Here is a 1,153,433-nt window from a genome sequence, read left to right as displayed (position 1 = left end):
CCTGACTTCTTTTTCTTTTTCATTTTCACATCTACAGAAGAACTGGATGATTGGGAAGGGTCTCAGGTAGAAAAGGGGTAGCTAGTGTTTTGGAATACAGAGAAAAACCATGAGAGAGAATAGCATCAAATAACTGAGTAATTAATTCACCACAAAAGAAAAATATGTTTTGGGGTTATTAACATAATCAACGATTTGGGAAAAAAATATTTAGAGAAAACTGGCTACGTTATTTCCTGAAAGGCAAAATATTTCACTATGCTATTTCCAAAAGAGGGAGGTTTAACTTCTGTTTTGACATGATTTTTAATTTTAATTAAAAACTAAAACCCAAGTGAAACAAAACATTTAACTTTCATTCCCATATTTAAGGCAAGATTATGTTCCTGTTTTATTTTCTGGCTGAGTGAGGGAAAAACTAGAGAAAATGCTGTCTCAGAGTAATCCAAACCAAAAATTTTTCACAGGTTTTCTTTTGAGCTACTGACCTGAGCAGTATCCATTCCTCACAACTTTCCCCATCCCTGCTCTCTTAAGGTTCTTGGCAAAGTGCAGGAAGTGAGAGGAGAGATGATGCACAGACAGGATCCTAACTGCTGAGAGGTCGGAGCTGGAATTAGAGTCCAGGCATAGCTGAAGGGAGGGAACATGGCAGGGGGCATGAGGCAAAGCCAAATAAAGTCAGTGGGAGATTCTCCATTGACTTCAGTGGGTGTTGAATCCAAACCAAACCAACAGAGAAGTGTGAAAAATGAACAATGGGGCATGAGGAAGGAAAGGACAGAGAATGATGTGAAGTGGGGGAAAATACCATCTGCTCTACTTGCTGCAGCCCTAGGAAAGCAGGTATATTTTTTTTGGCTGTCAGCACAAGCTCAACATGCCCCTCTAACTTTGTGAAGTGTAACACTGAGCACATTGGGGAGATGTAGGATTTTTCAGTGGATGCTAACAGCATTCTTGCTCAAGCTGGTGAAGTTGTTCACATATAATACAGTACCATTTCCCCATGCATCTGCTATAAAAAATGTAATCTAAAAGCTTTCACCGAGTTAAATAGATGAAGCAGATGGACAGGGAAATTAAAAGAAATTGGCAAGGTAGAAAAGATAAATGGTCAACTGAGATTTGAAATGAAGAAGAGAGTCAATGAGGCAGAGAGCCACAGTGAAGCTATTCCAGATGGTAGAGGCTGCGGAGAAGGCAGCTCTTAAAACACTTGAGAAATTCAGACCGAGAGAGGTCCAGTGGCAAGGAGGGCATGGAGAGTTGGAATCCACCTAAACCTGCGATGATGTTCAGGCAGAAAAGAGGTCACAGCCCAAGAGGAGGACTTCAGTGACTCAGCAGAGGCCAAGCTGCTTCTCTCGGACTTTAAAATCTCAGCCTGTACATTACACTGGTCACTCTGCCTACTGTTAAGCTGCTTGCTACAGCACCTTTTCCTCATGAATCAACAGACAGCATGTTCCTATGTGGGAGAATCAGAAAAGGTCAGAAACAGCTTTCCAAATGCAAACAACTCTGAAAAATGGGATTGTTTAAAACCCAGACTCTTCATCCAGATCCAGCTGTGCAATCTCTCCTTGCCTGGATCTGAATTCCTTTTCTTGAGAGAGGCTTTTTCTTCTGGCCAAACAGCAAAATTTGCTGGACTTGCTGTTTCTCGTGTCCTGTGTGTTATCTAGACTGCTACAAAGAGAAAACTATACCAGGGATAACAATTGCTAAGTTACAAAGGATTTATTGAATGTGCATTGGCTTTAAAAACTGCAGGTTAGTTGTCCATGAGCAGTCCACAGAACCCATTGGTGTGAATATTTTAAGATGTTATCCCTGCCCTCTTCTGAGCAAAGGTGCTTGCTCACAGCTTTTGAGGACCTTAAAGCAAGAATTGTCACCTTAAACCTTCTTCAGTGGCCTGCTATATTCTGCAATAAAGTGCAGCACTTGGCTCCAAACCTTCTTCTTTTCATTAGCTATACTGAAGTAATGGTATAGGAATGAGAGACTGAGGTCTACTTCTAATTTTTAGTACTATTTTTGGGAGCAATCTTAATAAGACGAGGGGTTATATTGTCAAAGTCTGTTGCATCAACTGTACAATTTTACAGCTCCATTTTGTGGTAAGATCCACGTAATTGAACCTTCAACATCAATTTACATGATTATAAGTCTGTGTCACTGAGCAAATGGCCATCAAAAGCCTCTCCTCCTACTTCTGATTTCCTGAACTTCAAAATAGAATATTAAGTGCCATTTAGCCACTGACAGTTGCAATACCCCATTTATCAGCCTATTAGGTACAGCAAGTAACACTAATGGGGGTGAATGTAAAATAACAAAAGACTAGCACCCATGTTGCTTTTCCCCAGCTGAAAGGGATAATTCAGTAATTACTGAGCATGCCTCATTTAGTACCCAGGCCAGAGGATGGGAAACGGGTTATTCTCAAGATTTCAGGTGGCTAAATTAAGCAGCTGCTAATATATTTTTTATCTTAATTGTATCTTTTTGCATACTCTAATGGGCAGATTTCACTGAAGAAAGACTTCTTCATAAAATTCACATGGGAATCTCAGGATTTCTCATACACACTAAAGTCAGAACAACGTACCTAAGACACAACCTGTCATTCTCCACACCTTAAGGTGCTGTGAAACCTGTTGTTTCCAGTCAGTTTGATGAATTACTACTTTGTTGAAGTGAACAGTGCAATCCATACCAAAATACAACTCTGAATAAGGCATCTTCCTTTTATGATGGCTTCCAAAGCAGGAAACTGCACTAAATATTATGCATGGCATAATATTTTGAAATTAACAAGCAGATTGTCAGTTAAAGTAAATAATTCTGCTTATTTGAAGTAGAAGGCCTTTGCTAATTGGTACCGTAGATATATCTAAATATTTATATATTGATATTAAATCTGGCCTTATGGGAAGCTAAGTACACTGAGGAGATGGTGCTGAAATACCTTTACATTTGCTGTTCTACCAAAAAGCTTTACACCCCATACCTCCTGTTAATGAATTGTCCCTGCCTGAATTTGTATCACAGGTGGCCTTAGCAGAAACTGGAATTATGTTGCTTCAAACTGAACTGGAATAACTGCCCCAGGGCTTCACCTGATATGCTCTCTAAAGGGCACTGTGGGACTGGGGCTTGAAACAGTGCAAAGTAAATCCCTTGAAATATGTACACTGTGGGCCTTTCTGCTATACAAGTCTGCTCATACAGGCTGCAGTATTTGCTAAAATAGATATGGGTTTGTGTGTACTAAACCTAAATACTAAATAACAAGCATAAAGTGGTGGCAGTACAGCAACAGAAAGCCAGGACAGTGAGGAGATGTACCATTTTCTGGAAAAACCTGACTGCAACGAATATGAAGCTTATACGACTAACTGAAAATTTGGGCTTGGGTTAAAGAAAATAAATAAAAATATTTAAGGAATAAAGGAATTTACTAGCGTAATCAGTATTATCACAGGACAGAAGATGTTAGTCACCAGCCTTTTGATGCTTCATAATATGGCATCAGAGCTTGGAGTTTTGAACTACAGCATAGCTCTCATCTCCACTTCCCCAGATTAATTATCCAGATTTCTAGAATATCAATTTCCTGCAGAGAGAGTTTACAGTTTCAAATCAACAAGGTAATATTTATTTACAAAAACAATTAAGTTCCATCTTTTTGGCTGAAAAAGATAGAAATCAATTACAATAAAAAAAGCCTGACTGTTACAGCGGGGATTACTGTAACACGCATATTTCAAACCAGGAGTCCCGTGGAAGAGAAGTATATATGGACAGATTCGTGGTAGATGTTTCAGAGATGTTTCTTTCTCCAGCCGCATGGCCGGGGCTCTGCTCAGGAACTCCTCCAGTCATGGGACCCGAGGGTCCTTGGCCACCCCGGGGAACACAAACCAACCAAATGGGGAACGAGGCTGAGCAGGGGCAGGGAAACTCCGTGTCTGTCCCCCAGGGCCCCTCTCCCAGGGCTCCATGGCAGAGGGAGGGACCCCGACACCTGACTGAGCCTCATCCAGCCAGTGCTACAGGCAACAAGAAAGCTCAGCTGGGCTGTGGATCAGGCCTGAATTTTAAACTTTTGACCTCAACATTGCTGGATTTTTTTGAGCAAAAGAAATGTATGTCAGACTAATCTAATTCCCTTCTGCACAAACAGACAGATGATATATCTATGTTTTTGTGAGATTTCACGATATTCTTATACAAAATTACAGTTTTTTACTTTTTTGCTTGTAGTTCCACTGCAACAAATGAAAGCAAATATATAACATTTTTTCTCTCTTCTCTGAAACCTTTTTTTCAGAATAATCACACATAGAATATCTTGCATGTACCATTAAAAAAAAATAAAAGGTAATTGAAGGACTATTGACGCAAGGAAACAAAACTGTGGCTGTAATATATGACAGTATTCTGCTAATAAACTTTTAACAAGTACAGATGTTAATTACAAAGATCAGGCATAGAAAAGGAACAAGGAAAAAATTCTCAGGAACTGCAAAAGAGAGCCCATCACTGGGATTCTGATTTTCCATCACAGAAACTTGCCTTTAAAAGCAGTAAAGCTACAGGAACAATATTTATAGTAAAGAACATTTTAAGCAAATACTTGCTGTGAGGGTACAATAAGAAAAACAAACCTCACTACAGGGAAGTAGATAAAAGACCAGGAATGTTAGACTGACAGACATTAGTAACCCATAGACAGCAGCTAATCTAAGGGGATTTTCGTAATTTTGCTTTGGAATCTCACAGCCCTCCATAAGAAACATTAGATTCTTTTAAGCTTTTCTCTTTCTCATCCTAGTTTTGTATTTTTTCAATGCTTTCTGAGTTTTGAAGAGTTTATAATTTTACTTAAGTCCCCCATAGGGAATTCCTGATGTGTAGCCATTAAGGCAGTACTGTGATGTGTCATCTGGAGATGTTTACAAAATACAAGAACTCTGGTTTTCCTAATTCCTGGCTTTACTCCTTCTACCCTTACCTCCTCTTTCTAGAAAACGCCAAGAACTCCTGAAAATTTTTATTTGCCCTTGAAACAATGATGATCCAACAAAATAACTGAAGGAAACACTGACATGGATATTGCTCATGGTGTCCATTGTTCCCAGGAACTGCGTCCTTCAGGAGCTGGTCAGGCTGTGAGGGCTGGATGACACAGCTGCTGTGCAAGGACTCATACCTGGGATGCTAGTGCTAGAGGGTGGTAAGGAAAGAAGGGAGCTTCTTGGAATGAATGCTTTTCTTTTCCTAGTTCTTCCAGTTCATCACCTGAACATCATAATTCTTCTCTCCTTCTTTTTCAAGCCCAAGAGGAGATATAAAACAATTTTTAGAGAGATCACACAAGTTAAAGCTGTGTGTACAAGTAGGTCGTAACATAGCAAATTAACCTTCTACAAAATAAAAATACATGTGTGAATTGGGGGTTCAGAGAGCAACTCCGTACTTTTCCTCCTGTGTTGCAGAGATGGCCACATCTATGGTAAGAGTCACTTTTGCCCTGAGTAACACAGGATGTCTAAAGACTTAGACAACTGCAGAATTGTGGTTTGGCTATTTGACCTTGAGGATTCATAGTCCAGCTAGAAAGAAAACTCAGTATCCTTTTCCCAGAATCACCATGTTTGCAACCATGGTCAGAGACTTTCATTTATCCTTCATGAAGGAGTTGTTGAACAGCTACATACAGTATATAAACATGCATACAATGTAACTATTGTGTATTTACCTCACATACACACTTTTTATTTTACAGAAGAAATTAGGCAAGAGTCTCACACATTTAGCTTGCAGACACGTATTTTAGCTACTGCAGGTACATTCTTGGCTCCGACTGCTTCTCATAAGGAATCATAAAGGAAGTGGCACATTAAACAAAGGTTTGTACATGGAAGTTTCATTTTTATAAAGAAAAACTTACAAGATTTATGAATTGTTTTATCTTCAGTCCTAAAAGGGGTTGATAATTTCCTCTAGATTCAATCCTGACATGTTTAAATTTAATGATTACCATCTACAGAAATTCAAAGACCACGGCAATCAATCATTCCATATTTTTGGAGGAGAAGCTATTGTAGCTGATGCTACAGTTTAAATTAATATAAATCTAGCTTTTTTCCCCTTTCATTTCTCGCTTCTTTAGAGCAAGTTACTACTCAGTTACATCACAGTCAAGCTTTTATGTTGTTTCTCAACACTCTGTGGAACAAAGATTTCAGTCCAGATATCAAGAAAGTAAAGTGAATATGGAGTTAATTTTCACCTCTTTTTCTACAAAAATTAGACTTTTATTTTCTCCACAAAAACAGATATTTAAGAAATATGGCAGTTCACACTTGAACAGCAGTAAGTTGAGTAGTTGTTGACATTTTAATTAGAATACTTTTAGTGGAAGAAGTTCCAAGAACAAACAGAAATTAAATAAAATCTAATTTTAATTAAATAAACCCAAACAAATAAAGTCATATTTCTAATTTGAGAACTGTCATTAGTTTGTTTATTTGGGGGCTTTATCCCCAGTTCTGACAAAACAGGCCACTGTAGTTTATTAAATTTATAGTATCATGAAGTTATAAAAAGGTCCTCATAACATTTAATGAAAATGACTACACAAATACTAATTTATTTGCTCTTCAAGAGCAACTCCCAAGTCCCAGTTTCAAAACACTTAGCAAATATTACACTATAAAACTCACACCAATACTGTTATCACACTGCATACTATTAGCTCCTGCAATTGCCAGCAAAAGTGCCTGAGGCAGAGAGATGCAACAACTTAGTGGGACAGGGCTCAGCAGTACTTCTAAAGAGTATTGAATCTTCATTTGAAAAACTGCACAAAGCCAGTTAAATAAGTGGACTAAATTTATTTGGTCTCAGATGTCATAAACTATTCACAGAAAAGAGTCCATCAAGATCTTAGCTGTGAGAGTGCAAGAAAGGGAAGTCTTGCATATCGATGCATGAATACTTCTCATTCCAGTTCACTCACAACATAACGCCTTATTCTAGGAATTCAAATCCTGCTCCTCTTCCAGCAGCAGGTACAACAACTGAAATGAATGGGATCATTCATCCACATCAGAAAGAGGGCAGAATTTGCCTCGCAATAATGAAAGGAATTCTTTTCTTCCAGCCTATCACCACATGCTTCACTTGCAGCAAAGGGACAATTTAACGGTACCAGCTCTTCCCACATTCACCGGCAGAAACCCACTCATCTCAGGGGGACTGCGACTTGAAGGACTGACCTCTATTATCTGAAATGTCAAACTGTCATAAATTTGCCTGCTTGATTCCCTCCCTCCATAGCTGTGGCAGCTCTTGACCCAGCAGAGCTCTCGGGCATTTCCACATCATTTCTACAAAACACAGTCCTGAAAAGAGATCAGTGAGAGATGGGGATGAATGTCTGGAAATGCACACCGTCTGTAGGGTCCAGAAGGAGACCTATTTTCAGATTAAAAAATTGAAAATAGCATTTCATATTTTGCCTTTTAGCTGTTGAAAAAAACCTTTCACTTTTTTTTTCTGGTCTACATTTCTTGGGGATAAAACATTGGATTTCAGTCAAAATACAAAGGAAGTATCTCCATCTTTCTCCCTCTCATACCCAGGCATGTGGGCACCTGCTTGTTTGCTGCTGTCTGAGAAGAGGTAGAGGCAGCAGAAGAACCTGACAACTCTGTTTTAGCCAAACATACCTTAGTATTTTTTTGAAGTACCACACACCCAGTTATCTCCAGTTAAGTGACTTAAACCGCTAATGAACTTTTATGCAGCTGTCCATGAAAACCACACCCTAAATTGTAACAACTGCTGCGCAACTTCAAATTCTGCAATCACGGAAGGAAAACATTTTGACAAACATTTACAAGAATGCACCTGAACATGAGGAAGCTGATAGAGTGCAAGTAAATGTTTACTAAAGAAAATCCAGGACAACATATGCATTGCCATAAGGAATACCAACCTAGCTTACTCCATTACCTTATCAGAAGGGATAGAACTGATACCTCTGTTTTATAGACCCATATCTTTAGAGTCTCAGAGGTGTTTTTTGTGTAAAATACCCTTTTCCCATCAGAAATTTCAAATGTTGTCCCCTTCCCCAACGACTGAGAAGATCCCCTATGCATAAAGTGCTGCAATATTATTTGTTGTGATTTAGGAATGGTATTCCCCAATTTAGTGTTCCTGCCAAAAACTCCAGATCTTGCGCCACCTGCTGAGTCCCCGACCCCCTTTCCCTGCACAAAAGGTAAAGATCATGGGTTGAGATAAGAGAAATTTATTGGAAACAGCAATGGAATCAGAAAACAAACAGTAGCTACTGCAGTATCAATAACAAAGGGCACAAGAGGCAAACGATTCACACACAATTGCTCATCACGGCACTAGCGCTAACTAGTCACCCTCTCCTCCACGTTATGTGACTGGAAGGGACCCCTTCCCCCCCACTACCTCCTGGCAATGACAAGAGATGGTACAGAATAACCTCTGTGTCCTTGCCATGCCCCTTCTGGCTACTGCAAAAATTAACCCTGTCCTGGCTGGAACCAGGATATTATGACATTTTATATTCCAGTAGCAGTAACCAGTACCAGCAGATGTGTGTGAGACATGCAGTCCATATGCAGAAAAAAGTGCTTGGAAGATAGAGAGGGAAATATTCCAGAGGGTCAGCCTAAACCCAACACATTGCAAATAGGTTACACAATCCCAGAGGCTTGATCTTGACTTCTAGCAAAGAATAAATTTCAGTCCAAATGAGTGACTCTCATAAAACAGTACTTCTGCCACTCCACTGCCCTGAAGGTGATCGTTTTAACTCTGAGAAAGGGGATACTTTTGTTAGGAAATGTTTTGCCATGGGTATGACTGTAGTAGTTCAAGAACAGTGAATCGCAGTGTATCATAACAGTGCTCGGGGAAAGGAAAGAGCAGAGATTTAAATAAGTCAGGCTTGCTTAGATTGATCAAGATATGTCTGAGAATGAGAAAGGATATATAAAAGCTGCATAACTCTGAATTTAGGCTGAAATTATATCTCTAAAGACAAAATGATATTGAAACAGGCATTGAGTTTATAAGCTTTCTCTTAAAGTCTACGAACTCTACTCTTAGATGATGCTTTGAAATCAGATATTGGTTTCAAGGAAAATTTCAAGAAGGTTGGTTATTTTTCATATTGGTTCTCTTGAAGTATAATCCATGAGCTGTTAAGAAAAAAGGCATTTTACATAACCCACAGGCTTTGCTCCCTTTCAGTTAAAGGAAAAGAGATCAGCTGTTGAAAGAAAACTCCATTGAAAGCCCATGTAGCAAAGTGTTACACAGAACAAAATCCGAAGAGGAAGGCTGAGAAGAAAGGGCACTTTTTTTGTGGTTTTATGTCCTTCTGTCCCAGTTCTAGAATGAGGATTGTGTAGGTTTCCCATGAACTGGATGGTGTCAGCTTTTGCAGTTTTGCTTTTGATTTAGCAGTGCTTATTTCCTAATCCATCCCTACATCCATGTGCTACAACATTCTCATTAATCATTCTCATACATTTCCTAGGCAACTGGTTCACTTAGTTTTGGAGTCATATCAAACTTTTACCTCTAGTCATTACCCCTTCTTTTCCACATGTCTTTCACTGCCTGCTTCAATTTCTGCCACAAGTTAGACCTAGCAGATCTCATTAGATGTGTGCCTTCAAAAAACCATAGATTTATTTTAAACTGTATGCCTTTTGTAAGCTTTCTGTTTTCATTTAATATCTCTATAGGTTGTCATGAAGACTAGAGCCTCTTTGTTTGCAACAGACTTTACAGGCTCCAGGAAATATCAAGTCTTCTCAAAGTCATGCTAAATTTAGTTGATTTGTCTTTGTCACCTACATCATTTATGTCTCTATAATTGTTAGAGTCAAACTTCTGTAATGCCCTCATCTTCTTGCTGCAAGTGATTTTGGCCCAGATGGGTGGTATTGCTGACAATCTATTCCTGTATTAACACACACCAGGGTCTCTACCTTTATTTCTCTTTTTCCTTTATATAATGTACCCCACAGTATATGTACTGTGAATCCATATTTCTGCTATCCTGTGACATTCAATTTCACATTTTCCACCAGCAAATCTCTTTCTTCCACCCTTTTTCCCATTTGTCTTGCATCATTACAAAAACATTTCTGTTGTTTTTGAAACCCAGTAAAGAAACAACTCTTAATTTTCCTTCACTGCATCTATCTCATCATGATACACAAGAACTACAGCTTTTTCCCTGATCATCCTTCTACTCTCCAGTATCTTTCACCGTTTGTTATATGCTTCTTATTTTGCCACCTCTGCTTATTTAATTATGTTTACCAGCCATGCCTACCTCACCCCCAGAAAGGTACTAGCCCAGCTAGTGGAGTCTGTCAGTCTGGAGGAACTCTTGTTCCATGAATGCTTCCTAATGGTCAGACATCCTCAGACTTTCCTCACAGCATTTATCCTTGAGCCATCTGCTCATCTTTGCTGTCTTGCCATGCCTTTGCCTTCCTTTTCTGAGGACTGGAAAGTTTCCACCGAATGTTATGCACATGGAAATATCATTGCCACCTGGCAGGAAGAAAATGTCTTCCATGTTGTGGATATTACACCATTTTAAAATGAAACCATGTTTACAATGAAGACTATAGACTTCCCACAGCCAAATCTTCATTCCTCTGGTGGCTACTGGGCCAGATAAGTGGGGCCACTTTCCCAGCTGCTTTTTTGCAATTCTATTAGAGACCAAGACAGAGAACCAAAACTGAAAAAATATGCTGGCAGCAATATTAGCAGGGGAGGAAAGGGCAGATATCCTAGAACAAGATGCAAATTTTCTGTAATTATTTACAGGTAACATGCATTTGGGGTTGGAAAAATACAGTTACTGTGACCTTGCTGGGCAGCATAGTGCTGTTCTTTTATAGCAGATCTTATAAATGGGAATATGGGAAAAGGTAATAAATATCCTCAGGGAAATCCCAGCCAAATTCAAATCAGTAAATAATTTTTCTTGTATTTAAACATGTGTGAGATTTCACATCCATTATTTAGTTGTACAGCCTTTAAAACAGTAAAGAGAGAAACAGAGGGAGACAAAAAGTGCTTGGAATACTTTCCTGTCAGATTGAACAGTCCTGGTTCAGGGGCCTAATAGTTTCCTGAGTTTAAGGACTTTTATCTCACTGCATTGAAACCACTTTCACACAGGAAACTGCCCCAGCATTGTCCTGGCACAGTTTATCTGATGGCAGATAACATCAGCCTACAGCAGCAAAGGGTGCTGCAGGCAGCTTACAAGGGGAGAGCAGCTCTGCCCTCATCCCACCCAGTCGGTACAACCCAGCCCAAACCCACAGGCTGTGTTAGGATGTTAGCAGGGTGCTAAGGCTCGACAGCTTTGCTATCCTATGTTTAGCTAACCTCAGCTCAGCACCCTGGCTGCAGGGTTCCTGCTCACCTTGGACACTAGGCAGAGTACAGACAGTACAGATTGCTGCTCTAAACCAATATGGCAGCTCTTGAACCATACATTTTCACACCCTCTTTTTTATGCTTTTATAGATGAATAATACCAGTTCTTATGCATTGCCATTCTGGACATATTTAAGCCTTTAAAATATTTTCTATTGTTTTTACAAGGACAAAAATTCACACTTTGTTTTCTCAATGGGTGGCTTTTCCTACCTAGCAGCACCATGTAGAAGATTGCTTTCTATTTAGCTGAGCCATTTGTTTCTGAAAATGGGGTGCACGTAAACACAGCCTGGTAATTTTCTTACCCTTCTCCTATCCCTCTCTATGTCACTATTCAATAAGCAGTAACCATTTAGCATTAAGTCTGCCTTGCCCTTAACAGCCACACGGCACAATTCAGGTGCAAGGGCCACGTTTGTGATGCAGCTGAAGTGCAGCTCCATCACAGCACTAAAGCAAGCTGAGCAACTTGACAACAGTGAGCCATCATTGAGAAGCTAGACAGGGGTTTAAGAGCACAGAGCTATTCTCTGACTTAATAAATGAACTGCATTTTAATGTGCTGCATGGCCACACTTGTTTCAGTACTAGGAGATGCAGACAGTGTTTACGTCTATGGAATTATGTCAGCTTCACTGCATAAATGAGTGAGAACCTAAAGAGTTTTGCACTTTTATAAGTTCTTGAAGAGTATAAAGGAAGAAAATATTAACTACCCCAAACTGGAAAAAAAAGAAAATACTTTGCTCTAGCTAATATTTCAAAAGGCAAGCAGTTTTCTTTGTATTTACTTCTATCCTTGCAGCTATAATGAATTATTTAAGCAATATCTATAGAGTACAGGATTTGTGCTTTTATTTTATTTATTTGTCTATTTTGTCACAGGCTACTTACAAGGGCAAGTGTGCTGAGTCAACACAGGTGTAAATCACTGCACTTTTCCTTTAATCAGTGGAACTAGGCAAACTGACACCCATCACAAAGCTGACCCAATATATTTAGTGCAGAACAGTTTCTTATTGTGTTATTAATAATGGACTTGTTTATTACTACTTCTAAAACAACAGGGTTGGCAAGGTATACTTCTTCCCTCTTCCCATTTTTTTTACCCTCTCATTTCTTTTTAATAGCATTAAAAACCTGGAAATGTCCAATGCATCTAACCAATTCCTAATTTAACTCACAGTACACACCACCTTTGGGAAGGACTCTCCAGGTAGACCCAGCACTGCAAAATGTGCTGCAACACAGAAATCTTCAACCTGCTTCTGAATGACCTGGTAGAGCCACTTGGCAGAGCACTTCACTACAGAGAAGTGTCAGGTTGGTTTCTAAAAGCAGCAAAGTTACGTCAGTGCTGCCTTCTGCCAGGACTAACCGGGTCAGCAAAGCACCCCCTGACGGTGGCCATGTGGTTTGTAGTCCTAGAGGTCGTTGTTTCAGAGCTAGGTCGTACTCTGCATAGTGCTCACCCTCCCACCTTAAGGTCTAGATCCTCAGCTGATTACTCCGTGCATAGTTCAGCATTAAGTCTCACAAGTTAACTCCGTTTATGTAAAAAGACCTCCCCACTCTGTATTTTTACAGAATAGTAAGAAGCTTCAATAAGTTAAATGCTGTCAAACCCCATGATAGAAATGTGATAACTTTTGAAATTACCTCCACCAGAGAACAAAAAATATAAATCTACTCTTCCCACTGGCAAACCTGCGTGGCACAGAAAACGAACCAGGGGAAAAGCTAACAAAATTGTTTAAGTGGCTTGTTCCCAAGTCCTAAAGTAATCTGTGAAAGGCAATTCTGGCTCCTATCAATGCTTTCTTGGCACTAGGAGGCAAAATCTGTAGACAGGAGACAGGGCATAAGTCCAAAGAGTCACTCTGTTCCAGGTAATGTTGGCTGGCATGAAAACCCCTTGAAACTGTAGCCAGCTATTATTGTTTACAGCAGCACTAAGAATAGAGAAGCCACAGACATACAAATCACAGCTGATAGTCTGGGCCCTTAAATTGTTCTGTGTTGTTTATAGAAATGTATTAAAGACTATTTGTACAAGCTACACAGTTATACAAGTGTTTTAAAATGTAAGCTGCAATAATACTGCTTTCTGTTAAATCCTTTACTTGAATTAGTGACTGAAGGATCTGAGCCTAGATCAGTATAATATAAGATGCAAAGACCTTCAGGTATCGTCACTGAGTGAGAGCAAGTTGGTTTATTAACTTGCCATAGCTGCCCTTCACTTGCTTGCTGTGACACACACAGGGGGTCAATAGCCTGACTTTTGGTCATTGCACATGAAATGAATTCTAACTATCTTGCTGGTATTTCCAGGTACGTTGGGACATATTTCCTTATGAGTTTTTAGAGGTGGGAACAACACTGTCACAATTGTTGCCTGAGGTACAAAAAGACCATGGTTGTTGCGTAAGTCCTGCAGAGTTTACCCTAAAATAAATCAGTTCCAGGATCCTTTGAGATACGAACTGTAAAATATCTGCCTGTCTGTGCACATCTTTCCAATAACAATGTGACACCCAAAATGATTAATGCAGGACTGCTAACAGATCTAGGATTGTTGGCCAGTAATATCAGCAACATATTGTAACTTTGCAGGAGGTTTTAGCTTTGAGATGATGGAGCATGAATTTGGAGGCAGTCAGAAAGGGAATCCTGCTTTCATTCAGGTTAATAATTCTGATCTGAACTAGCCTGGCTTAAGTTTTTCCCCTAATGTAAAGGTGGGATCCATTACATTGCTGCTCATCAAAAAAAAAAAACAAACAAATCCCCCCAAAAAACATGCCCCAAAACCCTGAACCAACAAATCTGCAGATTTCAATTTAACACAGTCCATGTTTTAAGGAAAGTTCAGGACAGCTGCCTAGTCATTTAACTGTAGCAAGCAAGAGAAAGTACAAGTGAAAGGGCAAAAAAGCCAGGGTGCCTATTAATTACACACTTTCAATTTGATGCCATTTTGCAAAATGTAGAAAAAAAGCTTTAATTCTAATTATTCAGGACTCTGAGATCAGAAGCATCTTTTGGCACCTGAAGAGCAAGTTCAGGTTATGTGCGCTGTAAGACACAAAGACAGAAAAGCAGAAAGACCAAAACCTTGTTCCAGTCAACATCTTTCCAAACATTTTGAACTGAAATGAAGTAGCAGGGTTTTAGGCTACTGATATTAAGCCTATATCATATACACTCAGAGTTCACACATAGATACACAGGTACCTAGGTGTTTCACAATATTGTTTTGACTGAGTAGTTGAGTGCTTCAAACTAAAATGCAAATGAATTCAAATTCAGCAGCTCATGCAGCATAAGATTAAAACTAGATTTAGAACACAATCCCAAGGGCTACAAGAAAAAGAGAGTTGTGTGCTGCTGCTAAGACTAATACAGTCATAGTTTATTAATGTAGATGGTAATGCATAATGAAATGTCATTAATTCTCACATGTAATATTGGTTTCTAATTTGAGGAATTATGTCCAATTATCTGTAGTTCAGTTATTTAGATTTATAACTTGGCAACTCAGAAGAGGAAAGTGCTGAATTCTCTGTTACCTGGGAAGTCTGAAAAATAAAATACCTGCTCCTTATAAGGACAACCTGTATATTCCCCAAGTCTTTTTGTTCTGGATTTATGATTCACTTCTTCAAGGGAGTCAATGAAAAGCCCTTTGGTAACATTCACAGCATGCCTCATCCCAGATCTTTTCTCTGTCTATTAAGGCTTTTATCTGTAAAAGGGCATTTTATTTCAGTGCCACTCTTAGGGTTGACTGTTGTTCTGGTGCTCAAAGGCATCTTCATAAAAAATTTGTCAGGCTTTCTATCAGTTATGAAGGTCACCAACTTGATGTTTAACATCTCAGGCCATGCCTTCCTATCAGGCAACTAAGGATGTATTAACATAACATCAGCCAAGATAGTACTTGTAATAGCCAAGGGTCATTTTTAAAAAAATGCTCATTGGCACTTCATTTATTCCGCTCCCTACCAGAATCCAGGGACACTCTGAAGTTCTTTGCTGAAATAGCCCAAGAATTGGATACTTTAAACAAAAAAAATGTCAGTCATTCCCCATAGAAAACACTGCTGATCTCAGCTGCAAGGCTTCCTCAGCCTGCTCAGCAGGGAAGCATGAAGATGTCAGGTAAACATAATCATGCTATTTGTGGAAAGTGTGAGATGAGAAAGAGGGAGGGTAATGAAGCATAGACAGAGCAATTCAGTTTCCCAGCCTATTTAGGTAGATTGTCTTTCTCTAATTGTTTTTCTCCCTGGAGGTACAAACACAGTGAATTTCAATACCATAAAGTTAAGCTTTATTATTGCAGCTTTCATTTCTTTCACAAAGAAATATGTACTGTATTATAGCAGCGCCTAGTAGCAATGCTACAGTTAAGGATGTGTCAGCAGTTGTGCTACAAACCTCTATTTTTCCGTGAGCTGTAAAAACTAGTGTTAGGCTAAAACAATGCATATAAGGTAGGTGTCTAGTTTCATATCAGTTCACAGAAAAAAAAAAAAATCCTAGGTCCATTCTCTGGTAATTGCAGATGATAAGAGTCTTTCAAAAAAGCCAAAACAAATAATCCCCCCACAAAAAAACCCCAATAAACAAAGAAACAAAAACAAAAAACCCCACCACCAACAAAAACAAAACAAAACAAACAAAAAACCCAATCCAAAACAAAAAACAAACAAACAAAAAAAAACCCTGATACAATATCATCTATGTTACAAAAGGTTGGATAGATACAAGTTAAATGTATCATTTTGCAAATGTTTAAATACTGCCCCAAGTGACTTCAGTCATCTTTGGGATGGAAGGAATTTCATCTCAGTATAGAAAAAGACCTAAATTTTAATGGGTTTTGTCCAGCAGAAGCCAATCCAACAAAGCACATATTTAACTCATTAACACTTAATACATGAACTGTTCATTTGAAACCATCAGGACAAGATTGTTCATCACCTTGCAGGGCAAGTTCAGAAGAAAACAAAATGAAGACATACTTTAAAACTCATGCAGACACTCACTATTTCTGTGCTCAGTTTTATATTGGAAATTAGCAACTTTAGGGACTAAAGCATTTATAAAAGCCCTTAGGCAGACAACAAATACTTGAAGAAAGATTATTCTAAGAAATAAGGTGCATGTGTTTACGTTTAGACACTTGCACTAAGATCCAAAGTTGTAGCCACACAAGTGCAAAACACCAGTAAAGGAATTAACTTCAGAGTAACAAAGAAGAAAGTCAACTCCAAAGACAAATGTAGAGACTGACAGGAAAGCAAATTAATGATGAATTAGGAAAGTCTAACTCTTATATTGTCTACTTCTGACAAGAACTTGAGACAGCTTTCCAAGCAAATTGATAGCATTGATGCCTTTTCTTGGTCTTAAAATCAAGAGTCATACACGGTTAGAAGGGGAAAAGGGATTTTACCTTGGTATTTATTTTAAGGACCCTTAGGTGCACACATCCAAGTCATATGCATCGAAATGCACCCCACTGAATATGCCCCAAAAGATCGGGTATAACATTATAGGCTTTACTAATTAGCATATCTATCAAAGATTCCCCAGTGAGAGGCTCAAGTGAGCCCCCCTCCCCAAGGAGCCTTCCCCTGGATGGTTCTGTCTTGGTTTACAGAATGTGTTCTGGAGAGGACCTTGGGGTCTGGGGCACACTGATCCCTAACTACGAAGCTTCTAAAATGTCTCTTAGCTTGACAAACAAGTCCAAGAATGTAGGCAAAAAAGCACTAGGAGTACAGAAGTTGTAAAAAGGTATAACAGCAGTATAAAAGAAAAGGCAAAAAATCTTCATGGCATCAGCATTACCCACATGCCACAGAGAGGGAAAGCAACACATATGCAGATTAAGAGATTTAGCCAAGGTCACCTATCAGGCCAGTTCAGTTGCCAGCTCTGTTGCCGTTCCTGTGATGGTTTTTCCTGCGGCAGAGGAGCGGCGCAGTTCAGATGCCAACCACCCAGAGCAGGAGCGGTCCTTGAGCCACCGCCTGGGGGAGGCACCCTGAGCCGCCCAGCAGGGACCTGCCACGCCCCAGCTGCCTCCTGAGAGCCCTGACCACTCGCTCCCACACCTGTATTTAATAAGACACGAACTGACAATCGCTGGCTACTTAGCACTTACTACCAAGTGCAGAAACCTGCCCTGGGGTGGTGGTTACTGTGGCAGAGGGGATGCACAGCACCCTGGTGCCCCGGCATAAACTGGCCTAAGCTGTGCGCTCCTCTCGCGTGTCCCCAGGCTGCCACAGCCCCAGTCGAACCGCTACTTGTTGGACACCTGAGTTAGAGGCAGGGCTTGCACCCCTGCCCCCAGACACAGGGCAGAAGTGGAGGGGAGGGGAGCCAGGAGCACGCAGTAGGAAGGAAGCGGACATTTGACAGACAGGTTTCTAGGGTGACAAATGTGGAAAAAAAATCATAAAAGATCAAACCATGGGGCTAGGGGCAACAAAAGGAAAGCTGGAGGACAAAAGATACCATGAGCTGCTGGAGATGTGAGTACAGGCTGTGCTGGTGTGCAGAGGCACACAATAGCAGGGCGTGTGATGGCACACGATTTCAGTGTCTGGAGACATGTACGAGGAAACAGCAGCAGGGAGCCTGGAGGGTCAGACCAAATGCTAATAGACACCATTATTTAGAGGACTATGCTAGAGGATGTAGAAACCTGGGCTCTTGCATGGGCAGCAGATGGAGTCCCCTGAGTGAGCTGACCCCTAGGTCTCATGGAAAGAGAGTAACAAGACTGTTTCATTAGCTGCAGGTCTTTAATGGTATATGGATTTGAATTGCATAATGATAGATCAGAGAATAATTTTGACTATTCTATCCAAAGCCATTAGCTTAGGAGAGAGAAGTACTATTTAGTTTCTAAAAAAATACTCCAGCAGAAAGGTTTGAGAAACGGAAATAAAGGCTACAGTAGAAGTACACAGGAAAGAGAGCAAATCAAAAGAAATTGTATCACTTTCTCACAGACCCCGCCACAAGGACTACACCATTCCTCAATCCTGAGGTCCTCACTAGAGCAAAGTTCTAAGACTAAACAGGTTAATGAAGAGACTTTGGCATTTTACCCTTCTGGTTGAGGGTATGATGCATTGCCTTAGCACATTGCCCACAACATTTTGCTGTTGCTGTATTGCTCTTGCAAGTTCACCATGTGGCATTTTAACACAATAACCTTCCGGCTCTTTTAGGTGTAAAGCACCTGAAAGCATAAGTACAATCCACAAACAGATTGTAAAAATTAAAAAAAAAAACCATCCAGATACCTTTTTTTTTTACCACGTTTTCTCATTAATTATCCTGTGACCTGTGAACTACAGCAAAATAGTTTTTCAATAGAATAATTGCATTCAACAAGTGTTTGCAGGCTGCCAACAACAGAGTCAAGCTTTCTGTTAGTCCTGATTTTTTATTTTAGCTTTTGCCTTTCACATTCCCTTTCTCTTACAGAATGTCATTTGCAACCATGAACAAACAAGTAATTTAGAACACATTGAGAAGCATTCACATTGGCAAAAAAACCAGGTCGAAAAGAAACCAACTCAGTCAAACTGGAGGTTGGTGGACTAAAATTCTGCAGGATGATCTCCTGCAAAATAGTATTAACCAAAACCCTAAAATGATAAAATTCTCTGATTTATGGTTTGTTTTAAACAAGAAACATTGAACTCTTGCAGTAATGATAGGTATTTCAGTTGGTTTGCACGTACATGTATGTGTAAATATATGGACACATATCCTGTTATATATCTGAGAAGAAAAAAATTGAGTTAGAGAGCTTCAACCCCCTTCACCCCTCCCAGCTATCCAGGAAGAGCAAACAGTAGTTCAGCAGGTAGTTTAACCTCAGTGTATGAGGTTAAAAAATTTCTGACAGGACACAGTTTGTGATTTACACGCAGGGCACAGATGGAACACTCAGTTTATGCAGCCAGTTGTCAGTACTTGTTGGAATATTTGGTGACTTTACTTTGTCCCCGGCAAAGGGGGTGGCAGCTTAGTGCAAAGCATTTTGTATGACACTAGAGCACTTCTGCAGTTGCTGTAAACCAGCACCATTCTTTAAAGTAACAGAGGCACACCCGTGTATAGTAACAGAAGACTTCACATCATGTTTGCTTTCCTTAAAAACATGGCAAGAATTACTTCACAGATAACAGGAATTGCTTGAGAACTTTATAGGAAACCTTACCAGGATTCAAATTTTTGAAATTGAGTATTCACAGAACTTTATTAAAATATTGTTATCTCTTTTTTTTTTTTAATTCCATAAATTTTTGGGGAAAAAAATGTAGCCGCCAAACCAATCCATTTTAAATAGTTAGGAGATAAAAACAACAAAATGTGTTCCTCAGTGATGTCATGAGATACATACACTAAAAAATTAATGAGAATGTCATGAGTTAAAGGCAGTATTTTGGGACTATCATACTTTTGTACAGTAACATGCATTTCTAAAAAAGAATATACCTAGCTGACAAGACCAGAAAAATCAGATTAAAGTGGCACTTTGCTTTGACTCTGCTGAATCCTCCACTAAATCCTTGTCAATATAATGGCAAGCAATGAATAGTTTATGAAAATAACGTGCCAGCACATACAAGCAAGATTCTCTTCTCTACCTGGCAGACAGTGCTTTTGTAATCGGGAAGAATAATTGCAACTTTTCTCTTAAGTGCACAGTCATTTGCAAATCTTAAAATGCAACTCCTGTCAAGCTGCAGAGCACCCATTGTGTGCATACTTTTGGCAGTGAGGCATTTAGTCTCGTGATTAAGAATGTACAGTTCACTACATTTGAATCCAGCAGCAATAAGTATTGATTTTGAACCGATGTGATTTCTTTCTGTACTAAAAAAAAAAAACAAACCCATAGCTTTTGTAGCATATGTTTTATTGCTGTGTTTGCTAGTTAGCATCCATTTTCCATTCCTATTGACATATACTTCCCCCTCACACTGGCAGGCAGCTTTAAATATGTATGTATGTCTTCTCCTACATTTTAGTGATTGTTTCACTTCAAATTACAGTACTGGTTGTGCTGAGAAGTCAGTTTTACATCATCCTGGAAACAACTTTCCTAAACAAAATTCAAAGTAGGAGCAGGTAGAAACTCCACAGGGATTCTATTTCTTGTGGAGCTGTTTTCAAGCTATTCCTACTATTTAATTATTGAAGGGGAGGGCTTGCATTTGCACAGATTTGGTCTACCACCAGCTTTGCTCCTTTGATAAGACAACAGAAAGTTCCCTTCCAACTTCTATACTTGCCGTTATTAGAAAACACAGACTCCATAAGAGCCAAGTGTAAGATGGCTCCATTTATAAAACTAGAGATGTCAGGAAGGGTCACCTTCAATAATTCAGGACTTTTCATCCTAAATCCATATATTTAAAAAATGCTGATTGATACTATTTTCAGGATTTGAAACAAACAACAACAATAGAAAAGCACAAACTTTTCTCTGCACCTTAATTTAATAGATGAAAACAGTATTTCCTACCTGCTTAATATTCACTGAACTTCTTGGAAGAAAAGTACAGTTTCACAGAGGATGCAATACAGAATACTGGAGACAGATTAATTAAAATATTGCAAAGTCAAAAATCATAAAATATTTAGAAAGCCCAGAAACAAGAAGAAATAATACCAGCTAATCTGACCTCTTAGGCAGTATTAATTACTGTGCAGTGTTACTGTTATTGCTGAGGTGCTTACATGATTACTACTCCAGGAAATTACTGAAAGAAGTCTTGATGAAAAATAAAGAATTAATGTATTAAATGCTTTTAAAAATACATAATTGATTAATAGATACAACAGTAATGCTATAAAAGCTATACGCTATATTTGAATGCCAGTACACAAAGGCTGAGATGTAGCCTAAGACTTGTATTTCATTCCAGATATGAACAATAAACATTTTAAAAATTAATGTAGTGAAACTGGGTTTATAGTAATTTATCCTGCAGAGAAGTTCATATTACCATGAACATGGTAGGTAGTGTAAAAAAGAAAAAAAAAGCAGCTTTTTTTTCCCCAAGAGTGGTTCAGAAATGGCACATTCTGTCAGCACCATCATTCAGTATATCACAGGCCTGACTGCGTGCTACCTCATATTTTATTCCTACAACTTGGAATTGCTGTTTTGCTTCTTGTACTGTGTGATGCTGTCTAGTTGATGCCCATTAGGAAAAGTCAACCTGTTGACACTGAGAATTTGTTAGAAAGCTATCAATATTGACAGCAAACAGTGTCCAAAGAAATAATGCTGGTTTAGTTACTAAAATGAATGAATCAATTTCTGTTTCACCTTAAACAACAGCCTGTTTTCATATATGATGTAGCATGAAATAGAAACAGGTATTGTGACTGCAGCTTAGGCCACTGTAGGTATCTGCAGAAATCACAAAAGAACATAAATCAGGCTGGAACAGCTTAGAAATTCTGTATAGAAGAGGAACATTTCCAGAAGAGAGAAAGCTGTTATATTTATAGCACTGGACAGTGGTGTATAGCTTTTTATTGACTCAGTAGGGTTTAAGATGTCAAAATGAGTGGTGATTTTACTGAAGAACAGAGTAAGTATTGTGAAAGGTATGAGACACTTCAGCCTCCATCTCTGGGTACTTTAGCTGGGCATCTAAAATCACAGACTGAGATTTTGAAATTTGAAGCCAAGCTATAGAAATTCCACCACCTGTCCTAGAAGCAAGGCACCTTTCCTCATGCCAGCATAGATCAAATTGTGCTTCATAATTAACTATATTTTCATATCCTTATCCTCTATGTGAACAGCAGTAGCTTTCAAAGTATTTTAAAAGGTGACAAGCAGAATAAGTGATTCTACCTGACATAGTTAAGAGAATGACAGAGCACAATTCTGAGTTGCCAGGTGACATACTAGGTTTCCTTGTAAAGGCTCCAACTTTTTCCTTTTATCTGTTTTCAAAAGTACATGCAGTTAGCTCATTATATGAAAACATCTTTCAAATAGTGCTGAGTGGGTAAAATCTCCTCCACAAAATGACTTTAATAATAATTTTCCATTAGTTTTAATCTTTAAACCCTCAGGTCAATTTTTATTTATTCACATCCAGTAAACCTTTGTAAAAATGTTCCCAGTGACTTCTAGACAAAAAATGCACATGGACTAAAAATCAGACAGCCTCAGACAGAGAAGAGCGGCACCACTTGAAATTTTATATGAAGCTTAGATCATTTTCCCATCACAGTTTTAGGGCTGCTCTACAATTGCCCATCAGATGTTGAAAGGCAATGAAAACACTGCAGTGTAGATGACTACAGATCAAGTGTAGTGGGGGTCTTACACTAAGGTCAGTGCCAAAATAAAGCAATATACTGCTAGCAGTGTTTCTTATTTCACATGTGGGCTGTATTTCAAAAGGAGAGGGGTAATCTATATCTGAAATACAGGTAAAAATCAGCAATATACTCCCTTTGGTTTTTCTTTTTTTTTTTATCTCCTATGGTGTGCTGTACATGCATGGCCAACAGAGGAGGTAGTTTAAGGTTTTATAACAGAACCAAATAAAACAATATTGTGATTTTGTGGTTTCAAAAGAAAAAAAACCCAACATTAAAATCAATAACTTTAAGGTTTGGCTTAACCAAGGTATGAAAAACCCCCTTCCATGTGTTACATAGGTAGAACAGTTCAGTAATAATTGAGCTCTGTATTGTGGATGCTACCTGAACCTGAAAGTCACTGTGAACTGGGGTCTCAACAGGTCTGAGTCCTTTCAGACCAAAGAGCCTTGCAAAAATATTGGTTAAAAGTGTTTGTGTGGTAAATGTGTCAAGTTTGGTTGTTCGGTTAATTTACCAAACAGAATATTTTTCCCTGAGAATGACACACTGAAAATAATATTTTTTTAAATCAAGGATTTTCATGCCAGCTCATTTATAAAGTCTTAATTTTGAGGATAGTCTTGTGTATTTTTGCTGTTTCATAGCAGCAATGGCAGCACGGCAATAAGACAATCCACAGACTGAACTGTCCTGCTCATCTGTAAGTGATTGACTTGCAGAGCTGCATTTTTAAGCCTACAGTTCTCTATGTCCAACAAAATAATCTGCAAGAAGCAGGTTTTTCCTTCCAGTGCAGTTTGTTGCACATTCTTACAAAGGTAACAAGCAGTTCTTCTGAAGTTACCCATGTCTAGCAAATCTAGAGTTTGGACTGTAGATTTTAGAAGTTTATGACTTTTCCTGCAACTGCAGCAGTACCTACAGCATCATGAATACATTTGATGTTCGTTCCCTTTCAGTGTATTTCATTGACACCACTCTCTTCTCTAAGCACAAGGATTCATGACCATACCAGTATCTCAGTCAATAGCACTCCTACTGTTTCAAGTACCACGCTTCCTTTTTCCTTTCTCTTTGCAGCCAAATAGATGGAAGGTGAATATCCATTTATGCTTTAAAGGGATTCAAACTTACACAAGGACCTTCCAATCTCTGAAGAAAGAGCTGAGAGTAAATAATGGTGGACCATATGCCTCGTAAGTGAAATTCTTTTCTATTGGAAAACATGGTAAAATATTTTATTGTTTAATTTGTTGTATATTTAAAGTTGTTACCTTTATAGATGCTGTGAATAAGTCTAGTACTGTATAAGTACTGTGTTGCAACATAGCCAGCTATCAAGCTATCAACCTTTTGATTTCTCTTCCTTGCATCTTTGTTTCAAACTCTGCAAAAAATTGAGGCCGTTCTTTGTGCTAGTAAGAAGGAATAGCTCAGAGTCAACCAAAAGGAACTTCAGACCACCACTTTTATTTTCACTGAGCACAAAGAACTCCATCCACTTTTTGTAGTGAAACTATGATTTAGCTTTGCTGAACATGATACAAATTGCTGTTTGTCCATATATTCACTTTTTTACTTGCTTGTCTTGTAAAGCACTTTGGTACTCCATGGGTAGGAAAATATATCATACAGGACTGAAATTAAATTGTCTGTTCTGTTGAAGATGAAACATTCTCTTAAATGTTTATCCTACTACATACTTAGACCTGTGTAGAGATAAGGGAGTGTTTTATAAATACTGAGCTTGAATTCTACTGTCAGTTTTATATGTTTAATAATATATCAAAATGTTTAGATCCATGGGGTGCCATATAAAGACAGAGAAATAAAACACAGACCTCATTAAGTCGTGTTTTGTTCTTTACAGGATCTTGCTACTACCAAATACTGAAACTTGCCTGAAGACTTCAAATGGCACTTTGTCAGAGAAATCAGCATCTGAAAATGTGTCCACCCTGCCTCAAGCTCTGTTTCTGAAAATCCTTATCTGCCTCTATAAACACTCTTCGAGATTCAGAATTTTAGAATAAGTAATGTAATTTCAGCTGCCTACAAAATTTGAGGAAAGTTATTAAAATATACCCAAGTATCAGCCTTTTATTTCTTTCCATTAGTGGTGACACTGCAGTGGCTCTTGCAAGTGACCTTTGTGTGTCAGCAGCAGGAAAATAATGTACTTCATTTACCTTAATGGACAGTAGTAGGAATACCAATTAGAACTTCAGCAACCTCCTTTGCAGTTATTACTGTCTACTAATTTAGGGGCATGGAGGACATAGAAGACTTTCTTCAGACTTGCACAGCCATAATGTAACAGCTTTCTTTGTTTCTGTTCTGTATCACCAAAAAGATGGAGAATGCACCTGCAGAGGGAAGGCTCATGGGCTGCTTTCTCTGCTCTGATGACAGACCAACGGGTAAGTGAATTAACTACAGGAACTGAACTATATGACTTATGAATTCAGGAGCAGAAGGACCTTATCTCTCTGAGTTTTTTTACAGGATGACTCAAAAGACTCACTCTGCTTAACATGCCTGGGGCATGCAGACTAATTAAGAGGCAAAGTGAAGAGACACAAATGGAGAATGCATTATAAGAAAATGACCATTTAGTTCCTTTCTATAGAAAAAAAACCCCAGCTACTAGCTAAGTAGTTAATGCATTTGTGAAAGTTGGTGTATTCCAGCTGATGCTGGACAATATGGCTCTCATGTTTTCCATGGAGTTTGCTCATCATCAGGACTCCCTACAAATCAGTGAAGAGATTTGACTCTTGTAGAACTACATTAAGTTCTTTACTGGCTCCAGTTTTCCCCACATATTTTCAGGATACAAAACTGTCCACTCCAAATCTTTAATTTTCTCAAGGACTCAATCACATTTGAGGTCCATTCCAGTAGTTACTCTTCTGTCAGAAATTTGAACTGTCATGCCCTTGAACTGTTCTCACTATGAAGAGAAGAAAATGCCAGGACAAAACCCCAGCATGGGCAAATAAAAGAAAAAAAAAAAAAAAAAAAGGAATGCTTCACTGGAGTATGCAGTCAGACTACTGAAGATAAATATGGATAGCTGTAGGACAGTCATTAATTCAAACAGTGAGAATAGGAGAGATGTGATATTCTGTGAGACAATTCTAAAACTCAGTGAACATTCAATATAAAAAGTAATGTGCTAGAGAAATGCATAACCATGGTGGGGTTGAGAGGCAGTAAAAGATCCTGGATAAGGGATATTACTAAACAATCTCATGTTTTGATTTTGTTATCAGAAAGAAGAGGAACACAACATGAACTGAATAACATTTTCAGAAGTTATGAAGTTATCAGCCATGTAACTCTGACTGAAGGTTTGTTCAGGAAACACGGATACTGACTGATCTAAGAAAAAGGGAGGCTATAAGTGACACTGGAAATAAGTATAAGACTTCTGGAAAAAACCAAAACAAACCAAAAAACCCAACAAACCAAAAGCTGACAAAACAACAAATAAAGAAACAAACAAAAAAAACCCACAAAAAGAAACCACCCCTCCAAAAAACCCCACAACCAAAACAAATCAAACCAAACAACCAAAACCACAAGCAGCAAAGACAATACTCTTCAAGGGCAAGAGTGAAGTGCCATAAGTAATGCCTTTTACAAGCATTGAGTTTGCTGGTAGAAAGGTGCAAGTCACAAGAGAGATCCATTATAAATATATTTTTCTCAAATCAGAGGTATTAGAAAAAGCATCCTGGGATAACTCAGCCAAATGAATAAGAAGAGTATCTCCAAGCAAAGAGAGAGAGCCAATTTCCTAAGCTCTTTTTCCAGAAATACTTTCTTAAGTAGCCTTGAATCATTAACATTCATAATACATCTATCAAAAAAAAAGTTTCAGGCAGATGAAAACAGAATTTCTGAAGAGCCCTTGGTAGCAGCACCAGCTCCAAGTGAGGCAGACCTGAGGTGGCATTCATTGATGCAGGGGAGTGCAAACATTATCTGTTTCGCTTCCATAATAGCTACTGCAGCAAGAACAAGATTTTTGGTTGATGAGGCAAATCACAGGTAGTAGGGAAGTGACCATAAAATAGCCTATTGTAAAAAGCCACTAAAATTAATAAAGCATTTCCTTTTTTCTTTTGACTTGTGGACAGTGCACCAGGGAAACCTGGACAGTGTTTTGTGAAGAGTTTCAAACTACAAATCATTCAAGAACCAACACTCAGATACTTTATGGTAGAGAAGTATAGTACAACCAGCTCAGAAGCATTTGTATTTAGTGGCCAAAAAGTGTTACTCCTTATTTGTCGTTCTGAGAGGAAAAGAGTGCAATATCGTTTTGTCCCTAAGAAACTGTTCTAAAAACTCTTATGCTTTCTGGAAGACTTGAGCTAAAACTTTCACTTTATTCTGCAATTCTATGACTTTCTTTAAAAAAAAGAACCAAACCTGTTATCAAGACTTCTATAAGAATGTAAGCACCCACATCGCTCTGAAATCTTACGCATACACAAATCTTGGATTTTTTTTCCACAAGAAAATTTCAGGGACCTAGGAAATTGGGTAGTGTGCAGATGACAGGGAGACCTTTATAAAAACCAAAGCAAGACAACTTACCAATATATCAGCAATGCTCTAAATGGAGCACAACTGAGATTAGTGGAAGATAATTTGCCTCAATTAAGAAGAGAGAAAAATCACTACCATCAAGACTGAAGAGTACCGTATAACGTGTTACATCTATAACATCTATGAGAGTAAAACTTCCCAGTTTTTCAGTGGAGTCCCTCACACAGCTAAGCCCCAACTTCCTTCACCATAGCAAAAAAGCCTTCCATTTCCAGAACACACAAATTTTTCACATACACAGAGCAGCATAGGAGAGTTTTATTTAGCTACATGACTTCAAATTCATGTGAACTGCATTCAACTGATGGGATAATATATGTAAGCCAACTTAAAATCCAGACAGTCTGAGCCTATCTATCCCTCATTAAAGCTGACTTGCTGTCAGTTGCTGGAAAAACCCTCAAAATTTGTGCCCCAGTTTACCTAACTATAAATTGGGTTTGAATAACACTATTCTTCTGCACATACCGAGACCTTGCAAATTAGCACGTGTAAAGTGGAAGAAAATAAATGATAAATCATTACATAAGACTAAGTGCTACTATTCTGAATTTGTACAGTGATAATAACTTGCTTTTATAGACTAGTAAAATCATGAGATCATAGGAATGAATTTAAATTAGCACATGTCAGAGGGCCACAGAAGACTAGATAAGGTGACATTCTGGTTTAATCTTCTAAAAAGCATTTTGTATAGCAAAATCTGTTTTAGAAGTGTTATATTAAAAATAAAATGTATTTCTTTTCAGATTATAGAAAGTCTTAGTAGAAACAGCTTTTCCTGAGAAACAGTAATAATTTCAAATATCAATTATTCATATTTTTCAATATATCTCAAAAAATTCAATAAACTTTAGAAAATAGATCTAAGTATCACAACAAGCCTGTGAAAGGGGAAATGTTATGTTGCTTTAAATTATGTAAGGAATTGGTTAAGCTATCTGCCTTTAACTTACTACCAGTTCTTCAGAAGAATTTAAATTCAGAGATCTTTCTACATTCGTTACATCAAAAGCCATATTGACATGGTACACCACAGCTATGTGATCACAAGAAGGACTTTGGTGTAAATTCCTGCAGGTATGGTTTGGAGAGAAAGGGAATAACCTCACAAGGAGAGATGATACCTTTCAGCAAGGCAGCATTTTGGCCAGACATTCTTATGCAAAACAGCTGCAGATGTGAAGTTAAGCACATATACTGGATTAAAGAAATTACTGGGATTTCAGCAAAGGAACACAGTCCTGTGAAAGTGGCTGTAAGAGTGGTCTAACACTCAAAGAAAATGCTGGTGAAGATAGAAGATTAAGTCAGAGGGGAAGATTAAGAAGATTCTTCTCCTTCTCCTACTCATTGGTGGACATGGACCAGTGACCAGCCCACTGCTGCAAAACCAAACTGCATTTTGCTGAGAAGGGGCCTCGAAAGTCCTGATTGATTCTGAGTGGTCACCTGTCATAGCAATGAAGCACTGCTCCAGTAAAATACAGACATATTCATATCCTCAGTTACACACCTGTAAGCCAGTCTGCATTTGCAATTACATTCAGGGCAGATGTTAAATGGAGTTAAACAATAAACTGGGCAGTCTGAATGGGATTTTGGGTTGTTCTAAGACACAGGAAAATAGCTATCACTGCCCTCTGTTCTTCCCAGTTCCACACATTTAAGGCACTTGCACATACATGGACAAAAATGTTTTATTTATGACCAAGTCCATCGTGGGAGATACTGCATTAGCAAAGTCACGATCTTTGGTCACGATCCAGGTGAGCTAAGAAGAGTTTCAAACAACAACAAAATCTCTCTTCCCCCAAAGACTTGCAATTTAATTAAACACGTGTTTCTCCAAGTTTTGCTTGATATTTTGACTCCATTTTCCAGTTAGGTGACAAATCTATGCTTGCACCTGTTTAATTAATCATCTTCTTAAAAAAACTACTACTTTTATGGAATAAGGCACTGTATATTTTCTCTGATACTGACATTTGCCCCCATCCATCAGATTTACAGAATACCCATTCAACAAAAAAGATGGAAACTAAGAATGTATTGATGATAGCATTTGCTTTTCTTTTTGCCTTTTTTCCCCCCAAAATTATCCATAAACAACCAGTAACATTTTCCACAACGGAGGAAGCAGTATTTTTTCAGGTCTGCCAGATATAGACGAACTCCTACTTTAAACCCTGTGATGAAGAAGTGATATTGTGAAGTTTATTTCCATTTTGGCAGGAAGTGTTGCTCTGACGTGAGCCTAGAAGTTCTGTTGCCACTGTTTTTTTGTGTATATTAGAGAGAATTATTGGGCTAGGGAGAATAGATTTAGTTATATTCCTTGCCATGCAGTGACTTTGACCATATCACAAAAAAGTTATACCATAGTATAACAAGGCAATAAAGGTCTTCTTTCTTCCTCTTTTTTTTTTTTTAAATAGGCTGAAAGCTGCCTAGAAGGAAGAGAGAATATGTGAGCTGAAAAAAATACATTATGCAGTACAGAACAAATGGAGACAATACCTCACAGAACAGATAAGAGAGAGCAAAACAGACACGCAATTCCAAGGTAAATACAGACAAGCCACATAAAAGGGTTATAAAAGCAAAAAAGTACAAGTAACCAAACAGTGAAAACAACCACTCTCTATTGGAAAAGTCATCAAAGAAAAGGAACTGGTGAGGACCACAGTTAAAAACTAATTTTAATAGGTTTTTGCTGATTTGAAATGAGTGGGATTGTATCTACAGAAATACAAAATAACAAAAGAAATGTATAAGAATCAAAACCACATGAATTGTATATTGTTTTGGTATAAAAGATGTTCTCAGCAAATGAATGGCTTGTCTAAACAGTAGTTTGTTGACAAGTGTTTAGACTTTTAAATAATGCTTGCCAAATTCTCTAGGGGGGCTTGTGGAAGGTAATCTGAACAATTTTTGATATTAATTTTGATAATTTGCCACCAAAATGTAGAATACTTTAAACTACAACTGAAATACGCTGATCTGAAACTACTAAAAGAATGGGTCATTATCCTGCATAAAAATCATCAGGGAGAAAACTGTCTCAGTCTCTTATTTCCTTTCAACTTCTTCCCCAAGTCAGCTCTGGAGAAAGGATAAAACAAAAAAGATCTAAATCCCATTCATGGACATTTGATCACTGATATAAAAAAAATCCCCACTTATATTTGCCAAAAAAGTTATTTCTCTAGGAGGAGACCATATGCAGCTAACATTTATAGTTAACACAGCTGTATTCGATCACAACCGTATCGTAGTTCACAATAAGCACACAACAGCAGGTGGAAAAGATTTACAGAGTAGAACTGCACCAAAATAGGTTGCTGGAAAACATTCTGGACAAATCCCTGATACAGTTACAAATGGCCACAGTGGATATCTCCTGCCATACACTTAGCAAAGTTTTATCTATTGTCAAGGAACAAAACAATCTATATGTTGCAATTGGTAATACTTTAAAACAAACCAGATTTTTCTTTTTTCAGAGAACATTCCTTCCCCCAAGCTCCAAAAAAAGGAAAATGAAACTAAAAAAATACTTGCTGTTAATCAGTGCTTGACAAATAAGGCAATTATCAGATACTTCACAACCCTTAGCAGAACTTGCTAGAACAAAGATATATTAAGTTTTCAGCAACAGCAGTAATGGTCCCAATAGGGATCCCTGGGGGACACCACTTGTCACCAATGTCCACCCGGACACTAAGCCACTGACCACTCCCTCCAGATGTGATTGCCCAAGCAATTGTTCATCCCCTTAACAATCCATCCATCAAATCTACACCTCTCCAATTTAGAGAGAAGGATGTTGTGGGGGGGGCCATGTCAAAGGCGCCCAAAAGTCCAGATATACAATATACAACACTCATAGTCATTAACTTTCACAAATATTTTTACCAAAGATTTACCAAACCCCACTTCAACAGATATTTTCAGAGATAAGAAAAACACTTTTTACATACATTTATGCAAAACTACATTATTGTACGTTTGCTAAAAAAATGTAATTTAAAAAAATTTTTAAAAAAATTATTTCACTGCCCAAAATTATGGAGACCTAAATCTGTCAGAAGGGCACTGAACAATCCCAGAAACAATAAAAAAGAACCTGTACATACTACTCTTTTGTTAAGGCTTTAAAACACCTACAGGAAGTTGTCTTAAACAGTTCCCCATTATCATTCTCATTGATCTCACTAAGTTCTCTCCCCCAGATGCTTTGCTTCCTAGCTTTTTCCATCCTTCTAAAACTGGCTGCATGGCTTTTTCCATCCTTCTAAATCTGGCTGCTCTTAAAATATATATATATATATATACACACACACACACACACACACATTTGCATTTAAAGTGGTGTGCTTAGTTTCTGGGCTTAGCTTCATACTGTTTTTGTGTAATTGCCTAACCAGTGTTCAGAGCAGCGGTAAAGTAGCTGTACCTACATAGCTGTATTTATATATTGTATCCAACAATGCTGACACACCATTCCTACCTCCCCGATGTCACAAGAGGCACAGATTGCAAGAATAACTGAAGGCAGAAGTAGCTGTGCAAGTAGCTAATGGAGAACAGGTGTCCACAGGCACACCTCAAGGAGTCGGGAAACGCCAAAGAAACAATCACCCTGGAGATCCCTGTGAATCTGAACCAGCAGAAGCCTGCTGAAATGCCTTCAAAAGCACAAATTCTTCATTCTTTAGAAATACAGCTAAAATGAAAGGTTTTCAGTAACACTCAGCAATGATCAATGTTAAGGGAAAGACAATCAATACATAAACTATCACTTCCACAGAAGTTAAGTCATATTTCTGGTCTATTTCTGAAAAAAGCTCACGAACAACTTACAAGGACAAATCTGGGATGCCCATGCACACACTCATGGAAAACTAGTAATCAGTGGGAGAAATTCCTGATCCATATATGAACACCTATTGAATATTTTGATTGTGAGAAAGTGCCACGAATTCCAGAAATGGAAAAGCACTGTACTGAAATTGTTTGCATGCATGCAACAGATTTGTAACAATTTAAAAAAAAAACCCAACCATCTCCTCAGTACTTTGCAACAACAATAATGAAAAAAAGGAAGGGAAGAGATCAACATCTTCACCAAAAAGAAAGCTCAATCATTTAATGATTCGGAGACTAAATTAAGATTTATTCATCATAAAATGTCAATGCATTAGATGGAACTCATCTCACCAATTCTTTTGTTAAAAGGAGGTGAAAACTCTCACCTATGACCAATGCTTCCAGAACTTGGCAGGAAGGTAGAGGGGGAGAGAAGAAAAGCATGAGCCCACATTTTATCCCTATCTCCTGCTAGAGAGGCAGAGTTATAAATTTAGGCCATCACAGAGATGCAGTGGGAAACATTAGAGTTTTTAAAAGATGCTAAAGGTCAATCCATTCAAGAAATTTATGGAAAATTTGATAATACTGAGCTACCCCAACCAATCCCTCATGTTCAGGTCAAATTTCAATTATTGAGAGACCTTTATGTCAGGGGAAAATAATTCCCAGCATTGGTAGCATATGCCCTGTCAACATAAATCACAAAAACTGGATATATATGCATCCATGTGTAGTTCTCCAGTCTGCAGTTAGAAATCTTTGCAAGTACCATACTCTACTTCCAGAGATTAAGGAATGCCCTTGATCCTCTTGCTTGACTGCATTAGCTTTACTAGCTCTCTGAACATTTGACAGAAGATTGTACAATTTTGTTACTCTGCAAAATCTCTGCCGTCTCTCTAATGGAATTATGAAAGCTTTCCTTTAGGTCCATAAGTAAACTACTTTTCAAACCAGACACATTTAGCCCCCCCTTGTAATATAATATGCAAAAAGCTTAATGACAAAAAGCTTTCTTGCCTTCTCTTCTCATTTGTCCCCAGGTCCTGCAGATTTACTTCATGGAGGAACAGGAAAAGATGGAAATAAATGAAGAGGTTTGGCATGTATAACATTTAAATAAAATACAATAAAATCAATCTTACAGAAGTATTATAGATACAAGCTTTTTTTTTTTCTGATTTATGTTTATTGTTTAACATGCTTTAACTGAAAGCATTAGAAACACACTCCAGGAAATACACAATATCAGCATGTGACAATGCTTTGATTATCACACCTTGCTAAAGAACACATGCTGCACGCTCCAGAGGTTTTAGAGAGAGGCAGATTCATTTTCTGTGCAAACGAAAGCATGCTGGGCGTTTCCTCATATGCCAAAAAAGCCTACCTTAAGTACCATCCCCACTCTCTTAAAGGGATTTCTAGTGGTGAAGTGTAGGTCTCCTGGCTGCAGTACTGCCTTCTCTGTAATGTCACCTGATGATGGAATGCGCAGCAGCAGCAGCCAGGGAGAACAAAAGCTATAGCCTAAATGACTGACCTTTTGGGGAAGTGTTTGACAAGAGCCATCGTGTTACTTAAGGGGAATATTGGTGGTGTTCTGTTATGAAAATGTGCAAAGAGCTTCTTCCACAAATGTCAATTTAGAAAGCCACATCTGTCACATTTGTGTCCATTTTCACTCCCGTTTACAGTTAAATTTAACGATTAGCATCAAAGAAAGGAAATGCACTCATCACAAATTTTCCAGCAGAGAGAGGTTGCATTAGAGAAAAAAAGCACACTCCCACTAGAATAATTATTACAATAAAGGAAATACTCAGGACATTACCTATTAAGGTCTGAACATTTTTGATGCATAGCAAACAGCACTTGAGCTTCACAACACATTGCTTCTCAGCAATGTTTAGAATTTTTGCCTAATACCCATAAAAACTCCAATAGTGATGCCCTGAAACATGTGACACTGTAAGGTTTCTCTTTAAAACTATTAGCTGAAATAATAGATGCAAAAAATCCAGAGAAAATTTTCAGAGTTGCACAACTTTAACACTAAATAACAGAGACAGCAGAAACATACACAATTACTGCAGACACTGCTTATCATCCCTTACAGGCCAAGGTGCAAAAGTACCACTTAGCATTGACTGCTTTGGACAGTTGAAAGCTAAAATCCAGTGTGACTGCATTCTACAGCCCAGCTTTGGTTGCATAAAACAAAAAGATACTGAACAACACGAGTAAGTCAGGTTTGAACACCACAGTGCAGGGGTAGTTCCTTAAACATGTTAAAATGAAGATGCAGCAAACTTTCTTGTGCACCAAGAAGTTCAAACATCAGTTTGTCAGCAAAAGCTTATCTTTGATGGCATTTTCCTACTTCATTAAATAGTCTTAGTTATGTATGTTTCATTAAAACAAGCCAATTCCTACAAACAAATCCAGCCCTGGAGGCGTCAGTCCTGTTCAGCAGCGAATGTCACAGTCTGCAGGAGAGCAAAGCTCCAGGCTAGCTCATGTTTGCCTGCGTTTTCTCAGACTGGAAGCTTCTGAAGTTTATTCTCAAAATCCTAGTTGATAGCCAAAGGTGGATACCAATGTCTGAAACATTATGTTTCTTTATTGTAGTAAGAAATAACATTCTTGATTTTTATTTGTAAAATATGCCTTCTAATCAGGAAACACTGGATAATCCAGGTGGTTTTGGTCAAAAGTCTGGTCATTGGTGTATGAGCTCTGTACTTATGATATGGATATTGGTTATTCTTTTACTACTACTCTGTGACAAAGTACAGAACATGCATAAAAAGTTCTTTATCTAGGTGAAGAAAAATAAAATTCCATTTCAGCTTGACATGGCTAGAGAACTGCAGTGTCTTTTCCACTGGAATGATCTGCTGTAGGAGTTGGCCACATACTTTAAATGTGACTGACATGTCTCTGAATTTAATGTGTCATCTGCTGAGTTCAGGATCTGCTGTCTATCTCTCAATGTGTAAAAAATGAATTACTTCAAAATGATTTATTGCCAGCAAAATAGAATGTGAAAACAACAACTGAAACAGTGTTGTAAAGGTATCCTACATTTAATAGCACTGTTTGATGAGTAAATTATTTCAGAAATATAATCAAACATTCTTACTGTGAAACTCTCAGACTTGATAAAGCTCTTGCACAGTCTGGCATCTGCTTCCTGATTCATAAAGGGCTAATGCCATTAAGAACATGGACAAATGCAGCATTAAACCCCAGGTTTCCACTGCTGTTTGTAAATCCGTGCAGAAAATACAGGGTTGTATTTTCAGTACCAATCTGCAGAATTAATCTCTCTGCTTTTATCTTTTGTGCTTTTTTTCCTCTCCTGTGAAGTATCTACAGAGGCATCTTTAATAAAGGATTTTCATTTCTGTTTTTTTCTACAAATGGATGGCTTGCTTTATAAATCTCATCTGTGTACAAGCTAGCAAAAGCTTCATATATAGAACTATTTTCAAAATGTCATGGGTGATCCCTCAAAAATAACTGGTTATCCTTCAAAAACATTAAAAATTCAATAGATTGGTATTAATGCTTAATATTTTTACCTTGGAAAGATTAACATAAACGTTAAAAATCAGTGATGAGTGGAGGTAAAAACTCCAATTAGTTGAGAAGTTAAAGCATAACTACAATTGAACATGAGGACTATTATGCTTACAAGCAGCTTAAAATGAAATACATCACATTGCATATTGAATCCCATTCAGCTTTCAAAAGCACCAATCCAGTAAACCTCCATAAAGAATATTTCATATCCTTTAAAAGCAAAGTGTAAACGTTTACCTCCTTTTTTAGACTGCATCCATGTCATCCACACCACTGTTATTCACCAAGCCATTCCTAGGACACAAACAGATGATACTCAAATAAAACTACTGTCCTTTTTTCTTGCCATCTATGTCACCAAAAATATCACCAGTAAGAAAAACAAGTGCTACACTTGTTTCAAGTGTCCCTTGGCTGTTAACATAATCCAGTTTGGTTCTCCTTTAATCTGGAGTAAAGTAGCTCTTTGCTCACTAGTGGTTAAATGAGTCAAGTTTTTAGCCAGCATTGCTACCAGACCCTCCACCTTCCCATTCAGGAGCCATCTGTCCAACAGTTGGGATTATAAAATCTAAGATTAGCAAAAAGTGGTTGGACCTATTAAAAAACCTGTGAGTTGGACACAAGCAAAGAGAAAAGAGTATAACATGTTTTTGCTTAGGTTTTTCCTCTTCTAGTAATTATCAGTGCTTACTTTTCACCTTCTTCTTCTAATTATTAGTGAGGGGGAACACAAGCCGTTCCTGTGTTGAAGGGTCGTTTTGCCTGAAATGGTTTGTTGCTGTTTGGTTTTACAAGAAGCTGAAATAGTGAATAAAAATGTCAGTGGTAGCTTGCCAAGCCATGGCAGGTTATTTTAAATATTGACAACATCCAGCTTCTTGACAGGAATTAAATATATCCGCTGCCTTTCATAATATTTTTTCCCTGTTTTGTGAGCATTATCACATTATTCTACCTGCAGAGGAAATCTGACATTTTAGTGACTATTAATCACAGAAACAAGACTGGAAGCAGGAAAGGAAGATCATCTTTCTGAAATATTTATCTCTTTTTTTCAAATGCGTGCAGAAGTTTGGAGGGAGCCACCTGTTTGTTTCTGATATTCATGAAGCTAATAACCCCTGGGGGTAAACAGATATTGCCTAGGCCTCCAGTATTAGTTAAGGCTTCAAAGGACAATTGGAATCACTTGTGATGCATGGCACATAATTATTGTCAAACTTTACTCTAGAAGACTTCAAATACAGACAATTTTGGAAAGAGAAATGCAAACAGAGAATAACAGACCAGTGCAGTGATTTGCCAAGAGTTATGCATAAGGTTAATTACAGACTTGACCATTCAACGTCGAACTGAAAGTTGGAATGGTTTTGCTGGACCTTAGGTACTATCTGGAGTAGTCTGCCCAGTCACAGATTCCTGGTAACCACCAGAAGTATATCCCATACCAACGTTACTTAAAGGTACAGATGATCGACAGCCACATTTCTACATGACATAGAAGTACTCAGTACAAACAAGGACAAATATTGGATGTGATTCCAAAGTTAACTTTGGGAATAACCAGTTCATAAATGTACTGGTGGTGATTTTCCTTTCACTTTCACACTTTGAAAGACAAAGGCTGTTCCCAGTCTCCCCCTGTTTGAGATTGTAAAGGAATTCCTTATCAGAATGAGAGTATAACATTTTTGATGCTGAATGTATTCTCTTAAGGCACAAAGAAGCCTATTGTTTCATGTTTTATCAAACATTTCAAACTCATTTGACTTAAGAATATAAATCTTAGCTTTTTATTATGTACAGGTCACCATGTTGCTGTGAGAATACAGAGCACAGATCACTGAAATCTGGTTTGAATTTGTGACCTGTTACTGCTCACTCCTTTTTCCCCACCTGCTTCAGAGCTACAAAGAAGAAAGGCTACAGTTTGGAATGAGAGCTTTCTGTTTCCTGCACCCAGCTTCAGCTGCTGGCAGTGGTACCACCATTCTCAGTGTAAAAGCCTAAGCTTAATATTCAGAGGTAAATTTAATGTGTGAAACCCAGGAAAAGTGAAGTTTGGGAGTGAATTTCACCTTCCTTCATTAAAACGCAGAGGGACCGGATAAAGCACAGAGGATTTATTTCCAAACAATAAGTTATAATAGTATTACACTTTATTAAATCAAAACATAACCCCAAACTGGTTTGGCTCTCCAGTGAGCACTCCAGCATTGCATGCACACAGCAGCAGTAGCTATCCCATGCACACCACAAGCTCCATCACTGCAGGAGTACAGCAAAAAGTCTGGCAGTAGGATCTGTGCCACATGGGTTAGAGGCAGTGCCCGCACACGTCTTTGCTAAGTGAGGTGAAGTATGCATAGACAGCTGTCTGCAGCACTACTGTGCTAGAACAGTATAGCTGAGCTGTTTCCTCAAATACAGGAATTAGATTAAACACAGAATTTGAAAACAAGTTTTTTATTTTGAAAGTAATTTTTTTCTTTTCCTGCTCTCTTTTCCTTACCCTTCTCTATAGGTAAGGCTCCAGAGCCTGTGATTATAATGAAGTTCATCACAGTAATTGCAGTTTTGCCATTTCTCTTCTTTGCTGCAATATATCTGGCTCTGAAGTCAAAACCTTTCATTTTACTCTATTGCTTTTTAACCACTTCAAAAAAAGGAAATAAAAAAAAAATAAAATTATATTCATTGCCCTCAGAGGAGGCTTTGATGGTCTGTACAGAAGTCTTTTGCTCACCAGCAAGACTAGACAGCATACTATATCATGAGTTTTAATGCACTGAAGTTTTAAGGGTCTGAAATAACTTCAGTGTTTCGTATTTAACTTCTGTTACTAACCAGGTTGTATTTTTGCAGCACTTTTAACTCATGGAAATCTTGAGAACCAATAGACTATCACAAGAAATTGCCAATAATAGAGTTTATCAGTTTCAGTATTTAGCAGTAGAGAGCAGTCCCAAATAGATATATTATTAGATGTGTGTTCACTGGCACTAATCTTAGAAAAACCCTGTAATTTCCACGGCAGATGCAATTTCCTTACAAGATTTCTGACCTAAGGGGATATTAAACAATAAAGAAGTTTATTTCGCACAGTTACTTAAGAACAAACTTTGTTGGCTGCAAAAATGCAAAGATATACAGAAATAGGGGACAGGTAGAAATGCATTTACCTACCCATCTGTCAAGGTAGATAAGTAGGTGTAATCCAAAGTGAAATAACAGTCTCTAGAAGAGAACAGACAAATTCTGGGGTTGCAATTGGATACATGGTGAAGGGCAAAAAATTATGTCTCCTAATACTCAAAAAAGAGCTAGAATTATGTATTTTCAAGTCATACAAGTAAGTTAATGGGTTTCCCAGCTTTGCTTTGTGGAAACATTGCCAGCTTAATCATGAATATATTTTTGAGAACAGGAAGATTAAAAGAGCATAAAATTACCTCTTGCATGTCCCTGCCAGCATGCTCAAGCACAGTGCTTGTCCCACCTTCCATGTCAGGGGAGGTCATTCCAGTTCAGTGTGTCAGGGAGCAGCCAAAGCAGCAATGCGCCACGAGCGGGGGGGAGCCCAGAGAAGAGGGAATACCACGCCAGCTTCAGCCAGAGGGAATCCCCTGGAGATGGTGGCCAGGTCCAACCAGAAGTTCAGCTCAGAAGCTGGTGATGTGAGCCTGCACTCAAACAGAAATCCATCCCTCAGGATGAGCCTGGCTCAACGGGTTCACCAGCACCAACACAGCACAGCACAGCCCAGGAAAGGAGCAGTAGCCTCAGGCTGAGCTTAAGGAAAGCTCAGGGTGGAGGAGGAGGAAGGGGTGGATGTGGGGAGGCACAGGTGAGGCTGATCAGGGCCATCAAGGCTTATTAGTGCACTCAGGGCTTCACTAAGTAGAGTCTGTTTGTTTTCAGAGCACTGCTCTGGCCAGTGGGACCAAGCACGAGACAATGTGATTTGATGTGTTATTTAACTGTGGGGAGGCCGGACATAAACTACAGAATATGTGCACTCCTTTTCTAAAAAGGACTTATTTTTCTGGAGGAGCAGAATGAGGAAAACTGCACAGACTTGATTTTTGCCATGGTGGCTGCAGACAACTTGTAGGTAGCATTTTGGCAAAGGAAAACATGTTTTGTTAGAGATGCAAAACATGGCACACTATTACATCTACCCACCCGACAATGAAGGCTAGAGAAGGAAAAATATATTAACAATGTCATTCCATATTTGGATATAAAATCCTGGAGGTAGTGAGCCATAAGTTACCTTGCCAATACGTTTCATACAGAGCCACAGGGTGACTTTGTATATTACTACATGATATTATTGGAGAAGCCCTAAAATTTGAATAAAAAATATTTTTTCTTTCAGCTTTACAATGTTAACCACTCACATTAAGCCATTTACTTTCAACTATTTTTTTCAAGGATGACCAATAAATGCCTGTGTTTCTTTACAGAAGGGTACTGCCTGAATGCTATATCTCTTGAATACTCTCACAAATTAATATGAGATTAAACTGACAAATGAAAAACATTTGTGAGACATTGATCGATAAATGTGAATAACAGTAATACTTCAAAATGATATGGTTTTATATATAATTTAATAGGCATAAGATTTCTAATAAATGTTATGATGTTTAATCATTACAACCGTGCTAGATGCTGGATTGTACAGGCGAAGGCTGGTTTGAATGTGCTGACATGTTAGACACACTTGCCAATATTAAACAGACTGTGACTATTATCTGTACATTTGTCTCTCTCTAGGGGATTTTTAAGAATTTTTTTAATTAGCTTTTGTTTCCAAGCAGTGCTTTCATTTTTCTTGATAAAGCCTTTGTTTTTCTAGGGTTGAATTGAACTCAGAGTAGGTTCTACATTTTCTGTAGTCATTACAATAAGAATAGGAAGCTTTTAATAATATATGAAAACTAGCAATGACAAGTATTTTACAGTACTTTCAAATCCAGTTAAGAATAAAATCGTTTAATGGTTACTTTCTTTTATTGTTTTAATTTTGGCACTATCTTGTAGAAACAGTGTTTCCCATTAGAAAATTCAAATAATAGAAGTCTATGAAAAATGAATGAAAGGTTGAGCCACCATGACAGAAAGTGTGCTCTGTAACATAGGTGCTAATCTTAGCCCAGTTACTCTACTTTTCATGGTCAAGGAAGAAGGCCCTTGTCCGAGAGTTGTATTAATTTACCTTTGCTGCGTTTGACTCTTTTTGGGAGTAAATATAACTAGGCTAACTTAAGAGGAACCATATTCCATATGCTGCCCAGCATATGGAATAAACAAATAAATAAAATAAATAAATAAATAAATAAATAAAATAAATCATGGTATGGCCAGAATATAGTTCAGGATGATTTCTATCTTCTCTGCACTCTTGAGAGCCTGTTGCGATGCTCTGAGCCTTCCGTGCAAGCTTTGCAGTCTGGATATCCTTGAGACTCAATTTGCCAGTCTGCACCTCTTTCCTTTGTTCCTTATAGCCAATTTTTCCAACTGACTCCAAATAGAGCAACAAATTTGGTGACAAAAGTTTTAACATATTGTTTTGTACCAGCAGTCAGAGTTAAGTCAGTGGTTATGAACCAATACGATTCACAACAAATTAAAGTAACAAAGCAAGAGTCATTTACCTTTAAAAATATTAATAGTGGGTTTACCAAGCAACAATATTCACTATTATCTTATAAAAAATGATATTTTCATCACCTCTCACAGCAGGGTTCCTCATCCTAATTTACAATAATGATTAAGCCAGCATCAGATTTTAAGAACAAATGCTATCGTTATTCACTACAGTACTCCAGCAAAGCTTCACTAGGAAGCAATAAGGAATAAAATGTGTTATTTTTTACGTGTTATTTATGTTTCAAAGATTGTTATTTTCCCCTAAATACTTGAATTAAGTTGCAGACTGTGGTGTTCTGAGAACTGAGTTATGTCCTACAGCAATGCTTCTGAAGAAGTGCATCCTGCCTGGAAATTGAGTTCTGATTTGCCTGTGAGTTTTTTTATAGAGCCTTCTGATATTCTGCAGCTGTAGCTGCTGCTGGATTTTGCATTCTGGCATGGGGATTCTTTCTGTTGCCAGAGAGAATGATAAATAGTTGTCTGAGTAGCTCCGAGCACATACTTATTTCCTCTTCAATAAGAACAACAGTCAATATCATTTAGGCACAGGAAAACATCATTACAACACAACAAATCCAAGGAATGCTTTCTTTTTTACTGCTGGCTCTACCTACTAAATTGTAGCTTTTTCAGAACTTATTTTGTGTTGCTGCTGTGCTCCATTGAACAGGTATGGCTAGAAAAAGTATGCGCCTTCAAATACCCTAACATAATAAACTGAAACAGTTCTAAAGACGTAGGATTCTTTCACTCCAATATGAATCCAATTTTAGTGACAACACAGAACTCATACCAACAGAATTGGGAGCATGAAAGGACCACTATGTGTCTTGGTTAAAAGCTGTTTAAAGTTTTTTACACTGAAAAAAAGTCAATTTTTTGTAACTGAGAAGTTTTCAGATCTCAGTTCTTTTGATAAATTTCATTACTTTAAACTTCTTTTTGTTTGGGGAAAGAGTTGTAAACAGGTAAACCAGCCTGTTTTTACATTTTCAAGATGAAAACCTCTAAGGATAATTAATTAGACATGAACGTTCTTGAGAGTGACTGAAATGAGAAGGAAAAAGCTTGAGCTTAAGATTAAATAATTTGCAATGGCTGAAATGAAACATTTATGTTTTCAGCTTATAGAAATCTGTGACACATTTAATGTCTTCTTTTGTTGATATCCCACAGTGAGCTACAGGAAAAAACCCAAACCTTAACATTTCTTGAAACCTCTGTATCACTAAATGGGTGTTACTTAGAAATGTGTTTACAGACTTGCATCCTATTGGCAAGGTTCACTGTGTTTTTAACCACAGCACATTAAATAAAGGTTTCTTGCTGATCACTGATCCCATGGTCAGTGATTTCTAGGAAAGATCCCATGGCTGAAGTGATTAATAAAGCCTGTATGGAGTATTCTGGAGCCTGAGGTTAGGGTGCAGCTTTGTATAATACGTAAGCAAGCATATGTCTGCTCTTAAATTACCTATTGTGCTAACCAGAAATCCTAAATATTGTCTCAATTATAATCAAGTAAATTTAATTCTGTGAATATAAAACAATAATAAAGCTCAGCAACCAACTTCAGGCTTTGTATTTTCCTACCGTTCTGTGGTGGTAGTCACTAGACAATGTGTCAGAAGATTTAAGAGCTCATGATCAGATATATTGTTGATAAATTGTTAAAAATAATGATTTTCATCACTGCAACCAACGAAGCGTAGGGTATGACATGTAGTGCAATTGTTTAAAGCTCTATACTGCTCAGTATCTTCTTGCATGGAGCACAAACATTTCATCACCTCTGCTCACTTAAGAATGGAGATGAGAATCTATTGCTTTCATTCAGTGCAATATTTATATTTTTAAAAAACACAGAAAGTTTTAAAATGATGCTACATCCAGATTCAGGCCATAGAATGGAATGGTGAGCAGAATAAAATCAGACACAAAAAAACCTGTTCATGAGAGCCCCCTCAGCCCTCACAAGAGTCATACCCACCCCTGGTCTCTGCAATCCATGTCCCAGATAGCCTCAGATTTAGTGTTCTCTGCCTACAACCCCTCCCCCTAATTTTAGAGCAGGGCAGCTCTGCCTGGGCTGGGCTGTGCCTGCGTGGCACAGCAGCATCCTTTTGTGTACTTAGTAAACAGATAAACACAAGAAAAGTCCAAGATTTACAAACCTGGCAAAATCTGCTTTTAGAGTTCTGCCTCCTGTGCAGAACTGGGTAATAACTAGGGCCAAGTGAATAATGTATACATTTTCTGTTAATTTGAATTTTTAAATTAACCCACTCTGGCTGTTGTTGTACCTGTGTGGCTACCACTGGAGCCAGTGCACTCTCAACCAAAGGGAAAAGAAAAAAGATTAACTCTCTCTAGTCCTTCTTTTTTTTTAAGATGGGACAGCCTGAAAACGGAGGTGCTTTTAACAGCAACTCCATGTGCCTTGTACACTAAAAATTTCCTATATTGTTGTTGGTCATTGATATTCCATTTTCAGAATGCTGTTACACCACTGTCATTTCCATCTGGTATTTAGCAGTTTGTAACAATATCAGCCACTGAGTATCCAATTAGCAGCTAAACATGCATTCTCACACAGATGCTTTTTAAAACAATAACAAAAGAAAACAAAATAAATGGAAGAAAGGATCACATACCTGATTTACAGTCACATTTAAAAAAACTTTTATTGGTAAGTTGACTAGCATGAGCTCCAATTTGAGAGTCAGCATTCCTACAATTTGGGATCTAAGGGAAGATGGCACTCTGCAGCTATAAGTGATTACAGAGCAGCTGAGAAACAGAGCCCTTCAGCAGGGGTGCGGGAAGTGACTTCTGAGCATCTGGGAGCCTACAGGCTGCACTCTGCCAAAACAACACTCCTTTGTCAGGACACATTCATCTTCCCATTTCCCATTCCCCTGCACAGCCAAGCAGTTTTCTGGATGCTGTACCAAGAGATGCAAGCAGCACAGTCGAAGCACTGTGTCACACATACTCCTTGTTTTCTCTCTCAGAAGGCCACCAGAGCCCTGTGGACACTGAGAGGGTGAGGAAGCCCATCCCCAGCTCTTCAGGCATCAGGCACCCCTATCCCTCCTATGCAAGCGGTAGCTGGGAAGTGGGAAACACCCCATTTCTTCACAAGTGCACTGCCCTGCTGGCTGAAGGCCAGGAAGATCTCAGCAGGGCAGGTGTCTCTTTTTTAGGTCAAATGTTCTTAGGCTTTTTTTGTTTTCTGTTGGAAAGCTCTCCTGCATGCATATCTAGTGCAGCATTTCAAAAGGAGTCTGTTAGAAGAAAATATGCTCTTGACATGAAGCAAACTTTACAGTACCCTTTGATATGTCAAAATATATCAGTGAATGATATTCTCCAAAACAGCATGCTTTTAGTACTTGAAGTTCTTGGCAGAAGTGTGCCAAAGTTGCTATGAACAACTTCCTAAGAAATAAAAAATAAAATAATTAAAAGAAGGAGTTTTGCGGATATTTTTCCAGGTCTGTCAAGTTTCCTGGCAAATTATCTGTGTTTGTGAATTTTTAGGTTATTGAAAATAAAATGTACTCAGAAAACCTAAACCAGTAAGTCATATAAACCACAAAACAGTTATGTCCTTTTAGGACAGAGGCAGGGGGAAGGTCTTATTTAATTTCTCCTCCCAGTGCGACCTGTATTGGTTGGAAAGATGAGCTAGTACAGAGATGCTGAATTATCTCAACATTGAGTTCAGGCAGATTGCCATGATTTGATGAGCCTCTCTTAGAGAGCCTATCTGTAAAAGATGATGTCCTGTTTCCACTATTCAGTGCCAGGATTTCTATTAACATTGATTTACTCTTGAGGTTGGACAAAGTCCTCACAGATACTGAGTTCCTCATGATGACTTTCTTGACGGTTTATTACTTGTTGCTTGACTGGTTGCCACCAAAGGATCCCTCATTTAATAATTTTATTTTTTATGAAATGGCTGACAAGGCCAAAAGCAGAAAAATATCACCCTTTTCACCTACTTCCTCTTCAACCACAATGGTCAATATCCTCTGTAAAAAGTCAGTGGTGGCACTGACAAGTCAACTGAACTATTTGAGATATGTTAGACAACACCTACTTACTTGAAGATGAAAAGGAGTCTATGCTTCTCAGATTTCTGATGATTTTTTTTTCTTACTAATGAGTACATTTACACTGGAAAGATTAATGGGTTATGTTTTGACACGTAATGAAAAGAACTTTCACTATACAAATGTATGGAACTCATCAAGCAACAGTAGCATTTAATTAGTACCTGAGATGTCTAAATGTATAATTTTAATTCATATTTAAAAAAATTAAAAGTATCCAAAACCCCTCAGCACCTACCAAGCCCTTTCAAAAGTGTATATGACTTAGCTGATTTTCAATGTAGTGTAGCAGAGGGCTGTTTCAAACTCCTGTGTTGAACCAGTTCCCACACAAGGTTCATTAACTGTAAGTTGGAAAAAACAACTCTTCAAAAGTGTATATGGATAGCTGGCATGAGAAAGAGCACTGTGAGAATAAACCAGGTTGAAAAAGAGTGACACACTGCCACAGCTCAACTGAGAACATAGGGATTGTTTACTCCACTTGAGAAATTGATCTACACAATATACTAACCTAGGGCTGTTTCAAACCTCTGTTGAAAAATTCAAGCTCAACTTACAGCTTTTCTCCTGCTCTCTATTACAGGGAAGTCTTGCTATCCTCTTGTGAACTCACGGTTGTTGGTTTCTTTCTTATTGCTACTTTTATTTATCTTACTTCCTGATTTATTTCATCAGGAAATGGGAGTTCAAAAGACCTCAAGATAGGCTATTGCATCAATAGTTCTAAATAGAATTAGGAAGTGGTAGGATCTTGCCACAAATTCAATTTCAGCCCTCTCCAGTTGCTAGCTCAGTACTGAAGACCTCCCAGTATCGTTGTGTTTTTCTGCCTGCCACAGAGGAAAGAAAAGAGGCCCAAGAGAGAGTAAATTTCATCAGGGAACACAGTAAATCATATCTGCACACTATGCTGGCTTTCACCAACAGACACCAAAAATCAATGCAGAAGAATCCAAGACTGAATCTAGGGAGCCAAAGGTTTCCTGGGCTCTTTATCTGATTTGTTATTTCAGATTTTGCCTCCATTTTGCTCCTTTCTTGACCTGTATGCCCAGCAGTTAAATATGCGGCACCCTGTTAAATGGGTTTGGACTTATAATCTTAAAAAGGCTATGCTATAACAAGAAAGAAAAATGTGAGCTAGAACCAATAATAGCATTTCCACCACTGTAAGCCCTGTTACTCACCCTTATTATGAGACTTGTGTCCAAGCAAAACACTTAAATTTTAAATGCTTATCTTTAAATTTTATAATCAGTGCTGAAATCATGCATTCTCCTTTCTCACAGCCTTCATGTTTTTGTGATTGGATGTTTCTAATAACTGCTCTTCTACAAGATGCTAAGAATGGCACCACATCCCAGTTAACATTCACAGAACGGTGCTTTAGAAAATGGCACACAAAATGTATTTGTGTGTCTGCTACAGAGACTCACTTGAGCTGGAACGTCTCTCTAACAGTGCTTGTTGGAAAGAACATTTTTTGGAGCCGTTTCAGCAAGTGTTGTGCTAGTGGCTCGACAGGTAGTTAAATGAATGCTTTTGTTCCACCTCTAGCTAGATTTGTAAAATGAATGAATTACTATCAACCTTTCTCTTCTAGGCAACAGCACCCTTACTCACAGCTCACACACAGGACAAAAGTGAAGACTGATGCTTTCTGTTACTTTTCTATAACTAGCTTTCTGTACTAATGCTACAGAATAAATGCAATAAAGTAATTTCAGATCTTACTGATCTGAAGGAATCTGACATATCTGACTGATATGTCAGGAACACACGCAGAAACACCGCGCTGGTGTCCAGACACTTGTTAAACATCTGCATGGCACACAACTTCAGTTAAAGAAGTACCTTTCTTAAAGCAACACTCTTAAAATCTGTCTCTGAAGTGCTGAGCTTAGGGCTGCTTTTTGTAGGAGAGTAGATTTTTTTATATACATGATGTAGACACAGGGGAAACAACTGCTTATAAAAGTGTTAACAGGGAACTGCATTGTTTGAATTGACATGCATTAATAGTTCAATTTAACTACAATAAAATATTTTGTGGTTACTATTTAACACATGGAAAGGTCAAAAATCCTTTCCATGTGAAACCTGTTGTAGCCAAATCATAACTCAGAGAGAAAGATCAAGGGTCTGATAAAAGCCTGAAAAGCTGTTAGCTGAGGCTTTAATACAGAGCTGCCTCCTGATCTTATTGTCCTGTAAATAGTGTTCATCATAGTGTGGCCTTTACTTGGCAGGATAAGCAATGAGCTTCAACATTACTTGCAAGGGCTTTTTATTTATAGACATCTCTGACTACTAACATCTAAAACCATCATGCGCTGTGTCATATTCTTCCACATAATGAGTGAATAAAGCAAATAGGCCTTCTGTTCAGAGAAAAGCCGCTGTGTGGTATCTGCACAAGGGTTTCCAAAGATAAGTGGCATTACTAAAATGAATTAAAAATGCAATTAGTGTCTCTAGAGACATATTTGGCAATGTCTGTACACATGGAGAAAAATTGTAACAAGTCACAGAAGTCTTAAGTTAAATACAGAAGAGACAAAATGGGAGGCTGGATGCTGTATAACGGGCAAAAATACAACCCAAGGGATGATTTATTTTAACAGCTGTGTTTTGTAAGTGCTATGGAGCAAGCTGTACATACTGCAAATAGCCCTGAAGGACCTTAGGCCTTGAGGCCTGTCATTTCTTGCCTGTCTCCTCTCCTCTTCTATTCAAAAGGTTGGGCTTAATTTTAAAACTCAGACTCAAATAGGTCACTTCTCCCAAATATCAGGTAGAAACTGCACAACTGCATAAAAACAGCAACAACAGCAGTAACAAACACAAGAAGCAAGCTGACAACACTACAATGCAAAAACCCTAAACTTCAAAAATAAATCCAGTCGACAAAAAGGTCTGTAGCTGTACTGTTTGAATTCTGACTACTCGCTGTGAATGGAGTGTGTGTGTGTCCCAAATTTAAGAATCAGTTTCGTTCATTCAGGTTCACGTACAACAGTCAGGGTAAGAAACACGTGGGTATCTCACAGGCAGAGACTAATAGAGCAAACTCAGCAGTCAATTAGTTCAGATGTTTCTCACCTTCCCCTGTGTACATCCTGGATGGCACTGGCATATGACCCTCTGTTAGAAAAGTGCAGATGATATCACCCAAAACAAATTTAGCCAGCTTTAATAAGCACTTTCTTGGAGAGGTCCTGAGCACTGACTTGCAGGAAGACTTGTTCCAGGGGCCCCTTGCAGCAGGGAGTTTGCAGAAAGCCACTCAGTATTGCAGGCTAAGATACTTCACTTGGCACAAACTACTCCCCCTGCCCAGTTGCCTTCATTGCCTAGAAACATTCTGAAGAATGTTAGATTTACAAGCCCAAGGGCTTGTTTTGAGGTACTGTGAAATTTCCACACAGACAAGCAAGCAGAAAACATGAACCATGAAAAAATCAGACTAATATTTGTTTAACTGTAAATGAAAATCACCATGGTGACACTGCAGTAGGATGATGCAGTAAGTCTGTCATTGTGTCTTCCAAATTCTGGACACTTTGTTTGAACCATGCCTTTGCTCTACAGTGAAGAAACAAGGGGAAGGAGTACAAGGAGCTGTTTGTGACCCACTGCAAGTCTGAACAGGGCTTCAGTAACCCTCCCAGAAATTGAAAGTGCACTGGGCTTCTCCATCCCTGCTTCAGCACAGGTGCCTAATGCTCCACAGAGCATTCCTATTGCAACTCACCAGCAGGCATAATAATGATGTGACCTCCCTTCAAACAGAAAATGAGCTGCCAGTTGTTTTGATAGAAAAGTGTTTCAACATTCCGCAATTTCTTGAATGGAATTTCTGGCCTATATGTGAAACTTCTTGTAGACCAAACATCAGCAATGAAAATTGGGCAGGAATGTAAAAAGGAAAACAATAGCTACGTAAATTAACAGCTCTGTTTGGTAATCCCATTTTCATCATCCTGTGTGCTTACCTGAAGCCCAGTCCTTTCAGAAATCTAACACTTTGCACACTACCTAGCCTCTCTGTTCTGTAGGACAGCCAGAGAATTAAAAGCCCACTGAGGCAATGCTTGACTTCAGCCCAGCACAGGCAAAACACACAGAGCACATGAAGGATGTTCTCATTACCAAAGCTATATAGGTCATGTCATTGTCATCACCCCATTTTAGCGCTGCTCATTTAAGCAGAAATGTGCTCACTCTCCTTGCTTCCTTTCATCTCCTCTTTCTTTCACAGGAGACTGCCTGATGTTTAGGTTTTTTCCCTGTCTTTTAGAATGACTTCAAAACTCCTGCCGAGCCAGTTCCTATACCTCAATTAATTCAAGTTCAGTTGGTAACTGCGTTGGAGCTCAACTAGTCTGAAAATACTGCTTGGTCATGCATATGCCTTGTTTCTGATCTCTGATCAGGACTGAAGTCTTGCTCTTCAGAGGAGTCTGTAGACCTAGACCAGTGATTTGAGTAGGTCTGGGTTGGTGCCCAGATGAATGCAAAGAGTAGTGAACTCCCTAAATAAAGGGAGGCAGTGGGGACTAATTGTAAATATGTGAATATACTACTAGAAATGGCATATGTGCGTTACTTCTATCACTTTTCCATGTCTTCCACTCCTCGGATCCCATAGCTCAGCTCACAATGGCTTTGCTTGCATGGTACTTCACTGAGTGGGTTACCAGTTGGATGCCTACTGCGGTGATGACACAAAGTACAATGCAGTGTGAAAGGCTGTAATAAATGTGACAATGAAGAAAAAAGAAAAAACATGAAAATGCCTTCAAATAATTTAAATTGACATTTCTGTAAACACTTGTCCATCCAACTTGTTATTACCAGGTTGGGAAGAATTCTGGACAAAAGATAAAACTTAATCTCTTCATGTGTCCTTTCATAGGAATGGAAGTAGCGATATGTGTTATTTTAGGTATCAATTAAGTAAAATGAAACAGTTAAAAGCAGATGAAAATCACAGAACCACTGATAAATTGCAATGCAACTTCCATCTGTTTACTTAGTGAATCTTAGAATTCTGAGTAGTGCTCCACAAGCAGATTTGAATAAACATGTAGCAAAAAACTGTTCACACTATAACACAGCATTTATTAATCTCTCATCTATGAAATCAATTCCTTGTTCCCACAGATAAAGGTTTTGGATAATTTTATTTTGAAGAAAAGTGACCTATCAGTGAATAAATCGTTCATTCTTCTTTTATTGGTTTCAGTCATAGCTGTTATCACATCTGACCCCTGGAACCCTTTCTGTACCTACAGCAGAACACTATCTTAAATTGGATAGCAAGCAAATATGGAATTACAGCTTTTGTGTATAAAATTTATTATTTTTTTTTTTCCAGGGCTAAGCAGATATAAGGCAAAAAAAAAAAACCCCAAACAAAAAAAACCCCAGGAATTCAAAATGTTCAGAAACAACAACCCTAGAAACAGCAGGGATTACTATTTTTAAGGAGTGCTATAGCCCCTGTTTCCAGTAACTTAACTTTAGCCTTGAGATGACAGCAAGAAATTTTGCATATAGCCAACAGTGATATTAAATTACTAAAGTCAAAAGAATTTGGCAAGTATGAGGAAGACCATTCAGGGTAATGCTAGCAACTTCTGCCAAAGCTCACAAGCAGCCCAGGAAGAGTCCCTAAGGATAAAGAAGGTGGAAAAGGCTTTTGATGATTTCCTGTGTCTTTGATGTTAAGCCACACAGAACTGGATGTGTGTGTTCTCTTTAATGTTACCCAGGAGAAGTGTTTTTCCTACTAACTTTTAGGGCAGTTCCTGAGACCGTCTTGTGTGGCACTTTCCCAAAAAAAAAAAAGAAAATTGAAGCAATGATGTCAGTAATAAGAGAGCACTGAAGATAAAATTCAGGAATCAGTACCCATGCTAGGGAACATGCTGTTCAGAGAGCGATTTCATTGGAAAAAGGAAAGCCATGTAAGCCTCTGCCAAGTGAGGGACAATCACAGTGGGGATCAGAAGGGAAATATCACTCTAGTAGGTGGTCAGTCCTGCCCAGGAGACAGAGAGTGTGTAAAATCACAGTAACTTAGTGATGAGCCAGACTGAAACACATTTAGACTCTCTCCTGTCCAACACCTAAAAAAAGATAAGGATTGCAGTTAGCACAGAGTTTCTCAGGTATAATCTTTTCTCTGCCCATCCTGTCCTCTTCCAATACCCATTTCCCACTTCAGCAGGCTGACATGGTCATGGGTGTTGTGTGTCTGTGCATGTCCATGCCTGTCCACATTTGGATGTGTGTGTTTCTAACTCACAGACCAATTTCAGCTTGAAACCTTTCTGAACATGAAAGGTTTCAAGGATAAATGAATTTGTGCAAGTTTAAATACCATAGGCAGCTGTGTGGACATGGATGGTCAATGTTCTTCCAGGGGGAAGAGCAACAGTGTGACCTTGAGCCCACTGGCTATTAAGGAACCCAGAACAGGAGAAAAATTTGGTACATGCTCAGGCCCCTACGCTAAGTTTACTTTATTATAAACCATACTCACAAAGTAAAACCAGATGGTTTTGGTTCCAGTCTCCTCAAAGCATCTTGTTCATGCTGTGTTCTTTTACTCTATGTAGTAATCCTGAAAAAGGCCTGATGTGTACAGCTTCTTAACATGAAGGACAGCATCTCAGGCTCTAAAGTGCAAACCGTTAACAGAAGTACAAGGTTTTGGGCTCTAGGGAACCATTAAAGTTTGATAAATCTCAGTCAAGGTAAGGAAGGAGCTGAACAATTTGGTCATAGTATAATTTCTTTTGTTCCTAGTTGTTGCCTTCATACACTTGCTTAGAACAAAACCAATTTGACTTTTATTAAGGATTTACAAGTCTTGACCCCATCAAAAATTTCTTGTGATTGCAATTTCATCCAATGAAACCAAAGGATACTAACCACGTGCAAAATGTATGTCCATTTTCTCACAGATGTAACAGTTCTAGTTTCAAAAATAAATGACAAGGCTACAGGGAAAAAAAAAAAACAAACCCCCTTCCCCCCCAATTAAGGTCTTTAATTCTGAACTGTGAATTATTTGATGTCAAAGACCAATTCTTCAGGTTTAGACGTCAACTATAATGCTGCCAGATAATAATGAATGCCTTTCTGTTTGAACCAGATTCAATATGAAATAAAAGCTAGCTTCAAAACAGTCAGCGCAGGAAGGAGATGATCTAGCAAAAAAAAACCCCACCTTGCTTTTCAGATCAGTATTTTTTCCTACTGATGAAAGGTTATTACTTAGAAAGTAAAATCTTGTTTTCAGAGAGATGGAATATATTCTAGACCTACTTACAGCACTGGGGGTTACAGCTTATGCTTGTCGCTTCTGAAAACCCACCTTTGACAAAAGGAAAAATACAGGCAAGTAAAGGAGTCAGACTCTGTGCAATCCATGCTTTCAGAACGGAGAAGGCAAGATTAAATATAGTAGACCATTTTTAGTGTCAGAATCTGTGATGCTAAGTCACTTGCTGCACTCTGACAGATTTCCTTGTTCACCTGTTGCCTAAGTGTTCATGTTCTCACACAGTGCAGCTGGGAAACCTTCTCATGGCAGTGTGCAAGATGATGTAACCACTATCATGCTTTAGCTGAGGATTAATTTAGGATGTAACCTCTTTTCTAGATTACACACGAGTCTGTTGGCCACATTTCAAGGTGATATGCAAAGGTGCAAATGTTATGGAAAAAGCTGTTACAGGACTTTATATTCAAATGAGTAAGACTGTGTATCACCATGACAGACTGAAAAGATGAAAGACCATGTGGTAGCTCTCCCAAACTGTACCCTTCTAAAGCACAGTGTTACCCTAAATAAATATGTCTAAATTCCTGGACAAGTAGGTCAGCAGGGAAAATGTCTAGGATTTTTCAGGCCTAGCAATAAGTTTGATCATCAAGTATATTCCTACTCACTCCCTCTCTCAGGCCACTATAACTATTTCAGTGAACAATACAGACAAGGTACAATGCTTTTCACTGGAGTGGTAGCTCTGGTAAAGAGAAAGTATTTGATTTCCAAACCCACACATAGTTCTTAATATCAAGCGGTGGGAATGGCTAGGCCAGGTGCCAGCCTGGATCTTTGGAAATTTATGTCATTTCCTCACCCACAGACAGCAAGAGTTTATGCAGCTGTCCCCTTGCAGTGACCCACTCATTTGTCTCCTCTGCTGCGGCCAAGAGGTTTCTTCCAAGAGGGAGAACACAGTTCATACTCAGCTCGCATTTGTCAGTGGCCCTCTCAGATGCTCTGATGAACAAGAGCACTTGTAATCATGGCCCTTGATTAAAAGCAGTTTAGCCATAAGAACAAAACAACAGCATTAATTTGTTTCATAAAAGCCAGCCCAAAGCTTGTCTTCAGTTGCTGCCACACTGGGACAGATCTACACTTGCAAAACTAAGTAAATGTCTACATTTTAAAATTCCTAAGCCACCCAGCATTATACGGAAGAACACATTTTTATTTATCTGTAACTATTTATTTTTTAAAAAGGGAAACTACAGATATGAAATGTTGTTCTTCTTCTCCTTGATCTTTCTTTTTACTTTGTGACAGCGCAGTATCTCTAAAGTAGCTCAGATAGGAGAAGAATAAAGTAGATGGCTTAGACATTACTTTTAAAAAATTTTTTTTAATATTGTCACCACATCAGGATTTCTAATAATCACATACCAGATGTAAAATAATTAGGCCTATTAGGCCTATGCCTGTTTGTAAGCTGGGGGAAAATTGAGGTGATGACAACCTAAAGCTCTTCTATTATAAGAAAAAGCGGACATATCAACTTGTGGAGAGCTGGATCTCTTGCTAGACTGGATATTATTCTCACATATTCATATAACCTAAGGAATTCACCTTCAGCTATCAGCACAGGATCTAGATATTTAGAAGAGGTTTAGTCAGGGAAACTAAAAATTCCTCTACGTGTATGGGGTAAAAGATGCCATACAGGAACTTGAGAACCTGAGTAAAACAATTATCAGGTAAAAGGAAAAAAGAATCCTTTTTCTACTGTAAAAACCAAAATAACACTTACAAAATCAATTGGTACTAGCAAAATCAGTCAAGATCTCCTATAACATTTGTCTTTGTTCTCAAAGTTGCACATGAAGTACCTACAAAAGAGCCTGAAGTTTCAAGAAAATTAACACATTTTGATTCATTGAACAAAGCTGTATTCCCTAAGGCTCTACTGAATCCTTTCACTCTCCCTTCCCGTTCTCTCTCATCTGGAGAGTTACCAGTTCCCTGGCTTATTCTCTGCTGCGCATGTGAGATCCCTACCCTAAGTCCAAAACTGATCACCAGCAGTTCCTCCTAACAATCTCCCTGTCCATTAAGGTCACTCCTGATGTCATTAAAATAGTGTTTCTTTATTACTGCCCTCAAAGCACCAGTGCTGATAAAGACAGAGCCAAGGGAGGCAGAAAGTGATTCCTCCCATTCATGTTAGCAGGGATTGGCAGAGGAATAAAATTAGACTCAGGGCATAGCTGCCTGGCCTGGAATGCTCTAAATAGGAAAAGAGGCTATTTCTCCCTCCTAGCTGCAGCATCAGCGGAACCTCAATGGTGTAATTGATATAGAAAAAACCCTCCAGCTCAAAACACAAAAAACCCCCCACCAATGCTAAAAATGCTCCTCTTCAAACCGAAGAAAATTAACAGGAAACATTAGTAACTGTATCTGTGCAAAGAAATTTTGTCTGATCACTCAATCAAAAATAAATCAGATAATACACTCCAAACTGATTCCAGTGAATTAGTACTCAGGAGTTTCCGATTAATTGCTGCCAGCCAGCCAGAAAACATGTCTTCTGTAGTGTTAATTTTTGTTCAAAAAGAAGATTACACTTCCAAGGGAAACATTTCTGCGTCTTAGCACTGTTATCGGAAGTGTCTTGCTACACAAGGTTAAAACAACTGGCATTTTGCACTGCAGACACATCAGATGGGTGAGAGGAGTTGTGGGAGAAGAAGGAAATAAAAAAGCTGTCTCCTTATCTTGGTATTAAACCATGAAAAACAATTAAATCTTTAATCGTCATCTTTCAAAAAAATACGTGGGGGGATGAATCTTTAAGAAGTGCTAAAAGTCATTAAAGAATGACTTTTTCTCATAATAGAGATTACATGATCTGCTGGGCCGGACACAAGAACAACACAGAATTTCACCAGACCTTGAAGCACATCTATATTTCAGAAACACCACTGTATTTGTCTGTGGCATCATTTTCTCAAAGCAGTAACGTTGACACAACTCCCTTGCAGAAGAAATGGGAATGCTGGATAGCATAGCCATAGAGGAGATAAATGGTCTGTGGTGTTTGAAAGTATATCTAGAGCTGGAATTAGCCCACGGCACAGTTAAGTTGTCAGTGTACAGCCAATTCCTGTGCCTCATTGCTGAGGTTCACTCTACAAATAGTCAGCGAGGACCCTTCCTATGTAGAAGAAAAGGCCTGATCAAAAGCAGAGGCACAAACCAGGGAGGAAAAATCTTAATCATTCTGTGATAGCTATGAAACTGGCAACTGAAAACAACAGCCTGCCTTCCTGGCAACACAGTTTGGAATACTCAGCTCCACCTTATATTGACTGTCCAACCCAGAAAATAATTCCTCTGGAAAAGATAAAATAATTTCTGCTCTTTATTTAATGATAACAACACATTACCATGTTTTGATGCTTTATTCTGTCCATGAAATGACTTGCAATAATAGCTAATTCAAAAGCTTGTCCACTGTTATACAGGCAACTCCTACAACGTTGCTGGGCAGTGTTAAAAGAGATCATCTCTTAGCAATGTTAGTACTTGTGTCCCCAAGTATATCACAGCTGTATAATCAAAATATGCCATTTATTCATACTATATTTGTATACCTAGAAACACTATAGAATGTGTATATTATATAATAGCTAGCTTTTTGTAATCACTATGCTTCATCCCAGCCCAGCCTTTTACATAGAATCACAGGATATTCTGAGTTGGAAGGGATCCACAAGGATCATCAAGTCCAGCTCCTAAGTGAATGGCCCACACAGGGGTCAAACTCACAAGCTTGACATTATTAGTACCATGCTCTAAACAATGGAGCTAAACATCCCATTGTTCTTCATCCACAAATTCAGAATAGGCAAGTTGCTTCTACCAGACCTGCTCCTTAGCTTGCAGTCATACCTATTTCATACAGAGACACTGATACTTGTGATAAACTCGGCACACATCTGCAAACCCTCCTGCACTGTACACGTGTGCAAACAGCATCTTCATCAAGTATCTCTTTGCACAAAGGAACCCTGTGGAAAGGTGCATACACAGGGCCTTTTGCTTTAAGCTCAGCCTGTGCCCTAAGCTTCTAAATACAGGCAAATATCCCCTCAGTGAACAAAAGAGTAACACAGTAACTGCAAAATTATTCTGAAACCTGATGGAAAGGTTCCCTACTGCCCCCTCTTAATTTCTGTCGTCATTAACATCACCCAGAGGAACCAGCCACAGGTTCAACAGGTGGCCAGGGGTATTAGAATGGTCCTGTAGAATTGCCATGGCTGGTTCTCAAGTTAGGAGATAGGTTCTCAGAAAAGTCAGAGAGAAAGAGAAAAAACCCCACATACGCCATGAAAGTTTTATTTATAATTCTGAATGATCACTATCACTGTCAGAAGGAATAATATTTGTTAAAAAGAATGCAGAAGGAGGCCCTTCCCTCTCTTTTTCTCCCCCCTTTCTCTCTTTCCCTTAATGATAGTTTTTAGGAAGGAGAAAACCAATTTTGTATGAAAACTGGCATTGGTCTTCCTGGTCAAAGAGAAAGAAGAAGGACATAGAGCACCTGCATTAGTAATGGTTCTGAACTCCTGCCCTCAGTTCTGCCACTCTGGTCACAACTTTTGCTTCAATGTAGTTGCTGCAAATTTACCGTGGAGCAAGAGACAAGAAGCACGCTCAAAGGATGAACACAGAGGAAGAGGGCAAGTTTGTTACTCTTTCAGCTTTGTACTTTAACTGCTACTCCAAAGTGAAGTCCAAATCACTTGCACTACATCCCAACCTCTGCAGACATCCAAAGTCACCAGTCCGGATGCAAAATATCTTCCCCTGTTTCCCCTTCTCCTCAAACACTCAGTCTGCAACTGAAGTCACTCAATTCTATTCAATCTAGAGTTTCTCCATATTGAACAACAATGTTTCGACACCAGCAGGACCTGTGCACATCTGCACTTCATCAGCAAGCAACAGAAGCACGAAAAAGCTCTGCATTGTCAAGGAATAATTCTTGGAAATAAATTACAATAATTTTAAATTCGGAAAATACCAGCATTTTCAAAAAAGACTGCAAGTATTTAAAAATACATGGTGCTGGAAGAAAATTGCTCTATGTATTTCAGTTTTTTGTTTTATTCAATGAAGTATTTCGTTCAATTAAAGAAAGGCCTAAGAAATCTCACCTATGTCATAAACAATCACAGATTATAAAAAGCTTCAAAGCAAATCTCTTATTACTTATGCTTCATTCTCACAGGCAGGTCCAGCTGCAGTCACTGGAATGCAATACTACAGCTTTTTTTTGCCATCCTCTGCCATGATTATTGTTAATAATGTTGGAAAGGGATATTGGCATTTTAGTTATGACATTTTAGATTTTAAATAAAGCATTTGATAGGCAGTTTTGAACATGAAGTCATTGTAAACGTGCAAGCTGTTACCTGAGAATTAAACACTGAGAAGTGTTTCCTTATGCAGTTGGACAAGTCTCCTTTCTCAAAGGTTTTGAATGCATTTTCTCAGTTCTCATGTTGAAATCAAGCATACCAGGGTTTACTTTTGTTATCTCTAGGCCTATAGCACCCAAGGCATCATATAACATCCAGTGAATAATTTTAGCTCTGGCCAGACTATTATGTCTATACCCATACTTTACAAGACTCTAAAGTGCACCTTATCAGTTAGCAAAGCAAGAACCCTGGAGGCCTAATATTACTGGAAATGTATTTGCAAATGTTTAAGGATGCAGGGCTCAAAGGGGGATCCTAACAAATCAAAGACAGATGTTCTCCTACCTAAAAGCCATTGGAGAGACTGAGTTATTGACAGATGATACCTTTGAAAGCCATAGTAAATAAGTGACAACTATTCACCAGGAGTGCAGCAACCACAGGACAACAGGTTAACCAATCTGCACAACAGTTGGCCTTGAAAATACTATATATTAATTCTTGTGGTTCAATTCAGATACTTCTCAGCGAATATAACATCACTGGACAGCTATATTCTACAATAAAAAAGATCACTGGAAGTTTACTAAGATGCCTTTGAAAATCTTTGTATTTTGTTTGCAAAGGCCAATCTGTGATGGAGAGCAGTAAGGCAAACACGCCTGAGGGTTGGGAAAAGCAGCTGAACAAGAAGCACTTCTTCACGCACACACAGGTGCTTTCCACAATACAGCTTCTACAGTTTCTGAAGAAGAAAATTCAAATGAAACTGTAGTTGAATTTTGCATAACACTTCAAGTGTTCTGCTTTCTTTTTTTGCTTTTTCTCTCTGGAAGAAGTGTCTTCCAGAGAGAAAAAGAAAAGAAAGGCTTCTCACTTAGCTACTTATCAGTTCTGAGGAAATCTGAGAAGGTCAGACCCTCAGCCACAGCTATTGGCTGTCTGGCCGGGTGTGTTGATGCTGCAGGCTGCATTGTGGTCCCAGATAAAGATAAAGCCAGTTACTGAGCTAGTTCAGGCATCAAAAACAATCCAGCCAGAGCAACAAAGGCCTCAGCACGATCTCATTTACTTGGTCTGCCTTTGTTTCTAATATGTATTTGATGTTTTTTACAGTATTCAAAGGAACACCGCAATAATGAGAAAATAACAGCCCACAGCCTTTTTTCTCCTCATGTTGACATTTTAAAGAACATAGTGATAATATGACATTATAATTAAAGAACCATTAGGCCCAGTTCTGAAGTTCTGACTCGGTTTCTGGTTCAGGAAAACAGAGCAATTTCTGAGGTCTGACAAGTAATGAGCTCAGTTCAGCACTTTTTTTGTTTTTTTAATAAAATATGCCGACCAGAATAACAAGAACAACAAAAAAAGTTGTGTTGTAAAACCCTGACACAAAACTTGATTCCTCTCTGCAGCAATATACATTAAGGCATATGCAAAAGCACATACAAGTCACTCAGTTTTTCAATAATCTTTTCTGTTTATTTGACTCATCTAGAAACAATAGCATGAGGGGGAAAGTAAGTAGAAAAAACTGCTTTCTTTCTGCTCATTCTCTCTATCTATCCCTTCTGCCAAAAGAACAGGCGCTGCTGCTGTCATGGGCACCTCTGAAAACCTGGGCTCTGCAGAGATAGAGCTTTCCAGAAAGGACATTCTGAGCAGTCCTTTCACGTGAGTAAAAAAATGGCTATTTGACAGGAAGCCCTGTAAAACCAGGGATATGAATGTGGGTATTTTTAAAGGATAAAAAAGTTAAAAATACATGTACTGATGCAACCTGGATTCAGGTGCTATAACTTAGTTTTGACAATAATGCAGGTGGGTGTAAGAGCTGTGCCTACACACAGACACACACACTTACTCCTTGGTAGGGCAGCAACAATTGCTCCCCAGCCTATTTCTGCCTAGGTGAGATATGTTATGGATGGAAAAAGGACACCAGTAAGGCTGTCCTGGCCTCACACAGACATCAGCATCAGCTGACTGACAGAAACTCCCTGATGGAGAACTCTGTTTGCAGCTCTGTGTTAGGCTCAGATGCACTTATGTAAGATGCTTGTTATGTATTCACAACATGTTTCCATAAGGTGTGCTTTGTACATGGCTTGAGGTAGCCAACAGACCACAGAGCGGCCATGCTGACCATGGTTAGCTGAACTACAATAATTCACTGGCCAGCATTTCAGGGAGTCTCAGCTGACACAGGTGAAGAAGGTGTCACAAAAATGTCTGTTATAGAAATCCCCATGACCATCGAGACAGTCAATGGCCAACCTGTTAATGGCATTCCCTATGTGAGAATTAACCTTTGCAGATGATCCCAATAAATCAGTTTCCTTAGCTAACAGTCTGTGCACAAGTATTTGAGCAGCATGCCAGTAGAGAAACAATCTTAGCTGGGATATGACCCAGATTGTGTGATATGGAGCAGCAGGAGTTTTCCAAGGAGAAAGAGGAAGGTTGTTCAGCAGTTTCAGGTTTAGCTCAAGGATTAGGAGACAGGTTTAATTCCCTGCTCCAGCTATTTTCTTCCTATATTGTTTTTGGAAAATTTCAAGATAATAAATGTCTAAATACCTTTAGTATTGCATCCTTAGTTTTCCTGTAATTCAATTCTTCATTTTTACCTTGACTGTTGTAGTAATTCCTCATCTTACGGGGATGTTTTGAAGGGCAAGTACACAGAAGGTGGTCAGTTGCTCAGGTATTGCATTGGTGAGGGCCACAGAAACATCTGGCTCATAATCTGCTGATGTGGTTCCTGGTTGATTAGAACAAATCCTTCCACCTCTTAGAACCTTATTTCATCTTCAGAACTAGGAGAATATTTTTCTACTCCCTTTCCAGAGTATATTAAAGCAGCACTCATTAATGCCAAAATGAGATGAGAAAAATAACGATGAGCAGCTTTTGAAAGCTTATAAATAAACAAAACATACCCTTGTAATCAGGACCCATGATAGCTTTACTATGAAAGGAGACTGTAAACAACTAAAGGAAATACAGCCTGAACCAAAACCCAAGGGAATGAACGGATTTATGTTTTAGGTTCCTTGACATCATGCAGATAAAGAAATAAGACTGCTTAAGAAAAAGATAAGACCTTATCTTCTCAGTATAAGATTGAGATCATCTGTGTGTTCGGAACATTAGGAACTTGGGGAAATCCTGGCCCTAACATTTTCGGGGTTTTAGGTTTATCTGAAATATTTTAATCATAAATCTTGGTCCCTCAATTCCACTTCAATCAAACTCTATACTCTTCAATACTGCAGATCTTCACATTTCTTTACACTTTGACTTCTACAGTCCAAGACTTATGAAAATATTTAGATGTTTAAAAATTGCAGAGAACTGATCACAGGAATTTCAGATGCTTGTAAGAAGATAAAGTTCTAAATCCTACTGGAATCTGCATTTACATTCTAGTCAATGTCTGACTGCATCGCTGCATAGCTCAAAGCCCCTAGAATTAGATCTTCTACCATTTAGGTGCATTAGGAAATTTTATCCAAATCATATTGCTATGATTTATTCTGTGCCTCCCTTATCAGTAACAGATGAGCAACTACTATTTCATACAATATGAGTCATCTGGAAATACATTGGCAAGGGCTTTACAAAAGCTTAAATAATTGAGGCATATTACTTGTGACTTATCATTTATTTGTGTAACAGTGGTAATGCAAGGCTATACATTATCCAAAATGAAATACTTATATGAAAAGGAAAATGAAAACCTACAGCTTTTTAATATTAATTTATGTTTATGGAGAAAACGGTAGATTATATATGCTACATCAGGTAGAACTTCCACCAATCCATCGCATCTTCGCTCGAAAATCACCTGACTGCTGTGCCAGAACGTAAAAGTGCTTTAAAGAAAAAGATGTGAAGCAATAGCTATTAGTCTTGTTACTTCTGATGTATCATTGTGCCAGCCACTTTCCATTAATAGATGTTCCTAAAGAGACTATATAAAATGTTACATAGATGAGAAAAGCTTGGTAATGCTGTCCAAAAGAAATTGCTGATTTGGGAACATAATTCCCTCAACACTGGAAGGACAGTAGAAAGATTATTGATGGCACTAAATGAAACTCTATGTTAATGAGCTACATGAGACCAAGGTGAGGGTCAAGCCTCCCATTTCTGCAAATTTTAGTTTCCTTTTCACTGATCTATCCTTACAGAAAGTGAGGCTTCCATTCCATTATTAAGCTGCCCTAAGATGCTTATGGTTGACGTGTTTGGCAGGAAAAATGATTTGTAACAGGAAAAATAGGACATGAGACTAAAGAGAAGATGCAGAGCTGAGAGATTCAATCACAGATTGTTTTCGTGACAACTTTTTTACATTCATTTTACTTACTCAGTGTAAGTATGTATTACTGTGAATCAGCTCTGTTCTGCATGGCTGGGAGAATGACCTATCAAGTCTTTTGTTGAATGACATTCTAGGTCAAAGTAAGGAAACCATGAGGTGTCATCATTATAATTGAAATGTTACAGTTCAGATATACTTATTGTCAAACCAAGACAAGGTAGCAAAAATTCAAATTCTTGTTATTAAAATGTGCAAATCTTTCATTTAAGTGCACAGATCACTGCGTGGTTAGACACTGCTATTTTTCTGTTTTACAGATGAACTTGTAAACGAGTTCCCTTTCTTGCGGACAAATCTCTGCACCTTGGAGATAGAGATCATTATCTGTTTTCTCTGTAGTGACTCATAAAAGCCATAGCTGAGAAGTATCACATTTTCTATTAGCATGGTATATTTTTCTTTTTTATATAATCCATGAATGGGTTCAAAATTATGTTTTTAACATTATCTCAGAATTGAGAATACACTTAAACCAATATATTCTTCAGAATGTTCCCAAATGTGTAGTTATTAATACCCTTTATGTGCATATTTGACTTTGTGAAGTGCAATCACATTTTCCCAGAATCTATCCAGGATGTTTGCCAAGGACTACACGTACATCAAGGACAGCACATTGACTTCAGAAGAAGTGAATTTTTTGGTAGCTAAGAAGCCTCAGAAACAATGTTTGGATTCTAAGTGAATTAAAGTTTGTCTTAAGACAAAAATCTGCCACAGACTTATCCTATCAGACTTATCCTATCAATTACTGACACGCAAGTTAAAAAGAGGAAAATGTTGTGGATTTTTTTTATTATTTATATTGATTTTTATCCAATGTATGGTATTTTCTGCCATAGAAAACAGCAAAATTCAGCAACACATATGTCATAAATCAAAAGAAATAATCAGTTATCTCCAAAATGGCTTTGAAATCACCAGAATGGATAGAGCGCTATTTTCTTGCCTTGGACATTGCCATCATACATCAGGAATTTCAATTGTCCTCTAATATTCATGTTCTCTTCTATTCTTTCTTTTTCTTTTCTTAATCACAAGCAGAGAATCAAAGAACATGAAGACAGAAAATCCCAACCAGTTTATACATTCATGCCCATCCAGTCATGTTAGTAGATTGAGTGTTCCTTGGTGTGCTTACCCAGTGTGGCTTTAAAACTGAAACATGTTTTACAGCTGAAATTCTAAGGTCTGCTCAGACGTATCCACTTACTACCTGACACTTGGGACATTTTCTATACTAAAGGGAAATAGTAAGAATAGTGCTTTAAAGCTTCAAGCTTACAGTAGTTGTTACTAACATAATTTCCAGTATACAAAAATATTTTGACTCTATATTGTACTAATTTTGTAGCCCCATGAATCTTCAACAGTTTTTAATATAAACCAATTGACTTTGGACAAAAATCTAGCTTTAAATACTTCAAAAGGGCAAGAAAAAGTTCTCACTGAAAGTATTTTATCATAGAGAGTCCACAGCTTTCCACTCCTTTGGAATTTGCATCATTTCAGTAAATCATTAAATAATTTCAAGGGGGAATTTTACTGTCATCCCTCAGAGCCTCTTAAGGCTGTCCTTCATGTCTCAGGCTGTCATTTGCAAAGGCCAGTTTGATAATCAAGTGCCAAATCCTTCAGTGGTTTTCAGCCAGCTCTCTATTTGTGCATTGATAACTTCATGGTAAAGATAGCTATTGTGAGCAGTTTTTATAAAGTAACTCAACACACGGCTTGAATGTTTGATTCATGTGTCAGATTTCCGTTGATAATAACAAGACATGGCAGAAATTATTAACACATTCTATTCTGAAAAAAAAAATGCTGTGTTTGTACTATATGAGGAACTTTATTTTCTCTCAGTTTTCCTGTTACTTTCCAAGAATAAAACCCCAGGGCCAGTTTTCAGAAGGTCTAAATGCTTACAACTCCCACCAACTTCAGTTAAAGTTCTGTTCTGAGCACTTCTAAAAACCGGCCTGCAGCACAATGGTTCTTGCTGCTTATGGAATACACACAGGGTTTTCTAATGGTCATACAAAATCTCCGCTTTTGTCACCCTAAAGATTCACAGATGAAACCTGTTTATTATAATATTTCCTGTCTCTGAAAGATGAGAGCATGCTGCCCACATTTGAGTCTATCTTTCCAAGGAGTTTTTGAGTTTCGTGTCAGAGGTGGAGATAATTATGCTAGGTTTAGGGATACATCAGTAAACAGAAAAAATGAATCATAAGCACTTAATAGCACTGATGCAATTACACACACAAACACACATAGACCACCCGCCGCCCCACCCCACTCCCATTCAGCTGTAATAATATAAGCAATTGCACTCAGCTTCTGGGATTTGGAAAATGCTATTTCCCTCCTTTGTTCTTTGAAACATACTCACTCACCCTATTAATTTTCTGCCTATTCCCAGAAAGCAGTTAAATATTAGATGTTCCTTTCAATTGCTAGCATTTATAGCTGAAGAGGTATCTGAGTTATAAAGTGAAGACACAGATGTAGGGGCAAAAAAGCAAAAGAAGAAAGAGATGTTCTCTGTAAGCAGAGACCGTCTGCCGGTGTCTTACAGAAACAATTAAATTAAAGAATGTAAAGAAAAATATCTCTAGGGAAATACTTCTCTCCTGGAAAGCTGTTTGAGCATAAAGGACTGCTCTTACTTCCCCAGCTATTTCCTTCCCCAGCCTCAACCTGCCTATTAAACTAATAGAGCAGTAAAATGAAGTGATTGTCTTTGAGGAGGTTGTGAGGTTCTAAGGCCATGCACTGCACCCTACACGCTGACATTGTGCTGCACCAAATCTGTCACCACATGGAAGAGTTCAGCAGGCTCTCCCTCTCCATATCTCTCCATTATAATGTATCACTCTAGAGAGAAGCTGTCAAACTCTGACAGTGCAAAAGGCATAATTACACAAAGAAGTAATTTGATTGGGAAGATCAAAACAAAATTATTGTTTTGAAAGGCAAGACAATGAAAAGTGAAGGGAGAAATTATTTGAATCAATATAATGTTTTTTAAAATTTAATAATCTGGCACCACTTTGAATAGTTAAGCCATCTTTTTCATTCCTTTTCTCGTTGCTTGCACATCCAGATTACCCAGCAGCCCACACTGTCTTTATTTTTGGCAGCAGTGTTAAACCAGTCAGGTATTTGTTACTTTAAGAGGCTTACATTTTGTCTCAGCTATGATTACACTCTATCATGCTGTATCACGTGTGTGGTGTTGCTTCCCTCTTGGCAAGCTAAAGATGCTGCCATTTAGCTAGTTATAAATAAGTAGTAAATGTCCTAAACCTTTTTATTCCCTGTCTGTCTACATGACATTATCATGTAGTTGTTCTGTAATGCAGTTTTTAAACCTATTTTAATGCTAATTAAAGCTATTACCTAATACCTAGACATGTTCAACTTGACTAGTATTATTCAGACTGGAGATTTGATTGTGTTTATTATCTATTTCTTATTTCTAGGCTTGTACATATTTTCCTTTGACCTTTTTTTTTCTGTAAGTAAAGGGAAAATAGCACTTTTAATTATATGAATGGGTTTTATTATTGTCAATAGTGTCTTTGTGGTGAGTTATTATGAAGTATTTGTTCAAGAAAATCTCATAGTGGAAGTGGTACTGTGTTTCTTTAGCACACTAGCAAATTTCACCTTTACTTACTGAAACAAATAGGACATAAAAAGCTAAAAACTGCAACACAGTTTTTCTTTTGGATGTTTCACTCTGTCTGGTCAGTTACCCATTTTTATGTACAACTGCATTTTCTTCTTCCCACTGAGAAGCACAACGTTGCTCTCACTGAAATTTTCAATGACACTTAGAAAAAAATTACAAGCAGGACTTGCAGTGGAATAACAAACATTCTGGAAAATTTTCCATCTAATGAAACTGGCATGGAGGTCCTCAGCCTCTTGATACTGTCTCTTTAACAACTAATCTCTTTGATAGAGGGTCTCAAACTGTATAATTACTCCAGTTAATAGACAGATTGTTCTCGTTTAGAATCAGAATTACTAGCATGAAAGCCAGCTAAACAGAAACAAGAAGTCTAGGCTTATGGGCTTTGACACAGAACAATCATTACAATTTCAGTGTATATTGCCCAAAACTGCACTCCCTGCAACTATGTCTTGCAGTTGTGATTTCTGGAGACTTGAATCACATACCTCCAGAGCAACAAAAGAGTTGAAACAGTCCTGCAGCTATTAGTTGCACATTCAAAAATATGTTTTAGGGTCCTATTGCAATTAATCTGAGATGGTGTTATCTGAGGAAAGAAGTTCTGTTCAAGGATGCTTAATATGTAAAGGCACATATCAGCACAGGTTCGTTTTATGTGAGCTTCATAGTGCAGTATGCAGTAAGTTGAAATTCAGCCTGTGATTTTCATCTACAAACCTCTGCTGTTACAGAATCCTGGTTAACTCCTTGTAAGACCAAGTGGTAAACAATCCCTTTACAATCCCTTTACAATCCCTTCTGGAACACTTCTGTAAAGGACATCTCATTATATTAAGCCAAGTTGGCAGAGTCATAGATACTGTTGAACATTTATTAAAGTACCTCCTACATTACTATAGCTGTGCAAAATCTAATTAGAATGGAAGCCAATGTATATAGCCTCATAAATAAAATAAAGCCTACAGTAGAGACCTGCTGTCTTTGCACATAATCAGAGTGATCATCTATACAGCAGATGGCTACTTAGTCAGTTGGCTAAGGGTTACAGTACATTTACATTTGTAAAAATGGATGAGAGTTCGTTAAAGTCCTTTCAAATAACTGATTTTCCATGATGTACTTGCCCAACAACTTAACTTAAAAGACAGTTTATTGGCTAATTGAAAAGATCAAAAGGGAAATCAAACTGGCTAATTAAGGGGCTGTTGTAATAACACCTTTTTATCTGTTTCCATTTAATATTCCTTGATTTTTACTGTCCTGAAAAAAATAATGACACTTCATTGAACATAAAGCTTAACTGCACTGATGCTCTGGATAATCTTCCAGACATTTAACAGCTTTTTAGCCATATGGACAATGCATTTACAGCTAGAAAACAGCTTTTATCCAGATACACATGAATTTACAGGGGAATAAAAGGGCTATATGTATCTTTGGAAGTCAGGGGCAAGCACCTGGCAATCACAGAAAATATGAAAATGCTTATTTTTTTACCAGGTATATTAGAAAGTTATCTTCAAAAAACTTCCAGTAAAAAATAACGTTAAGCATAGATTTATGAATTTATAATCTCTTTCTCTTTAAACACATACAGAGTAGAGGAAGGCTGTGGATAGCTCTACAACTAACTTGTTTCAGAGCTGCAGTTGGTGTCTCTATACCTTGATATGCATGCAAATTACAATGTATCCTTCCCAAAATTACCACACTGACTCATTAGGTAATGAATTTAACAGAAGGAATCCAAAATCTGCTAATTCTTTTAGGAATAACAATTAATTAAAATTTTCAAATTGAAGATACTTAACACTCAGTGCCAGACTAATCTTAGCAACATTGAAGCTTCAGGCCTCTGATAAAATTAAGACAGAAATGTAGATATTCTGCGTTACAATTTTTCAGTTAAGGTCACTTTTCCTTCCATTCTTTTTATTCATTGTAGCAAAAAGTTATTTATTCAGTGCACTCTAAAGGATAATTATTCAACTCCAAATCATACTGGGAAGAACAGTGTCTTCTAAAGAAATTGTCATCTCTTATTCTTCTCCAGTGGGACTGAAACCAAAGCTAAGCTCTGTTTCTGGCAAAGACTGGATGGCAGCCTCCACACCCTCACAGATCAGGAGACCACTGTGCTTCCTGTGTCTGTGTCAGGTAGGACTAAATTCACACTGTGCTTGCAGCTCAGCATCACACAGAAGTTCAAACCCGACAATGTGCAGAAATAAAAGACTTACAAGGCATAGATAATGTATCTCCTAGCTACCCCCTCCTGATGGGCACACCTATAGGTGCAATGCAATACACAGGAAGAGAAAATCTAGCCGGGCAAAATGCAGGACCACTCGATGCAGTTAAAAGGAATTAAAAGCCCACTAAAGTAAAAGATGGAACAAATGTACATGTCTATGATTTGGAGCAAAATACACTACAGGGATGTTGCAAGTGTTCTTAAAAATGCATTACAACCCCACAAATGAATAATTAAGACTAAGCTTTGTAGCATTCCAAACAGATCAAGTTAAAAATGTACTGTAAAAGTTCTGAAAGGACTCAGTATTATAATAAATTCATAAATGAGGAAATTAGGATAATTCATAAGCTCCAAATGAAGACTGAAGAACTTGTGACACTTCACAAATGAATGACAAAATTTTTCAATAATGGAACTGTACAGAAGCAACACTCGCATATTAATTTTTGACTAAATTGTCTGTTTCTTTACATCATTTTTCAGCTTTTACATTCCTTTTCTTCCAATACACCTATTTACCTCTCAGTGATCCTACTCTTTCTAACACTTGAGATAAATGAGAATGGAGAAGAACATCCCACTTGTCTGCAGTGGAACAGGAATTTTCATCTCTTCTAAGGCAAATAAAGTTTAAATAAAGTAGAAGTCTTTTTTCTTCACATCCCAGATGATTTTTTTAATTGAATTTGATTTTTTTCTTCTTTTAGGTTTTAAAACACTTGAATAACTTCCTCTTTCGGCCTATCAGCCTAAAACAAGAATTTGTTTTAGACTTGAAACTAGGTCAAGAACTGACAAAACACAGTGATAGGCTTACTTTTTTAACAGTGTCAGCTCAAATACTTCTTAGCTGCTGGAAATCCTTCTTTGCTGAGAGCTACTGCACGGACATGTGCATTTTCATCTCCTGTGTGGGGCAGTCCTGGGAACGGTGCTGGTGTATGAGACCCTGCAATCCTTGCTCAGTGCAAGAGGAAAACAATTCAGAGGTTACAAGGTGGTATTTGGTCATGGTCTGGTGGGCATGGAAGATATTCCCTGTGGAAGAGGAGCCCATTCCCTGTAGTATTCCCAGAAGGGAGCAAATGAGGAAAATATTGGTAACTCCAAAAGAGTATCTGTCAAGCCTCTCCACTCCCTCAAATTAATCTTTCCATGTATGTCTACCTCAGACCAAACCTGCTTGTAAATCACCTATTCCCATCTCCTCCTCCACTATTTCTAAAGGGATTCCTCGCCTCTGCAAATGTTGGTAGAGATCAAACTACAAACCATCACAACTATTTCATATTTCATACATTTGCCAACTTTCTTCAACACTGGGCTACTTAAACTGAGCTCCTTCAGACATTGCTGGATAAAGAATATTTGTAAAGGCTCATTATACACAGTGCTATGTCCATCAAAGTGAGCTGGCTGGCTGTAATATCTTTTTCCTACAGGATTGTCCATTTCAAAGGCTTTTAATATATCAAGTTGCATTTACTCAAAATGTTTTTAAGTCTAAAAACCTGTCATAATTCTTGAGTGCAGCCAGTGAATTACAGTAATTAATGAGCTGGTCACTTCTCATGTTTCACAGACTAGCAATAAGAAACTTGTAGTGTTTCAGATTATTTTAGAGTTATGTCTCCATGAGAAACCACCTGAGGCATTAGTGCCACCTAATATCTTAAGAAAAATTACTTGCTGTGTGAGAATGACATTTTATCAACAATTCATCATTGAACCAGCCTTCTGCCTCATTAATATCATGGTCTTTTTTTAATATCTTGACATCATTATAATATGTCACTGCAAAAGGAAATCTTTGATGTTTTTAAATGCCAAAGGAATAAATACATATTTCTCGTGGTCATAATTTATGATTCAAAATTTTCTTCTCCTTTTAAGACCTTGAGCTCCCCATAAGACATATGCAAAATAAACAGAACATCACTGAGTGCAACCCAAAATTCCAATAATTGGAACGTTTAATCTCTTTCAGAAGTTACTTATTTAATGTTTTGAGATATTCTTGTTGTCTAAGACTATACTGTGGTATATGTGGTGTACACATACTAATTATTTTCCCCGAAAATATGGTGCTTTTGAAGTTTAGCATTTCTCTGAACATATTAATTATCTCCAAAAGCACAACCTTCAAGGTTGTTGTAATTTGTAGCATTTAAAATTATATGTGCAATAAAGAAGCACGTCTGCTAGTTTGGTTTTTTGTTTTTCCTGGTGCTTCTGGCAGAAGGTATGATAATTTTCATAATTTTATTCTAGCATGCAATCACATATGAGCCATTTTGAATGTCATGTGTCAAATGTCTGATAATCTGATCCAATGTGTATTGAAACTAATATGAAGCCTCTTATTCATTTCACTGAACACTAAACATGACCTCATATGTAAAACAGGAGTTAAAGCCATTTTTACATCTGAAGGATATGAAAGTTTGAAAGAAATGGTGAATTGTGACTACAGTATTATTTGATCTCTTCCTGTTTTTCAGCATCTCTGCATTATCAACATATAAAAGTCTTAACAGAACAAAGAAGAGGTAGAGACTTTTTCCACTAAAGATTTCTGATGCATCTTAGAAATAAGATCTGCCTTCTCTAGGCTGTTTCATGTGGATGAGTGCAATTCAGATTTTTAATGTGAAGTTCTGCCTGTCTGTCTTGGTATTGTATGTTTATGACCTCGAGCAATTAAGAGGTATCATATAGCTACTGTGCACTGGAAAGATATGAGAAACCATTAGAAGGAAACAAAATACATACTCTTGTAATTGACTGAAATGTGATGCTCTAGCTACATTAAAAATGGAGCAAAAAATCAAAACCAGATACAGAAATAATCAGAATGCTGTGAGGAAGGGGGAAAGATTACCAGTTACCAATGCTGTACCATTACAGTATTTTAAAGTCTGTTCCAAGTTATTCACACACAACCTCAACCATTTTTCTTTTTAATAATTGCAAAACTTCAAATTATTTCAAGAAGGGCAGATTCAGGTCCTGCTTTCTTGAGGAATATTGACCCATTATTTTCTGTAGGTTCCTATTGCAACTACCACTTTCTTTTGTACATTGGATATTCCAGCTGAGTGACTTGACAAAATTTCAAAGTTGCAGGAGTGAAACTTTAGTGTACACCCTTGTTTCTGAATAACCTATCTAAGTTAGATTTGCTAAGCTAGCACAGGAAAGTTCAAATCAACACATTTCATTAACTACAGTTCAAGGAGTGGTAGGGAAGAGGAGAGAGAAATAGGATAGTTTCCAGGATTTCTGTTGGTTTGCAGGGCTATATATCACTAAAAAATATTAAAACCAGTGCTAATGTCTATGATTGATTGACGGTATTGTTTATCCACTAAGTCTGGGGAACTTTTTCTGCTAAAAGCTGCAAAATTGCAAGTAAAAGACAAGACTGACACTTCAGAGGAGAGGAGAAACATGGTAAAAGGATGTGTAGCAAACTTAGAACAAAGTTGCATGAGCATCACCACTCTTGAGATTTTCTTTGAACCTCTATCAACAGGGCAGAACATCCTCAACTCTGTAGTAAAGAGATTACTAACTTGATCCCTAAAGAGTTTTTATTCTATCTGGGAATCAAACTGTATTCCCTCTTTCATCATATGTAGAAAATGTTTATTTAGATGAAAAATGGCCTCTTCCAGACAACTGTGGTTTCATTTACTTCAACTAATTTCTATCAGTAAAATGGATACCACACACCTTTCTCAATTTAGGTAATTAAAATATATAATATCATCTTTATCCTTTTATATATGTATGTATAAATATACACAGTTTGTGCTTCTCTAACTATTCTTTTTGATTCCTATATAAATAGGTCTGAGTATGAATTGAAACATATCATTAAAAAGTGGAACTACAATGGTTTCATCTAGGCAGATGTCAGTATTGACAGCAATTTATAGTCCTTCTTGAAGGTTTTCAGTTTTTGGCTTCAGATACTCCTTATTCTGCATTTGAGGAAATGGAAATATGGTGATAATGTGACATTTAAGTGTTGAACTTCCAGGGATTTACAGGAATCTCTTTTTTGGTGAATTAATCTGCACATAAATGCTGCAATATTTAGGCTCCAATTAAGAAATGCACATCTTTGAAGCAAACATAAACATTACTGATCATCCCAACTGTTTGACCATCTTTCATCAGCACCCTCATCACACTCCACATGGCTTCTTCATATCCAGGTTCACTACAATAAATAAGAAGCAGCTCTTGGAAGAGAAGACACATAGGAAATTTCATCAATCCTACTCCTAGCCTTATCCTCTACCAGGGCAAGAGAGAAAGACTCTCTTTGGTCTTGTGTGGACTAAGGAAAGGAAAACTAAATTATCATTTAGAAATGCCAATGCCTTCCACATACCTATTGCAGCAAAGAGTTTATTGATATTGGTGGCTATCCATACTCAAGTGTGTTCCCATCCACTGGAAAGGAAGCTGGTGGTTTATGTGCTACGTAAAGCAAGGTTTGTAACTATTTCCACTCTTCTATCAAATTTATATTTTGGATCATATACAATAAAACTTGAAGCTAGTCAGTGGGAAAAAAACAACAAATCAGAACTCATTTTGGAGATCTATGGCTGGACTTTTATTGTAAAAAATTCTTGAAGACTGAAGTTGATTAGAAATTAAAAAATAAACAACAGGAAATAATAGGCTAACAAATTTAAGTCTTCCTCACCTAGGAAGATGTCACCTAGCTGATAAAAGTTTTAAAACACTTTAAAGAATATTTTTAACATCTTCCCTTAATTCTTTTTTTCCCTTTTTTTTCCTTCTAGGATGTTCTGCTTAAATCATGTTTCCTTTTTAAAACTTCATAATTAAGTCAGTCACAGTCTTTCCACCCACCTAAATGGATTGCAAGTTGGGCAGCAGCAAGTTATAACTGAGCTTTTAGCATAAGGCTTTCACTTTTACTAGAGCTAGTTTTAACTATATATCTAGTACTTGTAGTATTTGTAAAAGAAGCACAGATACTCCCCAAATCTTTGATCTCAAGTACAGGTGTTTGCTTTTTTACCTTAAGCCATGATTTTCTAGGCTGCTCAGGACATGAAGACTGATGTAAAGAACTCCTTCTATTCGAAATACAGATTTTTGACTTTTTCCAGACATAAGAGGATGTGCAGGAACAAAATGTATCTTTTTGAGAGGGTAGAGCAGAGACTGGCTTACAGAATATGACTGGTAAGAAAATCAAAGCTACAGTTTTGTGAGAGTCTTAGGGCCCCCCTTATAATAAAAGAGAGAATTCCCTTACAGAGGTTTTGGTGAAGCAAGAGTTCAGTTGAAAGTCATTACCTTTAAAGATCAGGTGGTGTGAGAAACCATGAAATTAATCTACAGTCTACCTCAGGAAACAAGCCTTTAAAAACAAAGACATTAACCCTGACAGAGCTAAGTAATCCCACTAACAGATGAACATTTTCACCAGACTCCAGTGTTAAAAGAAATGCTGACCCACGCTAAGACAAAGTGCAAAAGATTTTAGAACTGTGACTCAGTTTCACGTGCCCTCTAGATCCACAGACTGCATTACATAGTTCAGTGCCAAATGGACAGATCTAGCTGGAAGCTATTGAATACAGATGATTGCAACAATACATTTCTCAGAGGCCTGTTTATCTGCAACAGATAACACAAGAATTGTTCTATTTATCTGAACTGCAGAATGCGAGGTGTTTAATATTGCTTATCTTAACTTCAGGCTCATAAATCCACTGTTTTAGATGTCAATACTTATATTGCAGCTTCCCCACTCAAATGCCTTAATTCACCCATGGCCTCCTGCAAAGCAATCCTCAGGCTTCCAAAACAGTTCTAATGTGAGCAAAGTTAAGTCTTAACCTAAATTTAACATCGCCCTTTCCAACTTGGCATACCATTGTAAATATTTTGCAATAAAAATATGGTTGTAATATTGTGATTACTGGTTCAATTACAACAAAGTATGGCAAGCTACAGAAATTCATCATTCTTCATTCCAAACTTTCAAGCCACCATTTATAATTTCTACTTTCATGATGATGTACAAGTCTTTAAGGATGTTTTCCTAAAGATAAGAATTGGTAGCTGGGAATCTGATATGGGTGTTAATGACTGGAAAGTATGACATGGTGGAAAGGGTTAATTCTGTCCTATTAACCAAGTGACCTCCAGACACTGTCAGTTTGGCCCAGGTGAAGTGATTGATGACTTTAGAGAAGAGGTTAGTAAATATCCCCCAAGAATTTTTGTACAGCATCCTTGCTTACACCCTTTCAAACCTCTACAGAGCGAGGCTGATTTATCATACAGCTTCAAAAGGGATGTGATAAACTCTTCATCAAGGGATCTTGTATTAGCACAATAAGAGTAACATCAATTCCAGTGTCACCTTTCCCACCGTACTCTTTCTATCCTGCAGTGTTAAGGGTTTTAAAATTTTTATTCATAACTGAATATGCCTGAAGAAAAATTGTCTGAATGCACCAAAGAAATAAAGTACTTTTACTCCGAATTTTTGGACCAACTACTATTTCCCACTTGAGTTCTTTCTTAAAAAATTATTGGATAGAGGTAAACTATGCACTCTTCCAAAATCCCTCCCCCTGCCCACCTCCACGTACACAAAGAAACATAAATAAGATTTTCAGAATAACAAAAAATATGGCCAGGAATTCATGGGAGTTCAATAAAATTAGGTGAAGAGGCTTGTCTAGGAATCCTCACCCAACATTAGAGCACAGCAAATAAGTTTTTGTTACATGCACTATGGATCTGCTTTTCCCCAATACTGTAAGCGGTATTGCAAATGCGAGAGTTCTTCCTCAGAAGAATATGGTCATTTTTCAAAAACTGCTCCCAAAATGCTCCTAGAATTTTTAATCTCAATTCTAAATATATGAATATTCACTGTCATCCAGAAAGTTCTGTGTACCTTACAAAATGTCCACATTAAAAAGTAAATTATAAATCGCCTGCTGGTGGTGAGAATCAACATGTTTTGCATGAAATCTGCAGAGCTTTGCCTGATTGCACCATTCAAGGAGTGCTTGTTGACACTGAGATGTCATACTACTACCTTCCTAACAAAACACTTGCACTAAATAAAAAGAGAAGGACGTGATCTAGTATAATTACACTTGGATCTACTAATGAACATTTGTGTTCTGATACCTTGTACAGAGGACCTTGATATTTTCAAATGCATACAATATTATTATTTTGCATATGTTCATGTATTTATAAGTATATACAGATTAAAATCAAGGCACTGTGTTATTTTCTGCATTTGCTTATGACAACTTGCTTTTGTTGAATGCCATGAGACATAAAGAGAGAGAATCAGTTCAGTTACAAAGTAAACTGGTCTGCAATCTAGAAAGTCCTTGAAAATTTCAAAACCTAGGGCCTGTGTTTCAAGGACATATCACTAACTGCTAAGCAGAATGAAGCATTCTCATCGTGAGGAAAATTTCCTGGTAAAAATAGCCTTTAAGTAAGTCACACAACATTAGCAGAATAATTAGTCTTTGACAACTGCCAAGGACAATTCAGAATAACTTATTTTAGAGAGTCTCTTTTTTTTCTTAAATCCAGTATGCAGACGTGTAGAATGACCTGTGCAGTACAGCTTTTATTTTCCTTATATTGTAACTGACATCACCTGTACTCCCAGCTATTTGAAAGCTTAGACAAACAGAGTATGTTATATTTACAATGAGAATCCTGAAGCTCATTGTCCACCCACACAATCCAGAAGGTTTAACTATAATGCACTTCTAATACTGACATATTCTCACATCTCCCCCTTCTTGTGGCAACACCTTGGCTATGTTAGCAGAGCCCGTAGACTTGCTTACCAAAACTCTCTGAATGTGCAATGTATATTAAATATTTATTAAAGGAGAGTCACACGGACTGCACCAAATCTGAAGGTTAAACTGCAGCTGACTGCTGAACTGCCAGGCACTTTAAGCAGAAAAAGTATTGGGTATTGGAGATTATTCCATCTGGGAATACAAAGAAATAGCAGATGCTCTCCAGTACTTCAGAGGAGTATTCTAGTTGAGGTTATTTACTGCAAAATCCTCCTGTGCTGAAAGTTATGGAAAGGTTTCCCTACCTTGCTGAATCAGGACCTTAAAAATGATGAAAATACACAAACACCCACAACACAGAGGACATCAATCCCTCCTGCCAAGGACATTCCAGAGTCTAGTGTGGCCTCTCTGAGTTTCTCAGATTTTTCCCTGAAGGAAAAGTTAATGCACAGGTACATTTCTGTTGGCACCATCAAGATGGCTGAGTCTGCCTGCCCTTAGGCTTTACTTTGGGACAACTAATTGATGAGAAAATAGGTGGAAAAATGTCCTTGTCTCAAAAAATTACTGGATTATGAGAAAGAACGTAATCACTTTTCTCCAACACATCCCTTGTATCCTGGCACTCCACTGGAGAAGGTCAATGCCACATGTTCTTTTTCCCTCCATGTCTTCCTAGAGTTTAGAAATGGTACCTAAGGGTGTGTGTCCCCACAGTCTCAAAGCCAATGCAGTTACTCTCAGAAGTCACCATTTCACACAGGTAAACTGTTGGGAAAGGGGCCTTAGTCCCTTGCAAAAAGAACTGGCCAGGAATTTCCAATGGTCCGGTGACTGCTAGCTCCTGTATCCCCGTACAAGCAAGGTCCTGGTATTTTCCCTGAGGACCTGTCTTAAGCAGACCAGGTTCCAGCAGCACAAAGCTGTCTTTTCACCCCTCTAGCTCTGAACTGTGCTGTGTGCAGAGCTAGGAGTATCTGGGTCACAGATTTTATACTACAGCATGCCGGGGGACTTGTTATTTCACTTGTTTGCTCTCCATGGCAGCCTGATGCAACTTGGCATGCAAAAATATGTGCAATGTCACACTGGCCAGGAATGTAACACACATCACCCTTGGGTGAATCTGAAAGCCAAGGTTTTTCTGATTAAGTACATCAGGCAATGTTTGCCCCTCATTTACACCAGCAAAACTCCATGCTCTTTGCCAGAGTTGAGTTTGTATATGTGTATGGGAGTGCAGGTAAGAAGACAAACTGAGACTTAGGATAAAATTTTTCTGTTTAACAGGATCAAGGTTTCCTCAGGAAACTGGGAATTCTTCTCACACATTTAAATTATGATAGTCTCCAAGGCTCGTACTTAAATTATTCTTATGCAGTGCAAATTAGCTACAGATTTGGGAGATAATGAATCAGTGTTTTGCACTGTTGCATCTGTGTTTTTCCTGTTGAGTTGATGGGTACTGGTTTTCGCAGCCTTATAACCTATTTTTTTGTTACGTCAGGCACTATTATGAGTCTGGATGGCAGCTAATATTTTTTGTTTTTTATAATGCATAAAGCTTTCAAAGCTCTACTGCTACAACTAAGGAAGAGTTTCCTAGAATAAAAGACATAGCTGATGTTAAAATCACTACCTCTCTCAGAAATCATCAAGCGTTATAGATCTTATTTATCATAATTCCCTCTAACAAGGAGTAAGTTTAACAAATTCAGGGGAACCATTGGTACTTGTATAATTCTTTTCAAATATCTTTATATTAAATCCTTAATTTTTTTTTGTGATAAAAGTGTATGTTAAAACATAGAGAAAGAACACCTCTGACAATATGAAATAGTCATGTTTTGAAGGTGTATTTAGTTTAGGTGTATCTTATTGTGGCCAGCATTAGACTGGACTAATCTTTTACTTTCTAATATTATACATCTCTATACAAGTCTCAGATTCTAAAAAGGTGTGCTGAGATACTTATTTTGGCCTTGGAGAGTGCTCCATGAATAAGCCATGTATAAGAATGCAACAAAAGCTTTAACATTAAATTGGATTTTTTCAAGAAAAGCTTTGAGCTTCTTCCTGAGCTGTGTAAAAGCCTCTGCACTGCCACTCAGCTGGGAAAGCTTTTCACTTATTTTGATACACACCACAGTCTAATGGGTTTTCCAGTCATGTGCAGGTGTTTGTGTAACACCAGCATAATGTATAGCTTTATGGACTGCAGAGAACAAGGCCTGTGCAATTCCATTCTTGTTTCATTTTCTTTTGTGAGCAATGGGGTTGTTTTCAGAACCATGAGAAGCAGAAGCTGCAATATAAGACAGATAAAATAGGCCAAATTGCCATCATTCCCAAGCACAGAGCCTCCATCCAATCCATATATCATCCATGGCATAACAGATACCCCAAGATTCCTAGTTCCAAACCCAAACAGCTGTGATATTGTTGCTTTCTCAGAATGTGATGCAAAATTAATAGAAAAACTGACTTAAGTATCATCCTCTCACTTTGCTTTAGCCTTCGAAATGCAACTTTCATTTCTTTTCTTCACATGTGTTTGCTTTCCTGTCATAGTTTCCCCTGATACATCATTCCACTCTGATTAGACTCTCTTCACATTTTAGCTGCTATCAATTTCATCTCTCATAAGAAAGCTACAAGGCAATCCATCTTTACAGTTTTGTTCATGCCTTGTTCAGGAAAGCACACACTTTGAGCTGGTCATATCATGCAGAACGTAGCACAAGCTCCCCACCACCAGGTGCTCGCCAACCAGTCTTCCCCTTGTCCCCTTTTCATCCAGATGGAACAGTTCAATAGAGCGTTGGACTGATGACCTTCAATATCAGGAGTTTCTCTCTACAGAATTCAGTATAAATATAGCAGTTCACCTCTCTTCTCAAGAAAAAGAACTCCTAAAAACATTTTGTACTTACCATCTACTCCACTTAAAGTTCTTGCCGTTTGAAAACATAAACTGAAGGAAGGCAATGTCTCTGTTCAGTGCCAAAAGTCCAAACTAAGGATGGTGAAGGAAATTTGGGACTTCTTAATCCTGTGATTCATAGGAAACACAAACAAATATTTTCCATTCATGCTTCTTTCAGTCAAGAGTTCTTTTTATCCTACATGCATGTAGTTGTTCCCACTCAGATATACAAGCATAGGAAAAAAAATGTATTTTGTACTGCTTTTATATTCATGATTATCAAAAGTAATACGAAGACATAACACTGAAGGGCTATAAAATTTGGACCTACAAAACCTTAAACTTTCTCAAAGAAAACATATTTTCCTTGAGAAAAATGCAGAGCAGGAATTTAATTTTCCCTAAACCAAGGAAACAGGAACATGATGATCTCTTCAAGCTTTTGTAATGTCAGAAGCACTGCAAATAGGACAACAGTGGAATCTTTGACCTGACTTCTGGTTCTCTCACTAGCTGATTAAACTTTCTCTAATATCTAATACACATTTCTTATTTTCATTTTCAAATAAGGAAAGATGAGCTGAAACAGTGGTCAGGCATTGGAACAGGCTGCCAGGGAAGCAGTTGAGTCACCATCCCTGGAGGTATTTAAAAGTCATGTAGATGTGGCACTTAGGGACACAGTTCAGCGGTGGACAATGATCTTAGAAGACTTTTCCAACTTAAATGATTCTGTGATTCTGTGATACTGTCTTCTCCAGGACACAGCTGAATCATCTGCAAATGTTGTCAAACATTTCCCTTCCAGTAGCTAAGCTGAACTGTTGTATTACTTACTGCTTTGAGGATTTGGGGGAAGAGAGGACAGCAGATTGCTTTTTCATGTTTTTAATGGTAAAAACAAGTGCAAGAGGTAAGAACAGATCAAGGAATGTGGGAGATGATAAAACTGGTACTGCTGCCAAATGCCTTGCACTACTGAATCTGTGCTCCTTGCATATCGTCCTGAATGCAAGGCTCCAAGTTTCAAGCAAGACATTAAACATGTACATATGGGAAGGCAAAAGAGAAGAATCTAGAGTTAGTCTTTTTCATTAGCAAGGAAGACTAATAAGTACTAAAACAAAAAAATAACTTGGCTGATTTTCATTTTATATGGTTGTATTTTATTTTATTTTAGATTTCTACTTCATGTAGTTGTAGATATAAAAACCTCACAAACAACCGAATTACCCAAAGCATAGAACATTTAAAAGAATCCCTTAAAAATTGTCTAGACTTAGGTTCTACTGAGAGATTAAAAAGGCAAATTAAAATCAATGCAGAAATATATAGAATAAAAACAAAAATAAAACAAGCTGAATGGCCAAAGTGAATGACGGCCTAGAATTTAGAAGCCTAAAACTGAAGTACCAAATATTTCTAAATTACTCTAATCTTCTAGATGCAAAGAATTTTCCTTGTATTTTCATTAACAAAGCATTCAGAGTGTAAGTGTTCAGGTTGCTATGGTTAAAATGCAATTTCAGGTTGATGATTAGGTGGCTTGTTTGTGTACGTGGCAGGGGGCACTGGGAGTTGTGTTCACACTTGAAGTTACAGTTTTTGTAGAGCAGTTTGTTATAAAGTAAACAGCTTTACTGTGATTTGAACAACAAAAATCTGTTTGTTTTCTGGGGCTTTTTTAAAGATTATTTTCCTACTTTAACAGCAAAACAGAAATAAATGTTCAGTCTATTCAGCTGCAACACACAAGTCATCACACAAATTGCTATTTGCCTGATAGCTCTCTGTAAAATACCTGTGGAATAGGTATCACATTCATTCTCATCAGCGTACAGAAGCGTCTTCTCAAAAGAAAGATGGGAACCTGGGGAAAATTTGCAATATCTCAAAAGACAATAAAGTAGCACTAGCCAAAGACTAACAGCAAGGCCACAGTTTTCAGTTACTTCACTTGTAAATTTTTTAGATTCATTTACTCCCAGTTGGAGGATGAACCAATATTTAGATGATAAAATGTTTATGTATTTCACCACTAAACTGAATCAATAAAACTGGTCAAAAAATGTAGACTGTTAATATAAAAAATGTTTGAAGGAATATGAGGGTCATGATGAATTTTTTGAGAAGATTATGCTACATGCAACTTGCAGTACAATGAACACATAATTTTGAGAATATCCTTGTTATGACTAATGTTGCAACAGTCACCTCCAGGTATTGATTATGATGTTTGCTATTTTATATTCCAGCATATTGCCTCCTATTCTTAAATGTAAATATTTTTCTTACTAAATTGAAACATGTGACATTAAAATGACATAACTCACTGTTTGAAAACTGAACTTTTTCAAACAAGAAAAATGTTCAGATTTCTTCTTATTTCAATCCAGCATAGTTCATGGGAGAGTAGAAATTTATTTTTTTAGATTTTATTAGTTAGCAGCTGATAACTTGGTTTCGAAATAAAGTATGGACATATGGTGCAGCTGGGCATTGAAGTTTTACTTGGACTAGGCTGTTTCAAGCATCAGCATGTTCTTAGAGATGTGTTGAACAAAAAAATAACAGAAGGAGAAAAAAAGAAGTCTAGATTTCTGGCTTGTATGGTCACTGGATCCAAAATATGATCAAACCTCATTCTTGTTATTATAATGTGCAGACTGGTATTACTTTGCTAGATCGTCACAGTACATAGAAAAGCAGGGACTACTTAAAGTATAGTGAAATGTGTTTATGTTAGACACCAGGCACATATCAAAGCGTCTCTCTCTGTTCCCAAGTTCTCTGTTTCCTTTGCTTAAGACTATCCATTATTTCCCTATCTATATTCAGGATTTGTATGTAAATGTTTATGGAGATTAAATTATTTTTTCCTGTAGTGATAAATCCTCCATCTTACCTCAAGATGTTGGTCACATATTTGCTACTTACAAACCCCTGCATTTATAGAATGTAATACCAGAATTTGTACCAGGGGTCATGGCTCATATTCGGTTCTTAAACACTTTTAAACTTAATGGCTTGGACAAACACAAGAACTGCCTAGACCAGGGCAGCATATGGTGACTTTGCAATACTGTTTACGGATCTTGACATGGAGTTAATAAATTCTCCTTTCTAACATTCTAGCAATAGTTTTACAGAATTAAACAAGGTAACAAAAAGAGTGTCTAGCCATACACTAGCAGAAAAAAACCGAACAGTTGAAAGAGGCATCCCTGTCATTCCACTAAACAGATCAAAGTCTGTTTTTACTACAAGCAGAACCCTGACTGATGCCTGATGGTAAAAAAAAAAAAAAAAAAAAAAAAAAAAAAAGGAGTGCTTTTTTTCTTATTTATAAAATACATATAGGTAGGTACATGTGCAGGCATAGCATAAACTTAATACATAAAATTGATAGGCCATGTATAGTTTCTTACAATAAAACCAGAAACAATTACCATCTCCCCCTTTAATCCAATTGAGAAACGTTCACTTTTTCTGACAGAATTACCTCCAGAAAGAAAAATTATGTTTGGTTTTTCATGCTCAGGATTTCCAAACTACAGTTCCTTGCTGAGACTGACAGACGTCCATTATGGTTTGTGAGGCAGGTATTGGGAGTGACCATGGAAACAAACCGCTGAGCAATCTCCAAAACCTTCACCACTGTCTGGTCCAGATGCAAACACAAAGATTAGTCCAGATAAGAGAATTTTGCCTAAGCCACTGGCAATAACATAGTTGTACATTCAACCCCACCACTCAAGTATCTTCACCCTTTATTGATAACTGTGAGTTACATCTGCACTATGTAACAGTTTCAGGGACCTCAAATGGTAAAATCTCAGTTTCTAACAGGAAGATGAAGCAGTCTCCATCCAAGCTTTAGTTAAACACATGCAGTGGTTACTGAATACAGAAATTTTTTTCTCTTTAGTTATGGGTCACCTCATTTCACTTTAGATACAGTTCACAATTTATTACCCACTATGTAAACTGCTGGGGATTGAGTTGTCTTAACATAAAAAAATCCCAGACAGTGAAAACACAGGAGAGTGATAAACGGAATGTCAGTGGTTAAATCAATAATTTATATTAAAAAGTTAGAGGTGAACTGCAAATCTTTTCATGTATTCCCCAAACTTCAGCAACAGATGCTGAGTTGGAAGATAAAGTTGGGCATTCAGCACAAATGAAATGCAAGCCCAACTGGTTGTTAGCTCCTACCACATCCATTCTGTTAAACTTTCTGCCACCAGTTCTTCAGTGATGCCCCTCTATACATTAAATTGTTATTATTACCTCAGTAGTGACACCAACGTGAAGCACAAAAGTGACCTTTAGAAGTAGGGAGATCATATAATTGAGACTTTAAATATTTAATAAAGTCTTAGAATATATTTTTATACACTCATAATATTGAAGACATAAAAAGTGATTTTTAAACTGGTCAACTGAAGATGTAAAAAGTAAAGTTTAAATTTGTCAAAAACTTTACTTACAATTGGAGATACAGAAAGTTTTTTAAATATATATTTTTATAACTGACATAATAGAATGCCATTAGAAGAGAAACCGACTATAAACATAATTTATTTCAGTACTTGAAAGAGTCATGGATGTTCTCAAAATATTATTGTAATATTCTTATTCTCTATTGCACCTAAAGTAATTGCATGTGTATAACCATTCTTTTTTGAGTTTGTAGCAAATCATAAAATCTAAGATGCATATGTGCTTTCTCTGATGAAGTTGTTAATATTCATCATGAGAGTTAAAAACTATCCTTAGAATATCACACACCCCATAAAAAGCAGCCAGTGAAATTACTTGTCTAAGCAGAGTCTAAGTGAGAGTTCTACTACCATACTCTTAATTTTCCCATTTTGAGTTCACATTCCACCTTTATTCCATTATCTCCTCTAAGAATAAATTTCTTTTAAACTAGGAACTTGGTTGTCCAACCCTCCCCAGAAATCATCTTAGAATTAATCACAGCTAAGAGACAGTTTAAAGGAACTGTAGCTGTGAAATAACAATATTTGGTATTTAATTGACCCAAGACAGTAAGACTTTGTTAAAGCTGACTCCATAAAAAGCTGGTTTCAAAAGACCATGGAAAGCAGATGGATTCTGGGAAGGAATTAAGTGTCTGTTGGTAGGGGGGATGATGGTTTGTTTCATTAATAAAATGTGAACAGCAGGAGGACACTAATGAATAGGCACCCTAGAACTGGCATACCAAATTTATTTCATCAGGCATGCACATTCACACACTCTCAAAATGAAAAAGCCCCTCACCTACCCAACACAGTTTCACTGTACTGAAAAGCTGAAGGAGTCTACAAAGGGATTCTTCTAATAGCAATGTAAATGTTGACTGCATGATAACTGTGAAAGCCCTGGAAAGACCTCTGAACGCTAGGCAGCTTTCCTCAACAGGTGGTCCAGCTTTCATGCTGTGTTTCTTCTCAGACTTAGCCTTCCCAAAATTATCTCTCAGTACACTGATACCCTGTGCAGTATAAAAGACATTTTGCTATTTTCCTATGAGCATTCATGACTCTTGATGGAATGTGACAACAGCACACAAGGAAACTGCAGCAAATTTAGATCCCTATTCCATGCAGCCGTTACCTAGGTATCCAGCCTCAAAGACCGCGCTGCTCTCTACTCCTCTCAAGCAGAAAAACTTTTGGTCATGATTGAAGATCTCTGACTCAATTAAATACTCAGCCATAATGACGGTTTTATATGACAGATCTTTACTGTGGATTGTAAAGACCAATAAAAGTTTGCTTAATTAGCCTGTACAAGGCTTAAGACTTAAATATATGGATTGTGTCACACACTCTGAGAAGGGAGTACAGAAATACCAGATTAATGTTCAGCCATGACAAAACGCCTGAGAAGTCCTTACAGAGAAAGACAAAAATACATGGGAGGGATTCACTGACCACCAGTGGTGAGGACTGCTGCAAAATGAGTGATATGGTTAGTTTTTAGCAGATGTTAAGGAATATATTTAGTGTTGGATATTTGTGCAAAAAGTGTCACTTAGATTAACCCTTTCCTTTGGTATGCAGTTGTTTCTTGAAGGCTTAGCATCTCCTTCACTGGTCAAACCCCATCCCCACCACTTACGAGATCTCAGGGTTTCATTTGTCATTTAAGTTGGGACACCCTGGTCCAACCTTGTAAATAAAAGGTAGGTTTTCTTAGCTACAACAACATCACACTCCTGAAGAGTCAATTTGGCCCCTCAACTGTTAGCATGATGTTTCTCCCCTACAAGTTGAACAGAGTAGGAAAAGATTGCCCAGTCTCTTGGTGGAATGAAAAGACATCAGAAAACCCTCTGGGTTCTGCTTCCACACCAGAAGATTGCGGCTTATTCTAGGAACCTCCTTGCTCTTGGAACTGGCTTTGTCAGACAAATCCTGAAAGCATAAACAGGTAATTGGTGCTTTTTGTGCCACTGAGTGTCCATGGCTTCCTCACTGCTTCCTCATAAAACTCCTATAGGACAAATTTTGGTGGCATCTGAGTGGTGTGAGAATTACTGAGTAGCGTGAGAATTACTGAGTAGCTTTTGTTCTTTGAATGAATGAGTGAGTGTATTCATAAGAGAGATGTGAAATTAGTCAACAAATCTCTGGGTTTGCTATGAAAAGGAAACTACTTAAAAGGAACTCTGTCTAAAGATACTTAGGAAAGATAATTAATATTTTGTGAGGGGTTTTATATTTTGTAATTTTATGTTTTGTTTGGTTTGGTTTGGTTTTCTGGGCACCTACATGCTTTTCTGGTGGCATTTTTTAAAATAAGCTACTCTAATATTAGTTCTATTACATTTTATTTTCTTCAAGCATTGTTTATGAACTTCATAATATCATCAATATCACAGTCTAGAAAATGCAAAGAAAGCAGAAAGTGTTTGTTGTAGATTTTTTAAGCAGTTCCTTTTCAAAAATCTTACAGATATTTTAAGGAACCAAACAATTCCTCACTAGTGGTGTCCAATCCAAAATGCTTGTTCCATAAGGACTTAAATCAGTGAATTTAAAATATTCTCATTTCAGAGGCATAGTTTAGAGAATATCTTTTCATTGAGTACCAAGGATATTTTTGCTTCTTCTGCAGAACTAATGGTAACGGTAAGCTGCTCTTTGCTAAAAGCTAGAAGAGGGGTAAAGTAGCAGCTAAGCCACTCATTTTTACACTTATCAACTGTTTATTGTTATATTTTGCAGTTTCCACTCAGCTCTCTTAATAAGCCTCTAACAAATAATTTGTTTGTCCCATACAGGACAATATATATTGTCCTATAGGAAAATAGATGTGCTCTGTTCCTTGGAGTTTGGAAATTAGAGCAGTAATAAAACATGTATTTTCTCTAGAAGTATTGCCATTTCCAAAAGAAGGCCTAAGATAGAGAAAAAGCCTGAAAAAAGACTGCTGCAATTTAAAACAAAAGGCCAAAAGGTGCTAAGAGTTAAAACATCGAAAGGAAATTATTCTTTGAAGTACAAAGAAATGGCATTTTCCCTCTGTAAATTACATGAAGCAAAATACCATAGCAATCTTCTTATGTGAAATTCACTGTAAGGTTTTTAACACCACTTTATTAACTTAGGCACCCTGCAGTCTCCTGCCCATCATGGAAGATGAATGGTTAGGATGTAGAAATGAACATGCCCCATGTATCCCAACTTTGCTTTCTCCAGTCCTTTTCCTTGCTGAGGCAGGATGGACTGACACCTTTGAGGCCGTGAAGAAGGGATGTACTCTCGGACACACTCTCTGTTCTCTGCAGCGGTACTTGTGAGTTAGAGGAAACAACAGGTGCAGTAATTGGCTTGTGGCTCTACTGCTAATACAGCCATGGCTATTAATGCCTTTAAAAGTATTTAGTTCAACTAAAAAAATATTACTTGGATCTGGCAAATACATTTTTTCCAACATTAAAAAGGCAACAGTCTGAAAAGAGCTTTAAAGATTGCTGGTCATTACATAACAGCTGTAATTCCAGATTTTTCTCCTCTCTTTCTCTCTCTTTAAAAGCCTTGTGTATGATTTTATACCAAAGATTTCCATTTGCATAAGAAAGGAAAAAATATGAATTGTCTTTAGAAAAATAATTTTATATTTTCTTCTTCCCTCATTTGTCATATGAACAAATGCGGATAGATGAGCTTAGAATTGTGTTTGTTAAAAAAATTCATCCCTTACATTCTAGAAAAAAAATATTTAGAAATGATTACTTGACATTTAAAAAGATTCTCATGGTTTAGATTAGCAAGCTCTAAATTAAAATGTAAGAACATTTAATATACAAAAAGAACACAGTAATTTCTAAATGCCGAATAATTGTATTTAAACTATTTAAATAAAATGATACAGTTCAGATGTATACATGTAAAATACTTTAAAAACTCTTTCATTTGGCAGATATATTAATGTATGTGATATTAATGCAGTTTCAACTCTACTTGAAGAGAAAGAAGTAGTTTCCTTGGATACATACAGTCCTGAATCCTGTCAAAATAGAACTTTTGGAATATATTTATAGATCTAAAGTAAATGTGTATATGACTGCTTTGGCAAACTCATAGTAATGACCTGAAATATTGCCCATTGCCTCTAATCCTTGCACTGATTTCCTCTGAGAAAAGCCAGGCTCCAGCTCCTGCACATGACCCCATCAGGCAGTTGTACACAGAAATAAAAATCCTCTTCCTCTTCTCCAAGCTGAAGGACCCCAGCTTACAGCGTCTCCCCATGCACCTCAAGCTGCAGTCTGCCACTATCTCAGTGGCTCTACACAAGCCTCATTCTGGTATATCTCTATTTATCTTGTACTGGTGAGCCCACACTGGATCCTGTGTTGAGCAGAGAGGAAGGATCCTCTCCCTCAGCCCTCCTAATACTGCCCAGAATGCCTTTGACCTTCTCTGCTGCAAGGGCATGCTGATGATTCCCCTTCAGCTTGCTTTTCCCAAGGACAGCCCTGGGGCTTTTTTCTGCCAAGATGCTTTACTGCTGTTTGGCCCTTCACCTGGTCTGAAAATGGGGTTCCTCATTGCATCTATAGGACTTGGCACTTGGATCTGTCATATTCCTGTCAGTCTACTTTCTCATTATTGTTTGGCTGCTTTGAGTAGCAGCCCTGCTTTCCATTGCGCAGCCATCCCACTATCTGGTATCACCTGAAAACCTTCTGGGATACTCCATCCTATTTTTTAGGTTGTTAATAAGGATATGACATACTCCTGGCCCCAGTATGAGATCCTGAGGCGTGACACTGATAACTGCCTACCAGGTGAACTTTGCACCACTGACCACCACCATTTCAGCCCCCCGGTCCAGTCCATTCTTCACCTATCTTGTCACCCACCTTGACTGGAAGTTGCTTCATGTTACCAAAAATACCTTTAAGTTCAACAACTAGCAAAGATTTTTCCTTTTAAAGTGGTGAAGATTGCAAATTGACTCAAAAGATCATTCCCCGAATCTCCATATCCCTGTTCCTGTGATAAAATCCAAACACGATGCATTGCAATCCCTAGGGATTCCTCATGACTGACAGAGAGTCTTAACGATAATCAGGTTCTTAGGGATCATTTGAAATAGATGCTACTATCTAAATATAAATGTACTATCATTATTTCAATGGGCAATCACTGAAGTAAACAGCAACATTTCTATCAATGTGAAGAGCTCCACTGCAGACAGGTGCACATATATTTGCATGTATCTGGAGCACCAGGCACTGGCACACTGTTTGGATTCAATGGAAAGCCAGAAATGGAGGATTTTCAGCATGCAGTTTTCAAACACTTCAAACTGTGTTATGTCTTGAGAAAACATAAAGGCACTTTTGTTCTTGCTGCAGAATGAAGAATGGAAAATAAGCAACTTCTGAGTTACCCATTCAAAGAAACAATCTAAAATGGTCTTACAACCTGAAAACATCTTTCCATCTAGATATGGCTATTCTCAAAGCAGAAGTATGTTTATTAAAAACTTTCAAAATATCTGACAGTTAAATGCAACAGTAAACAGGAATCTTTTCCTCTGGAGGTTTCTACAAGAAAGTACTTTGTCTTAAAAAAAAATAGACAAGGGAAAAGAAACAAAGGAGTGGGGTTGGAAAACCAAGGAAACAACAGCCTGTTTCAGGTCAACCACTTCCAGGTTATAACTTCTTGGTATAAGCATTCCAAAGGCCAAACAGATGGACATGCAGAAAAATGCTCATCAAAATAAATAAATAAACAAATTGGTAGTCTTGTCTGGTAGAAAATTAGTGAAGACAGTAAACCATCAGAGATGTCTCCAAAACTTTTCCACCATAACCTCAATAAAACACTCAGATTCCAAGCACCCACACTGGAAGACCTGATTTTGCAAAACTATTCCCAGCAGGGGTTGCTGCTGTTTTAAGTTCCTTCACACAGTCACACTCATTTTGAGGTTGGAAATGCTCATTTGTACCCCAGTTTCCCTGTGTTCCAAAACATGACTTTCTTTGCTGAACAGTGACATCAGTGCACACAAAATGATGAAAAGATTTCCCAGTTCGGCTGATTTTGCCTAAAAACACAAGGCTGCAGGGAACTGCATGCAAGCAGGGAACTGAATGTCATGAACATATGTCCATATGTGTTATGGACAGAAGAACATCACTGCATGTGTTCACTTGCATCAATGCCATAGCAAAGCTCATGCAAGACTGCTTATATTGTGAAGGCATGGAGAAATATCCATTTTACACCTGTGAGCCAAGCATTTGAGTCACTGAACATCACAAAAGTTATTATTAAAGCAATTCATTCTGATATATAAGGTACAGTATACTATTAAGCATGTAAGACGATTTAATTTTTATCAGATAAGTGAGATAAAGGAATGTTACAACAAACAGATTTTAAACAAGTTCTGTGGTGTGTGTGTATTCAGGCACCCATCATCTCTATTTCCAAAAATGTGCAATAAGAATGGCAAGAAAAGGGAAGAAGGAACAAACTTGGAATGGTACTCAGACTTGACGTTCATAAACAGTAAAAATTTCAAATTTCTGGAGCAAACAGGAACTCTGTTTTGCCTGGGTAATTTTTTTTCCCCTACAATCCCAAAGCAAGTGTCAGGGATCTAGTAGAGAATTACTTTCCTTATGGTATTTCTGCTGGCATGTGAAACTGCACTACATCATAAATTGCAAATATGCAACGAAGCTCCTAATTTATTTGCATTTATGTTCAGCCCTTAAGGGACTTACTGATACCAAATGCTATAAAACACACCATTATTGTCTCTGAAAAAAATTCCTGCCTTGCCTGCAGTGATAAAAGACAAGACTACCATCCCCTAATTACATAAATTATTTCCCAGGTGGATCATAGCAGATTCTACCTTCAGAACATAGATCGTATTACTTTCATATTAAAGAGCATATAATATTTAATAAATAAATCCATATGTGCATATTGATCTTTCATTAGGAACAGAGCCGGGGAAAAAGTCACAGAGATGTAGATTCTGAATTTGTACAATGGATTACTAGGAAACTTCAACAAAATGCATTGATTTTTTCTAAAACATGGATTAAATTAATCAGCATGATGACAATAAGAAGCAAGATGTCAAGTTTTTCAAAAGAGTAAATAGAAATGGTTTGTTTAAAATCAAAAGCTGTTCCCTTCATGTCAAAAATTTTGAAGTTAGTTTTCACAGTCTTCTATAAAGAGAAGAAATGTTTCAATACAAATTATTTTTGCATCAAAATCAGATTTAATACAATTAATATTCCTTCTGTTAATTTTTGGATATGACATATATATTTTATGCCTCAATGTGGTAAAAATATTAAGGTCAAAAAATAAAAATAATCACACTAAAATAACTTGACCCTTTAATTAAGAAAAAAACCCACCAAAAATATCAGAACTTTTTGTTTATCTTCTCTTCCAATCTAGAACATCTTATTTAGATGTTAGAATTGCTGATAAAATGGAAATTCTCCTCTCAATTTATGGTACTGTTACACCCAGTCACTCAAACATTGGGCTAAACCAAGGTTCTTTTGCTCTGGGTAATCCCAACTAAATATTCTCAAGAGGTAAAAGCTGACAAAAGTTTACTGGCAAACTACAGAAAATTAAGGAACATTGGTGAAACAGTAAATACTACGTAACATCACTTATGCCAGCAAAGACTTAGCCCATTGAACATAGAAAACCTTTAAACCATTCAATGTTATGTTCTGTGACAAGACACTTGAAGAAAGGGAGAAAAACCGAAAGACAGGAAAGATATAGACAGACAGACACAGCTACCAGCTCCTGGGTTCTAGTGATGTAAAGCTCCAAGATGAAGGTAGGGTTCAAGGACAATGTGCTTGCCTCGTGGTGACCCTTCTTAAACCTTTTTGTCCCATCCTGGGCCTTCCTCCCAGGTGGGACTTTGGTCTCTCAGCCACTCAGGGGTGGGTTAGGGGACACTGGCAGGCTGCCTCCAGTGTGCCATGACCAACCAACACTGTGGGGCTGGAGGGTACTGGGGGACCCACCCCCTACCACACATTCCAAGCCCCCAAGGTGTCTTGAAGCAGATCACCTTTTCCAGTCTCTGACAGGCACCTGAAAAAATAGCCAGTACAGCCAAATCTTCCTAAGCTTACTCAGCGCAAACATGCGGCATGGTAGAAATTTTGTTCTTCCTTACCGTCTAGCTGGTTTCATTGCACAGCCACAAAATTTTACCTCATCTTCCAAAGATGGCAAGATTGAATAAAATGATGCTTTCCCGACAAAGCTGCCATAAAATTCTATACAGTTACCAAAGAAACGACTTTCCCACTTGAAACCATCATCAGAAAAAGAAAAAAAAAAAAAAAAAAGTGTTTGACAGGATGAATTGCATCAAATCTGTGAAAAATGGCCATATTACACTCTGCTCAGAGATTTGCATTGATTGTATGCTGTGGTATCTGGCCTGGACACTTGAGGGGGGAAATCTGTGTGGGGCTGTTATTATGTGCAATGTGTGTTTTGTTCTGGGACAGCTGCAGGTCCTTTATGTCAGATCTGCTGCACCTCTTGATGAGATTGACAGCTGCCTAAATAGCACACTGAAGATAAGTACTCATATTTTTTGTCTTTCATATTCCAGTAAATAAATAAAACCCACCAATCATAACAGAAGCCCTGAACCTAGCTAAAAGAACGTGAATGGGAAAACCTTAACTGATTGACTGGGGGAAGGATCAGGTCTCAGCAGAGCCAACTGGTGCAATCCCAGAGAGGATACTAAATAAAACACCTGCATAGAGCTTATTTCAGCATATCTCTGATAGTGAAGTTTTAACCTCAGTTTTCATGGTCATTTGGGCTTCGAAAGAAGTAATAAAATTGCATTTCCAGATGCAATTAGGAAAAAATAACAAAACCCATTATACTTAATATTTCTATTACTCTTTTGATTAGAAGATGTGCCTTAATATTCCTTTTTACACAATTAAATGCTTCAGCTCACTATACATTACAAACACTCCATAGTAGATTAAAATTATTATAGCTATTAAGACTTTTAAAAGCATTATGCAAATTCTCTTTTAACTATAAAACTATTTCATACAACTGGAAGCCAGGAAAGACGAGATTAGTTTAAGGAAAGTATACAATTTTTAAATTACGTTTGCTTGTGGCATGGAGCACAATATATGTTCTATTCTTAGTTGAGATGTCAATGTTTTAATCAAGGCCAAGATGACTGCAGTAAACAAGCATCATATCAAGCAATATTTTTTGAGATAGCCTGAGAAAGAAACTTAATCTAAAATCCTGACTAGTCCTAATTAATCATGTAAACAATAAATGCAGCTATATGTTGTAAACCATACAATTTTGCTACTAATTCCCAGTGTGGAGTCAGATAAAGTTATTTACTTGTTTCAAAAGGCCAGCAAATACAACATTCCTCTTTTTGCAGTGCTGATTATTTTATGCATGTATATCACACTGATTTAAGGTGCTCAGAGGCCCTGTTTCAGAAAAGAACAAGGCAAAAACTGCTTCCAAGGCTTGCTAAAAGCTGGTCAGTATCTTTTAGGAGTCATGGAGCCTGTCATAGGTTAGCAAGCATAGTCCCGGAAGGGATGTCCTTGCTAAGGGGTGCTTACACCTTCCTCTGGGACCCAACAGAGCCTATCAGCTGGCCAGTTTGAATATGGACAATTCTTTGAGCCACTTAAAGTTGTGGCCGCCTCTGTGATCTACACTTAAGAATAGGCAAACTCCCCCTCCAAGCTCTCTCTCGTTTCCGGCGCTGGGACAGGTGGCTGCGGGCCCCGTGTGGGGGCCAGTGGGCCCGGCCAGGCCATCCTGGAGCCATGGACCTGTTCCAGCCATGGAACCCCCCCACTGCCTTGCCGTGGGCAGCTGGAGCGGCTCGGCTCTCCCCCCTCTCCACTGCGATAAGAAAAATTCAACATTCCAGCTGCAAAGCTGCAAGGCCGAGGTGAGATTAACCCTTTTTATTGCTGTGAAGGGCTGAAAACCTGAGGGAAGAGAGAGAGGAGATGCTTAAAGCTGAAATTCTCTTGTGAAGCTATGATATATCAGAGTATCCTGTTGTAATTTCATGAAGATATGGGGGGGGGAGTGTTCAACTCGTGAGCAGAAGCACCTGCGCTGAGATAGGCAGATGCTGACGCAGCTGTAATTTCATGAGAAGTTTGGACAGGGAGAGATGGACCAGATGAGGACTTTTGCTCCAAATGGGAAAGGAGAAAACCTCAGTCCCTAGAGATGCTCCCAGAGATAGTCCTAACGATGAAGATGAGGAAGACCCTTTGCTCCCAGGGAAGGAGAAGGGCCTCTGTTTTTTTGTTTCTGAACGGCTCAACCTTAAAATTGTACCCCAAAATCTTCAAGAATGGACCCTCGAAAGCAGTTGCAGGAAAAGCTGCAAGTCGGGGGAAGGGACTCGCAGGCAGAGAGACTCCTCTTCCTAAATGGACTGAACAATATTTGGAAGTGGGCGGCTGGCTCGTTGTGATAATGTTTTCATAGCATGAGCAAGAAGAGACTTCTCTTTCTAAATGGACTGAACAAGGTTATTATGGAAGTGGTAACAGACTGAACATCTTAAGGGTTGTCTTTCTACATTGTCAGTGGGAGAAGGGAGGAAGGTCAGGGGAGGAGGAGAGTTCTGAAGGTGGTATAATTTTTTCTTCTTTTAGGTCTGTTAATAAACTTCTTTATATTCTTTCAAGTTTGGTGCCTGCTTTGCATTTCTCCTAATTCTTATCTCACAGAAGATAAACAGTAATGAGTATTTTGGACCAAACCACTACACTAAATTGGTGTTTCCACCTGGTTACAAACCCAACCCACTACAGAGCCCTTGGCAACAGCGCTTACATCAAACCTTGTGCTATGGTCAGGAAATCAGCAAACTAACTTTAGAGGGCTTAAACAAAGATAAAGGGCACCACTGTTATCTCATTCATAAACCAGAAATGAGTCACCTGCATTGACATAATTAATATTTGTTTACATTGAGTTGTTGACTTCAATTCTTTTTAATCTGAATTATTAGCTCCAGCACATGAAAAACAACAGGAAATAATACGTATATTGCCTTAACCATGATAAAAGCATTTTTTCCTCTCACTGGGTAGTTGTTTGGTCAAGCACAGAAGTTATTCTTGCTGTAATAAATTGGTATTACCACTTCCAAGAAATGGTCACACTCCTTGTGCTGTCTGCTGTCACTTCTAAATTCCACTCTGCAATTTAGCTGGCCACTTGCTCTCACTAAATGTGAAGAAAACTAACCCCAAAAAATGAAGTTTATCATGAGTTTAACTGCAATTACATTCTATTTGATTTTCCTCCCTTTAGTCAGCCATGTCTTTGTGAATCTCATTTTCCAGAAACCTAAACAATCTATTTTGGCTTCATAATTTTTCCACATTGCCACAATGATTTTTTTTTTAAGTACCTGTATAATGTGTGTGCTTACTTTGTAGAGGCATGGCCATCCTTAAATGAGGACAGTGGAAAATTCCTACCATGTCCTGGAGATTCACAAGCTCTACTTGCAGCCAGGGAACTGGATTCCTGCTCAAGGACAGTACTAGTGTTAGTCAGGCAAGTAGCCTAGCAACAGGAAAGTAGTAAGATGAGTATCTGCATCTTTAGGGAATGTACAACATGCTTTTTAAATTTTGAAACACTTCTGAAAGCCAATTTGCCCTGCTGCTGGAGATCATTAAGGACATTGTTAGTAAGGCTGACTGAATGAATGGTGGGGCTTTGGTTCATTTCTAGAACAAAGAAGTATTTTCCTAAACTCAGAGACAAAATTAGAATTTTCAAATTGTATCTTGTTGGACAAGAAAAGTTGGGATTTTCTTCTGAGAAAAACCAAAAATATCCCAATCTTCTAACTCTTCCCAGCATCAGAAGTGAAATCTCAATGCAAAACACAGGCAGTATGTACTTTTCACTCAAATTTTTCCAACTCTCTACATTTCATAAAGAAAGCTTAGTGAATGAGAATCCCTTTGAGCCACATCCTTGGCTTCTTCCTGACAGAAGGGATGTCACACCAGATGCATTTCTTAAGAAGTCAACTACTCTCCTACAAAGACAGGATGAAAAAGTTGGGGTTGTTCAGCCTGGGGAAGATAAGGCTTCTGATAGCAGACTTCCAGTACCTAAAGAGAGCCTACAAGAAAGCTACTACAAAGGCATGTAGTAACAGGATGAGGAGTAAATAGCTTTAAATTGAAAGAGGTAGATAAAATACTAGGAAGAAATTCTGTACTGCAGGGGTGGTGAGACACTGGAACAGGTTGCACAGAGAAGTTGTGGATGCTTCATCCCTGAAAGTGTTCAAGGCCAGGCTGAATGAAGCTCTGAGCAACCTGGTGTAGTGGAAGATGTCCCTGCTCGTGGCAGACGAGTTGGAAGAGATGATCTTTAAGGTTCATTTCAGCCCAAACCATTCGGATTCTATGAATCTATGATAGGTGAAAGCTGCTTCTCAGTCTCTGAAGAGCAGTATGTGCTTGGAGGGAATGGCCCCACCCTCACTGAAGAGAAAGCCCAAATGTATGACAAGCAGTAAGGAAGAGAGATGGGTGAGAACCAGCTAAGGAAAAAGGATTGGAATCAGTAAAAACAAGATTCTGTTCTAGAAAAAGCTATTATCTCTTGCACTTTGAAGCAGTAGTGGCAGCTAATTCTTAGATCACAGCCCAAGATAACAAACCTCCCTCCAATCCAAAAGGGAAGGTGACTTATTGCTTCTGTCTTGACAGCATCCATGGTATTTTTACCTGGTGCTGCCTTTAAGCATAGATGCTGTCTTGAACCAGCACAGATAACGGGTTCAGCTTCAGGGCAACAGAATTATTTCTGTTCTGATAAAAGCCTGGCACTCCTACATCTGAGGTTTACGAATGCCTCATGTCTACCACTGGATGCTTCAGGGATTGTGGAGACAGCAGGTTGCACCATTTGCATCAGGGATGTCTCAGTAACGTCATGCTGTTACTACCTGAGGGACGTCTTGGTTCTTTGTTTAGCAAAGAATCTGTTCTATGACTTCATTAAAATCCAGGAGGATAAAATTAAGTTTGCTGAGGATTTAGTGAAGCTGTGCTGCTTCTCAAACAAGCAACTGTAAAGAGCCACATACTGCTTCCACTGCCAGTGCTGTGTTTAAGTCTTCTGCTCTTGATCCAGCTCTCACAACTTGCACATCATTGATTATCTGTTCCGTGGCTGTCACTCAGCAGCTCTTACATGCCAGATCGGTGTGCCTGCAGCTCCTGACACAGCAGAAGACTGCCTTCTGCATTTTGGTGAAAGAGGTGCTGCAGTGGATCTCATGGCTGAGAGAAGCTCAGTCATGTGAAGTTGAGTAGGGAGAAGCTAGGTAGAAAGTGAAGTCTTCTACACAGAGAAATGCCTCATGTCAACATGTACTTCTTTGTACATCCAATAAGTACATGTTCAGTTGTGGGCTCTTATGACTCCTGATGTGAAAAAAGTGAAAAATCTGCGAAGTTTTTGAACTATGTTAATAAAATCATGAAAGGCAGCGTTAGTGGGAAAATTAACTCTGCTGAACTTCCTGCCTGCTTGCTTGTCTCATGAGCTAACACTTTATAGCGCGTGTTTGCCATGATTGTTTTGTAGGACCCTATGGCATAACTACTCTGGGGTGGTTTTCTGTACCTACACAGATCACAAAATCGTTGCAATGCTTCTAGCTCTGCAGTGGAAAGGGTCCAAAATCCAGGAGAATGACTACCTGTCCCTACCAGGGAGTGGCATGGCTTTGTGAGAGTTGCTGATGAAATGCATAATGGGTTGGGGCACTGCCTAATCTCTTCCCAGTTTATGTGGCCAAATGAAGTCCAGTAGAGGTGAAGGGACCAAGATTTTTATCTCTACTTGGGAATAGGGATGAGTAAATACATCCTCTCCAGATCTAAAAATAATCAAGCACAGTCCCTTAGTAACTTGTGTATCTAGACTCGAGAAAAGCAATTGAATGTACTGTTAGACTAAAGGAAGATGCCCTAAACTCCTGTTCCCCACAAGTATCGTTACTTCCTGAACTTGAAATAGCCAACTGAGCTTTATGACCCTTTTTAGATCAATTATTTGTCTATAGAAAAACGACATTTTTCTGTTATTAGGGTTCATTTTGCAGAATTTCCACAATAGTTCCTTTACTGAATAAGCTTGTGGGAGAAGGAAACCTGCTTATTTTTCTCTTTCTAGAATGTCCCATACAAAGAACATGCTTGTGAGCAACCATCTGCTGTGATATTCCAATACAACTAATTCAGGTCTTAAATCTTTTTTTAAGTCAAAGATACTGGTACTTGAAGAAGTACAACTGTATAAGATGGGGCTCTTTTTAATTCATTTTTCTTTTTGGCAGAGTGGAGCTCAACTTATATAAACTGTGTTTTCCAGTCCATTTGGATGTTGGAGAACAAACCAAGGCTTTGTGGCAATGAGTTAGATTCAAGGCCTGATGGCTATCTCTTAAAACAACAGTGGCACAGACCCACAGACTCCTGTGCTAGCAGATGGAGACAGAAGTTCAAGAGCTATTATCATCTGTTTCACCCATGAAAAATGCAATATACTCTTCTCCTGGATGAGGCACAGGCACCATATGAAGAGGCACTGTATCAGCAATCAAACCCTGAAAAGTTAAAATACATCTGCAACTGACTGAGCTAAGCCAAGTGTCAAACAACATGGGTACACCAAGGAATAAACACACCTGATAACAAAATTTACAGCATCAAATCAAACCAAAAAAACAAAGCCAATTTAAACTGGGAATTTGAAACGAAGCTAATCTGCAAAAGTGAGGTAAAGCAAAACAATCCACTCTGTTCTTGTTCTCATTAGACAAAATATTCACCAAATGTGATGCTATTTAATCACAATACTGAACTTGATCGTATCAGTACTTTTTAAAAATAAATGGAGTTTATCAACCTTATTCTCTTGCAAACTTTGTTCATTGGAAACTACTGGAATACTAATCCTTGTTGTTATTTCAGGTAGTCGGTCTGAGCACTACAGCTTGATCTGTGGCCGCTGAGTTGCACAAGATGACTTTTCTGGACACGGAATGAATCTGCATGCAGCCTTGCAAGTCAGAGACTTACAATCCAGCACATCTCAATAACTTGACATCAGTGTTTTAAACAATTCTCCTAGTTCACCCTTGTCTGAACTAACTACTGCTATTGATTAGCAAGCATGTTTAATATTCTTTTGAAATGAAAATAAATGAGGCAGTTCAAGAAATAAAGCAATTTCATGCCATGATGACATTGGAAATAAGAAAAAAAATCTAATTATGTGTGTGACTGTGAGAGAAGGTATGTCAGCAGCCTTGACATGCTCGAATATATCATAAAGCAAGCCCTTCTAGTCTTAGCTCATCATGCAAATGCAGACATGAAGAATGAGACTGTAAATTATTGACTGAAGAACTTCATGACTTACACCAGGTCTGATCAGAGTTACTAACTCACAGGTTTTGCAGGTTAAACTCTTTTATACTGATCACTGCATGTCATTTATCATGTTTACAATGGGGTAACATTGAAAATTCATATTTACTCTATGATCAGGTATAACTACCAGAACATTATTACAACATCTGTATGTTTTCCATCCCATTCCTGTTCAGATGGTTATTTCTATCTAAATGCAGTATCATGCACTTACAGAAATAGCATTATTTTGTTTTCAGATCACATCTCCTATTTGTAAAGATATTTTTGGAAGTAAACCCTTTAGAAAATTTTGACGGGTTTCCTAGGATGGTGTCAGCAGCACCTGTGAGAAGCATACTCACATACTCTATTTCTTCACTTGTGCCATTAAGAAAAATATTGAATAGCACTGGAATCTGAAGAGATACTACTGAGCTTCCACCCATTTTGACAGTGAAAGGTGGGTAACTCCTGTCTGGGAGCAGTTTTCTGGCCAGGTTTACACAGGGACCTTAGAAAAGATTGAAAAAGATTAGGATTATCAAACAATTTACAGTAACATTATGTGAGAGAAATCCCCTAGGGAATATTAGGGGGTTTTATCTGATGCTTTTTCATGCACAAAAGCCCTGTCAGCATCCCATAGCATAACAGAATAATTAGGGTGCTTTTCATTCTCACAGATATCGGGTGTTAATCTTCTCCTTCTTATATTCTAGGCAAATACAGATAGTTGGGGGGTTTGCCCTTTCAAAATTCACAGATGCAGAACATGCCATGCGATGGAGAAACATTGTTCCTTTTAAACCCACAGTTATTGTCCCACACACATAGGACACAGATAAGTGCACAAAAGTACGTGTTCATAGTTCAGGTTAGTTGTGTAATTTGCATATTCTTCTGATAATGAAAAAACTGCAGCTTGCCTAATTAATGTAATAGAGGTAAATCATTACTGATTCCAAAACATTATTCCCCTCCATGATGGATTTAAGTAATTTTTGTGGTCTTGAGCAATTTATTGAATTTGAAAATTGTTAAAAATATTTCATACACTTCAAGCATGAAATGCTAATTTTGGCCTGGACTTCAGTTTAGCTATTGTCCTTTCATTTAATGTTGGGTATGCAGTAGGATTCTAATTTATATGTCTTCTCGGTGTGGAAAATTTTTCTTTCTTTTCATAAGGACATCTGAAACACTTATTTTAAATTAACATGTGTTAAAATCTCACCATAAAAACAAAAATGCAAAACATATGTGCTTACTAAGATGCAAAGATTTCTTAGAGTTGCTCTTCCATGCAGATTATAAGGTAACAATGGTGTAATAAATCAGTGAAGAATAAGTCCATTGATGATTTACATAAATATTTGGCCTTAAGCATTCTGATCAAGTGATATCATCCTGATTATCCACGTCTGATCACCTGAAGGTAACAAGATTACTAATTAATGCAGTCTTCTTCTAAGCTCCTACACTATGTTTCTAGTCCTGAATATCTGAGTAGGAAGCATACTAGCAGGTCTTCACTCAGTCTTTATTCAATGTTTTTATTCATAATGTCATCCACATTTGGCACAGAAAGCAGATGGATAGATAACAGGAAATTTAAAAACCTGCTATGGCTTTCTTTCCTGGTGCCAGCTGGGTTTCTTCAAAACAAGCGTCTTTCTAGAAGCAGGTTAATTTCTTCTTTTTAAAGCTCTGCCATTTCCTTCCATTTGTAAAAAAACACAGCAGGTCCTAAACTAGTTCTTGACTATATATATAACATTAGCTTCCCAAGTTTTCTTGGAAAAGGCAATATTAATAAAATATATTGGAGGGATGATGTTTTTTGTCAAGAATCACAAGTGAATAAGTATCATAAAATATTGCCAAGTTATTAAAGTGAGGCTCTGAGGGGGAAAAAAAAGTCAGGTTTTAGAAAGAGTTTCTTTATGTTATAACATCAGGTAGCTGTATTTCTGAGGAAACAAAGGCAATAAAAAAAATCAATAATGGAACACATATTGCTTTTCCTTCCCTATATGGATTCACACCCACATTTTTCTTTATGCATCTATATAATTTTATTTGCATGAAATATTACTGGTAAAGAGGTGTAGATTTATAATTAGTTTCTTCCCAAAGAATATTACGCTTGTATTTCTTAACTAAATAAGTACAGGGTTAGCAATTTGAAATAATAATAAAGTCAGCAAAGAGAAAAAACAGCACATGAAAGCTTATCAGTATGATTGGCAAAGAAACCATGAGAGTTATGTAGTGGTGGAAATTCTTCAGAAGAGTCAAACAAGTACAGAAAATTGTGATGCAGAGAACCACTCCAATATTTAATGAAATGCATTGACAGCAACCTCTAATGATGAGAATTTGAACTGAAAAAGGTAATGAGTGTCGAGTTTAAATTTTTCTTTTTTTTACACAATTACTTTTGTTTCCTTGTCATAGACAGACCTTTAATATGACCAGGTCATGCCTTCTCAAAATAATTAGCAAAGCTGTGTGGTTATATTTTCCCTTTTGGGGAGCTTGTGCAGACATTGAAACTGCTTCTTTGACACTCCCAACAGCCTCCTCACCAGTGGCACCTCTCCACACTGCCCCTTCAGAGGACATAGGCTTCTTGCCAGTCTTGTGACTGAAGAGGTAGGTTCAGCACTGCTTGTTCATGATTTTATTTCCATCCTCATGGCAGATGTTCTACACTGCCTCAGAAAATTGCTTAATCTTCCTCTACTTCTGCTTTCTCCAAGGTGAACAGGAGTGGGTGGGAAGGGAAAACAGTAGCTACTTTTGCTGATAAAATACTTAGAATGTTACACATGAAAAGTATCATATGCAAAGTAAATAACTGCAATAAAGAAAGAATTACTATGAAGTTTTAAGCACTTGAAGTGCTGTGGGAAAATTTTGCCCCTGATTTTTAGATGCTATTCGTACTTGGATGGTTACTCTTTGGTTCATCATAAAGAGTTTTCTCATGTGTACAAATTTAAAGGACTGTTTTATAGATCATAAAAATATGTACTCAATTACTTCAAATAACACTTGGGGAACCACATGTAAATGGTGCATAAATTGCCCAATGAATCAAGACAAAGTCTCTTTCAAAATCAGGAATCAGGGGGTAACCAGCATCAACAAACACATACACGCTGTTGAGAAGGGGAAGCTTATTACTGCAGAATAGTTTTCATCTGTGCTGTAAATAAAACAGGGGCTTTAAACAAAGCCACTTCAAACATGCATCTGCAGCAATTCTATTATTAAAGCTGGTAGTGGCTCAGGGACAATCAATGCACTTTGCTTCAATACTGTTTTGATTTGCAATACAGTACATAGATTGTACAGTGCATAGATTTATGAAACAGCTTATTCTCCACTATAGCTGTTCCCAACAAGCTTACTTAAGCCCTATATATCATAAGCTCTAAATCAAAGGTTTGATATCGCAGAGCTCTAGTAAACTGACTCCATGAAGTTGTAATTCTCCTCTCGCCCTCTGCCGAGATGTGTATTGTCACTGCCAAGGCCTCTGTAATGCTTCTAAAATGCATTTGTAGAATAGGTTGTATTTATTATGATGCTGTTAAAAAACACCCTATCATTTGATTGAAGGCTCATTGGATTTTGTATTTTTCATTTTTACTTTTTGGCCCAAAAAATCTTAGATTCAAATCCTACTGAAATTCAGTGCAGAATTTTTTTCAGTTGATTTTAGTCACACATTCACAGTTCCAGGCTCAATAATGTACAAGCAGAGCATGACTTTTTGGGGCATTTTTATACCAAAGCCAATTTTAAAGCTTGTGCTAATTTATATGGAATATCCTAAGATCTTATATCCCAAATCTGGTTCCCACAACCTGACCCGTACAGAAGAAAGAGAAATACGAGTCCTCTTGCGGTATCTTACCTCAGATTAACTACATTACTCTATCAGTGCACATGGGAAATGCCAGCTGATGGAGAGAGCTAGATGTTGGTGGAGGGGCTGGTGAGAATCCATGTGGTTTGGCCCTCACTTCCTTTACCTACATATGCCATGGTCATGGGGACACGCTGTGGACAAAGGGAGACCTTTTCCCCATCTCAGGCATCATATCACTTCCCTGAAGCTGAGAACTACAGACGATGAGGGCCAAACTGCACGTAAAATTCTTCCTAATTTGCCTTTATGAAGCACCCTCTACAGGTGGAGAACAAAATACTTCTCAAATACTCAGTAGTATTCAAGGCTCTCCTAAGTGAGATCAGTGGAAGAGGCACACAAGATTTAAACAGTGGTCCTTAGTCACTGAGTTATTTGATGACTGTGCAAGGGGCACAGATTTTATGACATGCTTATAGGTTAACTGGTTGATGCTTCAATCTGGAGACCAAAGTACAGGAGAGAAGATCTACACTGTTTTGAGACAGGGGCTATTGATTTTATGTTCACTATTGCATTATCAGACTGCATTAGGAGCAAGGAAACAAGCATCTGATTATAAAAAGGAAATACAATTCAGTCAGTACAGAATGAAATAAATATCAGTTCTGTCATTCAACATCATTATAAACCATGCCAATCACTCCACACAGAGCAGAGGTCCTTAAACACAGTTTTGACTTCTTGACCATTTAAGATGGATAATTGCTTCTGAAGGGAAATGAGTCAACAAATGTGTATTTCATTGTCTACTTTAAATTATCAGCCTCCAGTTTACAAAGAGTATCTCACTGGACCTACTACTTCTAATAATGCAGTTCAAAATAATTCATATCTAGTTGGGGAAGGAAAAGCATTTTTTTCCTTAAGTAATGTCTCAACCTTTACTTCAATAATGTCTCAATACCTTGCACTTGAAAAGAAATGGATATGCACTATGCCAATTATGTCAGGAAATAGTGCTTTATATCACATTTTCTGGCCTGCCTCCTCGTGCACTTTTTATGCATGGAGCAAGTTCCTCATAAACAAAGCAAAGACAATTTATTTTCCTCCCTTAAACTTCTGCTTTTATCTCTACAAGGGCCTTTCATGATGTCTGTTTAACACAAGAGTGAGTAAGCAGTTTGGATACAGTTCATACCACACTGCTCAGGACCTCCTGAAGATAACTGGTACTTTCTCTCAACACCACTTTGTATCCAGATGCTGTCCAGCTGTTACATAAATAGTTCATTGCTTAGGACAAACACTCACAGAGGTTGTGATGCAAAAAGGTTAGATTTTGTGAACAGCATCAAAAAAACTGATAATAGAGCAGTTGTAGAAGTAGCAGAAATAAGAATCATATCAGTTCTATCTGATGTCAACATATTACAATCCTCCCTTTAAAATAGGACCAGCAAACAATGTGTTTTCCTGGCTACTTCACATAACATAAAGTACAGGTAATTCAAACACACAAGCAACTCTATCATCAGTTAAACAAGGCTGAATTCCGTTCTTTCATTCAGTTTGGGATACTGCATTTAATTCAGTGATATTTTCATTGATTTAAATACGCCATGTGTGAAATGTTGCTAATGCAAATCTCATCCACAAAACTTTAGACCTCATAAGGTCTAAGACATGGCTTTTAGGGTCAGGGTTTAAGTAGTTGACCTCTGTAAACCCTCTGCTGGGGTAAATTTAACCTTGAAAGTAATATTTTGTAACAGCCTCTTGGAAGAGAGTCATTTTTATATCCTTTGATCCCTATTTATGATACCTTAATTTAACCAGTGATGTTTATATAAAACAAAGATTTTTGACCTCTAAGAAATATTTTCTGCTGCATCTAATGACATTGCCTGACCACTGGCCAGGGGCTTTAGAGTCCAGAAGCTGCTCTCATTTTCAAGCCTCATATGTACCGACAAAACACTGTGGTGTTACTGTATACCTTCCATGAAGAAATTCGTGCTTTCCTGAGATTTGGAAGCTTAAATTGCTCCTCTGGTTAAAGAAGACAGCAGTGCTATCTTTATCTAGCTGTTGGATGCTTCATTCGATTGCCTGAGTCATTGGTGAAATAGCTTGAGGCTAGACAGGTATATTACTCTTTAGAAACAGATGGTGTTGCACACAGGAGATTTGAGAAACACATTCTTAACGCAGCAACAGATCTCTCTAAAATGAGCTGCCCAATTTATTATGGTTTATATAAAAAATTCTGCCATTACCCTCTATTACCACTCCCCACCCCCTATTAAAAGTACAGTATTTGGATACAGGCATCAACAGAAAGGAGTTTTATTTTCTGGGAAGCAACATCAACAGAAAAGAACAATAATTTTTTTTGAGTGCAGCAGGTATTTTGGCAAATTCGGAAAATTAATGTTGAAGAGAAATATTAGGTAAGGATGTTTTTGTCACTAGTGCCCAAAACACATAGTTTTCTGAAGAAAATGCAGTAGTTTGATATTATTTTTTTTATTAACAGCTTGGAGGTTGGGGCCAGAGGGAAGAGGTACAGAAAAGCAGCATTGTTGCAACCATTTCCTGATTATTATCTTGCTATTTCATCATCCAGCTATCTACCTGCACTTTTCTCAAGGAACAAATAAACAGCCAGCTATCTAGCTGCACTTTTCTCATGGTTTATTAAAGATATATCACTATTTCTTTCCAACCCTACCTATTTAAAAATAAATAAATGTGCATATGTCATTATTCCCTAGCACAGCTTTCAGTATTTCAGTCACAACATTTCTAATGCCAGCTCAGAAGTGTGAAATAAGCATCACATGGTCAAAACTGCTCTTTAGTTTTCTAAGAATAACAAAACTTCATTTTCAAAAGAACTTCAGAATCTGTGAGGTGCAAGAGAGGGCAAAGAAAACTACTATTCCTATACACTAGAATTTCAGTTTTCACTTTGGCTTTGAGGCTTCTAGATTTGGACACTTGTATTTGGTGAGAACTTTGGAGAGAAAAATCATTCTCCTACTTAGAAAAGTTTATGGTTTTGCCAGCACTAATTCCAGTTAGGGACTAAGTATTTGCTGGCTTTTTTTTTGGTTTATATTTTCCAAGAACTTGTAGTTTACAGATTGGCCATCTTTGTAAAGGATGAAAGAGGGAAAGTCCAAATACATAATAGCATACAATGTTTTGTTCCTCACTGTTGGTCAAACACAGAATTCAAACAAGTAACGGCAATGTATACAATTGCTATGGAAATGGAAGCGAAGACAGCATTTAATTACCTAGATAGCCACAGCAGGTGACATACCTCAGTAATTTTTTGCAGATCAAAGGGGAACAAAACCACCAATGCTGTAAGAGTTTTTATTTTCAAGCAAGGATATACTTGCCTGCTTATGGCTTTACCAGAACCTACCAGGTACTATCTGTCCTTCAGGGAAGAAAATATAAACAGCATTAAGAATTGCAGTAAGAACAGACTGACTCATCTTTTCCTTTACAAAATGGGGTGACATCACTCCTCCAGCTGCTCAGCATGGGGGAGGTCAGTTGGTGATAATCCTTGCCAAATGTGTCCAACAAGCACAGATGAGGAGTGGAGCTCTCACATCATAATAATCTTCTTCCCTCTGAGCTTGTGGATTCTCTTTCGGGTGAACACAGCATGGTCCAGGGCTTCACATAATTTCAGGGGATATGTCTAGCCAGGAGTAAACGGAGCCAGGCAGAAGCCACTCTTGGAGGCATTGTTCCATGGCAAACTAGTCAATAATCCACCAGAAAATCCATTGATGTAAATGCTGATTGGAGATGCTTTACTTTTAGCTTCTTGGCTTTGCTCACATCAATATGTGTGGTCATTGTGGGCATGCACACTGAGGGAGTAAACAATTTAAACTGGGCCACTAACTCTAACAACTGAATTTTTTTCAGCAGGGAAACAAGCCAGATCACAGCATGAGCTGTCCAGAACTCTCTGATTTTGTCCCAAAATTTGCAAGGAGATGATGAAGACTTTTTGCAGATTCTTAAGTCAGAAAGGCATATGGACGTGATTTGCGGCTCTTGACTACATTCAAGAATGTACAGCAAATCTCTTTCTCCCATGCTGTTAACAGGAAAGTGGCTAGATGAACCTTGATGCACAAAAGGCAGTGGGTATCAATCACGGTACTGTCAGATAATACATTACTTGTAGTGCAAGGGTTTAGAAAACTGGAGACTAAGTTCATCAAGAGGTTGCAAGAAGGAACAGTAACTACATGGACATCACTTTTTTTTTTTAAGTGCTTGACTAAGTTTCTGGAATGGAAGCACCCTAGATATGAAAATCATTACAGATACTTGTTCAAATTCCATTCAATTTCAGGAAAGTATTTCTATTGATTCTAATGGTTTTCACATCAAAGTCTTGAAATTGATTGATTTTTTTTTTTTTTTTTAAATGCAGTTGAACTCCTCATTCACAAGCCACTCACGTCTCCTCAATAGCCAGCTAAGTCTAAGCTATATTTACTGGGAAGTGTCCATGTTCAAGCTAAGCACAGAGCAAAGAGTGCAACAATAGGGAGAAGTAGTCAGAACAAAAAAGGGATGAGCTGTAAGTACACTTTATTTAAAATGTACAGTGACTGAGGGCCGCTTGACTGTATTGTTCCCATTCAGGGTTCAATCAAATAGGTACCATATTGTCAGCACAGGAAAAATAATCTGTAATCCACTAATAATATTCTGATGAATTTTAGATTACCTTCATTGTTCAATAATAGTCTGAACAAATAAGCAGAAAATAAAATCCTCTGTGGAAGGCACTAGTCAACGAAGGCAGTCTAGAGAGAGGGAAAATCTACAAGAATGTTCTCCAAGGACTTTTGATTAGTCAAGTGGTCTTTCATGACTTACAGAGGATTTTAAAACCTTTCAGTATAGGGAGTGAATAGTAAACATGTAGCTATAAATATGTGGGGAGGGTTTTTTCTGTTTTTCTTTAGAATAGCAAAAACCCCACAACTTTCTATTGTGGGAAGTTGGCATTTTAACAGACCATCCCAAAAAACAGTGGTACCTTTACATCCAGGTATCAATCTACCCAGTGCATCTGAAAATATGGAGGCAGGATAATACTACTCAGTAAAATTATTCTGTTTACACTGAGCAGCACCTCACTCCCCAAAATTTACAAAATTAGTCTCATGTCATGCATATAAGAAACAGATGTTGAAGTGAATCAGTCATCAAGTCTTGTACTCCACAATGACAAAGGTCTGGGCAATAAGTGTTTCATTCAGGCAGGCCTGAAAGAACCACTGCTTTTTATTCTGCTCTCTAGAAATTTGTTCTCACCACTCCATAGAAAACTTACAGAAACAACACAAATCAAGACCATAGGCCTCACAAATAATACTTAAGATTCTTGAAATAGCAGGAAACTTGTTATCTTAAACTTCAAAATGATCCTAGGACAAGACTGGTCCTCATATTGCAGTCAAAAAATAACAATGACACTAGCTAAAATCCCTGCCAAGTTCTCTTGACCTCAAATCTGAAGATTAACTTAATCTAAACAAGTAGGCAAGACTGAGGTATTTTTCCGTGGCATGTGCATGGAAGAGAGTCTGATTACATGTAATGAAAAGAGTTTTAATCTCTACAAGCCAGAATCAACAGCACAGGTACTCAAAAACCAGAACCATGGTCGTGCCAATGGATGGATCATTGCAACTAAAACAAACTGTACTCACGGTCATGCAAGAAAGTGTTCTATTTTAATCCTGTCATAAACTGCACAGGGGAAAGTCCTCCCATGGAGAGAAACAGGTGGTGACCATGCAGGCAATAGTGTAAGTAACTTCTTTAACTCCATGTTATTGTACTTCTCTCTTAATTTTCAATTTTAATACCAGCTTTCAACTAAATAACTTGCATTAGGTCCATAAATCAGCAGAGCCTCTCTCTAGCAGCAGTAAAGGAAAAACATGCCTCTCTCTTGTTTCACAGCTGACATTTTAAAAATATGTTATTTTCTTACTTTCCTGCCATCCTTCTTCAGCTTTACTCCCTCAGACTGTCAGTTCTACCCAAGCCCACTCTGGATTTAGGTGTCTCACTGTTCCTTTGAATGAACTGTTTGGAGCAATCTTATGAGTTAACTGACCAAGAAGAAATGGATTTTACTTTACACGGAGTCAGTTCAAGGTAGTATCACCATAAGTGAATGGAAGGAAATTGATAATTCTGTAAGAGTCTTCAGGCCCAATTATCTTCCAGATAATGGCTATAGCTCTCATTTCAGAACACAAGGTCTTCTAACATTTTCCCTGTTGTTCTATAAGGATTAAAATCAAAGCTGTTAACTTCTTCCTAGCAATGCACAAGCTTCTGAACTGGGTTCATGAGGCTCACAAGTCTATTGGCATGCTAGGGAAACATGAAGTGTGCCAATTTCTTTCCAGTGTACTTCTTGTTCTATCATTCCTGAGTCCTTCTCCCTGTTGATTCATACCTCTAAGCCAAAGATTTTGTGCAAAAAATATCAGTGTGAGATATGAGTCCTATGCTGTTCAGCAAAGATTTTGGTCTAATTCTCACACAGAGATGTGCACTCCATGTATACTTCCCTGTATACAGTCTCCTCTGTTATGTCCAGCATCATATTTAATCCATCCCTACTTGAGAGGGTGTTACTACTAACAAGTGAAAGTGTTTCATAAGAGACATTTTCTCCTGGAAATGTCACAGTATGCTTTTTGGTTTTTTGTTTTAATTATTTTTGTACTAGCAAAAAACTGAATGCAGCTGCACTGAAACACTGATACTAAACTTTGCATATTTCATAAACACGTGTTAAAAAACACTCAATGATACAACTGAAATTCTTACCTATTACACAAGTCAAAAGTTCTCATCCAATGCTCAATGGAATACTTTTTGCTTTGTTCCATCAGATGGAAGTAATCTCATTCCCAGAAATTTTTAGTCTGAAGATTCATCCATTTGATTCCTTTCCAAAATTTCTCAGGCTATATGATAAAACTTCCCCATGCCATACATTGACAGTCTCTGTAACAGATGAGTTTCCTTGCTTAGGCTGATGCAACCACAGATTTTAAAAACCTTAAGCCACTGTTAAAGACTCTTGAAAAACTCTGCCTTATCTCTTTCTTCAAAACTCTGCAGTGTCATTCTTCAAAGACTGATAAAAAGACCTATTCTTTCATGAAACCACAATATAAAACTTCAGTATCCTCATTTTTCAATAAGGTAACAGGGAGCTGAGTTCCATTTAATTGCTTTGACCCTTCCTGCAGGTTATATTCTCCATCTACTATGACAATCAAATACACGGTTTCATAAATACAAAGTTTATTTAAGTCCCACTGTCTCCAATCTTGGAAATATCTTTTCCAGAATAGACAGATGTTCAACATTACCTCTGCCTCTTCTGGGAACGTTGTCAATTCTCTCTACAACAGCGCTGAAAGATAACCTTCAACAGATTTTCCATTGTTCTCCAGGAATATCCAGGTGGTGACAACATTTCATAGGGCAAGCCATTACATTTCAAGTAGCCCTTTCAGACCTTTAGAGAGGTAAATGCCTTCCTGACTCCCTCCAGTCTTATATGCTGACAGTTTACAACTTGCTGCACTTAATTTTGACCCTACACTGGGCGTGAGATTAATCATAGGTACCATAGACATTTTTGTCTGATTGAACTAAAGGCAATAAAAGCAAAGCTTATTCAGGAAGTTGCACTGGTGACTCAATACCCCCAACTCTTGACCTTTATTCAGGAAGCAGAGAGAACTACTCCTGCTCTCAGGAGTCTGACTAGACCTCATCCTGGCCACAGCAAGCTTGGTCAGCTGCCCTTGACTCAGGCCACCTGCAGATTTTCTTAAGGTTTCCTAGTAATTAGAGAGGCTCAAAGACCCTTTTAGCTGGTGCTAGGGAGAGGCCCATACAAGAACCATGTCTAGAGCACAGCAGCTTGTGCAGAATAACAGGAAATACATATTTCCTATATGTGTATGTGTGTGTGTATGTATACGCATATGTGTACATGTATATTATTTATAGAAGATCTGCTTTATTTTCCCTTTTCTTGGTTTTTTTTTAGTGTTTTGGGGACCCACGTCCTGGATTTTGGGTGGAATTTGGTAAGTGCCCTTGTTTATTCAGGCTACGGTTGTTATAATTCTGGACAACTTCAAGTTTACAAACAAGCATAAGTAAGTTCCTTTATTTCAGAAATACCTTTCCTGAGCCTGATTGCTTTCAGATGGCTTTGTGCTCTCTGGATTGAGTCTACATGCAAGTCTTGTAAGTTATTCACTGTTGCTTCCACTCGAGTTGCTAATCCTGTTGCTTTGGGGAAGATTAAGTCCTTTTCTGTCAGCAATAATCTTTAAATATTCCTATCACAACACCAAAAGCAAATCAACCCTCCACTTTCAAGCAGGCAAGTGACATGCCATTAGTCTGACTGGTCATCTCCTCTGTAGCAAAAGAATCCTGTTCTAATCCTGCATTATATTGCCACCAAACCTCATCATCTGTATCAAATATTCCTATGTTTTGATCTTGTCAGTCTTTTTTGTGCTTACAGTTTTCCAGTCATCACTATTTTGTAAAACATAATATGAAGGAATGGTTTGTTTAGTGTTTTCCTTCTCTTTGATGGCTTTACAAGGGAATTCCTTTGCATCTGACCAGTTGGAGCTGATGTACAGTGAACAAATGTACTATATGATTATGATTGTAATGTTTCTGCACCTCACCTTCTACAAAATGATGTGTTTTAGAAATAGTTGCATTCAGAACAGTAAGGGTGGTATGCTGTACAGACACACAGAGTGCTTCTTTTTCCAGGCTGCACCTTCTCCCCCCACCTCCTTTTTTGGCTTTAAGTTAAAATAAAACCCACTAACATAGAAAGCACATAGCTCTTTGTGCTCAGTCATTCCATTACAGTAACTACATTCTACTTCCCAAAATTCCCCTTTCAGATGCAAAAGGAAATGCTACCTTTTCTTTTGTTTGTTGTCCGGAACTTCAGCTCTTTGCAAACCTTATCCCACAACCAGCTGTGTTTAATTCCTAGAATAACTCATAACCGTACAAAGCTAGCTAGTAGTTCTTGGGTCCTCTGGGGAGGACACTAATAATGCTGCATAAACTATTATCAGATTAGCATTTTCCAGTGACATGACTGCTTTTCCTCCACCCTCCTTGGATGTGCAATTTATGCAGCAGATGATATAATGATCTTTGACATCTCACACAGCGTATGCCGTATGCATATGACAATGGGATAGCACTGGATGGAAAGCTAAGACCTCTTACTTCCTTAGCATTACATCTGCCCACTTCAATCATTACGGACATTTGCATGCTGTTTTTATTTTCTTTTAACAGGGGATACAAAGAGAAGGAAATAAGTAATAACTTAGTATATGTAGTTTACTTTTTAGCTAAGCGACACCTGTCATTGAATGAGACTTCTATTAAGATATTTATAGAATCAATTTTTCCATCCCTTTTATCTTCAAAAGTCACATTTTTCTTTCTCTGTTGACACTTAGTCATCAATGGTTTTTCCATGCTGAAAAAAAATAGTACTAAACTATATATGCTTCAAAAATAGGTCTCTGTCCTCTCATAAAGGTGCACTTCCAAGCTACAAGCAGAGCACAGAACCCGGAGCTGTGCTTCTGATCTGCACAGACAATACCTGACTTCCAAAGCCAAGCCTCAGAAAGGCTGTGCAGGAAAGCACAAGGCTATTCCAAAACCCCACCAGAAGAAGCAGGCTGACTGGAACAATTTTTCTCCCTTCCAGTTCAAGGGATCCAAAAATATTTGCTAAAGACCTGCACACATACCACTGCTTTAGGGAATGATCTTTTTCATAATGAAGTCCCTGTACATAGAAGGATACTGTTAAATGCCTTCCATGTCAGTTGTCATTGGTGTGCTATTCAGAAACATGCACGCAGAGATTTGTTCAATAAGCTGCAGTCACCACACAGCTTCAAATATCTCGCTTTCATTCTGCTCAGTAATTCATCAATCCTAATATGACTGTAATACAATATTTCAAACTTTAGAGTGCTGCCAATGACTACAGTTTTAAAAATAAAAATTGCCAAAATTTTTCTTCGCCTCATCATAAATGAGGGCTTCTCCTATAAAATCACCCTGGCATGGGACCAAAGATGGGCAACAATCAGCATTGGAATAGTGACAAGTTCAAATCCCATTATTTCACAAGACAGCCAGGCCAGAAATGAATGGTATCTGCAAAAGATAGCAATGAATCTCATCTTCCAGCAATACACAGAACCGGCTTCTTGATCTGAAACAGAAACCGAAAAATCACAAGCTGCTTGTTTTCTCACATATAATGATACATTTTAAAATCCTAAGTCCTCTGTACCTTTTTTTCTCTCCCTGCTGCTTTGAAAGCTGGGCTTTTTGTAAAAAAGGAAATATATTTTAAAAGTAGGTAAGGAAGAGGCACCTCCCTAAACATCTAGAAAGATGTAACCTACAACCTCTCTTCCACATCTAAAGCAGAATACACAAGAGGGTAAGTGGAATTGCATTCTACTTTTGTCCTATAGCATCCAAAAATCTAATATTGATAGCCCAAGTCATACTCATGGATCTTTGACATTACACAAAAATTCTGTGAGCGCTTATGGGGAAAAATTACAGTTACATGAATGGTAGCCTTCAAAAGAAAATATTGGTTTGGTCCTGGGTTATTCAAGCTGGCCCTTGATGGAGAAACGAACAATTCTTTTGACTCTCAAAGGTAATATTTAAAACACAGATATATATTTCATTCTATGAAGCTGGATGAAATTAAGTATCTTTCAAATACAGAATAAATGAGAACATAAACGAGTCAATGGTGTTATTGTTGTTATTATTACCATCAATTTTTAAGGGACACAGGTTTCACTGTAGAAGAATAAGAATACATTGCTATGAAAAACTCTTTAATATTTCATGGAGATACACAAAGTAAGCAATCATCTTGAGCAAACAAATAAATACTGCTAAGTGGTAGAAGATGCAAATCAGGTATTTAAGTTTTTAGGCATTCAGTTTACCTGCAAAACAAATCTGAAATTTACAGCAAAATCTGTAAAAGTAGGAAGCTGTGTTTGCTTGAGGTATTGAGATGTGGCAAGTCCTGCTTTCTCTGCAAAAGATTTTATTTTAAAGGAGTGTAGGTCATTGTTGGTACAAGAGTACCAGAGAAAACAGAATGAAAACCTTTACACAGCAGTCACTGATGAGTAAAAGAATGGTGCACATTGTGTGGAATAAACAGGCACAAGTTTCTTCTGTATGTTTCCCTTATTTTTCATTACGTTTGACATTTCTGAGACTTGTAACTTCTGAACCGCCTACTGCAGTGAGTGGTAGGAGATCAGACTTCCCTGTGTTATACTGTGGAGCTGCAGAAAAAAAGGAAACGTGAGAAATTGCAATGACCTGGCACTGGTTTGAAGGTTGAGGTGGTGTCCTACATCTTGCTGTCAAACAAAACACAAGCTGTGTGTACATACTGCAGAAGTTCTGCACATAGTGAAAGAAATGCTTTGTCTCCCTTGTTCTTTTGCTGTGCTGCAACATGTAATATTGAAGTGGAAATAGGACATGACCTGTACTCATTGTTCCCAGCATGTTTAATGGTACAGCTACTCCAGAGAGTCTACATTTGCCTGGGACTTCAAAGTAGGACACTGCCAACATAGACAGTTTAGGTTCAGTCCCTTTACTATTACAGCTTGTTCAGGATGAAAGTAGAAGAAAAAATTGACTTTTGGTTAGCAAGTCACATATTTAAAACCACCATAGATCCTACAGGTAAACTAGGCACTGTTTAATCTTCTCCTCATTTTTAGAGACAGACATAGCTATAGAAGTTCCTTAATGTCAATATGAAAGGTAAAGGTAGGCTGGATTACTTTTTTCGCCCATCAACAGAACTGTGGTCATTACAATGCTTAATTCTTATATCCTTCCTGAGTTTACATGAAATTTATTGTGAACCTAAATCGCCCTTGATGTAACTGCTCCATGTTATGGATGCAACACTTGGTCAGAACACAAGAAGATGGAGTTTGTTTTGGACTAGTCAATGTTTTGAGGATTAATTTGTCAGAGACAAATAAACAGTAAGTGTTACTGGTGCAAGCGTAAGCTGACAATCAGAGCTCTCATCCAGTCTGTTAAACCATACTTAGTGATGTGTGGAACCGGCATTTCATTTCAGGTATGCAAGGCTGCATTTCTAGCAACCGCTGACTTGAGCACAGCTTTTCTAAAGAAAGCAAAATTAAAAGCTTTGCCACCCATCTACCCATTGTATTTGGATGAAGATCACATTGAGGCAGCTGTGCTTCCAGGAACTGCTCTGAACTGGCCATTTGTCTGGTGTCACTAGAGCAACTAAAAGGACTCAGATGCATGACTGGGATCTAAGCCTCCGAATAACAAATCCTCCTTGGTCTGTGACAGCTAATTTTCTTGGATAATTTCCTATGGTATTATTTCTTTCTTATTTTGCAGTTTGTTTTAAGAGTGCCAAAGCGATGATCTCAATACATTATAAGCCCTTCAGATAACAGTTTCAGGATTATGAAGACTAGTTGAATGACTAGCAGCAGAGCCAAGTTTGTCTTGTCTGGTACTAAATCAACATTTCAGGAATACTTTTTTCCCCCCTGGTGTTAAATGTTGAAACAATCCAGGCATTTCACATATGGCAGCATTGCCTTAAATCCACCCTTCTGTTTAGTCAGCTTCCATGTGTACCACTAGACCGCTGTTTATACACTATCAACCATAGAGGGAAGAATCTCTTAAAATCTGCTGTTTCTTGGTTCCCTTCATGCTGATTCTAAAGCTTCCTTCCTTGGTAGTAGTTGTCATTCTGATAAAAGGGAATTTGTTCTTCATAGCAACATAAATCAGGAATAGGTTCATTGCCTTGAGTGAAGTGATTCCTCACACTTCTGTGTGTGTGTGTGAAAAAAATACTCTCATGTTCCAGCAGTCCATTAAACCATAATTCAATATCTCTGCAGAGATCAGGACATATTGGCCTTCAGTAAAATGTTAAGCAGGAGAAAAAAATATCTGAGTGCTCGTCCTCGGCCCTGGAGGATTTGGTCTTGCCCTAACTCACTGGTGAAAGGGATGCTGGAAAGGCAATGTTTAGAAATCACAGAATAAAATACAAACTCTTGAAAGGGTCCATTATGTACCACAGTATCAAGTAAATTCAATGCAAGTGCTATATACAGTAAGAAAAAAATAGTATTGGCCAAGTATTGATGGAATAAAAGAGAAGATGGAACTACCACAAAAAGGTGAAAATATCACATTGATCCACAGTTGTTCTACATAGCTATAAATTATCAAATCATGTTCTTGCTACTGCAGTCAGGTGTACTGATATGAGAACCTGGATGGCTGTAGGTTGCAATGTAGCATTGGAACACCAATGGCTTTCAGCTGGGTTTAAGCTAAGAAAAGAGAGTAGGAATTATTATGATCTTGACATATGCTAAAGAAGAAATGTGCCATTTTAAGAATCCTTTCCCATTCTCCTCATCCCCAGTACCTTTCTTCATGCATTCAACACTTCTGACTTACCTGGGGGATTGATGCTATCCTTTGGTGAGATGTATGTTCAGTTTTGGTCCTGACATTATATGTAACTTCTATATATAACTCTTACTACGGTAAGATGGAGCGCCCCTGACATTGCCGTGTGAGTAGGGCAATAAACAGGATGGGAGAGGACATCACAAGCTCTCTGCAATTTCTGCAGTTGCTAATACAAAACTGAGTGCCTCACTTCAAAGGAATCTGTAGCTCCAGCTTTGCCTCTGAAGGGTGGATGCACTGATAACAAATTCAAATAGATTTCCTGTCTCCCTCTGTTGTGGCAGGTTTCAAAGGTGATGTGTGTCTGACTGGATTCTCAGGTCTTCCAGGTGCTTGCTAAAAAATTCCAAAAATCTGGAAGTCCTAGTCTGTGCATTAATGCCTGAATCTGTGGGCAGCTTCATCTTACAGACTCACAAAATTGAGGCTTTCAGGCTTGTGGGACAGCTGTCTATTGGACTGCCTCCATGCTGCAGTCTGGTGAAAGCAGCTACCAAGTCAGGGAGTTCACGGGTCAGCTGATTCTGGAAGCTGGATATAAGGAAGTGTCTCTGCTCTGGATTAAGACATATGGTGGCCATAATCTTTGCACCTCTCTCTCCTCTATTCAGTGGTGAACAGCCATGAACTTAACAAAAGTCAGATTGATTTCACTCGATAGCTGCTGGAGTCCCACGCAGTACATGCTGTCCATCTGCTGCTCTTAATATCCATCCTTCTTTCCCCCTCAATATGTCTTCTCTAAATATTTTTAAAAAGATGCTTTATCCTTAGAATCTGACACCTATTATATATTGTCACGTGGTTTTGTTTGTGTCTTATTTTGTTTTTGTTTTCTCAACATTTCATCCAAAGCAAAATGTTGTGTTGTCTTACTAAACACTTTTCCTCTTGCAACAGTATTCTGGTAATTTAGAGAACAGTGAAAAAGTAACTCCCAAGACACTTTATGGATCAGATCTTCAGCAGACACAATGCAGCATAGCCCTGTGGGCCTCAGTGAAGCAATAACAATTGACACCAGTGGATGGTCTGGCCCTGCTGTAGCTATTCCATCTTTGAACTATTACAGCAAAAATCTTAATGCTCATAGTAGAACCAGCAGCATTTCCCATGCGAAGGAAAATCCACACAATGAGCCTATGGGAGTCATAACTGTGCTGAAGAATGTCTGAAGGGATCCCCTTATTTCAGGTTTTCCATGCTATATTCAGCAAGAAGGACTACAAAACTAAAAAGTACATTCAATTATGGTTTTCTTAGTTATAGAACAAACCCAGCAAGGCTGAGATCAGCCATTGATTCTAAAGGTTTTGTTAGTTCATGATAGAGATGCTGGGTAATGATGATATGCCTTTTACATTGCAAAAGTGCACAGACATTATTCCAAGATTTAAACCATGCACTTCCCTTACCAAACCCAGTGCTTCATGCCCACAAGCCTTGCTGACCAGAACAATGGGAAAGCTGCACACTTTGAATGTCAGTGGAAAAAAAAAATAATAAGGCTTTGTGGCTTTTTAAATCTTCCCTTACTTCCTTGACTTTTAAAATTACTTTTCTATCTCATGAACTGATGTACTGCACAGGTGAGCTACTCAGTGAGTGCAAAGGTATTGAGTATTACAGTTAGCAGGCCTACCAGATCATTGATTCATTGACTCAAAATGAACACATTCTTTCATTCTTTTTTTTTTTTTTTTCTTTTTGGTTGCACATGGTTCATTTCAGACATATTCCCCTCTGCTTTCAGCAACATAAGCAAATTAACACCAGTGAGACTCAGAATCTATGAAAATGCATCCTCTGAGCATCTGTTAAGTAGATTTTTGTTATGCCTTGTAAATGAGGAACAGATCTAGGTCAGGTCAAGTGCTGTGAAGGACATGCTAAACATATCAATTTGCAGCAATCACTAATCTCTGTTTTCTGCATTTCTAAGACACACAGTAGTAGCTTATTCATTGAACCAACATGCAGAGTTATTGATAGAATTAACATACACAACAGCAAAAAGAGGAAGTGTCCAGATTTTTTTTTTTTTTAACATTTACATTTCTTTCTCTCAACTGAAAATCTATAGAGGTTTTGCTGTTTGCAGATTTGATGAAAGAGAACAGTGTTAGTAGCATTTGGAAGATACAGCAGGAGTACTCTAAGCACATCCATGTTATTTTTTGCATTCTTGCCTCAGCAGGGATGAAGGGGATCAGAATAGATTAGGATGGCTAGATAGACACAGAGACTGACCAAAAACCAAACTATCTCTGCTCCCCTTCTGTGGCTGTTGTGAGGGGTCTACTTAATGTACAGCAGTGAAACAACGCACACACTGCGTTACAGAGACAACACACAGAACATCAGTGGAGAAGGCAAAAATCCTGGCTTCATTGGCATTGTCCCTCTCACAGTTTATCCAGACAGTGCCTTTTACTAAGTGTTACTTGTATTAGAGATGACTTGCACAAGATTCAATCAGTACATCAGATTTCCCCACTTTAAAGAATCTTTTCAGTGTAAGAAACTGTACGGTGAAAAAAACAGGAAAGAGAAGTGTGTTTCATTTAACTGAAATCAATGAAAGCATCTGTGGAAAAACATTCTCATTGACATCTTTACTCAAGTATAATCCTTAGTGACTCAGACTTTGGATCAAACCCTAAGATCACAACTGCAATCAAATTTTGTATTAAAATACTGCTTCAAATGCAACTGTTTGCTAAGAAGGGCCTTATTACTGGAAGTATGATTGTTGTAATTAATGATTTTGTTTTACTTTTGAAAAGAAATTTTATAAATGTGGTTTGGGCAACAATAATTAATAATACATTTCAATTACATTTTACTTGAATTATGAAACCACAAGGGTCAAATTTTCATTGCAGAGATGAAGTAAGTTTCTTCTGAATCACCCAAATCAGCATTTTGCAAGGCATTTCCCTTGGTTATCTAAAATGCTGTTTGACAGGGTATTTTTCTAAGGAAACATGTATTCTGGTGAAAACTTGACTGGAAAACTAAGAGTCCAGTCAAATCAACAGCATCTTTACAAAAAATATTAACCTATGGTACAGAAAAGAAGATATAGATGTGATAGCAATTTCCATAACTAGAAAAAGAAGCTGTCTAAGGTGCTGTGATTAATAAGTCACCAAATCAGGGCTTCTTTTATGGCAGCTTTGGAGAGAGACTCAAATAAATCAGATTTGTCATAACTCTAAACACCATTTGAAATGTCAGCTGGGATTTCAGACTTGGTGTACCATGGCAATGTGTTTGTAAGCCTTGACTGCACTTCACTAGGAGCCTGTTGTTTTCACAGATCAAGAAACCATTTTCTGTGGGAGAAATTCTTCATTTTTTTCCAATCATCTTTCTTCTATCTGTTCACATCAGATAAAGATGCTCATTCTGTTCAATCTGAATGAATTTTTTCTTAACAAACACAACTCTGAGTATGTAAAAGTTGTTCTGCCAGAAACTGTTTTAAACAATGCTGGATTTTTACCCATTTGTTTTTCACAAAACGTGTGGCAGCACAGTGCAGTCATATTGCCTGCACTAGCAGGCAGCTCACTTATTTTCCATGTTTTAAAAATGCCTCTTTGCCTTAGAAAATGCCTCTATTCTTCACAAGCCCTCTGCTGAAATGTAAAAGGTTATTCGTTTAAAGAAAGTGATAAGGGATAGGATGGGATCAATGGAATCTCACAGCTGTTTCTTTATGGCATTTTGCTTTTCAGTGATGAAAACATTAATATGAATCTGAAATAGATTAAAGTCTAATAGAGGAGCCATCAACAGAAAGCAAGAGTATAAAACACATAGGACTGGATTGGTTTAGAGCAGGCTGTCTGCAAGTTATCTGATTCACCTGTACCTTTACTCTTTCGAATTCAGTTGTGACCACCAGTCCAAGATGTATACCAGAGAAGGCAGGGAATACTCTAAATTAATAAGCTGTCAGCAGCCAGCAGGGTGACAGCAATCATTGGTTTTACACAATTTTCCATCTATTATATGAAGACTGCATAGAGGAATGGAGGAGAAAGATCTGACTTGGGTTTGCGGCATGAAGATCCCCCTCAGTGTTAATCTGCCATTATGCAGCTATTCCAGATTTACAATTATATCATTTTCTCAGCACAGAGTCACTGCAGTTCAGCAGAGGATCTAAAGATGGAGTAATAGCTGAGGTGGCACTTTATGTCTTCTCAGATAGTTGGGATGGTTTAGGACCTTATTTGTCCTGACCTAAGATTCTTGCTAGTGTAGAAACATCACAATCTAATACTTGGGTACAATGCTGTGTTTCTGTTAGAATGACTACAAAAAATATTTTTTTTTCCTCTTCTTCCAATTCTATGTATATGTATTTTTTCAGTAAATTCTTTTCAATGCCATCAATACATTTGTACTCTCTTTATAAAACTGCATGTTTACAAAGACTCAGGAACAATTTCGTTTATACAAGAGAAGCCTATTACATAAAGTGTTAAATTCCACCTTTGCAAAACTCCCAAACAACTCCCAAAGAAACAAAGGCCACCATCACTGAAATGAAAAATTTTCAGTGTCCTCCTCAAACACCAAAAATATTATTTTCCTGAAAAATCTCACAACAGCATGGGAATAAACAGAGCATCCAAATAACTACCCACTCATTTAATCTTTCAAAGATAATTTTTAAGATAAATTTTCATGATAATATAAGCCTATGAATTAATTTATTCTGAAATTCGTTTATACTGAAATAAAGTGAGGAAAGACTTCTTATCTCCTTTTTTTCAATCTTGTAACTCTTATAAAAAGGCAATGTTAAAAAAGGTTTCTTCTCTGATATTCTTTGGAGAAAGGTGTTATTCATTTACCAGCGTGATATACAGTGACAGAGGAAATGATTCCCTGTTGTGGATTAGAACTCTGAAGTGCATGGTGCAAATAGTGAGCAAAGAGAACGTGCAATCTCCGTAGTGGCAGATACAGAGAAGGAAGGCAGCTGGGCAGAAATGTACTGTGAAAACACTCTGCACTGGCAAACCAGACCCTACATAATTACAGGAAGCATCTTCAGGGTAATTCAGGAACATTTAAACCCCTCTGCTTCTGCAGGAATTTAATTGAAGAGGATAAAAATTCCTGCAGAAAGTCAGAATTAGACAATAACAGGAATGGAAAATAACATACATAGAATAGTTCTTGTCATAGTATCCTGTTCCACATTCCTTTCATAAACGAGTAATTATTTTATTTTGTATTAATTCTAGCAATTACAGAAATGTATCCATTGCTTTTGGAATGTTTATAATGTTTCTGTCTATAGGAATGGACCAAAAAGCACCATACCTATGTGTAGATACAAAAATGCTGCTAGCAAGGATTTTCTTGCTATTTTCTAAGTCCATGAGAGACTTTTCTTTCTCACAGAGAGGTAGCAGAGTTATGTAAACAACCAAACACCTGCAAGCTTGAGAAGCCTTGTTTATGGTACAGTAGAAAAATATTTTGACAATGGATGTTTTAGGATTTTAGCCAGTCACCCCCAAGGGGTGGCTGATCCTTTGTCCAATTAGACTATGAAGAAAAAAGTCTATAAAAGAGTTTGTAAAATAAATAAATAAATAAATCTTGCTGCACAATTCCTGCCTGCTGGATCTTCTCTCCTCCTCCTCCCCTATGGCTGCGGGACATGGTGATGCACCCTAGGGCCCAGGCCTGCGGTAGTACCCATGCACAACACACTGCTCATACACGGGTCTATGCCAAGCAAAAGGTACACAAGTGTCCTTGCTACCAGCCACCATGAAAAAGAAGTGGCCAGACCAACCATTACATGGGAAAGCCAACTCTGAAAATGCAGAACTTCTTTGGAAGCTCTGCTCAAATTTTAGGAGAGTTTCCAGATACTTGATAACTCTAGGCAGGGGCAACTGTTCTTACTCATATGGCTGAGAAATGTTTTTGAAGCCACTGGGAATCTAGGTGTGATTTTCAAAAGGCAGCAATCTAATCTGTTGTACTTTCCCCACATAAGTGTTAGCCCACCAGCTACACTAGACAGTAGTTTAGTAGAGGTAGAAGAGTTAGAAAAGTTGGAGCAGCAAGGTCTAGCTTCCGTTATAAACCAAGCTCATTGTTTGCTTCACAGTAGCATAATATCAGTGATTTTTAGGAAGCTATTTCTGACTTACGTTTGGGTAGAGACTTGAGTTAAAATCCAGCAAGGTACACGGAATCCTAGGAAAATCTTTAATGCACACAATAGTTTTTATAGGTTTTAAGTGATATCAGAAGAGCAATATTTGTTTACAAAAATATATTGATTCTTAGTTTTAACAGTGACAGTTTTAAGTAGGACAGGAAAAAAACATATTTTTCAGTAAAATGAATCCCTTTGTATTAACGACTTAATAGCTTGATATTTTCTTAAAGTATTTCTGTTGAGGTTATAAATCATTTTGCTTCATGAGCATTATGTCAAAGGCTGCTTTTCAACCTGGAATATCAGGTTACCCTTTATTTCCATTAAGATTCATTCTTCTCAATCTATAGAGGTTGCATTTCCCTTTTTCTGTAATTTCAAAAAGGTTTTCTCAAGAAAGAACAGGACGCAAGTATTTTACACTTCAAACCTTACCCATTTATGAAAATGTTCTAAAATCCCAAGTAGGAATTCAATTTTTCAGATGCATTGTGTTTCCTGAAAACAATGAAAACCTTTTCTGCATCCACAGTCAGCATTACATAGCAACAAGATGAAATGGTCTCAGTTGCATCTGTTGAATCACAGCCAACTATTTTTTTAAGACTAGACTGTATTAAAAGCTTTCTCAGTACCCTTTGCCATGTACCATTTTCTTGAAGTATTATTAAGGCTCCAGAAGTGAACTTAGGAAACTGAAACCAGGAGGGACCTTTGGGATCATCAGGTACTATTCTCTGCTACTGCAAGGGCGCTGTGTCAAGTATTATCACTGTAACAAACTTTTCCAGTGCTGTTTTAATTCCTCTTTTACCCCCATCTTCTGCTGGAGAGTTGTTAGAAGCTTGGTCACCCTCCTCTAAATCCACGGGGCAGCCAGTGCTGTGTAAACTGATGAATTTATGAAGAGCCAGAATAACTTTTTGTAACTTCTCAGCCTCTCTTCCAGGTCCTCTAAAAGGTGCTTCAGTTTCTGAATTTCCTCACCCAGGAGTCAAGTACTCCCATACAACCTTTCCAGTAATTTCTTTCTGAGGAAAAGAGTGCTCTAACCGGGTTCAGTACATGCAGACTCATTTACTTGAAAGCCTGCTTCTTTCTTCTCTCATACAATATCAATTATTTATTCTCATCAGTCCATTTTCTCACTGACAGAGTATTCTTTGCAATATTCCTATTTTTCCAATTTTCCTTCTATAAATTGAAAATACTTCTCTCAACCATCTCTACCTGCTTCTAAATTTCTCACAGTAACAGAGCCATACTTCTTGGTCGACTTCTCACTACAGTTGAAGGAGACATATCTGTTTCTTGTCCTTAGATGTTCTTCTAACCTGGGTTAGTTAAGCTGAAACTGTTACAACAAATCCCTGCCCAAGTCTGTCCCCCTTTTGATTGATTTTGGTTTTCTTTAGACTCCTGGGATTGAGAGGGAGTAGATGGTACATATGTAACCAAAATGAGTACAGGGAAGAGGAATGGTGGGACAGAGATGCATATACAGACTTGTTTTACCAAAAAGAGGGAGACAGTCTAGAGAGACAAGGAGAAGGTGGGGGAAGAAGGGAGCCAGACCTTAGGCTGGACCACGGAAATGAGGACCTGGTTGTCAGGTAGCAGAAATTCTTAATGCTGCTGCAGCACACACCTTCAGAGCTTCAGAGTCCTGCTGCTCCAATCTCAGCAGAAGGCTGTTATGTTCCCTAGAAAATCTATGGATCCATGAGTGACTAGATTCAAATGGCACTGAACAGCTCTTGTCCCATGCCTCACTCCTTGCCCCTTTGCAGCTGAAGGATCCCTGAATGGAGCTGCCCTGTACACCCAAAAGCTGAAAGGAATACAAGCATAGAACTGATGCAAAGGGAGCAGAAATAGGAATTAAGTTGGATCAGTGAAGGAGCTGGAGACTGTGCTGCACAGGGTATTGGATTTGGATCTATATACAACATCAGAATAAAAATTAAAAAAAAAAAAAAAAAAACAGGGGAATGCTGAACTATTAGCCTATAAATTAACCTCATCAGGGTTCTGGTGGCATATAAAAACACTGTGGTGATTTTATGTCACCTGACCCTGCAGTGAAATCAGTTCCCTAGCCTACTAATCTTATTGTTGGAGTGACAGGGAGTTAATTTCAAAGACCACTAGTATGTGTGTAAGCCAAAACAAGCACAAAACCAAGCTGCACAAGGTACTTTAATAATTCTCTACTCAGAAAGATGACAGAGGATTTTTTGGTCTGGATTTTGCCTGTGATCCCCATTAGAGTACAGCCTTATGTCGAAGGCCAGTGTTTATTTTCTATCTATAAGGATTTGCCCTTCAGGGAGAGACAGATGTTTGTGGGAAGTCATGTCTTCTCTCTCAAGACAAAGCTGCAGCCTCCAATGATGTGCAGAAACAAACAGTTTACACAATTTTCAGTATTTTTAAGGGAAAGCTTTCTTGGTGGAAAGGAGATTAAGTGACAAGAGCCCCCTAAAGGCCAAGGGTAGCTCCAAGAGTCTGCTTGCCTAGTGAGGCTCTAATACTTTTAGAACATATGTATTTGCTCTTCTCCTGTACAAGCATTTACGTGACTTATGCAAAGCTCAGACCGGTTTATTGTATGTTTTTCCAGCAGTTTTACCAGAAAATCTCCTCTTGTGAGGAAAGAGAACCATGAAGTTATGGTCTCATCTACCTGCAGATTAAAAAAAACTTAGTAAAGATGCAGAGTTAGTACCCCCTACTGTGAGTTTTCTGTTATGTAAGAATTGTTTGTAATATAAGGGGCATGACATTGATTATTTATTTATTTATCTGTGCAGGACAACTTCTCCAATTGTGAGTATTTATCTCTGATTTTTATTTGAGGTAACTTCTACTTCAATCCTCATGTAGTCAAAACTATTCATTTCATTAGATTCATTGAAACCCTTTGTGATCTTAATTCTGCAGTAGGAGAGATATGACAATAATCAAAGTAATGGCAGTATCTGCCAGACCTCAGAGAACAAAATACGTAAGAAGAACCAAGTTTTCTACAGTGAGAAAGCATGGAATATATCACACAGGAAAAATTTTATGCACCTTGTGGGAAGTACCATTAACAATACACTCAATATATATTTCACATTGCCTATATGTTATAAAGTCCTTGGTTATTAATTTTTTTAAATTAGATATGTGAGTTATTGACCAGTATACTGGCTTCCAATCCCTGTAAATTCTTTCTGTGTATCTACTCCTTTTCTGGGCATATTGGTTACTATATAATCTAATTAACAGTTTACATCTTTTCCATCAACTAATTCATGATCTAAAATACTTTTTTTTTTTGCCTTAATGGTTTCTTTCTAGTAACTTATACTCTACAGGTTGTTCCCTTCATGCTTTATGTTCAGTCAAGTGGGATATCTCTAGAAGCTTCTTGCCCATACTGTTTCATAATTTTTCAAATTCATTTATCTACCCAGCTTTTTCCAGGAGGATCCTGCTTCACCTAAATACTTAAATGTGCATTAAACTTAAGTGTATAGCAGAATACTCTTGAAATCACCTAAGCCTTCTAAATTAAGCAGAAGCTTAAGAACCTTGTTGAATTAGGGCGTACGTGCCTTAAGACATGCTGAGCTATCTACAGTTTCACAAGCAGAAACTTTGTGGTTTGCTTTTTTCTTTTACCCTACCATTTTTTTAAGGTTTTTATCTGATTGAGATAAATTTTCTGGAATTAGCAGAAATTGTGACACCCATGGTATTACTTCTGCTCATTTTTCACCTTCATTATGCTCAATTTAAATAAATTTTGCAGTTAATACTGCATTTCCTGTTATTTATGTGACCTGATTTCTACAGTATTCAGGCTTCTTTTTGCCTCTTACCTGCTGTCTGCACAGTGGGAACAAAAATGAGGGAAGAAAAGGACTCCAAAGGGAAGATACAGATACTAAAAGGTAAAGAAACTAAACTGCTTTCACTTGAAACCAGGAAGGGCCTGAGTGAAAAGTGAGCAGTAAGGAAAGACTGCTGTATGTATAAGAGCATATGATTTGGGAAGACACTTACAAGAAAGAATATGCAAAAAATCTTCATCTCTAGGTTGCAAGTTGAAAATAAAGAGGAAGACAAAGGCAAATGGAGTGACACTTAAGGAGAACCAGGCAAAGAATCAACACCGAGGTAAACACATCTACACAAATGCTAGAAGTCTAAAAGTAAAATGGGAATGTCTATCTCTAGATAAAGATACTGATTTACTAAGCTTATAAAAAACCTGGTGACAGGAAAACAATCACTGAAGTACTGTAATGCCATGACAAAATACTCAGTGAAGAAATAGTAAACAGTGCTGCTGTCAGAACAGATCAACACCTTTATGACAGTATAGAGGTAAACCTCATCAGCAAACTAACCATCTCAGGAAAGACCCAAAATCTGCATGGATTTAAACTCCAGGCCTAAACAATATCATAATGGCCTTGTGTTACTGAGTAACCCCAGTGAAAAGCCAAACGAGAGGACAGAAAATGCAATTGTTCGGGGTTACTTCAGTGATCTTCATGTACTCAAGGGAAATGTCACATAAATACTTTGCATGGGACTCTAAGAAGAGGTAAATAATTTACAGGTCATCAACTGTCCTTCAGTGAAGCATCCACACTTTCTTCTAGTACCTCCTAAGCAAAGTACCTCTACCAAAGAATCTTCCTCAGAGAACCTATGGGGCCAACTTTTTAGCATATCAAGACTGAAAGATGTCAAATGAATCTTCAGTCTTAAAATAGGGGTTTGGAGTAAGGTGGAGGAGGAACATCACGAGCTACTGTACTGTAATTCTGACAAGTGTCTAAGGCCAATAAGTAGAGGCTGTTCATAGTATAGAGATTCAGCTACCACGTAACTTTTTTTGAGTGTTTGGTTTCTGTTACAGATCTGATGACATTTGGATGAATGCAGTAAACTTGACAAGACCTAATATGGATTCCCTAAGCAGAAATCCCACCTTTAAAAGTTCATGAGGGTTCTTTGAACAGATTTATGACCATGTGGACAAGACTGATCCAGGTGATATGCTTTACTTAAGTTTTACAGCTATTGTCAGATGTAATGAACATCTTCCATACAAGGCATGAATGATGAACATCCTGTCAGGAAGGGAGATGATGGTTTGGGGATATAGAAATCTATAAAATTTTGGATAAAATACAGGCTGTCCAATAAGGCAGGAGGAACAGACTCAAAACAAACAGGAGGAGGTGGTTCCATGCATCAGGCAGTAGATCTCTGTGACAGGACAGCGCAGGTGCAATTCATAGGGGTCAGGGGAACACAGCAGAAGTAATAAGAAGAAAGATCCAGAGCAGAATACTAATTGAGCAATGAAAAGTCCAGGAAATTTCTCAGCTGAACACAGCTAGAGATTTGGAAAGAATCAGAAAAGTGTACGTGACTGCCTTTTACTTTTCTATCGTGCCTGCTTATGGACACTGCTGGAGATCACTTTTTGGGTTGAACAGACCACCAGTCTGAACCAGTGCTCCCTGTTCTTACAAGGGACAAAGATCAGCACAGCGTGGGCTGCATGGACATGCTGTGGGGAAAGGATGGAAAGGAGAAGGAGTTCTGGGAGAGAGCAGGAGAAAAATGGGTCAGGTTGGCCAAAACAACTAACTGATGCCACTTGCTGAGGGCAGATGGCAAAACCCAATCCAAAACCTTGTGTATGCTTCATGAGAAAAGCAAAATACCTTTTTCATTCTAATGAGTAGGAGCAGCTTTTCAAAATTACTATTTATTCCATAATAAACTAATATTAATATTTTTTGATTTGTATATTAGCCACCACTTCTTCAGTGGTCTTCTGGAAGAGATTTTTATTGTTTCAGGATTTATAGTCCCTACAATGAACAAAGAAAATATCAGCAGATTCCTTTACTAATCAAAATGCAGAGAAATACCTAAGAAACTAGAAAAAAAATAGACATTTAAAACTGTGATAAAATTGTCTCAAAGGTGTTTTAATTAACAAGTGAACTGCAGTAATAACTAAGACCATTGCCTTAAAAAATGAGTACCCCAATCATGTCTTTTCACTAAGTAAAATTCACTCAGTTGTAATTTATGGAATATCCTTACAGTTCAGCATCTCTCTACAAATCCTCTTCCCCTGCATACTTTTCAGGGGGTAAATTAATTTCATGTCCAAATGAGTGCAAAATACTATCTATTTTCATTATTATCACCCTAATAGGACTAAATTGGTAATCACTTTGATTCTAATGAAAAGTCATAAATATCTCCTTGCCTTCTCTTGTACATTTTATTTTCTATACCATCAGACCAAAGCTGCAACAGCAGACTGGGCTTACACACTTGGCTGCTTCCCTTCTCCCCAAGCTCAGCAGCAGCTGATTTACTCAGTTGTTAAAATAGACTGGCAGTCTGAGCCACTGCTGGTGTGCAACAGTCAGCCTCACCTGTTCAGCCTATCACTGCCAAATTCAAAGGCTTTTTTTCCCCCTCTTTTTCTCTTTAAATAACTCAGTAGTGGAATACTGAGTTTGCACACAGTGTTGCCACATTAAGCAACAACGCACGTGCTGGAGGACAGGATTTGCATTGCTGAGAAACTAGATAAATGGTTTGAGAAAAACCAGAATTCAGTTCAAATAGGACCATTTAATGATGTCATTGGACAAAAATTATCAGGCAAGGATGAAAAGCAGTGAGACAGCAGCATAGTGGGGTACAAGTTGAACCTAAATCAACACTCTCAGACCATGGTATGAGACAAATAGCATCACTGGCTACAAGACACTTGAAATGTCTTCTTGCACTGTATAGCAGGAGCAGTGCGAAATTTAAGCACTGTGCCTTGCTTTGGGCACACTCTACAAGAGGGATGCACATGCACAGAGGGGCCTAGAGAAGGGCAAACAAAATACTGAAAGGCCTGGAGAATGTGAACACACAAGGAAGAGCTGAAAGAGCTGGCTTTTAGTCCAGAAAAGCAAAGCATGAAAGGAAGAATATTACTAGGCTGAGAAGGCATAGTGTAAAAAAGAAAAGGGAATGGATTGCTCTAGATATTTATGAGGGACAGAACATTGTGCAAAATAGACCTGAACTTCAGAAAAGAAGATATAAGGGTATTTCCAGGAAAGCCTTTCTATAGACAAGGACAGTGAACCAGTAGAAGAGCTGATGTGAGAAAGATATAGAGCCTCCATTGTCACGCATTTCAAATAAAATATAGGACAAGCATCTGTCAGCATCTGACACACTACTGACCTTATTCTGAGGCAGAGGCAATAAACCAGATGACTTCAAAGAATAAAGTTCTCTTTCGTGTATATGAATGGTTTAATTCACAAGTCCTGCATAATACTCTCTTTATTGATACAGATTGTCTGGTTCAAAAAGAACAGAGAATATAGACTGATCTTGTAATTTCTTGACCTTGTGACTATTGGGAGTCTTGAAACAATCTAAAGCAACACCTGGACTTTTTCTAGGTGCGCTTGCAGCAACCCTCTAAAAGTGTTTTGGCCCCAGTAAAGTGCATAAATTCAGCAAATTAAATTTTAACTTCAGTTATTCTCCTTTATCAGCAATAATAAACTTTAAACTGTATCTACTATGCCACAGGGGTCCTCCATTGCTTGCCTTAGCCAGAATAAGAGTCCCTCTGCACACCCTAGGTAATGGGCCAAGTGCTTAGAGATTCCCCTACTAATTTATATCTCTGCAGCATCTTATCTCCCAAAATGCTTCATGGTGCTATGAGGATATCTCACTGAAATGGAAGGAACTCTGAGAAGAAAAAACAAGTGCCAAGGAATATTCTGCATGCTGCATGCTTTAGGATAAGAGCAGAAAAGTCATTCTGGCAATGACAAGAAGAAAAAGCAAAGCTGGATCTTTGACATGCACAGGGCAGGCACACCCTCGTTTGAAGGATGCCTTTCAGAAGAATTACTTCTAAATTGATTTCCCAAATATATTGCTCCCCAAACCATGATTATGCACAGTGCAAATATATCTCATTTGAGTTCTCCTAAAACTCTAATGCATAACAGTAGGAAAGCAAACTGTGCTTTCTGAATGTCAGAAAAAATTAATAAAGCCTAAAGAAGGATATGAATGTGCCTATCTTTTATTTGGGGCTGTAATTTGTAGTTATCAATGATGAGGTTCATTACTGAAACACAGTGCAATGACTGAAGTACCTAATTCAAACTGCGTGCATTAACTAAAAAATAAATGCAATCATAATTCCATAGTCAGACTCACTATGCCAGACCCTTAATAAATGTAAATTATCAGCTGAGGATCTGGACCAGCTTTGCTGTATCTTCCTTCCAATTTAAAAGAAAATGCCATCAGTTGTACATAAGAGATACTGATGCTTCTGTTTTAATTAAACACAGCAGGACTTTTACATTTTTATGGCACTGCTTAAAAGGAGCTTCCAGATCAACCTAGTCAAAGATTCCAGACTGCTCATAGCAGACCTGAAGATGGAAAGAGTCATTATGAGTCCAAGATTAGAATTACCATGATACCAATGATTGCCGACACAAAAAGAAATGGAACCTGTCTGTAGTACACATGAAAAGCAAAAAGAGACGCTTGGCAAATATAAATGCTAATGAAAAAACTTACATCTAAATAATGCCTGATCAGTTCATGAATTCAAATTATTTCTCAGTCTTGTATTAACTATAATAGCTTGGTTGACACAAGCTCATTTTAAAGCCATCAGCAATTGTTCTCTCACTATTCCAACATGCAAGGTTAAGTGATGTCCAGCCCCAACAAGTGCCAATCTGATATATTCTAGGTAATCTTGAGGTGAAACAATAGGCTGCTTGCACAAAGCGTACTACAAAGCCACATACTTCTCACTTCACTGCCCTGTTTATTTACCCAGACTAAGCTCCTGCGAGCGCAGCTCGTCAGAAGAGTAACTGGGCTCATAGGCCCATCAATCAATCAATCCAAAGGGACAGCAAAGCTTATTCTGAAGTTCAGCACAGATTTTTGTGAAGAAGATGTAGGCCGCTGAAATACTTAGAGATGTAAATAAATTCACTGTGATGTCTCCGCGTGTTGGTATGAATGCGTTAAGGGGACACTGTCAAGGTTGTTTGGCTAAGAAATTGTTAGGCACGAAATTTAAAATAAATAAAGCCTACACAAAACTTACTGTGTAACCCAGCAAAAACAAACCTCAGCCAGCAATTGTTTGGTTCTTTCTGGTTATATTGTGGGTATTTTTGTTGCTGTGGGGGGCTTTTATTCAGTGGGTTGTTTTTAAATCCATGACCTTGAGAGAAGTTGGCTTACTAAATTAATAAATTACAGGAATGAGACCACCAAGATATATGTGAGGCATTTTTTTGGTAGGGCATTTTATTTTTGTGTATCAAACTTAAATAACAGGTGTGGGGAACCAGATCAAATTTAAGCACATCACTGAAAAAAACAGAGTTCAGTCAGAAGATATAAACCCATGTGAATTGTAATATCTGTTAACCATTCTATGAAAGCGGTTTTATTTCTGTATTGAGTCAAATAATTAAAATTAATTATGCTATATTTCAATGCCCAAAGGCTTTAGAAATTAGAGGACATATTTAATCTCTTTCACAGATATCTAAAAGGATATAGAAAACAGTATCTCACCAGTTTATTTTCTTACAAAAACCAAATATGTGGCTACTGTGTTTCTAATCGCATATCCAGCAGAAGAAAATACCTCTTTAAAAAAGCACTAAAGTAACCTTAATTAGCAGGAAATAAAATGATATCTCTATATTTACTCTGACAGACCTAAACCAAAACCACTCCCTTTTCTGTCAGAAAAAATATAATCCATTAAGTGCATTCAGATCCCTTCTTTTTCTGGTCTCTTCTAGAGGTGTTTTTCATCTCAAGCAAAACCCAACTTTATGGAAAATCATTTGTTTCATCCTTTAATATATATTCCTTTGGTTTCTGTTTTGTTTTGTTTCTCCCAGTGAAGCTTTCAATATCACCTTTATTTTCTATGGTAATCATTTCCAAAATCACTATGAAAATTATTTTCCCTTCTTGTGTATCTAAAAATATTGCTGTTTTTATTAACCAAAACCACACAAAATATTCCAACCAACATAGAGCAACTTAAAAAATGCATTTAGGCTATGCTTAATATCCTCTCAATTAAAGAAGGACACTGAGGTGCTGGAGAAGGGCAGCAAAGCTGGGCAAGGGTCTGGAGCACAAGTCCTGTGAGGAACAGCAAAGGGAGCTGGGTTTTTTCAGCCTGGAGAAAAGGAGGGGTGACGTTATCATTCTCTACAACTGCCTGAGAGCGGGTTGTAGTCAGTGGAGGCCGGCCTCTTCTCCCAGGCAACTGGTGACAAGACAAGAGGAAATGGCCTCAAGCTGCACCAGGAAGGTATAAGTTGGACATCAGGAGGAATTTTTTTATGGAAAACGTTGTTAAACATTCAAATGGGCTGCCCCGGTAGGTGGTGGAGTCACCATCCCTGGAGGTGTTTAACAAAGACTGGATGTGACACTAGACCATGGTCTAGTTGGCATGGTGGTAATCAGTCAAAGGTTGGACTCAATGATCTCAGAGGTCTTCTCCAACCTAATTGACTCTGTGATTGTTCTATGATTAATGCATGCACACTTTGAGTTTGCTTGTCATAGTCTGGCCTGCTATTTTTTAAATAGCTGGAACAATAGAATTTAGTGGAAATTCTTCACAGTTGGAATAGATTACTTTGTTCAATTAATTTAAATATGTACTACAGGACTCTTTATCTAGGTTACACATTGACTATTTAAAAAACATCCAGATAACTTTGTGGTGCTGTTTTACAACAGGAAAATCACTAAATTTCTACTGCTCTAAAGGTTAAGAATGGGACAATTTTTGTTTTGACTGAAATAAATATCACATATCATTTAAAACCTGATTCTACGAGAGTTAATGATATATAAGACATGCCTTTCTCAGAGACTCCTTAGAAAACTACTTCTGTAAACATTAAAGCAGGTTTTAAGTGAATGCTGATGAAGAGATATTGTTGTAAGATTTAAAAGTCAGAAGAAAAGGGAGAAGGGTGGAACATGGCATAAAATCTAATTTCCAAAACTAGTTATGAAAAATTACAGCTAGGTATAGCATTCCAAACAAAATAAATGTATTGCAAGACAAAACAAAGAACATACAAAGCCTTCAAAAAGAACTATTAAACCAAAGCTTATAATTATTTGTAATCAGGAGTTTCAGGTCATGGAAGTCTCGGCTGAAATTTCTGGATATGTGGAAAGCAAGTGACTTTTAAACACTACTCACTCTATACTAACAAAGTTTGTGGAGGCCTCAGAATAATTTTGTCCCTCTTACCAGTACTGGAAGCAGTGTGTATGATGGAGGTGACTGTAGAGCTGTTCTCATCCCATCCTCTGCACTGAGCCTGTGCCTGCAGTCTCAGACAAGGAAAGCTGAGACAGAAGCTGCACGTGGTTTATGCATCTTCCTGCAGCAGGCTCAGCACACAGTGTGAGTACCTGTGGGTGGTATGGCTGCAGCTTGGAACACACAGATGGGTCTCATTCCACCTTCCCAGAAGCCCTGCACCACACCCGTGCAGAGCTCCATCACCCAGCTCAGGGGTGTGGATCCAAGTCACAATGAAACTGAAGAAACAAAACTTCCCATGGCTTACGTCGAAAATCATTATGGAATGAGAAAGCACAAAGACAGGAAAACAACACAAGCAGGTGCACAAGTGCTTATTTCAGCAGCTCAGAATCGCAAGGAGAGAATCTGTTTTTTCTAGCAGAAGTTGGCAGCTTTGTGGTCATTATCCCAGTCTGGCTGTAAACTTCCATGTTTGCATGATTCATTATTTGCCACCTTCCAGAACTGCCACTGTGGAAGGGATACATTTTCATGAGATGAAGCACACATCTAATCATATTGCAAGAAGTAAACTAGAATCAGCACAAAGAGATTGCTTTAAATTTGTTAGGTCTGAATTAAGCATTACTTTCTTTGAATAGAACATGGAACAGACTCAACTGAGGAGCTACTTACAGCCTCCTTCTTTTCAGAGCTAGAACTAATCCCTACCTACACTCCTTAATCATTTCTGTCTACTGCTGTGGTCAGTCAAACCACATGTTAAAGTGTGCTTATATCATATATATATATATATATATATATATATATATATATCTATCATATATATTCCATGCTTATATCAAATATGTGGCCTTTATTATCCAGAAAATTCACTGTAAATGCCTCATACCTAATTGTTTTGGCATTTGTAGGAGGACTGACTCATTCTCCCAAAAATACAAGGTTCGGGAGACTATAAACTCCCACTCCCTTACTCTATTTGTGGAGCCAAGGGAGCAGCTGATTTTCATTTACTGAGAACTAGTAAATTCTCACAAACTCCAGTCCAGAAACTCAGAATACATGCACCCCTTGCTCTCCCCACCCCCAAAAATGGGAAAAATCCCAGTGAATCTGAAAGATTCTAGCTGAACATTTTCCAACGTAATGCTTTTTTTTCCCCCAAAGTTTCTTTTATTCTTTTCAGCAAATCATTTCTAGACAACATTTACTTCTCTTAATTTTCCCTTTCACTATTGAAAAGAAAAAATATTTTAAGAAGTATCACAAAGATCTAGCTCTCGTCCTTTACCTGAAAAACCTTAGGTATGCCCTGATTCACAGTATAAATGACAAATGAGGCTATTTAAGCTCTCTTTGTTCTGTTCTCAATTCCTCTCCTTCACACCAACATCAGGCAAGTAAGAGAACCTTAGACATTTCTTCAACATTTGGCCCTCCTCATACACGACTTTCTTCATTAAAGGCAAACAAGCCACTTTTTAAAAATTAGGTTCAATTAGGTGACCTAGATCAAAGTGAACAAGTTTATGTCCATATTTATGAACCTCCAGAAAGTGATACTTTTTCGATCATATTTGATAGGACTCTTGTCACTTTGTGTAATAAAATGCTGTGCATCTGTAAAGTCTCAGATAGTTTTCTCTGTTCTCTTCAGAGTCACTCCAGGCAGGAACTCACCCTTTCCGCAATCCATGTGCATTCAAGTTTGGTTGTCCTTCTGGTCACTGGAGTTAATACAGAGTAAGGTACAATTCATGACTTGGATAGCATGCCAAATTTTCAAACTGTTAAGCACCCACTCCGCGTTTACCCAGCCACCCAAGGCTTAATGGTTTAGAAGGATGTGAGCTCTTTGCTATAATTCAATGACATTGACTCTGAGCTTGAGTATTTCAAAGCATGTAGGGCACAACTCTAGATACCATGAAAATTAAGAAAATAAGTGATGCAAGTTAGGAATGTAGGAAATCAAAACACAGATTCCAGAACAGGAAGATTAAGCCATACTTCTCGACACCATCAAGTCGGTTCAAAAGCAGGATTGTGCTCTACCACCTTTATACAATCATGAGGGCGGTCTTGTAAAAAGGAATAATCATGAATTAAATTCCCAAACCAGAAAAGTGCGATTGAAACAAAATGCCCCAAGTTAGACAGCCTGAAAGTTTTTTAAAATATAAACCGAATTTTAAAAATATAAACTTAATTTTAAAAGGTTATTTTGTGTCCTTGATTGGCGAGATTTTCTCTCTTCTTTAATTGCGACCGAGAATTATTATAAGAGCTTACCTCCAAAATACCTTTTATGCAGTGATTTTCAGATATATCAGCAACCTTTCCACACAGCCTTGTTGAGGTTGAGAGGCAAGGGCTGTTTGTCAAGGGATGTTTGTTTAATTAGCTGTGGGGGTTTTTTTCAGACAGCTTGGACTATTTCAAATGAGCATTTAAAGTTCTTACTCAGAGTGAACCAGATCATTAAACTGTGTCTCCCACTGTGCTCACATTTAAGCTTGTATATTACTTCACTCACATGAGTAACCCTCTTGACCTCTCTCTGGGATCAGGCATAAGAACTGTGCTAGGGTCTGCCTGTCCCCAGAATAGGGAATAAACACAGTCTAGTTATGAGCCAAAAACATACTTCAAAACTTTTAATAAAGAAACTCCAACTTTTCTATTGAAAATTAATAGAATTCAGTTTTGTCAAGATTTTTTCTGGGTTAACATCAGATCTGAGAGAAGCCTGAAATCCTTCCAAGTGAGAATACTTTTTTGACAGCCCATTAATTTAGCCATGTTCTCTATGTCATTTTGGTTGCCTTTCTGATTACTTCTGAATCACTGTGAAAATGACATTTCAGAATTGTGTGTGAAGGTTTTCAGGGCCACCATACTAAAAGAAAGATTAGAAAAAAGGATAAGAGTGGGAGTTGCCATCCAACATTGCAGGGTTTACAGTCAAGGTAAATTCACTTATCAATTCCCATCCTATCATCTTTCATTAGTTAGTTCAGTGCAGGGTCTGAACACCTCATGGACTACTTGTCACAGGGACCAAAAGAGAGATAAGAAATGATGTAAAACTATTTCCCTTGACAGCAGCAACACAGATGGAGACTTCATTCTGACCATATTGTCTGCTTTAGTGCCATCCCTAAAGCCATTAACTATCATAATGATGGGGCTCCAGTTATTTATTTCTTCACAATTTCCTGATGTTTTTTGCAGCATTACATCAGCGTGCTGAGACCTATGACAAGCCTTTGTGTTTGTCCTTGAAGGCAGCTGTCACATGCAAAATGCTCATTCTAAGGTATTCACTTATCAGCAGAAGTACAAATGTGAGCTGAAACACCAATTCTGTACAGTAACTGATATAACACAAAATAGAAATGTGTTAGGTATTTGCTACATATCTTGTATCATTGCTTGTATCAAGGCTGGAGGGCTTGTTTTTTTGAACCTTTCTGGCATTATACTAGTGATGAAAATCATCAGATAATAGTTATTATTACTGTTGTTTTATAATTTGTTTCACTTCAAATGCCCTTGTAAAAATTCATACTTCCTGACTTATGGGGAAAAATAAAAACTATTGTTCTCAAAATTACAATTTAATAAAAAGTATATAAATATAGTAGTGTAGACTGATAAATTTAAGAAATATCCCTTCCATGTTTTTCCCCTGCATTCTTACTCAGACAATACAGAGTTCCCTAATTGCAGACCTGCAATAAGCAGCTCCCTAATTCAAGATCTGGAAAAGAAATGTATTTAAAATGGGAGATTACAGCAAATTAAGAAACAAGGTGGTGAGTGGTATAGGGATAGGGCATGACTAACACCAGAATCATACAATCATAGAATGTCAGTTTGGAAGGCTACTCAAGGATCATTTGGTCCTACCTTTCTCAGCAAAAGCATCTTCTAGACAAGATGGCCCAGAACCCTGTCCAGCTGAGTATTAAAACTGTCCAACATCAAGGAAACCATCCCTTTCCTGGGAAGACTATTCTAATGATAATTGTTCTCATAATGAAAATTTTTTCTCTTGCCTATTTGGAATGTCCCTGGGAGTAACTCATACCCATTACCCCTTGCCTTTTCACGTTACTTGATGTGAATGGTGTTAAGACCTCCCCTAAACCTTATTTTCTCAAGCCGTACAAACCCAGTTCTCTCAGCCTTTCCTCATATATCAGGCTTCCTTTTCCTTTGACTGGGTTTGGGTGGAAGGTTGGGTGAAGTTGCTAACAATTTTCCTAATCGGCTTGTTCATACCAAGTAGACATTTTCAGAAAAAAAAAAAAAAGAAAGAAAGAAAGAAATTAAAAAATAGCTACAAAAGGTCTGGCAGAGATTTCTGACCCTGTGGACAATAGAGAACACTGATACCCCCAACCATGCCCTCCTGCTAGGGTAGCACAAACTCAACTTTTTCTCATATTTTGCTTCAAAGACACTAACCAGACTTAGCTAATAATTGCCACATACACCTTTAGCAAACTTAGCTGACAGTCACTGAAATAATTTACAATATTGGAAAACGATGTTCAGAATAGCCCAAATTAAAAAAAGCTAACAAAACCAAACCACAGTGTAACAAGGCACTCTAAATAGCTCATTTATGAGAACAACATTATTTATCTGCTCTGTGTCAAGGAGATTCCCACTCCAGCATGTACCCTGACAGTAGGGAAGCAGAAAAAGCAAGATGGAACTATTAGAGAGATGCATTTTGTATTCCTAACACTTTTATCCCAGGTGTAGTTATGTCACTTATTACCTGTCAGGGCAAATTTAGCCCTTGGATGCCATTCTCACAACCACTGTCATTTCCGATGGAGCTGAGGTGTTTACATACATGCGGCAAATTATGGAATAGAAGCATCCTAAAGAGTTGTGAAATCTGCCTCACCATTTGATTTCATTTACTTAGGAAGTGCCTTAAATCACCGGTGCCTTCAGTTAGCCCATGTGTGATCCATGGAGACTCCCTTTCTGCTGTGTTTGGCTTTCCCTGGGAGAGCAGGTATTCACACCTGTGCTATTCATAGTGCTGCTTGTCAATGCAGTGCAGCAACCCAATTTCCTTGTAATTGCAATGGTAGCTTTGATGCTCAGAGCTACTGTTCTGCAGAAATTAACAGGGAGATGTTTGGTCCCTCTAATGACGGTGATGTTTATAATTTGCTACAAAGTAATTCAGCTAATAGGATCTTAACTAGAACAAGCTCCGTGGTGAACGCGTAGCGGGAACATGAGCATGTGCTGGACTCACAGCCACTTGCAGGCGATAAATCTGGTTGCCATGTTCAGAGTCATGGAATATAACATGATAATTTGCCAAAGTGGTTTGAATCCTATTAGCAAAAAAAAATGGAAACGCTTACATATCAAACATGTCCATTGAAAAGGTCTCATTCAGCTCATTCATTTAAACCCCAAGCTGCAGAGTTACTGTGTATCTGGACAAATGTGTGGTAGGCCAGCTGTGTCCATACACATATTCATGGACATGTACTCACACACTGAGCCCCTCTAAACCCCCTCTGCAAATAACCTCTTCAGTTGGGACAATTCAGAAATTCAAAATAACTCTTGAAATAACTATATTACTCACACTAGAAATTATTTTGTGCTCCTACATCCCCTATTTTTTTTTTCTTTTTAAACAGAAGGCAAGAGGCTGAGGTTCTGATTTCCATATATTATTTTAAAAGCATTACAAGTATGTGAAATTTTGTTAATAATCATGTCTCACATAACTCCCAAGAGAAGATGATGACTCTCCCTTTACATCTACCTTTATGCACAATTCTATAATTTTTAAGTCTGACATCTAGTATCACTTAAGGGCTAAAATACTACTGAAAGAAAGACTTCCAGTGGGAAGTTGAGAGAACTTCACCTGCCCTTCAAGTACCACATAAGACAACATAATTCACATGAAAATGAAACACATAAGGTACTTCAAGTCTGCTTCATGCAAATAATAATCGAACAACCACTAAAACCCGTGGTAATTACATTTTCAAATACATATTTCTTTAAGAGGAAAGTACAGCAGATTTAATCTCTGGTGATTTATGGAGGGAAGGTGCATTTCACATGCCCTGTGGAACATCTGTGTCAATCACAGATCTGTGATTGTCTGTCACAATCTGTGTTCCTCTGTGATCTTCTTCATATGCTTTCATCTAATTCTGGAAGAGCACAATCCAGTCCCTTCAGAAAGCAACAGACTACAAGGACCATATGTTTCCAGTGTATATAATGTACATAAACAAACATGCTCAGTGTTGGCTGGCCCTAGCTTTGGTGCCTATATTGAATCCCAGCCACAAGCCTACTGCCAATGTGTTGCATTGTTTGCACACTTGCAGAAGTTGCCACTTTTTACATTCTTTTCTCTTTTATTGAAGCAGAATGAACAACAGGCAGGACTGCCAGAGAACAATAGCTTTTGATTTCTTGTCACACAAAAGTCCTCCAGTGCAGAAGTCTGGCACTGACAGGAACACTGGATGTGTTTAGTATTTGAACTCTTTTTTTCTCTGTTCTTAGAATATAAAACAAAATAGAATTTCTTCCCTGATAAGAGGAAATGTGAGTTGAAGCACGCAGGCTCTGGAAGGCTCATATGTTTTCTGTCACTAGTTTTACCTCCCAGCAGTGAAGTATGGAATAGGTTTTTATAAAGATTAGAATGTAAGTGGGTGTGCACCAGTATGGCCAAGCTTATTATTGACAGCTTTCATTTCTGCTCCAGTGGTGCATAAAAATGTGTGGCACCAAAACACTAGTCCAATTTATCTGACAGGCAACAGCTATATGCCTTTTCAAAGAAGATGTTTAGAAAAGAAACTCACATTAAATGAAAAGCTCCTACCTGCTCAACTTCTGTTCAATTAAATGACTGCTTTCACTTCAAATTTTCCTTCAAAATTCCTGTCATTCAGGATTCCTATGCATTTTTCCACCTCTGTAAATGTATATATCTTGCTGCTATGTGAAGAATCAAATGCTATTTCACTGCCAGAAAGAAGTCCAGGTATCCAAAAGCAGACAGTGAACTCTGAACTACAGGTTTCCCTTCCAGGGTTCAGACCACTTCTATGGTTGCCTCTACCTCTCCTGTCAGGGATGTTTCTACTGTTACAGAAGTTAACTTTACAGAAGATGCAGTAGGCATCACTGAGACCTCATTACATTTTCCTCACTTGGCAGTTTTTCTGCCACTGCTTTCACCATACCAATTACACACCTTCTGCATAAAAACCAGTATTAAGGTCCTTGACTGACTTCAGACTATTGTCAGCACTTTTTACAAAGATCATAATTTAGGACAGGATGTAACTCTGTTGCCTGCATGTACATACACCTCTGATTTATGTCCTTTACTACATCATTTGCGCATCATAATCACCAATCTCTGCAGAAACATGGCAAGTGAGCATCATGCCACACACAACTACTTCATAGGAACTTGTGCACCTTGTGATAGTCCAGACATCCACATGCATTTCCAAAAATCAGGCAATCTGGCTTCAGTAACTTTCCACAACTGTACAGCTCTAGAATCTGCATGCATAAAAGATAATTTTCTTAGGGGGAACCATGTAATGAAAAAGGGGTAAATTTCTTTTCCAGTCGTACTCTGACAACATTGAAAAAAATCCAAACCTAAACAAAACAAATCTATCAACTTGTAAAAAGTTTTTTGGAAGAATTGCTAGTAGTCTTGCTTAGACCTTTTAGTTATAGCAACACTTTTTTTTTTTTTTTCCAGTGATCAAACTAGAAAATCTCTTTACAGTTGAGAATTTGAAAATGTTTAGGACTTTTTTAACTTTAGAAATTTTATGCTCCTTATTTCTCTGTTTTTTAACAGCTGGTGTTAAATTCATAAACCACTGAACCAATAGTGCACAATGTAGTTCAACAGCAACAACTATTTTTATTATTGCTACTTGGAGACAGAAGGTAACACAAGGAATGGAAACGCACCCCTCATGTGAGACAGTCTTGAGATACAGACTCTCCTGGGAGATAGTCACTAATTCAAATTACATCCAGGGATGAGATTTTAGGAAGTGTCACTATTTAAAATCCCATTCCAACCATCACCAACGAAACCATCCCTACCTTTTAGCTACAACTTGTCCAATGTACAAGAAAACTGAGCTTGATAATCTTGTTTCCTTGTGATGGAGTGTGCACATCTTAAAAAGTAGGGAATCCTTCCAACAATTCCAATACTGTCACTTTAAGCTCATAAGGAAAGAAAACACGCAGAAATGTGCTGAAGGTGGTGCCTTTCCTTGGTAGAAGGTGTACCATGTACCTGTTTTGGGAATTCATTCAGGAGCACTGTTCCCATGGCAGGATGGCAGATGTCTACATGCAAACACAAAGCAAGACATCTGCCCTGATCCATTCACCTCATAAAAGGTGAAAAGGAACATCATTTTATATTCTTGTCTTATTCCACAAATCACAGAGAAAGAATGTTTGTTACTGGTCTTGTCTTTTGTAAGAAAAGATTATACAAGGAGTGATTCTGGATCCAACAGAAGAAAAAAAAAGCCTGGCAAAGCTTTCCATTTCCACTCAGAGCCTTGGGAGATTTGCCCTTCAATTTCCAAACAGAAGCCTAAATGTTGGTTTTACACTTTCCTTCCATTACTGTCCTTGCCTCACTGGTGTGAATAGTGCCAATGAATTAAGTGTCCTCAGTGTGACACAAGGGAATTGCAAAATATGACTGCTGGAATATGTTGGTATTCACTTGTGTTTACATATTTTTTTAAAGAAAGATTTGTGTCTGTGTCTTAACAAAAAAAAAAAAAAAAAAAAAAACCACACCAAAAAAAACCAGAAGGATGATTCCCAGTGGAGTTTTGAAGCATGCCTATTAAGCTGATTTAGTAGCTAACAACTTTGAAAAAGACTGTCATTTAAATGCTCTAAAATAGTTTCTACTCTCACAGACTACCAGTATCAGGGGAATCTTTATTATGATTCTGCCTCCAGATGTAGCCCATCCCAGCTGCTGAAAATGAGACTGACTAGATGTGAATAAATCAGTGTTTCCACTTACACAAACATAACTGAAATTATTGGGCTGACCCCCCACAATAACATACACAAGCATGGTTATTTTATTTTGGGGTTTTTTTTTTTGTTTTTATGGGGTTTTTGTTAATGACCTATGGGGCTTTGGATCCTCTGTAAGTAAAAAGGGAAAATATTAAATGCTGCCAGGTTTCACACAGCATATGTGCCCAACAAACTCTCCCCGTTGTTTGATGCCTGAATCGTTTCCTGCTAACTCTGCTTGCTGCACACACACAGACACCACCTGCAACACACAGACACCACCTGCATGGCTGCACATATGCACCCACACAGTCACGGACTGGTAGAGTGGACAATCACGTTTACTTTGGAGACAGCTTCCCATCAAGTTAGCATATGGTGATAGCACGCTGAGTGACAACTGGGTGATTGCTTTCTGGGACAAACTCAAGCCTGCGGCCTTGAGAACAGCAAAGTAAGAGGTTTTTAGGAAGGTGATGCCACTGTCTTTGGGAAGACAGCTGCCCAATGCAAGAGCATCTCCCAGAAGACTGGAATTGGCAATAGCTGGTCGGTCATTCCTGACTGAAGAGAACAGCACACCGCAGAACAGATGACTGAATGGGAAATAAGGAGGGGGGAAAATGAGAGGGGAGGGAAGGAAAAAAAATCCTTGTATCTTTCTTCTGCAGGATATGCAAGCAAATAATATGCTTGACATGGAAACAAATTAGCACCCTTTCCTGCCTCATATTGTTGTCTGGAGTGCTACACTCTATCACATCTTTCTCTCCTCTTCTAAGTATTGTCCCCACCAGTTTCCTTTTTCCCAGCCTGCTGGAGCGCTGCACAGGTCTGACTCGGAATTGCCTTAGGTCTCTCAATTTGTGACACTAAACCTAGGGTAATGACTGAACAGGACAAAGTGCTTCATATACTAGCTTTTGTCTCAGCCTGATTGTCTCTCATTCTCTGACCCTACCAGATTTTGCAGTCAGTTCCACTTACTAACCACATCGCAACTTTCACTTAAAAAACAGTGGTGTGGAAGCACCTTTCCTGTCTCACAGATTTTCCTGCTTTTCTGTTCTCTTCCCATCACTTCCCTTATATTTTCTCTGCTTCATTTGCCTTGTTTACTAGAACTCCTTCCCTCCTCTTCCACTTCGTGATTATCCATCAGCCTTTTCATCCCTCAGCCCCCTGATGAACTTTTATTTTAATTCAATTTTTGAAATAAAGATAATAGAAGATTAACACTGCTTAGTTAAAGCCCAGATGATAATGGGCCATTCTGCAGTGGAAACAAAGAAGGCAGTCATCTTAATATACTCAGCTCTGATTCTCAGGTCTCTCTTAATGCTATCTAGCCAAATCAAATACAGTAGGCCCATAATAACTCTCCTCCTCTCCTCTATGTGACATCACAGGAGGACATGCTTGGAAAGCACAATATTTTCTTCTTTCAGAAGTAAAGTTTTGGTTTTTTGTGGTTTGTTTTTTGTTTTTTAATGCTTGATTTCCCTCTTTCATGTAGCAGTTCATTACTTAAACAAAGAAAAAGGTGTTAGCATAAATTAAATCACATTCTAAGGACAAATTGCTTTCTATTAATACCGTATTCCAAACTGCATTTTTCTTCTTAAAACGATGCCTTATTTCAATAGCTCTATTTTGAAAACAGTATGTCAGAGTGGGGCAGTGACCTAACCCTCTCCAAAAAAGCATCTGTGGTGAAAACTAAGAAGTAGATGATTGGATATAGACTGAACCAACCAATCCCACTTGGTATAACAAATGCCAGTAAACATAGCTTAAGTGAATTGCGTAAATCTCCAAGACAGATGGGACATTATATATAGGCAATTGTCTTATATATAATCTTCTATATATAATCCTATTTTAAATAGCTTCATTTTTAAAAGAATGCTAAATATATTATAATAACTAGAGGAAAGAGACAGATGGGAAGACAAGATCTAGATTTGGCCTTCAGACAGATAAAAAGTGTTACTTTCGTTTCATAGAGTTATAAATGCTCATTTATTTTGATTTCTAAAGTGTTTATTTGGTAAGGCTGGAACCATAAAAATCTGATGGCAATTGCTTATTGAAAGCTCTCTTTCACTCACACAGAGCTCCTCCAACATCCTACTGACATTTCTTCCACCTCCACAAATCCCCTGAATATTTGCATTTAGGGCTATTATTTTGTCAGTGCAACTACATACACCAGTGGCAAGTATACACAAGCTCCGGAAAGGCTTCAATGCTCAGTGTGAGCCTTCATCATTTTGTAGGTGACCTTTGTTTCTGATGGAGGAAAGGAAACAGTTCTAAGCACTACAGACCTGCTTTTGCTTCAGCAATAGTTCAAAGAGCACAGTGACAAAAACCTATAGCTGTGAAGGGTTTGTCAGTACCAGATTTTATCTTAGATGCTTTACTTTCTGCCTAAGGTGAAAGAGCTACAGTTAAGTTATCATTAGTTTAGCTGATGGAGCTAGTATCAGATATATACAGAGCAAATGGTTTAATCATTAGAACAGATGCTTCTGAGCTTACAGCCATGGATTTAAACCCCAACTGGGAATTCATTATTAGCCCTATCATTAGCATAAATTGATTGCTGTGATTGGCTAATCACTTAATTAGGAAAGAGATCCTTATTAGAGAACCATTCTGGAATAGTTTCTATAAATACAGGATTTCCTAGGTACATTCTGTTTAGACTTTAGGCTCTATTTTTTACTTCCCACTTATGTTGTTTTCAAAAATCATAGATTGTCATGAATATACCACAGATCATATTGGACTGTCTTCCAATTTTAGAGACTTATAAAATGAGGAAAAGAGATAAAGGATAAGTTTTTCCTCAGCTTTCTACAGTGATTTCCTCAAACTCTCCAATGTCCTTTCTCAGCACAATATGGAGCTCATTACAATGTAAAGTTTCATTGTCAGCTCATTCATTGCCCTTAAAGTCACAGGCCAACCCTGACCTTGAATCACACAAGAGCGGTTCCTGGGTGCAAAGGAAAAGACCGTGTGTTGCCTCCTAGAGCAATGAAGCTGCCACCTACATTCCTTACAAGGATTACCGTAACAGTGATCTGAAAGGAGGAGATGAATCTTCTGGTTAAAAATAATAGATTATACAATATGTAGTGCTGAAAAGGTATGAATAAGATATAAGGAAATTGTTTCAAAGGCCAGTCCAGAAATTCTCTGAAAGAATCCCAAGGGCTCTGCTGCTTTGCCTCTCTGATGAGTCAGATTAACCGCCTCACTCAGTGGCATCACAAAGTAACTAGTTTAAAACAGCACTTCAAGAGCTTTTTAAAAGTAAGAATTAAGTGAGTCTGTCTGGTTTAATTTCATTTAATGTAAGCGAGCCTCTGAACTGCATTCCTTTGCTCTAACACTGAGCTTGAAGCCTTGCTGGCTGATTAATGCCAAGCTGTTTGAAGTATACTCTTTTCTTATCTAGCACTGTGCAGGCCTCACTACAGCCTGGGGAGACCCTGTGCTAAGTCAGAGCTCGGGGAGATTTTTGTCTGCTCTTCACAGAGGGGGATGGAGGCCAGATAAGCCTTACACTATAGAATAGAAAACAAAATGAAAACCTGTTGCCAATCCTGAAAAACTTGTTTATATGGAAACGAGGGGGAACACACTGCACTGGAACACTGACTCACTCTGCCTGCTCGCGTATGACTTTCACTACGCTCATACGTTAATGTTCTCTCAGTTAAAAACAATCAGGTACCAACACCAAAAACCTTATATTTCTCTGCAGATATCATTTTTAATTCTATTCGGACTTCTAGTAATGTAAATATGTATAATAATAGTAATAATCATTAAAGAAAGACCAGAAAGTATTTGATTGACCTCTAAAAGGGTAGTTAGGAACACCTTCTTCTTACAGACTGTGGGTCACAACTTCATACTGTATTCAGTGAACTTCATTCTGCCTCTCTGATCTTTTTAAAATCTATAGATATTACAGATTCCAAAGAAATAAAATTTAAGGTATCTTACATTGGGAGCAACTTAAATGCATAGACATTTGTACATTGATTTCTCTTGCCACTCACTGCCCATAGGAAGCACATCCTGGAGGTGTCTTGCATCTTCTTTGCTGCTAGAAAGTTGCACAAATCTCTGGCTTTGATAGCATTAAATGATACTTCATTCTAATAAGATACTCAAAGCTCTTTAGTGTTGGAGTGAAATAAATGAAAAAAAAAAGCAGTTCTTGTCTTAACTTACTATGATGCTTTCAGCAGCCACCAGCTGAGAACAGCTCCCTCATCAACATCATCTACAGAGATCAAGATATGAAAACACTAAAATTGAATGTGTTTCCCTGTGGCTTTCAGATGCATTTAAAAGAAGGCTGAGAACAGGTAAAAGTGTTTAGAAGCAACACATTCTAACAAGGGTTTGCTGAAGCATATTTGTCTGTAAGTGCTGTGAGGTTATTTGAAAATATTGTAAAACATTAAGGGGCAAAAGAAAAAAAAAAAAAGAAAAAGGAAAAAAAGAAAGGAAAAAAGAAGAGAGATCTCTTTGGAAGAATACACCATTACGAAAGTTTCCATCTCAGAAATAACTTATGACAGGAAAAAGAAAATAACTTCTGTACTTCCTTATTAACAAACTTCAATAGAACAATATATTGTTTTGCTAAGCAGATGAACATTAGGTGAACTTAATTGTATTAAGGCCAAGATAATCTCTGAGTACACATGAGAGTTTGTATGAAAAGAGACTCTCTTCTTAGGTGGGCTGGTAGGGTTAGAAAAGAAGATGGGGTGGGAAGGGATGCAGACCCAAAAAAACAGATCAGCACCAACGCATGGAGAAACTTCTGGGAACATGTTCTCTAAGTTGGATCCTTTTTCCTCCTCCCTTCTCACTTCTACTCCCCAAATATTTTTCCTATGTTTATACAAAATGTCCCCCATTACAAACGGTGTCTTTGGAAAGTCTTTAATGCAGAGCACCATCTGACCACCACAGGTCACAGAATTAACCACTTCAAAGAAAAAATCTGCTCTAAAGCTCATGTATATTGAGAGGGTTGAGTCCCTCACGTGAGTATGTATTAAAAAAATCTGTTATAAAACACACATAAGATTATCACAAAATATTTTAAGAAGAAAACCACCTTTCACATCAGTACTATTGGTCACTTTGAAAGTATATAAAATGAAACCTTATGAAAATTCATCTTCAAAATCTTTATATGGTTTGCATATATTTTTCCCTTTTTCTACTGTTTTAGTGTCCATTAAGTAATTTCAAATTTCTAATATGACTGCTGTCCTGTTCTCCTACTATTCTTTCTTTTTCTCCCTCCCCCCCAAACAATTTATACTTCATTGTTTACTGTACTTTTTAAGGGAATATAAATAAGTGGACTATCCTCCATTCCTACTCACTACCAGCCTTCAAAATTGAGATTTGTCATCATAAACAGGATTATAATGATAAAAAATAAAAGTTTGGCAATACATATCCCAGTACAGCAATTTACTATGAAGTAGATATTAAACAATGCTTAAAAGGCTCATGAAACATTACCTGGTAACTGTGAGCACTGTTGGTGAGATCAGTGTGGTCTCATCAGCTCTCTTCCCACTCAGGTGAGCTGGATTTGTCTAGGATAGAGTTAAACATATTCACAGGAGCTATGGGGCTATGTTTTGGATTGATAACACGGGGATGTTTTCAGTATTACTGAACAGTGCTTGCACAAAACCAAGGCCTTTTCCACTTCTTGTACCGGCCCACCTGCAAGTGTGCTGGGGGTGGACAAGGAGACTGGAATGGCATGGAATGGTATGGAATTGTCTGAGCTGGAAGGAGCACACCAGAATCATCAAAGTCCAGTTCTAGGCCTGGCACAGGACAGGCCCAAGAAGCTGGGAGGGGGCACAGAGCAGCTGACCCAAAGTGACCAGAGGAATATTCCATACCATATGGCATCTTGTTCAGCGTATAAGAGCTGGGTGAAGAAGGAGGAAGAGGGGTGATGACATTTGCCTTCCCAAGCAACCATTAGCGTGATGGAGCCCTGATTTCCAGGAGATGGCTGAGCACCTGCCTGCTGATGGATGAATGAATTCTTTGTTTTACTATGCCTGCTTGCACAGTTTTTTTTTTACCTACTGAAAGATCTTTCAGATGTAATTTCAACAGTGTAAATCACAATGGCAATCTGCATGTGAAACCTAATAGAAATGTTCACTGTCTTTGATTTTTGTCAAAGACGGTATCTTAAATATAAGTTTTCCTTTGGAATCTTAAAGGAAAATAAATGTCTTTCTACTCGTCTTGAGCTCATTAATGTCATAAATTCAGTATTAAACATCACTATATTAAATGCAGTGTCATTTATTTTCAGTATTAGTTATGCAATTAACATAGTAAATCACACTGTGTGTTTGAAGAACTGCCTTTCAGCCTGAGATACAAACTTTTTTTTTTTTTTTAAAGCAGGGTAAAATTTGGAGAGAGTTATTAGACTGATAGAGCTGGGGGCCAACTTTTTCTAAACCTTTAATAGCACTGGAAATCAGCAATTAGATTTGTTTTGTGCAAAGTCTGTAGCTGATGCTTTTAACACAAGCATCTCTTCCTCACATTGTAGTTTGAATGCTACATTTGTGCTCAAAACTGACATGCTTTCATGTTCCTACAGATTGTGTCCTGCTTGCTTTTACAGAGTAGTGATTAGAGCATTAGGTTGTACCTTTCGTATCTATTACAACTCTAGTAAAAGATACATTTCTGTGCTGTGGAACTGGTTTGTTAAAGCAACAGGCAGTATAGTTTGGATTTTCAAGTTCAGTACTGCCAACTGCATGGCCTTTTTTGTATAAGTAACAATCTCTGCTTTTCCAGAATCCTCATCTGTACAGTACAAAAAACACCTCTGTAAAGGAAATATAGATCCCTACAAAGATATTCCTTTCCAATTAAAAAAGAAAAAAAAAAGAAACCAAACTAACAACAACAAAAAAAAAACACCCAAAAAAACCCCACAAGGACATTTCTAAATTACATAATTGTTAGTGGAGACAATTATTATATAAAACAAAGCATACTTTGTAAGCAGAAAGGAAATGACCACAGAAGCAAAACACAGATTTGAGTCTGAGATAGTCCTCATGTTGAGATCAAAGTGACAGAAGGAACATTGAAAAGCACTGCTTTATCTTTCTGTAACTAAGGAGTTCAATGGTGCACATTCTCAGAGAAGAGTACACTTGGTTACCTACACTGAGCATGAAAAACTGCTTCTGAAATTTCTCTGGAAATAATGGGGGATTTCATTAGGCAGACTTGTCCTCTGACTTAGGATATCAGAATTCACAGCCCTACTTCTGATACTGGAAACAGGGAAAAAAAACCCAAACAAATACAAATAGGTTTAGGGCTGAATTCAAAAGGAGACAAGTGTTAGCTGCTGACTACCACATCATCTGTTCTCAGGCTAGTTAGTCCATGTGGTGAAACCTCCATTCCCTGCAAGACACCTGGATTTCATATATCTGGCCTACATATGCTGAGCAGATAATTGCCTGGCCAGTAACAAACACTAGGGACTGAGGATTGTGTTCCAGTTCCTGTCCTTATAATGCTTAAAAATCTTTAAGACTGCTTAAATACTCAGGCTGCAAGGAGACAGCCTCTCATATTCTCCTGTGCCTCCCAAAATGCTTATACACCCACATCTCCTTAAAAACCTAGGGAAAGAAAACAACATTAAAAGCTTTGGGATCAATCCATCAGCAGCAATGATGTTGCTGCTCTGATTTTTTTTTCCCCCATCCCACTAGTCCACCTTTTTATATTGTTTACATTGAAGCTGCTCCACTCTACAGAAAAAGAACTTGAGATTCACTGTGCCAGAAACAGAAGGAAACTTAGCAGGACTGTGAAGCGCTCTGATCACAGCCATCCCTGACCACCAGGCTGTCTCAATGACCTGCTTCTGTATTTCATCAAACTACCACATATTGAGACATTCAAGTGATCAGAGATCTGTTCCAGACGAGAGTCTTCAAGTGATACTTTTGCTGGATGTTCCAGGCAGAACTGTATGGATGAGTCCTGGAATCACAGAGATTCCTGATATCCACTCTCAGGAGTCTAGACACACATCTACTATATTTCTAAATATGAGTTCCCAGTTGTTTTTCTAGGAAGGGTGCTTCTCAGCTATTTATACTAAACATAGGGCAGTTTCCACTTCAAAACCGGAACTTCTGTCATTAGTGGCCTGCAGCCCTTTCATGATTTGTCTAGAGTTCAAAGGTTCAAAACATTGCTATCCATCTACATTCTCTGACATGAATGAAGAGCTGATCGAAATTGGAACCACAGAGAAGCTGACCAAAACTGCAACCACAAATACAGGAGTGAAGGGGAGGGCACCTAAAGCCAGTGGATTTCTCAGAACTTTGGCACAGTGCCCACTGATAGCAAAAACAGGCAAAAAGGCAAATAGGCACAAACAGGAGAAAGAAACAGCTGACAATAACTGTTAAACCAGTCTTAGGCTCCACAGGAATCAGTCACTGAAAGCCATGGTGATTTACAAGAGCCTCTGGTGGGAATTTTTAGACAAAAGACCCAAGCAGCTTGCAATGTTCTCATTATCCACAAAACAAAGTGTGTTAATAAGTATGCCAAAATGCTCCCTGTATCTGAACTGTGTCTACTGCAGACCTTTCTTCTTTTCATCACTGAAAGTTGGAAAATTGTTATCTTTAACAGGCAAGAAAGCTGGGCTGGGCACAAGGGGAAGCTTAATACATAGAGCACTTCAGCCACATTCATTTTAATTCTCTCTTGATTTCCTAAAAGAAATTCCTTTTATGAAAATTCATGTTTCATGTTATCATATATGGAGCAATAAATGAACTGTATAATACACTAAAAGATAAATAAGCCTCAAAGTTTGTCATTATGGAGCTAGAGTCAAAAATTTCTTTTAATTCGAGACGTACTGTAATGTTAAATAAAAATATTGCATGTGAGAACAAATTAGTATGACCTGTATGTGCACTGCCCACTAAAAAAAAATCTTAAAGGAAGAGATGACTTATTATGAAGAAAATTATGAGCAAGTACAATATACAGCTCAACTACTTTTAGGCTTGATCCAAAGACTATTCATGTCAACAGTACATTTTGCTGATTTCGAGGAGCCTGATATGGATAGTTTACATTCGTGTCTGGCATTTTAACCTCTTTACTTCAAGTCAAGGCAAGTTGTCCAAACCTAATATATGAAGGTTACTGGTATCTATTATAAGTATTAAAAGTACCATCATTGAAAGAAAGATATACCCTACAATTAGTCCATAATCTGAGTACAAAATGTGAGTTACAAATGTATTTAGTAGTTACCTCAGTGTTCTTTAACTAGCTCATATGATGTGATAGATAAACCAGACAAAAACAATGCACTTTATCCCTATTTCCACATATGTGAAGATGACTGTCTGGACATAAGGTCCCCAAAACCATTAAAAGTTGAAAGGTGTGCCATTTGTCAGCGGAAAGGTCATTTCATTAACATTTGGAATCATGTCTCATGATTTGACATTAGACTTAACATCAAAATGACTTGAGCATGTTACTGTAGCAATTCTTTTCATCCAGACTAGGGTAAAGATTAATGAAGCGGGTTCAGCTGATGCCACCTACCCGTACCCATCTGATAAAGAGACTGGAAAAATAAAAAGGCAAACTATTTTCTAGAAAATCTTCTCTAGTTAGGAAATTTCTAAATTCTAGACAGTTTCCCATTCTTCTATCCCTCTCTAGCTCTCCCTTTAAAGAGATAAAAGGCTCAAAGACCACTGTGGAGCTGAGAAGGAGGGGGATAAAACTGTATGATGCCACACACCTTGCTTTCTATCCTCACAGACAACCAATGCCAGATCCTGGACTGAAGTGGATGTTTTAACTGATCTGCAGTGTATTTTACACAGACCAGAATCAGAGAGTTGTTTAGGTTTGAAAAGACCTTTAAGATCATCAAGTTCAACTCGATCCAGCACTTCTAAGTCCACCACTGAACTATGTCCCCAAGTTCGATATCTACACATCTTTTAAATCTTCACGGGATGGTGACTCAACCACTTCCCTGAGCAGCCTGTTTCAATTCTTGACAACTCTCTCAGTGAAGACATTTCTTCTAATATCCAATCTAAACCTTTCATGACACAACTTGAGGCTATTTCCTCTTGTCCTGTTGCTTGTTACTTGGAAGAAGAGACAGACCTCCACCTCGCCACAACCTCCTTTCAGGTGGTTGTAGAGAGTGATAAGGTCTCCCCTGAGCCTCCTCTTCTCCAGGCTGAATAGCCCCAGCCCCAGCTCCCTCAGCCACTCCTTACAGGACTTGTGCTCCACATCCTTCACCAGCTCCATTGCCCCTCTTTGGACACACTCCAGCACCTCCATGTCTTTCTCATCTGTCTTCTTGTATTACGTTTCCATGATGGCAACTATATCATGGATTTCCTGGTGCACCGTGGCTCCCAGCTCCTCCTGTTTGTTGCCCATGCTGCATGCCTTGGTGCAGACGTACTTCATCTGGGCTGTAGATTCCACCACCTTTTCTGAGGGAAAAAGCCTTAATCCCAGTCTCAGGTGCTTCTGTCATTTCTAACACATCAATAAGCCTGGTGTCTCTGCTGCTGCATGCATGTCCATTCCCTATCTCCACCTACACGGCAGACTGAAGGACCTCACTAGCACATCATCCCCCAAACATTTCATGCAGCCCCCAGTTTCTCTCTAGTGAGCCTGATTTTATTCCTTTCCCCCTTCAAATCTAGTTTAAAGCTCTCTTAGTGAGTCCTTCTTGTTCAAAGATCCTTTTCCTCACTTTGAGACAGGTATACCCCATCAAAAATCCAAAATTCTGCCAGAGACACTGGTATTGGAGCCAGGTATTGATCTGCTGGCAACTACCATCTGCCTACTACCTTGCAAACATTTAAACCTGTCCCAAAGCACTCTGAACAGGGAGTTTTATGAAAATACCAATGGATATGTCCCCAGGAAGACGTAGTCTTAAAAGTAGAACAGTAAAAATTGAAACAGAGGAGATGAAGAAAGTGCTAAGGTAGAAAGGGTATCATGAAGCCTGTGGAAAAAAGGAACCTGGCAAAAAAAAAAAATACAATGAAGGTCCATTAACATGGAGTACCTGCACACCAGTTTGACCCCAGAAATGTCATCCTTTATGACACCATGGCTATGTTAGTGTACAGCTCAGTCAGCACAAGCACAGGATCTGTTCACTCCTTTGTGCTGACATTGCTGCCTAGCAAATGTAACAGCTTGGGATTCCCAAAGATCCTATGGTTTCATTTCATCATGTTGGCCATTCCATCTTTTGTAACAATTCCTGATAGCAGTGCTACTGGACTCCCACCTACCTGGGTTAATGACTTTTGGAAGTCTCCTAACGGGATTAAATTGCTGCTACATTTTGGCAATAGCCATTCCATATGCATTTACTGATATTTGCCTAAGAGCCAATGGCAGTTAATGAGCAATAATCATGCCAGTTGTTTACTTTAGTTTTCTTCTAAAACCCTGTCTTTCTCTATCAATTAATGTTTTTGATTTCTTCTGACATCATTTATTCAAAGCCAAAAATAACCTGGATATAAAATAACAGCTTGTCCTTCAGGTAGTGTGGAGGATTTATTCTATGGGCAGTGCTTTCTAGAACATTGCTTCATTCACCCACCTACATATCTGTTCTGAGCAAGGTAGAAACACTATCTCCAGAAAGTAAACTGTGATTATGCCAGTTTGTAAAGACTACTGGTTTGTGGGTGTTACTTGCATGTAGCACTTCCTCTGCCTGTTGGTAGAAAGCCATTTGGCCAACTTTGCTAAGGTTTTGATTCACTGTAATAAAGATACATTTTATTTAACAAGAAGCCACAGTCCACAAAACACTCCACCACACTCACACACAGGATAAAACCAGAATAGTTACACTGAAAAAAAGAAGTCTTACTTGACAGAAGTGAAGGGAAATTCATTCTCAGTGAGCTGCTGAACTAAAATTCCGTGTATGTGTGTCATTCTTTACTGCATAATAATCATCAAAATTGCCCTGGGGGCAGCACAAGATCTCTGTTACTTTCAGAGAAGCTTATTCTCTCAAGTCACATGGGCTGGCACATGTTATTTAGACAACCAAACATGACTAAGAGCCGGTCTCTATGCATGTAAACTAATAAAAAATGAATTAAATAAACATGTATGTAAAGCATTTTGAAGAAGACATTACAGGCTAGCTGATAGTAGCCTCATTGGAAGTAAAATGGTTAAAAATTCATGTTTATAAGGAAGGGTGTGCACATGTGTGTACACAAGTAATACACACATACTCTCATAATGTTATTTTTAATTCCTTTTGAATGAATTGTACATATTGAAAAATCATGGCATCCTCCTTATTCATGGCCAAAACCTCTAAAAATTTCCAAAGTATACCCAGACAGGCTCAAAACATCAATGAACTTTTATGATCTGTACATTTCCTAGCCATTTCTCCTTATAGAACAAGAAATAACCAAGGCTTAGAAGTATATTCCATACTAATTAAATTTTCTATCTGAACAGAGAGGTGCTGGCTGATGTCATTGCAAGATCACCCTCAGTAATCTTTGAAAGATCGTGGCACTTGGGAGAGGTGCTTGAGGGCTACAGGAAAGCAAATGTCATTCCTGTCTTCAAAAGGGGCAAGAAAGAGGACCCAGGGAAAACCAGATTCACCTCAGTCTCTGGAAAAGAGATGACATAATTAATTGTGGAAACCATTTCCAGGCACATGAAGGGCAAGAAAGCCATCAGGAGTAGTCAGCATGGCTTCACCAAGGGGTAGTGATGCTTGAACAGCTTGATAACCTTCTTTGATAAAACATCTAGCTTGGTAGATGAGGGGAAAGGACTAGATAGCCTATCTAACTTTGGGAAGGCTTGCAACACTCTCCTGTAAGATCTTCAGAAATAACCAGACTAGGGTGAACTGGATGAGCAGACAGTGAGGTTGACTGAAAACTGGTTGAACCACTGGACCCAAAGGGTAGTGATCAGTGGCACAAAGTCCACCAGAAAGGGAGGCTAAAAGTAGCACCATACCCCAGGGATCAATACTGGGTCCAACTCTGTTCATCAACTTCATTAATGATCTGGATTATGGGCCAGGGTGCAGCCTCAGCAAGTTTGCTGCTAGATCAAAACCTGGTAGAGCTGATACACCTGAAGGCTGTGCTGCCATCCAGAGTAACCTCAGCTGACCGGCAAAATGGGTTGACAAGAACCTTACCAATTTCATCAAGGGGAACTGCAAAGCCCTGCACCTGGACAGGAACAACCTCATACAACAGAACGTAAGCTGGAGGCCACACAGCCAAGAAGCAGCTGGGCAGAAAGGTACCAGCACTCCTGGTGAACACCAAGGTGACCATGAGTCAGCAGTGTGCCCTTGTGGCAAATAAGGCTAATTCTCTCTTGGGCTACATTAGAGAAAAAATGTTGACAGCACGTAAAGGGCAGGGGGAGTGATCCTTCCCCTCTGCTAAGCACTGGTGACACCTGGAGAGCTGGCTCCAGTTCTGGGCTCCCCAGTTCACAAGAGACAGGAATATACTGGAGCGAGTTCAGTAAAGGCCTACAAGGATGACCAGGAAACTCAAGTATCTCTCCTATGAGGAAAGGCTGAGAGCTGGGACTGTTCAGCCTGGAGAGAAGGTCAGAGAGATTGCATCCATGTGTACAAACACCACATGGGAGGGTACAAAGAAGACAGAGCCAGGCTTTCTCAAGGTTGCCCAATCATGGAACTAGAGGCACTGGAAAGAAGAAGAAACAAGGGATGTTCCCTATGAACACCAGGGAACACTTTTTCACTGTGAGGGTGACTGAGCAGTGGCATAGGTTGCCTAGAACAGTGGTGGGGGTCTCCCTCCTTGGAGGTATTAAAAAGCCATCTGGGCATGGTCCTGTGTAACTGGCTCTAAGTGGCCTTGCTTGAGCAGGGGGTTGGACCAGATGACCTCCAGAGGTCCCTTCCAACCACAACTATTCTGTTCTTCTGTAGCAGGATAACCCCCAATCTCACTTTTTACCAAGCTGGTGAAAATTATCTTGCCTTTAGTACAAAAGGCAAGCACAAGCACTACTGCTTTCTCAACTAGATGAATCCTCTTAGCAGACCATATTATCCATCATTTCTTCTCCTTATTTTTATCTTCATTTTCTCCTTCCTGTTATTTTTATTCTCCCATAAAATCATAAGGAAAGCATGATTCATGCAACAACAGATGGTGACAGAAACCCTCTACCTACACTGGAATGTAGGTGATGTCAGTATTCATTCATCTCAGCATAACAGGCTACATTCAGTGCTTCAGTGGAGTAAGAATGAGGATCCATTTCATACAAAATTATTGATTTTATGTAAGTCACATCTATATACCCAATATATAAACCAAAGATAACTGTAGCCCAGGGACAAGATTTTCCAAAATGAGCAGTGATTTGTCATGTTCATCTTGATAAAATTTAAATATGACTGGATATTCACAATATTGGTAAGGGGTGGAGAGGAATATTTAAGTTATCTTTAAAGTGTTCCACATTGGAGAAAAAGAAAACATTAGGCATCAAATTTGCAATAAGCATTTAAAACACTTAGCCAAATAGGCCACAGTGATGTCATTTTAGAAATGCACAAAATCCAATTTTCCACATACCAGACACCATTTTTCCTTGGATAATCCACTTTCTGCTTTCGGTAGATTTTACTCCATGGAACATTCTGATTACTTCTACACTTAGTTCTTAATAGTATTTGCATTCAATCGCACCACTGTGACTTAATCAGGGAGTGGGACTTTTCCCAAGAAGGAATTTTGGAAATGCTCATCAAATATCTGTTCCTCACTCAAAACTCTTCACTGCAGCTATAGGTTTAGCCACAGCAAGGATCTGCTTCCTGTGCAGCATGACTATGAACTACTGGAACACAGAGTGAGCAACCAAAAGTTGTGGGTCTTTGTCGTAAAGAGCTAGTGTCAAAAATTGATTCACCATTACACAGAGACCTGTGTTTGCTTTGCCCTGTTAATGCTGAGCAACATCCTCCCAGAAACACAATTAGTGGCAACTTCCTAGCAATCAAGTGTGTGTTTTCTTTCTTACTGAACTTTTTCTTTGACTTTGAAAGAACACAGGGAAATCCAAAAGTGTCTTGAATTCTGTACATCCTTATAACACTTTTATCTTAGTTTTAACTGTGTCCATAAATATATTGAACAGTATGCAGAGCTAGTACTTGCAAAGTTGTGAATCTGAGATACGACCTTAAAGATATCATGGGAGATTGGTCATTATGTGTGACCTGATTACACTTCCACATATGCTTAATTTTACATACTTTTAAATGTCCTTGTATAGTGCTATCTGCCTGAAATACTCAGAACTATTTCTGTATGTACTACTGCTAATGAAATTACTTGGCTTTCTACTAGCCCATACTGAATTTCAAAATTATTACCCTATCAACACCGGCTTATTGTAAAAATAAAAAAACCCAAACCACCAAAGCCCACTATTTACACGGGACAGAGAAAGCACCAATGAGCACTGAAACAAGAAAAGGGAGAAACATGAGCATGATACTAGCATTGAAAATTTAAAGTGCTGATCAGGAAAAAACAGCATAACTGTTTTTTCTAGCAACAGATGCCTCATCAGAGAGCAGATTTGCATCATACTTGTTATTTTATAAAATATAGAGGCAGAACATCGTTTAGGTTGGAAAAGATGCTGACCTTGACCACTAACATAATACCACATATTCACCACTAAACCATGTCCCCAAGTGCCACATCCACACATTTTTTAACACTTTCAGGGATGCCGATACTACAACTTCCCTGGGCAGCCTGTTCCAATTCCTGACCAACCTTCACTGAAGAAATTTTTCCTATTTTCCAATCAAAACTTCTCCTGATGCAACTTGAGGCCATTTCCTCCCATCCAGTCACTTGTTACTTTGGAGAACAGTTCAACAGTTACCTGGCTACGACCTCCTTTCAGGTACTTGTAGGGACCATTAAGGTCTCCCCATAGCCTCCTTTTTTTCCAAGCTAAACAACACAGCTACCGTAAGTTCTCCCTATAAGCCTTGTGCTCCAGACCCTTCATCAGCCCTGTTGCCCTTCTCTGGACACACTCCAGCACCTCAGTGTCTTTCTTGCAGTGAAGGGCCCAGAACTGAACACAGGATTCAAGGTGTGGCCTCACCAGTCATGAGTACAGGGGGACAATCCCTACCCTGGTCCTGCTGGCCACACTATTGCTGATCCAGATCAGGATGCCACTGGCCTTTTTGGCCACCTGGGCACATGCTGGCTCATGTTCAGCTGCTGTTGACCAGCATCCCCAGGTCCTTTTCCTCTGGCAGCTTTGCAGCCACTCTGTCTCCAGCCTGTAACACTGCCTGGGGTTGTTGTGACCTGAGGGCAGGATGCAGCACTTGACCCTTTTGAACCTCCTGCCACTGGCCTCAGTCCATCCATACAGCCTGTCCAGATCCCTCTGCAGAGCCTTCCTGCCCTCCAGAGATCAATACTGTGCCTGCAAGCTGACCAAGGATGCACTTGCTCCCTTTATCCAGAATATCAATAAAGGTATTAAATAGGACTGGATCCCACCTGGACCTTGTAGACTTGTGCAAGCCTTTATCCCTGCATGACTTCACGACATTCTTGCAGTCGTCTGATGTTGCCTGCCTTTTCTTTCAAAGGCCATACATTCTCCTTTTTTTCCCTTCCAGCCAAAGCTCCCACTTCAGCCAGGATGGTGTTTCCAGCCAGCTCATTTTTTGGCTCATGTGGACACCCTGCTCCCGTGCCTTTAGGATTTCCTTCTTAAAGCACATACAGTCTTCCTGGACTCCTTTGTCCCTCAGGACTGCTTCCCAAGGAACTGTCTTAACCTGTTTCCTGAACAGGCCAAAGTCTGCCCTCTGGAAGTCCAAGGCAGCAGTTCTGCTGACCTCTGTCCTTACTTCTCCGAGAATCAAAAACTCAATCGTTTCATGATCGCTGTGCCCAAGACGGCCTCTCCCTGTCACATTACCCACCAATCCTTCCCTGTTCACAAACAGCAGGTCCACCTGAAAACCTTCCCTAGTGGGCTCCCTCACCAGCTGTCAGGAAGCTACTTTCCACAAACACATATTAGAAAACTCTGCTTGTTCTGAAGATTTTACAGTCTTATCAAGGAAGGTAAAGAATATGAACGAAACAGAAAGAGAGGTGAATTTGTTTGCCCTCTCTCACATACTTCCTCTCTGTACAGTGCTTCATTTCCAATCACTACTCCATACAAACAGAAGGCACAGTGTTAGTTATTGTAAGATATCTTCATAATGTATTTTATGATCTATACTACATTTGACTGCTGATTAGGTTCTGAAAATCAATCCATGACAGTGGATGGATGAGAAGTCTAGAGCAAGTATAACATGAGTCACCGCTTTCTGCAATTACACTAAAATGGTAACTAATAGTAGATCATTCATTTTACTGCTGGAATAAGAATTGGTTTTCCCTGTGTGTATATATAGAGAGCAAAATTAATTTCTGTATGTTTCATAAATAAGTACTATATAAAGTAGCATGGAAATAACCTGTTTGGAGGTTTGTAAAAATGATTTGTACAAAGAGATATGCAAAGCAAAGTACTCTAAACATCATGGCAAATGTTTAACTATTTTGTCTTCATCAAAAAAGTCACAACACGAGTCAGTAAACCAGACTCAGAGAGTTTTAATGGGAATTGTAAACTAAGCCAAACACTTTCTGCCGGAACATTACTTAATGTACAGAAATAGTTCCAGTTCACAGTAACAAAAATTGGAGAAAAATACTGTTATTTACTTACTTTTTCTAAGTTTGAATAGAGGTTAACACAGTTCTCATTGTCCATGCAGCTTCTCAAAGGAGCTTTATTCTGCTGTCAGCAATGGAGTATCAGGGACAGATTTGGGACAACTTTTAACCCCTGTCAGAAGTTACTACCTACTCTGGAGATTAATCCAGGTAATGAAAAGATAATCCTCTGTCTTCACACATCTGCATATCCATCGGTACAACCTCTCAAGATTAGACACATTACTGACAAATGCCGTAATAATTCTTTTTCTGCCTTACCCTTTATTGCGCTTTCACACCTGATGAAGTGCCTGTGGTTAGCAGAAGATTATTTCTATAGCAGCAACTAGGCAGAGCTGATGTACTTCATGGGCATTTGTAATTATTCATCAGAACCTCCAGAATGACCATAGGTCTTAGCAGCATAAAATCAGCAATTTTTGCATACAACACTGGACCATATACATTATCAATGTAGTGAACAACTATAAACTATTTTCATCATTAATAAAATTCAAAATTAATATAAAGGACCAGTGAATTTCTAGCATTATTTTTTGTTCATTCATCCCAGGACTGGAAGCCAGATTTAACATTAAACTGGAGGAAAACAGCTACCAAAAAGCATATTTCAAAAATTTTCCAAATGCTTTTATGTCTCCTCAAAAATTAAAAATTAAGTCAGAAATTCAAATTTATTATTCTTTAATTTCAGCCACATAGTAAAGACTACTAAATATTTTTGGCCTCTTAAATGACCTTTACAGATTAAACCATTTTGACATTACTGAATGATTTCTCGAGAGGCTCAATATTTAGGTGCATATTTTGACCACAAGCAAAAATTTCTTCTCTCACATATTTATTTTACTGCTGTTGATATTTTCAGTGCAGCTTGACGTATCTTTGAAATGCAATGCATTCAGGCATTTGAGCTCTGAAGCTCAGTGGGTAAGCCTCAAGCAGACACCTAATTTTAGGAACCAAAGTTCGAAAACTCTCATTATACTCTATAAAGAAATTCCACCTCTGTTGACCTGACTTGTTTGTTTGTTTGTTCTGTTTTATCACCACCAAGCAACAGGAGATATTTTCCAACAGACAGCACAATATAGGTTTATAGACGTAATATAATCCTATGCCACATTGCAATGATTTGTGGGAACACCATGCCTTAAAGAATGCACAGAGTCTGTTTCCTTTCAGGCTAAGTCAAAGAAAAAAAAAGTCCCTAAGCAAAGAAAAATCAAAATTTCTACTTGATGATACTAAACTACACTATGTATCAGTGCTAGATGGCTATTTCTTCCCTTAATTCTGTGAGGATGAAAAAAGAGAAGATACCAGAAGTCATGCATAGTCAGTAACTGAGTATCACAAAAGGCAAAATGATAAATTTTAGACAGACTGGCTGTAAGACTTCAGTGGCAAGGAACACACTTAAAAATTTTAAGGGTAGTATTTACCAAAAATAGCTTTACACTGTCTTCCTAATAAAGGCATGAAACTAGTTGAGATATTCAGACAGATACACTTGCATACTTCCATCTCATGTTTAATTTTTCCTAAATAAAAGATAAACTTCTAATTCTGATTGTTATAAACAAAGAAAACAACCAAAAATACCAAGATTGTCTTATTTGGTGAGGAATGCAATTGCAAAATTCACGAAGATGCTTTCAGAACTGCCTTATTTCAAGGGGTCCTAGATCAGATGACTAATAGATATTTTCATCAGAATATAAGAGGAGTGCAAATATCCTATTTTAAATATCAACTGCAGGATTTCTTAAAATGTAGAGGACTGACGAGAAAGTAAAACTATGAAAGATGCATTTATGGCAACCTCAAACTAGCACCTGAATACCGTACGATCTGTAATGATCTACTTTTAGAAAATCCTTATGAGAAAAAAAAAATACCATTTTTCTGGTTTTATAATGAATTGAATTTAAATCATCTGAAAGCAAACACAATGCCCATCACCACCTGCTTATTCTTTACTTGCTATGTGTAACTTAAATGGCAGAGGAGCAGTGGGAAGTTGCAACAATACCATTCATATCAAAGCAAGCACAGTCTGAAACTACTACTATAAACGTTCTTTTCAATCTCTAGCTTTTTTATCCTTTTAAAGGCTGATATTTGTCATCCAGCACTCCTATTTGAATGCACAGGGTATGCTGAGGATCAATCACAAACAAAACTCTGAAGAAAATTCCTGAAATGGTGTGCAACCTAACTTTGAATCTAGAACTTGTCAATCTTCGTATTAAAAATATAAATGAATTGTGGGAAGAGATAAGATAGAATCGAGCTGTGGGCTGTGAGATGTGCTGCAGAGGCACATGGCAGCACAAAGGAGCACATGGCGGCACACAGAGGCTTCCCTCCACGGGGCCCTGGGAGGAGGAGGTGTCACAGGGCAGAGCCCTAGAGAGAGGAGCCTGCAGGGAGCTGATGGACGGGTGAACAGCGAGTGATCATCCCATAGAAGGGCATTTAGAAAGTGTGCTGCTGATGTGGCAACACGGGATAGGTCATGTAGTGAGAATTGCCATGTAAGGAAATACTGTGCCTTGGAAAAGTGGAGAAAAGCAGCTCGTTCCTTTGAATGAACCACTCAGATTCCCTGCCGGTCTGGGTACGTGCCTCAATTGCTACCATGAATAATGCTTTCGTTCTTAGAATAATGTGGAACAGAACCCAAATCCTGAGGTATACTACATGAAGAGGATTCAAAGCATCAATAGTAGGACTTCGCTCAATGAACCATAACACCTCATCACAGTACTAACAGATAATTCCAAAGCTGCTCTTTGGAATATACATTTAATATAGATATATTCCAAAGCTGCCCTTTGGAATATATTAAATGTATTGTATTTGGATATATATATTTTTACATGCATACATATATTGTGCTCTTTTTCTCTTGCCAAATGATGAACACTTGGCAAAGTAATGAGTGTAGATCAGCTAACACAATCAAATCAAATCAAAGAAATACCTTTCCAGAGAGGAACACTTCCTACAACAATTTAAATCTGTGCTATAGCTTTTCTGTCCTGATGCCACCCATTGACCAAGTTCTCCTTACAATGCTATCCTAACTCTGTGTGTTTAGTAAAATACTGAAAATGAGAACAAGCCTTCATAAAGAGCCCACAGAAAGAGCCCTTTTATCCAGGCTCACGTGTGTATCAATTGCAAGACACACACATGTTGGGAGCACCTAACTTCAATAATTGACTTCTTGTACTGCTGTGTTTGGTATAATGACAGCAGCCGAGCTCCAAAATACATTTTTAAGTGACACTGAAGGAAAGCAGCTCTTTAATAACTGTCAAAGCTATTTCCACTAGGACTCCATATCAAAGTCCTTCAGTTAAACAGTATTCTTCCACACACGAAAAATACTGAAATCTGGAATTTCAGAGCTTTTTTTTTTTTTTTAACTGAAGGCAATGAACTTTATTCTTGGTTTTTGTGAATGCTGAACACTCAGAACTAAAAAGTGAACTACAGTTTGAATTTCGGCTTTAAATTAATCACAGTGTCCTCTAGAGGTAATGTTCAGTCTAAGTATAAAAAATACATATCTCTGCATTCACTGGCTGAAAAGAATCTGAATAATTCCATATATGAAACAGTTTTCTAAATATATCTATTAAGACATGCATTAAAATGATGATAATGTTATGGCTCAATTAATACCTAATTAATGCTCATTGCTAAAGAAGTTTAAAAACTTCGGTACATGCATGCAGCGTAGATGACTGATATTCTGCAGCTTATTAGCACCAAAGTTTCAGAGCAAAAGACTTTTTTTTCTTGTTATCATTCAGACTTAAAAACACCAACAAAACACGTTATTTGGAGTCCTAATTAAGTACAATAAAACATAAGCTGGAGCTGTGACATTTAACAAAACTTCATAGCTCTAGGGACCTAGTCTTGAACAGGAGTTTAAATATGAATTAATTTGCAATTCCAAGAACACTTAAGCTGAGTTCAAGGTTGAAAATATGAAACTGAAAAAATATGAGAAGGTTAAACAAAACACTAAGAGGCAGAAGCACAACACAAACTTGTTTGAAAAGCTGAGTGACATTTTTATCTATACAGGTCTTAATTATTGTAAAAAGAATGTACTAAAAAAAAAGAATGATAGAATATCAAATACCAGGATAAAAAATAAGTCCGAGACATACAATGTGACTGATTAAATTTGTGGGGAACAGAAGTAGGAAGAAAGCAGCAAAATTATTCAGAAGTATTCTGAATAATTTAAGAGTAAGATGACACTAAGAAGAAAATTAAAACTAAGGAAACTGGATTTTCAATACCAAGAATGCATTTTCTCATCTCAGAGGGAACAAAAAAAGATAGACAAGAAATCGTTACTGCACTCTAAGATAAGCCATATCAAACTTCAAGAAATTTGAGGGAAGTTAGGGCAGGGTGGGTTGTTCCCCCCTCCAATTATGAAACAGGGAAAAATAACTCTCTTTTGGAAGTATATTTCAGGAATGACTTCAACTCTTTTAAGAGCATACAATAAGTTTATTACCTTGAAAATATCTTTGAATGGAGCAAAAATATTTAAAGAGCTGCCACCTCTCACAATATATTGAAAGCATTCAAACACTTCATCTTTCCTCTATTTTTTTTCTTTCTACAAAAACTGAGATTTTTTTGTTCTAATATCTGTTTGATTTTACGAACATCTTTTTTCTAAGTGTCTCGAGGAACCATTTTGGAGGCTGAAATAATCCCACCTTCTCTTCAGAAGTCTTCAATACGACTGGTGCATCCGCTACACTTTTATCTTTCCCAAAGTTTCCTCTGAATTTTTCTGTCTCTTCAGTTTCAGCTGAGGATTCATTGCCTGCTTTGACATTATTATTTTGCTACCTTTAGCTGGGAAAAATCAAGCCCTTCTCATTATGGAGAAACTTCCTTTATTTTCATGCCTTCCTTTACCTGTTTTCTCTTCTCTAAGATTTGGTTATTTCTACCATGTCAGAGCATACAGTCAGGAATACCAAGATATTTGTGATTACAAAAAGGGAAAGATTATATTGGTATTTACCTGTATCTGACTGTGGAGAATGAATGTATGTTCTAGATTACAACCTATTTGAGGCCTTTAATTTTTAAATGTATCACATGAAAAAGGTGTGTATATGATTAGAACTGTTGTAACAGCAGACTACTTTAATTCAAGAAGTTTTAACATTTGTGATCTCAGAGGCAAATTTGTGTATTTTCCTCATAAAGAAGGTCAATATCTGTATAAATCCAAACATATACAGGCACATATTTGGGTTTTCTTCTGCAAATCACAAGTGTTTGCAAGTAACCTGAAATTTTACAATAAAACATACTGCACCAGTGTCCAGAAGTGCTCACCATCAGTCCTTTGTTGAAGAACTTGCACAAAAGTTAGCTTATATCCTATCCAGGGAGCCTCTGTCTCCTCTGCCTCTGCAGCATATCAGCAGCTTCCATCAAACTAAAGATCCAGATTTTCAGAAGGGTCAGTGGTCAAAAGTTGTGTGGTAAGGAAATGTGCTGATGTATTTTTAAAAGATTTTAATACTTCTCTCAGTTCTTTATAATCCTCGAGATTGTGTGAAGTTTTCCCATTAAAAAAAAAAGATATTCCAGAGAGAAGTGTATTTAGAATACACCAAAATCTTCTCAATGCATGGGAAAAGCATCCCATCTAACCATAAAGTGTGTGTGGTAAGTTCACTACACCTTATGTTGTTTAACAAAATCTTCAAATCTCATTTCTAACCATGTGTGAAGAGATCCACTATCCTTAAACAATAAAAAGAATAGGAAAAAATTAAAATAGCTTATGTCTTGTAATAGAGACAGAAAACCATCTGTGACACAAGCCATCCATTTTTTAATCTTTTCAAGACCATTGCAAATAACATTAACCAGAAAACAAAAGGCAAGTCACAACATACAAAAATTTCTCATCTGATTTGAACTCCTCAGAAAACGGTTAGTATTGATTTTCAGAGAAAACCCACAGGAAATAACTGCTATGCTTTTGGGATAGAGATCAATACAGGTATCACAAATCACTTCAATAATCAGAAGTGAGATATTTTTCTTGGAACATTGTTTATCCTCTGTAATGTAACACTTTCACACAATGCATTTATCACCCTAATACATTCAAAGACCAGAGAGATGGTTAAGAGCACTTAATTCTAGCAAAAGTTTTCTCATTTTAAATTCCATCAGCCCACTATGATTATATTGTTAGACTGTTCCAGTTAGTGACAGCTTAAAAAGCACAGCAGTATTCTGACTAGTAAACACATAAAAAGCAAATTACTTAGCTGCTAATGGAGCTGTTCCAAATGGGATACAGAAATAAATACATTCCATCTGCAACGCGGTGGGAAAAAATTAAAGATATCCAGTGGTTATTGTTTGTATATTTAGAGTTTTCTTGCAACAAAAGAACTTACACATGTTATGCAACATAGCCTCACACAGGGCTGTGCTGGGGAAACCTGCTGAGCTCTACTCACACCTACTCACTCAAGTCTGAGAACATTACAGTCGTATTCCCCACAAATCTCCTGCTAGTCCTCAGGTGCCAAGCTCTCCTTTGGAGCCAGTCATGGCTTTCCATGTCAGGCAACCCAGCACTCGTGGATTAGCACACCTAATGTGAAAGCTTCTGCTTAGTCAGTGAGCTAATGTCTACGTTTAAGAAGGCAGGACTAATGTTCCCACTCTGACATGAGGAACCAGATTCATGCAAGTCTCAATATGCAACCAAAACTATGCTTCCCTTGTAATTCTGTCCAGAACCGAACTGTTTAAAACCATAGTGAAAGCCAAATATGCTATAACATGTATCTAAAAATAAGAACTTAAATCCTTCCTAAAAACAAAAGACTGCAGGAGGGGAAAAAAAAGTATTTGTGTCCACTGCTTTGAAACTTTTCCACTTAGGACCAACCGCAACGTCACCATCAATACCATTTCAGTAAAATAATTTCAGTAAAAATATAACCAAATCTCATTGAACAATTTCTTTCTTTAGCAAGCTGATGGGAATTTTTATTCTGTGACTAAATGCATCCAGAGAACCTGAAACGAGCTCCCCCGCGTTGATTCTGCACCACTGTGCAGAGGATTAGCTCATCAGATTTAGACCTTCACTGGTCACCACATGAGAGGCGCAATATATGACAGACTTCTCTTCCAATGGACTGAAAATCTAAGATAAACACTTATCTTCAAGAAATAAAGAATTGTTGAGTTAGGTTTTAGAAAGCTTCCATTTGCATCACTTAGTATTTACTTAAAAGATCAATACCACAAACTACTGGGACCTAATAAAACAGAGTAGTTCAGACATAAACCTCTTAAGAAATCAAATTAAATTCTTCAAAACTACAGGCACAATACCTAAGCTTTAAGAAGAAAGTAGTGTATGTATTATTGCTGCTTCTTTCTATCTGCTTATATTCCAAAATCTCTGGCATCAGGATCAGGAATTCTCTGTGTTCTTCACCATTAAAGATATTAATCAAATGCCTTCTAAGAGTAAAACTTTCATGAGTTAGTCTTATTGGCAATTTTCAGTATTTTAATTAATATATCCCACTTTAAAAATTACAGGAAAAATTAATTCTAGAGCTTTAAGGCTATTGGAAAATGTTAGCTTGCAGGAGGTGCCATAGCAGAGTTTATCTAAGCATAGCAAAAATTTATCCCCAGGCAAAATTGCATTCGTGTTCACTCAGACTCTTTTCTGATTCTGAAATCTGGACATCCAATATACTTGTCAGACTTTTATACATATGTATATATATGTACGTGTGTGTGTGTGTGTGCTTCTTCTTATAAAAAAACAATGTCCACAAACACTCTGCTATTCACTTCTTTAAATCTGAAGTCCAGAGTCATTCTTAACAAACCTCTAAAAGCCTATTTTTCCACTCACACAACCAGTGCTACTGAAAGAAAGTTAAACACAAAACTTGTGCTTTTGCAAACTGAAAGAAAAGAAGAATTTGCTGTCCACAGCTGAGTGAGAACTTGGACTATAAACCCAGACCAGCAGATCAAAGTCTAATGAGATTGTAGTATACAGTCTCAAAACAGTATCTTGAAGAGCCAAGTCCTACATCTTAATAAAAAAAATAAATAGTTAAGAGTAATGCAAGATATACTACAAAATTTATGCATTTCCCCACATTATTTTCAGGATAGCTTGAGCGAAATATTGTGCCCAGACATTGTGCTGCATGAAGATTTAATCACAAGACCTCGAAGGCAATGTGCCACACAGAGAGTTTCAGGCACCACAGTGTTTTGGACAGATCAGGCAACACACAGCTTATTTCAAATGACTACTCCCCACTGCTGAGCAATGCCCTGGGAGAAGAATATTGACTGTAAGTTTGTGACATGTAAAGAGGAAAGAATTGCAAAAAGACCATTTTACACAAAATTAATTATGTTTTTACTTGCTTGTAAAAAAGACAGTTATTCTAAAGTCTTGCCTTCACGGCAGAAAATATCATGTGAAACCAGGAATGTAGCCAATCAGTTCAGCCATGGTCAACTTTTAAATTGGATTTCAATCAACCTTTCAAGTTTGGGGAATTCTGAAATGTGTACTTAACCTACTAACCAAGAAAGAAACATCTCTAATTGCCCAAATTTGGCCCAAATTCTGTTTGTAAGCATGAGTTACCCTAGCATGGGTAAAAAAAATTACAGCCTCAGGCAAGCAAGAGCAAAGTAAAGACTTTTCTTTTTTAAAATTAACTGGAAAAATTCTATTGAGAAGGAGGAACACAGAAACCAAGGCTATTAAATTAATCAAAAAACATTAAAGAAACAGAAGAGTTTTAAATTCCCCTGTTAAAATACCAACCAAAAAACCTTCACACCAAGCACACAACTGGAACATCACCTGGTGGATTTATATGGGTTATTATAAATTGGCAAGGGAATGGGGTAGAGACAAACAATTCAAACAAAATGGGATTAGTACTGGTGCAGTCTTTTGTTAAAATAGTGAGAGAGACCTGTCTCACTTCAGCAAAGCAGGAAGTTCTTAATTTGAATCCTTCTTTTATGTCAGTACTATGATAGGGAATAATTTTTTTTTTTATTACATGTCTCAAACATAACTATCCCTTTAGTGTTTGGTATATTATTGCTACTTTTAATTATAAGTTTCTGAGTAGAAGTATTTGCCTTACAGCTGCCTGAACACCCAAGGTAAATCTATCATTAATTATTTCATTATTATTCTCACTACTTACTAGGAGCTTTATGTAAATCTTATCTACCTGTTCTTAAAAATAAGAACAAAGGGAAGCTGTGCTCATCTTCCTTTCATTTTCCCTTGTATCTGGAAAAGAACACCGCTCACTTAGAAGATTCCCAGTGCCCAATACAAGATTGATTCCCTTAACTCTGAACTAATTATGATTTAATTCTCTATTTAATTGAGCCGAGCATCTTGCATGAACCATTGAAACCAATCCGTGTGAAAAATCATATGTGATTTAGCTCTTAATTGTGAAGGTCAAAACGCTGAGGCAGACCTGAATAATGCTGACATTATTCAGGTGTGTTTGAAAACAATTTACAGACTGGCAGAAACAACTTGCTAAGATTTGCCCGCTTCACCACATAAGTAACTTTCTGTACAGGGCCTGAGCAGTATGGAAGTCTCTAATTTGAAGGATAGCAATGGTGCCGTGATTTACCCTGGCACCAAAAGGGACGACAGCATGTGGGTGGGATGGATGGATGGATGGATGGATGGATGGATGGATGGATGGATGGATGGATGGATGGATGGATGGCAGGAAGGAATATAGAACAACTTCTCCTCCCACAGACAGACACTGGAAGCAAAGCAAGCAAATTCCTTGGGAGCATTGTTTGTCCCTGCCACACAAAACCAGAGAAGAGCTGGTAGCTCTTTTTTCCAGAATTCAGAGAACTACTGAACCTTTATTCAGAGGGTATTAATAACCTGTTCTGTCTACCAGATGCAACACCATGTCTTGGTCCCAAAGGCACATCAGGTTGTTCAGTATATCATCCTTTAAAAAGTAAGACCTCTCTTAGGAATCATTCAGCAGCTGAAGAGAAGGAGACAACATACTTTCCCTTTACTTCTAAAAAAACCACAAACAGTGGAAGTTTTTTTGCATTTATGGAATTCTCTAGATGTTAAAATAATTCCAGGTCCTTCTGCCAGGCTGCTCAGATTTCAGCCCAGTGAAAACAAAGACTGGAAACTGACAGCCAAGTCACCCATTATCTTTCCTCACATGTTCACTAATTAATTGTGACAACAGTTCCTGAAATCCCTGTAAAATGTGTTGGAGGCAAGAAAGGTGCAGGCTTGTATTTCTTACCTATCTTCCCTCTCCTCAGGCACAAAACATACCCACAACCACTCACTGAATTTTAGTAATAACAGTCCTCCTTTTGTTTTCCAAGTACAGATTCTTGCCCCAATTTATTGGAAGACTAAGAGACAAATCCATTTCTAAATAGTCAGTTGTGTAGACCAAGTGATGCAGCAGCTAATTTCCCTCCTTCTTTTAGAGCCTATGAGGATCCACAGAACCCAGATAACATTTGGATTTTGTTAACATAAAAAATAAATCCCAAACTTTATTATACTCTCCTAGCAGTTACAGTCCTAAAGACAAATAATGTATGAAAGAAATACAAGAAGCTAATTCTAAGCCTCACAGAATTACTGCTCTAATTCTCTCTCACTCTCTCTCTTAGGCTCCCCCTCTTACAAACACAGCAGTAGGAAAGAAGACTTCCAGGGATAAAAAGGCACTGCTGTTAAAACTATTATTAAAACACCACATGGGATGCTCAGCCGATTGTGGCATCTGAGTGGAATCTGTCTTTGTTTACATACAAGCTAAATTGCTACAAAAAGCATAACATCAGCAAAACCAAGATGGAGATGTCTTAGTTCTTTGTATCTTGGAAGATCTTTGTCTTAAAATTTAAGGAAAAAAAAACAAAACCAACAGGAAATACTTTCAATTCCAAGGTCAGTAACCTTCAGGTCTGGAAAAATAAAACACACAATTTATCTGTGTTAAGTGAGTTTTGTGGCACCAGTCGATGTTTAATTAAACAGCACTACAAATTATCAGACTAGATCTAAAGACATAGAAGTATAGAAATAGGAAAAACAAGCTTTGGCAATAGCCAGGTTTCACAGTGGGGTAGGCTGCTGCCTCAATATGCATGTCATTTCTTAATAAATGAATAAAAACTCCACTATGTTACAGAAGCACATAAGAATTAAACAGAACAAATGCAGAGCCTCCCTGTTATTTCCTTAGCCTTAGGGGAAAAAAATACTGTCTGCAGGTTCCCCGACTTCTTCCTACTTTTACTCCCTTACCTTCCTTCTCTACTCTTCCCTTTCTTTCATTCTTTCCATGCAGACTAACACAAGAAAGATGCTGAAAAGAGACTCCAGCATCACAGAAGGGGTAAAACCTAAGCCTTGGAATGGAGGTATCATAGAAAGAAGACTAAGCCATTAATTTTTAAGAGGGGGAAGGGAAGGGGAAAACTTTTGACTTACAAAGAAGCAGAAGAATAAAAAAATATTTCTGTATTTTATTGTACCAAAGAGAGAGTCTCCAGTGATTGGTTTAATCTTCATTCTTCTGGAAGTATTTCACATTGTTAAAAGGGTAAATTCCACAACATTCTTTACCTTCAGCTGCTCCCTTCCACCAAAAAGACACAGCATTCAAATAGTCTATGAAATCAACCCATCAGTGCATAAAGACAGAACATGCCTGCAGGACTGAGGTTTCAACAGTCATACCAAACACAAGGACAAAGCACCCTGGCAGAGTAGATGGCTGGTGTGACGCAACCTTGTGAGATTTAGTCTCATGCATATTTGTAGAGAAACATAATGTACTTGTCTGTCAGCCTGCCCACCACAGAGGCTGTCATCCTACAGGTGTGACAGACCTCATTTTGGAAGCCAATAGAGCCTTTTTGGCAGAATGTAAAGAATAAAATTGTATTTTCCTAATGCTTTGGTTTGAAATTCCCTAAATTCTAAGAAAATTAGAAGCAGAAAGCATGTTTTTCAAGAAAAAAAATCACCAGTCTTATTTACTCTTCAAGTATAGTCAAAAAGTCATATTTAGGATTAACTCCTTAAAGATCCATCTTTTTCCTTAAAAATCACTTATCTACTCAGCATAAAACAGCAGTAGTCAAAACACAATGCAAATGCAGATTCTACATTGACTTGGTCCCAGTTCTTTCCTGAAAAGGGCACAACTCAAGTTTCTATCACCTGCTAATTCTAGGTCCTGTGCCCCAGGAGACAAGCACAAGCTCACCTATTTAATTTCATTCATAAAAGGCTGCTACATGTTAAATTAGGATGTTAAAAAAAGACAACAGGAACTTTACTCATTTGAACTAATGCTGCTTAATATTGTCAACAAGGCAGGCATTAAAAAACATCTGAAGAACATTTTGAAAAGTACCGGGGCCTTGCAGTTAATGACAACATCAAAAATGGACGGCAGTACTGAAAGAGAAGAATTCTACTCAAAAGAGACTGATGACTGAATAATATGATCTCACTGAAGGCTAAATGACAATTTAAGGAAAGAAGCTTGCTAGGCTTAATTTAAGCAGATTCTATAAATACTCATTCCTATCATGAAATCATTAATAACAAATCCAATGCATCTGTTCTGTCTTTTTGCAGTTACCTAGACTACAATTCTTGACACCACTGTTCTGTAATAACCTCCATCTGCTCTGCTGTCTCTGTCATTTCTTTTGCTGTAACATATTGTGACAGAGGCTTCATTTACCTAAACTTATCTTGGCAACTTGTACTTCATTAAAGAGAATCCTGCAAGCATCAGTTAAAGCTTTCTTATCTGGCCATGCATAGCTAAGCTTCATAAATCATTCTTTCGCTTTCCATTTTGCAGCTTCTGGAAAGGTAACATTATTGAATTCAGATCACTGGAATAGAGCAGTACTAAAATGTTTATTGACCAGCTTTTAGGCACTGAGCTCTGCTTTGAATGCAGACAGTAATATTAGAAAAAGCTTTTGAATTTAAAAGGGATGTCACTAATATGTTTTATACATTGCTATAAATACTGTTTGATGGCAGGACACTCTAGCAAGCTGCTACTAATACAGCAGAAACAAAGTATTATTAACATATATTCCCTCCTTCCTTGTCCTTTAACCATAATATTTGCAAATATACTATTATATATTCGTAGATCTAAGATCTCAATCACAGCTCAGTAGTGCAGAATGTATCTGACAAAGGCAGCAGCAATGTGCAAAGGGACCTTAAACCAACCCTTATATTCCCATCAGATCAGTCTGGCACTGCACCAGGACAGCACTCGGTGCAAGTCCCAGCAGCTGTGGCGGTGCCAGTGGTTCCTCGTTTCTAACACAAGAGAATTAGTGGGGTTTCTGCCTCCATCCAGACTCCTACATAGGAATCATGTGATAACCAGCAATATATATATACTGCACACAGAATTACTGCATGGTAAGAATCATTTGTTAGTAGAATAAAAATAATGATGAGCCCCTTTACAGTCAGACAGAGCCATTCACTTTTGCATCAGATTCAGAAGAGAGCCATGCTGTGCTGGCTGATGAGTCAAATCACAAACGCTGAGCTGTAATAGGGTAGGAGGGAAGGAATAAGGAAGACTATATTTGCCAGACAAAACTTAATCTACATATAATGGCATCATTTTAGATAAAATCCAGAAAATTATTTTGAATGAACATTTCCTATATGAAACCACTATAACACCTGATCATTTTGCTAACAGTAAAATACAGTGGTTTAACGGTTAAGACTGAACAGTTTTAATAATGAGTAACAGTCTAGGAACCTCAAAGATCAGTAGGATGCTGGTCACTTGGATTCAAACCATCCCTTGATCCACAACAACAACCTGAACTGACACTTCACACCTTCTGTGCCGCCACTACTGGGCTCAAGGGAATTTGGGAATAAGATTCTCCTGTTACCGTGGTCTACTTTATCTAAAGTAGGTATGTAGCCCAGAGAGACAAGAAAGTACATGAAGGTCAATAAAAGACACCCATTAAACAACCTAAATTTAATTATCTTTCATAGTTTATAAAAATGCAGTTGTTTAAGACAAATTATCAGTTCCTTGGAAGTTAGACAACCTCAAGTGACAAGGAAAGGATCTGTGGGGGCAATGAATTACATTTCAGTGGGGTAATGTTATAAACCCTTAGCTATCCAAAGACAGCACTGAGAAGCTTCCAGTAGCAGCTGCCTTTTGCCCCTAAAACGCCTCAATAATTGAACTAACTTTTGAATAGATTAAGTCTGAAATGAATAGTTCTGGTTTGCCACATTTAAAAATAATTAGCTTTAAATTAATCTGAAGCAACATTGCCGTATCTTTTCAATCACTCTGCCCACATCACCTGCTGAGTAAAAGAAACCTTGATTATTCACACAGGGCCACAAATCACCCATAAAGAAAAAACAGGTGCCAGGGCAATGTTAAATAAGGTGTAATCAGTCCTCAGGAACTGTACTCCAAAAACATGCAGCTGTCTTGGACACCATTTCTCCCCCTTTAAAATAGGCCCAGTACCTCACGAAATCTTAAACTATCAAGTTCAGTCTACTTTAATTCCCATCCCAGAGCCTACTGTTTTGATAATGTCTCCTTTTGGTGGAGTCATGATGAGAGGTAAGAAGGGAGTGCTGCAAGGACAAGGTCACTAGCTTGAAAAAACCCCTGGCTTCCTTGCAGATGGTCACAAATGCCCTGTGGATGACCAATACAGTCACATCCTGGTGGCTGCTATTCTCTCACTGGATTTTGCACTTAAAATGCAAATTATTTCTCTAGCCTGAAAAATGCTAGTTGTATTGCAGCAGTTTGTACACAAAGTTGGTAGCATGTTTCCCTAATCTTAGAATTTGTCTAACAAAAACCATCAACTTACTTATAGCTGAGAAATCTGTTACTAGTCCAGAGAGCAATTTTGTTATTAAGTGATGCTTCATTTTAATAATCTATAGCACAAATAATTTCATTTTAACTAGAGGTTTTTGGGGTTTTTTTTTTGCTTTTAAAAGGTTTACTCTGCATCAGATACATTTAAGTCAGATCTTCAAGGAAGGTAAAACGAAACTCTTCTTTTTTACGACCAAGAAAATAATTTTCTGTTGGGAATTTAAAACAATTGTTTGTGGCAGCTTAACTATGATTCTCACAGTGGTAAGGGCAAAAAAACCCCAAAAACAATAACAATTTTTGTCTAATGCAATCTTGCATGTCATTACAGTGATAGTAGCTCTTTATCTGCTGTTTCATTAGCAGACCCTAAGTTTTTCAGTACTGATCTGAAGCAGCATATAGCTTTCTTTAGTCTACAGCATCAAACCCATAAAAATAACTGGATCTTATCTATAGCTGGTGTCAACAGTCAGACATACCTATAAACCTTTGCCCGTGAATAAAAGCATCCTAAGAGACTCTGAGGAGCTGAAGAGCTGCTAAATTCACAGGCCTTCTTCATTTTCACAGTCTGAGAGCAATGGCCCATCAAAACACATCTTCTCTTACATCTTATGTGCACAACTAAGGTATAAAACTTTTGAAAATGGGGAAAGAAGTGAGAAGTTAAAGAGCAAAGTTAAACACACTTCGAAGGCTTCCTCTAACAGCTCAGTACACAATGAATTCAAATCTGTAGATGAACCTCAAGGGAACTAGTTAATTTGTAGCTCCTGAAAACCAAATAAGTCAGTGTATGAATCCTTGGATACAATGATAACTTGTGAGCTTCTGTAATGTTTGTAAAAGACTTTTTGATCCTCAGGTGAAAAAAGCAAATAAGGGAAAAAATTGTTACCTCTAATTATAGAAGAGTTCATACTGTATTATTTTAAAAAATGTAACCTAGAGCCTGATGGTTTTCTATAATTATACTAGCCTAAGGATGCCTTGTACAAAACTCTTTCCCTAATAAAAACATTTAGATATGCTGAAATTAATACAGATCTCAGTTGCTAAGCAATTCAGAGAACCACATAACCATTTTTTTGCTGTTAAGCACAGAGTTAGGATTATAACTCTAGAGAGAGGGATAGTTATCTTGTAATCTTCATATGTATATAAGCAAACTTATAGTTTTCCCTGTTATTAAGAGCTGTCATTTATTTTTGAGTGCTCATACTTTTAGCAAATTGTGCAAACTACAGTTTTACATGCAAAAATCTCTTTTGAAGTGATTTTTTGTTACATTTATTTTAAAATCTCCAGCTAGAAAAAGGAAAATTATATGGAAAACCAGTGTCTTCCCCCCATTCCACATTTTATTGACCTTTCGTTAAAAAAATTTTAATACTTTTGTGATTTTAAAATAGGAATTACAAAACTGACAAGGGCCTGAATTCTCCCAGGGGTACACTTCTATGCGTCCCTGAAAAATTCTGCTAAATTACATCAAGTGGTAAGACTTTGAGTTAAAAAACATAGTTTGCACGTCTACATACATTTGCTGGATCTTTACTGCAGAAGTCTCTGAAGAGTCCAGATGAAGCAAGACTTACCCTTTTCAGCAAAATGTGGGAAGCAGCGAAAATTTTTTCTCCCCTGTTTTCAATGCCCAGTTGGCTGAATTCAGGCAGCATAAAGTGAAAGTTAACTGATGAAAAGGAAAGTCTACGAAGGAAGAATGAGACCAGCATTTGAGTGTGGAGACAAATGCTGAGCAAGGATGCCAACACCTGGGACATGGAAGGGTAGAGCACTACCCAAAACCAAAACAACCACAAACCACTGTACCTGTTCATAGCATTTTTCTACTGCATTTGTTTTCCTTGCACCTCTGAGTGATAAATAATTTAAACTCCATTTCAGCAACATACAGGCCTGGCAGTCCTTACTTGGTGCATGTTGCTCAAGCATACAAGTTTTCTTAGGTATTTCTTCATGAGCAAACAAATGGAAAGAGCTTCCTCAAAAGCAGTTAAGCACAGAAAGGAATATCTGATGAAATCACTGACAGCACGGTAAGGATTGTGTTGTAGCAGATATGCCAATACACCTCTCTGATTCCACTGAAGTAAGACCCTGCTTTAAAAGCCCTGAAAAATTCCTTAGTCAACAGTCATCTGCACGGGTTTTGGATGCACTTTGTTTATAATGAAACATACACACATTTATAAATCAATGGCAGCAGTGCTCTGATTTTGAATATATCTGGAAAAATTTCTCTCAAGTATGTTTATAAAGCATCAACTGATCTTGAACAGGGTTTAAAATTTTGACCAGCAAGGTAAAAAATACCATTCTAGTCATGAATCAGACTGTCTTCATGTTTCCAAATCTACAAATAAGTTTGTGAGAAGCTAGCAAAATCATTAAAAACTATGACCAAAAGACACCCCCGCAAAAAATATTTTGCTAACTATATAAAAATTACTAAAAGCATCAAGCTCCTTTATGCCAAGAGTGCAAAATACAGTGAAAGTTGGAAAGACAGTACCACACACAAGTGATTGCCTTTAATGGGAATTCTTCTATTATTATTAAACCTCTACATATCTGAGAATGCTGATTTCATTTTGCATGATAAAAAGCCTCAGCGTCTTTATCTAATCTTTTTATTTAGGTATTATTAAGTTTTCATAAAGAAACAGATTATCTGTAATGTGGCTTTTCGTTCACTTAAGCAGTTAGTTATAATCATATTGTTGTTACCTCAAAGAATTTAATCAATTTCTGTGATCTGGTTATCATGCAGAGTGTGATTACTCTGAACAAAAGGGAACAATAAAAAAAGAGAAGTCTGCTACTTCCCTGTCATGTCTGCTCCGTGAAAATAGGTAGGAGGAGGTGCTACCTGCTGAAATTCTGATCAAGAAGATCCAAATTATGATCTATAATTGCAGTAAATATCTAATGACCTCAGTGGGAACAGGCCTGGCTAAAAGAAATACAACTGAGTGGTTAGTGATAGGCAGTAATATCTTAGAATAAGAATGGTTTTACAGGTTTAATTTGGGAAGCATCCACTGACTCTGATGGAGTATGATCCATCCCACATCAGATGTAGGTCTTGCTGGTTGGTAAAATTACAGCACAAAGTTTGCATTGAATTCTGCTTTCTTTGTTGCTCTTTGATAACAGCAAGTGACTAAACTTGCTCTGCTTTGGAAAAAGCTTTCCCCAAAAGCCTTCCACAGCAGTAATAAAACTCTAAGCAATCAGGATGAATGGATTCCCTGCAAAACCACATAATGCACACACAGTTTGAGGAACAAATATCTCATAGGCTGCCTTCCACTGTGGAGAATTCAGTGCCTTTTCTGCAGTAGTGGCCATTCCCAAGGAGTCAAGAAGCAGCCCTCCTGGCTAATCTTGTCTGTTACTAATTAATCACTTCATAGTCCTTACTACACTAGAGTTTTACTCCTTGTATATTGAATTTTGACATGGTTGGAGAAGAAGGAGTTAAATTATTGTTTGTATTAACTTCTGAATCAGCCCTCACTTCTGGTCATAGAAAGAATATATGGATAAATGTTGGTGCTGTGTATTAAGACAAACACTATTTGTTTGCAGACAGGTTCCAGAAAGGATGTTTTTCCACTGCCATTAATTTTTGTTGCATTATTCTAGTGCCCCCTACCCCTTAATGCCTTCTTAATCTGCCTCAAATGTATGCACCTTTCACACCTGTATGGAATGAACCAGCTTCTGTTATTACAGTTTCTACTGACATCTCCAACACAGAATGCTTCATATCTTAAAATTCTTCAGTACAGCAAAGCAAATCACAAGAAAACCTTCTTTTGCTTTTTGAATTTTCTTTTTAAAGTATATCACTAAAGCAGTCCAATGCTGTAGGGCAAATGGCAACTGCATGAAATTAATACATTCATTGAAGTTGTTCATTCTTGAGAGGTCTCTTCTTTCTGTGGAAAAGGGTTAAAAGCATTTAATGGTCTGGGTTAATAATAGTCAAGTTACTGAGTCAATTGAGTGATGAATTGGGAAAAATCATTAACGCTGGGTAGAGTGCTTGACCTGCTCTTTCAAAGGCAAAAGCTAAAAATGCCTTTCCTTTAAAACACCAAGCAACCCTGAGTGATCTATGCTTATGCAAATGTTTGATTGACATCTGTCTGGTGGGTCAGTATCATGAGTAAGACATTGGTTATTCTTAAACCTGTAAAAAATTATGGAAAAGACACAGTGCATTGATAATCAAGGCCAGAATTTTCAGGAAACATCTTTAATTTATTTTCAGGGGAATTTAATAGCCTGCCTTCCTCCAGGTTTGGGTTTTTTTAGATCCCATACCTCCAAGTGTAACTTTTTCATCCATATTTATGCTTTAACACACATCTTTAGCAGCAACAACTACATTACCAAAACTGAAATCACAAAAAGAGTATCAAGGGAATACTTAACTTGCAAACAATTGCAGACAACAATATTTTCTAACTGAAACAGAGGCCCTGCTGTGAGCATGGGGAAAGGGATGAGCAGAGATGAGAAAATGTAAGTGGGACCTATGGCATGCTAGGCAGGAGATGTACTCTGGTACACAGAGAGGTTCATCTGGGAGCCATCTCTGGGAAAAGCAGCAGTTGTAGAAAAATGCTGCTGCTAGAAATTCAGCATCACTTGTGTTCTGAAAATGAAAGCAAAGCTATCTCTCACATTCACTTACTAAGTACATACAGGTTTTACCCTTGAGTATTGCCATTAAAAAACCCAATGAAATAAGTATAAATGTATCACTCCAAAAATACAGTTTCTGCTTTTTATATCTTTAGCTACAAAGTTCATACCAATAAAACAAAACAAACCAAACAAAAAAAAAAGGCATCACATTTTGATGTTCAAAGCTTCTTCCTATGGTGAAAAGCTGAGTTTCTAATGAGAGCTTGTGTATTCACAAAGACTGTCACTCCATGCTGAAATATGAAGTACACTAAATGATGTCACTCTCACTTTAATCTAGGAAAACACCTGAGCACAAGCACAGTGCTAAAGCAAACACCATGAATAGTGCCAAAGTCAAGAGATTGTTCATACATTTAGACATATTTCAGTTTCTTCACAAGTTTGGACTCTTGAGCTAGTATTAAGTACAACTATGTGAAGCTGGACTTTCGGTTCTTAGCCTGGATCTGAAACATCCTCACTTAGAGGCTTTGGCCGACTCATTTCTGTGGGCACCTTCATTTCCACTTGTAAGGTAAAAAAATATTTGGCTGCACCACCAGAAATGTGTATTACCTGAATTTTTTACATGCTTTGAAGATGAAAGACACATACATCTAGTTAACATCGTATGTTATTATTAAAGCTATATCTGACCCAGAAAGCTTAATATTCTCAATTTATAAACTACAATATATTTAGTCATGACAATCATTTAACTTGCTCTTCTGTCTAGGTTTTATATCTTCCATCAGTGGATTACTGGGCAGCAATAAATACAAACCCATTGCTGCTTCCTTCATAACCTCCACTGATGATATAATCTGAGTTTCAACAAAAATAATAAAAAAATATCACGTTTCCAAAAAACAAATGTTAAAGCATGAGTTCTGGAATATCATCATTCAAAAATATCATGCCCCATTAGGGAACATGTGTGTAATCTATTTCCTCTGAGTCCAGAGAAAGCTAATTTTAAATTTACTTTTTCTTAAAATACACTGTTTTTCCCTCCATAGATGACAGCTTTTGGTTTTTAAATTTTTTCACATGTGCTGAGCTTTGTGCTATCCAACTGATGAGAACACCTAGTACAGAGCACCAACAAACATCAACAGTGAGACAGCTATTGGCAGAGAGTGTTTTGACATGTAAATAACTATTTCAGTCTATCTTTCCCTCAGTCTGTAATTGCAGGGTAGACTGGGGGACAGGTGCATATTTCGAGCTCTGTTAAGCACTAAAGTTTTAAAGTGTCTCTCTGGGCATGGATTTGGATTGATGGGTGATATATCATCAGTTACTTAGAAACCTTGAGAACTTCTGTAAACAACACAGCCATCATCCCACAAACCTTCTCCCTTGTACTTTTTTCTATCAGAAGTTAACATGGCGAGTTGTTTCTAATTAAACTGCAGTACAGGGGAAAAAAGGAAATAGATGCAGCAATGAGCTGGATTATTGGATAAACTGAAAGCTTGCAGGAAGAAACAGAATAGCAGCAAAAATGAAGGTAAAGGACCAAGACATACACTGTTGCTAAAGGAAGTAATTGTCAAACTACAGACAGTCTTTATTTTGCACAAGGTCATCTGTAATTCTAACACTGGCTCAGCAAAATATTTTCTCTCATTCTCTTTCATTAAAATCACCTGATTTGGCCAAAAGATATGGGATCCTTTTAGCTTGGACTTGCCAATTTTTGTAGAGAATTCAGGAATAGCTTAGAGCAAAATTTTAGTATTTTGCAAACTGAAGGGACTTCCTGGCCTGACAGTGTAATGTGTTATTTACATGTTGATCTTGAAATCTAGAACATGAGCTTGCTCATAGACTACTCCAGGAAAAAAATTATGTTAATACAAAATTTTCATCCTGAATTACTCTAGCAGATTCCACATAAACAAGTGAGAAAATTTTTCATATAAACTAATTCTTGGAATAATCCATAACATCATGAAGGAGGTAAAAGATCACAGCATGCTTAACAGAGTATATAGGTACAATACTTAAATTTTGCTCAAGAAACTCAGTAACCTCAGAACAACAAATAAGCAAGATATTTCCGGAAAGTTTAACAGGATTTCTCCAGTGCTGTTGATACCACTCCTCAGCTTCCTGTTCATCACAGTAATACAAAAATCACCTGGTTTACAGCCATTATTAAGTGCAGTGTATGTGTGCAAGGAACAACTATTACGGGGCACATGGAGGTAGCTGGTAGAAATACTGATCTGTTTTCAGGCCACAGTGTGCGATGGTTCATGCTCCCACCCAACGACTGCAGGCAGCTTCACAAACATGCTTGGAAAAAGGAGTGAGAAGAATCTGCTATGAATTCTCTCTTCTATTACCCAGTCAAGCTAAGTACTGAGGCAAACTTTCAGTCTCCCTTAAACAACTGCAGGCTAAGCTGCACAACAGCTTTGCTGACTCAGACAATGAGGCCTTGGGCAGACATTGAGTACCACTAATTTCTCCATTTACCAACTGGAGTGGGTTTTGCCCCTGCTGGCAGAAATACTTAAGTGATAGCACTTTAGTTATTTCGGGCCTTACAAAAAACACCCAGCTGGTCCAGTCTGAAAGAGGCTAAGGAAAGCCACAGTACAGAGAAGGGATAAACACAGAAGTGGGGAGCATTTTCCAGCTACCATGGTTACTTGGGCCACAAATAGCTACAGAGATTAAACCTGCAGATTGCTGCTTGTGTCCTCTTGTCCACATGAAATTCTATCTACGTTTCAACAATTAATTACAGATATGCCATGAGGTAAACCTCAAAGCCCCACATTCAATTCACCCAGCTGTGAGATAAAGTGACACACACAGCAAAACAAAAGATTGCTGACTCAACAGAAAGATCCCGCACTTCTGTAAATGGTGACAACCCAAGAGTGGGACCTGGCAGTTTCTCAAGTGATATTCAAGTGATCAGCATCACTTCCACACCTTCTTACTCCCTCAGCAGGAGTAAACAGCAGCCCAAATTACCTAAAAAGCATGATCACTAGAAAAGAAGAACCACTGACAAAAAAAGCTACGAATAAAAATACCAGTTATGCTCTCAAATACTCAAAGAACTATGGGATTGCACAGCATGTTCACAGAAGGTCAGTGGAACCATATGGTCTGGCTCTTCTGGGAAATGCTTCATCTCCACTGTCCTCTGAGACACCAGGAGTAATTATGTGAGTTTTCCAAATATTCACCATGGTTCAGGGAGTCAGTCTTTTATAGAAACAAGGAACAAATTAGGTGTCTGCTTGAATTTTTACATGAAGCTCAACTATATGAGTTATCCTACAGTGGTAAAGTGTTCAGATTAGAACTCAAAATCTTGCTCTCTTTTGAATGCCAGTGGAGCACATGACTGAATTTCACTGATGAAAATTATTGGGAAAAAAGCAGAGCAACTACCGAGTTACAATTTATTCGCAGTCCAGTTCATGACTGCTAGAAGTGTTAAGGGAAGATACTTGTATTTGGAAATGAAAGATTTATAATCTGGATTAAGAGTTTGAAGATTTGGACCTTGTGATTGAAAAATGAGAGGGGTATGACCCAAACCTGTGGAGATATACAAAATAACAATAAAGAAAAAAAATACATATTGGTATTATTATTATAAAATACATATTAGGGCTATTTACCACAATTTATAACAAAATTTATAACAAAAACAAAAGGACAGTGATGCTGAACAGAAACAATTTGAAAAAAATAGGGGGAAAAGTATTTCTACATGGCACATAACTAACCAGTGGTATTCTTCCTGAAGGTATTATTACCAAAACCAAGAGATTAGCAAGATGCAAAAAGGATTCAGACGATTATATGCATAATGAGAACAGCCTCAGCTATCTTAGATGAGATTAAAAAAGCCAACATGTGAGATACAAACCTTGATGATTCAGTGAATAAGGCAACTTCTTGCTGGTGGACAGTGAGGGGGAAAAAAAAAAAATCTTTCTCGACTGGCAAACTATTCCAGAACTACTGTTCCTCCAACTTAACCACCTGTTATGGCACTTCCTTAACTTACCCTTGAAGCTGCTGGTGCTGAGGACTCAGACAGAATGCAAGAACAGACAGACTTCCTTTTTCCATTTCTACATTTCAAGTGAAAATAAAGAAGTATTTATTATACCATCCAATTAAGTATGGTGATAGTGAGCTTGCAGAATTTGAAAAGGAGAATAGATCTTCTTATCTCAAAATTTCCTTTAACTATCATTAACTGCAAGGTTTAAGGCACTGTTAGAGGAAAGCTTTGGCTCATACAGAAAATTGTGTACATCTTTCTCGAAGGCCTATTTGGCATTTTACACTATCTCTTAGCCTCTGGGCCAAACTCCCTGACAATAGCCAGCCCTGCTGTAAAACACACAGATAATCTCCTTGTGTGCAGTGGCCATTCCTGTCAATCAAGTAGCAGGATGGCCCCAAATTCTGCTTGCCTGCAGCTTACCCCTCACTGAAATCTGACACCAGTCCTCACTAAGGGGACAGACTTGGTAGCGCCTTTCAAATGAGCCACACTTTTCCAGAAGGCCATACTTTACCAGGCTTCCTGGTAGTCAGCCCTCCTCCCCTCCTTGCAATACACTACTGCCACTTCTACAACATCATCTTCCCACCCTTCACAGTCCTTATTGAATACAAATATCCAATCTAAACCTCCCATGGCGCAACTTGAGGCCATTTTCTCTTGTCCTGTGACACAACAGCTTCCATTCAGGAAGTTGTAGACAGTGATAAGGTCTCCCCTGAGCCAACTTTTCTCCAAGCAAAACATCCTCAGCTCAGCCACTCCTCCTGAGAATTGCACTCCAGCCCTTTCACCAGCTTCATTGCTCATTTAATGTGACGAAGATTAAGCAGGTCTAAAACAATCACAGTGAGACCTTCTGGACATTCAGAGAGCTTTACAAAAACTACCGTACCTACTGGGTTAGATGGAGGTCTGAGAAATGTTTCTGGCTTACATGACTAGCTCCCAAATACATCTTCCAGGTGAAAATAAACTGACATTTAGCTATCAATAACAGAGTAGGGATTGCACTTGTAGAGGTCATGGCAGACCCCAAGTGAAAAGAAACCGTCCTTTGTCTCTTGCCCTTGCAGAAAAGTCAATGTTTAAATGTAACTGAATTTGAATGCTGATATAAAGACAGCATATCCACTTGGATCCTGTCTGAACACAGCATATTTATATTTTCACCATATGCCAAAAACATCTAATTTGAAGGAAGAGAGAAAAAAATAGCTATTTATTTCTTTTATAACAATCTGGCATACATACAAAATTTGAATTGCTTTATTTTTATAGATCATGTTGTAAATTAATATAAATAATTTAACATGCAGATAATTCACTGTGCTGAAAATGACTGGCATTTTTCAAGAGTATAAAGAGAACTTCTTGACTAAGGATATGAGCAAATGCTATAAAGTCAAAAAAGACTTAACGACTCCCTGTAAAATATTTGAGACTCCACAGATTGTTTCACATCAGAAATTGTACAGTATGTCAGAGGCTAACAAACAGTGTGCAGCACATATTTTGTTATTTGCACTTCAAGCAAAAGAAGATTGCTTTATTTTTTTTAAGAACCTAAGTGACTGAATGAGTACATGACCATACTGCCACCCATGCCATATTGGATTTCACTTGCACTTGGCTCAAACTATTGTACCATCAAGTATCAGAGAGGGATTTTTTCCCTGTAGAAAATTACGAATAGAAGAACAAAGAAAATGTCTTCACTGACTGCTCAAGGTCATTCCTAGAGATTGCTCTTGCTAAATAGGGAGACATAGTTAGGTGGAAAAGCAGTAATCATAAGTGTCAGCTAGATACAACCAATCGTTCAAAGGTGCAAACCACTAACTCAAAGAGTTTAAAGTCCCAAATAAGCTCTCATTTTACTTCTCTCTTAATTAAAAATCTAATACTTCTTGTATCCTCTTTTATGTCACATATAATGTACCTCAAAAATTCAAATGAAACACAAAAATCCCAATACCTTCCCGTTAGATTAACAGTTGATCAGGCAAGAATTATTTTTCTGTTTGGTCAGACTTGGACAAGCACGCATGCTATGGATTTGTCTATATTTCACCATAAGCATTAAAGATGTTTTCCTCTATCAGCAGTTAGGAGGTTCCATTAACCCGAGACTGTAAAATATACATAACATACACAGGTACAGGATACAGTCAGATGGGCTACACTGATGGGCTTCTGTAGCAGATGTCTCTTTAATTTCTCTGAAATAACATAGCTGCTGTTAGAGCTAAAATTTGTAATTAAAATGTAGCACACTTCTCGGAAATCTTATCTACCAACCTCTCCAGTCCAAACAGCCTGGGATGCGGGATGCTCCAAGTCCCCAGCTGAATCCACATTCCATGTTTACAGCAAGCTGCTATATTTATAATTGATGACAATGCTAATTACAGACCTACAGACATACATACTATCCTCATCTCCCTTTGAGGTGTTAAGTGTGAATATATAGCCACAAGTTGCTGCATGAGTGTATCCTTAACATATTCCTTTTAATGAAGAGGGCATAAAATTCTCATTAACAATAATTGGAGTTAGAAGCAGGAATTCCAGGAAGGATGTGTTGTCTCATTAGATATTAACTACAAATACTGTAAAATATTCTGTTTATGCATTGTTAGAATTCTGAAGCCCTTTTTATTTTTTTTTTTTCTTCAAATTAAGACCTCTATGAATATTTAGAGCTAAATGAAAGCTCATGCAATTCTGGAAAACTGCACTTGTAAGTTCCCTGAAGGATACAGACTTTCTACGGAACTGTACAGTTATAAGAAAACAGCTCTACAGCACCTGCTTGCACAGGTTAATAAATAAATCCCCACAACAGTTAATGGAGCTAATAATTTTAGCTCTGTCATGTCATCTTAAAATTCCCACCATGTTTGGCCTCATGAAATGTGTGCAGCTCTGCTTCACAATATGCAAGAGCTTGAGTGTGTCAATACTTCTTGATTACACATTGAGCATGTCAATACTTCTTGATTACGCACTGCCTCTCCATGCAAGAGAACATGGACAAGCAGGTGTAGTTTATGTCAGGATTCATGACAGAGAAATCAAAAACCCTCAAATTTTCTCTCAGGCAGCAATCCCTTCCAGGAGTCACCCATATGTGATTTACAGCTCCATCAGAAAACTGCTTCTGCTCAGAGACCAATCCTTCTAAGTCTCACAAAACACATTTCATTATACTGGATATGTCAGGATAAAATCTTCATTAGTGGATTATGCCTGTCTCCTAAAGTTAATAAAATAATTTCCAAGGACTCCAAGGAAATAAGGCTATGCTCATTCCAAGCATGTTTACAAGCTTCAGTCCTCAAGGTACCCCAGATATAAAATGTAAGAGGAGGAAGGAGAACCCATACAGACTTGACTATTGAGAGTAAGATTGACAACACAATTCTTTAACTCTTCTGCTGTAAAAATAATTGTTGGATGCTCACAATTAGAAAAGGTGATCCTACCAGCTGCCACTTTCATCTATAGGATGCCACACGGTCATTTGTTTAAAAAAAGAAACAGAAACTGCCTTCTTCAATTGTTTGTTGAGAATTGGTTGGTTGACAGAAAATAAAATCCCAGGGGAGGCTTCAGTAATTGATTTCCCTCGGCAAATCTACTCAAGGATACAAAGTTAGTTCAAAATAAACAACAGTATAATTAAGAGTTAATGCAAAGCACTTGTATCAATTCTCATTCACTGCTAAAACTATGGTCCTTTTCACACAACAGTTGTTACTTGAGATAATGAATGCCTTGTACAAATTCCAAGGAAACTTTCTTCTGAAGAATGGAAAACAATCTAAAGAAAGCATAAGTGGCAGAGTCTCTCAATGAAACTAACAGTCACTTGCAAAATTTAGTCACAAAGAACTTTAAAACCCTCAAAAACCAAACCAAAGCATGCTAGAAAGCATGTCTTATTGCCCTTTCATTGCTTGATTGGTCAAAACTGACAGTGCAATTTATCATCTTCACTTCATCTCTTAGGGCTAAACCTTTCCAAAATGCTGCAGGACTGAAAAGGACACTGATCCCATCCTCCCCCTCCTTCCTTTAACTCACTGATAGTTCAGTAAAACTGACTACGTTTTTTCCAAAGCTGCAACTCTACACCACAGCATTACATCAAATCTTTTGAAAATGTGGCAGAACCAAACATCTATAAAAACCCTAAGTTCTTGCAGTAAAATCCTGAAGGAAATTAGATAAAAAGAAACTATATTTATGTGTATGGTTTAAAAAAAAAAAAATCAACCAGACAACAAAACAAAACTATGGAAGTCAAGGATAGACACACAAATACACACAAAAGAACAGCAGAAGTAACTGCTCTTTGTACGAACAATAAATCTCTCACAAGACCTGACATTACAGGTTGGTACTTCAATTTTATTCCAACTGAACCATCTTGCTTTATTTAACATAGTATATGTTTGTAGGACACAACCCTATCACATCTCCAGTAGAAGTTCACATCAACCCCATCGACCACCTACTGATTTAGCAATGCTTGTGCACTGACCAGCAATGCCTCTACATTCTTTCAGACTCTCGTGACTCCAGTTTACATGGCAAGTTTATAGGTAGCTCACTTTGCAAGGCAGATCCTTGAGGAATCCGTACGTTCCTTAAGAAGAGGATTGAATATTGTGTCTTGGCTCTCTTTGCAAAGCTGGCTGTTGTGTTTATTTTGACATGTATCTTTTTGGAGAGGACCAACAGCTCACATACACCACCATCAGGTCATCAAATGAGGAGTGGGGTTGTGTGTCTTTCTAGAGCTGCCTGTAAAATGAATGCTGTGAAACAGAGCCTAATATATTTCTCAGCTCAAAGGCAACAATAGTTCATATCAGATGCAATGAAGTGGAGCTGGACAGCACCTGTAGTGTGTTTGCTTTCGCTGCTTACAAGGGACTTCCTCCTGTCCAGAACTGACCTACACTCAAAATAGCATCTCCTCGCATGGCCCACGGAGTGCTTAGGACTATATCTGATTTTGCCATGGGGAGGAAAAAGAAAATGACACACAGTAGCTTTCATCCACCTTGCAAACAACAAGCAGAGAATGGTCTCTCCTATACATCTCCATCACAGTTCTAACAAAACCAGCTTCTCCTCCATATAAGCACTGTAGAGATAACAACTTTGTAATCTCGTCCACAGTTTTATGGCTGACTGCACTTGCACGAAGACAGAAGATCATTTATTTTAGGAGGTCCTAATACTGATTTACCACTCAAATTGGCAGTGCTCTACTCTAATATAAAAGTTATATGGTGCCTTTGAAAGAACATTCACATTGTCATCAATAATATTTATAGATACAGGGGTGTAAACAGAATACACAGAAAACAAATCTAGCATATATATCGTAATGTTGCACCCTAGCATCTCCCACAGACAACTGCCTCAGCTTATGAGAGCTCTTTGTAACACTCCATAATCCAAATATTTTAACAACACTTTGTCTGGTAATTCATTCACAGAAGCAAACTATATTCATGAACAAAAATGAACCTGCAGATCTATAAATAAATTAATTATATCACTTGAAATTGCAGGAAATTATGTAAAAGGTTATGTCATTAATCTCTATTATTTACATACTGAAAGTCCAACGGGTGGCATTTTTTACAGTCTAGGTACTTAAATTTGCACTCTTAATAATAGTATTGTTTTTTGCTACAGCACAATGCACAAACTAAAAGATATTTTACAATGATACACTGATAGTCTCCAAGAACAATGAGCAACTCTGTATTTTTTCCTGAATAAAATAGCCATAATAAAATGTGCAGTGATGCATACATACAGTGTCACATTGATGTTCTCAGCACCATTTAGTCAACAAACAGAAGTAGCTTAATACTGAATCTCAAATTGTGGTAGAAAAACCATATTAGTTTCTTTCTTTTAGCATAGTCTTATGATGCTCTGTACACAGCACATAATGCCACAGACCTAGAATCTGCTTGTAGATTCTAGAAAATAACCCAATCATGGCAGCACTCTGCTGCATACCTGCTTATCAAAAGTTAGACATACACACAAGTAAAAAATATAAGTTTTACTCTTTGTTATCTAGAGCAAACAGTAGCTTAACCAAGGCTTTCTTACTCTGTGCTATCAGCCTGAGGAAACTGAGAAAAACCTCACATAGTTACTAGAATAAATAAGTGATAATATTAAACTTTTTACCACCTCAAACACTCACTTCTATTTATTCACGTTTACCATAACTACTTCTAAATTCTCCTGCATTTCTAATGCAGTTATTATCATAATAACTCTCAGGAGTTAGTCCTAAGTATTCTCTCCATGAAGCAACATCAGATATTAGTTTTTCAGGTCTGTGTATTTTGGTCTCCTGAGGAGATTCTGCACTTCGTTGTTTGTAGTACTTAATAATATCCATTTACTGGTTGACACTCCTGTGTGTTTCTGATCAAAAGCACAGATTTCCACCCCATGACTGCATATGGGTAGTTTTGCACTCACTTCGCTGATTTAATCTTCAGATCCACAATCTTGATTTTATCAAAGATACCTGAAGAACAGCATATTCCAGATCTGAACTAAGTTTTAGCATTCCCAAGTCTCTGTGGCACCAGAAAGCCACAGTATTCCAAGCTGCAAGTGAGGTTAACAAGTGGGTGCGTGGGGCTGGTGACACAGGGGGACACAACAACACATGACACAAAACAATCCCAAAACAAACAAACAGTAAAAATCATGACATTCTGGTTTAGCCCTGATTCTTTTTCCCCATAGCACCGTATATTTATGCATTAGAGAGACTGACTCCGCCATCAGTCAAATGGGTTTGCTTTCTCCACCCTCTTCCCCCCCAAAAAGGGATTGTTCTTATTCAAAACAAACAGGTTCAAGTTTATATTTTCTTAAATATGCTTTTTTGCAATTGTAGAAATGTGCTAGCATTTTTAAACTTTTTTAAACATTCTCTGTTAAAAGCGACTTAAAATCCTAGTTTTGCATATTTAGTCCTAAAAGGAGAAAACACATGAAAAAGTAATTACAACAGATACAGGAAACATTTAAAAATTTTAAAACTGAGAGGCCATTTCCTAAAGGCAATTTTTGAGTTTTGCAATTGTGAAATTTTAATTCCAATTCCTGAAAAGAAAATGTTATGAACCTTAGATTTCATTTCGGAAGGAAACACTTCCCATCAAGGACCCTGATCTGCTCTTTGGGGAGAGAGGAAGCAACCAAGATTTTCAGAATGCCTGTTGTTGGCCATCTTTAAAGTGTGTATCAGTAAAGTGTATATCCGTAAGTCTCTCTACATGACTGCTCATTCCAGATTCAGCTAAGATTAAACATCAGCTCTTGTAAGCCAGTCTGTTCTTCCATCCTAATTAAAAATGATGCAAAACCAGAATCCTAGATGAAATATTTTGGTTTCAACATCATACTTGCACTTAAGAGGAGTTAATTGGTTTACAAAGTTATGCAAAGGCACACATCCCCGTGATTTGGGTGTATCTAGAAAACTATATTGAATGTTTGTACAATGATAGGAAAACCTGCTTCCTTGTGAATCCTTCTTCTTATTCAGATGCCAGGTTGTATTGAAAAGTTGGTTGTTACCATAGACTTCCTAGAGAGGCTAAGTCTTCTTAACCCTCTAAGACATGACAAGTGTTTGCATATTTTACTGAGGGCTAGGCAATGTCACCAAGACAGAGCCTGGAGCAGCATGTTTCTGCACTGGAGCATTCCACAGGAATGACTGCAAATTAGACAGAGGCTATTCCATCCTGCTTCCCTGTTGTTGGAGACAGAAAGTAATTAGCTGCTGGCCTATACCAGCAGCAAATCATTAACCCCTCCTGCCCCTAAACATTAGCTCAGCTGTTCTGGCCATTGAATTGCAAAGGATGGAAATACATCTCTGTCCATCTGCTTCATCTGCTCCAGAGAATCAGCATATATGCACTGTCCTTGGCTCCTAGATATCCAGTCTAGGAAATCTTGAGAGGGCTGGCCATTTGGATTTGCTCAGGCCTGATACCCAAATCACAATCTGGCATTCAGTGATTGCAAAAAAAGAAAGGGCAAAGCTGCTTGTGCACATGCTGCCGTTCTGGAACAAACACGTAGATTCAAAGGTACAAAGCCAGAGCAGGATCTAGAGCTCCGCTTCCTCACCATTTTGGCTTTTCTTCATGGGGCATCATTCAGCTAGATCAGATTTAGTTAAATACTGTTTTGGATCCAATCCAATAAAGGCAATGCTTACTGTTTAACCTTGACTCCATGAATCTGTTCCAAAAGCCTAACTTTGAGTAGTATTTCATCAAAGTAAGTATTTCTTCAAATGCTCTTATTACATATACTTGAAACATATGTTGTAGGAACAATTTTTCCTCAAGATACCAGCCTAGCAGCAAAGTAGGCCAAACACATCCATCTAACTCAATGGGCCAGACATAAAAATGTAGGCTTGAAAGGAATTACGTCTTATCATTTGAAAGATGGAGCCATTGCACTGGCATTAAACAGCCTGTGCATTAGATCAGACAGCAAATGAGATATTGATAGAACTATTTTGAACAGTCAATAAGCTTTCTAATGATTGATAGCTTTGAGCTAACTCTGGCAATATCAACGTCTGCACTTGGAAACTAGGGATTGAAACTGTAATGCAATATTCTCTTTGTGGAATTCATAAGCATAAGTCAAGTGTGGGCAGTGGCTCCAGCTGAGGGATTTGCATGGGTCTCTTTCTTCATAGTGTTAAGAAAGAATTACAACAAATTTTGCTTGTTTTAATCTTTCCATCTAGATCCCACCAAAGCAGTATCTCAGAAGATGAAAACGGAGAAGAAAACCATGGGAGAAGCCAAGCTAAATCACCGAGCCTGCTAGACCCATGGATTTCATTGGAAGTCCAAACAATGTTTCTGAACATTCCAAATAAAGAACCAAAATTTTCAATTAGAATATTTTACATAGTATATTCAAAGAGAAAAAGCAGCCATTGAGGAAAAAAGGAGCAGAGGAGAAAACATACAGCCAAGACTTTTACAAGTGATGTCAAAAAATTATTAATGCACACCTAAAGCTGCTAAAATTTCAAAGGTCATATGCTTTGTGCTCTCGCAGTATAAGATTCTTTCATCTCACAAAGAATCCAATAAAGAGCCACTATTAAAAACATCCCTTGTAAAAAATTCTTTTTGTAAAAGAATGTAGAAGGAATTTTAATTCCCTAACCTCCACCTATTAATGATTGAAATTAATGATAGCATATTTATTTTAATTTAAATTTCCAAGCTCTCAAACTTATGGCAATGCTCTGAAGAAGGCTATGAATCCTATTTTAATTACATGTATTCATGTACAGTACTTTCTATTTGGTTAGCAACCAAGTTCCCTTTCAATTTCATTTGAAATTGGAGAGGGAAAAAAGGTGAAAGAAGTAGTCTGGTAGTCTTTCCTCATTATTTATAAACAATTACTTCCCCTTGCAGTCTAACTGAATTTGATGCTACTATTCCTGGTATATTGGCTCACACTTTCAAGAGATTTGCAATCCTCTATTAGTAAAGTAAAATGCAAAAGACATTAAGATTCTCCACAGCAGAGAAAAGGTCCTTAAGGATTACTTGATCCAATTAACAGTTAGCAGTTTAAACCTAAGCTGTATCAGATCACAAGTACTAACATTACTCCAATTGCCCCTAAGAGCAGTGAGGATTCAGTATACTCAGGCACATCCCCCTTCAGGCAGTATACTCAGGCATTCTGCATAACCACTAGCATAGAAAAGTAATTTTCATGAAATCCGTAGATCCTGAAGCAGAAGTATAAACCACCAAATATAATTAGATTTTCTAAATGAAAACATAATGGTTTTAGGAAGACTAGAAAGGGTATCAGTGCTGGATATGGTGCCATTTTTCATTTCATCTGGCTCTTTTTTAAAACTAACTATAGCAGGCAGGGAAGAAGTACCCATGTCCTCTCTGGCTTTAATGCCATGTCCATTTTGATGGAAAGCTATTTTACATGTCATAAGAGTGCATAACCACCTTGTGCATGGTCTGAGGTCCCATTATTCCTTCACATTCATATCCCACCCTCCTGATGGCACAGATAGGAGTGTCTGGGCACCCAGCCTGTTGTGGCACTTTGAACACTAGTTACTCCTTTTAGTTTCTTCCCTCTCTGCACCTGACATGGATGCATCCTTGCTCCCCTCTACACAACACAGACCATAAAACACCATGCCTGCATAGTTAGGGATTCTCTCTGGAAAACTGTCAGCAGAGGTAGCTCTTCTTTCACTTACTTGGTGTTGTGCCAGTGTGAGCCTACAATCATCCATAATGCTGCTCTTGATTCATGCTGATGTGCAAGACCAGGATCCACACCTAAAAAAACAATACACTGTCATAATATACTTAACCAAAGCAAAGTATTTCCTTCACCACCAGTATCTTGCCCCAAGGAGGCAGTAACCTTCTTCCCTACTTTAGCACTTGCATGAGGTTTTTACATCCCTCTCACTGTTACCAATGTCTCTGGTCTCTTTGCCTTTCTATAAACACTGTGCCTGAACCGTGGTGTCTGGGTAATCATCTCTACTGCAAACTTCATGATATCAAAAAAAAAAAAAAAAAAAAAAAAAGGTGCTCATTTTTAATTTATACTCTTTACACACATGCAGAAAGCTGTTTGAATTTTAGTTCACTAAAACAACACAGTTGCAAGGTGTTCCAAATGCAGAGAGGTGATGTGGCAGGGTTTATATAGCAATGAGATTACACATAGAGGAGGTAATTGAAGAGAAACAGTGAGGACAACAAAGGTTTTGAAAACTAGTGTCTGCTGTGCTCTTTGTTTATTTTTATTTTACTGACTCTTTCATCTAATACAAATTTAATAAATCAGCAGGCACTGCAATTTATAAAGGTATCACATCCTAAGCGAGGAAATGAAAATAACATACTCTCTTCAAATTTTCTTCAAACACCTTCTAACACCACAACAGAAACAATTAGGGGCTGTGATGAATTCTATGAATAAAGAACAAGATTGGCACAGCGAAAAGAAAACAGACAGAAACTTTCCCAAATGGACATGTACCATTTTTCAGATTGAGAGTTGGAATCAATTTTGTTAAAGTCTTTAGTTGTTACAAATAATTTAAGATGTTCATAGCCTCTGAGTTGTGCTGACTAATAGTAAAAAAGCCTGTTGAGTTACATCCATTGACAAGCAGTGTCAGGAGTCTTGAATTTTAACTAAAATAGATAGCAGGGATTAGGAAAGCACAGGCAAAAAAAAAAAGAAAATATACAATCTATGATTATTTAAGTTTATAATGATTTGTTCTCCCTGAAAAGCTACTGGTGCGCATTTACAATGTATGCCACCTAGTGGGAGCAAAAATTTGATAAAACTGTAAAAATATTTTAAAATGTTAAAAATTTAGCTTGCCATTCTGCAATCTGGAGGGAAATTAGAATTTGCATTAGGTTTACACACCAAGACCTTCAGAGGAAAGAGTATCTGATCATCTTTTGTCTCCACCTTATTGCAAAACATGAGTAAAAGTTGGTTAAGACATGTATGAAAATCTGCTGTTTGATATTGCTGTGCACTACGTCTGTACTGGAAACACAACTGGCTGTAGGTAGTGCAGCACTTCTACTTCACAGTACAAATATTACAAAACAGACCTATGAGGGTCACTGACAAAAAATTCAAGTATGTCAAAGACCGGATGAATTCATGGATGACAGACAAGAAAGTCAGACAGTTACTAAATACTCAGAGCTACTTCTAGTCTAACAAGTCTCTTGAAAATACCAACAAGGCTGAGTACATGAAGTATCCTTCCACTAGTCTTGCTCTTACAACAACCCAATATGTGGGAAGTAGGTGGACCTTTGACGTGATTTAGCTCAGAAGTTCTTGGTTTGTATAGCTTATGCCCTAGTTATTCAAGAGTAATACAGAAATACTAAACTTTTGCTCAGTAGAGTTCAAAGGCATAGAGATCTAAAGTATGGAGCAAAAACATATGGGACTATGATTTAACATTTATGATACAAGACAATGCACTGTAATGTAACTACCTGACCTTCAAAAAAACAAAATTCTGGAAATGGAGGAAGTGCCACTCTACAATCTTGGCTTCAAATCTAATCATCCCGTATCATTAGCTAAGGCATGGCAAGTAGCATTACATGGGAGGATGAGCTCAAGAGCCTGGAAGTCTCAGCCCTTGACGCTTCACAGCATGGCCGCATGGAGAGACACCTGCCCGCCCTCAGCTCTCCCCAGGTAAGGCCACCGAGCGCTGCCGCGGGCGAGAAAACGAGATTTTCAGCTTGATGCTCTTTCCCCAGGGGCCAGTTCACACAGAGTTACAGCCTGTGGAGAACTCCCCTGAAGGTTTGTCTTTGCCTTCTTAGCTAAAGGAGCCACAGACCTCAATAGCACCGCGGCGGAGCCTGCGGAGGGGGAAAGGGCGCAGGCCAAGGCGCTCCCTCCCCCACGCTCTGCTCCGGCCGCGGCGCACCCAGGGCGGCGCACGGCCGCGCGCCCAGCCCCGCCTGAGGGCACCTGCCCCGCTCTGCCCGTCCCAGCCCTTCCCACCCTTCTGCCTCCAGCCCTGCGCTGCTCCACGAGACTCGCAGGCTGGGCTCCGCCAGGAAACACTCCCTCGAATGCAGGAGAACGTGCTCAAACACTTGCCTTGAGCACAGGCAGCAAGGAGACAGGTGAAGATTGTATTTCTTCCCGTCTCTCCTCCCAGGCCTACAGGCCCCTTGGTCCGCTCACTGAGCACCGGCTGGCTCTCAGCCAGGCAATCCACGAATCCCTTTCCCGAGGCCGTCCCGGGGCGGCTGAGGGCCCATACCTGGGGCGGTTCCATCCCCAGGGCGCCTCCGGGGCCGGGCCGCCCCGGTGAGGCAGAGCCTGCCCGCCGCGGGGAGCGCCGCCATCGCCGCCGGCAGCGCCCGAGCTCCGGCAGGCCCCGGCCAGCGGGGAGCGCTGCTCTGGGGTTCCCTTGGTGCTCGCGTCCGCCCCGAGCGCTTTGCTTTGCGCAGCTCCTCGCGAGGACTGAGGGCCCCACTGGTGTTACTCTGCTTTCTGTCTCCTTTGTTCCTCAAGTAGGAGGGTGCTTTAAAGGAATTTCTCTCCCTTTTAATTAAATCAAGGCTATTGGTGCCGTGATTTGTTTTGTTCTTCTCTCAAGAGAAAACTTCAAAATTACTTCTGCCAGGGCTTTGAGTGCTGAAGAAGAGGGCAAAGAAGAGGGAGAAGGTTTCGTGCTACTCAAGAATAACTCTACTTTTCAAAAAAACCTTCTTCATTCAATCATATCCGAAATATCTTTATAGCTGACATCACACATTTCCCTTCTGTATGTTGTTTCAGTTTTTTCTTTGTGCAACTTGAGATATTCTTCATGTAAGATCTGAAATGCTGGAGACAGTAAATGCATTTTTCAGTTCATTCTGGTGGGGTTTTTTACATGAACTATCACACAAATATGAAAGCAGTTCACAATGCACTTCAGACCTATCGATTCATTACATTTTCTAAGATTTGGTCACCGTTTTTTGTTCACTTATATTCTTCTGCCTCAGGAATAAGAGTCAGTAAACTGAAGCAAGACACTCTTTTCATTATTTTGGGGCAGCTAAAGAAAAGCAAATGAACACATTTATTCAGGATCCACGCAGGTAGTAGAAGACATCCTCACCTCTTGTTAGCTCCCTCTGGGAAGAAAACAGACTCACAAACAAAGCTCAAAGGCAGATAATTATTCTGTGTGTTTAGGGGGTCTGATTCTCAGTAGTACTGAATGTTTGTCAGATTGTATGTTGATAATCGAGCTACCCATCCAAGTAGTAAAATGTGGATTTTGACACCACATTTTAGACCACCACATTCTAAAACACGATGTGTAGATGAGGAGGAAAAAAAAGGAGCAGGGGAAATAAGAAGAACACCTGTGGCACTAGAAGGAAGCATCGCAGCTGTTTGTATCAATGTGTTGAGATTACCAGCATGTTTTAGAGGAGGCATTGACATTTTCTGCTAATACTGTCAGAGGGCACATTTTCAAATCATTATATGTTCTACAAAGGAACAGTTCTGAAAAGAAATAGGCTTTCTGAGAGTGTGCCTTCAGCTAGTAAGCCAGTCCAACAAGAAGCTGGGACCAAATGGGGCTTCTTGTGCTCCTTTCACATGCATGGTTCCATCTCAGTCCTCTGGGCTGGCTCTAGGGTTTGGCTGACCCCACAATGAGTTGATTTGGGGAATCCCTGTTCTGTGAGTTTCCAGCTTGATTCCCAGAACTTGTTAGTCTTCAGTCAGAGGTGCTGAAAGAAAGGAGGATGGAGGGTAGCAGAACCACCCCTTTGTACAACAGGTTGTTGGCTGACATTTTAAAACTGAAACCATCATACCACAGTAGAAACAATTGTTCCAAAGAGCGGGAGACTTACCTGGTACAGATTGGTAAAAAAACATGGAAAATCAGTTTTTTCCATCTCTGTTTTTAATCCATGTGGTTTGAAACCTAATGTATTTCAGTTCTAGTTGGTCTACTTCCAAGGCAGTACATGGAAAAGAAAACAGGGAAAAGCATCACTAAAAGTAATGTACTTAAGAATGTGAAGTCAGTTTCCGTCAGCTCATCTAAGCAAACAAAATCAAAATGGGTGTGTATGATCTCCCAGTGGGCTGAGAACTAACCAAAAATTATGCTGCTGTCCAGCATTTTTGGCTGAACTAGCCTGTAAAGCAGAATTAAATTTTGGAAGGAAAACCCTACTGCTATTTGGTAGCTCCTCCAATTCTTTTTCAGCCTTCAAGGTAACTTGATGTAAACTAAATGTAACTTAAACTTCAGTTTTATTAAATTCTCAGAACTTGCCGAGTCTGCTTTTCCTTATCTTCCCTTTAAGTTATTGAAGTGTATTTGACATGTATTTGTTTTATCTAGCATTCTATGACCTGTTGCTCAATCACCTCCTTTTGCTCAACATTATTTTCTGAAGAAAAGTAGTCCTAGTACACCTAGTCACAGTATGCTATAAAGAATAAAATAGTGGCTATTTTGGATCACTGGTGTTTTATGACAACAAATAAAATGTGTATGAGGGAAGTTTAATCTGAGTACACCTAAATTTTAAGAAAAATAATGACCCATAAAATTTGTAGAAATGAGCAACAAATCTGCTTTCAGACCTTCTGATGTCTTAACAGTATTTTTTTTTTTCTTTTCATGGGTGAGTTGTTTTCAGATCTAGAGATAAACTGGAGATGTAAAATGGATACAAAATTTGTGTCTGTATTAGATTCTCAAAATACTATATCAGACACTTAAGGCATTACTCTTTTCCTACTTAATACTACATTAATGCCACAAAGAGGACAATAGGGCCAGGATGAAATTTAGCAGTAAAAAAGCAAGTGGGATTAAAAGAGAAAAGCACTAGAGGTTTTGGGGTGATTTACTTCTGCATTATTGAAGAGAAAGACGTATTTTGTTATTGCAAACAAATTGATTTTACTTGAAGTTTTGTTTCACTTAGTTTCATCCATAAGAAAAAGACTGATAGCCCTCTTATTTATTCTCCAGTGGTTACATCAAAAAAATAGAGGTGTGATACCTGTTTAGATTATTTAATATTGTTAATGAAATTTCATGAGCAAACTTATCTCTGCTTTACTCTACCAGAAATTTTCAAACCTTCATAGAGGGAAATTTGTATCAATGGTACCAAGAAGGAACTAAATATCCTCAGCTCCCATAAATTCAATAAAAGCAGTAAGAGCTCCCCAGAAGAGCCAGCAACTTAAAGGCTTGAGGCCTTAGGCAGTGTTGTCATTTACACCTGGAGAATAATAATACAGACATACAAGCAAAATTGAAGGACCTTTTTATCTTTTGTTTTAAAGAACGTTCCTGTTCAAATATGCAGTTCTTCTCTCATGCTGTGTCTTTACCAGCAAGGGTGAGTGCATAATGATGCCATTCATACAGGGTTGCTAACAGCCAGATAAATGATACTTGTCACATGAGTAGTTTCCTGGGCTGCTTCTCAGAGTTAATTTTGATGGTATTGAAAAAACACATTTAGCTTTTGGGTTCCTTGTATTGATTTTTGTTCTTCTAAATGTAACGCTTGTTTCACCCTAATATGTAAGTGTTTCTTTAAAGTGGATCTGTAATGAGGGAGTTTGGACTGTGTGTCTTGCCTCTCTCTGCACACTATTAGTATCGGACTCCCAAGGGTAGCTTGTGCAGTGAACTACAATAATGAGGTTGATGGTTCATAAAAGGGTTGATGTGACAAATTACTGACCTGTTTTGGAGATTAAGTAACTGTACCTTCACTAAGGTCTGCCTATCAGCTTTTTATTCAGCATAATTCTCGTAAGGATGGTGGTTGCACTGTTGAGTGTTCCATGTGCCAAGCTGATCAAGAAAACATTTGCAAAATATAACCACTGATGTGATTAGTTGTGCTTCTCCCAAGACAAAACACATCATTCTGTGATTCAAATGTGCAGTGGGTTAAATTTTATGTAGCTTCTTGCAATATCTTTAGTTCTTCCTACACCTGCTGCTTTAGTTGGGAGAGTATTGGAAGGTGCAGGTTACAAAACTCACTTCCTCATAATACAGATGTGGCCCTTCTGCCCTACTGAAATACCTGTGGTATTTGGTTAAGCTGCAGCAGTCTCAATTGGTTCTCTACCTGTAATCAGGCCTTCTCATAACAAGTCTATTTCATGAGACCTTGTACTTTCTCTCAGTAAGTGGGACATACATTCTTTTCTCTGATCTTGCTTTTGGTGCTAATGCAAAACACCTGTTGATTCAATTTAAAATCTCAGGCATTACAGATCACTAGTAATAATGAATTGTTTGTCGTCTGTAGGACATTTGTATAGATATTTTTTAATATTTGTTCATCAGCTGGTTTCTGAAGGTAGCCAACAGAAATTATATCCACTGTGTATTTTATGCTGGTAATTTTTAAACTTTCTCCTTCATGCCTGCCAGACTTTGGCTGGGTGCATTTTTATGGGTGAAGAATGGCTCTGTGATACACAGTGTGGATTTACATGTGTTCCACAATAATATAAGGATCTCGACAGGAAACATAAAAGCTGTTGTCATACTCTCAGAAGTGTTAGATGATGCTTAATTTCTCGTTTTATTTTTGGAACATTCAACAGATTGAGCTTCATTGTCCTACTGATGTGGCCAACAGAGAGTTTGCATTGAGTCTTTCCTCATTAGCATTGACACTGTTGGTTGTGCTAGCTTTCATCTCTCCCCATGGTTGTTGCTTTGGGTTTTTTGCTACAAGGACTCTCAAGCATTGAAATGATCACAACTCGCTATTGTCCCCTTGCTGCAGTGGGATTGTCATTTCTGTCCCTCACACTGTCTCACATGCATACAATTCCCAAGGAAGAAATGAATTCTGTGAAGTATCTTGCATAATTGTCTGTTCCTCTGTGATGTGTATAATGATGTGTAACATTATTTTGGAAAGTCATGATCAAAAGTTGAATCCTCGCTGTATTCCTGCTTCATGTTTTATCAACACGGCTGGCATGCAATGGTCACAGTCCCTTCAGCAGTGATATACACCCCTCTCTAAACAAGGGGATGGCTTTTGCTGAGCTTATCTGACCAACTGCCACAAAATAATTGAGGCTTTCTGCACAGACAGTGGTGCTGTGTAGTACAAGAATATCAGCACCACTGAGAAAGTATGGCTCCAAAGTGCTCAGCAGATATTGTGGCAGGGGTAGAGCAATGACAGAACTTGTACTGAAAATGTCATATACAAAGAATATCATTTCTTTAATTTCTTCAGTACCTTTCACATTCTCTGTATGTTTTAAACTCATCCCTACTTAGTGTGGGTTTTTAAAAATAAATTGAAATGGAATATGAATTATTTTGGAAGTACAGGATTCTGTACTTAATACTTAGTAGGCCTTTGTGACAGTGAGAGTAAGCTTACTTAAAGTGGAAGTCAAGGTAGGTTTCCAAAAGATGAGCTTCAACATTTCATGCATTTCATATGTGAATGAGTGATTTGCATGTACCCAGGAAAAGAAATCTGGTACTATAAAGAATCAGTCTTGAATGCCAGTATTTTGAAGCTTCTGGCTTCTGATTTACCAGTTGCTTACAATTTTGATGGCCATCCTCAAAGTTTGAACACCATTCTTTATTTTTATTTATATCAGCTCACAACTCATGCCAAGAACAAAAAACTCTTGAAAGTGCATTTTGCCGTCAGATGAATTTCGTCCACTTGTGAGAAATTCTTATGAGTATAAATCTGTTTATTATTATTTGTTTAATAACCAAATAATCAGTATTGATTTTCTAGGTTTGAAATTATACTAAAACATATTAAAAACTATATTAAAAACTCCTTCTTCCAAAATGAGTATTCAAGATTTGAAAGCAGCTGTTATCAGAGCCCAAGCCTACAGATCATTCTGTATTCTGCTTATAACTACACTGAGACAAACCCATCCCTGTCACTAGCCCAGCTTGGAGCAGAGCCTTCTCATTCCAAAGCTTGTATTAACGAGTATTGCAGCACCTGTTGAAAAGATGCAGAGACGCTCTTTTCTTTGCAGGGAGGATCTGTGTGGCTGAGATGCAGCAGCATGGTCTGTTCTGCACAGGGTTAAAGGATCTGCATTACAAACAATATTTTTGCCCACTTGTGTGGGTAAATCATGATTAGATCAACCCAGAAATTTACTGATATGTTGATCGGAAGTGTGTGTGCTAATAATGACAAAGCAGAGTTAAGGGAGCAGAAAGAAGAGCCTGTCAATCAAAAACTCAAAAATATAATTACTTTGATTAAACCTTAAATGCCATGTACGTGTTGTGTTAACACGTGTGGCTCCTATTTCGATAGGAGGAACTATGCCAAGACTGATGAACGTCATTTTGTCAAAATCTGTCAACACCAGAAATATTGGGTATCTGTCATTCAGGGACTCTGCTAGTGCCATTTAAACAGGTATGATATAAGTAATTATTTTAATTACATAAAATTTCTTCTTATGATGCAAGTTCTAGTAAATGAAGGAACTCTTCAATGGCTTAGGCTTCCATTTACTTGTCTGGGCTCTAGTGTGGTAACAGATTGCTCACTTTCTTTATTCTTCAAACAGACTTTGTTTTTAGAGACTCTAAAAGGTCACTCATGCATCACTGAGGAAAGAGCCCCATTTTGACTTCCTATCCTGATAAATTATGCCAAACTTCAAATACAGTATGTCATAGAGTTGTAGAATCATAGAATAATTTGGGTTGGGAGGGACCTTTAAAGGCCCTCTGGTCCACCCATCTGCAATGAACAGGGACACCTTCTACTAGATTAGATTGATCAGAGCCCCATCCGGTCTGACCTTGAGTGCTTCCAGGGATCCCACTGGGTATGTAATTGATGAAAATGTTAAACCGTACTGGTCCCAGTACAGACTCCTGAGGGACACCACTCATTTCATGGCACTTCATTTCTGAGTATAAACCAGCTTTGTATAATCTATCATATTCTTCCCCAATAGATTCCTTTACCTAGTCAAATTGATAAAGGGCTGCAGCTATTAGTAACAACACTATCATCTGATTCTCTTGAGCATATTCAAGAGCCCAGCAACACATATTATTGCTGTTGTCATGGCAAGAAGATGGGATGCTTTTCCAGTCCTTCAAAGTCCTTAATTGCTTCAAGTGGTGTGGTTCCATTTGTACAGCATGTTTTTCCATAACACTAGCCCACATAACTCCCTCAAACAAAAAACTGAAGACGGCTCAGGATAATGCATTTAGATACATTTTTCTCCTTACAGGATTCAAAAATTCTCAAAAAAATTTCCACATTCTTATGCATGAGAATGAAGTCTACTGATTGATTGAAAAGATGTGTAAAGGATAAATTACAAATCACATGATTTGAACTAGTTCAGAAAAATGTTTCAAGTTTAAATGACAAAAAACCTATAGTATGTGCAGCTTGTTCCTGGGTTGTCCTGGTTTCAGATGGGGTAGAGTCAATTTTCTTCTTAGCTGGTACAGTGCTGTACATTGGATTCTGTATGAGAATAGTGTTGATAACACACTGATGTTTTTATTGTGGCCGAGTAGCACTTACTCTAAATCAATAATGTTTCTGTGTCCCTTGCTCTGGCAGTGAGCAGGTGCACAAAAAGGGAGTGTGGGCAGGACAGAATCACACAGAATCAATTAGCTTGGAAATGCCTCTAAGATCAATTCCAACTGTTACCACACTGAGTGCCACGTCCAGTCTTATCTTGAACACCCCCAGGGATGGTGACTCCACCACCTCCCTGGGCAGCCCATTCCAATGTTTAACAACCTTTTTTGTGAAGGAATGCCTCCTAATGTCCAACCTAAACCTCCCCTGGCACAGCTTAAGGCCATTTCCTCTCATTCTGTCAGCAGTTGTGTGGGAGAAGAGGCCAACCCCCTGCTTGCTACAGCTTCCTTTCAGGTAGCTGTAGTCTGTGAATACATTTCTGATCCATATTCTTGTAAGTCCTGTACAGTACAGTATAGTAACAAAACTATCCATAATTACAGAGGAAACCCTTATTTATCACTATAACACTGCAGACAGATGATTGTGTATTTGGGAAAATAATTGACTACAGATATGAAGCATTTATCTACAAGTTCATAAAGGACTCTTCATCTTACTGCCTGAAAACCAAGTCCTAACTAGGCAAAGATATTACAAGAAGGTTTTCTGAATGCAAATAATAAATAAAATTCAGTTCAAATAGGAATTTTATTGAACCCCATATCACTAATTATTACTCACTTTATTTGTATGACAGTTTCACGTTAACTGCCAGCTATGAGGTGCTTATTATACAAGGTAGGAAAAAAGTAACGGTTTTAGTCCAATAAAAAGTTGGAAAAAATCCTGTGACATTAATGAGAATTTTGGTGATATTTCTCACATTATAATCAGAAAGAGGGAGACCTTCATGTGTAGTTAATACTTTCAGTTCTCTGCAACTCTTCATAGTATTATCCCTTCTAAATGACACCCAAATAGTTCTTGGATATTAATATAGAAGGGATTCACAGACTCAATGGCTTAAGTCTTCTGCTCACTTTGTCCTCCCTTCACCATTACTCCTTCACCATTACTCATTACATTTCTTCTTAGTAAGAAAAAGCACTATGCAATTTCAGTTCAATTTGAGAGTTTTTCTAAAGCCAAACTGATATTTGTGGTGTGTGTAGTCCATACCATCCTGCAGATAGCTTTTCTCTGAATATTTCAGGCACTAGACCTAGTAATTTTAAATACAACAAATTAAGACCAGTACTTTACACTTACTTATGATACTGGGAAGCAGTGTTAAGGTTGGCATGATGATGATACTCCTGGACTCGATGCAGCTCAGCCACAGCGGGCATCAGAGCAGTTGAAAGCCAACTGATGCCTGCTGCACCACAGTACAGGAGGGCTCATAAGTGCTGGCAGTGCAGAACATTCAGTGTTTATCTCCTACAGAAAACAGGCCCTTGTGTCCCTTTGATTTTTAAACCAGCCTGCTCCATCTGGCACAGTCTATGCTTCCAAATAAGGTTCATCTCTCTGTTGCCTGCCTGAGGAAGAATGGAAAAAGGACCTTTAGAAGGAATTTCAAACTAAGGTTCCTGCACAAATTACTAGTTTTCCTTGTCAGAATTTTGCCTTAAATATGGTGCCTGCTTTTAGGGGAAGATAAGAATTCCATCATCCAACCATATCTAAACACTACTGTTTTCCAGATTAGTCCAAATATTTGCCAGAGAATACACACTTCAGATTGTTGTGGGAAAAGTGCAATGGTGTCATGAGGAGAAAAAGAAGGATTCTCAACAAGCTAATAACTTAGTTGATTTTTAGTGTGATGGAATTACCATAACAGATCAAACCCACATATCTAGATAAGTTGGGAAATTAAACTTTGCAGTGGGAGACACTGAGAATAACCAGCATGCAGCAGAAAATCACATCTTCTAAAAACAAATTTGAATTTGGATTATACCAAACCTCAAACAATTATGCTCTGTTTTCCCACTTTAAAGTGTCCTCATTGTCCCCAGCATCTGAACATTCTTGTTAGTCTTGAAGATCATCATATTCATAGGAGGTTGTAAAATCTTATACCAAGTATTTTAAGTCTATGAGATGTTTAAGTGGGTTTTGTAAGTGCAGAATGATCATGGCTAAGTAGATGTATCATGGTTCTTATTAGCTGTGATATTCATTATTTGTATACTTCTGTCATGTAGCTTCTTCTTAGTCTGTTTCTTGGACTGATTATTTCTGTTCTGTACATTTATTTTCTCTTGAAAGTTGTCCATTACCTTACAGATTTCTCTTTACTGCGTTTGGATTTCTTATATGCCTGCATTTCCCTCTCAAAAGCTATGGGGAGGGAAAATGTTATTTTTGATGAATGCCTATAATTGATTTAATGGTGTGTTTTCAATTATTTGCTACCCTAGTCTTTCTGTTTACCTTGTACTTAGCTACTGACAAAAATGTAGTAGGTATTTTTAGTGATGTCTCAAATTAATTCAAAATCTTTCTTTCCTCTCTTACAGGAGATTTACAGTCACTAATTATCTATTCAGTATACACAATGCTTTTGTCATAGAATGACAGCAGTCATTGTGTTTTATCTCTCCTTTTGACATTCTCTCAGGGTTTTTTTTAGGTTTGAACAACCTAAATATTCTGCTGTCTGCAAATGCTGCCACTTGCATTCTGTTATTAAATAGTGAATGTACAGATTCTGCTGTGACATCTTCAATTGAGACATCTAGTTTTCAAACCAGACTTTTCTTCCAGATTACTGTGTTACTATAGTTATTTTCACGGGCAAGAACTGGCCCCAACAAATGGCAAATGATGTAATAGTAAGTATCTGCTGTCAGTGCTTGAAAACAGTACATGAATTTTGACAAGCAGAGGGCAAATTAATATTTTTGGAAGTCCTAATTATACAGCAGTTCTCAGGGGGAAAAAGGTGGGGCAGGGAAAGGGAGGGAATATTGTCAGTCTTTGGCAGTGAAATAATGGGCCAGAAATCTTAACAAGAACCTGTTCAGTGACTTTCTGAAACAAGGCACTGTAGATTGAATAAATGATTTAATAAATGCATGGAAATTATGAAACTGACTTTCAAAATGTTTGCAAACCCTATCCTACAACTGATTAAAATACAGCCTTCCTAAACCTCTCTTTATTCTGTGTCAGCTTTAACAGGATGATTTGGCCTTGTGCCTCAGGATCATAGCTCATAGGAACAGGTTGGAGAGGTTACAGAGAAGGGACACCACAAAAATAATCAAAGGACTGGAAAGCTGCCCTGTGAGGAAAGGCTGAGAGAGCTGAGTTCGGGCAGCCTTGAGAATAGAAGGTTTAGGGGAGACCTTATCACCATGTCCCAGTTTTCAGGGGTGGCTACAGATGAAAACTGCCTTTTTACCAATAGCCATATGGAAAAGAGGAGGGGTAATGGGTACAAGTTATTCCCTGAGAGATTCTGAGTGAACACAGGAAAAAAGTTGCTCTCGATGAGAGCAATCAGCCATTGGAATAATCTCCCCAGGGAAGTGGAGGATTCTCCAACACTGGATATTTATAAGATTCAGATGGATAGTGTACTGCCCCATCTTGTCTAGACCATGCTTTTACCAAGAAAGGTGGGACCAAGTGATCCTTGAGGTCCCTTCCAGCCTGGTGTTCCATCTTAGTCTGATCTGGTCTGGTCTTGTTCTCACTTAACCATACAGGTTAGGTGTCTTGATTGGATTTTATCTCCCAGATTGGTATTCCTATATGAAAAGCAGAAGGTGTGTATCCTCGGGAACTTGCCCCCAAAAGTGAATGTGTGGCAATGCAGGAGGCATTTAGCAAATTAAACAAAACTCGTTTTTGGATGGTTTTGGTTCATGACTGTGGTGATGCTGATATGTTGGAGGCACACCCATATTGTATCCACAGTCAGCTCCATGTGGAATGTCACATGCAGGATACATCAGATTCATTATATGGAGTCTGCAGAATTTTCCTGTTCCATGTGTGTGCTGGTTTTGCCTGGGGTAGAGTTAATTTTCTCCACAGTGGTTGGTATGGGGCTGTGTTTTGGATTTGTGCTGAACATGGGGTTGATAATATAGAGACGTTTTTGTTATTGCTGAGAAGGGCTTACATAGAACAGTGTTTATCTCCTACAGAAAAAGCCTTTTCTGCTTTTTATATGGCCATGCTGGTGAGGAAGTCAAGGGTGCCTGGGAGGCTGGGAGGAGACACAGCCCAGACAGGTGACCCAAACTGACCAGAGGGATATTCCAGACCATATGACATCATGCTGAGTGTATAAAGGGGAAGGAAGAAGGGAGGACACTTGCAGTGATGGTGTTTGTCTTCCCAGTTGGTAATTCCCAAGTAGCTATTACGTGTGATGAGACTCTGCTGTCCTGGAGATGGCTGAACACCTGCCTGCCTGTGGGAAGCACTGAATTAATTCCTTATTTTGTTCTGTTTGCACATGCAGTTTTTGCTTTTCCTACTAAACTGTCTTTATTTCAACCCACAAGTTTTCTAGGTTTTGCTGTGCCAGTTCTCTCCCCAGTCCTAATGGTGGGAAGTGAGGGAGTGCCTGTGTGGGGTTTGGTTCACGTCTGGGGAAAACCGCAGCAAATTGCTCTGATCTGTTAGATAATGGAAAAAAGAACTTCAGCTACCAAATATCAAAACTGGAATGGTTATGCTCAGCCTCAGATACTGCATGAAATTTAGGTTTGGATTCAAATCTAAATATGGTATGAAATCTTGCTTATAATTTTAGCAAATGTAAAATGTGTAACAAACACATGATAAACTCCATCAGTTAGTACAGTTATACCTCAATCAGGTTTTTTTTAAGATTGCTCTTTGAATAACATGTGTCAGCCAGTTAAAATGGTTTGATAAATATTCCAGCTACACATCCCCCTAACCAGTAGTAAACAAAGTTTTTCCTACCCCAGTACATTTTCCAAGCAAAGTCATCAGCAAGGTACTAATAAGCCTCTGATTTAGTCATGCAGCTTGCAGTGAAAGCCTCAAGCTGAAGGCTGTGTGTATATATAATTTCCTACCTGCTTCTCTGAGCTACAAGCTCTTTCTATCAAGGTAAAATGCACTAAACTAGCTCGTAATTCTTCTGTCTGCTTTGTGTTGCTTGAGAGGCTTTAAGGAGCTATCATCAATTTGCCAAACGAATGAAGAACAGCCATGACCCTGCATCATGCACAATGAAGAATTCACTAGTGAAAATACTCTGCATATATGTAACTCCTCACCTGTTACACAGCTGCAAAAGAATCAGGGTCCTTGAGATGATATTGTATGTTGAATAATGGAGAAAGACATAAGATAACAATCAATATTGTACTTTTCTGAAGTGAAATCAGACATCTAATCTTGAATTGGGCATGATAGGAAATGAAACTTGATGGGAAAATCCATTCTGATTCACAGGTGCTGTGTCTTTCTCCCTGCTACTAATTTAAGGTTAAAATTGCAAGGTCATATACTGTGGGATTATTACACATGAAAAAATGCTTTATGCAGAGCATTTGCAGCTGGGGACTAAGGTTGTAGGTGTGTTTGGGTGAGAAGAGAGAACTACCAATCTGTGTGTTTGGCCACAATTTCTAAAAATGCATGTGTTGAAAAGTCATTGTTGGTAAAAGCAGCTTATATGGATGTATTATTTATAAAATCATGATCAGACTACCAAAAGTGCTGGCAGAGAAGAGTGAGTAACTGTGAGGTTGTGGCTTCCTCTGCATGACACATCAAACAAAGGAAAGATGAGCCAGCTACACAAAAGCGGTATTTCTAAAGAGTTGTCCTACCTGTGTATGCATTTGTCCCATCTCAAGTATCACTCTTTGCAATGGCCACTGAAGACTGATTCTGCAGCCAGAAGCAGCTCTTTCTTTACACTTGTATAATTTCTAATACACCATGATATAATGACCAAGAATTAGGCAGCAAAAACACCTCTCTGTCACAATGAAATTCTCTTATTTTGGGGAAAGAACACTTTATTGTGCTGTCAGAGGAACAGTTGATAAAGAGGTCTAAGATGTAACAGATGATTAATCACCTTTCCTTAGAGTTCCAAGTATAATAATCTTTTTTATTTGTTATTACTTTCCCTCTCTTTCATCTGTAATATAAAACATAAATAAAAATAAAATTCAGGGAGTTTTACCCCTAAGAGAAATTCCCTAGACACATAACCGCTGTATAACCCAAATAGACTAGACTTTTTTGCATGGATTAAAACTTCTCAGAAACTTCACAAAGGAGAAAAAAAGAAATTAGAAGATTGAGATGTCTGCTGCTCTGAGGCTGCTCTCAAAGTTCAGTATCACCTTTTCCTTGCACCCTTTTTCACCTTTCAGAGTACTTATAAAGTAACAACCTGTAAACTTCTTTTGCAAATGCCTTCTCTATTTCCTTTCAGATATGCTAATTTTTAAAAACTATTATTTGAGAGCATGTCTAATTGACAATTAGATTCATTGGTGGTAGTGTACTCAGGAAGGTGCGTATTTCCCAATAAGTAATCAGCAATGGTTTTCTGACATCATAAATCAAAACACTTGGAGCTGGGCTATTGACAAAGTGAAGAACTTTTCTTGCAAAGCTCCATGATCTACATTTTAGCTCACAATGTTGTTTCCTCCAGCCAGATACTTTCCTGTAAAGCAGTCAGTTCAACTTTATTTGCTGTATAACTAGCTGTGATTGACAGTTTGAAAAAAATGTTGAGGGAAACTGCAGATTTGTGACCTTGCCTTTTAATGGGTAGTAAAGTTTTAAAACTATAAGCCCATGACCTACTAGGGCTCTTCCTTGGGTTTATTTTTTCAAGGCAACTACATCAGTGAAAAGTGTACTCGAGTACTAACATCGCTTGCTAACATCATAATGGCAAGTCAGGGTGTTAACCCAGAGACTCAGCAAATTTTCAGATCATTGCTTATTTCAGAATTTTTGGAGAACTAGTCCTGAAAATTGAGGTATTTAGGGGAGGGACTACAAAGAGACAAAGGATGGCATTCTTTGGATCATTCATAGACCTTAAATAAACTCTTTTTAGGTATGATTTGGTCTCAAACTTGAAAACCAATTAACCCTGCAGAACTCTAGCCCCTTCATTTTGTGAGCTTATTTCTCCTGTAAAAGCACAAAAGACCTGTGTGACTGATCCCCTGCATGCTGCTTGTACCATACAGGCTCATAAATATGTCCCCAAACACTAAAAAACTGCCTTGTTTTCGGAGTTCAAGATGAAAACAGTGTCATCTTTTGAAGGTGGAATCAACTGGCAAACCAGGAGCCAGCTCTGTGAACTGGAGTAGATGGGAAAAGTGCTGCCCATTTGAAAATGAGCAGCACCAGACTCTGAGTAGGCAGGAAACGTGCTCAGTTTTCAGCAAGGGGCACAGTTCAGGTCGTGAGAGTGGGGTTTGGAGTTACAAGCTTTCTTCTGACACTGAACAAGATGTTCTTCTGTTTTGTGGCAGCACTCTTACCTATTAAGTAGCCCTAATGGAAGGATGAGCAAAATAAACAACATTCTCGCTTTCGTGGTCTGTTTCAAGTCTGGACAAACATGCTGTATGACTGCCACGTATTCAGTATTTTGGATGTCCCAAAGACAGGTTAACAATATGCAACATTTTCTAAAGCCTTCAAACTCTAGTGAAGTCCTTATCAGTGAAAGTGTTAGCTCTGGAACAAGGGCAGTGCTTCAGCTGCAGGCTATAAAAAGCAGAGCTTAGACTAATCAAAAGTGGGTTCATTGTAATCTACAGATTAAAAGGTACACTTGAAAATGAAAAAGGTGTGAAGAATTAGGACTGGATGTTTCTCTTTGGTGATCATTTAGATAGGATTTTTTTTGTTTTGCTATGTTTGTTTGGATTGTTTTCCCGACATGTATTCATCTCTAAACATTTTTCAGATCTGCTTTCACATTTGGGAGCCATGGGGAGAGCAGCTGTGACCTGGCCACAGCAGCTGGGGTCAGCTTTATAATGAAGTTGTGGGAGGAAGCAGAGATGGGAAGGACATGGTGCCACACAGCAGGTGATTTCCATGAATCCTGACTGCCAGTTGCCCTGTGCCTTGGGGAATTTAGGTGTGAGAAAGGATGTTCACAGCAGTAGTTTTCAGGGTGAGAGAAACCAGCTTTGGTAAAGTATGGTCCACCCAGCAGTTCAGTGCTTGGTCTTTGTTGATAACAGTGTGACAGTGTGGAACACAGGATCAGTCACTTCCCAGTTCCTCACAAATGTGGTGTTTTTTCCCTTGGAATTTGTACTTTCACAAATACATGGATGCATATGAGTGTGTACACATGTGTGTGTACATATACTTCCACAGCTCTTTCTTGTCCATTGCTGGTAAAGACAAGTACACTGAAAAGTCCTAACCCTGTTCATTCAAAGGACTACATAAGAGCAGCATTTTATATTGCAATTCATCTTTTTAACACACTCAGTTGGAATCCTTCCCCTTCTGACAGTCCTTTGCTAGCCAAGTAATTGAATGACTCCCTAAGTGAACCTCCAAGGCATGAGAAGAGTATCTTTAGTGCCATCTCGTCATGACTCTGCAGCGAACTCTACTCACGTTCTCTGTATTTTGGAAGTCTTTCGTGACAGAGAAGTGATGGCTGCAGTAAATTCAACACACACAGTCCCTGACCCAAGTACCACAAAAACAGTAAGGAGAAGGATAAGTTTAGTTTTAAAGGTACTGCAATTTTTGAGGGTACTCAAAGAGTGGTACTGTGAGTTTGCTGATATTTCATTCTAGGATCTTAACCATCAAACTCCTTTCTTTGTGATTTATTTTAATAAGATGACATTAATGTTCCGTGTGTATTTTCAGCTAATGAATGTAATCATCTAGAAAGAGTCACAATTATCTGTTTTTCACTAGTACACTCAGTACTTTCCATGTAGAGAGCCAAAATTGCTGCTGGAAGAGCCTGGTTGATGAGAATGAATTGTTGCTCCTTTGACAGATGGAATTGCCCAGGAGCCTTTTGAGGAGAACAGTCTGATTGCTGGTGAAATTAAAACTTGCCAAACTGTGAAAGGCTGAGAAGTATAATGGGGATGGTAAAGATTTAAATGTTAACATTTGAGAAGAGTGAGAATCTCCAGGTGGATCAGATGGCTCAGATCTGCAGCAAGATCTCCACAATTAATACCTGTACAGTAGGTGAGACCCTCAGCCTTTAAACTGTCTAGGCAAAACTAGAGGAGGAGAAGTCTCCAGAAAATATCTGACTGTCAGTCCTAATCCCAGAAATGCTACTTTCCCTGTTTTGGTAAAGCCTCATTGCCCATCTAATAAGTTCTTACTGCTTCCTGTATTCAGAATGTGTGGAAGAACAAGGGCATTAAAGCTGTGTTTATTTGCCACTCAGTATTTACTGGTATTTCATTAATACAATTTTAAGTAGTAGAAATTTTAGCTGTAATTGTCTGGGCATCCTGAAGAAATAGTAGTGTATTTTCAAAATCAATTGTTCCCCAAAAAAAGGAATAATACAGCAGCTTGAATAAATTCTAATGGAAAAATTATATCTAGGCCTGCTTTCAACTAACCTATTAGTCAGTGACACAGTAATAGAAGATTGTGCATTTAATCTGAAGTGGTTGTTTGTAATCAGTGTCGTACTAATGTTGCTCCCTGCAGATAGTCTACCATTTCCTGTATTATATCTGTTTAACCATGTTTCATTTTACATATTTGGATTTACATCCTGAATTGATCAGTATTTCTTATGGAGAATTAGTTTTCATACAGCCTATTTTAGCATCTATTTATTCAGTGTGAGGCTGTAGCTCAGGTGGAAGAACATCCTCTGGTAATCAACATGTGCAAGAAATTTCAGTGCTGACTTCAATTGTCATCCACCCCAGATGTTTAACAGAAGTATCCAGCAGAGCTCTCATCACATATTTACTAAAAACGACCATGTTAATCTACTCTTTTAGTATTTGTTTGCATCGTGTTACAAATGAACATCAGTTTCTACAGCAGAGATTAACTATCTCTTCTGGATTATCGAGCATTTAATGAATTGTATTTCTTTTGGGGGAGCCCGCTTGTCGCAGTTAAGCCTCTTTAATGAAACAGTCATTAGTGCTGGGGTTCTACAGGATCCAATTTTAGATCCCATACTGTTTTGTCATTATATATTTTCCTTGGGCAGTATCAGATTGGTCTCATTGTTTCCAGTATCTCATGCAGATGATCTTCAGATTTGCCTTTTTCTATTCCATTCGAAACTGAATGCTAACAAGACAGAGTAGTTACTAATTGGTCCAGCTCTAGGTCTTTGCACTTCTCATTCATTGGTTCTATAAATAGATGTTCTGTTTTTCCTGTTGCCAAGGCTTGTAGCCTTGGTGATAAAAGAAGAAAGAGGGAAAAATTCAGTCCCTGAAAAACAGTAGAGAACTCTTTCTCCTAGGTGAGGCCAAGCAGTTCTGAAAGAAATGAGCTGTTTCACTGGAGTTCTTACAAAGGAACAGATGAAATAATATTAGTACAAAGAGTAGATAATGATGACTAAAAGGAGTAAAAAATGCTGCAGAAAGATGAGCTAACTGCAGATAATAGATATCATCCCAAGAACCTTTGTGGACAACAGGATATTTTTGCAGATAGACAGAGGATACCTGTTTAAAGAAGCATTTCTTAGGCCATCATAGAAAATCTATCGTCTTAAAGGCCTCTATGCAACAAGTAGAAATACAAATGTGACAGGGGAGGTGGCAGTGCAGGCCCTGTCATTGTGCAAGATGACAGCAGCTTGACTGCAACATAGAGCTTTTGCCAGTGTAAGCTAGAGAACTTTGGAATCGATAGTCATTTTTCAGGAAAGATGCAGACCCATTGGAGAGAGTCCAGTGCAGAGCAGCAAGATCACAGCAACAAAACGTTAGCAATAGTGCATTGAACAGTCCATTTAGTTCAGTATTTTGCCCCTAGCACTTACAAGCAGGGAGTGTTTAGGGAAAGAGTGCAAAAACTAGGCATAGAGCAATAAGCTTTTTGATGTATTCCACGGAATTTAGTTAGCTGAAATTTAGGGAATTCCTGTGTTCAAAGACTTGTCAGTATCATGCTCTTTAGCTGTCATTTTGGTTTAAATGTTGAATGTCTCTTAATTACTTTTTAAGCCATTTAGAATATTTTTGTCTGCCACATCTTTCAGTGAAGGGTCCCACCAAAAAGCTCTCTCTCAGAAAGAAGGTAATGGAGCACTGTAGTGGACTGGAGTTTATGCTGATCTGTCAGTGTATGTCCTTAAAGACAGGTTAGACAAAAACTGCCTGTCTGGCAAAATACAGTGGTAATGTGACTTGGGCATATGGGTTGACTGGTTTATCTTTTCATGTTGGTTTTGTCCATACTTTCCTACAACTCTGTGAAAGTGTTACCATCCCAGGAAAGTAATTCCTGCTCCCTAAATCCTCTCTCACATAACAGCCTTTGAAGTCAATTTATTTGCTGTCCCTTTCCCTGCTATATCTTGCACTGATGCCACAGCAGATCAGATGACAAGGCACATCCTAAACCTTGCCTTATAGATGTAACACTAAGCAGGTACAAAACACTAAGAGGACATCTTCATTTGATCAGACACTGCCAGAATTGTATAATTTTGACATTTTGTTCACTGCCAGTTACCTCAGGTTGTGAAGTAGAGAACAACAGGTCAGCAGATTTAACTGCTGTTTTGGGAAAGATTTCTAGAATTATTCATAAAGGATGAACTTGTTAGCATGCTAGATAAAAGTCTCTTACACAGTAGCCAAGAGCCATGGTTTCAGAGAATTAGATCTTGTCAGAAGCACGTGATGGAATTAATCAAGGAGCAAGTGGGACAAAGAAATTAGAGACTGGGGATGCTATAGATCTGTTCGACTTATATCTGAGCATGGCTTTGATAAAGTTTCACAGAAGTTGATATGCAAATTCAAGGATCTTAAGGTCAATGAGAGGATGATGAAATGAATGAAAAACTGTCTGAAGTGAAGAATCCTGAATAAATTGGCACAAACCGAGTTAGAGAAGAGAAACCATTAAAAGTGCCTGGATTCATTCATTTGTCACTTCAGAAGTTCTCCATACTTTATTGAGATGCTTAGTTGCATTTAAAATATGACCAGTGTTGCGGAAAAATAGCTGGTGAGATGCAGTAATGGAATATATTTCTACATCTGAGAAAATCTGCTACTTCCCCCTAAGGGAGAGAAAGAAAAGGAACTTACAGAATTCAATTTCTCTCATCCCAAATATTAAACAGAAAAATTCATTTTTTAGATGTGTTTTTTTGTTTGTTTCTTTTTCTCTATGATGAATTATGGGTTACTGGTTCATAGACACAAACATTGTGGGCATCTAAAGTGCATGCAAGATGAAATTACTCTGGTGCTTCATTTTTGCCCATTGTACATTAGCATAATTGTGTTGACTTGCATTACTACCTTAACTCTCCCTTTAGTAAGATTTCTCCCTTACACCACCTTAAAATGCCTGCTTTCTCATTCACATGTTCAATCTTGTCTTGTATTCTTCTTTCAGTTTTTAAAGACTGAAGTTTAAGGACAGTATATGATTTACAAAGGTCCATTGCTCTTACAGAATCTTCTTTTCAGGAAAAACTCCTCTCTCTCCCTTGATATGAACTAGATCTCAGAGCAGAACTGTAGAAGCATCATATGGTACATAAAGATTTGGGCTGGGAGTCAATCCTGGGTCAACTATAATTTGACCTCTGAGCAATCAATTTATGTTTTGCCTCAGTGCATCATTTGTAAAAATGAGAATGATACAGAGTTATTTTGTAGGCATGATTGGGTAATGAGGCATTAACTTTCTGCCATGAGGCAGGGATGTGTGTTAATAAACAGAATCTTTATCAACTCAGATCTTGGAAGAATGGTGCTGTACACTGTTCTGTTGGTTTAGAAAAGGGGTGTGTGTGTGTTTGCACATATACATACATATGTGCCTAAAACCTCTCTGATTTATATTGCTGAATGCATTCACAGTGGAGCACACTCTAACACAACTGGTACATATAAAACTAACACATTCATCCATACTAGTGGATTCCTGACAACACATATTCCGAGACTTTTTATCCAACCTTTTGTTGTTCATTGGACCCCTCTGAACTGGTTCATTGTAAGGTTTTGCTTATGGTGAAGAAACATTACTCTTCATTCTTGGAGCAGCAAAACATCATGCTCTGTATCAGAAGAACATGCTAGAGAAACTGCATGAGAAGTACAGTGATTCCTGGGTACAAGGGACATTGTCTATCTCCAGCAGTCACGGAGAAACCTATGTTAAGATCTGTTTGGGATATTATTTTGCTAAAAGTGCCTGGTTTTCAGTATTACCCCCATTACCAACATCCATTGTACAGCACACAGACAGAACATGAACAACAGTACTTTAAAATCAGATCTTCCCTGAGGAAGTGTGGATGCCTCATTAATCCAAAACTGGCAGTGGGAATAACACTAGAACAACTTTTTGGGAAAACAATCCAAGTTCAGGCAGAAAGAAAGGAGGCAGTGTGGCTCTCTCACATCTTGTATGCCCTTAATTCTGCACAAAAAGCCTACTGTTCCCATTCTTAAAGTACCTAAAAATACTCTGTTCCACTGCAATATGCTATTGCAATGAATTGTCTGCTGGTACAGTACCACATAGATTTTTCATTCAGCAGAACTGTTTTTTCCTTTTTCCCGCCCCAGCCAAGATCAAGAGAAACGCAGCCTCTTTAAACACGAGAAAAGGAAGACTGTATCAAGCATTCTGAATTCTGTATCTCAGCTGGTTAACAGGAGTGTTACAAATAGAGCAGTCCCACATTGCTTATGTCCTGCTGTCTTGAACTGGATAGCTGAGTGTCTGAAAAGACACTTTTTATGCTCTGGGGGTGTCCTGACACCTGAACTATCTCCTGATCATTTTCAATTTTATTTAAATAAATAGCTTGAAAAATAAAAAGCACAAGAAAATACTGCATCTTTATTTTATATAATTTTTTAAAATGCAAATTGAATGATTTCTTCTACTTCTAGATGAGTTGATAGTTTGCTTTCATTAGATGTTGAATTATTTGCATTTTTTGAGTTGCCTAATCTAACAAATTAAATATAGAACTTCTAAGTTAAGGAATTGGTTAATGAGGCAAGAGAAATGAGTTCTTATTCTGCTACATACTTGTACTTAGGAGACTTCTTCATGCTGAGTCTGTGATAGTTAGGTCAACAGTCTGTTCCAGCAATATGCTAATCAATGCCTTTCCAAACAACAAACTCACAACTGTTTTTCTCCTGTGGGGAAAGTGGAAAATCCTATAAAGCTTTTATTGATTTTAGGCTCTGGCTTTGGAAGCAGCTTGGTTAGTCCTAAGCAATGTATTGGCTGAGTTCAATAGCAAGGGGCTGGTGAGGGAAGAATTCTGTCTTTTCTGGTAAATGTCACCAGAAGTCACTAAGAGCTACCACATGGGATTTTGAAGGACATAAAACAGACTTGACTGGTCAAAAAGAAGTTATTAGGCTGCTAGTCCTCTTAATAACCTGAGTGATTCCTTATTAAACACATTGCATGCTAGTAGCTCTGCCTATATATTTCCTACTTTCTTCCAAATATGTAATCCATGAGAAATGAAATAAATATCATCTATTTTGAGAAAAAGATGTTCATCTGTCCAATTGAAAACTGTCATTAAGGTTTTTCTCTTATTTTTTCTTCTATCTTGTGGTTCAAAAGGGAGAAGAAAAGGTGTCCAACACAGGCCAGGATGCCTTCACTATTAGAGCTTTATTCTATGTACAGCCTCTTTTATTCACATTTGTGAGAGTTCAAAACCTTATGGCTTCTAACTCTCACTGTGTATGGTCAAAGTACTAAAGAAACAATTCAAGGGCCTAAAGTTGAGCTTTTAGTACTGTTTTTATGTTAGTTGCTGGCTACCATTCAAAAAATTTTGGTCTTTCAACATACCTACCAGGTCATATACCATTTAAAATTGCCTGTGTTTAATCCCTGGATCAAGCTTCCCAAACAGGCTACTGGCCTTAGTTTAATCACTAAATTAAATGAGTTTATTTTCATTTCATGTTCAAGGGGCTATTTTTATTCAAAACCTGTAAAGTTACTATGTAAAGGTAATCATACAGTTACCTTGTGATTTTGGTGTTGGTTTTGCGACAGTCCGACTCTTTCATCATTGCCCCTTTTCTCCTGATTATTTTTAATTGTTTTACTTTAAGAGTTAGCTGAGTTTCCTATGGAAATATCTGAGGAGCCTGTCATTGTTGCTAAACTGAAATAAAATAATATTTCAAATATCCATAAGTTACCTTGTGGGGGGGGTGGGGGCCGGGAAGGAGCAAGAGAAATTTCTGCTCCTGGTACATTGTTCCACAAAGTACTATGACAAGCTGTGTCATAGTCAGTTTTCCTTGTCCCCTAATCAATCTGTCATATCACGTGGAGATTTTCACAGCAAAGCTCACACCTAAAGGAACTTCTTCAGATAAGACTTTAAAGCTGCTATACCTTGTGACTGAAGGACCTTGATCATTGTTTGCCTATGAATCATTATTATAAAGTTAAATCCTAATCACCTGGCTGTAGGGAAGTGGCTGTCTTCCTGCCTCTTTGGAAGGCACAGGAAATCGTGGGAAATGGTTTAGTTGCTCCATGCAGGAGGTTAGGAGGCTTTGCAGAAATCCCAAAATTGAGACAGGATCAATTGTTCAATGGATTTGAGTCCTTTTTTTTTTTTTTAACAGCCTTGTCTTAAAAATAAGACTCTGCAGTTTGCTTCTGTTAGCATTTCCCCAAGGCAGTGGTTTGAATGGATGTCCTTGGTTCTAACACTTGTTCCCTTGACTTATGCTCATATGAGCACTCCATTTCAGTGCTCAGTTCTATACTTTATTTCTGTGTTACAGGAGTCAAAATAATTGCCAGTGCTCTAAGCTGCTACCTGAAACATTAGCATTCCTAAAGGATGGGGAAGGGGTGAGGGACACTGATGAGTAGGGATTTTCTTCTGGGTGAACTACAGAACTGAACAGATGTGGCCAGTGCTGTCTCATGCAGGGGTGAACCACACACATCGGATTTCAAGCCGTAGCATTTCAGTGTATGAGGATTTGCATATTACTTGGGCAAGCTTTTAGCAAATCAAAATCTATCTTAAAAGAGCACGAAAGGGATGTTTTCTCGCCTGTGCCACAACCCATGTTGCTAAGTAATTCGGTTGGACAAGATTTAATTAATGACAATCACAGCTTGATAAAGGCAAAGATACTGAAGAGGTTTAAAAGCCACTTGATCTATCCCAAGGCAGAAGAACACTTGTAATTTAATGTTAGTCATGTAGCTAATAATAATTAATAATTTCACCTTCAAAATGATGGTGCTGTTGTCACTTTGCACACATGGAAACTGCAGCAAAAGCAGGGAAATATTTTCAAAGTCAACTAACCATTTGTGTAGCTCTCAAAAATATTGTCATAAGGTTTTTCTTCCTCAAGCTTACCTGGTTTTGATAATTCCAAAGTAAGTTAGCAGTACTAAAGTGTGACTCAAAAGTTGGTAATACTTTGTATTTCCAAAATTCAGTTCTGAAACCTCAGTTGTTAACTGAGCTAGAGTTTATGTTACATTATTATACAAAGAAATATGTTTAAAAATTGTTGAAAACCTATGCATAACATGGGTTTTCCTGATTTTATTTGTGATTGTTTTAGCACCTGACATGGACTGAAATGACAATGCAGATTTGCATTTTCTTTTTTTTCTCAAGGACTTTCTTGAAAATGGGATGAGTTATCCCAGAATTTCTAATGTTAACTGAAATGCTAATGAACAGATAAATCTCCAAACCTCCTACTTTATGCTTTTGTGTTTATCACAATTTGGAGAGGAACTGGATAACTTTAGTGAGTTGGCAGTCAACGCTCGCAGCTTTAAGCTGCAGGTCACAGGTCACATGTATAAAAACTAGCTCAGCTCGAAAGATAATACATTATACCTGCTTGATGGCTGATTAGCATCTCATCTGATGTAAACTGGTCACCTTGATCTACCTAATGGACAGGTGTCTACTACTGTCAGAACAGTTTTAAAGATTTTAATAGAAAAGTGATAATTTATGAGTAAGGATCATATCTCCGATATGGAAGATTAAAGAAAGCATAAAAGACAGGATGCTCATATAGTGTTTAGATTGATGGGGCAAAAAGTTGTCTATTTCCAGAAGAGCAACATAGTTACAGTCATATAGCAGATGTTACAGGCTTGAATTAGAAGGTTTGGTTTAAGCTGTAGACTTTTCTAAGAGGTGTCACAGAAACAAAGTGTATGTTTGGCACCAGCTTGCTTATCTTAACCAAGAAGTCGAGGCAGGAAGTGGCCCAGAGATTAAAAATGTCTGAATGATTTGTCAGAAAAGGCAGATGAGAAAGCACATAAAAGGTGCTGCTGCATGGAATGTGACACAGTCATACCCTTTTTTCCTCCAAGGGCAGCAAGTTTATATTCTTTCACAATGTTAAACTTCTACAGAAAATCTGCACTTCTACAGAGATTTGGACTTAAGATCACTCTTTTGGGGGCCGTCTTGAATGCTACCTGCTCAAAACCATTCTCCTTCATAAGTGATACTGCTCCTGGTGGGTGCACTTAAGAGTCTAAATAATTTTTTGCAAGATTGGAACCTTGGACAATATTTTCTACTCAAAAGAGTCCTGTGTGGTACTTTTCCCATTTTATGTCTACATGTTATTACTGTCTGTAATTTAAATGTCACATAAGCTACGTCTCAAAAGAAGAAAATCTTGATTTATAATTAAATAACAGGTATTATTAATAACTGCTATGCATTTAATGGTGGCCTATGACTACAAGCTTTTTTGATCTAATAATGTAAAAGCAATTGCATATCTCAAAGTTGTATTCTAACATGTCATAAAAAATTTTCAAAAGCTTGTCTTCTGATATTTGACTTTTTAACTACCCACCTATTAAAATGGAAGCAGGAACTCAAAAAGCTATGCCAGGGAAGGTTTAGAAATTTGTCCTTCACTAAGGCATGGAGTAGAATAGTTTTGTGTTGGTGTTTTAAAAAAAATAAAACCTTCTTCAAATTCACTTTGCATAGTATGAGAGATTCAAGTGCAGGCAATGATTTACAGAATTACTTCTTTGTTATTTCAAATAGGATTGTTAATAATAAGAGCATCTCTTCTCTGTTGCATTCATTCTTTGCAAACAATTAGGTCTCCAGAATAGCCTGTTCTGAGCTTATTTCTCATTCGGTTTTGGGCATCAAATTACACATGGCTGTGAGTTTTCTTCATTTGAAGCTAATACTATAATAAATACTACTAGGAAACTGTTTTATATAAGTGGATACTTGAGTTTGGACAGTTTATAAACCACAAGAATTGTTCTGTAGGATTTGGTCTTTAACACAGCAAGAGGCTTTTTTATGACATCTGATCCTTTTTTATCATTTTCCAGAGACTGCAGCTATGCTATGGATTTTCTCTGTGTCTTTCTGGAAGAATTTTTAATAAAGCAGACCATGTACAGCCATCAGCAGTAATTATGAAAGGAAAGATTGATTACTACTGATACTAGTTAGTCAAGCTGATAATTAATGACTGAACCTACCATGGTTTAAACTGTCAATTTTACCAGAGATTAGCACCTCAGCTATGTTATCTCTCAAGTTACAACTCTGTGTGACAAGAAGATGTTTAGAATAAAAAATACGTGGCTATGGAATGAACTGAAACAAGCTTTCTTTATAGAGGCTATGTTTTTTCCCAGGCATAAAGTATAAGTTATATCCTATTAGAAAAAAAATCCAGGGGCATTGTAACTTGGGTGAAAGGACAAATTCTACCAGCTTTTATGAACAACCATCCTTGTAATTTCTAATTACTTTCTTACAGTAGATTTTACTTCTTTGTTTGAACTTGCAAAGTTGCGTTATTGGAAATAAATCCACTTAGAGACTTGCTTATTGAAAATGCTTGTATTTGAATTCTCATGTTTGACTGGTAGGAAGAGCAGCTCTGTTTTTGAAGAGCCAAATGTCTGTGGTTACATTTCCTTGGATCCAAACTGTGCCTTATGCCAACCGACATCGATATCTAAATGTCTTCTGTTCACTTAAAATTGGAGTATGATGTTTCATCTGCCATCTCCTCTCTCCTTGAAGATACTGGGCCAGTATTCAAGATCAGGGTCTATGTAGTCCCATCTGGCTATGAAAACTAGCCAAGTATATTTTGTTCTGCTGAAAGTTGATATAACAAATAACCACAACTATTTTGTTTCTCAAAGGCAATAGATTTGCAAATGTTTGGAAGCATCACAGCTTCTCTCCTTCCCATTTCCCATCCTGGGAGCAGTACTGATCAAACTATACCATTTGCCAAAGTAAGCTCTCAATAAAGGGACTGTATTTTAATACAATAGATATGTACAAATTCTGAGTCCTTCACCTTGAAAGTAAGCATTTTTAGTACAGGAAACAGAAAAAAATCAATTTAACCTGTTACCTTAGTCCATACAAGTTTAGTGCAAAATTGCTTGGACAGAAATTCAGGAAATTCTGAGGACTGGAGCTCCACTCCTTACCAGCAGATCCTTGTAACTAGAACTCCTCAACTTGGAATTGGAGTTCATACTACAAGTTACAGGCATTTACTTTCAGCTGGGGAATACAGGTGCTTAACACTTCAAATAGTTTGAAAATTTGGACCCCACTACTTTAAGCCACAGGTGAGCAGTTTTCTCTCTGTTTTTAATGCCTGCTTCTCTTTTGCTATTTTTTTAAAAGTTTATTATATCATGGAATCACAGAATCACAGAATGGATTGGGTTAAAGGGACTGTAAAGGTCATCTATTTCCAATCCCCCTGCCATGGCAGAGAACTTTCCACTAGACCAGGTTGCTCAGAGTCCCATCCAACCTGGTCCTGAACACTTCCAGGGATGGGGCAGATGGGGCATCCACAGCTTCTAGAAAGCTGTTCCTGTACCTCACCACTCTCACAGTAAAGGATTTCTTCCTAATATCCACTCTAAACCTACCCTCAGTTTAAAGACATTTGCCCTTGTCCTGTCACTACAAAGGACTGTAAAATGTCCCTCTCCAGCTTTCCTGTAGGCTCCCTTTAGGCACTGGAAGGTGCTTTAAGGTCTCTGTGAAGCCTTCTCTTCTCCAGCTCTCTCAGACTGTCTTCATAGAAGAGGAGCTCCCACTCTTTGAGCATTGTTGTGGCTTCCTCTGGACTCACTCAAACAGGTCCGTGTGCTTCTAATGTTGGGGGCCTCAGAGCTGGATGCATCTCATTAGATCTCCCATGAGAGATTCTCAAATTCTTGGAAGTTGTTTAAAATCTTGTTGTGGTTTGATGGAATTCATTTTATTGCATCCTCAACACATTGACAGTGGTGAAGTGTCCATCAGGACTTAGATTTTAGATACAAACTAAAACTGGGGGAAAGATTTATTCTATGAGATAACAGAAATAGGAATGCCTTGGAAAATTATGACTTTGTATATATAGAATATTACAAATTATTAAAATACATAGGGAAGTGAAGGGTAGCTAAGGTGACAAAACTAGAATATATATTTATAATTATAAAAATCCATCAAGAATAAGCAATGCTGGAAATGTTGAAAGAAAAGTGTTCTATAGGAGTATCAGGTATTGTCTTAGCTCTGCAGATGGGATATGGATTCACAGAGCTTTTCAAAAAATGACTGGTATTTTTGTAATTAATAAGATTTTAGAGGTATAAATTCAGATTTTTTGAATTAAATAAACAGTTTCCTGCAACAAAAGCAATATGCTTTTTCTGCCTTATCAAACTCCTGGAAAGTATTCCTGTCTGAGGAGTCTTTCAAGCATAAAATCCTGCTTGGTCCTCTACCAAATCCGGGGGGGCTGACAGGAGAGGAGGGGCCATTGGGACACTGCTTCAGTTCACTTCCACTAAGAAGCAGATCCTTGGAGAGTGCTGGAACCAAAATAAATTTTAACAGCATCTAAAGACTAGGCCCACATTACTTCCAGTACAGAGTGTTTTAAAGCTGCTTTTTCCTCCCACTCTCCACTTCCTGCGATAAGTACAGCTCAGCTGAACAAAGTATTCCATTCAGTGAGCTGGCCAGAAGGAATCAAAAAAGGAGGAAGTGTAAATATGCGTTTGGAACCCTGGGGTGTTAAAAATCTGGAGTTGATGATGTCCTTTAAGAATCAACTGAACATTTGCCTACAAAAATAATAAAAATAATAGCAGTTGAATTATTTTGCTTAGCATTTAAACAATATTTTTCAGAAAAAAAACCCTGCAACTTTTATTGCAGAAATTATGTAAAATATATTGTACTTGGGTGATATTCACATAAAGAAAAATAAAGTAAACAGAAAATTGCACTTTCCAGAGGATAATTCTTAATGGGCCTCAGAACTACTACTGGGTATTTTAGAAATGGAGGGAGCTAACCCCAAATTTAAATTGCCTAGAGTAGAACATCAGTGAAGTTTAGGTGCCATGGTCCAAAGTTATGACATGAAAATTTCAGTTGAAGTGCTCTTTACACCCAGCAGTGCTTAAGTTCCAGTAACATGGTAGCTCTTGGAGAGCTTTCCTACAACTTTGTTTGTATGTTCCTAGAAATGCAAAAGGTTTGACAGGATGTCTGGCTGGTATTAAGGCAGATGTCCAGCTGGTATTATCTCAGCCCTGAGCAAGAGCCAGAAACAACATCTTTCCAAACACCCCGAGAAGGTCAATCCAGGAGGCAATCTCAGAACATTTGTAATCTGCACCCAGAACGGTGTTCCCAAATCCAGTGATGACTGCTCCTACTCTTGGTGTGAACCCTGTTTGTTTGATTACCAAGTATTTAGGGAATTTATCTATAAAGTGGGAGACTTAAAGTTCAGTTCCACTGTGTGTCTGATCACGTATAAAACTACTTTTTTCCTTTCAAAGTAGAAGAGAGACCTTTAGACACCAGCCATAGGTAACACTGAACAGGGACATCTTTGTTCTTGTTGAAATTCTGTTGCAGTAAAAAAGCATTTCCTAGGTCAGGGAGAAAGAGTAAACTTGAGGATGAATCCATAGCCTGGAACACTTGTCTGGAAAGGGGAATGCCAGATCTGAGCTGAAAGACTGTTGGCTCCGTTTTGATTTCTAGGGTCTTCCAAGTAAAATAGCCTTGTAGTTAAAACACTCTTTGTTCATGTAAGAGTTGCTGGTTTGAATCAGCTCTAATAGCAAACTCGAAAAGTCTGACATCCAATTGATTTTTAAAAAAAGATGTATCCCCCTGACCTCAGAAAACCACATTCAGCTTTGGAGCCACGTACATCTGAGTGAACACAGGCCCAGATATCTGCGCTATAAACCCAGGGGCCATACTTAAGACACAGATTGCTCCCAGCAGCATTTCCTATTGCTGGTCCTCTCAGTTGTGCTGTAGGGTGTATTTGGCTCTGTGCTTAACATATTAGTTGTCTTGGATCCAGTTCTGAGAGCTCCCAGTATTGCTCCTTGGCACCTAACCTAGTCCTGGATTTTGCTACAACTTTTCATGCTGGTTTCATTTAACATGTGGTTTATTGTATGTAAATCTTCAGAACTATTGTTGAAACCATTTCAAGTCAGTGACTTCCTTAATCTGGTAGAAGGAGACAATGTAGTGAACCAGGTTAATTATAGGTGAGATAAATCTTCTACATACCAGTCATGTAATAAGAGATTGCAGAAACTTTCAAACGGGGAAGAAGTAAGAAATTATCCATTTAGGCATTTATCAAATCTTACTGATATTTCATTTGCCAAAATTATTCTCAACATGATCCATGACCTAATCCTTGAATGTGCTACTGTTTGGAGAGGGAAGTCTATTTGTCAGGCTTGTATCTTAAGATTTGAATTCATCCTTCACAAGGATATCCACTTGGTTTTGCTGTGGTTTTTGCAATTGCTTCTGCTTTTCTCCCTGCTCCAAGCCTCAAATTGCATGGTTAAATGCATATTCCCCACTGCAGTTCTCAAATACCCTCTCTCTGTGCTATATAAAATGATACTGAAGAAAAATTAGTATTTCACTTCAGCAAAATGTAAAGGATGGATTGCTCTTAAGATTGGAAGAAGAAATAAAAATTTGACTGAATTAAGGGAAATCTCAGATGTTAGATTTTAATGGCAGAATAATTTCCTGTTGATATATATCAACTCTCTTCTGCTGATGTTAATTGACTTTGGCCACACTTAATCTGCTAAATGAGAGTAGTGTCTCAGACAGAAAGAACTGCAGCAGCAGTAACTGCTAGCAAGATATTGAGAAGCTTGAAAATATCCAGGGTTGACTGGTTGATCTAGAAATTACAGGAATTTGGACTACAAGTTCTACAGCGGACCCAGTAGATGGAATTTCAGCAAGACTTAACCTGCCTTTATTTTTCATTTTATCAGGAAATGAACTTGATGGGAACAACAGACTTTTTTTTCACCAAGTAGAAATTCCAACCTGCATTTTTTTTCTTTCTTCATTTTGGTACTCCAAATATTCCTGTGTACTGTCTAATAATGAATATCCTTTTGAGAGACTGTCTCCAAAGAGAAAACCCTCTGAGCTGGTGAGACAAGTACTCTAATTCATTTTGCCTCAACTGACTGCCTTGATCCTCTTGTTTGTTTTGGACTGGGTTAACTTCTTTTTTATACTTTATGCTGTTCATCACTATGGGATTTTAATTAAATTGATATATTAACTCTTTGGTAATTACAGTTGAAGAATCTGTTGTAAATGTCATGCTGCTGTACTCTCACCCCAGGTCAGCAGTGAAAATGAGATGTTGTGCTTCAATATATTTACCCAAGGAAATTAAAACATAAGATAATTTATGATTTATCATTATCATTACAAGAATTTATTAAAATTATTTATTACCATGCATCATGCAATGTTTCATAAGTGCATAATGTTTTGTGCTTAAATAGAGAATAAAAGGAAAATTGAATGGGGAGATTTGACTTCAGTATCAGTGGCAGACTTTCTGTGTGGCAACCTACTTAATCTTGCCTTGCCTGCTGGAAGTTTGGACAAAGAGGAGAGGTAACACTAAAAGACAGTAGGAAGTTTTAACTTTCGGGCATGCGTTAGAGTCTTACTATTCTCAAATGGAATTGTTAACATGTGTTTTCTTCTTGGAGTTACTGAAATGAGCAAAGACAAGCTTTTGGATAATTTAACAGTAGCATCATAGAAAAGTCTGTGTAGATGCTTGTTCTGTATTCAGCAAAGCACGAAAGTGAGTGTGCTGTACAAGGTGTACACTGACTAGTGAAGAGGAAATTCATAACCTGTTAAGCAAGTACTTTCAACTGAATGCTGGAAGGATTCTCTAGAAAATCAGTCAATATATTATTAAAGAAAATATTGTAGTGCAAAATGTACAAGCAGTTCTAGTCCCAGTACCTCCTATCTGTTGAAAGCTTTACTTTGCAGGCTTAACATTTCAGTGTACAATATGTGCACATATTTGACTTACACATTTCATTTAGAAATTACTTCCAAATAGGACTTCTGTCTCTGCTTCAGAGATTAAAGAGACATGTCACTACTCTGTGTAATGTGGTTGTGTACAATGTTCTAGTACTGTTGTTTCTGAGCAAGATCCCAGCTGAGACTGAAACCACACTATGCAAGACACTATTCATACTTATAATTCTGGAGAGTTTAAAATATAACAAATTTAAAGTGGTGAAGGGTGAAGAAGCTGACTACTCTAACTGCCCTTTTATAGCTAAGGAATTTAGAGGATGTTACATACAGAATTAATAAACTTATTCTAAAAAGCATGTAGGAAGTTGCAAACTAACTGAACCCAGCTGCTGAACCAGCTGCTTGACTGTGCCTGCAAATGCCCTATGGAACAGGAAAGGTCCTCATTTCTGATGAACAGCTTGTCTGTGTCCTGATTTCACACCTCAGTCAGGGGGCTGTCAGTGCAGCATTGCCACATGCCCTGCTGTTCCACAGAGGGCCCTCAGCACACCCCAGGAGTGGCCCCTGTCGAAACAATTCAAGGATAAAGGCAGCAAGATGCACCATAAAGCACACCTGCCATGAAAGAGATATACAGCTAGTAGGATCCTCCCTCCTGTCTTGGTCTCTTAAACACTTATTCAGGGTTTAAAGCCTGAAGTTCTAAGATGGTTAGTCCCATTGCTTTATATTGATGCAGTTATTTTGATGTTACATTCACTGAGAATGATCCTTAATGATCTTGCACATGTCAAATAATCAATATAAAAAAAAGAGGGAAGCTCTGAAAACAATAACCCGCACTACCTCAAAATAATTCACTACATAAATTCCTAAAGGTAGGGACCTGTTAAACAGATTGTTATAGTTTCTTGGCACTGCCCTAATGCTGGTGTAAATAATTCTTACATTAGTGTGTTATAGACAGAGCAGTGTGTTCAAGTTACTTAAATTTATTAAGTAGAGAAAATTTTTCAAAATATCAATTTTTGGCTAAAACACTGACATTTTATGAAAGCTGCTTCACTTAATAAATACGTGCATATTCTGAATATACCATTCTGCCTGGAGTGCACAGTAACTGGAGAGGGGACTCTTCATGTAGGAGTCAAAACAATTGAAGGATATATACTCATCATTTTGTTTGAAATGAACACCTTAAATTTCCTTTTTAATGTCATTTATGATCTTATATATTCAAGGCTTCAGAAACCCTTGAAATGTGTGAGGAACATGCAGAGTAAAACCTCACCTCAGCAAATGCTGAACAGTTGAAGGTCTTACTGTGATCCTGGCCTCATTCCACCAATTTAATGGCAGAAGGATTTCTTGCTTTGCCCAGGAACTGACCTTTAATTTTGATTCCTTGTGTGTTTTTGGACAAGCCATTTAATTTCACAGTGTCTTGGTTTCTTGTTCTGTAAAATTAAAAGATTCATACTTATCTAATTTTCACAGGCAAAATGATGCGTAATTAATATTTATATAAATTTATGAGAGGCTTATAAAACAGATTCTTAAGGAAGATGTTATTATTTATTTTAATTTTTTTATAATAATCAGTGGAGCGATGCACATGACAAAACATTGCCAGACAAACTCAAGACACAGCAACCTGGTTAAAAGGATTTTAGGCTAATAAATCACAGAATATTTTTAAAAGAAAGGAACTCACAAGGATCATCAAATCCAACTGTTAAGTGAACGGGCCACGCAAGGATCAAACCCATGACTTCAGCATTATTAGCACCATGTTCCAATCAACTGAGCTAATGCCTTAGCTGTTGTTTCTCACAGTCAAATTGCATCAAAACTGCAGGGCAAGTTATATTCATTTTCAGCACTGATGCATAATGAAAGTCAATGAAACTACTAGGTGCTCAGAAAATTTAGACTAAAGTTTTACTGGGGAAATATAGTCATGAAAATCTTGATCAAATAATAATCACCATGTGAAAATGTGTAGCAGAGTTTTGAAACTGCAGCCCTATGAAATTAATTAAAGCTTCACAGTGTTGTCATCTTGATGTTAAGAGTTTAAGACAATTGTTTTTGAATTTTGAAGACTGCATTCATATTATCCTCAAACTTAATATGTTACTTTAACATCAATCTTTTGTGGATTATAAAATGGAGTGAAATCACAAATGGTGAAATCTTTATTCACTGCTCATCACCTTTATGAGTCCAAAACATGAACAGCAAAACCAGCTAAGTGTGAAGATCCACCAAACTGGTAGATATAAGTTGCACAAGGATCTATTTTCTTCCAATATTTCTGTATGTATTTCAACATGAAATTTAGCAAGGGGTACTTGTTAGAGCACACTGGGCATTCTGTATAGACACTGTAAAGAGAAGTAAAGTCCTCGAAACAGGCCACTTTCTCCAGATTTAACATTAACAGTTATTTGAAACAGTTAAATTCTTTGTGATTTTCTCCTTGTAGGTGCTTGTATCACAACTATGAGAGATTACTTAGAAGAAGGTCCCTGCCCTTCATCCTTGTATCACTCATCTGGAGTAAAGAGTCTGGGTTTTTTTAGTTTGGCCTTCTGCAAAGCAGCAAACTTGAGTCTTTTCAGGGTAGCAGAGTTTCAGAGTAGCAGACTCTTCTATCCACATTCCCACGAATGAACAACTTGAATTTTAATGGGTAGCCTTTCCTGTGCTACTCCCCATCAGTAGTTAGATTTGTTCACTCTTTCTTTCTTGAAGCTTGTTCACTTGCACTGGACAGACATGTCAGAGGTCTGTAGCACGTTGCACTTCCAGCAGAAGGGTTCTTCATAGTTGCTTCTTCAGCAGAGTATGAGTGTCATATTTATAGAACAAAATAATACAGATGTTTACTAAAATGATTTTCTTGTTCCAAGTGAATCTGAGTTTTGGTATTGTGCATTTTTTCTGGTTTTGAGTGAGTTTTCTTTTACAACATATATTTTTATTGTTTAAGTTGAGCACTACTGCTTATTTCCTTCAAAAGATGGTTGCATGTTTATGAGCAGTTTAACGAGCAGACTGCTCTAACAAAGTGTTTGGTGAAGGATCGAAATCAAGAGGTTAAAGTTTTGAGGTATTAAACAATAAAGCAGGAAAACAGTGCAAATAATGTTCTTTCCCTTGGTGATATAACATCCTTTATAAAAAAAAAAACCAGAGGTACTATTCATCTGAGAGTTACTCTTTATTTCTGTGGCCCCCAATGGATTACAGAGGCAAGGGAAAAGTTTCTTCATAGGCTTTACATACACTTGCAGAAAGCTTCTTGTAAAAGCAATAACGAATGTAAACTTTGTGAAGCTGAAGAATATAAACAAACCTGATTTAACTCAACTTTTAAAAAGATCTTTTACATTAGTCTCACCATTTGATAACTGTCACATCAGTTATGCACAGGCTGATGTCCTGGGAATACTCAGGTGGAGAAGATAGTGCTGGACTCAAAGTAAGCACTAGAAAAACCATTTGTCCTGTCCATAAAGAAAGAAAGAATGAAGGAAAGAGAAAACTAACTGAACCAATTCCTTCATGGAATGGTGGGAAAATGCAGGAATATGAAGTAGATGAGTCTAATGAAAGAATATCAATCTAGGAAGTAGTATTCAATGGATTATAAAGAAATATCAAAGAGAAGATTCTCAGACAGATATAAAAATGAATAAAATGACGTGGCTTGGAATCTTTCATGGATAAATGGAAGAAAACCAAGAAAGAAATGTAAGTTTTGATTGATGTGGAAAAATAGCTACAGAACAGTATAACATTTCTGGCCTCTTTTAAGTATTCCTTGAGTAAAATCTAACTATGATCCCACTGTAACCACTCAAAATAGGCACCACAGGAAAATAGGCTCCTAACTTGTTTCATTAATTCTGTCATTGAGTCCACTATATTTAATTCACTGCGAAACTGAGAGAAGAAACTCAGACAGACCTTATGTTAGAAATTTCTAAAGCTTTTCTCCTGTGTGAACCAGAAGTAGAAGATTTTGGGTTTTCATAAAAACAGAAACAGTTTTTTAAAGGAAGCAGAAATTTTCCAGAAGCACCTGTAGTTAGCTGTGCTCATGAGATACCTATTTACTTACTCTGCAGACAGTAAAGTTTCAACTGTTGTGAATAAATGGTACACGAGTGCCGATAGTTTTGATGGACTCACATATCAAATGAACCTCTTATTTTGTAAAAGCTTTTCATGCTTCAGATACAGTTAATCAATTTTTAGAATTAAGAATTAAATCAATTACGTATCATCACCCATGAAAAAAAAGTTTCATACAGGGAGGATTCATTCTCCAGTTGATAGCAGTCAACTCCCTGTAAGGTGTTTCCTTAGGCATGAAAATATGATCAGACAAAGCAGGGCTCTGGGAAGAAAATATTCTCCTCTTGAAACGTAAATTGATCATTTCCATCTTGAAGAGCAAGCTCATGAGTGGTTATTTCAGCCAAAGTTTTAGCTCGAAATCTGTTTAGGCTGTATGGTTATGCCACAAATATCCCTGTGGCTATCTACAACACTTGGCACATGGTTGTTGCTGCTGCTGAGTCTAGGGAACATCTCTTTCTCATCTTGGTCCTCTGACACAATAGAGTAGTGGAGGCTCATCATGGTGTGTATTGTGAGCTGTGCCACTCTCATTTCTCCTTCTGCCAAATGGTCTTTTATTTTGGATGATGGTATGTTATTCACTACACATTCTGCTTTCATTCAGGATTCTGTCATTGGTTTCCTTGCAAGTATGACCATATCTTTGGTGCTTAAAAGACAGAAACTAAATATAAACAGTATAATGCTGGCAGAATTCAGTTGAATAATTTACAATGCCAATCAGCCAGAGGAACACATTTTAAAAATGTGTTACATGGTATCTGGAAAATAATTTTCCACTTTTTAAGGCCATATGACTATGGAGAATTAGGATGAATTCACTTCCTCTACAAACCTTGATAGTTACCAAGAATATGTTTTGTAAATAAACACAACCTTTTTTGCTTTGAGGATTGAAATTTTGGAGGTGTAAACAACTTGAAAACAGCTGTTAGACTTTTCTTTATGGCTAACTGCAGTTGCTGTAAATGGCAAAGAAATGGACAGAAATAGTTAGAGGAACATGCTCCGCTGAGAAAGGTTGAAATACTACTTACACCCTTCTGGCTGTTGAACCTCATCTGCCACTTTCTGTGGCAGCACAAGACCATTTACAGCTGTGAAAGGGCTCAACCTGACACAGAATAGCAAAGCTGGGGTTCTGCTGGACACAGCCAACCTGCAGGTTGACATCTGTGAATTATGCAAACAGGGGAGCAGAACACAAGCTTTTCCTTAAAAATAGGCTGCATTTTCGGTGGAAGGGGGAATGGAGAAACACTCTTGCCTAATAATTGTTGAAGTTGAGAGGGTACTTATTCCCATGGTGCTTCTCTGAGAGGAATAGTTTGTTTTGGCTTGTCTCTTCAAGTGGAAACATAACTGTGAATTAAAAAATGGCATGCTGAGTTTTAGGAGCAGCTTTTTTGCTGTTTGCCATAGAAAAGCGGTGGGTAGAGGGCAAGTTGTCATTGATTTTTGAAGCCTGAATGCGCTTTTCATACCCTGATGCTGAAGCGTGAGCGGTGCAATGCTCCTCATGATGGAAAGTTTATGAATAATGCTAATAAATGGAGCGTTCACACTGCTGTTTTCCTTCCCCAGTATGACATAGCCACCTGCTCCCTACTTTTGGAAGAAGGTGGTAGAAGATAAATTCTGCCTTATTTAGAAATATGAGAAGCTAATTTATTCACAATAAGAATGCCATGAGCATTAGGTTTCCTTTCTTTGTTTAAGTTTCTTTCTACTTCTGTTTGATAATTTATAATTAATATATTATTTATTAAGTTTCATTATTTCAGTAATATTCTTCTGTATGTTATCTTCTAGAATAGTAATAATACTGTAGCACCAGTGTGAATGTAAATCTGGATGGTGCAATGTGGAGTCAAACTACAGATTATTATAGGGTTTTTTTTGAGACTGATTTCTTGAAGAAGAAAAAAAGAAGAAAAAAGCTATTCCCATCATAAAATATAAACCAAGTTTTTGTAGACCTTAACCACTATGTTTTTTAATAAATTTCCAGACCAGACAAAAAAGATGACCATTTTAGTAACATGCTGAACATTTGAGAAGCTATAAAGAGTGTAAAAAACAATATAAATATAACACTGTTACAGAATTTGAATAACTTTTATGTGGTGCTGCTGTCAAAGAGCAGGGCTCACTCCATCCAATATGATTTCATAAGGACCACCAAAATTAAATCACATGCACAATACACACAAGCAGAAGTAGCACTTTTGGGCAGGATTGTTGTCATTTTGGAGCCAATACAAACTCATGGTCTAACTGGTCACACATAATAAAAACAGCTCATTTCTACTCTTGGTGTTTTCTCATCAATAAGAACTTAGGAATAAAGAGAATGAAAAAGCAAACAAGAGTAGAGTCCACATCTCCTTATTCCACGGAAAAGTTTACTTATGTGCTTACCTATTTCAGCCATAGCTGAATGGTAGTTTTCACTAAGAGACATGATTTATTAACTATGTTACTGTAACATAATTTGCAAAAAACCATGAAGGATCCATTGTCATGCCACAGCAAAAGGGTTTGCTTTGTATTCTTTCTTTTGAAACAACATGGTATTAGGCTTTCTCTGCTAACAACAGAGGGAGTTACTCTGTAGTTGAATTAAATTTTCTAGAGAAATGTCTGAGTAACTGCCATGAATAGAAATTACATATTGTGTGCAGAAAAGAGTTTAAATAGGGAAATTTTAGGCAGTACAACACTTCTTACCTTTTTTTTTCTCTGAAAATGAAATTCAACATTGTGTAGAGTATATACAAGCCCTAAATATCATATACATTCTATTTTGAGAGCTAATGGGGACTAATGTATTTCATAGGTTTTGTTTGGACACGGAATTTTACCTGTGTGCTTCAAGGCATCTGCAGAAGTCCATAAATGGATTCAATAAATGTTGCTCAGACTAGGCTGAGTCTCATAATGATTTTCTCACTTTCACTATTTTACTTTCATTTTGAGTACTGCTTAATAGCTTCTGTCAGGTATGAGTTATTGCTCTTGGACTCAAAAACATAATATTGAATAATAATTTTTTTCTGTAAACAGATTTCATTAAATGGCAGGTTTTGTCAAAGGCTAATAATACTCCTATGGGAAGATAGAATCCTCTGAGTCCCGTAGAAGTCGTCATCTTTCTCTCATCTTGCATGTCCAAAGTAATGCATTACTTTTGATACTGTATAATCTTTGCTCCCCATCTTTGACTGTTTTCAGGAGGGTAACAAGTAGTACAAAAAATGCTCTATTAGTAGATATTATTGCTTCATGCCATTGCTTTGGAAGGCAAGTGTGTGTGTGTTGCAAACTGTAGCCCACACAGAAATTACAGACATTAAGACAAGCGTGATTCCTTTAGCTACCATTAGTTATGTAATGCAGATGAAAAGTTCATTTCTTTCCATTGCAGACTTACAACTGCCAATACCCACAGACACCAGAAAAATATTATATAAAAATGATAGTGTACAGTAAGTGAACTGTCTTTGACAGTACAATGAGGTACAGATGCTCTTGTGAGGGAAAGCAAAAAGAGGATCATATTTCTTACTCATAAAACAACATTGTGCATGGTATGAGAGGATTAATGAACCTCAAAGGCTTAGAACCAAGGAGCTGTTTGGAAAAAAGATATGCACAACCACAACCAACTGTAACAATACAGCAATATATGACTAAAAATCTTGATAAGAAATTTTCCTATGGAAGTATTTGTAATATTTTTTTTCCAGATTGGAGTTCCTTCAGTAAGGGCCGTAGTATTAGCTGATGTTTCAATTAAGGTGAAAACTACATTTCAGAATAGTCACCTTCTCTGTGGTCCTGAGGTGGTGCATTGCTGTAGTTTCCCTATTTGTGTATCTGGTTGTCTCAAAGTGTCTATGGAGAAAATGTTGGGAACAAATGTGATTTTTTGAGGTTATGCTAAAAAATGAATAATTGAATTTTTCTTTAAGCAATGTAATTTGGACATTCATCAGGAAACCTAATTCCTTGAAAGAAGTTAGAGGCTGTTTATTTCTTTTCTTTAGTGAAGCACAGGCACAGGTAAGGTCAGTTTTCTGCATCATTGCCAATTAACTTACAGGTAAAATGGGTATTTCTGAAAATTGTCTGGAAGGTCCTCTGTTACTCCATGCCCAGTCCTCCATGACTGTCTCCCATCATCTCACCACAGTATTTGCTGTTGGAAGCCGCTTTGAAAGGTGTCACTTTTCTCATATATGAATCCTGAGGCAAAGTATGCTTGAGGTGAGCAAACACACACAAGGGTAAAGCTACCTACATCTAGAATGATGCCTGAAAAGACTTTCCCTAGAAAATCTACTGCCAGGTGTGGATACAAAAGTGCTGCTAGCAAGAATTTTTCTTGCTACTTTCTAAGTCAGTGGGATACTTTTCTCTCTCACAGAAAATATTCGCAGAGTTTATAAACCATGAACACCTGTGACCTTGCCGAGCTTTGTTTATGGTACAGTAGGAAAATATTTTGACAATGGATGTTTTAGGATTTTAGCCAATCACCCCCAAGGGGTGGCCGATCCTTTGTCCAATTAGACAACGAAGAAAAAAGTCTATAAAAGAGTTTGTAAAATAATTAAGTATATCAATCTTGCTGCACAGTTCCTGCCTGCTGGATATCTCTCCTCCTCCATACAGCTGCAGGATGAGGTAATAGCCAGGCCTTTTAGATCACCTGTGATATTCCCCCTCAATTCTTTGCACAGTGATACAGTAGATTAGTTGGATTTAATTGGAAATACAGTACTGTGGTAAATACTGTCACTCACAAGCACAAATATTGCACACAGTTATCAGATGTACTGACAAGGACCTCAGAAATATGCTTTCTAAGACAATTTCATTGCACGCTAAATATAAAAGCTTTTCTTCACATATGCTCCCAAATGTTACAGTGCTCAAAGAAAGAGGCAGAATTCCATTCAACAAGGGAGATGCTGTTGGTTTGCTACCAGTACTGGTATTATAACTTCAGTGGAAATTATTCTGGGCTCTGCTGGAGCTGGCAGCCTGCAAGTCTCTAATGGAAGCAAATGATAGACTTCCTAAAGTGACAGTATCATTTCACTAATGTGCAACTAAAAGTATTCAAGTGAAATCTAATAGCTTTTACTTTCCAGAAACATTGTTAAAATAATTGCTCCCTCTTTTTGCAAAGCAATGTTTCATGTAGCAGATTTTCTGGAAGGAAGGTAACCTAAACCATAACAGGAGAATATACATTGCCCAGACTATACTATAGCAATTCTTGAGTGGTGTAACCAGCAGGTTTCAAGATACCAAGACACTGTGAGCAAAAGCAAACCTGCCTGGGGAAAAATGGTCCATTCCACTCTGTTCAAAAGGCCATGGGACCTAGTCCATATTGCTTATTTTACTAAATTATTTGATATGTGCATTCATTGGTTTTGTGATTAAGGCATCAGAACGACAGCTTTGTTGTACTCTGATGTTGTCTACTTTTATTTGCATTTTCACACTCTCAAGTTTGTGTGTGTATGTATTTATACATACGAATTCATGTGAGTATGAATATGTGTATATACATGTATATGAAGAAGAAGAAAGACAGACCACATGAATAAGATATTAGTGATGTACAACTGAAATATGACTAAAAGCTAAAGTAACATTTGGAAAAAGCTGTATACCTAAGCACATTGCCTCTCCTGGCATAAGCTGTGTTTCACAGTATTGTTTACCCCATGGGGTTTTTTTCATTTGAGAAGTGGAGAGGAATAGGAAATATATGTGAAACAACACCATAATAGGGGTGTTTTGTGTCGTACACTTCAGTGTACACTTCTGACCAAATGGGCAACTGGTGGTTTTGTGGTTTATTTTTTTTAATTTTCCTGACTCAAACCTCCTCTGTTTTTTATTATTAGGAGTAAGATGACAATTCATTACCTCTATGAATTAAGCATAATCTCAAGCTGTGTTTTTGGTACCTCATTGCCCTCAGGCATGATAACTGGCACTCTTGATCTCTGGCATTTCTCTTTGCTGCTGCCTCAGGAAAGTGATATAGCCACAGATGAAGAGTTTTCCTGCTAGACCTGAGTGTATTCCCACTCCCAGCTGAAAAAGATTGCTGGGGAGTTTAGGGAAAAAAGGAGCAAGGTTCGGGATGTTGGGGGTCTGTTCTCTGCTCACCCCATTGTGCTGTAGGACCACAGTGCTTTCAGCAACTGCTGCCAACTCCCTGCAGCTGCAGCGTACCAGACTCTCCTGTGATCCCTCTGCACTGTGCCATGGGCAGCAGCTGCCAGCTGGAATATGTAGCACAGTCTGGTTGTACTTCAAAAAGATGTAGACTCTCTGCTGCAGCTGAGCCACTGTATTTCCCCACGAGGCAAAAAGTTACTTTTGCAGGCTGAACCCTCTGTTGGTTTCCATGTTCTTCACATTGTCTCCTTCCAGTGACCACTGTGTGGAGAAAAGCAATGCACCAGTGCATCTCACCCCCTCGAAGTGAGGGTCAGGGACGGGGTATAACCTTAAGCCTCTCTAAAGTGAGGGGATCTCCCACTCCTTTCTATCACGTGGCTGTGGGCCTTACCCTTGCTGTGTGATTAGAGCCTTGCATTAAGCTGACAGTGCAGTTCACTTCCTGAACCTTGAAATTTAACACTCTGCAAGTATTTAACCTCCTTGAAACGCTGACAGAAACATTTGGTTTTAAGGTATATAAGGCCAAATTCTTCCCTCCCATAATTTCATTGGTTATAGTGAAATTATACCACAGAGAAAATTGTCACAGAAAATCCTAAAATAGTACTTTAATCACTAATAACCTCTAGACACATAGTGCTGCATGAAATAAATAAATCCCCTTTTCAACCTTCAAAGTGTGTGTCTAATAAGAAAAGTGAGAGCCTATAATGTGGTGCCATTACATTCAACTGATCTGCTTCCTTTCTGGAACCAGAATCGCATTAACCAGCTTCAGTGCCTGCAAAGGATCCTTCCTGCTTAACAGTGTTAGTAGCCCTGCAAAGCCAGTACCCATAAAAAGAATAGTTGCATTCTATCCTAATTAATTTTCCTCTGAAATGATGGTTCAAATATATATTAGTATAATGTATTTGTGTCAATTTTTTAAAATTCTGTAGTTGATTACTATGAAATTTTAGAATTTCTCCATGACAAAATCTCTATAATACCTGTCTAAATCTCAGCTACTCCTATTCAATTTCATTAAGGGCAGTAGAACAACACAGATGACTCTGATCATATAATTAGAAAGCAGTGGTGCTCATTGTCTGGTCTGTCCAGCAGAGCAATTGCTGGGGAGCATGCACCAGAAATAATCCCATTTAAAGTGAGAGTCATTACTCCCCTGTGACACCATGGTAGAGAGGGCTTAAGCCACTCTGAAGACAGCTTGAGCTCAAAGTTACTGCGAGGCAAACGTTCAGCCCAAGGGAACACATTTACCCCAGATAACATTTCAGAGCAGGGATGATGTTTAGCACTAATTGGCCACCATGTGGACATGCTGTAAAGTCCATATACTCAAATTAATATTTCTCTGGACTTGGTAAGACATAAACATGCACTTCATTGAGTCATGTTCCTAAAAGGTGAGCTGAGCTTGGGAAACAGATCCAAATTTAAGTGCTGGGCAAACCAAGGTACTGAAAAAGAATAACACTTGTGTGTTGTGTACTGGCCACACAGAAAAGAAATTTTTCCAGTATTTTTAATTCTACAAACTGGGATTTTGATCTTTTTGTTTTTGAGATCATATGCCTACTTGTCAACCAGAAATAATTTCATGATAGAAGCATGAAATTAAGCAGCAGAGTTTATCTGTCTTTCAAGACTGTATGAGCAGAAAAAGTCGAATCCAGTGTTTGTCCTTTGTTCTTTTCCTTGGATTTGTGTTGTTGTTGTTTTCAAAACATGGGGGGCAGAATTCTTTTGCATCATTTTATGTGCATTAGTGAACATGACCTAGAGGCTGAAACATGGGGTCTGCAATGTACTGAGTTTGAGTCCCCTGCAGTAATATCAACAATGAATGATTTTCTAAAAAAAAGAACTATTTTTATGTTTATGTTTCTATTAATTTCTTAAATTCTTTTCTGTGACTTTTGCACGGGCTGTCATGGGTGTATTTTTTTGAGAAGATAGAAAATGAGAAGTGTGAAGCTTTAGAAATAAAACCTTGTTACTGGATCCTTCTCCACATAACCAGCAAAATTGGAACTTTTGTTTTCACCTCACAGCTGTAATCATGTCTGAATTTATCTTTTTCATTAAGTTTCAGTCTGTTTTGATTTGTTTCTTTTTCTCATTTTTCTGCCAATGTGCATGTGTGCATACACACATACACTCATACTCTGAACTGTACTCATATGCTTACATACACACACCCACACACTACTACAGGTAAGATATAATTTAATTTCCCAGTGCACACAGCGTGGCCTAAATCGTGTATATGCAGTGAATCCCCAGCATGTTAAACTGCTGGGGAAATGTGCCTGAGCTCTACAGTCAGGGTGATGTTGACACTACCTTCTCCTGCAGTGAATTCACCTGGGGGTTTTTTTCCCCACATAAGCCTGAAGCAATATTACCTTTATGTTAAACAGTGCACTGCAGTATGTTCAAATTATTTTGTGTGCAGGCAGTAACAGGACTCTGGATAAAGAGAAGAAAAGCAATGGCTTTTGGTTGCATGATTTTCCTTACTCTCCCAATGGTTTCCCTTTATGTTTGAAAAGCAGCAGCAGGTGTTTGTTTTATTTAATACCTTACTTGAAGGGTCCACAGCATGAATCGAGCAAACTGTGTTTCTGCAGAACCAAAGGCCTTTTGCATGTGTATGTGTGTATGATGTTGGAGGAGACAGCAACAGCTTGATAGTGATGATATCCCTTTTGCAAATGGCTCAGCAGGGCAGCATAGAGGATTTCAACTCTAGTTTGGGATACTGGCACAAGGCACTCTCATACTATATTGTGCTGCCCTGTTGGACAGTGCTGCTGTCATGGCTGTCCTTCCCTCATTCCTGAAGGTACTGGGGATCTCCAGGGAGAACCATCTTTGTGAGAATGAGAACTATGACACTGCAGGATGCAACCTGAGTGTTAATGGGTCAGTGAGTGACAGCTGAGCCTTCTCTCTGAGGTACTGAGCTGGCTATCACTGCCAGGAGCACAAGGTCTAGACAGTGAAGTGTGCCAATTTAATTTTGTCACATGTGGCTGGGTCGTACAGACATGGCTGTTTCTAGATCTCTTTGACAATACTAAAACTGATTCAGACCACAATGCAACATTTAAGGATGCTAATTAGAAAATAATTGTGCTGGGTTGTACAGATTTTACCATTGTAATATATCTTAAAGGCCCCTATAGAATAGGAAAGAAGGTATTTTAATGCACTTTGCATGCAAAATGAGGCACTAGATTTTGTGATTTGTAACAAAGCAGAGTACAACTGCCATCACCCTGTAAATCAGGAAGCAAAAATAGTTCTTAAGGAGTTAGTATTCTGCTTTATTTGCTAATTAAAATGGGGTATGGAACTGCTCTTCAAAATGATTGCTCTAATTAATTCGTTGCTCTTTTGCAGTTCTACCTTCTATGCCATCTGAATACAAGGCAATCCCTTGTGCTTCTCAAAAGCATGATGGCCAACAGGGCATCCTTCCCTTTCTCAGAACAGCAGGCTTTATCGCTTTTCAGTGTTTAATAAAATGCCTATTCTATACCAGGGATAAAAAGTCATCCATATACACATTATCACAAATTTATTTCCAATAAAATGCAAGTATAAACCCACATTTTTAATTAACATCAAATATTTGTTTAACTTAGGCAGAATTAAAAGAAACACAGATGATCACTTTTATAAGGCCAGTGACAGATTTTAGCTTTAATTACTTTTAAAGCTTAATAAAAGATAGTGAGTATTGTAATTGCTCTTCCTGCCACTGTGATATAATCTTTCATTTTGTGATTAATGGATGATATTTAAGGTAGTTCCTACAGTTGCCTTTAAAACATTGCCTGCAGTGTTGGCATGACCGTGCAGAGTACCAGACATCATGTATGAAAAGGGGGCTAAGGGAGTGAAGTATGGAAGAAGGTGCACTCATTTTACATTCCTCAGTGTGCCCAAAAGTTTGAAAATTATTCTGATCACTTAGGACATGGATTTAAGGAGATGTAATTGAAGTATTGACTGTGAATATATTATCTGATAGAGGTAGCTTTGTATTTTCTTAAACATATCCTGCTATCCAGGCATACATTTATATTATTCGCAGGTTTCAGTGAAGAATTTAATGCCACAAAGTCTGCTTGCAAACTGTTGAAGTCAGTGGCTTGTTCAAAACAGGAAGATGTGTGTTCTATTGTTTGTTCTATGTATCAGAAAATTTGAATGAAAGGAGAAAGTAAAGAATGGATCTGGAATTGAACTTCACTGAAGAAAGCAATCACTAGAAAAATCATTGGAAAAATCAGTAAAAAAAGAGATTCTAGGTGATTTCAAAACCTTTTTGATCAAATCTGTAGTACTTGCAAGTAGTAGCATGATCCCACAAGTGTCACTGGAGTGACCTCAGCTATATTTGGAAAAGAGGTGTGAATCTCTCACATATTATTTGGCTAGTTACACTTGCCATAGCTGATAGGAAAGCTTTAAACAGTTCATTGCCAGTGTATTTGGAACCAAGCTCTCTTTTCTTCAGGAGTGTTTAAATGACCATGATTACAGCCTGTTGTATTTTAAATAATTTAGGATATTAAAGATGAATGTTCCTAAACTTAGTTTTGTCTGTTTTTCTTCAAGCTTGAGCTATGTCAGGGTAGTGGCTTTTGGATTATGCTTTGTGCAATATCTGGATCCATGGTGTTATGAGCACTATATTAAATATTGGATAACTGTAGCCAAAAGCCATTTTTCAGGAAAACATCTCTGTCAACCCAAACCTCCAAGCTATTTCAAGTTTTTCTCTCCATATCTATTTGGTTGGTCATTAAAAAAAAGTAAATATGGAAATGACCTCACAGCACCTAGGTACGCTCTGGTTAAGAAATTTCCATCAGAACAGTATTTGTTAGTAAATAATAAATCATGGTAAGGAAACAGTACTTACCTTTCTTTTCTTACCCATCTGTCTTTTCAACAGCAGTTCAATATCAAACAAATGCTTTTAAAGTTTTCTTCCTTAAAAAAGAGCAGGCAGACTAAATGGCCCCTAGAGGTCCCATAAAACAAATCTCTGGGAACACAGGCAATGCTTGGCCTGTCTGCGCTGTGTGGGGTGTCTCTTGCAGAGGGGCTCCTCTCTGCTGGGCACGTCCTGATTCTTCCTAGGACAAGGTCCTTCTTACTCTTGGGAACTACACTCCATCCATTTTTGTGTCACCAACCGTCATCTTGCTCACCTCTACTAGATTCTCTTTTCAACCCAGTACTAAACTCTTTATCTTTCCTGCTCCATTTTTTTTCTCCTAATGATTTATTAAATTAATGACCCACATTTTCATAGCTGAGTGTTTGCAGTTTGCAGATGGTTGCAAGTACTTAGACTTCATTTTCGTGCCTTACAACGTTGTGATTTACTGCTGTAATAGTTATTTTCCCCACATCTGAAATAGAAGATTGCATACTCAAATCTTCATGATCCTATACATTTACATTTGCAATTTCTTTGCATTTCACTCCCACTACCCAGAAGTTTTGTAGCTAGGCATTTCCAAAATACTACTCTGACAACAACAAAATCTTTTTCAGCTAAGACTATATTTTAAAATAGAAAAAGAAAAATTTCTCTCAGTAGCAGTAAGAGGAAAAAAAAATCCATGTGTGATTTGCTTCCTAATTTCACTGCATTATTGTCATTCCTAAGTACGTGTAATCTGTCCTTGCCTGTCAAAATCTGCTGATTTTCTCCATTGTCTTTCCATATTTTAATGGAGCTGTTTATTTTAATGGAGCTTTTTGGAGGCTGTTCCTGAAAGGAACAAATTCAAGTGTTTTTCTCCTGCATAAGCAGCATCTGCTGATACTTCTACCTGGTAAAACAAATATGTCTGTGGAAAAAGGCAGGAGTGTCTGGGAGGTAAAACACAAAGTCTTACCAGTCTGAGTACTGACGAGATATCTGCTGCCAAATGTGTGAGATGGAGAGGGGTGTGGTGGGAGAGCCTGGTGGTATGGAGAGATAGCTGAAACAAGCAGATGGCTTCAAGGAAGCTGAGAAAGGCTGTTAGCACATAAAGCAGCAGACACTTGATGATGAATTGCCATTTTGAGTTGCTGTTTTTTGCTTCCTTATTTAGCTAACTATGTTCCAATAATGACTTATATAATAGCTTCTCTAGGAAGACTTTCACATCTTCTTTAGATTGGAGGTATCTTTTTTATAGAATGAAAGCACAGATTTAAAAAATCAGATCTAATACAAGGAAAGGAAAAAACTGGGCTGAGAGAGAGGTAATTATGCAACTCGCTTCTTTTTCCTCTAATCAAATAAAAGTCATTCATTGCCCTATCAATGGGAAATAAGACCTAAAAGTCCCCAGAAGGGGAGTCCAAAGGGCCAGGCTGCCCAGGTTATATTTTCTGCACCTACACCTGAGGTAACTTATCCCAGTCCAACTTTCATGTCTGGACATAGGCTCTATATGACCGCTAAGCACTTCATATCTTTCTGCTTATGATGTCTCATTAGAGTAGTAGACCTGTCCATTACTTCTCATCTGATTTTGGGTAAACCCCTTAAATTTACTCTTAGCTTTAGTTTCCCTGGCTAGAGTAGCTAGGCAGCTCTTAACTGATCTCAGAGCAGCATATCTGGGAGGTGGGAGCTTGTTACAATACACCAAGTATACGGTAATTATCAAGAACACTCAAGGACGAGGACACAAAGATTGCATTTTACCATGCAGGTAGAGTGCCAGGCAGACCTCTCCAGCAGGTGAGTCCTGCAGGATCAGCACATGGCAGGAGAGATGCTCTTTTCAAGTCGTTGTCCCCATCAGACAGTATGGGCAGTATACGACAGGTGTATGCGCGGCAGTCACTGCTTATTTGGATAAAGGGTGCACAAAGGCGTATTGCAGAAAGCTGTGAAACCTGTGCATTCACTTGTCTGTACTGAGTCTTCAGGCAAGTTCTGTAAGTTGCTTGGTGTCTCCAAAGAAGAGCAAAGGATCTGGTGAAGGGTCTGGAGCACAAGTCTTATGAGGAGCAGTTGTGGGAGCTGAGGGTGTTTAGCCTGGAGGAAAGGAGGCTCAGGGGGAAACCTTATTGTTGTCTACAGTGACGTGCCGGAGCAAGGTGGGGCTTATTCTGTCCTCCCAGGTAACAAGCGTTGGGACAAGAGGAAACAGCCTCAAATTGCACCAGGGGAGGTGTATTTTGGATTTTAGAAATGATTTCCTCACTGAAAGGGTAATTAAGCATCAGAATAGACTTCTCAGGAAAGTGGTGGAATCATCATCCCTGGAAGTGTTCAAAAATCATGCGGATGTAGTGCTTAGAGACAGGGTTTAGTGATGAACTTGGCAGTGCTGGGTTAATGTTTGGATTCAATGATTTTAAGGCTCTTTTCCAACTGTAATAACTCTATCATTCAATGAAATACATCCTGGATTAGGTGGGAAAAGTGTCCTTCACCATTGTTACCTAACAATGAGGTGGTTCTGGTTTGTAAGAGAGCAGTAACATACTGGTGTGTGTCAAGGCAAACGCACGTGCAGCTCTTGGGAACCTGGCAGTGTATTCTTTGGTTTCCTTTTTGCTAAGTACATTGGTTTAATGTTATTCCATAACATCTATTCATTACTGCTAATGAACATAGAAATGATAATGAAGATGTAACTCCAATTTCCTACTATACCTGTAAAATATTAGTAATTTAAATGAGGCCATGCAAACCATAAAATTACAGCATCACACACTCTCATTGCAATATGATTGGATTGCCTCTCTAAATGGTCCATCATCAATTCCAATAAAGGTAAAGTGTGGGTCTAACTGTTGTCTTGAATCCAATAGCTTAGTTTTATTGCCTCAGTAGCAGCTGTTTAAGTGCCCCTTCCTCTGCCATGCAGTGCTGTGATACGCCTTTTCCATAAAGGAAGTTCATCAAACCTGCCAGGATTCTGCTCCAGCCCACTTGAAGGGATACTCTCAGCTTTAGAACTCCACAAATTATTCAGAGGGACATGAATGAATAACAGAGGTGTTAATGCCCCTATTTTCCCTTAACTTTATTAAAATTCAACAGGAAAAAAAAATTAGAATCATTGGATAACCTGTGTTGGAAGGGACCCACAAAGATTATCAAGTCCAACTAGTGGGAATATTCACCAAAAGTTCTCAAGTTAGCCAACTATCCACAGGACACTACATTCATAAAGGAAAGACATGCCAGGGTCAGAAAAATCCAGAAATACAAAAATACTTTGGAAATCTCTTTAAAATATCTAAGTACTAGTGAAGCCTAGGTGAAGAATTTTCTGTTCTAGATGGTTGTTAACTGCCAGGAAATTCCTGGACTAGACATCATTACTGATAAATCAAGAAAATATTTAAGAAAAAATCAATGAGGCACTTAATGTAGTCAAAGTTCAAACTGAAAGACAAAAGTGAAAATGTAAACGTGTTATCAGGACCCAGAGTTCTATTCGGTTAATATTTTTAACAGGTGAATTTTAACAGTAGGCAGGAACTGATTTTATCTGATACTCTGAGAATATAAGTGTCATAACTTCTAATTATTGTAATTCTTGTTCCAATTTCAGTACATTATTTGAAGTAAGAAACAGTGCCTATGTCTTAAATGGGGAAAAAACCCACACAGGCAAATTGAAGCTGATCAAAACGAAGGTAAAAAGTGAAAATTACTTTGCAGTGTTCCAATAAAGGTTTGAAAGTGCTTATATAACCCATAGTCAAGCAAAATTCCTTTTTTCTCACTTTAAATATTTTTTTTTTAGTGGAAATTTACATTTACTTTGATTTAAAATCCACTTCACTATGGTGGCTGGGGATTTCTGAGCATGCATACTATGGAAATATTTCTTTGTAATTTCTGGGCCTGAGTTGTTGCGGGATGAAAAATTGCTTCCTTTCTTTTTCATATCAGTTGCAATGAAAAAGGTACCGCTCACTATGGACACATGACAGGCACTCTGGAAAGCAGGGAAGTGCAAGGAAGTTATCCTAGATTTCATTGGATGCCTAGGCCTTTTCTGGCCACCTACCTTGGAATGCAACTCTGACCCTATAGTGCAGAATTTCAAGTTTTAAATGCCCAACTGTCCTACCTAAGAGGAATTTTAGAGGCATTTTGGTGCACGTCAGGAATATTTTAAACAAGGAAAGCCTCATTTAAACAGAAATGGATGGCAGTCATATCTCCCACTTGACAGAGCAGCTTAAACTTTACACCTTTTGATTGTGTGCAATAATGAAAGATCTTTATAGTTCTATTATTGTGTATTATTTCCCAGTTAACCTAATTTATGAGAACATTGATAATTTATTGTTCAAGTGCATATGAAATGCCGGTAATACACTGCCAGAATGTTTCCCAGAAAATGTATTTTTGCTTTGTTTTCTAAAATTAAAATTATTAATATTCCATGAGACTAAAATATAATGTTATCATTTTGTTTTCAGGAGATTTTCACAAACATTTTATGCTGCAAGGAGAATAAATATAAATATTCCCACTACTGCTACTGTACATATTTTATTATAATCTTCTATTGGTTTTCATTTTTCAGTCTGGAGTTTCGCGACCTGGATGACAGTGGTTATGCTGATGAAGTTGTTCAGCTAATTAATATATAATGAAGTAATAGCTAGGTTTATCTCTGCACTTCCATACTAATGCCCTGTAACAAGGGCTGTTTATAAATAAGCATTCATGCTGAAAAAAATAGTTCTGTGAACACAAGTCATTTCAGGCAGAAAATAAACTAATGCATCAAGGTTGATGAAAAACAAACCCAGCAAAGATTTTGGTGTGAATTTAAACTTTCATCCTGGCAGGTTTTATCATTGTCCTTTAGGCAAGTGTAAAACAGCACCTCTGGAAAATCCACAAAAACAACTGTTTATAGAAAATCCTGTTGAGCACGTCTCTCTGTGGCTCCATTCAGGGGCCAATGAATTTATATCTGCACTTGAGACAAAGTCTCATAAATTGAATTTTGAGGTCTCTGGTGGTTACCACAACATTCCACATATCCATCTTTCTTAGTAGGCTTTAAGTGTGTGCATTAAGACAATGATTAGGAAATATCAATATTGCTGGCATGAAAATAATTGACACTTAAAATAATTTGCTAAAAAAGCATGCTGCTGAATTGGGACATTTACCACATGCTAATATAAATATTTGAGACTTTTCTAGGCAGATGTCAAAGCACAGCACTTTCTCCCTGTAATTAAGTAATTATTTTATGTTATTTACTTGTAATTTTAATGGGGGGGAGGGGGGGGTTGTTACTTTTTCATAATCATGATGTGATTTTGTGAAGTGTATCCAATACTAATAAGTTCTCCGAATACTTTTGAAAATTTAGCAATATTTATCAAAAATATCAGAAGATATTTCACTATAAATATCAGTACTATTAATTCATGGCTTCTTATTTTCTGGTCTTACCGGAGTCTTAGTGACATTTTTTTTCTTTTCCCTGTTTAATTGACTTACAAAAAATGGGTTTTCTAAGTCTAAGCATTTGGGTTTTGAGATTCTTATCTTTCAATTTCTTTTCTTTCTTTTTTTTTTTTTTTTATTTTCTGTGAATATACTTTCCAGAAATTTAACATTCTAGAAAAGAAAACTGTATAGAGCAAAAAGTGAGATTTGGAGTTCTTTTAACAAATTTATAGCATAATAATTAATTTATGAAGAAAATATCTTCCCAGATTCCTAGCATACTCACTAAATGGAACTAAAACAATTTCAGGCTTGGTTGTCAGTGGGGTTTCATTGTGTTCGCTTGAATCTTGTCTGATTTTTATTGTATCATTTACAAAATCTCTGATCTCATTTTCAATATTGTACAACACAGGGACAACCACTTCTCTCTTTCTACAAACCTAGTAATTATTAAGAGCCTCACCTAGTTTCAAAGGTGGATTTCAGATTAAACTATTTTATGAGAAGCTGCGTGGGTAAATCTATATCATAGATATAAATCTGTGGTTAAAAAGGGGAATTTCAAACCTACTGTGGCTATGACTCTTTCTTAATATCTACTAAATATGTTATTTTTCCAAGTTATGCCTTCTGCCCAGGATTATTTTATTCTTGGTTTATTTTGGGGGCCTTATTCATAGACATATCCTAGACCACAGCAAAAGTAAATCTTGAAGGGATTGTATGAAAATCATTGAAAACGTCTCCGTATCTATTTTCCACCTTTTGCTCCACTTGATAAAGGAAGTACATAAAAGCTTTAGAAAGGGAAGAGGTGCCTCCATGTAGCGATCAGAACAGCTGAAATCACAAGAACTAAAGAAATTTCCTGGGCCGGCAGAGCATTTTATTAGGAAAACATGATAAATTCTAGCAGTTGTCTTTAATGAGTTTCTAAATAAGCTTTAATATCCTCTTTTATGAAATATAGGTTGATTTGATAGTCAGCATCATGACATCGCTGGATTAGCAGCTATCCATTTCCCTAAATTAGGAGCAGTTAGGAAATTAATCATTAACAGACTGTGTAGAGCAGGAAAAATATTTTTGTGAACTTTATTTTATTTTTATTTATTTCACAACTAGTAGAAAATTGTCCCATCATGTAACTGTGTCCCACACGTTGCAATTCTTCTTTCTGAATAAAATTGTAAATGTGCCAGTGAGATCTATCCTAGTATCTCTTTGTATGAGAAGCAGATGTAAACTATGTTTGAGATAGTTTTAAATACTTCTTTGTATCTAAACAAAACTATTTCATCTTCCTAATAGATTTACTTCTTGTACCATTCTTGTTACATTAAAAATAATAGTGAAACAATCTCCATCACCAGACTATTTTTGGGTTTTTCTGAAGGCAGAATTCAGTGTGTTCATGAGATTTTTCAGTTTTATTTGAATGGAAGTGCTTATCATAAAGGTTATGCTGAAAGTTTTCACCTCAAATGCCATTTCACTTTCTTTTCACCTCCTTTGGGTATTTTTTCACACCTATAATTTTGTGCTTTCCCACTGGGCCATCTCTGCTGTCCATTATTTACACATTTTTTCAGGGCCCTTGAAACCAGGACAGCACAGCTGCTGTCTTTTATTTTATTTTTAGGTTTGTTGCCACTACCATTTCATTGTAAGAAGTTATATCAGAAGAAAAACAAGGAGGATTTTATTAATTAAAATGGAATTTTGGATAACCTTAAGGTGATGACAAAGGGATAAGAGCCAGAACATGGAGTCGAAAGACTGGCATGCTTTACCAGGCTTGTCATGTTGGGCTCAAGCTTGGTGATAATGTGCAAGCTTACTAAGCTACTGTCTCTGTTGTATGTTCAGAATGTCTTATTTTTATCAGAAAAACTATTGTGCCCTATAATTAAAAATAAGATTTTGTAGCCACAGGCTTTCCTTAGAAAAGTTATACTTCTTTTCTGCATATTGCGCCTTTAAATATAACAGCTCCCTCACCTCTGCTGTTGACACAGCAGTTGTTCAGTCTCTTAATTCCTTTAATAAGCCCTTTAAAAAACATTAATATGTATAACAGTACCTTTTCCCAGTGCACAAAGGAGCTACCAAAACCTGTTCACTGAGCTGCTGCAGTGAGTAACAGTTCATAGGAAAGGACCTGGGTGCTTTATGACTAAGATAAAACGTTTGGCTCAGAGAGAATTTCAAAAGCATGATGAGCAAGCTAATTGCTGATAGGATGCAGAGAGTGCCACCAGGTCATACTCTTGATTCAGTGCTGCTGGATGCCTATCTTAGCTTCCTCTCCTGTGGTGGAATTGCTCTCCTTTTGCTTTAGGATACCAAAACAACCTTGGGCTGACATTTTGCTCAGGAGCTGATTCGCTGATTGCACAGCCCCTAAATGGCCAGTGATGCCTTTCTGGTGGTGATAGAGCCCTTCCCAGCTCTGGACATCTGTAGTCCCCATGCCAGGGAGTGTAGTGAGAGGGGGAAAGCTGGAGGGTGTGAATATTTGTATTCTTTATCTGTGTTTTCAATTGGGTTTGAATTTCAAAGCAAAAATTGAAAAAAAATAGTTATAATGTCTTATTTTAAGGTGAAAATCTTAGCTTTTGTTATTATAATGCTTAGTCTGTAGAAAGAAGAGCAATACCAGGCTGTGAAAATCTTGATTATTGTTTTTGTGCTTCCTCTTTCTTCAGAATTTCCTTTCTTGGGAGGAGTTAGGAAGTGCCTGTCAGCTGAGGTCTCTTAGCAGTCTCAGCTTGGTCCAGATATCCTAGTTTTCACCAAACCCTGAGAAATAACTAGGCAGCTTCTTGGTGAAGCCAAAACCAGGATAACCTGTACTCCCTTGCTGGACAATTCTAATGGAGTGGAGACTGCTAGAGGTCTTTCCATGGAGTGTGTTGAACCTAAAACACCCTAGTCATGATGGCTTTCCAGGGCAATTTTGAGGTTAGTGGAAGCCCTTAGAAATGAGTTTGGGGAATCTGTCCATTCCATGTGAGTTTTCTAGGGGTTTTCAGCTTTTTATAACCTCTTAAAATGAGAAAAAATGTAAAAGGAATTTTTTCTGTTTTAGAGATTGTATTTTACCCTCATTGTCAGAATGATTATGGATGAATGGGTGTAGCAATACTTACAGCTTATGGCTTTATTTTTGGGTGAATACCTGAATACAATGTTCTAAGAGGCAAAGAGTGGCTTGTGTCAACAGTAGCCAATAGCACCATTTTGCAAGTACAGTATTAAATTTCAGCAAAAAGAAGTGGTAATATGGACAGTACAACTGCATGCATTCCTGACACAGGAATTGCTGACATTCAGCTGCTCGTAACTGCCTGGAGACTTAAATTATTCTTGCAAACTTTGAGGAATTGACAGGATAAGGGAATATTTTTTATGTCCTTTTCCTCCTTTTGATTTCTCTTGAGTGAATTTGTTTGCTGTTTCCTGGTCCTTCCTTGACACTTACATTCTAGAACAGTAATACTTTTATTCTTCAGTTACATTTTAAAAGTTAGAAAAGAATTGGGGTTTTTATTTCATATTTGGAAGTTGAACCCATATGGATATTTTTTTCCAGCTTCTGACATGCAACATTCAATAATTCAGTGTGATTATTGATTTTAAAAGAAGGCTTTTTTTTTAAACTCCATGAATAATAGATTCTTGGAGTGATCATATCCATCACATTTCATTATCTTGCAACAACTTTTCATAGTTGACAATAGACATAGCTCAGAATGGAAGAGCTTTCCTTACAGTGACACTAGGATACAGTGTTAGTATTCCAAGAAATTACATTTTAGAAAAATCTACATTTGTGGAGTGTATTACAAAAAAGCCATAACACCCATGAAAATGAGGAAATTCAAAGTTAAGACCAAATATGGGGATTTCTAAAATAAGCATGACTTCAGGGAAACCACTGCATTGTTGTGGTACTTCCAGTTGTTCCAAGCCTTTTTTATTATATACTCTATTTCTAATCTTGACTGTTTATCTGTGCCCATTCCCCTTTTTCAGAAATAAGTCTATCCAAAATTACTCCTGAAAACAAATTTTCACGTCAATCAGCAAACAAATGAGGCCAAATTCCCTTTTCCACTCTTCTCATCTAAAGTTTTCTAGGGGAAAGTATTGGAAAAGTATTCCTTTATAAGGTAGGATGCCCTTTCACTTGAGTATCCCTGTGCAGATGTCTAAACTAAGCCTTTTAATACAGTGGAAGTAAAACAAAATATATGAAGCCTTAAAAATGACCAACCTAAAAAATCTTCTAAGATTCTTACCTTAGAAATAAACTTTAAATATGGTTATTTATTTCTGTTCAGTAACTGGCACTTCTAAACCTGCATAAAACACAGGTATTTGCAGTTACATGGTGAACCTGACTCTGATTCCATTCTACATTAGAAGCTCACTTTGGAGTGAGTTGTATGTACAAAACACAAAGCACGTACAGACCCGAGTCAAAAAAAAGAAGAAAAAAAACCCCAAAACATCTGGCATTTAATAATAATAGCCAGAAACCTGCATCACTACCTTTGCTATTCTATCTTCCCTACCTGATCAGCTCGTTAATCACTTGTCAGTTACCAATTCCACCTTTTACTTCACTGGCAATACTTGTTATTTTCTGGAAGATTATATGGCAGATATATTTTGCAAAAGTACTGCTTTTAGAGAAATGCTCAACAACAATTAACCCGAATTTGTGACACTGACTTTAGAATAAAACTGATGTGAAAGAAAGGAAATACTTTCTTGTCATAATGGTCACTGTTACACTGTTACGGTACCTCAGCCGTATGAATTTAAATCAGTGAGAAAACAAAACAAAGTAAAATGGAGCTTGGTCTCCCTTCCAGCTTTGCTTTTGCCTTATGAATTGACTGTGTGCCAGCTAAAACACCTTGCATTTATTTAAATGCTTTTCAGGTTTTCTCATCCATAGATTTCTTTTTTTTTAATACCAGGAGTTGCAAGAAGTCACATCTCTAATGTTTGACCTCCGTTAGCTGCAATAATACATACCACACACTCATCAAAACTGTCTGGATTACTAAAATTCCCTCTTTAGCTTGTACAAAGAAGGTTATTCCTACATTTTAGTGGTAGTTTTGTGTTTGCTTGACTATTTGTCAACAACTAAGGGAAGTCTGCTGTTGTAGTAATTAGAGAAAAGAAGAAATATCCTGCTTCTTTACATTTCTCACTATGCAAAACTTGCAGTTATTTTTCATATATTCCAAAAGTAAATACATTTTAAGGGGCATAAGAACAGCAGAGCCTTAGGCAGTGAGCAAAGTAAACATCAGGTGAAAGACAAAAGCCTGGAAGAATTGATTATGCCACTTGGCTGCTCTCCTGAGGAAGATAAAAGAGGCTAGGACATGCTCTGCTACTCCCTGCATGTAGAAGTCAGGCTTGGAAACAATACTCTGACATCTCTGCCATGCAGATAACTTCAGCAGGCAAGCCTGCTGATTTAAGTATTCACATTTTGGTTTTTTTGTGCCCAGTGATTGACAGCTACAGAACGTATTCTACCAGCTTGATCTTTGTGTACTGGCTTTAATGAAGAATAAAGACTTAGGATAGAAAAGGGATGAAATTGAAAAGATAAAGTGATTAAATAAAAGATTAGGATTCCTGAAGGCTCTGTATTCTGCCAAGATAGTGCAAGAAGAACTTGAGCCAAAGTGTTGAGCGGTATATGCACAGAGTCAAGGACACTGGAGACTGTACAAACTTCTGCTGCTCAAAGCCTGCTGGGAAATGCACTTCCAGAAGAACAGCACTTCACTGATCCTCAGCCTTTGAGCAGCTGAGTTACAAACATGGTGTCACCTATTGTGCTGTAATGCCTCCAAGCCAGAATATCAGAGGAAAGCACTCTATTTATGTTCCATTCCCTATAAATATAATGTCAGTTAAAACTGGGTTTTGTGCTGGATCAAACTGCAGGTACCATGTCTTGTTTTTCCTGATACAAAAATCTGAATCATAGTCATTATCTGGGGAATGAAGGACCTGAACTCTATGAGATGTGAGTTCACCCTCCAATATATACAAAAGAAGGAGCTGCCTTCTACCAGGAGCTACTGGTCCATAATGATCCCACAAAGTCACTCAGTCCCCAAAAGTTATCATTTTAAATCCTAGTTATTAGAGCTAAGACTATAAGAGAATAGCATAGGAAATTTTGATATTCTTTTATATGCTGGGAACCCCAGGCAATATTGCATCAAAATAACCTGTGATCCATGCACCAGACAGATCCTGTCTATGGAAGAGGTTCTCTTATTTTGGTCATTCGAGCTATTGTAGAATTTTCTTACAAGAAAACAGCTCTATCCATCATTTCTACTGCTGAACAGGAAGGAGGTTCACACAAGAGCTTATTGCTGCAGTTCTAGATAAAGCCAAGGCCACACCTGTGGTGTGATCAATGGTACCAAGTAGGAGCTGCCTGTGGGCTCCTTTATCATAAGGAGCTGGCTGAGCTTCTCCTGCAGCCAAGGGGTGCGTGCAGCACAACACAGCCTGCAGGTCATGCTGGGTATGCAGCAGCAGAGTCCTGCAGCTCCTCAGGTATCTGCACCGGGCTGTGAGATGTACACTGGCTGTGAGATGAGCATTGACTCTGAGATGTGCAGTGATTGCTGGGTTAGAACCACTGCGGGAGCTGCTTTGGGTTTGTTGTGCTCTGGGCTTTGACACTTCCATAGTTCAGAAAGTCGAGATTCCTGAGAGGAATATGAAGCACCAAGTTGCACTGAGCAACAAAATATTAATGGGCTGTATATTCTGGAGAGACAAAATAAAATGGCAAAGACATTTTAGATAAGAAGTCTGCCTCAGATTGTGTCCCTGTAGCTTCTCCCTGCTTGACTGGGAGCCAGGCTGTCCAATGGCAGCACTAGGATCTGTGTATGAAGAATCTGGCTGTGACAGCTTCAAAAATAAAGGTCAGTAGCAAAGTAGAAGAGCTTTGAGATAAACCTCCAGGCCTTGATATCCCTATTCTTAGGGAATGGTGATCTACCTTTGCTCTTATCCTAGCCTTTTCCTTTTCCAGATAAGTGAGATACAAGCATCCAGACTCCCTACAGGTGATAATGTGATTATCTGTGGGCTCTGAAAGACAGGTCTGTGGAGTAACTTTCACAGAGATCATTCTGCCTATAGCACATGGCAAGGCTGTTTGTCATGTGAACTCTCCAGATCCTCCTGACGGGAGCAGAAGTCTGTGCACCAATCTGCTGAAGAGAACTCCCTTAGTTCTCAGAGAATGAGTTCAAGATTAGGTTATTCCAAAGTCCTCCAGTTCTTTGCTCTGCCACTTGAGAAAAGGAAAATAACAATCTCATTGTATTTCAGTATATTTCATGTCACCAGTTTCCTAAAAGAAAGGGGGAATTTTACAGTTTTGCCATTCTCTCTTCTGAATACGCTTGAGAGGTACACCATAAATCTGTAAAAATAGCATGTCACATCTGCAAGGTATTCAGGCACATGCAGAAAAACATAAATGTGCACAAACTCCATTTCTTGCATTCAAAATGGAGAAACAAAAATGCTTATAAAATAGAAGTTATGATCTGTGCACAGGTAAGGAAATTACAAAATACAGTGAATTCAAAACAAACTCATGAAAAATTGCCCTGAGGGGGAAAGACTGTATCAGCTAAGCTACATATTAAAGATGTAAGTGAAAGTAAAAGATGAAAAGTATGAAATGGCCATTATATAGAATAATTGCTGGGAGCCAAATGATAGGAAAGAAATAGAAAATGAAAAGGAGACTCAAAAAGTGATAGAGAAAGGGGAAGAAAACACAAGATGGCTGCATTTGTGGGATTAGGAGAGAGAGTACTTTAGTAATAAAATAGTGTATTTTAATCCAGAGATAATTTACCTAGCATGAATTGGAATCTGCAGTTCTGAACTCAACATGACATCAAAAGAAGTAGCCTTGCTGCTGCCTTGCACACGCATGTAATGTGAAATCTAACCACCAAAAGACATAAGAAAGAGTAGAGTGCCTAGCTAGGAGCTGGGAGCTGTGACCATGGGCACAGGAGCACATGTCTCTGCTTAAGGTCTTTGATGTGTATTCCTCCTGTGGGAGAGGATCTTAATGTTAAACTTTTCCTCCGAAGACTTACTCCATGTCAGGACCATATTAAAGACGAAGGGTGCTGTAGAAAGGTGACTGGTGACCTTGCATTGAATTTAATCTGTTAGAACAGAATTATTTTAGCTGGCATTCATCTTACTGAGAGAATTATTTCTTGGCACTCATTACCGTAGCAAAGGAATACATAATGAACATTAATAGAATGTTTTCATCATCATAAGCCTTATGTGAGCTAAGAATTAGCCCATTTTGTGGGTGGTGAACTAAGCCAAATCCTTCAACATGATGAACATGTCCTACATAGTATTGCATGCCCTCAACTCCCATTGGAATTGCAGAGCAATGAATACCTTAGAGAAAGCTTTCAGACATCCAAGCACTTTGTTTAAGTGATTTGTTAAAAGTTCTACATACATAGCATTCCTTATTCTCAATTACACTAAAACCATGTTACATTAACTGGGCAGGAGGCCAGCAAACACAATCTGAACCCTACAACACCAGCCTAGTGTCTTGACCCCAGGATCATTCTTTCCCCTTGAAACAGGCAGAAAAAAAAAAGATCCAGAATTTTTGGAAAAAATGTCACAAATGGCAGTCTGTTAATGAGGGCAAGTGGATAAAAGCAGGCAAGTGGTGAATGGGGTGTGTGTGTAAGTGTGCACATAAGGAAGTAATAAAAGAAAAGAGTGGCAAGATGGAGAAGCTGTGGAGAAGGTCAGTAATAGTAGAAAGTGAGGAGAGACAATATGAGGAGTAGTGCTGGTAGTACATGCAAAGGAGGTCATTATGGGAGTGAGAACCAACACAGAAAATGGTAAGACATGAATAAATGCATTGCACATGTTTTAAATGAACAAATCTTTAGTACTCGGTATGTCATTTGTATCCAGACAGGTAAATCTCTGGAAAAAGAAGTCATATGTAACTTAGAATGCCACAATAGCTATAAATATAATGTGATTTCCACCAAATGGTGTTTTGGTGTTTATGCTTAATGTTAATTGTCTTTTATGACTCATGTATTTTCTCCTTATTACGTTACAGCGTTTATCTTGATCACCTAATTATTACATATTAAGCTATAGTTCGTTATATTGATCTACCAATACAGTAGCCATTGTGCTTTTCTTTTATTTATTGTTATCATTCACAGAATTACCCTTTAGGTTCTACTAAATCCTACATCACAGCTTCTAGAAACTTCTTGAGGGAATACTTGTCAGAAGGATTTCAAAGGCTTGGGAATTAACATGATAAAATCAAAGGGCCTTAGACAGAGGCTTTGATCTTGCAGTTTTGTGTCCCTACCACCTTTTCTACTCTTTTTTATCCCTTCCACTTTTGCTGAAGCTAACTACTGCCCAAAAAGCAAAGCACAATTTTTCTGAGGGAACACGTTTATCCTGCAGTGTCACTTATTATATTAGATGCTGTTTCAGAGAATTCCTTTTACCTGCCAGGTCCCACTCTTCAGTGGTGGATATGCTTCTGTAGGAAGGGAAGATCAGCTATATAGACAAAGGCAAAGCCACATGCCTAATGATGAAAGAAAGGCAAGTTTTCTTGAGAAAGGGAATATGTTTTACCAGAGCAGCTCATGCTGCTACTCTCAGGCCTACAAGTCATTCATCAAGTATGTAAAGCTCTTTTAAATAATTTTTGAAAATTCAGTAGGATATTGTAAAAACGACTAGAACAGTAGAAAACGGCACAGGAACATGCTGACCCAATTGCTCCTGCAAAATTTCCCAAGTTATCTATTGAGTCTCTGGATGAAGATAACACTGATGCCTAATACTTTCACCTTGTGTTTCACACACAGTGGTGAGAGACTTCGGTGATAAGGCACAGAAGACAGAGCTTCCAAGATGATCCTCAAAGATTTGCTGCATCAGATTTTCTGGCCAAAGAGATTTGTGGTCTGATCAAGCAAGTGTCAAGAGCTGTTCCTAACCTTGTGCTCACATTTCCCTTTCTAAAGGGAGAAATTGCTAAACCTAAACTCCTCTGGGCCACCCACAAGAGAAGTGATATAAAGCCTACTGTCTATTAGTGGGGGAGAAGAAGAGTGAGCTGAACAACATAGATCACTCACTGGGAATAGCAGCAAACCTGTCATCCTGTCTATTAACACCGCAGTCACTCACCCTAACTTTTACCCTACATTGACCATAGGCTATGTATTTTCAATGAGAGAAATATAGTTTGTCAAAATACCAGCTTTCACTGTTAAAAATACCATTGTACTATTTTGGGTGTCACCTCTGGAGGGACTGGTCACTTGCTGAAAATGTGTTGCAAATGCCTCCCCAAAGTGATATATCTTGTGTAATAGCAAAAACTTGTCTGTTATCTTTGTACAGCAGGAAAACAGTAAAACATCTTTTAAATAATCCCACTTTAGGTTTAAACACAATGCTGCAGAAAGCTGTGGTTATTTTGATTTCAGAGTCTGAGAGAAAGGGAAAACGACCTTTATTCTTGTTATAATGGGAGTGGATCCTTTCTGTGGTTACTGTACAGAGAGCTTTGATGTTTTAGGGTAGAACTGTAGGATGTTATTCACTGTTCGCTCTTGAGAAACCACACGCACAGAGCATAAATGTAATTTGAGTTTGAAGAAAAACAAACACACACACAGAACCATACACAAAGATCAACTCAGGTCCTGTAGAGAATATCGATGTGCAGTAAATTGGAAGAATTTGATCTCTTACGTGTTCATCCTCCTCTCTGCACTTGGTTTCATTCCCCATGTCCTTTGAGCTGTCTGTTATTTTTACATAGTGCCAGGTATCAGAATACTATACAAACATTACGGTGCCTCACACCAAGGAGAGCACAAGAGCACACAAGTGATTGATGTAAATTTGAACACATTCAAGACTAAGTGTTGCAAGAACAGTAAGGCTCCTGACAAATTAGTTTGACTCTCACAAAATAATTTTTACTGGAAAATATGAGTAGTATACTTTCTAAGGACTGCATTAGCCAAGATTGCAGTGCAAGGACATGAAGACAAAGCTGTGAAGGAGGTTGTGTGTGACCAGTTATAGGAATTCAAAGTGAGATTGGCAAAGCAATCATATCATGCATGTCAAAATCTATGAGCACGTTACTGAATACCAGAATGTAAGGAACAAAAAAAGGCAGAGCAGTGATTCAGTTTCTCTAGGAAATTATATCCATTCTTTTTAAACTCTATGCAATGGATCAGGTGCAAAAGCAAGGAATGAAACAGTATGAATAGGGCCACCTACAGCCTACAGGCCTGCTTATATCCATATGGTAAATTTTCAGCTATAGCATTTCTTTGTTATTAAGAGCACGTTGTATTGCTGATGTGATCCGATTATTGAGCTCTTTCCAGCTGAAATTGGTTGAATGTGAAGAAATCCTTGGAAAACATAATAAAATCCATAGTTCCCATACATTTAAATTGGATTCTTTTATTAGCTGGTTTTATTGGCATAAGGTCAAGTATTCAACCCACTCCTGTTATCATTTTGATCTTTAAGAGCCTACGGACATTAGTAGTCATTACTTAATTGGAATTTGCCTTCAAGTACATTTAACAAAACATCAAGTATGAGAAACTAACAGCTTGCAAGAAATTTGTGGTATGCTTTGTATTTGACTATGTATGTTTTCCTAATAATAATTTCTTTTGTTATCACTGTGTCACACTCCCAAGGACAAGAATCTTAATGTTAAAACTTTCTGTTATCTTCCCCCAGTCATTTTAAGAACATGAGTCATGAGAAAACTCCAAAATTCCTAAAACATAAAACAAGAATAAGCAAAAATCATTAAGTACATTCCACACATAATATTCCCAGAAGTTCACACAAAAAATAGGTTGATTCTCTTGCCATGCTATCAAGGTTGGATTTTCTACTCCCATGTGAAACAAGAAACAGGTAGTGTGTTATAAATCAAAAGGAGATACACAGACAAAAAATACAGGAATGAACATAAAGTGTATTTCTCGTCTTCTCCATGTCACAAACCCTGACATGTTGCCTAACGGAATTATGAACAGATCTTGAAATTTGTAATTTCCAACGTCTTTTGCTCAGTGATCAGAGAGAAGTAACTTTTTCCACTAAAAACACATTATTCTTTCAGTAGCTGAATTAACATTTCTGAATACAAAATACTGCATATAAGATGACTTAATATTATTCAACAGACTAATTATGGAGAAGATATCCAACCAAATAAACTAAACTAATGCCAAATCTTAAAACTAGGGAGAAATGTTTTGCTTGCATATTTAATTCTATAGAGGGTTTGGCTTTGGACAGTAAAAGAAGCATATCTTTTAGCTGATCAGCTTTACAGGAGAAACAAGCCATCTTGAGAATACATGTCCAAAATGAAATGACTTGCAAGCTTTGCTGTTGTTATTGATGGACTTTACAAGTTCAGTTAATTAAACCAATGAATGAAGGAAATGACAGCATCTGATGAAGCGGTTTGAAGAGTTAAAATAAACACCTTGAGAAAAGCTGCTTTAGTGTACACTACTTTTCCTAACCATTATGTAACGAAAATATCTCTAAGCCTTGCTTTATTATCAAGCTCTGAGGTGAACGAAGCCCTGGAAAGTCAAATGTTTTTCTCTAGCAAGGATAACACCTTCATAGCTGCTGAGGCAGGCTCTGTACTTGTACAAACTCACATTCTTTATTTCGTGGTAAGTGTCCTACAAAGTATTTTTAAAATATGGTGTTTGAAACAGAAATAATGTGTGAATTCACCCTTTTGTCTCTCTCTAGTGGTACTCTTTGTACTAATACAATGGATGGGTGTAAATCATGTTTAGTCAGAAACCCTGGCTACAGAAATAATTACTCAAGTCTAGGTCTTCATGGTTCACAACTATTTTTTGCAGAGAATGATCGCTAGAACGTTTTATGTTGTTATGTACACTAGATTACCTATGGATGGGTCTCATACTGTTATATAAGAAGTAAAAAAATATTCCTGAAATAAGAAGAGCCAAGTTGTTGCCATCCAGGCCTCTTTAGCAATACATCTTGGCTATTCCATTAGTGCTCCCAGCCTGACTTGGTTTCTTGCACTTGTTCTTCCCTTTTCCCTTCCATGAAGGGCTTCAGTTCTTTCAGTTACACCAGCAGAACAGTTACTCCATCACAGCTTATCCTTTTTCATTATTTTTAATGTTTTCTTTCATGTGTCTCGTTAATAGTGTGGACACAAGAACAGTTGAATCAGTAGGACTGAGGGAATGGCAATGGCAAGAGCAAGAACAAAGAGCACAGAGCATTGCAGGGGCAGAGTTCTCTTACACTGGTTCCTCTTACAGCTGGCCACCTCTGGTCCTCAGTTCTCATTTTCTCTTTGGAGAAGCAAGTGTAATTTATGGCAATAATGCGACTGTTTCTCACCCAAACTCAGTTACAGGGAGAAACGAACAACAGAATGATGGCTTGGGTATTCAGGCTCCTGAGGTTACAAATCTCTGCAAACTAATTAAAGACTGGTATTAAGTAACCATTACTCATCCCTTAGACCTGTATCTAGGTTAAAGAATACTCTTCAATATTTAGTTATTAGCTCATAAGTTTAAAACACATGAGAACTGCAGAATCAATACAGGCAAATGGCACAGAAGGTAGGGGCACAGCTGAACTGCCAAAAATTTCACCTTTCCCTACTTGAGGGATGACACATTCTAGGAATGAAGAGATTTTACTGTTCAACTATGTGCCTGCAAATAATTTTGTCTAATAATGAACTTAGGAAATTGCTGTGTAAAATGTGTCCCAAAAAGCCATCAGTTTGGCTGAAATCTACCTCTGAATAATGCTGTGGAAGAAGATGGGGGAGAAAAGCTCTGGTTTTGCTCTCTTTGTTCTGCATTTGTATGGGGATGAAGTAGGCTGCACTGCAGAACAGTAGTTTTGTCGCAGAAGACATCTCAGCTGATAAAAAGAAATAACCTTGTCACCTTCTGTATTCTTGGCTGAAGTTAACATTATATCATTATGCTTCTGGTATTTTGCAGTGACACACTGAGTCAAACTAACATTTCTTTTGTCTTTTTAACTTTTGTCCTCATTGTCAGAACCTTGACCTCTAGGCATAATGTGGGCATTGAATTAGACATCTACTCTCTATGGATTTTAGATATTTGCACCTTAACCAGAAACTTCAACTCATGAGTGTAACCCTGCTCTTGCTAACGCTGGTGTAAAGTAGGGATCATTACAATACAGTCAGTGGAATTACTCTGGTAGAAGATGGGGGTAAATGGGGCTCTGGATTGTCCACAGACTTTCAGACAATTGGAAAAGATGTTTCAGTATGTCCTCCAATTACTATTAACAAAAGTGCTCTTCCCCACATAGCCATTTTTCTCAAAGTGCCAATTTCTTTCGAGCTCTGCTTCCCATTAAGACTTCCCCTGAATGAGGGCAAATGAGAGTGATGCTCGCTTTCATCAGCCAAGCAGTATTGGAGGACTGGCCTTTCTATTACTATGCACTTACAAGCAGCTCAGAAGCAATTGCAACGCACTTGGTTGTCTAATTTGAAACTTTGAAAATAAAGAAAAGGTTTTTTAGGGCTCAGTTCAGGAAGAGAAGAGCCTGTGCAGCAGCATTTAAAACTTTCAAGTGCTTTTTAGAACAAAATTCTTGATAAAAAATTTTCCTTCTTTTCCAGCATCTAGGATCTGGTGTGTTTCTCCTGTAAGAATTCACGACAGCAAGAGATACTTTAGAGATAAGGTAGGAACTGTGAGAAAAGGATTTCCCTTTATTGTTATTAACATGCCCACATTTTACAGCAAAAAGCAGACCTGGTCTTGGTAGGCAGGTGAAGGGAAATGTTCAGCTATATAGAAATTAAACTGCACTGTAAAAGAAGCTGTGAGCTTTGAACAGCAATCCCAGCTTGGCTGACAAATTGAATAACAAAATTCTGCACTGAGATCTCTTGGTGAACTAATGAGTGAAATCCATTGGCTCCTGTCCTTCCTGTCCTTCGTGGACTTGGAAGAAGTCTTGTTCACGGTTCATGAGCCCAGATTTGACTTGGGCACTCGGAGCTAACCCAGTGGTCAGAGTCCTGGCAGTCTGTTTAAACAAAAACAATTTTCATCTCTGTAGTATCAAATTTGTGTCCATTTACACTCCTTTATATATGCTTAGATTAAGAGTGACAGAATCTAATTTAGGAAATTTTATTAATCACTTTTGAATCAAACTCTGTATCTGTTTTGTAAGGGATATTAAATAAAGAGATGTCCTGTTCATATTTATGAGGTATTTTCCTCTACCTCAGAAGCATAGCTTCTGGTTTATTGTTCCTAAACAGCTTCTCAAAAGAATGTGGGCCGAGAAGCTGTTTACACTGGGATACACACAGCTCTCTTTGATTACATTTATTTTTTTGTGTTAGCATATAAGCAGCAGCCAGCTGAGGAATACCCAGCACTAGCATTCTTGGACTGGAGTGTTTGTAGTTCACCCAGCAAAACCAGGTCCAATGGGGAGAGAATATGCATGTATAGGAAAGCCTTAACAGTTTATTGCAAACTCTGTGCTTTATCAAATTTAATGCATTTACTGGTACAGTTATGCCTGTACTTTTTCTGCCTATAGGCCAGTTATTGCCCATCCAGTCTTATCAGAACTCATGAACAGTAGAGTTGGGAAAAAATTGTGGTGGACAAATACAATTCTAGTGCTAATATAGAGATGTGCTACTAAAACAAAACCGTTGCAATAATTTATAGGAAATTTTCAAAAGAGAAGAGGTAAAGGGATTGTAACTGAAGCAATCTGGTTTCTAAGTGGCTTTCATTTACTTTAGCAATTGTGCTGAAAACACTGTTATGGGTTAGGTAAATAAATTTTTTTTGTGTGAGAAAATATTTACTATTAGGCTTCCTGGTTGTTTAAATCCTTTGTGATAAAAATCTAATGGAAATCTACAGCAACCTTCAGTGTCTACAGAGATTAAATCTTTCTCATCAGGAAATCCCAAAATGCTACACAAAATGCATAAGTAATGGTTTTGTTTTTAAGGGAAAAAGTGAGTTTGCTCAGGCCGTACTGTTGCAGAGACGTAGAAGTGAAATTTCCATCTGAAGTTCTTTGCTTTTGATGTTTTTTTCTCTTATTCTCTTAAATAAGTCCAGTATAGGTACTGCACATATATATTGTGCATATATATGTACATATACATGACATACATTGTTTGTGTGCATTTGGGGTTCCTGTGAAGTTTAATCAGTATGAGTAGAGTATCTGTATGAATACAGATCTAGGTTTCATGAAAAAAAAATAAAACCACCTAAAATCAATCCAGGCCTGGATGGGAAGTGTGTGCACGCTCAGGGTGCTGTACGGAGCCTTTGACCCCTTGCCCTTCAGACGTGGCATGTGGATGTAGGACTCTCTTCAAATTAATAGGATCCAAATGGCTGGGCAAAAGATGATGAAATTGAAAGTTTCTAAGCTGCTTCACATGAATTCTCTTTTAAATAGATGTAATTTGTGGGAGGAGAGTTTTGCAGGTGTTGATTTTTTAACTTTGAAGTTAGCAAAAATACTCTATTACATTGCTTGGTGTTTCTGTCTGATGGGCAGAATGGTACTGATAAACATACCCGACATCTCCAAATTATCCCATTGCTAAGTCATTTTCTTTAAAGCATTTCTAAATATTCTTTTTTGTTGTAATCATGTCTAGTGGCTCAGTTGTAGGCTTGCAACAGGACCCTCCATCAGTGAAATTAGAATTTTAGTCTTAAATGTAGAAGATTTCTCATGTTACCATTTTAGAGATGGGTTTATCAAACCTGTTCTAAGCAATGTTCACCATCTGAAAGAGTTTGATCTGATTCTGTTCACTACTGTTCAAAGTGCAGAAATGCAGAGATACCCTGGAATAAGTAGACACAGACAACACTGCTGGAGTAGTTTTGCTGCATTGCTTAAGTGGATTTGTCTGTTCTTGGAGGCCTCCTTAACCATGCTTCATGTCTCCTTAATGAGACTACTGGTAAAAATTTCAGTGTGAGCCACTCAAGTATGACAAGACTGACTGCAAACAACCTCGGTAGCGCTGCAGAGCACATTTTTGATTCTCTACTTTACCTACTTGACTCTGTTCACTGTCTCCTCACAACACCCTGCCTAAATAACCTTGAGAAATGTAATTATACACTCACTATTGATTACTAAGGATCCATGTTTAATTATGCGTAACATGTTGCACTTTTAAACTTTTAGTTCCTTGTTCATCAACACTTCATGTCAGACTGCAGCTTACTTTCAGCCACTGCAATAATGATCTTCATTGGAGAATGAGGTTTCCCCTTACTGAAATTGCTTAAAGAACAGACTTACTTCCTTCTTCTATGTCTGCATGCAACCTGTCATCCTTCCTTTGGTACAGAAGTGTGACCAGTCATTCCTCCTTGAAGGATCTTACTTGTAATTTTTGCAAGGAAAACAGTTTTGCTGAGGCAGTGCTTTGAGATATTTGCATTGAATCTGTACTGCAGTCTTGAGGGACCATGTCAGTTAAATTTGGACCTATGGCTGTAGCAGTTTCTCTTTTTTTAGGTCACAAAAACTGTTAAATAATAGTGGTATAAGATCATCTATTTGAGCAAACCTGAAGTCTTCTCTAACCTGCTCCTATTTACTGCCAAAAAAAATAAACTTTTCCAGAGAAACAGGAACATATAATTAAAACCTCCTGAAGTTCAGCATACTAAATACTATCTGACTTTTCAGGCACTCTCCTTAGAAGTAGTATGTGGCGATTTGCTTCCTGTTTAGTAAGGAATTCTGCACAAAATAAAGCTTCCTTTACAGTATTTTTCTCAACAGAAGCCTAATTGAACCTTTCTTCCAGAGAAAATAGAATCTATGATCCTTAGAGATGCAGATTGCATTTCTTGCTTCTGAAACTGCATCTCTCTGTGGGTGGGGTTTCGGGTTTTGTGGTTAGTTTGGTGAAGAATAAAAACAGAGGGCTTTAGTCTTTATATCTGGTTCATATATGCTCTGAATTGGAAGAAATGCCATGACAGTAACTCACATCAATGTAGTACTCCCAAAAGCCAGACCTACCTGACTGGAGTTCTGCACTGGGAGTTTCTGTCTAGACCTTCTTCAGTCCCAAACATGGGCTGATTGCTACTCATAATTCAGGGTCAAATTCAGAAGCCTCAAACCTGGTGCTAAGGGAATGAAGCTGGGATGAAAGAAAACTAAAAATTCTATCCCCAGTGATCGTGTCCATCTCCTTGCTGAAATAGCTTCTACAGTTTTTATATAGGGTGATGGTATTCGTGGGGGCATCCTTACTTGCATCCATGGATTCAGCCTGCTTAATATTGATAACCTCATAGGAATCAGGGCTCTGCATTGCAAAGAAGCTGTGCAGCCATGCCGTGTTCCTCATTGTTTCTTGGGAGAGTTGGTTGCTACCAAGGCAGTGCATGGGCGAGTAAAAGGAGAATGAATGTGTCCTCAGAAGACACCATTATAAAATACTTCCCTCTGCAGAAATTGTGACATGAAAATGCACTGATGAGCTCATTGCCTAGTGGGGCTATTTCTGGGATGTTTACCCTCACCTCTTCCTCAGAGCTGTGCCTACTGTAAGCAACCAGTTTTGAAGGTTTGCTTAAGATAGCAGTGCAGTGTTAAGCAGCGGAAACATTTTCCTTTGAATATGGCTATACTCCAGGAGAAAGTAGTCATGAGTAGTTCATTTGTACAATAAAGCCAGTTGTTAATATGCTCTGGGAGCTGTTTGGATCCAAAATGTTATAAGTGGAGGAACATTATAACTGGAAAGTGCTTTTAATAGCAAATGATCTGTATAAAGTAACAAAAAGAGAGAAGTAGCAAGGGAAGTGTAAAGATCAGGTTCAGAAGCATATCAGAATAACTCATGGGGTTACAGCAAAGATTTATATGCAGTAGTTTCATGGGGTCCTGTTTGTGTTGAGATCATCCCTGGTAAGATATAGGACTACAAGGCATGGTTCTGCCATAACTGAACTGAGAATGATATATATGCATCCTCTAGTTGATAAAGGAAGTACAATAATATCTCATTTTAAAAATAACAATTTATAAAAGACAGAATGACTTACGGCTTTCCTTCACATTGAACAAGAAGACAATAACAGGAGCAATCCTAAGGCTTGTTCATTCCCTGAGCAAGAAGCATATCTCCAAATCTTCCAGGCTGTCTTGACCAACAGAAAAAAAAAAAAAAACCACTGCGAAAACCTGTTTAAAAATCGCTTACAAATACTTATAAATACAGTGAATGCTACTGGGTTTTGAAAAGATCTGCAAGCAAAAGGCAAAAGGAATGTCTAATGGTCATCTATCAGAATATGGTTTGCATTAATTAAATTAATTCTTTTGTACGCCAGGAAGCAGATACTAGAAAGACATTGTTTTATAGTCAGGATATGTGTTGCTGGTACCGTGGAAGTATATTCTCCTGCTAGTGAATACTTTTGATTGAAATCCTCCATTTTGTAGTACTACTGTTTAGCTCTGGTGCATCCTGCAGACTGTTTCTGCTCTTATTTTACATCTGATAACATCACCATGATCAACTGTCTTGTGCAGTTCTAAAAATGATAACACCCCTCAAACAAACATGATAATTTGTGGAACTATAGAAAGATGTACAAGGTAACTGTACAAGACTGACAGGAGAACAATTTTAATCTCACTCTTAGGATTTACAAAATAGCCCATGTGAGCTGAGACAGAAAATAAGAGAAGAATTTATCTGAAAATTACATCCGAGATACCTCTTCTGTACTTCTTTTTTTCCATGAAAGCTTATTGACACATCCTTTTAATACATTGCATTTGTGAAGGAGGAAAAAGTGAGCAGGGAATTATCTAACTAATGTACTCCTAGACAACTAACATTCCTCCTAAATGATTCGTGACTATCCCAGTAACCAATGTTTACATAAGATAAAGAGCTGGTATTTGATTCAAAAATTGGTTATGGAAAGTATCATTTCCAATCTCTTACTTGGAGCCATGAGATTAAAAATTTGATCCCCTCTTTAGGAGCACTATGAACAATAGTTACATTTGACATCCTCACCTCAAAGTACAAATCACACTGCACAGAAAATATGACATCCATGCATGCATGCATGCATCCATCCATCTTTCCATCCATCCATCCATCCATCCATCCATCCATCCATCCATCCATCCATCCATCCATTCATCCATCCATCCTTCTATCTATCCCTGCCTTCTCTTAGCTCCTGCAGAACCAGTGTTACAAGGCAGGCAGGCACCCAGGCCTATATGAGTAGGAGTTTGTTGGACACAAATTTGTTGGACACAAATTGATTCCTGTCATGTGAGTAGGAAGACAGTGTGTAAAAGTGATGTCATGGTGTGTCCCACATCTCTTGAGGACAGTGTCAGTAGTTTAATGAGCTATTTGGAGTAAAGCTTGTCTAGAATCATAGAATATGCTGAGTTGGAAGTGACCCATCAGGATCACTGAGTCCAACTCCTGGGCATGCACAGGACACCCCAAGAGTCACACCATGTGCCTGAGAGCATTGTCCAAACTTTTATTGAACTCTGTCAGGCTTGGTGCTGTGACCACTTTCCTGGGAAGCCCATTCCAGCACTCAGCCACCCTCTGGGTGAAGAACCTTTACCTAATACTCAACCCAAACCTTCCCTGACACAGCATCATGCCGGCAGGTTTAGGGGAGCTTTACTCTCAACATGCATCTGTGTAAGCTAAACTGAACAGATCTGTACTGCAAACACCAGACTGGATGTCAGTGTTTTTCACTTCATCATGAGCAGGGAAGAGGACAGTCGTACATTTACATTTCTTTTGTTATGGGTATTATTTATATGATGGACAATATCCTGCGTCCAAGTTTTTAGAAGTCTAACAAATATGGATCTTGCAAGGAGCTACTTTGGATGCTTAAATTTCAAATGCCCTTCCCCCCCCCCAAAAAAAACCAGCAGAAAAAAAAACTGAAAGCCCAAAAACCTGACAACTGAGGCCTAATCTTTTTCTTCAAGATATATGCATGCCTATACAAATAAGTAGAGAGTTATATTGATATTCCATCTGACTCTATTATCATGTGCTGGTAGTTGCATCTTAAATTGCCAGTTTACAGACCATTGTAGCTATTTTGCAGGTGATGCTTAGCCACTGCTTTTATGTAAATCTAGCACATAAAATGACTCTAGAAATCCTACATACTCATCTACTGTGTTGTTTGTATTTTCAATTAGAAGGTAGTAACTGCTGCCTAAACGATAATGTCAACCATTCAGCTGGTGCTTAAGTAACTAAATAACTATTCAGTGTTGCTGTTAAAAAAGTGTTATGACAGTGTACAGTTTAGCAGAAGTAGGTACACTGTAAAGTTATACCTCAGAAAGAATGCACTTGGCAAGAATACATATAAAATGTACACCCCTTTTTAAAAAAAAATTCAGTGTTCTTGAATCAAATAATGTGACAAATCAAATAACTGCATGAAATAAGGAATTTTGAATGACAGAGAGAGGGTTAAAAAATAGTAGAGGGCAGTACAGCTGGTTTTGGACTCTTACATGATATCTGGGCTGACAGTCACAAATGTGAGACTGTGGCATTGCTTTAAGAAAACTTGTCTTCTGTCTGTCAAAGCTCTGAGAGTCATAGTTGTTCTGAAACAGGGAAAGTAACTTCTGGCAGCAACACATGTGAAAACAAAAGTGTCAGATTTCATGGCATTTTAAAATATTCCTCTGACTTTTAATAGATCCACAAAAATGTAAAGTACTAGAGGAAATCACAGTGAGTTTCCTCACTGATGTTTGTCTTTGGCTGCTCTGTTCCAGCCTCCCGTTAGATTAATGCACACAAAAGCACTTCTGACAAGGCCGAGCTAAGAGCCCCATTTTTTCACATTAACACAAGCAGGAGGATTGTCAGAATGTGACCGTGATCTTCTGTGAAGTTGCTTGGATAAATATGTGTACTAGATAAGGAAACTGCAGTCAAGTTGTGTTATTTCCTAACTAGCTCTGCCAGTTAACCAAGGTACAGCTATGCCCTCCCACAACAATTCATGTTGTATATTATATTCTGGCATTATCAAGGCCTCAGAAGGTCTTTGGACAACTCATGTCTGATACAGTAGAGAATCTGAAAAGATTTGGTCGAGGCACCAGCACTTCTGCACTCAGTCCATTATGGGGAACCTCAAGGCTAAAGAAATCATCTCAAATGAATCGCTGCTGCTTACCAGAAGCAGCAGCTACTCTGAATGGGATCATCACTTGGTCCCTCTTTTCAGCAGCAGTGGTGCCTGGGAACCCTGACAGTCCCTGACTTGGGAGAGAACTTTTATGTTTGCAATAGCATTGGCTCATGAAAAATGTCATGAGGAAATAGGGCAGGGATATGGGGGAGTAGAGTAGAAAAAAACTCAAATGGTACAAGGACAAGAATTCTTTTCAGATGGATGTTTACTCTTGGGTAATGTTGAGAAGAAAATGAGAATGGAAGAATAGGAGAAATGTGTAGGAAAAGCACTCGTTATCTCAGGCACTAGAAGAAAGAAGTGAAGGATCTCTGGTTCCTTAAAGTTCAGCAAAAATTAAAGTCCTGGTCTGCATCCCTGAACCATAATTCATTACACTTGTTTTACTTTTACTTTGCTAGGAAATACTTGTATAAAAAATTAGTTTGGACTTGGACTGTGGAAGAAAACACTGTGCATGCCTAGTCAACACATTATGTGAATGGAGCAGAAGCTGTCGCATAAATAGGAAGGCATTAAGAACACAAAATGAGGTTCTTGGAATTAAAAGTAGAAAGGACTGATATGATATTTAATTTGTTTAACCTGATAAACTGAAATAACTGAAGGATATAAGCCTGAAAATTTTGGGGCACAATTGAGTAGAAAAGAATTAGTTTTGTCAGGGATAATATGCCTGGGAGTTTCATATTATTCAGATGATGTCAAATGCAGAGCAAACAACATAAATGCTGAGCTGTGAGAAACTTTGTGTGAATAAATATGTGCCTATCACACTTTAGACATAAAATATTCATATATTGCAATGCTAATTCTTCCCTGACTGGACTGCTTCCTGAAAAGTAAAAAAAAAAAGAATTTCACAGAAAATCACTGGCTACAGTTTATACTTAATATTATTGGTAAAAACAGTGGCTAGAAACACCAAGCAGTCCTTTTTAAAACTCCATTCTCTTTTAATTGTGAACCTTCACATTACAGGGTGATAATTAGAGAAGCAGACTTACCATGGAGGTAAACAGCATTTTTTCTGCATCATTGCCTAATGGTGTGGAGCTGGTTGGGATTCAGACCCTGAATCGCTGGTGTCTCAGAAGCAGCTACGGATTAACATTTAATAAAGAATAGGTCAGCTATGACCAGCTTTAATTGAAAAGGGACATCCAGGGAAAATTTCAAATATACCACCACGGTTTCTTGCCTGTTTGAAGGAAAGAGGAGCTCTCACTTCCTAAGTGCCTTACTGCTGATAGAAAAAGCCCAGCATTTTCAATCCTGATCAGGCCCAGGGGTAATACTAAACCAAAAATTATGTTTAAATACTATTTTTATTGGACATTTTGGTCATTCACAGCACTGTGGACTGAGAGAGACAGCTCACCTGTTTGAATGGCAAGTCTAAAGAGAAGCAGCAATTTTAATCAATGCACAAGCATTGCTCCTCCATCACGCTACGAGTAAGCACATAAGCAATGCAACAATCTGATTCTCTGCCTCTGTTCCTACATCTGTACCTTTGGAATATAATAGTTAGGGACAAATAATGGTCTTTAAACTTGTGAGGTACTGTGATAACAGAGTGATGCTACAAAGATATCTATAAACATTTAGGTGCTCCAAAGCAATCTCTTCCTAGGGAAAACAGCACGCACCCTATTGACACTGCAATTATGGAGCACTGCCCAAGCCTGCCTGCATTTGATTTTATGTCTGCTGGATTCCTCTGCCATGTTATTGTACAGATCTACCTTGGTTAGTTCAGTTCTCTCTTCCATGGCATTCCCAAACAGCAGATTCCTGGGGCTTTACCCACCTTCTCAAAACAATAGTCTTGCCTCTCTTGTGAGCTCCCGATTTTATTTCTCACTTGGAGTTAGTATTACTTGAGTGCTCCACAAAACTTGCTCTGGGATATTTTATTCGGTGTTTTCTTTCATAATCACCATCCTTATTTTTCATACTCATTTACAGCTGAATTTTCTTTCTGTCTCTGTACAACTCACCACTTGCAGTTCCTGATGTACATTTTTGTGCAGTTCCTGACATCTGAAACTGATTCTGTATAGCTCTTTGACTCATAAACTCTCAATTTTCTTCCAAGTCTCAGCTGAAGATCTACCTTTTAGCATGTGTCTGTATCTCTTAATTTTCTCATTGTAGTTCTTTCATTAGAAACCCATCAATTTTGTTTCTAAACTGCATATATTGTTTAGGAATACACAGTATATTTTTTAAAAGTTACAGAAAATAAGGCCTGATTGTGTTGGCCATACTTTCCTTATTAGCATTAGCTGGAAAAAAATTCTGTAACTTTCCAAAGAATTACACAGATACACTCTGGAGACAGTGAAAGAGAGTAGGCGACAGGATATTTTATGAGAAGACTTGATAGCAGTCCTAGATGCTGTGCAATGCACCAAGGCTGCTCACCTGCAGTGGTGGCTGTTATAGATTGAGCACCAATCTGGTTCTGGGCCAGGAAATTCACATGGCAGGATTTAAAAAGTCTTACGATAAGAATCACACCAAGTGAGGGCTTCTGCGGCGCAAACCTGGGGCATAAATTCAGCATTTTGATTATTGTCCTCGGTGAATGATCCTCTTTTACCCCTTGACATTTCATTCTCTGCAGCTTATTGGTACAAAACACTACAAATCTCACACACACAGAAGGAGCCATAGCCTCTGCTTTTCTTGCATCCTTGATCACTTTAGGTGCATGTAGAGCTGCCAAAGCCACAGGCCCAGTAGAGCTGCAGTAAGGCTTTAGAATAACTTTAAGTTGCCTACATCAAATGAGTTTTCCATGCTCCTGCTCTGAGGCTAAGTCAGAAAACAGAGAGTACATGTGCTGCCTCCAGAGGCTGTGTCACTGGTGAAGAAGTCAGGCATTGCTAGTTACAGAAGTGCCTTACTGTGTCCTTTGGCTTAAGGAACTAAGGGACTGATCCAAAGAGACCACAGGAATCAGTGGGAATTTTCTTCCATTTACTTCAGTAGGCCTTGGGTCAGGCGTTTGTTATAAAAGCTGCTTAAATACACCTCAAGTTTCTGTTGGTCTCATAACTCTATCAATTGTTCCCAGATGCACTGTGCAAAAAATAATTTTCCTTTTCTGTGAGATTTCAAATACAAACAGCAAGCAATATGAGAAGTCTGTGGGCAGCTGGCTTGACTTTTGTCCTAGAAACTGCAGACTAGCTGTGCATAACCTTTCTTAAATAGAAAAAAATAACAATAATTCAAATTGATTTGGATATGAGTGCAGTCAAAAGCACTGAAATTGGCTGAAAATGCCCTGGCCTGGAAGGAGCTTCAAACACTACTGAGGAAAGAAACAAGAAAAACAGAGTAGAACTGTGAGCAGGAAATTACAAAATGAAATTCAAATTAGAAAAAAAGTTAATAAACCTTCATCTGAATTCTGTCTTCATTTGCACCTTATGTATTTCCTTTGTTCCTGATATCCTCTTCTCTTGTAGGTTTTAAATAAGCCTGATAGAGCCATTGTTTTCAGGAAGGGTGTTGCTGTTTTGCCTCAATGCCTTTGCAAAGTGTATCACTATATCAAAGACTGCGAGATGACTGCATGCAGTCTGGAAGCACATGTCTGAGTTTCTCACAGTCTTCGGGAAAAACAAATATGAATGATATTTACATGTCTGTTCCTATATTAGACTTTTCCTTCTGATGTGCTGGGAAGGAGACAATTGCCATTATGCAGTCGAGTGGCGATCTGGCATTTCCTAGCACAGTGAGAGATGTGTCCTAATGAATTTCCAAACAGCCTCAAAATTCTGATCCTGAACACTGATGAGAGAGAGTAGGCAGGTTTGTTAGTGTGACACTGGATGGAAAAGAACTTAAATTTAATATTCAGAGAATTCAAACTAAATATCACTTCCCATAAAGGAAGAGCTTCCCTTGAAATGTGCTAAAAGACCTGTTTCTTGAGATGACTGAGAAGGAGTGGAAGTGAAGTCTAAGAGGCAAGCTTGCCTTGGCAGAAGGAAGAACCAGGTAACCTTAAGTTCTTATGTGTCTAAAATGGATCCTGCAATGAATTTAATGGAACAGGTCTCGTAACATGTTATCAGCTGAATTCATCTCTTCACTGGGAGATCAGTGCTTATTTGAAAGTGGTAACACAGTGATATATATTTGGAAACCAACAACAGCCTAGTTTCAGCTGCTTGTCACACATGTAGGATGGGTGCTAGATAAAAGTGACATGGATTAAAAAGCAAAAAAAAAAAAGAAGAGGAGAGTTTAAGTATGAACCACAGAGGCACTATGTTCCACTCTTCCAAGGAAAGGCCCAGGAGGCAGAAGAATTAGTTGAGATCTTGTCAAAGGCATTTATTTCAGGGGTTTAATGAAGCCTGGATACCAAACTTTCTTCAGGGAAGTGGGAAAGAAAGCAAGAAAAGCAAGAAAGAAAGAAAGAAAGAAAAGCTAAGGAACTAGCCTTCAATTTGAAGATATAAATTTGTCATGCTGTTTCTAGGAGTTTGATTAATCAATTAGTGATACAAAATGTATCTACCTCTGTATCTAGAACATTTTAGATAAAACAATGTATAGCCAAAATTGATTTGTAGAACTAAATGATGTAATTATGATTAGGCCAGAAAATATCTATATGCATGAAAATCCAGTGCATACAAAAGCAATGGGGTAAGTCACCAATCCAATACAGAGAGGCATGCTGTACACATAAGAGACTTTTTTGTTCTGCTGTGCTAGTGCTAAGCAGTATGAAAGAAGCTAAATTCTGATCCAGTGGCTTGCTATGTGTTTTTTATTCAGACCAGATTTGCTCTGACTTCGAGTGCAGTGGTGTATACCTTGTGTCCTGGGGAGCAGCAACAATTTACTAATATTTGTTTGCTAGTTTAAACATTTGTTGGTTTGTTAGGACGGACATAAAGATAGAGAGAAAGAGGAAGGAAGGTCGGAGGGACTATTTATTTGGGGAAGAAAGTGCAGCCATACAAACTAAAAGAAAAACAGGTAAACACTTCATCCAAAAATGTGATTTTCACATTCATATATCTATCACAGTTGTGCCTCATAAAAATACAATTTACTTTTTTTTTTTTTTTTTTTCTGGGAATAGCCACCTGTTTCTTTTTAAAGTACCACTGTGCAACTGCCTTCTTTTCTATGTGTGTTCTTTCTTTTCGCCCCCATCTGTATTTGGGATTGATAATCTTAGGAGCTGAGTAGCATGGACTAAGATGCTGTTCACCATTTTAAAAAGCCTGTGTATCTGGTTTTGCCCCTGAAAACGAAAACTCTAGGGGGTTTTGATGTTTTGAAGGTTAGGAAGATTGCGAAGTAAAAGAAGCAATTACATGAGCCATTTAATTCCATTGATAGACTCTCACTGACAAGTCTAACTTGATTGTAGTTAGGATGGAAGAGGCAAGAAGTCTCATCAGACTAATCCCACAGTGGAAATGTACACCAAAGAAAGTGCAGGAGAACAAAAAGGACAGATTGCAGCCAGATAAAATCAGATGCCTCAGTAAAGTACAATGGGAAGTGTGGGGTTGGTTCAGATATGAATAGCAAGTGTTGTTGCTTTTGTTATTGAAGATGCTGCTGTTATGTTCTGGGGTTTATATATTCTTCACTCTTTATGCATTTTTTTATGCTTATTTATTTTTCCTGAGAAAAACAGATCCATATCACATCCACATCTTGAAATATGCTGTATTCATAAGCCTCTGAATGACAAAATACATGAAGAAATCTAACACAAAAGATGAATTGTAAAAAAATAGAATGATGCATAAAACCAGAAATCAGTGAAGTGTGGATTAAAATCCAAGAGGTGTTTATAGAACTGAGTCAACAAATCAGCTTGAACACACTCATACATTTACTTTAGGCCTATCTATAATTCAGTTTCTAGATTGTTTGCCTGAGTACGTAGGGACTGATTGCCCTCTTGCTTGTTTGTTTAAATCAGGAACATCTTCTGTGCATTTACTAATATAACAATGACATAATGGAGAGATGAGTCAGTCACAGAAAAAAGTTATATAATGGTATTTTAAAAAGATGCTCCATAGGTTACTGTGACAAAAGAAATAATTTTATAAGTCTCAGCAAGGAGATGAACAAGTCGGACTAAATGGCTCAGCCTTGATCTATGCTGATGAAAGATCTTCTTAGGCATGTCAGTCACTGAAATGATTACAAGGCAGCAATCTTTCCCAGTTATGCCATTGACTGGAATTCGCACTGACCCTGTGCATGCCAGGCTGTGGTCATTTACACAGGATGTAAGAGCTGAAGCCATTCTGTTCTCATTTCTGCACTAAGATGCAAGACACCTACTGAACTCCCTTTATGCAGCTTTATGCTCACATCTAATATTGCTTTCACAGAGTCAGGAAACAGAAGTGAGGCCACGTGATAGATTTGATCTCCTACAATTATTTGCCAATCTTTCTGGAGCCAGGGAGATCAAATACAGAAAACAGTTCATATTCAGTCCACATGCTTAAACAAAATTAACTTTGGGCAATGAATAAATTTGAGGAAATCGTGACTTGCATGTGGACAGTCCCACAAACAGGAAATGAGACTAAATCAATTTGATAAATTACTCCTTGCAAATGAGTCATTCAGACATACTTTTGCAAGCGTTACATTGAGAGCTATCCGGAGTAGCCAGGGAAGAGAACAGGACTGTTTCCTGGCAGTAGGGTAAGCAGAGTGTCCACCCTACCCTGCCTGGAATCCATCTGATGCTAGTTCCCAGGCAGCTCCCACTATCTCCCAGCTGCTGAGGCACTGATACCTTGCAGAGGAAAAAAAGGTTTCCACAGTGACCAGGAGATATCACTGCGAGAGCTGTAGTTAACACCGATGCTCAGGTCACCTTGCAGAGAGCTGTCAGGAAACAAGGCCTGCTGTGAGCTGTTAGGTCTGTGAATTTTGGACACTATCACTGTGGATGTCCTCAGCCTTTAACATACATACCTCATTGGACAGAACCATAAATGTCAGTGGAAAATTTCAGTCTCATTAGTAAGTATATTACAACAAACAAAACTCCCTGTGAACTCATTAGATCTAACTCAACTCCTAGTGTGGTCCTAGTCTTTTTTCACATTGTATTTATCTTGGTTTGTGTTGTATTTGTCAAGAAACACCTACATTGGATAAAACACAGATTCTGGATATGTGAAAGAAAGTTGGCTTGTTTTATGTAGAATACAACTATGAAGTAAGTTGCAGAGGAACAAACTAGATTCCTTAGTAGTGATCTTAGACCTACCCATGTCTCCTCTACCTGTAAAAGATCCTGATACTTTACAGGAAGGGTGAAGGCCATGGCAGCTGATGTAGGCTGTTAAGCTGCCATGCACAATTATGTGTGCAGTGGTGGCTTTCCTGTGGGCTATGTGGTGCTATGTGGTGCTATGAACCCAGCTACTCTTTTAGGAGTTAGGAATACGTTAACTCGAAGAGAATTCGATGCAAAGTTATTTTACAGCATTTCTTAGCTTTCCACTGAATTAACATACTAAGGCTGGGGGATAAAACTATTGAGCCATTGGCGGTACTTGATGAAGCAATATTGGTTTTGTTTTTCTGTCTCTCTGGGAACCTAATCATCCCTCTTTCTGTTAGGTAAGGCTAAGAAGATGGACTTTGTATTCCCACATATGAAATTTCTGAGATACTCTGTCTAGAAAATAACAAAACTTTTACTAATAAAGAAGAAATAGGAGAAACTTGTGGAGAGGACTTTTACTGGAGTGTGCTAAGTGTAAGTGCTTTTAGCTCAGCGGAGGCAGGTATTGTGTGTGCATATTTGTGGGTGAGAGAGAAATGCTTTCAAAAACACACACATTTTTCAGTGCAGGTAGAATAACAGTTTTCAGTCCTGAGAATACTCAGGTGACAGACAAAGTACTGCTTAAAGAAACTTTGAGCTGAAGTGTTATTTCTACAGCCATTATCAGCTGCATTCCCATGACTATAATGCGTTCCTCCAGAGAGAGAGGAAAGCTAACACAGCTTCTAGCAATTCACAGGAAATACACTTTCATTTCCTCAGAAAGGAGCAGAGGGAGTACTAGGTGAAAAAATTAACTTTGTTGAGACCAGAATTTCAGCACAGAAGCACACATGCAATGGACAATTATGTGAGAAGTTAAAGCCCCAGTCACACCATGGGGAATCCTTAGGCCTCTTGTTTTTAATGGTGTGGTGCCATTTGGGACCAGATGAGCACTTGCTCTTTCAGACTACAGCACATGCAGGGAGGCAGTAAAAGTTTTCAATTGCCAGAGCTATAAATCACTTTAAAGAATTCTAGATTTTTAATCTTCCATGCTTAAAATGATACTGCTTCATGTATTATTAATCAAAGACCATGGTCTGTATGAGGACAGCATAGATTCATGTTAGATGGAGCCACACCACATTTACAGCATTTGATAGGTTGACTCACTGAGATAAGAAGTTTCTGCAATTGTTAGATGAAACAAGCACACAAGGAGGTAGCCCAGAGCTGAAAATCTCTTCAAGGGACCCCATTGTGTAGTCTTTCTAGTTTCATTCCTCTTTCCAAAGAGCTGTATAGTTTTAAAAATACATTTCCCAGTTATTTCTGTTTCCTTCTCAGTACTGCATTATAATGTATTATGGAACTCTGTCAGCACAGATCTTTTCCAGCAACATGCCACAGAGAGACTTTTGAACTGTGGGATATGTAAGGGTTAAAAACTGATCAGTGAAAAAGCTAGTGCCTTCAAACTGCATTTGATAATTTTATGTTGTCCCAAAATATCCAGCGAGAGATGTTTCATGAAATGTTATTTTAAAAACAATGTTTGTCTGGATTAGAAGATTTTTTAACATATATGTTATGTGCAGAAAAGGCTGACACCATGGATGAGTGAGAGGAAAAAGCCTGCTTGTCAGAGCACAGTATTTATTAGGCAGTGTCCTGTGTGCTGGGTATCTGAATTCACTGCATTGCTTGGACAATTGGGCTAAAGCCATTAGCCTGGTGTTCTGGAGTGTCAGGACAGAGGGAAAGAAACAACAACAAGTAACTCCTGTGCACTTCGGAAAGCGGGAAAAAGCCGTGAATATCTCTTCAGAAATATAGAGGGCTGTGTGAAATATTTCTAGTCATGTCAGTGTTTCAATGCAAGCATTCCTCCCTCCAAATCAAATACAGAAGTTCCACTTGGGAACATGGTCTGAGCACTGTGCATGTCGACATATGCACTGAATACATCATCTGTCTCAGATATGAAACTGAAAATAGCAGGGATCATGAGAGAAACAGACAGCCAAAGGAGATGATGGGAAGCAGCAAGATTTTGAAGCTGACTGTGATTTGTCTTGGTATTGAAGGAAAGAGTTAATGTCTGGAATGCTTACATATAGCATATCTAATTCACCGAGATGAGCAAATTATCTAGGGTTGAGCTAAAAAAGAACCCTAGTTTTAGACTACAAGAGAAAGACCACTGCTTTGAACTACAAGAAGTCAGAAAACCTGCTTTGAACTACAAAAAGAGGTACTAGTAAGAAAAACCTTGCTTTAGTTGAGCAGGAAAAGAATTCTGCTTTGAAATACAAGTAGGGGAAAAAATCCTATCATATTCTGAGATGACTTGAAATAAGAAATGCACTTGCAAAACAAAGACAAAACTTGGATTTGGGCATTTGAAAGGGGACAAAGAGAAACAGCTGTAAATACAGCAGCAGAGTTGTCCTGTCTAATGGTCAACACCTAGGATTGGAAAGGACTTCTGAGTCACGGTTGCTGCTAAAATTTGGTCTGTCCTGAGTGGCATTACTTGCCCAGCTGCTTCACTTTCCTACTCCGTAAGACATCCCTAACTCTGCTTACCTATCTCACAGAAGTGGGGATACTTTTCGCAGTGCTTTGAAGATGTTAAGCCTTATGTACATGATAAGTATTGTTATTATACTTTGTTATGGATGATTGCAATGCAAAGGGGAGGATAAAAGACTGCTTTAATAGAGAAAAGAACATTCTAGCTGTAAACATGAATAGGTAATGTAGGGAAAAAATTCAAAGGACTGAATAAAAGGAAATAACAGAGATGGTGAGGGAAATAGGCAAAAACACTTTTCCAAGCACATCCATCTTCCAAGAGATGGAAATGGCCCAGAAATTACTTGCAATAGAGTGAATTTCCACGTGGAAATGACTTGTAGCAAGGAAAGTTCTGTTTGCTCCCCTCCCACTGGATGAAGAAGGCCTCTTGCTGTCGCATTGCCATCTGGTGGGGAAAGGTGACAGCCTTTCACAGCCTGTGCTCTCCCAGGAAGGTTGCCCAGGAAGAGCTGAGGCAGGAGAGCACCAGAAGTGCTGCTGCCTGCCAAGACCACGGATTGATCCCCCTGGGTGCTCCACTGTACCGAGAAGACTGACTATGCTAAGCTGAGAGCAAAGGCAATATGTGATGGGTAGACAGGAGAAAACCAGTCACGCTCAAGTATAAGTGCTGAGTAGTTCACAAAATCATATATGATTACAGAGACATATGGGAAAACAAATTCCAAAGGCTGGGTCCTTCATGTACTCATCTGTATTCTGTAGCTTGTTCTTCTCTTTAATATTTCCAGTAAAAAAAATGGAGAAATAATGAGACAGAGCATATGCACTTGTGCTTCAGGACGTGTTACACAAAGAGTTTGCTTTGGTTGGCCTGATAATTATGTACAGCTTGATGAAGATATATGAGGAAAACCCAAAACTGACTTTCTCTTGCAAAAAAATAAAAATGTGGTGAATTGTCATGTGGATTTTTTTTTTTACTCAAGCTCACTCACACAAGAGGAAAGTGGGAATGAAGCTGGCAAGAACAGAAAGGTCCGTGTTCTGCAGAATTTTTGCCGTTTCAGAAGTGGCTACTAATTTTGGTCAAAATTTTTTGCATCTCCAAACAAATTCAGCTAGTTAAGTGAAAACTTTCCAAAGAAAATGTTGATGTTTGTGGGCTAAAGTATATTTCCAGTATGTGAGGAGTCAATTGAAACAGGAGTGCTCCAGATAAAACTAGATTCCCTGTAGTTACTTTATCCTCCTGAATGTAATGATTAAAGCCAGTCTTGTTCAGGGAGGCCAGATTCTGAGTTCTTTTTCACCCAATTGTCAGATCACCTCTGCTGAGTGCATTCATCAGCCCTGCAGCAGGAAGGCTTCTGTGGCATCACTCAAAGGCATCAAAACAGAAAGTCCTTCAGATATTGATTCTGCCGCTAAGTATTAGGCACACTGTTATATTTGATTTTTATGGATTGTTACCTTCCTCATGGACCCTTCTATTGCAGGTTCCCCTGAGACCGATGAACATGCATGCTAAACAGAACCTATCAAACATTATTCCTCACTCATTTTAAACCATATATTTCAACAGGCAGGATGGAATTCAGCATTCCAGAAACAGCTACTAGGGGACTGTAATTCAGCTTCCTGTCAGACCAAAAGCAGTAAGGACTTCTGTACTGCCAAAGGACATCCTGCATGGGGAACAAAGGTGCCCTTTGGAACTGGATGGTTGAGTTAAAAGACACTGGTGGAAACCTTCTCCAGCTTCAGAAATATTTTGCAAAAATGGAGTATGGATCAATTCTCTTCTCACCCTTTTCTCAATACCGTGATGCAGCCTGGACAGTAATAGCCTAAGCAGTCTTTTGGCCAGTGATGTGATACTGTGACATCAAGCTCTACCCACACTGCTGTACGAGCACCACCTGGTACCATGTTCTATCAGCACCAGATAGAACCCTTGGACTTTCCACAGTTTACATGCTCAGTTTAGGGTTTTTTCCTCTGTTTTAAGGGAGATTAGCAACATTGTGCATTTTTGCCATACATTGTTTAAGCTCTGTGGCACATAATGTGTTGCCTTCCTGAATCAAAAGAACTGTCAGCATTCTGAAAGTGAAGAATGGACCCCTACAACCTTAACTCAGGACAGGGAAAATTAGGAGCACAAGGAACTGAGTGCAAGAGAAATGGAGATACCGTGGTGTGGGAAGCAGCTGAGTGTTTGTAGTAGCATGGGTCCTTCTGCAGGAATCTCTGTGGTGCTTGGAGCAACCTCTTCTGACTCCTGCTGTTTAGCTAGGCAGAGCACCAATTGTCCTGGAAGGAGATAGAAAAGGACCAGGATCCAGCAAGAGAAGACTTCATTTAGGTTTCATCAGAGTGGTGTAATGGTCTCAGGCAAAGTGAAGCACAGTGCAGAGCATTCTTTTTGCCTCTTCAGTTTGGATAAATGTGTACAGGCTGCCCAGGTCTATCAATGTGCAACTTTTCCCTTTTTTCTACCCTAAAGGATCCCTTCTCTTCTTGAATTCTGTTGTGGCATTGGTTTAGATGGAGGGTTTAGATGCATACAACTTCTAAAGTTTCTTTAACTCAAAATAACTATTTTTTAGCTTAGAAATCTAAAAATTACTTTAGCTAAAAGTGTATGTTGAGACATGAAAGATTGCCAGAATTAGGTGATTACTGGAACAGAACATATTCTGCTCTAGACCATTATCCTGGAGGTTAGTTAAGTCTCTGCACATAATAAAAACTTAAATTTCATAATATGAAGCTTTGATAATCTCTTCAGTGTCATAAGATACTTTTTCCCTCCTGTCTGCATGACTTTTATTACATAACACTGAATTCTGGTTAAATATGTCTCTCAAATCTTGTAAGCTGTATGGAATTTAAATAGTCTTAAAAACAGGTGCCATTCAGCATGGTGTTTTTAGGAATATAGGGCTTGATCCTCCCTTACAGCATCCACAATTTGACTAGTTCCACCAATTCAAGATGAGAGCAAGGTGGGTGGGAAGCCTTATCAAATCTGAATATTAAATACCCACGGAGGCATATGACAGCAGTATAAGAAAAAAACTAGTGAAGAACGAACTCAACAGAGTGCATCATAGCCACTCCTTCCCAGGATTGTTATGTAAGATGCAAAGTCATTGATGTAGACAGAGAAAAAATGCAAAATACTTTTCTCAGATCTTCAGCATTTCTGGAACATGGCTAGGGGGAATAGCGTTACACACTTTTTCTTGTTTTTTTATTTCTTAAGTGCCGTCAGTGTGGGAACTCAAAATGCCTCACAGCATTCATACTGATATTTGTCTGTGGGCATATTCCACCCCAGCAGGAGTATGACAAGTCAAGGGATGAACATCCCAAGCCCATGACTTGGCACTACAAGCACTACTGCAGTATAGCAATGGGAGAGGCTCAAGCATGAAATCACTCATGCACAGTTTGTTTGGGTTTCAGGTTGTATAGTGAAGAAGCATTTGTTGATCAAGCCAAATAAACGCCACAGTAACAAGACTGATTAATTAAGTTATAGCAAGATACATTCATCAGCACTGAATAGCTGAAGTACAAGGCAGAAGGAAAAATGATTTCACAGTCTTTAGCAATTTCAACTTTTACCTTGGAAACTCTTTATTTCACTCAATATCTTGCAGGACAGAGCTCTTCATATGACTATTTAATTAAAACAAATTATCACAAAATGATCCCATTTTCTGCATTGCTTTACTCTGAATTCACATCAGCTTGACAATTAAAGCTTCAAACCAGTTGCGAAAGCCTTTTATATCTAGTTTTCATTAGTTCATATTAAACAATTCATGGGCTTGATTTTCACTTCAGTGAATCTTGTCATAAAACGTGGTTAGACACAATGGTGATATCACATAAGAAGTGAAATGAGTTAATAGATCAGCAGAAACACTAACTAGCAGACATCTTTTTCTCACACAATTTATTACTTTGCAGATATACTTGTCAGTCATGTGTGAGATATACTGAGACCATGAGAGTGGGAAAGGAGCACTAAGTCAAAAGGATGCTTTGACACTGCATTCTATGTTCATTTGCTAAAGCAGGTGTGTAGTCAGTAAATCTCTGCTGAAGGGAATTATCCTTTAGATCGTCTCTTTTTAGTATTATAATGGTGCCACTAAAGCTGCAATAATTAAGGATCTCTCAGCATTTCATTACAAAACCATATTTTCAAGTGGATATATAAATTGCATATAGAGAAAATTTGCTTCTCGTTCAAATATCTTCCTAAAATTAGCATTCTGAGTGGGTTCTTAAAAGAACACACATATTAATTTGTTGATAAGAATGACTTGATGAGTATTCGGCTCAGAAACCATGGAGGAACAGCTGTAACCCAGTAAGACAAAATGACTTAGTGCCTTCCAGATCTGTGCAAATATTGTTTAAAATGTAATGTACAAAATGCCCCTGTGCACACAAGCAGATGCTGTTCATCAGAAATATATCTGTTTAGCAGGCAGGGAGCATCTTTGCATTTAGATGGTTTTGATGTTTGGTGGAAGGCCTGTACAGGTTAACTGGAAACACAAGTCTGCAAGATCTCATGTATTATTAACCTTATTAAAAGGTTAGAGTAACAGATTTATGGTGTAGCTTGCCTAAGACGGCAATGAGGAGAAAAGCACTTCCCTCATTCAGTTCATGTCCATCCCAATAAACTGTGTTTTGCCTAAATTATCCTCCATATTCTCTTTATATGTTTCAACGAAAAGTTGAAATCAGCTGTAGGAGTGACAGACTGGAAATCTACAGCACAGCTTGTGGATGGCAAGTCTGGCTAGTTAAGCTGGCCTAAGTGAGGGAACATTCTCTGCCAGCTGGGATGATTTAGCCCAGAATTAAGCAGGTAGACACCTTGGCAGCATGGCCAGGCACTCTGGCCTGCAAATGTCGATTGCCCTTGTGGATGCAGTGGAAATGTGGAGTGTTTTCACTCTTTTCCCATCCAGGAGCTTCCCAGTGTCAAGGTCAGATTTGAACCCTCTTTATAGGATGTGAGAGGGTTCATGAAGGGCTCTCCGTGGGTAAGCATGGCAGTGGCAATAATGTTATTCCTTTTGAGGCTCCACTCTGTTATTTTGGTCTTTCCCTTCTTATACAAAGGGTGTGTTTGCCATGTAGGAGTTAGGCAGAGAGGGATCAACTCTGTGCTTCTGAGTTGGAACACCCAATGCTTTCCACAGCACTGTCACAGAGAATTTTGGGGTCTGAGCTCTGTCTTACATGTGTAGAAGAGCAACAAAAGGCAAGCAAGGATTTAACCAGGAAAACAACTTTAAAAAAAAAAGAATCTTTGCTGCGCTACAAAAGTGTTTAAGTAACTTTACTTTAAAAATACCTAAACGTTGTTTCAGATTTATTCAGTATTTTCCCAAAAGACTGAAACAGCTCTTTTTGGAACATACAGTGATATAGTGTTCTAAAAATAACAAAGACTATTAATTAGCTATTTATCCAACAGATGGTCAGTGAATTAAATAATACAAGTTTTAGAAAACTTCGTAATTACATGTTTTTGCCAGAGAACTCAGTTAAATCTGTATAGAAACATGGTAAGTATGAAAATCCAAAGGATGCCATTAAAATTCAAATGTAAGTACCAAAACCACTGAACTTCCCTTTTAAGGACTTGCACAGCTCAACAGCAAATATCTGCTCCCCAAATCTTGTTTTGTGGGAGCTACTTCTGATTCATGGCAGTGTAACTAGGAGCAGAACCAAAAGTGAACTTTTGTTCTCTATAAATCTTGCTATTTGGCTTTTATTATTATTATTATTATATTTGACTTAAATAGTTCTATTTTAGTTGTCATTTTGTCAGATTCTTGACACTAAACTATACTAAATCATAGTTCCCGTTGGAGTTATCCATTGCATATCTAATACTTGCATAACTAATCCCTCAAATTATATAAAACAAGGTCTGTGTGGGGTGAAATACATTAACCTTTCACATATTTGTCAGGAGAAAATACAAGATTGAGTCCACTTACTACATAAGGATACAAAAAAAAATACATGTACAAAATGTTTCAAATCCTAATGCTCTGGTTTAAGAAAGTATTAAGTTAGTATTAAGCTTCGGTTTTGACAGCCTGATTCATTACAGTCATTTCAACTTAATTTGAATATTATCTTCTGCATGTCCTCTCCATTATTCTTTCATATTGCAAAGCCCCATTTTTAAGCAAGAAATTAATTTGCACTACAATTATGGGGCCTTTAGCTGCCCATCCATGTAATCTGACATCTTGAGAAGGTGACATCTGAGCCAGGTGCTGTGGAAAAGCCAGTCTGTCCCACCTACAGAATGATGGTCGTTTCCCTACTTGAACAAAATGATGATTTTTTTCATGATAAAGAGCCCATACATATTAAACTATAGTTCTAATATTGACATTACAATTCCATGAAGTAGAAAAAATACATTTTTTTCGTACCATTTTAATTCACTTTGTAAGCATCCTATTCTCATTTCAGCTATGTAGAGCATGAGTACCAGTTCACTGCCTCTAAATTTTCATATTCCTGTCAGGTTGAGTGTTAACAATACCCCTTTTAAAAATTTAATTTTAACAATATTCTTTTTTAAAATTTTATTGTATATTTTAGTTAGTGCTTCATGTTCTACATTCATGTGAGATCAGAAACCATTTTTTTGTCACAAAAGGAAACAAAAAGGCCTCTATTCCTCATACCTGCAGAAGAAAAAGATTTGAATCTGTTATCTGGACATCTGATAAGTCTCTGAAAAGAACAAAATGAGCAGCAGTTGTGTCACAATTTTAAAATCTCCCTGCTTTTAAATGAAGCACATAGTCTGACTTGATTGAAAGCTGGTTTCAGTGTTGGCAGAAGGCTTCACTGGGTGGGTGTCAGGAAGATCTCCTTTTTCCACCCATCCCAAGGCTAAGAACATAAAGGCTGAGCTGCCACTAGGAAGCGTGACGATCCAGTCTGTCTGTGGTGCCCTCCCACCACCATGATCACTTGCCTCCAAGTGGATGAGAGGAGAGATAGCTGCTAAAAATACGCAGCTCTCTATAGCTGAAAAGCCAGCAGGAACAATAGTGTAATGCCCTCTAGAAAGTAAGGATGGAAAAAGGGCACAAGGGGGAGGAAGCACAGAGAAAACTGAAAAGAGCTGTACAGAAAAGTCAAAGGGGAAGCGAAGAGAGTGACCTACAAACCAACCACTACATTTTGGGAAAATGCCTTTGTCTTGGAAGTCAGAAGAGAAAGAATGACCAGTTGTAGATATGGAGTAAATGTGATCCAACCCTGTTGAGCAGAACATATAAAACAAGCCTTTTTTAGTTAAAAAATTAGATTAAAATTCTGTTTATTTGAACTGCACACAATTTTTTATAGGAAGAGAGCTAAGCAGTCATCAGAATAACTTTTAAATTAATTTCCATTTCTTAGGATTTTAGTATTTTTATTTCTCCTATCAACATTTTTTCGCCTTTCAGAAGAAGAAAAAGAAAAAAAAAAAAAACAACCAGGCGACAGGGATGAGGGTTTGTAAGATTTGAATCTACCTTTTTTTAAGCTTTGAGGAAATTTTGGAAGATTTTTGCATAAGTATATTTCCTGAGTATACTTGTAGGGTTTTGCAAAGTCCTGTTGTAATTAGGACAAATAAAGAAATCAGAAACTAAAATGTCCAGTTGTGCCCTGCCTGACTTTCTATCTCAGCATCTAAAGCAAGGGTGCCACAGTTAATGTTGGAAAAAGGAAAGAAGGGTGGATACAGAAATACTTGCCAACCTTCATTTGATCTTATGATTTTCTGCAGAACTATGATAACTTTCTAATTTAACTGGGGGACTGAACTTACAGAAGCAGAGTTGTGGTCTGAAGGGAGGGAATGTGAGCAGCAGCAGGCAGGCAAGAACCACCTGCAAGCACCAAATGCAAGGTGAGCTGGGACCACTGCCTCTCTTCACACATGTCAGCATCCAGATGCCTTCTGATAACAATTTACTTAGCTCTAGAGAAAGAGGAGCTTTCTCATCTTAATTATACCGGCTCCAAAATACCATGACAGATTTTATTGCAATTATTTCATAATTAAACTGGTGATTAATGTAAATCTTGAGCATAATCAAAATTCATATATTATTACTTATCAAGACCCCAAACTGTGGCCTGGGATTCTGTTTTCTGGAAGTGGAGAAGGAATATTTGGGCATAAAATTGGGTCCCCAGGGTGGAAAGACAGTATAGTACAGAGGGAAGGGAAGAGGAACCATTAGGGGCATTGTTGTTCTGCTTAGGGAGGTAGGACAAATTGTGATATACTGCATTAAATCTGAATTATGGTATGGAAGATGGATTAGTCTGTGGATCCATAGATAAATACAAGTCTATGCAGTAAGTTTCTCCCTAGAAACCACTGTTTAGTGGCCTAGGAACAGCATTTCACAGCTGGCCAGCGGTGAACAGCAGAGGAAGTGATTAAAGAAATGGGAGCAGCTATTTAGGGACAATGATAGCAGAGATGGGAAGCCTTAGAGATATTCTAATGGCTATAGGGGAATTCAGTGCTGCAGCTGGAACTAAGGCTCAAATACCCCATATGTAAATTTCTGAAGAGTAAAGGTGAAATCAGACCAAAGAGCAAGAGAACTGACAACACAATGACCCACAATTTACAAAAGTGAAACCACAAAGAGATGGTAAAACAGCTTGGGTTAAATGAAAACCATCTCTTGTCTTTCAGCTCGCACCTTAAAAAACAACCAAGTCACCCATCTCTGCCATCAGAAGTAGTACATAGGGGGGAAAAAAGGGAAACATGGAATATTTAGGAGAAGTATTGCATGAGTGATTAGGGGTTTTTATTTTTTTGATTGCATATAATCATAGGAGAAGATCTGGCAGGGAGCTAACAAGATCATCTAATCCTTTCCCACATCCACAGAAACATCTCGGTACCAGAAAACATCTATTGTATTTGATTTCCGGCTTTCTCAGAACCACTTACATTAAATAACTTCAGGGAATCTTTTCTTTATGAATTTCAAGCTGGGACACAGAGAGACAGCAAATCAAGCAATTGCATTATCTTTTGGAATAGATATAATTTCTTTCAAATAGGACAGAAATCCACTCTGGCAGAGCAAGGAATAGTGAGGCACCGGACCCTGAACTGTCTCTTCAGTTTGCTGATTTAGTGGATTAATGGCACACCAATGTTCATGCCTGCCACATGATTTCTTTCATTACAGAGAGCTTCCCTTATCACAAAAATACTAACATTTGCTTAGCACCACTTATACAAATAGAAAACATTCTCTGTTCACAGCCCAGCAAGATTGGTTCCATGGCTGTTGTCTCACACAGCCAGCAGAGTGACAGCTTCCAGGATAGGGATGAATGTGCTGTGGGGTAGAGACAGAGGAGAGATCTTCTTATACCCTGCAGAGAAACCTAAAGGGAAATGAGGTTTGCCTCTTGAAAGCCAAAAAAAGGAAAAGAAAAACAAAAACCCAACAAGCAAACAAACCTGATTATATGTAGATTCATCATTGTCCAAATAGCTAATAATTGGATAATATGCCTGCATAATTTTTTGGCTAAATTGAATGCTACTTGGTGTAGTTCCTAGGGGAATTTTATCAGTAAAAACATTCTTTCCTGTGTGAGAATTGAGACATCTCTACGACAGTGAGTGCTGAAGAGAAGAAAAACAGTAGAAGCCCACTGACAGCCAAATATAGTTAGTTAATTCGTGCCTCCAGAGAGGTAACAAAACATATGTTTTGGTAGCATCAAGTGGTGAGCAATGGAAGGAAACCTTTAGATCTCTCTGGATTATCTGAGATCTTTCTCTTCTATTAAAACATAACCTTTATTTTTCCCACTGAGAAATCCTTTTGGCATTTCACAACACCTCTGAGTACCTTGCCTCAAGGCTTTGTAAAACTCCTCTCGTCTAGCTTTGAAATTGTACAAATTCTGCACAGTGTCATGGTGAACTGAAATAATTTGTTGGTCCATTTGCAATTGCTGCAAATCAGAGGAAACTCCCCAGTCAGGCAGGACTCTGGGCAGAGTTTTCCTCTGCACATTCCAGTAAAGTGAACATCTTTTGTGCTAAGTATTCCTGCACAGTACACACATTATTCCCATTATTCCCCTGTCAAAACCAGTTTGTGCTGAAGTGCCTGCTTGTTGTAAACAGGGAACAAGGAAAATTACTTCAGGGGAAGGCTCACACAGACACAGACAGACAGACACACACACACACACAGACACACACACATAGCTCTGCTTGAAGCCGTAGGCAAACCAGAAGTTTAAATCTGTCTTTGGAGACTGTAGGCCAAAGAGTGCTAAACAGCATGGAAACTTTAAACATTATCCAACAGATGCGGTTTAATTTTGCCACATGTGCTGGCAGATATATGGAATAAGGGAATAGAGGATGGCTGATAAGAGCCCAGGAGGGGCAAAGCCACAGACAGTGAATTCAAGCTGAATGTCAGGGACGTGATGCCCAAGGCAGGTGTGTCTGGGCTTTAAGTGAACTCTTTCCGTTCAGTCTGCCAGCTTGATAGCATTTGTTTCTGTAGATGGAAAAGGTATTTCCTCTAGAGATGCTGCAGTCATCTAGCAGGGTACAGTCTGCAGGTGCAGTGAGCTGGGAAATAAAAAATTACTTTAGAACATTAGCAGAGGGTTTAAAAGTGAAAGTCAGCATTTTCAGGATTGCACACAGATTTAGGAGGGCTCTGTTTCTGCATGCTCAGCCTGAAACAAATAACAGCTCAGAGGCTAATGAGCTACCCCTGTCCCTTAGAAGTTTCAGCTTTTCAGAGTTTTCAGACCTCATAAAAACCAGACATTAGCTCTTTTGTGTGTAGTTAATACCTACAGATTTAGTGCCACTGTCACTAGCAGCTTCTGGAAAATGTCTCTTCCTGTTTCCACCTTGATTCTGTACATTTGACACCCCATCCAGTTCTAGCCAGATGGGGTAGTGCAAGTGAGAACTGCGCTCTCAAACCCTCTGCTATTCCCATTCAGCTGGTAATTTGGTTTGGTTTTTTTCGTAGACAACAAGGACTTATATTTAGGACTGTATTCAAACAGGATTTTCCAAAAGAAAGTGACAACTATGAATTTTTCATTTTTGAAGTGCCATATGCATGGACTTTTTAAATAAGGTCTTTCTGAGCATCTCCTGGTTAGTTTGTTGCTAAATTATTCCCAATTTATTCATAGTGTATGTACATAACCATTTAAAAAGGAGTTATACAAAGACCTTCCACCTTGCTCTGGCAGAGAGAAAGCAGCTGTGCCTCTGCAGTTTTTTTCACCATACCTCTCCACAGTGCCTGGCATCTCCCTGGTTAGGTATTTCTTCAAGAGAAGAGTAGGCATTTGGTATTTCCTGCTGCTCCTGCCATTTACAAATACGAGCAAAGCCTGCAGCTCATGCTTATTTTGTGCTAGCACCCACTTCAGTAGGGCTGTTTAGAAGGCACAACCATGGGCTGGTGGCTACATCCAATATAGCTCTGGCCCAACCAATACAGCCCCAGAGAGGTGTGGCTGTGATGGCACAGGTAATTCAGAAGACCAATAGTTGCTATCTCATCCAGTAAAGGCTCACATTTTTCATGCCTTCTACCATGAATGCAATTTTCTTCCTTCTCCCCAAAGTACACTTAATTTAAAACTAAGCCAATGTTCATTGTATTAACGTAACTATTTTTTATTAATTTTTTTCCTGGTACTTGTTTATTTTCTACATCATAATGACAAATATGGATAAGATTTCCTCCTGTATTTGTACACAAGCATGTGACCATGTTTTACAGAATCACAGAATCAATTAGTTTGGAGAAGACCTCTGAGATCATTGAGTCCAACCCATGACCAAACACCACCATGTCAATTAGACCATGGCACTGAGTGCCACGTCCAGTCTTTCCACAAACACCTCCAAAGATGGTGACTCCACCCCTTCGCTGGGCATCCCATTCCAATGTCTAATCACCCCTTCCATTAAGAAGTTCCTCCTAATGCCCAACCTGAACATCTGGAGGCTGTGTCCTCTCATCTTGTTGCCAGTTACCTGGGAGAAGAGACTGACCCCCACCTGGCTATATCATCCTTTCAGGCAGTTGTAGAGAGTGACAAGGTCATCCCTGAGCTTTCTTTTCTCAAGAAACAGTGAAATCTTTGTTGTGTAGCTCTTCCTTGTTCATGCTGTTCTTTCACAGCTTCCTATATCTTTGAAATACAAATACTGTTGTGCCTAGGCTTTCTCAGTGCCAAGGAGCAATGAGGAATGGAAGAAGATTAATTAAATGGAACTCAGCCAAAAATTAAGACTAAAATGATATTGTTTAAATATTCAGTTTATGTCAGAGGCAGAGCATAGCAACTATCATTGTTGTAAGGCTAGATACATGGAGAGAAACACAGGAAGTATTTGGTCTTTCCCAGCATAAATGGCTCTTGCTTGTAGGCTATAAAAACGTACATGATATAATCATAGAAATAATTATAATTTTACTGTCTAAGGGCCACTAAAATGAATCAGAGCATTTTCTTCAATTTCCCTGACTCTTGAAGCTGACACTGAAACTTGTATTGCAATGGTCGTTCAGTCAAATTTCCCAGTGAAGTCAGCGTGGGTTCAAAGCTTGAAGGAATACACCACCAGTTCTTCAGGACACATCAGTTTTGATGTGAGCTGAGAAAAAGGCTCATGCTGCAAATGTAACCATTAACCTTGTGCTATGATACTGACAGGCAGCTGTAGCATTTAGCCACCAGGCACGGAATGGAGCAGCCACAGCTCTGGGAAGCTGGGGAAAGTAATGAAGGTTGAGGGGGAGTTAACTCACTGTGCTCAGGTACTGCTGCACCCCAGACCCTCCTTAACTGTGGCCACTGTTCCAGCCTGATCCCTGCTTGCACCTCATAGGGCATCACGGGCAGGTCCTGGTATTGATGGTCCCAAAGGGTACTTAGGTGAGAGCTTAAAATGGGATCAGAAAGCAAGTAGTTACCAAGATGAGAAAAACGTGTTCAGGGAACCAAAGCTCTGGTCTTCTGATAGCCAGAATCACTGGGATTCAGTCCCATAACCTAAACCAAACTGTTCTGGACAAAATTCAACTAAGGGCTTTGCAGGGAGCCGGGGTGGATTGCTCAGGGCTTGTATATGGATATGAGGTGGTTGTGTTCCCCATCGCTTAGAAAATATATGTTGTTGTGCTCTGCTACAAGCACTGATGAGTTCCAATGAAATTATGGAAGGAATGAAAGTGAATTTGGAAGGGTTCAGAAATCAGAAATGACACAAAGGAGCTCAAGGAATTTGCAGGTAGGAGTGAAACATAATTGTGTTTGCAGTGGTTGTATTAGAAATATATTCCTTTACACTGGGCAGGTATGAGCTACTCTCTTGTAGCCTGAGGCAATTTGGGAGGCCCACTGATGAAGCCAATGCACTTACAAAAGTGTAAATCCAGTGAAAGTGAAAAATTAGGAGCTCTTATTGTGACATACATTAGGAAAATATATTTACAGTGAATATAAACAGAGATAACTGTTGAATATAGTTGTTCTTGAAAAGGTTTTGCCTGTACACTGTTTGCTCAAGCAATGTCCTGCTCATCATAGGCTGAGTGCTTATTTAATGAAATCAGTTCCTGTTTATCTTCAGCTTCTGATCTATCTGTCTTTCTATGTGTATTGTAATGGTCTGGTTTGGGATTTTCAGGCTAGTACTAGGCAAGTTTTTCCTCTAAGCCTGCTCCTTTCTTTATGTCATTCCCAGGGCTGTTCAGAGCTCCCTCCCAGCACCAACCTGCCAAGGCCTCCTTGTAGGACTCCTTGTACAGCAGGAAGGGTCGTCAGTATTTCTTTCAGAAATAATCTTTTTCTCCTAAGGTTCTGTCAAGCGAGACACTTTAAAAGCTATGTTAAACTGACAGAGTTCTTTGGGTTTTGCTCTTCTTTTAATTTCAGTGATTGACTGATTCATTTATCCTGTCTGGTCTGTCAGCTTATTGTTTATTCTTCCCTTACTTGCTCTAGACCTAATGTTTGTTCTCTTGGCATTTGTCAGCTCTCTACCTTTTTTTTTTTTTTTGACCCGCCATATCATCTATAGCTGGGATGACAGCATTTGCCTCCTCTCCTCTCCTCTCCTCTCCTCTCCCTCTCCTCTCCCTCCTCTCTCTCCTCTCCTCTCCTCTCCTCTCCTCTCCTCTCCCTCCTCTCCTCTCCTCTCCTCTCCTCTCCTCTCCTCTCCTCTCCTCTCCTCTCCCTCTCCTCTCCTCTCCTCTCCTCTCCTCCTCTCTCTCCTCTCCTCTCCTCTCCTCTCCTCTCCTCTCCTCTCCTCTCCTCTCCTCCTCTCCTCTCCTCTCCTCTCCTCTCCTCTCCTCTCCTCTCCTCTCCTCTCCTCTCCTCTCCTCTCCTCTCCTCTCCTCTCCTCTCCTCTCCTCTCCTCTCCTCTCCTCTCCTCTCCTCTCCTCTCCTCTCCTCTCCTCTCCTCTCCTCTCCTCTCCTCTCCTCTCCTCTCCTCTCCTCTCCTCTCCTCTCCTCTCCTCTCCTCTCCTCTCCTCTCCTCTCCTCTCCTCTCCTCTCCTCTCCTCTCCTCTCCTCTCCTCTCCTCTCCTCTCCTCCTCTCCTCTCCCTCCTCCTCTCCTCTCCTCTCCTCTCCTCTCCTCTCCTCTCCCTCTCCCTTCCCTCCCCTCCCTACCCTCCCCTCCCCTCCCCTCCCCTCTCCCTCCCTCCCCTCCCCTCCCCTCCCCCTCCCCTCCCCCTCCCCTCCCCTCCCTCCCCTCCCCCTCCCCTCCCCTCCCTCCCCTCCCTCCCCCTCCCCTCCCTCCCCTCCCCTCCCCTCCCCCTCCCCTCCTCTCCTTCTCTTTGAATAGTTGACCTTAATTTCTTAATTTAAAAACAACAAAAATCTGGTAGAGTTCTCTCCTTTCCAGAGTTTGCAGCTAATGCTGCAGTGTGTATCTTGCAATATGGTAACCAGCCTTAGTCCCTTTTCTCTGTGCCCTTCACAAAGGGGTTCACATATTGCTGAATGTAACACAACTCGAGGCAGAACAGGAGGCCCTTTACTATCCCTGTAGAGTGCTGAGTAAAACCAACAAGAATATTATGATAATGACACAATCTTGGAACTGAAATAGGGTTGCTACTGGGCTTCAAATGGGTGATCTCCAGATACAACTCAGGTCTCACCAGAAAGGATGTTGTTGAATAAAAAGGTTTTATTTTTCCCAATTCATCACATAGCCAATGTTTCACCAGGATGACGAGAGATGCTGTGCTGCAGGGTTTCCTTCACTTTAATATAAAACTGAATTTACGACTGCTTATGGTCACTAATGTGTCCTGGCATACTTCCAAGTGTTGGATCATTAACCCTTCTGTCAGAGCTAAAATCCACTTATATAATTATGTTATCTTTATGTCAAATTTCCACTTGCAGTTTCACTTGGGAAAAAAATGCGCAAACAAACTCCTATTCTTCCTTCCCTTCCCTTCCCTTCCCTTCCCTTCCCTTCCCTTCCCTTCCCTTCCCTTCCCTTCCCTTCCCTTCCCTTCCCTTCCCTTCCCTTCCCTTCCCTTCCCTTCTCTTCCCTTCCCTTCCCTTCCCTTCCCTTCCCTTCCCTTCCCTTCCCTTCCCTTCCCTTCCCTTCCCAAAAGAAAACAGTTGCGTGGAGTTGCTGTCAAGAAAAGGTGTCTTGGCTCTTTCTTTGTCTTTTTCACTTGTTTTTAAACACAGTTTTTAAACTTTATCTCCTTGCTTTACTCTCTTTGATTCTGTATCTAATCACAGAATTCTGTTTAATACTTTTTTATGTCCTTATTCTGCACCCATGACTATTCCAAAGACGTGTTAGGCCACAGTGGCAGCTTTCATGTTTTTTTTGCTCTCCAGACAAAAAGTTATGGAGAGAGTGAAACACAGTGGTTTGCTACGAGATGCTCTGGGGTTTACCTTTGAAGACAAGGTCAAAGCACGTTTTACTCTTTGGAAAGAATAAAGGGTTTGAGGCAGTTCTTATTGTTGGAGAAATTTTGTGTGATATTTTTGGTGCCATTTTTCTTCACATTTTTCCTCTTTCTATGTAGCACATTCCTCAGTAATTTAGTACTTTCTGTCATCCATATAATCTTCTACTAGGATTTAATGTGATACTCATACGTGGAGAGTGCACCCCACTGGGCAAACGGAAAGCTCTGAAGTGCAGGCAACCAGCAAAAGGCACCTCACCCACAATCAGCAGTGTGCATGCTTCCAGCTTTAAATCGCAATTGCGATTTAAAACTTGTACCTGTGAAGGCAACATTGTGAGAGTTTAGAGTATCTCCTCACAGAGGTCAGAGGCAAAATGTGCTAGGAATTTCCTAATGGCCAGTGCTTTCAACTGCTGCCAGTGTTAGCACCTGAAAATCCATCTTTGTTCTGTCTGGCACAAATAACTTAATCTGTAACAAACATTTGGGCAGGGTAAAATCTTTCCTACTTTACCATTTCTGCAACTTCATTGCCATTAGATGCCTCAGTTCCCATTGGTTTTTTTTCCCTCTGGATATCCCCAAAGGGAAGTAAACAGTGAGCCGCACAAAGACTCTGGAGTCACATCTGGACTGGCAGCTGCAGCTGTGTTTACAGGTTTGTTGTGAACGAGCTCAGAGCCCAGCTCAGGCGCAGCCTGCCAGATAGGCATGACTAGCCAAAATAAGACAGACCTAAGATACATCCTTGTCACTAATTCATGTCAGCTTATTTCAAAATGCATCCACTCCCAAAACTTCATGGAGGAATTTACTTTGGGTACGTGCTCCACTGTTGGCAAGCTGGACACTGGTTTGAATGAGGGACTGCTTTCTGGTGATTTTTTTGCCAGAGCAAAGAAGATGCTTTGAGCCACTCCCAAAGTGTTTCTGCTGTTCTTTCAGTGTGTTGTTCTTTAAGTACACAGAAGAGGTGATGGCCACATGGGTTTGCATCTATTTATGACTCCCTGCTACTAAAGCCCATCCCTTTCAGCTGTGCTGAGCACTACGAACCTATTCTTGGCAAAGCCTATGAGCAAAAAAGAAAGCAAAAAGAACAAAATTGGTTTTTCTATGAACCATAACTAAGACTGCCAGCTTTATACCCTGCACAGGGAGCAAAACTCAAATGGTGGAAGAAGTACAGTAACCAAACCTTTCATAGATAAAAACAAGGATATTTTAAGTATGTTGATGTTGATGAGAAAGTTTTGTTTGTGATAGCATTGCCTTGCTTTTCTCCTTACAAGCCATTATGGAAACCATCCTGTATTTAGGACTACAATCTATGTCAATTATATGTAAGAGAGAACACTATGTAAAGTAATTCCAGTAACTGGAAAATAAACAATTTTTTAGATATATATGGAACCAACAGGAAAATACAGGTCACTCTCATGAATTGCTGTGTTCTTTTAGCAAGAAGGAACATGTATCTTGGTGGTAAGAAAAAACATAGGAAAGATTAGCCATTGCGTGTTATGCTTCACAAACTACCTCCACAGAAATGCACAGTTCACTTTGTTCTTTGCTCAAAACCTGTTTTGGGTAGAAATCACTGTTGATTTGAAATGTAAATCAAAATTTCCTCATGAATCAGAGCACTTCATTAGTCATGCATGGCGTTGTTCTTTGCAGTCTGACCTCTGCAAAATGATGTCTCTCTCCCATTCTCAGACTGAGAGCTGGAAATGAAGGAGAAAGGTTGGGCAGCTTTGCAAAGGGTAACTATTTGTCTGGAGTGGTTATTTCAATATTTTCTGATGTGAAAGCAAAAACACATCAGAACTAATTTCCTAGCCTTCTGTCAGTCTGCCTCACTTCTCCCACAAGGTGCAAGTTGTGGGAATTCACTGAACAGAAATTATACTGCTCATCCTGTCCTAAATGGAGCTCTTACTTTCATTTTGATGTGTGAGTGTTGCATGGAGTGGAACTTCATTTAATATACACTATATGATATTCTAGCCCCTGATGCCAGTGGTGCACAGCTGAATACTAAAATCGACAACTCAGTGTACTATAACAGGTTTTCACCTCTTCCACGGAGTCAGGTTGATTGATGTCTTTGATTAGCCCAATTTTAGCATAGAGGATGGGGCAGTTGCTTCTCCATCTTGTCTGCAAACAATAAAAGAATGCAAAGTCTGATATTTCTAGTTGACATTTGTTGACTATGGGTACTGCTCATTTCCTGAGCCCCACTGTGCACTTGAGGATTTCTGTAGTGCAAGTAGAATGTAGTCTATAATATGAGTAAAATCCATTTTCTCTTCTAAGGAATATGCACAGGCATATAGTAGACAAGCAAATATTTTTATTTCCATTCTAAGAAATGTACAAATCTAGTATCAGGTTCTAACACTTTAATGACATTTTAATAAATTTTTACTCTATAAATGTACTAAACAGGCTTTAGTTAAATGTTTTTATTAAATAGATCTTTTGAAAGTTCAAACAATTCATATTGTTGAAGTTAAAATCCCAATGAGCAATTTCTAACAGAAAATAAAAGCTCAAAAACTTCTAGTTAAAAGACAGAACTGTAAGAATTCTTAAAAAATTATCTGCTGAAATGATTTAATTATTTATAATAACAGAAAGTCTCAGTGGAGATTTCAAAGATCTCCTTAATAAAAAAAATCTAAATACAATAACATTTCTTTTCTTTTTTCCTTTCTTTTTTCATCTAAGTCATATAAATAAAAACAAAATTTAAAACATTTTTTTAAAAGGGGTTATGGAATCACATTTCATGGCTTATATTTCTTTAGCTTAAAAACAGACACATCAATGAAGCTAGGTTTCTATGAAGTTTTATCATTAACTTTTATGTTCCCGTAAAAGTGAATGAGAAGTTACTGTTTTTTTGTCATCCCAGTAGCTAAACTAATAAAAATACACACTTTTTCAACCATGCATACAATACTATTCTCAGATGATTATAACAGCTCTTTGTGGCTTTTTTTCCCAGTCTTTATTTTTTTATTTATTCTCAGAATATTTCCATTTTAACTATCCTGAATTCACCTGGGCAAATGGTAAGACTCAGAAAGATTTCTCCTTTCAGGGAAGCAAATAAATCACAGTAAGGGCAAAATAATACGTATTCAATTTCTTTTGTTCAGAGCTGTGTCAGTTTTTAGCTGAAGCAATTCTTCTGGTGAAAAATGTAAATTGAGGGGATGTGTATTCCATTAAGCTTTACTGAATTGTTTCATAAAAAGAATTAAGACAAAAGAAAAAGTGTGAGTATTTAACTTGGAAGTTTTAGAAATATTTTTTTAAAGGAAAATGCTATAAGTCTTCATTCAAAAATATCTACATTTTTAATTTCTCTTCTTATTCCACATATGTTTTTTTTAAACTGGTAGAATCAAAAGGCTGTTTTTCCACTGTCCTGCCTAGTTCTTTTTGAACTATTTTGTTTGATACTCCATTATTCGTGTCCCTCTGTAAAAGACCTCAAATCAACAACAATACATAAGGAAATAAAACTACTCCAGTTTCCATCTGAAAATTTAAAAGCAAACTAACCAGAAATCTACACCTTTCATGCTTTCCCATAAATTTCCTACCAGTGCTTTGTGACAAGAGGCAGACACAGAAATGATTATGTTAATATAAATACAAGCACAGCAGAATGATCATTATTGAGGTGAGAGGGGGAAACTAGAAAATTTGGAAACTAGGTCGCTCAGCAAATGTTAACATAGCCTTTTAGTGAAGACAGTAACACAAAATTTTGCACAAGTCACCCCTTCCAGAAGAATAAAAATATGTTGGAAGCAAAATAGTTTCAATGTTAATGCTTAATTCCACAGAAGATATTTTTTGCATGTGGCTGCTAGGTCATGATTTTATTAATATTATGTGTGTGTGAGTACTATGTATATTAATGCACAGTATTTTCTATGAGAAAAAAAGTGTCTAATCTACACAGTGTCCACCTTTTTTTACAAAAACTAGAAGCTCACATAGCAATGCTTGATCAGATGGACAATTTCTAAGATTTGTTTTTTAATATATCAACATGCAAAAAAAAAAAATATATTGTGATGTGTGCCAAGCACATGAAAAAAGTATGCATTCACACCGTGTGAAATATAACAGAAATTTTACTTTGGAAATTTCAGTGCTTCATGGTTTCGTGTTTTATTAATAAGAAAGGAAAGAAAAAGGACTCCTTGCTAGTCTCCTTCTCTGAGTTTCTCTCAGTTACATGTCTGTTCAATCCCAGTGGAAACAATGTCATAACTTTATTTTAGTTATTAAGTAAAATTTTACAGCTGACCTACCAAAGGAAAAGTGGACTTGCTACCCCATGTCCATTTAAAAAGAGGCACAAGAAAAGAAGACTCTGACCTCAGCAGTGCACAGTGGAATTGCACAGTAGAGTTTCCAAACCTTCCATTAGCATTAGTGATATACATTTTTAAACTGTTTTGTACTTTGTAGGGCAGAAAGCAAAATGTTAACAATTTTAGCAATTACAGGGAAGACTATTAAACTCATGAGCTGTGATATCCAATAAAGTAAATTACCTATTAGAAGGAAAAGACTATGTCTGGTCCAAATTGCAAACTCTTGTCCATCCGAGTGGACATTCCTATGAAAATCACAGAGAAGGTGTGATCCTAAGCAGTCACATTAAGATGATGTTTGAAAGTGGTACTTAAAACCCCAAATAACTTAGGTCTGTGTAGAGTCAGACCAAAATATCTTCCAGACATCCATATCTTGATCTTGCTTCTTCTGGATCCTGAAAGCTATTCAGGGTCTCAACTCCTATTGAATGAAGCACCTTTGAATCTCTGTGCATTCTGGCTCCAGCCAGGTCTGGAGGAAATTGCTGTCACACACCGGTGCTGGCTCATATCGTTCCTTCTGTAAGTTTTCATAAAATTCCATCTGTACCACAGAGATAGTACCACTTCCTGAGCTTTTATAATGCTGTGAATAGAAATGAAGACCTGAGAGAAACTATTAGTATTTTAACAGCAGTTTTGTCAGTGCAGTAAGTGGTATCTAACACTTTTTCTGGGCATGGGCTACTGCAGGAGCTCTCATTGGCTTTTGTGCAGCTTGGGATGATACCAGGTACTATCATCAATCAGTGTTGGAAATGGATGTGCGACCTTAAGTGAAGAGTAATGGTAAGTACAAGAGATTTTCCAAAGCAGGTCTCTGTTGAAGAAGAATTGTAGTTTGTGCCAAAGGAGGTAAGAATGAAAGGATAGAGGGACAGCAAACTACACAGCCTATGAAGAAATAAGAAAATTAAAGATAATTTTCCTCCTTGCAATTAAGCAGAAAAAAAGAAGTTGGATAAACAAGAAAATTAGGTAGAGGCTCTTTTTTTTTAATCAAGATTTCCCCTTCCTTCTGTAAATATTTTGTAGTAAGTTTATGTGCATGTTTGTCATGGCCAATGTCTGTGAAACATTGCCTTGGAGCAACTGTCCCTTTCTTTAGTGATTTTCCTGCAAGGCCTACGAGATCTATTCCAGCTTACTTTTACTGCACTGCTCCTTGGCTCACACAAATCATTCATCCCTGATTTAAGGGGAGAAAAGAAGTGAGACTTGTTCTTTGTGACCATGACAAAAACCTTTAATGATGGAATGCCTTTAGCTACTTTGGGCTCCAGAGTCTCAGGGCCAGAAAGGGTAAATATGACAGCGACAACCAAGCCATACTTCAGTCTTGACTTGACCACCTTTTCTAGCAATTACAGCACCCAAACAATATGCTCTTTATCCTTCTAGGCAAACAGTTATTTATTATTTGCATGAGATGATGGCTAATATCACTGTACCTGAAGTAGGCAGAGATATTTTGCCTTTATTTTATTTCATTTTACTTTATTTTATTTTATTTGTGCCTTGGTGGTTTTTTTCCTCTTTCTCCCAAGGCATTAGGTGGATTTTTTCATCCTGTGGACTGGCTCATTTGTCTCTGTAGCTCTTCTATTACAATGCATGCTCCCGCTGCCTGGAACATAGCCCTTCAGCTAGCAGAACCAATTAACCTCCCTCTTTTACTTTAAAAGTGAAAAAAACCCCTCCTCTCCTCCCTTCTCTGTGCTTACAATAGGGTTAGCCAAAGTACATATTCACAGCTATAAATATATCTCTTGGAAAACTGTAAGCATGTGCCGTGAATCGGGTTTATTTTGTCTTGGGAAATCACACTTAATATAAAACTACAGTTTCTGACCTTTCCTTTGTTTTTCAATGTCTTACTTATTAGCATAAACTAACATTTGTAGACCTGCTAATATCCAAGGAGGTGTTGACATGCCTGTGGAAACATAAGCTTGCCAGACAAACGGCAAGCCAAAGGGACGTGTCTTACCCATGCAGCCACTGCAGTGCATTGCAGAAAAATGAAATATCCTGCAGGTCAAGGAGGTGCTGCAGAATGAACATCATCACCTTGACTGAACACAATTGATCTGCTCGAATGCACCAAGAGCAGCTCAGGAAAAGGTAGTCGCTCTCTCAAGGCAAACATTGTTTGAGCCACCTGGGCTCCTTCCAGTTGCAAAACTTGTGACAGGGGTAGGTGGATATCCTTTAGTAACCACTTCAAAAAGTTATCCCTTGTTTCTGGCTAAACACTAGATGAAACACGTGGTTTGTTTTGATCTTTATAAAGGGGAAGGGTTGATTAATTTATTTCTCTTTCCCTGGAATGTTTGTCAGCTGTAGATTGGAATCCTTATTAATAAAATGAGATGCTTAGAATCCATTTTAAGGAATTTTATGAGAAATATTTGTGTGGTTTTTCTCTATTATTTTATATACCACTTATGATATTTCAAATGTTTTCATTTTATTAATTTATGAAGTACCTTGATAGAGGGTGTGATACGTATAAACTAGCATCTGCTACAAACACGGTCAAGGCTCCTGCTGATTATTAGGGCTGTTCTTCAATTCACCGAGATCCTTTTACTGATAGCCTGAAAATGACTGAAGCTTTGTAAGCAGAGGTAACACCTGGAGCACAGCTGTGATGGAAAAAAAAAGAATTGTGAATGAGAGTCAGAGTGGAAATAAGACTATGGTATTTGACCAGGTATCTAGTCCTCTGTTCTTGAAATGCCTATGGTCTTTCCTAGCAAGGAACATGCAGAAATCAGATGAAACAGGAAAGAAAGTGTGACTAATTTTGACACATAGAGTCCTTGATAAATACATGTTTGTCACTCATAATGTAAAATTTGTCACTTAACGCCAGCAATGTTCACTTTGTTCTCTCTATATCAGTCTTCCAGTCACAGATGTTTGGAGCACCTCTATAAATGTTCCCATTCTGAAAGCCACAAGACAACATTTCCTAACTTCGTCCAGCCTGCTTATGTAAAGTACTGGCTACCCATTTAATATTGCAAATTTACAATGGTTTCACACAAATTCAGTGATCTGTTTAATCCATCTCTCTGGCTTTGGGAACACTGAGAGCAAGCAGTTTGGATCAGTGAAGGACAAGAGGATTTTTTGACAATGTATGTTATACGTGAGTGCACTGTCTAAACCTACATCAGTCCCAGCCCCTTATGCCAACTATAGCAATGTGCTATGTGAACTCCCCCTTCTACAAGGCAGGGCTCCTGGTATCTGGCTATTTCCTCAGTGACCAGCTCTTCCAGGACTTTGCTAAGGAACACAGGCTGAAGCATTGTAGTTTCCAAGGCAAACATTCCTGAACAGTACTGTAAGGAGCAGCCATGCACATTCCAGTTGGAGGTACAGCCCTGCTGACCCTGGTGGTATCATGGGACTGCGGCTGCTGCTTATCTGTAAGGGACTTCTACCCTTCCGCTTTAGCTGCCTGTACTGCTGGAGGGAGAACCAAAGCACATGCAGCCTGGAAGGCTGTGAGAAGCTGTGTTGTGTTTGTGTGTTTGTCTGCACCAATAAGAGCAAGCCAAGGGGAATCATCAGATTTTTGATCCTAGATCTCACCCCTACTTACCCTGCCTGACCTTTCTCTGACTATGAGAAAATTTTTCTTCAAAGTTTTCTCCTCCCTGAAGTATGTTGCTTCCCACAGAGCTTCTTTTGTTTCCAGATCACTGCTACAGCATGCAGGCTGGCAATTATGGTCCAAACAAACATCTATAGTAACCAACAGAGCTTTAAGTTAGGTGAGTAGGGTAAGCCACAGTAATTGTATCCTGCATGTGTTTTGGTACCTGGTGTGAATTTATTGTTAGGTAGGTAATTAAAGTACACCCCACTTGCTCATGGGGAAGAGGGGATAGTTCTGCAGGGAGGCATCTTCACCCAGTTGTGCAGGAGTGCTGTGCAGTCTATGTGTGAGCACGGTGCAGGAAGAACTGAAATATCTTCAGTGTGTTTTGTATTGCCTAAAGAAATAGAGCAGAGACCCCCTTTTTCAGACCCCAAATGCATGGAATTTAGGAAGAGTGATTAGCATGGCAGCAAATTTGACTGACTGTTCTTGCTATTCTAATACCTGTTTTTAAGGCTATTTTTTCTCTGTGAATCCAGTAGAGCTTTTGGAGGAGTTGTAAACTACTAAATTGTGTGGTGAAGGGGCTTTGTTACAGACCCACTCAAATATGGGTCATTATCCTCTCACAGTGAGGGCAAAGGGTAGAAGAGGAGAGAAATGATTAAACAGCTTCAGGGTTAAGAATGGAATTAGTTGCTTTTGATCTGGCATGAAACCAAGTGTAGGTAACAGATTTCTTGGGAAGAGAGGTGGAGAAATCAAGGAGCACTGATTATTTGTAATGCCTACTGAGTCAGAAGCAATTGTAACATAGGAATCAAGCCCTGCTGCGCAGGTGTGAAATTGAGAAGTCGCACACATCCAAAAATACATTGAATGCATCAGACGCTGCTGTGATTGACCTTATTTTGTGTACATTAGGCTTGTAACCTTGAACAGTAGGCAGCATGTCACAGGCAGTACATAGTCCTGATATCCACTGTGCAGTCCTTTTGTTCTTTGCCTCAACAGATTGTTTCAATGGTTTGCCAGCACCTCTGATCCAAAAGCGACTGATCTTTCTGTCCGAGTCCCAAAGACCCACGCCCACTTCTGCTTCTGTGTGTTCCTTGCAATGTTGTTCCAAATCAGAACCTTCCCTCTTCCCAGATAAAGGACAAAGTGACAATTAATTCTGTTATGAGATCACACAAAGACAAAAGAAGATGCAGGGGAAATGTGTTTCCCTTTTCTCTCAGCATATTTTTAAATAGAAAAGTTGAACTTCTCCAACCAGCTTTGTCAGTAAACAGAAAGGAAAAAACCCAACTATTTGAAATATAGATATTTCCCTCTCATCTTTTTATCCACCATTTCTTAAATATTGTTATTAACTTTTGCAATTCAAGAGACAGTCTAGATGGTCACACAGAGGAATTTTCACCTCTTCTTGCTGGTTTGGTTCTGAGATCCAGATGATCACAGCCAAGCCTTTCCACCAACCCAGCTTAAAGGAATGTTTCCAGGCATGTTCTGCAGGATCAGGAAATTGTTTAGATTGAGTAGAGCTCAGCCCCACTGCTGCCTAATTTAGAACAGAGCCTTAATTTCTCCATTTGCATAATGCCAGGTAACCATCACCCCACTGGAGCAGATGAACTTGCCTTTATATAGGCTGTTAAAAATGACCATGACTTCCCTACCCTGGGGAAGGAGATGTAAACAACTGGAAATTAATATTAATTGGCAAGATGTTCAAAAAAGAGCAGGAGCATTCCTGTGAGAAGTTCAAGAACAGCAGCAGCAGAATCTCTGCCTTCATGTTGTATCTTTTGCCCTGAATCTCTTCCATTAATTATCCTTTTTCTTGCATAGCAAGAATTTGTCAGCAAAGGAGCGGAGGCAGAAGCTCTGTGTTGGTATGAAAATTTAATATTTATCATAGCTTTTTCTACAGCACACTTATCTACTGCTTGCTCAGTGATTAAAACATTGTACAAAGGAAACCAAACTAGTTAGGACTTGCACTTCCTGTTGATACTGCCAGTGAAGGCTGCCCTATTAATTAGCAGGTACGTGTGGAAGTTCTCCTCTTTTTAGAGTAGAAAAAAAGCCACTCCAGTTTGCTGGTTTGTGTCTACCCACAGCACAATTTCCATCTTTTCCCTCTGCTAGTATCACCGATGTCTGCATGTTGCACTCCTTTTCCCTCTCATCAGGCTATACTCTGCCATTGAAGCAAAAATACATGGAAGTGCTTCTTTGTAACCACTGAATGCTTCAGTCACTTTTCCTTCCACCTCTCTCAGTCCCTTGCACTGCTAATGCTCCTCCAGTCCTTTGATGGATCAGGCACCTCGGTGTACACAGCAGAGCACAGTGAGGCTCTATCTCCTTTACAGTGTGCATTGTACACTTCCAGGAAGCAGGGGCAGAGTTCTGCCTCTTTCAGTCTGTTCTGTATTTGCTTAGGATAGGTATAAATGGCCACACTGAGCTCAAAGTGGAGGTGGACCCTGTGTATATAATCGCTAATACCTATTGTTACTTTTGAATCAAAGGTGTAGAAAACTTATGCAAAGATCTGGGGGAAAAAAGCCTTTTAGGCTTGCCTCTGCCTGCTTGTCCATACAATTGGCAGGATATTGCTCTGTTTGAACAGAATCTGCTTCAATTCATATAAAATATTGAGTAAATTATTTTACCATGCATACTTCACAGTTTCTTGTAGCTGAGCATATGTCATCATAGTGCATCACCTGCTTATGAACGAGCCGTTTATCTCAGTTTGGTGACTGAAAGAGGTGGAAGGATGTGCTCCCCAGATTCTTCCTGGGGGAAGGGAAACCAAATAAATTCTCTTCATTTCTACATCTGTGGGAGCAGACAAGAGAAGCAATAATCAAATGTGGTTAAAGGGTAAAGAATGAAGAACAACTAAAAATATAGAAGTGGGAATAGATTAAAATAAATACATTAAGATGCCAGACCATATAGACCATGCAAGGAGATATATATACTCTGTAAAGTGTAACAAGACAAGCTTCACAGTGTGATTCTGGCTGTTGAGGTAATGCAGTACCCCTGAAATTGAGACAAATAGGAATCTTGTTACAAGTTCACTCCCAAAACATCATCACAGTTCTGCTTAACGTTAGATTCAAACGTCTAGCAGTTGCCTTCCAACCCAGCAGCTCACAGCAGGCAAGGTTTCATTTGCAAATGTCATCATCACTGCTGGCAGACTTAGTGACCGCAGAGAGGCCAAGGACTTGTTGATGTAGTGTTAATTTAAATGGAATAAATTGGCCTAAAGAGTCAAAGAATTAGCATGACCCTGTCACTGTGTGCTTAAACAAGGCTCAGGGTTTTGAGCACAGGCTTCATCTGTGTCTCATGGCAAAAAGCACCAATAAAAATCTTTTAACTTTCATCAAAAAATCCAGACAACCCTTGCATGCTGTCAGCTACAGGTAGGGATCAATATGGTACCAAAATAAGGTAATCTGTTGCACTGCTTGAATAGGAAGATCATGCTCTGGGGCAAAGGAAGCAAGGTAAAGGACAAAAATGGAAAATAAAACCTTCTTGCACCTGTAAGAGCAGACAGAAAATGTCATAGGTCTGTACCCCTATCTCTGTAATCCTCCACTTTTCCTGACCCATCTCCAACTGTGCCATTCTTGGCTGCTATGGGAGAAAAAGAAGCTTCTCCAGATCTGCAAGAGTTAAAGCCTTTAAAGCTCAAGGAGCGTTTTCCTGCTATTCTGACTTTGTGGGGACAGGACCTATTTTAAATGTAAAGTTAATTCCACATACATAAATAAGTTAGAGAAGTTTACTTGAAACTTAGAAAGCGGAAATCTAACCTGACTCTATCTCCACATGCAATCGGCGCCCATTCCCATGCAAAGGCAGCAGGAGCTCTCCCAAGTGTATTAGTAAGTGTTTCCCTGCGAGGCATTGTTCTGGAAGTGGGGAGAGGAAGGCTGTTCTCCAAGTAGGAATGGTAGAAATGCAGCAATGCAAACAAACAGTGGTAAGCAAACAACATACCTACTTGAGCTCTGCAGTGGATTCAAACGATAAAATTGGAAAGACAGCAGTCTGCACGCTCTCTGGGCTTTCACCCACCACCTGGCAGATTTTGGGAATGAGTAGTGAAGCATCTCCTGGAGCTCTGGGACCATGCCAGACTTCAGAATGCTGGAGCTAGATCTCTATATTTTCTGTCCTTGTGTTGTTTCAGAGATGGCACGAGGTCAGAAGAGCAGAGCCAGGGTTCAGTTACTCAGCAGAGCATTGAGAGGAGCCCAAGTGCCTCAGACACGATGGTGGCACTTGCTGATTGCGTGCGCTCCCTGAATCCAACTTGCATCAGAATCGGAGCAGGCAAACAGGATGGGAATGGGCACTGTACAGCTGAGATGGAAAAATGAGACCTAATTGTTTGAAGACCTTTATGATCCAGATGCACTGTTCATTAGAGAGAAACGTTCTGCCTGTGTAGCTTTTCCTTGATAGATAGTACTTGATACCATTTTATTATTATTATTATTCATTCTCTGCTGCTGTGTAATACTAGACTGAGCTGTCAGGTGCTACTTTATTGCCCCTGAGTTGTTACTTTTCAGTAGTGGATGAGCTGACTCCCATGTTAGAAAACACCTTTCATCTTCCCAAACTGTTTACTGTAAACAAGACTTTTCTTGCACATATGTGATGTTGTTTAATTGAGGTAAATTGCTCTCTAATTGTGCAGATCATGCACAAGAAATAAAAGTAGCAATATTGATGGAATTTTTAAGGGGTGTGTTTTGTGGGGTTTTTTTTCTTTTGCTGTGAACAAAACATATTTATACACTGATGAGTTTTTAATTAGACACAGTTCCCATTAGCTCAGATTAGGAGCTGGATTACATCTCCTGCATTTTTGAAATGCTATATGATGATGAAAAGGATAAGTGAAAAGGAAGAATTAACACAAAAAAGTTTCACTGCATTTAGAGATATGCTAAACAACATCTGAATGTGGATAACTGCCTTCCCTCCACCCCTGCTGATGCGTCTGGGTTTATCAGCAGGAAATGAGTGTGTTTATGTATTGGGAGGTATTTGTTTAAATATTTATAGAGTGCAAAGTCCTTACGCATTTATAGGAGGCTTTGAAAATTCATCACAAAGGTTTTTTTCCACAGACCTATTTTGGTGATATTTTTTTGGCATATTGCAGAAGGATTCTGTGCTCAGCTTCTGAATTAACCTAATGGCACTGCCTGGATTAAGTTGAGTACGAGAGGCAATGACACATTTAGGAAGAAATAGTCAGTACCTGGAACTCAGGAAAATCTGAATGTGAAGCAACGAGGGTGGAATTACAGCACTGATATTCCTGACATTTCATGCTTCGTTTTACCTCACCCACGCTTGCACAAACAAGTATAGACAAACAGGGTTGCTCTGACCCTGAGTGTAGCAAAGTAGCTAGTGACTATAAGACTGATGATAAGGCACTGAGAAGAATCAATCTCCTGCAAATAATCATAAAAATGTAGGTATTTTTTTTGCCTTGCTTGTCTCCATCTTCTGCCCCAGATATGTTTGCCTTATTTATCCTAATAAAGCTGCACAGCGCGGGGAGTTATAGATGCTTAAAGATAAGCGTAAATCAGCACTTTGGGATACAAGGTAGGTATTCTGGATCACATCCTTTATATTAAGGGCAGCCTGTTTCTTCATCCTTTGGTTAGTTTTTTGGAAGGGGAGTCCATGTGGTTTCCTTCCCCTCAATCTAAGCCAGTGTATGTGATGGAACACAACCCATTAATTTTCTTTTCCTTTGTGTCTCTAAGGAGAAACCAGAGGGAAAGATAGTGTGTATTCTTCGTTGCCATATGTCTTAGTGAGGTGTGTGCTCCCAGAGCCTCTGCTAGCTTATCACCTCTAAAGCAACAGAAGAGACAAAAAATTGTTTCTCTCTTTGTGGAACACAGCTCTGCAGAAGTATGTGCTGAGGAGTACTTTAATGAGGCACTAATACTCCCTACCATTTGGCATTTCACCATCCCTGATATTTGGGATTCAGAGCTCTAAAATGCTCACAGATCTCCTTGTACAGCACCTTTGCCATAGGCATTCTAGCCTAGGTGCAAAATCTCTCTGGACAGGCTATGCTCTGTGCCCACAGTCGATGAACAGACTGGGTGTTTCAGCTGCCAGGTCTCCAGTCCCATCTGTTCAGAAGCTGCTTATGTGGGTTAGATGCTGGTCAGACCCTTGCCCCTACTCCAGAAATGCCGTGTATGAAATGCTTGACAGATCAGCTTGATACCAGACTTGCGTTAAACAACAAGATGTGTACGAGTTGGGATGACTTATAACCAACACAGATTGTAAGACTTCATTAATTAGAAGCTCTATTAATTAGAGAACTTTTTCTAAAGTCACAGGGCTCTGTATGCATGTTATTTTTAACTTCAATTGTTAGTGGGATAAAAATTTACGCAAAAAGATTATAATTTGTCATGTTTCTGTACAGCATGCCTTCATACACTCTGTCACACCTGTTGACTTTTAAGTTCCAAAAACCTTTTTTAAACAAGACAATAGCCAAATAACAGATGATGGGAGGGCATGCAGATCGTAAGGCTTGTAGATGCCAAAAAGACAGATTGTATGCAGCAGGCATCCTGGAAAAAAAAAGTTTGGCAAGCCACTTGATCTCTCTAAGTTTGTCACAGTGAAGAACTGCTTGCAGGCAGCCCCACTGCATTCACTGACACCTGCAAATAAACTATAAAAGGAGTTAATCAGATGAGACGTAATTTGGAGCCTGCCAGTCAAAAAGTAATAATCCTAACTGAGGCCAACCTCAGAGTGCCTAATGCCCTTGTAAAAAGACAAAGGACAATACAGAATATGACTTCCCTGCTAAGTTTATTGCAATATCACCTACAGATCCCACCTGAGACCATAGAAACGAGGTTGGTGGTGTGCAGCCACAGAAGACTGACCTGATTTGGGTATGTCATATGTAACCTCTTTCTCTAGCAAAGGGCAGGGAGTAAAACACTGTATCAAGCACAGGGCTAGCTGTTTGGACCATTGCATCCAGCCTCCTCTCTGTTTGCATGGCAGCTTGTCTTTGTGCTGTATCTACTCCTAAGTAAAAATTGGGGGTGACCATGCAAATGTCAGTGGTGGCTGCAGATCATCTGTCACACAAGCAGAAGACAGCAGACAGCATATGTTAGGCAAGGGAGAGAGATACTTTAATGGCTCTGAAAGGAGCTCAGTAATTGTTTATTCTGCGATCTGACTCATTGTGTTTACCTTTATCTATTGCAGTACCATGAGGAAGAGGGATTTATAATAATTACGTGTCAACCCTCAGGAGAGAGACCTGGAGGTAATCCTGAACTTCAGTGTTATCTGCTGGGTTCACAGAAGGTTTGGGATTAAATAGGAGAGATCAGGTTTGCCCCTCTTGCCACCAGGCTTTGTTTTTAAAAATGTCAATTTCAGCAAAGTTTCCTCATACAAAGATTGCTGAGAGTCACTATGAACCTCTCTAATGATGGTAGGGTTACAGGTGCCTTTTGATTGAGAAAGTAACTGTGTTCCTTTCTGCAACCAGATAATAAAAACAATTTGGGGAAATAATAACTCTCATCTGTGAGAAACCCTGGGACTTCTGCTGAGAAATTGTTCCAAAACAAACCTCAAAGCAGTATTGAAGAAGAAAAAAGGGAGAATGTTTGAAGGCTTAAGTCACTACTTATTGTTTTTATTTTCTCTCCCCTTCTTCCAGTCTTTTTCTTCTGTAACCAAATATCCTCCACTGCACAATATATCTTGTTTTAGTCATGGATGTTAACAGTTTTCCCCTTGAAAAGAAACCTCTTGAGTAAAAACAGCACAGAGCATGGCAGGAAATGCAGCAACTGGTAGTCTCAGTACCATGGGGGAAAAAAAGTAGGTTTTGTAATTTCTGACTTACTGAGCAATTATAAAATTACTTCCAGACATCAGCTGAGATCATCCTCTTCAGCCCACTGAAACTTTGATTCACTTAGGTTGTAAAATAAATAAATAAATACAAATAAGCAAACAGTAACAGAGTGCACAACCCTTAATCTGTTGCTTCATTAATGCAAGATGTAAATGCTTCTCTTAATCTTTCTGAGCCCTAGGAGTACAGGGTGGTGTATCATGATGACAAGGCAGGGTTACTGAAGGGACACTCTATACACCCTTTTTAACTCAAATGCATTCAGTGCCATTGAACAAAAAGCTTTAATTTATCTCATATGCAAAGCTCTGAATGTATTGCTTGCTTAATCATGTTGATGCAGACAATGTGATTACTCAGAGCTGAAAATTTTTTCACCTATGGCTCAGCTTCAGGTCACGTTAGAAGCAAAGTCAGAGGCTGGTTCCAAAATGTTGCATGGCACGAGACTTCTGTTGGCAGCTGGGCTGGGCACAGAACTGGGAGACTCAAAGGGTTTTGAATTCCCGCTGATTCTGTTGGGAATATGAGCAGCAAGGAAGTCCTGGCTGTCCCCAAGGCCACCAGCCTGAGGTCTTCGTTGATGCCACTTGAGAGTGTAGGGAGCAGGCACTCAGCTGCTTCTGCAGTGCAGATCTGCTGACAACATAGGTGCTTCCTAGGTAGGTGCTGGCAGAGAGGAGTCAGCTCGGCATCTTTGAACATCTGGCATTTTAGCTGGATAGCTGGGAAGGTCATCACATGTGTGGTTAACAGGTGAAACTGCACTGAATGTTTTGCCTCCAGATGCACATGTAAATTGTCCTGGACTTAATGCAGCTCCATATGCACACAGCCAAGCAGGATATTCATAATGCCTGTCGCTGTGATAAATAAGCACTTATCTAACTTACTTTAAGTGCTGAGCAAGCCAGCAGGGCCTCCAGGGAAGCAAGATTAGCAGGCAGCTTGTTGCTGCACCCTCATACCGTGAATCCTTTCTACCAAAGGGATGGGATAGTTAATTTCTGTGCACAAGTCATATCCAGATCTGGTAGCAGGATATGTATCCTGGGCAGGCTACATTCAGCTAAAATTGTAAATATTTTGGAACTTGGTTGTATTTTTATTCAGCTCATGGCAGTCTTGTACTTCAGCTATTGCACTGCCCTGATGATACAAAAGAAAAAATGTAATTATGCAATGCTTAATGCACGTTGTGATTACATGACCTGTTGCATTCCATATAAAATAATTGCATTAGAATAGTGTTTTGTCCTGCCTCTTTCCCCTAGGCAAATTCAGTATATTTCCCAACTGAGTAAGACAATCATTACAACAATAATTTCTGTATCATCTGAGACACTGTTACGTCCATGCCATAGGAAAAAGGAAAATCTCAGACAATATTTTCACAATTGCTACAGAGCTTTTCCCCAGTTTTCTGCATTCTAGACCCATGAAGAAGTATGGGACAGATCCTGAAGCTGAGTTCAGCCCCACTAATCTTATTGTTGCCCTGCATGGATATAGGACCTAATCACAGATTTCCACAGATGTCCATGTGTCCTTAAAAACTCTGTCTTCACAAGCAGCACAACTACAGTGCAAATCTCTGTAGCTCTTTACATGACACCACTGCCATAAGAGGTCTGAGTTGCAAGGCAGTATAGCAAGGAATCCATTTCTGCTTAAAGAAATTCAAGTCCAGTTCCTGTGCCAAAGAATTTCAAACAATTTTACTCTCCTTTTGTTAACCTAGAAAGATCTTAGCATCACTGAAAGTTTTTACAGTCGGTGCTGTTCTGAAGTTGCTCCAATGTCTGAGACCAAAACTTTAATTTACATTTTAAGTTAGACATCTCTATGGACAGGTTTCATAACACACATCTCTCATTAACTATATGAGTGAGAGATAAAGTCCTTTCCTTTGAACTATTTAATTTTACATTTTAATTTTATATATGTCACTGTCTTAAAATTAAATTAAGGAATAAGAGCTCAGATGATTATTACTGGCAAAATGTTAATCTTTGAGGCAGGGATGTGAGGCAAGACACTGCAGTCAGTATCTTGGAACTCACTTTCAGATGTTCTGAAAAGAAAGGTAACTTCTCCATGTACTTCCCAAGTATGCAGCTTGCCTGCACCCTGATTAAACTGGGCTAACTCAGCAGAGGTGCTGCAGTGACATAAAAGTTTGAATTAATAAGAATTATCCAATAATGGTGAGTCATTTCTAGGCCTCACGTGTTGAAAAGCTGCATTTACAGGAATGATTTAAAAAAACAACATTGCCAACAAGTTGAAAGGTAGCTCAAATTCTAGTTCACATCTACCATGTCTGCAATTCAGCATGCATCACACTAGTGTATGCAGACCTCATTCTACAGCTTTGGCCCAGTCGTGGCTGAGTTGAATTAAGTTGTAATAAGCTCAGAAATAGGGATTGTGGTGTTTCGGAAGAGAAAGCATATCTTTTTAATGTTATAAGTTCAGTGTATGCAAATTTACTCTTACAATTTTGGAGAAGCAGAATTTAAGCTGGTGCCAAGATAAAGGTCTCTGCTGAAGCTCTAGACTCAGCCTTTCAGCTATAGTTAAAACTGTTCAAGGTGGGATGGAGGAGAGGCCATGAATATTAATAAGGGCTCTACAATTCGACATATGCAAAAAAGAGGACAATTTTTTCCCTTTCTTGCCAGGTGTTTTACTGCTGTGTGGAATTACAAGCAAGAAGATATCCAAACATCTTTGGGATAAATTGCCTCCTTTTCTTTTTCCTTCATAATACACTAAGTTGCTGTCAGAAAGTCATGAAGTACATATTTGTGTGAAAGCCCAGGTCTCTATTACAAGACTTGCATGTAAATAGTAATCAAGTAGAGTTTTAAATGGCTATTTAAAAATGTGTACAGAATTGGATTAATGAAACTCACTGGATTTGTATTTAGTCCAGTGTTCAGATTTCTGGGTTTGAAGATGAAAAGTTTTGTTTTATGCTTAACTGTTGAAAGGTAGTACTTCACATGCTTTACAGTAGTTAAAAGATCTACTTTCCTTATGGAGCAGTGGATTATATGCCTTTATTTCTAGACTAGGTTTATCGTTACTATTTCCATGGAATTGTTTCCAGGAAAGGCATCACATAGGTTTTTCCTCTTTTTTCCATTCCTTCTTCATCTCTTTTTTTAAAATTTCCTTTGGTTCTAGACTTTGACTTCAGATTCTTTTTACAGAGCAAGTAAAGCTGAGAAGGTCTGGCATTCTATTTTGAGTACCATTAAAATGTGTATAAATGTAGTACTCTGCAAACTGTGACAGTAACGGCAGTCCAAATTCACAAGTGTTGCTGTTTTGCACTGCAGTCCCAGCTTCCTTGCAATTAAAATGCACAATATGTAATGTTGGGTGACATACTCTAAATATTTCCATGTGTTTCTGTTTCTTAGAATTCTAACATGGTTCCCCTCTGTTATAACAGCTAGGTTAGGGATTATTACAGTTATTAGTGTAGTTTCTGGAAGCATTATGCGAAAATATATCACAAATTCAATTCTGTTTAATGTAGGCCATAATCTCTAAAGATATTTAGATGCTGAACTTTCAGGATCTCGGCCCTAGGCACATTGCAGGATGTACATACATGAATAGTAATAGCATTAGTCACATTTCTGAAGTGCCTGGTTGGATAGATACAGGATCAGGAGCTGTTGCTGATCAAATTAATGAAAACATTTATTAGGACTATGGTTGTAAGCTAAGAAGACTGAATGAAGAGCCCTCTAATTGCCTTATTTGGGATATGGCTTGCAGATCTCCTAAAGTTTTCAATAAGAACGGTTAAACAAAAGACAATTTGCATTTAATGCTTAAAGTTCCTGGATCCTCACTTGTTTTGGCTCTCCAGATGACCTGACCTGCTGTAACAAGTCTGAGCTGACAGAGGCTTTCAGCCTCTCTGTAATTTTTATTGGATGATTATTAAAGATAGAAAACTGACAGCCTGGGGTTTTACCTAATTTAACTCCTCAGAGCAGGTAAACAAAAACAGACCTGCAAACTTTCCAACTTCTCAGCCCTAATTAACCAGAAATCAGACCAGATGCTAAGTCCTATAGAGGCTGCCCTGGCCTCAGCATCAGCCTTAATGTCTGGTCTGACAATAATTCATTTGGCAGAAGAAATCTTAAGTGGGTTTTTTATGTATTTACAGTCTAGTCTATTTGCTGCAGCAACAGTGATTAACTTGCACATTATCTACTACTTGTCTACTTCTGCAGCTAAAAATCTGCACAACAAATTTCCTTGTTGTTTATTTGGAGTATCATCCAGTGCTGCTAGTTAGATTTTGATTGTCATTCCTAACATGTTCTTGAGACACAGTCTAACTTATCCCTCCTTCAGGCAGTGAGATCATCTTCCAACCTTTCTGTGTTTTCAAGGGATAAATGAGTTCAATTTAAATGGCTAGCTAAGACACATCCAGACTAAGCATGACCTGAAGAACCCAGAAGCACAAAACCTTGTGGCTTTAGACCAAAAATGTTAATCCTCAGGTTCCCAAATTTTGGCATTGTTAATCCTCTTTGTGTCATGCTTACTGGCACTTTGCAGCAGACAACAGGTACTTCTGCCCTTGGCTTTCTCTGGAGGCAACTCACAAAATTTTGGTTGAAACTGTAGCAAGCATTTCTGTGTGAGCTCCTCTCTGGACTTGCCCCAGAGATACTTCCTATGGGCTCATCAGATCTCACTCTGTAATCTATGAGAAAATGAATTGCCACAATTTTTGCTGTGTGCTGGGATTTGCACAACTGGGTAGTTTCCTTTGCCATCAACTGGCACTGGTTTCTGCAGTGGGGTGGATTAGGCTACCAGCAATCCCCTAAGTCAGTGTTTCTCAGTCTGTGGCAGCTGCCACCTACAAATGGTTTAGGTACTCACAAATGATTAGGTACTCACTCAGTGTAAACTGGGTTACAAACATTGAAGCAAGGTTTCTAAAAATTCCACCATCCAGGCTGAACCACACTTTACAAATATTTTTGCATTAAGTTTTGGAAGGCTTTTTTGCTTTTGTTTTTTCCTAATGTCTGTATTAGGGTAATGGCTCATTTTTCAGTTCCCTGGAGAATTCCCCTTGAATATGTGCTCTGTTTGCAGAATCCATTAGCCAAACCAGCCCGTGCTCCAGGAGAAGCCTCAGAGTGCACAACTAACAGAATTACCATCAATAAAATGAATCTGGAATTCCTTAAGCCTATGAACACTTGCTTTCCTACCAGAGGTACACGGTAGTAAGAGTACTAGCAGGAGATCCTGGATATAAAGAACATTTGTGTCAGTAGCAGATGTAATTAAAGGAATCATTCTCTGGTTTAATGTTCACCTTTAGCACTGATTCTATCAGGGTTAAACGTGGAAGGACATAAATACTGTACGTGGGGAAAACAGCATCTCTATTTGCAGACCAGCTGAATTAAAAACCACAGGGACTTAGGTGGTCCAGATGAAAAGTGTTATAGTGAGAGGTGAAAACCATACTGAGTATTGTGGCCCTGGGTTTGAAGAAACACACCCACCCACAGTGATTTGCAGCAACGGCTGTGTAGTTGCACGGCCAATCTGCTAATGAACACACAAACTTTAGTAGCTATAAAAGGTACTGTAACACTTCAGTAGCTGTGAAGGAGTTAGCTCACCGAGTGGTATTTGCTGAAGTTCTCAGGAAAGCAGTAGCAGACAAAGCTAAGAGGAGGCTTCTCATGCTTTTTGTGGATGTTAGGCAACTCTAGACAAATATTAGTTCTATTCTTTGTTATTTCCCCTTCCAGTTGCTTTCAGTTTGTTTCTTAATACCAATCCACTTCACCTGATATTAATACTTCATAGGAGACAGGAAATAAAGGACAGCTCAGCTTCTAGTTCTGCCACCAGCTGTGTCTATTTATCAGTGCTTCCAGTGAATCCACTAGATGCAGTGATCTAAAAATGTCTCTTTCTTTCTATCATAATCCCCAGGCTGACACAGGTTTCTTAAATATGCCACTCATCAGCAGAGAGTAATTGTGACACCAATCCAATACCCAAGCAAACTCCATTACCTTTGGCCTTGCAGCTTTCTACAGCACTGCAAATATTAGGGATCTTCACAGCTTGTAATTATTTTTCTATAATTTTGGCCAAAACGGCAACATAAATCATCTCCTGTTCTCAAAAATTTGTATTTGGTTACATTTGGATGTCTCTAAAAAATTTATTCTCCAAAATTCCTGACTGAGAGCAAGGCACAGCTGAATGGAAAACTGACCATATTCCTTTATCTGGGAGCAGAGAGCTCATGTGCAAAACTGTATTGTTAAATCTGGACTAGGTCTGAGCCTGATCCTGATCCAAGGCACTACACATAGTTTAGTACTTTTCCACAGCACAGAGTTTTACTGGTGGTTTGGAGAAGAACAAATGATTAATGCTGAAGCTGTGGTAAGGAATAAACAGATCTTACTCATACATTATGGAATCGTTGATGTGTGTACTAATTCTGGGAAAACCAGCGAGGAGTATAAACACAGTATTGAATGTAGACTTGCCTCTTGATCCTAAGACCACTATCACTGGTAATCTTAATTCTCTTGTAAACATTAAGGACACATGGCACTCCTAGGGCAGAAGAATGTCCTTAAAAGGGTAACAAAAGGTCTGGACACATGCCAAAATGGAGTAAGACTACACAGTGTCTCCTTTGCATGCTCTGAACTCCTTTTTTTGGAGTTCCACCATGCACAAAGATCTGGCTAGCTACAAAATGTCACAGAATTTTCCACCACATATTCAAAGGTAACCCAGCTTACAGCACATACTGCTGTGCAAAACAGTGCTGTTCTGGCATCACTGTGAGAATTCTTTTCCTTGCAGAGAAAGATCGAAGGCATGTGTGGAATAAAGGTAAACTTAAAAGAAAAATAAATTCCTTTCGGGGAAGGAAAAAAAACAAACCAAAACCAAAAACAAACAAACAAACAAAGAAAAACCCCCCAAAGAAAACAAAAAAACCCCAACTTTAAAAAAAAAAAGCAAGCAAACAAAAACAAACAAATAAAAAAAAACCACCAACAAAAAAGGAGGAAAAATGCCTAAAGATATGTGAGCTACTTTGTTCTGTGCTCCTGGAGGAATTTGGGGACTTTGACAATCTCTGAAATGTTAGAGGTGTGGGGAGGAACAAGAATCACAAAATATTTTCTTGACTTGTAACTGTGAATCCTGTCCTAGTTATGATCACATCATTTATCTGAGCCTTCTAAGAAACAGGATCTTGCTGCTTATAGATTATGTCCTGTTACTTTTACAGTGTTCCATCCCCTGCAGTCCTCCCACATGCTCATCCTTGTAAATTGTGGTCGGTTCTCCATTTTTCTTCTAACCAAATCTTCCTTATCTGTTAAAAATTAAAAGGATAACAAGTCAGCCAGCAGCCTCCATAATGCTACTCTTTCTTAGTTGCAGTTTAGGCCTTCCTCTCCCAGGACACATTTGAGAACATGTAGAGCAGGCAGAGAGCATCAGAGGGCTCCAGTCATTCATGAACTTACTGCCACCCCTGTGAATGTTGGGACTATCTGGTAATGTGCTGTCTTGTCCCCCTCCTGTGTGTTCTCTCTTCCAGCCTATGCCTTCTATCTTGGTCACTTTATCGTTAAAAGTTGCTTTTCAAAGGGATCATTAGGTGAGTTGATATTGTTACTAGGAACAATTTAACTCCAGAGAAATCAATGAGTCCCCAGGCACATCTGTTTGGTGTAACCCTGTAAAAATCCAGTTCTTCCCTTTTTTACCTCCTGTGGTCTGGAGAAGGAGGAGCTTTTAGGGATGTTAATCTTGCAGATAACACGATTGCTGGTACTGATTTGTTGGGACCAAGAAAACAGAGTCTACCATATCCTCTTTTTCAGTGGTAAATTCTTGTTCCACATTTTAAAACTGGTTTTAATAATCTCAAGACTAAATAATGGCTAATATGTTAGTTATGAAGGTAAAGTATCACTTCTCAGAGTTTATTTTACTTAGAGAGAAAGGAAAAATCTTGGCCATTATCAAGCCAGTATTGTAATCTGTATCTTATCATATGCTTGAAGGGAGTCTGTGTATAGTTCCAGAAAAAAAAAAAAAAGAAAAAAGAGTAAAAACTCTGCAACATTCTATAGAGAATAATGCAGAATATTAAGTTTTTATTAATAGATTACCATCAACTAATTTGTGAGTGCATGTGGAATGAAATGAACTATGAAACTCTGTTCAAGATACTTTAATCATCCTTGAACACAGAACAACTGAGACATCTAATAAAAGAAAGCATTGTGTGGGGCCACAGCCACAGGTCCTTTTATTTGATATTACTTTTCTAAATGTTACTCATAAGAGAAACAATGAATAAAAATGTAGGTCTCGAATTGAAGTGGTAATAAACCAGACAGCTGCAGATAACCTGCAATGCTCTCTGACCAAAATAAAGTTCTTATTATCTTTATGGTAGTAGAGTCCGATTGGTGAAAGAGCACAAAGTTTTTCGCATAGAAGACTTATTCCCAAAGGGCCTGAGCTGGTTTCTGTAAATCTCTGCAGACCTTCATTTGACATAAGAGCAGACACAGAATAGCTGCATCTACTTAGGACAAAACTTAAACTATTTTTCTCACGGTGTTACAGGAAACACATATTATCCTGGTTAGACTTTGGAAGCAAGCGGAGTCTTCTCTTTTTTTTTCATGTTTTGCTTGATGTTATCTTTGTTGTCCATGAGGAAATGCACAGCTGAATTCCTAGTAATGTCTTCAGACAAAGAAATCTTAAGGCTGTCAAATTACTGTAGTAATGCAAATCTAAGTTACTTTCTAACAGTGAATTGCATGTGCTTTAAGGAGCTAAAGGCCATACTTACAACAGGATCACATGTTGTCATTGTGGGTGATTTTATTTTCATAAACTTTTCATCTTCAGCTGTGAGACGGAACATTTTTGCTATTCCATCATTTTTCAACCTCTGTACAGAGATGAAATGGAGTATTTCTATGAAAACAAACTAATTATTGCTAAACAGTCAAGAATGTTGTTAATTATGTGACTTAAACAAATCATGCCATTGTGAAACATTAAGGTCTTTCATAAGATGATAATGATAACTACAAGTATTATAACTGCCTTTGGAAAAGAACATTAGAATAAACATTCTGGAAATGATACAGTTTCTCTTCTACAGCTTGACATAGAACTTTTTCAGTCCTTCATCTCTGAATTCATAAGCATTAAATGCACACAGAGCTTAGAGCACTTCACAAAACAGAATAAATACATCTCCTCATTTGAATTAATAAAGCTACTTCAGTTAACAAAGACTTCATTCTTGTTGGAGCAATCAAAATCTATATAATGTTTGCTTTGATTACTGGACTGGGATAAATTTTCCCCTGTACATTTGATCTCTAATTGCACTGCCACTAAGAGGCCAGGTGAAAAAAGACTGAAAACACACAACTGGGCTTCCATTACAGGCAACTGCAACAGATTTCCTCCTACTGTCACACACTGCTCAGAAATTTGAGGGTTTCCCTATAAAGGCTTCTTTCTGTTGGCTAAAAAAAAGATTATTGGGTTACACGTTGGCAGGAGTAAATGCATTCATGCATTCTGGGAAGGTACAGTGGAGCAGCTAGTAGGGAAAGTTGCATTTCAAACCCACTGTACAACAGAGTAGTTTGTCAGGATTCAAAACAGAAGAGGAAAAAAAAAACAACCAACAAACAAACAAACACACAAAGTGAGGCTCTTTGTTTTTGCTCTAGCTGGTTTTCCTCAAAATTAGACATTAATGGGAAGGCTGGGGACATTGCCATGTATTCAAACTCCCATAGTTTGCTGAATGTGATCAGTTTTCACAAAATAGTTCATGCATGAAACTGCAAATATATTGAACTATAAAGCAAATCTGTAACAATTAACATTGTGAAATTTTTTAATCTAGAAGAGAAATGAATGCTACACAGGTGTGTATGTAAGTCGATGCTATTGTAGAGCACCAAAATACTATGTTAACAGTTAATTTTCTTGGAAAATGGATTTCTTCATAGAACTGCATCTTCTTAAACTTATTTTGCCTGAGTTTCTTTCTGCCAGCTATCATTTTCCTCCCCTAAGAAGTGATTTAATAAATACTGTAATTATAATTCTTTCTAATGTTGCTTTCTGCAAAGTGCATCAGGGAAGAAAATCCATAAAATAACACATGTTGTAAGAGCAACCGAGAATATACACCTACAGAGAGAATTTGAAACAAAGATCCTAAAAGCAATTATGTTATTTTCTCATGGTAACTAAGGCAGGGAAAAACCACAGAGGGAGAGGTGGGCAGTGAGGTAGTATTGAGACATCAGAGGGAGGGTTCTTGTGACACTTGTAAAGAAATTTGGAGGCACTGTACCCTGAACGGGACAATCAGAAATTAGTACTACGTAAAGAAAAGAGAAACTCATGTCAGTTGGAATCAGATGATCCTGGGGCAGAGACTGACACCCCTCAGTCACATTAATGCTCAACTCAGAGGTAGATATGTAGTCACAATGCTACAATAGTAAATACCGAGTGGACAGAGAGAGAAGAATATAACACTGTTGTGCAACAGACCGAAATATTTCAAGTTACTCCTGTCCTTCACCTCAGCCGAAGGGAGAAACGGCGGAAACCTGGTGTAGAATGATGCACTATCAGAGACGGGCCTAACAGAGGTTTGTTCTCAGATAAAATGCTTAGATAATGAGAAGCCATGGGACTCTGACACGTTCCTAAAACATTCATGACTCATCGATCTGTTGCGGAGACGGAATGAGAGCCGAGAGCCGGGGCCGGAGTCGGTGTCTCATATCTCCCTCTGCTGGGAGGCACCGCAATCGCTCAGCCGCACGGCGCCGCCGGAGCTGCCTGGAAGAAACAGCCAGGGCAGCGCTCGCTTCAGGTCCCAACAAATACGAATTGACAGTAGGTCTCACCCTTGGTATTTTTGCAGTGATTTTTCAGGCAGATAGAGACTGAAATGATTAAGCTTTTTTTTTTCTTTTCTTTCTTTTTTTTTCCTTGGTTACAGAATACTTGTAGGTGGGAAGTGTTTTGATATTGTATCACGCAATTGGAATAAGGAAAGTAGTAGTTTGAATACTGAGCTTCAAATGCTCATGATTAATTGTTCGTGAATGAGCTACAGCTCAGGAACTGCTCAGAGAAAATATTCACCAAAAAAGTGAAAATAGAATAAGTAAATAAGAAAATTGTGATCTGTTTATAGACGACTCAAAAGAAAAACCTCTTTGGCTGCATTTTTTGGCAGTAGCTGGAGGACACAGAATTCAAAAATGGGCAAGGAGCCTAAGTCCCACTACCATTCAAAAATATGATGTCCCTGAAAGTGAGACTTAAACACCTTTGACTTTTTTGCCTTTATTCCCTAGGCATACAAGTCCCCAGCTCCAGCAGTATCCTCTTGCACAAATGGCAACAGGATGTTACGTGCAGTAGGATACAACAGGATGATATGCACAGTATCCAGCGCATGTCTAGAGACAGAATTTGGCCCTACCTTTAGTACAGTTACTTTAGTTCAAGAAGGTCCTCTTCAGATATTATGAAAAGCCAAGCTGTTCAAAAGAATGATGAGGACAACAAAGTTGTTAATTGCCATAAATTTACTAAACAAATGGGAGCTGCGCACCTCAAAAGGTATCAGGAGCAGGATATCATATGGTCTCCCAGGTGATCCAGCAGAGTTCTGTAGTGATTGTTGTTATGAGGTAAAACACTTTTTAAACTGTTTAAGTGGGTACTATTAACATATATGCTGATCCGTGGACTTGCTAATATAATGCCAAGACTGAAAATTTAGCACACTACTATAGTGCATAAGTAAGGATGTACTTTGGAAAATCTGGTTCCATAAATAAGCAGACAAAGTAGTGATTTTGGAAGATGAAACACAATAAGTTGTTTTATTAAATTTCAGTAGGTATGAAAGAAATTTTCCTCCGACCACAATTCCACCGCAAATAGTCATTCCCAGCGTGAAAAAAACCACTCAGAAGTTTTTACTGGAAATGAAGCTGTGTTGCTCTTGAAATGTAAGATATCAGAAGGGTAGTTTCATTTGCTGATCCACAGTATCACACACAGCAACCACGGAGGAGGTAATTGCCTATCTAAACTGTGAGAGCGAACTGCAGTACTTGATAGCTTGGGGCAGGCATGTCAGTGAAGTGAGAGCTTTGTCACACACCTGCTTTTTGGATTGCGTTGTGCTGGGTTCTGTCATAAAATAAGAGCAGCATGGCAGAGCCTGGGGGAATGGCACGGCCAAAAGCAGGTGTGTGTGCCACATGCTCCCCAGAACTACCAACAGCTCGTGCAGGAACATGCAAAATACAGCCCCCTCTCAGATACGCTGTGCTGCGTTAGGGGTGTCGCAGTAGCTGAGAGCATCTTGACTATCATGATTACCTGGTGGGTAGCCTGAATCTTCATCCCTTATTGACATTTGTGTGGAAAATCAGTCCTCGGGGCAGCTGGCCAGAGGTGACAGCACCTGCCAAGGAACACAATGCTCAGTGAGAGGATGGGTTAACGAATCTTAATCGTAATTATAAATGCAGAAGAGATTCTCCTTCTTCAAACCAGCATTACTGAAGTCCCGCGTAACTCAGGGGACCTGAGTATCTCAGCTCCAAAGTCATCAATCTAATTTTGAAAATCTTTGCAATGAGGATTGGGGCTCTTGAACCATTGGGAACCGGTTTGAAACAGCTTGGAACTGATTTGATCCAACTGAATCAGGTTTGAAACCATTGGAATAGTTGAATCTGATTTGAACTGATTAGCATCAGTTTGAAGTAGTTGCAACTGGTTTGATCCAGTTGAACCACCTGGATCCAGTTTGAACTGGTTTGTACCACTTGGAACCAGTTCTAACTAGTTTTGTCCAGTAGATCTGGTTTGGTACAATATACTGTAGAGGAATAGATTAAGAAACTGTTTTATCCCTCTGAGCCTTAGTTACTCCTATAAACTCTCTATAATCAACTACCATTTTGTAGTGGCAGTTTTGGAATGAAATAAATTCTGGGATAACAATGCAGGTTGTGACTCTTGGGAACCATGACATTAGAACACCCAGGCCTCCAAATTCTCTAGTTCATCTCTCTGCAAGGCATAGAATGCTAACACCTAATTCACTCAGACATGGCAAATGCCTGTGTAGTTCTGGGGTTTTTTTCTTTACTTTCAGATAAATAATGGGATGATTCAAAAAGTTTGATGCAGATCTTACCTGGTTCCAAGCATTCCAAAATATATTTTACTCTCAGAAATTGTTTTTAGTATCAATCCTTTATTGTTTTTAATATCAATCCTTTATTGAAGAATACTATTTCATTCATAGGGGTTGGCCTCTTCTCCCACGCAACTAGCAAAAAGACAAGAGGAAATTACCTCAAGCTGCACCAGTTGAAGTTCAGATTGAACATTAGTAGGAATTTCTTAATGGAAAGGGTTGTTAAACATTGGAATGTACTGCCCAGGGAGGTGGTGGAATCATCATCCTTGGAGGCGCTCCAGAAACGACTGAACGTGGCACTTAGTGCCATAGTCTAGTTGACAAGTTGGTGATCAGTCAAGGTTTAGATTTGATGGTCTGAGAGGTCTTTTACAACCTAATTGATTTTGATTCTTTTAGTGCAACTCCAGATGCTTGGGCAATAAAATACACCAAAGACAAATTCACACATTACACAGAAACTTTTTAAATGTTACCCTAGGTCTTATAACCATCTATTGGGGGAATTTAATTTGGAGTTGAGATTTCTTGAACTTACCTGAAAAAGACAATACCTGTTAGGCTGTTAAAGCCACTTTCCAATGGAGACTCTTTGACACTCGATATTTCTGTCCAAGTATGAAAATTGGAGACTGGTATTTGCTTCAGATGAGTTTATGAAGGGTATGGAGTGATTTTTAAGGACATTAAGGGAACAAAATGTTAGACTCACATTACATGTACTTTTAAGTTACAAACTTTTCAGACAGATGGAAAATACCTTCCCAGCCAGGTTCTATCAGGGAAACAAAACAACCACTTTTGGAATAAACCCAGGCAATTGGCACTTTCTAACCCCAAATCCCTGAATTATCTCAGTCCTTCATCTCCATGTCAAATCTGAAGTTTTTTAAGCTGGGATAATAATTCTGTTTATCTCATAGGGAGAAAAATGAAGAGCCTTGGGACAGACTTGCTCCTGAACAGGGAAATCCAGTGTGCTGGCATTAGGGATGGCCCAAGCACAAGTGTCATTTGTCAGAGTATATTGGATTTCTGAAATAGCTCAGTGATGCAGACACATGGAGCATCCTTGGATGCCTTTTCTTACGCATAACAGAGCATACAAAGATTTGAAAGCATGTTTTCCAGATAAGACCCCTATCTAGTTATTGCCTGCTCTTGCTTGACCCATCTTCTCCAGGCCAAGGTATATCCACTTCCAGTAAAAAAGTGATTACTGAACACCTCAGGCTGCAGTACCTTTGTTCCTCCATTGTCCACCACACCTTGGGTACTGGAAAAAGACGTACTTTCTTCCCAAGCTGAGAGCTTGTGGTCTCTTTGCCATCACTTCTGTCACAGCTGTAAAGCAGCACTGCTCCTCCTTGCACCTACTCCAGGGCAGAGAGGCTGACAGGTTGGCAGCCACAAGGGATCCCTGGGCAGGGCTGCAGGGACATCATCTTGAAATTGGGATGGACCTATTTAATGAGGTCACTGAGCTACTAACTAGAAACCAAGCCTGGAACTATAGGTATTACTCCTGGGAGGCCCCAAAACATCAAAAATAAATTAACTCCGATTACTGGAGAAGCAAGCCCTCCCTCTCCCTTCCCTTGTGGCGAGAGATGTGCTCGTCAGCTAGTACTGCAACAAATATGTCTTCTATGTGTGACATCTTTCAGGGGTCTCTCTTTCTGCCTCTGAAAAGTTTTCCCTAGAAAGGGGAAACATTAAGTACCCAAAAAAATAGACATCCTCCCAATTCACAGAGTTAGGGCAAAACTAGCAAATAGCATACATGGGGAACTGTTCTGTTGAGTATCTGAGTTAGGGAGCATGAAGTCAGGGATTGTTGTGGGGAGCATCTGCAATCAAAAAAGTTTTTGTTCAGGACTCACATTTTTCTTCGAATGTGGTTACAAGTTGAGAGTTTCCTTTTCACCTAAGGAAAAGCCTCACAGCCTCAGGAACTTAAATCACAGATTTTGTTGGAGCCTTAGTATTTCCTAGCCTGTGCTGTATTGTTTGAAGCAGATGGGACTCGCCCCCTTAAAAGATGTAGAACAGAGAGACGGAAAGGTAGAGTGCTCCAGTTGGAGAGTATCACTGAGGGTTATTGGGTAAAAACCAGCCTGTTGGACTTGGAACACAGCCTACTTGGGGCACCTTCCAGGCATGCCCAGAACAAAAACTGCCCCATTTCTTTGCTCTTTGCCTGTACAAAGAAAAAAAAAAAAAAAAAAAAAAAAAAAAAGGACTTTGCTCTTTGCTTTCCTGTCACACTCTAGCTTTATGTCAGCTGCTGTTGAGGAGAAAAAAATGAAAAATGCTGTCCCGCTAGACCATGAGATGGGAACAGTCCGTGTAATTCCCTAGGAAGGACATTAAAGTCAGGGGGCAGGTGGGACAGAGCCTCCCTGGAGGCAGGCAGCTCCACTGGCCCCCGGGAAGCCCTCCTGCAGCATTAGCAAGGCTGGTAACTGTTTTCCTGTGTGGGAGGGGCAGGGAAGGGAACGCAAAACCAGAGTGACTGGGAAGATCCCAGCCACGCCTCCCAGGAAAACAGTGCTCCTTGCCTCGCACGCAGCCCTGCTTGAGGGAACTTCTGGGCTGGAGAAAGCAACTCTCTCTGGAGTACCGTGGCGTAGGGACAGTTCCGAGGCTATAGTCCCTGGCATCGGCACACCTGGTGTGTGTGAGGTCTGTCATGGTTGCAGACAGCCCACCTTGGCTCTGCAAAGGGAAGGGCAACTTAAAAAAGAAAGCCCCAAACCAAACATAAAACCCCCCAAACCCAAAAACCAAACAGACAAACCAACCAAAGGGGGGAAAAAAAAAAAAAAAAGTCATAGAAAGCAACAGTAACACCTGACCAAGCCCTGGCTGAGCAATGAACCTGAGGTGTGGGCACCGCTATCCTTCTGAGTGAGATTTGATGGGCACGTGGTGAAGTCAGAGGCCAGGGGACAGCTTTTTGCGGGTGCAAGGAGAGTGGAAGGGTAAGGGCTGGAAGGGAGTGACCCCAGCCTTAAGAGAGAGGCCCTGGAGAGCAAACGGGGAGATGCTCCCCAGAGATAGTGGATTCTCCAGCAGCTCTCCTGGTGCGACCTCCCCCCCTGCCCTGCTGCTTGTGGGAGCAGACTGGTATCCCCCGTCCGGCGTGGGGCTCCCCGATCCTGCATTTGATGGCTCCCTAAAGATGCTCCTGGTCGCCCAGAGCCCTGGAGATGTGTGTGGCGGTGTCAGGCCCACGGGGACAGTCTGGGGACGCGAGAGCCACGGGTTTGACGGCGTCCAGCCAGCGCAGCCCCGGCTCCCGCGCCTGGTCCCAGCTGCCCTGCCCGGGTGGGCTGGGGCGGGGGTGCGAGCGTGTGTTGGTGCGTGTGCGGGCGCGCACGTGTGCGCACCAACATCTGCGTGCGCCTGTGCCCGCGGGTGTGCGCGCAGGGGGCGCGGGCGGAGGAGGCGAAAGGGGGCCGGTTCTGCGGCGGGTGGCTCCCAGCCTCCCCCGCCCCCTTCCCTCTGGGTCTGCTGCTCGCTCCGGCTCGCATTTTATCGCAGGCGGCCGGCGCAGCCCCCTCTCCCCAGCCCCAGCCCCGGCCCCGGCCCCGGCCCCGGCCCCCGCCCACCCCCGGGGTGGAGGCAGCCGCGCCGAGCCGCCCGCGGGAAGAAAGCAGCGCTCCGCCGGCTCCGCGCCCCTCCGCGGGGCCATGCAGCGCCTCTGCCCGCCCGGTCCGAGCGCAGCCCCTCGCCCCGCCGCCCTCCGCGCAGCCTGAGCGCCTGGCGGGGGCTCCACGCCGCTCCGCGCCCGGAGGTGGGACGGGGCCGGCAGAGGCGGCACAGGAAGGCTCCGCGGCTGTGCGCGACTCCCCCGCTGCCCCGGCCATGGGAAGGGGCTGGAGGGGACAGCGGCCCGCTGCGGGCTGGGACTGGGATACCTGCTGCAGACGGTGGTGCTCCCTGCCCTGGCCGTCCTGGGGGCCAGCCGCCCCGGCTCCGCGGCGCAAGGTAAGGCGATGGATGGATGGATGGATGGATGGATGGATGGAGAGGGGTTGGGACGTCCGCCAGGTGCGGGCTAGAAATGCGAATTTATGCCGTGATGATCTTTTTTCCTGTATTTGTATGTGCAATTCCCCGCATGCACGACCCCCGCCGGGGTCCAGGGGGTCCGGTCGCACCGGCCAGGTCGGGTCTGTAGGTGCTGAGCCTGGCCGGGACAGGCGTTTGCCTGCACTCCGTCCTCAAATGGAGCATGGGGAGCGGAGGGGAAGTTCGGGCTGAAGGAGCCCCGCCGGCGCCCTCCGGGGCGGGAGAGCGGCGCCGGTGCGCCCCGGAGGGCTGGCAAGGTGCGTGGGAAAGGCAGGTGCGGGGCGGGGGTCCCTCCGCAGCGGCACAGTCGTACCCTGGAGCTCTGCAATCGCCGGTCAGTCTTGAACCCCCCAAAGCCCCCCACGCCCTCCTTCTTCCTGCCTAAAACATGATACACCCGAAGGGAGTTACCGTCTTTCTGTGTTTATGTTTAGAGATTTTGTTTCCCCTCCCGTGTCGGGGATTATGGAGTACATCTCGATCTGCCTTCCCTGTAGCCCTTGTATAAATTCCCCTTTCCAAGTGGCAATATCTTGCTTCTCAGTGCGTGTTTAGGGGTGTTTGAGAGCATCACAAAGAGCCCTGGCTCGGTGTGGCACCCACCCGGCTGACAGCCGCAGTAGGAGGCTTTTTCTCCTGCGAGCTGATGCTGGACAAACTTTCTCGGTGCTTCTCTTCTTTCTTTCCGGGAGTTAGACCTAATGTGGAAATGTGTTGCTTTTGTGGAACACAGGAGAGAGAAAGAGAGAGGTTGCTGCTGCATGTGGGCAGAGCTGCATACAGCAAGGATGTGCGGGTTCGTTAAAGCACTTGGAACTCCCAGTTATATGACTAACAAGAGAAAAGGAATTTTAGAAGCTTCTTTGTTTATTTTCCCCATATATGTAACCAAGAAGTAATAACATGCACCAAACTTTTGATTTGGAGTTGCTAGCATAATACAAGTGTAAGAATGCTTGGTTTTCCCCACATCATGTCTGTGGAGAGGCACTTGTGAAAACTGCACAGATCTGACCCTGTGCTCTCACCCAGCCATTACAAAGTGCATTCCTCTGTGGCCTTTTTGACAGGAGAGCAGTGCTGGTTGCTCTGACTCCCCATGCCCCTGGCAGGCTTTCTGTGGGTTCTCCCAGGCACGGAGCTGTAGGTTTGCAGCTGGTGGGCTGGGTGCACTGAACACCGTGTCTGTACATGTAATAGTGCTAATCCATTTCCTGATGATACTTACTCCATCCCCTCAGAGTCATGTTCCTTTGCTAATTTATATCACAGGAAGATCAGATATCTGGCCATGAAAAGGGAGTAGCAGAGAACGAGAGTACAAAAATCCCTTATGCACCGTGGCACATTTAATCTGTGTCTTCCATTCCGTTTCCTTTCACTGGTCAGTTTCATGTTCAAGATAGGACAGGTTTGGTATTTTGTATTTAGGGGTTTTTGTAGTACCATATGCATGTAGACCTACATGTCAGTGGGTATATATCAGTTTGTGTAGATATAGATATATCGTGTCAGGGGGTGTTGGAGAAGAAAGCTCCTCTCAGGTAGCTGGACCTGGAGTGGAAAGGAGCCTGCTCTGCTGGCAGGACATGGGAGTTTCGCATGACAGATGGCCTGAGCAGGGAAGAGAGGACCGCCCCCCCCCATGTTTGGCTCTTCCAGAGTGGTCATCTCTGTGCCACAGGGCTCATACCTCGCACTCTCAGATGGTTTCTCCTTTCCACACTTACACTCTGTGACACAATGCTGTGTGACAGAAATGCCACGAGGGCAGAGGATCCAGGCCCCCTGTTCCTACGCTGCAAAGGGCAACACACTTGTGGGATCTGCCACAGGACACAGGTGTGCTCACCTATCCAGAAAGGAGTGGAGAGCTCTTCAGCAACATTTCCCAATGTGTGATGTGTGATAAACTTCCACAGCAGAGTGAAAAATCCAGGGAATCTGGTTGGGATATAGCTATTTGTCTTGGACTTGTTTTTCTATGTATACTTTTATTTTTATTGCTAGGACCAGGCAGAGAATTTGGGTGCAGACCTGGTTTTGGCATTTTTCCCAGGGCTGAGGGATTTTCTGATTGGTGTGTGCAGTGGGGATCTTCATGTATGTGTGTATGTGTACGTGGTGCTTCAGTGAGGCAATGAATCAAAAGTTTAACTATGCCCTCTTCAGGAAGTTTCCTCATCATATAGCACCAGGCAAAGTTTTCTCTCTATTCTATTTATACATTTCAAAAACATATATGTTTCATCTCAATTCCCCAACTATCTTTAGCTTTTGAAGCAGGCTAAGAAAGCCGTGAGCATTCCTGGGACTCGTGCTTTCATACCTTCCTTTTCCATTGCCTTGTAGAAAATGAATTTGTTAACTGAGGGGTTGGTAGACCAGCCCCCCTCACTCCCTGGCAGATTGATTATCACTGCATCTCGGCATCCTCCTGTGAGCTTCTCAGCAGACCTAAATACACTTTTTGTTTTATTAGTATTTCTTATCTTCTTATCCGAAGCTAAGTATTTTTCCGCTGTTATCAGGAGAGAACAGGAAATGGCTGCAATGGTAGAGACAGCCCTTAATTCTCAAAGTGGTGTGAATGGGGCCAGAGTGATTATCAAGCCAGAATCAACTCTGATCTGGCATTCACTGCATTTATTATACCTCTATGATAAGCTTCATCAGAATGAGAATTCAAATGTCACAAACTGTGCCCCTGCTGGGCATTTCAGTGCCACCTCTGTAAGAGCAACTTTTCCTTTGGCTCTTCAGTCAGCAGAGACTGGGCTTCAGCTGCTGTGCTTCCCTGCAGCCCCCACACTTCCCACCTCCCAAACTGTTATCCACTTACCCTGTGGCTCCCACCTTTCTGTTGTGGAGGTGGGATGAAAGGGAGGGTCAGGCTATCTATCTGTAGTGACAAGCATGGTTCAGACAGCTTTTGGGGTTAATAACGAAGTTTTAAGAGATGGTAGAAAAGCTAAATGGACTACGTATTAATGAGGCTGTGTTTCATTTTTTCCTTTACAATAAAAGAGTGCATTTTTCATGCTTAACCCCTCAAACCTGATTTAATCAAAGTGATAATTTAAAAAGAAAGCTGTAAAAGAGCCATATGTGCAGATACTTGTCTTGCCCCAGCATAGTCTGTATTAGCAACAGCAGCAGTTTGAAAATGCTTAGTGCGGAAAAAGTGAAATATAACATGTGAATGTACTAACCTTTTGGGGATGCATTTCCTAATTAAATACCTAAACACATCTTGTTGAAAAAAGGCGGGGAAAGGACTTAATTATCTTGATGCGGCAGTGGACCTCTTGTACTTGATCATGTGGGTGTAGTGTTTGTATTAATAAAACAAGAGCCAAGTAGTATTTTGTTGTGAATGGATAAGGCCCTTTGGAACATTAATCTGTTTTAAAGGGATGCACTGTAGTAGATTTCAATGATGCTGACAAGCTTGAGCTGGATGTGGTAGCCTGTACTGGTTCTGAGTAGCATTTTAGTACTGCAGTACTCTTTGCTGAAAGCAAAGCAGCCACTGTGTTTCCTTTGCTGACAGAGGTGCAATTTAAGCAGGATTAAAATTAAGTGGATGAATCTGTGCATAGAGGAGAGATTCCTCCCTGGGAACATGGGAGTCAGAATCTGAGCTCTTCTTCCTCTGGCTCCAGGCTTTAGCAGCTGGTTGCAATAGTTACGGAAAAAATACATAGATCACATACAGGCTCCTCCTGATGGCTCTTCAGCATTACTGTCAGTGTCACTTATTTCTCTGTACAGTAAGAATGCCAGAGTGCATCTAAACATTTCCACAGTTGTTGTGCATGTTTGCACTTAATCATTTTACATGGATCGTTCACCACACAACTTTATTTTTCTTTGGTAATGGTCTTAAACCCCAGTAATTCACTATATTTTGGGACTCGCTTTGTGTGTGACATCCAAATTCAGAAACAGGAAGCAGCCTTAACCAAATTAAAAAGATTTTCCTAATTTAATTTTCCAAATACAGTACATCTGAAAACAGGAATATAACTCTGTGCCAATGCCAGGCAAATCAGTTCCATAGCTGGTCTGTGCAGTAGGAAAGGAGAAAATGTGTGTTATATTTATTAGACATTTCCAGGTAAATATCTTGATTTTTATGCAAGTAGAAGAGAGGTGTTTTGAGGCACAGTCTACCCAGCTCAGTTCAATAGGATACAAAGCAAATCAGTTCCTATGGAAAGTAAGAGAAGCCCAGGCTGAATAGGACAACAACTGTGTATTTCTGTACAGTATATGTCTAGAATTTTGTGCATAAGTAGGATACAAAGGATAGTTATACTTCAAAAAGCAAAGCCACATTTATGTCATGCTACCAGCAAAACAATCTTGTTTTTAGTAACTTGTTTTATAGTGTATGGCTGTATTTCTCGATTTCTGGTTCTTTCTGGATTTTACGTCATTGGACTTTTGAGGAATCGGTTCTGGATACGTTTTCTACAAAAAGGCAAAAAAATTACTTTTGCATCTCATAAGAAAAATATGTTTGAATTGCTGGTGCAAAGGGGAGTTCCTGGGTAAGTTTGCATTGCTCTGAGTAGTGAACAGTTTGCTGTGATTTAGTCAGAGGATTGGGCTCAATGTGAGTCTCAGACTTGGTTTGTCATTGAAAACATGTTACTGGAGGCTATCTTTGAAATAAAAGTGTAACCATGGATGCTCTGCCTATGTAATATATTTCATATAACCGTCTATATGTCCCTTTAGGAAAAAATGGCACTGTCTTTCCTCCCTTTAGGGTGGGGAAGAGGGCTGTGCTGGTTTGTGAAGTGCATGTCTTGTTAGCCACCCAGTGGAGGTATTCAAGTCTAGCAGGCAGCGATCTTGGCACCGGTGCCAGTGAAGCAGTAACTACAGTGTCTGTCATTTGCATTAGCCAGCTCTGCTGTGCATTCAGCTTGGAGGTACAAACCAGCTTCTCAAGTACAAGTCAAGAATCGAAGGAAAGGAGTCAGAGACGAGCTGTGGTTTTCCAGTTGGCCATAACCTCCATCAGCACAGCGTCAGGATAATGTTGTGCAGAGGCACAGCTCAGTGCCGGCTGCTTCCAAGGGCTGAAGGAATGGTGGTGTTTTAAGTGATTTATTGTGTGTGCTCAGTAGAGTCCAGTCTCAGGAGCAGGCGCCCCTGGATCTTTCTGTCATAACATTATCCAAGAGGCAATCTGAAGGAAATGTTATTAAGTCTTCTGGGAGGCAAACTGTATTCAAAGAAACACTTAATTTGTATCATTTGCAAGCAAGCATTTGAAATTATGCTAAAAAGGGAAATGGTTATAAAGAACTTTACACAGAACAAACAGGAACAACAAAATTCCCCTTGATTTTGAACATATTTTATTCCCCTGTGCTTAATTTAATGGGGTCATTTGTAGGTACTCCAGCCCCGAACTCCGCTGCTGTGGTGGGGAGGTGATTTATTGAGTATTGTTGTTGGGTTCATGATAAGTTTGGTTAAACATTTTGCAGAACATCCATTGTGGTTATTGTGTTTAGATTTCTCTCTCTAGGGTGAGGATGTAGCATAACACTGTGTGCACACTAGCTGGAGCAGCTAAAGGGAAGCCCCAAACTGTAGCTGTGTTCCAGTTGTTTTCCTCGAGGTTGGCTCTGCTTGTACAAACAACAGGCGCAAGTAAGGTGCAGTGAGTGGGAGCAGCGGGCAGGAGCTGCCAGAGGTTTTCCCAGCTTTCAGTAACCTCAGAGATGCTTGTATATAGCTTTCTCCCTAGGTAGTCATCACTAGAACAACTTCCTGTTTGCTTTTATGACTCCATCCCAAATCACATGGACGTTAAGCAGGAAATATGGGATTTCCTCTCAAGTGATCAAACGCCAGGATTTGGGGAGCCCCTTTATAGCCTGTCACATTATCTAAAAGTTTGGCTGGGGAGAAAGAGCTTAATGAAAAATAGTCTCACTTAAAAATACCCTTTTTATCAACATGGAAAATTTAGGAAACAAAAAGAGAGAAAAATAATCCTTTTTGTTTATTTGCTATGGGGAGGTTGGGAAAAAAGCAAGAAACCCTAATCAAAACCAGGAAAAGATTCAGTTATTTTAGAGAAAAGGTGAGTAAAGCCCTGAGTATTTACCCTGCTGCCCAAACTATTCGTATTTATGCTCTTTGAAAATCTGTTAGGTGTTCAGTGAAAATGAAGAAGTTAAAAAGTTGTGAAGTCTTCTGACAGCAACAGTTTTCATTTCCACTTGCATTTTTCCACGTATTCCAACCAGCCTAGTGAAAAACCTCACTGTTAGACTTCATTTACGTTCCTGGTCAGCTGTGGTTAAGGTATATATTTACAACACTTTCTAGAGCTTGCTCTTTTTGTTTGGTTGTTTTTTTTGTAAATCACACTGATTTTACAGTGGTGCAGATTGAGGTGGAGACCCAGATTCTCAGTGGTGCCAGACGTGCCCTTATTTCCACGAGGGACTGTCAGGCAATGCTGAATTTAGGTGAGTACCTTTGCTGTTCCCCGAATACAAGCAGTGCTGCTCTAGCTTGCATGGCAGTCCAACAGTCCCATCAAGGCAGGGACATCTCCCATGTCAGTATGTGATGCTGTAGTGCCTCAGCACCTCCTCAGATTCTGGCTTTCCTTTGAGTCCTACACAGGCAGGATGGGAGAGGCACGCAATACCTCCTGTGGGGAATATCTGCAGCTGTGTCTTTAGCAAAGCTCTGCTACGTGCTTGCGTTGCTGGAGGCTATGGGAAGTTCTTACTTGTAACATTGCCTTAGTTATTCAATGTCTGTTTTGCTGGATTTGAAGGTTTGCTGTATTTATCACTATTTGGTGGAGAGGTCTAGGGGGAATTGCCTACATGTGCAGAGCATATGTGTAAGGGAAACCAAAACATGAGCTCAAGTCTTCTGACTAGCCAAGACTCTGGTGCTCCAGTCCATTCTTCTTGTCTTATTACTGTCCTAAAGAGGGGATGCTACAGAGGGAATGCTACATTTCTCAGGTACCTTCTCGATGTGAAATTTGTCGAGTCTCACTGATGGTTTCTTTATATCTGCTGTTACCTAGAAATATGTATAGAAGATGCCATGGGTTAGGAATGGTACTCCCCAATTTAGTCTCTCCCACGGGGACCTTCCAAATCACGTGCTGCTCGCTCTCTCCCTCCTCCCTTTTCCCGTTCCCCTGAGGTGGGATGGTGAATTGGAGGCTCAAAAGGTAAAGATCATGAGTTGAGCTGAGAACAATTTACTGGGAACAGCAATTAGATAAGAAAATGTACGGTGACAGTAACAATACTGATGACAGAAGGTGCAAGAAAGAGCAAATGATTCACACGGAAACTCCCTGACCACAGCAATGCTTCAATGCCTGACCGCTCCCTCTGCCACACCACCCAGACTTGGAGGAGAGCCCTTCACCTCATCTCTGGCAAATGAAGTGAGCTGGTATAGAATAACCTCTGGGTCCTAGCCATGCCCCCTCCTGTCTACTGCAGAAATTAACTCTGTCCTGGCCTGAACCAGAACAAAGGAAAATGCAAAGTATATGCTGTTGCTCAGGAACAGGGATGCTTCCTAGGAGCTCTGACTTTCTGGTGGCAGGCAGTTTGGAAGATTTGCTTTGCCCAATGAAATCCACGGTGTTACCTCAAACTTGGAAGGAGGAAAAGCAGATCCAGCGCATGAGTGCAGCACTGTTGTAAATGGAATAAGGATCACTGTCCTGGGCTGTTTTGTTTCATTTGCGTTTAATCTGCAATTCAGGACTATGTTATTCAACTGTACTTCATTCATCTGAATGAACGACTTGTGCTCCAGAGGACCCTGTTGCCTTATGAGTCATAAAAGCAAGGAGGTTGCCTAGGCAATTAAATCAGTATCTTTTTGCTCTTGTTGCGGTAACATTTTCAACAATAATGCTAAGGAGCTCAGATAGATTTCACTGGCCTGGCAACAGCTGAGCATTTTCTTGTTAGGTAGCTCCTGCCAATCCCTTTTTAGTTATTTTAAAGAAGTAAAGTAGCTTTATTTCTCAGTCTTATGTTGAGTGAGAGGTTGAAATGTTAATCTCAGTGGATTAGCAGTGTATCCTTTGAGAAAAAGGAAAGCTTGCGTTTTTCTTGGTCCCTGGAGTGCTGGATGCAATTGTTTGAGAAATCTTGAATTTCATCAGCTAGATACAAGGAAATGTGCAAGTAAGCCATGAATGATCTGTCAAAAGAGGCTGACTTTATTGCAGCCGTTTTGGAAACTTGTTTGAACTGATAGTTGTTCCCCAGGTGTTTCTTTGCTTGATTTTATTGCATTTCACATGAGACAGTGAAAAGGGATCGCCACAGAATTATTAGTAATTCAGAGCTTCTTGGAGAGCTGTATTCCAGCCATAATTTTCTAAAATAATGCCTGGTATATGAATTGCTCCACTTTTATGATATGGTGTATCTATTGTTTAAATACATTGCTTGTCTTGTCCACTCCCAACATGTGTGTTTATACTGGAAAGTTTACATATTGAGTGAAAATAATAATACAGTCTCACTGAATGAGGTTAATTGCAGTTCAGTCATACTGAAATCAAGGAGTAAGTGGGACAGAATAGCGAGCGAGACTCATTTCTGTTTTCATGGGCTCTGGATTTACCGACACTGACTGAAGTGCAGGCACTTACCAGGAGTAATTTCACAAAGATGTGCACACTGCCATAGTGTGAATGAATTTTCTCTTTCATTAGTATATCTCTTAAGTTTTGCCAGTTGCTCAGGGAGTCAGCACAGATGTGTCCGTCTCACCTTTCCATTTTCCCACAATTTTGTGTGTCTGTCTGGTTGCTCTGCAGCTCTACACATACAAAAGATGAGTGGCCGTGACTAATAGTGAATAGCTGGAGCTAACAGGCAAAGAGTGAGGTGTGAAATTTCAGGTTGTCTGCATTCAGATGAGACTACAGAGAAATCTCTGCTGCTTGAACCTCTGTTAACAGGATAAAATTCTTTGTTGCTTTCAACTAGGAAGAGATAAAGTTTCCTCTGTTAAATTTGGCCACTTGATCTGAAAATCAGGGTTCATTGTGGAAACTAGAACTCTGTCTGGTTAAGGAATGGATCTGTGATTAAGTGGGGAAGACTATGCCCTTCTACAAGTGCTGTTCACATGAGATCTTGCTGAATTGTCTCATGAAATACTTGTATTTCTTGCTCAAAGGCTTTTGGCCCCAAAGCTGCACTATTTTTCAACAAATCATCATCCCCATTATAAATTCTTTTCATGAAGACATTTCAAACCTAGCTTGAGGGACTTCCTTTCTGCTACCTCACCAGTTTTTGAAGGTAATTTTTTTGGTCTCTTGCTCAAACAAAATGCAGCAATCTTCTTATGCAGCAGATCTTTGCTGGCAAGAATATGAGTGCAGGTTTTCCTTCTCTTCGTCATGGAAAATAGCTGTACTAGGGCAAATAGGAAGTTCCTAATTTCTTAGTTCCTAAGTAACTAGAAAGTTTGTAGCTAGAAAGTTCAGGACTGGGACCTGTCAGCTTCACTATCAGTTTCCTTTAGTTTTGTTGTTTTTTAAATGCCTAGTGTTTATACCAAGGATAGACTTATGTGGAGCAAGGCCAGGTTATGACCACCACAAATGTAGCTTCATTAATTTCAGAGCCAGCACGTGTCAGAAGCTGGTCTGCTTCTGTGTTAAAAATATGTTGGCACAGTAGAGTCAAGACTATAGGATGAACAGACCTTGATCTCATCTTACTTGGTGGCAGGTCTTTTCATGGGGTTGTTTCTTTTTTGATTAGGTTGTTTTTTTTTTTTTTGAACCTAATAATTTTATTAACTTTGAGGCTTTCCATTTTCCTTCCACATAGCAATGTGTCTCTTTCCTGTAGAGCGATTAACGCGGTGCCTTGCTTGAAAACAAGTTGGCAAGGTTCTTTCAGGTAGAAGTTTTTTCTCTTGGATTTTGTTACAGTATTTCAGATAAGAACACTGACAGCCAAATGTCACCAACTGTAGGCAGATATTCACGTAAATATCTGTTACACACAAATGTGTGGCAATTTCCTGCCTTAGCAATCACTTTTGAACTAAAGACCTCTGCTACTTAAAGCATGGGCTTGAACTTTTGAGTCAGAAGTGCAGCCTGGTAGCTGGTAACAAAAGCAGTTGTTATCCTGGTGTAGGCAGTAGAATGAGAAGTGCCATATGCCTTTCACAAGCACTGCAAAAGGCAAAACTGTTCAGCTGCTAACTTTTGTCCTTTGCTTGTCCTGAAATATTTTGATATTAATCTTTTTCTTCCCTCCACCCCCCAAAGTTATATATTAATTCTTTGTAGTAAGTATGGCTATTAGATAAAACCTTCCAAATCTTTAAAAAAAAAAAAATTAAATGTCTAATTTAATTACTTACTTTATAAACATTTCTATCATTTTATGGTCTCAAGAGTAAAGTTTTGAATCTGCATTTATGAGAAACATTTGCAAAGAAAATTAAGTGACAAAGTGACTATGTGTGGACTATTAATCTGCTTTGTTTTACTGATCAGCTTGTTTTACCAGTACTTGGTTTCATTGCCTTTTTATTGTTTAGGGAAATTAATAGATAAAGTGTTGTGATCAAATTTACTTTCTGTCTGATTATTTCACTGGATTGCTTGGGATTTACTCACTGGAGCAAGGCAAGGAAGATTTGGTCTTTTGTCTTTGAAGTTTCGTATTCACTAGTACCAACGCAGAACACATTTCATTTGCAGAGGCCAGGCTGAGGTTAAGTTGGTTTTAAAGATAACAGTAGATTCCGGCGTCCTTGCATTTGTTTTGTATTTGGTGACAGTCACTAAATCAGGGGAAGGAATGTTCAAACAACACACTTGAGGAAAAGTGATTTTTATAGAAAGGGCCCATTCCTGCTAATAGCCAGTAACTGCACACAACCCCACTGACATTAAAAGTCCATTAGCTAAGCCAAGTTTAAACACCAGCTGATGCTATGTCAGCTAAATGTATATTGGAATTTTTCATGTAACACAGCAATAGCACTTCTGTACTTTTCCTAAAACTATGTACATTAAGAAAAGCAAATGTCATCTGATAATAGTAAGATGAAGAGTTCACATTAAAGTAGGCAGAATTGTAATCACACTGAAGTCACCATCTGGTTGCATTAATGAGGAACAAAAATGGATACAAGAAAAGCAGGGAGTGTCAGGTTTCTGAATTAAAGCTAGATTAACAAATCCAGTGTACAGACTTCTGTAATACAGGATAAGCACAGAGCTGCTTATCTGCTTGGTTTTTTATCATTAAATATAATATGGCCTTGTTTGAGAAAAGTTTATGTTGAAGTCTGTAGGATGCTTTCTCATGTGGAGCACCGAGTTGCTATGGAAGAAGGTTGTTTCCTGCCTGTTTAGGAAATATGTCTCATTACAGCAGTGTGAAAACTTTTAAATGTGTCAAGATAGTGTTTGTATGCCTGTGGTCTGAAATTCTAGTTAACCAGTGGCACAGCAAATAGCATTCACCTATCTCTGTGCATCAAAAAGAGGGTTGAAAAGGATGGTGAAAAAATGGTGTGTGCTTGGTATAGAGAAATGTTACAGGTGATGAACTTCTCATCTTCAGAAGAAGCAGCAGGCTGAGGTCCCAGTACTGTGGTCTTGGCACCCGCAGAAGCACAGTTTAGCACCTGCTTTGGCAGTGGGTCTAATTCAGAGAAGTCACTTTGAAGTCTGCTTTGAAAATAGACCTTGTGCTATAAAGCCATTGTGGAGACAGGCAAGGGATGGCTTAGAAAGTTAACGTGAGAGCTGGAACAGAGGGATGATTAGTCGCTCACTGACCCTCTCCCAAGTCTGGTGAAGTACTGCTGTAACTTCCTCTGCCTCTGTTGTGTCATTATCTGTCCATTAGCAAAGCCTTGTGCAAGTACTGACAGGAGCACAGCTGACATGCCTGACGTGGGCACACTAACCCACTGCAAACACCCTGTGAATATATTTGCAGGGCTCCCTTACACTCCTGCCACACTGTGTTAGTAGTGCAAAACTCTCAAATGTGTCATGAGGCTGAGCTTGATTTTTTTGTCTTCCTTGCTGAAGGAGCTGACATCAGTAGCGTGCCCAGAGCAGATTGTGTGTTTGTGAACCACAGGGTTTAAGGAGAGTAATTTAATTGCGTTTTTCCCCCTTCTGGAACATAACATGTAAACATATTACTGAACTAAAGCCTGGTTTTAATTACAAGCAGTAACTTTTTCATGTTGACAGATTTTCACATGGAAAGCTTTATTGAAAATGAGAGGAGACCTTTTTGCCATCGTTAGTTCTTGCTGCTTAGTGCTTTTATCAAGTACAGTAAAATATGGTTTATAATTAATTCAAAGCTTATATGGACATGTTTAATATAATTACCAAACAAAATCCTGTTTACTGACATACTGCTTGTGAAACCAGCCTGAATAATCTGGTCTCTGGCACACATAAATCAGGCAGTAATAACAGCTGTAAATATTTCATAATATACTTAGAGTGCTTTGATTTTAATACTGAATCCACTTTTGGGTTTTAAGGATAAAACATAGGTCAAAAATGACTTTTACCATATGTTCCTTCCTAATCTCTTGCACTACTTTGCCTGAAAATTATTTTAAAAAATCATTATTGTATTTTATTATAAAAAAGTAAATATAGACATGTTCATGAGCTGGGAAAATTATGTAATTAAGTTATGCTGGACCTAACAAAATGATGCCGTTCACACTGGCACGGCACAATTGCCTCAATACAACCATGAATATTTTTCACTGGAAAAGTCATTGCAGTGCCAATACTCTTTGTCTTAAAGTTTTGCTATTTTTATCTGTCTGGATGTCTGTATATTGTATACTAAGCCTGAAAGACATGCATAAGACACTAAGAAGCGGCTGGTTACACAGCTAATTCAAGTGGCCAAAGGGCTGGAAAACCAAAGGTGACCATGAGCTGGGCTTGTAGTGGACTGCTGGGGGACCTATGATACTGTGTTGTGTGCTGGGCCCCTTCTTTCTGGGAAGGCTTTGAACCTGTGTTTAAATAGAAGGAAGAAAAAGTAACCAACTGTCTGTCTATGGCAGAATATTTGGGGTTGCATGAGGCTACTAAATCATCTTTGGGCATTTGAACGGTGTGTATGGTTTGTCCAGTTCTGAAAAGTGCCTCAAAGGTTCAGGAAGAGGTTTATGATCATCCCTCTAGTCATTTTCCCCTGCACCAAGCAAAGACCTTAAAAAGCAGTTGTGCAAAAGACAACATTTTTCAGTTTTTGTTTACTTGGAAGTGTTCTTTAACCTCTAAAATAAAATAAGAAATAAAGTAACTAAAGTACTATTTAGAAAGGCAAATTGGAAAAAAATATTCACTTTGGGAATTTTTTCCTCTTGTTCTGCAGTTGGATTCCCCTGCTAAAGTTGACATCAATTTTCAAATTTTTTGGCTGTTGCACTCTCTGGAAAAATCATCAGTCTCCAAAACTATGCCAGGCTCCTTCATGAATGCTGCCCCCTTCAAGCTATGGACCTCTCAAGATCCCACCCCCCAAAATAAAAACCGCAACTAATACTTTTTATGAGATAGGCAATAACATTAGGATATTTTGCAGGAGTTCTTATTTTTACTCCCTACCTCCTTGAGGGGATAAACAAAGCCTGTTTGTGTAAAGGGAGCTCCTTGGCCTTGCTTTTAGATGGTCCATATTTTAAGATACATCAACATATTTTGATTTGTGTAAAACTACATGGTGATACTTGCGATCAGTGTTGTGTCCCAGTCAGCATCCTACAGGCACCTAGGGATCCGTGGCTATGATTTGCAAGGCTGTTGCTACGAAGTATTTAGCAAGTCACTCTCTCCAGAGAGATCACAGGGGTTCCTGAATGCAATACTTTAATTTTGGAAGGCTGAAGTCCCAATTCTTAGCTTTCTGTAGTATGAGAACTTGCACTGAAGTGTGAGTCATTGCTTGAGAACATTGTAGTGCATGAACAGTATTACATTGCTTTGTTGTGTGCATGTGCAGGCTGCATCCAGACACTGTCATTGGGAAGTTATTAGTATATATAATTAACTAACCACAAGGAATTTCTGGACTGAAATAGCTTATGTAAGCTTACATGTTTCCTTCCCACAAACCCAGCTTAAAGGTTCATGCAAGTCTCTTGCTAAGGAAGTGTCTTACTGCCCATGAAATATTATTTGGGAAGATGGACTTACCTACGAGAGTATAGAGCTTTACCTGGCAATAGCCCGACCGTAGGTCTTCTGACCTGTGCTCTGTGCTGTTTATCAAATGCTGTGTTGTTTCATATTAGATGATGTGACCTTTAGATTTCAGCTGCTGCCGTAATTTAATTGACAGCTCCTGTAGGAGCCTGTTGTGCCTTAACCCAGCAGGTAGCTAACACCAGACAGCCGCTGGCTCTCTCTGCCCCCGCACCGTGGGATGGGGGAGAGAACTGGGGAGAAGAAAAAAAAGTAAAATTCATGGATCAAGATAAAAATGGTTTAATAGGACAGAAAAGGAAGAGAAAATACTAGTAATATTAATAACAACAAAATAATTAGAATATACAAAACAAGTGATGCACAGTGCAATTGTTCACCTGCAAAGTTCCTGCACAGCAGCCCCTGTCCAGTTTTCCCCCTCACTTGTATACTGATCATAACAGGATATGGTATGGAATATCCCTTTTGGGGTCAGCTGTCCTGGCTGTGTCCCCTCCCAACTTTTTATGCACCCCCAACCTCCTTGGCAGGGTGGGGTAAGAAGCTGAAAAGTCCTTGACTCAGTATAAACACTGCTTATCAACACCTAAAACAGCTGTGTGCTGCCATCATTAGTCTCATCTTAAATCCAAAATAAAGCACCATACCTGCTACTAGAAAATTAACTCTATCCCACCTGAAACCAGGACAGAGCCAAAATTATTAACGAGAATTTGTGCAACACTGGGTTTTCATGACCCAGGCAAACAGATATGACTTGTGTGTATGAAGGCCGAGTAGTTGTGGCAGCATAGGTCTGGAGTTCAGGAAGGCCAAGGGTGTTTTCATTAGCGAGGAAATGGAGACCAGCTGCTTCATTTCTGCTTATAAATATATATTACTGTATTTAGGTGCACAGGTAAATTGTGTGTGCCGCTTAGCCCCATCTGTTCCCAATAAATTTCAGCCTACAGGCTCTAGGTTTTGAAACTTTCGATTACACTCAGAATGGTGAACTAAGTAGACGAGCTGGCCTTCACAAGGTATGTTTGCTGAGACCTCTCATTTTGTGTAAACTAGCGCAGCTTCCCTGAGTTCAGTGTCTCAGTTCTGCTCCAGCTGAGGGCTGTTAACAGTCAGGGTTTCTGTAAGACTCTTTCCTGGAGGAGAGATTTCTATCTGGTCTGTTTGGACAGGAAAAATTTCCATGACTCTAAGAACGCTTTGAAAAGAACTGGGCAGAAAAAGGAGCAGATGCTGCAAAGTACATCAGAGAACAGTCCCAATGTTAACAAAGAGAGAGATTATTTACCACTAAAATGAGGAGGAAAGGTTTGTATCTTTACAAGATCTTGTCCCACTTAAGAGAGGCTAAAGAAAAGATAGGCATCTAGGAGGGCAATTATTGGTTAAAATGCTGGTTTATGACTACAAATTGTTTGAGGCTTTTTATTTAAATAAAAATCTTCTTTGGAAGTTTTTGCAATCACCCGCAATCCCACTGATGCAAAGCCTCTTCAAAGACTTAGTAATTAAAATGAAAAGGCTGTATGTTCCCATTGCCCCAACTCTGCAGTTTTTTTGTTCTCAGAACATCACCCTACTTCTGAACAAAAACAGAGATTAATTTTTCTGTGTACCATCAAGACCATCTTCCTTGCTATGACAATGACTGGTCACTTTTGATCATCTCAGAGGGTATTTACAGAAACAGAAATAAAACTTAGTTGTCCTCATTGTCTTCTATCAAAGTAGGCAATGGAAAATTAAAAGACAAAAAAATGAACCTGCTAGGATTAATGATTTCAAATATTAGTAACAGCGGAAAACATACATTTCTTTGTAGAATTAAGAGTTTTGAGTACAATGCAGGCTTTATTTTTATTTTCCTGTGTGGTAAGACAAATACTGCACTGTATAAAGAAGTTCAAGCACCCTCTTCCCCTGAAAATAAAGTTCATAAATACAAGGTGTAGACTAAACATTCTTTTCTCTTGCATGAAACCTTGGGATGGGAACAAACCTGTGGGATTTGAGGCTGGAGAAAAGGCGGAAGCCGAGTAGTATATATTTACCAGCCACTTCAAAACCACGAGACAGACACAAATGCATGCAGACAGTAAAGGTCAGGTATGTTGTGCATGGATACTTGAGTCAAGAAGGAGAAGGTAGTGATAAAGGAGCTGCTGCTCTGTTTTGTTAGGACACCAGCACACACAAAGAGGACTGGTCTGGCCTAATGACTGTGAGTGGCCCCACAGTCATCCCACACATGTCACTAGATGTTTGCAATCGAGTGGACCCAATGTGGCCCTGACATAGGAGGCTCTAGGCTTCCCTGCTTCAGGAATGACCTCAGCATCCTCAGTTCAGTCTGGAAGACTATTCAGGATGAGCTAAGGCATGAAGGGAGGAAAAACTTGTTGAAAACCAAAAGAAAAGTCACATGAACTTAAAAGTTGGTACTTTTTGAAATAAATGTGCCATCATCTATATGAACTATCTGTTATATTGTGGCTATGAGGCACATTAAGCAACAGACATACTTCAGAAAGAAGAAAAAGATTTACTATTGCCACCAGGTTATCTCTTGATATTTTTGTTTGGTTTGGATTGTTTATTTGTTTCTTTGCTTGTTTTCAATGTGAAACTGTTCCTTATCCATCTGAGAAAACTTGCAGAAGTGGGAGGGAGGACTTTGAACAATTTTCTGAATTGTCCATCTGGCCATTAAAAAGATATCAGTGGGTTATTATTGCATTTGAATGCGAGACGAAACTGTAAAACCCAAAGACAATGTAAAGTGGGATCCCACAAGTCATCTGAGTGAGGAATTTGGAGCAAAATAGATGGAAAGTATCAGTGAAAAGGCTGTGGATCAGACCCTTGTTTTTGAGTGCTAACACTGGTGCCAGGACAGAACTATTTGTTATCAACTCTCCTGCTGGGATGCTTTACGAAAATGTCATTTTGGTGTGGTTGCTGGGTATGCTAGACTGTAAATTACATAAAAGGAACTGAAAAAGTCAGTTTAAGCATTGTGGACTTTCATGTGCAAGGAAAAAATGTCAAAGGAAATTTTGTAGCAAGAATGGGATTAAAGGGACAGTTCTGTAGAAATCCTTTCCCTTGTGAGCAGTCCTATTAACCTTTGAATTGTGGTGACACTTATACAAGGATCTGTTCTTCAGTGTGTGAGTAATCCCACACTTCTAATATGCAGCCTCACAAGGTTGTGTGTAGCCTAAAATGAGTAGTCCCAACAAAGTTTCCCAATAGGATCAAAACCAGATCCTTAGGAAGGAGTTCAGACCAGAAACATGACTTCTCTGAAGAACTTTTAATCTAAACTCCCTGTTGCAGGAGCTCTTAGCAGAGAAATTTTGACAATGTCCATTGATTAATTTTCTCTTTTTTTGTATCTTAAAGAGTAAATCGAAAGGTCATTTTTTATATTGACGTGTGAGGAGTTCTATTGATTCTCTTTTATGAGGCATTAATGAAATCTATAGAAGCCTAACAAGATTGTGTAGTTAACCTTGGCAAGATTGCCTGTTCTTTTTACATGTGCAGAAAAGAGAAAGTAGAATGTTCCAATTTGGCGGTTTAAATTATGTGGGAGTGAGTGAATTTTGCAGAATTAAATACCTCTTAGCACAGAAAAGAGAGCGTGATGTATCTACACTAACCCATTCACTCTGAAATGTGCTTAGCAGGGATTTTTTGGGGGAACACTTTGTTTTCCTGCTTAATAAAACCATATTTATCACTATGAAAACATGCAGAGAAGTCAATCACTCACTATGTGTGCCAGAAATGCCTTCCACAGTCACAACGGTGGTACATCAAGAGTCTGTCTCACTTTAAAAGAACAGGCAGGATTTATTCTGGAAATGTACCAAAATGGACCAATCTGTCTCAAAAATACGAAGCTGGGATCAATTTCGCAAAGTTAAAATATACAGTAGTCACACTTGAGCCAGTGTATTATTCTAGCAGAGGAAGAAATGTAAAGAGCTGGGGATATCTGTGGATTTTGCTTGGTAGAACATTAAATATGGTACATTGGATTAAAAAAATTATTCACTAACCTAAAAACTATGCATAATAAAATTTGGGATGAATTTCAGTGTATTGTTCTATTACTTTCTTAAACATACTTTCTTTTTATGTCACTTAAATTAATGAAGGCCGTCTTGGTCATGAAATACAAAGCTCATGCCCCTGAGAAAGGATGCCTTTGCACAGTGAAAGCTCAGAAGCCTTTGAGTGAATGTCGTGCATTTTTATTTCCAGTAGGAAAAACATATTGAAGAGAGGCAAGTATAATTATCTCCATTTTAGATGGAAACCAGAGGAGCAGGAGGCAGGGCTGAGGAGCGAGCAGACACAGGAATTCCCCTCTGGTGGGCTCACAGAAAACATGGAAGTAATTTGTGGTATGAAAATGGCTGCTGGTGGTGTTTGTTTCCATGGAAAGGCTATGGAGAATGTAGGAACTGGGTGCTGGATTTTTGCACTACGGTCTGATTTGTGTCCAGCCCAAATGCTGCTGGCCCAGCTCCTCTTTGCCACTCATGCACACCGGTGGTCAGATACAGATACAGATGAAATTAAGAGTGGGGCTCCAAATGCCCATTTGGAGAAGCCCTGTTGTGCTGAGCCATTGGTCCAGCTCTGCCAGTGCCTCTGAGAACCCGTCCTGCCCAATTTGCTCTATGGCATGTGGTTTACTCCAGCCTCCTTGCCCATGTGTGAGGTTCTGTGACTCTAGTGGGGCCCCTACATAGTTTTTCTGTTACTCACTCCCCTCGTAAAAACCTCCTTTTCTCCTCACCAGATGGACAATTCTTCCTAGAGGCTTTCCAGCACTGTTTTAGCTGTGAAGGTGAGGGAACTCATCTGTGTCACTGTCCCTGTGCCCCACAGGGGCTGTGCTCAGGGGAAAGCTGTGCTGGGTTTCACGCGAAGCAGCCATGCTGCAATACTGCATCGTTCAAATCTGCACAGCTGCAAGTCCCTCATGGTCTTGGTGCAATTTCTTCGTCCCTCTGCCAGGCACCACTTGTATTTGAAGAGGGCAGACTTGGCTGGAGATGGTGGGTGGTCTGGGGCTGGTGGAGGGGCATTAGATAGCACTAATCAAGACTTTGCCTGTGTCCAGAGGGTGAATGGCTTTCCTTCCCAGTCTGGAGCTCCTGTCTGCTTCAGGACACTGCAAAGTAAGTCCGTAAAGAGACACATCCCAAAACACAGAACTGGTCTGTGGCTCAGCTCTCGCACTTTTATTAGCTGTCATGAAACTGCGGGCTGGATGTTGCTGCCTTTCTCAGTGCAGGAAACAGGTACAAGGCAGTTCTCCCTTACGTATTTTTTAAGTCATAGTATGTGTTCTATTTTCTGGTTTATGTTTTGAGTAGTGACCATTCAGGCTCTGGTGGTTATGAAATTGTGTCTGCACTGGATGACAGTGGAGACCTGCAGTACATTAGAGTCTCTTTATTTCCTCCTTTGGAAGGAATACCTAGAAAATCCATTGATTGAGTCTCCCCATGGGAGCACCCCCAGGAAAGAGCTGGAGTAACCTTCTGAGATATTGTACAAAAACTGCAGGGTTACCTGAAATGTCTAAAATGCATTGCAGGATGTAAGTGAATCCAAGAGGGTACAGGCAAACATGTTACCTTTTTTGTTTTCATGTGTAAATAGCACAAAGCATAGGGGGTTGGTTATTTTCCTTTTAATGGAACATTTTGGTTAAACTTCTTTGCATTCGCACATGTCAATACATGAATAGATCTATATATTTGAAAGTTGAAAACAAGTTGATGGCTGCTAGTATTTGTTTTCTATCCACTTCATATAAGCTGCAGAATTTTTTTATTTATTGATCAAAAGAAGATTTAGGGATAAAGGATGCTGAGAAGTATTTGGATCCCTGCACTCCAGAAATAATAAAAGGTGGAAGCACAATTGTATACACTATCTTCAACTTCATTTCCAGGCAGTACATGTTCAGGAAAACAGACACTCCCTGTTTTGTAACACAAAACAGTGAAAAAAAGACTTGAGAGAGAACTTCAGTGACAGAGAGACAAAAATATGAATGGATGGATACAAACATGAAGAGAGATAGTTGGGATTAATCAATACTTTGCAAACATAGTATGTGCTCCAGAAATGTCTACTTTTTCTTCCTGGAGTGTGCGATGGCTTTGGTGGCCAGGCTGGGGAGTAGGAGAGGCAGTGCTGAGGTGTCTATAAATGCTTCTACACAATCCAGCTGACAAAAAGAATGAGTGCAAACAAAGCTGTCAGTGCCTCACAGCACCAGTCAAAAGTAGGTGCACGCAACAGTCCGATGGGGAGTCATTTGGCTCCCTGGGCACGGCCAGGATTGCTGTCCTGGTGACTGACTCAGCTTCCTTTGTTCCTGAGCTGCACACACCAAGCTCTGCGTGCCTGCAGGTGAACACACCTGCCAAACATCTGTGCCAGGTGCTGCTGATGTGTCTGTCAGGAAAAGAAGAGCTGTTATGAGGCCTTTGCCATGTGTTGCTGTCTAGCCCTCTGGCTCCCACGGTTTGCCCAGCTGAGCGATTTATGATGTGGAAAAAGGATAACATATATCAAAGGGGAAAAATAACTACTGACCTATGGGTGCTCCTCTTAAAGGAGTTTGTGTGGCTTCTCTAACAGGCATTGTGCTTCGATCCCACGGTAGAGCTGGGCAAAACCATGAACTGTTTCTGAAAGTCTTGGCCCTGCCCTCTGGATGGGTTACACATATCCCCCAACTCCACTGGCTCCTGCCACTCAGCAGCACTTCCATCGGTCTGTAAATCCATTAACGTTCATAAACTCTTACCTGCAGTTTGGCATTTGTTGCTTTATGGAAGTTAAGAGGTGATGAGCTTTGTTACAAGCCTGGCTGTTTCTATGGTTCCCTTTGATGCTGAGGGCTTCTCTGGACAGGGTAGAACTGGTGACTTCTCCAGGCTAAGTGAGATTTCTGCCTGCTCTTGAATTTGAGGATATCTTTGTTACTACCTTATAATATATCTTTGGGTCCACATGGGTTTTTGAAGCCCAGACATGACGATTTCCTGCACAGAAGCACCACTGGTGTGCAGCAGTACTGGCACCAAATATGCTTTAAGAGGCAAGTCACATTCCTCCCAAGTTCAGAAGCTGGGGTTACAGCCTGGATAAGGCATGTCCTAAGCACTCACACTCGTTTGACTAGTCTGGGAAGGAAAATGAACTCCCTACAACTACAGCCCAGAATGCAACATATTTTGGACAACTGGACAAAAAACACCCTTGCTTTTAGGAAGTGTGGAACAAAAATTCAAGCTTTGTTCAGATCACTACTAGCTACATATGACTTGTTGCAGTGGCTTTTAAAGTATCCTTGGCTTTCTGGCTGTGTTTCATGCTCTGGGCATTTCACTCAAAAGCATCCCTGCCCATGCAGGAATCATTCCCCCTTTTTCCTTTCCTCTACGTGGTAATTTGCAGGCTTCTTGTAACAGTGTGAGTTATGCACAGTCCTCAAGACACCCTGATGATCAAATCCTGCAGGAACTGCCTCAGGTACTCGTATCTGTCACAATTGTAGCAGGCCTTTTCTGTAATAAGCTGCATGACGCTTCTGGGGGAGGCCAGCTGAGCCCTGCACCTTCTGCAGAAGGTCACACAAACCAAAAATCTCTGCTCTGCAGAACAAGTCTCTCTTGACGTGGTTCACTACTTTGCTGTTCAGACGTGGAGGGGTGGTTCTCAGTGTCACAGTAAAGTGAATTATGTTGCAATTTGCACTGCAGGGATAACCTGTGCTAGACACTTCTGCAACTGCTGGCTGGAGAAATGGGGCTTGCTTTGGGCCAAGATGTGGTTGGAGTTTTGGTACATGGTGTCCCTGCTTGTGTGCAAACATGTGTCCCTGCTTGTGTGCAAACAACTGGGCAGGCGTTTCCAACTGGAGTTCATCCTCTGGTATTCACTGAACACTGAATTCAAAAATTAGTGATGTAATGTATTCAAAATAACTTTTGTGCCTTTTCTTTGTGGTTATTTTTTCTGGTATTGGCTTTGCCTGGCACAGGATGAGTTCCTTCTTATTTTTTCTCCATTTCTTCCAAATCAGAAAGCTATATAACCTATGGATTATATATGGATATATATATATATAATAATCCAATATATAGATATTCGATTATTTCTTCCAAAAGCTGTAACAAGTACAGAACAAAATGAAAGGAGAAGACTGATAGAGTTGCATTCACCTTGGGCTGTCCACCCTTTGATTGCCCTTCAAGTAGCCTGACTAGGACTTCTACACAGAGACATAGTCTTACTCTGTACCTGTACAAAACATTCTTAGGGTTAAAATGTTCGGGACTGCCTTTTATTTGTCTGTTGCATTCAAGGTCAGATTATCGAGGAATTTAAACTGCTGATGAAAGCAGCAGAAAATGGAGTTGCATTATATTATGTTGTCCTGAGGACATTCCATTCTCTTTGGTGTAATACTGTAATTTTTAATGGATGGAGAGTGACTTACACACCACTTATGACTTTGTTAAGACATTCTAGTTGGACTTCAGTGTCAATGAGATTTGGTATGGGTCCTTTGCCTATGTTTGAATTAAATTCAGGAATGCCATTCATTTGCACAGGGTAGGCAAAATCATTGAAGGTTTTGTTCTTTTCTTAAATGTATTTTATTATATAGTTTACCACTCTAAATCTTGCTTTGATATTGGGGATTATTGAAAATACTTCTTAAAAGGCTGTTTTCAAATCCAGTGCATAATAAATCTGCTTCAGCCATTTAATATATAGTGCAGTACATTATACTGCAAATAAAGCTGCTTCACTTAATTTATACATGGTAGGGCAAATGCATGAGCTGGGAAACTGGAATCATGTATCTGATACAACTGCCCACTTCTGGTCACGTGGAGACACTGAGCTTTCCATATCCAGACTTTGTCTTTCTGTGGAATATTCTGAGGTGTTGTATTAGTCAGTCAATTATGTATTGACAACATCTTAAAACTCAAGCACAGGAAGGATATGGACCTGTTCAAATGAATCCAGAGGAGGGGCAGTGAGTTGACCATAGGAATGGAGCACCCCTCCTATGAGGACAGGCTGAGAGGATTGGGTTTGTTCAGCCTGGAAAAGATAAAGCTCAGGGCTGACCTAATTGTGGCCTTTCAGTACCTGAAGAACGCCTACAAGGATGATGGAAAAGGTATTTTCACAAGGACATGTGAAAGGATAGGACAAGGAATAATGGCTTTAAACTGTTTTATATTAGGAAGAAATTCTTTACTGTGAGGGTGGTGAGCCGCTGGAACAGGCTGCCCAGAGAAGCTGTGGATGCCCCATGCCTGGAAGTGTTCAAGACCAGGATGGATGGGGCTTTGAGCAACCTTGTTTAGTAAAAGGTGTCCCTGCCCATGGCAGGAGGGTTGGAACCAGATGATCTTTAAGGTCCCTTCCAACCCAAGTCATTCTGTTATTCTATGAAAAATGTTAAAAAAATGTCCCTAACAAATGCAACTTTGTTTCAAGGAAAAGCATGAAAAAGATGCAGCAGAACAGGCAGGGTATCCGTTGTGGTGAGCAATGAGCCATACTTGGTAATAACTTTGCAATCTGGAATATTAAATGAAGTCTTCAGACAACCTGGGTCTCCAAAACATACTCCAGAACAGACAGAGAGGGTATACCAGGATATGCCAGCACTTTTGTCTGTCTTAACCTCTTGCAGCCGTTTCAGTAGTTTTGTTTGCATACGTACTTTAATTAATCTAATATTTGCCTGTTTTATTGGCATCAGCCCTGATGTAAGAAAAAAACCTGCTACTTTTTAAAGTTCAGGAAAGTCTTCATTTGTGCATGCTGATACTCAAGGCTTCGTTGGCACGTAAAGAGTGGCGTGGAAACCAGATCTGGGAGGCAAAGCTCTCCAAGTAATTTTAAGTCTCCCAGCAAAAACAGTTCTGCTGTTGGCTTGCTCTCTGGCTACAAAAATATGTGCAGGCAACTTTGGGATGTTGTATAAATTATTTTGTATGTGGATTTGACCAATGCAAGCATGTAATTGAGAACTGGCATGTTTCCTTCCTTTTTTAGAAGATGTGCTGCTAGGGCTTGCTCTCTGCTTTGTATTTAGACAATGTCCCTTGTAGTTGTCTGTTCTCACTACTTCCCAAGCATAAAACAAATGAAAGCAGAAATACGTTAAAGCATGTGAAATTTGCTCCAGCATAACCTCAGCATTTCCTTCCAATTTTTTCTTCTTCCTATGACTGTGAAATAATTTTCAAGAGTTTTTTCTCTGCCTTGCTCCCTATCTCCTTCTGCCCCTCACTTCTTCCCAATATTCTGGGTTTAAATGTGATTTTTTTTTTTGGAGTTTCTCAAACCTTCAGTTAATCTGCATGCTTTTCACTGCCATATTTTGTTTCTGCACATCATTTTGAAGGGTGGTCACAGCAACAGGTTTACCTCTGGCAGTGGCCCTGCACATGAGGAGACCAGCCTATCTTAAAAAGAACCCATCCCCAGAAACCCATTTTAAAGAGCTTCTGGCTGAATTCTGCAGACTATTTTCAGAGGCTGTCCCAGCAGCCATCCAAATATTTCCTTGCTTCTCTGGATGCTGTTGATAAGGTTGGTGCTGTCATTAGTTGTAATGGTTTTTATCTCCCAGAGCAAACAGAGGCGTTAATGCGGATGAGCGTATTTGTCAGTGTCTCACTTAGCTTTAGTTTCTGTGATTCCTTTGGTCATCCTCACCACTATTTTTCAGCATCTGCATAAGGTAGCACTGAAATTATTTGTGATTCCATAAAGTCTGTTGGGTTGTGGCATGATTGATCATTTGTCTGAAGATTTGTATTTAAGATGTATTGCATATCTAGGGGTGTCAGCAGCATACTTATGATTTACTGTTTTCTAGCGCTAGGAAGCGGGAATGGCTCTTAATATTTTGTTTGCCTTGCCAGGTGAAATGGTATATTGCCAACACAAAGACTTTGGGAGGAAAGTGTACATAAAAATTTTCCATGAAAATAACTCCATGAATACTGGCAAAAACAGCAAACATAGATGGATAATACTCAGATTGGATTGTAAATAAAACTAAGAAAGAAATAAGACCATTTATTAGTTGTAAAGAAGAACATGATAATTCATGTTTTGTCACTACTTTGTCTTCTGGCTGCTGTTTTTCAGCACTAATCAGGATTGTTGTGGTTATTTTGAAATGCACCTTTGAGTTATTGGGTTTCAGGAAACATAAATCTCAACAGCTTTGTTATCACCTTTGACTTACACTGCACATAAAAGTCAGATTTGTCTTGAGAAACAAGTTAAAAGGAACATCAGTAGTAGCCTGGGGCAGTAAAGTTGAGAAGTTTTGTGAAGGAGGCTCATACCTGAAGCAGGGGGGATAGTGTGAAGTGGAGGAAGGACATGGTGGGGGTCAAACCCTGTCTCCACAGCAGCCTGTGGAAAGACCTCCATTAGCATTGTCAGGGATGGGAGTTCACCTTGACACTACCTTTTCAGAGAACACCAACGGGAAGCTACAAGTGAACCAGCCTGTGCAGGACTTTTTCGCAACACACTCCTATTATTAATACCCACAACCAAAGCATCTGTTTCAATGGCAGAGTACTGTTTGCCTTTCAGAACAGGATGGAAAGGGCCGATTTTCAGCTTGTTTGAATCTGTACTGCGGAGAGCCCAGGAGAATATCAGAGGAGAGACAAAAGCAACTGAAACGTGCTAGTGCAGTCTCCCAGTCTAGCTGTAACACTTTCTGCCACTTCATTCTGCCTCTATCATCTGATTAGGCATTTTACCTGAGCATAGAGTATTCTTTTATAATTGCAAATATTTGTTTAGACAAAAATACCTGAACATTTAAAATCTCTCTAAGGGAGAAAAAACAGTAAAATCTGTGAGACTTCAAACAAAGCTTTTCTTTCTGCAAGTGGGGGGGGGGTGTGTGTGTGTGTGTGCATGTGTGAAGAAAGAGAGTAAGTTAGAAGGAGAGAGTGGTTCCTTCCTGCTCAGAGTATCTAAAGGGGTGATAAGTGGTGGAGGCTGTGGAGTGCTTCAGCTCTTGGGGTTGAGCACACGCAGTGTTTCTGGAGTGACTGTCAGTGGTGATGGCCAGACCCATCAGAGAGGAGCTTAGGCTGGCTGTCTCCCCCTTGGAGAGCGAGCACAGCCAGAGCCTCCCTCTGGTATTTTATCAGTGCCTGCATGAGGAATGCCGGCTCACGCTGAGTAACAACTCATCCGCTATCTCGCTTGAGGTTTTCTTTCCCCTTTAAGTCAAGGAGAATCAGCTCTCAGAGAGTAGATAGCATGTGATTTCAGCCAATGCAGTCACTAACATCTTCCAGATGTTTTATAGTCCCTTGCATCAGTTTCACAATGAAATTCCTCTCTTTGTTGCTCATAATTTCTCTTATTTTCAGTTAAATCTATGCGCTAATGGATACCTCCCTTGTAAGGTGGTGAACTACTCAATGTTAGCAGTCTGGGACAAACATTTACCGTCTGACAGCTCTGTGTGAAGTTTGTGGGATTTCATAAACTGGCTTCAGTAAAAACAAAATTGACTGTGTAAGAAACATTTACCTACAGAAGCTTAATGTCAAACAAGGAGTCAGGGAAATAGGTATTTTTTATGTGCGACTTCACAAACCAGGATATACTTGTACATTAAAAATAAGGATAGAAGTCTTACAATCCTGCCTGCCTGCTGAAGTTTGGGAATGAAAAGGAGTTGGGGATTCAGCTGTGAGTGTATGGTAAATGCTGGAATCAGTAATTTTCAAGCCTTCACTAGGCATTAAGTCTCAAAGCTTGGAAGCAGATCTGCATGACTCAGTTGAATAAATGTGTTTGACACAGAAGACAAATATTGTACTCAGTAGAGCAATTTTGAAGTCTAATGCTCTCCTCTCCCAACTAATTCTAAGGCTTAATTACTGAATACCAATATCATATAATTCACAAATAATTCCCTGGCTGCCTTTTGTTCACTTGTGCCTTTAGTACTGTATTATCAAATACCAGAAGATTATCAGATAGCATGATGGGTTTGCAGATGCTCTGCAGTGCCAAAAAATATCCGAATGCAATGACTTGCCAATTCACAAAGTGGTGTTTTACTGGCTCCACAGGAATATTACTCCACTCTTTGGTTTTCCAAGTCTGATTTACATGTGGAAATAAAACCTTCGCTTTGTAATACTATTAATCTCCCAAATCTGAGAGGCAGACAGACTGAGTTTCCTTTGTCTTCATTCAAGAAAATATATGTTTTGCCTGTATATCTTACAGCTTAGTTATCTGCCAGCAGATTACTATAGTGCTGGGAAACAGGAGGAAAGAAAGCCTTTCTGCACGGACAGGCTTCTGCCCACATATCAACAACTGCAGCTCTACTGACTTTATATTGCATGTTTTTCCAGGAGGGCCCTATTTGGTCCCCTGTAGCAGCTTGAGAAGACTTTTTTTTTTTTTACATTAGTTTCTTGAAAAGCTGAGATTTCATATGAGACCTTTTGAGTGTCAGTTTTCACTTAGTTGAAATACTGTACACAAAAGGACATAAAAGCAATATATCTGGCACTGGAAATTGCTAGAATTGATTTTTGTACCATGAATTGATATTATTTTTAGCAATAATCACATTATTGCATCTAGAGATTTGATAGATGTGTGCAGTTTTTTCTCCCTTTAATGAAAAGGTGTCAGTCAGAAACTTTTAGCATTCCTGTGCTCAATGTCAAAAATAACACTGTGAGAAGGACTGGGATTTTCATTGTGAATATACACCCCATCATTAGATAGAGCAACTCAAATATTTCATCTGACAAAGCTAAAGGCATGAAAACTGAACTGCTACAAAGCCCTTGGGAAGCAGCAAAATGGTTCAGATTTTGCTGGGCACTTACAGTCTCACCTGATAATTGCCCACTCTCAGGGAGAGAAGCTTTCCACCTTTACAATCTTTTGATCTTGGAGAGGTGCATGAAGGCTTCATGGAAGGTCTTAGGTCCTGTTAGGTTTTTAACATATAAATGAAAAATTTGAGTGGAAGCTCAGTTTAGTTTTGGCTCTCAGGTTTCTTGGGCCAAGCAGGCGAGTTCAGAATAGTCTTCCTTGTTTTCCGAGTTCCTGGCCTAGATCTGTTCCTGAAGTGGAGTGACTTGAATCCCCCTGAAATACCACATATGTCAGCCGCAAGAGGAGTAATATAATGATAAGTATTGCCAGCCTGCCCAACAAAGGTGGAACTTTCTTTGCATAGACTTTTCTCCACTGTTTGGCTTTTGGTACTGAAGGAGGTGGCAGCAGCTCCAAGTGTCACCTCAAGCATCAGCAATCAGTGAGAGCAGCAGCTTGAGGCTTTCGGCATGTGAGGTGCCACCGAAGTCAGCGCTAGCAGGGCTGCAAGTTCTCTGTCACCAAATGTGAAGCCACATGCCCTTTGGAGCTGATTCAAGGCTGTTGGGTGCTAGGCATGGCTGTGACTGCAGCACAGTGCCTTGCATGAGGGCACCGGGGTGATGAGGTTAAAGAGTGGTAGGACTACAGACAAAGCTGTTTGAGGGAGTTAAGAAAATAAATTACACTGTTTGTACTGTGACGTTGGGTTGGCAGCCATGGCTTTGCACAAGGTTTCAGTCTCATTTCCCCTAGGATGGGTCTGCACAGGACACAGGCTGTCACATAAGGAGGAGGAGTCTTCCTGCGCCTTCTGCCGTGGGCCCAGGCAAATGGCCACGTCTTTCCACAGCTTTCTGGGAAACTTTATCAGAAGAACAGAGCTTATTGCAGCATGAAGAGCAGTGGAATAGGGCTTCAGAAACACCAGACACAGTCCTGCCCATTTAGAGCAAGGTGAGACAGTACAGGCTCAGGAATTGCCCACAGGCACTGGGGCTGGGCTGGGCTAAGCCCAGAGCTCAAGCACCAAGAGCAAGTGTTGAGTTAACCCTCTGAAAAGATACACTTTTAATGGTGCTGCCACAGTGTAAAGTGCATCAGCAGGGTGTCTCAGAGAAGCCCTGTATTGCTCCTGACCACGTGTGATCTGTCTGTGGATGAACAAAGGGTGTTGGTTTCTAGGGCTATCTATCCATTACTTCAGACAAACACATGTGGGGCTTGGAGGAGAAGGATGTTAGAGCAGCAATTACGTGAGGTATTAAGGAGCCACAGCTGGCCACTTAGCCTGTCATTAACGACCATTGCTATGCTCGAGTCAGGAAACACTAGAAATCTGCCGAGGAGGCCTGAATTAGCAAAATGTGAGGACAGTTTTGAGATCAGATGTTCGACGGATTAATTAACTTTTGGAAAAAAACTCTGCTGATAGATCCGTGCTGAGTCTTTGAGACTTCAGGATCAGGACTGCCAAAGAGCGGGATGTGATCCTGGGGCTGTGGTGTGGCAGGAGCCATAGCCATGTAACCTCCCCTCTGCTCCAACAGAGCCTGCTGCAGATGCCCGGCTGCAAAGCCAGTGTTGGAAATGCTTGAGGAAAACATAGGGTCTGAGCTGGAGTTTGCAGAGATAATGCATAAGTTTTGAATGCTGACGAGTGTGCATCCATAGCAAAGCTGGCACAGTATGTTGAATCCTGCTTTTATTTGTGGTTTTGTACTTGTACCCTCTAATGGCTTCATGCCCCCGCTTTAACATGAAGATCCTTTTTACCTTGCTACCTCCAGAAGCTGCCGTGGAGCTGAGTTCTTTGAGCCTTGAAGTTTTCAGCCTCAGTAGAGGCTGAAGTACCACCTGCATATAAAGTACAGTTGAAGGAGCACAGTAGTGTTCTACTAAAGCAGCACGTCATGCACCTTAATAGTCCTGTAGCACCAGTCCCTAGAAAGAAAGAAATAGCCAGAGTTAGTGATTTCTTTTTCCTTTTTTTTTGTTTCCTGGGGTCGAGGAGGGGGAGTAGGACAGGGATTTTGCCCCTTATTTTAGAGAAAGAGAAGCATTTAAGAATGGGTACTTAGAGAGTACTTTGTAAGCAGAAGACTTCTTCAGCCACTTTCCCTCTGATTCAGTGTTATTGCAATGTGTGGGACTCCCGTGGCTGTCACTGCCACATAATGCAATGAGTGACAAACACTACTTAGCATACTGAATGGGGCACTGTCCCTAGCTTACTCCACCTAATGCCCCCACTGAAACGTATAAATAGATTAAGAGAGAAAATTCAATAATTCCTCCATTCTCCCACCAGAGCAATACACATTACATGTTCCTTGCCATCTAATTGCATTACATGGCAGGGATGCAATAAACGTTTAATGGCAGTCACAGTCATCTGTCACTTCCCTTTAGGTTGGTAATGTTCAATATGATTTACATGCTTAATGCTGAACATTTTCAGGGGGAGGGAGGAAGGTATGAATAACCCATACCAAAGAAATTGTGGTTTTAGCTAAAGTATTTTCTTTAATTACTTAAGGAAAAAGAAGAGATTGAGTGCCCAGTACTCCTGAGATACCTTAATTAATGCCTCATGAAATCAGAATGGGACATTAAAAGTCTTGGTCCTGATTTACCCCCAGTGGTACTGTAATTTTGCACAGGTATAATGCCACAGAAATGAAACAGGAGCCACACCAATGGATTAAATGCAAATAATTGGACATGTTTAGGGAAAAATGCTTGACTCCCACTCTAGCTTGTTACTTAGACATCTTCATACATCAGTGCATTTCAGAGGGAGGTGCAGTGGGTATATATGGGTCTGATGTACGTATATATTTCAGGATATAGTGAATTGGTCTATATGGTCAATTTTCTATTAGCTTCAAGAGAAACAGGGTGGTTCCATCATAATAGTCTGTAAAAACATGGATGCCATGAAATACATTGTTCACGTTGAACAGTGTAATGAAAAAGCTACAAATCCCTATGGACACGTTAATATTAAATTATGTTACTCCCTCCCCAGACAAGTTTGGGGGAAGATGTGCAGCTACACTTCCCGTAAAACTGCTCTGCTTTGCCTGTGCAGAGTTTTACCATGTGATGAGTAACACATTCCACATCCAGTGGCAAACCTGTTTCTAAATAGGAGGAACAAAAGTTTTCACATAGTTTTTCTTGTAGCAGCATTGAGACCTGTGCTGTTGAATATGTTGGTCATTGGCTGTTTGAACAAAGTTAAACCACTGCTTCAAAAAGTGTCCTCTTCACACCAATGGTTTCTGAATTTTACTAGAGAGGCATGAAATGTAAAAAAAAAATAAAATAAAATCCCAGTGTAGGTTAGAAGAAAGCATAAATCAGACACAATAGCAAAATTAATGTGTATTAGGGAAAAGTTAAGAGAGTAGGAAGGCACGGGCTTATTCTAGACAGACCGCCAGCAAGTCATCATCTGGTGAAAACTTTCAGCCAGTGTGAATTTGAGCCGAACAGTAGCCTGCAGGTGACACTCTCTGTAGCCCATTAAAAGTCTCTTGAGGCTTGTAATCCTGCAGCTGAGCCCTTTTCTTACTCTTTCTGAGAGCTTGCCTCACATTTAGATTTGCTTTGCTTTGCTGTGCTTGTGGCTTGCAAGAGAACTGGGGAGCAACTGTGCTCTGCTACCGCAGTGTGGTTCCCCAGCAGTCAGGCAGTTTCTCTTTTCCTGTGGATCCCTAGAAGGATTGCTCTAATGTTTTGTCTCTTAATTTTGGTTTTGTGCTATGTAGGGGAAAGGAAGGGGAGTGGGTTTTAGTTTTCTTGTCTGTTAGAAAATAAGAGTTGGGGTTCTTGGGATCTTTCACAAAAGGATGGGATTAGCTGAAGAGAAATCCAGCTCTGAACTACCCTGTATTACAAAGAGCTCCTAGAAATTGTGCTCAGTCCGGATGAGACACAATGTGTGTGTGCGTGTGCAGAGATTCACGTATTGATAACCTCACGTCTGTAGTTTGCCAGCGAGTTACCTGCTGTACAGTGCTCCGGGCTTTTGCTAATTTGACAAGGTCACTTCACGTGGCACTATCTGCAATGCAAACAATTACCAAAGGTGGCAAGGCAGCTTTTCTTCTATGAATCACTAAATCATTAACTTCTGTGTCACTGAAAAGGTATCCTAGCTACTGTTTGTGTCCTTCTCAATCAATATCCCCAGACAGAGTATCCATGTCCTTTATCCCCCACAGGAATGACTAAACCTCTCCAGCAGCTCCGAATCACTCAGCTAATGGGCAGGGGAGCACAGACCTTAATTGTCCCTGACACCAACACAGCCGCTTCTCTGCTTTGCATATCAATCCTGTACATCTCTGTCAGCGCAGAGGCCAACTGAGTTATGGGAGCGCTCGGGCTGCTCTCCGAGCTCACTGGTGACTGACTCCCAGTCAGCTTCGCGGCGCACTGACTCCGCTCTGCTGACGCACCTAGGGTGCTCACACCCTGATGAAAGCAGGCCCTCGTTGTTCAGGCTGAACGCATCCCGCTGCTGCGCAGCTGCGCGGTGCCAGCCCGGCGATGTGCCCCTGGTGTCCAGCTGGGGGTGCGGGTCGGTGCCGGGAGCTTTGCCAGGCGGGGAAGGGAGAGGAGGAAGCGGCGCGCCCCGGGCGGCGGCACCCGCGGGAATGGTGCCCGCGCCCTCTGGCGGCCGCCCTGGGCAGCGCGGGCCCGCCGGGGCCGGGACGGGCGGCGTCAGGAGCCGCGGGTTTCCTTGGAAGCTCCGTCCTTTGTGCTGTGCCAACCTCCTAATGCAGCTTTGGTGCTGAGAAACGCTCTAAACCTCTAAAGCATTTTAATGCTTACACTAGATCCCCGCGAAACTACCTCCGCGACAGTCAAAAATGAAGATTACAGCTATTGCGGTCAGTCCCTTGCATTCAGTGCACCAGAGCTTTTAAAAACCTGGAAAAAACAGTAATGGCTGAAGTTTTGATTGTGTTATTTTTGCATGTGCACTTTGGACTCATCCATGTGGATGTTTTAATTGAAATTTCTAGTCATCTTTCACAATGAAAAAAACCCCAACTCTTAGTTATTAATTTTGTATTTCACATTCTGGGGTATGTCTTGTAAATTTTTAAAAGAAGTTAAGGTACTCACATGGTCCCAACAACTGCAAAACTCCAGGTCTTTTCTTTATAGTAAGAGGAATGCAGTAATTTCTGGTGCTAAGAGCACCTACGAGTGTGGATGTGACTGCTTGACTGATGTACTGAATTCAGGGATGGCAGAGCAGGAATGAATTCTACACAATCCCTTGCTGTCCACTTAAACATAAGTACATGCTTTGATTTAATTTTCTGCTAATGAGATGAAATTTTACTTAACTGAAAAGATTGCAAGAATTACTGCCTGTCTGTGCAATGGGGATTTTGTGGCCTGAGATGTTGGAAGGTTTGTTTTTACAAGTAGCAGGTCTTTGAGAAATATTCCCATACAACTAATATCAGAAAAATATTTTGAGGGTGTATCTGTATAGACAGTGTAAAAATTTGTCTTTTTCATCCTGTCTGATATTCAGCAGAGAGCAATGTATGATTTAACCCAAGGCAGCTGTCCCAGTGCCAACCCCTCCTACCCTCACTGCAGCCAGTGCTGGACCACAAGAAAACTTCTGCCATGGGGGCATATGGTGCTCCCAAAATATACAGTAGTTTGGTCCCCCCAAATCTGCCCTTTCTCCCCACCCCTCTGGCTTTGCTTTCTCTGGAAGTGTCTGTGTTCATGGGTGAGTGTGGGGAGATCTCTGCTCTTACATGCTGGCTTGAATATTCAGGCTGGTTTGTTATTGTGCTTCAGGCCTCGTTAGAAGTTTTGAGAGAAGCGCGTGCACATAGATATAGTCATGAACACGTTTATTATTTGCAAATTTACACTTAACTTCGGATATTAAATATACAAATGGGAGCAGCCTGTACCAGTACTACTGAACTGCCTGAAATATTCATTTCAGTTAGGTCTTGCAGTGATGTAAATTGCTGTAACTGCATTCAAATCAATGTTACCGTGCAATTTAGAGCAATTTGAAAATCTGTCCGCAGTAGATATTATTTGTTAATAATTTGGAGAGCGAGTTTTATTTATTCCTTTGAGGAAGAACTCTGAGAAGCATAGATTTAAAAGCAAAGTGAAACTATATATCACTAATTTTATGTATAATGCATAGTTTGGGAGCATATACCACAAACTAATCTACAAACTCTAGGCCCTGGAAATATTCTTTGGAAAAAAAATAACAAACCCAAGCACATTTCCGTAGCATATAAAGGGTGACTTCATCAAAAATAATAAAGTTTTATAAGCTGTTTTCATAGGCATAGAGGACTGTGTTTGGAAAAGTATTGAGGAGCGTTGGGTGGATTTCACTCAGCATTTCCTGTTGACTTGTTAGCCCAGAAGGGGAGACTCAGAAGTGGAAAAGGATTCTTAGCATGGCTCCTGATGGAACTGTTGTAGGAGTGATGTGTCAGTCCCCCGTCAGAGAAAGACACTCATTTCTTCTGCTCATTCCAGATGCTCCTGGAGATAGTGTATATATATATATACACACACAGGTTTATATTTATAGACCGCTATACAATAATGAGGCATGCACAAATTTAGGAAGTAATTTCCATCCTACTGCAGTGAAAATAGAATTTCCTTATTGGCACCATGCTGATACTATGCTTTGGATGAAATACTGGCAAGTGCTCAAGGCTTTGCACCCTTAAAGAAAGAAGTTGGTTCTTCCCTTTCCACCACAAGGCAGAGGAAATGTCACTGTCCCTCTTTTATGGCAGGAGGCCCCAGCTTGGATTCATGTGAAATGTCACATGGAGCACTCACAGCAGAGCAAGACTCACTGTTCAGGAGCTTTAGGGACATGTGCAGGGAGGAAACTACAGGCCCAGGGCTTGGCAAGGCAGGGGTGAAGTGCTTCAGCCAACAAGGAAGCTGGTGCTCAAAATCTGAAAGTTCCCTGGGAGTTTTGTGGCTGTGCCATGCAGGCAGGATGCTGGGTTTGAAGGTCTTACTGTAATGATTTGGGGATGGGAGACTTGGCTTTTCAGACCCTCTCAGCCTTCAGCAAGTGTGCTTTTGCTATGCTGCTCTATCATTGCCTGCTCAGCAGTAGCCATGGGAGTCAGCTGCTTGGTCCTCTGAGTGTTCTGCTTTCTTGTAATGTATTCCTAAATTGCTTCAAAGTTTATTTGTAGCTGTAATAGCCTGGGTTATCCTAACTTCTGTCTGCATGTTTGTAAAATCATATGTCAGCAGCCATCAGCGTTTGAAATCATTGTATCAATTACATCCCTTTGATGCTGGTAAAGGCTGTTTAAGAATAAAATAACAACCCTGCTCTTACTGCAATAAAAGTTTCCCCAAAACTGGTTTATACTATCATCACTCATTCAGTATGCTTGAAAACATTTTGTATAATGCTATTAGAGTGACTTTCCAGTGAACAATACAAGTTAATATTGATTTTAATACACACAAATGATTCCTTTAATCCCCAAATGCTTAATGAAAATTTTAGTGTAGTCTTACGAAAGCATTCATGGATGTGAGCTGGATAGCAGGCAAAGAACAGTAGAACCTTCCATTCCAGAATACAACCTGATGCATGGCATACTTCTTTATCTTACCTATCCCTCCAGGTAAACAGATTCACGGCTCCATAAATATTTGATATGGTCTCCTTTTTTCCCCCTTATTTTCTTTCTTTTTTTTGTTTTTTTTCCTCCCAAAGATTACTGAAGTGTGTTTTTAAGGCTGTCTCTGCACTGGGAAAAGTCATAAACAAATTCCCAAGTCTAGCAGTGATAGAAGTCTCAGGACTGACAATGCTTTGTACTCAGACCTATTTTTAGCACCACTTCTGAGTAATGAAATCCAGCAGCCTTGAGTAGCAATGGGGATTTGTCCATCTGACCTCATCCCCTAGTCTTGTTTCAACTGTTTTAATTTCTGCTTCTATATGAACTGTGTTCCCAGCAAGCTGAGGGATGAGACATGGAGAAAGGAGAGCTGTAGCTCATGATGAGAAGTGCTAACAGAATTGGTTGATTTGTTGGATCTTTTTAAAATCAGAGATCTGAAATCATGCTTCCACTGTAAAAGTGGAAAGCCAAAGAAGAGGTTTGGGTAAATTAAAGAAATAAAGAAAGAGGGCTCAGAGGGAGATTGGAAGAAGAGGTATGTGAGGGTCATGCCGGGAGGACGGAGATTCCACCTTCCAGCCCATATTCGCACAGATCAGCTTGGCCAACTGGGAAAAGAGACCCTCCACTGACCCTTGCCCTCCTGTCTGCAGCTGGAGATTTTGTAACATCTGTATAAGCTATAGACTCCTACATGCAAAGAACTCATATGAGGTTGAAAAACTGTTTTACTTGTAAGCCACCTAGCAGCAGCAGACACTAAGACATCTGAGTCACTAGGAAAGTAGGTTACCTTTGAATTAGTGACCTATAGTGCAAAATTCTGTATGCAACTGCTGCTCCCTGGAGGAAAGTATTGCCCTTCTCTCTGGGTGGTCATTAAGCAAAAGTTATGTGTTTATCTCTCCAGATTATGCATTAAGCACTAAGAAAAGGAAGATTCAGAAGGTATATAAGAGAAATACGTTACTCTAACACTGCACAAACTTGTTAATATTTGTGCAGCTTTATATTTGCTCAATTTTTGTCTAATTTATTTTTTTGAAGTTGGAGTTTGCTATGCAAGAAAAACTTGGCACTCAGGTTGCAGTGGGAAATTGTGACCAAAGAGTAGTTCTTGTTGCTATTTCCTTTTTCAGTCTCAGAGATAGACAAGCATCAAGGGCACACTGATGTTTTAACTACTGGTGTCCAGCAAGCACTGCATCTTAGCTTTGAGAAGCAAAGGAAGCATGAGTGAAGGAACCACTGGTCTCTCTCTGGTCTTCTTTCACCCTCCTTTCCTTTCTGAAACCTCCATTACTTGGTCAATCACCTCTTCCTTTTTGCACCGATTCGTGCAGGAAGGGTTGTTTCTCTGCCTAGAGAAAGGGGGATCGTGGCCCCAGTGGCTTCATCCCATTGAATACATTAGAGTAGATGGTTTTGCACCCCCTGCCATGTTTAATTCATCCATTGCCACTGTTTCCTCTCCCCGTGCTGCAAAGGAGGATGTCAGCTGAGTCTGTGGCATGGCACACTTCCTCTCTGCCCATGACTGGCAGAGGCACAGCCAGGGACACTCCAGTGTCACTGCTGCTTGTGCCTTAAAGCACAAACTATTCCATTCTGAAAATTGCTTGGAGATTCTAAATTGCTTTTTTCATCCTTTGGGATGAAAAGTTCTATATCAGTGTATTATTATTAATGACAATAAATTATTCTTGAGGCAGTGAGGCTGCTTCGCTTCCTATGGAGTGAAATGAGCAAGCGCTTTCTCAGGAGTACACCCGAAATATGAAATACTAGCAGATGCAGCTTGCAGCTGGATAGTCTGATGTTTCACTGCCATGCATGTGGTCTGCTTCCTGAAGTAGCCACAGAAGAAGATGCCCTGAAGAGGAGTTATGCCATGCCACTGGGGGCACACTAGTGCCAGCCCTGTGGCTCACTGATCGCCCTTGCTGGGAGCTGGCTGTACCAACTCCCTCTTTGAGAGGCTTGGTGAAGTCCCAGCTCGGTGGTTGAAATGTTTCCACCATTTGTTTTTCTGGGATGCTTTCCAGTTGCACTGAATTGGCCTCTTGTTTGCCCACCCCCTCGCCTGCACATGGTCCTGCAGTGCTCCCCGGGCCTCTGCTGATCACTCGCACCGCTTGGCCGGGGGTGGCTTGGGGCCAGCAAACGATTATGAGTCAAATTTCAGTAACTTCATCACTGACTTTTGGCAACACCTTTGTCTCATGTTACTTCTAAAACACCCAAGTTCATTACTGCAAGTTCAAGCAAAGAAGAAATAAACCCCGGTGCTCGTCACTGGCTGTGGAGAAGCTTGTTTTTTCTTACCCTGCCGCTGATTTTTAAATATCCAGGATTTATTGTTTTGAAAGACACGCTGTGCAAAGACATATTTCAAAAGGCAAAGGGGCTGAGAGTGCTTAACATGTGCTCTGGCATTTTGGGAGCACTGCTAACACAGTGAGCTTTGCAAAGATGCATTTCAGCTAGGAGCAATAGAAATTTGGCCAGGCATGAACGGGAACAGTTTTGCGCAGGCTTGAGAATGAGAGAAGTGGAGGAATGACAAGTTGTGTGATGGCAGATTTGTGCAGCAGTTCTTTTCCTTCTGTTTTTACAGTAAGTGAGAGGCTATGGCAAACCATTTAGTGCCAGGGAGCCTATTTTCTGAAAGTAATCCAGGCACTGTGGTGAAAAAGAGAAAAAAACAGTTCTGAACTACCCTCCAGCCACTTCATTCCAAGTTTTCAAGGCTGAACTAAAGCCAAATCATTAAAAAGATTTTCATTAATTACTGTAATTTCATGCAAAATGTGTTTATTTGCTAATCTGAGAACAAACAAGGTGAGAAAGCTAAAAAGAATCCCCAACCTCCAAAACCAAAAAAAAACCTCACCACCACTTTCCTTTATTTCTACAAAACCTCAAGGCAATGAGGTGCCCAATGCTTTGTAAAGAGAGAGATGGAAAGGGGCTGAGGGGTAGCAGTGGGTTTATCCAGGGTGGTATCCAGCCCAGGAAGTTCTACTTCATGGCTAGCCCTCCTAGGCAGTCTTTCAATACAGCTGCTGACAATAACTATCCCAAGAAGTGGATGCCCAGCAGTGGTGAGGCTGTGACCCCGTGGCACAAGGTCTCTGGCAGCAGCACTGTGCCCGGGGGCACTCCCAGCCCCCTGCTTCTGTCTGGAGCTGTGTGCATCACCTCTGCAGCTCTGCCAGCTGGGTTCCAAACAGCCTGGGAAGCTGGTGTTGATGCCAAGGCCACTGTTCTCTGCTTGGCTGGGTAGAACCGATCGTTGCTTACTCATGCTTTTGTGGGTAGTGAAGTACTTCTTGGCCTTGTATGTTTCCCATTTTCACACCTGTGTGCACGCCTTTTCCAGGAGTGTGGAGAGAGCTAGGTTTTTTTAATGGTAAGCTGTCCTTCTGGGTATACTGTTCTACCACCCTGAAAGGAAATAAATGCACTCAGTCCTCTCAGGCAAATGTTATTTTTCTCCTTCTTTTAAAAAAAAAAAAAGCAGAAAGAAAAAAATTAAGGAGGAATACAGCAACTGTGAGCTTTGATTGTTGGGGGTCTGCTGGGGAAGGCTTGGTAGGAAATTCTCTTGGACAGTTTGGTGGAGAGCATCACAGCTGAAAAATGTAATTTGTCTGAAGAAGGGTAAAAGAATAATAAAAGGAAAATCCCTTTTACCCTAGCCATTGGGAGGCAGAACTGACGAGAAGAACAGAAAATACAGGTCTTACGTGCTTTTTTTTTCTTTTGTATAAATGTTCCTTTGAATTTTCAAATATATAAATCAGGGTTTTGATCCAGAAAATGCTGATCTAGTTACTACTCACTCTGGACTTACGTGTTGGCAAGGAACAGGAGGGAAATAATGAGAAGATAGAGAAGCATTTTCTTTTCCTTAAATCTGTGAGCCCTTGTCTGAAGAGAGCTCTGTGAGTTCAGCATCTGATGAGCTTTCCCATCCTCTAGGAGTAGGAGTATAGGTAAGACAACCACGGGAGCAATTACCGGCTCTCTACTGGATCTGTTCTGAATTGCACAGATGGCAGACTGTGATCCTGGGCTCACATGTAGCACTGGGTGTGCATGTGGCACTGAGAGATGATAATTTGGAAAGGTAGCAGGGTTAGTTTTCAGAGATGTTCTTGTGGACGTTCTTGTAAATTATGGGGTTAAAGGGTTCACTGTAGCTGTGGTTGTTTGGGTCTACCACTGTAATCAAGTACAAACTGAATTGGTGAGATTTTGGTCTTACAGGCCAAATTCTTCATAGAGTTGTTCTGTTTTAACCGCGGCTTTCATGGAAAAGAGGTAAATGCAAAAGAAATGCAGCTTTCTGCAAGATGCAGTATCATCATGAAAAAGGTGGATACAAAAAAAAGATTAAACCACACTAACTAGACCACTTCTTGGCTGTGGTGTTCTTCATGAAGAATGAGCCAGAATTTAATGTTCATTGCAGCAAAACAGTCTTTAAAATGTTAGGCTAGCATACAGGTATTTACCGGCTTCATCATTAAAATGGAATAATATAGGTCCAAAAAACTGGTGTTATTGTTGAAGGCTCTTAAACTAGACCTCAGGGACAAAAAAAGGTTCATATTTACATGGATGATTTGTTTGAGGTTTTTTTTTTTGAGAATGGATTGCAGTTTTCCTCCACTCAAAGACATAGATGGCCAGAGACCTATTCTCTTTTTTTCTCTGCTTTTCTTAATTTAATTTTTCTTTTAATGAGACAAAAATAAAGGAATAGTTTATCTATTTTTTCTATTTTTTCCAGAACAATTTAATAGGATCTAACAAGAACATTAACAGAACAGAGGCTGAAAATAATAGCAATAAAGTAGACCACTAGTAATCTATTCCCATGGTGTTTTGTGTGTGTGTTGCATTGTTTTTTGGCTTAAGTTTCAGGGGTTTTTTGAAAGAGTGAGCTATGCAGTCAATCTGATTATTAGGAAATTAAGACTGAAAGGAAATTCAGGCAGAACTGTTACTCAGAGGGAAGCAAACATGTGGAATAAGTTGTGGAGCAAAGCTATTTAAAGCAATATGTGAGTTGCAGAGAGACAAAGAGGGTAACTTGCTTATTGTGAATGGGGAGGGGGTTCTGAAAACAAATAGATGCAGGTAAGGGGAGGGTGAAATAAGTTCAAAGAAGAGAGAGACTGGATTCTGTGGGTATAGTAGCCTTTTCTTGTGTGATGGGTTCGTACACATCTATAAGGCAACGGAGAAGTCTGTTTTTACATTTGAGTTCCAAGTTAACTGGGTGCTTTTAAAAAACAAAGGAGCAGGGAAATGGAATTCCTAATTTTTCTTGCAGCTACTTTTTCAAGGAGTTTCAGTTCTCATCCACTGGACCATTGTTGGACTCTGGTGACACTGGTGTCAGTGTCAGCTGTATTTTATAACAGCATGCAGGTCTTGTGCAGGTCTGTCTTTCCCTCTGAAGTCAATGACTGTCATATTGGCAAAGAGAAAGATTGCTGGTGCTGTGGTTCTGGTGTTTTGGAGAGATACAGAGCAGAAGCAGAAACCATTGATGAGGGTGTCATTTTCAGAGCTCTCTGCATGTGGAAGGCTCAGCCCTGCCGCAAGAGACCGGTTCTGCTGCCTCGGTGAGACTGCCCAGGTGAGGGGTAGACAGCCTGCACCTGAAATTAAGCATCCTTGTGGCATGGGGAATTCACTGGGAATGGACCCTGCCTTTCCAAAAGCTGGTCAGGATGCTTGTATTTTCCTCACAGTTTTGGGAAAAATGTGAGGTTTCTTTAAATGGGAACTACAATGATCTGAGCACTGCCAGGGAGTCCAGCTTCCAGTCCTTCCTCTCTCTGCAAACCCGACCTCTTCCAGGAGACAGCTCTGATCGCAAAGATAGGGCTGCTTTCTAAGAAACCATCCCCTGCCCCCTGGGGTCTTTTGTGAAGTGTGCTGAAATGAAGAGCAGAAGGACAGATCCTTTGGTCCAAAGAGAGAGCGAGAAAGAAAGGAAGCATGACCTGAGTTCCCCTAATTATGGCTCTAAGCACAGAGATCCAAGGCCCGGGGCCTGGTCTTTGCCCCCACGCCTTTTCTTTTCCTTGATGTGAGACAATCCCCTAAGTGTGGTAGCTGGTCTGTGGATATCCTAACAATGATGTGTGCAGCCTGGAAAGATTGTCTGCTGCTCTGCATCAGAACTCTCCTTATTTTGTGATTGAATTTCACACATAATCTTTCCATCCTCTCCTAGGTCTCAGAAATTTCAGACTTCTTGACCAAAAAGTCAAGCTAATATTTAAGGTCTCTGATTGTTTACTAATGTAATTAAAAAGTGAATAGTGGATAACACAGTGTAGGAAACTGTTACCTTTTAAGATCATCTTCTTTAAAGACTGATAGCAAATACCACATTTGAAAAGTTGTAGCAGGCCTTAAGGCTTGCTGGGAAAAACTAGCCCTGGTTGTGAGCTGTACCCAGACATGATAGAATTTAGCTTCTCATCTCCTTTAAAAGAATTTGCCTGTTTCCTAGTGAAGAAAGATCATCAAATTGTCTGTTTATTCCTGCATCTGCTCTAGCTGTTAACTGAGGAGATGTGCAAGCGATGATTAATTATTTGCATTTGTTTCAGTTCTAAGGTTTCTGCAAGTGACAGTGAGAAAGAGGGACTTTGTGAGCTGGTCTTCTGCCATGGGTTGTCATTCATGTGGTTGACAACTCCATTTCTCTAGAAGGCCATATAATAATGTATTTCCAAATAAAAAGTCAGTTAAGGGGACATGCATCACTTTGAGAGCTTGTTCAAAGTCAGTGTCAGGCGTGTAATTCAAAAGCACTTCAAAGTAGGGCTCCTGAGGGAAGAATTAACAGGAGTGAAGCACAGAGAGTACTCCCTGTGTCCTTTCCAACCTAACTCTTCCTAGTGGGAGGGACATGGCTTTTGGCTCCATCTCAAAGACTCCAGGGTCAGTGTTACTGGCCGTGCCAGAGCACTGCTGCCTGTTGGCATTGATGTGGGTTCAGCCAGCTGATGATGCCCTTCCTTCTGCACCACCATTTGTTGGACAGAAAGGGACAGCACTGATACCACTCATGGTATTTTCACATTTGAAGTGACTCTGTTAGCATGACATAAGTGTGAGGAAAGCACTGGGTCCAGAGTGTGCCTGCCAACTGGTATTCCACAGCCCCTTGGTAAGAAAAGGCAGCAGATGTGGTGATGTGGCCCTGTGGTGTGTAGTGTCAATTCGACAGCAGCACATGTTGCATCCCTGAATGACTTGTACACCTCTGCTTTAGGGCCTGATCTCATTCTTCATGGTTGCCTCACTCTCTCAATACCACCCCTACAGCTGCCATTCAAAGATGAAGTTTTAGGATCCTGGTACAAACTGGTGTTTTCCTATGGCCATGGGACCCCACTCACTAGCCCAGCATCTAGCCACAGACATCTGAGTGGAGGGGTTCTCAAGTCCTTTGGCAAGCTGAGGACTTTTACCTTTTCAGAATAATAAAACTGGGTGAAACTAGTACAGGTTAGTTAATTGCTCCTAAGGCTGATTGAGGATGGGTTTATCAGTTCTTGTCTCAGTCTTTAAATTAGTCTTGCCCTTTTTCCCATGGCATTGCTTTGGACCATTGTAAAGACATTTTTCTTATCTTTCTGTTTCTGTGCAACATGCCTGCTGTCCTGGGTTTCAATCTTGGTGGATCCTTCCCACTGTTCTGTGACCAATGTGTATTTTGGTTTTGCCATGATCTTATCTAACATGTCCATCAATGCATAGGAGCCAGTGGGAGGTTTAACTCCAAATTCTCTTGATCATATTACAAACAGGAGTATCTTAGACCCATTTGTGCCTTAAGTGGAATGCTGTTTTCTGAAATTCTTGTTTCTTTAGGTCCAGGCTCATACTGCGTGTCAGTGTTTCTGGGCAGAAGACTTCACAGTTGCTGTATGCTATCCCCAACCAAAAAATGTCTGACAACTGCAGACAAGAGGATCAAAGTGCTGTCAGTGAAACTACAGGTTGTTTGCACCTTTAGATAGCTGGTAAATGAAAATTGCTTTCCAATATCTCAGAGAGAAGTGTTAGAAACTATTAGCTAAAAGCCTTCTGCCTGGTAGCATTAATTTCCTATTCATTTCATTAAAGGAAGATTTTTGGAGAAACTTGTAAATTACAACATGCTCCTAGCAGAATAATAGCTTCAGGAAAAACATGTAATAGCTCTCCTTAATCAAAGTAAGGGCAAGTTGTTGCTTATCCAGCTGAAGAGCTGGGGATCACTAAAGCTTGATTTCACATTTCTCATTAAACAATCGTACATTTTTTTTAACTGTTTTAAGAGAAACGTGGGTGTATTTCAGTAAAATATGTGCCTAGTTGGTTATTTGTTTTTTCTGAACATGTTTATCCTACTGTTTCCCTTTTTATTCCTATACCAATCTCCCTGTGTCCATGTTCTTCCTTGACTGTGACGTGTCAGCCTAAAAGAAGCAACCCCAAACTGTTGGATGAAGCAGAATTCTGTCCCTGTGGGATAATGTAGCGGATATTATCATTAGATAAAAGCTGATGATTAGCTTTCCTGCTGAAGCTGAATGATCCTTGTCTCAGTCACATAATAGATCAGGTGGGAGTTTCTGCAGGTGCTTGTGCTGTGATGCTTAAGATCAGCTCACACTGACTCTACACATGTAAATAATTAACACAAGATGGAAGGAGATCCACAACTAAACCACTGATTCTAGTGGGGCTTTTCAGAGAGGTGGATGCAATCCAGCTGGAGGTAGCTAGGACTGCAATCTTCAAAGAAGCTTAGATACCAAGTCTAGATCCTCATGAGTGTTTAGAAAACAGAGTTCCTTTAAATTAATATGCCAAAATTTGCTGAGGTTTTTTTCCTGGGGTACCATTTTCCTGCTTAGTTTGCCCTATCTCTGCCTTTAATTGGGTGTTAGACAGTTTGTTCTGTGGAGTTGTGAATCCTCTTGCATTATCCTCTCTAACAGTTTTATTCTATGTTCCTTCAGCCTGTAGGTTTAATTAAGCCTCAGAACCTGTGTTCCACAAAAGGTTATGTTTTCGTTAAAGATAACGAAAGCAAAGAGAATATAAATAAAATAGAATAAACTTTTGAAATAGCACAACAATTTAGTAGCTCTAATGCCTTGCTTATTGCTTGTGTGCTTGTGAGGAGTGGCAGCATACTATGGCATGTCTTAGTACTTCCCAAAATCTAGGTCCTTGTGCTCTTTCCTAAAAGACCAAGACAGTAAAGCTGGGGACTATTAGATTTTGGATTTCTCAGAAGTGTAGGTGATTTGCATTGGTAAATCCGTGGTGTGATAGTTAGGTGGAGGCAGCAAGAGCTCTAGGGACATGGGGCAGGACCCAGTGGTGTGCCTTGTGGATGGTCCTGACTGCTGCCTTTTCCCTTAAAGAATCCATCAGCATTTCCAGCCTGTCTGTGTAGACTCCCCAGCAAAAGGACAGACTACCAGACTCCCCAGCAAAAGGACAGACTACCAGCCTCCTCTGTTTGGACCAAATGAAAGCTGAAAAGCCTATTCAGACTGATGTGTACCTTTGAGTTGGCTTCCTTGCTCTGTGCAAGAAACGTATTTACAGATCGCAGTGTGGCTGGGAGTTAGAGCAGGGAGCTGAGGCTTCTCCATGCTGTGGAGAAGGCAGGAAATGTGTGATTAGTGCCGCAACAAAATCACACTTTTCAGTGCAAACGGCTGACTTTGCTAATAGTGGTGATGCACATGGGGAGGAGCAGAACGAAGAAATAATTGAGGAAACCATGAGGAGCAATAATGTTCCCCAGAAATAGCTTGCTTTTTTATTTTTTTCTTAGATATATGAAATGTTGCATGCAGTGCTCTTGCCTATATTGCATTCTCCATCTGGCTGGTTACTGAAAGCTCAGATTCTCCTGGGTTTTTCTGAGTTATTTACTTTAATATTCTGCCTTTTATAGAAAAGATTATCTTACAAACTGGATTTTCCATACTGGACAGATTTTTATGGTTTAATCCTGTTTTTGATATCTAATTCTATTTTTTCCCTTGAATTTAATATCATTTCCCCTGACACACACACATAAACACACACAGAATTTCATGTCATATTTTTTCTGTAGTAGTGTCTCATGCAGAGATTCTTTTCTACCACACTTGATTGAGAAATAGCTCTTATGGGATTCAGAGTATTGTTCTATACCTCCAGTTTAGGAACCAAGAAATCCTTGTGTGCCTTGTTCCCTTTAAATGGAGACTACAGCCAAAGCCCAATTAATTCAAAGGGAATCCTTCCACTGACTTCAGTTATCTCTTGGTCAGGCTGTCTGTCTTTTATGCTTCATTATCCTTATCACTGAGCATATCATAATACACATATTTATCCTACTACATGCCTGCAAGAGATAGTCCTTCCACTTTATTGATGGGGATTTGAAGTACAGCAAGATGAAGTTCTTGATCTGGTAAGAGACTGAATTCAGCTATTGAAGCCACGGTTTAGATAAATTTCAGTGTATTGTCACCAAAAGGCCCTTTCAAGGGGCTGTAGGTGCTGGTGGAATGCACATATGCTTTATGCAGATGATGTGGTTCATGTGAAATACTGTGGAGGGAGTTCAGGGAGCACAGCTTGGGATCCATGGCTATCCATCCTTCTGCCATGATGGCCTTAATTGAGAACAGCAAATCTGCTTTCTGTCTGTCCTGGGTACACACTCACATTGTGCTCTGTAGCATCTGTGCAGTGAGAATAAAATCTCCCCTGCACAGAATATTGTTTGGTGGCTGTAGAGCTCTACTGACAGAGTGTGGACCGGAGTTATCTGGAACTGAGCCTGGACAGTGACTTGTCAGCTTTATATTGCCCTACTTTGTTCCTGTGAGATTTATTGCAAGTCATTGGCTCTTCACAAGAGGGTTCAGGTTTGGAAAGCTCTAATCTGGCTATTGTGTGGTAGGGTTGGTTTTTTTCCTTTTAGCTGGAAGGTAATTAACTGGTTTCCATAAAGGCTGGTGACAGTATGCCTTGGGTGTTGCACTGGAGGATGTGCTTAGGTTGGGAAGAAGAACATCTTTGTAACCAAAGCCAAAGCAAAACAGCTGGAGTTTTGTTGGCCCTGGGACCATGCCAGAGGCTCTCCCTGTTATTCCTCTATCCAACCCATTATGCTTACTTGAGCAGCACTGCATTATTCACTGAAATATGGGTCTCTTCTGGTTTACCTATTTATGCAAGAATTCTTTTGTTTTGTTTTTTACTTTATAAGACAACCGTGTAAAGGTCCCATAGTGCCTTAAGCGAATCGCTGTGAGATTTAAAGCAGAAAGCTTGGGACTGTGTTTAGACTTCCCATTAGACTGAAAGAGGCTTAGATTTCCACTGATTGACCACTGAACTCTCCCTTCCCCCTCCCCCTGCACCAACTCCACTTCTCTGGCCCAGATCAATGTCAGTAGTTAAATGGATCGGTTATTTGAAAGCTGTCTGTTGACCTTTCCTTCATGATTGATTGCATGAAAAGTGCACAGGAGTGTGGCTTCCAGCTAGGCAAGTAGTCACTGCTGACGGCTCTCTTTCACCACTCCCCATCGCCCACTAGGATTTCCCACAGAGGAATAAGCTGTCTGTGAAGATGCCAGACCAGAGAGTGCTCTCAAGTAACCATAATGAAGCTGAAAGCCAGCTCTAGTCTTCCTCAATGGCTGTGAGGAATTATTTATGAAGAGGAGACCAGGGCTGAGTGGTTTACTGGTCTCCAAAACACTTCCTGACCGGAGGTCTGGAATTGGAGAACCACAAGAGCCCTGGGTGACTCTTACCTATGGGTGTTGGCAGGTGTCCTACCAAAACTGAGGGAAGAGGACAAAAGCAGGGCCATCTGACTCTCTCTGGTGCACACACCAGCACGCGCTTGCCATCTCACTTGCTCCTCATCTTGCACATGTGCTGTCCTAGCCCAGAGAAATAATTAACTTTTCTATCTTTCAATATGTATTTGAAACACAAAAAACAGCCTGCAGGAGCAGATGCATTGAATTAGTCTTTGTGCAACTCTTCTTTCTTATGCTTTCCCATTCTAAAACTAATGTTGTCAGAGCTTTAATTTGGTTTAAATCTCCTGTAACCAATTCCATGCTAACAGGTTTTGATTTCTGGCATATGGAACATTTTAGTTACTCCTGATTGTTAGCATTATGAATAATGAACCCACCTTTTAACTCTTAAAATAAAGTTTGGCAGTGCAGTAAGTGACATTCTGTTTGCACAGAAGCAGAGAATACAAATTACCCTAAATCAGGTAATGGGAAGCTGATGTATGATGATTATGTTGTTTCATCACCCAGTTTTCAGTAGGTTGTGCAGGATTGGTAATTCACTGCATGATCTCCCTTTTAAATCACTTCCTTAATAAACATGTAACAACACTAGCCTGATGTAGGGCACAGCGTGACTCTATGCTTAATCTATATTTTACCAACCAGCAATACACCATGAGTAATGAAAAGGTTTGTAATGTCAGCGCTTGATTCCGACTATCAGGGAATTGCTGTCTGTAGAGTGTAGGGCGACATCGACAGCTGGGGAGGAGGATGGAGCAGGTTGAGAATTGGGGTTTCTGCTGATAAATATCATGTACTGTTGCCCCGGCTGTGTGAAGGCTATTGTAACCTAGGTTAATGGTGGATGCCAGGCAATTTGGCAATTGGAACAACGGGTGGGGGCTTTGGATGGCAGCAGTTTGCCATCAGCTACCTTCTCTCTTCCCTGTCAGTGCTCTTTAGGTCTGGCACTGCAGGGTGGTCCTGCTAAAGGGTCAGCCTTAACCCTTCACAAACAGTGAGAAAAGGGTTTGTGGAGGAGCTCTGAAAGGCATGAACTGGGAGGGAGGACTTAGTCAGTCCATTGGAGGCTGAACAGGGCTTGGGAGCCTTTGAGATTTCTTTTTTTGGTGCAAGATAATTTAAAATTGTTCCTTGCACTGGAGGGTAGAGGGCCAGAATGAGAAAATAGACAGAAGAAAAACAAAATAATTAAAAAAAAAAAAAAAAGGAAAAAAAAATAGATTGACAGTCACCTTGCTTGCAAACCCAGTTTGAACCTAGTGCATGCTCAGTCTGCAGAGCTGCATGTTTCCTTGCCCTGCTGACTCACCTGGGGTAACTCCATGCACAACACTTATTTTACTTAGGGTGGCTTGGGTGGGATGATAGGGGTGTTAGACAAAGCAAATCCATGATATTTAAGAAATACTTCTGTGGTTAAAATTAGCAGGGGAGTTGGTGTGTGTTAGAAAGGAGAATGGCATTTACAGGACTCACTTATTCTGGTAAAGATGGAGTGATCCAGCAGAAAGTTGTAGTCAGGCCTTGAAGAAGTGGGCAACACACTGGATGCTATGAACACTGAGAGGCTGGACTCAGGTAACACGTGTTGCAGAAATGGCTCTGGGAGTGAACCTCCCTCTTTACAACAAATCTTCAGGTTTTGATCTCTTTCTTATATTGTTTTTAAAGGACTTTTCTGGAATTAAAAATGAAAATAGTAGGTACAGTCTTCTGTTGTGAAGATGGGATGAGAACCTTTAATAGGGCTAGAAACTACAGACCTATTAAAGATGACATTTACAATTACAAAGCTGTTCATGGGAGAATTAATTGCTCAGGAGTAGCCAGCACCCATTGATTTGGGTGCTTGGGCATAATAGAGTCGAGTCTCCAGTCTGTCAGATTCGTGCTTACTCTTCTCTTCCTCCCCTCTCTGAGGATCTTTTCATTGCCAAAACTGAGAACAATGACAAAGCTGAGAACAACAATGAGTCTTTGCAACAAGTGCTGGGGCAAATCCTTACCCCAAGCCCGGTGTCCTTGCATGGTCCTTCAGACCCAGTGCTAAAAGGAGTCCTTGTGTCTCCCACTGATCTCCCTAGGGACAACTTCTGAGCACACATTTCCAGCTCGGGGAAGCAATTACCTGGGGTCACTGCAGTGCTTCGTTGGTTGGGAATTACTCCTGAGCAGAGGATTCAATTCCTGGGTCTCGCCATGTGTCCGATAACAGCACTTTACCTTTCAATTAAAGTAGGGTTGATGAAGATTTGTTTTGATAGCTGAGCAGAAATGAGGGGGATGCGAAGTTTCCCCTGCTCGTTCCTTCTTTCCATGCAGCACAGCTTTTTTTAGCTTTCCTTCACCCTGGCCCTGGGTGTCTGACTGTTCCCAGTGTCATGATGCTCTGCACCCACATTTCCACAAGGGAGTCCATCCATCCTTTTGCTGGCATCCTGACACAGCTACCCGACTTCTGATAGACTGGGAAGTGAAATGCTTTCCCTGACAGTACACGGATGACAGCAGATTTTGCAACAACCCTTTCATTGCTCATGGAAATCTGGGCTTCAGATTTCAGCACTTTTATTTCCCAAAAGGGCCTTTCCCTCTAGATAGGCAGAGAGCAGTAAATTGATGGAAGACACACAAGAGATATTTAACTCCCTGCTAGCTTACTATAATGCACCGATGTGCTACCTTGAGAAAAAAAAAAAGGGGGGGAAAATATCAGGCAATCCAGTTTGTTTTCATTTAGAGGGATAAATGGAGACATTTTGAGAGATTAAGTGGTATGCCTAAGGCTGGGCAGGGGGTCTGACCGGAGCTCAGACCTGAATTTACTGTTGCCAGGTCATGTAACTCGAGCTCAAAACTTTTTCTAATCTTTGAATAAAGCATCTTTAAAGCCAAACAGTAACAGTTTTTTCTGGCATGGCTTCTTTCACATCATTCTACTAAACCGAAGGATATTAGAAAGTGTAAGAATAAACCTGGGTCACAATATCCTGCCTTTTCCTGAAGTCTCATGGTGATTTTTGGGAACATAATTTCTATTTTATCATGGTTAAAAAGCAGCACCTGCAGAGGGTTTATTTCTTTGCAAATGTCAAATCTAATGTTTCAAAGAAAGCTCAAGATGAAACGAAAAGGAGACCAGAAGGGTAGGTAGCTGTCATTAGCCTTAAGATTGTTTATGAAAACCCGAGATGACCTACAGCTTTAAATGACATTGATTGGCATACTTTAACTTGGTACTAATGGACTAATGACTTGCAAAGCTCTGAACATTCAAAGAGAAAGAAAAAAAAGCCCTAGCATCTGTGAAAGATGTTGATTACAATCTGTGGTATTCAGCTGACTTTTCCAGTAAGTGTTAAATATGCAGGACACTGCAAAGAATTGTAGTTGTTGCTGTTTAAAAGAAAAAAAAATAATTCCTCAAATAACAAAGTCTTTTGTTTTTAGTGCCAGGAATGCCACACTGAAGGTGAATAGTTTCAACTGTAGCCTCTGACTAGAGGCAAACCTTGCTGCAATTCAGCAGCACACAGTGTCTGAGCAATCCCTCAAAATCTTGAGTCTTAAGGGAAGAGTACTGAGGGAATAAAGCAAAAATAAAAAATTATAATTAAAAAAAAAAAAAAGTAGAAACCCCTTCCTCCTCCTGCTGCAGAATGCAAGTCAGGTACCTTTGATTCTTGTTTTCCTCCCTTAAGTCAACTGGATGCTTGAGATAAAAGGGAGGATAGGATTTGCCTTAAATTTCTAGTGTAGTGGTTACTATTTCTTCTTCTGCTCCTTTTATTATCCTGAGTAAAATGTGCCACCACAACAATCCTTTTGAGACATGAAATACTGCTGAAAGGTCACTGTTTAGAGCACAGCCAATATAACATGAGACACTGCTAATCTATCAGCTCTGTGATGAATATGTTGACAAGGAGCTGAATTTTAATAATTAATCATGATAAAACTAAAGCAAGTTAATAATTTAGAGTCTGATAATGGAGAGTGGTGTGACTCCTTGAGTAGGCAGTTTCTGTTAAGTTTCCACCTCTGTTAATTTTAACCAAAAGGAGCACTGTCACTTTTAATTATGAACAAGAAGCTCTTGGAGCTGTACAGATGTCACAGAGGAGGTCAGCTCCAGAACATATTAAGAGCTCCAAGAGAATTTGGGGAGCACATACAAACCACTCTACCTGTTTAGTTCCTCAAGCTGTATGTTTGCTTTCCTGTAACATTATGCTAATGGGGAACAAGTAAGCAAAATGGTAAAAAGCGAATAGATAGAAAGTAGGTAGTTGTCATCCCAAATATGTCAATCATGAATGATCAGTGTGAAGCCCTGAGCTTACTGCCAGTGGTGGCAAAATTATCATCTCTGATGGAACCATTTATATGCATCTTTTCACCAAAATGTTCTCATGACTTATCCATCATTGCAATGTCCTCCTCTGAAAACATTCTGGGCTCCTAAAGACGTGAGATGTAGATACTTAGCTTTTGTTTGCCTCTCCAAAAACTATGTACTTTATTTAAATAGCCCATGTCAACAGAAAGAGGGTAACAAACAGCATGAGATATTTCTCCAAGCTCTGCAAAAACCGGTAGCAGGCTTTGAGAGGACATAATGATATTCTGGTGGAGGGAAGGGTGCGTGTGGGAAGGGAAGGGTTTATGCACCCTGACCCTGCAGCCCTACCCCATGCTGCCCCATCAGCCACAGTGGGAAGACTGTGGTGCTGCTAGTTGTGGAAGCCCACTAGAACCAGGGAAGGAGGGAGATCTAGGGTACATAAGGCAGGAATTCAAAGGAATTCAGGCCTTCAGCAAGCTTCAGTAATTCTGCTGTTGAGGGAATATCCCAACTGGTAAGTACATCTTGCTTTCTTAAGGCTGGGTGTGCTGGTTTGGGACATTACAGCGTGTGCGCCATGTGAGATTGCCAGCGTGGCATTAGATGCTGCAGTGCCTGAGCATTTACTTGTGTTTCCTGCTGCTTATGGTAGGAAATTCTTGGAATGCTGGGACTACTGAGGTACCTATTCAGTTATCAGAAGCATTTGGCAGGTTTCTAAGGGCAGCCACTGTAGCTGAAATGTTATTTTAATAATTTTACAAAGCTCTTTGATAAACAGACGTTGACATTTCTAAGGAACCCTGTTCTCTTCACCCTTATGGCAGTCAGAGTTGGCTAGTGGGGAGGAAACACCTCACATAGCATGGCTCAGGTTACACAAATCAGATGATTTAACAGACTTTTGAATGTTCACTGTTTAAATAGCTGCTTTTGTTCGAGGCTTGGCCGAGTTTCCAGAGGGCTGCCTTTCTCCTCTTAACTGTCTTGTTTGCAAAGGTTGGCTGTTCAGTTTAAAGACACCTTGGCGTGGTTTTAAAAAGAAGAAATAATAAAGCAGGGCACTAAGTAGTTAAAGTATATGGTATGTAATATTCAGAGTTACTTTACTTGGCCTCAGCATTGTATCAATGGCAAAAAAATTAACACCCAAAAAATGCATGCAAAGAACGTTTGCTTCTGAGAAGAGCTCCGAGCAGTACCCGCTTGCCACTCTCACATCTCTGAGTGTGTGATCTTGTCTCTGTTAGTTGTTTGTTTTGGCCTGACTCCAAGGGATTTGTACTACAGCCTGTTTTGTCACTACAGTTGACATAACTCACAGTTTTTCTCTTTGGTTTTTCACTAGAGAGAATCGTATTTGTTGTACTGCATGGAATAACTCCATCTCGCCATAGTTTCATGGCATGTTGTGTTGATGTGTGATGAAGGCACGTCCTGTCATGATTTTATGTCATTATATGACAAGACACCTTCCCCATAAATTAACACATTTTGGATAAGTTGCAGCATTAGGTCAAGTCGGTCCATTGCAAAGTTTCAGGAGTCCGGGAGACACAAACTAGTTCAGAATAGTAACAAAGCTTTAGACTAACTTTGTGGAATGTGATATACTCCTCATAAAATCAGGATTGTCCCATGAACTTCTTTGAAGACTATCTTTGCATCATATATCAGCCTAAGACTGTAATTTAAAATGTTCCTGAAGCATGGGTGATGAAGTACTTGTGACTTAGGCCTCCATTCCTCAAAAAGCAAAATTCACATCTATCTGCACACATATCTGTCTCATTTCTGGTTTACTTGAAAGAAAGGGGTCCCCAAATGTGTGTATTTCTTACTCCCTAAATCCATTACATGGCAGTGTGGTGTACTGTAGCAAATGTATAGATATTTGAAAAAATGGCAGTATCCAGTGCACCATGGGAATCCCTGATCCATAAATTGTTACATTTGTGTGTAGCAGCCCTGCTGAATAAAGCATGGCACTTAAGGTGTGGACAGAGAATATTACCTGGCAGGAAGAACAGAGCCATGCCTGTTTTATAGTAAATCAGAATTGATCGCCCATGTCTTCAATAAAATGTGCCAACACCTCTGAAGTTGTAGGTGAACTGTTTCCAGTTATAGACAAATGTCCACATGAAAGGGCCAGATCTGCTTCAGATGCCCTGAGAAACCCAGTTACTTAGCACCAGACATGAGAGCTATGTCTATATCTCAGGGGTCACCAAATTTGTCCCTTTATGTTAATGATATCACCTACTGCCTTGAGGTAATTGCATATGTCATTACTTGATTACTGTAGAATTTTTATTATAATTCACTCATCTCTAAATTCCAGCTCAAATTAGACTGCATATCAGATACCTTTGTATTTGTTATATCTATAGAAAGAAATAGTGGTGTCATATTTTTATGTGTGATGATTTGTGTCAGCAGACATCAGCTTTCCTGCTGTAGGCTGGAGAAAGGATAATATTGTTTTCTCTCTTAAAAATTTTCCTTCTTGCCAGTCATTTATCACTCAACAGCATATAAAACTCCGGGGCTTTTTTTTTTTTTTTAAATTTAATCTGGCTTTGTTCTTTCTGCATAACATCAATAGCTACTTACATCTTTAATGTAATCCATGGACAAGAATACACATCCAGTCTGTCTTGTTCATGATTATTGTAGAAGGATTAGATATTGGGTATTGTTTTCAGGCCAGCAGAAAGTCCTTTCACCTTAACTCTTCATATCTAGTAAATAACTTTTCTCAAGTCATTCAGCTAGTAGATGTTAATATTGCTGGTTGCATTTTGGCTTCCATTATGTTTTAAACAATGGACATCACATCTATTCCTTCTCTAAACAAATGGTGCAATGAAGTAACCTGTTCTACATGACTTAAACAAAAGTAATGACAAGGGACTTTAGCATTTAGGAGCTGACAAGCTTGCTTCAGGATTGAGATGAATCACAGCCACTGGGTTTATATGATAACATTACTTCTTCTCTGCCTGCTGCACTGATCTGCAGCTCAGAGGTGATGCTTGGAGAGACCTCATCCCTTGGGTTCCCTGTGACTCATTCACATCTTCTTCTATCCAAGGTGGAAGCCTTCCATTATCCGCCTGTGAAATGAACGTTGAGAGAAAACCGGAAAGGGCCCGATCTCGCAAAGTGCTAAGCAGATCCCAAAGCCTTACATTCCCTCAGCTCCCCAGTGATTAAGATGCTCAAGTTTGTTCATCCTGAATTAGGCATGACAGCAGTGGAGAATGTCAAATGCTCATTTCTGGTTTACTTTTTTCTGTCCGCTAGTTGATCCCTCATTTTTGTTTGGTTGCAGCTGCAAGGCTGATGCACTGTATCAGTAAAAAGTAAAACCCGTTATATGAATCACCTAAAGAAAATATCAGTAAATTTCTTATGGGATTTTATCTGTTTTAAATTACTTTCCTATGACTGAAGTTGTGTGCTGAGCTAAGAAGAAAAGAAAGCAATTGACAGTACCTCTGGTCATTTTAAGATATCTTGTGGGGAGTTTAATGCTTCTTTTGCAATCTTTGGGAGACTTCTGCTTGGGCTGATCATAAGAGAACAGTGAAGTAAAGACCCTGTAACCAACAGTGCAAAGAAGTCAGAGTTTCCTTCCTGTGGGCTCAGAACTATTGTGGTGTAAGTGCCTTTATCTCACATGTGGTCACAGGTTACTCCTGAAACAAACTACACTTCGTGTAGGTTAAGGATGTGCTCCCAACATTTTCATTTTAGGAGAGGTAAATATTCTTGGGGTTTTGTTTGCCTATATTTTACACAGGTTTTTTAGTTTTAATTTTTAAAGAAAGTGGCAGGGCAAGAAGTGTTTCCATATGCTGCAACATGGAAGTGAAAAGTAAAACTTGCTACTGGTGAATTACTATCATTTGCTGTTTATACTAGAATATTCAACATGCTGTGGGATCTACCCAGAGATGCCAGGATGGCATGATCCCTTCACTGCAGAACTCCTCAAATCAGTATAGGCACAAAGAAGAAGACAGGCTGGAGCAAATAAAGAGTGTGAGAAGGAAAGCCAACTCTGCTTGCTGTAATATGGCACAATTGTTTCTTAAGGGTATTTCATGGGTAATGAAGCTAAACAGCTTAGTTTCATTATCCAAGCTGAGATAAATGCATGGGGAATACATTTCAATACATCATCTAAGCCTCCATGTGATTTAAGTCTCCAGTCAAGTCACGGTCTGTTCAACACAGCACTACATTTGTAGGAGTTGGACTTTTAGACACAATTAAAACTTCAGTTCCCAAAGGTATGTGAAATCTAAATTTTTGTAAAGGATTTAGGGATTGCACAAATAAAGATGTTTCCCTGACTAATTAGTTTGGGATCGCTGTATGTCCCATCCCACGTACTGTACAGGGTTTGGGCAGTCTCACTGTGCTCAGAGCTCCAACAGGAGAGGAAGAAGCAAACTGGAGGGTTGCTGTAGCTGCTGGGCTGCCAGCACTGGGTGGTTGGCTTCTGGATCTTCATCTTGGTAAAAGGGTAAAACCAAGAATATTTTCTCTCTTGTTGCTTGGAGAAGGCCCTATTCCTCTAAGGGTGTCCTGAATATGTGTCTTAGGGAATTTTGACTTAACAGCATATCTTATGCAGTGTAAACCAGATTGCTTTAAAATTTCTTTCAGCTATGGTCATCCTAGAACAATATAAAAAAAAAACCAGGTAAGAAGTCTAGGATGACATGAAGATGGTAGAGCCCTTGGCTGGTCTCTGCCTGCCTCTTTCCAGCAGAGTTCTTGTCAAGTGTTTAGCCTGTGGAGTTTGTCTTGGTAATGTCCCTTTACATGTCTTATTCTCTTCAACCCCAATTACTCATTCCAAAGTATCATTTCTGTTTCCTCCTGTGCAGTGTGTGCACTGAGGGAACAGGAAAGGTTCAGTAAATCAAACTAGCAGACAGTGACGAAACACTCACAGATATCCACGAAAGCAAGATTCAGCTTCACTTGCTTGATAAATTATGTGATCCAGAAAGTAAAACTTTTTGGGTTGAGCTCTTTGGTAACCCCATACTAATTGCTGCTCCTTGCTAAGCCCTGTGCTGTTCTTCAAGCTGTGGGTGGAAAGCAGACGTGTGTAAGAGGTACAGGAGCCACCAGAAGGCTGGCTCATCTGCCTGGCTCATTTGCTCATGTGCCCTCCTATGATCTCAAAAATCTGCTGCGACTCTGCACTCTGAGGAAAAGCCCTAATATGCAAAACAAACATGATGCTGGCGATGCAACATTAAGCGACTGATGATGTTCAGAAATGTACTAATACTCATGTTTGAGGCCGTCTGGTCTGGTTAAACCCTCCTGAGCCTCTTTAATAGATGAATACTGTGTATTACACAATTAAGTGCTTTAGGATAAAAGTCTTCCTCTTATTGTTGCTACATTCACTGAAATTAATATTTCCTGATTTATATTCCCCCTGCCTCTCTTGTCTTCATATGTATGCATTTATGTGCTCCATGTATATAGATTGGAAAAATAATTTTTTATCTCTCCTCTCTTGGGAAAATTATTTTCCCTGAAGATATCTGGCTTTCCCTAATGTGGGCTGGTGGCAGTGACTTAATGAATTTTAGCTTCTTTCCATAAGAACTTTCACCAGAAATACTTCAGTAATAGGATAGTACTGAATATAAGTGGAATATAAATGTTGCACAGTTGAAGGGGCAGAATTACAAATGTCAGATATTCCAAACTGTTTTGGGATGACTGGATTAATTTGAAACAGAATTTCATTGCAGAGAAACAGCCTGGGGGTGGATTGATCTTGTTTACCTACTGCTAAGTTTCTCCCATAGTTGTTTGTGCAGAAATTTGCCCATGCAGTACTGTATGCAGTGGGAAGGTTGGTTTGTTTTAGACCATTTGACTGATTTTCTTTAGAGTATGTGGTTTTTCAAAAAGGAAAAAGGAAAAAGGAAAAAAAAAAAAAAAAAAAAGGAAGTGTTGCAGTGTTCCTTAAACTTTAAAAAGGAAACTCAGTGTTCTTCTAAGCCTGAAAATGTTTCGATGCCTCTGTCTTCCTGTAGTGTTCCAGTGCAAATGTTGCATCACCCGAAAGAAATACTTGGTATTTTTCATTCCTAAATTGTAGAGGTATCCAAAGGACCCAGTGTAAGAGGTAACATCCATACTGGCATGCTGTGGTGCTGTTTCTCTGTCAGGTTTGTTATTTCCCACATTCTGCTGCAAGAATGTCAAAATGGTGCTGCCACACAGGTTCCAGCATCAAAGAGTACTTCCCTCACCCACACACCCTGCTGGGGGCCTTGGGGTGAAAGGGAAGAGAATATGAGTTTCCTTGTGACAGCATTATTCATAATGATTTATTCTTTCCATTACTGTGGTTCTTAGAGGCCACATGTAAAGATCGGGGCTTAATTGCACTTGCAGTCATGAGGTGGAAAAAAGCAAGCATCACCCTGAAGACACTTGTTAATAAAAAACCCTTGCTGGTTGCAAGTCAGACAGGTGTGTGAGGTGGAAACAGGGGAGAGAAGGTACAAGAAAGAACAGAGAAGCAAGTTTGCTGCATAGTAAAATGTGTACAGAAACTAAAGGAAAGTGTGCTTTGCTTGAGTGTCAGGCATTGAAATAAATCTCACCAGCCTCTGAAGAAGTGTCAAGACTGAGGCAGAGTGGCTGGACCTGATGCTTGCTGAGAGAATTAACAAGCCTGGCAATAAACCCCTGGGTAATAATGACTCTGAAGAGTTACATTTGCTTTGGAATTTACTTTTATAAAAGCATGAAATTTTATGTGTAAACAAGATCTATAACCACCTATATGGAAGTAAAGATTTTTAATACCTCTGAGAATGAAGGACTGTGTTCTGTATGCTCCAGCAGGACAGAACTTGTATTAGAGCTGTAGGATGAGAGCTCAGTGAGTAATTCAATATTGGTTATTTCATAAGCTTTGTCTTTGGTGAACATAAAATATGATTTTCTTAAATCAATTTATTATATGACCTTTTTTCCTTTTCTTTTTTCTTGCCAATATGCTTCTGCCACACTTACTCTTAGCATTTCCTGGGTCACCCAGGTGCCAAACCAGAGAATGTAGCTGGGATGGGGGAGCATTCCCAGCCTGGGTCAGGGAGGGACCAGCCCTCTGCATTGTCTCAGGAGAGCTTGCCCTCACCATCTTGCTCTGCCCTCTGCTTGTGTGAGGACCCACAGAACCGAGTCCCTCCTCAGCAGCTGACAACATTGCAGCTGCTTGCAGAGTCCCTGCAGCCAGCCACTGGGCTCCAGTTGCAGCAGGAGCTGGGAGGTACAGGGACAAAAAAGGAAGGGTAAATTAGGGAAGGGCAAAAGATCTTTTTTTCTGAAGTCTTTCTTCTGTTTCTTTCTTCTGGGAACACTGGGATCTGAGTTATGTTCAAGAGTAGCACAGATATAGCTGTTGCCTTCAGCAAGAACATGCTGAAAAGCAAACTTGCTGGAATTACACTTTTGGTTATTGCTCCCATGAAGCAACAGCCTTGTGAACCTGGTGATAAATCAGGGCCCAAAGCCCACAGCGATTATGAGGTGAAGTACAGCAAAAAAACTGCAAAGGAAAAAGCCAAGACAATGAAGGAGGCATTGATTTGATTTTGATAGCTGCTAAACAAAATGGGCTGACAAAAAACATTAATGCCCCTTTCAGACGCCTCTGTGGGAGGTCAGCTGCCAAACAAGAGAGGAAATGGTGGGGGTGAGTTATGTGTTTGCTATAAGACTGATGACTTCTTATGCTTGATGGAGCCAGACTTGCTTGATAGGGGATGATCTAGCATCTCAGAGAGAGAGCTGGACTCTTGCTCTCTGATGAGGAATCCTGAAGGAGAGACAATAGAGGAGTGTTGTTTGCAGTGGGCTGGCAGCAGTTGGCTGCGGGAAGTGCCCGAGCTGTGCAGCTGCCCTGGGAGGCTTGCTGGGATGGGCTGTCCTTGTGCTGGGCACGGCAGTGGAGCACAGCCAGCACCCATGTCCAGTAGGGTGTGTGGAAGGTAGTTTTGCTACAAGTGCTTTGCATAACAATGTCATCTTGCTGGATTTTTGTGGTGGTATTTAGTGTTTGTGGTTTGGTTGCAAGATCAGCCTCTGTTCTCCTACACAGTGAAATTCAGAGATAATCGAGGTACTGCTGCTTGTGTTACATAGCCCTAAGAATTGTGGGGTTGTGAGAGGCAAAGGAGCAGGATGTGGTAAGGCAGTGTGGAGGAATCCTTCACAGGGAGTAGTGCTTGTGACAGGTTTACTTGTTAATCTTCCTCATTTTGGTTTTCCTTCACTCCTCCAGGATCAAAGTATTCCTTTTTGGGTCTGTATGCATTTACAGACTTGTTTAAGACCATAAACGATCTCATTCCTTCTCAAAATTGTTTCCACCTTGTCCATGATTCGAGATGCCATTTGTGTCACAGTTAATCTGTACAAATTTTTGCCAAATAAGTAGGATACTGTTTGGAGATAATGGGACCTTTCTGCACAAGCTCAAGTTGTTTCAGTAAGGGAGAAAGAAAGAGTAGCTGAAAATGGAACATTTTATTATTGATAACGGCTAGCAAAGATGGCTAAAGCAAGATGCTGGCTACAGAACTGGTTCTTTCTTCTGTTTTAACATCTCTGTGGCAGACAACTCGAAAAACCCAACTAAGTTTTGCTGTAATCAACAGACACAAAGTTTAATTACAATGCAATAAAGATAGCTTAGCTAGTTTTCAAGTGGTACTTAGCTGATTGGATAAAGGAAGCCTGAAAGAATATTTTTCCCATTCATTTTCATCACGTTCTTTCACTGTATATTTTCACATTATGCACCATAGAAAATTGTTTGCAGTCTGTCTTGTGTGAGTGACAGAGTATCTTAAAACACTGTGGATTTTGATAGCAACTCAGTGTTGCCTTGTGGGCTAGAGACCCAAATTTTCACAGATCCAGTACCTCTAATGGGAACTTTGTCACTACAACTCTCCTCTACCTTTAAATGCCCAATTTGCTCAATTTCATGTGAGAAAAGATAACCTACAAAGGTTACTTGAAAAAAAAAAAATTCTTTGACTGCAGATAACTAATGTAGAAGTCTGAAAATTACTAACAGAGTCAACTTAAATGAGATTGCTGAGTGTTTTCCTGGATATGCTACCAAATAACCTAACTAATGACTTCTGTCTGACCAATGGGCCCTTCCTTGGCAGCAAAGTTGACTTATAGGATTTCTCTGTGATCCCCATCCTCCCTTTGCTCCCTATTATCCATTTCACCAGATTTTTCCATCTTGCCTGTGCCCACATTAGTGTTTCGAGGTGGTGTGGTAACCTTCCTGACGTGATTTGAGGTACAAAGCTTTAGAAGACATTAAGAGTTGATTTTTTTTTTTTTTACCCATATCACTTCCCAAATGCAGTTTGTAGTAAAACATCAGAAATTGTCAGGGTATCCAGGCAAACAGTGATCTGTTTTCCACATGCCCAGGTAATGGAGACAACACTCTGTTAAGCTCCGAGTGCCACTGGTGCCTGCTCTAATCTCCCTCCTTTTGACAGTTATCTTTATCCTTAACCCTGCTACCCCTTTGCTGGGTTATTCTCTTCTCAGTTTTCATTGCCTTCTTTAAGCATCTGATAAGCAAGCATCTTCTACAAGTGTACACAATTGCTGGCTTCCAGGACTTTTATTTCTATAACTTGCATCAGGACGATGCTAATGAGGTATGAAATCATGCTGACCAGGAGATGTTTTCTAAGCAAATTCTGCTCCAAAACAAGCAGGCATCTGTGCCTGATGGAGCAGTGGAAGTTGCATGGCACAAGGAGGGCCTTGGAGAGCCATATGTTTGAAGGCTGGTAGTGACATTTCTGCTTTTCTTCCTTATATGGTTCATTACTACAGTTTGTTTGCTTTCTTAATTGCTCTCTCTGTTGCTGAGTCTCCGTGGACTGTAATATATGTAAAACAATGTGTATGATTCAAGGAAAATCAAGGGTTTGACTGTCTTGCTGCATATACCAATATGTGGAATACTGTGAACTACAAATTAAAGGAATCTACTGTCTGTTGAACTAAATCCTAAGCCAGTAGTAACTCAAATCCTTTGTTCTTACTGTAATTTAATATTTCATAGCAGCAGATTTGCTCTATAGCAGTGTAGTGCCTAAGGCACTTGCACAAGAGTACACGCACCATAGCAGTTCCAGCAGAAAGGAACTTGCTTTGTCTGAGCAGGCAAAAAGTCTGGGGAAAAGGGAGTATTTTAATTCTTATTCCACAGAAGAGGCAGACTGAAAAATTAACAGACCTGCCCGTAATCTCCCAGGGTCCTCCCAAATGGGGCGGTGATTTAATCTCCTGATTGTGATTTTCATCACAAATTCTAAGCTAATCAATAACATGTTTATTTGCTATCCCATAATTGCAGCAGTATTTTGTTGTTAAATACCCTGCAGTGCCATTAAAAACTAGATTATTTAAGAATTGTAACTAACATGGGCACTTGAGGCATTTCGAAAGGAAGTAGTGTGTGAGCTGTTCGATATAAGTAACAATAAAGCAAAGTACTTGATTATCCAGTGATTCAAACCTGAAATCCTGCCTGAAGCATGTTGGAGAAAGCCTGACAGTGTCATACCACCATGGCACATCCTCTTCACTACTCTGCAGGGCACTGTAACGTGGATGGAGAATGAAACAAAAGATGAAAAAGGAAAAATAGACCTGGGCTACCTTAATCTGAGGCCAAGAGCGAGAACATGCCCCCATGTCCTCTGACGCCCTGAAATGGAGGCACAGCACAGAAGGGGAAATTCACAATGGCAAATTGCAGCTTTGAAACTCCAAATTCAGCATTAAAGAAAATTGAAATGTGGCTGAGTAGGCTGGTGGCCCACTGGAGTAATCACCTGCAGCCGTGTTTTCAAACAAAAGCTCAGATGAAAGCCAAAGGGTGACCAACAAAGGGACAGAAAGCTAATTTTCCACCTACCTTTTGTTATAAATAGTGATAAACTGTGACTCCTGGTCCTAGAGGCAGAACACTGCAAGGAAGTGAATTCTGTGGCTAGATATGATGTAATACACTTTGGGCAAAACAAAAAACGTTGTTGTGCCCCCCCAGCTCCTCCTCCCCCCAGTCAGATTAAAACACTGGTACTGCATCAAGATCCAAAGAACTAGAGCTAACCAACCAGGCAAAGATTTAGCCAACACAGGAAATGTCTATAGATAGTTTTTCGAATCCCAGCTGTTAAAAAAAATTACGAACTGAGCTGACATATGGATATCGCAGGATTGTTTCTGCTTTCTGCATAGGAATGGGGCTTTTAATTGGGTTTTCAGTACATGTGCTTACTGTTAGAATTGTGTTTGGATAAACCTGCTGGGAAGTTTGTTTTTAATGTATTGCTTTAGCAATGTTCTTGTTTTCTAACATTCTGGTAAGATCGATATTTAATGGCTTTGAAAGCCCTCAAGTAATTTTATTTACAACTGTGAATGAACATTTTGGGGAACTGTTCTTTTTTTAGTTGCCCTTTTTCCCATTTGGTTATCAATATGATGGAGATTAGAAGACAAATCCTGTTCATCTCCTATTGATTTTGGACTAAGTGAGCAATCAGCCCCTGTAACTCTACTCCTCCACATGCTCAAATAACATCTGTAAAAGCAGAGATGTAGTAACAGATGTGAAGGCCAGATACACCACTTTTGCAAGGGAAGCATTTAATAGAAAAAGGGGAAATGAAGTGGGTATAGTGAGTAGTTTGGGAAGGTTAACTGAACTATTTGCACTCTTGAAAATGACAGTAAATGAAAACATAATTTTTCTCTAAACCATTGTGGGAATTCCTCTCTGTCAAAAACTTGACTGGAGTGTATGAAGCAATTAGTGCAAATATACTACAACATTAGGGAGCACAGGCTTTTTTTTTTTTTTTTAATTTTACAACAATAGAAGAAGCCAAATATCCTTATATATTACATTAATGAGATAGATTGCTACTTTTAATGGAGCCTCTGTGCTCTGCACTGCACTGTATGCAGATTTGCTAGTTAATAAGCCCGAACAGTGTTTCTGTTCATGGAAAATGAATCCGAAACGTTTGTCAGATTATCTGTTTGGCATGCCTGACTGGTGTCTGGAGTGGCACTTTGCTAATGTGCTATTACTCAGTGTCATTAACCCACAGGAGTGATTGAAAGGTGAATTTATATTTGCATCATGCTGCTCAGAACAGGCGGTGCTCTGGATTAATCTGGTGCCCTGTGAAATGGTTCTGCACAGGATAGAACGAACTGAGCATCTCACAAAGTGCATATCCCTAACTCTTGGTAGCTTTTTTCACTAGAGGAGTGTCCTGTTGTGATTATGGTAAAATGCAGGCACAAAGCTGTCTGTGGGAACATTTGTTTGTTATCTGTCTGTTCAACATCATCAGAAATCCAAAGTTTTTGTAATTCCTGTGAAAAGCTTCTGATTGCTTTACCCATCAGCATTAACATCACATAAAATATTTTGGCAGCTGCATTATATGTAAATAGCTTTGAAATATTGCATTAAAAAGGGGGGATTGGTCTGGGAAATGCAGAGCTGATTTTTTTTCTTTTGTTATTGATTAGGAAAGTGTATCTGTTTGCATGCAAGTAGATTACTTTCGTCCTACAACATACTTCCTTCTCCACTGAAAATGAATAGGTCTTAGTTTCTTTCTGTAAGTGAAACCTTCATTGTTAGTTTGTTTAGGGTCAGATAGCTGCTTTTTTTTTTTTGCTTGTTTTTTGCATGCTATGATATTTTTATAAACAATATTAATTGCAAACAGTTTTTAATGAAGTATACAAGTAAAGCCCCAGACTTTTCATTTGTGTGGATTTTGAAGCTGAAATGATGTTTTCTATGACCTGCTGAGGAGTGCAAGGAGATCCAAACCTGTAAAACAGAATGAGTTCTTGCTTTTCCACTGAAAATGTGGAAAGATGAGGGAAGAGAAGACAACTCTGATTGTTCCGTATCTCTCTTGATTTGACTTCTTTCTTTTTGGTTTTGCATCAAAGCTTGAGGCTTGAAATAATTTGTTTTCTGGTTTTTTGGGGTTTTTTTTCCTTTAAATTTTATTTTTTATGTATTAGTATTTACGTATAAATAATATTTATATTTTATTTATATTTTTCTATGTAAAAAGGCACAAAAATTCTTAGCATTTTTGCACCTTGCTTCACAAAAGACAGAGTGTGACACACCGTGCTAATCAGCTTTTGATGCACCACAGTTGGAAATGTTTTCAAAACCCCACTGAATGGGGGTTTTATTTCCTATTTTGACAGCTCAGGTCTCCCACTCAATCTGCAGACAAAATGCCCATCGCTCCAGCAGGTTTTACCCGCGTAACTGCGCGCCGAGAGCCTGCACCCAAACAGAACTGGGAAAGAAAACAGAGAAAGGTGTAAGTGAAGACTGTGACATTAACGAGTCATTGTGACAATGAGCGCGGAGCTGATCCTAAACGAGAGGTGTCAGGGTAATAAATGACTTCTGAAAGCCGCGGTGACAGGCGCGTGTCCCGCATCGGGGTGTGGAGGCGCACGGCAGTGCTGTGCTGTGCCGTGCGTGTGCTGGGGCACCGCTTCTCCCACATCTCTTCAGGAAGATGCACATTCTTACTCATTTCTCTTGTAGTAAGGATTAGTGCTGTTTCCATTTGTGAAGTCTAGCCCTTTTCCAGGGACTTGAAAAAGAATGGACTCGCTGTTCTTCTCAATTAGTTCTTTATTTTCTTTAATCAGATAGAGATCAGTTTTCTGTCGTCATTCCTTAATAATAAAAATGCTCCGATGAGCCTAATTGTTATAGTAATTTGACCTCAAATCCAGGAGAAGTCACCCCTGAATTTTATTGTTCAAAAAAGGAAAAATGCAATGCAACCTTGAATGTCTTTCCAGTCGTTGATTAGCTGTGTAGCCTAAGTACCGGGATTCTTCTGTGTGTTATTTTTTGCTGTTATTGGAGGGTAAAACAAAGAAAAGAAATCCCGAGGAGTTCATCTACATTGACACGTTAGATTACAAGAGCTTCTCCAGGGCATTTGTTCATCATGTATAGATAAATTCAATCTCTCTCTCCTTTTCCTGTAATGGAAAGATTGCTGCAATGTGGGAGTTAATTAGCAGAGCTGTTTATGAAAAGGAAAGGGGGGGCAGGGGGCTAGGCATGGATAGATGGATGGATGGGTTGATGGATGAATAGATAGATGCTGGAATGATTTTAATTTGTTAAAAAACCCAAGTGTAGAGGGGATTGCAAATTTTGGAGTTTGTCCATGTTTATAAAAACAAAATACTGCTGTCAGCCATGGAAAAGCATTGTACAGTGGATATTTTTAATTTTTCTGTGTGTACATGTGTTTTTCTTAGCTGAAAACACTGTCTGGACATTTTATAATTCTTCTCACTAACTAGCAATTCCCTTCATGTTGCCAAGAGGACAGGCAGCACAGAAAAATGAAGGAAAAATAACTATGAATTTTAAGTAATGGTTAAGTAGAACCTCAACTGGTGGTGTAGTCTGTTAGTTGAATTGTTATTTCAATGAAGAAAATATGTGTTGTAATAGGTTTCATAAAGAGAAGGCAATGCTACTAATTTTGCTTCTTTTTTTAAGACAAAACTGGGTCATATTTCAGCACTATTTGTTATTTTGTATATTCCTCAATTTGGAAAAAGTTACAAACTTCAACAAACACATTCAGTTTATTGCATTGCACTCAAATGGGTATAAGGCAGGGACCTTCTCCTGTTTCTACTTTATTGACTAATTCTGATATAAATCTGAACAGATTCAGGCTTTTCTGTTTCTGATGGGTCACCATTCCTGGTTTGCATCCACAAAGGAAACATCCTTGTGGACCAGCACAGTATTTTGCTACTTGGATTTCCATTCCTCTGCTCTGATGTTTATTTCTTTTTACCTGCTTTTTAAATAAAGCCATTGCTACAAAAATAAATCTAAAAATATTCAGTAGCTCCTGAAGTTAAGGAGTGAGCTCATGAAATAATTTAGTCCCATTTTAACTTCATTTATGTAAATATATATTTTTAAGAGTTGGTTGACGCCTTTTCATTAGACTACATTCATATATATATAGGTTTAGCTTAATCTTTGACTCAGAATTGCTTTTTGTTACAAATATAAATGTTTAAAAAATATGCAGAATCCTTATAGGTAACATTCCTTTGGGCTTTAAGAGGGAAAGTGCAAGGTTCAAAGTCAAAATGCAGAAAAAATTCATTGCCAATGAGCCTGTGTGCAGTGATATATGTAAACATGTCAGACAAAACACATTTTGAGATTGCATAGAAATACTTTGTAACTTTGTAACTTTGTGAGATGAAATAAGTTGCCTTATTTTGTGTTGATCCGGAAGAGACTGCCCTACTGAACATGAGACCAGCATGTCCCCCAGCCTCACAATTACTTTGTTCTGTGATGTAATGAAGAAAACAGTATGGCTGTGCTCTCGTGAAAGCTGAAGTCCTGCTTAGGGAGGGTGTTCAAGAGGAAAGAGGACATTTTGCCAGAATATGAACCCACTTGTGCTGTTTGCTCCTCCATTGCCCCTAACTGAGGTCTTGGAATTTTGTAGCTCTTCATGCCCTAGGCTGAGCCACACCTCACTTGGAAGCACCATCTCCCCCCAAGCATGTCTTCTTTGGAAACAAACATCTCCTCGTGGCTTGTCAACACTTCCCGTGTTCATGCTGCTCACAGCAAAATCTTCGTTTAGGGAGGCTGGGAGATGTCCAGCTGCCCATGGCCTTCTCACAAAAATGTGTCTCCCATTTATCCCATGAAGTTTTCAGTTTCCTAAAGCTGCCTGCAAGGTCATCCTTTGGTCACACAGCGTATCTATACACTGACCATCATCAATGAATTGTGCCAAGTCCTCCATCTGTTTTCAATATACAAATAGTAGTAGAGAAAGTGAGAGTCTTTCTACTGGGGTCTTGCCTCCAGTCGACTTTAGTCAGGTTCACAGTGAGCACTTGTATGTGGGCCATGTTTTCCAGCACTATCTGTTGATGTCCTTCTCACTAACAAAGAGAAGATCCTGAAATCGTTTTCAAGGCAATAAGCTGGTGAAACCCACTTAGGGCAAACATCTCGCTATTGCTTGGAAAACTAAAACCGAGGTGGGGACTCGTTTCTTTGTTCACATGAGGAACCACCCATTGCTCCTTCTTGAGTGCTTGGGGGGGCTCTGTGATTGTTAGATTTTAAATTTTTAATTGTTTTGTTAGCTTAACCTGCAGTTGACCCATACAGATTTCATTCAGAGTGGTGCCACTTAGTAGTAATGCATTTTCTGACACCCTGTAGAAATTATGCTGCCGGCATCACAGTCTGGCCCATCAGCCCAGGCGGAGCTTCTGGTGGGCTCATCCCCTGCCGGGGGGAGCCTTGTACAAAGCCGCTCTTTTATTATTTAGCACCTTGTTTATGGCATCGCACTTGAACCCTGGAACTTTTCGAGTCCACTTCCCAGGGGTTCAAGGGCAATTATTAACCCCTGCAATGCCAATAGTCCCTAAGAAGCCAAAACTCTCTAGTTGCGCTTGTACACCTGGCTGATGTGTACGAGGCATGTGCTTACTGCTTGACAACTTTAAATGAATTTAACCCCCATTTTCTGTAACTCCCTCAGACCCATCTATGGGAGTCGCACTGCGGGCCAGACCCATCTCTTTGAATGCTCTTAGGTATGGGCATAGCCCCCAAAAGGCAAAGCTTCCTTTAGCCTTGGCTCTGTCAGGATTTCACTCTTGATGTCCTAATGCCAATTTAGAATCGTTGCCTGTAGAAAGAGGTATTTAGTCCCGTTATTTCCAGCACTTGCCAACATTTGGTACCAGTTTCTTCAAGTGGAGCTTGTAACAATGTCTAAGTAAAGTATATCTGTTATGATTTAAGGAAGGTGAACCAGTCACATTACCACACTGATGGCTGATGACATTCACTGCTCCATGTCTTCCTGCAAATGTGATCCTTTAGGAAGTCAATTTTAATCAAAAAGCCCCAAAACACAACGAGTTACAGTCAAGGCCTTAGCCTTTGGAACAACAAAAAGAAGGCAGAATTAAGGTTTTATTTTAGAATGTGTGAGAAATTAGAATATTTTATGTCATGAAGTAGAAAAACCAGACAGATTCATTAACGTTTTATTTTGAACTTGAAGTTGCAGCTCAGGAAAGCATCAGACAAGAAGATAATAATGCCAAGAGAAGCTTGTTATGAACAAGCAGAGTTTTTGTGGTGGCACGTCCTTCCCTGCAGCTCTCTGCAGGGGTGTGGGGAAGGACAAGCCAGTGCATGAGCACGTGTCAATTGTGTTTCAGAAGGGTGTCACCTTCATGAAGGCCCTGCTCAGGCCCCCAAGGGCTCTCTTTGTAGGTGACTCCTGAAAGAAAAAGGCTCAGATACTTTAAAATGAAACTGTGTGACTCAAAACCAAACATGGGTGAAAATGCTTGAATAAAAAGCCAGTCTTGCACCTGTTTCCCTTATATCTTTTGGCCCCATTTGTGCAATGGAGAAGGGTTTCTTTGTACTCAAATGAGCTGGATGCAGATGGCAGCTACCTATAGTCCTGATGCAGCTGTACTTTGAGATCTTTGCATTTTGCTCGTTTTTCGCACAACGGCTTAAAATCCTTCCTAGGGCAGAGGTGCTTAAACTCTCTCCTAGGTGCTACCTGCCAGGTGGCTGCAGCAAAACACTCTTCCAAGCACATGGGGCTGATCCAGACTTCATCTCTGCAGCTGCTCAGTCTGCCCTTCCCAGCACAATGGGAAGCTAAAAATGTAAATGGTATGGCACTGGCATGAATTTTGTCCTAAACAGAGCTGTATCTCTCTTAGCTTTGAAACTGTGGACTGTGCGTCAAAATAAAATGTGGCAAGTGGTTATGCAAATGAGGGAGGGAAAATGTGTTATTTCTTAAGTGCGAGATCTTGCAAATGGATTTCTGCAGGCTGACAGAGCCCTGCCCTCACGCTGAGCTCTGAAAAGCTCTGCAAAAACAGGACAGGGCATCTCTATTTACCGGCTTGCAAGATTAAGACTGGTATAATAAGGAGAGGAAAAAAAAAAAATTGGAGCCATAATTTGCCTCACAGAAAGTAAGTTTGGAAAAGTTCTTCTGTAGATAGATTATCATTGCTTCAGAACTAAGTACTGACAGGAAGACACAAAATGATTGCAGTTCCATTTTTAAAGGGACATTAGATGTGAATTTAATCTAACCTATCTCTTTGCATTAGACAGATCATGAATTATCACTGATGATTACTGGAATTCTGCATAAGCATTTGAAGTACAGACAGGCTGTTATGACAGTAAAATTGAGTAGGAAATGACCACAGACAAGTGGGAAGCTGCCTATCCTGCCTTTATCAAGAAGGAAAACAAACCCCAACTAATTTTAAGTCTTGAAAAACAAGTTAGATGGTCAGAAAACCTTTCTGGTGTTGATAATCTTCACACACTTCTACTGTTTATATGAACTCTTATATCCAGGATTTTTAACCTCATGACTGTATTCCTCATTCATTTGATAGCAAGTGTATTTCTCAACCATGTAGTATATATCATAAAATTCATTAAGTAATTGATGGGGAATCAGCTGGGAAAATAAAAATTAATGAATTCCCCATGAGGCAGCTGTTCCCCCCAACCTGACAGAGCAACAAATGGGGAGAGAGAATCAGAAGCTACCCTCCTCTGAGTAATTATGTGGTGGTGGTTTACAAGGTAGCATTTTCACTTTGGTGGCTTAAATCTTTTCTGATCAGATTTGCTGTGGCATTTCCCAGGGTCAGCTGGCAGAAAAGCTTTGCACTTGTGGTTTATGACATACGTGACTTGCACTGCAGTTTTGTTAATGCTGGAGACCCAGGTTAGGTCAAGTTTCAAAGAAAGAGGGTCTTGAGGGAGAGAAACACTTTTGAGACTGATCATCAGATCCTTATGTTGCCTTTTTTGTTTGTGTGTTTTACACACAAAAGGGTTATTTTCCACTTTTCAAAATGGGAAAATAATGCTGGAGTGTCTGTTTCAGTGCCCTAACACTGGATGGAGAGACACATGTCTTCAGTTCTATCTTGCTCATGGTTTGCCATGAAAAGCAAACCTCTCCTAATCAACTAGAATTTGATAGTGTTTATTCTTTACATAAAATACTTAAATTTAACATTTTTAGCTCACAGGACTATTTTGGGAATATAATTATTAATATTTATTCATTTAATTTTCTTTCATTAAAACTAACAGCTAACATTTTAATTTTTAATACTACTTCTGTTATACCTAGTACTAGAGGGAACATAAGGGTGCTCCTGGGAATCCTGTTAAATTTATAGCTGACCTATCCACTATGACTCATCAGTCTTCAGAGAAATTAGAGGTCCATTTTGGCACTCCTTTGTCTAGGTTTTTTATCTACAAGAGGGAGGAAAATAGGGAGGGAGGTATTTAAACACTTAACTCAGTAACTTCTACAGATCATGAGTGAAAAGCTCATTGCTAAGTGATGGTCAGGCAGTGGTGGATTTGGTCCCATATGCTGAAGGAGAGAAAGGGATAGAGGATAGTCAGGTCTGTTGAGTTGCTGGTAAGTGACTGGAGAAAAAACAACGCATGGATGAAAAGCAACAGCAGGCATTTTTTGCTTCAGACCACCTTTCTGAGGATGAGCCCACTAAAAAAAAAACAACAAACTAAAACAACAAAACCATCAAAACAAATGAATTTATGTTGAAAACCAAAGTCCTTTTTTGGGCATCCAAGTTCATTAAGCACTTATTTGTCTGAACTGCTTTTGCTGAGATTTCTTGTGACTTGCTGACACCTCCAGAAGTTCCCCAGAGTTCCTAATGATCAGAGAAGTTTGTGCCATTGGGAATAATGTGGGAAGCAGAGACCAGATGCAGCCATGACTCCATCTTCCTGTAGTTGGGCTCTGTGGCTTGAGGCATCTCAATGGCCGAGCTTCAAGGACGGGTGTTTAGAAGGGGCCATGCCTTCGGAGCAGAGCTTTCCTGTGAAACCGAGTCTTGCATGTAAGGGAAGGCAGTATGGCATTTTTCCGTGGAGCATTTCCTGGCTGGAGGCAAGGAGGCACTTCAGTGCATACAGTCGGTGAGAGGAGCTCTTTGGCTAGTGAATCCTTACTTAGGCATGTCTGTATGTGCTGGTTTGGATGGGGTGGAGTTAATTTTCTTCACAGTACCTAGTAACGGATGGGAAGTGGTGAATTAATTCCTTGTTCTGCTTTGCTTGCACGTGTGGCTTTCACTTTACCTCTTAATCTGTCTTTATCTCAGCTCAGGAGTTTTCTCACTTTTACCCTTCCAGTTCTGTCTCCCATCCCACCAGGAAAGAGCTGAGTGAGCGTCTGTGTGAGGCTTTGTTGCCAGTTGGGGTTAAACCACAACACTGTGAAAATCATGTTGCTGGGGTTGGTTTTCTGTATTGATTGTGTCTTCACAGTGTGTCAAAGGTGTCAGGAACCTGAGAGGCTCCTTTTAGATTTTTTTTTTTTTTTTTGCTTAACTTTCAGTTTTTAAAAGAAAAATTAGGTGTTGGCTTTTCTTTGGTTTTTTGTTGGTTTTTTTTCCCCACCTAAATAAACAACACTAACATTAACAAAAAGGGATCAAGTTTCACAGGTGAATGACTTTTATGTGAAAAAACTCTAGAGAAATCTGAGGGTTCAAAACTTCTCTCTCTTAAGGAAATGGAAAGTGAATCTACAGTGTGGGTATGCGTGTGTATATATATATATATATATATATATATATATATATATATATGGTGATCAGTTTCTATATACTTAAGCATGTACGTTCCAGTCATATGAATGGACACGTGTGGATACTGATGCCATGAAGATTTTTTGCCTTTTCTTTCATACCCCTGTTATACCTTTTTACAACTTCTGTATTTTCAGTGCTTTTTGCCTACATTCTTGGACTCGTTTGTTCAGCTAGGAGACAAAACATTTTAGAAGCGTCGTAGTTAGGGATCAGTGTGCCCCAGACCCCAAGGTCCTCTCCAGAACGCATTCTGTAAACTAAGATAGAACCATCCAGGGGAAGGCTCCTTGGGGAGGGGGGCTCATTCAAGCCTCTCATTGGGGAATTTTTGATAGATATGCTAATTAGTAAGACCTATAATGTTAGACCAGATCTTTTAGGGGTGTGCATTGTGGTGTGCATTTCGCCTAGATGTGTGCACCTAAGGATCCTTAAAATAAATACCAAAGTAAAATCCCTTTTCCTCTTCTAACCGTGTTTGACTCTTGATTTTAAAATCAGGAGAAGGCATCAATAAACTCGCATGTTTGTTGACAGATTTCTGCAGTGTGTCTGCTGGCATTCAGCAAAGGTGAACAAAAACAGACACTGAAATGCTTTCTCACCTTGGAGTTTCTTGTGTGAGTAAGGGCTCTGGTCCTCCACTGATCAGGGACAGCTTGCAGCGTAAGGTGCAGGGTACAGTGACTTGAATGGTGATATGTGATGTGTTATCTGAAGGAAGGTTGGCCTTTATTCAGGTTTCAGGATCAAGCCCATATTCCAGCTGTTCCTACAATGTTCTCCATGGAGTGTTTGCATGATTCCAAATGGTCCCATAGATGGTCTGCAGATGCTCTTGTATGACTCAGGGTCACACAGGGTAGAGGAGAGGTGTTCTAGCTTCTGCTCTTCATGTTGTTCCTATATTACACCGTCCCTGCGCCTCAGGAAACGTCCAGAACCTCTCATCTCCAGTGTTTCTTAGGATCAATACCACAGCGGAGATGTGGCCCTGCTGGTCTCAGGTCTACAGCAGGACTGCAGAGGAAGTGGAGGTTCCTCTTAGGCGGTGGGTGTACACACTGGTACAGAGCAGTTTGTGTGCTCACTCCCTGTGCTGCCATGGATTTTGCTGGAGAAGAGAGAACATGGTGGTGCTGGTGGACCCTTTGTATTCCATGTTACCTTAAACCTTAGACAGATGGCAAGGTCACGTTCTGTACAAAGCTGTATTTAAATTACAGGGTGTGGAAATGTGAATTCTGACCTTTTTGTAAACTTTTTTACTACTTGCTCTTATTGTTTTTTTTTTTTTCATTCACCAGTGATCAAAAGAAAAAAAAAATCCATCAGAAGGTCTGAGATTGACATTTCCGAGTGAAACAGAGAGTGCAAAATTTCAGTTTGACCCTGGCACTGCAGCTGCTGAAATATTAATGGCATTAAATGCAGGTGAATCGGAAATGTGTGTGCAGGCCAAAGATTCCTCCAGGCGGTTTTCCCGGAGCTCTCCCGCTGCTTGCGTCGCTGCCGCCGGCGGGGCGTCTCCTCTGCCCACCGAATGAGGGGTTGGCAGCCGTGATGCGGACGGCACTTATTGGCAGCAGCCTTCCTTGAGAGGGAAAGCTGTCCGGCTGATCAGATTTAACAGGCAGCGCGGGCTGCTCAGCCACCACTGGAAAACACATAAGCCAGCTGGGGAAGCAACATACATTCTTGCACAGCGCCAGCTGCCACTGCCCAGCCCTGACCACGTCGGCCTGGGGACACAGGTGACTTTGTTGAGGCGAATCAGGACCTCAGGCTGGGCTGCATTATCTCCCCGGTACCAAGCTTCACCTGCGATGTTCCTACATTTACTTTGTACTGTTGTAGTGTGGGCCACACCAGCACATGCTGCAGCAGCCCAGTAGGGGATCTACCCACTCTTCCTGGGAATTGCTTGTTCTGTTAAACGATTGCAGACTGAAGTCTAGAAAATGAAATAGTTGATGAATATTAAAAAAAACCCACTCTGAGCTGTCTGTCCCAAACAGCTTACAGGGTGGTGGTGCTACATGGCTGTCAGGTACTAAGCTCCTGCAAGATTTTGGTGATGTTAGGAGGTGAATATTTGGAAGCGGGCACTCTCGTGGCTGCCAAAACCATTTGAATTGTTAATTTCCATCAATGTCACTCCAGCTTTTTCACAGAACTGGTTAATGAGGTAAAGCAGCCATTTCAATACTGTCACATTTAGGTCACTGGAAAATCTGCTGTGACATAAATGGACTTTTAAAAAAGCCAAAATAAAATGAAATGTCTAATGACTCCCCACTCTCTTTTTTATTTACAAAATAAAATGCTAAGAAGGGGATTTAAATGTTTACATATGTGCCCAAAGCACACGTTTCACTCCTTTCCCCTTTTAGGACCAGAATAAACCCCACGAGTTTGTTTTCAAAGTTAGTTCTCCATCAAGTTTGTTGCCTGATTTTTCTTTAACTTTCTTTCTACTCTTTTACCCCATCATTCTTTCCTCCCCCAACTGCCACCACACACCATCCTTGCTCACTTTCTTGCAAAGCTGCCAAGAAACTGTGCGCAAATTTAATGTATGAATAACTGCTCGGTCTCTCAGTGACCTTGAAAAAATTGCTTTGCGTCATTAAAAATTCATAGAAATGAAATTTTTGTGAGGAGACTGGCACATGCAAAATTAGTACTTGTTGAAATGCAGCTGGAGTAGTCCAACCTCGTGAACTCTCAAAATTGTAATTCTTATGAGAGCTAATTGTGGCCAGCTTACAGCTTGGATCAAGTGTTGCTGTTTGACTTCCTAAAATAATATCATGCTATGCATAATATACCTGCTAGCACGTGCAATACAAGTACAGGTAAAGGCGATGCATAGCTTAGCAGAGACAAAAATGTTTAAAGATTGTTAAGTGCAAATATGCTGGTAAGTGCGTAAAAGGATGCAATGCCTAAGTGGATTAGTTTGGAAGCAAGTAAATTATAATTCTTTGCTGCTGTTAGTGGGCTGTGTAGAGCTCTGGGCTGCATATCCATTAAGTGACATTAGTGAGCTGTGGTGCCATGACATTCAAGTCCATGTAAAATGCAACTTCTTGAACTCTCAGAATTTAGCAGTCCGTATTGTTTCCCCTTGTGCTGGTCATCTAAACTGTAAAGCTTGGTTTTGCATCTGAGGGAGTGGGGAGCCAAATAACATGCTGGTGTGCTAGCTGTGTTCCAAGTGTCCTTGTTTTTCTGTTATATGTGAACAATGCTTTGCCAGGGTAAAAACATAATTAAATAGTAACTACTGAAGTACAGCATGTAGTAGCAAAGTGCACTTTGCCTTCTTCAGCTGTGTGGCAGGATGGAGGCTTTAACATATGTCACAGTTCAGGAAAATAAAATGCAGTGCTCATGGCACCTGAGCAGGAGGGATGCTGTCCCCACGACCCAAGCAGACTGGGTTGTTCAGCCCTGATCGAGGTAACCACTCAGAGTTTCCCAGTATTGACCAATATCCCTGTGGTCTGGCTCACAGTTTTTGCAGTTTATTCCTTGAAGGCTGCTTGGTAAAACAGGAGAGCCCTGCAGTGTTTTGGGTGTGATCCCAATTTTGTTAATACCAACTGGACGCTTTCCATCTGCTTGCTGGATTTAAGATTTGGGTTCGTTCCATCCATGGGAAAGAAAGTGATACTTTTTATGCTTATGATCCATGGAGGCTCTTTTACACTGCCATTATTTAAAAATCACAAACTTTGTGGGTGATTTCCTGTGCAATTCAGTGTGTGTCACCAGAAGTGTGATGTCCCAGGCTCTGAAGCAGAGCTGGGAGCATACAAAGGCAGCAGCTGGCAGCAGCAGTATTTTGTTGTGAGTGGCTTTTGTTTGTCTGGCTCTGAAACATGCCTGAGAGCTCAGTGGACGTGCTGAATACCAGTTGCAGCTCTGTCATCAGCCATGCCACGGTCCATATTGCTGTCACAACGTAATTAAAAAATCATTGCTCTCAGTACTGTTTGGCACTGTGGCTGAACCACAGCAGTGAGCAGCTCAGATAGGATGTGTCTGAATGAAAAGAAGTTTGACTGCCCAGTGTATTTGCAGCCAAAATCTGTGAGGATAGCAATACGTGCGTAACTTTGGGGAACAAGCTCACTCCTTTTTGATTTTCCTTTGTTCCTGGGCATTTGTTTTCCTGCCTTTGTTATAGGGCACCTTGTTTTTCTGAACACATCCTGTTGTCTTCCCTAGCGCCTTGCTGCTGGATGCCATTAGCATATATCTGGGCCACCCCTTGTGCAGACTTGTCCCCAGGTGAAAGCCCTTGTGGTCTGGGATGGAAAGAGGCTGCAATTTACTGAGTCCATTATCACCTCTGGACGTGTAGAATGATAATGGAAGTGACAGAGGTGCAGCTGAAAATTGGTTCTTAATATTTTATGTGTTAAAGCTGAGGATTGGAAATCTCACACTGCTCTTCAGGGAAAATGAAGTGTGTGTGTCTCCCCCTCCCGTCTCCCCCTGCCCTCCCATCACATTCAGCCATTGGGCAGATCAGCTCTCTTTTTACACCTCCTCATGATGGAAACACTGTGCTTCTGCAGCAGTGTTTTAAAAGACAATGGCATAAAATAGTCTGGAGAAAAATGAGCTGTCCTGGGTGGTTATATGGCCCCATCAGGACCACTGCTGCAATGAAACTTTGTAGGATGTACATACAAGGCTACTTGTTCCTTTCTCTCTTCAAGTTAGGGGTGAAATAAAATGATTGCCATGAAGCAACATCTTCAAATTGCTTTCGTTCATATCTTGTAGTCTGTAACCTGGGCAGCTTCATTCCCCTGCTCTAATGCTTGCAAATTATGCTCTTTTATCAAGGCAGCTTCCTTCCCCCGCCTCTGCACAGCCACACCAAACTATTATTCAAGATTACTGTTCATCTATTCACGTGTAATGTATCATGGATACATAATTTTAAATAGTTTCTTCTTCTAAATGACTTATGCAAATGACAAATTAACCTCCTGGCCTTTCACCAAACTCTGTCTGCCGACTTTCTGCATCTTCTTGGTACTGATTACAAGCAATATTAGATAAAATTGGTTCTTGCAGCTTAGCTTTATTAATTTCTCGTGTTCTTACATCAGTTATAACACTTAGGACTGGGTGCTGCTGTGATTCCCATTGACCCAGAAATTTCTTGAGTGCTTTGGAGGACTCCTTTCCTTTTGCTTAGCCTCTTCTGTGCAAGTGCTAAGACTGGGAGTAAGAGTGCACTGTTGAAAGGTATTTCCACATGTACAAAAAGGATTCTGGCTTTCCTTATGTGCTCTGCATGTTTGAATGAGGTATTCAGCAAAGTGTCGCATCGCTTCCCTCACAGGCGACTCTTGCAGTGAGCAGACTCATGGACCCTGCATTTTAAGGCACTGGTGCAGTTTTAATGCCTCCAGTTGGCCTGAATTGTAGCAGCCCCTAAGTGCAGTCACAGTCAACTTCATATCATGGGTGCCTTACTCTGTACTGTGAGCATTGTTCTGCTGTCCTGCTCACAACCAGAAACGTTGAAATATTAATGCAAGCCACCATTTTGTAGCTGTCCTTATTTTAATGCGCTGTGAGTTGTGTGGGTAATAGATTAACCTTGGATTTAGGTGCTAGCCGTGGATCTGCAGATGACTTCTGTTGGCGCAGATGCACGATTTATCCATGACTTGGTTCTTCATTTCTTAATGAAAAGTAAACACACTTTCTCAGTAGAGTAGTTGTGACATAACTGTTACTAATTTGGAGACTGCTCAACTATGATGCCATTATGAAAATGGAAATGCTTAGGAAAATTCAGTATTACTCACCACTTTACAAATTGGTAAAATAAAGCCTTGAAAGAACTTGGTTGTAAACAAGGCTGAGGCATCGTAGCTAATCATGTCTATAGTGTGCTGAACTAATTTAACACAATGGAAAAGTGCCACCCACCCCCACACTAGTCCTGTTCCTCTTCTCCACAGAGACATGCTGGGATGCAGGGAACACCACTAACAGTAGCTGCTTGAAACTGGGATGCAGGAGATAGATGTGCCACTTTGAGGGAAATTTCCAGGGTAATAAACAGCTTTTCTTCAGCAGTTCCCATTTGACTATTGTCAGAGTTATGGAGGTTTTTTCTAATTCAGAATTGGTATTATTGGAATCAGCAACCCTGCATGCCATGTGGGCACACATAAAATATAAAGTCCAACCTTTCCCCACTATTTGTATTCCATCTTTGTGCTTGCTCGGTTTTAAATAAGGAACCAGGGAATCACCCAATTAAGATTTAATTGACTTAATACACAGAAAAAATCCTCACTAAGAACAAGGAACAAATGTTTCTTCTGATCCCAACAAAATTTTATCTGAAAGCGAAGAAAACTGCACGTATTCAGATTTTGTTTTTTAAGCACCATGTTTGCTCCCAGTTTCTGTCTCATGCCAAACCTCCTGCAAATAGGCCATCGGGAAGGAGGTAACTTTTTTTAAGTTTACATATGTTTTTCAACCCTAATATTTTAGGGTTTTAAAATGTACAGAGCAATTTCGTGACTACCATGGCAAATATTTTTCAGTTTGGGGTAAAAAAAAAATCTAATTCTAAAATATGCTCATGAACATTTGTAAAAAGTTAAGTTTGGATGCGATCTAGTGCACATGGATTCAATTAGCTCAAGGTACGAACGCTTGAAATAGAGAGGAGCAATATTCAACCATTTCAGCAGCCTGACTTTTTGGGAACTAGGTTGCTCATATGTGAGGAGCTTGGCTTACAGGCACATTCAGTTCTGGCATGCCATGAAATACTGGGTTCTGTCTGGAAGCTGTTGTATGAACAGGCAGGCTGTTATGGTGGGACCGTGTCTCTCTCTTGCTTCAGAAAGGTGGAAATGGGTTAGACTGAGCTCTTTGTATTTCAAGATATTCTGCTGGCTGATGTGGTTCTTGATGAACATATGCCTGTACCATGGCTTCCTTGTCACCCACATGCAGTGACCAAGGCAGGGAGAACAGAAGCAGTCAGTTTAATGGCAACCAGGACACTGCAGCAGGAGGAAAGAGACTCCAGATCTTTGATTTAATGAAACTCTGCCTCCTCTCGCAGACCATAGGGCCGCTGAGACATCTTATTTCAATTCCATATACTTATTACTCACACCAAGTATAAATAGGGCTATTCATGCTTCACTGTCTGATTGGTATTTCCCCCTTTTTTTCCAGTTTCTTTCAGAGCAGCAAATGAAAAACCTTATTTTGGTTAGGTCTTTATTACAGCTGCACAAAGTGTTGAAGGACCGACCTGGACAACTACATGTTAGAAGGTTCTGATTGATCTTGAAGTAATTTAATTTATTTATTTCCTTTTTAATTTTGCTATTTGATGTTAGGTTAATTACCTAACATTTGAGAGAGAGAGAGAGAGAAGTAAAACAAAAGCACTGATCAAGGTGGTGGGTGGCTCTGTGCACTCCAAGACCCAGTATCCAAATCCCAAAGTTACTAACGTTGGAATGACCTCAGGGGACTCATGGCTTCCCAAGTACCTGCAGCTTATGAATTTTAGCACTAATGGTGTGTTGTTTCCTATCTGCTACATATTATTCCCTAATTTCTATTGTTTATTTTTCATAAAACTACCTCAGTCAGTGAATTAACAAAGAAAAAAACCTATCCTATATGATTTAAATAATTAATTCTTCCAAGCTATTTTGCAAATAATTCTAAGTAACATATATCCCCAAAATTCAACATCAAGATACAGACTATTTTCATTTGAAGGGAAGAAAGCAGTGTTACATGTGAAATCCATTTGCATAACAAATTATTTTGACAATATTTTGATGTGGTTTTGCACAAGCTAGTCATATATTTTTAAAAGTTAATGCTCCTTAATAAATATTAGTCTGTTTTTATAATTTGAAGGAAGAGATATCGTTGCCTGGTGGGAATCAACTTGCATTCCTGTTGTCCTCACAGTCCACTGAGGAAAGAGATCCTCACAATTTACAAGTGAAGAAGGAGCTGAAAAAGTAAAATACTCAATATAAATACTTTGTGTAAAGAAACCTATTGATTTAAGGAGAAAATGAGAGAGAGACATAATTCCATTGTAGCAGTTGGTTTTTCATACCCTTCTAGAGCAGATGGTCTAATGGTCTAAGCATCTGGTTTGAAATATCTGCCTTCCCTAGGGCCATCAGCTCAAATTTAGACAAGCTGCATTTATAACTTTATTTTCAAGACAGATCAATTGGGCTGACTCTCTGGTTGGTTACAGGAGGGTTTTTCTCAGGTAATACCACTGATACTGGCTCAAAGGGTTTCATGCCATTCATAGGGTTGATTTTTCAGCCTTGATCTTAAAAACAGAAGTTCAGTTGGCTATGTGTCGTTCTTTAAGAGGATCCTTGTGCCACAGAGGGATTTGTCCTGGTGTTATTGCTCAGAATTTCCCTTGTGTCCATACTGCTGTGCAATGTTTCTGGGATGGATGATGCATAACTCTTCTGTCTTGTCTGTGCTTTGAGTATTTAAGTGAAAATCTTGGAATTCACATCTGAATTGGGCCAGGAAACTTTTGGGTAAGAGCAGGTAACTGCATTGAGAGTGAATAAAAAATTCACTCTTATACAGCAAGTAACACAAGAGTGTTGCACCCTCGGTGCTCGTTGCATGGGATTTTACAGGATAAGGCTTCTTATGTGCTTGGAGTCGCACTTACGTCTTGCTTTGCTGTCTGCTATCTGTCACACAGAGCATTCCCTCAGACACTGTCTAATCAAACCAGGAGGCATATTTTCTTGTAATAAGGGGGCAAATCTGAAACAACAGTAGAAGAATAGGAGGACAATGGAAGGGCAGGTTCATTTTGTGATCATTGTGTGAAATTGTTTATGCTATCATGTATTCCTCATTGCTGAAATTGTCTAACAGAATGTCTGCAGATTCTGTATTATGCTGCACTACAGCTGGTGACCTATATGCTGTCATCTGCATGGGTTTTGTATGCTAAGAATTTGAGTATGAATTAGTTTTTTTCTCTATTATTTATTGATAGCATGTTTTTAGAAAAGCAAGGGGGGAAAAAAACCCGGAAGAACAGGGAGATTTATAAGTCAAATGATGAGAACAGAGTTTAGCCTGCTGTATAGTAATTGAGTGGCAAAACCAATTCCCCCTGTTGAAAAGAGATTAATCAAAAGATTAACCAAAGCCACTTGCTAACGGCAGTTCTTAGGACAGTCCGGAATATGTAGTAGGAAAAATTAATCCCTCCAAATTGCTAAGAAACTCAGGGACTTTGAGATTTAAGCCAGAGTGCTGCAGTTAGTAAACCCTTTCCAATCAGTGTGTCAGGTTTGTAATTCTTTTTTGTTTTGGTTTGGGTTTTTTGCTTTGGAAATATAAAATCTCAGCCAGGTTCATGCTGGGGGTCAAACCTGGACTGTGGCATCTTGTGTCCCTCAGTTCCTGTGCTGGTCATACAGGGCCAGGGCTCTAGAGACTGTTCCACGTTGTATCAGCTCTCTGTTCAAAGGGAAATTAGGTGGCCACTGTTGATTTGAGGAGAAATCCTTTTGTTTCTGTCCGTCCCATTGGCATCTTTGCTCATCTCTAGAAGGGATCCCAGAGCAGCTGATGTAGGCACAAGGCTGATGGCTTTTAGCAACTTCAGGGTCTGGCTACATAAGCAAAGGGATCCTTCATTAGTCAGCTGTATTGATTTTATGTTGGCTTTGTACAGTCACAGCCCTACTGCAAAAAAAAGGTCTTCCTCCACAGTATTGGCTGTCACAGGGCTTTGATGGTGCATTCTGTATCTCTAGGGATGATCCAGGCCTATAATGAAGAGCATGCCTTATTAAGGGGTGTCTGTGTGGGTTAACTTAATAGGTGACCTGAGCCATTCTATAGAAATATTTAGTACAAATAATCTGTGCTGTGATTAAAATTTAAAATAATCTCCTTCTCAGATCTGGTTCCTAATGGGTTCGTTGTGATCAAGGAAAAATTAAGAAAGAAACGAAAATTAAATAATATTGAAAAGATAAACGGGAATCCTGCACAATTCATTTAGTAAATGCTTTTTTTTCCTTAAATGCCTTCCACAAGGCAAGGGATAAAGCTGCAGCAGGAGGACAAAAGACTTCTGCAAATTTCACTGCAATATTCTGTTTTCTACAGGCTCTTTCTTCTGCCAAAGCACAAAAAAATCCCAGCAAACTGGAATTGAGACAGCAGCTTTGTCTTTTTTTGTTTGGATTTTTTCTCTTTGTCTTCATGACTGACATACTTGGTGCTTCACTTTCCAAACTGTCACCTTCCTTCCACAAACTGCTATCAAATCCCATGGAGCTCCTGCAAGGGAGCAACCTGTCAGAAGTGCCTATCAGCTTCTGACACATCGATGTACTTAGGGACCTGGAAGAGGAGTTAATCCCTTCTGCTCTTGCCCCACTTTTCTTTTTCTCAAATTTTCTCAGTGCGAATTTTTTTGGAAATTGTGGTTTTTTAAGTAGGCAGACACCTTCATGGAGAGAGCGCTCTGCTCAGCATTGGCAGGAGACCACAGCAGTCAGAGGGGCCAAAGAGAATCTTGGAAACTTGTCATGACCCAGAGCAGGCAATAAGGGATATTGTAACAAATGGGGCTACAGATAAGATTTCCTCTGCTGTGAGAACCAGTACATTTCTTACGCATCAGGTGCTGTGGTCCAGGAAGGTGTGATTCTCCCTAGAGCTGTGAAAAGCAATAGAACTATTTCCTTGCCTTTAGGAAGTTCTCTAGAGGGTTAGGTAAGCTGGCAAGTGTCCTGAGTTTATCGTTCCTTTCCCTCTTGCTGGATTTTTTTGTTCTACGCTATCAAATTTCTCTGAGCACATAGAAAATTAGTGTAAAAGACTGAGGCAATTAAAACCAGGTAGCAGAAAAGTAGGATCCTGTTGATTTTCTGAAGAGTTTGATGATAAGTCAGTATTTGCTGTTGCTCACTTTTTTTGCCATTTTAGAGACCTTTAAAGTGTACTTCTTTCCTGCAAAAATGGATTCTCTCTCGTTGATTAGCTACTTTGCTTTCTAGGTGATAGCCAAATGCAAAATACTTAAGCAAAGCTCTGGTGGGTCATCACAACTACCATTGCTGATTCTTCATCAGATATTCTACAGCTCGTTAACAGACATTCTGTGTGGGGTTAAATGAGTTCCTATGTTACGTATTTTTGCTAAAGAAAATAATCAACCCTTTTTTCAGCACTGCTCCCTTCAGTATTTTGAGGGAGGCAAAAAATGGAAAACCAAACCAGTATTTCTTCAGTAGTTAAAGGCTTAACTGCAGCAGACATGGTCCCATTGCTCTGCCTGGCAGGACACTGGAACGCTGTTGGGAGTTTCGGGGTTGGTACTGTTGTAATTCCTGTGTGGTTTTCTTTTGACATACTACAGTTTTGAGCTCCTGAGGTCCCCTGAGGCTTTAATGTGGATTGAGAGAGCCTTAGTTAAGCTTGATTTGATGCAGCACTCTTGGATCCAAGACAAAGCAAAGCTTTTGTATTTCCTAAAGAGCACATTATCCTCAGAGCTCTTAATTTGTACCCTCTACTTCTGCTAGTAAAAGAGGCATTGCTGCTCTGCCCTCCATGGGGTTTATTCCCTTCTGTCTTGCATGTGCATCTGTTTTAACCAAAGTTATTTACCTGCAGATCATGACAAGGAATCTTGTATAAATAAGGTGATAAAAAAGAGACAGGAAGATATTTTGCTCTTAGCCTGGAGCCTCTGGAGGCCTTTTTTGTCTCTTTTGTCCCTGTTCAAAAGGATATCTCAGAAAGCAGGGGAAGAAAATGCGTGTGAGTGAATATATAACAACGCTTCACAAATAAGAGAAGTGGGAGAAGAGCAAGAAAGCCATTACCCACCAATACTAGGATACAGGTAGAAAGTCTTGCAGCTCAGCTGGCCATATACAGAAAACCTAATCCCCTGGATATTCTCCCAGGCCTAATCTGATGACTTCTTTTCACTGCTGAGTGTTGGGGCACTTATCCTCACCCTTGGCCACAACTCATGCAGCAGATCCAAGTATGGGATGGCATAATACTTCCTGCATTCTCCCTTGCTACATCTCTGTGCAATACCCAGAGCAAGGGGAGCTCCGTTTTGACTGTCTTACCTAGGCTCTAAGTAATGCAAGATACCAGTACTAAATATTGAAAGCCATTCTGGGGTCTTTTTATGTAATCTGTGTAAGTGTATCTAGGTAATGTGTGTTTGCTATGCTTGTTATACTCTCATAGTTTCTGTGCTGCATTTCTGTAACTTTGCATATCCAAGATACTCCTTTTTTTGAAAGCTAGAGGGAAAAGTTGCACTGAATAGCAAGGTAAATCTGACTTAGCTGCAGTGCTGACAAAAATGTAGAAGAGACTTTTCTTTCTCTGGAAAGAAGAGGGCATATATATTAAATGCATTTTCCATAAAGCAGAGCTCCTTTATTGTTTTCTTCTTCTTTTTTTTTTTTTTTTTTTTTTTGTGTGTGTAATTTGGTTTGTTTTGGTTTAAGGGAGTGAAAAAGATCCTCACACATTATTAATAGTCAGAAGCAAGAGTGAGCTGGATTTTACCCACAGCCTTGCTGTTACCGCTAATGCACAAATAAGCTACAGCTAAATTGAAGAATTAATCACATTAAATTTTTTGTCCCTGATAAGGAACATGCCAGTCTGTTTTTATTTATTTTGAGCCTGCCAAACAATTTATCTGAGTTCCTCTGGATGTGCAGTTTGCTTCTGTTTCGGCATCCTACAGCATTACATTAGATCTTACCACTGCTGCTGCATTAGTGTGTCTAAGCAGCATTCCGGTGATTATATCCACCTTCTTCAACCCCACTGATAAATGAACTGGGACAGAAAAGCTAATTATACCTCTGCTGTGGAGGAAGGCTTCCTATTACCCAGTCTTTATCCATGGGAAAAGAAGTGCCCTCCAAGAGCTACAAGCCTTGGCAGGTTTGTTTTTCCCTGTAGAGTTTGGGGGATCCATGAAAAAAGGTAGGTTTTGGCAGGGTTTGGCATTCAGACATCTCTGGAATCTGGACCTGTGGACAGAGACAACAGCAGCTGTTTTCCAAAATATGCTGATTCCTTTTATTATATAACATGCCAAAAACTGGGAAGGGCCTAGGCTCCAGATCTGCTTTCTAATACGTGCTGACTGCCTTACACAGGCCTACGAGGATTGTTAAACCACTGGCCAACAATACCTGCACTTCAGGAAAGACTGGAGGTGGTGGGGTCAGAGGAAACTCACTGCTTTTAGTGGAAGGAGGTGAAGGAAACTGTGCTGGATCTGGGACAAGAAAATTTTGGAGGCAGGAAGGAATGCAGCCTAACAAATCATGCAGGTTAGGGGTAGGCTCCAAAGTTGAAGCCACATCCTTTATGGGGCATTGGTAGGTTTGCTGTATGTGCAGCCCCACTTGGCACTATAAATGTTATAAAACAGTCATAAAAAATAACAAGTATGTCTGAGAAATCCATGACCTGATTATAAAAAGGCATTCTAGTTTCACTGAATGAACTATTTCCTGAAAGTGATTAACTCAGATGGAGTAATAAATGAAGTAATAAATCTCTGGATTTGATCCTCTGGGTTTAATCCATGAGACAAGATTTATGACTGGAACCATTAACTCTTGTATTGGGAAAATGCTCTTCATATCTCATCTGCATGATATTAATTTGGAAGTTTGTATTCAGACAGGTACATCTTAACTTTCAGTTGAAGTACAGAAAACTTTGAGAATATTTCACAGTAAAATTATGCAAGATAAAGTCCCAAAGCAATGCTCTTCTGATGTATGCAGCATTTTGCTGGTTATTCTGAAGTCAAGCTGTGGTCTGACTGAAACCTAAAGAGCTGAGGAAATCAATTTAAAGCTGCAGTCAGATCTGAATTTGTGCTGCTGTTGCCAAATAGAATCATAGAATAATAGAGTATCCTGAGTTGGAAAGGACCCACAAGGGTCATTGAGTCCAACTCCTTGCCCTGAATAGGACAACCTCAAGAATCCCACCACGTGAGAGTGTTGTCCAAGTGCTTTTTGAACTCTGACAGTCTTGGTGCTGTGATCCCTTCCCTGGGGAGCCTGTTCAGTGCCCAGCCACTCTCTGGGTACAGCTTCATGCCATTTCCTTGAGTTTATTACAGGTCACCAGAGAAGAGATCAGCGTCTGCCCCTCCACTTCCCTTCATGAGGAAGACGCAGATTGTGATAAGGTCTCCTCTCAGTCTCATCTTCTCCAGGCTGAACAAGTCAAGTGACCTCAGCAGCTCCTCATAAGGCTTCCACTCAAGGCCCTTCACCATCTTCAGAGATGTTCTTTGGATGCTGTCTGTGTATCATACAATCCAGTGGTCAAAGACAAGGACAGGGTTCTGTGTGTGTATGTATACACACACACACACATATATATATGTGTAGTAAAAAAAAAAGAAAACTCCACTGCTACAAGTGAATATATTCAGTGCCTATATTCAGATTGCTACTTCTGACACTAATGGGGAAATAAGTTCTTTTACAATGTGCTTTCAGGCACTAATATAATAAGCGTGTTACTATCCAAGGTCCCCTAACGTCAGTGAGAGCTTAATTATAAAATATGACCCCTTAACAAGGACATGGAATGTTTCGTTAGTGTAAACATTAAGGCTGCTCCGATTACAGGTTTCCCTGTAGCTACTTTGGAAAGCACATACTTCTCTGCCTCCTTTCAGAAAGGAGGGAAAGGAGTGATCCCAAGTTATGGGCTGATCCTGCACATGCTCTGCTCTACTGGCTGAACAGTCCATTGACATTAAAGAAAGTCTTTGGAAGATAAGATCTTGGCATCTTATGGCCAGCTAGGATTTCACCTAGGCTGCATAAATTAAAGCAGGTATGTAATTTTTTTTCAGCTTTTGGCTGGGCAGGGCCCTTTTAAAATCATTAAGACAGCAAAATTGAGCTGTGCCACTAAACATCTGAAGAAGGAACTTTTTTTTTTCTTCCTTTTCTTCTTTTTTTTTGAAGGTGGTGAGGTGGCAAACTGTGAAGAATTGTTTTGGGATGATTATCCATAAGGTGATTTAAATTAGTAAATCTGCACAGAAATTTCCACACTTCTTCCTTGATCATTTCTGTTGTTCAGTTTTAAGTTGAAATGCTCAAAGGGTGTGTGCAGCCAGGCACTCTCCAGGTTAGCACCCACATTCTCATGGCTGATGTGCAGTAATGCTGCTTGCAACCTGGGAGCACCTGAATTGCCGCCATCCACAACCTGGTGGTGGAAGTAGCTGGGAGCTATGACCTCCTGTTCTCAGGAATGTCTTTGGAAATGAAACTTCTGCTGTGGCGCTTGGAATAGACTTGTTCCAAGGTTTCTGATGTGCTTTTAATGCTGCTCTATGCTTTGTAATGCTGTCCTCTGCTGCTGTGCAGCATTGTGGGGGGTGAGCTGCCCTTGCACTTTGCATGTAGAGCCCTCTCTGACACTGGGGATGTGTCCCCTAGGGTGGCATGAGCTGGAGGGACCACAGTTCCTCTTATGTGCCCAGATGGTCTCATGGGTACCTTGGCATGCTCTGCCTTTGCTCTGGATCAGCTGGTTATGTTATACAATAGTAAAACCACTGAAACACTCCATATTTTGTAGATCTGGAAGCAGTAAATTATACCAGTACCACCAAATCCAAAGTCAAAAATAGATTCCTCTCCTCTTTGGAGGTATTTCTGGAGAGCCAGATGTCTGTCATGTGCTGCAGTATTCAAATGCCTGCCCTCAAAAACTGGAGTACTGGACAAACACGGTGTGGGTGGTGGCTGTGCCGAGAGCTGGACACGGGCCAAGTGAGATGTCTGGGCTCTGCCAACAGTCATAGCAGCAGAAATGCAGAATACCCCGTTCTGCATCACTGCCGTTTGCTAGCGGTGTAACTTTGCAGAACTTAACCCCTGGCCTTGCTTGTGGGAGCTCCTCTGATCATCCTGCTCCCCTCCCTGTCCAGGAGCAGAGCAATGTGATCAACCATGCTCATGGACTGGGAAAGACATACAGGACTCCCCAGCTTAGGGTCCCTTGGCTGTGCACTTGAGCAACCCCTTTCTTCCCCTTTGGTTTGTTCTCCCAAGCCCCTGCACAAGAGGATATTCTGTTTCCACTTTATCCTTCTAGCTCAAGTCAATATGACTGTTCACATCAGCTGTGTTTACAAGATCAGGCTCCCTGGTTTGTAAACTATACGTAGCTTGTGTCTGTTGAGAAACTTCTTTTCTTACTTGTCTGAGCAAGAGAAAATGGTCAGAAAATGTATTACGGGCTGGGAGACTCACTAACCTACCATTTAATGATGGTTGAAAGGATTTCTTTATTGTCATGTAGAGCACAGATCGATAAATCTTTAATAAAGATCCATTTTTTTTAGATAATGCATCTTTTGAGCTATGGGATTGCTGAATTACCTACAAAGATGAGTTTCAGTACAGAAAAATAAAAAGAAAAGCTCACATGTAAAATTTTAGCCCCAGGAATTTTATGTTTTAATCAGTTTGCTTAGTAAAATACAGTAAGATTGTTGCAGTTATCAGCGAGATACTTTTCAGAAATATGATGCTTGCATCTGTCTCATTTATTAATGTGAATCACAAAAATAAATGGCAAATACAAAGCATTCAGCCGCAGTTGTGTTAACTCCCAAGATGGCTTTCTTGTTCTGATGCCTCACTAGCTTAAGTTTATAATGACAGCACTGCAGATCTGATGTCTTTGTACTGAATTTTTAAATAATCCTTAGAAGAAAGAAAAATCATGTGTCTAACCAATTAAGACTAGGGATTTGGATTCAGAGTTGCAGACACTTCAAAGAAAGCTAAGTTTGCCCAAAAAGACATTTTCCCATGTCACTTCTGGTTCAGATGTGTACTGTGAGACATATTTGGGGAAAAAAAAAGGCTGTTTGTTTCACATTTAAGAGGCATCTAAACAAGCCTGTGGCTGTAACAATGACCATCATGTTTAAAAAGTAGTTGTATATATTATAACATAATAAGATAATAAATAATACATGTCTGTCTGTATCTATCTATCCACCCATCCATCCATCTAGCCATCCATCCATGTAAATCCATTCCTCTTAACTGTGAAATTATGGATAGAAAAAATGCTCTTTCTCCCTGATATGCTCTCTTTTTTCCTGGGAAAGATCCTGAACCTGAGCTTCAGATATAAGAAACTCTTATTTCAATCAGGCTTGCTTACAAATGTAAATTTTTTATGTGACGCAGTGCATCCAAAATGTTCCCTTGCTTTCAGCAATGACATTTTGTCATGGCCTTTCTTTTCAGGGGGAGAGGTCTGGTGATAAACCATTATTGGCATTTACAATTTGTTACACTTTGCTTTCCTGCACACTGCATCCTGTGATGCAGGAGCACATCAGGCTTCACTAGTGGTCAGCCAGTATTTGGGGTTATCTAGAAGTGGGCCAGGACTCTCCTCTTGAGTGGAAACCTTATATGGAGACACAGCCCCTGCTCAAGTGGTTGGTCTCTGTGGATCCAAGGACTGGGATCTCTTGAATCCAAATCCCCCCAGTGTCTCCATGGGCTACAGTCAGCTAAATGGTGTTTTCTGTTATCTGTTAGTGGCAGATAAAGTCCCTGCTGCCCTTGGAGGAGGTTCAGCGAGCTGTTTGGGGTTTGAGGGCAGGCCAGGGAGCGTGCCTCCCTCACAGGGAGCAGTGCTGCTTTTCATTGAGGTGGCTGCTACCTGCCACGGGCTCCAGGTCTGCCAGGTTTGATAGCTGAAGACTTTCTGCCCCTACACAGTTCAGAGCTTTATACCCTTCCTTGTATGGAAACTTCCCAATTAATTTTGCTGCTGGTAAAATGCCTGTCTGTTGGCAGGTGCTGAGGACAGCCTGGTGCTGACAGCTCCCAGGCCCTGGGAACAGGCACCCCAACAAAGCCCCAGTGCCAGGATTTTATGCTGCAGGCTTTTCTCGTCCATGCAGGATGCAGATGAGTGAATAATCTTTCAAAGCTTTGTTGTCACAGTGGGGACACCCCCGAGGGAGAGCTGTGAGGATGGAGGGGCCACTCTCAGCACGTCTGCATTCTCCCACATGAGGCTGGAAACTGAGGTATCTGGCATATGGCAGGAGTGGTTCCCGTAGAGGAGGAGATGCACAAGGCAGGGGCAGGGTTGTGATGTTGTGGAGACAGTGAGGAATACTCAGCGTGGTGGGATGCCAGTGAGACCAGCACTGTAGAGCAGTGGTGTTCACACAAGGAACCATAACTCTTTTTGCCTGCCTTTGCATCCTCATTATGAATTATTTTAATTTCTTCTGTGGATTTACTAAGCGCCTCTTGTCCTGGTGGTTTAGCACTTATTTACCAAGTTAAACCAAGGAGTAAATTACCTATGCCTGCCTGGCTGCAATGGACAAAATGACAGAACTGCAGTTGCTTTGTTACGAAATTAAACTCAGGCCAGAAATAAAGAAAATAGGAAGAGTTTTAGTGTATTTCCTCCCTTTGCCTTCTGCTAGATTTCCCTGGAGAGAGGAATCCTTGTGGGAAGTCCTCCTGGAGAAGACCTCTACTGTCCCTAGGGCTCTAACAGGGCCTCCTAGATGATGGATAAGCACTGGTTTTCTTCCTGATGGAGCCTATGTACACAGTTGTTTTTTACCACAGCTCCCATTATTTCCATCAAAATACACCTTCTCTTCAGCAAAGGCTGATCCAGCCTGAGGACTTGCTTCATCCATTTATTCGGGCACCAGTTTTTCTTCTGCAGCACAGTTGCATTTTCCCAGTGATTTGCAGATAGGTCAGGTATTAACTGGACATGCTGGAGTTTGGTGTCTGGTTCCACAGTTGGCCCTTCTCCATCAACCCCATTAAAGTTTTTATGCTACAATTTAGGCTAAAAAATTCTGTTTTATCAATTTGATAGTCCTCAAGGTATCACAGTGAATGGCAGATTGGATTATACAAAATGAAGACAGTTTTACTGAGAGCCTGTTAAAGGCTCTATGCTAATTTTATAACTTAGTTTATAAAGTGCTTATACTAACATCAAATTGATTGTGAGCAGAGGCAGAGGCTGTTTGGTCTTTTGAGGCATTACTTCTCAGTAGAACCAACACAGTTGTGGTGTTCAGTTGAGAAGAATAGCAGGTAACTGTAGTGTGTTCCCAGCATTTGGTCATTTACAATCCCCTTATATTTTCTGTGTAAACATTTTCCCTTTTCTGATGCTTGTTTTTGCTGACCCTTCTTAGTCAGGAGGCAGGGTTCCCTTATTAATCTGTAAATCTGAGACATTTAGTTGGCTTCTGCAGTTTCAGTATGGGTTTGGTCATGTTCCAGTGGAAAAAATGTTGCTTTGACCAACCACTGTGATGTCTGTTTTTCCAAGCAGGAGACAGAAGAGAGAGTAGAGATAAGATACAGTCAAACAGAGAATGCCTTTTCTAATTACAAATGGCCCATTCTGTTCTGCTGCAGGCAAAAGGCCAAATGTAATATATTACATACTAAAACAACATAACTGTATATACGTGTGCTTAATATTGTGGGGAAAAAACCATGTGAACTGAGAGTTTTCAGCAGAAGGAATGTGCATGTTTCTTTGGGATAAACCAGCAGTTTGTAAAAGGGAGAATTTTCTTTCATCTTTCTGACTAGCTGTGGACTTGGGGTGCAGTTACAATGCTGTTGATATTCACAGTCATACTCAGATCAATTCATAATGAAGGCAGGCTCGTGTAATGACTGGAAAGAGTCCAGAGTATGTTAGGAATTTCTGAGACTCTTTTTAGGGTGCACTGCAGCTAATTAAATCCAAGGGAAAAAAAAAAGAATAAAAAATAGTAGAGGAAGTGCAAGTACAGATTGCAAAACTAACCTCAAGGGTCTTTGCCATTTTTAAGCTGTCTTCATTTGAATCTAATTTTGGGGGGAATAACTGCATTTATTTACATTCCTTAAGTATATCTCACAATCCCAGTAGGATGGACTCTGCTTTCTTCCATTCTCTCCCAGCTTTGTGCACCACATTTTTACCTGAAAATTTTTCTTTTTGCTTTCACTTGTAGGCATCTCTCTGTGTGTATTGTTTGCTCCCCTTCATTTGAAGATGTCTGGGAGTTTGATAACAAAAGACAACTGGCGATGTGCTTATAGGCTAGGCTTAAGACATGGAAAGACTTAATCTCTTCCTGAGGTTGGCAGCCTGCACTGGAAATCATCAAGCTCTTGGCAGACTCAAATAAAATGCAAAGAACAGCTCGGGGGAAGTCGAGCATCGGTGTGGAGGAATGCAGGGCAAGATAAGGCTGGGCTACTCCATGGGGAGAGCGGTGTCCCTGGGGCACCTTGGAAGCAAGGCTGGGGGAGCAGACAGGGTGCAGCACTCCATGAATCAGGGAAGCCAGGCAGTTGCTGTCAGTCTCCATCACCTGGAAGGAGCTTGCTCATCCCCCCAGCTACAGCCACTTCACTTGTGCTGCTTTAAGTAAGCAGAGCAAGGGGGATCAGAGCTTTTAGTTGTGTTTTCAGAAGCTGTTACAAGGAACTGACAGGGAGGCTGGTGAAAAGGAGAGCTGGTTTGGAGCTAAAGATCTACGTGCAGCCTGACTCCTGGCTGCCTAAGAGATGGCATCGTGGGAGAGGAATACTGGAGCAGACTTGTCACAGGGGGAAGAATTGCTGGGCTCTCCCACTTGACCTCTGGTGGGAGTCTTTGAGCTTCGGGGGCTCCACAAAGAGCTGTGCAGAGAATCTGTCTGCTCTCCTGGTGCTCACAGGTCTGTGCTGGGGCTCAGAGGCCAGTGGCTGCTGTCTCCTCTGGGCCCCTCTGTTTATTTGCCTTCAGAGAGTCTTTGAAATCCTGCTAAATGAAGTCTTGTGTAAATGTATTTTTTTAAACCCCTACAGTTTAATGTGAAGAGAAAGAAAGTTCTGTGTTCCTGCATTTGCTGAGCTTGTTTCCCACTGAGGAATATGAAGTTGTTTCAAGTAACTAGTAAAGTGGCTTTAGGAATACGGATGTAGACCTTGAATTTGTAAATCTTTAGATGTGATCCTGTGGACTGGCTACAGGAATCTGTTGGGGAGTATTTCGGTTAACATACAGGCTGCAGGCCTAGGCTCTCTTGTGCTTAATAATGCCAAAGATTTCCTATATGAACAGATAAATGCAGGTAACAAATACTGTGGCAGTAACAAAACTCCAGGAACCCCAGTGCAAAGCTGCAGATTCCCATGTGTGCTGGTGAGAGGCTTTGTTTCGAGATCAGGCTTTGGTTCTGCGTTTGCCACTCTGTGGAGCTGAAAACCTAAGAGCAGTAAGAGCCTTTGGACGAGTGACATGACAGAATGGTGACTTCATTCAGTGTTCTCAGTTCAAGAATGGTCCTTTTTTCAAGCTACTAATTTTTTTTCTTTTCTGCAAGTCAGTTACTATTAAGTTTCCAAATATTTTCTGCCCTTACACGTGCCTTTATGTCTGTATGTTTATGTAGACAAACAATTAAGTAGACTTATTTAATGATTTTTCTCTTTGAAGAGAATTTGGGTTTATTTAGAAGGAAGCCATTTTGGGTTTATTTCTTGGTGAAAACATAGATGCTGGGAAGATGCCAGGTTGTCATGTCCCACTAGTAACTGGAGCAGCTGCCCTCTAAAATTTCACTTTCACACTGAAGAATAAGTTCCTGATTTTCCTTTGATGGAGAAAATGTTGAAAAACTCACAGATGTAGGGCATATCTGAATGATAATGATAACAATTATGTGCTTTTAATCCCCCTGTTTCCTAACTGTCTTGTAAATGGAGAGACTTTCCATGCTGCTACCACTGGGACAAAAGCATCCCTGAGCTACCTGAGGCAGTCAGCCCTTTCCTGCAATTCATTTGCTCTCACATAGACATGGGATGTGAGGGTAGTTCCTATGGGAAGGGAATGGGATTTGTGGGGTAAAAGAGAGCCTGGAACATGGCTGGCTTTTCCAGGGAGCTCACAGATTTTGCAGCATTTTGGGATCCTCTTAGACCCACAGCTACTGGGGTGCAGCTGGTATTTGTGACTTCTAACCTGCAGTGCTCTAGTGCTTTAGGCAGCCTAAAACTGTGACTTAGGCAAGTCAGGACCATCTCATAAAAACTGCAGAGGAGCTAGAACAGAAATAGTTTTTTAATTTCCTGTTTCTTTTTCCATCTTTCACTGTCTTGAGTGACCAAAGTTAGAAGGTTCAGTTGGTTTGCTTCTCTTGGCATTGCTGTGTCTGGTACAGGTAGAAGGAAAAGGTAGTTAAGTGGTAAGTCAGAAGGAGGAGTGCACTCTACATCCCCCAGGGCTGTCCTGCTCCCTTGGGATGCTTGCCAGGAAGGAGGTGGGATGACACTTTGAAGCAAAAGCACTCCAGAGCATCCTTCAGGGAGGCCAAGCTTTTTGCAGCTTCTTTTTGACATTTTCCTGTCCCATCCTGCTCCCACACATGTGCTTGTTGGCTTCATGAGCCTCTCACTCAGCAAGAGTGATGTGCCAGTACCTTTAGCTCTTGAATCCTGCTAGTACATGAGAGATTTTCCCTGAGTGCCTTAACCGGATGGTGTCAAGCAAACCGTATTTCTTCCAGTGCTCCCTGTCTTTTAATGAAAACAAGGCCATTCCTCCAACATTATGTGATGCTTTGTTTTATACAGATTACACTGAAATTCTCAGTTACGAGGTTATTACAGTTTATAATCCCCTGAAACTCCATTATGAATCCTCTTGTAGTAACAAGTACCTGGCTGTCACTTATGCAAATGCCTTATCTCAGGAGAGCAGCTGGGCACAGAGGGTGCCCTTCGCTGAACACTTCAAGGTATGTGCTGAGACTGCTTGTTTCTTTTTTGTGTGAGTTTATCCCAAAAGGAACCTGCCCTCCAAGAAATCAATAATGCTTCTATATTTAGATATAGATGTAGTGTTTCTTACTGGTTTTCTTAGCTGTGCCAACACAAATTCCAACCAGAGAAGTTACTGAAGCAGGAAGATAAATTTCGGCCAACTGCTACCAGAAATACCCAGTTACTCAAAATCTGTAGGGTGTCATGCTGTACGTGTGATCTGCCTCATCTGTGATGCTCAGCAGCAGCTGCTTTTAGCATCTTAAAAATTAAAAACTGCAATTCTTTGTAGTTTCCTGAAGTACTTCTAGGTCCTTGGAAATGTGCAGTGAGCAGATAGGGTTTTACTTTGGTGCCTCCCAGCCAAGGGGATCAGCTCCTTTTGCCGGCAGTAACTTAAAGAGCTGAATTTCTTAAAAACTGTCCACCCTAATCATGGGACTTTGGTCACCTGTATCATCTTTCTGCCTACACTTCTCCTAATGACAGGAGTTGTTCCTCTTTCTGCAGCACTGGGGAAGAACTGCAAATGCTGAAAACTGCCACTCATCCTTGCTATGAAAGTAATTAGGGAACTTGCTGCATTAACATGCAGAAAGTGAAGGCAGATTGCATTCTCTGCTGAGACCCTGGGGGACAGAGAGATACTAGGGCTTTATCACAGGAACACGGGGCCTTCATGTGGGCTAATTGAAATGTCATAAGCTGTGCATCAGTTAACACGGTCAGATACATCTCCATTGTGAAATCCACCACTGGTGGATGAGATGGCTTTCTTCAGACAAAATCCTGGCCTTGCTGCAAGGCCTTTCACTTCAGAAGTGAGGGTGAGTGGGAGAGAACGTTAAAAAAGGGAGAAAGAAAGGGGAGAAAAAGAAGGTGAGGGTCTAACTGAAGTTAGAAGGGATTTTATTTTAGAGAATGTTTTCTTAACAGAGTGCTCCAACCCTCCCCTTCAGCATTTTGGATAGAATTACTCTTGGTAGCGATAAGCTCCATTAAGGCTGTCATTTCCAAAGGAGGCTTTTTCCTGTCTGTTACTCTCTGTTCCTCCCCCAAACCTCAGGAACAGTGATACAAACATTGAAAGGGGCCAGAGCAGGCCATGAGGATGAACTTTTTATTACTCTGCTAGTGCAGGCATTGTAGAAAATTAGTATTTCATGTGTGCCTCTCTTCACAAGGCATGTTTCGATTACGGGCTCCTGGTGCCTCAGCTTGGCGCCTGGCTTTGAGCTCTGTTGTCTTAAGCAAGGTCATGAACTTATTTTTGTTTCTTGCTGGCTGTTATCTGGGAACGAGTCAGGGGCCTTGGCTGTGTTGTGTTGGGCAGGCTGCCCCAGAGGCTGTCTTGGCACTGCCATGAGAGGAGCTGAGCATGTGGGTATGCACAGCACTGAGTGCCGCTCCCCACACCCATAAAGCTGTGTTGCACATTCTTACCAGGAAGTAAGCTTGGGAAGCAACAACTACAGAAGTGAAATAGTTTTCTCTGCACATCCCTAGCAGGTAGGTAGGCAGTGCTACAGACAGATGTACAGCCAAGATGTGAGAAGGACAAGCTGCTGTTCGGTGTGATAACCCCACTGTTTGCACAGCACTGACTGATGCAGGCAGGGACACGGTGCTGGGATGCTCCTGAGAGTGGTTGTAGCAGAGCACGACTGCTTGGCACAGGTGAAGATGCAGGTTTCCTCAGATTCCCCCAAGGGCACTGGCAATCTTTGGACCTACCTTTGAGAGACACAGCATGTGGTTCTGCAGCACCTGCCAATGGACAAAACTGCATCTGCAGTGCAGTGTGCTGTGGTCCCTTAGGCTGAGGCTGGCCTACTGCCATGCATGCTGCCCAAAAAGCCTCACAAGCTGGGGAATACCAGTTCATGGCTGGGTCTTGCCCCTCTTCTCTCTGCCTCAGCCACTTTGCCAGGAGCAGCTGCAGTTTCACCTTCACTCAGCCTCACAGCGTGCCTGCAAGGTGGGCAAGTGTTGCTGTACCATTCGTTCAGCAGGCAGGCAGTTCGCGTGTGGATCAGCCAAAGTGACGTAGGACTCCGTAGTGAAGTTTAGGATGGGTCTCAGGAGCAAGTGGTCACTTGTTCTTTTTCTTAGTGTGATTTTAATGACTGCTTATCACAATACGTATGCAAAGCCAAAAGCATGAGTCAATATACCACAACCTGAGACCATGCAGGCAGCCTTCTGCTTCAGATGCACTCACCCAGGAGTAAAAGCCTCTTAATGTCTTCACAGTATTAATATGCTTAAAGTGGATTTAAAGAAAAGGTAAGAGAGTTGTGAATTAAATATTGATCCTGGTATTTCATTGTTGAATTGCAGGCATTCGATTGCCTCTGGATTATTCTGCCATTGAATCATAGCAGCTAGAGATGGAAAAGCTGTACAGTTATCCCATTCTTCTCCTTGGCAATGGAAGAGTGTTCCCCGCAGTACATTTCTGTAGTGGCTGAAGTTGATTACTTAATTCCAATTACTGATGGTCTACTAATTGCTTAGGCTGTATTCCAATTTTTGTCAGCCCTCCCATCATGTTGACTCCTTACATAGAGGTCTGCCCTGCCTTCTGGATGGGGATCATATGAGTGGCTTTCAATAGGAACTTGTAAAAGAATTTTTTTTCTTTTCAGTTTCATTTCTGACTACATGTGTTCTTGATCCACCTGCACTTTATAAAATAAACAAACTAAAACGCCTCAAATGAGTAATTTAGGGAGATCAGACATGTCAGAATTCCCCCGCCATGATTACTTTCTTTTCAATGTGTCTGCATCACTAACCTCCAGTGAATGGCTTTCTGATTTTTTTATACTTCTAAAAAAATTAAGGCAAAATATCTCTGCCAAAGTCTCTAGCATTCACATCATTTCTATCCCTGCCATTAGAGAATTATTCTTCTGCAATCCTTGGTTATAGAAATTAGTCCTGATGAAAAGGAAATATTTACTTTCTCTGTTACTGGTAAACTCACACCTTGTCCCTTCAGCATCTTCTCTATTCTTAAAACTGCCCTGTTTTACCCCAGGCCATTTTACTGGAAGGAACAGTTAAGTGCATGCTGGCAAACATCAGAGGGCAGGGGACAGTTTTCTGACTGCCCAAATTTCTTTAAATCATTTATTTATTCACTCACTCCTTCATCTTTTGCCCAGTGAATGTATATGAGCAAGGGTTTCTTGATGGGACTGGACAGCCAGAAATGTGCCAGATGGAAAAGCTGGCAGAGACAGGGGTCATGGGGGAGTGAGGATGAGTCTGTGAAGTTTATTTTAAAAGAAAGTGCTGGTGAGTGAGCTGAGGGGTAAAGGCTGCTGTGGGTCTGGGGAGAAGATGAAATGCTTGAAGGTAGATAAAAGGACTTCTCTTCTGTGTGTATGTGCACTGCAGAAGCAAGTAACAGCAGACTGGAATACGCTCAGCATCCCTGAGTGCTGCTGGGCTGTGTCCAGCATCGTTACGGGAGAGCAGGTACCGAGGGGCTGGTGGGCTGCCTGTGCCCACAGATCTCAGCTGTCCCTGGAGGCGATGGGAGTGAAAGGAGAGCCTCGTGGCTCAGAACAGCATCAGAAAGTTTCTGAAGGGACCATCGTAAAGAGGCTTCGTTTTGACAGGTGAAGGTACAAAAAGAACTCCCAGGTGAAGTGACATCACATAAATGACTGTCATTTTCAACCACATCTCCGGCACAGTTTTGTGAGGGAAGATTTCCAGGCACAAAGAGGAATTTGACTGTTGATGGGGATTGCAGCCAGAAAGAAGTCAGTAAAAGAAAGTCCAGTTTTAAAAGAATTTTGCAGAAGACAGACCAACCATGTGACGTCAAGTCTATTAGACCTCCAGGCACATGAAATTAGAGAATTCTGCTCAGTCACAAGATGACACAGAGATATGTCAAGCTTTTGGCCTGAGAACTTATAAAATAGCTTAGAGTCCTGGCTTTGCTTTTACTTTGAATATCCCAACTGAGAGCTGAGTGAAAGAATAGCTGGAGAACAAGCAGGCTGCTATAAATGAGCCTGTGCAGCAGAGCTGCTTCTTCGAAGGTGCATGGCCTTTCACTGCCACACAGCTTCAGAATCTGAGGCTCATCAAGTTTTTAACCTGACAATATGAACTAGGGAAAGGGAAATGCACGAAGGGAAATTGTTACATCTGTCTGCAGTTTAAGCTGAGTCTCGAGTTCAGGTTACAGAGTAAAGTAAGGTTCACAGGAGGTATTTTAATATTTCAGGAGCTGCTGTCAAGACCATAGTTGTGCTTATGACTGGCTGTGTAGAATAACCTACAGGAAACATTATTTGCACTGGAGAACACAGTCTGAGACAGGGATGCTGTATGTAAGCTCAGAGTGTAATATTAAAAGGAGCTACTATCTCCCATGGTAGTTGTTTATGAAACAAATATATTGCCAGTTATTGTAGCTGTGCTATTGGAGCTGTGCTCCAAAAAAAAATGCCACCATCACCTCCAAACAACAGTTTGTGGATTTTTAATCTTCTATTTGATGGTTCACTTGGCCATTCTCTCGAAATGTGAGTTGTGTCTGTATTACAGATGGCTGTCTAAAGCGAGGAATCATCCTGCTTTTTTCTGCTTACCTTATGTTGGTGTATAGCTTATGGCACTTGCACTTGACTGCTCTTAAACCTCAGCATGTCCTGTATATTTCCGTCCCTTGCAATGTGAGTCTGAAATGAAAAGATGATAAGATGATGGGGGTGGTGTGGTCCCATGGGTCTCATACCTTAAGCAGTTATCTTTGGACATAACATTTTTGCTCAAATAGCATATAATTTTATACTTACAACTATGGCATTTTATCATGAGGAACTGCTTTTATTTAGCAGATTTTTAAAATTCAACCACTTTCATTAATTTTCAAGCCAATGCTGATGTAAGATACTTGTGTTTGAACAGATGAAAAAAATTAATACAAAAAGGGATCAAACATCTTTCTGTGTTCTCACAGGACAAGGCTGAGTGGGCTGAGATTAAAGGAGAGGAGATTCAGGTAGATCTCCAGAAAATCTTTCAAATGTGATAAATAATTAAGCACAGGGTAAGTTGCCTAGAGAAGTAGTCAGGTCTGCACTAAGGAGCTTTAAAAACTCACTGGGTACATGGTATAAGCATGATTCAAGTTGAGTGGAACTTGCCTGCAGACTGAAGGACTATGACTGACTGTTTTCAGTGATTCCTAAGATTCAGGGAAGAAAGAATGCAGGTCTTGCACCAGTTCTAGTGTTCTGCCTGGATTTACCTCTCTTTGTGCAGGCTGGGTTGTAGCATTAAAGGTCTGTAAGCACCCAAAACATTGCTGCATTTGTGGCAATACAGTAGTTCAGAAATGTGACATAATTGCAAAGAAAGGTCAATAACCTTATTGGGAGTTAAGTGGGAGTTAAGTGGTCTAAAAGGGAGTAAGTTTTTGGCAAACAAAAGTAGTCAAATTTAGCAAAGCCAAAGAGAATAAATCAGTGGGCAAATGCCCTCCTGATATTGTTTAAACTGTGATGCTCTTCTCTTCAAGGTTGCTCTACAGTTGAACCTTAAGCAGTTGCAAACAGAAACTTTAGGACCCCCTTCCCAAATAAATAACAGCTCTGGAAATCAGGTGCAGATTTACAGGGTGGTGATGAGTGACTGCAGAGACGTTGGCACTCCATTTGCACTGTTGGGGGGGGTGTAGAGTGTGCTCCAAGATCAAGCCGTGTGGCTCACAACTCTTCCATCCACTCGGCACGAAGTTTCTTTAGAAAGCAATCAACTTCTATCATGGATGGCATGTTTCAATGATGGATGGAGGGAATTACAGAACTCTGGCAGCTCTTCTCCCAGTAGATGTTGCCATCAAGGCAGTTCTGGAAAGAGAAGGAGAGAAGGAGGTAATTTCTAGTTCTTTTGACTTGCTCTGATTATCTATTTCGCTTTGAAATATTGAAGATGTGGTTCTGGTGCTTTTGCTAAGAGTGCTTTGGGACAAATGCTGATAATCACCAATGGCCCATCTGGCTGGTAGGAAGAATTTCCTGCAGCCCAAATGCAGCAGTGCCATCCTGTGAGCCTGCACACTGAACTGCTCTGAGTGATTACTTGCTTTCAGTTGGGCTACAGAACTGGCCACTGATCCACGCTGCATAGGAAATGAATATGGGTGGATAAGAATGGACAACCAAGCAAGCAAAAATATGTTTTCAAACGTTTTATGGTTTTTCCATCCATCTTTTCATCCAAAGGAAAGCTTCCTGGAGAGTCAGTGTTGGATTGTCAATTGAGGAAACTGAGGGAGTGTGCCCATGTGTGTACTTATTTTAAAAACAGCCATCCTCTTTCCCAGGTGAAAGAAGAGATGCATTCCCTTCCCTGCTGCACACAGCTCTGACTGATTGATGATGCATGCTCAGGAAGAAAATAAATGCTTGTCCAAAAATTATTTCCCGTATCTTTGAGAGGAACAAGCTGTATTATTTTTTTCTCTTGATTCCTAGAGTTGAAAGCTCTGCTTTTACCCTTAATGGCAAGAGATGGCTGTGTTTGATGAAGGTTTTTGAACTGCCTAAACGGTCAGGTGTCAGAGATCTATAGGCAGCTGGTGTTTGTTTAGTAAATGATGTCCCTGTTATTGTAGTAAAAGACAGGCCTCAGTGGGCTGTAAGTACACTCTGTTCCCTTGCATGATGCCTTTGTCCAAATGTACATTTCAGACCTTTAGCTGTTTGCTCTCAAAAATTTCTTTCTTCTTCATTACATTTCCCCCTGCTTCTCTCCCACCAGGTTATTACACTGAAATAAGACCAATCCAAGTAATTCAGGTCAACAATCCTTTAAGAAAGAAGCAGAATTTTCTCTGTACAACGCTTGTCATTGTAATCTTATCTGTTGTTGTTTGCCAACCATTGATGTTCCCCTGTAACTTGAATAATGTGACAGACAACAATTAATATGTATTTAGTGTATACCATTACCCCAAAATTCTCCTATCTACCTACCTGCATGAGAAATTGTGAATTGCAATAAATCATCTATTTTCTGAAGTTGACTGCATGTCCGCACTGTGGAGGGTTAGAAAGGGAACTCTCTTGGTTAGAGAGTACATGGGATTTTGTTATCAGATGAGTGGCCAGATGAGAACTTTAACAGCTCACTCTTTCCAGTCTGTCTCTTCTCATTTTACTCCCATGATGTTGTTCTTAAAGATGTAGAGGAATTTTAGGTAATTTACAGGATCAGTAGACTGTCACCAGGATCCCAAAGCTCACCAGACATTCATTTGAATAGGAAAAATTGGCTTTGGGGAACAAATTTTTGTCAACCTGTATCTCCCATGTAAGAGTTCACCTTGTTCTGTGTTTCACATATGCAGATGTAATTATAAAAATAGCTTGTCCCGTGGTGTCTTGACCATTTGGTTTCTGGTTCTGTTTCAGACTGTAGTGGTTAGAGGTGGGGATTTAGTGCAAGGCCTGGAAAATACACCAGTGGGACTTCTGTAGGACCTAACCTTTCCTTGTCTGGGATATTGCATGGTCATTATTATCTCATGTCAACTGCTTTGTTTCCTCTCTTTTGCTTCCCCCATAACCCAAAGCTGCCAGTCTGCTCGTCTGGAAGTGCTAGTGTGGTGTAATTGAGAATAGAGAGTACTCTGTACATACCTGCCATACAGGTGGCACTGGGTTGTACCTTGGAGTCAGGTCCATCCTGAATCTGAAAACATCGGAATCCAGGAGGAGAATGTATTTGAAAGAGGAAAGGAAATTGTGAATTATTTGAACCTTGGAGAGATCGATCGGTTCATCAAACTCTGAGTCCAAACTTCCCAAATAAGAGCACTCTGCCCTTAACTCTTTATGCAGTAAATCTGAACATCTGATACTTCACTTCTGATGAACCACTAGCAGAAAGCCCAGGAAGGCAGAGTCTCAAACTGCCCTACAATTAACATTTCAAAGTCTCTAGATCTGTGAGTGGGAATTAAGTGTCCCACAGGTTCTGGGCACTCCCTGTAGCCAGGTTTGCAGCTGACTGTGATTTAAAAATGCACTTAAGATTTAAAAATTCCCATAAGATTAGGAGTTGGATGCAGTTGCTGGAGTAATCCTTCCCTTGTAGACAGAGTTAAATATATGTTCCTCACCAAAAGATCACAAGGACAAAGAAGGGTGACATTGCAGGTTTCCTCATATTCTTCTGAAAGAACACAGTCATTTGTTCAGTGTGGAGGAGAAGCACAACCTCCTTTCAATATTATTTTTTCTCTTCAAGCATATCTGGCAGAATTAGAACTGCAATAAATCTGTCCTGATAATGATGCAAATGTATGAAATTACAGATCTCCTTCAACAACCTTTTGCTCTTAGTCTGTTTCTTTTCGGTTGTCAAGCTGCTGAGTTCAAGTAACCCCTTCCCCTGGAACAACACTTTATTGGAGAAAAAGCCCCAATACTTTCTCTTTTTTTCCTGGCTTCACTTTTTTTTCTCCTCATTGATACTCCAAAGATGAATCTCTGAGGGAGCCAAATAATTGGAATCTTCAGGGTACGAATTGTTCATTTTCCACTAAATATGAAACCCATCATGCTGAACTGTGAATACAGCAGGATACACTTAGCAGGTGTATGAAAACGAAAATAAAAAGACACTGATTGAAAGCAGAGGGAAAAAAAGAATCATGAAAGTGACATTTCTTCAACTCATACAAAATATACAAAACTATTTTAACTGCTTTCATAACAGATACCATGCAAAGAGACCCAATTAATTTTATCTTCATGCTGCTATACAATCTGTGTAATTCTTTTGGTCACCCAAATGTCTGAGGTACATTACATTTTTCATACAGACTTTACTCCTTGGTGAAAGAAATCACATTTAATCTCTTTTCTCTTTATCTATGGATTGATCTGTCTGTGAACAGTTCCAAATCTTAGCAGGTAAAAAGTGTAAGTAATATCAACCTGAGAAGTTCTGGAAGAAACCTTAAAGAGAACACATATTTGCATCAAACAGAGATATGTGTCTAAATAGAGGAGCACATACTGTGTGAATGTAATTTGTGATTGTGTTTAAAGGCATAATCTCTTCTAACTTGGTATATTGAAGCCAAGAAGTGCAAGAGATCAGTGTCCTTACAGTTTTCAAATGGAAGGAGTGCTAACTCTATCAAATGAAACCCTAATTCCATGCATAGTTACAGGGAACCAAATCCGTTTCTACAATTCCTTAAGACAGACTCACTTTTAGTTTCTGCAACTGGAAAACAGCAACAGGGGATTTGCCCAAGACCCTCAAAGGAAATGCTGGTTCATTTGAGCAGTGGGCAATCACAGAAGTTTTCTGAAACTTCTCTGCAGAAATACAGGATGGGAAAGTCAAGCTGCCCTCCAGTTTTAGGAATAGGTACCTTGGTTCCTTTGCAGAACTAGAGCCAGTAAGTCCTCGCATTTTCATCAGTCTTCAGTTTATCCTGTAGTAAATGTTACAGGCTGCTCAGTAAGCCTGAGCTGAATGTTTTGACCTACAAGGGTGCTGGAGAGGGAAAAAACACCATTGACTGGAATTTGCTTATGGCAACAGAATGTAATTGACAAGTAGGCAAGTGGGTGCGCTGAGATTTGTTCTCCGAAACTGTGAAGAGGGAGGATGAAACTATGAAGAGGGTAGATTGATTTCATAATTAAATGTGAAACCGCCTCATTTTCTGGTTTCATTGTCTGCTCAGAAGACAGCCCTTGTTTGAAGAATAGTTTTCTCTGATTTACAAGTCTTTCAGAAAGCTTTGGTGCAGTTTGGGATAATCTTGTGCCAAATTCAGCTCTATACAAGAGGCTGGGTAAATCTGGATTAGTGTATAATTTCATGCATATGGTACAGAGAAATCAGCAACTTGTTTACAGTTCTTTTTCTGCCTATGGGATGATGCAGAGAGGAGCCACAGCCATATACAGCCAAATTTTCAGGGCACTCCAAATGCTGACGTTGGTATATGGGCCTACATTGTATTTCAATACCCAGAGAACCCAGCGTTGTTGTTTCATCTGAATATAAATCACAGTGTAAAACTTGTTTATCTCCTGTAAAGTAAAAGCACGAAAATTAGTCTTGTAATATTCACTGAATTGAGTTTGCTGAATCCAGGGACCAAGCTGAAATCAGGTCACCTTTGGGAGAAAGTCCATAGTGTGACCAGTTGACATTCAGTAGGTGGGAGAACCACCTGCATTTGAATGTGGAAAAAGTAAATGGCCTTAGAAAAGGAGAAAGTGCTGCAACTTTGACTGACTGGGTATTTTAATGGCTCCTTCATATTCAGATGAGAACCAAGAGGGAGTTGAGACCTGATCTGGAGCACTGTTTATTCTCCAGTTTGCTGCCCACATAGCCCCACTTCCCCTTGTCCCTTTCTCCCAGCAGATCACTGAAGTACAGGCAAGTCTGCCTCAAGGGCTTGTTTTTGAAGATTGCAGCATCTTCTGCAGTCTGGCCTGATAACCATACAGTAAGTGTGTATTTGTCACAACATGGGTGGGAAGCCTCTTGGAATATAGGACAGAGAGCCTGCCCTGTATTACAGGTAGGTTTTTTCATTTAACAAATGCTCATTTATCAAGCTGTTGGGAGGAGAGAAACCCCAGCTATTTCTGCCTGTGTGCCTGCAAGGATATAAAAAACACCTCTAAAGGTATAGACAGACTTGAAACCCCATAGGATTTAAAGGCAGACATGAGGTATATGCAAGCTTTTAGAAAGATAAGTAGTTCGCTTCATCCTTATTGTGTTTTTACTGATTCTATAAAACATCTTAAAGTAGGGATTTAAAAATGCTTCCTTCTATAAAATTATTCCTCTCCCTGCATTCATCTTTGCATGGTCTGCACATTTCAGGAGTGTTTATTATGGAATACTGGATTTGAATAGTGCTTTTCCTTTTCATTATTTTAAGTCATTTCCTTGGCAGTGATGATACTTAACATTAATGCCCAAACTAATAGGCAGAGTGAATGTCATTGACCCTTACTCCTTTCTCTTTACCAGTCCAAGAGTAACTGTGAAGTTAAAGTGGTTTTGTTGATCTGAAGTTGGCATCAAAAGCTTACTCCTGTTGAAAATGATCCTTTGTTTCTTTTAATACAGACAGTGATTTTAGGCTTTTGCTTACAATACACATACACACAACTACTTGAAGCATCATACCTACTTTTTGTGTCTTCTACTGACTTTATTTATGATAGAACTATATAAAAAAAAAAACCTAGGCTGGTTCCTCTTTAAGGCTATGACTTTGATCATAGGATATTGCATTGAACTTTACTTTACTTTAGAGGCTCTAACAAGAACAAAAGTGAAGAAAATTTAGAACAGCAGGGTGGGCCTCTCTATTCAGAGGCAGATTATCTTTAATCCCCTTCCCTTCCTTTTGCCTGATGTGATATGTACATACAGGCATCTGTGTGTACACAACTACTTGTACAGTTTAAGTTTCTCTTTCCCTACTTCAGAGCAAGAAGAATAAATCTTGTTTCTCTAATAAAGGCATTTAAAGCACAAAGTTATGGAAATATTCTCTATGTTTCTGCGTGGGGTTTGTCACTGGCAGTAGGAAGCATTTATCTTCTCTGTCACTTAGTTTCCTTGCTGAAGTCTCTAGGGACAGCAACATTTGGTTTTCTTGAAATTTTCAATAAAGGACAGGCAAATAATGTCTTTCGCTACTAGGCTTTCCCCAGCTTAGCTCTGCCGAGGGTGTCTTGCAGGGACAATTACCCTGCACCACTGCTGGAGTTTCAGTGGTCATTGTTATTGCAGCATTTGTCCCTTTCCTGACAAATCACATTATTCCCATGGCTGAGGACCATTAGCGGACCCAGGGGAGCCAGGAGGGGATGGCAGCTGGCAACTTGCCCCTGGGCAGAGACAGTCCGGAGGGGGTGAGCAGAGGAAGGTCAGAAGAGCCCATTTGGATACTCTGTTGTACCTCGGAGCTGCCAGCTACGTTGTGCTCGCTGTGCTTGATACCCCTGCCCTGCCTGGGGCTTGCTCCTGTCTTAGCTTTGCAGTGCTGCACCCACTGCCCTCCCTATATTTTCTCTCATGAGGGAGGGGGTCTTTTCCATGAGCTTCTCTCTCTGCTGAAGCAACTGGCAATGTGCAGTCACCTAAACATCAGCAATACCTGGAAATCACACCATTTTGATAAAATACCCTCTTATTGGTTTCGGGTTTTTTTCAGCTTGCTATTTGGTTTAGTTCCAGGCTTTGGCTTCCCTGGCAACACAGCCGATAAGGACAGCAGATGTCATGGTGTAGCTGGAGTTTTGAGGTCTGCAGAGTGAAAAACAGCCAGAGCTTTTCGGCCTCGTGTCAGGCATTGCACAAGCAGCAGTCAGGCGCTGTCAGTGTGGGACATCCCTGAGGCTGAGAGAGCAAATCCATCCTTGCTGCTGCTCGTTACATTTAATGGCTCTGTGTTAGGTGGTAGTTCTCTCTTTGAGAAACTAACAGGATGGGGATAGGAAGGTATTAAGACACAAATAACTAAAGCCTTATCTTGACTTGAAATTCTTCCCCTGTTCTGTTTGTGATACCAAACAGCCAGCTGCAAAATCCCAAAGAGGCTGGTTTGTAATTCTCACCTGCCTTTATGCAGCCAGCTGTGTTTATGCATCCCAGGGGTAATGTGGGTCTCCAGGTGTCCTGCTTAAACCTTGTTAATGTATGCATTTCTTTTCTAATATGGATGTTCCCAATTCACTTTTTGACATATGATGCATCTTCATTTCTCTCTGTTTTTTTCCTAATATGTAGATATTTCTGTTAACCTTAAATAACCTGCTTGGGAGAAATGTGGGGTGATGGCAGTGCTTTGAGAGGTAAACACATGAGTCTCTGGTCTTCGCTCAGATTACAAACACTGGAGAAAGCTGGTGTTTTATCACTTGTAAAGTCCTTCCTGTCTGCTTTCTTTCCTTAGAAATCTTCACCCCAGAAACAGCAAGTACATGGTACTCCCTTCGTGTGTGTCACCTTCATATGGCACTGCATTTTAGTGACAGGCTGATTTAACTTGCTCCCTACTTCAGCTTAGCATCTAGACCTCTGAGCACAGCTGTATTGGTAATTGTTACCATTGGAAAACAGATGCTTTGCTCTCCCCGTGAGGCAGGCAATTTGCTCGATGCTTTTGCTCTCTAGGAATTTTTAGATTTTGTTGGTATTTGTTTTTAGTATTTCCATTTGCTGTGGACAAAATGGATATGCTAGCACACCAATCTTGTGCAAATTTCTGCTGTTAGAATTTATGTAGAGTCTAGGTGGAAGCAAATGAATCAAAGTGGTTAAAGAGTTTACGTGTAGCAAGATTAGTTCTTTGAGTTCTCTTTCTACCTCTGCTGCAGACAATGTGCTGCTTTATACAGATGCTTTCCTGGGAATCTCAGTACCTTGCAGTAATGATCACTGCAGATAATCAGCCTCTGTCTACACCAGAAGAATTACTGCAGCTGGATGCCATAGTTTATCTCCGCTGGGAGCCCAGATGAGGCGCGCTAGCAGAACTGCACAGCCGACACAGCGGCGTTAAGCACCGTCCTGAACTGTGGGATCAGGGATGCTGCTGTGCTTGGTAGGGCAGTGGTTGGCAGCCATCTGCAGAGTCCCCACTGCTGTTAACAGTGCAGGCACTGAATTTCCGAAATATTCCTTTCAGGGACCACAGCCATGGCTAGCGCTGCTGCATTCTGGCTGGCTTTACTTGCGGAGATCTCTTGTTCACAGGAGGAGTGCTGGCTTTGGTGGCAGTGCTCAGACCTCATGTACTGTTTTACTGAACAGAGCAAAACAGGGACCTTTGTTTTAGCATGCCTAAAAATAAATGCTGTCTTATTAACACTGGGGTTTAGAGATAATTTGTTGGCGAAGTGCACCATTTAAAGTTACTGCTCTTCTAAAGAAGCCACATTGCACTCTAAATTATGTGAGCTTTGAATTTGCTTTGCTGGTTTCTGGGTAGGTTTAATTGGATGCAGCTAAGCCTTAGAAGTATGGGTCAGTTCTGAGATTTGGGAGGCTCCTTGACGGCATCCCCAACCTTCCTTCGTATAAAACCTGAGTTCATGGGGGCACAGCAAGAGCTGTAAGCCAGCAGCAAACACTAGGTCCTCGTGGAAGCTCCTGTGCAGGCAGAGATGAAGCAACCCTGAGCTGCCAGTTCACAGGAGCCCCATGATAGCAGAAGATAAAAGGGACTTTTTGAGCAAACACTAAGACTTACACTTCTGAGAGCTGGTTTAGCAATGCTTTAACCTTACACGGATGTTTGTACAGCCCCTGTGAGTTAAGATCTTGATCCTAATAGAAAGTATAAGTAGAAGATAGTGTTTCTTACTGCTTAGTGGTTCAGGGGAATAAAACAAAATGATAGAAACAGCAGCTATGACGGAGAGCGACCTCTTAATTTTTTTTTCTCATATAATGTTGGTTAATTTGTGCATCCAGTTGGTCTCATGAACCTCAATGGGACTGTTTGTGGGAATAAATAGGCTAGTTTTTAATCCCTCAGGTTTTCCTAATAGCATCATTATGTCATTTAAAGCATGAGCAGCATTTATCTTGATGACCTCTTGTTATTTGAGATCAAAGTCAGATAAGAGTTGAAAATTAATTCAACCCAGCAATCTCATTAAAAAACTGTCTACAATATGACTTTCACAGCAGAGTCATTCTGAAGGTTTAATTTTGGTCTTTTGCTGCAGCCTTTCCTTCCATAAATCCACTTCTTGGCTTGGGGCACTAATTACAACTTTTATCAAGACTCCTGTCCTCAAAATGCCCGTGCACATGTCTGTGTCTTGTGGCATCACCAGAGTCACGGAATGGGAAATGAATCAAATTGCAAAGACCTAAAGATCTAGAGAATTCTAGCCTTGAGTAAGATAAAATACCTACCTACATCAAGGTGAGTTGTGAGGGTTTGATAGACACATGAAAAATCCCTATTAGTGCTAAAATATTACTGGAATTAGGTCATGCTCCAGTGTCATTTTCCTAAAGATAGGGGTGTGATATTTATATCAGAATGACAAGTGAATTTGTGTGAGATGAAAGTGTACTAATTTCAAAGTTGCTTTTAAAAATACTTTTCTTACCTGCCTTTTTGAAGGGTCTCACAAGTATGTCTAGAGCCGGTACCTCAGTGAAGGTCTAGTTTCATTGTCTAGTTCAGATTTACTATAACATACAGCAGTGATGGTGGTGAGAATCACATTTTATGGAATAAATCCCAGAGACAGAAAAAAAATCAGCTTTTTTTTGAACTTAAAGGTTCTTCCAGTGAGGACCATTTATCCCATGCATTGGTAACAGAGGAAACAAAACCAACAAAAAACTAAGATGCTACTTTGGTCTGTTGAATACATCCACAACATTTCCTTTATAACCATCTCTCTCTTAATGGGTAAATCCTACTGCTTAAAAAAAAGGCATTCAAAATATGATGTAGAACAAACTCAAAGTATTTTCTCCCTAATTTATTAACTGTTGCCAACCCAGTGCAGGCATGAGTTGTAAGAGAGTGCATCTCAAATTACATTAGATATCTACATTTAGGCAACTGATTTAAGCCCTTTGTATGGTGATGGCAGCATAATTAATTCATACTATGTAATAAAATATGCATAAGTAATTCATACTGTAATGAAAGTGACTTTCTTGTGGTGTAGTGTTAGTAGAAAGACATGATATTGAAAAAGACTGCAAGATTTCCTACTATGTGTTCACACATTGCAGGATATCTAAAAATATTTTAAACTTCTTGTTGCATTGGGCATATCATCTAAAGCAAAAGAAGCAAATTTGCACTACATATGTAGTTGACATCAGACTTGAATGCTGTGTTAAAGACGGAATTCATCTTAAGATCAATTTGTAAGCTTATGGTACACTCATCAGCACCCATTTAATGAGAATTGGGAAGATCTGTGTAGCCAAAGGGAAATAACAAGCTGAACTGCATCAGAAACATGGAGCCACAGAAATCTGCAGGTCCCTCAAGATATTAGGCACTAATCAGAGAAGATAAGAATGTTGCATATGCTTTTCAATATTTTCTTTTCTTTGGTCTTTGCTACTGAGAATGATGGATAACTTTGGAATGGGGGAATTCCAGAAAGTAAAGGTGCAGTGCTCCCTTTGACAGATATTTCCAAAAAAATTGCCTCTCTATATATCCATATATATGTATTCATGTGTGTGAAATGGAAAAACTCAGGAAATTAAATGTCAATAAATCTTTGGGACCAGATGGTATTCATCTGAGATTTCAAAAAAAAATGCAGAGCAGAATTACTATAAAAATATGTATAGATTGTCACTGAAAACAACCTCATCTATCAAATGAAAATAGTTGCCAATTGAAAAGATTTTTTTAAAGACAAGAATAGCAGCAAGAATTATATTGTGATCGGTGAATTTAATCTTCCATGGTAGGAAAATAAATGTGCTCTGTTTTAATAAATTAACATACTATTTCTTTTGATACCCTACCCATCTTTGACTGGTTTGACAAAAATATTTAAAACAATGCATAAAAAAACCCATGTGTTGTTAGAACATAGATATAACTAATTTTTTTTTTTTCAAATGTCTTGGTATTGTTCTTTCTTTGCAGTCTGTTAATGAAATTTGTTAACAAGAGGGTGAGAGTAAAGTTAGATCTGTTCAGAGATTAGGAGAAGAAATTTGATTACCTACATTACAGATAGGAAAAAAAGAATACGAGGACTGATATCTATGCCTCAGCACAGGGGGAGTTGTTACGATGATGTAGCCACAGGGTTCAGACCTAGAGTGAGTGTCGTTAAACACATTGAGATTGTGAGGAAGGAGGTGACTGCTAGCACAACAGGAACTTGTTTGTGCAGCTCTGCAGTACATTCAAAGTTCCTAAGAAAGCTAGAAACCTGGGCAGTGTACTTAAGGAAGGGCAGGTGCAATGGAATGCATGAAAATATCAACTTGATAAGCACTCCTTTTGGACTAAATCAAGCCACCCCTAGAGGAGATAGAGATGGGAGTTAACCTGTCCCTTCTACATAAGGGCCCACCAAAGGTCTTCTAGAATAAATTCAGTCCTGTGGCTGGAACGGAGGTGAACATCAGGTGTCCCGTGGGTGTCTGGGGTGCATGGCATTCACAGCAGGCAGTCAAGCACTGCCTGACTTTTCACTGCCTGTACAGTAATGGTAGCTGTGACTGTGCCTCCTGGAGTGTTTATGGAACACATCACTTACCTTAGTTCAGACATCCAGGCAGCTGCCCTTTCCCATCCCAGAAAAAATATGTAATGAGCAAAATTAACCTCACAGAGCCAAGCATCACTTAAGATAGGGATGGCTAAAGCTGTCAGTGTGGCAGAGAAAGATGATGAGTGGATTACCAAAATGTTGCACTTTGTTAGGGAGGAGATAATGTTGTCTATTATACCTTCTCACCTTCTTTAACTGATTTACTTTTGCTCATTTTATTGTGACAAAAAAAGGGAAAAGATAGCAAAGAAAAGAGATGGGAAGGCTCACCAAAGTGGATGGTAGTTTAGAAGTGTGGAAAGAGCTTCAGCAATGAAGACTTGAAGCAATGCTAGGAAATCGATTTGTCTCCCTTTCTATGCACAGGCTGTAACTAATGGTTTGGAAAATGTTTCTGAAGGAGGTGCTTGCTATAAACCTCAAACTAATTGATCCATTTCACTTCAAAGTATGCGATAAGGGAAAAGTCTACTTTATCTTCTCTGCTCAGGGTAGCAATAAAGTCCTACTCGTACTCCTTTCAGTTCCAGCACGGGGTCCGCTTTACTGACATTCTCAAGCCCTGCTTTGCAAAGAAAACATCTAGAGACTGTTTCTTAAAAGCAGGCTGAGATCTGGTTTTCTCAGCGGGAATCAAAAGGAAAGGCTGGACTTTTCACAAAAGATTTATGGGTATCTCTTCCAAATTCTCAGCATTTAGCATTCCTGAATAGGAAGTCTGCCTGTTGTAAGAGTTGGATTGATAATTCAGCGCAGTGGGGATAAGTACGAGCTTCTAGTGTTTGCCAAGAATTTTGTATCAAGCCATCCTAGAGGAGCAGGAAGGAGGGCTTCGTGCCTGACATGGCAGAGCTCATCTCTAAATACAAATACCTCACAGTCTGGAGTTTCAAAAGAGGATGTGTTTTAATACACAGTGTTTGGAGAATTTGAGAGGTCAGCAGAACAGGACTTTCTTCCGCTGTGATTTTTCTTCTAATTAGACAAAAGCCAACTTTTTGTCAGAAGGAAAGCCTCCTTCCCCAGCTCCCTCATTTCCTCATGGAATGTGCTGTTGGCAGAACAAGGACTTACTTCTGAAATCATTGCTACCAATTATACAGATAATTCCATTGAGAAAGTGTAGAAGAAACATTTTCTCATTAAGACAAGTTCAGATGCTCCATTTTTGTGTGTTTTTAAACTGGTGCAGTGAAGTCTTTGAGACACATGTAACTGGCAAGAGAAAGCAGAGGACAAAAGGGTAATGGTTTCACTCTTTTGTTTTAAATTATCAACTAGTGGTGTGTTGTCTCATTTCCCAATAGATATCTGAACAAGGACATGGATTATATGGAATGCCAAAATGAGCTTGTGGGCTTAAGTTGCAGGAACAAAAGGAAAGGATTCTCTGATAGGAGATGCTATGAAGACAGCAGTGTAGCAAAGAAGTCAAGATGCCAGAAATAAAAGAAATAATGTCAAATAGTCACCTTCATTATTTTCAGAGGGGAGATAAATGTTGTTTTAGGCCTTTGGAAGGAGAGCATTTCTGTCCATGGGAAGGGGAGGGAAAAACCCTCCCCCAGTTAGACAGGCTGTCTGAAAGCCTTTGTGGGAAAAGTTGATGGTGGACCTGGACGACTTTGTCTGAATATACAGATACTCTGCAATACAAATTCCTCTCCTGCCTCCTGGGAGCTTGATCACAGGTAATAGAGAGCAGCATGTTACACAGGAAGAGGAAAAAATCCTGCATTTAGACAGTCCTCGTTGGAAAATTATAGCCCAAGGCTGTAATAAAGATGCCAGTTTCATGAAACTGAAACAGGCTTGGACATGCTGAATTATGGACTAAGGGGAGCACGGACAATTAATAGTAAAATTGCTCTTAAATATAAATGAGAGTTTAGGATAATGTTTTTGATAATAATCTTTTTGTAATAGCACAATAAAGGGATCCTCACTCGCTGCCTTGTACAGATGAACTCATTTAAATATGTGCTCTATTCCCTCAAGACCAGGCTTGGATATTTGACGCACACCGTAATGTCAGACGTTATTTCCCCAGCACATTGACAAAGTTTGGCTCTGTTTTTCCTAAGTGCTGGATTTCACTGGAGGCTCTGCAAGCTCTGTGTTGCTCTGGAAGGACTGAAACTGTAATGCACAAGGATGTCTGAGATGGAAATGGTGTGGCCGCTGTGGTCCTGCTTCCCCAGGCAGGACAGGGCAGAGGAGCGCGGTGTGTTGCACGGGTGGGACACACACCAGGCCTTGGCACACCCGCTGCGGGGCAGGCAGTGCTCTTGGCAGGAACAGGAGGAAAAAGCTCGTTGTGAGGGGTCTGTTCATAAGGAGAACACTGGCAGGCTTCTTTCAGCCTTGTGTTTTGAGTAATTCAGTAAGGTTTGCAAATGCGTCTCTTGGAAGTTGTACACTGGAAGGATTGCACGGAGCCACAGTGCTGGAGACGGCGCGGAATTGCTCCCTTATCTGTTGATGTTGGCTTCACGAAAGAGTACGGCAGAAACTACGGCCCCAATGTGTCTCCCGGCAGGGGGCCACTAGCAACCCAATCTCATGTCTGCGCTGCTTTATAGGGCATTGATTTTCTCTTAGGAGCAGATAAAGCTCTCACTAAAACCAAGGACAAAATCCCTATTGATACCAGGGGAAGTAGATTCCAGCTTTTGTGGTTTAAGTCGGGTATATAAGGAGGGATCTCTGTCCCGAAGAAGAAAGCATCTAACTTTTTTAAGCTTGGTTGGATTCATCTTACAGGCGATCTGAAACAGGTATTGTAAGCATCCCAGTTCCCTTAAGTGCTTTCTGGGGGAAGCGCCAAGTGCACCAAAGCTTTGTGTTATTTCTCTTGCCTCCTGACTAGAAGGGCTGACTGATATTTGCAGAGATAGCAGAGCAGCATCTCCCTTTCATGCCTGGGGGGAGCCTGGTAGTTGCCCAAACTGCTGCGATTCCTTTCCACCTGGGGCAGTGCCCTCCTCAGGCTGGGAATCCAGGCACAGCCCAGCGCTGTTGCCCCTGATCTGGCTGTGTCATCACTGGCAGTGAAGGAAAAGTGATGAATCTTCGTTATGCCATCTATGCTATCTTCTAGGGATAGGGTTAATTGGCTTTTTAGGATGGTGGGAGGGAAAAGAGGGAAAGTGTGACAGCTGTTTCATTAGATGGGATGTTGAATAAAAGAGTTAAGGGACTGCACCCCCCCAGAGTTAACCTTTTCCGCCTGCATTTCAAAGCTCAGTCATGAGGTTAGGTTTGAAAAGGCTGATGGGGTGGAGAAGGGGAGGTTAATGTATTTTATTAACTAAGGAAACTAAGGGGGAAAAAAAGCTTTTCTTTCATGATGACCTGAATCGTTCGTTCTCTCCTACTGTAAATGAAATGACAGCTCACCTGGGAGAAGAGAGAGGGGATTTAAAGCCAAATAATGGTTCCTAAAAATCCATTGCTGCAAGATAAGTTGTAAAGAACATGTAGTGCTAGACAAGCTTTGCTGTATGCGAAACCCTTATAGCTGAAAGCCATTTAGTCAATTAATACCATACAATACATCAGAGCTACTTTGTGCCAACAGAAGGTCAGCTCAAGAGAGCAATGCCCTGATTCAGCTGACGTGCTCTTCTAAGACATCACAGCACAGGGCACTGTCCTGGCAGCACAGGGCAAGATGTGGATGTTGGCTGGACAGCTCAGGTTTTTGTGTTTTGCAGCTGGCTACTGCATAGACTTCTTTATCTGACTCCTGTCTCCAGGGCATTTACTTTCTGCATGTTTTTCTGGCTTCTTGCCCGGATGAATGTCTCTTGGGCAAAAATTTCCACAAGGAAAGTATCCTTAGTACTGGTCTGGGGAGCAACGCTGCTCAGTGTTTTATGTTCCTACATAACACTAGGTTCTGCTCTGTTCTGTTTTGCACTGGTGTAAATCTGGAGGAAATCTGTGGCCTATCAGTTTACACCGAGGAGAGAAAGAGAGACCCACTGGGGCGAGTGCATTGTACAAAATGAAGTAATAAGTCAGTCTGGGTCTCCACTTGGCCTTGTCAAAGGGCAGGCAGAAAGACATGCTGCAGGGAGGTGGGGTGAGGTGAGAGGGTGGCAGGCTCAGTTTGAATGTTTGCCCTTTGAATTAATTCTGGTTGACCTACTTCAGCAATGATTGAAGAATTTTTTATTCAGTTTGCCCTGATCTATCCCCTGGTGAGCATGTGCTTGTTATTTTTTAATGAAACCATTTTCACAGCCTGTTGTTTTAGGTGTTGCGAATGGAGGAGAGCGAGGTTATTCTTTGGTTCGTATTCTATTTTTTGTTTCTTCAGGGTTCCCAGCGCCACACAGTTGCTTTTAACCACGTGCGCGCAGTGCACTCCTGGTTCCTCGCTCTCAGCTCAGCAGGTTTATTTTCACAGCAGATAAAAATAGTGTAAAGATGCAGTCATTGATTGAATAAAAGATGTCTCTTACAGGAGTCATAAACCGAGTATTTTTGTCTTTCCTTGCAAGTCATGTGCAAGTAGACTTGAGGAGTGTCTTGCTCTGTCTTAAAACTTCTCTGAAGCATTGCTGTTTGAGCCTTTAGACACAATGTAGGTAGGATGGGATGCACTGAAGTAACTGTGAAAAATAGCTATTAATTTACACTCTGTGCTTAGGTCAGATACAAAGGACTTGCCATCCTGGATGAGATCACTGTTCCATCTTGTTCTCTGTCTGAGGAAAGTGCAGCATCTCTCTCATCACAACACTTGACATTCTCCCACCAAGTCTGTTTCACTGCAGATGAGGTTCCAAATGGCAAGATCCTGAGGTGTCTGCATATTTGAGAGTTTACCTTCACAAGAATTGCACTCACTCTCCACCACTCTGGAGCTTTTGTTGTACAATGAATGAAGTTCCAGGGATGACTAATGACTTACTGCCTGCAGATCCAGGGCTGATTGCCTTTTGGAGGTATTGCTTTGGCTCTGAAGTGGCAGGTAAACATCGACTTTGGGGGTTTGTTAGCAATCAAAAGCTGCCACATTTTGTCAAATTAAAAGACATAAGGTTTGGTTTTGCTATACAAAATGATACAAAGGAGATTTCCTTGTGGCAGTCTGAGAGACTGTTGTGTTGTGCCATTCCCTGTTGCTGACAGTATCAGCTTTTGTTTTGCAGGGCAGGGGTAAAGGGCAGAATGCATGGAGGTTAAAAGAAATATTTTTTTGAAACGGTTCTTTTTGAGGTTTGGATTTTTTTCCCGTCTTTAAGAAAGTAATTTTCTGGCTATGAAAGAAACATGAAAAATGTTCATTCTAAACAACTGAATGTTAAATAAAAAGGCTTTCAGTTTGTTAAGTGAATGCTTCTTAGACAACTCACATTGATCACAGTTTCAAATATCGATTTCTGACTTAAAAGAAAAATTGACCAAATGCCAGTAACTATTTTTCAACAAAGAAATAAATAATGCTTCTAGAGAGGAATAACATATTGTATTGTTATTTATTGTATCATATCACTGTGATTTGCTATGTGACATATAAGTTGAAAGGCAAAAAACCCCAAGAAACCCTTATTTTGAACAAAGACATACAGCTTTAGTCCTCCTTCTCAGTATAACTTGCCAGGAACAGGTTTCATAATGGGACACTATTATCATAACTTTAATCTTGTTTAAATTCAAAAGTCTTCCTGCAAGCCTCAAGGCCTAGAGGAAAGACCTTTACTAAGTTATCTTAAGAAAGCAGATTGCCTGTGAATCACTTCTTATAGTCCATAAAATCCTTTGTAATTTGGAGAACAGCTGTCCATAATAAAACATCAGAAAAGCTCTATTTTGAGTCCTGAAACTGAAATAAACATGACATAGAAAAAATACAAATACGTGGAACACATTTAGAAAGGTGGATGTGCCAGCTCTAAGCCTTTCACCTATTTACTTCTAAGAAGTCTTAAGGTAATGGGTTAGAAAAGGTTGTCAGATGAAATAATAGCCAATAAAAATACATGGAGGAGCCTAAAAATATTCAAAGATCATCCACTGGAGCTTCTAGGAAGAAAAACAAGTGACCTCTAATGAATTTGAGACGGAAAAAATGTTTCTAAATGCAGGTTTTATTAAAACATTGACCTTCAAATTTTTAAGTTATTCTTCTTTTTGCTGTTCTTACAAACCAGTTCTAGGATCTTTTCAAGGTTAAGAGAGGAGTTACTGTAACATTTCAATGTAATAGGTGTTCACTTAGCATATGTTGGCCATGAAGAGGACAAATGGAGCCTTTTCATTCCATGGCTGTTTAGAAAAATAGCATTTATGATACTGATCCCACGTAAATGTCTCCATAACTTACAGATAAGCTTTTTTAAAATGAAATTTCCCATAAGTCAGGTGCCAGTTAAAACAATATTGATGTCTTCTTCTCTAGCACCTTTGTTCCTTCAAGACCTTAAACTTACTTTGATATCACAGACCCATCCATAATTTACTGACAAGAGTCTAGGACATGGCAGGATGGGAAATAAAATAATAATGGATCTGAAGACAGATTTTTTTTTTTTAGAGAAGAGCATTTACCTCCACTGGGAACAAAGTTGCTCCTTCTAATGCTCCTTCTGCGGTTCTCCAGAGTGGACTTCTGTTTTCCATATTTTTCCTAAGTTCTCTAAGGACACTAGCTCATATTTATTGTGGCTCAAAAAAAAAAAAAATTAAAAATCACTGCAACTGGAGTAGCAGCTGTGGTAAAAAAATCCCTTTTTGAAAAGCAAATGGGCAGTTTGGATTTAAGCACAGCAACGTGGACTCAGCAGAAACCCTGCACCATGGTTCTTGGGAAGGAAAAATCAGTCAGCTAGGTTTTGGAGGCAAAACAGTTTCAGCCCTCCTCATTTTTATGCCTTCTGCAGGCTTGTACTTCTTTTCTGTTATTAGTGACTGACTGCTGACATCACAGTGACTATAATGTGCATTGCAATAGGTTTGGACACCTGGTGATGTGACGTATATAATTTGCAACCTGTGATGGCCTTTATGTAAAACACCGGGTTACTTAAACTATCTTGTCTTGCTTCTGTCTCATCAAATGAGGACGAGAGAAAATGGCTTTGTCGTCATATAAGGGGCAGAGACAGAGATTGTTTCTTCTGTCCAGTGTCAATAAACAGGTGACAGGAAAACATAGTGGATTTTTTAGGGATCCCTTAGTTTCCTCAGCACTTGTTGAGCATTGTTGCCATGAAAAGGCTTGGCCTTCTGCAAGGTGGGAGGTGTGTGTGCCTAAATAGTTGAAAAAAATCTGTTTAATCATATTACAAACTACAGCAAGTGCTTCATTTGTAAAGCAACGAGAAGATGACTTATTGAGGACAGATTTCAAGCTAATGTTTTACAGATTCTCTGTTCAAGACCCTGTAGCACTGTTATCAAAACAGTGATACTGAGAATGCATTTGTGTTCTGACCAGAGGTACTATAGTATGAGCAAAGACTGAATTGAGCAAATGGACTGTAGAGCAGGAAGCTTTTCATTCTAAGTTAAGGGAATAAAAAAAAAAAAAAGAAAAAAAGGAAAAAAAAGGGGAAAAAAGAAAAAGAAGCTCAGCACATCATTTACATCAGCTTCCTGCAATCACTTTCTTAGTCCAAGGTGCTGGTATATGTCCCACACTAGTGAGTGGCAGTATGAAAGGCAGGAATGGAAAGGAATGAGTACAAAATGGGAGCACAAAAGGAAGGAATGTCACAAGCCACAGGAGTTAAGGTAAAACAAAGAGAATGTGAACAAAAGATAGTTCATGCAACAAACACCCCACGTGTTTATGCTTTGCCAACTAAATAACTTCAACATGTAATTTTTCCAATTGCCTTCCCTTTCTGTTAGTATTTCTCATTATTGTTTTCCCAGTATTATCTGACCTTAAATTCTCACCTTTGTAATAATGACAAATCAAGTTGTTACTTCCTTAAAAGAGTAATAGATTATTGGCTTGGGGAAGGAAACTAATGGGAAAAAATAATGTGTGATGGGGAAAACACAGAGGTTGGGAAAGGGTACATCGAATCTCTCCGGAGCTACAGATGCATTTTGTGTCCTTGTGTGTGAAAGGATATCCCTAAAGACGGTTCTGCCAGGAAAGATTATGTCAGGCTTGGGAAGAGGGGCCCAACAGTGGGTTTGGCTATTGAAGAAGTGCAGCAACTCTCCTTGACTTCCAGGATGTTTTTGGCTGTCTGTTCTTGATAAATACAGGCAGAAAGAGAAGGTTGAAAAGGATACAGCTTCCAGTTGCAACTAGTCCCTCATACTGATAAAGCGATTCAGGACTATCAGCTTGAGGTTTTAAGGATTTAATTGCTGTTTTATAAAAACCATCACAGTTGCTCAATTTTTGTTCTTTCAAACTGGGCAGATTTTGGAGAATGCCACCCCTGCACCTGTTCTGCAGCATTATCCTGATACTGAGCTGATGCTGTGCTCATGGTTACAACTCTCCTGTGGCATGTAAGAGGTGGTGCTAAGTTGCTGCTTTTTCTAGACCAGTAATATTCACAGTATCTTGTTTTTATTTTGTTGAATTCAAGCAATCAATATATCCAACTGCCATTTTTGTGTCCTTCAAATTAGGCATTTCAGATCTGTACTTTTTTGTCCTCTCAGCAGCTGAACCAAATAAGCTGAGTCTCATGCAAATTCCACTTATTTAATAACATTGGTGGAAAAAGTAGTGTAAGCCTCAATACAGAGGCCTTCAGAGCAGAGAGTCTTTGAGGGAAAAGGGCTGAGTACTTGAGCAAAGTCTGTGCAGTTTAAAGTTGGCCAGGGCCTGTTGGTTTGGTGGCATGCTGGAGTGTCACAAGGTGGAGAACCTGAGATGGCCTCAGAAGGCCAGCCATAAACACCCACTGGTGTCTAGGGATGGCCACTGCAAAGGAGGTGAGTGACAGGAATGTTGATTCTTGCCCACACCGCCCTGGTTCCAACACAGTGCAACACAGGATATGGCTCAACTTTTCAGGGTGGGATTTACACTCCCCTGGCCCAGTGAGAGCTGACAGTGTCAAAGTACCACATATTTTTTTGCTCTCACACACCCTAAAACTCGGCTGTCAGTTTGTCTTTGCTCAAGGGAAAAACAGCAGCCTTCCTCCCTTATCAGGCTATGCAACATCTGTTTCAGTTTATTAACTACTTTCCTGCAAAATTGGAAGACTTTGGTCTGCTGGAAATGAAGTTTCTGTTATCAACAGCTGCCAGTGGAATGCGCTTTTGTGGAGCATCCTGTGCCTTTGCACAGGACTTGCTCAGCTTTGTAATTAAACCTCCCTGGTACAGAGAGTGCGCAGAAGATGTGGAAGGGGAGCAGAGCTCATGTCAAAGATGTCATTCAAAATTGTTTCATATCTAAACTCTGATTTTCACATTATAAGAGTGGTGACATATTGCTTTTCTTTTGCTGACTCCTGACACCAACTCAAACACATATTGTGGTTTCCTTCATCTTAAAACCCTGCTTTTCCAATGCCACTGCTCAAGCAGGGCAAGCATTTGTTAATAGGTTTGTTCTAGTAGCTGATCCATCAGTTATGGATCACTTTCTTGGGGTGGTTTTTTGTGACTCTTGGTGGGATTGGTGATGGACCACTAAGAAGAAGTAAAGCCGCTCCGCTGCCCACAAAGTGAGTTGGAACTACCAGCCCTGACAAAATTAAAATCTGATGGGGTAGTGGCATATCTGCTTTGTATTTCTATTTGTGTATATTTCAGTGTGATAAAGTGTCCTCCAGCTCAGCAGCTTGAGCAGCACAGCATTAAATTTTTCTGTTGCTGTTATTTTGAAATGTATCGACTCCTGTGTTGATGCATCCTAAAGTGACAGGTCTAAAATACAGCTTGTTCTCGTGTCCTCCTTCCCCAGATGCAAAATATCGCTCTCTTTTTGAACTCCATCAAGTGCATGTACCAAGTAAAATACTGTGCTCTCCTCACCTTCCCATCTACGGATTGCTCTCCATATGTTGCATTATAAGATGTAATTTAATAACTAAAGGGAATTAATATATTAAAAAAATTGGGCATGAATTTTAAGTGCTTGTAAAAGCTGACAGATGGACAAGCAGAGGAGAGGGAAGACCTTTCTTTGTCACCAGGGTCCTAAACCAGTGTACCAGCAGTACAAACCTCCTCACATTGCCTGTTAATATTCCTTATCTCCCTTCTTTAGGAATCACTGAGTTCTTTCTTGCTCCAGTCCCAGGCCAGACTTATTTTTTTGTCTTTTCTGCTGTCTGTCTGTCTGTCCAACAGCATGCCCCAGTCAAAAGGATCAGTTTAACCACCAGGAGGAGGGGAAAACAGTGCATCTGAGCAGGTGAAGTGTGCACTAGTCTTGGGCTGGGAAATGGTTTCCCTACTTGCTGGAAAGGATGGAGCTGGAAGCCAGGAATTGCCAAAGCCCATCTTGAGTGGCTGGTGCTTCTGGCGAGGACACAAAGGCAGCTGCAGATAAGCAGAACGACCACTTTACACCTGTCTAGTCTGCACTGGTGTACTCTGTGGTTTGCTGAGATTGCCTGAGTGTTATACAGCAGAAGTCTGTTTGAAACCTGGGTTTATATAACTAATCCACTAAAATACTATAATAAAGAGTGCATTGAGCTTTTAATCAAGTAGTGGTCTTTATAGCTACAAACTCAGTGCACAATAGTATTATGTAATACAATTGCACATTTAAAAAAACCCAAACCCAAGGGTTCAGCACTGATGGCTTTTGCTATCTTATTATTTTCCTCCTTTTAAATCTGCTGTTTATCAGTCTGCTTGTTTCTCAGAGCATGCTTTTAGGTAACATCACGGGTAAGGCTGCCATGTTTATTTAAAAATAGGTCACCCAGCAGTATGCAGTCTTCCTCGAAAAGTATTCATGTTTGCTTACTGGATATTGAGTATTGACACTGTTTTTCACTGTAGACTGAAGCAGGGCTCTCGTGAGTTTTGTTCAGCTGTTGAACTACCTCACAATCGTTGGCAGATTTCATATTTATTTGGTAGAAGTCAACCATTGATCTTAGAAAGTCTGAAGTTTTACAAGAGGTTTAGCTAATGCAACTGTTAAAATAACTAAACCACAAATGAACACAATACAGTAGAAAAAAAGGTGGTTTGAGGGCATGCTAGCAAAGCCAACCCCTTTATCATCCTTGCGCCACTGGCACTCATTCTGAGCCACAGAGCACTGCCAGACAAGGGCTGTGACTGGAAGCCCATGGGCTTCATGAGCAGGGTAAGGTTTCCAGCTAGGTCAGCTAGAGATGAAGCCATTGTGTCAGTGGCACACTCCGAGTTATTACTTTTAAGTCTTCTTTGATGGGGCTTTTTTCACCTACACGACACGGTGAGAACTTCTGTAGCTGTCTGCCCAAGCTGTGCAAAGGTAGCTGTGCAAAAAGAGGCAAAACAGTTTGCAATTGAAGAGAGATTTTTTCTTCTGTTTTAATCTAATATTCGTTGTGATTAAAAGTAATCAAAATTCAAGTTGGTAACAAAGACATTATCATAGCATTTTATGTAAATACATTAAGCTAATAAATGAACAGAATAGTTAATGGAAGTTAATGGAATAATTTCAAATGGATGTAATAAACCTAGCTGTATAGATAATAACTTCGCACATTTTTTCTATATAAGAAAATATCTCTTCTATGTATCAGCTGCCTGTTGGCTCTCAGGGTCTTCTACAAGTACCTAAAATGAGGTTGTAGACAGGTGGGGTCGGTCTTTTCTCCCAAGTAACAAACAATAGGGCAAGAGTTACACCAGAGGAGGTTTAAACTGGATATGAGGAAAAATTTCTTCTCTGAAAGGGTGGTCAAGCATTGTAACATGCTGCCCAGGGAAAAGTGGAGTTAACATCCTTGGAAGATGTGTAGATGTGGTGCCTGGGGACATAGTTTATTGGTGGCTTTGACAGTGTCGGGTTAACAGCTGGATTTGATGATCTTAGGGGTCTTTTCCAACCTAAACCAGTCTGATTCTCTTATTCACTGGATGTTGGCCAAGGCTGCAGCTGGCTGCTGCTGAGCTCATCCCCCCTTGTATTGCCCCTACACATGGGGTCTATGGCCTGGGACCCAGCACACATTTTTGGCCGATCTGTACCCTGATTTGGTTGCTGCTTGTGATAAGTACATCTAGCAATTGAAAGGTGCTTCTTTTGTAAGTCATGATGTTGTATCTGCACCTTTTATCTCCAGAGGAAGAACCAGACAAAGTAGTAGGTTTTTACATTAGGTTTCTTTTTATTGTCTAATTATCAAATTGCCTGCAGGCCAGGTTGGATGCTGCACTCTGTTCTTTCGTGCACGTTGCACTCAGTGTTTATACCCCATTATCATGCCCTGCTGGCAAGAAAGTGAATAGGAATTTTGGAGAATATGTGACAAGCAATTCAAGGCAGCATTTAGACAGCCCTAGTAAGCTAATCAGTTTTTGGTATCTGCAAAGTAACTGTACTTGGGGCTGGAAGACACCACACGACACCACATTAAATTGTTTCTTCTTTGTGGAAAGTGTGTGGGGCCAGCATCATTTGGACAAGGGAGCATTTGACAGCTAACCTGTCACACGCAGCACACCCTGCAGGAGCTGCTCACCCTTGGTTTGGCATCACCCAAGCGCTGCTGAAGCAGGGGCTAAATGGGAGAATCATTTCCCCATCAAGCAGCAGCCTGGCTACTTATCCCACTGCCGACAGGGTCTATCAAACACTGCTGCCAGCAGGACAGTCGCTTGGCGTGTTTATTCAAGGAAACCTGTGCTTGGCTGGCTTTTCTTCATGCACTGGAAGTTGTAGGCTTTTTTTTTTTTTTAACGAGGAGAGGCTGAGGAGATAAGGAAACAGGTAAAATACTTTGCTGATTTATGGTCTCAACATATTCATTAATGCAAGGTGGCAGGATGACAGATATTGGGAAAACTCTGCAGGGTCTGTGCAGCCATGCAGAGGGGATCTTGCCAAGGTTTAGTAAAAGAAAGAATGATGAGACAGAGTGTGTGTACAAGGCCTGACCTGGTTAATTGGTGCTTGGCTTGTCCAGATGTTGGAATATTCGAGTAGCTTAAAGAGTGACCTGTAAGCAGAGTAAACAGTGTTATGCATGTACTGTTAAGGCATTAATCTGAACTTCCTGAGGGATTTAAAATACAAAGTAGAACTATGATTTTACAAAGGATGGGGATTGGGATTATCCGGTCTTAATATAGCTATTTCTTTTTTATAAAGCACATGATCTCTATTCAGTACAGAAACACTTACCTCCTAAAACTACTGGGAATATCCTACAAGCAAAGACAAACTCAAACATTGTTATCTGAAACAGAGGGAGGTGAGGGGGAAAATGCAGTTTTCATACAATAGCATTCCCTGAATTATTTCACATGTCTTTGTATGGATCATGTAGCTTTTCCTCATACCTTAAATTTAGTGCTCTACCACTGGAATTGTGTGGGGTTTAGCTGCTGAGGTTTTTTTTAAAAGGTATTTCTTAAAGAATAGAGATAATACACATTTTGAAAAGTGGCATTTTAGGAACTTTCAGTGGTTGGAGATGAACTCATCTTTCCCCACTGTTCAACATCAACTTTTTGCAGACATTTGAAATTTTTCTCTAAGTCCCAAAGACAGATACTTTTTTGCCTATTCCTGATTTTCTTTACCAAGCACAAATCTTTTGGATTAGTTGTGTTTAAAAAAAGAAATCTTTGCATTGATAAAATTCAATATCTTTCTACCGAAGTTGATAGATCTGGTTTAGATTTATACCTGGGCAAATTGAAATCAGAATTTGTCTTGTTATGCCTGTACATATGCACACACTTATTTTTTAAATCTCTCATTATGAAGCTATATATTGCTATATATTACATTTCTGAGACAGTGAGCTCAGATGTCCTGACCACTCTGGTTTGCTGATCCAGTGACTTTTGGGAATACTCTTAACTCCTTTATCATCTAGCTTTTCTCCTGGGTATTGATTTCTTATGCTTTAATGCAGCTTTTGTTCACTCGTGTCCATCTTGGATCACTGCAGCCAGAGCTGTAACTTCTAGGAAGGTGTCCAGGTTCAAGTGTGCAAAGTGTTTTTAATTTAATTCTTAACTCAAATGTGGGTTATTGCCTGTGTGCAGAATCAGTGCATATCTTAAAATTCCCTCTTACTTTCCACCCATTTCCACTTGGATGTTTGTATCAGTGTATCAGAAGTTCAGAAAAAATTATGAGAGATCTTTCCCAAGTAAAATTTGGAAATCTATGTCATTTTCATTGAGTTATTACTTGAATCAGCTCATGTATCTCAGACATTGGATACTTTGACATCACCATGCTTAGTCCAATACTACAGAGAACTCACATTTTACTAAAATAACTGTAGATTATCAAAGATGATATACAATCACATCACATGCAACATATGTCTGTCAGACCTTATGGCATTCTGTAAGATCCTTGAATTTGGTGCTTAAAATTTCAGTTCAAAGTATGTAAAGACACTGAAAATAACCCTTCCCTCTAAACTTAGGTTGAAAAATGTAAACCCTAAGTCCTGTCTTCCCACACACCCCTGAAAATATGCCTGCATGTTAACAGGCACCTGCTTCCTTAGCAGAGATGACGCATTTCTGAGTTTATAAATAAGGGTATGTTCCACTTGGTTTGGTTCTGTGTTTTCCACAAGCGAGACCTAAAGATTGTGTTTGGTTTATGTCACACACCTGACACCATGGATCAGGTGTGGGCTCTAAAGGGCTAGATAAAAATCTAGCTTTTCCTAGTCCAGTGCTGGGTTTGATCTCTTGGTTTCGAATTCCTGTTTGCAAGTCAGTAAATTTGGGCACTGGATGGCTTGCAGCATCTGGATGTGAAAGTTGCTCCTCCATGGCTTTGCACTGATAAGTGTCTGTCCCCTCAATACCACTTTGTTTCAAGGTCAGAAGCCAAGGGACGCATGGGTGGGACAGGAGTAAAGAGCTGGGCGAGGCAGACCTCCAGGTGCAAACCACTGTGGAAGAGAAGAGGGAGGAAGGGTCAGGGGAAATGTCACAACAGCATTATGCAAACTGGTTGTGATTGTAGCAGCAAGTTTGCCATAAAAAGATCAGGCCACATTCTATCTGCTGTCCAAGTGTCCTCTCACTTAGCAACCCTCTGCACAGGTGACACAAAACATGTACTGTTGGAGACTCACAGCTAAAATATTTGATCCTAAGCTCTTCCTAATGTATCCCAGTATTTTCTGTAAAAAAGTAGTTTTCTTAAATTTGCTTTGTACCAGTGATACCATGATGATTTTTTGCCTTTTCTTTTATACCCCTTTTATATACCTTTTTATAGCTTTATTCTTAGCATTTTTTAGCCTACATTCTTAGACTTACTTTGTTAAGGTAGGAGACTAAACATTTTAGAAGCCTTGTAGTTAGGGATCTGAATGCCCCAGACCCCAAGGTCCTCTCCAGAACACATTCTGTAAACTAAGATAGAACCATCCAGGGGAAGGTTCCTTGAGGAAGGGGGGCTCACTTGAGCCTCTCATTGGAGAACCTTTGATAGATATGCTGATTAGTAAGACCTATAATGTTAGACCAGATCTATTGTGGGTGTGCACTGTGGTGTGCATTTTGGCACATTCAATGTGGATGTGGTGCACCTAAGGATCCTTAAAATAAATACCAAGGTAAAATCCCTTTTTCCCTTCTAACCGTGTTTGACTCTTGATTTTAAGACCAGGAAAAGGCATCACCAGCAGATAGAAGATTGTTTGGTGATTAAATAGTATCAACCTTTTCTCAGCAGGGCTGGGCAAACCATGGTTGTGTAACATAGGAGAGGTTCATACTACATGAGTCCTATAGGTACTGTTTGTGTTAGTGGCAAGCACTAGAGAGCCAAATAAAACAGGACAGGGGGAATTCTGTTCTGGTGACACTTCTCTGCTACAGGGAGGTTATGTAGCATAATGATATGTGACCATATTGCACATAGTTCCTTACAGAATGAAAAAAACCCTAAACTGCATCAAAATGCCTAATTGTGCACCTTTCTAGTACAGTTACAGGGCAAAAGTGGATGTGGTAGGAGTTACATCTCACTGCCTTTGACTTTGCAGCTCAAATCAAAACAGGACTTTTTAAAATTGGAGTCATCTGCCAGACAGTTTTGGAGGTTTTCAGAATCAGTTCCAATTTTGCAGCTCTAAATCTTTAGGGAAGCATCTTCCCTGCTCTACTCCCTTACTGCAGTGCCTACGGCAATTCTTGGTTATGCTAAAGGAGCTCTCGGAGACTGGAAGGAAGGAATTGAGTAGGAATGATGCAACATTGTCCACTTCCCATGTTTATCATTCTCACTGAGGACTCTTCAGGACTTTTTCTGGGGATAGGTATGGAGAATGAAATGGAGTTATGGTATCTCTTGAGCTGCTTAGTGTTCATTACTCCATCAAGAAACTGCTTATTATTTTCCATAGTAGCTAAAAATCTATGTGATAGAAACATGCTGTTTTAAAACTAATGGTGCACTGATGACTCATAGGATTGCTTGAGCTGGGAACATAACAGGAGTGTCTTGAAATAGGCAACACAAATCTTTTGTTTTTTAGAAAACAATATGGTGATTTTAAAGTGTGGTTTTTACAATCAAAATACATGTTTTCTGGCAACAGTGGCTCACACAGGTTGTTCAGCAACCTCTAAATGAAATGCCAGTATTGGGGAGGGTGTGCACTTGCTTCTAGAATAATTTAATTTTTCAGACAATGTGGCACTTGGGGGGATTTTTTTGGGAGAGAGGATGTGGTTTTTAAAGACACAGAAGTTTTATCTAAACCAAGGCTGCATGCTATTTGTGTCATAACCTTATCTTCTTAGCAGATTTTCCAATGCTGCACAGTGTGCATCTGTGACTGAGACAAAATCAATTCTTATAGATTTAGCTGTGTAATCCTATCACTTGTCCTCCTAGATATGATTTGAAATGTAAAGTTCGTTAATGTTTAAATGAACTTGAAGGCCCAGGGCCTCTAGAGGAGTTTTCAGTTTCTTAGAGAGTAATCCATTTCTTATCTTTTTTTTTCCTGCTTGTCACTGTCTGTCTTTTTGTCTCCTTAATCATTTAAGACTCTGGAACACTTAATCATGCCCAAAGTATATATGGCTAAAAAACCCCAGGAATATTGCTAATCATGTTACCAAAAGCTGCTTAAGCATGGTGAACACTTGAATTCCTCTGTACGAGTCAGGGTTTGGAAAAGTGAAACAGAAAGTTATTTTAAATCAGTTAAAATTCATTCTCCCCACACTGTAGACAACTGCTCTTATCATTCAAATGAAAGTGGTGTGCTTTTCTATAATGCTCTATCTTACTTGTTTTGGCAATCAATATTTTTATGCAGATGTAGAAAAAAATGGTTGATTTCATTTTTCTCATTCTCAGTTTCAGTGGATCATATATACAAGTGTCAGGGGGAAAAAAAGGTACTGGAGGTTACTTTGAGTGAAAAATTCCTGTACTAATTTGTAGAAGTATGAGGCAAAATAAATTTGTAACTTGTTGCACGTTTTGCTGATCCTGCATTTAACCATCTGTTACTTATTTGGATTGCACTGGTGAGAAGCCAGGCATGTTCACCTAGGTATGGAAGTAGACTACTTGGAGGAGGTATTTCAGTTTTTTGAGAGCTCACTTAGTATGAGTGCTTGAATGCTCAAAGCAGTGATTAACTACTTTCGGTCTCTTAAAGCCCAGTCTAAGTGAGATGAAGTGCTGTTTCATTGGGCTGATGTCCTGCACTTTAATGGATTAAACTGCTGGATTGGGCCCGGAGTCCTAATATTTTTCCAGCATATTCAGTGCCCTTCTGCACTTTGTGCATCTGAGCCTTATTTTTATGAGAGCTGCTCAGAAGTTTGGAAATGGGGTTCACATAGGAGAGCTGCATTCAGTGTAGACTGCCAAGCCAAGCTGCCTCAAACATATCAAACCCAGCATAGGGTTTGTATTCTTCATATTTATGGCCTTTGGCAGTTCTGTGGGAGAACTTGCCTCTGGATTTACCTTATTCCCAACCCAGCTCTCCTTCTTTCATTTTCCACCAATGAAAGTCCCTCTGTTGAGGCACCTCTGAAAGTGCCTGGGGCACACTGGGAGGGATGCCTGCCTCCCTGCCTGCCTGCTTGCACACATCCCATATGGGACCAAAACTGCAGTAAGGTTACTAAAAAGTGGGGTTTGTCTTTCAGAAAGTATGTCCTGATAACAGAAGGGTCTTGCTTTGAAAATCATTATCCATGTGGGCTGATGCCTGCTTACATGTACACGGCCTGTGGGCTCAGCTTTGAGGTGAGGTTTTACACTTTGGCAGAAATACTGCCCCAGGCTTGACCTTCAGCCCTGCTTGAGCAGCTGGAGCTCAGGGTCCATGGACTCTCTGCTCACAAGGAGCAGGGGCTTGTCCTCCCCCAGGACAGGCAGAGGGACTGCCACTGCAGGAGGGAAATTCAGGAAGATTTGCTGGTGGCTGCCGTGTAATTAATGGGTGTAAAGTCAAATTGACGTTGATCATTGATGAAGCTCAGGGGTGTGCCATTCTCATCTGTCAGAAGGATTCTCTGCTGGGGTTTGCAGCATGCACCCGCTGAGAAACACTGGGTTTGGAGTCAAAGTGTGTGTTTTTGGTGACAAAGTCCAAGGAGCTGAAATCATACAAGAGAGGAGCATTAATGGAAACCAGGGGCTATTGCTTGAGGAAGTATAAATAGGACCAGAGACTCTCTCATATTAAGCAGGTGTCTGTATGTGGTGCTGTTTATGACTGTGAAACTAATCTATGTTAATAATTGATTGTTCAATTAGTAAAACAAATGTGACAAAGCTAGGCAGCTTTGTGTGCCAGTGATGACAGGAATATATTTGACTGCAGCCCATTATCAGTCTAAGGCTGCAAAACATTATTTCAAGAAAATCCTGTTTGTTATTCCTCTTGCTTACTCTTTTCTTCCACCACCACTTATAATGGCATAATACAGGCAGACACTAAGTACATGCAGTGAATAGCATTAGATGAAGATGTAGCTGTGCGTATTGTATTGCTGATAATAACACCAGACAGCATAAAAAGCCCAGAGCTGTTCAGACAAGGTGACATCAGAGCCCCAACTTTTTCTGCAGATTTTGAGGAGGAAAAGCAAGCTGGCAGGAATTCTTGCAGAGGGGCACAGAAACAACATCTGCTGCTGTTTGATCTTGTTTGCCCTTGTAGTGTCATTATGTCCAGAGTGACGGTGTGTTTTGCAGAAAGTGCAGAAATGGTGTAAGCAAATGTAACTTTCTGACAAGCCTTGGAAATGTGTAAATGTAGGTACAGATTACTCCCTTTACAGTGTGAGGCGTTTTTAAAAGATGCCTGGAAAAGTGAAAATAAATCTTTTTCTTGGTATCTTATCTTACAAAGCAGTGAATGTGGAGTACACTGTGAAGGTTTTCTAAATCAGTTGCCAGGAGCTTGCAAATCCCTTATCAGAAGTTACACAAGGGCTGGACCTCTTCCTCTTGGTCTGTTTAAATCTATAGGGGTTTTTACAAATCAGTATTGCAAGTAACATGCCAGTAATCATTCTTCTGATTGCCACTAGTAGCTTTCCTAGAAGGGTCTCAAAGAAACACATAACCATTAATTGCTTAATCCTCACTGCTCTCCTGCCAGCACAGTTTGGTGAGTGTAAAAATGTATTATGACCATTTTTCAAGGAAAGGTTGCAAGGAAAAGGAGGCAGATTAATAAATGGGTGGAACCAGCTTAATAAATGGCTGTGCCCTGTACTCATCTCTCTCCTTTCGGAAAGCCTGATGCAGTCCCACAGCCCCTCTAGCTCAGTCAGCACTTTTCAGGCTGCTGCCTGGCCGTTTGGGAATTTGAACTTCACATGGTTTTGTCCCTTTGAGTTTTGGGAAAGCAATTAGTAAGTTAGTCTGCTTATTGCTTACTCCTGCAATGCCCAAGCTATGTGGAGCTTGGGGATTCACACCTTCCCTGGCAAGGGCCCTTGACCTGTGGTGTGAGCAGTGTGTTGGCACGGCGGGCTCTAGCTGGGGACATTTGGGGGCAGGTCCAAACCTGCAGCACTGTGTCATTATTGACTCCAGGAGTGCAGAGGCAGAGCTAAGGACCTTTAGGTAATGAATGTTGGGAAGAGAGGCGTGATTAATAAAGATTGTAGTGTGGGTGAATTGGTACAGAGATCACTAATGCTCATTTTCACAATCCCAGAAGGCTTTATGCCGTTAAATAATGGTAGTGACGAGAAAAAGTCAAGAATAATGATGCGATAGTGAAAGGCAGTGGTTTTTTTTATTGTTAGAAGTGTTGTACTTAAACTTTCAAAGATTTCATGCCAAAGGAAATGGCACAACAGTTTGGAAAGAAGAAGAGGCAGCAATCACTGTTTTTTTCCATTGTTTTGTTCTCTTTTTCTCCCATCTTCCTTGGCGTTTTTCTAGACCCTGTGCTTGCCAGTGCAGAAAGATTTAATAGGTGTTTGTACAGCATGTTTGGGCTTTATTTTAATTGTAGTATTTGAACACTATCAGAACAGTACTAATAAACAATAATTATATCAATAATAGAGCCACACAGACACATGTATAGAAGTTTGGAATACTGAAATAAATCTCAATGAGATAAATTTGTGGGTAAGGTATATAATCAGGCTTATGGTAAATTTCACTGGTTTTCTGATATGAGCCTCTGGTGATCACATCAAAATTTCTCTTGCACATAATTTCTGGCACATAAAATAACTTTGCTGTACACATTTTTCCATACCTATGCCTATATCAGTGCAGTGTGAAAATGGACTGGTTTGTGCTACAGATTGCTGTAACTTTGACAAAAGAACTTCACAATTGCAAGTGAATTAATAAAACCCTGACTTGATTATTTGCAACCCTTGGCATGTTTGGTAATATTAGGATTCTTAAGGGGATGGAGGTAGTAGGAGACAGATTCCAAAGAAGTTCATGAAAGGTGTGATAAATTCTCCATTCCTCTCAGGTTTTATGGCATGGCTTTCTACTTCACACATAGTGTTCTCCTACTCTTCACTTCTATATTTGTTTAAAAGAGGAATAAATTGACTTACCAGATCAGCTAATGGAAGTGGCTCAGCATCTTAGAGTGGGCATTCTTGGCTTGTGTTCAGGGATAGCAGAAAGGAGGTAAATTGTCAAAATTATGACAGATAAATCTTTGACACAGTTCTGGAAGTTACATTTGGGTTTGGTTGTGAAGGTTTATCAGATGTCATGTGCCAATGGCATTTATTAGTGAATTTGATGTTGCATCCTTCATTATTGGCTTGAAGGACTCCCTTGACTTTAAGGGATTTTGCAGAGGTTGTTGATGGCAGGGATGAAAATGAGCCTGGTGGTTTTTATGGCACTGTTGCTATGTCCTGAAGTGGTACTCTACATTTGCCAAAATGAAGCCTGAACTACCATACAAAGCCCAGAATTGTAACTTTCCAGTGGTGCCCTTCAGGGGTTGGACTTGTCTCCCGGTCCCATTTATGTCCCATAAAATAAAGGGCCTGGTCAGGGCTTTTCCCTTCATGCTTTCCACACAGCACATGTTCCAAGCTGCTCTGTGCTCAAGTAGGACAATGGGCACAGAGAAATCTGGCTGGATTGCCTCACTGTGGCCAAATGGTTTTGCAATGGCAAGATCTATTTGTCTGGGAAGCAAAAGTGAATGAACTGATGTCGGCTCCAATTTCAAAAGTCTTTTGGGTACACTGGATCCCTGTACTCTGGTGGTTTTCTATAGAATTGCTGGCAAATGGCAAATGTGAGTGCAGCTAAGTCATTGCACTTTTATTTGCTGCAGAGTTCATAAGTATGTAAAATATATATTGTTAATGCAATTACTGAAGCAAAATTAAGTTCTGAAGACTGTGGTAATCTTGTGCTGCTTTAAAGCAATGCATTGAAAATCACTGCTTTGCTGAATCTAAATTCTGCCTCTTAAATGTAGGTATAGCATAGCTCATCTCCTGGAAGTGTACAGTGCTAGCAGTGGTGTTCTATTGTTTAGCTTAATTTAGGCTTTGAAAACATGGAAGCCAAACACTTAGAAAGCAGCTGTTCAACTGAATGTATTAAGCAATTTACTTTAGGTAATGTAGCCTATAAAATTTTAATTTTGGATTAAATAAACCGTATCCTTCAGCATGACTCTCCTACCTTGATGTTCAGAGAATGAAATATGGGCACATTTAGTGAATTTCTTCTCCAGGATGTGCCAGTGGATAAGGGTCAATAGTTTCCTAATGAAAGCAGTCAATAGCAATTTCTCTTAGTAAGCACAAAGAAATTAACACTAAACAAAAGGTACAAAGTGGCGAAAGTTTTATCTGATTATTTGGTTGGACTGCTCCAGGATTTAGGAAATAGCTGTAGCAGCTAGCGTACTACTGCTCAATAGATAGCAAGCAGAGGTTGGCAGAAAATAGATTGATTAAAAAAGTGTCTAAGCAAGTTGGCAACAAAAGTACAAATATTTGTGTCTGTGTGTGCAAAGGCAGGCACGTTTTCTACAGAGTTTATTTTATGCATTTATCTTAAGATGTGGAACTAAGCAGATGTTTTGCTACAGAACAAAAGTTGAAATGATTTCTTGTCACAGTTCCTTCACAAATACCGTCCTCATCCTAAAAATATGTGATTTCTTGTCTCATTACTGTGGTAAGATTGCATGTGTTTTACCCATACTCCTCATGGGACAAGATCTTCAGCTGGTATTGAGAAGTTTTGCTCTCCTGATAGTGACTGAAGTGTCCCTTGAAACTGCTGAATACTTGTCCCTTTCCTTAGCCTTGGAATAGCATAACATGGAAATGATGGAATTTATAGCATTAACTGAGGCTGTTTTCCTATATGAAATTAACAGTGTTCTGCAAGTCTCAGATCAAAATCCTGCAGATATGTCCCTCCATTGGCTGCAGGCACTGGGATCTAACCATGAGAGGAAGCAGAGAGGGATGTTTGTGCAGGTACAAGTAATGACAGAGGCTCTGATGGAAAGTAGTTGACTATCTCAAACACATTCTATTTTTAGTCTAAAAAAATATGAGCCAAAGAGTGTCTAGCAATTTTCTAAATAGAAAAAGGCTGACTTATATGTAGCACGTTTCATAAATACGTGTAAAAATAAGTAACCTGAGAAACAGTGAACACCTCTAGCCTGTGCTTACTCCTGTTTATTCTTGATATCAAATTATCTTTTGACTTATGACTCAGTCACATGTAGGCTCTAAGATGTAAGAGATGGGAATTCAACAGATTTTATTAATATATGTAGGGAATGTTTATAGCCTGGGAGGCTTGGTTTGTCATCTGTTTATTTTTAACTTCTCTTTTTTTAATGTGGTTGTTCTAAAGCTCTGCTCATTTTTTCACAGTAAAATAGAAGTCTCACAGGGTCGATAGCTAAGTTTGTACAATCTATATCGTAGTATTGATTTGGGACAGGTGAGGAACTCAACTATTGGCAGACTGAGGAATGAAGGAGCATTTTTAATATGGCTCAGACGAGGTTCTGCCACGGGCCCTTTATTAATCCTGATTCCAAAGCAATACCTTATTGCATCTAAATAACAGCAAGAGAGACAGAGAGACTGACTAAAACAAGGGAGAATAGCAAGATCTTAGAAACAAATCTCCTTAATGTTGTCCAATGCTGTAGGCTGTGAGGGTTTGTGAGGGTAATGCCTGTTTAATGTGTTGGCTTTGAAAAACTAGTGTTTCATCTCTTAACATTTTGATAAAATCTAACTCTTAGAATAAAATTAATATAACAAGCAAAAATACTTTTTGAGTGGCAGGAGAAAAACTCAAGTATTTTTGTATGGAGGCACAGCGAGCAGTCACTTTTCCTTCGTTTCAAAGACTCACACTTTCATGTACTTGTTTCTTTGATGAGAAAAGTAGCTTAGTGCTCATATTATATACTTTCAGAGGTATTGTTTGATAGAGAAATTTCAGGCATGGATAGTTTATTGAAGTTTTGATTTTAATCTTGATAGACTACCAATTTGTCCAGCAAAGGAAATGGTTAGGATAAATTTTTCTTCTGCCTGCTTCATTCTGCAGTTCCCTTTCCAAAAAGCATAACTTCATTGCATATTCAGTCCCATTCTCTGCTGTTACACAAAGACTGTGCTGCAGAGATACACACTGCCCATCAGAGGAAGCTTTGCTCTTGGTCAGCCACGACTTCATGAATAACCAGGCAGGGAATGACTCTTCTTGTTTACCCAGGCTGTGTTGCAGTGGCAGCCTGGCTCAGGCAGAACTGAAACGGTGCTCGTGCCACAGGTGTAGGACAGAAAGTGGTGTTTTGACTTCCAGGCTCTCATGCTTCCATGCAACCCCGTGATCAACATCCTTATTGCTAGCAGTCTGCAGTTGCTCTTTAGTCTAGAGCCCAGAGATACCTAAAGCAAAGAGAAGACTGGCATTTGTGTCTTCTTGAGCCCAGGCTCCTTCAATAACAGGATTTGCAAGCCCACTGTTATTTGCTATTATTGAAATGACAGTTTTACTGGAAATCCCAACTGGTTGTGCCAGGTCTGCATAAGGTTGCACAGGCAAAGGACATGAAGGTTGTCTTCTACTGGGAAGATGAATTGTGTGCCTGGGTACATAAGTACGGAACCCTGTCATGTGCATATACACTCAGGGTACATGCTGAAATCCCTCAGTCCCAGCAGACTGAAGGACAGATGATTCTGACACGCTGGAACAGCTCATCAGTTTGTACAAGGCAGTGGTTTCAGGAGCCAAGAGTTGGGTTGTTGGCCTTTTTCTGCTGGAGGAATAGGAGATAAGCCCTTTGAGAGCACCAGAGGAAGTCAGTAAGGGTGCTTCATATTGTGTAACAATATTTTGGAACAGGACTTGTATTATTTTTCATGAAATACAACTTGTAGGAGGAAAAGGCTGCTTTAAAATTGCACAATGGCAATGGCACATGTAGATGTCTCTCATTTGGATTGAGAACCAGTACAATTATGCCTAATCAAGGTTTATAAATGCAGGGTATGTAGATTTCAGTTCAGACATCCATGCTTGTCAAGGTAGGGAAGTGCTCACTATCCAAACAAGCTTAACACTCACCTTCGGTTAACAACCCTATTATTACAAGTGAAACATTTAACCTTCCTGGTCCTGGATTAAATTAAGCTGATCTTGAAGGGCAGTTCTAGGTTCTTGTCTTCTGTGACTGTGTGATTATGTTGCGTTCCCATGCCTCTAGGCTTCCCCTGGAAAAACACAAGTTCCAATGTGCACCTATGCTCTCTCTCTCTGTGGTATCCCCTTCTTCTGCCAGTGCCTCCCACCTCACAGCTGTAAACACCTGCCCCCCCTTTTTTCAATACGTCTGACATCCTCCCTTGGTATCAGACCAGTGACAGAGCTGTGCTATGGTGCCCTTTCTCTACGTGACCATTTCCTTCATTATTTTCAAAAAAATGAATTTGTCTTTTTCAGGAACTAGCTGTAGTCTTAGTTCTGTTGTAAATAATGGGAGATAAATACTCTCAAAATCGCTACCTAACAGTGAGTAAATTATTAGTTTTGTCCCTTTCGGAGCAATTATGGGCATTTGGTAAGATGGCAATTCTACATTAAATTCTCTATGGTACAAGCATGTGCTCATGCTGGAAAAAAAAAAAGCTCAAAGTTAAAAAGAATTACTGGAAAAATACTAAAAGGTTTCCTCCCTTCCCTTGTGCCCATCTTCTGTGTGCTATTTCTGTGAGCCTCTGGCTATTCCTGACTGCAGAGTATCTAGGCAAACCACAGCTTGTATTTATCTTGAGTACCACTGGTATGAATACTCTTGGAGATCCCGTACTGCAGATTGCAATGGAAGCTAAATATCCAGGGTCCCAGGTGGACTGGCACAAAATGTACTGAAGGCAAACCTGTCACTTTTTCATCACTTTTATTATCCAAGCCATGAAGATTAAAGTGGCTCAGTGCCTGCAAATACAATTCAAATTGTGTCGTAGACCCAGATTAAACTCAAAGGGAAGCATAATGCACCCATTTTATTCAATAACGAGAAAGAAATGCTCTGACACCCACAGGCCAAATTTCTTGAAGGGTTCATTTTAAAGTAAACCCATATATTAACCAGTTTATTTGCATTGTCTCAGAGAAAAATGGTTCTTTGATCAAAGGCATAATCAATGGAAGGTCAAGTGTCTTCCTGCTGGAAGTGTAAATAGTTTTTTGTACCTGTGCCTACATGTGGTTTTGGGAAGACATCTTGTGGATATGTAGCCATGGCTTTAAGGTGGAGCTGTTCTAGATGCCGCATGAATGCAGTGAAAAGTCGTCTTTGTCCCTTCAGGACTTGAAAATATTAAAGGGTAAAATAAGGGTGGAAAGAATAAAGATTATTGCTATGATCATACGGACTGAACGGCTTGCCCGTGCATGTTTTCTGTAGGACAGCTGGGACTGACCCTTTAAGCCCTGCGTACACATTTGTCACACAGCTTCCTTCTCAGGACTTTGCCACTGGGTTTATGTTGTTTTGGGCTGAACTTATTTCCCATCTGAGATGTTAAATCTTCCTTTCCACACCTGGCAGGAGCATACTTTGTGCTGTCCTCACCTAGGATGTTGAGAGCACAGGGAAAGCCAGTACAGTGCAAAGTCTTGCTCTCCTGTGTGACTGGCTCGTCTTGCACAGAGAATTGAGTTGTCACTGCAGCGTGGGACACAGCTGTTGGTAGCTGTAATACAGCATGCCTGCAGATTTCCTGACAAAATTGGTACAGTCAGCACACAGTATGCTTTACAGCAATGCTAATCAAATGTTCCATAGTGATGTACGATTGAAAAAATAGTGCTGGCACTCCTGGCCCCGCTCTCACAGGTTCTTCATATTAATAGACAGCTTTACCAATTTTCCCTCTTCATCAGAGGGGAAATCCATCCAGGCAGCTGGGCTGCATTTAGTTTTGCAAACCTCAGGGCATACTCAGCTTGCTCTGGAGCGACAGGACCAGCAGCGCCATACATTTGTGGGAATTTGCCTGAATCATTTCTGAAGCACACCATGCACTGGTCAGGCTGTAATGGGGCGTGCTGAGAGCTCAGCACCACTCACAGTGGGCACCTGCCTGTGAGGATGTGTGAAATAGCAGCATCTGCGGCTGGCATGTGATTTGGGGAGCGCATGAAGACCATCCTCAGTGTTCCCTGCTTCTGTCAAATTCTGCAGGAGCTGTTCTCAACACAGCCACTGGAAAGAAAAATAATAGGCAGCTCACAGGCTGTGTTGTTATTATTCAGCTGGTATTGACTGGCAGTACCAGGACACTGCAGAACTGCCTTTCTCTAGCTGTCAGCTGATCAGCTGTGACAGCCCTAATAATGGTTATGTCAGGAGGCAAGTAAAGAGATGCCACAAATGGATTGCACGTGTATAATTGCTTCAAAAACAAATCTGTTAATAAAAGGAGACGATAAAATTGACAGGAAGAAATGGCTTATTGCATGCTAATTTTCTCCAGCTTTCATATTCCCTCTCTCTCTTTTTTTTTTTTTAATTCAATTGGGTCACTTCTGTGGAGAATCGTGGTCAGAAAATTGAATATGGGGAAGAATTCTATACAATGAATAATTACAATGATGTATTATTCCCAACAAGGATCAAGTTCAGGCAGATGGATTTGGCAGAAGAGCTGTTGGCTATCTGATGGCTTTTTCAGTTTACATTTACCCTGGTGTGGTACTTTGAGTTTTTAGGCAAAGGAGAATGTAAATGGGCTGGCCTGAAAAACATAAAATCTCTTAGCCTGTGCCTTCAAAGGTTCTGAGATATGGTTGCACCTGCATCATCCCTCTAGAGGAAACAGAAGATGCTGCAAATTCTGTTCACAGAAATGGCAAAACCCACAACAGATGAAAAGGACTTTATTTGCTTGGTTCACAACCTACCTAGATCTATGTGGGTGTTCCAGAATTAAAATGCTTTGCCTTTTGCACTGCCTCAGTTAAATTGCTAGTGTACCTAAGCAGGGGTATTTACAGAGTGTGTAACACTTACTGTTATATGTATCTGAGCAGTAGAAACCTGAGTCATCCCAGAAATAAGATAAGGGAGCCCTGTAGCAGAGAAATGAGTGAATATAGCTGATGAGACAATAAGGCTAGAAGTAAATAATTTGAGAAAATTGGACCAAATAATGGGATCAATGCTAAGCTTGATGAAGGCAATAGTTTTCACGTGACATTAGTGGAAGCAGCTGCAAGACTTATAAATACAAGCTCAAGAATGCCCACTTTAGTGCAAGTTCTTATTTTTAAGAGAACATTCAGTTATTTTTTTCTAAAGAAAAGCATCTCTTTATCTATGTATGGGTGAATATATCTATACTGCCCATATGTATTTAGACCCCCCCAAAGTCTCTAAGGTGTCAGCTGTAATGTGAGTTGTTCTGGCTGCAGGAACAGATGGAAGCCCTTCTGAACTGGGTACTATAATGATGCTGATGTGCAAATCAAAATTTTGTGTACCCTGCAGTATTTTGTCGATAAAGTCAGTGTATATGCACTGGGATCTAGATGTTCAGGTAGTTTTATGAACTTAGTTGACAGACATTCATTAAGTTCAGAGTTACAGTCCGAGGTATAGTCTGACCTGGAGAGTGTAGGTGAAAACAACCAACTGGAAATTAGCTGTTTGGAAGAGGTACAGACAGCAGTATGGTTTATTTTTTGGTCTGACATTGCTTATTGTGAAATTGAATGATACCTGAGAGTTTTGACCTTAATTTGTGCTCGTGCTGGCTTTCTAATGAACTGTTTTCTGTTGCATGAATTTCAGCATCCAGATTGGTCACCATTTGTGGCCTCAGCAGAGAGCCCAGAAGTTAGATTGCTTCACACATAAGGTTTGGTCTTTCAAAGCAGTCTAGTAAAGCTAGACAAACTGCTTTCAAGGAATAATTGACTCTAAATTCTCTAGCCTATGAGAAAAATCTCAACTCAAAGTGACAACCCCTATCCCCAGAAAAGTTTGTCTAAGTGATGACTAGGGCTAATTTAGAAGAGTGAAGACTAGACTGAGATTTCAGAAGGGTGGGCTTGACGCCTGGTTCAATCAGTTCTGAGTCTGACAGGGTCTTCATGCTGTAAAAAAAAAAATAAAGAAAAGAAGGAAGATTTTGTCTTCAAGATGCAGGAGACCACTGCTGACAAGGAAGTGGATAGGTTTTCTGCCAGGTGTGCAGGTTTACTGCGCACTTGCAGAAAGTCCTCGATTGTGTGCGTTTTGGGGTGTTGAAGCAACCTGCCTAGCAATTTCTCTAGTACTTACTTCATGCTACAAATACAAATTTCAAAAAAAGTACCTGGGCAACAGTTATTTTCAGGTTTGTAGGAGATATTACAAATGGCAAATGATAAGAGCAGTAATACAACCAGGGAAAGTGGACAAATATGAAGAAAGATTTGAACAATATTCATTACTGTTATTCATTTAACAAAGAGAAGACTTGTTTCATAGATGACTCCTGTGATCTGTGCTAAGATAGTTCACGGCATCATCAGTTTTCACTCTTTTCCTTGAGTTGTTCAGGGATGTAGCATTTACAGTACATTATTTAAATACAATGCATGCTTCATATTTATGCTTCCCTTAATTAAGCATTCTGCTCTGTGGTTTGGGGTTCAGGAGAGCAGTCACTGCATGAGCTCTCTCTGCTCGAGCAGTGAAGAGCAAGCTGCTGTACATGACAGCATTTCATCTCTGTATGGCTGGGGACAGTAATGCACGAGCAGCAGGCGAAGGCATTAATCTCCTCAGCTATCCAGAAATGAACTGTCATGTACAGCAACTTGTTCTCTGCTCTTGCTGCTACCCCGTCCCCTCTCCTTCTGCACCCAAGATCACCTTTGCATACATTAAGCAAGTTCTTGGGATAATGGCAGTTTTCCTCCTAGGAGCAGTAGACTGGGGCAATATGAAGCCAGGAGGTGCTGCAGTCTGCAGGGCCAGGCAGTGGTGATGGTTGTAGCAAGTACAGAGGTGCTGGGGATGGCACAGGATATCTGCTTTCCAAGCCTGCAGGTCACAGGTTTGAGGGGTGCTGTGCTGGAGATCCTCAGGAGTTGAAGGAAGCTGACATGTGTGGGGTGATGGAGAAACAGACTGGTGATTTGCTCTCTCTGAAGCATTAGAGTGCATCCCCAGTACCTTGGCCCATTTGCTCCCTGGCTTTTGTGTAAAAGAGTCTTTTCCTAGTTGACTTCCAATCTGTTTGAGTTTCTGCTCTCCTGGACAGAGCATAAACTGTCTTATGTGGGAAGGAGGATCCTGGAAGAGAACAAGTCACTTAAAAACCAGGCCCTGCTGTGAGTAAATTTTGCAGAGCACTGTAAGTTCAGCATATTGGCAGAAATTAATGGAACAGTTGGGCATTTTTTGAAGGGGGGAGGCAAATTCAGGCAAATTACAGTGGTGGAAAGTACTGTGCTCTGTTTAGTGTCAGTAGGGTGACAGTGTACTAGATGTTTCCCAGGAGTAGTTACAGCAGAAGTAGGCTTGGGAAAGAAGCAACTCAGCTTATAGAGATCTTGTTCATTAACAGAAAGCTACAGCCCAGATTCCTGAGGCAAAATGCTCACAGTCGTGCTCAGACGATGCCTGCTTTCAGCTGTGTGTGAGTGTGTAACTGTGTGTGAGTGAGCATTTTGTGTGAGAGAGCAAAATGCTGATAGTCTTGCTCACACAGTACGTGTTTTCAGCTGTGCTATAATGTGTTTTGGCATCAGCACCGAGTACAGTGGGAATCCAACCAAAACACACCCCTCGCTTTAAGTATTACTAACAAGCTTCTGAGGTTTCTTCCATACAATTGCTACCCAAATGCACAGCTGCTGTTTTATTTTAGATATTAATTTGCTTATGTGCTGTGATTTTGCCACTTAAAAGGAAATGTGGCTTGGAGAATTAAATGGAACCATTGCAAATGACCTTTTTGGTGAAAACCTCCACTTACTGTGGCTAGAAATTAATTTTATGTGTTTTATCTCCCTTATGCCCCAACCCTAATGCAATCACAGAATGTGACCTTCTACTATATATTTAGATATGTTTGATTTAATATTTCTGTGGTTTCCTGGTCACAAATTGATAACCTGCTGAATGAGGCTACCTAACTACTACCTAATCCAGTTTTGCCAAATGAAGAGCAGAAAAAGCTGTTTAAACTAACTGGAGAACCACTTTAAACTATTGTCTTTGGTTAGACACCAAAACAAAGCAGGACCACCTCTTGCTTTATTGTAGAATGTTATTACTATTGCACGGACAAGAGGATTTTGCTTGAATGTGGATAAATTAGATCTGTTGTTAATTATTCTGAGAGTTTAAAAGTAGATCCAGCTTTTTAGTTTTGATGTTGGCTTTTGTGAGGCCTCTGTCCCCAGTCATTCTGTCTCCACTTACTGGCCATTAATCTTTATCCATTTGTAACAACATAAGGAGATTCCGGACCAGTCAGGTTTGCTGTACTTGAAAAAAAAAAAAAAAAGAATGGGAGGGATGTGGTTTAAAAAAAAAAAAAATTAAAAAGCATAGAGAGCCTAGAGGCAAGAAAGTAGATAAAAATGGGGGGAGAAAAGACATGACAGAAAACTTAAGAAAAGGGATGAAGAAAGAAATGAGAAAACTGAAGTGGAATTTAAATACGTATGTCTTATGCTAAAATCAGAGAGATAGCTTAGGTGTGTGTTTCTGTAGTGATGGTGTTTGTGATTAGAACTCAACAGTTTCATCTGGGGCTGGATATCAGTTTCCTCACAAAGGCTGGGGATGATGGAAAGGGAGATTAGAGCACTGATTCATTGCTCCCTAGCTTTGAGCTGACTTGCTGAGGAGTGCTGAATAAATAAATATGATACAGCAGCACAAAACATGCCCAGTAAAGCCTACAACTTAATTGCATTTCCATTATTCCTCTCCAGTGTTTCTTTATGTTTTGGATTCATTCATTAACACTGCTGTTCTGTCTTTTTCAATGCAGATCTGTATTTTAAAAATCAAAACCAAAAGAATCTATTTGCTTCTTGTTGGGGCCAAGGCTGTAGCACAGGCAGCACACTTGCTTGTGCTGAGGGAGTTGAAACCTCAGAGATTTATAGTTTTTGGACTAGACTGAGATACAGAAAAACGCAATTTCTTGGAATAATCTGCACCATTGCTGAATGATACCACTTTCTTAGGCACAAGGGAGTCAACAAAGGTATAAATGCCCCTGTGTCCCAATCCAGGCAGTGCAGATTAAAGAGACAGTTTGGCTAAATGCTGTTATCCTGCATGCTGTGCAGTGTGTTATCTCCTGTGGCATCTGCAAGACAGAGGTGGATGTGTCTCAGTGTTTGTTATCCCTGCTGCTAGAGGCTGTTGAGCCAGAGACACTCCAAGCCGCCCTTTCCCTCCGTTTCTGCTGTGTACTTTCAGCTACTGAAACACAGTACTGTTATTATCTGACCTGTGGGGTGAGTTTCAGAGTGCTCCTGATTTTGTCCAAACCAATTCACAGCACCGTTGAGAAACAGCAATGTAACTTGGTAGCTTTTGTTTTACAGGATCTGAAGCCCCAGTTCCAGTGGCATTTTCTGTTGACATCATGTTATCAGAAGGTAGCAGTTCCTCTAGGATGCTTACATTAAAAATGGATGTAGCAGACAAGGAACTAAACAGAGATAAGGGAGGGAAGCAAGTCAGTGTGTGATCCATAGATTCAGGGGTTAAACTTCAGCTGCTGGTCTCCAAACATTTACACTGTCTTTCCATAAAACTTCAGTGCGGGATCTGTTCTCAGCACTTTCTGGGGATTTCTCGACTTCAGCTGTCGTTTCCAGTCATAACTTTGATCACTGAGTATTCAGAAGACTTCCTTTCCTTTTTTTCCCCCCTCCTTTTTTTTGATAGTGTCCATGGAGAGAGCTTGAAAATATTTGGAGGCAAAGGGTAGGGTGCTGCCTGGGAAGGGTGACCATGCACTTTGCAGGTACAGGAGTTTTACCAGCTGGGATTCAGAAGTCTGATGGCACGTGTCAGAGCTTCCCATAGGCACTGCACGTTTGCTCTCTGGTCACAACAACTTCTGTTTGAGCTGTCCTGCGTGCTCCTGATGTTGGAAAGGGTGATAGTTCACAGACACTTAAGCTAAAGTTTGCGTTGGAAGCACACCAAAGCCAGGAGACTGCTGTGTCAGGCTTCTCTTTGAATGTTAAGATTTTATTGGTTTGTAATTGCTAGAGAGCTTGTGAGTAAGAAATCAGCAGGACTTAAGAAACGAGTGTGAATGAAATTAGCCACTGCAGGGGAAAATTTCCAGTCTGTAACCAATTTCTGAAAGAACTGTGTGGATGCAGACTGTTTCTGTAACTCAAATGAGAGGGACTGTAGTGCAGTTTCCCCTCGTGGGCCCTGTCCATCATAGCTTCCAGCTTTAGAAAATGATAGGCTGGATGTTAATCCCAATGAACTTGCAGCATTCTCCTTCTGTCATCCTTCCTTTGCTGAGTCTACTCAGCAAGGGTAGAGTGGCAAGAGGAGAGGATATGTTCATGTGCAAATAAACATGTGCTCAATGAGATACACCATCCACAGGCTCTGAATGGAAGACGATAGCTGATTAAATTGTCCTGTATGTTTCCAAAGTAAATAAACCTTTTTTGCTTTCATTTTCCCTCAGAGGGAGGAATGCCTTTGATTATTTTGTATTAAGATTTGGTTGAACAGCTCATTATTAGCTTTATTAGTATATGTAGTACACACAATCTGTTGGTGTTTTCATGATGGAAACTATAATATTCAAGTGAACCAGAGTTTTTCATCTGCTTACAAAGTCTCACGTATTTACAAAATCAATTGCTAGTCAAAATAAATAAATAAATGTCTGAGTCATATTTCTGATGCTAGGCAATAATCTGTGTTTTTCCATCTGGCTCTGTAAATACCTGGGTGCTTAATTCAATAGGAAGATATTTATCTTTTCTATTCTTTCTCTACTTCGTTTAAGGATTTTTCCCCTTTTCCACATCTGGTATTCAGATTCCCAAGTTCCCCCCCTTCCTTTCCCCTTCTCCCCAGAAGCTCATGCTTAGAATCTAGCTAATGGATTTCTAATTCAATTTGGACTTCTGCTGGGATAAATCAGCCTCATACGAAATCATTTATGGTTCTTGAAAAATTTGCTGGGGATGAAATTAGGTAACCAGCACCAGGCAAATACTAATTTCATTAAGATCCATGAAAAGAAGTAGCGAGTATGTAGATATTCATGAGGACTAATGTTAGTCTCAGGACAGCAGGATTCCCCCAGCCCCCAGAGAGAGCCCTTCAGAGCACCCAAGGCCAGCACCCAATCCATTGATGCAAAGGGAGACCAGTGGCAAACTTTGCATCAGCTTTAGGATAGGCAGACTTTGTTCCCTGGTCATTTTATAAACACAGATTTGTTTGTGATCCTTTGTGTAACTGTTGGCTCTTTAGCAAATCGTGCTGGCAGGTATTTCAGAGAAATTTTGAAGGAAGCATCGGAGTCCAGAGCTGTTTGCTCAGTTTGAAGGTAGTGAACAAAGAGTGCTACCTATTAAGCTCCTACATCCATTTTGCAGAGGGGACCCTGAACCTGACAAATCAGATTTCCCCAAGGTTACACAAGAATATATCCCCTGGGTCTCAGCTCAACACCTTAACCAGGTGGCCATGCGACTGAGCTATTATTAGGTGTGGTCAAGTGTCCTGTGTTTTTCTGAGATGGAGTGATCCTGCTAACTAGATTAACTATACACTTCAGATAGCTCATGAAATCAGGATCCATAACATCCCACTAGATCTCAGTTTTATTAATCATGTGATTCTGGATCATCTCTTTTTGATGAAACAAAAATGCTTTCATTGAAAGCGCTACAAAACCGGGAGCAAAGCTCTCCTGCAGTTTTAAAAATGGGAAAAGTAAGGATAAAAATAACCATTCTTGCTAGAAACAAAGGGTTGACATTTTGACCCTAACATACTGATGCAAGAAGCAAGCTTAATTATTAATATGAAACAACATAAAAGGCAGAGAAAGTATATGTAAAGTGCCGCGTTCGTTTACAGATCCTCACTCAAGGTAGCAGTATAGAGCTCCTTTTGTTGTGCCAAATGCATTGCACACAGATTTCTTTCTATTAAACAAACTTGTGCTGTGTAATATGATTTGCCACTGGCCATAAATCCATCTGACTGCGGCTGATGGCTCTAGCCTGAGCTCTGTCGTTGTTTCCAGTACATGATAGAGACTTAAGAGCGTGAGAAAAGGTGGGATCAGTTTTTCATTTGGTTATCATGTTTGGGACACCATGTTCGGACTGTTGACATAGCAGTCAGATAAATGATCTGAGTCTGAACTTCTAATTCTAAAAATGTGTACATAGTCAATTATCCTTGGATTTTCCCTGAATTGTATGCTTTGGACTATACCCAGGAAACTTGTTTCCAGTATGTGTTGAGAATATATTTTATGTCCTGTAAAATGCATTCTACCATCTAACTACAAAGGTTGTCGTGTCTTGTAAAAGGAGATTTTTTTGTATTATTGTAACAGGCACTTTCTTTCATGTTCATGTAAATATGGCAGGCTCTGTCCTGTGTGACAAAGAGTGCCTGAAGGGAACTTGAGAATGAATAGGTTTAACAAAAAGTATTTTAGCCTAAGCCTTGTCCATCTTTAATTAGTTATCAGGGTTAAAGGAGGGGTCAAGAGCCTGGAGGTGCTTCAGGACTAATGTGTCAAAGGGAAGTGAAGCCTAACACTGAAGAGGAAATGATGCTCCTCAGAGGTTTCATAATTTCTGACCTTGTGTCAACCATTACGACCACTAATGGCAGCTGGGGCAGAAATGTTTCAAGTTAGACTTTGCTTTGCAGGTGGTTAGGAGGGGATCCCATGCCATCACACAGACCCATCCCAAGCTAGAATCCCAAATGAAAAATGCTTAAGACGGACAACACCAAACCTCGTGGGCTGACACTGAAGTTTCTCTGCTGTTCATATGTTGCATCTGTATCAGAGAAGACACAACTAGCAACAATAGGCTTGAACTCTACAAGCACAACCATATCTAACAGGAGCTGTGTTAATTTTCCAAGCAGATTAAACACCTGTAGCTCCCACTTGCAGAATACGGTGTGTGTGCTCGGCTAAGTAACACTTGCATGTTATTCTCTGTGAGTTCGTTACATGATGGAGTAAGGAGATGGAGTTGTGGACAAAGTTGTGGAGATAGTCTGTAACCCACTTTTTTTTTTAAAGCATGAATATTTTATTATTTTTGAACAAATCATACATTAACAGACTAGTTTAGGTGAGAAAGACCTCTAAGATCATAGAGTCCAGCTGTTAAGCCACCACTGCCAAATCCACCACTAAACCATGTTGCTAAGTGCCACATCTACATGTCTTTTAAATATCTCCAGGGATGGTGACTCAACCACTTCTCTGTGCTTGGCAACCCTGGAAGTAGAAGGAGCGAGCAATCTTCCACAGGATAATCACCATGAAATGTCACTGATGTCATCTGCTGCTTGTCAAGCACTTTATTTTCAAGTGCTGTCCTTTTGAGAGCCATGGCACAGTAACTGAGCCAACCTTATCCAGTAGCTCTGTACAAGCCCAAGGAGTTTGCATCAGAAGTAATGAATATTTTGCAAAGAGGGATGTGACTCAGCAAAGAAACAGAGCCTTTGCCTCTTCACTTTACATTTCACGCTCTCAGTGCTCATAAGTCAGCCTCACCCCCTGATGATTTGCCTCCAGCCTTTTTTATCTATTTATATGGTTAGGCCGACTCACAGGAAGTAGTGCTTGCAGATTATTGCATTAAGTTTCTTATATTGAGAACAAGTCTCATAAACCTTGTTGCTCAAAGAACAGCTTGGTGCTATTCATGTGCACCAACAGAAAGTATTTTCAATTGCCTTGCATGAAATCTTACCATGTTCTGGCATTTTCCTACGCTGAGTCCAATGCTGATGAGTACCTGAACCATCTCTTGCATGTTTAGGCAGCAGCTGGTAGTCTGACAGAGTTTGTCTCAGGGCAATGGTAACATTCTGGATACAGAACCTTAAATGTCATGTCTACATATATACCTGCAGGTTTTGTCTTGGACTAGCAGTGGGATGTATAAAAAATTTCTCTGTGTTACAGAGCACTAGGAGTTTTGTTTTCAATTTTCCTCTCATTTGGTTGATGTTAAATTTTCAAGAGAAGCAGAAACTTTAATTATAATTATGAATTAAACAAACTGGGGGAAGATGCCTTTTTCCCCAACAGTAAGATATAACTTGCAAAACTCTTTATAAAGGTGGTACAGTCAGTGTTTCCCTCATCTAAGTGTGATTCTCCTTTTCCTTACGCTGGTGCAAATCAGATTAAACTCCACTGGAATTAGTTGTTGGGTAACAGCAGTGCAGTTTACCAGGGTAAGCCAGGCAAGATGTACTCCGAGCACCGGGCTGAGAGGAGATGGTGCCGTCAAAGCAGGGGTGATGGAGAGCACACTGAGTGCTATAGGCAGCGTGGTTGCACAGTGTCCACATTGCCTGTGGCTGAGTGATAACCATTTATTCTTTCATCTTCCTCTGCCCTTGGCTTTATATCTGAGCATGCAGCATTCACATAAGATAGGAGCACAAAGAGAAGGACACAACCGGAGAGGGCTCCACTACTCACAGGGCTCCCAAGGGGGAGCACCAGCAGCCACTCAGTTGGCTGCATTCTTTGTGAAATCTCCCTGCCTTTGAGCTTTTTCCCAGTCCCCCAGTCTAATGGCAGACTGTGCACTGCTGTTAAAAGGGAAAGCATGGTGCTTTCTTCTCCCCTTCAGCTCTTCACAGCTTTCTGAGAAAGGCTGGTTGGGGTATGGTGGACATAGCAAGCACGTTTACTGTATTAGGTATTGCTAGGCTTACTCATTTAGGATGGTCTGTATAGTAGACCTGTCTCCAAACAACAGAAACCTCCTTCCTGGGCTCTTTAGTTGAGCCAATAATCCAGTATTTCAGATGTCTGAGATGCCCATTTCCTGGGTTTTTGAAAGGGCTCCAGGTTGGTGCCTGTGGCTGACCATGGATCAAGTATTGATTCCTGTGCTGCTGTGAAAGTTCCTTTTTTGCTAGGGGTACAGAAGGATAGGAAAGGATGCATTTGGCTTTTCTTTGATGTTCCTGTGTTTGAGGGGGAGACTTTTGCCCAGTAGCCTTCTGATGTGTAGCCACTCAGTGGATATGTTCTTCATTCTTTAAGTGCATGCAAAGCTTGGGTTTGACCTCCTGGGGATGTGTTGTTACGCTGAGATGTGCTAGGAGCGGTCTTCACTGAGCTACTGCAGGTGCAGGGAAAGTTAATTCCTCTTTGTAGTCTTTATTTATTCTGTTTCTGGACTGAAGTCACCCAAAAAAGATGAACATTGCATGCCCTATCGATTTCTCTGTCACTTCTCCCAGACTGTGCCTGCACTCTGCCTTCCCTGACAAAAAGAGCATTTAATTTTGTGGGTGCTCAGTAAATTTGAGTCAGAAATTCCCTTGGCCTTGCTCCCAGGAGGGTCCAGCAAAGTTCAGCAAGCATCTGGTTTGTGGGCTGCTGCAAAACCAAGCCTCATCTTTAGGCACATAAAGGCCTGCAAGTGAATACTGCTACAAGCAAGCAAGCGGATGCCAGCCTCTGAGGCTGGCCAAAATATTTTGCTGTTGCAAAATTACGGTCTTCCTGAGCTGTTTGGGGATACCTTCCCCTTTTGAAGTGCTGAAGAATAAGGAGTGAATGCCTTATTGCATGCTCACCTTGCAGTCACCCACAGGCAGGGCTGACAGAAGGTAAGGGCTGAGAAAGCCACTCTCCTTCTCCCCAGGTCAAGGCAGGAAAATGTGCTTTCTCTTTCAGGGCACAGGCTACACTTTGCTGTGCCCATTCTCTGTCCTTGTGTGGTCTCCAGGGCTGAGGCAGGGTTGAGAGGGCCTTTTGGTATGGAAACTATTCATAAATGATTCTTAGAAAAAGTCCTGTTTTCTCCTAATTTTTATTTGGCTTGGCCTTATGTTGGATTCACAGCTCCATGGTGTTACGGTCCTGTAAGGTGGAGGCAGGCTCTGTGGCATACAGTATTTTTTGCTTCCTTGCTTCCCATTTGGTGGCACTGCATGCCCTTCCTAGGAGGATAGAAAACCCTGCAACTAAAGGGCTTCCAGCCGAGCAATTTTCCTTTCCTGAAAGAGTGTGCACTGTAATCCAAACCCTTGCCTCCATCCTGATAAGCTGTCTGGCTGAGCTAGCACCTGCTGTTAATTTCACAGTAAACAGTACTTGTTGCTCTAGAAAGCTTTTTAATCATAACATTAAAACCTGAACAGAAATCCCATCCATACAGTGAACTCCAGCTGCCTTTCTTGCAACACTCAGGGAATGATCATGCCAAGTGATGGGCATCCAAATGCAAATAGAATTAACTTTGCAGCCATTCATTTTAAATTGCTCTTGAATCATTCTGAAGTAAATTCCATTTGAGAAGAATTTGCTTCAGGTCTCACATGAAGAGATAATGGTCCAATATATTATCATCTAAGCAATAATAGTTCAAGTCTCGCAGTTCAGATACGTACTGAGTTATATGCTGGGTTGATGGGAATTAAAGCTTCATATATAGTAATAAAACTAGTGATCTAGAGATGAATAGATTGCTGTACGGAGCACAATATTTTCCTGCCACAGATTAGAGCAGGAATACTAATCCATAAAAGGGGAAATATACCATTAAATCTCTTTTCACTTGTTATGCATGGAGAGATATAACATGTACAGTTTTAGAGGCAAATGCATGAAAAGAATAAACACCTTTCCTAACATCAAAAGGTTCCTGACTTAGGCAAAGATTTGTTTTACCTTAAAAGAAAACTGAACTAAAATTAAGCTAAAACTCCTATATGTGACAGCCCATGCCAGATTGTCTTAATGCTGATTTCAGTGGCATTTCCCCCGTTCCTATAGATTGGAATTTGACCTTCCTTTTAAAAAGCAGAGTTGCCAGATACTACAGAAGGCAAATAAAGAAGTGTATCTGTATTTGGGCCAGCAACTAAAATAAAAATTCCAAACGAAGTTTATATATTAAAGTGGTTTTTAAAAAAATTATTTTCTTAATATGAATGAATTGCATGACTGGAACCAGTTTAGCAGTACCATTAATCAGGTCTTTTGTCTTGCTAATATAAATCAGTCAATAACAACAGATGGGCTGTACACTTTATTATGTGAAAATAAAGATGAATGTGGCATACTGCAGAAGTAAATTTGCAGCTCAAAGTTACTGAGCACAGAAGGGGATTTGTTACAACAGGGGATAACAATGTGTGTCTTGTGTTTGTGTTTGATCAAGGTTGTAAGGGGAACTTGCTGCACATGACATTGTCATAATGACTGGAAATCAAGTATGTGAATTTTTAGTGTTTGTTTGTATCTACACTCCCAGATCACTCCCAAATGGTTTAATTAGCTTTTTTCCTCCAGACAAAAGAAAAAAAATGTCCAGCTACTTAGGAGAGTTAAATAAGAGAGTTATAAAGTTTGCTGCTTTGTTGCACCATTGGGAGATGAACATTTTAAATAACCAGCGATAACTGTCAGGAAGACGCAGATCAAAGTCTCAGGCAAGATTTATCCCCTCATATAGCAATGGAGCACACAGTGAGAGGCAACCCCCATCCAAATTATAGAAACTGGCTCAAGAGGCTTCACGGTTATAACAAAATCACCCCTGAAAAATCTAAATCAGAGTTTGGTTTTTGTATGGAGAGAGGAATGTCCTGTGTTTAAGTAGAGCTGGTCAGGAGAAACTAATGGAAGTGTTTATTCAGTTGTCAGAAACTGTGTCCTCATGGAAACATAATTTTGTTAGACTGCTTTGGTGTTACCAGATCTTGTTCTCTAAAGAACTGCAAAAAATCCCAGCACAGTCAAATGTCCTACATTGACATTCTCTGTGTTGGATTTTTAGGAATATTTCGCTATATAATTACACTAATGTTATAATTATTCTTGCATGTTGCTGCGAGCATTACAATGAAAGCACAACAGCATATCACTGTAATTCAAAAAATGAAATGCAAGACTGGGCTCCAAGATGTGTGTTAAGGTTGATGGCTTAAAACCCTGTCCCAGATCAGCAGCTGGATTGGCTGGCTGTCCAAGCTGTGACACAGCTGTGCCTGGTGTGATGTGCAAGCCATCATGAGGGGATTTAAGGTTCTTCCTCCTCAAAAGATTCTCATCCTGAGAAGCAAGTCACAGCCTGGCACAGGGGAACTGGGGCTGCACACCCTCTCTACCTGTCAACCACCATCCTGCCACTTCAGCTGGCGGCAGCTGGTGTGCCTTCATGAGAGGGGAGGGGTGCTTTTTCTCCCTGCAGCACCTGACCCCATCTCTTTGGGAACACCAATGACTTCCTGCTGTGGTTCACACAGGCTGATTAAGCCACCTGTTACCTTTCAGCAGTGAAAAGCAGGAGCAAGGGTCCCTCAGTGCTAGTGGAGGGAGGATTAGCTTTACAGTGGGAGTGCTATTTTTTTTTTTCTGCCAAACCCAGTCGTGGTGATAATCTATATGTTCCTCTTGAGAAACTGCTCTATAAAAAACCACTATTGTTGCTATTAACAGCAGCATTATGAGGGCAAGGATTGAACGAGCATTCTCAAGTTTAAAAAGAAAAAAACCCCTTAGCTACTATCTTAAATTTTTTTCTGAAACTGACAGATTTAAATGCCAGTTTCCAGGGACATGGCAGCCTTTGAGCACTATTTGTGCGACAGTTTGTGAATGGTTTCCATCTATATCCCTAACATTTAAGAGTGGTTCAGATGCCTCTTGATAGAAATGAGAAAGAGTGTGGAAAAATAAAGCTGAGCTTTATTATTGCTCAAGAAGAGTAAGGAGGAATCACAGCAAGAAGACAGTAAGAAAACAGGCTTGTACCTGACTGCAGGATGCCAGGTTGGTGGAGAGAAGCAGCTATCACCACAACCAAAATGGGAGACTAGATTGTAATGTGCTGGGCAGTACTTTGAATACATACAAATAATATCTAAACTTTAGAAGTAGTTACCTTCAGAAGGAAAAGCCAAAACCCACACAGGTTTTCCAGGCTGATTAAAGAAATAATTTTGAAAACAACCTTGTTTCTTTTTTGCAGCTTGCTGATCCCTCCTTTTAGACTTGCTAGTTGTCTTTGATAAGGTGCAGTTAATTGGTCAGGCATTGTCATTATTGCCTTTGATAATGTGCAGAAATTTAGTGCTGAAAATAAATACATTTGTTCTTCCAGTCACCAGAAATTAGTGAAGCAGTACTTGTTTAATTATAAAACATATGTGTGCTTTGTTAGTTTCCATCTGTCTGCTTGCTGATTTGCAATTAAATGACCAGAAGAAAAAGATACGTCCTGTGGCAATTCAGGGGAAATGATTCATCTCTAATGTTTCTGTGTTGTGGATGTCTACAGAGCGGCATGTGGGAGAGGGGAAGAGGGGACGTGTGCATGGAAGGGGATGAGGAATGCCAAAATTCCTCTTGATTCAGTTCAGACATGTCCCATGGTCATGAAATCACATGAGGACTCCTGCTAACTTACTGTAACTCATCTTTGTTTTTGGAAAAAAATGGGGAGTAAAATGGAGCAAGGAAGAAATACCTAATGATGAGAGGAAATAGGATAGCAGAAGAAGGAGGCTGGTGTGGTCAGAGTGAAAAGGAAACTGCAGAAATAAAAGGAAGTATGGAAAAATGTTAAAAAAGTTAAATTTAATTTGAGTCTCTGGAAATGATTAATTGGAGATGGAAATTGAAGTGTTATAGTTGGTCAGAGATTTTCCTTTTGCTAGAAAAATGTCAGGCCTTATTTATTGGCCCTTTTTTCTATCTTTGAGCCAGTTCCCTTCTATTAACTCTCAGGGAGTGATGCATTAGTGAGTCAGGCCTGATACTCCTTATAAAATGAGACACTGAGAAGGACTGGAGTATTTTTAAATTAATATGGGGGGGAGGGGAGGGTAGGAAATAAAAATGAAAAAAAAAAGGTGAACATGTGTTCTCTTCATAAACAGTTTGGGAGATTCACAAAATGATTTACTCTGTAAGGTATTCCCATCACTGATAAAGACATGCAGTTTACCTTCATACAGCATGGATGGGTACAATATTACCTTCTTCCCCTCTCTCCTTCATGTGTCCCTGCTCCTTCTTGTCTTTCTGAAAAGCAGTATCTGGAAGGAGAGTCATGCCCCTTGTAATTCTGGACACGGCCTGCACAGGGAAGTCTCAGGTTCGGGGAGGGAGCCGTCTAGCATTTCATCTTCATGAAGACTGGCAGGGAGGAGATAGCCTGCCAGTATTTTCAGTTGGATGTTCCGAGGTGTTTTATTGATCAGCATCAGCATCCATCACTAGGTATAAGGATAACTGCGTCAGAGGTAGAAAGGGGAGATTGAATGAGGCTTTCAGAACTGCCAGCTTGATGCTGGTGGATCTGTCAGGAGTTGCCCCCCCTCCCCCCCCCATTGCTTTGCTGCTCAGAGCCTCTTGGGTGTTCTTGTGCTCTGATGGAAGGTGGGGAGAGAAATGGTGAGAGGGTTATTCTCCAATGAGTTTGGTGCTGTCTGATATGGAAGACTTCCTCTGCCCCTTTGGGATGTAAAAGAGGCTGTAAAAGAGGATTTGTGAAGAGAGAGGGAGAAAGGAAGGTAGACACATTCGGTGTTTTCAGTCTTGCCTCCCACACGATGGATTGTTTTCCTCTTTCTCCAGATTTCGTTCATTGACTTTATTCTTTACCAGCAGCACCAGAGAGGTGCTGAGGTTCCTTATCTCAATAGCATGTGTCCGTGTTAGCCCAAAATGTCACCATGTCACAGCTGCCCTGCCCCATGTCCCAGCTCCCACGTCCTCTGTCCTCTCCATAGCAAGACTGCCCAGGCCAATGGACTACAGACAGAGTAAATAAAGCATAGCTTGGCACCTTCATCAGCAGTCTTAGCAGGAGAGTCAGAGTATGAACAAACAGGTGCAGACTGGACTTGCATTTAGTCTTTTGCCCTTAGAGCAGATTTCAAATTGCTCATCTGAAACAAAAGGTGCTATTTCCTATTTGGACCAGCCTCAGCTGCCAGCAGCTATTGCACGCACCTGATTACGCAGTGCGATAAGTCACTATTGAAAATGTGACCTTGAAGCCTCCGAAAGTTTCTATTATTTCTCTTTATGGCTTTGCAGGCAACTCTCCCAAGCTTTAACACAAAGCTTTATTGCTGGTATTGCCAATGATGGTAAAAAAGGACTGATCCCAGACTGTGAATGTGCACATCCCTGTCACATCACAGAGAGGAAAGAAAGCTCAGGATGTAAAGAACAATTTTCTTCTTTGGAAGAAGTCTGGAAACAATAGTGCATCTAAGTTTCAGTTTAGGGATGCTCCTAAGAAAACATTTTATTCAAAAAGTATGCACCTTTTTTAATTTACACAAAGTTTTTTCAAGTGTCTGCCAGCTGAATTTTGGTTCTTTCATTTTCCCTTTACAGATGACGACTTTTTTCATGAGCTTCCAGAAACTTTTCCATCTGATCCTCCAGAGCCATTGCCCCACTTCCTCATCGAACCCGAAGAGGCTTACATTGTGAAGAACAAGCCCGTGAATCTGTACTGCAAAGCAAGCCCAGCCACACAGATCTATTTTAAGTGCAACAGCGAGTGGGTTCATCAGAAGGACCATGTGGTGGACGAGAGAGTAGATGAAACCTCTGGTGAGTTTGTGTTACGTCATGAAGGGATGGGAATTAACACCATTAATGTCAAGCCCACTGTTGTAATCAAGCAGCTGTTTCATATGGCAGCTGCTTTTCTTTACTCCCGTTACATCTGTGAATTCTATATCTGGCATTACAACATGTTCCTGTCACAGCACAGAGGTGATGTCTGCATCCAGGGCAGTTGGTGAAACAGAAGTGTAGAGCACCCTGACCACGTCTGAAACCAAAAAACCAGAACTATGCACAAACAAAATGAAATTCCTTTCTTAAGACAGGTCTACTCCCAGTTCACTTCTCCAGTGTCACAAATTCACAGTGGTTGCACTGTGTTGTTGTCACAGCCCAAGAACCACATTCTCCCCAAAGTGTCAAAGAGCAATTGGGTTGTTACTAGAATGATGTTTTCTTAGGGAGATATGAGAAAAAAAGGAGAACTTTAATCAGTTTTCATCAAGAAAGAAGGAGAAAGGACACCTGGGCACACTTTAGAGCAGTGTATTGATCCAGAGCAAGCACCTGGCTGTTATTCATTGCGCTTCTCTGCCTGCTCCATAGAGCCTGTTAGATGGAGAACTACAGTAGGTTAGCATCCCTCCTCAGTCAATACCAGAAATCCCACCAGCAGTCATGGAAGTAAAACAGGATCCTCATAGCATAAAAAAAAAAAATGGGGGAGGTTTTAAAAACTTGAGTAATAAAGCAGTGTTTGGGAAGACTGGTAATCAATAGAGTCTGAGACACATGCAAGGAGAGAAGCAGGACTTACGGCTGTTTTGATGGCTCTGAGAAATAACTGGATACCAAGCAAGAAGGTGCTTTCCATTTGGGAATTACCCCACCACTTGGTCTAATTACTTAGAAAAATAACTCCACCAGATGTCTTGGAAGTCTCTTGTGAACCAGGTTTTATTTGTTTCAGCTCATTTATTTGCACAGAGATCAAAAGCATAAGCTTTTCTTGGTACTCTCACTTGAAAAAGAGAAGGTGGGTGTAGGAAGAAAGGCTGTAGAAAACAAGTCTGTATTAGACTTGGGGCCTGCATATTCATTTGTTAAAATTGGCTTTTCCACAAGTTGACTGCTGGGGAAACACTAAAAAAAAAAAAAAAAAAATTCATGTTGCTTAATACATCTTCAGGGATTTTTACTCCATGGGGGCCCAAGGGAATGAAGGGCAAACAGAAGGAGAGCTATGACTGGGTTGATTTTTTAAGCTTTTGTGAACATCAGCATTTAGAAACACGAAAATTTTTCACTACAGGTGAAATATTCATTCTTTTTTTCTCAAAAATCTCATTGTGGGAAAACTTGGTGACGCCATAAAGCAAACTGCATTCTACAAGTGTAAAAGGCCAATCTCTAAAAGAGATACATCAAAATATTTTAGAGGACAAATACTTTGCATAACAAACAACAACAATTATATGCAAATGAGAACCATATCCAATTAAAGATTAATATAATCTACTGGAGTTGGGTGGGGGGAAGAGGGTGTCAAAGCTGTGCACATCAGGTTATTAGCACAAGAGCCACAAACTTAGTCATACCAATAGCTTGTTAAAACGAAACTGTCATCAAAACCCAAGTATGTCAGTCAGCCTGGTTGTTGCCAGAATATTGGTTAATGCATGTCACAGCGTTTGTGCACCTTCCTGTAGGCAGATTTGGAATGTAGGGCTCATAGCAACATAATTGGTATAGAAATGGGTAAAGAATTTAATTCAGGTTGTGGTAAAATAGTGTTTTCTTTAAAGCAACGGAAGCTCAGGAAAATATATTCGCTGCAGATGAAGCTGTAGAAAAAAATTGCAGGAGACAGTGACTGTGAGGGTTCATTCTGGTGCCCGAAGAAGGAGATACCAGCTTGGCAGCTTGCACCAGTCAGGCTGGCAGAGCCCTTGGACTCTATCACTTTTGATACTATTTTGGTTTCTTTCGCGATTTTTGACTAGCTAGTACAGTTGTAACCTAGGGCACAGCAGTAATGACTGAGCTGCTCAGAGGGTGATGTAAGGATGGCAGTCCAAGCCTACAGTGCTGCTGCTGCTGCCTGCAGGCTTGTGGTTAGAGAGGCAGGAGAAATTGCCCACAAACCAGATTAGGTCTAGACTTCACATGGGTAACCTGGGGCTCAAAGGGATCTCACTCACACAGTGTTTCTGCAGGGTCAGTCGTGTAATCCAGCAACTGTGGGAAAACTCTGTGCTTTCTTCTTTCCTGGTATTTTATTGTTCTTCAGTTCTGTTCTGCCTCCTTATGAAAAGAGGATCGTGCTGAGGAGATATTCTGCTGCTGGGTTGGAACCAGGCTTTCAATTCTTTACACAGACAAGCAGAGCAAAGGAAAACAAGGCAAACAGACAATAAAATATGAGAGGAAAGGAGTAAAGGTCACTTGTGCTTTCTTTTCTAAAGGACAAGTAATCAGGAAGAAAGCGAACTAAAATACAGGTGTGATGCTAGCAGTACATCATCTTGGGATTGTAAATGATGCATGAAAGAGAGAAATAGGTTTTGATTTGCAAAAGATTATGTGTTCATGGACTTTGAGCCTGTGCCCAGGAATGAAATCTATGTAGAGATGATTAACTCTTCTCATAAGGCAAATTTGTTTCTGTCATTGATGAGACCAGAGAAAACAGCACAGCAATAGCAATGGCACACAAGATGGAATTAGTGTGCAGCCAGGCTCTCATTGAAGAGAGATGCTAGATAGAAATGTTGTATGTATTAAGAAGGTTAATTTTTTAGAGAGGAAAATATTTATATAATTTTTCTCTGTTTTTTTTTTTTCTTTGTGAAAGAGAGAAGGCAAAAAATAAGAGTAATAGTTATATATACTTTGCACTGTGGGGTATTTTTAAACAGTGGGTAAAGCTTTGCTGTAAAGAACATGCATGGGGACTCTGTGGGAGTTGTTGCCGTCTGGCTGGAGAGGATGAGAACCGTAATAGTGACAGGGTGTTCTAGTACCACTTTATTTAATTAAATTAGCCTGAAGAGAGAGCCTTGCAAAATATTTTACACTGATCGAGTCTGAGAAACCAGAGGCTTTACAGAGAAGATCATTACACTCTGTTTTTAAATCCTCAGACTCACTGGAATTTTTCTTCTTTATGGAAAAAGCTAAGCGTTTTCATAAAGAAGTCAAATGGGGGCTTTGGAAACGTCTGGTGCACATCTTTGACTCTTTCATTTCCTATGTATGTGAAATACAAGGCAGGTCATCGTCTTTTTTATGCCTTTATGTCTCTGGAATATTTTCCCATTAATGTAGGAAAGAATAAGAACACTGGTTTTAAAAAACAAATATGAGAGTTCTGTTGAGGGAACATTTGATTTTATGGCTGACTGTCATGAAAGATAACAGCAACAAAAATAAAAGGCGCCCTGCAGAACTGGTGCTTTTGTGGGCAAGAAAATTCCATTGTTACAGGGCAGGAAGTTCAGTAGCATCAATAATTGTTAGAGCAATTTGTGCACATTTTCCACATTATTGTACCTCTGAAAATGACTATGGCAAGAGATTTTTTTGCAATGAGAATGGCAAAACACTGAAGCAGGTTGCCCAGAGAGGTGGTGGATGCCCCATCCCTGGAAATGTTCATGGCCGGGCTGGATGGGGCTCTGAGCAACCTGATCTAGCTGAAGATGCCCCTGTTCATTGCAGGGCATTTGAACTAGATGACCTTAAAGGTCCCTTTGAACCCACACCATTCTGTGATTCTGTTACTTTACTTTGCATGTGTGCTTTTATGGAGAAATATTTTCCAAAACACGCATGCCGGTTCTGCAGTGGTGAGAGAATTGTGCATGTATAGAAAATCAGTGTCTTGCACCCCTTTCATTTGGACAGAGGGATTACATGCTGCTATATCAGACCCCACATCCCAGTGATGTACAAGAGAAAAGCAGAAAAAGATCTGGAGGGGTTTTTTGTCTTTCCAGTTTGGATATGCATTGCAACATTTCCTCCTTGACTATTAAGGTGAAATGGTCTATAAACCCCCTCTTGCCCTCTGCAATGCCAGGGACATGTTCTTCTCTCTCCTTCAAGCAAGGAGAAAACTTTTGTGATTCTTAAAGTGCTAATTAAATAGACATATTGGGCAATTCAGCCAGCATTATTGTTTGCCTACACTGTCTGTCTTCCTCTGCTGGGATGTATAGGGAGAGGAGGGCCTGGGGAGTTTGCTGATGACTGCCCCCCCCCCCCCCCCCACTTTTGTCTGATTAAGAGGGTTTATCAAACTGCACTTGGAGTGGACAAATACACACTTCTTTTCAGAGAGAAACCTGACTTCTTTTTTTTCAGTTTCTTTACACAGCCACTGAGATTCTGACACTTAGTTCCCACCATTACCATTCCCAATTAATAAAGTATTTTTGGATGATTTGCAGATTCAACGAAAGGAGACTGAGCTTTTGCCGTAGGGTCAGCATTGATCTGGCAAATAGGAGTTTGTTATCTTAAGCAATGGGTTTGGCAGCCTGTCGAGGGAGTAGATACCCAGCTAGCCAAGTCTTTAATAGATCACCCTCTCAGCAGAAAGATCAAGGATTGACATCTGCCCTTTTGCCTTCAAAAGAGCTCTTACAAGATCCTGCAGCCAAGGCAGCCAAGGGGGGAAAGCTTCACAGTCACTGTGCTCTTCTGGCACCATGTACAGAAGCAGGAAAATCACTCCCAGCACAAAAGGCTCTGTGGCTTCATCTTCCTCTCTGTGTGTACATCTCATGAAAGCCATTTATTTTGGTGTTTGTCACACCACATATTAGAAGGCTGCATTGCCCTAATGACAAAAGTCACAGACGTTGTTTAAGCTGGGACTTCTGATTGTACAACAAAGATCATTATACAGCCTCTCATTTTGAGAAGTCGCATTTGTTTGTCTTAGTATTTTTTATAAAAAAGAAAAGCCGTTATTTCTTAGTATTGCATGTCTTTGAATAACAGCGTTGAAGAACTTAATTTGGCAGCCCAAATACAAAATTCCAGTGCCTCCAATCCACCAGTAAGCACAGCTCAGGGAGAGATGTGGAGGGATAATGTTTTACTCGTTTCTTTTACCCCTAGATCTTCCTTTCCTTACAGCTATTTTCTTTCTCTGGCCATCTTTTTTACTTAATCTCTTTTGCTTCTTGACATGTTGTAGCCTCCTAATTTTCTGTATTATTTTTGAAGAATCCATAAGATAAGGAAAAAGCTATTTTTCCGAGCAAATGTGACCAGTGTCCCTATGAACTTCACTACACAGATAACAAGTGATGCTGAATGCTGCAGTTAGACCTAGCCTGCAATATTTTCATTCTCTGAGGTAGAATACCTTGGGGTTATGTTAGTAAGGGTAGCCACACATCATAAATAAGGATTGCTTTCATTCTGCCATTGTCAGAAGACATTTTATTTTCCATTTATCATTGGATCAAATCCATTACAGACATCAAGCACCCATATACAAAATAATTATTTCTCAGCAACGTATTGCCAATTTTCAGCTCTGCTCCTTCAATACTCTGCTCTAATCCAGCTCGTTTCAAGGAAATTTAAAAATGTGCCTGAGTATCTCTTCCCAAATGCTCCTATTAATAGTTTTGAGATGTGGGTTAGAATTGATACTACAATCTGTTTTCTTCCATAATTTGAAGTCTGTTCCCTCTTTGGAAGGTTGCTGCAAGTGAAACATGCTTATATACGTATGGTCTGAAAGGCTGCGGGTGGTGCAGAATGAAGCACATAACTCTGTTTCTCCAAAGAACTGGAACTCTCTGGGGAAATACAGGCTCTTTACTTCCATAAAATATATGGAGAAACCCAGGGGTTTTTTCCTACTTGAAATTTAAGTTGCAGACATTTTTTGCTGTCACTTGGGCCATCTTCTTTCTGCCTGTTGCTCCCTGTGTCCTGACAGGCAGCTCTCCTGGGGAAGAGGAGCCCTGTGCCCATTACTGCTGCAAGAGCATCTTCAAAATCAGCTGCTGGGAATGTGGTTTCCCCTCACCCAGATCAAGGGAATACCCATCAACAAAGCTGCTGCAGACAGTGTTTTCAAGAAGACAAAGTTTGCACTTTTATCTTGAGCAATTAGTATATTTGGACAGAAAAAGTAGCCATTTTGGAAGCATCAGAGGAAACACACAGAGAGGTAGAGAACCACCATTTTCTAGGACATACATTTAAAACAGTGGGGGTTTTTCGTTGAAGTAAGTGGAGAAATTGCTAAGGTCAGGCCATACCTGAAGAAGGGAAATAAACTTCTGTAAACAGAATAAGACCACTGGACTAGATATTTGCTTCTGGAAGCAAATCTTACAGGCAATACCAAGCCATGCCCCAAGCCCAGGGAAATTATTTTTTTCTTTAAAGGCCTGCAAAAGACTTGATAGTTTTTGTGTTTAGACTCAACTGAGTATAGTATTCACTTAAAATATATGCTTTAACATAACAATAATTTATTATTTAATCAAACTGTTGTATGAGGGGGTTTTGTCCCTCTAAGCCTTTGTGGAAGGCTGCATCCAGCTCTTAGACCAAGACACCTTCTTTTTGTGTTCATAGCCATTGAGACCTGCCTGTCCTTCTGCTACTGCTGCCCTTTCCAGCAGATCTTTTTCTTGTGGGTGTGTGTGCCCAGCCACTTTTGCATGCAGCAGCAGTGGACCTTAAAAACGCTCCTGGTGCTAATCTGACTGGGGCATGTTCTCCCAGCCTTGCTCTATCCTTCAGGGTACTCAGGCATGCTAACAGAGGGAGCTACTCTTCCTGTAAGTTAATCCCTCTCACGCTCCTCCTCTGAGTAATGATGGGCCCATGGGAAGGGTCATTTGCCCATTCCAGATTTTCTGTGTATTCACCACATATCTGTGCAAATCACTCAGTGTCTCTGTTATTTACCTCTGCAAAGTGCTTTGGGACCAAAAGATAAAAGCTTTAGGATATTTATTCATTTCTTATGGCAGCATTAACTTCCTATCTGCAGCTGTTTGCCTGATTGTCCTGGAGGTTTCCTGTAGGCTTCCAGAAAAACAAATCTGAGACAGGAAATAAAGTTATTTAAACTAATTAGAAGAGGAATATGGATGCCTAGTGCATCTGAAGCTTTTGAAGATAGCCCCTTGAATATTTCCAGTCTATATCCTATCTCCTCCAAGTTTTTCCTTCATTAAACCCTTTGTTACACACTCATAATCCCATTAATTCCCCAAAAGACGTCTTTTGACATCAGTCCACCCACCACAGCTTCAGACTAGCCACAACTTTGCACAGCAATGCTTCTTTTTTCCATCCATGTTCCCCAGCTCCTTTTGAGCCCTTTGTGTGGGATCTGGAGCCCTTGCGGCGAGGGTGGTCTGATGCCTGAAAGGCTCATAAATGTGATCTTGATTTGGAAGTGAGTCCCAAAGCTTAGTCTCCATCCTGCACCCACTGGCCTAAATGGAAAACAGCTGTTTCTTGGATACAGTAATGGCAGAAAAGAAGAGCAGGGTGGAAAAGAAGAGCACATCCAAGGTCTTGTGGGCTGTCAAACAAAAGTGCTGCACTCAGTAGCACCCTGGCAGGAACATTTGCATCCTGTAAGTGTAGTTTCTTCAGTTAATTAAGTATGAGAATGTGTAGGACTAGTAGATCTGTAGTTTCTTCGCAAAAATACCTGAAAACACTCAGGAAAATGGAAGGTCAAAATGATACCTTACTTTTTCTTCTGGGCAAACAAGTTACAGTCTGATGCAGCCAGGGTATGTGGCTGTGGTCTAACACCGTTTAGAGACATTGAGGTCTTACTGACTGTGCTAAACATTCAAGTGCTTTCCAGACTCCCTTGATATCTGTCTAAGCTTGTTATCTCAGTTACCTGAGTGCTATCTTCTATGTTTTCCTCTATTAGCTCATTAGGCAGAGAAATCATCATCCGAAGAAGAATTCTTATTCTTTAAAACTACATTGGAGAAATCCTTTCCTTTTTTTATATTTTTAATGTTTTTTTAGGAAAAAAAGCGCATTTGTATGGAGCAAAGCCATGCGCATAGATCAGATTTAGTGAGGCTATTTTCGCTCTGCAGGTAGGGTGCCAAATCACCGCTAATACTGAAGGGGAAGAGAGGTGCCTATCACACGCTGCTGTGACCTGTCCAGGATCTAATTTTGTGCTGCCTTTAGAGGTTCACTGCCTGTATTCATTTTGTCATTCCCTTGCATTCCCAATTTGTACATAAATGAGCAGCATGATGTGGTAAGTAGCAGCAGCATTGCCATTCACCTGCAAGGTTACCTACAGCTCTTTCTCCTCAGGTTTTGTTGGAATGTCTTTCACAATTCCTCGTAACTGCTCATCCCCTTCATATTTTGATTGTAAGAGTAGAAAGTGAGTCTTTTGTCAGACTCTTCTGTCTCTCCTACCCCCTGAATACAAGTCTTTAAGCCCTTGCAGCCTCTTCTATTTTTCGCTCCCAGGTTTTGATTCAGAGAGGCTCTCAGTTGGTTGATTGCAGTTTCTGGGTTCCCAGTGACTTGTATAATTATGTTTTTGTAATGAGGCTGATGCTGCACCTGGGTTGGTTGCTGCACTCTCCTCTGAAGAGGAGTAAAGACTGCCAGCCCTGAGGAACAGCAATGCCTAGAAATGGATCAGGTTTGTTTTGGGGGTTAGATTTAGTGCTTTTGTTTTCAACTAAGGTGGAAACTAGTATTGGAATTCAGAGCGGTGGGTACCTAGGAAAAAAAGTGTAAAAGGAGGCAGCTAGACTTACAGGGATACTATAGATGGCATTTACTTACATATTTTAAAAGGTCTTTTTTTCAAGTCACATGGATCTGCAGAGGAACTTGCTTGCATCCCTGGTACCCCCCTCTAGGTGACGAGTATCATGAACTGTGCTGTACCTAGAAACATGTACACACCAAAGGACTTCTGTGACCACCGGGCTGCCCCTTTGCACGCCTTCCTGCCGTGATTCCTTTGTTCACTACGAACTAAGAAAAACCTCCTGGTGTTCAGGAGCTGGTGTTTTGACTGCTGCCCTGGCACAACCCTGAAAACATGATGGGTGGGGGAGCAGACATTAAATTCCCAGAGCTTCATCTCTGTCTGGAGAAAGTCACTTCACTTGACAGCGCACTGGACAAAGCTGCTTTGAAAGCAGCTGCTAGCCTTTTTCTTCTTTTCTTTTTAGTTTTCTCTTTCTTTTCAAGGTACCCAGGTCAGCTGTGAAATGCCATCCCCAGCATGCAGAACAGCAGTGGCAAAAAATGATGGGGGTCTTAAACTTCTTCCCCAACCTGCTGTTCTTGCACATTGCAGACTAAAAAAATAGGAAAACCACTGCTGAGGAGGCTCCCGAGTGACCCCTTGTGTCACATTCAGACTGTCCTTGCTCCCACAATAGCTGCACCAGCCACTGAACTGTGTCATCGCATCAAGTTCACAGAAATAAGGCATTTTCATGTTTTCTCTGCTTCTCAAAGCCATGCAAAGTGGATGTGGTACATATGTACATGTGCAGATACATATTTTAGATCTATAACACATACAAGTCAGTAAGTCAGTAAAATAAACAACTTGATGTATATTTTTATATATAAATTTATACACAAACCCATTTATTGTTCATTTCCCTGCCCCCCTCCACTATGCAAAGGGAATGTAAACATGCTGTTCAAAATTCAGACGCTCTCGGTTGGCTTCCCAGATGTTTGAAGTTCAATAGATTCCTTTTTTTTTTTTTTTTTTTTTCATAATTTCCCCTTCTTCTTCTTGTGAAGTGCTGAACAACCATTATTTCTTTTTGCCTGCACATTGAGATTCATCTGTAGGCTCTAGACTGCCTCAAAAGTGCTTCAATTTTGCATGAGCACTAAGCTGGGGACTGGGAAGCATTCCCCACTGCTGAAGGCCTAGATCATTAAAAAGAGCATGTAAATCCTCTGAACCAGAAATAAGAAGTGCACAGATTTTCTTTGTGAAGTCTCAACTGCTGCTTTAAGTAAAACACAAACCATTGGCATGTTTTTTTCCTGGCCCTTGAAAAAAACTAAACCAACATCTTTTCTCAGCTGCATGTTCCTCAATCAAAAGAAGGGAAGATTGGGCTATGACCCAAAAGCTGGAGCTGCTAAGAGCTCATACTCAGATGCTTTTCTCTGTGGACAACCTGTCTTCTTTCCACTCCCAGTAAGTAGCACCAGCCAGGCAAGGAAATGTTTGGGTATTGCCACCTGGGGCTTCTTAGTGTCAGGATAGCTTTTGGGTCAAGATGCTTTGAGTCACATTTGTTTCTGCTCCTAGACTTCAGCCTCTGTGAGTTCAGAAATGACAATGCCCATTGTTAAATGTAAATATATATTTGTAGGAAGGTTTTCTTTGGAGTCCTGCTACACTGGAGCTCATTGCTTTTTTTCCAGGAAAAAGGAAAAAAGAATGTGGTGACTGTAGCACACACTGTTGTATGTGGAAGAGAGCAATGAATTTTGGAGCAATTTGTGCATATTTGCAAAAGCTGCTGTCAACCAGAAAATAGCCTTCATTAAGAAACAAATTGGGAGGTGTTTTTCTTTTATCTCTGAATGGTTTGTAGGCTGAGAACAATGCTGTTCTAAGGTATTAAGCAGCAGTAGTTCAAGGGTGATGTAAAGCAATCAGCTTTACACCAAGGTTGGCCAGGGGAGGAGATAGAGGGGCTATTTTACCTTCTTCAAGGGAACAAACCTACAGGGCTGTACTGCCCACCCCCACCATGCTGGCAGGGACCAGGGCACATGGTTTGTTTTCCACCAGCATCCAAGAACTCTGTTTTGAAATCTTCCCTGCATCTTACGCAACTTGGTCCTTCAGTTGTTAATGGGAAAAGAACAAAAACGCCTTGTTTTCACTAAAAGAAAACAAAACCCAAACAGAATCCATGTTCTTTAATTCCAGTTCAAAGTAAAATCTCTCTGAAGACAGTCCTTTGTAATTTTTGTTTAAGTCAGCCAGTTAAAAAATATTAGGGGAGCTGGGATTTTAGCTTAACTCAATACCGTTAGGTGGTAATTAGAAAACATAGGTTGGTGATGCAGAGCTATGCAAACTTGACATGGGCTTTAAAGCAATCTTGACTTTATTGCATTGCTGTCTTCACCTGTGTTAATTTGAGTTAAGAATATATCTATTTCCTAAAGAGAAACTTATGAAGAGGCCAAAAATAGCTGGAAGCCTCTTAATTCAAATATTTAAGCTAATATTTGTGGAAAATTGTTTGTAATCTTCATGCTGTCATTTCGTGTCTCCAGCCAGCCTCATTTTACAGAAAAGCAGTATATTGAGACAAAACCAGGTGTAGGCAGTCACAGTGTGAAGGATTACTGGGTGTAAAAGCTGTTTACTCTTTTAAACTATATCTGGATATCTATCTGTCTATCTGTCTTTTGTTAAGATTACAGGTACTCCATATAGAAAATAAGCTATAGGCAAAGTGTGCCATTCTGCAATCATCTCAGTCCCATTATGGTGCACAGAATACATTTTTCTCAGCAAGAACTTTAATATTTGAAGCTGTTCTTCTTGTGCATAGCCTATTTATTCATTTTTAAACATCAAATTCTATAGTTTAAGTAGTCTGATATATTCGAGTGGAATAACTCTCTGACTGTGAGGGATCCATCTCTGCAAGAGGGTAAATAAATTTAAATTCCTGCATAGCGCTGATATTTTTTTTTACCTTTGTAAAAAATTTATTTCACCAAGCAAAGTGAACAGACACAGGTTGTTTGTAGCACCTGTGATGAGCAACTAAATAAATTGGATACGTCATTCCAGACTATCCATAAGTAAAAAGATCATAATTCTTGGCTTTGATCACTTAAATTTTGCTATTAAAGGTAAAAGGACAAAGGACTGTGTAAAAAGAAACCAATCTAGTTCCCTTTTATTAACTGTTTACAGTCATACCACTTTGACTTGTGGTCTCGGCCACTTTCATGAAACAAAAACTATGCGTTTTAGGTATTTTTGGGGTGATGCTTTGTTTGAAATCTTAAGAGAGGTGAGGAATATGAGAACTGAAAATGCTTTCATTCTTTTTGCCAAACACTGTGGAGATAATCCATCCCCTCCTGAAATGATTGCAAAGGTCTGACTTCCTTTTTTGGTATCAGGATTCTCCTTCCACCCTCATCTTGCACTATAAAAGTGTGTATACTCACATCCTTCGAATCTGTCCTGACTGAGCAGCATTCATAAAGTATCCCTTCCCACCCCTCTCCTCCTGCTGATAGCTGGGAAAAGGGACTGTGAATCAGAAAGCATGGCCTATTTCAGACTGGTGCTGATTTATTTCAAGGCTGCACAAGCCACCATACTTTTTGCTGTGTCTAAGCTGAGGACCTGAGTGGGGACAGACCATGGTTTTCTAAGTGACATGCTGTATAATTTGATTCTATAGCAGTATGCGTTCCGTGGGTGTGCAGAGGAATCTCCCTACTCCAGAGATGTTTTGCTGCTGGCTCCCCAAAGCCTCTTCCATCAAACAGAAACACTGTCCCTGCTCTCTGTGTCCCCACCCAGCAGTGGGAAGGGAGATTTGGGGTATCAAGCATTTGGGGGAACCTCTGCCTGTCTGAGCAGGGAGGGAACCAACAACACTGAATACCAGGTTTGTGAGGATGCTCTGAGAACTGACTTCAAAAAATTGAATGTGTAAAGGGTTGCAAGTTACCTTTGTGAAAATGGGCTGTATTTCCATACTTATTTGCAGTGGCTGTGAGATACCTGCAATCTATATGCAGGTATTACTGTAATGTCTTTTTCCAGACCAGTAGGTCATAAAGTTCCATCTCCTTGAGAAATGTGTTCTTTGGCGTATGTGATTACTAATTAATGAAATACCTTTTGGGCAAATGAAAGCACAAAAGCACCGAAACTGTTTGAACTTCTACTTACAGAGAAAATGAAGTATCCATGCAGTTTCTTAAGAGTTTGTAAGTGCAGTTTAGTCTTGCGACTAAATAGTTCCTGTTTACTGTTCTGCCAGAGGGTTCAAACACAATACCAATGTAGCACTTGCACCAAAATTGCTCTATCAAAGTCCTGAGGAGTATTTTCACACATCTTGGGTATTAATATCAAATGCCGAGCAGTTATGACAGCCAAAATACATCAAAACAGCTTCTTGGCAGAATGGTGGCCAGTCAGGTGTAGATATTAACTCTCTGACCCAGGCTGGCTCGAGGCTGAATAATTACATTTGATTAATTGATAATAATTTTCTTTTTTCTGATGTTTATGGTGATCATTTATTTTCTTGTGCAGTCTTAAATAGTCACAGAACCTTGAGATATTTTTGCTTCCCTAGAAAGAAATGAGTCTCATCAGCAAATCTGTTTCTTTTAAAATCATTGGGAAATTTGCCAATTACTTTGGTGGATGCAATATGGAACCCATGAGTTATAATTGCGGTTATCAATAATCTGCCATAATATCTACAATTACATTACATTTGCATACATTAAAAAAGATAACATTTGTGCCTCTGAAGACCAGGTAATCTACCTCACAGTTTGTATAGCCAGCTAAGCTAAGCACTTGGGGACCGTGTGTGTGAAGTGTGTCTTTGCTTGATTGTGTTTCTAGGATACAGTTATAATAAAAGGCCATGCATATAAGGCATGATTCCATCTTCACACTTCCTTTTGCTCCATGAGGGGTATTAACTTGGATTTTGATATACACCATGAACCGGTGCCTCTCCCTGTGCTTATTGAGCTGCACACATTAGCAGTAGGCAGACTGAGCAAGGTTCTTTCCACCCTCTGCCTCCCTCTGCCTCTCTCTGCCCGTCAGTCCCTCATAATGTGCAGAAATAAGTAAAGTTTTACCCCTTTTCAGAGCCTAAGTTGTATTAGTCCCAGAAATACATTTATTTTATTGAAATGAATGGTTGAATAAGCTGTGCTAGTAAGTAGGCAAAAATTGTGACTTATGGACAACCTACTTAATTCACTGGACTGGGACATAATTGCAGACCAGTTACGACAAATGTGACGAGCTTTCTTTGTTGCTGTCTTTCTCCCTGAACTGGACAGTAAACTACTGGGGCAAAACAATGTCTTAGACTGGTTGTTGTACTTTAGGTGCAGCTGGTAACTGAGCCCCACACAGCCTCTCAATCACTCCCCTGGTGGGATGAGGCTGAGAATCCAACAGGTAAAAGTGAGACAACTCATGGATTGAGATAAAGGCAGTTTAATAAGTAAAGCAGAAACCACACAAGCGAAACAAAGAATTTATTCAACACTTGGTGGGCAGGCTCCTTGGTTCTCAGGAAGGCATGGCTCCATCACAGGTGACTTGGAAAGACAAATACCACCACTCTGAGCATCTTCCTTATCCTTCTCTCAGCTTTATATGCTGAGCATGTCATCATATGGTCAGGGATATCCCGTTGGTCTGCTCTTTCTGGATTTATAGAAGGAATCAAGCATTCTAGCTGCCCACATTGCTGTTATTTCCCTTCAGCTATGTTTGTTTTGCATTGCTCGAAATAGGAAGATCCTGACTTCTTGTGGGTTGTTGCACCATCTAAGTGATTATTTTGTAATTGTGGAAATGTGGAGCTACTTAAGAGTTAAAAAAACCCCCCACATTTATGCTGTGTATCTTCACCTGCTGTATAGCTTAGCCATATGAAGAACTAGACTGAAAAATTCAATATATTTCTAAAGAAGAAGGTAAGGTAGAGGATTTACTTACTCTCTGTGAGAAGATGACACTTTGTTACTTAGCACAGTGACAAAGTAGAATAGGCCAGTACCAGGTAGATTATATGATGCATAAATTATTGCTAATCTCCTAGTCTATCTTGTCCTAAGTATATTCGGGCACAATATAGGAACTCATTTTATAAAGCAACTTCTAATTTTGCTCTCAAAGATCGTGCACTCACCTATAATCAAGCAATTTGATAAACAGTTGCCTGAATAAGAGGTGCAGCATGTCACCTTGTCTGGAAATACTGAGACAGGGGTTGTTCAGCTTTTTTCTCCTTTTTCCTTTATTTTTTTTTTACTTTTTCATTCCTCTAGCTAATGTTTTTTGGTGTAGAAGCAGAAGCAGGTCCAACAGAGATAAGATGAAGATCTCTGAAGTCATCATGCAAGGGTTTTCCTGCACTTGCTGCCCACATGAGATGGATAAGCAATACACTCCTGAATGAAAGCAGAGAGAGTGTGCTAGCTCCTCAGTGAAATCTCATGTACAGCAGTGTGTCAGCTGGTAACAAGGCAATTGCTATCTGAGATATGTCAGCAAATTGTAGTTTTTGCAATGTGGCCTAGAAAAGGATTTTCTGTTAGGGGTGACGTCGGAGTGTGCTAGCAGAAGGAATAAGATTGCAAGTTGGTACAACAAGGGAAACATGTCCCTTTGTGCTCTCCCCAGGGTCTGAGGGTGGGTGCATTTCAGCTGGTGAGGGTTTTCTCCTAAATCAATGTGGCTGTTTGTGCAATAAGGTGCCAGTGGGCAATGCTGGGAAGCAGTGGTGCAATCAGCTCCGAGTTCTGGCCATGGGTCCTTATATCCCAGATGATCTTGTGGCAGTACCAACTGGTTTGATACATTTTCAACTCTAGGACAGATAGTTTACCTCAGAGATAAAGACACAATGACATTTTTGCTTGTAAGCAGAAAGAGGTAGAATTTATTTGCTATGGAAAGAAGGTGTGTGTCTTTTTGGTCATGGCACAACTGTTGATATTACTCAAAGACCAAATTACTTTGAATAACCTGAAACCTGTCCATGCTTCACAGCTGTCCCAAAAGACATTACCTGTAGTAGCCTGTTATTTTGAATTAGAAAGCATCTCAGGAGGTCAGAGATAAAAAGTTCTGCTGGTGCATTCAGAGGGAGCAGCTATTTGCGGTATAGTTTTGTATCTTCCACAGACAATCAGAAAATGGCATTTGTGTCTTGAATGTTAAAACTATTTCATAATCATTATTAACCAGTATGGTCATTATGAGCCTGCTTGTTTTGGCCCTTGGGTAACAAAGTTCACTGCTCCATCAAACTCTGTCATAATCAGCCTTATTATAAAAGCATAATATTGTAACCTTCAAAAGCTCCCTGGGCTAGTGCAATAAAAACTGTGGGAATGAACTGAAGTAATCTTTAGGCTAACAGCAGTTGCACTGGGAAAATATAACAATTTCTATGCATGTAGTGTACATGCTCCCTCCCCACCCACTTCATGCTCTTCTCACCAGGACAAAAGCTATCCCTCAAACCCTTTTTGGAGCCAAATTAGCTCAACAAAGCAGAGTAAGTTTATAATACAGTATTCCCTGCATATCAAATGCCCATGCACTGCTTTGATTTTCATTCTTCGGAGTGCTGTTGCCATATTTTGAGGATTTCATTTCAAGGAGAAGAGCTATTAAGTGTTTCCCCCAAAGTAGCTGATTATTCAATGGCTAAAGATGTCAAGGATAATGAAATAAAAAAGGAGCTGGGCTGTGATAGTCTCTAGCAGGAAGATGCATCTCATTAGAAGGCATTCCCACCAGTGAAGTCTGTGGTGTTCCATGCCTTAACTCCTTTCTGCTGCTAGGTTGTTGCCCAAGTTTGGGATGCAGGCAGCATGCAGCCGCAGTGACAGCGCACAACTGTGTGCAAACAGTAATTAATCGCTGGCTCCCTGAATGGAGCCTCTGTGAGGCTGGAGGCAAATCAAAGGGCTGGCCTGGTTTCCAGCGCTTGAGGAACACGCCATGCAGTACAACTGGGAACATTCACATTATGAATATCCCCTTGTAAGCCATGTGGCAGGAGGCTGAGGGTAGCCAGCCTCCACAGGCTCAAGTCTGTGCTCAGCAGAAGGACCTGCCCTTTGGTGTTTGGTGATGGGGACAAACTGTGCATGCTCTGATCCAAGGATAATTCAGTTCGGTTTCCTGGCAATTCTGGAAAGAAAAAGAAAATCAATCTCACTACACAAAAGATTTGCATGTGAATTTATATATTCAAGGCTCTTTGCAAGATTATGTTTTTGAAATGGCAATGGTGTTCTCTACAGGCAGACAGGCATTAGAAATTTGTCAATACTTGGGCATCATCAGCAAAGACCAAACATGCTGAGAAGAGGTGTGAGTGCTCTCTCCCACCCCCACCCTGTAATTAAGAGTCTTTTGACCAGGCAGTCCATTTTGAAGCAGAGAAAGGGGTTGTGTGAGTATGAAACCCACAGTGGTTGTCATTAGAGGATCTGCACATTTTGCCAGCAATTCTCGCAGTGGTGTCTGAGACACCGCAAAATTTCCTTGCACTTGTAAGAAGCAAAACAGCTTCCCCAGAGAGAGCAGTGTGTGGGAAATGTGGGCAAATATCGGTCTGCTTGGAAGGATGGCAAGTGGGTCACTGTCCTCGTGGGTGCAACTGTGGGTTTGGGGGAGGGTTGTGCTGAGATGGGTTATAGAGGCCAGGGCCAGAGAGACTGTGAGGCACTGAATTGTGTTTCACTGTGTTATAAAATCTCTTTAAAAATTATTCCAGTATCTGCAGCATATATGACAGTAGTAGTGCCCATCTTGCAGCTTGCAATAACCATACTGCAGCACATGTGCTCATCATTACAAAGTATCATTTTCTGCCGTCCTAAAAACCATTTTCCTGGGCAGTTCAGTGTCACAGTGAAAGAACTTCTTCCTGTGCTGTGTCTGTCTAGGATAAAGAGATGAAGTACTTTATCAAAAGGGCTAAGGAAGTTGTATAAATTGAATGACTATGTGGTTTTATGATATATCAAAATAAAACTGCGCTGCAATATCTCTTGATGTAAATTGTCCTAGAGATGTGGTACAATTTATATTAGCTGAGGTGCTGTTCCCCTGATTTGTCTAAAATACATGCTGTATGTGATAAAAGTCAAAATCTCAGCAATTAGTTTTTCACTCACCCACATCTCTCATTATGCAGATAGAGTGGAAGGTTTTTTCCCTCCCCATCCTTATGACAGTCTGTGTTGCTGAGTGGATATTTGTAGAGAGCTGGAAGGACTCCCAGCAGATCTGCAAGCAGACTTCTGTAACTACACTCTTTCTGTCCATCTGATGCCTTTTCCTGGTCTTAAAATCAAGAGGCATACACGGTTAGAAGGGGAGAAGGGATTTTACCTTGGGATTTATTTTAAGGATCCTTAGGTGCACACGTCCAGGTCATATGCATCGAGATGCACCCCGCCGAGTCTATATCCCCAAAGATCGGGTATAACATTATAGGTTTTACTAATTAGCGTATCTATCAAAGATTCCCCAATGAGAGGTTCAAGTGAGCCCCCCTCCCCAAGGAGCCTTCCCCTGGATGGTTCTATCTTGGTTTACAGAATGTGTTCTGGAGAGGACCTTGGGGTCTGGGGCACACTGATCCCTAGCTATGAAGCTTCTGAAATGTCTCTTAGCTTGACAAACAAGTCCAAGAATGTAGGCAAAAAGCACTGAGAATACAGAAGTTGTAAAAAGGTGTAACAGGGGTATGAAAGAAAAGGCAAAAAATCTTTATGGCATCACATCAATAAGCCCAACACTGATCAGTGTTCCTTGCACCCTGACAGGTCTGATTGTCCGGGAGGTCAGCATCGAGATTTCCCGCCAGCAAGTGGAGGAGCTCTTCGGGCCGGAGGATTACTGGTGCCAGTGTGTTGCCTGGAGCTCCGCAGGCACCACCAAGAGCCGGAAAGCCTACGTCCGCATTGCATGTGAGTGCTTCGGTTGCAGCTTGGGTCTGGTGGTGTTTCCTTGAGGAGAAGTGCAATCCCTGCCGTTTGAGGGAGATACTTAGTTTCCAGCCACTTAGGCTCTGTGTTTTGTGCAGTTATTGATGCATACTGAAATGGAGGCCTTCAGAAATAGTCACAAGAGTTTCAGTTTATTCTCTTCTTAAGAGCTGAACCTCATTCTTCTCCTATATGTGGCATCAAAACCAGTATTTATTGGGTACAGCAGTTTTATGTTTCAATAAAAGTGTGTGATACTAACAAGAAGAAACCTTAACAAAGCAAGCTATGAAAAGAGGCGATAGCTGTTTTCTTCACAGACCCACAGAGTGTTTGAGTCTGGAAGGCACCTTTTGAGGTTATCTGATCTAACCCTTGGCTCAAGCAGGGCCACTTAGAGCCAATTACCCATGACCATCTCCAAATGGCTTTTGAGTATCTCCAACAAAGGAGACCGCACCAGCTGTCTGGGCAACCTATGCCACTGCTCAGTCACCCTCACAATGAGAAAGTGTTGCCTGATGTTCAGAGTGAACTTCCTGTGTTTCATCTTCTTTCCATTGCCTCTGGTCCCATCACTGGCCTCCACTGAAAAGAGCCTGCTATGTCTTTGTTGTGCTCCCCTATCTGGTGTTTATACACATGGATGGGATCCCCCTGAGCCTTCTCCTCTCCAGGATGAACAGTGCCATCTCTGTCAGCTTTTTCTTGTTGGAGAGATGCTGCTGTCATCTTTGTGGCCCTTTGCTGGACTGCCTCCATATAGCCATGTGTCTCTTGAACTGGGGAGCCCAGAACTGGTTCCAGCACTCCAGGTGTGGCCTCACAAGGGCTGAATGGAGGGAAAGGATGAGCTCCCTCACCTATTGTCAATACTTTTTCTCTAACACAGCCCAGGACAGCATTAGCCATATTTGCTCATGTTTGCCACGTTTCTGACTCATTATTGGCTTGGTGTCCACCAGAACACCCAGGGTCTTTTCTGTAAAGCTGAAAATATATGTCACTGCAGTCAGACAATAAAGCTGCTGTTCCTTAGCAAAGAAAAAAGTGTGTGTTTAGCATATCATATGATCAGATTGGGAATATGAGTTTGAAAGTGGTCATCTCAACCCTAGTATTTCATCATTGTTATTCATGGCTACTAACCTCAGTATTTATTTGGAACCATTCCCAGCTTAGACCCCAAGAACACAGGGCAACCAGTTCCCTGAAAACAGATCTTCATTTGACTGTACAAATATTTAATGTTCATTAATTTTCAAAGAGGTTCTTTTCTTTGTAATAGAGTAGTCACACTGGGGACTCCCACTTCTCTTTCACATGATGAAACACTGTTCTGTATAATAGGAATAAAATATATCATCTAGAATTGCCTCTCTTCCACTGCTTTCACCTCAGCAAAAACACATTTTGTGAGAAAAGGTCATTAGAAGCTATATTTGCAACATATTTCCTGTACTGTGCCTAACAATTTATAATGGGATACGAGAATTCTTCCAGCCAAATAAAGCTTTTCACAGACACGTTAGGGGAAGGACTCTCTGTCATTATAACTCTCCATTAAGGGCTTGATTCTCTTTCTGTTCTTGAGAAAGTACTACTTGGTTAAATCCTCAAAGAGGAGGTACCTTCTTATAAACATCCAGATACAAATCTCAGAGGTGCCATTTGAATACCCATTTTTGAATGCTTTTAGTCCAAGTAACTGACTGGAAAAAGGGACCTGTGCTTTTGAGTACAGGACTACCTTCAGAGAAGAATTTCCCCAGGGCTAAGGGGAATTAAAATTATTGTACAAAAATATCCAAAATGCAAAAGCAGAAATACCATTACCTGTGTGCATATTGCTTTCCCGTGGCAGGAAGCTTTTCAAAACTTTGAGGATTTTCCTTTTTTGTACTGAAACAAAAGAGAGTGATTTCAATTCTTTTTTTCTTCCAAACAGTCAGCATTTCAGAGAGGCTTAGCAATGTTTGAACAGGTTTTTTAGATTAGGACTCTGCAGTTAACTCATTCAGTAGATTTTCATGTCCTGCCAGGTAGCCCTTAACAGATGACCATTAAATTAACACAGTTTGGAAGTATTTTATATATACTTAAGTGTATTTTACTTGATATTTAAGTAATTTTAGTGTGCTGGCATACCTGTGCACCTAATTTCTATAAAACACACAATCATTATGCGTGAATGCAAGTTATTTTATATCAACTGACATTCCCAGGTGTCCACATTTCTATTGAAGGTGCTCATAATACAGAGCTTGCTTATTTTTCTTACTATATTTTGGAAAAAGGGGAACAATCGGTTCAGTGATTTTTCCAGAGTCTCAGTGGCTTTTTTTTTTTCCCCCCGCAGAAAAGTCTAATTAAATAAACACCAGGAAGTTTTATAGGCCTGTAACTCAAATGTGGCTTTGTATTTTACTGAAGTTTTTTTAACCTCTTGTCCCTGAATTTGGGGTTCTTGGACAGCTGTGGCACAGGCAAGTCACTTAGAGTCCTTGGGGTTAAGGGTTGAAGTATTAGTCCTTCCATCTGCAGACTTTAAACCAGCAGCAAAAGCACATTCTCTGCAAAATTGTCCATGCACAGATTTCTAGAAATTTCTCAGGTAACTCAGGCCTATTTTTTAGGAACTCAGACAGCTGATGTGGGGAATATGCCTTACTTTCTGACTTTATTTGATCTGCGAGATGACTGTTTTAAACTCCATGTTTTAAACTCAGTTACACCAACACTCATCTGTATTCACAGCTTTGACTTCTTAGGACTGAATCTGCACTGGCAATATAATAGTTGTGTCACAATAAACTTCCAACACAGCTGGTTAAGTACTCTGATGGTTACACATGAGGCTGGGGTACGACGTAGGTTCTATGCAGTATTTATTAATCCAGGCAGTCAAGGATGTCCAAAAAGGGACAGAAGAGTCCATCTCTCCACATCAGTCTGTAGCTATAGCTGCTTATTTGTCACCAATGTGGTCTTCCCTTTTAATTGGCACAAGAGTGAGCACTGACACCTTTAGGAAAGGTGAGGGGCCAATGAAGTGTGTAAACTACTTAAGTGGAATTATTTGTCTTAATACCCGAACCTGGTGATTTTATCTTGGCAGGTAAAAATGTAGCATAGCTAGCCATATCTAGCACATTAAGAAAAGCTTCTCTCCTCTTTCTCTCTCTCTCTCTCCTCCTCTCCCTCTCCTTTTCTCTCCCTCTCCCTCTTTCTCTCTCTCCCTCTGCCTATTCATCTCCTCCTTTTCTCCTCATCCCCTTTCAGTCTTTTCTCCCTTATGCCCTTATGTCTTATTCTGAAATTATTGTGTCCTCTCAAGGGCTGGAGCTGCACTCCATTAAAACAAACAAACAGAAAAATAGCACCCAGCATCACTGTTCACTGAGCGTGTAATAGAATTAACTGAAAAGTAATTTGAAAGTGTGAAAAATGTGCATCCTGGAAAAGCAGCTTGTGTTTGTTTAATACAGGGTCAGGCATGTGTCAGAAAGTACATAACAACCTGGTCAATGGAAGTGCTCTGTGAAAATCAATTGCAACATTGCTTTGACCAAGAGCTTCAGTTATTCAGGAAAGGAGTGATCAATAAATATGGAGTAAAGATGCTGCTGGTTTTCAAAGGTTGCCCATGCTGGCAATATAGACAGGAAAAGAGTCTGAGTCTAAAGACAACATTCCAGCTTCCCTAAGTGTTCAGGGCATTTAAGAGCAAATCACTGTTGCACTCCTGGATCATGAGTATGCTGGGAAATTACTCCCTTCTGTGCAGGCTGTTTGTGCAAAGGCATGTTTTTCCTGTTTCATGGAATTCATCATCCCGGAGCATTGGTCTCCCCATGAGAGCAGAGCTGAGCATTTCATCCTGTTAAACCAGCAGATTTGTGGAGATTAATTTTCACTTTGCCATTTTAGATATATCAGAAACCAACAAAGTAGTGACACCTAATGTATGCATGTTGGTGGAGCTGGAAAGATACAATAAATTTTCTGAGGTATTTGCCTAGGAAAGTGCTAAAACACATTTCCTATTTATTCGCACATTTCTGATTTATTCTAGGCAAATCCTATCAGGAGCCTTAGGAGTCACTAATATGTTTTGATACAGTTTTCCTTCTTAATTAAAAATTTTTCCTGTTGTGGAGGGAGGGAGAAAGGAGAGGGATTGGGCAACTTTACCTTTGACTGTGAAAAATGCAACCAAATATAAAGTTTTAATGTGAATTTTCTGTAACAGAGCTTATGTCATTGAGCAGATAAAACCGAACAGGGCAAAATTCCTGATAAAACAATGAATGAGATCTGAGCCTGTGTAACCAAAAGTAGAATTAAACCCACTGGAAAATACATCTGATAAAGACTAAACAGTAGCTGCAGGGTTTGACCTAATTTTTAGATCAGATAATAAGGGGGTGGCTAAGACAAATTGCTTTGAGCCCCTGTGCATAGAGCAACCTCACTTTCCATTTGCACCAGTTTGGTGTTGCTGTAGCTTCACTGACTTCATTATGTTAACCCATGCCCTCCTTGAGAAAATATAGTAAAAATTCAAGCCCTAAATCTGCTCCCAGGTTTTGGATTTGTTGGACATCTATGAGAAAATAGAAGCTTTTTCTGTAATTTCTGTTACCTGATCTTTCTTTGGTGTAATGGATGTGAGTAGTTTTTTCTTTTCCTTTATTCATTATCTTAAAATCAGAATTTGAAAAACAAAAAGAAAAAAAATTTTAAAAGCCCCTGATATATTAAGGAACTGTGCTTGTTAATCTTTTTTATAATTTTGTACTAGTTTCCGATGTACTTATCTGAAAGCCTTTATTCCCCCAGACATTTTTTCAAAGGCATGCAGTTAATATATGCATGTCAGATACTGTATACTGATAAGATAAATGCAGTACAGAAAAATAGATTGGTTCATCTGATGGTTTATTGCTGCTTACAAGGGGTATGCAGTTATGCAAAGAAGCAGATATGAAAAACAATCACATATTCTTTACTGATACTTGTTTATCTCACCTTTTAGAGCTGGGGCCCACACTCTGTGTCACATGTCTGCAGTGCCTTTCTTTCTTCCTTCACATACCTGATTCAAGCAGAGCTGTGAGGACACGTGCAGCCACAAAAGCATTAGAGCCCTTTGCAATAGGTACAAGGTTGGGTGGATGTTGAGATAAGCAGAGGGAGCTAGGAAGGCCAACACTTAAAAAATTTTGATAGGAAGGTATGTTCAGGTAATCCAGTATTAAAATCCAGTATTAAAAAATATCATAAAAATGTGGTTCGTGTACTTTGGTAAGTGTGTATGAGAGTTAGCAAAGATAGGACCTTAATTCCTTCCTTCCTTCCTTGTGTACCATTTAAGTTGCTACTAATCAATATCTGCTGCTTGTAGTGAATAAAGGGATGACTGAGGCACGTGGTCTTGAGATTACTGACGAACAACAGATTACAGAAAGGGCAGCAAAGAGGTTAACTGTGCATTTAGCATATTCAATCCTACCTACCACTCTGCTTGTGCTCCTGATCAGCATGTTTCTGTACCACTTCCCAAGTTAACAGGCATGACCACTCCCAAATTTAAGAATGCTTTTACAACAGTAATAAATACAAATTACATTTCATTGAAGAGCCAAGACTCTATCTAGGGTGGACTTGATGTTAGCATTGCTTAAAAAACAAAAGAAAACACCTTTACTGAATTTAATGTAATCCCTCTGTAGGAGCCTTGAGAATATCCTACCTACACTGTCCTGCCTAAGAAATTATCATCTTTCAGTAGAGTCTGCTTAGGACCTTAGTGCTGATGGATCCAGCCAGGAAGTTAACAAAATTTTGCTTGTATTTTAGTAGTGAGCAGACAGCTGTGTGAGTTAGGTTATTATACCAGAAGTGCAACAACAAAATACCATTTATATAAATATTTTTCATTTTTAGTGTTTCAGTGTCTTGTAAATTCAATTCTACATATCAATTGTAATGTACACCTGATGTTTCTAATGTCCATCTTTACTACCTTTAGCGCATCTGTCATGTAAAAAGGCACCTGTCGAGGTTAGATCATTTGAACATTACATTTAGATTTATTTGAAAAGCAAGAACTTAGGAGTCCATCTTCAATCACCAAATAAAATAATGAATAGAATTAAGTTTATAAGTTGGTTTTCAGGTTAAACTTATAACAAAATATTGAGGTATCAAGTTAGAAGAGGAGGAGAACAGTACGATCAGTGTGCACCCAGGAACCTATCTGCTCAGTGGATTCTTGATAAAATTTGTTTGCTTGTATCTTTTACAGTTGTTTCAATACCAAATGTGTTGAGTGGATCATTCTTCGTTATAAGTACAGCCCTCAAGGAAGCTGTGTTGCAAAAGAGTGTTTAGTCTTATGAGCACCCAGCTGAACTAGCTTAGAGCTAAAGAGAGGAGGGGAAAAGAATGGGGTTTTTGCAGATCTGTAGACAGTGAGTCTCTAGAAAGTCTTCAGGGTACCCCAGCTGGTTAAAGATGCCATTGACAGAATGAAGGCTGGCCAGTCTGCACCTCCCATTGGTTCAGGCTGAAAATACAAAGGAAATAAAAGCGGAGAGAAGGTCCTGAGCTCCGGCAGAGTGTCTTGCAGATTGAAGCCTGGCAAGCAAAGGGTGTTCCTCACCTCCTTCTGTTGTTCAGGTCAGTGGATAGAGCAGCCTGCATCCCCAAAACAAGGTGTGCACTTCTAAGAAGCTGCCTCAGTTCCCCTCAGCTTCTTGGCCGTGAAAGCTTATGCTGCTTCCTGGCTGTGTGGGGTGTCAGCCTTACTGCCTGGGCCAACAGAGGGCTTACAGACAAGCTCAGCCCAAGCCATGAGCTGCCAGGCATCTTTGGAAAGGTGGAAGTTCCACCATCCTTGATGTTCCTCTCCAGACTGAGAAGGTGGCTGTGTCAGCCTCATGGTGCTGCAACATTTGTCTTTAGGACTGGCCAGAAGTGAAATAGCCCCTCCAGCGAAGGAAAGAGTAGCACAGAGTTGTGTATTGAGCATTAAGACAGAGTTTTGAGGTGTTAACTTATTTCCTCAGTCCTCAGCTCCAGCTGCTGTGCATGGGCCAGCTGAGAGCACAGCCCTGTCCAGCTGCAATTCCATTCCATGAGCAGCGGTGCTCTGGAGGAGGGCAGGAGGCTTTGATCGACTCCCAGCGTGCAGCTGATACAGCAGCGCAAGACACCACACTTAAAAAGCCATTGATAGAGGTTGCAGAGGAATCCCCTGGGTTACTGACTGATGATACTCCTGTGACTGTCTCACTGGAAATCTGGTTTGATCTAATTATTAACACAGAGATGGAACCACACAAGAACAAAATGGAAAATAAGAGGTTTTTGAACCTAACCTTTCCATTGTTTGCCCACCAGTGCAATTGATCTCCGCGCCAAGGTCATAGACTCAACTGTGAACAGAAATGCAAGGCCAAAGTGTGCCTGACAGGGCATGGTTTCTTACATTTGTATTTGCCATTCAGTCTTTAATGGCTTTTTTGGAAGCAAAAAAGGTGTCTCTTAACTCCATCCATGTTGTGGGAATTGATGGAAGAGGAAGAGACCAGTTTTACAGTATTAGTCATGTTTCTCAAACTAAGAATCAGTCATCCAAGTTTGGGAACGCACTGAGATGTGTTTTCATAAGCATGTGGATTCTCTTTGTAGAACATCAGTGGCATTTTACCACTCTTTTCCCACAACTATTTTTTTGTTCGGGTGTTCTTACTAGTTTAGGTAAAATTAAAACAGACATGAACCTTGACTCTTGAGAGCACTCTCAAGGGAAGGAGGTAGACTTGAAATCTTGCCTACATATCGCATATCTAAAACCAGCTAAAATTATATTCACTATTCACTTTTTCTCTGGTGTTTTAATTGTATTTTTTGCTTATGACACATTTGGTTTTATATGGATGTCTGTATATACTTACCTACATAAAGCAAGCTATCTTCTGTAAGGAAATATATTTTGTGGAGGTCTTTTCACATTCCTAAACTGTTGTTTCTCTGAAAGCTCACACTGCACGTATTTCTCTCAATGCCCATAGTTAATATGACAGTTGTATAGAAAAAAAATGTGGGTTTTTTCTTTTTGTGCTCTTCAAGCTTGCTCATACTTTAGGTTGTTTGTTATAGGAGGAAAGTTGACATTGGAGTTACTAGAAGGCGCAGAGAGTCTTAAAGGTCTACCAAGGGCAGAAATCCATCTTTCCCTGACAGTAATGCTGCATTGTTCTGTTCGTCTGGTTTGCATCTAATGCCTGGCTGACAACTGTCTGTTTTTCATGCTCATTCATTAGTCACCCTTGCATTAGCACCATGTTGAAGTGCCTGGTCTGCCTCTTATCACATTTCTCAGAAATGATAAAAGATATCCTTATAGTTTTACCCACCCACACATCAGAGTAAAACCCAGAACAACAAAGAGATAAAATATATTTGATTAAAAAAAAAAATAATAGGGTCATTCTTCGCTCTTTGTTAGAAGCTGACAGGTAGAAAAGGAAGTGGGGAAATGACATGACTTAGTGTATAATCTATTACCTTTGGCAGGCAAAAATGCCACTTCTGAGTGTTTTGTAAGATAAAAATGCACTAAACATATAATGAAGTAATTTAGCAGTGCACCAAAAATTAGATCTAATGCCCCTTTGCCCAAAAAGCATAGCAATTCAGAAGTAAAGTTAACAATCTGGTGTACACTGAGAGTCTGATTTCCCATTACTTTATTTCAGTTTTATGCTTATGAAAATTCTCTTATTTCAATGCAGCTCTTATGCAGCCATATGTCCTTACCAGAGAGGGTTGTGCAGGAGTATTTCAGGAGTCTTGGAGGGAAGTCTCACCATAAGTATGCTGTAAACGTGCTGCAATATATGCCACAAGAGCCCCCCCTGAATTTAGTAGGACTGTGCTTTAATAAGGAAAATAGCCCGGCTCAAGGTGGCAGACCAGAATTTTAATTGGTGTCTTTGGTTTCTTTTATGAAGGCAGCCTTGAAGGGAAGGTAGAGGTGGGGTAAAGCTCCTGGTGGGGTTGCAGGCTGTTACCTGAGCCTGGCAGTGATCCCTACCTGCAGCTGGGTGAGATCTGTCAGAGAGCTGCTGAAAGACAAGGTGCACCCTTCAGCACCACTGTCCCCCCCCGGCTCGCTCCACTATGGAGAATATTACCTGCGTAAGGGAAGGAAGAGTATTGCTAACACAGACAGTATAGGATTATTCTACATTGCCAAACTAATAATGGAAAGTGCAGCTGCCTTTCTCTCGTGCCCCCCCTACGGAAGGTGAGGGTAGAGAAGGTGCTCTCTCAGCGACTCAGTAACAGGGCTGCTGCCAACCCCAGGCTTTAATAATGCACATTGCCTCTTCACAGACAGAGAGGTCCTGATCCAGAATGGATCAAATGTTTTATTGATTTGCTTTTCCAGGCATATTTTCTGAAGATTGTTAAAGCTTCTTCTTTTTCTCTTTTTTTAACTGGGATGTATTTTATTAGTCTCTTACCATTCTCTGGGAAAATGAATCCCTTCTGTCCTTGCTCACAAGCAATTGTAGCTTATATGACACTTTGAGAAATTGAAAAGTGTTATTGAAAATACTCTGCTTGGGAAAGATCCAAAGTCCCTCAGTACATTAGCAAGCTCACCCACTCCCAGCTGACTGTGTGAGGTTTCCATGATGACTATAATTGTTAAATGGCAAAGGAAGTTGAGGATTGAAGAACTAGAAGGATGTCCTTGTTGTCCACAGAAATCATAGCAAGGGCCATAGAGAAAAAGCAGTCATTTCAAAAACCAGAGCTGTCTAAATGGGGTGTTTCATGATGGTTACAGCAGATGATGAAGATGTTTGTTCAGGCCCTCTGCTTCTCCATCAGTTAAAAACTCATCTTGTGTGTGTCACAACCAGCCAACCTTATGCTTGGTTAGGCCAACTAACCACAAGTGCCCTGCACTGTTGCCATCTGGGGAGCTATTTGTAGGTGACATGGCTGCAGTGGGAGGTGGTAGAATAAAGCTGTGAACACATAGGAGGGAGCCAACAGGATAGAAGAGGGAGCCAACAGGATAGAAGAGCTCCCAGTCTTGTAAATACACAATTATGTACCTTTCCCCCTGCCAAATTAGTATAGTTTACTCAAGAGTATCTAATGGCTCCTTTGAGAACATTACTGCCTATTATGTCAAAGGCCCTACTTAGTGTATTTTTAGTTTGTGGATCATTGAAATGCTTGAATCCCATGGTGCCTTTAGAGCATCCTCCCACAGCAAGGCCCTGTGGGTGAGGCAGCCGGGAGAGCTAGGGTCCCACAAAGTTCATCTCACCTGCAGCAGCACCACTGCAACTGTTCCTAGGGAAAAGGGGCTGTTCATACACAGCAATTCCAGCTGTTGATGATAAAGAGGTTAAAGGGGGACTTTTTAACTGTTATTAGAGCTTTCTAGATGAATGCTATTTACTTCTGTATGCACTAAAACTTTGGGATGTTTTAAAGGCAAGTGTTTTGTGAGAGGTGATTATTGTGCATGTGAGGCAATATAGAACATCGGAGCCCTGTTAAATGTTTCAGGAAGGTAGGCAGGACAGTAAATCAACATGTCAAGAAAAATATTCAATTATCCAATCTCCCTCTACTGTCTTCAGCCCTCTATATCTGAACACTTGAAAGCTATTATTAATATGCTATTTAATACTGTGCTTGTATGCTTCTTTTACTATTACAGTAACTTTCTCATTTTCCCTCAGCCATGATACTAGAGCACAATAATTGTCTTCATTGTGCACGTGTGTGTACCTGCTAAATGCACTAAGGTGTGCCTGATGTAGAGGTAATTCTTTTCTTCTGAAGATACAGTGGAACTAGCAATAATGTGATCTTATGGGTACTGCTAGCAATATAACCCCAGCTGTTTGCTAATTTAAAGCACACTGCGTTATCCTGACATTACATATGCCCAGGATACCTGTCAAGCCCACAGGATGGGTGAGGAGCCTGGGCCAAAGAAAGAATATAACTTCCCAAGAAACCTACCAGCTCTTGAAAGAGCTGCTCATTTCCATGTTTAACGTGCAGAATTTCAGCAAGCCAAAGCTCAGCATTTTGTCCTTAGAATGACTCCTGCCCATGGGCACCTGGAGGGTTTAAGGTTTACTCAAATGGAGCAGTAGAACCCAAATGTCGGCTGGGTAGTCTGTCAGAGAGGGTGATGAAGCTGATGGTGCTGGAGCTGGCAATGTGTTCGGAGCTCTGTGCAGACATCAGAGACTTGCTGTGGCTGTTGTCACATGAACAAGCCTCACTGGCCTGGAGTAACTCCAGTGTCACAGGGATGCTGACAGGCACAGCCTGGTGAAACTTGACATGTCATCCTAAGAGATGTTCATGGCCAGATTTTTGCTTCTCCTCTTTGCCCTGCTATCCGGTGTTGTAGGGTAAAGCCCCCTTCAGCAACAGCTGAGGTTCGAACGGTGGGGTTTGTGGTGAGGTAGCTGTGACATTGGCATGCACTTCCATTTGACAGAAGGTAACCCCAAACAAGCAGAGAGCTGGAGACCACAATTTCTTACATTGCTGCAGTGCAATGTATCAAAGCTTATCTTTTGGTGCCTTAAACTGTGGCCATAAATCTTGTCCCATCAGAGGGACTCTCAGTATCCCTGCCTTGTGTTCCAGAGGGAGCAGGAATGCCCCTGGTGGGAAAGCAATGAGGTGTGGGGCTGCTTCTCTCATGCCTGTGGTGCAGAGGAACAACTGAGATGCCTCACTTTCACTGGGGAAATGCGTGGATGTCAGAAGTTTACTGTGATATCAAGTTAAAATGAGCATCTCCAGCTATGACAGAGCTTTTTCATGGTACCATTAGACTGATACTTAATTCCAAGTAATTGACAACCACATTTTCCCAATTTAGGCTAAGAGATAGAGGTCTCATGATATTCAAAGTTTCAGAGTTTCAGGGTATCAGAGGAGCTGATTTTGGTGGCAGCCACCCCATCTCCTTTTCCACCTTTGCATTTGCCAGCCCCAGACTTTGCCTTTTGGTAGCACTGATGCAGTTTCTTGTGGGGTCAGCTCTAAAACAGATCTTGGGGGTAATCTAAATGAAAAATAACCCTTTACATGCTTTATTTGTAGACTGGTTCAATTTTCCAGCCCAGTCACAGGTTATGGCTCCAAAATATGAAATATTTGGCTTTTAAATTGTTCCCATATGACTATGTCTTGTCCAATATGACACAAGTGTTTGTGCAACCTCACTGTGAGCTGATGTACAGAAATGGTTTGACTTCAGAACAAGAAATAAAACAAAAATAACTGGGTTGTAAAGTTTTTGAAGTCAGGCCAGCTCTTTGATGTGACTTTGAGCATGGCTTCACATCCATTTGCGGAAGGAACCGGCAGCAGGGAGAAATATCCCTAGTAGCTGCTGGGGATGAATGTGCAGTTCTCCAAAGCCACGTCCTCCCTGGCACAGTGGAGAGGGTGCCAGTCCATGGCAGAAACACAGAGATAGTGGTAAGGAGAGAACTTCCAAGTCCATTTTACCATCAGTGCAAAGACATTACAGAAGTGTACAAAAAAGCCAGACTTCCCAGCTGTCCAGTACAATGAACTGGTCCTATCTTTGGAGGTGCATTCGGTGCCCTGTCAGTCTGCCACATTTCTGTGGTGCTGTGGAGGGATCCAAGCATGGTTCAGCTCCTCAAAGTGACTTTTTATTATGATCATTATTATTATTAATAATAATAACAACTTAGTGCTACAGGGATAATGATAAGGTGTAGACAAATTAGCTAAAGCTGTGAAGTTAATGCTTATGAGCTAAAAGTACATTAAATCACAGCATGAGCACTTTCATCTGTGCATTTAAGGCAACTCAGTTTATATGCTGTAGTGTTACAAATTTATTTAATTTTCCATAACTTTCTTTAGTACTTCACTGGTATAGTTCACCAAATGTAAATTATCTGAAGAAGGGACTTGTTTCACTTTTTGTTCTGTGTCTGGACATGAGCTTCCACAGGAAGCCTTGGTTCCTCACTGGGTTCACATGCTGTACCACAATATAAGTAATAAATCCACTATGAAATCTTTGCTTAATGTTGGAATGAAGTGAAAACATGACCCAGACTTTTTAAAGTGTTTTATTTTACAGGGAGCAGAACTGCTGTTTTCTCTGTCTCTTGCATTTATCCAGTTTGGCAAGCAAATGTGATTTGAATGACCAGCTGATAATAATGCTAAAGATTTCTTTTTCTTCTCCCTCCCCAGATCTCCGGAAAACTTTTGAGCAGGAGCCCTTGGGGAAAGAAGTGTCCCTGGAGCAAGAGGTCCTGCTCCAATGCCGTCCCCCTGAAGGCATCCCAGTAGCAGAGGTGAGTGACAGCAGCAGTGTCTGGCACTGGACATCCTGAGTAAGGCCTGATGGGTGGCTAATGGTGCAGTGACTTACAGCAGGGCATGATGAATGGGTGGTAATGGAGAGCTGACTGACTGCGGCTCATGGACAAGATTGATTGGGACCTGATTAACAGCTTTGGGTTGTGGTGCCTTGCTGGGCAGAGCTGCAGGCGATTTGGTTTCAGTTTTTTCTTCCCTTTGAAAAATCACAACTGTATCTGGCATCCAAAGGACACATAGCTGGGGGAATATATTAATACCAGCCTAATATCTTTCCTTTTGCTTTTGAAGAAAAAAAACCATTTCGGTTATTCTGAGGGGCACCTTTCAAACATGGTATAAAGATATTTTAATTTTTAGTTTGCCAGATTATTTCACTCGTGTGTGTGTGCACCACTCTGCCAACCTGGCATGAGAGGACGTACCATGGTTCAGTATGGGCTCCCAGGTAAAGCAGCACGACATTTGGGAAAATAGAGAATGTGTCTGCCTAAGAAGCCGTCTGCAGGGACTTAGCTGTTTCTTTTACTGACTTTTAAGCAAACTCAGAGTAGGTAGCCTGCCCTCCACCTGCAGGAGCCAGCTTGCCCTTCAGCAGAATCTGTGCCTGACAACAGCAGTGAGCAGCAGCTTCCGTAAGTGCAGCAGTGGCTCCAGCTTCAGACTCACAGCTTATGGAAGGGGGGGGTGGTCTCTGAGTCACAGAGGGGCCTCTGAAATCCTAAATCCACTGTGGGTGTTAAGAGAAAAATTGATTGCTAATGACAGTAATTCCCCTCCCTATCTGAATTCTCTTTGGGTTTCCTCTACCACGCACAGAAGAAACTGTTGCAAATTTGCATTAGGATAAGTCAGACTGTCATGGCTAAGTAGCAAAGTGGTTGTCACTCAGTGCTGATGGCTGATTTCTCAGGAGATGAAGCTTAAAGTGTTACCTCCCCATCTAACCCAAGTTTAGATTTAATCAGAATTGTAGAAACGTGTCCACAAACATGAGAAAGATAATTAGCATAGAAGAGTTTTCCCATTTTCTTGTTCCATAGGCTGTTTTCTTTCCCCATTAAGATCTCCAAAACTGTAAAGAGTGTTTAGGTCTGCTGAGCCAGCTTGCTGACAACTGTAATATTAATCAGTTGGGTTTCATCAGGAACTTAGTAGCATGCTTTTATTTTCCTTTCTGATGCTTCTTTTGCATCAAATCAACTTCTTGTTGTACCATGACAGGAGTTTTTGCACTGGGATATGTTGTTTGGGCAGTGCAGGGTACTACTGGGTAACTTCATTACCTGTACTAGAAGCAGAGATTAACGCTGACGGGTAGTTCATTTTTATGCAGTGTTACGAGCACCTCTGGAATTTCAGCAGCCAGTCCGGTTGTTCCCTCGGAAGGATCTGTTATACCCAGTCGCGTGGCTGAGACCCAAACAGCATAATTTAACATGATTTGTGGAAAGTGATCTCTGAAAAAATCCTCTGTGAACTGCTGCCATAACAGTTGTGCTTTTTCCTGCCTTCCATTATCCTGCTCACTCTGTCAGTAGCTCTTCATGACGGTGCACTGACTGGCTCGGAATCTTATTTGTACAGTGGTCAGGGCAGACACCAATTAACACTTGGCAGGCTCAGAAATCTTATACTCCCTATCTGACATTCAAAAGAACCATTCTCAATGTGGGCTTTTTCCCTCTTCTGACTTTTGAAGTCAGAAGGAGATCAAACAGCCAGATTGGACAGCCGCCTAATACAGCCTCTTTGTAGATTCTTTCGAACATTATTAAAAGAACAAAGACCTGAACACTAATGAATATGAATACCTTAATGTGACACTTTATTACAGTCACTTGCTAAAGCTAGTAAGATAAATTTAAAAAAAAAAAAAAAAAAAAAAAAGGAAAGATGAAAGATAACTTGGTGGGTTGAAGGATTACATGATTATTTTAGAGATGAATGAGTTCTTTGTTTAAGGCTTAATTTATTTGTTTGGAGAAGTTTCTGATATGGTGGTACAGGTAACTGTAAGAAGGGCTTGGGACAGGGCAGGCAGCAGACTGAGACTGTTTTCCATCTTGTTGAAAGACTGCTTTGACTCCGAGTAGGGTACTGCATATGCTGCAGATGTGGGCGGCATTTCCAAATGCTTTGGTGAGCACGTGCCTCAGACTCTTCACACTCTGGAAACTGTGTTTTGTTTAGGTTTTTTTTTCACTTACTGGCTTCTGAAGTAGTCACTGGCTTTAACACCAAAACAGATGAAGAAAAGCTTACACTGTGAAACCGTACAAAATGCACCTTCAGTGTATTGTGGTGCAGTGCTGGAGTCCAGAGTCCCAACATCTTTTGCTTGCTTTTTCTCTTTGATTCTATTTTCCCCCTTCATTCTCTGTTGGGTGTTTGGTTTGTTTTTTCCTGGTGTTTCAAAGTGGTGAGAAGAAGCATGCTCAGGGATAAATTCAGTCTTCTTTTCAGTATCTGGGGAATTCAGTCTTATCATTCCCAGCATATTTAATTGCAATTAACTGTGTCAAGCTCTTATGGATCAATCCTAGAGCAGATCTTAGGACTACTGAAAAGCTGAAACACACAGCAGCATACTGCTTCTCCAGAGGGCAAGAAGGACAAAGACAGAGCGGGGCAGGCAAAGCTTTTAAAGCAACGCTTACCAGTCCCTCAGATCCACTAGTACATGACAAGCATTAAAGCAGGCTCAGATCACGGATGTGAGGAAAAGAAAAAGAAAAAGCTAAAATCCAAATACAAACAGGTGCGTTAAAATACACCAGCCTCATGGCCGGAGGTCAAATCAAAGTACATGTCCTTGTTCACTTGGGACAAAGTAAGGAAAGGAGAGTTTCTGTGGTCTCTGGGAAAACCAGATCAGCTTCTCTGCTGTCATATACCACTTCCCACCAGCCCCAACCAGCGTGGGTGTCAGCTGCACCATGGCATCCCTCCCCACTCCCAGGTTTATAGCCAATATCAAGCTGAACAAACCTACAGGTTCTGAACCACCCAGGTAAATGTTTGGGCTGTTCCAATGCATGGCCCAGGCAAGCAGCAGAAGGACCAGCACAGGTGCTGTTACACTGGGGTTTCCACACGTAGCTGAGGGGGGAAGGGCCAAACTCACATATTCCTGCTGTGACAAAAAGAGGAAAAAAAAGAGTGGACATAGAAACAAACAGCACCCTGCCTGAGCTCTGTGCTTCTCTGCCTTCTGCTTTTCCCCAATGGGGAGAAGTAGGATAAGGTGGTTGGATCAGCAGTCTGACCCACCAGCCTCACGCTCACTGGGAATCAGACAGTTGCAGCTCCCCAACATGAACAGAAACATCCATTTCAATTCCACTCTGCTCTGTGTGTGTGATTTTTTAAACCTAATCTGAGAAGGCAGGAAGGATCCCATTCTGTGACGCTCCAACAGTAATGGCTGAGTTGTTAGCAATTAACCCCTTAGCTCATTTAACTTGTTCTTTGAAAGACGCCAGCATCGTGTTGCACATGATAAAATATAGTTAGAGACACTGAGTCACATCAAATGAGCTCATTTGGGTAGGTTATAGATCAAAACACAAATGAGATGTGAGATTGGTTAATATGCCGTAAGCTGCCAGATGAACTTTTGCATTGAAATGTATGATTTGTGGTGCCTTTAACAGGGGAGTAATTGCTTCTTTAATTTTAATTGAGGTGTTACACAGAGTAATTTAATTACAGAACAGGGTGTAGTGTATGGTTTGGTGACCCGGTTGGGTTTAAAACTGGATGTGATATTTATCCACATTCATGGCTTGATTAGGAGCTAGAGCAAGGGGAAAAGGATCGCCGAGTCAAGAGGAAAAGAGAGTGTTTTGCCGAGTCAAGATGAGTGTGACACAAACTTTATTCAGCTGCTCTTGCACAGGCAAAGGCTGGTGAAAGCTAGGGACTTCTCCAAATAGGCAGCTCCTTCTAATTGATTATTAATATGACTGCTGCTTGCATTGTTTCCTGAGAGCCTCTTATGTTTTGCAGCAGTTATCTCTTAATTGGGAGTTCATGTATGTGCATTTCCATGCAGGTGTGTGTCACTGAGGCAGTGTTTTATATTCACAGCAGGAAAGTGATCTCTACGAGAGACAAGTAGAGGAGTTTGTGGCTGGAAATGCTAATTGCTGAAAAATGACACTGTCCTTTGCGGTGCCTTGTGACATACAGCAGAGCTGCCTTTGGGTGTCAGTGGGAGGAAGAGTGGGGAGGGGGAGGCAGAAGGAGCACAGCCCAAAATGAATGAGGGCTGCTCATCTTTGGCTATGGAGAGCCATTGGGTAAGGTCTGGCCATGCAGGCCTGTCTTCTCCAAAAGTACAGGATAAAGCACCCTGCAATTGTCAGCTCCTGGTCCCCTACATTTCTGCCCCTTTTTACGCACTTTTTACCCCCCAGCCTGCTGATGGGTGGTTGAGTCACTCTTGTGAAGCATGAGACATAGGTTACCCTGTCTTGCTTGAAGGACGGGTTTGCATTTGGGTTTGTGCTTTCCTGGGAAGTACACTGACTACTAGATTATTAGTGGCCTTAATTTTACATTTCCACAGAGCAGAAAGCCATGGCAAAGTGCACAGGTCTTCTTGCAGGACTACTTTTTTTGAGACCTGAATTTTCTATGGGATCTGCCCCCATGCTTTTCCTTTCCAGTGCAGTTCCATTGTTGCCAATGTAGGTGAGGGCAGACCATGCTCCAAAGTGAATCCAGTTGCTGTATGATTCAGTTCAGGCAAAGGTGATCTGTGGGACTGGAGAACAGTCAGACTTCTAGCTCCTTCATGAAATATTACAGTGGGAGATTTTCTACAAGAGCACTGACGTGAACCCTGCTAGCTTATCCTCTTCTCTACAGCTTGCTTTCTGTGGCAAAGACAGCTCTGGGACTAGGTAGCACAACCTACCTGTCCTATTCAGGCTGCACCCAGAGCAGCATTTTATATTTTTAGTTTTGGAAGATAACACAGTGTGGGACAGAGCTTTTGGCTGCAATTTTTTTGATGAGGTAGATGAGCATACCTCCCAATTCTCCTCTTAGAGAAGACAGCTCCTCATCCACTATTCTGTACTCCTACAAGATTAGTCCATCAGGTCCTACTTTGACATGATGATTCTTGCTCACTACAAACGACAGGACTCGTAGTGCCTGAGGTGTGAGAATTACCTCTGTCAGGGCTTTGCAGAGCTCCTGGTTCTTACCAGCACCCCCAGTCACCTAATGATAGTGTCTGCCTTGCTGAGTTCCTTAGACATGAAGAATTATGATGCTCCCACGTTTTCATGGAGGTACTTCCAAAATACAGCCTGCAGAGCACACATCAGCTGTCACTCAAGAGTTGTTTGATCAGGTTTTGCTGGGTTTTACTCGGGAATTTTCATTTCACCAATTTTCAGGTGTTTCTACACCTCGTGCTTTTGCATCACTAAAATGTGTAACCATATAGTATTTACAGCCTTTTGAAACTGGTAGGAGGAGCTGTGTGTATGACGACAGGCACTATGCAATTTTGAAGTAGAGTGGGAAAGGGGTTGTCCCTGGGGACTTCAACCACCCCCCAAATCCCATCCCCGTACTGAGTTTCATGATCCCAAAAATCATGTAGCTCTGTGCTGTGAAGACTAAGATCCATCCGCCTATGCATCCAACCAAAGAACCACAGATGTCACTTTGGTAGCTTGTTTAAAGCTGCTCCTCAACAGACCCCTCCCAGATGCTTCAGGGACCGGGGAGTCCACACGGTGCCAAAAGTGCCAGTCAACATGTGCAGCTGAAACTCCTCTTTCAGGTGGGATAAGGCAGCCCAGCAACTTCTGATGGCCACATAGCAGATGCTGTGATTTTCATTTAGTAATTCCATGATCTGTGTTTGAATTTGAGACTCTGTGGAATAAAGTTGTCTGTCTGCTGCTACCAGTCCACCTCAGAAGCTTGTTCTGAGGCTTAACTTCCCAGTTGTGCATAAAGCAAAGCTGTATTGGGGCTGGAGACAACCAGCATCTGTACATACACCCTGCAAGCAGAAAGCTGGATATATGTGTAATTAAGGAAGTGTTTCCACAGCAGGAACAACAATTCTCCTTATTGGCAGCAGAAGCACAATAAGAGCAACTGAACAAAATGCTGTGGTGGTTTGCATTTGCTGTCTCATTCTCAGTATGTTTGGCAGTCTCTCATAGCTGTAATTTCCGTCTCTTTGGAGATCACTTCTTTTTCCTTTTATTTTCAATCTTAAATGTGTATGAAATATCTTTCCAGTAAACAGTACACAGAGGACAGCATCCTCTTCAGCAGACAGTTGCTGGGATGAAACCAGATACAAAATCAAATAACATTCTTCACAGAGGCACTCAAGTCTCAAGGTGCCTGAAACTGCTGCTGGCTCATATGAAAACTGCTAGAGTTTTCTCAGTCTCACTTAGACATCTTTTACTGTGTCCAAATCAGTAGTTAGCTAGTTAGTTTCACAAATGCTTTATTCCTACTGGAATATGTGTGTGTGTGTGTGTGAGTGAACCCTTACTATCAGTATGGCTTGGCACGTGTGTGTTACAGTTCAGGTGAAGCTGGGGATCTGGGATTTCCCTGTGGCTGTTGGAGGTGGTGCCAGCTCAGCAGGGACTGCTGCAAGGCGAGCAGTGCCACTGGGACCAGTTGGCACAGCTGCAGCGAACACCAACCACAATCCAGCCCGGATGGGGAACCAGATGCAAAGCAATCCTGCTGTGTCAACCAGGCATGGGGAAGGCACGGGTACAATGTTCTTGCCTTCCAAAATTACAAATTGCCTTTCATCAAGGCAAGTCTCTTGCTGCTCCCAGATGTTTGCATCTTGTTTCTTGTGGAAAATTGCACTGGCAGGCTTTGCCCATGTCTGGAGGGTGGAAGACTTGCTGTTTTCAGCAGGTGCTCTTCCCTCTGAAGATGACTCTAGGGCAAGTTGGTGCAGAGGAGGCAATGAGTGACTGGGATCCAGAACTGAGACCCTGCTGAATTTGTTCTTAAGACTGTCAGATGTGTAGGGAACAACTTGTACAATCAAGAGGGCAGCATCTAGAGGAGATCATATTCCTGTTCCATCCTCAGGTTTCTTTCAGAGTAGATGTGTTTCTGCTCCACCAGTTTCTAAAACAGTCACGCATAAGCAAGTGTGCCAAGAGATTTAAGTGCCTAGGAATGCTAGTAACTTGGTATGGCTAAATTTGTATCAGCAATTAGCTTCTGTAATAGGTTTTCCTGCGTGTGTAATCGCTTAGGTGATTTATGTTCCCTGTGTTCATTTAGTCTGCACAGAAGCCTGGCCTAGCTTTGCAAGTCTTAGTGTCTGTGTGTGCTGCTGGAAACACCCTATGGCAGCACAGGTCTGGCTGCAGCTCCCAGGTAGAGCTGAGGTGGTTATTGCAGTTTTCTGTTCTTGCCGATGGTCTTGCTTTTCATGTTGGGTGGCATGTGGCAGGTTCCTTCTGTTAATTAGAACAAATGTGCCAATTATGTTAATGTATCTCCCGATACCAATCAGTGAATGATTAGAGAAAGCACATCTGTCTCTCACCAGGGAGCAGGGTGACAGAAAAGACGCTACAAGGTATGTTGTTCTAAATTACAGCCACCTTGGATCGTGCCTTCCCCTGCTGGCCTCAGGGATGGCTCAGTCTCCTGCAGCCTCGCTTGCCAGCCCATTAGCAGCCCTGGATGTGCAGATCCAGTGCAGCTGGCAGGAGCTGTGTGCCTCATGGCTCTGCAAGTTGCATCCAGAGCACTAAGGAGCTCTGACCAAAAGGTAGCTGGCTCCAGGTGTGCTCCAGTCTGTAGATTCTGTTGGTCAGGATTTCATTCACCACTCTCCCACCTCAGCTGAGTGGCCTTCTCTTGCTAGTCAGTTTGCAAACATGTAAGAAAAATACCTTATTGAGTAGAAAACCGACAAGAAGAAAAGCGATTTTGTCTGCTTTGTTCCGGGGGTTTAGTATATGAGAAAAAAACATATGTATGTAGTTGTAATTTCCTATAGCTGTCATCCCCCAGAGGGCACAATTACACCGCCCTTCATGGCATAATTGTTGCCAATTAAATGATTGCTTTTATGATAAGGGAAAACTGATCCCATGCTTTTTCTACATATATGCATGACCATCAGTACATTTTTCAATAACAGTTGGAGGGATGTGCCTGATTTAATTGAATACTGAGAGCTAGGTACATGTTCAAGAATTGTTCTGATCATAGCCAGTAAATATACACCCTTAATATTTAGGCAAAAGCAAACATCTACTCTAGAACATCTCCAGAGAGATGAAAAATGGAGGCATAGGGGTGTGATTTGTTATTACCTTGAAGTCAGGCCTTTGTGCACTTAGAAGTGCCTGTGGATACCCTGCTGCCCCTCTGTCCATTGGCTTGCAGGTGTACGGGTCTCTGGCACCGAAGCGTCCAGTGCTTTAGCTGCCAGTATTATTCAGGCTGCAGAATTAAATTCAGGATAAGTGTCTGCGTTGATTGGATTAACAGCCTATTTCAGCAAGGGGGCTGCACCTTGGGGAATGACATGGCGTCAAAAGAGATCGTTGCTTTTAACTTCTGTGCTAACAGTTTGCATACTTGTCACTCATAAATCACACTGTCTTGTTCTGCTCTTTCTCTTCTGTATTTGTCACCTGATCTCTTCCTACTTACATGACAGAACAGCCTTACTCCCACCTACTCTGGTTACCTCAAAAAAAAATATCCTGATATTTGGAGATGCTGAGCACTGCAGTCACCTGCACCATAGAAAATGGGGCCAGCAGTAACTGAAAATAAGTACCAACACCAGTCTCACATGTTGTTGTGTGTTTAATTAGTTCCCGTTTCTGTAAGGACTGAGGGAGCGAACACAATCACTAGAGGGATGTTCTCTTTTATGTGTTGTTCTACTGATGGCTAAAATATGTGTGAAAGGAGACTCCCACTGCTTGTCAAATCATCCATCAGTTCCTTCCTTCAGATTTGACATTAGAGTTTGCAACATTAACAGACACTATAAAAACAAGGATGCCAGAAGACTGAATTAGATGTATTAAAGACATATCTTGTAAAAGAGATGGCATTTAGACATGCACACACAGTACCGATGTACTGTCAGAATAAAAGACATCCTGTTGTTCTTCAAACTTTTACTGTTAGCAAATTCTGTGAGACATTAGGTGAAAAGGATCTTTATCCTAAGAGGTTTGGTGTAGAGCCAGAGGCAGTATACTGAATTATACAGGGCTGCTTTATTTTGTTTTGGGGTTAGGTTTTTTTGGTTTTTTTTTTTTTTGTATTGGCAACTTCTCTTTTCATATTATCTTTGGTGGTTTTGCAGGGATGATAGGGAATTCAATGCTTACAGCTTTAATTTTGTCTACTCATTTGAGACCCAGACTGAATATGTATGTGTTTTTGCAGAGAGAGAAAATGTTGCAGCGTAGTAGAGAAAAGAACCATGTGCTTGGGCATGGGGCCTTCAGGGTGCCAAAGGCTGCTAGAGTATATTCTTGGATGGGCATACCAGAAAAACTTTAAACTGAGCCTTAGACCATGTAAACTGTAGTCCTGTCCTTACTGTTGTTCTGGTGTCCTCAATGTGCAGAGCACAGAGGAATACAGGCAGATTTGAGAGTGGGATGTACACAGCTCTGGTAGTGGGTGTAGCATCTTCTAGAGCCCTAGCATAAGTCTGTACTCCATCCCATAAATAAATAATGACATTAGAACCAAAGAAAGACTTTTTTTTTGTGTGAGGCACCAGTTAAATGGCAGCCTATCACTGGTGGAAATAAACTCCTAGCTTGTTTTTTGGTCTAGAATGCATGCAGACTTGGCCTGCAGGTGAGGAAGGAGCTAAATTTTGCCATTGACTGAACAGGAATCTGTCTGTCTTGATTATACCTGAAACCTATTAGGATTCCAGAAAGACAGAAAAACAAGTTTAGTCATTCTGTCAAGGAAAAACAGATTATTGACTAAGAGCTTGTATCTTCCTTGGTGAAACATGATTGTGATAGTGACAGAAATACAGCCTTCAAAGTTTTATGCCTTTTTCTTCCTCCCCAGCTCCTCGCAGACACACATACCCATTTCCAGAGCCCTTCTTACACCACCGGCTTTAGGCTCTGCAGTATCAACAGCTGTGAGGTTGCCACATCCCACAGTGATCTGCTGTGAAAGAGAGGGGTTTAAATCAAGCCTTCCTTGGAGCAGTGGCTCTACATTCACTAAGGTGTAAATCTTTGTAAGCAGCTTATCCCTGAAGTGCATCCACCCAAACTGGAATAGGGGAGCAGGAGCTGTGTAAGGCAGGGCTAAAGGTGGAGAGTGGGTGGTGGGCACCTATAATCCAAGCTCACATGTGCCAGCACTGCTCTTGCAGCGTTGATTGGCTTTTTCTGGGGTTGAACTGAGCCCTCTGTGTTGAAGACCAGGAGAAATCTTTGGTTTTTCTCACCACGGTTTGGGGCAGTCTGTACAGCTGTCTCAGGTGGTAAGCAGGTCCTCTATTGCTTTTGGGGTATGTCAAGGCTTGGGTAGTTCCTCAAATGTCTTTAGAAAAGTGCGGTTTGTGAGAGAAGGACTTGGCAGGTAGCACCTCACAAGTCCAGTGGGTTGACTGTATTTATGTTTATCTTCCTTTAATTAAATCCTGGGCACAGGCTGAAATGACCCAGTGACATGAAGGCCCAGCTTTGATCTATCCGGGGCCGCAGTCCTGTCCTTCAGTGCACTCAGTTCAAGTGAAAATGAGCTACTAGATTTGCAGCCAAGTTATACTGAAGTGGCTCACAGCAGTCAGCTGGGATATAACAGGGTGTTTTCCTAGGAAGTCAATAAATAGAATATTGTCTAGATTAAAAACCACATAGGAAAATATTTTTCTATGCAACCAAGCAAATTATGCTTTAATAAAGTAAAATATAACTTACACAAATAAAAAGGAAAAGTAAGCACTGATGTGCTTGTGATTTCCCATTTCCTTGGCAACTGACTCTATTTTGTTTCATTCTGATTGAAGCAAGACAATGACATGCATGTGCATGTGAGTGCAAGTGTACTTAAAAACATTAGAGTTTGTAATTTGTTAGTGTGACCCACTATAGGGTTTCATTGTTTTAGACTCAGGGCAGGTAGGTACAAGGCTACTGCATAATTAACTGCCTAATTAGACAAGATATGGAAAAGGATGGGTGAGATCTGTGCTGATTTAGAGTTTCTGAGGTTGTAAGAGAATTTTCTGTTTGTAGATACACTCCTAAGGTATCACCCTTTCCTTTTGCCTTGCCTCCAACTCTGAAAGCACAGATCAGCATTTCTCTGTACAGTACCTGGCAGCCTTTGAAAATGCATTGATGTTTTCAAGGCGAGGGGAGACAGCTGTTGTATGGATGAGTGGGACAGAAGGGGACTTGAAAGAGAGGGTAGGCATGAAGGGTGTTCTCCTGTGTTTCTGCCCTGGTGTTTTGTTTCAGTTGGTGACGTTCATCAGGTGAGTCCTTCGTCGTGTGCCTTGGCTCGTAGTGTTTTCTGGGATGAGCAATGTAATCACGCATGCTGTGTCTGCCCATATTGGTGTGACTTGGTGCTGACTCACTGCCTCCCCTCTGGCCCTTTGAAACCCCCAGGTGGAGTGGCTGAAGAATGAAGAGGTGATTGATCCCGTGGAAGACCGAAATTTTTACATCACTATTGATCACAACCTGATCATCAAGCAAGCCCGGCTTTCTGACACAGCCAATTACACCTGCGTTGCAAAAAACATTGTGGCCAAGAGGAAAAGCACCACAGCAACTGTGATAGTCTATGGTAAGTGATGCCTTGTACTGTTACATGGGGATGGACACACACTCCAAGCAGGAGGCGGATGCACAGTGCCCATGTGCAACTCTGGCTGCAGTCAGTGTCCAGGCTGGGCTGTCGGCACTGCCTGGTGACTTGCAGCCACACACAGGGACTGCAGTCAGGGGCACTGCTGAAATCCCTCAGCAGTCCAATGGTTGGGCTTCTTGGTGACAGGCAATGGTGTTAAAGGAGGAACAGCCTCACTGGAGAGAAGGCGGCTGTTCCCCTTGCTGTAACACACACCAGCTGGATACAGCAGGGAGCCACCAGGGCACATCCTCCAGCAGGAGTGTCCAAGGCTTGGCTTACTACTGACACAGTTCATGTTCTTAGTGACCCTTTTCAGATATAAGAGTGAAACTGATAGGTAGTTTGTGCTTCCAGAGGCTGGTAAGAGTGTCAGAGCTCGTCAGAATCCACCATCTTTTTATATCTCTTTAAATAAGCTTGTTTTTGGTGCCTACTTCCAAAACATACCCTCATCAAGAGCAAAATAGCAAAGTGTTCTGGGACTGCAGTTCATAGGCACACAGCCTAGCTTACAGCTAAACATCAGGGGAATGTAAAGCATGGGATAGCATTATTCTGTGTCAGCACCCACAGTCCTGATATGAGTGAGGCTGGCCATGCTTTGGCTGGGAAAGATGAGATGCCCTTCTAGGGTCTCTTCCAGCCTGTGTTGCTTTGCAGCTCTTCCCCACCAGTCCAAGCCTTTGCCCCTGCAGAATTACTGCCCCAAATGCTTTCCAGGTGGGGGTATCCACCAGAACAAAACCTGCTCTGATTATGTGCCAGCTGACTGAACTGGTGTTTCTTACAATCAGCTTAATTATAGGATAGACAAGTAGGAAAAAATCCCTATGATTATCTCTAATATTCATTTCATATTCAGGGTAGCAGTTAGATTTAATTGTAAGCAGTTGCTTCTCTGAAGTTACAATGAGGGCTTTTTACTTCAGTTTTTATAGAAAACTGGCTGAATTGAGTTGATTAGCAGTGCTTTTGATATTGAGGGATGGACCATGCAAGAGCACCATGTTTTGTAACTGAGATGAATGCAGAAACATAAAGATGTAGGCGTACTACAACCCTTCCTCATACATACACAGAATTTTTTTCAAAAGTGTATTCAAGAGACATGTGTAGGGAGCAGGCATTTTTATGGGGTTTGCTGCCAGAGATGCTTAAGGGTTGTGTCATATCACAAACATTTGGGTTCAGGGAATCCGAGCAGTTAGTATGTTATTACCCATACCCTGACAATGACATTATTATGTAGAGCAGCACAACTCCTTCTTCATCTCTCCATCTATCCCAGAAACTGAGGTGGGTGAAAAGGAGGGTCATCATCAATATCTTCCTAGAGATAAATATGTCCCCAAAGTCCAACAGAAAGAAATGCATGTAGTGTTTGCTCATTCTGAACAGCTTAAATATCTGTTAGGGAAGTGCTGGGACATTCATATATGCACCAGCTATGTCCACAGAGGGGTAAGTGAAGTTGTCCTGACATCCTGAAGTCACCTTCTTGAAAGAAAGGAAAAGAAAATTCTCAAAATCTAATCAAAGCATGGGGGTCTCTCAGCATGCATAGGTGATGGGTGCATCTGAGAATAAGTGGGAGTGCAGGTTTCCCTTTGGAAAACGGTGCAGCTCTCAGAGCACAGGCTTCTGGCTGGCTGAGCTGCAGGCATCTTGGTCATACACACTCCACCAGGCACTTAAGGCTGGGTCAGGTTGATTTTCAGGCTAAGGCAGGTCACCTGCCAACCCTAATAGTCATCAAATGATGGTTTTCATTCAGCATCAGCATTCCTTCAGCTTGTGCAATGACTTCTGGCATACACTTGGTGTGTTGGAGACGTGGCTTTGTGCCCGTTCAGTGTTGCTTCTCGTGCCATCTCTTGTGGCCACTGTTGGAGGCCACGTGACACAGAGCCAGAAGCACCTTGGGGCTGCCCAAGCCAGGCTGTTTGTGTGACCATGCTCTTTCTCTCTCGCTTTGCAGTGAACGGAGGCTGGTCCACCTGGACCGAGTGGTCCGTGTGCAACAGCCGCTGCGGGAGAGGCTTCCAGAAGCGCACGAGGACCTGCACCAACCCTGCCCCGCTCAACGGCGGCGCCTTCTGCGAGGGCCAGAGCGTCCAGAAAATAGCCTGCACCACTCTGTGTCCAGGTTCAGTATGAAGAGCACACAGCACACATAAATACTTTGTCTCTCATCAGTCTTTTGAGGAGAACACTATTAGTTGCAAAAGCCTCCTTGTCATTATTAATAAATCCAGCATTTCAGGGAATTAATATGCAATTGTATTGCTTAAGTAGATAAAGTAGTGAACACATCAGGCAGCATGGGTTCCAGCCCATGCACACTGCTTGCACTGTGGTCTCAGCTCTTATAATTCAGGGGATTTAGGGAACATTCAGAGCTTCAAAATGTAGAAGATAATGGTTGAAAGCTCTGTAAAAGAATTGGGATTTGAATATAGAAAGCAACTGTGATGCAAATATATTTGCAATGTCTGTTCAGTCCAGCTGCCTCAGCAAGTAAAGCATCTGGGATGTGGATATTAAATTTGAGGCAGATGTTTACCTGACATATACAATCATCAAATACAAAGGCATTTTTATTGGAAAGAGATGTGTATCCATACTTCTAGAAATTGTTTAAATGTAAACTCCTGAAAAATATAAAATTGTTTCAGGACATGCAATATAGTTGGTGACTTCTCTGTGATAGAATTCTGCCATCTGTCCTACTGTCCAGTGCTCTCCTACTACTGATCCACTCAGTTCAATGGCAGTAAGGTCATCTTTAGCTTGTGAAGTTTGGTAATCCACTCTGTCACTGGAACAATTTCATATTTTTTTCTTTAGCTGTTTAGTTTAGTGCTTTTGAAAATCATTTTCAGGATTTTGAAAGGTGCTAAACACATTCGTGGTTCTGCTCATGTGAAATAGATTGGTGCTTCTAGATATTTCTTTTTAATAGAGAACATTTAACATTAAATATGTTCCTACTAAAGAAGAATTTCTGGACAAGTCTAACTTCTGTGTTAAAAGATGTCACCCCCGCGCCAAAAAATTAAATCACAGATTCCTGACTTGTTGCTTGTATACTTTGAGCACAGATAAACTGGTTAAAAGTTTATATAAAGGAGAAGAAAGACCAGAAATGGGGCCAGGGCAGAGAGAAAGGAGATGTGGGGGTGAATGTACATTTACAGGCCAGAAGCAGAATTTAGAGAAGAGTAGGCTGCTGGTCCTTTTGCCTTGCTCGGAATGGCTGGGAGTTGAAGGCTGGCTTGTGCCAACATGTGCATCGTTCTGTCTTGGTCTCACTTTTGTGTACCCCTAACAAGTTGTCTCCTTTCCTTGTCTCAGTGGATGGCAAGTGGACATCCTGGAGCAAGTGGTCCACCTGTGGCACGGAGTGCACCCACTGGCGCCGGAGAGAGTGCACGGCCCCAGCACCCAAGAATGGGGGGAAGGACTGCGAGGGGCTGGTGCTGCAGTCGAAGAACTGCACGGATGGGCTCTGCATGCAGGGTAAGTGCTCTCTCCAGGATGTGGGGCATGTGTGGCAAACCCTGAGATAGCTGCAGTTCAGCATCAATGACCTAAAGTCACAGAACCATTTGTAGGAGAAATGAGTTAATCCAGTTCTCAACCAGTCTGGACACCCCGCTCCTCTTTCCTGGAATGTGAAACAGTGAAGAATTAGAAAGAGTCATAACAGAGCCTTCTCCTGCTGGCCCTCCCCACCAAATGGCCCTCCTCTCTATCCTGGCTCAGCATCTGTCCAGAGAAACTTGGCAGTGGCTCTTACAGAACTGAAAATGGAAAAATAAAGCATGTAGGGCAAAGCCAGCACTTTCAAAAGAGTAAACTTGGCCAGGCAGATCAGCTTCTGGCTTCTCACTGTCAGGAATGGTGGGTGTATGTGTTTCTATTTGTAATTTTTATGCTCCTTTTTGAATTTCGGATGACCTGTGATAGAAAGAGGTACGCTGCATCAATGCAGTGCTGATGAAAACTTCATATCCAGTCATCAGCATGCTGCAGCCCCATGACATCAGCTCTAGTGCTGAAGTCTATTCCACCTGTGCCTATTCATGCCGTGGTCCTGCCTTTCTGACTAATAGAGAGAGAAGCAAAGAAAAGCAGGTTTTAAGTGTGATTCTGACAAACACTGATGAAAAATTAGTCAGCTCTACACTCCATCCCTTCTCAAAAATGAGGTCTTCTTTGGTCTGCTGGTGCATCAAAAGTCCCTTTCACATTTCATTAGAATAATAACCTGAGCTCAAATCCTCACACACACCTCTTTCCTATTCCTTCAGCCCATCTCTCTGCAGTACTTCTCTGTTAAGCCTCAGATTTCTGTTGTCCAAAGAGTTGTGCCTGTACCCATCCAGTACTGCATTGTCCAGATCATAAAATGCTTTGAGTTCTGTCATAAAAAAGGAGTGAAGAATTTTTATTCTATGAGGCAGGTTACTTTTGACTGAAATAGTCAAAATGACAAAAAATGACACTACCAGCTAATAAATTGGTCTGCTCTTTGAATAAGTGCTATATAGGATAGCTACTCTGTTGGTAGTGAGCTCTGAGCTACTCTATGGCATAGCATGGCCATTTACTTTGAGGTTTCCCAGATTTACAAATATCTTCTTCAATGTGGCTCACACAAGCATTTCCATCATGTTAAAAGCTATTAGTCAATGTCAGCGGTCTATAAAGTTGTAATCCCTCAAAACACTTATTTTTATGGTGAAATTGGAAAAGTAGAATTCAGAACTCTTTTTCATTTCTAAAGATAGGGGGAAAACATCCAGCCACGTCTTACTGTATAACACCTTGGTGACTTTTATTGTAGGGAAGCTAATGCACCCCTAGTTCCAGCAGTGTTAATAAGTCATTATGGCAAATTAGGAGGAAAAGATGCATTTCCTCACACAGAAGAGCTCTTCACTATCAGATTATATTTAGACAGGTGTATGTCATCTCTGTGTATGTGCATAAAGAGAGCCATTTAAGCAGAAATCTTGTGGAAAAGTAGATATAATAGTACAGCAGAATAAAAGCCCTGTAGGGATCTCATTTATCTGTTGATGGTATATTGCATTTTATTTGTGAAAGTGGATGCTGAGTATAAAGCAGAGATCTTCAGCAGGAGAGAGGGTGAAACTGTTGTGAATCCTATTCTGCTTCATATATGTATATAAAAAATGGTAACGAAAAATATGCAGTCACTATAAGGACCTGCTTAGCTCCAGGGGCCATGATAATCCTTCAGTGTTGGAGTTTAATGGCAGTGTTTTAATGGTGTCTATACTCGTGGGGTTTCATATACCTGTAAAACTTACAGTCCTGCTCCCTGATCCATCACTGCTGAGAAGATTGATTTGCTGTACTTCATGGCAGTGTGCCTGCTGCTCTCTCTCTCTCTCCTTCCCTCTCTTTTTCTTTATTTCTCTTTCTCAGGTTATGCAAAATCAATCTGAACACACTTACATTTTTGCCCGTGTGGATTTAGATTCATAAAAAATCTGCCTGCTGAGCCAGGAAGACACACAGCACTCCTTTGATTCCCAAAACAACATGCTTCTTTCCACAGTATTTGAGGCTTTGGGGGTCTGGAACTGGCAATTCTCCTGGCCTGGGCATCTGTAGATTCACGGCAGTCTTTTCCAGTGGTTTTATGCCATTGGGTCTGGCATGGCACATGCGGCGTGGAGGAAGCTACAGCCACCTTTTCTCTGTGGCCATAGCGCTCTGGGAGATCTGTTGGCCAGCTTCTCACCTGCTCCACAGCCAAATCCTGTTCCTAGGTGCCCTGGTGCTGCCTCCTTACTGTCAGTCTTTAGTGAGAGCTTGAAGGTTGACACCATGGGTATAGTTGAGGTCAAAGAATTAGTAGGCAGACTCTCTTGCCAGGAGTCACTAGCCTGTTGCTCTGACAAAAACTCACTTGTAAATATATATCTCTATGTAGCTGCATGTAAAACATATCCTGGAAAATGCTGGATTGAATGAGTCTGATTTACAAGCCCTTTCTCTTCCAGTCTGTTATTCACTTCAGTAGCATCAGCTGGATAAATCAATAAGCTTTTTCATCAGACTGCCCCTGCTCCAGCAAAGAGCACAAGTCTGCATCACTGTCGATTTCTGTGGGGATAAAAACAGTGGAGCTTTCTCCATCCCTTGTAATTACAGTATTTTACACCCAAAGCTGTAGTTTGTGCTTACCACTAACTGTGGCATTCCTCATGCAACTCTTCTATTGCATTTATTCAGACTAATAATCTTGCTAGTACACACACACTCTCCTGTATCCACTAGTTAGTATTTTTCATTAACATGAAGGGATGAACAGTCATTAAACTAGAGAGCCCACAGAGAGACAGCAGGCTGAATTGAAGAGGAAAAGCAGATGTAGTGAAAATTTAGGGCAGTCATTGCTATTTTAAGTTTTCAAGTACACAATATTGTGTAGGGGTTCCCATTATAACAATTTCATAATTCCCGTAATAGCAATAATACGATCTTCTGGAACAAAATCTGCTGTAGGTGTAAGAAGAATTGGCTGGTTACCACCCACACTAGTTGCATTATTGCCTCCGTAGTTGCATTATTTCCCATTTGATGTAAGAGTACTGTGGAAAATACTTCAGTGCAAGGAGCAACACTTTTAAAGGCAGGCACTGCATCTCACAGGGGATTGCTGTAAACTGAAGCATGGCAATTAGCCCTTCACTCGTACCACCTAATGACTTTGGTGGGTGTTCTGTGCAGGGAATAAGAAAGCAAAGCACTCTCCTGCTGGCCCAAACTTCAGTACAAGTAGTTCCCTTCACTAAGTCACAAACATTTTTAAAACAACGTACAAGGGGAAGTGTTTTGCTGGACACAGTCTGGAATGAGTGCGAGATTGCTTGTGTGGTACAAAAGAAATGCTTCTGCTTTGCATGATGTGTAAAATTCTGCTGATAGGAAGAGTGGACAACCTGTGAGGACAGTTAGCTGTACTGTGTGGTTATGTTGAAGGCTTATTACCTGACTTGTTTGAAGGCTTATTACCTGAGTTGTGACATGCAGCTGTCATGCTCACAGCACGTCACGTACATCCTTTCTGTTGAGGATCTGAAGTGACACAGTGTTCAGATCTGTATTGTCCCTGTCCTGAATGAGTACGTATAGCAAGTCCCTAGGCATGAGGTTGACACCTGCAGGTCTTTTGGGCTTTTCTGAAGTCATGCCTGGGACGTGCAGGGTTGGCACTAGCACACTCAGAGGGAGAAAACCAGTGCCCCTTTTTCTACTCACTCTTGGCTTTAGTTGACCACTGTGGCTTTTCATAAAAGGCTGGCTAAGTTGTGCTTTAATTTTTTTTCAAAACACAAAGCTGTCTTACAGCAGCAAGCAAGGTAATACAGAAACACATGTTGTTGCTTGAAGACTGTGGGTTATATAGTTACACAAATAATACTGTTGTTCTGTTCAGTAAAATTGTTTACTTTATACAGTCTCACAATATGGAATAAAAATCTATCATTGAATAGGAACAAAAGGAAATTTCCACCTTTGAAGCACTGCCAAGTGTCATCAGATCCAGTGTGGATTTTCCCTTTGTTTCTTGAGCATGACTGAGATGCGCTACTGTCATTTTAAAAAATGGAAGAAGAGATTCAAAACAGCTTCATCGGTTGCTACAGACAATGATCTGGACTAACTCGCAGGTCACTCTGGTCCTCTCCCTGCATGCAGCTTAGGTACTTGGAAAATCAAATAGCAGGTGCACCACTGGAGGAAAAGACACCATACCATGGTGAAGATGTTATTACCAGACTGGTAATTCCATTCCTTCTTAGAAAAGGCTGGCTCTAGTCAAGAGTGAATTGATGTGAAATGGTGACAGCAAATCTGTATTTGCTGAGTGCTCTGAAATCCTCGTCTGAAAGGCAATATGAAGTTCATAAGGTTCCCTCTTGCAATGATAGTGCCTGAGCGAGTGAAAAAGATGCAGTTTATCCTGCTTGGGCATGAAGTGGCAAACTGCTGCCTTTTTCCAGTGTCGTCTCTGTTTATACACAGGTCCTGAGCAGAAAACAAGGTTACCCTGATACTACCATCTCTTTCTTCTCAAAACATACATATTCTGCACGTGCCCTGCTTGGTTAATGTAACATGTCAGAACCTCTGATAGATTAAGTATTCGTTTCCCTTTTTGGCTTGATTTGAAAGCAGGCATTCAGGGAAGAATGACAGGGCAGAGCAGCTTGATGAGGACCACAGGTCCACCAGAGCAGATCAGTGTGCAAAGAGCAGGGGAATATTTTCCAGACTCCAGAAGGTAAGCAGAACTCTCTCAAGGGAGACTGCAACAGAAGCCTGTGTGTGCAGAGGAATAAAATAAAACCTTTTATTAAGAGCATGTGGGTCAAGAGAGAACTTCTAATACATTCAGTCTGTCAGCATAATGATACAGCCACCTGGCCTGTTTTGGCCTACAGGAGGAGTACATTCATTTGAAGAAGGCATCTCATCTGTTCCTAGAGGAAGTTTTCCATAATACTGTTATTTGATATGAGTAAAGGGATGTGTTACTCTGTTTTCTACCCAGCTACTACATAATGGTGTGGCAGCCAAGGGAGTTTATGCACACATCTCAGAGTTATGACTCATCTCTATTTTACTGTAGCGACATGAAAAATGCCCAGCTGAGAAGCATCCACGCTCCAATGGGCCCTATGCAGTTGAGAGCTCTTGCCTAGAAAACAAACTGCTTGAAGCAGATAAAAGTGTTGGGAGAAAACAAAAGTGCAGAGCCACAGGCAAAACTCAGGGCACTGAAATCCCTGTGTCTTAACCTCAGTCAGTTCAGAAAGAGCCACCTCCACGTTATTTTTAAAGACAGCGAGTGCTGTGAGATCTCTAGGATGTTTTCAAAAATCTGCACTGATTAAAAAAATATTATAGCCACGTGGAGAGGAGAAAAAAAGACAGCCTTGTCCATCTATACTTTTCATTCTTCTGTATTCTCTTAGGTTTTCTTTTATTCTCGCCTATTCCTCTACACATTAAAAAACTCAAAAAAGTTACTCAGATAGATGAAAGAAGAATTCAAATCTTATGAAGTCTAACTGATGTACTGATTTAATTGTAGAAGAAAACCACCCCATACAGTGACAATAATGTACGTTTATATTTTCCTTGTCATATACAAAGGTGGATATATTTCATGATTTTTGCTTTCTTGTCAGGGTATCAGGCAGGGCAAAGTTACATGAGCATCTGAAGGCTCATCAAGGAGTAAGTGAAATAATAAGTAAAACTCAGTGCTATTTCTAAATCAGGACTAACAAAATTATTGGCAGCATGCTTAGATGAAAACTCATGTTGGGGAAGGAAGTTTCTAGAATTTGGGAAACAAACTTTGAACTGATCAGCTGAGCTGGTTCTGGAGTCTGTGGGATTTTTGAGGTTATAAACTCAGAATACAAAGTTACGTTATGTGCGAGCTTCCAAACCTGCCAAAGATTTTTAGGCCTGTTCCATGTGAGTAACGTATGCTTTTCATGGCCCTTTCTGTCCACCATTCTTAACAGCTTTGGTCCCCTGTCCTAGATCCTCTTCCAACTGTCCCTGCCTTCATCTAGCTGTCTGCCATGTATCCTCTCTTTAGCAGTATCCCTTGTCCTCATTTCAGCTCTCTTGTCCCACTACAACAAAGTGAGCCCCAGGAAGTCTATCTAGCGTTCAGTCATTGCAAGAGTGGAATTTGCAAATACACGATAGTGAGTTGCAGTGCCAGGCATCTGTTTACTTTTGCTGTCAAACATGCATAACAAACCCAAAGCTGAGGTTCTACTAAAGATTGACATAAGATTTAACCAAAAGGTCACAGTCCTTAACTGCAAAAGACTGCATAATGTCAAACTTGGATATTCTAATCCACACCAAATTTTAGCAGCAAGTTATCCTTGCCTTCCATCTTCCCTTATTCCCCTATAGATGTCATGCATGTTTAAACTCAGGCAAGACCTTTCTATCAATGTTAACAAAATGTCAGGATCTAATTTAAAATGAAAACATAATTGCAGTCTTAATTATAGAATATCATGAACTCCTGTTCAAGGAGAGAACAAGAGAGTGTCCCCGTTTAACTCACTCACTCAGGAAAGATCTGAGATAATACCCAAGTAAATAATCAGTCACAAAACCTCAAGCTCTCGGTTTAATAGCCCACCCTGAATATGCCAATAATTAGTGCTTCAGAATGAAAATAAATTGCTGTGCATTATCTCTGGGATGCCTGATATCATGTCTGACCTTCAGATCATCATTACTACAGACATGAAGGTCTTTCTTTAGAATAGAAAGTGTAGGAAGAAGCTGGGCACATTCTGTCTGAAAGATTTTTGCTGCGCCAGGGACTCTGCTGTTGGTTTTATTTTTGGGGGTTTTTTTAATTTTTAACCACCACAAGTAAGGTATAACATATCACATCTTCTCGGTTTTGTGATACATTTCCTGGGAAACAGCAAGGGAGAGAAGCAATTAACAGCAATTAGAGTTCAAATACTATTGTTAATACTTTTCCTATGGTAAATCTGCATTAGCAACATGTTAAGTGAACAGGAAACCTTGACACTAAAACCAGTCAGAATATGGGGTTTACTCTAAGATTGCTTTTGTACCATTAACTCTGCCCCTTGTAGAAAAGAAAATACTGGAAGTATGTGCAGCCTCTGGACAGTGGAGCTTGCACAAAGCAATTTAAAACTCCTGAATGTCAAATTAAATCTCCTAAATTCCTTCTCATAAGCTGGGAATATGTGACTGCTTGTCCATCATAAACAGAAACCTAGATGGACTAAGATGGAAGCCAATAGCATTGCAATGCATCTGAATTAATATTTTGAAAGCCCTTGATAGTCTTTTCTGAATGCTTTGAGCCTTTGCACACTGTACTGATCATGTAGAATTTCCTTTAAAAATAATGAAGAGACTCAAGCAAGCTGCTGATAGCTGTAGGAATGATGGTGAATGAGGTAAGGCAGAAGGAAACAGGACTAGTAATGCAAGGTCACAGCCACAGTCACAGCACTGCAAACACTGTAAGGACATGACTTTCTTTCTTCTTTGTCTCAAAACCCTCTCTGTATAATGGAATTCAGAATGTAGAATTGATGAATGTCTCTTCCCATGAGTGCAAAAAAGCCTGAAATCACGCTGACATTGAATTGAGAATGGCATTTTACAGGGAAAGGGAGATAGGCTGAATTTCTAGAACTTGAAATCTGGAAACAGCAGTATATACTTGGAGGGAGTTGAGGATTTTTTTATGCATTGAGATCCAGTGAACTAGAAATTAACAACAAGACGAAAAGTCACTAGGGCTCCTAAACCAATTTTATTCAAACTTCCCAGGATAATTTCTGAGACTCATTATGGAAAATTTCAGCAAAACCCAAAGATTTAAAATTAAATTCTGAGCTAACTGGAGCTGGACCAAAGAGGAGGGTAATATGACTCAATGCTGAAAGAAGATCTCATCTTGGGAATTAAGAACAGAAGCAATTGGGTGCATGTTGTTTGGTTCTGGTACAAAAAATAATTACCAGCTTGCTGGCTTTGAGTTATCAGATACTGCAGTTCATCTGATGTGTATGCATCACAGCAAAACAAAGGGTCGTTTCAGTAAACCCATGTCACGTCTTATTTACCACACACCTACTTTAAATCATCTAAGAACTGTTTCCTTCAAATGTTAAGCTTCTACATGTAATAACTAGTCTCTGTTTATCTGTTTCCTGAGAAAGGAAGGCAGCAGTTGAATGTGTGGTGCCTTCTTTTCTCAGAGATGAATTAAGGACATTGATTTTGGAGCCAAAAGGGGGAAAAGAGCTGTTACAATATGCTATGCTTCAAATGTTGAGTTCTTTGCAACAGGATGTTATTGAGGCACACTTCATGTGGCTAGGCTTTCAGAAGGACCATGGAATTACTTGACCTCAGCTCTTCTTGAAACTGCTACAGAGAGAGTAAAGAGAGTTTATAAATTAGAATCAAGTGGTGCCAGATTAAAGTATGATTCATTGAAGGAACTAGCAGTTATGGTGTGCTTTATGCAATCATCACTTTATTAAATGGGAGTGCATGTCTCCCGTTCTCAACGATCTTGATACAGTCTCAAAATATGTATGATTAACTGTGACCTCAGCAGCTAATGCTATAAACCTATTTCTTTGCAGGATAAATGTAAATATTTTCATAAATGTGACGCAAACTGTATAAGCCCTAGAAGATAAGTTGCCAGAAAGATCATCTTCAGCTACTTCACCTGTCTTACCTAGGTAGTTGCTGGAAAGAGGGAAAGTAGGTAGGAAAAATACTAATTGAAAACTGGGTATTTTTCTTTCTGTCTTATGTAAGTATTTTAATTTCTGCAAGCAGCAGAGTAAAATATTTTCATAATCTGATCAATTCACTCTAAAATTGATATCCATTAATACAAATTCAGCATGACTAGAAAGCTAGCAAAACCAATTAAGGACCAAAAAGTGGAGCCAGTTACAAAGTTCCCTCTGCATGAAGCCGTGACCTAGTGTTTTATACCACAGGGATAAAAGTTCTGTTTAAAATATGCTAGTTCACAGGCCAAGGCAGTATATTCCCATGGCTTTCTAGGTAAAATCAAACACAGGATTTCAGAAAGCCCATGTCACGACACTGAGTTCCCAGGCTAAGCACCGTGTGTGTGTATATGCCCATGAATATGCTGAGGAGTAGATTCTTTCCCAGTGGAAGAAAAAGAGCTCAGAAAAGTTGTTTTAGTGGCTCTTTGGTGACAGTCTGTTAAATGTCAGTCTGAAGGGAGTCATTGCAATAATCTGTGCACAGTTATCTTTCATAGGTCTGAGATTCTCCATTCCCAAATGCTTTATTTTACCTCAGCTTGGCAGAAGGTGTATCTACTCCTCCCAAGGCAAACTGCAGCAGATGAGTTGGTGCTGTGGAAGGGGTCAGCCTGGCTGTTTGTCAAAGCTGACCCCGAAGGCAGATGAACCCACACATGCAGATACGCTGAGGGCTGCTCAGTGACACAGAGCAGCCTCTGTGTCTCCCGGGGCCTCTGGCACAAACGTGTTCCCGGAAGGTCAGAGCAAGATGTGTGGGACCAGAATGCTCAGGCTAGACTTCCAGTGTTTGGGGATCATCTGCCTTCAGAAACTGCACCAAACTAATTAAATGAGCTTCACAAGCTATTCAGTTAAATGGTCACAATTTCCCAAATCAGTGCCAAGTGTGACTGATGCTTGAATTGAGTTAAAGTAAATTGATAAAAAGCCTGCTGTAGTCTTTTCTGTATGTCAGCATTGGATTGGTTAATTTTTCAAGTACACTCTGACATATTCACCCTTCACTTTTCTCAGTGTGTTGCATCATTATAAAGGTGAATAAATTGCTCTTCTCATGCTTTCTAGAAACAAAATAGGCAATGTCTACTTAAAGCACCTTTTTAACAATACATCTGCATTTGTACAAAGGATTTGTGCCAGTGTAATTAGTTTAGTTAAAAAAGAGCCACCTTTGACACTTGATAGAAACACTTCCACAGGGACAAAAAGTATATTTACAAACGTAAATTGGAATATAAATTAGAATACATGGAGAAACATTGACTTAACTAAAGGCTTTTTACTGAATGCCTTTACCATGCAATTACAGTGGTTCAATTTCCATGTGTTAACCCGAGCCTCCCACTGATTCTCCAGGTTTGACATAGGGTGAGGTACTTGTACAATGAGGGAAACAAATACCCATTTTGGTAAGCCTTTGAGAACCTCAAACAGCAGGCACTATGCAAGCATAAAGTATGATTATTGCTACTTTACTCATTCAACAGTACGTTACACAACAAAATAGCAAAAGCGCTCTTGAAAACATGTATTTCCCAACAAGCTGTAGGAAGAAGCTTAAATTACTTTTCTCAGCATAGCTCACTGTGAAGCCAGCTGTTCTAAGTATGAGTCGGCAGCCTTCCTAGAGTCAAACCCTCCAGCACCTTTCTAAATTCACACTCATTAAAAATGTTCATCACCCTGGTAGAAGTCCCTTAGGTATTTGCCAGGCAGTGCTGTTAATACAAGGAGGAAGAAAAAAATAAAACATGGAAAAGATCTCTCTTCACTGCAATTACTTTGAAGAGAGGAGGGAAGTCATTCTTCATTATTTCAGTTACTAATCCCAGGAGATTTGTGTCATTATCTGATGAAAATGTTCTTTTTTTATTGTTTGAAGGCATAGTCAGAGGGACCAGTGTGACAGCCAACTTCCTATAGAAATCCCTGTTCTCTTGTGCTGGGATCATGGCAGTAGCCCTGCCTCCTGCCCATCACCAGTGCATGGCTGCAGGCCTTCTCTTAGCTCCTGCAATGCCCACTCCCTTTTGGAAGAGTGACAAAGGAGTGCTTAAAACTAATTTTGTTGCAAAACGTCCTGCCCAAATGGCAGAAGCAGCCTGTAGTATCCTTGCCTCTTCCTCCTTTTTCAATAGATGTGCCTTTGACTACGTGCACAAAACATTTCTGTGGAGGTAACTGGCATCACTCTTACGTAGCTGCAAGGATTCTCTCTGTAGTTAGCAGTAAGAGAATCTGTGGAAACTTGTAAGCCATGAGCATGTATTTGTGACTAACAGGGTCTGTGGAGAGGTTGCAATGAGGTAGGTTTCTTTTAGAATATTTGAGGCCCACGCTTGCTTACCTTGCTGAAAAAGCTTGAATCTGAGTTTCCATTATCGTGTGAGGAAAGAATGCTTTCAGTAACATCACAGCTAATCCAGGTCGTGCCATCTTTTGTGCCTGTTGAGTGGCAGCTGCTGGATCCCTTCAGACATGGCAGGAATGATGCACAACCTTGAACACAAAACCTACCACCAGATGCAGTGGGAGGAGAGAGGAATAGCCTCTTCAGCTCTGCACAGGTGAGCTCAAGCTCCATGGGTGATGTAGAGCCAGGGGATGTGTGCTGCTCCCTTCTAGCTCCCCCAAGAACCTGCTGGGGCACATGAAGTGCAGGGAGACATCCTCAGCTTTCCCACTGGATTTGAGTAGAAGGCAAAAGTCATTCAGAGACGCATCCAGCCTAAATTCCACTTCGTCCCTGGGCCTTTTAGTTCCTTCTGCCTGCCTCTTGGTTTCTCCAGAGACATCTTGCCAAAGGAAATACTGGGCATAAGGCTATAGCTAAAATTTAGGTTTACCAAATTATGGGCCTCAGCACTTGTCTGGGGAGTAATTGGGAGTAACAAGGGTACTGTAAATTCTTTCCCAGTCTTGCTCCCACTCACTCAGGCCCTCAGAATTTACTCACCAGAGTTTTCATGGCCAATACCTCAAGTACACTGGTAGAAGGAGAAAGCAGTTATTAACAAAAAATTGAGTATGCATGTTGAGAGTACACATAGGTGAACTTGCCTCAAAGAACAAGGGAGAGAACGTAAGTACATAATATTTCTAAAAGCAATTGTATGGCTGGAATCCTTGCTGTGAAGTAAAGATTTAAACAGAGATTACAGGCAGTATAGTTTGTCCCATGATGTCCCAGAAAAAAAAAATCATCATCAAAAATAAGCTGGTTTTGCTCTGGTATTTCAGGTAAGGCAAAATTTATGCAACAGTTAACGTCTGGAAATTTTGGAGGGAGGTATGTCTATGTCAGTGATTGGGATAGACTGTGTCTTCATTAACAAAAAATACAGCCAAGCAGCAAGGGATGTGTAGAGCACAACAGATGCTGAGCACCCAAGCTCAGCAGTTCTGGGAGCTGAGGATTATTACTGTGGTCTGCCTGTGCATTAGGCACACACTAGGAGTGCATTTTCCGGTTTTGTCTCACTGAAGGGAATCCCCAGCTGTGTGAGCTCCTTGCAGCACGATCAAAGGGGAGGGGGTGAAATTCCCTTCAGAAGAACTTACGGGGAGGTGGTGGAGGAGAGGTACTCTTTCTTACACTGACTCTAATCCCATCCCAGACAGTGACTCCCCTGCTCGGTTTGGATTTGTCGTGTACCTTTCCAGCAGGATGGGACTTGGAGCATTTCACTCATTTGCTGCATGGGAGATGCTTAGTGAGTTCACAGGACTCATATGTGAGCTAAGCAGCTCCAGTGTGCTGTGCCGGAGGGGCAGCAGAAGGAAAAGACAAAGGAAATGCTATCTCTTCTTTATCCATCCCAAAATAAAGCTGTCAATTGTGTTATGATTTTGTCGATATATGGTGCTTGCAAAGATTTCAAATAAGTAATGTTCTGACCCTGGGGGCCTTATTGATTTTGTAATAATTTCAAAGAGAAACCACTCAGTTTACTGTTTGCTGACAAATTCTTTGCTCCCTAAGGAATTCCTGTTGAACACATATTAAAAACAGGATAAAATAATTCCAAGGAAATACAGAGAAGGGGCTCTGTGCATAGACTGCTCCACGAAACAGTATTTAACCTCTGACCAGTGACAACAGGTCTCCTTTAGCTCTATTAGATCAACAGCAAGCTATTATAATTAAATATAAAAACTGTTTAGAGCCTCACCGAACATGTCCTGGGAATTAAAGCATATGGCAGGGATAAGGATAAAAAGACTTTCCATATGCTAATGACCCTAGATGTCTGAAATAAATTAGATCCATTACAGTTTATGCTCAATAAAAGAAAGACTTTAAGCACTCCAAAGTTAGTGACTCGAGACTGATTTTGGCTTAGAATTTCAATCTGCCTGCTTATTAATTCTTAGTACGGCTCTGGAGGAGACAGGGGATGCAAAATCATAATTCTGTGCTGTATCAGAATTTTAAAGTGCCATCCATTTCTTTTCCTTCCTTTTTTTTTTTAATTAAACTATTTTTCATGCTTCATTTTTTTGTTCTCCTCATTTGATTTTGTTCCCATTTTTGTTTAATTTCTTTCTTTTTAAGGTTTCATTTATCCTATTTCAACTGAACAGAGAACCCAGAATGAATATGGATTTTCTTGTAAGTTTAATGTTTGATTTTATGTTCCTGGATGCTAATTTGGTGCTGTTCCTTGGGTCAGGCTTTACTGTTGGGCCAGCTCAGTGTGACTAGGCAAAAAAGGGACCTATTCAGCAGGGTAAGTGACATTCTGCTTGCTTGACAGCGGGCACAGTGCTTTGCAGCAGACACAGAATTATAAGGGCCCATGTGCGCAAGGGAAACAGGAGAAGATGATGCCTCAGAGACAGAAACTGGAGAGAATGAGCCATCTTCTCATTAAAATTCCCTTAGCAACTGGAAGAAGTGTGGTGGAAGGGTAACTTTTCTTTGAGCTGGAACTCAGAGTTCTGCTTTCTGAACTGCTGAGTTAAAAGTGGGATGTTTCAAGGTTGGTAAATCGAAGGTCTGGTAGCCCAGAGCTGTTGGAGATTGATCGTCCCTTTCTGCACCTGCCAGCTCTCACCTCTGCAGCTGCAGGGCAGCTTGGCTTAAATGGCTAAAAGAGATAAAATAAAAGTGATTTCACACATTTCAAACTAACAAAAATGAGGTACTAAAAGAGTCTGATTTGTTTTTCCACTTCCTTTTTTCATTAGGCTATTTCTAAAAATGGGATTCTTCCTTGTATAGAAATACATCAATTTTTGAACACATATTCAGACCTTTTGGAAAAAAATGTCTGGTGGATAATGATGCTAGAGATTAGCTTGGAATTGGTGCTGAAGATATGGTATAAGCAGCTAGTAGAAATATCATAGCCATTTCCTCACAAGACAGCTCTAATAAATTTTGGTTCCTTTTGGTAAATTACCACATTTTTTCTTGTGCTTGCTTCAGCTTTTATCTAAATATGTATGTATGTTAATGCCACTGATGAGAATTCAATGTTTGATTCTCTGCTTTACTAATTTACTAGTTTATATTTTTAAAGGCAAATGGATGGAAGGGAGTAATGACAGATTACAGTTCAAAAAAAAAAAACCAAACCAACCAAAGATGTGTCCTGATATGCCAGGTATTCCATAGAAAATGGAAATTTTGGGTTCTTTTACTTCTTTTAAAGTAAAAATAAGGCTTCTGAATTTTAAAAACCAACTTGGTTTGGTATCAGATGAACTTCTAAGTACCAATATTATGACATTATGTCACTAAGACATCCTATCTAATTTCATAGGGTGAATTTGTTTCATGAGACTAAGTCTGTAACATGTTTCACATAGCAGTTCACAGCCTGAGTATTAGATGAATAAACACGTGGGTAGGGAAAGAGTTAGAATACAAGTTAGAGAGAAATCAAAGATTGTTTTCCATCAAAAGGGCATAGACCTGCTATATGGTGTTGGAAATGGATTTTAAATTGGCCTATAAAAAAGGCAGTAAATATCTGCAGGAAACGAGAATAATAAGGATGTGTTTTCTTGAAAGTCCCTGTGAGGAGGACATTTCTTGAAGGTTCCTGGCCTCTCTCCCTGCAGCTGCTCCTGACTCGGATGATGTTGCTCTCTATGTCGGGATTGTCATCGCCGTGATCGTGTGCCTGGCTATTTCTGTGGTCGTGGCCCTGTTTGTCTATCGCAAGAACCACCGTGACTTTGAGTCGGATATTATTGACTCCTCGGCACTAAACGGGGGATTCCAGCCTGTCAACATCAAGGCTGCCAGGCAAGGTCAGTTGACATTTCACTCCATTTTGACCAACTCAAGGAGATGCTATCAGGTTAGGGTTTCTGGGGCTGCATGAATGGTATCACTGGATGCCTGTTGACACTTGATAAAGGGGAGAAAGGTCGTGTTCATTTGTTTCTGATTGTCAAGTGCTCGAAAGCCGTGGTGGCATTTGTCAGCTGTGCTCAAGAGTATAAAGCAGATGAATTTAACTTCTGAAGAGAAAACATGAGTGTGAGAGTGAAACTCAGACACATTTATGGAAGTACAGGTCCAGCTCAAATCTAAATCAAAGGCAAAGCTCTGACAGAAACAACCGAGGCAGGATGCATCACAGGAGTGATACTACAGTAATTCTATCACATCTCCCTCCCCTTTATTTCACTAATAGCTTTTTTTCCTATGCCCTGTCTCCACAGGTATAAATAGTAGTTTGAGAAGTACTGTGCTTTTAATAGAAAATGTAGAAGAAGTTGTGGTAGAACATCATTTAATAACGAATATTTTTATCACTGGTGCGTAACAGCTTGGTATTTTTCCTCACTTCACTGGCCAGGAAAAAACACTCTAAAGGTAGTGCCTTTATCAAGATACTTATTTAGGCTGAAATGTTCCTCTTTTTTCCCAATATCTGCACCAGAAGAATAAATCAAAAGTGAGAGTTAAGATGACGAGAGAGTTGTCACATGTAAGGTTAGCAGAAGTGTTTTCTTTGCTGGAGAAACTTTTAAAACAAATCTGAAAAAAGTATGATGCAGGTACTAATCCCTCACTGCAGGGAGCCGTGGGTATGATGACTTCATAGGCTTGTTGTGTCTTTTATTTCAAGAATGTTGTCTTTAGGCCAGTTAGATAAATTGGTTAGTGATTGTCACATAGCATTTAGGGAGGGGTTCTTAGTTAAAAGCAGATCTACTGAGCGATGAAAACATCTTGCCCTGAAGCTAAGCATGTCATATTTGAAATCTGAGTGCAGCCTGGAAAAACAATCCCAGTGAAAACTCTTCAGAGCAGAAACGTGCTGTAATTTTGTATGGCAATTGGATTCCATAGCAGCTGGGGCAATATGAGCCCTGGGAGTTTGCTGGAGAGATTCATGGAAATGGAGATGAAGGTTCAGGGACTTTGCATATCTGAGCATTTGGAATGAAAGGCAAAATGCAGAATGCAAACCCAAATTGTTGCTCAGAATAAAGTCATCAAAACAGAGAAATAATATGGTTCTTCCTTCTCATGTCCACTGCAGACCTCCTGGCAGTGCCACCAGACCTCACTTCTGCTGCAGCCATGTACAGGGGTCCTGTGTACGCCCTGCACGATGTCTCTGATAAAATCCCAATGACCAACTCTCCAATCTTGGACCCACTCCCCAACTTGAAGATCAAGGTTTATAACACCTCCGGTGCAGTCACTCCCCAGGATGACCTCTCTGACTTCTCCTCCAAGCTATCCCCACAGATTACGCAGTCTCTGCTGGAGAGTGAGACCCTGAACATGAAGAACCAGAGCCTTGCTCGGCAAACTGACCCATCATGCACCGCATTTGGGACCTTCAACTCCTTAGGAGGCCACCTAGTAATTCCCAATTCAGGTAAGCCATGCTGGCTTAAAGGTGCAGTTGTTTCGTGGGTTTAAATGGTGTTAGCTTGCTTTTATGTGGGGAAGAAAAGTCTATATGTGGGACTCTGCCTTTTCTTTGATCAAAACAGATAGGGTTTCCCCCCCTTCATTTGCATCTACCAAACTACTTCAAAATATTTTCCACCCAAAGTCCTGGCCACCTTTTAAATACTGCAGGCTTGAGGAAGACTTTGGCCCCTCACTATAAGAGCACAAGTCTTAGGAGTAGCAGCTGAAGGGTCTGGGGTTATGTAGCCTGGAAAAAAGGAGGCTGAGAGACGACCTTATCACTTTCTAAAACTACCTGAAAGGAGGCTGCAACAAGGTGGGGGTTGGTCTCTTCTCCCAAGTCATACTTAGGGATGTGATCCAGTGGTGAACAGGATGGTATTAGGTTAATGATTGGACTCAAGGATCTTAGAGGTCTCTTCCAACCTAAATGAGTCCGTGATTCTAAACAGAATATTGCAGGGCTCTTAGCCACTTTCTGAGACATACAAGGCTTCAGAGCTCCCCTGTGTGAAGTGCAATTTAGCATCGCCTTTTCCTCTCATGTGGTTCTACAAAAGGGACTGCAATACAGTAAGCCTCTATTTTGTCACTGCACATAAAAGAGGACAAATTAATTTAAAAACAAATTGGTTGCTCCACTTCCAATTCATTGCAGACTATGTGCAGTTGTAGTAGGACAGCAGAATACTATTTTTGGGAGGCTTTTTACCTGTATTTATTGTTGACTTCCTTTACAACTAGGAAAGAGAGGGACTGAGCATTGAGGGCCTGTTGATGTAATGCAGCGTGCTGCTCAATCTTTCTCACACAGCACAAAGTCAGGCTTCCAGGCCCCTTCAGGCCACCCTGGCACCAGCAGGCAATTTTAGAGCATCCAAGGAGCTCTTGGGCAGCCTTGAAAGAGCTCAGGTCTTTCAGACAGATTTTTTTTATCAGAGCCGTGCTGCTGCTTGGTTCTTACATGAAGTTTTGATGTTCTTTCTAAGGAAGTTCGGCGCCTAGATGGTTCCTGTGGGTTTGGCATGGTGCTGAAGAGCAGCATTAATATCTAAAGTGAAATTGAATCAAATATGTAAAGCATTTGATGTGGGACATATGGGACCACTGCAGAGTGGTCAGGAACACACTTGCCCAATTTCACTCTGAATTCAGGTAGGACTACAGTACATGTGAGGCTGCAGCTCACAGCTTGGCCATTTTACAGCAAGTGCCCTCACCAAGCAGATAGTGCCTACCCTTCTCCCGTGCACCTTTGCTGGATCATTTCTTATTTGTGGATGTTATAGATAAAGCAAAATGCCTAGGTGGCCCAGGACCTGGGTGGTTTGGTCCTTCCAGGATGGAGTCCCACACTGCCCATGAAGCAGCCAAAAGTGGTGGGAGCCATAATCCTGCTCTTCTAACGGGAAGTGAAAATATCTATTCAATTTAAGTGAAAGCTGAACTGCTTCAATAAATCTGGTCCTGACTGATGAGCAATGTTGAAAATTCATGCTATACAATCTTGGATTTCACATTTTTTTAAGTAGCAGCTGAAGACAGATATTGATACTCAGTTTTCTTATGCCACAGTGGTACACATTATCAGCAAAGTCTATTAGTCACAGTTAATTCACGTATATTAATGTCAATTTGTAAAGAAAAAAACATTTGAGGCTGTAATTCCTTCAAAATTATTAAAGTAATGATTTTGTAAAATAAAATAATCTGTCTGCTGCTACCTTGTATGCCTCTGTGCTGCTTCTAGATGTATGTCTGTACTCCTCAGGGTATGATCAAAGTTGTTCATTTGCAGTACACCTGCCCTATTACAGCTGCAAGCATGCACAGGTTAGGTTGTAACAGGCCTGTAAAGACACAAGTGCCAGAAGGCATTTGTGGAAAATGCTTTCCTAGCTGACCCCTCTCCTTCAAAACTGATGTGGGACTGAGGCCCTGTACACCAGCACACAGGAGGTCTCCAGTGTAACCAAACCTTGTATGCCAGGGCCATGCAAAGTGTCTATAAAGTCCCTCTAGTGTAGACACATCTATATGTAAATAATCTTCCTCTAGGTTTGTTTTCAGCTATGTAGTAATAACTGTATGCAAATCCTTGCCACTGATTTCCAGCTAATCTACATCTTCAAAGAGAGCTGGCTGAGATGTGTCCAGCAGAGTGAAATAGTCAGTTGGTGGGCTGTGTTTGTTCTGTAGAGACAAGACATCTATTAAATGGAAGTAATGTAAGAGCAGTGGTTTTTAATCAAGTGTGCAGCAAATCATTATTGAAAAGGACACTGAGCATATTTGCCCACGTTTTTTTCAAGGTTGGATACCCCAGTTTTGAGCCACTTTACAGGACTAGGCACATTCAAAAGTAGGAAGCCCAGTTTTGTCTCCCTGGCAGTCTAGGAACTGAGTGCATTAAAAGACAGGATGCCAGACACAGAAGCCATCTTTCAGGAAACAACTAGTTCTTGTTGCTTCCTGGACAGTGCTCCACTGCTTTTCTCTCCTGATCTTAATTAAGTAAGAATTGCCATGGGAGAGATGTCTCATTACAGCTGTTGGAAATTTTAGTCAGAGTTGTTTGTTTTTCCATCATTTTACTAGGTAAGCAACAGGGTAACCATCTGTCTGCTCTTTAAATAAAATGAAATGGAAGAAAATCCTCTTTTCTGCTCCCATATTTCAGTGCAGAGGAATAAGAACAGGCTGCTGGAGACTGGAGACACCAGGGTTACAGTAAATGCTTTTTCTCCCATCTTGCTGAGGTCATGTACAGTCTGCTGGTGAGGTTGGCTGAAAATCTGGCAGTGCAGGCTTCATCTTCTGCCTCTCCTGTCACTCCTCTTCACAGACCCACTCACCTCTTTCTTCTCCATCTTATCTTTTGTGTCTCTTCTGTTCGACAGGAGTAAGCTTGCTGATCCCAGCAGGAGCAGTTCCACAAGGAAGAGTCTATGAAATGTATCTGACAGTTCACAGGAAGGAGAACATGAGGTAAAAAACTGCCTTTATTTCCTTGTGCATTAATAGAGGGGGGAAATGTAGTAACTAAGGACCTGTGGTAATAATGCTTATGCAAAGCCTGCTGCATTGAAGCCCTTTGCTGACTTGGACGTAAATGCAAGCAAAGCCAAGGATAAACTTTGCCACAAACCCAGCTCAGACGTTTGCTTTTCTAACCAAGTGTTGCACTCTGCAGCAAGCCCTCAGGCCGGGGGGATGCTGAATTGTAGAGGAGCAAGGACAATGTGCCAGCGTGAGTTTGTGCAGCAGAGAAGGTGTGAAGTAACCTCTTGATAAAGACCTGTGCTACAAAGGATAAGGGAGCAGAGGAGAAAGGTGACAAATCAGCTCAGTGGAGGGACAGGTGCCTGAGCAGCTGACTTGGAAAATCTTCTCTCCTTTTAGAGTGAAGGTGAATTTCTTCATGGGCTTGGCTAGTCCATGCAGTGAAGAGGATGGAGCCAAAGCTTTTGGTATCCTCTACCTCCCTGCTGCTTAGCCCCTGACACTGCACGCCAAGGGCACCCAGAGCCAATGCTGGAGTGACCACCGTTGTTGTCTCCTGTTACCTGAGTGTGTGGCCAGCTCATATTATAGCTCCTAATGTCTACTGGCATGTGATCTGGCAGCCTTGAAATTGAAAAAAAATTGTTTACAAAAAGGCCAAGATACCATTTGGAGCCATTTAGAAAACCCTAATGAAGAGAAAGGTGAGATCTTAGTTGCAGAATGGACTCATGTGCGCAAAGGCAGAATGGCAAATGTGAAGCTAAGGCAGTCATTACACGGTGCTTTGCCTCTTTCTCCTCCTCGTAGCTAGATAGGTTTTTTGGCTCAGCCTCTTAATAGCTTTTATTATGTGCTAAGCCACAGCTGTTTATACACTGTGTGATATTGAACACTATTCTTTAGCTTGGTAGTCTTTCACCCAAGCTAAAATAATCTGCTTAAAGAAAAATTAAGTAATCCTTCCACCCACCCTTTTGCATACATTATTCATCAGCTGCTCTTTGAAAATGGCTAATTGCAGCTACAGAAAAAATGTCTCTGTTCATAGCTAGTATTGATTATATTCTTATTACTTTGGGCTGTGTTTTAAAGACGTTTCCAAACAGTATTGAACAAAGACTCTTTCCTTAAGAAGGAAAAAAAAATCAGATGGCATCCCCTGTTATTTAGCTTGCCTCTAAATCTCCCTTTCTAAAATACCTAATTCTTTAAAAAAATTATTTGATTTCTAGAAGGTGCTGTATGTGTAATTATTTTCTTTGCAGCCAGTTATGGAGGGAATCCCTGTTACTTTATTCATGGAGCTGTGGACAACTAATGTCACATACTTGTCTAATTTATTTTCTTCAAGGATCATAAAGCTGTCTCTGCATGCTTTGTGATAGCTGTAACTCAGCAAGTCACGCAGAGGATAGAAGGATAGGTTAACCTGTGTTGGGAAAAGCATGGCTGGAGATGTGCTGCCTGCTAAACTGAGCAGGTATGCCAAAGGACACATGCAGAAGTAAATAGAATGGTGTGAATCCTCACTTACAATGAAGATTTTGGAAGTGATTTCTTTTCCTAGGAGAGGAGAGCAGAGCAGTCTGCCTTGGAGCAGCAGGGCTCATCATATTGTGGTTACAGTCACTTTCTGAGTGCCCAGAGTCCAGCTGCTTATTTGATCTGTGGCTGTTTTTCAGAAAGCACACCAGGCTCTTCATGCTCTTGGAAAGCAGCTTCTCTGGCACATTTAAGATGGAGCTCATTGGGTGTTGTCTAGATCACTCAGACCTGAATACTCTCTATAAAGGGCTTAAACACTGCAGAAGTGGAGCATCTTCCCCTGTTACCTGCCCCCTTTCCCCAGGTGCCAAGGAGCAGAAGTGGGGTGGGTGGCACCCAGCTGCAATGGTCTCCTGCTGCAGGACGGGTTACCAGACACTTCACTTCTGTAGCAGAGCTACAGCTCAGTCAAAGCTTCTTTTTCTGACAGCATGGGGCACAGATGTTGCTTCATACAATTGGAGTCATATGGGTACCACAAGTTGCTGTGTGGCGTAATTATTTTTTAAGTCAGCTACTGCAATCTTGCAGCACTCTAGCAGAGAGTCCCCAGCAAGGACTAGCTGCAGACATTTGCTTTTGTGGCCAGGCAGTAACTGCAGTGTGTTTAACAAACCCTGTGAGACCCTATATTTATTTTCATGAGCACTGTGCAAATGTGTATGGGTTGAAAAGTCCTGTTATGTGTTGATGTTATTTGGAAGGGGACACACAGGAAATTTTAAAATGTGTGTTATAATCAGAAATGAAGGCGGTGTTTTCCTTGATACTACAACTACCAATGAGGCGAGAATGTGGTCTCCATAGTGCCACCCTAATAGAGCCAGAGCAGCAACAGAGAGGGGTCACCACCACAGCTCACATACCTCTGGCAACTTAAGATCTAGCTTACACTTTGTAGAAATATGACACTACTTCTGTGGCAGTCCAGCTGAAACAGAAAATATGTTATCTCTCAGACTCCTGCACATTCCCCTTTTCTTTTCCTTCCTTTGTTTTCATAATACATTTCCCCAGTTAGTCTCTGAAAGCTGTAGTACAGAAATTTGGGAGATGTCACAACCCAGTAGTATCACTCTTTGTGTTGCCTTGCAGATTGGTTAGGAGAGCTTTCTGAGACAGGCTATTTATTCCATTTCATATCCATCAAAGCGTGTGAGAGCAGGAAGGTCACCCTAAAAGCATTATCCTTCTGCAGTGAGTTGGGGTTCTGATAGCTTGCAGTAAACACCACTTGGAGGCAATTGTTTTCTCTAAGTGTGTCAGTGTACTCGTGGCACACTGGGGTTTCTCTTTTACTGGACTGATACTCCAGGAGAGTGTTATTCCTGCTCCTGTCCTGCAAGCTCACCCTCATTCTTCCTGTCATTTGGGGCAGGATGGATGCCAGGCAACTCCCAGCTTCTGATCCCTGGCTGGTGTGTTGACCTCATGAAAAGATCTAAGGGCTTTATGAAGCAGCTACTGTGAGGAAAAGGATATCTATTTATAGATGGGTGTGTGTTTGCACACATATATGTGTGTGTATATGTTTATACACACACACACACATATATATATATATGCGTACCTGAAAAAATGACAACCCTATTTCACAGCTATCAGACAGGTTTCTGTCTTGAAGATCAGTGTCTTTTTCAGTGGTGAGCAGATGCTCTCTCCCTTTGTCTGGGGAAGTGTCACCAACCTTGAGATTTGCAAGAAGGAGTTCCTTGCTGAGTGGTGGTTTCATCTGTAAAATCAGCACATTATGTTGGCCGGTACCTGGCAAGAGCCTGTCCCCATGAGCATCTATGAGAGCCTGGGTCTTACAGATTGAGTAATTTATATAATTAATCTGTAATTTAATCCTAAGGGTTAAATAATAGGAATATAAACCTCCAACGTCCAAGATTTGCTGGACTGCCTCAGGTTAAAAAACAAATCTCGCTGTGAGCTAAATTAGCGGAGCTGTGTTTCCTTAAGAAACATCTGGCAGTGGTCAGTGCTAGATGGGGTCTGGGTCTTGATGGACCACTGGTTTTATCTTTTGTGGCAGTTCCCGTGTTCTCTGTGAACCCCTGCTGAGCTTGCACAGCTTTAGGTGGAGCTACTCTTGCATACTCTAATCAGAGGCAGGAACTGCACAAAACAGATACAGCACTGTGAAGGACACTTCTGCATAATCCATCACACAGGAGGTGTTCCAAATGAGAGTGGATGTCGCTGTGCCCACAAAATTTGACAGCCCTGAAGAACAGAGCAAGCAACACTCCTGAAGGTCTTGATGGAAGACACACATAAATGTGCAAATTTCAAATTAGCTACCTTAAAAGAGAAAAGGTGAGCCTTGCCAGGATTGGTATCAACGGCTTCATAATGTATGCATAGACTTTAATATAAAGTCAAGCATCTGATCAATGAGCATGATCCAAGGAGCAGTGTTGACTTTTTCACCAGTAAACCTTAAGCTTAGCGATGTGAAGTAAAAGAAATTGAAGTCTTGCACATTTCATTTCTCCACCTTCCTTCTTTATCTCAGTTGCATAAACAAAATTACTTTGCAACTCCAGAAGACAATTTCATGAAGTGCCACTCACTATAATTGAAAAATTCAACATGAAAAAGATCAGAGCATGAGCAAAAGTAGAAGGCAAACTTTTCACTGTATTTTTCTTCTGAAGATAGACTGTCAGAAGAACCAGGCTTTGTCTAGAATATTAAGTTTGAAACTTAAAAAGAACACATACTAAAAAATAAAGCCCCAGCAATGAAAGGAGGAATAAAATATCTTCCCTCTAACTTCTGGCTAAGCTGTGTAGAAGGGTTGCCATCTGTTGCTATGCGATAGCCATTCCTCTCTCCCTGCTCTGTCCCGTGCTTCCTGAGCTGCTGGGATTGCCTGGAGCATGGTGGCAGGGAACACAGTGTAGTCCCACTGAGGAGCAGAGATTTATCTGGTTGTGCTCACATCTGCTGTCTGACAGCTACCTTAATGAATATGGTCTGGCATATTACAGGGAGGCGGTTTCCAATGAGTAATCCCATTAAAAACACAAATTTGATTGTGAAGGGACCAGAGATGGTGAAGAAAAGTTTGTGTGCTTTTAAATATAAGTTGACTGTTCTTGATAATCTCTGAGGGATGGAAAAACATCTAAAAATATCTGAAGACCTTTCAGTTACTGTTAGTGCCTTTTAATAGAAATGCTAAACAGTGAGTTGAATTTTAGTCTCAGATCTTTGTAAAACAAAAACATCTCTCTGTTTTTGGAGTAATACAGCTGAGTGCCCTGTCTCCACTAATAAGTTGTCCCGAGACTGCTGGAAGCCTAAAGTGAAGCCCATGTTGATGGGGTTTTTGTAGAGGGTTGGGTTTGGGGTTCTTTTTTCATTCTTCTTAGCAGCCTGTAAGATAGCCCACAGTTTTGGTGATGTCTGCTCATAGGTCTTTCTGGTTTAGAGGAGCTAACTTCCTTTTTCTATATGGTCCCCTGTGTCTCTGTTTGTGCTGGATCTCCCGCAATCTGTAACACATAAATATCAGTGTTGGTCACAACACATGCTCCTCTAGGCTGGGATCCTGGCTTTGCTGGTGCTGCATCACCTGTTTCAGGAGAAGGAATAAAATTGCCTGTAATGAGTGACTACAGAATAACTTGTCTTCAGGGAAATTTGTTGTTTACTAATTCCATGAATTAGTGTTGGTTTATGCTTTGAGGAAGAACAATTAATATCCCTTGTATAATCTATCTTGTCTACTGCATCTGTTTCTGTTCTCATTAGCTGCAGTAAGGCATAATCCTTTTGTTTTAAAATGGAAATCAGAGAGAGTGAGAAGCAAGAAAATATTTGCCAAGAGATTTTTGTTTGTTTTTCCTGTCCCTTGTCATTGGGCACCTCTCTGCTGTCTGTGCCATTGCATTGTTTAGCCTCATTTCTCTGGGTTTCAGGTGTTTATTTCTGAGATCTTGTGGTAGTCCCTAAACACCCTGCTACCTGCAGTGATGTTAGAGCTGGAGAGGAAAGGGAATATCACCGTGATGTGCTCTGACATGTCTTGTCCCATACAACGCCAGAAATCAGATTTGCTTTTTGTCACTGTGTCACGTTACATGTTGACTCCTGCTGTGTTGCAGCAAGCTCACCTGAAATCTTGTTCACTTTTATTGCTTTCTTTGTTACTAAATAACTCTTTGGAATTTGTTTTGCTCCAGCATCAGCTACTGTACAAGTAATAGGGCTTTATTTCCTACTCATATTTTTACCCTCTCTAGAGTTTCGGCATTGTTTTCTAGCTCTCGCTGTTACTTGCAGCAATTCCTTATTAATTGTTACCTATAAATTTAATGATTGTGTTTTCCACGTCATGAGTAGAAATCCTGGCCTCACAACAGTCAGAGAGAGGTTTAGCATAGACTTTAACAGAGCTGGGATTTCACCTCAGCAGTGACAGTGACCCACTTTGCATCACTGGAGAACTTCTCTGCAACTTGTTATATCTCAGTTTTTAAAGGTTTATCTGCATGAGGTGAATGTTGGAGAGTCACTAGGACCAGCAGGTGTTCAGTAATTTTGTAGGTGCCAGTCTCTGATGTGTGCCTGGTTGGGAATTTGGGACTGTAAAGTCAAGCACCCCCACCCTTATGGCCCATTTTTCTGCTCTTCACTAATCAGACTGTCCTGTATCATAAATACCCAGGTCAGGACCATGCATAGCTCATCCACTTGGCAATAAATCATCAAAGTCTGGTGACAAAGACGCTTATGAACATGGGGAGAAAATATTAAGCCTTGATATTTTTAACATGTCCTTTGTATGCTTGTATCCACCTCCCATTTCAGTTTCTCACTGTTCAGTCTGCAACACATCCTGACTTGGAGTTTTGCGTAATTTTTTTATACTTGTGCTAATCAGCTATAAAATGTTGCAGCCCAGAATCATGCCCTTCATCAGAGTCCTAAAATCTGACAGTTAAAAAAATTTTGGCACAAAGCAGTGACTGAACTTTACTTGGAGACAACTTCAGGCTGTATGATTTATCAGTACCATATTCTTTTAATGACCTTTTGGGGTTTTTTGACTTCATGCATCAGTGCTTGTCAATTTTAACTCATTTTTCACCTAAAAGGCACCATATTAATTTTTTTTAAGACAATCATGATATATTCACTCCTACGTTCTTTCTGACTGCTTGTTTTGTAATTCAGTCCAAAAAACTATGATAACTTGTATTTTCTTTCTTTTCTTTTTCATGGGTCAGTACTTTTAGATGAAGTTAGGTTTACTAGATGATTAAGTCTATACCTGGTCATATCTGTCCATACAAATACTGTAATTTTGAGAGATCTTTCTCATAAGATACTATGTTTCTTGAAATTTCTTTAATTAGACTGTAGGAGAGTGTTCAAATATCCACCAATTCCCAAGGCTGATGACCACTAAAAGCCACTGACACACTCTGAGTGTTTTTTAGGCTTCTTGTTGCTTCTTATGAAAAAGAAAAAAAAAACAATGTAAATGAGTCAGAAAAAGAAGGAATGTTCTAGTGAAAAACTGTCAAATTATTTATTCAGTCTGGTCTTGAAAAATAGTGATACCTCATCTTTTTAATCTGAATCCAGAGATTCCCTGCGGTATGCAAGAGGAGCTGGACTAGGTACTCTATCTGCTAGTGTTTCATTTATTTTGTGTACTGTTTGTTAGGCTAAAATAGCTGGCACAACACGTGATAGCTGTCCAGATTGTTATACTTTACATCTTTTTTGAAAGACATCTATATCACAGCTGTTTGTTTCCAGTCCATGGATTTTCAGAAACCATTGTTAAGTCATTTAGTAAACTCATCAGTTAATTTCCACAGATGCATATCATCTGCATTTACTGATTTGCATAGATTTAAATTTTTCAATGCCAGACCCTTTTTTTTCTCAAATGTTACAAAAACCTCCACAACATTTGTAGCAACAAGGGATGATTTTCAAAAGTGCCTTCATCCCATTTTGCAAAAGGATTTCTCAAAAGTTTGTCTTTCATTTTCTGTGAGATTAATGGGATAGGCAGGGAGAATTAAGGTGGACAAAATTAGATTAGTCCTATGGACATATATTTGCAATAGCCAAAATAGGTATGATAAATTTAATATCAAAAATAGCTTCTGTCCTGATTTGGCCTCCTTGAAAATGTTATATCTAAGATTACCTGCTCTGTTCTGCATTGGTGTGGCCTCATCTTGAATATTGTGTGCATTTTTCACCACTGCAATATAAGAAATACATAAAACTATTAGAGAACATCCAAAGGAGGGCAATAAAGATGGTGAAGGGTCTTGAGGGGAAGCTGTGTGAGGAGTGGCTGAGGTCACTTTGTTCAGCCTGGAGAACAGGAGACAGAGGGGAAACCTGCAGTTACAATTTCCTCCTGAGGGGAAGAGGAGGGGCAGGCACTGATCTCTTCTCTGTGGTGAGCAGGGATAAGACTGAGGGAATGGCCTGAAGCTGTGTCAGACGAGGTTTAGGGTGGATATCAGGAAGAGGTTCTTCACCCAAAGGGTGTTGGGCACTGGAACAGGCTCCCCAGGGCAGTGGTCACAGCACCAGCCAGTAGAGTTCAGGAAGAGTTTGGACAATGCTCTCAGGCTGTTGGTGTCACTCTTGGGGATAATCCTGTGCAGGGCCAGGAGTTGGACTTGATAATCCTTGTGGGTCCCTTCCAACTTAGGATATTCTATGATTCTGTGATTACAGCTATTTTTTTTTTCTCTTGGTAAAGGCGAAGACTTGCAGAAAAAAACGACAATGTTGTCCCAAATAATTTCCCTTAGTCTAATGCAGAATACCTGTATTTGTAAATGCAGGATGGGATTGAACCCTTAGCCAAAGCAGAGCATGTGAGGTCCTATGGGCAGATCAGGATTTTAAGTGCAGATCACATTGAACGCTTTTAATCTCCCTCTTGCTGGTTTCTGGATCATGAATTTGTCCTCTATTATTTAGGGAGGCAGTTGATGAGGCACATTCAGCTGTATTTGTCATATACCAGATGTCGGGATAGTTACAGTCACTCATGCTTCCTCTTGTTTTAAGCTCCTCAGCGGTTGGTCTGGGATGGTTTGCACTTGCACACATGTGCATACACACACACCCACACACTCTATTATTTTCAAACTTCAGTGTATGTTGTGTATCCTAAATATTCATATGATTTTCCAGAACACCCATTCCTAGTGACTGGCAGCAAGCACACTGGATAAAATCTGTGGTTTTAGCTGAACAGCTCGGCGTAATCACTAGAAATCTTGCGCTTTGCAAGTGTGTTTTACCCTTGCACTATTCCTTACCATCCCTTCACCCTTTCTTCCTCACCAGCAGTGACACCTGTTCCCTGCAGGCATATTTGCAATAGCCACTCTAGTGAATCTGAATGCCTTTTAAGTAAAATGGAGTGTCAGTGGGTTTGGTGATGACTCAGAACTCAAACTGCACATCTCAGATGTGCTGTGTGCCACTTTCAGTCATGTTCACATGCTTATTAGTTCAGTGTCTTCCTCTCTTCTTCAGTTTTCTCTGTCCTGACAGTAAATAATTCTCACAAGTGATGCCTACAAGAGCCACCATTCATTTTTGTGTGTTACTGAACAACTGCCAAATGCAGCAGTGACCGCATTTTGGCAGTGGGTGAAATGAAGCCTCTGCATACCATTTGCAAGGATCCTTCAGAGTGGAGGATGCTCAGCAAATGTGGCCTATAATTTTCTGACTCCTAAACCTGCATTTTGACACATGAGAGTTATCTGGCACAAAAACAAACCAAAAATGGAAATAAATATGGATTTAGAAAAAATAAAGGGAAAACCAAAACCACCTATTTTGCTTGCACAATCTTTTTTATTTTAATAGAAGGATTTTTTATTTTCACCACCCAAATGAAACTTTTTGTCTTTTTCAACTCACTTAATGTGTCCATCTTTCTGTCTCCTCATCAGGCCTCCTGTAGAAGACAGCCAAACCCTGCTGACACCAGTGGTGAGCTGTGGCCCACCAGGAGCCCTGCTGACCCGGCCCGTCATTTTAACCATGCACCACTGCGCAGAGCCAAACACAGAGGACTGGCAGATCCAGCTGAAGCACCAGGCTGCCCAGGGACCGTGGGAGGTGAGGCTCCAGAGCTCCAGCCTGTGTGCTGACAGCATGCAGGGCTCTCTGCTGGTCCTTTATTTGCCTTTCTGAACCTGGATGCCTGTATTTTGGGGTTTCCATGTAAGGCACACAGCTGCTACATGAAGGCAGGAGTGCCCTTCCACACTAGATGTCTAGGCTGCCCAGTGCCCATGCAGAGATCTGTCCTTGGGGCACTTTGGCACCTCCTAGTACTAGCAGTTTTCCATGGTGGGAGCCTGAGGTGGTTCCTTGCCAGTAGCATAGCAGGAGAATGTCCCAAGGCAGTGTGGCAAAACAGTCTTCCCACTGTAACTGGAGCGTGAATTGATGCTTTCAGCAAGGCTGGGCCATCCTGATAGAGCCCTCCTCTCCAGCCCTGTGCTCCTAGGTCCCTGCTGCCACCAGTTTGGTCTCATAATTAATTTGGCCGAGGACACTTTCTCCTACTGGCAAGTTTAATAAGGTCAGGGTGGCTTCTGAAGGCAGTTGGGCTGACAGCAGCGAAAGTGCCATGTCCAGCATTGTCTTCAAAAGCCTCTTGTGTTTGCCCTCCTGCCTGTGGCACCGGCTCTTCCTCCTGCTGGGAGGGAGCGTGCAGCAAACACAGCTCAGTCTCGCCAGCTAATCTGCACCCTACAGCCCGACTCTTGGCACCACACGTGTGTTCCTTATTTGTGTCCGTATGTTACTGGCACCTCTTCATCTCACCCCATCCTCCTCCTGCCCTTGACAGAGGTTGCTCTGCCAGCTGTGCACACACCCCGGTGTGAGTGCAGCATCCATGGGGTCCCTGGCCATCACACAGCAACTCTCTTCCTCCTGTCAGTTCTGGAGCAGCTCCTCCAAGCTGAGCCTCACACACACGTGTGCACACACATTCCTGCACACCCCTGCAGCATCACTCGGGGCAGCACCTCCTGACAGAGCCAGGTGCTAGCATGACCATGGAGGAGGTGCAGCCTGTGCTGCAGCACCTTGCCCTCCAAAAAGATTGTGCCACCACTACAAACACAGCAGGCTTGCCTTTCCTGAGACTAAGGCAGCCAAGCTTAATGCCTAATGCCAGCTGAGCCCACTCTTCTCAGCTGCCAGATGTGTACGTTGTGCTGCAGAGCTGCCGGCAGCAGGGATGAAGTGGGCAAGTTGTGCTGAGCGTCCTGTGGCACTTAGTGGCTTTGCAAGAGGCGGCTGTCACCCGCTGCTGACATTTCATTTCTGCTCCCTCTCAAAGCCACTCAGAGCACCTTGTGTTGCGTGCAGGATATTACATGCAGGGTTGAATGGAGAAATTAGCAGGGGAGCTGTTTTCCTGTATGCCCAGGGTGGGGAGGTCATCTGCATTCAGGCAGTATGCATTTTTTTTCTTCACCCTGCACTCTCATCACGGAGGATTATTCTGAGGAAGCAGCAGGTGATATTTCATGTAGATGTGGTATTTGGCCATCGCAGAGATTACTTTCCTTCCTTGAGTTTTTATAACTCTTTATTGTCATGCTTAGGAAGTGAAGGGCAGTTACTTATTCAGCATGCCTGAGACTACTGATGCTAAGTCATGGTCACCAACTGGTTAGTTGTGCAATATCTCTTTCAATAAAATCTTGGTGATATTTTCATTATTTGCCTAACTCTGGCCAGGGCTTTAAAAGCAGGAGTGAGGACAGCGGGAGCTTTTGACCCCCAACAGTGCCACCAGCACCCCAGAGAAATCTGCTCTCTGTGCCTACACAGGAGAAAAGCTGAAAGCAGGACTTACAGATCTTGATTAATCTAAGGGGCAAAGAGCAAGGACTTTTTGCATCATCCAAGCTTGAAAAGGGGCATTGCTGCCTAAAAGGAGAGCAGCTCTGAGGGGTCACATGCTGTAACTTGGCCTCTTTCTCTCTTAGGATGTGGTGGTGGTCGGAGAGGAAAACTTCACCACCCCATGCTATATCCAGCTGGACCCAGAGGCCTGCCATATCCTGACAGAAACCCTCAGCACCTATGCCTTGGTGGGACAGTCAGTCACCAAGGCAGCAGCCAAACGTCTCAAACTGGCCATCTTTGGACCGCTGTCCTGCTCTTCGCTGGAGTACAGCATCCGGGTCTACTGCCTCGATGACACGCAGGATGCTCTTAAGGTGGTTCTTGATCTCTTCCTTGCTCTCCCTCTCCCTCCCCAGCCGTCACAGGACTGCAGTCATAGCAGTGACTAGACCCTCTGCTTCAAGTATTCATGCTCCCTGGGTTATTCTTCTGATTAGAATAAGAGCTTGACAGCAAGGTTCTGTTTTACAGTTGAACCCCCACACTATAAATTGTTCTTTGCATAAGGATCTCACACTATTTTCCGCCCACCAGTCTTTTTTCCTTTGTTTACCTGTATCATATCCTGAATCCTGAGGTTTTTGCATTATTAAAAGGCCATAAGGTACACAGGGCTTCATTCGTTATTCATGTATTTTTAATGCTAAGTGCCAGCTCCCTAGAGATGGAGAAACATATAATTGCTTCTTTGTAAATAGTTGATAATGATAGAAGAAGCTTCTGGCCTGTTAATCACTGCCTGCTTTCATACTGCTTTATTACACCGCTTCGTGTGCAGCTTTTTGTGTTGGGAATTCGCAACTGGAATAAACCAAAGCTGCTGCTATCCCTGACTGGATAACCTTACTCTCCCTGCGTAATTCTGGCATGCGCACAAACACACACTCACTACATACAGATGAGCGGAGAGGTAACAAGACTTGCTATTTCTCTTTATAAACACCTGTATTTATACAGACGGTATCTATAATAGATGCACTCATGAAATATGTAGCTCCAACTGCACAACAGAGTTTATTAGAAGGTGGGGTTTTTTCCTTTAGTTGTAATTAGTGCAACTTCACAAATGCCTCTTTGCAGCAAAATTATTTCAAAGCCTGACTAAGCAGAGTCATCCCGCTGCTGTACAAGCTTTTGTTTACCCAGGTCTGCGTGGGAATTATTGGGATTTAAACTCACATGCACTGGCTGGGAGTTGTTTGTGTTTTTCAGAACAGTGACTTCCATCACTGAGGGCAGTACACTTGGTTGTTCTCCCTGATACTATCTGATATCAAGTTTTGCCTGCCTAGGCTCTGCTGAGGTGATACTCTTATATGTAAGAAAGGCAACAAAGTATAAGGGTTGAAGCAGGCCCCTGGTGACTTCAGCATGATTTTGTCCTCTGGGAACTAGGCCTCTGTCACTGCATTGGTGTTACCAGCCTTTTAGAAAAAATTCTTTTCCCTGGTCCGATTTCCCTTTTGTTTTTCCTATTAAAAAAAAAACCAAAAAAAAAGTGAAAAGGATCTTTCATAGCAATCAGACTTCAAAGGTCCTGGTGATTTTATGCCTGTGCTGCATAATACAATTTTCCATGGGTTTGACAAGGCCTGGGGTAATAATAAGTGAGTCGGAGGGGCCTTCTCCAGCCAGCTAATGCAGTCAGAGCTGAGGAATCTAATTAAATATTACTCAGGAGCTGTTGGTCTGTTTCTAATAGACTGTGGGGAGAGTTGTGTGGTAAAGTTAATCCAATTCAGTGCGACAGCAGAAGGGATCAGGAAAGGCACAGAGCCACACGGGGGGACTATCCTTCACCTGAGAAGCTGCAGTCAAAATTTGGGAGGGCAACAGGTCAGTCCTTGGGATCCTGCTGCAGTTAGACCCCAAAGTGAGATTGCAATTCAGTGAGGAAAGGTGAGCAAAGTCAGGAGGCCATCATCCCAGTACCTACTGCTTTTTTACGTCAAGTTCATGCATTTTAATTTTCTTTCTCTTTGGCATGTCTACCCCAAGACTGGAGGGGCACCCATGGGGTTCAAGACCCAGCTAGCTGGTGGTTTGCAGGAGGACAAGCGCATGTACTTGCTGGCCACAGACTCTTACGAATGCATGAGTTGCACTTTTTTGGATGCGTAAGGTCTGGGGAAGGAGAAGATTGAGGAGAAAGAAGCGTAGTAAACCAGCTGTAGATGAGTAAAAGAGATGTAGATGGAAGGGCTGACTACGGAGCAGTTTGTATAAGCAGGCGTATATGAACTGGTAAATGAAACCAGTGTGTACTGAACATCCCTGTGTGACAGTGTTGTGTAGACTCAATCTATGAGTATTTAGAAAGAAGAAAAAAAGGTTGGGGTGTCTGGCACATGCTTTCACAGCAGCTGGTACTGCAGCAGCCCCTGCCATGCTGGGAGGGCATCCTTGGCACTGCCCTATTGCCAAAGGGAAGGCATTCACCAGGCAGTTACCACTGGGTGTGTGGACAAGGCGTGCAGACAGGGCTGGGCCAGCAGATCCTGAGGTTAGAAGTATTTCGGAGAGGAAAGAAAAGTTGTAAGCAGCAGGTGAAGCACCAGCTGCAATGTCTCGGTGTCTTGAGGCTGGCTGCTCTGGGCAAAGCACAGCAAGGGTAGGGAAGAGCGATATTCCCATATTGAATTGTCTGAGCTTTGGAAGAGCCTTTGTAGGGGATTGTGTGCATTTTTTAATAGACAACCGAATGCATTCTGTTATTATTTACAACTAGGAATGAGTGTGCCATATGCTGAATGTGTTTTAACAGCCACCAAAGGAAGACAAGTAGTTGCAGTATAAAACACAGTGCGGTGTTTATCCAGCAGGCTTTTCCCTCTCATCATGCAGAGTAAGCACTCGCAGCTGAGCTGCCGGCACCCGCAGTACAGTAGGGAAGTGTAATGATTTGCCATCAATAAGGGCTCAGTTATTGTGGGAGCAGCTTAGTGAGGTTCCTGGTGGCCATGGAGCAGCATGGGCTCGGTGCTGATCACACGTGCACCATCCTCTGCCCTGCAGGGTCCCGAGCCACCTGGTTGGGGTGCTCACAAAAATGCTTTTTGGGCAAGGGTGAGGGGAGTTGTGACCTTGAGCATTGGCCTCTTTTTTTAAGGCTAATTTTTTGCACTTTAAAGGGGATGTCCAAGGTTAAAAAAAAGAAAAGGAAAGAAAAAAAGTATTAATATGATAACTATAAAGAAATCCAGCTGCTTTTCTCTCTTTGTTGATGTATATCTTTGAGATTGAGGTATGTGACCTTTGTGTGGCAGCCTGGTGAGGGCTGAGCAGCCAGACACATGGAAACAGCTGCCTCCCTGGGGGCATGTGAAGGACTTCAGGCTGTAGCAGGGTGACATCCCCCGAGCTGTCTTGTGCTGCACAGTAACTCTCTTCAAAAAACCACCCAAAAGTGGGCACAATAGGCCTGTGATCTTCTCTCTGTTATTTAATGCTTATTTTTCCTTTTATTGAAGACAGGCACAGCTTGGACTGAACACCGTTGTTTGCTTGTGCCCCTTTAATGAGGGCGTCCCGGCTGCGGCTGTTCTGGTGTCACGGGTGATGGAGTGATGCCTTACACAGCTCCCTCTCCTAGGAAGTAACTCCTGCCTCACAGGGTGATCAGAGACAATGGGCAGGGTGACCACAGCCACCTCAGCATGGGGCGAGCAATATGCAGCTCAGGTTTTGGCTCAGGAGGACACAGAGAGGCCAGCCAGCAGGATAAGCACTGCTCTAAAAAAATGCTGTATGGCAGGAACCAGCCAGAGCATTTGAAGGGCTGTGCAAGCCATGGCTCCAAATTAATTCTGAGTTAATTAGCTAAGTGGCATGGGAGAAGCACGGGCTGCTTGGCATCCACCAGTTAGAGCATGTGGAAGGGCTACTGTGGCCCAGGGCGGCTACCAGAAGTGGGATGTTAAAACTAGACACCCAGATCTGGTGGGTGGGATGGTGCAGCATCATGCTGCAGTTTCCCCCCACAGTAGTGCAACTCCCAGAGCTGGTGCAGCACAGGCAGGAGCAGTTCCTCAGCACCCAGGCTCCACATGCCTGAGAGCTGGCATCTGCAATTAGCTCACACAGTTCCACCAGTCATCTTCTGGACCTTCCAGGGAGGTAATTGGAACATAATGAAGATCTATGGTAATCAGATAATTACTATCGATTGCTCTTTAGACATCTTGATGAAGTAATTAGGTGGCACTGGAAAGAAGCTGTAACTGGTTCATTGGCATAACCTTAATCTGAAAGGTTTTCTGATTTTGTTTCTTTTCCTCTAATGGCCAATAAAAGAACATAGTTTTAGCTTCAGGATCTGCCAGATGCTTTTGTTATATGCTTACTACCTCCCTGAAAGTGGTCAGGAGTAGGCTAGCTGAAATGGGGGCTCCTTTAGTTGGCCTGGGGCGGTATCCCGGTTTTGCGTGCCCCTGTGTTCCTTGAGCACCCCCACTGAGTGTGATTGTCTTTGGCCACAGGAGACTGGTTAGTTGGTTGACTCTTTTAATTAAATGTGACTGAGATTGGCTGTGTTGGTTTCTAATGGGTCTCATGGAGTTGCCTTTGTACTTGGCTTCTTCCATGTGGTCTACAATTAGGTTGTTTGTAGGCAACATTCCACTGTGGTCAATTACAAGCTTATATTTAGCTTCAGAAAATGACCAGACCCTTGGCTTGCTGACTTTTAATCATGTGATCAATATTTCAGTAGCCCTGAACCTGTGTATTTGTTTGCACAAAATGCTCCATCACAGTGTTTTGCACTGTTCCCATGCCATCCTGCTGGACAGTGTCGGTGCAGGTGTCTGTTATCTCCTGTACTGCTGTGTCATGGGGTGCTTTGTCAGGAGGCCATGAGCTGAAAGACCAGTGGTATACACAGGTCCCATGTCAGCAGGACCTACACAAATTAGAGTTTCCAAAAACAAGATAGTAAAGCTACCATTAGTTGTCCAGTTTGATGAGCAATGGGGAAGATTGATCTATTTCTGTGCTCAAACAGTGACTGCATGCAAAGTCTTTGCATTCCATATAACAGCACAGAACTGAGCTTCTGCTTACAGGACATGTGAGTGAACACTGTGTTGCCCGGGGGAGAGGTGCCTGCATCACTGCTGGGCTGCTTCTGGATGAAGGAGGCGAGAGGGTTATTATCAGATCCACTAATGCAGTTCACACGGACACACAATTCTTCACAGTGCCTGTGTATTCTCTTAATCTGTGTTACACAAGTTACAGCATCTACAGCAGACAATCGTGAGGACTCAGAAGAGCAGTGTGCTGTCTTGGTGAAACCTGACCACTTTCTTCTTTTTATTGCAATACTGCAGGAGGTCCTCCAACTTGAGCAGCAGATGGGCGGGCAGCTTTTGGAGGAGCCCAAAGCTTTGCATTTTAAGGGAAGCACCCACAACCTCCGTCTCTCCATTCATGACATTGCCCATTCTCTCTGGAAGAGCAAACTGCTGGCTAAATACCAGGTGAGCATAACAAAACATTCACATTGCATGTTAGCAGTGAGGCTTAAAGAAATACTGTCACACACAGGTGTGTTTAAAAAACACCAGGAATCGGGCTGTAGTTCCATGAACATTTTTTTCCCTGGACCATTTGCAGTCACATTTATCATGGAGCCTGCAGTCTCTGGTCATACAGCATCCATGCCTTGGCCCCACATCCCTCCCTAACTATGCATTTTTGCTTTCCTCCTGCAGGAGATTCCCTTTTACCACATCTGGAGTGGATGTCAGAGGAACCTGCACTGCACCTTCACACTGGAAAGGTTCAGTCTGAATACCCAGGAGCTGGTGTGCAAGCTCTGTGTGCGGCAGGTCGAAGGAGAAGGACAGATCTTCCAGCTCAACTGTTCTGTCTCAGAGGTAAATGATATTTGTGTACTTTTCTGTCCAACTGCAGGAACATGGGAAGGCCAAGGAGGTATGACCTTTCCCATTGCTACCTCTTTAGTGCTTTCCAGTTTCCTCCTGACTGCTGGCATGGACCTAAAGAATGGATTAAGTCATTGCTTTGTATCTCCAGTTGCATTTTTCCTTAGTTTCTCTTATCTGGAAGGAAGCATCCCTCCTTCAAGGCAGAGGAGAGCAGCTTTGATCTCTCTACTAGTGCTGCCTTTCTTTGTCTATATGGAGGAGCTCTTTGCCTACCACTCCCTAGCACATCTCATGAAGCTTACATGGTGCTGTTTCCTTGGCAGTCCACAAGACCCATCATGCCTGACAGTTCCCTGGAGAGAGAGTTCCCTGTCAGTGCTGTATGTTCCGTGAGCCACTCCCCTCTGATCCCACATAATAGCTGCTGTGCAATAGGGAATATCAGATGGGCTGGTTGCAGTAAAGTCTTCTCCTCATATTTTGCTACTGCTACAAATCCTGACTGTTGTCTTTGGCAATTTTTCTTTTGATGTCTGACATTTTCCAGAAGAAATATTATCATAAGTTTGGGGACATCTTTGCCAGTGCTATGTAGCACCTGGAGAATTTTTGTTCCTTGGGGCAGTCAAGCTCAGGACTGAGATGCAGCAACATATTCAGGTGTGAAGTGGCACTGACTCCAGCAAATGTGCTGGTGCATTTTATCCCTGCTATCCTTGGCAGCTACAAGGAGCAGACTCTTGGGCAGCAATTACTGCTGGCTGGCTTGGGGAAGGGCTGCAAGAGCAGAGACAAAAGTTTCTTGTGCTGTAGGGCTCTGACAGTGAGCACCATTACCCCTAACATCTGCTTGGTTAGTCGGTGTAAAGTTACAGATTCATCTGGGGACTACACAGCATTAAGGACAGATGGTAAAACAAGCATCATAAACAATTATTGTAATAAGTACTGCATTGAGGTAATCACTAATTTAACCTCACAGAGAAGAGAAAGAACTGAAAGTAACTTTAATGAAATGCGAGTATACACTATAATCATCTTCAGCTGGTTGTGTGTAATAGGGCCTGGTAATAGATTCAGAAGGAACAGGACAATATTCTTGTCTTGTGCTGTGATCCTATCCATCAAGGATGAATAGAGGGAGTGAATAATACCACTGCGATCAAGGCTGCCTCCTGCAAAATTGCCCCTTGTTTTTGACACCTTGTGATATTCCCAAACTCCAGCAAGGAACAGGAGGACCTTGGGCTGCTAAGAGCTGGAGTATAGGGTCAGCTAAGAAAAAAATCCTAAAACTCAGAGATTTGATGATAAGTCTGGGGTAATAGCTGCAACTTGGAAACCAATGTATGCCTCTAGAAGCATGATAAAAACATCAGACCAGGCATCAGGAAACCATAGCTGTGGTTCCTCACATTTTCTTCTGAGGTTAGGCTAGTGGTATCTAGCTAGTGGTTAGGCATTGCAGGACTGTGCTGGCATCTTTCTTTATTGCTGGATCTGTTTCTCTGCCTCTGTCACACTGAGATAAAAATTTAGAAACACAGTTTCCTGCATCCTCCCTTGATGGGCTTTCTTTTTAGTCCCCTGCAAAGGATGTAAAACTTCTGCAGATTAAACTGTCTTATACTGGTTTTATACAGTGTCTACCACTGGGACTTCAAAAATACAAATGCAGTGAGTGCCAAAACACACACATTTGCAAAGCAGGAGGAAAATATTGATAAGGGTCTCCCATGCTTCATTTTTGAAGCCTTCTTTTTATCTTGTGCTCTTGATACTCACCCAGAAGAGCCACAGGGCAATGCCACAGATACCCGGGCCCCTTCTGCAGCAACCTGAAGCCCCTGGGGCTGCAGGCCACCTTGAGGGCCAGGACAGCACCTGTGTCCTTTGGCCCAGAATATAAAGAAAAGGTTCTCTGCCTGCAATGGCACTGTCACCACACTACTGCTGCTTCTGATCTCCCAGTGAAGGTGAGCCTGCATGCAGCACCAGTGTCAGGCATGTCCTTTTCCTGGCTCCTGGGCAGTGCCTGCTGCCCAGCAGCAGTGGGGCAGTGGGGTTGGGGCAGGCAGTCTGTGACGCAGAGCCTTGGCACCCAAGTACAGATGCCACATTCGACATGTTAGTTGAGGGCATTACAGTGTGGCATAAACCTTCCTTGGTTAGAAATTTCACTGATTGCCTAAAATGCCATGTCTTTGAAAAAAAAAAAGGCAAAAAAAATCATATTTATACAGTGGAAGAGAATTAATTGGTGTAGATAAAAGAGTGGAGGCAAAAGTTTTAATTCTGTGCATTGCTCGTGGACATTGGCTCCCCCCTTTCCATCTCTGAATACGTTTTTGGGGGATAAACCAGGGATTGCACAGGACTGTGAGCATCTCCAGCGAACTCCTTAGGGGGTTTGTGATTGCGACTTAAGCCAGGAGCTGCCTGGCATTAAGACAGTTTCAGGTATTACAGCTCCTTCCCAACAGCCAGTTTGACACTAAGCAACAAGACAGTCCACAGAGGAGAAAACAAATCGACATTTAATGACAAGTCTTTAGCATGAGTGTTTCTGGCTGCCTGGGGCTGTGATTTGGCAGTGGGGGAGGAGAAGCAGCTCCCCATTTTTACTAGAAAAGAAGACCAAATTGAGAAATAGACTGAGAAGCACAAGGGCAGACCCAGCCACGTTTGCTGCTTTTTCCATCATGGTCCCAGCAGGACCTCGCTGTTCCTAAACAAACCCAGCCACACAAATTGACCAGCTACCATTGTCCTACAGCTACCAGCTGTAGGCACTAAATCCATCCAGGCCAATGAGAAGGCAAAATCCTTGCCCAGAAGAGCCAACTGCTGTTATTCCCAGTAGTGTTACCAGCAGTGTCAGGGGGACCCCTCCAGCTGGGAGGACCACATCAAAGAGCATCAAAACCACACCTGCAGGGGACAAGCTGGCTTTGGATCTGACTTTTCCCTTGAAATCCTTGCTGCCACACTGCCTTTGAACACACTGCCCCCTTTGTCCTGGGGAGAGGGGGCAATGACTGCCGCCCACCACCCCCAGCCCTGCCCTGAGCTCTGCATGCTCTCCATCTATTTTCAGAGTCAAAGCTGCATGAGGATGAGGGCTCAGCTTGTGCCTGGGGTGGTATTGACTGTCTGTCTGTGGTCTGCACAGCATCAGAGGCTTCAGAGGGCTTGGGTGCTCCCAGAGGGATGTCAGTGGTGTGAGCCTGGTGCTGGCTTGGTGGGACACTTGGGAATATGCTGGGAAGGGGGTCTTTTCAACCATGCCAGGAAAGCCCAGTTCTGCTCTAGTAGTAGCAACTTGCTCCAAAATTTGTCTAAGTGTCTGATCTTTTGTTATTTCCAGTAAGTGATTAATTAAGCTGGCCTTTTTGTCCAGTTATAGTAAAATTCACCCTCCAAAACAAGAGGAGGGAAAAACAATCTTTTGTCTACCCATAGCTGATTATAAATATTTCTCTTTTCCAGCGGACTAGCATGTTTATGTCAGCGTTTACTGGAGTAGCAGAGGGCTGCAAGTAAAAGCCCTGAGGTTCAGAGGATGTAGTTCTACAATTGTCTCTTTACCCATTAACAAAACTGATGGGTTTTTTTCTGCCTTTCCAATCTCAGGAACCTACTGGCATCGATTATCCTCCCATGGACACAGCAGGCACCATCACCACCATCGTAGGGCCCAGTGCTTTCAGCATCCCGCTCCCGATAAGGCAGAAGCTGTGCAGCAGCCTGGATGCTCCCCAGACCAGGGGCCATGACTGGCGGATGCTGGCCCACAAGCTGAAACTGGACAGGTGAGCAGGGTTGCCTGTATGTGATCAGGCAGGGAAGCTCCTAGGGAGGAAGGTATGTGCAAGAACATCCTGGTGAAAGTCCCACTGAAAGCAGATGTACAGGCTGGTCAGGCTGACTGCACAGGGGATGAGCACCTTGACAGCACCAGCAGCAGGGATGGGTTGAAATCATATGAATTCAGATAGTTTCCATGCAGCTCAAAAAAACTGAGTTTCCTTTTGTCTCATTGCAGGTACTTAAATTATTTTGCTACAAAATCAAGCCCCACTGGGGTGATCCTGGATCTCTGGGAAGCCCAGAATTTCCCTGATGGCAACCTGAGCATGCTGGCAGCAGTTCTTGAAGAAATGGGAAGACACGAAACGGTTGTTTCTTTGGCAGCAGAAGGAAATTACTAATGCAGCCTTGGTATGACCAGGAAGGACAGACGCAGGGAGCGGTAATGCCCTGTTATTGCAAACAAGAATTGAAATGAAAACCCAGACCAGTGAGTTACACAAGAGACATTTCAGAGAAGAAAGCAAGCAAACAAGAAAAACCAGCCCTGACCTTCACACGTGCTCTCCTTGTACATTATCACAGGATCAGAAAGAGATCATGCAAAGTTGTACCTTGGAAATATAAATCAACCTAATGTTCCTCTCGGCTTGGCTGTACACTGCTTGGTACAGGTTTTTACAGTTTCCTAGGAAACGCTTTTTATTGCTATCCAGATATATGGATAAACTTTCTTAACAATCCCAGTTTCTATGGATGTTGTTTACATCAAATTCTGGACAGGGGTAAGGAGGCTGTCCATGGCTCTTTATATTTTTTGTTTAAAGCCATTCTAGACAAGGCTATGGACAGTTGGTTGTGGCTATTTCAGCTTATTGGTTTCTGGTGAATTCAGATTTTGGATACAATTCGCACATTGGTTGTCTTGCAATGATCCTCCTGTCATTGTTCTGTTTCCTAGACCTACCTGTAAAAAAAAAAAAACAAAACAAAAAACAAACCAAGAAAATCAGGGTGTGCATCTGGAAAGCAGGTACTCTGGCTGATAAGCAGGAACACACAAAACGTTCCCTTCCTTCCCCAAGACAGTCCCACTGAGCCTGTGTGGAGAATAGCTCTAAGACAGTGGGGAATGAAGGATCTGAGTTAATTTTCAATTCACACCCTTTCCACCCCTTTGCTATATGAGGGGCCAGATATGCAATTTGGAGTGGTTGGAGGGGAGAGGGAGAAACCCAGAAAAAAATAAAAAAGAGAAGTTGCTATGATAGTTATTTACTGATTAGTATCTAGGGCAAGGATTATAATGACTATTATTATTACCATTATTACTTTATTTCTGATTTTGTCAGCAGCAGAATGAATAACTTCTGGTTTTATGGAACCTGTTGTCCCCTCCCTGAAGGTCTTTTAAGACGTTTCCCTCTCTATGCCGTCTGTCCTTCCCTTTGTCATTGTACTCCTCCTCCAAAAGTCCTCTGCCAGCCCCCACAGGCTGCTCACTTTGTGTTAGCATTGCTGTGCTCCACGCCCAGAGCCAAGGCAGCATGAACTGAGGACACTCTGCTGATCTTCACCCACCAAGTGTCGGACCCTGGCATGTTTTGCACCACCCTGGTGCCCCAGGTTGCTCCAAGAAGCAGCCCTGTCCAGAGGTGGCTGTGAACCAGAGATGGCCTCCCAGTGCGAATACACAAAGACCACTGGTTTCTGACCACAGGTGCAAGCATGTGGAGGCACAGACATCCACCACCTGATTTGTGCATCCAAGGTGGGCTTCCATAGTTTTTGTTTTGTTTTGTAGCATTCTAAGAGCCAGCAGCTCCTGTTAGTTCCCCACAGAGCTGCAGGTCTCACTGAAACCCACCACCTCCCGTAATGTTTGCAGTCCTCGATGGCTGGCGAGGGAACACTTGTCCCTCTACAGCCATGGCCCTCTTGGCCACCAGAAAACAGGTGAAGTGGAAACTTTGCAAAAGGAGCAAACCAGAAGTGGTTGTCCCTGCAAATGTATTCTGTTCTGCTCAGTGAAAATTCTCTTTGCTACATGACAGCGCATAGGATTGCAGTAGTTTTACTGCCAGACTGAGCTGTCCTCTACGTCTGGCACAGAAATGCTTTCTGCCCCAACCCATCCACTCCAGGTTTCCAGCCAGGCCCTGGTTATTGCTGTTGTGCACACATGCATGCCCCTGCCCACGTGTGCATTACCATGCCATACGCTTCCCGAGACTGGAGTTAGCTTGTTCTCTTCTGTGGTTTTGATTTTGCTCTCCCCAAGGCTCTCCAGATCGCGCCTTTGAAGGTAATTTTGAAAATGTCATTGGTCAAAATGAAAAGAAAATTTCATCTGGCCTCTTTTTCAATTTGACATTTCCATAGGCTTGGCACTTTTTGCTTATAACTTCTCAGGTCCCTGACCAGGTTTAGATTGACCGCCAGGTAGCGAGCACAAAAAGTTCCCTTCCTTGTAAGAGGTAACCGGGCAGCTTGCAAACCAGCATTTCAGTAAAAACTGGAGACCAGAACACATGCATTGTAACTTTCAACATCTGTGTGCATTTTGCTTGTATAAGCCCCGCCTTCTCTTAATATGGAGATTCCATGGGCATCCTTTCAACAACCATCTTCTTTTTCGCCTTTGGCATCAGATGCAGCCTACTGCAATGCTAATGGAAATTTTGCTTTCAGCATCAGGAGGATCGGACTGGGGCTCCCTTCTCCACATCTTTTACTCAGAGCACTAAAATGGCTCTTAAGGATAGGTCTCAGCTTTTCTCCCTCCTGTGCCACCTTTAGGTGCAACCAGTTGTGTTTAGTTTGTGCTTCTTCACCTTTCTCACATGTCCCTCCTGCGTGACTCTCCTTCCAAGGCGGCTGCAGGAGTTGAACTGCCCTTTGTCCCTTTGGCCTTTTTGGCTCAGTCTTTGTTGGCTGATCCCCAGGCTCACTGGTGCTCCCCAGCTCTCAGCTTTTTCCAGGTGGCCAGCACGTGCACCCTTCTCACCAGGATCAGGCCTCAAAGTGTCTCACAGTTATCAGTATTGCTGTGAGCTGATGTTCCTTTGGCCAGCTCTCTGACCTGTGTTCTGATGCCTTCTGCAAGAGGCAGGTGAACAACTTTCTCGCAGTGTTCTGGGGCATTTTCCTTTCCCAGCATCACAGTGAAGGGGATTTATTGAGAGGAAAAATGCACTCTCTGATTAAGAGGAGCATCCACAGAGGTGGCTGGAGGTCAAGAACATAACCCTTCATCACTGAACATGACTAGGGCAGCAGCATGACTGCTACTGGGTGGTGAAGCTACTCTTCTTCCACCCTGACTGCTCAGAAACCACCTGCAATCCCCTGCTGCAATCACAGGCTGGATGGTTTCCCCAGCATCTGCTCCAAAGGCCTTTACAGGGTCCCAGCACGGCCCCTGGGGCTGCCTCAGCCCTGACAGGGCAGTAAGAAGCACGGGAAGGTTCCTCCTCAGAGCCACAGCTCATCCCAGCAGCTCTGCACCCGTTCTTTGCCACTGCTGCTAGCAGCAGCTCCCACCTCACCTCACACTTCCCTGCATTAACTGTGCTCAGTTTTTTCTTTTTTTTCTAGGGGGAACGGCAGTGGCAGGGCATGCACTGTGGGAGAGGGCTCTGGCTGGTGGTGTTCACCACTCAGCATCCCTATCCTGCTGGCCCCAGGAGAGCAGGCAGGAAGCAAGGGCAGCCAGATCAGCTCAGGATATTATTTTTGGTGGGAGAAAACCCAGCAGCAGTTCCTCCGCCTGGATTGCATGGACATAGTGCCATCTCGTGGGGCTGAGCCCCCACTCCACTGTGTCGCTGCTGCCACAGCAACGTCGCACGGGAAAAGGCTTCCTGTGGGGTGGCTCTGACTAAGACTGGCAGAACTGACTCTTTAAAAGTGGTTGTAAGATTTTATGTCAGGTAAGCACATCTGCTTTAAAAGAAAAAAAAAAAAAGGCTGCAGGCTTCCTACCCTCCAGTTATTACTATTTTTTAAAATGCTTTTCCTTTTAGTTGTTCACCTTTGGCTTTGTACTGGAGCAGCTTAGCTGCTCTTCACACCATCTCTTCATTACATGTTGATTGCTAGCGCTATAAATAGTATATATATTATATAAATATATATAAAATATCTACTGACTTCAAGGAAAACCTTTCATTTCCAAGTAAGAAACATTTATCAGAGGCAGTCCTTTTCACCTTATTTTTTTTCTTCTTCTTCTTTGTGTTGTGTTCTTGTAAAGGTGACTGTCAGTGTATAGGGTAAGTTTGGGGTTCGGTTGGGGTTTTTCTTTTTTTCAAAATTTATGATCACAACTGATCCACTGTGTCTTGTTAAACAGTGCAAGACCTAAGTGCTGTTTTAGTGGATCTTGAAAATTTTGCAGCAGTGAAGTCTCTCCAGTCAAGATTTGCTTTATTGGGAGACCAAGACTTTTTTCCGTCTCGCTGGCAGAAATGCAGACACTCATGAGACGTTGGAGTCTGCAATACCCACAGAGCAAAACATGTCCATTCCTTGGGTTTCCTGCTATTTCTGTTGCTTACATATAGAATAAATGTATCTACATGCTGTAAGCCTGTCATTGTGGACAGTGTCCTAATGTCTTGTATTGCTACCTACAATAGTTTCTTTTGGGTTCTCCTTTTCTCCTTCTTTTGGGGGCAGGGGGCATGGGGAAGGGAGGGGTGGGGGGGCCCTGAGACCATTGTATGCTCTACCAAGTAGTTACCAGAGCTCTGAGGTTCATTTCTGAACACAATTATATTGTTGAGGTTGGCTTGGGGTTTTTGTAATCTTGTGTCCAGGGCACTTTGTAAACAATCTTACTGAGTGTTCAGAAGTCTTTTCAGGTACTACCCTGGCTCCCGTCTGGCCATGAAGTAACCCACTGTTTGCAGGCTGGCTTGCTTGATATCAAGTAGTGCAAAGAGTGGTTTGAGAATGGAAACCAAACCTTTGGGCCTTCTCCCACAAGGACTTGACTTTGGGGTCACCACTGCAATTGATCCCTAGCTTGTGTGTGAAACCTTGAGTTCATAAAACAAGCTGCACTGCAGATTTTTAAATGCTGAAGCACGTATCTCAGACATCCTTTGAAGTGGGACTTCAACAGAAAGGTAAAGTAAGTGTGTGTGTACATAAAGAGGAGAAAACAAAGGACACTGCTGCTGGGGGCTTTTAGCTCTCACATTAGGTATGGGCATCCTCTTATTATACCAACTTTTGAATGAGAAGGTCAAGGTCAAGGTCAAAATTCAGTGTACCATCACTGCAACGTCAAATATGCAGTATGTCAAAAGCCAACAGAGTAAAAACTGGCAAGTAACTGGAACTGGACTTGAACTAAGGCCACAGAAATGAGGCCTCACGTTTGGCAGGTCAGGCTCCTTGCTTGAATAGAAGCATTTTGTTGATTTACTTACTTGTTGTTTAAACTTGACACCCGCTCCCTGAAATCTGAAAATCCCTTCTCTGAAAGTCCTTTGATAAACTCTGTCAGTAAAAAAAGCAAATAATAATAATAATCCAGAGTTCCCACAAACATCTATCCCAAATAGGTATTTCACATTTTCTGTGGTGCTGGTTAAATGCACTTATTAGTGGTTCAGTCTCCTCAACTGCTTACAAAGAGATTAATTGCTACATGTGCTTCACCCTGGGCCTGTCCTCCACTCCCAAAGCATCCCATGTCATGGCATGCCATGTCAGTAGCTCTGGGATGCCTGTGAGGAAGCAGGATGTAATTGGGGAGGGTCCTCCTGCAGCAGTGATGGGACAAGAGCCCCAAGGTGAGAAAAGCTTGCATGGGCCCTAGAGCTTCTTTGGCTGCTGCCAGCTGGCTCTGGCCAGTAAATTTGGGAGCTAGCAGAATACAAATAAAAAGCAAAATTGGGCTGGAAAGCAAAATCAGGAAGGAGAGGCAAAACACTCTTCTCCCCACAGATTTTTCAAGGTACCTTGCAAAAACACCTGAGCCGAGAGCCAATAAGCTACTTTGAAACACGGAGTGTGACACAGCTGAGAGAGAGAAGTTGTGGCATTACTCTTTTCACATCTGTGTGGTAGACTCTTTTTGCTAACACATGTTCTGTTATTGTTGAAGAGGAAAAAAAAAAGAGAAAGAAAAAAAAAAAAAAAAGGAGTATCTTCAGTACCTTTCCAAAGCAAAGGAGGGCCTGCAGGAAATGAAACATCTGTGTGACCCAGGTGTATCACGTTTCTCCCTTCTCTTCCCATGTCACAGCTCTACCGGGGTTCGTGGGATTTGTTTTCTTTGCTATTCAGATCTGGAGAACTCTTTTGGTTTTGATTTCCCTATTGCTGTATCTTCTATGCAATTCCTTTTCTAAAGACTGACTTACTACAGGAGAAGTGCTAGCCATTGCATTATTTGTATTGCTGTACAGTGGAGGTGTGGTTTACTAGTTCTGAGTGTGCCTCTTACCCCCCTCCCTTTTTCTCCTTCCCTCTGTTTGTAAATGCCTGCATTTATTCTGTCAGCCTGACATGTACAAAGTGTAAGAAAGAATTTTTAAACAGGTAATAAATTATATTTATAAGCAACTGGAAAAAAACCACACCCTACTTTGTGTTCAATTGTTTAGTTCCTGGAAGCTCAGAAGTGGAGTCTTTAGTTTCTTTTTACAAAAAGAGAAAATATCTCCTCAGAAGAAATTTTTCTGCACCTGAGAACTGTGGGATTCAGAGGCGTGCCAGGGGCAATGTGCAGCAAGCATGGGGCTTTGTCACCTAGATGTGGCCAGGTCAAGGGGCTGTAGAAATGCTGCTGGAGAGTAACTGCAATGCCACTGAGCACCGACAGTCTGGGGCAAAGCAGGAGAGCTGCAGGGGCTGTGCAGCTCAAGGGAAAATTGCTATTATTTACACATTTCTCTGAAAATAATAGCAAGGCAATTAAACATTAGGAAACACGGAGCTGAATCTGCAACGCAGCCCTGCAGAACGAGAGGAGTGCTCCAGCTTTAGGTACAAATGCACAGAAACACCTCACTAGATGTAGAGGTAGGTAACCCATGTCTCAGCACTCAGCAATGCCATGTTTCAGCTGATGCTGGGTATTTAGGCTGAAACGTTTTCACCTGATGCTTGGGGCGGGAATTCTAGCTTCAGTTTGTGCACAGGTGACTCCTGTGGCTCTTGTGCTATTAAAAATAGTAGTCAAAAATATTCATAAACATGTGGCAGAATGAAGGGGGGGTGGGTGTCTCAAAAAAATATTATGCTAATACCAAGTTTCTATAGATTTACATAATCAGCCACAAAACACGACTGACTGCTCTATTAGTGATAACACTATTTTAATTACTATTTTTCTCTTCACTGAGTTGTGAAAGAAGTGATGCTTTTTTATGCCAGTGGAAACATATGCAACATATTGCTGTTTACTTGTTTGCTCAGAGGAAAAAAAAAATCTCATAAAAATAAAATAAATAAAATGAGGCATGGTCAAAATAATCTAGCTGGAGAAATGAAATGCAAAGATGGTGCTTTTCAAGCACATAAAAAGGAAATAGCAATCTCTGTCATGGGGAGATGGAAACAATTTTATTGGGGGGGGGAATGTTAAAACAACCATATACAATTTGAACAAATACAACATAACACAGTTTGTTCCCCAGGTTTTCTAATTACAGTATTTACAGGTTTAATAAGGCACTGGTTCTCAAAAAAGAACACAAATTAGTTTCTTAGTCTCTACATTGACAACCTTTTCTTTAATAGAAATGACTTTGTGCTAGAGAAAGGATAGCAGTTGCTAGATGGCATCTCTCTTTTTTTTTCTTCTCCCACTTACCTATGCCATCTCACCTACGCCAGAAAGAAACTAAACTACACTTCCTTGAATGATTTACATTTGAAAAGTGGATTTCTAGACCCGTGGGCACTGAAGCCACAATTATCTTTACCTCTGACTTCCAAGCCCTCATCAATGTGCCCTTTGAAACTACCAAAATATGGAAGTGACATTAAAAGGCCACACCTGGCAAAATAAGCATACTAGCCTGTAGTCACTGCAGTGCTGACACCTTAATTACGACACGCTGAGTGTCACAGAAAGTCACCCATGCAGGCAGTAACTCGAACGTCACAGTGCTGGAACAAAAGACCTCCACGCTTGCCTTAGGCTGTTTTTTGGCCTTAGGAATAGCCCTTCACAATAGCATCGATTACAGTGGGTAGGAGATTTGAGGGCAAAATCTGGTCTTGGGAGAAAATAGGCAGGTACTAGTTACACAACCGCAGACTGTTTGCTTTCTCAGTGTGTGTCTCCTCAAATATATATATATATATATATATTTATCTATTTTCCTATACAGCACCATTGCAGTGATTTGTCATTTATGCATTTTCATAAATAAATATTATGTTTTATTTAGTGCTTTTTCATCCATAATAGTTTACTCTTAATCCACATACTGGAGCTATCCCAGACTCGCAACTGAATATATATATATATATATTTTATATATATATAAAAACACATAAACTTGAACATTTAACATACACACTTTATGTACTCTAAACCAGTATCTTAGACCATTTTCTTCTGGACCAAAAAAAAAGGTAAGATTTGCTCAGGAAACCAGTGACTGGCCCTTTCTCTTCCAACATGCTGATGGCAGGTGCCAGGGGCATTCATAGTATGCCTCGTGTCTGCCAGCCAGCAAAGCACCCTCCAAAACACTCCTGGGGAGAGCTTTGCTATTTAAAAAAAAAAAAAAAAAAATCTATTTGAGGAAGGCAGAGGTGAAATGCACCTAAACAGGCAGGAAAGAAGCATTCCTGTTGTGCAACCTGGGACCTGCAGGTCCCCTCTGCTTCTTCGGGGCTGAGAAACCTCAGTTCCACAGGGTGCGCTGGCTTTTATGGAAAGAAACGAGACTAGAAACCCATGGCTCCATTCACTAAGACAAAAAGGTGAAGAGAGGCTGGGTTGTCCCCATTTTGGCCCACAAATCTCAAAGCCAAGGCAGCCAAGGAGAGGAGCAAACTCTGCTCTCAGCCTCACAAACGTGTTTTAAGGATGGGGAAACCGTCACTGGGATCAGTGTTTGGTGTATTAAATCTCAGAGATTTTCTTTTTGTATTGCTTGGTAAATTTGGGTACAGGCAGGGAAACGGCACTGCAGAAAAAGCACCCTAATTAACAAAAAAACTTTCGATTAAGCTTTTTAACACCTATCATCATGGAGGGCTTGCTGGTTCTCTTGAACTCGTGCATTTTTCTCTGTTAGCTTGAAAGTATAAAATGGTAATTTTTCCAGCTAGAAATACCTTTCAGGGAGCTGTTAAGCTAAACCCCAATTATACACCTACCTACCACAAATAAATCAGTTTTCTCCAAAAAGGGGGAAAAAAAAGAAGCATTACAGAAGTGCTGACGCTAAATCCTGCATGGCAATTATTTAAGTTCTGAAATAGGCTTAGCATAATCAAAGCAGCATTTGTAAGGACTTATTTCAAAATTAAGCTGAACACCATCTAGTAAAACAACATAGGCAGCCAGGAAAATTTTAAAAAATAAATGAAGGGTAAAAAAGGGTAAACCAGTAAGTCCCATGCAGCTCAGTTTTGGTAATCTGACAAAGAACAGAACCTTTCCAAAGAAAACACCTCCCAGGGTATATTTCACCTCTCATTTCCCCTTCTGTAGCATTAGCATTGCTACAACTGCTGCAACCCTAGGAAGGAGGAACAGGGAAAGGCAGTAAATACATTTCCCATTGCTCTTCTCCCCTGACAGCTCCTCTTGCTGGGAACCAAAATGCTACACAGCCCCAGCCCAGCAGCTGAGCCTGTCACTGCTGTGCAGTGGCTGCCAGAGCTGTGGAGGCTGCTGGAAGGCCACCCAAAACAGTAAAGCAGATAAAGCTTGAGCCAATTGTTTGTAGTGTCTCTCACTACAGCAGAAGAAGTGCAGGAGGCAGGTACCCACTGCTGGCCACAGTTCCCAGCTCTCACCACCCATCTAATGTGTCCCACGCTCCCTCTCCCTGTCACTTCCTATTACAGACAAGGCACCAGGTCTCCTTACACTCAAGGAAGAATGACTGCCACCCCAGAAATGGGCATTGTTGAGGTTTTTCACTTTCCCTTAAAAAAGGGAACACAGATGTTAATTTCTTTTTCTCAGCTGTGGTTGTAGATGGACCCCTCACTTTTACGCAGATGAAAGAGCAAGTTAGTAATTCCTTCTCACAAGGAACTTCCTCTTACCCAGTGGTTGGTTGTGGGTCCTAGCAGTTTCAAATTACCCAGTGGACTCAAATGCGTATTTCATTTCCACTCACACACAAAATACTTTATTTTGCAGTGGGGGAAAAGAAAGGAAAAAAAAAAAAGCCAAGAAAAAGGGCACTTGTTTATCACTGTGGTACTATCCCCATCAGTTTTCCTGGAAACATGAAGAGCTTCTTTAAACAAGTCGCACCAAACCATATTCAAACAGTTCCCAGCTACCTTAAGTGAAGCATGACCTTCCCTGGGACAGGCCACCCACAGGAATCAGGCCACCCACACCAACAGGGATGGCAGGGATGCAATTGGGCTCCATCTCTGCACTGTGAGAATCACTTGCACATTCAGGGTTTGGAAAGTTACCTCCACAAATAGGTGGCTTTTAAGGTGGTCTCCATCACAGCTCCTCTGAGCTACACAGACCCACTCACCTTTTTTCTTAAATGCTGGAGTGCAATAGTCGTTTTGGAAATGAAAAAGTTGGTTTGCTTTCATTTTCAGCAGTTTCCTCCGAATTTTTTTAATGTAACAATATACATCTTTTTTACTTCTAACCCAAAAGTTTTATTTTCATAAAATTTAAAGCAGTATCTTTTTAAACAATCAAAATAATAATAATAACAATAATAATAATAAAATAATAAGTGGCTTTCATGGAAAGCAACATGCATAATCTTAAACCAGTTACTAAAACTGTATTTTCCCATGTAAACAAGAGCAGACAAGCCTCTTCGATCTTGTATCTCAAAATTCAGGTGATTTTTGCAATGGATAGTCTCCTCAAAAACTCACTGCTGCTCTTAAGCATGACTCCATTCAAGGTACTTAGCAAAGACTTTTGATACATCTTCAGGACTTCTGCCTGCACAAGAAAGTCCATTTCCAGGGGCCTCCACCAGAGCTGCCTCTGGCAGAGTCAGAGTTTAATGTCCTGGGACTCTGACATTTTGGCGAGTGTTTTCTTGACGCGCAGGGCTGTGAGCCGGGAGGCAGGGTTGTGAGCCCAGCACTCCATCATCAGCTTCCCCATCTGCCGTAGGCACTGCGGAGAGAAGCGGGAGAGAAAGCCCCACCCGGGTCAGTGAAAGAGGAGACTGCAGTTGTTGGCAATGCTGAAAAACTGAAGGGAAAAGGCCTTTCCTAAGGGCAGTGCAGGCCCTGACAGGCATTATGCATAAATACCACCAGCGCTGCCCAGACCAGCCAAACGTGTTTCAGATTAATGCAGATTTTTGTAATGTATTTTTGGTAATACACAGGCACTACCTACTAACAAATTGACCTCTTATTGCTAGAATGCCTGAGGTGGGATTACTGAGGATCCCAACCAGTTAATCAAGAGCAGCTATTTCAATGAGCCTCATCAGTCCTGGACACATGTGGTAGCAGAGTAAACACACACTGAGTGTCATCACACAAAAGCCCTTTCCGGAGCTGACAGTCCTTCCTCCAGTGTTTTCAGCCCCAGTCTGAATGCCCAGAGGGATTTGGCTAGGAAGAGGATGAGGCAGGCGAGTTGTGGTTACATCTTCTCACACTGGCTGTTGCATGAGACCTCAAGGAGCCCAGGGAGGTTGTTTTCTTTTTCCCTCACATTCACAGATCTCATGCCACCTAAATCTTTCATCTCCCTGCAGAATATTCATCTACATGCTGCTATTCCAAAATGTGGCAGCAGCAGTGGAAAATGTCCTCCTCCCTCAAAATGCTGCAGACTTGGGTCAATCTCACTCACTAGCTCCGATTAAAAGCACTGACAGCATGTCAAGAGGGACGACAGATACCTCATCACTGCTCCATCTGTTGGGAAACGAGGGGCGCAGTCTCTTGATGCACACGATCTCCCGCATGTCCTCGTACGAGGGGTCGCTGGGCACGAGGTCATGGTATGGAAGCTGGTATTCCTCAACTATTCCTGAAAGAAGCAATTAGTTGTCTGTCACTTGCAGAAAACTTCCACTCCCCTCCTCCCCTCTCACTTTGTAACAGATTGGCCATACAATACATACTGTTCAACAGTTGGGTGTACTTCTGAAAAGGACTTCCCTGCCCTAGAAGTTAATTCCACCGTCAAGTTCCAATGTAACCATTGCCATGTAAAGACTGGCCACGTATCTTAATCCAAAAACGTAATTACTTGCCAAGTGAGGCAGTTTCTACCTCTGCTTTCCAGTCCAGCAATCTCCAGTAAGTTCTCCCAGAAAGAGCTATTCACATAGGGACTGTATCAGACTAATCTGAGAGAGAATTAACCTTGAGTTAGGTCTCCTTCTTATCAGTGGACCTGGAATATACCAAAGGGCATTTCTGTGCCTTTTCAGAACATGGCAAGGCACCATTCTTTGTACATAGCAACAATGAAACAATAAAAATATTACAGATTTAGCCTCAAAACATCACAATACACATCACCAGCTTTTAAACACAGGGATCCTGCTACTCATAGGCAACATTCAGCTCCTCTAGGTTGAGCATTCAGCACACCACTGCAGATTTAAAGACCCATGAAGTATGGTGAAGGTAGCAGAGACCCAAGAGAGACATGCTCTACTCTTGCCACCAAACTGGCACAGAACGGTTACCAAGTTACTTCCATGCATTTAATTTTCTCCATGGCAAAACAGAGGTAATAACACCCATCATTTCTGCATTACACTGAACTCTACATGCAGAAAGAGGGAAATGAAGCACATCACTGGTATGATAGTGATGTAGTAAGAGCTACTTCCCTCTGCTGTTTTGCTACTTGTCTTGTAAACAGATTATTTCAAATAGTAGCATAGCAAACTCCAAATTGTTTGTCCTCCTCCTTTCATTTAACTCTAACTAAACAAAGAAATCACTATTTCCTTTCTGTTAAATTAGCTGAACACCTCCAGTTCAGCAGAAATGTGATGCCTTTGGAAAAGGCCCCCAAATGAATTCCCTACTTCCTCAGTGCAGGCATCCGCTGCCTTCAAACGTGCCATTAAAATATAGTCTAAACCTCCGCTGTTGAAATAGCACTGACTCATGCTTTAAAATAAGTTTTAACAAGAGAACAGATATTAAGAGAGTTACCTGTATGGTTTACCCACATTGGTTTATTACTGTAAAAACAATCACCCAGAGAAAAAGATGTAAGGGAAGATATGAGGTTCACTGACACAATTAAAAGTGATCTCCCAGCTCTTTACCTCCTGAAACACATCTCCTTGCTATCTCCCAAAGGATGAGTCCAAAACTGTACATATCAGCCATGATGTAGGACTGAAAGTGATTTCTATTCAAGCTTTCATCCAGCACCTCAGGAGGCATATAACGTTTTGTTCCTACACGGGTGTTTGGAGGGATGTCTACCTCATTTGTATCACTAAAAGAAAATGAAGAAAAAAAAGGGCATCAAACATGCAGTAAAGTGGCTTGAAAAGAAAGTAATTTAGATGGAAGAAGTAGTAAATTCACACCACATCCACTCTCAAACAAGGTCAAAAGTAATGCATAATCTTAATGGAACAATTCTTGCAAGAAAAGCCTCTTAGTGTGAAGGCAACCCTCCTTAAAAGGCTGACCTGCCTGAGGCTATGTTAAGCATTCAAATGCAGAATCAAAATGAAGATAAGACTCAACAGGGATGCTGTAACATTTGTGAGATTTCATTAGCATTAGCCGGAGCTCTAATGTTAGTGATAACAATCAAATCTTCATTAAACGCTGTTTTCTTAACATACTCCACCACCTAATGCTTCAGTCTTAGCAATTAATGCTAAGTAGCTGGGGCAGTATCTCTTAGCTGTAGCAAATCAGATCTGCAAGGAAGATGAATCTAACTATTATTTTTTGCATGCATTATGTTTGATCTCTCCCAACCTTAACACATCAAGATATGTAGACACAGAGGGATAAATGCATAAAAACATCTAAGCAAATGTGTCACACCTCACACATTGACCAGAAGACACAAGATGTGGCAAGCAAATTCCCATTAATTATGTGGATGGATTCTTGTTTTTCTTACTAACTCAGATTCAGCTACATCAGTTTAAATGTTTTTAAAAGGTTGTATGTTTTATATAAGCTTTATATGGCATATATGGTTTGCTTAAAAAGGTCTGTTTTCCTTCCCTCACCTTCAAATGTATGTATTTTAAATATGATGGATGCAACAAAAGCTCACAGAATAATTCTATTTCTGTAGAAATATTATTATTTCTTCATGTACAACATTTTTTTTTTTACCGACTGATATGAAGAAAAGTCAGCTTTTTCTGAGTCTGTGGGACAACCAGTTACCTACACAGTCATTAAATCATACATATGCTGGTGGCACTTCTGTATACCTCCAAGAATGTAACACAAATCCAGTGACCTGCACTGTCTTCCAGTATTTCAAATGAAATGGAAACACAAGGAATTTTACTAGAATCATTAGCTTCAGCAGAGCACACCCCTTCCCACTGTTTTCACTTCCCTGTTGTTGCCTGAGAAATGCTGTCTGAGGAAGGGTTCAGTATGAAAACAAGCCAAGTACATACTGTAAATTCCATCTGGAGTGGGAAAAATCCATATTTCACCTTCTTTTGTAACAGCACTTGATAACTCCTAGCTCCCTTCGTTCACAGCTAAGCAGTGTGCTGCTCTGTATTTGCCAGGCAAAGTACACCTGCAAAGGGTGAATTTCTTCCCCGAAATTTTTAATAGTGTATTTTCAAGTTGTTGTTTTCTAGGCTTCTGTTCCTCAAAGTAAAAATATTCCTTTCTTGTCTCCTAAAGAAAGGTCAGGCTCATAAAGGAAATGCCTCACCAAGAAACGTGGTAGGTAAGTGAACGGTAAGAAGAGCACACTTAAAAACTGCCTTTCCTTTCACTCTGAATAATTTCAGTTCAAGATTTGTACAGAATTCTTTAATTTTTTTAATACTCCAGGGAGTGCATGGTTTCAAAGCTGACCTCCAAAACGGAAACTTTCAGTCTATGTATTCTAGACACATTTCTGTATACAGAAAAATCAGAGACTTTGGAACACATGTCTCCACCACCAGGACCACCGCTGAGAGCTCAAGTTCCTTTTGAACAGAGCTGTCAGAGAGCAGTGTCTCCTTATGAATCCCAGGAGTGAGTAAGTTCTACTTGTCTGCTCTTTCTAAGTTGTTTAAACACACAACCATTTTTTAAAATCAAATTTAAAAGCCATTTCAAAAATCAAATCTGTTCTTCGGCAATTTGATTTGTAGGAAATGGAACAAAAGGCAGCCCAAATGGGCTCCTTTTCAATAAATCCTAGTTAGTAACTTGTGCAAATTATTAGTATTTTTCTCTCTAAGCTGAGAGTGAATTTTCACGGGATCAGACAAGCTTCAGTGACAAGCTCACTGACGTGACTTCAACCTGTCTGTGCTACGTCCTCTCACTGTGTGCCAGCAATAGTGGGGCAGCTATGGAGGACGGAGGGATGAAAATAAACCTTTATGCAAATGCAGCTAATGTGCTCAAATAATTAAAAAGCAACTGTTTGTACACCTGCATGAGGTGTTTACATGACATTCACTCCCCAACAGGTAACCTCACACACAGCTGAGCAGAGCCCAGAAGGTGTGCACGTACCCTATAGGTGCTTACTCACACGTGCACACTCAGCCAACAACAAAGGCAGCTTTTGCACCTGATTTATTAACTTCTCCTCAGCCCCCTCACTCCAACTCACCTGATAAACTTAACAGCCAAGCCCAAATCTGCTATACAGCAGGTGCCATTCTTTTTCACCAGGATATTCTTACTCTTTAGGTCACGGTGGGCAATAGCAGGTTTGCCCTGAGTACTGAAGATCTCAGTGTGCAGGTGGCACAAGCCACTGACAGAGGAGTAAGCCAGTTTCAGCATAGCTTTTGTGTCCAAGGTAGTAGATTTTAGATAATCGTAAAGTGAGCCATTCTCATGGTAGTCAGTGATAAGATACAGCTGGGTCCAAGATCCTGTACCTTTAATATCTGCAGCAATGAATCCTTCAAAAAAAAAAAAGAAGATATTTTCAAATTAATACTTCTCACGGGGTTTTTTTTGACTGCTCAGAACTCTGGACTCTCATCCATTTCAGTAGTTTTATTTCATTACCGTATTTAATTCCTTTCATCTTACTTCCATGCTACTGTGCCTCACCTCTGGCCTTTCACGTACTTTCAGAAAGCCCAGATACGGAAACACCAGTGCCTGAAACAGACACGTTGTGTTTGGAGTAACAACCCCCAAGTCCCACTATTTTTTAACTTTTATTTATGTTTCAGTAATCCTTGAAACAACTTTCCTTTGAAAAGCACTGGGGCTAATTGCAGAGCACAGTGGGAAACAAAGCAGATAGGAAAGGACATCAGATAACAGCCAAATATAAAATTGCTGTGCTTAAAAAACCTGTTCACTGTCAAATAATTCTCTTTCACTTCACTCACCAAGAATATTTTCATGTCTCATCAGGACAGTCTGGTAGATTTCTGTTTCTCTGAACCAGCTGGCCTCCTCTGTAGTAAAGAACACTTTCACTGCTACCTTTTCACCACGCCACTTTCCCATCCAGACTTCTCCATAGCGACCTTTTCCAATCTGCTTCACCATTTGAATCTGCTTTGCGATGGTCCTTTGAACCTTTGAAAATTAATCAGTCTTTTTAAAGGAAACATTTTACTATGAACCTTGAAATTTTTATTTTCCTGTGGGATGTAGAGTTTGGTGGAATTTTTTTTGTTACTTTTGGAAAAGTTTTGACAGAAAACACTCCTGGTCACCTCAATGCAGTCCAAATTCCAAAGGGGTACGTAACACATTTGAATTAAAATAGGGATGTTTGTTACATACTCAACACTGCTGAGACTCAAGGCTAGGCCTCACAAGAGTCATAAGCCTATCAGAGGTCCAAAACTAGCAAAACCACAAAATTACTTTTTTTTTTTAAGGACAATACTTCCTATCACCTTCCTTGAAATGGCCATGCCTGATTATTTCAAAATATACATTTGGTGTTAGGAATCTCAACCACTACTTACAGAGTTGTAACACACATGCCTACATTAATTTTAATAATAATAATTACGTATTAATAAAAAGCAATTCCCTCCCCAAAATATTTGAAAGAACAGCTTTCCAGTGTCTGTGCCAGCTTTGTCAGTGTCTGTACTGTGAGCTAATGCTAACATCATGGGTATTACAAGATCAATGCCCATGGCAGCATTGCAGAGATACTCTTCACAAGATGACAGACCCCATGCAGCAGATGGACTGCCTCTAAATTTAACAAGCTTTTACAGCCACGAAAAATCTCAGGCAAATGGAGACTAATAATCTCATCAGATTGGAGCATGCCTGCAGAACATGTATATCTGAAAGTTCACTAATGTGAGTGGATGCTGCAGCACAACTCGCTGGTATTCGTGGCTGACGCTGCCTCACCCCAATGTAACGGGAGATGAAAATGGCACACTGTTGAGGTACAGCACTGCCAGTTCAATCCACAGCTAATGAGTTTTTGTTTGGTAAGACTTGGTAAGATATTGAAAGAATATTTCCTTCAACACAAGGAGATTTTCATCTGGGCCAAGCAATTGGCAAAATCTGAACAGGTTCAAATTCATGGTCTCTTGTCGGGTTTTGCCACCATCCAGACACAAATCTCCTGCAGTTTACTGCAGCAAGTGAATCTAACTGCACTAACTGAATCCCTCTGAAATCATATTCATTTCATGCAATCCAAAATATTTTTGCAATCTTGACTGACAGAAATGAGTGAAACTTGATTTTTTACAACATTTGCTTCCTTTGTTATGCTTGGGAGGTCCAGTGGAAACCACCAGTTTGGTAATGCCAAGCAGGACTGCCACAACCCCACTGCAGCATGAATGTGCATCCAAAGACAAACTCAAAACCTATTAGGTCAGGCCTATCATCATTCATTTTGTAAGTAAATCACTGGTTTTCATATAAGACAATTTTAAGAAGCATAACATACAGTGGTATTTAAGCAAAGCTATTTCAAATATCCCAGTTTTCTTCTTCTGTCATTTAAACAGAATTCCATTTTTCCAGTCCTGCACTGTATTATTATTAGACTTCCAAGATGGTCGCTTTAGTGCCATTATTTTTGATTAACATCAGTGAAAGCCAACAACAGAGATTAGCCTTAATTTAAAAAATTGATTTATTATCTTTTATACTCTCATATAGTGATTGAACAATAGTTATATTACATTGGAATTTTGCTGTAACATTTTGTAATGTCATTTTAGCATTGTTGCTTTCTATTTTGCCCATTTTAAAAATGCATCCTGAACAATAATGTAGTTATATCAAATAACTTAATTTGTGTAAATATATGTAATGGCATCATAAAGTACATGCAATTACAATACTTAATGATGAAAAGTTCCTTATTAAATTACATTAAGAAAATGAAAAACACATTTCTGTTATGGGTTTTCAGGCGGCAGAATACTATGTGGAAGGCCTTAACCTGGTTTCGTCTTGCTAGAACTGGTCAAATGATTTCCTATGAACAATTTATTTTATTTTAAGGAATTCAGCTCCTTCTTGAATCATAAACCAATTATTATTTCTAAAACAAATAGGTTAATCAAAATTGTTGGCTGAACTGATTTCATAAGCATGCTGAATGATGTGTTCTTGTGAGTTATTTACACTGAGTGGGGCTGGGGGTTTTTCATTTCTTTTGAAATCTGTGTATTTTGCTGCTTGAGCTCTGTAAGTAAGGTTACATGGCCTTTTCTTTTGTCTCCCTGAGTGGAAACAATCCAATTATGAACTATTTCTACTTTCCTGCCATTCAGCTAAATGTGTTCAGCTACTGCAGATGAAAATTTAGACAGACCAACCTTTTGTAAATTTAATATTTTGAGCAGAAAATTCATACCTATGGCTGGGATGCAGTCCCTTGAAAAGCAAAGTTCATTGGAAAGGAAATTGGGAAAAAAAAATGTATGAGAAGGTAGAGACCAACGTGTAGTTCAGCAAACTCTTCAGACAGACCATTTCGCAGCATTTGACCTGCAGCAAACTGTTCTGTCAGAGGTACAGACAGGTCAGGAGACAGAATGCTTGCTGAATGTCATCATATTGACAAATTCCTGGCTAATACTTGTTTGGGGTGTAATATTTGTACCCATTAGAATAAATGTTCTACACAGAAGAAAAACATTACTGGTTAGCACAAGGTGACATTTTGCATTAAATTTGCATCTTACTTTCCTGAAATTATAACCCTGGATGTTTCAGTCTTTGCATAAGAAACAAAGTTAAAAATTAGCAAATAAGCCCTTGCATGGGCACTTTCTATACGTTTGTTTCAGGCATGGGCATCACTCTGTGCGTTTCTGGTGAACTCATAGTGGTTGTAGCTGTCTGGGAAATGCAGCAAACATCTCTTGCCAAGTGCAAGATCCATTTTCTTCTCTTCCACCCAAAATCACTACTTAAAGAAAAATTGTACACGTTTTTTTGTGAGTAAGGGGAGATGGGGGTTGGGGGGAAGAGTTCCTTGAGGAAAAACACTGGGTCCAGTGGCTGCAAAGTCTCCAGGCTTGAGAGGAGTGGACTGACAGAAGACTGGATGGTTTCTGCCTCACGGAGCAGCGGCACAGCTCTGAGAGCTGCTGAGCAATGCCCCAGCTGGGATGTCACCTGGCTAAGCAGCAGGAATTGGCTTTCCCGTCCACTACAAGAGCAGACCTGGCGACACCACTGAGACCACAGATGCCTCCTTCAAACTGCTCACTGGGACAGAGGAAGGCATAAAGAGCAAGCAGCTATAACCAGCATTGTTCCAGCTTTTTTGGGATCCTGGGAAGAAGGATCCCAAGTCATGCACTGAGTCATGCACCGCTATAAGATGCCCCAGGGTACCTGCTACCCACATGGGCTGCTGGAAACATTTCCTTTCAGAGAAGTACAACCAAGTTCCTTGTATTTGCTCTACATTATTACATTTTTTATGTCATTGTAACAGGTAGGAGCACCACGTGCAGACTAAGACCTTGATGTGGCAGGTGCTATGCAAAAAAAAAACCAACCCAAAAACCCCAAAGCAAAAAAGGAAGAATTCCTCACAATTAAATAAATTGGAAGCACTTGTTAGGAATGGTCCTGAACTGCACACAGGATCTCTCCCTTTCCACGGGTGCTAGAAGGACACTGGCATGGGACATAACAGAGCTTTCTTAATGCCTAGAACAAACACAGCCTCTTGCTTAATTTTTAAGGAAATATAAAACTTCCCATTTAATTTCTTCTTTAGGGTGTTTTAAAAAGTTGTGAGGGAAAAAACCAGATAGTACATAGTACTTGGAAACTGGACAACCTAAAGTAGTAGCATCACTACAAACTAATAGGTTTGGGAGACAGGAGGGACATATCTGCTCTGACAAATGAAAATTAAATCTAATCCATTTTCTCAGAGGCATTTATTTTAAATAAGTAACCTAGCTTTTTTACCAGTTATTTTTTACCAGTCATGATCCCCAGAAACAAAACCCCCTGGTGAACAGAACTATTTTGCCACAGAAGGTTTTGTCTTTTCAGCAGGCTTAGTAATCCTGGAGTCTGATCAGAAATAATCACAAACTCCATCCCTGTGCCTTTAACCTTTGAGACTGCCATACTACAAGGGAAAAAAATCCCCCTTGACTTCTGAATGCAAAATGAAGCCTACAAATAAAAAGGTTCCAAGTTTGACAAGTTACAGTTCCCTTTAGAAAAAGACGATGTGTCAGTGTTTGAAACCCTATTTTGTGTTGCACATACAAAGGAAGAAAAGAAGATCAGTGGGCCAGGTGCTGTCCTGTACCCTGGAGTAAATCTGATGTCCTTCCACGAGCTCTCTAAGCCTGTACTTACCCTACACTATCTAAAATAAGAAATGAGCTGAGGTAGAAAAATAACCCTAAGCTTTTTTGGCTTAGCTCACATGAAAAAAACTCCCCTGCTTCTCAAGCAGCTGTTCTCCAGCTTAAATCCTTATCATTTCTGGTAGAGAAAAAAACCCCAAAAACCTAAAAAAACAACTGAGGACATGTAAATATAATTTTTTGTGCCTCTTCTCCCTCTACTCACTTTTTGCCTTTGAAATGTACATTAAAATAGTATTGCTTCCTTACCAGGAGAGGGAGCCCGGAACCACTCCCTGAGCTCTGGGACTGCTCGATCAAATCCTTCAGGGACTCTCCGGGGGGAATGTAGGTCTCATCCTGCTCCAGCCCGATGCTGTAGTGGGGCCTCGTCTCTTGGCGTTTGTATCTGACATTTTACATGAAAGCAAAATGAGTTTTGAATACAATGAACACATGTGCAATGAATAATGCACACTGTCCTTCATATTTCCTTCATTTATAGACTAACAGCTTTCTCTGTTTCCCTGAGGAATACACTGGACTCGCTGGCCAAAATTTTTCTATTTTATTTTTAGCAACTGTTTTCAGCATCAAAACTCTTAAGTATAACACTCAAAGGCCATGCAGTCTGGGTTAAGTTTGCAAAGCAATCAAATGCCTTCCTTTCAGAAACTTAAATATGTCTAAAACACTGATCAAGTAAATAACTTTATTTTACTGTCTGCAGTGGATCTTTAGGAGCCAGAGGAGGTAAGGTCATGGAATTTGGGAATATGTTAAAAATGTGTCAAATTATTAAAACATAATGTATGTAGTTTATGATAACATTCTAAACATATTTACTGACATTGCTGTATTTCTTCTTTTTTTTATGATCAGTTCTTCATCAAATAAACCAATTTAGAAGTCTTAGATATATTTCCCTTATAAAAATTTTCCTATAAAATTTGTCCTTTGGCCTTCTCAGTAAAGAATAATCTGTGCTTCTACCTGAATGGCTTTTTAGGATGTTGAGTGAAAGATCCTGTATGGAATACATCACACAGGTATACTTGTGAATAGCACAAAAAAAATACACATTTTTTTTCTCATTATAAAATTACGGTTTCTCATTTCTTTTCTTTAAGGTCCACACTTCTATTTTTTTCGAATTCCTAAATCTATAAAAAGATAAATGTTGGGAGGAACATTAACAAGCTACCAAAGTAGTCCTTATTTACCTGAAGTAGCAGAATATGATGATAAGCACCAGAAGGATGCTGCAAACAGTCACTGAGATGAGCAGGGCCTTGTGGTGAATGTTTCCTTCAGCAAAGTCTGGGGTTAGAAAACAAGAAAGGTGGAAAATTTAGAAAGGGAGGTGGTACAAAGTCAGTGTCAGAAGTACACTGAGCACAAGATAATCTCCGCTTTTTTCCTAATGAATTCCTGTGCAATACCCCTGGATTCCCCAGGCATTTTACGCACTTCCTCTTTGACCCTCACTGACCAGGACAGAACTGACATCTCCAAAAGACTGTTTGTGTTTTCAGCCCTCACTCAGGCAAAACATCACCTTGATTTGCAATTCCCTGTTTGGCCCTGAATGAAAAATCAATCAAGACCTGTAGCTCTGGGTCTTAAGCTGCGTGATCAGCCAGGACATGCAAAAATCTCTGCCTTTTTTAAACACTCATATTAAGTAGCATCCTATTGAGTAGTTAATATAAAAACACCCCAAAAAAGAGAAAACCCACCAAACTGCATTTATCTTATAAGGGAAGACAGAGGAGACCATTTAACCTCCAAGAAGGCAGGCCATGAGAGGCCTTCAAAGTGTATTTCCATCATTACAGAACAATTTGTCTCTCAGATCCTGATTTAAACACCTGAGCAGGAATTTTCTTCTCCATTTGCTCTACGGCAGCCCTGCGTGCCAGCAAGTCCTTTCTATGCTGGTGGGCAAAACTATCCTTCCAGCAGCTTTTCTGTGAAGCCCTTTGGGAATAAAACGTGTCAAGTAACTTGTAGAAAATGCTGTTACATAAAAACTATTAAAATGTTTCAGTCAACATTTGTATGGGAGAGTCGTATTCTCCTTTAAAGAATAACATTAATCTCCAAATTTGTATTCTCAGCTCAGGCAAGTGAGTCTGACCTTCATGCATGCTTCCCTGCTGAAAAACAAAGACATGCAGCCCTATTCTTTTTTAACCTCCCCTGCTGCCCAAACTCTCAAAATTATAGTATTTCAGCATGTACATACACAAACCACCCTTCCAATAATGGGATAATGCAAATGAGGGCCATGTTTTCTGAAACTCTTCCAGCCTTGCTGTCTTGCATCCTTCACTCCATGCCTGACACATTGTAGAATGCGAGAAATCTATCCTTATTGACTCGTCCTGGAACGATGTTATTATGTTTCAGATTTACAAGGGTAATGAGACCAGGAGATTCCTAAGGGACTCTTAGCTTACTGTCAGAGACTCTTTTATATTAAAGATCCAGCTTCTCCTTTTTTTTTTTTGCTCCCAAACAATTTCTTTCCTTCCCCTTTCCATTACAAACAGAGATTAACTACCAACACACCTTGTGATCACACTGGTCATGTTTTAACCTGCCATTACCTGCTCCGGGAGCACTGACCATGTAAACATGCAGGCCGTGGCTGATGCCTTTGGAAGGGGACACTGACATGGTGTCTATTAGGAAAACACTTGAGCCCATCCTTCTGCCTGCCACTCGAAGCAGGCTGTGGGTTGAAACCGAGAGCCCGCCGGGGAACACAGAGCTCTCTGGTGAAGGCTCGGCAGGGCTGAGGGCTCTGGTTTGTGCTTTGTAAGCAGCCTGTGTCAGCCACCATCTCCCTCTAAAATGTGTGGGTTCTAACAGTTTCAGATGTCACAGCCCATCACATGAACAAGCAGAGCACAGAGACCACAGAGCAGCATTTTATACCTGGGAGAAACCTGGGTAACTGTCCACAGCAAGGGTTCTCTCACTTCACAGAGTACATGATGGAAGCTGGGCTTTTGTGCTTGGCAGTAACTAAAGCTGATGTCAGACGCAGAGAGAACAATTCAGATCTTATACTTGTGTCTGCTAGATGTTAAAGCCATGGAAATCTGGGCATTTTTGCAGACACAAAGTGTTGCCCATGAACTTGTTCACGCTGTCTGTGCATGTATGAGTACGTACATTTAGAGAGGGATGATAAACATGAGGAAATCTTGAATCAAATTCCCATAATTTTTAGGGTTTAAGTGATCCAGACCTTATGCTCAATGTTTCTAATGGGCTTCTCCCTTTCAGAAAAGTAAATAAATGCAGTTTGGTTTTCCCAGAGCCTAGAAGGCATTTTGGAAGTGCTGTGTAGCTCTCAGATGAACTTCAGGCTCCAACACAGCAAAATTCTTTGGGTACCCAAATGCAATTATGTGAAGCAAGCAAGGGCAAGGAAAGCATGAAAGACATAGAGGAATGTGTCCTGAACTCCTTGCTGGGAGCAGTTGATAAAGAATTTGACCAGATGCAGAGCTGACCCTCTTGTGGTGGGTGATGTCCCCCACGCCGACAGCGGCACAGCTTTAGCAGTGGTTCACTGTGCACAGCAAAGGCATGCAACTGGCTCTCACAGGAGGGGAGAGTAAGTTCCACATGCCTTTATATTTCTTTGTCTATGTATGATGAGAGGCAGTACTGATGGTGAGCTATTGTCCCACCTTTCAAACACTTCCTGCATTTTTAAAGCACTTTGGCAGAATTTCATTTGCTTGCTCACCTGAGGACTTCATAAACCTGCTGGTGCGTGGACAACACAAGATTAAATGCAAGCCCCCATCCTTACACCAGCAATGTCTGTTTGTTCTGCTGCACTGAGTCAGGCTGAATCTCTTCTCCCGCTCCTCCAGCCCATGCTGTTCCCCACAGAGCAGCAGGACAAACCTCCCTTTCCCTGCTCTTATCTGACCAGGAGGAGGGATGGGGCAGCTCGGCTGTGACTTGGCTGTGGGCTCTGTGGCGAACACTGTGGTAGGTCCTGGTCAGTGCCAGTTTATGTGATGGAGGTACTCTGTCCTTTAGGAAGTCCAGTGTGTGCTTTTTACCGTTGTGTTACTTGGTAACTGCAAGGTGCCAAGCAGCAGGGTTATGAGAATAAGCAGCAGCTTCCACAGAGGCAGCAGTGAGTGATTACCGGGAGCACGGTGTGGGAAGTGCAAAACAAACACATGGTGGGTTTGGGAAGCTTCTTCACATACCTTGGCTGGCTGATAACAGGGAAGCCCAGCAAACAGCACGTTAACAGCGTCATGTTGTAGGAAAACAGTGGTGCAGGCTGGTGTCAGCGGGGAGCTCGGTGAGACCAAGCTGCCTCTCAGTTACTCTCCCGCGATTTCCCCCCTCCTCCACCACTCGTTTCCCTCGCTGTCATCCACGGGACCATGCTGAGGAGCGCATTGAAAATGCCACCCAGCAGGTTCAGAAGTCAGCATTATCAAAGGGAGAGGAGGTTCTCCTCTCACCCCAGGTCCCTCCAGTTCAGAATGTTACAGTTATCCAAGTAAAAACGGCAGTGAAATCTGAGGCGTGGAGACTGTGTGCACACATCAAACCCCATCATTCCTCCAATCATTCCCTTGCCCATTCATCACTAGCTATACAGGCAGGGAGCCAGACACGGTGGCACCACCACTTCTGCTTATACAGGCTCTAAATCAGTAAAGACGTATTTCTCCTTTTGACTGGTCTCAGCCTGTGCTTTCGCTGGGATTTCCAGGAATATCTTTTATTGTTTAAAGCAGAGGTGTTATATCAGACCCAATTATGATTTTCATTTCCTTAATAAGACAGATGTATAGCTGGCACAAGAACTTAATGGTTTCTCTGGGATATTTTATCCTGCTAGCTCTGTACCAAGATGAGCTCAAAACTTAGGCTTAGCTGTTGTTTCTTCCATCTTATTTAACAAGATGTGCTTTGACCAGTGCTAATTTTTCTGGCTCTCACTTTCATGTATGTGGTCCTCCTTTCCTTTCAGGGGGGAGAGGAGGATAGGGTGTGGCATAAATCTTGCCTTGCAGCACATGCCAGGCCTGGAAAAGCACTTAGAGAACACACAAGTCACTCGCCTTTGTAGCTGTTACCTCGGTGCACAGGTCAATTTGCAGTTCAACAACCTCTGACCTGCAACTGCATGCTTTCCCTAGACTTTGTTTCCTATGAGGTATCACCTCAGAGGTGAGTTCATCAGGAGCCAAATTTCTGGTTTTTAGATGCTGAGGAGCATACGTATCCTTCATGGAACCCAAAGGCTAGAAGGTTATTCCAAGAAGCTTGTTTTTAAGTTCACCTCTCTTTCTTTGTACTTACAGTTTATGTTAAACTTGATATACAATTCTAACACTACTCAGACAATCACAGCCTAACCTAAATGTTTCCAGTAGAAACAATGATCACAGTCACAGTACTGGGCACTGGCAGTAGCATGTATTAACACACAGTATTTGTACCTATTTGCAGTGAGGGCCTATGGCTCACTATGTCTTTTTTTCTGAGGTTTCACACTAGGATACAGCAGCAACAAATTAAAACAGGCCTGGCACCAAGAATGACATATTTACCTAAGGCTTCAGTAAAGGTGATGACTTCAGCCCTGTTCAGACACATTTATTGAAGCAGTTCTTGAAATGCATTTCTACAAAACACTGTCAGGATGGGGGTAATGTGAGAGCTTATTTAAAAAAAAAAAATCTTCAGAGCATGTTGAGTGACTGCATCACCTTTCATCTGTCATGCTAAAATACTCATCTTTGCAACACGGAACAGCTAGAACCCTGTGCCAACTCTCTGAATTTTTTCTTTTAAAAAATATTCTCTCTGCTGTTTAATGGGTCTGCCACCATGGTTCCCAAGTGATACTTTATTTACCCTATATACACAGAGAACAAACCCAGCATCGATCCAAACAACCTCTGCCACTACCAGAAGTTTGGTTTATTGCTTTCTGTATAAGCAGATAGTATTGCCAAATAACTAAAATCTTAATAAGATGGATGCTTAGTGTTAGGCACTGATTCAGTATTTAAAGTAGACCTAATGTAGAATAAACTCAGCCAGTAGCATGAAGAAATCATGGCAGTGTTTTCCAAACTGATATTTAATGAAAGACTAAGGAAGTGTGAACAAATATTGATGGCTTTATGGAGCTTTTCTCTCAGTCCAAAAAACTTTCTAAAATTAAATAAACCAACAAAGTAGTACATAACTCTTCTGCTGGAAGTCAGAATTTTATGAGGTTTTGCTGCCTTAATGCCTTGCTAGTAAACAGTGTGGTATTTACATAGCACTCTCCAAGGGCCTGACTCTGCAGCCCATCTGTGCAGGATTTCACAGGTCTGAAGGGAACAGCTTACATGAGTGAAGGCTCTCTCTGAGCATGCATTCGTGTAAGTATCTGCTGTTTGTGAAATTAAGAGTGCATCTGCACACCAATCTGGATCTCCAACACCGAATGCCAGGATTATAAATTCTCCTGTAACTCCGAACTCACTCAATGCAGACTATCACAACTCCTGCCGATGCCAAGAGTTTGTTATGGATGTATTTACACTTTCTTAGGAATACACTTCTGTAAAATGTATTCTGAACATCCAGACAAAAATAGTTTTACCAGCTTTCAGAAAGTGGTGTTTAAACAAACAAGCAAAAATGCTAAAACCTTGCCTCAGCATCTACAAAGTTAATACACGTCCATTTGCTCTAGAATAAATTTTTTTTTAAAAAAAGTGTGTGAGTTCTTAAGTTCTATTTTCAGCTACATTTTTCACATAAAAAATACACTTTAGTGAGTCATTATTGTCATAGTGCTTGGATGATCAGGTCTTTCAAAGAATAAAAACTTAATAGACTTGAGTCAACTTGAGCTGACCAATTTGTATGCGGTGTTATGGAGGATGGTAATGCATGTTGCAGGGACTGGAGAGAGGATTCCATTTTATTATCAGGCTAAAAAAATACACAGCAAGAGTCATCCTGTGGCATGACCAGCCTAGGTCTTTGAGATGATCTCTGGTAGCTCAGCAGGTCTGCACTAGGACAGTATCATGCAACTCTAATGCATCTCATGTTTGCTGCATGTGTGCAACAGAAGTAACAGCAAGCATCAGCACCACTCCACACACAACCTACAGGAATGGAGGGACACTGTTTAGTGCCATTTACATCTCTAATCACATGCATTTGGATAGGGGTGCTTCAGTCTGGGCTCTGTTTTTCCCTAAGGCACAAGGACCAACAGCAGGAAAAGATCAGTTTAGGACTGGATTTTGTTCCCCTTACCTCGATTCTTCAGTGGTGGCAACGTAGGGTGAAGGTGCTTGTTACAGTAATCTTGGCCAGTGCAACATTCAATAGATCTTCTTTGGTGTGGAATAGGAGTGTCCTGCAATAAGCAATTTAATAGAAAGCAAGTCATTCCCTGTGTTGTAAATATACATGACCATTCTGGCACTTGAAAGATGTGCCTGCTAGCTGGACTGCAATCTGCTACAGATTTCTAGGATCTGTGGAGTAAGGATTTCTGCCAACCAGCATATCCAGCAATATTTCATCTAGATAATTAAGACATTAATTCACTCCTAACTTACTCCTGTTAGTGCCTTAATGCTGCAGAAGGGACTGACTTTCTCTAATGGTGCAAGTCAGAACTGTGAAAGTCACATACATCCATCAGTTAGACCAAAAATGAGTTAATATGGGTATCCAAAACAGGTTAGCCAGGATAATACAAGAATTGCTGCGTGGACTAATTTAGCTGCAGCTTCTGGTCTTGTGAGAATAAAATACCTTCCATTAGCCTTAATTAGACCATTCCTATACTCATCTAAAACCATTTAAGTTTAACATGAGGAAAGGCAACTACCTTAAAACCACCATGCTTCATTGTCCGTACCCCTTCCATTCCTGCAGTGATACTTGTTTTCCATCAGGTGATCACTGTACTTGAAGGGAATATCTGGCACCAAAAATCCCAAACCAAAGTGCAACTGCATGTAAAACATAGACATTGCTGCAGTCCACCAAATAATATCCTAACTAACTTCAGCTAGCATGGAGATTTGAGGAGTTAAGACTGCAATTCTCTAAATTCAAAGGTCCTCTGAGTAGGAATGTTACTAGTAACAGCAGTGCCAAAACCAAAAAGATGAGTTATTATTAGGAGCAGCTATAGTGTCATCTTTTGGGGATAGAAATGCACTCCCCTCAGCAATTGATACAGATCAACTATCTGCCAAATGAACAGAAGTGAAAAACATGGACACAGCAATGTCTGTTGACTGCACTTTAATTGAAAACTATCAAAAATTCAAGTGACCCTCTGGCAGAAAATGCTTCCTCACCCGACACTGGAAGTCTGAGCCCTCTAATCCAAGACATCCCTTGGTGACTAAATGTCCACCGGACTCATCTTCTTCTATTATGGTGAAGCAGTAGCCATCGGTGCTGTGGATTGGAAAGAATGAATCAGGAAAAGGCACAGAAGTGAAAAATATGCTGTTGAATATTGTCTTAAACTTTTCTCCCTGCCAGGCAAATCTGCCATTCACAAATTGACACGCAGGGGCTGCTGCGGACCAGCTCCTGCACACACAGAGGAGGCTCTGCCTTGGAGCTGTGCACTCACCTTTGCAGCATTTCACAGCCCACGCCCGACTAGCAAGCACCCCAGTTCTCTGCCTGTGGTCATTAGTGTGTTAAGATTTTGGAGACCTATACCAAGCAAGCTTCAGTGCTACACAAGGTCTGCCTTGAGTGCAGGAACAAGGCACCGGTATCTGCACCATGGTAGAGACCTGAAGAAACACTTTGGAGATACTAAGTGTAAAATATTATCAAGAGTGATTCGTGATTCCTGTTTTAACCATATTATGAACTGCAACACTCTTGTGTATGAGTCCTTGAGTTATCATCAACACCCTTCATAGATGTTTACTCGGGTCATAAGCCTGAAGTGATCCATAATGCTTCCGTTTACAAGAACGTGCACCAGGGAGGGCAAATATACTAACAGATGGCTAGATGGTGCTGGTGATAAATGTCCTTCCTTGATGAAGGTCAAACGCCTGAATGCTATGGAAAGAGGGGCTGGAGGGCATGGAAAGGGTGGCTGCATTTTATTGAGACTGCTGTACATTAACTTCTCAGCACTCTCAAGGAGATACATAACATGTAGGAAACAAAACTGACTGATTTGCAGGAAGAAGATCCAAAAAGAAAGAAAAAACTCTTTAATATAAGATATTCAAGGCACAGAAGAATAAAATACTCTGTTATTTCCCCAGGAAAATAACACTGGCTATTACGTGCAATGAGTATTTTTCAGAAGAGAAGAAACAAACTCAGTTAAAACAAGGAAATAAAAAGAAAAAAAGATTAGAAAACTTAAATACAGCAAAATTTCAGATGATTTGCTCCTTACTTGAATGAAACAAGAGTCTAAAGAGCACCAGCAGCAAAGGCAATGAAGATGTAGGAAACGAGAGGCACGGTTACACATTTAAGAGACAAACACAATTTGTAAGTATTAGCTACACAACAGAGAGATGCTGCATAGGATCACGTCAAACATCTTCCATGGCATACTTTGATATTAGTGGGGCAGGGCTAGCCACGGTAAGCTTATTACTTTAAAAAATAATCTATCATGGGTTACTGACTTCTGGATCTGAAAAGTAACCAGCTGCAGGTTATAAATGACTTTCTTGGAGAAGCCAGCGATGACTTCTACCCTCCTTTGACATTGTACATACGAGCGAGGCAAAGGAGACAGTGACCCTTCTGGGCAGCAACCACCTTGATTTCATTGCTTAAGCTGAAAAGATAGGAACAATAGGATTGCCAGGAGAGACTGTAAGGAATCCATTAGAGTAGAATATTATATTAGATTAGGTTTTATTTGTTTGCATGGTGCCTTTGATTCGAAGTAATGAGTAAGTTTAACCCAGGGGACAGAGCAACAAAACAATAAATTGCCATCAAATGAAATACAAAAATGGACTCCACAGCTAACAGTCCTCAGGAAAAAACCCAAAACTCTTGGTTTATCAAAGAAAAGCAGAGGGAGGAAAAGTCAAATTGTTTGCAAAAGGGAAAAAAAGAAACAGAAAGTCAGCAGCTTTAATTCTGTTTTTCTGACTTGTCATATGGGATTCTGATTCTTAGCTCACTTCTGAAAATTAAATTTAGGCTCCTCATGCACTTTACTCCCTCTAGAAATTTTACTCCCTCTAGAAATTTTACTCCAAATTTAAAAAGAAAAAATCAGATTGGAATGAAGAAGTTATAAAGCTCCAACAATAAGAATAAATCATGTTCTTTACAGACATTAGAATAATGAAGGAAAAGTGAGAGAAAAAATAGCATTGCTAAGCAGAATAAACACTGGTAGAGCTTGCTCCTACCTCTAAGAAAAACAAAAACAAATCCAAACAACAAAAAGTTTTCATGCAATAAGAACTCATTGTCTTTTTGAAAATTTCTGAGGTGTTAGGGTGAGAGGGAGGAGTGACTCTTCTGAAAAGAAAGAAGGATCTCCTACCTGCCTTCCCCCTCCTGCCCCTCACCTGTTGTCCCGGTTCACAGGATGTCAGATGGACCACACACTGCAAGTAAAGGGCAGGGCACACCCCTGCAGCTTTATTGATTACCCCACCTCATACCTGCCTATGGTAGAAATGGAACTGTTCTTACTAAGATAGCAAGTAACAAGTCAGAGATGTGTGCACAGTCTCAAATTTTGTGTTTATTATGGTGACTACACAAAGAAACATCTGTACGTCATTGGTACAAGTAAAGCAGTATGAAAAACTTATTCTTCGCTTCCTAGGAAAAAAATCTGCAGCACAGAACTGGTATTTTCTTAAAATCTGCAATTTGAATTCTAATTTTGTGTAATTTGATCCTGCAAATGGTGTGTAAAGAAGGAATTCAATGTGATGTTACTGGATACATCTGGGTACACATCCAGTAACCTCCTCCACTGAAGCACCATCTTATAAGAGTATAGTGCAGGAGAGTGATTAAATTCACTTGGACATGATTGCTAATAAGCACAGATTTGCTGTGTTACATATTTGCCAAGAGTGAATTTTTACAGCTGAGCCAAATACCAGGAAAATAAAGGGAGTTAACAGAGGAACACTGACAGACACTGATAGAGAAGGTACTGCTACAATTACACATTACCACAAAGAAAGCAGGGACCTTAACTCAGACCTTTCCTAAACGTCAGAAGAGAGGAACCAAGGCCAACAGCTTTGCAGATGCTCACACAGATGTCCTCACTGGCCAGCAACCATTTCTCACAGGAGATGTGATTCCTCAGCTACCAAAACCTGCCTGCTGAAGGTTTCCCATCCAGCTCTGTGCGTGACACAGCCAAGGATGACAATATACAACTTTAAACAGCAGCATCTTTCCCTCATTCAATGCCTATCACAAAGAGACAGGTAACTTTCATAACTTGATGAAAAGACCCCATATCTTTATTTCAAATGAGTCCATACAAGTGGTATTACTTTTGTCCACTCCTCCTCTATATATTTCCAATTTTGTTACCAGAAAGAGCAAGATCATCTTTTCACTTCCATCCAAAGCAACATGACAAGTCCTTGTGCTCTTTTTTAAATGATCAAAAAATTCCCTGCATAAAGGACTAAATTCAAAAATAAACATAAACATTAAAAAATTGAAAGGCTAACATCTAAGATCTCACCATAGCTCCTTTATCAGAAAACATTCAGCTTTTCCCTAAAAATCTAAGTTGCTTAAAACAAAAGTTGCCTGAACTCAGTGCTTTGGCTACTGTCAAAGTCTTCCTTCTTCTACATACCAAAGTACAAAGAAAATTCAATCATATCATCTGGAGAACAGAAGAATGAAAATAACACCACTCAAGTGAATTATCACCTCTGGTAACACTGCAAAAGCTACCTAATTATTTTATTGCTTTAGATAACCAAAGACACAGTTGGGCAGAAATACGATCCGGTAGGCAACACATAGGAACTTAAACTTTATCAGCCCAATCTTTAAAACTATCAGCATTTATTTGTGCAAGAAAATAGAGTGTGACAAGGCACCTAATTAGCTTCTGCCTTTACTGCAATTCCATTACAGTCAAAGCCAATTAGACGTAACACCACATTTTAAAATATGCAATTAATTATGATTAGACACAACTGTCCGTGCATTCACTTTGAACACACAAAACTTGAAATGGAACAGTAAAACAAGGCCCTGGTTGTGTTCAAAGCAGCTTTGACCTTCTTTACTGAAAGCCTTTTATGAACCACACGGATGTTCAGAAAGAAAAATTAAGTTTCAACATGCAGCAGTTTAACACATCCTTTACAAGCAGAGGATTGTGAGCCTTCTCCAAAGGTTTTAACTGTCAGGGCCTGGAGTGCACTAACATTTTTCAATTGGCCAGAGTGGCCCCATTTGTGATCCCTCTTCCCCTCTACACAGAACCCCTGAGCAGTGGTACAGGGGTGCCTGTCTCCAGCCATGGGAAGGGCTATTGAAGGAGCTGTCTCTGCCTGCTGTGTTCAGATATCCGTGGGGAAACGCGGTCCTGTTGAGTGAGGACATGGCCAGCCTTGGCATCAGCCTCAGCTCCTGGCTTGGCCCCCTTTTGCTTCACCCTGGCGTTAACCCTCCCTTGATGAGCTCACCCTGTAATGGGTCTTCCAGAACTCACTGTGCTCACAGACTGCCCCATTTTTAAAAGCACACTCTAACTAGAGCTACTGCTTTTCTGCTGAGATAGAAAACCATTCTGTCTTTTAAGCTGCAGTGTTATCCTTAGCTCTCTAAAGTATTGTTGGATTTAAAGTGCAGAACTATAAAGAAAGGGAAATTCTGTATAGGAACACAGCAGGCTGTCAGAGGATTTGATATACATGTGATTAAAGAATATTGGCTTTTAAATTTCTACAAATACAGTTATGGAGAGGATTTTAAATGGCCACCAGATGTCCCCATTTTTATATAAACATTCAGACCACTGGTACTATGGGCAGGATCTATACTTTAAAGATGAATACCTGTGGTAGCAGATAAAAATCTTCATGTGAGATGATAGACTGCTTTTTATGAGAAAATTTTAATGGTGACTGCAATAGGACTAGCTATTCTATTTTGAGAGCATTAATTTAAACACAGCTGGAAATGCTTTTCCATTGGACTTTCAGAGGTTCTTGCTCCTGGGCTCATAAAATACTTCACTGCTTTAGTAAGAACCCTGGTAAGTACAGTGGCTGATGCTCTCCAGAGCCCAAGCCCTGGCTGTGGATGTACTCAGTGAATTTCCTGGGTGTCAGAGCTTTGACAGGCCCTTGGGTGCCCTAAAACACACTGGCTTATTCCTGTTGGGCCGGCAGGCCAAACTTTGAAGGTCCAAGCACAGCCCAAAGCACAACAGATTGACAAGAGGTTTGATTTTTAAATTTTTCTTAGAAATATAAAATGCAAAAGGCTTTTAGTGGCTACATTTGAGGCAAGCAGATAATTAATGCAATAACTTTTAATCTGAAGCAGTCAATTTATTCTTCAGACAAACACTGCAATTAATACTTCTTGAACTTCAAAATGAAGAAACTTCCTTTATAGTGAGGCTCAGTGATTCCCCAAGTGCTTTAAAATTGTGCCAACAGTCATTCACACAGGATAAAATACAAAAGTTACTGCCTGACTAGTAGGATGATCCCAAAACTCAGGGGAAGTGAATAATCCCTCCCAGCCTGGTTGGTTGTGCTCAAATCTTTTGAAACTTGGTCTCTACCCAGCCAACTAACCAGATATGTAATAAGCAGCTAACCAGACACCTAATAACCACTCTTTCCCAACAGTAAACTCAGGATCCTATTTTCTCTGTCATCCATAATTCCAGCTGGGTAGAAGGGAATTTAAGAAAGGAATGGTTACCCTAACAGTTAAACAGATGCAGGGAAAGCAAGGGGTCCTTCACACCTCACTGCAGCTCTCACGCCAAGGCAGTGGGAGCCATAGCAATGATCACCATCATGAACAGGATTACTGCTGACAAGCCATGAAGGCAATGCATTTAAACTAATTTAATGTTTTATATTACTCCAAACTCCTCAGCAATTTTTAATTTATGCTGTTGCTCACTGGGCAAGTGGCAAGATGGGTACTGCTCAGGTGAGAGCACAGGGCAGGAAAGAGGAGTTGACCTAAAGCAAGTCTCCTGACTGTTCCAGGAAACTTCTGACTGGACAGAAAAGGGATTAATATCTGGGGTGAATTCCAGCTTTAACTATTATTTTGATGTCTAAATTGGAAAAAATAATTCTGTCACCAAAGAAGAACATTCAAGCCTGAAGTCTTCAAAGATTTGAAGACAAAAGGGGTTACAATTTTGTGCTTTATTGCCACTTAACTGCCCATCCTTGGGCATTAACACCTAAAAAAAAGTTTGACATTTGACACCACAAGGGGGACTCTGAAGAGCACTTCCTTAAAGTACTGCAGTGAGGGAAAATGCACAAATCCATTCTAACAGGACATTTACTCTTAGTTCCATGAAAAATACTTAATGTCAAGGATGCCTACAAAGCGATGTGCAACAGCAGGCCAACCCAGCTGGGGTATAAACCTTGTTCAGTTGGTTCCTTAACATTGATCCCTTTGTGCTTCCTAATTCATGGATTTAAAAGTCATCTGCAACTTCCCTGTTGCTGTGTGTGTGAGACAGCACATGAAAGCTGTGGCTCTTGCTGGGCAGGAAGAGGAAACAGCTGATTTACACTGTGGGGGATCTGCAAATTGATATCAGAGTGGGGTTTTATAGCTTTCAAACTGACTGCCGTGTGAGAGCAGTTAGGTCTAACTCCTGGCTGGAGCATGGGTTTGTAGGAAGAGGTTAGAAAGGGGAAATGGTATTTACAGCTGTCACCAAAACTCTGATACATTTTAGTAGGAAACTGCAGGCTGAGAAGAATTAAGTCAGGCTGTAAAACTACACTCAAAAATCCAACAAAGCAGTCGGTATCTTCAGCAACCTTAGACCTCCCCATTTATCTTTTAAATATGCTGCCTTGAAGAGCTGACACAGTGTTTGACTATCTCACCTCAAACAGTTCTGCATCTCCAGCTGGGCTCAATCTGTGCCCTGCTTCGATGCTTCTCTGACTCTCACAGCTCCACCAGGCTATGAGCTGATAGTTGGTATCTCCAGTATCACACCTGCTCCAGCTAAGCAGAGAAGTTTAAATTCCTCATATGGAGCACGAAGAGCTCAGCCCAACTTTGCTGCAGCTAAAACAAACTCTACCTGCATCTCAAGCCAAGACGGAGGTTCACTGAACCTTCACTCAACCTTCATTCAACAGCAGTTGTATGTGTCCAGCAGGAGCTGCTTTTGGGTAGGGCAACAGCAGCTTGGTCCCACCACAGGTACCCTCAGTCACCTCAGCTTGCTTCAGCCAGTGCAGAGCCTTCAAAGAGATTGTGCACATCTGGATTGTGCACATTTGCCTCTCCCACAGGGAGCCAAAAGGTCCTGAGGAAGCAGAATCCAACCCAAATGAGAAATCTGTAGTACTCTAAGAATGAAATCAAACAGAAGGCTAGAGCGAGTAGATTAAAACACTCAACAGTTCACCTCAAGATCGTTTTCCTTTCAGCACAGAAACAAAAAAAAAAAAAACCCAAAGCCTTCAGAACCTACAGATACAGCTGTTGCAGACACAAAGACAGACCAGGGTTCTTATAAATAGTGTTCTATTGAGACTGATTATAAATTTATAAGCATTTACTGACATTTCAATATATCTCCATTAAGTGTCCTCTCATTAAATGCATGCACCTTTAAAAACAAAGTTCGACCTTCAGAATATTTCATATGCAATGCATTAAAACAAGTATTATCTAAAATAATAAATATGTATATACCCTAACAAAAACAACCAAACAAAAAAACCCCAACAAACAACCACGTAGCTGATATCTAGGTAAAATTTACTTCTGATTTTCAGACACAGTGAAAAACAACTCACTTACATATTACTGCTTAAACAAAACCTGCGACACCCAGCTTGGGATTGCTGAGCTACCACAAATACATTTTCCCATGTTTCATCACCAGATATCCCACAAACCTGCAGGTACTGTTGACTGAGTCCTCGGGGCAGTGGTGGTGGCACTGGCAGGACAGCTTCTTCTGGGGAGGAGCAGGGGCCGTACTCTCACCATCTTTTCTGCTCTCCATGCTCAGCTTGCCAGAACTTCGCAAGGGCATTTTGTCTAGAAAATTGGCTGTAAGAGAGGAAGAAAAAAAAAAGCAGTTCTAGGCTGCATTGCAAGACTTGAAATGAAGGCTTTAAACTACTTCTACCCATCAAAATTTAAGAAAGTTATTTGAGTTGAGTGTTCACTACAGAGTCCTTTTCTATAGTTTGAAATGGTCACCATGTTTGAGGCTCATTGGACCTCGGTGGTACTAGATCAAAGGTGCTGATGTTCAAGTTCTGCCACTGCCAAGAGATATATTTTGCTTTTATTATTATATATTGCACAGTACTCACAGCTTTTCTTCTGTTGCATTACACAGGTCAAATCCTTGGTTACACCTCTGAGCTTTCTTTATCTCTACAGCACTTGGCACAGATCTGTAGCCACTGAACCCCATTAAAATCAATGGGATTTATGGTACTCCAGGCAGAACAGAACATGGGCATCCAATTTAACAAAGACTTAACAGAAAGTGATGTTCTTTCAAGTTCAGCAGCACGTTCTGTCACTGAATTGCAAAAGCACTGCTTGGAAAACAAGGGAAAGAGCTAATTTCTGTAAAAGAAAAGTCTATAAACAAAGTAAAGGACAAGAATGTGGTTTAGAATGAACAATGCTGAAATATATAGAGATGACTATTTCTAAAAATATCAGAGTACTGAATCTCCATGGAGCTGGTGGAGTACAGCTGGACATGCTGGTGATAGGCTAGGAGTTGTTTAAGCAACCTCCTCCCCCCAGCTCTACTCATAAATACCAGCTTTCAGTCCTTGTGAATGTTTTAAGCCTCAAAGACAAAAATGAGATTAGCATGAAAAGCTTCAACTGGCAGTTCCCCATTTCCCTTTTGGTTCCCTGTAAGAAATCTTACCAAAGAGTCATTTACAAGCAGCTTTCTCCAACAGAGTAGTTGAAGAGCAGGCTTGAAGTTCTTGATTTACTGGTAAGTCTTTAGAAACAATTGGTATTATAATTATTTTGATTGCCCTTTACTCTAAAATTTCCCCAAATCTCCATCATTAGGACTCATATATTGTGGAGCTGACAAAAAAAAATTATCCTTTTTAGCTCCCTACAAAGAGATAAGGTGGGCCAACAGGCAGAGGGGATGGGGACAAGTAGCTACACTTCAGGGCTTGGATGGCAATCAACAACTGAGGTGAGAGTGAGGCTGAACGACTCTGAAGCAGTAAGGCTGGAGGAAGCACTGGGCTGTTCTACCAGTCCTTGCCTTTAAGAGGACTGAAAAAGCCCAGTCTGGGCTCCTGGGTTCATGGGACCCACCAGGGCACATCATGCCTCCAGCTGCATACCCCTCCTGGCCTGTGCCAGCTCTGGTAGCACAGGATAGGCACGGACAGGCACTGAGAACAACTCGCAGACAGGCTTTAGTTTTCTTCCGTGTAACATGAGGGTATGCAAGCTTACCCCCAGCAAAGGCAGGAAAAAGGCGTAACTTGTTAGCTCTGGGAGAAGTGGGGCTTTACGCATAAGAACACTGCATTTAGAGAAGTGCTAGCTTTTTTAGCATCATAGCCCTTCCACTCCTTGCACATTCCTTGCACAAGAGGTGTATTAATAATATTAAGGTGACACACATGAAAGAGAATCATTCACCATGCCAGACTAATACTCCTATCAAACACAAAACTCATACAGCTTGACCTTTGCTCAGTACCTCTGTATCCCACTGAAACTGACTGGCTTTTTGATTAGCTCACCTCTTTCCAAAGTCAAACCAGAACACCAGTTACAAAACATATACAAACTATGGGCTTGTAACCCTTGTGCCCAGCATTAAGATATAAACTGGATTCATGACACAACTGGCTGTCAGTCCCATACTGTTTCTACTAACATTTGGCAAAATTAGAACTAAATGCATGAGTTCATTCAAGATGCATTGTGTGTATGTGTGGCTGTGTACTTGCAGCTGTACCTTAGTACAGTAGATGCTTAAATTAAGGGGAAAAAAATGGAACTTTGTTTATTTCTCCTAATATGATTACACAGCCTGTGTATAACAAAGTAATATCAACAGACGTTTGCTCCCTGGGTCACAGGATTAGGGATTACGTAAATTCTCTTTCAATCAGCAATTTTTGCAATTCTTGTCTGTATTACTTTGTTACCATTGAATGGGGAATGTTCAGCTATTAATGTTCCTGTCTAGAATTTTCAGACTTCAAGCTCATGAGGCAACCAAGTGAACTTCTAACTCATGAGAGTAATAATTTGCTCTGTACATCATGTCCATGGCTCTTTTTACAAGCTATTTGCAGTTTCAGCAGCGATCTTTCCCCAACAAGGAGTGTAAAGACAACAGCATCTTGCACCTAGCACAAAAAAAGGGGAAAGGTTTAATTACACATTTGATGGTGCCTGAATATGCTAAATTTAGACAGCTAAATACCATCCTAGTAGTATATACAATCATAGATCATTCCTTTTTCCAACAAGCATATAAGTCAGTCATATCCCAATTCAGACTGTGCCACATCACTCAGGGATGTGATCATGAACAGCTTCTGCAAAACCTGCCCTAAACAACAACAGCTTACACCCAGAGACCCGGCTGTACTCCCAGATAGAGTAAGACAGGTGGAAGTTGCTGAATTAGAATCAAAACTCTGAAGTACCATCAAAGCACCACAGGTGGCTATTTAGAGATGTAGCTTACTTTTTTAGAAAATACAGTACAGATAGGCTCTCATTCAAATTTACACTCTCCAAGAGCTGTAATTAGGAATGTAGCCTAGGATTGTGCTTTCATCTAATGCCCAGGGTTAAAATTAGTGCAAAATCATTGCAGTTCAGCGTCAAATTTAAATCAGATAAAACTAAGATGCAGGAATAAGATATTTTAAATCAAGCTCTTTTCTGTCTTCTAAAATGTAAAACTCTCCTCACTCTATTCTCTTGCTCCTTTCATGCCTTCATTTCCTGGCTGCTAGCTAAATTGATGGGCAGAACTTTTGCCTCTGAAATTCAGGTGTCTCACCTAACAGATAACCATGGAGCATGTAAGAACTCTTCTACTCTGAGCTGAGTTTCAACAAGGTCTCTTGACTTCTGTGTCTGCTTGACTTCAGCTCACAAAGATTTTCCAGCAGTCCCTTCCCCAAAATGAAACGTGTAGGAAGGAACTCACAAGAGCTTTCCAGCTTGGCAACAAGTTCCTCCTGATTTCAGGTGTGAAAAGCACAGTTTGGGATGGTGAACAGCTTGTTCATCTTGCATTTGCTGCTGTTCTGTAACAAGCACATGTTGGTCATGCAGCCCTGACTCTGTCTAGGGTTTAGAAGCCCTTTGGGTTTTGAAAGCTCTCCTAGAGCCTTGAAAGCAAGGGATTGCAGGCTATTTAAGTTTGGCTGCTTCTTTGGATGCTTTTTTGCTGTAGCCTGTTCTGTTGCAGTCTGCTTATGGTCAGCTTCCCATCCCTGATGCACTGAGTACAGCTTGGGAGAACTGCAGAAAACCACAGGTATCAAAAATGAGGTTATTTTAGTCTGCTGAGAAACTTACTGACTGCATCAGGGAATTCACCAAAGCAGTTGAGAGCCTGAAGTTCACCATCAGACTGGTACACCTTCATCAAGTTTAGTTGATTTTCTCAGCTTAACTCTCTTTTTCCACTAAAATTCACCAGCATGTACAAGGATTGGCAGTCAGCTGCCAGGGCTTTGATGTCTCTTTGGAGTGCTGCTCTTGGGAAATATTTTCCTCTCTAGGACTGGGACCACTGAAAACTGTGATGTGATGGTCTCTGTATGAATCTCTGCCTGAGAATGGGGACTGTGTGGAGCATGTTACTGCTTTGTATTTTCCGTATGTGTTAGTGTGTCTCTCCCTCCATGCTTTGAGCTCCTTTATGGAAAGGTAAATCTACAAAGATCCTGAATCCAGGAGAAGGAAAACAAGGAAAATGAAGTGCTGTAAAATGAAAGTCATTCTCATGGTCATCCAGGGTAATGTTAATGTCTAGCTTAAACCCCTACTAACCTCCATTGTCAACAAATAATCCTTCTTGGATATATTCTTCCATCTGTGAGCACTAAGACTTGCAGTAAATACTTTGCCATGTGGCAAACCCTTTCATGGTATTTCAGCTAGTTCTGCTATCATTTTTTTAAATGTGTGAGAAGCGATCACAGATCCCCACTCCACAATGACAAAGAAGTAACTATGAGGATAAATTCTAACTTGGTTTCAAACAATGTTGCTGCTTGACAGTTTGACAGGTCTGCAGACAGTGGGACCTCGCACACAAAGGGAAAATCACCTATTTAAGCTTTACATTTACTCACATAGGTGCAGAAAAAACATCTGATCTAGAGAGCCAGTCTCTCAGTGTACACTCAGTCCTCAAGCTCTCTGCCATAGCTGCCAATAAGTACTTCAGCCACTGCCAACTGCAGCCATAGTTATGTGATTTGGACAGAAATCTCTCCACTAGAATCTGGATAAAGCCCAGTAACTCATTTCACACTGGCCCACAGCCATGGGATGGTAATGACTTTTGGGCACCACTCTGATTCAACAAGTCTGGTAATGCAGAAGGTGAAAAGCTCTTTATTCTGTTTCTCTGTATTCTGTTGTTTGAATTTTAAGCCGTTCTGTTCCTGGAGGATGGAGAATCAGCAATAGTTATCTTAACAGATTGCTTTCTGTGCCACAGCTGTGTGATTTACGTGCTGCCTATGCAGTGACAAAAGCAGATCTCTCATGACCTTGCATGGGTTTGTCAGGAGTAAAAGTCAGATTTCCTCCTTCCCCAGACAGATGCTAAGGACCAATTAAAAAAAAAAAAGTATTGGAGTTTTGTGCTTACTCCTCTTTCTACACAGGGTATTTGAAGCCTCAGATTGGTCCAATGCAATCCATTCACATTTTCCCAGTCCAATAACAACATCTGGCCACTGACTGGGAGCAAGGCTTACTGCTTCACAGAAGGCACACACCTGGGAAGCTTTACACATTATGGAATAGCTGTTTCAATGCTCCTTTAGACAGGAAATTAAGGATATTCATACAAAAGTGTCTTAACCGTAACTGAAAACAAACCAAAACAACGCAAGCCTGAGAAGAAAATCAGTCAACGTGATAAAATAGTTAGATGGAAATTTTAAACCACAAGGTGACTCCATCTATGCCCTGCACTGATCTACATAGTGTGCCTTTCCTCAAAACAGACTTCTATTAAAATACAAAACTAACTTGCAACACCCTGCTGGAGTTTCCTATGCCATATCATAAACCACAGCCTGATGACTTCCCACCAGGCCAGGGTTATACCATCGACATGATTGTTTTAGGAGAAGGGGAAGTAAGAAACTGCTAACTCGCTGTACTTTACAGTCATCAGATAAAAGAACTTCCATGCGATATTTCTTGGCAAATAGTCAGCAGTGAAAACACAGCACGGTTAAAGGACTTGAAATAAATTACACCTCTTAACTCAGCCCGATCTACTGTGTAAAATAGTCAAGAGGTAACAGTAAAACACTTCTTTAGTGGTGATAATTATGTAACAGAGAAGGAAAACTGGACCATGACAGTTTCCCTCTGCTGGATATTCAAGGCTACCATAAAGCTCAAGGAAGTATCAGATGCTGAGACCTTCATATTTTTGATCCAAAACCACAGTAAACAAAATCTGGCATTAATACACCAGAAAAAATGAAAACAACATGCTTTGCTATTCAGTGTGTGACTACATTGCACTAGTGAGCCCAAACTGAGACTGGTATCAATCTGTGTTTGAAAATAGCTGTACCTTGATATACATCCACTGTAATAAACTGAAATACCAAAACAACTGTAACATTGTGGGGCCTATGTATGATTTGCACCATTTTCCACCTGCCCTGGATTTTCTGTACACCAAAATACAGAGAATCTGCAAGTTGCTCCTTCTCATCTGTATATTTCAAAATTTGGGGCACTTTTGCTTCTATTCATGATGAAAATAAGATTTAAAATAAAATGTACATTTAAACAACCCGTTGAGGCAGTTTTCTTAAAAACTGTTCCTGTTCATATTCACAGAATAGCCACTGAGTGCCAACATAGCTACATGCACCCAGCAACACTTCAAACTATGTCTTTATTTTTCAGAATTATTAGCTAAAAAGTTCAACATGTAATGTAAAGCTGTGACAAAGCCACTGAGAAAAGACCCGCCAAACTAACACCCATTCCATACCACTCACAACTTTAAATCACAAAGGCTTCTTTGGCATCATAGCCCATGGAAAATGCACATGTAATTTGCTGTCTCCATTTTCCTCTCATTTCTGATGTCCACAGTTCATCTTTGACATATTTTTCATTTGGAAGAAAATGGGAATTGGTTGGCACATTTTTCATAGCATGAGACGACATACCAACACAAAGTAAAAAAAGCAGAAAAGAAAGGCAACTTTAAAATTTCCAAAGGAAAGTGCATGCAAAGTGTTTTATCCCGTCAGTTTGGACTCAGTAAAGTCTATCCCTACCCACTGTAATTCCCTGTTAATAAACAGTTTTCCCAGCTATGTCAAATACCTCGCTTAATTCTACCTTCTACAATCCTTTGGCTCAATCTGTAAATGTTCCATGACAAAATAAAAGCTTTTAAAATGTGAGCTTTTAGTATTTACAAAGATGAATGAGCAGGTAGTTCACATAATTCTCATCAAGATATTAACTTTCTTTCTTTATTTTTAATCCCTTTTCAAGAGCCATATTTTACACAGCAAAGGTAAATGTGTTGGAGCTACCACTATTCCGAATAGTGTGTTGTTGTACAGTTCAAAAGGAACAAACATTCTGCAAGTATTTGTGTAAAAGCACTACTGCTTGGTGCATGCGTGAGTATTGCAGGTAATCAAACTGAACAATTAAATGCAAATACTTCATAAATACTAAGGTAAGATCCAAAGTCCAGTGGGAGAATGACTGATTCTTCTGGACATAGAGAAGGCAGAGATACTGAATGCCTTCTTCGCACCTGTCTTTAGTGTCAAGACTATCCCTCAGGAATCTCTGAGCCAGAAGGAATGCTTTAAGGAAGATATTCCTTAAATGGAATTGGGTTAGAAAACACCTAGGCAAATGTGACGTCCCTAAGTCCATGGGCCCTAATAGGATGCATCCATGAGTGCTGAGAGAGCTGGCACACACCAGAATGAGTCTACTCATTACTATCTTTGAAAGGTTGTGGCAATCCAGAGAGGTGCATGAGAACCAGAAAAAAGCAAATCTCACTCCAGTTTTCAAACAGGGCAGGAAGGAGGACCCAGGGACCTACTGGCCAGTCAGCCTGACCTTAATCGCTGAGATCAGCTCACTTGGTTAGAGTACAGTAATAACACCAAGGTGGTGGGTTTGGTCCCCATATGGGCCATTCATTCAGGAGTTGGACTTGGTGATCCTTGAGGATCCCTTCCAAGTCAGAATATTTTGTGAAAGGAGAATGATGGAGCACCTCATTCTGGAGGCCATCTCTGTCAGCATGGACGGACGACAAAAAAGTCATCAGGAGTAGTCAACATAGACTCACTAAAGTTAAATTGTGCTCAAAACAGAGGATGAAAGTTAAGGTACAAAGATGTCAAACAGGCAATTTGGATATTAACAAACAGTAGAGTCTGTGCCACACTCTACATTTAAAAAATATTTATTTTTAAAAAATACAGGAAGACTGCTGTTAAGGTCCTAAGGTAGTTATTTCTGTTTCTAAGCTGCAAATCACCACACACATTTGCAGTTCCAAGCAGCAAACACCGAATGTGACCACCAGATTATACAAATGTCACTACAAGTGATCTTGAAAACTCTCCTGAACAGCAGAAACAGGGGAAAGAACACACAGATGGGAAGCAATGCAGTGTGATACCACTGCTACTAATCCATGCTTTGCTATCTGATTTTTAGGAAGGCAGCAAAGATTGCACTGGGCAAGCTGCAGATTTTTACTTATTATCATTTCAGATGATATTGAGATTGAGGCATTCAGAAAATGGACTTTAAAAGAAAGAGCAAGAGACAGCTTTGACCTCATGGCTCTCTTAGATATGTTTAATAAATCACTGTCACTCCTGCTCCCTTTCCAAAAGAGACGAAACACAAGAGCACCATGCAGTTGAGACAAAAATAGTGCCTGGAAGATAAAAATATCAGCCACCCATTCTCACCCCAAGATCAAAGACTGCACCTGGATTTTAAAATATAATTAGCATGTGCACATGCCATGCTTGCAGAAACCAATGCCAATGCTATTCAGAGGTGCTAGTGCCCTTCAGACTGACTGGGTTTGTCTGTTCAGGAGTAAACGTGACATAACCCCAGCTCAGCCTAAAGAGCAACCTACTTCATAAATTACCAACTCCTTTCTAATGTCTGCTACATTGGTATTATTCCCTTTTTTCTTCTCGTAAGAATAAATTAAATAGTGTAGATATGCACAAAAAGAGACCTGTCATATAGTTGTTATGGTATAAGCATGCTATATTTTTAATGGTTTTTTTTCAAAATTCCGTGCCCATACATATATAACTTCCTTTAAACTCAGTTTATTGATTAGCTTATCTTGCTTCCCAAATCATGGCGATGATGATGCTTCCTATCAGTTCTCATTCCAACTTTTCCTCAAGTGCCTGTCTATCTTCCAAGAGGACAGATTATTTGGTGTCTGAAAAAATAACTAGTATATTTTGATAATGTTCATGGATTAATGCCATCTGCTTCCCAAAATCCCACGTGTTTACGACACTCTCAGCAACTAACTGTTGCTGAAAGAAGTGCTCAAAGGATCTGCAAGAATTTTTTCTGCCTGGAGGCAAATGCCACCCTGAGAGGTCACCGGCAGAGTTTTATGAAACTGAACAAGTGACAGTATAAATTCTTGCCCTGTTAGGCTGCCAAGGCAGGGACTGCATTGAACTGACCGCTGCTACTGTTGGCCTCACCACACACGCTGTGCAGGGATTTGAAATGCATGTGTGGAAACCATAAGCGATGAAGAAGATCTTTGTGTTCATAAACGAGGGCTGAGGGACAAACCTTATCTTCTGCAAACACAGCCGAATGCAACAGAAAGTGTCATTGACTTACTCACTTTGACAGAAAACAAACAAATCCATTTAGAGGGGGAGGAAAGCATCTCTACTGCAAACCAAAATTAATTGCATGCATGGAACAACAGCAATGAATTTTGACCACAGACATAAGCGCTATGGTTTTCCAGAAGCCTAAAAGCATTTCCCTGTCTGAATGCTCCAGAGTTTGTCTGGGCAGGAAGGGGCTGTATGCTGCCCATGCCACTGCCACTGCCCCCAGCCCATCAACCAGTGCCCACTGACAGGCTTCCATGCCTGCCTGCCCACTCAGGCCTCTGGAAGAGGAGGAACCAGTCCTCAGCCCCACTGGCTTTACTTGCTTTGCTTTTTTCCAACGTCATACAGATATATCCTCACAACTACACTTCATACACAACCTCGAAGCCTAAGAAATGTGAACTGCAAACACCCTCGCAAACTTGTATCCCATGTGCTTTTCTCCTTGTCCAGAAGTTTTCAAGAGATTCATGACCACCTTTCTTTCATTCTCTACAGATTTCTCTACAATTCTGGTCAAATGTAAAATGTTTTTTTTTTTCCAGCGCCCAGCCAGATATGAACAGCAATGAGTAGGAGAAAAAGTACATTTTTTTTTATTATTTGGCTACTTTTCCAATTAACTAGTATTTGAAAGGTACAGAACAGATGCAGCATTTTAATAAGCGTTACTGACATACACATGCACTATATGTCACCAAACTACCTCTAAAGTTAGACAAAATGGTGACTATCACTAAGGCTAAAACCAGTCCCACCTCTGAAATTTATGCCCACAATGTAAACCTGGCACCAAAATTAGCCTAGTACTGCCAAAAAATTTATTTTTAAATTAACTTCAAATCCAAAGGTTCATATAAAGGAGAAAAAGTGAAACATCTTTTTAAGTTTAATATCAGGCTGATTTCCAGGTACTAGCTCTTCCAAAAATCTCTTTTTACCTCAATTCTCACCAAAAAGGAAAACAGGAAATCTTTTATCTGCAGTATTTTCTCGATAATCTACCACCCTTCTCCTTAAATCTAAACCTACCAAAGTGCACCTAAAGGTTTGCATCAGTCTCCTGACACCGTACAAACTCTGACCCCCAGTCTGAGCAAATGAATAGGAAATCTCCAGTGTGTGTGTGTGTGTGTGTGTGTCCCTGCAGGAACCAAAGCTGCAAACACAAGACCCTGTGCATCACGAGCAGCTGGCTCCCTGCTGCCCCACATCTTGCCAGCACACCAGTAACACTGCTTTTCCTTCAGTCCCTCTCTGACCTTTCTGAAGAACCCACTGAACTTCACTGTTTTACTTTTTTTTCCCAGTCTCTTTAGTGCTCTGCTCAAACCAGGCTTTAAAAAAAAAAAAAAAAAAATTAAAAAGAAAATAAAAGAAAGTAAAAAGAAGAAAAAGGGAAGGATGAGGGGGGGAAAGCACAAGTGCTTTGTGAGCTGAAAAGCTAAAGCCTTCTACTTACACCGAGTTTCCGCGCGCTCGCTACATCGCTGCCAGATTCCCCGAGGATGAGAGTCATGTGAGGAGGCAGAGGGTGGCTCTGCTAAGCAAACACAGCACCGTAGGCCGGGCTAATCCTGCACCTGTGGCGTGTTATTCAGCAGTAAAGAAATGTAGTCCAGACTGCCTCTGCTTAATACGGCTCAGCTGTTTTCCTCCGTGCTCGCTTTGATTGTAAGCTGGCAAACAATATTATTTCAGCCAGGCGCAAAGGAGTATTCAGGCTACATAGGATGTGACAGTAAAAAGGTGAAAGAAAAAGAAAATCCTGGAATTGCAAATCAAACAAAGATCCTGAGCAAAACAGAATTTCTAACTCTTTCCAGATGGTTGGCAATGCCTTCCAAGGTCAGTATATAAAATGCACGCTGAAGTTGGAGCCTTCTGCTCCTCACCTCCCTTTAAAGTGTGACTACTTGTGATACAGGATAAACCACAATGGCCTGGCCCTCATTTACCCAATTCAATAGGTATTTGCCAATAAGAGCAATCACAAGGAGGTTTCAATGGGTTTTAGGCTTCCCCTGGTACAAAAAATGCCAATTGAGAACAGACTATGAAAAGAAATGGCATGAAACCAGCAATTTGGGATTTTTTTTTTCAGAGAAAAAGACAGCAAAGAGGTCATGACATTGCTACCAGGATACATTGGCTTTATCATAGCACATCACAAAAAAAACACAAAACACCCCCACAAAACTAAAACAAACAAAAAACAAAAACAAGAAACAACAACAACAAAAAACCCAACAAAACACAAACAAACAAAAATAAACAAACAGGAAAAAACAAACCCAAACAAAGCAAAAAAAGGATAGGAAACTTGATAAAACAGCATCAAACAGCATTAAAATTTGGTCCCATCATGGAAGAATAGCAAGAATTTCATTCCAAGGTAGAGTACGTAACCACTGAGAGTAATTTATGATCCTGGTATTTGCTGTACAAGTTGACTAACCACTGTTAAAAATTCTCTGTAATTATGACCTGCATATATTTAAATAAAACAAACCAGTATTATTTAAAAACAAAACCACACAGATTATTATTTCAGATACTTGAAATAATTTAGTTAATTTTTAACTTTAATGCAAGGAAAAGTAATCCAGTAATTGGGATTTATTCCAGGTAACATTGTCATAATACACCACACCTCCTTCCCATAACATCTATCATTTCCATGGTAGCATGGAACTGTCAGAGACGACCAATAGATGCTGTTACTAATGTTTCTTTCTCATATTAAGCTGCAAACATCAGATACTGCAGTCACAACATGCTCAATGGCATTTGTACTGAAATGCTCTTCTCTACAAAATGATACTTCAGTTTCTGCTCCATCATTCCCTAATCTAATTCCACATTTGGAAACTGGTAATGAAAAAAAGAGATATCTGCACATTCAGAATTACATATCGAATTTCTTGGTGGAAGGTTTATTGCAGCTGCTGTTTACCAATGGGATTATTTCCAAAGAAATAGGAGCTTTATTCCTATGAGAAAATGCTCATAACGAATCTGGAACTATACGAACTTTTAACTGGTTTCTTATAGAAGAGCTAACTCTTCAGGATGCTGAGTGAAACAAGGATATCTAGATATTTGATTATATCACAGAGTAAAAAGCAGGAAACAAGACTTTATACAACATAACAACAAAGTAAAAAAGCTGCCTTCAATTTCCTCTTTCAAAAAATTTGCATGTCTTTTCTTTTCAAATACTTAACTCCTTTTTTTGAGCCTTACACACACATTTTTAAAGCTATTTGATACTAGCAGAGGCAAAGGCTAAATTTTTCCTCCTCCATACTCTTTGGTCTGTTCCTGATGCACCCTACTTTACAGAACTGCCTGTAACTCTATCAAGACCACATGTACCACGTGAAAAAGATAGAGGATGTCTAAATTTCTGCCAACACAATGCTGAACCATGGTCCTGCTAGAAACTGCTTAGTGCTCCTGGCAGCAATCACGTTCCTCCTCTTCAACCCACTGAGGGCATCCTGCTCATTCTGCCTTGTGTCTCCTGGAGCTCATTCATGGCAATGTCCAACAAAAACATCTCCAGAGTTGTAAGTAGTGTTTTGAATTTGCTTTCTTTGTACACTGTGCCCTTTGCACCACATGCGGTGCTACCCAGACTGTGCTCTGTACCAGTCTGCTGTTCCCCTGCCAACACAAAGCTCAAAACCTACTTCTAAGAGAACGTGAAAACTCAGAAAAACAATGAAAAACATGGAAGCTGGAGCATAAACAAGACTGATATAAGTGTCTTTAAGTAGCAGCAACTTTCACATAGAATTCTTTTTACAACCAGTCACCCACCTAAATGTTTACATTTAATTAGCTCTCAAAACAGTGGACTAGATGGCTGTGGAGACATAGGAATTAGGGACACAGACTGTTTTGTATATCACTAGCTGAACTTCACCAAAAACCAGCAATAGCTTCCTGCTAGATTGCCTGTTTGAAAACAGAACACTGTGCTGGCTGAAATACTTCAAGGGTGATATCTACCTCACAAGACCTACATCTGCAATTTCCAATAAATACTCTTCCTGCAAGTTAAAAAAACTCAGGAAAAAGTCATATTGACAAGCTGACAGAATATAGAAGAATATTAACCCTTAACACCATGAGGCATTGTTGCTCCCCATATTATTTAAATTTGATGGATAAACAAGGAACTTTTGTTCCCAAGGTAATAATAATAATAGAGCATTACTGATGGGTGGTAAATCTACTTCACTTTTCTTTCTTTCCCTTCTCTCTTCCCAGAGCATGCACTTAACCCTATTACAAAGGAAAGCCTACCACTCTCCATTCACAACTAAGCCAAAGGTCAGGAAGATACAAAAAATCATCTTTCTTTCATTAATAAATTCAAATGTCATATAAAAAGGCCTAGAACAAAATATAGTAATTGCCAGCTGCCTAATTATTTTCTCATTCTCTTCCAGGCCTCAACACAATGCCTTTTTTAGGCTGCCTGCCAGTGATGTTTGGAACATTAAAATATAGCCCATTTCTGCAAAGACTTTGTGTTGCACAATGTGCTCTGATGGGCAAAACTGAAGCAAATATAAGAGCAATCTGATATTATTTACCTTAAATGACGAGGGAAGCGAGAACACTGTGCGCTGTCAACTCCCTCTCAGGTTTGTATCCATTCTCGTAGAACAGTTCAGTAATAGGAGGCTGGAGGTTAGAGGTGGCCAAGGACAAATTTTGGTTCCCAGTTAACACTACTGAGCCATGAAAGCCTTGTCTACCAGGCGCCATCACATACAAACTATCCTCCCACTGCACAGGGCCCTTGCTCTCTGCAGAGTTCAGTGTCTCCTGGCTTGCTCAACAGTGTAAGCAGAGGGATCATTAGTTATGACTAGTAGAGTCTAGGAGATAATGTTGACTCTCATTTCAGGAACTATTAAGCTATAAACACTGCGCTGAAAGCCATTTATCTGCATTTTAAGATAAACAGAGAAGCTATTCAATTAAGTAGACTGCAAGAAATAAGCTACAGATGCCAAATCGAACAACTTTTAAACTCCAAAAGAGAAAATCTGTGCATTTAATAAGCACAACATTAAAACATGAAATTACTCACAGGGAAGTTCATAAGCAGCACAGCTTAACCACCCCACCATGTCTGATAAAAAAATACAAATCAAAGTGTAATTACAAAACAGTTAAATCCAAGCCATGTAAATTACATGCACTTACAATTTTCAAGTTCCTACCGCAGCCACCAGTGATGAAGTACAAGGTTATGAAGTGGCAATTTTCGTACAGCAGTATTTACATTTTATCTCCACATCACTACAGTTTGAAAATGAGATGCTATTCCAGACCTCCCCAAATGAGATAAATGCCTAAGCTGTCATGTTCGAATCTGCACTTGCTAAGGAGAACATTCTTCCTGAGATAAGCAAAAGAGAATGAAATTAATTTCTTGAGTCTTGCCAACTAACCAGCTTTTTTAACTGAATATTATTCATCTATTTGGACATATCACTATGAGATCTTTAAGATACTAGCTTAAAAAAACTAAAAGAAAAAACCCAACCTCAAACCACTAAAAAGCATACCCACAAAATAGTTTCCAGCATCCTTTAAAAAGATATAAAATACAAGGCCTTCTAAGCATTAAAAAAAAAGATGGATTTTTCATCCCCCCCCCCCCCCCCCCCAAAAAAAAAGAAAAACCTGATCTTTCCTCACACTTCCAGATGCCAGAGATTTTCGAGCCAGCTCTGAGGTCAGACGGGGAACACGCAGGTGCACCGTGCATCGGCAGCTGAAAGCTTGCAAGGTTGTGCCGGAATCTGATCCACCCCCCCTCCCCACATTCCTGCTGGCATTATAAACGCTCCCTGAAGGAATAATACCCTAATGCGGACTAATTTTCCGCAAACAGCCCCAGCCTCATTAAACCTCCTCTTTATCAGCATTGTTCAAAGCAGTTTTTCTGGTAATATTGAACTCTCCTACGCCCATCTAAAAAGAAAAGAAACTCCTTTTATGTTCTCTCCAGTATCATTTCTCCTTCTCAGGTCCACTGGCACTACACAATAGATTCAATAAAAATATTCAGTTTCATCATATGGTAGTAATGTCCTAAAGACTATGACATGGATTAAGAGAGAGGGTCTGTTCCAATAAATAAAGAGATCACTCTCCCAACAGGATTTCATAGATTTCTGTGAGTGACTCCTCCCAGCAATCAGGCAAGCCCAAGTGAATTAAGAGGACAGTACTCCTAAAGCAGGTGTTTTCCAGGACCTGCAATTCTTCACACTCCTTAAATGGCCTTTTACTGTTCCCTAGACAAATCATTTTGCCTTCAGCAACATCACACAGACCCTGTTAACATGAACAGCCTTTGCCACTACAATAATTAAAAAATTTGAACATGCCATCACCTAGCTTCATTGTGGAGCCAAGAAAAGAGCTAGGCTGCATTCAAGCACCCTGCGAAGTAGCATAACACAAGAGTGAGGCTGTGGCATGCTGAAACCAAAAGTGTGTCCTCTTCCCAAAGTGATGAATACCTATGGCACCTTATCCCAGATGCTCCATGATGCACCTTGCCCATATGCAAATCACTGATGTGAACAACTACATTCTTTTAGAAGCATTTCTGGTTTGCAGATGGTAATTTTTAGTAAAAGACTGACAGAAGAATGCCATCTGCAGACATTCCTCTGTCCCCAGCTCCATCGAGAGTATCCTGAATGGCCTGAGACTTGAAATACAGCAGAGGATAACACAATACAGAACAGAAGTGCAGCCAGAGGATATCTGCCTATCCTAACCCCACACACTAATAACAATCCTGAAATGATAAAACCAGTTGTACTGTGAGTTGTTAGTTCACAGGAATAACAGCAGACCAAACAGTGCTGTACTTTCCAGTGATTCTTTTGCCTGCTGTTCAAAGTACAAACACCCAAGAGAGATTGCCAGAAATATGGACACCACGAAAAGAAAATGCAGGCAAAAGCACTGGGGGAAGGGAAGCTGTGCCTCCATGGTCTTTCTACCAGTTTAATTCCATCTAGCTGGGATATTTTGAAAAATAGAAACAAACCAGTATCCTGCTTATATATTATGTATATAAGATACATATTCTATCTAAACACAACATGTATTAATAAATAATTAACCTGTTAGGGCTCTAAATTGAGGGAACACAGACTTAGCTGCACTGAACAAATCCCTGTGGAAATGAAATCATTTGAAAACAGAAAATAGTGCTACTTATTCAATATGATAATGTCAATATAAGCAATGTAAGTATGAAAGTTGTGGTGCTCGTAACCATTCTTCTCATGTGCACAATGAACACAAGGCCATGGTGTAACATTTTGGTCACACATATTTAATTATAAAATAAGCCATAATCATAATCATAAAATAATGACAATAAAACAATGTTTCCCATATTTTATTATTCTGTACTTCAAATAACCCTTTTTTCTCATTTTTTTCTCAACCTACTTCCTCCACAGTGTTTTAAACCTTTAATCTTTCTCAGGTTTTTTTTTTTAATGTATTTATTTATTTTTTCAATTAACCATTAAAATTGAATTAGAAACCCTGACTTCAGCAGAAGTCAAACAGAAGTTACAACTAATGCCAACAAAGTACAACAGTGTGGGTCTTGTAGAGGCCTCACTGAAAAGAAGGTGGCTATGCTCACCAATATGAATTTAAAATATAAATTTTTCTTTCCCTTTTCTTCTTTTATCTATTTTAAAGAGATGAAAACTGTCATCCAGCTAAGTTTCACTTCTTTCAGCTCTAGTCAATCTCTAAAAATACTCCAAGTCATAAGAACAAGGGGCCTACAGCAAATATGTGTTTCAAGCTGAGATGCTGTGTAGTTTCACAGAGAAAGAAAAATATTTTCCCAAGCTTTCAACTTTTCATTTGTATAAAATAGTTTATTTTACAGCTAGGTAAAGATGTAAAATTAAACTTCTTCATTAGTGTAATGCACTGTAACTCACTATAAATACTGTTAACATACCTAAATGCATGAATTGTGCAACATTTTCCATCAGAATATGTAAGGAAATAGATGCCAAATATAGGGTAAAAGAATACAAAAAGTCAGCTTTCTTCCATAAAATAGCAGAATTCTTCAAGAATGTGTTGGTGGTCACGTCTGACAAATAAGAGGTTGTTTCCACGCTACACATCCTGACTACTGGTTCGATTAACCTTAACTAAGAAATAAGGAAAAGTATTAGGATATTCTGTAAATAAGCACAGGGATTATTATTTACCCATACAGTCATCTGAAATTACTCCCCCTCAGCTTGTATTTCTTATTGCTGTTATTTTAATGCACCACTGCTAAATCAATTCCCTACCCAACTTTTCAGTAGAGGAATGATTTTCTGAAGTCTTTCCTGGGTAGGGACCATACCAGATAAAACAACCATTATCACTGAGCTACAGTCAGATGAAGAAGGAAAAGGGTAAAGACAGTTTTTAAGGGTGAATGTGATGGTTATAGACATTCACACTTTTCTACATGTAATAATTTCTATTTCTACACTACCTTCCTTTCCAAAGTAGCTTCCCCTTGGACTGAAGCCGGTGGACAGAAGTTCAGTCTCGGTGAGTTAAAGAACCAGACTGATCTGTATGTCCAGACAGTAGAAAAACCCTTCCAAAAAGGGCAGTTGATTTATACCAACACAGAATTCACATTTTTCTCCCTAACTTACCACCATGCTCAAGGAAACACATTTTAAAAATTTAGCAATATATTCAGCAGAAAATCAACGTAAACACTTAAATATGCGTGACATCAGAAAATATGTCAGACTTGGCCATTTTCTTCTATAAAATACACCAAAGTTAACTAATCTTACCCAAAAACCAGTTCTTTGGAATACTGCAGGGCCCCACATTGCAAACACCTACTTTTTTCACCGACAGAAGTGACATGGAACACACATGGCACAAACCCAGGAATGCCGATCGGAAATTGAGCTGCAGCTATGACTAATGTTTGCCAAATTGATAGTGAGACACGGCTGTAGGAGCCTCTTCAGGAGCTGAGCCCAAGGCGCGCATTCCAGCTGCTGGGTTGTACCAAGAGAAGTCAGAGGGAGTATTACTGGGGAGGAAATGTCATGGGTATTCTCTGCTAGCATATTCTTGGAGGTTGGCTTAGAACTGGAGTTTAAAACCTCGACTCCATACATGAGAAAAACATGAAGCTCAGATCAAGCCTAGAGATGAAGTGTTGGTAGGCTCTACATGACTTCTTCACTAAATGTCAGCCACCTAATCTGAAAACAAGCAACAGTGAACCTTTGATTTGCTACTTGAAAGAATAAGGTTAATAAATTTATGTTCAGAAAAGTCCAGAATATGCTCTAGGAGGAAAAAAAGAACGTTTTCTTGTACCATCAACTACATACTTTTCTTACTCAGCAACAGAGTTTCTTATATAAAAATAATTGTAATAAATCAACAAACCTAAGAAGCTACATTTAAAGAAGGTGAAAAAGTATCAAAAAGAGGAAGAGTTAAATACCAAAACAACAGAATTAGAACTTTATAATTTATTTTACATCCTGCTGGCTGCAGTTTCAGCAGGTGATGCACTCAGGATAGAAACAACCCTATTTCTTCGGTTCTATTCTCAACAGCACTGTCAATGTGAGTTATCAAATTGAGAAGACTCAAATCCATTCAAAGCTCGCTGCATTTCAGAAAAGAATCAGTGATTTCTCCAGACTGTTTGTACACCTTTAGTACAGGGCAAAATCTAAAATTTTCAGCACTTTAAAAATCCTGAAGCTATAGAATGAAATTCCAGCTTTACTGCAAGCATTTTTAGTTTTGCTGTCACCTGCAATGGGTTTAGCATTTCAAGGCAAGCTGTCACCTGCAGAGAATTCCTCTTTCTTTCTCTGTCAGTTAGAGAAAGTCAATTAAAAATTTTATGTAGTGAAGTAATTCCCCTGCTTCTTGCCTATATGTTGGTTCCCACTGAAAATAAATTGAGTTGTGATATGAAAAACTAAGGCGAAACAAAGACCAGCATGCACTGTAATAGATTAACAGGATCCCTTCTGGATTTCACATTCATTGTTCTGTAACCCATGAAATACTAGGGAACCTTGGGAAGAAGTCAAAACCCTTGACTTAAAAACCTCACACCCATTCAGAAAGAGATGATTAGGAACAACAGTATTCTAGCATCATATTTCTGGTTCCCTTCACTAATATAAAATGGTTTCAGATTCAGCAATAATATTAATCAAGTGTTTTAAGACCACTTTTTCCTTTCCCTGCAAAGTTTCTCCTCCTTAGCACTCTCAGGAGTATTTGCTTCTGCCAAAGGTAAATTCAGTTTCTGCCTATAACAATCATGGCAAAATGAGGCTCAGCACACTTCTAGCAAGGAACAGATGTACTTTATATAGATCATTGTATTAGAATAGTTCAAAATACTGCCAAATTAAAGGTGAAAAAACCCATGCTTTTCAGACGTGCTTACAAGAAACCAGCATAATCATGTTACTCCATCTGTATGTTGTATTACTTACAGAAGTTCAAAAAAGTTCAGTAAAACAGATTCTAATTCTTTTGTACACTTCTTTTAGAGAGCTTTCAAACAAAAATATGTGAACAAGGGGAAAAAAGCACACTACATTGAAAAATAACCAAAAAACCACCCATTTCAGAGATGAGGAGGGAATGGGGAAGAATCTGTTATAGAGCAGAGGCATTAGAAAATTTCTATTAGAAATATCTTCTCCCCATCCTCAAAGAATTTCAGTTTTCCTGTATGTCGACTGTTGTTTTATTTGCCCTACAGCAGACACAGATCATCCCACTGGTGTCTCCTTTCTGTCACTTCCACCCTTTTCCAGGATAAAGTCAGCTCAATACCCCTGCCCACTTCCCTCAGCAGTGGATCGCCAAATTCCTCCAGATGACATCACAGGGCTGTCTGACAGGTGGGGGCCAACCTTTCCTCAGTAAAGCCAGACTTAAGATTTCAACAGGCTGACACTCAGCTTCATCTCACCAAAAGGTGTCCAGGGGTTCATCCAAGGAGAACAGATCGAGGACAATGTGCTCAAGCTATTAGCCCTGCTTATGAACTTCTCAACCCACCCTGCAGCAATTAGGGTATCGGCGAAGGACTCCACTTCCACTGGAACACCAGCTAGGGAGCAGTTCTTGCCAAAAGAAACACTCCTATCAAAATTCCTCTGCCAGCAGGGATGTGCAGGTGTTTCCCCACTCCTAATTTTGTAGCCCATTGGTTGAGGGATCTCTTCATCTTCTAGTCCCAAATCACATGTGCTGGGACCTCCCTAAGGTGTAGATATTATTGTTAAATAAAAACAAATTATGGAAATTGGAACCTAAATAATCCTTGCAGATCCGATTTAAGTTGTAAAGAAAGAAAAACTGGCAGCTGGTGGAATTAGGGCAGGTGTTCTCTCCTCCCATTTAAGCCGTCCAAACCCAGTCACCAAAGTTTCCTCCCACATGACGTGGACACAATGATAAAGAATCATTTTCTGGACCCATCCTTCCAAAATACCTAAACATCTCCAACACACCTTTTGCTCTTCTTTGCCTATGGGCAGACAGCCTACATTTAGGCAGTAAAGGAGAGGTGACACACTGTACTCCCATGGTTTGCATACACTCTTCATTTTTTGCACTTCCTGTTAATTACAGATACAAATTAGAAGCAAATATTTTCCTGCCTTGCAAAGAAAAGCAGGACACAGTGTCTGAAACACTTCAACCCCGAGTACTGTTTTGATGCCTCACTCCAAAATCAGATGCAGTGATGCTCTTTTGCCAGGACATCGGTGAAAATCTTTTTTTCTCCACAAAAAGCTATCTAAAGCACAACTTCTCCAACCTCCCTTTCCAAAGACACGTGTTTCAGGCTGCAGTAGATTTTCTCCTTTCAACCAGCAGCTCTGTGACACAACCCAGAGGCTGAAGGAGATGTAAACTATTTACCCTGCCTCGGCGTACATTATTTTTGCAAGCCGGCAGGCCAGCCTCCCTGGGCCATGTTTGTTTATAAGGCAAGTGTTTCCCGCTCCTGCAGGGCGCTCATGGAAGGAGACGCCTGGGAGTTTCTGTTTGAGGAAAGCCACTGAGTGATCTGCATTTCTGGCATGGGAGATGCTTTGTTTAACTTGAAAACAGCTTCAAAAAGCAGCACAGCAAGTGCATTACCCCTGAAGAGCCCAGTGTCACCAATAATGCCACCATACGAGTGAGAGGAGAAGATATTCCTGAGGAAAAGCTTGTATGGAAGTATGAAGGAACCTTGAAAATCTCTCAGTTAAAATGTGGGTGGATCTGGTTTCACATGCAGGCTGTGTACTTTCTCCCTCTCTCTTTCACTCTCACCTCTGTAATAATTCTCCCTGGATGTTCTTTCTCCATGTCAGTATTTTGGGGGGTTTTTTGTTTGGTTTTTTTTGGGTTTTTTTTTTAGTAAAACAGAGGTGCCAAATCTTCAGAATGATTGTGTAAGGAATTTCCACGTTTGGAGACTACTAAAAATAAAAACTGGAAATAAGCTTAAATGAGTTATGGAAACTTCCTCCAGTTCCAGCCAACCTGTAAATGTCATTTTGAATGCATATTGTTCAGACCACAGGATTTAGTTTCTTTTCTAGATTATTTACTCCTGCTTGAAATCATTGTATTTTGGGGTTTGTTGCTTAGAGCTAGGTCAATGTTTACATGGAAATGTTATTTTGAAAGAAAAGTATTTACATTTTACTGAGAACAAGTCGTATTCACATTTTCAAAAATCCTGCTCTTATTTAGTTGAAACTATTAGTCAAGTGTAACTCAAATTTGTGAGTATTTTGGGCCTAAATCCAAACATTTTTCTGCCAGTGTTTATTTTCTTATGCTTTTTAATTGTCTTAGCTTTTCAATCAGCTCTATCCATCATATCAATTTCCAGTTTTCTAGGAGAAAAACTAAGAATAATGATGAAAACAAATATTGGGAATTTCCTATTCTATCTACACATTTTAATAGGATGCTAAGGTCACATATTAGACTGAAAAGAAATGCAAGAAAAAGCCAAGTAAAGTGTATTTTCTCCCAAAACTGGAAATGCTGGAGAGTTAGCATTGAGAAAATTTACAGGAAGTCATGTGACATATTGAGACAGTCAAATATCTACACTTACGATAAAAATTCACAAAAGCCCTATTTAGGTGTGTAAATAAAGTGATCTGCTGGGTCCTAGCCAACACAAGTCAGCATTCCACCATCCTCTTGGTATTCAAGACTGTCACAGTAGGCAGCAGAAATTTGGGAAATACCCATTCCACAAACTTACCTCAGAGGTTTGGTCTCACAAGGATATCAATGATTCATTTAGAAGTAATTCCAGGTTTTAATAGGGCTTAATGCAAACCACACTCTGTTTCTTTTTTTAATATGTAAGGAGGCTGCAGTTTCACACTGATGATTAAATCCCAGAGGTGAAACAAGGGTTTCAGCCACAGCTGGGGCCAGCCCTGCCAGACAAAAAGTATAATGCAGGACACACCGCATATTTCCCACGGAATCACAGAAAAGTGGCATTTTGAGAGGAAGGGAATTGTCTAGTAGCTCTCCTTCAGTAGCAAACCTCACAGTCAATCACTCAAACCTTTTCAAAACGTTCTACTGTGTGAAGGCTGATAGTGTGTCTTTCCATTTATTTATTAAGAGACAGCAAGGAAGAGAGAAGGAAGTAACTAACACAAAATACAGGTGGGATGAAGGAACAAGGCTGCATAAGGATCGAGTCTCCTCTCTCACCGCTGTGTTGCAGTGTGCACTGTTTCACACACCATGCAAACTTCTTAGGGCAGCTCATTTTCATTTCCACCACAGCTCCACTTCTATTAGCACAGGGCTGCTTGAGTTTAGTATTGAAGGAGAAGGTTTAAAGATGCCTTTCAAACCCTGCGTGGTTCTCTGTACAATATGGCTACAAATTGCACTTGCTAGCAAAACAACTCTAAGCTTCAGCATCAAATATTAGACAAATTTAGCACGAATTAAATGGCAGTCCTGATGCATAAGTCTCTACTAGGCTACAGGGCAGCCTTAAGAAAAGCTCTCCAGTTCTGGCAGCAAGCCTCATCCCCAGTTTGGACTTTTAAGGGTAACTTCAGCATGCTTCACATAGCACACTACTGTTAACAACCACTCGTCACTCCTTCTCTGTCTCCTCTGCTTTCAGCCCACCTGGCAGGGTCATTACTTAAACCAACAGAAATACATTTTTCAGTAACATTTTCAGGGTATTAAATACCTTTTTAAGATCAGAATGTATCAGATGCCCAGCCTTTTTTACCCTGTCTTTCAACACTTAGTGGTCAAAATGTCAGTCATGAGCAACATTCTGTAGGATATTTTGCTGTTAGAACAGAACAAATATTTAGGTAGAGAACACATAAAATCTACAGAGCAAATCTTAAGTAATTGCTACCGACTGCAGTGAGTAGTGCTGCCAAGGGAATCTACAGGTATACTTTGAGTGGTGTAATATATTATTTTTCATAAATATTTGCCCCTGAAAGTGGGACCAACTCATGCAACCGGCCTCATTCTCCATAGAGATCTGTACTTTGCAGTAGTATATGCTGCTAGGATAAGACAGTATGAATGTTGTTCCCCACAGAATAATATGAGAAGGCTGAAGAAAATCTTACTAGAATCAGAGTTAAACTTTGCCAAAAAACACCTACAAAGAAAACCCCTCTTTATTCACCAGCTCAGATATTAATCTTCATTCACATAACTTTAAATGGAAGTTATAACCCGAAAACTGATTCAAATTTTTATGTTGGGGGTTAGTTTCAAGTGTTTCACAATGGGATTTACTTCCATGCTCTACAGAGCAGAGGTAAACCACCTATTTAATTCTTTCTCCAATACCGCCTTTCTGTCTCCCAGAAGTTTGCCTTTATTCATTAACAGAAGGAAGAGATGGAGGGCTGAAATCCTCTCAGTCAAAACACTGCCTTTTGTTTCTCACAATACACTGGGATTACTTTCATATGAAGACAGAATGCTGCCCTTTGCTGGGATTTTGTCCAACAAATACCATCTATTATTTAATGATTTTAAAAATGTTTGAACCAATGACAATTTGGGGTGAGAAACTTCTGAGTCTAACCACTTGGGCTTTAAACTGCTCTGCATGTCTCCACTGTATCTTTTAAAATGATACTCCAGTTCTCATCTCAGTCTTCTAAGTGCTGACAGAAGTGCAGCCTTCAAGTCCAGTGCTGTTTCTCATACACTGAATAGATGCTGATGGACATATTTGAGAGCAGACACATTCAGTGTATAGAAAAGAGTGAGAGATATTGTGGGAGGTGCTGAAAATGAAACTCAAAAGCTCTGGCATTTCCTTCAGAAGGTATAAAACAACACAGCGATCTTAGGAAGCATTATTGTGATGAAAGAGCCCAATAGTACAGCTGTGTGAAAAACCCTAGACAAATAATGCTTGTCCAATTACAATGAGATACATTGCTAAGGCCCTTTTACACTCTTTTGTAGGGAAGCCCATTCTCCGGGTCCTGGAGAGACTGAAGAAATACTAGTGTTTAATTTTAGAAGACTCTACTATTTAATAGGTCATCAAGATATTAGGATTTTTCCAACCATTCAACGCAATTAACGTGCATATATTGAGACCCAGATATTCCACAGGAGCATGAATGTCTTTGCATGGGCAAAGATGGGAGATTATATCCCATTCTCTTCTGCATGCTGCATGAATGTGCACACTGCAGACCGGAATAAAAGACAAGTTTCTGCATTGCTCAGAAAAGCAGCTGGATTTAATTGTGTGTAAATTTACCCTGCAGTGTTTTGTCCTATCTATCAAACAGTAAACTGTCACCTCAGTCATCCTTGTAGGCAAAATAACAAAGGAGCTAATCCTGATTAGGTCTAGCATTGTCTGAATCACATTTATGTTCACCCTGAAAAAACAGGTCACAGAAGTTAATCCAGCCTGCAAAAACATCTAGAACCAGAAAACCCATCAGGCAGATGCCCAGTCACCTGACATGAGCCATACACCCCCGTCCTAGCAAGAATTAACCCACTGCAAAAATATAACCACTGGCAACCTCCTCAACTTCCTTCCTTCCCTCTCTTCTCTTTCCCAAGTTTCCCAGCAACAAAAACAGAGCTAGCAATACATAAAAGGAAGATGAGTTGCATCCCGGTATATGAATTCTTTAAAAATTTGAGATTTGCTGAAGTTTCTTAATCAAAAGGTCTAAAAGAGGCAAGAGTCTGCAGGGAGAAGCTTGTGTTAACATAATCTTTCTGAGGAAGGTGAACAGGGAAAATAAAATGAATCAGAAAAAGGCCTCCAGGAGAGCAGTTCATAAAAGAGGTTCTCTGTAAGAGCAATCAGGGGCAGGCTAAAGTTTATCCAAGGCAGGCTACGTTTTATTCCCCTTCAGGCTTGACCAGGCACCGTACTTTGCTGCTCACAAACTGGCTGGACAAGGAAAACATGTGCTGACAGCTTGGATATCACCAAAATGAAGGTGTCAGCCTTACTCTGAGATCACTCAACCGGAACAATCGTCTTAGCTCATCCAGAAGCATTTCACTGCTAATGGCCAGCAAGCCAAGTTGCTGGTTTGCTCATTTCCTTCTATGAACATGCGCCAGCACACCTGAATTTTACAGCAGAATAAAGGAAAATCCAGAGAGCTGCTGCTAAACTTACTGCTTATAATGAAATCACTGCAAGATCTTTTTATGCAGACCTTTTTTGGGCCATTTTCCAGGATGAAGCAACAGCTGTCTTTGCCAATCTCCTCACAGGCAAAGAAAATTTTCAAGATTAATTGCTCTGATAGAAAACAGGAGATTTATTTTTTCCCTTTGCTTTGTTAATGTTGCTTCTCCTGCAGTCAAGTTTCTATCCTAGAGGCTCTTCCAACTGTGAATTAATTACAGGTTTGATAAGCTGCATAGCTGTTGTTCGTAGCGATCAGGAGTGGAAAACTTAAACCTCCCTTTTACTTCCTAGAAGACTGTAAAATTAATTTCTCACTTCTCCAAGGAGGCTGATGTGAGGCAATTGTTGATGTTTTCCTATGGTCTAAAGTGTAGCAAAAGGAAACCAGAAAATTGGGCTTTAGCAGATGACAAGGGCCTGAAAACATGGCAACCCTTGCTCTTCCCCTAAAGAGCTTCCAACTAACCCATCAATGAAAGTAGCAGAGCCCATAATCCAGATTGGTGGGTGCCCTTGATGAAACCCATGCTACACAGGATGTTGTCCTTTTTAATTATGACACGTAACAGATGGATATGGCCAAGAACCAGAATTGCCTGCTCTTGTTTAAGAATAAGCTCTCCACCCAAACAAAGTATTAATGTGTCACTCTGTATAATAAATACATGACTTGCTATACAAAGAGGTCTAGTTGAATGGCTTTGGCCTTGTCTAGAACTAATTTATTTTAAGTCTATATATAACAAGTTCCTCTGACAGTGAATTGTGTAGCGTCTACAAGACAAAAACCGGCACACTTCGTTAGCTACACAAAGACAGGTGGACTGACAGAAACTTCCACTTAGTGCTTTATTGGCTGCCTGCCATAGTTTGAATGGGGGCAATTATGAAAAAATTGAACACATGACTTTAATAAGCTTCAATATAGATCGCTGTCTGGTGGAAACAGAGCTTTACAATAAGTTACTCTGGGTCTAGTCTTTGCTGCTAAGAACAAATGTGTTGTTTCAGATGTCAATCATATATTCTTGGTATTATTTGAAAAGGTTAGCAAGAATACTGACATGGGGAATTGCAGATGACAGGAAGCAGCCACAGCACTGATCTCCCTCCACATCCTGTAAGATAGCCAGGCTGCCTCCATGCCGGTGGGGAAGTACCTCCCTGAGCATAACACGGATGTGGCAGCAGCACCTGACTCCAGGAATGCACAGCGAAGAGCAGCTGCCGCTGCTGCAGGGGTGCAACATCAGCCTCTGCAAGTGGAGCTGTTCTCTGCCCACAGCTGAGCACTGCATAGTTCACAGATAAATGAAAAATAACCTTATCAAATATTTAGGATGGACTGTCTTGATGCAAAGGTGTCCTTCACACTCATCACAGGGTTTTATAGTTCAAGCTCCCACCTCCAGCAACTGAACTAGCTGTAAATGAGACAGCAAATAATGCATCACTTTATGCTCACCGTGAGGTTGGGGAGGCATCACTGCAGCAGTTAACACTTGTTCCATGTTTTGAGCAGTTTTAGTTAAAGTTGAGGTTTGGATAAACCACCAAGTCTCCTTGCCAACCAATAGTTTTCCTTCCCCAGCCAAGCACACCCTGCCTTTTACAAAACCATTCACTCATGTTTCCCCCGCAAGGGGACTGCTCTTTCAGCAATAGAGGTCTGCAGGGAACTTCTTCAGGACTGAAGCAGCCCACTGATGGGGCAAGCAGTCAGTCACTAGCCCCCTTGCATGAAAGCCTACATGTGAGCCACAGAAATCCAGGCTTGCTGGAACTATTCACATGGGAATGGGGGCAGAGAAACCAACCAGAGCAAGAGCAGCAGTGGTCCCAGCCTCCCATACATATTTTTCCTAATCCCCTAGCAGAAGATGCAGTGGGACAGTTTCTCCCCATCCCCACTCCCACCTGCCACCTGCAGCTCCAGCTTCCTCCCCTGGCAGCACTGAGGATGTATTTTCATGTACAGCTGCCGGTACTACTATAGTCTGTAATTTCAACCTGCTCACAAACCATCTGTAAAAATAGCAATTACTAACAACAGGAACAACGTGCACTGATGACAAATCCATATGAGACGTTTCTGACACACCACAAATTCAAGTCAGGACAAGTCCAGAGAATGAAATGTCATAATTTGGTGCACAAATGCAACATGAGAACAACTGGTTAGTCAATAATCTGCAGCATCAGACAGGAGGTCACTGACTTAATGTAAGTCATTAGTGTAATAATTTATGAGAAAGCAGTTACAGTATCAGGAGATATCAAAAGACTATTCTGTGTAAGAAAGGATAAACAAGCCTCCTGCTCAGGGCACGAAATTCACTTTAAGAGCAGTGTTGTGCTTTGGGCAGCATCGCTCCTAGGGGACAAAAACTTGTGAAAAACAAATCCAGAACATCACAAAAAGTACCTTCACCAATTTTAAAACAATTAATTATGAGGACAGATTACAATTATGAGATTTGTTCAGTCTAGAGACAAGACCCACATGGTAACAGCTCTGAAATAAGTAAAAGGCCTCTGCAAAGACAGATGAAATGTACCCCTGCTCCATGTGCACTTGCACACGATGAGAAACAAAGGATGAAATTTGAACACTGAGATCTCAGACATCCAGAAGATCAAGTTTTCTTTGAAAGCCTGACAAAGAATGGAAACAGACTGTCTACAGAGGTGCAAGAATAAACATTTCCTCTCAAAGGTTTAAAAAATCATTAGACAAATCGGTGTCAGATATGGTTTAGGTACAGTGCCTTCAGGGAGGGAGAGCCTAGACAATTCAAACTTCTCTGCAGACTTACTGTCTGTCACTCTTTACAAATTTACCTCAAAATCCAAATTCAACTCATTCAAAAACTGAATCTAAACCTCCTAATTTTTAGTACATCAAAATTCTTTTAATGTACTCTCACTTTTTAATTGCATAACATTGAAATTCTAACTTGGCCTAATGAACAATAAAGAAAATAACCTAAACCCAAAATGTTTCAAAGTAATGCTCATAAAACATGTATTATGGTATTATGGTGACTGTATTACTGTTACCAAGCCAAAAGACCTATCCTCTACAGAGCTCTTATCAAGATCATTCTGACATAGGAATTCCAAGATTCCAACAATACTGTTCCCATTACAGTATTCACATCAGAATATGAATAGAGGTTAGATCAGTTGTAGCATCAATCTTGGTGACAGTCTGAAATCTTAGAATCATAAAATGGTTTGAATTGTAAGGGACCTTAAAGATCTTAAAGGTCATCTGGGTCCAACCCCCTGTCCCAGACTGTTATCTCCAAGAAGTTTAAAAAAAAAAGGAAAACAACAGCTGAAGAATTGCTAAGGATCTCAGGGTAAAATTGTTTTGAAGAGAAACTGAAGCTTTGGAAATAAGGAGACTACAGTATTTTGGTTTTTCTTAGCTCTGGAGACTCCGAAGTTGTAGCAAGCCTTAAGCTAAATTAAAACATATTTTTATTACACATTGAACATTGCAGTGTGTTTCTTCGATCGTAAGAGTTTAATCTCAGAAGAACAAAGCAACATTAAAAACCGCACTGTGACTCTACCCATGTTTCCTAATCTCCTCTGAGATTATTTTTAATGCAGGCAAGAAAACATCTCTTTCAAATAAGAAAATCCATATCACATTTGTCTCCAGACCTTTAATTGTTTAATGCTATTTCCCTTGGAAGACGTTCAGTTTCATCTACACAATCATTTTTTTTTCTTTTCCAAACGGCTAATCAATATTTTGAAATATAAAGCTACTTTATAAACTGCCTTGATTTTTCAAATGAGTCAAACTGAAGTTGTAACAAACAATACAATTTACCATATCTTCCCCTATTCAATGTATGAGTTCTCTTGTGAATAGCAGCTTCTGTCAGTTGGGGTTTTGGTTGTCAGAGCAGTAAAATTTTGCCTTCCAAAGCTTTATGTTCTTTATGCACAGCTGGAGAACTTGGTATTTAGCGGAGAATTGCCATGTGTATATATGCAACTGAATTGTTAATTTATAGGGGAAGGTGAAAAGTGGTATTTGCAGTGTAGTGCGAAAGTTGATGATAAATAGTCAAGCCAACACGGGTCATGCACAAGAAAGGAGATCAAGAGCCACCAGTCAACTCAGCTGGACTGAAGCTGCCAGGCAATACCAGTTCTTTATTAGCAGGAAGAACATTTTCCTTACAGCCTGGATCCCTAACAGGGAAAAGAATATTTGAAAACAGGGAGGAAAAATGCTATTGCAAAAAATTCCTTCATGTGTCTTCTCAGGGGGGTTAAGGAAACAGATACCAAGTGCTTGCAATGTTGCAGAAATGTCTTGTATCTTCTTATGGTCTGCGTCCAGTAAGTTTCAGGGGAAATCTCCAAAGAGTATGCACTGCTAGAGCACAATTCACCTCATGGATACTGTGCTCAGCTACATCCAACAGGTACCTCGAAGGAATGCTCTGCCTGAAACCTGCCTTTTGATTACTATGGCTTTGGAGACCTTCTGAAAAGAGAGACCTGACAAGGGCACTGAGCTTTGTTTAGTGAACTTAATCCTTATTCTCCCAGCTGCCAACAGGGAAAGGTTATGTTTTGCTTAAGTAAAAAATTCCTTTCTTAGAATCAAGAGATGAAAGTGGCAGAGAAGGGCAAACACCCCCCCCCCCCCCAACAGCAGAGTTAACATCCCCTACAGCTGACTGTTAACAGCAGCAGAAACATCCCTTTTCACTTTGATAACATATATCAAAGAAAAAAATCTCTGCCAGGTGGCATTAGGGATTATAGGGATACAAAAATCATCCAAATAACAACCTTGATCCTGTGAGATTCCAAGTTCCTCCCTCCTGTTGAAATGAATGGTGTGGAGGGTGCTACCAATGTAACCTGAGCGATGAATCACATGCCAAAGGCTACAAAGCGTAAGCCATTCCAGTGCTACACTGAGCATTATTGGAAATATTTCCAAAAAAAATTAAAAACCATTGATTTAAACTGGATGCACACATTGCCATGAGATTTCCATTACTCCTAAAATACTGATAATGTGAGTCCAAAGAAAAAATTGTTCAAAGTGTTCACCGATTGATTTTTTTCTTTTTTTCTCCTAAGACCTTTATTTTTATCAGTGGCACACACACCTAGAGACTTCCAAATGTACTGGGAAGCAATATGGGTGGTGAGGCACTGGAAACAGGTTGCCACAGCAGCTGTGGATGCCCTGTTGCTGGAAGTGTTCAAGGCCAGGCTGGGGTTTGAGCCACCTGGTCTAGTGAAAGGTGTCCCTGCCCATGGCAGAGGCAGCAGTTTGAACTAGATGATCTTTAAGTCCCTTCCAAACCAAACCATTCCGTGATTCTGTGATATTTAAATATGACAGGCTTGTAGTAAATATAATTTGAAGCATTACAGTACATTCCAGGAAGCAGCTCAGTTAAGCTTTTCTTAAATGAAATCTTTACCCATGAGCAGAGTAGTTTGAACAAGGTGTGTATTTGTTGCAGCTCCTTCAAAGATCTGACCCAGCCTGGCCCAATAATAAATCAGTAACCCTCCCTGGCTGTACTAATTCGGACCCCAAGGATCAGAAGAGTTAATTTCCTGACAATGTCACCTCCAAAGGAATATGACAGCTCAGCAGGACTTTTCCAGCAGCCTCAGTTCCTGCCTGTGAGAGGCTATGGCAGGCGTGCAACAGCACAGGGGATGGCGTTGTTCATCCCAATGTTTGGAAACTGATGAGGAAACCAAATGGGTTGACAGACCACGCTGGACTGGAAAGCTGAGAAAAAGCATCAGACACAAAACTGGTAAGCAGCAGAAGTGAGCTGAGAAATCTGGGAACTATAAAAATTCACGTAAGGAGGGGAATGTGCTGGGGAAAATTGAGTCAAGTGAAAAGAAGAGGCTCTGGATGTTTCCCTGCAGCTTCGAATTGCACTTTGATTTGTTGAATCTTATCATTCCTCTGTGGAAAAACCTGTCTGCAAGGCCCTAGGAAAACATCCTGTCCCTTCCAAGTGCCAGACACATGGACATTTGCAACCTATTATTTGTGCCACTTTGTTCACTCAAGGGAAAAGTTTTGTGGCATGGATACGCATGGTCATTGTGCTGCATCATGCTTTGGCACAATGAGGGGGTGTGCTACATGAGAGGATTTCTGGTTTCCACTTGATTTTTTTCAAAGTCTAAACAATAACCCATAAAACCACAATATGTTAAAAGCACACTTTTAAAAAAATCATCAACTCACCTACCCACCTGCCTACTTAGGAGATGGCTGAATTAGTGTTACTTCTGCAAGTTTAATAAAGGATATTTTATTACTGTGTGTAAAACCCTTTTTTAATTATTGCCAGAAACTTAAAAACTAGGTGAGGTAAATAACCATGAGCAGAAAAAAACCTACTAAAAAAGGAAAAAGAGAAGGAATGATGTGCAAGCAATGCCACTTGATGCTTTGCTGTGACATGTTTCCCCCAGCAATATCTGGGGGGGAAGCCAGAACAAACATCTAAGCCACTCTCTTTTCAAGCGGTGCCCAATTCTTTGCTCCACTCCTCCATGTGCTCAACCTGAAAACCTCAGTTCTGATCACCCAGCACACTGAGCACTCACAGGCCTCACTGATGCCAGAAAGGCCATGCTTCACCTCAAGTAAGTGCATGCCAAAGGCTGGAGCCCAGAGTGCCTCAAAACCAAGCATGTAGCAAAATGATGATGTCACAAGTGGATTTATCCATGTCAGAACATGGTTCCATTGAAAGAGACAGTCCAGGCAAAAGTCCAATTTCCTTCTGTTTTGGTGACGTTATTTTGCAGGCACATCATTGATCTGCTCCACCACGCAGCTGTCTAAGTCCCAGGGACCAGCAGAAAGAGGAATCAACAGCAAGGAGCTGTACACTGCTGCTCACATGATAAATTAGGCTGGTTTTACCCAAATATGAAACCACAGCCTGGGGTGTCTTCTTCTAGCCTGAGCCATCCTCTGCCTGGTAAATGGGGGGACAGATATCCCTTTGTCTAACCTTGGTGATTTGTAAAACTGAACTGAAGTTACATTAATGATATTATAATGATGGGTGTCTCAGGAAAAAAAATGTGAGGAAATGAATAATTATGGCCTCAGCAGGATTTTAATAGCATGTGGTAAATAAGGTGCTGCTCACACAAAGTAAAATAACAAATAGGGACTCATTAAGTGAGGGCTGCTCATCCTTTACACTGAAGAAAGAGGGGTCCAATGGAAAAGTTAATCTGTTATCATGCAACTGAGGACTGCACAGCAATGCATATGCACAGAGGTCAAACAAAGGTTCCGTATACAACATAAATGCAGATAATTTGAATGTAGCAGTAGGAAAGGTCTTTTCATCTGGTTTGGGCTTGTGTAGCGTGACTTAATTGGTATATGAAACTTAATAGTTGACATCATTTAAGGTCTATAAATTTTCTTTCTCAATGCCATGTTACTCTCCTTAAAATGTATTACTTTGAGTGCATTAAGGACTTGGTTAAATTCTTTGGTCCAGATCAGGCAGGAGATCAGATTAACAGATTCAGTCATGGAGTGCTGAACACACACCCTTTCTCTGCCACATCCCTTCTATGTTTCTTGCAAGGAGGTCAAAACATGGATGCCTTCACAACTGAAGATCCTGTCTGAGAGTCAGGGAAACTCTCTGCCATTCTGCAAGGGAGATTTATTCTCCATCATTTTAGATTAAGCTGCCCCAAGAAAAACAACAGGAATGTAACATGGCAGTACCTCACAGCCTAAGTGGGCTGCCACAGGACCACTCGGATTTTGAAAGCCATTTCGTCCGTCATACGAAATAGCAGCAGTCTGTTACTGTTTATAATGTATCTACAAATATTTCTATGGCCTTTGTCGCCAGTGGAGACAGCTACTCCCAATTAATATCTGTCCTAAACAGCTCTGTGGAGTCAGACTGCATTATTGTTTCCATTCTGCAGGAGAGAAGGTAAAACAAAAGAACAGACCAGATTCACAAGGGTATCTTTGTGACTCACTCCCACTGAAATGAGCCAAACTTGGTTCAACTGCAGAACTTCTGTGGATCTGGATCCACAAATCAAATGAGCATCTAGGTGGGATTATTCTACAAAGCTTTATATCTTTGAAAGGTCATTAGTGAACTAGACACAAATTTTTTCAGAAAATTTAGCTGTATAATTTCCTTCTGTAAAGGGTTGCTTACTACCACTAAAATAATAAACACACAAGAGAAACTGGAGCAGGAGGAGTGGTAGGGTTATACCAAATGCTTGCAATGATGGGTTTAATAGCTGTTTTTCACACTGCTCATAACTGAAATTTCCCCTAATACTGTCTATTCATTGTATAAATAGAAAAAATAGCATGCCAATGCACACCAAAAATATAAAAATCATTAATGCTGTCACACAGGAGGAAAAACCTTGTCATTCTAGCCAACAATTTCAAAAGCACAGATTTCTATACATTTTTTATATTTATATAAAAATGTGACAAAGATTAACACCACAAACTTAGCTCTGAAAAATCCTTCTAGTGTAGACGTAAGTGTTAAACCTAAACTAGTGTAAGTGCAAACCTAACCACAGGACCACAGCATTCCTCTAGCTCTTCAATCCAAGTGTGGAAGGTGTTTGCCCACTAGTACAAACAGTTTGCTTGGAGAGAAGTGGGAGCAGTGCACCATTCATGAAAATTTTTTGCAGCAGTTCTCATCTTTGCTATTTGTCCTCCACTTCCCAGCATGTTCGTGGCAGGGCTGCAGCCCTTCTCCAATGTAACACCCATCTAAGCACTGCTCACTGAGAGCAGGAAGGTGCTTCCCAGAACCAACAATGTCATCTTAGTGCCAGGACATGAAAGCACACAAGTGGCAGAGTTTGTTGTCAGTAGGTGCTGTCACCCATGGCTGTAAAGCCCCAGACTGAACTCCCTCCTTGCTCTCTAAACGTTCACAGGACTCTGCAACCACGTTGCTTATAGACGTGGCAGAAAGACAAGAACTTTTTCACCTATAAAAACCCATGTGTTTTAGAGACAGAATTTATTTTCCCTTATTTTTACACCAGCTAGGCTTTACTTCTCTTTGTTACCTAAAATAACCGTAAGATAGTTGTTACAAAAGGAAGGCTGTAACACTAGGTTTATTTTAGCACTCTTTGATGGCTGGATGCTAGCTGACTGCACAAACATGTTCCAAGGGAAAGAAGCTTGGTTAAAAAGGTTAGGTTTCTACACAAAAACTGCCCAGGCAGTTGATGTGCTTCCATAACTTAGTGGCATTCCATTTTATTTGTTTAGGAGATTTAGTCTGCTTTTCTTCGGTTTTACTATTTTATTATTACACAAAACATGTACATGATTGTCATCCATGTCCACAGACGCAGAAAGTGTCTAGGACTCTTTTTTGGCCCCAAAAAAAAGAATTTCTGAGGGATCTATGTCAAAGTTAAAATAGAGTGCTTAACTTAAAAAAATTAACGAAGTACAATGACAGCAGATATTCCAGACTGAATCCTTCTCAGGTTGTAGAAAGCACAGCATCTTCCTCTGTCACAGAGAACAGCCAGCCTAAGACAAGCAGTAAAACCCTTCAAAAACCAAAGCACTGCGGAGTACTGTTAAAAACCACCCCCAATGATAGTGTCAGCTATCACTGGCTGCTACTAAAGATACTGGATCAATCACAAACATTTTGGAGAACTCCATTTTAAAGAGAATGGACCAGTAAAAATGTCAGAATATCACTACACTTCGGTATCTGGGTTTGCATGGGAATTGTAATCTAAGAGAATTTCTGCACATATAACACAGCCACTAGCAAGGAGAAACCATTACACATACCAGCATCTCTATTTCATACAGGGCAGCAATTCCATGCCCCAATTTTCCCACATGAACAAGACTCTCCCTAGACAGTTTAATCCTCACTGTCCAGCTAAAATGCCTACTGCAGCTGTGCTATCCCTATTTGCAGCAAAAACCTTCTCAAATTTTCTTCTTTACAGCTATAGCTGGAATTTTTATCTCTCCTTTTTTGAAGGGAAGACATGTTAGTAACAACCAATCTGGACGGAACCAGATATAAAGTTTTACAAACCCCATAGTAACTTCAGAAAATCTTTTACCGTCCCTTTTTTTACTGATGACCTCTGGTAAACATTTACTTATTTTCCAGTTTATAAGGCAGCAAAAACAATAAATAAAGTACATCTTCAGGAAGCTACTAACAACTGAACTGCTACGAGAACATACAGAAAACTACATTTAAAAAAATAATAAAGCTTATGAGATGTTCTGGCTCTTTGAAGACTGATCTGAAAAAATGCTCCCAAAGTCTAAATTTATTTGCAAAACTGAAATCGGTAATGACAGATTCAGAAGGTTATTTCTTCATCTGTAGCTGTATTTTCAGCTGGTGACTTCCCATAGGCAGCCATCATTCATTCAACAAAATCTACTTGGTGGCCCTTAATCAAACAGAATACATTTAACAATTTAAACAAAATACTGAGTTTTCACTTGTTACTCAGTCACAATAGAAAAGAGGTTAATATAATGTCACATTTGCCTAATTAATATGCATTCAGATTTTAGAAGAGGTATTCAATTAATAATTAATTTATTTAATATATATGTTGCTTGATTGCAGCATATGTCAATATAGAATTAGATAGTCAATTACAGACATTTCAGACTAGCATTTCTATCCTTTTTACTACTAAAGGAAAATGTAGCTGGCTGCTGTTAAAGTTCATTCTGTATACAAGTTGCCATGGTTAGAAAAAAAATAAAAGTTCTCTTGCTGCTTAGGCTGACCAGTAACAAAACAAAGCCTCAAATGAAAAACCGTAGATGGTACCTAACCCAGGTAAAGGAAGAAACTAAGCCCATCTGTTTCTGAAGCTATGTCACTCATGCTGATTTTCCCAGTGCTCTGCACAGTCACCAAGATATTCTGTGTTTGGGAAGAAAGAGAAATTTGCTAGAAACCTCCTGCAAATGAAACCCAGCTGCTTAAGCACAATCCCAGATGTCTCCTGCACTGTGTGGCTTTGATACATTAAATTGAGCATAAGAAAGAGATGAAATATTTATGAAAATTACATTTGCAGTATGCATGTCAGTAATCCTGAAAAATATTTTTTTCAAGCAAAGACAGGAAACCACATTTTTCACCCAATCCGCTTAGGTTAGGATATAGTGGTGGTATTCATGGAGCTCCTAAGGTGCTTATGTTGCATGCAGGCTGCTTAGCTTTTATTCACACCACTTCCTCCAGAAACAGGGACCACAGATACTGCCTGTGACACCAGCGGATCAAACATTTATAAACAACATGCTCAAACAAATTACTATGTTTTACTCCTTAGCCATCAAAAGTTCAGTATTTCGAAGGCTGGGAAGAAGCTCAAATCCCACTGAGCACTCTGGGTAATGATAATGTGTACTGGACACCAAATACTGCTGGAACAAACAAACAAGCCCTCTTTCACACTCAAGGGAATGCTATCGGACACTTAAGCAATTTCATACATCCTGACACATCATCAGGCTATTTGTTCCCCAAAACTTCATACTTGTATTGGCTTCCTCAAAAGCGCAGTGGGGAAAAAAAGGAGTGGTAAAAGAGAACAGAAAGCATAAATTAAGATAACATTTACCATTAAGTGAAGCCATGGAAATACTAAATACCTCAATTTTTCCCATGGTAAATGTCTTGAATAAAAATCTCCAAAGACAGATAACATCTCTGGCTCTCCACAGTCCAGGTCTTGCCCATCCCAGTAGATCTGTTATCACTGTGATAAGCTCTACTACAGAACATGACCAGGTTTTCCTTTCCCAGCACTTCTACGTTTCATCCCTCTGCAAACAACTGCCTTGGAAAGGGTAGCACTCCCTTTCCAGATGCTCTTTTCTCTCCTTTGGGGAATTGAGAAACCCAGAAAAAATTTTTAGAAGTTAATCTTTGTGATCATTTGGCACTCTGTTACTTTGAAATCCTGCTTGATACAAATATCCTTTCGAATACAGAACTATGACTTAACACACACAGATGTGATCTTCTTAGCAAAGCAAAATGAGTACAAAAGGCTAATATTTATACTGTGGATTAGTAATAAAGGGGCTGCACTTCTCTGTGCAGCTCACTGAATGTTTTTAAAACAGAAACCAAAAGGTCATTAACTTCAGCAAAGCAGGAACAGAGACAAATCTGACACTTCCCATCACCCTTGTGCTCCTTAAACACCTCCTGAGTGCATTACAGGGCCACCGGATGAGCCAGGACAGCAGAGCTGTCCCAAAGGAGACCAGGAGTTTATTTGAAGAAGCCCAGCAAGCAACATTTCCCAAACTCTCTTTCAAAAGAGGAGCAACGAATATCCTATTTCCTTTTCATGGAATGTTTATATGCTACAGCTTGAGTACCTTTTACGCTGCCAAGCCAATGCAAAGCCACATTTCAGCACAGGAAGAACAATACACTTGCTTAGTGTGCACATTTCAATTTGTTACGAGAATACATTGTGTCTGAAGCAACAGCCCAAAATCTGCTGATAGATGATCAGTGTCATTGCACTATCACCACAACTCCACAGAAAAACATCATAAACATCAGTAGCATTAGAAAGTAAGTTCCCTACAGTCAGTTTCCAGTGTCAAATGCTAAAAAACAGAAGAGCTGCAAATACAGGTTAATAAAAAGACAAGACTGTCTTTGGTCTGAATAACTAAACTGACACACTCACTAGCCCTGTTCATTTTCTAAAGGAGCAAAGTCTCCACTTCTGCAAATTACTCAAGGAAAAGAATAGTCCTGTGAGTCTCAAAAGAACCATTAAGTTTAAAATCACTCAGGTCTTTGAAGTAACCTGCTCAGTAAACGCTTCATGGTTATTTTGGCTAACACATGGCACATCTAGTTTCAGTCCACTTCAAGTATTCTTTCTAGTGATGAATCTGGAACAACAGGCATTCAAAAATCACAAAAGTGAAGTATTTGCCACACTGCAAAACAAGTCAGGCCTTCAAACTCAGTATCTCTGTCAAGGCCAGGCAGGTGAGGATGGGTGATAAACTCCAGTTCAAAACAAGTGGTGCAAAGTACGTTTCTTACGTCCTGAGTTGAACCATATCTCCTAGAAAAACAAGCAGGGAGGGCATGAAAGAAGGAAAGACCCAAGTATTGCTATCTTCCCTCCAGGTATGATGCTGAAGAGATGACATTTCGAACATCTGTAATGCTCACCATAAGCTACTTTCATTGCTGATTAATAGTGAGAGATTAATATCCGGGGACACCACATAGCAGCTGCAGTCTGAACCCCGTGAACACAGACATGGTTGTGCATTTCACAGCTGGGTTCAAACTTTAAGTGGATTTTCCTGTGGTTACTAGGATCAGTTTACAGTTGAAACATTATTACTTTAAATGAGTGCTGTACAACTACACGTCACTGCTATCTCTGAAGTAACACAGCCCAAGGGTTACCTATCCTCATGCTTCCTGAATCATCCTTCAACTCAACAAGCCAAACTGTGTCAGCTCCTATCTCCTAATTCCCACAATTTTTTTACCTTTAAGTCTCTAAGTGTTAAAATGCATGAAGGAGCAACAAATGTCAGAGGTGGAGGTGGCACTTCTCCAGACAACAACCAGACCAGCAAGTCAATGTGAAATTCTTTTGGATTATACCAAAGTACAGTATTGCCTGCTAAATCCCTTAAGCAGTGAACTGTCTGACAAATAATTAGACCAAAAATGTCGTTGCATCGGGTTTATATATTCACCAGATTGCAACAACAATTGACAATTACCTCTCCTCAAAGTCTCTGCAGCTTTGGATCATAAAGGCTGGTATGTCACTCCACTGTGTGAAGTTGGGGTACAACAACAGAGAGCAAATAGGCATAAGCTTCTCCTCGAAGATACAACTGGTTCCTGCTCAATTTTCTCATACTTTCTCCCCCACATTTTTCACAAGTGCTACACTCTTTCATTCAGAAAGACTTCTCTGTGATTTCCACACATGACTTGAGGACAAGGCTGCAACACAGTCAGCTTTCTGACTACTCAAAAGATGCTCATTTGTAGCACCACTCGGGATGCCACCAGTGGTAATATGAGAAGATGGAAAGATCTGCCAAATCAATATCCTGCCTCCACCCCATATGACTAAGATGGGAAGCAAAATCTCAAGGTTTTCGTAAAGCTCCATTTTTACAGTAAGTTATGGCTTACACTTCATTCCACGTATAGGACTGACACAGCTACACAGTGACAGATGCAAAGAAATTGGGCCAAAGCTACAATTTTGCCCCAAAGCTCAGCCTCTTATGAAACATAGATTTTTGGGGGATTTTGTTGTTTGTTTGGGTTTTTTTGAGCTGAACTTTGCTCAGATTATGGGATAAAAGAGTTTTTAAAACAAAGAGGCAGGTTTGGTAAGAACAGCTTTTTCCACCAGTTTCCTTGACAGTACAACTCTCTAAGTTGCATCATCGAGCTCAAGTAAGCATTTTTTCTAACCATTCAGTTAAATTAGCTTTTGGCCTACATTATTTATGATTCAGTTTTCAAACAAACATTATCTTTTCTGACTTAATTTTTGAATATTTTCTTCAGAAAAAATCTCCTTGAGTTTGAATTCCACCCTGGAAAATTACCCTAATTTTGCAATGCAAGATAGAAGCAGAAAATAGTGCTCGGTCCAAAAGCCCGAACACAAGACCCACAGTTCAGTCTGAGTGAACTGCTCTGCTTTTCTTCCTTACACTTTGATCTCAAGTTTAGAGAAGATTAAATTCAGCCAAAAATGCTCCAACAAACAGACATGAGCAACAGCCAACATTGGTCATGAACAAACCACGTCAAAAACATTTCAATTCCCTCTAGGATAAAATATAGGCCTTGTGAACATAAGACAAGTAAGATCCCATGTGAACTGGAAGATGAGGCTAGCACTCAAAAACATTCTTAAGAAGTTGAAGAAATGTTTGGGAGAAGCTGGGGTGCTATTCAGACACCATAACACAATATTCAGCTGCTACAACAATGCATGCACAAAAGCAATTGCATAAATAAAGAAATGCTCAGGTCTGAGTCCTGCATTTTGAGGAACATACAGAGAGACTGAAAAATGCACAGCAAAGTTCAGCAAAAGTAACTGGAGGTACTCAAGACCAGACAAATAGAATTGGGCTTGAGCTAGCACAAAGACAACACTTAAGGCTAATTTTTCTAGAGGTGAAAATAAGGAGACACTGGAACTGATTGCCTGGAAACCTATGGTCTCCTCATCACTGAAGGGAAGCCAAATCTTGGCAAAAATACATGTGTGTGTCAGAGGGATTGACTAAATTCCTAGCATCTAGTGCAAATCAGCCATCACATTAAAGATCTAACTATATTTGATATTAGTAACCATGTGGAACCATCAGGATCTCCCCAGGTATATGTACAGCCAAAAGGCAAACTCCACAGGTGAGTAATTCATGTCCTCACTGTGATCATCCTGCAAGGAAACAGAAGCTTTGAGGGAATAAAGAATAGATGTATCTACTAAGCAAATTTAAGCTAGAATTATTAAAGCTTTACAAGATCTTGCTCTCAGCCTGAGGCATGGACTGAATTACTTAAAAGACCTCTTAATTTCATTTTAAACTCTCTTTTCATAACGATTTCTGGCCTTGAAACTGACCCACAACCCAAAGAGTAGGAGAAAGAAAGTGTTACGGTGATGTAATTAAAAAGAAAGAAATACATAAAGAATACAATTATATAATGCATAGCTTACCAAGGTTTTTTTCCCCACAGATTTAGCTCCTAAAATTATCCTCAAGCACTCAGCTTCAATTGCAATCACTTTGTCTTTCTTTATTTGCTGAAAGATTTTGGGCTGCAGCTGCTGAAAGTACCTGTGGGAAACCACTGGGCACTCCCTGGCAAAGATTCCCCAGCACAAGCCTCTCACCCTCTGAGCGGTGCTGGCAAACAAGAAATACACAGTCCTTGCGAGGGAAAAAACCCTGTGCTGCACAAGACACTAGTTGCATTTCATAAAAAAGCTTGGACAAGTGCTCAAAAACCGAGAAAAGATTTGACTCCCAACTGGCAGGGAAGTTGGGAATGTACTTCAAATGCAAACAGTGAACTCAAAAGCAGCTAGGTTTCAAATTACTGGGAATCTCCTACTGACACTAGTAATTACACTGTTGATAAGACACTGTATCTGAGGATCTTTTCTTCTGACAGTTTTTGCATGCTCGTATTTGTGCCTGGAATTCTGCAGAGAGGGAAAAATCCTGGTCTCTTCTGGACAACCCAGGTTTTCTGTGCACATCACTCAGCAGCCTACTGCATTTCTTCCACAGATCTGCTAATCCCCCTTGCAGATGTTCCTAAGTCAGAACACATATGATTTCCTTGGAGGTCATTGCACCAAGATTGTCAGGATCTTTAGGAGCACATTATTTTGGTATGGATAACTCTGAGGATAATCTAGGACCCCCTTGATTTCCAGGGATCATGCACAAAGTGTCAAAGCATTTACTCATCAAAATTTTAAAAGGGATCAGAGAACCTAATAAAACTCAGGTACATTCCTGACTCCTGGTTTCAGGGAAATTGATGCAGCCCCAGCTGCACTCTCCACTTCGGCAGCAGAGGGTGCTGCCAGAATACTGAGGGCCCCTGCAAAGATATTCAGGACTGGTCAGTCAGGTGTGACTGCAGTTTGTCCAGAGTCTCCATGTCACACAAGTATCACTTAGGAAGAACAGCACCAGCTAATGGTTTCAAACTCGTTTTTCAGTATCATCCAAAATCCATAAAATTTGTCAATCCCATGCCAAACTGTATGGCATTCTCACTCCTACGCCTCATACACAGCTTCTGCAGTGATGCCTGAAAATGAAGTCAAACATTAGGTAAAAACCATCACTACCGCAGTTTTGTGATTCAAGGAGAAAATGCTGACCAAGGACTGCAAGCTTGAATCTGAACTGCACACACTGTTACACTTGGTTAGGACTCCTGCAGACCAGCTGCTACTCTGCCATCTACCACGCTCTCCCCAAGCCCAGCTGCTCCCATGGACACTGCATTCACTTCCCACCACATGAAAGCTTTCAGGACAAACGGACTGCATGAGTTGCACTGCTGCTTCTTCTGCTCCTTAGCTTTAGCATATCTTACTAAGGAAGCCAGAGTAAAACCATCTCAAGCATCAGGGAAACTCATGGTTGGTGCTCAAGCGCTGTAGGTGAAGTCACAGAAAGTTCACCTGTTTGGGTAACACAACTGACTAATTTATGGGGAAAAAGAAAAAAACTTCCTTGCTATGCATATTTTTTTCTCTTTTCAGATGTGATTATCAGCTTGCTAGCTAAATGCTTGGTAATGAAAACATCCAAGCCAAAACATCCAGGAGTGCTTCATTAAACTATTTACCAGTTTCCTAGAAACACCAAGCTTAACACAGAAACAAGTCTTCAATGACAGTAATTTCATAGTTCTTCCAAAGAAGATCAATACATGAATGAAGTGCTACTGTAAGCACATTTATAAATTCCCAAAAAAACCTCCTGAAAACACGTCAGCTCATTTACTGTGCCCAGAACTTGTTTTCAAATGCAATTTTTGTATGTTTCAAATCCTCTAATACACATTCCTTATTTTCATCTCTATAATGAATAAAACTACTATGATTCTGCTGTCAATCACAATTCTCCCTTACTGCAATCTCTGTTTACTGCTAATTAGTGTCTCCTTTTCTTATTAGCTATGTCAAATTTTTGCTTCTTGATGGGTAAATACGGCATTTTCACTTACAATTAGCATGATGCTTTCCTTCTAAGACTGAAACATGAACAAATTCGGTCTTCCTATGAAACCAGCACAATGTTTCCTACGTCCATAGCTACTAATAAAAAAAACCCCTCGCTTTTAAAAGGGGTAACCAGACAAAAGTTACAAAAAGCATAAGCCTGAAACGCTCAAGATTTCTAAAGGAAGATCTAATATAACTCAGCTTCTTTAAAACTTCTTTTGAGCGGTGCAAGTTGCCCCAAGTGGCACTACCAAAAAGGGAACAGCAGCGAGAGCAGCAGCGAGAGCAGCAGCTCCCGCCGCCCCATCGCGCCGGCCGTCCCCGCACGCCGTGCGCCTCCGGAGCATCACCCGCACCGCCGCACGCAGCAGCACCAGAGCGGCAGCCCGGAGCTAAAATCCTTCCCCCCTCGCCCCGTCCGCGGGCACCTTCCCGCCGCCCGCTCCCCCCTCGGTCCGCGCGTCCCTCCCCGCTCACCTCGGGCGTGCTGCCAGCGCCGCGCCGGCTCCCAGCGAGAGCCGCGGCTCCGGCCCCGCTCCGCCCGCCGGCCCCGGCCGCCTCCTCGCCGCGCCCCCGCCCCCGGCGGCTCCTGCCCCCGGCCGGCTCCGCCAGGCAGGGCAGCGCTGGCGGCGGGCCCGCGGGAGGCAGCGGGGCAGCGCCCTCCCGCCGGGCTGCGCCCCCGCCGCCGGACACCACGGGGCAGCCGGGCCGGAGGCGGCGCGGGGGAGGCGCGGCCGGGAGAGGTAGCCCGGGCTCGCCCTGCCCCGGCACAGGCACAGCCCCGCAAGGAAGCCGGAGCCATCCCGCCAAACGCCTTCGGGCTTTCGCACATCAAACGCCTCCTCGGCCCGGGAAGACGCGCTCCGGACCGCGACCCTGCCCCGCGCAGAAAGCCCTCGCCAGCAGCCGATGGCAGCCGGGAACGAGGAGGAACCGACACCGCCGCTCCTGCCCGGCGCGGTTTCAGAACGGGCACCCTCCCTGCAGCTTGTCACCGCACAACTGCTACGAACACCTTCTGAGCTGGTGTCATTATTCAAGGACTAAATGAGCTGCTCGAATATTTGCGAAGTGCAGGATTTTCCTATAAGCCTGTTAGTGAATCAGCCACACATACGGATTTAACCTCGCCCCTCACGGGCACACATGCACAGCAGTTGTGTCACTCCTCCGCTGCGCGCACTAAAGCAAAGCCACCTCATCTATGGCTAGGTTTTATAGACCTCTACGTCAGCAGGTCATCAATGGATGCAAACCCACAGAATCATTGAATCAGATAAATTCTGAAGAGACCTCTAAGATCAGCAAGTCCAACAGTTAACCTAGCACCATCATGTTCACCACTAAACCACATCCCCTAGCGCCACATCCACACAGCTTTTGAACAATCTACACATCCGCCCCTTATAACAGGAACACGTTTTAAGCGAGTCTTACGCCATCAAGCAGCAGAAGTATGTGGTCCATGTTCTTGAGCAAAACACAGGTGAGATCCTTAAAACACTTCAAAATGCAGCAATATAATGGGAAAATTTTCAAACTGATGTACCATAATAAAAAGAGGCTCCCGACTACCACTAAGCAACCCCCCCCCTCCCCCCAAAAAAAATGAGCAGGGGTAAGCTAGGTATTTTCAATTAAACTCCTAATCAGTATATAGTATTAATTAATGACCACTATTATTTTTGTCTATAAGAATGGGAAAAGTAGGGTTTGTGATTCATCAGGTCACTTGTGACAATGTTTGCTCAGTTTGGCACTGATACTGGACTGCTGTAGCTTACAGAAGCCTGGTATCTCAGTGGGTAAATTCCACTACTACGCTTCAAATGGTATTTGGCTTCAAACATGTTATCCTCCTGAAACTTTCTGGGGAAGATCCACATCTCTGATGATGCCTAGCAGAATGGAAATCTTTGAAGTGGCTGCCTAGCAGCTGCCAAACAACAATTAGTAGTAACAGAATAGAATTCATATTTATGTCACTGAGAGCAATTTGGCCACAGCATTCATAAACCAGACCTTGACCAGGTATCATAAATGTGATGAGCATTACTCTTGTCTTTCTAGTGATGAATGGAATTAATTTTTTCCTCATCGTTTTGTTTAAAACTCTTATTACCTGTTTGATTACTACACCAACTTTCAGTGCAACTGCAACACAGACATCCATTTTCATGCACATTAATGGAATGCATAATTTATGTGAATATAATCATTATGTCAATATAATTTTTCAGTCTTTCTCACATGTTTTCATTGCAATATATAGCAAGAAAGTAACACAGTAGCATCTAAACTATTTATTTTCTAATATGACTTCTAATTGCAGATTTGCTCCACGCAGATCAGTTTTCATGGGAAAAATTACCTTTGTTTTAAAACTCCTATTTAACCTGCATGTGGTCTTCTAAAAGCATGATAGACATTTCCTTCCCAAATTCTTATTAAAAAACCCTCTTAAAGTAATGCTTTGTCATCTGCTGACACCATTTAAAATATTTGTTAGTAAAATTAAAAATCCCAAATTGCCACATATCACACATTGTATACTACAGAGCAGACCATTCTTCCTATGTCAAACACAGGATGGCATTCCTATGACCTTTTTGAATGCAAGACAGAAGATTATCACTGTTTTGGACACTTGGGATGGACACCACAAGCCTCAGCTGTGTGACCTTAAAGGACTAGACGAATTCAGAGCAGCAAATGTCTGAGTCTGAAAGATTGCCTTTGAAAATATGGGGAATCCATCTGAGATGCTTTTAGGATGTCAGCAGAATCAATACATCAAGGAAAGGAGCTTCTTGTGCAGACTGAAGCAAGCAAGTGTTTAAAATCAGTGCCCAACAGGTGTTTGTTAGGGTGGGGGTGGCAGGAGGACACTTTTAGACTCAGACTCTGTGTAAATTAGGTGGTTCTTTGCACATCCATACAGGGTATATGGGCATCAGGGGATATTCTTCTTCGGGACAGTGGCCAGAAAGAAAGCATGAATTACTTTAACACACACCTTGATCACTTTTTGAAGAAAAACGAGGTGGTGGGGAAACATGTAGTATGGTAGCTCAGGACACATTGTCATGAATTTGATTACAGAAGAGGTTTCATCTCCTGTCTTGTATTCCAGAGTTTCACACCTTACCGCAAGAAACACTGTCCCATTCAGCAGAGCAAAGAGGTGACAGCACAGCAAAGGGAAGAGAGAGGTTGTCCTGCTCATGTTTCTGTTCAGAGTTCAAGGTGTGAGCTGCAACCAAGGAATCTTTTTTATTGTGCCTTTTCAAGGAGCAGCTGGACACTCCTGTTGTTACTAAAGCACAAAGCAAAACAAATAAGTGAAGCAAGCAAAAATACGTTGTAATTACAAGGGTTGTAGGCAGGCTCTCAGTCTTCATGGATCTTCCAGTCAGTCCTTGGGAATACACCAGTGTTATACACTTCCATATAAAGAGTGCAGAAGCAAGCAAAAGTATTGTGAATTATTGTCCTGATAGGGACATTATATTTCCTAAAACAAAAAGAAAATTTTCAAGTTATCATAAGTGTGGGGAAAAAATATTTCACATCTTAGAGGATGACATCGTTTCCATAGTTGTTAATGTTGTCAATGATGTAACAGTATCTTTTCTTTCTTCCTGCTAATTATGCTATTTCCCTATATATTTTGTGCTCTGTAAAAGCTCTTTGCCCATTAAAATCCTTTTCTAAGCAGAAGCACAAATCAAGAAAGTCTAAATTAGCAACATTTCACTGCTGCTGTCTTTGTTTTCCTAGATAAAAAACAATCCAGTACTTAAACTACAGTAAGTAATAGTCACAAATGGAAGGCTCTTCCTTCAGATAAAACCTGCTTTCATCTGCTTTCTCCAGGAAAGCTGGCAGAAATGAATTCTTTAAGGCATTATTCTCTAATATTTTCTTTCACTTTGTGGTGAAATACAGCATTCCCCTCCATGGAGCACAAACTCAAAAAGAATAAAAAGATGCTTTCGCTCCACTTTGAAAAATTGAGGCATTCAAACCCAGGGACAGGCAGACAACAAAAGCTGTGACATGCTTAGAAATCCCTGAAAAGACTCTTAAAAGGCACTGGAGATGTGAATTGAACCTCTTTTGCCCAAATTTCTTCTCTCTTGCCCTGCTCTACCAGTGGGGATGCTCCCCCAGCAGCCTGAGAGCAGCTGCATCCCCCAGACCTGTGCAGGGCCAGCCCCTGCCTTGCACAGCCCCCTTGCCCCTGTGGCCCAGCTGAAGGGACTATCTAGTATTCCAGGCACGTATTCCTCTGGGTTTTGTCTTTTTTTTCTTTTCCAGAGATCTGCCAAAGTTTCCCCTCCCCTCTGACATACACACACCCCATTTGGAAAGGGTAAAATGGGAGCAAGGGAGAAAATCCCATAACTTGTCCAAAGCACGCAAGGATGATTTGTGTTCTCACTTATGGGGTATGACTGTCACTGTTGATCTGCTTTCAGGCCTAGATTACATCTGATAAGGGCTGACCTTATTTGAGTATTCACACATTATGCACTCATGGAGAGCATGTGGACACAAAAGTCCCTCAGATGTTCTAGGCATCAATCACGCTCACAGCATGGAGGCTGCCAAACTTTTCTTCCCTTAACTCAGGAGAGGAGAGGGTAGTCCAAGACAGACTTAATAAAGTTTAAAGCTGTGCCACAGTATATTTGGGGCCCATTGTCTTCTAAAAGTGTTCTTTTCAACAAATTCTCTGCAGTTACCACGGGCAACAATTCGTCTTTAACAAATTGGGGTGGACTGTGTGCAGTCTGTCGGGAGGAGGGGAAGTGAACAAAAGGCTTGCCAGGCCCATTAAATAAAAGCCAAACAACCAAAACTCTTCTGGCTCTTAGTTGCCCCATATTTACAAAAACAAAGTGGGTTCTCAAAATCATTCCTAAAAACAGAGTCTTTCCAAAACACACCTTAAATCAAATCACTTCCTTAAGAACTCATGAATCTCTTGTTTACAACATGCAAATAATTTTACTCGTTACCACAAATTAACACATGCTTTTATAAATAATATACTATAACCATCACTGATGACTAAAACATTTCATCTGTTGTAATGACTGACACCTCTGTTGCACCTTTCCCAGTTTCACAAGAACTACAACTGGTTTTATAAACCTTCTGCTTTTGTCTGCATGTTCATTTGAAATTGTGAGAGTTGGGAGAAAATAAGAGCACAGAGCAGGTGATGCAGGTGCTTCTCCGAAATGTATTTACCAGTGGGGCTTTTCTTAATTTGTAAAGTCTAAATTCTCATCCAGTATCATCCTTACAGATGAAACTGACTCTACAGACTGCAGACTTTCATGGAAACAGACAAACTGCCCAAATAAGCCATCATACCTAGCTCCCAAACACCTTTTATTCCCCATGTATGTGGACTACTCTCAAAAGTATTCCCCATATATGAAACTAGTCTCAAAACAAAGTATGATTTGCTTTGCTAGATCATGCTTTTTAACTCCAAAACTTATTTAGGCTATGTAAACTTACTTTCTTCCACAGCTGGCAACTCCAGCAGAAACAGTAAGCTAACAGTAAGCATTTTTTTCATATGGCTGGAAGTAAGTAAGTAAAAAATGCAAATACTCATCAAAAAACCCTTGGACAGGATGCCATGGAGAGTTCAGTGTGTTTTCTCTTTTCAGTTTTAGATGATGGAGGATTTGTTGCTGCAGTTTAGGAAATCAGTTCACAGTATGATGCATCTTATCATGGGGAAGTTCTGCTGCTTTTCCAGAGCTGGTTGGTTGAGGTTTTTTTCTTCCAATTTAGGGGCATTTATTTCTTAGTTATATATCAGAAGTGACTGATCCTTGAGAAAAAGGAGCAGCACACTGCCAAGAGAGGTGAAAAGACCTTTGGACTAAACCACAGGAAAACTATATTGAGAAGGATGTGGTTTTCAGGCATGATATCCAAGATGATAGCATGAAGAAATCCACTACCAGTTTTACTGGGTTTTAATTGAAGCCATTCACAGCAGTAACATAGACACTGTCTTCTGGAGTACATTGCTTAGTGAGGACCTTCTGTGGCTGTGCATCATGTGTTGCACCATATTCTCTTTCAAATACAAACAGCAAACCATCCATCTCATCGCATGTGGGGATCAGGATATGGTATGCTAAGGAAGGGCTGAGGTTTAGTGTCCAGTCTAGAAGGCTGTGTTCAGTTTTAACTGACGTGTTCATTAGGCAGTTTTTGGCTACACAGCATTTGGATCACAAGTTCCAAAAAAATAATCATCCTCCTAAGAGGGCCTACTCAGCCTAATATGATTGAGTCCATGGGGTTTTTTTCCCCCTTGGATAGAAAGTAGCCTTTAAAACTTGAAATATTTTGATCAAAAGAAATTATTTTTCTTTTACCAGTATAATTATACACACAAACATACACACATAGATGTTCATTTGTTGGTTTCAAATGTCATTACCTATAGTATGGGTTATTCAATGATATGAATAAAAATCCATTTCTCTGACAAGCTGCATCAATATCTAAATGTGGGAAGAAATTTTGTACCATTAGCTTTACCAAAGCTCCTTGCTAGGCTGACTGTATTTGGGTAAAGAACCAAGATCATAAAATTAAAGAACCTTGGACACGTGTTTGATCCAATAAACCAGAAACCAATATTTATAGTGTTTTGTCATATTCTGCTTGATCTTGCAATGAGAACCTGCACATGGTTCTCCAACTGGAAGTTGTCCCCACAAAGTGGGAGCCACAGAGCCACCTCACAGCAATGTATCTACCACAGCTACCATGACCACAGCATCTGCACCCACCCCACTGCTGAGCCAGGGCTGGCTTCTGTCCAGATGTCCCGGACTGTGGCAAAATAGAACTGTACCCAGCTACAGAAGCTAAAGACTTCCTCAAAAGGCCACATAACTTAGCAATCTCTGCACTGACACATCAGATCAGAGCAATAGCTCAGTTTGTCCATATTTCTGTATCCAGTAAAAGGTATTTGCTTTTTATTAATTTTTAAAGGCATTGCTTTTTAATTTCATTGGGATGTCTCCTGTCTTTTATTATGTAAAAGGTTAAATGGAAGAATTCAATTTGCTTCTTCTTTTTATATGTATTATTTTATTTTCCTTTTTCTGTCTCCTCTTATTGAAGTCCTCTCTAACCATCCCCCAAATTTTAAGTTTCTTGTTCCTTTCAGGGATGGTTCATCTCATATTTTATCACCCACCTATTCCTGCTGCACCTTTTTATCAGCTGAGGTGTCCTGATGCAAATGGAGTGTTCTTGGAGGGATGTGACACTCACTGACAGTCACTTTCAGAAATCAGCTCTCTCTGTTGTTTGGAGTCAAATGTTTTACTCACTTTTCTCACTGCGGAAAGAAGATTTCTTTGACTCATTCAAGAGGGAAAGAAGGATACTTATTGCACTCAGATTTATTTTAACATTCTGGAAATATACCAGGATTTTGTATTTGACAATGTGCACTTGCCAAAAATATTTTAACCTCCACACTTGTATCATATTTAGCAAATCTCTAAGAGTTTTGCTCAATTCTTTCTAATTTAAGCTAATTTAGATAATTATTTTTACTTTCCCTGAAGCCACTCTTTCCTCCAAAGCCTACTGTACCCAAAACCACTTTTAGAGGTATCTTATTGCTGCCTTCCTGGTGGCAGGAGCACCGTGCCTCCCAAATCTCCATTTCTCCTTTCCCTCTCAATATGCCAAAGAATGAGGCTGAAAGAGGACAGAAGAGGAAGCCTAACAGAGATGGGATGGCTTGGTGGGATATTTTGGTACAGAGGGGAAGGGTGCATGAAGACTACCCTCAAAAAATTATTTTAATCATTTCACACTATTTTTTCAGGGCTTTTATAACTGAGAAAAACTATAGTAATGAGTATATAAAAACAATAAACAACACTTCTATGCCATAAAGTGTTCTCAGCAATTAAGTTATGCTAGAGTCTCTTGATACAGTATCTTATCACTACATAATTTCATATTTCAGAAGTTTCTTTCAGCACAGTTTGGATTTCAGCCTCCAAGCTATTCTCCCAAGGAATAAATGGACAAAGACATAGATTTATTTATCCCACTCCCACCCCAAAAGCATGTCTGATGGATTTGGAAAGTATCCTACACATTCAAGATAGGCATCTGCCAAAATAAATCCTACTCTAATGCTTGTTGAAGGTATTTTTCACCCCATACCTCTTTACTCATTACCAATTTCCAGTTGAAATAACTTTTTTTTCTGAGCAAAACTTGTTCCTGTGTTTACAATCACATTGCTCTGTAGATTTAACTGCAAGCAGATCCCCCTGAGGAACCACAGTGGCACACCGGTTTTAGGTACCCAGGTCTCCAGGGAGGTTAACTCCATAATATACAGCCACTATTCATAACTTTCCTATCATTACAGGTACACAAAGACCACAGAAGCCAACCAAACACATGGAAAGTAAATGCATTTTGTGACTTCAATGTCATCAAGAGCCCAGCAAGCAGGACTTGGCAGCAAAAATAAGTCTTAGCTGTATTTACAGATTCATTGCAAGCACATGATAGGAAAAAACTCCCCCAAAACAAAAACAAAACAAAGAAAAAATACACAAGACCAACCAATTTCACTCCATTGCTACTAAATTCTATGTATTACAACGCAAGACATGTCAAACCTCAAAGCAGTCCCTAATGTGATGTGGATACAACATGATCTCTCTGAGGCACTTCTGACTGGTATGATGAGCTTGAAGGCAAGTAGGAGCTTGCATAGTCCACTGGGCAAATGAATTTTCAAATAGTAATTTCAGTATCACTTACTTCTACAATATTATCAAAAATAAATCTAAATTTGAAGACACAAAGACACTAGACTTCCACAATATCCCTCCTTTTTGGAGGAGCATATTGTTTCCTTGTTTGTGTCTTTTTTTTTTAGCTAAAATGCATATTAAGACATTAAAAAACCCACCTCTGGCTCTGCCTCTTTAAATAAGTAGACAGCTTCTTTAGTCCTTCCCATTCCTTCACCTCTCCCCAGTTACAGAGCACAGCTTCTTGCGGGTTTAAGATTTTAAGTAACAGTTCATGATAATCTCATTAAATCCTTTCTAACACTTTCCAGTTCATACAGGATTTCCTTCACTGGGGCAAGTGGAACAAGGATTGGCTGCTTAAGCAATCTCTGTGCAAAAAAAAAAAAAAAAAAAAGTCACCCAAACCCCTCCTCACAGAGGAGGGTGCAAGGGAACCAAAGCTCAGCCCCAACCAAGGGTCTGGAACAAATCCAGAGATGCAGCAGCTCTTTGCTGTTTCTCTCTACAGCTGAGAAACCACATTAGAAGTGCAATCCCCAATATCTTTAGCATGTGCCAAGCAAGCTCCTCTACCTGTAAACTATTCTGTTTCAATGTAGAACGTTCCTCTCTCTGCTAGCCTAGGAAGTACTCGTTGCAAAGGAGTTGTGTTCTCAGGGAGAGGCTCTACAACCAGGTTGGCTGCTCAGACATCATTGCCACTCCTAAGGAGAGGAGACAAACCTCCCAAGGGAGAATGGACAGTGTGAAACAAAAGCGAGACAAAAAGAGGCCTGACTATTTTATAGATATGCCTTCTATCAGATCTTACAAGCTGTGCTGTGGGTGTTCTGAAGGCATTTCCAAGGAAAGGGACCTCCCCAGAGAAGCCTTGGGTGCTAAGCAGATGTAAATGAGACACTGAGAGAAAGAAAATCCGGGATGTCCTAAACTGCTCTAAGAGATTGAGATGGGAACAATTTTTAGGCCGCATTAGAGAAACCTCTGTAGCGTCAACTACTTGTATCAAAATGGTCAGTTTTCATTTTACTGCATGCCATCTCATCAATAGCAGTTTAATAGGATTTTTCCCTATTTACAGGCACTTAAATGGCAAATATACATTTCCTGCTCCAGCTGCCAAAAAATACTTTTTCAACCTGCCTAACTAAAACCACCCAAAATGAGCAACACGAAACGTGTAAGACAGTTTAAGGTCTGTAGAAAAGGCTGGCCAGCTCAGGTATCTGGGTAACAAATATTTTTATAGGCCTTTCAGTGGCTTAAATCCAGGACAGCTCTGCAGTGATTTATTTCTCCAACAGCTTCTAGGGTGGCCTATGTAAAATTAGCTGGTAATCACAAACCAGGCTCCTAGTGGGCACGTTCCACACCCAAAGCAGCAGCCACCAGTGCTCCCTTGCTGAGGGTCATCAGAAAGAGCAAGGACTGAGGGGGGAATGCTGGATATCTCATGCTGTCAGGAAGAATGAAGCTGAGCATCAGAGAATTATGCTAGAACTTTGCAGGATCAAAGCACAGTTCATCTTATTTAAGCCATAAATGTGTCACTTTTTATGATTGCCCTGCTAGTACTCTGAATAAGCATTAAATACAGTTTTTAAGGGTTATACAGACTTTTTCTTGCATAAACCTACTCCCTTAAGAGCACACAGCATAGGCTGTGTGCAGTCTGAGTTGCTACTGCAGTTCACAGTTTTTTAGCTGAAAATTCTCCCTACATCTCAGTGTGGAAGAGAGCAAATATTAACAGTGCAACCTGTGTACTGACCCTTGAGGAAACCTCTGGTGTCTGAGAATTCACTGTTTAAGACTTTTTACATAATTGCAACACCTTATTTACAATAGAATTGGTTGCAAATCCCCATGCACTGAAAGTGTGCAAGTCTCGCCACCGCCTTCTCTGCTGCAGGGCACCATCTGGGCACTGCCTTGGCCTGCAGGTTCCAGCTCCATCCATAGAACAAACCTGCTAACACACTGCAGACTTTTTTCCTGCCTCCGGTGCAACTCCATCCACCTCCGCCAAAGCATCCAGCCAAGACAGAGGCTGAAGTGTAATGCCGGTAATTTTTGTTTGGCTGGGATGATCCAGCAACATCTACAGGGTCAGCTCATGTGCTGAGGCAACTCTGGTATCATCACTCTCTCAATGACCTTAAACCATCACCAAGCTGTGGTAATTCTCATACTCTGATGAAAGCTAGAAATTGATGGGAGATTCCCAAATCTTACACAACAGCAGCTGCTTTTCTTCAACAATTCCCCGCTATCTTTAAGAGAAGTGATTCAGACAAATGTTACAGTTTTATGCTCTCAATTCCTGTTATATTCACTCAGGTCTGACATAGTAAGTTTCTCATATCTAGATTCAGTTTTACCATGTTTTTCATTCATTTTGGCTGATCTATTTTTTATATATTCTCTGGATGCACCTCCTTAAAACGTGCTAATTTAGTTCCCTGGCTGTAGATAATATGTTAATCCCAGCACTGGCAAATATTCAGACGGAAAATAAAAACTAGACATTAGAAGTCACATGCTTATTTAAAACATGTAGCTGGACAGTATCAATATGACACAAGGATAGTAGATGAAAATTAACCTGCAATTCCGTAATATCATCAAATAAATCGACCTGCTAATGAAAGGAAACACATTTCCATAAGAATTTGAGTGGTATCCAAGTAACAATTCCATGATGATACATTTTCAATTAAAGAATTACAATAGACTACACTTATTTTTCCTCTCTAATGGTAGGTTGTAATTCATTGTTGTACAGGCAGCTGAGTATTAACCTACAGCTTCTGTTCTTTGTCGTGGTAGTAACTGGGAAATGTTTTCAAGGTCAAATACTTTTACTAAAAAAGATACCCACGCACCAAATTTTTGAAGCTTTCTTCTTTTCTATTAGATGGTTGCTCGTTCTTACTTTTTTTATCAAGTTAGAGAAATAATAACAAAATCTATGAGAAACTCTGCCAGACTGATGAGTGCAGAGGAGTGTACCCACTCAAAAGCAAAAGTGGGTCTATTTATTGCTACTCTGTACCCAAAAAAGGTTCATGTTCTATAAGGCCACACGATGTGAAAAGCAAACTCATGGTTATAAGAAAGGAGAGCCATTTAGTGAGGCAATGTTTGCAGGGGGCAGAACATTTATTAACTCTCCATTTATGGCGACAAGCTTCTAAGTGCAAGAGCATGAATATTAAATTCAGCATGATCTTTAATTATCTTATGTGGTCACTTCATATTATATTCTGTCACAACATATCACTCACTGATGCTGCTATCTGCTACTACAAAATGTTCATATTTAATTAAATTGCAAGCAAAATGCATGAAATTCTAAAGATTATTTTCCATATGGAGCTACATATCTGTCAATTATTACATTCCTGAGTTTTGGTCAGATGGCACTGATGCCTGAGAGGACAGGAACAGGAACAATACAGTAACTGTATTGTTAAATTCTCCACTAAGGCTAAGCTTCAGTAATTCAGCTTTCATTGCAAATGCTAAAGTTCAGTAGCAATTGAATTTAAGGCTCAAAAAACCACCTCTACCCTTAGAATATGTGAAAAATGGTTTTTTTGAGCTTGACAGGAAAATGAAAATAAGGCAGGAATGGAGGAGAGAATCAAGATACTGTTCCCATTACACAGTATCTGTGGAAGGATTTTTTCAAGTCAGAAAGCTACCAAGAAATGGAAAAAAAAAAAATTCCTTACATGTTGAACAGTAGTTCCTGCTTCCCATGAAAGCCATCTGTTCTATGTATGTACATGGTTTGAAAGACATTCCCAGGATTGTGTCAAGCCAAAGGAATCCCCACTAGAGTTACAGAAATATAAACTCCCTTCACACTGGGAGGAGAGCACTAAAACGCAGCTCTGAGGACGTGTAGAGCACCACCCGCCTCAGGACCATAACAGCCCTGCTGGCATTCCAGGCGTTACGCAGGATTTTCCCATCTGATATTGGGTTATGAGAACTGAAACTTTAGCACGGATAACATGGCAATACTTTGAATTAGAAACTCTTCAGATGAGTATAAGGCGAGAGCTCCGCTCTTCTCCATTGCAAAATGGCATCATCACCCTTTCTCCCATTTGCAGCTGACATGAAAAATGCCTGGAAAATATTTTTGAAATATGATTAATTCCATCACGCAATTTTTGCCATTACTAATTTTAATGGGAGTGGAACATGGCACAGTTTGAATAATATACTTGTTCCACGTTCATTCCCAAACTCTGGAAACGGGAGTTGAGAACAGAAGTCTAATAATTAATACTTGTGTAAGAAGGACAGTCCTTCCTGTGGGCCTGGCATTTTTGCAATCCCTTGTCTACTATACAACTGAGTTCAAATAGCAATTATTTTTTCTAGGGAGCAATTAAATACTGCTACCAATGTTAAGCATAAACACAACTCTAACGACAAGCAACGCTCAGATGACTAGCTCAGGTTCAAGGGTTCACTGCACATGAATATCCATAAATACCCCTGACAGCCTTAGCAGTATAATGAACTTTGCAGCAACTCATGCACGCAGTCTACACAATACAAGAACATAATGCCCCTAACCTTCAAGCAAGAAACCTGCAGAAGCAATTCTGAGCTACTTTTACAGCTGAAACAGTGTGTTCAAGAGCTACTTAGAAATAGTCCAGCCTTGTTTGTAAAATGGTCATGTGTTTATTGTTTTTTATATCACTGGGTGCAATCAAACAGTAGAACTGAAGGAAACATGAACTTTATGTAAAGATGGTCAGTTCCACTGAACTGTCACTCCAATTAGCAGTGTATTCTTACCACCATTAACTTAAGCATACACCATTACAAGTTAAACACCCTGGGCTTTTTAAGGCATCACATAATATTTTATCTTTAAAGTGCTTACATTTTCTTCTCACAAACACTGCCCACAGTACCACACAGCCTCCTATAAGCAGATATTTCTGGCATCTCTTGAAATACATGCCCTGCTACCAGCTCAAAAATCAGATCTGTGTTAAAAAAACACTCTCTGTTTGAAATCTAGGGAATACATTTAAATCATTGGTTTTATTTAGCTCCACTATTTTCTTAGTTGTCAAGATGCTGCTTTTCTACTTCTGTGTGGAGCTGCGGCACAAATAAAGGAAGATGCTATACAGATCTGTGTACTTGGTAAATGCAACTAGCAAAAGCAAGCATATTGAAAATACAGTATATTTTCAAGCAACTCCAAGCTTTAGAAACTCTAAGGGGTTGATTGAAATTACTTTAAAGAGTTATAAGCTAGGAAGATACATGGGGTTTAAGTCAATGGTCGTTTTCCATGTACAAACAATGTAACAGCTATGTCCCTTCCCATCTTCTTGATCTTATCTGGTGGAAAACTTCTTCAAGGTGCATTTCACTACTTTTAAAGACACACAGAAAGCTGTAACATCCATTTCTCTCTTCTGAAATGTTATCACTCCTTACAAAACTCCTTATAAAACTAGAGTGAACTGCCTGAGACCCCCATCTATTTCACAGACAAGTCAGCTGGGCTTAGTTTAAACAGCCTTCAACAGCAGCTTAAGGCAAGACATCTGAGCTTACACCAAAGCAGATGAGGAGTACTCAGTGCTCTTGCCCCCTCTCTTCAGGAGAAAGGCAGTAATCACCAGCAGATAAGCAGTAATGTATTAAGACCAGCACATCTGTTCCAGCAGCAAGCTTCTGTCTGTATTGTACTTCATCAATCCATGGCCTGCACTTCATCACTGTAGGGGAGCTCAGTGTTATTATCTATGATGTCTATCAGGCAATAATTTTCAGTGCTGCACGGCGCAAATATAACCTAGGATGCCAACAGAAACAATTTTATTACTAATTTGCTTTCTGATACTTAACATCAGGTGAGCAGCCTACTAAAGTTAGCAGACCCTTCTGATCTTGAGCTCAGTTTACATATTCATTGGGGATGATCACCAAATCTCCACAAACATTTGCTGTAGTCTGACCTATACTCCAGGGGCTCACACATAAATACCACGGCATGTAATAAAAACTTTATTTCCTGTGTAATCCTGGCTTGGGGAAGTGTTGGCCAGATTGATCATCCTGAAAGACAGCTTTTTTCAATGTCAGCGCTTTTTTTTTCTCTGCTGATCAGTTAGGAGGTGCTTCTGTGCAGATCCAGAAAGCTGCTTCAGCCACTGACCAACTTGAACCAGAGATGCTAATACTTTTTTTGGCCACAACAGGCCTCACCTTCATGCAGAAACACCCAAAAGGCATGTTATTCTTGCAACTCGATTCCTCTCTGCCATGATGGGGAAAAATTCTGTCTTTAGCAAGAGGATGGATGCACACCTCCCTGAGAGCCTGCCGGAAGAGAATGTGGCAGGGAAGGGACCACAGTCCACCAGCACATCTGGCCTACCCATGAGCACACATTCTTTTAGGAGAGGGAAAAGTAGGGTCTAGATAATGAACGGAGTGACTCAGCCCCTGATGATCACTAATTTTAACTGAAGAATGAGTTTGTAATTCCAGGAAAAACAAATCAATACAGCGGCCGTGCCGTCTGCATTTTCTGTCTCCAGTTATTGCCTCTTTAGTGCTTCAAGTTTCTATGGGTAGTTTTGGTAGTCCTTTTAACATATCACCTTACAGCTGATCGTGGTCTCTTTAAAACCTCTCCAAGGGGTTTTCCCCAGATAGATGGGGCAGTAACCACAAGCCACTGCAGTGGCTGAAGTAACATGACATGAACAGGTTAGTCCCATCCTTTCTTTCTTGTTCTCCAGAGCTATTCAGCCATGCTCAAAAATACCTTTGTAAAGGAGGATCTGAATGTGGTGTTTATCATTCGTGTTGGGTTGAAAAGCCCTCTAACCCTGCTAGGACATAGGCTATTGCAGAGGAAGTGGTGCTACCTGCTTCCTTCCCAGCTCTGCGTTTGGACAAGTTTAGAACATAAGGCTGAGAACTGAAATAATGAGATGCAGCTATTTGAATATCCCAAGTCCTTCTCCAGGAGGCCATGAAACCAGTGACAGTATTATGCATTAGGGCTGATATGTGACACTTATTAAAATAATAGACTGAGATGGTGCTTTATGCATGTGCACAGGATGCAAATATTGTCTCAAAGCTAGGGGCAAACAGAGAGCTATCTCAAAGGAACAGAAGGAGCTGGCTAGGAGAGAGCGACATAAGAGGCCCTGCAGTGGTGTCCCAGTGCAAAAGATGAGCCATTCATTGGCCAAATGTAGTCACTCTCAGTGGCCAGAGTGCCCGTGACCTCAAATCCCGGCCAAATATTGCAGAGGATAATCCTACAAAAACACTAATATACACAATAAGCTCCCAGAAGTAACTAATCTTGCTTTCAAATAACTAACTAAATGAATGAATAAATAAATAAATATTCAACTTGTTAAATCCAGGCACACTGAAGAAGTGCTGTTTCTCAGAACTGCTACCAAATCAAGATGTTATTTCCATGTTTCCTTAGAGGCAATTGTTTACCTTTTAAAAAGAAGCACTTCAAAACAGGAGTCAAAGTATTAAAGTATAGTCACCATAATGTTTAAAAATTTTACTGCAAACAAGGATATTTAATTTTCAGGTTACATCCTGGTGACAACCTGCCTATAGCAGGAAAAAAAAAAAGTATACAAAATAAAATAAAATTGTTGTAGGACAAGTACACTGAGAATTTGGATTCAAAACCTTGGCAGTTTAGGATACTTGTTCCTCCATGAGCCAAACAACTCCAAAATGCAAAATGTGCAGCTCTTGTTCAAAAGCTCCTATGTTGTATAATTGAGCATCTTGATTAATTCATTAATCTATTAGTCGTGATCTTAATTCTTGATAAATGGACTGAAAAAGGCCTTCATGACTCTGATTTTTTAATATACTTTTTATCCAAAAGTACTACTGAAGCAGGTAATATTAAATTTAAGGAAACCACCTAATAATACCTTAAATAGTTTAAATGTCCAGAAAGACTTTAGGACACTGAGACCTTAAAAAAGGTCTTCAAACCTGAAAAAAGGCAACAAATAAATGAAAGTCAATAGCTAGCAGTGTTAGAGATTCAACTCAATATCTTCACAGATAATCAAAAAGGCATGGGCTTTCACATCTAAGACCTATCAAGAATCAACTCCAAGCAAAAATCAACATGCAATATTGGCCTTGCCTGAAAATATAACTCAGAAATTGGCACTGGACACCATGAATAAGGGAATGTTAACATTCAAATGGTCAGAGATAATCTTGCAAGAAAGAGTGGAGTTTCTACAGTAGAAGTCTCTGTAAACAGTTACCCAAATGGATTCATCACAGTACCACTTAAGAAGATTGTTTCTTGTCAACAGTACAGTACCTACAATGCCACTGTATTTGCCAGCTCCAAATAACCAGCTTTTGACTGAGAAGTGGAAAAGAAATAATCTAAATTAATAATGTACAATGTGACTTGTCACATTTACTGGCTCCTTAATGTCCATCACTTGGGGCCAGCATCTGTGACAAATTACTCTGTCAGTAAATGGAGAAGTTATGAGTTTTTATTGTACTAAAGTGATTTGTAGAATTTTTCGTGCAGCTTCTTCATTCCCTATACAACTGTATGACTCTTTCCTGCTCAGTCTTTTTTACCCTACCACTTACTTGTTCAACTACCAAACTCCTATATAATATCTAGCTGATACATTTTTTCCTCTGAACTGTTGAATTTATGAGGTAGGAGAAAACAGAATTTCCTTAATACCCACATTCTAGACTGCAAGAGGAAAAATTGCTTCCTAAAAAAGTTTTGGATGATTCACAGCATCCCTTTGTACGTTAGGAGCCTCAATTTAAAAATAATTATTCAAAATCTACGTAGGAGACATAAGTAGTGCAATTAAATGGGACTATTTGACAGCATTAGCTCCTTGCTGTCACATCAGCAAAGCTGGACTCTCTGCAGCAAGTACCTATAAACCAAAGAAATGGACTTAACATTTCAAGGCATCTGAGCAAGAACAGAATCACGTTTCAGATCTGGAATTCCACGTTCTCAGAAGGCATTTAATCCTCTGGGGCATGAGTAAGTTTTATTCAGTTTCTAGCAAGCACGCAATCCTTTTGAAGACTGCAAAACAATCTCTGCAGTTGAATTGCTATTCTGCTATTGCTGATGCTCAGCAGAGGAGAAGGATCACTTTGGGAGATACTCTGGTCTTGCCATACTAAAACTTGGACAGAAATTCCTATATGAGATGATTCACATCCAGAGCTGGATTTCCACAGATTAAATGCTGCATTTTAAGAGTTTCTACCTCTAGACTACAGAGCAATATGGAGCAGATGTGTTCATACTTTCCTATGGCAATCTAGAAGTAACTAGGTCTGGAACCAAAAGGACCTGAACTAAACCCTGAAACCTGAGACTCTCAAAAACAGAGGAATAGAGGTACCTCCAGAGCCATATCAGTTATTATATTTTGTGTATATTATATACTTCTCTCTAAAACTCCACCACATAATTTGAATTGTGAGTCTATTAATTAATACCACATATCCCTAATAGTCACAATCAGGAGACATTTGTACAAAAACCATGGAATTGCCTGGGAATCTGTCACCTAAAGCCAGGCAGACAGAAATCCAAATAACCCCCCAAGTAAGAAAGCTCTTCACATGTCTCAGAAGTTGTTTCAACTCCCCCATTGTTTTCATTTGGACTCACAAACAAACAGAGCTCAGCAAAATGTTGAAGCTATCACTATTCCAGGAAAAGTGCTAGTAAGACAGAAGAGTGGGCCCAGATACAACTTTGAAGTCTCACCTTTACACAACAGCATCTTAATTACCAGGAAAAGGAAATGCACTGGAGTCATACTTGAAGTAGACACCATCTGTAAGGGCTAGGTGCTGCTGAGCTGATCCCTAGCTGTTGTGCTCAATGACAAGTTAGAGGAAAGATTCCTTTGGACCTCTTGAGCTTTCCAGGATTTCAGCTTTTTTTTTTTTTCCCTGCTACTTACATTGAGATATTTTCCTGCTTTAAACATCTGCACAGTCTTGTACCTTAAAGATACAATTTTATAACAGAAAATTCAAAGAATGTCTGTGATGTAGGCAAATCTTTGGATGCATTTCCAGTTCCTGAAAAGTTTGGGGATTGCTTTTTGCTGTGTTGCAGAAGTTCTATCTAGTGTGATGCTCATCAAATGCCAGGAAACACAAGTGAAATTTCCTCTCCCTTACCACATAGGCATTGCAGAGCACCCATATGGCAAAGGGGCAAACAGCAGCAAGACAGTTTATGACTGTTTTCATGTTTTCATTCTGTTTTAATAGGATCCATAGATTTAGATAATCTCATAAAAACTCTGATGATTTGAACAGAAGAATTTCTCGATTTCTTTTTTTTCCCCCTGCCAGTCTTTGATTTTTCAAACTTCTCCCTGATTTGATGAGAATTAGAAACTTCATCTTGCTTTAGTGCATTAAAACAGTTTCACGTGACCCTTTGAGTGTGGACACTAGGGATAGCTGACAAAGAGCAGTTACTGGGAGGCTAATGATGAGGTTACAAATGCTGGCAGCTCTGGGCATCCATTCAGAGCACTGCAGGGGAATGCTGACAAGTTTGCCAGCTTATCCTTCAATCTCCTATTAAAAATGCTAATTCACTGACATCTATTAAAAAAAGAAAAAATCTTTCACATGGAACTTTCTAAAACATTCTTCACTATAATTTCAGCATCTCATCTCCTCCATGTGAGCTGATTTCCTGGGTGTGAGAATCCCAGACAAATGACTCAAGAGTTGTATGATGTTTATTACTCACACTGAACCATCAGCAGCTTTTTCAGTAAGAGGAAAGGAAGGACCTCAGGGAGACAAGGAATGGGTAGGAAAGGATGAAACACATCCTACATTGCTGGCATTGCACAGTTTCCAAGTTCTGTGGATATACAACAGGGATACTATCACCTATCTATGCCACTAGTAAACACACCACAGGAAAATGAGCTGGATGTGTGGTTTCAGCAGACAATGCAAGTAAACATGTCAACAGTAGCAGGGAAAAAAATATCTGCAACAGGAGAGTGTTGGGGATCTGAGGAAATACTGAGACAGATGCCACTGAAGAAGTGATCTTTTGTGCCACCCTTTTCAAATAAACATAAAGGAGCCATGAGTGCCATCAGTTCCTGAGTGACCTCATCTCGAACACAGAAGGGAAGATAATATAATTAAACTACTACATAACATAGTTTTTTTTTTTTCCTTTTAGATTCTAGGGAATTGTGTACATTCATATTACTTCAACAGTTTGACAGACTCCTTCAGGAACCTATTAGCTGTTAAATTTTGGCCAAAAATTGGGATTCCTATTTCTGCTAGGCTCCAGCATGCCTCCAGGCACAGAAAAAAAAAAGCAGGGGGGGATGTATATAGTTTTCCCCTTGAACAGCAGCCAGCAGAAGTGAGCTGTCAGGCCACTGGACAAGAAGAGCACATGATGTGAAATGTCCTCCATGGCACAAGAAACCTTCGTCATCTATCCTTCACCTTCTTATCCCTTAAAAGTGTTTGTAAAACAAATCCCATGTTCTGTTCGGCTCCTGTGACTTTCTGTCTGCTGCTGTGGAATGTGAAGAGAAACTAGACAAAACATCAGGGAGGCACTTGGAGAAGGAGGGGACCTTCAAAGCCATGCAGCCTCCTCAAGGACAAGGCTTGCAATCCACTTCTGTGTTTGCAGTTGGCATGAAATGCTTCCAATAATCATAATAAAACACACATTCAAGCTATGTCTTAGAAGAAATTTAAACTTTCAGCTCTTCATTCTGAAATCTGTCCTCAGTGAGTGTTAAAAAGTTGACCCTTGCTCATATTGCCTGAACTGACTTAAGATAAACAATGCTTTTGGCAATGGATTTTGTTTGCTTGCTTGAAATTTTTGTCAGGGCCATGGAGATAAATGAGCAATGAATTGATAAAACATTACAGTAATGTCTTTCAATGGTTAAATATTTTGGTTTTAACTAAAATTATTTTAATCCTCAATGCACCTTCTGAGCTGTTTTTCACTTTAAGTAGGAAGAAGTTTTGAAATCTCTTTACAGATTTGTTCTTCGTTTTAAAGGGAAAGAAAAAAGGACATTTCAAAATAAATGGCTTATGTCTTGGGGAGTGTTAATGAGGTAAGACATATCCAAAGAGACTGGAGAGTGACAATAGCACACGGACTGTGGTGGTTCCACAAGTGCAGAACTGCCCCCCAGCAGTGAACGCCCACTGAAGCGAAGCAAGGCAAAGCCAGGAGGGAGGGAGGCAGAGAGGGGGACAAAGACGGAGGGAGGGAGAGAGAAAGGAAGAGAAGGAAAAAAAACCCCAAACTGTTGCAAGTTCATGCACCCCTATTCCAAATTCATTTTAATTAAACAAAGAGATTATACAGACATTGCTGACAGGGATTATCAAAATAGAATGGCGCCACCTGCCCCTTGCAGCCCAATTAATTAGCAGAGAATCTGAGGTGCCAATTATCACAAAGGAGTAAGAAAGGATCAGTAAACACAGCTCATGATGAACTTGAAAATTAACTCTTTCAGCTCAGAGATTAAGCCCCAGCCTCACAAACAGCCCTGATGCTGCTACAGACCTCCAAAAGCCTCACACTGGAAAGACCCAACAGGCTTTTCCAGACCCCTCTTTCCCATGGTTTTGTGAAGTATGATCACTCCTGCTCCTCATGAAGTCCCCAGGGCACTTTTAAAAATTTTGTCACTGAATTTAAATAGCAGTTAAAGTCATTTAAGTTTGAAAAGGTTCCTCAAAACAAAAGACAGACTTCTTACTGTGTTTTGAGGTACATGTGGAAAAGGTAGATCGCTTCCCATGCATACCAGAGAGGTTTTAAGACAGTGAGTCCCTGAGTAGAATTCCAGTTACTGACAGATAACAGTTATAAGTTTTAATTTTCTAGGAAGTAGGTATTGCTCATAGGTGCTTGACTCCTTCTCTCCCTCCCCATATAAGAATCTTCTCTTTCAAGCTCTCGGGTAGGATACCTCCAGGAGTAAAAGAATGCAAGTAGGAAGGCTCAGCAGCAGTAGCTAATTGCCATCTGTTTCCCTGGGAAATCCAGAGTCTACCAGAGTATCCCAGAAATGAAACTTTGGGCTTTGGATCCATGCAGTGTGAGCCATTACCACAGGCACTGCAGCGTCCATAAGGGGAGTCTGCCTCAGCACTTCCACAACAGGCTAGTGGTGGCCCTGGAGAGGGAAGAACTACTGCCATTTGCCCTTCCCTGGTACAAATCCTGCATCACTTTCAACAGAACTTCCTCCTCCTTCTAGAAGGTTCAAAATTGTACCTGCCCTCAGTCTGTGGACTTGCAGCTGTGTCATAAAGATGAATCAGTAAGGACCCCGTATGTGGGGCTTCTGTATTTTTTCCAGTCATTGGAGGAAAGACACTGAGGAATGACACCTTCGACTTCACCTCCTCAGAAGAGCGATCTGCTGCCTTCTGGGGCAGGCAGTGCTGGCACGTTCTTACGCAAACTTGTAATCACAGCTTAACCTCACTTCAAGGCTTCCTGGAGGCCATTAAAAACAAATGAACAATGAGAGGCAAAGCCATGGAAGCAAAAAAGGAAACCACTCTCTTTTAATTTTTTTTTTCTGTGATATATATATATATAGATATATATAGATATATATAGATATATATAGATATATATAGATATATATAATATTTCCCTAATTTCTTTTAGGGAATGTTTACCTTTACACTATGCATATGCTCATCTTATAGTTTATATTGACAGCTACCATAAGTATTATATAGAATGATAAACTTAGATTGTAGATACAAAAAGGGTGTATGCCCAATGTAAATTCAGTGTTTTTCTGTTGTCTTTGCTAGATTTGAGTGGCACAGCTGCAATTAAACCCCACTCCCTGTTTTTGTGCTATTTCTTCTCCACTGCATTTGAAATAGAAAAAAAAAAAAGTGGTTTACTTGGCAAAGCATGTCGTTAAGTATCAGCTAGGCAAAAATGGTATTGACTCAAATGGGGAAAAAATGAGTCTCAGAAGTTTGGGTTTTACTTTCAACATTGTTCAATACTCCTGTAAATACATATGACAGCAGGGTGCTCCAAGCATATACTGAAGCACCTGTAGTGCAACTGGATTTAAATTAATCATACAGCTGATGTTACATGATATATAATTACACTTCCCTATCTATCTTGAGAACTGCGAAACAAAGTCCAAATACTTCAACAATGCAACCTGTGAAAATACAACAAGTTTTATAAGCAAATTTGCTTGCAATGCCAAGCTCCTCTTCTTTTCTAAGTGCTTGCTGGATCGTTATTCAATGGTGTTATTGTTTTGGGATCAGAAAGCGAGGAACTTCAGCTCTACAATGCACAGTTTGTAACCCTTTGGATAAAGGAGCTGTGAACCAAAGAAGCAGGACATACTTGCATTTAACACAGTGTGCTCTGAAGAGTGGAGCACATGCTGGCAAGACTTGAAAGCCCTGAAATACCAGCCAGTTCCTCCAGTTAAATTGGTGAGACCTCCACATACCTGTGGGGTGTGAAAAGGCCCCGGTGCTCATCATTCTGCATTAGGATTGAGTTCATCTTATCAAATGGGCCTTTGAGCGTATTGTGGAGTAATTTACCAACCGAAAAAATCATAACGATTTTCCACTTCATTTACCTCAACAGTAGCTACGTAATGTCAATAGTTTTAAACATTTAATTAGACACACCACGTGTTTTATGCTCTACTAATTATATAAAATTGTGCTCAATAATTTTCTTCCCATTGAAACGAACCTTAAGCAGCTGTTAAAACACTAATTAGGTGAATGCTTCCACGCTGTGCATTTGACTCGGTGCCAAGCACATTCCTCCCAATGGTGAGCGGGGTTTTTCCAGTGTCCATGATGCAACTGTGAACGCACGTCAATCTCTGCTGCACCACAGAACCAAGAGTGAACTCTAAACATTTATTTTGGCCCTCACCTTTGAAAACTAACATTTTATATATAAAATGCAACAGTTCAGAAAGTTGTTCAATTATACTGGCTCTTAGTTTTCTCCGCTTTCATTTTTATCTCCAAAGAGCAGCTAAATTTGACGCAGAGCTTGTCATTTACAATCTCCTATGAAATCAGCAATTTTTATTACATTGGAGCTGCCTTACAGACGTTATCTCACAATACAGTCAAATGGAAAAGCATTGCTGAGCCTGTTATAAATGAAGCCTTTAATACTTATTAAATACTTAGATATTTTAGGGTTATTTTGTTCCTAAAATGTTTTAAAAAGTTATGTGAACCACAGTTATCTGTGCATACAGTGGCAAGGGATGGGAAAACCTTTTTTTATTTTTCAGTTTTGCACAAAAAGAAAATTCAGAGAGGTTTTATTTGTTTTAGATATCCTTAAGAAAGGACATGCAAGTCTCACCATTGACAAGTTTTTGGTGATCCTAACGGCATCCAGAATTGAGTCAGTACCTCTGAATGTCTTGACTGGCTTCACTCTGAGCTTTAACCCAGGATATAACTCCAGTAAAATCAGGTTCTCTTAATCAGTGACTAAGTCTGTACAGCTGCAGGCCTAATCCTGGTGTTCCTACAAGGATAGAGGGAACCAGATTGCCAATAACAGGAACTGTCTGACAGTTCCTACCTCAGCAATCCCCTAGATATGCCCATGCCTCTGTGAACTGGGATTTTGCTCTTGACCACATCCTGATGATTCTGGACTCAGGATTTTTTCCTGAGGATTTCCTATAAGAAGAAACTGCCCATACCGGCCATCTTCAGAGACACACATGTATACTTCTCTCTACATCTGTTTTATGAAACTGGACCCTAGTGAGTGTACATAAATCAAAAATTCAAAAGAACACTGGTGTTTTTCTGTCTTTGACAAATTTTTAAGCGTTATCACCTGTGTATGTTTGCTGCCTCTACAGTGACAAAGGTATGCCTGTTGTATTAGAAAAAAATAGATGGTTTATATTTTTAGTTAATATCATGTCTTCCCAAATTATGTAAACTATACCTTTTTTTTTATCATTTCCAGTGTTTGGTGATCTAGCTGACAATGGGTTTTCTAAAATACACTGCACCTGTGGACTTCCTTCTTTCATGGAAAATTAAGAAGGACACATCCTGGCTTCCTTTTCTAGTGCCATTATGAGCTGCATCAGATGTACTGTTGAACGTTTTCTTAACTTGCATGTCTTGAAGTCAGAGACATCATTAAAAAAGTGCACAATTCTAATCTGCATACCTAATCACTGAAGACTGTAGGAATAGATCTGCTTAAAAGAAAAAAATCCAAAACATAAAAGACGTTGAATTCCCATAGTTCACATTAACCTCATATACTTGTATAAATGGAAGACACATTTTCTTTAAAAGAAAAAAAAAAAGAAGAAAAAGAATTTGAAATATTTGGTGCCTGTATATAAATTCAGAAAGATTTTTTTTTCTGTGCTGTTATATTTTGTTGAAAAAACCCCTGTCAGTGCAACAAGACCATACAGAACCAAGAAGCATTTTCTGGGTAAAAAAAGAGCATTTTTCTGTTTTCTGAAGGTTCCCAGGTTAGCCTGTTTCTTAGTCCATTTTCAGAGGTAGCAATGTACCTGTACAAAGTGGGTAAAGGAAGGAATAGCTGAGGCAACGCTAATATGAGCCAAATGATTTTCCTTCTTTCAAACAGTCCCTTCACATAAGAAACAGACTGTAAATCTTCATCAATTAATTGTACTGAGATATAAGACAGGAAAAAATGGAATCTGCCTTAAATGTATCTGTGGATATCATTTCAAGTGCTCTTCCCACACAAGACCTATAAACTTTTCCTGGTAACTAAGATGTCATTGAATCTCACCATTAAACTCTTGAGTCTCAGCACAGAGTTCCCTTCCTGAACTATTCCTTTTACAGATCAAAACAGCAAATCTAGTGTTTGTTTTCCCACATTGCAGGATAAAACATCCCTGTTCACCAACTAATTCCAGCAGGCTGATCTAGGAAAATGTCACCTGAACAAACTGATTGGTATCCAAGCATCATTACTGCAGGACAAACAAATAAACAAACAAACCATAGATTTGTGCGCTGAGATGAACATTTCATAAATAAGTTCGGCAGTTTTACACATGTGAAAAGGAGGAGTTAATCTAAGATGTATTTTTTGATAACTATTTAAAAGGGATGGGTATGGGCACTTGCCACATATTTGGAAATTTAATTTAGTACATGACAGCCACTTTGTTTTCTTCTGCTTTTGTGTGGACTTTTTTAATGTACTGTAAGGACAAGGATATTCTTATTTTTACATAAAATGCATTAAAAACTGTGAAGATTCACTCATTAAAGTCTTCTTCTAGAAAATGATAGTGGAAATCACACTAGTGTGGAAGAATTACACTGTACACATGGGTGGTCTCTTCTGTAGCCAGTCCTAGAATCGTTAAGTTTGGAAAAGACTTCTAAGATCATCGAGTCCAGCCATTAGCTCACCACTGTCAAGGCCCCCACTAAACTACATCCCTAAGTAACATACCTACACATTTTTTGAACACTTTCAGGGATGTGTATTCCACCACTTCCCTGGGCAGCCTGTTCCAGTGCTTGACCACCCTTTCAGTGAAGACATTTTTCTTCACATCCAATCTACACCTCTCCTGGCGGAGCTTGTCCTATCACTTGTCACCTGGCAGAAGAGCCCGACCACCAGGAGGTACAGCCTCCTTTCGGGTAGTTGTGGAGAGCAATGGGGTCTCCCCTGAGCCTCCTCTTCTCCCAGCTAAACACCCCCAGCTCCCTCAGCTGCTCCACATAAGACTTGTGCTCCAGACCCTCCACCAGGTCAGTTGCCCTTCTCTGGACACACCTCAGCACCTCAATGTCTTTCTTGTGGTGAGGGGCCTTAAACCAGACAGAGGATTCAAGGTGCAGCCTCAGCAGTGCCAAGTCCTTTCTCAAGCTGATGGACTGTTAACTCATAGCAAGACCCCAGGACATCTCTCCAACATTCTCCATTTGAAGATGTCTCTTAGACAGGATCAGATGACTTCCCAAGGTCCCTTCCACCCTGAACATTCTTCGATGCCCACAGAACACTGCCAGTCACATCAGGTGGCCATAACCTCACTATCTTTCACACCCAATTCATTTCCTATTTCTTCCTTTTTGCTGCAGGAGTCTGTTGCACTCACCTGCCTCAGCCTGAGTAACTCAATTATTTCCTTGTTACGCATAATGTGCAGCAGAGCACAGGGGCTACAGGATAATCTTCCCTTTTCAGCTTCCATATTTACTTCACAGAAACTTCCTTTATCAACCACATTCATGTTCTCAGAAATGTGTTCATTTCAATAAAAATGATTTACTGTTTTATGGAAGTTGAAGGCCAATGACCCAAATCCTATAAATCATTAAAAATATTTTTTCTCATAGAATCCTAAGTTGCTTTTTTCTCAGTAGCAGAGAAAGCACTTCACTAACTTTACTAAAAAGTTACATTTTTGCCCACACTAAAATTTCTGTATTAAAAATACACTAAATGAGGGACAGATGTTTAAAACAGCAGACCTACAATGAAGTATTAAATATTGCTGGCACAGTGCGCCCTTTGGTACAGCTTAGTCTCTTTTTGCAATAGGCATGTTTTCACAGCTGTAAAAGCACCAAAAAATTACTGTCTTTGCTCCAATATTAATATAGAAATCTATTAAAAAATACACCAAACTGCTGAACAGATTAGACTATTGTTCATACATGCTATCATTAAAGTAATTTACTTTTACAAATTAATATTAAAGTCAAATGTTTTGAAGTTGTTTAAGAGGAATAGTGTCACTTATATAGAAAACCAAACAATTCCACTTTTGTCAAAAGAAAAATGCAAGCCTCCTTAAGGAATCAAACCTGCTACTTGATGTTTTGCTCAATGACAAAAGTCCGACCCACAGCAGCACAGAGAAGGTGAACAATCTCGTGCGATATCACTCCAAACCTGCGCTGAGGATGCAGAGTAGGATTAAAGCCCTTTTCCACAGGTACAGGTGGTGTGTTTAGAGCTATGGGAGAAAGTAAAACAGGTCATGGAAGAGCAGATTCTGTGGTCTAGGGGATTTTTGTGTTAAAACATGATAAACACAAACAAGATGGGCAAAGAGATAACATACAGAACAGAATGATAATGCTAAAATCTTCAGACCTAGTAACTGTGAGGATGAACTTGGTAAATCCATAAACCGCAGTAGGACATGCTCACCACTGTACATGGGTTCTGCTACATTAATTCTATGTCCCAGTCTGGTGGCTGAGGGCTCCAAAATCAAACGTCACAAGTTCACGCTCTTTGCCGAATTTTGTCTCAGCCTGTGCTTTGTTTATTTGAGCACTAAACAATCAGTGATCATCATAGTCCTGATGAAGTGATGCTTACTTAAGTTTGCAACCCATCTGGAATAAGAATAGGTCTGAGATGTCCACAGCTCAATTTGTTTTAATCAGCACAACTTCAGATATCCATAAGAAACATTAGTCCTTGTGACATGAAATTCTTTCACTACTCAAAGCAATAAGGAGAGGAAATGTTACAAAAATCTGCATATAATGTTAAATGAAAGGTGGAGCACTTAGCTTGGGTCCTTGAGGGAACCAGGAGAAAAATGAATGTGTATGCATCTAATAATCTTTGTCCAATTTCCTGACAAAGAAGGGATGGGTTGCTGAGGAGAGACAAAGCTTGATTAAAATCTCAAAACCCCAGAAACACTGTTTTAAAAGCTAGAAAAAAACTTAGAAGACAGGGGAGAACAAGACAGGATAAGGACACAGCATGTTGGCCAGCCTGATCAACCAGCAGGATGCTAGCACATACAGTAATAGAAATAAAACCTCGTAAGTCTTTGGGAGCACAGCTCCTGCCCAATAAACAAATTCCTTGGACTGGAGACATTTTCTTGGAAGGAATTTTTATGGCACAAACATTTCTAGTCTCTTCTGGAAGCCCTGGAAAACCTCCCCCGCACCGCACACACACAAAAAACCTGAAGATGTCGACAGCCCAAGTGAAACATGATCCTCATCCTCTAGAAAGCCCCTTGTCATCTGTCTTGAGTCTGTCTTTGCTAGAAAGGTCCTACCCATGTGTGAAGCTCAAAGCCCATGACATAACTAATTCTTGCCCTGAAGGAATGCCCACATCTCTGGAAGCCTTGTTGCCGTGATGGGCATGTCCCACCCACAGCCCCACCAGACTTCCCCTGAGTACGAGGCTCCAGCCATGCACACCTGGGGATGCAGAGGTGTGAAACGGCAGCACTGCCACAGTGGCCAGCACAGCCCAGCACATAATGAAACAAAGAGAGCCCTCACCCCTCCAGTTAGACAAAAAAAGCCCCAGGGACTATAAAATGTAAGGAGGGAAAGGAGAGGGGGGAGTAAAAACAATCTCTGAGTAGGAAAACAGGATAAATTCATTGAATAAATTATTTACTGGAATTATTCACTTAGCTTCAATTACAATCTATCCATTCTATCCACCATCTACATCAAATTATAATAAATTATTCTATTATAACTTGGCTTCATGCCTGCTGATTTGCAATAGCTTATTTTTTCAGAAAATAATGGTCTGATGCTGTTCAACCTTCCACAGGATTTAGATGTGCACACCTGGACATACCTAAAAGACAATTTCTTTTTGAGAATCTCAGTCCTTCTGTAAATTAAAGAGAGGGGAGTGAGCATATTATATTTAAATTGCCAGCAGATATTTTGACAACATCAAAAAGACCCAAGATATCAAAACAATATTAAAACAAAAATATCCTGTTGCTTTCCTGAAGAATTTGGCATACATCCTGTACTGGATAATCAAATGCAATTCTGAGAATATATAAGCACTCTCCATCCTTCTGCCATCAGGTCTCTTTACAGAGCAGATGCTTTAGGATTCTTCTGAATCAAAAATAACTTGTCCTGCTTTATCAGACCACCTCTGAAATTCATAAAGAGTTGTACTTGAAAACAACAGGATGCAGAAAAAGAAAAAAACCAAAAACCATAAAGGTTGCTTTTTTTATGTAATACATAAAAATAAGATTGCTTTCCACAGCCACAGAGAATAATTATTTCTTAGGAATCCAGACCTGCACTGGGATAAAATGAGCACGGGTCCAACTAAAAGGTCTAGTTACACTGAAAGAACAGCCGGAGAAATGTTCAGTTAAGGGTTTGCAAACATGAGAAGGCTGCTCACCTTCCTTTCCTCATTCCCATACTCATGCAGTCTCTATGCCAGTAAGCTGATCAGACAGATACTGAAATTTTAATTCTATATACACCATAATTTTTACAACGTCCTTGATTTCAGCACAGCATGTATCATATTATGGATGAAAGTAGAAATAAATAAGGAAAAAGGTGAGCAAAAAACCTGACTTTTACACATTTTTCCAGCAGTTTATGAAACACCACAAAGCAAGAGATAAACAAGGCCTTACAGGTCTCTCTTACCAGGGGCAGCTGCTGGAGCAGCAGGATAAGGCCAAATTCTACCCATGTGGGCAATCTGAAGGCAAAGTTAAACCAGGTGGGTGAAAGGGTGGTCATGCTTTGAAGGGGATAGATTGGTTCTGTCCCTGGCAAAAAATGAAGGACAATGTAGAAGATAGCAGTGCAGAGGAATTCCACAATAATTCATATCCACATTTCAAGAACCTGAAAGCACCCTGGATGTAGCCACCTCAGATTCCATCTTTTCAAATATGCATCTCAGAAAAAACAGCAAACATCACACCAGTAAGATGAAACCAACGCTCACTTTTTCCATCACTCCTTACAGAAGTGTGGGGTTTTATTCTGCTAGTATCAACATGTTCTACTGTGCTAGAAGTGCTTTTGTAACCCTGAAAACACACTTCCATGCAGTTTCATTGCTGTGTCTACTACCATTAAAGGGTAGGCATATACTTCAAGACAATAATTCACTTAGCTAGTTGCCAGAGCCAGCATTATGTGAATAAGCTTGATAGATCTCTGTTCCTAACCTATCAGAAAACAATTTATGGAATCTAATAAATTAAAAATGAATTGTCTCCAGCAACCATATATTTCACAATAAATGTATGCTCTTTGATCTCAACTGACTGTGCTATGTTCTAATTAATTTTTATACAGAAGTTTGCTATTGCCCCTTAAATAGATTTTATACACAAGACTAACCAGCCAGCATTTTCAGCTGTGCCTTTGTCTTTTCACCTTCCAACCAAGTTAAAAATTCACAGAATTCTAGAATTTATGGCATAGCTTTCTACATATAAGCCATTTCAGTTTGAGGACAGAAAGACCTCTATTTTTTCTTTGCTTTCTTGACCCCAACAGGCACATAATAGAAAAGAAATACATGCCAACAGCTTAAGGACTTGCCTCTAGACAGCATGACTGTGGAAATGAACCCCTTTCTAGCTCTCAGCTGCTTTCTTAACCAGCAAAAAGTACTGGAGTTACTCAGTCACTGTGCATCCCCTCCATGATCTTCTGAGATAGGTACAGAGCCATTTGGTATTGCTGTTTGGAATGGCAGGGCAGGTGGCATAGAGTAGGGTTTTGGCCCTATTTCTGCTGGGGCGCTGTGTCTTCCCATTCACGAGCTTATTTTCCTGTCTCAATGACCAAGAACCTGGAAAAGACATCTACAACTGCAATACAAAATCCCCAATTTGGACTGGATGGTCTATGCACAGAGTATTTCATGCATCTGATGTGTAGGTTCTGGCATCAGTCTTGGGGAAAGAAAATACCAGTGAGGCTGGGGTAGAAGGCATTATCCTGGGAAGAAAAATAAAGGAGAAATGAGGAGCTTGGCCATTGATGCCATTTGCCACCTGCTTTGCCACGGGAGGAAGATTCTGTTCACCTGCAGGACTAAAACGCAGTAAGAAATTTCTAATTCATTGGAAAGAAAAACAGCTTTACTCTCTTCTCCAAATCCTCCTCTGTTTCTATGCATTCATGTAGAAAGGTCTAAGGCTCTTTACATGTTTTTGCATAGCACCATCACTGTCCTTGCTTACAGGTAATAAGCTGTGCCTCCCTACCTGCCATTAATCTCTGAAGGGCAGTATGATGCAAACACTTAAGCTATGAAAGATGCTCTAATGTATTTTATATACATATATATACATACATAAACATATATGTATGCTTCAAAAATGAAAATAAAAGCATAAGGAAATGAAAAAAGCATCCCATTAATTCCTAAGAATTCCCAGTGAGAAAGAGAATAGCGATATTCAGCCTCAGCATCAGGCATCACTACACAACAAAAAGTTCTTGTTGCATACCATGCGGTCTAGAGACACCAGTAAAGTTGACAGAATATCCACTTGACAAAAGGTCAGGAAACTGTCTCTCTAGAGCAGCTTAAATATATAAGGATCCTCCCTTGGGATACAGACAGATGACTCTGGGAGATCTCTTTCAGCATTTTTCTATGGCTCTGTAAAAATGGTTACGGGGATTTTAAAAACTGGTATTTTAAAAACATTCTTTTCTCTGTGGAGAAACTCTGTCAAGAGGCACTCTTATACTCTGATACTATAGTATACTGATAGTCTTCCTAAAGACTGATATTACAATGAGTAAGTAAGAATATGCAGAAATTAAATTATGCTTTTAGAACATGGGGTGGTGATTTTATTTTTTTTTTTCACGTACAGACCATACAAGACCATTTATGTTAAATGTTCAAAAATTAAAATAAATTCCATAATACAGACAGGAAGTCAGTGCAATGAGAACCAAATGGGAGTAATGGGACCCAGGTGGTTGGAATGGGTACAAAACCCCACATAGATGGCCATGTACGGCACAAATTGGAGCCTGGAGATGATTATATCTGGAGCCTTCCAAAAGAAAGAATGGCTGTAAACTGTTAACTGTATCAATGCAAACATCTTGGTAACTTACCACTGAGGAACAAGTGATGAGGGAGAAGTGTGTAATTTACAGCTTTAATTGTAGCTGATACAACCTGATGTGTAGATACTGAAACTATACCATATTAAGGAATATATCAGTATAGGGCATCATATGCAGAGAGTCTGGACTCTTGATTAGGAGCATATTAGGACCTGAGCATAACAGGAGTGGAAAGATGTTACTTTTTCAATTTGAGTCAAGAAACAAACAGCCACACTGCTTTAAAAGTCACAGGACAAAACTGTCAGGTTAGGACAATTAAGATTAATAAACAGAATAGGAGGAAGCCTGTTATCCAGTATGAAAGCTGGTAGAGCATAATCATTTAAGATTTAGTAATATAATTTTGGCCACTGAAATGCCTTCATTTACTTATCCACCTCTCTATTTATTCTAAGACAGAAGACTAACCTTCTATGCAAAGAAAAGATCCTGTATAAAGCACATATAACTCACAAACAAAGCTCTCCTAGATGAAAACTGAACACCTTTAGGAGGTTTTTCGTTAAGAGAAAGAATATTCACAATATGGCACAAAATGGTAACAACTAGCCTAGGTGAAAGAGCCAAGAAGCATTTCTGGCATTGGGTATGTAAGGCTAATACCTTGAAAGAATGTAGAGAGACTTTGTGAGCCCCATTGACAGCAGAAGAGACAGTGACAGGCAATTAAGAGCCCATGTCCAGGACTTTGTAGATTTGCATTTCATAAAGGTGTCCAGCAAAACCTGTGACTGAAGGACAGTGCACTGATTTTAGTACTCTTCCTCCACTGCAGAAAGACTGAGAAAATGCACACCATTTTACTTGCTGCACTTTATAAAGCAGTATGGCTTGCTTGGCCCCTCAGGGATTCTGTGATAGCTGAAGTCCACTAGTTAGCATCTTTTGCAGTAGGAGGGAGTAATTTTTTGGTGAAGGAGGGAAAGAGAGAGGGAAGATATTGCTGCTGTATATCACAGTCCAGCCTGAAACCTTTAGGAACACTTTGAATGTATACATCCTTGTTGTACACTGCCAAAATATCAATTTGTTAACAACACACCAGTGTAGCTACCCTAGCAAAGAACAGTGAACCAAAAAGTTCAACTTATAAAGTCCCATGTAAAGAGAAATTTTTAACTTACTCAGATCTATCTTGTCAAAAGATACTGATACTATTTGCTCTTACTTAGATGACACATCACCCCAAGAAAAAAAAGATTTAAAGTACATATTATGAGCAATGTTTAGTCAGGGGGTGGTGGGGTTACTATTTTCCATTGTACTGCCATTCATCTGGATATATTTCATTTTTTATTAATCTTTTTTGGTTTTGTTCTGCTTTTCAATGAGAATCAAAAGCCTTTGGTTGTATTTAGCATACAGTATAAAATTAAATTTTAAAAAACAACCCTGAAAGGGTTCCAGTGAGGAAGCAATCAGAAATTTGTAAAATTATACAGACTGTAAACAAGCAAAGAACAAAGCGCTCTAGGTATTAAAAGCAAGTGGAAGTCACTCTTTCAACATGGTAATAGAGTAAGACCAAAAAACAGCCAACACCATCAGATTGACCTACAGTCTAAAGGCAGACAAAGTAGAGGACTTTATTTTTTAATTAGAAGGCTAAAAACATGAAGTGTGAAACTTCTCCAAAACAAAAGAAGAGGGGGGAAGAAGAAGTGAAACACATACACAAAACACATCAACATTGTGGCTAAGCAAAATCTATGTAAGTTTGGTGCCAGTGAGCCAGTCAATATAATTTCTGATGGTAAACAGCCTGAAAGAGGTGGCTGGCCTTTACTGGAGGAAGAGAATAGATCTACGTAAATCCCATGTGAAAAAGAAATGAAAAACATCTGCTAAAGGCACAAATGGTTTGTTGGCTGACGTCAACAACAGGAAAGCTTCCAGTATATCAGCTCTGGGCTTGCCAGCAGGTGTTGCTGCAATTATTCAGAACAATTAGAAGTGATAGTTTCAAAAGCACAGAGATGACAGGGCCAATAAATAAGGCAAGCATGATATTGTCAACAACTGAAATGTAAGTATTTCTCATAAATCTTTTGAGGACCTGTGCAACCCAGTATTTAAAAGCTAGCCACCAGGGCCTCAAATTTTACCAGTCATACTAATAGGAAATAATACCCTCCTCCATGATCGATGCCACTGAAATCCCCCAAACAACCTGATTTCTACAATACCTCCTTTCCTATGGAGTAGAACCTCCACTGACAAAGAGAAATATAACTGTGAGCAAATACACCAGGTAATATTTTCAGACAGCACATAGTTGAGTGTACTTATTTATTTTTAATAAGCATGAACTTTCTCTGATGTTGACATTCATTATGATTTAGATTAACTAACTTGATTAGTCTCATTACAATTTTTTTCCTTTCCTTTGAGGAAGATTTCCAGTGTTTGTATTCTTTCACTGTCCCTGTGCTTCAGCTCAGAAGAAGGCATAAAACACAGCTCTCATGTTTCGATGTTGGGTTTCTCAATATTCTGTGAGTATGACTGCGCATACAGTATTCTCTAGCTGGGCATACAGGTTAACACTACTTTGTAGATAAACACCAAACATAGCAGAAATGTACCTAATCCTAAAATCTCCCCTTTTTCACCATTAATGAACTGCATTATGCACACCCATCCTCATCAGGATTATTTAGAGAAGGTTCTCAGAATTATGTCCACATCATGATTTGCTGTCAAGCCTGATTTAAATTGCATTCTCAATTCATTCAGCATTTTAAAAGACAACAGAGCTTTTTTTTTCTTTAACCATTCGTCTTTCTAGCTACCTTGGATAAGAAAAAGTCTGTTAAAAAAAAACCAAAGACATGATATGTCTTCCATCATTTTGAACCAATAAATTACTGCTTACGGAAATCAACCGATGAGGGCAGTGGCTTCTTCACACTGAACTGCATCATGACCACTCATCCCTTGATCTGCTGTCTTGCTGTTAGTTTTACAGCTGACTATAGTGGACTCTGCCAAAAGCAAACCTCTCTGCCATTTACATCATGCCCTGCATTTCATGGAAAACCTGCACTGAAAAGAGATAGCAATTTTTGCTTCATTCGAGTAAGAGAGCTAGGCAGATGGCTCATGGGAAATACACCTGCTTATTTCAATGTTATATTATTGAGACATCTCCTAGATGTGTAGTCCAGCCTTAGGACCAAGAGTCAGTCCCTCCTCCCCAGCATGTTTTATAAAATACTGACTCAGTGCAGGTGGATTAACGACACCACAGTTCATGTTTCCTTTTTATAATTAATTTCCAATCATTCACATCCTTTGAGCTGAAAGTTAATTACATGCTCAAGTCACTTACTCTGAGATTAAATGGCACCAATTCCTTGCATGCTTAGAATAAGTTACTTAGCACACTCTCAGCTTTCATCTTAAAAACATGCACATTGCTGTTTGCCTCAGGAGAGACGCATTAATGGAGACTTTCAAAATCTTCTCAGGATGCAAATTGCTATTTAAGTGTTAGATGTTACTTAATTCTAAAGGGCTCTGAGGGTAGAAAAAGTAAGGATGCTGATAACTGCCAGAAATATTAAAAAACTCCATGAGAGAAATAAGACCTGCTAGTGCAAGTGCAGGATGAGAAGTGGTTTGACAGAAGGGATGCAAGGAAAAATCGCTATTTGTCTTATAAAGTATATTTTCTTAATCTACAAGTTTAAACCAAACAAAACAACAAGAAGTTTTTCTTCCAGCAGCCTGCTTTACAAACCTGAAGTCATGTTGCATGCTCTCTGGCTAACATTAGAAAGCAATTAACAATTTTGTTGACAATAAACAAACCAGAGTGAAATCCAGCTCATTTTCTCATACCACTATAGAGCAAAAAAAAAAAAAGTCATCACCATTTATCTTTGGACTATGGAAAGCAGAAGTATCTTGGAAGACAGACAGATTTTGGATCTCTGGAGAAGAATAATAGCATTTGTACAGTGTCATTTTCTGACCATATATGCACTTCACAAATAAATCCCCTATTGCAAACCGTCCTAGCTGGAGTTGTTAAGAGCTGGGGAAATGACTGAATTTGAAATAGAATCCTTTTCCAGTCACAGCCAGTGAGTATGAGATTTCCCTCCCTCAAAATGGTGAAAAGGGCTGCAGAAAAACTCTTTGCCTTGTGAGAGATGCACAGCTGCTCTCGGTGGCCTCAGAAATGGAGCCAGCACCTGCCATTTAATGCCTGTGCTATTATAAGGAAATAAGAAACATATTTTTTTCTAACTGGTATAAAATAAAGCAAAATTCTTAAACCATACATGCAAGAATAACCCTTACAAATGCATTCTGTTATGCTGAGAGAACGTGATGTAAAAGCTACTCTCAAACCCACAGTGACCTTGTGCACAACATGCGGAGGAGACAAGCAGTGTGAAGAAGGAGTAGAGATCAACTTCAGCTGGAACTTAAGCTGGCCTCACTCTTACTGGCAGAAGATAGCTGAAGGCCACAGGTCTACTAAAGCAACCAGAACTACAACACTACACATGCATCAGACATATAAGACCTGCACTTTCCAGCACAAGGAGAAAGGAGCTATTAGAAGTGAAAGTCATCCCAAGTGAAGGGCACAGCTTAGAATCTCACCTCGCACACTCACCTCTGCAGGTGCCAGGACCCTGGGACAGCTGATGAGGCTGAAATGGGCTGCCCACCAACTGCACCCACCACGGACGGCTCTCAGGATTGCTGGCCACGAGCAGGTGCCGGCAGAATTGGTTTCCTCCAAGCCCAGGCGACAGTAGGGCTCTGAGCGAAAGGGGGGCAACCCAGCTCTGGGACAACCCAGACCAGGTTCAGTGCACTTGCCCCTGCTAAAGGCTCTCACAGCACCAGGAGAAAGAGTATTTTAGCACACACAAAAAATTAATTAGCAAGAGAAAGGGTTACAAGCCCCATAATTCACGGGTCCCACATTAATGATTAGCTAAGTGAACGAGCTGCCCAGTTGGTAATTTGATTCGTTGGAAAGGAAAAGGCACTCTACGGACCTTGAAAGGTTTTAGCAGAACTGTGTGTCCCAGGTCACCCTGCTTCCCCCTGCCTTCACCATCTCATTGTCAAGCTCAATTTGCCAACAAGGTCCTGACAATAAACACAAAGATACATTTCAAGGTTAGAAGGCAAAACTCTTCGCGGATGTCATCATGAGACATTGTAGTGATGAAATGAAGGAGATGTGGTGTTGGAAAGGGTTGGGGTTTTTGTTTTGCTTTGCAAATGGCATCGTTTTATTCAATTATCACTCTTCATTTATTTTACCTTCATCATTAATACTTCATTTGTACCTATGCTGCTAAAAGTAAGCAGAAAAACATTCCCGGGAAGTTGAAGGATATTATTTATTGCTTGGAGGGAGAAATGAATGGTCTGCTAAACTCTCTAGATACTGATATGTAATTTTCCAAGTGAAAGCACTGGGACAATGTGCTTGTTAATTAAAAATCACACTTTATACTTATGCTTTCTGAGGTGGGATGAAACACAGTAAATAACTATGATTCACTGGCTTATTTCAATTTTTATAGAAACCATGGTCCCACTTCAGTGCCCTGGCACATAGTGCAAAGTGTAAGTAAGGGGTATTCTGACCTTAAGTGAGAGATTTCAAACATATGGCCTGTGGGCTAAGTAACAATGTAAGCCACAAGGATAAAGAAAAATAAGAGTATTTTGTTCTCTGCTGCAAGATATGCATTCTTGAGTGCTGATTTGACACAGGAACAACAGGCTGAAGACTTTCAATTTGCACTTCAGAACACAGTAGTCGCCTGCTCCTTCCTCTTCATAGCCACTGTCTGAAGCACCGTTATGTTGTTGAGGTCATCCATGTTAAAGTCTGCCTCTATTTTCCAACATGAAAGACAGCATCTTAACTAAAAAGCACATTAAAAGCTCCAGTTCTTTTCCCAAATCCTTCTTTCTGTATAGTCAAGGAGGTTCCGTGCATTTGTAACTCCCAAAGTACAAGAATGTCAATGTAGATCAGATTTCAAGACGTCTGGAACTACCAGTATTCAGTAGTTTTAATATAAATCACGGAGAAATGTTAGCAATGGCATTATATTTTTTTTACACAAACATTAAAGACTTCAAAGAAATTGGAAGCTGCAGCAGTACACAGCACAAATGAAAAGTAAAAATTTTAAATGGCATGAAAACTTGAGTTTTCTTATGCTGTAAGTACTCTCATATCATGTCACAGGCTAAGACAAACTTGAAAGGACTGTTCACACGGCAAATGCTGTTTCTAAACCTGTATTAACGAGCAACCACACGTAATTCTCTGCATTCTTGGTTTGCCTAAATGAGCACCGGTTAAGCAACTAAGTCTTGCTCAAATAAGAGTGGACTTCCTCTATGCAGGGAAAAAGATAAAGGTCAGTGATCAAGGGACTTGGTGCCCACAAATACAGTGTTCTGTAAATGTACGTGCTATTGAATGTGCACCTGCCCTCAGGCTAAGCAGCATTTCCCTTGGATGTTAAATACTCTCATGGTATCCATACATAACATTGTCGACGAAAACACTTCAACCAAGTTTTTCTCAGTGATAGGTGAAATTCAATACCAAGCAGCACTTGGTAGTGATTTGCAAACACAAATCAAACTGAAAAATCCAATACTCATTACCCATCCAAGGACTAAATTCCGATGCCAGATGAATTTTTAAATTTTCACGGCAGCGTGCCAGTAACATCGCTGTACAGGGTACCTGCAGTCAGGGTTCAAAAGTTCTGATTAGGAAGGTTTTTCAGGTTAGGAAAATAACATGGCCATTCATAAATTTAAAGGTGGTAAGGAATAGAAAATGCAAAATCACTTCTGTGAGACATGGGAGCCAAAGAGGAGCTCTGTTAAAGAGAGAAAGAGCACTCACTCCCAAAACATAAACGGCTTCCTTGGTTGCATGAGCACATTTTTGCTTTTTTTTTATTTGCTCTCAAGTTCATTACAAAACCTGAAGAGCTCCCAAAGTCATCATGAGCTTCTTATGGTACCGAATAAATGGAAAGTGCAACTCTTCTGACACTGAAAAGTATCACAACTGAGGCTGACACTGGCATAAAAAGTAAATTTATGCCGATTTTCCCATTTCTTCATGGGAACACAGATATTTAAAAAAGGCCAAAACAGTGCAGAGGATACCAGCTTGAAGATGGAAACAAATACTTCCATGTATATTACTAGGAAAGGCTTTGCCCCAGATGATGTCTGAATGGAAAGGAATATTACAAAATAAACAAAAAAACCCCAAACCCAAACATAGGTTTTACTCTTCAATCTCTTGAAAGCAAGATATTTCAAAAGTATTTCTTCAAAAATCACAGAGGGAAAGAAAGAATACCCAATACCCTGCTCTGAATTATAGAACTTTCACTCAGAAATTGGTATTTCTTGAGACAGATCATGAAACGCAGAAGGAGTCAATAGTCCAGACATAAGAAGAGTCAGTTCCAATAGGGGAGATCCAGGTCTGAGTTCCCAGTTCCATAAGCATCTCAGCATACATACAAAGAGAAACAGCCACAGGTGGAGAGGCTTGAAGTGCTCAGGTACAGCATGGGAAATGAAGCCCCACATCCCTGACCTGAATCAGACAAACTCATGAGATAGACTTGAACCCTTCACAACCCACATATATGCTCTCTGCATCAGGTATTGGCTGGTTAATGTAATGGTCTTTGTGGGTTTGGTCCAGACTATAAACACATTTCCCAGATCCAAGACAGCTTTCCAAAATACATTTCCTTCGAAACTGATGTGTTACAAGCTGAGTTCCCATATTGGCACACAATCATTAGGAATAATGTCAGAAATCATGCTCAGCCCTCTCTCTGCTCTGATAAATCACCAAATCCCCCAAGGACTACCTATATAATTTGCGCAGTGTAAGGACTCCAAAGCACTACATTTAACTAAGGTATGCACCTGTTTTTATGAAGTTACCTTTCTGTGTATATATACATGACTTTTTTTTTTTTTCTTTTGACTATGCCATAATCTCATTTCCCCCTAGGAAAGCAGAGCTTTTGTGTCAACCTGATTACCGCGTTCTGATGGGGACTCCTCAAATAGAACATGAGAGCAAGATAAATAGCAGGACAGCACAACATGAAAGAAAGCATCCTGCTCTATACCATCCTCCCTGGAAATGCATTTCCGAAAGCTGAAATTGTTCAATGAGTTTCAAGATCCAGAATGACTTAAAAAGGGGGCAGGCTGGCTTTTGACATTCAAAAAACCAAAGATAAGCCACATCCAACCCCAAACACAAACTGGTTGCAAAGAAACATAGCCACGGCCACTACTGTATTTTTATGTCTATGGTCCTGTTCCAATTACTAATGGGGGAAGGGGCATAATAAAAAGTGCTAACCCTACTGTCCTTTCCCATGAAGCCTTCCTAGCCATCCGTCTTTTAAAACCTCTGGAAGATGATTGCAGTATCACTCACCCTGGGAGTTCCTCCCATCCTAGCAGGTAACCACTGACAGCCCTCCCAGGCACGTCCACAACAGTCAAGAAGCCCCAACATTAACCCTTGCAACACCCAGTGCTGTTCAAACTCCTGCAGACACAATGCTAAAGAGGCAGCATGTGACTTTTCTCACCCCAGCCCCAGCAGGTAATTGGACTTTCCATGGATAATCCCAGCAATCAGAGAGAAAATGTCTGTCTCCAGCGTGACCCATTAGCACAGAGTTCACTGATCAGTAGGTTAACATGCCATTAAAGCATCTCTCTGTGGGGCTTAGGAAGGGCCAAGAAAACTCCATCACAAAGAACAAAAAATACCAACGGAGCTCATACATGGTTATATCAAGATCCTCATGAAAGGTCGAATTCAGCTCAGAGGTTATTCCCTTCCCTGGAGCAAGGCCAGCAATATCTACAGTCCTGGCACTTTCTCCACATCTTCCCTTCAATATCCCTTAAATTTGCAAATGTTTTACTAAATTATATGGGAAAGCAAACAACCTATCTCATTGTAAGGTCAGATGGACACCATGCTGCATTAGCTACTCTGCAATACTGTTCACACTTGCAGTTTATGGTCCCTGGTTTTAAATGAGATCTTTTTCTACCTGTTGCCAACAGGAAGGACACATTTACCCAGGGTAATGATGTGCACACAGAGTATCTCAGCTACTGAAGAACAGTTTATGCTCTGTAAGCACCATGCAGGTTCAGCAATGGGGCATCAATCCTACTCCTGTAGTAGTAAAAGTAACAGTAGTAGTAAAATACAGTAACAGTAAAACCTGTCCAGGCTGTGATCGTCTAGGGATGTACAGTCACAACACTGAAACTCTGAGGATGTGGACTGATGCCTTATAATCTACTGTGTTCAAATACACTATGCTAAGTCACTTTTCAATAACTTTACTTTTTCTTATTCCTTATTAGTTGCATTTTGGCCAAGGTATGAGACAAAAATCTATATAACCTTCAAACAGAAGCACAGAGAAATTTGGGTAAGGAAGAGGAAAAAAATAGGAGGTTTCATCTTGCATTTATCATTTATTTATAAACCTCAACGAGATGTGACAGTGCTGTCCTCTATGAAATTCACTGGTTATAAGGCAGTTGATTCTTTGTCTCTTTTAGTTTTTTTCAATGTCCATGTACCGGAATAGCTCTGTAATGAGAGAATTTCCCAGCAGATTAGTTTTATTAGTGTTAATTGTCCATTTAATGTACATTTCTGTCTCCCCTGTTGCAATTCTCAGTGTAGTCTTTTAATGTTTCTAGTGATAACAGTGTCTAACCAAAATATGAAGTAAGTGATACACATAGGAAATAATGATCATCATGATCTTTAAACACAGACACGGTTTTCTACAGGTTCTCATATAGACTGCTTTTCTTATCTGGAAAACACCACTCTCCTTGTCATTTACTTGCTAAATCTTAAATGGATGGATAGAGGCTTACGTTATGCACCCCATGCGTGCAAAACATTGGTGTTAACAAGTACAGCTCAGGGTCTAACGTGAGCTCTGTCTTGCATTTCCTTTTATTTGTTAGTCTGAGCCTCAAGCTTAAAGTTATTTCAACAGACTTTTGTTTTCAACACATATTCAGTATGTGTCTAACACCCTCTGAAGTTGCAAGCCACCCTCCCACTCAACCCCAAAAATCTTCAACCAGTGCCAAAGTCTATATTTTCTTAACTTAAATAAGTAATTCCAGGGCTGTCAACTGATAAATTTCATTCAGGGAAACGCTGTGTTCTTTAAGCAACACATTAATCTTCTCTGAAATAACCATAGTAAACATCAATGTTGAATTGTACAGATTTCACATGTTGCTGCCAGCAGAGAGTTTTAGAAGAATTATCCCCTTTTTAGGTAACCTGGCTTTTAAAATTACACCCTAGAATACGCAAACAAAGAAGACTAATGAACTCAGCGGCCTGTATGTATTGAGGAGGCTGTTGAAAAAGATACTGTGAGTAATGGAAAAAGGTTCATTTTTCAAAAGCTGTAGGGAGCTGCCTGTGTGAAGGTAGGCGAGGAAGAATCTCTCTTTCACTTTGCTTATAACAGTTTGCTGTAAACAATCATTTCCCCTCTGTTATCAGAATATCCTGCAGGGGTGTGTGTTCTATGTCACCTTGACCAATTCACGAAGCAAGGGGAATTTTTCACTCCTAATAACCTACTCAGCTCCCCACCTTTTTAAAAATGATTCATTTTTTAAACCAAAGTATGTAAGAACATCCATTAAGAACTGTCCTGCTCCTCAGAGAAAGACTGAGCATTGACTCTGATTGCTAATACAACAAAAGACAGAAGTTTGAGTCAAACTCTTTTTCTTATTTTCTGCTGCTAAAAGCAGTGCACGTAGGGCAACAGTCTTGCCATGCAAGTACAACCAGCTATACACCAAGAAACAGATGCTTTAAGCCACAACCTAGACATTACTATGAGACAGTATTTTAAATGACCCACACTACTTTCAGTAGGGGAAGTAGACTTCTTGTGTGTATTTTGTTTCTGATGCTGACTGAACTTTTCAAGCATGTTGCTGAGTTAAGAAACTACACAACATTCCTTTGTAACTGCACACAAACTCCCCATGTGCAGAACATCTTTACACAAAGGCAGCACTATGCCTCAGTCACAACACCAAGCTCTTGATGCAGCGTCCTTGAAGAGCAGTGAGCTGGCTGGGATGCTGGAGGTAAAAGTGACTCTAAATCAATTACTTACCCTCAAATGTCTTGTTTTAAATCTGTTGCTTCCACCTGGTCATAATGTGAAGCAGGACTGCTACGATTCAGAGAGGAGATTAAACTCGGCACGGGGGTTTTATTTAATGTTACTTAAATAACAGAAACCTGAAATAAAATTGTCCTCAGTTCGGCCAAGATTTTTCTCGCACTCCCTCTCTGTCTCTCTCTCTCTCTCCAGGGCTGCTACATAGCTGTCTATAAATACTGGCCCCAACACTTGCTCAATGCTTTCCTTGCCGATGGCACAGGTCGGTGTTAATGGACACTGCGGCACGGCTCAGATGAAGTTCTCAGATGCTCAGACAAAGCCATGGACGGGCTCCCCACCCCTCCTGCCTGGAAGTACCTCCTGCTGCCAGCTTTACAGAGGCTGTGGGCCTTTCCTGCAGGCCCAGGGTAATTATGAGCCTTCATATGAAAAAAAAAAAAAGAAAAAAAAAAAGAAAAAATTTTTCAGCTTTTTGCAAACAGGTGGAAAAAGGGGGGAGGGAGAAGGAGGAGGAACCACTTTTGTTTCAGCTCCCTTTACAGTGCACATCCAGCTATGATTATAGAATTTCATTCCCAGGAAATGTGGATGTCAAAAAATTCTGCAAAAATGTTTTCTATGAAACAAGTTCTTCAAATTGAATAAAGTGTGTGTCTGTCACAGAATTCATACAAGAGCATTAGGATTGTATAGGTATTCACAGAGGGATGAAGAATAAATATTAACGCTGTGTCTCAAAATTTCTGTCAGTGGTCAGGTATTAGGTATCCAAATTCACATTTAATCATTATGCACAGTATGACAGTAAGCATGAGACATCCCTGGTGGCAGGAACCCACAATCCTGCTCTGGAATAAATAAAAGTTTCAAAGTTTAAAAATCAGAAAAACATAAAACTGAATTACATCTCTGTAAACACAGTGAGAAACTGGGCTGTTAAGAGATGGGTACCTTGAAACAGAAGACTAAGGGAAATTGAAAAGAAGACAGCAAGATCAGCACAAACAAATACGTATTTGCTGCATGCCCTCAGTGTACACTGTGGGCAGGCACCACAAATGCAGATAAATGTCCTGCCTTTCATCAATACATCGGATGGTGTAACTGGGAGGTTTGCCCCGTATCATAACTCCATTAACACTAAGAGCTAAAGGAGTTTATCTTAAAGTCAGTGTCTTTTTAAGGCAGCTTATGACCATGAAATTCTCCTTGTCAGGACAATATCTATACATAAATCCCAGTCTGTTCCAAGGCTTACAGGACCATCAAGTTTGTGTGATTAGACAGTGCACAGTCTGGCATAATCCCATGGCCAGCATCCCTGCACACCTTTGAGGTTACCACTGAGGCTGCGGCCAGCGCTTACCCATCCATTTGCAGCTCTGTCAAGTTGAAGAAGTTTTAACAGTAACTTTGGAACAAAACAGAAATTTCATCTCCTGCATCTATATTGAAAGATATATTAAGTCTTACTGCTTTACTTCCACTGCTTTCATCAACAGCAGCTCTTGGAAGTGCTTTTAGTACCTTATGCACATAGTTAAGGCTCTCCTTGCATACGATTTATTTATCTTTACTGTGCAGCTTGAAAAACTAAGATGATCATTACTAATACACCACTACTGAAGCTGACTTTGTTTAAATGGACACTGTTTATAAAATCTTGGTTTAGAAGTTTGTCACTGATGCCACAGAAACCTTTTGTATGTAAATGAAAATACATTTGGATGACATGGGTAATTGCTAAGCCTTGGTGAAGTGCTAGATGCAAAGTGTAAGTAATTTGCTCATTACAAGTTTCTCAGTCATAAAGTTCCTACACATAGCTCTCATCCTCAATCATGTACGTGACAGTTTAATAATATCATTCCATCAAACTTTTAAGCTGCCACAAATAAATCCCTGCAAAAAACAGAAACCAGAGTGGTTTCATAAAACTGAGCAAGAAATTGAAGTATTTATCACAGCATTATGTGTAGTATAATGTCAAAAACTTATTCTTGGACACCTACATCTGTAAAACAGGGAAGCATCTTAGATTTTTAAAATTTTTCAGGAGAAGCCTATAATTTTAATGAAACATGCACATTCCTGTACTTCTGTAAATAAATATACAGCATCACTTTACCATACCCCACCACTACTGTGCCGCACAAAAAGAAGCAAAAGACATGTAAACAAGAGAGAAGGAAGGATACCACAACTACAGCTATTAGCAAAGGCTGGGTTTATAACCATATGTTTATTTGGCATTGTACATGCAGAGGGGTTACAGCACAGGTGACAGCACAGTAGACCAGCATCACTTGATATCAAATGATACAAGGACAGTGTATTGACAAAAAATAAGAACTTAGTATGCTGGAAAAGTCTGACAGCACTCAGAGGATGACTGCTGGACAAGGGCAAAGGAGGAAGTGCAGTGCTAGTCACATGTTGAAGAAAAGAAGCCTAGCTTTTTTAACAAAATGTCAACAGAACCTCTTAAAATTCACAGGCAGCCTCCCAGTGTTGGAAACAGCAACTTTCATTAAAATCTCACAGCTGAAGTGTGCATAATACTGAAGAATTAGACACTAATTTAGGTCTGCTTATGTTTTCTAAGTTTCCGAAATCCGACAAAATTTTCAGGAACAGGAGAGCTTTGGAGTAAATGCCAACTGTGCATTTTTAGGTCCTTTCGTAGTGCCTTTCCTACTTTGATCACTGAAGTCAATGGCACCAACCATGACATCCAAAATTAAACATGTGCAAGGTTCAGCTCAATCACAGCCTGCAGTTTGTAAAAGAATAGCTCAAGAAAAAAGTGATTTTATTACTGCATTACTACTGCTGCTTTTTCGCTTGCATTTTGCATAGCCAGCAACTGCAATTTGATAATGAGACAGTTGTTACTACATCAGTTAAGTGCGAAGTCTTAAAATGCAATCTGGCTAAGCCTAAATCTAGAACTAACACTAATGTTAATCACAGGTAACAGGCTTACTTGAAATATGGCAACACTACCATAAATTTTACAAAGCTGTTGTAGTTACATAAGCTAATCCCCATGGGACGCAGAACAGTAACTGAACAGTATGGACCAACACAGTTCCAAAACGACCTTTTAGCAAGATAAATAATATCAAAGTTTCATAATCACCCAGTCTGACTTAACGAAAGGAAAAACCTGCTGAATGAGTAACTTGAAAAAAGAAAACCAGTAGTGTGAAAGATTCAAGTTATTTGGAAAGAAAGAAAGGAATGCATCCAGCAGCAAGGAAAAATTATTTCCAGTAATGCTATAAAACTGAAAGATTGTAGCAGACGCTAAAATCCAAATTGTGCCCAGAAGCCTGGGTTTCTGCAACTATAAACCAGTTTAAATACTGAAAAATATTTCAAATATTCTGTGTATTTTTAAAAGCATCTTATTCTGTTTTCTTTCATTACATCAGTTATGATTCAGTAAATCAAGCCAAAAGTTCTGAAACCACAAAATAGCTTTAAAGGTCTGCAAGATTACTTTTAAATCTTCTGAAAACTACCTTAACATATTGTGCCTCAACAAACACTCAAACACCTTATATAAAATTTCATTACTAGATGAAAAACTCCATCTGTGTCTTCATGCATACTGTGGTTTTATTCCATATAATGAATGAGTGAATTTTATCCTCAATTAAGTGAAGACTTCTTCCCTGGCTATTCCTGCCACATAGGGAAAAAAGTCCGATGCTAAAAGCCAAATGTAGATTAAGAGCTCATCCCGTAAGTTCAAGAAACCCATGGGGCTTGCAGACCTAAAGCTGTCCAAAAGTTCTACTAACAGTAGACTTGTTTTTCTACCTCTCTATTGACCATTTTCGCGCAGCATACCTCCTGTATTTGTCACAAAGAGCTTAAATAGTTTGACTTCAGTTGTTTAAGAAAGTTTTGTTCCAGAATTTAGTCTCTCTGGCAAGGAAGTGTAAAGTACAATAATATAGTACACCATGACCGTAATTGTCTTCCGATTTTTCAGCGGTCAATACTCACCTGAAGGTTCTTGTTGCATTACAGAAACATAGTGCCAGCATCCAACATCCCTGTACTATACGTAAATGAATCAGTAAAAGATAGATAATTTGAATTATTTTGAGTCTATTTCTATTTTCTGACTCTGATTTTTTTTTTTTCTCCTTAACTTCTGAAGTTCACCCAAAATTAGAAGTTTAAGGCATCCTATAAAAACATCACAGAAGTTTTATCTGCATAGGCAGTACTTACACTTCTTAGTTTAAAGAAGGAAGATGTATATATTGGAATTAGCTATTGTGTGTCACACCCTGTAAAAAATGGCTTACATTCCCTTTTAACTGGAAAGGCGAGACAGAAATCCTTCAGAAAATTTTCTTCTCGTCTCTTCTTAATACATGAAACTTTGAGTGAGCTGAGCAGATGACTGAAGCAGTAAGACCAAAGTCTATAACATTCTGTAGTGTTACCTTTCATCCAGCCAAGAAAAACATGAAAATAAGCACCTCTGAGGGTTTTCATAATGTAGCTAAAGCTTAGACAAACCTATATTAACCACACAAGAATAGCAACATCTGTCATCTAGGCCAGCACATTTTCAAATGCAATGTATGTGAAATTGTGGTCATTCTGAGTTTGAGTCTTCAGTCTTCATCACAGCCTGCTCTGCACTGCAGGAAGGTCTGTCAGCGCTACAGACACTAATGAAGATGGCTTCAGTGTGCTTTTAGGAAAGAAATTTAAAGACATTGAGTTATTCTTACATGCATGCAAATGCTGTGATGGATTGGATTTTGGTCTTCACTGGTGAGTAAGGAAAGCAGGGTTGAGATAACACTTGGGTCACTAATAACAACTTGCAAAGTCTTGGAAGGCTGAAGTCAGAGGAGGCGGATTCTCAGTAAAGAAGATAGGCTGTCTGTAGGTCTAGTCAAAAGCCTTTTTAGTGAACTGTGGGAAAAGATGCTGGTGCATACCTGAGCTTTTATGGCCTGAGGTCAAGCATAAGGAATAGTTTTTAGCACACTTTATAGCAGGGTAACTATTTACACTTAAAAAAAATTCCATCCTCGTCTCTTAAAACTGAGGAACTGCAGGCCAATGCCCTAGTGATTGTTTAGTTATAATAATGTTTCTCTTTTCTTCACTCAGCTGACACTCATTTGAGACACCAATCTTTAAAAACAAAGTTAGTCAAAATATGTAGTATTCATTTTTTAAATCTAAAACTAGTTTAGTTCTTTAATCAGAGAGTAAATCAAGCGTAATCTTTCAGCTATATCACTGTGCTTCAGAAATATTCAGAAATGCCATAGGCAACAGAAGACACAGCTATAGGCAAAGACAGCTAACACAAAGGAGACACACCTCTGGATGACTTGTTTGGAATGCCTTCTTGTTGAATTATTTCATATAAAATGTCAGTAAACAACTTGGACCACATAGTCTAAGCATCAGTATGACATTTATTGCAGAGTTAAAAAAACTGTTACCAGTACCTTGCCACTTTGATACTTCTCTGCATCAAATCATCTTTGACTGTCTGGTAAAATTAGGAGATCTGTTATCACAAAGAGCTGGTTTCACAATAATGCACAGGATGGTGAGTTCTTATAGTGAAAATAAATCAAGTAGCATTTCTTTTTCACTGAACAAATCCAGTCCATAATGCCAGGATTTATAGGACTAAATGACTGAGCAGTGAAGGCAAACTGATCATGTTAATGATTTCACTTTTATTTTTCAAAGATGTCACTGTTTCCTAGTGTTTCATGCAGGTTTAAAAGTTGTCCATATGAACGAACACCTGGAAAATGCTGAAAGTGGGGGAGAAAAGGCAGAAGGGCAGAATGAGTTGTTGCAGACCTTCAGTGGGAAAGCAAATGCGTGAAATCATTAATTAGCAAAGATAATTTTCAACACTCTAAATTTAGATGACACATTCCTCCACGTATTCCTTTAGGATTACGTGTATTCCTTTGTATGTCTTCCTTTAGGAATGTATGCAAACAGAAGAAAAGGAGTTGCTGCCATGGAAGGGCACTCTGGAGCAGGTCCTTGGTCTTTGCACATCTTCCCCTTAACCAGCAAAAGAAAGCAGACAATTGCCCTTGTAATTGTTCAGATGCATACATACACACATCTGTGGAATATATATATACCTAATACAAAGCAATGTGAGAAATTTGGTTAGACTACAGATAGAACTCCATAAAGGCAAGCTCCTTTCTAGAAATTCAGTGCAGCACATGTTTAAAAGTTTTAATTCCACCTGAATTACAAACTGTAATGAAAGTGTAATCTTCCTTAAAAAAATGTTTCCTTAAATTTTCCTCCCAAGTTCAAAAATATGAGTTTAGTCATAACTAAAATATCACCAGTTACTTTCAAAGTTTATAGCATCCTTAACAAGCGCCTCAGATATTGATTAAACACAGAACGAACAGAATTACTATCACTGAAGAAAACTGGCTTGCAAAAGTGAAGAGGAAATACTAAAACCACGAAAGGTCCCTTCGTTTATAAAGAAGACCACAGGATTCTCCACATTCCTTCAAGTAACAAAGTTTTATGATTCCAGCAAAGTAATCTGGGGGAAAATAGTCTACAGACAGTAAATCGCACACGGCTGCACACATTGTTTTGTTTCTGGAAAATGAAAATCTAAATCAAGTTTTGTGAAATCTGAACTTCAAGTTCCTGTGATTCTGGGTTTCTAGTTTTTTCTCCCCCAACACCTACGTGATTAGTCTGTTCTTGATTATACACTCTGATCTCTTCAGCTACCATACCATCTCCTCCTTCTCAGGTTTGACAGCAGCAGCGATTTCACTTTTATTTAGGTATGCAAGGCAGATAATCTTACAGGGTTGTCAGTGGTGACTGTGAAATTGTTTTAATAAAACATACATCAAAAAAATTAGTATTGCAAGTGCCAGAAGGAATAAAATGTAAAAAAAAAAAAACCAAAACAACCAATTTTCTTTCTCCTCCTTCAGAATGCCTCTTTGAAACTCTGCACAAGTGCCAAACACCACAATGAATCTGTACCATATTTCATTCATCCTTGCATTATGAGTCACTCTAATAATCTTCACTCATCAAAGTGAATTCTATTCAGCTTTAAAGAATTTATCTGTAGGCAACTCAAAGTAAATCAAAATTTGAATTTTTCAAGTTGGCTGCAGCTTCGTGAATCCTGTAGTGTAACTATTGTTAGCTTTTGCTCTGTCCTATTTTTGGCCAAGACAGGGTTAATTTTTTCTGGTAGCCAGGAGGGGGGCATGGCTAAAGCCTGGATGTTAATTGATACCACCTCATTGCCAGGGGCAGGAGTAAGGGACTCTCACTTCCAGGGAGAAGGGTGTTCCTTCTGGCAGGAGGAAGCGTGATGGGAAAAATGGTCCCTTATTGTTTAAGTGTAAATCATTTCCTTGTATCATACCCTTTGTTATTAATATTGTTACTGTTACTGTTCGTTTTCATATCTCATTGCTGTTTCCAGTTAGTCGCTCTTACCTCAACCCATGATCTTTGCCTTTTGTGCTTTCAGCTGGAGGAGGGAGAGAGAGCGGCATTGTGGTTTTACTGGGATTACTAAATTGGAGAATACCACTCCTAAACCACGACATGCTCACGAAGTGGATGGAAAACAGACCAATTTAATTTTTACTTTATGTTATTTTCTTAAATATGCCTGTCCATGATGTCTGTCCCATCTGAGGAATTACAGCATGAAAAAGGTGACTCTCCCAACGACCGCTCTACCACACGGGGGCCATGCTGTCATAAGGGCTTCACATGTTCAAGAACAGTTTCACCCAAGCAGCATTTAAGGGTCCAACCTCACAGAACATTGAATCCACCCAGAGTAATTAACAATACGCTTGAATAGCAGAACCAAATGCTATTTATTTGGTGAAAACACATATGCAAGAGCACTGCACTCCTTGCACATTAATGAATGTGTGTACAATACATGATGATGCATGAACTCAGTTTATGAGAGTGGCCAGAGGGAACTGCCTCTGAGCTTAGAAGGGATGGGGTGGGAAAAGAACACTGAATGTACAGTGGGCCCTTCTAGAGGTCCATTATTAACTCTCCACCACATTCCTGTTTACAGGAGTGCTCTTGCTCTTTCAGCATGCCATTGCCTACCTTTGACTCTAAGGGTCTTTGTTTCCAAGTAATAAATATTTTGGACTCCAGGGAGCAGACAGGAAGATCATACATGACTCCAAAAAATCCTTTACTGTTGATAGATTATTGTAAGCACTTATTCATTATTACCTGAAATGCTACTGACTGCACACTTAATAAATAGCCTATTTGTTCTTTTCAACTGAAGCAATACTGTAAGAGGACTTTTGAAGAGAAGACCATTAAAAATATAAAGACATCACACAGCAGGTAATTTGCAGAATGTGGTTTCAGTTTTCTGTTCATTGCAGCACAATCAACAAATGCTGCATCAAAATTTCTGCTGCTCCATAAAATTTTTGTGTAGGGCAAGCTACTCATACCCCTTAAAAATGAGATTTTCAAGAAACAAGGCACTGAGGTGAACTGTAACTACACTTGTGTAGCTTTATAACGACACAGTCTAATAATTTCCATCTTCTTTGTGCAAAAACAGCAGCCTTGGCTCTCCCAGAGAATAAACGTTGCCCTGAAGCACAAGACAACAAACGAGGTGAAGAGCCCACTTTGCCACAAACCACCAGCAAGTTGTCAGCACAAAAGCCATACAACTGAGCATCCCCCCCTTCTCCCTTTTTGTTCTTAAAACAAGCCTAATCTCATTTAGAACAAGAAAATATTCACATTTAAAGTTTTTTGCCTTAAGTCAGTCTGTATAAATATTTTCAGCTACATCCTAAATCATTGTTAATTAGTCACTGCTTTTAAGACCATACTTAAACTATGTGCTAGATAACTCTCTCTTAATGGCTACAAGAAGGAAAACAATCACAATTTAAATTGCTTAAAAGGATTCCACACAATTAAGAAGTGGATTGGAAACATATTGTACAGGAGGAAGAGATTAACTGGGAAGGAAGAGACAGAAAGAGAAATATTCAGAACATATGACTGTAGAGTTAAATTTAAAAAAGCACCCGCCATACTCAGCAGTCAATTATAGTTAATTTGAAACACTGACATAGAGCTAATAATTAAGTGATCCATTCCTATAATAAAAGCAACTATATCATGTATAAGTAACCTTCTATTTCAGTATTAAAAAATCCTGAAACAATAGGATATCCCAAAGTTTCTAAAACGCTTCTGAAAAATATTATGTGCAGAGCTTGTACTCAAGCATAGTAAAACAACACCTGTAGGAATAATGAAGGGAGAACAGGTCTAATAGTGCCTGTTTCTTCATGGCATTGTATGCCAGTGTCACTGTAGCACAAGTGAGCACAAACGAACTGAACGTTAGCAACAGTGAGTTTACTTAGGTTCTGCAGTCCATCATGTCTTCACTTTATCACTTTGGTTAAAAAAAACACACAGCCATAACAAACAGCAAATAAGTCAAGAGGCTGCATCCATTTCAGCCAGCATTACTTAACATACGCAGCTATTTTTGAACTTCACCATTGGGCAGCTCACCAACTCAAAGGTGCTGATGGTTTGTTTTCATTTACTGTGAGAGTAAATTATGCCACTTATCTACAAACACATCTCTCGTAGGTGCCTCATTTTATTTCTGGTGTTGGTCTTTGCTGTACAGCTGCATGCCTGCCCTCACAGCTGGATGCAAGCTGCTGGACAGCTACACTACTCATAGCAGAAGGAAAACAGAGGTAATGATATGCAGCGAATTGGGCTTGTTTGAATCAGACTAAATATTTGGATTAGAGTCAAATTCTTTCTATAATACATATTGCAGGCATATGTGTGACAGTCAGAAGATGAGTTCATTGGAGGAGAAATATAACATAAAAGAATAAGAACTACTCCAAATGCATGGGAAAGCCAAACTAACTACCTAAGTGCTTCTCAGACAAATGCAATTGATTCCTTTCTTACAGTCCTAATAGAATTAATTTTCTAGTAGAGGTAGTAACCACAGTCTGGCATGCCTCAAGTAGTGTGGAAGCTTTGATGATTTGATTGTCCTGACGGGATGTCCTCCTTTCCCCAGCTACACTTAACTCATGCACCTTCCTTTTCTTCACACAATGAATGTAGTAATGTAAACATCATTGCAAGATATTCTGATGTATCAGTCCCCTGATTTAAGATTTATTGCTGCTGGGACAGACATATCCTTGGTTATGTTATCCAGAAAAAAAATCCCACACTGACTCTGCTGTTGACAGCCATAGAACCACACAGAGTTTACACTAATCTAACAGCAACTTTTTCTATAACCTTGTGATAAATCATGTTAACAGCACCAAGACTTCATGACAAGTTTTGATCCTTCCATGCTGGCAAGCTTCTTTCCTCTGGAAAGCCAAGATTCCAAACGCAGGAGCAACATGGGGCACACTGGGTCTATCCTTGACATGAAATCTGAGTGAGGTCCATGTGCAGTCTCACTTGAGACTGTTTGACCCACTCTACAGTTCGTTACTGATCCACTTACAGAGATCACATGAAAATTAGAGATTAAGTACCACCATCATTTTGAAATAGGCTTCAAATCAACTTTATATTACACTACTGCTCCTTGTTTTACATTCTCAGACCCTCCCACAAGAAGAATGACTTCTAACCAAAAGATGACTTCCATTTATATAAATGCAAAGTAATTTTAAAAATTACACAACATGAGAAAGCAACTGATGAAACATTCCAAAAGCTGCATTGGCAACAACAAAAACAATTTTAGCACCATCTCAATTACTCTTAAGTACTCACATTATCTAGGAATGCACAGTGTTTTAATTAATGAAAGGCTGCTCTTACTTTTTTTAAACTAAGTTTCCATGCTTTGCATCGTTGTGGTTCAAGTCTGAAAATGGTAACATATTTCTTTATTGTGGAAAAGGATAATTACTTATAGTATTTTCAGATCAGCCCAATAAATTGTTTGGTCACCTCTGCTAAGAAATAAGATAGCTATCTTTAAGACAAAACTCCAAGCTGTATTTATTATTTCATATAACCACACAATAGCTGAGGTTTTAAGGCATCTTGGAGTGAATCTAATGCAGCCATCCCACTCAGAGCAGGGCCACCTGGAGCAGATTTCTGAGGGCTTTGGTTGGATCTTGAACATTTCCAGGGATGGAGACTCCACACCCTCTCTGGGCAACTTTTGCCAGAGTTTGAGCACCCTTACAGTAAAAACTTCTCCCCTCTCCCTTATGTTTAGGCAGAATTCCCTGTATTTCAGCTTGAGCCCACTGTCTTTCCTCCCATCACTGTGCACCACTGCAAAGAGCCTGACTACATCCTCCCTGCATCCTCCTTTCAGATATTTGTACACATCACTGAGGTCCCCCTGAGCCTCCTTGTCTCCAGGCTGAACGGTCCCAGCTCTCAACCCCTCTCCTAGGACAGCTATTCCAGTCCCCTACACACGTTCATGGTGCGTTCATTGGACTGGCTTCACTATGTCCACAGCTCTCACGTATGAGGGAGCCCAGCACTGGCCCAAGAGCTCCAGATGTGGCTCAGCAGTGCTGAACAGAAGTGCAGGATCCCCTCCCCAACCTGCTGGCAGCACACTGCCCAGTGCAGCCCAGGAAGCTGTTGGCTCTCCTTGCCACCAGGGCTCATTAATGGCTCACATTTACGTTGCTTCCTCAACCTCTTCTATTCTCTGAGTTAGTGTTCCATGAATGTCACTCATTCTTCAGTACTGATTATATGGATTTTATTAATTTGAGAATTACCTCATCCCAGTGAAAATTCCTCTCATTAGTCAAACATTAACAGAATCATTTAGTTCAGCAATCCAAAGAATCTTTTAAGCTTGGTGATTTTTTTAAAAAAGAAGAAAAAAGCTATGGAAAAGGGCAGGTGGGTTGACAACAAAATAATCTTCCAAAATAAGCTATATAAAGACATTTAAAATGCATCTGATCTAAATGATGGGTTAGACAAACAGACAGAAGGAAAAAACAGGAAATGAATGGAAAAATTTTCACTGTGCACCACAATTTTTTGGTTGACCACAGATCATAATCTATTCAGTCAGGTATGGATATTTCCACAATTATTCACAGTCTTGGACTCATTCTCCATCACTCTTCCCAACGTGTTTTTGCAAAGGGATAAAATGTAATGAACACAAATCCATGTGTTCTGTTAAATTATTAAAAATGAGACTTACAAGTTCGAGCAGTCATTGGCTATTTCCTTTAAAAAACAAATTTTTGTTTACAATTTCCCTGCATTATGCCTATATCACTTCCAAACCTTTACTGACTGATTAGTAACTGAAAAGAGTGCCAAAAAAAGAGGGAAAACTATTCTGAGTCCCATTTCATGTAGCTGGGAAGTGATTTTATGACTACACAGCAAGGGCAAACAACATGTGGCAAGAAAGCCAATTATGGCCCATGGGGTTAAAAAATGAAGCCATCGAACATCTCTCTCTCCCTCTAATTATGTAACTGATTAAAAGCTGTGTACCTGTATGTATTTGCTTGTTAACACAAGCAAGCAAATTTTGTCCAGGTATCTGTGAAGCCAGCAGCATAGGCAAGTATGTTTGTGTAGCTTTCTTGCCGCTTAAAAAGCCACAACTAGTAATTGTAAAGAGAATTCAGAATTTTGAGATAGAGTTTCTATATATATGTATCGTTATATATCCAAATACATGCATATCAAAAATTCAAGGGGCATACTACTTTGACCCTCTATATCTCTTTTTCACACAATTTCTAGCTTTCTTGCATAAACTTACTGTCTTTGTACTTCCAAACATCACAGGAGCTGGGCTGGAATTGGTCAACAGCAATTGAACATTACTAATGGATGGACTTACAGATGTTCATAGCAGTCACAAAATCCTGGTGGGAAACCAGTCTCAGAGGAATATTGTATTAATATCTCACATAGCATTTGAGAAATGTTCAAGCTGTAGGAGTCAAAAGAAATTGGGCACTCAAAAGCGAGTCAAAAAACCTCAAAACAACTAATTGCCTCATCTGTTGTGCCACATACCAGCTTCACAGAACCTCTGACAAAATCCTGGGTGTCTCATCTCCTGCAGCAAACACACATGGCTCAGCCAGATGTGCAGTTTGCAGCTTTGGTTCAAGTGGACAAGAGGGTGTCAGCCCAAAAATATTCAGCTGGGAGGAAGAAAGGTGGCATCTTTTGACAGAAAAAAATTGGAGGGATAAAACTAAAATCTTTCAAGAGTATGAAATATCTTGCCTTTTTACTCTTTGTTCTAAGAATGAACACTTTGCTTGGCAGTCATGAGTGTTTCAAAAGCATTAAGACAGTTAACCAAGCCTGACACTCAGCTGGTATTTTACCTACTGCAAAACACAAGAATAGAGAATGAAAACGGCAGCACCTTCTTTTTAACTTCAAGCCTTAACGTCAAGGCTTTTTAACTTCTGGGTGACCATGATAAATTTTTAGTTTATTTTCTGACTATGAACTATTTTTCTTGAGGAAAAATGCTTTCATCATTAAACTAAAAATAAAACAGCTCAAAGATTAGCTACAAATAAGCAAAATTCTGAATGAAAATATACTGGTAATGACATATAGTTTAACTATTTTGTCTGGAAAAAATATTTTGAAAAAATGCAGTATGTAAGGAGTCATGTGTTTTTAAAATAAGATAGCATTTCTTAAATTGACAACTACATTTTTCTGCAACCAGAAGCTGAGACAAGAAAAGCAATTTCAGTCACAATATCTTGTGATAGAAAGGTGTTTGGGGTTATTATGTCCCCTTCCAATGAGAGAAAGATATGGAGCCCAAAGGAAAAATGCCAGATACTTAACACAGCTGGAACCAGCAGGTTTCGAATCTCCAGAAAATGTTACTGATTAGATAACATGTGCCTAACTGAACTGACATTAGACAAAAGCACTTCTATCTCCTCTAAAATAAACAAAGAGATGAGAGAAGAACAGAGAGGAGGTAGCTCCTGGATTATCACCAGAAAAAGAAGGGAAAGATTTAGTCACCCATGATGGAAGAGAAGCAAACTGCCCAGAAGAAGAGGCTCTAAGATTCTTCAGAGGCAGCTGAAGAATTTGGAATGAATGGATTTACTAAGGGAAAAGAGTAACACCAATCAACTTAGCCAGAATTAACATGGGAGAAGAGAGATTTAAAGCATTTAATTCCCAACCAAGAGAAAGGAAGCATGCATAAAGAATGGGTAAATACTTTAAAGCCCAAGGTGTGCTCAGCTGTGGAAAAGAGTGAGGCTCCTGTGTCTATAGTAAAAAGTGATGTGACGATACATGATGAAGAATCCTCAAGAAGAAGAGGAAACATTTTAAAAGCTATCTGTAGAAAAAAACCAAAAATCTTTGAAGAGTTAGCAGGAGGCAAATATTAAAAAATAGGATTAATGTATGTGTGAAAAAACTCAGCAACCAGAGGCAAGTCCCAACTTATGTGGAGAAGAAAGAAAGGAATATTGCTCCAGCAGAGAAATGAAGCTAACTGCTAAAACTTAGAAATGAAACATTTGTCAAGGGGATACAGATAAGGACAAGAGTTAAATTTTGCAAGACTTTTCTTGGAAAAAGTTAAAATATTATAAGCTATATTTACCTTTCATTTATCAAAGAGAGTGAATTCAGTGGATTTTATTTCAGTCTCCACAACCTTCAGAGTAGTTACATGAAAATTCATGTAGTTGTAAACCAAGCAGATTCCATGTCAACCTCACTGGTCCCTTAATGTTTGATGCTGGTATTTTATCATCATAAAGCCATTCAGATTCAACAGGTTGGCTTCCAAGCTGTGACATCACCAAAAGAATTAAATATTATTTATTATTATTAGCCTAGATTTGGCAAAAGTCAACAAGACTACACTACAAGTTGCATATATTAGAAATTCTATCTTTGAATTGCTACCACACGTGCCTCAAATTATGTTCAGGGAGGCACCAGTTCCAGCATTCAGAGTCCCTGTACACATTACACTGCAGTGTAATTTACAGCAGACCTTGCACATTAAGCTTTCATGGTGGTAGCTGTGTGTTACATTACTTTTTAAAGAGAGATTTGGATGACACTGATTTGTCCCACATACACAGACCTTACACCTACCTGCCTGTGTTAGTGTCTCTGGTCTGCTGATTCAGGTCATGTCTTCTGTTTCTCCCCTTGACTTTTCTTGGCAGAAGGTGCCATTCATTTGCTTTTATCAGACTTTCACCTTATATTTTGGCATGTCACCGTATTTATCAGTATTCAGCTCCTAAGTAATACTTCACGCTATAATTACATCGTTTTGCTTCTCCACCATTGTGCACCAACACATTGTGTTTTAATCAAGGCTTGAAAACAACCTATCCACCAACTCAGCTAGCCAAATGCCAAAGTGTCTCCAGATTTTCAGCTTTCTTTTTGCTGCAAAATGATCTTCCGAACACAAATGGGCAGTAAACATCATAGCTGGTTTCTCATGTTTGCAAGCAAGTAAGCAGTTTTTTTGATACCTCTTCAGCTGCAGAGATGTGTGCCAAGCTGCAGCAGCTCATGGCTGTTCATATGAACCATGCATCAAGAACATCAAGAAATAGCTGCCTGCAAGGATGGAGCAGCAATGAAAACTGCTGAACTCAAAGCAGAAGGATGTCTTCCTCCTCTTTGCTACAGAACATTAGGATTTAGGCTCTTTTCAGGAAAATTTGTCACATCCTACCAGAATGCTGATGTCAAGGATAATCCCACCCTGACACTCATTGCACTCACTGTAGTCCTGTGGCAGTACAGCCAGAAAAGTCCTAGTACTTGCTGGTGGGAAGGGAGAAATTCAGCACACGTAACTTGAGAAGGACTCAGAAAATCAGTCTGTTGGAGGGACAGAGGTAAAAGCTGTTGAGGCTAAAGGCTTTGAAGTTACTTAGTGATCTACAAGAGGAAGTGGACCACATCACACCGAGACCAAACAAGGCATATGCCTTTCTTCTGGAGGCAGAATAGTAAGGGACACAACACATGGCATGAAGGCAGCATCTGACAAAACACACTTCTCTCTTTTTCTCCCTCACACCTTTCTTTCCTCTCTCATTTTTGGTCTACATGTAGATTTAACACAGAGGCATCCAGGCATCCCTTTTTTTCATGTTCAAATCCAAGTCCTCATCAGTCACTGCTTCCGAACACAATAGGAAGAATGCCAGACCAACTATTTTTCGCTCTGGCGCTTAGGCACAGGCTACATTTTTCAAGCCCTGGCTTCAGCCTCACTCTCTGGTCCAGTTCCTTGAGACGACACGACAGCTCACTCACACCTCATTCTGCAATGTGCAGAGAGAACTATTTGTTCTCTTGCTGCAGGGGCGTAAAAGCCAAACTGTCTTGGGACTCCAGGGCAGCCCAAGGCTCTCCCTGCAGCTACAGCCTTCAGCAACAGCTGGCATTGGTACAGCACGATAAAGGCATCGAAGATGCCTAAGATAATTAGACAAATTGATGGTCTTGCTACTGAACTTTGGTGCTTTAATAATATTTATTGCTTGAGAAGAGATTAATCCTTCCAAGAAGGGTAAAGGCACTACAGTTATCACACATGGTTTGGTGCAGAGACAAAAGACTGCTCTGCACATGTTACTGCCCACCACAGTGAGGAGACGCTGAGCAAAACACAACTAAGAGGATGTCAGCTAAAAACCAGCCCAAGTATACAAGGGTTTATTCCAAAGGCATCTTGGGAACGGAGGAGTGGAAAGGCAACAGCTCCACTGATTTCACTGTGTCCCTGTGGAAGGCCTTGGGAGTACCTTGAGCCTGATAATCTGCATGCCCAAGGGCACCCGCACAGCCTCCTGGCATTGCAACCCAATTCCCCTCAGTGAGTCTGAAAGCAGCATTTGTCCTTGTATATTGTACAAGAAAGCTGAGTACTCCTTACAGATTCCCTGTTCCCACCCCACAGCAGAGAGGGGTTTTCTTTGACCACTATTCGACAGTCCACTGGTACAAGATCTAGTCCCCAAAAGTCATTCAATAAGCAGTTTTCCTTCAATCTGTGCTAATAAAACTATACAACACTATAAATATTTTCCACAGTGGACTCCAAGATGTTTGGTGCTCTAGCTGGAAACACTGCTCCTCTTGTTTTTACATTACAGCAGATTCCTTTAGACACACTTCCTCTCAAGCCACCAAATATTTTTGTCTTCTATTTTCTGCAAGGAGAGCCCTAGAAACCTTCTGAAATCTAAGCAAGAGACTTATGACCAGCTATTGGGTGAGTATTATCATTACAGATCTAAGCATATTACAAAATCAGACTCATCAGAAAAGCAGAGCAATGGCCAGGGAAAAATTTTCCCTTCTGTAAGCGTTCCAACACACAGGCTGACCACACCAGGAAGATCAGCACCAACAGGAGCTACAGGACCCACATCTCTCAAGTGAGGAGAAAGAAACAGACTCCATAGAGGGCAAAATTTCCTTTCCACCAAAAATTAAAGCTAAAGCTAAGGAAAGGAATAAACCAACTACTCTGATAAGCTTTGTCAGTCAGTGACTAAGAATTCATCTTTTTAATTGAACGTATTCTCCCTTTCTACCCCATGTCTAAGAAGTGCAGGGCAGGTAAAGCAGGAGTAAAAGTAGGACATACAAAATCCAGCAAAGCACCGTGCCCATGCTGCTGCAGGCTTTTCTGTTAAAGGGCTGACAGAAATGCTCATGTTTTGATTGAGCAAAGTTTACAGGGAGAGGCAATATCTTTTATTAGACCAACTGATACAGTTGGAAAAAACAGACAAGCTTCTGGGCACAGGAAAGCCTTTCCTGCACTGTCCTGAAGGAGGATTTGTTTGTCTGAAGTATCTGTTTTTTCCAACTATATTGGTTCATCTAATAAAAGATATTACCTCTCTGTGCAAACTCTGCCGCCCTCACCAGTCTTTGAATATCATGGCTGAAACAGCAATACTATTACAATTACTTTAGTACTGATGGTTTGCAGTACAGACTTCTGCATTTGGTCTAACAGGCATCAACTGATATCACAGAGAAAAGGCTGCCATTTTTAAAAGCAATAGCTCATTATAGATTATACTCATTGCCAACATGGGCCAGTGTCAAGCTGATGGTGATGAAGGCTGAAAAAAATCCCCACCCCAAAAATTGTTCCAAGTCCTGTTATTACCAATCATCTCTGGAAATGACACTTTCACGTGCGACATACACCCTAAAGGGTTTAATCATGAGGATACACATTAACATAGCAGAAAGAAAAACACAGAAACCAGTAAAGCCTTTCAAGCACTGCGGGCCTCAAGGAAGGTCTTTGTGTCTTACGCACTTTGATGTTCTGAGTATTTCTGGTGGAACAGGTGAAGCAGCTGACTGACCTGCTGCATGGGCAGGCACTTCTGCTGGGAGATGCAAAAATACCTGAAAGATCACATTCAGCTTATTAAGACATACTTTTCTTTCCATAGTCCACCACTGAGTTTAGCACAAATCTAACTGAAAAGCATTTGTACGGCAAATGAGAAAAATCAGTTCTTGCCCTATATTTAAAATACACTGTTATTTATTATATAACAGGCCATATTTACATACCCCTCACTGCTCTCTATGCTCTCTCACAGGTGAGCATATTCACTGAAAGAAGGGTGTCAATAAGAAAGCCACAGTTAAGTAATTTTTCAGTTAATTACATTTTTTGGACATATGCTATTACTAAGACATATTCTGAGTTTCATTTCAGACATCTATGAAGCAAAATGTAAAACATTTTCCATGACATGTCTGAAGAATGGCAGAAATTTATTTTACAGATTTGTTTGCATTCAAATTACAAATGAATAATCCATATTACTATTTGACTCAGTGGTGTAACTATAGATTAACCACATTAATTTCAGAGGAATTTCTCCCCAGTTTTGCTTTGCCACACAAATCAGAATGGATGTGGTAATTATTATAAAATTCCTTGAGATTTTATACATTGTGGTTCATACATATCAATGACTGCAAAATTATTTTTCACCACGAAGTGTTTCATTTCTACAGGATGGTTGATGTTTTGCACTTTTAAAATAAAAGTAACAGCTACAAAATAGATTTATATTTTAAGCAGAATTTTTATAAGCTGATCTGACAAATATTTATCTCTGACATATATTTAAAACCTATTAATATATATTTATGCAAATATCAATTATTCTCTTGAACCTTCTTTTGGGGGCAGGAAGTGGAAAAACGATTTTCTAAAGAAGTTTATTTACAGAAATGAACTAATAAAACAATCCACAGCCTGACTGTACACCTGAAATAAGCCAGACTGACCAGAAATGCAATACCAGAGGACTGTAATTTTGAAAACGATATAGGGGTTGAGAGAAGGGGAAGGAAGAAATTAATTTCTGCATGCTTTAAAAAAGAAAAACAGTAAGATATAATCTATACCAGTAAGTCCCTACAGCTTTCCCCATACTGGGGAATTTTAGGGTAATGAGAAAGATTTTTACCTCAAAGCAGAAGCAGTATGACAAGAATTACAGTCTCAAAACACTTTATACCTAACATGCTGTTTCTTCACTTTGCTTTATAATTACCTGCAAAAAGTAACTGAAAATGAGACACACATTTTGCTCCACTGAATATCAGACTTTTACACTCATTTCAATGCAAACAAGGAGATGGCCAAAAAAATGAGCTTCAGAAACTGTCTAACATTGGAATAAGATTGCATTTTTGTTAACCATGCCACCCTGGTGTGAGCTGACCTTCAAAAGAGCTTGTGTGGTTTGAAGCTGTCTTCCCATCCAGGGTGTGGTACAGCCCAGAAGCCACAGATATCAACCATTAGTTGCTCAGTACCACGGTGCATGAAACATTCGAAGGAATAACCTTAGATTTTTTTCTGTAGGCAACACACATTATATACTCAGTGTTGGTTTAGACCTTCCATGGTTATGAAACAGAAGGTAATTCTCGTGTGTTCTATCAAACCTGGGCTAATAAATTTTTAATATTATTCTTGTAATATTGTAATATTAGAATTAATATTATTTATGTATTATGTGCTTTCAAGACTGCTTGAGGACATGAATGGAGAACAGGTCAAGCAGCCCCTCATGAAGTCCTTAACAGATGAAGAAGGGCTTGTAACTGATAATTGCCAAAAGGTATTAGTTATTTTGTTCATGAAGTTATTTCTCTACATGCTCTGCAGAGCAGGCACCATTTGATGAACACCACAGACAGGAGCAATGTAGCCCATCCTCATCTAACTTCTCATTGCAAGGTTAGTATTGATTTTCTTTGAGCACTTTCCAGTCAGCTCACAGCCACACACCTGGTGCACAGACCACCTCCCTGCTTCACAAAGAAGAAAGGTTCTTAGTTGCTGCTTTTTTTTTCCCCACACACAGGAGAAAATACACAGGTGACTTATTTTCAAATGGAGGAAGAAGGCACTCCAACAGACACAGGACCGAGATAACAGCATTAATGGATTATGAGCTGTCTCATGGCCATGTTACACTCTAAGACTTGTCTGGCCTCTAAGTCAGCCACACAGTGTTGTGTGTTTCTATTCAGAGCCATGTAAAGGATAGGTTTTCTTTATACCTGCTGTTTTTGTTGTGTCAAATGCAGCTATTGAGGCATGAAACATAGCAGACGTCATGGTTGGTTTGCACAAGTTGTCTAAAAGATACTAAAACTCCAACTGAGGTATTCCAGATGGCACACAATATAATGATCTAAAGGTCCACACCCCTCTTTGACACTTTTCAGCTATTTACAGTATTTACAGATGGAGCAAGATAGAAAATTACGTGTACCAACAAGATGGATGAATTCCTAGTTCTATTTAATATTCCAGGCTCCATGTTAAGTGGCCTCTAAGCTATCCCTGAATGCCAAGATGCACGGAGAAACAAGGAATAAGTCTGCTTGACCTGAACTGGAAAGAACTTTAAAACCTCTATGTACAGTCTGCATAAGAATATTAGGGGAAAAAAATACAATAAAATTCTTCATGCAAATTGCCATCTGGGCCAGGAAGCTGAGCACAATACTGTTTTCATCATCTTTAATGATGCACAGTTTAGTTCATGAGGAGGGGGGAAGGAAATGGGACCAACCTTTGACCAGTATGACAGCAGCATAAGTAATCCCTTATTGCATTATGAAATGATTCATACACGGGGACCTGTTACATTACTGGCCTGTTAACAGTATCACAGCTCCTTACTTTGACTTTTTTTCATTTTGTTTTACATCAGACAAGCCTATTGCTGTCATTTGTAAAGAACAGAATAGCTGCTACAGTTTTAATATCAAACACAGGAAAAAAATACACAGCAGCTGTTCATATTTTCTAGGAAGTCTGTTACAGTAATGATGTCATGGAAAAAGGCTGGAATCTATTAAAATGGATCAGACAGGCAGGCCATTCAAAGCCTTCAAACAATACACATATACAAGCTGCACTATATACCTTACATTAAAATAAAAACAGGCAAATAGTGGAGTTCTTTAAAAATATTGAGATCAGGCAATTAAGGTAATTTCATAGATTTACTTCAATAAATTCAGTTTACTACTGAAACCACCCAATAAAGCAAAATACAAAAGCTACAATCAGCTCACTGTCAATTAAGTTCACTTTCACCTATAAAAGCATTTAAACCTATTTTTAAATCACTGGCTCAAGCTACATAGGAACAAAGAAGCTCTCCCAGCAAAAGAGCAGCAGTGGATAGTTTGAAAACTAGTGATCCAATTTACCTTGTGTTTTTCCAGACTCCACTAAGTCAACTATAATATGACACCAAATTTTGAATATTCTGGGTTACTCTGATGATGGAAAGGGAATATATTACAGACAAAGCATTATAAATCTGAGATCAAGTTAAAAAGACATTCTTAAATTTTTTCCATTTCAAACCATCAAAAAGATTTTGTACTTGCTAATTATAAAACACCAGGTACAAAAAACCAAAATCAATGAAAATACATCAAGACTCAAAAAATTAATGAAACTACAAATTGGTTTAAAGTGGCAATTCCATCAAGTCATCTGAAGAAATCTGTTTGATGACAGCCCTAGTCAGTTTTGCATAAGTAAGCTATACTGCTCTCAGGATACTCCACATTCAGCTACATTCAACATTATTACTACAGCTATCTCTAAAAAAAAAAAAACAAAACCAAAACAAAAAATTAAAACTTACTATCAGAACTCCAGTCCAAAATTCAAACTTCTAAGCAGAATTAAAACCCCCAGAAAACAATGACCCAAACTTCACAGACACTTGATGCTGAGGCCATTAAACACCTCCTGCTGCAAATGGGTATGTATGAACAAATTTGGGTTCACGTAAGTTGAGCTGCCAGACCTTATCCCCACTATCCTGCTCACATTTCCAGTCCCAGTAAAAGGGGGAGGTGATGCATGCACTAAAAGCAGTAGGTTTGGCACGCAAGTGGCTCTGTGCCCTTCACTAAAGGCTCAAAGGATTTGAGCTAGGGTACGATAAAATGAGTCTGAATGCCTTATCTTAGGCACCCCACAGTGTTCATAAATTTTTACTTTAAGCTGTTATTGGATATAATAAAATAGCATTAACATTTCAGATGAAGATTCAGAGCAGCTTATAAACTATTCAGTGATTAATGTTCTTGTCTCATGTTTTCAATTTTCATTACTAGTGGAGGTCATATGTTATGATGTCAGTTTGAATCTACATTTCCATTTTGAGCTAATTTAATTTAAATTATGATTCTAAGGCATATGGTAAAAACGGCTTAAAAGTTCTATACTGACTAAATTTACTCACTCTGCTAACAGGATAGATTTCACATTCTGGTGCCACTTATTCATCAAACAAACACAATTTGGGTGGATGGTCCCAGACAGTAAAGATGCCACAGGTTGTATGTGCAGGAGCAGAACTCATCTATACCAAGATTTAACAGCACCATTGCCAACCTTGAGTGCAGGGGTTTGCAAGACTCGGACAATAATAGGAAATTAATCAAATCCCCAGAGCATGACGTAAATTGAATCTGCCAAAAGGATTCAGAAGGAGGAAGAACAGAAGTCTTAGAAGAGATCTGAGCTGGAGGAAGGCTCGGGGCATATTTTCTTTAGGAGCTAGTGGGATGGAGATGTTTCATGGGGCCTCTCACTAGTAAGACACTCACCCCTTTATTCTGCCATGCTCATCAGACTGGACAATTCCTCACCAAGTTGAAAGAGAAGTTTTATGAAACAGCTGAGATCAGAGGACAGTAGATTGCCAGTGGAGGCACTGCTCTGCTCTCCTCTGCCCATCCCACCCTCCTTGTATTTCCCTTGGACTATCACTGCCCTTCTCATGACCCTGTCTGTGACACCAGCTTACAAAGCTAAACCACTTGAGAGTTACCTTGGTCTTCTTTCTCTCTGGTCCCTGCTTCCCAAAAGAAATAGGTTTCAGGTGGCTTTGTGCTCCCTAAGACAACTCACTACAAGCCTAAGTAAGAGACAGCTCAATAATCTGAGTGGTTTCAAGCCCAGGGTATAGAGCAACAATTTTCTGCATATTGCCATATCCTTTTCTCAGGTGCATTGGTTCCATGGGAAACATTAACAAAAAATTATTTCAGATTAAGTTATTAGGTTTGATGTTACGGCTTATTGTTATTTCTTACCATAGAAGAAATATGCATGGAGTAACAACAACTAATTTAAAGTCCTTCTCAAAGCAAAACCAAGCTTAAATGGGTTTTTCAGGTATGCAATGCATGAAGCACCAGAATTATTATTGCTTTTTTTCTATCATTTATTACCAATTTTTTTCCAGTAATAAATGGTAGTGCAGGTACACAAATTGGATATTTCTATACAGCCTTTGAATTACAACAATTTCTTATATTGGTAAAGCGGTGGCAGAAACAACCACAACAACTCACTGGAGCTACTTCAAACATCACATGAAGAAGGGCATTCACAATTTACATAGTCCCTAAAACTTCAAAGCTCAATTTGAATTGGTCAAGTGTTAAAAAATTACTGCTAAAAGAGTGGACAATCTTCCGTAGCATTTTACAGCCAGATGCCTCTAGTGCAGCACATGCCAGATCAAATGTTTTGTATTACACAAATACAATTCCAAAAACAAGGAATAGTACAAGAATTACATGCAGAAAGCATGGACCCACTCATGGGGTTTTTCTGTGTTTAATTTACTAAGGCAATTTTTTTCCCCCAAAATGATTGAACTGACTAGGAACATCATGTAAGATGTCCAAGGTACCCCCTTCCTCCAGGGAGGCATTTAAGCACAGAGTAAATCCAAAACCCTTCAAAAGGTCTTTAGTGTGAAGCAATAAAGCCATTTACATCTATGCAGATATACAACCAAAAGTGATGTATACATCCACACAATTACATTGGTTCTGTTATTATCTTTGTACTCATTTCAGATTCAGGCAGATAAATAACTAACTTGGATACTGTAGAAGCAGGAACAGCATTTGCTATCGTGTAGTTAAATATGGTAAATAGATGACTAATCCTACAATGTTTCAACAAAACAACATTAAAAAGAAGTCCTTTGTTAAAGGAAATATTTCTAAACTCATCTTAAAACATTCTTGAACAGATAATAATAAAAAGATTCATTTTCTACAAGAATGGGAGGACAACGCTTTGGGACAGAACGCAGAAAATTAATAGCATTTTAACGGTCCTAAGAATACTTATATACCATGTTCCTATATAAATTAAGATTAATATAGAAAAGATTATGCTTAATTAATTTGTTTAGTTTATAATGTTTGGAAGACAACACAGCTTTTTATTTTTTTAATACCTCCATGCAACTTACTGGCATTTTAATGTTAGCACATCCATTTTTATAAGAAAAGGCTACAACTTTATTTTAAACTTAACAGGCATTCATTCTTTTTCCTTTCAAAATCTAGGTATAAGTAACAAAGCACCAGAGTCTTATAAATTTTCTAACACCAAATGCAAATTAAGTCGTGAAATTGCTTTAGGAAAAGTTCCAGGAATGTAAACCCAAAGGAACTTCAACCCAATTTCTCAACTTCAGGCTCTTTATGACACTGAGGCAAGGTAAGAGAATATGGTTCAGTCAGGAAGCGCTATCTGTGTATGGAAAAATGTTTAATTCTCCAGTTTCAACAACTTCCGGTATTGTGTTTATAAGCTCTAAGATGAAATAGATGTATACAAAAGGAAGAAATTGAAAGGATGGCAAGGGCTCTGTAGGTTAAACAGCTCACAAAGTTTTCATCAGTGGTCCGGAAAAGTGGATTGACCGTTCGTAACTTAAAGGACATACTCATATATTTTTTAAGCATCTATCAAATATTCCTCTCTCCTTTACTTGGGATCAAGTGAACTGCTTACCTGCATTGTATCAGTTTGCATTAGAAGCAAAAAAAATGCACAATTCCCCTCCCCCCCCCCCCCATAATGTGATAAGGTATCACTGCTCACATTTTGGTTTTATATTAGCTCTGACTATAAGGCTTTACAACACCATCCCCACCAAAGTGAATTTCCCATTATGAACAGAGTAATTATTTAATCTTTCAACAATCCTCCTGAAAAGACTCAAATCCTTTTTCCTTAAGCACAAGGCAGGAGTTTTAACAGATTGTTTAAACAAAGAGCTGCTGATTTTTTTGCTCAGCAGATCTACTTCTTGTTTACCGCAGGGGAGACATCAGTCAATGAATGACAACTTAACTTGCTGGGCACGCAATTATTTAGCGATAACCCCAAGGGGACTAGGGACATTTCCTGAACAAGAGTTTAGGTCTCTCAGTGCTTATCTGAAAATATGAGACAGACAATGACAAGCAGCCTGCACCAGAGTCATGCTGCCAACACCTGGTGTCAGTGTCCCCATTACTTCCAGCCACTTTCTCAACTGGCTCCCATTTTTCTGTCAGAAGACAATTCTTCACAAATCCCTTCTTGATAGACATCCTAGGTACTAAGCAGTCAAAATACTAACATCATTCAAACTTGAGAAAGACATCTGTCTTTCTCAAATATCCTGCTTACTACAGCTTGTATCACTGTGAGCACCTCAAATGATTTTTCTTCAGCTTTTCAAAGTGTAGTTCATGAAGAGTAAACAATTCTGTGTTTACTTTATGATGGTGCTTATTAATAACAATGGTCTTTATAAAAAGAAAATTACTTAACTCAGTTCTTACCTATAGAACTCTTAATTTTCAAAAGTATTCTTGTCTCACAGTTTAAGTAAGATGGTATAATCTGCAACAGAGCAGAAAAATAAATCAATTACATATGATATTGTATATTTAACATAAGTTTTAGAATTCAGTCACACTTGAGCAAACTGACAGATGAAATTCTAACTATTTTCATGGTGTGGCACATACTTTATGGGGCACATACCAAGCAGCAATTGTACAATATTGCATATTCATATTAATAAAGAATGCCTTTTTCCGTTCTCAGTGTTCCTGCTCAGACATGAGATGTTAGAGGTTTTATCTACCTCCACGCATTACTCATAACACTCATGCTGTAGTTAGATAGATTAAATAGTTAAGGTCCTGCTGACACTGTATTTCTTGTCACTAAACACCCCAATCAATTGAATTAGGTGCTTTAGGAAGAGGTGCATGACTGGGCCAAGATGCACTCAACTCCCATTAACTTCTAATGGGCTCTTCAGTAAAAACATGCAAAAAAACCCCCATACTCCCTAAAAGTATGCATCTGATTACATCCCAGTGAACACTCAGGGAAGCCTAATTATAAATTAACACCCTGAACTGCAGCTAAACTAAACACTATGAGCCTGAGTTTCTACTGACCAAAAAAGGCTCCCTGTCCAAAAAGCGGCAGCCACACTGCAAAACCATTCCAGTCAAGACAGCCCACACTTGTATGCGCCATCTCTCACTGAGGGCAGAAGCTATGGGCTCTAACCTTTCATACAAGTTGCTGAAAATACCGCTACGTAACACAGCCAGTTAAATCTACTGTTCTTTCATCTGCATCTAGTGCCAGACTTGGGCCAAGTTTTTCATTTATTGTTCACTGAGGGCTCTTTGCTGACTTGATTTTACAGAGAGACTGACAGTCAGACCAAGAAGCTTTGTTTAAGAAACAGTCTAAGTGAACATCTGCAGAACTCAGATAATTTTTTCTTTCCGAGTGTGGGGTTTGGTTTTGTTGTTTTGTTTTTGTTCTTCAACTAACCTACCTAGGGTCAGCATGAGCTGCCTGTGTTCTAGGAGAATTTGCTGGCATAACCATCATGAAGAAATTATGCCTACCCTACCTAAACAGCACAGCCCTGAGCCAAAAGCCAGCAGAAGAGAACAGCAGCAACACTATTTCACTGCTCAAATATCTGAAGGCCCCGGTGTTGAGCCTTTGTTCTCTGTGCTGGTTCTCCAAGCTGGACAGGCAACCACAAGCCTCAAATTACACTTCATTGATCCAGGGAAACTGAGGTGGTGTTCAGTTTCAGGTCTGCAACGTGCACGTTGACCTGCCTGTTTGTTGGCCTAAACAATGAGATTTCAGGAAATGAGGAGCTTGCACTTTGTCCGAGTCTCATTTTCGGAGAGGGGGATCTCTGTCTCAGAGGCCTAGGTTGGTATGGGAGGAAAGCATAACATCTGGACCCAGGCACTTGCCCTGCATTCCTTCACTGAGCAAGTTTCTGCTTCTAATTCAACACGACCAAAATCAAACACAAACCTAGAAATGGGAGGTGGTCTCAACTAGCTCCAATTCCTTTAGCACAATGTTTTTGTTACCTCTGGTAAAACTGGAAGATGTTTGTAGGAAGGAGACAGGGGGATTACAACAGTTTGTTCAGTAATGTTTTACAAACACACATTCCCACATTTCGAAGATTTCGTACAGTCCATCAATACAAAACCAAAACCTAACCATTTGCAATAAAAAAATATATCGTTTATATGGAAATTTGAAAAATTCATGTAACACTATATTAATAAGATCCACAGCAATGAAGTGCCAGAAGTTAAATGTAGAAATAACCTATATGACAAAAAGAAAAAAAAAAATTCTTCAGTATCCTCTAGAAAATAACTAAAATTTTCCATGCAAACTTTCCATTAATCTAAATGACAGATAAAGTTGCTCAAATGTGCAATTCAAGAATTCCAATATGAGACTCAAGCAAAGACTCTGGCATGGAAAACAATTCCACAAAGATGCTTATAAATGACATAGCTTAACCCCCCTCACCCAATGCCCAAAAAACCCCATACAATAGGAATAAATGACACACGAGACATTTTTGAGGAACAATGTTCACTTCTCTCCTGAAAGTAAGAAAAACTATCTCATTGTGTTCATGTATGGGAAACAAAAGTTTCAGTTATTTGCTTGCAGCCATACAAGAATTATAATCTGGTGTCTAAATCAGCTGCAGTGCTTTTGTATTAGTTTATCTTCCTTTTAAAGTTTCTCTAACTTTAAAGTACTGTTGGACTGAAGCCTTGCCTTATATGCCTCCAAGCAACATTTTATTATTTATTCTGGCTAATTGATTTGCTCAATTCCTCATCCACATTCAGAAGGCACCTTCTGTTTGGAAAGAAAATCTAGTACTTCTGGACTTCAAGGTTGCCACCAGAGCCAAGTGAAGGATTTTTTCTTTTTTTTTTAAACAGGCTGACATTCACAACACACTTTTTTGTGTGATTTTGTTTGTTGTTAGTTTTAACAAAGACCTTGGCAGCTTTACTCTTTGTTTTGCTTTCATTTAACCTTAAATAAAAAGATTTATGAAATTCATGTTCATATCCCAGCAGCAACTTCTCAGCAATTTCAAGCTATTTTTATTCAACAACATCTGAAAAAATGCCTATGTGGCACGAGTTTCTGCAGTGCTCCACTGCAAGAAACCAGGATCCTGAAAAGGCCAAAAAGGACAACATTTCATCACATTAATTTACTTATTGTCTATCCCAAACACAGAGGGGAACTCTCCACCATAAAAACCAGTGTTACCAGCTCAGTTCAGAATTTTTTCTTGCTCAGGGAGTAGCTGAGGTAACTTATTGCAGAGATCCAGCTGTACATCCTGCTAGTAATAGATGGACTGTGCAGAACAGGTTCCCTTTTCTGTTCCTAGGTACCAGATAGCCTTTTATTGTACAATAATGTCTTAGCTTAGCTTTAACTTGTACTTCACAGCACAAGAAAGAGAGACAGTAGAAAACAGAACAAATAGAAACCCAGCTGAGACGTGGTTTCTTTTACAGCTCCTTCAAAACTAGCAACACGAAATATAAAGTTTCACCCTCTTATCTAGAATATGTAAATGCTTCAGATTCTGATCTCAGGCTGACTTCCACCAACAAGAGCACTGTGGCTGCCTGGGGAGCTGCTGCTGTCCATCTGCTTTACCCTGATACAAGATTGCAATCAGATCTGGGTAATCTCACCTCCGAGTTTGCCACACACATAAATTAAGGGATCACACGCAATAGTGCTTGTGCTAACTGAAATAAAATTTATGAGCAAAAAAATATTTGTAGCCTTTTCCCTTCCACCCACTAACGTGAAAACAGTGATTTATCTACATAAATGAAAGAGGAATTTCTTTATATTTGCTCTTTCCAGAGGAACACCCATGCAGTATGTTTACCCACATGCCTATGGAAAATAGAACAAATATACCCATAGTATATTATATATACACTATATAAAATACCAGAGAATTTTAATAGCTAATAAGCTATTAAAATGCAGAGAATATATTTTCTACTGTTCAAATACCACAAATATATGCACCTAACACTACAGAATCAAAGAACAGTTTGAGTAAGAAGAGACCTTTTAAAGGTCATTTAGTCCAACCTCCCTGCATTAAAAGCTTCATAGCAGTCACATAAATATGCACTGCCTAAAAATCACTTCGGTAGGTTTATACATGTTACTATTTGTGAGATGCCTGTGTACATCCTCCTGGATGACAGAAGGATTTAAAAAAGCGGCCACTAGAAAATGCATGAATAGTGTGATGTGCCAAGTCACTGCTTGCTGGTAGCCCCTGCACTATTCCTCACACTTACAACCACAAGTCACTGGTATACTGGGTATGCTGGCAGGGAGCTCTGCTCTTTTCACTCAAATCAAGGAAGTCCCAGTGGAAAGAACAATTCAGTATTCCAGCAACTCAACATGGAGTGCTGACTTTGAATAAACTTTAACAAGGTGTTCACGGCTGAGAAATAACAGCAGGGGATCCCTGAAAGTTTCAGACTAATTGGCAGATGCTTTTCCATGTCAGAAAAAAAAATAAAAATGCAAAACCTGACCCTTGTTGTTCGGAATACGTAACAAGTCACATTACAGAACTCCAAAGCTGCATCTCAACCATGAAACCTCAAAACATGATATGCTAAACACATGCAACACAAAAAGCATGAAAAAAAAGACAGAACTGCTAGACGTGCGCTTGAATAGCACATACCAGCTTATGTTCACAACTCCGAGCCACTACAAACATCAGCTCATCCACATGTACCCAACTCAGGTGCATTTCCTATGTCCTCTACCACGAAACACAAAAGAAATAAGTATTACATGTGGAACCAATCTTTCCATTCAGTTTACAGAATCAGTTTACAGAATCTCTCATCTCTCTTTCTGGAAGTCAGATTTACAGCACAGAATGTGGCAAAAGACAGCAAATGACAAGTCGGCGGAAGCAAGAGACACCTCCCATGTGGGTTCCTGTTTTAAAGGACATATAACTGAGGGACTCAGGTCTATAGCAGATTTACTGTATTTGACGACTGCAGGAGTGTAGTTCTTAACTAGACAACAGTCAACCAGTTGGACCAGCAGCATGTTCTTACTTTTCAGTGTCTTAGAGAAGGCTGACTACAAGCAAACAGTTTTTGTGAAGTTGATGTGTTTATTAGCCACCAAACTAAATGGAGGATTAGAATGGTCTTTGTTAAATGTCAGCTGAGACAATGAAGGCCACCACTGAAAGACCAGTGTGAACATATGTTACACTTCTGCTGTCTCTGACAGATGTGCTGGCAAAATTCTGCAGTTCGGGGCCACCCGGTGCCATCTGGTTACATTTGTAGTAGGAACCATCAGGGTTTTGGAGCAAATCACTCATGGGGACAAAAATGCAACAGCCCCCAATTCATAGCCAGAATTCCCTAACTTGGGAAGTCACTTTGCTTGCCCAGAGCACAGCCACTGTGTAAGCTTTGTAAGAGGGGCAAGGAGCCTTTCAGGCCCTTCCAGCTGCATAGTAAGGATGTTCCTCAGGTGACAAAGAACTGACTTGGTTCCGTGTGCGTCTCCTGCATTAAACTTGCACAGAGGAGCAAACCCAGTAGGGAAACCAGGGGAAAGAGGGCAGCAGGGAAAGGAACAGTTTAGTTGCTCCCTGCAAAAGAGAGGCAGATTTTCAGACTGGCTGCAAAGCCAAGCTTCATATTACAAGTGAGAGAACAGCTTCCTGTTGTTTGATCTGCCCACTTTAGTAAAAGAGCACTTGCTAAATGTGGCATCAAAGGCATTCTAATTGTCATCATTGCTTCCACCTGTCCCCTGAAATACAACTCCAAATACCATCTAAAAACCTCAGCCTCAGAGTGGCAATGGCGTGTGCTTGTCTAATGCTACGACATGAGCAGTCTCGGTCACATCTTGAGGATTATTCTGCATTAGACACTGCTCTGACGTAGAAGTAAAAGGTTGGCACTCTGTCCCCTAAGTAATACATTTGCTCTCTATGACCTATCAAGATCAGCTGTTCAAACTTCCTATTCAAAGAGGAATTTTCACAAGACTATTTTTGAGGAGCTAGGTTTTGTTTTTAACAGAGTAACATAAGCTCTTTATAGGAAATTAGTGTCTATAATCATTGCTGCTCCTACTGAATAAAATCAGACCAGTAAGTGAACAGCCAAGCAAACAAAACAATGCAGTTAAAGTGAAACTGACTGGAAAATCATAATACAGCCATATCATCATAAAACTTTTACCAACTGTTCAAATAACTTATAAAGTTAATTACTCTAAAAGTTAAATAGAAATACACTAATGTATCCAATTGCGTAAGTTTTTGCTTCCATAAATCTCCATCTCTAGTAAAGCCCATAAATTACCTGCATCATTAAACCTCAGCAAACCTGGCAGTGAACATAAAATTTGAGTGCTTACACATCAAAAATCATGACAAAAAACACCCCAAAACAATCTGAAACAGTCTACATAACCTGTTTCAAACAAACTTCTTAATCTGAAAATAGGCAGGATCACACTTACTTGAAAATGCCTGGATCTTTATATTCTGACTAAATCCAGAAGAACACACTCCAGTTTCTCAAGCCTGGCAACCAAGAGACCCACAGGGCAGCCTGGGAAAACTGGTGGAGCTGCTTTGCTTGCAGGGATTTTGCAGGGGACCAAACTGCGTGTGAACTGCCAGCTAAACTCTGAGTGGGCAGCACATCACGCAGTACAGGGAAGGTGACTAATTGGTAGAGGACATGAGAGCCTTTCAAGGAGAGGGAAAATTCATGGCAGATGAACATCTCTTCTGCTCCCTTATTCCACTCTGCTCTGCTCTTTCACATTAATGGAAAATATCAAACTAACAAGGCAGTGCAATATATCACAAGGAAATTGTAACACACATTTCCCTGTCAAAATAAGGCCGCGTTTTATTTTTGTGATACACCACAGCAATAACACATTAGTCAACATGCAAAACCCTAACAATAATAATTCAAAAATAACACAAGCCACGTGTTGGCTGGTGTTCCCTGTAGTCTTTGTGTAAAAAAAGTTGGAAAACACGTCAACATGACAGAGCTGCAAGATTTCAGGCTCCAGCCATATTCATACACAGACTTCACAAGAACCTGGAGCCAACGGTTTTGCAATCCAACCATGGAGCAGCTTTTTACGCCCTCCTCTCCGGGCTCTTGCCTGAACATAACAATCTTGAAAAACGTGGCTACTGACACCCTGCTTTATGACTCACTGAAGTGTTTTGAGCCTGGGAAGTCACATCTGGAAGCATGCTATGACATGCTCTTCTGCTCTAGAGAACAAGCAGTAACCAAAAGCAGAGAGACCATTATGGACCAGTTTTTGATGGGCAAACTACTCAAAACACAGCATTGGGTCTGAATCAAACCATGGAGTCCTGCCTGGCTTTTCCCACTTTTTTCCATTTGAAAAGATCCACATGCATTCCAGCCCTATTCTTAAGTTCACTCCTTCCCATTCAATGCTGACTTTTATGTTCTATATTTTCCCCCCTCCAAGTATTAACCACAGCAATGCAAAGTAGAAAATTCTTATAAAATAGAAATACAAACTTGCAGATTGTGAGCATCAAACAACTGAACATTTCCTTCCTTCTTTGCTAATTACACTGCAAAGAATTTACCTTGGCAGAGTCTTCAAAACTCTACTATTAATTTTCAAATATTCTTTAGTGATGAAGCTTGTTTAGATCTAGAATTGTTTCTACTTGACTTCTCCTGTCTCCTTGAAGCTTTGCATCTTCAGACCTAAGTTAAACAGAGCACCAAACTTCTCATTTAGGAAGTTTCTCTCATACATTTCTTACTTGCACAGAATCTCTAAGGTGTCTTTCTTCCTTTAAAAAAAGCAAGACGATGTTGTTGTTATATTAAAAACTTACCTAATGTTCATTTCTTCAGTGCTCTAATCTTTAAATGAGGTTTACTAAGGAGATGAATTTTAGCTCTGTGTTTCTTGAGGGGAAAAAAATAATGTGTATTTGTATGTCATTCAGTCCTATTTCCCTATTTTAACACTTAGCCTCCTGAACAAAAATACATATTTTTCAGTCCCCATCACTGCTAGAAAACCCCAAGCTATGCTGTGCATTAAGTGCCTGATTCATCAGTCGTTGGTATATCCTTTCACCACTTTTAAAATTATTACGCAATAAGATGCTGAGGTTTTACACACTTGTTTTCCCCATGCACTGAAATAACTTACACAGAAAAACAGGCCAAGCTGCACTATGTGTCAGTATGTGCCTCTTAAAAGGTTTCTTCTAAGTGGCAATATTTGAGCAGGACACCCTTGCCCTTATATCCACCTTAAAAGGAGCTGGATTTGTCCTAAGGCTACAAGAGGTCACTCTACAATTCAACAGCATCCTGCAAGTGCCTGGGACAAAACTTGGGATACAGATTGTCTCTGCAGGCAGGCACAGTGGAATTAAGGCTGCTGCCTTCGAGCACCCTGCCTCTGAGCTGCCATCACCTGCTACAGGCTGCAGCATCTACCTGGGTCTTTAAAATAACAGCAAAAATGTTCTGAGCATGTTATTCCAAATCTAATGATCCAGGAGTACTAATGGGTTTAGGAGATGCCTTCAGCAGCGCTCATATAGAAGCCAATGTGTAGACAATGAGTGTCAGATTTCCCCACAAAAATATTTAGATTCATGGCTTTTTAGCAACTTTGCAAAACTGAAAGCAAGAAAAAATAATTTTCTGCCAGGGTTCCTGAAAGAAACAGAAAATACCTTGATGATTAAGCTTTTGTTTTCATTTTTAGGGCCCACATGGAAGTCCTTTGCACAGGCACTGAGCGGGTACAAAGGGGGATTAGACATTGGCATTAGATTAGAACCCATTTTTCCTTCGAAGGAGGCACATCTGGAACAAGGGCTTGCAGCACTTCACAGAGATCCCTGCTTTATTCAGGAAGGAAGTCATGTCTAATTAAACTAGACAGAACAGATTCTTCATCATTTCAGCTGGAAAAGCCAGCAAGGCAGCTCCGCTAGCACAGGGACAGCCAACTGCGGCTTCCCAGCTTGCCAGCAGCCTGTAAAGCTGCTACTGGGGGGCCTTGGCATTGTATTCAAAGCCACTTTTAAAAGCCAATATGGTAAGCTGTGCAAGATATGATGTGCAGGGAGTCCCATAAAATCCTTTAATGAAAACAGCAGGCTTGTGTTGGAAAAAGTTTCAAGGAGCCGTGTACACCAGTACAAAGATTTAAACTCCCATAAGACACCAGGGCCCGAGTGCACAGGCTCCAGTAGCCCCAGACCTCACTACAAGGTTTTGGGAAGTTTTCTATAAGAAAGTTTGCATCACTGAGTCACAGTTCATAGAGCAAATATTGATATGATGATGACAGAGCACTTTTCTCCCCCGCTGCTCTGCTGTGTTAAACCATCAGAGGCAAGGTGAGATGGTTAGCCAGCTAAAAGCCAGCAGACAGGCCTGCCTAGCAAGCTGCCTGTGCTAAGTGTGCAACATGAATCTAACAGGGACACACGCCTGCTGCTGGGACAGTACCAGTTAATGTCCCTGGGATGAGTTATTCTTAGATAAAGCACTATCAATTTCAACTCCCTCTAGGTGGAAGGCAGTCTGAGGCTGTCTTGAGGAGGTGCATAACACCGAAGGTCTATCTCTTCTTTCTTCCACTATGTACAAATGCAATGACCCTTCTTTTTAAGCAAAATCTTTGCAGATTTCTGCCAGCGTTGCCTGCAGTGCCAAGTAATTGCCATTCCCAAAGAGAGGGAAGGCAGGACCCCCATTCTGAAGAGCATTTCAGAGGTGTGAATGGGGATGAATCCAGCAGCTCTGCCTATCAAGCACCTCTGACTCTCGCTTTTCTCCTGTGCTCCTGGACCCCAGTGATGTGGGGTGCAGCTGCTCTGCCATACAGGGATGTGCTGGCCAGCTACACTAGATAATCGGGATACCAGCCTGGAACACAGGCTACAGGACCACAGGCTACAGGACCACAGGGAACATCAAGGCACTTCTGCTTCAAGGAGCCTCATTAGAAAACAGGATATGTAGGCCTCTGCTTATGACACTTTACCTACCACATCATCCAAAACTCCCTTATAAAACACATCAACACAGCTTTACTGGTAGAATGTGACTGTCACCAGAATATACGTTTTGCCTGTTTACTGAAGTTCTTCCCAGCTCCTCCAAATTCCTCAAAGTCACCGCAACCACTGTAAGAAAACACAGCAGTGGCTCTAAGTGGTTCAAAGAGAAGAAGATCACCTGGAAGAAGTCCTTACATGCTGGATCTGGAAAACCCCTGGTCTTTCACATCTAAATAGCAACAACACTTGAGGCATTCTAAGGGATGACCTTAAAAATTGCAAGCACCAACTCAGACTATGGACCACTCACAGCTGTACATTACATCTTCATTTCTAAAAATTATATGAAATCTGGACCATCAAAAACACTGCTTGAACTGAAGTATTTTTGATATTCATGTACAGTAATTGCATCTCACTCCTGATTTGAAGGATTAAAAGCACTAATGTGGTCGTTAGGGGATTTCATCTGTTTAAAGCCAGAAACACTCAGAATCCAGGGATGGGGTGAAGGATGAGGAAAAAGTAATACAATCACCTTTGCTTGGTGCTTGTTTTGTGCATAAGGATTAACACATTTCCCAGTTTTCTACCCAAACTACAATTTCACACTGGCGCAAAAAAAAAAAAAAAAAAAGCCTTTGGAAAACAGTGAATGACTTCTTCATGACTAAGTATCTGGTTTATAGTTGAAAAAACAGGAAATACATTCTCCTGATCAGCCCTTTTACCTACTGCCAAAAAAATGAGAGTGCAGCTTTACAACCAAAGCAAGCTGTTATCTACTCCTTTTATAATTCACTCCAAACCCCTACATTAATGCAATACTGCAAATGAGCAATACTGCAAATGCAGAAGAACCTAAAAAAGCAAATGATGAGTCCCTCTGGCCTGTGCACACATCCTACAGATTTCCTATTGTGGACCATTCTTACAATAATTTTTCCCAGAACGATTTAATCTTACTAAAACCCAAAACTAAATCCTATATAAAACCACACATACACTAAGTAGGAAATATCATCTCTTCCTAGCAAATTCTCTAAGAAAATGTACTTTTAAAACTTCTGGTGGCATGCAGTATCATTCAGCTCATACCCTTTCTACTTACAAAATTCAAGGTTATCATATATTCCAGCTATTTTAAGCATGTTCTCATTTTTCAAAATCCTTTTTTTTTTTCCTTCCAACATAAAATATCCATTTGTCCTGGAGAACAGCTCTCGCACCTTACTTAATGCACAGTCACTACACAGATGGCATATGTATGTGTAATTAATGAAAAAAAAATCTACATATCAAATCTATTGCATATACACCAAATAAGTGCACAGTTCATCAACACAAAGTAAATGCACAATATTTAGAGTGCTTCAGATTCACTGCCCAGGTACAAGCCATATGGTCAGCCCTACAAAAACTTGACTCATTAGACACCAGCTATCAAACATGGATGCTTGCCATGCAACTGGAACAAGCATTTTATCAGAATTGGTAAGAGATAAAGGCCATGGAATCTTTAACACTCTTAAGTGACAGATGATTGATCCAGTTCCATGTTCTCTGCCAAGCAGGGAGGAATTCCCCAGAGAAGGGAGACATTCATATACATGCAAGGAACACTTTCATTCTGACTTGAAGCAGGCAAGATCAAAAGAACATTCAAAATCTATAATTTGGAGGAACAGAAATTAGAAATTTTCCCAGGTCTGAAAAATACAAGAAGTGTTTTAATGAAAATACAGCACAATAGTTAATGTATTGTGACAAGGCAGAAAACACTCACTTCCTAAGACAGGGCACCTGAACAAACATTTATTATCCCGACCCAAGAACAACCAAAGAGTTCCAAAGTTTATATGCTAATGTACCTTACTTCAAAGATTTCCTTAAGCTACATCAGAAGGCAAAATTTCTATGCCTAGAATTTTAGCACTGAAGAAAAGGGGGCTGACAAACTGTCATGCTGTCAAAAGGAAAACACACTGAGAAGTGTTCAAATATGCAAAACCTTTATTTTTCTTGAAATCAACTATTGCCATTTTCTGTAATTGCAAAACCTGTACCCACATGAACTTTGTTCCCATGTGACCTGGTAAAAATTTCTGTTTCCTAAGATACTCCTTGATAGCCACTGCTCCCCCTTCTAAATTACTCTGTGTTACCGGGTGCTTGCAAATCAGGAATTTGATCTGCTGGCACCTGGCAAAAGAGAGACACAGCTGAAGCCTTACAGAGAAAAGGTCCTGTGGCAACATGGTTTACTGGCAGAGGGCTTGGGTCACCTGCTAGGACTGTCAGAAGGTCACATGAAAGAGGATTTTAAAAGTGAACAGAATAAAATGAGAGAATCAATTTCACTAAATACACCAGCTTCTGTAGGACTGCTATCGGTGTGGAAAGTCAGCATGTTTGGGGAAAAGGAGTGTGCAAATTGGAGAGAAGCTCAGTTGGCTGTGGAAGGGAGGAAGGGTGTTTCATGGTAGTTACAGCTTCTTCCTTCCCCCAACTGACCAAGATGCAAATGACCAGGAGGACAAACAGGCTGGGATGTAGGGGTCTGATTTCATTCCCATGCAGGAAACACAGGGACAAGTGTTAGACATCCAGGGCAGGGACACCAAACACTCTTGATTCTCTTGATTTCTGTGTGGGGCTTAGACGAGTTACAGCAAGTCTAAAAATAGTGAAGCTAAAGATAAGAAAAAGAACATGCTTAGTAATGCTACACTCTTTTTCAAGGGGATTGGGCACAGTGGTTATCAACATTACAAGATAGACATGATCTAACAACAACATTAAGGCATTAAATTTCTAACTCATAGGTTACACAAAGACAGAAGCGGCCTTTCTCATCACACACTGATAGACTTGCACACTGTACCAGAAAATCAAGAGAATACATTGCTACCACAGGAAAATGAGGTACCACTTGGTCACTTCTCACTGGGAATAGCTTGGCACTGACAGAACGTGGCATAACACTGATCCAGGAAATATTTTCAGGGGATTCAGCTGATACAGAAGCAATCAACAGTTCTTACATTAATGCCAGACATTATGGATTTATGTGAAACAGATTTAGGGAAACAAAGCTGGTTTCATCCTCTGATGAGCACAGCCAATCTATCAGATTAAATAAGGGTTTACAAATTGAGAACATCAATATTTGTGTGCCATTTCACTTTGCACTATCCAAAATTCTGATCAAAAAAGTTGATACTAAAAAGACCTAATAAGCACCATTCAAAAGACTGGATGATTTCAGACTCATCACCAATGTAGATCCAGGCTCTATCAGTAACATCTGTATCAAGTGACCCTCTGCACAGCACTGCTGACATCAAAATCAACTTAGAAATTTGTGTTCCACCTTTAAATGACACCTTAAAGTCAGAGAGAACACAACAAAAATTTATAGTAAGCAACTGAAAGTCCAATTTATTTAACTTAGAGAAGTTCTAGAAACAGATTTCATTGCAGTTCCCAAGTGCCTCCTTTGGAAGAAAACACCAATCTTATTTCAGCTGATGAAGGTATAAAAAAACCCCTCAGCTATGGACAGATGTTCCAGAAAGGATGACTATTCATTGGTCTAAATTACCAAGGCCAGGAACGTTGAATTCTTCAACTCTTGATATCAAGAGATAAAGTATCAAAAACCTTCCCAGAATACATATAATGGCAAAGTGCAAATTTGCAATAATCACATAAAATTTATTGTCTTAATACAGGGTAAGTGCAAGAAATGTGATGGCCTGTGACATGAAGGAGAATCAAACAACTTTTTCAACAAACTCTTCTGTCTTACTTTCTTTGATTGTACAAATGACACAAAAGAAAAAAAGAAGGAAAAAACCCAATGGTCTTGAAGGTAAAAGGTAAGAACTTTAGGCAACAGCTCTATTTTTAACCTTTACAAAAGAAAGCTAACGTTAACGTTGCCTCAACAGTGAAAAGGTTTTACTTATACTAATAAACGAGGAAAATGCACACCATTCTTCTCTTTCATTTACAGCAATGTCTGAAATACTTACCAGCTGCTTGACTTGCTGTTGCTGATCGGAGGAGAATGAACTAGATGTGCTCGGTACAGTACAACATGAAACTGAAAACATTATCCTACTTGAATGTCAAGTTTGCTTTGGTAGCACATGAGTGATATGAAGCCAGGGGAAAGGGAAAAAAGTCAGCCACAACAGAAATCCCCAAGACACTTAGGGAAAAAACAACAGCTAAAATGAGCAATTGATCTCAGGGAAGATATCCAAGTCAAATTTAATCATATGCCCAGCAAAAGCAAGCAAGTCTCAGGCAAAGTGGATTACCTTTGCAAATGAGCAAGCACTGAAATGAGAGTTTACTCAATTCCTTTACCTACTCACAATTATACAGCTTGTGGAAATACAGCTTGGAAAGGAGCAGTATTGATAAGAAAAAAAACACAGCAGGGGAAGACCTTAAAACCAGACAGGAAGACAGGTGGCAGTGTAAACTGGTAGAAAGGCCAGTACTGGATAGGAAAAGATCAGAAATAAAATATTGCATGGCTCAAAAAGTTTAGCTGTAGAAACAAGTTGTTCAACCAGATTAAGTAGGAAGGTCAGAGCAGAATTACTAGGGCACTTCACTGCCTTCCCTTCGATCAAAACCACACAGGGCTTGTCAAAGTTTGTACAATGCCTTTTGGATCACATACAGGATAAACAGCTTGCCAGGCAAGTGTCTCAATAAAACAAATCTTGCTGTGCTTCTGTTTGTTCAACAGCACCGCCTGCATCAGGTGCTGGAAATGCTCTCAGAAATTCCAGAAAAATTTAATCTTCCAGGACAAGAGTAACACCCTCATCACTAACCACTGAAACAAATCACACCAAAAAACAAGCAAAACGGCCAAAAAATACAGAAAAGCTGTAGTGTCAATGAAGCCACACTTAAATGTGGGACCTTTGCCCTGCACAAAGTAAAATGCCAAATGCCTTCCAGCTGGTGTGATGCAGACATAATCTACTACTAACTCTGATACAGCTAGTAATGAAGAGAGTCTATAAGGAATAAAAACATGAAGAATGAGAAAACTATTTCTGAAAACCAAATAAACTCAGATGAGCTGGTATCCCAGTGCTGGAGGAAAACGTTGCCTGGGCAGGTATCTTGAAAAATGGTTTTGATTTTGAATAACTTGAGTGGCCCACAACTACGTCACTTCAGTCCTTCATGTCATAACCTTTACTGAGCAAGCAATATATAGCCATTTCTTCATGGTCCACTTTTACCTCTGTATATGACAGTTCACTACACATGAGGAGCTTGTAATTACTATCAGCATCTGACCTGATTCACTGAAGAGCAAAATTACTGCGTTTGTGAAAATACCATCTTTATACATACACTAGCCTTTTTAGCAGATGGAATATTTCTTTTCACTTCCTGAATTCAGTAATAACCCGCTTTTTTTTTTTTTTTACACAGACTACTTTGCAGTCTTAAAGGTTCACACAGAACCCAGACAATATGTTTCTTTATAGACATACTCAAAGTTTTCTGTATGAACTTGGTTAACAGTCTGCATAAAGTGTCATATAATAACAGTACTTTGGCCAGAACTGGCAGCAGGACAATGTCATGCTGGAAGAGAATCAATCTAAGGAAAACCAGGGGAAAAAAAATCATGGTGTGCATTGATGATAAATTCAGAACACACATGAAACTGGCACTGAAGATCTCAAGCAAAAGTTCTGATTTATGGTTACAATCCACCAAATAACATCTCAATTAGCTCTAGGATAGCCCAAGCATCACATACCTGAAAGGCAGCTGTGCTTGTCCTTTATCATCTCATAAAAAAAAAGTTCCAACCTAGAAACTCATTCACTGGTTGTCTCAATGTGCTCTGTGTCCAGGTTTGTTCACTCACTGTCACTGCAGCTCACACAAACTGAGCCTTACAAAAGCCACCTTGTCCACTCTGTCAGTGTTGCTCCATCAGATGAGCACACAAGGGAACTGACGTTCAGCTTAGCTGCACTACAGGATTTCCCTGGTCCAAAACTTCAAGTAATGTTTTTGCGCTTTGGCATAGATCATAAGAAACAATACACATCCAAATCTAAAATCTCCTGTGAGAAAACACTAAAGATGAAGAAATGCTTTATAAAAAGCATTTTTGTATTATTGAATTATTATTGAATTCATGGTACTGACAAAACTCTGGAAAATTGCACTCCTTGATAGTGCTCTCAAGTTTCAGCAATGTACAAAGAATTCATTTTCGCCTTCTAATCTTGTGGATTAAATATGCTTGAAAAAAAAAACTGGAGCAGAAAAGAGACCCCTCACTTTATAATTTACATATTAAAGAGGACTTCCTGCCCTGAGCAACTGCTTCCTAAATATTGTTTTAACAAAATTCGTCATTTTAAATGCTTAGGTTATGATGTTTGCATCAAAATAAATGGTTCCCAGTGCAAAAGCTGCCATACTTACGAAATATGGGGACAGATGTTTCTATAGGAAAATAAAATATTATGGAAATCTGAAAACAATGAAAAAATTACAGCCACCACAAGTGAATACCAAGAAATCTGCAAAGTCTGTTTTCTGTGGACAAGTCTTCCTGCTATTACTAAACTTTTTGCACCTTTATTCTGTAAAGACTAAATGATCCAGAAAAACCTGAATAAAATACTATTCATTCTTAATTTCTGAGAAAAAAAGAAAAAGTCAAGATTTCTTTTTTCTTATTTTTAAAATTAGCTACAAGTGGAAAGCACTATAAAAAAAAAGAAGCCAGGTTTTCTGCTTATCTGCAAGTAGTGAAATCTCTATACACTTTCGACATATATTATAAATATATTCTTCTGGCATGCTGCTCAGCAAAGACTTAACCAATGTAATTGTTCTAGATGTCAAGAGATTTAAAGGCATAGAGTTCCTCCCAAAATGTGCTCAGCATTTGGCAGAACTGTACTCTACTAATGCCTTTGAATTTATTTATCCATTGAATCCTTCAGAAGGTAGCAGAAATTATCCAGTTTTAGGGAACACAGTCCATTTGATTTAGGTTCCAAAGGCCAAATTCTGGGCTGTAAGACAAGGGCAGGTGAAAGCCATGCTGCTAAAATTACCTTCCCTTAAGCAAATATACTGAATGAATACCAGTGAAGTCCAGGGAAATGAAAGCACAGGGAAGAAGTAGCACAAAAGTGGCAAAACAGTTCTTGTAGTAACACCAGCAAAAAAAGAAATACCAGCACTAGTTGACCTTGCTAATAATACACAGAATACAACTCACTGTCCTTTTACATTTAATTTTACTGCAGTCCAAGTGTTTAGTACGTTCTTCAAAGACAATCATTGCTCACAAAAAACATAAGAAAAGAGATTTAGATGCTTTGCTGTTCACAAGCCACTTTTGACTTAATATGCTTACCAAGATACATGAATAAAAGACAAATTCTAGCACAAAATCAATTTATTCTAACAAGTTCTCCAAGTGGAAATAATGTCTGACCTTGTTCTTGGGTTTAGCTTCTTAATTAATACTACCTCTAGGGAGACAATAATAGTCTAAGTCCTGCAACATTAATTGTGATGTGCTAAGCATATAAGATTATCTTTTAGAGTTGTATAACATCTGCTCATTGATGCAACTATCCATGAAATTATTTCTTCATTAAATGAGTACCCTTCTCAAAAAAAGACAGCCCACAATGCTGAAGAAGTCTTGCTCTTACTACAACATCTGTTAAAAAACTGCTCCTCCTTGAAAACAAAAAAAACCTCTTTGGAACAGAGGGGTCTCAGAACCACTGCATTTTTAGCATCTGTCACCTCACATGAAGCACTCCTACAAGCACCACACTTCCCAATGAAATAATTGTTTAAAAATGAAGAAGATTCCAAGTAAATTTTTGCCTGTACATAACCAATTAAATAGTGTTAACAGAGAAGAGGTTAAATTCTAACATAAATTCCTTTTTTAAATCCAAATTTGGGAGTGGGAGAGAGTCAAGGTAGTTGGTAAAAATGCTACAACCATATCCTAATTGTCCTAAGTTAAAAACAGCTGTCTGCCACCCAAGACCCGTTAAGGAAAGCTGGTGCAGTACCAGCCGTGTTAACTACTTGCAAATATTGTCCCTACACACCTTCCTCACAGACCTTTCCAGATGAGAAGTCTCGTGCCCAATTTGTATCCATAGGATCAGATAACACACCAAGGCAGAAAGAAAAGCGCCTGAAGTGTTTGAAATCATGTACCTGCTCCAGCACAAGTCACTAACTCAAAACACTGGAAAATGAGAGCATGACGCCTGGGAGATCTTGAGTTGCCATTCTCTGGTGGAGGCAAATTTCAGACAGAACCTTACCTCACTTGCAAAATGGTGCATTTTCCAACTTAAAAGAATTGCTATCTTTTAAACTAAAAGTGCACTAATAGGCTTTCAGATCCATCTGTGAGCAATCCATATTGACAACATTTCAGACACTTCTTAGGTTTGAAGTGAGAAAATGGAACTGAGGAGCATCCTGCCCCATCCCACCTCCTGCCCATCACCTCGGCTCCATGCCACCGGCAGAGCTGCCTCCATTACTGGAGCAGCTCATTAGTAAGAATGAGCACCCACAAGTGGAGGAAATGAGGCAGAAACTAATCTTCACCACCAAAAAGTTGCTGTGGACCAGTATCCAGGAGTGGTATCCTCAGTATCTAAACTGCTGCTGGGCATGGAACCCTGTTCTCCTAATGATACTTTTCTAAAGTCTAAAGATACTTTTCATGCTTCTAGAAGTAATTATCAAGAAGCAAACGGGATTCTCTATGGAGTGCAGTATGATTCATACTAAGAATGAAGGTTAAAAAGAATTAAATATTCTAAGAGAGAAAAAGAAAGCAGATTCTTCTAATTGAAGACATGCTAGCTTCCAATCCAATTCATCTTTTTTCAGTTGCTCATACTTTTATGAAACATTTCTTTTGTCTCATTGCCCAAAGGAAAAATGCTACTAAATCCAGCTAACATGCATGTATGTATTACTGACTTAAAGGCAAATGAGCCACAAAAGTGCTTTCCAACTAAACCAGATGAGATTAGGACACTTTTCAGACACGTATTGTTAACTTGCCTTTGGTTTATTTAGATTTTCTCTGGATTTAAAAATCAACTCTAAATCTAAGAAAATTAATTCAGATAAATTAAAACTTAGAAAGCTCTCAATTCCACAGTCCCCTGAAAACATTAGCAGATTATATTTTTCATTCTTCCAGTTCCTTAGGAATCTCCAGCTTCATGATGAACACCTGTATATCCAGCTATTTCAGTAGTTAATGCCTCGGGGCGGGGGGGAGCAAAGCATTCTTCAAATGCAAATTTTGGTCAAAATTTTTACTTTTTCAAGTGCAAAATCTAAATGAGCAGTATAACTTACTTTAATTATTGCACTGTTATTTTACAATGCTAAACTGGTATTCACATACTCAGAAACCTACTGAATCAGACACTAACTTTTGCAGTTCTGGCATTTCAGTGAAAAGAAAGTTACCTAAGAGGCAGGCAAGTCCAAGCTAGGAGCTGAATTTCAGTTTTGAGCCCAAGAGACGAAAGACTGAGATAAAGGTATTCCGAAAGCATAGATATGAACATCAGTTTGTTCTGTAGCAGTTTCCTTTATATGCATTTTACTTCTGGGACCTTACTGATCTTGAAACTACACAAAAATAAAACATCAATTTTATATTAGGTCAACTGAAAGAAAGCTACATACATAAGTGGAAAGATCTAAAGTGATTTTTGTGCTTGCTTATCTATCCCGTATGTCCAGGATGCCAGAACCAGAGTCCTCACAGAGAGGGTAATAAAAAGCAGAAAAATTAACCTCAAGGTAGTTTATATGATCTTCTACCCAACTTCATTTTCAAGTTCTTATGCACTGTGCATTGTAGAAAAATAAACAAACACTTTAAGCTGATTAAAGAACAAAATCACACCTTGGGAAAAAAAAAAAAATCAGGCTTAGCATTGACAAGAGAAGACAACACAAATGAACAGGAAGCTGTAAATACTTAGAGCCACATGAATCTCTCTGCAAGTAACAACTAAAATAAGCCACTTGAAAACCTGCATGTGTATGTTTACTGTATTTCCTAGCCCTTGGGCACAGCAGTATGTTAAGATACATGCCTTTTCTCAGCACATGCAGCATCTCAAAACACTTGATATCAGATACAAATTGTACACACTGCCGCAACAACAGCCAAGAGACAGAAGGATGGGGAACCAAGAACAACTGTTTCAAATGTACGGCCAACTGACAGCTTTTAAATCACTTTGTTGCTACTTTTGCCAAAAAACAACCAAAAACTGCATCAAAGCTGTAGCAAAAGTGTGCTGAAATACGAGTAAAGCCCCCAACCACCTGAGTATCCAAGTCTGGATGTCTCTGGACCTGGGGATGACTTCTGGTCCAGCCTATCAGGCCTAGGAGCGGTTTGAGTAGTTTTAAAAGCACAAACCAACAATATTCATATTAAAATGCACATACATATCTCACTAAAAAACCACAGCCAGCTACCATACCACTAGCTTTCAGCTCAATGAGAGTCCAAATATGCCTAAATTTTGACAATGCACCATCTCGAGGTACAGTTCCTGAGGCTTTCCTTACTTTCTGCTCATGTAGCTATTACTGTAACATTCTTTGTGTTGTAAGTTTTACGCTCTGTATCTGAGAAGAAAAGAAATAACACTTTGGGTGGTAAATATGGATCACACTTGCACTGGGACCAAGTCTTCTTCCTGGGCAGAGATGGAAGGAAAGAGGGGCAGAAGCCTGGAGCTCTCCGGTCCTATACAGCAAACAAAAGCATATTTGCTAACCCAGAAGCAGGTTCCACAAGTGCTACACATGCACAAACTCATTGGGGAGGGCAAGGGCAGCTCTACAGAAGCATGCACCTGAAGCAGAAAATACCTGGGCACATCTGACAGAGAACAAGCTCAGCTTGAGCAAGCATTCAAATGCTTGCTGAGTGTAGGAGGTATTTTTAGCTTTCTTTATAAACTGAAAAGAGTAGTTCCCAAAGCTTGGAAATGGATTATTTAATTTCGTTTTATTTTTCCTGGCATTTTATTGCAAACACTCTTAAAACTGTTTTCAGGTTAAGAAAAACAAGCGAAGGGAAAATGCACAGGTTAGAGTTCAATCTTCTTGAAATTCAGCCCAGAATTGCTAAGTGTTAATCTCTGGAGGAAAAGCAAACTAATTCTGTAAGAGTGGCTCTGATTTTAGGCCATACGACCTGTTTCTCACATCTCTCACAGATTTCATATAGTTTTCAACAATCTACTGTTTGCACAAAAGCCCAGGAAGATTTTGTTCATTAGATGTAATAATTGCATCAAGCTCTCTTCTCTCTTAATAAGCTTTCAAGGGCACATGCCAATAGCAGCAGTGCTGAGAAACTGGTTACTGACCTAATGTGGTTACAGCAGCTGAAATTTTGTTTCCTCCAAACATAAGCAAAAACAATATGTTAATAACTGCTTAGAAAAGACAATAACCAAAAATGGGTCTTTTCACCTTTTTCAACTGGTCAATGTTTCTTAATCCCCAATAAAGTTGTTCAAGTGTATAACAGTGTCATCAGTGGCATTTTGTGAACCCATGTATTTTGAAATACAGGCTGTATATCCCATCTCATTTACCAAGTAATTTCTGTACATGCTTAGTACATCACAATTCTGTGTGATACTCTCCATTTAGTATTTAAACACTAAATGGAGTAAGGTCTGTCTCTAACTGACATTGATCATTATAATTCGCTTAGATTCACCGGTGGGGAAAAACAGAAGAAAAATTTTCTTCTTTTTTCACTAACCTGTTTAACCTTCTGTAAAACATACTCAGCGTTTTTGTATTTTTTGCAACATTAGAACAGGTATTAGAGCAGATGCTTCAGGAAGCTACACTAATAATTCACCTGTATACACAGGCAAAAATGCCAGGGGCTTTGGTCCCTTTGGATACCTCTGGCTCCACAGTTCAGGCTCTTTATTAAGGTGTCCCTTTTAGCCTCTCTTGCATGGACCACCACTGTGATCCTCACTCCCTATCTACCCTCAGCCTAGGAAAATACAGTGTTCAAACCAAAGGCCCCTCACCCTTCTGAGTTATATATTCTTCCCTTTAAAAACACATTTCCCTACTTTTAAGGCTGCTTTAGCTCCCAGCTCTCCAGTGGGGAAAAGCCCTTCAGTGTCTCTTGGCTGAGCAGCAGGTGTAACATGCCGTGTGCCCCTCAGGTCTTAATGCTGATGAGGGAACTGGCCAAAGCCCACCATGTTTAAACCTCTTTGGACTTCCTCTTTTGGTGAGGCAAAGCAAGGCATGGCATCCCTCCCCTGCCCCACTACCTGTGAAAGAACTCAGATTCTCAGGCTGCTGAAACCACTGCTTTTTCTTCTACCTACCTTCACCCCCCACAAAAAAAAATAAAAAAGGAAAAAAGGAGAAAAAAAACCACATAAAGATGAAGATAATGAAATGAGGGCTTCCCAGGTCAGTGGAGCACTTGTATAAGCAGTCATATCCCTCTGAAACAATGGCAGGATCAGTGGAAGATGCATGGACATGAACATCTTACAAAGCTGTGCACCGGGGCCACTAGCAACCTCCCCCAACTCAAAATGGAATAGGTGAGAGAGAAAATCTCTGGCCAGGATTGCCATAGCCTCAAACAACATGCCACAACAAGTGGTAAAAAGGACTGTACAGTCTGACCCTGCACTGTGCTGGGAATTGACATCTTGTACAGTGAAGTGCAAGAGCTTCTGCCTTTCTGGGCAGGGCTTCCTGGAAATAAGGGTGTGCTGGCACCATACAGCACTTCTGCAACAAGCCTCCTACATATGGCACACACTTATGGAGGCGCTGGCCCATGAAGATGAAATGAACATCCTCAAACAAAAAAGTCTATGACAACATTTATACTTCACGCAGGAACTGCATTTAACTTGAAATTTGTTAAAATGACATGCTGCTATACAGTTTTCTAAAGAGACATATAAGCATGAAAATTCCTGCTTAACATGGAGATGAATAAATATTACTCTTGCTAAAACAAAAGCAGGATAACAATAGTGATTTCATTTCTTTTCAGATAAAGAAGAGGATGGTTCTATTTTAAGAGGACTTTCTTTAGAAGTCAAAAAGCACAGATGACCTTAAGTATATTTATTATTACTTTCCAGTACACCTAAGGCCCTATCTTTTCAATTAAAAATAAATATTGTCACTCTAGTTCACTGCTATCATACCAGGTATTTCCCCCCCTCCATGATCACTATCCTTTTTCTGGTTTGGTTTTTTTTTTTCCACCCTTTATAGCCCCAGTGCAAAAATACAACTGATGTAGAGAGTGGCCACCGTGCACAAAGCCAGGACTGAATCAGATTCATGGACCTGATCTCCTGCACTGTGGTGCCTTTCTGAAAGGCAGCATGCAGCTCAGCCTGCAATGTTATGCTTGGATGCCATACAGGTCTCCAAAGGACAAAAAAAACAACCCACCTTGTTTTCATTCCAGCCGTGTTTACATAAAGGCTCTAATGATCCCCACCAGCAGGTTATTTCTAACCCCTGGCCTCCTTCCCACCCCCATGAGCCCCTCTCCAGCCAGCCCCAATGGTAACAACCTGCCATTCTCCTCAGCAGCAGTGGTTAAACATCTGGCTGTAAACTGCCATTGCCACATGCTTCAAGCCCTAACTATTTATCCTAGCTGGAGAAGGAAGGCAGAAATGGTTAATTGCATCTAAATTCAACTCTACTGGCACGGCAGTTTTTGCTACAGCATCACTTGGCATCTAGGCAAAACCAGGCAACAACCCCCATTTCTAGCTGAAGTTATGTTTGTAGTGAATTAGCCAGTATTTATCTGATTCTAACATAGGTCACTGAACTTCACCCAGCTTTTCGTCATAAAACAGAGAGAAGTACAACCTGGCAGTCTGCAGTTAGTTGCTTACTTGCACACCACTCACAGCCCTAGAGAGAGAGCAAAGAAGTGTGATTCCTAGGACCTCTTCAGGGCAGGGGCCATGGTTTTATTTTTTATTGTAAAGACTCCCAAACAGTCCAGCAAGGAGGTCCTTGGACGGCTGCTCTAGGCAGTGCATCAGCACAAATGATCAACAATAAGAAAATGCAAAGCAATCCCTGTTTCCACATGCCCTGTCACAACTCTGCATACTCAGCCAGGAGAGCTAGAAGTGCAGATTTAATCAACACAAAAAGACTTCAGCCAACTGACCAGATCTGCTGTGGCTTCTGCTCATCACTCAGCACATGCCCCACAGAGCAAAGAAGCTCTTTCAAATACCACTTACAACAATGTACTTTACATTTCTAAGTATGCATGACAACATGCTGAACAATAAGGCACACGATTCTGATTTTAGTTTTAAGTTTTAAGCCAGTTTTAAGCACTGTTTGTGTGCCTGACTGAAGCCCAAGGGAATTTCACCGTGTGTCTTAAGGCCACTGCATGTGGCCCTTGACCCCTCAGGTGACAACTGCACAACACCTCTACGTCTGGGAGAAGCAAAGGAAAACACCATGTTCCATGTGCCTTGACTTTTGTAGCTTGTCTTTTTCTATTTTATGCAATATTAAAGTGGCAGAAATCATTAGGAGAATGCACTTGAAAGAAATTTAAACTCATGAAAATAAACACCTGATTTTTTAACCCAAACTTCAGAAAACAAATGTACTTTTTTCATTTCCTAGAACAGCAATCATGTGGGGTTTGGCATTGTGGTCTTTGGTTTGTTCACTTGTTTTTTAAAACTTTTTTTCCCATCCTCATAGTTGAATAAGATGAAATCTGCAAGGCTATTTTTATTCAACTTTCCCCAGCAGTACTTAGAAAGCTGGCTGTCTCTCGTCCCTGAGCAGCTCGCGTCAAACTCACTGGAAGCCTGGGATCCAGCTGCACAGCTAGAAGATTTCTCATCAGCATCACATTTTACATGTAGATACTACAGACATAAACAATTCCTGACCACTATCCAAGCCCAGCCTGTGGGCCTACTCTAACCACAGTCCCACATGTAAGTCTATTACTGAACATATTAAATATTCACACAGATGACATTGGTAATTTGCTCTTAGATTAAAACATGGTTTTAGGAGGTATTTGTAACAGAAATCACCTTTCCAGGGCTTTTAACTTCACAGTAGGTTTATTTTTATACTTCTAGTCTATTAACATAGAGCCAAGGAACAATCTTGTGTTGTTTAATTTAAAAGCTATTAACTTTTCATCTGAAATTAATGTTTAAGATTATTAAGATATGAAGCAATATAATAATAGCTATACCTGCAAAAATCCAGAATTCTTGCACACAAAACTGCCTAAGTCACTACCCTTTCCTTCTAACCTGTCGGTGGTAAAAGCTTTGGGCCAGTATATCTGGTTTGGGTGCAAACTGTCACATACGTACTTGGTATTGTCCATGAACTCGCAGCAACAGTATCATCCCAGGAAGGGATGTAATGGTTCCAGCCTTTTCGAGGGAACAGAGCTCGTGCTAGGACATAAAACATCCCCTACTTTTGCCTCATGCACAAACACAAGAGCCATCTACTTCACATACCTGTTTTACCTTCACTACAGTCTTTTCATTCACCTTTACATGTTCCTGATAGGCGTTAATTTGTCACATGACATTGTTGGAAGGTTGTTGGATGAAATGTAAAAAGAATCTCACACATTTTATGCTCTCTGTAAGTTATAAACTTATTAACTGCTCTTCTGATATAGTTTGTCTATGACAACATGCTTGCTCAGTATTATTTTTGGCTTGGATCACAGCATTACTTGTATATGCTTCTTTTTTTAGTGCTTATTAGATTCAAGAACTGAGGAGGAAAGTAATTTCCTCAGCAGAAGCCTCCAAAATTAGAGAATGTCCTCAGAGTAAAAACCTCAGCTTTTTTGAGTCCTTCTTAAGTGCAAGTCTTATGCTAAGGCAAGGGAAAGGGAGGAGTGAACTTGGCTACCATTTAGTTAAAAATTTATTTCAAAATCAGTTCATATCCCACTGGATATCCCATTTCTACTGTTCTTCTAGGGAAAATAGGTGAGGGACTGAGAAACTTAGCATCCCCTCATGTCTGTTCTGAACAACTGCTAGAAAGCCAGCAAGAAGGAACGCTTTAGAGATCAGAAGAACTTATGGTCTGATGTGCAACTATTATGCCTATGGCAAATGAAGATGATTTATGGTTGCATTTGTTCTTCTTTCTTCATCACCATCCCTCATTTACAGCATACTTCAGCCCTGCTGGAATCCAGCATAATTTCCTGCTAAGCTTCAACAGAAGGATGATCAGGCTATTAATGGACAGCAGTTGCAATGGGTACAAAAGCTACTATAACTCACACAGATGGAAGCATGATAGTAGCCATCAACAACTTCTACTCTGGAAGATGAAGCCCTCTAGAAATATCTAAAGATTCTCTGACTCTGTGATCCTTTCCCTTCCTTTTGTTTTACTCAATGTGTTTCAAATACAACCTTTTATGTGTTCAAATCTAACTGGTAGCATCTTTACAAAGCTTACACCAGCATCTCGATATCAAAACTATTTCTAGCTTTCTATAAAAAGCTTGGATATTTATCATGGAAAATGAAGGTAAAATATAACATGCATGTGTTCTATGCCAAAGAAAACAAGTCTTATTTGGGCTTCATAGATTCAGGAAATGGTTCAAGAACAGCTGAGTGAAAATGTCATTTCTGTGATGCTGCTAAAGCCATCTAACAAAGTTAGATTTATTCCTCTCAAGTTAGGTTACAGGACACCTACTGCATGTTTTAAATAATAAAAAATTTGGTAGGTCTTATAACCCTCCAGTACTCAAAAAAGTCTCTACATTGGGACAGTTTAATAACATTTTATTCTGCACACCCTATATCAAGCCTGTATAGTATTTGCACAGTAAGTTAGTATGGGCTAACACAATCACTGAACCAAGCTCCTTAGACTGCATACTCCATATAAAATCTTTGGTTGGAACAAGGGTGAACGTGTGCAGGGTGCTTACTTTCTGTTTGCTTGTGATTTCTTTTGCTACATTTGTAAATCTCTCCTTTCCTGACCATCAACATAACAGGAAAACGAGATGAAAGCTGTAGAAGCCTTCAAGATCAAGATACAAGGGATCTTGTACTTTGCATGTCTTTCTCTCCCTAAGACCTCACTGTACAGCAAATCTTGCACATCCAGGGAGAAAATTAAGTGAGATAGTATGTTTTTTTCAGACCCTATAATTAGATGAGGAAGTTTTTAAAATGCTGAGAAGCAGATGTCCTATGAAGAAAAGTGACAGAATGGATTTATGTTTGTTTTCTGGCTAAAACATCAACCTAAAAGCTGTTCTCCTTAAAAACACACACACACAAAAAAAATTGTCAAGAAATTTCACAATTTGACAAAAGAGTATTAGCATAAAATCTTGTAGCATTTGTTTCTATTTCTTACATGTTTCACTACTGATTAGCTTCCATATCAGTTAACACCAAGTCAATCAAGTTCTGAATTCATCCCACAGGTTTTTTTGTTTGTGGTTTCCTTGATTGCTTGTGGGTTTTTTCCCCAGTTTTTCTTCTCCTGCCCTTCCTTGAAGTACCTCTGATTTTTAATTATACTCATTTGGACATTGTGATGGCTTTCAAAGACAGAAGCAGTAGTCTCTGTCTCAGCATGGCCACAGAAAAAGGTTAACTATGTCTGATGTTAAAGACCAATACAAGATTTCAAAGTGCAGCTATGGATATACATGAAGAACAGGAAGAAGCACTGAAAGGAAGCAAGAAGCTTTTTATTGGATTAAATGCCACTGTGGTGCAGGTCTATGCTGTATAATATGATAACGAACATTGCACATACAAGGACACAGATTCAGCAGGTCTAAAACTTTCAAACTTGAAGAGGCTCCAGTCTTGCTGTACAAATTTGTTACTTGACCACTGAGAATACTGAACAGAGCACTCCCTTCAAGGCCGACAGTTTATTTTTGGTTGTCTCTTGAAACTTTGATAAGCAAGCTTCAAACTCTAAGCTTCAGTATTTTGTTAGTGTCCAAGCTCATACCTTTCTACTCTATTCTTTTGATGTGTGCATCAGATACTTTGTAGACAGCACCCAGGCACTTGCTTTGAGAACTTCAGCTATTACAGCCATGTAGCAATTATTCTTTCTTTGATGGCTGTGAAAGAAATAACCAAAACAAGAAATCTACATCTATGTTAACCAAACTAATAACACAAAAACATGCAGCCATGTTTGGGAGCTCATTAGCAAAAAGCACAGACATATAGACATTCCCTTGCACAAAACCTCTTTCAGCAGCGTCAGATATAGAATACTTTCTGCATTTGTCACCTTTCAGGTCTGAGTTTCCAGCACGCTTCTTGTTATATGCAATTAGCCCCATGCCAAGGTTTGGTACATTTCATAATAAATCCCTGACCACATTTGCTTCGGGCTTGGCAGCTCTGGAAAGGCTCTATTCATCAGGGCAGCAGTAAGCCACAGGACTCACCACACAACTCACTCGCAGAATTCCAGCACGCTACACTTTTCAACAAGCCATCCCCTCCCTCCTCTTCTCAAACAGCCTGACATATGACTGTGATTAAGTAGGATATGAAAAAGCTCCAAACCATTTTTCTCTTTTTCATCTCTCTTTTCACCTCTTTTCCCTTCAGACAACACAGACACACACCTTCCCCTCTCAGGAAAACCCTCCCTTCTCTCCCAGCACTGCATGCTTGATAGGAATCTTTTTTTTTTTCCTTTTCCCTTGCCTGTATTTAAAACAGTAACCATCTGTTACTTGTAGGAAGACTGTGTCTCCTTCTCAGGTTTCTCCAGCTTTGGAGCACTACCCTCACAGCAGCACATAAGGCTGGCTCTCAGCTGGGAATGCTCTCTGAGAGGCACCTGAGAAGAACAGAACAGCAGCAAGAGCAACCACTGGCAACTGGGACATCTGTTCATGGACAATACAAATGGAAAACCCTCACATTTCCAACATTCAGCCAGCTACAACGACAAAGAGGGAGCTGGGAGAAACACCATGGAAGCAGGCATGCCACAGGGAGTATAAGTGGGGAAACAGTTATCTCCATTGTACACATACTGCGTTCCTCTCTTCATTGCGCCGTGGAACAAGCTTGCTGGCAACAGTGGGATAATTCACTTACCCAAAAACCCACTCAGAAGAAAGCAGAGTCCTGGATAAAGAAGCTGCATCATGCTTAATAGCAATGTTACAACTAGGCCTGAAATGAGCTTTTCTTTTAGCTATGAAAGGGTGAAAAAACCTCTGTTAACTCAGAATTAACTCATCTTTCATAGAAGGGCACCAAAACTGTTACACCAGTACATAGTTTGACTCAGGTAACCCATATGGCAACTTCCAGCAGTGCCAAAACACCCCTGCCTGTGTTCCCACCTTCCTTTCATCTCCAGGGACACTTTCTCAAAGCTTCATTTCTTTCTCAGGAACTCTTGTCCTTCTGCTTAAGGAACCACCACAGCAATAAGTGGGACCCTGCTGAGCTGCAAAGCCTCCATTGTACACTTCTGACAGGCAAAAGATGGACAAAATGACATTTAAAGGGCATAAAGTAAGCTCCAAAAAAAGCTGCACCTCAATGGTTACAGTCAGGAACCAAGACACAGCATGGAAAAGGTCATGCTGGAGTAACAGGCCAGGTTTTCCGCAGGTCTGATTTCTCCTGAGGTCCCTCCTTTCAGGATCCATCCCCTCCAGAGAACTCTCCCTTTGCCAGAAGTTTGTTCGCTCCAAAGCCTGAATACAAATTACAACATCCGCTTTTAACATAAAGCATAAAGTCATGCCACAGCTAACTTATACCCAATGGCAAAACCTAATGAGCAACTAAAGGAGAAATTATACCAGGTGTTTATCTAATCCTATCTTTTCCCTGTTAACCTACCTTTTACCTTGCCAAAACACTAAACTAAACATGCATCCTAATTTTATGCCATTGCCTTGCTTGCCTGGAGCTGCTGAACACCAAAATCCATAGTAAGATCTCCTCACAGTTCTTTTTCTTCTTAATTAATTTTTTACTGAATCCAATACTCTAAAAATAGTACAGCAACTGCCTATGGCATAATGAAGTCAGAAAATACCCATTGTCAAACTGTATCAGCCACAGAATGTATTTGATTCATCTAAAGACAAGTCAAACTTGCCTGAGACTTTAACGATTATGTAGCTTGTGCTTAATGTCATTTGTAAGAGCTGAGTTCACCTTCTCACCAGTGCCTGTGCGTGGCATCCCAGCTCCGTTCCCTCCAGTGAGGGCACAGTTTCACTCATGGATTTTGGAGAACCTAATTGTGCAGCATCACACCGCGTTTCCAAGGTTCCTATTTACTTCAACACAAAGCACTGCTGTAACAGGATCAAAAGCTGGAATAGCTGAAAGATTATTTAATAAAACAACAATGCCAAATTTACACTTTACCTTGAAAGATCCTTCAGGAGTTCTTAAAAAACTCTCTCACGACCCTTTCATGACTGTGTACACACAGCCCTGGGACGGAGGAGCACTTAAGCATCCCCAAAATCCCTTTGCAAGTACAGAGGTGGGTATATGAAGTTCTACCAAGTTTCTAAAGTTGTCCAGCACACATGGGCTGTTACTTTGTTAATAAAAGTGAGAAAAACTGGAATCGGAGTTTCAGCAACTTGCTCTTCTCACCAACCATTAGTCTTGCTTCTAAGTTTACCAAACCTTTCACAGACAGCAGATAAGTGTAGATGTTTAACGTGAGTACAAATGGTACCAGCCCTACTCAGAGGAAAAAGAAAGTCCAATCCATCTGTTTTTTTACAAATACATACACTTGACTTTAATCTAAGCACTATTTACAAAAATACATGCAGACATAAAAGAGCATAATAAATTAATAGCTCACAAGAGGCAACGATGACTAATGACACATCTTACTCTCCTTTCCAAAGCCCTGGCCCAAGGGAACACAGCAGATAAAATTACCTAAGTTGACTTTCTGTGTTTCTGTTAAGCCAAAACTTTGGTGTATTCTGAACTGTCTGTGTGATGTTGCCCAGCTGGAAGACATAAGCTTTCCTAAACAATTCAGGGCTTTAACGTGACCTTAACGCCGTCATCTTCTTTCATACAGCCAAGGGATATACTTGTTAGTTTATAAGGGGTTTATCTTATTCATCAAATTCTCCTGCCTGAGCACTGCTATTGCCTACTTGTGGCCATACTGTCAACAGACCCTGCAAGCACCTCTCCAGTAACCCAACTCCTGCTTATGGACAGCAGTCAGTAAAACTGTAAGAAAGCAGTTGTGCAAAACCCTTCTTGGGCAATTACTACATGACTGAAATGCCCCCACAACACAAATATGCTCTATAAATTGTTTTAAATCTGCACTGTATTTCTTTGATGAAAATTGTCACCAGTGGCTGTTGGGTGCTGCCAAATTTGTACATGTAAGTGATGTGTTACCTGAGTCAGAGCTGCAAGCTGAGAGGCGAAACAAGATGGTATCCTGAAATTCCTGACACTTCTGCAGCTGCATGCAAACGTTAGCTCCTGACAGATTATTTTCACTGTATTTATTGACATAAACAGAGTAGATAGTGTGTTATAAAATCAAGAAGTGAAAATGTCATTTCTTCTTTAACCCAGAAAAACCCAACTGGCATTCACCAGAGCTCTTCACATCCCACATGTCGTGTTGCAGGGATCACTTACAGAAATCTGCATAGGCTTTTCTATTCACTTTATCCCAGACTGTAATGGGATTATACGTGGAAGACCCGCATGTGTCCACATGCATTGCAATTGAAACAATCTCCTCTCACAATTTTCTTCCCCCCCCCCCCCAAATTACCTTTCCCAACATATTTCCCAGGTGATCATCCCATTTCTTGGAACTGAACTGTACGTTTCTATTATCGTGCATTCCTCTTTAACCAACTTTTAACAGCTTCATGTCTACCAAAAGCCCACGTGTTGATCAAACTTTGCAAATATTAACAAATACCTAGAAGGAGACAACTTTTAACCTTTGTTGATAAGATTTTCCCCATGTGAAATACTAGTGCATCATCATCTGCTCTGATGGTGCAGTTCCACAAGCATTTAGTCTAGTAAGGCCATGATTCCCTGTCCAGTAGCAAGTCTTATGGCATTTCTGTCATTCACTTTGCTCATATTCCCAAGTCAGGCTCACCATGGCTGATAAAACCATCCGTTTTTATCAGTTATGCTAATAAAATGGAGAAATATCATGCCTGAATAAATTCCTATTACATAATTCTATCTCAATAGTGTGAATCCTCCTTATGAAAAATGTTTACATCACAGCAAGGAAAACCACGAGTTTTGTGTGGGAGGGCAGATTGGGGGTAGGGAGAGGAGAAAACATCCTGTCATAGAAAATTCTCCCTCAGTAAGAGGGGAAAAAAAATCTCCAGAAATTATACCCTGGCAACTACTAGCTTTCAGAAAACAGCCAATTTACTTCAGTACAGATCAAATATTTAATATTATTAAATGATTAATATGCAGTATTAATAATTGTAGTATGTGGTTCAGTGAGATGGTAACTGCAGCTTCTGGATGCTCAGTACCTAAAAAAGCAGTGAAAGCTCATGACAAAAGAAGAAAAGCAAACACTGAACAGGTATCAAATCATTCTGCTGACATAAATAAATTTTTAAATTTTTTTTTAAAGTAAATTTATCTTGGTAGATTTTATGCCAGATCAGGTATCATCCTTCTTCCTGCAGCTGGTACAAGGCAGCTATAAATACATCATTGTGTGCTCTGCCAGGCTGACAAATACATGAGCAAGTTCTCACATATGATCTGGTTCAAATCCACAGGGCTTGGCTGGGCTGCAGGGCGCAGATGTAGTGACAAGTATTGATGAGCACAGCCTCACAAGCAGGACTCTCCAAAACTCCCAGGACTCAGGCACCAGTATCTGGGATCAACACAGTGACTTCCACGACATATTTTTTCTTATTTAAACATATGTAAATGAATAATGTTTTTAACTACTGAAATGTTTCTAGCTATTGAAATTTTAAAAAATAAAACCTTATCACACACAATCAAAATCTTCTGGCAAATTTTGAAGTCTTAGATCTGTTGGGAAGCTTTCAATTCACTTCAGTGGGGTATGGATTGGGCCTTTTATCTCCTACCTGCAGCTGATTCAGCTCTAACTTAGACTTGACAAAATCCTTCCAACTTTACCATGTCACTTAACAATAAACTGTTTTTTCTTAATTGAAACTAACTGAAAGACTGAGTTTTTGATGACTGCTTGCAGTTACATTTTCATCTCCCTTCGCTGACTATGCACATAAATGCTGTAAATCTCCATCATTTTAAATGAGGTCTTCAAGGGTAATTTTGGAAGCCAACAAGGAGCAGGCATCATGTTTGAAGTATTGTAAGATCCTTTTTTCTCTTTCTTTTTTTAATCTGCTGGACTCAGATCAGTCTGAAACAAATCCATTGCTCACCTATCTCAGATGACATTTTAATTGTAGCTTTTAACTACACGTACGCTAATGGAGGAAAACTGGGTATAAAGTTCTTCAAGTGTACATTCAGATGGAAGGACTTTACTGTGAATTTGGTTTTCACTGCTGAACTTTATATTAATTTGATACCTATAAACATAATTAAATGGAACTAGGAAAAAAAGCACCTCTAAATTAAACTTTCTGGATGTCAGAGGATTTTTTTAAACTTTATCTGCAGAATATAAGCATTTAAAACTAAAATGTAATTTCACAATCCACGGAGTTATACAAAAATTTTCTTAAATCTCCATATCTGCCATCTCTTTTTCTTTGCATTCTTTCAAAAACTCCCACAGTGTGTGTGCATATATATATATTTATATGCCCAGAGCTAGAAAATGTCCACCAGGACATAAAAACACCAGGTCCACCTGGTGTTTTTATTTACTTATTTTGCTTTCAAGCATCAAAAAATTTCTTTTTTTCAAGTCAGTACTGTGACCCTCATAAAAGGGGTTCCCTTTATATGCAAAGCCTCACTGACAATATTTAGATCTGTGAAAATGTTTTAAAAGCACAAAAGGATGCAAAAAAGGCATGCAAAAAAGGCAAGTGGAATTCCTACAATTCACATCTGTACGAAACAAAAAAAAGGAATGTCTGCTTACTGCCCCGAGGCTCTTTCCACATAGTGCCACATCGCTAAGGTCCTTTCTTTTCTTTTGTAGCACTAGCGTTCAGTGCAATTCTTCACATGCATATAAATGCCAGAGGTGTATGTGGAATAACAGTATTCAAAGGTTTCACATGTTTGTTGGTGTTTTAGATATGTATACTTCAAAATAAAAAATAACATTGCTGCAGAAACCTTGAGGCTGAAATCGGTTTCTTTCAACTTTGAGAAAATAAGTGACACTTTCTGTTGTTGCAGTTTTGCAATATTAATTGCTTAGCTTTTTTCTTCTGGTGAATGATATTTATAACAAATGTAACCAGCTAAATGCAGCTGAAAGCCATTAAAGTAAAAAAGTAGGAATCACCCATTACATCTGCTTTTCATAACAAAGGGATACAAAGACCATATTGAACATTCATTCCCATTCTCTAAACCGATATTCCCAAAAGAGATGCCCAACATCCAACCTCAAAAATTGCAACACGACTTAGAGGCATAAAAAAAGGAAATCAAAATTAAATAGGAAAACATGCTGCAAATAATGTACAGAAAATTAAATATGCAAATAAAATATTTCAGCACTAAAAATCGGAGAAGGCAAACATAGAAGTACTCAACTTCAGTAACTATTTAAAATCAAATATCAGTTTGAAGATGAAGGCATTTGAGGATTTTGATGTCTGGGTATAAAAAGAAAATGTTTGTTAGATGGAAGTGTCAAAATAGTGCATTTACATTAAAAACTTTGCAGAAGAGCAGTGTGTCATGCATACTGCTGCAAAAACTGAAAGACAGAACTTTTTAATGACTAAAACTACAAAAACACATTTCTAGCACACAACTATGTAAACTAACAGAAAAACCAAACAGTAACATACTAAGGGAGAATGCAACCAGTGGTGCTCAACCACCCAGTGCCATCAGTCAGTGCCTTTTCTGCTGGCTGGATGTAGATGAGGATGCACCACATGTAACCCCTTGCTGCACAGAGTTTCCCAGCTTTGGAGGCAAATCTTCAAACCTGCACTCAACAATTGAAAACACACATTTTCTGATGGGAAATGTAAATATGAAGGCATACCTATTAGAGCAGAAAGCAGCGAGAGCAATGCCTTGTCCCCTGGCCACAGAGAAAGGCTTGGACTTACAGTTTTAGACTGTGCTGGAAAGTTGATGACCAGTATTGAAACACTGCAGAAGATATGCCAAGTGAGTTCATGCAGAAAACTGACATAAATACTCATAACAATTCCTTTCCTCAAGCCACTAACATCCCTTCTCACCAGGGCAATATTTCTTCACTCAAGTTAAAAATCTAATTTTTCACTGAAGCTATGAGTCGGGTATATTTAACGAAATCAACAACCATGTGCTGTTAAAAAAAGTTATCTAGAATTCAATGAAAAATTCTAACTGCATTTTAAGATATTCCATAAAGCCTAAAAGCTCCTTGAATCTCTGTGACTTCTCCAGACTGAAAGACTAAAATAAATATTCTAGCTTCTTATTCATTAACAAAATACTCACATCTACTTAATAACTGAAATTTTATGGAAATTGCCAGAAAGGTCTGGCATCTAAAAGAACCATTTACTGCAGTTTTTTTTGTAATTCGCATCACTTTGACTTCCCAACCATACCATCCTACTTTGCACAGGGCTTGAAATTTTAAAAGCTTAGAAGAAGTTATAGTCCTAAGTCCGATTACCTTTATTGAAAAATCGGTGCCTAAATTTTGAACACTTTTTGAAAATCCAAAAGTAGAAACTTATACATTAACTCCAGCAGCATTATGCTTCAGATGCAGCTAAGCAAATTCTTGCAGAAGCAAGACAATCTGAACCCAAAACATGATACATTGCCTGATGAAGGATTAGTTTTGTGATCCTAACAATTTAGGATGGGAAATGTAAAAAGTCTGTATTTAAAAATCTTACCAAAAGTTTAGTAAAAGCTTTAAATCTGTACTGTATAAAATGTCTCCCTTTCCCCCCTGTAAAGTTGATACTTGTGTCAAAATCAGAACACAAATTACTGCTTAGAAAGTGGCAAATACAGATTTATTTAAGCAACACCTTAAAGAAGCAAAGCAGGCTACAACTCACCTTTGACAGCACATTGCAGTCATTCTAAAGTTGTTTATTTAATCTTTCTAGTAAAAGAAGCCAAAAGACTAACTCGTCTTTGTGACCTTAGTGCAATAAAGCCTACTGCTCTCAGGAAGTCTAGTGTGTCTGAGAGCAGTTTGCCATCCCTAAATAAAGTATTGATATTATTCATACTATTTTTAAAAAATTGTAACATCATATCATGCATTGTATAAGGCCCAAAGATTGTGGGGCACTTCTCTCATCGTCAAGTATTTTTTTCCTCCTGGGTTGCACCAAAAAAAATATCAGAGACCTGGTGAGAGTCGTGACGTAAGTGAGCTTGCTCATTAACTGCTGAGAACTTCACTATTTCTAGCCACTTTTTAAAGGACTTTTATACAGGCTAACATTACAATCTGGACTTTAACATATTTGTATATGGTGCCCTTTCCCCATGGCATATTTATACCCTGCGAGCAGTCGCTTCTTTAAGCTACTGAAGGGGTATCCCTGTCTCTTCAGAATGAACAATCCATCGAGTTTTAGGATTAAAAAAATTTTTTTTTTAAATCCCCTTCTCTATTCAGTCTCAGGATCAGTCCCTCCTCTAGCAGTACATGAAACAATCATGATTTTGTTCTTCATTCCTCAAGGCTGAACAAGGGAGGTTTTTCCTGGAATTTAAATTAAATTAATGACTAATACCACCATAAACAAAACAACTCTTCTACCCCCCAGTTCTTTGGTACTACTCTTTAAGGACAGTCATAAAGCTGCAAAGAAAGAGACGGAACACTCAATGGCTTTTAAACAAATGCTACCACATTTTAAACATGTGCGTGTTTGCCAAAGCTCTAAGCTTCTATTGCTCAAACCACTTGTGGTTTCTCAGCACTTCTTTTTTGAATGATTGTGTCTTTATAAAATAAACATGTTTGAGACTAAATTACTTGTGTGTCTGTTGGGAATAATTATAAAATTAGCTCGTTCTAATTTACACTTGCGGGTTTTAAAAACACAGCCAAATAGCATAGTGAGTCTCCTGGTGAAACCAAAGCCTGGCATGTCAAACACAGTTTAAATCACACACATGGACTTTGATTTTCTCAGTGCAGCAGTCTGATCTCTACAGCAGGCTTAGTCCTTTAGTTTTGACTTCTAATTCTCCAAATAAGTATTCCTTTTGTAGGACCCCAGAGACATTAATTCAGCGTGCCAACAGGCTGTGCAATATATAACACAAGTAATTCAATTCCAGGCACAGAGCTGTGATTTTCAGAAAGTACTATCTCCACGCACAGTTTCAGTAATTTGCAATATGCTGTTCATCCACAACAGATAACAGAACTTTGGTTGCTGAATATCTCAGTGTCCCAAATATGATGGACAGATGCGCTACAGTTCCAACCACATTCCCTAGGAATGTACTTAAGGTCCAATTAACACTATTCAGGGGAGTAACACGTGATAGATTTTAGCTGTGTCCCTCAGTCCCACTGATTTCAGTGATCTAAATTATGTTTTTCCAGGAAGAGAAATGATCACATTATCACAATGCTTCTATTGTACTACCCTGGCACAACACATTACACTTTTGTGCATTAGGTAGTCACAACAGCAGATAATAATTTCCAGGGAACTACAACAACCAACTTATTTCCAAAGTGTTTTCTGCTATTCTAGTAGAAAACACTGGTTGACGCAGTCAGTATTTTCATACTAATATGCCAGGATTCACTTGAAATAGTCTCAGTCAGCAACTGGCAATTTTGGCAAAATAAAATCTTATTCAGCTTCCTCCTCTTTTACTCTGGACTTGCCACACAACACCTTTTCAACAGCAGATTTACAGCTCCATGAATCCACAAGATGTACATTTGTGATGAAAATTATTCATTTCATTTAATGACATAGATTTATTTTCACTATCAGTGGCTAGAACAACTTCTGTTAGGCATCCCACAGTTTGCCTGCTTATCCAAGGCCAGGGGAGACGCAAATCGTACTTTCTGTACCAAGATAAGGTGGGTTTAGTTTCTGTGTTTACATCCTGCTTTTCATTCCTCAAGGCTGCAAAGGTTACATTACCGTGGCCTTGCCAACACAACCTGTTTTACCTTATATTCATCTTTTCATAAATACCTGAACAAGTCTTTTTTTTATCACGTCATATACCTAATACTTTAACCAGCAAGCTTTCCATGAGTAGTCTGTGGTCTCAGACGTGTTCCACATTTCTTAAGCACTGTGAATTCTCCTTCCTCTATATTAGAGACTTTTTAATAGTTTTTTTTCTACCTCTTCTCACTCTGCAATATAAATATATATCTCAACAGAATCCCACTCCCAGTCTGACCCAAACTTCAGTCCTGTGATGGTAGTAAATCATACCATCAATCCCTTCAACTCCCTTTTCCTCCCCTACTAAAAAAAGAAAGCTTCCTGCACATTTTCCTGCCTTCCATGATACTTGCTACATCCCCAGTTTGAGAATACCTGTACTCGTCCTTATTATACACGCATGTATTTACACATATACACGTCTGCATATACATGGGTGTGCATATACATATATATGCCTATATATGAACACACGTGTATTTATTTAGCAAATATTTATATATGTGTCTATTGGACATATCCATATTTGTGTATATTCTATATGTAGAGCAGACATACCACACACATTTAGGTGGCTGTGCAGGGTGAAAAGCACTACAGCCTACACTGCCACTTCTCAACATCTTCCACAGCACATTTTTCCCAGTGCATTCTCAGGGGTTGATTCTTTCCCTAACCCAATAAAAAAGTCAATAGCAAACATTGTATTTAACAGCCTGAACTACACATGGGATATTTTACCAGCGTGGTTTTTCAAGTGCACTCAAGTTTACCTTCTGGCTATTCTGAAAAATGAGTAACTCGTTCCACTCCATTCAGCAACATCCACTCCTCCCCCAACCTCCCTCCTCTGTACTGATCACCTTTTAGATACAAAAGAAAATAAGCCACTATGTGAGGAGAAAGAGGTACATTCCTGAGTATTAATGTTTTAGAGTAGTCACCTTCCCAAGCTGAAAACAGCTTACCAGTAATCTAGAACAGACCATTTTGTTAGAATATGAAACAGGAAAGGTAACAAAATGTCGCCTTGCAAAATTTTCTACACAAATCAGCCTTGCCCTGTTGATGTTTGTTCAAAATTATAACATGCACCTATAAACTGAGTCACGAGAACAGTTACTGAAAGATAGTTCCCAGACACAAAATATCACACACTTCACTGGCTCTGACTCCACTTCCAGATTTATACACTACTGAAAACATAAATACCACTCAATTCTCCTTCGATGGAAGAGTAACAATAAATCTTTCCAGCTGTAGTTACTGGCTGCTTCAGAGGCCTGGCTTTGTATGTGGATAATTAGATTACAATCAATTAGTGGAAATATCCAAAATAAACAAGTCAAGACAACATCCAACTTCCTGGAAAGTTAACCTTCTCCAGAAAACCAAACATTTCAGCAGGATTAAAGCTCTGTTCTTATTTTAGGAAAACAGCAACCCTATTTTCCTCGCTTCGTTTACAATGTAACGCTTATTCCTGCTTTTTGTTTCCAAAAACATCACAAAGCAGGTCAAGCTCCTTTGAGGCAAATATTATTTCTGGGGACAGCATTTGCTTTCTGATGCAGCTCTCTGTTCAGGGAGAAGACTTACCAGAACACACACGTGCTTGATCATAAACCAGACAAGTATGAAGAGTGCTGCTGCCCCAAGGGGTTCTTGATTTAAGGGTCAAGGAAGAAAGAATTAAGAAACACATAGGGAGGACTGTTGGCTTGAACTTGAACTATGTTGTGGTGAAAAAAAAAATTACACTGCTCATCATAACTGGGAGAGAAGATGTAGGAAAAGTTGAAGGGAAGTGTCTGGCCTTCCACTCCCAAAGACCTGAGTTTTCCCAGCCTGAGCTGGCAGCCCACTGGCATGTTTTTAAGCACGTTTTCTAAATATTCATCCTACACTCACACCCAATTTACAGACCTAAACTTTCTGTGTATAATACAGATGCATATCATGTTAAAAATAAAGCAAAATTAATACTTAAGGGCATCGCTTTTGGAGCAGACTGCAGGTAGGGGCAGGGAACAGCTAACATTTTTCTTCATGAAGCCTGCAGCCACTGCAGAAGTATTTAAGCTGAAGTAGTTATTATGATATGGGGAAGAATGAGAGCTTTACAGCTACAACTAACTTTCAGTGGCACTGTTAGCTGAGCCTGCCTGTATAGCTCAAGTTCCTCCCATAGTTACCCACGATCACCAATTCACACAGGCAGAAACTGAATCTGCCGCCGATTATGTTTGGGAATTTGTGTCGTTAAATGCAATCCTTAAATCCTGCTGGATACTGGTAAATTTAAGTGCGAACTCTGAGCTCTTCCACTCCCACAAAGTAACAAAAAGTAGGCAATGTGCTGCTGTTTTGTTTGTGCAACCATGGGAAGAACAAGAAGCATGGAGCAACCTCTAAGAAGGAATAACTTCTGCTCAAGGTTCAGAAAATACAAGAGTACACTGTTTCACCAGAGAACTGTGCTTTTTACAGCCAACCGATTCTCACAAGGATGGGAAGAAAAGTATTTGACTGTAACCAGCAAGTTAACACTGTAGGTACTCTTAAATATTTAAGTTTATTTTATTTTTAAAATTTATTTATTACTTTACATGAGTTCTCCAGTGCAGGAAAGAAGGGTGGGTAAAAAAAAAGAAAGGAAAAAAGAAACTATACTCAATTAGATCCTAACACAGTAAATTCTCATTTCCTTCAACATGGGTTTTGCCAGAATGAGATTAAGCTCAGGCCATATTAATTTATCAGTAAATTATTATTAATACATTTTCATGTATGTTAGCATAGCAATTTTTCACCCTGCATCTTTAGCAACATAACACATTCCTTCACTAGGAGTCCACAAGTCCTTCGCTAAATATATCACTTCAGCAGGACAATTTCTTTCTCCTTTCATGATGGATTGAGAATTCTTCCAACAAGTTTAACCTTTGAGATTATACATGCCAAGTATATTTAAAAATCACAAAATGTGATTGAAATGATGGGCAATGGATTCACAAGTTGCAAGAGGGAGGGAGGACAGGAGCACCAGGGTACATTAGAAGGATTTTACAGAACTCAAAGGCATTTTTTTTTATCATTGGATAAGAGATTAAAGCTAAAGCCTGAATTCCGAAACCAAAAACTTTGAAAGAACATTTTTATACCAAAAATATTTTAGCTGTGTTTTGCTAAGCAAGAAGGCAACGTAACTCCTAAAGTCTATATATCCATACAATCATAAGGATATGAAGGTGATTAAAGCTTTCTCATCCCCTACAGTAGTAGATTATATATAGTACAGTAAGCACTTGTAAATTCATAAAAACTGCATCCATACATAGTGGCATGATAGTGCTGCCTTGAACTACTGATCAAGAAAGTTGTGTAATGCTTACAGAGAAAACCTCAAAATCAGCTACATCAGCACACACACACAAAACTGATTTTTGGTCAATCTTCTGATTTCTCTTCAGCTTTGTTAGAGTTGTCTTTTCCTCTTTTCCAAACTATTCAGCTTTCAAGAAGTAGACTTATGCTGTGCTGTTCTTGATAGTCTAAACATCAACATACAACTGGAGCCTTCATTATACCATCCTGTCAAATGCAATGCTGAACAAGTCAAAAATGGATCTGCAGATGCAGACACAGAATAGGCAGTGACTGGCTTGGTTAAGACACATTACCACCTTCATTGGGAGACTGCAGCCTCTGTCACAGGACAAATTAGAAATGACTGTGTATTAATTCCAGCCCCTCTGAACAGAAACTGAACCACGCTTATGCTCCCTACCTGCATTGCATGAAGGGCACATGGATGGTCAATCTGCTGCACGTGTGGTCACTGTTAAACCAGACCAACCCCACGATTAGCAGCTGTCACATCAAACCTAACCCCACTTTTCAAAATTTGCCAAATGGAAATGAGGAAAGACAGTGCTGTGTAGATTTCTGCATCAAAAACTGGAATTTAAGAGTTCAACACTAAGCCGCATGCTCTACGTCTAAATGTTTCTTGCAAGCTTTAATTCAACACACAAATCTATAAAAAGTTAGACCTTTTAGCACAACATGAAGGAAGAGTCATTGAGGATGGCATGTCTCTCAGAAGACTTCCAGAGTTTTATCCCCTTCTCTGTCTCCTATTTCTGACAAGCACTGTTAGGATAGGTATTTGCTGCTTAATTTGAAGGTGTTCTCTCAATTAAAATAGATCTCAAGGTCCTTCTCTCTTCACATCAACCTCTGCACTCTCATGTGACAATACAGAGCAGTGAAGGTAGCAGCAGGCAAGCCTATACATTTCTTTGACAAGCAACATGGAGAAAACTCTACTGGTTTTAAGAGCCCTTGCTTAGTTTGTGGAAGCATGATGGAATGAACTTAGGCAGGCCACTTCAATGGCACATGGAAAATACCACAAGTACCAGCAGCAGAACAAATTGCTATCCACTTTGTCATGCTGATCTACAGGTACCTGCTTATCTTCAGACCCTTTACTGATACCTGCAGTAGAGTTAACACATTCCATTCCCAATACAAGTTACATTATCACATATTGCACTTACTACAAAGCACAGAAGTGGAGAAAAATAGCCCAAAATAAACAAACCCTCCATTGACAAACTTTCTATGAGCTCATAATAATGAACAGTGTCTTATCCTTATCAACAGATGCTGTCTTACCTTTATCAAGAGAAGTTGAAATGTCCCTTTCTCCTATTCAGCTCTCAGGAACAAAAGAAATGAACTCCACCCTGCAGGCAAAGAACATTTTTTTACTGATTAGTGATATTCTGAAAGAAGGTTTAAATCATTACAAAATAATACAGACCTTCCAATTCTTGTATGATACTCAGGCAAAAATATAATGCTATCTGGAAAAACACCCACTGATGGCACATTAGTTATATATTAACTACCTTATTTCAAGAAGTAACATGCAAACGCTCTTATGAACTGCAGCCCACTGATAGCAAAATATTCAACAACACTGGTTTATGAGGAAAATTACACTTCTGTGTATAAGGTCCACTTCCAAGATAAAATAGCAATATTGCAACCCATGACACAATCTTTGACCATAGTTTTCTTTTCATCTTAACAGAGGTCCCAGAAGAATGAGATTACATGATACACATGACTAAAAATAATTCTGGATCCCCTAATAATTTACATATCCTCTAAAATGAGGATCATCACTCCTCTTTGTTGTAACAAATGCACAAACTCAAGCCCTTCCATGGAAGGAGGATGGGATTTTTTACAGCAACAGAAGTTAGAAGTCTTAGGGTAAGAGCAACAGTCTCATAAGCAGCAGAAAAATTGAGATTCATTTATATATATATATATATAAATAAATATAAATAGATATAAATGTATATATATCAGTATAACCATAAAAGCATTAGAAGTCCTAAGCAAGCACAGCTTCAGTCAGCCACAGAGGACTGAAGACAAGGCTGGAAAATTAATCACAGAGGCTAGAAGCAAAAGAAGATAGAACAACAGCTGCAGAAGGACGATGATAAAGGCTGCTGAAGAATGAGCATATTAAAGCTTGTGTTGCAAGGAAAAGAAATTTCATGTGTTGAACGAAAGGCACAAGAGCAGAGGGGGAAGGAGAAAAGGAGGACCAGAGCCTTATTGTATTTGCTCTTTAATTAACTACTCCATTATTACACTAGAATATGAAGCAGAAATTATTCATTTAGACAGCTTCCCAAAATCTTTACAATCATAGAATCATTTAGGTTGGTAAAAGACCTTTAAGATCATCGAGTCCAACCATAAATGTCACTGCTTATCTTATCTGAAGTAGTTTTACATATATCAACACCAATTCAAGAGTTACAGAATGGTTCAAGCTCGTTCCTCTCCCAAACAGTGGCCAAATACTTATCATTTCCTTCACAGTGCAAGAACACCTAGAAATTTTACAAGGGCATAAATACAACTGACTTGCTGATAATGGGCCAATTCAAGTAGCTGTCCCTGTTCCTACAGCAGGTTTGTCATTCTGGAATTTCAATAACCTGATGTTTGAAAAGAAAAATTAATGTTCGTTATTAAAGAAAATACCCAGGTAATTAAGAGGCACTAATCAGATGCTACATTTTAAATATGCAACTAGCTCGTAATGACATCGTTAATTCACAGTATACATTAACACTTCCCTTTTTACTGAATAAAAGAAAATCTCCATTACTTTTGTTTGTATTCTGTGAAGAGTCATGTACAAAAAAGCCTGCTCAAGTGAGTTGTGATCTTTTGGTTTTGCTTCTAATTAAGAGAGACCAGCTGCTAATGGTGAGTCTGTGACCCCAAAAATACCTCTAACTTTGATATCTTGGAAGCTTTCATGCATCTGTAATATACAACACACATTAGAACTCAGAAAAATTACTGCCTTTACTCCCTAAGATTCACTGGAGAGACTTTGAAAGCTTCCTTTTTCATTTATGAATGTTTTTAAAAGGGCACAAATATGAGGGATTCTGCTTTTTCACGTGCATTAATTTGTGCACATAAGGTCATCTGTTCTGAAATACTCCCTTAAATTGTGCTTATACATCCTAGAGGTTTGTCTGGTGTTTATACAAAGTTACAGGTAGAAAAGGTTTGGTGTAACAATTTCTTTTCACAATCACCTCTGTATCAGTATTCCATCACCAAACTATTTTAACAGCTCACATTTAACAGAACAGCTTTCACCAGCATCAAAAACTTTCCCAAATTAGTAAACCTCCATGAGCAAACTCTCCTGGCCTGTTCTGAGCATTCACACAGCTCTGGAGTTGCCACAGCATTCTCCTCGCATCCAGCCTCTGCCAGGGACTGACAGCCCTGTCAGTGAACAGCCTTTTTTCTCATGTCCAATCTGAAGTCATTCATATCTGTTTGACTGTGTCCTCCTACACAGTTAAGAGAGGGATGAGGACCTGATTGGGAGCTTACAATTCATGCAAGCAGTTAAATTTCCATGATCTTTTTTCTGAAGGAGTTTAAACAGGATGGTTGGCAGTAAAGAATGACAGCTTCTTCCCTTCAGCTCCCACAAAGGGACAAAAATATCCTCCTCAATTTTGCCATGCTCAGCAACAGTCAAAACCATCATAGGGATATTTTCACATGATTTTCCTGTTTTCTAAAATCTCTGGAAACCATTTTCCTAGTCCTTTTTACTCTTTTTCTCAACTCCATCCCACAGACACCAGGGATTGGTTTCAAGTAGGTGCACTCCACAAGTGGATGTCCCCGGTAATCACAGCACAGCCTCTCCTGCTTAAAACAATTTCCATTTACAGCCTTCAAGCATATGATTTCACTCTCTTATTTTTAAAGGATTCCTTAAAGGAGGAATTTTTCCATGCTAAGCTTATGCTAAATACACAAATGGTGATATATTTCGCTATAGACTGACAAGACTGGTCTCTCTGCTTTATGCATAATACTGCATGTAAGCTCCCAGCTTCCAAAAAGCATGTTGTCCTATTTGAGAGTGTTTCCCACTCTTTCCCTTAACTGACTTAATTTTTTCTAATTGTGACCCAGAGGAGCTGCCTAACAAACAAATGGTTCAGCTGGCATTTGACCATATGTTACTTCTGTGGGCTGGGTTAAAAATATAAACACCTTGCTTCATTTTATTCTCAGAAACACAGGAAAGACAAGACTGAGTAAAAAAGCCCAAAAAAAACAACAACAACAAAAAAACCCTAAAAAATTAAGCTGTACAGTTTACACTGTCCTTTACCAGACCAATACAGCTGCATTTTGACATTAATGTGCCTGACTTCGGAATTGGTGTATAACCAATACAAGAGTCAAAGATGTCAATGCCCATAAAAATGTGAAGAGGATTCAATTAGCATTGAACTAAACTGCATAGAAAACACTTGTATAATTTTAAGCTGATTTATCTTTCTTCTTCAACCCTGCACAAATAGAGACAAAGTTGAACTTAACTCTGACCAATACAATCCGGGATTTCACAAATAAGCTGATAATACTAAAATAAAAATACGGGAAACACTAAAGGAACCATAAAAATGTCCTGTTTCATAAGATAAGGAAGCTTTTTGCTACAACTTATATTTGTTTTGACTTCTTAAATGAAGCTAAATAGTATTTTCATTGTTCTTTCACAGCTCTTTCAGAAGGAGCAACTGCTCTCACAACCCAAGGACCAAAGGCTCCACAGCCACTAACAGGAAAGTGCCCTTTCCCCCTCCTGCCATTTGTCAACCTTACAGGCAAAAGCTGAGAGAGAAGCACAGATTGGAATGATTACACAGAAAGTTTGGGGCTAATTAAATACATTACTCAGCATCAATAGTATTTAAAATCTATGGAGAAAATTAATAGGTGCCATCAGAAAGTTTCTAATGGAGACAGATTACAGAAAAGTGTTACAGCATGAGGAATACAAGATTTCATCTGATGCAGCCTCCACGAGACACAAAAAAAACCCCAAAAAACCAAAAACCATGTACAGAAGAGTTCATGAGTATTTTTTTGTAGTATGTGTGAGTATAACATACAGAAATACATGGTTTGATTGTAGAAACACAGATAATTCTTCTGGACAACAGTTTTCAACAGCGGCTTCAGTTCTCAAATTACCCAACATTATGATAGAAAGAAATCAATTCAATGCATTTGCAGTTGTCTGTACCTACCAGTTTTATCAGGGAAAATTAGAACTGCAGTACAGACAAGACAGTGAGTAGGCACATCAATCTAATTACAAGTAGACAAAAAAAAAATTAATCTGAATATAAATCAATTCCTTCCTTCCTAATAGACTACATGATTTCATACAACAGAATCACATAAGATACTGCTTTCACTAAGACTGGAGCAATTTGAAGTTTACAGTTTTCTAGTGGCATATTTGTAAGGCAAGCAGAGGCTCTCATAAAACCCCAAAAAACCAGAAGATTCAGGAAAACACTGAATTGATATTAACCTTCATCTTTGGAGAACTGAATCTTGGAAGGACAAGATTCCAGTAGGAAGGTGTAATCAGTGACCACTATAATCAGTGACAATTGTGAAGTCTTATATCCCCCACACACAGTCAAACACTAAAGGAAACTGCAGCACATAGCAGTAAGATGCTGACAATCTGCCACCTTAAACATAATTCACAGATACGGATAAACTCTTCTCCACAGGTTTTCTAGCTTTCCTAGGGCTGCCAATATTTAGGTTGTCAGGAAAAACACAAGGCCCTTTCTTACAACATTCTTACAGAATACAGTTTTGCTATCCACTGAATGCTCATCTATTTCAATGCATTTCTTACTACTTCCTATTTTCTGTACTTATTGTGCTGCAAATTAGTGCATTCTGAGAGACTCTCCAAGGTGCAGGCACAAAAAACATCTCCTATGCAATGCAGCCCTTGTCTTGCTCATGCTTTCCTGCATCCCCCAATAACATCCTATCCCTCTCTATGGCTCCACACCATGCAGGCATTCACACACTGAGCCTTCTTTGCTCACTGTTCGAATGACAAGCACCTATCTAAACAGAGACCATGAAACATGATCCATGTGTTTTCAACTGAAATCCACCAAAAAAAGACACTTCACACTGACTTCTGAAATAATACATTCAAATATTTTCTTAGTACAAAAAGAGTAAACTCTGTTTCTTCAGTCGGAAAAGTCCCTGCAAAGGCACTGCAAAGATAAGGAACATGGTGAACTTGGCTTCTGTATTCTCTGCCGCTGTTTCCATGGCACACAAGTGCCACAAATCAGATGCTCAAGGAGTAAACTCTAATTCATAATTCATGTGACTAGGTCAGAGTTATCCCAGGATTAATGAGCTACGGCACAATCATAAACAACCAAGACAAGGACCAACATTGCTTGATATCGTAACAGAGTCTGGGTTTGGGGTTTTTGAGGTTTTGGAGAGGGTTGTTGATTTGTTCAGGGTTTTTGCTTTTCTTTGTTTTTCAAATGCAAAAATCTTTGATATTTAAAAGTCTGATAAGCACCTTCAACATATAATTAATAATCCACTCAACTTCAGAGAATTTTAATGCCTCCCTATCAGCAGAAATGCAGCAACATTGTACTCATTACTAGTTACTCCATGGAAAAGAAACCTAGCAACTAAACATATGTAATCGCTTAAATCCAAGTCAACTTTTAAAGATTTTGAACAAAGTCTGAGTACAAACAAAATGTGACAGTATAAATATCTCTTAAGTTTACATGGCTCTACTGAGACTTTATCGGAGTTGTCAATATTAGAATGCTGTATTCTAGCCAGTCATGAAATTAATGCTTGAGACATTCTAGTGCTGTTTTTAACTCCAAAGTAGAGGAGAAAAGGCACTACAAAAATCATGTGTGTTGACATTATGAGTCATCTATGTACATGCTTTAAAGTAGCTACCACTATTATTTTGAGGCACCTAAGCTTAAAGGGAGAGTCAGAAAATACATTTCAAAGGACTAAGATTAAGAATGTAACTGTGGCTTCCACCTTCCCTTAGCAACTGGGAATTCAGTTCCACCCCCAAGCCTAGACTGGGTCCAAAGACCTATTTTGTTCTCTACACACAAACTGGCTGGCACTACTGGTAAAAGGCTGGGCCTGTGTAGCTACATTTTCCACAAGGAGCTGATAGGGACTATCATTAGAGATGAAAGGAGCCCTAGGCTACAGTCTCTAAAGGAGAGTGAGATGTGTTCCTTGAAATTTGTACTGATACCTACCTGAAGCACGCTGGAGAAGACAGAACACAAAACTATAGGATGCTGGTAACAAAAGCACATATGTATATTTGAAGGGCGTTTGATATACTTGATATCATTACTCAATAACGTCCCCAGAGGGGACTAACAAAGCTGAAGTACACAAAATCAGATCTGAGGAAGTGCAGAGGAATAGCAGGTCCCCATTAGTCAGCAGCACTCTTCTGCAGTGGGTGCTTATGCAAGAGTGATTGCTCAACTCATGTACCGGGCTAAAGACAAGCAGCTTGCAGGTGGGTCCTCCCAGAGACACCAAGGGCCACGTGTTCCCCACCTCCCACAGCTGTGCCAGCAGGATCCCCACGACAGTGGTCCAAAGAGGCACTGTAAACCCAACCCCCTTCTCCTCCAGGAGAAACAGAGGTGGTGTCCTAACAAACCCATCTTCTCAGATTAATCTCTAAATCAGTGTTGATACAGCAGGCCACAACCATGGAATGCCTATTAAAACAGAAAAATATTTATCCAATTCTGGGTGTGTTCTCCATAAATTTGAGACCTTCCATTGAAACAACAGGAGTATGAAAATAGTGAAATAGGTTAACATTATCCATGGATATGATTGCTCCAATGCGAAAGAAGTAACTATAATGGGACAAGTCTACCCAAAAGAGTTGAAAACTTTTGTGTTTATTCTCCCTTTTTAAAGAAGGCTAACGATGTAAATAGATAGTGAGAAACACCCAAAGAAGTGAGAATTACAGCTCATTACAGGCTGATGCAGTGAAAAACAAGAAAGCCAAAATATCAGCACAAAAATCAGAGTAAATTCTAAATCCTTCCTTGTTTACAACATAATGTGCTATTACTTTTAAACAAGGAATACCAACCTTTCTCTCCTATTTTCAGGCTTCATACACATCTCTGCATTTTCCATTAAAGAGACTGCCACATACAGTAAATAAAACGTGGTGAGTTGGGGGGGAGGGGGAAATGACAGAGACCTCCTTTCTGAAAGGACACAACCACACTGCTACTTAAGCTACAAGACAAACGACAGCCAGATCTTCTCTTTAGGAACAGAATTCATTGCCTTGAAGGAAGGAGAGGAAAGAGGGAAGGGGGGGGGGGGGGGGAGGGGAGGCGGTCTTTCCATTGTAACTTGGAATAAGGCATATAATGGAATTTCAAACTAGATGGCCAAAACCAACCAAACACACACACGTGAAAACAAACACTGCTTGCTAGACGAAATCTCACAACAGCAGTAAAAGACTGGAGTACAAAGTAATTTGTGAACCAAATGGTTCAAACAGAAAAATGCACCTCACTACAGAGAGGTAACAAAGCAAGTTATTAATTCACTGCATTAGAAAAGCAATTTGCAATTTGAATCTTGGAGCGTGGTTCCTTTTGCTTTTGTTTACTTTGGAGTTGAATGATTTTAAACTACATAGGCAGCATACTAAATAACAATGGCAGGGTTTCTGTGTGTATATATTGCACATGTGTAAATACACATTTGAAAATTATATGAAGATTGGGAATGGTTAGAAGCTTTATGCCACAGAAGTAGTGCATAGGCATGAAGAATGTATAACACTACTCTTGAATTATTAAGGGTCAGAAGGTCAGCCCACGTATGCAGACCTTTCCTCTAAACAAGGTTACCACAGTGACCTCCTCAGAGCTGCCTGCATCCTTGTGTATTTTTGCCCATCTCTGCTCCAGGTTTTCCGCGTAGCTGGAATTCCACAGATGGTCCCCATCGCCCCCGAAGAAATGCTCTTTCCAGATGAATTCCCCAGAACAGAACTTCATTTCTTTGACAGCAGAGGGATATTTTCCAGAAATTCATGATTCCCAAAAGCACAACAACTGGCTAAGATTTAATCATTCTATCATCTTAGAAAATACAGTAGAAATATCAAAACATTTCAGAAGGCACTGACGTTCCAATAAATGCTGGAAGCTCTCTGGACAGCCTTTGATAACTGTACATTCAAGGATTTGTGTGTCCCTTCTCACCATTTCAATATGAATTGTGTATCTGCAGTAAAACCTATGCTAATGTAATGCCTCTGAAATTTTAGTCAACTATTTTAAACATGGTATTCTAACGTCCTTTGTTAAACACACAGAACAGTCAATAGCTCGATACTCCAGTCTCTCCTTTCTCTTACTATTTCATTTGTTGATGTTAATGATATGCTAAGTTGATTTCCCATCAACCACAGACTCTGTGTTTCTCAAAGTTCCTTAAAAATTACTTCAGTAACAAAAGACATAATAACACAAAGATAAAAGTGAAGATATCCTAGTATATCATTTTCCAGCTGAAGGGCCATGCCTCAACACACACAGCTGTGCCCATACACTCTCTTCATGACATCACACTATTTCTCAATCCATGCACATACACCCTTCAGCAAAATAACCCACACTTAGCACAGAACATTTGCATTCAGATTCAATGTTCAGCAACCCTTTTCCAGGATTTCTGCTTGCATCTCTGGTGAAATACTGGAATTCCTTCACTTTATATCCATTCTACACAAGAAGCAAAATACAGACTTCTCCGTAAAAGAAATTTGATATAATTAATAACAGAATCATTACTATAAAGAAATAACTTGTCTGTATGCAGAGAGGATGCTCATCTTTCATACATGCTAAGTGGACTTACTGAGCATGTTTTTCAGGAAAGAGAGGAAAAATCCTGTATAATCCAAGATGATACAGAAATATACGTAAGGAAAATCTTTCATTTCCTACATTAGTATAATACTTTAAAGGGAAGTCATCAAAGAGAGGTAAAGATAAATAGAATGAGAATAAAGGAAATCTTGATTTAATAATTGATTTTTAATCTCCTTTGCATTTATACTTCACTGACCTTAAAAAAAAATAAATCTCATTATCACTGCCTGCTGTAACCACTGAAACAAACATTAACTCTAAACCAAATTAAAACAGGATTTGAAAGCAGTGAAATAGCTCGCTAAAGATACCTTACATGAGTGGTATAATGGGTTCACCTAAATGCTCTTTGATTCAAAACGAAGTTGCTGACTAAAAAAACTTCCATGAGAAACATTTCCTCCAGTTGTAGCTCAGATTTTTAGAGGTTTCGCTTTACTGCCCCAAAGCCTTCCCAGGATCTTCAAAGAAGATGAGTATCATCATCTGCCTTAAAACAGGATTCTGTTGAACAACTGAAAAACCAAAAATGAGTATATTAATCTGGCACCTGCTGAGATTTTTCGATGAGCTATGGTGAGCTCCTACTCCTTGGTAGCACCTTTGCAAATTGCTCCTCACCTGGGGGAAAGCCCCAAATGTTTTAACTGGTAGAGGCTGCAAGAGGAGTGCTGCAAAACATTAACTGAAAGCAGCCCAACAAAAAGTGCTTCAACAGCAGTGAAGTCTGGTATAAACCTTCCTGGTAACTCCCACAGTATTATCTAATAAGATAAGCTGATTTCAAGCTTTTCTCTAATTCTAAATTTAAGTTTTTTGTTAAAGATTCAGCTTCCTAAAATTAAGCAGGCAACTGTTCAACACTTTCCTCAAAGATCAAAATTCAAGTTGCCTCAAAGCCAATGCATCACCCCCTTTTTAAAGAAACACACCAGATCAAATTTTAAAAGGCAAATCACTTTGAACTGAACATTTTACTTGAAAATATATTAGAATTACCACCAATCTTGAATCTTTAAGTAAGATTAAATGCTCTGCTTTTGCTATACCACTCTTCATGTTTGCAGACTTTTTATTTTTACCTTTTCCAGCAATTTTGGCAATGCAGACAGAAATGATTTTTCTTAGTTTTCCCTGCTTCCATTGTAGCTGACTCAGGCTTGGTTTCAAACGTCTGCAAACTGTATTTGATGTCTGGACTACTAATCCACAGAGAGTTCTTTTTCAACTTGTTTCCTTGGAAGGTGGTGGAATCAATTCTATTACTGTTATTTTCAGAAAAAAAAATTGATAGAAGTTCAAACACTACTGTTTTGTTTTAAATAGAGCCAGCTTTTGAAATTCAACTACCTGCCAGTGGTCTAAAATGCCTTTTTAAGCAGTTCACATAACATAGCAAGTAATAAACATAAGGCAAAACTTTAGCAAGTATAAAAAGATAGGTAAACACCCACATGCCATTACAGCCTGTTTCAACCTACACATACAATATAAATCAAGCATAAGGTAACAGTAGCTTAACTAATTCTATTAATCTCTATGAGTAAGCGTTTCATTTGGCCATTTTCACATCCTGTAATTATTCCAGAGGAAACACAGGTTAAAGGTTCAACTAGCACTTAAAATGTCTCCTAAAACATAATTATATATACAAGACTTAGCCTGTGGGTAAAATTGGGAAGCCTACAACACAAAGCATTTATTTTTCCCAAATAAACTGCTGAATCCAATTATAACAATAACTTTTTTTATCATTATTAATACTCAGTTCTACGCAAAGTGTATCTCCAAAGGAAAAGCTATCTGCAAGCTGCACAGCTGGGGCCATAAAGCATTAGTATTCAGCCATAATAAATGGTTAAAACAGAATCATGAGCCCCCTCTTCAAGTTCCTTCAAAGGAAGAATCACAAAAGCAGAGTCACAGCTGTCAATTGCTCCACATTGTGTAGGTGATCACTGCAATGGCACAGGCTTCCAGGGCAGCCCTGCTTGTTTAACAGTAAAATACAGTTTCAAAAAACATAAAATACCTATTTGCTTTTTTGCTTTTGGAACAGAAACTGATTTTCAAAGATGGAAAGAGAGCCCGCAACTGTGCATGCCATGATGTACCTCTTTATCTAAACAAATCAAACAAACAAACAACTGCAGGAAAAAACCAAAAACCAAACCAACCAAACCAGACTAAAAAAAAAAACAAAACAAAACAACCAACCAGAACAAACCAAACAACTGCATAAATTTAAATTTAAATTTCCAGGCATGCAGTGGGAAAAGGCTGAGAAGAGGTGAGCATTCAAAACAGGCAGGAATTAAAGTCAAATAGATAAAATACTTCAATAGAATCTTGCAACTCTTATCTACAGGGACCGTTAACCTCCTCCTTCCCATTATATATGCATGGGAGGTGATCATAATGAAGCCTGTAAGCACCAATTCAAAGTCTGTGTTCTGGAAAACATCATCATCTCTACCTATTCCAAGAAGTGCAATCAATGGAATCTGGCAAGCAAGTTCCAAGGTTTTAAAATAAAACAAAAAAAATTCCATCTGAAAAGCTCATGAAAGGAACATTAGTGTTAAAAATGCTGTAAGTCCTCAAATTAGTAAATACAAGAATTAAGCCTGTTCATGAAGCATAAATTTAAACCTCATATATATTCATTGCAATGGCTTTGTGCAACATTAAAAAGCAAGCCATCTATGCAACCGAGGGAAAGAAAAAAGACAAACCAAAAAACCCCAAACTAAACAGCAATGCTCCTGGGACCGTCCTGTTTCAGATGATGCAAAAATCTACAAAATCGGTGTAGCACCTCATATAAAAAGAGTGTACAAAAACATGAAAACGGGAGTTTCGAAAGATAATGCATAGCTACTATAGTGTCAAGCTGGAACATAAATAAAGCAAAATGACCATATATACTGAGAAAGAATTTCGGTTTACATAGTTTTCCATTATTTATTTTTAAAAACATTCCACAGTTTTACCATAAAACCCCAAAACCACCCTAACTGGTTTTGACATATTTTTAGAGTTCTTACTGTGTTTTCCTTTCCTTGGCAATTTTTCTTCAGACTTGCATTAAATCTCACTCACCAACACAGACAGCTAATGGATAAGCACAGGTATCTGCCAAAGGTGGCAAGCACCAAAGTACAGGCAACAGAACAAAGCCCAGTATGTTTCATGTTTTGGACACTCTTCCTAACTGTTTTAAACTTCCAATATCCAGACATACGGTAAGATCAGAGAGCATTCCCCAAATATCTTCTACAAAGCAAAACATAAATCTGTGTATTCAGTACGATACCTCTTTGCCCCTAAATCTGATTTTCTGGTTGTTCCTCAGTTAATCCAGTTCATATTGATGACATCTAGAGGATGAAGACGGAATGGAAATGTCAAAACATAGTTTCTCCAGTTCCAGTGTGAGGAAATGTTGTTCCTCAATTTACAAAGCAGGAAATTTACAAAGTAAGTCCAAGGTCTTCCTGACCCTCCAGCACTATGGGGCAATCTTTACACAAGGACTAAGTGTTCTCACACAGCTCCTGTTCTGTACAAGGTACTGAACTTTGTGTTAACACCTGGCATTCAGGTCTTCTTGTCCTACTTCTCTTTTGCCAAAAAAACTATTCATGGACAATGTAATCCCAACACAGCATAGGATCCTGTCCCAAACATAGGTTTTTTCAGTACATTCCCCTTCCTTCTTCCTTGTTCAATATCAATCACTGGAACAGGCTGCCCAGGGAAGCTGTGGATGCCCCACCCCTGGAAGTGTTCAAGGCCAGGCTGGATGGGGCTCTGAGCAACCTGGTCTAGAGGAAGGTGTCCCTGTCTATGGCAGGAGGGTTGGAACTCGGTGATCTTTAAAGTTCCTTCCAGCCCAAACTATTCTATAATTCAATGATCTTAGTGACACTGTAGATTGGAAATGGGAATCAACTCTCTGCGTTAATAATACTTTAATTTTAATGGAAAATTGCTGAAAGACCTGGGCTTCAACATTCTGCTTGCTGGCAAGAGTCAGGTTCTGTTGGTTTACAGTAGGAACACCAGAACAAGCTTAGCTTTAAACATCATATTTGCCCATGGTAGGATCAAGATTTCCCTTCCTCTTTCTATTCCAGTACAAGTGAGTTGCTACATTTTACACAGAGCCACATTACTGCTGCTGAACACTGGTGAGCCCATTGCAAGCAGTCACTACTTGTTTTTTCCTCTCAGTCCATGCAAGAGGAACTCCTGAGTAATACTGAAAGTTTGCAGGGCAAGACTTGAAGTCAATGCAAATGCTGTGAATTATTCGATCATTCCAAGCATGTCTCTTCTCAAACATCAGTCACTTGGTGCAACCAAAGGTAAGATATACTTTTCAAAAGAAAGGCACATGGCAAAAAAATGAATGCTTTTATAGGGAATCAGAGTGGATTCAGACATCTCTAGCAATGGGCCTTATTCAGCATGCAAAGATTTTATAAATGGAGTACTATTTTTTTTTAAAGCAGAAGGCATCTACAAAATCTGCATAAGAAAAATAGGGTTCAATTGATATATATGAATATCAGAAGTATGCTGACACTTAAAACTGGGAAAATGACAGTCAGTTAGAAAGAAACACTAATCAAAAACAGTATGAGAATGTATTCCTTGTCAGATGTAAATTTTTCTTTTTGTTGAAGGAAAGTATGACAGCATGCACCTGTTGTTTACAACCTTACAACATTGCTAATGAAAAGGTGCCAATGCAAACCAACTTATGAACTCTCCACGCTGCTGAGCAGAAAGAACCAAGGCCCTGATTCGGCAAGCACCTACTTTTGCTGGAACAGGTTACCCACCTTGAAAGTTCAAAGGAATGTCTCGCCCAAAATGAGCTGTCAGCCTACAACAACATTTCAACACTTGGGGCTAAAACAGGAACCTAGAAAAGAGTCACACCAACACTAAATACTCTGTGAAGAAGTGTGATGTATACTTTCAGTTGGGGAATAAAGTTCCTTGTTATTTTTGTCACAGATGGTCTGTCGCAGCTCAGGCACTGCCCACTACAGCAGCAATTGGCCATGGGGTCTACAGCTGCAGCTGAAGGCCAGAGTTAAAACTGACGGCTGTTCATTTCTAGAGGACACTCGGTGCTGCTGACATTGAGGCATGGTATGCTCTGTAAGTCACAACAGTTACTTCAGCTTTTCTGTACAAGGGTCCTACCCCCCGCAGGACAAGCGTTAAACAGCACCAATTTATAATCCCCTATCCAATATGTCCCATAATTATCTTCCTCAAGAACACCACTCTGTCACAGGCTAATGCTTGACCCATTTGTGCAAGATTGAACACAGAAGATAAGCACCCGGGAATTAGCTATACAGCTTTCATTCCAATCCCCATTATTAATAGGAAAGAAAGGATGGAATGAACAAATTAAACTTTCACTAATTATTAGTGCTTTGGAATCTTTTTTTTTTTTTTCCTAGAAGATCAAAACATCAAACCCTAATCAATGGTCTTCATCAAAACACAATTCCAAGAAAGCAAGAAAATCACCAGCTCTTGTCACCACAATCCCATTTGACCTACGAAGGGGTGCAAAACAGCCCTGGCCTTCTGCAGCCAGCCTCCACACAAGCCAGGGCTCTGTCCCCGCTCCTGCAGCCACAGCATCACATTTCCCCTAAGCTACTGTAGCCACTCCTGATGCAAAGCCAAGAATGTCTTTGGGCTCTAGAGCTTAGTTAAGTATTAGTGTTTTCAAAATACATCACGTTGAGAAGAGAAACAGAAACTTGCTAGATCTGCTCGCCTCTGCTTATCTTAAATGCCCTGATCACTAGGAAGATATTTAGACTCTTAAAACAAATGGGTGTTATCCAGATTTCTTCTGTACAACCTGCAATTATAAAACCAGACTTCATAAGGGGATTTTATGGATTCAATAAAAGCAAACATCTGGTGTCTTCTTAGATTTCATTTTTCAGAAGAGACCTGCTTGCCTGTAAGAGTATTTCCCATAATTATGTCCTTTGCAGAATACTTAAATATATGTGGTTTGATTTACTGAGCACTTCCCGGTTACAATGTTACCTCAATGTACAGATATATAAACCCCATCCATCTCAGCCTGCAATCTTTTACTACACTTGTGAAACTCCACTACAAAAAAAATCAGGCCGATACTGTTACATGGACAGGCAGCAGAGCTACAGCAGGCACATCACACTGACAAACTGCTTTTTTAAGAAACAGAACTGAAGAAACAATGATTGCAGTGACATTAAATAGCAATTAATAGATATTAAGCAGTAAACTTAGGACTGAAGAAGGTGATTTACAAGAGGCAAAACCTTTCTTTCTCCAGGGCTGGTACAGAATGTCTTTGTTTACAGATGAGGCTGTGGTGTTAGAGTTCAAAAACAGACTAGGCAGGCTCAGGGCAAGAGGCTGGGATGTCATTTCTAACACACACAGAGCCCAGCAGCAGTGGGTGCTGGCAGGGTCAATTGGAAATGGGTGCTGATGGAGCGTCCTCCCTATGGCCCATCCTCCACAGTTACCAGGTGGGACGGGCTCCCAAGACAGACCCACTGTTGTCCTGACTGATCTTAGCAATCATTATTGTTATCAGTCAACCAAAACATGACTGTCAGTCTGAATTGTTCAGTGTTTGAGAACAATTTGTTTGGGTTTGGCCACTTCTCAATATGTACATACTGAAAATTTCAGTCCCACAAACACAAAATCGCTGTATTCCATTTTTGGTAATTCCTCACGCTTTACAAATTAATTTTCATTTTGTTTCCTTCCATTGTGCAAATGCACATACTGCCTCACGTGCATGTAAATAAACACAAATACGTACCTCATTTTTTTAAAACCTTGATTTTGCCTTGCCTTCATTTGTGAACATCGCAAAGTAAAATTTAACTTGTGCACTTCAGCTAAAATGTTCATAATACATTCCAGAACATATCAAGGCATAAAGCACACTATATATCAAGCAAATAAATCAAAGGCATTATTTTTTTTAACTACTTCAATTAGTATTTCTGGATAAGAATGTATCTTCTGTGGTAGGTGAAAGGATAATTTAGCTGTTGCTATTAGCTCACCTTCTGGTTGTAACCTCCAGATACCACATCATCTGATTTAAAACGATCCTCAACAAGTTATTATTAATTTGACATTTACACTGGTGCCATTAGTATTAATTTTCATTTCTCATTCTGAAGAACAAGGATTTTAATCTAATAATTACATGACTAAATAGGATACTACTAATAATAATTATTAAAGCAATTATTATTTTTAAATTATTGTATGAGTAATTATTTGTACAACTGGGCCTTACAACTCAAGAGGATAGAGCTGATTTTGTGTTATGCAAATGGAATGTTTTCTGTGTATTTCTCATCTTTATAACAATTAGTTTTCTCTAAAGATTGGAGGTTCAATAGCTGAATTTAAAAATTTGGCTTCACTCTTTACTCACCTGGGTGAATAAATCCTGGTCCCACAGAGAACAGAATAATTTTATTTCCTTATTATCAACTTCCTCTGAGATACAGTAAGTCCTCTTTAAAATACTGCCAGGTACTAAAAACAGATTTAGCATTTTCTTAAAACAGGAAGATTTGTAGTAGGAGATGAGCTCCCCATTACCCATCTGTATCCAGTTGGTTTTATTCATATTACCAAACTTTCCAGATGTCATGCTCTTCATCCTTTGTCCCTCTGGAACAATAAACCATGTTCCTCTTACAACCTCTTTATATCTACCCTTATTTTTAAACATTATAAATAATTTTGAAATGAAACGTGTATTAAATTCTTATTTTCTGTAGAGATTTCCAAGACCAGCATTCACCAATTCCCTCTCATGAACTACCTAGCAGAAAGAAAGAAAAGGATGGAGTGTGCTTCTTGGTGCAGGGATTTGGGCACTGGGGAGCAGCAGCATGGGGTTAAGTCAGCTGGAAATAAAACTAGAGGTAGTTTTGCCTCCAGTGAGCCATTTATACATATTGAAAGGAGGAGAAGCAAAGAAGAAAACAAATGCCAGACCTGCAGGTGTGCTAACAAATTAAAACTGGAGCAGGAAAAGAAAAAAAATCTGCTATATCCTTTCAGCCCCTGCCTCACCTTAGCACTCCCTATGATGTAACCTTTCTTCTAAGGGGAACTGCATGCAGCCAGTCTTACCCATAACCAGCAAATATCTACACAGGTTGGCATGACTCTGCTGCTGCCCTAACCAGTGCCAGTTGCCACCTGGAACAAGAGTCCCCAAGCTATTAAAAGATGGAGAAAGGAAAAGAACCGACTATTCGCTCGAGCACAAACAGTAACTCAGACACTACCTGCAACTACAAGGTACGTTAGAGCTTAAAAAAGTTTTCAGCACTACATTGTACTGTCTTCTGGTTTCTCAGGAAAGCATTGAAGAGAAGGTTATTCAAATAAATAATTTGTGCTTTTCTACTTACATGATTTCTCTCAGTAGGAGTTACCATAATGCACTGGAAAAGTGAGTACTTGTGAGGTTGTTGTGTGCTCTGCATCAAAAAAGTCAGAATCATAAAATGTCTTCTTAAATTTCCAAATGGTATTTTATCTCTGTATGTGTTCCACTTGGAATTTTCCGTATCTAGTAAAAATGCTGTTCTTTCCTTTATGAACAACAAGAATTTTTATGCTATGTTACCACGTTCCTTAAAACTAAGAAGAGGAAGAAACTGAGTCATGTAGCTGAGGCGTCAGTATTTTAAGTGCACTGGATAGAGCTTTCCACAGAAACCGCACATACACTTTTAAATAATTTTTTTTTTTTTAATATAGAGAAAACATAAGCCATGATATTGCTATGAAAAGGATCATGTTGTAAGCATGCTTTCCGAAATTAAAAATTACTATTAAAAAAGCAAGCTTCTGTGCTTTGTATCCACAAAATGGAACAGTGTACTTTTATGACTGCAATGAAATTGTTTTCCTGAGAAAAAGACCAAATGGAAAGACTGTCACATCCAAGACTTGTACTCATCGTGGAGACATACTCTAAAGTAGAACACGGCAACTTCACAGGCTCCAAGAAGTCAGACAGCACTGCACATTCAGAGCAGGGAAGTAAGAAAGGTCTTGAGATACGAGCTAAGCCTTGAAAGACAATACATCACTGAAACACAAACTCAAAAACTCAGGAAGATCTTGTGAAACAGAGGACTCCACAGAAGTACCCTGGCAGAACAGGTCTTTGGTTCGGAGTTTACTCCAGCTTACAAATACTTACAAACCTAAAGACACCTCTAGAAAAAAACGATGTCCAGTATACTCTGTGGAAAGATTTTATTGTCCTAATGCTTCTTTTTTTATGATCACATCTGTAACCCTATACCAAGAATTTAAGCCTTTTGCTTTACTAGAAGAAACCTGCTAGTTCTTTTAAAAATTGCCTGGTGACGGAAGTCCCACTGAGCAAGAACCTTGCCTAAGGCAGTAAATCTAAAACCTGTTATGGCAAACCAATACTGGCAATCCACAGAAGGCTTCAGATCTGAGAGTTTGGGCCACAAATCCTACATAGTTTCAAAAGGCAGTTTGAATGTTGGTATTACCAGCTCTCAAAATTAGGAGAAATATACCTGAGTAGAATGACTTTTCAAAAGACCCTGCCATCCTACACAGATTTCGCCTCCCTGAGCAATTCCAGTTTCTTCAGATAGTTCCCCAACAACCGCCTACCCTGCTAGGCAAATTGAAAGGAAAAAAAAAAAAAGTAAAAAAAAAGTAGACTTAGTAGACTTTTATAATCCAGTCAGAACTCACAGTTTTGGCAACTCTTGAGCTTTTGTCCTGTGGACAAAACCCCCACAGCTGGCTCTGCAAGGGCTCAAGCCAGATTTCTTCCAGTTTAAGAGCTGTCCGGCCACAACCCTGCACTGGAGGGAATTATCTTGAGCTGTTTTTCCTCCTTACATATTTTTCCCCTACGCTTTCTTATTAAACTAAATGTCTAGCACACACACCCACTATCACTTCCATACACACAGTATGCTGTATATACTTACAGTACACATTTACGTGAAGCATACATACAGTACTGTGTTATTTGCCACACTGCAAGCAGACTGCATGAGTGGATCTAGAAGAGTTTGGCCCCATCCCAGTAACTTCTGCCCGATTTGTTGCAGCAATACCAGGTCAGATGACCAACTCTCCATTTACAGGAGGCCAAGACCCAGCTCTCAATCTTTCTTACAACACACAGAGTGAGAGTTTCCCCCCCATTAGCAACTAGAGCTCTCTAAACCAGTGCATGCTTGCTTTGAGGTGGGGGGAAAAGGGGGCACAACAGAAGACCCGAAAATGGCTGTTAACACAAAGGACAGCCCTGCAGCTAACGCAGAGCACTGTAACTCCATTCTACACCTGCTAAACCTTTTCCCTGAACCTTATTAGAAACAGCACTCGCCCAGCCGAGGAGGGAATTAGAGGGTCTCTGCAGTGCACTCACACCACGAGGAGCTGCACTGGAGCAGCCCTGTGCTGGAGTGTTTTCCACAGGCTCTATATTAAAGCCACTCACTTTACAGGTCAGCGCTCTGGCAAGCCCGCTCCTTGGCGAGGCTTGCAGCTTCCACAGTGGCAGGGGGAAGTAGCCACAGCTGTACCAGCTGTACGTTTAATGCCGAGCACAGGCTCCCAGCAGCTTAAATAATACGAGTTCGGTGCAGCAGGCAAGATTACACATTAACAACCACGAGCAAAACAGGAGCAATTAGAGAACAGCTAGGGAGTGCTCAAATGTGTAACCAGATACTCTCGCAGCCAATACATATCAATAGAGGGTATAAAAACATGCTCAAGGACCACAGCTCTCTCCCTCCGAGTGTTGCAGTTGGGTGGTCCTGCAATGAAAAGGACACATTAAATCACATCGTGTCCACCCATAAAAGAGAGCCAGCCATAAACTGGCTGCTGACACTTAGAAAGTGCTCCAATCAATGCTGCCAGTAACTTGAAAAACTCCAAAGAGGACATTTCTGGACAAGATGATGGCTGACTGTGGCTTTTCATAGGAAGGGACCTCCTGAATGATAGGTCTAATGCATGATTTCCTCCTTTTACACCAAAAGCTCTCTCCACACAAAACAGTGGAATGCTCTATACCTACCCAACCATAGCTTGACAGCTGCTTTGCCAATAACAATCAACATTTTCTGCTACTCCTGATCCCGCTACGTAACATGAAGCACAACTAGAAACTGAACAGGGCCTCCAAAACATCAAGCCATGAAAAGAAGAAACTCCACCAATTCACAGGTCCTAAAGGAAAAGATGAGAATAAATGTAGTATAGACAGACACAGCTCCTGAGTGATGAAGAACAAACACTGTTTAACAGAATGAGTAGGTACAATGTGGAAGCGGGTTTTTTTTAATTACATCTACCAGATTACCTGTGGAAAAGATTGATTTTCGGGAAAAAATTAAAACCACAGATGGTTGACTATGTAAAGCAACTGCTTCTAAAATACTGAGGAATAGCACAAAAAGGCAGCTCGGGAAGCCAGACAAGGACTGGGAGACTCTGCAGGAAGCTGGAAAGACTATAAAGGAGATGACAGCAAAACACAGATAGAAGCTCAGAGATGCAATATGTGAAGGGTAGAAAGGAAACTGGAAGGACAGTAACATTTTTAATGGGCTGGAACATCAGACACATGAAATGAAGAATTCCACATGCAAGATTTCAAGGCATGCATTTTCTTCCTCCTATACTAAAGGAATGTCAAGAAGCGACAGATTAAACAAAAGTCAAAAGTTAGTTGAAAGCCATGAAGGAAAACGGACGTCATTCGGCCAAATGACTCTTCACCCCACAATTTTGAATTTCTGGGAAATGTACATTACTTTGACTGTCAACTGGCTTGTGTTTTTTATGGCTTCTGGGACAAAATTAACAGGCCAGTGAATTCTACAAGCAGTCTTAAGGAATGTTTACCAGGCTGCTTTCAAGATTTCTGGAGAGCATGAATTACCAGATACCTGGTTTTAATTTAGAAACTTATAGAGCAAAAAAAATACATTTTTTTCTCTGAGATTAGTTAATGGACATGTAAATAAACACAGCCAATGTGACAGCAAAATTCAATAAATTGAATATACTGAAGCTAGGACTAGATAATTTACATTCCAGAGCTCTGGAAACACCAGCACATGAAGCAGGAGGTGTTAAAGGAAATATTTTAACAGGTCTCTGATGCTGAGGGTGGTGTCATCTGATTGGAAAATAGCAAATATAATACCCATAACATGAGAAAGAAAAAATGCAGTCTGGGCAAAGAAAGTCCAGTTATTCTGATCCCAGAAGAATGCATGGCTTTAGCACAATTACTCAGAGGGGAAAAAAAAGTTGAAGAAATGGAAGTAAACAGGAATAAAAGTATCTGCATTTAAAAAAAGAGAGAGAGAAGAATGTGCGAGTAACTTTTTTCTTTTTAAAAATGTGAGCATCTCTAATAGACATCATTTATCTATCCTTCAACAAAGCCTATGCTAGCATGCCATAAGGAATTCTTTAGGGAACTCAGAGGGGAAACCTGAAGTACATATTAGCAGCATGAACGAACTGAGTAGCTTATAGAGCTTTAAAAAGGGAAAGCACACACCATGTGGAGATTGTTAGTGTACCTCCAGAAACATTTGTTCAGAAAGTCATTTTATTTAATACTTTAACCAGTGAACTTAGCAAGGAAAAAAAAAAAAAAAAAAACCCAAAACCAACAGTACCTTATTAAAAACAGCTTCTAATGCAAAGTCAGGAGATACAATCAACACACAGAAGGACCATTTAGAATATCACACAGAATTTAATGGATAACTTTGAGATATGTAAGCATGAAGCCCTGTAGCATAAAATAGAAGGCTAGGTGCATGGAAGCACCAGGAAATGAAGCTATTTATCAACTGGAAAAGTTCAAGGAGGGAAAATACCTTGTTGACTATACTCATTGATAACAGATTAACTGTGACCTGCCAACATCGTGCAGACACGTCAAAGGCAAATATGATCTGAAAAAGAATCAGGAGTTATGTGACCAACAGAGAGAGGAAACAGAAATGTCACTGTACTTCAGGAACAGCATGTGAAAGTCTAGCCATTCATACTCCAAAAAACTGACTACAAACCAGTGACAGAAGAGGATGCTACAGAAGTGGAGAACCTCTCTCAAAGAAGACAACAAAAAGCCCCCACAAAAAATGAACCAACAACAACAAAATCCCACACCAAAAAAACCCCCGCACAATTGTTGAGCAGAATTAGCCCAGCAAGACAAATGGTGGGCGAATGACCTCTCTACAAGTGTCAAAATACAAAAGACACCAGAAAAAATTGGCTTGCTGTACTTGAACTTCCACAACTGGTTGCTCAGACTAGGAATCTGGCAGTTGATACAAGTTTCCCATTTGCTGAATTTGGCATTTTAACGATACCATTTCTCCCTGATTACATGCAAATCTGCAAAGAGCTTACATTCCTCCTTACAGGGAATTTGAACCCCACTGAAATTAACAGGGTACACAGGCCAAAATCTAAATACCAGACACCCAAATATTAAAAAATTCCAAAGGAATTCAGACATAAAATTCTGAAAGTCTTTTGACTGGAATCCAGTACTGAGCTCTGTTAGGTCCCAATGAATAACCAATGTGAACTAAACAAACAGGAATAAAAGCCTTCTTCCCCTACAAAAGAGGACTCAAATTTGTCTGCCTGGGGTGTAAGCTGAATGACTGTGCTATAAGCAAGGAAGATATCATTAAACCATTTGGCCACAAGAAACCCTTTAACTAAAAAAAAAAAAAACAACCAAACAAAACTGCACCCCCCACCAAAAAAAAAAAATTAAAAAAAAATTGAACATCCATAACAGAACATATAAACCCAAGATGGATAGTTGGATTGTTCAAACTGGGTCCCTGCAGTGAAATTTGGGCTCTTCTAAAGATGACAGGCTGGCCTCCACAGGTACTGAGCAATCCTGCTCCAATCAGCTTTGGCTTTTATCAGCATGGGGTTGATGCTTTCTCCACCAGCACTCACCACGTGGCCCAGTTGGTTGGGTTGGGACAGCTGTGGAACGTAAGTCAGGGGCCAGGGTGCATTTAGACTCTGTGAGCACGCTCCATAACACCTGCCTGGAGCACGAGGGCAGGAGCACATCCCTTGATTAAGTAGAAAGTGAAAAACCTTTCCAACCTCAACACACTCAGTACACTAGTTTAACACCAAGACTAATGCCTCAACCTGTTTTAATCAGGACAATTCTGCCTGGTTTTCCTCTGCTGTTCATTTTTGGAAGTTACTCAAATATTTCTCACTGTTCATAACCACAGCTGATACTAACCCAATGTGTCCTTGTTTTCTTCTCCTAAACACGCCCCATTTGCAGTCCTCAAAAATACTGGCATGGCTATAAGTGCAGCCTTAAGCTGTGCTAGGGATGTTTTTAATATCACTGATGTTTTAAAAAGCTAGGATATGCACAACAGTCCTTCGCATAGATACACAAGATGTAAATAATTTTTTATATTTGCATAGAAAATTTCCCTTTCAATAGAAAATTTCTTGGGCTTCTATTTGGACTAAACGGAACTGAAAGCAGACTTGGCAAAGCAACTAACTGCTCTTCATAGCAAATGGAAAGTAACAAAATACTTGCAATTCTTTTACTTCCTTCCAGATCTTGTTCAAAACCAGCTTATTAAGTACTTTTGCAGTTGCCCCAAAAAGAAAAACAATTTAAACAATAGATTTTTAAAGGCATCTTTAAATATATAGATCCCATAAATATTTTATCTCTGATATGGTTTACTGGACTTCTTTTTTTAAACTCTCTCATGTCTACTGTTAAAAAACAAACAAAAACTTCTGAAATTACAGATCAATACTTGAAGTGGGAGAAAGGGCGTCCATACTTGGAGTTTCTAGTAGCTTTATATCCATCTAACAAACATCAGGAGTGAAATGAGACAAGCATTAGGAATAATCTACTTTAGGCAGGGCACATGGTCAGTGGATGAATAAGATAAAAGCAAAAGAAAATACAGAACATGAGGGTCAAAACAAATAAGAAAGGGGGGGGGAGGGGGAAAAACCCTTAGGTGTGACTACAAAGAAAAAAGCCCAAAGAGTCAAGAAAACCCAAAATGTGAAAAGAGAAAATAAAGCAAACAGGAAACTTCAAATATTGTCAAGTTCTGTCCTGACAAGGATGTATGGAAGATCCATATTACACTCATTTTACTGACTTCAACTGGAAAGTCCTTAGGCACAATGTGTTTGACACGTGGTTCCGTGGAGCAGCGTTACTGGACAGTTCAACTGGCAAAGTTACTGCCCAGGTACATTGGTGCCTGGTGCTTTACACTAACATAAATGCAACATCTTGCCTGAACAGAGTTGGGCTGGGTTATGTATGGCATGCAGCTAAATACCATACAGTAAAGGAAAAATACATGCCCAGGAGTGGAAAGGCTAATTCTCAACCAGGGCTGAAGTAGGTATTATGGAACGCGCTCTTTCCTGAACATGAAACGTGAAGGAAATCTATGTGAAAGATAAGCAAAAAAAAAAGTATTCATTCTTCCCTTCCTCTTTGGAAGAATAAAGCCTTCAAATGGTTTCTTGTTAACTTTCCCAGTGTGCGTTTGCTTTTTCCATGAAAAAGGAAACAAGGAAGTAGGTGGTGGTAACCACCTGGTAAATTCATATACTACTTGAGGGGAATTCCATCTGTTCCTGTACCCTGGGTATTCCCATGAGTCCCAAACAGATCAGTTTGAACGCTCATTTCATGACTCCATATTCCTCCTCTTGGATGCAGGTCCTTTTTCTCAGGAGATCTGTTGCCACTACCTCCAGCACCATACCACTGTCAGAAGTGAGGTCCAATGCAATGAGTCAAGCACACTCTGAATGCAAATGCAGTGAAAGGTTCATGTGAAACATCATCTTCCTAGCTGCAAGTCTACCAAAAAGAGGGGCCTACGCTCTTCTGCTTGCACACAGCTTCCTTCAGTGCAACACTATGCAGATGACGCCCAAAGCACTGTGGTTTACAGCTTCCTTCCCAGCAAGTGCACACCTCCCTCTTTTTCCTCCCCTAAGCACACTGACATAAACACACACCTGAAAGACAACTCCCAAAATATTTTATTTACTACATTCAAAGAGTCACCCTACCTATGTGCGGGAAACAGAGAAGAAGAAACTTCCACAGGCATTAATGAGTTCGATTTACAGCCCTGGAAAGAGCTTGGATTGAGATAATGGCAAAGTTATACAGACTTTAAGCAGAAGAATTATAAACCAAGGTTTCCACAGTTATAAGTAAGAAAATGTATTGGGTGATATGGTGAAGGGTTTTAAAGTATAGTAATGTGATTTTATAGTTTAAGTTAAGAATGTGGCCGTTATAATGGAAGTATATGTGTGTACCTGAGCTAGCAAGGCATTGGTTGTGAAACAGACGCAATGCAGTAAAAAATACCAAAGGTGATAGGTTATAAAGTCAAAACAAAGTTCAGTGTCAATTGCTTATTGGACCAAAAAGTTATAAATTGCCATCTAACTCTGAAACCTGTGACTTTCTCAGTTATGGTGAATTGTTACTAAATCACAGCCTCTGAGACTGATGCCTTGTTGATTTTTAAGTAATAAATCGTGATAACCGTGACTGTCCCATCTCTTGGATAAGGCGCCGACACCTGTGTAGTAACACAGCCAACGTGGATGATTTTGCAAAGTTGTTACAATGATCCAAAAAGCTTATTGTGTTTACAGACGTAGTTATGCTACAATACATGATGCCATGCACAAGGGAGGAAAGTACACAAACTGTCCACATGTCCATGCAAACCTGAAAGCAACCCAAGCATCACAGGATGTGCAACTGATGGGGCTTGGCAGAGAGTAGGAATGAAGGAAGAGAGTCGAGAGAACAACAGGATTCAAGAACAAAGTAAAAAACACATTTGCTGCAAGGCAGCAGAACGTGACCAGAAAATAAGACAGAAGGTCACCTTTTTCTCTAAATGGGAAACGTAAACCCAGTACAGAAAAATCAAAGCTGACAAAATATTTGTCCCAATAACACAGTGTAATTTATGAACAGATTTTTTAAGCTACAAAGTTGTAACAGGTAGGGTTGTTTAAAATAGGAATTACTATGGCATGCTTTAGTGAGGCCCATGCCACTTTACCTTCACTCCAAAGATTCATCAAAACTTCTTTTTAAGAACAGATAGAGGGCTAAAAATGATGTTGCTCTCAGACTTGGTAAATCTCCACTAGCTATGGCATAATACTAAAATTTTGATTAATAAAAATTAATATTTAAGTCTTACAAAAAGCATTTCAATTAAATTATTTCCACTCAAATAATGTATTTAAAGATTTTTTTTTTCATGGTTTAAGGTATATAAAAATGTATTGTTGAGTTGACAGTAAAATAAACTACCTTTTATAATCTCAAAGAAGTTAAGTTACCATAAAGGCTTCTTTGTAAAATTAAAAGGGGCATGCTTTCCACAACACTGTGAAATTCAATTCATCTTGAGAAAGAAGATATCAAAATTTATGTACAAAACAGCACAACCCATGATACATAAATTAGCATCTGCTTGATCAGTTGCACACTTCCAGCCCACGTACACCAGTTACACTCAGGAACATTTTTTAATATCAGTAAATCGCATAGTCATCTACTGATGACTTTTTTTCAGGACAATCTAAAACTTGTTCTGTAGCTGAATTCCTCCAGATAAAGGCAAAATACCTCCAGAATAAAATATAGTTGCATCACTCTATAGCTGCAGAGCTAACTTAAGATTTTCTAGCCCTCAAATTCTCACTTAAAGCTACTAATTGCAATAAATTGTACTTTACACTTAGATAACTAAAATGTGTTATGTCCTTTTTCTTGGATAGTACCATCCTTACTTAACTCTAAAAAATGGAAACCTGAAAAGTAACTGCAACTGTTCATACATGAAGAAATATGTCAAGAATCCAACTCTGTCACAGCTGTCCAGATGATTTAAATACGTGCCTGTCTATATGCATTTCACAAAATGTTGTATCACAATTAGTATGTGGCACCTGGGGCTTTTTTAGAGTTGTCTTCAAGGTAGGGGTCATGCTTCCTATATATGATGTACAGCATTTGGCTCCTTCTGGGGGCTACTAGAAGAGCACAGTTAATCAGCAAAACAAAGGTTGAGTTTAAAAGCATTTAGATGTCACAATAAACTGATGAGTTGTTTCAAGACTCACAGAGATTTCTGTGGATCAAAACCAATCAAAACAATTCTGGCCTTCGTACAAACTCTCGGGAAGAACTGTAAAGTTGGATTAGATTTAAATCACACTTACCACTCTTGCTTTAGCAAACCATCAGCAGCAGCTAACTCTCCATTCACAGATTTTAGTACAGAAACTACATGGGGAAAAAACAATTCATGACACTTGAAAGTATTTTACCCCATCTGATATTGATGTGCCTAACACACAACCTAAAGCTAAGTTTCTCAAACAATCCTTTGTAACAGTTTGCTAAACCAAACACTTGCTAAAACAAACAAAATAATCGGCAATCAACAAAATGTTTGGGGTTTGGGCCTTTTTTCACGATTTGCAGTGCAGAAGAAACACAAAATACATCAGGCTTTGCTAAATGCTACTGAAGTATCTTCATGAAAAAAACATCTACAGCATGTTCATCACACAATGAAAAAAAAAAAATCAAGAAAAGATAAATAAGAAACCCTCTTCACCAGTGGGAGAGGAGTTATACCACTTTGTGGGGGAAAGTGTTATTGTACAGTAGCTCATATTCACGTAATAATTTTGAAATGTGCTGACACTCCGTTTGCTACGCCAGAAAAGTGGCTTGGCTATTGCCTCCCGCACTGAATCCTGAATTTGCTGAATGTAAAAAGCACATATCAGTGATTCCATACCATGAGATCACAGAAGGTTGATGCAGGGAGTCCCAACTGACTGGATTAATTTTGTCCACGGCCAAGCATAACACCGCTTTAGAGCCTCACACTCTATCAAGGGAGAAATTCTAATTGGATCTAACAAAGGGCTCACTGCTTAGGCACACGTGTCAGAAAATAGTTTCCACATCACATAAACTATACTGCTAAGGAGAATTATAAAAGGACATTTTCAGAGCTTTGGAATAATAACACATTATATTACACACATTGCTTTCAAGTATATTGCCTTTGGGAAAGTATCATGTAAATTTTGAATAATGCATTTACTCGGGTAACAGCAGGTATGGAGAATCAAGGCTGGGTTCAGACACAGTTACTGCCATTCATCTGCACTTTCACTTCACCACAGGATCATTTCTGCTACAGTTCACTACAGGAAAATATGATGGAAGATGCTTCACCAGAATCTTATTATTTAATCTTCAAAATGATGTACTAGAAGGGAAAAAAAAAAAGATGGTGAAAAACAATGCAAGGCCATATGAGAGTAGAAAAAACACTTAAATTGTGGGAAAAGAAAAACTACATCTCAACTTCCCACTGAAGTCCCTTTCCATCTGCCAGTTCTCTGTGAGAGGCATCTCAATCTTCATAACTAAATGTGCACAACACCAGAATTACAAGTTGAGAGTACCGTGCTACTACAAAACCCACAGTACTATTCCCATCAACCTTTCTTCACCAAGCCATGCCTGGCTCTCAGCTCGTGCCTAAAGTCCCATTTACTTTCCAAGTGGAATAAGCCTACCTGGGCATCCCCTCTGCTCCAGCAATACAGGAGAGAAGGCTGGCAAAGCAAAGCACGGGAAAAAAATCCCCACCCCCCCAGCCCCCACCTATCATTGCCCAAAATATTCCATGTTATCACAGTAGCGCATAACATGTTAATACCTGGTTTTGGTAAAAGTACCAAGAGGGATTTGGAGGTTTTAGACATCAGTGACTGAGCACTGCAGCAGATTGTCCAGTGAGGTTTTGGAGTCTCCCTCACTGGAGATATTCAGGAACCATCTGGATGCAATCCTGTGCCACGTGCTCTAGGATGATCCTGCTTGAGCAGGAAGGTCAGACAGACGACCCCACTGTGGACCATTCCAACCTGACCCATTCTGTGATTCTGTGAAACACTATTTGATGCCACAATATCATGTAGTTCTATTGCAGTTAGTCTGTCTTTTGCCTACAGCCTGTTTAGGTATGCTCAGAAGTTTGCAAGCTGGACCCTGCAGCTGAGAGTTGCAAGGGGAAGCAAATGCATGGTGCAACAAGTCAGGTGTCTAGAATTCTGAAACTCCTGAGACAAATGGATTGCCTAGATGCAAGCAACAAATAAACAGGAGGAAGCTTTTAAAGTATTTAGAGGTTCCACCATTTATTTGCCCTCAGTAGCATTGAGCATAGGAGCCCCCTTATCCCAAGACAGGTGCTCCTGACCCTGCAACGTGCTCCTGATTATAATCAGGGGAGAATACTGAATCAGACTGACCAGGGGCGAAAAGCTGGCACTGTAAAACCCGGACATGTTCTGCTGAAAGCGTCACTACAGCCACTCTAATGGTTAGGGGTCACTGCCACACCACGTAACAGCAGTCCCGTGCTGCTAACACTGGAATTTCAATAATGTGGACACACATACAGACAGAGTAATTAACCTTGCTGAGGGGGGAGAAAAGGCAAAAGAGAAAGCACATCACACCAGAAATAATCTGATTTGGCTCTGCACTGAGGACACCAGCCTTCGAAAAACAGATCACATTTTCATTTTGCAAGTCCTTGCTCTTATCTACAGTAGCCCACCACCTGCCCAATTCATATTCCCACCCTACTGATGAGAAAACACATACTGGTTTTGGGTGCAACAGAGTTAATAGCTCCTCATATGATGCTGTGAGTTGGATTTGTGATGAAAACAGTGTTGATAACACAGAGATTATTTCATTATTGCTGAGCAGAGCTTACTGGTGTCAAGGCCTTTTCTGCTCCTCACACTGCCCCACCAGTGAGCAGGCTGCTGCTAAACAAAAGGCTGGGAAGGGACACAGCTGGGATAGCTGACCCCAACTGACCCAAGGGATATTCCATACCATACAGCATCATGGTCAGCAGTAAAAGGTGGGGGAAGAAGAAGAAAATGGGGACATTAAGAGTGATAGCATTTGTTATTCCTGTTACATGTGATGAAGCCCTGCATCCCTGGAGATGACAGAACACCTGCCAGCCCACAGGACACGGTGCACTAATTCCTTGCTTACCAGTGCAGCTTTTCCTTTATCTGGTAAAATTCCTTTAACCCATGTTTTCTCACTTTTGCCCTTCCACTCTCTCCTGCTCTGGTGAGTGAGTGGCTGCATGGGGCTGAGCTGCCAGCTGGGGTTTGTCCACAGCTAAATGTCACTACAAATCACAACAAAGGCACTTAGTGCCTCGCTGCAGCTACATCTTCCAGGAAGCAAAGAACAAATAAAAATACATGACGCTGCCCTTGCCTGCCCTGGCTAACACACCTCAGTAAAGAAAGCCTAAGAGGGCATTTGATTGTTGTCTACCAGCATGCCACAGTAGAGGCAAGAAGGCATAAATAGCAGGGAGGAAAAAGCAGCATATCTGCTAAGGGAAGTGTCAAGCCCAGTTGTGATGATGTCCAGGTTGGAATTGAAAACTAATGTCCTCACGCCTCTACAAAAAACATCAGAAAACACCCTCCATACAGGAGGAAGAGAAAGCAGGCATTCAGCCTCTAGAAGAAACTTGCTACCTCTACAAAAGGAATTGTATAAGAGATTAAAAGGCAGAGAATTGGAAAGTGACTCAGGAAGTCTCACTGATCTGCTGCCAGGAAAAGCTCAGACAGCAGCCCAGAGCACAGGGAGCTCCCTCCCCTAGGTAGCTTCGGCTGGAGTAGTCAGCTGCTAAGTAGGATTCCTCAAAAGAAGAAGAAATTAATCTCTAAAGCTGATTTTGATGTTGGGGTCCATAAACCTTAAAAAGGGTGTATTTTAACCTCTGCATCTCAAACCATTCCTTAATATTAATAGTTCATAACAACAACGAAATAAGAGAGGAGTGGCACTCCTGGAGAGATCAAATAAATACTTCCTTTTAAAAAGGTGTAATCTATCTCCTACATATGTTCACCTACAAGCCCTAATATTATTTTGATACCTCAGAGAAAAGGACCCTGGGCTTACAAGTATTCGTTGCTCTGTCTTAAAACACATTAATGTTAAGATAGGACAAACAGAACTGTCTTCAGGAGGGTCCACTTCCCACCACTGACTAGGGAGAAGTGCTAGAGAATTAAAGTTAACTGGGGTTCATAACCAATGCATGACACAGAAAGAAGAAAATCAAATGGACAGGCCCAGACACAGCTTTCCTTGTCAGAAAGGGTTATTAGAAATCCTAGTAGGAAAGATAATAAAAAAAGGACTTCACTGGCAGTTAAGGTGTGGGAGTCTTAGCTCCTAGCTAAATTATTATACTTAGTAACCTGTCTTCAAGTGAATTACAACTCACTTAATTTCTTTAGACTTCAGGGGAGTGCTAATTCCCAAATTCATGGGTGAACCACATTAACTAATAGCTCATAAATCATGGTAATTATTTCCAAAGTTGCTCTCTTCTGTAGCCCTTAAACCAGAAGTTGTCATTTTTATTTTTATCCAAATATTCTTCACCAGTGCTCTCAAACCACCCAGGAGTGGAGCTGTGACTCACCCGTACTGCTGAGCCTGTGGCTGCTTTCACCTGGCTACTCTGGTCTTGTTGGGGGGCTTGCAATGCTGAGTGAGCCATGGACTCCCCAGGAACACTACAGACAGAGTGCTCAGCCATCCCTATCAGCTTTGCAAGTGGGAGTTGAATTATTTTGTCTACGGGTTTCTGTTTTGCTTTGAAACATAATGTTCAGACAAAGACTTTCCTGGGCTTTGCAGAGAGAAAGGTAAAGGGGTGGTAAGATAAAGTTTTGGCTTGCCAAATGAAATTATGGTCCTATTAAAAAACAAGCAAGTTTGACTAATGAGAACCCAATGACATCATAAAAACATCTTAGTTTCCTTCAGTAGATTAAAGGCAGTTCATAAATGAACTCTGAAAAATAGTAAAATTAGAGAAAGGTAATGTAAATATCATTGTATGTTCTAAAGAAATAACTGAGCAGTGTTCAAGGCAGCATGGAAGCACTCAGACCAGCACCAACATTTATTGAGTACTCTGCTCATTTCTCCCTTTGATATTCAGGCATTATTTCTCCTGTAAGTTGATGTAAACTTTGAAGTTTCGCACAAGATCTTGAAAGAAAAACAGAGTGCAACCAGCTGCTACATATGATTCTCTAGCCAGTGGCTGCCATGTATATTATATATAGAAAGCATAAAAGAGAATAGGTTGAGCAATGTAAACTGCCAGCAGGGAAAGTCTTTGAAAACTTATACAAGATAAAAGCATCTGTAGTCTCAACACTTATACTCTGTAGTCCAGCAGAATGATAAAAAACAGCGTCCACTGGAACAGCTGGAGTCCACTGAAAGGGAGCAAAGCCAGCATTTGAATACAATTAGCTCTGACTGTGCTCAAGTTGTCTGAGATACACTTCCACATCCACAATAACTCTCTTTTAACAGCTAGTCCACTAGATGAACCATCTTTTTTGAAGGGTCAGAATCCACGAGGCAAGAGAACTGTACAAAAAGGGTGTTGCTGAGTAGAAGGTAATCCTGCAAGGCAACATGTCTGAAATTACATAACAACAAAATTGTTTTGCCTATATGGGATGGACTTGCCATACAGCCACTGTTTACTTACACTTTACAGGTTAAGTAAAGGTTCCCATCTGCATCCACCCCGAGCCACAGAAGGGGCCAAAATACTTCTTGCATTCCAGAACCCATCAGTGCCATGGATACAGCTAAATTAAACGCAACTTCTGCTTTGTGAAATGGAGTAAAACTGTGTCATCTGTGTCGAACTCCATGTATTTAGCAGGCATTACACACACATAAAGGGACCACCTGAATCTGCTCCTTGCAAAAACACTTTGCCCGTGGAAAAATTGCAGGGACGTGACACAGCAGATGAGACCTTTCATGCATGTGGTGACACTAACTTAAAGTGACCAGTCACAACTGCAACATGGAAATACAGAGGGGGTGGTATACAACACACCACAACAAAATAAAATAAAAACCCCCAAACCTGAATAGGTTACTGCATTCCAAGTAAGTGTTTGGTGGATGCAATGGAAAAGCAGTTTATCAAAATGACATAGAAATTGCTAATGGAATTGCTCTGGTTTACATATCTAACTTATTTCCTTGCTCTTCAGACTGTTTTTAAACACTCATCCTAAACCATCTCATACAGGAGAAAAAAGAGGAATTCAGTCAATATTGTACTTGAAATCATGCACAAAAATTAACAGCATTATGATCTAAAGTAAAAGTCATTTTCACAGCTAAATAACAGAACTGCAGTATAACCAGTGAAAATTATTTTGTAGCTGATGGGTGAAAATTGTGATTATTTTATAACTTACAAGTGAAAATTTAATCAACTGTAATCCACGAACTGCTAGGGTTTTGCAGCTAAAAGTCAGCAGACTTCAATACAGCCAAACTGAATTCTGTGGACAGGACAAAAACCTCTTCCTATGTGATCTCTACCTGTACAGAGTCTTCACTGTTTAATACTGGAACACAGTCAGAAAATCTGACAACCACTGAGCAGCACCAACCTAGAACCTGACACTACAGAAGCAAAAAAAAAAAAGGAGAATTTGGAGAGTAAGAATAAAAAGAACCCTAAAGGCTGAAGAATTGGCTCCATGATGGGACATCAGTAGTTGACTATATACCAGATTAATAAAAAATGACATTAATGATTCAAAACAATGTCCTTAAGTAATCAAAACACCTCATAAAAATAATTTGTGTGTGCAAAACCAGTAGCTGCTACGAGGAATGAAAAAAGGGTCTGAATTTAATGGATCTTCTTTAAAAACACAAGTTTGTCCCCCACATTTCCTCCACATATTCTCAACGAGGGCAGACAAAGATGGGGGAGGGAGAGCTTCAAATAGCCCAGGACACAGGATGAAAAAAGCAGAAGAGAAAGCTAATTTGCTGAAAACAAAATTGTGCATCTGTGGAATAACAAAATAATAACTTTTCTATCCAAAGAGTTTTTTATCCAAAATCTCCTGTTCACCTGTGGGAAAGTGTTAGAAGGCAAGAAGATGCACTCCAAGAATGTCTGCGTCATAAACAGGAAGGGCGTCTAGAATTATTCAGACTCTCAATTTTGTTTTGAAATGGGCAACTACCCACAGTTACAATAATTTACATATCCTACAGAAAAAACCCCTAATTTTTCTTACACTATTAATTCTATTGTGATTCATCCCCATAGCTGATGATATAAGAACTCTAGCTGGGAAAAGCTGCTTAACAGAAAATAACAAGGCAAATGACACTGCACACTCTTGAGGTTGGTAAAATAGCAAGTCAGCTTTTGTAATTTCTGTGTTTCCAGACTTTTTGGTCAAGCAGAATAGGACACTGGAAAATGCACCATAGCACATACCTGACTGTAACAGTGAGGTATTTGATCATATCCATCAAGATCAAGCTAGATCTCCTTCCTGTCAGTAGTTTTGAAGATTTCTGAATAGCCTAGGATGCTTGTTTCCCATGAGTTTAAACTGGTTTATTCATCATCATTCAAGTTTCTCAGTGTATTTTTTGGATAAAAACGTATTTTAAAAGTCTATAAAGAAACAATGACCTTCCAGCTTGTGATATCATTTGCCTCTTTTGGCAGGGTCATTTTGAACTGAACAAAATCAGCTGTTACTTTCTTTTCAGACCTTTCCTATCATCTTTTGCAATTCTTTCCTTATAACTCATGAGCGTAACGTCTGCAACTCCCTCTCATCAAGTACCCCTTCTGCCTGCTCCTGAGCACAAGGGCAACATTCTGACTGCTGCAGGGTCAGATTTAAGGGCTAGATCCTAAATCTGAATAAACAAGTTTTGCTGAAGATGAATCAAACAGGGAGTTCTGTTAAATATTTGGTGTGAAAAGCCTCAATTTATCTGTTTCTCCCAGTGCCCATTGCCTCCAAGTGCACCTTCTCTGAGGGGCAGTAAGAAGGCAGCACCCCCCAGGTTTTGTGTAAGAACTCCCAAAGTCAAAATTAATTTCTGACGAGACGAGAGACATTCCCACATTTACAGACACATCTGGGAAGTAAGGTAAAAAGCTTCTTGGTAAAGCTCTCTCTAGATATTTTTTTAAGGAAACAGTCTCTGTATCATAGCCTGATCATAGCCAACTGACATGGTAAGCATCATGCTGGAGATACTACAGGTGTGGAAGGACAGAAAAAACTCCATGCTTGAATTCCACATGTGGCATGATTCCCTAGACTTACCTGTAAAACCAGCTGGACTGCACATCATAGTTGCTAGTCTACTACATCCAAGTGATGCATTTACTAACTTGCCACTCTCACTTTTATGACTATGAATTCTCAGCTCAGCCTAGATCCTTCAAGTTTCCAGGGAGGATCATAAATACGCCAAGAGAGAGTAAAAACAGAAATTATAACAAATGTCAGCTATTTATTTGTACTGGAACCCCCTTGGGGAGCTCCTCAGCACTGATGCCTCTGGCTACAAAAATCAAGTCACCCCAAAAAAATAACCTTAAGTTAAGCTGACTTATGCAGATCTAAGTTATGTAGGCTGCACAAGGACCAAGCAATACCAAGCTTCATTTGGAAAAAAGTCTGAGTGAAAAAAGAAATGTATACATTCAAAAAATAATAAATATATCAATTTTGTTAGTCAGTCCATCAGCTGGCCCCAGCATATGTTGACGACCACCTACAGAAAGTACACAATGGTTTCAAGAAATGCTATTTTGAGAGCAAACCTTCCTCAAGGAAATGTAATGACCAGATGTTTAAAAGAAATTTTAAATCCTTTTAGACATGAAGAAAAAGTAAGGGCTTGGAAAAATAATATTAAAAAAAAAAAAAAAATCACAATACTCAAGGCAGATAGGAATTTGAGAAACTCTCAAAGCAAAGAGCTCACCATGATTTGTATTCTCCCTATTGTCAGGCCCTGTCTCCTGGACAATTATAGTATCAGATGGACCTGTATGAAAAACAAACAGTGCAGCTTTAAAGATGAGGCAGAGAATAACACCCATGGAAACCACCTCCAGAATGGTTTATATCGACTATGGTAACACTACTTTTGAAATGCTATGGCTCAAAGAATGACTGACGTTTACATGGGTGCAGTTCACAAGCTTTGCAAATGCCAGCTGATCAGCAAAATGCAGTAGGTCACAGAATCTGCATTTGTTTGGACAAACTCTGTAAAAAGCATTCAGAGATGCAAGTGTGGAGCCAGCCCAAGCACTACTTTCGAAAGCAGATCCAAAGGAAGTGCAGGTGCCTCAAAATCTTGATTAGAAAAGGAAAATGACTGAGATAAAGCCCACATGACTTATCTGTGCCACGGGGGATTATCTCCATTTGCAACACCAGAAGGCTGCGACAACAAAATGAGGCTTCCCTACAGTCCTCAGAAAGATGCAGAACATACTACTTTCACATATCCTTTCTTTGGCCTCAAACAACAAGTGAATGCCACCGTGAGTTTTACCATGCTAAAAGTCAGCAAATAGATTCCTGCTAACTTCTTCTGTGCAAGGACTGGTTTTAAGCAGGCCCTGCATAGCAGGAATTAGGAGGCATTCCCCACAATGATAACCTAATTCAGTCAGGACCAGCAAGGACAGAAGAAGGAAAGCCACAACACTGCAAAAACAAGAGTGTGCAAGACAATTTCAACAAGATTGTCTAGAAGAAGAGTATTCTATTGTTTGACATACACTCCTAGTGGTTTTATGCACTCTAAAGAGTATCTGTCATGCATTCACTGATGAACAGGATTTGATATTTGTATATGTATTTGGTATGTGTATATGGTATACATTTAGCCAAAATCAAAGTTATATTTATCAATGTGTTGGTAACCTTTCTTGATTAATGAATGTGGGAAAGAGCTGCTATAAACAGGCGTTTATCATCGGATGGGAAATTATTATCATTAAGTGCGATGAATACTCCACTAAGCTAATAAAAGTTTTCAAAGTACACAAAGGAATGTCTTCTAAAAAATAAATACAGTTGAAAATTTTGAGACTGGCTTATTTGACAACAAGCCCAGAAATTAGCTGCTTTTGTTCAGGAAGGAATATCATCAAGAGAGAAGGAACTGGGGGGATGTACGAAAGAGGTTAGTGGCTGTAAGAGAACTGAAATGGCACAGGAAGGCAGGGAGATAAAGTCACTTAACTGAAAACAACATTTCTATTTGTTGCAGAAATAGTATAACAGCTTCCATCAATTAATTATTTCATTCCTTAAATAGGCAGCCCATTTATTTTATTTCTCACTTGTCAATTAAAGAGTTACCATTTGCAACACCTTTAACAATACAGTCTCATTCTATTTAAATGGAGTTATTTTTAAATGTATTTTGCAAGACATATTTGTTTTTTATTATTTCTTTCCATTAAAACAATATAATTTCTCTCTTGGAGTGCTAATGTAACAAAGCACAGTAAAATATTCAACCTAGATATGTAAATTTTTTCTTAAAAATCTCACTTGAAAATGTATTTTCTCTAAGAGTTTTACTAAAGAAACATCACAAAGAAATTACTGTATTGGACTGATGCTTCACCTTAGATTTTTGCACAGAACAACTACTTCTGAATCTCATCATCCCTTCCATATTTTCCCTAAGTTGTCTTTCTCCACTCCTGACATGTATTTATTATTCGTTCCTAACCACCTCTCCTTATCTGATGACACAGCTTTCAGACTGCATGCAGTTTAAGATGTAGTTTGAAGTTGCTAGCAACTCTTCTGTGATAATTTCCAGTCCCCAAAAAAGAAAAGCCACAGCTTAGTCCATTCTTATACCTACAGAGAACAGGTAATTAGATGGACATCTGCTAAAAAGCAAAAAATCCACACCAGAGTTGATGTCACCAGGAATGAACACATGTATTGCTGTGCACATCCTTCAAGGATTTTATTGTCATCATTTCCAGTGCCCACTATTATCTCTAACCATTAGCAGAGCATACAGACAGCTGCAACCCGAAGTAACCTCTCCCTCCTGTCCCCGGCCAATGTGAGCAGCAGAAGCAGTAACAGTCCTGACCCTTCCCTGCAAGCTTGCCTGTGCTTTCTCTCCCCAGGGTTAGACTGGCAGCACTCACCTTTGGCTGTACCTTCAGACAACTTCAATGGTTTGTTTCAGGGTACTGAAGTTTACAAGTGTTTAGTCCATTGGGGATCTCAGCACCTAGTAGCAGTGTATCTCCACATAACCCGTTGAGCTCTGCATGTTATACCACTGTTACCAGCCTACTGAGGTAACTTTGCAGGACCTCTGTTGGTATTACTGTGTTTGGATCTTCTCTATTCTACCTCATGGGTACTGCCTTCTGCTATTTCAAATGAAAGAAAAAAGTATTCTTTAGGCTATTAGTTGCACACACACACAAAATAAATAAATAAAATCTAAACCTCTCCACCTCTAGCCTTTGACATCTCTTAAGCACCATTTGAGTGTATAGCTTTTTCTAGAGTCACAGAGAAAAGGAATTAATTTCTGAGGCAGATAGCATCTTCAACTGTTCACTGCTGTGCTAGCCAGCTAGGCTAAGCCACACTTCACAGGAGGATTGCCTCATTTTGCTTGAGGACAGGGAGAGAGGTTATCTCACCTCACAGCTGGGGCAAGAGACAAAACAAGGCAGGTGCCTTTGCACTGATGCAGACCAGGCACACTCCCACCACCTGCTGAGAGTGCTGAGGACCCTATCTTTCAGCAAGACAGATAGAAGGAGGAGCTAGGCACAGAAGCTCCTCAAATGCTCCAACTATTCCCAAAGCAACTGCCCATTTAAGTCATTAATTTTATGGCAAAACACTTCTAGAAGCTTAGCTCAGCTTTCGGATTGCTAGTCTATCCTTCACTGGACTACTTTTGGCCCATCAGACTATTTGCAGTTTACTTTTCACCTCGAGCCAAGTCCAGTATGTAAGTATGACTAACATAAAAAATCCCAACCAAACATTTCAAAAGGCATTTAAATACAGGTAAGACAACTCCTGCCTGTATGCAAAGCCCCCACCAACTTCTAAAAAGATTTAGCATCAATGATTAAACCTGTGAGAATATATCCATCTACACAAGTAGAGTCACACTGGTTTAGGTTTCATGAAATTTGCTGTAGGGGAAAAGAAATGCCAAGGATGGTCGATCAAAACTGCTGAAATGCTGCTAAGGAAAGAAATTACATTGGGATTATTAATTTTAAATATACGTGCAGCATTTGAGAGCAAAAGGACAGTATAAAAATAGATCAAACCCTTTTGACAGGCTCTCATTTGTTCACACCATTCCAAGTCATGTTGTCTAAACTGGTAAGGTGAACCAGAAAAATTGAGTTATGCATCAACTGTGCAAAAATCTACTCTTTTGCAGAAAGCTAGAAAAACACTGATGCACAAATTAAGCACCAAGTTAAGTAAAAACTATGGCATTTTGTACACACAAAATCTAACAGCTCATGATTCAGACCTTAAAAAATAAGAGTAAAGTTTACAACCCAGAGGATTAGAAACTATTCATTGTGTTGCTTTGGTTTTGGGGCTGTGTTTGTCTTAAATTAAAGGACTGACGAAACCTTAAAAACAGCAAGTCAAGAAAATTCCACACATTCAAAACACAGGCATGTGTGTCATTCAGATCACGTTGATTCTTGTCAGGAGAGAAAATTTCCTTCAAAATGAAGCAGTCCTAAGAAATTCCTTAATTCAGTTATGGAGAAGTTTGATTACTCCCTGTCAATGGATTTCTGAGTTAAAAAGCTATAAAGGTTATCTTAATTTTTTTTTCCATGTTTAATTGGAGTAAACTATTGATTTCTGCACATCCTCAACCAGCAGCATCCCCACTACATTGAACAGCCCAACAACACTGCATAATCCCCATTGTAAACATATATTTTGAGGTGTGTTTTTCATGGCTCTGACTCAATTGAGGAAGACGCAATACAGACAAGCCTAAACTGTTGTCATACACGGTTATCAGAGAAAAGTTAATGAGCTTCAGGTTTAAAATGTACTCCTCCTCCTCCTCTTCAAAGGCACAAATGTGGACCTACCTGCTGCTCTGACAGCTGTCACAAAGCACAAACCTGTTCCTTCCACAAAATACAAACATGCATCTCCGTGATGCCATTGCTGCTCACGTGCTGCTGGCAAGCAGAACTCACATGCCCTATGTGAATAGTTAACCCCAAGACAGACCCCCCTGCCTCCCCCCAAGGTTTACCATCCACTTCCAATTAATACCAGGATTCTGGAGGAAAATGCTGGTGCTGCTTTTTCACTCTAACAAAGCGATTATGTCTGCAGCAAGACAAACTTGAAAAAGGAGATTAATACCTGTGGAAAGACTAAGTGATCCTCTTGGGATAAGGGAAAAGGCTCAATTGTCCAACCACTTTTCCACCCAGTGAGAAATGCACACGTCCACACCATGAACAGGAGAACTCTGCGAAAACAGCAGTGAAGGCACTTAAATCCAGCTAGAGGCCAGTGACCAGTGATGACCAGGGCAAAGGGATCAAGTGCCATCTAAAGAAGTTTGTGGACAGCACAAAGTTGGGTGGGAGTGTTGATCTACTGGAAGGTAAGAAGGCTCTACAGAGGGATCTGGACAGGCTGGAACAATGGGCTGAGGCCAACAGAATCAGCAAAGCCGAGTACCAAGTGTTGCCCTTGGGTTACAACCATCCCATGAAGTGCTAAAGGCTGAGGCAGAGTGGCTGGGAAGCTGCCTGACAGAAAAGGACCTGGGGGTGTTGGTCAACAGTGGCCAAACATGAGCCAGTGTGTGCTCAGGTGGCCAGAAGACCAATGGCAACCTGGCCTGGATCAGCAATAATATGGCCAGCAGGACCAGGGCAGGGATTGTGTCCCTGTACTGGGCACTGGTGAGGCTGCAACTGTCCAAAGTGTTGCGTTTCAGTTTCTGGGTCACCCCCACCACAAGAAAGCCTGAGGTGCTGGAGTGAGTCCAGAGAAGGAGGGAACGGAGCCTGGTGAGGGTCTGGAAGCAAAAGTCCTGTGAGGAGCAGCTGTAGGGAGCTGGGGGTGTTCAGCCTGGAGAAAAGGAAGCTCAGGGGGGACCTTATCCCTCTCTACAACTGCCTAAAAGAAGGCTGTAGCCAGGTGGGGGTCAGTCTGTTATCCCAGGTAACAAGTGATATGATGAGAGCAAATGGTCTCAAGTTGCCCCAAGGATGGTTTAGATTGGGTATCAGGGTTTTTTTTCATGGAATGGGTTGTCAAGCACTGGAACAGGTTGCCCAGGGAAGTGGTAGAGTCACCATCCCTGGAAGTGTTCAAAATATGTGGATATGGCACCTGAGGACATGGTTTAGGGGTGAACCTGGTGGTGGTGCTACGCTGACTGTTGGATTTGATGATCTTGATGGTCTTTTTCAACCTTAATGATTCCATGGTTCTCTGATTCTATGAATGTTTCCTACTGCAAGACTTCACGCGAGAGTGATGGGTGTCCTGTAAAAACCACCAAGCTAACCATACTGTAGTTTGAATGCAGAAATCAGAGGCAATCTTAAGGCAAAGCCCTTTTTACCATCATTCAGACAGAAATCCTACCAGTATTTTAAATCCTAAGCACAACACAGATGCAAAGTTTCATGTTCACAATAGCTGCAAGGTGCTGAACGCAGTAGCCCTGAATGCCTACCCAGGAATGCTTATGAATAAAGGAAAAAGACAATTTGCATTAATATTTTTAACTATGAAAGACAAAACAATCTCCTGAGTAACTTCAGTTTTATCCCGTCCATGAACAGCAGCAGCTTGGACTCAACCTCATTCTTGACCCAGGGTGTCAAAACACTTTAAAAAGGATACCTGTGACTGCACCCCACTGGACAGAAGCAGAGATACAGAGATGACACGGACCCATCCTATGGCCAGTCCTTGAAGCAGCACGACCCTCCTCGGCTTGAAGGGTTTCTCTGCTGATTCTCTGGAAGGACAAGACCCTACAAGACTTGTCTATGAATAAAAGAAGTCTATGATGCTTGCACACACTTAATTGTATTTCTGCAGGCTATAAAAATCTTGCTCTACTCATTTTAACAAACTACCAGATAGTTATGCCTGAAGAAAAATTCCCTGTTAGGGAAAAAAAAACCTATTCAGCCAACTTCAGTAGCAAATGCAAATAGTTAATTAACATTATCTCCATTACACTGTCCTGACTTTGCAATACATCTGGCACAGAAGCAAGATTTTTTTGCCTTGTCCAAATCTTCTCCCATCCATACAGAGCCTACACTCAGCGGGTTCGGAAGCAAATCTGACCAGCAAAGATTTAGCAAGTACGTACGGGTATACCCTCCGACCTGTACTCCAAATGCACACCTCTGCATGTCATTCCATTACCACTTTACTGGGGAAGAGAACTTGTCAGACACATGAAGAAAACTGTATTTAACTATCCAGTTAAGTTGTATTTGTAGTAAGTTGTATTTGTGTACTTAGGAGAGACAAACTAACTAACTAGCCAAATCCAGCTCATGTACACATTATCAATCCAAGGCAAATAAATATTCTTTCGCCCACTAGTTTTTCCCCTAAAAGACTCATGTGCCCAAATTATTCAGCATTTCATCTTTTCATGGTCTGTTTTAAATACAACTCTTTTTCCTTGGCCAAAATTGGCAAGGATAAAGGAAAGCAAATTGGACAAAAGGTCAGATTATAGTGAAATTGAAATATTTATCAGAACAGCTATTTCTGCCAAGGAAGATAATCACAAAGGTAATGTCTCATTTGATCCTTAATTGACCTGTGTGTTTTTAATTAGGAAACAGGGGAATTAACCTAGAGCTAATTACAGACTTCATTTTACAAACCTGTAAGTGCATAATTTTATTCACGTAAGTATTCTTTAGTGAAGTTATGCATGAACAAATACGTTTGTAGCTTCAGGGAACAGGTCTTGAATAACTTAAACTTTTAAAAACTTTTAAGTGGCTACTTTATAAATATGTACAATCCATTTTGTATTTTAGACTTTAGATGTGAAATTTTTCTGAACAGCAAAGAATATTTCCTTCTGTTGCAGCAAAACAGCAACAGGTACTTTTGTGTTAAGGAAATAAGTGGCAGCTTTAAAGAATGAACGTTTTTAATTACGTGCCTTTATTCATCCTGGTCTGTGAAACTTCAGTCTTTGGCAATGGCATTGCAGGGTAGAGATTTGTAGCAATGCATTTTGACTTCAGCACTGAATTAATTTTAATGTGTAACAAAGTCGGTTTCAAGGGAAGAAACTTCCTGAGACCTGTGTCATTCAGGTCCCTGCATACTACAATTCATTCACTATTGGAAAAGCTTTCTGGAACATGTAAAGGGTGAACCTATGCTCCCTGGTGCTCTCCCCATGCTCACATTGCTGCTCCAGCGTCTTCATTACATTCAGAGTTTGCAAACTCTGTGGACCTGTATCAGCAGTCCTGCAAGCTGCCACAGATGATTCCAAATACCAATTACATACGGCTCAAAACTGGGATCGTGACTTCCATGCAAATACCCTCCCTGCTGGCCATTGTACCACCAGACGAGGACTTGCTTTACATCCTGACTCCAACAGAAAATAACTCCTTCAGCCTACTTTCCCAAGGCAATGTTTAGACTTACTTATCTGTGGATAAACACGTCTGCCAGACCCTCTCTAATAAGTTTTGAGTCTATTGGCCAATTATAACCAAATCTGACACAGGCTTGGAGGCCTAAGAGATATTCACTCTGACAAGCAGCAGAAAAGCAGGCAGCTGGGCCGAGCACACAGCCCCCATGAGCGATCCTGGGAGAGAAAGGCCGGAGCAGCGACAAACTGGGGACCCCGGCCTTGAGACACAATGCGAAAGGAAAGAGGTTCCTTTGGGTTTTGCTGCCTATCACAATCCTGCAACACAGTCTGTGCATGACAGCAGTTAAAACATATTGCCTGTATTACTAGAGACACAGATACACGCTCCTCTCTGTGCACACTGTGTACGCGCTCCCACCTGGGCATGCCTGAACACTCCGGCATGGGCTGATCATAAAGAATAATTGATCACAAAGGTTTGGTTTTTTACAGCTTGATGAGGTGTTGACATTTTAAGCAGAGAAAAGTAAACTCCGTAATGTGACGCGTGAAAAAACTGGTATAATGTAATCAAACACTACATTATAAGGTATTTTAGTTACCTCAAAATCATTTCCTTATTACAAAAGAGTCCAGCACTTAGAGATGCTGTAACAGATAAATCTTTTCTCCTTTAAGGCACTCAAAAGAACAAGGTTGTTGATATATAGCACAGTACAATTCACAGATATCATCACAATGTTACAATTTCAGGACTTTTTCAAAACTTATCCTATAACCCTTTTTACATTTTTGCTACCTCAGCCAAATACAAAACAGCAAGAGGAAAGAGCTCACCAGAACCAAGCCCAATCTGAAACATGCACTAGTGATAAAACCAGTTTGACACGTGAACTTTAGACCAAGCTGCAGTGTTTTCAAATCAGTTTCCTCCAAATTTTGCCATCAGAAGCAAGAATTCTCAGTTTGTTTGAGACAATTTAAAAATAGCTTGTATCTTCTGAAAAGGAACAAAAATCTGAATGGCAGTAAGCCTAAGATTTATAGTTCGTTTTACAGGGTACCACCAACAGATCTAACTAATTTGTTTCTGTTCTATATTTGCAGTATTTACAATGCACAGATCAGCTCATTTTGGCACTTATGAGTCAAATACTAATACATCTATAAATCCTCACCAATTTCATAAATTAAGAGTAATGACAACCCAGATAACCATGTTGGTTTATATACTATCCTATCCTTGCAATAACTCCAAGGTTGGTAGAAAATACCTGTTAAAAGACTGTTTAGAGACTTTTCTGTCTAAAGGCTGTGAACTACTCATAATGGCTGTTGTTAGCAGCAGCACAGGCTGGACCGAGAGGCAGCCCTCCACTCTCCCCAGCACACTGCATGAAGTATCACATTTGTAAGACAAAGCAAAGCAGCCCCTTCCCCACAGGATTTACAGTCTGGACAAGTGCTTTGTAGTCAGCATCAAGCAATTAGCAGTTAAGACACAGAGCAGCTCATAAACCTTCTTCTAAAAAAAAGTTAATCTTATTTCTTGGGAGTAGTAACACATCATTTCCCACCTGAGCATCAGACTTCCTCTCATTGTTTCCTTACACCTGGCAACAGATATTGCATCTCACTTATTGAAGCTCTTGTTTTGCAGGAAACAATACATAGGGAAGAATGACAGAAACACTCAAGAAAGACTAGATGCTGGGAATGGCCTTTGTGAATCTGTCAGTTTACATCATCACCAATCAAAGCTCTCTTAAAGGGAGTTTCAAAACTTGAGGGCTTGATTCTGCCAAGAGATGAATGCTCCAGTCTCACTGCAGCAAAGGCCCCAGCACATGCATCACTTTAATTACACAAGTGGACCAATTAAAATGGACCCCCCTCGTATCCTTAAAATTAAGCATGTATTTAAGTGCTAACATGAAGCCAAAGCATTCGGTATACTGACCCACAGGAAGGACTGCTATAAGTCAGGATTACATACACAGATAAGTACAGATACAACTATCCCAAAGGCCTGAGGGTTTTTTTCCCTGATTGCACAAGTGTCAATCAAGGGCAGCTCAGCTGAAGCCAAGCAGGGCAGTAGGTTGTGGGAAGAGAGTCAAGGTCCTTAGGTTGTATTTACTGTGATGGATTCCTTATTTTGAAATAACTGGAAAACTGTTTCCTAACAATGCAGAATTTCAACACAAGAACCAGAGAATCTTCTTACAAACACATTATGAATCCATCATTATCACTCTAATAGTAAAATGCTGGTTGGGTTTCCGCTTGCTTTCAAAAACCTCTGAAAGAAACCCACTCCCTGCACATGCAGCCTCTGCCAGTGAAAGAAAGAAGGAATACTTGGTGCTGTAAGCCAGGCTAGTCATCAGACAGAGGAGATTTTGTCCTCTGTAGGTAATCACACGGTAGCCATTCTGTCACACTAATGTACAATGCCTCCACGAGTTATTCCCAGAGACTAGCTTTTAACATCCTAACTTTAACATGCCTGACATTCAAAATGATCCAATCTCAGAAAATAACTATGTCTCTGCTCATTTCCCTCCTCTTAAAGTAAACTTCAAGCGAAGTAGAAGAGAGCATTTTGGCCTGAAAAGGAGACAACAGAGAACACACTGGAAGTTTATAAAAGCGTGAATGGGACACAGAAGAGCAGAGACCAATTCTGCACTAACCCTCTGTTAAGACATACATACTATCAAACAAAGGTTCAGAACAAAATGCTATGGGGTTTGACACAGTGTAAAGTTTAAGCTATGAATTTCCTTGCCACAGCACGTCGCTAAAAGTTTTCACAGGGTCAAGGGGCACTCAGAGCAGTTCATGGAAAGGAAAAAATCAGTTGAATGCTACAAAGACCCTAGCTTTCCCTTAGAAAGCATCCAAGCTGCAAATCATTGCATGCTGAGAGAGCCTTCTGGAGAATTATCCTTACATGCCTACCTTATTTTTACTCTCCCTCAGGCACTGCTTTCTGCACCATCAGACCCAGAACGCTTAGACAGACCTCTGGTTTTATCTACAAGACACTCCTAAACAGTGATGCTTTCTGTAATTTACATTCAGCAGGTTCTTAAATCGAGTGGCCTGACGCTATGTTTCTGAACATCACCGAGGACATCGACTGCTATAGTCTGGCCGGTAAATCTGAGTTCACGTCAGTCCATCCATCACAAGCGACAAAGTCTGTAAGTTAACAATACCATACCGCTGCGCGAGAGATTCCTGCTTCCCAAAGATTCACAGGGCCCTCCATCGTCCTCAGTTACAAAACAAGATGTACCTTGACAAATCGGCGTTTTGATTTAAAAGTTCATTTCGGGAGCGCTGCGGATCGCCAGCTCCTGACGCGCACGTAACGCGATCGTATCAAGCCAGGCGCAGCGTGTGCCCGAAGCGAGCAGGTCCGGCAGCCCGGTGCCAGCAGGCTCCCGGCTGTGGCCACTCACATGCCTCACCGCAGCTGCTCCCCCCGGGGCAAGGTCGGGGCAGCCCGAGGCGAGTGCTCCGAGCCGGGACGGGACGGGGGCCGGGCGGCCGCGGCTCCTCGAGCGCCCGCCGGGGCTGGAGGGCGCCGGGCGCGTCCGGGGCGCTGCCCCGCGGAGGCTGGCAGCACTCGGCCCCCGGGGCTCGCAGGCCCGGCACCCCCCCCCTGCACCCTGGGCCACAGGTGCCCGCCCGCCCCGCCGCAGCATCTCCACGCCGCAGCACCCGCTCCCGGCTCCGGCTCCTCACCGTGCTTACCGCCTGCGAAGGCTCCGCGGGGCTGCCTCCTCTGCCGGGGCTGCTGCCGCTCCCGGGGCTGCCGCCGCGCTCGCCCCCCGCCTGCCTCCCGCGCACACCCCCTCCCCGCCCGGCCCGCAGCCGCTCTGCTCACGCTCGGGGTGGTTTGGGGCTTCCTCCCCTCCTCTCGCCCTCTCCAGCTCCCACTAGTGCTCGCACACCCGGCCAGCCGGACGAGGATTCGCGGCCGCCTCCTCCTCCTCCCGCCCCCCGCGGCCGCCGCTCCCCCGATCACTCCCGGGGAGCTGCGGAGCCGCGGGGCCGGGCTGCACGGGCAGGTGGCCCCTGTCCATTAATCGCCAGCCCAGTACCCAGCCGCCCGTCCCCACACACACCCGGCCAAGAGCCCCCGCGCTTGGCTGGCGGGACGGGGAGATTTAAGAGAAGCGAAGCAATTTACTGCCAGGATTAAATTAACAATCGAGATAAAACGGACAGCGTGGGAACGGGCGATTGAAAGATGAAACGCCGATACATTGCATAGTGTTTAGAGTGTCAGCAATAATCTATTACTAAGTGTAGGCAGCACCACAGCCCCAGTGTGGGTACTCCTGCTGCAACTTGTACTACATCCCACAGGCAGGCCAGTACCATCCCCGTGCTACCTGACAGCCCACGGTTTTCAACCTCTGCATTATCTTATTACTGCTTCCCTCTTCTCTATGCTTGATTAAAGGAAATAAAAGATCAACAGTTTATCATACTGGAAGCTTATGACCACAGTTTAGTCCATCATAATGAGAAAAAGGCAATTTTAAAATGGGAATGTTCAAGGGATGGCTACATTAGCATTTTAGTGTGCATCCGGAGCGCGCTTTAAAACAGAGGTGGAGCAACCTCAGTGCACAGACTGCAAGCAGTAAGCTAAAACATGCATCCTGGGAGTTCACCTAATGCACTGTGGGGCCAGCAGGCATCCCATGCGCGAGGTGAGGCTGCAGCCAGTGCAAACACCTTGGCCTGAGCACCAGCTGTTTTACATGGCAGATCTGCTGGGCCACACTCACTGCTCATGCAGACGCACATCACTATAACCTCATATAATTTCAGTTTCTCACACTCAAGTTAATATACTCCCTCATTTTTCAAGTGGGTTGGCGTATTAATGCTACATTCGCATGTACAGGAGCTAGTCAGTCCCCCTTTAACTCAGAATGTTTAATTTGCAGAATATTGCTCCAATATTTTGGGCCACAGACACAGGGGAGAGGGCAAACTATCTCCAGCTGCTTGTCTCTGTTCTTAGGCCCAAACCTATCCTCTTCCTGCTACTGTAGGCATGGGGCTTTTTTTCCACTTTACAAATACCTCAGTTAATAGTAGAGACTGACATGGTGGAAGACTTATTACTAGCCAAGGCAAATTTAGAAATGCTGAAAAAACCAGCAGAAAGCTCGTTCCAGCAAGATTTCTGCACTGCTATTTTGTGAAATCGGTGTATCAAGTTGTCCTTGTGCACTTCATGCTCCACACTTTTTTTGGCCTGTATCCTAGCCACAGCTCATTATAACACAGGTATATTGTCTATTGTGAAACCAAGGTTTCCCTCTCAGCAGAGATACTTCACTTTTCAAATGGTTTCCCTCTTCTATTTACCTCCTACAGACAAAAAAAGAGAATACCAAGACAAACAGAAGTACTGGCTCTCCTAGAAGACAACTGAATATCTATTACTGCTGCGCCGACAAGAACCACCTAGAAAAGAGAGAACTCAAAGAGAAAAGAAAAACACACACTCAGGAAGTAATAAAGAGGGATGAAAAGGAAAAGAAGACATAAAAACAAATAGGAAAGGAACAAAAGGAAGGTATAACTGAATTTAAAGTGCCATAAAGTGAAACAGTTGGCAATGAGAAAGAGGCCTTATGGACACCCTTGCTTCACACTGACAAACTGAGAAACTGAAAAGTGTGGTTTCCTTTGAGGCACCAAAATAATTCACTCTTTACTAGTAGAGTATGGGAGAATCAAGAATTTGTGCTATAGCACTCCAATGTCAGCATGCAGCCAAAAGGGGAAAGTTTTTTACCAATTTCCTTGAAAACGTACAGCAAGCCTTCAAAAATGAATGCCCTTCTTACCTATGATGAATCAACAGCAACAGAAAATATGCAGACCTGGACTGAGCTCTAATGAAGGCATCACAATTCCTCTCTTCTCCCCACAAGCTCCAGTTAATCTCTTCTAACTGGATCATGAAGCCACCATTCTTTAACTCCCAATTATATCAGACCTGATTAAAACAACACTTGAATGAAAATGCTCAAAATATCAGGCTCCCAGTGACAGTACTGGAGAGGAGATGTAGCATTGCCTGACAAGACACTGTTGAGACTGCTGGGTAATTGTCTAAAGCTTCTATCATTGCTAAGGTAAACACATGAAACCACAAAAATGTTTGAGCCTCCTAGCAAAGCTTTTGGCATGCTTTCACCTTCCTGACCTTTAAGTGTTGAGCACTCCTCTGCAATTTCTTCTCATACTACGTGTTGCCAGTGGAGGAGAATCCCCCTGTGCCCCCCCAGCCACCCCAAACACATTTAAATAAACCATCCGGTGGAAAAACAAATATTGTGTGATCTCTTCACCTTTTGTCTATGTTTAGGAAAGACAACATAAGCACATAATCCTTTCTATTTTAGAAGCAAATGCTCTCTCCCGCTTTCCAAAACAGTAGTATTCTCCATGTTTTGTGCAGAGCCTGGTGGCTTTTTGTTTCATGCATTTCTTCTCCTTGGTAAACAACTTGGTGGAGTCTGTTTGTCATTCAGTGGCCCTATGTATTTGACAAAGGAAAAAACACACACATGCAACCCATTTATTCCCATTTTCCTAACTGTCGATCAGGCATGATGATTTTCCTACTGCACCAAAGCTGGAAGTTTCAGTAATGTGGCAAAAAAAATGGTATTATCATGCCAGATTAAATACAGCTTGCCCTTTCCTGTACAGGCAGGGCAAGATTAGTTCTTGCACTTCTGTAACACAATTACATCTCATCGTCAAAACTCTATACCAAACTTCACATGTCTTTGTTTACTCACAGATTACAGCTGATGGTTCTGTACCATCTGTTTGCTGGAGTACAGTGTCTGTAGTGCAGTGCTGTGATTTTCAAATCAGCCCTTAAACAGTGATAAACAGAGTATCAAAAACCTTCATCAGCCAGCTAAAAAATTACTTAGGGAAGAGATAATTACCACTTACACTATGTCAAAAATGCTTTTGCCCATCAGATAGTGTAACATGCTGATCACCTACACAATGTGCCATGCAGTATGCTTATAAAAAACCCCCAAACATGTAAAACACATCTTGTTTCATATTTGCTGTGCAAACCCGAGAAGCTTAGGATCAAATTCATTTCTTGTTCCCTCACTCTGCCTTAGGATACACACGTACATATATGTGTTTAAGTATGTAATACATTGGGAGTAAAACACTGACAGCCCATCTCAATAAAAGGAGAGGAACAAGAAGAAAGGGTACATACTTCCCATGTGAAATGGTAATTGCGAGAGGGACAGAGAATTGGAAAGAACATAAAAGGCACTATATTTGAACAAAATTGTTTAAGACAGCCGTTCCCAAACTGAGATCCAGGGACTAACTCCCTCCTGGGGAGAGCAGCTGGCTGGCTGCCTGCCTCAGCATCTTTCACCAGCAAGAGGAGCCAGCAGTCAGCCATAACATCCTCCACAAGTTTTCAGTGTGCTGGAGTCCTCTTATGAATTTCTGGCATTCACAATCCCTATTGATTTAAATGGGGCTTGCAAGCCTTCAGAACTGAACACTAGACATCTTTACTAAATAAGAAAGTTTACAGTGCAAAAAATCTTCAGAGGAAATTTGAAAGAATAAAAACAGAAGACTGTCTCTAGGACAACGGCAGTGGGGAAGAATACCCTCCAACTGAAAATAAATCTGTTGCCTGTGATGCTTTTAACTTCAGTTAAACTACTCAGTCTTAAACTGCAGACAAAACATCCTGGATTTTGGGTACATCCCAAAGCACCCACATACACCTTGCTGATAGCAGTACTGCTCCCAAGTCCAGTAAATGGACTTGCACAAAGCACTCTTCACATACCTAAGGTTTCCAAGGACTTGGACCGCAGACTTTCTTGTGGATTTTGTTATTGTTTCGCCAAACTTCAGCAGTATTTTATAGCTTCTGCCCTCTGAACCACTAACTATTTTTACAATATAGATTAATCCCTTTTCCAGTTTAAAGAAACAGCTGAGATAGCAAACTTTAACAATTTCATATTCTAAACTCTAATTAGTTTAATGTAATGTTATTTGTTCAGGAGTGTTGCTCCTTTAGTCAAGTTTCAGTATAATCCCAACATAATCCCCAATGTTTTTTTCCCTTTTACATCTCATACTTCTCTGAAACATTTTTACATGTTTTGATCTACTAAACACTTACTGCGTGCCTTGTTTTTTGCTCAGTATTTTCTTTGATCACTTCTTTGAAACTTAATCCAACAGGTGTTATTTTAATTAAAAGCAAGTCTGTCATCATTCTTTTATAATAATTTCATTTCATTATTATGAAGTATATTTTATGCTTTTTCTTCCTCCTAAAATTCTTTATTTTAGGACTCGCATAATAGGTATTATTTTTATATTTACTGTTCGTCATGTCTATATAGGGTATGTATATATACTTATTCTTCCTACACTGTAATGTTATTTGATCTTAGTGGGATTTCCTCTTGGATTTAAACCCTTGAAAAGAGATGGAGAGCATAAAATGACCAATTTAATGCAATAACAACAGCAGTTTTCCCTGAACGCAGCTGTGTTGTCACAGGGGATAAAATTTGACCTTTCACACAATGACGGCAAAAGTTCTCAGTATTCCCTAAGACATCAAAACAAGGATCGGGGCTCTATCTTGGAGTCGCCATAAAAAGTTCTTGGAACAAAACTGTTTAAGCTGTTTTACTTTTATCCAGCAGGCCATAGGACTGCCTGGTGAAAGCCTGATGAAATCAGTAGAGTTTGCATAGGAAAAGGTACATTTCTTTGTTGAGATCTTCCTTTGGTCATGTTTTGCCTTTTCCAAGTATGTCAGGCTTGATCAGAAAAATGGGAATAAGAAGACTGTGGATTTCTACACCCAAGGCAAAGACCCACCCAAGGCAAAGAAGTCCCATGCAGAGAGATTGGTTTATTCTCGCAGAGGGAAGGAACAGGGTCTCACTTTATTTTGAATTAGGTGCCCTTGTATTTGCATTACCCATTTTGCCAGCCACAGGCTCAGCCACACAATGCCTTTCTCCTACACCCAGAGTGGAATATGTAAAACCACAAAAGGCATTCATTAACTCATAAAAGGATCCTTTTCATTTGCTCATTGTTGTTTGGTGTGGAAAGCAAGGAGAAACAAGCCATGGAAAACAAAAGAGAGCTGACAAGTAGAACATTACATGTCAGGGACAAAATGCCACTAAGAGCCAGGGAATTGTCATCACACTGGAGTTACATCAGACTGTAACCATCTCCAGCACTATTTCACTAGCTCTCCCCATACACATCACTGTTGCATAGTGATCTGTCAGTCAAATAACTCTAAAAATAACAGCCAAGTACCCTTGAAGTTGTGGAACTCCCTTCCTTCCTTGATGTGCTGTGCTTTCAAGACCTGCCATGTCACACAATCCCTTGGACTGCTGCTCTTTTGCACTGCAGAGATGATTTCCAGAGGTTCAGTACACTGGCTTTCTCCTGATGAGGCTCCAAAGAGCGAGCCCTTTGATGCGTTAATGACAGGCAGTACATCAGGTGAAAGCCAGTGGGTTCCATGTCCAGAAAACAGCAAAGTCTGTCTTCAGTTCGTTAGAAAAAAATGAAATTTGCTAGCACGAAAATGTTTAAAACAGTTTATTATCCAGGAATCAGCCGCCACATCCCCTTCATACCCTTGGCTTTGCCATGCCTTCACACTACTCAGATTTAAAATATTCATCATTGCATATTCTCCCCTACACAGCCTGGCTGCATATTGAAACTTTGAGAAGCCAGTCATCTGGCCAAATATTGTTATTACAGTTTCTCTTCTAAAATAAATAAAAATATCATAATAAAAGCACTTAAATTTTTGTAATGCTATCAGGAGGAAAGAGAAAACTTTAAAACCAATTTTCAGTCATAAAAAATGGTAACAAAACAACCCAGAGGTAAATACTATTAAAGAAGCAAACAAAAAAATAATCACCACTTAGTGTAATTGTATATTGGAAATTGTAAGAGATGTAAGAGATACAAATAAACAAAAACATCATTTGAGAACAGACCCTTTGCATTCTGACTGAAGCTCTCAACTAGAGGTCTTTCTTTCGCTGGTCCAGGCAATCCAATTAGTCCAAACATTTCAAGAGGAACCAAGGAAAAGTCTCCTGTCCTACCTCGACTTCTCATGAGAGAGATCCAGAGTTTCCCATTAGCACCTTTTATCCCAACCACTCTCCTGGGCTGTATTGCAGCTCAGCTGCACAGATGCCCATGTCATTATGTCCTTTATAAAGGCTACTGGAGATGGGACCACACATCCAACCACATTGTCAGGGCACTGCTTCGGTTTAGGGTGCTTTAATGACAGGCCTAAATGAGTAAACTCAAATAGCTTGCTCTTACCAAAAGCCATGCAAAGAAATGTCTTCAAATTCAGGACCACAGAGTAACTGAATACCAGAAGTTATAGTTGTTAGCATAGATAAGAATGGGAGAACCACCAGTGAAATTACCCAAACTCTAAGAAGCAAGAAGACACAACATGGAAAATTGATTACAGCTCTTTTCTTGCTGTGTTCTGAGACCCTGGCCAAAAACATAGTAGATATTTGTCTGGTGGAAAATAAAGTGGGATTTTTTTGAATTCCCAGTGTAGTACTTAGCTATAAAGCCACCTATAAGGGAGAGCTCTTATTTCATAATAAGTACATGATGAAACTGAAAATGGTCTCCTCATGCTGCTGAGGTGGCAATAGTAAAAGTCCCTCGGAACTTTGAATATATCTGAGCAGATAAAAGTTGCAAATAGGTGTAAATATTGGCAGTCACTACTGTGAATGCTTGCTAAACTAATATGTTTTTCAGCAATCAGCAGGACACAGACACCTCCAAACCCAGGCATGGAGACCACAGTTAGTTGCACCACTGCATGTCCTGATGCTGTGCTGGAAGCAGAACAGAGCGAGAGGGGAGGAGCTGCCACTCTAGGAACTATTTTTCCAGGAACAAATAACTTCCTTGCATGCTGGTCAGTCTATTTGCCTCCATCCCATGCTCTCCTTCATTCTTACCAAACTATTTCCCCTTGAGCAGCTTTCTCCAGGCCCTGAGCACCATATATTCCAGCACAGTGAATTATTTAGTAGCTTCCGTGGGACTTTTGGGTAAAACAAGGCATATCACAGAAACGTGTTTCTTCTCTCTTCCCCTGCTACTGGCATGGTGGCATCAGCTAAATCTGATGTTTATTCCATTTTGTTTAGGCAGATAAAAAGCTTGGTTATTGAAACAGATAAACACACCCAGGCTGCCTGCAAGCATTCAGGCAGTATTGTGCATTCACAGGGGCATAATACAGTGGGGGAACTGCTGCTAGTGAAATACAACCTTTCCTGCATCAGAGTAACAGAAATCCCCTTTAAACCTTTTCAGAATGCTATGTAATAATAATAATAAAAAGCAGCAGCACATGAGGGACAGTCCCTTTCATCGCCATCCATCACAAAGAGAACATACATGAGACCTCTGTATTTTACTTCCAGTTCCCAAAGTGAAAGAGCAATTATCCTGTAGAGCATCAGCTCCTGCCAGTTCTGGAAAGTGTTTTACAACATGGAAATGCACCCTACAAATCCCTTCCTACTCAGCCCTTTTCAACCCATAAGCTCTCGTGCTGGAGTGGCCCTAGTAAGGTTTAAGTAATGGATGGGAGGGTTTGAACAGTGTCTGAGCCCCACTGAAGCCCCATTTGGGGGATTGAAATGGAAGAGAAGCAGCAGCAAGGTCTCCATGAGTATTTCTCAGCAGGCATATTTATACTGAGCACAGAAAGCACTGACCACCAGAGGTAAAGCTCAGAGGATGAAAATACTGAAAACATGTCCTGTTGCTTTAGTTGTGTCCTTCACTGCCTCCCTCAGACTTTCATTTTACTGCTGAAAACAGATATTCCTGTGGGATAAAAGTAAGTTTTAGGAAGACACACCACACTGGAGGAAAAGAATTTTTTTCTTCTACCTTGCAACCAGAGGATCTGGTTTTCTTTTATACAAAACACCCACACCTTTTTTCACAAATCTATCTAGGGAAAAGTTTTTTATCTATTTGCTCAGCATTAACCCTTTGAAATTTTAGGGACTGCAGGAACGCGTGGTTGTAAATCCAGAGACAGCACATACATAGTTAGGATTCATTTCATGTTTTGTACAAGGGAGAGAAAAACTATTCCTGGAAAGGAAAAAAGCCACCATCCCACAACTTCAATTTGAAGGCTTCCCCCATTATTAAAGCATCAGCATTTCTCCTGCATTTATCATGACTTAGAAACACTGCTGCTCCTGTGAGGTGCTGTTTCAAGGTATTGACACATTACAGAGAAAGCATTTAAAAATATGCATATTTGGTATTGGCTTTTTACATTCCAGACTGGAGAACACTATGTGCATTTTTTGCAATTAGAGATTATTTTTGTGAACAGTGTTAAAGAAATAAAAAATTAATTAATCCATTAATATCTTAGCCATAAAATTTCAAGTGGTTACTATTGCCTCTTGGCTCCCCTCTGATGGGTCAATAATGGGTAAATGTTGGACCCCTGTAACGCTCTGGCTACAGCCCCTAACATTCTTTCTGGTTGATGTGCTACAACATAGGAGGAGCTGGGTTCTCTCCTCTCCTTGCAATGCTTAGTTTCTGAAAAAAAAAAGGTTTTCACTGAACCTTTCATGTTAGATGTATTATTTAACAGAGTGTTTATCAAACACCTGGAAAATCACTCTCCTTTAAAAATTTTATGATGGAAAAGCAATTACCCTTTAAGCCATGTTTCAAAGTCACTTCACAAGAATCCTTTGGAAACAAACTTCAGCTTTCTCTCCTCCTTAACACCCAATGTCACCCAACAAGCATGTAAACTATGGCTGATTTTATTATTTTAAGATCTAGTAACAAAATATAGATCATTATTTTATTTTTTATTTGAAATCTACGTGTAAATTAAATCTTTAAATAAACCAGGATTGAGTTGGTTTCAAATATTTCTCTTCCTTACCAGGGTTTGAATTTGTACAGCTATTAGAGCCAAGTATGTCTTAAGCTTTTTCTGTACATCAAAACAAAGAGCAAATATGAATCAAAGGCCGTGAGATTCCAGATGAAAGAAAATGTAAATTAAAAAGTCTCTGTGTAGGGTGGAATAAAATAAAATAAGAGTAAAATAAAATAAAATGCTTTATGGCAACAAAATATTAATTTAAAAAAAAAGCGCAAGGAAGAACCAACCCAACAATACACACCTAGCAGCCTACACTCATCTGAAAACAAAGAGCAGCCAGCAGAGTTTGCCAGGTGCATTAGGTGGTAAGCAATGATGCAAGACTTGCATGGAAGATTGAACAAGGGGGATACTGTGGGGAGGTTAATTTCATTTTTACTCAGGAAAGCAACACACAAAGACTGTGTCTATAATGCAAAACACTGCCTTTGGGGTATTTTGAAATAGGGATCAAAGTTCAGTTTGACCAAAAATACAGGCACAGTCAAATCCCTTTCTAGATTCTTATACCAACTTCCCAGTTAAGAGAAGTGGCTGGTACTGTTGACAAGCCATCCTCCATCATACTTGAAAAATCATGGCAGTCAGGCAAGGTCCCGACTGAAGAAAGGGAAACCACACTTCTATTTTTAAAAAGGGAAGAAAGGAAGACCTGGGGAGCTACAGGCAGGTGAGCCTTGCCTCTGTGTCTGGGAAGATCATGGAGCAGATCTTCATGGCAGCCATGCTAAGGCACATATGAGACAAGGAGGTGACCAGAGACAGCCAGCACAGCTTTACTAAGGGCAAATCATGCCTGACCAATCTGGCAGCCTCCTACAATGGAGTGACAGCAACAGTCAACAAGGGAAGACCAAGCAGTGTCATCTGCCTAGATTTCTGTAGGGCCTTTGACACAGTCCCACGTGACAGCCTTATCTCCAAACTGGAGAGACAGGTATTTGATGGATGGACTGTTCAGTGGATAAGGTACTGGCTGGATGGTCAATGTCTCTATGTCCAGGTAGAGGCTGGTGACAAGTGGTGCCCCTCAGGGCTCTGCCTTGGGAGTGGCACTTGTTAATATCTTATCAACAACCCAGACAGCGAGATCAAGTGCACCCTCAGCAAGCTGGGGATGACACAAAGGTGAGCAGGGTGTCTGACACAACAGAAGGAAAGGATGCCATCCAGGGATGGCACCAAACTGCTTTGCAGCACAGATTGCTTTTTGTTACTGTTCAGCCATGCTCTCTCTCCCCCTTGCCCCACCAGAGCAAAGGATGCCGAGCTGCAAGGCTGCAGTGTCAGGGAACAGCAAGAGGGGCTGTCCAGTTCTGGGGGAGCTGAGGGCAGCCCCAGCACCAGTCATACACTGCTCATCAGGACCCTGTCCCCCCACAGTACCTGAACACTGGGTAGAGTGGGTCCTTCGGTGGCTCTCGACACGGCAAGGTGTGAACCACGTCTGGGGTTCCAAGCACAAGCCGCAGGAGATGGGGCTGTAGAAAGTTGTGCTCAGAGAGAAGGAGGAGGCAATCCATCCTGACCTTCAGTGGAGCTCAAGGTGTGGGTAAGATGTGTGGGTGGAACTCCCTTGTGGGGTTTTTCTGGGCAATTAAGGCTCATTAACATACTCATATTGGTAACAGGTGGGGAGCTCATAAGGTTACTCAAGGCTGGAGCTTGTTCTCCAATTTATTATTTTGCACAGGAAAAGTGTATGCCATAAATGCAAACATCAAAAGTTGAGACTCTCGAGGTCCCAGGGACAAGCTATCTCCCTTAACTTGCCCTGTCTCAGGAAAGCTGAGAACACCCTCCACAGGAGGCCTCTCCAGCTATAACTGGAGCATGAACAAGTTAATACAAGACTCTGTTGACTTCCTCTCTTTTTCTTTTCAAGAAAACGTGTTCTCTCAAAGTGTTCCGAAAGTCACTGAGTTTAGGAACAACAGACACTTTATCCTGGAGCAATGAAGGGAACAGGCTGTGCTGGGTGAACTGGCATAATTATGCTTGGGTGTCTCACGAAAGACAACACAAGTTTCAAATAGTACCAATCAGTAAGTTATAGCAGGTGCAAAACTCATGGGCAGTTCCTCTGGTTTATCAAGCCTCTGCAAGGAATGAAAAATAAAATTGAACTGAAAGCTATGATTTGGTCAAGGTCAAATACTTTTGAATGCATTTTACCACTGTTTAGGATTCTAATTCCTTGTTAAATCATGAGAAAACAATGAGATCACCCTTGGGATCAGTTCACTAAGCAAAAGACTGTCATATTGCCAATTAGCACATACATAAAGCCACCTAATCGTGAAATGTTACAGTCATAATCTTCAAATACCCCAATGAAATTCTCTTTTTGCAGACATGAGCCTCATCAGAATTACACTGGTCCCATCAAAAACAAAGCTATTCCATAAATACACTCTCCATTTACCAACACTGCAACATTTACCAGGAAAAAGTACTGCTGAGGACTACTAAAGTGGACTCTTATTTCACAGTTCCCAGTAGGGATAATGTAATGTTTTAGATTTGTCCTTTGGACCAGCTGCTCACCATTTATAAGATGTTTCTATTGTTTCCTGGATTAAAACAATCCCTTTTACAAATGGTAATGATGCTTCTTCTGCATCCTATATAAGCTACCCTAAAGCATTTCCCACAGTCTCCACAGCGAGACAATAGCAGCATAAGATGGGTGCAGGAAATGGAGCTCAGTGAAGTTTAAAATCTGGCCAAAACAGGGGAACAGATTGTTGTCAGCCATAGATCACATAATAAATGATGTTTTAAATGTCCTTTCCGAGCCAGGGCCATGAACCTGTTTTTGCTCTCAAACATGCACTGCCTTGTGCTGTATACACAGCACACTGACAGCATGTTGAGAAGCTTTGTTTCTGGAGCCTTTCAAGTTGTATTATCTTGATTCATTAGGATTTGCACATTCCAGCAAATGACTTGTCCCCTCATCAATGGACTCTGCCATGCTGGATTGTGCTTATGGGGCTTGGAAAATTTAAGCCTTTGTGAGTGATGCTTGTGCCAAAGCATCAACAGCTTTGATTTCACAGGATTATTCTCGCAGCCCTTAAGATCAAGTTTCTATTGAAGCCTCAAAATAAAAGTACCTGAGTAATCCTGAAAATCATTAAGTATGAATCTGTGCAAAATATTTCCCATCATAATCACTTTTCAGCCAGAGACCACGTATTTGCTCACCCATGCCCCAGGCAGCTGACAGGGCGGCTCACCCGTTTCCCCCAGCCCAGGAAGCACTTTCCACCACACCCGGGGTTTCTTACAGGTCAAAGCTTTTTATTTCGATTATGAGCCTTGGGCAGAATGTCAACCAAAACAGTTATTTGCTTAGTTTGGGCTACCACCCTGCCTCTGAAACGCCTTCCTTTCAGTTCCTCTGCTTTGGGGACTATTGTAGGACATTGCCTGAAACTTCAATAGGGAGCACCTGGACATGTTTCAGAAGGTTTTGCAGCTGTATAGGGCTGACTGGCCAGGGGTCTCTCCAGCCTGTTCAAAGAGCTGTCTTTTGTGCTGAGAAAACTCTGTTTGGTACAGAACACCCCTTTTTCTACAGACTTGACTCTTGTGGCTTTCAGGCTTCAGAGCTCCGTTTTGATTGCAGATCTGAGGAAGAAATATTCTTCGCCACACAGGTATGTCTCTCCACACGTGTATCCTGCTGCCCCTCAAACCCTCAGACCTCTCCCAGGGACATCAAGCCTGACACTGGACAAGCTGGACTAATAGCAGAGCCAAAAGCTGTGCCAAAAGACATGGCCAGTCTGAGGAATCTTTCATGGCAGATTTTTTGACAGATTTGGGAGCAAGAACAGGGTGTGGATCATCTTCCCAGATCAGCCACCTGTATTTTCCTTCCTTGATGTTTTGTACTCCATCACTGTTTGTGATGAAATATTCCCATTTTATTCTCTGCTTGTAGTGAGCATCAAAAATTCCAGCATTCCAAAGGGTTTTATTTGGCTTACAGGGCTCTTCTTAGAGACCGATGGCTAAGAAAATCCATTGATAAGCAATATGTAAAAGGCCAGGCTGTGCAGTTCATATTTTGCCATAAAACTAAGCAGGATAGATTTTTTAAAAATCCAGCACTGCTAGTATTTCATTTTGTCCTTTTCTGGAAAAAAAAAAACAGAACAGTTTTAATGTTTGGTCCCCCTGGCTTTTTCCCACATCTTCCAGATAAGGAAATCAACCTAAATAAATATTTGGCTTAAGTTAAAGGTGATGTCTGCAGGGAAGGCCAGCAGCTTTGCTTTTCCAGGCAGGTTACTGGGATGCAGTGGCCAGCTCTAGCTGTGGCTGCTTGGCCCAAGCACCTCCCTTACTGTGCCTCCATTTCCTTCCCACCCGTCTGCCTTCTCTGCTCACGCATAAATTCCTTGAGTTAGGGACCCTCTGCATGTGTGATCGCAGGACTCAGGCAAAAAGAGCTCTTGTCTTTCACAGAGAAACATGCCAACAAATAAAAATATATGGCAGGAGTCTTCCTTTTAATTCACTATCATTTGGAAGTTTGTCTTTCCATAACCTCAGCATGAGATGCATTGCTGTTATTTTCTTTGTGCCTGTTTAACATGAAACCATCAAGGGACAGATTGCTGTGCTAACTCTGTAATATAGCAAGGCATTACAAACACAACTCCACAAAAATAAAAAATGCAATATTTTAGATATGTGAAATAATTTTTCATAAGATGAAAGTTGATTATTCTTGGACTGTGAGATGGGATAATACCAGTGTTGTCAGCGTTTGGCTCACAAATAACAAATGCACAGTGTCGGAATGGATTTTTCTGGGGGAAGTTGAGTGAGGTGTGTGAACTAACATTCGGAATTAGGTTTTTCTGAACCATGAATATGAGTATTGACAAAAAGAACCTTTTTAGCTCTGTGCTTTCCATGACTTTGCTCTTTATTCCCAAAGCTGCTTGTGACAGCTTATTCATTCCCTGAGACTGTTTATTCCTGGTAAAAAGAGCACACCCAACCCAGTGCAGATATATATGCAGATAAGCAGTTTTCAACCCAGAAGGGTGGAGGGTTGCTTCTAGAGGACCACGAAAGGACAACATAAAAAACTATTTCATATGCACTAATCTGAAACATGCATAATTTCTGGAAAGAGCCTCCCTATGACTGAAAAAACCTAACAATATTAAAAATATTGAAAAACCCTGACATAGATGAAGAGTAATTTGCCAGATCTGGAAATCCAGTGGGGATTGTGCCAGGAGACCTCAGTACCTGCTTCTGAGGTCTTGTGCTGTTACTTAGCCTTTAGAAGTAAAATCTCTTGTTTTGTCTTCCACAGTGGAATAAAATAAAGGAACTGAGAGAGAAAGAGAGTCTCTTGTAAATGACTACACTGCATATTCATGATCTGAATCAAAGGTATACAATTATTCTTTGACTTAAACAAATCTCTCCAAGAATATTTAGACAACAGCAAGAAAATGTCTTCACCTTGAGTGTGCAGACTTACTCTGTGCCAAAAATTAGCCTCAGTATATGCCAAAACTGGTGACCTGCTTGCAGTCATATATGGTATATGCACTCATGTATGCTAGGGAACACAAGGTGGGCTACGGAAGTCTTGTGTCATTGGTTTTCTGCTCCACTTTATGACTCAGCAGCTCTTACCTGGAAATGAGATTGAAATAAATTCAATTATTAATTACAAATATTAGCATATGGCCTTCAAAAAAATTCAAAGCACCTTTTATAGCATGCCCTCTGTCTCAAGGCAAGAAGTGCTAGCACAGAATTCCACTCCTAGCACAGAATTCAACATTCAAATATCTCTTCCTGCTTTTCCGTTTGTGACAAAATTGCTGGCTGCAGTTTGTATAATTTACAATATTCATTCCCCAAGTTGTCCCTCGTGTCTCCTAACCCAGGTTTGTTCAACTTGCTCTTGGAAGTCTTGATAATTGGAGTTACCTGAAACAAAAACTCTGATCTCCCCTAATAACCAGAGTGGGAATCACCAGCAAGGACTTATGAAACCCTGATAACTGCTGTATAAATATCTGACCCTGTAATGCAGTACGTACCAGTATCACATTTAGTTTATAAACTTAATACTGGTTTTCCATTAGAAAAATCATGATCACCACATATTTAATACAATGACCGCTATTACTAAACCTCATTAATTAATCTAAAAGCCAAAGAAGTTTTATTTTCTGAGTGGTCTCCTCATGGTCATCAAGACATTAACCTCTTTAGCTGTGAATGAAATTCAAAAGCACTGTTCACATCTGAAGGATCACATTTCACATCTGTGGAATGCAGGGTATTTCTGAAAGGCGGAAAAGTATTAAGCACAGATGTGCGTCCATTCATTATCCTCTAGACAATGGATACAATATATAAGTCAGTTTTGGAAAACCTCTTGCCAACTGTTGATCTACAAGAGAAACCTGCAAATAACTTAGTGAGGATTGGTCTGTAGTCTGCCTATAGTCAATCTGTGACACACAAACATCCGCCTGAAGAATTGTTAATCAACATTGTTAATTTATGCCTGCCTCTGCAAAATACAGAGGTGGACTTAGGAGAAAGACCTTTTCTTTTCACCATGGTTACATCCATGGGGCATAAGGATATCTGTCCCAGATATCATGGTCCAGGGACAGACCTCTGTGAGCTGAGCTAGGTGACTTTGGTCTGTAAAGCCCCACAGGGCATTGAGCCCATACCAAGAATGCCCACAGCAGTACCTCACCTCAGAGCGAGAGACTTTGGGCTGTCAGGGGTCAGGGCTGGAGTGAAAGCAGCTAAGACCTAACAGAAGGAGGAAACTCAGAGGATGGAGTGGTGTCATCCCCCTTGTAATTCTTTACTTAAAAGGTGGCTGTCTTGGGTAGGACTCTTCTATTCCATAATCAAAGATGGATTGGAGAGGAAAGGAAGAAGGTCTAGGCCTACCTATGCATTGAAGGGCTCACCCATGCCCATGGTAACTGTGACTACACAAGTGATCTGGGAGAATGAGATGAAAATCCAGGAATTTTCATGCATCTTATCTGGGCCAGTTAATATAGAATTATTATTATTTTTATTTTACTCAGAGACAAATTAAGCTGTAACAAAGCAAAGGTCTATAGCATGGGCTCCAGGATGCTTTTCAGAGACAGAACATTCTGACTTTTTATTCCCTTCAGTATGGAAAAAATATCCTCTCACTTGGTGAATAATCTGACTAGGACTTTATTATGGAAATGAAAGCCTTTTTCTCTTCTTCCAGCTATGTTTTAAGAGTCAGAAGCAGCTGTGACTTCATTTTGTGAGGAATACAATTGTTTCAGCATGTATCAGGCATTTTCTGAGAATGCCTACAACTGGGCAAAACCAGTCGTTGGGCCTTTTATTGTTTTGTTTCTTGGGTTGGATTTTTTTCCCCATTTCTCAGGGAGTCACTATTTATGGGAGTAGGTACTGCCACTGTTAGCAAAACCTGCCAGGTCCATTCAGACTTAAATATGCCTTTGAAATGGCTTGCACAGGCAACACTTATACTTCATTTTGGGGACACCAAGATCAACTGCTCCTAAGGACTTCAGGGGGAAAAAAAGCACTGTTTAAAGACCTTGATGTGTTTCACTTCCATGCTAACAGCTGGGTTGCTTAGTCCTGTGAAGATGAGGGTAAAATGTTCAAAGGTACCACCTGAGGCACCTGGAGAATGCAACACCAAGTAGGAAAGCTCCTGGAAACATCAGGTACCTCCAGAGTCAAGTTGCAGCTTAGCCAGCTTTTTCAAAGCAGTTTTGAATGGAGGTTCCTAAGACATTTAATGGCCTTTTCCACTGCACTGGTTGCTGGTAGCAGTAGCAGACAGATGGTTTTTGTAGATTATGATATTAAAAAAAAGATGGAAAATGCCAGTCATGCCAGTTTTCTCAGAAGTTCTTTCCAAGTTTCTGAAGTGTACAGCAGTTGGCAACCTCATGGGCATTACTACCTGTAACTTCTTTCTCACCATGCCAACAGTGGGATTGAAAACCCAGGCTACAGCCTCAAAACCCCTCATCAAATGAAAGGACTTCATCCATTGGCTTGGATCAGTGTCATCCTTGGTGGATTAAAGAGGAGCTGCAGAGTCTGCCTGCAGTGCAACAGTGTGTAAATGGAGAAACCAGATTGATGCTGACAATAGCTACGACTCTCCTCAGAGAGGATAGTCCTGAGCTGCTCTTAGGCAGGAAAGGATTACCATGACACTGTGGTTGTGCCAGGACAAATGTTTTCCCCATCATTTTTATGGTAGGGCAGGCCAGCTCTGCATCATACCCTCTTCAGGGTTCATTACATGTGGTTTTGGTTTTATGAAATTCTTGATGCCCTTGTTGCCACAAATCCAGTCATGTAGTGGTGGCTATCAAGTCACCAATGCATGGTTGTAGCAAGGAATTCCGTATCTCAGGAGATGCATCTGCTACTCATTCCTAGGCAGTTATCTGATGCTGCTAGATTATATAATGAATTTGAAGCTGGCAAGAATGAAAAAGAATCCTATAACAAAAGTAGAAACCTGTTTCACATACTAGATCAAAACAGGCAGGAATGATGGAAAGAAACTGTTTCGAAACTGAACGTCACACATTCCAGTTGCAAAGCTTGGCAGACTGTCAAGAGACTGAGTGGAGACTCTGGTCTGGGAAAAGGGAGTACCCTGTCACAGCAAACTCCACAACATCGCAGCTGATCACCAATGGCACAGACCCCTAATTGAAATAAGACTCTCAATCATGCATTAAAAAATGACTGTTTCTGAGGCAGCAGATTCCAAATATCAGCGGGGACCTGATTGCCTCTTCCCCTTGTCCAAGCTCGGGCTGGCTCTTCATCTGCAGCACATGACTTTTGGGACCGGCACTTAACCACTCAGCAGAAGTTGATACGCTGTGATTTATGAACCGTTATATTCCACACCGCGGAGCCCAAGGATGGGCAAGGATTATAGATATTCCCAAAGCAGGGAAACCAGTGACAAACAGGAGGAGCCTCTGACCTCCTCTGCGTCTTGGCTGTGCAGTGCCCCACAGCCTTATGGGAAAGCGAGTTCTTTGGGAAAGCCGCTCCAGAGGGGTGGTGTGACCAAAGACATAAACACTAAATGCTGAGCAATGATAAAAGGAGTTGATGTCACACTTAGTCATCTCCCTTTGGTTTAGGATACCATACAATATGGATAACTGACTGCAATCTCCTTATTTTCCAGGACAGATGCACAAGTGGTGCTTCACTTTGCAAACTGAACAAGAAAGTAGCCTCCTACACATTTTACCTTCACTTCTAACTTCTCAGATATGTGTGTATGTATTTACCTGTATACCTATAGGCATGTTCATAGATTTCATATATTCTACATCTATGTTCACAACATGCACTCACAATTCTGAATTTTTTTTGTTTTGTTTTTTTTTTGGTGCAACAGAAGGCATCTAAAATGTAATGGCTATACCTTGACCATTTTGGTCCAAAAGACAGGAACCACAATCAGTAAGACCAGGACATCAGTGAATGCATCTTTGATGCTGGCATTTTTCCAAGCACTGGTCCTTTTTAAAGAGTTATTCCAAGCTGGAGAATAACACTAAACTTGAAATCACTGAGCTCTGTAATGGAGTTGCTATATTTATTACTCTGATGTAGCATTGGACTCGAGCACCGATCTAGCATCTGTTTGAACCTCTGTGTTCTGTAAATGGTAGGAGAGGGGGTGAAAGAGTCAGGGTCAAACCACAGATCTGCTGGTTTTCTCCATCTGCAGAGCTCCAGCTTCTCAGCACCGTTTTGGAGGGGGACTTGTAGCCTACAGGCTAACAGTGCTGTTGGCCTCTTTCTGTGACTCCTTTGCCAAAAGAGAAAATAAAATCCTTACAAAATACACATAGTGGTGAGAAAGAGATTCCAAATACTGAGGAGATTGTTGCTGTAGCTGCCCCCTTGCCTATTGAAAGGCAAAGCTCAGCAGAGCTCAGAAACGAAATCTGACTCTGAGTTGTTATAACCATGAACCATTTCTTTCTATGGAGCTGTGCAACAGACTGGAACTCAGGCAGTAAAAAGTGCTTGTGTTGCCACCCACCAGGTGTCTAGAAGGTGGTCTGCTACCCTTACATTCACTGAATTAATAAGGCCGCTATACCTGGAAAACCCAGATAGTGATGTCTGACTTCCGCATATGAGAAACCAACATTTCAGTGCAACTCCCTCGTATGGATTTTATAACCAAATCCTAATTACTGATCAGTCCTCCTCAAAAATCTGCCTTGAATCAAGTACACATCAGACTATTTAATTGGCAGAGTTAAAAAATATCAAATCCAATAATCAGCGTTGCAAACAGAAACACAGACAATGTATAAGATTTTAGTGACTAATATGTTGCTGTTATTTTCAACTCAAAAGACCAAATATTTTCCCCATGTGTAGCATATGAGAAAATCCAGATTCTATGCACTTCAGTTTTCATCTGTTTCATATCAAACAGTCCACTTGCATTTCTCTCATAATGGTAAAAGTAAGGCTAAGCTATTCAGCAACTGACTGTCACTTCCTAAGCCGGAGCCTTCAGTCTCATCTTAGACTATGTCCTGTTACAACCAAGAAAATGAAGTGTCTGAGAAGTGATGGATCTATCCCTTAACTGTTCAGAGAAAAATGATGTATTTTTTTCTCACACTTGAGGAAAAAAAAAATGAAAAACAGATTTTGAGCTATTTAAAAGTTGCCAAACCAATTTCTTTAAAACTTAATTAAAGAATATATGATTGGCATCTTTCTGGGACATTTGTACCAGGACACCCACCGGGAATTAAGTTCCATGTCCAGAATGTAAGCGTCTAAATATATTGGGCACCTAATGGAAAGATTGATACTTCTTTAATGATGACACTGCCAAGGTAATAAAACCTAACACCACAATGTTACCTCTTTTTACCAAAAATATACAGAAATAAACAAATAGAACATGCTGAGAAATTACACAGAAACTCTGTTAAAACTTTTTAAAGGGTAATAAAAATGCCTTTGGCCCATTAAATGCACTCTACTGACTATATGAGCCAGTGCCAAAAAGTATCAAAGCATTTACAAAGAAAAAGAAATAAAAGAAAAAGGTCCAAGAACTTGGTAGTGTATGTTCTCGCGGAATAATTAAATGAATGTGCTGGGCATAACCCAGGAAAAAGCATATGGGCCGTTTCATCTTACAGAAATCCAAGTGCACACACATACACATGTACACATTATGTAAACATACATATATTTATACCCACAAGCACACTCGATATGGGCATGAGAGCCCATGTGATAGTTTGCCAGGAATATGATACAATCAATTGTCATTCTGCCCTTATCTCTTCAACAGTGTAATTCTTTTTACTTTCTCTAAATTTAAAACTCCAGAGTACATTCTAATGTTACTTTAAGAAACTTGAATCACCTATAAAAACATCTTTTCCCTTTTCTCCATTATTTTTACCTCTAGCACTTGAGCAAGTTTCTGCCCAGATGCAAAGAAGTGTCTCACAGTCCCAAGCCCAATTTCTTCTGAGCACTGAAATGTCCAGGAACATCAATTTTTTCCAGTTCTGTAAGTGACAGATCAAACTTAGAAATAAGTATTTTTTATTTTATTTCAGAACTGATTTATGACTAAAAAGATTTGCATATATTAACATCTGTATCAACATGTATTTCTCTATCTCTTGTGCAGCAAATTCATAAGGCAAGATCCTAATCCTAGAACCAACCATTAAAATTACACCTATTATAAATTCTCTCTCAAAAATAAACTTTTTATCTAGAACTAACAACAATTCCAGATGCTGTTCTATCACTAAACCTGTGTATCTCTTTCTAAACTGCAATGCTTTGGGGTTTTGTTCTATACATAGGTCTAGTTGCAGTAATGAACACCTCAAACCTTGTGATTGCATTTTCTCTGGTATCTCTTTATGTGGCCAGAAGAGACAGGACAGGCTCTGAGCATTAAATAATTATTGGAAAACAATAGGGATCCAAATGATACTTTCTTTCAAGCTCCTGAGATCGTCTTCTCTGCTTCACATCTTCCTTGTAAAGATTATCTTTTATGAAAATTTCACACGCTCTACTAAATGACAATAACAACCCACAATGAGCCGAACTCTCTGCCACATATAAATTGCAATCCATTACATTTAACCTCTTGAAAGATGACAAGGGACTCTTCTGTCATGTTATTCTCAAGTCAGTTGTCTTTTTAAGGATCCAAAATACATAAAGCATCTCCTGGAGTCACTCTAACTTAGTTTGGATCCTTTTAGTAACAGTATTATAAAATAGTAAATCACTATCATGAAATAAGAGGATTTGGGTAACTCTGTGTGGGTGAAGAGGAAATTGATGACTTGCTTGGAAAAATCCAAAGACAAAGGAAACACAGATGAAAATTTTCACTTTGCTATTTGAAACAACCACAAAAGGTTGGGAAGTCAGACTGGGATTACTCCAGCGACTGTGTACACTCCTCTCTTTGTACAGGAATGGCAATTTAATCTATTTACAGTGACTTGTACCATGACCTCTGGAAGGCGTCACAATTAACTCAGAATGGGTCTATGAAAAACATGTTTGAAAAATTCATATCTAACCACACGACAAAAATTTTGGCTTCCTGTTTGAAACAGATGGAAGAGATTTCACATAAAACCCATGTAGTTTCATTTTCTTGTGTTCAAACCCAAAACAGCTGAGGTCTAAGTGACTTTAAATCACTAAATAGTCATTTTTTCCCTTTACCTAATTTAATTTTTCTCTTGCTGTTGAATTTATGCATCCTTCAGCTGCTAAGCTCATATGTGGCATGTGACCTTTGTGGAGTTTTCCATGAACATTGCTATGTAGGGCTGGAGTCAGGTTAAAACAAGATGTAAGCACACGTGGAGGCAAGAGTAAGCACCTCCCCTATGCTCATTCTAACAGCTTGGGCCAATTGAAACAATATTTTCCTGAAGATTTTGAAATACTATGAATGGCACAAGCATACGATTTCAGATTTGGCCTCTTATACATCCATATTTCTTCAGGTATATTGTTGGAATAGTGTAAGTAATAATGACACAAAGTAATTGACAGGAAAACAAAGGGTATAATAAGGATTAGCAGCACAGATAACTCCTTATCAGCCAAACTAGGAATAAGAATATAGACATGAGTAAGACTTTCATAGATACCTTTTGGCGGCTGGCATAAATCATAGGTGGGATGAATGAGGTGAACCTGGAATTATTGCAGATTGGCTGGTCTGCTTTAGCAATAGCTGAAGAGCTCATAATGCTGATCCTGCACAGAGTATTATCAGTAATACACATAGCTCAACCTACTAAGTTAATATAGCTCACACTATCCTGTTAATTCATTTGCCAAGCTACTCAGTCATTTACCGCTCTTGTGTTTCGTCATTTATTTAATTTCCACATTTTGTAATATTTTCATTCGCACCTAAAATCATAGAGGGCTATTAATGAAATGGAAGGTGGTTTGATATGGTATTTTCAGCAACATTTCCTGGAAAGCATGTAAAATTATATATTAATCCAGTTAAGTCCTTGCTTTCCATCAAGGAGAGCATTTCTCGGACACAAACACACAAAATTTTGCCTAAAAGTGTGAAATAAAAATTATCATTCTTTGTCTTCTTCATAGGATCACAGGATAATTCAGTTTGGAAGGAACCTGGTGAAGTGTCTGGCCTAACCTCCTGCTACAAGCAAGGCCACACCAAGTTACTCAGGGACTCAGGGATTCAGTTGGGACTCAAAAACTGTAAGGAATGGAGACTACACAACCTCCCTAAGCAACACAATATCCCAATAAGATAATATAGTGCAATTAATTTCATGGGGAAATCCTTAAGTCACACTCTTTTCAAGATGTACATCCTTTTACTAGATTTCCTCAAAAGCAAGAGAATTAAAAAGAACTGAAAAACATTCCCATCTCATTCTATTTTCATTTTTCACACGTTAACTTTTTCATTAGTTGAACTTTATAAAAATTATCAGTGTGAGGCTTTTCTTACTTGTGATTCAAAATACGTATGTTTGAAAAGGAATAGGTTGGGTTTTTTTTCAAATTCAAGATATTTCTCTCAACAGCTGCACCTGAACTTATCTGAGACCCCTGAGATTGCATACCCTGGTTCCAGACGTAGCTCTATTTGTCCACAGTGTGTGTAACAGCAATAATAATAGCACCAGCCTGGTGTGTGAGCCCAGCTTGCTGCTTTCCCTGTGGCCTGCTGTAAATGAACACAATTGCTCGACTGACATTTGCAGTATTCTTAAGCTCAGCTAGACCATTTAGTCAACCCTGACTGTTCTGATTTTACAAAAAAAAGATTACATATTAATTTCAACTCTTTCTGCTACAAGAACTTAGTCATCTATGGCAGTTTTACATAACACTTTTTTTGGGTTTTTTTGTGCGTGCTTGTGATAGTGTTTTGTTTCTCCCCAGTGATAGTAGAAAAGGACCTGATTAGGGCCATGAAACTTCTGCTGGGTTGCAGAGGAGTTTTTCGGAAAGGTCCTGCTAGTTGGCTATTTTTATTTTCTGGCATCATTAGATGTCTGGAAAAATGCCCTGAAAAATTGAGTCCAGGCACATTGACTTTAGAAATTGTTATATATTTACCAGAAATTTCCTCTTTCCCCACCTACTTTTAAAATTTTTAACAGTGGAATATATTGAAACATGCAGAAAACTGTAAAACAGCCAAGAGGACTTACATAAAACTCACTTAAATGATCCACTTTTGCAGCAGAATAAATCAGAGGAAATAACAGCTAAGAAAGAGGGTATCTAAAGAAAGTGACTGTAAACTGCTAGTCAAAGAAAAGTGTGATATCCTTTTCAATTCCCCTTTTTCTACTCTCAAAGAGCCACAGTTAATTGGACTCCCATCAAATCCATTTTGCTCTATAGAAACAAACAAACAAAGAAGTCACCCTTTCCCTTGGACTAGCACAGGATGTTTGCAGGCTGATTACTGGAAGGGCAGATTTGTCCTTTGGTGTTGCATTCAAATGCAGTCACTTCACTTTGGGAAACAAGCATCTCCTGGGAGATGTGACAAGTGTTGAAATGTGTATGACAAACCTCATTCATTTGCCAGATCACTGCCCCCTGCATTTCACAGCCCAGCATCTTTTGTCTGTGGGGAGGAAGGGCGTGGAGTGCCTCCAAGACGAGGGAAAGGTTGGAAAGTGTGATCAGAGCCTGAATGCACTGGCATCTGTTACAAGCGCAGGGAATTAAAATGATATTTCTAAGAACTCCCGTGACCGTTTATAACCACGTATTCCAAGAAAACTCCCAATATAGACACCGTCGTGAACAAAGACCGCAGGCTATAAGCAACAGCTGAGCTAACCTTCCTGCTTTTTGGGGCATATTGCCTTTGGCCTGGAGCAGGGACAGCCACCCTGGTGCAAGGTGCAGGGGGCACTGGTGGGGAAGGGGAAGAGTGTGTGACTCCTGCCCTTGCTCAGAGACGAGGGCACAAGCGAGAGAACAGGACTGAAGCGTTCATCGCTGGAACGCCCATCGTAGCCCCCACCCGCCACACTCCCGTGGTTCCTAAAGCTGACCAAGGCTGGGAACACTACAGCAATTCCTCTCCTGAGGCCTTGGCTTCAGCCTCAGCTGCCCTGTGGCACAGAGTGGACATGCTCCTTTTTGGCTCATTTCTGCCCAAGGACAGGCAGACAGGGAGCCCCAGGAGATGCCGCACACATCCCAACCGCCTCTCTTATTCCAGCTTCTCAGTGTTAGTGTTTTGGAAGAAAAAGCCCCATACTCTGCTGACAGTCCTAGCACCCAGCAAGCAGGCAGTGCAGCCATCACTTCAACTCCTTTCCTCAAAATACCCTCAGAGCTTGAGTTTTGGCTCCACTGGCATTTGACTAATCATATCGAAGTCCTTACCTGCGCTTTCATTTCTATTTTTACTTTTCCCCGTAACATTAGCTTCACATGTCACTGTTTTGCTTACTTTTTAATTGAAAACTGACATTTTTAAGCCACTTTATATTTCCTATCTTGGCAATAGTCAAAGAAGGACTACACAGATGGGCAAATAATCATATCAAGATCTGAGGTAGCGCTTCCCTTCATCTTGGTCCACTTGGGTAAACTCACACCACATGCCAGTGTGAACTATTCTTGTAAAGAAGACAAGGGCTGTAAATCCCTGCTAAAACTTATTTAGGAAGGGTAATTTAGGCTATGCATAAGTGCCATACATTAAATATAGTACAGGTGAAATTCGCTGGGAAGGGCTCTGACATTTGTAAGTTAGACAGACAGTACCTATTAGAGAGGCTCCAAATTCTGAGCAAATGTAAGATAATATAATTTTACACAGCAATTTTACATGCAGTCTCTTCAGAAAGAAACACCAAACCCTTTTCAATTCCACAGTCTCCAGCCCTTAAAATTAAATAAATTCCCTTCAGTTATTCCTAGGTATTCCCTGTGCAAATGCACTGTAACATTATCTCAATTCTGAAGAGGTGTTTAGAAGGCTTGGACAGTATCTTTAAGTGAGCTGTGCAAAGATGCAAACATTTACTCTCTCCTTTCTCTTTTACAAAGCACTTGCATCTGTCTTCCTTGCACTTTCCCCAGGGAGAAGGAAAGCTGGGTGCACCATGAAACAGCACTGGCAGCCTGAACCACCCTGAAATGCAAGCATATGATAAATGCAATGGGGCTGCTCCTACCTTGGGTGGACATGAATTAGGAACCACCACTACAGAACCTAGTTTTGTGGAAGATATCCATGTCCTTCTTTGCTTATTGCAAAGATTCTATGCCAAAGTTGGCAAGTTCTCCCAGCAAGCTCTGGGAGATCTGTTTTGTTAGAATAATTTGCCACTGAATTAAGTTTCTCTGTAAACCTTTTATTTCTTACTGTGCTCTAGTGTATTGGGGGGGCACCTGAGACTCACTTGTAAAACTGCAGGTGTCAGGTTTTCTTGCATGCAGTGTAATTCTCACACGGAGTTTTAAAACTTAAAGCCAACTCTCTGGCATGAAGGTGGTCTAATTCCTGACAGGTAAGTGGCTGCTTAGACACTTGATCACATTGTACTCCTTCCCATGGCACTGCCTTTGGCTCCTCCATGGCACTGCAGAAGGGAAACCATGCCTGCCAGCAGGGCACACTGGTGAACAAAGCCAAGGACATGACACATAGAAAACCCTCTCCAACTCAAGTGGGGAAACTCTGACAAAACACAAGGGGTTTTAAGATAACCCCTAGAAAAACAGCAGCTGATTTCTTATAAAAGATGCAATGGTTAGCAGCAGTTGCAGCCATCTAACCAGCTTCAGACAGCCTCTTTTCTCTTCACGTCATCTATAAATACCTATTTCCTCCTGTAATTCCAACATAAAACTCCCTTAGCTTGAATCTGCCCAGCTCTGGATCAGTGACACGGTTTCGGTTTGACATCTTAGACCTCCATGCAACAAGAACTGAGAGGTCACTGCTGCTGACTTGAAGGTAGCTTTGTTACTCCACAGGGTGCATGGCACACAAGCACAGACCTGGGAAGCAGCAGGATAGCACAGTCCCAATGATTGCAGCTCTTCTTAGCTATGCAAACATATCATGTGAAATACTAAATATATCAGTGGTCCAGAATCAAAAATTACCATTTGCTGGCTCTCAGGCAGCCATAACCTTCAGGAGAAGACTCCTGCTGGAACTAGAATCACATAAGCAATTCTACTGATTCAAAATCGCTTAAACTTGTTACCGTTCTCAAATTCAGCCATGCAGTGTAAAAATAACGTTATGAATCATTTTGATAAAACCCACCTTCTACACAAAATGACAAATGTGAGGATCTTAGAAAATGTGCAGACTGCCTGGATCTGCAAGCAAGAGAAGCCTGCTCAATTTCAAAACAATAATAATTAAAAAAAAAAAAGGTTAGGAATATAAACATTGATAAACTTGCCTTACAAATATTATTTTAAAGATGCCTGTGACAAACTGCTGGAAGTCAAAGCTTAATAAAGCAGTTTTCTTCAAGGGGACTCCTTTACAACATGTTTAAGAGGAAGCACGTGCTTCAGGGCTTTGCTGGGTTCCAGGCAGACTGTCCTTTTAACAAGGTTAGTGCTACCTGCAGTCTGTGCCTTATTCCAATGGGCATTTCCCTGTGTCCAAATCCCAGGCCACAAATCCCAGAGTGCTGTAACAGAGTTGCTCTGTCTCAAACCAGCGACCAAGAGTGAGAGAAGGGCTGCAGGTTGTGCTTTATGTTTAACGTCTTTATGAGGCAGAACATAAGGTTTTCTATTCTTTGCATACATCTGCAGAGTATTATCCGTATGACAACCGTAACAAAAGAAAGAAAACTAAAACCAGACTTACTGGAATTAAAACAAAATAAACAGTTCGCTTAATATCTCTGGCTAATTTATCTTAGGACAAAAGTGAAGCAAATGCTTCCGTCTAAGCTTGGAGGTGGTGGTGGCGATTAGGAAAAAAGCAAAATATTTAACTTACCTCACCTGAAAGCAGTCGCCTCTTTGATCGTGTTTTGCTTGAATTGCCAGCACCACTTCTTCTCCAGGATCATCAATTCCTTCTCCATCCCTGTTTGCTCTTTTCCTTGCAGCTGCGTGGTACTTAGTTGCTGGCTGGGGTTAAACCATGACAGGCCTTCATTTCTGTAGCTGCACAGACACAAGCCCTATAGATTTTACACTGCTCAGGTCTTATCACTGACTGCTGTGCTTGGCCTTTGCTGTTAATAAATATTCCCTTGGATTTACTTTTACACCCCAAATCTCTTAACAGTTTGAGCTTTGAACCAGATCAAGAGCACTGATGTAAACACAATAGCATTTGTCTCTGCTGTATGGATTATATTCCATTAAAAGGACATATGTAAGGCTGAAAAGTAAGGAACCCTGTTAGGTAGTAGATGGTGCCAATTCAGTCCTCTTTGGATATAACCTCCAGTTAACTGCATGCTCCAGTTTTCCATAGCATTCCTACTGCCTGCATGGCATGTTTTGGCTGAGATGCAGATCCTAATTTTTAAGGATGTTGGAACTCAGATGAACAAGCCCCCAGAAAGCTGATGGACCAAAACCAAAGTGAATTTACACTGTTTTTGTTATTATACATATAGCTATGTATAATTAGAGAAAACAGTCTTTATCATGCAACATGTTGGGCTCACCTAACACAATCACATTACCAAGTCCATTGGTGAGGAACAGGGAGCACACTGATGGATAAATATTGGTTTGTGTGATTTTTTTTAGATAAGCTATGTCCTTCATTCCCAAACACTAAAAATGCTTTGTGTATTTAAATGTTCTCCAAGTTCATCCCATGTGCTTTTCAGAGCCCCATCTCCATACTGCCTCATGAGAGCCAGCTGGGGCTGGACAGGCCTCAGGTGAAGGAAACTTGGATGAGGAGGGAAAAGCAGAATCTCCTAGCTGCTTCCTCTATCCCTGGTCCAGGACACCAGCCTGGCCAAAGCAGTTGCCCGAGATGGCACAAGGCAAGGCGTTTGACTCCTCCAGCATCCCCATCAACAAGCTGTGGTACCCCACAGTGCAGAACCATTTCAAACCACAGCTGGGGCAGGTGGCCAGGGAAGGCGCAGGGCGTCCTTCCAGACAGACAGGAACTCCAAACAAGGCAGCACTGACAAAATGACAAAGGCAAGATCAGATCCTCAAGCAGTTAATAATATCCAGCTGACTTAGAGGAGGATATGAAATCTATGCAAATCTACATAACCTGCTGACCCAAAGAAGCAACGGCTTTGTTTATCCGTATACGCTGTTGGGGTTCCTTGCCCCCTGCCGTGGGGTCCTGGGAGAGGGGCCCTGGGGGGGAGACATGGGGTTTCCCTATCCCCTGGTCAGCCTCATTCCCCATTGGTTGGTTTGTGTTCCCCTGCGGGGGCAAGGACCCTCGGGTCCCGTGATTGAGCAGTTCCTCGGCAGAACTCTGGCCATGTGGCTGGAGAAATAAACATCTCTGAAAATATCTACCAAGAATCTGTCCATATATTTCTTTTCCACGGGCCTCATTGTCTGATACATCGTGTTGCAGTACCTCCACTGTAACAAATGGTAGAGAATTGTGAGCAGAACGATCCCCGATCCCTAAGGACAGCGACTGATTTGGGAGTAAACTCCAGATTTCTCTTCTTGTTTTTGTTTTGCTATTCCATCTCTAAACTATGGAGGAACCGTGGAAAGACTCTTGGCTCTCAGAGCTGCATACGGACATTTATCTTAAACTTGAAAAGCTTCTTCAACAACGATTTGTAAATTTTAGTTTAATTCAAGCTCAAAAGGAACTGAAACACTTCCTGCATGGCTGTTTAAGAACTTTTTCTACATTTCTTGGGATTTGATTCTTACCAAAGACTTTTGGAAGACTGTTTGGACACAGTTAATTTCTGAGTCAAAATATATGCCGATGGAAGAATATTTTCATTAATATTATTTAATTAACGAAACTGTTGAGTAATGTCAGCTGTGTCTTGGTGAAGGGAAGCCTGGCGCAGGGACCGTGCGACAACCCAGGCCACATGGACCGAGCGCTCTGTGAGCAGCAGTGAGGCAGTTCCCGCGCGTGGGCGGAGCAGCGCGAGCTGCAGTGTTGGCAGCGGAGCGAGGCGCGGCGGGAGCGGCACGACCCGGCGGTGCCCGCATGGCCCCGCACAACTCATGGTGGAGCGAGCCCCAGGAATGCCCGACCGAGAGGGGCGGCGGTGGCGGCGGAGCGGAGCCGTGCCTGGCCAAGACACGCGCTGGAGCAGGGCGCAGGGCAGTCATCACTTGTGGGCCCGGCCGAGACGTGGGTGCGGCCCCAGGCAGCGGCAGCACAGCTGAGAGCAGACGAGGCGGCGCGCAGTTTGCTGAGCGGCACAGCCCGGCCCAGCCTGCACGGCCCTGAATGCGACCCCGGGAAGAGCGCGCAGGCACGAGCAGCCCCGACGGCCCCAGCAGCCCTGGCAATTCCAACACGGGAGCGAGCGAAAGCGAAAGCAAAAACATAGCGAGACAGAAAACAGCAGCCACTTGGAAAAAGGAAAAAATCATCATAGCTAAAGTTTTAGGAATAGTAAAATGGTATAATGTTAAACAAAATTATGGTTTTATAACAAGCTGTGACAACCAGGAAGACATATTCATTCATAGAACTGCAATTAAAAAGAGTAACCCTGAAAAATACATCCCAAGTTTAGGAGATGGAGTAGTAGAGTTCAAAATTGTACAAGGTAGAAATGGGTTACGAGCAGCAGAGGTCACTGGGCCCGATGGTGTTTCTGTGAAAGGCAGTATATATGCTAAAAATTGTAGTCATGTTAGACAAGATCTCCATTATAAGCCCCCCCTACAGTCTCCCTTTCCTAATCTCACCTTTCCCTTTTACCCTATATCCTATTATCCCCAGTGTATTCCCAATCCATTTTTCCACCCATGGCTTCTCTCACAAAACCATGCCTTTGCCAATTGTTTTCCCAAAAATCCCTTTCCAATGCCAAGTGGAGGATGAAGAGGGGAAGGGAAGAAATTAACTATTGTTGTTTAGAATTCCAACAGGTACAAATGGAAGAAACCCTCTCCTGCCTCAGTTTCCCCACAAAGCATGCTTGGAGAGTCCTGTCTCCCTTCTGTCAGCCTTAAGATGTTCCACAGAATCTATTTGGACATTTAAAGACTCAGGAGGGTGGCTTGTTTTGTTTTGAAACTGTTCTTGTTATGTTTATCCAGTTGTTTTCAATGTTAGGTTTTAAATCCCTTTTTGTTAAAAATAAACAGGTGAAGTGTCGGGGTCCCTCCCCCCTGCCATGTGGTCCTGGGAGAGGGGCCCTGGGGGGGACACACAGGGTTTCCCTGCCCCTGCTCAGCCTTGTTTGTTCCCCATTGGTTGTTTTGTGTTCCCCTGCATGGGCAAGGACCCTCGGGTCCCGTGATTGCCTCAGTTCCTCGGCAGAGCCCCGGCCATGCGGCTGGAGAAATAAACATCTCTGAAACATCTATCCAGAATCGGTCCATATATATCCTTTCCACGGGCCTCATTGTCTGATACACGTGTTGCAGTATCCCCACTGTAACACTACACCAAAAAGCTTCCAGAAATGTGTCAGCTTCCAGAGCAGCTGGATGCCCCTTGCACAGGGACATGGTTTAGCTCTGGCACTCGGTGCCTCACTGAACAGCATTTTAAACAGCATTCAGAGAACAGCAGCTCCAACTTTACACATAGCAATACACAAAAAACCTAAATTTAATTAGTAGGTGAGGTTTTGCAGTCCATTTCAGCCCCCACAAGTTATGGTACTGCACAAGGGCTGGAAGCAGCTTTCTGCTTTCACAGCCCCACAGAGCTGCTGCTCAAAATCTCCAAATGGACTTTAGCAGAGGTGGCCATGCCAAGAGCTGGAAGAAGTTTAGAGATGCAAAGCCTGGGGGAATTTGAGATAGGGCTGCTACCTACAGACAGCACAGAATGGGATGGTGTCATTTGAAGCAGCAGCTGGCGCTGTAAAGTTAAACAAATCTCACTTCAGCCTCTGGGCAGCCCCAGATCAGCTGATGGCAAAAAAGGATTTGCTTGTGCTCATGTACATTGTGAAGATAAAAAAAGCTATTTGACCTCAAAGAAAAAAGCTGTCAGAAGAAAAATGTGCATAATTTGGTGATGAATATAAATATAGAGGAGGGAAAAGTCCCTCCCCATGAGGCTGCAAGGTCTGTGTGCCCCTTAGGTTCCCCTTAGGAGCATCCTCAGCTCCTGCCTGCTGTTTTACCTTGTCATGCCCAAATCATCCCACTTTTTCAGACCACATGCTCATCAATCTCTGACAGGAAACAACTGACAAAACAGCCTGACTTGCACAAGCTCTTGCCCTGTTTCTACAGTGTTTCCTACTGTCACCTCCTCTTTCCTCCTGCCACTGTGCCCTGAGTCCTGGCCTCTGCTGCAGCTCACTTTTCCCTTCTGTCTCTACAGTGACTGCAAGCACAACTAAAAATTGCTGTGCAGAACACCTTTTCTCCCCTCCAGGAGTAAGATGGGAGCTTACTGTATGTACATCATGGCAAGTCACGAAGGACAGAATAGCAAACATTGCTACTGTTCAAAGAAAAATGATTTGCATACCAATTTCCATCCTGGTTGATTCTGCAAACCCATGCCAGGAAGAAGTTAAGAGTCTTCTCTCAACATGCTCCCTGAAAAAAAAGTAAGTCATTACACTAACTTAGACATATATTGATAAGAGTAGGCTCATGCTTGCCCTCAACAGTGATTATCCTTGAATGTCAACTAATTAAAAAACCTAACCTATATATAAGCCTCCAAAGATGTATTTTTGGGTCTCGGGATGTGGGAGAACAAAGGGTCAGGGTCACCAGGGTGCTGCTGGGTGGAGGGATGGGAGATGAATGGCAGAGAGGCAGCAAGCATTTGTTGGGAAGGACTGGCCAGGATTGTGGCTTCTGCCAAGATCTCCCCAGTGGCAGGACCTATCCAAGGAAGAAGCTGGAGTCTGGATGCAGGTGGCAATCCACAACTCCCGTATATTGATTTTCATTTAAATGTTTGCATCCTTCGTGTAGAAGAACAAAGATCATCACATTCCTCCCATCACATTCCAAATTATAACTCCCTCTTTCATGGTAATACATAATGTCGTATAAATAGGAATGCAGTGCTGCCACAAGACACCACAATCCTTGAATTCTAATTACCACCGAGCAGAAAAAGACAAGATTTTCCTACCACAGCCACGAAACTGCCTTTAAGATGAATATGGTATTAGGAAACTTACGCCAAAGCTCTGTAACCTTGTAAAAGACTTTTTTTTTGGGGGGGGGGGGGGGGGAGAGGGGGGTAGCATATCACAGGCTTCATCAGAGCATCCTCAGAAACTGATTGCCACCACAGACATCCACTTGGAAAAAATGAAAAAGAAGCATCAAAAAATAACGTGCAAGATTTAAAGACAAATTTGCAGCCTTATTGTAGCATCATTTAACTTCCACTTATACACACTGATTTATTCCAGAGAAAGTCCAACATATTTTCTTCCCCAGATAACACTTGTCTGAATTTCCCAGTAGTCCTCTACTGATTGTCAGTGGGTACCCCATGAGGAAAAAGAAGTCACACTTTCTTTAGCAGATTAACTTCACTGTGGTTGTTTAAAGCCAAGTGTAAGTCCAAGATTGGAACCTAGGTAAAAGGAAATCCTGATAAAACCAAGGACCAAACCCTTAGTGTAATTCTGATCTCACTCACTAGACAAATGTAAGCACAAAATTAGAGTAGCTTTGATGCCAGACATTTTTAACTTGGAGGGGAATAAGTTGAAATCAGTGAGGTTGTACCCGCTTAGGTTATCCATGATTTTGGCCCTCTACTTGTTTTCATGTGTTTCCCTTTTGCTTGATGGATTTTGAGGGAATTAAAGACTTTATGTGGGATATAGTATCTCGAGTTATTTTTCCGGCGGAAACTTCTGGGTGGGAAAACTTGACACTTCGGAAAGTGTGCCAAAATTTAGCGCAAGTTTATATTTACCAAAGGAACATTTGACATTTCATTGATGCATCACAAAGAGAAATAAGGGACACACCTGACAGGATTATCTCATACTGAAATGTTTTAAGACAAACAATGGCACTGCCTGGCAGAAGAAAAAGCGAAGCAAAGGCAGGAGAACTGAAAAGGAAACAACTGTGACCCTGTGGAAAGTGTGAGTTACTCAGAGCACAATGATACAATCCTTAGCCTCACAGTACAGGAGAAACCTTTTAAAGTACACCCAAAATGCTAGATATTTTTCAATAGTTCAAGGTATTAACAGTGCAAATACAAAGGTGCTTTATTACAACTTGCATACCCTATCATCTCAAGCATTTTTTAAAAAATCAGCCATGCATAAATTTTAGTGTGGTGATGTTAAATTTCTTTAGAGATGTTTTTGCTTTCACTCCATCTTATTATAACAAGCTGTTCTCACACAACTTTCACGAGATCTCTAACAACACAGTGGTTTTCTATCCCCAAACTGCCATATATAAAATAGATGGGGGCTTATCAGAGATTGGCTCTATTTTTCAGTTTCCTATCTAAGCCAACCTCAACTTTCCTGGCAAATGATAATGAAAAAGACCATTAAGCAAAGCGATAAAGAATAATATAAAAGCTCGTTATAAGCCCAATTCATAAAATTACAAGCTGTAGTGTGCAGTATGCACAAGTAAAACTGAAAACCAAGTTCAAGCATACCAAACGAGATTATAAATTAGCTGTTGTTTTTCTGTCTGAGAAAAGCCATTCTTTAATGAGCTTGGAAACACAGCTAAATATTTTCTTTCATAAATGCAAGAAAAAGCCATACCACTTTTGAGACTTCTGCTGGGCAGCTTTTTCTCGTCTCTCTTTTCCTCTTTTAAATTTTAAATACTGCATAGGAACCATTTGCTCTATGAGATTCCCACAGTTAGGACCAAACCCTTCTCAGAGGAATTTTGGCACCTTATTAATTAGCTGGTTATGAGAAGGAGCTGCACTCTTTCAGTGACTCCTATTTTGCCATCAGTAAAGTGTGATACCATAATAAATTTCCATCAAGCAAACTATTTCTGGTAATTCCCCCTAATTAACACCAGACTGCTAATAATAAATTAGGCCCTATGTGTTTCTGATATAACCAAGATCTTGTCTGAGCACAAGATATTAACCAACGTCCCAAGAAAGTAAAACTTGAACCTAAATTAAGCCTTTGCTGGTAAAAAGGATTTATAAGCAATTTTGTGAGAAACCCTTTGAAGATCTCATATAGGGCATTTTGACCAGCAAATATTTTGAGTGACAGAGAGATTTGTTCTGTGCTGAGCAGTGAAAGTGGATTTATTGTGAAAACACACCATTGAGTTTTAAGCCTATAAATCTTACACTGGATTACAACATCTTAATGAATGAATGACAGATCTCTTTTTTTTTTTGGTCGGTGCATTTTAATGTTACACGATGTTGTGATTGATAGAAACCAAACCTTTGCCATTAAAATGTCAAATGCAGACTTCATGCCTTTAAAAATTTGGCTTCTGGAGCTTAATGTACTGTTTGCAAATAGACTTGCATTTGTCTCGCTCATAGCCTAAACACTGAAGGGGAGGCAAGTTTTCTGTAAAGTTGCCTCTAAATTTTATAGAGCTGTGTGCAGTGTTTTCCTTTGCCTGTGTAAATAAAGGTAGAAAACAACAGTGCATTTGCCTGGTTAAGAGATGCTCAGCTAAGGGGATTCTTACCAGACTGGTATTATCATGAAGGAATTGGCCATGTTAGAGCAGACGTTTAAGTGTCCCGCAGTGAAAACAGAGACTGCTGCAGGCCAAGGCTACGTAAAGTACCAGACAATGCTTGCCAGAGCAGGCTGCATTTCCTCGGACAGTGTCAACTTAGGAAAAATATTAAACCTTTCCAGACAAACAGTGCAAAGTATTCTGGATGGGCAGCAGAATGGAGTAAGGATAGCAAATAAACAGTAATTGGCCAAAGTAAGTTTTACATTGTTACATATTCTACAGTGTTCAACATGGTATTTACATCTTTCCATCCACCTCGAGAAAAGATGAAGAATCAGAGACTCACCGAGGTTGGAAGGGACCTTGACTAGTCCAAGGGCTGTGTCCAGTCGGGTTTTGAGTACCTTCCTGTATAGAGACTCCACAATCTCTCTGGGCAACCTGTGCCAATGTCTGACCATCCTCACAGTTGAGGTATCACTACATACCAAGCCTGGCTCTGTTTCCTTGACTCCCCAATCAAGGTATTCATATACATTGATGAGATTCCCCCTGAGTCCCCTCTTGTCCTGGCTGAGCAGTCCCAGCTCTCTCAGCCTCTCCTTGTATGACAAATGCTCCATGCCCCTTACCATCTTCCTGGCTCTTTACTCCAGTATGGCCATGTCTCTGGTACTGGTGAGACCAGCACTGGACTCAGCTCTCCAGATGGGTCTCATCAAGGCTGAGCAGAGAAGGATCACCTTCTCCCATCTGCTGGCAATGCTCTGCCCTAATGGACCCCAGGAGGCCAGTGGTCTTCCTTGTCACAGAGGAGTTATCACTGGCTCATGGTCACCTCGGTGTCACCAGGACCCCCTGGTCCTTCCCTATAAAACAAAGCGCCATTCTAAAAAAACCACAAGACCTGAAGAATGAGCAGCTCAAATGCTATCTATTGCTGTGTACAATCATGGCTTTCCTTTACTGACTATGATTCAGGAAAAGAAAATATCCAACAACCACAAAATAAGTGAGGACAGAGAATTTCAAGTTTTGAGTAGGGTTTATTTGCTTGTTATGTTTTTCAATTATAATTACACTTGCAAACGTGAACAGCCAAAATTTAATGCCAGAGATTATTAAACACAAGCAAAGAAATCACCAGGATTTAACAGCTGGTAGTTTAGCATAAAACAGTGTTTGAAAAGTAGCTCACATGGCTAGATGATGCAAGTAGCTCTGTGAAGAAACAAGTACACAATTAACAGACCAACACACACTGAACCACAACTCAACTCCTCCTTTTAAGTTGATTGAATTGTTATATTAAGCATTTATATTTACATGTAATCCTGAATTATTTCATTACAACATAGTGAAACTGTCATCATGGATCAATTATTCACTTATAAAGACATTCTACCTTCAAACAGGGTTAAGCCAAATTCTCTCACAGGCAGTTTTGAAAGAAAAACAATGACTGACTGAAAATGCATGCAAAAATCTACAGTAGTTAGGTTACTAATATATCTCTCCTGACTCTGTAACATTCCCTCATAACATGAATGCTATATGTGTGCAGTTGGGAATCCCACAAAATCCCCAAATGATGATGGAATAATGCTGGGTTTTGCTATGTCAAGCCTGCATTCAAATGCACGTATATAAGTACGTCTCTCAATGCACAGGCATTCGTGTGCATGTAGAGAGAAGTATTTTTAAACACATACACTCAGACCCCAAAAGACTGTAGAGGTAAAGGCAGGCTTACAAATAAAACAAAATAATACCAGGATGAAATAGTTCTAAACAACAACAAAAATAGGTAATAAATATTCAGTGAGATATATGGCATTATTATAAAGTGCTCTACTAAAATCTCACTTATTAAAATAATGATAAAAATTATGTTCCTTTTAGTTGATTTATATAATTTGGTAAAGCCATTAAATATTCATTATCTATCAGTGACTCTATGCTTCCTTTAAAATTTTAAACAAATAGATAAAAGCAGAAATTAAAAGGCAAAGCACCTAAATGAAGCACTTCTATTGGAGCCTTTCAGGCTTTTGTCCTCAAATTCACTAACAACCACAAAATTTCAAACCCTAGAGCATACAAATCAAAAAATAAAATTCCAATTAAAATTATGAGGCTAAACAAAATTTGATTGGATTTTAAGGATAATGACAAACTGAGAAGTTTTTATCCTACATTAAAATGGCAAGGTTTGAATCACAGAAATTACTGAACAACTTTTCTTGTGCATTTCCCCCCTTTCCTCATGCATGTGCAATAAAGCTCCAGTGAAACCTAGTCTGTAGGTCCCATTTCTCCACATCCCACTTAATTCTAAAAGCAACCTGGCTTAGATGTTACTGTATCTTGTCCAGTCTGCTTCCACCCTTCTAATTTTCAGCCAAACTCACAAAAGGGTACATCTACAAGAGTGTAAACATCTTCAACAGCTTTATACCGTACCACCAAATTTCTTCTTATTTACCAACATTCACCAAATTTACCAAATTTCTTCTGTACCACTGGAAGTTAAAAAAGAAATGTGGTAATATTGAAAAAAAACCCAACTTCAGGAAATAAAGTGAAACAGTCCCACAATGTGAACCTGTCTCACTGAATTAATAAAAAGCCAAATATCTTTTCATATCTCAGTACAGTAATTTTGGTTTTCTTTCCTCCTCTTTTGTTGATGTTCCTCATTACAATTGCTTTACTCAACCATGGTAAATTTTTGTGACTTCTTTATCCATGGTTTTATGGATAAAACTATCCTTTGAATCAGTAAAAAAACCCCACAACAACAAAACCAGTAAATGGTTATGTTTAATGTCTCCTAGAAAGAGCACTAAAGACTAACAATTCAGCTCTGACACCCCAGTTGAATCAAACAGCATGTAAATTCAGTTGCCTTCAGGAATCTGCTCTGGTCCCAAGAGAGCCCCCTTCTCTGTTGTGCAATTCTTTGAAGCGAAATTCACCCTGTGCAGAGGGCCACCACCTCCTCCCTGCCTGCCTGCAATTGCTCCAGACCAGTTAAGCCCTAATTTGAGGCTAAGGGGGACTGAGCTGGTGCACTGGTCTTGCGCTGCCTCTCTGTGCAAACGTGAAATTCTTATCAAGCCACAGAATTGGCTGATTTGGCTCGCAGTAAATGCATAATGACAGCATTGTCTCTCTGGTCCCTTGCAAGATCTGAGAGATACTGAGCTGCTTAAACCACTGTAGTATTATTTAACAATACATTCCCTACAGCTGGAAGAAAAGAGAAAAAATAAAACCTAAACTAATTAAAGTCCTAACAGCTGAGCAAGAAAGTTAAGTTTTCAGTACGCTACCTGGCACACCACCAATATACATATTCATGAGCTACATGGTAAAGAATGTACTGAGAAAAAAACCAGTGTCCTCAGTTGCACTTCAGCAGCTTCCCTCATTCAACACCAGAATCTCACATTCTGGATACAAAACACTGTTACCTGCAGATTCAGCACAATTTCCCCTTTCCAAGGCACTTAAAGCTACCTAAAACCTGAACTGCAAACAGAAGAGTTGAAATCCCGGCTCCCTTAAGATTCGATCTGACATTTTCACCCTATCAAACACACCCTCAGCAGCAGGGGGTTTTGGCTAGTGTTCTGGTAGCACGTGAGTTACAGAAAAGTATCCCATTTATGTTTTCTTTTAAGTGGCATCTTCTAAACTATTCTTTTTCACCAGCATAGCAACATGCTATGTAAATGCTTTGTAAAAATCTCTGTCCTCTGCAAACCCATCAGAAATTTAACTGCAAAGGCACAGGTACATGTAATTGTGTAGGAGGCTATATGCACATAAGATAGATTTAAAAAATCTAAAATTAGATTATATTTTAAAAAATTATATTTGGAACTCTATATTTTGTGTAATCTTGTCTTTGAGTTCCTTTTAATGGAGTTTAGCTGCAATACTTCTGGACACACTTTAAAAACATCACTGAAATAAAGTGATCTGGATTGCGGAATCCAATCTCCTTTTATTTGCTGAATAGCAGCAAGACCAAGACTTTTAATAGCAGGTATTTATTTTTATAGATACTTCACTTCTCATAATGAAAGAGATATAAATGTGGTCATAAAATCATGAAACACAGTAATGTGCAAAGTGTAGAGATAAAGACACTAATTGTTTGGCTTGGGTGCAATTCCTAATACCTTTCTTTTTACGAAGCAGAACTGTAAATGATAAATGCTCTGAAAAATTAGTGTACAATCCCTTCTGCAAGTTTCCACATCTCTCTCCCATTTTAGAAAAATTGTATATAAATAATTTTAACCAATTATTGAGTATGGACATTTTAACCTTTCTGCTCAGTACATTTGTTACACAAGATGAGCTCCAAGCATCAGATGTTGATAGAGTGGGCATGTTTCTTGCACAGTGGCTTGTCCTTCTTGGAGAAGAAAGTCTGGCCCTCCAAACTGTCATTACATACCTGAAATGGGATAAAAAAAGAAAAGAACATCCAATTCAGACGGATGAATTACGCCATAACTATTCAGAATGCCAAATCATGGTATTGCTCTATGCACAAATATATTTAAAGAGTAAGAATTATCTTTTTTTTAGGGATCCTCTTTTTATGTAATACTAGTGGTTGGTGTAAGCATAACCTTTCTTAAGACAACAGGTGTTTAAGTGGGAGCAGAGTTAGGTTCAGAATTTAAGTAAAAAACCCCAATCATTAAGACTGGGGCTTCTTTTTTTGGTTTTTTTGGTCATACAATATTAGCAAGCAATACCTTGGCTACAGTGTCCTTATGTCAAAAGCACTCTTGCTACTTTGGAAACACAGCCCATTCCCTTACAACCTTTGACACTTGCTCTGAGGAAGTAAACATCGAGGGTTAAATGCCGGGACACCAGGCTGCAGCCCAGGACACCTTCGCTCGCACGCGTGCCAAAGGCTTACAATAGCAACACACCTTCCAAATAACTGGGAAAGCACTTTTTGTTTGGGCTCAGGGGACTGAGAGAGGTTAGAGCTGTTAACTCCCATATGGGTCAGGTTAGCACGAGCACTGCTGCCAGGGCTTGTTTAAAGGTAGACCAGCTTTACTTACGGAGCATACAAAGCAAGTGTCATGCCAAGTGTGGCCCAGAGCTTCAAGAAACCTGTCCCCAGCTTCAATGGGGAATTCACAGCCATGGCACATCGTACCAAAAAGGGCATAGTAATCTGCAAAGAGATACAAACAGGTTTTAAAGCATATGCAGAAAGGTGAGGCTGACCCCTTGAGAGCTTTGCTCTTTTCTTTCACTGGCAATAGGTTCAGACTTGCTGAGGTTTATAAGACTCAGTATACTAAATAAAAAGCTCCTAGATCGAAAGACTGGGATGTTGATTTCTCCTTGCTAATTCAGTTTTCTTCCTCATTCTTTCAAGTGGGCAATGCTTCCATCTTCCCGGTGTTTCATTTCCTTGAGATCAACAGTGTGCTGGAGAGGGGGAAATGTGTGCTCCTTGCAGAGCACCCACGTGAACTCTACGTGTTCCTTACATTCTCTCCAACTCTGCTTTGAAAGCACACTCCAGCTGTTCACACTACAGACCTCCTCAGAGAGTAATGAACTCCTACCTACTTTCTGGCACAATAGTTGCCCCAGACTGCACTACTCAAAACCATGTAATCATTAGGGCTCTGTGCTAACTAGAGTCTAGAAATTTGGATCAAGTTGGAATACCTTTCTAGTCACTAGAGTTTATTACATGGCTTTTAAAAAAAACCAACAAAATGACAAAACAAATCCCCAAAACAAACAAACAAACCCTTCCTCTTCATTACTATGAAGAACAAGAAGCTCCTCCAGCAATCCCAGGGAGAAGGGACTAAAACAAATGACATTGAACCATTCATATTCCCCACCCCAAGTTGTCCGGTCTTTTTCACTTATTTCAACTCTCAAACATCCCATTCTAGGAAGCAAATGTTTTATTCCTGCAGAGACAACAGTGGCATTACTGCTATAGCATGAGAGAATTTGGGACCAGCACGCTACCACAGCAATCACGTCATGCAGCATTGTGTCTCCATAGGATGAACTACAGTCAAAGTGACAGCCATAATGAAACTTTGGACTCCATCTACCAGTTAACAGAGTGTTACTACCATAATAACACTCTGACAGGGAAATTGATGCCAGGGGTTGTTTTCAAAGGAGAATTATAAGGGGTGGGAAGCGGAGTAGAAGTGGATTTCGTTTCTCACCTAGACTATACAGACCTGCTGAAGCTCTAATGCTTACTACAACAGAGCCCACAGAAGATCATCGGATGTGTCAAGCCCAAGAGAAAAGTCCTGGTTTTGTTTAGTAAGACAGCGTTTTGTGTGATGACCTCCCTCAAAATGCATCCTCGTAGAAGATATCTCAACAGGATGGGGAACACAAGTGCTCTGGAATTGCAAAGCCCTCGATGGCTGCCAGTGGCAAGAAACTGTTTCACCGATCACCTCCATGCTACTGGAATGAATTTTTAAGTGTTTAAGAAGAAAGACAATAAAAACATCAAATGGTACAACAGAACTGTGCAAAACCCCTGAAGGACACAGTCTCATGACCATACTCTTTCAGCCCTTTGCATTTGTGATCATACAGAATCTTACCGATATTTTCCTGGTGCTGGCAGTTAAAACCTTCTGTAAGTTGGCCTGTGGTTGTGTTGATAAGTTTATTGGCTTTTCTTCTGAAGAAAGGGCAGTAGATAAGGCAGAATGAAGGGCATCAGCTTTCTTTTGCATGCTTGAATTGCGATACCACAGAAGCCTTCCAAGGCAGACTTCTTACATAGTCACATATCAGTACTTCCTGCACACAGCACTTTCAAAACTAGGCTACTAACTCTGCACTTCAAAAAAGTTCAAAGTTGTAGATATCTGGACTTTTAATTCAATTTTAGCCTCAACATCTAAACCCAGAACATTCTGCAGATTAAACCCCTTTTAATACTAATAGCTGCTGCTGTTGTAATTTCAAGTAGAGATTTAAAATTAGAACTCTCCTTTGCACTAGGAAGAAGGAAAGTTGGCAATGACATTTACTCCTTATTTCTTTAAAATTAGTCATAGACTCAAAACTCCAGCTGGACTGAAAGTCTTTGAAAAATTAATATAACTCAAATTAACATCTAGTTAGCGAGCCAGAGCCATTACAAAGTATCACTGCCAATAACACCTCACAGATTGTGTCTGCACTAACTTGTGCTAGCAACTTTCTATCTCAGAAATAAACTTTGCAAGAAGTGTAGTATACTTGATATCTTACCACAGCTTTTCCTGCTCACAGTATAGAAAAAGGCACATTTTGCACAGGAATTGTAAAAGTAGCACAAATCAATGCACTGCACAACATGTGGGTCATTTGGTGGCAGGAACAAGAATTGAACCTTAAGAGAACAAAGCCTGTCATGAGCTTTCCACCCAAAGGAGAGTTATTGATTCCTCCAGTACTATTTTTGAACCATCAAATGGTTCCAAGATTAGGGGTTTCTCCTTGCTTCAGGATGAAATTTCACCGTGCTGTCACACTGGAGGATGCTGCTTGTATACGCATTTCCTCTGCTGCTCCACAAATTCAATAGAAGCAACACCCTACCCTACTTGTGTCACCAAGTTAGCAATAACCTACTGTGCCCTTTTGTATCTGCCAACACCTCATTAAAGCAGCTGTGACAAGAGGGATTTTGGATAAATTGGCCTCCTTCCCTCATGCTTACAGTACCTAACACTCTCCATGGCACCCACTGTGAGTAACTCTGGGATCAGTTCAGAGGGAAATCTTAGCTTCTAAGAGGTCATTAGAATTTCGTGCTAAATCTTTTCTGGTCAATCCATTTCCACATCTAGTGAAACTGAAATGTTCCTAAGAATAGAAGGAAAACCATAACAAGGGTCCAACTGACAGTTCCAACACAGCATGCACTGTGGAAACAGGTAATTTTGATATAAGTTTGTCTCTTTTCCATTTTGTGGGAATTGTTTTACAAATTGTTTATTTTTTCCTAGCTCAGAGGGGCACATGGAAAATTTTAAGCAAACTAGAAAACCAACTTAAATAAAAACTGTTCATAATAATAATAGGTTGACAAAAAGCTCAAGACAACCTGGCAATGTGCACTCACAGCCCAGAAAGCCAACTGTATCCTGGGCTACACCACAAGAGGAGTGGCCAGCAGGTGAGGGAGGGATTCTGAACCATCTACTCTGCTCTCCTGAAACTCTACTGGAAGTCCTGCATCCAGCAATGGGGCTCCCGAGATGGGATGGGTGAGGACCTGCTGGAGCAAGTCCAGAAAAGGTCACAAAGATGCTCAGAGGGCTGGATCTCCTCTCCTTTGAGGAAAGTCTTAAGAGTGTTATGGTTGTTCAGCCTGAAGAGAAGGCTCCAGGCAGACCTTACAGCACCTTCCAGTACCTGAAGGGGGCCTACAGGAAAGCTGGAGAGGGACTTTTTACCAGGACATGTAGTGACAGGACAAGGGGAAATGGCTTTAAACTGAAAGAGTACATTTATATCAGATAATAGGAAGACTTTTTTTTACTGTGAGGGTGGTGAGGCACTGGAACAGGTTTCCCAGAGCAGCTGTGGATTCCCCATTCCTGGAAATGTTCATGGCCAGCTGGATGGGGTTTTGAGCAACATGGTCTAGTGGAAGGCATCCCTGCCCATGGCAGGGGGGATGGAACTAGATGATCTTTAAGGTCCCTTCCAACCCAAACTATTCTATGATTCTATACAAAATGTTATGATGAGCTGGAGTGCTAAAAACCAAACCAGAAATGCTCTGAACTTCTAAGCCACATCATTCACATAATATTGCTCACCAGCATTTCAAGTGCTGTAATTGTATCACTGTATTTTTCCCCTGACGGTTTTTTTTATCCTTGATCCTGCAAAAAACAACCTGGACAGACTGCTTACTCTTGGAAGTCCCTCAGGCTGTGAATAAGGCTTTTCAGAGAAAAACATATTACTCCACTGGCATTTGCTCATGTTTGGTAAATAAGCAGATTTAGGTAAACTTCAGATTATTTTAAAGCCAAGCAGAAAGTCACCCTAAAACTAACACTTTGATGTATCACTGATACTACAGCTGAGGACTTAATAGGAATAGGTAAATTCAGTGACAAGAAGCCTGCTGCTGCTGAAGCTGATGAAGAAATCCTCACCAACTCCTCCTGCTGCAAACTTAAAGTGTCTACAGCAGCTGTTGTTGCTTTGAATTGACATACCAAAGTTACATGAAATTGCTGGGGCACTTCTAATGTGAAGCTTGAGAAAAGGGAATTATTTTTTTCCCCAACCTTGCTGAGCTCTGCTCTCCTGCACAGCTGCAGTAAACTTTGGTTTTGCTGCTTCTTACCCGTCTCACAGTAGGGATCACCATCTTCTAAGTGAAAGACATTATTGCGGATGGGGTTATGACAGGCCACACACACGAAGCAGGAAACGTGCCAAGTTTGTTTCAAAGCATTTATTACTTCCTGTGGGGATTAGAAAAAAGTGTGAGGAACACATTATTTCGATGTGATGACTAGATTGTGGTAGCCATGCCTCCACACTTGATTCATTTCAAGAATACTTCGTTTCCTACTGCTACGTTGAAAGTGGGTTGTGCACGCAAGTTCTGCGATGTTAAACTTAATGAGGTGCTTTATTTATGGTACATCTCCTTATTTTTCATGAGCAATCCTTTGGGGTTTTTGGAAGGTTTGACATAGAGTTGGACAGATTTTAACAACTCATTTGTTCACATTCTTAATTTTAATCAACATCTCACCCATAATGGTCCCCTGAAATAAGAAAAGCAGCATCCCTGCCTTCTCCTGAAGTCTGTGAAGAGTTAATCCGAAGACATCACACAGAAAATCACGATTGCTTGTGTTGTTTTGGAAGATGCTATAGTGCCAAATATGACTTGAGAATTGTGCTGCCAGAGGCCTGCATGACCCCAGTTACACAAGAATGCAGACATATTGCTGTCTGCAGTGAAACAGCAGCCAATCAGCTGGCAGGCTCAAATGAGCCATATCAGTGCCGAGTAGGATAACTCGTCTTTCCATCTACATTGACGCTGGGAATATTTCAGTACTTCACATCTAGCCAAACAGTGTGTTCTTAATGCTCAGCTCACCTAAGGAGGATTATTTCTTTTTACTTCCCTCCCCCACTTCCCCCTTCATTCCCATTCCCAGTAAAAAGCTGCCAATTTAAAGTATTTTGCTCAAGAAAATTTGGTATTCGCAACAGCTACAGAACAGCTTCACAAAAACAGGAGCTGAGCTTGGAAGAGCCAAGGAAACTACAACACCTTTTCTCAAAGAGATTGAAAAGGTTCAACATTAGAAGATCCAAAGCCATATTTTGTATGTGATGGGAGCTGAAAAGGTGTGTCAAGAGTATGTTTGAAAGAACGCAGACTGGGTCAGGTAAAATGGAATTTCATTGCAGAGAAGCACTGAACACTGTGATTATTGTTCCCACCAAGAAACAGGCCGCTTGCTGGTCACTTACCCCAAGGATCTTCCTCTGGCACTTTGAACACTCAGGGGCAAAGAACTTCTCATAGCAGACCTCACAATACAGCATCCCTTTCTCTTCCACAAATCCAATGTAAGCCATGGAGGTTTTGCAGTGAGCACAATTAAACTCCTCTGGATGCCATGACTTTCCCAAAGCCACCAAGAAGGGTCCTCTGATTAGAAAGAAGAGATACTGTCAGCAAATGCACCTGGACTGGCTCCTGCAAAAGCTGTTAATAGACTTACCTGCAATAGCTCTGTGCCATTACTACACTGTTCACACACACTGCTCCATCCCTCTTTCTTCCTACAGGCCCTAAGAAAGCTCTGAGCGTTGACTGCATCCATCTCCACGGAACGATCTCCTCGAAACGTCTGCTCACAATAAACACTAATTCTTTTCACTTCACTGCATTTCAGAAATTTTGTTTAGAACTACATTAAATGCAGCACTGAAGTATCTGCTAGGGAAGGGAAGAAGGATGTTTCCCATGTTCCCAATTCCATCTACTGCAAAGAGATATTTGACTCAGCGACATGATCAACTCTCCTATAGTCTGCATTCATATTGAGACTACAAATATTAGTAGACTTGACCCCACTAGGAGCAGATAACATCAGCTTCTTCTGAGACAAAAATTCAATCACTGTCCCTATTCAACAAGTTTCTTACAGGATAACCCATTCTAGTTATAGGACGAACTTTTTTGTATTAAAAAAGGTAAATTTTTTCCTAAACACACTTTGTCTATCATTTGCAAATGCAAAATAACAATGCTTTTAATAGCATTTGTCTGGTTAATGCAATGCAGCTAATAGAAAAGAAATTCATCCATTTCTCAGTCAACAAGAACTTCTCAGTTCGTAACTCATGAATCCCAGTTATATATCATTGTCCCTATATTTATCTAAAATATATTCAGCATGTTAATTTCTTTAGTGAACACATTTACTTTAAAGAGGTGCCTCCAAGGTCCCACCAACACTCAACCTTCCAGAATTTAGGTTTGAAATGAACTTTGTGGTTCATCTCCCTCACCAGATTTCCTGTTTTTGCAATACCAATAAAGATGTAATTCTTTCAAGCAGTGCTTCATTTCTTTTTTTTCCTGATCTAATACTGCAATGAAAAAAAACCTGAAAGGTACTAATATGACAACCTGCTTCTAAATACTTTTTTCGAAACCAAGTAAGCTACAAGAACATTTTTGTGTAAGATTTTCATATGAACAAAGCAAGAGCAATAAAGAAAAAAACCCAAACGAACAAGAAAAAACCCAAACAAACCCCCCAAATCTCCCTTGAAATTTGATTATGTAGACTCTAAAATGGAAATATAAGTGGGCTGAGGACAGAGGGCAACTTAATTAAGGATAGAGGGTGAAGACTTTAATTTCTCTTCTACATTTTCTCTGGCGACGCTATGTATTTTCAGCAGGATGAGAAGTCAAAGACAAGGGACTCAAACAGATTTAGGATAACCCAAAGACCTCGTAAAATGATAAACATATTTAATCTGGGCCAGTTTCTTCTATTCACCTCTGCTTATTGGAGGGAACGCAGTGAAAAAGGGCTCCTGAAGGGAAGCCTGTAGCTCTTTAAGGAGGGAGCTGGGGCTGAGCGCAGCTCTCCGGCCCCCGCTCCCAGCGGATGCCTGAGCAGTGCAAACACTGACCTAACCCGATACCCTCCCACTGCTCTACAAGCACCTTCTTACATCAATGCCCTTTCAGTTATGTACTGATCAAACAATACAAGCCCTTATGTACAACAAAGTGCCCTCAGAGCGCCGTGTCAGCACAGGCTAATTTAACAGATTCATTAACACGGGGCTGACACTAAAGACGCTCTCCCAGCTCCAGGTAGGATTGAGTTTCTGGCCATCTGCACTGAAATGATGGCTCAGTTAGCTCTGTAGTGGGAAGTAAGCATGCTAGCAACAGGAGGAGAAGGAATTTTTACATCTGCTGCGTTTAGCTCTCCAGAGTTTACAGCCCCGACATGTTGAGGTCAGCCATTCAGGACAGTGCGCAGGAACACAGACAGACCGGGAACAGTCTGAGAGTGCACCTACGGAGTTCCTTTCCCAAAGCCTCCAGACAGCTGGGGCTGTGCCCTGCACAATGTCTACGAGGTGTTCCATTAGTGGACTGGCTCCCTGTGCACACATGTCCAGAAGAACACTTTCTAAATACTATTTTACTTTCAATCAGGCCGCAGTTTAAACATGTCAAGCTGATACTGCAGCTTAATGATACCTGCAACTTAAAAGCTGCCCCAAAGCCCATGGGAAAAAAAAAAGAGGAAAAAAAACCACCTGCCATGTAAAATACACTAAAACATGATATTCAGAACTTGGAGGTGTTCCCAGACTCTGCATAATTTTGCCATCAAAATGATAGCTTCCAGTAATGAAAGGTATTTATTTCCTCTATTAATTTGAAAAGAACTTTAAAGTCCCAACTTGAGTAAGGGGGCAGGATGCCCACACTCATGCAAGGTGACAGGAAGGAGCTGGGGGGATACTGCGCTAGGAAGATGGCTGTAGATGGTTTTGTCCTTCCTTCCTTCACCATTTAAAAACAAAACCAATAAAAATCCCACATGCCTCTGTCAACTAGAACATATTTGTAAAAGTAGTGCTAAAAACCCACTTTCCTACTGTCCAAATGGAATATGGCATGACCCAGCTGGCAACAGTTGGCTATGAATGTGCCTCTACCCCGGGCTACTCTGACATGCTGAGCATTTCTTAACAAATTTCTGGCATCGCCACCTGGGCCACATGAATGGAACTCAGAGATGAAAATCAACTAGTAATTTTTTTTTTTTTGAAAGAGATTCTGATTGATTTACAAGAGTATTTGTAGAATCTTATGCTCCAAAGGATCACCAGGTACATAATTTTAGTAGTCACCTCAAACATCTGGATTCTGCATGTAACAATGAGATTGGGGCAAACTGAAAGGAGAAGTAAGCAACATACAGGGAATATAAGTGCAATTTCAATGACTTAACACTTGTAACTGAATATAACTTCTTCAGTATGGTTGTGATATATTATATTAGTAGGCCAATAATTTAGTTCCTCATGTGGCTTGTACTGTGATAGCAAGTGGTGGTAGAGAGATCAAAAAGGATTTGCACATCTGCTAGGAAGGCCAATCACTTCACAGTTAACCATACAGCAGTTCTACATTCTTCGAAGTTTCTTCTTCTCCTGGCTGAAAATGCCACAGTATACAATTTGTGTATAGGAGGTGCTGAAGGGAAGCACTGTTTGTACTTTTTCCCTTTTGCCTTTAAAAACAATTAAGCTTTATGAAAAGGTGACAAAGCCAAATCATCATTCAGAGCAGACATGCCAAAGAATATGTTCTCAATGGTGATCCAGGGAAAACACATTTGGACTTCAAAGGAAGAGCCAACTCTGCAATGCAGAACTTGGTATGGCTGTCTGGGAACCAGAAGTCTTCATCAGGAAATGCCAGAAGTCTGCCAGACCGTCACAGCAAGTAGATCAAGAGAAATTTAGTTTGCCTCCAGCTTTGATTCTTTTAGACATGGAAAGAAAAGCTCACTTAATGAAGCTTTGGAAAAAACTGGAACCTTCAGACAATCACTGTGTGAATAATTGAAGATATATTAAAAAGTTATAAGTGTCTCTAAGAAAGGTTTTGGCTCAACCAGCCATGGTTACTCTATGCCTGAGTGTAAAGTAACCAACTCCAGAATGCATTTTGGCTTCAAAACAGATGTACAATGCAATGTCACTTGATCCTCCTCCTACCTTTTCATAGATAAAGCTATCACTGAGGGCATGAAGTGTAGTAATGCTAAAACTTGAATTCAAAATGCCATCGCAGTCTTCCAAATCCACTGTATGCTGTGAACATGAGGCATATTTGGCATTGATTAATGCACATCAACTTATCCTCAGAACACTCGCTTTTAATTATTGAGTAGGCATTTAACATATGAAGAAATATAAGGATTTAAACACCACCAGCAAATTACAAAGAAGTCAGATGTGGCTACCAATTACTATTCATGAAAAGGTGTCACTTACAATAGATGACAATGGCTTAAGCAGAGTCAAGTGGGGCTCTGCAGTTTGTCCTCACATATCCACTAAGGAGTAAATGCTGCTCCACAGACCAACACACTGCCCTACTTAGAGGGCAGCAGCTCATCTCTTTTTTTAATGGGGATCAAAACAAGGAAGTGGGAGTAGCAGAAAGTGATTTAAGGGCCAAGAGAAGAGGGAAACTGCTCAGGACTGAGACCCCACAGCACAGAGCACCAGCACACCCTGATAAATCACAGCTGCTGTAAAACGCAGTGAAGACTCTTGTATGAAAGATGCAGCTTATAGTGCACTTTGTGTTTGGTTTAAAACTAAAATAACACTACAAAAAAGAAAGTGAGTGGTTTCTTCTGTGTTATTTTCTAGACACAAATCCAAAGCCCAGAGAACAAGGACAGAATACTAAAGACAGACAGAATTATTATATAGGCCAAACTGTTCAAGGAATCAGATGAATCTCATCCCAAAAATACGTACACCTTTTTTGATATTAATCTTTGATTTTGCAATGAAGCAAAAAAATTGGATTAAGATGCATAGGTGCACCTGTGCTGGGAATTGGTGTAAGTATTTTCTATTGCTTCAAGAGAATTAGGTTCATATATTTTTATTTCCTTGATGTATACAGTGGAAGTAGGAATAACTTTTCCAAAGCATCACAGATCCATTAGTAAAGAGTCTTCTAAAATTAACCCAGTGCTAACTGAACTGGTAGTGAACTACCAGAACAGAAATCTCATGGAAGCAAACAAGGTGGACTCAGTTCACCCCTAAAGATCAAGTGATTTGCTCTAGCTGGTTCTGATGTAGAATTCAGGCCAGGGCTCAAGAGACTACAAAAACCCATGGTGGAAAGGCTGATTTTCTGTTATACTGAATGAAAATTATACAGTTTATGGAGTTCCTCATTTTTCAAAGTTTTCTAATCAAAAAAGCCTCTTTATTTAATCATGCTGAAACATAATCCACACTCTCTTAGTTTGTCCACTGAGAACACGGGACATAGATAAATAAATAAAAAATACTATCAAAAAATCATTACTTTCCCCTTGTAGTTCAACAATACAAATGACTGAACAAGCAAGAAGAAAACACTTTTAAAGAATATATTTCTTCCAATAATCCAATTCCAATAAACTAAGACATTTCTATTTTAAGGAAGAAATAAAATGCAAGGTAGATGAAAATGAGGATGATTTGCACACTGGCAATAAAAGCAATTACAATTCCCTGGATGAGACAATCATGACTAATTGCCAGAAATCACTGACTGAACAATGCAACCCAGATTCAATTCTTCCTCCATACAAAATTCTGGCTAGCGATAGGATATCTTATGGCATCAGCAGAACTTATTTAACTTAATCTCATTTGGCAAACTCTTGTTTGTGTTGCTTAACGTTTCCTATCCATGTCATACAAGTCAAGGACAATAGCTACCTTAATGTCAAAAGGCCAAAGAGCCCATCAAAGAGCTTGAAATCCAGCAATGAAGGAAATTATTATCAATCCAGTCCTAGTAATTGTTAAAACATCACTTGCTTTTCTTCTAAGGATGTTATTTTTCTTCTTCTCGATTAGAAACTACAGTTTAGAAATCAACATTTGTGACTAGTCTTTCTAAGACTATACTCTCTGGTTGGTTTCCAACTAGCTATAATTCCCAGTTCTATTGGAATGGGTGTATAAATTAAAAGTAACTTTCTTACTTTTCTTTGGTTTTACATTTACTCCATTCCATCCAGCTTTCTGGTTCTCTGTAAAAGGCACTGTAAGACTGTGACTGTTAGCAGTTCACAATATTTTTCCTCCAAAGTAGTCTCATTCTCAGTTTTGTTAGATAAACCATGCATGAAAACACTGTTCTGCATTACCACAATGAAGCCTTAAACCACTTGTGCCTAAAGAATCAAAAACCACGAAAGCAAAACAAAGCCCTGCTGTGAGAGAGCCTGCAGGATGAACAGAATCATAGAATCGTTTAGGTTGGAGAAGACCTAAGGTCATTGAGTCCAGCTGTTCACTCAAGTCCAGCTGTTCACTGCCAAGTCCACCACTAAGCCATGTCCTGAAGTCCCACATCTACACATCTTTTAAATACCTCCAGGAGGGTGACTCCAACACTTCCATGGGCAGTCTGTCCACTGCTGGACAACCCTATTAGTGAAAAAACTTTATTCCTAATATCCAACCTCACATCTTAAGGCTATGTCGTATCACTGGAGGAACATTATTTCCGTAATGATAAAAGAAAGTACTGTTGACTCTAGATAAACCTGCTGACTACTTTGAACCAATCTCCGTGTCACTACAGCCTCCTCTCAAGCAGTTGTAGAGAGTGATAAGGTCCTCCATGAGCCTCCTTTCCTCCAGGCTAAACACCTCCAGCTCCCTCCGCTGCTCCTCACCAGAGCTGTGCCCCAGAGCCTTCACCAGCTCTGTTGCCCTTCTCTGGACACACTCCAGCACCTCAATGTCCTTCTTGTCTTGAGGGGCCCAGAACTGAATACAGGATTTGAGGTGTGGCCTCACCAGTCATGAGTACAGGGGGACAATCCCTGCCCTGGTCCTGCTGGCCACACTATTGCTGATACAGGCCAGGTTGCTATTGGCCTTCTTGGCCACCTAGGCACATGCTGGCTCTCGTTCAGCTGCTGTTGACCAGCACCCCCAAGTCCTTTTCTGCTGGGCAGCTAGCCAGCCACTCTGCCCCAGCCCATAGTGATGCCTGGGGTTGTTGTTTCCCAAGTGCAGGACACAGAACTTTGCTTTACTCAATGTCACAAAACTGACCTCAGCCCATTGACGCAGCCTGTCCAGATCCCTCTGCAGGGCCTTCCCACACTCCAACAGACCAACACTCCTGCCCAACTTGGTCACCAGCAAGTGTGACTAAGTGTGCCCTTGATCCCGGTCTGGATCATTGATAAAGATATTAAGCAGGCCATGCTCCAATACTGAGCCTGGGGAGCAACACTGGTGACCAATCACCAACTGGATTTAGCTCCATTCACCACCACTGTCTGGGCCTGGCCATCCAGCCAGTTCTGTACACCCCAAAGAGCGCCCCAGCAAGCAGATACACACCTAATGACTTGGTTACAGTGTGCACACATGGGAGTGCGCTTCCCCGCTGGAATATGCTCCGCCCGCTGAACCAGCGTGTCTTGCTCATTTAGCTGAGATGCTGTTGTAGCTTTTTCACTCGGGGAGGCTGTTACAGGCGATTTAATACTGTTCGATGGCCATCCACTGACAGGAGCTGCAGAAAGAACACCAAAAGCATTTAGAGGACCATCTTTCAGTACCAAGTAAATTAACTTGAAATACAAGCAACCAACAACATTTGCCTAACATCATTGTCCAGCGTATACCTACCTGCCTCCTTAAAGGAACAGATTAAAAAGCACTCATTTTCCCCTCCTCCCCCAGCAAGTTACCAAGAAAGTCCTACCTACTTTATGAGATGTCTGTGAAATAACACAGAATGGTTTTGGCTAACTCGTAGAGGTAGTGGACAAATTTCAACATGTTGAAGAAGTTAGGTAAAAGAATATACAACCTGTGAAGGCATTATTTTGTTTTAGATACAAAAGCTGAAGCCAAGAACATCAGTGTATGAACAGAGGCAGGAGAATATGACATACCTACTCAAAAAATTTCACAGTGAGTGCAGTAGATCATACATCATTACTAACACGTTAAACAAGAACATACATTCAGTACAACATGTGTAGGAACTTAAACTAGAGTACTGTATAAGCAAAATACATTTCTAAATTGAAATTAAACACTGGTCTAGATCAGTGGTTTCTGCCAATATGAAGCACTCCAAAGGTCATGTACGCATCCTCCTTATAGAAGTATGACACAAATAAAACCCTGACATTTTCAGATATGTATACACTACACACTTCCATGTGTACTAAGGGTTTTAGAGTTGTAGAATAGACATAAGCTTTTATGGAGTTTGAAAAATACATTTACAAAAATGAAAGGCACAAATGATACTGTTGTAAGGGTAGCGAAGAAACAAACAGTCCTCTGCTTTTCTTTCCCCTCGATTGATATAAGTACCTTGGTAACGTACAAGCTACAGCCACATGGGTTTATGGGAGCAGTTATTCCTGTCAAGAGGAGGTATCTTTCTTTTTCAAGTACATTATAAAAAAGCCCACATTTCCATAGCCTTTTGTTTGCAACCACAGGCAAAAGAAACCTGGAGTGTTTACTTGGTGCCCTGGCTTTAGTGCAGCCTTGCTGAACCTTGTATCAGAGTGAAATTAAGACACAAGTGGGAACTCAGAGACAAACAACCAAGCAATGACTGAGACATCAGACAGTGCAGGATGATGCTTCTGCAGCTCTCCAACACCAAGGTCAAGGTACGTAGCTTTGCAAAAAATACAGTCTGTGAAGCTGATAATCTTTGGGCTACTCATCCTCTCTCATTTTTCATATCACCTTCCAGGGAAAAGATGAAGAATTGTTTCTCATTATCTCCAGTAATGTAATGCTGATCAGCCTCTGCCCTACAGAAAAGTTGCAAAACAATGCATTCCCTGCTGAAAGAGAAGTGGCACACTAATTCACAGAGAAGATAGACTTAAGCAACACAGAATCCACAGAAAATCCAACAAAAATGCCAATATCGTGCTATTTACAGAATATAGCCAAGCACTACACAATTAATCAGAACAATACCATGAATTTTAGCAGCTCTCTCCTCTACTCACGTGTAGGCTAAGACAACACATCTGGAAGAGAAATCCTTTTTAACACCAATGCTTTTGTACTACTATTACACTTGGTATTAACCTGCTGATATGGGTTCAATACCTGCTTTTGCTTACTCCTTCTCTGTATGAAGAAGAAATATACTCATATCTTTCTCATATCTTTTTTTTTTTTTAAGTGGTTGGTTTACCAAAATTTCTCATATCAGGTCATTTCAAGACTGACATATTTTTGGATCCTTTTCCGAATCTGATGTAGAAAAAGTATAACAATTCATAAGGGTTGCTTTTTTTGTTTCTTTTTTTTTTTTAAACAAGACTATTAGTTATATTTAATATATAATTAATAAATTTGCAATATCTTGAAAAAATAACATCTTTATTCTTGAAACATTCAACATTCCTGAGTGGAAAGAATTTAGGAATAGAAGCACTTGATCTTGAACAAGTCACTCTGCTACTGTAGTTCACTTCAGATTATAAATGACTGCTAAGCTGAAAACCAAGGAAGAGATAAAAATGAAAAAGGTGGCAGAACAGCTTTGAAGACATGAACAAAAGTGGTGTTGATTAATAGCACTTTCCTCCTCTGTCAGCACACATGGTTTTTCAATTTTCAGATCCCATTTCATGAGAAGACAGGAATACACACTAAACCCAAATCTGTTTGAAGACTGCTTTTGCCATAAATCAAATTGCAGCACAGCTTTTAGTGTACTGCTAATTTCTGTTTGGGTTATCCACTGAATACCAAAGCCCATTCAGACACATCAGGTGTCTCGTTTGCACTGTGTAGTTAAAAAAAGTCTTTCTGCTTGCTTAAGGGGGGAAAAAAAGTACAAATATCACAATTGCTCCCTTTTGCTTGGTCTCATTACAGCTTTCATTACTGCTGTTTTTATGAATGATGCTTTTCCGAACACTACCTAACTTCAAAGTTACTACTAGCCAGGAGCAGAATTCGTCTACGTAAACCTCCTCTACAAAGCTGTTAGATCAGTCATTTCTGAGTTATTTAAAGCACTAAAAAGTGAGAGAAGGAGATAGTCCATCATGTTATAACAAAAACTCGCTTTTAAGCAAAACACAACAGAAACCACACAAATTAATACTGTGTCAAGTGAGAGCTGAGACCTGAGCAAAACTAACCTGGGCATTTAATGTTGAGGAAGCTCCCTGCCCATGCTCACGATTTGTGCCTACAGCATTCTCTCAAGGATTCTCTTTCTCTTTGCTAGTAATCACATGAAGACCTTGTTAGTCTCATTTCCCTCCACTCCTGTTCTGAAGTGGACTCAAGCTTCTTTCAGCTCAGATCTTTCTTCCTAAAGAAGAGGAGTCAGTCTGCTTCCATTGCCTTCAGATCCATACTCTTACTGAAGAAAATACACCAGTAAGGTACTGTAAGATCTATACCCATATCTGTATCAAATACCTTATTTGATATACTGGCTTCTTTCTAAACCTCCTACAGTTCTCTAGATTTATTTTTTTTTCCACCATAGATCACTCTCCCTTCCTCACTGCTTGATTTCCCTTAGCCTTTTCTCTTCCTCATTCCCTTCTGAACACCAGCAGGAGGATAGCTTTTATTGGCCACTTCTGCCTTTCCACAGGCCACAAACACACCTTTAACACTTCAGTACTTTCACCAAAGGTTCATTACTTACACTGCAACCCACAGAATTTTTTTGTTGGTGGTGACATTTTTGTTTAGTTAGTTTGCTTTTGATTTTCAAAAACCCCACTATTAATTCCCCACTTAAATCTATATGAATTCTCTGTACTTTTCCCAACAATATTCCTCCACTTATAGCTAGAGAATTTCAAATATTAGGTCTGTTTTCTTGTTTAGATAGAACACTGATATTTCCCATCTATTCCTTCTACTTAAACAGCAAGTTTAACACTCCGGTGGACAAGATATTTTTACTGCAGAGAGGAAGGGGATATCCTGAGTTCATGTATTCTCTTCCCCTCCTTTCTTTTCTCTATTCCCTTGGAAATCTTTCAGCTTGAAACACAACCACTTAATTTAAAAACACCAGGCCCAGAAAACTGATGCAGGTGTTTTTTTTCTTGCAATGAGAAGATCTTACCAGGGCACATGAGGAGTGCCAAAGGAGGTACAAATCTTTACACCCAATCTAAGTGAAGACCTCTCAACACTTGGCAACTGGTCTGAGCTCTCCTGTAGTCTGTGTTTTATACGTTCCTTTTTATATTTTACATACGTGATCAGCAGCTTTGTTCTCAAGGAGTGCTGGGGAGACAGATGCCCCAGTACCCAAGATCTGTCGAGATGCAGGCACATTTTTAATTGCAAATGGTGACTGATTGGGAATGGGAAAGGAAATCAGCTTTCTGACAACACAATCTCACCCCACATTTTCCTGTTGCACCTTTGTTGCTCAAAATGGGACAAAGTGCAGCAACTTTTGTGGTGGTCTGAAGATTTAAAACTAAAATAAATAAATACAATTAATTAATAAAAGAAATTATTTATAAGAATTATACACTCCAATAGGAGCTATTCTGACCTGAGTACCAGAGAGGTTTGGGTTCTCTGCAAGTCATGAGAAGCTGTCTGTGGCCAAATTTTGGAGTTTTGTAGGCTTCACTTCACTCTTTTTAATTAAACATTCTAAAGCACTGTTGATCCACACTGATGTATTGTCACTGCTGGCTTTTTTTCTAAAACCTAAAACACTCTGTACCTGACTATTAACTTTCTACGTTATTAGGTTTAAGTTTAGCAAACCCACGGTGTTTGCTTTCACTAAAACTCCTTGGTATGGCTAGTTTAATATTTAACAATCTTTCAGGCAGGGTAAAGAACTACCTTTTTTTTTTCTTTTTTAAAAATCCCAGTGTGACTCTGCCCTTGTTAGTCTAACAATAGGTTGTTCCATCGCTGAGCACATGGATAACTGCAAACACTGCTGAAAAGTTTGGAAGACAAAGGGAGAAAGGTGGATACGCAGTGGTGCCAAAGTCACTTTGACAGAGGTTCTCTGGTGCGTAGCAACAATACAACAGCCTGAACTGTTTAATGCTCACTTAAACATAACATCAGCCTTCATGTAATATCTATAAATAACAATGCTACTTGAAGTGGTGGGAGTGCCAGAACTTCATTTTAAAGTGTTCTAACTCAGTGATTTATACCCTGCAATCAAACTACTGTATTATAAATGGAAAATACAAAGCTTCATACGTCCAATTTTCTGACTTTTCTTAATATATTTGTAGTATAAGAAATCTTCCTGTTCCTCCCCTCAAAAGCAAACAGATGGCCGGATGAAGCAACGTGTCTGAAAAGCTCTGCTGTCAGCTCACTGCACTGGCTGTATGTAACACCCCATCCACTCCCAGGCCTGCACGAAATCACACAAGTTCAGTGCAGAATGCTACAGGACAAGTATAAGGTGAGAAAAAACAAAACAAAACCTCAAAAAACTCCCTCCCTCCCCCCACCACCAAATGCAAAGCTCAACCCCCACATTCTGTAGTTGCTTCTTTTGTTTCTTATGAAGTCTTGGAAATACAGTCAGAGCTAAACTCCTTTTGCTGATTAAAGGCAGAACAGGACGGATTAAACCATTATCATGTCTTTAAATGCCGGGTGAAAGCTGGTATGCACCCATGGAAAATCAAAACAGGTGCCACCTTGGCCCCATTTCAACAGCCCCTGCAACTAGAGGGAATAGTTCCTGCGTTAGTAACCAGCCTTTCAACTGGAAAGGCTCCGGGTAAATTAGCTGTAAAGCATCTTAATTAAAATGAGTATGGTGGTTTTGGCTCGCTCAGCCTGTCTCCTTCTGATTTGTAACATCACACACCGTTACAAATTTGGCACAACTGGTGCTGCTTTTATCGAAAACACGACTCCAGAAGAAAGAGAAAACCAAGTCCTGTACCACAGTGTTCCATTTCTCTGCAGTGTGAGTACAGAAACCCATTTGGTAGCTTTCTGCAGATAAGATTTTGCCTCCTTTTAGCTCCTATTCTCGACAGCTTGACTATGCCTGCAGAGAGCACGTCTGTCCAGTCTCATTTTGATTGTCTGCCACTTTCATGACGCTGATGTTTAACACTGAATTCAAAGTAAGAATTTACCAGAAGAATAGTGGCTTTTCATTTGCTGAACAAATATTAGGCATAATTCTTGGATGTCCTACACGTGTGCATCTGAACAGGACGCATCACTGCTCTGAGCTGGTGCTAGCTAATGAAGAGGAACTGATCTGGCAAGTCAGTCTGTGACAAGAAGTTGATTTTTAACAAATCGAAGACAATGACCACCTGATTTTGGAAGTCAGTGAATGTTCTTACTTGATGTGTGTGAAATAACCATAGAGCCAAAAAAAAAATCTCTGCATCTCTGTTTAAATGAACACAGAAAGAAACATGCATCTGTCCAAATAGCGCGAACAATTCAGTGCGCAGCTTGGTGCAATTGCACGTGAATTTGGCAAAACCAAAACACAGGAAAATTGTTTAACACCACGTTTGTAACAGAAAAGCTGAGTTCCTATTCACCAGATCCTGTAGTGAGGTACACCAGTCCATTCTGTCTCTAAAAAGCAAGTGGTACATTTCTGCATCATTACTATGATCTGCCCCTTCTTAAAGATAAACGTTCAAGTTTTAGGAACACACTCATTTTTTCAGCAACTCTACAGGAGTTACAATTTCATACTGCCATCAAGTTAAGGTTAACATTTATAAATTACTCTGGTTTCACAATGGGTTTTACTTGGCTAAGTGACTTCACATTAATTAACTTGTAAGAACAAACTCTTGTGGTTTGCTGTCACATGATGATATAATAATTCAGATTAGATGAAAAATTAATTACCATAGTCCATAGACCAGGATCAGAAAGCTTCTGTGTTTTGACCTGTCAATCATAACACTTTTACGGACAAGGCTTTCTGCTTTCATGAATGGCGACTACATCATGGAGCAGCAATCTCTAACAATCTTTTTCAGTGAAAAATAGTGGAACTGTTTATATTTTGGGACCTACTTTTAACAGAGGCCTTACCAACAATAAAAGAATTTGTCTTGATGACTAGCAATGTTAAGCCAGTTTTTTCTGCATATTCAGACCATGGTCCTCAATGGGCAAGTAGCTTCTTCAACTCCTATAATTAGTCCTGCCTTTAAATTCCTGTTCTACAAAGGAAACATATTAGTATGAGAGAGCCCTAAAAAAAAACCCTGCAGAACTTTATGAACACAGTAATAATGACACAATAGTTTGGTTGCTTTTTCCATGCAGAAATATTCCCAAAGCTATCAACTTAACTTACCCAGCCAGGGCAGCCTGTAAGATCAACAAAATTGATATATGGGCTGGACCAATTACAAACAAAACACAGAAAAGCAAAGGTGACAAGGATGAAAAGTGCTGCAGTCCATCCCTTTATGGTACTTAATTCCTTAAGGACTTACTGGCAGTACAAGCATTTTGTGATAGCGCATTGTATCTCGGTGCCTTCCTCCCTCTCCACAGCTCCATACTGTTTGCCCTGATGGCCAAACTCCACAGTTTGATACAGTCTACATTTTTATCCCATTTTCTCCACATAAATAAGTAGCAGAATAAGTAGCAAGGAAGGAAACAAAGACTCAAACTGCCAGTAGAGCAGGATGTCAAGTCACGCCTAGGAGCAGGCTCGCATTTTCTTCTGCTCTTAAAATTCTAAAATTATTGCAGGAATGGGATATAAAAAAGAAAATGCAGCAAGAATGCTAAGGATAACTCCAGAGGAGGTAAATGCAAGGCTACCAAGTACACTTCAAGAAAACAACTTCAAGGAAATAGCAGAAGTTTTAAAACAAACTTGTCTGGGGAAGAACTTTTTATGTGCTGGCAGTCAGTTTCCAAGTGTGTTCCCTCAGCTGAAGGGAGCATGTGCTTAACACATGTGCTCGCTCAGGATTAGGCAACTGACAGTTGTGCATATTGCAGAATATGCTGACATTCCCTAGCAGCTCCCCTGGAAGGGGATTATATATCCCAGTGATACCAGGCTGAGAGAGACCCTGGGAATAAGGAAACTGGCACATCTGAGTAAAGGGTCACTTAAAACACAAGCTTTGAACGCTTCTACCACAAACCTTCCCCATCCCATTCTTCTAACTCAGCTGCAAAGAGGAACAAAGGGCGTCGACTGCAATGAAACCCTCCTTTCCAAGAAGCAAACCAGCCTTTCTGGCCACCAGAAAGCTGTAACAGCCACCAGCTGTAACAGCTTCCCACAGGCCCCCTGCCATCCCACGGGACCCCAGCAAGCAAAGCAGGATGCTGCCTGCCCAGCTCCTGTACTGGAAGGCAGGGTGTGGTACTGGCAGCGCTGTGCCTGGCACACAGCCCCTATGGTCCCCACTGCACCAGCAGCTCACCCCCCAGCAAGTGTTAGGCAGATGCTGGGAAAGAGAAGGCAATTCCATGTGAGAAATGTAACACTGGAAGTCCTGACCGTTTCTGACCATCACAGAGCCTGCTACACTTTCCACAAGAACAGCTCCTCTCCTGGACTAACTCTGGTTGGTGTAGCTGTGCTTACTGGGCAATTATACCTTCTGAAATGGTCCTGGCAGTTTCAATTTGCCACGGTGCTATTCACTTCCTTTCAAGTTGCCGTGGAATGTTACAGCATGCTGACAAGCAGCTGCCATCTCGCACCCACAAGGTGGCTGCATGGCGGTGGCGAGTGAAAGCCATTCCTGTGCGTGCACCGTGTCCTTGCCCAGGACTAGAAAATGCTTTGGGGGTCCTTGGGGGTGAGCAGTGCTACCTAAGTGTAGAGTAATGGTTAGTTATCAAATAGCTCACTGCAATGAAGCTAGGATGCTCTGGGTTATTTAATTTTTTAAATTTAACATAATCTTGTAAAAAGCTTCTGCCTCTGGTGGGTGAGTAGAGCTTCACAGCTCAACAAAAATGAAGTGCTAACTATTATAAATTCCAGTCTGTGCACATAACACACAGTAACAGTGTGCTCTTACTTGTTTCGACAATAGAAAAAAATTGAAGCCTATTGAGCTTCTTACCCATGCCTTAAAAGAAAGCATGAGGCAGCCACCCCTCATTTCCTCTACCAAACAACTGAGGAATCCTGTAATATCAGGATTTTATTCCAAGGAGGAATAAAACCTCTGTCACCTTCATGCAGGGCAGCTAGCATATAGCTAGCATAGCATAGGTACTCCAAGAATGGCCCACACAGCCAATGAGGATAATTCAGGCCCAAAGGTGTTATCATTGTGAGACCACTCAGACCATGACTGACTGTTTTAGGGAGAAACCCAATCCCTGACGCATCTCCAGGTTCTATTTCATCCATTCAATTTTAGACCATCTTCTTGCCAGGTCACAAAATAGCTCACACCTCACTTACAACAAAATCCCTCTGACACCTTCAGGCATCTCTGCACAATCTCAGAAAAAAAAATTAAATCAACAAATCACGCCAAACCAAAGGCAAAAAAAAGCCATAATACTTCTGTTAAAAAAAAAAAATAGTCTCTGGGTGGCTCATCCGAGAGAGAGATTCCAGCTAACAACTGAAAAGATGCTGTCTACCCAAATGACATACCTCTATAGTCAGACAGCTTAATAAAATCACTGGTAATCTTCATGTCACACCATCAATCAGCATCTTACAGCTTCCCCAGGCACAAACAAAATCCTATGACACGCCTGTTTTGCTTTGGAAACAACTTGGTGTTATATACAATATTCATTAGAAGGGTGAATGGTATCAAAGCTACAAAACTGTGCTCCAATACATTTCTGCTATTAATAGCATACTGGTATACATTTAAATAAGACTGTATCTTCCTTCTAATTATTTCCTAAGGTAGACTTCAGCTATGAAATCAAAGGCATCTTTTTGTCTAAAACTTCATCAGGCCTACAGCCTATGAAGCCAAATTTTGTTCGGCCTGGGGACCACCGGCAATTTTACTTTAAGGAAAACTTTATGCTCACAGACTGCAAACAAACAGCAGAACTGAAGTCCAAGAATTCTCTGAAACACTTGTAGTCTTTGTTTTTCTTCAACATCTGACTTATTTTATCAAAATATTCAATTATCGAAAGAGTTTTACCTGTCAGACTGCTGTCCACCTACAAGAGACAAGCACAGACTGGCTTCCCATGGCAGTGGGTGTGTTCCTAAGATGCAAATGATAACTGAAGCTCCTCTGGCATCTGGGACATTGTACTTTCTCCCACCCTGTTAATTCCCAGCCAGTTGCCATTCATACTGCTGCATCATCTTCCCTGCATTCTCCAATTTTAGGGAACTCTGAGACTTCAATGCCTCCTTCTCCCACAGCTTTTATTTCTGGTTGCCCCAATATTTTTGGGGACAGAGAACGGCTTTCCTTCTTTGGAACTTAAACAGTGCATCTCAGAACCCTACATCAAGACAGCACAAAGCTGACACCCTCATGACCATTTCTTTCCACCAGCTTCTCTACCAGTATGAACATTCCAAACTTTCTTTAAGCTATTCTGGAACATAACAACCAAAATTCTCCATCTGGCTTTCCCTCTCACCTGCCTACTTGGTATTTCTGATGTAAAAAAAACAAAAGATATTTCCACATTATGCAAGAGCATGGGCATAGATTTTCAGAGTACTACAGAATCAAGTGCAGCTTAATCAATCTCTTTAAATCTTTCTCCTTCATGAACATCTTTAAAAAAAAAAGGCTATTTCAAACATTTGACTCCTATTAATACTAGAGTACAGTAGTAGGATTTAGGAGTGAAACACCTACCAACATACTAAAAATGAGTGTGGTACTACAAAAACCCCAAACTGATGGGTGGGTTCTATGCAAAGAGAAATAATTCATCACTTGGCGAGACAGAAAGTTATATCAAACATGAAGCACAATCAGTCACTTAGAAAAATGCAGGATTATCACATTCCCACGAAAATTTGCCTTAAGCACACACGCTACCAAAAATGTAACTTTAAAAAGAGTTGGGGCTTCTGTTATTACTGTTCACTTTGGTGTTTTTTCCCTGTCTAATGCCAGCTAACTCGAAGAAGTGAAGCAATGCTAGAATTAAACTGATCTAAATTTTAAAAAGTCTTTACCTTGCCCTCAATAGTAGACTCGCTATTTGCCAGGGAAGTACAGCAATGACAGTGCATTGCCATCTTGAGGCTTCCTACAGAAGTGCACATCTCAACCAAAATACATCGGCTTCTTACCAACCACAGCAGTCATTTAACCAGAAGTGCCAAAGCCATTATAAAACACGCAGCATTAACACCATATGTTTTTTATTTTTATGCCCGGTCCTCTACAGTTCCATTTTGGGACTGGAGATACTTCTAAAAAGGGAAAACCCTTAACATAGAACAAAAACAAATAAACAAATAGAGCTATTTAGCATATATGATCCTGTCAGAAAGAGAATCATCTCATATTAGCAAGAAAAATCTGAGGTTAAAGCTTAATTATGATACAGATTTCCCTGATCCTTTGAAATTACTACACAAGTTTAATTCAGCACCAAAGACTGATTCAGCTTAAAAGATTACCCCAAGTAACTACTGCACGTAATACTATACAAACATAAGTACACAGTTACACATATAAACATATCTGTATTATGTAATAACATAGGAGTGCTCATAAAGAAAACAGCATGCTTTCCAGATAGAAGACATTCTGGTGTGGGTTCAAAGGGGTAGAAATCACCAAAGTACATTCAAAGGTAGTAGCTATGTGAATTGTCCTTGCAAGAACTTTTACACAAATCTATGTAACACAAACCTACGCAATAATCTGGCACCCTGCTCAAATAAAACCTACAGATGTCAAATACATAAACACTCTAATGCCTCAGCCTTTTTTATCCTTTTTTTTTTTTAATTAACTAGCACTTTTGAAAAGATCACTTGGAAAACACATGTCTATTGATAATATCAACATGTTTTAATATTCCTACCTGAAATAGCATGGAATGTGCTTGAGTCTACAGTCACATGGGAAGCTGAAACCAAGCTGAAACTGTGACGCGTATATGTATAATTGACTGGTATAAATGTTTTTACTAGATGTGTGAGGCATCTGATTTTGCTTGTTTGTAAAACCAATTGCATCTATGAGGCTACTTACAAAGGGCTAGGGTTTATTAAAATGGCTAAATTGGTTTTTCTTCTCCTCTTTTCCAAGCAAACTGGCCTGTACTCAAAACCCACAAACAGTCATTTGAAGCCTGTTGTTTTTACACCCACGGTGAAGTCTGTTTTCCTGAGCCATCTAAAGGTCTTTAGGTGAACAAGAAAAAGCCTCTCTGGAAGTTACCTGCTTGGTTTGGAGGCTGCCAGCCCTTGGCAGAACCCAGGGGTGCTGCTGGCTTGAGGACTGCGGCAGGTGTGGTGCTGGCAGGAGCAGGTCTCACATCCACATTGTCCTGGCAGGCAGGGACACTCCTCACCGGGGCAGGCTGGGCAGCTTCCAGGGAATCACTGTTCAGAAACAAGGGAAGAGTAAACAAATGCCTCTTGCTAGAACAGGAGAACTTGTGAAATGGAGATGTGGAGTGACATTCCCTCACCCCAGTGCAACAAAGCAGTACCCACTGGTCTGTCATCACCAACAATGCTGTGGTAGTTACACCCTGATGCTGCTTTTTAAGAACTGGACACTTGAGTAAGGTCTGCCAAATTCAATATAATCAACTAAACCCCTTCACAGTTTTCATTTTAAAAGACTTTAGTCATTAAGCAACATGCACAATATTTTATATTGCCTCTTTAGAGCAGTTTACAGCTGCTTTTACATTTTAAGGGTTGGCAGAACTCTTTTAGGCTCTTTAAAAAAATGCATGATGAAAACTGAACTTAATCACAATTCACATGGAATGCAAGTAGCCACTAATTACACTGCTAGCAAGAAAATTTTTCATTTCTTACTTGTGTTTGGGAAGCTGAAAATAAGTATTTTTATTTAAAATATTGAAAGTAGAGGAGCAACTACTAATGAGGGTCATTTGCAAAACAAAAGGACACCAAAACCAGGAAATTAACAACATTGTGAAATACAGCCAAATACATATGTGAAATACCACTCCAAAAACATATTTTGCACAATTTGGAAACCCATCAGTAACACACTAGAAGCCTTGTATTGAGGAAAAACAAATTTATAGCACATGTGCTCCATGCATATTTCACCAGGGTCATTCCCAGAATTACAGATTGTGCCAAGTTCGTGAAGTAAAAATCCACGAGCTATTTTTACTTTTACAAGTGTTGCACATGCACAGTATTGCCTTGCCCATAGGACATGCAACAACTTGAACACACCGTGAGGCCAAAACACAGGTTCACAACCTTGATTTTTTTTTCACCTCTAGATTTACAGGATAAATAATTCATGCATTTAGAATCTTCTTCCAGGTAAGGGATAAAAAAAATTATTTACAGTTAAGAGAATAAATCTGAATGCTCAGTTTAATGAGTAACAGCTATGGCAATTGTAGGGTTTTTGTAAGAGCAGTAGCTGCGCTGAACCGGCACTGGTGGATTTGCTGTATGCAGTGTGCACAAGCCCAGTGAAGCACAAAGTGAGACCTTGCATTCCATAATCTTCAAATGGTGAAAAGATATTTAAAGGCATTTGTATAGCTCAAATGGAGGCACTGAAGGTACAACGTTAGATTCCTCTGAAACTCATGATCCCAGTCCTTGTTACAGGCAGATTTTGAGGCAGTGGAGATACAGGGCATAAAAGTGCTACTGCAGACTGAAAGAAAAAGGATAGGAAAGTAACCTCTGATGTGAAGTAGCAGCTCAGTGGTTGAAGATGACAAGGTAGTTTAGGATTGGCTTCCACAATGAAAAAAGTGTACATCTGCAACTTCATTGTTACAGAAACATCCTTCTGTACTGCTGAATGTATTTGACATGTAACCCATCAAATCCAATCCAGGCCAGAGCCCCACTGCAACTTTAAGAATTCCTTGTTAACACTGTTGGTGCTAAAAAAAGAAAGTTTCCTTCTTCTCCGTCCAAGAGGCTCATTACTGCTTGTCAAATAACTTCTCAAGTCTAGCACCTCTTTACTGCCTTTGTCTGGAAGATATAAATCATAAATAATACAAATCGTCTGTCAGAAATAAGAAAGTCCTGCTGAGTCAGCAGCTATCTTTTACAGCAGAGGCTACTGAACAAGCAAAAATGGATTTCAGACAAGCAGAGAAGGTACCCTCCAGGGAGAAGACTGCAAGGAAGCAGATTGATGGAGGCCCACACGGCTCATTGCAGTGCTGATTGGAAACTCTACCACTGCCATTTTTGTAGTTGAATTCTACCGCTTGAGAATGACACGGCCTGCTAGTTCCTGAAGCAACAGATTGTTGGAGACACTTAGGCTTTTATCAGAAATTAGGTGAAATCCTAATGATCCTAAACTAAAAGACAATTATAAACCCAGGTATAAGCTACCTCTGATTTTTTTGATCACCTCTGGAAGCTTATGTGCCAGGACCCTGAAGAAAGAAGTTTCCCAAGGGAAAAGCCTGAAGCCATCACTCTGACAGAGAGGATCTTGCTGGCCTCAGGGCAAAACTTCTGACATAAGGACTTTCTCCTTATGCAATACCCTTTGTATTGTGCATCTGTTTCTTTAAATCAAAAATTGAATGAACTCAAGCCACCACCACAGCCTGCTAAATTAACAGGCAGGCTGCTACTGCAGCTTGGCAAGTCTCTGCTGTGTGATACTGCCCATCTATGGCGGGCTGCACAAAATAATGCACCATTTTTCTGGAATTACAGCCTCCAATCACACAGTTGTCTGGGAGTGCACATGCAGTGTTCTCTGTAGAAAGACAGATCCATCTTTGTCTCACTTGCAAAGATTCACTGCACCCTCAGGAGCACCTCCCTCATGAGATGTTCAACCTTTTAAATGCTGAACTTCAAATTCATGCTGCAAAGTTCATTCCTCAACATTCTACTCCATGTTTTTCTACACTGAGAAACACTCAAACTCCAGTTATTTTTATTCAACTTCATAAATTTAGTGATGGATCTTTCCAGAAGCACACTTATCTTCTACAAGTTGCTGTACAATGCCCACAATTAGCCCCACTAATATTTTGCAACTCACTAGGATATTGTACAGTGATGACCCAAGTTTCACCATCTAGAAAACACATGATTTGAAGAGACAAAAAAATAGACTGAAATTTAAGAAAATATATGTGGTATGGAAGAGAGCTCCCACCCGCTTTTCAGTGTCATCACTAGGAAACTGAGGGAGGAATGATAAACCTTATGTATTTACCAAGTTCTGTGTGAGTACTTTCTCAGACTTCGCGGCTGACACTCATGGGTCAGCTTCAGGTCAAGAACACTTCCATGTCAGAATACTTGTACTATTATTAATGACACACCTACCTTCTGCCTCTAGCATTAACATTTTAACTCTGTTCCATAACTCTTAAACTACTCCTTCTCCACCTGATGAATACTTACAGCAAGAATCAAAGTTTTCCACAATGAAAACAAATGCAACCAAGACTCACATCCCTGCAAGCCAACACTTCCTGCAAGATGTGAATGCTCTGCCTTCAAGCTTTGGGCAAAGGATTTTAACACTGCAAGAATGAAGGAACAGTGAAACACAAGTCTGTCAGACTCAGTCTAGTGTCCTGAAAACCCATGAGGAGTTTGATTAATAACCTATGGGAAGATTAATCAAAATAATTCTGGAAGTGTGTTGCAAGGGAAACAGATTGCAAAAACAGCCCAAGAAAAATGTCTGGCAAAGAAGCAAGCCAAAGACACCTCTCTATTTTTCACATATGCTAGCTTATGCTTAACAGACACTCCTGAAATTCCATGGAGAGCAGCTCCTACCACACAGTGGAGCCTTATTCTAAGTGTGCATGGAAAGACTAAGTGTGTGCATGGAAAACAAACAAATTTCTGGGGAGCCAGTTGGAGGCTTGGGGGGACACACAGGGCTCCAGTGCCAGTGCAAACTTTATTCAGAGCTCACAAAAGGCTCCTCAGACTTACCCTGTCTCCTGGTCAACAAAAGCACTGTGGAAACTGGCAAAAAAACCCTAGAAAAAGCAAGTAATAATTCCTCCTTCTGCAACAGAGGAAGTGGGTCCAGGTCACACATGATGTAAGCACCAGTTTTCAGAGACCAGGCTGAACACATTTCAGAGGCATTTAAAGAAATTTGCACTGGAAAATCCTTCTGAATGTATTTAGAGGTTTTGATGCTCCTCCCTCCATACCCCCCAAGAAACCCCAAACACACAAAAAATCCCACGAAAAACCCCAAAATCCCAACCAACGAACCAAAAGAACCCCAACAAAATAAACAAACAAAACAGAGAAGGAAAACACATGGTCTGGAGCTATAGATGCCTAAACCTCCTCCATCCTTCCATGGCAACTCCTATATAATGCTGCCTAGAATTTGTTCACACAAACTTTAGGGAAGTTAATAATGTGAAATGTTGTTATCAGCCAAAGGAGAACCTACTAAATAACTGAAAAGGAATTGAGCCTGCTGTCACGTAACTTCTAAGAGCATTGAAGTGATAACAAGGACCAAGTCTCTTGGACTTTCCCAAGCAGGTTCAAGGGATTTGGCTGGACTTTCTCCTTATGCAAGCCCAAGACACTGGCTATCCATCTGTAAAAATTATCAGCTGAGCCCTGAGATCAGTCTGATACATCAGTATTTTACTAACAGTTCTGTGGATATAAATGATAGCTTAAGTAGCTTGTTAAACTAACTTGTTCTGCTGTCCAGAACAACTGTGGGAGTAAGGAACCCTGTGGTGTGAGGAAATCCAGTGACAGGACAGGTCATGCAGTATCTAAGGGACAGTTTGTAAAGGCTTTCTTCAGATGGCCAGGAATTGGATCTCAGGTCTCAATTAGGTCATACAAATCATGTGATATATTTTGTCCAGTATCAAAATACACAATAGCTGAAGATATACATATATATAGAAAACCAGAAAAGGTAGGTATGAGAATGATGACAAAACTCCATGAACAAGGGAAATACAGATGGCTTTTTGCAAGGGTTTTCTGATGTAACAATAGAGAAACAGAATACAAGAAGCACTGAGTGCTGACCTTGTTCCCACCCCTACTACAAAGCCCGTGGTGTCAGTCAGTGTTTACATTTCGTGTTAACCTAACAGTGCTCCAGTATCCTGCAAGAAAGAAGAAATGCAAAATAAAGTAATAGAAAGAAAGAGCAGAGAAAGTCATCTGGGTGGAGGTATTTCTGTATCAAATTACCGGGAGGGAGTATTTAACCCTTCTGTAAGCAGTGCTCTATACACAGAAATAACTCAAAGCACCTTTCAGAGTAAGTATTCTCTCAGAGTTAACACCAGTGCTCATCTCACAAGGCCAGACTACCATTTTTTTAAAGGAGTTGAATGCAGCATAGTATCAGGTAGATAAACCAAAAGCCATGTCGAAAACAAAAGGGCTGCCAACACCCATTCTTGCTAGTGTTTCCCAAAATTTCACAGTGTTTCTACCTTGAGATTTAATTTTAAGGCAGAGCTCCAATTCTTGGACATGCAAGCTATTAAATACATCATTTCCTGTACTGCATATGTGTCGTTTGTTAAAAAACACACAAGCCCCATAAACTCAAGAACCCCTGTTGCCATTAGGATGAAACAGCTTAGTGAAAGACTGCATAGCTGCTCCACACCCCAAAAAAGCCCATTACAGAGGAGTCTGGTGGGGAAGAAAACATGTGGATGTTCATCACCATTACAGGCCAGTTCCTAAGTCAGAAAAAGGTCAAGTACTCTGGCAGCTACCAGAACAGAGCAGTTTAAGACAGCCAGCTTTTTGGAGCAGAGACAGTGAAGTGAGAGGCATAAAAGGGAAATATTTCTGGAGCAACCTTACTGCAGAACAGAATCAACACCCTGCTTTTGTTACAGCTATAACCTTCCTGAGTTTGTCTGCAGAGATAATGCAAAGAAGCCTAAGCTACCTTGGTAAAATAGATTCATTACCTTTTCATGGAAGTTATAAAAGATATGAAAGAGCCAGAAAACTCCAAAGCAGTTTATTCACTTGGCTTTCTTGGTTGAGCCAAATGTTCTTTTGAACAAGTTAGTCTACTGCATTCTGTCATATACTTGTCTCTTTAGTTATGGGACATAAATTTCAGCTCTCTTATCAACTGTTTTATTGTGGGATGAAGTGAGCTGCCATTTAAAACAACTTTTCAGCATTACATTCATTTACATATCAGAGTATGTCACTAGATGGATTGTAATGCAAAGACATTTAAATACCTAGTTTCTCACACTCAATGGGTGTATTTCTCTCAAATCAATTATTTTTTTTCCTGACACAATTGATTAGTTTTGCTTGATCTTTGTTGACATTCAATAAGAATATGTAGTTACTGACACTACGTTTATCTTCTTTTATCTCCTTTTCCTACATGTTTCTGAAGCCATACAGTAAAGCCTGTGCTCCTTTATTCAAAAGGACAAGACAGCACAAAGCTTAATTTCTTCAGCTCCATCTACTGGTAACCTCTCCTTCCTTACCAGTGCCAGCAGTTCAGGACTAAGGATGATAATATGGAAACCAGAAACCATTACCCTCATTTGTTGTATGCTATCTTCAGGGCAACGCTGGCTATTCCTGGAAGAATCCTTTTTAAAATGCAGTTTATGCAGAGCGTAACTTAGACTAACTCTCAGACTAACTGTACTGCTACATCACTGTCCCAAGTTTTAGGTCATATCCTGTTTGGGATGTCCCTAACAGCCAGAAAATCATATGCTTCCTTTATCACCTTATGCCACAGCCTTGTGGCAGAAACCTGAATAACCAGGATAACCTAGCTGTTGCAATGGCTTAAAAGAAAATTCATTTTTCACAAGTTTAAAGGTTACCTTTAAAACCCCCTAAGAATCCACGGATGTTTATTTCAAGTCATTCAACCTGGATCTTGATATATCCAATACTGATATGGTGTTTTGGGCAGGCTTATATGGTCTCTGTACTCCCAGTACACCTTCTGCCTCCCTGGCACATCTTTCTCCAGCGGTCAGTTGAAAGAGCAATACAGATTAAACCCCTCAAAAACTGGACGTTAACTATGCAAGAATGAAACCAGTTCTCCATTGTTTCCTGCCTTTTCCAACACACAGCCCCAGGTACTCGTAAGCAACAGCAACTAAATGGAGCCACTTTGGGAATCTCAACACCGAGTCCAACTCCAAAAATGAATCTTCAAGACCAGGAGAGTTTCCCCCCACCAGGTGAGCAAACAAGGGACAAACATAAAGCCAGTTTCAGATTCAGGATGGAGAAACTTTCCAGTCATGTAACAATCTACCTCCACTTGCCATAAACAATGCGCATTAGTGAGTCAAGGCAAAAAAGGGAAGTCAGAGAATTCATTTTCACCATTGTTACTGGCTCTACTAAAGTATCACAAAACAAAAACCACAGCTAAAGAATAAAGTCTTGCTGATGGCATGGCCTGGGCTTCACCTGTAGTGCACAGACAGGTATCAGAACTCCTCAAGAGGTTTTTCTCTTTTAATGTGTACATAAAAGGTTTTCTAGTAAAATCATTCAGTGGCAAAAATAAAATTAGCATTCAAGGCTGCATTATATCACCACAATTCTGTTAATGTTCCTTTTTTATCTTTTTAAAGTGGATATGCTACAAGTTAGAAATTTCGATACAACTTAAGATTGTTTGTGTCTTATAAACTACTATTTCCCCTCCCTGAGGTTAGGGCTACTTTAGCCTTCTCTAGACACTGAGACCACCTTGGAAGCCATGAAAAAGGAGGGAAAGAACTTATACTTGTTACTCAACACCTGTTTTGGCATCAAGTGGATCTCAGCTCTACTTCTACTTGGGCCTTACCTCTATATGGGTCTAACTCTCAGGAAAATGCAAATAGGCACATGAAAACCCACAGATTATTCCTTCCTTAGCACAATTTAATACACACTGCCCTGTAAAATAACCAAGTAGACTCCTGCCTGTGCAGCTGAAGTCATAAAAGCAGCTTTCCGCTGAAGCAAGCATTAACATCGCTGCGGTCAGGAAAGGAGAACAAACAGTCCTGTGCACTGAACAGAATCAGCGCTGGAACAAAGGGCCTAGACAGCAAATAATTTTTAAAATAGTCATTTTCTGGACTGCATGCCAGTCATTTGATTTTATACATTCAAAGTGAGCTTTGAAAAATAACCTAACGTGCCGCTTAGTTGCTCAAGGAACTGTGGCAAATAATTCACCTGCACAGAAGTTTCAAGCCAGAATCTCTTGTTTCTTCTCCAGCTGCCTCTGTAGAGTGACAGTGCCTCCCTCGGAGGCTCACAACACAACACAAGCACCACCATGCATATTAGAGGGCACTTGAAGCCAGCGAGGAAAGAAAACCTCTGCTTTACTATGGTGGACTTGCACAAACACCATCAGCAGGTCCAGGGTGCCAGATTAGTTCTGCAAAGAGGTGAAACCAGCAGGATTTGGAGCTGGTGACCTCGTATCAAAGACCAGGACAGGCACAAGCATGCAGACAACAGAAACGTGCTTTGAAGGAGTAGCCAGTTTCCCATGAGTCCTAAGTGCCAACCACACACCACACCTGGACAATACCTCTTGCTCTTTGGCAATTCCAGAGCACTTGTGGACTTCCTGGAGGGTGCACTGGCCTGCAGAGGAGGCTTAGCGACAGGCATGATGAGCAGGGCATCCAGGAGCGAGCGGTAGGCACTAGGTTCGTAGAGTCTAGCAAGCGTGTAAAAAGACCCCATAAACAAACAAGGTGAACACACGAAGTTCCAGATGGCTGGGACCACTGACAACCCAAAATCCATTATGAAAAGTCTACATGGAGAAGCTGAACCCAGGACAACTGATGCAGGAATTATGTCTAAATAAGCAGCCCACAAAGTGGAGGCTGCACAGTTAAGGGGAGGCACAAGACAACCCACTGAGGTGCAAGAAGAATTTGTTTCATATATTTTTAGCATTAATAAAGTAAAATAAAAAGTAATGAGAGAATTTTTTCATCTTTTTTAGTTTTCTGGTTTTGTGTATGCTTTCTAATGTACATAATTTATTAGCACCTTAGGATATCCATGTAATTTAGAAATACAAAAATATGGATATTATTGCATATTCGAAAATATTTTACTGATATGAATGGATGATTGAAAAACATGTCAAAAGGTTTGGTCTAAGCAAGCCTTTATAAAAAACAATACTGTAAAGATTTAGACGGAACTCAGCAAGCTATTGTTTTCAAGCATCAAAAAGTTCCTCAAAGTTACAGATTATTCTTTGTCATTCATGTAACACAAATGTTATTTACAGTTAATTTACTAACTGAACTGTAAAACAGGTATCATGAGGAACAGAATGGAAGAATTACTCACCAAGGTTCAGAGCAGCTAAGCTATAAATAGTGCACGGGAGCTTTGGACATATTCTAATGACTTGCCCACTATTGTGAAAGAGCCGATTGATTTCACAACCCTGCCAGGGACAAATTATTCTTGTGTGAACTGGAACCTCCTTAAACCAACCTATAAAACATTCCTTTAGAAGCTGATGTCTACCTGGCCCGGACAGCAATAGCAGCAGACACGGCAGCAGCAGCCATGCTCTTAATTTTTGATCTCTGCTCAAAAGGAGAAAGAACTGGAAGAGGAGAGGGCCCAAGGATTGGCAGGTTTCCTGAAGGATCTTCCAGCAGTACTTTTCCAGCACAGAAGCTTTGAGCCAACACAGGAGAGAACAGAGAAAGTAGGAAAGATTGACAGAGATACAGTACAATACCAGACCACATCAACCACTGGAAAGTTATGGAAGTTTCCAGTTCACAGAGACATCAGGCAATGTGTTAGCGACTTGAATACTAATACAGAGAACAGCAATTTTGATTTCACACACAAATAAAACTTTCCCCTCATCGAGTGAGCATTTAGCATCCGTCAGCCTTCAAATTCCCCATCCTAGACTCTGACTCGCACGCCTGGGTCCCTCTGAACCAGGGCCCAGAACTCTCCACATGGATCCATCTAAGTCTCCATGGTGTGGACATAATTAGCCCTGAAGATCATTTACCTTCTCCTCTTTTTCATAATAAATAGTAAACATAGAAAACTCTGGAATATTTGCTGATATAACTTCAGCAGGTCCACTTTCAGCAACTCTTACCAAATTCAGCGTGATCCTCACCCCTTTTCATTTCCTTACTTATTTTACAGGTGGAAAGGAATGTGAACAGACAAAAAAAAATGTGAAAAACCAGACTGGCTCCAAAATAACTTCTGCAATTTCTAACCTGTAACTCAAGATTATCCACCGAATTGCTGTGTATTTTTTAAAATAACTACAAAGATAGACGAAACACTCCGAACGCTTCAACACACCTACACGACTATATACTACTTCCCAGATTTATATGCAAAAGTACTGCCTGAATACCTTGCTTACACCTAGCAGTCTGCTATAGATATACCTTAAAAGATTTACCTTGTGTAACTTACAGACGATTTAGACTGAAAGCTTGAGATTTTATTGAAAGAATTTGTTTCACGAGTAGGCAGAGATGCTTCATGCCTGCCCAAAAGCAGCAAGAGAAAAAAAGTCATTAATCAAACACTTATTAGATCTCTGGCAATACTAATTACAGCTCAGGAGGAGTTCATTTAAGGATTTTTTTTAAAGCCCTCCTTACCCATAAACAAACAAACAAATATCCTGTAGTGTTAATTACTGACGAAAGCCCTTTCTTTCCTTTCCCTATTGGTAAAGACTTATATTCTGGATGTCCCATCACTACATAAGCTAAAGCTTGTACTCTTCTCCAAAAACTTTGGGCTACTGGACAATTTAAAAACACACATTTTGTAAACAAGGGTGACTATATTCTCCTCATGTCACCGACTTCTGCCAACAAAATCCAACTGACTCTCCCTCCTACTCATGACTGCTCTTCCTCCTCCATTGAAAGGCTGCTTTAATTTTTAAATTATTTTACAACTTTTGTCTAAAAGCTACTTAAATTTCCAATTACTATATAAATTTCTGAAGCACTAAGGGTCAGGAGACCTTTAAGCTGCTTCCTCTTGACAGCATCATCATCCAAAAAAAAAAAAAAATCATGTGAAATGGTATGGCTTTAAACTAAAAGAGGAGAGCTTTAGATGAGATATTAAGAAGAAATTCTTTACTGTGAGGGTGGTGAGGCACTGGAAAAGGCTGCCCAGAGAAGCTGTGGATGCCCCAACCCTGGAAATGTTCACCTCCAGGTTGGATGAGGCCCTGAGCAATCTGGTCTAGTGGGAGGTGTCCCTGCCTACGTCAGGAGTGTGTGAACTAAACGATCTCTAAGGTCCCTTCCAAACCAAACCTTTCTGTGATTCTGTGGGTGTAAAATTACAGATTCTGACTGCGCCTTTCTAACACAGCTGGCTGGGATGTACCTGGCAAGGGCAGGAGGCAGACCAAGGGCTGTTCCCACACGTGGGGCTGGAGAAGGCAGCCCCCCAGCTGGGTCAGCAGGCAGGGGGAACTCGGTGGTCTGTGTGGCCACAGCACATGTCTTGGGGACAGGAGGCACTTCATCTGCTGGCAAAGAGCTCGCTGCATCTCGAGCAGGCACGGTTATTCTCCTAGTTGATGTTAATTTCATGAGTAATTATAATGAGACAATATACAGAGAGGAAATTTCTCATTGGATTAAAAACACAAAACAGCAATAGAAAACTCTTTCTAGCTGGTATTCTTGCATCTTTTGTAAGAAGAGTGAGTAGCAGATAAGGGCTTTTTTTTACCTCCTTCTGTAGGAACAAAATAATCATGCCCTAGGAATCAGATCATGCTGAAAACAATTTTTGAGGTGTTTTTACAGCTAAAGCTTGAGTGCTTGTTTAACCACAAAACCAAACTATTTGGGTAGTTATTTAAAAGATAACAAACTTGAACAAGAGCACAACCAGCACATAAGAAACTACCTAGTGTAAGGAGATGACACTTCAGACACTGAGGCTACTTGGCTGCTGGCATTTAAAACCTGAATGACTGCAGGGAAGATGAGGTGTACACTTGCCTAAGACTTCCAAAGGGCTCTCAAACAAAAGTTCTATGAAATAAAAGAAAGCAGAAGGACAAGTAGCATTCACCACAAGAGAGCAATATTTCTCCCCCATATTTTACTTCCTCTTGCTTGTCATCACATCGAAACAACCATAAAAACTCACAGTTTTAGTACGGTCAGCCTGAGACCTCCTCTTTTTCCAGAGTACAATTTCTGCAGAGAATATTCTTGTCTGTCCACTTATCAGAAAGCACACAACAAAAATCAGGACTAATACCTATTATTATTTATTACTAAGTCTTTGTATCTATATCACGAATGATTCCACTAAAATAAAATATAAAAGTAGTTCTGCATGACTGTAGAAAGCATGTATATAAAATACAATCTGAAGACCTGCTGGCACTGCATCTGTTTTATATTAGTTACACACTTTCTCAGGAAGCACCAGATTCTGTGGTTTACACGGTCTAAAGCTGCCTGGATTACTTTTTAAGATGACTTCTTGCAACTTTCTGGAAAGGCTGTAATTGCTCTTAAATATTTTACTGTTAAACTTACAGGAGGACATTGCATCTATGAAATAGAGTAATAATACACTGTAACTTACAGTAGTTGGTTATATAGACATACAACTATTTAAGGCTTTCAATAAAGAACTACAATAAAAAAGCATTATGAAGTCTACCTTATAAGCAGCTCACTTAACTTTAATCTAGAAATCAAATCCAGATCCTTCAGACATTTCACAGCAAGCTTTCGCCTTCTTGGTGGTTAAGTAGAGGGTGGTACAATTTACAGAGCTTCAACCAAGAAAAGATGGAGCCCATTAGGAAAAGAAGGACCTGTGCCAGTCCTTGACAACAAATGCAAGGCTTCAGTATCAAGAGCAAGTATACTCACCCTTGGACAGCCTTGTTTTGCTCTACTAAAAGCCTGACATGGCACTCATGAATTGCTCCATGCAGACTTCCACTAGGTGCCATTTTATTAAAAAGGGGGTTTGAAGATCAGATTTCCCACTCAAAAGAGCATTATAAAAGCAGCAGCATCAGCTCAGTAACAAAATATAAACATCAACTATAGTTGCTTCACTGATGACCTCTCATTTCAGGGGAGAATCCAGACTACATAGCTTTATCAAATAATTTATGTTCTCCTTCCCACACTCAATGCTAAACCTTCCCTCAACAGCTCTGCAGAAGCTGCTCAAATTTTTGCCCTTCTTGAGCAGAAAATTCTTATCATCTACTTGTTTATTTGTAAAAATACTTTGGCTCTCATCCTGAAGCACCATGAACATAGCTGCTTTTCTGATTTCTCATTTTAAAGCCACTCTCTTGCTAGGTTAATTTTGCCAAACAACAAATTTAGAGCCATAGATCTTGAGTGAGAGCAGATTTAAATCTCCTTGGCCTGGACTCAGATGCAAAGATAGGATTTAGAGAAGACTCCTTGGTACTCAGAACACAGTAGCTGCAGTGGTAAATGCAAGGCATCTACAGCTCAGTAGAATCATAGAATGGTCTGGGTTGGAAGGGACCTTAAAGGTCACCTACTTCCAACCTTCCTTCTGTGGGCAGGGACAGCTTTCACCAGGCTTTGCTCAGAGCTCAATCCAGTCTGGCCTTGAACACATCCACGGATGGGGAAAGTGGGTGTAATCATACTGGAATTTCACTGGTAGACATGAAAATCCATTACTGAAGTAGTACTTTTTTTCACTGCCTTTTTCATCTCAGGTTTGCTGCTTAAAAAAAAAAGAAAATCACCAGGAGTATTGCCATACATCTTCTGTGTTTGTTTTTCATCTTTGTTGATTTAAGAGAATTTGCTGTTGAAAACATCACAACCAAATCTGTACTGTATTGGCTCAAACCAAATGTCACCATGAAGGTACCTACCAGCCCCTATCATCAGCCTGCATCCCTTCCTGCCTAAGCTCATGTTAGCTCATGAAGGTACTCCCAAGACAACAAAAATATCTTCAAAAGACAACAAAACAGACTTTTATTTTGATGTCAGATTTCTCCTCGTCTCTCAGCTAGTTGAGACTACTGCTTTAAAGGTTTAAAACTGGTCAATTCCAAATCTTAGTATTAGTTTTTCAGTTGCAGAAAGCCCACACAGGTGTGGCAACAGTATATTCTTGTATGCTTTACTCAAGCATAAATGTCTGTCTAGGGCCTGGCAGGAACAGGAACTGTTTATTTAATTCTCATTTTTACAGGAACAGTGTTGTTTCATGTTTTAACTGTGCATGCTACCTGGAACTCAAAAACCCCTGCACAATGTAACACAAACCATCAGAAAATGTTATTGACCTTCAATAAGAGTATCATAACCCTCCAAGCTACCATCACTGTCTTCTATCCAAAATTACTGTTGCTGTCTAGTACTCATAGATGACCTGCAAAACACCAGCAATCTGCCAAGGTAACTGCCAGTAAAACTGTGCAATGGCAGTGACAGGAAATTTGCTAGATAATCCCCTAGTTTTCTGTGACTGCATCACAGCACAACAGTGTGTTATTAATTAAATAATACACATTTTAGAAAATTACTTTTATATTTCTAAATCCATATTCACTTTTGAGTTGTTAAGACCATTGAAAAGCTACTCCATCCAAGTGATAAGGGTGGACACCCACTGACAGCGTACACACACTAAATAGTGTATCTTATTTTAACTAGTATCCATGAGACTGTTCATGAATTTCCTCATTTTTATTTAATTTTTCTCCTTCCCCCTCCTACCATTTCCAGGAAAATCCCTAGTCACAGCAGCTTAATTAAGTTTATTTTAAGCGAATGACATACAACCCTCTCTCCTCCAAGACAGACAAATCCAGTCTAGAACAGGGTAGATTGTTAACTGAATCAAAACCCCCGTTAATGATTTACCTCACAGGAGCTGGTGCAGCAATATGTTCAGAAAGTCTGGGAAAGGGAACACTGCCGGGGCAGGAATCTGCTTTTGGCAAAAGAGCAGCTGGAGGTTCTGGTCTAGCATTGTTTTCACTCCATTCACAATAATAAAACCAAGTGAAGACACACAGAGAAAGAGATTTTTAATCCACATTAAAGTAGGATGAAGAACAGGAAACACTGTGCATGAAAATGTTAATAAACTGAAAAGAAAAAAAGAACCTGAATCCCAAAAAGCCTCCAAAAAGACCATGAAATTTACAGTAAAGTACAATTAAGAGGATAAATGATGCAAAACACACTTGAGAAGCATCACACTTTCAGTGAAGGCTGAGAGTGTCCTGCTGCTTTAAAACTCAGAAAGCCCAGTAGCATTTGACATTTATAAAGATGGAACACATAGATTTGGGATTATATTATGTGATGGAAAACAACTCTAGAAAATACTGAAAGTGACACAAGTGTTAGTGGGACTCATCCCAAAGCTTTATATGCTTTTTGCTACAACTTTTTGGAAGTGTTAGTTTTGTGAACATTAGAATATATATTTCTCAATATTTTTCATATCCTTTCTTTGATTCATTTGTTATAGGAAAAAAAAAAATCTAGAAAATGTTGTCTTGGAGTGCTCTACTTGAAGAAAAGCACCTGCCAGACATATCACTGTAATACACCAAAAAAAAGTAAACTACAAGGTAGAGAGCAACCACAACAATAAGTTTTGAGCAGACTAAATTAGCCACAGGGGCAGGTATTGCTGCCTTTTTTTTTTTTTTTTTTCTTATTTTAGTATGCAGAATCAAGTATCTTATTAAAGCAGGGAGCCTTAAGTGCTGAAAATTATTGAACAGATTTAAGAATGACCAGGGAGCAGACCTCATAGGTGGTAAAGGTGTGGATGGAAATTCTGACGCAGGTGGCATCTCCAAAGTTGGGGTAGCTATGGAATTTTTATTCAAATTAATACAGGTATCCTGGCTTCCTGCTCCATCAGGTAGATCTGCAGGTATGCTTTACATAGATTTATCACATGGGGGAGAGAAAAATAAATGCATGGTTTTAAGACAGGTTGTTTCAAGACTGACCAAGAGTAGGACAAATATTTTCCAGTCACTATGGATCAACTACACTACAAATCTGGAAAATCCTCACTCAGGACAATGAATTGACTCTACAGTTTAAGGCCAAACCCAAATCTGGACCTGGTTGCTGCAAAGGAGATGGTTAAAAGTGTACATTAAAAAAACAAAAAAAAAAAGACTTGGAAATAGGGTAGTGCAGAAATAGAAATAATCTAAAACACAAACTTTATACAAAGGCTAGACATTGCCTTTCTGATTTTCAAGTAACTGGTTTAAAAGCTGCAATCTACACATTTCAGTGAGGGCTTTCTACGTCTATTTCCTGTCCTTCCAGCTGCTGAAGAGAAAAATCTATTATATCCAAACAAAAACGCCTAGTGGGTTACAGCTTAGAAATAAGCAATAATAAAAACCATACAGAGCATCTGTCTTGGACAATGGCTGCCTGAAAAGCTAAATATTATTAAATTGGGATCTTTTACTGAAGATTACTGATGAAAGAGAAGTTTCTATTTCATTGTCACATTCATATTTCTAGGAGATCTCCAAAATTTAAGCTTACTTGTTTATATAAAAAAAAAACCCACTCATAACATCTTTTCAAAGATCAGATGTATGCTGGGAATCAGACAAGAGCTAAGGCATGCTTTTCAGATACAAATGAAAAAGTGGTCCATTTTTGGAAACAGTAACAAAAAGTCCAAAATTTAATGCCAGTAAGTTCTGTGCAAGGGGATACTGGATAAAGAGATGGCATCTTTAAAGAAGTAAATGAAATTCATTTCACAAATTCATAAAATACTTTTGGAACTAGTGATTTTTTTTTTTTACTATTACTTTATATAAAACTAGTAATTTGGTAGTCTTTCTCAAACTACTCTCATATCCTCAAAAGATAGACTCTATGATGATGTTTCATTTTAATCAAAACAGAAGCTTCTACTCTTTTGATTATTTAGAGAGGGTTTTTTCTTCTGTTTCTCACTACAGCAACTCACCCTTCAAAAGGGTAAGAGCTGGTAAGATAGATAAACATAACGGTAAGTTTAATAACAACATGAAAGTATTTTCATTACCTAGGGACATCTCCAGAACATAACAATACCTGAAGGTCAAAGCATTCTGCCCTTAAAAAGAAACCTTTACAGAGAGTCTAAGTGATAACCTTTCTAATCTATCACAGTTTTCATTGCATTGATGTTCTCTGAAATGCCCACATTTCCTTCTGTTCATAAAGAAATTATATAAACCCAGCAAAACAATTTAAATACACTACTTCACATTCCTACTTTGATATGCAGTCCCTTATCAAATTATTATATTGTGGTGTATGTGCACTCAGTAACACACTTGGGTTTAGTAACAATACTCACTGCCAAGTTATGTGATGGGGGGCACGGAAATTACACTGATTGGCACTTCTCATCAAAACACTCTTCAGTGAAATTATTAAAGTGAATGTTTTCCCCTACTGTCCCTAAGGAGTTAACCCAAAAGGTGTGTAAGATGTGATATCCCTTGTTCCATCATTACCAGGTCAAATCTGTGCAGTGTTAGCCATCCACACTGGTGACTGTTAGTGTTAGATAACTTATCTATTACCTGAAGTCTCCATTTTCTGTTTGTCTGTTCCTAAAGATAAAATGACAAACACCATAAGCTACTGCTGTACTGTATAGCAGCATAAACCATCTGAAAAGGAAACACAAGCTTAAAATGGTTCCAAAGGTCTCTATTCTTTTCAAGTTCCCACATTGTGCAAGAAAAAAACAACCCCGCCAAGTCCTCTGCTGAAGCATCTGTTCACAGGACTAATTCCATCAAGGAGTGTGTAGGTCAGCTGCCTAAACTCCAAACCAATTGCAATAGTTCTCATTGAGCAGTTGTGAGAGACTGGGCTTTTACATGTGCTTCACAATTGACCTTTGTTTGAGGTCTGAAACATTATCTGGTTAAACAAGTGCTGCAAAAGCCGAAAGCGAGTTTTACTTCGTAGAATTCTTACTCCCATAGCCTCCCGAAGGGGTCAATAATTTTATTGATTCCTGCAAATTTCATGTCAATTTCGACAACACAAACACATATCCCACTTTTAACATGATCAGGAACTCTAATACTTTGATAGTTTTAAACAATTCCAATTGTTTCTACTATGCAGCTGGGATTTAATTGTTTCCCTTCCTGTAGGCTGTGAAGGTGCAATGAAATGTCAGCCTCATGCATGAGAAGACTATTCAAGGAGTCTGAGAGACTCAAAAGAAAAACAGACAGAGCTAAGATAAAAGCAACTTTTATTAAAATACTCTTCAAGCTTCAAAATGCATAAATTAATGGATGTAGCTACTATAATACATTATATTACAGGAGAACCATAGGGCTGTGAAGCTTTCATAAACACAAGAAAGCCTATAAGCTTCACTCTGTAATAAATAAATACTACTGTCTTATCTTGTCCCTGCTAGATGATGTCTTGAAGCTCTTACACAACAACATTCTGCTCAATTATTCTTTTTTTAAGTTTTCTAAAACATGAATACATTACTAGTCTAAGCAGCAGAATCTCTATATTGAGCTTTCACTTCAATTCACAACATTGGACTATAATTTTTTTAAATTTTTCTTTTCTTTCCTTAAAAGCAGTCTGTCTTCCTGTACTTTGTAAAACATTTACAACCACTCTAAAATTGACCTGCTGAAAATCTAGTGAAATCCAAGATAATTTTCCTTGTAGGTATGATAATTTGAAATAAGTGCATACAATCCCCTCTTCATCTTCTTCCCCCAGCCCCAAAATCAAGGTAATACAATTTCTTATTCTTTTGTTCAAAATTTTCTGCTTTTTAACAGCCTACAGTAACTCAAACTCAGCAATGCAAATGACTTCAGGCAGAAGAAAGAACTGAAACAGCCATCTCCTCCCCCACATTGGGAGATTCAGCCACCCAAGTTGTTAAGTTTTAAATATGTATTTTTTGCCAACGAATGATTAACACAAAAACATTTTCATCCCATTTTTTACACATCAGTAGGAAAGTGTTAGAAAAGTATAGAAAAGGCTAGAATTTCTCTCGCAGAAAGGCTACTGAAATACGTTTTCTTTTTTCATTTTTTTCTTTTTCTTTTTTTTTTTTTTTTTTGCAAAGCAGATGGAAAAGAAGAAAGGAAGGAAGTGTTTGTATTTTGCTTTTGCAACTTGGGTAAAATCACTGGACATTAAGAACACGTGCTGAGACTTCATGGTGCCAGTCACGTAATTTTGTATATTTGGGGCTAAGGACGTGGATGGGAACCTTTTCCCTGTGGAAAGAAGTGATAGAAGAAAAATAAGAAAGAAAGAAAGTTTGTCTTAAGCAGTTTCACAAGTAAGCATGCAAACTCCATGCACTATTCCTATTGCATCGTCTTCCTCTCTGTCAAAAGGCTGGATCCAGTGTTAGTCAAAGTCAGTAGAGAAAGTCCCACTGACTTCAAGAACCATTAGATTTAGCCACTGGTTGGTGCTCATTTTGAACAATGCTTATCCCAAAGCAAGGAGACAGCTGACCCTCACTTGCAGCCCACAACAGCAATACTTCCCAGCTATGTCTTGCAATCAGATCCACACTCACAAATCAAAAATGCCTGGTTAGACTTGGAAAAGGAAAACACAAGCTGACCTCATACAGGCAACCAAATAAGTCCAAGTTTACAGAAAACCTCTGCACAAACTCCTGCACAAACACTACTATTGGACTGCACCAATGGCTTTTAAAAGGTTTGTCTATGGAGCAAAAGATCTTGATTTTTACATGCTGAAGTAAAAGGCACAAAAGGAAGGAACATTTTAAAAACACCCAGATGTCACACAAATGCACCAAACACTACAAGTTAAGAATTAAAACATGCAAAGTATTAAAGTAATAAAAATGTAAAACATCAACTCACTTAGTCTTCTTCCCAGCTTCATTTTCTGGTTCTTTCACTGAAGGAAAACAGAAAAATTTTATTTTCTAGAGCACTAAAGACACTGTACCACAACACTGAGATTCTCTCCTGTGCCAATGCATCCAGTACAGCAGAAAGTTACAACAAGGCTACTTAGGATTCTTTGAATCTAAATATGCCACAACAGACATGAGCTATGTCTACAAACTTCAAGAGCCCCTTTGCTAGTAGAACTGCTGAAAAGTAGCTCTGCTTGTCTCTGCTCTTCCCCTTGGCCCACTCTCCACACTGGCATTAGGAAAGGTGATTTGAGAAGGTGAAGATGAATGGAAGTCACAAGGCATTTCTTTTGGATGAAGATCCAGTGGGCTTTTGTCAGGTGATAATCCAAGTGTCTGTTTGCAGCCAGGCTATTTCCCACCAAGGTTCTAGAGGTCTGCACAAGGGATAATGTAAATTCCCAGTCCTGATTTTAAGACTGGCAAATCTAGTTGCAGTAATTTTCTTACAGCATTCGTCAACATGATAAATTCATCCTTACTGGGTAACAGGTTATTTGATGTTCAGGTCCCATACTCTGCCCTTACAATGACTGATGAAGGGAATTGAACACAGGACCACAAAACAATCAGGTCCAAATTCAGAATATTTATCCCACGTGGCCAATAACCTTTATTTTGGGAGATGTTGTCACTGGCTTCTAGAAATAGCTGATTTAATCAAATCTGTCCCAGAGAGGAGGTCCAATTTCCTCAATGCCGCCTTTACTGCAGCTGTATCTGTGAAAAGCTGAAGAATGAGAGCTCAAAGCCCCTGACGGCACTTCTGGTGGCCTTCACACAAAATCACAAATCTCAGCCAGTGAATCATGGCTGATAGCATAACACGAAATTGAAGTTTCAGCATAAGATTGTATGACTGGGAATGACCTTCACCGCATCACCTGTTCCACTCCACTAATATATGCAACCACACCATAGCATAAGCAGAGGATGGAAACAAAACCCGGGAATAAACTGAGGAACTATGGATTTATGTTTCTGATTGGTTACATCATTGCAGATCGCATACTTTTGTATGACTGACTAAGACTTTCAACATGCCAGAAAACACCTAATTTTTCTGAAGCATTAAATTTTATCAGGAATGTCACCATTTGGTGATACGGGGAGTGGGGAGGGGGGGAGAAACAACAAATACGTATCTTTCAATATCTTTGGGAGTAGAAATGGAAATTTTAGGATTTATCTAGAATGTTTTCATTCAGCTCAATCAGGAATGACGACCAGTAACATACATATCCCGAACTATTTAGTAATGGCAGGAGTTTTGTAGCAATATTTCCCTTTCACTATCTCCCCTGACCCCCAGCTTTAAAAACTCCAGTCTGTCCCGGGGCACTGACTATGAGTCCACTTGCACCGAGGTACTCACTGTGATCAGTGCCAGTGATCTGGGCGAGGATGCGGAAGGAGCGGGACTGGGTGGTGCCTGTCCGGGGGTGCCAGTCCTCGGTGTCCTCAATCAGCCGCTTCTTGCTGGCGTCTCTGTGGGTGGGGGTGTGGTAGAACTCCGTGTAGGTGTCCACGATGTGCTTCCGCGGGGGGCTGCGCCAGGGACACAGACAGCAGTGAGTGCAAGGGTCAGAGACCAGCTCTGGGCAGCTACAAAGGCACAACTGTGACTTTTCAGGGCATTTAAAGGCAGCTTCTGCGCTGGGATGCAGAAAGGAGCAGTTGAGGCCCAGCTAAAAACAGACGCAGCTGAACCAAACGCACCTTTGTAATTACTCTAACCCAACTGAAATATTTCTCTTTGTTTCACTGATGGAACATTTGAAACAGTAAAAGACAGTATTATCAAGACATCTACACGTTTAAACTTTTACCGTTTGGGTGGGTTTTTCCTTGGAGATGACAGAGTAAGACAGCAAGAGAAAGTTTTTCCAGCATAAACAGGAAAAGGAGAAAAAGAAAAGAAATAAAGTCAGAAAGCTGAAACAGAAATGTAGCTAATTATTCTACTGAATTATTATTCAGTAGAATTATTATTAGTTTTGCAAGAAAGGGCACTAAAATCCAATAGTGGTATTCTCTTCTACCACTAAAACCACTGCTCAGAACTCCCATACTTTAATTAAACTCATGGTGATTTCCTTACAGGGATGAGAGGGGAATTTGTTTTGGTGAAGCAGAGTAGTCTACCTATCTTAGATCAGGTGCCCCCTGACAATTCTCCCTTTAGCTCCCAAGGGGCACAGCACAGCTGTGTGAACATGCCAGGGCCACCCAGTACACACTAAGTCTCCTGCACTTGGCAAAGCCTGGATCAGAACCAGGCCATCTGAAAGCACAGATGGCCACGTTCTGGAGCATAATGAGGAGGTACCCCCTCTGAGAGACAAAAAAAATTGGGTGATTGTTCCACCTGGAAATTTTCCCTACAGTAACCCACAGGCTATTATCAATCCTTGCACTACTAGACTTGCAAGAATATAGGATTTAAAACCTTTGATTCCAGTAAGTGATGTAAAGAATGTGTAATTGCACTGGTCAATTTGGGGAAAGGGAACAGAAGATTCAAATTATATAAATTACTCCTAAATTCTACATTTGTTATTCCAAAGCATTAATCTGTTAATTTATCCTAATCTGTAAATTAATCCTCTAAGTGTACATTTATTTTTACATAATTTACAGAAGGAAAACTCTGAAAAACTAGCTCCTAGGACATAAAATTTCTAATCATTATTAAAAATCAAAACCCAACAAAACTTTAAAAGTGAAAGCAACTTTCATTTTTGGCACTACCTCCTCACTGTACTTTTATGGTTCAAAGTATTTCTGGGGAAGAAAGGTGGAAGTATGAGTGAGGAATGATGTTAACTGTTAACAAGTAAGAATTAGGCCCGTTCAATGAAATGCATTAGTAGAAACTTAAGCTTTACAAAAATACTTAATACTTGAAAGAATGTGAAAGGTACAGTACAAAATTATATCAAAAGATTGAATTTATTGACAGACAGTATTAGTGAAGTGCATGTATCACATATCAAAGTTACTAAGAGAGAAAAAGGTATAGAAACAAAGGCAGCAGTAATTCCAGGATGGAGAAGAGAGAAAAATGAAGTAAAGCATCTTAAACAGTTAATAGCAAAAATGAAATCTGAAAGTTAAAGCAGTAATTAAAGGTGTGGAAATACATGAAAATGTAATTTTTTACATGAAGTTTACTGCATTCTAGCAACTACCCCAGTGAAATAAGTAGTCTTTCACATTTATTGAAAGTGGTACGAAGAAAAAAATCCCGATGACTTCTCTTGTCCTACTGGTCTCCTTTCTAAGGCTTAAGACCCTACTAGTAATGACTCACTGAGGCAACAAGGTGGTGCCAGAGACAAAGGAAAATTCAATCAGACAGGCTCTGCTTTACTCAGCCTTGAGGCACGGCAAGAAAATACAAGCCAATAAAACCTCAATCATTTACCATCCTAATAAGCACAAATCACAGTATATGGACATTAGTTTTACTTTTCCTGTATGAATTCAGAATTCAGCCCCTCATTCCACAGTTCTCAAAGCAATTTTATTTTTATACTGTATTTCACCACTTACTAGTTGTATTACCAACACCAGTGAACCACAGTCGCACCAAGAATTTATCAGTACACACAAACACCACACGAATGATTTGTAGAATAAAAATAAGCTGCTAAATGTAGCTCAGTGAAAAGCAAAATCACATCATGTCCAATGCAGATAAAAATAATGTATTACACTAAGAAAAGCTGAAGCTGTTTTGCAAAATTTAAATATAGAACTCTGTAAGAGCTGTAATTTTGCAAAACAAGAATACATGCTGGTTATTCCAATAGGAAAAATAACCATAATTCAAGTCCAGTGCTGTTGATACTAACTTTGTCGCTGCTGCTATCTGCAAGGGAAAAAAAAAAGTATTTGATGTGTTAATGAATTCTTTGCTTCTTAAAATAGTACAGGAGTTTCCAGATCCAAGCTCTGGTAAAGCCATGTATCACGTAAGTCAAACTTATAATCATCAAGAGAACCTACAAGAGAAAATTTTAACCCAGCTGAACTTAAACTGAGTGAAGCCTATGGACATCTTACCTCTTTTAAGCAGCAGGCACATCTTCATGCAAGAGCTGGCAAGAAGGTCTTGATAAAAGTGCAATTGCACGCAGGCTAGTGAAGGCAAATTGCTTGCTTTCTAAGGCAGAACTAAACAAGGGAAATAAAACTTCCTTTCCCGTCCTGAAGTCAAATAGTTTATATCCTGAATGTTTTTTGAGGGAAGCCAAGAGGAAGGGAGGAAACTGTGAGTATAACAAGGTGCAGGTCTAAAGAACTGCATTTGCTAAGCAGTGCCATCTACGAACAAGGTACAAGTTGGTTTTTTCATATGTTTTGAGAAAACAAATCATACAAAACACAGAAGAAAAATGGAATTTATTTCAGACGCGTCAATTATTCCAAACTTCAATGATTCTGATATTTTATGGATGTCACTGATAAAATTTTAAACAGGGAGATATTTAAGCAGCACTGTAGACATTTAACTTTTCTATGTAAAATTAAGCAGCGTAGGAGCAGACCAAGATAACCACCTTAGCGGGTTTTGTCTGCTTGTTTTTGTTTCGTGCCTTTGGACTGCAAGACACTTAGGCAGCCCAAACACAATATGGGTAGTTTATTTTGCAGTAAGAAAGACTGCAAAATAAAGTGGGTTTTTACAGCTCTGAAATGTTTTCAAACTTTTCCAAACTAGATCTGCAAGTCTGACAGTGACACAGGGATTTCTTCACCCCTCAGCTGTGATTATTCATCCACTTTGATGGTATTATTCATCCTCTAAGTAAGGTAGGGCACATAGCAGTGCTCACCCAGTCATCCTATCTTGATTGTAAAGTGCTTACTCTATGCCTGCAGCACTTCCTTTCAGAAGACTTAATTTTGTTGCTATTGTTCCTCTTTTTCAGTACTAATTGCTGCTTTTGAATACTCCTTACACAGTTATTTGCTAAAACAGTATTCCTGGAAAGATAAGAAAAGGTTGGCCAAAGTGTATTCAACAACTGCACCAGCAGCGAGCAAGTCCTTGGGATCTCTCAATTTCAGCCCATTTTATGCAGACTGGATTCCTGCCATCATCTGTTTAAGAAAGGGCTGGAAGTTACCGTGACTACAGTGCAATATAAAATGCATACAGGCTGCATTATGAGTCCACATATGGAAAATGTTCATACTACAATATGAAGGGAATAGGTACCTAAAGAAGTATTTTTTTCACCCCTTAAGAAAGTGAACTGACACTGCAATTTATTCAGTATTTTAGATGGCATGGACATTTACCTCTTTGTAGGGCTCTTTATATGCTTTACATATTGAGAGAATATCAGAGGAGAGAGGCACAAAGCCTGTTCTTCCAGCGCCTTTCTTTTGTGGGATGGGAAATAGTAACCACAGCTTTTAGGTTTTAAGCCCAGGCTAGGTTCTTAAAACTGAAGAGAAACCTACAGGTCCCCTCCTGCCCTTTTTATTACTTAATTCAAGTGCTGGACACCATTGCTGGTCACAGAGGCCAACTGGCATGGGACTGCTCATGCCCAGCCTCCTCCTCTCCCTGCAGCACAGCAGGCACTGGGAACCTAGGGTGCTACAGCTCCCAAGCCCTGCCCAGGAATTTCTGGGAGAGCCCAAGGCATCCCCAGCCAAAATCTTGCGCAGGTCTGAGTTCCCAGGACTGCTGCTGGGCTTAATTTAGTTTACTAATCTATTGTTTACTAGTCTAGATGGTACACCATGATAAAGGCTTTTATGTCTCTTACATAAACGTTAAATGTTCAGTCTCTGATGCCTACTTTAACACAAACAATTATTTGAATAAGGAAATTACTCACATTTTAAATCTGCATTGCTTGTTTAGGGTAAAATGTAAAGTTGATGTATTTACACTACAGCATTGCAAAAAATGAGCTCATCCTCAACAGCTTCCTTGCACACATCTTAAAGGTTCTCCTGTGTTGTGCAGAGAATTAATGACACATCTGTCCCTTGGCCTCCCTTCTGGGACCTTTTGCCATTGGTTCTGCCAGGGTCATGGTTGGTCTTCCAGAACGTCTCATTCCTGGCCATCACAGCAGCCCACTGACCCTTCTTGACAGACTGCTCTGCATTTTTGAGTGCCTGCTGCTTTCAGTCACCTTAGTGGGTGTCAAAATACACAGTGCGACATTGAAATTAATACCAGGCTTGTTGTAAGGTCTAGAACATGTGGTGATAGAACACATCATGTAAAGCATTCCATGGTCCTTGCTCAATTTAGCTGTGACACTGTATAAACTGACGTGCCACACATGAGAAAAATCATCACCAGAAGTCTATCTGGGCCCTCTGAAGCAACACTTTTAAAATAATTCCTGAGAGATCGGCTACTGAGGATTAAGCTGTGTTTCCTTAGCCCTCAAACAAGCCCGGCTTTTTTCCTGTGAGGAAACACCCTCACAGCAAAAAAAAAATCCCACCTACCCATTTTGCTGTTTACTCTCCCCCTGGTTCTCTCTGCCTCCTCGTCGCGGCCCCTCGGCTGCGTCCTGGGCGCCGTCGGCGCTCGGGGCGGCACCGTGCTGCCGTGGGACAGGAACTGCAGGTTTAGGAGCGCCCGGCACAGGCGGCCACGGCTCAGCGTTAGGCTTGGTGTTAACATGCACTCCGGGCACGGCACACGGGGATGCGGCCGACGCCTGCGCCGGCGTGAAGGCGGAGGACGGAGATGGGATGGAGGTGACCTTGGAGGAGGTTACAGCTCCAAACGGCCTCGGTGTCTTATTGAAAGCCACGCTGGCTGTGGCAGTGACTTTGGGTGCAACAGCAGAGGCAATGGGCACAGGCTTAACTACTTCGGTAGGTTCTCCCTATGTGGGATGAAAAACAAAACAGAGACACACAAAACCACGGCAAACGCATGCACATTCCTCAGCAGGGATTTTAGCTGCTCTCGGGGGAGATGACCCACCTAGCATGAAGCACAGAAGCAAGCTTTACCAAGACTGCAGCCATGAAATGTATGGAAAACAACCCGAGCCGTGCATTTGGGGAGGAGGAATGATCCAAACATGCACAATCCATATGAAATTCCACAATGCTAACTCCTCTCAGCATATCCAAAACACACACTCCACAAATCAAATTCACAAGAAACTGAAAAACCGCTCTTTTGCAAAACCCAACGGGTAACTCATGTGGAAAAAAATAGAGTTTTTTAGAAAAATCCACATTACACATCTCAAACCCAATTCGAGATATGCACTTTCCCCATCCACAAATGGAATGTGCAAGTGTTCACATACTATACACACTGATCTGTTGGTAAGACCTTTAAAAGCAGAATGAGAGCACACTGATGCTCCCCAATGTTTCCACGGACCCTTGTCAGATCAGATCAATACACTCAAGAAATCTGATTTTGTTTGGTTGGGCTTTTTGTGCTGGGAATTACACCACAAAATGTTTTAACATTGTGGTTCCCAACATGTGGCCTTTAAAGGTCATGGTCAGCAGAACAGTAATATACTACCCATTATTTATGTCCACTGGAGAGGATTTTCAAGTTCAGGCTATTTATAAGTACTTTCAAGCTTGCAAACAGCATTTTTATCAAAATGGGGATTTTAAAACTGCTGCATAGAATAAAATATTAGAAGAACAAATAATTCTCCAGGGATTTAAGGAAAGTGAGGGGAGTTGTTCTCTGAAATTGTAGTATTTGTATAAGCTTCTCTCACATGCCAGGAAAGATTTCAGTGTCCATTAAAATAAACAAATCCCCACAAAAAATTTTTAAAAATTACTGCTGAAAAAATTCTACCTGCTTCTGTTTCTCTCTTAGGTACAGAGGGAAAACACCAGCAACATCTTTAAAAAAAAAAAAAAAGTTCCAAGAGTTGGAGAATAACATTTATTCACCTTTTTCTTTTCTTTTTGATAATCATTTCCAGGTCTCTCCATTCTTTTTGTAGGAGGGGGGAAAAAGTAATCAAAGATCCAAATGCTGCAATACTCTTAATGTAACATATGGGAAACAAGCATGTTATACTGAAATTTTGAATGACAGTGCTTATCAACAACAGGGTTTGACAGATGGGTATCAGTTAGTGCCACATGCTACATTTCTTGGTTCTGATGAAGAACATACCTTTGGCACATGAATAAGATCTGGTTTTTGTATAGAAGACACTCTGGAAAAGAAAAACATAAACATAATTGTAAAAACCAAATTCTTTAAAGTTTAAGCATTTCCCACTTCTAATCACCACATCTACCCACAGATAGATAAAATATTTAATTTTGTTTCCTCTAAAGGAAACAAGAAGTATTCAAGTTAAATTTACAACACTATTGTTAATACAAGGAAAAGGCAAAACCAAACGGAATTAATTTGTCCAGATACAGTGTTAGGAATTCCAGCATCTAGCATCAAGTACTATTAGATTTATAAATTCATAATTCTATATCATCAGTTCAGAGACTTCAGCTCCAATCTGCTTTCTGTTTTCCATTCTTTCACAAGAAACTGTCACATAACTCCAAAGCTCTGGTCAGATAAATGGCATTTTAAACAGTGCATAGCCGATATACAGGCTTAAAACGGAACACTTCCTTTTAGAACAACACAAATCCTCCCGAAGAACTTGGCAAATTAAATAATACAGGAACTTTTTACACAGTCTTTGGTTTTCAAAAATAAGGTTAATGTCACCTGAATTCTACAGTAGATGGCAAAAAAATTTTCTCCCAAACAATGGACACATTGAAACTACCATGGAATGGTGGGAAAGGAAGGAAGCATGGCAATGAAAAGGATTAAGTAGATAAAGAATTGACAGATTTTGTAATACCTAAATTGAAACGGCAATGTAGGTAAAAGGCATTTCAGTCAACTGGGTTTTTTTTCAGATTTGCATAGACTTATATGCAAAAATACACATACATACACTAAAATAAAAATGTATTAAAAACCCAGCAAAAAAATCTGATACAGTAACATTTTGTTTTCAAACATTGCTGCTGATACACTTGAGTGTTTTCATGCTATTCTGGCAGAAAATTGGCCTTTTGACACTTTTAAAACATTTGTGGCCATATTTAGTTGCTGCTCAGATAAGCAGTCACCTTTAATGATCCAAGAACCAGCAATAACACCCTGCCTGAAATCAAAAAACCCTGATTTCCAATGCATCTTCTGAACAAGGTTTTGAAAAGCTGCAGTTGGACTCATTTCCAAAAGACAATTTGCTAGGGAGGCAAAAAGGTTCCTTAATTGGAAATCAGCTAACAGAGGCTACAGTTTTAAAAACACTTCTACTGTATGAACCAGCTTTTCAGTTTTTACCAGGAAAACATGGAGAGCTACAATTGAATTACATACACTCGTTCCCTTTAACAACCCTTTTTTTTATTTTCCATTTTCTCCTCTTTTTTTTTCTGCCCCTTCTTTTAACTATTTTGTTCACAATGCTTATTCCTTCCCTCAGAGTCATTTGGCCCTCACGGCTCATCGGATTCCAGCAACAGGAATCCTGATGCAGGTTCAGTATGTAGCTTACAAAAAAGGGAAATATATATAACACAGATGCCATGCTGGCAGGAAAAAGGAGAAAAAAAAAGGAAAAAATAAAGGAAAAAATGTATAGCATGAGAAGATGATGTTCTGCCCTTCGCCTTCCCCACTCATGCATTGCTGCTGACACACATTATATCCACATCAACAGCAATTCTCAACAGGGAGAGGGTTTTGTCTGCTCTGGGGAACAGGTCCCTTCTCCCCTTTCTCACAGAGTGTGCAGCCTATGAAAGCCTGACCTCTGGCCCTCCACAGCGCTGGGGTGCATCATTAATCACTCCTAATTGCAGAGTTGTCAATTTGCAGCAACAAAAGCAACAAGAAAGGAGAAAAAAAATGCCGATACATATGGAAACTTTTCTTTCTTTTTAAAGACCATCTCTATCTTAGGTATACTTTTTAATTTTTAATACAGTAACTTGGAATGTTTTATGTATTTATTAAGCTGGTCCTACAGGAAGAATTAGGAAGACATTAATTATTCCAGCCAACTACCATATTTCATGCTTGAGAAAAAAGCTTTGCTAATTCTGGACTTAGAAGCTCAAGTCTCATAAAAGGAACATACCTACTTTTCTTTTTTCACAAAATAATCAAATTTGAGTTTGCAATGGATAGATTGCTTCTATACTTATCAACACAGCACTGAGCAAAAATGATTTCAAGCCACTATTACCAGATGACCAGAAGACATACTTTTCAAAATTCACTTCAAAAATACACAAAAAGGAAAAATAAGGGTGGAAAAAAAAAAGCTTGATAACCAAAATGTTCACGATGTTCCTTTTAAACAGACAGATAGACAACATAACATTTTCCCCACAAACATACTTGAGACAAGGACATAAATTTGTGTGCCCCAGACATACTTAAAACAGTTTAACTTGGCCTTGTTGACTTCAGACCGTAATCAGACTAAAATCTGTGATTTATGCCATATTAAAAGGAAAATGCTCATCCAGCAAACTGAGCCACCAAGATCATAATGTGGAAAATGCATGGTGGTTAGACAAGACCGTACAAAAGGAAATGCATACTTCAAGCTCAGAAGCAAAACACATCCAACACACATATTTAAGAAAATTCTTCCTTCAGGGCTATTTCCCTCAATATTTTCATAGATACCACTGAACTGCACAGCCAAGAAGTAATTAAACTGCAGAATCATGTAGATTTCTTAGCTGTTAGCACTTCACTTGCCACCTGGCAATTAAACATATTAGGATTTCATGCAGGTTTGGTCCCATTGAATGTATGAATAACTGATGATAAAGGTTTTCAGAATGAGATGACACACTTGCCCTGTTACTACTGACTAGAAAAAGCAGGATGGTTTGAAGCATGGTATTTTCTGAATGATTTAAAACTAGCAGTTCAGCATATTAGTTTATGCAATACTTTCAATAACATACAAACAAAGCAAAGACATAAGAGCTCAGTATTTAGTCTTATTATAAACAACTCACACAAAAGACCTTGGCAAATGGTTACTGTATCAAACTTCATAAGAATTATTATAAACAACAAAACCAGAAGCTGCAGTCATTGCTGACTGACAAACTATTACTGAAAATAAAAGTGCACAAAATTTTTGCACAGCTTCTACATCAAAGTCATTTATTCTTTCCCGGAGGGAGGAAAAACAAAAGCACCTATATTTAGCCTGTGTAAACAGCTCATTTTGACCAAACATGATCAAATTTGCTGTCTAAACATACCACAAGCCGATCCCCTCCAATGAATACTTTCATGACATTTAATGCAATTCAAAACATTCCAACTTCCAGAGCAGCCTTATTAGGAAAATGAATTAGTCCACTCTTCACTGTAAGCAGCAGGCCCAGCAAAAACTATTCATTCTTTAAATTCTCCTATTATTCATTCACTTTCCAAGCATTTCACCCACTTTAAAAAAAAAAAAAAAAAGACACAAGCAATTTGACAAAACCTTTCAATAGTTACCAGTAAATGGAAAAACACATTATTAAAGCTAAAACTACAGTTCTTCAAGCTTCTGCAGTGAGTACAATTTGATATACCATCTCCAAAGGCTGACCACTAATGACAACACTGTTATCTCAATAATCAACATCATGGAAGCAAACCCTCAGCCACAACACCCCTGAATCTTCACTGAACCTAGAACCCAAAGGACATGCCAGAGCTGTCTCTTCTGAACTCTGTTTAAAGCCCCAGCATCCCCCATCCATTTAAAGCCCCTTAGTCAAGGGACTGTAATGGATCCATAACTTACAAAGCAGATGAAAAACTCAATGGGAAATTCACAAGATGGTAACTGTTTATATGAGCCCTTCTATAACCAAGGGGAACACACAGTACTGGTATTGACATAGCTGCTGTGTTTGCGGTTTTCCTATTTCTGTAACCCGAAGGATTGCTCAAACACTTGTGTGAAATACAACAAGAAGGTACAACACCTTCAGTGAGTTATAGAAACATCTAGGTTGAAAAAGATCTTTAAGATCGAGCCCAACCATAAACCTAACACTGCCATGTCCACCAAATGAAGTCAATGCTGGAAAACTTCCTCTGAACTTCATTTGTTTTTCTGAACTGAACCTTTCTAATAGAAGGATGGAAAAGAGGAAGGATTCCCTTCCTGTCTCACATCCTGCCCTTCCAATTTTCAAAACTAACTCCTTTTTCCTAGCTGGTGAATCATCAGCAGACAGGTTTTGGCAGCAGATGCTACATCCCTGAAAAGCCACTGGTCAGATCTTCCTTCCAAAAACCTGAACTTTTAGTGGTTTTGCCATTTTAGTCCGCAGTTCTGTTGTTTAGCTTCATTTTACTTCTAGAGAGCAGTCAATTGACAGGGGAGAAAGCTAAATAAATTTGCTTTCTGTAAATTAGCCAACTCATGAAACAAAGATGACAAGCAGAAAGCATTTAACATATATAATAAGCCATGACTTATCACTAGGGGTTATCTGAATAGAAACAAATGTAGACATAATTTAAAGCACAGAAGAAAGAACAATCCAAATATATTTCTTTTTTTTCCTTAAACACAAGCCCCTTCTCCATCACAGACACAATTCATTTCTTACCAATTTTGCTCTGGCTTGCAACAATAGAAAAACAGGAAGATTGTTAGGCTTGCTTCTTGTTGCAACTTATTCACCATCAGAAATGGTTTCCTTACATACATTAAAACAAAAACATACAACTGTGTTTCCCATAGTTTTGTAGAAGCACACACTACCCCAGGAAATGCCAGTCAGTAAATCAGCACTTCAGCAACCTTGCCAGAGCAAGCATCTATGGCCTCGAGATTGCAAACCTGTCCACAGCCCAACACATGAAAAAGCAGAGGTAGCAAAATCATCATTAAGTACAACTCAATGAAAATCGGAATCTGTTGCAGTCATTGCAAAAAAAAAGAGATTGTTTTGTTGTTTTTTTTTTTGCCTTAAGAAACAGCAATGTTTTCAAATCTGCACTCTGGTCATCGTGGTTACAAAGAGATGGCTGTCAACATTTTATTTCATCAGTCATTCTCTTCCTTCTAGTTTATTATGTTAGCTTACATTTAGTTGAACATAACAAATTATGACAAATAGCGTTAATTACAACCAAACAACGGAAATGTCAGTGCTGCACCCAGAGGGCAGCTGGGCACATGAACAGAGCTACTTTGTGAGTCACTCTCAACAGATGCTACGCTTTCAGTAAGTTCAAAGGGGGAAAGCTAATAGAACGTGTGTGTCAGCCTTTTGCCTTTGATATACACTATATAATACCTTCACATCCTCATAGTGTGCCTCCCCCAGCACACCAGAGTACAATGAAGCTCTAGGTCAGGTAAAAGAAAGAAAAATTATGTTCTTGTTTAATGGCTGCTTGACAGTTGGCCAAATCAAATTTAGGTCTCCCCTCTTACATTTAAATAAGGTTTGTGATTTCATCATTATGTGTTAAAATAAACAGTGCTGATACTTCAGGAAAGAAAAAAGCTGCCCTCTGCTTTGGTATTCCTACCCACAAAGGTTCAGTTGTTTTTAAGACCTCCCAAAGACAACTAGTGCTCATAGTCTCATTCCTGTGGTCTGTGGCAACCCTACCAATACATTTGTAAAGAGAATTTAAGTGCAGGCAGATAATATTTTATTCTATTACAGCAAAACCAAAAACCAAACAAAAAGCTAAGGAAAAAATACCACAGAATTTATCTCACTTACCTTCTGTCTGCCAGAGGCTTTCAAAAACATGCTTTTTGTTTCCATGAAGGCTGAAGGTTTAGAAGCCTGGAGTTCCTATGTTATGGTTAGCCCTGGACTAGGAGGGCACATCTGTACACACCTGCCCATGACTCCCCTGATTAGAGCCCAAACAGGTAAAGCATCCCCAGTACCAAGTATGGCCAATGCCTTACAATCCTCTACAGCAGATTGCTGCCAGTTGTCCTAGAAAAGTTATAAAGCAGCCTAGATACAAGTGGTAGCTCAGCATGTCTAAATAATCAAGATAATTTTTATCAGTTATGCCTTGCTATAAACCCTTTTTTTCTTTTCTCTAAGCCTTCCTAAAGCTGTCTTGCTAAGTAACAGTATCCACAAAATAGCTAAGTGCAAGTGCCAAGACAAAACAGTTGTATTTGGTCTTCTAGTAAAGCATAATTTATACATTTGATTTTCTTTCTGAGTGCTTATTAGACAGTAATTTTAACATAGCAAGCTACCTTTAAAAACAGACATCTTAATGAAAAGCATAGGTCTAAATAACTCACAGACCTAGTCCTCCAAAACCCTTCAAAAAAAAAGGGCTCAGCTTCATGTTGACTTCAGTCTGTCATCAAATCTAAGTAATAACTTAAAAAATTCAAAACTAAGCACTGAATTATTTTTTTCTGGTGCTTTCCACAATATGGTGACTAATGTTTAAATTACCTCCTTTGTTTAAAACACAGCCCAAATAAACTTGAAAGTGTAGTCATATCTATTTTAACTGGAAGTTCACCACAAACAGCTCCCCAGTCCCCAACATGTCCTTATTTGGCATTTTTATTTTTTTCCCTTAAGCATGTGTGTGGGAATAAGCATTTTTTCTCAAATGAAGAATCTGGCAATTTAGAGAACCATTAGATTACATCTTACTTTTTCTGGGAGTTAAGTGCACCTCTCCTCTACAAAGCAGCTCACCCATTCATTACTTCCAGAAAGTCTGAGAAGCACAGTAGAAGTGTAGTTAACCAAATGGGATGAAAACTGTTTCTGAGGGATCAGGCACTAACAGCAAAGAAGAGCCCTGTCCTTCACCAGCATGGGAAATGGTGTCACCCACCCAGACTCCAAAAGTACTGTCCAGGAGTCTGGCAAAATCCCAGCTGCTTCCTAACACCTCCTGCTTCTTACTGACTTCAGATGATACAAGGAACAAAATGAACAAACTAATAATTCAGCTTCTGAATTTCCATCTATGGTGTTTCAAGCTGTGCATCATCCCAACCACAATATGCGGACACATGGATAGCCCACCACAACTCCATGGCTGTCAGGAAAATCTCTGAGCATGGGACTGCTCCAGAAAAGCCAGGCACATGGCAGAACTCACCAATAAAGAAACACCTATTTAGAAGGATAAACTTGTGTTGGTTTTAACAGGATATGCTATGGGTTCAGTTACTTCCAGTTAAGGTCAGGAATATCTTCAAGCTTTTGTCTGACTTCTCAGCAGGACCCACCAGCAAACCAGCCAATTTCCTTTCTCACTCAGCCTCTCAGACACCTCTCTCCTCCCTCCCATGTCACTGCAGCAGCAAGGGATGAATACTCATCCTCGGGGTGCACGAGCACAGGACCTGACTGGCAAACTGCCACAAAGGCTGCCGTGGGCCTTTTCCTCACAGGGACACTGCAGCCAGCACATACCTGAACAAGTCTTCATTGCAGCAGATGTGTTCGGGGGGCTCCCACAGGCTGTCCCCAAAGAGAAAACCACCACAGGTGGCACTGGCTGTGGGCAGCGGAGCTGAAGAACTATAAACCACATGCCAGAATTATTACTGTGTCAATGTAACAAGTACGCACTTGCCCAAAGCCGTTAACTTTTCCACCACAGACCCTTGCTTTTCTTGCACTTTATCACTTCCATGTATTGTTTATGTGGTTATATATTTAAGGTCACTGGCTTAGCAGCATGTATTACAGGTCTAACACACCGAGACAAGCTATTTATGTCACAACTATAGTTTTAGATATGTAACAACTTCAGTTTGGAGGTTTCCTTACACTTTTCTTTCCTTTCAACTGTTTGCATTAAGACCTCAAGTTCACCTGGCCAACAGGTCTCACCACACCTCCAAGGGAAAGAGAAGTCAAAGATCAACTGTCACAGCATGAGCTGCAGCTGGAAATGATTTTGTTTTCTGCAAAAGCTAAGCAAGAAAGATTGGAAAGCAACAGAGACCTTTAACAGTTAATTCCTGTAGTCAATAAATTGGCCAAGGAACCAATTATTAAGTAAAGGTGCATGAAGCAAGGTCCTGTAATTCTTCTGCTGTTTGCAACAACCCTGCAAGAAGAGAAAAATTAATAATCCCATGTGATCCAGCTAACTATGAAGCTTTCCTTTCCCACCGTCTAGTTTTTGAAGAAAGTACTTTTCATCCTTCTCAGCTCAAAATGCTCAGGGGTAACAGTCACAGCACACTTACAGCATATGAAGCAATTAAGTTGCTTTTGTGGGCAACTAATCACTGATGGAAAACATCTCATGGTCACAAAGCCTGTTGAGATCTGTCATAATACTGCAAACATTACTTTCGTCTTGCCTTATAGCCGAAGTAAGTGAGTAATATTTGACAGGCACAGTATGCGTTTTTATTACCTCATAGGGTTTTGTGCCACAGACATGACTTTCTACTGACATGACAATACCCTGGAATTTTTCAAAGGCAGTAATTATTCAAAAAACTGGGTAGAAAAAAAGCCCTTAAAACAGTGTAGCTGTGAAATTCAGCTCTTACTTGGACACTCAACTCTGCAGCTACTGCTTACTTTTATGTAAGGTGGTGTAACAGATACACATTTAGTTAACTCACAGTGGGGGCACTCAATTTGTATTTAGCAGTTTTTCAGACCTCTAGAAAATACTTTGTATCTGAAAACATGCCTGCTTTTCCCAGCATTACCAAACACCCCATCTTTCTTATGCTGTTACACTTCCATGACGCCATTGCTATCTTTCAGGTAGACATTTATTTTCCAAACAGCCAATCATGAATTTATTCTCATTTCACTGTTTACTAGAGGAAGGCGGCAAGAGTTGATGAGTCAGGACACTAAAATTTTGATTCTCAACAGCTGAGAACTTGCATGGCAGAGGACAGGTTTTATTTAACCAGTGTCTCATTTTTTCCTGTGGGCTGAAGCTTGGGAACAGTTTATCTAACAACACTTGTCAGTTCGCTTCCTTGTCTTAGGATTTTTTCCTATTCTTAACATCCCACATACACAGGGGTGCAAAATTAACTATCTGAGCTCAAGAAAATAACCAGTTACCTGCATAGGTACTAAATACACTGTGTAGCCAGTTCAATCTAACTTGAACTATTTTCAGCATATGAAAGGCATAGCCCATATTTAAACCATGTAAGCTTCTTTTAATCCATTTAGAGACAACTGTCCGTTGACAGATCACCACATATCCTTTTATAATTAAAGAATGCCTGCAAGTTAGCATCATAAACCATGCATGTTGGAGAGATGTGCTTTTCAAAGGAAAGCAACAGGTGTGGGGCACAGTCTGCATTTGGAAAACAAAAGTGTAAATAGAGACAAGTAACATCATTCATGGCACCCAAATAATGAGATGAGTGTTTATGAAGGAAAAAATGATACAGATTACACAGTTGACTGAGATAAAATGAACTTGGGCATCTTTAGGGCAGGTGAGCTATCCATACTTTATCAGATTTTGACCCACAGAGAACCCATACTGGAGAGAACAGTGAAAATCATTCTTTTCCCATTCTTAATCTTGTTCCTGTTGTCCTAGTGTTAAGTCAATTTTCAGAAGATGATTTTAAATAAATGCCATTAAGCATTTCCCACAGTCCAGATAACACCAAATACAACACCCTCCCACCATGTTCTGAAAAAGGGGACAAAAGTGTCTTTCTCATATATATTCACATGCTACTCAAATTTACAGGTAAGGAGAGTAATATTTTAATAAATGTTTAAACTTTCCAAAATGCAGGCTTTTCCATTTATCTGGACTTGGCCAGGAGCACAGGAAGCACCACTGCTGACGCAGGACTGCCAAGCAACTGCCAAATCCCAAGGCTACTTCAGGGTCTGGCAAGTAAACCAACAGGACTTCAAAAACTTTTTGATCAGAAGACTTTTGGACCTGGGTCAAATTTCTTCAAGCTCACCGTCTTTCTGGCAGTCTCACTAAAGTATTGAATTCGATGGACATTTGATTTAACCCTAGCATTGGATGCTCAAGCAGCAGCAAGAAAGCTTTTCCTAACATTTGCAGAGAGTCATTGTTTTATTGAGTTTCTGAGATCTTTTTAAAAACACTTATCTTCACATTACTAGTACAGAGAAGGAAAAAACCCTAAAAGATCAGTGTCGCAAAGCACTACAAACAATAAAGTTACGCAATTCTCAGGAAGTTTTTAATCAAGGTCTTTGTAAATTAGTAGCACAGTCACAACCAGATGTGTTGTTGCATTCCTTAGGAAATTACAGTGCACACAAAGCACATCAGACTTTCAAAGCAAACCTCCCCACACCAATACAGACTTCCCCTGTATTTCCTAGTTTGAGACCTTGACAGCTTTGCTCTTGGTCTCCTTCGTATGACATAACTTTCTGCAGTTGAATCAGAGGCTGCTGAAAACTTCCTCTAATAAAAACCCCGAGGGAAAAACAACACACAAGGCAGCATGATGACAACAATGATGACAAGACTGGTTTCCATCACAGTGAAAGAATTTCTTCAACTTTATGTTCCAGTCCTCAAACACTCACTGGCACAAAACAAGTCTCAGCAACAGGCACAGAATAATGTTACCTGTTACTACAAATTGTTTTTATAGCTGCACACTGGGATGAAAGCAGAGGCTACAGCACTCCCAGCATTCTTGTCTCCAGTTTGTAACTGGTTTGCTACCACGTTAGGCTGGACATGACCTGACAACGTGTGCTTGCAGCCCCAAAAGCCAGTTGTGTCCTGGGCTGCATCCAAAGCAGTTTGGGCAGCAGGGGAGGGAGGGGATTCTGCCCCTCTGCTCTGCTCTGGTGAGACCCCACCGGCTGTGCTGCATCCAGCTCTGGGGTCCCAGCACAGGAAGGACATGGACCTGTTGGAGCAAGTCCAGAGGAGGACCAAGATGGTTAGAGGGCTGGAGCACCTCTCCTGTGACGAAAGGCTGAGAGAGTTGGGTTATTCAACCTGGAGAAGAGAAGGGTCTAGAATGACCTTATTGCAACCTTTCAATATCTGAAGAAGCCTACAAGAAAAATGGTGAGGAACTGTTTACAAAGGTATGTTGTGACAGGACAAGGGGTAATGGCCTTAAACTGAGAAAGACTAGTTTTAGACTGGGTCTGAGGAAAAATTCTTTACTGTGAGGGTGGTGAGGCACTGGAACAGGTTGCCCAGAGAAGTTGTGGATGCCCCATCCCTGGAAGTCTTCAAGACTGGATGGGGCTCCAAGTAACCTGGTCTATGTGAAAGATGTTCATGCCCAGGGGAGGGGGATTGGAGCCAGATCTTTAAGATCCTTTCCAAGCCCAGACATTCTATGATAAGGTATTTCTGTAGCAGCACTGTGTGTTTTGCAGATTCAGCTAGAGCCCGAAGGGCAGCATATCAGACACATACAAGTCGGTTACAATGGTGCTTGCTTGCTTGCTGTACAAGAATGGTGTTAGATTATTTTTGTAAAAGTCTATGAGCCTCCTTATATCATGCATACTTTTAGTAAAATATAATCAAGGACTGATTTCAGCAAACGAATGCATCCCAAATTATTCTCTGTATCCCCCCCTGCAAAAGCATACAGATACACCCATGAGTAATTTGGACCAAATACATGTAATCTGGGGCATGAAGGAGTTGTAACAATTTTGTTTTTGTTAGGAGTTTTAGAAGTTTTGTGAACAGCTGCTTCAGAACAATGCAGCTGTTCACAGTTACTGACATGTGTTGCAAGGCACTTCTGATTACTGTGTGTTTAATCTATATATAAATGCATTATTTTGCTACTCAAAAGCTTGGCATTTAGATGGTATCTGCAAGGCTTCAAAACTGATGTCTGCCTGTGATGTCCCAGCTGGCTATTTCAATGTGTGCCAATAGAATTAAAATGTCACCAAAGATCATGCCACTGAGGTATCTGTGTTATTTTAAGAAGTGAAGATAAACTGCAGCCAACTTTAGACTGTTTCTTTAAATCTTTCACTAAATAACTACAAACACAGCTTAAAATAAATATGCAAGGTCAATGGCATCACAATTTACATGCTAGCTAACCAGTCCCTGAACTTTCAGAAAGGTATTGCACGGGTTACACACATTAAACCAGAAATGGGTAAAAGGGTTTTACTTGAGAGCATGAATGGCAAATCCCCACCAGTCACACGGAAGAACCTACACACTGTTTCAAAACTGTTAACAAAAAAATTTGCTATTTCAGAGCAGTTGTGGGGAGAACACTTCAATTATTTACCTGAAATACAAGAACTTTGAAAGCATTGGGTCATTGAATGCAGAAAATATTTGTTACAAACAGTTGGAGGTTAATTATTTTAATATGGATGCTGCTTTACTAAAAGATACTGTCTTGGCAAGCCATGGGGAGAAGTGCAACTCCACAGTCTACTACCTGAAGGCATTTTTTTCATGGGAAAAAAAATCATGGCATGGAAAGTGCACTTCTTGAGTGATCTCTTTGGACAAAGATGAAAAGCTCAACGGAATAGACATTTTCTCTTAATAACACATTTACGTTAAGCAGACCAGTGACCAGTGTAATTTCTCTTGGCCCAACTGCTATCTTCAAGAGGAAACAGCCATGAACAAGGAAAAAAATAAATCACTCACTTGTGAAAGACCTAAGATTTCTGCAGTCTTTTGCAAAAATGAAGAAACATTTTTACACAGTCCCAAAAAATATTCTGTGTAATTACACAGAGCTTGGGTTACCATGGTTTGGAAACTGACAAAGTAGTGCTGGCCACCCTCTAATCTCCATAGGTGTTACCCCATAGTCATCTTCACTCCAGCAGCCACATGCACAAAGCCTGATTTTCGGAGAGCTCTCACCAGGGTTGGTCCCTGCCTCCGCAAGCCTTTCCTGCCAGTCCAAGAAGCACACAGAGTTTGAAATGACTGTGACTACAAGAGCTCTCTAATCCCACACTGAAAGACTTATGTATCTACCATCCCAGAAATCTGATCATCTGAGTCCTGCCCATTTTGCCAGTTTCTGCCAATTTCTACCAGTTTTCCCTTCTGCCTCCCTGCCTGACCATTAGCAATCTACAGTGACCTAAGGCATTAGACCTACAATGACATGGTCTGAATCTCTATTTCCTTTTTTACTTACTTACACGTGTAGCAGCTATGTCTGACAGATCCTCTTTAGGAAGACCAACGTAAAAGCAAACAAACAAAAGAATCACAAACAAACAAACTCCACACAGATTAACACACAGGCAGGAAAAAAAAAAAAGAAAAAATGCTAAAAATGTCAAGAGGATATTAAATTCGGTGACTAATCATGAAAAGAGTTTTCCATGGCATTTAAAAAAATACAAAACCAAACAGCAGGCACATGGTGCATCATGGGAAGAATCAGATGAATTCTTCACATTTTTAATGAATAAAATCATTTGGGAGAATTATACAATGAATAAGGTAGTCAAGAGTAAATATCTAATGTTTGCAATTACTCCAGCTCACCCTCATACTCCCTTTTGGCCTCACCTACAGTGTGCAGCTATTATTAACAGAGAGTCATTCTCTATTCCTAATGTGTGGGAGGGAAAAAAGAAACCCACCTCAGCTGAGAAAACTGTAATGATCAAAATAATGATCAAAATGAAAGGTGTCATTTTAAAATAAAAATTTGACATAAGATTATGTCCTCAGACAAAGCCGCAAACAATTTACAACCTTCTTCATCTCTCTTCTGCAAAGAAAGAAAAGGAAAGCAGAAGGAATAGTTTCACTGTGTCCTTTATTCAGAATTTGATCAACAATGTGCTCTGTCTGCTAATTACTGGTTTATAGCAGAAACAGTTCAGGTCCAGTCCTGCAAGGTTATTATATTTCTCCAGGAAGGCTGATAAATGCCTCAGGCTCCATTATCTTTTATAGCAGATGAAGTCCTTCTCATTAAACAAAGAACCTTTTTTCCTCCACATCAAGAGAAATTCAAAACTTTATAACCGTATTTTATTCCAAAATACATTTGTCATTTCTAGTGTAAAAAGAAACTAACATAAGTTATGAATCCATTCCTTCCTACCAAGATAAACCATTGAACCAGTTCATGATTTCCCCACCCTTCTCACCACACCACTCACCAGCTTTAAAATTATCAACAATGACATTGAACTGATATATTACTAACTTCAGCACTGGTATGCTACCTTCACTCACCTCTATGTGCTGCATAGACTAGAATTTGTAAGCAACAACTACATGGTGTATCACAAAAATAGCTAACTTTAGTGGCTAATGTAAGTAAGGATCATTTCTTTCTGACAAAAATAAAAAAATTAAGTGACTCATAGATTTTATTAATTGATATAAGATATTCTGAAATTTATCTGGATCCTAAATAAAACCCAACCTAAAAGCTTTTCACAAAAGTGGCTGAAGTGCCGCTCCATTTCCTGCCAAAATACTCTCAATATGGTGAGTGAATTTTAATATTAATTTTTCTTCCTTTTTTTTTCTTTTTTTTTTTTCTAGGTTTTTTTGTTGTTGCTGCTGTTGTTGTCTTTTAATGACAGTGTTGTTTAGCCACGTTGTGCTGAAACTTGATTTTGTCCCAAAGTCCATGTAAGCCCCTGTTCACAGTCTTGCGCCACCTGAGTCTAGCAGCCCTGCCACAAGCAAAACTTCCATCTGCCCTTGCTCCAGCTTGCTCAAATTGCACTAGGAGCTTTCTTCTCCAGGACAGCTCCCTTCAGCCAAGTGCAAAAGATACAAAAATCCCAGAACCACACTCTCTACATAATTAAGTTATTCAACATTGTTCCTTTATAGGCAGCTCCAAGAGATGCAGCACAAAAATATTAGTCCCAGCACTCACTCAATTATCAGGTTAATGGAGCAGTGTCTTATGAGTTAAGAAGATTTTGTGGAAAATTACTGACTTGTCCAGTCATCACCTTCCTTCCAAGACTTGGAAAGGAGGTAACTGGCAACTCTTTCGGTCAAGTGTCTCCAAGATCAGTATTGACAGCAGGCACACTTAAAATTATTTCAGTACTTGAGAGGCCCTGAATGGAAAATATTACACTTTTTTGTACTTGCAAAACCTGTTACACATTATATTTAGCCCAGTACGTGTATTTTAGTGACTCCATGTGTCACTGAGACTTACAGTCTGCTCGTGTGGAGTGGCTTTGTATGTAAAGGAAAAATAATCTGTTAGCAATCAAGAAGCATTAGTTACCTCTGAAGTCACTGTCCTCATTAAAACTTTGGCTTCCTAAACTCTGTAATACATTTTAAGAATGTATGCTACATTCCATTTTTTGCATAGAAGCTTAGGAGCTAAAAGGGATAAGTCAATAAGACTGACTACCCTAGGTTTGGTCATTTTCCCTCCAAAATACATTGAGTGTTAAAAATCCTTTCCCCTCACAATGAAACATTATTTCTATAATCCATTCCCTTTTGCCAAGATGGTCTCTCTTACAGAGCAGCAATCAGTCAGTCACAGGTTAAACAGAAACAACAGACTAGGCCAAAGAAGCAAGCCCCCCAAAATAAATGCCACTCTCAAAACCCATTTAACTGTTTGGTGAAGACTTTATTCCAAACAGAAAGCAACATCAAACAGCTTCAAACCAGTCTTAGCAGCTGATATAGATTCTCTATAAAATTTGTGTCCCTCAGACCATGGCTTATAACTTCTCACACTGCACATTTATTTTATTTTGGAAGATTTTGTCCTCAGCCACACCCACATGAAAATGACTTACCAAATTTTCATGGGGTTTTGTTGTTTGTTTTGTCGGGGTTTTCCAAGTTATATTCCAATTGTATCTTGGCAAGAGTTAGAAACGTTAGGAAATTGAGGCTTGCCAAAACCGTGGGAGAAAATACTCAGCAGACATCATAAACTTAGAAGTTTAAGGCATTTAGAAGAATATCAAAGATTTCAAAATATGAAAGCATATAAATCTGTTGTAAATTTAAATGTAAGAGAGACTGAAATGATTTGCAGATTTCATGTTAACAGACGAACTCTGCTCAGCTAAAACAGCCACGTGAGTGCTGGAAATAAGCTAAAGCTTAACATGCACCAATATTTTACAAAGTAGGGACCGAACACTATTAGCATCAAGTGTAACTAAGCCTACATTTCAATAACTTATTTTTTTCATTTCATCTCTGTAAATTTATTGCTACTTGTTTTGCTGGTAAATTACCATGGACCAGAAGCAAAGGCAAGTCTTTGTCACCTCATATCCTTGCAGAAGATATGCTCATTCAGCGCTATGATCCAACCCTAACACCTCTGTGCTGCAGATGTGCCACTTCTGCTAAAAGTTACACTCCTTACTTGAAAGATTCCTCACTCTTTGGAACATAATGTTCTTACTCTCAATTGCTTCCCTGCTTCTCTTGCCTTAACACCGCAATTCACACTTCTCAGAGCTCCCCGAAACCGGCAGGAACACTTCCCTTGTATTGATTAGTTGCCTCCGGGCTGGGGAGAGGAAGGATCTGACATCTCCAGCAGCGACCAGTGGTGTCAGGCCATGCGCAAGACAGAGGAGGATTGTGGCACAAACACCAAACAAACGCAGGAGGTTAAAAGGGCAGTTCAAAACTTTTATGAAGTTGAGATAGGGTGTCTCAAGTCTCCTTATTCATCACAGGAAGGAAGAGAAATTTTCCTTTCTGGGTACTTTCTGTTGGGGCAGAGGCTCCAACACAGGACTCCACCAGAAGCACCATGAGGTCAGGAGGAAAGCATGTCCTCTGGGCCTCTGCCCCAGCAGGGAGCCAAAGACCTTTCAAGGCCAGAAATTGCTGCATCTCCATGAATGAAAGAATGTGCACATGAGCAACTGAAAAGACAAAGGGCTTTTTTTGAAATTTTTTTTTTCCTGGTGGGAATAAGGATTCAGCTGTGATTAAACTGAAGTGTCGATGAATCCTGAAGACTTCCTGTCTCAAGTCTCAAACCACAAAGTTGACAGAGGCTCAGATCTGGTGCAGACCCTGCCAAAGGCAGAGAGGGTGCACAGAAATAAGTAAGGAAAACTTCTTACTTTCTGCTTGAACAACTCACTGTGGATTAGGAAAAAGTGGGGATACACTGTGCACCAACGTTGGAGGAAAGTGCAATTGGGGTGGGGGAAAAAAAAAAAAAAATCAGTGTGAGAAAATACTTTTCATCTACACACAGCACAAACACCTTGATGTTGTTAACCTGTCTGGGATGAGAGTTATGTTGATAGATACATGAAACAACGCCTGTAAGACCCCAATTTAATTATTAGTTACAAGTGTTTACGATAATCAAGCCCACATGTCTTGTGTAAGCACCCAGGTTCTCACCATGCAGGGGTTACAAGGCATTGTTTAGTTCTCATACCCATGCTGAATCATCAGAAAGCAGCCACAGCGGGCCTGAATACCAGACTAACAGGTTCACTGATACAATACACTCCTCTCAGACAAAACAATCCCCACCGATTTCAATTCTCTTGTTATTTTTCAGGCTTAGTGTTCAGTCCAGAACACATCCACTGAAACACATCCTATTCAGTGTCAGGCTAAAACACACCCCACCGGAAAATGTGAGGCAGTGGGGATATATATTAAAAAAAAAAAAGTCACACCAATTTATACACAGCCCTGTGTTACTCAATCACCAGGCAATGCTGGATTTCACTTCTAATACTGAACTAACAGCAGCATTAGAAGTTGAAAAACTCAGGTCTATTTTACTGGGCAGTGAAACTCTAGAGTGTTTGATCAGAACACACAGGTGCACACCTTTCCTCTGGTTTTCTTTTGTTGTAGGAAACTTCACTTTGGGAAATGAAACCTATGTGCACTCCAAAATCTAAATATTATTTAACAGTTGAAAGCAGATCTACATCATTAACTAAATGTAAAAAGAACTGCAACAAGCAGTATTTGCCTACAGGGCTCTTAACAACAAGAGAATATTTGAGGGGAGAACATCAACTTTAGTTCATAAGGAACTGAACAAAAATGACTGGTAACAGTCACACCTGATTTATCATCATGATACTTTATTTTTCTTAGCATCTTCTATTGAAGCCCTCAGAGCCACGATGCCTATCAAGTAAAGATCAGATCTGACTATGTGAAAGGCAGATAAAGGTTATCTGCTTAAGAGGAAACATCTAGTTTTGGGAAATAAAACATTAAAGCCCAGCCAAGTCTGCTGCAAAAACAGAAATGGAACTAAAAATTTAAAACCTATGCTTAACCACAGTATCAGTTCTGACAAATAGAAACCCACCTGATATAGTAAGATCACTAATGGAAAACATTTTGCAAGTGATATAGCATCTTAAAATAGCTGTAATTAGCCACTGCCTACAGCAGGTAATATTACTAGAGAAACAAATAATGGTTTTTTACATTATTCTGCAGTGCTTATGGGATATTGGTGACTGTCACCATGAATACCACGGAAGTCCATTAGAAAATAAGGAAATGAAAGCCAGAATTGCATCAAAGGCCTCCTGGAGAATAATACTTCATTAAAATCACTTCAAATGAAACAAAATATAACAAAACCCTAAGAATATCACTTTTCTGATGGCTTTCTGCAACTCATTAAAGAAAAAAAACAAACCTACACTCCCCTCTGGGGATTATTTATAAATGGGAGGAAAGCAGTAACCAAAAGAGCTTCCTGAAACACAGCTATGAACCTTTTCCTCAGAAAAACTAAGCAGCAGGACTTAGCCAGGAAATCACACTAAAAGCAAACAACATTGCTTTCCTATCAGTCTTCAAAATCTGAACTATTCCATAGCTCCATTTCTGCCCTTTTCTGAAACAAACCCAGACTGAACCCCAAACCAATGCCCCTTCCTCCCCACCCCCAGAAACCAACACTCCTTTCAGCATCTCCTGTGTGAAGAGATCATAAAAAGTAAAAAGCACCTGGATTGTACTTATACAACCACAACAGCTCTTGACAACGATGGTGTAGCCCAAAGCACCTGGCATATAATTACCACAGGAAGGTTGACTTAATATTGCACTGTCAACAGAGACTGCTTGCTCCTCGTGTAGGAAGCTGGCACTTGTACCTCTTAAGCAGAAGCTTTATTGTACATCACAGAGATACTGATAGCCAGCAAAATTAACTCTTGCGGTTGTCAAGAGATTTTTTGGACTTCCATAATGAAGGTTAGCTTAGTTGTGTTCCTACGTTCCTAAAATACATATATTTAATGCTTGGGAAATATATTCGATCTACTCCTTAGAAGCACCTATGTTACTAGAGATCTCTTCAATGTGGGGGTGTTTGAGCACATAGCTCACGTTCTGCTTCTACCCTTCAATAGAAATGAAAAGGCTTTGCAACATGCAGAATATAAGTCAACTTAAAGCAAAACTAACTTAAACAAGTTTGCAACCCAGAAAATGCTGTCATGACCTCACTCAGCCTAGATGTTTTCTGTATTAAATTTCAGTTTGCAAATGTTACTTCTTGCTTACAGCAAGAGCATATGAACTGAACAATGTGGAGTTCATTAAGGAATTCCCTGCTGCCCACAAAGATACTCCTCAACTCAAGGTTTTGGGGTTTTTTTTAATTCTGTAAGACGGACAAAGCTATTGGCATTTCAGAAATTTATTCTAAATCATAAGCAGTCATTTATCATTATCATATCTTTCATCCATTAGGCAGAGCACTGCAAACCTGTCCTCACCTCGCATACTGAGGCACACTGTCTGTCTAGCACATGCCAAGATCAAGTAAGATTATCTAATTTCCAGATACTTCCTACTGAATAATGCAATTTCAGGAAAAATATATGTGAATAAACCTTCACTGTTCCTGTCTTCACAGACAGAAATAAATTGTGTCAGATCTAAACTAGAATACAGATTAGTTTTACTTTAGTTTTATAATAGAGTGAAAATAGACTTCTGAACTACTGTACACCTAAACATCAAGCCAAAGCTATTACCTTTCTAATGATCTGCTTCTGTAAAGACACTTGTAAAACTCATGTTTTTTGCTTTAACAATTTAATCTTTGTTTTCTAAAAGCATCATTATACATCAGAGGGGTTTAATCCCTATAGCAGAACTATAATGGAAGGCAAGGATTTTCATACTGATCTTAAATACAGGAATTAAAGAATGCAGTCCATATAATAACAACGTGTGATAAACATTTTTTGGCTAATCCAAACACATCTGAAAGATATGCATAGTTTCAGGCTTTACAACAAACATCTATAGGGTCAGCAAAATTATTCAAAAAAAACCTCACAAAAAAACCCCAAACAAACCAACAAAAAAACCAACAACAACAACCAAACAAAAAAAAAACACCAAAAAAACCACCAAACCACCAACAAAAAAACCTACCCAACTTCACTTCCCTGTCTGAAAACAAGCAATATTTTTAGGAAACAAACTAAGAGTCAAATTCAGAATTACTTTTTCTTTGCTGTAATTGTCAGATGCCTGCGCTATGCAACAATTTGTATAAAACAATAGCACAGATGTGTCTCACCTGTTAAGGCAAAAAAGCAAGATGACCAGTTAAGGCACTTTAGTTACCACTTGATCCATTGCAAACAGAAGGGAACTTCAAGGATCCAAGCTTCCTCCCTCCATTTTCATGAGGGATTCTCAAGTGCAATCCTCCACCACAAGCACTCACTACCCTTTAAATAGTGATGCCCCAGTTTATCTCCTCCCCAGCTCTTTATCAGGTTCTGCTGGTTATAACATCTGAGCTACTCTCCCAAGCAACCTGACCAACCCTTATTCCATCAAGGACTGGGACTATGAGGGTAGGAATTTGAAAATTTATCCCAAATTGAATTTATAGGCTCCCAACTTGTGAGAGACAATTACTTGATGATGGCCTCCTCGTTTTCATACATAAGAAGGTGATGTTTTTAAATATCCCCCTAATCTGACTTGGTTTAACCCACCATGATATAGCACATAGACAAAACCTCAAAACCATAATGGTAAAATGGCTGCAATTGCTGCAACTCAGAGGTGATCGACTGCCACCAGGGAAATGCAAAATAACTAAAAATAAAATAAAAGAAACCCAAAAACCCCCAACACATTACATGTTTCTTCTTCAACCTCCCTTTGCTTGATTTTCAACTTCCTGAGGTGCTATTAACTATATGGGGGCCAGAGGGGAATGTACCTGAAGTTAAAAGTGAAAAAGTATCTCTAACTTAAAGTTGAAGGAAATATTTTGATGCTCAGTAAATAATAATCTGCCTCTGCCACTTGCCATTGTCCACAGTGTATATTTACTACTGTATTTATGTTCCTATGCTACCTACTGCAGCAACCTCAAGAAACTGCACAGACTTTACAAATCATTTGCAGCTCTAAAGATTCCCAGCAAAACTCTAAGGTACGCAGTGTGAGAAAGGCTGCTATTGCTATTGCTTAACTTGCCCTCAGCCCCACCCATTTTCCTGGCAGATGGATAGGTATCATCCTGTACAAGTCACTGAACGCTGTTTTATAGCCTGCAACCTTCCATTTTCATCCTAGCAGCTCTGCTTTGAACTTCTAGGCAAGCCTTCAGTCTGCTGGATTCACTTGGCTGTAGCATGTTTTGTGGTTCATCTAATTGCTACCTGACGAGCAGCAAAGTGCTACGTGCAACGAGACTCTGAGTTTCAGCTGGAAGCAAGAGCTGTACTCTTCCATTTATTTAGTGTGTGGGCAGGCTTTCCAAAGGCATGGCTTAGCTAGCTAAACCTGTTCAGCTCCTAAATTAGGAGCAAAAGGTTCCTACCTTGCTTCCAATAAGGACATAGATTTATACAACAACTTTTGTATGAAAAAAACCAAACAACAGCATCATTCATTAGCTTTGAATTCTTTGGACAATGTTTTAACCCAATACCAGTTAATTTCAGGGTGAGATAAAACAGGAGGACTTAAGATGACTCAGTTGACTGCACTGCAATGCACAGCACAAAAAGGCCATGGTCAATAACAGAAAGTTCTCCAGGATGGTGTAAAGTCTCACCGGGCTATGTGGGGCTCCGCTGAGTGAGCCACGTGGAACAGCTGCCACCTCAAAGCTTAGTGCCATGGCTAAACAAGAGAAGGGAAGGTCTGTTTAGGAGGTACTGGTTTTCACCTAGTTTATTTTCAGGCATAATTACCGAAAATTAGTATTAATGATTGAAAGTAACAAACTAGCATTGGAGAATAAGTTGCCAAGGGATTTGAACAGCATTTGAACTGCCAATATACAGTTTGTTTATATATTCCTAGCCATACAACCTCGACTGAGTTCTGCAAATTTTCTGTGTCTCAACTCTCTCAGTTAAAAAGAAATTATTTCCTTAATCATCCAGCACTTAGTTTTGACATCCCTGAAACAAGTTATGTAAGAAATAGTACTACAAAAAGAATTTCATTTTTTTGTCAAAACAAAAAAAAGCCCAAAAAAGTTTTCAGATTTTGAAAAAATTACTTGGAAGCTGTGGTGTCTTTCAACCAATTATCGTCCCTGTTAAGCTGGCATAGGGTAATCAAGCTTCTATTTTGCTAAAAAAAGCAAATCACTGAAGAACCAAACTAAAGTCAAAATACCTATGTAAGGGAAATGACGATAACTAAAGTAGGGAGAAAAATAAGACTTCAGCATGCATTCTTATCATAGTTTTCTTAAAGCTCATCCATATATGGTTTAGGGAAACAAAATATCCACCCCAGGAACCCATGACTCATAGAATTCAAACATGAGTTTTAACCATCATCTAAAGTGAAGCTTGTAAATTAAACAAAAAAATAGCAGGAAAAAAAGCGTACTAAATTAGTCTTACTGCCGAAAACCCTTTCCAAATTGGTTAACTTGAAAAACTATCTTAGGAAAATAGAATTCAAATGATCCATAACATTTTTTTCTTGTTACCCCATCTCAAATCATGAGAATTTCAGCTGTACTTCAACTAAAAGCCTAGACTTCATGCTTCCTGACAGAAAAGGGATAAGGGAAGACAGTATGATAAAGATTCACACTCAGACAGGCAGCTAAAACAAATGTCATGGCTTTTGAGTTTACCAACTGCAGAACTCAGCCTTATGGCTCATCTAAATCTTGTCTCTGAGTCCTGTAACCAAGAGGCCCTAGCCCCACCTATGACACTTGGGCCACCTCATGCTTTAAAAAGGTTTAGGAAAAAAAACCCAACAAACCTACTCAAACCCATGGCCAGCACAGAAATTCATCTATTGCTTTGTAACAGCCATGTTCCTCCACTGAAGAGCTGGAATCAGAGCCGCAGTAACTGCTCACTGCCAAGCTTACTGCACCCAGAAAGACTTTTTTCCACCCCAAAGCACTGCAATATAGCAATAGAGGAGTAAACAACCTGGAGAATCCTCCTTTTGCTTCCCAAGCCAAGAAATCTCAATGCCTTTTGTCACAGAGTGAAGGAAATTCCTTTATAAATCATACTATACCTGTGCAGATCTGTTTTACTAAATAGAGGGGTAAATACATTCTCTATCATTGTAAGAAAAACGAAGCCCAAAACTTTCCATCTTTTCTGTTTTACTTTTATCCCCGTATTGCTGACATTTTTCCCAGAATTTTCACAGGTATCATGATCTCATTCATCTGCAGAAATCCACAATTCTTTATTATCTTTCTGACACCCAAAGAATCATGAAGGCAAATGTCTGGAGAAACAGTCCCCAAAAATAATATTTTAAAAATAGGTGGTGGCTTTTAGCTGTTCAGCAACTTAGAGATTTATTTATAAAAGTCCATGCTAAGTTACTGAACTTGAAAATATGTCCAAAAAGTAACCATCTGGTTTCCATCTGTCCTCATGGGAAACTGGAATTGCTTTAGATGAAAATAAAATATTGGGGTGCAAAAGAGCAAGATTTCAGAAAGGGAGGGATGAATAGAAACAAAAACTGGAGGGGGAATGAGATCTATCAAGAAGCTAAAATCGCAAGTTATAAAATAAAAAGAACAGGGAAAAAACCCACACTCCATATTTAAGTCATATAATATGAAAAATGAGCAAATAACATGCCTACATTCAAATTTCATTTCAGAATTGAAAAAATATATATAACTTTCATACTAAACAATGAGATTTGTTTACAGAACTTATTGATTTTAAACGCATACACCTGAAAATACTTGCCAACACTTGCAAATGTTAAGAACCCACTACTGCACACAGGGCTGGCAAGCACAATTTTGTCTGTATTTGAGCAACCTCTAAGCAAAGTGGACTTGCAATTGTGTCAGCTGCACCTCCAGTTCCTTTTGAGGGCACACAACAATTCCATGTCTAAAAAACCAAGCTGAGATATTGCCTTACACAGAACAAAGAGAAGTTTTTATTTGCCCTTCAAATATTTTGCCAATATTCAATTACAAGTTACAAAACATCTAAATTGGTTTTCCACAAGGGGTATATGCATATCTGCCTACATAAATATACTGCTTTAAACCTGTAAATAAAAGTTTTGAAGGCAGTACTTTAAATACCCCTTCCAACCTCACAGACAAGCTACTTCTTGCCCTTTGTTTAGTTTCTCTTTAATTTTATTTTTTCTACTTTGCACATGAAGAAGAGAGGAAGCCAAGTGAAAACCTAAATAGGGTAACAATCAAGTTAAAATATTTATAATAAGGAATCTGATAATAAAGAATTTCCTCTCTTGCCTTTGCCATGTAGACTCAAGAAGTTTCCATTGCAGCTTTTAAAAACTGGGGTGTTGCCATGCCCTGGCCACTGTGCAAAGTGGGTTGCCAGAGTACATCCTCAAAATGACACCACTAACAATCTAACCATTGTGTTCCTTTAAAGCAGCAGCAAACTAGGGCAGTATCTAAGAACTGATGTACTCTTTCAAAACTAACCTCAACATCCTTGCATTGTAGTTCAAACTGTCAGCAGATTGTGTGAAAGTAGATAAAATCTCAGAAGTGTAAAAACTAAAGATAAATAAAAAGCAGTAACAGCAAAAGAAAATGTGTCTTAGGTTTTCCTATTCTATGGCACCAACCCATATTTTGAAGGCCAGCTTTGCTTCACGTTGACAGTATCTCCTTAATCTTGCATGTGAACAGTAACAGCTTAAAATATTTTATTTATTTCTGTTTCATTTTGGGAGAAGGGACAAGAACAGAAGAATACGGCTATGGAGAACGCTCGATATTAAAATGGATTATCTTGCCCCCTGTTTATACTCTCAAGCTCCCTCCCCATGGGCAGCCAGCATGTCCAGCTAGCATGAGTCAGTCTGACTCCAAAGCATCTTCTTCCAGGCTGTAAAGAACAAATAAACAACCAAAGCAGATCTGTTTAACAGCAGAGCAAGGAAGTTCTCATAGGCAGAGGAGTCAGGAGAACACTGTCTACACCTTTGGTTTCTTGGGATCCAGGCAGAATTCAATACAGCTGAGACCATGAGACTGCAAAGCAGCAGAGCCACAAGACAGGCCATCTGTCGCACCCCCAGATGCCAGGACCAAGGCTGTTCTTTTGATCTCTGTTAGTCTGATCCTGACTTAGTCTTCAGCTGTCAGGTAGCCAATAGTAGTGAGTCAGATGCTACACCAGGTAGGAAGGGTGAGAACAGGAGGGGATCAGGCTAACTCATGATTAATTTGATTTTTAAAAACTCATCCCTGTACCCAACCACAAGCAGCCTCAGACAAGTTATTACCTGACTGGGACACACCTGCCATTACTTTCCTATATCTGATATTAACCCTGCCCGTTCAACTATGGTGACAGGAGAAAGTGGGCCAACCCATTGCCTGCTGCAGTGACTCAGTGGGTCCTGGAAAGTGCATTTCTAAGCGACCTGCCGGTCTCCTTGGGAGTCAGAAAAGCAAATGACACACTAGATACAACACGTAGTTCTTCTAATGAGCTGGTATAATGCCTGTCTGTCATCAAGAAACTTTTAATGCCACCTTTACAAGTTTCACTCAGGGAGATGCCCGAGGCATGAGCCACACCACAAGATACTCCTTTCCTCAGATTGAGCAAAGGGAATCCCTTAGTCAGGGTAGCTAAGGACCGAAGCACAGGACAACGGGAAAAACAAGAAACAACAAGCAGGGCTGAACTGCAGCCTCTTACAGAAGGAAGCACTCACACAACCATTCAAATACACATCACTTAGGGCTGGGAACAAGCACCACCACTCTGGAGATGCACGTTTGTCAGATCTGCAGCCACGTCATCTCCTTTATTCTAATACTGATGAACTCTCAGAAAGACATAGTCCTTTCATTAAGGGAAGGATAATTTGCCACAAAAACTAGTCAGTAACTGGTGAAGAGATATGTTATGGACCTCAACCAACGCTCATCAAGGAACTCTGCACTGCTGAAGGCAGGCACGAACAGCAATCATGGTGTACAACTGCTGCTGTTTTCTTTGAAAACAAGAAAAGATGTTTCTCCCTATGAGAAGGATTCAGAGGCCAATCCTCCAATATGTTCACTCACATCATTTAATCAAAAAAGCAGTCTTCTAGCAAAAACCAGTATTTAGCCCTGGGAGGCTTTTGAGAACTTGAAGGAATTTATTGCTCATGCTGCTGCTCATTCTGCTTCAGGTTCAATAACCCATATATGAGCATCCGGCTCCCTTCCTGCAACAATTCCCACAGCACAGCCCCAGGCTATACCAGAGATATGCTGGGATTCAATAAATTGTATGTTTCAGTAATGAGACTGGACCAAGCTGTAACCTCTACAGCAGATCTTCAATTAGCAACGGGAGGCTGCTACTTTGTGACATGGTGGTATCACTTTGAGAAACATCTCCCAGACTCTGAGCCGAAGTATTTTCATCCATTTAACTCAACGGTTAACTACTTAAATCCATCACTCTGTTAGCCAACAAAAAGGGTGCTGTAGGACTTAACCCGCCAAAAAAATTTCTAGTCACCCGGGGAGAGAAAAAAAGCATGAATAAGACCTGTTTTTAAACAAATTAATTAAGCAACACTGAAGCTCAAAAGGAAGAGGAAATAGAATAGGTGACATAAGGCTGGAAAAAGTCTTTGTCAAGTCACATAATTAATATCTAGTAAGTTTTCTAAAATGCTATAAATCAAGACAGATTGCAGGCTATGGCAGCATATCTTTCAATCACTGCCATTTAACTCCATGAACTTTGCCAAACCACTTAGATGTTTTTATCCTCCAAACAACTGTTAGGATGATGATCAACTCTCTTTAAATAAAGAAAAAGCTATCTTACCTTTGCAGAGTCATGTTCAAATTGCCTGTACATGCCTTGATCTTGTTTTGTGCTTCTAGATGAGTCATCCCATCCGTGCTTATCCCATCAATGGTGAGAACCACATCACCAATCCCCACATGTGCTTGGGCTGCCTTGCCACCGTCATTAAGCTGAAACAGCACAAGAATGGTAAATGAGAAACATGGATGGTTTATGTTTATATTGAACACAAGTCATAATATCTTATTCACAGTGCTGTTTCATAGAAAGAAAAAAAAAAAGATATCTTTTCTCCTTTGTGAGTCCTGTGAAAATTGCTGCAATACCTATTCATCCTTATTTCACTTCAATGACAGGAAAGTATCGCATAGTATAGCCTGTTTTTCAAAATCAAACTCCACTTCTACTTTACTGGCTGGAAGCTATGGACATTCACAGAGAGACACAAGCAGGGACAGGCACTCAGTTTCCTGCATTCCAAGTTCCAGCCACCTTTCTCTTCATACATGAAATTTTTCTCACAAGAGGAGAGAGAAAGGCTGTAAACCAGCTTTTTCCATTCTAAATTTTCCACTTGAAGATCTCTTCAAAGTTCATATATTTGTCAATGACTGGTCATGTGCAGGGAAGATGCTGTTAATAGTGAAGCTGACTTTTCCCAAGCCGCAACTACTAGAAAGTCAAAAGTTCAACATCACAGACAGGCCAGTTGCAGGACATTGTTTTGCCTTTCTCTCAGTAGGTTTACAGGCCCCAATGACCTGCAGTATATTCAAATCAGAATAAGAAAAGCCTCTTGAGCAGTCTGACTCTTTGATCAAGGTCACTGCCCAAGTTCAGATCAACCGCCTTTGGTCCACTTGAATGAAACCGTCTTGCAACAGAAACCTCTGTAAAGTTCACATTATTGGCCCCAACTGAACAATAAATTAACTTTTTCATCTTTTGTCACTGAATTTCAACTACCTTGATTCCCAAGAACAGAAACAGAAATTAAAGCAACATATGGTAAGATCTATACACTGATTTATACCCCTGGTCCTCAATCTGCTAATCATTTTATAGCTGGCTGAAAAAAAGGTCCTCGGTGATAAAAATTCCCTTTTTGTTTCCAGAAGTATTTCCTATCTTACAGCAGAGATGTTGTAGCTGCTGGTGTTGTGCGTGCAAAGCCTCACAACTCTGTCCTCTGCCTGCAAGCACAAGTATGTTTCTTGAAGAAATCACTGTTTTTAGGTAAGTACTGCAAACAGCAGAATTACTTTATCTTCATTTCCAGAAGAGGAATTCACCCTGAGCCACAGTGGTGCTACAGCACATGACTCAAGAACTGGAACTGTTCAGCCTGGAGAAAAGGAGGCTCAAGGGAGACCTCATCCCTCTCTACAATTGCCTGAAAAGAGGCTGGTGCAGTGAGGTAGGGGTCAGTCTCTTCTCCCAGCTAACAAGTGGCGGGATGAGAGCAAACACTCTCAAGTTGTACTAGAGGAGGTTTAGTTTGGATACTAGGAGAAAATTCTTAATGGAAAGCATTGTCAAGCACTGGAATAGGCTTTCCCAGGGAAATGGTGGAATCACCATCCCTAGAAATGTTCAAAATATGTGTGAATAAGGCACCTGAGGACATGGTTTAGTGGTGAACACAGTGGTGGTGCCACCTTGACATCTGGACTTGATGACCCTTAGAGCTCCTTTCCAACCTTGTATGATTCTATGACTTCTCAAAGGTAGGTCAAAGGAAGGTTTTCATCTCTGTTGTTTTTTAACTGCCCCTGTTTTAGTTCATGCAGTAGGGACCAAGAAGTACAGTCACCACTCTCCACATTGTTCACTTCAAAAGGAGAAACGAGGTTAGGTCTTGAAAACTGTCTATGGGTAAAGAGGTAATAATGCATGAAATGTCAGGGGCCCAGTTTTGCAGTTGTGTAGGGTAAACCTGGCAAAGGGTCCCATCAGCCTACCAGATATGGTTAAGGCTTTCCTAAAATCCAAGAGACTATAATACATGACAGCTGTGACATGTATTGGATGGCATTTGAAGACAAATATTTAACTAAGAAAAACTATTGTGTAATGTTGAAAGACATATGTAAATGCAAAACTCCAAAAATGTTATCATTTGACAACATACAGACTAAACCCAAGAAATTTCACGTTCAGTGCATCACTGCTGGCATTTTTCAACATCAATTCCATACTTGCTGATTGCAGCAGCAATCTTTAGCAGCTAAAAAACAGACGAAATTTTCTATAAAATTTTCAACAAAATCAGAAAAATCCTTCAATTTGGTGTTAACCTGGTGAAAGAAGAGGTCTGAGACGAAGGAAGACTTGTCATCTCTTCAGATTCAAAATAGCAGCCAGTCCCTCTGCACTACGAGTCAACATAGCTATTTTATCCAGAGTTGAAACAAGGAAGAGTTAGCAGAGCAAGTCCCATGTGAGGAAGTAAAGTAAGAGGCAAAGGAAAAAGGAGACACCCTGATTTCAGAAAAACTATTTGACTTGCTAAAGTCATAAGAACTGCGAGTTGTATAGTGGACCCTTTTACAAAAGCCTTCAACAAAAAAGCCAAAATTGGACATTCATACCCAAATTGTGAGCTAAGAGACCTGATTACTATAAAACACCAATCAGGGAAGCCCACAAGCATATAGAAAGCTATGACCAACATAGCTATTTATAGGAAAGCTCCTCAAACCTTTGGGTGAGGGGTGGAACCTGCCATAAACAGATCCCTAAACTGGTATGTTATAGCACGCTGACATTTGCCAGCAAGGTCTGGAAAAGGGAAAGGAACGTAAGGGTGCTAAAAACTAAAGGTCAAATGGATCACTGTGCTTTGTGATTGGAGTCCCCAAGTGAATAAAATTTAGCTTTCTCAGAATGCATGCAAACACACATGATGCTGACATGTTGTAATTTGTGACGAAAAAAGAAAAAAAACAACCTACACACAATTCAGGACTAAGACTTCAAAAGCAGACTTCAGGGTAATTATTTTCATGGAGGGATGGGAGGCCTTACCATCCACAGAAGTGTAAATGAAAACAAATTTATTAATTAAAAAAGTCAAACATTTTTGTTTGATTCTAGCGGCCAACACCCAACAACCCACAACCAACCACCTGACTTTCAAGAGGGCATTCTTAAAACTGTTGCCTACCAGGGATGAAACTCTTTGCAAGCCCACATGGGAGACAGCTGTAACTTCATTTCAGCAAAACCCCAGGATGAAAATTCCTTAAAAATATGGCTGGAAATTGCACCTTGGAGATGAGGAACAGAGCAAATAGGTCCTGAGAAGTGTGATGAGTCCCTGGCTATGTCCACTGGTCCTGTTGTGTAGACAGGGAATTGAATATGCCTTATAGGTGAGGCTGTCAGAGACCTATCCCAGCAAATTACTGGACAAGAGTGTGAAGAACTGCACATGCAAAGGGATGCCAGAGCAGTCATCTTCTTATCTAGACACAGTGGACAAGACTTATAAGTAACACCTACTGATTGTGAATAAGAGATATGACTAAGCAAGAGAGCGGAGGTTGATACTTCTAGGAAATCTCAGCCAAAGCGTGGGTATTCCCTGAAAGTAGTGGACAGCAACCTTGGCTTGTGAAGCACCTGTGTTGAAGTGGGACTGAAGCTACAAGGGCAGTTTTACCACAGGTGCAAGAAGAATATTATCATAAGTATATAAAAATAAACAAACATCTACACTGAACACAGCAGGAAGAATTAGAACATTTGAAATAATTAACGATCCTTTTCAGACTGCAGACCCTGGGAGCCTCAGTTTTGACACTTCTTAGATGCTGAACTGTGCACTACCATTACAAACAATAAATTTGTGTATGTGCTGGAGATTACATATGCCAAACTGTGTACATATTTGAACTAAAACTGCGTAGATATTCAAAACAAAACCAAGAGAAAGGTGGCCCATGTTTCTTGTCACAAGGGAAACAAGCTCCATTTATTTAATTTTTTTCACCTAGATTAAAAACAAAATCAATATATATAGAAGACATATAACTACCATTTGAAGCTTATATATTATCACCTACATAATTATCTCATTACTACTTTTGTACCACTTTTTTTTGTTCTGTACCAGTGATTTTCTTCTTACAGTACAAATTTAACCTTATCTTAGTGACATTATCCTGCATCAGTCACCCATAAAGTACAGAATTACCTGGAAAAAAGGTTATCCTTAGAACATATCTTTATTAAATGTGCCTGTGTCACCATATGGAATCAACGCAACAGGATGTATGTGGAGAAGAGTATAGTGTTAAAATTATACAACTGGCTACCTAATAATCCAACTAACCTCTAAGCACCACAAATATTTTTCAAATCCTTGATGGATCTGTTTTAATTCTGTATTTATAGTATGAGGCAGTTTTTTTAAATCAATCATGAATTAGAGCTACAAAAAAAAAAAAAAATCACTTTTTTCCCTGATGTTGCACCACAGACTTGAAAGCTACAAAATTGCCAAACCAGAAATGTTTCCTCCTACTTAATTCCACTTCTCCGTACTCTGGAAAGCTCATTTGGAGACTGAAGGGGAGGCAAGCAGAAGAGACATTTCATGACCAGACACCTGCTGAGGCCTCTCACTCCCACAGCCCCCGGCAGGAAACCTCTGCCCCTCCACAGGAATCAGCTACACAGCTAAAAGCATAAAACCAGCCTGCACCATCCAGAGATGCTTGGGACACTTTCTAACAAACAGAACTGAAATCACCCATCTAATACTAGTTTTCAGCTTTGTTTGGCAAAAAATGCTGTAAAAATTTTTTTAAATTTTGTTTTTCTTGTGGTTTTCAACATCAGAATTCCAAAACCACAAATATTGTCCAAAAACACATTCCAAATGGAGACAGAACAAAAGTAAAGCAGTTCTTGATCCAAGATGAACTTCAAAAGCAAGGTATAAAAAGTCATCTCAGTGTAGTTCTACAACTCAGGTTTCAAATTGCAAATGGCCCAAAATACCCTGGAATACAACTGTTTTATTGAGCTAATTTTTAGCCAGCACGCTATTTTGTTTTGCAATAACTAACAGCTTTTTTTACTTCTATTCTTAAGCTTTAATTAGATATTTTGAAAGTGTCCTTCCAGGAAAATTGAGTATGTGCACACACATGTGCATCTATCTCTGAATCAATGTAGTTTGCAGCCTAATTGATTTCTATTTAACATATAACCACCTATTTTTCCCTCACATGACTAAGAAGAAAACTTGAAAAGCAACTCTTCCTTAAGCTGTCATTATTTTGCTTTTATGCAGTAATAAATGAATTACTTAAATTGCAGTTACTCATAGGACAAAGGTCTATTTGACTAGAGATTTGCCTTTTATGTTTTCCAAACTGTTTGCCTTGAATCAATCCTTGCTGCAATCAGCTTGTGTGATGGTACATCACAACGACTTTCCCAAATAAACTGTTTTGTAGTCTGACAGTAAATAATGTTCCCCCATTGCACAAATATCCTTCAATGTCATCTGCAACATTCTCTGAGGACGTACCTCATTGATCCTGATTTAAAACTCCCTGGGCTAGCTGATATCCCTCCAGCCTGATTTTTACCCCTTGAGCATTTGATCCACAGTTGGCTGTAGCAATTCAGTTTAAAGTCATGAATAATCAAAGCAGAAGACAACCAGACAATGATCTTTGTGTCACTACTACTCCTGCTACTCTTTCAGTCTACATTCTTCCCTATAATGAACTATTTTTAAAAAGTAAAAACCAAAACACAACATACTTATTTAGAGAAAGAACATTACAAAATAACTGCAGAATCACAAAATAAGCAAAGGGGCAAACTCTTTTATCAAATAACATTCTACCTTTTCAAACCACAGGGCTTTATCTCCTTGCTACAATACACTTTATGCTAATATTTACACTCATTACCTGTTACTACTTTGTTTATCCCTAGCCTCGTTTCACCTGACGGAATTATCACCTCACACTGATAATCAGTATTTTAACAGCAACCTCACAAACATAGGGAGAGCTCAAAGTAAGCTAAAAAGCACCCCTTTGGTGGATTAATGAAAGAGAAGAACAGAAGCTCATCCCAAAATACAAGGGGACACACTTAAGCTCTGTGGCAGGATCAGCTCCATCACACAAATTGCACATCTAACCTGACTCCTGCTCCCCCAGGACCTCACAACCCACAGAGGCAGCAGCATGGAACGCTCAGGGCCAACACTGACCACCACAATCACAAATAAGGTAACACTGTGCTCCAGCATGAGATACCTAATGGGATGGCTCACCAAAACCCTTCCTCACCTGCTTCCCTGATGGGAGGGAAGCAAAAACTTACACTCCAGACTCCTGACAGGTTTGGGACACTTGAGGTCCAGCTTATCACTTCAGCATGAGAGAAAAAAAAAGCACGAGAGCACCTGCTCTTTGTGGCAAATAAGCTTCCTCTGCACTCAATGGAAACTTGAGAGCTGTATCGTGTTCCTCACAGCCTTTACTACAGCAATATTATTCGCATAGCCAACAGATTAGCCAGCCAGGCTTGATACCCACTTCCAAATCAAGAATATACATGCCAGTTTTAAAGTCCAGATCAAATTTATACAGCTGAGTTATAAGAACTCTAATGCAGGGTTTGCTGTGGAAAGTGCTGACACAAGCAGCTATAAAAAGGGGTTATGAGGCAGTCCTGCAAATAAGCTGAAGCTTTTCCCCAAACAAAGCAAGGATCAAAGTTAGCTTACGTCAAAAAACCTGTCTGATTACCAGAGTACTTTGCTATGTATCAGCACTAGGAAACCCTGCCCTCATCTCCCCTCCATGTGGCTATACTCCCATTGGTACATTTTCATTTCCCTCCTTTTTCTCCCTGTAACTTCAAAGGTGTTTTCAGACTGATTTAGAAAGCTGTAACCTAAGGCACGCACAGCACAACAATAACCATTAAAGTCAATGTGTAAGGAAAAAAAGTGTAAGACAAAGCACAAACCATTCTTCTTGGTCTGGCTGTGGACCCCAACAGCAGGTCCCATCCCAGTCCTGGTGAGAGGGCTGGTCTGGCCTCCTGGCCTGTCCTCCCAGGTTCTCCAGCTCTGCTTCATCCCTTTCCCTCCATACGCAGCACCATTGCTGTGATGCAGCAGTGACTCGGTTGAAGCTGACCCAAACCAGCCCTTCGACTCATTACAGCCCATGGGAAAATGGGGAGAGCCCACAGGCATCCATCCATTTTGCCAGCAAAGAACCACAAAACCATCTCTTACATTTCACTCTCAGTTCTGACAGCAGTAACCCCAACAACAACATATATTTGTTTTAACATGATTGAGCTGTGTATCCCTATAGCCACATTCAGAAATGATGTCAAAGAAAAACTAACACAGTTTGAATTTTCCCTCTAAGCAAACAAGGCTGAGCATGCCTGTGGGTTCACATTCTAGGAAAAAGACAAATGGTTTCAACCCTCTCTTTTCTCCTTAAAATTTTTCTCTTACTGTATTACAACCTTCAATATTTGTCTGATGTCTTCCACAAAAACAAATAAACAAACAAAAAGCCCTAAATAAAATCAAATTAACTTAGTTTTGGCACTTCCAATGATGTGTTGCACACACAAATCACTCATTCTATCCATCCTCACATGCACTAAATGTGGAGCTATGCATCTACAGAGCAGCATGAGAGGACATTAACTACTTAAAACAGGAGAGGTACCACGTAGCTTAAATTACTCTTACGCACAATTGGGCAGAAAAGGACCCAAAAACATAAATCAGGTTTACGAAGCAGAGTAACTGCACCATGTACAGGCCTTTTGAATATGTGCTCTTTTATTTCACAAACACCTAACACCAAACACATGAACTTGAATGCCAGCAGCAGCTCTCAGCTTCCCTCTCCTGCCCCAGAACAGGTTGTTAATAAGCAGGAACAGTTTCCACATGCCAGTGCCAGAAAGATTATTAACTGGTGCCATCTCTCACTTGTCATGGCTTGACTGATCATGGTTTCCTTGCAGCTCTGCTCTTCCATGAGCAAGAACCTTTGCTACATCTCTTTCCCTTACAACAATACAACTGCTACAGGATGTAAGGAAGCAGAAACAATTTCAGGAAGGGTGCCTTCAGCTTTAATTTTTGACAGAAGGCCCTATCTCATAATTACTGCAAGTTCAGTAGCAGTTATTAGAAAGTACAATCCCTGCTTTTGACCTTGGTGGTGTGAAAAGGAAGTAGCTAATTACACATACAGCAATAAATTCTGATACAATCCATGTATTTAACATGTAGCTTGAACATTTTATTCAGGTACTAACACACAAGTTAAAATGTGGAAACACCAACTGGAATTCAAAGGATTATTAAAATGAATGAAAAGTCTTGCTCACATCAAGGAGGAATAAAGAAACTATTCTGTTCAAGTGTAGCTCTGTTGGCATGTAACAAGACTAAACATCTGGTCTTGCTTTTCCAAGCCACTAGAAGCATTCAGGAGAACAAAGACATGAGAAGATTGCCACTGAAATGTGATGGACAATACTTCTAAAATAACAAGATACAACTAATGTTCTGATTTGGAGAAGAAATAACGTCATAATGCCAAAAAAACAAGTTGTCAAAAGGACTAAGGCAAAATAATTCAGACATTGTGACTAGAATCATATTTGCAAGAAGCACATGAGCAACTCCAAAAAAACTTTTGAAAAATACTTTTGAAACACTTGAGTGATTGAAAACAATTTACAGTCATGTGCCAGAATGTCTGAAGATATTTAAGGCCCTATCATCCTTGAGAGAATGCCTAGCTTTCACTAAGCATTCTCTCAAGGAGCTCAGTTGTGTTCTCATGCTGCCAGCATGCCTTAAGAGCCCTATTTATTTTAACTGGCTGTCTTCTCTCTGACAATTATTCTTCTGTTCAAAGAGCTTACAGAACTGATCCAGGTTCCTCTCAGGGAGACTATATGCCAGTGGATAAAAATTACTGCGTACTTAATTTCTCAGAGAGGCAAAAAGAGAAAATGGAATGAAAGTGTAGCTAGAAACACAGCACAAAATTTGTATGGCTGCTTTAGCTTTGGTTGCTTTAGCTTTCAGGAGCTTCATGTCTCTCCTCCAGTAGTGGTTAGTTTTCTGGGCTTTGGGGTTTTTTTGGACATCCAACACAAATTAACTCCACAACTAAAGCACATGATTTCTTGGGGCTGCTGAACAGGCAACATCTTAGGAGCCACTTGATTTGTATTAGAACAGAAGCTTCAAGCCTCTCTCATTTGGAGTAAACAGTTTGGAAATTTACTGAGGAAGTTTGATTGCTGGGGCCTCCTGAACAAACACAAAGCAAAGCAAAGTTCATTTTCTCTAACGGAGCTTAAGTATGAAGTGACAAAAGGGACTTCAGCTACTTCTAAAGAAATTAACTTTCATACCGTAAAGGCCATACACATGACAATGTCTGCAGAGCGTAAAATGGTGCATGTCCTCCCTTCCCAGACAGTGTTATGTTTATTCTTTTACAGATGATAAAATTAGTTCAACTAACTGAACATCCATCTCCTTAGTAATCTTAGTAGCTAAATATGTGTCATCTTATATTCATAAGGTGTTCACGGTCTATGATTTAGCTCCTCTCAATGGGATATACCTTTTCTGCATCAAATGTGATGCCATCTCCCCATGCTTGCCAGAACATCCAATTTAGAAATACAAATAGCATAATACATTATACTGTGTAATTTAAAGATACATTTATTCTTTTTTCTTTTCAGTACCTCTCCCGGGACAAAGAGCCTTGTACATGGCAGCAGTGAGAAGGAAATGCAACTAATGAAGCAATTCTACACATGAAAGCAAAGTAGAGAATTAAGTGGGGAGCGTGAACCAAAAACTGATCTGACAAAAGTAACAGCCAGTGTCAAGAAAATGCTACTACAAATTTAATCCCTCATGATACACCAGCCACTGTTTCACTTTTTTTTTCCAGAAACCAGGCATGCATAAACAAACAGAAAACAACCGGCTTGCTACAAAGAACTGAGATAATATCAAGCTGCACCATATAAGTAAGGAGAAAACAGAGGCAAGTTCAGACACTGCAAGAATTGGTTATGGGCACAAATCATCTGTCCAGGGAGCACAACTCACCTGAATGCCATCTTAAAGTGTCACTGCAAAAACTGTACAAGTCCATTTCAAGGTGAAAGCCAAGCCCAGCAACAAGAGCCACCACATGCACTCCCCACAGAACTAGCAGAAAAGGCTGGAGATTGAGCTGCACTTAAGCCAGCTCTCTTCTGAGCATGTAGCTCAGCACCCAAGGAGAAAACGCAGAAGAAATGCATCAGAGTGGAGAAACTCCTCCATGCTACATCAATAGGGGCTTCATATTTTAAATATAAAGGCACCAACACTTACGGCACATCCCCTTGGTAACATGGAAGAAAAAGGCAACCTTAAACATGTGAGAGATGACAACTCATTTCAGATAAATAAGCACGCTCTGAAGTGCATGGGAAGTAACAAATAAACCAATCATGGCTAATATGCTGACAGTGCCATAACCTTCATGAAAGGACAGCTCTATATGTATGTGCCTTTCATGCAATGGAGAGAGAACACCTCAGGATTAGTCAAATGCCAACTTCTAGCACAAAGAAATAAAACAAAAATAAGTAATATTTTAAATAGTAAATCCTTGTGGGTATCTTGCCTTTTATAAATCAAGGGAATATTATAGCAGTCATTTGTTTTAAGCCAGTCACATATTGGCTAAAACCCCAAGAATTAAATATTGCAGAAAAAGAGTCCAATAAAAAGCCCTCAGAAAACAAGAAACACATTTTAAAGCAGTTGCATGTTATTTAATAAATTCATACAGCTGTTTTTAGCTAAGACACACAAATCTTTATTATAAGCTAATAAAGCTCATGAAAACATAGAACAATTTCAAATTTAATTTTCCATTTTGAAATTACTTATACACACACACACCCCACACTGTTTTAGTTTGCTTGACTTTAAACATGACTTTTATGTGATTTGTTTATACCGTTCCAGGTGTGGGGGTTTTGTGTATACATTTTTTTTATGGATGTAAAACACTGGATATGTTACTATAGACAGTGGTATATGTATATATTCTTTAAGAACATGTTTGTGTATTGATATTTATTTTTACACACACCTCTATATAAATAAAAATGCATCTGTCCTCTCTGCTAGAGACCCACTAGAGAAGACCACATGAAAATTATCAGCATTTTTTTAGGCAGTGTACAACAAAAAAGCAGCTGTCCAGAGCAAAGAGGGAGCTATTCAGGACAAATTCCCTGGCTGCAAAATGAAGACCCTCACGTTAAGTAAATTTTCCTTACCATTGGATTGCCAAATGCATTACAGACATGCAAGACTAAACATAAACCCAAGCTAAACCTCATTACTAAAGCTCCAGAGAGGAACATGCCTGTGTACTTGTTGCAGCTGAGAACTTTGACAAAATTTCTTGCTGCTATATTTTAACCATCTTCTGAGTTTCACTGCTGAGAGTTGCACTGTAACTAATTATAGTACCCTAAAGTCTGAGTTATGCTGCAACATGTTCTTTTCTTACTTGGACATCGGGAGATCTGAAAGTTACACACACAGCTAAACAACGAATAAAGCTGGTTATCAAATAGCTCTGAAAAAACAATGAAGAAAACTCGACCCTTCAAATTTACCTCCTGCAACAGTCTGCCACTTGCTCTCAGCTTGACACTTTGCAGTGGAATGTGTCCGGCCATTCAAAGTTTGGACTTGCAGAGGAATCCTGTAAGCTTAAGTCTGTTAGCCATGACAGCTCTCTGGTGTATTTTCTTTCTTTTTATTTTCTCTCTTTTTCCCTTCCCTCCATTTGTAGCCCTACGCTACCAAACTAAAATCCAGACATTTCAAAGTTAAGACACAGAAAAACAAACCCGCCCTATACAAAGCGGAGTTTACCATCAATATTGTCACATCTAAGGAAACAAACATTTAAATAATTTACAGTCTTAAGTTTTGGCACTAAAACCAAGACTGCTCCAGCATTCTGAAAAAAAAATCCTATATACACTGGTGGTTACAGGCAAAGCTAGGAAACAATTCCAAGTAAAACAACAAAACACAAAATCAATATCCATTCATTTCTCCAACTTGATCCAAGACATGGTATGAGAAGCCTGCAGGTTGGGTTTTTTCTGCTATTTTTGTTTGGATGGTTTGGGTTTATTTTTTGATTTGTTGGTTTTTTTGTGGATTTTTTTTGTTTGGGTTTTTTTGTTTGTTTAGGGGTTTTATTTATGTTACTAATATTGCTGACAATTGTATAAAATATTGATCCTTCACTGAAGAGTCACTGATTGCCATATGTTTTACGCTGTTCTCAACCTCTGAGACCCAGATACAGCCTTTTGAATGCCTTAGAAGCTACTTAAGAGTAAAAGCCTGACCAACACACAAGGAGAAGGCTTTTGAAAAACATGATCATACAGCTGACACGCTAAGTCCACGAAACTTTTCAGACATGTAATCTCAGTTTTTTTCACAACTATTCAACAACAACAAATTTTACTGTAGGAAGACTCACTCCAGATTTCAGGTAATTTCCAGAAGTAAATTTATTGCTTATAGAATTGCTGGAAATAAGACTTTGGAAGAGTTTTATTAAAAAAAAAAAATGGGTACTTCCTTCTTTTTTTCCATCTTGCTTTTATTGAATTCGGCATCAACTATACCAAATGTAGAGCAAAGTTTCTGGTCCCTATAAATAATGCTCTTTTTGACCAATATTTTGGTGACAGCCATGATGACTTGCTTTTTTTTCCCTTGCCCCATTACCCTGATAGTTATTCAATTTTTTATACCTCAGGTTTGTGTAGGCCACTCATGAGTAAGGCTCTGGTGAAAGCTGGTATTGTGAGTGATAACTTATCCTTTGGCAAAAGAAAGACAATTTCAATAAAAAATATTCAGAATAAATCGTATTGGATGTTCACTGCTGAAAGCTTATCCTCAAAAGAGATTGTTCACATCAGTCCAAATCCAAGAAAAATTATGCCTCTCTAAAGCAATGAAAATCTCTTCATCTAGCAACTAAAAGCAGCACGAGGGAATATCCAAGAAAGTTGAAAAGCAGGGCAGGAGAACTGACTGGGTTACTCTGCCTTCATGCAGCTTCCTGCTCGCAGGTTCATCCCAGCTGGGACTGAGGCTCCACCTTTAGTTTATGGGACCATTAAAAAAAAGGCAGAAATATCACAGGCATACCTGTTTCCTCTCTCCCCAAACATCATCAGGCAGGATAAGATGGGTTATGCTAAGGCCATCACAGACTCAGGCTGGCCACTGGAACCAGAAGGGTCCAACAGCTTCCCATCCACGACCACGATTCAAGGCACACATTATCAATCACCAAAGAGCAATAGCATCCCCAGTCCTGCTTCTGCAGGTGGAAGACAGGAATAACAACACACATGGAAGCAGAAAGTGAGACTTAACGTGCAGCCAGTGACCTTTGGTGAGCAACATTCTCATGTCATATGAGCTGGTGACATCAAGGGTTCACATCAGCCTGATCCGAAAATGCACTGTTTGCACATTTCCTGCCTGTTTAACAAACCAGTTCTAGGGGAAAGCTTTCTCCTCTAAATACGTCATTTTTTATTCAACCCTTTTCTAAAAGGAAATGTTCAATGGAACAATGAAAATGCTACTGACAGATCTGAGCTCTTCACACAGCCATCCATCATGTCTTTCTTGAAATTAACAGCTTCAGACATTCCTCTCCGGCCACCTATTAGAAGGCATCAGGTATCTTAAAATGACGCAACTTACAAGAGAGAGGTCCTAGATTTACAGCACATGTCCCTGAGTGGCTCTTCCAGACACTGAATGGTCTGGAAGGATTTCATGCTTCTCACTAGTGTTCAGTTACGGCCCCTACTGCTAATCCACAAAAAAGTCTGGTTTTCCAGGGAGCACAGGGGTGTTTTCCCTGTGTTCTAAGCTGCTAGATTTAAGTGGCAACTTAGCACAATTATAGCAATTAAAATATGTTTAGGCATGCTGAGAATAAAGGATCTTCATACCTTAAATAAAAACAAGGGCACACTGTGATCAGAATTTTGAAGAAAATAATTAGCATTGACGTGGCTACAAAAAAAAGTAAGACCTATTCCTTACTTGAATTTGATACTGAAATTATTTTAATATGCTTAAATTCTCACTTTAATGTTTTGTTTCACTCACATAAAGCAATTCAAGCTGACCTGGAACAATCACATGCAAGCTAAACTTGTATTACTTTCAGCAGGAGTCTTGTAGTTGGGTTACAGTGAGAAACAAATCCTGTACAAGAAAGGCTTGCAACATAGTTGGAGATGCCTTTCTTTCTTTTCCCTCCAGTTTTCCAATAAGATTGTCTTTTAACCTCTTGAGCACTAACCGGAGAAGTTTATAATAACTTTTTGCACACCATAGTGTTCTGATCTCTGTACACTCTGCTACAAGTCACCAACTCAACAGCTACCCAAACATGAGAACAGAAGGAGATGAGCATCTTGCACAACCTTTTCTTGACCCAAACTGAATAACACACTAACAAAGTTACTATTTAGAAGTTCAACAAGGCCAATACTTCACCTTTGATATAATACAGCCTCTCTCAGGTGAGGTTTTACAGTGCTTTTTGAGATGAAGAGATGAAGAACGAAAGCAAACCACACTAGCGAGAGGGAACAATAAGCATGACCAAAGCAGAAACATGAATAAAGTTGGAGACCTTGGAAGTAAAACATCTTCTCAGAAATATTCCCACTTATAAATGAGGGTAGGGGAATAGCAGGTTAGTGTGACTTTGTAGGTTTTCCTCTTCGCCCATCCACATAAGGACACCTGTGACCTGACAGGGTGATTAGGTCAAATGGAGACGCTGAAGTTCCTTCTCACAACGTGTATTACTAAAGAGCATGAACTGACAGAGCATTCATGGCTTAAACACAGTATTCATTCCCTTATCACAAGAAAAATTCATGCAACTCGCAGTCTGTTCCAAAGAAACGATCTGAGGGAGTAAGTCATTACAGAAATATGGAGTGCATGAGCCTGGGCACCCTCCACGAGACCGTGGTGCCAAAATGCAGATTTTTGCAGAGAACTCTAGCTGATGTTATGCAAAGTTTGGGCCAGATACTACCAATGGTGACAACATCCCCTTACAAATCTGATATTAACCAATTCATCCTACACTTCACTCTGCCCCCAATACAAGACCTCCCCAAAACCCTTTTACCTCACACCATAACCATGGCACAGGGACTGCTTTAACAACTGCACTCCTAAGGAGTTCAATACAAAAGGCTCAGTGTTCCCACCAATAAAGGAGAAGGCAACATGCTCTCCTCACGGGCCACACACTGAGTGCAGCATGTTGCCACACACATTCCTAAAGCCTGGGAAATAGTAGCATCCAAACCAGGACTCGTGGGTAGGGGAAGGGGGGGGGAAATCAGGGTCTTGCAAGTGTTTCCAAATGAATGCATGAACGCAGGGTGATGGATATGGACTTGGGCACTCTAATTGGGATGCTCATTGACTGCAGCAGCAGTAACAGGGTCAGTCCCACCTTGCCTGTGTGTTCCACTGTCGCTGCTAACACAAGGAGTCACTTATGCAGCACCGAAAGGGTAATTGTTAGCCTGACTGAGAGTTACTCACCCACTGCACCTTGAGTCAGAGCCACAATTCCCCTCTCCCACCAGGACCAGTCACTTGGTGACTCAAAGATCTCTGTCCCGGGGGTTCATCCCACTAGCTCCCAGATGTGGTTGGCACCCCCAGGAGAGCATCCATCCCAAAGGAACAGGCTCTCGTTCATCCCCAGAAGCCAAGAGCCCAGCCACTCTCAGTGTCTGCCACCCCAGAGCACCCAGAGGACCTGTGCTCCTATTTACGGGAGCTTCTTACTAACATGAATTTCATGAAGTGTTTAATTGCTTCTGAAGTGCTTGTCTCATTAACTAAACAAACTAAATGTGCCAAGGGAAGTACCAGCACTGGCAGCACTATATTTTGTAGCCAAGACTCATATTGAAGAGCATGACAAGACTAAGTCAACTGCTGAAGAAATTAAATTCCAAGCCCTCCAGATGCCCAAGCAAACCAATTCATTCCTTCAACCTGCTGCATTTAACTGGAAGGAGGAAACTCAAGCCTCTGAGAATTGAAAGCATATAAAACTCAAATAAAAGTGACAGCAGCACAAGATGTGTACCAGGCAAGAGGCACGGTTTCTTCCACATTCCTATTAAACTGAGGAGGGGAAAAAAACCAAACCAATACCATTTTTCTGCATAAAAAAACTTTAAAGCAGAACATTCTCTTTCTTTCTTCTTCCAGGCTAGTACAAGCTACTAATGCAAACAAAAAATAAAAGAAATACCAACCAGACGTATAAAAATCCTGGTGCAGCTTAAAGTTTGCATTCAAATGTCAATGTGTAGAGTGATTAACCTGCCTGAGGTTACACCAGACCACCCTGCTTGTCTGTTACCATCACATGCACTTCCTAAACACTAACCACAGCACTCACTGAACATAAAATAGCTGTCATTCCTCCCCCTGTTGCAGAGAAGACACAAGCAGGCTGGTTTTCATCATCCTAAGGAGTACAAGGCTGATACAGCAACTCAGCAGCAGAAGAGGAAGGTTGAAACAACAGTGATCAAGCACAACCCAATGAAGAACAAAATCATCTGCCACATTCAAACACATCAAAGTGTGTTTGCTACAGCCCAGAGCAGAGAGGGCAATACAGAGCCCTGCATATAAAAGGCCACGCAAGAAGATACAGAAAATGAAGGTATCAGAGGAAGTAAATCATTTGTGAAGCTTTACTAGTCAGATATGCATATGCTGTGTAGCAGCTCCCTTTATATCACTGAATCTAAGCCAGGTCAGAAACAAGTGACAGGTAATTCTCAGCACAGGCAGGGAAACTTCTATGTCCCTGGGGCGGGATTACACAAACCTCCCCAAAACAAAACAAGAATGTGCTTTAATTTCCAATTTATATCACTAAACATGACACTTCAATAACAATGCCCTGCAGTTACAGGTAGTTCTCCTGAAAACCAAATTTTGAGGAGCACATATCCCTAACTGAAAAGCTAATGGTATTACCCACCAAAAATGAAAGCAAAGTCTATTTCTGTGCTCTTTTATCACAGCATGTGAATGGATGAGCAGTGGCAGTAGCACAGGGGCTGGGGGTGGTACATAGGGTCAGGGGAATAGCAGGATTGAAGCAATACAGACTTATGTCAGTGCTCAAGGTTATTGGAGATGGAGCTGAGGAGCTCTCAAATCATAAAGCCCAGACTTGTAATGCCAGAGGAAACACCCCGCAACTGGAACAGAATTTTGAGTGACAATGTAAACCACATAAATACACATCATCACAAAGGCGATTCCAGGCAAGCTCCTCTGTTTCTGGGACACACCACACAAAGAAATTGGTACTAGTCATAGAGATAACCAACCCCGTCCGCCAACAAAAAACATTTGTATTTCTTTTTCCAATGAATATGATCTTTCTTTTTTTGTGTATGGAACGATAGATAGTTTAGTTCTGCATAATTAAATATTTCTAAATATTATTTTCAAATTTTAAATAATGTCCAATTAACACAATTTAACAGAGCTGCCCAAAAATCTAATCTTGGTCAAATGCTGTTTCCCCTATATATACCATCTGGAAGTAAAAATAAAATCACTTTAGGCTAATTTAGTGCTACGAAAGGCATGAGGGTGGTAAGGAACAGGAATTAAATGGCTCACAGCCATTTATCTACAGACAGACGTGGTTTAGGAAGCGAGAGCTTTGTCTTCAGAGTTGTGAGTTTAATTTGGTTTAAAAATAAAAAGGCAACAAAAAACCAAAATCAAAACAACCCTCCTCCAAAAAAACCAAAACAAAAACTCAAACAAAAAAACACCCTGCCAAGTGCGATTAAAAAAGAAATGGAAGAGCAAGCGATAGAGAAAAGTCTCCAAAACAGACACTGGCGCCCCAGAGCCTACGTGTTGAACAGTGTACTCCAAGCGTGGCGTGGGCTGCCCAGCAAGGGTCTAAACTTTCATCTGGTACTCGGGGGACATGAATGCAAGTTATTTAAAACCACAGCACATCCAGCCGGCACGTCACTTTAATATTCTGCTATAGATTGTGTTACAGTTATGCTTTATAATGAACCTTCGGCTTCATCTCCAGTTCTCCGGTGAAGCAGAGCAGCGCCACAGCTTTAGGGTTTTAAGAACTACAGGAGCCAGTTAATACTTCTGCCAAATCCAGATGTGCAGAAGTATCCCAAAGGCAGTGAAAAAATGCCATAGGTTCTTGGGAAAGGGTCTCGCATTGAACAGAGATAAACAAGCTGAGTTTGCAACTGAGACTAACTATGATCTATGGTCTCTTGATCAGATTTACAACTCCAGTCTTCACTGTTTAAGTGGGAACAAAGGCCTCGTTTTAATGCAGAACTAAGAACAGCATTCAGAAGTATCCACCTGAAGTATACTTAGTAAAAAATGAAGGGCTTGGGTGCTTTCCCAGGGCCGGGCTCAGCCAGTAATACAAGAAAGTGCAAGAGGTCAGAAGAGGCAGGGCAGCGAGAGCGGCTGTGCCGTGCCCGGAGGGCTGGGACGCGGCGCCGGGAGCACACACGTGGCGCGGCGCACAGGGACACACGGACACAGGGACACACGGACAGGCCGTGCCACAGCTGTGGCATCACCTGCACGCCTACTTCCCGCTAAAGGGCAAGGCAAAACCAGAACAAAGCCCTGAAACATTTCAGACCTCTGCTCCTTCGCAGGCTGGCTAACAAACCCTGTGCTTCCGGCAGGTATGTGGAATGCAACAAACAAGAGGAAAGAATTTGAGACCTTTGCCACTAATCTATCTTGACAGTGAAATTCATCCCTCCTTGTCTGAGACCCCAGTGAGGGAAGGGGCTGGAAAACACACGAATCAGGTTGGTTTTCACTGCAAATTCAAGCACAATTTAGCAATCACCTTTTTTTTTTTTTGCAGTGTTGCCACGTAGGAGAATGGTCAGGCCACAGCAAACTATTGCACGTATGAAGCTGCCCTACAGGACACAGCCCGAGCCACACCTTCCCCAGAAGGTGCCACTGCAGATACTGCTTTTCGTGGGAGCCAGTTTCTAATCCTGGATCGAGAGTTCTGGTGGGTGCTTGTAGAGACTGAATCCACCCCAAACTGAACGGCAATGCTCAGCTGTAATGTATAAATACCTACTGATCATGAAGATTTTGGTAAGAGGGCTGCGCTGAAGAATTTTTAAAGGCATGACCCCTGCAGGTATTTGTTACCACCTCTGTATCTGAGCTGGTATGCATCAATAAAAAGCTGGGCCTGGCACGACAGCTTTCCAGGGCCTGCTGGCAGCAGATCAGGTTGTACTTTGAACAAAAAACTTAGTGTTGCAACATCTCTCTCCTCATCGTTCTGCAGCACTAAAATAAAGCAGGCAGAGACACACATACATACACATTCTTTATGTCTACACTAAAAGCTAATAAACATGAAAGCCTACTTATGTCAACATGAGTCTGTTTAATCCTTGCAATAACTTACAAATTGGCTTTTCAAGAGCTTCAAGACATTCTTGACTAAAGAAAGTAACACACTAAATCAAGTTTCAAATTTCATTAATAGCTCAAAATATTTTCTGAGGAGCACCAAAGTAAATTTTTCAGTAACTGCTGATGAGGAAGAGCTTTTTGAGAGATATCATCTCATCCTCCCCTCAAGGGTGTGACTATTTGTGTTTTGATACTTGCTTTTTTTTTTTTTTTTGTAGCTTGGCTCAAATACTCTAATATTTTCTTTTTTTTTTTTCAAATGCAAAAAAAATTGAGTTCTGAGAAGAGCTCCAAGTCTTAGAAGAACTGAATAAGAGAAACAAAGTACAGTTTCAGCAGCATTTAAGACCAGCAGTGAAAAGGAAGAGCAAGGCATATTTGCAAAGGAAATACCAGCTTCTTATTTCAGCTTTGCTATAAAGGAAAAAAAAATAGTGGAGAAGAAAAGTAGTAGAAGGTAAAACCATTAAGGAGATTGCTGGCAGTAGGTGACCACTCCATACCAAGGATATGAATGCCAATATCTGCATGTTCGAGTGTCCAAATTTTAGCATCTGCTTATATACTAAAGCACAATGGTCAGAGTTGAATGGAATTTGCCCACAAACAACACAAAATTTCTCATGTACCCTGAAGAAACATAAAATATTCACTCAACAGCCAAATCAGCTCTGTGCTGTATTCTTCATTTGTCTGTAAGTTTCCGAAGCCAAAACGCATTAATGAAGCAAGGAAAATTCTCTTGAAAACCATGGTTTTATTCCTCACTTTTGAAAATATTCATTTACTAGTATCAAAATACATTTTAACACGTGGAAGAAATAGGATTGCCTAAGGTTTTCTTTTCTAAGCAGTAACTCTTTGTAGGCAGACTTCTGTTTGACCAGAAAATTTATGAAACTCTCCTAAGATATATAGGAAATATCAACAGTATTGCAATAAATACACAAAGTGAAGCATTTAAAATTAAAGAGGGTACGTTTAGGTTTGATACCAGGAAGAAATTCTTCAGTGTGACAGTGGTGAGACACTGGAACAGGTTGCCCGGAGAAGTTAGGGGTGCGCCATCCTTGGAAACGTTCAGGGCCAGGCTGGATGGAGCTCTGAGCAGCATGGTCTAGCAAAAGGTGTCACTGCCCATGGCAGGGGCATTGGAAGTAAATGATCTTAAATGTCCCTTTCAACCCAACCCATTCTATGATTCCATGAATTTTTTTTCAAGTTTCACTTCAGACTAGGATAAATTCCCTTCCACAAGTTTGCACATTGCAAATTTGCTGCAGTATGCAAGTCTGGAGTGCCCTAGGAAGTACCCCAAGAAGCCTGGGAAGGAGGCACCACACTGGTGGAGATTATAATGCAGCAGAGATGGAAACCACGAGCTCTGTACCCAGAGACAACATACAGGAAATGCTCAAGTAAATTACTGTCTGGGTGAGCCAAAGGAGCAAAGTTCAAGGGGTATTAACATTTTTCTATCTGATGAAAAACAGACTACAAAAGGTATGAGAAACAGATTTGTGACTATACAGCTTTCCACACGTATCCAGCTGCCAGAAATGCTAAATGGCACAATTCAAAAAGGAGGCATCACGCCAGCTGTCATATTCCTCTACATCAAGAGCAAACAAAATAAAGAAAGGAAAAGATATTAAGGCTAGAGTTTCTCTTAAGGGGATTGTATTAATTCAATTTTTTTCCCCACAATGTGTTAGTTAAAAATCCAAGAGCTAGTCTAACTTACAATATAGAGCCCTTTCTTGCACTGAAATCCAGCTTCAAAGTAAATGCATTGAAATTATGTCCTGTAATAACTGTGTACAGTACTTTGCTTACACATTTGTTATGTTCTGCTCTCAGTTACTTATTTTAAACAATAGCATATGGAGACATAAGGCACATATTGTAAGCAACATTCTTTCTTCTCTGCAAAAAGAGAAGCCATGAGAGTTTACATACATTACAGGCCCCATGGTTTACAATGACTGGGCCCAGCCCAGATATGTATGCAACATCATCTAGACCTTTTCCACACCTACTTCCAGCATCTTTATGTCGTAGTGCTTTTTAAAAGTAGCAAATTTATAAATCAAGCAGTATATTTCCTACACATTTTCAAGAAAGATTCAGGTTACTATTATCTGCATATCTACTTATTCCAACATTTCTTCACTATCTTACCTGCCATGCTCCATCCCCTATTTACAAGGATTTCCCACAAATGACATATACTTGTTAGAAGAGCAGCAAACACAATAAGCAAAGAAGTTTTGTGGAGTAATACAGAATTTTCACCGGCTAAAGTCTCATCTCCCCCAGATGAGAAGAAATCAGTGAAGCTGTCCCAGGAGAGGGGACCTCATCCATGTATATAAGAATTTAAAAGGGGAGTGCCAAGAGGATGGAGCCAGGCTCTTTCCAGTGGTGCCAACCTATAGGACAAGAAGCAACAGGCAGACGCTGACACACAGGAGATTCCTACTGAGTATGAGGAGGAACTTCTTTACTGTGTGGGTGACCGAGCACTTGAGATTGCCCAGAAAGGGTGTGGAGTCTCTCTTACTGCAGATATTCAAGAACAGGATGCAATCCTGTGCCATGTGCCCTGCTTGAGCACGGATGTTGGACCAGATGACTCACTGTGCTCCCTTCCAACCTGACCCATTCTGCAACTCTGAATCCTTAAAAGATAAAGGAAGCTCAAAACTTTCTTCATTAAAGGGCCTATCCACAATGGAAGCTGGGACTCAACGCGCTTCTGACAGAAATTACAGGAATAAGTGTATCTATTCATCCTCCAGCTTTTTCATCTGGATATACTGCAAGCAAAAGAGACCCTCTGCCCACAGCTCTTCACCCACTGCTCTCAACCTCATTATTTCAGTACTGCACCAAACAGCTTGTTCACATCTGCATGTTCAGTACTTGGAGAAAAGAAGTTACCAGTTCAGTTCTCATTTTAAAGCTTGGAGAGACCTTGTTCAGTGTTCCTAGCAAGTCATGCCCGAGAAATTCACGAGGCCAATGCCTGCACTGCCCAGTCCCCCCACACTGCCGGGAGTGGCTCCATAGCATGGTGGGGGACGTGCTGCCCCTCTGCCTGCAGCACCCCACACTCCAGTGCTAAATGAAGTCCTGAGCAAGAAATTCCCACACACATCCACTGAAAGCCTTCTCCATCTTTTAACATTCCTGGCCTGCTGCAACTTGCAATGCCTCATAAAAACTAATAGAAATATACTTCCCCCAGAGCACAATCTGTCAGAGGATAATTCATTTATGACTGGGCTGAACGAGTTTCAGGGCACCATGGGCTTCCTGGAAGGCAGGAAGAATTATTCAATTATTCCACACACCACCACTACCACCTCTTTTGCTTTGCATATGCTGACACCAGAAGGTGGAGCCACCATTAATAATCAACCAATTTGCCCAATTTGTTTTCCTAACAGGGTGAAATTCTACCACACATGCCATGTACTGTTTAGTTCTGAAGATCTCTAGCAAGCCAGCTGCTCTGCAATTCACTTTCCTCTACCACATATACATGAAACTGCATACACCATGTCCCAATAAAACAGCTTGTAGACAGTCAGCAACACTTTAGTCACTATGTAATTGATTTAAATACTTGAATTTGATGCAGCATTTTCAGAAATTTGGAGATTTGACATGTTGTCTGTTTAATTACACACACAACCCAGATTATAAGAGATCTGCAAAAATTTGCTCCGGGAATTAGGAAAAAACACCTAACATGAGCAAAATATTTGGCAGAGCTCTGTGCCCAAAAGTCCTGAAATATTTATAATGCTACTTGACCAGCCAGCGCTGCCACCCTCACACATTCAAAAATCATGAGTCAGGCCCCAGAAATAAGTAGTGTTTTTTAATCTCACAGTTTTATTGCCAAGATACACTCTGAGGTTTTGCTGGGTTTTCCAACGTACCTTTCTTAAATGTGCAATGCAAGACCAAAGGATTATTTCAATGATTTAAACTGAATTCAGATTTTGATACAAGCACATCAATACAAAGGACTGGGAGCTTAAAAGCAACCTCCCGCAATGTTCTCCTCCAAAAAATCACAGTTACTGTAACACTCAAGAACAGCAGCAGCAAAAGTAACTGATTTCCTCTATAATCTTGATTTCAGCGATTTTGGAAGGGCTGCTTTAGGAATATCTCTTCAACAGGCAGGAAGACATCAAGAGGTTGAAGATGTGTGGTCCTGATTAACATCCAGATGAGATTACTGGTGCATATCTCAAAGCACTTCCTGCTCCTTATGGGATGACTGGCAAAACAAACTCAGATCTGTTGCGCTGCAGCGTGGCCCCTCTGGTGAGTTAGATTTTGGCTCCATATTATTCAAGCCTTTCAACAACTCAACCTTTATTCTTCCTCCCAGTGTGAAGAAAAGGGATGGGGGCATGGCCAAACTGGTATTTTCTGTGTGCTTTTTAACCAACACTTTGCTTGTAGACTCCATTTATTGATGAACAGAGATCAAGCCAATAAAGCTGCTACTTTATGACGTTTCACTCTATCACATTATAACAGTCTCATGGGCAAACAAAACCTAAACCCTCTGTGCCATCCTGAATCAGAATGGCCTGAAGCAGCTGAGGGAAGGAAGCCACTAGGATTGCCATGATGTTGGGAGAGCAAAAGGGATCTTGTGGCAGGGTCCAAAAGACAGCCCCACACACAGGGTAGAAAGAAACTGGAATACATAGTTGAGTCATGCCCAGGAAGGTCAAGAATCTGTCAGGAAACTGAAAAGCAGAAGACATCTCTAGACCCATTTTGCCACCTCACACATAACACCAGCTACAGAATTTTCCCTAGAAGCCAGCAGCACTTTTGGCCTGGAAACCCAAAGCATGCACATGCTGCTGACAGTGTTTATTCAGGAATCCAGTAGTACCCAAGTGCTCATAAAAGAGCAGCTTGTTTCTTGATGCTGAAGCATTTCCTGCAAGTGCACCAATAAAGCAAAAGCTGCTTATATACAGCCCTGCTTTTCTCACGTAACAGAAACCCAGTGCTGGGAACAGTAAACCCAGGACATACTACACTCTGGAAAGGACTGGCACAGTAAGGAAAAATGGGAAGGAAAAGGATGGTTACAGACTTACAACACAGTACTAACGCAATTCAAAACAGTGGCAAGCTATCCCTATAACTACTTATACCACCTGCTATACAGAGTTAAATCTCTTACCACTTGTCACTTGGAGCTCTCTGACAAACACAGTATATATTCACTAATTTTTGAAGTTTTTTAGCTTGTGAGTTATTATTGCCTTTATTCCTATCCCTTCACATGCTTTTTGAATCCTAAACCCTGTTAGTACCACAAGTAATAATGGTTTCTGAACAGCATTTCTCTTAAGTGATAACTAAGGGCAAAAACTCCTGGTAAACTTATTTCAGCAGTAAGACACAGGTGCTCAAGCTAAGAAAAGGAAGGACAAAATTTAAAGGCAGTACAGATTGTGTTCTTGAAAAAATGCCTTCCTCTTTCTGATAAAACAGGCAACAAACTGATGGACTCAAACCTATTTGGCAGAAACTGAAAAAAGTGACACTAGAAAACCAACTCTGATTCAATTTGAGTGGTTTGCTATCTTAAATACCAAAGTGAGGTTATTTCCGAATTCATAATGCCCACTGTGATGCACTATGTTTCCTAGAAATGACACTAACATTACTTAAACATCATTGCATTGAAGTCTAAACTGTTTGCATGCCACCCCTCTCAAGTGTACTCTTCTCCAGAAGCACAGCAGTTACACATTCCACTATGCTCATCTTTATCCCCTTACTCTGGATAATAGTTTTCTTCATGAGGAATTCCCTCTTGTGAGGCCCTATCTCCTATATCCAGCCCCCTTCCAAGTCATACAAACGTTCCTCTCAAGGGAATGAGTCCCTGCTGCAGAATAGAGGCTGAGTAGGTAATCATCATCAGGGCAAAACAGGACAGGAAACTCTCTACAAAACCTCATTTTGTACCCTGGGAATATGCTCCTTGCTAAAGAAATGGAATTCTGAAATGGAATGTAGAAAGTAGGAATGGGAAAATTAGGATGTGCAATTAAGGGAAAAAAAAGTACAGAATGAATGAGTGACAGGGGAGGCATTCACAGTTACCAGAAGCACTGGAGGCACTCATCCTGTTGAGGAGGTCAGGAACCAGTTGACCTCAATGACTACGGCATCCAAAATCCTGTACTTGCTTCCATCCCAATGCCAAAAGTGTGCCTTACATTTGCAAGGAAGAAGCAGTGGGGAGAACACCCCAGCAGTTTGGCCTTCCACAGCTGTAGGAGGTTACAAAGTAAAGCATCAGGACCAACTGGTTTGCCCTAAATCCTTCTTTTGACTGCTCCAATCAGAGTTTCCTGTGAGCAATTTCCAGTTATTTCATCCCACACCATCCAGGACAGAGGTATAAACGGATCTGAGCTGTCAACTGCAACAGCAGCAGTTTTCGTCAGGTCAGGTATCAACACAAATTAATGTAATTTTAAGTTTCAACAATCAGCAGTTTCTACATTTTAAAGCTGAAGTGGAGATGTGTCAACAGAAGAAAATACTCCCACAGAGGAGCTACTCTACTGGCCAGAGAGTATCATGTTCCCTCTGACATAAGAGGGATGGTGATACTTTTATCCAGAGAGACATTGCAAGAATTCAGGCCTCCAAGCTTTAAGTGCACACCTCATGGAAACCATCGTTAGGTTTTCACATTGAAAGTGAATTGCATTTCTAGACATTTACACAAAATTCATTCTTTCGCTCAAAAAAAAAAATCTACTCATCTGTATTTTGTTCATAAGCTCAATTATTTAACCCATGGTTTAGAAGCAACAGTTCAGAAGCAACTACCCAAAAAAAGGACATGCTCTAAGGGTAATAATCTCTACATTAAAAATTCTAGCTTATACAATAATTGCATACTGCAAAGAGAGAAGGGGATGGAGCATCTCTACAGCATTTCCAGAGCAAGAGGTAGCACTATTTAAGCACTTGATTTACTGATGGAATTTGACTGTCTGGTCAAAGGCCTGTTTCTATTCGAGCTCTCTGGATGCCATACAAATATCTCTGCTAGTCAGTTCACCTAGGCTAACAGTCACTGACTCCTGCATCTTTGAGAGAAAGTAGAAAGTTGTCTGGGAAAAGTCAATTGTCTCCTCCAAGCAAGCCTGTGCTTCTTTCTTCCTGGTAACAACAGTCTGAAAAACCAAAACTGCAGGGTCCCAAGCCGTGATGTACATCAACACAGGCTAAGCCTTATCCAAGAGTCTTCTTATGGAAACAACTTATATGCCCACAATGGCACTTTTGCTTGAGTGTTTTTCCAGTGCCAAGGCTTGGGTTCTTAGCATTTATGGGATTATGATTGATCTGCACAGTACCAAACTAATTTAATTTACAAATTATGCTCTCAAAGGAGATTCATGTAAGCCCCTGCTACAACAACTTTTGATTCTAGCCAGCTGCCAAAATATGACAGCTGGAAAGTGGAGAGAATAGAATGTATTCATAGCTGACAGAAGTTGTTATTTAATAAGCATTCAGCGGCAATTTTCACAGCTTAGTACGCTGACAGACATGTCCTAGCAAGTCTGGCTTCAGCACTTTTAGCCTGTACTGTCCCCAGGTATCTGCCACCACTGTGCCAGCAGATCCAGTTCCCATGGGCTGAGTGAACCTCTGCTGCACCAGTCCCACCTACTGTCCCTGCTTAGAGCACTGATGGAGGAAGTCTCATCGTGGAGTTGGCTTTGAGCCCTGCAATGACAATGCAAGCACAGGTTTTCTTCTGCCAACCTTCTTCAGCCAGTGATTACCACTGACAGGGGTGGGGGCCAGTTCACACCCAAGAGGACTATTTAGCATTACAAGAGCTTATTCCCACTTTTGAGAGGGCCAATATTTGGGGAGGGGTGGCCTTCCTCACACCTCTCTGCATTAAGAAAAGATTTAAAGAAGACAGGAACTCAGGCTCAGGTAGCACGCAAGGCTCTCCAACCATTAATGATTCCTGATTGTGGCCCCTGATGAATATTTACATTATATTTGATCAAGTCATTAATCCAACAAACAGTCCCTCACAAAGAACGAGAGCACCATCCCCCAAGGGTTAAATATATCCTGAACATATAGTTTGCGGGTTGCCTTTTCATTTCTGAACAAGTGCTAGCATACTGTCTTAGACACTGGGCAAAGAACACTCTAATTTGGCCTAGATTCAAAACACTGTGATTTGATAAGCAGCTGCAGAAAGCCAACAGGAGAACTGTCTGAAATTCAACAAAGGCAAGTGCAGGGTTCTGCACCTGGGAAAGAATAATCCCATGCACCAGCACAGGCTGGGGACTGATCTGCTGGAAAGCGGCTCTGTGGAGAAGGACCTGGAGGTCTTGGTGGACAACGAACTCTCCATGAGCCAGCAGTGCCTTTGGTAGCCAAGGTGGTCAGTGGGATCCTGAGATGCATTAGGAAGAGCATGGACAGCAGGTTGAGAGGAGTGATCCTGTCCCTTTACTCAGTCCTGATGAGGCCTCATCTAGAGTGCTGTGTCCAGTTCTGGGCTCCTCAGGACAAGAGACCTAGAGCTCCTGGAACAGGTCCAGTGGAGGGTGACAAAGATGATTAAGGGACTGGATCACCTCTCTAGCCAGGAAAGGCTGAGGGAGCTGGGTTTGTTCAGCCTCAAATAGGGATGACCAAGAGGGACCTCATCAATGTCAGAAACTGACACACAGGAAGTTCCACATGAATTTGAGGAAGAACTTCTTTACTGTGTGAGTGACCAAGCACTGGAACAGGTTGCCCAGAGAGGCTGTGGAGTCTCCCTCACTGGAGATATCCAAGAACCATCTGGACACAATCCTGTGCCGGGTACTCTGGGATAACCCTGCTTGAGCAGGGAGGTCGGACCAGATGACCCCACTGTGGTCCCTTCCAGCCTGACCCATTCTGTGATTCTCTGTGAATTTATCAAGATGTGTTTGATGTTTAAGGCTTTACAAGCCTTCCATTTCCGTATCGGTCTAATAAAAGAAAGCCCAACCCTACTTCCACAAGCTCTGTGCTTTGTAAATCTCCACTGATTTTTTCTTTGCTTTTTTTTTGTCTCTCCTTTTAAAGGCATTAGGTAAAGAAAATTATAACAGCACAAAAGGTATTGCTCAGATAAACAAGCAAGTTGAAGACAAACAATGCCATGAATCTGCCATTCCATGTCTTTCACAATGTAATGCAAAGTCTAGAACCACGAAGAGAAAAGGTACAAAACACTGGCAGCCTTGGACTCAAAACTACACCTGGCTTCTCATGTATAAGATGCACACTAAAAAGAAAAATCTTTAATAGCAGATGCACTGTAAACTTTGCGATTGAGCTGCTCTGTCTGGCAGAGGGAGCGTTTGCACAGCAAAGCTGCCTTTTTTTTTTTTAAGGGTTCTGAACAAAATGTTCTATAGCTCTATAGTTAGAGTTTCCACCAAAGTGATATAATCTTTTTAACAACAAAAATACACCTTTATTTATGTCTTCATATTCTATATTTAGAGCATTTTGCCTTGGCTCTACAGAATTCCTTTTTAAAAATCTCAAATGATATTGCTACCAATACATCATCACACTTAGAGACACTTTGATCATCTTCTACATAGCCTGAATATATTTTGGGTGCAAGAATAACTAAACATAATCCAATTACATTCATAAATACAAAAGCTTAACAAACAGGGAGTCTTACCCTCCTGAAACTGATGCACTCTACATTAATCCAGGCTTAGCATCTAAATCACTAGGCAGGGTTCTTCAAAAGAGCTATGAAATAATTAACACAAAATAAAAGTTTCTGTTGCCTTCCCATGGTAAGTATTTCATATTGTTCTATTACTTGTTAGGGAAAAAACTAGATACTGTGTTAGGTCATTCCTTAATATAGACCAGGATAAGTCAAACTTCTTTCATATCCAGTTAACATGCAAACCATTTGACCTTTCCAACAGGACTACTAGAGACCTGGCAAGATCCACGTTTTAGCCTATGGGACTTCACACAAGGCATTACATTTTACTTTAGGGCTTTGCTACAGGCACAGCTGACAGCAGTTGCAAGAGTTCATTCGTTCAAATACTTTCAACTATCTCTTCATTTACCTCTACTAAACTTAACTGTTTAAGCTGAAGTTCCCAATAAAACATTATGGACTATTCTACTTGAGATTTTCTGGCCTACAAGTCTTTGTGCTCTGTGGCTGCTTATCCAGGAGTTTTGGTGCACAGTTTTTGGTGCAGCACTTATTAATGTACTTTAAGGGTGTGCACCATGACACGATCATCAACTTACAGCATGCTACTTTGTCCCCTTGCTACCTCTCTACTTGGGATAGCATACCCAAGCAACTACATGAAACCGCAGTGTCTTGAGACAAAAGATGAAAAGCTGCTGCACGTGGGACACCACCCCAGTAACTGACAGTGTTGAAAGGTGAGTAATGAAAGAAGCAGATAAATGGGAAAAAGGGGGAGGAACCCATGTCAACTCTTCTGAGAAAAGATAGTACCTCTCTCTGCAAATTCAGCTTGAGGACCTCGTATAGTAAGGGAACCTGAAGAGGTACTTCTGTCACATTTTCACTGCTGTTATTGCCCTGAAGACTTGAGTCATTCAAATTTATATAACACTGGCCTTAGCAGTGGCCTCCATCCCTTCTGTCTCTATTTTTGTAACAGCCACCTGTAGAAGCAAACAAACTTGATGGAACAATGGGCTGAGACCAACTGTGTAAGATTCTACAAGGAAAAGTGCCGGGTCCTCACTTGTGTCACAACAACCCCATGAAGTGCAACAGGCTTGGGGCAGAGTGGCTGGAAAATGGCCCAGTGGAAAAAGACCTGGGGGTACTGGTTGACAGCAGCTGAACATGAGCCAGTGTGTGCTCAGGTGACCAAGAAGGCCAATGGCATCCTGGCCTGTATCAGCAATAGTGTGGCCAGCAAGATCAAGGAAGGAATTGTACCCCTGTACTCATGACTGGTGAAGCCACACCTTGAATCTTGTGTTCAGCTCTGAGCCCCTCATTACAAGAAAGACACTGAGGTGCTGGAGTGCGTCCAGAGAAGGGCAACAGAGCTGATGAAGGGTCTGGAGCACAAGTCCTGTGAGGAGCAGCAGGGGGAGCTGGGGGGTGTTTAATCTGGAGGAAAGGAGGATCAGGGAGACCTTACTGCTCTCTACAGCTACCTGAAACAAGGCTGTACTAAGGTGAGGGTCAGCTTCTTCTCCCATCAAACAAGCAGGACAAGAGGAATGGCCTCAAGTTGTGCCTAGGGAGGTTTACATCAGGTACGAGGAAAATTCTTCACCAAAGAGGTTATTAAGCATTAGAACAGGCTGCTCAGGAAAGTGGTTGAGTCACCATCCCTGGAGACATTTAAAAGTTGTGTAGATGTGGCACTTCAGGACATGGTTTAGTGGCGGACTTGGCAGTGCTGAGTTAGTGGTTGTACTCAATGATCTTATAGGACTTTGCCAACCTAAATTATTCTATTCCTCATATTTGCTCAAACTAACCTCAGCCTCAATTTTCATTTTTTATGACCACTGGCAGGAGGAATATCACCTTCCCCATATTTCCACTGCCTTAGGCACATGAGAGACAGTTTTCTCTCACACTTTCCCTTATATTGGTAACATATGAAACCTATTCTTAAAAAGTCAAAACAAATAATAATTAAAAAAAAAAAAAGCCAACAATGTTATCTCCTGGCTCCATACCAAAGCCAAACAAACAAACCTTTCAACACCATGTCTCTTCTCACAATGCCTTTTGATAGCCATCGGCCAATGAATAATGAGAAAAACAGTTACACTAAAAATAGCAATCTCCAAATGGTGGGGAAGTCGACAGAAGCTGTCAGGCCTCCAGGGCGAGATACTTGCAAAGAAAATATGCCTAATTTTTTTGCAGTTACTATTCAATAACTGCTCCTCTCTTTTGGCCTCTGGAAGGACTGCCAATTTTGCATCTGCTCAGAACATCTAATCAGAGTTTATTTTTTCACTACATCTGTCTTTGAGAAGTAGACACTGCAAACAAATACTTTAGTTTTTCCATCATGAAATATTTAGCTTATACTCCTCATACTGTAACTAAACTGTCACTTATAAGCAAAAAAGAAGAACCAGCATTTTTTAATGTAAAAAGAATGTGCTCACACATCACATCAGACATCCCTTAGCTACAAGCTCTTTGGTTCCTTTTTCTCCCAGTACAGGCAGCTTCACTTTCAGTGGAATGACATTAGCAGAAGAACTATTTTTTTAAAAGTTAGCTTCCTACTCAGTCTGAAGAGACTGTCTAACAAATAAGGTCACAAACAGAATGAGATGCAGACAGTTTCCTTACGCCTCTTCTCCTGCAAGCCCTCCCTTCTTCCCAAGCCCACACACCAGTGCTGGTCTGTCATTCTTCAAACTGCATAGCAGAATAGACAAGGGAAGGAAAACAAATGGTCAGAGGAAACAGCCCTTTTCCCAGTTTTCAGCACAAAGATGTAAACCACAGTGAGAAAAGAGGCAACTGGGAAATTACATCCGTACCAACTGATCTCTCTTTCCATCTTCAAATCAAACTGAGGAGCTCTCTAAAGACTGTTGCTTGCAGGCAGCTATGCAAACTCTGAAGCACTAACCAGCACTCTTAGGAGTTTCAGAACACTTGCTCATATTAAACCACTTGTGCAGCTGGGAACTTCGTAATCATCCAAAGAAAAACCTCTGCTCCTTCAGGACTCCGTGCACAGAGGAGACAGGCTTTGGCACTGGTAGCTCGTTTGTCATTCTCAGTGTATTTTTCAGTAAACCACATCTTGTAAACAGAATTAAAGAGAACAGAATAACACTTCTTGCTTGGTACCTTGGCAAATCCCATTCACTTCATAAGCACTGATAGCTCCTGTAAAATACAGCATTTGCTGCTCCAGGAGCAGCATCAGCAGGTACATACTGTGACGTCTGACAGCATCTCTGAGCTGTGCCAGAAAGTTACAGAATTACAGAAAGGTTGGGGATTAGAAGGGATGTCTGGAGAGCACCTGGTTCAACCCTGCTGCTAAAGCAGGTTAACTTACGGCAGCTAGCACAGGATTGGGTCCAGGTGGGTTTTGAATATTTCCAGAGAAGGAGACTCCACAACCTGTCTCATCAGCCTGTTTCACTGCTCAGTCACCCTTGAAATCAAGAAGTTTTTTCTCATATTCATATGGAGCTTCCTGTGTTCCAGTTTGTGCCCATTGTCCCTTGCCCCAGGCACAGGCTATGTCTTCTCCAGGTTCAACTGCCTCAGACTTTCCTCATAAAAGAGATGCTCCCATCCCCATCTCACCTTCATAGCTCTTTGTTGGACCCCCGCCCCCCCCCCCCTCCCCCCAGTATTCTCTGGTCTTTCTTGTATTGAGGAGCCCAGAACTGGACACAGCACTCCAGATGCAGCCTCACCAGGTCTGAGTACAGAGGCAGGACCACCTTCCTCTTCCTAATGCACCCCAGGATACCACTGGTCTTCTTGGCCACCAAGACACACTGCTGGCTCATGGACAGTTTGCTGTCCACCAGGTCCTTCACAACAGAGCTGCTCTCCAGCAGATCAGTCTCCAGCCTGTGCCAGTGCACAGGGTTGTTCTTCCCCAGGTGTAGGACCCTGCATTTGTGTTTTGTTGAACTTCCATTATGTTCCCCTCTGCCCAACGCTCCAGCCTGACCAGATCTGATGAATAGCAGCACAGCCACTCTTCCCAGTTTTCTACCATCAGCAAACTTGCTGAGGAGACACCCTATCCCTTCATCCAGGTCACTGATGAGTAAGTTCAACAGGACTGGACTCAGGATTGACCCTTGGGGAACACTGCTGGCTGCAGGCCTCTAATTAGACTCTGTGCCACTGATCAAAACCCTGAGCTCTGCCATTCGGCCAGTTCCCAGTCCACCTCAGCTGCAGTAGTGGAATCCATCTTCAGCTGTATTTTGTGCAAACTATCACAACTCAATAACAAATCAAGCCAGCACACCAATGCCAGCAGCTGCCAGTTAGGGTTTAGTTAGGAGCTCTCAGTAGCTTCCAGGATGAAGCATAAAGTTACTGACACAATTATCACTGGCCAGGCCAGCAGTTCTGTTTCTCTCCTGTTCACATACCTGCTTGAAAGATGATTTCCCCAGTCCTCCATTAAAATAACTTATTTCATACTTACACAAAACTTGATTTTACTGGAAATGACACATATAGCTTAATAAAATAATTCACACAAACACAAGAGCAAGAGGCTCAGCCAGACTCGAGTCACTCAAAGCTGACATGCTCTAGGTCCATTCAAAACATCATTTTCCTTTATTGTCTTCTCACTATTTTCACACATATTAATGACCTCCCAACACCAGCGTAAAGAACATCAGGATGCTCATGTGGGATGAATGCTGAGCAGCTGACATGCTGTATTTGCATTCCCTACTTCATCCCAAGGTGGGCTGCTCTTCCACCTACTCTTTGAGTGTACTTCTTGCCAACAGATTTATTATCATGAGTCTTCCATCAACTATAAGCTTGAAACTTCAACACAGAACAACATCCTTGAAACAGTTGAAATAATGAAAACTGAAAAAACGGCAAAACCGAGGGGTTATTTCTGAGGGGGGAAAGGTGTTTGTTTGTTTTGGGTATTTTGAAGAAGAAAAGTGATCAGTGAAGCAGAAAAAAGCTGGCAGTGTGAGAAACACACTGAAAGAGGCTGCAGTAGAAAAACAGAGCTGTCAGTCAGGTCAAGCATTTCAACATGACTGTATTCCACTTAATTCCTACAGCAAGAGAAAAACAAATAGCAAAACATCTTCTGAAAGACAATAGCTAAAGTTGCCACCAGGATTCAACAAAAAAGTAACTTTTAAACACAGGAAAACATTCGACAAATTTGCATTAGGTGGGAGGGTATACACTGCCTATAGACTACATTCCTCTTCAAACTATAGCTTTGCTTGAGTATTTCCTTGTTTCTAGTAGTAAATATTGCCATAAAACAGAGAGAAGCACCTTTTAGAGACTACATCACAAACATTTTGATAAGCTGCTAACATGGCAAGCACACATTTGGAACAAATATCCAAACCTGTCACAGGTCATCCCAACATCATGAATACATCATCAATACCAAACAGCATTTATTTCAATCTGCAGAGGACAGCAGTTTTGACAGTTCTAATGTTAGTCATGCTTATTGAGTTTATTCTGGTGATGTTAATGAAGCATGGGGAACTTACCAACTCCCAAAAAAGTAAAATAAACATAATGTTAATTCAGACTCCAAAGAAGTATGGATAGTTTTAAAAGCTACTGCGTTGCACCTAAATAACATAGATCATGTTGTAGATATGATTAACCCCAAATTCTGTTAATATGGTATTCAACATGCCCAAGAGCCACTTCACAAATCCTGCCTAGCAGTATGTTGGAGTAGTTTATTTCTAAAACTGCATTTGTTTCTTCTACTGAATGAGAATAAACTCCTGCCCAAACAAATCTTGTTCTCATCTCCTCTAGCTTTCCTTTTTTTTTTTTGCATCACAGCATAGGTCTTGAAGGAGTAAGGAGGAGAACAGTTGCTTCCTTAATTAACATAACCTGCCATGAGGAAACAGTAAGAACAGCAACCCAGAAAAATCCAAGTTTGCATACCCAGGCTCTAGTAATTTCTACCTTCTTCACCGAAGGCTAACTGCTCACAGTTTGCCATCTCTTGTTACACAAATGCCACCTCAGAATTAACTACTTGGAAGCCCTACAGTACACTTACATGTGGCAGCCTGAGCCACTTCAACACTTGGCTGTTAATAAACCTCAACCCACCCTTTATCCCTTATTACTTTCAGAGCAACTTCCTTCCCACGGGCCCTTCCTTCATGGGAACCATACCGCCCATCACACTCCCACCAGTGCTCCCGCCCTGCATCAGCTTCCCGGTGTTAAATTCCTGACCTGTGCAATGGCACTCTGCAGGGCTCAGACAAATGCCTTCACCAGGCAGGGAGGAGGACTGGGAAAAGCCACCCTGTTGAAGTCCAGCCAGATACAAGTCCACACAACAGGTTCTGCATGCGTTTGTGTCATACAGACATTTATACTAAATATACATTTTATATGTGTCATGTATGTATACGTAACTACGTGCATATGCAGTATATACTTACACTGATATATGTAAAAGCTATCCCATGACAGCAACCCCAGCATCACGTCTGTTACTTCCCATGAAAAGTGTACAGCTGTATAATTATACATAGCAGCTTTACAGCACTCAGCTATATAAAGTGACTGACACAACCCTGCTGTTGCTATTGGTTATGTTGCAGCTAGGCTGCAATATAGTAATTTACGAAAAATCAAATGATATCTCTGCACTAATGTTAACCTTAACTGACCACAAGATTTTCAACTGAAGGACACAAACCAGGCACATTTTACCCTACACGGGCAACAAGGAATACGCCCATTTAAACTGTATCCTGTACAAACTCAAGTGACTTACTAAAAACTTTCTCCCAAGGAACTGGGAGATCTTAATTTGTTCAAATCATTAATGAAGAGATTAACTTTTCAGATAAACAGCTTTAGAAAACAGTGTATTTTCTGAGCTCCAGAAACTACACTTTATTTAAACTTAATTTCAAGGAGTTTAAACTAAAGCAGGAAATTAGCCCTCAGCAGCCCAGCATTCATCTTCAGCATCTAGAGGACAAATTAAAAACAAAACCAAATAGCCCTCCTTGCCAAGGAACATAATTATGCTGTCTTATTGCTGTTTTGCTAAAATAATTTAATTAGCAGATACAGGAAGGAATTTATGCTACATCAGGAAAAGAAGGGCTTGGGAGGTGAATTGTACACACTGTTCTAGCATACCAGGAACATGGGTGTTGAATTCTTCCAGTAAAAACTATCGGGCCAAAGCTGGATTGGCACACCAGAACTATGCATTTTTTTTGACCCAAAGGAGGGGGAAAATAAAAAAAAAAAGGCACCAGGCCATCCAACACTTACAAGAGCAACAACAAGAGCATACTCTTAACTACAAGTAGGAAGAAACAGAGCAGCTGAGGAGCGGTGCTGAGGTATAACAGGTGAAGTGGAGATTGTGCTTTCCTGCACATGCGCAAATTAAAATTCCAAAACCACACCAGTCCCCGTCTTTCATTATGTTCTGATCTTGTGGGCACTGACATTTGTTATTAGGGAATCCCAGAACTGAGGCTTTTATAGGTACCTATTTAGGCCAATTCCTCCAGGCTACTCCGTGAGACAGCGTATTTGATTCCTGCAATAAAGTTTTAGTCTAGGCTAATTCCACCACATGTTTCCTCTTTTAGATAGGAAGCCTGCTTACAGCAGGACTGCACTCTAGATCTCCAGGATAACAGAGGCCTCTACAGAAAAAGTATTACCCTTTCCTGAAACTGGTTGTTTCGCATGGCTTACTGCCTATAGTGCTTAACTGCTCATCAGTATCACGCACAAGGACCCTACGCAAGCAAGATCCTGTGCCTTTGTAAATCCTTTTCATGAAAGCTCTTGACCATCAAATCAGTAGAGTGCTATCCACATCTCCAGTTCAAATTTCTCATTAGTGTACAAGTAATCAGCTACTGAACAAGAAACTGAATTACAGTTCAGCCTTTAAGTCCCTGGAATTCAGGAATAAACTGCTTTTCAACCCCTTTTTGTCTCAGACATTAACTGTCCTAATCAGTACACAGGCATTTCAACAGCTCTCCAGTCTATTTTAGCCATATAAAAATAATTTTTCAGAGCCAAACTGTACTTTAATTTCACCAGCATAATCCACCAGTGGATAAGGTAAGCCAAGACTAAATGAACTGGAAGGGTTTGAAACACTAGTTAAGATTAGCTAAAAATATCACCATGATGCATAAACCCAAATAGAAACCTGCTCCATCTCCCAGGGCAGTATCAATTCTGCAGACCCAACAGGTGTAAAAAATAATTCATCTTTGTCACTAAACTCCATGAAAATGCAGGAGGGAGAGAAGAGCTGTTGACAGAGTAGGGGCCATTTGTATATAAATGATTCCACATGGCAAATCAGATTTAAAGGTGTCAGGGTACTGAGCCATCAAAAGCCAGTCCCTTCACCCAGAGATTTCCATTGATCCTAGAAATTCAATACTGCAGAGTTTGTCCCTATATCTTATGTGCAAAGTGCTTCAGCCATCTGAAAAAGGCTTTGAAACTCAGCCCACACTGAAAGACAAGCCTTCCCTGAAAACACAGTTTTCAAGTAGGAAACTAGTTAGTGCTGGGTACAAAGATCATATTTGTTTTGACTTAGTTCCTCAAATCCTTTGAACACCAGTTCAGAGCACATTCTCTGTAAAACACTCATGAGAAACTGGCATGTTCATTCAAGCACATATTGATGAACTGCTACTTACAACTACTGTCATTTAAGGACATTTTTATTACAAATGGTAGGATTTGTAATAACAGACACCACAAGATCCTTGAGCAGCTAAGAGCTGCTGAATAAACAAGGGCAACACGAGTGATTTTTCCCCACTGTTTCCCATTTGAACTGCAGAGGCTCAGCCCAGCAAAGTAAATTGCTTGTTTCCTGTCAGCCTCCAACCTCTGCATCTGTTTTCTGGATGGGAGCAGGGAAGGGAATTCAAGGGTAGTTTCTTTTGTTATTTGAATAAGCAAATGCAGATAAAACAACCATTTCAAATGGACAAATCCTTCCTAAGCTAATTTCCTTGGAGCCTTCATACAATAAAGATTTATTTTCCCAGCTCTATCCCTCCCTCTCCGACCCCCAAGAGTCCTCCATGCCACAGGGCAAGTTGAGCCCCAGTGTCTGTAATTAATGGCTTTGTCTGAAGGTTGTGGGTTGGCCACGGCATAACAGATATCCACATGCAGGAAAAGAAAAAAATGGACTTACTCGAGAGATAGACAGAGGCACATTGAAATCCTTGCCCCCTTGAAGCCTGAAACCCCAGGGAGCCGGCCCAACCAAAGACACGCTGTAGTTGCTCATGATGTTTAGTATTCAAGGACCAAATCCAACTGATGCCTGCAGAAGAGGATTAGAGTTTTAATTTAAAGATGATAAAAACAAAAGGCACTGTCTGCAATTTTGAAAGCCTTCTTTCTTTGGCTGTATTCCCCTGCCCGCAAAACAGCCGAAAAGCCCACACCAGGTCTGTCATGACTTGTGCTTTTATTCCTCATACGTTGTTTCCCTCCATAGCTTAGGAAGAAACATAACTTGGAAAACTGCTGCTGCCAAAATGTTTGACAACTACTTTTTACTAACAAAACACTGCGTGGGGCAGGGGCGGTAAAAACACTCACCATTAAAGCTCAGCTTAAAAAAGTCAATATTGAGGCAAGCATGAATTGATAGCATCCCTTAAACCCAAGTATGGAAGACATTAGCACTACTGGCACATTCATTTCTAACAAAATTAGTATCATATGCTGCCATGTCATCAGCTCAAAGCTTATTTCTAAACACAACAATGTCAAAGCATCACAACTTTGCAGTTAATCAGAAGAAAATAAAATCCCTGTGAGTTATTTTATTTTTATAGCATAGCTTCATAGTGGCAGAACAATGTCACAGACAAGACAGATATTAAAACCAACCCTCAAAATGAAAGCTGTGAACTAAAAGCAAAATATCCACAGCCACGACTCAATGGCGAGGAAGCAAAACCCAAGCATCACCCCCTCCACAAATGTGGGCAACAAATTACCTTTAAAAGGCAACTGAGATACTTAAGTGCTGTTCAGCGTCAAAGATAAGGGCTTCGGTTCCACCTCAGATAAGTAATGTTACAATGACATCTTAGGTAGTGGATGCCGTCTATTTTTGTATAGTTGAAGCCCGGCAGGAGCACACCAGGGCGGGCTGGTGTAAGACTACACCGGGGCACGGCCAGATTCCATACTCATATAGGGACATTTAAGGTGGACCTTCAGCCAAGCAGCAGCAGGCGGCCGCAAACCCCACCAAACTCTGAAAAGCCCGGCTTTAGCTGCTCATACGCTGCAGGGGGGCCGCGTTAGTTTCTCAGAGACGGCGGATTTTTCCAAATGCAGCCCACCCACAGGGCTGTCGCACAGCCCCCATCGGTGCAGGGATGCCACTCCTCAAGAAAGCCATCCACAAGGCACGTTTCTGGGTTCACCTCCCAGAGCAGCAGAGATCCCCTGCTCCGACTTGTTTCTAAATCAGTGAACTTTATTCATACCCACGGCCACTCAGGTAACCAGAGCAGGGCTACTGGCATTAGGCAGCACAAGATTTATATATTAGGAAGCAGAATTTGGAGCTTGTACCAGAGGTGCCCAGGTAACTGGACCATTCCCAACCTGCCCCTGCCTGCTGGCATCCAGCAAAGGGGCAGCTCTGACCCCAGGCGCTGATTCAACCCACCCTTAAAAGCCTCAACAAGCACCAGTGTACAGAAGGGGAAACACAAAAGACAGAGCTCTCCCGTGGCTAAAGAGGAAGAAAAGCTCTCGCCAAGTTTGAGCTAGGATTCTTAGGGGGCTTGCTCACCACTACAGCGAGAACTAAGCTGTTTAATTGCCCTGTGCACAGAACTCTTTTAAAAAGAGGATCTAAATTAGTCAAAGATTTCTTTCTGCATAAAAATACAAATTGTTTTCACTCCCGCTAAATAAAATCCACTGCAGTGACAGGTCACTGTAAATTATGAGACTGCAGAAAAGGAAGACACATCCAGTGACCAGCACACAATGCAGATGTTCCACACAGGAGAGAAGGCTTTACCTGTCAATAGAAACTAAAGCACTTGTGTGGCTTTTTCTTTTAACTGAGCAACAGCTAGTTACAATTACAGATCCAGGAAAAAGATTAAATTATATTAGGAATGGATACCATTCTTTTTCATTTGTAGCAACTAGAAATAGGATGGAAGAGACTGCACGCTGAAATACCGTGCATCCCACTCAGCATCACTCATCTTTCCTTTCTCACTCCCTTAATTCTGATACGTCTTCATCTCCAGCCTGACAGATACACCAGGAAGGAACGGCAGACAAAGAAGACCCGTTCAAAGTTTTACTTAACAAATTTCTTAAAATATGCCATGCAAACAGCTAAAGGAAAACACTGCAAACCACCAACTTCGCTTCACGTGGGAAGGATTGTGCAAACAAATCAGCCAAGGGTGAAATTGTGCAACTTTCCTTTAGACGATCAAACGCTTGGTGGACCTGCGTCTGGAAGGGGGAATTTCAAATCCCCCGCAGGAACGCCGACCCGCAGCACTGCCGGCCAGGGCACAGCAGCGGGGCCTTCCTACCCCCGGGGCGGCCGTGCCGGAGGAAGCGGCGGGGGCAGCGCCAGCACAAGCGCCCGTACACCTCGGCACCCCTTTGCCCGCCTCTCCGGGACGAGGAGCCTCCACGGCCACCGCAGGCTGGGGACCAGGCACCCCCCAGGAGCGCTAGGTCTCGGCTCCGGGCGCTCCCGCAGCCCCGCGGGTGCCGCAAAGCCCGGGGAGCGGGGCACACCGGAGCCCTGCGCCCGAGCAGCCCTGCGGGCACGGCAGCGCTCGGCTGAGGGCGAGGAGCCCCGCAGGTGTCCCGCAGCCCCGGCTCCTCGAAGCGCTGCCCCAGGGCCGGGCCGCGCCCCCGCCGCACCCCGGCACCCCGGCCAGGCGCTCCGCAACCACGAAAAGCTGCGCGCCCCGCTTACAGAAATTAAATGAGAAATAAGCACTGAGGAGCTTTACAAACGGCGCCCAGCCTGCTGACTTTTTGCCCAGTTCTCCCCCCTTTTTTTTTTCTTTTCGCTTTCTGCCGCCCCGGCACTCACCCGGCGGTGCGGCTCAGCGAGAGGCGAGGACACCGCGGCGCGTCTGCGAGGCGGCAGCTCCGGCCCCCCGCTCTTGTTTTCACTTCCGTCTCCCGCCGCTCCTCCCCTGGCCCGGCCCGGCCCGGCCCTGCCCGGCCGCCACGGAGCGCGGCTGCGGAGCGGGCCGGAAAGGCGGAGGGGCGGCGAGCCCGTGCGGTGCCCAGGTTTGCTGTGTTGTTTGTTTTGTTTTGTTTTGAACAGGGAAACGCTCACTTTCAGCCCGCTGTGATTTACGCACACGCAGCTCCAGGCGCACCTGTGAAGCGCGAGGGCGAGCGGGAAGGGGCCGCTCCCCGTGTGCCGCTCCGGCCCCCGCCCTGAGGGAAGGGGCTGCAGTGCCGGGCGGGGATGGGGGAAGCTGCGGGGGCAGCCTGAGGCAGGGCCGGAGACCCTACGGAAAGAGGGAGTTTGGTTGATTTAATGTAGAGTAGCGTGAGGAGTGACAGGGATGTACTCGCCCCCTGAGGACATCAAAGTGGGGGAACGGCAGCGAGGCAGAAGAGCTGTTGGAGCTTACAGAGAAGGCTGGCACAGGAACAAACAGGTAGAGAGTAGCCATGCATAAATTCAGCTCTGCAATTAGAAGGGAGCCGCCAGAAAGTAACATTTCTGGCACAGCCTCGCTGTAGGAGTGGGTGCATGAAATGAACCAGGTTCTAAGGTGATGCTTTATCAGATTGCTGTTGGACTAATTATTTAACACGGAGACTGTCCAGCTGGGAATCCGTGAGCCTGGAGCGGGGCAGGCTGGCTGGGAGAGCATTGCTGGGCCTGCCAGCGCCAGCCACTGCCACTGCCTTGGGGGAGGCAGAACAGGGCGAAGATGCACCAGAGGTGCTTCAAAGTCACAGGCAGCTGCACCTCACAGCTTGGTGAGGCTTGAGGTTCCTGCCAAACTTCACATTAAGAAGTCACTACAAGTAAAAATGGCTGTGAAAGAAATGTCCATGTAGTAAATGGTCAGTACAAATTTCTACATTATCAGTACAAATCAAAGGATTTTAGTCCCCTCTTCAAGCATGGATTTGCTGTGGAGGAGTGCAGAAGAAAGCTTTATAATCTTATTTATCCCCATGCAACACAACACACATTGCTCATAATGGATGGCCCTGTCTCACCCCTCTGGCCCCAGAGCACTGTCCTTTGCTTTGTCACCTGCGCAGCCTTGAGCCTGAATTTGGCCCTGCTGTGCCTATTGCCCTCACAGGCTACCCCAAATGGGAGCCCTCAGGCTGGAGCTGATGCTGAGTTAGGAGACCCATGCCCTAGTTGCACATGAAACCGGGGCCTGTCCAGTCCTCTGAGCCCTGGCTCAATGAACCTCAACAAGGGTATTTTAATAGTGTCCCACTGAGCTGTGTGTTTTCTCACTTGCCATGACTAGGACAAATGCACTTCAAACAGCATCCCAAAAAGAAAAGCAGCTAAACCCCCCACTACTGTAGCCAAACCACTGTTTCAGAAATCTTTTTTCTTTAGTCTGCTCTTTTCCTATTAAGTCTCTCCAATCAGGCAAAACTAAAAATCCCTGTTACGCAAACAGACTCTCACATGATTTCAATTCATGGAGGTAAAAATTACCCAACACAGGGATTTTTCATTGTGTCACAAGGGCTGTAGGTCACTCTCATGCTGTTTTATTTATTAGAGTAGAAAGAGCTCCGGGACCCCATTCCTCAGTGTGACTCACGTGATATCTCCAGTGTCAGTGTGCCCTTGTGCTGACTGCTTAGGAGCAATCTGCTCTCAGCTCACCAGAGCACACAGCCTGTGGTCCTGCTTGATTTTTCCCTTTGCCATGTTAGTGAAAAACATCCTTTTCCACTTCAGTTCTCCCAAAGCCTTCAGCTTTTCCTGTTGGAGGAGCAGCTTGCACATGCAGCATCTCAAGACAGTGTTACTTTAACTCATCATGACTGAAGAAGAACTTGCAGAGAGACATTTTCTGGTTGGTGTTGCAGCAGGTTTCACCCCCGGCAAGCCCGCATGCAATCTGCACCATACCCACCTATTGCAGCAAGGCCAGTGCCACACCCAGCTCAAAGCTGGTAGTCTCATCTGTAAGTCCATCATCACTTTGCCATGGCGTGAGCAGTTTGTAAGAAATGAATCTGTTTCCCTTTGCCTCCAGAGACCGAGCACAGAAATAGAGGCAACTCATTAGCTCAAGATCGCTCCATTCTTGGTCACTTTTCAAATATTCTCCTCTTTGAGAAAAAAGCTTTTCATTAAAGATGAATAGTGAAATTGGAGATAGTAAATTGAGCAAGAAACCTCAGCAGCAGCTAGAACTGTGGCCTGCCTGTTCTTCCTACCACTACCGGATTTTAAACAGAGCTTGCATTTTTCCCTCTGAACAAGGAAGGAAGGAGTCTGGAAATTAATTAAATGCAGTAGTCAGCTAGCCATGTAGATACAGCCTATCTCAGAATTACTCAGGCCCTTAGTCTCATTTAAATGCTAATGAAATGCCTTAGGTGTCAGGTAATGGGCACTGCAAAAGTGACAGAGAATATCCCCTGCGGTGGTGAAGTACAAAAAGGTACTTGTAAATGGAAAAATTAGCCCATAAATTATGAACAGATTAACAATGCTCAGTCGAATTATTCTTAATTAAGCAGCACTTAATGTAACATTACCTTTCTGTGTGCTAAGGCATTGAACTACAAGCTGTGCTTTTACTGCACTGCTACTTTCACTTTTGCTTTTCTTCCAGAAGTAAAGCTAATGCAAATATTTACACTCAGCGTATAACTGGTGTTCAGCACAAAGTAACCTCTCTCTGAAGAGGTTAATGTGAATATCATCTAGAGCCTAACAGCTTATTTCCAGTTCCAAGATAACTCTGTGGCCAAAAAATGCAATAAATTAGATATATTCTATGTGTTTCTGAGAGGCAGGGGCTGCAGTCAGCTTTTGACAGGGCAAGCTGTTACACTTTGGTCACAGTGAAGCCCAAACCACCTAGAACTGGTATCACAGAAGAACTTTTATTTTTCTGTTTATTTGGTATTTTGTGGTTTTGTTGGTTGTTTGTTTTGTTCCATTTTTCTTTCTCCTGTCCCTCTTTTGGAAAGATACCTAGGGCTGAATTGCATCCTCTCTCATACATCGTGACTACCGCAGTAAGTCCAGTTAGCCCAGTGGTCGCATGGGAGGAGCCATGTGGTTGGGCACAGAGTGGCTGGCAGGGGGTTCAGGATCCAGCCAGCTGCGCAGCTACACCCACCCAGTTCACTTTGGCTGGGACAGCTTTGTCAGCCAACAAAAACCCCATGGGCAAGTTTACTCTTACTTTCCACCTTTTTTTTTTTTTCTCTCCCCTCTTAGAGCCTTGTTGTCCCTCCAGCTGTGCTGACCATCTTCACTTGTCATCAGCCCATTTTCACACTGAGCATGTTTTCTTGTGTTATTTCTTCTGTAGCTGTCTTCCTCTCCGACAGCAGTTCACTCCTTATCTTGGTGATCAAGAAAGCTTTTAAGCCTGTGCCTTTCATCAGATTGAAAAGTTAGCAGTGTTGGTGTTCCCACTCTAGCCGTTGAAGTTCTTAATGTTATAAATGGATAGTTAGTCTTTTTTGTACCCTGATTTCTTCTTTATTTTAGCTAATCAAGCCTTCTTTAGTTTTTCCTTATTGGTGCTTTTCTTCGTAAAGAGAAAGTAATGTTGATTAATAATATACTCCTTATTTACAGTGTCTCTAGAATCCTGGTAAATTGCATAAACAGAGGAAATAAGCGTATGTTATTACTGGACTCCTTTGTAGTGACTGAGCGGACACATCGGAGGCTGGTCATTCCTAGCTCTAAGCTAGGAGTATCTGTTTTGTTCTCAGGTAAAAGAAGGACCACCTATGTGGATGCCACAGCCCATGCCACAGGTTAAACATTTCCACCTTGTGAGTCCAAACTAACGAAACAGCAACTAAACCTCTTCATTCCAGGTAACACAACTAACCTTTTCAGAAGCTTAAGGTTATGTACTTATCTCGTTAAACCTGGCCCATTTTAGGGACTGAAATCAATCTGAAGCTTCTCTGAACATCACAGCCTGAACAGCTTCATCCTTAGCCCTGCTGTGAGGCATTAGCCTCATTTTACAGATGGTGACCAGAGGCAATAAACATTTATACATGCAAGGAATCAACTGTCAAAGAATTGAAACCAGTTCTTCCAAATTCCTTCACAGCTACTAACAACTAACTACTGGATTACTCTACCCCAGGCTGACATAGCCCTTTCTGCTTCTTCAAATGGAGCAATACATGGGAAGAAAAAAGGAGGGGGGAAAAAAGGATCAGACTTCACATTTACCATTCTTGACAGAGTCAAGCAAGTTAGAGGAGTAATGCCTTCAATCATCCCTGTTCTTACCTCTTGAAGCTAGCTGCCTGCCTTAATTTCCTTTTCCTTAACGGCAGGGAATGGTTAATGCAGAAACCTGTGGCTTGGTGTGGTTTAATTACAATCCATCAGCCTTGCAGGAAGGGCTTGCTGAGTGATGTGTTTGAGCTGTGTTTGAGATTCATGAATACCAATTAAAGAGGGTTTGGCAGGTAAACAGCCAAACTTTCAGAGTGATCCTTGCAGTTATTTATATTAATTAATGCCACGGGAGAGGAGGTGCAGCTTTGCCTATAGACTTGTGTGTAACAGATTGCCTTGGCGAGGGAGGGCACGGGTGCAAGCTGCAGCATGAAGAGCCTGGCAGGTCAGGAGCAGCCCGGCACAGGGGTTTGAACAGACAGCACAGGAGGGGAGCAGGCAGCTCCCCTGCATTATTCCTGCCAGCACCACTCACTCACAAAAGCACAGCCTTTTTGCAGGGTCTGTTCTGCTGTTCAGCCTGGGCACTCAGCAGATGCCATTCGGGGGCTCATCACCACAACCTCTTATCATCCTCAGGTCAAAGCACTGCAGCCAGTTCACATAACTGAACTGGTACAAAAATGAACGTCACCCAAACTGGTGACATCTCAGTGCATCAACAGGTCTAACAATACATTTACAAGTGTATGGAAATAAACTAAGGAAAAAAAAATCAACATATCTTTCCTGTTACGTTGATTTAGCTGCCCTGGATTTTATAACTGCTTGGGTAAAGCCATACAAAACCTGTGCATATAGAGAAACCTCTCTAGGCCTTTGTAACCACCTCTAGAGTTGTTTGGGTTTTTTTTCCCCAGAGAAACACAAAATAGGCATGAGAGCAGTTCATGCCTGCAGCTCAAGGTCTGAGAGCACGTCCAGGAGATCTTATTTTAACTGCTGCCCACAGAAAATATTGTATCAACTAATAGCCATTCCCACAGTAAATAAAATACATCTAAACTTTACTGACAGAGGAGAAAAAAAGAAGCAGCCAGCAGAGGAGCTTATATTTATAGATATTAAGAATTTGAACCAAACTTGTACACACCAGTGTCATGTTTATGTGTGAATTATTTTGCGATGATTTATTTGTGAAAACACCGGTTCCTTCTTGACTTTGCAAGGTTGGCTGCCACATAGATGTGGGTGTCACCCCCAGAAGACTGAAACCTGCATTGTGCCGATATTTTTGGCTGAAATGCTGTACATAAATCAAGACGAGCAAGAGGGACAGAAGGGACCACAGGTATGTAGAAGCATCCCTCACTGCCAGAAACTATTGTGCCCTCCCTGGATGGATCCAGGAGTCACACAAACTGAAGTATCATCAAGCCTGAGCCTTTTCCTGCCGAAATGCTACAGCATTTCTTCCCAGTTGAATTTACATCTTAGAAGTGCTTGTGCTTTTCTGGTCCCAGCTGTTCCCATCGGAAGGCTGTTCTTGCCCCTGTTTGTTTTAATGGCCAGCAACCTGCATGTTATTTCCAGACTAAGTTTAGTCACATATGGGTTTAAATAGTTCTTCTCCCTCACTGACTCCTGGGTATTTTTAGAGGGAAACCATATCCCCTGTCAACCTTCATTTTCCTGGGCTGAACAAGTTGAGATTGCCTTGGCCTCCATTTGTAAGGAAAGATCATGGCACTCCTGGTGATCTCAGTAGCCCTTCCTTACACCTGTTCGGATTTGTATTTTCCATGGGCATGAGACATCAAAATCATACGTAGTGTCCTAAGGACACCTTATTGATGTCATCTTCTGTCATGGATTTAGTGTTTCCACAGGAAACATCTTGACTGACATGTCCCAGAATGACATTTCCCTTTCCAAAGAAAATCATGACGGTGCTCCAAAGGTGCTAGAGAATTGCACAGTTGATTAGTTTTTTTTCTATTTTTTTCCATTTTCAGTTTACTCATAAATGATATCTGTATGTGTGCTTTTGTTATCTATGCTTCTGAATTCAACTCCGTTACATTGTTGTTCTTCCCATAACATTTTTCAGATCTTCCTCCATCCTAATAGGACTTTTGTCATCCACAAATGTCATTAGCAAACTTGCACACTCTGTGCCTAGTTTACTGATGAAAACATTAAGCCGGAAAGATTTCAATACCTTTTGATTTTATAACCATATATTTATATAATTACGTGCAATTATGTAAGCAAACTCCATTAACTACCTTTCTGCCTGGTACTTTTTGTTGCCGTCTTCCCTGCTACAGTCTTCCTGCTCACCTTGCATAAAAATGATGGTTTTGGCAGTGTCAGGATTGAAGGAGGACATCAGATGCTGTCCTGAAGCCCAGATGAATGAAATCTGACACATTGCCTTTGTTTTTAATCTCAGTGACAGGACAGCTGTGAGGTTAGTCTGACACAGGCTGCCCTTGGCAAGCGCAAGAAGCCGTGCTGGGAGGGAAGTGCAGAAGTGCTGCAAGCTCTGTCTGGAGAGATGCTCAGACCGGAGCCACAGGAGTCAAAGGCTGCTCAGAGGTCTGAGTGAAGATGGAAACAGAGCCAGTATTAAATTATAGGGACGTTTCACAATGCCTTCGACACAAAACATTATCGTACCAATATTCGCAAGGCAGCAGAAGCAGAGAAGTTAGCAGTGTCATAGAATCGTAGACTAGTTTGGTTGGAAGGGATCTTAAAAGGTCATCTAGTCCAACCCCGTGCAATGAACGGGAACATCTTCAACTAAATCAGGTTGCTCAGAACCCTGTTTGTTTCAAAACAGGATAGGGAACAAAAGAAAGAGGGAGAAAACAATATTTTAGAGTTTAAGGCTGTTAAAGCGAGGGTAAAATACTCTCTTAGACAATTTAAGGAAAGAGGAAAAGAAAGAAAAAGCTGTTGTTAACTATTTCTCATCCATGCTTCCTATCAGCAAGGTGGTCACCTAACATGGATAAATCAAAACTATGGATATCTGGGTTATTCTCTGAGCTTATTTACTATACCCACATATGGAAAAATGTTTCCTGTCAGGTCAGGCTATATATAAACAACTGCAAGTGAAGCAGGGCCTAATGCAATTGGCTTTACAAGCTGCCTGTCCACAGCATCTGTGCAGCTACAGGTGGGACATGGAGTCACATTAATCAATCTAGGGTTAAACAGGAGCTGACAGTACTTTGGAGGAACATGAAGTGCCTGCAACCTATTAGCTGGGTACAGGCCTGCACTTTCCCTCTCTTTGCATGAGAACCACCCTCCAAAGGTCAGTGATACAATCCTCTCACTCTCTAAGCTTTCACTCTACAGAATACATGAGAGTGACAGAACATTGACATCAATCACTTTAGGCGTGGTGTACGTGTCGAAATGCGTGACACAGGTTGCACAGCGGTACCTGCAGTGTCTGTGCTAAATGACAGAAAAATATATTAAGAGACTAGGTAAAGAAATAGCTAAAAAACTGGTGGAAGGAGAAAACAGTGAAAATGAGAGGGAGAAGAGTGAAAAGTTTTAGCCACCACCTATTGCATCTAAACTCAAATTGTTTCTAAAAATACAAAAGCAGAAAGCTGCTAGGAAGTGTTGATGCCAGAAAGCTTTTAGCAAGCAAAGGTGCCCAGTTTAACACTGGGCCTTCAGATCTCCAGGGTTGAATCTTACAGCCATGTCCTAATGCCACTGCTCAGCTCCATCTCACCTTGACCAAAAACTTCAAAGCCTATTAAAATCAAGTAGAAACTTTCTGTGGCTCCGGCTCCGAAGTTTAAAATTGGCACTGGACTTTGTCTCGCATTTCGCCTCTTCCCCAGCCCTGTAGCTCGATACCCCTCGTTAGCCTGCTCAGGATGGTTTCTGTCCGTCTCTCTGGAGACCATTTGTCACCCAGGACTGCTCCAGCCCCTGCTTACTTCGTGGAGAAGGAATTTTGGCACCAATTAGCTGAAGTGAGTTTCGGGACCTTCAGCCTGTTTGTTTGACCTCTGGAAGTAGGTGGCTAATTCAAGGACAATGGAAGCTGTCGTGTTACCTGTTTCCAACATGAAATCAATCAGGGGAGAGCGGGAGTGAAGTCAGCCTTTCTGTTTTGATAAGAGGGTGTCCAAAGATCCCTGGAATGAGTGGAACTCCAGCAGCCACTCGGGCACAGGGCCGCCTGCTATTTATACACCCGGGGGCAGGGCTGGGGAACAAAGTGGTTCTTCTGCTCCTGTTTTATTTTTATTTGCCTGAAACTGAAGGGGAAGGGCACAGCTCACAGCTTTTATCATCCAGAAGTATGCATGGGCAATTTGAATTGGTTTTTTCCCCTTATAGTGAAAAAAAAAAAAAAATTACCAGTATAGCCTTATGTCATATATCATATATATATTTATATCATATTTTACATAATATATATATCATATATATTATCATTAGATGTCTAAATATTGTTTCAACTTTCAAAAACAGACTATCTCTAAAGACAACCTTTAAGTAAATGGAAAATGAATCCAGTATCGCATGTGTAATGATGATGTGCCTGGTCTGTGCTCCAGGTGTCAGGAAACAGCAGATGGCTTCACTCACAAACTGGGTGCCTTAATGACACAGAGGGACAGGGATACCAAAGTAGGACAGAGAGACATGAGGCACACACCAGTTCATATTTTATATGGCAAAAGTCAAAGTAATGGCATTCTTGTAGAGTTTAATTCACGTGCAGAACTATGCTTGAAATTCAGTTATACACGTATTTGTGCTAAGCCCCTTTGGAAGCAGATCCAAGTCATCCCAATGTTTGGAATTTTTTAAACCAGTTGGAGACCTAAGTTAGTCATTGCAGTGTTTTTTTGCCTTTGAGGAAGGGAGCAGTAGCACTTAATTTAGTTTAGAAGTGCCCTTTTCCTGTTGACAGAGATAAGCCCCCAGAGAGCCTCATCCAATTTTCCCGTGCTAAACATGACAGAAAAGAGTCTTTGGGAAAAGAAGTCCAGCACAAGACCCTGGGGAACACTAATTGCAAGCTTATTTTAAGCATCTTGCATGTTCTGAATAGTTTACAAGGCTGTTCCAGTTGCTGAGAAGTCAGAAGTCTTGGTAATAAAGACCCCTGGGAAACTGATCCATCAGTTTTACAAGTTTACAGTGCTGCTGGAAAAGGGCCAGTGAGCTGGTCCCTGGAAATGAATGAAATATTTCTCTATTACCTCATATAGCTTGCAACACCATAGTAGCTGAGTAACTTGCAAGTGTTACTGCATTCGTCCTTGCAGTATCTGAATAATCCGGGGAAATGCAAGTAGAAGCAGCTATAAAAATATCTCCACCTCTCTTTTGTGGGCAGGGTTTCCACCACTCCTAGACCAGCAGGGGAATGTCTCAAAAAGCTTCCCTCCAAGGGGCACAACCACATCCTAAGCATGGACCCTGTTCCTCCCCCCACCCCAGCCTGCTCCAGGCCTCTGCAAATGGGGCAGCAATGCTCACCTAACCTCAGTTCGTTTCTCACTGGACTAGTCAGTGGACTATGACAATTTTCTGTGAAGACAAAGGCACATACAAGAGTTACCAGATTAGCCTCTATGGGCTTGTTTCCCTCATCCCACAGACCTTTGGGACTGAGACATGAACCCAACATGTGGCAAATGACACTTAGGAGCCATAGGTGCTTTACATTAATAGCTACATGACCTATAACTTAGGCCTTCTCATAGATTATTGCCATTATGCTATTTTTAACATTAGCAGTAACTGGGTATATATCTGTGTTTTCAAACAAAAGCATGGCTCCAGCCCAGAGACTCTTTGCAAAACAATTTGCTGCTCCTTCCCCCTCCACCTCCTCTTTTCCTTCCCTCTCCACCCATAAAGTTCACATCCAAATTCAGTTATCTCTGTTTATCTGACAGGAAGTGCCAAAGAAAAAAAAAAAATTGATGATAGATTTAAGAAAATAATACATCATGTATGTAGTACATACACACCATAAAATATTTTACAATGCCATAATCCAAAATATGTGCTAGGAGTACACTAATCAGACTTATTTCAGAACAGCTGCTTAGAAGAAAAAAAATATGAGAAGGGCTGATTGCAAACAGAGAGAACTGAGCACATTTTCCACGTCTCACCAAAACTTTTGCAAAAAATTGCTTCTAACCATCTCTATTTATGAGAGGGGAAAACAGCTTGAGAAATTACTTTTTTCCATCTTGCACAAATCAGAACTTGACTTGAGAAACAATACACCCTGTCCTGCAGCATTAGCCTTACAGCCTCGGGCACTCAGCTTGAAATGCCTCACAAAGCAAACAAACCCTTCTGGAGAGAACCACCTCCTTATCTATTCGAAGAGAAAGGAAGAGGTAAAGGATGAGTGACAGCAGGAAACTCACATTTCATTCCAGTGACGAATTTTGACCAGCTTTTCATTCCTTGCGCTGGAGATGCAAGTGCTTAAGAGGACCACAAAGACAGGGATGAGTGTACACAGCTCCTTTTAAGGAGTAGGGAAGCTCTTTTTGGCAAATAAACGTGTTTCCACTGTTGCTCAGTCATCAGGATCACCAGACAGAGGGTGTGGGTTTATGTTTTTTTCTTTTTTTGGGTCTGTCTAGCCAGAGTTTTGCATAACTTCCTCCACCCTGTTTCACTGATCTTTCTGCAAGGATTTGAGCAGTTCATCTGCATAGTGTTCTGTCTGACCTGCCCAGTGATTTCCTAGGAAGTCAGGAATGCACTGTGTAGGTGCTCAACGAATCCAGGGGCTGGGGCAGGTCCCTGTGTTGCCAGGGACAGTTCTCATCCTAAGAGCCAGCTAGTGGGGCTGAAGCAAGGTGGGCACACCAAACTGTGGCTGCCAAAACTGGGGACATCTCTGGTAGGCAGGGATTGTAGTCAGTCACTTGAGATCCTGTTAGTAAGGTCTGACTTAAGAGCAAATATGTGGGGAAAATGGTGAGCTTAACAGCCATATATAGTTACTGCAAGCCCTGAAATATGCAGGACTGCAAGTAAGCTTTTCATATGATGGAGGTAGATACAGATGTGAATGAAAACTATGAAGCATATTGGCAAAAAATGGTGCTGTCAGACTCACTCCACAGCTCTCCTGGATACGCACAAGAGTCCCTTTGCTAGACTGCAGAAATGAAATAGATTTTATCTCCCTAAATTTCAGGAAAGCATCAGATCTAGGACTGCCTGGTAAGCTTTAAACAAACAGCAAGAAAAGAGGATGGCTACAAAAAGGAAAAAAAAAAAAGGTTAAATCCTCCAAAACTAGGAATTTCAAAGAAATGAATAACTGTAAAAGCATTGAGAAGGGATGTATGTGACTGCGGAAGGGCTTCTTGCAAAGTTACTCAGAGTGAATTTTGAAGCAGAAAGTATTGGATGTCCCATTGGCTGTGCTAATGCCAAAAATCTGTTTTCTTCTTTTTGATGATAAATAACCTTAGGGGGGTTTTCCTATCCCAGGGAGAGGGCGGAATAAATTAAGGGTGGAAATTGGCAGCCTTGCAAGACTGAAATCTTGGAGCAAACTCTAGAGCAGCTGGGACAAGGCAACCTCACTGATGCTTCTGGATGGTGTTTAGTCTTTTTACAAAGGACTGAGAAATATGAGCAGAATAGGAAAGTAGCAAACAAGGCTGTGCAACAAAAGTTGCCTTGCTGTAGAAAAAAATCACGTGTAAAGAAAATGTATGAATAATTTTATGTTATCACTTCATCTTTAAAAAGTGCGATATTGAACATAATCTTTAATCCTTGAAACATTTGAAATATCAGGAATAAATTATTAGTTTATGGCCTTTTGCTCTTCCCTATATCTTTGGAAAGTATCAATGTCTGTAGCTAAGGACAAGATACAGGATGTATCATTCCAGTAGCGATCATTCTTCACATTCAGCTTTATTCCAATGGATACAAACCTCTCTTGACCTTAGCTAAATTAAAAGAAAGAACTAAAGCAGGAGGTTTAATAAAAGTAACATTGCATCAGGTGCACAAACTTCCTGGAACGGCTAAAATTTACAGATGGAGTCATGGATTTTGGCAGAGCACTGGCATGTTTTGATGAGGTCACCAAAGGTGTAAAGTGACTGCAAAACACGTATTTGATTATCTCTTAGATTTATAGAGGATTTGCTTGCTTGGAAAGAATTTTTAGAATGATTGGCATACACAATTTGTGTAAGCTAACGGTGTTGGGATTTTATATACAATTCTATTTATATACAAACTGGGGGGAGTTCTGCTTCTTGATCTAAGCTCCCACGTAGGCAGGGGGTGCGAGTCTCCATTTGCTGCCTGCACGTTCATTTGGACAGAACTGCACTGCAAGTGCCAAAAGATCCCACAGCAGAAGGGCAGCATTTTACTCCCACTGTAGACTGTCAGAGACCCAGTCAACAACCAGCATGGCAGTAATGGAACTGCTCTACTGAGAAATGGCACAGGCCAGCAAGAAACTGAGCAAGATTTATTAGCAGCCTTTATGTAATGGATGCAGAAAACTTTGTGTACTCTTGTCCTAATAATAGCCTCGCAGTGACGAAGGGGATTTAATGGAAAGATAGCTGCAGACCCTTCGTGCTTTAAAAAACATCTCGCAGTCTCTGAGTGTCTATTTCTTTGCTTGTCCTCATCTTCCACTTCCACTCAAAGCTATGTTTTGGCCATGTACATGTGCATCCACAAATTCCCTGAGGCTTAGAGTGAAAGCAAGGAAAGGTATTTGCTGTAAGATGTAAAGGGGACAGGGTGGAGCTACTCTGATGACATTAAGTTATGAACCCTCCTCCAGAGAACAATGTTCTCTTCCCAAGGTCTTGCCCCCAGCCACTGAGGTGAAAAAAAGCTCACCTGGTGATAAAAAGGATTGAACAAAATCCTCCCTTTTGCCGTAGCTGTTCCTCAAAAATTGATCTTGAGCACCTTTAAATGGAGCTAACTGCTTTGTTCACTCTGCAGATGAGTAAAGCCACTCCAAAAGGAACAACTCCAGAATATCTCAGCAGGAACAGAGGAACAATGGCAAAGGACTGAACACAAACACTTCCCACTTTAGAAGCAGGTATTGCTTACTAGAAAAATGCTAAGAAAGAAGACCATGTCATAGAGCTTTTGGGCTTTTTAATTTTGTTTTTATGTGCTAAAGAGTTCCACAAGGATGGAAACAACATGTGGAGGGAAAGGGAAACAGACTGAAGATGAGGAAGCAGATGAGGATCAGAGAAATGAAGCTGTGGAGAAGACATCATGGGGTTTGTAGGTAAGTTTTTTGGATTCACTCCCTGTCTGTTGCTCTCCAACTGAGGCAGCTAAGTGAGAGGCAGCCCTGTCATCCATGTACATAGATAGTTCAGAACAATAGAGATAAATAAATTAAGAAGTAAGCTCATTTCAACTGAATTTAAAGGGGAAGAATGCAGCTGAGAAAAGGCTGAGCTAATGCATCCCATAGGTCCACAATAGTTTTTGTGTATGTCTTGTTTTAAGAGAGACGTGCAAGGCCCATTGTTAGTTAAGGACTATTTTGAGAGCTGGATCAGAGGCAGAGATATGGACAAAGAACTGAAGAATGACCAGCTCTACGACAGAGGACAAAACATAAAGAGGGAAGTGTGATTTTTTTCCAACCCCTCCTCCAGAAGCACTGACCTTCCTAGGTTTACTCAGTGTTTAGTTGGAGTCATTCTGAGGACCACATTGCCCACCTTCCCTGTGGCTTTGTGAGGCACAGCCAGCGCTCAGCAGCGCGTATGGCTGAGAGTTACCACCTACAGCCATTCTGGCTGGGAAGGTGAAGCAGACTGTGGAGAAACATCTGTTTCTTCATCAGATTGGGAGATACTAGAAAAAACTCTCAGAGTGGTCAGGCATTGGAATAGGCTGCCCAGTGAGGTGGTGGAGTCACCATCCCTGAAGGTGTTTGAGAGGCATCTGGTGTTGGGTGATGGTTTTGTGGTTATGGGATTACAGTGGCAGTGCTGGGTAGATGGTTGAGCTTGGTGATCTAAAGGTCTCTTCCAACCCTGATGATTCTATGATTTGGTGAAAAACTGCTGTTTAGAAACCATTTTAGTTAGGAAGTAGCTGCAGAAACTGGATGCTAACTGCAGAGCATGACACAGGATCACGTCAGCTAGCGCTGTTTTACGTGACAGTTCTTTTCCTGACAGGGCTGGCTCAAAAACAGTTTCTCCACTTAATGGTAATAGAAAGCTATTTCATAATTTCCAGCTCTTTAAGCCGTATTTTGCTATTTATGGCAGCATTCTCTGCCCCAGATGCTGCCATCTTCTCTGCTTACAGCTAATTTCTTAAGCACCACAATTTCCTGAATGGCTTCTTCAGTTTTTTGTTTTCTTTTCTTTTCCAAAGGATAAGTGTATTCTTGCTGTCTAATCCAGGATTCACACCACTCAGCAAAGGGGATCTGGGCTTGGCCACACATCTACTTTTTAGACTCCGTGAAGAGAGTCTGCTTTAATTTCATAGATGCTATATTAGATTTTATGTTAAGTATAGACTGTAGTTTTATAGCTGCTGCCACTGGAGCCACACTTCTTTTACAGCAGGGATCTGAGGTATTGCCAAAGCTGGCAAGGGAGGCAAAAGGGTTTTCTTTCAGCCCAGGATCCACATTCATTTGTGAAATGTGATGTTATAGAGCTTTATGAGCTGAAATTATGGCTAGACTGTGTGGGTGCCAGGATTTGCAAGTCTCTCGTGCCATTACAGCTGTCACCTGCAAGAACTGAACAGAAGATTTGGAGCATCTGTTTGGCAAGTTTATTCCCTAAACACAAACAGATGAAACTCCCTCATTCCTAGGACCTCCAAAAGTAGATCTCAAAAAATAATAAAAATTCTAGCCACCTAAAGTATATTGGAAAAAACTCTTCTCTTTAGTATTAATAATTCACATATGTTCAGGAAAATAAGTGGAAAATAGATAAAAAGGATTCTCACTTTTTGGAGTTTGCCTCTTTCTGGGTGCCACATCCATCCTTTTAACCGTGGCACTGAAAATGACCAGGAGGGAGAGAAGAAGAGAAAGCCACTTTTTTCATTCTAGACAATGATTCTATCTCCTTTTGGTCAAAAACAAGACCCTTTTTTCCTCCAAGGCTTGGAGGATTCAGTAGAGGACAGTGAAGTCATAGCAGAGGCAAAAGCAGGGCTTTTTTCCTGCCTGAGGAGTTTAACATACTTGAAAGTTATTGGAGGATCTTCAGCCCCTTACATTTTTCCCTGTTCTCCTTGTAATTTTTATGTTTGGGAGGTTTTTTTGTTTAATTTTAAAATAATTTTTCTAGTGGGTTCCCTGCCCTCTTTGGGGACAGAAAGTTTCTCTTGGACCAGGAGGCCAAGTTGTGCACCAGGTACACTGCTGTTCACATCTCAACAGAAGAAAACAGTCTCTCTGAACAAGAAAGTGATTCCCATTTTATTTTAGGGGCACTGTGGGGAAAGATTTGTGCTGAGAGGAAGAGAAAGAGCAACAGAGAAGAGAAAAAAATCCTCAGTAAGATCTAACTGATAACTAAAAAACAGATAAAGGAAAAATTCTATTTCACTTGGTATTTTAATAATGTTTTCATTCTTCATAAAAGTGGGCTTTAAAAAATAGCCTTAAAAATCAAGTCTAATCCTGACATGATTTTTACTGGACAACCTGAAGCCTTGCCTAGACTTGTCTGAGACTGGGATTTCAGAGACTCTTCCTGGCTTTCCTATAAAAACTCATCAGGATCCTGGGAAGCTAGATCCCGGGAAGCATTGGCTGTAGGTTCTCAAATGCGTGTGTTACTCCTGGGACAAGAAACCTCACTGATGACACCTAGTGTTTTCCCAAATGCCAGGAGAGAAGGCTCCTCTGAGGGATACCCAAGGGGCCTCTCCTCCCGCCGGCTCTGCTAATAAAAACCACTGGAGGTGCAAGAAGTGGTTTATACTGATCTTCAGCAGAAGAAATGGGCTTCTGGCTGTGGGTGTATAATGAGCCTAAGAACAGAAGCTTCTCTTTTTACCAGTTTGAAAAAGCAGTTCTAATGAATTTAACAGTGGCCACTTTTAGCAGCAGATACACAACTGTGTTTCCTGACACAGCTATTCCTATTTAGCATCTGTACAATGGCACAGTGGGAAAAAAAATTGGAGTCAGACTTTTCAGCTAATATAAAGCCCTCGACATCAACATATATAGTATGAAGTCCAAAATCACAGCTAGGAAAAATATGGATTGGAGGCAAGTCTGTCATACAGGAATCCTGCTGCTTCCTGCCAAGTGACAAGTGGGAGGTTTTGCTGGTTGTGAGGAGCATGGTGTAAAGAGTCAGACGTCTTTGTTGCCATTTCCCCATTTTGGGCAGGCAGAAAATCAGCCAAAGCATTTGAGAGGATCATGAAAGAATGAAAGAGTGAATGAGTTTTCCCAAATCTCTTAATCCTCAGATACCAACCCAAACAATCAGGACCAGTCACATGTATTGCAAAAGGCCGGTATCCAGACTAATTCCGTCAGAGTTACAGACAGTGGATAAAGTTTTAAAACCTTCTTATTATTTTCTTTAAGCAAAAAATAATAAAAAAAACCCCAACATGTTTTTAAAGCATAAGAGAGGAACATTAACACTAAGACTAACTGAGAAGGGAAGAGGGCAGAGTTGCATTTGTCATGCCCCGTTGCACACAGAATCCTGTAAAATTCAGCCTCTGTCTGCAGATCCTGAAGTCAAATGGACAAAGGTACAGAATTCACACATGGGAATGCAGATACTGAGAATAAATCAGCAGAGACATTTCAATAGAGGTCCAAGGCTGGCAGAGCAATGCATTGGCACAGGCTCTATTTAACAAATGAATCCTCAGGGCAGCATATTTCTGGGAAAGCTTTTGGTCGTTCCTTTCTCACCACTCCCCTGCACCCCAAATGAAGCGATGACTGAGTATTTACAGCCTGGCTGTGTCAGAGGGTTGACAGTCCTGCTGATTTAAAGCACAGTTCTACTAGGAAAAGTGGCTCTGTGAATGATAACCTCATGGCTTTCTATTTATTGCATCTCACTGATTTCCAGTTCATTTGAACTGGAAAAAGGAATACAAATAACTCAGCTAGGTTGGGTTCTTTCAGGTTTATCTGTCAATGGCAATTAACAACACATGAGTCAAGCTCTGTCTTTCCATAGCTGAGCAAACAAAAGCTGAAAGGTTCAGTGTAGCTTTCCTACTTTTGCCACTTAAATGAAGAAATGCCTCCCTCCAGAATACAGTTCCCTTTTGGCAGCCAGATGCCCTGAAACCCTTCTCCTAAAAGGAGAGGCTCCAGCATCTCCCCTCCCACATAGCAGAGGAAGAAGGGGATGCTGTACTGCTTATTTCTTGCTTGTTGTAGAGAAAAGTGAACTTGAGGCACAATTTTAGTGACTGTTCCCCTCTACTGTTTTTACTTAGCTCACCTCCCTGCCCAAAACTGCCGTACACTTGAAATGCCCATTTTTCTTTCACCTTAGCCCTACTCGACTAGCTACGTATATTGCATGGCAAAATAAATCACTAATAATTCCATCAAAGTAGGTGAAAGCATGCCAGCAGAAAAAAAAAGAAAAAAAAAAAAACAGTCCAATTTTTTTCCCCTATTAATCTGGCCCATGTGTTCTCCATTTTCTTTTCCATTAGGCAAATAGCCATTGAGTATTCGATGCTGTATATAAAATATTGCAAAAATGTAACCAAGCAGCTCAGTTCAGCTGCTCAAATCATGCAAGGTCATCAGTATTTTAAGACTGTCTCTCAATTTGCTCTTGATCACATTCTGAGGGGGGCTAAGATTTCATGCACCAGGACCAGAGCTGGACACAGATGGGCCACAAAATTTTTGTTTGTTTTTTCTTTTATTCCATTTTTGCACAAAACACCTAAATGCAGAAAACTGTTCTGAATAGATTTTTTTACTTTGTGGTCTTTTTACCATCAAAGTAGAAAAGCCTGGATTTCCTGTTGCACTCTTTCCTTCTGCTCACCCTGTTCACTCTGCTACACCCAGAGATCCTTTTCCATTAGTTTGCTTTGTTATATTGCAGCTTTTCAAAATTTGGCTATGTTTAGGAAAACATTGAAAGACAGCAAAAGGAAAAATGATAAAAGGGAGAACTGCCAAGTCATAGATGCAGTTAACTGTTACCTTCAGTGAGGAAGCATGGAAAACAAGAATGCATTTTAAGGTAAATACTTCCTTTAGAAATACTTCATGAGAACTGAGAGACAGGCAATCCATTTAAAGCAAAGCTTTAACATGCTTAAGGAATCTCAGCTCTGCTTTCTCACAGGGAGCTGAACTCGGACTTTGACCTCCAGTTCCTCCATCTCTCAGCTTTAGGTAACAGATGGGATTGTGAAGAGACTCTTGAAGCAGTATTTACTAGTCAAAAATGAAAAATAAAGGGGTTCTGGCAATCCCTAAGGAATCCCATTGTTTCTCTTTGGGCAATATGTTTTCATATATATATAGATATGTATGTATATATATTTTTTTAAAAAATGAGATTCATCTTGAAAGAGCTCAGTGCAGAACCAGCAATTTGATTTTCACTTTTCTTTGCTTATGCTCACTTTGCATTTAGGTTTCTCCTGCAGGTCAGAGCACATGAAACTAGGAATGGAGAGACAAGCAGCACTTCAAAAATGTCTGGTTGTAGAAGCCCAATTGCTCTTCAATTAGCACATAGCTCTTTTCTTAATAAACTCCCTTGTATCTCTGGACACAACCAATGGTGATTTGCATTCTCTCCCACAAAAGACAGTGAAAGCAATTAGTGGAAAAGTGAGTAACTATTATTAATAGTTACATTTTCTGCCTGGGCTGGCAGGGCCAGTGGGGCTGTAACAACCACCAGCTCACAGTAAAACGACCTACAGCAAGCTGCTCAGCCAGACAGAGCACCAGGGAGAAATCAGTCCCTCCAACAGATTCTCCCTCATTGCATCAGTCAAGCTTATGTAGAAACATGCAGCATTTAAAGGCCACATTAGCAGACACATCCTTAGACTGCTGCAGAGATGATGTCTACAATCACATTATCTGCCCCCTCAGATTTACCTGATCTTTTGAATTGTTCTTTGCAGTATACTTGAAGGATTTCTTGCTTGACTGAAACATTCCATTATTTCTGATAGGAAACAAAAAACATTATCAGATTCAGAGCTCTTTCTTTGCAAGAGTCCCCTCACAGCCCCAATTAATAAGGGGAAGCAAAATCACTCAGGTGTTGCCTGATGTTAACTTGAGACACCTGCCATGGTGGCAAAGCTGAGCAGAAGAGTGTCTGAAAGAAGGGCTGAAAGCAACTGTGAATTATTTTCCAAGTTACCCTGCTGTGCCAGTTTTAGGCAGTTTTCATCCTGCCTCCTGTTAATCTGCACTTGCTTCTTCCCTACTGTGTTCCTGCTTGCTGCTCTCTTCTGTGCAAATCTTCCAACTTTCAGCCACAACACTAAAACGCTCTCTCACTTCTTGGTCCATACATTTCCTGCTTTAAAATGCCAACACCTCTGCTTTTGCCCACAAAACAGTGTAGTTCTACTATTCAATAGCTTTTAGCTATACCATAGCTTTCAGTTCCATTGCATATTCATCTTGAAAATTAAATTTTAGCAGGCAATGATCCCTGCTACTTTTCCCCTGGACCAGGCTTTGCCAGACACTTTCTCATTATGTCACTTGGATTCAATTTCACTTTCCTTCAGACTAAATATTGCCACAGATACCCAATACTTTCACTCTGCTATATAAAAATAGAGAGACCTTTCATCCACTTTTTTTTTTTTTCAATTCTAGCACTGTTCATATGCAATACGACAGAAACTTTTGCTGCCAGCGTTTCTGGTTTCTCCCCAATCTCCCAACCAATTGGTTTCATTCAGACAGCTGGAGTCTAGCCCTGTATTATTAATGTGAGGAGAAGTGTTTCCATTCACCCTAGTGCCCAGGAGCTGGATGTAGCCCCTGCACACCTGAAATCCAAGAACACCCCTGTGGCATGTGGCACAGGACATTCCGGGAGCTGCAGGCCACGGCCTCCTTTTTAATGGGCTTGTTTCCTCTCAGTGCTTTAGAGCAGCAGGAGAATAAAAGGTTATGTTTGTAAAAAATATCACTGCTTCAAATTGCAGTAACATATGTGGCTTTTCCCGATATATTGCCACTAAAGGGCTTTACAGCTTCCCTTGCCCATTACCTATAAACCAGCCTCCTTGCTTCCACTGCCTCCCTCTTTGGCTGCTAGTGGAATTGGGAAAAACTGTTTTACTGGCAAAAAAACCCCATAAAGTAGGTGTGGAGACACCCGTGATGAGTACTGTGTAGAGAGGGGCTCAGTGGGACATTGATATTTAGGCATGACACTAAATCCCTAAATTAATCTTGAGGAATTGAAGAAATACCTGAAAGACTCTTGATGTGGAAAAGAAGCTACTAAACTCAAGGCCCTTCCTGCCTGCCTTTGCAGACAGCCACCTGATGCATAGCTGGGTGCATTTTGGGCCATAGCAGCGTGAAAGCACCCAGGATGCATCCAGCTACAGGAGCTGAAGTCAGTGATTGAAAGGCTTTTTTAGGTGCATTTTCTGTGCAAAACGCTTTTCCTCGATAGAGGTGGCAGCAGCAGGGTGCAGACAATCACCACAAGGTTTGACAGTCTGTTCAAACACAAGTCATCCTCCCCAGAGGTAAATGACCCTCTTTTACTCACCTCACAGTTTTCTTGTGGGGCTACAGCAGATGCTGTGATACCAATATAGCCATGGCAGCAGCACCTAGCTGTAAGCATTAGCCAGAAAGAGCAGCCTATGGAAAAGAGGTGCTGTAAAATAGCCCATTACTTCATGGAATGGATTCCAGGAAAACACGTTACATTTTGATTACGGATATTCAGAGCGGGAACTGCTAGTACGGCACTTGAGATAAGGAAGAGGCCAGATAGACCTAAATAGCAAAGCTTGGTATGACTTCTTATGTAATTGTCAGCTCCCCATCACCATGAGGTCTGCGTGTCTCGGGCAGCTAAAAATAGAGCAGCTTCCCCTTGCCTTTCTCACCCTCCAGCCTGCGTGAGGAAAGACCTGACTCACTCACTTGTGTTCGGGACAGCCCTCTGAGCCCCCATGGGCTTTCCTTTCAAAGGCAATATAAGAATAATATTGACTTTGTAAGAGTATTTTCATAATAGGATTTTTTTTCCATGTGGCACACTCGCAAGATGCTGGGGCTTTCACGGTCATTGCCAATGTTTGATAAGACTGAGATGAGACATTTGAGTTCCTTTGCATAAAAGGAAACATCCTATAGGCTGGAATGGAAACGTGGGTAAAACTTCTTCCAAGCTGCTTATTTAAAAAGTGACATTCTTTGAGAGAGAAGACTTGGAAACCCTGCCCCTAGAAATACAATGTTTACATTAACTTCTGGTTACTGCCATAAGGCATGCCAGATTAAGGTGTGAGGATAATATTAATTCATTGCCTGCTATTTATTCATGGTTCCTGGAGAGGGTCCCAGGCATATGTTTTGGTGACAATTCCAGCTGTGCATTTGAATCTATCACTGAAATTCATCATATTATGCAGATAGAAATACTAAGTGGCGAAATTTGGACCCCAGTTGAGATCCAACATCTCAGTTGTTTCATTGCTTGGATCTTGAGGATTGTTTTGTATTTCTGATGTAATACATACAGCTGAAACCCAGATATTTCAGTGACTTTGACCACATCCTGCAGTCAGGGAGTGTGAAGTGTCTGAGTTTGGGCTGGAAAGAGGAGGAGACCGCCACAACACTGCTACTGTCTGCTCAGACTTCATCCCAGCCTCTGCCTCTGTTAAATGAGGATAATTACACTTTCTTGCCTGTCAGAAGAACTGGGAGATGGCCTGTTGATAAGTTATTCCTCACAGTGCTTGCCAACTGCTTAAATATAGTCTGTAAATATTTTGTGAATGCTTTGTAACTGTAAACACGTCACATTTCTGCTCCAAATCTTTCAGATTTTTGCACAACTCCCAAGGAATGCTGTCACAAGAGCAGGGGTAAGAGGGCAGGGAACTCTGGGGTGGGACAGGAGGAGACAAGGGTCCAGACAAGGGTGTCTGGGGCAAGGACAAGGACAAATGACACAGGATGTCCTCCTGGGATGAGCAGCCAGAGCAGCTTTGCAGTCCACCCAAGGTATTCAGTGGTTTCATTGTGTTCCTATGCCAAAGGGACAGAGCTCCTGGGTTTGGACACTCACCTGTGAGAGGAAACAATGAGTGGAGATGGTGCAGCCTCAGTGGGGCTCCAAGAAAGGTGCCCACCAGGCAATGATCATCCATTCTCCCCCACCCCACAAGAACTGGAGGGCACCGAGTGAAGTTGCAAGCAAAGGGAGGCTCTGTTTAGTGTAAATCCCAATTAAACTGCAGAGCCAGTGGAACATTTTCACAGTTAGGCTTTTGCATGAGTCCCAGGAGCAATTTCATAAATCCATGGAAGAGAAGAGGTCTGTGAAAGCTTATTAAATACCATTTCTGGCCTAGAATCACCAGAAGTTCCTGGAGAACGGAGCAGGAAAGTTTTGGTACCCATTTTGCTTCTCTTTGTGGTTACTTATTGCTGGTCACTGTTGGAGACAAGATACTGACTCAACTGGACCCTTGGTCTGAGTATGTATGCTTTTTTGTTTGGTTGGTTTTGTTTTGTTTTGTTTCTGTGCAAAGAAAATCTTGTTTCTATCTATTCAGGCTGTAGAGACAAGCTTGAAAAGAAGGTCAAGACTTAAGAAAATTCACTGTGGTAGTCCTCTGCTTTTTACCCAATTTGATGATAATGTTAGAGTCTGGCTTGAGTGTTTGTCATCACTTTTCCTGGCCTTGCTGTGTCCACTGGAGTCCAGCCCCAGATTTTAGGAGCACAATGGAGGGGACTTCCTTACCACCTGCCTTTGACCTTGGCATCTCCATTGATTCCCACCTACAGACTGATTTTCTCCCTTTTTTTAGCTTGGGTTATTGAAACTGCTGATTTTTCTGTATCCTGTGGCAAAAGAGTTTTCAGTATTTTAACAGCAGTGATGTTCCAGAAGTGCACAGCCACCTTTTCTGAAACAGAGGCATGTGAAGAAGAGACTCAAACCGTCAAATTTTTAGGGTGGTTGAAACCTACCCTTACACAAGTTTGGAAACAGCACCTCAGTCAAAATGGAAACATGCCATGGGAGTTTCTGGAAATTTTAGTTGTTAATTCTTGCTGGAGAGGAAGAGCTTTACCCAAAAGCATATATCTTGGTACATCAGGAGCACCAGAGCATGGCAGAACAACCCAATCGTGAAGGACCATCTGCCAGGCACCCTCAGCACAGCTCAGAAGCTGCTCCAGGAAAAATCATCACATAGGAGAAATAAATCCAGACCTGCACAAAACCAAAGGCTTTCTGAGTAAGCATCCTATGCCAGTAGGGATGCAAGCCAAGGCATCCATGAGAAAAAAAAAAAACAAAAACCCCCAGTCACTCCCCAAACAGGCAAGATAGTAAAACCCTGAAAAAAGAAGTCTTTTTTTCACTTGCCCATTACCCTTGGCCTTTGCAGACCAGACCATCTGTCAGCCTAAAGTCTGGGGGGACAAGGCATGTAGGAGAGAGCCCCAGGAGCTTGTCAGGGAGTTCAGCACTTGCTGCTGGGCTCTGATGCACCAAAATAAGGTTTTAAGCTATACTGTGATGGAAAGACAATTTGGTGCCAGGAGGAAAAGGCCACACCACCTCAACTCCCGGCCCCAGAAAAGTGTGTCGCTTTTGTGAGGAGGGAAAAATAACACAACGCAGGCTCAGCCCTGCCAGGCAGCTGAAGTTCAAGTTATTTCCACATTACAAAATACCTTAGGGGACATGCAATTTTTCCACTAAAATTTACAAAAAGGATAACAGAGATCCTACTGGTCTCTTGGCAGTTTTCCTCCTCAGTGAATGAGAAGCAGTTCCTTGCTCAATGGCTGTGCGTTGTCAGGAAATTGACTGCGTTTCTTCAGCAGGACTCCTGCTTTGCGACTCTCCTGACAGTCACACATGCGCTGAGACTCAAAGCAACGTCAGCCTGTTTAAAACCATCAGCAAGTAAGTCATCTCAAGGCATTTTTTAATAGTAGGATTCGTTTCTGTGGGTATTCACACTTTTAAGGAATTTATTATCATTCTACTGGAGCAATCAGTGTCTGAGACTGGCCTCTGATGGCTGTCACTGACACTTCACTTGAGCATCCTATTTTTCATCCCAGATGTGTAAAGAGAGTAGTCATATCCCCCTCAGTCATTGTCTCCTGGGTGTAACAAGGTGAATGAAGTTTGCTCTTGTAAGAGAAACTTTTCATCCCCATTTTCTCCACATGTTGGTGCCCAGAGGGTCACAGCGACCCAAGCATGAAAAAGCTGCCAATGACTCTGAGCTTATTTCTGTTGGATTGTCCATAGATGGGGTTAGGCAAAAAGACCTAGTTGTATTGATTTCTTGGGTACAGATTTTTTATATCTTTTATGAAGATGGAATTGGCCATTTTGTTGCTTCTGGTGGACCAACAGTTTCCACTCTAAGCTGCTGTTTTCATTTGCTTTGCATTTACTGAACTCAAACGTGTTCAGTTTCACATTTTCCACACTTGTAGTTTGCTCTGGGCTGGATTTTTTTTTTCTCCATCTCAGGAAATAGGGATCATTTGGTTCCAAGAACACGCCTGTGGAAAATTAGTTGTTAATGTTAAATACATCCATCTGTTCCTTTGAAGAGATTTGCCACCTGCTTGCAGTGGAAAAGAATCAGAAATTTGGCAAGGAGGAACTCTAGGGAGACATCTTCTTCTGTCCACATGAAAATCTACCCACACTGAGCTCTCTCTAAATGTCTGGAAAATACCATTTTCATATGGCACCCACTAGCACACATCTGGCTGTTCCAGGGGAACAGACCTGCTCCTTGGCATGGAGGGAAAGGGGTGGGATGCATCATCCTAAGGACCATTGTGGCAGGGCACATCACCCCTCTCCCCACCACAGGTGGCCGGTGCAGATAGGAGAGATAACCCAGGTGGGCAAGGCCAGTGGGTGTCATCTGCTGGCGCTGAAAGGTCTGCCAGCTTAACAGATGTGGGTAGAGATAAAAAAAAATAGGTGACCAAAAGGTCTGCTTTAAACTGTAAAAGTACTACAGTTTATCACAGAGACAGAAGTCTTCTACCCACACGCCCTAAAAGTGTGTGAGGCTTCTCCCCGGAGCCTGGATGCAGATTCCATGGTTATTTTCCTGGGAATTGAGGGAAAAAATTTTGATGTGTGCTCCATCAGGAACTGGAGGGTAAGAAACATTGGATCCTAAGTTATAAAATTTCTTCACTAGCTGTAAAATTAATAGGTACCTTTAACCCCGTGTGTATAATACTAGTGCTCCCTTTTGTCTTATTCCTGTGTAGTAATAGTCTGTTTTAAGCCTTATGTCTGTTAGTTTTGTGTCTATTAAATAAACAATTTGTTCTATAATAGGCAGAATCAGCCATTATTAAAGGACTTGCGAATGAGAGTGGATCTTGGGGTGCTGGCCTCCTCAATAACATGACTGCCTGCTGCCAGAGGCCTGGGCAAAAGGCAGGGACTTATCTAAACCCACATCATCCATTCATGACAACCATGCACCACTGGTAACAACAGCAGCCCTTCTCCTCACCTCTTAGTGCATATGTCTTTGGCTGATTGAATCCAGAACAAGGTCCTGAAGATGACAAGGGTCTTCTGGAGCTTTGCTTTAAGGTGAAGAATGCAGCTGACCTTTTAAATAAAAATGCCGGTGTGATACATAACTACAAATATTGAAGAAAAATGTTTCAGAGTAAAAAATGTCAATATACTGTATAATTCACTAATCCCTACAGACGTTTTCTCTCAGGGGATCTTACAATGAAATATTGGCACCAGGATTGCTGGCACACAGTCATCTCCTCATGCTGGCACAGGGGAGAACCGATAACAGTGGATTTACACCTGGCTTTGACGTTTTGCAGTTAGCTTTTCATGTCCTGCTACAGCCTGTAGCACTAACAAGTACAACCAGAGGGCATCCCAGACACACCATAAAACAAGTAAAATATGTGGACAGGCATCTGAACTCTTAGTAAGCCATAATGTATGTTAATACATGGGTAAAAGTGACAGGTACAACAAAGGCATCCCGGCACCAAACTTTTCACCTAAATTGTCCATTCAAGGTGCAGACAGAGCATTGATCACGGACTGAGGCTATGGATGAGGTGCAAAGCTGGGGGGAAAGTAAGGAAATTAAAAAAGAGGGTATTTGCCTCCCAGCGTTTTCCGGTTTTCGCACATCACAACACAAACTTTTTTCAGGCAGTGGGGTGGAAGGGGTTCCTTGTTCAGGTGCATCTCCTGAAAGGAGTGAAATGGATGAATGTCTGGGGACTGAGTGAGCTTTCTGAAAGAACATCGTGTTTCATACCAGCCCAAAGCTGCAAGATTCATTAAAATTCAAGTAAGTAAATTTTCTTATTTGGAAACTTTATCTAACCATTGATTTAACTATTAAAAAATACCGTTGTCCGTGATAAAAGAAAATGTTTACACTTATGGTCTGGATTTTCTGTTACTCATGAAAACTGGAACACATCCTATAATTGTGCTATACAGAGTTTTAGCAGAAACAAACAATTACTGATTAACTTTCATTCAGATTTAGGACAAAAATCAAAGTCTGCTGTCAGAGTTTTGATGTATTAACTCTGGCTATTTTTTTTCAGTTTTGTTCACCTGATACCTGACATCCCAGTTGAAGTCATTGTATTTCAAAAGTAGCTGAGCAACTTCAGGTTTTACCAAGTCAGTGAACTATAAATTTAGATGTTATGCACTCAAGCAGGTGAGTGCTTGCACCTGAGCAGCCTAAATGACTTGAAAATAAAGTCATATATATATGTACCTTACTATTAACTGGACAAGAGCACAGGTTTCAGAAACCTTGACTCAACTTTTTTATTGCTCCTCCTGGCTCCAAAAATAATGATTGAATAAGAAAAACAAACAATGGATAATTCAGTTTAATTCCTAAGAATTTTTTATTCCATTTGAGTGAACCAATACATTCCTTTGTGAAACAGGAAGCAACAATAATTAGTGTACATTTTTATGTGCCATCTATTCTAATGTGGCAACAGAGAAACTTGCAAAATTTTCCTGCATTGTGGTAGTCAATTTGAGACCCATTTACTCTGTGACTGATGTTTCTGTGGAAGTCTCACAGTGACTGCAGTAAGTCTATCCGATATTTCGTACAACTTCGTGTTTTATCTACCACTATCCCGTTTGGAATTTTAGCCTGCTTCAGTTTCAATAAGCAGTGATCTTGACAGTAGCTTCTGAAGCAATGGTACTAACAGTGTATGACACTAACAGCATAAAAGTGAAACATTGTTTGCACATACCTCAAGCCTGCTAATTTTCTGAGACATGCTCACAGTACCAGCACAGTAACAGTACCAAACACATGCAAGAGATCACTGGAGAGTCTTTCTGTAGGCTAACAAGTAGAATGCAAGACTTCAGACACAGAGGAATTTGTTGACTGTGACTTCAGGTCCTCCTTCCTTCATCCTGCCAAAACCTATGGCAATACCTTGCCTACAGTCTTACCTGTATAAATCTGTCATAATCTGAGTGCAAAATCTACTCCAGAGCATGTTTTTATAACATGGAACACCAAATGCATTTTCTATTCTTGTTTTGGAGTAATTACAACAGTGAAAGTCAGGTCTAAGGCTTGGAAGCCCTGAAAGAACACTTGCTTCCTAACATCTGGCTCAAGATGAAAGGAGATACAGCAGCTGAGGATTTAAAATGCAAGAATAAGTAAGGTCACTGACTGCACAGTGTAGGGAAAAAAAAAATCAGAGGGCAGGTTCAGCAAAAAAAAAAAAGGACGAGAATCCAAGATGGCAGGACAGTATGTTTGGCTGAGGACTAGGCCTGCCCATTTCTCATGAGCATAATACATAATTAAGATTTGATTACTCATTGTGGCCAAAACTATGCAGTGGATGAAAACCTGGCACTGTGGAACTGCAAGTGAGCACGTCCCTGTCCCAGTCCCCGGCAGCTGTCCTGCGCTCTCTGCTCACTGTGCCAGTCCTCAAATGGAGGAATTGCCCTTGGAATTGCTGAGCTCATTGTAGATGACCTTGGCATGATTCCTGGACCCATCAGAAAACTCAGCATGCAGTGGGCACAGGCTTTGGCTGCCTGGCTGCAGGAACAGCAGCCTGCTGCTGCGCCAGCTGAGCCTTGGTCCCCCAGCACCACACACCAGGGCTACACAAAGGGAACCACATGCATGATGTGGCTCCACCACCGATTTCCTCCCTGCTTTCCATGGTAAGGAAGCATGAGGGTCTCTACCCAGGAGAGCACCTCAAAAAATAGCAGCATTAAGAGTGTCAGCATTGCATTAGGCAGCCTGGCACAGCAATTGCCTCTGTAACCCACCAGTGCTTTTTTTTTTTGTCTTTTTCTAAAAATTGTACAGTCTGTATCAAAAGCAAGTGTCTCAGTCCTCTTGAAGGTCTGCTGTGCTGGCACCTTGCAGAGCCCTAGGTCTGCAAGTTTGGAAGCATTCTTCTCTCTCCTGTACTACTTTGGGTTTAATTTGTCCTTTAGTGGTGTTCCGGTCTAGCTTGCTGCAAACAAAATTTGTGTTATCTTTTTTTGTAATGAAAACAGTAATTAAAAACACTTCTATGCTTTCCATCTGGTTTTTGCATCAAGAAAACAGGCAAAGAGAAATTACTTCCCGAGTTCAGCCAGTGCATACACAAAACCTGGAAATTCTCTCAGTGATCTCTTGCACAATATAGGATACAGCCAAGGAAATAAACTGAGACTATGAACATAAACTCTCACTCTCTTGTTGAATGTCTGAACACTATTAGTCTCACTGGACCAAATATTTGCACTGTTATATCCAGAGGAGCACCTGCTTTCTACTAATATATACTGGTATTAGCTGAAGAACAATGTAGTTCAGCTTGTTGTCTAGGTTTGAAAATCAGAGACTGAAGGGGTAGACCTGGAGAAATGGGAAAATGAGTGATGAAAGGAAGAATGCAGTTAGGAATAAAATGCTAGGACAGTCCTGTGAGCCTGAACCATAATGTGAAGCACAGATAAAATGAGCACAATTAGTAACCACAGATAATGATGTGAGTGCAAATCCTATAACAAACACCACAGTACTGTGCATTTTTCTCCCCAGGATGATGTTTTACCCACTTTGAAGGCCTCTGGTAAGTGACCTGTAAAAGACATCTGCTGGTTTGTTTTAGAGGAGATGAGAAGAATCTGCTCTGAACAGACAAGTAATATACAGCAGCCAAGGCTTTATTTTTGTCAGTGACTTGTCAAGCCAGCTGCGAGCATTCACCCTTTCAATCACAGATTCATTAGGATGCATACATATTTAATCAGGATTTAACTCTGTAGGTACTCTGAATGCTTCTATGGCAGTGTATGTTTTAGCATATAGCACCTTGCATTTTGACATTTAGATGACCATGCTAAAGCTGAGGTAAAAGCCAGATTTCTACCACTAAACTTCAGAGGATTAGCGACACTTGGAAGCAGTCACTTTCCAGTGAAAAACCAGTTTCTTTCTTTATGTTTAGCAAGCTGCCTATTTAAAAAATAAAACACAACAAAAACAATGCTGAGATTTGATTAAACTGTAGTTGAGGTCATGTATCCATCTGCCTTACTGCTGGGGCTGGTGGAAGCTGTGGTCGTGCGGTGCTTCCCATCGCTGTCCAGAACAGAGCTGCCAAAATGGGAACACGGTTCCATGTGCAGATAGCAGAAACATTCAGGAGCTGACCCTGCTCTCAGTCAGTCATTTTCCTTTCTGCTGGCACCCCCACCAGTGGCAACAAATCAGGCGGCCTCCTTTACCAATGCCACTTGATCATGCTGCCAGATCTTCCACTGCTCATTTCCTGCAGCACAATCTGAAAGAAAGCCTGTTTCCACGGCTGAGCTGGTTTGGACAAAGATAAATCTGAAGGCTGCCTAGTGACTAGCATATAAACATACAAAAAAAATCTGATGATCTAACCTACAAGGCTTCAGTTATTTGGTATAATTAAGTGGAGAAGATGCCAAGAAAATAATTACCGGAAAGTTTTCTTTTGAGAAACTTATGATAGAAATTTCTCAACAGCTTCAAGGAATTCCATGGATGAGCTAAGCCCTTCCAAGTCCAGCAGATTGCCCTTTTTGTCATGAAAGTGGAATAATTCAGTCTCTTCCTCTTCCAGTTCTTCCCGAAACAGATTGGTCTCTGAGGTAGGAATGATGATGATGCGAGGGACTGCATTGCTAATGACAGAATCCAGAACTCCATTCACTTGACTTCCTTGAGTTGCCATGTGGGAAGTACTTGAGTCTCCTCTGCTGACACTGCTGCTATTCAACCCGACAGGCAGAGAAGTTGCTCTCAGGGAGCTGGTCACAAGTGCTGCAGAGGGACTGGGTTTGACTGGCTGCCCAAGCACCTTCTCCAAACAGCTGGAGGAGAGAGAAACCTGGAGTGGGGACATAAGCTTTAGCATGGTCAGACACCATATTGCTGTGGAAACCTGTATTTGAAATATTCATTGCCACTGGTCAATATTTGAGCCACCAGGCCAATTTTCTAAACACTTGAATCATTAACTTGAGGGAAAATCATGATGTGCTAACATGTACTGCTTGGAAAGCAGAATGTTAAATGAAGCAAAAGAAGATGTGCTCAAATATCAGCAGAGACTGAAAAGAAAAAAAAAAAAAGAAGAAGAAAACAAAAGCTCATTCCTGTATCTGACTTATCATTAAATAATGGTAGTACTCCATTTTTAACACATCTCAGGGTATCAGGGTACTAGATAATTGCATTTCTGTCTCTTCTTGTGGAAGAGATCTCAGATAAGACTCAAGTACACTTTATTTTCCTGAAGTTTTGTCAACCTTGTGACAATCTCTGTCTCTCCCCAAATGGCTGCTGGTCCTACCTCGGGGAAGTCAGTGGCCTTGCATTCACACATTGGAAAGTGCTTCCTCCAAGAAAGAAGCAATAAATATTCACTTTCTTATCAATTAAAAAGAAATTTAACAATTTCTTATCTGCCTATTTTGAGAGAATTCTGATTTCTCACTTGGCTCTGATAGCAAGTCCTCTGTATTCTTTCCATAAGTCTTGTGCACGGTATGCAAATTCAGAGTAAATTAAGTAAGCTTTGAAAGTGTCTGTTTACTGGCAAGGGAAGGCACAAGTGATCAGTTTTGGCTTCCTTTAAAAAATTACAATGAAGGCGATAAAATCACTGTGTCAGATATAGAGATAAGCTGGAAGTCCCTCCTTTCTAGGGAAAGACAACATTTAAAGTAAAGTGCAGTTTTTACTTCATTACTATGTGAATTCCCATCGTTTTGTGTAATTCTACTCCACAAGCAGGAATCATTCATGAGTCCCTATTGGTAATGATTTCTCCAGCTGCTCTACCTACCAAGTGGAGGGAAGAACAGTGTGCTAACAAAAGTGGTTTAAATCAGTGTGGCAGAGAAGAAAAGTCCATTCTTCCATATCAAAGATAATAATAGAATGAAAAACCCAACTCCAAAACCACTCCTCCCTGTTTCAAGTGCTGTTTTGACTGCAACAGAAGGATAGGTTTCTTTTGGATGCGGCTTGGTGGGCACAACACCCACTTACAAGTTTTTTAATAGTTTTCATGTCGGGTAATTCCCTTGAAAAAAAACCTGGATGCAGAGAGGATATTTGACCTCTCCCCTTTGAAATCAAGTATCCAAACCTACATTTTAATACCTCCAGAGAAGCCTCTTCACTGCCATGTTAAGTTCCAGGTGTCAGCTTACATCAAGTTTGTTACTATCCTAACTAACTGAAGTAAGTCATGGGGCTGCATCATGTCTTTGTGGCAGCACAATCCTATGCATTTTTATGCTTTGGAAAGTACCAAGCCTGGGACACTGACTGGCTTTTCCAGAACTGAGTGTTTTTAGAAGTGCTCTAATTGGAATTCAGTCATAGACAATCCAGTGATGCTATTAAAACCTTAAAATAAATATTTTAAAAATGCATTGGTGCTTCTTTAGGGTTTGTTGGGGAAATTTTTTTTTTGAGGATAAATGGGTGGTCTCATTCTGAAATATTCTAACTGAGCTGACAAATAAATATTTATTCTGATAATATGAATTTAGCATTTAGCTGCAATGGACACAAGAAGGACCTTCACACCACACAGGAATCTCTGCTGAAAATAGTAAGAAAAGCAAATGAGGCTTTGAACATCCAATGTAAATAAACTCCCCATATCTCAGTGAACGCCACTGAAAGTCTCAGCATGAAGATACTCTGTTTAAGGGTTATTTATCAAAGTAATTCAAGAGATGTCTTTCAAATGCAAAGTAATAGCACATGAGCCTTCTTGTGGGCTACACAGTTGCTAAATTCCAGATACAGAAATATTTATTTTATTACTGAACAGTTTATGGAGACCACCTGAGATTTACTTCCCTTCTCCTGTCCTGTGAGACCAAAAGCCAGTGATTCTCCAGAACCCAGAGACAATATCCTGCCTTTGCCACTTGCCTACAACCTTGGACACACTTGGCTGCTGACAGAAGGCAGCAGAACTGAGTGGTACATTTGAGCACATGTTGCCTGACACCACATTTGGAGTCGCTGTTTTTCCATCAATACTGTTCACAACAGTTACAGGAAGAGAACAAGGTTTCTCAGGACTTGATCTTAATGGCACACATGAAAGAAGACAGGACAGAGGCATGCAGGAGCCAGGTCATTGGGTTACTGGAAATCTTCAGAGCAGTTCCTGCTTTAAACTGTGCTGTCTCTAGACAATTACCATCAGATCTGGAAGGGAGAACAGGGGACAGAAGCAGATGCTTTAGCTGCCCAAGGTGTGGGTGTTTGTCCACATGCGCTAGAATAACCCCATGAAAGGGTGCCTCCATCAAAAAAAGGGGTGCTACTCAGTCCAGCCACAGACAGGGGACTGTAAGCTGTGTCTGTCTTTTCCTGAAAAGGCAGCACTGGTGTGTGCCTGACACTGTGCCACCCTTACAAGTACTCGTTTGGAAACTGGTGTTACAATCTGGCAGACGCTGACTTGTGGGTGACCTTCTGCCCCCATCAGGGAATGGGGTGCTCCTCAACAGCAGGATGCCAAACCTCAGTGGTTTGGGCAATGGGGGTGATGCATCCACAGAAGATGCGCTGAGTACTCACCGTCTCCTCTTTCAGTGAGGGAAGGGTGGCAGTTGCCAGACTCTCCTACCCTTAGGGAGAAATGGGAGTTTCTTTCTCATCTTCCCCCTCAACAAAAATAAAACATTTTAATGTACACTGAAAAGAAGGGAAAGGGTGGCTTCTATCATGTCAAACTCTGTTTTACAGACTTGACTTTACTGTAAAAGGAGACTGCCCACAGTATGAACACAGGGGCCATGATGGAAGGAACCAAAGCTGGGGTAGATAAACAGACAAAGAGGCAAAGAACTCATCTTCTTAATCTTCTTACATTTGATGCTAATGACTATGCCTTAATGAGCTTCAGAGCTACAGGTGAATATCAGTGAAAAAAATTGATTAGGCATTACGGGCACTCTCGTTTGTCACACACACACACACACACACACAAAAAAAAAAAAAAGAAAGAAAGAAAGAAAAGAAATAACAGCAAGGAGGGAGACAATGTTGGAACTAGTATAAATACAGTCTACAGATGAAATAGATGGGCATAAAGGCTGAATTATCATTCCAGAGATGATGTACTGCAGCAAGATTAGCACTAAAACAGAGAGTCCTCAGCTGAGACTTTTTTCCATACCTTTTCTGCAAAGGCTTCATCACAGCTGCAGGTCTTTGGGAGCAGGTCTCTCTTGTCTTGTCTCAGACTTGTGGAGAAAGAGTGACTTCGTCGAGGCTTCAGTTTCTCATGATCTGGCTCTACAGGGTCAAGCTCTACATTGCTCCAGGTCTAATCACAAATTGAAGAAAGATTTCAGCCAGTTGCATCTTTTTTCAAATTCTTGGAAGTTCTCAAACTCTAGTAAAACCCATGCACATTCACAGAAAACTAAAGCTGTTCTAACACAGGTCTCACACTCAAAACTCCCCTGGGGAGAGGCTTTATTTTCAATCTTCTCACTTACCCTGGACTATTTGGCTGACCAGAAAAAAAAAACCAACAACTTGGAAGTAATGAAAAATTGTTTAATCATATTTCACCAGGATGTTTTTCACTCTTTTATATCTCATTGCTTATGCTATACTTATACCTGCAGAGCATCTGAATTCTAAAGATGGGAGCAAGTACAATCTATCTGTTTAATATGTCTTGCAGCATTCTGTGTGACCACCAGCTGATACAAAACAATGGACATGGACAGATCCAAAACCTAGTTTGCATACATCCCAGCAGAATATCCAGAACACCCAGGGCTTCTCAATCTGCATGAGCTTGCTGATTCTACAAACCATCATTAGCATGGGAGACAATGGGTGGGCTCTGCTCCAGTTTTCTAAGAGCATGTGAGTAATGAAGCATGAATGGGACATTCCAAAAGTGCTGTTCCATTTAGAGGCTTGGGCAGAGGCCATTTGTCATCCCTTACTTTGTGGTGACTTCTATGTTATCAATGATGAGATCATTCCACTCCAGCACTAGCTTTTAGATATGGATAGACAGAGGACAGACGGGCAGACAGACAAGGCTCCACACAAGTGGCAAGATAATAAGTGCATAATTCCCCTGCATCACCTTGCTCATACATCTGTGTGGCCACCTGTTTATTTCTCCACACTTGTTGAATGAGACTCCTTGAATGAAATGTTCCTTGATATGACTCACAAATGTTTGTTCCCTACACTAACATGTACACAACACACAGAGGAAAGCATTGGTGGCTACAGCTGCATCTTTTACAGTGTTCCTGGTGTCATTTCTTGCCCATCAATGTTTTACTGGAGCATTCCAAAACTTCACTCAGTCCTGTGTTGTGCCAAAGTCGTTGAGCTTAGCTTTTATTTCAGCAGCTGATGTTCCAGCTAAAACCTGTACAGCTGCACTGAGCTGCAAGTTGCCCCAAGGACAATTACCTTTGGCTGCATCAACTCAGCACAGCAGAGTGCTGTGCACTGCTAACAGCAGGGGTTTTAACTGAGACCCCTAAACCAAAGCTGTGCCAAAAGCTGAAGCTCTTACCCTCATTATCTTGCCTATTTAAGCAGCACTGGCATCGAAACACACACAATAACCTGCTAACATGAACAAACCAAAACCAAGTAGTGACCAACAGTGAAGAACAGAAAGCTTCTTGGATCAGGATGGATGATGAAATTACTTCATTCAGCATCAAACAAAGGAATAATGGGGAGAAAATTTAGGTTTTATACCCAAAGGTGTAAAAGTTGCATGTAGGATTTATACTTTTGTGACATGTTACCGGCAGAAGCTGTTGCTCTGGGAGGCTTTTGATGCCTGAACTGAAGGGGAGCAGCACAGGTCCCCAGGAGGGCCAGCCCCAGCCCAGACCCTGCCGTGGCTGCCACCCCCCCCAGAGCCACCTTCCCAGCACCTCTGCAGGCAGGGCCAGCTTCTTGTGACTGAGAGAGGCTGTGAAGAGTCTCAAGGGATTCTTTTGTTTCTCTCCCACTCAGTCGCCAGCCTTACTGACATGTGGGGTATATTCTTACAAAACACCCCACCATGCTCTAAGGGCAGGAGCCTTTCGCTCCTCATGGTTAAAATCCAGGTAAAGAAATCAAAATTTTCCCATCCTACAGAAAATGGACTTCTTTTAAAGCAATAAGACAGCTTTTGGATACATTATAAAACTTTGGATGGAAGATTGTTTTCTTGTCCTCCAGCCCGGTGAGATACCTAATCACAACCAGTAGTTGGTGACACAGGGAGTGTCTGACAATGGCTCTTTTTAGTTCACATTAAAGACTTAACCTGAACATCCTTGGTCCCAGCAGGCATCAGAACCACAGAGATATGCTGGCCTGAATGCTTTTTCTGATCACGCATGAACTTCCAGCTTTGCAGAAATGACCTCACATGACCCGAAAATTTTAGCTACACTCTCCTCCTTCCCTTTTCTGCTCTCTAATTTTGAATATGTATTCATGGAGTTGCTTATTTAGAGTCTGAGAAATGTTATACTCACTTTCTTTCATGGAAACAAGAAAAGACTTACAGCTTCTCCAGTAGAAACGGAGGAAACACAAGTGCTCTTGGTCCTGCCAGCAAGAGAGTGGTGGCTGGAAAGAGAGGTCCTGAATGATGACTCATTTATGGATCCCCTCAGGAGGTCATTCTTTGATATTCGTATCAGGAACCTCAAGCAGGGAACAGCTTTGTGGATGGTTTTTCTGAAGGAAAATGTGAGAAGGAAGAAAAAGCCAAACCTGTCACACTGAAGACACAGCTTTGAAATTCATGTGGTGAAAATACTGTCTCTTTCCATCAGCTGAACACAGCTTCTGTTTTGATGAAGGGGGTCTTACAGATTACATGCAAACAGCATGATATAGCTGGTGCAAACTACTCAACAGGCTGAAAAGAAAATAACAGGTCCTTCCAGGCCTTGTGTAAAAACACATACAGAGGAGCTGCATAGGTAAGCGAAAAGAATTGAAAATCTCTTGAAGAGCATGATTGCTTCTGATTTATTTAAAATGTTAACCCAGAAAAAATTCAGGCTAGTTGGTACAAAAGTCTTCACTGTGCAAAGACACAGAATGAGTGGAAAAAAGGGAAGAGGGCCAGAAGAATCAGATGTTGTTACTTATTTGTGTCACGCCAGCTACTGTAAACTCCTATTGGTCTAGACCAAATCTGCCTTATTCATTAAATAATAATCTCAGTTATGGTTGTGTGAGTCTGTTTCTTCTGACCCCAACCCTGGCCCTGCATGGAGCAGAAATGTCCAAGAGCCTCCCCTGTACAATGCCAGCTGGCCTTGCTCCTCGCAGGGTAATGCTAGTCAGAATGCTTCACTGCGTGTAGCACCTCCCCAGCACCTCCCAACCCATTATTTCAGCCCAAGAGATGAAGCTAATAGCAGCACAAAACTAAATTAGCAAGTCAAGATGTGAGGCAGCAGCAAGGCAAGGAACTGATGCAGGGGACTACAGATTGCTGGAGGATGTCAGGACATTGACTTTACACTGAGATGCAAGCCAAACAGAGGAATATTGTAAAATCTTTTGCATCTATAGCTACCAGGTTTGTTGAATAACCAGTGTATTTAAAATCATCATTTCTATTCTCACAAAAGATCACACGTTAAAATTTCAGAGACATGATTCTGGGAGCATGAAATGTGGTCACTCACTTGTAATCAAAAAAAGAAACCCACCACCACCAAACCTCAATATTTGGCATCATCAGCACTCTCAGAATACTTCTGCTTCTCTTTCCTCTCTAATTTCAAAGGCAAGTGAACAGCAGCTCTGTGTCTACTCTGGAGATGGGTACTGAAAATAGCTGCCTGCACCATCATTCCTGATCCTGCCAAGATGCCTGTTGGTGACCTGGCAGGGCCCACCGAGCTGCTTGGGACAGAAGGCTTCTCACATGATGCAGGGTAAAAAAAGATGGTTAATGTTGTGCACAAAGTAAGTCCTGAAAAAGGGTTTACAGGACACGAGAAAATGTCAAACCTCCATCAACTTCCTTTCAGATTGAAGACCTCAGTCTGGTGCTGAAAAGCAGCTGCCAGTTTTTTCCCCAGCTGAGAAGCTGAACTACTTCCATCTGACAACTTCAAGCTAGTGTAAAACACACCATCCCATTTATTATGTAGGATTTGGTGCAGAGGTCTCCTAATGCTGGAGATTCAGGAAATAAGTGTCTGATGGTGAATTTTCAAGGAAAACATATGAACATTTCTGAATGCCTCAAGGGACCAGAGTTTCTATTTTACTAATATTTGGGAGGACTATTGAAGGACATTTTGGTGGTTGGGATGAAAGTACAGATTTTGAAGAGAGTTTTAATACTGTATGGGTGGAATACAAAATAGGCATAAACTGAGGTACTTATTTAATGATATTTTTATAATCTGAAATAAAAGAGTCACCTAAAGTAAAATACGTAGTAATTGCAAGCAACTTTTTGAGAAAATACTGCAACTCAAAGTTATTTATGATTATTCATTATTTATGATGTAGGAGTTTTGAACCAATAATTTTTGTGTAATTCTGCTTTCCTTGGGAGCCAGTTGGAAACACGGAGCTGCAGAATTTCCTGTTTGCTATGAAAGAATGATTACAAAACCTAAAACTTCCAAAATGTAAGGGAGTTTATGCAATAACTCTAACACAGCAATGTGTTATTGTGGAACACAGAGACAACATACAAGTTGTTAAAGATGTGGAAGCTTTCTTCCCCACAAAAGACTATTTCATGAATTAAAACTTTGAGTACATTCCTCACTTACATTCGTTACTTCCTGTGAGACCTATTAGGGAGAGGTATTTTTCTCCTTTACACTGGTGGGGAATGGTGGGCAGGGGGATGGGTGGATGAGGAGGGCTATAGCAAACTCTCACACCAGTTCTTAGAAGCCAAGTGCTAGCACAAAGGTCACTGTTACAATTTCAGTTACAATCACTATAATGTAGGGTTCTTTTCTCTGTTGTTTAAGGTAAAGAAAACCCCCGAAAAGGCTTGGTTTTGTTGGGATGTTAAGATGCAGTGTCAGGAAATCTCTGTGCAAAAAACCATCTTGCTTTGCTAGTGGTACATTACTGGTTTTAGCCCGATTTGAACTCTTTAGATCCTGATTTCTAGATGCCTCTTTGTAGAAAGATTTGGAAAACAACTTAGATGTTATTTGGTTCAGTAGTTCCAATATAAAATGACAAATTATCCCCTGCTCAAACCCTTAACCCTTTGGCCTAAACAGACTGGCCCATTTATCTGTGCTTGGATAAATTACTCTCAAGGCATGATGTGAATAATTAGAAGATTTGGAAGTTATCCAGAAACAATAATCTTAACATATATATTCTTTATTCACTGTTTAAGCCAAACTGGTCCTGCCAACATATTTTTGCCAACTGACTTATTGGTGTACTATAGGGTTTTTTCCAGTTTTGAAACTGCATTCTTGATTCATCACAAGGGACCCAACATTACTTCTTTTCCTGACTGGATGGCTCCCAAGTGTATGAAATGTCTTCACAACAAGTCCATAAAAACTTCTCTTGTTGATATGTCTAGAAATACAAGTTAGAAAGCAGGGAAAAAAATAAAACAAGATAAAACAAGATACTTATTAAGATAAAGTCTGAAATCTTGTTGTGGACTCCAGCCCTTTTCCTAACAGCCTTAAAAAGCCAATGCTGATAGGAAAAAGACTAACTGGAGCACTTCTCTGTCACAGAGCCGTAGGATGGTGTGGTTTGGAAGGGACCTTGAAGGAATCTTAAAGACCATCTAGCTCCAAGCCTGATGCCAGGGGCAGGGACACCTTCCATTAGACCAGATTGCTCAAAGCCGTATCCAGCCTGGCCTTGAACACTTCCAGGGAAGCATCCACAGCTTCTCTGAGCAACCTGTTCCTTGGAAAAATAATAAACTGAGCACCATAACTTCGGTTCAGAAACAAATTATGGGTCCTAAACACATCAGCCAGCTGTGAAAACTTCCCATTGAACTTCTGCAACCCATCAGAAACTGGGCATTCTCCTACTCTAAAATGCTCTGCAGACTTCAAAAGACTCAGATGGTTTTTGGACGATGTGAAAAGGTGTGAGTTACGATAGCAGACATTTTCAGACAAAATACATCTCTAAAATGGAGAAGCATGGATGTGACAGATGAACCACATGGCGGATAAGGAATCAGCTGGGTGGTCACACTCAAACTCAAAGAGTTGTGGTCAATGGCTCAGTGTCCAGGTGGAGCCCAGTGACAATTGGTGACCTCAGGGGCTGGTTTTGGGACCAGCCCTGTTTAACATCACTGTTGGTGATGGACAGTGGGGTGGGGAGCACCCTCAGCAAGCTTGCTGATGACACCAACCTGTGTGGTGTGGTTGACACGCTGGAGGGAAGGGATGGTGTCCAGAGGGACCTGGGCAGGCTGGAGAGGTGGGCCCACAGGAACCTCAGGAAGTTCAACAAGGCCAAGTGCAAGGTGCTGCAAATGGGTCAGGGCAATCCAAAACACAAACACAGGCTGGGCAGAGAATGGATGGAGAGCAGCCCTGAGGAGAAAGACTCAGGGGTACTGGTGGGTGAGAGGCTGGACATGACCCAGCAATGGGCATTCACAGCCCAGAAAGCCAATCATGTCCTGCATCCAAAGCAGTTTGGACAGCAGGGGAGAGAGGGGATTCTGCCCCTCTGCTCTGCTCTGGTGAGACCCCACCTGCAGTGCTGCAGCCAGCCTGGGGTCCCAGCACAGGAAGGACATGGACCTGTAGCACCAAGTCCAGAGGAGGTCATGAAGATAACCAAAGGGCTGGAGCACCTCTCCTCTGCAGACAGGCTGAGAGAGTTGGGCTGTTCAGCCAGGAGAAGGGAAGGCTCTGGGTAGATCTTACAGCACATTCCAGTACCTGAATAACAGCTACAGGAAAGCTGAAGAAGTACTTTTCACAAGGGCATGTAGGGATAGGACAAGGGGGAATAGCTTTAAAAAGGGAAGGTTTAGATTAGATAATAGGAAGAAATTTACTGTGATGCTGGTGAGGCACTGAAGAAGTTGCCCAAAAAGCTGTGGATATCCCATCCCTGGAAGTGATCAAGGCCGGGTTGGATGGGGTTTTGAGCAACCTGGTCTTGTGGAAGGTGTCCCTGCCCATGGCAGGGGGTTCCCAGGGTTCCAACAGGAATTAGATGATACTTAAGGTCCCCTCCCAACTAAACCATTCTATGATTCTATGTTTTCACGCTTTTTGGGTGTATTTTGACCAGCATTCTGAGAAACCTTCACTTTTCTTACAACCATAGTGCCATGCATCAGACATCCAAACCGAGGAACACAGTTTCCAGCTCCCAGGTCCTAGTTGCCAGGCAACGGAACTTACCAGCTTTTCCAGTAATTGGGTGGAACAAGCCTCCTACCAACGACTAACCCTGCCATCTAGTGGTATTTATACATTTCTCACATCTACCTGTGTTTTCTCAGAACTTCCGATACAGCATCACTTTGTGGTAGCTACACTTTGAAAGACTTGAAAACAATCCTACAGGTATGCTGAATAGGAGTTCTGTTACAAGTATATCCCCTTTATATAATAAAGTATCTTTCGCTGCCAGTGTTTCAAAATTTTTGGTGAAAAAAATGCTTCAGAAAACCAAACCTTGAACACATGCATATACAGCTCCTTAAATTGGTGATGATGTGATTTTTTGAGCCTCGCTGGTTGGGACCTTTTATCTGGAGAGTGGTCTGTAGTGGCTGTCCCTGATATGATGGAAGATGTCCCTGAGCATCACCTCCTCCTCCTGTCAGTCACAGTGTTGTGCAGCTCCACAGGGCAGAGCAGGGCTCTGAGGGAGAGGATTAAAGATCCACATTTGCATGTACAGTTATACACATACCTATATATTTACTATACCTGTATCTTGGGTGAATTATTGCATATATGATGGGGTTGTAGATTGCAGAAGCTTTGGCAATAACTGCTGGCACAGATTTGGAATATGGTGTTAGGCTGTTGCCTCGACTAAAACAAAGCAAAAACATTTCACACAGCGATGCCATGGATTACATGGATACTATATTACTAAAACATATTACTCCTTTTAACTGGTTTTATGCTGTTATCTTTTTGTAATAAATACCCCTGAAAAGTTGACTCATTCAAGTGATTTCTTTGCTCAGATGAAAGGCTTGAATTTGACAGCATGTACTTGGTTTCATTCATTTAGAGAAGATCAAAGACATGCAGCAAGTAATTTTAGGATGACTAGGAACACAAAGAATCACCTTCCCTGTTTCTACAATAGATAAAAAAAAAACCCAAAACCCCGACAAAAGAACCCCCATTGTGGCCATCTGGGAAAAGTGAATGGTGACAGAAAAGAAAACAGAATCAAAGCTAAAAATCTTTCAGCAGCAGCATCTGTGCTGCACGATAACGTGTGTCAGTGACTCAGTTCCAAACACGGTAGAAGGAAGAGAGGACTGGAAATGGTTTAAAACCAATATTTCCCTTTTGACTTTAACCTCCCACAGTCAGGTGCGATCAATGTCAGTGCAGGATAAGCACAGTTAATATCATGGTATCATAGAATGGTTTGGGTTGAAGGATACCTTTAAAGATCATCTATCCCAACCTCTCTGCCATGGGCAAGGACATCTTTCACTAGATGAGCTAGCTCAAAGCCCCATCCAACCTGGCCTTGAAAAGTAGAACATGCATTGACAAGACACCAGGTCCCTTTGGAGCGGAGAATGGGTGGAGGAGACAACAATGTATGGAGGAAGCTTCTCAAGACAACAGGTATTAGGAGATAAAAGAGGTAACTCCTCCAATTTATGCAAAAAAAGCACCATGTGGAAGAGAAAACATTGTGTACCAAAAATTAAAATTAAAAAGTCATAATGCATTCTAAAATGCATAGACAAATAATCCCTTTTCTGGCTTTATTCACAAGGATCCAGTGAAGAATGAAATATCACCTCTAATGTAATAATTATTTAAGACCCATTCAAAAAGGAGCTCTGCCTCATGTGGGTGACAGTACTAATCCTATTTACAAAACCCCTGCTGTTTGGATTACTTTTCCACTTACCCTGCCCAGGCAATCAAGGTGACACAAGCATAAGGAGACCAGGACAAGACAAACACAATGATGACCACAAAAGCAATTTTTGCCAGCTTCCACTCATTCTTCATGGACTGAGAGAGGTAGGATTTCCGGCTGCAGGATCCCAGCTTTTGAACATCTCTGTGAAGGGGAAAAGAAATACAGATATTTCAGCAGGGCAATGAAAAAGCAACATCTCTAATATGTTCTCACCAATATGAAAAATGAAGTCAATTTCATATTTCCCTGCTCTAACTCTTCTTTTGTCCTCTGATATTTAAAAACTCTAGAAGGCATTAATGTAATAAAATGGTTGCAAGTGTTGTGTTTGCGTGTGAGACTGAGCCAGAACCCCTGGGACTACAGGATTGTGTCCTCATCCTTAGCACAAAGGAGGGCTTCAGGTTGCAAAGATACAGAAATTGGTATCTCTTGAGCTTTGTTGCCCTTAGAGGTGGAGCAAGCAAAGGCACAGCTGGATGGAAAAATCAAGTCTTATGTCTTTTCCTTTTCAAGGGAGGAACAGCTTGCAGAACTTCTAATTCATGAGGTAACACATGCTGGAGTACCCTGACAGCTTTGAGGAACTTGTCCCAAACACTTGCAAGGACATTTTTACTTAACTGCAGATTTATTTATTAAAGAGTATTTTCAGTGGGAGGTACAACAGGCAGTCCTAATATTTTTGTCACAAAACATCAAATTCTCTTCTCACACCAAACACCCCGCATTTAATTTAAAAAAGTTTTATATGGTCAGGTATTTTCTATACTTTAATATAGAAAATAACAGTTTTTACATATCAGTGTTGTTAAATGGAGATACATTTCAGGCTGAAGACATTAATTACCAGCCAGCAGGGTAACAAACTCCCTGCTGGTGCACTGTAAATATAGACTAGAATCATGGAATCATAGAATGGCTTGGGCTGGAAGAAACCTTAAAGATTATTTAATTCCAACACCCCTGCCATGACCAGGGACACCTTCAACTAGACCAGGTTGCTCAAAGTTCCATCCAGCCTGGCCTTGCAAAAGGCATAGAAAAATCTTGTGTCCACTGTGCTTCATGGGTGTACAAGACACCATTATTTTAAGGATGCATTCTTTACTCCTTCACTTGGTATCAAGTATACTACACAAAGCACAGTAAAAAACAAGGCAAAGGGCAAAAAATAAGAGTTCAGAAAGAACTTTATTTCAGGCATATATAAATGTGCTTATAAAGTGGAATTTAGCCTTATGAAGCCAAATGATTTCAACAAGTGCCTGCAGACAGAGTAGAGAAAAACCATCAGAATGGATGATACAGCTGAGCAGCAGGAAGCACTCACAGCACCAGCTGGTGTTGTATCAGACCAAAGATAAGCCATGTGCTCATTAGCAGAAAAATAACTGATAGAATGATGTCACTCTACAGATCTAACACCCTGCTGATTTTTCCTGTCAAACATAGACCAAAAAAATTTTGGGGGAAAAGTCTGAGTAAGCATAGCCAGATATTGTGCATGTAGTTGTGATGCTTGAGTGAAGCAAGATGGTTTTTGGGATGCCTGCCTTAAATAAAACCATCAAAAAATGTGAGGACTGTTATGTTTACAGAACTGCTCAAAAGCAGATGATTCCCCCATTGCTACATGTTTTTTATTATCCCTTGAGGCTGAAAACTGCTGGAATACACAAGGATCTTGTTTCTTGTAGTGCAAATCTGAAATACAAATAGCTCAATCTGATTATCTGATGTACTATTCATTACTACAGAGGAATAAGATTAGAACCTCCAGAGACTTCTTTTTCTATTCTGAAATTCATACATCCATTCCAGTTTTAAATTGGCAAAAAATATTTCTCCTGTTACTACTGTTAATGATCTGCCACTACAGATCATTAACATTCCAATTTCAATACAGACTAATTTTTGATTCAGATGTTTCTGCAGCTGAAGAAATTGAGAACACCTTCTACTACAAGAAAAGGGATACGTACTTCTTTCAGCTACGTTGCTTACCTGCCAGTACGCCTTATGGCCAGGAACATGGATAAATAGCAATGGAATATTATTACCAGGGGAATAAAAAACACGCAGCAGCATAAAATCATGGTGTAACTTCTGTTTGCAGGGGAGTAGGTGACATAGTCCCACGTACAGGATATCATCAAGCCCTCAGGCACATAGGAACCTATGGAGTACATGAATGCATTATTCACACATACACCCAAATTTAGCACAGTTGCTAATCCAACCACTAAGCCCTTAAAATAAACCCTGTCCTGTATCCATGGTCTTCAAGAGCTGTGCCAGCCAAATTATACCTTATATATGCAGTCTGAGAAGTGAGTGCCCACGTGGAGAGGAGATCCTGACTGCAGAACTCTCAGGTACACACCTAATACTCCATCTGCAGATTGATCTGCTTGAATCCCTCCTGAGTGTGGGGGGCAGAGGGTTTCTGCAGTGCCCTAGGTGCAGATGGGTGCTACAACAACAAACCATCAGGTGGTGGCTGGGCACCCATCCAAGAACTGATAAGAAAACTCATTTTTTTACACTCCAAGCAAGACTAAACAGAGCACATAGGAAATACTAGGAGAGGGAGAGCAGCCAACATACTCCAGCCGAGGAGCGGAGCCACGCTCCATCCCAGTGAGTAGAGCCACACGACGGCGATGATCTGCACGGTGCGTCTCTTGGAAGTCCACTGGATGGACTGCAGGGGCTTGGTGATCACCAGGTAGCGGTCAACAGAGATAGCCAGCAGAGTCATCATCGAGGTGATCCCGAAGAGAGCCCCGCAGAAAGCATACAAGTTACAGCCTGAAGAAGAAAATGGCAGTGTCAGGGGTTTTCCTGAAAAGAAAGAGGCATGTTTGCTCTCAGAGCCCATCATAATAAATCTCCTAATTTTTTTCCTGGCTCAGGACTTCTTTCTCAATAGAAGCATTTTCTTAGCCTCACATTTTCATAGTTATTAAATTTTTATTAGAAAAACACAAATATAAATAAAATACAAATACATGTATTTAAACAAGTCCTACTTCACTGCAGGCTGCAGCTGGGAACCTTTTGTCAATGGAAAACTGCCTCAAAGAAAATTCAATCTAATTAAAGTTATATTTTCCTGGACTGTTGCCCAATATATTGATCTTAACATGCTGCAGCAGACATCTGTCTGTTAATGATAGATGGGTGGCTCAAAAAATGACTTTGGTTTATGTGGTTTAAAAATGTAAAGTTGTTTAAATTTGGTGACTAAGAGACCAGCTGTAAAACACAGCTCCAACTCCTATATCTAATGGCAGTACATTTTAAAAGAACTGACTTTTTTTACATGAAACAGACCTTTTAATCCCCTCGGCATTCAGGCACTGCACTACCAGATGGAAACTTGTAAAGTTACACTGAATTTAATGGGGAAACCTGTGTGGAAAGATCATCCATTCTTTGAAATCTTGCATTGCCCCATGTGGTTATAAACAAGGGCCCACTAGGAATGACAGGCAGCAAAAACACCAGATTCAACCTTAAAGCAGAGTTCTAAAGTCTTTACAAGCACCCTGCAACTAAGGACCAAATCCCACTCAACCCAAATCAAATGCTTCATTTGTGACAGCATGATAATTTGCACTGATTTTATCTAAGGGGATGAGCAAGACTAAACATATCTTCAAACTAGAGAAGCGTCCCTTCTGTGCTGCTGAACAGTACATGATCTCTGGGCTTGCTCCACCATTGTACAGCCACTAGTGGGTGCAAGCTTTAATCCATGATGCGATGAGAAGCACCAGAGCATTGAGCCTTCTGAGGTCCTTGCTCCACCCACATTTCAGCTATAATTTCAGCATGGATCACTTTTTCTTTCTTGTAGTTGGAAAGAAAGAAGCTTAAATTTGCTGACTCCTTAAATGACTATTGTTATTTAAATATCTTAATTAAATAGGAGATTCCTAGAAGCATGCAAGAATGGATATCAACATACATTTTAAATAAAAGTAATAACTAGCCCTCAAAATGATACAGAAAAAACTATTTACAACTTACTAAAACTTTTCTACCCATTTTCAGCAATAACATCTGCCTCAGAAGCTAAAGGGTAACGTGATTACATGTGGATATTGACTCCTTCCTTTCCAAAATATGTAAGATAAAAGAATCACAGCTGTAATACAAAACAGGTGACATGTCACTGATGGGGCTGTGACTCCAGAGATTTGTGCTGCTCTATCCGTGGCACAAGCCAAGGCTGTTGTGGCTAAAACAGGCTGCAGGCAGTGTAAAGCTGGCGAGGTAGGAATTAGTGTTGGAAAGTACCTATGTCTCCAAGTATCCATTCTCTGTGCAAGCTGTTGACAAAGCACATGGGTGCCTGAGAAGCCGACATCAGGAAGTCACTCACAGCTAAATTCATTATAAAGTAGTTTTGGGGAGTCCTCAGCTTCTTGTTGCTTAAAAACAGGAGAAATACATAATTTTAAAAAGACAAAGTGGAAAGTTACTTTATAACTTTGTTTACTAGCATAAACAAATACTGTCCAGATTGGAATCAATGGTTACTCACAGTGAATCAATTGCTAATCACCAGTCAGTCAGCTGTAGTCATTTCAAAATAATTGAAAAGAACAGGAGCAATAAAATGGATTATTTCCTCTTCTAGCTAAGGAGAGTTTCAGCTGTCTTGATAAACATAGATTTGTTCAGAAGAGCAGTTCCCTAGGAGTGCTGTAATATTGATTGTGTCTTGCATTGCACATGTGGAAGATCTGAAGAAAATTACAGAGCCAAAGGATCTGCTTCTGGTGATACTTTAAAAACTGCTGACCTGAGGTGTTTTGTTGAAGTTGACCTGAAGTAGTTGACACACCACTAACTAAATGACCCTTTGCAAAGTGCTACAGCACAAGCAGAGCATACAAAGAGATTTGGAAGAAGTGCTTTTGCTTATATACATCTCATAAAAGAGAATGAAAGCTCTCAGTTGCAGATGAACAGGCAACATTAAATGCCACAAGGAGCGTGAAAGCAGCAGAAGTCTGCAAGCAAAGCTTATCCAAGGAAAACAACAAGGCCTTTCTGATGTGCCTTGCAATATCACTATTTGCAGCTAACATGATTTTCTTTCCTCCTGCTGATAAACAAATACTGAAAAAGAAAGTGAGAAAGCCATCTCAGGCTGCAGCAATTCTAACAAATTTTTGGGTCTCATAACTGCCTGGAAAAACAGGGTGAGAGAGAGTACAGACTTCACATCTTCCCAGGTGCTCATCTGCCTGTGCAGATTTTCCTACTTTGGCAATTTAATGCTTTTATTACACCAGCTAAACCACAGACATTTCAAGACAGATGCAGAGCTTGTGCTGCATTTAAAAAAAATCATGGAGGTACCTACAGTTACAGGGAATTCAGTTTCTCTAAATCATATTAGAAGCCAGTTATTCAAAATAACGAATTTATTTGTCTTAAACATTTAAGAACAGGAAACTAACACTTGGGTCTCTAGCACTGTAAGGCCCCGCTGCATCACTATGCATAATGACAGCAAGTAGTGAATGAGGAGGGTTTTGAAAACCAGCCTCACAGTGTGGGACAGAGGGCAGATACTTTTTTTTTCCAAGAGGTTTTTGCATACTCTGGCTGCAGTAGCTTTGGCTGTCTATTGCTCTGCCAAGAGAGCACACAAACTGATGGAAATCCTACGGTCTGCCTGAAGCAGGAAATACACTGCTGGCATGAGCTCATTTCATGTAGCATATTGCCTTCTTGGTCCTTTCAGGACATCTGGGCTTCTGGGAAGAGTGTCAGTGTTTGTCAAGTATTTCTGCAATTGCTACAGGGTAAGTGAAGAAGTCTGCAGCTGCAAGACTGTGGTTTCTATCATTAGAAGTATTAAACCATACTTTAAACTTTCAATTGGAAATTGTTTATAGAACAAGGTATTATTTTCTCATTTTATTTGATTCCTTAAAACATGAAGAATTTGCACTAAGGTTGTCAATGATGCACATGGACTCGTGTCTGCAGGTGTATGGCCTTCTCCCCTCTTTCCCCCCACGGTTGCTGCCATTAGATTTAATCCAAGAGGAAAGCAATGCAGAAATCCACACACAGGCACAGGTGAAACTCAAGGCCACTCAGATTAACCACAAAAGGAATTTTTGTACCTGTAAAATGCGTAGAGAACTAGGAGGTTTCCTATGATGCCAATGGAGCCAATAATAAGCACACACGTTCCTACGGTGTAAAGAACATGGCCAGGGATCTCTTCCTTGGTCACAGTGTGTGGCTGGGTACTCATGTTCAGAGCCTGAATGGAAAACAGAGGAAAAGGAAAGCATTTGGGGCCCTTAGTTCGGGGAACACATGCTCAGCCTGTTTGTATTCGCTTCCATGGCTTGTGCAAATCAAATACACACCTCAGAGTTCTTTTCATGTCCCCCGTAATCAAGCTTCCCTCAAATAATTTTCATAATTTTGACAGCAGACATTTCTCTTAAGAAAAGAGCAACAGAGAAAGCAGACTGGAAATGACAACTAAGGAAGTTATGATGATGATGTGAAAAAGGCAAAGAAGCTCGAGCATGAAACTCACTCTGGGTAACTGCTGCACTTTGGGGCACAGAGCTGGCTGACAACACAGACTGACAGCAACAAATAACCTGTCACGTTTTGGTTTTATTAGGAGCAATGATATCGAATCCCACACTTACACACATTAAATCCCCTGCATCTCCCCAGGTTCACTATCCACTAACTTAGAGTGTACAAAACCTGGGAATTCCCCATGCAAAAGAGAGGAGATGAGAGGTATAACAACAGCAGTAACACTGCCTGCATAAGAAAACATACATTAAATAGTCTTGACACCTTTCTCCCTGCCCTGGATCTTTAGCACATGAATAGGCTCCCTCTGTATTTTTTTTTTTTTTAAATCAAATTCAGATTTATCACTGGCTACACATTAGCTCACATTAGCATTAGCAACGAGAAGAGTCCAAATTGCCTCATGGAAATTCTTATTTACCAATTCACAGGCAGCTAAGTCTCACACTCACAATCAGACCTGGAGACCTGAGTCGAAGTTATGGCACCTTGTCACAGCTGGGTACCTGCTTCACTTCATCCCTTTTCTCCACTGCACAGCTCAGCAACATGTGGAGTGTGGGATAGGACTGATTTTGGCCCGTGGGAGAGCAGCTGAGTGACAGAACAGGTTACTATGATAACTGTGTGATGATAACCACTGGTAGTATTTAAGCAGCCATTTTTAAAATGATGAGCACACCCTTTCTTTCCTGTTGCTAGCTCCTAATCTCCCATATTGCTGCTTCTCCTTTCTGCCTTGTATTCCTCACTCATCTATGAAGTGCACAGAGTACAGCTCCCTTCCTGTACAACAGTCCCAGCTGTGGGCATTATCCCCCAACTCTGCGACACCGCTGGGGCACTCCCCGAGGAGGCTGCACTTGGCAATAGGGAGAGCCTGGTGAAGTGCATTGCACACCCTGAGTGTGCAACGGGTCTGCGGTGGAAATGCTCACAGCAAACTTCCCCGGACTGAAGTGATGTAGTAAAAAGCTATGGCTTCAAAGCAGGAAAGTGCTTTCAAGCCTTCTCAGTCATCTGACAGACTCTACCCTTGACAGGATGGCTACTGCCACTATGGCACTTCACCAGAGATCACATCACTGTAAAAGTAGGAAGACATGGAAGAAAGCATCTGCTGGTGCTGGTTGCACCAGTGGGCTGTGACACTTATTTCCAGTGCTTAGGCAGCAATAAAAAATGTCACTGTTTGTAGCATTTACCCTTGAGATGTAGTGTAAGAGTAGGCAGAGCATGGAGAGGTGGCCCAGCAAAGAAAGCAGTCGTGACTGTTTGGTGGCATCAGGCAGAACCAGCACCATGCTCTCAGAGCAGGGCTGCCTGAGCATGCCAATTGACCATATTAAACTCCTTTCCTCCTCTCTCAAACCCAATAACCTTAGCAGTGTGTGCACTGAATCATAACCCTGCCACATTTCTGACAATGCATACCAAAGAAGCTAAACTGGGGAGAAAGGGAAAGGGTTCATTTTTTTCTTCCTTTCCAGCTTATCTGTTAGGCATGCCAAGGATTTGCCCCTGCCTAGAGGTTTATTTTATAGAGCACTATTATATAAATGTAACTCAGGGCAAGTAGTACTTGCCTGTCATATGAATTACGCTTTACTTCAACATATGGGAATTCACTGTTGCAGAAATTCATTTGAGAAATGGACTATGAATTTCACACCCAAAGGTGTCTCACCTTATCTCTCTGCTGAAGAGAAGCTGACTTGGACATTTTGGCCTCATTTGCTCGTTTGTGGGTGGTCATCTGTGTCAAAAGCTGAAAAATTTCTCACATGACATATCTGTAAACTCAGCTTACAGTTTGCTGGCAATACTAGATGAAATAGAAACTATTGATGCCTACAGAGTGGAATCTGGAAGGCAATAAATACCAGGGATTACACAGAGTCTTCAATCTCAGTGAGAAGCTAAAGTGAGGGATGTTTAGATTACACAGGCTTTGGATCTTGCCTCCAGGGGAGTCCATGAAATGCCACGGCCGCTTCTGCTGCAATGTTAACAGCAGTTCGATAACTCTCAGATCTGAATGGAAAGACAGCTACTCATTCTCTCTGCTGGTGTTACCCTGAGAGCAGGATGTGGCAGGCATCCAAGCTGTATGAGATGGGGCAAGCTGACAAAGACCAAAAGCCATTTATAACACTGTCATTTGAATCTGAGAAGAAAATGTTTATATCTATGTATGTGTATATATATATATATTTCAACAGAAAACCTCAACTTGGATAAGAAAAATAATTTCATTAAACAGGTGGAAATTTTCTGAATAAAACAGGCTAAACCACTACAAATAGCTGTGGGCTAATCAAGGAGAATGTATACCTCATTTTACTCACATAATGTATTTCACCAATTTAGCATATTTTCACAATGGAAAACTTTTAAATTTAAAGATTTAAATACTCTTAAGGCTGAGAACTTAAAATCTACTCTGGTGAACAAATGCTGCTTTTCTAATGCAGACTCATTCTCCATACAACATAACATCCAGCTGGAGACAAGTAGCACTATCATCAAGGTTTTAGGATTTTTATTAAATTTAGGCTTTTCTCTTTTTCTACAGTGTCAACTGTGAGAAGTTGGGCTTTTAGCAATTTTAACTAAAAATCTAAATGCTTGCCAATGTAAATGTTTTATTGTATAAAGATGAGGGCTAGAAATAGGAAAAAGAAATTATAAGCTTAGTGATGAGCTTTAAGGAGAAGCTGGATTTTGCAGATCTTCTCAGAAGCTGTTAATACTCCACACATTTTTTTTTTTTACTCTTAGTTTCCCACAGCAAATAAGAATAAAATTAAATTATAGGAGAATATTCCAAGTTGCTATGAGTGTTTCTAAGCCAAGAAAACTCAAATAACTATTGCAAATTTTTCTAGATGACTTGGTAAGCAGGAGGGCAGCTATGTACAGCAGGCTGCATTCACTATAGACACTGATGAGTCTTACTTTGCTTTGCCTGTATTAGCCTGTCCTAGGACAAAAACGAGGTATGGTCAATGACAGCTGCCACAAATCAGCAAAAGATTAGTTTGTACTATGGGGAAGGTCCTGCCTTTTAGACTTAGTAAAGCACAGATTTTGTATCCATCTCACGTCACCACCAACTGCTAGAATACACTGTGTAGTTATACTTGGACTTCGTATTTCAGTCTGATCACTTCTATTTTATTAACTGCAAACTCAGACCCCTTGAGAATGCAACTGAAAAAACTTAAAAAATCAAAAGCCATGTTGGGAGAAGCTCCCCTTCTGCTGTTTCACGCTGCTATGGTGATGTACAGCTGACCTGGATTCAACACACTTATCTCAATTGTATTTATGGGTGTTCAGTATCATCACAGCCATGTACTGTAGAGTGAAAAGCCTGTTCTGTATAAGCCTCAGTCTTGCTCCTTCTCTTTAAAGATGTGATTTAACATAATGATAATGAAGGAAGGCATTACATTTTAGTCAACAAATATATTGAATATTTAATGGGTGAATCAAGTTTTCAAGTGCTTATGTGAGATGAGTTCACCTCTCCATTTTTCCCTCAAACTGGCTTTGCCTCCCTCCATACTTTGGTCTTGGGACAGAATCCTGAGCACTCTGCTGAAGACACATCCATTTCCTGAATGAACATTTCAAAAGCACCATCCAGAATGATCTGATTGTTTAAGTCAAAACTCCAAATGGAAATAAGCAGCCCACGGAGATGCCAGTAATTGCAGCAGGGCCAGCTTCTGGCGTATTTGCTGACCCTGTGCTCACTCTGTTGGACTCCTTCTGAATTAATGCTACAATCATTTGCATTTTGACTCTATGAGCTGTTGGAGGACCTGACAACTCACATAAATTATGATGTGACCTTACCCTTATATATGAAGCGACTACAACATCAAAATATATAAGCCCCTATGTGGCTGCTGGGAGGGCTTTCCTGGCAGGGTAGCTAAGAGATCCACAGGCAAATGGAGGGTAAACAATTAACAGTTGTCCCTCAACTATCTGGCAAAGGAAGCAGGCACCAGATATAAAAATAAACTTGGCCTATTTCTCCCAAAATAAAGATGGAAAACTTGAAACAGATGAGGTAAGTCATTCTAGGAAAGCTTTTGCAATTTGATTTTTAGTGATAAAACGATGGCTAAATAATTAGAGCCATCTGTTTCTGCTTTTCAGATGGTAAGATTAATAAGGAAGACAAAATTAATTAATTAACGCAGAAGACAAACAATTGTCATTTAAAAAGGAGGGCAAGGGCAGGTCCCCGTCAATAGGTAGGGGTAGAAACTGATGGACTGAAATGGTTGTATGATTGGCATAAGGTGGATATAAGATTATCCAAAGCTTTATTCACCCTCTGGTTTTGCTCATGGGTGCAAGCTTATCTTGTGGAAATGATTTACACTGAAAGAGCTTAAGGAAGGGCTTGCTTACATGAGGGATTAATGTGCACTAACAAGGGAATAAATTAGCAACATAGCAGCCTCCCTGTGTTGAACTGCTCCATGGATTCACAACGCAGAAGTCTGATTTGCTGTACAAAAAACTTGTCTATACTGTTACACCTGAAAATTTTACAGAAAAATACTAAACAATACTTAGGTATGTTAGATGAGATGGGAGAAATGCGAGTGTGGCAGCTAGCAGATAGCACTTGCCAAGTTCCTTATAATTTCACTGATAGTCTGTATAATCCAGGTAATTTCAGTATGAAGCACCGTCTGGTTTGAAATTACAACAAAATTTGGGGCTTAATGAAATATCTTGTATGTAGGAACTCTTGAAGCAGCAAACAGAAGGTCGCTGCTGTATAGAGACTATAATAGAACTAGTGATCCTCAGATATTTTACAAAACAACAACAACAAATAATAATAAACTAATAAACAACAAATAATAGCCAAAACAACAACTTTGCTTGTTCTGGCTGACAGTACTGTGTTCCAACACCATGCAGAAAGGTCAGATTAATCCGGCCCTCAGAAAGTCAAGTCAAGCTGTGATCATCCACATATGGGAAAGTTGCTTTCCTTATCAGCCTCCGGGTGACAGTTCTCTTCCACACTCGTTCCAGTCAGTTCACATGCCAAAGCCAGGAGCACTCAAACACACATTTACAGCGTGTATTTAATCAAAATGAAAATTGGTTTAGCAAACTGACTTCAATACACGGGACTTCAATGCAATCCATCCAAAAGCGACCAAGGAGAACAGGAACTGCCTGTGTATAACAGGACAAGTAGCAAAGTCAGGCATCTGCTCCAGACCAAGCCAAGTGTTCATCCAGACAGTTGTCATAAAATTTTGGGAAAACCTCGAGGATTTCTTCCTACAATGAGGTACATATCTAGTTGATTCCATTCCAGCAATTTGCTTCAGGGCTTCTGGCCAGTTGAAAAAAAGCACTGGATTTCAGGACACATTTGTATCCTTAAGGCCTCATGTTTAGCACAGCCTCTGCTTTGATGAGGTGCTTTCTTTCAGGCCCTTAATATCTTCTTACAAGCAATCTAGTGACGCATGGCTGGGGATGGCAGGAAAAAACCTCAAACACCCCTCCAAAAAAAATCCAAAGAGAAAACCGTCAAAACCTCATCGAGTTCTCAACAAAAGAATGAATCAGCTAGATACTTAAAGTAAGCATACTCAGATTTTTACATATCTGAACTAATGAATCAGTATAAGCAATGGGTATTAATAATTCAGATGTTTTCTATATTAATGATATTATATTAAAAAGACTCTCCCGAGAGTAACATAGCAATCAGTTGCAAACTATGAAACTGAAAAGAATTTAAGTTATAATATCTGTCTGCCAGTTACAGAGATCTCTAAGAGCATATTTTCATCTCTCTGGAGACTGACTAAAAGAACATTAAAATGTAAAGTCTTTTCTGGAAAGCACAGAAACATTGCTTTCTATGTACATCTTCAGCTACACTGCTGAAATTGGCGACAAAAGATACATTTGTTTTCGGAGCACAAAAGAAAAAAAAGAAAAATCCAACCCCAAATATCAGCCCAGCTGAAAAACAAGCCATTTTATGTTCCAACTTGAGTGCTCTCTGCGTGGTTTGGGAAGGGATTAGCAAATGTGAGGGATTACCCAGTGTTCTACAAGTTTTTCTATGGAGTGTGCATGCACAGCCCAGCTTTCTTTTTCGTGAGGAAGAACTGGAAAATAACTAGCACATTCGGTTTCCCTTCCTGAATCCATGCCACTAGAATCAAACCTTGAGGCAATGGACTTTAGTTTCAAGACCTGAAAATTTTAAACCAAGGTACCAAAGACATGTTTCCTGAGAACATTTCTCTTCCAGTATTAGTGTACTTGTATAATCCACACAGGTAACATTAACCAGGTCTTCACAACATTTTCATCTACAGAAATTTTACGTTCTATTTAAATGTATCCACTTCTAGTCTGAGACCTAAAGGAACCAAATTCTACCATGAATTTTTGAAAAACTAGCAAACAGAAACCCACTACCAGAAGCTGCTAACACTCATTTGAGTTGAGGGCTCAGTCCATCTTTCCCCTATCACATCTCACAGGCTTGCATGCCAGTGCAGACAGTTCCTTAATGTGATCCCTGAGACACTCACCATATTGTCCCCTTGGCCATAAATGGCACCAGAATTATCTGATGCTGTGTCCAAATGCACCTCAAATCACAACCCAAGCTGTACACGCTCAGGCAGGCAGCACACTGAACAAATCTAATCAATGCTGACACTGCATTAAAATTAGCTGGACTATCACAGTTCAGTGCGTATTTGTTTGGCCATGAGGGAACAGATGACTGCTGGCACAGTGCAACAACAAAGCAGTAGGTAGAAATCTCAAGATATATATATATATATATATTTGAGGGCCTTGGAGCATGCTAGTTAGAAACATGGGTGGTCAAAACATGATATGTTTGTTAAATCCTTCAATGTAAGATATTTAGCAGTCTTCAGGGAGAAGTTACAGCAAATATTTATTTTAATCTTATTATGCAGCATACGCTCATAGGTTATTTTACTCCCTCTGAACATCCTACTGCTAACTGGAGTTCTTTAATAATCTCACAAAGTTCACCAAAAGAAAGAAATCTAATTGTTCTATGTTTGCCACTCGGTGGTGAGAGTGTTTCGAACTCACTTGGCTCTGTAACCTTTGGAGATAACGTGGGCTCTTCATCTGAGCTGCTCTCCCTCCTCTGCCTCCTTTGAGCTCCTGTGGCTCATCCTGATCTCTTTTACTCATCCCAGGCTATCACACAATGGCTGTTCCCATTTCATCTGCCACAGATACCTCATACCAGCCTGCCCACCACACACCAAAAGCCATTTCATCATCTGCCACAGTTGGCTGATGACAAGGCAGTGCCACAGCATCCATGGCCTGCCTGGACCAAGCCCTCTCCCACTCCATCAGCCCCAGCAGCACAAACTCATTTCCAGGGTGAGGCTCACGCTTCACTGGATTCAATGGAAGTACATGCAGAAATGCCTGCCTGTCCATAGCTGTTGGCAACTGTCTTGGGCTGACTGTATGATACTGTATTCCCTATCGTCTGTTCTGTGCCCAGACATGAATCCTGTGCCTCTCTGTACCTTTAAGATAGAGCAGGGAGAGCCGGTGGAATTCCTTTGGCGCAGTGTTCAAAACACAGAGAAGCTTGCTGGCTTCTCCTGCCTGGCTGCTGAGCTTCTGCAGCAGGGAAAAGAGTTACATTCCTTTTGCTTTTTAGCTGGTTTCTTGTTCGTTAGCTAAAGTACAGAGCCCTGGGACTTTGGCTTCTTCTTCTTCTTCTCTTCTGGACTGTTCAGCAACACCAAAACGTCATCTGGGAGACCCTACACACCAGCCCGGAGGACCCCACACTAAACCCCAGCTCTGGAGAGGAGAGAGCCCCTCCCACAAAGGACTCTGAAATCTACCCAGGTTCTCTCCACAGCGAGAGGTTTCATTATTTAGCATTATTCATTTTTTTCCCATACTTGCGTGCACTTTACTTGTTAACTAGATAGTTTATTTTTTTCACTTTCCTCTGAGGAAAATTCTTTCTGAACCTGGTGGGGGAGGGATGGCTGTAACCTGCCTTCTATCAGAGGTTGTTCATTTCGGACATTCCTCCAAATTTGTCTCAAACTGGGACAGCAACACGCTGAAATTCTGATCCCTGCCAGTGGTTTCTGAGCTCTGCTCTGAGGTTTCAAAGAGCTTGAACATATACTCTGGCTTCTGGACAGCCGAACTTTTATATGTTAATTTAAAAAAATAATTTCTTCCTTATTGTTGATAGCTGAAAACACATCCTTTACCAGCCACCTCTGGCCTTATGTACCTTGTCTAGATGTTAGGAGTCTTTTCATTCCACTGTTCAGCTTCTTGGGGAGACTGACTCAACTGCTGCTGGAAGATCTGTGCATGGAAACTGCTCTGAGAAGAGTGCCCTGCAGTTTAAATAGATCCCATGAAAACATGTGTTTGTTTTTAAGGACTGTGGAAAAAAATCCTATCAGCTGACATTAGCTGACAAAGGCTGATTACAAAATGAAAACACATCCCAATAAATCTGCTAAGGCAAGATCTTAATAACTTTTACTAATCCCGTATAGTGTTTCTAATGCTACTTTTTAAAATACAAATAGCTAATACCTTTCAGCAATGTGGTCATTTGGTTCCTGCTAGGTTCTCTGCTCTAGACTTATTCTGTCACCTATGAAGAACTGTGGTGAATGATGAAGGAAGTACAAATAAGAATAGTAGAATTACACTTCTTTAACTACATTACAGCGAAGCTTTTTTACAATTTTTACTAGCTAGGCACAAAGAACTGTAGATTTCCCTCTCTACTTTTCACTATTTGAAAAAAAACCACTTTTTCTTCTGCAGGAAATATTCTTGGCTGAAGGCCTGAAACCAGAGACGTTCTTCATCAACTAGGGTAATTTCCGTATTTCAACAAGAAATTTTGGTTATGGGTGACAGGGCAGAGGGCAACCCAACTTCTTGATGCCATTTGCATCATTCCATCATGTACATTTGGGAACATGAAAACTGCTAAAAGCTGTCAGATCAGAGGTCCACTATCTCCAGTGTCTCACACCCGACAGAATCTGGCAACAGATGCTTTTAAGAGGAAGAACACAGGGAATACAGCCAGTGAACACTCAATCCGCTAACTTCAAGCACATTTGTGATATTAGTATGAACACCATAGCATCCCGTTTCTGTTTAGATCAAAGAATTGTCTGATCACTCTAAGCTGATGATTATTCTATGTCATATCTGCTTGTTTCTGTTTAATATTCCTCTATGCATGGAAGGCAGGGTATGCAGAAGGCAGAGCCAGACACTTCCCAGAGGTGAACAAGAAATTAACACAAAGAATGTCAAATAATGCCAGCAATAAAACCTCCAAAACACACAGTTAATAAACAAGGGTTTAAGCCATAAATGAAATTAAATATATTTCAGTTACTTGAGGACAGGTGGTCTGTCTCAGTAAACTGAAAATCTTCCTACCTACCTTCTGTTACTTTCACAGGAAACAGGGGACATCAAGAGCCAAGTGAACATAAATGCTGTCTTACACCCAGAGACTTTAGATAATTTCAATTTATAACCCCTGCAGAGACCACATTTCTTGCATAGGAAGGCTGCAGCTAAGTGCTCTACTTCATTTGCAACCTTTTTTCCTACTGTGGCTTTAAATCCTGCATGAAAAGAATGATTTCCAGGCTCTTAGGCATTTCACACCTATTGATTGCACGGGTGGCAAAACACCACTCTTCTCCTGTGGTGCTGAAAATACTCCCTGGTGTTTATCTGCACTGTTAGGTGCCTAAGCATAATGAAAATCTGGCTTTGAAGTATTTTATGACTACTTTTAGAGAATCTAACTGGCCCACTGATGCAATGTTAAGTCCAATGGCCTAATGCAATGAGCACAACTACCCCTAACTCTCTAAAAAAAGAGTAAACCAAGCTCTCATCCAGGAAGGAGATCATTGCTTTTCTAGTCCCATGGAGGGTGAAGAACATACAAATTTCTTGTGAATTTAGCATTGCTAAAGGAAGAGAAACGAACGTCAAAGGAACAAGTGAAACCGGCAGCTCCATGTACAACTAGAAATCTATGGCAGCACTGAGGGCATTTCAAAGATTGAAGCAACACTTGCAAATTAATAAGAAATTGCAATATGAGCATCATTAGAGAGAAATTACAACCATCAAAAGACCTCTAGATTTCTAAAGCACTAAACTAATGAAGCATGAATTGACACGGTGGAAATACGTGTCTATAGTATAAGTCAAGTCTGTATCTCTCAGAAAATTATCTCATGGCAATGCTCCTCCAGGGAGAAGAAACAGTATCTTACACAAAAGCAAGTGCCTTTACACAAAAGCAAATGCCTCCAAACCTTGGTTTGGAGAAGCATCAAGACAACTTTGATATAGCAGTGAGGGAAGCTTCATTCTTTCCCTCTCCATTGCACTATGTAACCCACGGAAAATAGGGATGATGCAGTTATTTTAATGTGATCTCTTGTTTTAATTCTACAGACCATTTTTCAAGACTCTGTGAAAGCTAACAAAAATTTTAGCACATCTATATTAGGAAACACCATCTTCCTCTCACCCTCATGATAATCTCTGGATATGGGGTGGATTTGAAGTGTCTTCTACATTACCTCTGCAACATCATCTTGGAATCAGGATGAACTACCAGAACAGAAAATCTCAGCACAAGGCAGCTCCCTTTTCTGAATTAAGAAGAAAAGTGCCATTTTACAGAAAAGAACCTTTATGTTAAAAAGCATATTAAAAAACCAGCAAAGTAATATGCACCAGAGAATCCCAAAAAACAAGCACAAGTCTAAAGAAGACCTGTGTCTGTCTCAAGTCATGTCCATACTAGATCTGAGCGCACACTGGACCCTCCTCTGTCCTCCCAGCTCTGGAAAAGCATTGCAATAAAGGCATCTCTCAATGGCAAAACAGATGAAGGAACAATTTGCTCGCAACAGCTGTGAGGGTAAGAGAGATATTCATTCGAGTTTTCTCCCTGAGTAAAAGCCCACTGAACCCAAATAGTTACTATTAGTTTCAAAGTTGCATTGAACTTTAGGAAAAGTTTATTGCTCTTAGTTTTGTTGTATCAAACACTGTGCTAATGACAGAGTGCAAAGCAATTTGACAGCCATGATTCTGAATACAAAATAATTCTGTTACAAATGGGTTATTAAACTGTTTTGAAGCATTACCCAGGACACCATCAGAGTGCTGCCTCCTGTGCTGTGGAGGAGGGACGGCAAACACCGCAGATCTTGCAGCCCTCCAGCATTTGAGCCACGCTGCCGTCCCTCACCAGCTGCTGAGGAGTAACTGACTGGCACTTACCTACAGCAGTGCCCTGGAGCTTTCCAAAGAGCCAGCACTGATCCACTAAGAGTCTCCCTGGTGCTCCTGAAGTACCTTCATTTGCTATCACTCAGCTTTGGTGCAGTGGTCTCTGCACCACCATGGAGGGAGGGACCCCTTACAACTGCGTGGTCACAACAACACTGCATGTTTCTATGCCATGCTGACCCTTTCCCAGTCATGGTAAAGTCAACTACATCATTCGAGTGTTTGCACGAGTTTCAGTACAGAAATTGTAGTAAAAGATATCAGGTATATAAGAAACTATGCATATTTTTCTTTCTTAGCAAAAGGCAGGTAATTTATGGAACACTAAAGTTATTGGCTGCAGAAAGTTCGATGAAAGTAATTTGCCCTTTTTATAATTAAAACTCAAACAATTTTCCTTCTCACTTGAGATCCAGTCCTTTTTCAGGCATTGCTAACTTTGCAAAGCTCAAGCCAAGTGTGCTCCTTCCTGTTGCTTTAGTAGGTCTAGATCAGCTGGAGCTTTTTAAAAGCTGCCCATTTCATCATGCAGCCAGCAAGGGCCTGCTTTCACCTAGTCAGTCCTTTCACTGGCAGCACAGCTGTGCTGATGGCAGTCAGTCCAGAGGGATCAGCAAGAATCAGAACAGTCCATCTCCCTATTTCTTGGGATTTCTGCTTAGGGTACCTTTCAGCTTTGCAAATGCTGTCAAACAAAGCTGCTGATAGCATTCCCTGGGCTGTTCTCAGCAGGATCAGCTGGTAACTCCCAGCTCAGACCTCACTGCAACAGGCTGGCCCAGGCACACGGGGTGATCCATCTACACAGCAGACCAAGCCTGCACCCTTGAACCATGCCCTGTGTTCTGCATGTGCCACATCACATTCAGCTACTGACCACCATCTGCACCAGGCATTTCTGACTGCTGAGTTATCTACCTGCTAAGCATGCTCTCAAGTCCCAGTGCCTACCAAAGCTGCATGTGAATTTTGAACACCACTTTTTTATTTCAACATTTCCCAGGGTGGCTCTCTGCATCACAGAATTTATGAAGAGGGTCTAACAGCATGCAATCAATTTATGCAAGTCAGCCTGGTGCTTCCTCTCAGCTGCATTATGAGTAGCTACTTAAATTCCCTGTCACCTATATACTAAGATTTCCTACTTTTCAGAGCTCAGAGAGCTTGACTTGTATTGCAGCTGCCATGTCTTGCAACTCCATGCTTCTATTAAGTTTGCATAACTTTGAAAAACTCGTGGATACATTGACACCAAAGGCTGAATCACCTCATGCAGTAACACTGCTTTGTCACGCCCTGGGGCTTGAGGAGTGTGACCAGCCTCACTCAGCCACGTGCAACAATATGCAGACACACGTCTCTGCTCTGGGTCCAGTTTGTGCACTGAATTCTACTTCCCACCTGCTTAGCCAGGGACTGCTGGACTAAGTAGACCATCTTCAGCTTCCACCCTCTCTCACCAGGCTGGCACCTCAGGGCACTGGAAACACAGGACATCCTAGGGGGAGATAATTTGCAGCCTCTGAAGGCAGCCAAACAAAGTCAACTAAATTTCAACTTTAGATCCCTTGATCAACTTACTTATTTGCATATACACATGTTTTCACACAGCTAAGTTTGTGGCAAGAGAAAGCAATACAGGATGTGAACTAGTTGAAAATTTGGTGACAGGGAACAAAACTTGGATTTCCTCAGAAACTTTAGAGAAAATTTAACAGCAAAAATAATTCAAAGGGTCACTGCGGTAAAGATGTGATTAAAAAGACAAACTGAAATTTAAGACCTTTAGCAGTGCCAGAACACAATATGGGTAAATAATTTGGAGTTATGAGTTACATGCTCAAATTCCTTTTCACTTGCCACTTATTTATTACTTGAAAGGACTCTGTAAAAAGCTTGCCCCAACTTTTTGTCTCACTTATTCCAGGACAATGACCTGTTGCAATGAGACAATGTCTGCAGTTTCCCTCCCAAGCTGCAGTTTCTCCCACAGCATTCCCATAACCTTTTCTCTTCCACTCTTCAGACTAGAATATTCTTGGTAGACTTCTTTGAATGACAGGGCTGGGCTGCCAAATAAAACTAATTCTAGACAAGTTATCAAAGATTCAGCAGTAAAGCTTCTGTCCTAAAATCTCTACAAAATATTGCAATGGTGTAAGGTTAGGGTATACAGGGATGAAGATGTATGAGGACAGAGGTACAAAAATTTTTTATATTTAGCTTGCTGATCTATCTCAGTCTTCTGCCTCAAATCATCATGACTAATTTGTAATGCACAAGAAAATCCTCTTTTCATTATGAATGTGTTCAAATAATCCTAGCTTAATGCATAAACTATTGACAAGCCTTTCTACAGCACTCCATTTAGGTCACTTTACATTATATTAATCAGTTCCACAAAAAAATAACAGTTCTGAAATCTGCTTTAGGACTTCATTTTTATTTTCTTTCTCATAAAAATGTTCTTGCTATTAGGGAGCAGATCACAATAAGGTTTAATCAATCAGATCTTGATGATGCAACAAATACCATCATAAGCAACCTCCTGCTACATCATCCCCTTCCACAACCGGTTTTCCCATCAGCCAAAACTCCAAATCAATCGTAAAAATCTAAACAAAACAGCACAAAGAAAATACATGTCCCTTTGAGTAGAGCTGGATCAGATACACACACACACACACACAGAGAAAATAAATACCAAAATTCACATTAAAACAACTTCAGTGAGATTTTCTTTTTCCTTCTAAAGAAGAAGCAATTCATTTAAATTATTCCTGAGAAAACAACGCAGAAGAGAAATGCTCCCTTTCCTCCTCCCTGCCCAGCTCCCACTTCCCAAGCCTTCCTCCTGGCACGTACTTTTTGGGCTGAGCCGAAAGCATTTCTCTTCCCTCTGCACATCTGCTCCGTGCAGGGCTGCCGAGCTGCGACTCATCCTGAGGAGCGCTGGAAATCCCAGGCTTTAAAAAGCCGCTCGCAAGCCCCTCCTGGGCTGCCAGGCTGCCAGCTCCGACAGTGATCGAAGCACAGCATAGCCCCCAGCAAGCCACATGGCCCGTCAGTCACCCTCACTGGCCACACCACCGCTGCTTCACGTGCAAATAGATGACTTGAAACAAACAAATAAACAAACCCCATCCACACCCAAATACCTCACAATTCAAAAAGAATACATACATACATATATATATATATATATATATATATATATATATATACATATTTATATGCATAAAGGATGGACACCCAGAGGAGCTCGTTTCCAGGGCAGCCCAGCTGGCTGTCTCTGCCCAGCCCATCCTGGCAGCATCCCGAGCCCCTGAAGAGAGTCGATACCTGAGGCTGTGCCTGCTGCCCTGCAGTCCCGAGCGGGCAGCCTGGGATGGAGGGCACTGCCTGGGATTTCTCTTGTGGCAACTCGTGCCCCTGGCCTCTTATGCTTTTGCTGCAAGGAGCCTGGCTCTGCCTTCCCTGGAACCCCCCTTAGGTGGCTGGAAACAGCAGCTGGGCACCCCCCGACTCCCCCCCTCCCCCAGCCTCTCCTGGCTGGCCAAACCCGGCTCCAGCTTTCCCTTTGCGCATCCTGTGCTCCATCCCCACGGCTCATGAAGCCCCTTGGCCTGGTAAGGGTGGCTCTGCCCTGCTGCACAAGTGAGCAGGCACATGCCTAAGCCATGGCTGGGTTTCTTGCAGGGCTGCCAAGGAACAGGGTATAAAACAGAGCCACTTCCCAGCAACTCAACCTGCAGTTACCAAAATGTCATTTGCAGAATACGGCTTAATATTCAAGCATCTCCTGCCACAGAGGTGCTTGAATAGCCACAGAAAATTTAGTGAGCAGCAGTGAGCGTGTCTCAGGAATTTCTTACCTCACAGCAACTTGTTGTGGTTGTAAAGCTGAGTATTTCAGAGGCACTGGAACATGATGAAAAGAGCAGGGATCTGATGGCAGGCATGCCCTTTGAGAGCCTCTCTCTTGCACTCTGGCCAGAAAGACATCAGGAAAGTACTTAGATTTCTATCCCTATATAATTTTTTTTAATGTATTAATATTTTCCATATACTTGGTTTCAGTGTTTGCCTTTTAAAAGGTGTGAATGAAAATGATGTGTAAAAATGCATTTTGCCTGGAGAAGAAAAGGTTCAAAGTAGTAGAGAGAGGAGTAGGAATTACAATTTAAATATAATTCAAGGAACTTACATGCCCCCTCCATCTAGGGCATGACAGTGGTCACAGCTCCTCAGGAGAATCTTAAAACTATTTCTGCCCATAGATTAACACTTTTAACTGATGATTTTAAAGATAGTAGAAATTGAACTACAGATATAAAACTTATAAGAATGGTGAACATATACCATATGGATGATCTCCAAATGCTGGAGAATACTGCTGAGCTTCCAGCCTAGGTTTCAAAACAAAGTTTACTTTGGCATTTAATAGCCCAAAGGCATAATGAATATGTTAAAATATAATGAACAGTCAGCCAGAACAGAAAAAAAAGACCTACTCAGTGAAAACACAATATGCTGTTACGCATTGTATTACAAAAACATTCATTGTCATACATAACAATTTAGACATCGGTACTGTTGGTCATTATTGCTTCATCCTTGGCTTTCATTCCTTACTGAGCTGCCTTATTTCCATTCAATCATTTGACCTGACAGGTTCTGCTTCCCTCCTCTGAAGATGCCCAGTTGTTAGCTGCTGTCTTCCACTGTCAGTTGCAGCTTGGCATCTTGGTGCTTTACTTTCTAGGTCCACTTGTTGACCTGGTCTGTATGATCTGCTGGCTGTAGATCTGTTTGGGAGTGAACTCCAGTTCTTTCCATTACTTTATATGCTCCAAGTTCAAATCCACCAAATGACACATACATTAGATATTGCTACAGTTACAGAGTTATTTTTTGGTTACCTTACAACTTTTCCATAACTATTGCCTTTCAGAGGAAAATCTATACACAATATTGGAGCTACTATACACATTAGTGATAATTTCAGAACCTGTTGATTTATAATTTTTTGGCTAATAATGTTTCTTATCTCCAGTGTGGTTTAAATTTTCTGTAAGGCAAGAGAGATCAAATGAGAAATTATCAGCCCTCTAACATCCACACAAGGGTTCCCTTTTTTCCTTACAGAAGTAGGTAAAATGCTAGAAATGCTGCCCTCTGAAACCTGAGACCTGACAAACTGCTCAGATGTTCTTTCTGAGGAACTGCTTTCTTTGCTCGTGTTGTTCATTCCCATGTCCTCAAGTTGGAGATGAAACTTCTCTGAGAACAAGCCACTACATACAGTACTTCACACACCTAGATCAAAATGAACCCAATCTTCTGTGAGATATTCTGATTAAAGCTAAGAACTGGATGCCAAAGGAAAGTTAAGTGCCAATTAAGGCAAATTTTTTCACACTTCACATTTGTTTAGACTCACAGGGTCTTGAATGACAATTTAAGTTGGCTCCACGAATGACAGTGTTTAGGTACAACTAAACCTCCAGCCAGAGGATTACTGAATTCCTGTCTCACACATCTCTCTTCCCTGCTCTCACACCAAGATTAGCTCTTCATTAGGCCTTTCTATTTCAGCTGTTTGTAATTAATCCTAGGACATGGGAAAATACAGTAAATCCATCAAGTCAGTACAACCAGACAGTGTTTGGACTCACTTTATGAACTGCACGTGCACACTTAAACTCACTGTGTGTTCAAATAAAAGCACTGAAAGCACTGAAAATCAATGCATCAAAATTAGTCACAGAAAACAGGTTGCTCAGATAAGTGAAGAAACAGATAAGGGAAATAACTGCCTAAAAAAAAAGGTCAGATAAAATGCCTGAGACACAGTCAAGATACAAGCACTAAGTGGTAGCAGTTCCATGTGTAGATTTAAAGAAACCAAACAAACATTAAAAAAAATGCAGGAAAGAAGTATTTGTGGTTGTTTGGGGGATTTTTAGGAAAATAGCATAGAGTGATCTAGGATGAACAATAGCACTCTACATTTCTATGACACCTTTCATCCCAAAGGTTCCCAAAGCAGTTGGCAAATTTAACAAATTGAAGTACATTATCCTCCGTACACTGGAATCATTTTATCTGTCACTAAAGGCATCCCTGCTGGAGCAAAAAGCAGTATGTGTTTAACAGGTTAGGTCTATTGTGACAAACACCACATCTAAGCAAAGCTACAGGGAGAGGATAATTGTCAACAGCTGGAACTAGTGTTGAATCCTGGATTAAGCAGTTGTTAGGAGAAGGCTGCTAGTATTTCTCCTGTTACCACTGGTGAGGATGACTTTGTCACAGATCTTGAAGAGCTGCCATACCCAGGGCAGGCTTTCTCCTGACCCAGCTCCTCAGGGCACCCGCCTCAGCATGAGGTGCCTTCACATGTCACAGTTCCCCTCCTTGCAACACTTGAGTGTTATATTCACCAGACAGAGCGAGAGCAGAGATTGACTGTTAACATCCAGGCATGAAAACAGACCCAGTGGTCAATCAAGAGGCACTGCACACTGAGAAATGTGGAATCATGGAATAGTTTGGGTTTGAAGGGACCTTTAGAGGTCATTTAGTTCAACCCCTGTGCAATTAGCAGGGACATCCTCAACTAGATCAGAGCCCCTTGAATGTTTCCAGGTCATTCATCACCTCTCTGGGCAGCCTGTTCCAGTGCTTTACCAACCCTCATTGCAAAAGAGTTTTTCTTGCATGTAATCTAAACCAACCACCTTTTAATTGATTTAAACAGTCAACTTTTATCTGAGCCTTCACCAAGGTCATCTTTCTTTCATTGCAGCCATACTTCTGGCAACACAGCAAGTGTCAAAGGTGTTTCACACACAACAGACTGTTCACATATGCTGCTTCCTAAGGCACATGGGTCTGACAACAGCCTAACCAGCTCCTTGGAAATCTCTGAGCACAGAGATTAGCAGAGCAGGCTAAATTCAGTTACACACTACTATCTATAATGGCAAAGGGGGGAGAATTGCACTGAAAAGCTCTTCCAGGCTACAGATTCAGTGGGATGGGAGCTTCACACTCCCTTTTTCCCACAGTCACATCAGGGATCTCAATCCTCTCTATGTCCAATAATGTCCATACACTTACGGCTACTGATGCTATGACCACTGAAGAGTAAAAAGCAAGATGAGTACGTCATGATTATTAAAAAACCCTGTAAACAAAACCACAAAAACTGGAAGAAAGGAGAAAATTCAATGAAAGCTAAACACATGGCCGCTGAACTGGTACATTCCAGCTTTAAAAAGAAGCAATATAACATTGAAATCCCTTTCCAGATGTGCTGTTGGACCAAAAGACTGTCAAAAACTGGTGGGTAGTCTACAGTCACATGTTCATTTTGGGATGGCACAAAGGCATGTTTGGAAATGTGCTTTGAGCTGCCGAATAAGGGACAGTGAAATAAAAAGTGGGAACAGAATTGTATGCCAATGAGCAAAATGGATTTATTCAGCAGTCCATATTTTTCACTGGTTTAAAAATAGCTACAAGGTTGATCTGGGAATTAGTCTTGGGACTGTTAGAAGCTGCTGTGCAAACACTCAATGTTGTCCTGCTGAGCTTCTGACAACTCTAAAAAGTCTCACATATTTCACATGGCAGCTGAAATATTTTAATAGCAAAGGAAAACAAAGTGTTAGCATGGGTCAGGCTAGCTGAGTGTGAATGAAACAACTGTAGAAACTTCAGGGCTTGGAAAAAGTCTCAAGAAGTTCCTTAGTCAAGTGCTTCTCAGGCAGGGTTAGTCATCATGGAAAACCAACGTTTTTTTAAATGCTAAGCATCTACACTATAAACTAAGCTTTAGGGTATGAATGCACTCAGTTAACTCACTCACTAGCAAAAATGTAAATCTGTACCAGTTTGACTCTTTTCTTCTCCACCCCCACTAAAAGAGCATAACCCAATGACAATGATTAACTGGGCATTTGTCTTTTCTTTCCACTTCACCTATGCCATTGCTTGCTTTCACTCCGAGAGGGAGAAGATGAAGCTACCTGAGGTGGTGGTCCCTGCATGAACAGGGGCTTCAGCATAATTCCTATCCCCTTCCCTCACAGAGGCTGACATCCCTCCTATTCCCTTATTCCACCAGCAGCAATCAGTTACCGGGACTCAGACACAACTTTTCTTCCCAGGCTCACCCTTACCCAGAGTCCTTCCCATGGAAAGAACAACCCAGTTGAGATCCATGCCCAATCTCTTTCCTCAGTTGAAGACATTCATTTTCTCAGGTACAGCAAAGGATTTTTAGCCACGGCTTATAGTCTTCATGGCCTTTAAAGCTCCTGCCTCCCAAGGAGAGGGTCCTTGGCACCAAGCTACAGACAAGGAATGTTATCTCTGCTGGAGACACAAAATGGCAGGAGAAGAAATGCAACTGTCAAAGGACCTGAGTGAGGAATTCAACTTCATAATGCTCTGGGGAGACACTCACTTGGGAGACAGGAATCTGGGCTCTTAGTTACCACTCCTAGCACTGTTATGTACCCTCTGGAAAGGCTGTTTGACCTGGAACGGAAATGGACCTGTCCTGGGAGAGGGACCTCACATCAACATTTTGCTACACCACCAATACTGTAAGCTTACTCAAAATACAACCTCTTTTACTTTCAACACTCAGTTTGAAAACACTTTTCATGATACCAGTGTTTTCCACAGGAAAGACATTCTGATATTTTACTAACTCACATTTTTTTTCTCTGGCCTCATTCAGTTACGGAGTTTTCTCCAACAGCTTGTGGAAAAACCCTAAAAGTCACAACTTCTGCTGTCAAAGTCATGGCAGTGACAGTCACACAGATTTTGTTGTTGTTGTTTTGCTATCTTCTATATTGAAGCTTTCCATTTCTGGTCAAAGGTGACTTATTTCTATAAACAGAAACATTTTCACACTTTAAATGTTTAAAACAAAATCCTTTTGTGTAAAAAGCCAGCCTGGAGAATTTCATCCTGGCAGCTGAATGCATCAGAGTCCTATGAATGCTTAGACAGGTAATGAGGTTAAAAAAAAGAACCCCAAATTTGGTATTGGCTCCCTATTTCAGACACTCTTTCTAAAAGAGACACCAAAACAAGGAAGCCATTATAGGTCTTCAGTTCCTATATGACAAAGGATGGAAGAATATACTTGGATGTAATGCAACTCTGACCCACACGTCCTTGAAGAGCCAGAGGGACAACTGCTACAATCCAGAAGGAATACACGTTAGGCAATAGCTGTGCTACTGCCCTGAACACTTAGCAGAAAGTGCTGTACCCTGTTAAGTGTTGGCTCCAGGGGCTGCAGCACAGCCCCTAACACAGCTCTGACAGTCCCTGCTGACACAGTGACAGGGGCTCTGTGTGCGCTCCAGGTGACGCTCTGCCCTGCTCCAACGATGTCACTTTGCAGAGCATGTCGAGGGAGGCACAAGTGGTGTGACCTTTCTGAGCTCAGCCCTGCCCTCACCCTCTCAGTGATCAGACACCAGTTCCAGCTTTGCAGGAACCTTCAGTGTGAACCATTCCCACCAGCCACCTTGTAAACCAGGGGAATTAAAATCCAGGTCCCACTAAAATTAAGGGCATGAGATAGCAATATATTTCAGAAGATCTCAGGATGTACTGTGATACAAAAAACAATACATAATTTCTTCAGCCATTTTAGGCCAAATAATCCTATGGTTTGAATTGCTCTTCAGATAACATTGCCCTAAAACACAGTCTGAGCCAGAAAAAAAGTGAAATTTAAACTACAAACTTGTTTAAAAATTTGGCTTGAGTCTTGACTTGAAGATCCTCAAGACCTGGTGACAAATACCAAAACCACTGTTGATTCTTACCTCAGAAAACAGAAGCAATAGTGTGCCAGTAACTGAATTAGATGCATAGTAATACATTTATCCTGAAGTGGGAAGAAACTTGAATTTCATCTCATGCTAGAAAAAGAAGCCATCACTAATACCATCTGGATGACAATCTGAGATGTGAATCTGAGACTGGCTTTCAAATGCAGGTGTTAAAGTAAAGGAAAATAAACCCAAATTAACTAATTTTTCTTTCAAATGGGATCTTCTTTGACGTTTTATCTTCAAAAATTTCAATTCTGTTCCAAAAAAAGAGAAGGAAACACTATTAGAAGCAACACCTCAGAAAAAATTCTGTACTTACATTCACTGGAGTTTTTTCTAGAAGAAAGAACAAAAAAGCCTGTTACTAAAAACTGTGTTCTTCCCTTCACCAAACATTCTCTGGTCTAAAATTCCTTCTCTTTCAGACTGAGATAATTTCTCAGCTCTCTTGGTCTAATGCCACATGGGTTCCTGTAATCCCTCTCCCATCTGGTACGGAAGTCATCAGGATGCACTTACATTCCTCAGCAAAATAGGTATTACTAAAACAATCCAGCACTTCACTAAAATGAAACATTTCAGACAAAACCCTTTTGCCTGAGAGCAGGGCATACAGATGAAGAGACTTGATGAGCACCATGAAAGCAGCTGGAGTGGGACTCGGGTGTCTGGGCTTCTTCGACCACCTGGTGTCCTCCTTCCCTTTGCAAAGATACTCCCACAAGTAGCTTTTTTCCCCCCAGTTCTCACAGCAAGCATAACACAAAGGTACACATTTCCTGAAAAGGAGACAAAGTTTTGCTTGGTCTATTAATCATTAAGAAAGAAAGGTTTGAAATGAGTTTTTTTGCCCAAACATTTGGTGAATAAGGGATAGGCAGAATATAAAAGTAGCTATCTGCTCTAGGTACTTTCAGGAACGGATACTCTTGCCCAAAGGTCAAAACTGCAGATGGAATAAGATATTAAGACAGCAGGGTAAAAGCAGATTTTTGTCAGGAGATGTGGTAAACTACACAGGACAACTTAAGGGACCATTTCATGCATGACTGAAAGAGATTTTGTATTTCTTCTAAACATTTTATACAGAGCAGTTTTTTTTTTTTTTTAAACCACAGTTTTATGTAGAAATACTACAGAAAATTTTGCATTAGAACTATAGGCAGGTCAGATCACACCCCCTCAATTTCTGGGTGTGCCTGCATGCATGTGCACCCATACACACACTTTGATAAAAATTCATTTCAATTAAAAAAACATTTCCCATTATAGGGAACAATCCTCATTGCTGAAGTTAACTGTACCTTTACTGATCATTTATTCCGGCAGCTGCAATTTTGAACTCTCCATCCAACTGCTCAGCTCAGGAAAAGGCTGGCCTACAGAAAAATAGCATTTTTTATTCTTTGAGAAGCATGAAGGGGTGTTAGATTGTAAAGTAAGCTTTGCTACAGTTAAACTCATGAAATATAGCAGCATATTATAACAAATAAACAGTATTAAATAAATTCTTGAGTTTCCTTATTCTCTCCTGGAAAAATACTAAGTTGCTTTTCAGTGAAAGCTGTTGGTACAAATACAGTTTGATTTTCCTCCTGTCAGTGTCTCCTTCTGCCTTTGGTCCCAAGTAACAAATCACTTTCCTCAAGTCAGAGAACCAAATTCTACTGTTATGTCACAAGCTACAATTTGGCTTATATATTTGTGTTAGGATAGTGAGAACAGAAGTTGGTTTACAACACTGATCTTCACACATGCATTAAAAAAACAGCTTTATTGTATTTTCACATTGCTAAGGGGAACTATTCTTGGGCACAAATCACTAGGATTTGGCCTTTGAGATAATTAGCCTTTCTTGTTCGAACTCTTTCACTCTGCTCACTTTTTCCCACCTAATTTCCAAAATTAAAAGTCTGCTCAACACAGGGCTGTTCTCTGCAAGTCACGGAATCAATTAGACTGTAAAAAACCTTTGAGATCATCAAGTCCAGCTTATGACCGAACACCACCTTGTCAATTAGACCACAGCACTAAGTGTCATATCCAGTCATTCCTTAAACACCTCCAGGGATGGCAACTCCACCATCTCTCTGGGCAGCCCATTCCATTGTCTAATCACCCTTTCTGTGGAGAATTTCTTCCTTATGTGTAACCTAAACATCCCCTGATGCAGTTTAAGACTGTGTACTCTTGTCCTGTCACCGGTTGCCTGGGAGAAGAGATTGATCCCTGTCATAGGTTAGCAAGCATAGTCCCGGAAGGGACGTCCTTGCTAAGGGGTGCTTACAGTTTCCTCTGGGAACTGATAGAACCTATCAGCTGGCCAGTTTGAATATGGACAATTCTCTAAGCCACTTAAAGTTGTGACCACCTCTGTGATCTACACTTAAGAACAGGAAACTCCCCCCCAAGCTCTCTCTCGTTTCCGGCGCTGGCACAGGTGGCTGCGGGCCCTGTGTGGGGGCCACCGGGCCCGGCCAGGCCCTGCTTGGGCCAGGCCAGGCCGGGCCACGGCCATCCTGGAGACATGGACCTGTTCCAGCCATGGAACCCCCCCACTGCCTTGCCGTGGGCAGCCGGAGCGGCTCGGCTCTCCCCCCTCTCCACTGCGATAAGAAAAATTCAACATTCCAGCTGCAAAGCTGCAAGGCCGAGGTGAGATTAACCCTTTTACTGCTGTGAAGGGCTGAAAACCTGAGGGAAGAGAGAGAGGAGATGCTTAAAGCTGAAATTCTGTTGTGAAGCTATGATATATCAGAGTATCCTGTTGTAATTTCATGAAGATATGGGGGGTGGAGTGTTCAGCTCGTAAGCAAAAGCACCTGCGCCGAGATAGGCAGATGCTGACGCAGCTGTAATTTCATGAGAAGTTTGGACAGGGAGAGATAAACCAGATGAGGACTTTTGCTCCAAACAGGAAAGGAGAAAACCTCAGTCCCTAGAGATGAACCAGATGAGGACTTTTGCTCCAAATGGGAAAGGAGAAAACCTCAGTTCCTAGAGATGCTCCCAGAGATAGTCTAACGATGAAGATGATGAAGACCCTTTGCTCCCAGGGAAGGAGAAGGGCCTCTGTTTTTGTTTCTGAACGGCTCAACCTTAAAATTGTACCCCAAAAAACTTCAAGAGTGGACCCTCGAAAGCAGTTGCGGGAAAAGCTGCAAGTAGGGGGAAAGGACTCACACGCAGGCAGAGAGACTCCTCTTCCTAAATGGACTGAACAATATTTGGAAGTGGGCAGCTGTCTCGTTGTGATAATGTTTTCATAGCATGAGCAAGAAGAGACTTCTCTTTCTAAATGGACTGAACAAGGTTATTATGGAAGTGGTAAACAGACTGAACATCTTAAGGGTTGTCTTTTCACATTGACAGTGGAAGAAGGGAGGAAGGTGGGGGGAGGAGGAGAATTCTGAAGGTGGTATAATTTTTTTTTCTTCTTTTAGGTCTATTAATAAACTTCTTTATATTCTTTCAAGTTTGGTGCCTGCTTTGCATTTCTCCTAATTCTTATCTCACAGCAGATAAACAGTAATGAGTATTTTGGACCAAACCACTACAATCCCCATGTGGCTACACCTTCCTTTGAGGATCACCTTTGAGCATTCTCTTCTCTAGGCTAAACACCCCCAGCACCCTCAGTCACTCCTGATAGGACTTGTGCTCCAGGCCATTCACCAGCTTTGCTGCCTTTCCCTGGACACATTCCAGCACCTCAACTGTCCTTCCTGAACTGAAGCACCCTGAACTGGACACGGGACTTGAGACCTCACCAGCGCCGACAACGGGGGAAGAATCACTTCCCTGGTCCTGCTGAGCACACAACTCCTGATACAGGCCGGGATGCCATTGGCTTTCTTGGTCATCTGGGCACAGAAATCAGCATCCTGAATAGGCCAAAATCTGCCCTCTGCAGCTGAGGCTGCATCTTCTCCCTTTTTCTGTTTCTTTCAACGCCTCTCATTTCAGACCTGCCTGACCCTGATTTGGTGCAGTGGGAACGTGACATGATGCCCAGGGCAGCACCGTGCAAAAGCCTACATCCTCAATTTTAGCCATGCACCGACTTGTTTTTATTTCAATGGAGAGGCCTCACTGAAGGCACAACATGTTCATTACCACTGTAGCACTTTATAAACAAAACATCAACCTAAGGATTAACTACATAAACATCTTGTTAAATTTGCTGTCGTTATTTCCTTGTGATCTGATGATAACTGCATAACATATTGCTAATACTAATTATTAGTCTTGACAGATTTGGCATATATCATGATTTCTATATTCGCTTCCTGGCATTAGCATTTCCCTGCTTCCTGATCCCCACTGACTTTGTGTTACCTAGAGAGCCTCCTGCTTTCTCCAGGGAATTCCATAGTTCTCTTATCTGATCCCACAGCTTCTCTGCATCCACATAATTGAAGTGGTCACTGCTGGACAGGAAATGTAAGGTTGAGTTGATACCATATTCTTCTGGACATTGTTATTCTGAGTGGTGCCATAAATCTCATGAGAAGACCCCAAGGGAAGATGCATCTCAGGCAGAACTGAAAAGAAGAATTAAAGTCAAAGAAGAGGAGTTGAAGGCATCTTTTGTTTCTTTTGTGGTGCAGCAATTACAGCCTCTGTTTAATCTGGTGTAATAGTTGTCTCATTAAAAGATTTACTACAGTCAAAACTGAATACATAGAACTGCTTTTGGATTTAGAAAATGTAACGATTTGTTAAGTATTTTTGTTTAAAAGAGGTAACTCAACACCCTTAACAACCAGGGTGTCAGCAAACTTCTAATTTTAGTTTTACAAATACTGCTCCAAAAATATCTTCCAAAAAACTTTTGGCTCCAAGTTATGAGAAATATGTATATAGGAAACTTAGCCTGAGATTTAGATTTAGTTTCCAAATCTATGGGGTTTTGGATGATTACCCTGAGAGAGAAATTTCTTGGTTAACTGAAATTTAAAAAGACTCTGCTAAACCTTCACTGGTTTGGAGAAAAGGATATTTGGCAGATTTTAGAGAGACGTATAAAAGCAGAATTTCTGAGAGTGAGCATGCCAGTGCATGTCCTTCACATTATATAGGAAGCAAAGTATTCCCAAAAAGAGACCAATAGTTTCCATAAGTTTATGGAATCTATGAGTTTACCATGTAGATTTATTTTGTACCTTTTTCAGAATGAAATTAGGTTCGATTAAGACCAAAGAAGTATCCATACATAATATTCTAATTTTAACCATACCAAAAATTGCTTAACCTTTTAGGGTATTACTACTGTAGTAGAAGTCAGATTTCCCAAAACATGCTAGCCTATATTAGCCAACAGATTTACATGGTGCTTTAAACCCTCGGGATTCTTGCTTAGTATAAAGAACAAGCAGAGTCTGCTAACAAAGCTAGTACTGTCTGTTTGTAAGTTCTAGCATGAAATGGTTTTACTGTCATAAAGTGGGGTTACACTCACCTACTGCTTTGCACTCACCCATAGCTCAAAACAGGAATACAGAGCAGCATGACTCAGCTGAATAAAATGGATCTGTGGTAATTTCACTGGGCTATGGAGAACTGCTGAAATGTGATAAACCTGTGAAAACTGAAGAGACAATGAGCTATGGAGCATTGGCTTCTCCCATAGTAAAGTGTCTGCCACATTTTGATCTTAAAATAGTGCCACTCTTCCAGAGGGACATTTCACAACAGAATTGACACCTTCCTCAACCCATGGTCCACCCTTCAGAAATGATACTTAGCTAGCTAACAGATATCCTCCCTTAGCAGAGGGGCTGCTGCAACAGTTCACATCCCAGTGTCAGTGCTGTATTTTTGTTCCCCAGTGCCAAAATGTCATCCAGCCTCACATTAAAAGCCTGCTGGTAAATCAAGGATAGAATCACTGTAAGTTTAATGTATCTAAACATGTATTAACATGCTAGAAATTATTTAAAAGGATTAATTTTTGCAGCCATGTTTGACCGTGTCAATACTATTTCAATTTGTCTTGCCCACTTAAGAACTCTCTCAAGCTGCCTTCAAAAATGTATTGACAGATATTTCCTTTACTTAACCTGTTGCTCATTTTCACATTTCCTATCCTGGCTAAAAATTTAAAACATTTCATTTTGCTTCTTAGTTACACCTTAGTCAGCTATGCAATGAAAAAATATCAGTGTGATACTGCAGAGATGTATTAATATAACCAACATTCAAAGTTTTGCTAAAAATCAAGAACTCAGCAAAGACTGAATATATCTTCATTGTGTCACATAACTAACCAGGAGCTCTTTATTTTCCAGGGAAGCACAGATTTTACGGGAAATTTACTGTATTAGACTAGAATATTTTTTAAAACTCAAAAACCCCCAAAAACCCCAACAGTAGTTTATTTCAGGTTGGCTTGTACAGAAATTAGTGTAATTCATTTTCCTGAGCTCTCTGACATGACTTACTTTCTGGCAGTTAAAACAGAAAACTACCTTTTCCTCTGTCCCAGAGGGAATATATTGACTCCCATTCTCATGCAGGGATGACATCACAAATATCTCTCTGCCTGAACTGCTTGATGTGTGGGAGTCACAGAAAAGAAGGTGATTCATTAGAAAATGATTTTGGGAAGGGAACAATAGCTCTAAGATTTTTTTTGCCAAAAGAATTCTTTTTCTCTTGGCCACTCCTTCAAGCCATTGAAAATGGAAAAATCTGGATAAGCAGAAAAGTTAAAAAGTGCCTTTCACTAATTCAAGTCGTGCATTTTACAAACTTTGAGTATAAGTATTTGTTGACATTGAAAATACTTCTACATTGGTAAATCCTTGATTTTTAAGAACTTTGATCCCCAGGAAAAACTTTGAAACATGAGCATTTTATATCAGCAAAGCTCTGCATGCAAATACCAGACTTCCTTGTACAGGGGTAAATTCTAAATCCTGCTTAGCTCTCATAATGGTCCCCTTCAATCTGAGACATTTCTGTAGCATGTGTCAGGTGAGTGTAAGTATTACTCTCCTAGAAATTCTTCTATTAATATTTTCTGCTTATACTTTAAGGTAAAGAACATTTCCTTACCCAGGCCACTACTCAATGATACAACTGCAGTTTTCTGAAGCCGAGATGCCCCTATTGGTCTATAAATCAAAGAAGTCTTTTAGATTCATTTATCAACTACATCCTGATTGTGCAAACACAAGTCTATGGGGAACCAGGTGGATGCAAAACATCCCCCTGGTTGAGAAGCCTTGCTCTCTTAAATTCATCTTGCCCAGGCTGGTGGTTGCACGCAAAGCACCATGGAGAAAACAAAACCAAGCCGCACAACACAGCAAAAGCAGCTGAGCAGCTTGAACTTCTTTGCACCTGCTGTTCAGTGTAATGATTTAAACCCAAGAAATTCGTGACTCCACTGATGTCTAACATTTCTGCAAAGTACACTGGTTGGTTTAACCATAAGGGGACACTGATTTCCCCATTCCAGCTCAGCAAAGAACTTCTTATGTGACCAAATGGTACAGAACCCATTGAATTATTGTCCCGTTTTCCTCCCCATGATATAAATCTGGCCACATCAAAACAACCACATCCCTGTTGCACTGATGACCCTCCCAAGACTGAGCTGTCACTCATATATCGCTAAGTCAAACCTGTCAAACTGTTCCATGACCACTAAACTAAGACCAATGACTTCACCAGTGGCCCCGGGCTCTAACAGGCAGAAAATAACATTGATCTTAATCAGATCAGACACCAGCTTCTCTCAACTCTATCGCAAAGTCTCTTTGATTTCATGCTTCATTATAAAATCAATTAATTGTTTCATTGCCTAGTCATTTTATATGTTTCTTATGGAATATATTGTGGTGATATTCAAAAGACAGTAGGCACTCAGGATATTTTGTATTAGCCACCCACAGTTAGAATGGAAAACAGCATTATTTTTAAGAGACGTGGCACATATAAACCAATGCCATGAATCAGTTCACCAGACCATCCAAAGTAGTGTGATCAATTGTACTGGCCAGGGGGCCTTTCCTGAGTGCCTAAAAGCCCTGTTTTCACAGGGCCTTCACAACCTGTGACAAGGAGACAAGTGCCATCCACAAATCCATCCTCAGCAGCACCTTCTGCCAGGGCACAAGCACCTCCCAGCACAAGAGCTCAATCTCCTCAGAACTGAAAGCAGAAACATCTTCAGCGCAGTGAGATATCTTAGAAGCTGAAATTAAGCATGAAAAACCAAGTTAATTAGTACAGACATTACAACATGCTGGACATGTGGAAAAGTTAAGCCACAATGAGTCTCTTTTGTGGCTGTGCAATAACAACTTAATTTTGCAAGCAACTTGTAAGTCTGAGTGGATGTTTATGGAAAATGGAATCATTCACTCAAGCGCAAGTTTCCTAATGAAGCTGAATTTTAAGGAAGTTATTTATAGTTTATTCTATCAAGCTTTTCATTTACATCTAGATTCAGTAAAGCACTTAGCCATGATGCATTTAAGTTCAAGATGCAGCTCCATGAATATATAATTAGAAACATTCATTTCAGACAAATGGGATTCCAACATTAGCAAGGAGGGGAAGAAGTTGTTAAGATTCAACCCTACAAAAGTATGCATATATCTTCCCCCCTGCAGATCGTATTTGCAAGAGATGTGGGCTGGAAGCTGCTTTTCTGTTTTTATATTAACTTTTGTCCCAGTTGCCACGGACATATTCCAAAGAGTAGTTTGCCTTAGCCTTCTTGATTAAGTGCTCCTATAACACATATTTGATTTTTTATCTTGGATTTAATTATGTGTGGTTTTATCCAATATTCCTTATGCTTATTCCTTGATAATCTGCCATGTTCTCTTCTGTGATTTACAAATATTACTTGGACATGTGTCTCGGTTTTGAAAGACAGGTGTCTGCTAAGGAAGGCAGAGGCCCCCCTTGAAGTGGCAGATATAACCCCTTTTCCCTCCAAGTTATTATACTTTGAAATCAAGAGCCTTTAGGCGAAGATGTGGGAAATAGGAATAACAGTTCTTTACTATATATATATATGTATATAACCAGTCAAACAAAACCAACAACAACTATGGCAGTAACAGCAATCACAAACCCAGTGCCAGCCTTCTCGGCTGTCAGGCCCTTTCCCCTCGGGTGCAGTTCCGCTCGCAGCCGGCAGGGGCGCTGGCGGCTCCCGGTGAGCAGGGCAGGTGCGATGGTTCCCCCGCGGCTGCAGGGGGCGCTCCGGAGCGAGCTCGGGAAACCCGCGGCTCTGGTGCTCTGGGATCCCGGGAAGGATGGAACAAAGGCTTCACAAACCCCTGGGCAGCTGATCCCGGGCTCTCAGGAACAGCAGGCTGGAACGGCAGGGACGGACGCAAATCCCGGGTGGCAGGCGAGATGTATCCAGATGGGAGAACCCCACGGAGGCCCAGGCAGGCAGGGCGAGCAGGGCTACAGCGTAGCGAAAGCTCGAAGCAGCAGCGGGGCAGGGCAGCCACAGCTCGGTCTCCAGCAGGGCAGGGAAAGCGGCTTTTGGGGTCCCGGCGTTGTTTCCAGCAGGAAGAAAGAACGGCCAAAAAGAAAGAAGCAGCAGCTCCTTTCTCTGCAGCTTCTCTCTCCGGACGCTCAGAGCGAACTGACCCCCACACCCAGGTGTAGACAAAGGAGTAGCCAGGCCCGCCCCACTCCCCTTTTTGTCTTTCTTAAGTACAGCTATTTGTCCCCTAGCAACATGCATATGGGAGAAAATTCCTTTAACAGGGAAAAAAAAACCTAAGACTAAACTAAAACCCCAACAACATGGCACAATGACATTAACCTTGCCCTACTTTTGAGGTGTCAATAATTGTCAGAAGCCTGTTTTGCAGCTCTTTTGAAACCTTTCTTTACTCATATGCAAGCTGTACGAGTTGCAGTCAGAGCTGAGCTTCACCCAGCACAGTATCCCACTTTTGACACTGACCACCACTAATTCTTTCAAAGAACATTCACCAGGACTTAAAAGAGGCAGATATGGAATAGCTTGCTGCCTATGGAATGATTTTTTCCCCTTCTAATTCAGAGTAGATTTAGGTCTCCTCTCACATTATTTTCTTATTTACTTGATATGATGGCAGCTTTTGACAGTTGAATAATTTCTAAATGCATAAACTGTTTTTTGGAGTCTTAAAGCCCTGGGTGTGTGCAGGGCATGTCCAACCACTCTTGGACACCCACAAAGGCATACCACTGTCTTTGTCAGGCAGGACATCTCCTGCCAGTCAGTCTGACCAGCCTCAGGGGCCTGGCTTCAGTCTGACAAGTGCCCTCCTGCAGATCATGGGAATGACTGGAACTGCAAGTGACTGACTGGCTTTCAACAAGTAAAGTAATATTTACACAATACACAAGTATTCAAGGGGGAAATATTAGTCTCAAACCAGCTTACAATATCTTATGGTTTAGGTGCTCCTCTGTCTTTTACACAGAAGCAGCTGAAATCCACAGTATTTCACATCCTCCCTGATAGGTCTGTGTCTGTTGGTCTGTTGGTCAGGGTCTCATTTCTATCCATTCCTGGAAAGTGATCCTGACATAAATTCTGTACTTCTTGTAGCTTCTTCACTACTACTCTGCTCTCCTGTGCCAGCACAAGGCCCCAGCAGCTGCATTTACCTGCATTGCTTACCTGTGAGAAATTGCCTTAATCCAACTTGTCAGGCCACAGAAAACCCCAAGTGTGTAAACTGAGGTCACGTGGAGGAAACTGTCCTGCAGCAGATATGTCCCTGTCCATGAGAGGAGCACACTGCAGTGCTTGAGTGCTGCCAGCCTGCCTTCAAAGGATGCCAGCTCACATCCAGCCTGTTCTGACCCTCCAAGAGGCCTGGTATATTTGGCATGTTGACTAGAGCCCTACCTACCATGTAGGAGTGGTATGTCAGTAGTGGGAGGCAGAAACAGTGTAGTAAATGCCAGCTGGGAAGCATTGGAAAACGCAGTCTGAAAGAACTAGTTTTACTTTGAGCACCTGAGGCTAGATAAGCCAACTTGACAAGTCCTTAGCTTCTGGAAGATGAAAACTATTCTTCTGGAATGAGGATAAGTAAACACTTGGACTCTCCAAATTACTGATAGTTTCCATTGAATTAGGAGGGATTCATTAATTTTTTAGAATTTATTTATTTAATCTATGTGCTGCTAGGAGGAACTTTTATTTAAATATCAATTCCCAATATTTCTCTGAGGCATAGAGGTCTAATATAGCTGGATTACTTATTCAGCACTCTTTGTTCTCTTTGCTTGATCAATACTTATCGCTAGAAATAAGTTAAAATATTTCTTCTGGTAAATCTATTTACAACACCACTTTCATGAACTTTCATCAGTTAGGCTGAATATATATATACAGCACTCATAAGCTGAGAATCACATTTCCTCATGTGTATCATCCACAATAATGTGAAACTCTATTTCCAGGCTCCTGCCCTCACTATTTCAGAATCAAAGAGTGATTCAGGACTCGCTAAATAACTCTCCCATCCTGTGACTAGGTAGAGAGCCACCAATTCCAAACAGAGAAAAGAATACTTTCAGGACTGTGCCCCAACAGGGAAGAGGAGAAAAAAAGAAAGCTAAGTGTCATAATGTCAGTGATTTTAACATCCATGAACTGTCTTCTCTACTCAATTTATGGAAAGCTAACATCACCATTTGGCAGTGCAAGGATGTAATGTAGGAATAAGTGGGTTCAAGTCTAACTTAATCATGAAGTGTTTTTTCCACATTTCTGTTATGTAGTATTCAAAAGTCTTATGCTGAGTGTTGAGAGCTCATATCAAGTGCTACAGAAAATGAGATTGTACAACACCTTCCTGGAATAAGTCCTACACTGGCATAGTTTACTTAGGAGTTAAAACTTAGAGAATAGCACAACTCCACAAACAGTTTAAGATTGTTGCTTCCAGTGAGTGTACCAGTGTGGGACTAGCCCAGGGCCACAAATAAATCTAAGGGACTGGAAGATCTCTCATACATAGAGAGGATGAGTGAGCTGGGACTGTTCAGCCTGGAGAAGAAACAGTGGATATACAGCAAAGCACATGAAATTCCATTTTCCATATACCATCAAGGATACACCATTTAAACAGGGAAGCTGGTAAAACACAGAAACAGGTTGTGGAGATGTTAAAAATCCAACTGGACATAGCTCTGAACAACTGGTTCTACCTGCCCCTGCTTGAGCAGAGTGGCTTGACCAGTAGATCTCAAGAGATCCCTTCCAACCCAAACTACTCTACCACCAACACCATAATCTGCAGCAGCAACACTAAAAAGTTATTTTATTACTGCTATGTTCCTGCACATGTAACATCATTTTTGGATGGTCTGTAGTTTTCATTGGGCTACAAGTAACTCCAAATAGTTCCAATCGATTACCCTCTAGTTGGGGATATTGTGAGGAAATGAGGTCAAAGATAGCTTCAGCAATGGAACAAACATATCATCTGCTTTAGTGGTCAGCTAAAGTGTTTGCAACCAAAGTCATAGAAAGGGCAAATCCTCTTTCCAGCAACTTGCTGTGCTAAAGAGCTAATCCTTGCATTGCCTGTGATTGCTTTCAGTTCAGTTCTCTGCTTAGGAGTAGAAGCATCTATGCAAAATAAACCCTGTGAAAAGGTATAAAGTGTGCTACACTTAGACAATGTGTACTAAAATTTGTTACCTTTAACTTTCCCCTGAAGAATGCAACTGAGCCACTGGGTAGCTAAGTCAACAACTGAACTTCTGCAGGTGATAAAATTCTACCTTGCTTTCAAACATTAACATGCACATACAGCTACTTTACTTACTACAAACTCTTATTGTACTTTTGTTCCAGGGCACTGCACTGTCTCAAGTAGGGTCCTTGAAGGCCTTTTTTTCAGAAGGTAACTGATCCATCTCAGGTTGGAAAGAGAAATGTCACTTTTCAGCTTCTACTTAGGATAGAAACCTCCACAGAGAACTCAGAAAAGAGGGATCCTTACCTCACTAGCTGGATTTCATCATATCTCGACTCTTCTCATCTCCTTTGTCATCAGAATAATGCTTGATTGTGGTAAGAGATCAGCAGTAAAAGGTGTAGGCAGACAATGCTGTTCCTCTTGCTTTTATAGAAACTTTCTGAAATTAATGTATATCTTTAATTTCAGCTACTTCAATTCATCAGCTTTCAAAAATTTGCAAAGTATGATATAACAAGAACACAAAGCTACTTTCATTTCTGAAATACTGTGGTAAGCAAGTCAGAAGAATTCTCCAGTGATTTTGCCATTTCTTTAGAGGAAAAACAAAGGTGCATTACTGGAAGCTTGTACAAATGCAGAGTTTAAAAAGTGAAAGTGACTTAGTAAGTTTACCAAAATCTTCACAAAAGTGGGAATTTCAAAACAGACAGTACTCAGCAAGGAGTATTTTAGGATGGAGGAAGAGATGTACAGAGTGTGGAGAACACATTCTGTAATGTTTTCTGCATGTATTTTGCAATGACAGAGAGCGTTCACCACTTGAGGAGACTCGATGGTTTCCACACAAGGCACAGAAGGAAGAGTTACAGCATCATCTCCTGTTGGGAAACACAGCATTGCAGAGAGCAGGATAAGGGGGAAATGTCATCTGAAAAGAGACAGCAGTGCCTGAGCTCTGGGTCTCTCTCTCAGGCATACACCAGGCCTACAGCCCTGCTTGAACACAGGCCAGGGTCATCTCTCAAATGCCACAGCTTTCACTCAGCCACAGCTGGGGACTGTGACTCTGCAACTCCAACCACCACCCTTCCAGGAAGGATCTGTCTGAGCTACTGAGCTACTGCCCTTGGCTGTGTGAGGGGAAAGAAGCAGCCCTTGCTCTATGTAGATCAGCAGGGAGAGTGAGAGGGGTGTGAGACAAGGTTGGCTTGGGTAACTTCTAGCAAATTTAGGAGACTACGTGGATGATTAAGAACTCCCTGATCACTCATTCAGACAGGTCATGAGGTCGGTAAATAGGCGAGAAAGCTGCCTGCAGGAAATCTGTCAGACTGACAATGTAACATTTAGGGCCGGACCAATACCTCTGGTTTATCTTTAGGTACAAAACCAGCCTGATGCAGACCTATATCTGACGTTCAACCCCAGCCTAACATCACAGCCAGCTCCTCCAGGCTGCTCCTCTCTTCCTGCTGCTCTCTGAATCAGTGGAAACAAAAGGCAGCATTGTCTGGGCAAGTGAATCGTTTCATGATGACTCCCAGAAAAGCTCAGCAACACAGAAAACACATGGATACATTATCTTGTCTCACTTTCTTGTCTCAGCTTCTCTCTTCTCAGTTTCTCACTGCACCCCTGCAGAAGTACAGTGATAATTTAACACACAGAGAGTGGGGGGAACTCTCTATCCCTCATGGGCTGCCATACACTCACAATTTTGATGCTTGGTATAAAATAGTATGTCAAATGATGTGCCAGCAGAAAGATATCACTACACAGGTCGCAACATCACACAATTTGCAGTTAAGAAATAATCTTATTAATAGAAACAGTAAAATTAAAACCATCATGGAGACAAGGACAACTTACACAGGTACTTAAAACTCTTGGAAAAAATTAATCTACATTTGCTAAGAAAAACACACTGATAAAGGCGACGTTGCAAAAGTCTTAAGATTACAGCAAATATTTTGGGTAAACATCAAAATACTTGTAGTTCAAGCAATTTATGTTTTCCCACAATTTTATGAGGGTAGACAGAATAGTCCAAAATATGTTCAAGACAAGAATTTTACTTCAATCCAAAGATTTTTTCTTTTCTGCATTAGGCAATGACAAAAATATCAAAGCCTACAACACTACAGACCTTGATTTTTTCACTAGGTGCCCTTCCAATTTTTGTTTTTCATTCTGCTAGCAGAGCACTAGCACCCAAACCCAGAAACTTTTCTGTTGAAGTGCAACTGTACTTCTCTCATCCTCTGAGTCATTCAGTGCTACATACAGCAAACATGAAGAGGGAACTGCTCTGTAAATATCACTGCAGTTTGTCCCTAAGATTTTCCATATTATAAAAGCAACAAGAACAACAAAGTTGTATACATTTAATGACAAAATATGTGTAGATCCTTTATAGTGTCACAGTCAGCATTGGCTGGATGGATGAAGTCAGTTATATGGCAGCATCTGTCAAAAGCTGGAGGCTTTTTGCTCTTGAATGTCTGCAGTTTATGCAGAAAAGGACAGGAGCAAATAATTGAAGGAACAGTGGTTGTTTGAACATATTAGTATTTCTCAGAGACTCTTATGCTATCTGTATCTCCTGAAAAGAACACTGGAAAGAGAAGGGAGGGAAGAAATAAACATTTTCACAATATCATGATTGACAGAGTACCAAGAACTCAAAACCGGAAACCTCCTAGGAACAACTCACCAGACAGGAATCTTGATCATTTCAGGCTTCTCTTGATGAGGCAACAAAAGTACTGATACTGACCTTGAAAGGCCCATCTCTGGCAAGCTGGAGGCATTTCACATTATTTTCTCTTATACTGAGAAGAAAAGAAGGCAAATCCAGAAATCCTGACAGAGTAAGCTCTGGTCTTCATATGAATTAAATCTCAAATCACTGAAGTTGATTAATAATTTTCACTGATAGAAAACAGTAATTGACTTGGTTGTATATTAGTTCATTTTACCCTGAAGTGACTTCCTCCAGCTATAACACTTTGCTCAGTGCTATCTCTGCCACTCTGGAAACTGTGTCATTATGAGCAAATATCTCTGGTTGTGTGCTGCTGTTGGACACATCTTGTCTACCCAAATGTAACAGGTACTTAATAATACCTCCAAATATCTCCCCCAAGCTAAAATAACCATGTTACCAGAGAAGACTGTATTTTTTCCATTTTGTCTCTACAGAAGCAACGTGAAGAGACAGTGCACTTTTACTCTCTCTTTCATAGTGACCACCATGTCTTGTTGTCAGAGTTGGAACATGGAGCACAACTGCTGTTGGGAACTGCGTTTTGATCCAGATCACCCTTTCACAACATGCTACCATGGCTATTTTAGGCTCCCTGGCACCTGAGAGAAAGGAAAAGGGCAAACACCCACAGTTCTCCAGATCTGCAAGAGGAGATTCTGAAGCCAAAGGCAATCCCTGTTGTTCTCCCTGAAGAACTTCTCCCAACTGATTCTCATTCTAATCGTTGCTGGTTGTTGTTAATTTTTAATTAATTTTGCAGTTTACATCTGTCTAATGCCAAACAAATGCTAGCTCCATTCCCTTCTGCTGCACTTTAAGCCACTAAACAAAAGACTTTGCTTTAATGTATTTAACCTCTGGGCCTGCAACCACTGTAGAGAAGTACAAGACAGATAAAGTAAAATATTTATAAATAGCTTTAGAAATGGCCTCCAGGTCTCTGCCCCTAGCTTTATGCTTCTTTGCTTTCTATGGGCAAATTAGGACTGCAGCTGCCTACCACACACAGTTACCCGGGGATTTGCACCCTGAGCTTCAAGCCACTGGAAGCAAGCATCCTTAAAGACATTGCCTGCAGGTCTGAACACAGCATCCCTGCAGAAAAGGACGTCAAGGAAAGGCTGAGGCCAAGGATTGCACCACGGGGCAGGGCAGCACGTGTCAGCTCAAGTCCCTGAGAGCCCCAGCCAGACAGAAGTGTCACCTCCTGCTGCGTGTGGCTCATGCACAGCACAGTCACATCATCTGGCAACACAGGGGTGGAGCTGCACTGGTGCAAGAGCTTCAGTCTGCAGCCTCGGAAACCACCAGAGAGATGAAAGAAGCAAAGAACAGAGGAGACTAAACCACTCTTATCTACCTTACTTTTTCCATAGCCAGTATAAAGTCAGACAAAGAACACCTGAGTAACTTCCACTTAAGCACCTCACACTATTGCTAATTCAGGGAGGAGGAAGAACAGCTAGCAATCCAAATGTGAGATTGTTTTTACTTTGAGAAGCAGAACATGCAGAGTCCCCTTCTCCTTAAGCACAAGAGCACAAATAAATCATTTTCTAGCTCATAAATTCAAGGCAATTTTCTATTCTGTTAATTTTGTAATGACTTCCACATTCCAGCTTCCCTGGTTTTTGAGTTTAAATTTGTTTCTGGTACACAAAGCTTTACCCTTTCTTCCTCTTGTCTCTGCAATAAGTTCCAAGAACTACCTCAGTCCATAGGTGTTAATTCTTCCTGAAAATTAATCCTTAATCAAAGGAATCCAGTGTTTTAGCTAGACAAGTTAATTTTTCACCTGGTATTTTCAATAGATTTTTTAAATATATATTATACTTCCTCTAACCTCCTTCACCATTACCAATACGCTGGGGACACTGTGAGCTTCAGAGGTGGGCTATCTGTGGAACTAAGTTCTGTCATGTGGACACAAATGCAAGCATTCCCTTTGTGAATTTATCTTGGATTTACCAGTACTGGTTTCCATTCTGATTAGAGCAGTTGGTGCTGGAAAAGCACTGCTGTAGCCATGGGACAACAACACTAAGTCTTAGACACTGATCATTTTGTCCCACTTGCTTTGACAGATCAGCCCCACATACTTTTGGGAGCAGAAGACTTCTCCTTCAGCAATAATTCAGAAAAGAAAAAAAACCACCAACAACAAATCAACCAACAAAACCCCCCAAAGCCACCCCCCCAGCGCAAAAAACTAAAAGAAAAAAAAAAAAATCACAAACCAAACCAACCAACCAACCAAACCCAAACCCAACCACACCAACTGTTTAAACCATGTTCTTCTTAATCCACTTTAGTTTCCTTGAAAGCAACTGTGATATCGAATGATCCATTTCGTGGAATTACAAAGGATGGCATGAAGAGATTGGGGTTTTTTTAAGAAGTCTCAAATTTCAAAATGTTGAAGTGAATGATTTCTCCCGTTTCATCCCTCCAAATGCATATCTGTAAACAGCTCCTCTGCCTGCTCAGGGCTCTCTTGGGGGCTTCCTAGTGGGACCACCCAGTACTTGTACATGAGATGAAGAGGCTTCATGTTTTTAAGAAGGTTTCCCTTTAAAAGCTTTTATTTGCTTGTTAAGTAACACATTTGTCTAATGTTATCCCTGCTGAAACTGATGTGGATGGAATCAGGCAGACAACACGTTACATTACATTATGAGTCAACATTTCACTAAAGGCATTGACCGACTTCTGTGAATTGCAGATTATTCTCCTGCTCATAAAGCACATCTGATTCCTTTACGTAGTTGTTCATGCAACGTGACACAACTGCAAGGGCCCACTAGGGGATGAGACCTCGTGATTTACCTATCCAAATGTAAGCAGACAGCATCTCCAGCTTTCATCAATACTTTGGCCACATGCACAAAACGAGGAACAAAGCTCTTTTATCTTCTGCAATTTGTACACAGTTATTTATTTCTTAACTCTTCCTTCCCTTTTAAACAGTGATAACAAAACATTAATTGAAGTTTGAAAAGCAGCTGATCAACTCTGACTTGGTCATGTGGTTTTTCATTTCCACTACAAATTTCTGTGGGATATAATGGGAAACAAAGCATCAGTACAGAGACCTCAAATGGGTAGAGGTCAGCCATCAGCTGATATATGAAGGACCTCCATTCAGTGTCTCTATGCTGAACTGCATCTTCTGAATAGATGAGTCCTCTGGCTATTCATCAAGAATTTTTACTTAATTGTCAGGTATGCATGTAACTCCCCATGAGCTGGGAAGAGTGTCATTGCTCCTCTGCTAAGGCAGAAAAGTTATTGGGATAAACGCATTCTATAGGGTAACTGGCTTTTTAAACCTTGGCCAGTTTCTCATAAATAGAAGTGCTAAGATAAAGCAAATAGTCTGCCAGCTAGCTCAGGACTGAGCATTACTTAAATGAAATGCTGAGGCAAATGCACTGGAAAAGGCAATTCCAAATGCTCCAACTAACTGAGCCATTATGATCCTGCCCAAATTCCCAATGGCAAAACCAGCACCTGAGATAAGAGCCCACAAGTGCTTATGCCAGCTTCACGGGACTTTGGTTCAGGGTCTTTCACATAAAACCACCTGTAGCTGGGAACCTTCCTACTTATGAATAAAGCCAAGAGACCACTTCCCAACATGAAGAACAGTGTCTAACAGACAGCTCTTTATGGCTCTCCATGTAGTAATTTGAAGATGAATCTTCCAGCTGATCCTTTTCACTGTACACACAAAAGCTCCCTGCTGCCAGGAGCAGAGGAAAAAAAAGTTATCAGCTAAACTTAAACCTCTAAAATTGCAGGCTTGTCTGTAGTTGATTGCTTCTCTAAGCTGCTCTGTTTCAAAAGCAAATCTCATTATTGCTCGTGTAATGATCTCATTGATCATTAAGCATGGCCTTTTGCTAGAGCTACAGTGACACTGGAAGGATATTTGCTTAACAATGGATACTCTCCTTAAAATGAGTGTGTGACCCTTCTGTAAATTTTTAACAAAATATCATAAAAAATGTAATGGAATATGCATGAGCAGGGCAAACTGCACACGTAGGAACATGCTTGTATTGACACAGATGGTGTTTTCAAATACACTAACCTTTTTTTCTATTTCAAATTAGAAAAAAAAGTCAACAACAACATTAATTCACAATAAACTTTAAATGTGTCAACTTTTCAAAAAATAAATACTTGGTATTTTCAATATTCTCCCTGGCATTTCTTCGGTCAAGAGTGTTTATAAACTTAAGCTTCAAAGGTCCAACATTAGGTCTGTCTGAAGGTGTATTTTTCTGGCTGAATTTATTGCTTGCTAAAAGAGAAGGCAAATTGCTGAGCTCTACTACATATAAACATAAAAGATAAAGCACCTTTGCTGGGTTTGCAGGTCTAACATTTTGCAGGCCTAATATCCCTCATTACGTGGCTTAAAAATTATGAAACTTGTAATTATTCATTTTGCATATCTTATCCTAAGTGTTAGTTTGCTCAAGTCTCTAATAGCAGCATAGCACTGTAATTAAAAATAAAACAAACAAGGCAGGGGTGGGGTGAGAAAATTGCTAAGGAAGTGAACATGATCACTATGTCTAAATTTCCAGTGAAACTTCTGCCTTGAGTGGATTTATTCTCTTGGACACACAAGGAGATGCACTAACTGCAGGTGACTAGGCTTGATAAGATGTGGAGTGCAAGGCTTGTGGAGTGCAAAAGTCAACTCACTATGAAAAATGGTTGGAATTTCCTTCCCAGCACGGAAAATTCTGCACTGTGGCAATGTGCTTACTATGATTTCAGCTCTGGGGAGCTGGCCTCTTACTGTTCCCAAAGCAAGGTATCAGGAATCGTGGCTGTTTCTCCTGGCACATGCAGTAAGCAAGCTACCTCACACAGAGACCTGCAACAGAACACGGGTAGCTTCATGAAATGCTACATCTTGTTTCAAACCTTCTGCTTAGCTCTCAGCTCTCAGGCACAAGGTGGAGCAGCAAGGTGGGGAAGGTCTGGTCACAAGTCAATAGACAGAGTGATCCCATAACACTTAGGGGTCACGAGGCAGGAGATCTGCCTGGAGCGTACTGATCCCCTAATAGCCTGTGAATGCCCTGAAAGGGACATCTGCCGAACTAAATCTTGGATTTAAATTTAATCCATGTGACTTCCTCTGCATTTATCTAGGGCTTTCAAACCATGAGAGCTACCATGCTGATCAAGAAAAGAAATGTGTCATTGAGTTAATGTCTTCACTTCCCTGTATAAAATACACAGAAAACATCCTTTCACTGACTTGGTGATTCCACACAATCACCAGATATATGCGCACAGAGTTGCCCACGGGGCTCAGCTGACTACGAGAAATCTGAATGTTGCTCCATGGCCAAACAACAAAGGGGCAAGAGGCCAGCTGCTGAGTCCTGAGACTGCAGCGCCTGACTGCAGCGCCTGCCATTAAGGTGTCCCTGCAACCATTCCTGGAAAGGAGATGAATGTCTCTGCACCCAGCTTTTATACATGTTTCATTTAATACATCATGATCTTGACTGGTTTGCTCTCCCCACCCTGCAGTTTCCAGCAGCTAGACAGAGGTGAAAGACACTTTAGGCAAAGAGCCTCATGTAACAGATCCCAGCCTGACTGCTTCATCGAGCAGTTCAGCCAGTGTTTCATGCTGTCAGCAGCAGTTGCAGGATGAAAGGGAAACAGAAAGGGAGAGCTTAATCTGTAAGAAATCATCAGCAGATGAAACCGAGGTTAGATCAGCTCAGGGCATTACTAACTCCATTATTTTGAAACTGTATGCACAATTCACTTCCCCTTTTAGAAAGCACAGGAATTTATTTGATCATTCACAGTCATTGAGTTGAATCTGGCAGAATTACTTTTCCTTTAGGAGAACCTAGTTCACGATCATATAAAGAGCTGTACTCAGCTTGAGTAATACGTGGTCCTGAGCACAGCCTCTGTAATTCCCACTGTTTGCATACCCACACTCCTGCCAGACCGTAAGGTGCTCAGAGATAGATAGAAGTAGCAACATGACAGATCTAACTGCTAACGTGCATTACTCATGGACACAGTTTGCATGAATCCTTCTTCACTGATGCCAAAAAAACCCACCCATCAAAACCAAGCAAAACCCGAAAAACAGTTTAAATCACACTTGGTACTTATGTAAAAGGCTTAGGATTTGGGGTTTTTTTGATGGTGCTGGTGGAGGGTTTTGGGGTGTTTTTGTTGGTTTTATATCTGACTATCCATTTGCAGCTATTTGAGGCATTGTTCTATAATTAGATCAAATGCTGTGGGGGTTCCCATTAGTTAGAAATCATCTACGAAACACATTACTTAGCTTGTTCCACGCTTTTTACATTTAGAAAAAACACCCATCATCTGACTCAGCTCCTCAGTGCCTGTCTTTATTATTATTATATTATTATTATTATATAGATTCAAATGGCACTTTATCACTTTAAATTTGCTTTGACCACAAGCCAAGAAATTCCAGCACTCAGTATGTTCTACTAGCCCCAAGTCAGCAAACTTGCTTCTTATCATGAATGATGCATTTGCCGGGGGTGTGAGATGGGGGAGGAAGAGGCGTGCAGGCGGTCACGGGGAGGGAGCTGTTTGCATATTAAAACCCGTGCTCGAGCACATCAGCCTTTTCCCTCCGAGGTCGGGGTCGGCGCTCAGAGGGACTCCTGTGCACCGAGGAAGGGACCACGTATCACCGCACCGAGTGAGTGAGTTCTGTTTCAGCTTCGCTGCTGCTGCAGCCCGGCTCCTCTCTTTGCCCTTGCTTCTTCCGATCCTGCTCTGCCCTCCCTAGGCTACCGCTACAGCGGTTGTGTGGGAGGTTACTCTGTCACATTATGCTGCGTGTAGAGCAAGTCCTGAGAGTACTTAATTTTGAGAGTTTTGTTCGGTTTCTTCAGCCTGACTCTGAGTGGTGCTACCGGCAGTGAAGAGCTCCATACGGTGGCTGCAAGTGTAACTCAAGTATTCTGTCTATGAACCTTCTTTGGTACTTACGGGCATCCTTAAACTGCCTGCTGCACTTAGGGCATTTGTACAATCCCATGCACCGCTAAAACCAGACTTTACCAAAAGTTATGAACTGCTTTTCCAGAGGAAAACAGGCAGATCACTGGCCCGTTGTAGAAGCAAGCCCCTGTTCCTCATCAGTGCCTTGCGCAGCCAGTACTGAGCTACTTTGATAATCAGGCTGTGTGTCAGGGTACTTGCCAAAGAAAAGAAAACGTCGTCAGCAAAGAGTCAGAGTGAGGAAGCTCTGGGCATTCTGCAGGGAGTTTTCAGTAAGTGAAAACCCATGTCAAACCAATATTTCATTTGATGTAAAGGCTGACTAAAATGCCTTCACTTACATAACCAAGTTAAATCTAGGCTAATGTCAGAGAAATTAGATGAATATTAAGCAGCACCAACCAATTATGCTAGGTCATTTTTGTGCACTGTTCTGTTCATTTTTCAAATTCCTGTGTTCTAAACCAATGGATTAATGTACTCTGGTCCTAATTCCCACCATCATTCTATAGAGAAAAACCCCCCTGCATCTGCTTCCACTGCGTCCATTTTTCTCCTTATCAAAACTCGCAGGGTTATTTGTTGTTGATACTTGTCTTTTACTTCAAAATGATACTCTAAATAGCCATTAAGGACTTTTTTCTTTGATCCTAACTGCTGTCATTTTCCTATATACATAATCCTCCCACACACATTTCCTTTGTTAAAAGCCATCTCTTGTTTGCTGTTCATTTCAGACTATCCAAGCAAAGAAACTGTAGCTATAAAGTCTCTTTACTGGGCTTCTGTACTCCTTAGAACTGTTTGTAAACACTACTACTGTTATACTCAAAAGTTGCAACGTTTGTAAAGAAAAAAAGACACAGAGGTCTTTTTTAAGTTTACTGTTGTTCATTCTTTTGTTTTCTTTAATCCAAATTAGAAACCACCTCTCCCTAAATATGCACACATTGTGTAAATTACCCCCTGATGCAGATGCATACATGTCCAGGCACACAGTCAAACCTTTTTGTATAGAAATAAGACGGAAGCTCTCCAAATTTTAAGCTGAAAATATACACAAAGTAATCCTTAAAGAGTTCTGGGTTTGTGCATGAGCAAGCACATTAGCCAGCGCAGCACGTTCCTGTGCCACTGACCACCACGCTCTGCTGCTCTAAGGGTTTGCTCCTAACATTTCTCGTTGCTCTGTCCCACACAACCTTCTCCTGAGCAGCTGGAAAGCAGAAGCAATTGAAGTTGGTGCTCATTTTCAAAACACCTTTGATTGAAATCTCTCCAGAAGGTAATTACACAGCCCAGGAGCCACTAACATGGCTAGTGTTGGGCTAGCAGGGAGCATGCCCTGTCACAGAAAGTTACGCTTAGTCATACCTGCTGGAGACTTATCATATATCCTGCAAATCTCAAACAGGTGAATTTTTTACCCTTTTAACAGTTAGTCCAAGAAGGGGGAGGAAGAAGAAAGAAGGGGGAAAAAAATCTCCCAAGTCCTACATACACATTTCAAAGTGCCACCACTTTGAAGAACCTTGTTTAATCTCAAGTCAATCTGCTAAAACTCCCATAAGAAAAGCTACAACAATGAACTGAGAAAAACTGAAATGCCTAATTTTGAATCTCTCTAGAAGTAGTTAAAAATACAGTTGGAATGACCTAGTAAAGAATAAAGCATGAAATGGAAGAAAAGAGAAAACAAGGACATTCAGTGATAACAGACAAAGTGTACTGTTTTATATTCATAGCAGATGCAAAGAGGGAAGGCAAACAAAGGTTTACGCTGTCTCACAAGCTTAGCTGATGTGTCACAAAAACCAGTGTGTGACATGTAACTGTATGTCTCAGCCAAAGGAACATGTTTTTGTGCCAGGCACACAGCAGTTGGGACTGCCTCGGAGCCAGACTAGCTGCAGTCTCCATGAACGATTGGCTGCAAACTGTCTCTCAGAAAGTACTTTCTCGTTAAGTGTGGAAACACACAGGTCAGGGCTTTACATTCTGAGCAGTTTGTGATGTAACTCAAGAGTCCCGGATGTTTATCACTTATGGCCAAATCTAGGTCCTGAAAATACTTGAGATCTGTATCCCAGCCCACTGGTGCCTCCCAGGCATGGTGGTCCATGCAAGGCACTGAAGAGGAGAGCAGGAAGACAGGAGGAGTTTGTGACCAGGACACATAGTGGGTGGTACTGGAGAACTCTGCATAGTGAATAAAACCTTTTCCAGTCAAACCTGTACCTGCTACAGGGATCATATACAGTGCTTAAAAGCCTATCTAATTCTTTCATGCCTGTAATTTTGGGGTTTTTTTAGCAAATTACACAGTAGATTCACAACATGCAACAGGTCAAGAGCAAAGTAGTTTAGACAAGCAGGGGGAAGGATTTGGTGCTTGTACTCCCTCTTACACATATACACACACTCATATCCACACGTGGCTGGGATAGAAAAAAAGACCATTTTTCACAACCAAGGAAAGATGTTAGGTGGCTAAGACAGTTGTTACACAAATTATTGTGCTGGACAAGCTTAAGAGGTCAGAAAATGGACATGATTCATCCTGGAAAAAGCAGCTGGCTTTGGAGAGCCAACTAAACAATACAGAACAACATCACTCACAACGGACCTCTGAGCTTTGTAGGAATATTGAGAGGTCATGCTGATTCATCTGAAGACTGCAGAGAGAGATGCAAGGCATGAATTTCACAGGGATGACTAGTGGTTGGCAAGCAGTAAGATTTAGGCTTTTGTTCTACCACAAAATGCTTCTGGGAATTCTTAAAACATTTGATGTGGAAATAAAAGACTTAAGTAGTTTTTCCTGAGAAATTATCCTAACCACTCTTTTGTATCTTTCCCAAGATCTCTTGCAATTTTATTTACTAGTATTTCATGGTCTTGGGTGTGCAATTTATTCATCCAAAGGAGGCTGCACAAAACAATTTCAAAAGTTATCTATATAAAACTGGGACCAAGTAGATGCAAATCCAAAGTGTGAGGATCAGACAGAAGGCAAAGTCACCACAGATGCTCAGGCCCTAAAGGGAAGGTGTGGCAAGCCAGGCAAACTGAGGACATGCTGCTAAGGTGGGTGAGCAAAGCCCTTGCCATCACCACTGCCTCCTTAATCCTGCTCACATGTGAGAGCTCCCTCATTCACTTCAGTTCAAACAAACGGGGTGAACTTCAGATATCTGAGTTAATTATTACCAGTTTGATTGCAGTTGCCTGAGGTGCAATCACAAACTCAGCTCAGAGAAACCCAGTGGGCCCTAGCATTCTCCTTCCACAAGTCTTGACAGTGGACACCCATTCACTGCCCACTTACACTGGACTCCCACTTTCAAAAAAACCCTTTCATATTTTTCTTATCCTCCTCTTTCACTGATACATTGTGGTTATTTCTCTAAAAAAATTTAGCAAAAAAAAGTGGTGGGTTTTTTTCCCCTGAGTTCTCCAAGGGTTTTTCTAAAATTCTGATTTACCACATCAGCAAAAGAAGCCTGAAGCTTCCACAGAGAGATAATTGCTTTAAGGTCTCCTACAGCTTCTTTTTTTAAGCCCACATATTGACAGATCAGGCTTTGCTCAGACAGTAGAGTTTTACTCATCAGGTCACTTAAAATACTCATAACCATTAGTACTATTCAATACTCTAACAATAATGCCTTAAAACCTCTTCTCATTTTAGGATGCTGATTTCCCCCACAGGTCACAAACAAGCAGCACACCAGGTGCATGCACATGCAAAATCCTTCCAAAAAAGATTTTATATCTATATTATGCTTGAAGCGATCCATGTATCTAACCTTGAAAATCATGCTTAGAAGTATCAGGCCACAACCATTATATTTGGAATTTGTTACTTCAAAACTTGACCCTACACCCTACACTAACTGCACATTTACTTCAGATGACTTCTGTATTAAGCAGAAAAGGGTGCACAGATTTTTTTCTCTTTTCTCTCCAAGGTCCAGATTCCTATCTGACTTAGAAATATAAGAGATCAAATTCAAATGCTTATTTTCTGTAACTGGGCCAGAGTGGGAAAAGAGATCATCAATTTTCAGAAAGAGAGCTTATGTCAGACTGAGAGCTGACAGGAAATAGAATTACTTCAAGTTTTTAATTTTATTTTCTGTCAAAACACATACTGCTGAGAAAATCTTCCATTGGAAGACTTGCAGTCTTCCATCAATCTGCCAATATTCTCTAATCCTTCCCCCCAAAAGATGGACAGAAAATTTCTTACTTTCTTTGCTAAAAAATGAGTTAATAAAAATATCTTTTGGCAGAAAAAACAAACAAGCAAGCCATCAAATCATTACTATTCTTGGTTTTCAAAGGCTGAGAATATCTCTTAAATCTCTAATATTTTTGAATCTGTGCTAAAAGCAGGAGAAGTTTATGCTGAAGAAAATGAGCATTTTTCCTTTTTTTTGCTGGACAACAAGAGAAGACCATCTGATTCTTCAATTCTCTTTTTTTTAAAAAGAATCCCAAGGTCATTTACTTCCCCATTCAGGCAGCACCTCACATACCTCTCAGTTTTTCCCAGGTGAAGCCACAAGTTGGTTGTGTTAGTGTTACATACATCCGAATAAACAGCTTGGATTAAGCCAGGGTCTTTGCCCGGCAGAGTTGCCAACCTTCCTTGCCAATGAGGAGTCAGAAGGTGGCCAACAGTCACCCCAGGGCTGGTTCTTGCTAACGAGTGGATTTCTCAGCATCAAACTTTGCTCTCCAAAAAAAGGACAAATGCATCACTATTTCTCTCTGTAATTTCAGCTCAAAATTTAGACAGAAAATATTAACACAGGGAGTCTCAGAGAATAATTTTTCACCCAAGAGAAAAAACTGAAGGCATTCCTACAGCAACTAATTTGATCAGTAACCAGGAGGAGAGCAGCACCACACCTGCAGGCAGGGCAAGGCTGCTTCTCAGATGGCTTCAATCTTTTCAGCACTGCTCAAACAGGAAAACATAAACAATTATGCCTTTTCCTCAAACTTTCTGACTGTTATGTTGGTTAAATAAAAAGGAAGAAATACTTCACATTAACATTTTTTATCTTTCCTACCTTGTGCAGTTTTGCAGTTTATAAAGTTACAGCTGTGGAAGCTTTTCTTTATTTGCCTTCTGCAGTAGCTGTTTGAGTCTTGTCTCTCTGGTTCCTACCTCTGAAATCTGAAAATTTAAACAAATAAAGGCAGAAAGACTCACTTGGACAGTTAAAACATCATTTTAAAATTGAGGAGAGAAAAAGTTGCTTTAATGCTCATCTCTCCAGGCACAGAGATAAGGAATTCACATATATGAGAAGGACAATAAGCAAGATGGGCAATTACTATTCCTAATGTTTCTCAGGTGAAACAAGGCAGACTAAGTCTTCTTCCTGGTTAAAGATTTTTCTTTGTACTCTATAAGTAACACAACTATCCCCAATCCCTAAGGAATAGAAACAAAAATCCACGATTCATACTTCAAAAAGTCAGGTCACTCCTGAGATGACAGCCTAAGAAAGATTTCTCCTTTAATATGCAAAGACTCTTTTGTCTGTATTTACAGAGACCCAGCCAGCTCCTCTCCTTTCCTTTTCTAAGTTGAGTATCCTAGCTGACATTAGCACTACTTCGCCCTGTCACTGGGAGTAAGGGAGACAAGAGAGAGTCTTCCCTCTGAAATCCCAGCATTACCATTAATGGAAAACATTCACCTGACACTATTTTAAGACTTCAAACTGCATATGTGACAGAAATACATGAGTAAACATAAGGATTGGGTGAAATTGCAGTGCCCCATTCACCCCTGTAAGACACCCAAATCAGGCTGCTGGGTGTGCATCTGCTTCAAAACTTGCTTGATTTTCAAGTCAACTTTGCAGAAAATTTTCATAAAGAAACAGCAAATACTTTGAAAACAGCACTAGAGAAAAAACAAAAGAAAGAAAAATGCCCACAAAGCTTCTCACCTTTGGATAGAATAGTGCTTAGAGAAGGCACAAACTTCATGAAGCAAGATTCTTCTTGAAAGAAAGATAGCTGTAGGCTTACGTGAGTGGAAGCTGATTTGTTTTTATGCCTTCATCCTGTAAAATAAGGAAAATGGAATATATAATCAGCTTCAGCAACTCAAACACTCTGAATTAATATAGAAGCTTAATCTTACAATAAAATAAAGAGGTGTTCATTGACTGAATCATCACTCCTGAATCATCGCCATGCTCTGGTTGCAATTCAAGAGAGGACAATGACACCTGGCAGACAAAGACCTCCAGCTCCCCCTTTTTGGCAGGCTCGCAGCCAGGGCAGCATTGTGTCAGGCACTAACCGTGGTGCTTTCCGTAAGTGACTCCTAAATTAATGAAGAACCCTCATGTTAAATAAATATAAATACAGTCCAATGCATCATCTTTTCCAAGCACACAGTTCAAGTCCAAATTTTTAGAAACACCCAGATGAACCTTACCTCAACCCTACTGGTCTTGCTTCGTGAAGGGAACAGCTGGGCTTTTTTATGTTCTCTAACAATGATGAAGCAGTAAGGCGAGAAAATCCTTAATTTCTTGCAGCACAAAGTACAGTTACAGGGGACTTCGCAGCACAAGCCCTTTGTCAGACCTCGGATGCATGTGAACACATAGCTCAACTTAGCTGGCTTTTTCCCCCTCTTCACCCCCAGCTTAGGGAAAGTTCTCTTCTGCTTGTCACCTCAAATGCTAATAACCTTACACAGGAAAATGTAATTATGTGCGGCCTTTTAAAATTGTTTTTCTCTGGATTCGCGTACTAAGTATCGGCCCATTGTCGCGTTCCACTGCAAAGGAATCGTGTGGGGTTTCTTCTAAACAAATTTCTCAGAGTAAATAAAGCAGAAATGCAGGAAATATTACATCTAAGAACTGTTTATTGATAACAAAAGCCAAGTGTTCTTACCAAAGGTGGATAAAAAAAGAACAGAGAGGCAGGGCAAGCAGAGCAGCAGGGAGAAGGCGAGAAGGGGCAGAAGGAGCTGAACCTCCAGCCAAGCCTCCTGCCCCCTGGAAGGAAGTCGAGACGGCAGGCCCCGGGTATGGCGCAGATAACTGCGTTTGTGTGCTAAGGCCCCTCCCATAGTCCCATCAACCATCGGCTAGACTGGGGGAATTTTTCCCTGGGAGCAGCAGGAATTTCACCGCCCACAGCCCAGTGGTGGAAGTTTTCTCTGCCCTGACTGACTGCCAGGAGAATTACCCCCAGAGCCAAAGCTTCCCACCATTTTCTACAGGCCTTGTCCACTTAGAGACCCTAAAATGGCGGCGGTCTCTGCCCCCCTCACGTGTCCCAGCTGCCTCCTGCATGCGGCACACATTAAAGCTCTGTAGTGATTTTCCTCCCCGTGTCAGAAAATGGATTTATAGCAGAAAACCTGGACAATGTTAAGGCATAAATAAAAGTTAAATTGGTTCCTCACACGCATCCAGGTTTTGGTGCCTGTTACGAGCCTGAAGAATATTTTCTTGTATTACCTTGAGGGGTGGATTTTCCAAAAGAGAGATGAAGTACTGTTCCTCTAGAGAGCCCAGCAGAGTTTTGGTGCTTAATTTTGCTTAGGCTGGGCTTGCAGAACCAAACACTGTCTAGCAGAGGCTGCCTGCTCTGGGTACACACACGAAACTCATCCTGAGCAGTGTCCAGTCTGCCCGTGCTTTTTCTCTTCTGTACTTCTGCTGTCCGAAACTCAATATTTCAGTTCGCAGAGAATGCTGGTTCCTTCCTGGGCTCTACTTTTTAACTCTAATCCTGCTTGAAGTTTTCAAATTGATTGCTCAGTCCTGCTTCAACTGGAACAAAAGCATCCCAAGTTCATCAGGAAATACAGTATCTCCATAAAGCCACAAACAGTTTTAAATGATTTGAAATCTGTCCTAAAATTTTTAGACACTTGTAACTCCACACTGATTTTTTGACTCATGAGTATAATGGTGGATGCCAACTTCACACATATTTGACATTCTCTCAGATTTCCTGTTTGATTTTGTCACTGAGCGGTTCCAAGTTGAATTTAATCATGAGATCCATTAATCTGCTGTTTAAAGGTATGTTAAAGCCAGTTAAGCTGGCTTTCAGAAAGTCACAAAGGAAAGCTAGAAAATCAGCTAAGCAGGTCAACAATTTAAAGCTTTAAAGTTAAATTAATAGTAAATATAAAGCTGTTGAGTTCATGGCTTTGAAATCTGTATGCAATGAAACTGGGACTGAGGTGTCAGGAAAATCCAAAAACGCCAGAGGTTTATGTCCAAAAAGGAGACAGAGGAGTCCTGCAACTTTATTCAAATATAGGGAGGGAGTCCACTGGGGCACACGCCCACGGGGTTTTCTCTCTCAAGGTTTCGGAGGGCGCAGCCTCCTTTTATCCCAAACTCCCGGCCTCACGTTGCCCTCTTCCATTCCCCACTGGTTGAGGTACTAGGTAGGTACCTAGGTCCCGAACCACCTACTACATATTCCCCCCTTGAACCTACTATTTTACCCCAAAGTTCAGAAGTTCAGGCTTTTGCAGACCCTTGTCTGTTTCGGGAGCCAAGCTGTCTGGGCTCTGTAACAAACCTGCTGCCCAAAGTTAGTAGAGACATTAAATCCCATTTCAAAGATGTTAACACCCATACCTTCACCCATCAAATTGTTTGTAAAGACATTAGCTTTCCTCTCAGAAGTGCTGTCAGTGTAGGACAGGGCAGGTGTACAGGGCTGTCCCAGCCACGTATTCATCAGTAAGAAATTGGAAAAACAGAGCTTAGATGGCAGGTTTATTGGTGGAAGGTAAATCAGCCCCCTCCTGTCTTTATACACACCTGGCTTTGCAATGAACTCACCTGAACATATTTAATAGCACTAAGAAGGTGGCTAAATGCCTGCAAGTCCGGATACTGAGGTCCACCCACCACCACCACCTTTCAGTATTTTTAAGCCATGACTAGCCTAGAAAAAAAGAAATAATTTTAAATAGTTTTAAAGATTTTCCTGTTCTCCACCTCCAAAAAAATCCCCAACATCTTCATCCCAAAAACCAGCTCAAAGACACCAGATAGATCTTTTTCCCCTAGAAATGACATTTTTCATTAATTCAGTAATTCTGCATGGTTTTAATAGTTTTGATTTTCCTTCCTGAACCCCTTCCTTATAAAAAACACTGGAAAAATGAGGTAAAGGAAGACAAGGAAAAAAAAACCCTAACATCTTACTTTGTATGTTTGGCAGAAAGCTATTCTGAACACAACCATTTCTTTCATTTAGAAACTTATCTGTAATTGTTTAGGAAGCACTACTCCTGACATTTCACAGTAAATATAAATAAAAAATAAAACCGACAAACATTTACAAAAACATGCTTACAGTAAAGCTATAAAGGCTTTCAAAATGTCAAGTATTTTTGGTAAACTCCTTGTGGAGTTGGTTTTGGTTTCATTTTTTTTTTATTCATGGATGGAAAAAAAAATCATAAGCTTAAAAGTGCATCACCACTACAAATACTTGGTTACTCCTTACAGCGTGTTCATTAGAAATTTGTTTAGCTTTGCTTTAGACAACTCAAACAATAGTTTCCGTTGCTCCCTTGACAGACCAAAACATTCCACTGTCTACCACAACAGGCAGAGAGACTTGCTGATCATCAGCCAAAATTCCCAATTCTTTACATCACTTCACTACTCGACTAGACATGTCTTTGTGTACAGAGTGCTCCCACAGCAAGGATTAGGCTCTTCCAACACACTCACCTACCAGAATGTTTAGGCTTCAGCCAACTCCAGCCCTCTCTCTATATGGCTGTCTACTTCCTCACAACTGCACCTTAAAAATCTACTGTTCTTGTGCTTTTAAGTGCCTTCCAGCTGCCAGCAACTATTTGCCAACACAGGGCTAAGCAGGCTAGAGGCAGGCAGGAAACAGGAGCCATGTGTGAGTGGTGCAGCAATTTCAGGGCTCTGGGACTGCTATAGATGTTTATGGAAAAAAATCTATGGACGCTCCTAAAGAAGGGAAACAGACACTAAGTCAGTAAGTCAGACTACATCAGTAGCATTTGCTTGTCTCTAAAAAACTGAAAAGTAAGACTTAAGGTTTGGGGTTTTCTTCCCTTTGGCTCCTGAATCACTGTCATGAATCTCAGATAACACATGCTCTTTGAAATATTCTATTCCTTGCTCTCAAATGACCACACCAAATCAGAAACAGGGACAAAAGGGAAGAAAATCCTGCTACAATCTCATTCTCTCTTCTTACATTAACTTTGTCGACATATAATCCAAATTCATAGCATATAATACTATAGTGTTTTATTATATACTCAAAAGAGCATACCAAGTAATAAATCTGGGTACAAAATTGGAAAATGGAGCAGCCAAGCCCTGCCACTTACCTAAAACATGCTTGAAAAACCTGGGATTTTCAACATTTCTCTCTTTTATATTGTGCAAAGGAGCACACTTGGCTTAATAATTGTAGTGGTGTGTCTGTTTTGGAGCACTTGTAGATACCTCCATTGGTAACTTTCCAGCTCTGTTCCTGCTTCTCTGCTAGGCCATCTGACATGAAAAGTCTGCATTCGCTAATAATGCGAATCTCCATTCATTAATAATTCACTTCTGAGTCTGCTGCGTGCTGTAGGGGAACAGATAACTTTCACAATGAATTAAGCAGCCTCTAGTGGGCTCATTTGCTCTGCTTTTTTTTTTTGTTTTTGTTTGGGTTTTCTTTTTGCTTTTGCTACTTGGAGGACAGAAGGTACGTGCTTTGACTTTAGAGAAGCAAGCGTCAAAAGCAGTTTGCTCTTTTCAGTGTGAGTTAAGTGTAAGCTTTTCTGTTTCTGAACGAAGAACTTCTCCATCTAAAATGGAAGCTGATGATGTATCTCCTTAGGCACATGTTTTCAAGGCAAGATGGCTAAACAGGCGGTTGTTTCTATTGTGAGATTATGTGGTAGCACTTACTCATTAAAAAAAGAAAAATGAGAGTTCCCTTTTTGTCTTCGTGCAGATGATCGGTGTTCCAGGCTTTCTTACTAAACATCTTACTTTTCTTGCTTTCTTACCTAAACATCTATAGCTCTGATGGATATAAAAGACTGGTAGATGCAGTGCCTACTTTAAGGCAAAAATGAGAAAAGGTTTTCCTTTGGGTGAGGAGGCAGATGGTTGTTTTACTATCCTTCAGCCAGCACATTCAAATCTCAGCTGAGCTCTCTTTTTAAAGTGCTATGTGTAAATGCTTACCCTTTGGTTTAAAGCAGCCTTATCTGTTCACCTTTCCTGTACCATCCTTGCTGTACAATCAAACTCGCAAATACTTTCTTTTGTTGCCTGTTATCCTGGGAAACAAATAGAGCCTTCCTGTTATGTGACTCCTAATTGGAACTGAAGGGAAAAAAATAAATCACATGAAAACCTAAAAAAGTAATTTCAAGTTTCCTTTTGGCTTCTGTACAAGAAACTGAAAATTCAATGATGATTTTCTCAAAGCGACACTGTAGCCTGGTTTCCATAGCAAATTTTTCTTCTAAAATAATTTTTGTGCAATAGGTTACACAACTAGGGTAATAATTGATGCAAAAAATCACAAGAGTTTGGTAATTCTCATGATTTGGTCTTGGATGAAGGTCTCCATAAGCAGCAGGGGCTGAGCAGAGCAGGCCTGAACAAAATTGCTGCTCAAGATAACAACTATCTTCTGGTACGGAATATGATTTTAGATTTGAACCCTGGGAAAAAAAAGGCAGAAACCCCTTTATTAAAAATGGCCTGAACTTGGAGTCAAGGGAAATAAATGAAAGCTGAAAGTTCCTAAGACATCTAAAAAAAAAAATCAAGCCAGCTTTCTAGAGACACACAAGGAGGAACTGCAGGTTCAGCTCTCCTTGTCCCCATCTGTGTGTGCTGTGGCTGACAAATGCAGAACAAAAAGGTGTGAGCAATGCAACCATTACAAAGTACAACACACCGTGGCTTGGTGTAATATTTCCTTTGCATTGTACGAGCATGTCTGTCAAAAGCAAGCAAACAGAGTGGTTTTGTAAAAAGGGAGTTGAGTTAACCCTCTCTAAAGCAACTCTGTCCCCCCTCCCAGCAGGGCCCAGCATGCCGCAGTACAAGCTCACCTACTTCAACCTGCGAGGACGAGCAGAGATCAGCCGCTACCTCTTTGCCTATTCGGGCAGGGAGTATGAAGACCACAGGATAGAAGCTGCAGACTGGCCCAAAATCAAGCCAAGTGAGTAGCACGGGTTCTCATAGCCAAAGTTCCGCTAGAAATGCTGTCAAAAAGAAAAGCAATTGAAGAGGTACCTGTATGTTTCGTGAGCAGAAATACACCTAATTTCTGGCTTTAATTAAAGCTATGCGAGTTTTAAGGTGAGACACCCAAAATGTCACTGCTGATGCTCTCACAGGAGACCGGATCCAAACCTTCAGACAATCTGAAATGATTTACCTGCTGTCAGCCAGCTGGCCTTTTACTCCTGATCAATTCAGTACAGCTTTTGTGTACCTAAAGAAAACCAAAGGAGTGCTGATCTCAGTTTCTCTGGATAATTTGATCTCAAAGACCACACCTCAGCCTTCACCCTGGGTTTAGAAAGCCAAATAGGAAAGAAGTGTCAGGAAGGACACTCCTTGCAACCTGAAAGGTCTTCAGAGAGGAAAAGTGATGAGAAAACAAAAAGTCAGTTGATATAGCAAAGAAAAAACAAAAGTATCAAAAGAGGTACTAGAAAATAATTATTCCTTAGACCAAACCCTTCCAGACCTTCCAGAAGTACCCTGCAGGCTATTGTACCCCATTCATTTCATGTCTTTTAGTTTAAATAACCTCTTTCCAGCTTTTAAAGGTATTTGTTATTGCTGTTCATTAAATTAGCCTTAGTTCAAATGAAACAGATCTTGAGTTTGAAGACTCAGGGTGTGAAATCAGAGAAATCTATGTCTTCATTTCATGGATTAGGCCTGTATTTGGCTACATGGGCTATGACTTTCACATCCAGAATGAAGAGTAATGCCTTTAGTTTAGGGAAAAGACGCAACAAATGCACAGCGTGATTTCTGTTAATGAAGCAATGTTTCTTGATAAGCTTTCACACCATTTAGTAAGCCCAGCCAGCAAGCTACCAAATTTTTCCAGGGTGCTAATTTTGTAGGTTTGGTCTTTTCTGTTTGCAGTGACTTGAATGATAAACACCCAAAACAGAGCTGTAATCCAAGTGGCCATTGAAGCCTTCAGTGGTGCTCAAGCCTAGAAAACACTGGCAAAAATCCACAGAGAGGAATAAGAAGCAGTGGAACTGGGATGTTTTCAGCTAGGAATGACTGCCTTTGGAAACCTTTTCCTTAGGAGAGCTTAAGCCAGTTGACCACGTGGTACAGCTTATTTCTCTTTCACTGCAATTCTCGGGGAAACAGGGTAGAAACTAAAGGTGAGATTAAGAATTCAGATGACCTGAGGAAAGCTCTGCATAGGCTTTTCATACTTAATTACACACATATTCACACATATGCACACTCACTTTTGTCCTGAAACAAAGTTGAGCATATAAGCAAACTATATGTTTATGTAGAGTTTTGTATACTGATTTCTTAAGTAAGACAAATTAAAAAGACAAAGCATAATTAGTCACTTAAAGGGTGCAGAGGCATTCGCATTCTAGGACAAGATGTTCTAACAGCAGAGCTATAAGACAAGGTAAAAGCATTGCATCACTCTTTGAATATTGTTGATGATCCCCGTCTCTGAACAGCACAAGAAACAATGCAGGAAAATTCTTCCTATGCTTTTCTTCAGTGCTCACTCCACAAACCTCCCAGTGGAGCTTTATGTATACAGGACTTGCTCACTACAGTGAATGTCCAGCTGCAGCACCATTACCACAAAAACAATGGGAGCAGAGACACCCTAGAAATCTTAAGCTACGCAATTTATAACTGTATTGGCTGCATTAATGGATGTTTTTGTTTCCCTTTCTGTGCTCTGAAGAGTTTGCTAGCAGGCTTACCAAGGGTTAATTAACATTTTTCATTTTCTCTGCATAATGGCTTTTCATAGCAGCCTCTATAACTGATCCCTAGATGAAATTCCGCAGCAGATAAGAAGTTTAGTAAAATGTGGGGGCTGCCACTCTAAGATTTGTGAAGTCATCTGTGCAAAATTTATTCTGGCCTAAGAGTTCTTTGAATTTCAGGCATCTGTAGACACCCAGTCAGTCAGTGGATGGGAACTGGAGTGTACCCTGCTAATGGACCAGGAAAACATACACCTACACAGAAACAGTTTGGTGTATATCTGAAAGTGCTGTCACATCTTATGGCAGCAGGCTAAACTTTTGCTTTTCAAATCTCCCTGAAGCCTAGCTCTAGCACCAAAGTAATGGTGCCATCTGCCACCACGGACATCTGCATTACAGACAACAAGCAGTTAAAAGGTTTGCCAATTAAAACAAGAGTAAAGGTTTCTTGCGTGCATAAGAGTGTAATGCTGCTTAAGTAAATTGTCTGGAGATCACCTAGCTGATGACTACCTCCTCCTCCTTTGTGAGGTGTTTCTCATGGTTACTCACAGTATTTCCAGACAAAATGTTCTCCCACAGGCAAATCATTCAGCAAAACACTGAATCAAAGGTAGCAACAGGGCTTTGGAATAAGCAGCCTTAACTACAAGACCTATAGCCAGTGCCCCAATCTGCCCTAGGGCACCTAAACCCTGACTTTGCAGGCTGTGACTCAACACGAGAAACAGTTGTCTCCTGGACAGGGAGTAGGTTTGTACAAGCTTTGTGTGCCTTCACACTACGAGTGTTGCATACAGCATTTCTCTTATGGAAAACAAGCCTTACATTCTCTGCAATCCTGAGTTTTCAAAATGTGCCTCAGCTTTTTCCACAGAGACGTGTTTTGAAGATGAAAATGCACCAGGGATCAGGATGCTTGCCTGCAAAGTTAAACTACTGCTGTGTTCAAAAAGTAAATGTGAAATGAGATCCATCCAACCCATTGCATATACAAAGGCATAGTTCACTCTGCTGAGAATTCTTCTGCACCACTTTCATTTTTATCTGTATTCAGATCTTTTATATAAAGCTTTTTTTCCCCTCTTACTTCTGCTGAACTGGGTCTGCCTTAGAAAGAAGAGAAATAAAAGAATAGACTCCAGTCAGTCTCATCCTGGTGAAAACCAAAGGGCGGTAAGTGTTTAGCAATGATAAAGGATAAAGCATTACAGCTGCATTTGACATGCCAGTAGTTAAAGTAATAGCAATTTAGTACACAGCTTATTTTGTAGCCCTCAAAAATCACCAAAATTGGTCCAATTAATTGAACTAATTACATAATTATATATTGAGGTGAAATTAAGAAATACCAGACAAATTACTATGCACACTTACATACACCATGTTTGCCGTTACCCACTTTCCTATGAAAGATCTGGAGCCAGTTTTGACTGCAGTCTGCAAGCACAATGTGATGTCCCTCTTTTTAAAAACTTCAAGTATGATGAAGCAAGATAAACAAAAAAAATACTTAGGGAAGAAGCTTGGACAAGAGAACGCTTCATGTTTCTTGAGCTAATAAGGAGAACAAATTGAATAATTCAAGGTTGTCTAAGAGCACAAGGAGTCAGGTCTCTGAGATCTGAGAGGATAAGTTTGCTTCAGCAGTTTTCTCAAAAGTAAAGTAAGATTTTGCAACAAATACCAAGCCAGCCAAATCATCATACCGTATAAACCAGGAAATACTGGCATTATTCTGAAGAAAAGACCTAGTTCTGTAAAACTGATGGAAAAGAGAAAATCTGTGCCTAAAGACCAGTGTGCAGAAAGGCCATTTAGAAAGCAGACTTGCAGCTGCTGCAAGTTTAATTTTTGACCTGAATCAAAGAGTGCGGTGGGGTTTGTTGTTTGTTTTGGCATTTTTCATGTGGCTGCCACCAATAAGCTGCAATCCTAATGTATCTTCAGGCAAATAAATAAATCCTCCCTCCTGGAAATACCATCCCACTTGATTTTGTTTACACCTAATGGTGCTGTTGTTGTGTATGCAAGGAAAGCCTTTTATAAAATAAGAACTTCTGTTATTTGGATTATACATGCTGAAATTAAAATTTCTATAACTCAGCATTTCTTTTCTTCCCTTCTGACACTAATCAGATCATCTTTGGCAAATTTTCCAGTTGGTGATTTTGGGCAAGGACTGCAGTTTATAATAAAAACAGGTTTAAGGAAGCCAGTGTATAAGCATTGTCCTGCTTTAGCACATAATTTTAAAAATCAGACAAATATTAAGCAGCAGCTTTCCATAACTCTTCACTTTGTATAAGTGAATAATTATTTTAACAAGTAAACAAACTCATTCTTTACAATTCCTTTTGAACAGACTGACTTGCCCATGCCCCCCTTTAAAGGGTAATCAATTCAAGATCTACAATAAGCTCATACAAGATCTCTATTTCCACACAATGGGCTCCTCACACAAAGCATCATTGCACTGACATAAATCATGATGCAGCAGAAAATCCCCTGTAATGGTGCACTAAGTTACCATCACCTTAGATATTAGGCTGGCAGGCAGCAAGAGCTTTTGATCTGTATCTCCTTCAAGCAACTTGAAGCCAAGACAATAACACAGACTTTATCATCATAGCAAAGGAGGCTTCTGCTGTACTGATGGCTGTAAACATGCCATGAACTGTTTAGGATGTGCAGAATGGTGCTTGAAAGGTGCTTAGGAAACCTGATGGACTAATGGTGCTGAAAACACTCCCAAGATAACAGGTGTTTCTCAAGATTTACCTGACAACAGACAAAAATTCCTCAGGGGAGCAGTTGCCCTGCTTCCTGAGTGACTTTCTGCTATGTAGCTCTAGCTAAAGTGTGTACATAGCTATCTCTGGGTAAAAAGTAGGGCTTAGCAAGAACTTCCAAGGAGAATATGAGTTGTAATAGCACTGAACCTGGGCTGAGATTACATCAGAGCATCCTCCTCATCATCCTTTTCTAAAAGATTCAGATTCCAAGTACCTCCAGCTCTGGGCCTACCATTTTCCAAGTGCCTTGATCCTCTGTCATCGTAAAAAAAAAACCAACATATTTCATATATTTCTTATTAGAAGATGCAAAGTATCTCAATACATTTGTTTCTCACGATCCAATTTAAATATGAATGGATAGGAAAAGCAGTTATAGTCAGTTTTCAAGGCAAAGGCAAGGCAAACTTATTTTGACACAGATGTTGTAGTAAGAAATATGACTGTGACATTTATTTTCCCCTATATTTGACTAATCCAGCTGCCTTATTATAGAGCCAATCTAAGCTTGATTACCAAACAATTAATTATTCTGCTTTTGAGCAATAATCAAGTGCTTAAGTACAGGCTGCATTGCATCAACACCATGGACAATTACAACATGGGCAGGATGAGTCATGGGCAGGTCAGCACGGGGCAAATGGGGGAACATTTTGGAGGGACAGAACAGAAATGAGCAGAAGAAGAATAATGAAGAAGTTGAGTGAAAATGGAAGAAAGAGGCAAGGGAAGGAGAACGTTAAGAGCTGTATCTGCGCAGGGGAGAAGAGAGGTGAGAAGCACAGCACAGCACCAGCAGCTGACCAGCCTGGATTCAAGGCTTGGACAAAAACTGTGCTCAGCTCTGTTGTGTTTCCCCTCCCTGTCCCTGACAGAGGAACAGTCCCACAGGAGCACCATCCACTGGGTTGTGGCCAGGAGGACGAGTGAGGAGCTTGTGTTCAGAGGGAAGGCCTGAACACCAGTGAGAACCTACAGGCATGGCAGGACCCCAGCAGCTGTCACAGCCCTTTGGGACTTGCTGGGGTGGAAATTAATTAAAGGGATGTCCTTGCTTTTAACACACATCAGGCCTCATCTCCCCTACTCAGCACCCAGCAGAAACCTTTATAAACACCACAGTTCTAGTCACAAAAGCCAACAAAAACTAAAGTAGTATGAAAAGGAATTAATCCAATTCCTAAACACTGCACAGATACTTTAGTGAGATCTTCCTAAAATGAGAAGAGAGGCTGCAGATCAGTCTGATGACTTGTCCTCTGTCAAGGTTTTCTTCATGGCCGGTGTAGTCTGTGCAGATTTCATTCCAGCATGAGATGCAAAAAAACCAATAAATAACCAACATAATATGAAAAGCAAGAATTTGCTGATAAAAGTTCAACTTAAAGAAGACTATGGGTTTAGTTATTAAAAAAAAAGGCTTTTTAAAAACCCTGTTTCTTTTTCCAGTCAGTTTTCGATCTAAATTTGGAAACCAGCAAACACGTTCGCAGTGCTTTGTACTTCAGATGAGCAGCAAAGCAAGCGGGAGCTAAATGGGAAAGGTCATATTTTGTGCATGTCTGAGAAATGACACTGTTTGCACGACGACAGCAATAGATTTTTCTGCTTTTCCTTCTCAAAATTTATTTTGAGTGGGAGTTGGAAACATTGTAAGACAACATTGTTTTGAAAAACATGGAAAGGACATCATATGGATACACAAGGGTTTAAACTGACGTAAGTACCGAGCAGCCCCCAAAACGATCAGCGTTAGAGAAAAACCAGCAAAGTGACACTCACATCCTTCCAGCCTGCACTACTTTGGCATTACTGCTCAGCTGTAATTGCTCCCCAATGGACGGTGTTTATGCCTTGCCCCCATGACCTTGATTCTACCCAAAGAATAATCTCTCTCACATGCCAGCTTTTCACTTGCTTATCTGAAGTAGGAGCCTGGCAGGAACCGATTTAACTGCTCTGCTTATCTGGAGTCACACAAACCATGCTTTTCACCAAAACTGAGAAAACTTCAGCAGGTTTAGTACCATGCTTATACAACGGGGCATTTGGGCATCTCCTCAACCATGTCAGTGAGCAGAGTTGGGCCAAAAGCACCACAGGAGGTCAAAGCAATCCACAGAAGGCCATATCCATGAGTCTAAGAGTAACACTACTTAAATCCATGTGCAGACAGGTTTCTGTTGTAGCATGGAGCCCCTGAGGACATGGCCTGGATGTGGTTTTTGCAAGAGGCAAAGTTTCTAGTGGCCACATCGAAGTCATTTGTCAAACCCCAACCTTACCTCCAACAATCATCCAGTGTGAAGGCTCCTTACACCCTCCCTTGGGATGAGCTGTGTGACACAAATCTACCCCCCTCTTCTCCAGCTGGAAAAAAGAAGATTCCAATTTTCAGAGAAAATGCATTCTTCCCCATAACAGCCAAACTAAGATATACAAAAAATTTCCTGGGAAAATCGTTATTTTAAGTTAAAAATGCTAAAAGATACTTTACAACAGGTTCCTAAAAATTTTGGCCATTACATGAATTTTAGATAACATTTCAAAGGAAAAGATTCTTTTTTCCTAAATTTTTCCAGATTGAAAGCACAACTTTATAAGCCATTATACCTTCTCCTTAAATATGAAGGAAATGCACTAGAAATATTTTCTGCCCCTTGACTAGTCTTTGTTATTTTCTTCAGCTGTAAAACAGCCTGAATATCTGCTGTGCTTTCTGGTGTTCAAGCATTGCATGCCCTGCATCTAAGAAGAAACAGCAGTTTCTTAAAATTATCTGCACAGCACAAGTGTACTTTCTTCAAACCTCTTAGAATTGCACTCATTTACAGCTTATTAACTCAATAATCAACAAAACCAGTGTATAATTGGTTACATGTACTCTATCAGCTGGGAAAAAAAAAATCTATGATTACGTAAAATCCCATTTTTTCCCCTCTTCTTGATAAGAAAAAATTAAATAGCATTTGGAACACAGAAGAAAGGAAGGAACATCTATCATTTACCATCTTTTACCCTTTATAGAGTCCATTGTTCAGTAATGATAGCAACAGATTTACTGCCTCCTAACTAAAAAAGCCCAAGTCTCATTATAAATCAAAACATAAATACTTTTGGACATTATGGGACAACATACAATGAAGTCTGCTCTCATTTATTAATTTCATAATTGTATTAGGAATCATGCAATTGTATGTACACAAAACAAAGCTGTTGTTGTAGATTTCCAATTGCCAACTGTTTCTCTTTCAGAGAAGAATAAGCAGGTCTTAAAGAAAGTAGCTCAGCACTGAGAAGGAAGACCTTCGTAGACATTACTCATGTTTTCAAGGAATGAATAGCAATTCCCTTAAATTCAGAAATGACCAGATTCCTTAGAAACAGAGCATGAGAGATGACTACCACTCTGCCAGTCAGCTGACTTTGACACTGTAAACCATGTTCTTCAGCTGTTCAGAAAGATGCTTCCCTCCTTTAGCTGTAATCAAGGATTTCTTAAAAAAAAACCCAACCAACCAGCCCCCCCAAAATGTCCATAGAAACAAACTGGCTTTAATTTTTCTTGTAGTGACCCACGAAGTGACACATCAGTCAAAGGTGGGATTTATAGACTTCTTCCACTGTATGTAAACACAGCAGCAAAACTGTCTGTTGGTTTCCGGATGAAGCAATCCCGGTTTCACAGTTTCCCAACCTGAGCAGTGAGTGACAGTGTGTTTTGACAGCTATTGCCACAGACTGGCTTAGTCATATTGACCCTGCCAGAACTGCATCACCCCATAGCATTCCTACCGGGGCCTCCAAAAGAGGCTGCTTAACTCCTTCATGGGGGCAGCTATTATCCCTGCTCTGGCTGCACTTTTGCTGTCCCCTCTTGTCAGGCATTGTTGTAGATCCCTGTGTGGTCTGGGGGGATCTGGAGCAGGCTGCAGGCTGACCACACTGGCACATCCAGCAGTCACACCTGCTCTCATCTCCTCTACTTGTGCTGGCCTGAAAGATGTGCTTTACATAAGCAAACATTGTTAACATCTCTGCTGCTTTGGAGCAGTGATGCTCAGGGCACTCTGCACCACCAACCCACAGCACAGAACCAAGGCTCTTCTCATTTTCATAGCCAGAGAGCTTTTCTGTTAAACATTCAGGGATACAACTTGTCATCTCTCGATGATTCTCAACGAAACAAAACATGGACTTGCCGTGACCTTGCTGCTCTCTGGATTATAAACATTTGAAGTCTTCTGCACAAGAAGTCTATTATTGCTTCAATAACAACCAGCAGAGCCTGCTTTCTCCCTGGGGTACAGCAGCTAATGCTCATTGAACTCTCTTGCTTCTGCTAGTCATCAGCATCCAAATTTACACTGACTTCACACACTTCCCAGTGTGCTGAACTTAAGGAAAAAAAAAAAAAGGTATCATGAGTGCTGTGTTCAGATACAGGAAAAAAAAACCAAAGAAAAAAGGCACAGAGGAGTCCTGGATGTCTTGTGCAACTGCAGAATTCATGTTGCAGATCAAGATTTGACATCTAAGATCCCGTACTTAATGTGATTCACACACTGCATGCTAAACCACAGAGGAGCTGGCAGTGCTCGTCATTTATGAAGTTGCCTGCTATGATCAGCACTTGCAGTCACGTACTTGGGGATAGCATCCTTGGAAATGCAGACATTTACAGTTCCCTCAGTGAACAGCACCAGGTTCCCACAAGCAGATTCTCACTGCCCTAAACATGACAGTTTTGCCCAGATTAAGCTTTGCTCCAAGGTTCCAGTTCCATTTTATATCATGCCAGCAGCTTCTCTGAAACACAGCAAAACAGCAGTCCAAGTTTCCACGTAACTACGAAATTAATAACAGAAAAATAAGATTGATTTCTTATCTCACACTCCTTTGCAGATATCCACGACACCTGCTTAGTTTTTCTTTCCCTATACTTGAAGTCTGGAGGCTTCTTCCCCGTAACTGACTGAATTTTTTTTGAATGCAAAGCCACATCAGCTAAATTTGGGTATCTTTTCAGCATTTGTAGTTCAGTATGAAAGATATATTTGTCTCAGTGATGACTGCCAAGTGAAATGCCCTGTCATGATGTAAGTTCTGAAATGCAGATGCTTCTCTGAATCACTGCTTCTGAATTTAAAACAACCATAAATTTAGAACATCTTGCAGTCTTTGCCCAATCTGTAGCTTCATGCCCCAGTTGGATCCTGCACTACGAAATCTTCAGTAGTACTCTACTTAACCTTGGCAGTCACTTTCCTGGGGAGGAAAAAGCAGAGAGAGAAGGAAAGACTAATATTCTGTGAAAAGTTCCCCTATATAAAGAACTCTGGATGTATAGGAGCATATTTGGCCTCTGCAGCACAAAGCTAGGAAATAGGAAATGCAACACCTGGTTTCTATGCTATAGTTGCCTTCATGCAGTGCAATCTGATTACATCCTTAGCCTTTTTATTTTTATTCCATTCATTTCTCCACAGAAAGAGTGTGAAACTGTTAAGTGCTGTAACAATGCATACCCTCTGAGTGGTAAAACTACAGCTGTCACAGACTCCCACTGTTAATGACTATGATTTAACTTTTGGTTGTTTTTTCTTTCTCCTCCAAGCTATCCCATTTGGCAAACTCCCTATTCTGGAAGTAGATGGAGTTATCATTCACCAGAGCCTGGCAATAGGAAGATACCTTGCCAGAGAATCAGGTAATGTATCTTTGACTATTTTCTTTCTCTCTTTTGAACTCACATTTAATGCTCAGGTAAAAATACATCCACAGTAAAAATAGAAACAAACCAACAGCTTGGCAAGCCTAACCATGCGGAAGTCAACACCAGCATGGCAAAAATGGAACCAGTGCCTGGGGTTTGGGCTGACTTCTCCAGCCAGTACACTTTATTCATTATGTCTGCATGACAGAAAGCACATACCTGTGGTTTCCCTAAGGCTGCCAGGGCAGTTTCCCCTAAAGCTAAACCTTGAGCTGCCGGGGTAGCCAGAGAGATGACCAGGAGGAGGAGGTTTTGGAAGCATTAGAGATTATCACAGCAGGCAGAGAACTCTGAAGCAGATTTAGGCAACAATTCTGGGCTAGCAGAGAGATTAGAGGAGGTGGTGACATCACTTGCATCTTCAAATACTTACACGCTGTAGAAGTACACAACCAGTTAGATAAAATGATATAAGACTTAGCAATGCAAGTAATCAAAGAGAGTGGCCAGGCTTTGCTTTAGGTCAAAAAGCTTTCATTCAACACCATCTGCAAAATTGGTCTGGCTGAAGGCAGATGTGTCCATGGCATGCCAAACATCAGCAAATTGAAGAGGGGGGCTGGGAAGCGAGTACTATCCTACTTTTTTACACTGTGAGCAAATTGATGTAGCCTGCCTTTCAGAATATCTCCCATTTTCTAACTGAGGAAAGAAGCAGAAGTTCACAGCATTATTCTTCAAGGCACTAGCACAGCATATTTTCAAGCATGTCTGCAATACTCTGTTCCTGCCCATTTCCTCCAGCTTTGATACAATTTACTCCTTGCAAGAGAGGAGGATGAGGAAAGCCCACCTGGTGATGAAAAACAGTGGGAAAGCCTGCCTTCCACACAAGATTCCTCCCTCCCTGGCTCCTGTTGGGAGGCTGACCTGGAGCCATGCTCCTTTTGCAGTCTGAAGTTCGGACTTTTTTCAATTGACTTGCACCAGTGACAAAGGCTTGGGATCTGGAGCACAGTCAGACCATGCTGTGCTCTTTCCAGCATTACTCATGCTGTCAGCAACAGCAGGAAAAAGAGCACACATGGAAGGAAAAAAATATCTTTTCAAGTTCATTGTGAAAACTTGCTAGTTCTGCCACTAAGTCAGCAAACATGTCACTAATCCTTTAAAATTAAGAAATGGCATTTTTAGGTGCCCAACACCAACAAATTTTAGCTGAAGGATCACAGAACTTGAGGCCCAGTAGGAGAGGCACAACCTTCACCTTCAAAAGCACAAAGTTTCAGTAAGGGAGATGACCTGGCAGAGGTAGGGCATGCAGTTTGTGATCCAAACCTGCACAAAGGTGAAACATAAACACAAGTCTGTGAAGTGAAAGTGAGGGAGAAAAAGTAGAACCATTAAGGGAACTGCAGGAAAGCCAAAGAACTACAGGGGAGAAAAGCAGATTTGTAAACAAGACAAAGTTTGGCTGACGTCCCTGATTACAATGAAGGAATAAAAAGTAAGTGGAAGGGGGTGAAAATGTTCTGAATGGGGCTGAATGAGGACGGTATAGGGAAAAAGAAGCAGACTTTCACAGGTGCACTTTTGGAGAACTTATTGACCAAAATGTAAAGACCATGAGATGGAGAAGGACATTGAAAGCTGGGATGGGGAAAGATTAAAGGAAAGGAATTTGTGCTGACCCTCACTGAATGTGCCAGGACAGTGGAAAGCAGAGAGGGTAAAGAAACAATGTTCAGGCTGTGGGCTCAGGTACTGGATAGAACAACTCACTGCTTTGGATGGCTGTAAGAGGCCAGAGAAGGAAAAAAGCAAAGGTAGATGAGATGGCACCTGGATGCAAGGAGTCAAATCCATGTTGTTAGCATCAAAAAGACCTGGAGAATATGTATTTTTATGGAAATGTTCCCAGAGTTTACCTTTGGGGCATCAAAAACTGCAGCTGACACTGTCTCTAACCTCCCTTCATATGCTGGCTTCCCACAGGTCTGGCAGGCCGGACACCTGTGGAACAGGCTTTAGCTGATGCCATTGTGGACACCATCGATGATTTCATGACGCTGTTCCCTTGGGCAGAGAAAAACCAGGACGTGAGAGTAAGACAATCCCTAATTTAAACAAAGACAGCAAGTAAGCCATGACCCTGTATCTGAGCATCTCCTCTTGAGACACTGACGGGTGTCAGCCACTGGGTCCATCAGCAAAGCTGGGCCTGTGGAGCTCTGTGGTTCTTCCTTGAGGCTGATCCCACCTCCTCCTTCACCAGGTTGTTTTCACCCTTGGTGGAAACTCTGAGGCCATCATGAGCTGCCCCTCACTAGTGCAGCTTGAACCAAGGATGTGCCTACACCAAACTGCTCTTCAAAAGGGCAAAGATGAGACACTTCCACCCCAGCTGGCGCTGTGGAATTCCTCTCTCTTGTCACGAGGAGCCTGTGCTCAAATCTTTCTGCCAACTCAATAAGATAAATAGCCCCATCCCATCCTTTAGTGCTTTTGCATTTTGATTTCCTCTAGGTGTTCAATAAGTATCAGTCTTTAATAACCAGCTACCACGGACAACTGCTTGTCAGTCAGCAGAGTGGTGTAGAACAGTGGGCACTGCTAAAAAGGGCAGGTAGCACAGGACTCACTGTGCTCTTCAGATGTCACAGCCCACCTTGGTCCTCTGCAGTGCTTTTGACAGCAGGCTATGGTGCCGTCAATGGCTACTTTAACACACCGTCACGGGCTTGTCCTACAGCATTTGGGGTTTCTTTTGGCATCAGTGCCTCTCACCAGAATCCCAAAAGCAAGCACGCAGATCAGTTGCTGGGGGAAGAAGGCGATGAGTAAGTTCACTCCAGCGTTACAATGGCTCTGCACAGCTCTGACCTGAGCAGATAACCACACCCTCTTAGGGAAGTGGAGGTGTAACAACAGGTCTCACTGTAAACTGCCAGTGCAGCCACCTTCCATTTATTCAAAGGTAGCATTTCTGATCATTTAGTGTATCTTATTGCAGAGACCACAGAGTAAAAAATGGTGCCCCAAACCATTAATAATAAAGAAACAATACAAAACTGCTCTGAAATCTTGCAGGGGGAAATCTGAAAGCATATTTGGAGCTTTAGTACTTAGAAGTGTGAATTACTTACATTTCCTAGTGATTTCCTAAAGTTTCCTAGTTTGGGGAGGGTAAGTTGACTCACGAGTTTTAATCATTTCAGAAGAGCCACACTCCTGCTGATGTGCTGGTGCAGAGGCAGCACTGCTGCTCCCCCATGGGGAAGCTCCTGTTGTAACTCCTGCGGGTGTCCCAGCTCGTACTCAAGCACTTCTCCAAAAAAGGACCCAGATCGTGTCACCAATGATTAATTTAAACGGGAAGAGCTGGTAGCCAAGTCCTGTGTGCCCATCCGCACGTATGCATGCAAGGTTATGTGCTGGGGCCAAGTATGATGGGGAATTTCACTTTCCCAGACTCTCCCAACGCTGTCCTCCCTCTCTCCTCCCGGGTCCGCTGCCACCACCTTGTGGTCGAAGTGGCACCTCATGGTCTCACCAGGCCAGGTTTAAGTCAGTTACACGCACTGAAGTCAGAACACCTCCCCAGGCCTGACCAGTGCTCACAGGAACACACACCCCGGAGATGGTGAGAGGAAATGTTATGCCGTCTAGTCAGTAGCAATGAGAAATCAACGAAAAGTAGGGGAGCAGAGCTGGAAGATGCCTATGGAAGCTCCCTCCGTGCCAGGCACAGACTCTCCCTTCACCCCACATTCCCTAAAACACAGCTGGCATTGCAAGAGCTTTGCGCTCACCACAGCAAAGCTCCAGGGCTGAGATGAGCAGGTTCTGCCACTCCAGAAGAGTGTTCCCATCAGCTTCTCAGCTTGGCTGTGCACTTCTGTAGTTGGGGAAGGTTGCTACCATCACGACCACACAATAGTTTGGGGTTTTCTTTGCAGGGTGAAACAGTGGGGAGGGGATCACTTACCTTAAAGAAAGGAAATACTACAACCCAGGGCACAGATATCAGATTTCTGGACTGCAAACTCCTGGCTGATATTTGCAGTCACCTCATCCAGTTACTAAGCTCTTAACAAAGAAGAAAATTATGTCAAATCTTCAATCATGTCCATAGAAACAGTGGTTTGATTTCAGCCTGCGTTTAGGTTTCTGACTCTTCCAATTTATTTTTTCATTAACCTCAATTAAAGCTGTAGAAATAATTCCATTCCTGTACACCAGTGCTTATTTACCCAAGCCTATCTTCCTCCAAAATTAGGCCAAGCACAGTAACTGCACAAATTGTGCCACATGAGTTGACCAGATGACCAGATGGTTCCAGCAGTCTGCAGTCTTAATTGTTTCCATGCAGGTGAGAAGAGAAAAAAGAAGCAGTTTTCCACTCCGAAGAAAACAGCTTAGCCCTTTTAAAAAGCAGCTTAAATACTTTCTGCTATGGGGAACAGCTGGTGGAGAACCACCACCATCCATAACCTCATGCTTCAGCCATTAACACACAAATACTAAGGCCTGAGCCTTTTGATCATCCTTTAAAAACACATTTCAGTCGCCTCAAATCTTATTGCTGTGGAGACAAAAAAAAGCAAAATAACATGAACATTAAAGTTGAGAGATAAACCAACCCCAGAAAAAGTTCAAAACCCGTATTCCACGTCTCACATGAGAAGGGCTGATAAGCAAAGATAACTGTCCAGCATCTTACTGACAGCATGGAAATGCTGAGCACAAAGGATTCTGGAAACATGAGACCACACACTAGAAAAGGTGACATTCAAAAGGGTCCCCCAAAAATAACTATGAGACATTAGGAATATATTTTATAGCGGGATTCTTCCTGAATCTGTGGCAGAGCTCCTGCCTTGCCATGGCTGGGTGGCTGTCAGCACAGAAAAAGGAGCAGCATCACCACAGACATCACGTCAGCCTCGAGGAGCACTCCAGCATTCATTAAGGGAGCAGTTGGCTTTAAGTCACAGCTCAGCAGGCCGTGAATGCCATGTTTTGGTATCTAACATTAATCTTTTTCATATTTCAGCTTTCTTTTTCATTGTAGCCAGTTTGGTTTGTAACCGGGCAGAAACACCAATTTAGTGTAGTGGTTTGGTCCAAAATACTCATTACTGTTTACCTTCTGTGAGATAAGAATTAGGAGAAAAGCAAAGCAGGCACCAAACTTGAAAGAATATAAAGAAGTTTATTAACAGACCTAAAGGAAGGAAAAAGAAAAAAATAAAATCATACCACACCTTCAGAACTCTTCTCCTGCGCCCACCTTTCTCCCTTCTCCCACTGACAATGTAAAAGGACAACCCTTGAGATGTTCTGTCTGTTTACCACTTCCATAATAACCTTGTTCAGTCTATTTAGAAAGAGAAGCCTCTTCTTGCTCGTGCTATGAAAACATTATCACAACGAGCCAGCCGCCCGGCTTGGTTCTCTGCTCGCATGTGAGTCCCTTCCGCGACGTGCAGCTTTTCCCACAACTGCTTTCGAGGGTCCACTCTTGAATTACTGGGGTATAAATTTAAGGTTGAGCCATTCAGGAACAAAAGTTCTCTTCACCCATCTCTGGGAGCATTTCATCTCTAAGAACAGAGGCCCTTCTCCTTCCCTGGGAGCAAAGGTCTTCCTCATCTTCATCTCTAGGACTATCTCTGGGAGCATCTCTAGGAACTGAGGTTTTCTCCTTTCCCATTTGGAGCAAAGGTCCTCATCGCTTCCATCTCTCCCTGTCCAAACTTCTCATTTGCCTATCTCAGTGCAGGTGCTTTTGTTCACAAGTTGAACGCTCCACCCCCCATATCTTCATGAAATTACAACGGGTACTCTGATATATCATAGCTTCACAACAGAATTTCAGCTTTAAGCATCTCCTCTCTCTCTTCCCTCAGGTTTTCAGCTCTTCACAGCACTAAAAGGGTTAATCTCACCTAGGCCTTGGAGCTGGAATGTCGCTTATCGCTGTTGGTTACATGACCTCTGCCAGACAGCAGGGCAGCTTCAGCTGAAATCTTGGCCTTGGCACTGGAAGAGGGGGGGAGCTGAGCTGCTCTGGCTGCCCACAGCCCTGCTATGGGGGGGGGGGGGGGGGGGGGTCCACGGCTGGAACAGGTCCATGGACTCCAGGATGGCCGTGGCCCGGCCCCCGCACGGGCCCGCAGCCACCTGTCCCAGCGCCGAAACGAGAGAGAGCTTGGGGGGGTGTGTCTGTTCTTAAGTGTGGATCACAGAGGCGGTCACAACTTTAAGTGGCTTAAAAAATTGTCCATATTCAAACTGGCCAGCTGATGGGTTCTGTCAGGTCATAGAGGAGCTGTAAGCACACCTTTGCAGAATATCACTTCCGAGACTATGCTTGCTAACCCATGACATTCTTAAATGAGAAAACCCCAAAAATTCAATTTTGCTGACTGCTTACACATTGGTGAGAATTTCTGTGTTTGTTTCTTCCCCCAGAAAAAAGCATTTGATGATATTCTCACCAACAAAGCACCTGAGCTACTGAAAGATTTGGATGCCTTCTTAGGGGATAAAAAGTGGCTGGTAGGGAATTCTGTAAGTATAATTCTTGTTTCTCCCATTCCAATCAGGTTGCCAGAAAAATAAAGTAATTGACTATTGGTGAATTTCTGGGTTTCATGTCAGGCCATGAAGCAACTCTCCCCCCACATTTAACTCTTTTGTTCTTACCAATACACAATTGGTCACTCAACTGCAAAGTGGAAATTGTTTTCCACAATATTAGAAGTGAGGCAAACCAGGACTAGGATCTGCATTTTCTAAAGCAGTTCAAAAGTATGTTGACACAAAACATTTTAAATGCCTTTGAACTTGTGAAAACAAATCCATGACTACACAGAACTCTGCTTATCATCACTGACTTATAAGGCAACATAAAAAAAACTTCTATGAAAACATAGTACCCTTTTTTACCCCAAACTGTTTTAAGCACTTTTCTGCAGCACAGTTTCAGCAGTAAAGACTAATATTGTAATACAATTAATATTTGTACCAAGGGCTTTATTTTAACCAATATTTACTGAAGTCAGGCTTTGCATTGCAACCTAACAATTAGCCCTGTAGTAACAGGCTTAAAAAAAATACCCAAGATGACAAGTTAAACAAAACAGATAAATTCACAGTTTTTTAGAGAATATTAGTAGTCCTGGCTTTTGAGATTACCAACTAAAATTTACTGCTTTTTCTCCTATTTCCACTAGGTAACATGGGCTGATTTCTACTGGGATGTGTGCAGTACGACACTTCTGTCCTGTAAACCTGACCTGGCAGACAAATACCCCAGGCTTTTGGCTCTCAGGGAGAGAGTGCAAGCACTTCCGGCTATTGCAGCCTGGATTCAGAAAAGGCCAAAGAGTGTAATGTAGACCAGTTGTTCAGAAAAACAAATGCATGTTCAGTTTTCAATATGACAAACATCCTAAGTTATTAACTTCAGAATCATTTATATTAATTTCAGATGGCTATGCTGTATCAAATCAAAATCTACCACTTGTATTCACTTCAAGAGAATCTAAAATACTGATTTAGTTGAGTAATAAATATTGATTCACAGAAGTGTGGTTTCAATCACATTCCCCCTCTACTAACACAATGATTGATCAAACCGATGAATATTTTGTGCACTCTCAAAGGGATAAAAGGTGAACAAATCTTCCTGAAGAGGTGCAATCTCAACATTTTGCCTATTTCAGTCTTTCAATCTGGAGGAAAGCAAGTTAAATAGAGAGGGCAAACGTGTGGGACACTAAGCAAAAAAAAATATAGAAAAAAAAAAAATGACCCACTTAGTCAATAAAATTCAAGGGCCTGAAAAAAGTGCTTGAGAAGCTTGAGGTTGATGTTGTGCCCCTGAAAGAAACCCAAACAGAAACTTCCAGAACAACCCAAAAAGCAGTTGCACAAAGCTGGTGCCCACACCAGCACCAGTTCTCCATAAATGCACCAGCTGCAAAAACATTCAACAGCTCAGTATCTCTGCCAGTAAGCAGGAGACACAAACTGGGGGCTGGTGGTGGCAACCAGGTTCAGGACAAATGAAGGGTTTGTTCTTCCAGGACCAGAGAGAAGGCAGGTGGAAATCCTGGCAATGTGGATGGCTTGTCGAGGCAAGTGGTTTACAGAAACTCAAGGGGAGACAAGTGCCTGTGAGAGGTCTCTGCTGTGTGGTGTAAGCAGATAAACCACAACAAACTTGGGAACACTCTGGGCTGGAAATGGCCACTGCTGGGAAAGTAGTTCCCTTCACACTTGCTTTTCCCTCCTACCTTTGGTATTATTTAATTGAATCATGAGTGACACCAAACAACGCCTGAGAGAGACAAGTCAGGTACTGTCAGAACAGAAAGCACCAACCTTTACTCATTCCAATCTTCACCTGCTTTGCAACTCCTTGCACGCTTTGTTCTGGCTCTTCACACATTTTTCCTTCTTTAGCTCCCACACTCCTCTCTTCTTCAGCAACTGACTTCAGAGAGAGTGGCTTTGTGTTTTTTCCCTTCTGTACATCTTTCCCAACCAGAAAAACAGAACCATAGAAAAGCTGAGGGACCTCTGGAGGTCATCTAGTCCAAGTCCATGCTCACACAACGCCACCTACCTAGACCCAGCTGCCTAGACTGCATCCAGTTAGTTTTTGGTTATCTCCAAGGATGGTGACTCTGGGATCCCTTGAGAGCCCCAGCTAAAAAGGGCAGAAACAGTTAGAAGGAAAAAATGCCAAAACACACATGAGCTTCACAGCACCTAAAGACAGACATTGACCCCAGGGGTCTACAGATGTGATTGTTTGAGGAGTAACCACTGCTCCACCAAACTACATTAACTGATCCCATACACATCCACACCACCACACAACCCACCCTGAAGGGCAGGGATCTTGTTTCAACCCACATTTGAACGAAGCAGGTGAGGACACGAAGATACAATGGGGTAAGAGTTGGGTTAGCGTCACACTTAACAGATACACACAATCTAATTAGCTGTAGCATTAAACACCTGTGGTTCTCCGTTAAATCCCTCTGTTTAGTCCAGCAGAACCAGTGGAATTAAAGAAGCATGGCAGACAAACTGATTCTTACCCATATCCCTTCTCAAACAGTACAGTATAGCCTCACCTTATTACAGATGTGCGTTTTGGAACAGACAGCACAGCCACAGAATACTTCTAGGAAAAGCCAAGCAGTCTAGTCCACACTTGGAAAACAAGTTTTGGAAAAGCTTTAATTTCCCATCCATTTTGAATTTGCAGAAATCATGTACAGTTTACCAAAACACCAACAGACTTGACCAAACCATTTGGCAGGAGTTCTGTTTTTACAATCAATATCCTCAAACCACTGTAATTAGAGTATAATGACACACTGGTAATTAACTACTAATATTGACAAAGCCGAGTCAGATCAATTGGAACACTCCAGCTGGCTTGAAAGCTGCCTATTTGATTTGTAACATGCACATTACCATCCCCTCACCTGCCCCAAATCACCACAACCATGAAAACATTTTGTCAATCTATGGAATTTTATTTGAACAAGTTGATACAAAACCAGTACGGAACATCAAATGAACCAAAACAAGCAGAAACAGACTCAAGCATTGTCAAATAAGGCACATATAAAAAAATCTACACGCGGAATCCAGTGAAACAGACAGTTTATATATATATATTTATATATATATATATATATTTGGAGGTAGAAATAATTACAAAAATACTGACAAGTCTTAAGCAGTAGCAGATTTGTTAAAACAATTACTACTTAGGTCCCCATTTTTAAAAGTGATCTGTAAAAGCTTTATTCAGCATCTGATGTTGGCACATTTGGGCCATTTATGCTTTTAAGCATCAAAAGAATGCTATTGGTGTTAGAAATTTTCAATATCATGAGCAATACAATAAAGAAACTACAAAAAGTTATAAACGTTCATAAAACTCCTGGTCAACAGTAATGTAAGAGTCCTTGGGGTACATTGTCACCTTTCTTCCTTGAAGTTCACAACATATTTACATTTTAGAGACCCATTGAAGCTTTTAATAGTGTGGCTATATCTGCTGGAATGGTTCCTTCTTCTCCTGAGGAATAAAAAACAAGCATTAGTACAGCTTAAAATATTTCACATAAACAGATAAAAGCCTACGTCCCCCAAACTGTAAAAAAAATCCTCTGCTTGTAGGACTTGGTCACTGATTTCTGGGTCAGACTCAGAGGGCACTTCCAGTCAAATCAAAGAATAATCAGCAAAAATACATCTTTCTAGTTTAACATAAAAAGACCCCAAAAAACAAAAGGCTTGTCTGCATCAAGAATCTCCTTTTTTTCAGAGCAACATCTTGCAGCAGCTTTAATTTACTTAAGTGGACATCATTATGTGCAAGACACCTACCTGATTCTGCTGCAGTCATATCTTGCTCTAACTTCAATTTCTGTTGGCTGATTTTGAGCATGGTTTCTTCAATAGTCCCCTTACTGATGAGCTTTATGACTTGTACTTCTCTGAAAACCACAAAATCGGAAAAAATCATTTTATAGTTCAGACTAGTGCAAAAGGGAAGGATGTTATGTCTTTGCTCAGCTGGCTGGGGTTTAAAGCGAGGATAAGGAAATGAATGAGAGGGCAATACAAAGAGCATCTAGGTTTTTCTCTGGAATAACTGTGCTCTGTATTGCCAGAAAACATGTTTTCTCCTGCACTCCCGGCCACTGCAAATGTCTGACAGGCAGAAAAATCTCTGTTAATATAAACAAGTCAAATTCCCCCTAATTCCATGTTAGAGTTGAATACAGTTGAAATTAAACACATTCTATGGTTTCACTCCTTATGATAGGGTGGCACTTAAAAGCTTAGAAGTCTCCTGAAGAGAACAAACAGCTTGGCCAGGCAGTCCCAAAGACTTCAGATCTACCATGGAATAGTTCCCAGCACCAGAAATTTGAGAATTATAGAGAATTTGAGAGTTGTAGTGAACTAGAAAAAAGAGGAGAGTGTAAATAAAGGTTTGTTCTGGCAGCAACATGGACTAAGACAATTACAGTTCCTAGCTCCCACACAACCCAGAGCTGGTTTACACAAGTCTCTGCTTAAAATTTTCAACCATAGATACTGTCCTTTTAGTCTCCTTTGAGAGCTTGCCTCCAAGAAAACCCAAGCATTATAATTAAAAGAAGTCTTACCGTGTCTGACCTACTCGGTGGCACCGGTCTTCTGCTTGCTTATCGTTGTAAGGGTTGCAGTCAATGTCATGAAGGATAACAACATTGGCCGAGGTCAGATTAATGCCCAAGCCACCAGCTTTGGTTGACAGAAGGAATACAAATATACCCATATCTGTATTGAACTCATCTATCAGATGTATCCTGCAGAACATAAGACACCATGAATCAGGCCTTGGAAAAAATACCACACTGGCTCCAGAGCTGAACACAGAAGTTGGGATGATCTTTTGGAAGAGAAGACAGAGGCACTGCACAGCAGCTCCAAGTCCAGATGTTATGCAGCAGGAAAAAGGGTACCAACAGTCCTCTGCAGTGAGCAGAGAAACATACTGAGTGACAGACAGATGGATAGCAAAGAATGAAAAGAGGCTCAGAAAAAGATTTTTGATGATCACAGAACACAAAAGAGCCAGCTGGAGGACGAGGGAAGACTGAAGTACATGAAACAAATGGGGAGGCGGGGGATTAATTTCACTTCATGACTGTCTTCTGTACCAACTGCACATACAAAGGCAGGAACAGACATCAGCTCTACATGGGAAGTAACACCACAGCAAGAATGACAGTTTTTTGAAATGAAGGAAAAAGCATCCAAAAAAATCTTCAAAAATTCTTGAGACAGAAACCAGCATAGCTCAAACACAAGAAAAGCACTGCAACGTTTTCAGCTACAGAGACAGGCAGAATGGTTTGTCCTAGAGAAACAAAAGGGTTTATCTGCCTATTGTAAAAGAGATACACTCTACTTGCAAGGAATAGCTACAGCAATTATGGCATGTTGACACGCGAACGAAACACATCAGGAACTGCTGAAGATGGCTGATTTCCATGGCCAAGACTGTAACCCCACCATCTAAACCCCATCTTTCAGCCTTACTCTTCCTAAGGTGATCTGAAATTCAACATTAAACGCCTTCCATAGACAATGTCTAGCAGCCACAGACTTTTATACATTGAAAAACAAAGGTAAAGGTTTGAAGTCACCTCCCCTTCTCCAACACATTCACTTTCTCTCTCTCATTTTTGGCAAGAGTCACATACCGCTCAGAAATCTGCGTTTTTCCATCCAGCCTAATGTATCTGTGTTGCCAGTGTTTTAGGAAAACTTCCAAGATGTCCAGCATCATAGTGAACTGGCTAAACAACACAACTCTGTCACCCTAGAAAAGACAAAGCAAAGCAAAAATGTAAAACACGTCAACTATCAACTACAGAAATTCTTTATCGGTGCAAATATCCGATTTTTACTTTCACTGAATCCATTTTCCAAAATCAAAGACTAAGCTGAAATTCATCAAGTCCGGATTGACTTTCAGTAAAGATTCCATATCCAGTCTTTCTGCTGCATTAACTCACTGTCATTGCAGTAATATTTTAATTACTTTGTACCTTCGTGACTCAAGCAAATGACATTTCAAATGCATAAATGACCCATTACTCCATCCAGAAACATCAAACTATTTTCATTCAAAACATGAAATATTTCAATTTAATATAGAGAGTAGCCCTGTTTTGTCTGAAATAATCAGATACACAGCACCCACATGTGCAAATTCAGGATACTCTGAAACATTACAGCACATGTTTTTTTGTAAAATAAACCTGCTTGAATCTCAGGGCAGGACTTAAAGCATGGGGCCTCTTCTTACCCTTCCACTAGCCTTTACATTATTCTAACGTAATACAATCTTATTCAATTGCCAAGAGAAGGTCCAAGTCCCTGAGGTGTGAAAATGATGCAAATCCCCATATACTGATAAAGTAGTTAACCTGGGCTGAATATTCTGAAACTTGGAAAACTGGGAAAGTTTATTTCAGCGGTCTCTAAAGTGATGTGCATACTCAGGGCTGCACATTAAAAGTTGTAAGTGTTGCTTTGCAAATTACGTTGTAATACTCCACAGCAAAGCAACTGGGTTGCATAGAGAGCTGGCAGATATTAACCAGTTATTTAGAGCCACTCTTTAGTCAGGAAAAAGCTTCAGCCATCTGCAATACCTTCTCTTTAAGGTCGGAGAGAATGCGTTCCAGTGCTCTAAACTTTCCAGAATCCAGGATCTGATCCATGTCTAACGTGAAGTCACTGATGTGAGAATATTGCTTACAAAGCACATGCAGCTCAAAATCTGTCATTACTGTCATATCTTCAAAGATAAGGTCAGGGTTAGCATCACAATGTGTGGGTTCCTATTAGCAAAAATGAAGGGAAATAATGCAATACACAATCTCACCAGAGAACTAAAAACAAAGCCACCACACAGTAACATCCATAATCTCTGAAAAAAAAGTAACACTCCTAGACATGGACAAATGCTAGAGCATGGCTCACGCAAGCAACAGAAGATGAACTCTCAGCTTCACGTTTATAGGAGAGGATAATTACTTCACAGTTTAGCTTTCACAAGCACTTGTACTGCCAAAAACTTAAGAAGGATATGCTCAACCTCCATAGCAATTACCTACTTCCCATCAAGCCCTAAGACCTTTTACCCTTTTATCAGACCTCTTCCCCTGAAGACACATTGCCTAAAAGGGAGGTCCAATCTTTGGGTAGATGGCAGAAGACATGGGAAGCCCAGCCCAAGATGTAGGGTGGGTAGAGGGATGCCATGCCTGGAAGAAAGAGGAAAAAAAAGCCACATCTGGAGAGTATGATGGTATAAGTGGTAACAAAAAGGGACAAAAATCCTTCATAAACCACTGGGTCACTTCTTGCTTCTCCCCAACCTTGTCTGGCTTAATTTTAAAACAAAGCTGAAGACTACTCAAAGCCAGCTCCAACTTTTTTAGAGCACCTGCTGCACACAGATTTTTTTTTTTTTCTATTTTAGAAAGAAGCAACAATTTTCCCCAAGCTCCTCAGGCATTAACCCCAGACAAATCACAAAAAAAAAAAAAAAAAAAATCCTTATCAGATCAATACTTTTATGCCTTCCCTATTTTAGTTCTGTACAATCTAGATTTCTTGCTACTCAGAAAGCTACTAAACTCAAGTGCCTACCTAAGATTTTTTCCATAAACACTTTGGCTTTAAATTTTGGGGTGGAGGGAAGAGGTGCTAAGGGGGAGCTAATGAAAAGGAGATGACTCCAGACCCACAACTGTTCTCTCCGTTCTAACGATACAAAAATCAGCTTTAAATACATACAGGGATTGATTAGAGCACTGGATAGATGAAGAGGAATAAAAAGTAGCAACAATGAATTAAGTTTGGCAAAGACACACTTTTCACCAGAAGTCTGACAAGAAAACAAACAAACAAAGAAACAAGTTTGCATTAGAAATTCTGAGAAATGAAGGATCGCTTCTGAATCTCATCCTCTTACCTTGAGCATAAGTGTGGACATTGTCCTGAGTTTGTCATTCGTGTAATACTGACGATGCAAAAGGGGGTGATTGGCCATTTTTCTAAGTTGCATCATTGCATTTCCCATATCAGAGTTTTTCTCTGTAAACAAAGAAGGAATCTTTGTACTACTACTGAAAATAACTATCTCTCAGCAGAGCTTTATTTGCAAGAACTCAGTTTGAAAATTCACCTATTACCTGAACTTCAGAAAAATTCATAGAAGGGATATAGACAGTGTATGAGCATTAGACATTTCTACAAAGCAAAGACTTTGTAGTCACATTCAACACATCTCAGCATGAAAAAAATCCACAAAAAGGAAACGCAGCCCTTACATACCATTACTGTTAATAGTTTTCTTGAGCTTGTTTAAGAGAGCAAAGTACAGTTGTTCCTGTTTCTCAGACATGGCACAAAGTTCAATGAGATCTTTTTTGGGAGGTAGTTGTTTAAGGACCTAACAAAAAAAATGATACCAGATAAAACCTGTACTGTTGTGAATCATCAGTAATTCTGCACCGTCTCACAGCTGTTAAGACACTCTGTTCATTCTCCTCATCCCAGCTCCTTTCACTGCTTGCAACTTCACTAACTCGGTTAGCAATTCAACTCCCATCTTGACTTGGATTATACATCAACCTCCCCACCAAGTAATATGGTCTGCACACTCCAGAACTGCATGAAATAATATTATATGCAATGCCTGGAATCTACTCCCCTGCTAATCAGAGTTACCCTCTTCAGACCACTGAAGTCTGCAAGCACCCATTAACGTTTTTTTAAGATCAGTAAGTAATTTCACCTCATATTATACTCAAAGATTGGTCTCAAATATTATCAGGCTTTTTGATAACACAAACCCATCATTTTAAAGATAAAATGTTACCTCATCTTTTACTCTTCTCAAGATGAATGGTTTTATTATCTGCTTTGCATGTGCTATTCTCTCCTTCTCATATATGCTTTGTTCTTCAGCACTCTTCTAAGGAAAACATTGAAAGAATTCAATTCAAGTGTTAAGCTTTCAGCTGCAACACCACCACCTTAATTTCTCTAACTTGAAAACCCCAGCCAAAACAGACATATTTGACCTGACCATTAGTATTCCAAGATATCCTGTTACAAGATATTTTAATTTAGATGGTTTATTCAATTGTTTCATTTTCTAGATTTTCAAAGTCACATTACCTGTTTCCGTAAGATACCAATAAAACAGAAGTTATGCAGCAACAGCAATCTTCCAGCAAAAAGAAAAGAAGTTATTTTCAATAAGAGAATTCACAATACTCACTGTTTTTGAGGAGAACATCCTTCGAATTTCACTTGTGCTACTGCTGAACATGTGAGGCATGACAAAGTTCAAGAGGGACATCAATTCCAACAAATTATTTTGAACCGGAGTCCCTGTTAGCAGCAAGCGATTCTTGGCCTGTTTGTCCAAAGTGGAAAGAGCAGCGAGAAACATTCATCAAACAGACTAAAAACTATTATTGGCAAAAAAACCACAGCTATGGAGAAGTGAGAAAATAAGCTTAGTTTAAATTATAACTATTTAAACTTATTATATATTTGGAACTCATGGAGTAATTTCCCTGTTAAGTGAACAAAACTGTTTACAGAACTGTGGGTAACTGTGCACCAATTTAAGACAATTAAAAAAAACATTCCTGGATCTATTAGGCTTTTTCTCGATTGTTCTGTCTGGGCTTTGTTTTGGTTGTTGTTGTTGGGGTTTTTTTTGTTGTTTGGGCTTTTTTCTTCCTCTTAATGACTGTTAGTTGTTACACCCATATCAAGTTCTCTAATGTCATACAGTACTTATGCACAAGTTTTGAATTTCAAGTACAAGCAGGTTTCATTGCTTAAAGATCAGCTCTTTAAAAATGCTTTTGATGAAAAATTTTGAAAAATACGTTTCAGTAAGTGATCTTAAGTTTATTATTATTGTATGAATACTACAGTGCTAGATCGTAATATTCAGAGAAAGAGCTGTACTCAAATCTTTTGCAAGAGTCTGCTGACTCAGGCTGCAAGCCACAAGAAAAAGTATTTTCCAGCCAGCTCTTCTCGCAGAGCTCTATTAGAGCAGGTCCTGAAATACTACAATGGTTCAGCACAAGTAACCAAAAAAAGTAGCATCTTTAAAATCTTTACTACTACGGGATATAACTGGGAATCTGCTGAACACTGAAACTCAAGCACTACCATCATTGAAATGATGCTGCAGGAAATTTATTACATTTCTTTGGGAGCTTATCTCCCTGCAAGAGTTCACAGTGCAGGAGCCACTCCTTAGACCACACCAACACTTAAATCCACTTGCATACTGCAGTTTCTCTAAAATTATATGTATATGAACTTTACAGTTAATATTCTATTTTCCCCCTGCTTGTAACTACAAAACAGAAAACCCAGGAGCTGTCCCCTCTAACCCAGCAAAAACAAAACCTCTTACATTAATTGTCATGAGGTGCTGGTAGCGGACAGAGCTCATGTTCTTGAGCATATGACCTTCATCAAAAATTGCATAGTTAAGCTTCAGCCTGCGGAACAGTCCTCGATCATCTGAACTGCTGATTGCAGAGTTGTACCTGTCAGCGACAAATATCACTTGCATTTAGTCCCTCTCTGAAAATGAATGTACTGTTACTGTAATCAAATTAAATTCTCTAATATTGTTAAGAGTTATGGAGAGAGTGCATGAGGGGCAGTAAAACTGCCTGGTTTACTTGACTGAAGTAACCAACCATAACACAGTTTATTACTGGCAAATGATTACAGTTTACTTGATGAGCGAATGCTCTCAGTAACACTTTCTAAAAATCTGCTAAAGCCTATTACAATGTAATATTATCTATACATGCTGACAGACACATATCTGTAACACCTATGACACAGTATCTCTTACATAATAATAAAACCCTAGTTAACTATTACCTGAAACCCAACTCCTAGAACTGTCTGGTTTCTTGTACCACTAGAGGTCAGCAGGACCTCACTAAAACTCTGTAGTTTTTTTTACTGTACTTACGTAGTCACAATCACATTGAAATCAACAACTTTATTATGAATGTCCACCCTGAGATGTTTCCTGTCTTCTTGGGATCCTTCAGAAGGACAAAACATAAAATGAGTAAAATTACATATATTTATATACATGCAACAATTAAAGATGCACTCATCAATAAATCTGTGTACTTAAACAACTGTCTTAAAACAACACTTTCATGAGCAATTCAGCTTTTCTTAGACTGACCGCACAAGCAATTGTATTACTGGATTCATTTCTTAAATGGATTCCTCACCATAATAAAAAAGGACATTCAGTTCAGGACACCACAGATGAACTTCTCTTATCCAGTTATCTGTAAGACAACATTAAAACAAAACCCAAGTCATTTATACTTTATTATGTCTTAAAGTTTCACACCTCAGCATTAAACCAAACATCTGATTTCAATGCAAATCCCTTTAAATTCTCCTGAAGGTTAAGAAACACTGTCTTTAAACTGGAAAACCAATAATATGTAAGAAACTGAACCAACCCCAACTGGGCTTTTGCTAACTCTTAACCAGCTTGCACTTTAAACCCCTAAAGAAAACAGGTCTTGCACACTCTGTAACCATCTGTGAAATAAATACAATGTTTAACTTTGCAACTCGATTTCCTCCCTAGACAGTTAATTCCTCAGAAAGCACATCACTTCATCTGCCAGTACTTGCCTCCAGAAGTATGTCATCAGGAGAGACGGTGCCTCTGGGAGCAGGCAGGGGAGCCTGACAAGCCGGGTGTGCAGCTCCAGGTGCGCAGCAGCACAGTGGCCACAGGCAACATTACTGTGCTCAAGGGGAAGCTGCTTGACAGCCAACACAACTGCTGACCCCCAACCGCAGCAGAAGGGAGACCCTGCTAAATGCCACTTGGGAATGGGCTGGACCCAAATCAGGGCTGAGGAGACGCCTCCAGAAAAGCGTCAGGAAAGCTGCCAGTAGACTGCACTGCCCAGGCATTGGCAACCAGCCACTACAGTTCGGACTTTAAGACTGACTTCAGGAAAAGCACCTTCATTCACATACTTAGTACATCTCAGGTTTTAAGTAATATATGCATTATTAAGAGTTGTTTTTAAAAAGGGAGCTCCAGTGGCGTTTGAAAACACACTAAAAATGGAGATTTCAAACTTAAGTTGAACAACTGGAAACTCTTCTGATGTGTCAAGAGAAATTTCTGAAGCCCAAGTAAGTATTTTATATTAAAAGCAGATTTACTTTCTAAATTCAACTTGTTACTTTCTCCTTTCATTCAAAAATATCCAAATTTAACTCCATCAAGAACCATTTTCTACTCAACTTCATCAACTTTGCTGACATTTCATTCCACCATACTCTTCCTACTTTCAACTGAGGCCATAAAACAATGAGAACACACAACTAGAAGACAGACAGCCTCATCATTTTGGGATTTTCATCTGCTTTGACAGATGCTGCGCAGTAAAGAGGAAAAAAGACAGTGAATGTTTAAAATGTCATGAAATCTAACCCTAAGCACAGCCTGAAGACTAGGAAGTTCAGCCAACATTCAGTAAGTAAAGAGATTACTTGGCTACACAAGTTCAAACTGTAACAAGCAGCTTTATTTTTTTCGAAGCATACAGATCATCTAAAAAAGTTCCATGCTAAATCTAATTAATTCAGAACAAGCATGCCTGCAGTATGGTCTGCATTCCAATTCAGATCACCTAAGGAGTTGAGTACCACCATAAAAAAACAAGTTTTCCTTCATTAAATTATATTTGCTTTACAGTATGTCCATGATTGGTCTGGGGTTTTTTTCTAACAAAAATATTTTTGAAGCTTGTAACTTACCTAACGTTGAAGCTGGCACAACTATCAAATGGGGACCTCTATTGCCCTCTTGGTAGAGATAAGCCAGAAATGCAATAGCTTGAATTGTTTTTCCTAAGCCCTAAGAGAAAACAAATCCATTTACACAATCTGTAGGACATAAAAGTGTTTTGTACGCATAAGACAGCTACAGTGTAGTGAAGGCCCAATAAATATTAAAACTTTGATATGAAAATTTGTTCTGTTTAGCTAATTTTAGAGAAGACAATTCCTTCTTAAGTAGAACCTCAGTCAAACTTCATTATCATTTCAGCTCAATATTTGAACAAGGATTCATCTTTTCCATTTATGAAGTTTTTCATTTTAGTTCAATATCATCCCTCAAATCATGGTCAAAAACGTACCTTCCTGAACCAATGGCGCACAAAAATGGTTACTTGGAAACTAAACATTTATTACCATTTGAGCCAGTTGTACAAAGGATATTCCAGCTATTTCTGAAGTAGAATTTAATATGCAAATCAGATTTAAGATAAGCCTACATTTCCACCAACACGCACTCTTCCTGTTTTCTACATCATGAATTTAAAAATTTCGTGTATCTACCACAGAACACACACATTCTTACTAACATGAAACATAGAGAAGTTGAGAAACACTGCCTAACTCATAGCAAGGCAAACCAATGCTTTCATTCATGGTTCATGAGAAGATGAACAGCAGCCAGGATTAAAACAACAGACCACAAATTCAGCAGCTGCATCACTAAGATTTTTCTGTTGTACAACTATGGGTGGTGTCAGCACTCAACAAAACCTCAAACCCATAAGCTTGTCTCTCTCTTAGCTCAAAGTTGATGGGGAGTGTCATGAAAAGAGATGGTGGAAATGCTGCTTCTGGAGAAGCACTGAATGTTTCTACCCATTTAATTTTTCCTGTATTATTATCTGCCTGTTTTGAAACTGATGGAGAAATGGAGAAAACAGGTGCTCACTACACTAAATGCTGGACAAGTAGAATGAATTTTATTTTGGGGCCAGGAGCTGTTAAAATCCATGGTTTGAAAACAACCTGTTGTGGTAGAAACTGGCTCCACTGCATCAGAAGACACCATGTGACTTGTAATTGTCAGTGTCCACAAATTTTAGGCTACTTTTGATTTTCAAATGGAAAGAAGGAGTTCAGCAGCTTCTAAGATCTTGGAGAACTATTTGCAATTTAAGATTACTTATAATCTGCTTTAGGTTTCTAGGCAAGGATTTAACAAAGTCTTTTTTGCAAAATTTTAATCATTCTTAAATAAGCCGTTTGACACTCACCATTTCATCAGCCAAGATGCCATTCAATCCGTGTTTATACAGCAGTGCTAACCAATTCAAACCAATCTTCTGATACGGCTTCAGTTTCAAACTGTTAAAAATAGTCAAGCTTATTACCACCTTTTATTTGTTTCTCCATGAAACACAACTTTACACTTATGGTAATCACCGAATGGCAAGTTTAACATTGCCTTTATTTTAATGCCCTCCAGATCTCCTTGTGTAATGAAAACCACAAACTTTATTAATCAGTCACCTGTACACAAACTGAGTTGCTTGCATTTTCATAGACCTAAAATGATCAAAGTGAGTAACACAAGAAATACTTTTCTTCTACAATCAGTGATACACAACCAGATAAAAGCAGCTACAGAATCACTCTTTTTTAAAATACACCATGAATTAAGTGGCATTTTGCAGCTGCATTCCTCATTTTGCTCTGTTGTACAATTACTGTTTGTGTCAGCACCAAAGAAAAACCCAAACCTAAACATACAACACACAAAGCACACTCAACAGCGCGTCACCCAGTCCAGCACTTTTTCCAAAGAAGAAATGTCACTGACGTTCTTCCTCCAAAGACTTCTTGCTTCCTCCCAGGTTTTATTCTCACATACATGAGAATCCTTTTGCTGTTTACTTGTAACAACACCCAACTCTAATTCAAGCTGCTACTTTGGCCAATCCCAGTACAAGCCTATGCTTCCTAACCCTTAGGATAATGCCCTCCACCATATCCATATCCATATCCATTTCCATTCCTCCTAAGCTCTCTCTTTACTCCTAAAATCTATTTGGAGAACCTTTCCAATTTTGAAATAAATCCTCGCCCACAACACATCCCTGCTGCTACTCCCACTGGATACAGAGTTTCAGATTACTTTGCACATCTGAACTTCCTGACCGAGGTCTTTCATCCGGCTGATAAACCTTCCCAGTTTGCCCAGATTTGTTCCAATTTAGCATCTTTGAAATCTAATCCCATTTGAAATCTGTCCCGTTACAGAAGCAAGTTTGTTTGGACTTTTATTTGAAATAAGTTGACAACTCATGATTCCATTGCTTAAGGTTGGCTGTTACATTCACCAGAAACTGCAGGAAATAAAACACTGTTATAATTTATGTTCTTATCCTGCTCACCAGCTTTCCTGATACACTTAAAAAATCTGTTAGATTCTCGCAAGTGTTGCACATCACTGAGAGCTAAGTATGAAAAATCTGCAACTCTACTTTCAGAAACTACATTTTTGAAAATCCCGGTCTTCAAGTACACCTCATTGTCCAACACCCTTATAAAGCATAAAAATGAGAGATACCTGCGATTCAGAATGGAGGGTTGCTCTATGTTCCATCCACATCCTCCATCTCCAGTAATCCTGGTTACCTGTTTTGTCAGTTTATTGGAAATGTCTTCACATTTATTCATGAGCTTTAGAACCACATCCCTCTCCTTCAGCAGTATCTTGCAGTTCCACACTATATCTTCTGACAAACCAGTAGTCTTTGTCATTTTTGTAAACTGCAAAATGATTAAAAAAAATTCTGTGAGTAGTGGTAATAGCAGCAAAGGTGCTGCAGTGAAAATCCACAGCTGCTGCAGGCAGTAATCCAAGTAGGAGACAGCAACAGCATTTCCATCTTCTCTCAAAACTTCAAATACTCCTTACATCTGGCCCACTGCAAACTGTGTGAATCCACACTGAAGGTCATCACTGCAGCTCCCCACAGTGCAAGAGATAAATTCTCTGAAGAGTTTCTAATGTAAAATGCAGGCACTTTAAACTCAAAATCCTCAACAGGAGGCAACATACAGTGCAAAGCCAGCTTTGAAGGCCAGGCACACTAACAGAACAAAACCCCAAAAGGAAGGAAAAAAAAGCACTCATTCTCATTAAGATGCCCTTTTAAACAAACCCTATTAGATACTAAAGATGTAGGATGTAAGCATAACGTAGGCATCAAGGCAAACAAATGAACCTATAATGAAGGTTACTACATTTCACTATGGGTCTGTCTGGGGCTCAGCATTACTTGGTTCCAGTTCTAACTCCACCACAAAGGGCACATTCAAACTAGACTTAGGCATATAAAAAAAAAAAAAAAAAAAAAAAAAAAAAAAAAAAAAAAAAAGAACAATAAGAAGTTTCCCAAAACTACACCAGGTTTTCTGTGGCCACCAAGTACTGACAGGACAGAGAAGCCTTACTTCTGCCACTTGCTTCCTCAAGTCCACACTAGTTACTTTGTATTTCCTTCCTCTAAACTTCAGATCTTCATCTCAGTATGAATATTCTACATGTCTGAGCCAAGCAGCCTGAAGCTGTGTCAAAACAGGCCCTTCAGGCCCATCAATTTCTCCTGAATTCCATGTAGTGCCATCTGCAGAAAGTGTAAAACCTACCACTAAATATGTTTCTGGGGTAATATTTATAATGACAGTATTTTCACAAGTAGTTATCCCTATTTCACTGTAAAGAACAGATACCTTTTTTTGTTTATTAATGGCTTTAAAGAATTGAAGAATACAAGATGCTTTGGATTTGCCATTCTTATATTAAAACAGAGGTAATTTTCACACAGAGTTTTCTGAATTTTAGATCAGGGAGCTGTTAAAATTTACCACAAGACTCCATATGCATATATCCTCCAAGAATTCCTTCCATAAAAAAGGAGTCATATGATCCAGTTATTATGTGTTAAGCAACTCACCAATTTTGCCACATTGCAGAGTAAAAGCAAGTTTTGTTACGGTGAAGAGTGTAACCAGATTGAATTTACAATAAAATAAAATTTTAAAAACAGCTTTCATTAGAAAAATATTGAAAAAATAAATGGAGTGAGGCAATTACAGTTGGGGGATATGTTTGTTTTGTTTCTGTTTTTTCCATTTTAAACAAACCCCAGAAAGTTTACCAACACTCATAGGTTAGACCAGGCTAAAATGCACATGTCAACACCTGCAAAGTTTTCTAAATAGACACCTCTATTTAGAAATAAAAAAGAACACAGTTTTTAATAGGTGTCTACAAAAATTCAAAATTTGTTTTGATGCCTAAAGCTTTGGTTGGCATGAATAAAAATCCTGTAATCCATAAGTAAAGGTGTGGAGAATTGAGCCATCTGTTATTAAAAGAAATGGTATTGTTTCATGTCAGCACATTAACATCAACGTCCAAGTTGCAACAAGAAATACTTCAGCCACTGGTTTGCATGTGAAACACAGGGTGTTACCCTGCTCAGAACACAAAGCAGATCCACGGGTGGCCTTTGCTTTCTAGAGGTTCTGACACCCTCCCAAGTTCACCTTTTTTCAAATGAGGCCCAAAAATGTGAGACCATCATGGAAACTGAACCCATGAGCTTCCACGGCACACCTGGAATTGCCACACCAGCATATTCTGCTTGGGCTTACTTTACACCACTTGCAAGATGATCTAGGCTCTCACTTTAATGCCTAAGGGTGAAAGGCTCAGCCTCAATCAACAAACTCCAGTCGCACTGTTAAGCAGTTTTCCTTTTCTAACCTGATGCATTTGCTGCTTCCCTTCAGCTGGCTTTGGTGCAAGGCGGTTGTGGAGTTTGGGTTTTGTGGCAGTTTGTACATGCGCAGCCAAACAAAATGAGATGACAAAAAAGCTGGAGCTACCCTCGCTTGAGTCTGTATCTCCTAGCTCATATACTGCTGCAGTGTACAGAATATGATGGAGAAATACATCCACCACTGACAGCTCAGTTCTCCCATTCCCCCAGAAGTGATGTGCTATGTCAGCATTTCTATGTAACACTTTCCATCAGCTTTACTTGTGTGTATTCTGTAAGAATTTCTACAGACATCGTTTAAACCACAGTCTTTAAATGCTAAACAAGACAGCTTATTTTGTGACAGAGTAATACTGTGAATGACAAAAATGAGAGGATACAGCAAATCTCACAGAGATACATATATTTTTACACTAAAAGGAAATTCAAATAGGTAACAGTTATACACCTTAAAAATAAGAAGCTGAACAGCATTAAACCCTCTCCAGTTCCTCTCCAGCTTTTACCAGAGCCAGCAGGAAATTGCATTGGGCACACACAGCAGGCCAAGGAACAGACCACCACCCCAGACCCCAACACCCCAGCTGAGCTCCTCTGGGAGCCAGTCTTGGCTCTGCCTTCATTCCTTGGCACACACTGAACCCTGTTGGAACCCTGGGTTCTGAGAATTTCAGCCTTTCAGTGCTGAGAGGCAGTGATCCTCAGAAACACGCTGTATTCGATCCAAAACCCTGGGAAAAGCTTCCTAAATTGTGTGATAACACTGAGGCTGTTGCTGTGTAATTAAAAGTTATATCACTGGGTGAAATATGCAGAAATGTAGAAAATTAGGTTTAGAGGATATAGGTAATAATAGGTTGCAATATGGAGGATTTTGGGTGTGGATTTATGTCGTCTTCTTTCTCTTTCTTCTTCATAAATCTAGGGATTATGGTATTGCTTCAGAAGTTCCGCACCACAGGACATGAGAAGTTAGTAATTGGATTGTAAGTAAAAACATATTACTTAGCATTTCATAATTGGTTAATTTAGACTTCAAAAAACCTTGGAAGTGAGAACTCATGGCCATTTTCCACCCTGCCAACTAAGAGGCACACACTGTGCAGCTGTATTACTGATAAGATATAATAAACAACTAAGTCCGAACAAGAATTCTTGATCTCCTGCATTTAAATTCGAACTCTGAGTAAAAGAACTCGAAATACAAAAACAGAGAAAACCAATAAACCCATGCAGGTACTGCCCTTACATGACTGTGCTCTCAGCCTCTCTGCTGAGAAATGGTGCTGAGTGCTGCAGTTTCCAACACTGGTCAATGCCACAGTTTGGAAAACAGAGCACTGTTAAAATATAATTAAGCACCAACAAGATTTTAGAGGAGTGAGGACGGGGCGAAGGGCAATTGGTGCCCAGAAGTTCTTCCACCAAGGAAAGAAACCATGCTGTCTGCTGGCCCACAATGTGTGCCAGTGGGGCATCACCGGGACCTCAAAGCAAACAGGAGAGAGAGGTGAAAAGCCAACACAGGGGATTGAGGGGGGACCTCACTGCAGTTACAAGTTCCTCACAAGGGGAACTGGAGAGGCAGACACTGATCTCTTCTCTGTGGTGACCAAGGACAGGACCTGAAGGAATGGCCTGAAGCTGTGTCAGAGGAGGTTTAGGTTCGGTATCAGGAAAAGGTTCTTCACCCAGAAGGTGACTGGGCACTGGAATAGGAGCCTCATGGAAGTGGTCACAGTACCAAGCCTGACAGAATTCAAGAAGCACTTGGACAATGCTATCAGGCACACGGTTCATGGGGCTGTCCTGTGCTGGGCTACAGGAGTTGGGCTTTGATACCCTTGTGGGCTCCTTCCAACTCAGAATTTCTAATACTCTGTGAAAAGACCCACCAGGAGAGGAGGTCTCTCTTAACAGCTGTTGGTTTACTACCTCCTGTCTGTCTAGAGGAGGTATAGAGCATAAAGCCAGCACAGAGCAGGCCTGCACTGAGAGAGAAAAACATGGCTGTGCCTCTTGCACAAGATCTATGTAACATAAGACAGCAGACCTAGACAATGGGACGTGAACTTTTCTCTCCACCCTGTCCTGCAGCTTGGTCTGATTCTTTGCTTCACCTTCCCCTCCACAGATGACGACACTCTTGGAGCTCATTCCTGCCTCTCCTCCTGGATGTCACAGCCATGCTTTTCTGCTGACCATCCTTTAGTATGTCTACCACTCATCTGCTCCTCCTGTGTTCTAATGCCCAATTCCCAGCAGTGCAGGGCTGCCCCTCATGATCTCCCATCTGCCCATCACACCTCCTCTTATATCTCAGCTCCGTGCTTGGGCTTTGCAGAAGCACCTGGGCCCACCCTTCCAAAGCCTCTGCCTCAGGAAGCAGTGTGCAGTTTTAGGTTGTGAATATGACAAGCACTGAGAGAGGTGCTCTCAGAAAACACATCCCAATTTCTTTTGTTACCTACTACTTTCCCTATGCACACGACGTACTCTGGAGAGAGGGCACCAGTCCTTGCACACTGCACACCTTGCTCACTTCTCCAAGGAGACAGACACATAAAGCCTCAAGGACATATCCGAGTACTCTTTATGCAAGTTGGTGTTTGAGAGGAGGTTCTCCCAGCCAGTCGTGTCCAGCACTGAAGACTGGATAAAACTACCCTCCTGGAAAATGTACTTAATCTACAGTGTAGGCACTTCTAAACTGCCATATAAATTAATCTTTGTGAGCAAGGACAATTTCAGCTCTCTCCATTTATTTTGAGAGCCACGTCTGCTGAATTATTTTCTATGTATTTTAAACATTCCTAGATCAAGTTAAACATTTGTCTGAAATATCTACTCCAAAGAATAAGTATTTCCAAGTGTTCTTATTAACCTTATGAGCTTATGAAATTAATTTAAATCCTCTTGGAAACAAAATAGCTTAGTCCGACTTAAAAAGATTGTCTAGAATAAAAAAAAAGGCATTCTCATTTGTGTTTTCCTGGAATAAAACAGTCAATTTACAAAACAGCAGGCTTTAGTTTTAATCTCAGGCTTAGAGTCTTAATATCTTCCTCAATTCTAATAATGAACAAGTGGTAACAACTTGTAGTGCTTTACATTGTGTTACACAAGATACCATTACAGTAAAAAGAGACCTTAAAACTAAGCCAATTTCTTTAATGCTGTAACTGAATCAGCTCTCTCCATTATTCTAACCACTCTTATTAATTGGTGGGAGAAACATTGGATTACTGAGCTACTGGATCTTTATAAACAATTAAAGCCACACTGATACAAAACATCTGCTAAAATCTGCTGCAAATCACTTCTATTCTGGGCAAGTATTCACAATACTACATGAACATGTGGCTGCTGACAGCAGCAATCTTCATGAAAGACAAATTTTGAATTCAAACAGGCCCATGCAGCTTTTTTTTTTTTTCAACTGTAAAATATTTTACACAGAGAAGAGCAGAAGAGCCCTGTAGCAAATACTTCTGCAAAGAATTAAGCTCAGGCAAAATCCAACAAGTTTAGAAAGGAATAGCTGCACGACAGATGTTCTGTGAGACGCCAAAGGCTTGGGGCAAAACGGATTTCTTTTGCAGCATACCTGTACCTTGTATTTTTTTGAAGTATCGTCCTCTTGTCTCACCCCCCCCCCCCCACCTTGCAACAAAACAAAGATCATTTTGTTTTCCTTAAAATTCTTTTTTGTATCCCTTACTGTTTTGTGGTAAAATATTTCACACACAGGATAATAAATGTTATTGTTTTACACATATTGAAGAAGTTCTTGCGTATGTCAGTGGGGGGGGGGGTGTTTCAGAATGCACACTGATGAAAAAAACACCAATTACTTTGTAAAAAGGCCTATGCACAGTTACTGCTCTAAAATCCAAAGCACTAATAAATTAAATCAAGACAATCTGCTGTAACGCACTTCAAATTTCTTACCAGCACATTGCTCTTAGCAGGTTTGATGTCTTGCAGTTAACTGAAACCGTATGAATGTGAAGTCTACAAAAAAGCCATGGTAAACATCTGAAAGTAACAACGCAGCGACAGTAGATAATGTACTTACCCACAGATATCCTTGTCCCTTCTGTGGTGGATTGTGGCTTAGCCTTCTGCTGCTTTACCTTTCATTAACAAAAACACAGCAGCTCACTCCACTAAAAATGGCTGCATTGCTTAGCTAGCAAAACCATGCTAGACACTAAGCTGCAGTAGAATAAAGGCACAAAAGAAGAAGAAAAAAAAAAGAGAACAACCATTTCTTGCCTGAAACTGAAAATATCCATGCTGGCTTCTTCAATCATGGAGCTATCCTGCAAGCTGCTGCTTCTACACAAGCGTCTGCAGTAAAGGTCCTGCCACGTTCTGCCCTCCTGCATGTGTTTTCAGCTACAAGAGCTCAGAACAGGCTAGCAAACACCTCCTTCTTAAGTGAAAGCTCCAATTTCTCCTTCTGCTGTGAAATCAACCAACTTTCTATGCTTACAGAGTGAGTGACAGTAATGTCAGCCAATCAGCTTGAGTTTTCCAGAAAAATCACCCCTTAATTCATTCAAAATCAGGTCATATGACACTATTTGAAACGCTATTGGCTTAGGAGGAACATAGCATTTTAGCCTAATGAGGCTAAGGCCACCCATCTAAGCCTCTCTAGGCTGAAGCCACCTTGACTCTAGGCAGGCTGGGGATAGGAAAGGAAGAATGCAGACCTACCAGAGCCTCCCAGCTGTTAAAGGGCCGGAGTGCTATTATCTTCTGAGCCTTTTTCTGAGAACACTGGGGAATCAGAGTCAGTTCGCTCAGGGAAGCATCCTGCAGGAAGCTGAGGATTTTCGCTTTGTAGCCATCCTCCATCACTTCATCGCCGCTGCTGTAGTCCTCATCCAGGGAGCTGCCGCCATCTTCGGAAGCGGACTCGTCCTCCATGTGTTCTGTTTCTCTTTTAGCGCTCCAAATGCTCCTTTTGCCTTTGTCCTTTTTCTGAAAGCCGTTCTGCTCTTTCTCAGAAAATTTCTGCTTTGTCTTCTCTTTACTCTCATCACTTTGGCTCTCGGTGGAGGCTTCACTCCAGTCAACAGCTTTCCTTTTGGGAGGAAATTCTATGCCTATGCACGCAACACAGAAGGCAACAAGTCAATGCGTATTGGTTAAGGGCTGGTGCAAACACAAGTTGTTCTTCCAAAATAAAACCAAGAGATCTGTAAAACACAGTTCTAGTATTTAATACACAAAAACTCAACAGCAGGTGTTATGAAAAGAAAAGCAAATCTGTATAAAACATGTAAATAGCTCCAACTGTGAGTGTAGGATAAGAAAAGCTAATTTGTATAATGCTCAAATAGGAGAAGGTTTTAAGTATCTTAAAACAGAGATGATGAACATAATGTAATATTTGTGAGCTACAGAAGCTCTGAGGTAAGAGCAAACTGTTAAGAACTCTGATGTATCCTTAAGATGAGATACTGGTCCCACTGCATTTGACTGCAGAGACGTTAATTCTGCTGATTTGAGAAAACAATCCTTTTTTTCACCAAGAAAATGATCTATTTTTTCCTTTTTAATGCATTATAGTACAGTATTAGAGATGGGACAACGAAAACATGCACTTGTTAAAAAAACTCAAAGAATGAGGCATCTCCAACCAAAATAACTCAGCTGTCAGAACAGCTGAAACAAAAGTTATTTAACAAAGCACAAGCAAGTCGTTTTCAGAAGTGCCTTGCATGGGTTTTGATTCCCTCACTGGAAGACAGCACTTGCAGTGTAGAAGTTTCTCTTCTGCCCAGTCCCAGCTTGCTACTGACTGAATCCAACCCTGACATCTGCCTTCTCAGAAGCAGCAGTAAGGACTCAACTTCCTGAGTACTGATAGCTCTCTCCACTTGTAAATAACTCAATTAAGAACTCTGCCCTATCCCAAGAACACTTAAATAGCTGATACAGAAAAGCATGCACATATCTGACAGCTGTGTAACACACTGAAAAGTAATCAATTCATTAAATAGTAGTTATAACTCGCAGATTTACTTGGAATCACTGGGTTTGCTCCCTGCCACATTTGAAGTACTGGTATTTACGGATGGGTTGCATAATTCAAGGCCTATTTCTAGTATGTTTCTCTCCTAGAATACATTTTACAAGGACAAAATAGCATATATCACTTGTTACCTATGCAGTTATCTGCAATTACTGGTTTAGAAACCAGTAATTTACAAATTAGTCCAGTTAAAAAACAAGCTTATTTTTAAACAAGCAGGAAGGGAGCAGGTATCAGCTTTGACATTTATCAAAATATATTTTAAGATATACCCATAGGTAATTAAAACTTTTTATGCCTACCTGTATTAGCAGGACAAAGAGATTTATCCCTACTTACAGAGCAAAAGATAAAAATACAGACAAATTTATTTTCCTTCTTTTATCCTCCCTGTAATACTAATTTCAAGTACAAGTGCAAGTTTCTAGGCATGTTGCTGTCAGGACTGTCATTGCTGGACATTCAAAAGTATTTGTATCACAAGTCTGTTTTGTCTCAGGATAAAATGAATTATAAATCTGTCTTTACCCTCCTCATCGTCTGCAAATATTTTCAGGGCTTCCAGTGCATCATGAAACACCCAGTTATGTTCCTGAAGTACCTCTCTCAGCTCCTAGTGAAAAATAAGACATTTGGCATTGTGGTGAGATAAGCACAAGCTAAATTACTGTGCCTAATAACACCAGGCAAAGAAAACCCCTGAATTTCAAAATCAGGCGATTCAAAATAAAGGAAATCAAAAGGAGAAAACCCTTCAGTTAATCTTTACACACTCAGTTTAGGCAGAGCTGCGCTCCACTTTTGAGAAGCGTAAGAACACACGTGAACAGGCTTTGCTTCCAACAGTTTAAAGCTCAGTACTTGATGAGCAGTCGCTGAGAATCATCAGATACTAAACTAAAACAAAGTGAATGATACATTTAGCAGTCTGGGGGAGAAGAGTGAGAGAGGGAGGGATCACTTCCCCTTGCATTATTATAAAAAGTCATCAAATTTGACTATGCTAGGCCTGTCATAGGGCCAGAAATGTAGGAAGAGAAGTTCTGTATAGTCCTAACCACATCCCACTGCTCTCAGTTCAGGACAAGCTACATTCTAAAAGGAGGAACAGCAAAAACCTTCCTACCCTGGGCTCTTTCCAAAATTGCTGCTGGTAAAAGAAGTGTTTCATATGGACTATCAACAGCTGCAGTTTTCTTAAGAAGTCAAAACCTGATGTGCCATAGGGATACATCAGCTCACCTCCTTATCCAATCCAGGGAATGTACCTTGCAACTTCTTCACAAGCATCTCTTGCCTCTCCCATTGTCTTTTGGGTTCTGAGTCATCCAGCTATGTTAAAGAAAGGTAGGTTTAATATAAAATACAACTACAGAAACAGAAGAAAACCTCATCAATATTGCTTATCCTTTAAAGAGCTACTCTAAATGACAAAAGCACATAAGACAAATTCAAGTTGAAGTGATTCCTCATACATAGTCAATGATCAAAGAAAGACCAAAACTGTCATAAACATAGAAAATGCCTTCCATCACAAAAACTGGAACTCTTTGCTTGATAAGCATACACAGTGCCAAGTTCTATACCAAAAGACAGTTAATTTAGAACGATCTAGTTTATATTGCTTTAAAATCAAAAATTGTTAGTAATTCTAGATGATTTTAAGGCAGAAGAAGTCAAGGTTAGCAATCAGATTAGATTACTAAGCACGCACTGTTTAACCCACCAAAGCCTATGAACATGTCAAATGGTGTGCTTATATTAAGATTGATGGGTTAAAAAATCCCCAAATATTATGTCACAGCATCATGGAGTCACATCAAAGACTGGTAAAACTTTTCATCAACAATAGCTTCACTAACAGCTACTATCAGCCTGCAAAATGGAAGTTAACAAGTGCCAAAACTTCCACAGGCCACAAGCTGCTCTGCTTTGTACTCACCACACCAGTGACAGTGTGGTGTGTTTTATCAGAAAATCCAGTTTCTTCCTAGAGCTTTGAATGCAAAGTGGTTACAGAGCTACTTGTCTACAGCAAAGATACCAACAGGCTGGATCAATGTTTACTTTGCGGAAGGAGCACAAACCAGATCACCCAGAGGCACTCTGAGTAACAGAGGACATCATTCCTTTCCTCAGTGAGCCTACAGTGTCACTAAGACAGCAGCTACAGTCCATAGAATAGCTGCCCAAGTATGCTCTGGTCTTGAGAACCAGAGGGAAAAGCAAGACTAAAAAAAAAAACCCTGCAAGTTCTCACTATAGTTCTCTATAATGAGTTCTAAAAACCCATGTTCCACATTTGTTTTTTCCAATTCTTCCCCTCTTAATTGTAATGAAACTCTCAAGAACAGAAAACAGGTTGATACATGAAACCAGGTCCAGTGAAGCATTGTTTGCTAGGCTGGCTGGTTAAAAATTCACTAAAGTCTCCTTTCATAACCAAACCCAGGGTTTTGGTGAGGAGAAACACAAGCCCAACTCAAATCTCTCTTTCAGGAAGAAGGGGACTAAACTAAAAGAATAGTAGTCTTTTTGCTTTAATGGAAAACCGTGTTTTCTTTATTTGGTTCTGTCTGAGGACAACATTAGCCTAAATTTCAACCCAGTCACCCTCCTTCATGCAGCCTCCAGCACTTATGCAGAATTTCCTTTCTCTACATAAGTGGCTATCAAGGATGCCTGCTGGGATGCCTGGGAGATGGCCTCATGACAGCACTGTAGGACTGTGCAAATCTGCCAAATACCATCCTGAATAGCCCAGGATCATGACACAGTTCCCATTTATTAGCAGAGGTCAAAGTAGTCAGTCCTTTAAATGTAACCAATTCATTATTTTTAAAGATTTTTTTAAGTCATAGTTTCAAATATATAAGCAACATTACTTCTATAACAAAGAATAGCAGTAGCAAAAGATGTTAACTTCATGTGCTTGAGGAAATACAAGGAATGACCTGAGGAGGCAAAGTGATCCAAAGCCTGTAATTCCCACTGATGTTCACAAAAACTGAATGGTACTCAGAGCCTCACATACTGCTGCCTGCCTTCAACCACTTCCCCAAAGCAGTGAACTGGCTGGTGTGATACAAATCCACAAGCACTAAAGAACAAAGCAGGTAATTCCAATCAAAATACCGACAACAAAAAAAGTACAAAAATCTCATTCAGATGGCAAGGTCTGATTTAACTGGATTTTCTGATAAAACACACCACTGTCACTGACCAAGTCAGGTAATTCAGTTTATTTTACAATGCATAAAGAGAAAAACACAGTACTTACATAACTAGCTTTTGACTTTTTTGCAACTTGCTGATTTTTGGTTTTGCAATTTGTGGGAGAATCTCTTAGTTTCCTTTTAGCAGAGGCAGCTTCAAAAAGAAGTGAGATGGAAGAGAAGATTTAGCTCCTTTTGTTAAGTTCACCCCATAACAGCAGGGTATTTCAATTACCACAACAATCTAGTAGCTACTCGTTACCTGCACAGTGTTTACCAGTCTCCATAACAGTTTCCTACCACAGACCACAGATACACTGAAACTTGAAACAAAGCAGCTGCTTGAATGTACAGGTTTATTTATCTCTAAGTTTTCTTTAGCAGTCTGGCAATTAAGCAAGTAATTACCTCACATATAACAATGGAAATAGCATTTTATTATTCTTTTTTCATAACTAACTGCAACATGCTTTTACACACAAGTTGCATAAAGGTGTATCTGTCTCTGTTTTTATTCAAGCTGGTATTTCTCCCAGGCTGAACCCCATCTGTGTGCTGGAATATGTACATCACTGCCGATCTGGAAAGGCTGATGACTGATTTCTGGCTCAGATGCACACTGGAGCAGTTACCAAATGCTTTTCAACATTAAATCCAGACGTCTGAAAGAAAACTATGCATATTAAGTCTGTGATAACCTTATCACTTACAAATAGTCCACATGAGCCGTAACTTTCTATCTTGAGCCCTGGTGATTGTCAGGAGATTATCATCTCAGCATTAAGGCCTGCCCAGCCAGGTGCACTTTCAGACTGCTGCTGTGCACAGCTCATGAAGGCAAGAACATGTTACCAGTATTTCTGCACACCAGCTTGGCTTGAAGCAGCATTATCAGAACAAATTATTGTGACAATTCCTAGTCCATGATCTGAAATAGTACTGGAAGTTAAAGCTTTTCTGGAACAGTAAGTGTCTGCAGAGCTTTGGGGTCTGATACCAGTATCTCTAGCCAACCTCCCCTCCCAGCCTGCCCTGGGAGACCAGTGAATAAGCACACTCAGACACACACACACACACACACAAAGCACACCTGCTTTCCAGTCCAGAAGACTGTCTGGATGATCAAAATAGTTTTAGCTCTGGAACATTAAATAGCTGTATTTTTGCACAAAGAGATATTTTGTGTGGAAATACTTCCAAATAAATTTTCTACTCTAGTCATTCACTCTGACATCAGAGAAGTGACATATAAATATTGAAAAAAAAATTATTAAAACATCCCAAAGAAAATTAAAGTACTAGCAACTCATCCTCAAATTAAGGATCTAGTAAGAGATACTAGAAAACATTGTCAAGATTTTTCCAAAGTCTATCTATTGATAAAGACATATATATAGGTAAAAATATCATAGAATCCTAGAATGGTTTGGGTTGGAAGGGACATTAAAGATCACCTAGTTCCAAAGCCCTGCTGTAATCAGGGACACCTTCCATTAGATCAGGTTGCTCAGAGCCGCATCCAACCTGGCCTTGAACACCTCCAGGAATGGGGCATCCACAACTTCTCTGGGCAACCTGCTGAGTGCCTCACCACCCTCACAGTAAAGAATTTCTTCCTGATCTCTAATCTAAATCTACCCTCTCAATTTGAAGCCATTCCCCCTTTTTCTGTCACTACATGCTCTTGTAAATAGTCCCTGTCCATCTTTCTTGCTCAAAAAGCAGTGAATATCAGACAGATTTACATGAGGCTTCAGCTCAGAAGCACCTCCACTGCCTTCATGGTTTTTCAAGATGGACAGCAAACAACCCCAGAAACAAATCACAAGCAACAGGTATTACTGCAGCTTCTCATCTTTCACTCAGACACGTATTTTCAATGTGTCACACCTAATCTTCATACCTTTAAAAAACTGGCACTGTTTCTTGTTTTAGCGCTATACAACTGTTGAATTCAAGCTATAAATACAAGTTTTTTGTCATTTTGAAAGGACAGAAAAATTCAAGGATATCATGGTCACACTTTTTCCACAAAGCCGTATCTTGCCATGACCTCTCACTGTCAACATTTCACAACATGTAAAGCATATCTCAAATTGACACACATAAAGCAGATGTTCAGTAGTGTCTCCATTTTTAAAAAAATGTGTCCAAAATGAGGTGATTTATACCATCACTGCCAGGCACGCTTACTCCTAACTAAATATTTTATACAACAGCTGTGATTAGTGAGAATTTTGCTGCCAAGATTCTTCTGTGGGCTCATATTGAAAGGATGTGTAACAACATTCTTAGATCAACACAAAAATGGCCAAAAGGCAGGACCCACATACCAGAAATCAAAGTGATTTAGTTCAAACACTGTGAACGGCAACAAAGTTTAAGGATATATAGCAACTTAATTTGGTTTAATATTAATCGAAACACTTGAAAAAGAATCAGTCTTCCAGGAACAGCAGCACGCAGTGTATTTCTCAAAACATGCCAGCCTTGTTTCCTATTGCCAGCATACAGGAATTTCCACCTATAGAATCTGACCATGCACAGTGATAAACTCAAAAATAGTTTGGTTGGTTAAAAAAACCCCATCAAACAACACAAAACACAATAGCATCCCTTCATTCAAATTAGCCTGAATGTTCTTAAAGCTTCTTAGAAATTGTTAAAAATCTTTGCACTTTTTATAAAAAATAAGAAAATTAAAATATGGTAAGTACAACAGGGGGAATTAAATAAGCAAAAAATTTTGTACTTTAAACATAGGAGTAAAACAGTTCTCCCTCAGCATATGCTTCCACGACACATTGGAACATACGCTTCCTCCTAGACATACTGCTTCCAAATCCATAGGATACTGCATGAAAAGATGCATGAAGCACTCAGAACAACTAAATAATCAAGAGTGATCATAAATAGCTTTTTCCATAATTTCCATTAAGATCTCTCAAGAAAACCATGACTGAACAATAAAAACAACTGAACTATAAACAGATGGTTGATCTGCTTTCTATAATACCAACATTCCACTCTTTCCTGACCAACTCCAACAAATCAAAAATATATTAATACTAGACAAGACTTAACCCCAGACTTGAGTGATGTCAAGAAACAAACCCAAAGCCCAAGAATTATGACCCTTTTACATGTCTAACGCTTACAACACACTCCCATAAAATGTGCTGGGTTTTTTGTTTTGCTTTGTTCTGGTAACAGTACGAGACGGCATAAATTGAGGTACAGAACAGACACCCCTAAATAGGCCCTGAGGGTTCAAAAGCATGGTTTGGGTGATGCTTTGCTAGAGAACCAGGGGGATCTGTCTAATGTTTAAGACTAACAGTTCTTGTTCAGAATTACAAGCAAGTCTTGAAAACAACCTGAACAAAAAACTGTGACAGGCCTTGATACAAACAATAGCTACTTAGTAAGGGCTACATACTCCAGTATATTTTTTCCATACTACCAGACTGCTCACCTAGAACACTTATTATTACTACTGCTAACCCATTACTATCTGCTTCAAGTTCTGGGCAAAGAAGCAACCAGCAAGAACAGGAATCACTTAAGAACCCACATGCAAAGCAATCCTGAGCTTCACAGAACAAATTTCCCTTTTTTGTTTGATTTATGGATTTTGCTCCACATCCTCTTTTCGTCTTTCTCCCTGCAAAGCCAGTAAATTCAGTTTTGTGTTACTACAACAAACAAACAATACTGTAACGTTGAGCACAAGCTTTACCACTTTTTAAATACCTCCCAACCAATTTCACTGAGTTAGCTACAGCATCTAAAGTTTGGATTTTGCTTTTGTTTGGTGGGGGTTTTTTGTTAAACATACCTTTGTCATTGAGCTTCAAACCAGCAGCTACTGCTTCATCCATTGTGCACGCCGATTCTATCAGCTGCAAAACAAAAAAAGGCAACTGCTAAGTGGAGAAACGTAATCCAGCTGAACAGAAGACATGCTGGATCAGTGGTGACTGAAAAACATTTAAAAAAAAACCCCAAATATATATGTATTATAAAATCCAAGAGCAAAATCAAGAGGTACCAAATTAGCAGGACTGATCACACAAGCTGTATTTGGAAACACTTTAAAACACATGCTGGAAACATTTTTAATACAATGCCATTTATCATCGCTTTCTTCCCTACTTCACAAACATAACCGCCAGATTTACTTAAAAAAAGCCCACAAAAAAATGAAGTTATGAGGAATCCTGATTCCCAAGTATCAGCCCACATTTGGAAAAAACATTTTAAAATTTTGCTCTAATGGCACAATTTCCTTTTCAAAAGGCTCATGATTTTTCCTTAACAGCCTTCATCAGTTGTGTCAGGTTTGACTGGATAGCCTGTTCCAGATCCTTCATGAAGGAACAATAGATTTGCGATATTCCTTGGTCCTCCTTCAAAAATATCGCAGCTACGTAACTGCAGAAAAAAAATCTACACAGCCTCCGTTTCCTACAAAGTTCTGCTGATACAGGAGCTATCTTGCATTCTGCTGAAAACAAACACCATCAGCCCCACATGCTGCTCAGGGGATAAGTCACAAAACAGCAGTCAGACACACTTGTTCTAGCAAGTTACTAAGCTCCAATGAACTTTTATCAGCTTTGAATCAAATAAATTCTAGGCAGCCAAAAACTGAAAAAAAAAATACATTCTGGATATATATGTGTTAATTACAATGTTCAGAAGAAAAATCCAAAAATTGCTATTTGCAACTCTTTTGTTCTTCCCAAAATAAATGGAGCCTAAGCATAAAGCTTGATCCACTGGGAAACAAAACACCCAGCAAGAGCACCAGTAAAACGTCTGTATTTCTTCAATGCCACTTCAACAACCAGGAAACTTTACAGGTGAGTTTAAACACATTTAGCTTTATAAATTAAAGCTAGTGAAAACCTAATTACGTACTAACATTGAAAAGTAACCTTGTTAAAAATACCTTGCACTGTACTAAAGGTATTTTACTGTAATAAGCTACCATATCTCACTGTACACTGGACAACGGCCAAGAGTTATTTCACACTGACATGTCAGCATAATAAGAGTACATCACAGTAAGTTCAAACCTACTCTTTGCCTCGCTGGAAGGTCTAAAGCATTTGTGTGTCAAATGTCATAAACGCAAGGACGCAGAGTTTCATCTACTGGAGAAGATGGCAATGACTTCACTCATTCTGCATTTAATCAGTTAGCTCATTCCAACAACAGCAGTTACCAACAGTTATCAACTGAGACAGCCATAATTAAGCTTAAATGTCACAACAAAGAAATACTTGAAATATTTTCTATACACTGGAGCTCACTGTTGTTGAACGTACCTAAAGGTGTTTATTTAAAGTGTGTGTCTGTATATTCATTTTTATACATACCCAAGTTCCCATGTATGTGGAAATGTTACACAACTGTACTTCACCTAAAATGTTACTGTTACCCTTTTGCTATTAACAAAATAACAATTAAGAGCTGCACTGTATTTGCATGGCCAGGTTTGATAGTGGCAGGGGCCACACAGGTGGCTTCTGTGAGAAGCCACCAGAAGCTTCCTTCACATCCAAGAGAGCCAGTCAACTCCAAAACAGTCTTGCTGCTGGCCAAGGCTAAGTGCATCAGTGACGGTGGTAGCACCAGTAGGTAACAGTTAAGAAGGCTGGGGGGTAGGGAAATGGGGAGGAACAACACACCTGCAGCAGGAGAGAGGGAGAATCCATGAGAGCAAAACAGCCCTGCAGACACCAAGGTCAGTGAAGGAGGGGGAGGAGGTGCTCCAGGCACCAGATTCCCCTGCAGCCCGTGGTGAAGCCCATGGTGAGGCAGCTGTACCCCTGCAGCCCATAGAGGTCCAAGGTGGAGCAGAGATGCACCTGCAGCCCACGGAAGACAGCACAGCAGAGTAGGTGCATGTCCAAAGGAGGCTGTCACCACATGGGAAGCCCCCAATGAAAGCAGGCTCCTGGTAGCACCCATAGAGAGAAGGGCTGACATTGGGGCAGGTTTGCTTGTGACCCTGTGGAAGGGACCCACAATGGAGCAGCTTGTTCCTGAGGGACGGCACACCATGGAAAGGCATCTTACTCTGGAGAAAGGGAAGGGTGTGAGGAGTCCTTCCGCTGAGGAGGGCTGATGAACTGACTGAAGTTCCCATATCCCATTCCCCTCCACCGCTGTTGTGGGGGAAAGGAGGTAGAGAAAATCACAAATATAGTTAAGCCCCAAAATAAGGGAGGGGTGGGGGGAAGGTGTTTTAAGATTTGGGTTTATTTCTCGTTACCCTACTCTGATCTAATTTGTAATAAATGACATTTTTTCCACAAGCTGAGTCTGTGTTGCCCATGATAGTAACTGGTGAGCAATCTCTCCCTGTCTTTATCACGACCCATGAGTCTTTCATTCTATTCTCTTCCCTGTCCAGCTGAGAAGCAGAGTGACAGAGCAGCTTTAGTGGGCACCTAGCATCCAGACAGTATTAACCCACCACAAGACTGTACCCTGTAAAGAAGCCAGAGGCTTAGAAACACTGCCTACAAAATCCTAAAAATTAATCATCAAAATAAATCAAAGAACTGAGCATTATTACTTTTAATAATTCTTGGTCACTTCTTTGGGGAAAAAGCTCCTTCATTGTTTGCAGCTTTGAGTCTCTGGTATCTTCCTCTACATCCTCCTTCACAGCTGGCTGCTGATCCCCACCATTTACAAGTGCCAGCTGGGGCAGTTCCTCTTCAGGCTGGTCATCATCATCAGACTGTTCAGAGCTACAATGTACGGGGGAAGAAAAAAAGAATTAAAATTTATTTGTTTTACTCTACCAGAACATTGTTGTAAACTAAACCCAACAGGATTGCATAAAATGCCTTTAGATGCATTCAGTAACACTGAATCAACTTGTATCCAAGGGATACCTCTATTCAGGACAAAGTCAGGCATGTATTAAGTACAGTCTCCTCTTTGCACTAAACAATTTCCACTTGGCAAAGGGAAGAAAAAAGGAAGAACGGACCAGGGAAATACCACAACTTACCCTCATATTGTTCTATAAAAGATTACTTGATAATTTAGCAACAACCACCTTAATACACTTCATCATTTCAGCTACCTAAATTACATCAGACTACCCCAAGTTTATCTCAAACCACTTCGCTAGTGTTTATTTGCCCAACAGATACACAGATGTGGATTAGGTTCTTTGTAAACACTCTCCAGGTACAGTATTGACTCTCTGCTCTAGTTCTCAGCTCACTGAGAAAGAAAATTCAAAGTTCCTTGGGCAGCATCTTAAATGTATAAATATGGGAAGAGCCTTTCTAAAAAAAGAGAATGCTCTGAATTTACTGAAAGATTGATTATTAGAGCTAATCTGCAGGAAAAGCAACCCCTACGTATCTTTCAGGATACTGAGTTGCACAGATGGGACTGAACCAAAGCACAGGTCTCCCATTCTCCTTCCTTCCATAGATGTGTAAAAATCTCATTTTCTGAATGAAAATTAATTGAACTGTAAGGAGTTTGTCCTTTTATAGGGATTTCACCATCAGAAAGGCTTGCCTGCAGGTCTTTCTACATACATGTATGTCAAAGACTAAAAGTAAACCTGGTTTTCCTCACTATATCTTTCTTTAGCAGCTGCAACAGGCAGACTGCAAAAGAATTCTGGAAAAAAATAGTTACACGCCACTTACATAAAAGATACAGATGACTGCTTATCATAGAATCCTTTTCTCCCTTTTCAAAAGGCACACACAGCAACATGGACTCCCTGGTTGTTCCTCTTAAGAGTAGGGAAATAACAAGAGATAACCCAAATTCTTCTTCAGTCCACCAAGGCACTGAGTTGTAAGCCTCAAAACATGAATCCTATTTCCACTTTTAAAAAAGTCTTAATGAAACGTCATATTAAAATTCTATTGGCATATATCTGATCTTTTTGCCTTGATAAGGAAGAAGGTTTCTTTTACAACATGCATATGAAAAAGAAAACCAATCCAAATGAAAGTGGTAACACTGCAATTATCCTATCCTTTCCTATCAGGGAATAACATCTAGACACTTGTCAACAAAGCCAGAGTTGCATACATCATAAATCTTGTCCTCTGTGTATAATCACATTCTTATCAAGCATAAAGAAACACTCATTTAACTGCTAAGCAACTCTGACCCACAAAACCTTGTGTTAGATTCTGCTTTTTCTCTGATAGACTGCAGACAGTGACTCTCTGGTAGCAAAATTTGTGGCACACTTTCTTTTAGGAAAGATGTGTTTTCTACCCTAAACTTTCTGCTTTCTGTTCGGTACCTTGTTCAGAATGAAGGAAGCTGGGACACTCTGCAAAAGGGAAATAAAAACCGAAAAAAAAAAAAACCCACAAAACCCCCAAACTAGGTAACACATGCACTAAAATGCACCATGCAGACACTGAATTGACTGATTCTATGCAAAGCCAGAATTCAGCACAAACCAGAGCTCCTAAGCCCAGACAGAACCCAGATAAGTCCTGCCACAGTCTCAATTTGTTAGCTCAACCAGAACAGCCACTTGTGAGACAGCTCAGTGGGTTCTGCACACATCAACCAGCACCTGAGCCAGCACACTGGGCCAAAGTGTCGGGCACTGAGGCGCCTGGTGGCTCCACGGGAATACTGAAGAGTACAAGAGGATGTAGCCTCATGTTCATCAATCCCACTGGGAGTCACCCTGCTGTCCATGCCTCACTCCCAGTAATCGCAACTCAGTATAGGAATAGCAAGCACTGGCTCTGCAAGTTGCATCCTGTGTGGCTTATCAGCATCAGCTCTGCATGGTACAAAACCACTTGAACTTCTTCCAGGTGGGATTCAGCCCAGAAGCAGAGTAACTACATTTACACAGCACTGCACACAAGCCAATTTGATACATGCAACCAGCTGGCCATCTCTGTCTCCTTACACAATCTACAACTTAAATCACAGGCAGAAACAGGAGCTCACTCGTAACTGCTAATTTTTTTTCTCCTTTTCAAGTAGCTACCTTAAGTTGAAACTTTGACGGAGAAGTACTGAAAAAAAAAGACACCACATCAGAATTTCAGGTAATAGCAGCAGAAAAATGCATTATTTCACTTCTGCTGTAAACTCCCAGTAACTCCATGCTCTGTGTAGGACTGAAAACCTGACAAGAGACTACACCTGTTAAGGCTGCAATTCCCACAAAAGTTTTCTGCAGATTAATTCAACCAGACTATCAAAGAAACAGGTTAAGCCATCTTGTTTTGCTTAGCACAAGAACATCTAGAGGGCACAATTACCACACAGACATGTAACTAGCAGGGGTTCCTTTAAACCATTTCAAATGGCTGCAGACGTCTATCTACATCTTGTCTCACCAGCTCTCTCAACACTGCTTTTTTAGCACACACCCAAGTGACTCCTGCACAGTAACTCTTCCCTCCCAGGGCATTCAAAAATATAAATTTCCAAGTCACTTAGGAAAGAAATAGTTTTCCTCATGCATAGGAAACACACCATGCAACTCATACTTAAGTTTACCTCAGGAACTCAAACTACACACTGAAGCTCTACTTGCTTCCCTGTCAAATATAGTTTCATATACAAAAAAACCCAACTCCAACAGTTTAAAATTAGTAAAGCAAGTGTTTTATGGTAAAGTTTTCAAGTTGCACTAAAAGGATTTCAAAGGAGAAAGGCACAAATGTATAAATGAACAAAAACATCACACGTTTCAACATGACAGAACTCCTCCCTCTGAAAAAATGATTTAGCTGGATACGTCTTCCCTGAAAATCCGGTAAAGTTTAGTTAGGGGCAGCTGAATCCCAAAGAAGTAAACCAGAATCCAACCTAGGCTCTGATTTTCAATTCAGTATTTCAACTTAGAACACCCCATGGGGGTGCAGAGACACTACAGAAAGCTGGCTCAAAGCATACATTACGGCCGCCTCTGCCCTCGGAGCCTGGGTTTCTTCATCAGCAGTGACGTTTCTTGGCTCTTCATCCTCGCTGTCAGAGACGTCGTGGAACTGCACCCCTCGCTGGCGCTTGAAATAGGACTCCTTCATTGTCCTCTGAGCTTCAGGAGTTTCTGGGACAGTGGAATACTCTGTGCAAGCCATTTCAATAGGAGAAAAAAGAGGAGACAATGACTTATGACTTCAAATATTTATTTGTACTTAGAGCATCAAGTAGCTGTGATTTCTTTCAGAGACACAATAGCCACTTAAAGAGAACTCATATTCTTATGCATGGAAAATTCCTGTAAGCTGCATTCCTTAAAGTGGGTACTTACCTGGCAAAGGATCTTCAGCCCTCTTACATCAAACAAACAATTTTTTACTACAAAGTTTAAGAGAACACATATTTTAAGTTAATGGCTACTTATAAATAAATACATAAATAAACTTTTTTTTTAATATAAACTAATAATGAGCAAATTCCTCTGAACTACTTCCAGGCTGATCAGAACACGGATAGAAACATTGGCATATGACTGAAGAGAGAAAGATTGATGCACAGAGCAGAGAACACGACAGCTGCAGAGAGCATTTTCAGTATGAAAGAAATCTCGTGGAAAATAAATTTAAAGTAACTCACTCTGGCACCACTGAATGAATGGAAAAAAAAGATAAATCCTAGAAATACAAGCAATTTGCTGACAAAGGAAACTGTGCAGGCTTTGAAAGGAAAAGGCACCCAATAAACTAAAAAAATATAGTACCAGATGTTACAGAGAACGCTACAGAAAAAGAAGACAACGACTTTAAAAGGGAGCTTAAAAGTGATTAAAGGGATGAAGGTGAATGTAACTCCGTGTCTATGAGGAAACATTAATAAGGGTTCAATGACAGTTCACAAAAGCAATCACTGAAGACATGAAACTTCAGGTTGCTAAAGAAGCTTCCCTGTCCAACCATCCAGGAGCCACTCTGGCAGCACCTGAGCTGGCACCAAGACCCCTTTGGAGCTACACATTCCCCACTCACAGAGTCACACCAGGTTTCCCAGAGCAGTCTCCGATGTCCAGATCCCCAATATCCTTTAATCATGGTGCAGTAACAGAATCACAGCTTGAGCTGGTGCCTCTGAGGAGCGACCCCAAACAAAAAATCCTGGGCTTTTACACCCTCACAGTTTAAGTGCAGGCAAGTCTGGAGTCATCAGCTCCTGAGCGTCCGGACCCCTGGCTGGGCCACAGGTACCCAGGCTCTTGGTTGTGCAATGGGTCAGCAGTTCCTGGCTCTTGGGGCTGGGGGCTCTCCCCACCCACACTGCAGCTACACACTGAGCTACTTGCACTGAACGGATTCCTCAACAAGGTGACCTTAGCCACACACAGGAAAAATCGAGGATAAGGGGCAGGAAAGTCAGCTACAAACTTCTCGGAAAGTTGTGTTTTAGTGATACTACTGTCAGTGTAAGTCTTCATATAAAAAGATCTTAAATCCTCATAAGGCAAAGAAAGCATCAGAGGCATCCTCTTCTAACACATCCATCCTTTCTCAGGTGCCTGTAAACCAAACACCAGTGGTGCTCCTAACTCTGGGACCACAATTTTGGCTGGGAGTAAAGATAGTTTCTTCTGCCTCCATTCACTAATGCAGAAACTTGCTGAGTCAAATTACTACAGAGTGTGACATCAGCTTTCAAAGCTGATTTGCCAGCAGACACTAGACACAGATGAAGCTAGAATAAATTCATCTGATAGTCAAATGCAGGAAGGAGCTATATAGTGTTTGATTCTTTCATCTGTGATAAAAGACCTAATTTTAGTTATCATAAAAATCTAAACCTTTTCTATCACTTTTAAATCACAATAGAGGATTATGGCAATGATTTTTAGAAGAGGCAAAAGTCTCACTTTGCATATTAATCTTGTTATTTTGAAAAGCCCATTCACATGTAAATCTAGGAAAGCCTAAAAATTATTAGTTCTGAAGCTGTAGTACACCGTTGCAAGACAGACCTCCCTGCATCCAAGACCAACACATTAGCAATGGAAGCTTCCTCAGCAGTACCCTCTTCTACCTATTTTAGGAAGGAGATGTGTTGTCCTTGATGCAGTTGCTTCATCTGAAAACCAAGTAAGTTTTTAGATGAATACAGGAAAGGAGCAAAAGTGACCTTTGGGAACATGATGATGTTGGGTTATCAGGGCAAGTGCTATCACAAAAGGATAGAAACATGAAATGCATTAAAAAAATGTGACTGAATATCAAAACAGGTCTCTAAGAAACATGAGAATTCCACTTTTATTCTGAATTAACAGAACCGATCAAGGCAGTTTTCATGGATCCTTACCTTGTAGGTTAGACTAAATTCTAAAGCAGCATGAGACAGAAATGACAAATATTCATAACAACTTTGCTAAGAGACATCCTTACTGAATTTTAAAACAAAACACAAGGCAATTTTACAAAAATAGGATGGTCTTCTAAGTAATTTTACTCTTTACAGTATAAACCTTGTCTAAGGTTTACATTTAAATAAAAAGAGTATTTACTGTTTCACTTAGTGATTTCTCATTTTAGTTTTACTTTATTTAGCAATTATTGTCCAGTCTTCATGACAGCTCCTAACTCCCATACCTGTAAAATGTCGAGTTACCTGGAAAAAAAAAAGCATTCTCCCTCTCAAAAAAAAAGCCCAGTCTTCTCCTCTTCCTCCACCTACTTCACGGAACAGAGTCCCTTACTAAGTGGGGGAAGCAGAAGCCACACATGCAATAAAGAGTCTTCATAGTTAGAGCAAACTGTAACCTTGTAAAGTAGTAACAGATTAAAGTTATTGCCACAACATATAACTGTTGGAGGCAGAATTTTCTGAGTACAGGCAATTAAAAAGAGCTATTACGGAATATCTGCAATCATAAGACCAGTATTTGACTCTAAGGCCAAAAATAGGAACACTCATAAGTATCCCTATATGCACACATTAGCATCAAAAGCAAAACTCAACAACCAATTTTTGCTATTGTAAAAAGAGAATACACAGCCCTTTAATTCTAAACATAACCGCCTACACAAATCATACATCACACTCTGAGAAAGCCAGCTTCTTCTCTCCCAAGTGAAAACAAAGATAAAACCAAAGCAAAAACTGAGGCAATACTTAGAGGCTTACCACATTTACTAACATTGTCCAACAAGCATTGTCAAACAGAAGTAATTTCCACCTAGTTTTGGAAAGCAGTATCAAGCACATGCTACTGAAATCTACAAGCTAGTAAGTATTCCATTTTCAAAGGGAAGTCTTTTCCATTGGCTAAAATAATCCTAAATGTCAGTATTACTCTAAGGTACTTCTTAAAGAGGCCCTTTTAAAATGATGATTACTTCAACATATCTTCCCATGAACCCTTAGAAAACTGCATTAGGTACTACAGTCAACACTTTTTTCCAGAAATTCTCTAAGCAGAATTACACTCTATGAACTGAGACATAAGCAAAACACAGGACTTCCTCAGATCCTAGAGAAAACGACAACAGACAGAAAAAAAAGAGCAGTCCCAGCGCAAGTGAACTCTCAGCATTATAATCTCAACGTGCAGTCATTTGGGATACATATTCAAACCGTACAGAGAGGATAACAACAAAATCAACCATCAACAGCAGGGTTATATATTGTAGTTGGATTTCATTTACAACTTTCATTTCAATCCACTGTTGAAGCTTTGTAAGCATGCTTTTTGAGATTTGAATACAAATCTCACTTTGTATGTTGGCAATTATTCCAATTTGTGCAGTTCTGGTACAGTTCTGCTCCATTTCTACAACTGTGTAGAATAATCTCATTATTTTAGCACACCCAGCTATTTACATAATTAAAAACATCTAAATGAAAATTAAGCAGATGTTTCACTGTTTCATTAACAGACTAAGAGAAACTATTCAGTAAATAATATTAATTTGTATGGAAAATTGTAGTAAGCCACTCCAGTGTATTTTTCCAACTTTTAGAAATATTTTCAGATATAATTTGGTAACTGTCCCCAGAGTTGGTTTCCATCCCTCAGTTAAATGCTGTTCAGAATTATTCCCTACAACCTGGCTGCAAAGTCACCGCAGGCCTGTGTAATTTGAATACAGACAAGTGTACAACAATGACCAATTCTTGTGGCCATCACACCACAAACTGCTTATTAAAGCATAAGGGACACATGTTCAACACAAAGCAACAAGAACCACGACCTACAGACATAACTGGGGTACAGAACAATCTACTAATATTAGTTTGTTCCAGGAAAACAAAACCAAAAAAAAATAGCTAAAAAGATAATGGTGGTTCATGACACAACAGACATCATCTGACTATATTTTTTGAAGATGGATGACATACATACAATCATATCACTTTGTTAGATGCATATTTCAGGGCACTTGATAAAACACAATTCAGAAGAAATCTCTCAGAAATTACACCAAACTGTTTGTGCTCCTGAAGGAAAAAGTCAGATTTCTAAATGCTTTTTACACACAAACTGTGGTTGCACGATACCAAAGGAAATAGAAGAAAACCCCCGAGTTATCAGCTATTTATAGCATTTTTGTTTGTATAAGTGAAATAAAGATCACTCTCCTCTTGTTTCCCCAGTTTCTTGTACCAGTATTTTGTTAATGACTCTGTCTTCAGAAGAAATCTGAGTAATTGTTGTCCTCACATGATTCATTGAGCACTAGGGCAAGTTATTTTTGGTGAACTTGGTGTAAACTGTTTCTTGTACAGAACAACTCCATAGCCTGACTTGCTGGTGCAGTTAGCAGTAGAGAGCACACAGTGCCATAAACTCATCTTTGGGCCTTCTCCATGACCATTCAACAATAACAACAAAAAAGCTGACTATTTTATTTGACCCGAAGCAAGAAAAAATTCTGTCTTCCTGACAGTAATTAGGTAACAAGGAAGACAATCAAAAAAGTGCTAATCAAATTTAGTCTTCTCTATTACATTTAAGTGCCTCATATAATTCAGACAAAATCTGAGTGTTCTATTTTTGGTTAACTTCTGTAGATGTAGAAAATATGATTTAATTTCTTAAAAGGTTATTAATTCTTTAAATAGGTTACATAACACTGCTGTGCAAATCAGTGGGAGAAGAAGTCATTAAACCACTTGATCTTCTTTAAACATTGAGTATCGGTGAAAGATGAAGCATCATATATATGCAGAGCACTGCTATTACATCTCAATTTTAAATGTTAATTAGTACCCCAGTTTTCCACCAGCATCTGCATCCATGGATGCTTATTTCAGTTGGACACTTGCTGTAATTTTGCCTGCTCTTGCACTCTACCCTGTTTCACTGTTAGCCACCACCACCTCCAACTAGTTTTCCTCTCAACTACTTAGCCTTGCACTACAGTTCTTTTAGGCTGCCCTTCATCTTTTTATTACTTTGCATCTACCCATCTAAATTGGGTATTACATCCCTTCTCCTCCACAATCCTACCTCTGCAGAATCTAAGCCAAGGGAGACCAGCATTTTAAAAAACAAGCTCTAAAATTTGTTGGCAATTATGGTCTAGCTACATGCTTACACTGACAAAGTCCACAGGCAGATTAAAGGAAGAAATATTAAAATAAAGTAAATCACAAAGACAAATAACCAGCCTCCTCCATTACTTCACAACTACATTTGCAGTTCCAAAAGGGCCCCTGCACTCAGTAACTCCTCCACAGCACAAGCCAATGATTTACCACAAACAGGAAGAGAACACCTGTTCCAAAGTGCACTTCCTCAGAGTGCCCACTTTTCCATACGAGCATTATAAAGACACATGTGCAGAAGCCAGAACTAACAGTTGCTTGCTTCTTCTCTTAAGTTCTCCCTGTCCCCAAAACATTCTTTGCGAGTGGACAGGTTACCCAATTCCAGACTGGCAACTTACATGCTGTATATATTTTATTTTTAACACAGAACACTGCTTACTATTTACTAATGCCAATAGAAGAGCACTCCAATCAACTGAAAACAGTCAACCTGCACTAAACCAATATTCAGGGAAGAGTAAATATCCATCTCCTGTAATTCTGACTTGGCTCAGCTTTAAAAGAGGAACTCCTTCTCGTGCATGAAAGTTTCTCTACTATTACATAGATAAGGTATTGTGAAAAACTGCCTTGCACCAAGAGAAAGTCATGTGCAAAAAAACGTAGTTGAACAACATCAACATATATTGTTGTTCCATTTCTGAATAAATGCATAGTCAAAGTCTGTCTGATCTCTCCAATAACACTCTTAACTTGACAACTATAGCAGAAGTTATATGGAATGTCTGAGAAGTACCAAATAATCAGCAGGAGATGCTGTCTGTTCTTCAAATCTTACTCCCTCAGTAGCAGGAAAGACCTCCTGGTGAATGTGATTACACAGCTGACAGCGATTTCAGTCATTAGTATTAACCAACAAATCCAAACAGGAGCAGCCAAAGGAAACCAATACACTACTACACAAGCAAGTTTTTGACATTCCCATGAAAACTCCAAGCTTTTGCCCATAAAGAGTACGAACACTACTACAAAACCATTAACACAGTCAGCTTCTGAGAATCAGTAGCAGGTCTCTCAGCTCTTTACAAAAGCAGGCCCGAGTGAAAAGAAACCGTTCTCTTTCTTTTGAATTTCACCTGTGATGCTCCACAATGCATTAGCCAAGGACTCTACGCAAAAAGCTAGAGTCTAGTGTTGCACCATCAGACAAATAAAAGCCATTTCTTCCTTGAAAACCCTGAGGTGTCAGCGTAAAATAAGTATCAGTAAATAAATTTTATAAATAGTAAAACATAACATACTTTCAATATTTAATCTGAAGCATCTTCACTCAGTTAAAAAAAAAAAGTTATTTCAGGTTACTGATTTGCCTGTAAATACACAGGTTCAATCAGGCCATACACTACTACAAATGACGAACTTTTGTGGAAATTGTTGTGAAACGTGTGCACAGAAAAAACACATTTGTAGAACACGCAGAGGGGGTAAAAAAAAAAAACCAAACAAAGGAACACCAAAACAAAAGACAATTACTTTATTTCTAGAAATTAAGTAGTTACACTGCCCTCATGCTGCACGCAAAACACCTGACTCACCAGCTCTCTCCGTCACGTCCGAAGCCGGAGTGTCTGGCCTGCTGTCATCCGTACCTTCATCCTCATCCCCTCCAGCGGCACCAACCGCGGCAGCAGCGCCAGGTGCCTCCGCCCGGGCCGCCGGCGGGGATGGCGACTCCTGCTCCGCTCCCTTCTCCTTCCTCTCGAAGCGGAACCGGTCCAAATTGTAGAGGCTCATATTCTTAACCTTTCTGTGGGAAAAGCCAGAAAGAGGACACAGCCGGTAGGGCCCGTCTAATACGGATCAGGAAAATGCTGGCGAAGAGACCGGCCGGCGCTCCCACAGAAACGCGAGGCCAGCGACGCTGTCAGGCAGCTGGAAGGCTCCTACCTGCCCATCCATCCGTCCATCCACCCTCTCTCCCTCTTCCCCGAGCTCCCCTGCCTCCCTCCTCCTCTCACGGCGGCCGGCGCCCCCCGGGCACGGGCGCCGGGCCGCACACGCACCTGTCGCGCAGCGGGGCGGCCCCAGCGAGGCTGGGAAGGAGCGGCGGCGGCCGGCAGGGGCCCGGCCGGCCCCCGGGACAGGAGTGTCGGCCGGCGGGAGGGCGGGATGAGGGCGGGATGAGGCCCGGCGAGCGGGAGTACGACGCGCTCCCCTCAGCAGCGGTGCGCGGGGCTGCCGGCGCGCGGCGATGACGTCACAGCCACTCCCGCCAATCGCCTCGCCCGGCCGGAGCGTGCGGGCGCGTGCGCCTTCGCGCCTTTTCCCTCGAGAGCGGCGGGCGCCGCGTCCCTCAGGGGCGGGGGCGGGAACGGGTTGCGGCGCTAGCGGGGTCCGTGGGGTTCTGGAGGCTTTGGGTTTCGTGTGGCTGCCGCCGTGACCAAGCAGATTTGCGGGTTCCAACTCCAGACATCGCACAAATAACGTTTTTGATACCAAATCATCGCGTGTTCACACCCCGCCACCCCCTTCCAAGCTGAAAAGTTTGGGTGGAGAACCGCGAAAAGACCATCATGGGAGAACTGGAACCCTAAAACACGGGGTCATACAATCATAGAATAGTATGGGTGAGTAGGGTTCTTAAAGACACCTAGTTCCAGCCCCCCTACCCTGGGCAGGGACATGTTTTGTTAGACCAGGCTGCTCAAAACCCATCCAGCCTGGCCTTGAGTGCTCCCAGGGATGGGGCATTCATAACTCTTCTGGGCAACCTGCTCCCGTGTCTCACCACTCTCACAGTAAAGAATTTCTTGCTAATGTCTAATTTAAACCTACTCTCTTTAAGATTGGAGCCGTTCCCCCTTGCCCTGTCCGCTTACATGCTCTTGTGAAAAGCCCCTCTCCATCTTTCTTGTAGACTCCCTTCAAGTACTGGAAGGCCACAATTAGGTCTCCCCTAAGCCTTCTCTTCCACACCAAACAATCCCAGTTCTCTCAGCTTTCCCTCATAGGAGAGGTGCTCCATCCCTTTGATCATCCTGGTGACCTTCCTCTGGACCCGATCCATCAGGTCCATGTCCTTCCTGTGCTGGGACCCCAGAGCTGGATGCAGCACAGCCGGTGGGGTCTCACCAGAGCAGAGCAGAGGGGCAGAATCCCCTCCCTCCCCTGCTGCCCAAACTGCTTTGGATGCAGCCCAGGACACGTTTGGCTCTCTGGGCTGTGAGTGCACATTGCTGGGTCATGTCCAGCCTCTCATCCACCAGCACTCCAAAGTCCTTCTCCCCAGGGCTGCTCTCCCTGTTCATCCCCCAGCCTGTGTTGGTACTGGGGGTTGCCCTGACCCACTTGCAGCACCTTGCACTTGGCCTTGTCAAACCTCATCAGATTGCCATTTACTCACTTCTCAAGCTTGTCCAGGTGCCTCTGGTTGGTAGCCCATCCTTCAGATGTTGATTTAGGGCAGTTTTCAGCTTAGGTTCCTCAATGTGTTTTCAGCATTATGTTCCTTTGGCAGAATAGGTGGGAAAACACCTCCTTTTGCTGTCTTGGGTAAGGACCTGCTGCCATGGTGGATTTCAGTGGCTGTGTGGTTGCAGGGTACATGCAGCTGGGTCTGCAAATGCACCTGAGGTTACCTGGTATTGCACAGAGAACCTTACCGGGGATGAAATGGTGGCCTTAGATAGTGAAGTTGTAGAGAGGTACTGAAACTGCCTTTACACGTCTGGCCTTTCAAATACCAGCCACCTGTGAAATAAAGTGCTTCAAGTCCTGGCAGAAATGAATAAGCATTA

At 40.3% G+C, this 1,153,433-nt stretch overlaps 6 protein-coding genes and 3 long non-coding RNA genes across 49 annotated transcripts; 5 read left to right on the top strand and 4 right to left on the bottom strand.

The window, feature by feature from the left end:
• The first annotated feature begins 94,191 nt into the window (after positions 1-94,191).
• On the top strand, positions 94,192-99,940 carry LOC109146271. 2 transcript variants are annotated; one of them, XR_005601883.1, is made up of 2 exons: positions 94,192-94,232; positions 99,319-99,940. It is a non-coding gene; the product is annotated as an uncharacterized LOC109146271 (long non-coding RNA). The 2 variants fall into 2 exon arrangements; XR_002048188.3 differs by lacking the exon at positions 94,192-94,232 and adding an exon at positions 96,620-99,124.
• Positions 99,941-332,382: 232,442 nt separating this feature from the next.
• On the top strand, positions 332,383-584,874 carry UNC5C (unc-5 netrin receptor C). Its single transcript, XM_039550969.1, has 18 exons — positions 332,383-332,698; positions 333,099-333,329; positions 491,491-491,712; positions 510,295-510,438; positions 523,765-523,868; positions 535,548-535,728; positions 537,773-537,940; positions 539,149-539,313; positions 552,748-552,804; positions 554,262-554,453; positions 555,698-556,042; positions 558,981-559,068; positions 568,596-568,764; positions 570,657-570,890; positions 575,907-576,056; positions 576,291-576,455; positions 580,101-580,279; positions 580,513-584,874. The coding sequence occupies exons 1-18, from the start codon at positions 332,383-332,385 to the stop codon at positions 580,676-580,678; spliced, it is 3,276 nt and encodes a 1,091-aa protein (XP_039406903.1). The 3' UTR covers positions 580,679-584,874.
• Positions 584,875-587,836: 2,962 nt separating this feature from the next.
• On the bottom strand, positions 587,837-822,264 carry BMPR1B (bone morphogenetic protein receptor type 1B). 4 transcript variants are annotated; one of them, XM_039551566.1, is made up of 13 exons: positions 822,219-822,264; positions 774,849-774,919; positions 731,967-732,027; positions 617,578-617,734; positions 609,796-609,898; positions 608,735-608,837; positions 602,635-602,731; positions 601,682-601,820; positions 596,975-597,167; positions 596,236-596,533; positions 593,729-593,904; positions 592,337-592,467; positions 587,837-591,594 (listed from the first exon to the last, which is right to left on the bottom strand). In XM_039551566.1, exons 4-13 carry the CDS (start codon positions 617,715-617,717, stop codon positions 591,469-591,471), a joined length of 1,506 nt encoding a protein of 501 aa, XP_039407500.1. In that variant the 5' UTR covers positions 617,718-617,734; positions 731,967-732,027; positions 774,849-774,919; positions 822,219-822,264; the 3' UTR covers positions 587,837-591,468. The 4 variants fall into 4 exon arrangements, with proteins under 4 accessions (XP_039407500.1, XP_010410168.1, XP_039407501.1 ...); XM_010411866.4 differs by lacking the exons at positions 731,967-732,027; positions 774,849-774,919; positions 822,219-822,264 and adding an exon at positions 670,479-670,578; XM_039551567.1 differs by lacking the exons at positions 731,967-732,027; positions 774,849-774,919; positions 822,219-822,264 and adding an exon at positions 661,955-662,002.
• Positions 822,265-858,984: 36,720 nt separating this feature from the next.
• Positions 858,985-984,477, bottom strand: PDLIM5 (PDZ and LIM domain 5). 11 transcript variants are annotated; one of them, XM_039550476.1, is made up of 21 exons: positions 984,383-984,477; positions 981,473-981,604; positions 942,752-942,903; positions 915,624-915,666; positions 913,958-914,343; positions 909,301-909,318; positions 908,847-909,019; positions 907,413-907,449; positions 905,091-905,120; positions 903,283-903,417; positions 902,383-902,499; positions 898,865-899,053; positions 897,912-897,998; positions 896,993-897,148; positions 896,028-896,159; positions 887,685-887,848; positions 875,689-875,863; positions 868,507-868,687; positions 867,356-867,476; positions 863,058-863,173; positions 858,985-862,429 (listed from the first exon to the last, which is right to left on the bottom strand). In XM_039550476.1, the coding sequence occupies exons 2-21, from the start codon at positions 981,566-981,568 to the stop codon at positions 862,340-862,342; spliced, it is 2,598 nt and encodes an 865-aa protein (XP_039406410.1). In that variant the 5' UTR covers positions 981,569-981,604; positions 984,383-984,477; the 3' UTR covers positions 858,985-862,339. The 11 variants fall into 11 exon arrangements, with proteins under 11 accessions (XP_039406410.1, XP_039406414.1, XP_039406415.1 ...); XM_039550480.1 differs by having other exon boundaries at positions 913,958-914,055; XM_039550481.1 differs by lacking the exon at positions 913,958-914,343 and adding an exon at positions 911,329-911,345.
• A 12-nt stretch (positions 984,478-984,489) lies between these two features.
• Positions 984,490-1,012,715, top strand: LOC104697199. 13 transcript variants are annotated; one of them, XR_005601697.1, is made up of 7 exons: positions 984,504-984,585; positions 988,258-988,365; positions 989,917-990,038; positions 997,712-997,814; positions 997,899-998,012; positions 1,006,787-1,006,828; positions 1,007,318-1,010,349. It is a non-coding gene; the product is annotated as an uncharacterized LOC104697199 (long non-coding RNA). The 13 variants fall into 13 exon arrangements; XR_005601693.1 differs by having other exon boundaries at positions 984,490-984,585; positions 997,899-1,006,828; XR_005601691.1 differs by having other exon boundaries at positions 984,490-984,585; positions 997,899-1,007,443; positions 1,007,522-1,010,349.
• On the bottom strand, positions 1,011,864-1,085,252 carry LOC104697198 (melanopsin-like). 9 transcript variants are annotated; one of them, XM_039550487.1, is made up of 17 exons: positions 1,084,972-1,085,252; positions 1,084,008-1,084,124; positions 1,083,117-1,083,223; positions 1,068,531-1,068,666; positions 1,061,018-1,061,128; positions 1,059,877-1,060,082; positions 1,056,843-1,056,917; positions 1,049,542-1,049,655; positions 1,033,825-1,033,967; positions 1,031,978-1,032,111; positions 1,030,280-1,030,483; positions 1,029,677-1,029,848; positions 1,027,655-1,027,810; positions 1,026,475-1,026,582; positions 1,021,096-1,021,270; positions 1,018,722-1,018,871; positions 1,011,864-1,015,397 (listed from the first exon to the last, which is right to left on the bottom strand). In XM_039550487.1, exons 8-17 carry the CDS (start codon positions 1,049,626-1,049,628, stop codon positions 1,015,011-1,015,013), a joined length of 1,716 nt encoding a protein of 571 aa, XP_039406421.1. In that variant the 5' UTR covers positions 1,049,629-1,049,655; positions 1,056,843-1,056,917; positions 1,059,877-1,060,082; positions 1,061,018-1,061,128; positions 1,068,531-1,068,666; positions 1,083,117-1,083,223; positions 1,084,008-1,084,124; positions 1,084,972-1,085,252; the 3' UTR covers positions 1,011,864-1,015,010. The 9 variants fall into 9 exon arrangements, 7 of the variants coding, with proteins under 7 accessions (XP_039406421.1, XP_019148810.1, XP_019148809.1 ...); XM_019293265.3 differs by lacking the exons at positions 1,068,531-1,068,666; positions 1,083,117-1,083,223; positions 1,084,008-1,084,124; positions 1,084,972-1,085,252 and having other exon boundaries at positions 1,061,018-1,064,449; XR_005601686.1 differs by lacking the exons at positions 1,049,542-1,049,655; positions 1,056,843-1,056,917; positions 1,059,877-1,060,082; ... (3 more) ...; positions 1,084,008-1,084,124; positions 1,084,972-1,085,252 and adding exons at positions 1,018,121-1,018,207; positions 1,047,068-1,047,164; positions 1,048,532-1,048,761 and having other exon boundaries at positions 1,015,305-1,015,620.
• LOC109146290 lies at positions 1,058,154-1,060,213 on the top strand. Its single transcript, XR_005601700.1, has 2 exons — positions 1,058,154-1,058,193; positions 1,059,057-1,060,213. It is a non-coding gene; the product is annotated as an uncharacterized LOC109146290 (long non-coding RNA).
• HPGDS (hematopoietic prostaglandin D synthase) lies at positions 1,077,621-1,108,171 on the top strand. Of its 4 annotated transcripts, none has more exons than XM_010411872.3 (6): positions 1,077,621-1,077,730; positions 1,090,141-1,090,281; positions 1,100,477-1,100,569; positions 1,102,571-1,102,680; positions 1,107,053-1,107,151; positions 1,107,817-1,108,171. In XM_010411872.3, the coding sequence occupies exons 2-6, from the start codon at positions 1,090,149-1,090,151 to the stop codon at positions 1,107,979-1,107,981; spliced, it is 600 nt and encodes a 199-aa protein (XP_010410174.1). In that variant the 5' UTR covers positions 1,077,621-1,077,730; positions 1,090,141-1,090,148; the 3' UTR covers positions 1,107,982-1,108,171. The 4 variants fall into 4 exon arrangements, with proteins under 4 accessions (XP_010410174.1, XP_010410175.1, XP_010410176.1 ...); XM_010411873.1 differs by having other exon boundaries at positions 1,077,625-1,077,730; positions 1,090,138-1,090,281; XM_010411874.3 differs by having other exon boundaries at positions 1,077,638-1,077,734; positions 1,090,138-1,090,281.
• A 1,946-nt stretch (positions 1,108,172-1,110,117) lies between these two features.
• On the bottom strand, positions 1,110,118-1,151,878 carry SMARCAD1 (SWI/SNF-related, matrix-associated actin-dependent regulator of chromatin, subfamily a, containing DEAD/H box 1). 4 transcript variants are annotated; one of them, XM_039550473.1, is made up of 24 exons: positions 1,151,700-1,151,878; positions 1,151,232-1,151,443; positions 1,144,081-1,144,252; positions 1,140,737-1,140,914; positions 1,137,986-1,138,049; positions 1,134,213-1,134,301; positions 1,132,175-1,132,264; positions 1,131,461-1,131,545; positions 1,129,609-1,130,000; positions 1,122,660-1,122,862; positions 1,121,344-1,121,434; positions 1,120,046-1,120,145; positions 1,118,485-1,118,544; positions 1,118,211-1,118,286; positions 1,117,635-1,117,770; positions 1,116,471-1,116,608; positions 1,116,066-1,116,161; positions 1,115,519-1,115,636; positions 1,115,157-1,115,278; positions 1,113,829-1,114,017; positions 1,112,872-1,112,990; positions 1,111,789-1,111,971; positions 1,111,001-1,111,110; positions 1,110,118-1,110,689 (listed from the first exon to the last, which is right to left on the bottom strand). In XM_039550473.1, the coding sequence occupies exons 2-24, from the start codon at positions 1,151,428-1,151,430 to the stop codon at positions 1,110,628-1,110,630; spliced, it is 3,072 nt and encodes a 1,023-aa protein (XP_039406407.1). In that variant the 5' UTR covers positions 1,151,431-1,151,443; positions 1,151,700-1,151,878; the 3' UTR covers positions 1,110,118-1,110,627. The 4 variants fall into 4 exon arrangements, with proteins under 4 accessions (XP_039406407.1, XP_039406408.1, XP_019148799.1 ...); XM_039550474.1 differs by having other exon boundaries at positions 1,116,066-1,116,158; XM_039550475.1 differs by lacking the exons at positions 1,110,118-1,110,689; positions 1,111,001-1,111,110; positions 1,111,789-1,111,971; positions 1,112,872-1,112,990 and having other exon boundaries at positions 1,113,925-1,114,443.
• Between the last annotated feature and the right edge of the window lie 1,555 nt (positions 1,151,879-1,153,433).

Source organism: Corvus cornix, chromosome 4, assembly GCF_000738735.6.
Source record: "Corvus cornix cornix isolate S_Up_H32 chromosome 4, ASM73873v5, whole genome shotgun sequence".
In the NCBI taxonomy this organism is placed as follows: domain Eukaryota; kingdom Metazoa; phylum Chordata; class Aves; order Passeriformes; family Corvidae; genus Corvus; species Corvus cornix.
This window is presented reverse-complemented; position numbering and strand designations above follow the sequence as displayed.

What these genes read in the sequence shown, in the direction of transcription:
- UNC5C (XM_039550969.1), top strand. Translation starts at nt 332,383, where the DNA reads ATGCTCCCCAGAGATAGTGGATTCTCCAGCAGCTCTCCTGGTGCGACC. An exon ending in AGCAACTGTGATAGTCTATG is followed by an intron (nt 535,729 to 537,772) that starts GTAAGTGATGCC and finishes CTCGCTTTGCAG; the next exon opens with TGAACGGAGGCTGGTCCACC. An exon ending in CCTAGTAATTCCCAATTCAG is followed by an intron (nt 556,043 to 558,980) that starts GTAAGCCATGCT and finishes TCTGTTCGACAG; the next exon opens with GAGTAAGCTTGCTGATCCCA.
- BMPR1B (XM_039551566.1), bottom strand. Translation starts at nt 617,717, where the DNA reads ATGCCCTTGCGAAGTTCTGGCAAGCTGAGCATGGAGAGCAGAAAAGAT. An exon ending in ATCATATTCTGCTACTTCAG is followed by an intron (nt 601,821 to 602,634) that starts GTAAATAAGGAC and finishes GTAAAATGTCAG; the next exon opens with ATACAAACGCCAAGAGACGA. An exon ending in AAGGAGATGTGTTTCAGGAG is followed by an intron (nt 592,468 to 593,728) that starts GTAAAGAGCTGG and finishes TGCTTCTTTCAG; the next exon opens with GAATAGTTGAGGAATACCAG.
- PDLIM5 (XM_039550476.1), bottom strand. Translation starts at nt 981,568, where the DNA reads ATGAGCAACTACAGCGTGTCTTTGGTTGGGCCGGCTCCCTGGGGTTTC. An exon ending in GCTGCACCAGCTCCTGTGAG is followed by an intron (nt 899,054 to 902,382) that starts GTAAATCATTAA and finishes AACATCAACTAG; the next exon opens with GAGAATAACCGTGCCTGCTC. An exon ending in GCTATTGCTGTCCGGGCCAG is followed by an intron (nt 896,160 to 896,992) that starts GTAGACATCAGC and finishes CACGCTTGCTAG; the next exon opens with ACTCTACGAACCTAGTGCCT.
- LOC104697198 (XM_019293264.3), bottom strand. Translation starts at nt 1,048,554, where the DNA reads ATGCTTTCGGCTCAGCCCAAAAA. An exon ending in CTTTCGGCTCAGCCCAAAAA is followed by an intron (nt 1,047,165 to 1,048,531) that starts GTACGTGCCAGG and finishes ATCTCCCCCTAG; the next exon opens with GATGTCCTGTGTTTCCAGTG. An exon ending in CCGTTTCTACTGGAGAAGCT is followed by an intron (nt 1,018,872 to 1,021,095) that starts GTAAGTCTTTTC and finishes ATTTGTGATTAG; the next exon opens with ACCTGGAGCAATGTAGAGCT.
- HPGDS (XM_010411872.3), top strand. Translation starts at nt 1,090,149, where the DNA reads ATGCCGCAGTACAAGCTCACCTACTTCAACCTGCGAGGACGAGCAGAG. An exon ending in CTGGCCCAAAATCAAGCCAA is followed by an intron (nt 1,090,282 to 1,100,476) that starts GTGAGTAGCACG and finishes TTCTCCTCCAAG; the next exon opens with CTATCCCATTTGGCAAACTC. An exon ending in AGAAAAACCAGGACGTGAGA is followed by an intron (nt 1,102,681 to 1,107,052) that starts GTAAGACAATCC and finishes TTCTTCCCCCAG; the next exon opens with AAAAAAGCATTTGATGATAT.
- SMARCAD1 (XM_039550473.1), bottom strand. Translation starts at nt 1,151,430, where the DNA reads ATGAGCCTCTACAATTTGGACCGGTTCCGCTTCGAGAGGAAGGAGAAG. An exon ending in TTTGAAGCTCAATGACAAAG is followed by an intron (nt 1,134,302 to 1,137,985) that starts GTATGTTTAACA and finishes TTCTTTTTGAAG; the next exon opens with CTGCCTCTGCTAAAAGGAAA. An exon ending in TTAACAGCTGGGAGGCTCTG is followed by an intron (nt 1,122,863 to 1,129,608) that starts GTAGGTCTGCAT and finishes ATCATTTTGCAG; the next exon opens with TTTACAAAAATGACAAAGAC.